This window comes from Syngnathus acus, chromosome 19, assembly GCF_901709675.1.
Source record: "Syngnathus acus chromosome 19, fSynAcu1.2, whole genome shotgun sequence".
NCBI lineage: Eukaryota > Metazoa > Chordata > Actinopteri > Syngnathiformes > Syngnathidae > Syngnathus > Syngnathus acus.
In genome coordinates, this window is record NC_051103.1 from 1890900 (window position 1) to 2957674 (window position 1066775).

At 47.9% G+C, this 1066775-nt stretch overlaps 128 protein-coding genes, 16 long non-coding RNA genes and 5 other non-coding genes across 351 annotated transcripts; 75 read left to right on the forward strand and 74 right to left on the reverse strand.

Annotated features, from left to right (window-relative positions):
* The first annotated feature begins 2582 nt into the window (after positions 1-2582).
* Positions 2583-18175, forward strand: rhbdl1 (rhomboid, veinlet-like 1 (Drosophila)). Of its 3 annotated transcripts, XM_037278290.1 has the most exons (9): positions 2583-3033; positions 3114-3250; positions 8854-9012; positions 10699-10923; positions 11016-11164; positions 11237-11349; positions 14940-15040; positions 15885-15945; positions 16015-18175. In XM_037278290.1, exons 2-9 carry the CDS (start codon positions 3221-3223, stop codon positions 16284-16286), a joined length of 1110 nt encoding a protein of 369 aa, XP_037134185.1. In that variant the 5' UTR covers positions 2583-3033; positions 3114-3220; the 3' UTR covers positions 16287-18175. The 3 variants fall into 3 exon arrangements, with proteins under 3 accessions (XP_037134185.1, XP_037134184.1, XP_037134186.1); XM_037278289.1 differs by lacking the exon at positions 3114-3250 and having other exon boundaries at positions 2586-3033; XM_037278291.1 differs by lacking the exons at positions 2583-3033; positions 3114-3250 and adding an exon at positions 6260-8722.
* Positions 18176-18867: 692 nt separating this feature from the next.
* On the reverse strand, positions 18868-20131 carry zgc:112496 (uncharacterized protein LOC541336 homolog). Of its 3 annotated transcripts, none has more exons than XM_037278333.1 (6): positions 20059-20131; positions 19833-19983; positions 19641-19734; positions 19420-19579; positions 19193-19345; positions 18868-19105 (listed from the first exon to the last, which is right to left on the reverse strand). In XM_037278333.1, exons 2-6 carry the CDS (start codon positions 19955-19957, stop codon positions 18930-18932), a joined length of 708 nt encoding a protein of 235 aa, XP_037134228.1. In that variant the 5' UTR covers positions 19958-19983; positions 20059-20131; the 3' UTR covers positions 18868-18929. The 3 variants fall into 3 exon arrangements, with proteins under 3 accessions (XP_037134228.1, XP_037134227.1, XP_037134226.1); XM_037278332.1 differs by having other exon boundaries at positions 20065-20116; XM_037278331.1 differs by lacking the exon at positions 20059-20131 and having other exon boundaries at positions 19833-20052.
* On the forward strand, positions 20123-25103 carry wdr24 (WD repeat domain 24). 5 transcript variants are annotated; one of them, XM_037278129.1, is made up of 12 exons: positions 20123-20176; positions 20263-20396; positions 20514-20605; positions 21826-22310; positions 22379-22556; positions 22629-23301; positions 23369-23475; positions 23542-23663; positions 23724-23828; positions 23897-24261; positions 24456-24640; positions 24706-25103. In XM_037278129.1, the coding sequence occupies exons 4-12, from the start codon at positions 21830-21832 to the stop codon at positions 24872-24874; spliced, it is 2385 nt and encodes a 794-aa protein (XP_037134024.1). In that variant the 5' UTR covers positions 20123-20176; positions 20263-20396; positions 20514-20605; positions 21826-21829; the 3' UTR covers positions 24875-25103. The 5 variants fall into 5 exon arrangements, with proteins under 5 accessions (XP_037134024.1, XP_037134027.1, XP_037134025.1 ...); XM_037278132.1 differs by having other exon boundaries at positions 20137-20176; positions 20299-20396; XM_037278130.1 differs by having other exon boundaries at positions 20141-20158.
* A 160-nt stretch (positions 25104-25263) lies between these two features.
* anks3 (ankyrin repeat and sterile alpha motif domain containing 3) lies at positions 25264-29254 on the reverse strand. 8 transcript variants are annotated; one of them, XR_005101109.1, is made up of 15 exons: positions 28802-29254; positions 28497-28695; positions 28292-28413; positions 28122-28203; positions 27926-28043; positions 27695-27853; positions 27504-27629; positions 27332-27441; positions 27121-27270; positions 26919-27043; positions 26705-26846; positions 26425-26592; positions 26074-26145; positions 25910-26001; positions 25264-25815 (listed from the first exon to the last, which is right to left on the reverse strand). XR_005101109.1 is itself a non-coding variant. In XM_037278173.1 (15 exons), the coding sequence occupies exons 1-15, from the start codon at positions 28966-28968 to the stop codon at positions 25800-25802; spliced, it is 1902 nt and encodes a 633-aa protein (XP_037134068.1). In that variant the 5' UTR covers positions 28969-29254; the 3' UTR covers positions 25264-25799. The 8 variants fall into 8 exon arrangements, 5 of the variants coding, with proteins under 5 accessions (XP_037134068.1, XP_037134067.1, XP_037134069.1 ...); XR_005101108.1 differs by having other exon boundaries at positions 25264-25828; XM_037278173.1 differs by having other exon boundaries at positions 25264-25856; positions 25946-26001; positions 26376-26592.
* A 202-nt stretch (positions 29255-29456) lies between these two features.
* c19h8orf33 (chromosome 19 C8orf33 homolog) lies at positions 29457-30738 on the reverse strand. The gene is given in 6 exon segments (XM_037278365.1): positions 29457-29725; positions 29811-29937; positions 29940-29959; positions 30094-30184; positions 30271-30485; positions 30618-30738. Coding segments are annotated over 6 exon segments (588 nt in total). The 5' UTR covers positions 30628-30738; the 3' UTR covers positions 29457-29600.
* Positions 30739-31690: 952 nt separating this feature from the next.
* Positions 31691-32545, forward strand: h3f3d (H3 histone, family 3D). Its single transcript, XM_037278387.1, is given in 5 exon segments — positions 31691-31756; positions 31759-31808; positions 31810-31835; positions 31948-32101; positions 32179-32545. Coding segments are annotated over 5 exon segments (408 nt in total). The 5' UTR covers positions 31691-31707; the 3' UTR covers positions 32308-32545.
* A 153-nt stretch (positions 32546-32698) lies between these two features.
* Positions 32699-33487, reverse strand: c19h16orf91 (chromosome 19 C16orf91 homolog). The gene is made up of 2 exons (XM_037278389.1): positions 33302-33487; positions 32699-33087 (listed from the first exon to the last, which is right to left on the reverse strand). The coding sequence occupies exons 1-2, from the start codon at positions 33382-33384 to the stop codon at positions 32775-32777; spliced, it is 396 nt and encodes a 131-aa protein (XP_037134284.1). The 5' UTR covers positions 33385-33487; the 3' UTR covers positions 32699-32774.
* Positions 33488-33789: 302 nt separating this feature from the next.
* LOC119138335 (uncharacterized protein C7orf50 homolog) lies at positions 33790-37674 on the forward strand. The gene is made up of 6 exons (XM_037278352.1): positions 33790-33861; positions 34060-34191; positions 34261-34392; positions 36502-36671; positions 37063-37144; positions 37215-37674. Exons 2-6 carry the CDS (start codon positions 34078-34080, stop codon positions 37392-37394), a joined length of 678 nt encoding a protein of 225 aa, XP_037134247.1. The 5' UTR covers positions 33790-33861; positions 34060-34077; the 3' UTR covers positions 37395-37674.
* Positions 34388-36162, reverse strand: LOC119138293. Its single transcript, XM_037278283.1, has 2 exons — positions 35841-36162; positions 34388-35594 (listed from the first exon to the last, which is right to left on the reverse strand). Exons 1-2 carry the CDS (start codon positions 36012-36014, stop codon positions 34581-34583), a joined length of 1188 nt encoding a protein of 395 aa, XP_037134178.1. The 5' UTR covers positions 36015-36162; the 3' UTR covers positions 34388-34580.
* gnptg (N-acetylglucosamine-1-phosphate transferase subunit gamma) lies at positions 37506-39509 on the reverse strand. Of its 2 annotated transcripts, none has more exons than XM_037278326.1 (11): positions 39360-39509; positions 39235-39289; positions 39083-39150; positions 38923-38977; positions 38760-38843; positions 38596-38689; positions 38405-38519; positions 38250-38332; positions 38046-38174; positions 37904-37985; positions 37506-37789 (listed from the first exon to the last, which is right to left on the reverse strand). In XM_037278326.1, exons 1-11 carry the CDS (start codon positions 39406-39408, stop codon positions 37776-37778), a joined length of 828 nt encoding a protein of 275 aa, XP_037134221.1. In that variant the 5' UTR covers positions 39409-39509; the 3' UTR covers positions 37506-37775. The 2 variants fall into 2 exon arrangements, with proteins under 2 accessions (XP_037134221.1, XP_037134220.1); XM_037278325.1 differs by having other exon boundaries at positions 37506-37828.
* A 4-nt stretch (positions 39510-39513) lies between these two features.
* Positions 39514-41517, forward strand: tsr3 (TSR3 ribosome maturation factor). Its single transcript, XM_037278321.1, has 6 exons — positions 39514-39953; positions 40074-40287; positions 40365-40558; positions 40640-40807; positions 40945-40999; positions 41164-41517. Exons 1-6 carry the CDS (start codon positions 39833-39835, stop codon positions 41318-41320), a joined length of 909 nt encoding a protein of 302 aa, XP_037134216.1. The 5' UTR covers positions 39514-39832; the 3' UTR covers positions 41321-41517.
* Positions 41518-42343: 826 nt separating this feature from the next.
* Positions 42344-48424, forward strand: pdpk1b (3-phosphoinositide dependent protein kinase 1b). Its single transcript, XM_037278394.1, is given in 18 exon segments — positions 42344-42499; positions 43866-44129; positions 44271-44313; positions 44387-44524; positions 44654-44798; positions 44875-44972; positions 45036-45111; positions 46824-46892; positions 46987-47077; positions 47151-47324; positions 47414-47422; positions 47424-47457; positions 47460-47556; positions 47558-47616; positions 47619-47631; positions 47727-47784; positions 47845-47997; positions 48176-48424. Coding segments are annotated over 18 exon segments (1659 nt in total). The 5' UTR covers positions 42344-42475; the 3' UTR covers positions 48290-48424.
* A 2972-nt stretch (positions 48425-51396) lies between these two features.
* Positions 51397-60756, forward strand: kctd5b (potassium channel tetramerization domain containing 5b). 2 transcript variants are annotated; one of them, XM_037278337.1, is made up of 7 exons: positions 51397-51731; positions 55432-55540; positions 55661-55752; positions 55872-55967; positions 56180-56284; positions 57373-57498; positions 58089-60756. In XM_037278337.1, exons 1-7 carry the CDS (start codon positions 51510-51512, stop codon positions 58116-58118), a joined length of 780 nt encoding a protein of 259 aa, XP_037134232.1. In that variant the 5' UTR covers positions 51397-51509; the 3' UTR covers positions 58119-60756. The 2 variants fall into 2 exon arrangements, with proteins under 2 accessions (XP_037134232.1, XP_037134233.1); XM_037278338.1 differs by lacking the exon at positions 56180-56284 and having other exon boundaries at positions 51510-51731.
* A 946-nt stretch (positions 60757-61702) lies between these two features.
* Positions 61703-65034, forward strand: ube2ib (ubiquitin-conjugating enzyme E2Ib). 2 transcript variants are annotated; one of them, XM_037278382.1, is made up of 7 exons: positions 61703-61841; positions 62911-62988; positions 63087-63170; positions 63376-63448; positions 63719-63828; positions 63927-64006; positions 64114-65034. In XM_037278382.1, exons 2-7 carry the CDS (start codon positions 62923-62925, stop codon positions 64175-64177), a joined length of 477 nt encoding a protein of 158 aa, XP_037134277.1. In that variant the 5' UTR covers positions 61703-61841; positions 62911-62922; the 3' UTR covers positions 64178-65034. The 2 variants fall into 2 exon arrangements, with proteins under 2 accessions (XP_037134277.1, XP_037134278.1); XM_037278383.1 differs by lacking the exon at positions 61703-61841 and adding an exon at positions 61923-62251.
* Positions 65035-65126: 92 nt separating this feature from the next.
* LOC119138301 (interleukin-21 receptor) lies at positions 65127-67078 on the reverse strand. The gene is made up of 8 exons (XM_037278296.1): positions 66965-67078; positions 66775-66892; positions 66521-66702; positions 66294-66448; positions 66053-66221; positions 65881-65986; positions 65744-65822; positions 65127-65684 (listed from the first exon to the last, which is right to left on the reverse strand). The coding sequence occupies exons 1-8, from the start codon at positions 67020-67022 to the stop codon at positions 65448-65450; spliced, it is 1104 nt and encodes a 367-aa protein (XP_037134191.1). The 5' UTR covers positions 67023-67078; the 3' UTR covers positions 65127-65447.
* A 474-nt stretch (positions 67079-67552) lies between these two features.
* si:dkey-220f10.4 (tubby protein) lies at positions 67553-70568 on the reverse strand. 2 transcript variants are annotated; one of them, XM_037278236.1, is made up of 13 exons: positions 70437-70568; positions 70114-70290; positions 69786-69942; positions 69493-69714; positions 69319-69426; positions 69117-69254; positions 68889-69049; positions 68658-68819; positions 68467-68579; positions 68284-68398; positions 68117-68215; positions 67862-68033; positions 67553-67794 (listed from the first exon to the last, which is right to left on the reverse strand). In XM_037278236.1, exons 2-13 carry the CDS (start codon positions 70153-70155, stop codon positions 67661-67663), a joined length of 1623 nt encoding a protein of 540 aa, XP_037134131.1. In that variant the 5' UTR covers positions 70156-70290; positions 70437-70568; the 3' UTR covers positions 67553-67660. The 2 variants fall into 2 exon arrangements, with proteins under 2 accessions (XP_037134131.1, XP_037134130.1); XM_037278235.1 differs by having other exon boundaries at positions 69319-69714.
* A 216-nt stretch (positions 70569-70784) lies between these two features.
* Positions 70785-73966, reverse strand: phkg2 (phosphorylase kinase, gamma 2 (testis)). The gene is made up of 10 exons (XM_037278284.1): positions 73715-73966; positions 73335-73446; positions 73035-73210; positions 72904-72958; positions 72722-72787; positions 72491-72654; positions 72312-72402; positions 71830-71983; positions 71630-71755; positions 70785-71546 (listed from the first exon to the last, which is right to left on the reverse strand). The coding sequence occupies exons 2-10, from the start codon at positions 73427-73429 to the stop codon at positions 71301-71303; spliced, it is 1173 nt and encodes a 390-aa protein (XP_037134179.1). The 5' UTR covers positions 73430-73446; positions 73715-73966; the 3' UTR covers positions 70785-71300.
* Positions 73528-81967, forward strand: LOC119138233 (E3 ubiquitin-protein ligase BRE1B-like). 2 transcript variants are annotated; one of them, XM_037278106.1, is made up of 20 exons: positions 73528-73546; positions 74575-74723; positions 74798-74965; positions 75042-75354; positions 75423-75626; positions 75707-75828; positions 75919-76065; positions 76414-76488; positions 76555-76674; positions 77125-77304; positions 77418-77553; positions 77651-77772; positions 77888-78147; positions 78236-78353; positions 78654-78803; positions 79786-79998; positions 80309-80434; positions 80843-80983; positions 81338-81439; positions 81638-81967. In XM_037278106.1, the coding sequence occupies exons 2-20, from the start codon at positions 74586-74588 to the stop codon at positions 81812-81814; spliced, it is 3012 nt and encodes a 1003-aa protein (XP_037134001.1). In that variant the 5' UTR covers positions 73528-73546; positions 74575-74585; the 3' UTR covers positions 81815-81967. The 2 variants fall into 2 exon arrangements, with proteins under 2 accessions (XP_037134001.1, XP_037134000.1); XM_037278105.1 differs by lacking the exon at positions 73528-73546 and adding an exon at positions 74093-74188.
* LOC119138379 lies at positions 81387-83853 on the reverse strand. Its single transcript, XR_005101135.1, has 2 exons — positions 82678-83853; positions 81387-81501 (listed from the first exon to the last, which is right to left on the reverse strand). It is a non-coding gene; the product is annotated as an uncharacterized LOC119138379 (long non-coding RNA).
* A 373-nt stretch (positions 83854-84226) lies between these two features.
* LOC119138351 (tumor necrosis factor receptor superfamily member 12A) lies at positions 84227-88003 on the forward strand. 4 transcript variants are annotated; one of them, XM_037278378.1, is made up of 5 exons: positions 84227-84472; positions 86536-86634; positions 86773-86916; positions 87195-87243; positions 87386-88003. In XM_037278378.1, the coding sequence occupies exons 1-4, from the start codon at positions 84391-84393 to the stop codon at positions 87233-87235; spliced, it is 366 nt and encodes a 121-aa protein (XP_037134273.1). In that variant the 5' UTR covers positions 84227-84390; the 3' UTR covers positions 87236-87243; positions 87386-88003. The 4 variants fall into 4 exon arrangements, with proteins under 4 accessions (XP_037134273.1, XP_037134272.1, XP_037134271.1 ...); XM_037278377.1 differs by having other exon boundaries at positions 84228-84472; positions 87383-88003; XM_037278376.1 differs by lacking the exon at positions 84227-84472 and adding an exon at positions 84511-85495.
* A 7338-nt stretch (positions 88004-95341) lies between these two features.
* Positions 95342-107361, reverse strand: ubald1a (UBA-like domain containing 1a). The gene is made up of 3 exons (XM_037278381.1): positions 107109-107361; positions 106587-106646; positions 95342-97821 (listed from the first exon to the last, which is right to left on the reverse strand). The coding sequence occupies exons 1-3, from the start codon at positions 107214-107216 to the stop codon at positions 97507-97509; spliced, it is 483 nt and encodes a 160-aa protein (XP_037134276.1). The 5' UTR covers positions 107217-107361; the 3' UTR covers positions 95342-97506.
* A 2802-nt stretch (positions 107362-110163) lies between these two features.
* Positions 110164-114218, forward strand: foxj1b (forkhead box J1b). Its single transcript, XM_037278248.1, has 3 exons — positions 110164-110510; positions 110626-111284; positions 111859-114218. Exons 2-3 carry the CDS (start codon positions 110682-110684, stop codon positions 112714-112716), a joined length of 1461 nt encoding a protein of 486 aa, XP_037134143.1. The 5' UTR covers positions 110164-110510; positions 110626-110681; the 3' UTR covers positions 112717-114218.
* A 13049-nt stretch (positions 114219-127267) lies between these two features.
* Positions 127268-127361, forward strand: trnai-uau. The gene is made up of 2 exons: positions 127268-127305; positions 127326-127361. It is a non-coding gene; the product is annotated as a tRNA-Ile (tRNA).
* A 558-nt stretch (positions 127362-127919) lies between these two features.
* Positions 127920-128013, forward strand: trnai-uau. Its single transcript has 2 exons — positions 127920-127957; positions 127978-128013. It is a non-coding gene; the product is annotated as a tRNA-Ile (tRNA).
* Positions 128014-128167: 154 nt separating this feature from the next.
* On the forward strand, positions 128168-128261 carry trnai-uau. Its single transcript has 2 exons — positions 128168-128205; positions 128226-128261. It is a non-coding gene; the product is annotated as a tRNA-Ile (tRNA).
* Positions 128262-128423: 162 nt separating this feature from the next.
* trnai-uau lies at positions 128424-128517 on the forward strand. The gene is made up of 2 exons: positions 128424-128461; positions 128482-128517. It is a non-coding gene; the product is annotated as a tRNA-Ile (tRNA).
* Positions 128518-128682: 165 nt separating this feature from the next.
* trnai-uau lies at positions 128683-128776 on the forward strand. Its single transcript has 2 exons — positions 128683-128720; positions 128741-128776. It is a non-coding gene; the product is annotated as a tRNA-Ile (tRNA).
* A 273-nt stretch (positions 128777-129049) lies between these two features.
* On the forward strand, positions 129050-137010 carry LOC119138234 (inactive rhomboid protein 1-like). 6 transcript variants are annotated; one of them, XM_037278107.1, is made up of 21 exons: positions 129050-129223; positions 129621-129724; positions 131020-131150; positions 131332-131478; positions 132875-133103; positions 133267-133473; positions 133546-133668; positions 133738-133880; positions 133948-134190; positions 134292-134403; positions 134491-134565; positions 134646-134807; positions 134881-134981; positions 135091-135154; positions 135363-135457; positions 135622-135697; positions 135802-135902; positions 135989-136142; positions 136232-136455; positions 136532-136790; positions 136862-137010. In XM_037278107.1, exons 2-20 carry the CDS (start codon positions 129629-129631, stop codon positions 136725-136727), a joined length of 2679 nt encoding a protein of 892 aa, XP_037134002.1. In that variant the 5' UTR covers positions 129050-129223; positions 129621-129628; the 3' UTR covers positions 136728-136790; positions 136862-137010. The 6 variants fall into 6 exon arrangements, with proteins under 6 accessions (XP_037134002.1, XP_037134003.1, XP_037134005.1 ...); XM_037278108.1 differs by lacking the exon at positions 131332-131478 and having other exon boundaries at positions 129051-129223; positions 135091-135175; XM_037278110.1 differs by lacking the exons at positions 131020-131150; positions 131332-131478 and having other exon boundaries at positions 129054-129223; positions 135091-135175.
* Positions 137011-137448: 438 nt separating this feature from the next.
* zgc:163057 (uncharacterized protein LOC563335 homolog) lies at positions 137449-138916 on the forward strand. Its single transcript, XM_037278385.1, has 3 exons — positions 137449-137870; positions 138432-138636; positions 138718-138916. Exons 1-3 carry the CDS (start codon positions 137779-137781, stop codon positions 138844-138846), a joined length of 426 nt encoding a protein of 141 aa, XP_037134280.1. The 5' UTR covers positions 137449-137778; the 3' UTR covers positions 138847-138916.
* A 661-nt stretch (positions 138917-139577) lies between these two features.
* Positions 139578-140346, reverse strand: LOC119138355 (hemoglobin subunit beta-1-like). The gene is made up of 3 exons (XM_037278384.1): positions 140181-140346; positions 139875-140097; positions 139578-139799 (listed from the first exon to the last, which is right to left on the reverse strand). The coding sequence occupies exons 1-3, from the start codon at positions 140270-140272 to the stop codon at positions 139671-139673; spliced, it is 444 nt and encodes a 147-aa protein (XP_037134279.1). The 5' UTR covers positions 140273-140346; the 3' UTR covers positions 139578-139670.
* A 1188-nt stretch (positions 140347-141534) lies between these two features.
* LOC119138363 (cytochrome c oxidase assembly protein COX19) lies at positions 141535-143061 on the reverse strand. Its single transcript, XM_037278392.1, has 3 exons — positions 142918-143061; positions 142329-142440; positions 141535-142248 (listed from the first exon to the last, which is right to left on the reverse strand). Exons 1-3 carry the CDS (start codon positions 142997-142999, stop codon positions 142173-142175), a joined length of 270 nt encoding a protein of 89 aa, XP_037134287.1. The 5' UTR covers positions 143000-143061; the 3' UTR covers positions 141535-142172.
* A 384-nt stretch (positions 143062-143445) lies between these two features.
* LOC119138296 (arf-GAP with dual PH domain-containing protein 1) lies at positions 143446-150934 on the forward strand. Of its 3 annotated transcripts, XM_037278288.1 has the most exons (12): positions 143507-143660; positions 144150-144232; positions 145134-145217; positions 146267-146358; positions 146916-146998; positions 148479-148591; positions 148670-148816; positions 149106-149189; positions 149426-149488; positions 149561-149632; positions 149715-149943; positions 150286-150934. In XM_037278288.1, exons 2-12 carry the CDS (start codon positions 144185-144187, stop codon positions 150312-150314), a joined length of 1044 nt encoding a protein of 347 aa, XP_037134183.1. In that variant the 5' UTR covers positions 143507-143660; positions 144150-144184; the 3' UTR covers positions 150315-150934. The 3 variants fall into 3 exon arrangements, with proteins under 3 accessions (XP_037134181.1, XP_037134182.1, XP_037134183.1); XM_037278286.1 differs by lacking the exon at positions 144150-144232 and having other exon boundaries at positions 143446-143660; positions 145090-145217; XM_037278287.1 differs by lacking the exon at positions 144150-144232 and having other exon boundaries at positions 143446-143660.
* A 407-nt stretch (positions 150935-151341) lies between these two features.
* Positions 151342-155013, forward strand: lmf1 (lipase maturation factor 1). The gene is made up of 11 exons (XM_037278230.1): positions 151342-151555; positions 152009-152318; positions 152395-152405; positions 152504-152652; positions 152728-152793; positions 152899-153066; positions 153193-153373; positions 153474-153627; positions 153720-153903; positions 153992-154104; positions 154255-155013. The coding sequence occupies exons 1-11, from the start codon at positions 151342-151344 to the stop codon at positions 154439-154441; spliced, it is 1737 nt and encodes a 578-aa protein (XP_037134125.1). The 3' UTR covers positions 154442-155013.
* Positions 155014-155637: 624 nt separating this feature from the next.
* Positions 155638-173421, forward strand: LOC119138326 (ras-related protein Rab-26-like). The gene is made up of 9 exons (XM_037278335.1): positions 155638-156177; positions 156742-156852; positions 161680-161721; positions 162018-162084; positions 163909-163961; positions 170411-170476; positions 171237-171293; positions 171928-172004; positions 172676-173421. Exons 1-9 carry the CDS (start codon positions 155971-155973, stop codon positions 172776-172778), a joined length of 783 nt encoding a protein of 260 aa, XP_037134230.1. The 5' UTR covers positions 155638-155970; the 3' UTR covers positions 172779-173421.
* LOC119138312 lies at positions 165994-168384 on the reverse strand. The gene is made up of 2 exons (XM_037278313.1): positions 168279-168384; positions 165994-167449 (listed from the first exon to the last, which is right to left on the reverse strand). Exon 2 carries the CDS (start codon positions 167399-167401, stop codon positions 166415-166417), a length of 987 nt encoding a protein of 328 aa, XP_037134208.1. The 5' UTR covers positions 167402-167449; positions 168279-168384; the 3' UTR covers positions 165994-166414.
* Positions 173422-183074: 9653 nt separating the features above from the next.
* Positions 183075-184395, forward strand: LOC119138346 (snaclec CHH-B subunit beta-like). Its single transcript, XM_037278370.1, has 7 exons — positions 183075-183142; positions 183286-183350; positions 183440-183464; positions 183573-183658; positions 183754-183885; positions 183989-184088; positions 184171-184395. The coding sequence occupies exons 2-7, from the start codon at positions 183288-183290 to the stop codon at positions 184305-184307; spliced, it is 543 nt and encodes a 180-aa protein (XP_037134265.1). The 5' UTR covers positions 183075-183142; positions 183286-183287; the 3' UTR covers positions 184308-184395.
* A 168-nt stretch (positions 184396-184563) lies between these two features.
* Positions 184564-202235, reverse strand: ankfn1 (ankyrin repeat and fibronectin type III domain containing 1). Of its 5 annotated transcripts, XM_037278049.1 has the most exons (25): positions 200962-202235; positions 200140-200273; positions 199938-200063; positions 198962-199113; positions 193481-193674; positions 192618-192655; positions 190820-190942; positions 190300-190495; positions 189754-189967; positions 189528-189680; positions 189341-189454; positions 189029-189126; positions 188847-188937; positions 188506-188613; positions 188288-188387; positions 187995-188127; positions 187532-187861; positions 187283-187449; positions 186834-186987; positions 186595-186763; positions 186344-186510; positions 186075-186279; positions 185838-186009; positions 185150-185736; positions 184564-184740 (listed from the first exon to the last, which is right to left on the reverse strand). In XM_037278049.1, exons 2-24 carry the CDS (start codon positions 200259-200261, stop codon positions 185175-185177), a joined length of 3888 nt encoding a protein of 1295 aa, XP_037133944.1. In that variant the 5' UTR covers positions 200262-200273; positions 200962-202235; the 3' UTR covers positions 184564-184740; positions 185150-185174. The 5 variants fall into 5 exon arrangements, with proteins under 5 accessions (XP_037133944.1, XP_037133945.1, XP_037133943.1 ...); XM_037278050.1 differs by having other exon boundaries at positions 184564-185736; positions 186075-186276; XM_037278048.1 differs by having other exon boundaries at positions 184564-185736.
* Positions 202236-202265: 30 nt separating this feature from the next.
* On the forward strand, positions 202266-204881 carry LOC119138325 (TATA-box-binding protein-like). Its single transcript, XM_037278334.1, has 6 exons — positions 202266-202593; positions 202816-202903; positions 203182-203273; positions 203656-203820; positions 203973-204064; positions 204242-204881. The coding sequence occupies exons 1-6, from the start codon at positions 202322-202324 to the stop codon at positions 204316-204318; spliced, it is 786 nt and encodes a 261-aa protein (XP_037134229.1). The 5' UTR covers positions 202266-202321; the 3' UTR covers positions 204319-204881.
* A 683-nt stretch (positions 204882-205564) lies between these two features.
* Positions 205565-206598, forward strand: LOC119138362 (transmembrane protein 100-like). The gene is made up of 2 exons (XM_037278391.1): positions 205565-205669; positions 205883-206598. The coding sequence occupies exon 2, from the start codon at positions 205901-205903 to the stop codon at positions 206273-206275; it is 375 nt and encodes a 124-aa protein (XP_037134286.1). The 5' UTR covers positions 205565-205669; positions 205883-205900; the 3' UTR covers positions 206276-206598.
* A 4393-nt stretch (positions 206599-210991) lies between these two features.
* On the reverse strand, positions 210992-213966 carry LOC119138318 (hepatic leukemia factor-like). 2 transcript variants are annotated; one of them, XM_037278323.1, is made up of 4 exons: positions 213531-213966; positions 212607-212906; positions 211866-212080; positions 210992-211779 (listed from the first exon to the last, which is right to left on the reverse strand). In XM_037278323.1, the coding sequence occupies exons 1-4, from the start codon at positions 213679-213681 to the stop codon at positions 211561-211563; spliced, it is 885 nt and encodes a 294-aa protein (XP_037134218.1). In that variant the 5' UTR covers positions 213682-213966; the 3' UTR covers positions 210992-211560. The 2 variants fall into 2 exon arrangements, with proteins under 2 accessions (XP_037134218.1, XP_037134219.1); XM_037278324.1 differs by having other exon boundaries at positions 210992-211776; positions 213531-213960.
* A 3783-nt stretch (positions 213967-217749) lies between these two features.
* LOC119138302 (hydroxycarboxylic acid receptor 2-like) lies at positions 217750-219320 on the forward strand. Its single transcript, XM_037278297.1, has 3 exons — positions 217750-218167; positions 218237-218417; positions 218507-219320. The coding sequence occupies exons 1-3, from the start codon at positions 217772-217774 to the stop codon at positions 219016-219018; spliced, it is 1089 nt and encodes a 362-aa protein (XP_037134192.1). The 5' UTR covers positions 217750-217771; the 3' UTR covers positions 219019-219320.
* Positions 219321-222796: 3476 nt separating this feature from the next.
* Positions 222797-227293, reverse strand: LOC119138220 (adhesive plaque matrix protein-like). Its single transcript, XM_037278053.1, has 3 exons — positions 227129-227293; positions 226704-226765; positions 222797-226609 (listed from the first exon to the last, which is right to left on the reverse strand). Exons 1-3 carry the CDS (start codon positions 227149-227151, stop codon positions 222918-222920), a joined length of 3777 nt encoding a protein of 1258 aa, XP_037133948.1. The 5' UTR covers positions 227152-227293; the 3' UTR covers positions 222797-222917.
* A 692-nt stretch (positions 227294-227985) lies between these two features.
* Positions 227986-229648, reverse strand: LOC119138279 (D(1)-like dopamine receptor). Its single transcript, XM_037278256.1, has one exon. The coding sequence runs from the start codon at positions 229473-229475 to the stop codon at positions 228117-228119; it is 1359 nt and encodes a 452-aa protein (XP_037134151.1). The 5' UTR covers positions 229476-229648; the 3' UTR covers positions 227986-228116.
* Positions 229649-229814: 166 nt separating this feature from the next.
* LOC119138383 lies at positions 229815-231777 on the reverse strand. The gene is made up of 2 exons (XR_005101138.1): positions 231697-231777; positions 229815-231592 (listed from the first exon to the last, which is right to left on the reverse strand). It is a non-coding gene; the product is annotated as an uncharacterized LOC119138383 (long non-coding RNA).
* On the forward strand, positions 229839-239169 carry LOC119138243 (serine-rich coiled-coil domain-containing protein 2-like). 3 transcript variants are annotated; one of them, XM_037278149.1, is made up of 15 exons: positions 229839-230372; positions 232752-233690; positions 233753-233887; positions 233964-234101; positions 234175-234245; positions 234328-234474; positions 234599-234837; positions 234903-234977; positions 235078-235165; positions 235269-235337; positions 235413-235499; positions 235583-235696; positions 235772-235877; positions 236135-236174; positions 238537-238623. In XM_037278149.1, exons 2-15 carry the CDS (start codon positions 232787-232789, stop codon positions 238580-238582), a joined length of 2259 nt encoding a protein of 752 aa, XP_037134044.1. In that variant the 5' UTR covers positions 229839-230372; positions 232752-232786; the 3' UTR covers positions 238583-238623. The 3 variants fall into 3 exon arrangements, with proteins under 3 accessions (XP_037134044.1, XP_037134041.1, XP_037134043.1); XM_037278146.1 differs by lacking the exon at positions 236135-236174 and having other exon boundaries at positions 229840-230372; positions 238537-239169; XM_037278148.1 differs by lacking the exons at positions 229839-230372; positions 236135-236174 and adding an exon at positions 231881-231996 and having other exon boundaries at positions 238537-239169.
* A 5307-nt stretch (positions 239170-244476) lies between these two features.
* LOC119138227 (glutamate receptor ionotropic, delta-1-like) lies at positions 244477-269049 on the reverse strand. Of its 6 annotated transcripts, XM_037278088.1 has the most exons (18): positions 268581-269048; positions 266416-266571; positions 256273-256557; positions 254399-254604; positions 253394-253447; positions 251762-251935; positions 251487-251648; positions 251298-251417; positions 250062-250163; positions 249823-249945; positions 249685-249759; positions 249259-249601; positions 248976-249114; positions 247496-247691; positions 247270-247436; positions 246757-247003; positions 246032-246164; positions 244477-245887 (listed from the first exon to the last, which is right to left on the reverse strand). In XM_037278088.1, exons 1-18 carry the CDS (start codon positions 268666-268668, stop codon positions 245481-245483), a joined length of 3177 nt encoding a protein of 1058 aa, XP_037133983.1. In that variant the 5' UTR covers positions 268669-269048; the 3' UTR covers positions 244477-245480. The 6 variants fall into 6 exon arrangements, with proteins under 6 accessions (XP_037133983.1, XP_037133982.1, XP_037133987.1 ...); XM_037278087.1 differs by having other exon boundaries at positions 249685-249945; positions 268581-269049; XM_037278092.1 differs by lacking the exon at positions 256273-256557.
* A 2211-nt stretch (positions 269050-271260) lies between these two features.
* On the forward strand, positions 271261-272585 carry LOC119138343 (protein atonal homolog 7-like). Its single transcript, XM_037278367.1, has one exon. The coding sequence runs from the start codon at positions 271841-271843 to the stop codon at positions 272426-272428; it is 588 nt and encodes a 195-aa protein (XP_037134262.1). The 5' UTR covers positions 271261-271840; the 3' UTR covers positions 272429-272585.
* Positions 272586-272848: 263 nt separating this feature from the next.
* LOC119138230 (wings apart-like protein homolog) lies at positions 272849-279322 on the reverse strand. 3 transcript variants are annotated; one of them, XR_005101105.1, is made up of 20 exons: positions 278848-279322; positions 277803-278266; positions 277457-277736; positions 276928-277256; positions 276613-276776; positions 276460-276555; positions 276209-276385; positions 275994-276130; positions 275790-275901; positions 275441-275680; positions 275250-275361; positions 275091-275188; positions 274947-275023; positions 274539-274690; positions 274316-274431; positions 274066-274242; positions 273621-273993; positions 273455-273550; positions 273289-273373; positions 272849-273128 (listed from the first exon to the last, which is right to left on the reverse strand). XR_005101105.1 is itself a non-coding variant. In XM_037278099.1 (20 exons), the coding sequence occupies exons 2-20, from the start codon at positions 278242-278244 to the stop codon at positions 273308-273310; spliced, it is 3177 nt and encodes a 1058-aa protein (XP_037133994.1). In that variant the 5' UTR covers positions 278245-278266; positions 278848-279320; the 3' UTR covers positions 272849-273307. The 3 variants fall into 3 exon arrangements, 2 of the variants coding, with proteins under 2 accessions (XP_037133994.1, XP_037133993.1); XM_037278099.1 differs by having other exon boundaries at positions 272849-273373; positions 273621-273709; positions 273777-273993; positions 278848-279320; XM_037278098.1 differs by having other exon boundaries at positions 272849-273373.
* Positions 279323-279998: 676 nt separating this feature from the next.
* Positions 279999-284016, forward strand: a1cf (apobec1 complementation factor). Of its 3 annotated transcripts, none has more exons than XM_037278223.1 (13): positions 279999-280132; positions 280719-280867; positions 280941-281075; positions 281161-281291; positions 281363-281601; positions 281669-281833; positions 281898-281995; positions 282075-282230; positions 282321-282462; positions 282781-283004; positions 283142-283278; positions 283446-283588; positions 283680-284016. In XM_037278223.1, the coding sequence occupies exons 2-13, from the start codon at positions 280766-280768 to the stop codon at positions 283814-283816; spliced, it is 1809 nt and encodes a 602-aa protein (XP_037134118.1). In that variant the 5' UTR covers positions 279999-280132; positions 280719-280765; the 3' UTR covers positions 283817-284016. The 3 variants fall into 3 exon arrangements, with proteins under 3 accessions (XP_037134118.1, XP_037134119.1, XP_037134120.1); XM_037278224.1 differs by having other exon boundaries at positions 282805-283004; XM_037278225.1 differs by having other exon boundaries at positions 283446-283598; positions 283680-283820.
* acsf2 (acyl-CoA synthetase family member 2) lies at positions 283977-290716 on the reverse strand. Of its 2 annotated transcripts, XM_037278220.1 has the most exons (16): positions 290531-290716; positions 289788-289983; positions 289570-289698; positions 289448-289501; positions 289218-289336; positions 288997-289156; positions 288827-288922; positions 288601-288752; positions 288426-288517; positions 288258-288334; positions 285205-285312; positions 284957-285108; positions 284745-284886; positions 284571-284681; positions 284406-284474; positions 283977-284328 (listed from the first exon to the last, which is right to left on the reverse strand). In XM_037278220.1, exons 1-16 carry the CDS (start codon positions 290629-290631, stop codon positions 284236-284238), a joined length of 1851 nt encoding a protein of 616 aa, XP_037134115.1. In that variant the 5' UTR covers positions 290632-290716; the 3' UTR covers positions 283977-284235. The 2 variants fall into 2 exon arrangements, with proteins under 2 accessions (XP_037134115.1, XP_037134116.1); XM_037278221.1 differs by lacking the exons at positions 283977-284328; positions 284406-284474; positions 284571-284681; ... (1 more) ...; positions 284957-285108; positions 285205-285312 and adding an exon at positions 285426-286443.
* On the forward strand, positions 286920-288109 carry LOC119138360 (chondroadherin-like). Its single transcript, XM_037278388.1, has 2 exons — positions 286920-287261; positions 287357-288109. Exons 1-2 carry the CDS (start codon positions 286999-287001, stop codon positions 287499-287501), a joined length of 408 nt encoding a protein of 135 aa, XP_037134283.1. The 5' UTR covers positions 286920-286998; the 3' UTR covers positions 287502-288109.
* Positions 290717-290964: 248 nt separating the features above from the next.
* On the reverse strand, positions 290965-294751 carry asah2 (N-acylsphingosine amidohydrolase 2). The gene is made up of 20 exons (XM_037278164.1): positions 294445-294751; positions 294288-294376; positions 294057-294200; positions 293817-293993; positions 293625-293752; positions 293483-293560; positions 293300-293420; positions 293091-293216; positions 292939-293025; positions 292760-292864; positions 292609-292690; positions 292433-292548; positions 292267-292361; positions 292153-292192; positions 291979-292077; positions 291827-291922; positions 291605-291754; positions 291481-291537; positions 291277-291374; positions 290965-291217 (listed from the first exon to the last, which is right to left on the reverse strand). The coding sequence occupies exons 1-20, from the start codon at positions 294566-294568 to the stop codon at positions 291019-291021; spliced, it is 2211 nt and encodes a 736-aa protein (XP_037134059.1). The 5' UTR covers positions 294569-294751; the 3' UTR covers positions 290965-291018.
* A 170-nt stretch (positions 294752-294921) lies between these two features.
* LOC119138231 (kinesin-like protein KIF20B) lies at positions 294922-300359 on the reverse strand. Of its 3 annotated transcripts, XM_037278101.1 has the most exons (27): positions 300256-300359; positions 299870-299977; positions 299654-299761; positions 299456-299575; positions 299258-299396; positions 298994-299178; positions 298871-298913; positions 298642-298787; positions 298511-298583; positions 298277-298388; positions 298142-298213; positions 297922-298068; positions 297673-297835; positions 297357-297605; positions 297166-297275; positions 297008-297098; positions 296859-296951; positions 296703-296763; positions 296522-296625; positions 296304-296426; positions 296105-296232; positions 295863-295993; positions 295617-295789; positions 295501-295551; positions 295343-295421; positions 295158-295267; positions 294922-295076 (listed from the first exon to the last, which is right to left on the reverse strand). In XM_037278101.1, the coding sequence occupies exons 2-27, from the start codon at positions 299972-299974 to the stop codon at positions 294999-295001; spliced, it is 2994 nt and encodes a 997-aa protein (XP_037133996.1). In that variant the 5' UTR covers positions 299975-299977; positions 300256-300359; the 3' UTR covers positions 294922-294998. The 3 variants fall into 3 exon arrangements, with proteins under 3 accessions (XP_037133996.1, XP_037133995.1, XP_037133997.1); XM_037278100.1 differs by having other exon boundaries at positions 297166-297605; positions 299654-299737; XM_037278102.1 differs by having other exon boundaries at positions 294958-295076; positions 295343-295431; positions 295509-295551; positions 297166-297605.
* Positions 300360-300567: 208 nt separating this feature from the next.
* atad1b (ATPase family AAA domain containing 1b) lies at positions 300568-303660 on the reverse strand. Of its 2 annotated transcripts, XM_037278295.1 has the most exons (10): positions 303564-303660; positions 302759-302964; positions 302568-302666; positions 302370-302490; positions 302103-302303; positions 301830-301936; positions 301665-301754; positions 301529-301579; positions 301304-301443; positions 301116-301236 (listed from the first exon to the last, which is right to left on the reverse strand). In XM_037278295.1, exons 2-10 carry the CDS (start codon positions 302930-302932, stop codon positions 301116-301118), a joined length of 1104 nt encoding a protein of 367 aa, XP_037134190.1. In that variant the 5' UTR covers positions 302933-302964; positions 303564-303660. The 2 variants fall into 2 exon arrangements, with proteins under 2 accessions (XP_037134188.1, XP_037134190.1); XM_037278293.1 differs by lacking the exon at positions 303564-303660 and having other exon boundaries at positions 300568-301236; positions 302759-302932.
* Positions 303661-303799: 139 nt separating this feature from the next.
* Positions 303800-313141, reverse strand: aatkb (apoptosis-associated tyrosine kinase b). Of its 3 annotated transcripts, none has more exons than XM_037278046.1 (14): positions 312763-313141; positions 311638-311765; positions 310512-310629; positions 309832-309911; positions 309449-309552; positions 309296-309383; positions 309079-309209; positions 308775-308859; positions 308588-308709; positions 308361-308510; positions 305258-308294; positions 305025-305148; positions 304731-304943; positions 303800-304650 (listed from the first exon to the last, which is right to left on the reverse strand). In XM_037278046.1, exons 1-14 carry the CDS (start codon positions 312845-312847, stop codon positions 304622-304624), a joined length of 4494 nt encoding a protein of 1497 aa, XP_037133941.1. In that variant the 5' UTR covers positions 312848-313141; the 3' UTR covers positions 303800-304621. The 3 variants fall into 3 exon arrangements, with proteins under 3 accessions (XP_037133941.1, XP_037133939.1, XP_037133942.1); XM_037278044.1 differs by having other exon boundaries at positions 309449-309567; positions 312763-313139; XM_037278047.1 differs by lacking the exons at positions 309832-309911; positions 310512-310629; positions 311638-311765; positions 312763-313141 and adding an exon at positions 309669-309809 and having other exon boundaries at positions 309449-309567.
* A 1603-nt stretch (positions 313142-314744) lies between these two features.
* st6galnac (ST6 (alpha-N-acetyl-neuraminyl-2,3-beta-galactosyl-1,3)-N-acetylgalactosaminide alpha-2,6-sialyltransferase) lies at positions 314745-318730 on the reverse strand. The gene is made up of 8 exons (XM_037278279.1): positions 318594-318730; positions 317124-317542; positions 316569-316734; positions 316320-316494; positions 316068-316206; positions 315894-315997; positions 315731-315814; positions 314745-315669 (listed from the first exon to the last, which is right to left on the reverse strand). The coding sequence occupies exons 2-8, from the start codon at positions 317382-317384 to the stop codon at positions 315399-315401; spliced, it is 1200 nt and encodes a 399-aa protein (XP_037134174.1). The 5' UTR covers positions 317385-317542; positions 318594-318730; the 3' UTR covers positions 314745-315398.
* Positions 318731-319049: 319 nt separating this feature from the next.
* On the reverse strand, positions 319050-326922 carry cep131 (centrosomal protein 131). 6 transcript variants are annotated; one of them, XM_037278062.1, is made up of 29 exons: positions 326741-326922; positions 326086-326119; positions 325763-325968; positions 325597-325688; positions 325183-325273; positions 325019-325113; positions 324852-324956; positions 324613-324780; positions 324416-324533; positions 324240-324347; positions 323867-324065; positions 323675-323769; positions 323497-323604; positions 323238-323408; positions 322998-323165; positions 322738-322920; positions 322526-322666; positions 322307-322432; positions 322123-322239; positions 321923-321952; positions 321556-321658; positions 321172-321481; positions 320982-321099; positions 320828-320902; positions 320619-320761; positions 320372-320549; positions 320098-320294; positions 319877-319937; positions 319050-319780 (listed from the first exon to the last, which is right to left on the reverse strand). In XM_037278062.1, the coding sequence occupies exons 3-29, from the start codon at positions 325952-325954 to the stop codon at positions 319709-319711; spliced, it is 3564 nt and encodes a 1187-aa protein (XP_037133957.1). In that variant the 5' UTR covers positions 325955-325968; positions 326086-326119; positions 326741-326922; the 3' UTR covers positions 319050-319708. The 6 variants fall into 6 exon arrangements, with proteins under 6 accessions (XP_037133957.1, XP_037133954.1, XP_037133956.1 ...); XM_037278059.1 differs by having other exon boundaries at positions 321923-321976; XM_037278061.1 differs by having other exon boundaries at positions 322526-322662; positions 322734-322920.
* A 600-nt stretch (positions 326923-327522) lies between these two features.
* On the reverse strand, positions 327523-339342 carry LOC119138285 (brain-specific angiogenesis inhibitor 1-associated protein 2-like). 8 transcript variants are annotated; one of them, XM_037278266.1, is made up of 15 exons: positions 339338-339342; positions 332319-332622; positions 332034-332109; positions 331426-331512; positions 330447-330458; positions 330214-330275; positions 330063-330134; positions 329861-330001; positions 329466-329555; positions 329221-329374; positions 328923-329136; positions 328766-328840; positions 328519-328648; positions 328052-328101; positions 327523-327970 (listed from the first exon to the last, which is right to left on the reverse strand). In XM_037278266.1, exons 3-15 carry the CDS (start codon positions 332101-332103, stop codon positions 327937-327939), a joined length of 1191 nt encoding a protein of 396 aa, XP_037134161.1. In that variant the 5' UTR covers positions 332104-332109; positions 332319-332622; positions 339338-339342; the 3' UTR covers positions 327523-327936. The 8 variants fall into 8 exon arrangements, with proteins under 8 accessions (XP_037134161.1, XP_037134163.1, XP_037134159.1 ...); XM_037278268.1 differs by lacking the exons at positions 332319-332622; positions 339338-339342 and adding an exon at positions 334232-334477; XM_037278264.1 differs by lacking the exons at positions 332319-332622; positions 339338-339342 and adding an exon at positions 333570-334016.
* A 2743-nt stretch (positions 339343-342085) lies between these two features.
* On the reverse strand, positions 342086-343550 carry LOC119138374. The gene is made up of 3 exons (XR_005101128.1): positions 343529-343550; positions 342600-342618; positions 342086-342498 (listed from the first exon to the last, which is right to left on the reverse strand). It is a non-coding gene; the product is annotated as an uncharacterized LOC119138374 (long non-coding RNA).
* Positions 343551-349187: 5637 nt separating this feature from the next.
* LOC119138411 (fibrinogen C domain-containing protein 1-like) lies at positions 349188-353996 on the forward strand. The gene is made up of 12 exons (XM_037278420.1): positions 349188-349208; positions 350312-350385; positions 350622-350688; positions 351592-351689; positions 351806-351936; positions 352060-352071; positions 352132-352406; positions 352565-352667; positions 352759-352889; positions 353041-353137; positions 353216-353395; positions 353484-353996. Exons 1-12 carry the CDS (start codon positions 349188-349190, stop codon positions 353735-353737), a joined length of 1443 nt encoding a protein of 480 aa, XP_037134315.1. The 3' UTR covers positions 353738-353996.
* Positions 353997-357887: 3891 nt separating this feature from the next.
* Positions 357888-359956, reverse strand: chmp6b (charged multivesicular body protein 6b). The gene is made up of 8 exons (XM_037278361.1): positions 359741-359956; positions 359477-359586; positions 358916-359003; positions 358750-358836; positions 358553-358618; positions 358365-358445; positions 358220-358292; positions 357888-358134 (listed from the first exon to the last, which is right to left on the reverse strand). Exons 1-8 carry the CDS (start codon positions 359801-359803, stop codon positions 358091-358093), a joined length of 612 nt encoding a protein of 203 aa, XP_037134256.1. The 5' UTR covers positions 359804-359956; the 3' UTR covers positions 357888-358090.
* A 1027-nt stretch (positions 359957-360983) lies between these two features.
* Positions 360984-370559, reverse strand: abca5 (ATP-binding cassette, sub-family A (ABC1), member 5). Of its 2 annotated transcripts, none has more exons than XM_037278042.1 (38): positions 370456-370559; positions 369825-369979; positions 369543-369732; positions 369297-369470; positions 369091-369188; positions 368807-369033; positions 368597-368738; positions 368229-368417; positions 367977-368124; positions 367699-367876; positions 367564-367622; positions 367197-367483; positions 366988-367107; positions 366788-366926; positions 366635-366725; positions 366430-366569; positions 366246-366365; positions 365939-366146; positions 365700-365869; positions 365509-365636; positions 365214-365351; positions 364997-365110; positions 364755-364925; positions 364560-364673; positions 364349-364486; positions 364210-364281; positions 364032-364123; positions 363838-363967; positions 363596-363713; positions 363430-363521; positions 363128-363297; positions 362986-363061; positions 362824-362918; positions 362634-362753; positions 362409-362561; positions 362256-362335; positions 362102-362157; positions 360984-361936 (listed from the first exon to the last, which is right to left on the reverse strand). In XM_037278042.1, exons 2-38 carry the CDS (start codon positions 369936-369938, stop codon positions 361781-361783), a joined length of 5007 nt encoding a protein of 1668 aa, XP_037133937.1. In that variant the 5' UTR covers positions 369939-369979; positions 370456-370559; the 3' UTR covers positions 360984-361780. The 2 variants fall into 2 exon arrangements, with proteins under 2 accessions (XP_037133937.1, XP_037133938.1); XM_037278043.1 differs by having other exon boundaries at positions 370441-370558.
* A 407-nt stretch (positions 370560-370966) lies between these two features.
* On the reverse strand, positions 370967-374228 carry asb3 (ankyrin repeat and SOCS box containing 3). Of its 3 annotated transcripts, none has more exons than XM_037278245.1 (10): positions 373696-374228; positions 373246-373416; positions 373074-373186; positions 372749-372881; positions 372453-372606; positions 372096-372302; positions 371893-372003; positions 371609-371782; positions 371399-371532; positions 370967-371311 (listed from the first exon to the last, which is right to left on the reverse strand). In XM_037278245.1, exons 1-10 carry the CDS (start codon positions 373898-373900, stop codon positions 371175-371177), a joined length of 1539 nt encoding a protein of 512 aa, XP_037134140.1. In that variant the 5' UTR covers positions 373901-374228; the 3' UTR covers positions 370967-371174. The 3 variants fall into 3 exon arrangements, with proteins under 3 accessions (XP_037134140.1, XP_037134139.1, XP_037134141.1); XM_037278244.1 differs by having other exon boundaries at positions 372491-372668; XM_037278246.1 differs by having other exon boundaries at positions 372491-372668; positions 373527-373837.
* A 203-nt stretch (positions 374229-374431) lies between these two features.
* On the reverse strand, positions 374432-392208 carry LOC119138223 (calcium-activated potassium channel subunit alpha-1-like). 11 transcript variants are annotated; one of them, XM_037278075.1, is made up of 29 exons: positions 391428-391632; positions 389897-390046; positions 386999-387060; positions 385353-385446; positions 384957-385068; positions 383347-383422; positions 383140-383215; positions 382706-382876; positions 381767-381858; positions 379292-379402; positions 379106-379211; positions 378946-379028; positions 378798-378867; positions 378505-378660; positions 378325-378434; positions 378179-378247; positions 378019-378105; positions 377874-377950; positions 377553-377585; positions 377257-377341; positions 376898-377021; positions 376577-376801; positions 376035-376227; positions 375787-375900; positions 375623-375706; positions 375246-375376; positions 374972-375166; positions 374766-374884; positions 374432-374692 (listed from the first exon to the last, which is right to left on the reverse strand). In XM_037278075.1, the coding sequence occupies exons 1-29, from the start codon at positions 391611-391613 to the stop codon at positions 374449-374451; spliced, it is 3435 nt and encodes a 1144-aa protein (XP_037133970.1). In that variant the 5' UTR covers positions 391614-391632; the 3' UTR covers positions 374432-374448. The 11 variants fall into 11 exon arrangements, with proteins under 11 accessions (XP_037133970.1, XP_037133963.1, XP_037133962.1 ...); XM_037278068.1 differs by lacking the exon at positions 375623-375706 and having other exon boundaries at positions 374782-374884; positions 391428-392207; XM_037278067.1 differs by lacking the exon at positions 375623-375706 and having other exon boundaries at positions 391428-392203.
* A 163-nt stretch (positions 392209-392371) lies between these two features.
* Positions 392372-404759, reverse strand: LOC119138214 (disks large homolog 5-like). Of its 3 annotated transcripts, XM_037278034.1 has the most exons (33): positions 404040-404758; positions 402640-402708; positions 402154-402328; positions 401933-402076; positions 400898-401081; positions 400555-400811; positions 400186-400492; positions 399870-400100; positions 399263-399447; positions 399065-399190; positions 398870-399002; positions 398673-398797; positions 398439-398614; positions 398266-398369; positions 398091-398183; positions 397166-397945; positions 396957-397080; positions 396737-396863; positions 396542-396657; positions 396386-396469; positions 396157-396292; positions 395918-396080; positions 395716-395849; positions 395517-395651; positions 395270-395438; positions 395042-395190; positions 394779-394949; positions 394518-394714; positions 394256-394399; positions 394045-394172; positions 393841-393950; positions 393182-393291; positions 392372-393070 (listed from the first exon to the last, which is right to left on the reverse strand). In XM_037278034.1, exons 1-33 carry the CDS (start codon positions 404347-404349, stop codon positions 392967-392969), a joined length of 5700 nt encoding a protein of 1899 aa, XP_037133929.1. In that variant the 5' UTR covers positions 404350-404758; the 3' UTR covers positions 392372-392966. The 3 variants fall into 3 exon arrangements, with proteins under 3 accessions (XP_037133929.1, XP_037133928.1, XP_037133927.1); XM_037278033.1 differs by having other exon boundaries at positions 398673-399002; positions 404040-404759; XM_037278032.1 differs by having other exon boundaries at positions 394485-394714; positions 398673-399002; positions 404040-404759.
* Positions 404760-405934: 1175 nt separating this feature from the next.
* On the reverse strand, positions 405935-410494 carry anxa11b (annexin A11b). The gene is made up of 15 exons (XM_037278237.1): positions 410356-410494; positions 408988-409354; positions 408881-408918; positions 408637-408783; positions 408461-408548; positions 408277-408371; positions 408081-408194; positions 407902-407992; positions 407756-407835; positions 407625-407681; positions 407456-407549; positions 407224-407319; positions 407041-407099; positions 406818-406940; positions 405935-406716 (listed from the first exon to the last, which is right to left on the reverse strand). The coding sequence occupies exons 2-15, from the start codon at positions 409346-409348 to the stop codon at positions 406657-406659; spliced, it is 1503 nt and encodes a 500-aa protein (XP_037134132.1). The 5' UTR covers positions 409349-409354; positions 410356-410494; the 3' UTR covers positions 405935-406656.
* armc7 (armadillo repeat containing 7) lies at positions 410494-411820 on the forward strand. The gene is made up of 3 exons (XM_037278369.1): positions 410494-410852; positions 411074-411217; positions 411295-411820. Exons 1-3 carry the CDS (start codon positions 410777-410779, stop codon positions 411639-411641), a joined length of 567 nt encoding a protein of 188 aa, XP_037134264.1. The 5' UTR covers positions 410494-410776; the 3' UTR covers positions 411642-411820.
* Positions 411700-418050, reverse strand: LOC119138244 (SUN domain-containing protein 1-like). 9 transcript variants are annotated; one of them, XM_037278154.1, is made up of 21 exons: positions 417967-418050; positions 417228-417387; positions 416527-416679; positions 416240-416436; positions 415837-416073; positions 415602-415727; positions 415170-415235; positions 414956-415075; positions 414661-414732; positions 414297-414366; positions 414171-414211; positions 414028-414104; positions 413710-413943; positions 413464-413544; positions 413255-413338; positions 413007-413177; positions 412816-412900; positions 412622-412737; positions 412308-412475; positions 412151-412244; positions 411700-412078 (listed from the first exon to the last, which is right to left on the reverse strand). In XM_037278154.1, exons 3-21 carry the CDS (start codon positions 416628-416630, stop codon positions 411963-411965), a joined length of 2259 nt encoding a protein of 752 aa, XP_037134049.1. In that variant the 5' UTR covers positions 416631-416679; positions 417228-417387; positions 417967-418050; the 3' UTR covers positions 411700-411962. The 9 variants fall into 9 exon arrangements, with proteins under 9 accessions (XP_037134049.1, XP_037134045.1, XP_037134047.1 ...); XM_037278150.1 differs by having other exon boundaries at positions 416240-416439; XM_037278152.1 differs by having other exon boundaries at positions 416240-416439; positions 417228-417390; positions 417967-418046.
* Positions 418051-418339: 289 nt separating this feature from the next.
* Positions 418340-429387, forward strand: heatr1 (HEAT repeat containing 1). 3 transcript variants are annotated; one of them, XM_037278020.1, is made up of 45 exons: positions 418340-418428; positions 418750-418905; positions 418981-419197; positions 419289-419430; positions 419513-419614; positions 419766-419906; positions 420066-420277; positions 420346-420476; positions 420544-420616; positions 420698-420799; positions 420868-420985; positions 421054-421161; positions 421233-421331; positions 421557-421645; positions 421757-421968; positions 422044-422165; positions 422231-422428; positions 422500-422662; positions 422741-422889; positions 422955-423147; positions 423213-423385; positions 423459-423632; positions 423707-423946; positions 424030-424161; positions 424256-424359; positions 424435-424581; positions 424658-424776; positions 424936-425057; positions 425122-425250; positions 425359-425571; positions 425673-425802; positions 425914-426107; positions 426197-426261; positions 426331-426454; positions 426527-426667; positions 426753-427054; positions 427120-427270; positions 427352-427522; positions 427601-427735; positions 427801-427905; positions 428033-428195; positions 428297-428451; positions 428535-428693; positions 428763-428871; positions 429074-429387. In XM_037278020.1, the coding sequence occupies exons 1-45, from the start codon at positions 418365-418367 to the stop codon at positions 429160-429162; spliced, it is 6537 nt and encodes a 2178-aa protein (XP_037133915.1). In that variant the 5' UTR covers positions 418340-418364; the 3' UTR covers positions 429163-429387. The 3 variants fall into 3 exon arrangements, with proteins under 3 accessions (XP_037133915.1, XP_037133917.1, XP_037133916.1); XM_037278022.1 differs by having other exon boundaries at positions 425673-425800; positions 425936-426107; XM_037278021.1 differs by having other exon boundaries at positions 423477-423632.
* A 173-nt stretch (positions 429388-429560) lies between these two features.
* On the forward strand, positions 429561-431625 carry arg1 (arginase 1). Of its 2 annotated transcripts, XM_037278280.1 has the most exons (8): positions 429570-429729; positions 429827-429899; positions 430242-430416; positions 430500-430659; positions 430727-430821; positions 430903-431010; positions 431072-431208; positions 431290-431625. In XM_037278280.1, the coding sequence occupies exons 1-8, from the start codon at positions 429580-429582 to the stop codon at positions 431451-431453; spliced, it is 1062 nt and encodes a 353-aa protein (XP_037134175.1). In that variant the 5' UTR covers positions 429570-429579; the 3' UTR covers positions 431454-431625. The 2 variants fall into 2 exon arrangements, with proteins under 2 accessions (XP_037134176.1, XP_037134175.1); XM_037278281.1 differs by lacking the exon at positions 429827-429899 and having other exon boundaries at positions 429561-429729.
* Positions 431626-431679: 54 nt separating this feature from the next.
* LOC119138260 (prolyl 4-hydroxylase subunit alpha-1-like) lies at positions 431680-435701 on the reverse strand. Of its 3 annotated transcripts, XM_037278229.1 has the most exons (16): positions 435603-435669; positions 435468-435536; positions 435250-435318; positions 435024-435120; positions 434807-434958; positions 434590-434727; positions 434269-434514; positions 434045-434199; positions 433798-433974; positions 433609-433679; positions 433264-433363; positions 433124-433177; positions 432644-432709; positions 432492-432560; positions 432217-432313; positions 431680-432152 (listed from the first exon to the last, which is right to left on the reverse strand). In XM_037278229.1, exons 1-16 carry the CDS (start codon positions 435652-435654, stop codon positions 432085-432087), a joined length of 1680 nt encoding a protein of 559 aa, XP_037134124.1. In that variant the 5' UTR covers positions 435655-435669; the 3' UTR covers positions 431680-432084. The 3 variants fall into 3 exon arrangements, with proteins under 3 accessions (XP_037134124.1, XP_037134121.1, XP_037134123.1); XM_037278226.1 differs by having other exon boundaries at positions 434269-434727; XM_037278228.1 differs by lacking the exon at positions 435468-435536 and having other exon boundaries at positions 434269-434727; positions 435603-435701.
* Positions 435702-438635: 2934 nt separating this feature from the next.
* Positions 438636-441007, reverse strand: lrrc20 (leucine rich repeat containing 20). Of its 2 annotated transcripts, none has more exons than XM_037278374.1 (5): positions 440932-441007; positions 439609-439690; positions 439325-439474; positions 439092-439259; positions 438636-438927 (listed from the first exon to the last, which is right to left on the reverse strand). In XM_037278374.1, exons 2-5 carry the CDS (start codon positions 439676-439678, stop codon positions 438791-438793), a joined length of 525 nt encoding a protein of 174 aa, XP_037134269.1. In that variant the 5' UTR covers positions 439679-439690; positions 440932-441007; the 3' UTR covers positions 438636-438790. The 2 variants fall into 2 exon arrangements, with proteins under 2 accessions (XP_037134269.1, XP_037134268.1); XM_037278373.1 differs by lacking the exon at positions 440932-441007 and adding an exon at positions 440329-440581.
* Positions 441008-441499: 492 nt separating this feature from the next.
* ndr2 (nodal-related 2) lies at positions 441500-443783 on the reverse strand. Its single transcript, XM_037278285.1, has 3 exons — positions 443299-443783; positions 441865-442568; positions 441500-441716 (listed from the first exon to the last, which is right to left on the reverse strand). The coding sequence occupies exons 1-3, from the start codon at positions 443585-443587 to the stop codon at positions 441564-441566; spliced, it is 1146 nt and encodes a 381-aa protein (XP_037134180.1). The 5' UTR covers positions 443588-443783; the 3' UTR covers positions 441500-441563.
* A 489-nt stretch (positions 443784-444272) lies between these two features.
* On the forward strand, positions 444273-459682 carry pald1a (phosphatase domain containing paladin 1a). Of its 7 annotated transcripts, none has more exons than XR_005101106.1 (21): positions 445635-445898; positions 446776-446946; positions 447941-448126; positions 448362-448464; positions 449267-449446; positions 449542-449706; positions 449930-450090; positions 450160-450235; positions 450320-450474; positions 450558-450660; positions 450732-450836; positions 450990-451085; positions 451147-451281; positions 451447-451563; positions 451705-451884; positions 451952-452149; positions 452215-452355; positions 452430-452501; positions 453401-453541; positions 456050-456338; positions 456639-456731. XR_005101106.1 is itself a non-coding variant. In XM_037278113.1 (21 exons), the coding sequence occupies exons 2-21, from the start codon at positions 446888-446890 to the stop codon at positions 459252-459254; spliced, it is 2694 nt and encodes an 897-aa protein (XP_037134008.1). In that variant the 5' UTR covers positions 445636-445898; positions 446776-446887; the 3' UTR covers positions 459255-459682. The 7 variants fall into 7 exon arrangements, 6 of the variants coding, with proteins under 6 accessions (XP_037134010.1, XP_037134013.1, XP_037134008.1 ...); XM_037278113.1 differs by lacking the exon at positions 456050-456338 and adding an exon at positions 459090-459682 and having other exon boundaries at positions 445636-445898; positions 456639-456794; XM_037278115.1 differs by lacking the exons at positions 445635-445898; positions 446776-446946; positions 456050-456338 and adding exons at positions 444273-444419; positions 459090-459682 and having other exon boundaries at positions 456639-456794.
* Positions 459683-461688: 2006 nt separating this feature from the next.
* On the forward strand, positions 461689-473747 carry LOC119138221 (A disintegrin and metalloproteinase with thrombospondin motifs 14). 3 transcript variants are annotated; one of them, XM_037278057.1, is made up of 23 exons: positions 461690-462203; positions 462857-462910; positions 463041-463417; positions 465327-465468; positions 465562-465764; positions 466861-466944; positions 467101-467248; positions 468830-468935; positions 469041-469184; positions 469255-469387; positions 469463-469576; positions 469748-469896; positions 469985-470157; positions 470235-470368; positions 470518-470641; positions 470702-470782; positions 471111-471274; positions 471368-471533; positions 471730-471862; positions 471931-472138; positions 472213-472345; positions 472430-472519; positions 472632-473747. In XM_037278057.1, the coding sequence occupies exons 1-23, from the start codon at positions 462125-462127 to the stop codon at positions 473081-473083; spliced, it is 3591 nt and encodes a 1196-aa protein (XP_037133952.1). In that variant the 5' UTR covers positions 461690-462124; the 3' UTR covers positions 473084-473747. The 3 variants fall into 3 exon arrangements, with proteins under 3 accessions (XP_037133950.1, XP_037133952.1, XP_037133951.1); XM_037278056.1 differs by having other exon boundaries at positions 461691-462203; positions 467101-467257; XM_037278055.1 differs by having other exon boundaries at positions 461689-462203; positions 467101-467257; positions 470518-470782.
* A 5139-nt stretch (positions 473748-478886) lies between these two features.
* Positions 478887-481872, reverse strand: tbata (thymus, brain and testes associated). 3 transcript variants are annotated; one of them, XM_037278316.1, is made up of 9 exons: positions 481791-481872; positions 480751-480927; positions 480403-480558; positions 480236-480312; positions 479915-480064; positions 479703-479784; positions 479415-479523; positions 479313-479344; positions 478887-479170 (listed from the first exon to the last, which is right to left on the reverse strand). In XM_037278316.1, the coding sequence occupies exons 2-9, from the start codon at positions 480902-480904 to the stop codon at positions 478962-478964; spliced, it is 969 nt and encodes a 322-aa protein (XP_037134211.1). In that variant the 5' UTR covers positions 480905-480927; positions 481791-481872; the 3' UTR covers positions 478887-478961. The 3 variants fall into 3 exon arrangements, with proteins under 3 accessions (XP_037134211.1, XP_037134209.1, XP_037134212.1); XM_037278314.1 differs by having other exon boundaries at positions 480236-480315; XM_037278317.1 differs by lacking the exon at positions 481791-481872 and having other exon boundaries at positions 480236-480315; positions 480403-480642; positions 480751-480837.
* Positions 481873-481879: 7 nt separating this feature from the next.
* Positions 481880-483970, forward strand: LOC119138281 (pyroglutamylated RF-amide peptide receptor). Its single transcript, XM_037278258.1, has 6 exons — positions 481880-482257; positions 482514-482672; positions 482754-482815; positions 482900-483135; positions 483225-483322; positions 483405-483970. Exons 1-6 carry the CDS (start codon positions 481894-481896, stop codon positions 483791-483793), a joined length of 1308 nt encoding a protein of 435 aa, XP_037134153.1. The 5' UTR covers positions 481880-481893; the 3' UTR covers positions 483794-483970.
* Positions 483971-485502: 1532 nt separating this feature from the next.
* ppifb (peptidylprolyl isomerase Fb) lies at positions 485503-487465 on the reverse strand. Its single transcript, XM_037278368.1, has 7 exons — positions 487184-487465; positions 487028-487058; positions 486377-486465; positions 486213-486309; positions 485977-486052; positions 485761-485906; positions 485503-485728 (listed from the first exon to the last, which is right to left on the reverse strand). The coding sequence occupies exons 1-6, from the start codon at positions 487331-487333 to the stop codon at positions 485771-485773; spliced, it is 579 nt and encodes a 192-aa protein (XP_037134263.1). The 5' UTR covers positions 487334-487465; the 3' UTR covers positions 485503-485728; positions 485761-485770.
* Positions 487466-487784: 319 nt separating this feature from the next.
* Positions 487785-507017, reverse strand: LOC119138229 (zinc finger MIZ domain-containing protein 1-like). Of its 4 annotated transcripts, none has more exons than XM_037278093.1 (23): positions 506890-507017; positions 503473-503558; positions 498729-498847; positions 498050-498163; positions 497850-497955; positions 494748-494883; positions 494538-494652; positions 494244-494452; positions 493905-494106; positions 493534-493833; positions 493281-493466; positions 493125-493202; positions 492877-493045; positions 492659-492800; positions 492354-492564; positions 492167-492272; positions 491909-492069; positions 491774-491841; positions 491615-491683; positions 491315-491538; positions 491077-491237; positions 490724-490996; positions 487785-490444 (listed from the first exon to the last, which is right to left on the reverse strand). In XM_037278093.1, exons 3-23 carry the CDS (start codon positions 498795-498797, stop codon positions 490337-490339), a joined length of 3207 nt encoding a protein of 1068 aa, XP_037133988.1. In that variant the 5' UTR covers positions 498798-498847; positions 503473-503558; positions 506890-507017; the 3' UTR covers positions 487785-490336. The 4 variants fall into 4 exon arrangements, with proteins under 4 accessions (XP_037133988.1, XP_037133989.1, XP_037133991.1 ...); XM_037278094.1 differs by having other exon boundaries at positions 498724-498847; XM_037278096.1 differs by lacking the exons at positions 497850-497955; positions 498050-498163; positions 498729-498847; positions 503473-503558; positions 506890-507017 and adding exons at positions 495133-495839; positions 496117-496476.
* Positions 507018-511583: 4566 nt separating this feature from the next.
* mapta (microtubule-associated protein tau a) lies at positions 511584-517809 on the forward strand. 3 transcript variants are annotated; one of them, XM_037278299.1, is made up of 12 exons: positions 511584-511678; positions 513651-513742; positions 513807-513844; positions 513968-514013; positions 514103-514350; positions 514428-514520; positions 514639-514731; positions 514886-514978; positions 515300-515381; positions 515466-515572; positions 516296-516392; positions 516579-516734. In XM_037278299.1, the coding sequence occupies exons 2-12, from the start codon at positions 513667-513669 to the stop codon at positions 516605-516607; spliced, it is 1002 nt and encodes a 333-aa protein (XP_037134194.1). In that variant the 5' UTR covers positions 511584-511678; positions 513651-513666; the 3' UTR covers positions 516608-516734. The 3 variants fall into 3 exon arrangements, with proteins under 3 accessions (XP_037134194.1, XP_037134193.1, XP_037134195.1); XM_037278298.1 differs by lacking the exon at positions 516296-516392 and having other exon boundaries at positions 511588-511678; positions 516579-517809; XM_037278300.1 differs by lacking the exons at positions 514886-514978; positions 516296-516392 and having other exon boundaries at positions 511589-511678; positions 516579-517809.
* Positions 517810-520016: 2207 nt separating this feature from the next.
* On the reverse strand, positions 520017-522507 carry LOC119138380. Its single transcript, XR_005101136.1, has 3 exons — positions 522330-522507; positions 520251-520305; positions 520017-520151 (listed from the first exon to the last, which is right to left on the reverse strand). It is a non-coding gene; the product is annotated as an uncharacterized LOC119138380 (long non-coding RNA).
* Positions 522508-523569: 1062 nt separating this feature from the next.
* LOC119138270 (serine protease HTRA1B-like) lies at positions 523570-527307 on the forward strand. Of its 2 annotated transcripts, none has more exons than XM_037278241.1 (10): positions 523570-524105; positions 525188-525290; positions 525357-525471; positions 525539-525628; positions 525754-525948; positions 526028-526060; positions 526128-526242; positions 526317-526374; positions 526735-526830; positions 526923-527307. In XM_037278241.1, the coding sequence occupies exons 1-10, from the start codon at positions 523655-523657 to the stop codon at positions 527089-527091; spliced, it is 1425 nt and encodes a 474-aa protein (XP_037134136.1). In that variant the 5' UTR covers positions 523570-523654; the 3' UTR covers positions 527092-527307. The 2 variants fall into 2 exon arrangements, with proteins under 2 accessions (XP_037134136.1, XP_037134137.1); XM_037278242.1 differs by having other exon boundaries at positions 525191-525290.
* c19h10orf88 (chromosome 19 C10orf88 homolog) lies at positions 527293-530333 on the reverse strand. The gene is made up of 8 exons (XM_037278263.1): positions 530028-530333; positions 529474-529615; positions 529073-529279; positions 528945-529005; positions 528635-528829; positions 528461-528544; positions 528211-528386; positions 527293-527530 (listed from the first exon to the last, which is right to left on the reverse strand). Exons 1-8 carry the CDS (start codon positions 530221-530223, stop codon positions 527299-527301), a joined length of 1293 nt encoding a protein of 430 aa, XP_037134158.1. The 5' UTR covers positions 530224-530333; the 3' UTR covers positions 527293-527298.
* Positions 530334-530660: 327 nt separating this feature from the next.
* LOC119138245 (disintegrin and metalloproteinase domain-containing protein 11-like) lies at positions 530661-537607 on the reverse strand. Its single transcript, XM_037278161.1, has 27 exons — positions 537300-537607; positions 536930-537066; positions 536675-536751; positions 536450-536516; positions 535724-535806; positions 535590-535647; positions 535090-535147; positions 534718-534803; positions 534559-534633; positions 534391-534462; positions 534135-534301; positions 533988-534072; positions 533836-533926; positions 533648-533699; positions 533474-533573; positions 533282-533353; positions 533116-533208; positions 532960-533040; positions 532821-532871; positions 532682-532745; positions 532494-532599; positions 532308-532427; positions 532068-532236; positions 531880-531994; positions 531735-531825; positions 531585-531602; positions 530661-531260 (listed from the first exon to the last, which is right to left on the reverse strand). Exons 1-27 carry the CDS (start codon positions 537355-537357, stop codon positions 531245-531247), a joined length of 2262 nt encoding a protein of 753 aa, XP_037134056.1. The 5' UTR covers positions 537358-537607; the 3' UTR covers positions 530661-531244.
* A 296-nt stretch (positions 537608-537903) lies between these two features.
* On the reverse strand, positions 537904-587347 carry dbf4b (DBF4 zinc finger B). 4 transcript variants are annotated; one of them, XM_037278136.1, is made up of 17 exons: positions 587265-587347; positions 580924-581015; positions 579514-579561; positions 578271-578320; positions 544846-544983; positions 542700-543197; positions 541224-541362; positions 540978-541157; positions 540802-540852; positions 540663-540732; positions 540458-540519; positions 540319-540358; positions 540191-540236; positions 539973-540101; positions 539755-539878; positions 539539-539672; positions 537904-539467 (listed from the first exon to the last, which is right to left on the reverse strand). In XM_037278136.1, exons 7-17 carry the CDS (start codon positions 541353-541355, stop codon positions 538279-538281), a joined length of 2157 nt encoding a protein of 718 aa, XP_037134031.1. In that variant the 5' UTR covers positions 541356-541362; positions 542700-543197; positions 544846-544983; positions 578271-578320; positions 579514-579561; positions 580924-581015; positions 587265-587347; the 3' UTR covers positions 537904-538278. The 4 variants fall into 4 exon arrangements, with proteins under 4 accessions (XP_037134031.1, XP_037134033.1, XP_037134030.1 ...); XM_037278138.1 differs by lacking the exons at positions 579514-579561; positions 580924-581015; positions 587265-587347 and having other exon boundaries at positions 542700-542982; positions 543087-543197; positions 578271-578455; XM_037278135.1 differs by lacking the exons at positions 579514-579561; positions 580924-581015; positions 587265-587347 and having other exon boundaries at positions 578271-578455.
* Positions 575308-577523, forward strand: LOC119138268 (zinc finger protein 503-like). Its single transcript, XM_037278238.1, has 2 exons — positions 575308-575897; positions 575977-577523. The coding sequence occupies exons 1-2, from the start codon at positions 575610-575612 to the stop codon at positions 577348-577350; spliced, it is 1662 nt and encodes a 553-aa protein (XP_037134133.1). The 5' UTR covers positions 575308-575609; the 3' UTR covers positions 577351-577523.
* A 471-nt stretch (positions 587348-587818) lies between the features above and the next one.
* Positions 587819-590835, forward strand: LOC119138328 (catechol O-methyltransferase domain-containing protein 1-like). 2 transcript variants are annotated; one of them, XM_037278340.1, is made up of 7 exons: positions 587819-587959; positions 589182-589306; positions 589507-589612; positions 589734-589852; positions 589930-589984; positions 590113-590246; positions 590354-590506. In XM_037278340.1, the coding sequence occupies exons 2-7, from the start codon at positions 589202-589204 to the stop codon at positions 590504-590506; spliced, it is 672 nt and encodes a 223-aa protein (XP_037134235.1). In that variant the 5' UTR covers positions 587819-587959; positions 589182-589201. The 2 variants fall into 2 exon arrangements, with proteins under 2 accessions (XP_037134235.1, XP_037134234.1); XM_037278339.1 differs by lacking the exon at positions 587819-587959 and adding an exon at positions 588381-588462 and having other exon boundaries at positions 590354-590835.
* Positions 590836-591178: 343 nt separating this feature from the next.
* LOC119138321 (voltage-dependent anion-selective channel protein 2-like) lies at positions 591179-593263 on the reverse strand. The gene is made up of 9 exons (XM_037278328.1): positions 593116-593263; positions 592700-592786; positions 592576-592625; positions 592334-592486; positions 592210-592262; positions 591909-592136; positions 591675-591825; positions 591479-591536; positions 591179-591394 (listed from the first exon to the last, which is right to left on the reverse strand). Exons 2-9 carry the CDS (start codon positions 592764-592766, stop codon positions 591303-591305), a joined length of 852 nt encoding a protein of 283 aa, XP_037134223.1. The 5' UTR covers positions 592767-592786; positions 593116-593263; the 3' UTR covers positions 591179-591302.
* A 526-nt stretch (positions 593264-593789) lies between these two features.
* LOC119138276 (sphingomyelin synthase-related protein 1-like) lies at positions 593790-596999 on the reverse strand. The gene is made up of 6 exons (XM_037278249.1): positions 596813-596999; positions 595769-596333; positions 595543-595638; positions 595294-595411; positions 595060-595210; positions 593790-594858 (listed from the first exon to the last, which is right to left on the reverse strand). Exons 1-6 carry the CDS (start codon positions 596952-596954, stop codon positions 594554-594556), a joined length of 1377 nt encoding a protein of 458 aa, XP_037134144.1. The 5' UTR covers positions 596955-596999; the 3' UTR covers positions 593790-594553.
* A 53-nt stretch (positions 597000-597052) lies between these two features.
* LOC119138331 (dual specificity protein phosphatase 13-like) lies at positions 597053-598513 on the forward strand. Of its 2 annotated transcripts, XM_037278347.1 has the most exons (4): positions 597061-597500; positions 597653-597845; positions 597917-598137; positions 598212-598513. In XM_037278347.1, exons 2-4 carry the CDS (start codon positions 597775-597777, stop codon positions 598424-598426), a joined length of 507 nt encoding a protein of 168 aa, XP_037134242.1. In that variant the 5' UTR covers positions 597061-597500; positions 597653-597774; the 3' UTR covers positions 598427-598513. The 2 variants fall into 2 exon arrangements, with proteins under 2 accessions (XP_037134241.1, XP_037134242.1); XM_037278346.1 differs by having other exon boundaries at positions 597053-597845.
* Positions 598446-599608, forward strand: LOC119138338 (dual specificity phosphatase DUPD1-like). 2 transcript variants are annotated; one of them, XM_037278359.1, is made up of 4 exons: positions 598446-598587; positions 598681-598883; positions 598957-599180; positions 599262-599608. In XM_037278359.1, the coding sequence occupies exons 2-4, from the start codon at positions 598747-598749 to the stop codon at positions 599543-599545; spliced, it is 645 nt and encodes a 214-aa protein (XP_037134254.1). In that variant the 5' UTR covers positions 598446-598587; positions 598681-598746; the 3' UTR covers positions 599546-599608. The 2 variants fall into 2 exon arrangements, with proteins under 2 accessions (XP_037134254.1, XP_037134252.1); XM_037278357.1 differs by having other exon boundaries at positions 598467-598607.
* A 341-nt stretch (positions 599609-599949) lies between these two features.
* kat6b (K(lysine) acetyltransferase 6B) lies at positions 599950-615640 on the reverse strand. 8 transcript variants are annotated; one of them, XM_037278028.1, is made up of 17 exons: positions 615476-615640; positions 612899-613719; positions 609761-609869; positions 609180-609295; positions 608685-608808; positions 608449-608581; positions 607459-608372; positions 606567-606691; positions 606361-606473; positions 606137-606278; positions 605907-606068; positions 605729-605822; positions 604995-605226; positions 604752-604911; positions 604284-604544; positions 603770-604022; positions 599950-603694 (listed from the first exon to the last, which is right to left on the reverse strand). In XM_037278028.1, the coding sequence occupies exons 2-17, from the start codon at positions 613487-613489 to the stop codon at positions 601062-601064; spliced, it is 6162 nt and encodes a 2053-aa protein (XP_037133923.1). In that variant the 5' UTR covers positions 613490-613719; positions 615476-615640; the 3' UTR covers positions 599950-601061. The 8 variants fall into 8 exon arrangements, with proteins under 8 accessions (XP_037133923.1, XP_037133921.1, XP_037133924.1 ...); XM_037278026.1 differs by having other exon boundaries at positions 612899-613765; XM_037278029.1 differs by lacking the exon at positions 615476-615640 and adding an exon at positions 614571-615322.
* Positions 615641-616902: 1262 nt separating this feature from the next.
* Positions 616903-645945, reverse strand: LOC119138304 (adenosine kinase-like). 3 transcript variants are annotated; one of them, XM_037278301.1, is made up of 11 exons: positions 645790-645945; positions 644561-644635; positions 644416-644469; positions 640408-640486; positions 632739-632911; positions 631889-631997; positions 622102-622272; positions 620474-620509; positions 619115-619229; positions 617291-617377; positions 616903-617231 (listed from the first exon to the last, which is right to left on the reverse strand). In XM_037278301.1, exons 1-11 carry the CDS (start codon positions 645837-645839, stop codon positions 617107-617109), a joined length of 1074 nt encoding a protein of 357 aa, XP_037134196.1. In that variant the 5' UTR covers positions 645840-645945; the 3' UTR covers positions 616903-617106. The 3 variants fall into 3 exon arrangements, with proteins under 3 accessions (XP_037134196.1, XP_037134197.1, XP_037134198.1); XM_037278302.1 differs by lacking the exon at positions 645790-645945 and adding an exon at positions 645137-645233; XM_037278303.1 differs by lacking the exons at positions 640408-640486; positions 644416-644469; positions 644561-644635; positions 645790-645945 and adding an exon at positions 633160-633366.
* On the forward strand, positions 641637-645007 carry LOC119138376. Its single transcript, XR_005101131.1, has 2 exons — positions 641637-642384; positions 642616-645007. It is a non-coding gene; the product is annotated as an uncharacterized LOC119138376 (long non-coding RNA).
* A 426-nt stretch (positions 645946-646371) lies between the features above and the next one.
* LOC119138226 (vinculin) lies at positions 646372-656198 on the reverse strand. 4 transcript variants are annotated; one of them, XM_037278085.1, is made up of 20 exons: positions 656031-656198; positions 653835-653905; positions 653187-653337; positions 653017-653125; positions 652668-652951; positions 652024-652117; positions 651802-651949; positions 651576-651729; positions 650087-650262; positions 649824-650014; positions 649552-649751; positions 649359-649487; positions 649140-649289; positions 648967-649075; positions 648589-648891; positions 648402-648526; positions 648129-648314; positions 647862-648065; positions 647699-647803; positions 646372-647630 (listed from the first exon to the last, which is right to left on the reverse strand). In XM_037278085.1, exons 1-20 carry the CDS (start codon positions 656196-656198, stop codon positions 647484-647486), a joined length of 3204 nt encoding a protein of 1067 aa, XP_037133980.1. In that variant the 3' UTR covers positions 646372-647483. The 4 variants fall into 4 exon arrangements, with proteins under 4 accessions (XP_037133980.1, XP_037133979.1, XP_037133978.1 ...); XM_037278086.1 differs by having other exon boundaries at positions 647484-647630; positions 652024-652114; XM_037278084.1 differs by having other exon boundaries at positions 647862-648314; positions 652024-652114.
* A 3266-nt stretch (positions 656199-659464) lies between these two features.
* On the forward strand, positions 659465-661905 carry LOC119138357 (C1q-related factor-like). Its single transcript, XM_037278386.1, has 2 exons — positions 659465-660293; positions 661402-661905. The coding sequence occupies exons 1-2, from the start codon at positions 659709-659711 to the stop codon at positions 661579-661581; spliced, it is 765 nt and encodes a 254-aa protein (XP_037134281.1). The 5' UTR covers positions 659465-659708; the 3' UTR covers positions 661582-661905.
* A 1758-nt stretch (positions 661906-663663) lies between these two features.
* On the reverse strand, positions 663664-665333 carry dcakd (dephospho-CoA kinase domain containing). Its single transcript, XM_037278351.1, has 5 exons — positions 665053-665333; positions 664787-664901; positions 664509-664712; positions 664361-664448; positions 663664-664265 (listed from the first exon to the last, which is right to left on the reverse strand). Exons 2-5 carry the CDS (start codon positions 664896-664898, stop codon positions 663980-663982), a joined length of 690 nt encoding a protein of 229 aa, XP_037134246.1. The 5' UTR covers positions 664899-664901; positions 665053-665333; the 3' UTR covers positions 663664-663979.
* Positions 665334-665721: 388 nt separating this feature from the next.
* Positions 665722-667856, reverse strand: pus3 (pseudouridylate synthase 3). Its single transcript, XM_037278257.1, has 7 exons — positions 667679-667856; positions 667130-667514; positions 666794-667059; positions 666504-666687; positions 666329-666438; positions 666081-666253; positions 665722-665966 (listed from the first exon to the last, which is right to left on the reverse strand). Exons 2-7 carry the CDS (start codon positions 667499-667501, stop codon positions 665725-665727), a joined length of 1347 nt encoding a protein of 448 aa, XP_037134152.1. The 5' UTR covers positions 667502-667514; positions 667679-667856; the 3' UTR covers positions 665722-665724.
* LOC119138242 (myosin light chain kinase, smooth muscle-like) lies at positions 667827-675178 on the forward strand. Of its 7 annotated transcripts, none has more exons than XM_037278139.1 (16): positions 667827-667916; positions 669846-670030; positions 670602-670715; positions 670761-670853; positions 671161-671291; positions 671394-671550; positions 671616-671927; positions 672005-672095; positions 672170-672373; positions 672444-672661; positions 672779-672902; positions 673498-673650; positions 673756-673885; positions 674011-674092; positions 674515-674661; positions 674795-675178. In XM_037278139.1, the coding sequence occupies exons 2-16, from the start codon at positions 669907-669909 to the stop codon at positions 674998-675000; spliced, it is 2286 nt and encodes a 761-aa protein (XP_037134034.1). In that variant the 5' UTR covers positions 667827-667916; positions 669846-669906; the 3' UTR covers positions 675001-675178. The 7 variants fall into 7 exon arrangements, with proteins under 7 accessions (XP_037134034.1, XP_037134035.1, XP_037134036.1 ...); XM_037278140.1 differs by having other exon boundaries at positions 674521-674661; XM_037278141.1 differs by having other exon boundaries at positions 670785-670853.
* A 70-nt stretch (positions 675179-675248) lies between these two features.
* On the reverse strand, positions 675249-678464 carry coasy (CoA synthase). The gene is made up of 10 exons (XM_037278240.1): positions 678342-678464; positions 677110-677762; positions 676814-677028; positions 676603-676734; positions 676337-676526; positions 676191-676255; positions 676050-676134; positions 675895-675992; positions 675682-675828; positions 675249-675617 (listed from the first exon to the last, which is right to left on the reverse strand). Exons 2-10 carry the CDS (start codon positions 677756-677758, stop codon positions 675558-675560), a joined length of 1641 nt encoding a protein of 546 aa, XP_037134135.1. The 5' UTR covers positions 677759-677762; positions 678342-678464; the 3' UTR covers positions 675249-675557.
* A 228-nt stretch (positions 678465-678692) lies between these two features.
* zdhhc6 (zinc finger DHHC-type palmitoyltransferase 6) lies at positions 678693-681953 on the reverse strand. 2 transcript variants are annotated; one of them, XM_037278278.1, is made up of 11 exons: positions 681823-681953; positions 681005-681481; positions 680837-680928; positions 680591-680750; positions 680372-680530; positions 680248-680301; positions 679805-679972; positions 679678-679719; positions 679395-679540; positions 679268-679314; positions 678693-679183 (listed from the first exon to the last, which is right to left on the reverse strand). In XM_037278278.1, exons 2-11 carry the CDS (start codon positions 681257-681259, stop codon positions 679083-679085), a joined length of 1224 nt encoding a protein of 407 aa, XP_037134173.1. In that variant the 5' UTR covers positions 681260-681481; positions 681823-681953; the 3' UTR covers positions 678693-679082. The 2 variants fall into 2 exon arrangements, with proteins under 2 accessions (XP_037134173.1, XP_037134172.1); XM_037278277.1 differs by having other exon boundaries at positions 679395-679543.
* Positions 681954-682152: 199 nt separating this feature from the next.
* Positions 682153-732747, forward strand: vti1a (vesicle transport through interaction with t-SNAREs 1A). 4 transcript variants are annotated; one of them, XM_037278353.1, is made up of 9 exons: positions 682153-682346; positions 683074-683132; positions 683802-683912; positions 693417-693494; positions 697022-697042; positions 699919-700003; positions 720092-720162; positions 720719-720780; positions 732133-732747. In XM_037278353.1, the coding sequence occupies exons 1-9, from the start codon at positions 682253-682255 to the stop codon at positions 732224-732226; spliced, it is 675 nt and encodes a 224-aa protein (XP_037134248.1). In that variant the 5' UTR covers positions 682153-682252; the 3' UTR covers positions 732227-732747. The 4 variants fall into 4 exon arrangements, with proteins under 4 accessions (XP_037134248.1, XP_037134250.1, XP_037134249.1 ...); XM_037278355.1 differs by having other exon boundaries at positions 720719-720791; positions 732133-732265; XM_037278354.1 differs by lacking the exon at positions 697022-697042.
* An 8444-nt stretch (positions 732748-741191) lies between these two features.
* Positions 741192-741972, reverse strand: LOC119138385. The gene is made up of 2 exons (XR_005101140.1): positions 741707-741972; positions 741192-741617 (listed from the first exon to the last, which is right to left on the reverse strand). It is a non-coding gene; the product is annotated as an uncharacterized LOC119138385 (long non-coding RNA).
* A 237-nt stretch (positions 741973-742209) lies between these two features.
* On the forward strand, positions 742210-801391 carry tcf7l2 (transcription factor 7 like 2). Of its 36 annotated transcripts, none has more exons than XM_037278208.1 (16): positions 742211-742837; positions 743039-743105; positions 743227-743351; positions 762891-762992; positions 765562-765621; positions 789538-789670; positions 791132-791234; positions 792227-792313; positions 794975-795115; positions 795187-795349; positions 795424-795531; positions 796119-796182; positions 796788-796838; positions 797771-797843; positions 798273-798345; positions 800168-800303. In XM_037278208.1, the coding sequence occupies exons 1-15, from the start codon at positions 742649-742651 to the stop codon at positions 798313-798315; spliced, it is 1509 nt and encodes a 502-aa protein (XP_037134103.1). In that variant the 5' UTR covers positions 742211-742648; the 3' UTR covers positions 798316-798345; positions 800168-800303. The 36 variants fall into 36 exon arrangements, with proteins under 36 accessions (XP_037134077.1, XP_037134103.1, XP_037134082.1 ...); XM_037278205.1 differs by lacking the exon at positions 798273-798345 and adding an exon at positions 798836-798896 and having other exon boundaries at positions 742212-742837; positions 800168-800259; XM_037278211.1 differs by lacking the exon at positions 798273-798345 and adding an exon at positions 798872-798896 and having other exon boundaries at positions 742213-742837; positions 800168-800259.
* LOC119138384 lies at positions 765868-766650 on the reverse strand. Its single transcript, XR_005101139.1, has 2 exons — positions 766240-766650; positions 765868-766120 (listed from the first exon to the last, which is right to left on the reverse strand). It is a non-coding gene; the product is annotated as an uncharacterized LOC119138384 (long non-coding RNA).
* Positions 767537-777736, forward strand: LOC119138377. Its single transcript, XR_005101132.1, has 2 exons — positions 767537-770206; positions 770320-777736. It is a non-coding gene; the product is annotated as an uncharacterized LOC119138377 (long non-coding RNA).
* Positions 801392-801551: 160 nt separating the features above from the next.
* LOC119138378 lies at positions 801552-810950 on the forward strand. Of its 2 annotated transcripts, XR_005101134.1 has the most exons (4): positions 801552-802831; positions 803984-804160; positions 808955-809021; positions 810784-810950. It is a non-coding gene; the product is annotated as an uncharacterized LOC119138378 (long non-coding RNA). The 2 variants fall into 2 exon arrangements; XR_005101133.1 differs by lacking the exons at positions 801552-802831; positions 803984-804160 and adding an exon at positions 805300-805420.
* Positions 810951-820516: 9566 nt separating this feature from the next.
* On the forward strand, positions 820517-822946 carry LOC119138347 (gamma-crystallin M2-like). The gene is made up of 4 exons (XM_037278371.1): positions 820517-820657; positions 821632-821753; positions 821831-822073; positions 822635-822946. The coding sequence occupies exons 2-4, from the start codon at positions 821745-821747 to the stop codon at positions 822917-822919; spliced, it is 537 nt and encodes a 178-aa protein (XP_037134266.1). The 5' UTR covers positions 820517-820657; positions 821632-821744; the 3' UTR covers positions 822920-822946.
* Positions 822947-823048: 102 nt separating this feature from the next.
* On the forward strand, positions 823049-824756 carry LOC119138348 (gamma-crystallin S-1-like). The gene is made up of 3 exons (XM_037278372.1): positions 823049-823406; positions 823511-823753; positions 824086-824756. Exons 1-3 carry the CDS (start codon positions 823398-823400, stop codon positions 824359-824361), a joined length of 528 nt encoding a protein of 175 aa, XP_037134267.1. The 5' UTR covers positions 823049-823397; the 3' UTR covers positions 824362-824756.
* Positions 824757-828581: 3825 nt separating this feature from the next.
* On the forward strand, positions 828582-830397 carry LOC119138323 (phenylethanolamine N-methyltransferase-like). Its single transcript, XM_037278330.1, has 4 exons — positions 828582-829083; positions 829138-829348; positions 829406-829848; positions 829915-830397. The coding sequence occupies exons 1-3, from the start codon at positions 828918-828920 to the stop codon at positions 829842-829844; spliced, it is 816 nt and encodes a 271-aa protein (XP_037134225.1). The 5' UTR covers positions 828582-828917; the 3' UTR covers positions 829845-829848; positions 829915-830397.
* A 6-nt stretch (positions 830398-830403) lies between these two features.
* LOC119138352 (protein phosphatase 1 regulatory subunit 1B-like) lies at positions 830404-833170 on the reverse strand. The gene is made up of 5 exons (XM_037278380.1): positions 832880-833170; positions 831266-831349; positions 831108-831189; positions 830793-830897; positions 830404-830714 (listed from the first exon to the last, which is right to left on the reverse strand). Exons 1-5 carry the CDS (start codon positions 833015-833017, stop codon positions 830632-830634), a joined length of 492 nt encoding a protein of 163 aa, XP_037134275.1. The 5' UTR covers positions 833018-833170; the 3' UTR covers positions 830404-830631.
* A 71-nt stretch (positions 833171-833241) lies between these two features.
* On the forward strand, positions 833242-837653 carry LOC119138299 (neurogenic differentiation factor 2-like). Its single transcript, XM_037278292.1, has 3 exons — positions 833242-833399; positions 834060-834421; positions 835940-837653. Exon 3 carries the CDS (start codon positions 835946-835948, stop codon positions 837053-837055), a length of 1110 nt encoding a protein of 369 aa, XP_037134187.1. The 5' UTR covers positions 833242-833399; positions 834060-834421; positions 835940-835945; the 3' UTR covers positions 837056-837653.
* Positions 837654-845427: 7774 nt separating this feature from the next.
* On the forward strand, positions 845428-854567 carry med1 (mediator complex subunit 1). The gene is made up of 16 exons (XM_037278036.1): positions 845428-846804; positions 847398-847504; positions 847650-847728; positions 847994-848048; positions 848123-848255; positions 848341-848369; positions 848439-848510; positions 848594-848668; positions 848779-848942; positions 849020-849131; positions 849284-849408; positions 849524-849651; positions 849823-850024; positions 850104-850199; positions 850358-850463; positions 850556-854567. Exons 1-16 carry the CDS (start codon positions 846591-846593, stop codon positions 854340-854342), a joined length of 5484 nt encoding a protein of 1827 aa, XP_037133931.1. The 5' UTR covers positions 845428-846590; the 3' UTR covers positions 854343-854567.
* Positions 854568-856354: 1787 nt separating this feature from the next.
* On the forward strand, positions 856355-865450 carry LOC119138277 (SH3 and cysteine-rich domain-containing protein 2-like). 4 transcript variants are annotated; one of them, XM_037278250.1, is made up of 12 exons: positions 856355-856758; positions 858221-858584; positions 858973-859067; positions 860588-860672; positions 860758-860934; positions 861029-861084; positions 861179-861267; positions 861605-861656; positions 862177-862314; positions 864211-864292; positions 864960-865110; positions 865201-865450. In XM_037278250.1, exons 1-11 carry the CDS (start codon positions 856669-856671, stop codon positions 865106-865108), a joined length of 1377 nt encoding a protein of 458 aa, XP_037134145.1. In that variant the 5' UTR covers positions 856355-856668; the 3' UTR covers positions 865109-865110; positions 865201-865450. The 4 variants fall into 4 exon arrangements, 3 of the variants coding, with proteins under 3 accessions (XP_037134145.1, XP_037134149.1, XP_037134148.1); XR_005101111.1 differs by lacking the exon at positions 865201-865450 and having other exon boundaries at positions 864211-864696; positions 864960-865054; XM_037278254.1 differs by lacking the exons at positions 864211-864292; positions 865201-865450 and having other exon boundaries at positions 856356-856758; positions 864960-865092.
* Positions 865451-866662: 1212 nt separating this feature from the next.
* LOC119138341 (60S ribosomal protein L19-like) lies at positions 866663-868465 on the reverse strand. 3 transcript variants are annotated; one of them, XM_037278363.1, is made up of 7 exons: positions 868346-868456; positions 868076-868171; positions 867696-867802; positions 867497-867619; positions 867300-867420; positions 867109-867219; positions 866663-866846 (listed from the first exon to the last, which is right to left on the reverse strand). In XM_037278363.1, exons 3-7 carry the CDS (start codon positions 867799-867801, stop codon positions 866723-866725), a joined length of 585 nt encoding a protein of 194 aa, XP_037134258.1. In that variant the 5' UTR covers position 867802; positions 868076-868171; positions 868346-868456; the 3' UTR covers positions 866663-866722. The 3 variants fall into 3 exon arrangements, with proteins under 3 accessions (XP_037134258.1, XP_037134257.1, XP_037134259.1); XM_037278362.1 differs by lacking the exon at positions 868076-868171 and having other exon boundaries at positions 868346-868465; XM_037278364.1 differs by lacking the exon at positions 868346-868456 and having other exon boundaries at positions 868076-868310.
* Positions 868466-868763: 298 nt separating this feature from the next.
* On the forward strand, positions 868764-881120 carry gpam (glycerol-3-phosphate acyltransferase, mitochondrial). The gene is given in 24 exon segments (XM_037278393.1): positions 868764-869067; positions 870150-870282; positions 870435-870554; positions 870775-870848; positions 871397-871510; positions 871681-871842; positions 871945-872051; positions 872133-872271; positions 872337-872436; positions 873437-873648; positions 873724-873838; positions 873911-873927; positions 873929-873994; positions 874196-874308; positions 874786-874856; positions 875046-875313; positions 875384-875559; positions 875629-875706; positions 875778-875915; positions 875995-876184; positions 876345-876403; positions 876488-877678; positions 879096-879145; positions 880896-881120. Coding segments are annotated over 21 exon segments (2520 nt in total). The 5' UTR covers positions 868764-869067; positions 870150-870198; the 3' UTR covers positions 876605-877678; positions 879096-879145; positions 880896-881120.
* LOC119138367 lies at positions 880864-881456 on the reverse strand. 2 transcript variants are annotated; one of them, XR_005101118.1, is made up of 3 exons: positions 881356-881456; positions 881185-881295; positions 880864-881112 (listed from the first exon to the last, which is right to left on the reverse strand). It is a non-coding gene; the product is annotated as an uncharacterized LOC119138367 (long non-coding RNA). The 2 variants fall into 2 exon arrangements; XR_005101117.1 differs by having other exon boundaries at positions 880864-881295.
* Positions 881457-890316: 8860 nt separating this feature from the next.
* On the reverse strand, positions 890317-894080 carry LOC119138283 (carbohydrate sulfotransferase 3-like). Of its 2 annotated transcripts, none has more exons than XM_037278261.1 (3): positions 893803-894080; positions 892580-892812; positions 890317-892511 (listed from the first exon to the last, which is right to left on the reverse strand). In XM_037278261.1, the coding sequence occupies exons 2-3, from the start codon at positions 892657-892659 to the stop codon at positions 891296-891298; spliced, it is 1296 nt and encodes a 431-aa protein (XP_037134156.1). In that variant the 5' UTR covers positions 892660-892812; positions 893803-894080; the 3' UTR covers positions 890317-891295. The 2 variants fall into 2 exon arrangements, with proteins under 2 accessions (XP_037134156.1, XP_037134157.1); XM_037278262.1 differs by lacking the exon at positions 893803-894080 and adding an exon at positions 893612-893796.
* Positions 894081-894522: 442 nt separating this feature from the next.
* Positions 894523-896938, forward strand: ghitm (growth hormone inducible transmembrane protein). Its single transcript, XM_037278308.1, has 9 exons — positions 894523-894639; positions 894839-895002; positions 895127-895229; positions 895327-895438; positions 895637-895778; positions 895850-895958; positions 896071-896259; positions 896323-896494; positions 896567-896938. The coding sequence occupies exons 2-9, from the start codon at positions 894859-894861 to the stop codon at positions 896652-896654; spliced, it is 1059 nt and encodes a 352-aa protein (XP_037134203.1). The 5' UTR covers positions 894523-894639; positions 894839-894858; the 3' UTR covers positions 896655-896938.
* LOC119138375 lies at positions 896688-912994 on the reverse strand. Of its 2 annotated transcripts, none has more exons than XR_005101130.1 (4): positions 912905-912994; positions 898988-899137; positions 898691-898884; positions 896688-897129 (listed from the first exon to the last, which is right to left on the reverse strand). It is a non-coding gene; the product is annotated as an uncharacterized LOC119138375 (long non-coding RNA). The 2 variants fall into 2 exon arrangements; XR_005101129.1 differs by lacking the exon at positions 896688-897129 and adding an exon at positions 898096-898180.
* On the forward strand, positions 898149-904660 carry LOC119138237 (cadherin-related family member 1). 3 transcript variants are annotated; one of them, XM_037278120.1, is made up of 18 exons: positions 898155-898235; positions 898437-898439; positions 898522-898617; positions 898708-898853; positions 898914-898964; positions 899037-899126; positions 899204-899290; positions 899822-899938; positions 900007-900150; positions 900213-900291; positions 900364-900464; positions 900530-900733; positions 900832-900984; positions 901076-901240; positions 901311-901378; positions 901870-902098; positions 902199-902453; positions 903217-904660. In XM_037278120.1, exons 1-18 carry the CDS (start codon positions 898175-898177, stop codon positions 903754-903756), a joined length of 2589 nt encoding a protein of 862 aa, XP_037134015.1. In that variant the 5' UTR covers positions 898155-898174; the 3' UTR covers positions 903757-904660. The 3 variants fall into 3 exon arrangements, with proteins under 3 accessions (XP_037134016.1, XP_037134015.1, XP_037134017.1); XM_037278122.1 differs by having other exon boundaries at positions 902605-903317; XM_037278121.1 differs by lacking the exon at positions 898437-898439 and having other exon boundaries at positions 898149-898235.
* LOC119138262 (leucine-rich repeat, immunoglobulin-like domain and transmembrane domain-containing protein 2) lies at positions 904987-907921 on the reverse strand. Its single transcript, XM_037278231.1, has 3 exons — positions 907298-907921; positions 906440-907221; positions 904987-906133 (listed from the first exon to the last, which is right to left on the reverse strand). The coding sequence occupies exons 1-3, from the start codon at positions 907405-907407 to the stop codon at positions 905295-905297; spliced, it is 1731 nt and encodes a 576-aa protein (XP_037134126.1). The 5' UTR covers positions 907408-907921; the 3' UTR covers positions 904987-905294.
* On the reverse strand, positions 908202-911624 carry lrit1b (leucine-rich repeat, immunoglobulin-like and transmembrane domains 1b). Its single transcript, XM_037278171.1, has 4 exons — positions 911170-911624; positions 910319-910779; positions 909881-910186; positions 908202-909748 (listed from the first exon to the last, which is right to left on the reverse strand). The coding sequence occupies exons 1-4, from the start codon at positions 911289-911291 to the stop codon at positions 908691-908693; spliced, it is 1947 nt and encodes a 648-aa protein (XP_037134066.1). The 5' UTR covers positions 911292-911624; the 3' UTR covers positions 908202-908690.
* Positions 912773-914556, forward strand: rgrb (retinal G protein coupled receptor b). Its single transcript, XM_037278322.1, has 7 exons — positions 912773-912961; positions 913038-913194; positions 913475-913596; positions 913672-913825; positions 913884-914001; positions 914066-914179; positions 914254-914556. Exons 1-7 carry the CDS (start codon positions 912886-912888, stop codon positions 914398-914400), a joined length of 888 nt encoding a protein of 295 aa, XP_037134217.1. The 5' UTR covers positions 912773-912885; the 3' UTR covers positions 914401-914556.
* A 1659-nt stretch (positions 914557-916215) lies between these two features.
* Positions 916216-918755, forward strand: slc18a3b (solute carrier family 18 member 3b). Its single transcript, XM_037278243.1, is given in 3 exon segments — positions 916216-916957; positions 916960-917376; positions 917379-918755. Coding segments are annotated over 3 exon segments (1581 nt in total). The 5' UTR covers positions 916216-916590; the 3' UTR covers positions 918176-918755.
* A 601-nt stretch (positions 918756-919356) lies between these two features.
* LOC119138250 (choline O-acetyltransferase-like) lies at positions 919357-925889 on the forward strand. Its single transcript, XM_037278170.1, has 16 exons — positions 919357-919546; positions 919782-919860; positions 920829-921020; positions 921403-921521; positions 921985-922038; positions 922115-922295; positions 922827-923004; positions 923071-923240; positions 923305-923405; positions 923474-923602; positions 923672-923794; positions 923865-924006; positions 924142-924204; positions 924365-924502; positions 924576-925750; positions 925786-925889. Exons 1-15 carry the CDS (start codon positions 919491-919493, stop codon positions 924828-924830), a joined length of 1980 nt encoding a protein of 659 aa, XP_037134065.1. The 5' UTR covers positions 919357-919490; the 3' UTR covers positions 924831-925750; positions 925786-925889.
* A 6165-nt stretch (positions 925890-932054) lies between these two features.
* On the reverse strand, positions 932055-943426 carry LOC119138249 (poly(ADP-ribose) glycohydrolase). Of its 4 annotated transcripts, none has more exons than XM_037278165.1 (17): positions 942571-943012; positions 942404-942480; positions 941684-942336; positions 941427-941543; positions 941271-941357; positions 941050-941124; positions 939140-939232; positions 938461-938615; positions 937631-937710; positions 937494-937554; positions 937338-937413; positions 936490-936637; positions 935266-935344; positions 935044-935152; positions 934134-934239; positions 933089-933217; positions 932055-932682 (listed from the first exon to the last, which is right to left on the reverse strand). In XM_037278165.1, the coding sequence occupies exons 2-17, from the start codon at positions 942477-942479 to the stop codon at positions 932555-932557; spliced, it is 2172 nt and encodes a 723-aa protein (XP_037134060.1). In that variant the 5' UTR covers position 942480; positions 942571-943012; the 3' UTR covers positions 932055-932554. The 4 variants fall into 4 exon arrangements, with proteins under 4 accessions (XP_037134060.1, XP_037134064.1, XP_037134063.1 ...); XM_037278168.1 differs by lacking the exon at positions 942571-943012 and adding an exon at positions 943344-943426 and having other exon boundaries at positions 932064-932682; XM_037278166.1 differs by lacking the exon at positions 942571-943012 and adding an exon at positions 943330-943409 and having other exon boundaries at positions 932064-932682.
* zgc:174164 (uncharacterized protein LOC570656 homolog) lies at positions 943387-948183 on the forward strand. 2 transcript variants are annotated; one of them, XR_005101107.1, is made up of 22 exons: positions 943387-943522; positions 943643-943707; positions 943796-943869; positions 943941-944013; positions 944103-944179; positions 944249-944441; positions 944506-944568; positions 944677-944748; positions 944817-944986; positions 945062-945152; positions 945529-945659; positions 945738-945909; positions 945986-946075; positions 946160-946355; positions 946422-946533; positions 946617-946797; positions 946867-946953; positions 947022-947127; positions 947196-947331; positions 947400-947542; positions 947650-947687; positions 947776-947830. XR_005101107.1 is itself a non-coding variant. In XM_037278127.1 (22 exons), the coding sequence occupies exons 1-22, from the start codon at positions 943456-943458 to the stop codon at positions 947897-947899; spliced, it is 2418 nt and encodes an 805-aa protein (XP_037134022.1). In that variant the 5' UTR covers positions 943387-943455; the 3' UTR covers positions 947900-948183. The 2 variants fall into 2 exon arrangements, 1 of the variants encoding a protein (XP_037134022.1); XM_037278127.1 differs by having other exon boundaries at positions 947400-947499; positions 947776-948183.
* A 247-nt stretch (positions 948184-948430) lies between these two features.
* On the forward strand, positions 948431-950151 carry LOC119138306 (L-seryl-tRNA(Sec) kinase). Of its 2 annotated transcripts, none has more exons than XM_037278304.1 (6): positions 948431-948725; positions 948830-949082; positions 949167-949368; positions 949436-949511; positions 949664-949757; positions 949828-950151. In XM_037278304.1, exons 1-6 carry the CDS (start codon positions 948501-948503, stop codon positions 950049-950051), a joined length of 1074 nt encoding a protein of 357 aa, XP_037134199.1. In that variant the 5' UTR covers positions 948431-948500; the 3' UTR covers positions 950052-950151. The 2 variants fall into 2 exon arrangements, with proteins under 2 accessions (XP_037134199.1, XP_037134200.1); XM_037278305.1 differs by having other exon boundaries at positions 948431-948719.
* A 45-nt stretch (positions 950152-950196) lies between these two features.
* On the reverse strand, positions 950197-952885 carry LOC119138287 (zinc finger protein Pegasus-like). 2 transcript variants are annotated; one of them, XM_037278275.1, is made up of 3 exons: positions 951944-952885; positions 951615-951803; positions 950197-951541 (listed from the first exon to the last, which is right to left on the reverse strand). In XM_037278275.1, exons 1-3 carry the CDS (start codon positions 952059-952061, stop codon positions 950664-950666), a joined length of 1185 nt encoding a protein of 394 aa, XP_037134170.1. In that variant the 5' UTR covers positions 952062-952885; the 3' UTR covers positions 950197-950663. The 2 variants fall into 2 exon arrangements, with proteins under 2 accessions (XP_037134170.1, XP_037134169.1); XM_037278274.1 differs by having other exon boundaries at positions 951899-952885.
* acadsb (acyl-CoA dehydrogenase short/branched chain) lies at positions 952566-955238 on the forward strand. Its single transcript, XM_037278259.1, has 11 exons — positions 952566-952662; positions 952881-953043; positions 953136-953236; positions 953331-953537; positions 953604-953774; positions 953851-953976; positions 954048-954140; positions 954205-954294; positions 954376-954513; positions 954615-954714; positions 954780-955238. Exons 1-11 carry the CDS (start codon positions 952630-952632, stop codon positions 954854-954856), a joined length of 1299 nt encoding a protein of 432 aa, XP_037134154.1. The 5' UTR covers positions 952566-952629; the 3' UTR covers positions 954857-955238.
* Positions 955239-955386: 148 nt separating this feature from the next.
* LOC119138322 (homeobox protein HMX3-B) lies at positions 955387-957431 on the forward strand. Its single transcript, XM_037278329.1, has 2 exons — positions 955387-956128; positions 956593-957431. Exons 1-2 carry the CDS (start codon positions 955861-955863, stop codon positions 957159-957161), a joined length of 837 nt encoding a protein of 278 aa, XP_037134224.1. The 5' UTR covers positions 955387-955860; the 3' UTR covers positions 957162-957431.
* A 402-nt stretch (positions 957432-957833) lies between these two features.
* bub3 (BUB3 mitotic checkpoint protein) lies at positions 957834-968466 on the forward strand. 2 transcript variants are annotated; one of them, XR_005101114.1, is made up of 8 exons: positions 957834-958014; positions 958438-958632; positions 958724-958793; positions 958954-959105; positions 959188-959346; positions 959428-959602; positions 959730-960199; positions 968454-968466. XR_005101114.1 is itself a non-coding variant. In XM_037278320.1 (7 exons), exons 2-7 carry the CDS (start codon positions 958441-958443, stop codon positions 959948-959950), a joined length of 969 nt encoding a protein of 322 aa, XP_037134215.1. In that variant the 5' UTR covers positions 957834-958014; positions 958438-958440; the 3' UTR covers positions 959951-960357. The 2 variants fall into 2 exon arrangements, 1 of the variants encoding a protein (XP_037134215.1); XM_037278320.1 differs by lacking the exon at positions 968454-968466 and having other exon boundaries at positions 959730-960357.
* Positions 960919-968885, reverse strand: si:zfos-911d5.4. Of its 2 annotated transcripts, none has more exons than XM_037278319.1 (7): positions 968691-968885; positions 968045-968177; positions 967780-967880; positions 967553-967701; positions 966715-966943; positions 966369-966568; positions 960919-961633 (listed from the first exon to the last, which is right to left on the reverse strand). In XM_037278319.1, exons 2-7 carry the CDS (start codon positions 968158-968160, stop codon positions 961463-961465), a joined length of 966 nt encoding a protein of 321 aa, XP_037134214.1. In that variant the 5' UTR covers positions 968161-968177; positions 968691-968885; the 3' UTR covers positions 960919-961462. The 2 variants fall into 2 exon arrangements, with proteins under 2 accessions (XP_037134214.1, XP_037134213.1); XM_037278318.1 differs by having other exon boundaries at positions 960919-961630; positions 966363-966568.
* Positions 968886-973911: 5026 nt separating this feature from the next.
* Positions 973912-976612, forward strand: LOC119138311 (G-protein coupled receptor 26-like). Its single transcript, XM_037278312.1, has 3 exons — positions 973912-974752; positions 975067-975180; positions 975248-976612. Exons 1-3 carry the CDS (start codon positions 974079-974081, stop codon positions 975477-975479), a joined length of 1020 nt encoding a protein of 339 aa, XP_037134207.1. The 5' UTR covers positions 973912-974078; the 3' UTR covers positions 975480-976612.
* Positions 976613-977244: 632 nt separating this feature from the next.
* Positions 977245-985745, reverse strand: cpxm2 (carboxypeptidase X (M14 family), member 2). The gene is made up of 14 exons (XM_037278163.1): positions 985127-985745; positions 984108-984206; positions 983071-983180; positions 982763-982902; positions 981176-981260; positions 980628-980778; positions 980474-980562; positions 979841-979964; positions 979577-979773; positions 979257-979436; positions 978502-978799; positions 978212-978351; positions 977987-978086; positions 977245-977920 (listed from the first exon to the last, which is right to left on the reverse strand). Exons 1-14 carry the CDS (start codon positions 985362-985364, stop codon positions 977661-977663), a joined length of 2211 nt encoding a protein of 736 aa, XP_037134058.1. The 5' UTR covers positions 985365-985745; the 3' UTR covers positions 977245-977660.
* LOC119138372 lies at positions 979663-984114 on the forward strand. The gene is made up of 3 exons (XR_005101126.1): positions 979663-979789; positions 983065-983184; positions 983483-984114. It is a non-coding gene; the product is annotated as an uncharacterized LOC119138372 (long non-coding RNA).
* Positions 985746-988775: 3030 nt separating the features above from the next.
* LOC119138333 (ras-related protein Rab-5C-like) lies at positions 988776-992042 on the forward strand. 2 transcript variants are annotated; one of them, XM_037278349.1, is made up of 5 exons: positions 988776-988931; positions 989559-989845; positions 989995-990146; positions 990816-991032; positions 991339-992042. In XM_037278349.1, exons 2-5 carry the CDS (start codon positions 989674-989676, stop codon positions 991485-991487), a joined length of 690 nt encoding a protein of 229 aa, XP_037134244.1. In that variant the 5' UTR covers positions 988776-988931; positions 989559-989673; the 3' UTR covers positions 991488-992042. The 2 variants fall into 2 exon arrangements, with proteins under 2 accessions (XP_037134244.1, XP_037134245.1); XM_037278350.1 differs by lacking the exon at positions 988776-988931 and adding an exon at positions 988932-989070.
* A 2187-nt stretch (positions 992043-994229) lies between these two features.
* LOC119138263 (zinc finger protein 385C-like) lies at positions 994230-1010121 on the forward strand. 2 transcript variants are annotated; one of them, XM_037278232.1, is made up of 9 exons: positions 994230-994518; positions 1002982-1003188; positions 1006071-1006222; positions 1006336-1006443; positions 1007119-1007290; positions 1007647-1007994; positions 1008172-1008380; positions 1008548-1008652; positions 1008763-1010121. In XM_037278232.1, the coding sequence occupies exons 1-9, from the start codon at positions 994335-994337 to the stop codon at positions 1008991-1008993; spliced, it is 1716 nt and encodes a 571-aa protein (XP_037134127.1). In that variant the 5' UTR covers positions 994230-994334; the 3' UTR covers positions 1008994-1010121. The 2 variants fall into 2 exon arrangements, with proteins under 2 accessions (XP_037134127.1, XP_037134128.1); XM_037278233.1 differs by lacking the exons at positions 994230-994518; positions 1002982-1003188 and adding an exon at positions 1003221-1004763.
* An 89-nt stretch (positions 1010122-1010210) lies between these two features.
* Positions 1010211-1017501, forward strand: LOC119138273 (dnaJ homolog subfamily C member 7-like). Its single transcript, XM_037278247.1, has 15 exons — positions 1010211-1010306; positions 1011164-1011252; positions 1011374-1011498; positions 1011585-1011698; positions 1014475-1014549; positions 1014631-1014749; positions 1014816-1014969; positions 1015045-1015209; positions 1015284-1015375; positions 1015590-1015663; positions 1015734-1015880; positions 1015962-1016117; positions 1016410-1016478; positions 1016760-1016954; positions 1017267-1017501. Exons 1-14 carry the CDS (start codon positions 1010236-1010238, stop codon positions 1016795-1016797), a joined length of 1488 nt encoding a protein of 495 aa, XP_037134142.1. The 5' UTR covers positions 1010211-1010235; the 3' UTR covers positions 1016798-1016954; positions 1017267-1017501.
* Positions 1017502-1018174: 673 nt separating this feature from the next.
* LOC119138225 (ATP-citrate synthase) lies at positions 1018175-1027925 on the forward strand. 5 transcript variants are annotated; one of them, XM_037278078.1, is made up of 31 exons: positions 1018185-1018350; positions 1018836-1018949; positions 1019132-1019313; positions 1019481-1019603; positions 1020245-1020307; positions 1020432-1020622; positions 1020706-1020785; positions 1020919-1021049; positions 1021358-1021476; positions 1021548-1021684; positions 1021783-1021844; positions 1021957-1022074; positions 1022195-1022349; positions 1022440-1022533; positions 1022700-1022756; positions 1023028-1023057; positions 1023871-1024012; positions 1024095-1024263; positions 1024329-1024433; positions 1024520-1024716; positions 1024785-1024866; positions 1024994-1025104; positions 1025207-1025334; positions 1025394-1025487; positions 1025555-1025709; positions 1025827-1025977; positions 1026048-1026191; positions 1026307-1026420; positions 1026606-1026688; positions 1026810-1026886; positions 1026965-1027925. In XM_037278078.1, the coding sequence occupies exons 3-31, from the start codon at positions 1019155-1019157 to the stop codon at positions 1027057-1027059; spliced, it is 3366 nt and encodes a 1121-aa protein (XP_037133973.1). In that variant the 5' UTR covers positions 1018185-1018350; positions 1018836-1018949; positions 1019132-1019154; the 3' UTR covers positions 1027060-1027925. The 5 variants fall into 5 exon arrangements, with proteins under 5 accessions (XP_037133972.1, XP_037133974.1, XP_037133975.1 ...); XM_037278077.1 differs by lacking the exon at positions 1018836-1018949 and having other exon boundaries at positions 1018175-1018350; XM_037278079.1 differs by lacking the exons at positions 1018836-1018949; positions 1023028-1023057 and having other exon boundaries at positions 1018175-1018350.
* Positions 1027926-1028159: 234 nt separating this feature from the next.
* Positions 1028160-1031622, forward strand: LOC119138310 (7-methylguanosine phosphate-specific 5'-nucleotidase-like). The gene is made up of 10 exons (XM_037278311.1): positions 1028160-1028357; positions 1028446-1028520; positions 1028744-1028845; positions 1029011-1029080; positions 1029161-1029207; positions 1029448-1029533; positions 1029602-1029700; positions 1029770-1029932; positions 1030133-1030333; positions 1030400-1031622. The coding sequence occupies exons 1-10, from the start codon at positions 1028298-1028300 to the stop codon at positions 1030520-1030522; spliced, it is 1026 nt and encodes a 341-aa protein (XP_037134206.1). The 5' UTR covers positions 1028160-1028297; the 3' UTR covers positions 1030523-1031622.
* Positions 1031623-1031685: 63 nt separating this feature from the next.
* LOC119138264 (peptidyl-prolyl cis-trans isomerase FKBP10-like) lies at positions 1031686-1035114 on the reverse strand. Its single transcript, XM_037278234.1, has 10 exons — positions 1034739-1035114; positions 1034410-1034555; positions 1033943-1034132; positions 1033630-1033775; positions 1033292-1033481; positions 1033077-1033222; positions 1032706-1032895; positions 1032463-1032605; positions 1032211-1032374; positions 1031686-1032070 (listed from the first exon to the last, which is right to left on the reverse strand). Exons 1-10 carry the CDS (start codon positions 1034930-1034932, stop codon positions 1031882-1031884), a joined length of 1698 nt encoding a protein of 565 aa, XP_037134129.1. The 5' UTR covers positions 1034933-1035114; the 3' UTR covers positions 1031686-1031881.
* On the forward strand, positions 1031963-1032350 carry LOC119138386. The gene is made up of 2 exons (XR_005101141.1): positions 1031963-1032096; positions 1032170-1032350. It is a non-coding gene; the product is annotated as an uncharacterized LOC119138386 (long non-coding RNA).
* A 4786-nt stretch (positions 1035115-1039900) lies between the features above and the next one.
* Positions 1039901-1041391, forward strand: LOC119138371. Its single transcript, XR_005101125.1, has 3 exons — positions 1039901-1039951; positions 1040014-1040483; positions 1040586-1041391. It is a non-coding gene; the product is annotated as an uncharacterized LOC119138371 (long non-coding RNA).
* A 2519-nt stretch (positions 1041392-1043910) lies between these two features.
* On the reverse strand, positions 1043911-1045191 carry LOC119138369. Of its 5 annotated transcripts, XR_005101119.1 has the most exons (4): positions 1045064-1045191; positions 1044528-1044967; positions 1044277-1044432; positions 1043911-1044042 (listed from the first exon to the last, which is right to left on the reverse strand). It is a non-coding gene; the product is annotated as an uncharacterized LOC119138369 (long non-coding RNA). The 5 variants fall into 5 exon arrangements; XR_005101122.1 differs by lacking the exons at positions 1043911-1044042; positions 1044277-1044432 and adding an exon at positions 1044071-1044241; XR_005101123.1 differs by lacking the exons at positions 1043911-1044042; positions 1044277-1044432 and having other exon boundaries at positions 1044536-1044964.
* Positions 1045192-1045437: 246 nt separating this feature from the next.
* On the reverse strand, positions 1045438-1047353 carry LOC119138366. The gene is made up of 2 exons (XR_005101116.1): positions 1047169-1047353; positions 1045438-1045619 (listed from the first exon to the last, which is right to left on the reverse strand). It is a non-coding gene; the product is annotated as an uncharacterized LOC119138366 (long non-coding RNA).
* A 669-nt stretch (positions 1047354-1048022) lies between these two features.
* Positions 1048023-1061171, reverse strand: mrtfba (myocardin related transcription factor Ba). Of its 2 annotated transcripts, XM_037277487.1 has the most exons (17): positions 1061027-1061171; positions 1060724-1060818; positions 1058061-1058133; positions 1056786-1057004; positions 1055246-1055311; positions 1055041-1055096; positions 1054881-1054956; positions 1054569-1054730; positions 1054127-1054455; positions 1053802-1054051; positions 1053513-1053673; positions 1052274-1053323; positions 1051925-1052047; positions 1051711-1051857; positions 1051493-1051627; positions 1051352-1051412; positions 1048803-1051143 (listed from the first exon to the last, which is right to left on the reverse strand). In XM_037277487.1, the coding sequence occupies exons 4-17, from the start codon at positions 1056934-1056936 to the stop codon at positions 1050629-1050631; spliced, it is 3282 nt and encodes a 1093-aa protein (XP_037133382.1). In that variant the 5' UTR covers positions 1056937-1057004; positions 1058061-1058133; positions 1060724-1060818; positions 1061027-1061171; the 3' UTR covers positions 1048803-1050628. The 2 variants fall into 2 exon arrangements, with proteins under 2 accessions (XP_037133381.1, XP_037133382.1); XM_037277486.1 differs by lacking the exon at positions 1061027-1061171 and having other exon boundaries at positions 1048023-1051143; positions 1053513-1053678; positions 1053807-1054051; positions 1060724-1060913.
* Positions 1061172-1061278: 107 nt separating this feature from the next.
* Positions 1061279-1065301, reverse strand: ercc4 (excision repair cross-complementation group 4). The gene is made up of 11 exons (XM_037277488.1): positions 1064981-1065301; positions 1064576-1064756; positions 1064301-1064496; positions 1063993-1064200; positions 1063726-1063906; positions 1063479-1063610; positions 1063298-1063402; positions 1062623-1063214; positions 1062434-1062526; positions 1062239-1062351; positions 1061279-1062107 (listed from the first exon to the last, which is right to left on the reverse strand). The coding sequence occupies exons 1-11, from the start codon at positions 1065155-1065157 to the stop codon at positions 1061374-1061376; spliced, it is 2712 nt and encodes a 903-aa protein (XP_037133383.1). The 5' UTR covers positions 1065158-1065301; the 3' UTR covers positions 1061279-1061373.
* Positions 1065302-1066775: the final 1474 nt, after the last annotated feature.

Sequence of the window (1066775 nt, forward strand, 5' to 3'; positions counted from 1 at the left end):
TTTATGGATATCTTGAGAAATGGCTTTCTTCTTGCCACTCTTCCATAAAGGCCAGATTTGTGCAGTGCACGACTGATTGTTGTCCTATGGACAGACTTTCCCACCTCAGCTGTAGTTATCTGCAGTTCATCCAGAGTGATCATGGGCCTCTTGGCTGCATCTCTGATCAGTCTTCTCCTTGTTTGAGATGAAAGTTTGGAGGGACGGCCGGGTCTTGGTAGATTTGCAGTGGTCTGATACTCCTTCCATTTCAATATAATTGCTTGCACAGTGCTCCTTGAGATGTTTAAAGCTTGGGAAATCTTTTTGTATCCAAATCCAGCTTTAAACTTCTCCACAACAGTATCTCGGACCTGCCTGGTGTGTTCCTTTGTCTTCATGGTTCTCTCTGCGCTTTAAACAGAACCCTGAGACTATCAAAGAGCAGATGCATTTATACGGAGACTTGATTACACACAGGAGCATTCTATTTATCATCATCAGTCATTTAGGACAACATTGGATCATTCAAAGATCCTCACTGAACTTCTGGAGTGAGTTTGCTGCACTGAAAGTAAAGGGGCCGAATAATATTGCACGCCCCACTTTTCAGTTTTTTATTTGTTAAAAAAGTTTAAATTATCCAATAAATTTCGTTCCACTTCACGATTGTGGCCCACTTGTTGTTGATTCTTGACAAAAAATTTAAATTTTATATCTTTATGTTTGAAGCCTGAAATGTGGCGAAATGTTGAAAGGTTCAAGGGGGCCGAATACTTTCGCAAGGCACTGTATTTGGATCAGTTTTGTTGCTAAACTAGTTGATGACAAATGCCCTAGGTTTTGATTGATATGGCAACACAAAGGGGCTCAAATCTGATTGGACGAAAAAATATAGCATACACATGAGCTACAACTGCTATAAAATGAACATAATAGACTGTTGGTAGTAAATAATGCAATTATATGTAATAAAAAATAGACGAGAAGTGAAAGCCTTGACTGCAAAAAACTAATTTGACACTAGAGGGCGCTCTTGACTTGAATATTACAGCCCGTTGCAAAGCCAAGAAAATGCTCCAAGCGGCTGAGCAGCAAAGTGGCACTTGTCTTGCCAACAAACAGTCATTAGAATCGATTCTCACATCAGAGAATGGAATAAACAACCTATTGATCTTACCTTTTTACTTTGGAGTCAACCTCCTTCCCCCTTTCTTGCCTCTTCCGCTTTGCATCCCCCCAAATGGTTTGCTTTGTGGACTGAAACTATGTCAGTCGCTGACCTCATTCATACGTCTGCCTTTTTATTTGTGCGAGTGTTTCCCCAAATCACACAAGAAAGGTTATTATGCCCAATGTGCAACGGGCCCTCAAGACAACATGCTGGATTGTTTGTGTTGGTGGACCTCTTGTTTCCATGTTATCAAATCTTCTCGCTTTCAATTTCTTTCCTCTTATTTCAGCTCTCTCTCTCTTCTCGCCTCCCTCAGGTCACTTAATACATTTTTAATGGCGCAAACCTTCTCAGTGGCTGTCGGCTTGATAGATGGCCAGATTGTTTCCAAATGCACAAAACCGCCGCCTCCCTCCCCTTGTCTCTCCCTCACCGGGGCATCCTCGGGGAAGCAAGTGTGGCTCGACCCTCGGGTATTGGCCCAGAGGTGCGGGGGCCCTCAGCTTTAATACAAGGCGGAGATGCCAAACTTGGGTCATAGCGAGGTGGGTGATGCTCGCCCTCAGGGGGCCGGTTAAAAAGCGCATCAATGTTTGATCACTCTGTAATCATGCACCAAAAATCACAGTTCAGTTAAGTCGCTTAGTTCCTTGTAAAGCGAGAAAGCCCCCGTCCACGCAAACGTGAACGCCGGCGGTCTAATTAATGCGTCCCGCCGCTTCGTCTCCCTGGAAGGCCTCGCCCGCCTCGTCTGTCTCCCACACATGAGCTAAACTGCTCTTTTGTTTGATCTGAGGATTGAAGGCAGAGCACACAGCTTTGGATGCTTTACATTGGTTATTGGCTTTCAATTTGCTAGAAAGCTCATTTCAGTGATGGCACAAATGGTGCTTTAATGACAGAGGCTCATTATTTTGGCGCCGCTTTAACAGTAGTTTTGCGGTGACCAAAAACTTTGTGCTGTAACGTCTCATTAGCCTTTCCCACCCTCACAATGTGTCGAATCACTACTTTTGAGCACTAATATTAGCAGTGCTGTTTTTATCGGACCCAAACGACAAGACGCAAAACAGTTAATAATTGCAATCTCCGCCAATGGCACGATGGTGTCTCAACCCCGACGCTTTTTTGTCTCGGAGCGTTGCTTGTTTTACGATTTGGGATTTACGTCCTGGTCTAACCCCCCCCGCATCACCCTTGGGTAGTGTCATATTTTCAGTTTGATGCTCACGGAAGCATCCATCCGCGAGCCAAAAATTGCGGCCCTAGTATGCATATGTCTGTGGACACAGCAAGCGTGTGTGTGTGTGTGTGTGTGTGTGTGTGTGTGTGTGTGTGTGTGTGTGTGTGTGTGTGTGTGTGTGTGTGTGTGTCGTCTGTCAGTAGTGAACCGCAGTGGTGCCCATCCCCTTCTCCCTCCCCGAGACGCCTAACTCGATCGCCACTCCTTCGCCTTTTCCCATTGGAAGAGCGAGGCCACCTCCTTTCCCTGGCTCATTGGTATGCATGTGATGATGCCGTGTGTGTGTGTGTGTGTGTGTGTGTGTGTGTGTGTGTTAGGGGAGGCAAGAGACAGGCAGCAGCAGTCAGTGCGATGGGATAGAGGCGGAGGAGAGTGAATGAGAGCTGTGTCGGAGTGCATGCTGAAGCTGGGTTGAGCCTCCACGCCAACGTTTGCAACACGGAGCCAGACAAGCTAACGCGGGAATTACAATTTCCAGCCAGTCTGCACGAAAATCTCCCTCCATCCTTTCCCCCGTCCGTCCTCAGCACCGCCGCCGCCGCTGCTTCCTCCTTATGCCCTTGTCCTCAGCGGTTCCTCTCACCACCCTGGCCAGTATATGGATAGAAGCTCCTTTTTTCAGCTCATACAAGAGCAGGTAAGCGAGAAGCGGCAACGGCGGTGCTGGTTTCCATGGTTACGGGCTGCCAGAGGCTGACACCTCACTCGTCTATCCAGGGAGGGAGACGCACGGCGTTGATCAATCACCACGGCTGATGTTAGAATTGAGAACCGATTGAAAGGGGGAGGCGGGGGTGAATGAGTGTCGGACTACACGCCGCATCATGGAGCCATGTGGGTCCCGACGTTGTGAGGTCAGAGCGTGAAGGTGGTGGTGGGGAAGGGGGGGGGGTGAATAACATGACAGCATGAGGAATGGATGCAGGGAAAGTGTATGAGGTTAAGAAAAGGAAGAGAATGGCGAGCATGTTGATGCATAGGATTGTTATTTGGAATGCTTGAATGACTTCTCCTTGGAGGGTGGAGAAGAAAAAAAATCGGACCGCCGTTTGTAATTTAGCTTTATCCGAACCCAATATCGCCGATTCGTTGGTGGGGTTTCCGTTTTCAAAGCTGGTGTGTATTGAAGCGCCGCGTTCAAATTAGACTCCGGCTTGATTGACGGATGGAATCGTGCGGCCGTTCCTTTCAAAATGGAGAAATCGATTTACTGCCGCAGGGTTGCGGGGGTCAAAGTTGATTGGTGCATCAACAGCAACGAGAAGCTTTGGGAGGCGGTGTGTCTGTCTGGTCTGCAAACATATTTTTTTTATTTTTTTTTTAACTGAATGTGTGTTTGTAACAAGCCCATGTGGACTGAGTAAGAGGATGCCCGCTTGTGAGTCATCTACGGGAGAAGTACTTGAGTAATGGCTGCTGACTGCTATGATGAAAAGTCCATGTGGTCTTTGGTAACACCTCTTTTATCACTTGCTTCATTTTTTATCGAGCAACATCTTGAGACATTTCACATTACTTTCTGCTTCTATAAACATGTGACCTTTAGGACTAGGCCAGATATTGCGAGAGATGAAATATATCGAAACGCAACGCAGACCGAATGCTGGAAGTGTCAGCGTTTGCTAACGTTGGAACAGTCCCATGAATTTGTCCCTTTAGCGAGCTTCCCATCAATGCCGACTCATCAATGAGTGACTTGATGCAGGTCTTCAGGCTTGACATCAATGCTATTGATCGGCGCGTTTATGTGACTCTTGTCCGTATCCTGACTGTACCGTGAGCGAAGTCACACTTGAACACACCGCAGTCTCATTATACTCAAGTCGAGACAGAATCAATCAAAAATTGGCTGATGACGAGTTTTTCCACCTTTGGCGTTTAATTCGGAAATGAAATTTAAACCGCGTTTGACTCCACATCGAAGCAGTGATTTCTGACCCCCTCATACTTTGGTAGCACCTCCCTCATCGGAATTCATGATAAAATGTCGTCACTGAAATTTATGAAAATAGTCCTCGAAACGGAGTCTTTGAGGCGTAGCTTGGGCGTGGGGAAAATAATTTGCAATTGATGATGCTGTTTGATTTAAAACAGCACAAATCTACATATGGGCAAAGGCGGGCAATAAAATCAACTAACCAAAGCCTCCCTTTCTTTAGCTGTGAGCTCATTTAAACCTCTGATAAGATTGTGACGTGTCACATTAATATATAATACTTTGCCTTAGGCAAGACTACTAGCTTAATGCTAACACAGACAGAGAAAAGCCATAGACGGGCTAATGAATAGCATGTAAGGTTTGATGACTTGAATTTCTATAAATCAATATAGGCTGTTTTTCACAAGAGGGGGGGGACTGCAGGTGTAAAAGATATTGCAGCCTTGTCACATTGAACCCTGTGAAAATGGTGCAGAGAGAGAGAGAGAGAGAGAGAGAGAGAAGAAAGACAAAGAGGGAGATTCAGAGTTGGAAGCAAACAGTGGCAACATGAGTGACTTTATTAGTCTTTGTCTCCAGGAGGTTGCAAGGCAATGCTGAGCTCAGGCTATTCCCGGCCGCCGCTGACAAATGCCTCCGGTACGAGCGTGGCGGCGTATGTCACACCTTCTGATTGTCTCCATTGCGCAGCAGCTGATAAGTCGCCCGACCAGCTTCGCAAAGTGAGAGTGTGCGCTGGGTATCACCTCCACCCGTCATCTGTTTATTTTATGAAGGTTATTTATACTATCTGGCGTGAGCACTGTGAATACTATTCTGACACATTTATGTCAGGCAGAAAGAATGAGGCTCTTACACGCTGTCCTCTTTCATCATTCTCTGACGCTAATTTGCATCGAGCTGCATTGGAACGCCGCCGCCGGCTGTTTACGCGGCGTTTACGCGCCAGGAAATGGAGTTGGATTGTTTTGCATCAAAGACAATTCCTCAGGTCTCCCTTCCGGAAGGGGAGGAGAAGAAGCGAGAGTGGCGGATATAGTGACGGTCTGAGCGAGAGTGGCGGAGTTATTGCTCTTGGGGAGCACGGGCCGTGCAAATGTATTTATCTGCCACCTTGCAAATGTGCTTTGTGTCTCCGACACTGAGTAATCAGTTAAAAAAAAAAAAAAGAGGCGTCAAGCTCTTTATTGATACTCCCAGCGGAATTTCCATACAGCAGAGGATTAATGAGCGTTTTGTCTCACCAAATTAGCTTAATGCTAGCATAAAATGCAAAACACTATAAACGTGCGAACAAAATACTATGTTGTAGCGATAGATAAAGTGGAATCTGTATTATTGTGGGAATACAGTGATGGATTTTGAAAGTTTTGTCTGAATAATTTTCCAGTTCAGTTTATAGCTTTTAAATTAGTCATAAAAATAGGAGTGCAAATATAGACTCCTTCCCTTTTCGAAAATTACCTTTACGTTGTGAATGGGGACCCGGTAGTACAATTAAAGGATGTTTATTCCTGTTATTGATTATGAGAATGATGCCGTTTTGGGTGTCTTCCATCCATCCATCCATTTTCTGTACCGCTTAGTCCCCATGGGGGTCGCGGGAGTGCCGGAGCCTATCCCAGCCGTCAACGGGCAGTAGGCGGGGGACATCCTGAACCGGTTGCCAGCCGATCGCAGGGCACACAGAGACAAACAACCACTTGCACTCGCACTCACACCTAGGGACAATCTGGAGTCTTCAATCGGCCTACCAAGCATGTTTTTGGGATGTGGGAGGAAACCGGAGTGCCCGGAGAAAACCCACGCAGGCCCGGGGAGAACATGCAAACTCCACACAGGGAGGGCCGGAAGTGGAATCGAACCCGCACCCTCCTAACTGTGAGGCGGACGTGCTACCCAGTGCGCCACCGAGCCGCCTGTTTTGGGTGTCTTTCCATTCCGTATTCTTTGCATCATATCTTCTCTCTCCTCTCTTTGTGTCATTCATTTGCTTCTCAAACGCCAATATTTCGAGATGGAGGGTAGCGAGGGGCGGAATGGGGGACAATACACTAGCAACTGGTAACCATGGCAACTTGTGCTATTTGTCAAAATGTCGCCGTCACCGCTGTTGGTTAGCTCCCTCAATATTGCCCCCCCTCCCCTCCCTGCCGCGTTCATCTTGTTTCTCATTCGTCAACTGCTTGGGCCTGCTCGCTAATTTGTGTCCGTGTAGCTCATTTTACTAATTGACGCGCCTAATTGGCTGCTAGGCACCATCCTCCACCCCCTTCTGTACTCAGCGGGCGCTTCCTTGTGTGCTCTCTTCTTCCCGTGCAAGGTCACACCAGCACATCCATGATGGGAAGCATGTAGGGACCAAATCCTGCTGCAAGTAGAAGATGGAATTGATGAACATGAAGTGCGTAGCAACACATATAGACAAACAATACTCACAGGTTACGCCGAAAACAATATTTACTGATTTGCAGTTGTGATTGGTTTCTTGACTATACATTATAGTGCCTCCTGGTGGCTTAGGTGTGCACAACAGAAGGAACAATTTGACTACTTTCCTATTTAGACGTGGCTTTGATGCCATCTTGTGGAATTTTGTGGGTTTATAAAAAGTACAAAATGTAAATGCTGCCAGACTAACAGACAGTGGCGAGGCGTCGGGCTTTTCAATGTTTCTTTCCATGTCTGCCTCCTCGCAGACTCTCTGGCTGTCCTTCGCATCCTCCGCATCAGTCTCTGCCCGTGTGTGTGTGTGTGTGTGTGTGTGTGTGTGTGTGTGTGTGTGTGTGTGTGTGTGTGTGTGTGTGTGTGTGTGTGTTTGGACACTTGGGAGCTGCAGAAATATGCTGACATTTTAGCAGCCTTTAAGTTTTGGTGACACTTCCTGTGAGCCAGAACGGTGCTTAGAAGAATTTGTTCTATTGTTTTTCACCATGGCATGTGTCTTAAAAAAAAAAGCCAGAAGGCAGCGATTATTAAAAAAAAAAAAAAAAAGAAGATTCAGGAGCTGAATCTTGGTTGTTCGTATAATTTTTTTTTTTTGCCACGTGGGTGCCCGAAACATCAGCAGGACTGACTATGTTGCCTGGAGGAAACCATGTTCCAACAAATGTGCATAGAAGCCACACTTTGAAGGGATTAGCTTCAGTTTTCATTCCTCGCTTCTTTTGTTTTATCTGTTTCTTTCTTTCTTATGTCAAGTTGCATTTTAGTTTGCAGCCAATCACGGTGAAGTGTTGAGAGGGCGATAGCGGCGTATGGATGTTGTCCTCCTTGTGCTCACAATTTTCACAGAAACATGCGTACATGACATTGGGAGTAAATAATCACTGCCCTGGGGAGAGCAGGGCCTACGTGTGTGTGTGTGTGTGTGTGTGTTTATTGTCTGCTTCTGAATTACTTTCTTTGTGTGTTCAGTGTTATGAATACAAATCAATTTATTAACACTAGCAGCCTTTTAGACTGGTCCATTATTTGCTGCCACTAGTACGGCTCTCTGGTGAATAAACACTTCCTGGAAAAAAAATTATACATGATGAAGACTGCCTGTGTATTGTAAAAAAGAATTAGTATAAGGGGTTGCCAGGCAACAGATTTTGCGTTTTTGTGCAAGCGTAACAACGCTTGAACAAACTGAATGCTAATTTCTCCTTTGGCTTTATTAGCTATGATGTTAAAGGTTAGAACTATGTATGGTAGTGATTTGAAATAAATCTGCATTACAATCAGCCTAACAAACGATACTTTAAATTTTTGATAAATAAGTGAACTGTAATAATATTAGTTATTTTTTGCTGAGGATAAAGAATATATGCCTGTGTTATATCAAATGTGTGCCCTCATTAAAACGTGTCTCGAGTTAGTCAAACAAAGCAACAATTTGCTCAAAATGACCTCATGCAGAAACGCTTTGGTCAAAACGTGAACAGCGGCGCACCTCCACTGACTTCACCCTGATGCAACGTCTGAAAGCCCGCTCGTCCTCAGGACAACAAGGGGCTGTTGCTTTCCAACGCCAAACCTTAATGAGACGCTCCCCCCTCCTATCTAGAGATTGGAAAATGAGACACTTCCCATAGTTTGTCCTCGGGCCTGTTTTGGAACAGCTTACAAATTAACGCTCCATTCAAGAGAAGACAAATCTTGGAGTCGTGCCTCCAAAAGAAAAAACAGAACTCCGCACACCATACTTTGTGCGACGCTATTTTAGACCAGCCACTTTTATGGCCCTCGCCCACTAAAATCAATTACTCCAAGGGCGCACTGGCTTTAGGAGTAATAACCTGCGGGGCTCAGTGAGTGCTGATTATAGAAACCTGACTGACTGACTGACGGGAGGCTGCAAATGTGACTGGAAGGATAGACTGTCAAACGGAACGTCCATCAAGTGAGCACATGATAAAACATTCACGTTACTATGCTAGTTTTGTTAGCCTTTTACATTATGCGTTAGCATCATGCTAGCAAATCTCAGTTGGATTCTCACTGATAAATATTTCAATTGTTTTTTCCCTCCAGCTGGATCCAGACAACACCGGTTTCATCGCAGTGGAGAACTTCACCAGCCTGGTGGAGCACCATGAGCTGCAGCTGGACCCATCTAAACTGGACATGCTGTTAGCGCTGGTCCAAAGCAATGAGGACGGCCAAGTGTGTTACCAGGAGCTCATCGAGCTGGTGGGTGAACATTTCGGATCCACCTAATTTGGGTTATGAGCTTTTAGCATTTTATTGGGTTGCAGAATAGCATTTGTGTGAACGTGCATCTTGTATCGTGCACATTGAAATGCTGCCGCTGCTCTGGCGTGACATTTTCAAGCAGGTAATCAGCAAACAACCAACAGAGTCCGTCCGTCTCTTTGGCCTTCTGCCCACCGTCTGTCCTTCCTTCTTCTGTGAATTCATGCCGCGTGCCTCTTCTCAGCCTCCATCAGTCACTTTTCCGACACTTTTACAAGTACCACTCCCTAATTTGTGACAAATGATGCTCTTTTATTGGAGCCGCTCTCTTTATTGAGGGATCGTTTCGAGTCCATGCGTGCTGCCGTTGTCGTATTTGAATTTGTATCTAAAAAGCAAAAGCCAGGCTTTCATTTCAGCTTATGTAATTTTTGTTTCTAAATGTTGCATTTCTTTTCTCCCTTCAGGAGATCCAATCAGAGGAGCACTTAAATAATAAGCACTCGTATGTGCTTTCAAGCCACCCATGCTTTTGTCACATTCCCAGAAGCATTCAAACAGAAAAGCAATCAAAAGCAGCAGCAGCAGTTCATCTTCTGATTTTATTTTGAGGCATATTTAGCACACTGGCCAATATGGTGTCGGACCATTCTCGACACTTTTTGATAGCAATCGCCACTTGGCTGCCAGCTACAAATGAAGCACTTTAGAATGAAAAGCGACTGTGATCACGAGGTTTGGGGGGGTAAAGGTGGGCTTTCATTTTTAAAAGATTTGGGCAAAAAAAGAGCGTGGGTATTTGGGTCAGGTTGGAATCAGCCACCACTTGGCTGGGTTGCTTTCAACTCTCGGCGTGAGTCCGTTTTTATTTTTACTCTTGTGGTTGGTGACCACAAATTCAAAGCCAAAACATGACTCCAAAAATCGGCCATTTTGTCTCGTACTGCTACTCTCCTTCCGACGGTCGCATGACCAAAACCATGTTGCTTTTATTCTTTTTTTTTTAAATTGTCGCCACCAATGAAAAGGCAGGCCTCCGTGGACTTTGAACAATTTGTTTGTGTGTGTTATGGTTATTACTAATTAGTATTGAGCCGGGAGGTATTGATTATGTGCCGTGGCTAATTAATCCATCAAGGACAATCGACCACGGCTGATAGCAGCATGTGCGATAGACAACATGCAGCTACCATGGGGGGGGGTTGTCTCCTCCTCATACCCACACACATGTGCACACACACCTGCTGCTTGCCATTTAGCCCATTCAGCTGTCCCTTAAGGCTGTTACTATCCTGGTGCTCCAAGCCTCAGCATCCCTTCCAAAGGGACTTTTCAAGATTAACCCATTTTCAATGTTGATTTTTCCCCCCTTAGGTTATTTATCACAGGGACCATGTACAGGAAAAAAAAAATCAACCAGTTTATAGTTAATTTGTGACATCAAGTGCATCAAAAGGCGGCCCTTGTTTGGTTCATGTGTTCATTGCCAAGATAATGTCATGTTTTGTTTTCTTCCTCCGAGTATTTCAATTTAATTCAATTTATCGCTGCATCGTTGTAGCATGTAATGGCTTTAAAAGGGTGTTGAGCATATTGAGATTAATTTGCCTTGTGTTAATAACCTTTTTATTTTATTTTTATTTATTATGTATTTATTAATTATATTTATTTATTTGATTTAAGATGAGCAGCAAGCGCTCCAGCAGTTTCCGACGGGCCATCGCCAACGGCCGCCGCACGCTGCAGAGGGAGATCCTGCTGGATGAGACGGGCCTGGGTCTCTACAAACGCTTCGTCCGCTACGTGGCCTACGAGATCCTTCCGTGCGAGACGGACCGACGCTGGTACTTCCATCAGAACCGCCTGTGCCCACCGCCGGTCTTCATCGCCGTCATCACCATCGTTCAGGTGAAAAGAAAGAAATGTTGATGTTCAAAGGCTTCCTCTAGTGGTCAACGAAAGAATCAACTTTATTGCCATTTTCTTATCTCTGATGGCAGATTATCGTGTTCATGTGCTACGGCATCATGCTCAACAAGTGGGTCCTGCAGACCTACCAGCCCGACTTCATGAAGAGCCCCCTGGTGTACCACCCGGGCCACCGCGCTCAAGTGTGGCGCTTCTTCAGCTACATGTTCATGCACGTCGGGTACGTAAGCGCTAGCCGTGCAAGCCGCGCGGCGACTTTGAAACCGCGGCCATCACTTGCCTTCGTCCTCAGCTTGGAGCAGCTGGGCTTCAACGCGTTGCTACAGCTGATGATCGGGGTCCCCCTGGAGATGGTCCACGGCGTCTTACGGATAAGTCTGCTTTATATGGCGGGAGTGCTGGCGGGTGAGTGACTCCTGATTTTCAAGGCTCATTTGATATATTTAGCAGGCTTGCTCTACTCTGCGGTGAGTCAAATTTAGAAGACTTTTATTCTCACTTTACGGGTCAAGAGGCCCACGATGTCAACAAGTCCATTTCAAACAAACCGTGCTCCAACATTAAGTCTACTTTCTGGACCTTTCTTTTTGTAGTTTTTGCAAGTCAGCAATAGATCGACGCTGACCTAGTTTGCTTTTGTCCTTTGTTTGCAGAGTCCCGCCCCTCCTAAAAAAAAAATGCTTAGAATTTACTTTCCCCACTTCGCTGTCATTTATCAAGTTAAAGGTCTCCAATTACAATGAAGCCCACGAGCTAATTTTTGCATAAACTTGCGGGCCAAGTCCAAATTGGACTTCGTCGGTTGGCGAGCCGTCGTCCTCGAGCGCCGGCGCGTTCCCGTGCAGAGGTCACGGCGCCGCCCCCGAAGGGAACCTCATTAGCGTTCATCCTGCGGTGAGCCACTTTGGAGATTTGTGGACTTTTCATGTGGCCGCTGATCGGCTGGCTCTTCTCAATGCACGTCTCTCGCTAATGCGCATCAAGCCTGCTGCGCAAATCTCTCGCCCTTCTCCTTTCCAGCACCAACAATTTGGGGCATTTGGAAATCTCGCGCTCAGCATCATTTGATTACTGTTGCAAAGCGGATGCCTTGACGAGTCAAAGGGCTTTCATCTGATCAGTCGATACGACAAATGCAATTTGCGGGACCCCGTGTTAAATCACTATCAACGGCTTGGAGTAAGAATCGGATGACTTTGACACATTTGTTGTTGTTAATGTTTCTTCCGACAAACGAGACGGAATAGGAAGAGGCGGTGAGGAGATGAAACGGACTGTGATGTGTTGCGGAGGCATCGCAAGTCGGGATGGGGAATTCAGAGCGTGAGTTTCTGTGCACGTGGGTGGAGTTTTCTTTCGTTTCATTTTTTTCCGTCGGACGTTTTGCGCCGTTGTGGGAATGAACACAGCCGACCCGGCTCACGGAAGTGGCTCCTCATTCGCTTTCAATTCGGCACAGGCGACACGTTTTACTGCGGATATAAAAAGTCTACACACCCTTGTTCAAATGTTTTTGTGATGAAATTGGGAAAGTAAAAATAAGTGATTATTTTCCTTTTGTCATGTGCACAAAAAAATCAACATGATGCAAATTCAGCGCAACTAAATGGGTGCCCTGAACACACCGCAAGAACCTCCTCCGCACCGCGGGCCTCCTTTCAAAGTGTTCCTTCCTCCTTTCAAACCCCAAATTACGCCGTCCAAAAATAACGTCTGGCACTGTATATTTTGTCCTGGCTTGCGCGCGTGCTGGAAACGGGAACATTTTTGTCATTATTCTTTGCGCGTGCACGGACCTCCGTCCTCGTCCTTGATCCCCGGCGTAGCCGCGCCGTAATCCTTCACGGCTCTGCCGCGCCGACGCCAGATGAAGGGGCCTCCTCGGAAAGACGGAGAGTGGAATGTTTTCATTTTGGCTACTGTTGAACATCTCCGTGTCGCAGGCAGACCGCAGGGATTTCCATCTTTCTCTTTTCCAAATCTCATCATCCCTCTCCACTGGCGTATTTGCATGGATAAAAATGCGCATAGAATTCACACCCATTATAACCCCATTGAATTTTTTTTTGTAATGTATCTAACGAGTTTGCACAGGTTGCGGCCACCCATGCAGCTCGCTCCGTCGGCCTCCTCTCCTCGCGGGTAAATAAATCGGATCCGGCATTCCCGGAGTTTTATTTGCCATCAGAGGCATCCCTTTGGCCGCAGTATAGTGCTGACTGGGCCACATCTCTTTGTGGGCCGCCCCAACGTAAGCGATAAACGGCTCAGGAGAACATAAAGTAATCCTGCGTCCGGCTCGGGAGCCCAGACGCTCTCTTGTGCAGTCTTGTGCAAAATGATGCGGGCTATAACAATGACAACAGGATGAAGAGTTTAAAGATGCTGTTAATAGCGCCATAATGATTGCAAAGTACTTCCATGCTTGATTTGGCCGGAGGGATCCCGCTATGGTAATCTTGCTATTTTATTTTTTAAACTATGGAACCACCGCAACCGACGGGCGACGCCTCAGGCTCTGTCAGAGTTTGGCCTCAGCGCACTTTAGCGCCTTCATCTCGGCGAAAACGCCACGTAAAACCTTGAGAAGAGTCAACGTTTGCGCTCGCCGTTTAGTTTTCCGGCTCAGCCTCGAGGATTAGACCGAGGTACTCGAGTTTTGTCATTGACCCCTTGACCCCCACCTGCTCCGCACCCAGTGACGTGTTTTACCGTCTTCAAACGGATGTCACGGGCTCGTCGGGAGATTTGTGGTCCTCGGCGACGATGATGGCGGCACTAAATAATGTGTGCACATGATTTGACGCGTCAGCTGCACGTTGGAATTAATCGCACACCTCCCGGCTCTGCTCCCGCAGGAGTGTGAGACGCCTAAATCTTAAATCCTCGCTAAGCGGGAGAAGCCACATGACGGCTCTTTTTAATATTCATACATAAAATGTGGAAGGTCTCACCAAAGAAGAGCATTTTTTTTTACGAGTATTTGCTGTATTTTGATGAATTTTTATTGTATTGCGTGTAGGTCACAAAGGCCCAATTCGATTCCCGGTGGTGCACATACGATGGTGTCGCGCTCCGCTGTGAAATTGTAATTTTGTCCGAGCGAGCGGCCAAAACGGGCCCGTGTCTCCTCCGATGTGTAGTATCAGCCTTCATCTGCGCCCATAAATCTTCACAAAAGCAGCACCTGCAGGTGCAGCGGCGAGCAGAGATGAATGGCTGCGTAGCGCCGCTCTGATTACCATCCGTCTTTGCGCCATCGTCCCGCCTCCGGCTCGCAAAGTCTTCTTCGGAGACAATGTTTACTCTTTTGTGCCCACACGCTGAAATTGCGCGGCGTACAGATTTGACATCTCGGCCCTCCGACTGTAATTAAAAAAGAAGACTTGTTTTGTTTTATCAGCCCTCTTTGCGCTTTCTTTATCAGCTCATTTGCATAATTAACAGTCGGCTGACGCCGGCATCTCGGCATTGCGATTTCGCCTGCTCGGAATTCTGACCGGCTCCGAGATGGCGGCTGCATCAGCAGATGCTCCGTTGTCATCCTCTGTTTGCCATTTTAATAGCCTGTTTACTAAAGTGATTTTTTTTTTTTGCTTGCATTTGCAAGCAACAATTCTTCAAGCTTTTTGTTACCACTTCCTTGCCTTCATGTCAGCTAGCTTGATGCTAACACATAATGTGATAAACTGGCTAACAAAAGCAAGCGTCGCAGGATGATAAACCTTTCAGCTACACATATTGGACCTAACCAACCACTGGTGATTTTTTTTGGTACTATTTTGAGAAAGGCCCAAAGGAAGGTGACTGGTGCGAGACAGCATGATGAGCAATCTGACCCCCTTTTGTTTCCCCCTCTTACTCTACAAACCCTTCACGCTCTTTGAGCAGGACAGCCGATTCTCACAATGATTCTTTTGGGTACCAAAAAAAAAATCTGATGCTCTGCTTGTCTGCTTGTTTTCTAACTTGGTCTAACGTCTCCGCCCTCGTAGGTTCACTGACGGTGTCCATCACCGACATGCGTGCTCCGGTGGTGGGGGGCTCCGGCGGGGTCTACGCTCTCTGCTCGGCACATCTGGCCAACGTTGTCATGGTAACCATCGTCATCGTACTCACCGCTGTACGGCTATTGTGTGTCAAAAAAAAATCCCACCCCCCCTCAAATTGCCAAATACTCAATCCTATTCTTTTACGTGCCACTAGAGGGAGCCGAATCACACTTTGAGAATCACCACGCAAGCGATGTTAAATTCCGATAATCATTCCTCTCTTATGTTTCAACTTCTCTAATCACTCATACTTTTGGAGGGGATTTCCTTTGTAGCATGAAAAAAAAAAACAATCAGCAAATACAAAGTTGGGCCTGTCAGCATGTTTGATAAAGATCTCATTTCCATCTTCTCGCTGGCCTCCCACCGCGGTGCCCTCTTTCCCTCACGATATATGAATCATTTATCTCTTGTAATATTGTGACTTTGAAGGCCTCTTCTAGCGACAAGGCTTTATCGCCGTCTATTTTTATCCCGTGTTTTTAATCTTGCATGCCTGCGCCCGCTCGGGAGCAGGCTGAAAAAGTGGCCCTGGGTCCTTTCCCCCACAATTGCTCTCAGTCCAAGTCACTTAAGGATCCACGGGATTGGCTCCGTTATTCATCCGAGGGGGATTTAAGGCCAACGTCAGGATGTTGCCGTTCTTTCCTCCTAGTAGGATCATGAGTGTGCTTTATTGCCCCCTTGTCTGTTTAATTAGTGGAGCTCTAATTAACAGAATGCCCCTGGCTTGGAGCGTGCGGAACGGCGGCCAGGTGCACGCCGTTCCAATAAAAGTGCCTCCCTCTCTCTCTCTCTCTCTCTCTGGGTTAATTTTGTTCAAAAAGAGCAAATAAAATGTTTTGGGGCAAAGCTGCTAATGAAGCCATCCGTTTGCGCTCGTTGCAGAACTGGGCCGGGATGAGGTGTCCGTATAAGCTGCTACGCATGATCCTGGCGCTCGTCTGCAGTAAGTTTCCCATCCGTGTGTTTCTTAAATAAATAAATGTTTTGATTGTGACCTTGTTTCCTGGTCCAGTGAGCTCGGAGGTGGGTCGGGCGGTGTGGCTGCGCTTCTCGCCGCCGCTGCCCTCGTCCGGGCCGCAGCCCAGCTTCATGGCCCACCTATCGGGCGCGGTGGTGGGCATCAGCATGGGCCTGCTCATCTTGCGCAGCTACGAGGAGAGCCTGCAGAAGCAGTGCTCCTGGTGGGTCATCGTCTTCTCCTTCATCACCTTCCTGCTCTTCGCCATCTTTTGGAACATCTTCGCCTACGAGCTACTGGGCGTGCAGATCCCGCCCGCCCCCTGACGAAGGCCCGGCCCGGCGCGTCTGACTTCAGAACAGGTATTGATTTAAAATCATCCCCTTTCCTGCTGACATTGGCGACTCGACGGACACCTTTGCAAAATGAAGAAGTGTCTCTTTTATCAAAGAGCGTAGCAGCAGAACAAGTTCCTCGCATCTGTTTTGAGGAGCTTTTTTTGTCTTTTTGGACTCGCACTGAGTGGCCGTGCCGATTCATTTCGTGCCTCTGATGAAACAAACAAAGGAGCGATGCCACACAAAAAAAAGGGGAAAAAAATCCTTATTCAAACATCTGTTTTATTTTTTAGCTTTTATCATCAAGATGGCTGATTTTCCAACCGGTGAGGGGTTAACGATCATGTGCCGACCCCCCCCTTAGCTCCACCAACACAAAAACGCAGACACGCTCAACTCCAGTGGGCGTCGCTCAGTCAATACCTCAGCCTCCACTTTTTTTGTAGAGGAATGTAAGTCGAGTGAGGTGGGAAATTGTCGCTCTTTTCTTTTTCCTCATTTAATAGTGGATGTGTATATTGTCTATTTACAGATTTCAAAGGGTGCAAAAAAAAAAAAAAAAAAAAAAGAAGGCTACGATTGTTGTCCCTTACTTGACTTTATATAAACTTTACAAAACAAGCCATAGAGAGAACTCATTGGAGACACTTTTAAGAGAGGACACAAGTGGGGACAGTCGAAAGTGCAAGCATGTAAGTTGAATTCAAATCCAAAAATAAGTCCTGATGACTTTTTTTGCATCATGCATTTTCGACTGTCTCCACAAAAGGGTCGCCTCCATCGTGCGTAAAATTCATTTTCTGCTTTGTGAATATTCCAAGTCAAAGAAGACAAAACTGTGCAAGTACACGCCTGTGAAACTTTCTCCTGTAGCAGACTTTTTTATTTATTTAATTTTTTCCCGCCGCTTGTGCAAGTTGTTTATAGTTGATGGTTTGTTTTGCGCAAAGTCCTCGCCTGCAGTGTGTGTGTGTGGGGGGGGAGGGGGGGATTATAAATTATATGGATTTCTGTTGCACGACTCAAGCCGAGGATTGCATTTACTCCTTCAGCGGTCCAATTTTCACTCGTCCGATCAATAACTCATTTGAACGTCACTTGGCTTTAACATTTTATGCTTTTGCCGATGGGTTCATAAATTCCATTCCTCCGCAGGATGAAACCGTCGGGTGGGTATCGCCACTCGGCCAGACTATTTGGAAAATTAGGGGGAAAAAAAAATGACGGTGGTGTAATGGATAAGTGATGGAAGCCCCTTGTGGTCAGCGGTCAGTTTGAAATGTTATTGCTGGGCTAGGCGAAGATACACAGGAGTGATGAATAATGCATACGTACCCCGCTAGCCTGTAATGAAGAAAAAGAGGATGTTTGAGCGGAGGTTAATGTGCCTCTTTAACTTTAAGATTCATAGCAACTTGTAAAAAGGGCTCGTAAGTGCTTTGGATTTTTATCAAACGCGCTCGTCCGCACACAAACCAAATGAGATCAAGGCAATTTAAAAATGGATACTGTGCGAAAATAGGAGGAAATATCTGAATGACAGGAGCCAAGTAAGCTCATGTTTTGCTTTCCGGAGCAGAATGCAGCATTTCATAATCTCGTGTGCCATATTGTTTATTGTGCTGTCACGCCCGATGCCTTGTCATTGAACACTGAAGGAGAAATGGTTTCTCATCGGATGGAGCAGGTGCTTATGAAAAATCCAAAAAGTTACATGAGCTGCTTAATTATTAACGCCATACGACGTGTTTTTCTTTTTTTTTTTTTTTAAATAGAGGAGGGAGACAATGAATGCGTAGCAGGGAAATAAATGTAAAAAAGAGTGCAGCTCTGAATGGGAAGTCAAATATTCAAGGTTTGTGGTAGCTTTGCCCCCCCCCCCCCCCAAAAAAAAGTCTTGCCACTTTTTGTTTAAGTTGTAGCCAAACGCGTCCATAAAACGGTGCCAAACTTACAAGGTTCAATCTCGCCAACAAGCAGACGCGAGGTTGCGCCAACACAGCGTTTACAAGATGAAGAAAAAAAATAAGAAGCTATTTTTCTCTTCGTCACGGAGAAGCACGACTAAATTCACATGTGGGAAATTTGTATCAAAGTCCTCATGAATGATTTCATTCTCTATTCTATGTACTTTTTAAATGTTCTGAAACTGAACCATTTTATATTGTATATATATGAATATATTTTGTTTTATTTTGTACTGGTCATTGTATTTTGCTTTTATTTTGAAACAATATAATTAAAGAACAATACTGTGGCGAAAATCCAAAAGGTTTTTGTACCTCGTTTGTCTATTTCAGGACAAACTTGGTCACATTTTCTATTTTTTGAAATGGACAAATTCATTTATATTTTGTTCCGGCGTTTGACATCTCTGAAAATTTAACGAGGGAATTCTCTTTGAACATGTCGAGACATTTCTGTTGCTGTCAAATTTCATCAGCTGACGTTGTAATTTGTTGTGCTACTGTCAGATCTTATTCCATTTTCTCTCTTTTGGATCCAGAGACAAAAGTCTTAAAAAGGTCTCGGCTCGTTTCAAGTTAAGATTGCTTAGGGGGTGAAAACGTTTGATGGCAATTCTCTGAAAAAGTCTTTATTGCTCAAGTACCAAAGCGATTCACGTTTCTTTCATCTCGTTTTAAGTTTTTTGCTTGCTCTGTGATCAGCATCCACGTGCTCTTCCACCACCCCGCCGCCCTTTACATCAAGATCGTCAAGAAACGGGAGCTGCTGTTGCTTAGCAACGCTGAGCGCCCACAAACAGCGCTCCAGCCTTTGGGGCGTCCAATCGGGTCGGGGGTCCACTGAAAAAAATTCAAAATAAGCAGAAACTGGCGTCAGAACATGAAACGCTGAGGCGGATGTAAAAAGTTGGAAGTCAAATGTTGAACCTTTGTTAAGTATGTTGGTCATCGCCACCATCTTGTTTTGGTAGAGTGAGTAGTGTTTGGCTGTGTACTGGATGGGTTTGAGCCCTGGCACGCTTTCCAGGGCCTCGTCCGACATGAACGGCGCTTGATCGGGCGCTGCTGCAGCCAACACAGCTGCAAAAAAAAAAAAAAAAAAACTGGTGAAAACCTATTGAAAGTCAGAGGAGCTCCGATTTGGCCTCGCTGACCTGAGGCAGTGGCCGGGCCGACTCCTTTCAGCGAGCTGAGCTCGGCGATGGCCGCCGCTACGTCGGGCAGGAGCCTGAAGGCCTTTCGGGAACATTTATCCACGGCGTCCTCGCTGTTGGACGACACCAGCTGCTGCAGACGGGGCCTGAACTTCCCCCTCTGGCGACGAGAACGTGGGTGAGACGCTGCGATCTTCTGCGTGTGTGGAGGAGCGACTTACAGTGAGCTTCCACTCCATCAACTTGACCACTTCTGCCAATGTGACATGTTTCTCGCACCGACTAGAGATGATAACGGGCAGCTCCTCTTGGTACCTGCACACAAACCTTGGGTCATTTACAGCTCCTGTTAATATAAAGATTTAAAATTTAAATTGCATTGCACACTAGATGCTGCAGGGCTAATTTCTTACCACTTATCAAGCTGGAGAAGTTTCCCAGGTTTCTTATTCTTGCCCTTGGCCTCCACCACGTCCCAATATTTACCTTCAACTCTCCTCCATGTTGCAGGATGCTCGCACTCAAAAAGTCCACTCATGGCCGCACAGCAGCTCACAAAATCGCCTGCAAGGATATAAAGAGCATGGTTAATTACGTTCCTTTGCGAAATATAAATCATAAATGGTCACAAAAACTCACGCAAACCGAGTTGAAAATGATTGTGACGTTTCCGCCTGACTCTCGGTGAACTCTCGCGAGAGTATTGTTCTATTATTTCCGGCAATGCAAGCAAACATCGGTGAGCACATTTGCTATGGTTAGTGCATTTTGTCGTTGTTTGCTTTCATGCACCTCAAATAATTAAAAATTTCACAGATCGTATATTATCTGCAACGCACGTAGGATCGCGTTAGTGTTGCGTGCCGTTGCTTGGTCGAGCCAGCTTGCATTAGCACCTCGCTGCAGCAATCTTCATGAAAATGCGGAGAGTTGAGCTATTTCCAGACACGGGACCTCAACCTCCAAACATGATGAAGGTAGGTCTGGGATCACGGAATTAATCAATCTGGACATTGCTAAAGGAAATGTGTACTGCATCTAAGTAACACGTTTGTGCTATTCAGAACTTTGTTTCGTTTTATTTGGTGCAACAGTGCCTCCAGCAAGTTGTATCTCCTGGGAGAGCATGAAGTGCATTCTGAGGTGCTGCAAAAGTTGAGCAGGTCAGTAGCTCTTCAGCAAGTTGGTATGCATACTTTTATTTATTGTGTTTTCAGGAGAGATATCGACGCACATATTTTTTTCACTACGAGGTCTTCATGGGGCCGACGATATGGCTGTAAAAAGCAGTCTCAGATGTCTCACAAGAATACAATTTCAGTTTGGTCTCAGTTTGCTCCATTTCTCATTATAACCCGAAAACTACGTTTTGTTTTTTTATTTTCATAAGAATGATCTTTCATCAACAACCAGAGAAATAATGTAAAAACATATATAATATTAATATATATATATATTATAATGTATATAATATAATATAAACATATATTAGTAAACATTTTTGCAGTTTGCTTATTCGCCAATATGTATTTGTTGAAAACGAATCTTGTGTTTTAAGCCCAAAAGCGCAAAAGGTGTGTATTTGGCGCCACCTTGTGGAATCGCCGATATTTATTTATATGCACAAAGGGAAAATGGCAGTTTACGCTTAATATATATTTTTTACATTATTTATCTGGTCGTATATTTTATTTGTATATATATTAAAATATAGTACAGTAAAAATAAAATATAATAAATAATGATTATTATTATAATCATTATTATACATATGTAATGAATAGTAACGTTTATAATATTTATTATTCGTTTTATTATATTTTTACTATATTATATTTAATATATACATATATTTTACTATATTGCCATTTTTCCTATTTGCATATAAATAAATATTGGCGATTCCACCATCTGGCGCCAAATACACACTTTTAGTGGTTTTGCGCTTAAAACACAAGATTCGTTTTCAGCAACTTGGCGAATATGCAAACTGCAAAAAATGTTTACTCATATATATTTATATTATATACATCATAATATATATATTAGTAGCACATGCTTCAACTGTTATAATTTAATACAATACTTTAATAAAACAAAAATAACAAATAAATATTAAAGTTAAAATCCCGAATTAATGTAATAAATATATATACTGTTAATGGTTAGTTATATTTTATTACATTTAATTATTAATAGGGGTGACATCATAATTGAAAATAGCCGCCCACCATCAATTCACATCCAGTGTGTTATGTGTTTGTGTATTTTTGCCCCACAGCATGACTCTTAAGAAAGTGAGCGCTGAGAAGAACGACGTGTTTTTATTAATATTTATATTTATATTGCATGGCCTTTGTGAACACCTTAAACGATGTAATAAGTAAAACCCTGTGATTTCTGTAGGAAGATGGAGAAGATGTCCCGGATCACCACAGCCCTGGGCAGCAGCGCCATCAGCGGCCGAACCATGTTCTGCCACTTGGACGCCCCCGCCAACGCCATCAGCGTGTGCCGTGACGCCACGCAGGTGGTGGTAGCCGGGCGCAACATCTTCAAGATCTATGTGCTGGAGGAGGAGCAGTTTGTGGAGAAGCTGAATCTGCGCGTGGGCCGCAAGCCGTCGCTCAACCTCAGCTGCGCCGACGTCATGTGGCACCAGATGGAGGAGAACCTGCTAGCCACCGCCGCCACCAACGGCGCCGTGGTGACGTGGAACCTGGGCAAACCGTCTCGCAACAAGCAGGACCAACTGTTCACAGAGCACAAGCGTACGGTCAACAAGGTGTGCTTCCACCCCACCGAGGTGTACATGCTGCTGAGCGGCTCGCAGGACGGCTTCATGAAGTGCTTTGACCTGCGCAAGAAGGAGTCTGTCAGCACTTTCTCAGGTAACGAGCGGCCAGCACCTGGCTTTCATACACAACGTGATTTGCACAATTACTCATTTGGATTACAGGTCAGTCAGAGAGCGTGCGAGACGTCCAGTTCAGCATGAAGGACTATTTTACTTTTGCCGCTTCTTTCGAGAACGGGAACGTCCAGCTGTGGGACATCCGACGGCCAGACCGCTACGAGCGAATGTTCACCGCCCACACTGGCCCGGTGTTCTGCTGCGACTGGCATCCTGACGACAGGTGCTTGTTAAAAATGGACGGGAAGAGCTCCAGGAGAAAAAGATATCAAATGTTGCTTGGGTTCTCTTCCAGGGGCTGGTTGGCCACGGGCGGCAGGGATAAAATGGTGAAGGTGTGGGACATGACCACAAACCGGGCCAAAGAGATCTACTGCGTCCAAACCATCGCCTCGGTGGCTCGGGTCAAGTGGCGCCCGGAGCGCAAGTTCCACCTGGCTACCTGCTCCATGATGGTGGATCACAATATTTACGTGTGGGACGTGCGGCGACCGTTCATCCCCTTCGCCACCTTTGAGGAGCACAAGGACGTGACCACAGGCATCGTGTGGCGCCACCAGCACGACCCTCACTTCCTACTCTCGGGCTCTAAGGACAGCACGCTTTACCAGCACATGTTCAAGGACGCCACGCGGCCCGTGGACAAGGCCAACCCCGAGGGTCTGTGTTTCGGCTTGTTCGGCGACCTGGCCTTCGCCGCCAAGGAGAGTCTGATCAGCGGCGACGCGAACAGGAAGCCTTACCCCGGCGGCGACCGGCGCTACCCCATCTTCATCTTCAAGAAACCCGACCCGACGGAACAGTTTGCGCACGTGTCCAGCGCTCTCAGCGTCTTTGAGACGGACTTGGACAGCAATCGTATGGACTGGTTCGTCAAGACGGCACAACTCTACCTCCTCGGCGGCAAGCCGTTCGCCGAGCTGTGCGATCACAACGCCAAGGTGGCCCGCGAGCTCAAAAGACCTCAGGTACGGCACACGAGAAGGTCTGAAAAATATTTCAGCTGGTTACGTCACTCACCAGGCCTTTTTACAGGTTTCCACAACGTGGACCATGCTAAGGATCATGTTCTCTGACCCAGCAAACATCACCACTCCTGGTCCCCACCTCAGTAAACTTGGCACCTTACCGTTAATGAACAGGTAGCGACACAACTCCCTGCGCTGTTACTGAGCGGGACTAATTGAGGCCACAAACTGTACTGTCAGCTTCAGCATGAAGGAGATCGGAACCGGAATGGGCAACGAAAGCAGGCTGGAGCGCAGCAAAGTCGACGCCAGACAAGATAATATCCACTTGGAACCTGAAAACATCAGCAATAATAATGAAGGTGAGACATTGGAATAACAGGAATCAAAAATAAACAGGTGACCAAATTGTTTCCCTTCAGAAAACGAGGAGACGGAGGGCAGCGAGGGCCAAGCCGAGTACATGTTTGGCGATGCCGAACTGGATGACGACGATCTTTATTCAATGGAGCAGGATAACCCGACAGGTCGGTCAAATTGTGACATTTTGAGCTCTTTATCTGGAAAATGGACACATGAGCTAAGTCATTCTTAGATAGTTGTGTCTACTCAACGCTAGCTGAGGAACAGGAGTGCACGCTGCCTCAGGAAGCCTTCCAACTGCGCCACGACATCCTGGACAATCCGTCGGCCCCCGAGCACCTTCAGCAGGACAAGGCCGACTCGCCGCACGTCAGCGGCAACGAGGCCGAAGTCACGTGCCTGACGCCCATCGAGTCCTTCTCGCTCATCTCTATCTCGCAGCCGCTCTTTACGCCCGACTTGCCCGCCAGCTTCTTCTGCCCCATCGTGCGCGAGATGCTCAGCTACTACGCCGAGAAGGGCGACGTGCAGATGGCGGTGTCCGTGCTCATCGTCTTAGGAGAGCGCATCCGGAAAGAGATTGATGATCTGACACAGGTAATCTCAGACTGTAAATCTGGAGGTATCCCTCAGGGATCTATCCCGAGTACGCGTCTTTTTTCCATTTTTGATTTATGACCTTATTTTTTCGGATTGCTCTGTTGATTACTTCCACCTCAAACCCCCTCATATTGGAATCCAAGAATCCCCACAACATAACCAGAACCTCAGTTTACAGTTTTGTCTTTCAGGAGCACTGGTACACGTCCTACATCGACCTGCTGCAGCGCTTCGAGTTGTGGAACGTGTCCAACGAGGTGATCAAGTTGAGTACGTGCAGCGCCATCACCTGCCTGAATCAGACCTCCACCACACTGCACATCAACTGCAGCAACTGCAAACGGCCCATGAACAACAGGGGCTGGATTTGCGACAGGTACCGAGCGATGGTACATTCCGACATTCTCTGCGGTCAATAATACTTTTTTGGGTGTTGTGTAGGTGCCACCAGTGTGCCAGCGTGTGTGCCGTGTGCCACCACGTGGTCAAGGGACTCTTTGTGTGGTGTCAGGGCTGCAGTCACGGCGGCCACCTGGAGCACATCATCAACTGGCTCAGAAGCAGTCCGCACTGTCCCGCCGGATGCGGACATCTGTGTGAGTACACCTAAGCTCAGGCCAGACGGTGATCAATCATCCATCTTTCCTTCCTTCTGTTACTTGAGGGTCGAAAGACTGAAGCGGAATCATGTTCAATGTGTATTTAAACAGATGATATTGAAAAATATTTTTCTCAGACAGCTGTACATTTGACATTGTGTTTTGCAATCCTTTTGTAAAAAGAGCAAAGTCAATATTTGTCTGAATGGAAAACTAAAATTTGTCAACTTTTGATTCAAATTCTTTACTTTTGGAGTTTTTTTGTGTGGTGAAGGTGAAACACTTTGAATACTTTCCAGGAGCATTTAAGTGCACTTGGAAATCGTGTATTTTTAATACCTAATCTCAGTAAAAGGAGGAGGCGATAATTTGAAATAAATTTTTAACACTGCAATCACAATGATGAAACAATTTGATTTTTATCAAAGAAAACATTCAGCAGGACATTTACAAAACCACAAAATTGACTTTTAAAATATACAGATGGGAATTCATAGTTATTTTACTAATACCTCTGTCGTTTTTGTTGAGGTGTTTATTTAATCAAATTGATTAATTTACTCATTTTGGTTTATTTTTTACATATATAATCAGGTCATTATTAAATGGAAAAAAATAGAGATGAATTATCCAAGTTTAGTAGTAAAAAAAAAAAAAATAAGAAATTGCACTTACTCCTTGTTGGGTGGATTAAAGAGTAAAGCTGTGTGGAGCTGAGGGCAATATCCCTCGCTTGGTGTCGCTCGACAGCATTGCCGCATGTCCTCCACGGTTGAGAACCACGCACGAGCACAAGCGTGTGAGGGTCACGGGTCCCCCCACCCCTCCCCTCTTGCCCGTTTGTCATGGAGCCCCTCGGGCATCGGCCACGTCTGGCGAGCTCCGGCCCGGCCACGTCTGGCCTGGTTTCCCTTGACATCGTTTAGGGTGGTCATCTTACCCTCCGTCGTTGCTGCACAAAGCCACTGTGACAAACATCAGACAGATGGAACGCTGTAACACAACAGGTCCTACATTTCAACATGAGGATGGTGCTTTTAATTTACCTGGAAAGATTACGGCCTTTCCCAACTGTCAGATACTTTTTCAGGAGCGCTCAGTCGCCGCAGACTCTGAAGCACGGTTTGCAAGGTGTCGGCTGTTGAGATGAAAAAAAAGAAATGGCACCAGGGGAGTCCGATGTGACTTCAGATGGTGGCGATGGTCTTACCTAGTTCCTCTTCGTACATGTTGAGATTCTTCACCAGCTCGGATGCGCCAGAGTGTGTCGGAAACCCGGCAACTACGAAATAAAATCAGTAAGACATGTATTGTAAAATTTGTATTTTTAGTGTTTACAATAAATCAAATATTTAATGAGATAAATGAATAAAATTATATAGACTTTAATTAACCAATTTTAGGTGGAAAAGCTAAATGAATAGCCACTAGATAATACAAAAAAATGATGATAATAACCCATGGCGATATAAAAATGTATTTTTCAGCGAAGCAACCGCTCACCTGCGTCACCCTTAGCACCGTTCAACAAGGCGAGCAGTTCCGAGCGACACGCTCGGACCTTGGTCGAGGTGGCGCTCATGTCCTGGGTCAGCCGGTGGTTCTCCACCAGCTCGCCGTGCACCCTCCTCCAGGCCATCTTGTCCTCCATCAGGCATCCCTCCATCACGGCGCGCAGCTCCTTTTCTTGCGCCACCTGACTCTGCAGGACCTCCACTTCCTCGCAGCGCTTAATGTGGACCACAAGGTGAGGCGGAAGTTTGTCATTTATGCTTGGTGTTTTTTTTTTTCCAATGGTCAGTTATGTGCCTGGTTGGGGAAGCTGTTTTTTTTAGCATTACTTTGTGCAGCTGGATGGCCATCTCCTGCATCTCGGCCTCCAGCTGGTCAGCGTAAGACTGCTCCAGTGCGTCGCTAGGAGGCCGGGCGCTGCTGTGCCATCTCGCGATAGCTGAGGTCATTTTGCGCTTCGGCCCAAATAACCTGGAAAGTCCCAAAAGTATTTAGAAAGAGTTTTAAGCCCCAGTGTCGTTTCAAAATAAGCAGAGGTCTTACGTGATGCCAATTTCCTTCAGGTCATTCTCCGTCAGGGTGAGAAAAATGCGTAGATCGATGTCTTGCTCCTCAAGTAAAGGTAGGTACTTGGAGAAGCCGAGTTGTTCCAAGAATTCTGCCAGATCCTACGGGTTAAAAAAAAAAAAGTCAGATGTTTACAATGTTGTGTAACAACTCTCAAGTGAAAAGAACGCAGACATGCCTTTGGCCCACTGTAGGACGCCGCAACATGCGAGCATGTGCCTGAAGCTCCACCGTGAGCGGCATCGTTGCCACCATGGCGGGTTTTTCCTTTGGAGTAATGAGCTTTCGTTACTCGCCTCGAGCTGCTCTTTTTGCCCGGGTCGGAGTCCTGCCGGGGAGACCGTTAGTGAGTCGGTTACCCGTGGCTTCGTTGGCGGGGCTCGGCGTACCTCGTTGCTCTCCACGGAACCATCCCAGCCGATCACGTGAGGCAAACATTCGCTGCTGCTACTGCTGCTCCTCATGGTTGGCATGTCGTTGTCAAAAAATGGGCTCTCGTCTGCACGTTTTTTTTAGAACTCAGCGACTCAAATAGCGTGGAAATAGCGACGGGCCATTTACCTCTGCTGCTGTTGCTCTGCCCGTCCAGGTCGTTGATGGGCGAGGTCACATCGCGGTAGCGCATGCCGTCGCTCCGCTCGCCAAGATTCCCAAACGCCGCGTCGCCTTGGCCGGCCACGCGAGGCTCTGTCGTTAGAAAACAAAATGGCCACATGCACACAAAGCCTAAATGTCTACAGCGCAGCATTTACCGCTCGGTCCGCCAGTCCGGCCGGCGCCTCCGACTCGGAACTTGGCGATGGCCTGGGGCCCGTCGTGGATGCTGACGCCTTTGGCTCGGCTGCGGCTGGCTCGTGGCCTCGGCGGGGCGCCGTCCGAATCCTCCGAGGAGCTGAGGTCTCCAAAGTGTTCTGAGATGAAAGTCCCTCATTGAAATATATGAAAATGCCGTTATCACCTCCCAGAACAAAAAAAGAAATTACCTGATTTGTTCCTGGGAGAGCGCGAGTCGATGAGGCTGGCTATTTTGGTGTAGCCGTACAACATGGCGAGGGCTCGGGCCGTCTCTCCTTTGGCATTGCGCTCGTCTGCTTTCACCTTCTGTCAACGCATTATTCAAACTCAAATTGACATTGCAATGTTGCTATACGTCATTTTCAAATCACACAAGGTCCTCACGTGATCGAGCAGGTACTGAACGATGATTTCGTGTCCGGAAGCGGCAGCCTCCATCAGGGGGGTAAATCCAGAGCCAGGCTCCCTGCAGGGGCCAAAACCAAAAAACCATGTCATAGCCAGCTTTATGCCAATGATGGAAGGTATCCCCCAATTTTTTTTTTTTTTTTTACCTTACGTTAGCATTGGCGTTATTATCGAGCAGAAACTTAACCATCTGCTGGTGACCTGCGCTGGTACAATGGAACAAAGCTGTCCAACCCCGACAGTCTTTCACCTCCAACTCAGCACCTTGCTTTTGGAGCCAAATAGAAAACATTTTGACTTAGGCATGACTCAAAGGAAGTGAAAACACTCTATTGAATGTCATTTTTGTACTTGGAGCAGAAAATAGGCGATGCTTTCATTCCCGCAGCTGGCGGCAAGCATCAGGGGCGTCTGTCCTTTGGCAGTGGTGGCATTGACGCTCACGCCGGCCTCCAGCAGGAGGTTGGCGATGTTGTCGTGGCCAATGTACGAAGCGTACATCAGGGGCGTCCATCCTCCCACGTTCTTTCCGTTCAGGTCCACTTCTCGCCTGAAGAAACACACTTATTAATTCCCATGCCATACTTATGTTGAAATGGCAGTTTAAGATGCCCTAGGTTAGAAAATAAAAAAGCAGCCGAGGTGGTCGTTCGCACCTTTTGATGCATTCTGCCACCACGTCGTACTGTCCGATGGAGCAGGCGGTGTGCAGGTCCAGAGGGACGTTCAGGTCCTCGGCGATCACCAGGGACTCCCCCAGCCACAGGGACAGACTCACTCCCAGCTGCTCGGACTCGCTCGCCTCGTCGCTTAGCTCCGACATTGTTCTTTGTCAGTGTTTCAAAAATCAAGCCAAAGTTTCACTGCGGGTTTCGCCAAGAGTGTTAGCTACTAGGGCTAGCTTAAATTTGTTAAATTTTCTTTTAAAGAAGACAGTTTGCCACCTACCCAGTAACAAATTAGCACTTAAGTGGTCCAACTTTATACAAACGTATGTCATGTAACCAGAAGTAATGACAAAATATATGTTATTTGATTTTTTTTCTCGCGGTTAGCATGTTTCTCAGTTTAAAGTTGTGTTTGTGTTATTATCGAAGCCCCGCCTTTTCCGGTACTTCCTCGTGTTTACCGGAAGTAACGCAATAACACATTTGTTACTTGAATTTTTTTTTTATATCTGTACTGTGAATATTTAAAATGTTGCTATATTGACAATAATCACTAGGCTAGCTTATACTTCTATTTCTATAAATTTCTAGTCATTTAAACTGATAGCGATCTTGGGGAAAACACATTTGTCATACCAGCATGTAAGAGCATTAACAACAATGATGGTGTTTATTAAAAACGTTAATACATACAAGTGTGTTTTTGGTTTTCAGTTATTAGCTCCACTCACTTTTTTTTAAGCAGTTCACAACATTTAAACTATTAATATTCAACATTCCTACAAAATTACAAAAAATTGAAGCGAAACTCCTCTTTTGACGCAGCGCACGTCTCTTTGGTTTCAGCTCTTCGATAAAACAATGATTTTTTGGGTGACTCTGACTTTACTTTGACCTGAGCAGATGTCCGTTCTGGAAAGAAAGCAATAAGAGGGTGGGAAATAATGAAACTGTTGTCATGTATTGTCACACAAAGATCTAATTATATATAGCCCACCATTCTGCATGAGTTTGAACTGCTTGCGTTTCTCTTCTTCCATTTTTTTCCTGTAGTCTCCTGCCATGGCCCTCATCACCTGCCTCTTCTTGACCAGAGGAGCTTTGGAGCTGCGCAGTGTTTTAGATGTGCATGAGACGCGTCCTCTTCTGCAGGGAAAACAAAGTGTATACCACCACAAAAGCATATTCAATTGTTGATTTTAATGTGCTAAATAATTGCTAATTTATGAAATTGATCAAAATGGTTAGTCATCATCTTCCCCATTGTATCCAATACTAACTCTGCTTGGAAGTGGCCTTCTGTGACTTCATTCCCAGCTCCAGCTGTTCAATACACCAGTCCAATTGCCTTTTAAACTGCTCTTCTGAGCTCTGAAAGACACAGTCACATCAAGTTGGCACAATAAAGTACTTGGTGTTGAATTAGAGGTATGTGGCAACTTTTATCAAACACTAACCAGCTCTGTATTCTCGCCTGCTTGATTCCCTTCATTTGCACTTGTCTCTTGGGGTGCATCAGAGAGACCAGTTGTATTTTTCTTTCCAGATTTCTTCTTTTTCTTTGCTTTAGATTGGGAAGACTGTTCATGTGGCGAGCTGACCTCCGACACAGTGGAAGAACTGTCATCTTGGATGCAGCGATCAACTCCTTCAGTCGCCGCTGCCATGATGTCTACACATATGTCAAGGTTGAGATTTGGTCCACTCTTTTAAAAGAAATCCTCACATATGATTCAGTACACAATAACATGTACTACAGATTACCTGACTATCACAGACAGTGGCTTCAGGAAAATGTATTTACCTAGCATCATTTGCTCGCCAATAAGGACTATTCACAAATGTGTTTATCTTGACTAATCTTGACTAAGATACACAAAAGTGTTATTTCAAAACATTCACATTTTTGATTCACGCCATATGAAACTTACCACGGGTGTTACGCCCAACAATATCCGTAAAGGAACATTTCTGGAACGTAAAAGTGTTCCTCCTGGATCATGGCTGGGACATGGATGAACAAAATGGGGGATTGTTTTTATGAGTTACAGGGAATTTATAATAATTGTGAACTTTATGCGTGAATAGTGTCGTTTTAAGAAAATATAATAAAACCAAATGAAAGGAATGGAAACATTTGAAAGAGGGTGGGCTTGTCTTTCTTTCAGCCAATCATATTTCGACTACTCTTGCCTTTGAGCCAATCACTGAGGTTCAAAGGCGGACACTATGACGCTATATATTTTGTCCGAGTGCTGGCTGTCTATCACTAACACTGACGTCGTCTACGGTGAGGACACCGCACAGCTCCACGGAAGGAAGGCAAACGTAAGTTCATGCATTTTTAATATTGCGTTAATCATTTTAATGCGATTTAATGTAAGCCTCGATGATTTAGTGACGTATTACAAGTTGGTTCTCAAACAAATCAGTCGTTTGCTAATTGTCAACAATACGGTGCGCGCCATAGCAACTAGCAAAGCAGCTAATGCTGCAAAAATGCAATTTAAAGTATCCTACACTGATAATATCTTACTTGAAGATTAAGTTTTTTTTGCGACTTGAAATTACATATGGCCAGGCAGTGTCTTTATATTGTTATTTTTTAATAAAAAGTGACCTCAGTTACGCTACATGGCGCCATTTTGCTCACTTGAAAGCGAAACGTTGTCAAAGCCTACGTGCGTGACAGCATTTATGATTTTAACCTTTATACCTGACCCACATTTACTTTTAATTGCCTTTGTGTTAGGGACTGTTGTTGGGTTTTATGAAACGTGTGTTCGTGATTATTTTAGGTAAATTATGTCTAAATGGCGCCATTTTTCCATCCATAATTAATTGCTAGATATCACTCTTGTTTTTATTTTTAGATATAGTCAAACTAGTGACAAATGGCTCGTACCAAGCAGACCGCTCGTAAATCCACCGGAGGAAAGGCTCCAGGAAGCAGCTGGCCACTAAGGCCGCCAGGAAAAGCGCGCCATCCACCGGTGGGAGTCAAAAAGCCTCATAGATACAGGTACTAGCACCCTACTTTTCATAAAATAGAAACAAAGGACATCGCTTTTGTAATTAAAATAAGTTTGACAAAAATAGATATGTTGATTTAATTTTTTGTCCTTAATTCCTAGGCCCGGCACCGTTGCCCTGCGTGAGATCCGTCGGTACCAGAAGTCCACCGAACTGCTTATCAGGAAGCTTCCGTTCCAGCGTCTGGTCAGGGAAATTGCGCAAGATTTCAAGACGGATCTGCGATTCCAGAGTGCAGCAATTGGAGCCCTGCAGGTCAGTTGGTTAAATTTTCTTCCAAGGTGTAGGGGTGGTTAATTCTGTTGTGACAGTTTTTTTGTTTCTAATTTCAGGAGGCCAGTGAGGCTTACTTGGTTGGTCTATTTGAGGACACCAACCTGTGTGCCATCCATGCCAAGAGGGTGACTATCATGCCCAAGGACATCCAACTGGCAAGGCGAATTAGGGGAGAACGTGCTTAACTTTTTGTATATAATTAGGGGGGGTAGTTTGACTGGTTTTGTAAATTATGAATTATCGGAATGTGCAGCTTTGTGTCACATTTGTATCTTTTTACATTCACAATAATCGCCCTTTGTGTTCATCTCTAAACTCATTTCTCTCAGCCTTTCTCAGGGCAATTAGCTTGTGACATTTTTGTCATCCTATGTGTGCATGTCATGGAATTTCTTCCTGTAAATAAACTTTCCACTACCTCAATTGGAGTCTTTTGGGTTTGTTCTTTAGCTGTGAATAGACTGAAAGTTGCCTTCGATGTGACCACAAAAATTAAAGAAGGTTCGGCGGTGCTTGTTTGTTAATAAGGCTAAACAAGCAAAAATTAAAGAAGGTTCGGCGGTGCTTGTTTGTTAATAAGGCTAAACAAGCCTTTTTAATCAATGCAATTCAAATAAAACGTTGTATTATACACACACATCCCAGATGTAATTTATTTTTTCTCATTTTCTTGATCAGCAAGCAATCCGGGTAAATGCTGGTATAGTTCCTTCTCCAACTGTGTGTCAATGTCCGACTCTTCTCTCATGGCGCACCACAGCAAGAAGCCTACCCCGATCACACTGATAGGGAGCACTTTCCACCAAGGGCGTTGGTACTGGCTCCCCATGGAGCGCTCCACTTTCCAAGTCTTGTGACTTGCCTTGCTGGTGGAGAAGCGGATAGGCCCATTATTCACCTCCTGGACGTCTTCAGGTTGTTCTGACTTGGCTAGCCGATGATTGCTCACCGAAAGTGGCCGCACTCTGTTGACGAAAAACGCATTAAAACATGTGCACACTGACACCCCCCTAACCAAAGGGCCTTTAATACAATAGAACTGCTGTTACAATCTCCCTTGCAGCCATGAGCAATGTAATTCATTAAACTGACAATATCTGAACGCAAAATTAGAATAACAGAACTGCAGTGGGAGGTTACATGACAGCATCCAGTGGTCTAAAAGATTTCATCACTAACCTGCACGCATTGGTGTGACGAATTAACGTCAACGTCCCACGACTGAACGTTTTGCTTGTCAGACCAGTGAAAACGTGAAACATTGTAGCCTACGTTTTGTGCAAATTGTCATTATAGGACACACCGGTAAATTATGTATCCTTACAACTCAGGTCATGTAACGCAGTTGTACTACGGAGAATACATTCCGACACAACACAATGCATTTTCTTACAATAGTTCCCCCCAAAGCAAGAGACCGTAATATTTGTTGATTTGTTGCAAATGTAGTTGTTTGGTCTAATACGTCTTCATCAGTCATAATTGATCGTTTTTATATTTATTTTGTATTATTTAAGCATTTTATTTCACAATTAGTATTTTGAAACACCCTATGGTTTAATACACGAGCTCAGTTAGAGTGTGGGATTCACACACAGCGTTGTGCAGCATTTGAACGCCTCACAGATGCCGACCAATGACGCGACTGTAATTTCATTCATTCATGTTGCTGCATGTTGACGTCACATCCTGGTTGTGCCGCATGCTGATCCTCGCCAGCGTGTGCTTCTCTCAGCTGCGTAAGTATATAACATTTTATCAGAATATCTCAACAGATATTTCCTTTATTCCATCGTAATGCATTGTCCTTTAAGGTGTTCAATCACGACTCAAAAACGTACCATTAAATTGTTGTCAGTAAGCATAAAATCAGAAGAGACATCAAACATAATGTTTTCCTTAATATTGTTGACAAGTACTGGTTGTGTTTGTTGCAGGACTTAAATTGTGTCATCATGACTAAAAACAAATCAGAACAAAAGGCCCCAAAGAGGAAAAAGTTGCCTTCAAGTGTTGATGAGGTTTGTGTGGAGCAAACCAAAGAATGCAAGAAGAGGGTGAAATTTGAGGTTAGTGGAACAATAATTACATCCATTCTTCTTTGAAAGCACCTACAGGCTGTTTTTGTTCTTATCCAGGAGGCTCCGATTCAAACTCCAGACATCAACCTTCCGGTGGAGGAAGAACCAAAGACCAAAGTAAAGAAGAACAAAAAGAAGAAAAAGAAGACGCAAATAACAGAGCAAACAGAGACGACAGCGCAAATTCAGGTTTGACACGTTTAATATATATATTTAATATATATATATATTTATCCGGCTGCGTGATCATCATATTTGTTTTGACTCCATTGTATAAGATTGACCAATCCAAAGAGGCATTTGAGGGAAAAATAGAGAGCAGTCTCCTACCTACATTTTGCGCTTTTGAAAAACTTGAGTCATTGCGTTTGGGAGCGCTACGACTCAATGTCCTGCAGGGTGTCTGTGATCTCGACATGCGGCGTGATGATGTTCCTGTTTGGCTGAGCGCGCGCCGCACGCGGGCAGCAGTCGGCCATCCGCCTGAACATTGCGCGAAGCCTCTCTCGACTGGGCCGATGTGTGAGCGGCACGAGCATCAGGCTGATGCCGCTCCCCGTGAAGAAGACCAACTCGGCCACGCTCAGCCACGCCCTCTCCCAGGGGCTCAGCTCGCCCTGCAGCCGCGCCGCCCTCACCAGCGCCGTCATGTACAGGAGGTGACAGACCAGCAGCGTGGCGCTCACCGCCAGGAACGCCGGACCCTCGTCGGAACCCGAGAGAAACCTCCGGTGTGATTTGCGTTGCAGCACGCAGCCGCATATCACAAGTGCCAGTTGGAGAACATAAGGGATCAGAAAAGCCAGGCACAGCTTTGCCACGGCGTACGAAACTCCGGCGTCCATCGGATCTATAAAACACTGCGTCTCCCGGAGAAGACCGTCCCTCGGACCTCGGATGCCGGCCAGAAGAAGAGAAACCAAAGTCGCTATCACGAGCACCAGCACCACGCAGACGCCAGGCCTCTTTATAATGGAGTTGGACGGAGGGTCTAGGGCCAGGATGTAAGCCATCAGCGCCAAGACCAGCAGGCCGCTGAGCGACACGACATGGACGGCGAAAGAAAGCGCGGCGCAGCCTATCGCCGCTGTCCTCAGGCTGTGAGGTCGGTGTGCTACGTTGTAGAAGGAGAAGAGAAGGAGCAACAGTTGAAGGCCGCAGAAGGCCCACAGAAGCTCGGCCAGGCGGCGCCGCGCCCTATAGGTGTGCACCAAGACGTAGAGCAAGAAGCAGCCGGCAAGCAAGGCGGTGGCAGCCAGCAAGGAGTACGCGTGGTTTGCTGAGGACATGAGGTCGGCGGCCGCGATCAGCTCCAGCACGTCGGTGGGCGTCGAGCCGTTGACGAGCGATGCCGAGCTGTTGTCGAGTGTTTGGGTGCTGCTCTCGCTTGACTGGAAAAAAAGTGCATCCATCACATATTTTACAACAAGACACATTTTGGAAAAACTACACAGGGCAATAGCGTCTAATTAAAGCTGTGCTTTTTTTTAGTTACGAGACAATCGGATAGAATCTCTCGAAGGAGGTGACCTTAGATCTCTCGTCTTTTTACGCTTAGGCCCGAGTACAGCCATGTGAGAACGTTTGCCGTCTGCGGAGGAAACCTCTGCTCAGATGCAACATATGTTTCCACTTACCATTTTTTTTTTTTTTTTTTTTTTTGAGCGGTTGGTTGTTGTCGTCACTCCCTCGTCTCGTGCTCCCGTTCGTATCTCCCGGCCCGGTCGGCTGCCGTTTGAGTCGTAGCCCAAAACGACGACGATGCTCCTTGAGACAGAAAGATTGTTACATGGGCGACATCCCGCCAGCATACTTTCAGAGTGACTTCGTGGCCATGTGATCAGAACATTTTCCGCCCCTCCTTTTTTTTTTTTCTCCTCCTTCACCTTGCAGACTGAGAACCGTTAAATGGTAGAGCATACTGGCTCCCTTGTTCCGCCTCCCCTGAGAGTTGAATTCTGTTTTTGGAAATGGCTGTGGTGTTTTTTTTTTCTTCTGAGTATTCACTGCTGCACTTTTTAAACCTGCAATGCAACAGGAAGCCTTTTTTTGGTGGTTTTTAGCATCTGTGTGGTTTGACACATTGCACTTTGCAGAGTTGCAACGCTGGCAACAGAATATCGGCATGATCTTGTTTTTAATCAGATGACAGACACATTGTCATTTTGAACAGGGGTGTGTAGACTTTAAATATCAACTGTATATCCCGCTTAAAATGATTTGCTTCTTTTGAACTAAAATGAAAAATAGTCAATATAACTACACCAAATTTGCTCTCCTTTTGTTTTGGTGCGATAGATTTCAGATCCGGCCAAGGAGGAGGACTTGAGCCCGGAGGAGCGGCGGATTTTGGAGAGGAAGATGAAAAAGATCATGAAGAAGAAGTTGAAAGCAGAGGGGATCATCCCAGTTAAAAGCGAAGAGTCAGGGCCCACCGCGTCCCAGCAGGCTTTGGATTACCTCACCAGGTAAGTCACCTGAAGTTCAAACTGCTGTGCTACTAGCTTGCCAGCTCAGTGGCCTAGTGGTAGAGTGTCCGCCCTGAGACTGGAAGGTTGTGGGTTCAAACCCCGGCCGGGTCATACCAAAGACTATAAAAATGGGACCCATTGCCTCCCTGCTTGGCACTCAGCATTAAGGGTTGGAATTGGGGGGTTAGATCACCAACTGATTCCCGAGCGCGGCACCGCTGCTGCTCACTGCTCCCCTCTCCCCCAGGGGATGGATTAAAATCACACGGGGATGGGTTAAATGCAGAGGACAAATTTCACCACACCCGGATGTGTGTGTGACGATCATTGGGACTTTAACTTTTAACTTAACTTTAATGTTGGTCTTGAGTAACAACGGTCTTTTCAGCTGGGCTCACAATCGTGAAGCTTGGAGGTTTCAGAAGAAACGCCAGACGTGGTTACTGCAAAACATGTTTGATTCTGAACAGGTGAGCTAAATTTAGCCTGGGTTGTTAGCGGAAGATGTTTTCTCTTGATATTGTGACAATTTGCCACCAGATTGAAGATGAGAAGTTCTCATTGCTGCTGCAGTACATGGAGGGGCTCCGCGGGGGGTCGAGAGACACCACGGTTCAGAAGGCCCTGGTCCTGGTCCAGGAATCGGGGGAGGCGCCCGAGGATGCAAATGTCCAGAAGAGGGCGCACAGAGCCAGAGACGTTATCCAGATGCTTTCCTGAGCGTTCCAGGCTTGAACATCAGACAGCATCGTTGGTTACCTTGTTCGTACTCGTTAATCCAAGTTATCCATGGGAACAAAAATTATTTTCTCCTTTGTGGCAAAACACGTGTTTTGTTTCAAAATTTTATTTACAAAAATCAATTTTACAAATATTAAATATTTGTTATTCCAAGCATATTTTGGACAATATTTCTTCATCAATTCAAACCTCTCCAAATTCATACTATTTAAAAAATTCATGACATGTTGGGAAATATCTTTCACAGCTCCCATTTAAATTTTTTTCAGTCTCCCAGATCAGTTCAGCGTCATTTCCTCGGAAATTGAAATCTCTTTTTTTGTGGATGGTAGGCACAAAAATCCACTTTCTTATGCCGCGTCATCGGCCGACATCTCCACGTAAAATCTCCGCCTCCGCACCTTTTGTCTCTTCTGCGACATAAAGCGAAAAATGAAATATCCATTTAGCCAACAAAAAGGTCATTTTTCAGCGAGTGAGAGTTGAACCTGGCTTTGCATCCCAAGCGATATTGTGATGAGTGAGCAGGGCTCGCAGTCTCGTAATCTCTTCTCGCTGTTTTTGGAAGTCCTGCCAAGGCCGCTCTTGTTAAACATGTTGAACAATATTGAACAAAGTACATCTCCATACCTCATTACATTTCTGTAAAGAGTTGTGTGCTTCTTCTTGAACTGCAACCTCGGGCAGCTTCTGGTTCACTTTTTGACCCCTCAGGAGGCCGGCAACTTCAAAAACATCCCTTATCAGATTGTTGTAACCCTGCAAGAGATGGCATTCAGCTTGGTGCTGTGCAATTAATGACGTGATTTTTATTTATTTATTTTTTTAACTTACTTGCTCTGTGACGAGACCTTCATAGCGAGCCTGCTCCGCTTCATCCCATTCCTTTTGCAGCTCCTCATTCAGAGTTGGGTACACTTGAAAACAGCATGCAAAGTAATAAGTTATAGAGAACTAGTCAAGTTTATTGACATAACTTGTGGTCTTACCTAAAAGAGAATGCGGGTGGCAAACTAGTGGTGTCTCAAAAGTTAGCGAGTACATGCAAGTGCTTGGCTCTGACACTTGAGCGAGCTTGGTTTGGCTGCTGCAGGCAAGAAGCACCTGCAGAAAAGGACACAAGCTACGTTTGATACAAACTATCCCAATTTTTTTGGGAGTACTTTGAGAGTCCACCCGCCTTTGCTTCACGGTTTTTGGTGCCACAAGTGTCTCCGTCTCTCATCCACATGCCTGTAAAAGTGTTGTTGCTTATCTCCCACTCATGCCAGATCCTGTAAGCAGAACATGAAATCATTTTGGGTCACTGCTGAAAAGCCACGCCGATAGCTGGAGAAGTCTTACCCCAGGATCCCATTGTAAGCGTTCCATCGAAATGACTGTTCATGTTGGGTGAGGTTGTGAAATGGACAGAACTCGTATCGATACCTAAAAGTAGGATTTTAAAAAAAAAGTACATACATAATCCGACAAAATGTTTGTGGCTTAGTTTCGGAATAAAACTTACACTGATTGTGTAAGACTGAAACACCTTCCAGCCAAATGAAAAAGATGTGAAGGTCCTAATGGAGGGAAGATGTTGAACAGCAATAAAACTGTGAGACTTTATTTTATTAATATCCAAGATGGAATGAATGAATGTTGTCATAAAATGACATTAACGTTACCGGACACTGGAGATGGAAGCGCTTTAGCTTGAAGTCTGCTTCCCTGAGCCAGAATGTTGTTGTTCAACCTTAGGAGAAATAGACAAAAGCACCGGTAAATGATGGAGTGCGGAGCAGTGGAAAAACAAAATGAAGTTATTTATTTGACAAACCCAAATGTATTCGGAGCCTCGACAATCTTGATTTTTCCACCGATTGCATGGGTTGCTATTGAAAAAACGTCAAACAAACGTTATTCTCTGCTCATCTGTCGATTAATCACACGCCAATTACTCACCGAAAAAACACAGACACACAGCGAAGGCGAATATTAAGTGATGGGTCATACTAAACACGCAGTACGTTTTTAATTTTAGTGATTAAAATATTTTTGTTGACATTTTTGTCACGTCTGAGGAAATTCGGGTGGGCTTCCGGGTTAGGCAGTCACGTGACAATAACACGTTTTGCGCACGCGCTGTTAACATTCGACGCACGTCGCGATTTATATACAATATTTTAGTTTGTGATATTTTAAAGGGCAGCGCAGATCAGATTTTTTTTATTGAGACTGACACACTCTGCTTACTTGCAAAAACGGACATTTGGGGCTTGAAGTTTACGTGCTACGAATGTTTACGTACATGCTAATGCTAATGGTTTTTGGCTAACAGGAAGCATGTGTAGGCTCTTCAGACTTAACTTTTGAAGATAAATAATAGCTGCTTACAGTATATTAGACGAGGTTACAATATATGTTAGGTGTGCAAAATGGGACGTAAAAAACAGGGCAAGTTTGTGCGCCCTGATAATAAGGGAAAAGACAAACGACACAAAATGAAGGGCAAAACATTAGAGGCTTTTACAGAAGAAATGCACTGTGCAGTTGAAGGTAAAATTACAAACCGTTTTACAAAGTTGCATTCTTTTGTTTCAAACGTTTTTTTATTGGTTGCTGTTGATGCATATTTAAGATTAGAACTAATCTTGCATTATTATGATTTTCTGACAGCAAGTCTAATCAGGGATGAGGATGGAGCAGAAAGCCCCCAAGTGAAGCTACCTTGTCCTCTTGCCATGTGGGAGCTGGGCCATTGCGACCCCAAACGTTGCACAGGCCGAAAGTTGGTCCGCAAGGGCTTTGTACGCAACCTGCGCCTCAATCAAAGGTTCAACGGACTCATTTTGAGTCCCATGGGTACAAAGTATGTGACACCAGCTGACAGGTACGTACTAAGGTTTACTTTGCAATAATTTTGCTTTGAAATGTAAACTGAATCAAATGTCAATTTTTATTTGACAGGGAGATCGTGGCCCAGAGTGGACTGGCAGTGATTGATTGCTCTTGGGCCAAACTGGAAGAGACGCCATTTAATAAGATGGTCGGAAGTCATCCTCGCCTGCTACCTTACCTGGTAGCGGCAAATCCGGTTAACTACGGGAAGCCTTGCAAATTGTCTTGTGTTGAGGCTTTTGCTGCCACTTTTTGTATCGTGGGTAAGGCTTGCCGCATACAGCTGTTCTGTTGCATCTTCGGAGTGACTCAAAATGTGCACGTCCTGTGTTTAATGTTGCCAGGTTTTGAGGAACTGGCTGTGCTCTTGTTGAAGAAATTCAAGTGGGGCACTGTGTTCCTGGAGCTCAATAAAGTTCTGCTGAAGCGCTATGCCGCCTGCCAGACAGAGCAAGAGCTGCTTGCTGTAGAAAAGGACTTTCTCACCACTAAACCTGAGGAGGATGAAATTGGTAAAAAGGGAGGGGGGATTTATTTATGTGAAAGTAATTTAAACTCAATAAAAATGACATATTTATCAACGAAGCTTCTTTTGATGCCATTAGTTATTGTTGGAGCATGGTTCTGAGATACAACTTTTTGTTCGCAGATCCATTTGATGTCAACTCGGGAGTAGAATGTATGAATCTCAACAGACGTCACTGGTGAGCGTCTCCTATTTCATTGGAGGACATCTTTTAATTATATTTGTGTTGATGAATGCCGTCATTCGGGTCCAAATGCAATTTTAAAATGATTGCATGTGACAATATATACAGTCACCATTTTATGCTCTATTCCAATTGTATTTTGTATCATTTAAATTCAGGGAAGCTGAGGAGGATGATTCTAGCGAGGGCACTGACACATCACAGGATGATGACGACGATGATGTTGATGATGAAGACGAAGATGGAAAAAACAACGATGACTCAGAAATTGTCTCGCAAGAAGAGGAAGTAGCAACAGCAAAATCATCACAGTAAAATGTATTTGAATTTGATGCTTGTAAGAACTGGCGGCCCAATATAAAGCCTCAAATGCTTTACAAAAGGTACATTTGGGCAATTTTTTTTTTTTTTTTTTTTTAAACCTTGTTTAGAGCATCTTTACTGTTTTTCAGTCCAGGAAAGTAAAATACAAACACTGTGCTGCAAATAAATACATTTTTAAAGTATCTGTACTTCAGTATTTATTTTTTGAAATATGTTTTGCTTTTACTCCCTACATCTGTAACAAGATCAAAGTCAAAGTCTGCTTTATTGTCAATTTCTTCGCATGCCAAGACACACAAAGAGATCGAAATAACGTTCCCACTATCCCACGGTGACGACATAGTACACAATATACATACAAGTAAACAACACAAAAAAATAAAAAGAAGGCACAAACAATGAATAAATAAGAGTGATGAATAAATAATAAATAACACAATAAATAAGAGGAGATAGATAGATGAGATGTAAGATAGATGTACTTTCTCATCAAAACAGACTTGTTACTTTTTTCTAGAGGATGACAGTCAAAATAATGTAAATAGACATGTAAAGTCAATTTTGGTTAAGATATTGATTGATTGAAATCTGGTGACCCATGATAGAACAAAGCCAAAAGTTTCAACAATATTGTGTGGCCTGCACTGAATTTGAGGTTCACCAATAGCAAGGGCCCACTTAGTAGTTACAAACATTGATTTTATTTGCACCCAGTTAGCAATATTATTTTTGTTCTTTTTTTATTTTTTCTACGTGAGGGAATACCACTTTTTCCCACCGCCTCACCTGAGTGTTGTAATGGAAACCGAGGTCAGTAAACGCAGCATCTTGCTTGCGCTACCTGGCGGCGTCATTAAATAGACCGGAGTAAATACGCTCTGTGCAATTTTATTTTGTTCAAAAATTATATAGAGAGATATTTATGTGTTTATGGCTTTCTGGATTCTGACGGGGCCTTTCCAGTAAACTGAAGTTGAGTGTTGTACTGTAAATGTGGCGAGGGGGGCGGACACAGCGGGACTCTGCTGTCCTGCGGTAACATTGTTGTGGAACGACGTCACAGCTCGAAAATGAAGGCGCAGAGGCAGCCATTACCGGAGCTTCTCTAATTATTTTATTCCAAATAAATACTCGCGGAAAACTCCCATGGCAAGAGCTACAAGTCAGCTGGTGAGTCTCGCCGCATCGACACGGAGGACACTACGAAGCCGGCGGCCCAAACGTGGCGTGTGGCGGCTGTTTGACAACAAATAGTTAGGACGGGCCTTCGTTGGAAGAGCGGTAGCCTAGCCGCAGAGCTCGTTCGAATGTTAAGACCACCTAGCAAGGCTAGCCCGGCTAATTCAGGGGAACTGCGGGTAAATTCCCCCAAATTATTCGGCTTTGTGGAGATTCCGTTTTGACCTGCGTGTGTGCTATGCTCGAGTGGGTTTTGTGTTAATTTACAACCGACACGAAGCTTGTTAATTGTTGTACACTTTATGTTGGTTTGTATCAAGCTAATGCTAAGCTAAGCAGCTTCGCGCTTTCAATGTTAACTCTGGCTGTCAATGTGGTGCACAAATAAACGACAACAATCGAGCTGACAAGCAGCTCAATGAAAATATGAAATGGCGAGGGGCCGACGTTTTGAAGTTGCCTCCACGCAACCTGACGTGGAGCTAATTTGCAGGCTATTAGCGTAAGTTTGTAACTCACTGTCAGCCAACCAGTGCGGCTTGACAAGGTAGCCCGAGAAAGTTCACACAGGCCCGGATACAGCCGGAATCAACCCGTAGATGTGTTATTGCGATCAGGCTCTAACTAGGAAACGTTTTATGGTGGAGCTGCGGAGAATGAGTCAGGACATAGCTTCTCAGTGCGGGCCGGGTGAGCGGATAAAAAGCGGATAAATGGCCACACCTTGGTTGTGAATGAGATAAAAGCGAGACCGAGTCAACTAAGCAACAAACTTAAAGGGAATTGTAAACTTGTTGTCTTGTGTGTTATTGTTGGCTCGAAAAGCACCAAAAGACGCCCTGGAATTTACAACCTCGCACTGTTTGTTGTCTCAGCGATGATGATGGCAATGATGGCTTGGTTTCATGCAAGCAGAAAGGTTCTCTAATGTGTAAACAAGGATAGTTTTGACAACATTGTCACCCGCTGTTCAAATGTCCAAAAATGCTTTCAAGCACAAACAAAAGGTTTGAGATCATCAAAGCATGCCTGTGAACTGCATATGCTTCATTTATAGCGACTCCAGTCAAAATGAAAGTGCTCAATCCATAGATTTGTTCCGTTATTGATGTGATCTAATACATGACTCGTGTTTACACCACACTTGCTTGCTTGAATTTTTGTGAAGTTGTAGGAAACTCTTCAAAGACTTGAGGTCAAAGTGTTTTAGTAGGCTCACAAGTTTATCTGGAGTAGATAAAACTGTCTTTGATAAGAATTCATGATTCATTTGCTTGTATTAAGTCAAGGTACCATCATATGTTGTTTTGATTCCACTCCATCACGCTGCTGACCAGCGCTTTCTCTCTTCTTGCAGTACGATGTCGTGCCTATTCAGCCCAGCGTTGTCATTTGTACCCACTCGCATCCATCAATGGTAAGGAACCACCCCGACTTAAGCAGCAGCCACTGTCCCGGCATGGAGGGCTCGCCCTCGGAGGCCCGTGCCGCCGGAGCGTCTGCCAGCGGCCAGGGCTCCGGCCTCCGTGCGCAGAAGGTGGCTCAGGCCCCTCAGCCTCGCAAGAAGAAACCGGAGGACTTCAAGTTTGGCAAGATACTGGGAGAGGGCTCATTCTCCACGGTATACATCTACATATAGATCACACATTCCTCTTCACTTTTTAATTAGACCTGGGTAGCTGTTGCTACATGCTAGCATTCCTCTGATTAATGTTCTCGGATGACTCATCCTTTTTTCTTTTTTTCCCCTCTCCTTTTCAAGGTTGTCCTAGCAAGAGAGCAGGTAACCGGCAAAGAATATGCAAGTGAGTATTAAAATCTCGCAAAGGACTCAAAACAGACGCGCGTGTTTATACTCGTGCTCCGTCTGTGTTTCAGTTAAGATATTGGAGAAGCGGCACATCATGAAGCAGAACAAAGCCCAGTATGTGAAAAGAGAACGGGATTTGATGTCAAATCTCGACCACCCGTTCTTCGTCAAGCTCTTCTTCACATTTCAAGACGACGACAAGTTGTGTATCCTTTTGTGGGGCTGATACTGCACAATTTTTGCACAGAAAGCTTTTTTTTTCTCTTTTTCCCCAATAACTGCCTTTTGCTTTTGGCTTTCTATTGTAGTCGTCCTCCTTAACAGAGATTTCTTAGATTTTGGTCTCAGCTACGCAAAGAACGGCGAACTCCTAAAATACATTCGTAAAATCGGTTCATTCGATGAGACCTGCACTCGATTCTATTCAGCGGAAATCGTTTGTGCTCTAGAATACTTGCACAGTGTGGGGATTATCCATAGGTAACGTATCGGCTCCTTTTTTTAATTTCTTTCCATCCCTTTCCGCTAAACTGAGACCCGATTTACTCCTTTGCAGAGATTTGAAACCAGAGAATATTCTTTTGAGCGAAGAGATGCACATCCAGATAACAGATTTTGGGACAGCAAAACAGTTGTCATCAGACAGCAAGCAAGGTACTTGTACTCTTTTGTCTGGACATCTCCGTGGAATTAAACGTTGCTATTCGAATTTTGCAGCGAGAGCAAACTCCTTTGTGGGAACAGCACAGTATGTTTCACCAGAGCTGCTAACAGAGAAATCAGCCTGCAAAAGGTAACTTTTTTTTTTTTCCCAGCCTTTTTTTTTTTTTTTTTTGAGTTACCGTATTTTCCGCCCTAAAAGGCGCACCTAAAAACCTAAAATTTCTCAAAAGCCCGACAGTGCGCCTTATAGGCCAGTGCGCCTTATATATGGATCAACTGATGAATTTGTTGATCCATACTGGTTGTACACAGTGCTCTGCCAAAATGTTTCAGTACGTTTTAGTACGACTAGTAAATTACAAGGTCGCATCGCTTCCCAGCATTACGGCAAACTGTAGTCAGGGGGCGTCACCGAATAGCTGTTGTACCCGCGAGGCTATTTCATGTCAAAATAGGCTGCTCTGTAATGTTTCGAGTAAATCTACGGATCGATATGGAAGGGAAACATAGGTAAGTAGTACCAATGCGTTAGATCGAACTTTAGTCAGTTCCGATCATTTTATAGGAGATCGTTTGAGAAACGCGATTGTTTACACTTGCTGAGCTCATGGGAGATTGCGAGCTGAGGCTCGTGAGACTTTGCGGATGGCTAATGCTATTGCGATAGCTGCTATACGTACCAGGCTATTTCATGTCAAAATAGGCTGCTCTGTTAATGTTTCGAGTAAATCTACGGATCGATATGGAAGGGAAACATAGGTAGGTAGTACCAATGCGTTAGATCGAACTTTAGTCAGTTCCGATCATTTTATAGGAGATCGTTTGAGAAACGCGATTGTTTACACTTCGCTGAGGCTCATGGGAGATTGCGAGCTGAGGCTCGTGAGACTTTGCGGGATGGCTAATACTATTGCGATAGCTGCTATACGTACCAGGCTATTTCATGTCAAATAGGCTGCTCTGTTATGTTTCGAGTAAATCTACGGATCGATATGGACAGGGAAACATAGGTAAGTAGTACCAATGCGTTAGATCGAACTTTAGTCAGTTCCGATCATTTTGTAGGAGATTGTTTGAGAAACGCGATTGTTTACACTTTGCTGAGGCTCATGTGAGATTGCGAGCTGAGGCTCATGAGACTTTTGCGGATGGCTAATGTGATAGCTGCTAAACGTACCAGCTATTTCATGTCAAAATAGGCTGCTCTGTTAATGTTTCGAGTAAATCTACGGATCGATATGGAAGGGAACCATAGGTAAGTAGTACCAATGCGTTAGATCGAACTTTAGTCAGTTCCCGATCATTTTATAGGAGACGTTTGAGGAAAGCCGATTTGTTTACACTTTGCTGAGGCTCATGGGAGATGCGAGCTGAGGCTCGTGAGACTTTGCGATGGCTAATGCTATTGCGATAGCCTGCTATACGTACCAGGCTATTTCATGTCAAAATAGGCTGCTCTGTTAATGTTTCGAGTAATCTACGGATCGATATGGAAGGGAAACATAGGTAAGTAGTACCAATGCGTTAGATCGAACTTTAGTCAGTGTCTGATCATTTTATAGGAGATCGTTTGAGAAACGCGATTGTTTACAGAGGGCTCGTTGGTTATTGGCTAGTGGATGCATACCGCAACCCTAGTCAACCTCAGTTTGATGCAGTATAGCTTCTATTTTATGCGCCTTATAGATCCGGTTGGGCCGCCTTATATATGGACAAAGTTTTTAAAAATGGGCCGTTCATTGAAGGGTGCGCCTTATAACCCGGGTGCGCATTTTAGGGCGGGAAAATACGGTACATGCCATGAGTTACATTTTTTGACCACTCCTTTTTTTTTTTTTTTAGCTCTGACCTCTGGGCATTGGGATGTATTATCTATCAATTGGTGGCTGGTCTACCACCGTTCAGAGCTGGGTAAGTAACTGCGTGTTTAGTTTCATGACCAAAAAATAAACCAAGCAGGGCATAAAATCCATCTTGTTTCTTTGACCCCTCCATAGAAAACGAGTACTTAATATTCCCAGAAGATCATAAAGCTGGAGTATGAATTCCCTGAGAAATTCTTCCCCAGAGCCAAGGATCTTGTCAAACAGCTTTTGGTAAGTCATTACATGTCACTTGTATTTTTAATTGTAGGAGCAGGCAAATATCAACAATTTTTTTTGTTTTCAGTCACTGGACCCCTCAAATCGGCTCGGCTGTGAGGAGATGGGCGGCTACGACCCTTTGAAGCAACACCCCTTCTTTGACACCATCTCCTGGAGTGACTTGCACCTGCAGACGCCGCCCAAGCTCACGCCGTACCTGCCGGCCATGTCGGAGGACGATGAGGACTGTTACGGAAATGTACCATCATTTTTCCCCTCATAACAGAAATTGGCTTTACTATACGCAGCAAGTCAAATTAAAAAATAAACGGCGATGTCGGTTTGCAGTACGACGACCCTCCTGAGCCAGTTCAGCAACATGCAGGTGGCCCAGTCAGCTCGTCGCACTCGCTGTCGCCGCACGAGGTCGACGCCCCCGCAGCGCGCTCCAGCAGCAACATCGAGCAATACATCCACGACCTGGACAACAATCCTTCGAGCTGGACCTCAGTTCACAGACGAGGAGAAGCTCTTGTTGCTGGACAAACAACCTCGGGAAATCCATGGTTAGATCGTGTGGCCGTGTTAGTCTCGAATACAGTCGAAGTCACTCTACGATGAACAAGGGATATATGATCTTTTTTTATTCTAATTTACACAGGCACCAGTTTGTGGAAAACAACCTGATATTAAAAATGGGTCCAGTAGACAAACGAAAGGTGAGTATGACTTTTTTTTTGTTTTAAGTGGCGCTCGACTGAAACCGGTTTCCGTCGCAGGGACTGTTTGCCCGACGGAGACAGCTGCTGCTCACCGAAGGACCACACCTGTACTATGTGGATCCTGTCAACAAGGTCCTGAAAGGAGAAATCCCTTGGTCACTAGAATTACGCCCCGAGGCCAAGAACTTCAAAACCTTCTTTGTTCACACGGTACACACGACTACTTCTAAATTGTTTTTTTTTGGTTTTTTCTTTGAGCTTGTCGAGTCACAGCTGCGCTGGTTTAAGTATTCCCATATTCTATTTTTAATCAAATGTTATTCACAAATATCATTGGTGTAACAATTTTTTGAGAATAACAATTTTCTGTCGGTCGCTGTCATTGCAGCCTAACCGAACATACTATTTGATGGACCCTAGCGGAAATGCCGACAGATGGTGCAAGAAGATCCAGGAAGTGTGGCGAAAGATCTATCAAAGACACCAAAATCCCGGCCTATAGGAGCGCTCCCGCATCCGCTTTGGCTCGGAGGCCAATCAGTGAGCAGAGTAACACCCTCTTTAGTGCCCTTCATCACCGCAGTGTAAACAAACTCTTTACAGACGCTGGCATCTAGACCTTGTTTGTTTTACTGAGTAGAATCATGGGGGGGGGCTACAACTTTGGATTCAGGGTTGCTTTGCTTGTTCTTTGTGCTCCGTGTGAGGCTTCTGTTGCCATCCAGTCCCGCTAAGCACATCTGCTTTTTTTTTTCTGTACATTCTCGGCGGAAGGTGAAAGGCAAACTTGGGGGAACGCGGGGCCTCTCTATCTCTCTCGCTCTCGCTCTCTCTATCTATCTCTCTATCTCTCTATCTATCTCTATATCTCTATCTCTCTATCTCTATCTATCCAAGGACTGTTTTTCCTGATATACCGTCACGCAAAAATCATAATTGGTGAGAATCCCAGAATCTAATTCAACCGTATCCTAAACCTGTGTCCTATGTGCAAGCTGTAGACCCCCCCTCCCTCCCCCTTTAATTTTTTTTTTTAGTCGAGCGCATATCGTCCCATAGCTCCACCGCCTAGCGCGTGCTTGATTCACTCGGGCGCAATTACCAAACTCAAATGTATTTTTGTAAGCGTCCGCGTATTTCCACAGTATTTGAGTTGCTTTCTTGAACCGCGCGGTACTCGCTTCTGGCGGTCCGATCCAATTCCCAGCAGGGCTAACAGCGCCAGCCTTCTTCCACAGCTGTAAGCGACACAGGAGGCGGGGAAACGTGCCACTAGCTTGTACTTCGGAACCGTAAAGTCGCTTACCTTTTTCCTGCATGGCCAGTCGTGTAGCGCAGCCTTGCTCCTCTCTCTCGTTCGGGCACTGGTGATATTACACTACCGGTAGTTTATTCAAGTTTTTAAAAAGGTGGGTATTTTATTTTTAATATTTTTTTTTTGGACTGCATTGGCAACCATAGCAAATGTTACTGGATGATTTGGCTGTTCTGTTCACTTTGCTATTTCTTTGTGATGTGAATTTTATTTTCATTTGTTTTCGGTGGGATCGTTATGCGCATCTTTAGTGCATCATGTTGAAATATTAAAAAAAAAAAAAAATCCTACGTGCTGACCAGAAAATCGTCTCCCAGCAGAGATTTAAAATACATCATCCTATCGCTCTTTGAAGCAATCACAGGTTTCTCCAGATGGCTGCCACAACCATTTTCTTTTGTCTCCACATTCGCACATTCAGCTCTGGTAGAACTTCACCCGAGTTACATGAAACTCTTTTTTTTTTTTTTTTTGTGTTATTATGCTTTTAATTTTGACAGAGTATTTTCAGGTCCATTTTTTTACCCCCCCTCTCCCAAAGGCCCCTCCTCCTTTTGGCTGAGTCTGTGTGCAGTGTGTGACTGGAATTTAGGTGGCCCTGAGGCTCGGCGTGCGTGCGTGCGTGCGTGCGTGCAAGGATATCTTTATCTGATCCAAATAAGCGATAAAATTGCTGTATCGGTCTATAAAGAAATTGAGGAAGCACTACACAAGTGTTGGCCTCCTCCGCGCGGAGAATTTGTCGGAATCTAATAGAGGGCGGTCGGTTACATTGTGCGTGGAAAAAAAAACGCTCTACCTGGCTTGTAACTGACGAGAACTGTGATGTACAGATCATGTATTATTAAAATCCGAAGCGAGTAATGCAATGACATTAGGATACAGTTTTTGTATTTTTATTCTTGTATAAGGTTATTAGAGGGCTATTGTTTAGCCTCTAGTTCATTCTGTGTTATTTAAATTCTAATATATGAATCATATTTGGATTGAAGTCATGTTCAGGGGCCATGTTGTGTATGTTTTGAGATGTAAAGCCTTTGAATGTGAATAATTATTGTAAACTATAATATTTTACAGTTTTTCTTTCTTACTATATCATGCATTTTCTATTTGCTCAGTGATTTAATCATATTCCGATGATAATTTAATGACTCTGTTCATTCTCTCGCTGATTATGTGTGCGCTAGGTCAGTAGATGTTGAATGACAACTTTTCCACTTAACGCTCGGTAGTCCAGTAATTAAAGCATGTAGGGAATTTAGGCATCCGAAGAAAGCCGCGTGTCTGTTTTTCTGTTAGGTCCGCAAGTCATGACATGGGAAAAGATGCGGCGTTTCACTGGCAATGGCTTCTCACATCCTGCAGCATGTAAATAAAGTATCAGCCCACCATCTGTGTTTTCTGTCTTGTGCAAATTACTACGGGCTACTCTCAGTTTAATGCGATTGTGTGCGACACTGTGGCGGCTCGTTTGAGCTTTAATTCAATATCCAGCCTAAGTTCCATGGACCAGTACACAATGTCCTCCCTTGTGGGAAGGACAACTTCATGTTACCAAAACTGCATGAGTTGGAAATGCAATTGTGCTACTGAGTACCAGTGCCTGGGCTGAATTTGTGATTTTTGTTTCAACAAATTAAATGAAAGACAATTTCATTTGCTTCCATTGGAGTTGAGCAGTAGTGTAATCGAGTAGGTCATTTTGATGTCCAACTATTGAGATGAAGACAAAAGAGCGTACCTGTACAATTACCTTTGTGTGTTATTAGGAATCATTCATAATTCTGCACACCAATGACATGTTTGAAATTTTATTTGGATATTTTACTAGTGATAGGTCACTGGTTTATGACTCTAACTGGCTGCAGTGCAGAATATTGGAAAATCATGCATTTGTGAAATGGGTGTTGAATATTACAATATCGACATTGTACCTAAATAAATTACATTTCTATGACACAATGATTTCTTAGCTAATTAATTACAATCACTGAAGTTATTTAGTGTTAGTAATGCCACTAAATACTGCTCTAGGATTGGCGGTGCGCATCTAAGGTTACATCTGATTGGTCAGTCAAAAGCAGCCACGATCGCCATAATTATATTTTTCAAAATGTTGTGTAGCCCTGATATTGTCAAGATATAATTGAATAATTTTCCTTAAAACACGTTTGCTCTTGAAGAAACGGGAAAAGAAAATACCTGACAGTTCTTGTGACGTCATCATAAATGTCTCATGTAGAAATACGCATGCGCGCAAGTGTGCGTGAGTGCGGGGTGCAGCGAGACGCGAGTGGGCGTGGCTTGGGCTTGGGCTTTGCGTGAGTGGAGCAAGCTGAGCGGTTGCGGTCAGCTCGTGAGATTTCCCGTCAGCCCCTCAGCGAAACAGCCGAGGCGAAGGCGAGGGATGGCGGAGAACAACTCGGAAAGTAGCGGCTCCGTTCACCGCCGGTGTTTGAGCCATTCTTCGGCGGAGAGAAGCCCCACGCCCGGTACGGGCTCGTCCAAGTGGATTCGTCTAAACGTCGGCGGGACCTATTTTTTAACAACTCGACAGACATTGTGTCGAGATCCCAAATCGTTTCTTTACAGGCTGAGCCAAGCTGACCCGGAGCTCGATTCCGACAAGGTAAATGCTAAAAGCTAGTTAGCCCTTGGTTCCGCACTATTCTGTGTTTTTTGTTTTTTATTTTTTGTTTTTTATCCACGTCATTGTTGAACAGTCGGATGTTATCGCCGTAGCCAATTTCACTGTTTATTGAGTGTATTTCAAACAACGAGCGAAACGTAAACTCGACCCCCCCCCAGCTAGCTAGCTACCATTAGCTCATAGGCTGGATTCCTACAGTCACCACATGATGTTCTATTGCTATCTTTTGAGTTTTTCTTTTTAACGTAATCTCTTATACGTGTAGGTTATAGGTGTCGTTTTAGATTAAGTCTAACGTGTGGCGTTTGAACCACTTTTTCGTTCCATTTGTATTGTGTGACAAATTGGAAACTTTCTCTCGTCGAGGCCGTTGCATTGCGTTGCACTCGTCGACCTATTGGAACATTTTTTTCTCATCAAGAAAGGAAATTGTTAAAAAGATTCTTGCCACTATCGTGGTTTCATTCATATAGTTTGTCTTGAGTGTGTCATCTGATTTTGCTCAGTGTTTATTCACATTTGTTTTAATATCATTTTCTGTTTCAACTTTCCAAGTGTATCAGAAAAGATATTTCAAACCTGTGAGTGAGCATCCAACAGTTCCTGGCCTAGAAGAATATGGCTAAGCTAGAACAAGCTCTTTTTTTATTTTTTTTATTTTTCCAAGCTCAATGGTGTTGTCAAGGGAACCTCTTTCAAAGACATCAATGACATCAAGATGGCCTGGATCATTATCCTGGAAGAATCCTTCAAGTAGTGCATGAATGAATATTAGAAATCTGGCAAAGAGGGCTCGATTCCATTACTTTGATGGAAAATGTGTGTAGTTTGGAAGTGAAAGCTTTTATGACATGAAACTTTTTTCGACCCACAGGCCTTACGAAAACGACAATAACGACAGCTTATTGAGATAACATTTTCAGAATGTATCCCTGTTCGCATTGTTAATGTGTTTGCGTTGCTATTGATTGTAGTCAAATATGAGTTGGTTAAAATATATTTTTTTAAATATATATTTAGCCAGCCTATGTTGTTTTGCCATCTTTCTTAGCATTAAGTAAAGAGTTGAACGCTTGTGTTGTGATGGATTAAGGAACAGAGCGGCCCTTGTGTGTCATGCGGGCCGGGCCGTACTTGAGCTCGACTACACAAGGGGTGCCCCATTGGTCCAACGGCAAGCGGCCAGGATGCCAGTGGCGCTGGCACGGTGCCCGGCATGAGTAAGGAGTCATTGCCAAGTGTGGTGAGGTGCTGCCGGGGATGGATGGAGTCGCTCCTTTCCCCCTGAATGGCTTCCACATGCTCAGCAAGCAGGAGGAAGGAAGGAGCTTGTCTGTTTGTGCATCTGTCGGTTTGAACAGCAAGCCGCCTGCGGGCTCTCAAGCCCGCCGAGCAACTGTCAAACACAATAACTTAGTGTCCGCGTACGCCGCATGACACACTTTTGTATACGTTGCTGCCGGTTTAGCACCTCTGCTGCGTTTGTTTTCATCTGCTTTTATAATCTGCCCTACTTTTTGGCCAATAGGGGCCGCAGCTCTTCTTGCTTTTTTTAATGCCGATATTTTAGCCTCCCAATCATCAGCTTGCCTTTGGGTCAGTTCATCCTTCAACGAGCTTCGGCTTATGTCCATCCCGTGTCGTAAGTGCGTGACGGGGGAACCCAGAGCCATTACCGCGGCGCTCTCGTGAGTGCTGCGTGATTTCGGAGAGTGCTCGGTATGCAGAAGATGCTGCATCTGTCAAACATGTAGGGAAGTGTAGAAAATAATACCAAAAATAGCTTGTAGAAATATATAAGATGGTGATATTTGATAGTTGGTTAAAAACACACTTCTTGGTGGGGTGTCAAATTGACAATTTGAATTTGACAGCCTGCATTTTTGCAAAGGAGTGCAGACGATGCCCCCCCCCATCTCAAGTAAACGCAGCATTGTGTTTGTGTTTCGTCTAAAGCGATGAGAGCTTCATTTCTCAGTCATGCATGCTGACGCGCTTCCGCGCTCTTCTTAAAACTGCATTATTCATGTTGTTGACTGGAGTCTGTTTTGCACGTGGGCTTGGACTGAGGGAGAAAGTGCTATCACGTGCCAGGTCATAATTAATAGGCCCGTCATTTCTTTGCTCTTTTTTTAATTCCGAGTCATCCATTGGCTGCTGTCACATTTGTTGCTGTCTTCACGTCTTTGATGTGACAAGAACCCAACCAGAAATGTTTATTTGTTTTCAGCCCAACAAAACAAGATGGGTGCACGGCAGAGATCATTTTTAGCCGACTCCTTTCAGACTACTCAAGCAAAGGCCCGGCCGGCCTGAGAGCCGCATGAATTTTTTAGGCATCCCATCACAAAAGATTTGCGTTTCTCTTCACGTCTTCATTTACCGGTCGGGCTCTTCCGCGCCTTTTGCTGGATTGTGATACCTACGTGCCTTGTGGGGAGCGACTTGACTATTTAATTGGCACGTACCCCCAAATTGTCAACTTTCCTTGCTTTGAGAGCATTGTTTGAATATTTTGCAAAATATGAGAGCACTCCCTCCAAGGCTGTCTGGATGCCAAGCGTGTATTATTTAAAAGATGAAGGCCTATTTGACTATGCCATTAGCGCTTCTACTCCAGGGGGATTCTGGCTCCTACGCTACAAGGATCAGACTTCCACTTGGCTAAGTAGCTGCGGTCACGTGACTTGCCGCCCTGCCGCAACGTCTTCTGTGCGCCTTCTCTTTCTCCCGCGGTGAACGGTCGCCGTGCTTTCCGTGACTTCCCTGGGCCGCAGTTGTACTTTTGACAGTCTTGCCTTGAATTGAGGCTCGACTCCCGCGCCGTCTCCAGATGGCTCTTACCGACATCACGCGCTTGACACGTGTGCATCGCGGCACGTATGCACGGGGGGGGGGGGGCTGCGGTCTCGCCCTTTTTTCCACGCCCGGCCGCAAAATGCGCCGTAACGTGGCTGACCCACACACTCAACTGACCCAATTCTCCCTGTAGGGTGTTGACACGTTTTTCTGTAATCTGCCCCGTCACTGGCTTTTTTTTTCCTTGCCTGCTCGGGGATTTCGAGCTCCTTGTACCAGCAAACTAAATGAAGCACAAGTTGGCACGGAGCAAGAATAGAAGTCCGTTGGGCTCTAATGGGATATTTTTGGCTATGGAAAGAAGGTCAACGTGCCGTCAGGGTGCAGATATTCATCAGAAAAGAAAGAACATGTATTGGGACCTTTTCCACATAATTGGACAGACAAAATTAACTCGGCGCCCGCCCACACCGTGAATGCACAAACTGAAAGGGTTTGATTTCGATTTCTCTTGCAGATTAACTTTGAAGTTGCGTGTCAGAACAGGCCACCGGGCTCATCGGCGCTCGTAAACCGAGGCGCTCTCTCCGGGCCGGCTCCCTTGGCGCATTGGGCTTGTTCTTCGCAATCCTTTTCCGCTCTAATTGTTTGAACCCATCCCATCCCTCATGAGACAAAGTAGGCCTAATCACAGCACTTGCAGAAATAGGGGAATACCCAGTGGGGTCCAAAAAGTAAAGTGATATCCCGAAGTTGAGCAACGTGGGAGCTGACCTCATCCAATCCCGTATCCACATGATGATAATGATGCAATCACTGCAGTCAAAGTTAGGCAAATGCTCTAAATTACAGGCGCTGATCTTACTGCTCTTCTTTTCAGGACGAAACCGGTGCTTATCTCATTGACAGAGACCCAACTTACTTTGGGCCAGTGCTCAACTACTTGAGGCACGGAAAGCTGGTGCTCAACAGGGACTTGGCAGAGGAAGGTAACCAAGATGAGTGATGGATGCCTGTTTTTTTTTTTTTTTTTTTTTTTTTTTTAAACACGCATTTCACAATTACAATGCAATAAATATGCATGCCTACAAAACAAAGTGTTGTTTCAGGTGTCCTGGAAGAAGCCGAATTTTACAACATCACATCATTAATAAAGCTCATCAAGGACAAGATCAGGGAAAGGGACTGCAAGACATCACAGGTAAATGCAAAAAAAAAAAAAAGAAGGCAGGCACTTAAGCGGCCATTTTTTGTATTTCTACAAAAAAAAAGATGTCTAAATTCTCTCTGCAGGGCCTTTAAGCATTTCTTTTGTCTCAGGTGCCGGTGAAGCATGTATACCGGGTGCTTCAGTGCCAGGAAGAGGAGCTGACGCAGATGGTGTCAACCATGTCGGACGGCTGGAAGTTTGAACAGGTAACAGGAGTCGATGGTGAGGCGGTCTGGGCAGGCGTGACATCCGCAGTCGTGTTTTCATGTGCTTCACCCACCCCGCTTCTGCTCACCTAGTCCCAAGCTCAACGTCGGAATTCGACAGCGAGCCAAAAGCGGCAAACGCCTGCTGCGTGAATGTTCCGCTACTGTACGTGACGCGAGCATCCCTTCTGTGCTCTGATTGGTCGTTGCAGCTTGTCAGTATAGGTTACGGGCGGGCCCACCGGTCTGAGTTTCTACTCATTGTGTCAAGGGAGGTGAAGGGCGAGGAGTCGGCTTTGCCAAGCAACAAAGCAGAGGTGTGTCCCACATGTTTTCGTCCACGGCCCGGTCACTGCATGGTCCCCTTGTTGCCCGTACACGTCGGTGGTCGGACGTTGGTCCCCCGTCTTTGAGTTGAACCTCCTCGAATCATCGGTTAGACCGACAAGAACACCTGGCACGTGTTTTCTTTTGGGAAATCTGAAAAGTGAAATGTGGAAGTTGAGGTTTTCATGCCTGTTGAGTTTGTCCGGAATTTTTTTTTTTTTTGCTGAGACCAGGAACATGACTCCAGTCCAGCCTGTTGGAACATGCACACGAGGGACAAAATGTTTGCAACGAACTGGAAGTTGATCCTTTTTCTTTACTTATTTTTTTTCCCCCCAAGGTGTACACTAAGTTGCTTCATCCAGTGCTCATTGTTTTTGTCCGTCCTTTTGTGTCCTTTTGACTTTTTTTTTATTTACAGTAAAGTTACAATTATGATGCTGAGTGATTTTTTTTTTTTTTTTTTGTAGTCCAAATGGGATTTGGAGTTGCATTGACTAGTTGTTTTATTGTCATAGATTCAGGCTTGTCTTTCTGGGCTGCTAAACTAGACCCACCCCCACTCTTGTTTGAGTTTTTCACCACAACAAGCTCACGCTGACTCGTTCACGGTCTACACTGACTTGTGAAGTGGCACGTTTACCTCATGTGGTTGAACCCTCCTCGGCACATCACATTTGATGTCTTTGCGTTACAGTCTGCAGGTCATTGTTTTTTTTTTTTTTTGTGAAACCTTTTTTTATCTCGACCCGCATCTTTCCTTTCTAGTCTTGTCTGTGTTTTTGTGCACCTGTTTGATGGCTCCAAATATCAATTTTAAACTTGAGCAATGTCTCTAAAGGACCAATTATCAAAAATAATTATCGGTTAATCTGTTAGTAATTGATTCGTTTTTTTTGTATTAACCGTTGCACATTCCTTAGCAAATAAAGCTACTGATCTACTTGTTTTATTGTCATTTGAAATAATAAAAATTAAGTTTCAGAAAAGGGTAACTGATTTAGTTCCTCCCAGAAAACCCGTAAACATTCCCAGTTGAATTCCAAAATTGCTCATCTTTGCTGTGGTGTGTCTGTAGCTGGTCAGCATCGGCTCATCTTACAACTACGGCAACGAAGACCAAGCTGAGTTCCTGTGTGTTGTCTCCAAGGAGCTGCACAATCAATCCTACGGAACAAACAGTGAGCCCAGCGAGAAGGCAAAGGTACGAGTGTGTGTCAATCCAAGTATGTATACCCTGTGTATTGCACGATTTTTTGTTTGGCCCTTGTGATTTTTTCCCCCCACATGTCCAACTCCCATTAATTCCGTTGTTTCTAAAAAAAAAAAAAACCATGTCTCTCTTGTCTTGTGTGCCCGTCCGCATGCTGCATGTTGCTCAGAGCGACGATGAAGACACGGATTATGAAATGAACGATTCTGATTAGAGTTTAGCACTTACGACGCACCGGTGAGCGCTCAACTGGCTGTAGTCCGCCACCCCCCCACCCCCACTGTTCCCTACCTAGTCTTTGGCCTTTTCCCTTCTCTCCTTGCTGATGCGTTCCTCCCATCCTGAGAGGTTTCTGACGTGCTTTCAGAAGCCTCCCGAGCTGGAAATGAACTTTTCCGAAAGCGGAAGCAAAACTAAAGATCCTGAAGTTGCACAAACGTGCACATCAAGTAACACAAACAGGGGTGTGCCCCAAAATTCTCCAGGACGCTTCCGTAGTTCACGCTTCACCTCTGCAGCAAACGTACCGATAACATGACATTGAGTCCAGCGTAATTAATTTTTTCTTTGCCACCCAACAGATTCTCCAGGAAAGGGGTTCCCGTATGTGAGGACGACAAGTAGTAGGAGCTCCAGGTGTTATGATGCAAACATATCATTCTCATGGAAAACTATTTGGCACAAGAGAGGAGATTCAAGCGGGCGGGTGCTGTGCATTTATTTTATGTTTCCCTCCATTTTTGTTTGATGTAAATATGACTGCTTACTGACAATTGGTGCCTGTACATTTGAACTGGAACTCCCCCCCTCCTTTTTTATTTTATTTTTATTTTAAAAGCTAATTGAAAAAAATATGGTCGTCGTCATAGTGGCCAGTGATTCTCTCAGGGTCATCTATCTATTGACTTAATGATATCCTCCAACTTGATCTGGCAAGGGATCCGGGCGCTTTTTTGTAATTCAAAAGCGTCACATTGTTTGGAGATGGCAAGAAGGGAATTTGCATTTATTTCAAGATAACCTGAAGTCAACTACTTTTTTTTTTATTTATTTTTTTAGCAGCTTCAGCAAGGTTTGCGGCCGTGGTACCTACTGTATCATCTTGTAGCGCCATGCACTGTCTTCCAACAAGGCCCCGACGCCGCAGATGCTTGTGGTAATCGTAGTCAAGCTTTTCTCTGCACTTAAGTAGGACATTTCAAACTCAAAATTGCTGCAGCTCATTGGAAAAAAAAACAACAACTCGCTTGTATATAATTGAATTAGAGATACATCGGCCGTGAACTGCTTAATATGATGTAGTTCAGTTTGGCAGTCATGTTTGGAAGTTTATTTTGTTTTTCCCCAGACTGACTTATTGAGTCTATTGTTTTTGTTCGAGGGAGCATCTCATTTTATATCAGTTTTCGGGGGTAGAAGAAGTATTTCGGGGCGTAGGAGGATTGCGGACTGGAATTGTTTTGTTTTACTTTTCGAGGACAGTGAACAAATCTCTGTTCATATCCAGAGAACCTAGTTTTGGTGTAAATAATCAAAAAAAAAAAAAAAAAAAAACTATTGATATTTAACTTTTTTTTGGGGGGTGCACGTTTTGTACACTGTATAGAAAACCACAACTTCAAATTTGAAGTTGTTCTACTGGATCTTTTTCAACAACAGCAACAAACGAGAAAAAACGATGACCCGCTGTTTTGCATTTGTACAGGAGTTAAGAAATTTCCGAGTGAGATTGAACAAGGTGTCTTTTCGCTATGAACATGCCTCGACATGTTTTATTAACACAAAGCCATACTTGGCTTTGAAGTTGACTGTTACATGATATTTTTCTTTTCTCCTGCCGTGTGCTAGATTCGAGTAGACATTTTGGAAATGTGTAGTTCATACACAGCATTACAAGCACTACAGTGGGGGCGGGGAGGGGACACACTGTGCACATTGCTAACAGCCTGTAATGTTACTGCAAATTCTGCAATTTCTTTTTGAAACAGTTATTTTAGGCTTTGATGTGCATAGGTTGAAATTCACAATTCATCATTTGGTCTTGCCTTGTTTCCCCCCCTCCCCTATTGACCAAAATCCAATGTCTTACGTGTATTGCACACATCTTTAGTGTCAGGGAAGAGCAAAACTTTTTTTCTTATTGCCGGCACACTTTGTAAATATAAACTCGTTAACACATTTATTCACGCATACACTTGACTAAAATCTTTTTCTAAGTATGGATGCATGTTTTTTTATATAGATTCACATTTCCCCTCACACAAGGGCTCTTTAAGTAAAAAAAAAAAAGTTTTTTTTTTTGGGATTAGCAAAAAGGTTCAACCGGAGTCAACTGGATGTTCTGCAAGTGCTGTTTACATTTGCGCGAGTATTCTGAAGCCTTCCGTCGCGTGTTCTGTGTTGCACTCCCGAATACATGTCAACGGTGTGTGAGCCCACCTGCTAATACGCACTCCGCGAGGAGGGACGACACACACGCTGACTGATTTTATGACACTCCATTTGCCAGGCACTGCTGCGAGATTATTTTTTTCCTGGAGCTATAATATTACAAATAATTTAAGTATATTTTAGAATATCAAGTAAAATGCTGGAGGGGCTTAACTGGGCCGTTTGGCAATGGGGCCATCACGCTATAGCACCCCTGAAACGCCGGTGTTGTGCCATCCCTGCTATCCGCCCCCTCGAGCGTTGCAGACAATCTTCTTTTCAGCCCTCCTCTTGGCAATTATAAAACTTACCTCCATGGATTTAGAATGGTTGTCCTTTTTTTATCTTTTGAAAAGCGGGCGTGTACCTTTGCAATGATATTTTTCTTATTTTGCCGTTTGTGGTTCCGTCATCTCAGCGGAGATGTTCGGGCAAGGCCTTCCGACGCCTCAAGATGACCCTTGCGGCCCTTTGCGGTCGTGCAGTTGATCATGTGGCATGTGTAATATTTTTGTGTGACATAAAATCTTATCAGAGCTGTAGCCTACTACTCTTAAGTGCCCTGTTTGTTTTTGCATCTCAAATCATAAACCACAGACCACCGCGATGCATGAATCAAGATAACGTCTTGTTTGTAAAAGAATGAATCGTCATTGTTTTCCCCTTTGGATCTGACAGTTACATTAATGATCAATGTTCTCATATCACTAAGTACATCACTTCTATATGATCTTATGCAATGTGTATAAACTATGAATAAGGTTAAGGAGATTATTCTGGTCTTGCGCAAGGTAAACCCAATAAAAAATGTCATCCATATCTATGTGTGGATTTATTTTATGTGAAAGTAACTGCCACTAGAGTGGTGTCGTTTGGAAAGTGTTTTGATTTGAAAAAAACAATATAAGAAATGTAAACCATGTTTAAATTTGTAGCTCCCGCTGGTAATTCCGATTTGGCCACAAGAGGGCAGTATAATAAGTAACAAAACGAGTCTCCACTACTCTTACAACAGTCGGCCTGTCAATTGCGTTTTGCATTATATGGCCAAGTGCATTTTAAACCTTTTCTTTTTTTTTTTTTTTAAATTATTGTTCACTGTCCCCCACAACGTTGGAAACACTTGGAATTGTTTTATGATGAATAGCGACCTCTTCTGTGTTATACTTAACCGCTGCTCCCGTAGCATAGCTGCCCTAGATATCGCCAGTTTAGAAATACACAAAGCTAGTTCATTTACATGTCTATTTTTATTCAACCATAAAATGCTTTAATACAACACTTAAGATGTTAGATTTGATACATTTTCTGCCTTGTACAAATGCACAATGTTTTAAAATGTATCAGGGGTATAATACGCCCATATTACCCAAAGATATTTAACCATAATAAGATAGAAATCGGCCAGCGTATCCACTCGTTCGTGAAACAGGAATGGATTTACAATGGTCAAATAAGCATTTTTTTAGTTCAATAAAAAGCACCCACGTATATTTGCCAGGTATTACCACGGTTGTTTGCAGTCAAGAGGGAAGTAGCACCTGTTGACGTTAATAATAAACGACTGAAATCTTCAAGGTTTATCATCAGAAGCTGTCAACCTAAATTAAAAAAAAATCTAAAACTCAAAGATCATAAATGCGAGAATGCTTGGCATTAAAACCAAAAGACTGAAACTTGTATATCCAAAATGACGTTGAAATGAGAAGATTGTATTTAAGCGAAGGCGGAAGTAAGCGACAGATGAAATTTTGCTCGACCCTCTCTCTACAAGTCTGGCTTGAGTCGGAGCGGGTGTTTTTTTTTTTTCTTCAGGAGGGAAACTTTACAAGGTTTAACGCGATTTGAACCCGTTTAATACCCAACGCTTGTCCCCCCCCGAGCCAAAGCAACCACATTAAAAGGTATGAGTGCACCTCCGTGACGGAACGTGACTGTTAAGTCACGTACAAAGCGCTTTTACCCGCTTCGTTTTGCGCCATTTTCGCTAGTTTGATAATGCACTAATGTAATGTGCTTCCCGGCGCTGACGTTCTTTGTCCTAACCCTAAACGTCTTGTTTTTGTTGAGTGGAATGTCGAATCCGTCGCAGGGGGACTATCGAAGAGTTATTCCGTGGTTCCGCATCTCGTTGGCGGAATATGTTCAAATTAAGTGCATTTGCGCCATTTTTTGTGCTGCATCAGGCCATGACAGTCGCTAACTGCGCCTGTTGGTTCTGGCGCACACGAGTTAGCTTCGCAAGCTAACCTGCTAGCTTGCTAATCAATGGGTTTCAAGACTTTTGACTCTGTCCGACATAAAGAATGTCGAGGTAACGCAGTTACAAACAATAGTGAGATTACTTTTACGTAGAATGCAAGGAGCGGAAGCGCAGTAAACGGGAGCTTAAAGCTTGGAAGTAATGTACATGCTAACCACGGAGTGGGGTGCTACTGCTAACTCTGTTTGCGACCGATCGCTAAAGACAAAACGGTCCAAACTGTCACTTTCAAACATAAAAAGTCAGCGTTCACTTCAATTAACGATGAAGACGCTATATGGAGTGGCACAGTTGCTATGTTTGCGCTTTGGTTCGCCCATATTAGTTCTGAAAGCATTTGTTAGAAATGCAACCTTTATCTTCAGTTTGGAGCAACAAACGCCATGGAATGAAAGAACATTTTATTTATTGCGGTAGCTGTCACTATACACCGCCTGTATAGAAAGGTGATCAAACATTCAGGTTAATTGGAGTAAAAACTATGGCTCAGAAAAGTTCCTACAGTATGTCCACATACATTTACTGGCTTTTTGTTAAAAAAAAAAAAAAAAACGTCATCCATCAATTTGTACTGTAATATTGAAGCATTCATGCACTTGTCATATTGGCCCTCCAAGGGTAAACAAAACTACAACGTGGCATGTGACAAATGAGTTTGACTCACCTGGTTTACTCGTGTGTTTTAATAAAAGTTTTCCACTTCAATACAGGAGTCCACAAATATGTCTGGCATTGCATTGAGCCGGCTTGCCCAGGAGCGCAAAGCGTGGCGGAAAGATCATCCTTTTGTAAGTATACAGCAAACCCTCACCAAAAAACAAAAGTTTGTGATAAATCACCGTACAGTAAAGTTCGCTTTTCTTGAATGTCTGTTCTGTCTCTTCAGGGATTTGTTGCAGTACCAACCAAAAACCCAGATGGAACCATGAACCTTATGAACTGGGAGTGCGCCATCCCTGGCAAGAAGGGGGTAACGTTGCATAATCATTCCGTTTAAACAACTCATTTCAAATGCGTTTCCAAGAGGTTATGGATTGTCTCCTATATCAAATGAGCATGTGTACTGCATGTATTTTTCAACCTTTGCTTTGATTTCAAAACGAAGCGTGATCGGGCGAGCCGTGCGAGGGACGTTGCGTATTTGCGAAGCTGATCACTTAATTGCGTGTCACCAGACTCCGTGGGAAGGAGGCCTTTTCAAACTGCGCATGTTGTTCAAGGACGACTATCCTTCATCACCTCCAAAATGTGAGTTGCCCTTTCCTAATCTGTTGACTTTGATACAAGTAGCAGCCTTAGTCAGTGGTCGGAATTCCTCGGAAGCCGTGCTCTTGAATCCGAGGCATATTGTCGTCTTCCTAAAATAGATTGAAATGCGTTCCTCCGGTTTTACAAAGTCTCTGTTTTGTTGTTCCATTGTAATGGTCAAAATATCAGCTAGCTGTATGTAAAATCTCCTGTTTGCTCTTTTGTTGTGTTGTACTTGATTTGTAACTAAGGCTTTTTTTTTTACTTCAGGTAAATTTGAGCCTCCTCTCTTTCACCCAAATGTGTATCCATCAGGCACCGTATGCCTTTCTATTCTGGAGGAGGACAAGGACTGGAGACCAGCCATCACAATAAAGCAGGTATGTGGCGCTAGTTAGTTCTGCTTCTTGTCATGAAAACACAGGGTAGAAAAGAAAAATCCTTTTCATTTTGTCTGACTTTGTAATTTTTCCCACAGATCCTATTAGGTATTCAGGAACTCTTAAACGAGCCTAACATCCAGGATCCGGCCCAAGCGGAGGCTTACACAATCTACTGGTGAGACATTGGGAAAAACAAATGAATGCATTTTTTTTTTTCTCCTGAATGTGTTTGTCACGAAATGGCATTTCAACGACCTGACGCTTATTCCCTTTCATTTGCAGCCAAAACAGAGTAGATTACGAGAAAAGAGTCCGATCACAAGCCAAAAAGTTCTCCCCCTCGTAAGGGCAAGGACGGGCTGAAGGAATCGCCTCCCCGCTCAGTCACAATGAATGTGCTCCCCTCACATCGGGACTCGCTTAAAGACTTGTATTTAAACTCTCCACATTCTGTGCCATCCACTTTGACCTGTCTTTTGTTTTGGCGACGTCGTTTTTGCTCTTAATGGCCGGTCGACGCGTAACGTTGAGAGGGGATCGGCGCTGCAGCACCCCGCTCGTTTCTTTTTTAGACTGTCTTATTTGGCGAGGGGGGGGGACGCGACTTCGATCCAGTTTCACAGAGTCCACGCGAGCTGGCCGCCATCCACGTTGAAGGAAGAAAGTGTTTTTGTTTCTCTTCTTTTCCACATGTAAATGTCCGCGTCTTTCATTGTCAGTATTTGAACTGCTGTATAATGAATGGCACTTTTATACTGTCGTATTTCACTTAGTGTCTCTAGATGCTTCTGTCTAATTCCTTCCTGGGTTTTTCTATTCAGCATGCTGTAACATACGATAGAATCCGCCGCCTCGGCTTTCTTTTTGTTCATTCCGAGTCTTTTGTTGTCTGGATGAATAAAAAGGCGGCCGTGACCGAGGCGGGTAGGCATACCATTGTATCAGACTTTAAGGGTAAACGGTGCTTTGTTCATGTATGTGTTGACGTAAATAAAGGTTTCTACAAAAACTCTCCTGGTCGGGGCGTCGTAGCCCAAATTCTAATATTTGTTCCATCAAGTGGTGTGTTCATTTCATTTTCAGTGTGCTGCTTCTGTTATTCGGTCATTAGATTTTTGTTGTCCAATCCCGTTTAGGACTTTGCTTTCATGCTTATTTGCACTTCAAAATCAGCCAATAGGATGTCAACATTAATAGCAAAAAAAAAAATCTACAAGTATATTTTATGTAAGATAATCGCAGTATGCTGGTTTAGAACAAAATGTGCAACAACTGTACTTAATCTTTACTTTTTCGAGAAATGGGACAGCAATCTTTAGGAAATGAAGACCAATGCATCAGTCAGTCAAAAATATATTGTAATAGTCATGTCATGTTCTTCCCCTGCACGTGGGTAAATTTTAGCAAGCTACTTTTGTTTCATTTCTTTCAAATGTTTTTCAACTCTTGTTTGGATATGCCTTGAAATGTACTTTATATAAAGTAAAGTTGCATTTTCTTGCCTGAAAAGATTTAATCTGTTGAAATGTCATGATTTTTCAAATGTATTTTGCATGAATGGTCCACTATGGTGACATGGTTTTTACATTATTGGAAATTTCTTAACCCTTTGCAAATTAATTTCCGGAAACTTGTGCGGACTTCTCCAAGTCGCTCATTGTGCAGTATTCAGGGCAGTAGCAGGGCGGAATGCTGGCGGGCCCGCGTGCCGCCAAACGCTCTGGTTGGTTTGGGACGTTTTCGTACGTCATCTCGTCGTGCCGTGCTGGAGTCTCCTCCACGTGGCTGTCTACTTTAAGCGTGTCCTCCGGCTTGAGCGTCATAGTCATGTTTCCTTTTGTGTCCGCCCAGCTCTGTCATCAGTTGTTAGAAAATTAAATGTTGGTCGCAGCGCCAGAGTGGCCACACTCACCTTAAAGTCACCGTGACAATTAGCGTACAGGCTCTGGAAGTACGGTTCCGGCGTGGGAACGAATTCATCTCTCCTCCGCCTGTACAACCAATCAGATGCGTATTTTGCCAAGTATGGGATTTGCGGCAACGACTTACTTTATTAGCAAAGCGCAGCCCAAAATCAGGGCCAGTGTGGCTGTCGCACCTAAAGCCAGGAAGGTTTTTTTGCCATGTTTGGAAAGGAAGCCATCAGCTGGGGAATCTTAAGAAAAGCAACAAGGAGAATTGACGTTCTTGTCATTCACTCAAACCTGTTTATGAGCCTCACCGGTGACCGAGTCAGTCTTCCAGCGGACCTCTTGTGACCAATCACTCCATTGGCCCTTAAAGTGTGTCTCGCTGGGCTTGGACCTGACCCTGGTGGTGTATTCCGTGTTCCTCTCAAGGTCGCGGTCATCCACAGAATAGTCCGTTTTGTCCGTGTAGTGAAACCTCAGCTGGTAGGGTGGAGAAGATGTTGATTAGCCCAGTGTGTGACCTTTGACCCCTTCCGTAATACCCTCCCTTACTCCGCCTTTGTCTCGCCCATCGTAGAAACAGAGCTGATACTCGAGGTTGTCCTTCAGGACGGTGAAGCGACATTTTTCGTAGGTGTTTTTCCACATGAAGTGATGTCGGCTGGCGTTGTGGCTGACTGCCAGGCAGCACGGCGCGTTGGGCTTAACTGGGCAGTGATTTTTGTCATTTGCATCTCGAGCACACAATCTACCCATTAAGTGTCAAGAAGACTCCCTACTGTGTTCCTTGGGCAAATATCTGTCGTCCAGCATGTGGCACATCTTCGCCCCGTCGCTCGCGTTCCCGCACAGCGTGATCTTGTACATGTCGAAATCCACAAAATTGCAAGAACTCTCCATGGCGACGGAACACGAGCCGTGGCCTCCGCCGGTATTTGACAAATTGCATTTGTACGTCTCGCTGCAGAGAAACCATTATTTAAATATATTTTGTATATTTATTACCAAGAGGCGGGCAAGGGAGGGCGCTTACTCGCTATACATTTTGTCAAAATTCAGCCAGTGGAGGCCGTCGTGGGCTGACGTGAGGTTGACGGAGCAGCTGATTGTAAGCGTGAAATCATTGTCGCACTGAAAATTCTCACTCGTGTCTGCAAAATAAAAGTAAAGAAATTTGGAAAAAAATTCATTCAAGGATATATAAGTGGAGTAAAATATAATACCTGTGAGCCAAAGTCCGGCGTGTAATAAAACCAGCTGCAGCATCTTGAGCTGCTCCATCGCCTCGTCTCCATCTCAGGTTCGTTTTGCCGTAACGCTCTATTTGCGTGACAGACGGCGGAAGGGGGACGTACCGTCCTCTCTCATCTGGCGAGCAGGCGAGGCAAGTGACCGCAAGTGAGCTGAAATGCGATTTCATCGCACTGCTCTTCTCATGTCAAAGGATGAGAATTAGCCAGACGTCGAGTGACCGCTGTCGGACGCTAGATTACGTACGGCTAGAAACTCTATCGTCCAGATCGAAATCTGTATGGAAGCATTTCAGTTTGGAGTAATTTCATATATTTAAGTTGTTGTGAGAGCTCTTATGCAATGCAGATTTATCTGCCCTTCCTGTCTGCTTTTAAGTCACACGCTTGTGAAATGGAAATATGATCATGGTGATAAGCTATATGATTTCTTTGCACCACTCGTGTTTCCTTATTTGCAGATAAGAGGCCTTCAAATTTTGTGCTGAGCAGACCAAGTTGATTATTCTGCTTCTTAATAGCTTTGAATAAAAAAAAAAGAAAAGAAGGAAACTTGCCGGCCATAATATTAGGTACACTTTTTAATGTAGTGCAAGGGTAAGCTAGGTAGCTTGTTGTTTTTTATTAAGTGTGCAGTTCAGATCCAAGATGCGGCAGAGCACTTGAGGGTCACTCGCAGGCCAGTTTGCCGTCAAAAGACGAGAGCGTGACGGCGAAGGCCTGAAGGGCGCACATGGGGAAGCTGTAATCCATCGAGAAGACGTCCTCGGAAACGCGACCGAACTGCATCACGATGTAGTCGCCTGGAAGACACATCCGGCGCGTTAGGCCGACCTCTTGGTTTTGGCAGTTGCGGAAAAATAAATTCACCGTTCTCCGGGTGGATGATTTGGAAGTTTTTCACGGAGGCTTGCGTGACGCGGCCGTGGAAGTTTAGCACGTACGACTGCGTCTGCTCGTTCCAGCTGGGACATTTGTTGACCAGGGTCACTAGCTTGTCCGTGTTGTTGCTAGCGTGGCGCGCTAGCAGGGTTTCCTGTTCCTGTAATTGTCGCCGGGATTCTCGTTAGACATTTTCCCCCCTCACATTGTGACACCATACGGCGACCCCGATTGTAAACCGACATTTTTGGGCTGAATGGCCACCCTCTCGTCATTCTCCAGCATTCCCGGGATAATCACCGTCATTTTACGAGGACCCCGGAATCCCAGAACGTTAGTTTCCTATCATAGAAATCGACAAAGTTCTTAAGTTAGCGGACCGACAGCCGACATTGATTCATTCGACTCACGTAAAAAATGGCGGCCAGCTCTTGTCTCACAGATTCGCATTCTTTAATGAAAGGCTTTTTCTCCGGGTTTTCTCCCCCGTTGTATACGATGAACTTTGTTCCCAGAACGTTGGACCTGGAACGTAAAAAAAAATCGGTTACACCGACGAGATGACGGACTGTTTTTTCCATATAGGAATCAACCTTAGCTTTCCGATGTAGCAGCTAGTGTCTCGGGACAGATTGGTAGGATCTGTTGAGATGAGATAGTTGGATGTTTTGCTCCTCTTCCTTTTACGGCCCGCCATTAGGAACATCTTAACGCCGACAGAGGGGACGAAGAGTCAACTAACACGACAGTGGTGACTTCCATTCTGGAATTGATGAGAACCGACCCTCTTTCCGTCCTCTTTCTCCATGTGTAGGTAGTAAGTGGGGTACATGCCCTTCTCCATGCCTCTCCTGTCTCTGGTGACCCGACACTGGATGGTTACGTCTCTGGGGGCGGGCCGCAAGGCGAAGGCCTCGAGGTCCTCCAGCGATAAAGGAGAGGCCGTCTGCGGGGACAAAAATGCACTTGGACTTTCTTTCAAATAAGCAAAAGTGAGTTAGGTCAATTTGCTCACTCCGTTAGTGGATTGGCTGCCGCCCGAAGACGAGCTCTCCTTGTAGTTGGAGTTGAGAGAGGCTAAGCTCGGCGTGGTTTTTTCTCCCCTCTTCTTTTTTCCTTCTTTGGCTTCCGTTTGAAGGTCTTCGTCCTTGCTGTCGTCGCTTATTTGGCACCTGGCTGTGGGGGACATTCAGGCGGCGTCATACCAGATAGTCACGTGGATGGCGCTCGCACGAGGACGTACACGTGTCCAGATGTTTCCTCCGAGAAGTGTCACGGGATGGTGTCGGGCACTCGTCTTCCTCTTCGTCAGCGCTTTCGTGGCGTCCGTTTTTCTTGGGACTCTTCGGCTTTGAAGCCGACGTGTCGTGCGAGTGCTTCTCTGCACAAAAAGCCAACGTGAAACCAAAATGTTCTTGGAGCTGAAGAGAGAACATCACGCTTACTTTTGCGCTCCTGTTTCGTCATCTTGCTGCTCTTCTGTCCATCGTCGCGCTCTTTGGCTTTGTCTTTCCGTTTTGTTTTTTTCTCCCGGCCGTCATTGTCCTCCTCGGCTGGGAACGACACGTTCTTAATTAGTACACTGAACCCGTCGCTGGAATGTTCCGCTTGTTTCTCACGTTTGTCTTTCTCTCTGTTCTTGGTCTTCTGGCCTTCCGCGCCAACATCGTTGTCCTCCGTTTCGTTTCCGTCTTGCTCCGTGTCCAAGTTGAGCTTTTTGGGAGCGAACGGCCTCTCGGCAACCACCTCACCTGACACGGCGGCGGCCTCGGCGTCGTCATCCTCGCCCTCCGCCAGCGTGATGACATCCATCGGGTTGTCATGCGCGTGCTCCACTTGGTCTTGCATAGGAATGATTTCTTAAAAGCTTGTGAAGACGGCGGCGTATTCGGGTTTGACGCGGGGAACTAACCGCTCAGGGAGATGTTGCTCAGGGACCGGCTGATCAGCAGCGCCGTCTCGTCCGAGCGGCCTTTTTGTCTGCGGTTCTTCTGGCGGGCGTCCCGGTTAGCGACCACCATTTGACAATCGGCACGCTTCTTTTGTTGCTTCTTTAGCAAAATAGATCGCTGGGACACAATTAGACAATTATAATTTTAATCATCAATATTAGCAGGTGATTCTGACACACAAAAATGCTTCTACGTAAACTTGAAAAATATACTATATCAATGATTTTTTTTTTGTCACAAAGAAAATTTATTATTCGGCTTTCTTTTACACAGAATATTTGTTTTTACCTGATTGTCCAGTTTCTGCTGCCGTATATCCGGATCCTCCATATTGCTGAGCGTCAAAACGCTTCAAAACTGAACCAAAAGTGCAAAAAGCAGGGTGCAAAGAAAGCACTTAAAGCAATTAAAAGAGGACGCGGGCATGCGATGGCGGCGCCCGGCTCCATCTGACTGTCTGCTCACCTGCGTGAAGCAGAAGGCAAAGTGGATTAAAAGGGGATAATGTTCTTAAACAGCGCTACGGCTCAGCCAACGTGGACAAGGAACGCAGAAAGGACCAGGCCCCAAAGATGTGTTTACTCTTTCAACACATCATTATTTATATTTACCTCTCCGCAAATTGCTCCAAATGAAGAAAAAGCTCTCCCGGCAAGAAGCAGATTGTGTTTTAAAATCAGGCAGCATCAAGTGGCTATAGCGGGTTGCCGAGATGCACAAAACACACCCCTCGACTTAATGGTTGTGTGGAAGCGGGCTATCCGGTTGCCGTGGTTACAGACACGCTGCCGCGATGACGAAAGATGGTTACATTTAAGTGGAAGCAACGTGTTTATTACACTTTAGTGCTTCTCAAACTTTTTACACCCAGCGCGGGTTTTATTCCTAAAAATAGATTTTATCTTTATAAAATACATCGCACAATGGGAAGACAAAATAATCAGATGGAGGACATTGGAGTGAATATTAAATAGTATTTATTTCGTCATGATGCAATGGAATGAGATCTCAGTAAGAAACGGTTGCTTTTTTGATGAAGAAAGATGGATATATATATATATTTTTTTTAACCATAAACATGCAAGTACAGTACACGTTGCAAATATTTCACATTTGTCTTTTAGTCCTCGGACATGTAAAAATGAGTGAATACAATCTCTTTGTATGCTAATATGCTACTCACACAATGTTGTTGTAAGTAGTTCATTAGATAGTCACAGTGTTTTCTTGAAGTGTTAGCATCCCAAATAAACATGTACAAATGCCCTTTAATGCAAAGCGCACAACAAAATTATGTGACTTGAGTTTAAAACAACCCAACAACAACAGAAAATGCTAAGCAGATTTTTTTTTTCTTTCTGCATGCTTGGGACAGCATGCAGTAAGGCATCATTTCCTTGATCCCTCCTTTTAAATTTAGACAGAAACCTGACACACAATAGCGCCATAGCATAAAAAAAAAAAAGAAATGAGGTTTATGGTTCAAAGTCCTCCAGCTCCAGCAGCATGACCTTGGCCGTGTTCTGGAAGAGGGCGGCCCGGTTCTGCTGCTCGCCTTTTTTCACCCAGTGCCCGTAGATGCGGAAGGCGCAGCCGTCGATGAGCTTGCGCACGCCTCGCAGAGAGTAAGGATCCCGGGCCAGAACCTCGCGGGTCAGCGGGCGGGCCCGGCGGTAGCGGCTGTACATGCGGATGCACGCCAGCACCGTCACGATCAACACCTGAGCGGGAGGGGAACCCGCATCAGATCACGTCGTGGTTTAAAGGTTAAGAAATTGGAACTGTATATTGTGAACGCGCTCACCCTGAACGACTTCCTGGGCCTGAAGATCCGCACGTCTTCCTTCTGGTACTGACTGAAGAAAGGATGCGCTAAGGCCTGCTCGGCCGTCAGACGCACGGCCGCGTCCACCACCAGCAACCTGGAGATCTAAACGCAAGTGGCGGGGTAAGCGGCGTTCTTTTCACAGCACAAGCGGAAACCTTCAAGTCAATCCAGCTCACCAGATCCTTGACAGTGTCCGAGCGGTCGTCCCACTCGGGCGAGCCGAACTTGTAGCGGCTCTCCATGATCAACCTGAGCATCAGCATCTGTTTGCGGTGCCAGAAGGGCGGCGAGCCGGCCAGTAAGGTAAAGAGGATCACGCCGCATGCCCAGCTGTGGTAACACACACACACACACACACACACCATGTTAAATTGCATATATTGCAAATAACAAAAATAAGTAATTCCCCATTATGCCACAAGGTGGCAGCAAAGTACTATTTTGCCTGACTGATTATATGCAGAATGGCAAGTTACAAAGGTTCACGAAACAGTAATTGGTGTCAAGGAAATATGTTGGAGTGATACATCTAGTGGGAGACACAAAAAAAAAAATTCTTATGTTCTAATAAGACCTTTCCTGATATTCTGCTTCCAAAATTTTAACCCACACTTCCTTGACAGATGCAATAAATGGGCTCCATCTGGTCCGGACTTACAGATCAACTTCCTTTCCGTAGCCTGGGTGCATTTCATCCATGGAGCATTTTAGGATTTCGGGAGCCAAATAGCCGGGTGTTCCACAAAGCTCTAATAACAACAACAAAGTGCAACAATTTTTAAACGAGTGTCGCGTATAGCGGGAACTCACTGAACACTTTGATTCTTCCTCGTGTACCTCTCAGCTTCTCCCCGGGCTGCAGCTGCACCGAGAAGCCAAAGTCGGACAGTTTGATTTGTCCCTGGTCATCCAGCAGAATATTCTCGGGTTTCAGATCTCGGTGGATGATATGGCGGGAGTGGAGGTAGCGTACCGCTTCCAGCAGAGCTCGCATTATGCTCCTGCGTCGGTGTGAAGAGGTTAGAATGGTTTCTTTGAAACACTTTGGGGAAAATGTAGATGGCTCACCTTGTTTCTTTCTCACTCAGTGTAACTTTTTCTGTGAGGTAGTCAAACAGCTCCCCCCGCCTCATCCTGTCATTTTGTTATCGAGCATCACGATATTAGATACAAATGTAACCAATTCAGTGGAGAGCCGTACTAGATTTAAAATGTTCACGGCAATTACCCATACGTGCTATTCTACTTACAGGTCAAACACCAGGAAAATGAAGGTTGTGGACTCGTAGGAATCAACGAGAGTGACTAGGTGAAAGAGTCAAGGGCTGTTATCACACAGGTTTGCGTTCCCAAGCAGGTCATGAGTGCATTTTGGACCTACTGATTGACGAGTGGCCCTTGACCATGTTGAGCACTTGGATCTCCTTGAGCGTGGAGGTCCTCACCTCCTCCAGCTGCTGAATGGTCATCTTCTCGGAGGTGATCTCGATGATCTTGACGGCCAGCTCCTGCCCTGTGTGTCTGTGCACGCACCGGCGCACCACGCTGCTCACGCCCCTGGGAAGAAAAAAAAAAAAAAAACACTTCGACTGCTTGCTTGCAATTGTACACAGTAGTCAAGGTAGTTTATACTCTGCCTGTTCTACAGTGATCTCCTATTTTTGTTCCTCAATGGACTCACCGACCAATCACCTCTTTGGGGTCATACTTCTGGTAAAACTCCTTTGCACCCACCCAATCAGGTAAATCATCTCCAAGCACTATGTCTTTTGTCATGCTGACGGGATGGGACTCTTCAAACAAACACAAAAACAAAAAGGTTGTCAGAGTTCAAAGCGACACAATAACAGGAACTGCACTAAATACAGGGAAGTGTGTGTGTGTTGCATGCAGGTATGTACGTGTTTTCGGCTTGATCTTATTCCACACACGCAAGGCGGACATAGTTGAAATGTGTCTTCTCCACGTCTTTCTCATGTTGTTTGTAAAATATATCACTGATACTCAAGTCCCAGTATTGGCTGTCCGTTCACTGACCGTGCAAAGCTATTCGGTACTCACCATGTATGACAGAGAAACGCAAACAACAACCGCCGAGGGAGCGTTCAAAAGGCTGCAGTGTGATGCGACAAAGCTATTGTGAAGCCATCACGGTACGTGCGTCAGTGGCGACAGTATCCGAAGCAATTCAGCCCAGAATAAAACAATACTTAGAAAATGAGGACATTTTGACCGGATTACTGCCCGAAAAGGTTTGGGAAATATTTTGGAGGTGTCAGTATCGCCCTCACGTGGTCGGAGTCCGTTGCAGTGTTTTGGTTTTTATTGTTGGTTTTCCCCCCACCCTTTATAATGTGATAATAAACTACACCAAAAGCATCAGAAATTGAAAAAAAATTATTTTAAAAACTAGTAAACATAAAAATTATCCTTCGGTATTTTGCAAGCCAGCGAACTTAATTAGCGGAAGTACGAATCGCACTTCCGCTAGCTGCTCCGATGTCGTGAAGTGTTCATCAATTCACTCCGGAGAAGGTTTGTATCGTAAATAGAAACTGTTTCACTCGCGAACTTTATTACAAAATTATGCTATGCTGTTTGTGCGTGTGAAATAGTATTCCAGTCGACAAGGAATTTAACGTGCTAAGGCTGCTTTGGTATTAGCATTAGCCTACCTTACCGTAGCCAATAGAGCTAATATAAGCTAATTGAAGCTAAGTAAAAGATGTATTTGTCGGTTTGGTTTGCCACATATTACCCGAATTAATAATTCAAGTCTACGTTAATTCATTTTCACTATTGTAACTGGAATTGTTTAAACGTGGCTAAAGTCGTTGATAGCTGTCAATACGAATCAATGAGTATGGTCTCTGCGTCAGCTTGTTATTTATAACATGTCTAAATGTTGGCTTACACACAAGGGGGAGTCGAAATGTCAGGTGCCGGAGGAGGAAAACGTCCCTCCGGGGGGGACAGTCCCCCTGGCCCACCTGAGAAGAAAAGCAAAAAGGAGGAGAAGACAACCACCACTCTCATTGAGCCCATTCGCATAGCAGGAGTCTCGTCTACGGTGAGCCCATTTACATGGCAAATCTGCCTGCACTTGAATTCAGCACGCTCACGCCTTTCTTATTTGATGTGCAGGAGGAAATGGACATGAAAGTGATCCAGTTTAAGAATAAAAAGCTGAGTGAGCGCTTGGAGCAGCGACAAGCGATGGAGGACGAGTTACGAGAGAAAATAGAGAAGCTTGAAAAGAGGCAAGCGACTGATGACACCACCCTGTTGATTGTAAATCGTTACTGGTCTGAGGTACTACTACACAAAACAATTGTTTGACTTTGACGATTTAAAGATCCGTGCTTAGGGTAAAAAATCTTGATTACAGCTGGAAGAAAGGGTCCGTATTCTGCGTAAATGTATTGAACCAGAGGCCCCAGTCCCATCAACACCAGTTCCCCCACCTGCTCCACTTCCTGATCCTGTACCCATGGAGACAGACGCTGTCGGTATCGCCTCACCACCCTCCGGTGTGCCGCCACCTCCACTTCCTGAGGCACAGAATGACAGAAAACCACCAGAGCATCAGCAGCAAGATGAAGTAACAAAAGAGAGGCATTCGGAGGCTCCTCAGCAGCCTCCACCACCTGACGGATCGGACCAATTAAACCCCACCGAGCCCCAACGGCAAGCAACCACAGGTTAGATGGTATATTGGCCACTTAATATTTGTGACCCCTTTTGAAAAATTGTCGATTCTCGTGCACAGAAGCATTGCCGCCACCACCTCCCCCCCTGAGCGACTGCGCCAAAGGGTTCTTAGCCACGCTGGAGTACAGCAACGAAGAGGAGGTCATGCTGCATCTCCAGGATCGCATGCTGTTCAGCAAGGACGCCATCGCCTGCCTCGTGTGCGTCTTTGACAGGCTGCACAGCTGCATTGACGACATGTGCAAGCAGATCCAAGCTGCGGGTAAGATGATGGTTGCAAGATTCAAATTTAATGGGAAATATCGAGTTTAATATTTTTTATTTTTTCCAACCTGCCTGCAGCGTGCGAGGACGAGAGCCTGGCCAGCGTGGGCGCCATGAACCGTACCCTGCTGGACGAGAACCGTAGACTGCGAGATCAAGCCACCCTGCTGCAAGGCCGACATCACAAAACATCCATGGAGGTGAGATGCCTTGAGACACGCTCGAGATTGCGGCTGCGTGGGCGTGTCCCAAACATATAAGCATCCCCCCACCCCCTCTTCTCCTGACAGTACAACGAATTGGTGGATAAGATGACCAGTGCAGAAACCAAGGTGTCGGAAATGGAGACCACTGTGGAGGACCTACAGTGGGACATTGAGAAACTCAGAAACAGGGAACAAAAGCTCAACAAGCACTTGGCGGAAGCCATGGAGCAGGTGCAATTTCCTTATTTTGTCTGGTTTTTGCCACTTTGGACATTACGATGTTTGCTATCATCTGGGGCAAGCTCCAGCTCACTCGTGACCCGAATGACGGCAAGCGTGATTTAAAGCGGACGTTTTTCTCACCCAAATGTTATGGACGCATCAGTGGAAAAATAAATTGCTATCATTTTTCAAAAATACCAGAGACGGGAAGCAAATAAATCTAAATAAACACAACTTAAACCCACTTGCTCAACGAGGTTAATTTACTGCTTTTTCATAGGTGGGGTGCCTTTTACTCTTAATAATTCATAAGTGATTAATAACCTCTCTGGTCTATTTTTTTTTTGTGGTCTGCAGCTGAAGTCTGGCTACAGTAGCACCGGCAGCTCAGCCGGACTTGCCGGAGGCCAAATAACATTAACCATTCAAAAGGTGAGTGCTTGTTAAAACACCCCTCCATTTGCAAATGTTTTATTCACAATTGTTTTTACTTTGCAGTTTGAGAGTCTTAACACGGAGCTGGAGCACATCCAGGAGTTAGCCAATAGCCGCATGGCAGAGTTGGAGAAGCTGCAGGTGGAGCTTCAAGAGGCCGTGAGGGAGAGTGAGAAGCTCAAGGTGACAGTGACCTTTAGTGACTACTTTTTGTTGCGTGGGTGCAAGTTGAGGTCGTCTAACTAACGAGCTGCTACAGTTTGCATGTTCACATAATACCCGTGAGGGTGGCAATTAAGCCCCGCTGGAATGTAGCGTGCATGACATCAACTGGAGCAACTCCCAGCTTTTCAGCAAGTTCTCATTGTTTGTTTTGTTCCTCCCAATCGGGACGGCCGTGTTGACGAGCAGCCAGACAAAGCGCAGCTCAAGTTAGAGTTCATTTAACTAAACAAAGCAGGTGTGAGGAAAGCGGATGCTTAGATTTTTGGTCTCACAAAAATATGGCAATTGAGCAGAGGTGTGTTGTATTTTTTTACGTTTATATATCCATTGTATATAGTGATCAGGAAGGAGTGAATGATTGCAAACGCAGCCTACGCCTAAACGTTTGCCACTTCTTCCTTATTCCAGATGGATTTGCGTAATATTCCGGAGGAAGTTGTGAAGGAGACGGTGGAGTACAAGTGTCTGCAGTCCCAGTTCTCGCTGCTCTACAACGAGTCCCTGGGAGTGAAAACCCAGCTGGATGAGGCTCGGGCCCTCCTGCTTACAGCCAAGAACGCCCACCTCAGACAGATTGAGCACATGGAGGTACACCTCATTGTCTGCCCCCACCAAATTATTTCTCTTTTCTGCGCAATTGACGATTGTTGAGACAACGCCTGTGACGTGCCCTATTGAGCTGTGCGCATCTTTCCCCTCAGAGTGACGAGCTGTCCCTCCAGAAGAAGCTACGCACCGAAGTCATCCAGCTGGAGGACACGCTGGCCCAAGTGCGCAAAGAATACGAGATGTTGCGCATCGAGTTTGAGCAAAATCTTGCCGCCAATGAGCAAGCAGGTACCATATAAGCCTCAGCGACAAACCGCAACAGCGTCTAGTAAAGCATGATGTCATGATGCAAAAAAACTCCAATGTTTCCTGTTATCGACCCCAGGACCAATCAACAGGGAGATGCGACACTTAATCAGCAGCCTTCAGAACCACAACCTGCAGCTGAAAGGGGACGTGCAGCGCTTCAAGAGGAAGCTGCGCGAAACCCAGATTGAAATCAACAAGGTAGACGATTCCCGTTTACGCTGCCCGCTTTCAAATGTTGCCTACTTGCGATTTTGAAGTTCACGACGCTATCGATGACAGCAAAGGTTCTCAAACGACTTGTTTTTGCCCAAAGCTACGCTGCCTGAGCAGTGACGCCGGCGTTCTGGCCCTGGAGGAGTCGAGCAGCGACGCCGCGGACGTGAAGAAGGAGGAAGACGACGACCAAGAGGAGGAAGAGGAGAGGAGGAAGGAGCTTGAGAGGCAGCGGGCCCGTGAGAGGGAGCGGGAGGCCGAGCGCGAACGGGAGCGGGAACGCGAGCGCGAGAGGCAGCGCAGCGACGAGTTAAAGCGGAAAGACTCGGACACCTTGAAGATGCTTAGAGTCGAGCTCAAGTACGCACCCCCCTGACCTGACCCTCTTTAGAGTCCCAATTTCTGACCCTGGCCTTGTGTAACATCTTGTGGCTTTGCCGCCCTCCAGGAAAGCTCAGGAGTCACAAAAGGAGATGAAGCTCCTGTTGGACATGCATAAATCAGCTCCAAAGGAGCAGAGAGACAAAGTGCAGCTCATGGCAGCTGAACGCAAGTCCAAAGCAGAGGTCTGCCCCACATCTTTGTGATTGTCTTTTACCTTGCGTGTTGGTGGCAGCATCATGTTTTGCTTCTGCTAGAAAGAAAAACAATGGCAACAAAAGCATACTAGAACATCTGAAGTTAATTTGGAGCTTAGACAGAGGCACTTTAATTGGTAGCCGGTGCGTGCTAAATCCCATTTAAGATGATTTTAAATGTGATCGATTAATTTTGAACATGACCGCATCCCACTGACAAGATTGAAGATTAGATTATTTCAATTTATGAGTTGTGCAGGGTATAATCTTCCCCACGTCCACGTGTAGGTGGACGAGTTGCGGATCCGGGTGCGTGAGCTGGAGGAGCGCGAGAAGAAGGAGAGCAAGAAGCTGGCCGACGAAGACGCCCTCAGGAAGATCCGAGTGGCGGAAGACACCATCGAGCATCTGCAGAAGAAGCTGGCCGCCACCAAACAGGTATTCACCACACACATGTGCCGAGGTTTAATTCAAGATGGAGTTGAGCATGGTGCAAGAGTCAAGGGAGGAGTTGCAGAATGACCTCTATGTCTTGAAATGGAGGAGGGGGATCTTTTTGGGTGTGCCTCTCTGGTGTAGCTTTGTCCAAGTCTGCCGTGAGATCTCTCAGAGGTGGCGTGTCGCCTCAGCAATGTCGTAATTGCTCAACCTGAGCCACGACGACATGGGACACACCCACGTTGGCTCGTGTTTTAAAACGCTTGTTACCTTTGACTTGACAAGTCTTGGATTTTTAATGTAGCTCTGGGGGGCTAAAGTCCTCCAAGAGCCATTCATACTAAATTCATGAAAAAAAATATGACGCAAAGATTGAACGAATGCAAGCGCATTTGTAAGTTAACGATTTTTTGGAAAGGGGGTTGTAATGCTTCCTCTGAGGTTTTCTGTGTTTTTAGAATTGCTTGGCCGTTCCAATTATTGTTCTTGTGGGCTTTAGGTTATTTTTTTTTAGTGCTTTTCTTTTCTTAAGCAGCTCTTTAAAATGGCATATTGTTTGGGTAGTTACATTTAGTCGCGTCCTCGGTAAAACGTCTCTCAGGAGCTAAAATGTTGAAGCTGGTTGAAATGGTCCAATGGAGACTTGATAAGCTCGAGAGATGACGGTGCTTGGAGAGCCTGAGGCACCTTCGGCTTGGGAGGTCCCGCCCACCTAACGCAGTCCAGACTGATACTGATTTAGCCAGCGCCTCAGGCCCCGTGTGAAGCAGTTGTTTTACATTTGTTCAGCGTGATTCCTTCCTGCCCGAATTCCGGCCGTTCAAGGCAAAAAGATCGAATATGGTGTTCTCTTTACAGGCTGACCATAAAAGCAAGGGAAGCAAATGCAGTATTGTAGAAATTTGGTCCAGTTGCTTACGTCAAGTTTCATAGCTCTGGTCGTAACGGCAGGTGTCGAGCTGAGTTATTTGTTTCTCTGGAGGAGGAGGAAGCGCTGCTGAGCGAGATGGACGTGACGGGCCAGGCCTTCGAGGACATGCAGGAGCAGAACAGCCGGCTCTTGCAGCAACTGCGCGAGAAGGACGACGCCAACTTCAAGCTGATGAGCGAGCGCATCAAATCCAACCAGATCTACAAGCTACTCAAGGAGGAAAAAGAAGAGCTGGCCGACCAGGTCCTCACCTTCAAGACGCAGGTGGGAGCCCAAAACCCTGAATGAATTGTCACAACAAGGCGGCAAAGCTCTTGAACACATTTCAACATAGTTCCTTTGCACCAAGATGCCACCAGATGGAGCCAAAACTAATTGCTTTGGCCTGAGTACAAAACCAATCAATGTGAGTTTTACCCCAATAATGGAGGATTAAAAAAAAAAAAAAAAAAAATCTACCAACAGGTCAATTTGCCTAACCATAAATACACAAATCACTGTTGTTGCTTAAGAGAATACTCACCCAGCCTTAAAAGTTACTGGCTGACCCCCCCACCCCCCTTCTTGTTACCAGGTGGATGCTCAGTTGCTGGTGGTGCAGAAACTGGAGGAAAAAGAGGGAGTTCTTCAAAGCACGCTGGCCACCCTGGAAAAAGAGCTGTCGCTCAGGACTCAAGCGCTGGAACTCAACAAGAGGAAGGTGAGCAAGGCCTCGTGACTCACTAATGATCCGTCGTCACGCTTTGACTGCGCACAGATGGAGCAACGCGAATAATTGCTTGCGCCCGCTCGCTCGTCACTAAACGTTCCCATGTTTATTCAAAGTCGTCAGTGTGTAATAAAGGTTGCGTCATTAGGCTTACAGCGGAGAGAGAAAAAGTCTACACACCCCTGCTCAAATGCCAGGCTTTTCAAATCAGTTTTTCCATAATTAATCTAAACTATAGCCTTTACGACACATTTGAGGGCGCCCTTGGAAAAAAACAAAAAAAATTCTTCCCGGACCCAGAATGTTTAAAAACCCCTCGGCATATGTTTGTAAAAAGCTGTTACAGAGTGACATTGTTGAGGTTTTTTTTTTTCTTTGTTTTGTTTTCTCCTGCTCCAGGCGGTGGAGGCCGCACAGCTGGCGGAGGACCAGAAGGTGCAGCTGGAGCACACGCAGGCCAAGCTGAAGGAGATCCAGGTCGCCGTCGCCGAGAACCGCACGGCCCGCGAAAGAGAGAGCAGCAACCTCAAGCGAGCGCAGGTAGCTTCACGTCAACGTGTTTTCTTTTTTGGAAAACGTCTCACCTCACTTTGGAAAATAATGCACTTGAAAGTATCAGCAACTCGGAGTGGTCATATTTACTCACTGGAAGGTCTTCAATTTCATTAAAGTGGACTTAAAAATGAATTATTTCAATAAAGAACAGGAAGTTAATTTTGCAAAGTTTTTGTGCTTGTTGCCTAACTATTTGTAAGCATCAAACCTCAAAACTGCGAGGCAGACATGCTGCCCACTAACACACCGTACAGCCCACAATTTATTTTTTTTTAAATTAAGAGAAAAAAAAATACTTGCAGGTGTGCCAAAATGAAATCTATAAATCTTGCTTCCCAGGAGGATCTCTCAAGGCTGAGGCGGAAGCTGGAGAAACAGAAGAAGGTGGAGGTGTACTCCGACGCTGATGAGATCCTGCAGGAGGAAATCAACCAGTACAAGGTGCGAGAAATTTGAGCGCGATGGTGAGGCGGGCCTGTTGCAACATCCGCAGTCCACTCTTCCTGTGGGGAAGAAAACGTAACCGTAAAATACGAGCATGTCGTTTTCCCTCCTCGTATCGCTTTACCTTTTTTTTTGGGGGGGGGGTAGTGAAAGCTTTCCAGCGACGTGCTTGAATTGGTTTGTTTGTGTGTGCAGGCAAAGTTGCGCTGCCCGTGCTGCAACACGCGGGACAAAGACACGGTGCTCACCAAGTGTTTCCACGTCTTCTGCTACGAATGTCTGAAAATGCGCTACGACACACGCCAGCGTAAGTGCCCCAAGTGCAACTGCGCCTTCGGGGCCAACGACTTTCACCGCATCTACATCACCTAAAAAAAACGGACATCCAAACGGACAAGCTTGTCTCTCCCTTTGGATGTCCACTTCAAGGCGTGGTTGCCACCTGGGGACAAATGTAAACGGACGGATGGACGGCTAGCGACCGCGTGTTGTCTTTGTGGAATAAACAGCTGTTAGTCAACTTGGTGTGCTGCTCTCCGCCGCTTTCTTCTCACGCCCGTCGTCTTTTCTTCTTGAAGCCTTTCTTTGCATTCCGGAAATGAAAACCGATGGATTTAAGGTCTTACTTACTTGCTCGAGCGTGTTTGTAATTTATAGAGCGCGACGCTCTGTGTGACATCATCGCCGAGTTCTAGAGGGGTTGAGAAGCCCGCAGAGACCCGAGCCAGTTTGGCACGCCATCAGCGCATACGACACTCTTTACATCACCTTGGCTCAGCTCGGCGGGTTGCATCAGGATTTTGTTTGTGTGTGTCCGTGTGTCTCTGCAGGTTTCACGTGTTGTGTTTTTGTTTGTCAAGTGTCTACTTTGTTGTGTGCTTTTGTTTTGTCTGCCTGTTTGTTTCAATGTCTGTTTTGTGTGTGCGTTTCATGACTGTTGTTTTTATTGTTTTCCGCCTGTGGTTTGCGTGTGCGTTTCATGTCTGTTGTGTTTTTGTCCCGACAGTGGGTTTTATGTTTGAGTGCGTGCCAATTTTAAGTTAGATTTTTTTGTGTCTGCGTTTAGTGTTTGTTTCATTACTTGCTTTTCTGTGTGCGTGTTGTCTGTAGTGTGTGTTATGCATTTGCTCCCTTTGTGTGTGTGTGTGTGTGTGTGTGTATGCGTGTTCCTCCTGTTGCCATGGCTCCCCTCGCTGAGTTTGACACAACATCTGCAGCTTATAGTGGCTCATTACCGTATGAAATCACAGCAGTGGAAAGTCTCGGCACATATGGGCGGCCGTTGCGCAGCTCCAGGTCGTCCTAAAGGTCGAGTAGAAAAACATCTGCGCGAGGACATTCTTTGAGCGTCATGAATGCGATGAGCCTCCTTTTTCCTCCTCCCGCCGCTCGTCGGCCGATGTGAACGATCGCTACGAGGTTGGCTCACGTCTGTTTGACGTTAGAACTTGTGGGAAAGGCAGTTCACACCATGTTGCGCAGGAACGCTTCCAGACTCCACAGAGAGGAGGGGGAAAAAAGAGTTAATTCAGCATTTGGGAACAGTTATATCAACGTTCCAGGAGACTTTGTTATAATGTCAGCTAAACAAAAAAAGAAAAAGTCTGCGATATAACTGGTTAAGCTTAAAGTGTGTTTGGTACCTGAGATATGATCCACTTTCAATTACCATGTCACAACTAGAAACCAGCAAAACTGGAAAACAGTCAATACTAATACTGTTCTTGTCTGTCCAAACCGTTTCATCTCCAAAATCACAACTTTTGACCACGAAGGCTGATTTGGCTCAAACTGTCCCATTTCTAATACACTGGGCCGATGAAATTGTCACAGCAACATATAGAAGCAGAAATCGTATTGGATGAAACAAAAATAGTCCCATGCAAATTTCATGGAGCAATCATTTGACTTGAAGTAGCTTGTTGGCCCTGATTGTCCCGACTTTTAAGCAGGCACAAAAAACTTTGGTGGTGTCGCACACCTCCAGATGTTCGGTGTGGAGCGGCCATGAGTCGACTGCCTTGTTATTGTGCATTTGCACGACTGCGGGAGGCTACGCCCTACCCCCAGACGCTAATAACAACACCACTCTGCGTCAGGGACACTCACATCTTCCAAAGTGTGAATTAATATTTTAATTTTGCACAGCGCTCTTACCAGGCGTGTTATTCGGGGTGGAAAGTGCAACATCAAATATTAAAAAAAAAAAAAAAATCAGGAATTTAGACTTAGATTCCTATGTATGGATAATTTAACGAAGCCGGCATCCCAGATTCAAACTCTGAACCTGACAGCATGAGGCGGACATGCAAATCACTACACCCACTTCGCCACCCCCTGCGGTGTGTCCTGTTATGGCAGGATGGTCCGTTAGCTTATTATTGAAGTTTTCCCGAAAACAAAGCACGTTGCGCCATTGGATGTCATTACGGTCTTCTTCTTTTTTTTCTATGCGCGCCTCTGCACTGTGTGCGTGTGTGTGTTGGCAGCCAGCGGGTATGACGTCGTCAGGCGTGGTAATAACAATGAGAACACGATTGAATCCAGACTACAAGGTCTCGCACCCTCGCTCGCCCCCGTGTGTTACTGTGAGAATCAAACAGCACGTTTAAAAGTTGAATCATTTTTGCGCGTGTGTGTCCACTAGCTTGTCGTGTGCATGTACTGAATGTGGGAAAAAGGGAGAAAAAGTCCACTGGTGGAGTTTCCGAGTGAAGTGGAGCAGTGTAAAGTGGATAGGAAATGACTCATGGCGCGCGCGCGCGTGTGTGTGTGTGAGTGAGCGTGGGTGTGTTCTCCAGTGTTAAAAAACACGGAGCACAGTGGTCCCGGTGAGTCACTCCGTGATGTTCACTTTTCCATGCTGACGACCACCGCGCGCTCCTCGCTCTAAGCGTGAACATATTTTAAATTATTTTTAATAGGTGTGTTTTGAGCGCGCGCACACAATGGATTCCCACGCTTTATGCACAATTTGCGGATTTTTTGTGGCGTTGTTGAGCGCGTTCCACGGCACGTGGGCACAAAAAAGTAAGTTTTGGTTGTTCGATTTAAGCTTCTTTTTCTGTGTGTCTTTTCTGTGTGTGTGTGTGCGTGTGCAGAGTTTCCTTTACCGGCTTACATAGTTAACCGGTTCCGCATTCCGATGGCCTGATTTCAGAGAGCCATCATCCGCCTCATGCACTGTCCTTCAACTCTCGGTCCTCCCCGAAGTAGCGCACTCGGGTACGAAACAAAGAAAATACATCATTAACGATAATAAACACGTGAATTTTCCTCTGTAGCTGGATTTGACTCTGATTTCAGGCTGACCTTAAAGGCAACACCGCACTTAATATACAGTACAGCTACTGTAATTAGGTGTATGTCAGGTGATGCCTTCAAGGACAGTCCGAAGCAGCTCCGACCGACTCCGAAGGCACCACAATGTAAGGTGATGCCTTCAGGGATTGTGAAAACCACTGCTTTCCCGTGCTCATCAATCTACATACAATACATCTCGAGTTATATAGTAGCTTTGCCAAAGCGTTTTAACACAAAAATAAAATAACCATACAATATGAAATATCACTTAAAATATTGTCAATGATACAAATTATGATTGACTTTTCTATAATAATACACAAACTATGATTGACTTTTATCTTGGCCTGTATCATAAGTCGATATAAACAATCCAACTAACAAGATTGGTCCTACACAAAGAGTTTAGTGCGGCTGTTTTGCTAAGACTTTGCATTGAATCCCGATGGAGGACAGCAGGCTGAGTTCATAGCAAAACACTGCTCGCCCTCAGATCGTTCCCTGATGCTTTCAAGCGCCTCTCTTGTATGCGTGTCGGCGTGCGTGCGCGTGCGTGCGTGTGTCCTCCGCCACTCCAAACACTGAGTCTCCCACATCTGGATATCAGCTGCTGCTTGGCCCGCCCCCGTCTGTTTTATGACAAAACGCAACATCCCCACACCCAAAAAGACGAGACTCCCCAACGTCAGGAATGCGAAAGCCGGCGCCAGATTGCACACGCAGCCTCGGAGGGGCGAGAAAACTCCCAGAGTGAGCGCGGACACGCGTGACGCGACAGTTTGCTGCGTTGCGACACGTTGCGGTGCAGACGCGCTTTGTCGGACGGGGGTCAGTTGACGGTCACGCCTACGCTCGCTCCTTCCTCCTGACCTTGGGCATTCCCGGAGTTCTTCCTCTGCTGGTGCCACATTTGCTCTACGACTACGCATTCCAACCACACTGTGCTGCACTAGCACACTAAAGATAAAAAAAAAAAAAAAAAAATCGGGTGGGGGCTAACGGACCGCTAACGGACCTTGGTTCTGCAGCATACAACTGTGACGTCGACACACGACTTGTACAACTTGTAAAGCGTTTGAGAGTTTTACAATGTCAAAAAATCGTGAGAATAAGTACTCATTCCGTTTATGGCGTTTCACATTGGATGTTAATATAATAGTCGGCACTGGGCAGTATTTCATTTTTGTATATTTTTTCATGGTTTTCTGTCTAAAATGTACGTTTTGGTCATTAAAATACAGTGAAATTACTCAACTGGATATTGCGTGCAACGTTCAGTTCTGATATCTTGTAATTATCTTTTTTTTTTAAAAAGACAGAAAAAAATAGGGGCACACATTGAAGCGTTCATCTGTCTGGCTGTCATGCAAACAAATGAAGACTTCCATTGTGTCCACGGCGGGCGGGCGGAAAGGAAGCCTTTCCCCTTTAAACACCATCTTGTTTTCATCTGGGTGACGTGCCGTGGAAGAAACACTAACAAGCCCAAGGAAGCAGTTTTTTTTTGTTCAGTACACTGTAATGCCATTAAGTTTATTTTGGGGTGCACGTCCACTTTCAGCCACATGATGGCAGCACACGGTCGTGTTTAACACTAAATTGACTGCCTCAGTAACTTAGTGATCCTCTACTGTTTTTAATTAATGGGCATCTTTTGGCTTTTTCTCGTAATGTATACTGTCAGATGATTAAATTTGTATTCAATTTGATTAAATTTAGAGGGGGGCGATTTGTAGGTGCAATGTGTTATCCATTACTCTTGCTCTTTTAACAAGTTTTCTTGTGCGTAGGTAAATGTGGACTCTCGGAATTCTGGAATTCCGATCTGGACGCGTGCGTGCCGTGTGCGTCTTGCAAGCAGTACCCCAAGACACCGTCGTGCAACACATGTGAGACATCATTATATGAACTGCAACTGAATTGAACTTAGTGTGCTCACCACTAGAGGGAGCCTGCGTAACCGCCAAGGTTATTTCAAGTAAGGCCTCAACTGAACCCAAATAAGAGTTGTGATTTGTCAACCGTAGGCAAATTGGTGGAGGAAACGTCAGACGTGTGGAAGCTGGCGGCCATCAGTAGCTTTTCGGTGCTGGCCGTGATCCTGGTGGGCGCCGCGCTCCTCATCGGCGTCATGGTGCATCGCCGCAAGTCACACAAACTGCCTTTACGAGGTATATCATTATTTGTTTGGTTTTATTATGATTACATCAGACCACTGAGCCATAAGGCATCATGATTATCCTTTTTTTACTTTTAGCCTGGACTGGATTATTGTGTGTCTTGGTCCATGTGTCTATATCAGCAACTTTGTGACAGCTAACGTTATTTGAGTGTCCGTAAAAAATAAAAGTCATGCAAATGTCACTTGTTAGCAAATGCTGGTAAAGGTGAGCATGTACCGTAAACCTTTACATGACACTTTTTTTTCTACTTTGTTTTGAATTTGCAGAACCAATTGAAGAAACTGCAGGGCCACTTTATCAAGCTTAAACCTTTCAGTGAGTGTACTTTTCATGTCATGTGATTGTCTTCAATGTGATGTAACTATGGGCGGGGCAAAATATTGTATTCCCTTTATCAAGAGTCATATTATATATTACATTTTAACCTTCTGTAATGGTCGCTCTTTGTCTTCAGCAGCCTCATCTTCCTCGGAAACACACTCATGTGACGTACAGAATCAAGCGGCGAGCGCTCCCCCCCGACCTGACCCGGTGACCTTCAGCCACGTAATAGCATGAATGTAAGTATGAAAAGGTCAAAGGTCAGGCGAGTGGGCGGGACACGCTGCTGGTGTCTGTTTGAATGTAGCTAATGTTTAGGTGAAGTGTTTTCTCGAGACAATTGTGCACTGTTACTGTGGCTCCTGCCAACCAAACCTGACACAATACTTATTTTTTTAGTCTGTGACTTTTCTGTTTCCTTTCCAAATACTCGTGGTTGCTTTTAAAAAACACTTAGTTCTAAACCATGTACAGAAATCCAACTCCGGACACTATTAGGAATGATTCAGAATTTATTTTAGTGAGTGTATGGTTAAAATTTGAAGTCATTTTTTGAGAAACGAGCACAAACTTTATTAGAGATTTTTTATGTCTAAACTTCATCCATGCCAGCTTGTGATTTTTAACTCCCTAATGATTTTAATTCTCCCCCAGAAATGTTGTGTACATGCACTGGCTTCTTTTGACCTAATGTGTCCTCTTATTGCTCTTTTTGTGTACCAAATGTATTTTCACAATAAATCTTTGAACTTTGTGGTGGTGGATGGTGTGAATTTGAGTAGACATTGATCCAAGTCTTTCAATCACTGCTGTCCTTTCACCCTAAATGAGCTTGTAACAAAGAAGCAGAAAACGACACTTCTATGACAAGTTCAATATGACGTAAATACTGAGGAGAGCACTTTTAATCCATGAGGATTACAATAAAAAAATTAGCACAACGAGTTCTCTAGGGTCAGGGTTTCAAACTACCTTGAAACCCTAACCCTAGCGTTAAACCCTAGTTTGACACCCTAACTCTAGTATGAACCGTAACCCAAGCTTTAAATCCTACTTATTTTTTATTATGTTTATTAAATATAATTATATTATAATTTTAGATAATCTAATTACCGTTTTTTTCCGTGTATAATACGCCCCCATGTATAATACGCACCCTAACAATGGCATGTTGATGCTGGAAAAAAGCCTGTACCCATGTATAATACGCACCCAATTTTTTTTTTTTTTTTAAATTTTTTTTTTTTTCTTTTTTTTTTTAAGTCCCAATGATCGTCACACACGCAGGGAGGCAATGGGTCCCATTTTTATAGTCTTTGGTATGGTCTTAACTAGGCTGGATGTATTTTTTTTGTTGGCGTTGATTTCTCCGACTGCCCATAAAGGCACCACCGCGATCAGATGAAAAGAGAGGAAAGTGACGTGCGGACATGTGAAAAAGGCGGCTCTGTATGGGAGAGACGTTGAAGAGGAATAATAACACCCTTGGAAACCAAAACTTGCCCCTCGTCGTGACTCGGAGCCGCAACAAATGTTTCGGATTTGTGTAGGGTACATTGTGACAGCAAACGAGCAGGTGATCGAGCAAGCGTCTGATACGAGAGCATTGCGTTCGTATGGAGCGTGTTTGAAGTGAACAGCAGAGACGAAAGGAACAAGGCAAAGTGTTGTGAAATAAAATATTACCTGTAATACGCATTTTGTTATTTGCTGATTGTATTAAGCTATCACATTCATTGTCAGTCAAGAAGAGAAGAGGACTATTATCCCTTCTTTGACGAAATGACCAGAGCACAGTACAAACACTATTGTTCTTTCGGTATTTATTCAACCCACATTCTTTCACAACATGACAAGAAGAGAACAATACATAAATCAATACTCGTACCAGTACCATGATTTTCTTAAAAAAAAAAAAAAAAAAAAAAATTTTTTTTTTAAAAATTTAAAAAAAATTGTACCCATGTATAATGCGCACCCCAGATTTTAGGACAATAAATTAGTTAAATTTTGCGTATTATACACGGAAAAAAACGGTAATACAATATATATAATTTAATTAATATATTATCAAACATATTGGCTTTTGACTATCGTCAATAAAGCGGTTTATGTAATGACGCTAATCTACCACAAGACGGCAGTGCCCCCATTCGCTTGTTCGCTTCATAAACTATCGAGTCAAAAGCCTATATGTTTAATATCGTACGACTTACGTATTTATTTAATTCTGCTTATGTGATGATATTTTAAACTAAACAGATGTACAGTAAAGTACTCATATGTTTAAGTTCTAAAAACCATATTGTAACTGAATTGAAATGACATTTACATTAAAGAAACAGCAATGATAAAAAAAAAAAAAGGAAATGGACATGTTCATTTTACGCTGGGTTACATACAAGTGAATGGGGGCACTGCCATCTTGCAGTAGCTTGGCGTCATTACATGAACATATACCGTGTTTTCCCATGCATAATGCACCCCCGTGCATAATACGCACCCGGAAAATGGCATGTCGATGCTGGAAAAAAGCATGTACCCATGTATAATACGCACTCAAATTTTGACTCTTACTTAAGTCCGTAAACGTAAAATTATTTCAGAAAAAAGATAATCTTTGGGAACAACCGGATGTTATTCTGCCGGTCAGTATCACTGCGCATGCGGTAGCAAACTCGATAGCGAAGAAATGTTTCGGATTTGTGTAGGGTACATTGTGACAGCAAACGAGCAGGTGATCGAGCAAGCGTCTGATACGAGAGCATTGTGTTCGTATGGAGCGTGTTTGAAGTGAACAGCAGAGAAGAAAGGAACAAGGCAAAGTGTTGTGAAATAAAATATTACCTGTAATACGCATTTAGGTAGAGAACTGAACTCTCGCTCTTTATATAGCTGACGTGTCTTGTGCATCCGTTCTGCGCATCTGTAATGGGGGCCTCCGTATAATATCCGGTTTGCGATGGAGATTAAAAAACAAACAATATTTGACAATAACACACCATCAAGGATTGCACCATCGCATCAAACGATGTGTCGTCAATTATGAATTTTACTGACTGTGTTGGGCAGGATGGCTGAATGCGATGCGCGATTGACAACAAACAAGAAGAAAGGTGTGATTTTAAGTTTTATTTCGAGGGAGATTTTCTCCAAAAATTGTTGTACCCATGCATAATGCGCACCCCAGATTTTCGGACAATAAATTAGTTAAATTTCGCGCATTATGCATGGGAAAACACGGTAGTCTATGTACAATACACTATCTAATAAAAAAGCCGAAATTCTCCGGCAAAATCGTAACTTTACTCGGTGATCGGGAGACCATGGATCAAGCCCCACACAAAGCAGTCTTTGAGCTACAGTTGGAATAGTGTGAGATTCGGACTCGGTTCTCCCAAACATAAGGGGAAAGTTTTATCCACCTCACCAGTCAGAGTTCTGAAATCCTTGGTAATTTTGTAATTTTCTTTTTGAGCAAGTTGAAAATTGTGCCTACACTACCAAAACAAAATCGCCGAATTTCCCTGGCAAAATGGTTTTTAACTTTGTCCGGCGATCGGGAGACTATGCTTCGAGCCCCACACAAAGCAGTCTTTGAGCTAAAATTGGTAAGACTCGAACTCGGTTCTCTCGAACATAAGGCAAAAGCTTTACTACATAATAATTTGCAAAGGATATTTAAATAGGCACCCAAGAGCCAAACAATTAAAAAGTCAGTTTTTGATGTCTTCTTTAGTACTGAATCAAATTCAAGGAATTGCAGTGGTATTGAAAAATAACAAAACAAACCTATCAAAATCACAAACGCCTATACTGCTAAATGTATGAGAAAATGTCAGATAGACATGTTAAAACAATCTTAAATTGGTTCCATAGAGATCAAGTGTAAACTACATTAGTTCTAAACAGGAGGACTATGTTTTGAGGACTCCACCGATAATTTATAGGAAGCTCACAATATTGAAACATCAATAAAGGTGTACATTAGATTTCGGGGTGAAAGAATGACTTTAAAGGTGTTTTCAATTCTGTGAAATGTCAATAGTATGTCAGCATTAACGTCATGATCATACCTCATGAAGCCTTATCTTGTGACCTCATTGGGACACCTTTGTCTTTTAACGCCGTGCAACGCTTTGGTGGTGACATCCTTAAAGCTTTGTGTTGCCTTGTTCCTATGGTGCTTGCTGGTTGTCGGGTCACTGTCATCATGGTGATGTCAGTAACAAAAAAAACTGCAGGATTCTTCCTGCTTCAGATTGAAATTGCACTTATATTTCACTCCCCAGATGAAAAAGCCAACGTGGGTGTGTTTTGTGACCACTAGATGTCATCATGGCACACTAACAAGCAGGAGATGAGGCTTTCAGTGTCCTCAGTTTACATGGATGACATCACCAATCCTGCAGGGGAACAACACCAATCCATCCATCTATTTGCTTGCGCATGTATGTATTCATCTCAACTTAGTTCCAAGCCACTGATGATATAACAGTTCACTCGCCTGACTTTCATGCTTTTGCCATCTTTGGGTTCCCACTCAGTGACAGTTGATGTGAATGTAAATAGCCATTAGTGATTGAGTGGTTTCAACAGTAAAAAGGATGGCTAGATATTAGCAGTTCACTTCCTCTATGCGGTTAGCTCTTGCAGTGCGAACTAGCTTCTCAGTTAGGTGTGAGATATCAAATAACAATAAAACGTGTGTGTGCCACCTGTCGGGGTATTAGTCACACAGGGGAGCCTCGACACAACCCGCCGTGCCTAATGACCTTCATTATTCAGCAGCAAATGTTGCCTCTCGGCTTGTGTTCCATGAAAGTGAACATTTGCTGCAATAGCATTTTGTTACAAATACAGTTGTAGGTACATTTCCACAATCATATGAGATGCAATCCAAAAAAGGGATGAATTGGAAATTATTTTCCTGATGTCATAATGAGAGGCTTGTTTTATGTTTTGATTTGCTTTTTTAACAGGAAAGTTAAACATCAGAGATCCCAATATGATGTTCTTATGGTAAAGGATCATTAGTAAGGTGCAATAGTTTATTTAGTGCATTTTTTTTTTTTTTTACAAACTCCTAAAAAAATAAAATTGCACATTTGGATGCTAAAGACGTCACGAGAAGCAGTTACATAACAGCTAACCAAAGGCCTAGGAAAGGAAGCGGCTCTTTGAGCGTCACGCTATCATGATTGCGCTCGATCTAGGTCAATCTGTGATTAGCCGACCGTACAGTAGACGAGTAGCTGAGGATTATTTGCTGTCCACGGTGACGCCATTCGGTTGTGGCTCAGACCGGACGTTGCGTCATTGCCTGAGCTTTGTGTGTCCTAGCTTCAAATGATGACATCATCCTGTGCCACTACTGCTTTGAGACATCACATCTAGTTAGTGAGGTCACTGAGTGAAATATGGCATCATATGATGTGTGTGTGTTTGATCGGACATTGTGGTGGCCATTTCCTGGACAGCAGCTGAATTTGGCAAGAATTGGAATCTGATCCATGATCGCTAGCATGCTTATTGAAGCAATGATGTCATCAAATAGAGACAGTTTCTTTTGTCTTTCTTTCCATGATCGCTAGCATGCTTATTGAAGCAATGATGTCATCAAATAGAGACAGTTTCTTTTGTCTTTCTTGGACATCTGCGATCATTGCGCCACTCTCGTGAGGGAGAAAGGGGGGTTGGGGGTAAAAACAGGACGAGCGAGAGAATGTCAGGCACTGTGCCAACATGCGGGATCAGCACTATGAAAGGCCACATGTGAATCACATTCAGCTCACATGTGCACGTTATCTTACTGGAGCACAAGTTGGACTTACACAACTGTCCACATTCCAATTGTAGATGGTTTGGAAATGATCAGAAATAGACATTGGGCAAAAATGATGGAACTAAAAATGGAGTCTGTCAATTGCAATCAAGGGTGCAAGCCACAAGGCAATACAAACAAGATATTGCAAGTCAATGTTGTGGATTTAATAATCCCATTACTGTTTATATACAGTATGTGTCTAATGGTCAAATTCATGTTAAGTGTTCATTTTATGTTCTGTACAACCAATTGGCAGGGTCTCTGCTTGCTCTCAAATTCCCCCTGTGGTAATCATGAATGTTTCATAATGGCTGCGAGCGTAGATCTGCCTCACACACGAGTTTGATACAAAGCAGACTAAGCTAGAAGTGCACACTGAGTCACATATACAGTAAGTCATATTTTGGAAATGGGCCACCATTCCACTCGGGTACAAAAGAACAGCTGCCTTCATGTGTGTGAGAATGTTTGTGGTGGCGATAGCCTGCAGGGTAACAAGCTGCTCGTTCACCTGTAAAATGTTTTTTTATGGGACACTTTTGTCTGGCTTCACTTTGGAAAATCTAATTTGAAGCATTCCAATCTCCTCTTGTCAGAAGGGAGGTGGAGTTACTTTGGACAGGCCCGGCCGGCTGGCTGCTTTTCTGTGACTGCACATTGAATAAAAGCCTTTTATTTTTTTTTATTGGGGGGACACAAAAAATGTCAAGCTAACTGAGTGACGGCATTTAGTCCGCAGTAAACGCATTTGGACGGTAATATAACGAGTTATTAAGTAAACGTCTGAGTAACGTTTTCATTCATCAATTATTACCAAGCTTTTTTTTTTGTTCTTTGTATCCACAAAAAGCCTAAGAGTGGCTCTTTGAAAGCAGTTCTGATAAAACTGCTGCTATGGCAACGTGCGCGCTAATCTACAGTTTACAGGCTTGCAGTTGTTCTTTTGCTCACATTGCATTTAAATGGGATTGGTTTGGTCCTACTGTATTGGAATACTGCTACAGTACATCATTTTACTCATGCCATTCAGATGCCTTACAGGAAATGGGAATGTCACTTCCCCCAGTGTGTGTGTGTGTGTGTGTGTGTGTGTTTGTTGAGGCTGGTGCTAATGCATGCAGTCAGGCAGCACTGATACAACAGCGAGAGCAGAAAGAAAGCCGGCTTTGTGTTCCACTCAGGATCTCGGACACAAGAGTGGCCGGAATGGCACACAGCCATTGTCGCGGGTTCATTGCGGTCTCGCACACATTGCTGTAATCTTTGGCAGCTATAAACGCAGACAAGCTGCGTAAAGATTTGTCAGATTAAAATTGTGAAATGTGACGCGACACTTGGCTGATTGCAACAAAACACGGAATGTTTGTTGTAATTTAAAAGCTTTTAGTTTGATTACTGTAACTACAGCACATGGTAAAAAAAAGATCACTAGTACTAGTAAGCACTGACTAAAGGTATTTTGTGCTTCTAAAGGGGGTAAAATCAAATGGACAAAAATGAGATTGTTATTTCAGTGTTTGGCAGATGGTTGTGACAAATATTACAATTTTGTTCCTCAGCTCACCCTCAGAGGTCAATAGCGGGTGAAGGGTCACGTGTCTGCAATCGAGATTGACGAGAGGAGTGTGAGGTGCCAACACTGTCTGTCCCTGTTCTGCTAGCTGGTGAGTTCAATTTTTCAGCTACTTGCATCTTAATAAGGCAACCTTTGCAGAGAAATAACAATTAATTCATAACTAATCAATTGTCAAATTAGGTGGCAATTACATTTATTTGTACTGATTTTCACGGCCTTCATTACAAATCTGGGTCAACTTGTGTTCATTAGTGTTCTTCTTTGTGTTGCAATTGTCGACATACATTTCAAATCCTCAGAAACTAGAACATTGACAAATTGGCACATGCTCTCATCATCAGTACTCAGAGAGGAGCAAGTGGTGTGAACGTCAGTTTAGAACATGGAGTCTTGGATTTACTGTGCTTGTGCTAATGTGTTGGAAGCTTGTGGACAGCTGGTGTTTTGTGTTTACATCTGAGGAGTCAACGATTCAAGGAGACATACCGGTTGCTTGCTTTGCAGCTGAACTCGTCTCCTTCTATTCTATCCTTCATTTTGCTTTTCATCTGTGGCACTCTTTCGGGGTGAGGTGTTACCAAAATACCTTATTGGGGTAAAGAATAAAGAGGTTAGTTAACAATTCCTCAAAATATCATAACATAAGATCTTTATTAACACATTAAAAGCAATGGTTTTTTTTTTCAATAGGTTGACAAACAATATTTATTTAGGTTCACAAAAATGATAAGTTAATTATCAGGTAGTCCACAAATATTGTGGGAATGGTCTCATACAGTCATACAAAGTGGGGGAAGTGGACGTACATGAGAAACCATTTATGAACAGGCCAACCCAGAAAAACACTCAGATTTAACCAAATAAAGTAGGAAGCAAGGGAAAGACGAATTGATAAACAAGTTTGATCAAAATAAAACCAAGGAACATTTTTTTTTTCCATTAGATTCAAAATTGCCCTAATTGTTTGACTTAAAAAAAAAACATCCACCAGCAAGATAAAATATTATTTATCTCCAAAAATAAAACAATGAAAATAACACAAAACCAGGGGTGGACCCTGCATGTAATATATTGCCATAAATCAGGGTCAGCCCCACTGAGTTGCCCTTTGCCCTCCTTAACAAATCGGAGGACCGGCAACTGATTCCACATGTGCACAAGCATCTTGTCTTTTTTAAAGTTCGAATTACAAATTAGGGCCACACAAAAATAATGCATATTGTAAAATTATACAAAAAAATCATTTTGAGAAAAATAGTCATAAAGTGAAGAAAAGGACATTGCTATTATACAAAATTAAAATTGTATTTTGAGAAAGGTTTGAACAGAAATAGTTTTTGTTCCGAAAAACAAATAGCCACATTTTTGTGAGAAACATTCATATTGTAGGAGAAAAAATCTTAAAAAAAAAAAAAAAAAAAGACCCACTATAGCAAAAATAAGCAAATAAAATCTTACAATACTTACTTTTTTGGTATCGTACTTGAAATCCTTCAATTGTCTCAATAAACCATTGTTTTCTTTAAATATTACAACTTCCCTTTTCTTAACTATGCTTTGTAGCCTTTTCTATCACCCAAAAGTAGTTTTTTGCAATCCTACAACTTTTCTCTAGAATCATTTTTTCTTTTTTTTTGTGTGGCCCTAATATGTCTTCATCTCAAGCAACCTGTCAGGGGTATTTCTCTTTTATCTTGAGATGATCCAACTGAAATTAGCTGTCATTATTAGCTTTGGAAAGCATGTGTAATTTTGCTATAAAAGATATTATTGACAAGTCATGCAAAATGTTTACAAAGAGTCAAAAAATGGAGTAGTCACGTCTCCCCCTCCCCCCACCTAGAGCCAGTCTAGCTGCTTTCGCAGAACCGCCTCGGCTCCCAGATAATAAAACTATCATCGTTACAAACAATGTTATATTAAACCACTAGTGATGTTTGTTTTTCTCCTTGTACAACCCATCATCTCAAAAGTATACAGCTGTAGACATCGGTTGAAAAATAAGCCGTTGTATTTGCGGATAAGCTAGCATGAACCAAAAGAGGCATCTGCATTTAAGATTGGGGGGGGAAAAAAAAAATGCCCCAAAATTGTTAAGAACATGTCCTGTGTCATCAGCGCCAACGGTTGGTTTAAGAAGAATCCCTGATTGGCTAAAAGAAGTCAGGTGACCACCAGGTGAGGTAAGAAGAAGCCCCGCCTTGACGATGGGGATGAGAATATGGAGGCGTTTCCTTAAACGCGTGTGTATTTGTGTTTACATAGACATTTATATAGATTTTCCACGTACGGGTTCCTACCAGAGACGCTCTCTGGAGCGAAAACGCACACGTGCACACTGCTGCAAGATGCTTCAGTCACTTTAAAACACTGCATTGCAAATTCCTCTGTCGTCATGCAGCACAGACAGTTGTGGAAACACAACAAGACCAGTGGGGGGGTTAGGGGGGTCATTAATTGGGGGGGAAAAAAAAAAAAGGTTGGGGAGAGGGGCTGAACAAAAACTACAAAATTTGCTGCCTTGAACGTCCTTGAACATAGAATCCTTGGGCACGACTATTTTTTTTCCAAATTCAAATATTTCTCTTGTCATTTATGTAAGAAAAAACTAAGATTTCACATACTCTCTTATTACTATGTGTGTGCGTATCTTCTATTTTTTTTTTTACTTTTCATATTTGCATTGGTTTTCTCCTCTTGAAATTGTTCACCCAAAGTTTTTCTTGGTTTGCGTCTTTCCATATCTGTCCGTCCATTCTTGCCACATCCATTTTTTTTTGTTTTTTTTTTGGGGGGGAAAGACAAATCGCCCGCCTCTCCGGGGTTGGGCGGGGGTTGGTGGGGGCGTGGCAATTCATCTCTCCGCTTCCATCGCTACGCTTGCCTTTTGCTCGGCGCCCGCGTGGGGGTTGACGCCCGTGGGCCAGGCGGGGCAGGGCTGTGTGGGGGGCTGCCCCTGAGTCCAGAGTCCCTGCGGGGGTGGCGGCACGCTGGGCACGTTGGGTGACACCCCCCAGCCGCCGACTTGCGGCGGCGGGGGCGAAGTGGCGGCCGACGCCGACATAGGGCTGCCGCTGTTGAAGCTCTCGGACGCCTTGAGCCGGGAGAACATGGTCAGGGCATCCGGGAAGTTGGGGGGTGTCGCTGGTGTGTTGGCTGGCGTGCACATCTGAGGGTAGGAAAGGAAAACCACGGATTAGTGCTTTTTCAAAACAGGAAGTAGACATTTTGACCATGCGCTGATGATGCTCAGAAGCTCAAACATCCCTTTGCCGCCTCTTTTCATCCGGTTTCTCCAAGGTTGGTTCAAGTGACACCCTCGGGAGTATTTTTGTGTGTATAAACGTACAAATCAATTCATGATTCACTGAGCGACCAGGTTGTCTCTTTTTTCCTCACTATGAATAGACACCAAAATAATCTTATTGTGTGCCAGCAGTCTTGCTGTTGTGCTGCCAGGCAACACACACAAAGCACACACACACACACACACACACACACACCAAACTCATGACTGTACCAAAAACAGCAACCAAGTGCCTTGAAGCTTGCAGGGCCAATGTTTTGTGCCTTTCCCCCACTTCCTTCACACAACTCCATGCCCAGCTTCCTCCAAGACATTTGTGACAAGGAAAACAACAACCTGCTGTATTCCAGCGGGAGGCAAAGGTGGAGCCGCCTTCATCCAGGAGGCTTACCACTTAAAAATAAATGGTAAACAGGACACACACCCAAGTCACAGACTTTTTTTAAAAAAAAAGAAAATAGGTCACTGCAGGCTCATTAATATAATCAGCCCGCAGATCGATTGGCCAGGATCTAAAAACAAAGCGCCTTGGTGAACTAGTACTACTACGTAATTTAAAATCTTGAAAAACAGGATAGGCTGGAAAACACTGAGGCTTCATGGCACAGACCTCAGTCTGAGCCACTGTATCCTGTAATGCCATGTAGATTGCCACGCGCTTGACCTCGGAGTCAGAGCGGTGGTCCGAAAAACAACAGGAGAATGGCATTCCTCTCGAACAAGGGGGTGGCTGAAAGTGAACCAGCGTGCCCCCTAAAAGTGCTGCTGCTTAAAATTTCACAGGGTCACGCTTGGCTAGGTTGGACTGGACCATAGGTTCGCCCTTTGGCACACCGTTATGTAAGGTGAGCATGGTGCACTCCTGTCAGGAAGTGCTGGCTCATGTCTTTGAGGCCGTTTCCTGCGGTAAAACGACACCCTAGAAAGTACCCGTGACCTCTACTGTGCGGCTTTTTGTGAGCACACTACGGTGGCGGCTAATGTCTGGATTTGTTTATCTTCTGGATGGGTCACTGTGGATGAGGCCTTCAATGTCCTTGAATAGAAAATGAAGGCAAAAACCTGACACCTGTCCTCTCAGGTTGTCTGCCAAGACCTCTGACTCATCCATAAACATACGCAGTTGCATTGTTTTGCGAACACATGCCCAGGCCACGTTTAGTTTTTGTTTGAGACTCAACAGAAGAATCGGAAAGGAATGTAAAAGCATCTGTCGCCACGGTGGGATCATTAGGAACAAACTGCCTGAATGTAATATTTGTCAACGATGTCACATTAAATTAGCCAAAAATTAATCATGGAATGAAAACAACAAAATGCCTCTTTGGAATTAATCGAATTTAGTGAGGAATTCTAACATTCCAAAATGGTCAAAATAATCCGAATTACTTTGAAATGCTAACAACATCTGACTATAGAACCACATTGCTCGGGGGGGACTGAGATTGTGGAAAAAAATATTTTCCATGCACTGTCTAAAACGAACAATGCTCCATTTGTACCGTAAAGGTCACTTCAGCACCAGACTGTGTACTGTAAACAAATAAAGGATGCACATTTGCAAAGAAGCTGTTCAGAGCAAGGAAATGGGTACGATAAGTATCAACAACAATAATTATCAACAACAACAAAAAAAACTCAAGTGAATGAAACAACAGTTAATGCTTAACTTTATGTTTACTACGTGCTGAGCAATAAATGTAAAGTTACCGTATTTTCCGCCCTAAAAGGCGCACCGGGTTATAAGGCGCACCTTCAATGAACGGCCCATTTTAAAACTTTGTCCATATATAAGGCGCACCGGATTATAAGGCGCATAAAATAGAAGCTATACTGCATCAAACTGAGGTTGACTAGGGTTGCGGTATGCATCCACTAGCCAATAACCAACGAGCCCTCTGTAAACAATCGCGTTTCTCAAACGATCTCCTATAAAATGATCAGAACTGACTAAAGTTCGATCTAACGCATTGGTACTACTTACCTATGTTTCCCTTCCATATCGATCCGTAGATTTACTCGAAACATTAACAGAGCAGCCTATTTTGACATGAAATAGCCTGGTACGTATAGCAGCTATCGCAATAGCATTAGCCATCCGCAAAGTCTCACGAGCCTCAGTTCGCAATCTCCCATGAGCCTCAGCAAAGTGTAAACAATCGCGTTTCTCAAACGATCTCCTATAAAATGATCGGAACTGACTAAAGTTCGATCTAACGCATTGGTACTACTTACCTATGTTTCCCTTCCATATCGATACGTAGATTTACTCGAAACATTAACAGAGCAGCCTATTTTCACATGAAATAGCCTGGTACGTATAGCAGCTATCGCAATAGCATTACCCATCCGCAAAGTCTCACGAGCCTCAGTTCGCAATCTCCCATGAGCCTCAGCAAAGTGTAAACAATCGCGTTTCTCAAACGATCTCCTATAAAATGATCGGAACTGACTAAAGTTCGATCTAACGCATTGGTACTACTTACCTATGTTTCCCTTCCATATCGATCCGTAGATTTACTCGAAACATTAACAGAGCAGCCTATTTTGACATGAAATAGCCTGGTACGTATAGCAGCTATCGCAATAGCATTAGCCATCCGCAAAGTCTCACGAGCCTCAGTTCGCAATCTCCCATGAGCCTCAGCAAAGTGTAAACAATCGCGTTTCTCAAACGATCTCCTATAAAATGATCGGAACTGACTAAAGTTCGATCTAACGCATTGGTACTACTTACCTATGTTTCCCTTCCATATCGATCCGTAGATTTACTCGAAACATTAACAGAGCAGCCTATTTTGACATGAAATAGCCTGGTACGTATAGCAGCTATCGCAATAGCATTAGCCATCCGCAAAGTCTCACGAGCCTCAGCTCGCAATCTCCCATGAGCCTCAGCAAAGTGTAAACAATCGCGTTTCTCAAACGATCTCCTATAAAATGATCGGAACTGACTAAAGTTCGATCTAACGCATTGGTACTACTTACCTATGTTTCCCTTCCATATCGATCAGTAGATTTACTCGAAACATTAACAGAGCAGCCTATTTTGACATGAAATAGCCTCGCGGGTACAACAGCTATTCGGTGACGCCCCCTGACTACAGTTGCCGTAATGCTGGGAAGCGATGCGACCTTGTAATTTACTAGTCGTACTAAAACGTACTGAAACAGTTTGGCAGAGCACTGTGTACAACCAGTATGGATCAACAAATTCATCAGTTGGTCCATATATAAGGCGCACTGGCCTATAAGGCGCACTGTCGGCTTTTGAGAAAATTTTAGGTTTTTAGGTGCGCCTTTTAGGGCGGAAAATACGGTAATCAAAAACTGATTAGGATGATTGATTTTCTTTCTAATGACAGAAGCCAATGCTCCAAGTGGAAACGCTGCCGGGTATAATCCGAGCAATGTTAAGTGATCGAATCAAAGAGTGATTTAAGTTCAAGAGTAATCTAGCCATTTGGGGGAAAAAACACGGCGATAACAAAGAGTTGGGAGTTTGTGTTCAAAACACAGCCAACAAGCGAGGCGTTACCATGGGGACGACTGTTGTAAGGAAAGAGCGCAGATCTTTGAGGCTCTGTGGTCATCGCCTGGCAAGCCACACTCGATGCTGTACCAGAAATAGGCAATGGCGAGCTTCGACTCACCGAAAAACTCCACCGTTTGTGAGCTGAACGTTGTTGCGTGTTTGTTTATGTGCAAACAGATGACATGGGAGGTATTTCAAACCTCACCAAACGCATTCCTGAGAAATACTCCGAGTGTGTGCCAAGCTTAAAGGACCAAGTGGGGGTTCTCTCATTTTACATATTACGTTACGTTATCTTCAGTGATGCTACACCACAGGACAAACTCCCAGGCTTTTAATTTTTACAATATATGAATGGCAATCTGCTCATTTCCTATTGCTCCGGCAAGTTGAGACACATAGTCGAAACCAGAAGTTTACACAGACCTTAAAAAAAGACACATACGTGTTTTGAAATGAAAGCAGACTACAAGTTTCCCTGAGATAAAGTGCATTTGCAAATGAAGAAATGTTTTGCACCAAGCAGACTGTTGATAAAATAAAGATTGCAATTTGTAACACTGCCGTTATTTTGGATGGAATGTTTATGAGGGGAAAGTTAAGTCAAAAGTCTAACAGAGGAGCAACAACATGGCACTTGTGTACAACTCGGGCTAACTTGAAACACATAATAATAGATAACTTTCCTGTTTTTCCACTGGCAAAGTGGATGAGTTAATCACTGCGCAAAGTGAAAACATTCGCCCAATGAATCGACTTCTTGCCGGCATGGAAGTTAAGACAGTTACCAACCCTGACCTTTCAACTCCTTCCCACTCAGCTTCAAGCAGCTGAAATCCCTTCTGTGCACACAGTTGATCATTAGCCAGTCCACCTCGTGTTTTTGTATGCTTATGTCAAATGTACAGTGAAACAACACGAGGAAGACGGAAAGACATTAGGAGGCCTGCGACGGGAAAATGATACAAGTGGGAGACTAAATGGAACATTTGTTGCACTCTGTAGTACGCGCTACAATGCCAAGCATGCTAACAATAGATGCCGTAGTTCACTCATGTGTAGGAAAATAGTTTGGCTTGGTAAAAGACCGGCTACGGAAACTGGGCCAAAGGTCATCACGAGTGAGAGCAGCTGCAAGGAAAGCACTCGGGGTTCAGATTGCCAAGAGAAACACTATTTGTCACTATCTGAACGAGTCTAGTGCCATTACTTTGCTTCACTCGGCAAACTTGGGATTGTACACTGCTCGGAACAAATATCAGGATGAGAAAACGGCTTACAAACGTGATCCAGGAAAGCAGGAAAAAGGATGAACTAAGCTTGTGAAGGTGAGAGCACAGGAAGAGTAAGATTAAATCTTAGCTAGTCTGTGTTCAAATGTCAGCTGACCAAGCCAGACTGCCAAACGGGCCAATGTGACAGCAATGTTTAGCTGCAGAAGACAAGCGGCTTCAAAGTTTCAAGTCGTTTTCCTGGCCTGACCGCAGCGTAGGGATGAGAGAAGTGAATTGGAAGCAGAAATCTTTCCGCTAAGATGTGTGTATTGAAAAGCCTTTGTGCGAGTGGTTAGGCTTCTGGGAAAGCTGTGCTCCGGGAAACGTGCAGGGCAACATGCTGGAACAAGAAAGAGCACTGCCCTAGCTAGCCACTTCAGATGTGGCCAACTGCCTGGCATGGCAGCCTCACCACTAGTGCACGGCCATGGGATTGCTCCTGTGCATGACAAAAAGCACACACATTGGGTAAAATGCATTAAATATTGTCTATGCTATCGTCTGTCTATTGTGGCTGACATACAAAGCAGGCCTTAGTAAGCCTGGCCAAATACCTGGCATTGGCATACTCCACTTAGCTAGACGCGTCGGTGCAAACAGTCTCCCTTATTCACCCATCATCTCGAAAACGTCAACGTGTGACGACACATGGAAGGTGGTCCAGACACACAGAAATGAGAGCAGACAGTCGATGCGGTCCCGTCATGATTTATGAATGGCAAATTCTGCATCTGTGAGCATGGACGTCCAAGTCTGATCTCGGAGATAAACACGACAAACCCACAGGAAGTGAAAGAAAGGCTTGGTTGCTCGAAAGAAACTGCACATTGACCTTAATAAAATGCGCTGAATTCACATTGATGGTAGTGATAACCAGCAATCACGGCACAATAAACTTTGTGTGTTCCTGACATTTTATCACACAGTATGGGGGTACTCATCCATAAGAGGAGGCGGTGCTATCTAACAAGATTTTTTTTTTTTATGACAGCATTTTAGGGTGCTCTAGTTTTTTTTTTTGTCTTTGTCCCATTACAACCCAGTCCCGACTTTGTTCCCGGGAAACCACATGGGTCCCTTGCCGCATTTTCTTTAACTGCCATAACTGTGGCAGGATTAAAACAGGCTTTGTCACTGTGTTAGCTTCTCGGCTGAGTCACATGATGATAGGGGGGGGTCACATGTTCCCGGACAGCTGTGGAAGTCATCCAGCTGGGCCACTTCCTTATTTCTGGTCACATGAGGATTCACTGCTCATGTTCATAGAAGCTGTATGAGGAGAATGTATCATCATGGAAACACAGAGCTCTGGGAAGAGCAATTGTTTTTCCTTCCAAGATCTTAGAGAACACCTCATGACATGCAGATAGGATCAATCAAAGATTACACAAAACTGCATTTTTTTCCCTAACTGCCGTTTCAAACCCTAGTAGAAGAACGTCAACACGCCCTGATGAATCCTACGATTTGAAAACAGATAACCGTTGAACTGTCCCACATGTGGGTTTATGTTGGGCACTGTGAGTGACACACTGCACACATGTAAGGAAAAACAAACACTCTTGACAGCAAGTGTGTGCGATTAAGGGCAGCACGTTTACATGGCGTGCCGAAGCACACGCAGTCAAGAAAAAAAAAACCTAAATGACGACAAGAGATTTAGCAAGCTAAATCCTCCCATGGTTCTTCTTGTTCTGGTGTGTGTGTGTGTGTGTGTGTGTGCCAAGTAACATTAAGAGACTTTTTGTCAATAAAAGGCACACTAGTGAAGCGGAATGTGAAGGCTTGTCTACCTTTAGGAACAGCCCACACCAGTGATGCTCGGTTGCCATGGTTAAAATAAAAATATATTTGAAAGAGAACCTCCATTGATGTCAAAAATGGAGCTGGATAGATTTTTCTCATCTCACTCTCAAGGTACCAGTTTGTGATCTAACTAGGCCAGAAAACTATCATTATAGAGACACCTCGCCTGCACTGTCAACCTGGTCAGACAAGACATTTTCGACTGACTAGCGAGTAGAGATGGGCAGAGGAACTAATTAGTCGGTTCACTGACGGTTGAGAATTCTGGCAATGGCCTGGAGTTGATTTTGGTCTTTTATGCAATCGAGGCAAAGGGCAGTGCAGTACTTGCATTGTCAACTCAGTTCCAAATATTTAGCTTTTTTTTATTTTATTTTTTTTATTTATAAATAATGAATAACATGAGCCAATTTAACCCCAACTCCAACCCTGGAATGAAAGCAAGTGTTCAGAACATTCAGAGACAGATTGTTTTATTCTCATCAATTAATTTAAAAAAATAGCTTGCCTTAGCTATTTTGCATAATTATAGTTGCAACAAAATGGTTTACTAATAAAAAAAATTGTTAGTATTGCCATTTTACATGATAATCATTAAGACTGAGAACACTGAAGCAGACTGAATTTAATCTCTACAGCAATGAACAATGTGACATGCAAGCTGGCCATGCCACCCTTCTGTACTAGTGTTGTGAGTCACACATGCACACACACACAATGAGCAACCTCAAAATACATGATAAAGCACACGGGAGGAGAAAGGCGTGCATGTTGGCATAAGCCAAAAAGAGAAGAAGAATTTGTGATTACGCAAGAACACACCTCTAAACACAACACCACACATATTCGGGAGGCGCTCCGATGTCTGCTAAAGATTGGAATGTATTAAATTGAAGATACTTTTATTGGGACAGGACGATGAGCAGGAGCCACATTGTTATGAAAACATAATTAAAGTGGCTTTAAAATTCAAAATAAGGCAAAACGCACTGCCCCGTAACTACAAGTAAACAAACCAGCAATTGGATGACTAAGTAGCGTTGTGATTTACTTACTCATCGTAATGTCTTTCCTAAAATGGAGTTTGATTTAATGAATGACTTTCAGTTAAAATAAGAAATGCACATGAAAGGAAAGTAACAGTTTAGGCATGCGGTCTGATTTGAAATTTGATACTGACAACAGAATCTGCTACCTACCGCGTACAAATATCACACCAATTTATTTTACGAGGGACCCTTGCGGGATAGAGGACATAACTTCTTATATTCATACTTCAATTCCTTCCTCGCAAGGAGAAGACACTCAAGACTGTACCAAACATAGTAAATGGCCTCCTGAAGTTACACACTACGCCACGCCCTTTAAAGACATACGTCAAAACAGTAATGCTATGTGTTCACACTGTATTTAAGGGTACGCTTCTTTGATTATAAAATGACAAACTAGGTAGTCAAGGAATCACTGCGGTGCTTGACATTTCAAAAGGTTAAAGTGTGTGTGTGTGTGTGTTTATATAGCCCCGACACCTTCTACTTTACCCTACAATGTTGTGTCTGCCCTCCCTCCCAAGGTTGCTGATGTGTCATGAGAGAGGGGGGAGTAGCAACAAGCAAATGAAATGAATGCAAGCACAGTGAGACTATTGAGAAAGGCACTGCCCCTCTTCCAGGAAACACTGTGTGTATTTTCCGCTCTCAACTAAAACGAATGTCCTAATGAAAAAAACCGTTTTTTTAATTAAAAAGCATTAGTAGTTCCTTCTTTTTTCCTCCTTGGAGGTTCTGTGTCAGCGTGGCTGATGCCTGTGTGTGTTTACAGTATTTCTGGAAGCTCACAACATGGCCGACATGTGCTTTGTTATTGTTAGTAACACACCAACCCTCCCAGCCTGTGAGGGTCGGTATCGCCCTTCATACAACCTAGGACAGTTTAATGCTTATGTCGATTGTTTAACTACATAAAGAAATCAACATTTTAAGTTTAAAGATTTATTTTCACCCCAAACTCACCATTTGATGATGATGGCCATATGGGATATTTGTTTCTTGAAAAAAGGCACTGAGGGCAGTCTAAAAAAAAAAAAATCGAAACAAAACAGAAGTTAGATTACATTTTGTGTGTTTTATTGTCAACAGAGAAGCCAAACGCTACGGTCGATCGTGACTTGTTTCGCAATAGAACAGGCATGTGGCGAAACAATTGCATGTCCGGGTTTGCAAGACAAAACGGTGGCCATTTATTGCGGAATTGCACACACATGAACAACGCTACCGTGGGTCGGATTATAGAATTTAATCTCGAGTGAAGTCTAATTGGATATGCTCAGGGAGTGCGTTTCGCAACCCTGCTACAGCTTTATCTTGTGTGCAAAATTAATATTTAACTTCCAATTACAGTGAAATGTTTGAAAAGCGCGTTTGTTGGACTACAACGAGGTAGGAATGTTTGGCGAGGCACACAGGCGCTAGCTAGTCGATCGTCGCAAACATAAACAGTCGCCGCGTGCAGACTTCATTTTCTTTTTCCCTCACCTCAAACTGCCAATGTGCCGCCTGCAGTAGCTGCTTCGCTTGGTCTGCTGCACAACCCGCCGTCAGGACGAACTGGTTAATCATGACTTGATGTTTAAGTTCATCCATTTTCGACGAAACCCGTGTCCTAAGTCAAAAGCAGACTTTCGACCGATTTCCTCTTTTCTTCACTCGAGTTGTATTCCGTCTTCCTCCCCTTCAGTCGTCCACCATTACAGCCGGCTGCCCAAACACAAATATTTACTGTAGGAGCGGTGGGGGCGGGACCTCGTGTGATTGGCAGCGCTATTTAGCCAATAGAGTCAATACAATGCGCATGGGAATTGTAGTCCAAAACAGGAGGGTCTCGTCTCACGCGTGGCTTTTAGTCGTGTATGACTGCCGTGTTCGAATTCCTAAAGATATACAATTCCAGAAATCACATGAAGAAGATGGATTTCAAACAGCAACTCAGAAAATGCAATAAAATTCACGCAGTAGCTCTAAAAAGACGTAGAAGTGTTCTCGGCGACAGTTTGTTTTGGACTACAAGTCCCACAAGCACCCGCTTTGTTTGTAAAGCTCCAGGAAGGTTGACTTTTGTGAATGACGGCCGCTCTCGTCCAATTCTGCCGCTCGCAGCCCCGCTCTTTCGCCAAATATGGTAAACAAATCCACCAACGCCAATTACATCGCTCCGAGTTAATTTAGGGACAACCGATAGCCATGCGTGTAAAAAGCGACAAATATGTATCGCACTGTTCCTACAGAATTTATATTCGGTATTGCATGCACTCCTAATCGCCAAATAAAACGGCAGCATGTACAAATGTGGTGCATTTATGTTGAACTAATCTGGTACAAAACATCCGGATGACATACAAGGCAATTCAATTAAATGATGAATAACATACTGTCTGCAATTGAAGGGAAATCAAATTAAAAGTTGTTATTATGAGCAGAGGAAATCAGTCACGCGAGACTTGTTCAATATGACACTAACACACGTCAAGCACACTAACAACAGGATGCGGTGACGGAACAGCATTAGGATTACGTAATTCCCGCAATACTACTTCCTTTGTTAAACTGCAGATGCGCAGATTATAGTCAGACAAATGCAAGGTTCTGGTTAAAAGATGGCGTTTTCGTACGAACTGAGATACAAATCAATCCCACATGATGATGATTGCGCCTTTGAAAATTTGAACGCTCTTTTATCAATGGCAGGTTTGTAGGAAGCAGTTTCACAACAATGTTACAGTTGGAAAGAACGACCTCTGGCGGACAAATGAAGATTTAACAGCCTTGACCGCATAATGTACAGCACACACATTACGTGTAGGGTTTGTTTTGCGACGGAGTTCCGTTCCAACAGGAGCGTCGTAATTTTTACGTAAATCGGAATTGCCATCCTAAATAAATTGCCACTTTGTTTATGCGGGATGAGGGGGTCTTTTTTATGCGTGTAAATGTTAATAAATATTAAAAAGAATCCAATAAATCCAATTAAAAAGTTGCATGCATGCATGATATTGTCAATACAATCTTAACTGACTGCAATTTTTGTTTTTCAAATTACGTGTACGTCACCTATGCTAACATCAAGTAATTCATTGATGCATGAATGTCATTATGAATGTGTGGTAGTTCACTTGTGTGTATTTTAAACACCGTCTAAAGGTCAATGATGCCATTTACAAGACTGGTGTTGTAAAAAGCCCTCATCAAACGCCTTTTCCCAAACCATTACATGTAGATGTGCTGTGGCCAGTACTGTATTCATGTCTGCTCGCTGCTCAGTCCCTGGTACTGGAAGACAGTGGGAAACTGGGCAACAATAGGAGCAGCTGTTCAAATATTTGCATGTCTCACCAAGCAAGGCCTTTGTTAAGAGGGGACCTGAACAAACCCGGAAACACTGCTAAAATCAGCCTCTCTTGACGGGATGCGACAGCTGGCTTGACATAAATGTATGCACATTCTTTGAGTGTCAATGCATGGGCAGCGAGTGTTTCTCAGGGCCCCTCCAAATCTTCATTAGATGTGTTTGTTTGTTGGTTTGAAGAATAGAGATTATCTCATTTTGAAATACATGCCCTATATAACTGTTTAGCCAATTAGGAAAAACACAACAACAACAACAAAAGCATCTGTGATCATACTGGTGCAATAAATGGGTATTTGGGATTTGTAATGCGGCATATGTCCACTAGATGGCAGTGTTTCGTTGAAAATCAGAAAGACGCGCTCGACCACAACTCTTATATTAGAATAAAAAAAGAATAAAACTTGCTTAAGCCCGTTTTCAATTTTGGATGTAAAAATGAATAAAACTTAGAACATAAAAATGCATGACCATGTTTACTAGACGTATATTAAGAAAAGACTAAGTGAAATAGAATAGACTTACTATGGAATTATAGACAGGCCTATATCCTTTAATATAAAATATTGAGCAGTGCAGTCATCAAATGCTCAGAAATAATAATAATGGTAAATTAATAAAAAAATATAATCTTGATTGACAATTTTGATTTATTTGTAAACAATAAGTTAAGGTTTACAATGCTACTTAACACAGCTGCACTCGTGGATATATCTGACTTGTAATTCTGTCAGTAAAATATGTAATTCTTCACAACTGTGTTAGCAAAATGTTCTTCGGTCATTTTGCTAACTCATCAAAATGGTAATTGTAAGGTTGCCTATATTATATAAAAGTAAAATAAAAAGTCAGTCAGTTTTTTCTTCTCTTTTTGACTTTACTAGTTAGAGTGTAGCCTACTGTACGTATGTAATAATAAAGAATATTTTTAAGTGATTTACATGTAGTCATCTGCACGAGGGCACCTGACTACTCTGAACGCGACGAAATGCAGTTTGTAATAGACAGTCAGGGGTTTCTTTGTATCCCTAGGCATGCTAAAGTATCTCATAGCGGGACGTGTGGCGCGGAAGAGGCGCACAGGTCAAATTTCAGTGTGTTTAAAAGCTGGGAGGTGAAATAGAAATAGACTATTTGAAAAGAGGCAGAGGGAAGGAGAGAAAGGGCAAGGCCAAGCAGCCAATCACAGCTCCCTCCAGTCACTTGAAGTGATGGTGGGCAGTCTTTCCTGAGCTCTACGTTCATCTTATTGTACTTCCTCCTCGGCATCTCACGTATTGGCTCGACAGCAGTTAAACAGTGTTGACTCAAAAGCTCACCAGAGTCGACATGGAAGTGATCTAAGTGGGTGTTTTTTTTCCTTTTCCCTTTTCATTGTGGTTCTACATGCGCCGCAGGAGAGACCAAACCGAGCCCTCCTCCTGCCTCTGATGCACTTGTTGCGCACAGACCTGATGCGCCACTTGAGTCCTTGAAGAGGCAGGACGCACTGCAACAGGTGCAGTCGCAGCATCGTCTAAAAAAACAACTGAAAGGTAACTTTATAGTCATTGAATGCATCTTAATTTGTTGGAACACAACTTTATGTACGTTTGAATCCCATTACGCAGTGGTTATATTTATGGGAGAATTGTGCTTTGTCGCTTTCAGAATAAAAACACAACTTTAGATGCCAATCTGTTAATTATTCGTCACGAAAAACCAGGATGCCGGTTCTGACGAGCCCAGACAACGCTAATAATTTTAAGGAGAAATGGTTGACGGCGTACCCGGATGATCAAGTCATCGCATCCGACTCGCCCCCCCTTGATGACAGCCTCACCAGCCTCCACTGGCTCCAGAATTTCTCCATCGTGAACGCAGATCCTGAGCGCCCCGGTGGGGCCGCGGCACAGGGCTGCTCCTCCTCCTCCTCCTTCCCCTCCTCCCATCAGCACCTTTTTCTCAAACGCTTTCCCAGAGGGGGCACCGACTCCCCCTCCAGCCCTCCTGCTGGGGACACGGCCGCCACGGGGATGCCGCTTTACCTCGGCAGCCCGGTCACCTCCGGAAGCGACACTACTCTCGTGCCGCGCTTCTCCAATTACGCGCATCTCGGCAGTGCGTTCCAGTCCATCCCAATCCAAGCTACCCCCCCAGCGGAGGTTGACTACAAAACAAACCCAAAAGTCAAACCGCCGTATTCCTACGCCTCGCTCATCTGCATGGCCATGGAAGCCAGCAAGCAGCCCAAAGTGACTTTATCCACCATCTACAACTGGATCACAGAGAATTTCTGCTACTACAGACACGCGGAGCCCAGCTGGCAGGTAACCGAAAACAGAGCCTTCCTTCTATATTATTGATGAGTCAGATAAATGAGTGTGTGAGCGAGGGAAGAGTAATTGACTCTTGTGTCACCATCATCACACACCCCAATCTTGTAGGAGAATGTTTGGGGGGACAACTATGGTGAAATACACAATTTGATGATGATTTATATTTTTATTACCAATGACGGGTGGAGCAAGCACTTGAGTGTTTGCTAATGAGGGCTCCTGAGAGATAGCTAAGCTAGCTATCAGCTAAACACAGCTGATTATGTTTTCAAAGTACACGACACAGCTTCCTTGAAAGCCTCATTAGGTGAATTTGCTTCCAAACAACAACAAAAAATACGTATCTCCTTTCCTCCAAGTTCGCCTCATTTGGTTAAGTCGCTCTAACGTACTGTTAGTGAGTTTATGCATGCGAGTGTCTGAAGTGTGATCAATGGCTAACAGCAGCTTTTGTGTGTGTCTGTTGACTGCCACAACGATAAACGTTTTATCCTACAAGTCCATTTATCTGTGATGAGAGCCACATAAGCTTGCACTGTAGCTCAAATGTTCCTTCTTTTCATAGAACTCGATCCGCCACAACCTGTCCCTGAACAAGTGTTTCAAGAAGGTCCCCAGACAGAAGGACGAGCCTGGCAAAGGAGGTTTCTGGCAGATCGATCCTCAGTATGCCGACATGTTTGTCAACGGCATCTTCAAACGCCGGAGGATGTCTGCAAACAGCTACAACAACAATAGCGGGGCTGTCCACAGACAGAACAAATTGGTTCCGAGTGGCCACAGTACCCATAACAGCTGCCCTTATCAAAGTGGCAAGGATATAGGCAGCAAGCGGAAGAACCACAACAAGGCCATAAGGGCGACTGAGTCCCCTCTTTTGGCAACGGAGGCCCCAAAAACAGACATCTTGAGGGGGGATTTCGACCTGACGTCCATTTTTGATGATGTCCTGAGCGGGAACTGTAGCACCTTTGAGGATTTGGACCTCAACACGGCGCTGAATTCGCTGGGCTGCGAGATGGAGGTTACCATGCAAGGGAGGCAGCAGTCGGCCGGGTTGGGGCACTGGTGCGGCCCAGGAGACCTCATGGGACAGAGCCAGCACCTGAATCCCTCCCAGTCGTCCTACGCTTATCTGGACATGAGCGTCGCCTCGGCCGTCAACATGGCGGAGCTTCACGTGCCGTCGCAGCATCCGCAACAGCTGGACGGACAAGATCAGCTCCTACAGAGTCAAAATCAGCTGCAGAATTTCGAAGAGGCTTCCTCCCTGTTCCAGGATCAGCCTGAGGAGGTGGTGTCTTGGGGGGAGCTCAAGGAAGAGGCACAGGCCATTCCACTGACTCTGGATCAGAGCTTTGGCCTGTATGAGGGCTTCTTTATGGAGATGCAACCATGGGAACGGGTCGAAGCCTATCTGTGATCATTGAGTCCCGCTTCCATTAATGTCCGATGAAAGCCTGACTTCCAGTCCAAGGATCAACCTTTTATTGTCTTTGTATTCAAACACAATAACACCACACATGTTGACTTTTACTCAGCTCCCCCAAAAGTAGGGAAGAGACTAATCAACGTTTAGCAGCTATCTTACGCTATATTTGGTACACGAAGCAGCTTTGATTTCAACGTTGCTAACTGATGAACCATGGCGAACGTTTAAAACAGTGAAATCTTTCAACAAGATGGACGAAAGACTACAAAGTGCAAATGGACGGCAGCCATTTTTTTGGGTGAACTACACGTGAACAAAAGGCAGGATCCAATCAAAACGACTGAGCACTGTCAGAAGTGAGAAGACACCAGGATTCTATTTTGCTACATTAGCATTCAACTGGCTTTTACTTTGGAACTAACAGTACAGTGTAAAACATCTAAAATGCCATCTCCAATGTCTATGCTGTGTGGTGATGAAAGTTGCAGATAACTTTAAAATGTATAGTCTGAAATATAGCATAAAGTCGTTTCTATATATTAATAATATTGCATATTCACTGCAGTATACACCATAAAACAGGAACGTTTGCCACTCTTCTGTACTGAAAAGGGGTGGTGTAAAATGGATCGCCTTGTTTCTCAGTCAAACATTATGCACTTTGATAGGCAGCAGATCTAGTAGATGTCTAATATTCACGATGTCAGCGTTTATTTTTCCCGCTGTTGATGTTAGGTTTAATGATCACAGTACACTAAAATGATCACCCGGAAGCTCCAAAATCGCATTTCTGAGGAGACGAAATCATTTTTATTGGCATTTGACGTCAGCACAATTTGTCTCAGGTGTAAAAAAAAAAAATCTCTCTGATAAATGCGCCAATTAATTTGCCCTACTCCTGCGCTGCCATTTATCACGTTTGGCGGATGCAATCCAGGTTGTGCCTGGTCAGTTCCCACATCAATTTGTGTGTGCGATCAAGTTTCATCTGGTCGTAAAATCAGGCTAAGACTATTGCAATAATGCATCTGGCTTAAAAAAAATAACACGTAGTTGCTCTCTTTGGTTGTATATAAATGTTATCTGAACTACAGTTGCATATACTTAGCATTCGTTGACTATATTTTGCCAAATTATTTTGATAAAAAAAATATGCAGGTCATTGGTCTTTGTTGATTCAGAAATCTTGTCACTGGGTGATACTGTTTCTTTCTTTTGATCTTTTTCTAAATATAAATGGGTTTGTCTTTGAATTAATCACCTAATTTTAAACATGTATGAGATTAATAATAATGCTGTTGGACTGAGAGTAGTTAATAAAACCTCAACTGGAAAAAGGCCAGTTTGAATTGATGTATGGTATGAAGCGATTTGGTTTCTTCTTTATTCTTACAATGTTGTTTCCTTTGTACTTTTTTAAAAGAGCTGTTTGAACATGCAACCATGCTTCGATGCAATACATGGTGTCAATTAAAGAAAGAATGAGAATTCAACAGTGTCCTTGCCATCCATTTTGTATTAAAACTGCAACTCCTCAATTCTAAAACTGTTTTAAACAAAAAAAAAAGTGATTCAACTTTGCCACGACTTGACCTATGCTATATTATTAGCTCGTACGCCATCAACCTGATTTGTGAAGCACCATTATAAGGTTAATGATTACATATTGTGCTTTAAGTAGATTCAAACTTTATGGAGTGTGCTTCACTATTCGGGAGACGGACTGCGCTATTAGGCATGTCAAATTATGGCCAGTAATGATGGTAATTATCCATTTGCAATCCGCCGAGAATGACGATGAAAGCCAAATTGCTTTATTATTTTCTTACCCTCCATTTCATTCTGTCTTTTGTCGATCAGGGCGCCCTGTTGGAAAAGCTCTTCCAAACCGACCGCCTCTGCCCATGCCGGGTTATATGAAAATACGTCTTTCCAGCCCAAATCTCTTTTTAATTGAAATTGTTGGCTGGCTCAAAGCTTCCCGGTGGCGGCAGGTCATGTGTGGAGATCTCCAGGAATAACCCAGATTCCCTAAAACAGCATGGGACCACTACAGTCAAATTCAAGTCCTCAGCGTGAGCAGTGTGCACTGACCAGCTGATGGAGAAGCCGATACTGTGACAGCCAGTAGAAGAACGTCACAATCTGGATAATAGGCTAAAAAAGTCAAATTGCCACTGTCTGTGTCACACGTGGTGCCCCTGTGCCGTTTCATTACGCACGGGGAATATTTGTGTAGTGCCAGAGGTTTCATTGTCCACGCCCCTGCTGGTGTGTGTTGCCCGCCGAGTGTGTGTGTACTCGGTGGCGGCGGGAGCCCCGTGGTGGCCCAGATAACACTATCTCTGTGGAGCCAGAGGCCCGCGGTTCTATTCACAAGGCAATCGGATGAGAGACCGGGACTGCCCAGCACGCGGACTTTGCTCAAAGGAGGAGAAACAAGCGGAGAGCCATCTCTGCTTGCTTTTAATGGCTTATAACCTCCTCACTGGCGCCCCTAAGGGAGGCTGTGAACCAATCCATGTGTTGGTCACAGAGGTGGGGGAAAAAAGGCAGAAAGATGGAATATGTGGCCATTTATTGCCATCGTGGCACCCTCTGGATCGAGCCTGATTAGAGTCACACATAAACAGGGTCAGCCAGCTTTGCTAAAGAAGCGCCCCTTCTCAGTGTGACATGTTGACAGAGGCTTCAATTCTCTATTTATTGGGGATAGCCAAAGACCTATTCAAGGGGAGGAGCAGATAAGACACATGATGGGGGTCCCTCACTAATTAGACCACTTAGTGTGGCATAAAGCAAGGGGTGCTGGTGAGAAAATGTCCAAAGTCTGCTTTATAGCCTTAGCGTATCCTCTGAGCACCAGCGATTACATGTTAGATAGCAGATAAATGAAATTTCCTGAATGGCACATGAACTCATAAAAATCCCTTGTCTTTTTCATTCATCACTAAAAGAAACCTTGTGGGGTAACCTTAACCTCTTTGAACCAGTGGGAAATTGTCATCCAGCTCTGGTTTCCAAGCTCTCATCACATATTGATAAAGGAAAAGACTGGAATGACATTCAACAGTCGGGCCATCCATTAATGCCCTTCCCTCGTTCTGGCAGAAGAGGAGGGACTTTACAATTATTTCAAAGTCTGTTCCAAGGATTTTGTTTCTGCATGTAATGCTAATGAGAGTACGGACTCGGATAAAAATTCTACATTGGTCAAAAATAAATCTAACCAGTTTGAGTTGTTGAAGCGGTTCTCTCGACAGAAAATCGGGAATGGGCGCCATAAGAGCGAAGGGGGGGAGGGTTCATTTCTCCGAATTTAGCGACAGCTAATGAAGTCTAGGTTTCCACTTTGTCAATAAACCCAAACAAAACCCTTCCAGATTTAGTTCCAGTTTTGATGTGCTAATTTGATTCATTCGCCGCACGTCGAGCGCACTAATGCACGTGTGCAAATGAGCACAAAACAACACTGCACGCAAACAGATGGCAATTAGTGACAAGTGTGTGTGTGTGTGTGGGGGGGGGGGGGGATCTTTAACGCTAAAGAGGCTCAATTCATCTTTCGCCTATTTTAGGGTCTCGATGTTTTCCCCTATTGTTCAAATGAATCGATGCTATGTGTGGATGTTTAATGAGAAGCTCACCTCACTAATGAATTTATCAGTTGTTTATCAAATGATTTTATCATTGGTAGTTGCCTCATTATGTAGTTGCAATACACCAGAGGGATCTGTGATTTAAATTTCCTGGATGTGGTATGTTTGCATTCACTCAATAGCAGAGAGCAAAATAAATTGTATAATTTCTGATATTTTATATTTTTACTTGTCTGTGAAGTGTTTTTCCATTAGTCTTGCCATGCTTCCAGGTAGTTCCGGAGTCAGTCTAGTGGAAAACCTTCTGAGCATGGATTGTAATCCATGCACATTGTGGAATTAGGCTTCATTTGACTGTGAACGGCGCCCACGCCATTGTTTTGTGCATGTGGGGGCAGCCTCTTGTTACCAGATTGTGTTGGCAAGATGACAGGTGTCGTGTGTCATCATCGCTCTTATACGGTGTTGTACTTTCACCGTGACTCTATTGTCTTGTGTTTTGGATTCAATCAAATCTCTACATGTCATTGTATCTCATTGTCATCTCTAGCGTCTCCTCGCTTTGAAACATATTTGATCATACGGTGTATAAATAGTGCCGGGATATGAATAAAAAAATGATCTACACAATAGCTGACAAACAATCCAGGTTGTATGTTGTCTCTCACTCGAAGTCAACAGGGACAGACTCCACCCTAATGAGAACTAGTGCTCTCGAAAATGGTTGGCTGCAACGTTTCAACCTGAGTTCCACTGACAAAGCAATTTAAATAAAAAATGAATTAGAGAGCATGTCTAAGCTTAAGGGGCGTGGCCGAGTAAGCAACGTAAGGAACAATACTGGTTGGTCTTGGACTGTTGGAGTTACTCACGGCTCTCCTTTTTTTTCTCCTCACCAAGTCAAGGTACTGCTGTCTGTTCTTACTTTACCGCAAAATACCTCTTTTGCCAGTCAATTGAAGTTAGGGGAAACAACACCCTGAGAGTGTCTTCATTTACTTCCCGGCATTTACGCTTGATAGAATCGGTCTAAGATTAAGCCTTGAATTAGCTTCAGCCTGCAAGAATCACTTGAGCATAAAAAGTACGATTGTCCGTATTAGCAGCCAGGGTTCCCATAATATTTCGACTCCAAATCATCAGTTTATAAAGCAATGTGTACGTTTCACAATATATGGCTCATTTTGGCATGCTTTGGCATCCAACAATCGGTGACTGAAAGACATTCCTGTCCCGTGTCTTTGGTCTCTGTGGTCGCAGGGAGCGGCTGATTGTCCGGCAGACAGAAAGGAGGAGGTGGGGGGCACACAGCTGCCTCAAGTACGCACACAAACACAGATACAATTACATGCTGCCTTTTGAGGTAGGACAACCCCACACATGCCCACAGCAAGTGGATGGAGCCACAGGGCAGTGTGTCAGGAGGGTGAGTGTGTCTGGAGCGCTGCCACTCACACAGGGTCACTTACTATCGGTGCCAGGCAACAGAGGGAAGAAAAAAAACTTAGACTGTAGCTATAACGTTCCTGGAGCTTGTAAAAAATCTCTGTCCTGAAGTGACTCGATGTTTTGCTCTAGTTGGTTTAGATTTTTTTTTTTTTTACCATAGAAAGAGCCACTTTTAATATTAAAAGTAAAATGAACTGTCTACAGTGGCAGCTTTACATCAGCTTTAGAGAGTTGAACGAGAACCTCTGGTCTACTGGATAAACCTCCTTCCACCTCCGTGCATCATCCAAGACCTCTTAAAATTGCTGAATTGCCACCCCCTCCTTAACGCAAATACGGAAACTGTTCTTCCATTCTTTTCCCAATTTCTGCATACTCCTGAGGGCTCTTATTTGATTAGCCGCGATTTGTTTTGTGAAGCGCTGAAGCATTTGGCTCACTGGGGGAGCGATACACCGCACATACACTTTTGACAGACAGGTGGCTTCAGCCACACTCAGAAAAGACATTAACACCGGATTTATGCAGATATGCATTTCTGAATTCTAATCTAGCTCTTCCTTCCAATAGTGTCTCGAGACTTCATGATGGGCACACAATGGGGCGCAAGCTAATCTAATAGAGCAGTGACTCACAACCACAGCTGCTTTACAGCCATGACCTCACTATCCTATCAGGAAGTCACCTCTAGTTACGCAAGGATGACAGTGGCGTGACACCCTATCTGCCAAGTCTTGATCACTCTAACCACGCACCTTTCAATAATAAATATGTGTGTGTGTCTAGTGTGTGAAAATGACACCTGATGGACACACAATGTGGGAGGTATCCAAAATACTAACACTGGAAGAAAATGCAAACTCCACACAAAACCTAAAATATGGCGGATGTGCTACCTAGTAACGTCAATTCCACCTTTTTACTATATTTTTTTAAAAAAAGCCCTGCCTCCTTTGTTCATGTGTGAATACCCATTTCTCACCCACGCCTCCTTCTGATGACAACCAGAAATTTCTCCTTGCATGATTTTCTTGTTCTCACCCACACTCCCTCCTCTCCTCTCCCCTTCCCGACATCCAACCTTCCACCACAAGGGGTTAATTAAAACTGATTGGGTCTTCTGAGACCACACCTGCCTCTGACAGGTAAGGCATCAGCACTGTGTATGTGTGTGCGTGCCTCCGTGCCGTATGTGCTTAGCGCATCACCTTGCGATAGCGCACGGCCTCTGCTCCGCTGCTCAGAGTTCAAAGCGGTCCCATTAGGACGCAATGATAGCGATCAGTTTTTATGTCTGATGCTTTAATGCATATTCACCAACGCGTGGCCCGTTTTGCATTTGACTTCCCATTTGCATGCAATTTGCGGATACATATGCATTACGCGCTGAGTGTGCTGTGTCCCTGCTTGTCAGAGCCACTTCAGGGCCTCATGCTTGATGGCTGATTAGATGCTGTCTGTGGAACCAATCGCTGCTTGGCCTCAGCTTCATGCCTGTCCGCCTGTCTGTCAGGCGGAGAGCCACATGTAGGAGGCGACACATAGTGACCTTATCGAGCATGCGAGGTGTTTGTATGTTGAAGCGAGCGCTATGTTGTGTAACAGCAGCTAGCAGGGGAGAGCTGCTGCGCACACGCACGCACATCGACACACGCGCTCCTTGCGGCTCCCAAAGCAAGCCTGGCGAGGAGAACAGTCAAATGAGCCACTTGAGAACAATGTGATTCAGTGTCTCCGTCGGGAAAAGGTGAAATATAACGCAAGAAAGAAAGAGAAAGAAAACAGAGCGTATGACCTTAAAGATCTAAACATCTCCAGATAAAACGGTAGATAAGAAACGGCTCGTATGGAATTATGCAAATCCTGTACGTCATTGTTTGTTGTTGTGAACATCTATGTATGGCTTTGGTGGCTGATTTGAAACATACGAACAAAGAGATAAACACGGCTAACGTATGGAAATGAAAATTCAAACCACGTCTCCCTTACACTATTGTTCGCTGTTTTCGAAGTGATCTTGAAATGAAGCGATTGCTCGCTGTAGCAGTAAAATGCAAATGTGAGTCACTTCTTGGCTAGAATGTCAGAAATCGTTTTAGGCCCCAGGATTTTCCCTTTCAGATTTAAGAGTCACAATAAAAGTGAAGAAGAGAAGAGCCATTTTACTATTTTACTCCCGCGGTGCCAGTTTACGCGTTCCTGGCCAATCTCTATTGAGGGCCGGCTGATGTGGGCAGACGTACGCTTTTGCGCCGTCCTCTCCCAACATTCCTCTGTTTGTCTGCTCCTCCTTTAAGGACATGTAGTCTGGCCATTGTGTGTTTGTGTGCCGAGCTGGCCGGCTGGCATGGGCCGTGCGGGCAAAAGGGCCATGCGGGCAGAATGCTAACTCACTTTGATTGTTAAGGCATTTATAATACATGTGAAGCTGGACGTCGACTGTGAGCCGTCATGCCCAAAATCAAAAGAAATTGAAGTCTCACTTCTTGGAAGCCAGAAATCTACATTTAACTGTTGAAAGAAGTGAACATAAAAGGAGGAACGACAAATAAAGATTGACGTCACTCGGCTTTATTAGAGAATACTGGCAGAAGCTGTGTGTCCCGCTGCGAGGGGTTATGTTGCGTGAATGGTGATTTTAATTTTGCTTGTGATTACACCTCTAAAACATTGCATGTGCGAGTGTTGCTAAATGCTGTTGCTGAGCAAAAATAAATCCAAAGAAAGAATCCAATTGAGGACTAACAACTGATTGAAAATGTATCAATGCAATCCCCATCCTGATATTAATGATGTCATTATGACTATAAAATGGGATTTCAACTTGATATTATGTGTGTGTATATATAACTATATATATATTATGGCATTATTTTTTTTTTGGGAGGGGTGCAATACGCGACATTTTATGTTTACCAATTGCTGTCAGCAAACAAAGGAGGAACCTCTTTTGTCCGGGGTCCAATTCCTCAGCTATACCCCTTCTGTGCTGTCTTGTGATTAGGATCAGAGCTCATGGTGTGTGTGTGTGTGGGGGGGGGGGGCGTGAAATCATTTGTGGTTGTAATTATGGGCTCCCCTCTCCAGAGTAATCATGAGCTATTAAACACCATCACTCGGCTCAACCCCCCAACAATGCCATTTAACATCTCTTTTCCTCCGGGAGGCTGCGGCGAAGAGGCCAACTACCCACAAACTACAGTTGACGCAGAGCTGTGTGTGTGTGTGTGTGTGTGTGTGTGTGAACTGGCTTCCAAAAGTGAGACTGGAGGTTTCGCATGCTTTCTTCTTTTTTCGACGAAATTCAATAGCGTCATCACCGAGACAAAGGGTTGGGCCGCCCACTTACTGTATGTTGCAATGCTACCACCTTAAAGTTAGTTTCACTCCCTCGCTTACTAGAGTTTATATTACAGATTGGCTTTTTTTTTATTTCATTAACATATTTTGTTTAGTCAGACTGCAATTTAGAGACAAATTATAATAACTTTTATCAAGTAGACACAAAAATGCTTAACACAATCTCAAGAATGATTAAATGGATGACTTAAAAGGGAGAGTACGAAAATGAAGTTACATTAGGGAAAAACAGATGATTTTTTTTTAATTGTGAAAAATGATTTGCAAAATCGAAGTAGGTTATAGCCAACCGGTTATACCTCACACTAATCTAAAAACTAAAGGTGACCTTTTCAGTCGGTTGCTCCTAAACGGTGGAATGCACTTCCTTACAAGCTGCTCCTACTGTGGACATTTTTAAAAGGCAATTAAAAACATTTCTTTGAACGTGCGTTCTAAGTCACATTCAATGGCTTTTCTGTTGTTTCTTTTCTCATATTTCATCCTGATATTTTATTCTATTGCTGGATATTTGGATTTTTCATCTCAATAATGCCAAGTTATTCTCCCACAGGTGTGTTTCAGTGAGAAAGTAACAGGTAACGCTCGCGGGAAGATGAAGGAATCCAACAACTAAACAAAAGGCGAAATGCTTATTCACAATCAGTGACGCGTGCTTAAAACTTAACTTAAAACCTGCGAGAATGACTATCGCTGCACTGAGGCAGCAGGAAGTAAGCAAATAGGCGAGGGAGAGAAAACAGGGAGGAAAGGGGCGAGAAGGAGTGTTTATTCTCTTCTTCCCTCCTCTACTCTGTCTTTTCCCTCCCTTTTTTTTTTGCCCATTCACCGATGTGTATTGTGTGTGGGTGTACACACTCTCTCCTGCACACTTGAATCTTTTACTGATTACCAAACACACGTCACGTCTTTCTGAAGGGCTTTTAACGGTGGAGGATTATCAGGCAGACAGAGGCTTTTCACCCTTTGTTTGGCCTCCCTGCTCAAGACAGCCAGATGACAAATGAATGCTTTGTGTCTCCATAAACTGACATAATTGTCATTTTGCTGGCGATAAACAGATGAAATTGCAGCTTTGATATTTTGCAAAGATTGTTTAGAGTTGCAAAGCCTTGCTGCTGTACAGTATACAAAATAATTATATTCGGAATGTCAAACTGAATTTAGGTGGATAATTTTTTCTTTTTTCTTTTCTTTTTTTTGCTGTACAGTATACAAAATAATTATCTTCGGAATGTCAAACTGGATTTAGGTGAATAATTTATAGTTAGGGAAATGGGCATTTCATTCCCTTGCTTGTCACGGGATAAGATTTATACCACTTGCTACTTAACATACAAATGTGCAGGTGTTAAGATGAGGTTATAAAGCAAGAAAAAACAAACAAAAGATGCTAACAGCGCAAAAAGGCGTTACATCTGTTCAGATCGCGTCTAAATAGTGGAGCACCAGATTTAATTTTTTATTTTGGCAAGTAAGCACACGCAAACAGATACTGAGCCTCGCGGACTTGAGTGGATGATATTGGATTTCATTCATGACAACAATGGGCATCAAACACAGAATCATTATACAAATCAGCTGAGTTCATTTTTATCATTCTTTTTTATCCTTACTATATGATGTAATTGACTGAAGCTTAATTAAAAGTTTTGAATTGAAGAATTGTTTCAGTCAAGGTCAAAGAAATACAAATTAATCACCGAGTTTGAGTTCATATTTTTATATCTGATTCCAAAGAAGTCATGACCCTAAATTACTGCAACACACATATTTAATAGTAAATAGTGCTAATATAGCAAATTTGGAATTGCACATTTTGATGCTTGTTGCCGTGATGTTTGAATGCATCATAAGGCAATATGTAACGCTCCAGCTTGTCATTTTAACGATGCTGTGAGATTCACTTGTTCAATTTATCAATTGATTAGAACTCACTTGAGTGTTGTGTTACAACAGGCATTTGTGATGAAATATTTTACAGAATAATATTTTACACAATAATGGGTGAGTCCACATAAACAAGTGAATAAAGGTGCTTGCTTCCATACGTGCCATCTCTGAGGTGGTCGGGTACTGCCCTCTATCCCCGCCTCGTGTTTTCCTCGGTTTTATGTGTATGTCCTGCCCATCCTCTTCCTTTCAAACCTCAGTTTACCATCACAATAGCTGCCTGCCGAGACGCACACCGACCACCACAGACTACTGGCAGGGGCCCATTCACTGCCGCAACCTACCTTGTCTAATAAAGGACCCGGCAGGCCTGTTGGCTCAGCACCGCGCTTGTTGTGTCTGTGTCGGCTGCGAGACTTACCGTGGACGTACAGATGTTGGGTTTATGTACTGGGGTGAACAAGAAGGGGTTTTATGTACCCAGTAGGTTGGCGTTTCAGTCTGAAAGGACAGCAAAAGTGTTGAGGACAAATTGTTCTTGAGTGTTATTTGAAAGGAAAGGATGGGTGACCATATTGTTTGAAGATCACACGTGGTCTGACAAGTATGTTGCTGTTTACTTTCCACGTTCAGAACTCGACACAAACATGAAAAATCGCTTGCGCTTCCAAGCTCCACAATGCTCTTTTCATACCGATAAATAGCCCAAAATGCTATGTAGTGACTATAAGCAGCACAGGGAATGACTTATTGACGTGAGTACATTGATCGAAAGCTTTACAAAAGAAAATGTTGTTTTGTGTGATTCATGTAACCCAACATTTTGTGGTAAAATGAATATCCCAGAAAGTTGGGTCATCCTTTTTTGAGCCTATTTGGGCTATTTCTGACCCAAATGTGTGTAGTAGGCTCCAGTTCAACAAAAACCATGAAGAGGATAAGTGTGGGTTTAAATGGATGGATGAAACTCTGACGAATCGCAATCACATTCTGAATTTATGGCGTCCTACAGATAATTGCCCCAAAAGGGCACAGAACACTACAACAAAACATCCCCCCGGTTAATGACTGGAGATCAGACAAGTTAGCGGGGCGACTGCAGCCTCTTTACCAGCAACATGATTGGCCTCGTCTCAAGAGCCGCTTTCCCTTAAAATCAGTCATTTTTTCGTGGGGCCTTTGTAAGATTTTGGTTTGATTGAAGAAGTGTTTGTGTGCTCAAACGTTATGTGTGTGCGCATACCTCAGACCTTGGGAGGGATGCTCGTACAAGTCCAAACTTGCCACAAAGGCTGTCAGAAATGAAAGATGATGGCAGGGCGAAGGAGGATGTTCGCAGCTAAATCCTACAAGGACAAACATACACCCAACGGTCACACAAACGTCGCGATATCCGATCCAGCGCACCACAATTATTGGCTTTTTTTTTTTATTTGTCACCCTGTTAAACAGAGACATGAGAGAACAAAGACCGAGGAGCTTATCTGGAGGAAGAGTTACATCCAACGATTATTGACGCAGGTGACCAACAGTAAAGGAGAGTTGAAGATAAACCTGCCGACAAGATTCAGACTCTGTGTGTGTCCCTACTGCGTCTTATTAAAACGACAAGCCCAATGTTTGTGGATATCCGCTGATACGCAACCAGAAGGAAAGAGGCTGCCGTTGATTTTTCCTTAATCCCTTTAAAAACGTATTGACATAAACTGGCGGTCATCTATTGGTGGCATGGGGTCGCGTGCGGAATTTTCCACTGGCTTCCCCCAACACGGGACAGAGGAGAAAATGGCTAGACGTCATTTACTCATTTCAAGTCAGCGATACATCTTTTATTAGAGCCATTATCTTGAAGTTACATGACACATTAAGGCTAGAAAAAGTTTGAAATGATTTATCTTTGAATATTGGTGTGTAGACTTTTATAGCCATGTAAAAATAAGGTCAAGGTAGTCACCGTTCTGTACACAAACCGGTACTTCAACAGCAAACTAAAACAATTACCTTGTTTGTATGTCTTTAAATTTGTGTGTCACACGAGTCCTCTGACAGCTCAGGCAGGTCCAGACTCGTCTCGTACAATGATTAGCCCCGCTTGTCTTACACTGGAGACAATGGCCTCTTCCTTTGAGCATCTCTGTTGACCCACTGTTGACCAGCTGAAACGTAGCGAAACCAAACTCTGGAATCAAAGTTTTCCATTAGAAACAATGGGACAATGCGACGTGTGAAATAATTAAACCACTTGTTGTTTGGTGTCATTTTGCATTGCATAAATGACACATTTTGACTTGATATGTTTTTAAGATGATGGCTCAAGCATGTAAAGTGCAGTTATGGCAATTGCGAGTATGTTCCTAATCATAGAGAATAAAAAATAAAACATCCTGTCCTTTATATACGTAACATCTTCCAGCTGAATTTATGATTACTTCTGCGAAGTTTTTCTGCTTGGCTTTTTTTTCAGCAGGGCTTGGTCTCTACCGACTTCGAAAAGCCCCATCGTACTCCTCCGTGCGAGTTTGACGTCGTTGAAATACAAGTGATGTATTCTATACATGCCCGCTTCTGCCAAAACAACAACAAAACATAAACAGCCACTTGAAATGTGCATGGAAATAGACAGTAAAATAAATGACAAGGGCATTAAAAAGAAATTGGGCACTTGGGCCTGCAGTGAATTTTCTATGCATGTTAAAAAGCAGGCAGAACTTTCATTTGTCATTCCAGGTGGTGTCCAGGACCATGTGGCTTCAGGGGGCCGATAAGATTACTTTCCATCGAAGCGGGCATAGGTGGGATCTTTGGACAGGTGCATAGCAGGCCTGCTTAGCCCCCCCCCCCCCCCCACACACAAGAATCAGCACTCAGGCCATCAGGTTAAGGAGGCCAATCAAAAGCGGGAGGCATATATGTGTGTGTGTGTGTGTTGTGCTAGACTAGGCACAATGATGAGAGAGGGTCTGTCAGCGGCCACCTGTTAGCCAGCTGACAGGGTCTTGTTTCAGAGTCAACTTTCAATTTCTCTCATATGGATTCCCCCCAATATTTTACTATGAACATGAAGTTGAATGGTAGAGAGGAGAGGGGGGTAGTGTCTCGTGGCGTCTTGTTTGATGCTGGCTTGAAGATAGCACCCACTTGATGTGGTATTACCATCACTATAGGGGTTGTAATAGATCTAGAGGGTCTGCAGCTGAGGGGTGGAGAAGAGGATTGGGTTGGGGCCACATTGGAAAATCCAAAATGAGGGTTGAGTGACGAAGGTAAGAAGGCATGCAGTGGACAGGAGGAGGGGACGTGACTAAGTAGAGGAGATCATTTCTCATGTCTGTGGGGGCTGGAAATAAATTGAAGGAGGACTACTAATTCATCAATGAAGCAAACAAAATAATCAACAGAAAAAAAAAGGATTATCCAAATAATCGTTAGTTGCAGCCCTATGATATTCAAAATAGTGTCTCCCCCTGATAACATAGCCTTTTTTCAGATATCTGTGTGCGAGGTTTAGTCGCCTGATGTGCAGTTGAGAGCTGCCAACTATTTTTTTTTTTCACGATCGTCCCACCGCGCTCAGCCATGTCACTTGCTGTCCTGTTTCCTCCTGCTCTCCACTTCATTGGGAGACTTTGCGGATGTACTCATATACTCCCCAAACATGAAGTGAAATGTCAAACGTTGGGCCAATCAATAACAGTGGCTAGACAGAAATAAAGGTCTCCATCATTCTATTTTTTATGTGCAGGCAAGGGAAGTGGGAAAAAATGGACAGATAGTGCAGTGAATCCCTTAAGAGAAGATCGGCGTCCTTCCTAAGCAAGATGATGATGTCGCTGTTGCTTGTGATGCAAATCACTGCTTTCTGTGTTTATGCTGCTCAGACTCTCAGTGCTACCTCTCTGGCCCAAGTACACACTTAGACTCATTTACGGACAAGATTTAATGAATGCAAGCGCAATGGCGCGTGTGTGCGTGCTCCATAATAGCATGTGCACACACAAAGCCAGCAGCATAACACACAGGGAGCACTGAGGGCACCAATAAGAGTTCAGCACACCAGTGTACCCTCTTGCTTGAATAATTCAAATCAGCCATGTTGTGGTGAATGATGCATGGATTAAGATTCAGTTGGGTTTTTGTTGCCATCTAGTGGACATTCACGATACTGCAGGCACTCCTTGCACCTAACGGACCAAAAGGATGATGGATTACTGCAGGCCTTTACAATTCCGATAACATCTCGTGCTCCAGTGGCGCAATCGGTCAGCGCGCGGTACTTATAAGACAGTAGCCAGCGGAGAAATGCCGAGGTTGTGAGTTCAAGCCTCACCTGGAGCATTTATATTTATTGGCAATTTTAATTTCTGACTTTTGTTTACATAAAGGTGATATCACTGAGAGTGGACTGTTTAGTGATAAAGACTTTGTTGATGGAGTCTATGATCCCACATTGTGCTTTGATAAACGTATTTTCATGTAAAAACATCCCATTATATTCCATTAAAGCCTATTTTACTTCATTATAATTCACCGGCATTTTTTTTTACTTATTTCATCACCTCTCTAAAACAGAAAAATCAATAATAAATCCAAACATTGCTTTTGCAATACTTGAAGACCAACTTTACCTTTTCAAGTTATTGATTGTCATCTGTCTTGGGCTTAAAAAGTCAGCCCAGCAAAGGTCAAACCACATCTTTGTTTACGCCTTCCTGCCCTTGAGTCTTCCTGTTTAGATAACTTCATCAGATCGGCGTGGGTGTGATTTGCAGCGTTCTTTTGTGTTTCGGTTTGAATTATATGTCTGATGGAAAAGTGTGATGTAATTTGATCTAAATTGTCAATTGATAGCAATGTGCGAATTTGTTTCGGGAACTTCACCTAATTAATATATGTGCTCCAGTGGCGCAATCGGTCAGCGCACGGTACTTATAAGACAGTAACCAGTTGAGCAATGCCGAGGTTGTGAGTTCGAGCCTCACCTGGAGCAGTTTGTGTTTTATATACTGTAAGAATTTCTTGTACTAATAGATTATGACTGGTGGTTTTATTTGGAAAAGTGTAATGTAATTTGATCTAAATTGTCGAGAAATGTACAAATTTGGTTCAGGAACTTCAGCTAAACTAAAATATCCACAATATGTGCTCCAGTGGCGCAATCGGTCAGCGCACGGTACTTATAAGACAGTAACCAGTTGAGCAATGCTGAGGTTGTGAGTTCGAGCCTCACCTGGAGCAGTTTGTGTTTTATATACTGTAAGAATTTCTTGTACTAATAGATTATGACTGGTGGTTTTGTTTGGAAAAGTGTAATGTAATTTGATCTAAATTGTCAGAATTGTAAGCAATGTACAAATTTGGTTCAGGAACTTCAGCTAAACTAAAATATCTACCATACGTGCTCCAGTGGCGCAATCGGTCAGCGCACGTTACTTATAAGACAGTAACCAGTTGAGCAATGCTGAGGTTGTGAGTTCGAGCCTCACCTGGAGCAGTTTGTGTTTTATATACTGTAAGAATTTCTTGTACGAATAGATTATGACTGGTGGTTTTGTTTGGAAAAGTGTAATGTAATTTGATCTAAATTGTCAGAATTGTTTGTAGAAATGTACAAATTTGGTTCAGGAACTTCAGCTAAACTAAAATACCTACCATATGTGCTCCAGTGGCGCAATCGGTCAGCGCACGGTACTTATAAGACAGTAGTCCGTTGAGCAATGCCGAGGTTGTGAGTTCGAGCCTCACCTGGAGCAGTTTGTGTTTTATATACTGTAAGAATTTCTTGTACTAATAGATTACGACTGGTGGTTTTGTTTGTGGGTGTGAACATAAGACACTCGTTTTGTTTTATATTTAAAAAAAAGGCATATTTTTTGAGTGATTTGGAAGGGACAACACAATCACTTTTTTTTTTTTTTTTTATCTTACAAGTGACAAGATATCATTTTCTTCCGGGTGTTGTTGAACACACGCCAAAGCATCGCTGTCCAATCAGAGGTTTGAGCTCAATGCAGCAGGCATGTCATGTGGGCCATGCAGATTACATCCTCTAATCTGCCTGTCATGAAAATCCAACCACAGATGTTAAAAAAAAAAGAGATGATGGAGTAACAAATGTATCGATGGATGTTGGGAATACGACAAGGCATTCTATCTTCAGCTCGATGGAGAGTTGAGAAGACGAAACCAACAAGTGTTAAGTGAGTGTTTGAATGCTTATGTTTTGGTTAGTGCATTTAGGAGCATCGTCGTGCAGTAAGCAAAAGGATGTGGTTGCACTTTGGTTTTCGTTTACTTTTTTAGGCGTGACGCGCTGAAGCTAATCGTCAGTTTGGGAAAATTTGTGTAGTTGAAGTAAATTTAATGTGACATTCTGAGAAATGAATGGTACTAGGGCATTGGTGGCTCAAAATTAGAAGGTAAATGCTGATGATACATTCAAAGTGATTTTACAAGACTGAAAAATAGAAGTGGTTAAGTAGGAAAACCCCTTTAACGCTTCAAGAAACATTTGACAGCTTTTGCTTTCATTTCTGTAGCTAGGGTGTTTGTTTTTGCGAGTAGTCACTCTTGAAGCATGAATGCTTTGTTTTCCAGCTAGTAACATGTCTGAGACAGGCACCGGGAAGAAACCACCTTGGCTCAAATTGGACATCCCAATCATCCAGCTGACATCTGATGACATGTCCACACAAAAGGAGGTAAACGCAAACAAAGATTTATTGTGTTTTCAGTTACGAGTGTGGTCACAGAACGAATTAAATGTAGATTTTACAAGTCTTGAAGCTACTAGCAAGATTTGAATGTAGCCTCACTTCTCACGCCCCTCAGATAGCATGAATGAGTTTGGTGTATTGCCCGAAATGAAATTTGTTTGTTTGAGATTGTATCTTTTTTTTTTTAATGCACAATCAATCAAAACGTAAGGGAGACATTCAATTTACCTGATGATACGATGAGCAGGTGGTTGCAGCTGTATGCAGGAAGCCACTCATGCAGATGTCCACATTTTAAACACCAATTCTCCCTTGAAATAAAGAATACAATGTTCCATTAAATTCATTATTAACTTTGTTTCTAACTGGATTTAAATAACTGGGCAATAAACTATAATAGTCACCTGTGTGAAGCATCTTTCTATTATTTGCTCGTAAGCAAATAATTGACATATCCTTTGGTCTTTAGATAGCACTGTAGTTGTTTGGCCACAAGACGGCGCCAAAATATTACTGTTAGCAACCTGCCACTGAGAGAATATTGTATTAGAAATGTATTGCTAAAATGCAAACATTGTAAAAATAAGATGGTAACATACTGTATATCGAGATTAAAAACCCGAGTAGAGAAAAAAAATGCAGTCTAGCTTAGTTAGCTTCAATTAGCACCTAACAAGCGACTAAGCACTCGCGATTATCGTTAGCGTCATGCTAATCGTTTACTTGCGTTTCGTTTTCCTAATTTTTTCAGTAAACTACAATGCAACATGAAAAATAATGTTTAATACTTCCAGGACTCCGGTTGGTTTAAACCAAATTCTAAATTAAAACATATTCAAGCTAAAACATGTTGTTATAACACATTAGCATTTAGGCTTAGCCTCTTAGCAATTTACCAGACCACAGAATGAGCGCTCAGTCGATGGAGAAAAGCTCCTCACATCAATATACACGTACAATTCATTGTCCTAACAAACACGAAACTCATTAGATATTGATATGAGTGAATTAATTACTGTTTTACATGATTTTCACGGGAAAATGATTGCTTACCAGAATGTCTCCTTGACAATAAGATATGCGCTACAAGTGGCGGAGTGAGGTATTACTTCTGAATGGCCCATGTTTTCCAATCATACGTTTTATGTGGTTTATAGATGGATTTATGTTTTTCTGAATGATATCGGCTTATGAAAAGGAAAATAAATTCTAATTGATTCTTTAAACCCAGTCCTATAATATGAACTGATTAGCTCCTGTTTGCAAATTGTGTGTTGCAGCCACTCAAACGCCAACGCAGTGTCAGCATGCCTGCAGAAAACCCTCAGGCCTGCCTGGCTGCCTTAGAAACATCCCAAAACTACCTCAGACCTCCTCTGGAGAGAGTGCCCTCCATCACATCATCCAAGGGGTTAGACACACACATACATGCAACCGAACAACCTCCCCTGCTGCCAATTCCTCTCTTATTATTCACTCCTTTTCATAAATAAATCCTGCAAAAGTTTTAACCTTCTAAATTGTCTTGCTGCTATTGCACCACTTTCTACTGCTCCCTTTTTTTCTTCTCTCTTCTTTTGGCAACGAGGCAGTGAAAAAAAAGTGCGCTTTGAGCGTGTCAACACAATTCCACCCAAAGGCCGACAGTGCCCCAGGAGGGTGCCCACCGTCCGAAGGCGGTCGTGCATCCCCAAAATACTGACTCGCCGACGTTCCTCCATACCCAAACAGATTATCAGGTAGAGAAATCTGGTTTTTTTTTCCTCACAAACTAAAATATCAACGAGTATCTTGGGTGATTCCAAGCATCCAGCATAAAACAAAACTTCCTGAAAGAAGTGACATATTTCCTATATGTAGGTGTCAGCGGAATTGTGTGTGTGTTTGTGTGCATAAGTGTGTGTCTCCGCGTGTCATGTCCAGGCAAGACTTGGTCCCCACCCTCCTCTTCTTCTCCTCCCTGCTATGTGTGATTCCTCGCTCGTTCCTTTTAATCTTGCTGTGTTCTGGAGTTCTGGTATGTTAGCGGCATAACTCATGTTTACACACACACACACACACACACACACACACACACACACACACACACACACACACACACACACACACACACACACATACGGATAATAAGGCAAAAGCGACACACAGACCTCATTCACACCGGGGGCTCCAAAGAGGGAGCCACATTGACTTTGACGAGGAACAGAGACTCTCATCTTGTTTTGTCAGGAAGTTTAATCCTTTTTGGCTGAATTCCACACACACTTTCTCACACACTGAGACACAAAGCTCTGTCATGCTGCTGAGACAAGGTCAGAGCATTTAGGATCCTTCAATTCCTTGAGAGCGCGTCCGGGACTACTTCATCTCCTTCCTTTTCTCAAACGTTTGATTAAATGAGCCCAACTGTGGATGTCAAACAGAGTCTGGACATGCGGTGATTATCCCCACTGGATATCAGGAAATCTGGATTTGTTTAGATTCACTGGATCTGACTCGAAGGAGTCGTTTTTGGGGACAGTGGGTTAGCCACGCTGGTAATGGAGGTGATAAAGCTCCATACTCACTGCCCCACTCAGGTATGAGCCGCAGCCAGGAACCTTACTGGGGCTCCATCAACAGGTAAGTAGGCTTTGGGACATCATATATATTTCTACATTTTCCTGGGTGATACATTTTATTAGGATTTTGTACATGGATCACGTGCGAGTGAATGTAACGTTTGCCTGTTGGTGCTTGTGAGCATAGTTGCTTATCTAAACACCCACAAACACATAATAGATTCTAAAACCTCCATTCATGACAATAATTGTGTTTATTTTGAATATGGTGCATCATGGTATGTATTTGCATTCAGTATTTTGGACTAATTATGGTGTGGATAAGATTTTTAAGTTGTTCCTAGGCTCCTCCAGCTGGGGTCCTTCACCAGATGATGGCTGTGTGTTTATTACTGAGTGTGCTTCTCTCCAAACATTTCACCACTATGGCGTCACAGTTGATAGATACACATAGGTAGACTGTATATACAGTGGAATCTTGTTTTTGTGGTTTGAAAGTTTCCACTAGGTCTGACTGGAATCGAAATGCACAAAAAAATCCCATCACAGGAAGTTCCTTTCATTTTCTTTTCAGGGGTACGGCGGACTGGTTTGGTGTGAGCAAGGACAACGACAGCAGCCAGCGATGGAGGAGGAGGAGCCTGCAGCACTGCGGCCATCTCTATGGGGGTCTAAAGGCTCAGGTGATGAGGGGCATGGAGCTACCCAGCCAGGACAACCTCTCCCTGACCAGCACTGAGACTCCCCCTCCCCTCTGTCTCCCACCCCTCCACCCTAGTCACCATCACTATGGCATGCGGAGGGTAGGCTTTTTTTTTAGTACCTCTTCAGTTGACGGCATCAAAGTAGGAAGCAAGTTTGGTTAGTTCAAGTATTATGTGTAGTATTAGTAATATGGAATCACATGTTTTTGTGTGAATGGTTAAATGTTGATCATGATATTGTAAATGTATTGTGTGTGCACAGGTTGTAGACCCCCTGGCTCGGGGTCGAGCTTTCCGCACGGGGGAAGAGATTGATGGCATCGGCGTGCTGCCAACTCTCCCCAACGCCTGCGCGGCCTCCCTTTGCTCATTTTCCAGCTCGCGTTCGGCCATCAGCAGGTTGCCACGGCGACGCAAACGGGAGTCAGTTGCCGCCATGAGCCTCAAAGCTGCCTCGGCATTGATGAAGGTGCTTTGCAAAACACATTTTGGTTCTTCGGTTGTCCATCAGGCAAATGTATTTAACCGTTTGCGTGGACAGGGGCGTGCAGTCGGTGAAACCGTGACAGGACGATATCGGAGGCGGAGTTTCCTGCACCCCAGTTTTTTTGAAGATGACACAGTGGACTTCCCTGATGATTTGGACACATCTTTTTTCACTGGAGTGAGCACATACACAAATGCTTCCTGTCAGAAAGTGAGACTTGCCTGACTTCGTTGTCGTGCACTTCAGGAGGGTCTGCCAGATGAGCTCTCCAGCTATGCAGATGAAGTTTTTGAGACGGCATCAGAGGCCGCGCGCCATCATCTTGATGACGGCGATCTCACTGGAAGTGCGCTTGATAGGAACGAACTGGAGAGGAGTCACCTGATGTTGTGAGTTTACTGTAGATGTTCTAAAAAGTACAGAAAATAGATGAATGGTTGGTGCTCCTATTTCCAGGCCGTTAGAACGAGGATGGCGCAAAGCTAAAGACGGCTCACTCGTCCAACCCAAAGTGCAAGTGAACCAAGAAATGATGAGTCAGCAGCGTGGGCAAAGGATCACAGTGCCCGTCAAGAAGCTGTTCGCCCGAGAGAAGAGGCCTTACGGGCTCGGCATGGTCGGCCGTCTCACCAACCGAACGTACCGAAAGCGCATTGATAGCTTTGTCAAGAGACAGATTGAAGACATGGACGACCACAGGTACAAAATACCCAGAAAATCTACTTCTCTTTTTTTTAAAATTATTATTATTATTATTTATTTATTTATTTATTTATTTATTTATTTATTATATTCACCAGGCCGTTCTTCAGCTACTGGATCACTTTTGTCCATTTACTGATAACCATCCTGGCTGTCATTATCCACGGCATCGCTCCTGTGGGCTTCTCACAACATGAGACTGTGGATTCGGTCAGTAACATGTTTCTATAATTGACCCTAGGAAGCATTCAGTGTAAAATAAGTAAATGCTACTTTAAAATAAAAAATACTTTTCAGGTGTTAATGAACAAGGGTGTATATGAAAATGTGAAATTTGTACAACAACAGAATTTCTGGATTGGTCCAAGCTCGGTGAGTACTTGGAAGATTTTCAACCTCTACTGCATTGATTATTTTAAAGCTATATTTTATATTCCTATTTTTTTTGGAAGGAGGCGCTAATCCATCTGGGAGCCAAATTTTCCCCTTGCATGCGTCAGGATCAAGAGATCCACAAACTGGTGCAAGACAAGATGGTCAAAGAAAGAGAGTCGGGCTGCTGCGTGAGGAATGATCGCTCGGGATGTTTGCAGACTTTGCAAGAAGAGTGTTCGGTTAGTGCACTTATGACCTTTTCTGGAAAGCACCTTACCTTTAATGACAATAAATACTATTTCTGTCTTCTAGACCACATTGGCATTATGGGTAAAGTGGCCTCAGCATCCCAGTGCTCCTTACTTGAACGGTAAATTACGTCAATATGGCGCAGTTTGCCATCAGGATCCCAGGTAAAATCAAATTGGTGTGTATGTTATTATTAACATGCGTCACATGTTTTTACCTAGAAAGAAGTAAGCAAAATGTTTCACCCGCCCCCCCACATCATCTATTTTGTAGGATTTGCCAGGAACCTGCCTCTGTCTCGCCTCACGAATGGCCTGAAGACATTACCAAGTGGCCAGTGAGTATGGAGAATCTAGTGGTGAAAATAAAAAATAAATAAGAATAAATATAAATAAAAACAATCATCATGATCAACATAAAACCTAGAGATGAAACACAACTGTATTTTACTGTTAAAGTTAAATATAACTGAGCTGCACATAGCGACTCTTTCCTTTACCACTAGAGGGAGCCCTTAACTACAGTCCAATCTATGTGACCCCCAGGTTTGCACGCGATACAGTTTTGTGAACCACACCAATCTTCCTCACATCGATTGCACCATCACGGGCCGGCCCTGCTGCATTGGAACCAAAGGCCGGTAAGGATCCAATGTGAATCTATATTTAATATTTATTTGTATTATATGTTCCAAGTCTTTTATTGGTGTTGTTTATTTGCTGTCATTATTAATATTCGAAATTTAACAATACCCTGACTAAAGCAATCCTATTTGCATACTGATTAAAATATTATATTTCATAGATGTGAAATCACTTCCAGAGAGTACTGTGACTTCATGCACGGCTACTTCCATGAAGAAGCCACTCTCTGCTCACAGGTAGACTACACATACACTAGTAAATTTGTTTAAATTATTTTTTAAAACAGCAACATGAAGTTTAAGTTAGCCTCAAATTAGCGCAACCATTCTTTCTCCACTAGGTGGCGTGCATGGATGACGTGTGCGGCCTCCTGCCTTTCCTCAACCCCGAAGTCCCAGACCAGTTTTCCCGACTGTGGCTGTCCCTCTTCCTTCATGCTGGGTGATCTTACACCCTCATTGGTTAATCTTCAAACAAGCCTAACTCTGCATTATTCCCAATTTTTTTTTTATCATTATCCTCTGTAGGATTCTTCACTGCCTGGTGTCAGTGTTGTTCCAAATGACAGTTCTTCGAGATCTGGAAAAGCTAGCCGGCTGGCTGCGGATCTCCATCATCTACATGCTTAGTGGCATCACAGGCAACTTGGCTTCTGCTATTTTTCTGCCTTACAGAGCGGAGGTACAGAAATAATCTGTTTCAAGAAGTGTTATGTAGGCTGAATGTCCCAATACGTTTGTCTTTGTCCCACATCGCTTTCTTTCAATTAGGTGGGTCCTGCTGGCAGCCAGTTTGGCATCCTGGCGTGTCTCTTTGTGGAGCTCTTTCAGACCTGGCAGATCCTGGAGAGGCCGTGGCGGGCGTTTGGAAAGCTGATTGCCATCTCTGTATTCTTCTTCTCCTTCGGATTGCTACCTTGGATCGACAACTTTGCCCATGTCTGTGGTTTTGTCTCAGGATTCTTCTTATCCTTTGCCTTCTTGCCGTATATCAGGTGAATGATGATGTTGCACTGATAGATGAAAAGATTCCAACTACAGATTCATAAATGTCATTCTTTGCTGTTTCAGTTTTGGACGCTCAGACATGTACCGCAAGAGGGTCCAGATTTGTGTGTTCCTTCTGGTTTTTGCAGCTTTGCTCTCTTCATTGGCAGTCTTCTTCTATGTTTACCCCGTGAAGTGCGACTGGTGCGAGTACCTCACCTGCATCCCAATCACGGACAAGTTTTGCGAGAAATATGACTTAAACGCAAAACTCCTTTGACCCACGTCGGGTTGCATTGCAGCATTTTGACATGAAGAGATTCTGCTGCAGAATAAGACTTTTTTTTTTTTTTTTTTACAAGGTCCTGCCGGCTTGTCCCACATAAAAAAGAAAATGTTGGTCAATGACTCCAATTTTCAGTTTTCATTTGCTTGTCAGCAACAGTTTGAACCATTCTGATCCAAAAATAGCAAACAAATGCAATTTTGAAGATGTATATGAACATAGTAAATATTGACTTTTTTGCACTTATTTTTCCAATAAAAAAATATATTTCAGTATAGAAGTGTATGAAATATTCTTCAGCAAAGTTAATGCATCAATTCATTCTTCCCATGCAACCTCAAAGGAAATAAACTAATTAAAATATCGTGCAGCTCTTTTCTCTTGGACATTTAAATAAACATTTTACTGAGCTGAGTAAACACTGGCACCAGAACTCCTGACTCATTGTATAAATGGTATGTGAATATATGATAAGGTACGTCACGTCATGAGACCCTTAAGCAGTATCAGAAACCAGCTGAGCGTTTCACGCCCATTGGTTGCCCCGTGCAGCTTTGCAAGATAGCAGCAGTTATCTGCAAAAACCTACTCTGCAAAATTAATTCCTGAGCACTATATATTTGCTCTGCATGTAATATTTGACTTCTTGGAGAAATGAAAGTGAATGTAGAAGAATCGTCACCTAATCGAATAAACGTTACATGAGCTCGATTTTGGTCAGATATCAATTTTCATCTGAATGCAATTATCACAGAGTCACAAATTTTTATTTGTGGAGATGACTTAACCACCTAAATATAAACTCCAGTTTCCACATTGTGTCACATTGACAAAATGGAATCCACATGCAAATAATGCACATCATACAGAAGATAGCATTCAGCCCCCACCCACATGTTGTTCTCCGATAACACAGTCAAGGGAAAACACCCCCACTACTTTGCACCCTTTACTACTACTTCTAGTTTACTTCGCAAAGAAGGAAAAAATTCATTCTCTTTATGAAATCTATGTGTTTCTTTCCTTTCATGTGCAGTATCTCACAATGCTGTCTAAGAAGGAGAAAGAGCTACTTGAAAATGAATGGGGGAAACTGACTCCTGTGGCTGAATACATTGGAGCTGATGCGCTTCTTCGGTAAGTTCAAAATTCTAGGTCAAGAAAATTTGGGTGATACAAAAATATAAGGAGAAATTGTGTGGCAGTGATATTGATGTCAGGATTTTAGGACCTCCTGGAATTTGATCTTAAAAGTGTTAAATACATTGGATAAATACTGAATGGCTTTATGGAAATATGCTTCAGCATTTATTTTGAAATTCTTGATAAAGGCATTTAGCTCACTGGAAAGGTTTATTCGCATACATTTATTTAAAAAAAAACATTGCTAGTAAGATTTTTATGTCAGGTTATGCTAGCACTAGCATAAAAGCTAGAGAGAATGTCTTCATTGTAATTGTCTGTATCTAATTAAGAATGAATTGATTTTTGTGTATTTCGCATCAATTTAGGAAAAGTCATCAAATTTTAAAGTGAAAGAATGACATGTATTTTGACAGCTTCAGATTGAGCTAGCTAGAATGTTGGGTTAAGCTGGAGCCAAATAAACAATTGATCCTGCTTGTTTAAAAAATATTGAAAGCATTCCATATCTCGTATGGTTATAATTATGATTATACATTGATTTGTGATTTTCAGAATGTTTACGACCTTTCCCGGCAGCAAAACGTACTTTTCCCACCTAGACATCAGTCCAGGCTCCGATCACCTCTTCATCCACGGGAAGAAAATTGTCCAAGCCATTGTTGAGGGGGCCCAAAACATCAGCAGTTTAACAGAAACTCTGGCACCACTTCAGACTTTGCACGCCTACGTGCTGCGGATAGACCCGTCCAACTTCAAGGTGACCTCATGATCTCATGACTTTTGATTATCACGCATTGTTTTACCTCACTCCTTTTTTTTCTCTCATCTTCTCCTGCAGAACTTCTCCCACTGTATGCTCGTGGCTTTGGCCGTTCACATGGGTGAAGACTTTACAGAGGTTTTGCACGCCGCAATGGACAAGTACCTCTCAGCTTTTGCAGCGGTGCTCGCCGAGAAATACAGATGAGACGCACAATATACAGACCATTTAATGTACAGTATTTATGTATTTATTATAATAAAATATGTGAAAATAATACAACGCGTGTACTTTCTATTCTCAAATCAGACGGCTGGTATTTATGGGTACACATTTTTATAATATTAATAGTATATAAATAAGAGTGGATCTCGATTTATCCATTGACTGAGAACTCCGATGGACAAATTGGGAATGAAAACAACATGGAGGATAAAAGATTCTGAGACGCAAGCTAATCCCCATCCAAGATTCCTTTCTTGATATGTACCGTATTTTCCACACTATAAGGCGCACCGGATTATAAGGCGCACCTTCAATGAATGGCCCATTTTAAAACTTTGTCCATATATAAGGCGCACTGGATTATAAAGAGCATAGAATAAATAACTCAACGTTGCTCAAACGTTAATGCAATCTAGTAACACTCGAAATAGTGAAAACAATAACAATATATCAATAACTCAACGTTGCTCAAACATTAATATCACACAACACACAAAATAAACACGTAAAGCTTACTTTAATAAATTAGTCCTCATCCACGAATCCATATTGGTCCATATATAAGGCGCACCGGATTATAAGGCGCACTGTCGGCTTTTGAGAAAATTGGAGGCTTTTAGGTGCGCCTTATAGTGCGGAAAATACGGTACAGTAAATTGGTGATCTGGAAAGAGTGTGTGCATTTTCTATAGCCATAACATAGAAATAAACAATTGCAGTAATTTGCTTTAGAGAGCTTTTATTTCTTTTGGGAGAAGACAAACATATGGAAACACATGTCGAATCCCAATGTCCGGTGTCTGGGTTTAGTGGTACTGCCTTCCCAGAGCAGACACAACCACACTCAAGAACTTCTGCCAGGAGGCCTGGACGTCTGGGCCGAAGCTGGTTCCCATTTTGGCGGCAATGACGATGGTCAAACAGTCAGCCAGCAACTATACAGGGCACAAATAAAACAATCAAATTGAGATTTATGAGTGTGATGATTTATTTTAGATGCTATTCGTTACCTTGAAGTTATCGGGATCCACATGCAGCTTCTCAGAGTGCAGCACGCTCAACTCAGCGTAGGTCTCCTTGATGTTGTCCATGTTCTTCAGAGCCCGGTCCAGACCGTGCAGGATCTTGGTGCCGTGGGCTGCGATCTGGGGATTGTTCTTGATGGCCTCGGCGTTGTAGAGGTTGCCGAAGGCGCCAAAGTATCTCTGGGTCCAGGGGTAGACAATCAGACACCTGTAAGACGGACAAAATGTGGTCAGGTGAAGATTTGCACGGAATTTTGTTTATATGCAAATATAATTGAGTCCCAGTTTTACCTGGACAGAGCCTTGGGGCCATCAACCTCGTAGTTCAGGCCACCCATGATGGTGTTGATGGTAGCACGCTCTTGATCAGTCCACACAACCATGTTGCCGCTTGTTTGTTTTGGTTCAAGCTTGAAGAGAAAAAAGCTGAATAGAGTTGGAGAGTGACGAGGTGGTCTTTTTAAATGTCTCCAAGGTCTCCCCACCCAGAAGGAGAAGCCGCTATGATAGGCTAGAGATGGAAAGATAGATCACAGACTCTTTCTAGAACTTTCTGGATGTTTCCACACAGACTTTTATATTCATATATTGTGTATAAAAACGTTTAAATCCAAGTAAGTCAATCAAAAACTCATAAGATGGAAACTAATTAAAAGTTATTTTGTAAAAATTGAAATGTTTATGTTTAGATTTTTGTATGAATTTATGACATCACCACATATTTGTCAGATCCCACCCTGTATCATCAAGTGGAGTAATGTGCACTTTTAATTTCTGCTGGCTCTAAAAATATGATCATTTTTAATTTAAAAGAATGAATTAGTTGTCAGAAATGAATAAAGCATAACATTCATCGTCATAATTGAAACATTTTGTTTCTGTTCAGGAAAGCAAAAAAATAAAACAACTTTAATATGACATCTAAATGAAGAAATAATAACATGCTGATAATACAACATAATATTCCAGCATTAAAAATGGAATTTTGCACAAAAGATCTCATTTGCTGGTTTATTAACCATTACAGAAACAAAATCATAATGCTAATTCCCAAGTCTATTTATAGGTGTATGTGGTGAACTAATCAATTTGACACTGTCTTTATTTTTGATTATGATAAAAATATGGACCCACATTTTATGAAGATTATCAACTTTCCATTGATGTAAAATCAAATGATAGCTTTAAATGTAGTGTTATGTCAATGGAAACAGTTGAAAAAAAAACAAAAAAACACAAATAAAAACATCAAGTCATCTATTCTGTTCTCTAAATTACTGCAACAAATGACAATATTTATCATCTTTTTACCATAATAATTTTAACAGATTATTCTAATATATATGTTTTTAGAGATCAATTATACGCATCAGTTATCTAATTAACTAAGAATATTCAGATACGTCTTTGGGCTTTTCATATTTGAATGTTATCTCGAGAAACCACACTGGTGTTATCTTCAGGAGCGCCCCCCTCCGCCCACTAATCCATTGCCAAAATTCACATATGGTTTTCTTAGAAAGATACCACATGGTTGTTAACAGGTTCAATTTTTGCAAAGTTAAAAGGTAAATGTTTTAAAAATATAATGCAAGAAAGAACAGGAATACTTAACTAATACAACAAAGATGAAACACAGAAAAGATTATGATAGTAAGCAAGTCTTGTCAGACATCTATTCCATGCAGCCATGTCAATAAATTATATATAAGCAGTTAAAAATGTAAATAAGCACAACGATTAATTGTCAATACTGGAGTGACAGCTATAAATTGTTATTGTTTTGAACAGTGAGGCGGATTCCTTTATTGTTAAGGTAGACTAAAAATATTTGAATTTTATTTAAAATAATATCTCTAATGTTTCCGAACTAGAAAGAAATGTCAGCTAACTTTTACCTGACAACATAAACATACAGTTAAATGCAGCAAAATATCAGCCAAGTGATGAAGTCTATCTCATAAAACTCATAAGGTAGCACTGTATCACACATATCTGACATCCTTGCATGATTTAAGTGTTTTTTTTATTTTATTTTATACCAAAATGTGTACTCGTCCTGTGCGTTGGGTGGGGGGGTGAAACGGTGAAGTTCTGAAGTCAATGAAACAGATATTCAAGCTGTACACACACCTTGGTTAAAGTACAAACGATTTAATTATTTACAGTATATGTCAAAAGGCATATTAAATTTCATATACAATCCTGGAACATTCTATCAACCTCGCTTGCACACTTCTGTTCCACATTTCAAACACAAATCATATTTTCATTGTGGCGTTCTCAGTGTTGGCTGGGAGGAGGATCAGCCAGGTCTTTGAATCCAAGTTTTTCCAGTGGTTCCTTTGTCATGAGTTGACTGCAATAAAAGATGAAAGTACACAGAATATTTTAATTAATTGAGCATTTCAGTAAAGTAAAATGAATATTGAAACCCACTTTTGCATGCGGCATTCCAGGTAGGCTTTGGATTGAAGTCGGCATTTAGAATTGTCAAAGCTGCTGTCTTGTAAACATTTCATGAACGTCTCCTTGAAGGTTGTGCACTCTCCTAAAATACAAATAATAATTAGCACGAACACCACCATTAACATATTGTTTGTTCTCAGTCACATTTACATGGACACGTTTATTCGGATTAAAATGCTGATCCTGATTAAAATGCTTCATGTACCAGGACAAACCCATTCCGATTAAGATTTTATTCCGAACGAGATGATTGGTTTAAATCAATTGATAATCTGATCACCGTGAAAACAAACCGTCGTTACTGCGCATGTCTGTGACGTCAGTATATGACGTCGGTTAAGACCGGAAAAGCGTGCAAAAGACATGGCGGAATCGGATCAATATTATCAGTGCCCATGAAAACACAGCATCCGATCATAATATTAATCCAAAATGTTGTCCATGTAAATGTAATGACCCACATTTAAACACATCACTGGCTGTCATGGCATCCAGATTAGAGCTGAGAGGCAAAGCTAAGCATGAAGAAAGATAACATGTTAAACGATGTGTAACGTACCAAAGTGATCCAGTGGGAACGACCCTTTGTCAGGTGGTCGAGGTTTAAAGCTCTTCGACCCAAAATTCATTGCAGTCGACATGTTTTGTTTTGGTACGGGAGAGATAGTCGCAATTGTGACGTCAGTGCGCGTAGTTATGACCTCACAACACACGAAGTCAGACATTTTAGTCAAGCCTTGCAAAACCGATGACCTTCGTCACAATAGGAATTATAATAAAATACACTACAAAGTGCACAAATGCATTGCACTATGCTACGAGATGTTTTAAATATTCTGTCGCGTTGGCTGACTAATATTACAACAAAAGTAATGATAATTTTGGGATCCCGTACAATATTTTCAAATCACCTACAGGCTCCATGTAATTTCATTATTATTATTATTATTATTATTATTATTATTATCATTATTATTATCATTTTTATTATTAGTTGTAGTAGTAGTAGTATTTCTACTACTCATGATAATTATTGTAAGACGCATCATCACCACTGGGTGTCGCAGTGAACATATGAGAGAGAGTTAGAGAGAGAGAGAGAGAGAGAGAGAGAGAGAGAGAGCATCCGGCTGACAGACAGGTGATGGTCTGCACATTCTGTTTGCATTTGCCTCCAGTCGGCGAATGCGCTTGTATTGTGCACGAAGACGTTCATTATGGAACCGGAGGGGACCAACCGGGTCCTGCAAGACGTACTCACCAGACCAGACAACGAGACGTGCGCGGACTGCGGAAATCCGGGTATGTAAAGTCCATCTTGACCACCTCTTGACACAATGCACTCACTGTCAGATTTTTTTGGGGGGGATGGGGGGGGACGCTATCAGGACTGGACAGTGTGTGTGTGTGTGCATTGTCATAGTGTGTGCACACCAGACATAAACTGTCCTCTCATGAACCTGCTTTGTTCTTGCAGCAATGAGAGTGTGTCCATTGTGAGATGATGGCATCTCAATGTAGAAGACTATTGCAAACAACACTGGATCTTGCTAATCTAATAAATTCATTTTGAACTACAGAGATGGCCCAATGATGATTTAATCATAACGTGTAATTCCAATGTGTATTTATACTAAAATCCCTCCTAGGGTGTTATATCAAATAAAAAACAGTTAGCACACTTTTTGTACCACGTTACCACATGCACAAGCTAGCTTTTTACCTTTTTAATAAATCTCCCCCACCAACTGTTTGTTGTCTCGTATACCTCCAACACGGTTCTCTCTGAAGTGGTATGAAGCCAAAGTGGCCTCAAAGGTTCCAGGATGGGCTTAATGCCCGGCACTTGGAGGCGAGCCCGCTCAAGATGCCTGGTATGGTTCCTCTGAGGACTGGCTGCAGCAGAGCAACTCTGGAGCCAGACTTGCTCTTGCAGATTTTGGATGCAAAATCCTTAGGGTAGCTTGGAAGGTGGATAATAAAACAAATCTTCTTCCTCCTTTTACTCACTCTCCTTTAGCTCTCATTTGAATGTCACATATTCCGTGTCTGTGTGTTCACTAAGCGTCTGTGAGAGATGGCAGCTGTCAAGTGCGTGAGATGTAGAGGATAATGTAGTTGCTTCTTATTGTCGCTCTCCCTCTCAAAAAAAATCTCGTTAGTTAAATGAAGACTCTATTCAACCCATGCAGACAGATGAGTGACGTAAAATGTATAACAGAGCGTTACCCCGGTAACTACTGTTCTGAGTGACCAGGTGTTGCGCAAGATGTAGTTGATAATATAATTTCCACATTTCACATAGCGGTTCGTGTGCAATTAATCGTCTCCTACACGCAATTATTAATGATAAATTACACTCAAATGCGATTGATCAATTATTGATTGATCTTTATGCATGTAAGAGATGAAGCAGAGATCTGGTGATGAAAGTGGCAGTGTAGATCTAGATGATCTAATTTCAGTAGATCTGTTTCCTGTTTGCAAGCTAAACAGGATTTCCTGAAAATTACATTTTGCCATGCTTCTGTGCTTTTTAAACAAATGCACAATGAACTAGTTGTGCTTCAAACTCATCTGTACCCTGAAATCTTATTGTTGCTCTATTCCTCTCCTCTCATTTTCATTTCTCCTCTTCTCCCCAAACTCACCGGCCTTCAATCACCCTGCTTGTTTACTTCCTGCCACATCTCCTTTTTCCTCTTTCTCTTCTCTTGTCTTCTGCCTGCAGAGCCAGACTGGGCATCACTGACACTGGGTGTGTTTGTTTGCCAGGCCTGCTCGCTCCTTCATCGCAGCATCCCGCACATCAGCAGGGTCAAGTCCATTCGGGACACGTGGGAAGCAAGTGAAGTGGAGGTGAGGCTCTTAAAGCAAGCTGTGGAGTGTGTACTTGCAATGTAATATTCAATGACATTTAAGGAAGACATGATGCATTTCCCCACCAATGATTTCCCTTGAAAGTCAAACGCAGCTCATATTTTCGATGTGGCAGCAAGCTGAATGTTGTCTTGAATACAAGGCTGGTTATGTGAAGTCATCACATCAGTAGTTAAACAGGCTGTCGGGAAAGACCTTGGGGGGGGGGGGGGGGTGCTAATATTGTGAGTCATTCAGTGAAGGTTGAGATGTGGGAAGTGAGAAGGCAATAAATGGGAGTTAGTTGGACTGAAGTTGGATGCAAATTTTATTCCTACCACACGGGCACATTAGTATTAGTAGTCAATATAAATAATTGATTGCATTTAAAAAAAAAATTGTGCTCAAGGGCCACTTTTTAAAATGGGCAAATGGGCCAGTTAATTTTTGAGAAATAAAATAAAATGGATGTAAAGTCACTAGAATAAATACATAATCTATGAGATAAATGAGTGAAAATAAATAAATAAAAAAACATTCATTTTTACCAACTGTATGCATAACCAGATAAATTGATGATTTATGCACCCAACCACATACAATTAAATATGATGCCGTCTTTTGGAGTGATAGACTTCAAGTGACCCTGTTTTCCCCAAATCTTTGCTCGTTTTCACTTCCAATCTAGATTTTCAAGAATGTAGCCCTGATGACTAATCATACAACAGAAACCTACTGAGGGAAAAAAAAAAAGGGAAAATGATAAGTCATTTCTATGAATTATTTAGTAGGATGATAGCCTCATATATTCCACGGCCAATATTCGTCTACCTTTTGGACATTTATTTTTGTCCATCGGATTAGTGATTAGCATGTCTGTCTCATAGTGACGGGAACATCTCTGGATGGATTTGCACATTTTAAAAACTCCGAATGGGTCATTGTGACTTGCAATCAGTCCAGGATGTTCCCATGAAGGCGATAAAGGGATTCATCAATCTATTAATGCAATCTATTGAATAATCACATCATTTTTTCCTGTCTTTCAGATTATGGCAGATTTGGGAAACAATGTCGCTCAGGCTAAATATGAGCAGAATGTTCCCGCGTTCTACTACAGACCAACGCATACTGACTGCAAGTAAGTACTCTCATATTTCAATTAATAAAAGCAGGTTTGAAGCCCCTTTTTGTGATTAAATAAATTGGATTTAATTTGGCTTTTTACACCAAACTTTATAGCCTAAAAACACATTAGAGTGCTCAGCACTTTTTTTAATGTGCCGGCAACTATCGGCATAGCACAAGGCTTGGGGTTGTTCCATTATTCAAGTAAATTAAAGTCAAGAAACAAACAGGTCTGCAGGATGGAATAGCAAAACGTCCATTTTAAAAGTTAGGCTGGATGAGGAATTCTGGGTTTTTTTTGTGTGTGTGTCTTAAAATAGCAGTGACTTGCTCACTAAAATGAGGATGCTGACTTTGTCTTGCTTGGTGACTACATGTGGAACTTCCCATTATATAGGTCACATGATTACAGTGAACCCTTGCTTTTCACAGAGTATAATTTACCAGAGTTTACAATTGCTGTGTCATTCCAATCAGTGTTTTTTTATTTTATTATATGTACCATTTTACTCAAGTCATTGCATCATGATCAATTAATTCTCAAAATGAATGACGTCATTGTGTTTCCAGGATGCTAAGAGAGCAATGGATCCGGGCCAAGTATGAGAGGAATGAATTTGAGTTCATAGAGAAGCAAGAACCTTACACAGCAGGTAGAATCAACTTACTGACATATTGACACTGACAGAGTGCTAATAATTTAGCATGCACAGCGCCATTTTTGGATGTGTCTAGTTTAGCCTGTGTCGTTAGCTCAAGATGAGTAAAAATATAATGTAAGGGCACTTGTGTGGATTTATGAGGAGCTGCTTTCTTATTGGCCTGGAGTGACCTCACCCATCCTTTGTTCCAGTGGAAAGCCATCTGCACACACACAGAACACACACACACACACAAAATACATGACAGAGTAATACGAGTCATTCTATCAAGCTTTCTTCATCTCCGCCAAAGTGCATCTCTCCATTTTGTCTTTGTATTGTGTTGGTTTCAAGATCGATCGAGATAAGCTATTGGCAGTAACCTGGCCTCGATGCTAGGCCAATGTCGGCATTGATTGTAAATGCATAGGAGGGAAGTAGAGGTCGAGAGTCTACCGGGAAGAAGTCGTGGGTGGGGACAATGAGGGCAATTGATTGAAGAAGCAATGCTAACAGAGGTGAATGTTTCATGTCAGAAAGTCGCAGACACAAAGGCTCATCTGTAGCCCGCCCACCCACACACGCAGTTAAATCCGTGCTTGGGACAAGAAGACAAAAGCAAAGCAGCCAATTGCTGGGAAGAAAAAAAAAAAAGAAAATGGAAATGAGAGCAGCGGGCCGGGAGAACGGAAGATATTACCATACGGACATTTATTGTACATGATTTTGATTCCAAAACTGAATGTATTTAAAGCCGCGCTACTTTATATTTTATTCCCAACAAGGGATCAAATCATCGTCTGATGTCTCATTACCTTTGCAGAAAACTGGTAATGGATGCTAATGGCTTTGCATGAAGTGATAAACCCACTGTGGGTAATCAAACCAGTTTCACTGCCCTTAATGGCAATGACTTCCTTTTTTTTTTTTTTACACCGCCAAAGTGTGATAAAACCAGAGGGAACATGAGCCTTTCATGTCTCCATTACAACACTAATTATGAGACTTTAGATTCATTAACATGCGTAACAAAAAAATGTTGTTTCTCTTGCGCCACAAAACCCCCACAAATGAATGGATGCACTGAATCTTAATCCCATAAAAGCCTAAAATTTGCCTCATTATGGCTGTGCAGTCTAAGTATCCGATGAACTCTAGTACAGAAATTGTAATAAAAATGTTTTTTTGTTTTTTTTTGCAGAGATGTCCTCCAATTCAATACACAGAAATAGATACGGATAAGAAAGCATTGACAGAAATAGAAGAGCAACAAATAGAGGCTGAGCCTTTGGCCAAAATAGAGTAAAGATGAAGCATTTGTGCTTAAAATAGAACCGAATATTAATAACAAGGATTTAATCTGGCTGAGCGACAATATGTGCCTTGCATTTCCTTCCAAATTCTGCCTTTTTTCTCTCGAGTACACAATGTCACTGCCGATGGTACAAATGTTCTCCTAGCTTGCCTTACTCAAACACATTTTTCACCTCAGGATACCGCGAGGGGTTTCTATGGAAACGAGGACGAGACAACGGTCAGTTTCTCAGCCGAAAGTTCATCCTGTCGGAGAGGGAAGGTGCCCTCAAATACTTCAACAAGCAGGATGTAAGCAATATTTGACTTTTGATCGTAAAGAAGTGCAAAACCTTTTACAGTGTTTTGTTTGCGTTGCTTAAATGCAAGGCCCGAGATCCCAAGGCGATTATGAAAATCGAAACCCTCAATGCCACCTTCCAACCGGCCAAAATTGGCAACCCGTGCGGACTGCAAATCACCTACCTGAAAGACAACAGCACAAGAAACATCTTTGTTTACCACAGCGACGCTAAGGTGTGTTAACACAAATTACTTTTATGACATATTTTCTTTCACAGCACATTGTTTTGGGGAAGCAGAACCAGAAAGTAAGAAGTTATGGGAAAGGTAGTATGATGGGGTTGTTTTAAAGCACTGCGCCCTCTGCTGGCCAAGTAGCGGCACAGCCAGTTCATTGGGTTCATTCAGCCTCCTTGTGAGGTGTCGATCCCACACTGCAGCATCCTCATAGCCAAAGCGCACAATAATATTTTAAAGCAAGTTTTTTGTTAAAAGCAGCTACTTTGGTTGTTGTTTTGATCAGGAAATGATCGATTGGTTCAATGCAATCAGAGCAGCCAGGTTCCACTACCTACAAGTGGCCTTCCCTGGAGCAAGTAATGAAGAGGTGAGGATGGATCTTTTTTTTTTTTTTTTTTTTTTGCAAGGTTTTACATTTTCAGTATTGTTCTTAAAGATACATGGAGCAGGTCCTGGAATTTTAATTATTCATATAGCCTCAGCACCGAACATGCATATTAATCTCGAAATGTTCTTTAAGTGAAAATTGCGGGCATGCTAGCAAAACCAATGTTTAATATTTCACTCATGCTTCTTTTTCACTTTAGTTTTGTTGCTTTCCAGCTGGTGCCAAAATTGACCCGAAACTTCATGAAGGAAGGCTTTATGGAGAAAACAGGTCCAAAGGTTTGTATGTCAGTGATTCTTATGTTTTTGTGTCAATTTCTTTTTTTTTTATGTTTACTTTTGATGATGCAGCACACAGAAGGCTTCAAGAAGAGGTGGTTCACTATGGACGACAGGCGACTGATGTATTTTAAAGACCCTTTGGTATGATACAACATGCACCACCTCTCTAATTTTACACTTGCTGAGTACAGTAAATAATTTTTTTTGTTTACTGCGCTCCCAGGACGCCTACGCCCGCGGCGAAGTGTTCATCGGCAGTAAAGAGAACAGTTACACCGTTCTGCCTGGCCTACCCTCAACCATTCAGGGCCATCACTGGAATCACGGCATCACCATTGTCACACCAGACAGGAAGTTTCTGTTTGCTTGCGAGACTGAGGCCGAGCAACGGGATTGGATCGCAGCCTTTCAGAGAGTCATCAATCGGCCCATGAGGCCGCAGGAATACGCAGGTATCAGATTTGTTATTATTATTATTTTTTTTAGCAGTGCCTCCACTTACACTATGTGGCACACAAACGTAAACAATCGAATATGTGGCGGTTATCAGAAGCTAACACAATGCTAATCCGCAACCCCCCCAAAACTCAATGTAACTCTGCTTACCGTTTAGCATGATAACAGGGTGTGGCACTTTTGGGGGATGTGGGTGCTTCAGCTTGATAGTGACTCTCCCGTGATAATGTTTCAGACAGTTTAGCTCGGCTAGTAATGAGCTAATTTGTTGTTAACTTTGAATTACACTATGAATGACATTAACCTGTATTTTGTTGAATATCATATTTTTTTTGCAGTGGAGGCTCATTTTAAACACAAACCCTGAGGCCTTAAAAATAAGCAAGACTGAAGCTGGAGTTGGCCTGACCTTGGATCAGAACGAGTGTGACCATGGAGGAAAGGTGATGAGTTAACACAAGACAGGTTGATATTATCGAAAGCTTGATGTGAGGACAAAGAGTGAACGATTTGCAGCAAGCTGTGTGAGACATGTCGACCCACCCCTGGAATTCTGTCTCGTGAATGGTTTAACGACTTTGAACTCTGTTATGAAGTGATATTTACACTGAGTAATATTGCATTGTTAATTTATTGACTGTAGGCTGTGTGCGGTTCTAAGTGAGTATGTTTTAAGTGAGTTGGAACCACTGGCATTGAAACCATGTTCAACATATATCTGCAAAGTACTGTTGACCACAAATATGCATTAAAAACACACAAACTCTCAGTGACCAGTCGCTTTTAACATAACTGTGGGAAAGTTCTTTTTAAACAGATGTTGCCTTTGTTGCTCATTGTGAAATTGTTGCTGCTGCTTTGAAGGATTGTAATGTGAAGGGACCGTGATTATGAGTGTTTTATTTATTAGCCTTTTTTAAGACCAGGATGATCATTTAATTGCAGTAATTGTTTGTTTTACTATAAAACCTTACACATACGAACATCCATTGTGTTTGTCGTTTGTGTACCCACAGGTATTTTTGAAATATTCTATTCTAGATTTTTTTTACGACACATTTGATAATACTGTATTGGAATTGAAATAATACGCCTCTCAATTGATGATGGGAGTGGCACAGATACATGTTACGTTTTTGGTGTAGAAATGATTTATATTATATATGAACCGATTACATTTTCTATAACACCACCTGACTCTATTAGCGCACAATTATGTGAAAATGATTTGAATTTGAATCTATATTTTATTAAAAAAAACAATATTAGTTAAATTATTATGTCAGATAATAGTGCGTTCCTTTTATTGCAACAATGCAAATGAAATTTTCAAAAATAAGAAAAATGAACTTTTGCCTTTGTTTTGTCACGTGACCACGTGACGTACCAGCAACATGGCGACCTCCTGTGAGAACGATGGCGCGTCAATAAGGAAAAGACGCCTGCGAGTTGGTTTAACAACTGAGGCAAAGTTTAGTGACAGCAGCAGCAGAAAAGATGCGGCGAACACAGTTGAAGGGACCAAGAAAGAAAAACTCCAGCCTTTACAAACGGGGACTTTCTGGCTCACTCGTATTGTGCTGCTGCGCTCCGTCTCTTTTATTTACTGTGAGTATGGAATCCAAGTTTTTTTTCTCCTTTTTGGATTTGCTTTATTTCTTGGCATAACGCCCCAGCATTAGTTTCCGTGGGTTCTCTCAGAAAGAATATAAATATATTACATATAATGTGGAAATTATATGTAATATTAAATATATTAAATTTATTTTATTTATTATTTATGGTTTTGTGCCTTCTTGTTTTTGTTTTGTGTCGCCTACTTGTATGTCTCGTCACCGTGGGATGGAGAAAACGGAATTTCGGTTTCTTTGTGTGTCTTGACATATGAAGGGATTGACAATAAAGCTGACTTTGACTTTGACTTTGAAAATGTTAAATAATAGTAAATAAGATCCATAATTAACATTTTATGTCAACTAATTAATGACATTGTCATGGCTTTCCCATTGTTGCTTTTAAAGAAATCTTAATATGATTCTCCAATATGCCTTTTTCCTTTAGTTGTGGCGTTCACTGTCGCTTACAACCAGAATAAACAGCTGATTGGGGAAAACGGTCTGATGCCTTGCAAGAGCTACCTCAATAGTGTCAAACGCTACGTGGGAGGAAAGATAGGCATGGCTGCTCTGGCCTACACACCCTCCATCCTCTGGTTCTTGGACTGGAGCAATATGGACGCCAACCTCGATGGCATTGCCTTGTTGGGAATGACCTTCTCTGGTTTTGTTCTGGTGACGGGAATGGCGAATATGGTGATCATGGGTTCCTTGTGGGTGCTGTATCACTCCTTGGTCAATGTCGGACAGCTGTGGTAAGTTTTGGACTCACTCAAATTTTAATTGACTTTTTTATTGGTTGGATAAAAAATTTTTTTTATTCCTCTGCAGGTACTCCTTTGGTAAGTTTACTTGATGATACTGTCCCAGAACCTCCCCCATCAAACCATCCTCAATCCACATCGAGCTGAACTTGCAGTGATTGTTATTCTTTATCCAGGCTGGGAGAGTCAGTTGTTGGAAACGGGATTCCTGGCCATTTTCCTGTGTCCTGTGTGGACTCTGTCCCAAGTCCCCCGCCGCTGCCCCCCTTCTTTCGTCTGCATCTGGACTTTCAGATGGCTAATTGTCCGCATTATGCTTGGCGCTGTAAGTAAAACTTTCTTCCCTATACTTGCACAAGTTTAACCGGCTCCAATAAAAAATATTTTGTTTATATTACAGGGCTTGATTAAAATCAGAGGGGACAAATGTTGGCGAGACCTCACCTGCATGGATTATCATTATGAGGTTGATTGATTTTTCTCTGTGATGTAAATAAGTAAAATTGGATTAGCCACTCTCATACATTTCTATTCAGAAATATTTCCCTTCTGCTCGCCATTTTCATTTCAGACCCAGCCCGTTCCAAACCCCGTGTCTTACTACATGCATCGTTCCCCTTGGTGGTTTCATCGCTTCGAGACTATGTCCAATCACTTTATCGAACTAATCATCCCCTTATTCACTTTCCTGGGCAGACGAATGTGTATCGTCAATGGCGTGCTCCAGATCCTTTTTCAGGTAAAATTATTTCAACCACTAATACACCTCAGGCCGAATCTTTTTAGAATCGATTATTCTATCGATTATTCCAGTAATTGTCAATCACATCATCCTTAAACAAACTATTGATCATTCCACGTCTAGGTCGTTCTGATAGTGAGTGGCAACCTCAGTTTTCTCAACTGGTTGACCATTGTTCCCAGTCTGGCCTGTTTCGATGACGCATCTTTGGACTTTTTGTTTCGCTCCGGAAGCGGGGCCAAGAAAGCCGTTTTGAAGATTCAAGATGAGGATGAAAATGGACAAACACCTGAAGCCACTAAAGGTATTTATGCTGTCGTCATTTACACTGAGGGAGTGCAGTGTGAAAAGTGGACTCAGATTTCACTGAAAACTGAAAACAACATTTACGTTATTTGATGCAGGAATGCGAGTCCGTCAGGTGTTCAATGTGTCTTTGGGCATTCTGATTGGCTGCCTGAGTGTTCCGGTCCTCATGAACCTACTGAGTCCCAGACAGGTGATGAACACCTCCTTTGACCCACTTCGCATTGTCAACACCTACGGGGCCTTTGGCAGGTACATTGTAGCAGTAATTATTTTTAAAAATATATATATATTTTGGGGTGCCTGACTTATCAACTTTCAGACCTGGACTGTTTTCACTCCAGTATTACCAAGGAGCGCACTGAGGTGATTTTTCAAGGCACTCTGAGTGAGGATCCAAAAGACCCGAAGGCAATCTGGGAGGAATACCAATTCCTTTGTAAGCCAGGAGATCCTTACAGACGGCCGTGCCTCATTTCCCCGTATCATTACCGCCTGGACTGGCTCATGTGGTTTGCGGCCTTCCAGGTTTATTTTACAATTATGCATTCAGTAATTTTTTTTTAGGACCGTTTGATTAGTTTAAAAAAACTTCACGTTCCTGTTTCCCACACAGACCTACGAGCAGAGTGAGTGGGTCATTCACATAGCAGGACGCCTGTTAGCTAACGATAGCACAGTTCTTTCGCTGCTGGACCACAACCCATTTCAAGACAGAGGCATCCCCAGGTATTGTGGGAGTCTGTTGATTTGTTGCAAAATTATCTTTAAAAAAAAGGTCTACGTATACAACAATAATCTATGTTCAATGCAATACTTATAGGTTTGTAACAAGCATAAACAAGACGAGTATTAACTCCTAATTTGTCTACGTATCAGGTGGGTTCGAGGAGAACATTTTAGATATAAATTCAGCCAACCGGGCAGTACCAGTGCAGCTGAGGGTAAGTGGTGGCTACGAAAGCGCATCGGTGCCTACTTCCCTGCTGTGGACCTTGCAGCACTCAGGGGGTACTTCCAGTCCAGGGACTGGCCACACCCACATATATCAACACGGAAAAACTAAGGACATCACCGACTTTGACACACAGGGGAGGTCAAAAAAAAGGTCTTCATCATATTGTACAAGTTAGGTGTGAGTACCTGAATACATTTGGGATCAACATCGTAATGGTATGTCTTTTTTTTTTTTTTTTTTTAAACATGCTGCATTTGACCAAAAAATGAAATGAGCAAATAAGTCAATTGAAACATACAGTAGTGGTCATGAACTGCAAAATATATTGCATAGAATGGAAATAAATGTTGTATATACGTGTACAAATATTACTGTGTGCAAAGGAGTTGGGCTTATTGATTTACAAAAAATGGACAACCTGTGAGAATGTTTTCATTTTACTATGTGCATTGTAAAAATAAGCGCAGATGATATTCTAAAATCAGTGCCAAAAATCTCATGCCAATTTTTTACATAAATAATTTGCATGTCAGCGTGAGGAATGCCAGTAAAGAATGAGGAAAATTAACATATTCTTTAAGGGCAATTAAAACCCTTACAAAAAAAGCAACCTTGTAGTAACCATAACACACCAGCAGATGGTGCTAAAAGATAACTTTTCCCCAATTAATATTTGAACACTGTACAATGTCTTTAATGCTATACGTATGTTTAAAGCCTGGAACAAAATGTGCAGTAAACAATCATTATAATGAATCATATTTTAACATTTTGCTCTTCCTCGTTTAGTCCAAACATTGTCTTTTCATCAGCGAAGGCGTCCTGACATAATATTTTACAGTCATTGTCCCAACAGGTAAGTTTGTGGCATATTACCTGTGCAACACATTGTTGCCAGTGTTGTTTAGTAAATATGGTGTACAAACAGCTGCTAAATATTCACTGTCGCGACATTGCTGAAATAAATCGCTCCTATGAGAAGCGGTGTAATTTCCTGGCTCGTCTCCCTAAGCGGCGCACAATGCGTAACCAACATTGAGGCAGATATGATGCAGCCTTGGATTTGTAGTGTTGCGATTTGTAATGATGCGCTTTTGAATATTAAATTAATCCCAAAAGCATGCAGCACCTTTTATGACATTTAATCAAATAGAGTGTGTAGTGCAACAAATTAAAATTATTCACAAAAGCGGGTGGGGAGTGGTGAGGCAACTATACCGCTATTATTATTAAAATTCTATATTTACGCCTTGGGGGGGGGGGGTTGCAAGTTTTTTCCTATGGACTTTCCCTTTAAGCCCCCAAGAGCGAGCATTCCTTCTTCACTCCAATCAGCAACACGAGAAGGAAGAGAGAGAGATAGGGCTGTTTACATTTTGAAGCGCATCCTTCAGTTACAGTCGCTGCCAAGTATTGGTAATTGGTTGTTTTGTTTGCGTCATATAATTTAAAATATTTTGGGGCTGTTTTTTTTTCTTTTGCTACGCGCGTCAGCAGAAATGATTTGGACGCGGGGGTGAACTTCAGCGTCCTCCTCGCAACGAGCTCCACTTCCACCAAGCTGCAAGTGAACCAGAAGGGACACATTTACATCCTCGATTTTGACTTGGTTCTTTTTTCCCCCCCTCCTTTACCACATGCTGTTAGCACCGATTGTCACCAGAGCCATGTCCAGGAAGAAGACGTTAAAGGGCAAAGCCACCTCCAGGAGTCCCAAAGGGTCGCCAGGTATGGGCAGGACGGGAAAAGGTCTGGCTGCAGGTGCCTCGCCGACCTCCGGACTGGTTTACCCCAGTAGACCGTCCATAAGCAGCAGTGGCGAGTTCTACGACATTGCCTTCAAGGTAAGCCTCACCTGAATGTTAAGTCCATCAAATTACATTTTTTTGCAGAATTATGTGTGCCCCAATTAGCTGCCCTCATCAGTCACATAGATGTTGCTGAAAGAGTAAATTGTTTATTTTTGTATGGTTTTTTTTTTTTGCATAGCATTGCATTGAGTACACTGTTTGAATTAGACCTAATAATTTGTTCATTTTAAGTTTTGTCCCACTGTACTGTTCAAAAGTCTTCGATCAGAGACTCTACACACTTCACTTTACAATTTGCCATAGAACAGAAGTTTCTCCTTAGGCTGAAAGCGAAGGTGATTTTTTGGCTTTATTTTTATTTTATTTTTTCCAATTTAATTTGTTTTGAGTGCACGCAAATTCCTCACGGGAACCAGTAGTCACTTCACACTCTAATACTGCTTTAAGTGTTGACCCCGAATCCTAATGTTTGCTTATTTCAAATTAGGCTCGATGGACTATCTGGAAAAATTTGTGTTCAATCAATACTGCAGTCTAACCTCTTTGTGATACTTAGTACAAAACAAAAAAAAAACACAGTTTTTTTTATATTCTTAGGTGATGCTCGTGGGAGATTCGGGCGTTGGAAAGACCTGTTTGCTGGTACGTTTCAAAGATGGAGCCTTTCTAGCTGGTAGCTTCATCTCCACTGTGGGCATTGACTTCAGGGTAAGTGGAAATTGAAGTGTACTTTTCAGTATATGAAGTAGCATTGATAGCATGTAACCATTGTGCTGCCATATAAATAACAAGTCTTGCCATTTGTATTCCACCTGAGACCAGAGATAGACAGCTAACAAAAAAGTATTATCATCTACACAATACCCACAATACATTGTTGGAAATACATAATGTAGTATGTTTTATTAATTACATGATTACCTAAAACAACATTGAAGCCTCTTCACATGCTGTGAAAGCTTTCAAGTAATTCATTCTAAAATGGGCTGTTTTGGTTTGGCTCCGCCCCCTCCTTTTTTGACCTTTTAGGTAATGAAAGAGATGGGAAATCAATGTGGAAATTCTACTTTTTCTATTTATCATCCCTGACGGATAAAAGTGTTATTTGAAAATGAATTAAATTGATTGGGTCTGATGAGGACATTTTAACACACGTACCTGACAGCTGGGATATAAATGACAAATTTGCAATAAGAATCATTTTGTCTGCATGTCTGTTCCCCTCCTATGGCGTCTTCCAAAAATAAGCCAAGCAAATGTGATCAGGCAAAAAAAAAAAAAAAAAAAAAAAAAAAAAAGATGAAACGCACTCATGCTAATAAGATTCCACGGGACAAGATCACCAGTGCAGAAGCTTATTTCTCCCCGTCTTGCATGGCCTACCTAATTCCTATCCTGTGGCTCGATTCTTAATTCTCTCAGTTGTAGGTGCGCAGGATTATATTTTTTTCAAGCCCTTAAAAAATTCAGTGATGTACTGGCTGACTGTCTTTGAGGTCAAAGGTCTCTACAATCGTCGCTTCGTTTCCCTTTCTAACAGCTTTAATGACACCTTTGTTGAGTAGGTAACCATGACAACGCGATGAATATGTGGCTATATTATTCAGCAGATTCTGCCTAATTTGGCTGACAGATGGCTCACAGTTTTTTTCTTTTCAAGCTTCATGGACGGAGGTCATCAGTCGAGAAAGAAACTGGTGACGACGCTAGCAGTCAGCGAGCCGTGACTAAAATTAGCTTGTGTTGACAACCTTGGGGTTGGTTCGTTGCGAATATTCTCGGCCTAATACCCGCTTTGCTTTACAAACTCTCTCAGTTCATTGCGCTCTGAATTTTGGAGTCATTCCAATTCAATCACAGTTGCCGAAGGAGGCCAAGCTGCTGTCGCGCGACAAGGTTCAAATCCTGATCCGTACTCTTGACGTGGATGGGTTCAGAAAAATATTTTGCATACACCATGGAAGCTTGAAATATAAATACAGGCGTTATTAGCTCTTCCCTTGTTACTGTAGATATAAAATAAAACATGGGACTGTGCTCACCTGGCCTTCATAGATATGAAAATTGTTTTACTACTTGAGATTCAATCATGCGAAGGACTGTATGTTTATCCAGACGACCATAAAATAGTCAGTGAGGTCATGGCACTCAGGTCTTTTCTTTGTATCACGCCAACAAAGAGTTATCATCTCGGGATTTTGGGTTTGACATTGAATTTTGTATACACATTTGATCATTCTAATAAATAAATTAAATACAAACCTTTCTGCGAACATTCAAGCTACCACGGTCATTTCTTCAAAGAAAATGAAGCTTTCGATATTTATAGTTATCTGTGCGGGGGTGGTGCTGCAAAAGAAATTCAAAGAATAGTGCTCCAATTTAATGATAACAGTGTGGCATAATCTGCCACACACACAAGTGACGGTGAGAATTTGGATGATAGATGGAATTTTCTCAACAGATTGAATTGAATGCGCCTCAGTAGTTTTTCAGCAAAATATATTCAACACTCTCAATTTGTCTGGAGTAAACCAACCCCATGGCAGGATAAATCCTCCATTCTGTCTTTTCGCTTTTTCTTAATCCACCTCCCATTGTGTGAAAACCTGATGAGAAAGTTTCAAAGAAACCTCCCAAAACAGTCACATGACCCTAAAACCTTATTTGCCTCAAACTGTGTCAGTCCCGCTGTATTTAACAAACAATATCAACAAAATACTGCAATGTGTTGCAGTAAGCACTGCTCGAGCTTGCCCATCATGGTGGACAACGGTGAGAGAACTGCCAGAGCTTTGGCAGACATCCCGACAGTCCAATAAGATTTATCGCGCCAATGGGGAAACGTGTTAGCCGTATTCTTCAGATAATCCTGTCGTAACTCTAGAAATAAATAATGGCTTATAAGGGCACTATGGACTGCATGCTTAATAACACAAACACCCTGCGAACAAACTCAAGTCATTCTATGTATACGATTAATACTATTATAATATATATATGATAATATTGTTTTTAAAAATAGATTTGGGAATTTTTAAATTAAATTTTTTTCATGTTCAGCATTTTTTTTAATAAATAAATAAATAAATAAATAAATAAATAAATAAAGGGGTCTTGCATCGCTATTATTGTACACCCAAATTGGTACAATTAAATTTATGACAGATTTGACCGTCGCGCATCACCGGCACATGGTTCGTTAAAATAAATCTTCATTTGTCAACAGCTCAAAGTGTTTTATTTACCAAGCAGATTTAGTGGCACTTAGTTTAGAAAGTCATTTAGTGTTTTACGATCTGCTTCATTCTTGGTGGTGTTGTGACACTTTGCTTCTCAAATAGTGGCTGTTCCTAATCTAATAATAAATAACTTGGCCCAGTTCGCAGCCGGGTGCATCATTCATAAAAAGCCTTTGCTCAAATGTAGGTAGATTCCTCCTTTTACCACATTGAAAAGTAAACTATGCTACTTTTAATAAAATGTATCCTGTTGCTAACCAAAACAGGAGCTGTCACACCGATTTCAAAAAAACTAAACGATGAAATTTGAATCTTTTAAATATAAAAGGCAATTCTAAAGATTTAAATTAAAATCTGAAGGTTTATCATCAGATACCATAACTGCAGCAATATCGTACTTAAGAGGGAATAAGTGTTTTGACCTCTTATATAGGCAAACAAAGAAGCGGGGCAGTCTACTGAAATATTTCACAAAGGCTCAGGTTAAATACTTCAGTGTCTGCATATAAATCGAATATAGAACAGAAACGGAAGCGGTGGTGGAGAAAGGAGAGCAAGGCTGACAAATCCAGGATGAGTTGGATTAGTGCAAGAAGCACAATGAAAGCTGTTCGAAGCCAACCGGGGAAGCGCAGGAAGTTGCGAAGTGGTAAAAGGGCACTTGGTCATTGCGATTATGGATTTTTGTTTTGGGACCAGATAAAAAAGGATTCTGCTCCTTATCAGAATCACTGACCCAGCGCGTGAACGTGGGCGATCAGAATTCGATTTTCTATTAAGCCTGTGGAGGAGCCACACTCTTCGTAGTTAGACAGCCAGACTAAGTGGGTAGTGATGTTATAGAGTTTCAGTTGAACCCAAGGCCAAAAAATAAAAAGACTTTCCTTTATTATTTATTTTTATCTGAGCCATCTGTCTTTATCAAACAGTCTGCATTGTATTGTATATTTTTCTGTTTTGAATACATGAATTAATACAAAATTAGTGGGGGGAAAATGATGAAACAAAATCATTGTCGTTAATAAATATTCAGTCTGAAGTTCGAATATTAACAAGTGCCGAATCCCAAAAAAGTAAAAAAAAAAAAAAGTAAGAAAGTAAAAACCCTGCCATAGCCTTAGGTGCCTAGAAATTCAAAGCCATTATATGAAATTCATACCTTTTACTTTGATTTATAATCTAATCTTTTTTTTTTATGTGCAATTTTACAACGTACCGTTCAGGCTGTACCTGTACATAAAATGCCCCGCCCCCAAAAAAGCAATTCTCCTTAATGTTTATTACTAACTCTGGTCATTATCTCATCGGCTTCCTTTCCTTCCAAACTATTTCTGTCATGATCCTTTTAAAAATAAAAAAAACAGCACCTACAGCAACAAGCACAATTTCAGTCAGAGACCTCCCAAAGGACTTCATCATAAGTTATCGCCAACAGAAACCCCCCAAGCCCAAATCAGTCAGATCCCAAAATCTGCTCCAGAACAAAGAATCGTGCATACAATAAACATTCTTTCGCACATCAAAATGCAAAATGTGCCCCAGAAGAAGTTTCCTAAATCTTCGCTCCAGGAAGTGAATTTTAAACCAGCAAGATTATTACACTGTGTTGTAAAAGATTCCCTCTGTGGCCCATTGAAAAGTCCCGATGCATATTCACCGGTATCACTAAGCCTCATTGGACAGGAATGAGGGTAGCCCTTTTATTGTTTCAAGGCCAGTGCTGCCTAGCTATCCATTCTATTTAACTACTTCATCACTCTGCAAATTGTTTTCCCAAACACACTTTGCTTTGTATTTGTCAATGCAAAAGCACGCGTTGTGTGTGCAGACAAAATAACAATGCAGAGGAATTTAGTTTAGTATTCCTATTTTTTTTTTTTCATATGCTTTCATACACAAGCAGAAAAAATTAAAGATGTCTAAGGAACATCTTTAACGATGCTTTTCTATTTCTGTACATACTGACGTGTAATTATTCGTAAACAAATATATTAAAGGAAACAAATCACAGGTAATTGTTCTAACTAGCCAGAGAAGATTAACAAACAACATGAATGCACGTTTCATGTCAGGTAATTAAAAAGACAACAAAAGGAGTGTGCCTTTGTGTTTGCAGGTTTTAGTGATTATAAAATGGGCCTTTGGATGCATCCCCTGCTAAATGCAGATAGGGGGGTTTTCTGCTGTGCCTCTGTTTTTAAGGAGCAATTTAATGTTCATTGCAATATTTATGCTGCTTTTATTTGTGTCTGAAAATTTGGATGTTCAAAATTTTTCTGTGGGTGTTTTGCAGAATAAGGTGATGAGCATTGATGCCGTCAAGGTCAAACTGCAGGTAAGATAAAAACTCAAATCTTCTTTTAAATAAAGATAAAGCTAAATCCACTGCTTTGGTGCTTTCATTTTTTTGGAGGGGGTAAATAAAACTTTCATAACTTAAAAATTAAAATGTTGCTTTTACAACCGCTAGAAATAAAATAGATAAATAAATAAAATATTTAAGGAAAAATTAATTCAAAATAAATAAATAAAAATCAAATATAAATAAATAATGAAATGAAATGAATGAATGAATGAATGAATGAATAAAGTTACATACATTATAGTAAGCCTAATGCTTTTCTTTTGTAGATTTGGGACACTGCTGGTCAGGAGCGATTCCGGAGTGTTACACATGCATACTACCGTGACGCTCATGGTAAGACTCCCGTTTTTTAAATTTTTTTTGTAGTTGTTCGATCTCAATAGTACGATTAAGTTTTGAGCTATACGTGTGATGTAATATGTGTGTGTGGGCCGGCCGGGCCTGTTGTCCATCGTTAAAACGGATCTGTCAGTTCTGTACAGCAATTTGCTCGCAGATGTTTAACAAGGCAGCAAGGGAGCCTCCGAACCGCTCTTTCGAATCGTCAGTCTGTTCCTGACTTTTCAACAAAAGTTCATTCTTTCTGACAGGCGTTACAGGGTAAGAGTTTGCAACCCAATCACGCCACGCCACTAAACCATCAATTCTTGGGAGATAAGTGGACTTTGTTATGACCTTGGAGAAATCTCCGCCTTATAGCTGTTTTCTATTAAGGTTAAAGAGCACTGAGCTTGTCAGGTACATCCACGGGTGGAGCTAGACGGGGGAGCCATGGGGGCAAAGGTCACATAATTGACTTTTGGTATTTTCTGAATTTCCCAGGAATTTGATTCCACATTTCCACCTATCCCCCCTAGAGAACACATTATGAATTTCAATCAGGCAGCTATAAAAAAAAAAAAAACAGTTTGACTGATTTAGCTCTTTCCTCTGCATTGTGGAAATGTCAAGATTTAAGGAGCATTCGGCTTCAGTGGTTCCATTGTATTAGGCCAAACCTATAAATATTCAAAACATTCGGTGGTGCTCGGACAGAGACCGTATTGTTTCAGAGTATACCACATTATTACAATACTAAATCAGTTTGGTTTGTTCAATTCATAATTTAACCACGTAAACAACCCTACGCAATAAAATGCCTTGTTGCTGTGAGCTCAGTGCACTTTGCCAGGCTCATTTCATGCAAAGGATGTCGCCAAGTGCAAGAGGTCCAGCTGTGTCCGGAACAGAATTGCATCTTCTCAGTGGAGCTGGCATTCTTCCATTTCCACAGCATGAAGCAAAATCACTGTGGTTGCAAAAAAAAGATGGAACACATACTCAATGGGGGAGTCAAATAATTTGTTGGTGAGAAAGACTTTCTAGGTAAGAACAAATTAGGTCCATTTTATGACAATTTCCTGCCAACTGGTTCCACATCTGTAACAATTTCAAATTTAAATTACTTTCAATTAATTTTTTGCAGCAACTCGCCTGACAACTTGATTTTATTACAAACTATTACTTTGAAAAATTGATCACTCCAGTGTATTTAAGGCCCAGGTCAACTGGTAAAAAATCACAGTTTACTTTCATGTGAATAAGACAGACCAAGGTCAGCCCGTAATTATTGCTGAAGATGATCATGTCAGAAATGATGTATGGCGACTGTCCTTTATAGATCGCGGCCTTGTATCCATCGCCGATCTACTCAGACACTCAGCAACAGATTGCGCAATTTAATCAACATACTGGGACTGTACGTGAATGCCAAGCAAATATCTGCTGCAACACAATAGCGAATGAAGACGGAGCAAAAGATTTAATATGCACTAATGTATTCCTCCAGTCTTCCAAATTGTGCAAGTTATGACTTGCCAAAGGAGACTTGCTGTAAAAGTCTGACTGATTTCCCAAAGATCTATTTTTCCTTGTGACTTTTAGAGATTTCACCACAGGAATGAACCTGAATGTGGGGAGAATTGCACCTTATATATATATATTTTTTTTTATTTTCAAAAGTACTAGTGGTATTGATACTTGGTATCGACGTCTCCTCAACAATCGAGTACTAATAACAGTCTAAAAGAAATGATAATATTGGATGAGTGTTGAGTGATTTTTAGATTTACTGCACTTGCATCATAAAATATGCTTTTTTTTTTTTTGTCTTTTCAGCTCTCCTTCTGCTCTATGATGTCACCAACAAAGCATCGTTTGATAACATTCGGGTAAGAAAAGCATCTGTCTCATTTCCATTCCACTCGTGTTCTCTCCATTCTTTCCAACATTAGTTATATATTCTATATACATAGTTGATGTAATATCACTTTTTTGAATTACAATATCAATGTGAACCAATTTTCTGACCTTCCATGTTTGATTTACACCACACAAGGGAATGTTACAAATATGCACACAAAAAAAATCTTTTAGTAGTATGGTAATGATGATGCATGGAAATTAGAGCTACTTTCCCCCTAAATGGACTCTTTGTAGTTGGAATACAATTTTCCCTCTCCTGCCCCATTTGCCTCATCCATTCTAGGTGAATTACTATCCCTTTAATTAACACACAACAGAGTTAAATCTAGCAGTGTCATCAATGTTAATAAGGATCTAGCAAGCCTGGTGCGCTTACAATCACATCTGGAGTTGTTTGTGTGGTGTGCACGTTATTGGATGCCCAGCTGTCTCAATACACTCATAATATTCTCAATAAAAAAAATAAAAAAAACATCAGAGCAACCTGTTTTTTTAAATATATATCTTTAGTTGCAGATCACTGGCGGAGCTAGAGGGTGGCCCATGAGGGCACTGCCCTCCCCCCCCTCCCCCCCCCCCTCCCCCCAAAAAGTATGCCAGGCTAGATAATTGACTTTTGGGTATTTTTTTTATTAATCCAGAGATTTCTTTTTGTAAAGTGAATCTTTATCAGTGTTCCGAATAAAAGCTAGTGAAATAAAGTTCTGTTATTCATGTAAATACTCCTCGTAGGCTTTGGTCCATAATTGCAGGCTGCTATTGCGTACCCCCTCTCCCACTGTGTGAATCCATTAGCAACCAGGTCTCGGGGCGAAGGCCGCTGAGTATTTAGAGGGAAATAGACAATCAGTATTCAGTGATTTTTCTAACTCAACAGCTCTTATTCTCATTGCTCAGTGAAGTGGGCTGCTTTTATACAGCAGCTTTTTTTTTGCTAGCAAAGCTATTACATAAATTATGTTGAAAATTTAACAACCTACTTGAACTAACAAGGTTACGCGCTTACAAAAACCATGTATTGTAATTAAGTTTCAAAACGGCTCTCTAAATCGTGAAATTCAGGTGTTCCACTCTGACTTGATTTGGAATCGTGACATTTTGTATTTCTTCAGTGACATAGAAATAGAGATATAATATAATACGCCAGGAATTTCGCTTTAGAGTTGATTTACTGTGGCTCTTACTACACTGTAATTTACAACATGCCAATGTGCCTTGCTCTTGGAGACTACAAATGTAATTTGGCGTCACCGTGGTAACGACAGCCTCATTCATTCCCTAAAGATAACAAGACTGAGGATGAAGAATATGATTATACACATTTTTACAATTTTCTTTGGGATTGGACCATGATTAAAATGAAACAGCATACTAATGATGGTTACATTTACTAATAATAGCTCTCCAATATATAATCATCCGATACGAGTCTTCACCGCATTTGGTATTGAGCTCCTTATCAGCGGCGCACAGCTGGTCCGTGTGACGCGATACGTACACGGCGATCGTCAAAGGCCACAGGTTTGCACCTAGACGCACCTTTTTGCTTTATCGTCCACTGTATGGCGGCTTTGTTATTCAAAAACAATCAACCTAATTCAGACTTGAGGTATTTTTAGCTTAAATTGTCAAGTGATGTTTTGCTCTTCAAGGTCGTTGCAAAAAAATCCCATCGAGCTCTCTGCGTGTCTATAAAATGTTATTTCCCAAAGCAGATTTGTTGAGTCGCTCCATCTACTGTACATTTCAAACTGAGTGAATTTTTTATTTTCTCATTACTTTTTTTCCTCCATCCCACTTGTTCGCTGTTTTTTTTATTTTTATCTCTGTTGAGCACAACACTTTCGTCAGCCTCTCCCTGGATTTCGATCTTTATATTTTTTTCTCCCTGTCTTGTAAATATTTAACACCCAAAAAAGAGGAGAATTTTTTTTAACCCCTCACATAATATAATCAAACTAAATGTCATTTTCCACAGACACAAATGACGACACTTGGTTTTGAAAGCAAATCAACTTTATATGCAAGAGCAACTTTGCTCCCCAAAAATTTGCATATCAGACAAAAACAACAAGGGGGAAGCTATATTTAGAAATGACTGTTCTGTTTGTGTGAAGCGTACGGTTGGGGTCTCAGCATTTCTTGCTGATAACTGCCATCCCACCATTCCCCTGCCTGCAGCATTGCTTCCAGACTGCACAGCAGTTATGTACCCAAGAGACCCCGCCCCCTCCCCCTTGCTCATCTCAGTGGGCCCAAACCCAGATTTATTAACCTAAAACCTTTTCCCACCACATAGCATAAATTCAAATTAGTTCAGGTAATAATAGACAGTTTGAACTTTTGGGGATATTTTATTTTTTTTATGTCAACAAATGTAGAATTGCTTTAACCTTTCCGGTTCTTTGTGCATTTGTGATTAGTCATCACTTTTCAAGTGCATAGCATTTATTTTAGCATACAAGCTGCAATGTTTTTCAGTCTCTTGTGTTTTAGCTTTTGGCTTTATCACACTGTAAATAATTTCCTCATGCTCACTTTTACGAGCAGCACACATTTGGTGCTGCCATGAATGAGAAATGAGTTGTGCTATTTTTCTTGCCAGAGGACTTTTTTCGGGAACAGCCGGTGGCTTTTTATACGGCTGAGGGTTCGCCATCTCTTTGCCGTATGCTTCATGGAAAACGTCGTCCGGTTTGGCGGAGCGGAGCTGCACGTGGCGGAGCTCCTCGAGAGTAATCGCAGGCATTGACTTGAGGAAGGCTAAGGAGTCCGAGTGATGGCGACGGAATGGTTTGCCTTTGAAGGTGGGATTTTGTTTGGGATCAAGTGGAGATGTGTCGGACAGAAGAAAACCCGGATCGGGAACGGTGACGGGAATCGGCGTCTGCAGAGACAACCTTTTTGTGTGAGCCCGTTTGGAGGAGGTGGTTGATTTGGTGCGTAACTTCCAACCAAGCGGGTCACGCCCCGTAATGACAGATGTCTGGACAGAAGAACAAGAAGAAGTCGGGGACGTCGATGGATGAGTAATGGAGCCTATCCCGGTAACGGGACTGGAGTAGCGTTGTCTCGGATGACGAGATGGAATCTGATGGGATCGAAGGGACACCCCCCGTTGAGGCGGTTGTGGTTCCCTTGTGTTTTTCTTGACAGTAATGACAGGGGAGCTGTTGCTATGGCAACAATCGGTGGACCAGCGGCGTTGATGGGAGCAGGAGGTCAGGCTGGTGCTAGAAGTTCTGCAGCATGATTGTTTACCTTCTTGTTTGTTGGTTGTGACCTGCCCAAGTCTCTCTTTGCGCACTCTGAGCTGTGTGGGACAATCCTGGTGATTTTCACCCATGCGAGGGTAGAGGTAACTGGACTTGTCCGTGTCATTATTAGCAGAGGAGCTTTTACTCATCTTTTTTTGGAGAGTTCAACGTTAAAGTTCACTCGCCCCACACACCACCTTTTGAAGGAGAAAGCGATAAGGGAAGTTTGAAAAGAGGAACAAAGTTGAGTCATGTTACACAACTTATATCCTTTTCACAACAAACATTTGTAAACCAGAAAAGTTAAAAAAGTCCCAATGATCGTCACACACACATCTGGGTGTGGTGAAATTTGTCCTCTGCATTTAACCCATCCCCGTGTGATTTTAATCCATCCCCTGGGGGAGAGGGGAGCAGTGAGCAGCAGCGGTGCCGCGCTCGGGAATCAGTTGGTGATCTAACCCCCCAATTCCAACCCTTAATGCTTAGTGCCAAGCAGGGAGGCAATGGATCCCATTTTTATAGTCTTTGGTATGACCCGGCCGGGGTTTGAACCCACAACCTTCCAGTCTCAGGGCAGACACTCTACCACTAGCCCACTGAGCTGCAGTATGAATTTAAATTATTTCAAACTTTAAAAACCTGACTAGAGCAAGTTTCATATCAAAATAATATAATATAATATAATATAATATAAAAAATAAAAACAATTAGAATAAAATTAAAAAAATATATATTCATGAAAATGAACAAATTCTATAAAGTAAAAATCGTCTCTAAAATCACATCTGTGCGATATAAATGGCATATATTCCGTCGAGTTGAAGCCAGCTGCACAGCAAGGGAACTGAGCCAAATGCAAGTCGACAATCCTGAACAAATTACAACTGGCAGATGATCCTTGCAACCAGCAAAAAGAAAATCCACTATACACGATCTTGTTGTCACCTAATGTGATATCATTTATCCCCAAAACACATTCCCATTTACGTTACATTGATTTCCATGAACACAAATACCATTTACCTGCAATCTTGCGTTGAGCTGACCTGAGACAAAAAATTTCTTATCATCTTCTTGGTATTTGTAAAAGCACCCCACCCAGAGACCAAGTCCAACCCTAACCGCAACTTCCTCAAATTGTCAAAGCAAGCACACACAAATTTGGAGACATTAAAGAGAAGTCCAACACGAAGAACTTTATTTTAAATTATGCTTGAGTGTGTTTTGAATGCCAGGTAGCGTTCAAATAAAAAATAAGGAAGTCCAGTGATTGAATTTCCTTGTCTGTCTGCCATCTTCATTTCCAGATGGCTAAAATCAATGAAAAGAAGTCTGGCCTAGTTCATTGGGATGCTTATCACTGTGGAAGCAAATATCACAAGGGGATGGGCGCCATTTGGAAATCACTTTATGTCCTAGTTATAGATTGAGTATTACACTTGAAGTTTTCAAGCTCATTTAAATTTTGGTCGGTTGTTACGTAAAGGCAACACAAAATGTCGACCGCTATCGAATAGCTTCATTTTAGCTAACAACCTACTCCAGCAACCTGACACAAAGTATGTTTTCATTTGAAATGCAACACTAATGACCATGCAAATTACAATCTGCCGTTATCAAACACTGTCAGGTGACTGTTGTTGCAAACACCATCTATAATTGGATCGCTATCTGGCCTCAAAGCTTCTTTGATTTTTGTCAAGCGACTAAAAATAAGTTTAACGCGTCTTCTTTTTCCTTGTAGATGAAAATAAAACTTCTTTTGACCTTGACAGCAGTCACAGTCCATCACATGTTGGTTTTGAAGCTTGATCGCGTCCTATTTTCGAAGCCGTGTTCCTTCTGCCGCTTTCTTGTAATCCACCCACTCGCTACCTTTTTCTCCACCATTTGAGTAATTGGCAGGTTGTTGACAGTCAAGGCCGCGAGGTGCTACGATCTCTATGTAATGAAGGAATGTAAACCCGAGCGAGACAGAACGAGGCTTAGGGTAAACTCACGGCTGAAGTGCTTCATTTAAATACAGTTGCCTCTCATGCACAATAAATGTTGGCAGTTATGTCTAACCTTTGACCTCCCAGTAATTGTCTCTATTTTTCAAATCATTCTTTTTCTCTCTCTATACTTGTGCAATAGCTCTGATTGATTTCCCCGCTTCTCTCAGCTCCAAAATAATTTGCTTTTCTCTCATCTTCATGTTTTCTTAGCAACAAATGCAACCCAAAGAGACAAAAACAAAACAATATTAATTATATAAAACATTTATAATAGACACAATAGTCAAAGGACCCACTGCTCAATGCACTCGGAGGTTGTTTCTTTTCTTCTCGGCACAAAAGCTTTATTTCCCCTCAGCCAACGGAGGCGGCTTGACACAACCTTGAACCACTCCGATGCGTTTTCATTCAAGCTCAACACATTTCCTTCCTGTGGAAATTCTGTATCTGAGGGACATTCTAAAAGCTTTCAACCTTATACAGTTGCCCTGTGAAAAATAAATCCATTAATCCTACAAGGTTTATTATGTACTCGCAATACTAACGCACATTCATTTTGCAGGCCCCATTAGAAAAATAAAAAAATAAAACATTTAAAAATTAAAAAAATATAAATAGATAAATAAATAAAATGTTTGTAATAAATAAATAAATATTACAAGGTTTTTGACTTGTGTTTTTGACAAACTGGTGAGAGTCTGATTGGATTTCGATGTAATTGGGTGTCTCCTCAGAGAACACAGAGTGACAGTAATTACCCAAACAGATTATGCCTATAATCATCTGGGCTAATTAGGGAAAAATGGAAGTAGGACAGCTTCTTTGCTGTAAATAACAATGCGTTAGTAATTCTATTTTTAATAATAACACACACATTATATAAGCTCATGTCGTTATTTTTATCTTTGCCTTTGTTCCTGCTTGACGCCAATGTGTTTCATGCTCGTCACTAACCGCTCTTCTGCCAAGGCCGGCCATCTCGAAAGCCACCCACGTGGAAATGTTGATGGATCGGATAAAAGCAAAAAGAGGCGTAATAATAATAAGAAAACTTCCAAACAATCTGCAATTTTCTTTCACCACTTGTGTTTATCATCAATCATCATCATCCCTCTCCTCAGAATTTCCTTTTCACATCAACATTTGTTTTTTTTGCAGGCATGGTTGACAGAGATCCACGAGTTCACTCAGCAGGACGTAGTCATCATGCTGCTAGGCAACAAGGTAAGACCTTGTCAACGCTGTAGAAAGATGTCTTGATAGATGACGGAGTGAGTGACGAGGGTACATCATTGATTTATGACTTCTTATATTTTGTGGACCAGATTTACACTTCCTACTTCAATTTGCTCACAGCTTTAGAATCTCCAGTTGGCCTAAAATGCTAAATTTGAGTACTTCTACATCTCTCTGACTCCATTTATATGATAATACCAATAACTCAACACGACTGTGTAGTGTAAAAGGAGCTGCTCGTATTAGCCAGCTAAGAGTTATCACCCGAGACAGCAGTTCTCGCTTCTATAAAGCATCCCAGCCCACTTTTTTTTCCCCCCTCCCTCTTATTTACAACTCGTTCATGCTAAACAAGATGTACACTATCTGCCCAGAAGAAGGCAAGTAAGCAGAAAGTCAAATGGACTATATAGGAAGACAGACAGTCTTTGGATGGTGGTTGCCACCAAGCAACAGTTGCTCATTTTGTTTGGCTTGGCATGCTGGAGGGCCAAAACATTACTGAGGCTATAAAAACAAAGACTGGCTTGTAGAAAGATGCAGATTTCAAGGTTAAGCCCTGCAAACTGTTTGTCTTGAAGAAAAAAAAAAATCCAGGTTATGTAACACTGTGCTATTTATTTACTGTTGTTGACTTCCACGCTGTCACTATCCAATCTCGTCATTGTGGTTGTTTACCTACATTTTGGCATCTGCGTTTTTGTTGTTTTTGGCATTCAGCAAATATAAACACTATAATGTTTTCTAGGCCGACTCTAACCATAACAGGGTGGTGAAACGAGAAGAGGGAGAAAAACTGGCAAAGGTAATTATATTATTACGTTTTAATATGCACACATTATCATTATAACTTTTTTTTGCTGTCGTCAGATTTTCGCAGGGAATGACTCTCCATAGTCCAATCAGATTCTGTTATTATAATATACGTCTTGCACTTAATCCGTCCATATAGGTAATAAAATGCCTCCCATATACCAGCGTACGTATTTATTTATTCATGGTTGCTCATTTGTGTTTGTGTTTGCATGGATGATTGGGGAAGGCTTGCTGACTTAATTTTCCAGGCCGTTTCACTCCGATAAGCTTGGAGAGGTGTACAAGAGTAAACGTGAACGTAGGTGGGAGGGGAGGTGGGGTTGTTGCGCAAGAGCATCAGCTGTCAGTAGATATACAAAACTATTGTCATGATGGAACACACATAGCTTGAATATATATTTTGTCCCTTTCCTATAATAATAATCCTAATAAAATATTTTTTTAATGATGTAGTGCCACCAACAAAACAAGATTCGACACTTTTTTGTGAAGATTTTATTATCGATTTTCATAAGACAATATTGGGGAAATTTCACTTTGCTTCAGCGCTTGGTGTCATCACAGGAAAAAAAATGTATATATTTTTTTATTTATGATTATTTATTTACTTTTTCCCCATGCAGGAGTTTGGTGTACCCTTCATGGAGACCAGCGCCAGGTCCGGACTGAATGTGGAACTGGCCTTCACTGCTGTGGCCAAGTGAGTCACACACACAACCCCACAAAGTTGGCATTGTAAGGATATTGGTGTGGAAATTCCCGAAATATTTTTTATTAGATAGCATTCAATCCATGATTAGATCCAAATCTGTATTTTAATGGACTTTCAAACCCAAGTGGATTTGGTAGTCTGTCTCAGCAACCTTCTTGAGCCCCTTAAGTAATATTTTTTCCTGACTCTTGTTGAGCATCCATTTTGTTTACTGCTTGTCCTGTTTTGGGTTGCAAGAAGCTGGGTTTTATTCCATTTGTCTTTGGGCAGGGTTGCCCCCTGGACTGTGTTGCCAGATGATTACAAAGCACATATGGAGGCCATGATTGTCCACACTCATACTGCAGATGTGAATGTGAGAGTCGATGGCTGTTTGTATGTGTGTTGTGATTGACTAGCATTCCTTGCAAGGGTGTAGAAAGTGGATGGATGGATGATTTAAAACACACCTGTTGGGCAAAATAGAAAGATGACAAAATACCTGTCTTCCCTGGGAGTCTCTCATCCATCCACCTTTTCATTTTGTCAAATTATAAGGTCATATCTTGAAAGAAATGCGATCGCACAAAGTCAGCCGGGATGGGCTTAAGCATAATAATGAAAACGGTTGCTATAGAGAATGATTTCATGGGAGCCTTCTGTGTCTCTCTCTTTGTTAGAGAGCTGAAGCACAGGACCATGAAGGAACCCGATGAGCCAAAGTTTCAGTTGCAGGAGTACGTCAGCAAAGAAATGAGGACTGCCGGCTGCTGCCGCTCGTAGATCGTGTGTACGTGTGTTTGTGTGCATGCGTGTGTGTAAAGGTAAGTGCCAGATGTACCCGCCCATAAAGTCTGTGCACCAGAGAAGTTTATTTATTGTCTTAAATTTAATGGTCCCCTGCAACTGTGAATGTAAAACTGAGCATACATGTATACGCAAACATGCATGCACACACACACACATACATACAGCCCACTTACACATTTCTATTGTCTGTGTTAGTCCTCCCCTCACAGCATCATGAATGTGTCCTGTGCTGTGCTGTGCACATTTTCAATATTTATGTGAATTGAAATTTGTAAGTCTTGTTGAAATAGAAATGTAAAGTAGATAAGTTGAATATTCATTATGGTAATCAAGAGAGGGACTAGAAATTCTGAAGAACACTTTGTACAGATGTTTCATTGTACCTCATATGAGCATTGTTTTGTAATAACTGTTTGATGCGTATTTTACCAGCAGATAATGTCCATCCTGGAAATGTGATGAGTTACACTACATTATATATACAGTTTAAATGTGATGATATTTTAAATTAAACAAATGTACAGTAAAATACTCATCTGTTTAAGTTCTAATAACCATATTGTAACTGAATTGAAATGGTATTTACATTAAAGAAAGAGCAATGATGAAAAGGAAATGGACATGTTCATTTTACTCTGGGTTACATACAAGTGAATTGGGGCACTGCCGTGTTGTGGCAGCTTGGCGTCATTACATGACCGCTTCATAAACTATAAAGCCTATATGTTTAATATCGTACGACGTACGTATTTATTTAATTCTGCTTATGTGGTGATATTTTAAACTAAACAAATGTACAGTGTCTTTATTCGTGTTTACTAATTATCAGAACTACAAGAAAATAATTGTCGAATTTTAGGCAGACTACCATTTTTACAAAACTATCCTTAAATCTCATGTTTAAATGTTCAATTATGGCTGTATGGAATTCATTTAAATAAATTCTAGGAGATGTTTATTTTCTCTCTTTTGTATGAAGGCATCTTCAGAATTTTTGTTTGAACTTCCTGCCTTCAGCATGTATTAAATTGTAACCTTTATCCGCCAAGAGCGCACTACAAGCAAGTTAGTGGAAAAAGATTGCCACCTAGCGGTAAGATGGTGTCACTGTCTGTCACTGTCTGGGTCGGTGACAACCTCCGAGAATCCCAAGGTTGCCCGTTCACTTTAATTCCCAGGGTTAACCGAAGCAGCTACCATAACAGGTCACCTGGTGTCACTCGTGTGCATAGCGCCGTTGCACAAGCAGGAGAAGGTTGCCGCGGATTGGCGGACGTGACGTCAGGCCCTTAGGTAAATTGAAGACAGGTGTGCACGAAAAGAGTTGTTAAATACAGGCGAAGCAAGATGGCGTCCTCTTGCATGTCCACTTCGCAGGTCGGTGTGCACACGAGCGAATGTTTGTCGTTTGCTGCAGTTTCTCAAGATACCTTTTTGCTTGTTGCAGGATTTTCACACTTGAGGACCGCTACAGCGTTTGAGCAAAGCACAGTAACATCACAGTTCACTTTGATTTGCTGCAGATAGCACGGTGGGCTCTTTGGTTTTTGTGCCATTATTTCGAATGTTTTTTTTTTTTTTTTTCCCCCCACGTGGTGGTTTTTACTAGGGGTTTGAATGCAAATGTTTGTTTGAGAAATTGTCTGCGTTTCTTGGTTCTGTTGAATATCGACTGGTGTTTTATTCGACGTGTTCATGCCAACTTTTGAATGTGCTTTTTGCCCAACAGATTGTTGCAAATTCGTATCAAAACCAAACCTTTCGGCTCCAAATACTCGTCCACTTTTAGTGTTGGTCTACTCAAGGTTGATATGCGGAAAACGCATACCTAAAAAAACGTTTGCAAACATTTTTTACTTCCAGTTTCTGCCCTCTTTGGACAACTGAGCTCCACTCCGCCGATTTTGGGCTGCAAACTTGGATCGTCTTTGGACTCGAGGTAGGTTGCGTTTGGATAAGAAAATGTCGCGACTTTTGCACTTGCGTTGCTAATCTAAACTGCCGATGAGTAATTTTGAGGCTCTTAAATGTTATTTGGCTTTGTCATAATGGCGCAGCTCCTGCTGCAGGTACGATGCTGCAAGTATACGGCGGATAAGAAAACGTCCCGGCTTGTGTACTTTCATTGCCGATGAGTAATATTGAGTGACCGGCAGATGCTACTCATCTTCATTTGAGGAACTGCTCCCGTCCCTCCGACGCCATGTGAGCGAGCCCTGCGACAGACAAATAAGGAAATGAGATTAAAAAAGTGTGTACACTATCCTTGCACATTTGATTGCCATGTCACCTCTGGCCAGCCTTGGCCAGTCATGCATCAGGCTCCTTTTCATCACATGGCGACTACTTTTCTTGGGGCGATTTCTTACTTTGCGCCCGCCCCGCTCACCAATCCGGGTCTTGTGGCCTCCGTCCGCCGGCTCTTCATTTTGTGCAGCTTTTCTTCCACCTTGCAAGACACAAACACAAAAGTCTCGCTGCACAGTCGCTTACGCTTGCTGTCGCTGCATGTTTGCACTCAAGGCTGCACAACATATTGGAAAGTCTGTGATATGGCAGTATTGGGCCAGACCATTGCATTGAGCAAAGTTATGCAAAAACTTGGGATGGAAATGAACTATTTGATCAGAATGAGGTCAGTTAGATGTTAACTTTAACTCGCATCAATGACTTGTCATCTAAAATAATTACAAATAGGCAAGAAAACATGGCGCTTGTTTCATTTGTCACATTAAACAAAATCTTTTCTTAAAATACACGTCTAACATACCACCATATTGCAGTTTTCCAATACACGTGCAGCCCTACACACACGTCACCATTGGTGTCCAAATGGCAGCCTATTTGCCACAAAAGGCCATTGGACACGGGCCACTGGGGAGCGCCAAAATACGACTGATCAACGGCATCATCAAATACTAAGATATGCTGTTTACAAGTCAAATCATCTGTTCAAAATTTCACTCAGACGCAGACATAGTCAGTGCCGGCTCTACGCAGGGGAAAGAGGGGGCAACGCCCCCTCAAACAGATGTCCTGCCCCCTCGAATCAAACTTATAGAAGTAAAAATCCGCTGATAGAAACACGTTAATCAGCCCCCTCTCTTCTCTCATGTCGGTGCAGTGTGTGTCCTCCCTCACACAGCCTGCTGTCAGGACTCCGCGCCCCTCCGTAAACATCCAATCACTGAGTATGCAAATGAGGCAAGACGCAACCAGAGAGTGTCACGTTACAGTCAGCGCGGTAGGAGTTGGAAGAAGCAGTAAAAACTCCACTAAACTCGTCGTAGCGACCCGTGATATAACTAATGATTAACGACAACTCAAATAATAGTTAATATAACATTCATATTATATGTCCCACCCCCTCTGAGAGATTGCCACCTTACTGTGGTCAGGGGGTTTGCGTGCCTCAGTGACCCTAAGAGCAATACCAGCAGAAGCTTTAATCTTCAGGTGGGACACCCAAGCTGGACAGGTCTTAGTGTAGAGGCCTGACAGAGTGCAATCCACTTCTCCAGGTTGAGATCTGGACACACAGCTAACAACTGCCGTGAAGGAAACACTAACTGTTAAAAATGTGAAAAAGAAAAAAAAAAAAGAAATGCCCCCTTCACATTTCTGAGTGCCCCCTCTTATGTGCATTCCTAGAACCGGCCCTGCATACAGTAGTAGTTTATCCTCATTTTTACTGTGTCAAGGTCAGGTATATCAAGACACCACATGAACGACCTTCAAAATGAACACACCGTTTTGTAGCAGTAGCACAAACTATTAAGAGCAAAATGTTGTGATTGATTAGAGTGTTTAATGAATTGGTGTCAAACAATTGGGAATGTGTTTCAGTATGCGGCCCTCAAACAGACGTTTGGACACCACTTGTGTGAATTAAAAACAGAAAAAAAACCCTCCATTTCACGCATTGAAGCTGCGCAGGTTGACGCCTCCAGGGAAGCGGGTCTCCCTCAGAACCTGGCCGCAGGATACTTCAGAGTGATGCCACAGCAGTCTGTCCACTTCTGATCAGATCGTGTCGCGTCCCGGTCGCCATCGGCAGAAACAGAAACCATGTCAGAAACCCAAAGAGCACCCCAAGTTGTAGGTCACGTGCTTACTTGATCACAGCGGCTAGCTACTCTAGGTTACCGTCGCCGGGTCGGGTCGTGCGTCCCACCTTTTGCGTCCAGCCTGCAAACGGCAGAACATGCAATGAGTTGTGCGCTGCTCGCGTCATTATGTCTTGAGCAGCCTCGACCAGCGGTTCCTCGTGGACCGGCTTGCTCCAACGCCGCCCTACACCGAGGGGAGAACAAAGGACGCAAGTACGACAGTGGTAGGTTAGAAAAAGACAAAATGTTACAAGTCTATGCAAAATTGGACATTCAGCTCCAAACTTTTGTTTGTCCATCGACAGGACGTCCTCCCCCAAATGCGCCATCAATGGCAATCCTCGCACAAGACTACGCTGCTCTGGATCCAGACAAGTCACAACCTCACCCACAACTACAGACCACATCTTAAGCAAGAACAAGCAGGTCCAACCATCAGATCCCCAAACACTGTCCACTCCTGCAACCTTTCCGTCGTGCACCCATCACCAAAGCGCCTCCCAGAGCTCCACACTGCCCCCTCCTGGTCACATGATCCTACACATGTCAACCTTTGCGTGCTGCACCCATAACCAAAGCACCTGCGTGAAGCTGGCCCCCCCACTGCCCCCTGCTGGTCACATGATGCCCACACGTCAACTTTTGCACACTGCTTGATTCTTGACTGGGTGTGGAATTGGTCCTTTCCTCATGCCATTCCGCTTCTCTTCCAGCCTGCAAATCATGCATCACCATTAATTGTGTGTTGGTAACTTCAATTGCCATGAGAATGTGCTAACCATAGATGAACTCAACTCATTTTTCTGTCCTCACTGAAACCTCCTCAAATCTTGCTTTTCGCTTTGTATCTAAGAAAGCCGCAGTGGTCATTTTACGGCAACAACAAAAAAAAAAAAGCCAATGTCAACAGAAATTGTGTACATAGTGCAATACAGACACGAATTAAACTGGTAGTTACGAGCGTTCCATTTAGCTGCAGCATCGTATGTATAGCACGAATGACGCCATAATGGTCAAATAAAATGTGTTCAGTATTACTCATCGGCAATACAAGAGTCTCAAGCCGGAACATTTTATCCGCCGTATACTTTTAAGCATCATACCTGCAGCAGGAGCTGCGCCATTATGACAGAATAAAGCCAATTAACATCTAACAAAGATCCTCAAAATTACTCATCGGCTGTTTATATTGGCAACGCAAGCGCAATAGTCGCGATATTTTCTTATCCAAACGCAACCTACCTCGAGTCCAAAGACGATCCAAGTTTGCAGTCCAAAATCGGCGGAGGTGAGCTCAGTTGTCCAAAGAGGGCAGAAACCGGAAGTAAAAAATGTTTGCAAACGTTTTTTTAGGTATGCGTTTTTTCACATAACGTTGAGTAGACCAATACTAAAAGTGGACGAATATTTGGAGCCGAAAAGTTTGGTTTTGATACGAATTTGCAACAATCTGTTCGGCAAAAAGCACATTCAAAAGTTGGCGTGAAAACGTCGAATAAAACACCAGTCAATAATCAAAAGAACCAAGAAACGCGGACAATTTGTCAAACATTTGCATTCAAACCCCTAGTAAAAACCACCCCGTGGGAAAGAAAAGAAAAAAAAAAAGAGCTGGCCAGCATAAAAAAAAACCAACCCAAAACATTCGAAATAATGGCACTAATACTAAAGAGCCCACCGTGCTACCTGCAGCAAATCAAAGTGAACTGTGACGTTACTGTGCTTTGCTCAAACGCTGTAGCGGTCCTCAAGTGTGAAAATCCTGCAACAAGCAAAAAGGCATCGTGAGAAACGGCAGCAAACGACAAACATTCGCTCGTGTGCACACCTACCTGCGAAGTGGACATTCAAGAGGACGCCATTTTGCTTCACCTGTATTTAATAACTCTTTTCGTGCACACCTGTCTTCAATTTACCTAGGGGCCTGACGTCACGTCCGCCAATCCGTGGCAACCTTCTTCTCCTGCTTGTGCAACGGCGCTATGCATACGAGCGCCACCAGGTGACCTGTTATGGTAGCTGCTTCAATTAACCCTGGAAATTAAAGTCAATGGGCAGCAACCTCGGGATTCCCGGAGGTTGTCACCGACAGACAGTGACACCATCTTACCACTAGGTGTATGCCTTCATACAAAAGAGGAAAAAAAAACATGTTCATTTTACGCTGGGTTACATACAAGTGAATTGGGGCACTGCCATCTTGTGGTAGCTTGGCGTCATTACATAACCGCTTCATAAACTATAACGTCAAAAGCTTGTATGTTTAATATCGTACGACGTACGTATTTATTTAATTCTGCTTATGTGATGATATTTTAAATTAAACAATTGTACAGTAAAATACTCCTATGTTTAAGTTCTAATAACCATATTGTAACTGAATTGAAATGACCTTTACATTAAAGAAAGGGCAATGATGAAAAGGAAATGGACATGTTCATTTTACGCTGGGTTACATACAAGTGAATTGGGGCACTGCCAGATGGCGGCTTGGCGTCATTACATGAACCGCTTCATAAACTATAAAGTGAAAAGCTTGTATGTTGAATATCGTACATATTTAATTCTGCTTATCAGAACCTTGCGGGACACCATGAATTGGCTTTTACATATAATTCTTTATTACTTATATTTACAAATTAGGACTTAAATCACTTTAGGCCAGCTCCCATATATAAAAAGAAATGCTCCAATCTGGCTGCTCAACTATCTAACCAGACAAGTAGAGAGATGAGGCCTTGTCTGAATCAAAAAGAAAGTCATTAGGCAGCAGATGTCTCCACAATCTTGGAGAGGAAAGGAAGATTGGATATCATAATTATCCTTGACACATGCAAATGAAGCTTTTTAAAGAGTAGGTGCAGCCACTTAAATTGACTGTGTTAGCCTATCAATCAAGATTGATCATATTAAATCTATTCGTGCCTGTAGTAGAAAATCTTTTCATGGAGTAACAAACAAGCTGCTGAGACTCATTTTCTAAATGAATATTAAGGTTATCCACTATAATTATTTTATTAACACTAATTGGCAAGCTGGATGAAAAAAATTAAAAAGCCAGAAAAAGGATGGAATTACACGGCTTAACTTCATTACTGTGTAATGTGCTCTGCGTCACATTTTATTACGTCTTTTTTAGTCCTGAATGTGCATGCGGTTAAAATCTCAGTCGGCATAGTAACACAAAATAGCATGTAATGTCCACACGAGGGCTCTCTTGCACTGTTAATGCAGCCTATCGTCATTGCTCTTGTGTTCTTTTGGATTGCGGTGAGATGGAGCAGATGAATTTGAGTGTACCATGAACAGGACCATGGACAGCACCACGGACATGTTGCCATTAACAAACATATTCAACACCTATGTACAATAGATTTATCAATATTTCGTTTTTGGTCCATCAGTAGGCTTTTTTTTCTTTTTAATAATATTTATTAATAATAATAATTATTATTATTATAGTGAAGAAGAGCAGTCCATGCATTGTTTTATGATAAAGCCACAGAATTCTGCATGTGCGTGTATGTTTACGTGCGAATGTGTACGCTGGCGTGAATAGGCAAATAGTGGCAATCATAGTGATGATGTTTCAGGAGGCTAGTAACTTCAGGGGCCCTCATATGACCAGAGGACCATCTGTTACAGTAGTTGTTCTTCATCTCATTAGACCTCTGTGAGGGCACCATAACCCCAGTTGCCACGCTGTACTGGTCAAGGTGTGTGTGCATGAGTGTGATTGTGTGTGCTCATACTTCAGCAGTTGCCCAGCAGTCCACTCTCTTGCGCGAAATTGACTAGGAACCCCAAACAAAGCCATGTGGCCCGTGTGTGAATAAAAGCTGTTTAATTTTTTTCTCTCTAAGGAATGACACACATTGGAGCGCACTTGGACTGCTCTTTGTCATTGGCCCTTTGTTTATTTTTCTATGGATATACAGTACTGTCTCAGAAAATTAGAATATTGTGATAAAGTTCTTTATTTTCTGTAATACAATTAAAAAAACAAAAATGTCATACATTCTGGATTCATTACAAATCAACTGAAATATTGCAAGCCTTTTATTATTTTAATATTGCTGATTATGGCATACAGCTTAAGAAAACTCAAATATCCTATCTCAAAATATTAGAATATCATGAAAAAGTATACTAGTAGGGTATTCAATTAATCACTTGAATGGTCTGATTAACTCGAAACACCTGCAAGGGTTTCCTGAGCCTTGAAAAACACTCAGCTTGGTTCAGTAAACTAAATGACAAGTATGGGGAAGACTGCTGATCTGACTGCTGTCCAGAGGACCATCATTGACCTCCTCCATTAGGTGGGTAAAACACAAAAAGAAATTTCTTAAAGAGCAAGCTGTTCACAGAGTGCAGTTTCAAAGCACATCCACAAAAAGGCAGGGGGAAATGTGGCAGGAAACGCTGCACAACCAAGAGAGATGTCCGCAGCCTGGTGAAGAAGAGTCGCTTCCAGAATTTGGGGGAGTTTCAAAGACAGTGGACTGAAACTGGAGTCCAGGTACCAAAAGCCACTGTTCACAGACGTGTCCGGGAAATGGGCTACAATAGCCGTAGCCCCATGGTCAAGCCACTTCTGAACTCAAGACAACGGAAGAAGCGTCTGACTTGGGCTACGGAAAAGAAGCACTGGACAGTTGCAGAGTGGTCCAAAGTCCTCTTTTCAAACGAAAGCAAGTTTTGTATTTCATTTGGAAGTCAAGGCGCCAGAGTCTGGAGAAAGGTTGGAGGAGCAAAATCCAAGTTGCTTGAAATCCAGTGTGAAGTTCCCACAGTCAGCGATGGTTTGGGGAGCCATTTCAGCTGCTGGTGTTGGTCCACTGTGTTTCATCAAGTCCAGAGTAAATGCAAATTTTAGAGCACTACATGCTTCCGTCTGCTGAAAAGCTCTATGGAGATGATTTCATTTTCCAGCATGATCTGGCACCTGCCCAGTGCCAAAACCACCAGTAAATGGTGTACTGACCATGGCATTACTGTCCTCGATTGGCCTGCCAATTCCCCTGACCTGAACGCCATAGAGAATTTGTGGGGTATTGTGAAGAAGAAGCTGAAAGACACCAGACCCAACAATGCTAAAGGCCGCTATTGAAGCATCCTGGGCATCCATAACACCTCAGCAATGCCACAAGCTGATTGCCTCCATTGGTTGCAGTAATCCGTGCAAAAGGATTCCCAACCAAGTACTGAGTGCATTAATGGACATTTTCAAATGTTTGATTTTGGTTTGCTGATTTAAATCTTTTTTTTTACTTGGTCTGAGGAAATATTCAAATTTTTTGAGATAGGATTTTTGAGTTTTCTTAAGCTGTAAGTCATAATCAGCAATATTAAAATAATAAAAGGCTTGCAATATTTCAGTTGATTTGTAATGAATCCAGAATGTATGACATTGTTTTTTTAATTGCATTACAGAAAATAAAGAACTTTATCACAATATTCTAATTTTCTGAGACAGTCCTGTAGTCACGGCGGACTACACGTGCCCATTTATCTTTCCGCATGGAATGTGCACACTCAATATAAATGATTTTATGCCATGCAGTTCATATGATTAAAAAAACATTCAAGTGGACAATTCTTACTAAGACCTTTCTTAATTCAGTAGCTTCCAAATGACATTGTTGAATAGACGATATGTCACGCTCATTTTGTTTCTGGCATTTAAATTCGTGCATCACGTCTCCTGCTAGTTTGACTGGATTTGCACTTTTTTTCAGATGTTCTATTTTAAAAATGCGTAAACATTTTCTTTCTTCAATCAATCAACATGGAAATGTTGGGGTACCAGACTCCTCCCCTCTTCACGCAGGTTAGTCAAGTTAAGCAATGTTGACGCTCGTAGAAAGGTCACAAATAAACGGCACAATTTGAGAGCTGTGATTACAATTCATTTTTTAACTTATAAAGAAATGTTTGTCTTCGTAGCAGGACAAAGAAACACAGGAGTGGCTCTGGAGGTCTAAAACCTGTTTGGCAAAGACAAAACACCATTGATAGTTTATTTTGGTGTGCAAGTTTTGATGATTGGCCTTAAATTACGCAATTAATTTTGTAAACATACAAAATGTTGCGGAAATTCATTTTAAGCGGTATGTGACATTTGGCAGCAGCCCCGGTACTTTCAACAGTGGCACAAGACTTTCAAGTTTTTAAAAGGATTGCTCGTCATCGACGCCCACAGAAGCCAAACTCGCAAGTCCAAAGGTAACTTCACACAATTTGACATCATATTTTTTCAAACTTAATTTGCTTTGTTAAGATCTACATTTTTTCTTTCAACATGGTCACATATACATAAAGCCCTTTTTATTTATTCAAAATTTGAAGTATTTTTTTCATTTTTGCAGAGATGGCATTTGCTCTTTCCTCGTTGTTCCTCCTTTGTGGGATCGGTGGGGTGTTGACCCAATCTGTAAGTGAAAATCTCTTGTGGATTTAAATATCATATTTATTTATTGCTGTCTTCTGTAGTCTGATTTTCACAAATGTGCTTCTTCACAGTTGAATGAATTCTGTAATTTCGAAGGTTAGTACAATAACTGCCTCAATGATACATCATATTTTTGTTGCGTCTGAATTTCATAACATTTTAGTGAATTATCTTGTGTTTTTTTTCTTTCAACAAAATCTGCAGACAGCATCTGTCCTAATGGCTGGATTCAGTTTGACTATCGCTGTTACTCCTACCACGCTCGTGAAAGGACGTTTTTAGATGCAGAGGTATAAACAACATTATGTAATTCTGGAAAAATATCTAATGACTCAAATGAGTGAAATAATAATTATTTTTTTATACTCTTTTTTTTTTTTTTCAGAGCGTCTGCAACGTTCTCGGTGGACATCTGGTCTCCATCCGCAGTTCCTTTGAAAATGATTTTGTTCTTGATCTGCTTCGGAACGGTGGTAACGATAACGTAGCCTGGATTGGACTCCATGATAAAATTTCGGTAAAGCATCGGGCCGGTACAAAAGTTGCGATAAATTCATGTTTCTTGTCTTGTAATTTTTTTATAAGTCTTATATTATGACTCATTAAAATATGAATTTCAGGATGAGGACTACATATGGACTGATGGCACCATTGTGCGTTTCACTGCTTTTCGTCTACAACCTGATGTCAATGGAACTTGTGTACAGATTTTTTCAATTGGTAAGTAAAATCCGAGATTAATGTTTGCGATGAAAATAATTCTGTTAAAATAAAAATTCACATTTAAACATGTTTTTTACAGAGGGATTTTGGGTGGATGCACTTTGCACTGCGACGGCCCCTTTTGTTTGCAGCCAAGATATTAACTGTGGCTTCAAGCGTGATGGCGGGAATGGTTTCAGCCGTGGTTTTGGCCATCGTGGCTCTGGTGGCCGCTGATAATCTGTCAATTCACCATACTGTCTTCTGTCGCAATGTATTTCCCTAATCACGATGATGCAATGCAATGATAAAATATAAAATTCTAGTTTTGTCTTTTTGTTGTTGGTCAACTATTTTTTTTTTTTTCATTTTAATATTTAATTCCGGCTGTGCGGAAGAAGATGGATGGATTTTCATATTTGGTTTGTACGATTCCTATTTTTTTTTCCCATCTCAGAGACACGCACAACAAACTCACCTATTCGCCGGCACATTCGCACATTTGTTTCTTCAGTTTTTATTCTAGAATATGCACACGTGGAAAAAAGATGAGGACAACGTGAGCGTACGCCAGGTGAACAAGCGGTGCTCCACAAATCACACAGCCAAAAGAAGCGCTGACCGACAGCACAAACAGGTCCCGGGCACAACAGACACAAACGGCGCCAGCCTGAGACGAGCAGCACACATTTAAAGGTACCAAGAAAGATTTTTAGTGGCGCCGTGCATGCACGCGGGCGGTCGAGAGCAGAGCAGGGCAGGGCTGAAAGATGTGCCTTGGAAAAAATGTGCATATGGGCTTAAATGTGAAAGGCTTCCTTCAAATTTCTTCCCCAGTTGGTTCCCATGTAAACTTTCCCATTTGAAGCATCTTAAATTGCAATTCCCCGCTTGCATTGATGATGGTTTAACAGTCGACGCCAGGAGGCTTGGCCAAGTCAACTTTGGTTTCCTACGACAGACGGACGGACAAGCCCCCACCCCCCACCGAGGCAGCCGAGTGAGCTTATGGCTTTGGGAGAACGCGGGAGTGGCTCACTCACGACGCTCGTTGCGGAATGATTCCAAACGTAACGTACCTTTTGGAGCGGCGCTTTGGGGGGGCTAGAGCGTGCTGCTGAGAATTTCCGACACTTGGGTGTTGGTCTGGTCGTCCGAATCGGCGTCTTGTCCGGCCGCCCCTTCCGACCTTCCCACGCCCTCATCCGTGAAGATCCTGCGCACGTGGGGTCTCTGCTCTCGAGGGCGCCCCTTGCGGCTCGCCAGGTCACAGTCCATGCGGCTCACGTGGGTGGCGCCCTGCGACGGCGGGAGGTCCGGCTCGTGCTGCTTGGTGTAGACGCCCTCAGATAACGAGCCCGTTTCCTGGCTGTGTCCCCTCAGCCAGCGCTGGGGCCCGCTGAAATACTGGCCCCGGTTGCTCCTGGAGAGCAGCTTGCGCTTGGAGGGGGGGTTGGGGATGCTGCCCTCCCGCTGGCTCCTGGACAGCGGGGGGGACGGCGACGTGCGGGGGAGCCGGGCGAGGGGCGGGGAGTGGGGCGAAGCCCGGCCAAAAGCGGCCAAGTCTTTGCACTGCGAGGGCGAGCGTGGGAGGAAGGCCGCCACATCTTTGGACTCGTCTGGGCCTAGCGACGGGGGTAGCTCGTTCACAGCCAAGGCGCTGCACCCGGACAAGCAAAGATGAGCAAGGAGCTGGGCCATTTGTCGTCTGGCTGGAATATTGTCTGGCGTGATTTGAGTTGGATTCAAGCAGTGCGGGACGCTAACCTGAGCTCCAGGATGTGCAGCACGTCAGGGGCGCTCCCCCCCAGCGAGCGCAGGGCTTGCGAGGAAAGCGGCTCCGCCTCCCGGGGGCTCAGGGCGTCGCTGGAGTCGTAGTCGCTGTCGGTGGGCAGGAAGACCTCGGACGAAGCGTCTTCGTCCCAGCCCGGCGGCGAGTCTGCAAAAGCCACAGAACGCTCGTCCGTCCGTCCAACAAGAACCTCAGAAGATGCCGCTGCTCACCGCTCCTGCACGGCTCGGGCGACGGCAGGTAGTCCATGGCGGAGGAGGTGGAGTCGGTCTTGCGCTGGCCGCTGGCGTGGCTGTCCGTGGCGGGGGCGGCGTCCACCAGGCAGGTGACAGGCACGCCGCCACAGGGCTGCTTGTAGCGGGCGGACTGCAGCGCCTCTGTCAGCCAGCGCAGGTCCCGCCGGCTCTCGTCCAGCTGCTGCCAAAGAAAATAGCGGCGTGAGCGGCCGCGCCCCGTGTGCCCGTCCAGCCGAGGCGGCTACCTGGATGTAGTCGAGAATGAGCCCATGGCGGCGCTTGGCGGCGGCCACCTCGTCATCCGTGATGGCCTCCCGCAGCGCCTGCTGGGCGATGAGGGCGTCCAGGTCCAGCACGGTAGACAGGCGGCAGTACAAGCTGATCAACTTCTCCTTGTAGCTGCAGAAGTGCGCTGAGGACATGCCGACACGTTGGCGGCCGCGAGCGAGCCAAACCAAATCCTGCCACTACTCAACGCTGACTCGGCGGCGCTTACCCAGCTCAAACATCTGCAGCGGCAGGTGCAGGAATCCAGCCAGCGGCGTGTAGGGGTTGGGCTGGCCGGGGGCCGAGCAGACGTCATCGGCGGGCGGCAGCAGCAGCAGGAAGCAGACGCCGTGGCCCGCCTCCACCACTTCTTGGCTGTATAGGCGGAAGTGGCGGGCCTGCCCGCAAAAAAGGCCGCGTTGGCGCACTGCCCGAAGTGCCGGCGAGCGAGCGGACTGGCTGGCGTACCTGCTGCACGCTGAGGTTGAGGTTCTTGAGCAGTGACTTGATGGCTGTCTGGAGCTCGTAGTAGAGGAGCGGCGCGTGGCTTTCGGGCCCGGCCTCCTCGCCGCAGTCATCGCCGTCGGTGGCCGAGAGCGTGCGGATCCAATCCCACTCCTCCCTGGAGACGGCATCCATCCGTCCGGTCGGTCGGTCCCAGCCACATTTGACAGGTCACGAGAAGAGAGTCAGGGAAGCGGCACGCTGGCCTAGTGGCTTGATTGCTTGCCCGCCCTGCCGTTGTCATTCCATTTCTTGTCTATACATTTGTGCGCTCCCTTCTTTTCCTCCCTCCTTGCTTACTGCGTTCGCTCGCCTCTCTTTGCGTCTAAACTTCCTTCCTGGCATCCTGAAGTGACAAACGTGACAAGATCTCCAGACGGAGCCCGGAAAGCCGGCGCCGGCCCGAGACCCACCTGGACACGTTGGCGTTTTCCCGCACGCGGACGTGACACAGCACATTGGGGTTCCGCTGGGAGACCAGGACCCGGATCTGATCCACCGAGCTGCTGAGCTTCAGGTAGCCCAGGTAGAGGCCCGGCGCCAGGCGCTGGCTGCAGCGGCGCTGGTACGCCACGATGTCCTGCGCCGAGGAGAAGGACAAAAAAAAAAGGGGCAATGTCTCCCACCGCCGCCGCCATTGCATGGGAGGCCAACGTGCTCACCTGCAGCGTGATGACGAGGATGTCGAGGGCGTAAGGTTCCTCGGGCGTGGACAGGGACTTGCGCTGACTCTGCACTTTGGCCACCTGCACCCACTTGCCGCTGAGGAGCGAGTGCTGGCCGTCGGCGTCGCGCGCCGTCACCAGCAGCACGTTGCCGTGGCGATCCTTGATGGGCTCATAGTGGACGCGGCCCAGGTCGTGCGTGCCCAGCAGGTTCTGCAGCTGCCCGGCGGCGCTCAGCATCTTGTGGCGCGCCTGCAGCGTGGACGAGGCCGACGCCGCCGGCGCGCTCTGACGGAGCCAGCGCACGTCCTCCCACATGCACGACAGCTGCGACGCAAGCGAGCCTTTGGTCAAAGCACGGAGGGAGGCGACCGGCAAAAGATAGCGGCAAAGCACTACTTGTGTCTTAGCGCAACTCTGGGGGGCGAGTCATGCATTTAGCGCCGGGCGCAAGGCTGACCTTGGTGAACCACAGGAAGTCCTGCATAAGGGAGCTGCCGTACGAGTCGTCCACCTCCACAATGGGGATCTGCTCCTCGGCCGTCACTAGCAGTTTGTCTTTGTGGTAGAAGATGGCCGCCAAGTAGATGCCCCTGAAGTAGGCCCAAATAAGCCTCGCGCTCCACCGCCAGATGAACGTCCCGATAAAGCGCAACGTCAGCGGAATTACTGATCGTTTTGGTGGTGAGCATCAAAATGCTCAGGCCTTCCCGCCCGCTTGTGCTCGACCTTTTATAAAAGGGCAAAACAAACCTTTTCAGTGTCTTCACAAACTTGTTGGAGGAGTTGAAAAGATGTTTGAGGCTTCTGGACACCGACTGCTTCCTGCTGGAGTTCTGCAGCTTGGAAGCATCTGCGGCACAAACGCAAGCCCAGAACATCTTCGGCAAAATTCACTTTCTGCATGCTTGGAAATGCTTCGGGCAAGCGCGAACCGGTGCTGACTGGCGCTGATCCGAACGCCGGCTCACCTCCGCAGCAGTCGTGCGCGTGCGTGGCTCGGACTTGCTGCAGGAGGCGCTCCATGGCTTCCGTGTGACCGCGCCGCCCGGGCTCCTGCCCGTTGCTCTCTCGCCAGTCTGATGTCAAGAGAAGGAAAGGAAGAACAAATATCAAATGGCTTGATGGAGAAAACCATCAGCTCAGTCTCGTGCGCCTTTAGTGGCTCTCCGTCCGCTTTCCATCTGTTCCACTTGGACATTAGCGGAGCGCAATAACAGACGCCCACGCACTATGGCCCTCTCGGCACACACGTGAGCAGGCGCGTAGGCGAGCGCAGACGCAGGCGGAACTCGGCGGCTCGGGGACGTACTGGAAGGAGCGGCAGACGGCGGCAAGGAGCAGGCGGGCGGCCCCCAGCCCTTCATGTTGCAGGCCGACACTCGCACAAAGTACAGGCGACCCTGCGGCGGGACCACGGCAAATGCTCAGCGCCTGGACGGGCCCAGAGGCGGGCAGGCGGGCGGGGTCTCCAGCCTTAAAACGGCTCGGTACCGTGGTGAGGCCGCTGATGGTGCATTTCAAGCTCTGCAGGTTCTCCAGCAGCATCTCTCCGGCCAGCAGGGAGAAATCCTTCAAGCAGCTCCACTCCACTGCAGACACACACACACACACGTAATTGGTTCATTTGTCCTTTGATTTGAAATCAATAGTCCCCAGCGACAATGGCGATGAGGTCGTTAACCTTGCAATTACTCTGCTGCGGGCAACTAAACGCCAGCGAACGTCAGCAGACACGCTTGTTCGTAAAGCGCCACCCGTGAGCGCTCATATTGCTGGTGTTGCGCAAGACGCCCCCCAGCCTACCTTTGTACTTGGTGATGACAGTGGGTCGGAGCTGCTGCGGTTCCCGGAAGGTGACGGTCAGCGTGGAGCTGCTGCTGACGCTCAGACGGACCAAGGTGGGCGCCTCGGGGGGGCCTGCGCGCAACGCAAGCACGCTTGAGCCTCCGCCCAGCATCTTTGAACATGCGCGCGAGCATGCGGGTCTCACGTGCGTGCCGCAACGCGCCGCTCATGCGCTGGTAGAGCTGGCGCCTCCGCTCCCAGGCCCTCAGCTGCTTGTCATCCGGCGCTTCGGCGACGCGGCGCTCCGCCTCGGCCTCCAGAGCCACCAGGTGGACCTGGCGCTTCTCGGCGCTCACGGCTGCAAGCGCACGGGCCGGCTCAGTCGGGCATCGCTGCCGCAAAGCCGGCTTTGCGACGGCGTTTGAACTGACCGTGCGGCCCCTCCCTGGCGCCGGCCTTGAGCAGCAACTTTGCCACGTGCGCGTTGTCGCTCATGACGGCCACGTCGAGCGGCGTCAGGCCCCGGGCGTCGGGCGCGTTGAGCTCCAGCTCCTCGACCGTCAGGCGGCACAAGAGAAGGCGGACCGTGTCCGGGTCCTGCTGCTCCACCGCCTCAAAGAGGCACTCGCTGCCGCCCTGCATGGCCTGCACACGTGGTGTGGCATGGTTATCTTTGCCGGCCTCCCGCGACACGTCAGACGAGCGTCTGAATCGCCGTTGGATTATTTGGAGCGCCAACTGACTTGATTGCTATTTGCGAAACGTTGAGCCGTTGCTTGGAAACAAAATGATTTCTTTTGTCCCCGAGCACGTCTGGCAAAACGTAACTTAGCCAATCGGAGAGGTGAAATGAGGCTAAAGAAAAAGACAAGCGCTGCCGTTTTAATTTGAGGCTTTTGGGCCATTCCCGGGAAGACGAGCCCCAGACGCGAGCCGGAGGGCATGGCAAAAGGCCGGGCGGGCTGCGAGCGGCTCACCGAGGCCTTGCGAAGGCGATCCGTCTTGCCCGAGAAGGCGGAGTCTTCGAAGGACGACGTGCTTCCTCGCAGCTTCTCCGACAGGTTGCGGTAGAGGCGCTTGGCAGCGTTGGGGGAGGCCGGCCCGCCCGGGACCTTCTTGCCTTGGGACAGCTGCAAGTTCTGCATCTGCTGGGTCATCGCGGCCGGCAGGCGTCTGCAGGCGGGGAGGGGAGGGCGGCCAGCTCAGTTGCAAACCAAGCAACGCTGCGAGCTCATCCCAACGTTCACATCCGCACAAGACGACGCAAGTCTGGTTGAAGCGCCGCTGCCGCTGCCGCTGGTAACCGTGGCAACAGTGGCGGGCGGCTTCACAGCGAACGCCAAGCGCGCATTTGACTAACAACTGACACGTGGCGGCGGCGGAGCGTTTAAGTGTTAGCCGCCTGAGCTCATCCGAGTGACAGCGCCTGCTCTCGACTCAAAAGCTGCGCTCAAGTCAACGTCGCCAGTCATCCGTTGATCTCGGCGGAGGGCTCACCTGTCCAGGCTGAGCGAGGTGTGGGGGATTCCCGTGTAAAACTCCAGGTCCTGGATCAGAACATCTCCTGCCGCCGCGCGCCGGTTCCACCTCTGAGCCAGTCGCGAGAGCTTGCCGTCCGACCTGCCGACAAACGCAGACAAACGGCCGGCCGGCTTGAGATGAGATGAGCAAGTTGAGCACATTGCAGACTTGCAGGCAGCACAAAGACTTCAAGGCATTTCTTTTCAATCTCATGACTTTTAGGAAACCGACGTCAGAACAGCGGCGGCGAGCATACTCACGGCGGAGAATTTCTAAGGCGGCGAGTCAAGCGCCCGAGCGCATCTCGGCGCGTCGCGCAGATGTGGCGCCCTCCGCCGCGCCGCGCCACGCGTGGGCGGGCGCACGCACGCTGCCGACAACGGCCGCAAACCACAGCAGAGGCCAAGACGGGCGTGATGAGTGGCGCGCAAGCGAGTGAGTGTGCGTGCGTTGAGGAGGAGCAGAAGCAGAGGACAAGAGTCGAGCGGGAGGAGGCGGGGGAAGAGGAAACGTGTGCTCTGTTGCTGAAGAGCGAGATGAAGCGCACCCAGCGGATCAAACAAACAAAAAAAAAAAAAAAAAAAAAAAAAAAAGGAGGTCAATTCCAGAGGAGAATTGGCCTCAGGTCAGAAAATCATTTTGACTGACCAGAGGGGTCAAATTAATTGAGATGCCGTTCATCCCTTCCAGCCTGATGAGCGAGGGCAGTGGTGGAGCCAATTGTCATTTTTTGGACATTGCTGCTTGATGCTCATGCAAAGTTGTCAACTTTGGGATGGCCAAGAGCCAACACGATGGCGCGTCTCCAAAGTCAAAGCGGACTGCAACAATGCAGGTTCCCGCCCCCGCTGCAGAGGACATCAAGCGCTAACAGCAGCGCTAACAGCAGCGCTAACAGCAGCGCTAACAGCTAACAGCAGCGCTAACAGCGGTGCTCAGCGCTAACATCAGCGCAAATGGCTGCGCAAACAGCAGCGCCAGCTGATTGGCTGCGCAGTTTCCATGACTCCCATTGAAAGTAACAGGTGAACACCGGGGGGGGGGGGGGCTCCCTGAGCAGCATTATGTGAAAATAAAATCCAGAAAGATGCTGCAAATGCCACATCACCGTGGAGTCGCATTCCATCATTTCTTTGCTTTTTGCGCTCTTAGTTGCCGTGCATCTTGACATCGCAATTGGCCACGACTCACCATTCTGTCGGAAAGCCAAAGCCACCGCTTGCATGACTGCGTGCGTGCACGTTCGCCTTCTGAACCGGCACCTTTGGGAGCGTGACAAAATTACTCACATCAATCAAAGGTGGCAGCGGTGGCAGCATCAGCGCCTGCCAAGGTGTTGCACCAAGCCGCGCCGACACCATTTGGAGCCGCCTTTCCCACTTCCGCAAGTCAACAGCGGCAGCAAATTCAAATGTTGGAGCGCCGGCCGTCAAAACAGTATGCGGCCTATTCGGGGCGTGCTGATCAAGATCCTGTCTCGCGGTCGTTGATTCATCACTCAGCTCCGGGCGGGGCGGAAAGGCAAAGCGGCAGCCGACGCGATAAAAGGAGCAAAGCGGCGGCACTGTACTTAGCGTTGCAGCCATCGCCATGGTAACAAGTAGCCAGAGGCTAGAAGGGACTTAATCAAAGGACCAAAGTTGCCAATGCGGCAACTGTCAAGCGGCCAAAGGAAAAGAAACAAAGCGGTACTGCAAAAACTCATGGACACTTAAGGGACGCTTCATTCGGGACACCAAGAGTCCAATCATTCAGTCCGGAGGCCGCAACTTACTTTTTTCTGGAGTCGAATCTACTCGGCGTTCCCAGACTCTGCGGAAGGCACACAAGAGAGAAAGACGGCTTCAGAAGCACGTTCACGGTTGCTGGATTTGATAAATTTGATAAAAATTTTGCATCGGCCAAAGCGGACGACGCCAGCCATACAGGTCAAACGGCGCTCCATGTCGCAAAGGTGAGGAGGAGTCGAAGCTTTGGGGGATTTTCCAGGCGGCCTGTATACGCGTGCGTGCATGCGTGCTTGGGAGCTCCGTGTCAGCGCGCTACCTGCGTTGCCGGGAAATGGATGACACGCCGCGACGGCAGCTTGCGTTGCTAACCGGGTTGCCTTCCAAAACGTGCGCTCAAGTGAAAACCATGTCAAGTGCAGGCCACGCTCAAAAACAAAGCTACATTTTTGATTTTGAAGCTCCGTTAGCTCTTACATCACGGCACACGCCGAAGATGCTCTTTTGGGCAATTCCACACAGTTTATCTTCAAGCGCTGGTGGCTGGTACGACGGCTGCAATTACGGCCTTGCTAATTGCAGCTTGTAGTGTTTGGCAGCGTGGTAGGCGCACCACATCCACAACATGCTTTGCTTTCCATTGTCAAAAATGCGACGCAGCCAAAGGAAAGAAAAAGACCGCGCTCGCCAGACGAGACCACACGGTTCACTTCATCCCCAATTTCGGAAGGTACGACAAAGCTAACATGTGCCTTTGGTTGCCTGGCAACGGCCGCCAAACACCCCAACGGCCTTTTGGCCCCAAGTGAACACGAGACTTTGAGCCTCCCGATTGGCCGACGGGCCACTCTGCCGGTTTGGTGCTTCCAAATCTAACACGAGGCCTCTGTGCGCTCAGCCGGTGACTCACGTGGATGTTGCGCAGCAGCTTGAGGTGTCGTCGCTCGGCGCCGGCCGGCCGCAGCAGTCGCTCGTCCGCCGACAGCGTTTTCCTGACGGCTGCCCGCTCGGCAGCCCCGCCCCCCCGGGCCGGGCGCCGGCCCCTCGCCGCTTGGGCCGGGCCGTCCTCCTCCTCTTCATCAGGCTCGGATGACAGCAGGGAACCTGGACAGGGGAAACCGGAGACGGCCGGTGTCACTCAACGCGCTCCGAATGGAATGAAACTGATCTTGTTCGACTTAACAACTGCTGAGCTCGGGAATTCATTCCAAATCAATCGTGGCCCTGCGCAGAAAAGTTGGAGCAACCTTTTGAGAAGCGAGTTGGACATTTTACCTTCAATTGCCGATTTCCACTCTCAAGCTCAAACGTTCACCAGATCTGTCAGATTTCAAAGGGAGGTTTGTCTCCCTCTGCTGGACAGATGAGTTACCAAAAAAAACACCAGCACAACTGTTCTTTAGGGCAGTGTTTTTCAACCGGGGTGCCGCGGCACACTGGTGTGCCGCAAAATATTGTCAGGGGTGGAAATTCTCCAATTTGTGCGCCTGTGCGGTGTAGCGCCCGGCAGAGTAATCATATCTTCCATATGATAGTTTGTGTATGTTAATCGTGTACTGTGTCTCGTCACCGTGGGATAGGGGAAACGAAATTTCGGTTTCTTTGTGTGTCTTAGCATGAAGGAATTGACAATAAAGCTGACTCTGACTCTGATATCAGAAGGTGGCAGCAGCAGGTAGCGATTTGCCTTTTGCTTGCAGACGAGAAAATTGGTGACGCATGGATGCAGCGGCAGGTATATTGGATGCCTATGCAGGTAGCATTGACAGTGACGTTGTCATTGTGGATAGCGAGACGAGTCGATAGTGACAGTGATGGAGAAGTTTTTGAAGAGAAAAAATGCTGACACTGTACTCAGCACACACTGGTGTGCCGTGAGAGACGTTCAGCTGTGCCGTGGGATTGTCAAATATTAATTACGGAGCGCATTGTAAACAGGATCGCCAAACCACTGGTCAGTTCGCGCAAGGCCTGGTCAGCCACTTGCTAAATCGTGCATGCGTGGAGAATCGGAGAATCTTGAGATTTCATATTGTGTCGGTCTGATTGTATTGCATCGGCACATATTCAGTTTATGTGTGTGTTGCTGTGTGCTTTTGCTAACAGTGACAGACACTATGACGGTTGTGGTGCGTTTGTGGTCCAATGGAAATCAGAGCATGCAGTTCAACCGGAGAACCTGGATTGGTTATTTTTCACATACATAAAATAAACAGTCAAGTCGAGACACCTCGACTGTGATAGCCACTCAGCTGCTGTCAGAACAGCAGAGCGTCTTTAAAAGTGACTTTGTTCTTATTGTTGCAATATTTATAGACCTAGTCTAAAACAGTAAACAAAATCACGTTGATTCTTTTATTTTAATCACAATCACTTTAAATAGTTTATTTCTTACACCGTCTAAAACCTTTTTAAAAAACTGTCACTTTCCATCCATCCATCCATCCATCTTCTTCCGCTTATCCGGGGTCGGGTCGCGGGGGCAGCAGCTTCAGGAGGGACTCCCAGACTTCCCTCTCCCCAGCCACTTCATCTAGCTCATCCCGGGGGATCCCAAGGCGTTCCCAGGCCAGCCGAGAGACATAGTCTCTCCAGCGCGTCCTGGGTCGTCCCCGGGGTCTCCTACCGGTGGGACATGCCCGGAACACCTCCCCAGGGAGGCGTCCAGGAGGCATCCTGATGAGATGCCCGAGCCACCTCATCTGGCTCCTCTCAACGTGGAGGAGTAGCGACTCTACTCCGAGTCTCTCCCGGATGACCGAACTCCTCACTCTATCTCTAAGGGAGAGCCCGGACATCCTGCGGAGAAAACTCATTTCGGCCGCTTGTATCCGGGATCTCGTTCTTTCGGTCACGACCCATAGCTCGTGACCATAGGTGAGGGTAGGAGCGTAAATCGACCGGTAAATTGAGAGCTTTGCCTTTTGGCTCAGCTCTCTCTTTACCACGACGGACCGGTACAGAGTCCGCATTACTGCCGACGCTGCACCGATCCGCCTGTCGATCTCGCGCTCCATCCTCCCCTCACTCGTGAACAAGACCCCAAGATACTTAAACTCCTCCACTTGGGGCAGGATCTCATCCCCGATCCGGAGAGGGCATTCCACCCTTTTCCGATCGAGGACCATGGACTCGGATTTGGAGGTGCTGACCCTCATCCCGACCGCTTCACACTCGGCTGCGAACCGCTCCAGTGAGAGCTGGAGATCACGGCCTGAAGAAGCCAACAGCACAACGTCGTCTGCAAAAAGCAGAGACGCGATGCTGAGGTCCCCAAACCGGACACCCTCAACGCCTCGGCTGCACCTAGAAATTCTGTCCATAAAAATTATGAACAGAATCGGTGACAAAGGGCAGCCTTGGCGGAGTCCAACTCTCACTGGGAACGAATCCGACTTACTGCCGGAAATGCGGACCACACTCTGGCATCGGTGATACAGGGACCGAACCGCCCTTATCAGTTGGCTCGGTACCCCGTACTCCCGAAGCACCCCCCACAGAACCTCCCGAGGGACACGGTCGAACGCCTTCTCCAAGTCCACAAAACACATGTGGACTGGTTGGGCGAACTCCCATGCACCCTCGAGGATCCTGTTGAGGGTGAAGAGCTGGTCCACTGTTCCACGGCCAGGACGAAAGCCACACTGTTCCTCCTGAATCCGAGGTTCGACCTCCCGACGGACCCTCCTCTCCAGCACCCCTGAATAGACCTTACCAGGGAGGCTGAGGAGTGTAATTCCCCTGTAATTGGAACACACCCTCCGGTCCCCCTTCTTAAAGAGGGGAACCACCACCCCAGTCTGCCAATCCAGAGGCACTGTCCCCGATGTCCACGCGATGCTGTAGCGACGTGTCAGCCATGACAGCCCCACAACATCCAGAGCCCTTAAGAAATCCGGGCGGATCTCATCCACCCCCGGGGCCTTGCCACCGAGGAGTTTTTTAACTACCTCAGTGACTTCAACCCCAGAGATTGGAGAGTCCGCCTCAGAGTCCTCAGGCCCTGCTTCCACAATGGAAGGCGTGTCGGTGGAATTGAGGAGGTCTTCGAAGTATTCTCCCCACCGACACACGACGTCCCGAGTCGAGGTCAGCAGCACGCCATCTCCACTGTAAACAGTGTTGACGTTGCACTGCTTCCCCCTCCTGAGACGCCGGATGGTGGACCAGAATTTCCTCGAAGCCGTCCGGAAGTCATTCTCCATGGCCTCGCCGAACTCCTCCCACGCCCGGGTTTTTGCCTCAGCAACCGCCGAAGCCGCGTTCCGCTTGGCCATCCGGTACCTGTCAGCTGCCTCCGGAGTCCCGCAGGCCAAAACGGCCCGATAGGACTCCTTCTTCAGCTTGACGGCATCCCTTACCGCCGGTGTCCACCAGCGGGTTCGGGGATTGCCGCCACGACAGGCACCAATGACCTTACGGCCACAGCTCCGGTCGGCCGCCTCAACAATGGAGGCGCGGAACAAGGTCCACTCGGACTCAATGTCCCCCGCCTCCCCCGGGACGTGGGAAAAGCTCTGCCGGAGGTGGGAGTTGAAGCTCTTCCTGACAGGGGATTCCGCCAGACGTTCCCAGCAGACCCTCACAGAACGTTTGGGTCTGCCAGGTCGGACCGGCATCTTCCCCCACCATCGGAGCCAACCCACCACCAGGTGGTGATCAGTTGACAGCTCCGCCCCTCTCTTCGCCCGAGTGTCCAAAACATGCGGCCGCAAATCCGATGACACGACTACAAAGTCGATCATCGAACTGCGGCCTAGGGTGTCCTGGTGCCAAGTGCACACATGGACACCCTTATGTTTGAACATGGTGTTCATTATTGAAAATCCGTGTCGAGCACAGAAGTCCAACAATAGAACACCGCTCGGGTTCAGATCGGGGGGGCCGTTCCTCCCAATCACGCCCTTCCAGGTCTCACTGTCATTGCCCACGTGAGCATTGAAGTCACCCAGTAGAACGACGGAGTCCCCAGAAGGAGCGCTCTCCAGCACTTCCTCCAGGGACTCCAAGAAGGGTGGGTACTCTGAGCTGCCGTTTGGTGCATAGACACAAACAACAGTCAGGACCCGTCCCCCCACCCGAAGGCGGAGGGAGGCTACCCTCTCGTTCACCGGGGTGAACCCCAATGTGCAGGCGCCCAGCCGGGGGGCAATAAGTATACCCACACCTGCCCGACGCCTCTCACCGTGGGCAACTCCAGAGTGGAAGAGAGTCCAGCCCCTCTCGAGAGGGCTTGTACCGGAACCCAAACTGTGTGTGGAGGCAAGTCCGACTATATCTAGTCGGAACTTTTCTGCCTCGCACACCAGCTCGGGCTCCTTTCCAGCCAGAGAGGTGACATTCCATGTCCCAAGAGCCAGCTTCTGCAGCCGGGGATCAGACCGCCAAGGTCCCTGCCTTTGGCCGCCGCCCAGCTTGCAATGCACCCGACCCCTTTGGCCCCTCCCACAGGTGGTGAGCCCATGGGAAGGGGGACCCACGTTTCCTTTTCGGGCTGAGCCCGGCCGGGCCCCATGGGCGAAGGCCCGGCCACCAGACGCTCGCCTTCGAGCCCCGCCTCCAGGCCTGGCTCCAGAGGGGGGCCCCGGTGACCCGCGTCCGGGCGAGGGAAAACGTGATCCATTAATTTTTATCATCATAAGGGGCTTTTATTTAAAAAAAGGAATACAATTTAAAGAATATTTAGTATTTATTTCTATTAAATTATTCAACTCTCCATACATATATATATATAGGAATAGGACTTTACGTCTTTCGTTGTAATATAACAGATTTTAATATAGGAGCATAACAGATTTTTGTTGGCGGTGTGCCACGAGATTTTTTCCAATGAAAAGGTGTGCCGTGAATGAAAAAAGGTTGGGAAACACTGCTTTAGGGAATAGGTTTTAAGCGAAACTTAATGTCTTCTTTTTCCAAGAAAAAAATGTAAACAACAAAAGACAAGTTTTTTTTTGGGGGGGTGCAATGGCTAAATTAAGGCCGCAAATCTCACAGGATTCTCAAATGTAATTGCCGGATGCAGACCCAATTGGCCCGCAGACTATGGGCCGCACTTGGTCCACTCCCGACCAGACCGGAAAAAAAGAGTCTTGGCACAAGTTTTGCCAAAGATGCACAACAGGAAACTCATTAACGTTCCGACAACGGGTGGTGCCGACGAGCGCCGTGAGCGACACAGGAAGTCTCTGAGCATGCATGTTTGGACTCAACATTCTTCAGTTGTCCACACATCCGCTTTGACCTTCAGCCCCATTGAGACGCTAACACGACCCCCCCCCCCCCTCCTTCCCATCCCGCAAGACGGGCATTTGGATAAGCAAACCGAGACGGTTCCTCACTGAAAGATGAAGAATCAGGATTCAACAACTAGCATGCTGATTTGACCCACCTGCGGACTTCCAGCGAAGACCTCCGGGACCGGCGGCCAGACGGCGGCGCTTCCCGATGCTGACGCCGGCGGCGGGCGTGGATGAGAGGACGGGCGGCGACATCGGGTAGGGCGTCTCTTGGCCCGTGGCGGCGGCCCTCTCAGCCGTCCTGCTGGAAAGTCAGTCAGTTGCTTCATGTTGTTGACATCCGACACGGAGTTGTGTCCATTATTACGTCCGTTATTATGTCGATGATGCTCTGTCGTAATCTGTCGATTGGGACTGTGAAGCGGATCAAAGTTTGGGAGCGCATCTTAGTCCTGAGGCGTTCGTGACTCAATGTCAACTCTTCACGTCAGCGAGCGTTTGGGGGAGTCCCGTTTTTTTTCTTTGGCTGAATTCTGAGCCTGAACTGGAGATAAAATGCCACGAAGGAGGGAAACTCCAGCCATGTTTTTTTTGTGGGTCAGACCGCCATTTGAATGCTGCCTCAAAATATTGGCTGGCCGAGCGGTTGCGAAAAGATGCGTCACGCCTTCCTACCTGGCGTCCGACACTGAGTAGCTGCGACTTCGCCATGAGCGCCGCTCACAACTGCTCTTTTGTTTCCTGCGCAGGACAAAGTTCAGCAGCTCGCTCCAAGTCAACATGGCAGACGGCGCTGTTATCAAGTGGGAAGGCGGAACCAACTGCATGGGAAACGAGACCTTGGGAAGATGGCGGCGGCAATGGCGGCGCTTATCAAGCCATCAGCTCTTTGTGGCAGCCTGAAAAGAAAAGGCAACCAGAGCAGGCGCCGTCGCCACCGCCTGGATCCCGCTAAATATATTCACGTAGGTCAACGGGTCAAGAACACTCCGCAGGCTCAAACTAACAACTAATAGAAACGTTTCAAGTTGGCCGGGCCGGGCCGAGGAACGGAGCGGGCGTCATGACATGTCAGTCGTGTGACCCAGTCTGCCAGATTTCAAGTCACCTTTTTTTTTTTTTTTTTACCTGTTAGCCGACGAGGGCGAAGGGGCCCGGGCGGAGTCCAAGAGTCTGGGCAGCAGCAGCGAGGAGGGCATGCACAGCCACGTCTCCAGGTCCGACAGCTTGGAGCAACTCAGCATCTCCAGAACGCTGCTCGGCAGAGGACGACAAATTTGGTCGAGCCACGCCACGGAAAGCGCCCGCGACCGACGCGACTCCAAGGTACCTCTCCTCTCCCGTCGCCTGGACGTCGTCGTCATCTTTGTCGTCGGCCGCTCGGAAGACGCAGGAGATGCGGGAGTCTCGCGAGGACGACAGCGGGCGGGGACTCTCAGAATCCACCGACATCTTGGCCCATATCTGCACGCACAAGAAGAGCAGCAGGGAGCCGGCGCTGGGTCGGTTGCTTATTAGCATGACAAGTGATTGACGCTTCAGGAAAAAACTGATTTGATCAATATATAACGTCATATGTGATTGTTACTTTTTGCCCCGCGGTTGGCTGGCAACCAGTTCGTCGCCTGCGCCTAAGACTGCTGGACTAAGCTCCAGCACGCCCGCGAACCTCGAGAGAAGTGCTTCGAAAGATGAATGAATGAAAAAAAATCAGCACAAAAAAAAATTCCTTGTATCTCCGATTCAAAACATGTGTTGACGAGCGGAGTGAACGACACGTGCGGTGCGGCATGAGACGTACCCACGTGGAATGACGTGTACCGGCGTGCAGTGACGAACTTGGCAAGACTGACATCCAAGACAAGCTGAGTTTGGCTGTTTTTTTCTTGGTGTCGTTTAACGTCACCGTGCAACTCCGCGTGCAGTTGCTACTCGCGCACTTTCGTCAACCGTAAACTGGCGTGTGACGTCAGGACGTCAAACGACGTACGAGGAGCCAGTCAGGTCTCCAAGACAAACTTTCAAAACTTCGAAACGTCTTGCGACATTAATCCTGTCGAACGTTTCAGAGAAATTTGGAGCGAGCTAGCGGTTCGGAGCCGAGCGGTTCGGCTTGGAAAGAGCTGCCGCTGCTGCTTGTATCTTTCCTTACCGTCCTGCAGCGGCGTCCTTTAGTCGGCGTCCTCGATGCGGCTTGCCTGCCTGCTCTTCCCGGAGCTCCAACATCTGCTCCGGCTGGGCTGTGGCCTGCTAACGTGTCTTTTGTCCTGCCTGCTCCGAGTAAAACATCCCCAAAATTACGGAGCAGGCTCACATTTCATTGCGGTATCTCCGCCGCACGAAGGCTTGCCTGGCCCAGGGCGTCCCAGTTGGGCCAACAACATCTGGGGGCCCGGCCCGCGATGATCCCGCCCACACGGCGGCTAAGCCAAGCGCACTCTTCGGGCTCTTGGCCAGCCGCAGAAACCGCCGCCGAACACAAGTCAAACGGCCCAAAGTGGCTCCTTGTGTCGCACGCTTGCTGCAAGAGTTCAAGTCCAAGTGAGCTGGAGCAATGGAGGGGGGAGGCTGGAAGGGGGGGACGGGACGACAAAAAGACACTTGCGAGGGAGAGGATTCAAGGAGGGGAAAGACGCGTGCACTTGGAGGTGCAAGGACACTTGGCGGAGAGCTGGGGAAAAGTGGCATGGAAAAAAATGAGCAAAGTAAAAAAAGAAATGAGAGAAGGGAGGGGAGACGAGAAGATTCTCGTTCCCAATTGCTTTGAAGCTGAAATGAGGAGTGGGCGGGGAAAACCGGCTTCAGCCCAACAGATCAAATCTGACAGGAAAGACGCGCGCGTGCGCAAATAACTTCATGTCCAGTCATTACTGCTTCCATTCAAATTCTTTCATTCTTATTCGTGCGTCCCCGCTGTGCTGCCATTCAGATTCCCGATTATTGTTTGAGCACGCATTCACGACGAGGCCCCTCCCCAAGTGCATAGGTGGGCGTCAAGTCCAAATGTAGGATTGCGCACCTTGAGTGTAGTACCGCCACTGGCCATGCAGGCAGCACTGAGCAAAGAGCAAAAAAACATGGAAACTGGTTCTTCCCACACGTACACACACAGCATAGTAGCAGCAGCTGTTCGAAGTTTTATGCTCATTTTTGTTGGCCCAAACCAGAGACCGATTAGGCTTTTTTTTTAATTTAAAGTGGGTCTTTGGCTTGCTGCATGGCTGCATGCCATGTATACGTCCTCTCGTCCGAGTCCACCGTGCGGGCCGTGACGTCACAAAGCCTATCCAAGTCTTTGGGTGTCGTCAAGCCCTTTGTGACGGTCCACTTTATTCTGTGCTGCGTGGGGGCCGCCGGTCCATATAGAAATCAAAGCTGCGTGCGTCCGTGCGTGGTCTCTCATTCCTTGCATGCTCTCGACCATCTCTCCTCGCAGAGTCACGCGTGCCGGCTGGATTGAGCTCAGGTCGTCCTTCTTAAGCCCGCAGAGTTAGTTGGTTATTTGTTTGAGGATGTTCGTGGCGGTACAAAGCCGGCAGCTGTCCGAGAACGATCGCAGACTTTTGGCGATGCAGGCCCTGTGCAGGACCCCCGACCAGGTGGCCTCCTTCCTCCCGGTGCTGGTGGAGTCCCCTCCGTTGCTGCCTCCTCCTCCGCCACCTGCTGCTGCTGCTCGTGGGCCGGCCTCGCTTCCTCCTCCCTCCTCCGCCGCCGCCGCCTCCTCTTCCACGCGCAGGCCCGCCGCCCGCTGGAGCACCAAACCGCGCACCGGCCCGCAGATTCAGTAAACTCAACAAAAACATCATCATGATGAGAATGCTTGTGCGCGCGCGCGCGCACGCGAAGCCGTTTAAGGCCATAATAGTGGACGGAATTGTCCGCGCGCGTTAGAGTGAAACGATTGGAGAGTCCAACTCGTTATTGAAGCAACACTTGGTCAACAACTTGAGGGCAAAGGACACTAGTAGGATATGAAGTGCTTGACTTGAACTCAAGTTTTGCGCAGGAACGTGACGTCATCGGTGAAGCTGGGCTGCGATCTGGATCTGGAGTTCATCGCTCGGAACTCGTGGAACGTGCAGCACCTCTCAACGGTAGCACAAATATTAGCAGGATTTATTTTTTTTCACAACAAGCTTCCACAGGTGGCCAAAAACCTGACGTGTCGCAAGAAAGGTCAATGTCAAATGTCAATGTCAAAAGGCTAACTGGGCTAATGAGAACTTATAAATACACTAATCTCATTTGGTGTTTATATTTTGCTAATTAATGCTAACTTTGCGCATATATTTGCACCTACACGCAGCAACCGTGTTGGCTTTTGACTACGTTTTGCTGGCTTATTGAGCTTCGGCTTCCTGTTGTGCGGCAGGTCTTCAAGTCGCTCGTCATGAAGATCCGCAAGCCGCAGACCACGGCCAGGATCTTCCAGTCGGGAATCCTTTTCTGCACAGGAGCCAAGAGGTCCGTGCGCAGAGGCGTAGCCAGGAATTTTTCCAGTAGGGGCGCGCGCCCACAGGAAAAAAAATCGAACATCACCCACGCCGTTCGCTGATCGCTAAAACAACATCCGGGTCCGGGAGGCAAACGGTGAATGGATAACATCGCGCACATAGAATAGCGCAAGCACATTCGCGCAAGACCGAAAGAAAAAAACGGCATGAAAATGAAGAATCGAAAAAGCTCGATTTCTTTTTTTTTTTTTTTTTTTTTCAACCGGGGCGCAGGGAGTCCTAACCGGGGCGCCGCCCCGTCTCGCCCCGGCTTGGCTACGCCTCTGTCCGTGCGGGCCGGCATGCGTGTCCGTCGGCGATGGGTCAAATCAGGGCCTTTTGTTGACTTGCAGCGAGGACGAATCTCGGGTGGCTGCCAGGAAGTTTGCCTTCAAAATCCTGAAACTGGGCTACCCGGTACGCTTCCTGGACTTCAAGGTGCTCAACATCGGCGGCACGTGCAAAACCTTCCCCATCAATCTGGAGGAGCTCTTCTCGGCCAACCAGGATAACTGCAGGTCAGCTCAAGGCCTCCTCACCGCACCAGCAGTCGGCTAGCTTAATGCTAACACGTAACGGGTCTGCTAACAAAAGGGAGCATTTGGGCAGCTTTCGGCGTTGCTTCGGTGCTTACGCGCGCCGTTTGGATCATTTCTTTGTGTTTGCTCAGTTACGAACCGGAGCTGTTTCCTGCTCTGCAGTACAACTTCCGGCCCGGCATGACGGCGTCCATCTTTTCCTCCGGCTCCGTCTCACTGGTCGGTAAGTCAATCGGGTCACAGCGAAGAGCTTTGAGTGTCATCGAGAGCTGAAAACTCGTGATGGCTATGATCTTAAAAGTGGGCCTGGAGAAACGCTACCTAGCGCTTTACGAGAATAACAAATGTGGCTGGCCCGGCCGACCCGAGCGCTCACCACATTTCCCGTTTCACGCGGCAGGGGCTAAAACGGAGGACGAATTCTACCGAGCCTTCGGAACCCTGGACACCATCCTGAAAAACTTCCGGAGGACGTGAATGACCCCCCCTCCCACTTGCGACAGTCGCCCGCGTTCTTAGTGTTAACGTAGCATTAGCCGTGGCACCGTCGCTTATGCCTCCCCTGAAATAAAAGCATATAATATATCCACAGCATTACATCATATATCATGATGCCACTTAACTAAACATCTGTTGTCACCCCGACGCTCAAACCGGAGCAATCTTTGATTGAGCAAAGTGTTGCTTTGCTGCTAATTTATTTTTTAGCTCGAATGATCATCAACAATTACAAGTTGCATTGTGATTGTTGATTGCTGTCTTCTTGTTAAGATGTAATTATTGTTAAGATGTAATAAAGTGCAAAAAGTAAAAAAAAAAAAAAAAAAAAAAAAAGGTGTCTTTTGTACTACCGCCACTAGATAGCGCCAGAGTTTAGCAAATCAACTTTGGACGCTTCAACCTCAAGGAGTCAAAATAAAAGGTGTCCTTCGTACAACCACCACGAGATGGCGCCAGAGACCAACGACGCGGTCCGGGAAGGAAAGCGGCACACTTGCCCCAGGCGGCCAAGAGGTGCACACAATTCGTAGCGGCAAAATTGCCATCAAAGTCAAGTCAAAGCGGAAAATATGGTATTGTTTTTCTTATAATAAAACAATTGAATTTGTTTTTGGCTTCATTGACTCATTCCGAACTGCCACTTGATGATTTTACACGGCCATTTGATGGAACTCTTGGTTCAGTACATAAATCCAGCTTTAGATGGTGACCCCTGACCTCACCCCGGATCAAAAGGCTCACGGGCCCGTCTGCTCACCCCTTACACCCCCCCACCCATTCCTGTCCACCTTCTCCTGCTGCTGCACAAGTAAATCCTGTTGAGGATTTAAACATGAAAAAGGGGCTTGGGGTGTGGAGGGGTGGGGGGGCAGGCCAGATGTTCCCAGTTGGATGGCGAACACGGAAATGAGGAGCGGCTTCTGTTGTCTCTTTAACCCCTTCCACAACAGCTTTCAGAGCGCCAACCACATAGTCAAGGACATGTGACCCGCCTGACCCGTTGCCCTCGCCTCAGCTGCAGACCGCTTTTCCCGCAAAGTGTCCTTGGTGCACCCAAGGTACAAGAATCAATTGCGGACATTATCTTCTCGAGTGTAAGCAAATAAACACATTTTCTGTTCCAAGTTTCAGTCACGAGTAAGCCTTGTGCTCGTTCGCACCGGCAAGGTGAAGGCAGGAGAGAGTTAAAAGTTGCTGCTCTACATGTGGAGGAGGCGGAGGGGGAGTAGGAGGGGGAGCCGTTTTCCATCGCTCGTGCTCTTCACTCTGACTTTGGGGAAGTGGCGAGCACACGTGGAAACAGCGAGATGAAGAAGGCCACGCAGTGGTGAGTTGCCACTTTGTTCTTCCGGGCTCAGCTTTGGGAAAGCGGCTAAAACATCTTTTGAGCACCGCAGAACGTCACAAAAGTGTGAAGGGATGATTGTGCCTGGTGCCACCTAGTGGATGAGGGCTTGATTGTCCCGCTTGTCACAATACGTCAGTGCCTTAGATAGACGAGTTTGCTTTCTCACCGTGGTTGCAATTGCCGCCATTGCAGCCGCTCCGTCATCGGCCGATGAAGATGTCCCAACTCTTCCTGGCAGAAGACAGCAACCCGGCCACTTTCTCCTACGAGAAGCTGAGCTCGGGCGCGGCCACACGGGTGGATGAGGCGCAGCTCCTGAGCGCAGCCACCGGGGGCGCCGAGGTATCCTGCCAGCGCTGCGCGGCGCCCTTCGGCGCAGTGGCGCTGATCGCCGGCGCGGCGGTGACGGCCGTGGCCTACGCCTTCAACTCGCATGGCTCCATCATCTCCGTCCTGGGGCTGGCGCTGCTGGGGGCCGGACTGGGCTCGCTGGGGGCCGGAGTCGCCTGCCGGAGGCTCAGGATGCGCGGCAAGGGGGACCGCGGTAGGAGGGAGAGCCAGGCCGACCTCGTGATTGGGCAGTGAGACTAAAGCGCCCGTCAGGTGCTGGGCAACTCGAAGTCCTCCGGCATTTGATGGCGGCGCACGCGCTCCTCAAGGGCCCTTCCTCAACACCCTTACGAAGGACTCGGATCGTCTGCAAATAGAATGGCCTGCTCATTCTCTCGTAGGTACATCAGAACTATTGCTTTAATGTCGCCCCGTGTGTGTGTGTGTGTGTGTGTTCTGGTCTTTTGGAGACAAACTTGATCTTTGGCCACCATATTCTTTTATGTAAACACGCACAAATGCCAGATTTCCTGCCGGTGGATTTTTATTATTCATAATAATAAAAATACTGGAGTGTATTTTTATTTTTAGCGCCTTATTTATTCGTGCGCCCTGATGCACACCTGGATGCTTTTCTGTAAATAAAGTAACCAGAAGTTGGTGTTCCGTTTATGTTCATGATCTTGGTGCGGCACGCTCAATTCTCGCAAGCTGACTCGATCGTGGCACCAGAGCGGCCCCGCGATCAAGTCGAGGATTGCTCCACTTTTGGGTTGCGTCGAAGGGGATATCCCATCTGTGCCCACCCTTCCTGAGGTGTCTAATCACCCCCCAGACTCCCGGGCGGAAAAGGCCTGGCACGCAAGGAGACTGGATGAAAGGGACCGAGGAAGAGGAAGACGTCCACGCCCGCCACCTCAACTTTGACCTTCGCAGGAGGGCGGCTCGGCCCCCAAAGCGGTGCCGAAAACAGGCGGGCGGCCTTGCTCAGCCACTTGATTGACAACTTCTGTATTTTCTGCCTTTGAGTTCTAAAAGTCAGGTCCGGCCCTGGCAGGAGCCCCGAATGGCAACGAGGCAGGAAGTTCACATTGTGTTTGAGAAGAATGGCGCCCCCCTTTTGGGGATGGCGACTGAGCACGAGGGACGTCATGCTGACCAATGGCCAGGCCAGGATCAGCAACGGAAAAAGCCAGAAAGAGCATTTATGTTGTTCTTTTTTTTGTTGTCCAGGCTTGCGTTTGTTGGCTTTGGTGCTTCCTCTATCTTTATCGCAACGTGACGGCCAATGGAAATGGCTAAATCTTAGGGCCCGACTCGCCATAGGAAGAGTTTGCGGCGGGCGTTGTCGGGCGGCCTGGCAGTGGGCCACCGAGCGCGGCTTAAGTTATTAAAAGTGAGCAGCTTTCACCATTGGTTGCTGACATGGAAGCTGGGATTAATTCCCGTCCAGGGCGGGCGGCCACCGTGCCTCTCATTTGATGTGTGGCCGCCCCCCCGGACGCATCGCCTCGCCTCGCCCTGCCCAGCCCTGCCCGGGACCCTCGGGTCGCGCTATGAAGCGTCAGTATGGGTTTCATGGAATTCTACCTGGAAATTGACCCGGTCACGCTCAACCTGATCATCCTGGTGGCCAGCTATGTCATCCTGCTACTGGTTTTTCTCATCTCCTGCATCCTGTACGACTGCCGGGGGAAGGATCCCACCAAGGAGTACGCCCCCGACAACGCCCCGCCGGCCCCCGGCCAGTCGCCCATCCGCCTGGTGGTCATGCAGAACTCGCCCGCCTCCGCCCGCTACGAGCCCGAGGCGCCCACGCCCGACCTGAGCCGAGATCGCGAGAAGAGGAGCACCCTGGTGTGAGGGATCGGAGGGCGGCGGCAAGGAAGTCCAAAGGGGGCACCTTAGCACCGCGCTCAGAGCCAAATAGGAACGCGACAGCGATGGATGGCCGACGGGACCAAAATGCTGCCCCGTGTGGACGGACCCATTTGGACAAAAAGCTGGCAGTGACCTTTGACTTGTTTATGGACAATTTGCAGTAATGAGAGGGGAGCGTTTTGCGGCAATCGTAGCGCCCTCAAAAATCTCTTTGCGGCTAATTTTAACTTGCATCCCGACAGTAGGAGCCATAACATTACGTTTTATCGGATTCATTCTCATGCAGAAAACATAAAAAGATGGATATAAAGGACACGGGGAGACTAGAAGGGACAAAAAAGATGAAAATAAGGAAATTATTTTGCGCAACGACAGGAGGGGCTGCGTGTCGCCAAATCCGCTTACGTAAAGCGACCCAATGTGGCCTGCCAATCATCCATCAGAGCAATTGCACAATTATCATCCATGTCTGTGGATTATTGTCTGCCTGCCTGCCGGAGGCGGCGTATTAAAAATGTGTTTGTGCTTTTTTGTCCGTCCACCCGGTTGTCCGTCCGTCCGTCAGAAGCTTACGTAAACCTGCAAACACGCAAAGCCCCGACGATGATGACATTGCTCGTGCTTCCGCATCAGGGTGCTTCATTCCATGTCCATTTTCATCATTTTCAATTTGAAGCAGCTCTTTGTATTTGTCAATTCAGATCAATGCAGCAAATTTGAGCAAATGAATTAAAGGCCCCTGATGATCACAAACGACTTGGATCTTCTTTTTTGCCTACCTACTAGCACCTTTGCGTCCACTTGCTAAGGAACATATAAAGGTTGCAATTTAAAGTCATTTCAATTTACAAATATTTATTCTCACATCACAAACTGGCATTTTCTTGGATGTATTCATTCACAAAAATATTTGATTCTTAATTTACTTGAATCAATTTGAACCAATCTTTGTATTAATTTGCCATTGTTGCCATTTTGGATTTATTTCAAATATTTAACATTTTTATTTGATGATATTGTATTTTAGTGTATTCACTCTTCAGAGCCCCCTTTGGAAATCTGAAGTCATTGGCAATATTCTAATCATGTGAAAAATGGCAGCAGTTATAATTTGTGGGCCAGCTGCTCCTTGCTAAGCTAAAAAAAGGATTAAGCAAATATTGCTTTCATGTCCTCAAAATTACCTTATGTAATATTACTCACATTTGCAACTAAAAACGACCGCCAGCTTGTATTTGTATTAAATAAAATATTAAATAAATATTTTTGTGGTAAAAACAATCCTCTCCAAAAAAATGTTTTCGTCATTTTTTGTGATTATTCTGTCACCTGCTGGTCATCAGCGGAAGTGTTTATAAAAGTCACTAACGTTCACTGAAGGTGGATTCCAATTTTATTTAAGTCCCTAACCTTGTTGGAGGTACCGAACCCCACCAGTTTCATATGCGCATTCACCGAACCCCTCTTTAGTAAAAAAAAAAAAAAAAAAAAAAAAAAAAAAAATTTAAATTGAAGACGTCAATGTTTTTGACTGGAGCACAAAATGAGCCGTGCATGAACATCACCTTGTTCAAAGTACAAAACCAACACAATGCATGAACTCAAAACAAATTACATACCTGCAAATAAGCGCGACTTCTGCTGTTGCCTTTGCGAGACCAGTTTGCGTCATCACAAATTTACACGATGAATCAGGCGTGTTTGTAAATGCAGAGGCTCTGCCGAACCCCTGAGACCGATTCACCGAACCCAGGTTAAAAAAAGACGATTTTTAATGCAATATGAAGACTACAATTCGGATTCTTCAACTTAAAAGTGACTGAGACACAGACGGTAAAAACACGGCTTCCTTTCCGGAAGTGCACGCGCACCCAAATGATTGCTCGGGGCGTGCATGCTTCTGATTAGATCAAGGGTATCCAAACTTTTTGCAAGGAGAGCCAGATTTAATAAAGTGAAGGGGCCCGGGGGCCAATAGTTTTTTCAGACATTTTTTAACGACAAACATTTCATGCAAATACACACTGTTATAAAACAAATTTCATTGTCGCAATTGTCTTTATTTTTCAAATGACAAAATAAGCAAATATAAGCCATTTAGGCAGATGTGAACCACTCTAAAAACACAAATTCTGCCTTTCATTCATACCTGAAGAGTCAGATAACATTGAACAAACTGTTTGAAATGCCTTACATTTACATGAGTTTGAAATTATTTTTGCCTCATGAACATTTTAAACAGGAGTTATAAGCAATGCAAATCTGTCTGTTATTATTAAAACAAGTGAGTTTTGCTCTTGTCATTTACAATATCTTTCAGAAAGTAAGAGTTTGTGTCATGTCTACAGGTTTATAACATCAACAGTATTAACATGGCCACTTCGTAATGTTTAATATGAAGTGATATTTAATTTTTATTTCATTTTGACTCACAGCCCCGCGTGAAGAATCGCTGTTGTGATGCCATTTCAGCTTGGAGCTGCTTCTCTTTATCAGCGCGGTTACTCCCTGTTAGCTTGTCGTATGTGTCAGCATGTTTAGTCTACTAGTGTCTCTTTAGGTTGAAACCCTTAAACAAGGCAGCCGTCTCTTTAGAAATTAGACAAACACAATTGCCTTGATTTTCAGCGAGCAAGTATTGTAATTCCCATTTCTCTTGAAAGCGACGGTCCTCAATGGCAACTGTCCTCGTTTTCTTTGCAGTCGCCATGGCAGAAATGAGCGGCGAGGGGTGGTGCTGCCACCCTTTGGTAATAGGAGGAATTACAGGTTCAAGTTTCTTTTTTTTTTAGATTCAGTTTGACAGTGCAAGCGGTCCATAAATAATACATTATAAGACCGAAGCTGCGGGCCGTATGAAATCTGATCGGGGGCCGGATTTGGCCCGCGGGCCGGACTGGATTAGATCGATTACCTGTGACAAGTTCGGAGAGGGCTGCTTTCACCAAAGGCCATTTGGCAACAATACAAACGCTACTTTTTGCTTCCAATTTTACCGCGTCACATAAGCAGATTCACGGGTGACTTTCAAGCCCCAAAATGACATTCATTTAGAAATACAAAAATAAATGAACGTCTAAATTTTAGACGTTCATTTATTTTTTTATTGGTGATGTGGAAAATCAGGAAAAATAAAGGAAATAAATGACACCATGAGGAAAGAAGAAAACAACACAACTAAGTGCTCCATGTTGGATTTGGGTTACATTCACTGTGTCACAAATGGATTGTCAATTACAATAGCGTCCTGCTTCAAATCCAAAAATGGACACAAAATATCCACGGCTGTACAAAATAATTACAGGATTGAAACATTTCATTAGAGAAGGTCTGGTTTTTGGTCCGCACAAGTGTATGAAAGATGTGTTGATTTCTGCTTGTATAGAATATTTCCTTTCATATGGACACAGCGTGTATAAATAGTTCTCTTTGAGTTCATTTTTTCACCGATTTTGGAAAGACGTCGTAAAATATAGCCTTATAAAAAGAACCCACTTAGGAATTGATATCTCTCTTTTGCCCTTTTCCACGCGTCCGTCTCAGTTTGTGGAATACAATTGCAGCACGCACCCAAGATGGCGACGGCTCATTTGCTTTCTCGTTGGCGACCACACAAAGACAGACATTTGTACGTATGTGTGCGTGCGTGCAGCCTGGTCTCACAGGTGTCCGTGCTGGGCCTCGTACTTGGCCAGGATATTCTTGGTGCGGCCCAGCTCTTTGCGCAGCTCGCTCACTTCCTGCTTGAGCGCCAGGTTCTCCTTCTCCAGGAAGCCGGCCCGGATGGCGATCTGGTTCTCCTTGAGGCGCCGGGCGTTGCGCGAGCGCTTGGCCGCCATGTTGTTCTTCCTGCGCCGGGCCCAGTATTTGTCGTCCTGGTCGGGGGCAACAGGAAACGCAACGTCACTTCCCTCAACAGCGGCGGAGCGACGGCTCGGGCCAATGAGCACCAGATCCAACTTACCTTCAGATCTTCGGGGATGAAGACCTTGCGAGCTTTCTTGATCATGGGCTGGGGTTTCAGCTCCTCGGCCGAGAACTTGCGTTTGCGCGGGTCGAACATTTCCTGGCCTGGGACGCTGGACAGCGCCAGGTCCGCCGGGTCTGGATCGTAGCCCACCGAAACCTGGATGGAGTCCGGGTCGATGGGGCTCGGGGTGTTTCTGAAGTTGGAGAGCCCTGGAGGACAACGAGCGAGACGACGTTCAAGTCTTTTGCGTCCACTTTGGCCATCTTCCCGATTTCCCACCACGGGACCAACCGACTTCCCGTCGACTTTTTCTTGTGAAGTAACAGGCTGCGGCCAGCGGGTGGCAACAGTGGAAAGGTCTTTCAACACCTGCCTTTAAATCAGGGGTCACCAACTCCGGTCCTCAAGGGCGCCAATCCAGCCTGTTTTAGATGTATCCCCCCTGCAACACACCTGATTCAAATAATCAGGATCGCTATCAGCCTTAATAGAGCTTGCTGATGAGCTGATCATTTAAATCAGGTGTGTTGTTGCAGGGCTGCACCTAAAACAGGCTGGATTGGCGCCCTTGAGGACCGGAGTTGGTGACCCCTGCTTTAAATGTACCGAGACCGAGCAATTTAAACCTGTTTCAACAACGGTGCATGGCACCTCCAAGCCACTGGGTGGTGCCCTAGCTTTTTTTGGTGTGAGGAGATACAAAACAAGCAAGAATAACTGAACAACTTGACGCACCTGGCCTGTTTCGGAGCAGACAAGCCAGCGAAACATTGCGAATGGAGGTGGCGGCGTGGCCGCTGAGGTCCATCACGGAGGGCGGCGGCGGCAGGGGTCGCGCCGGAGGGACGTGCTGCTGGGCGGGGATGCCATTCTCCGACAGGAACTCCTCCAGGTCCATGTACTCCAGCTGGAAGTTGTTGCCGTCGTAGGGCAGCGTCTCGTCCCACAGGGTGGGCCCCAGGAAGGCCGACTGCGGAGTGCTGCAGTCCTCGTCCAGCTTCTTCTCCTTGTCACGACCTTTGGCCGACGTCGCGGCTGCCAAAAATAAGAAAGAATGAATTTGGGCAAAATGAACTGAAAGTAAGTGCACATTTCCAGAAGAGTTTCACGAAGTCCTAGCCAAGTTACCAGGAGGGACTGGTTACATTCAGGAATGTTACCAAAATTAGAGTAGAATTAGAATTACAATTTGGACCGGAACATCCTGTTGCCATTTTCCCTAACGCTAAATGGACCAAAGTGCTCAAACTTAATTAGTCATAGGTTATGAAAACCTTTGACGAAGAAGCCACCATGCATCTTCTCTCATCCACTTACACGTCCATGATGACATTAGGTTGTGTAACACACCAAGTAAGTCATTTTGGAGGAGTTGAAAGCATTCTTCTGAATTTAGTGTGCCAATCACATGACATCAAATGCCATTATTGCAACTAATCCCAATTGGACTCAATCGAGATGCACTTCCATATAACCACGAACTCAGTCAAGTTTGGCGACGGCGAATGTTGCTTCATAGCGAGCGACACGCGCTCAACGGTGACTTTTACGTTTCCAAATGATGTCCCTTTCTATTTATATTTCATGACACTCTTTTGCCGCCATGCACGCAGGCATTGATGCAAATGATGTTGCGATGAGCCAAGTGTGTTGTTTTACCATCATGGTGCCTGGCGGGGAGCTTGACTGGGTTGTCCAGCAGCGACTTGAGGACTCGGTGCGCGGCGGCGACGGCGGCGGCCGCGGCTGCGGAGGCGGGCAAAAAAGTTGCATTCTGGGCGCTGGCGTGCACCGGGGACATCTCGTCCATCCCGAAGCGCCGTCAGGAGAGAAAGAGGAGCGCGAGCGAAGCCTTGAGCGCGGAAAGGAGCGAGCGTGGCCAGGCGGGTGCGCGCTTTTCAAGCACCTTGCCGAGCGAGCGACTCTTCCGACTGACGAGACGACCACCAGGAGCTTGCAACGAAAGCACTTCCGGCTCGAGACGGCCAAGCCACAGCGCGGTTTGCTCGACCAATGATTAATGCGCACGACGCCGGCGAACAACCAGTTTTGGAATTGGTCGCACAGCTGGTTAGAGTGACAAAAAGACATTGGTCGCACGTCCGCGGAGGGCTGCTGACGTCACGGCCAAAGACACGCCCCCTGTCCCTCACCTCTATCAATAAGCGCGCACACGCGCACCAACAAAACAAAAAGTTGTTTTTCTTTCAGTTTAAACAGGACAACGACGGTCAACAACAAAATACTTTCATTTTATTCCTTAACGTTGACAAAAATCTAATCATGAAAAAAAGCTTCATTCGATCCATAGAACTGAAAGAACATATATTTTATCACGGTTATTCTCTCTTACTTCAGTGTAATTTCCATTGTTTGTTCATGTAATTGGAATTATAGTTAAATTGATTTCTTTTTCTAATTTTAAGAGAGGGGCGTCTATATTGGACTGACAAGAACGGGAGAAGTAAAAAGGCTTTTATTCGAATTGAGAGCTTCCTTTATTTTTGGCATGTCAAGTACACTTGTGGCGACCTTTGACTTGGAAAGAACAATCTTCAAAGATCACAATTGCGCTTCTTCATGACGTTGATGTTTGTCTTTGCCATCACCACGCACACACGCACGCCCACAGAGAATGCTGCATGGGTCACATGAGTGGGCCGGCTCGACCTACTTTTAACCAATCAGAGAATAGAGATAACCTGCACGCGCACGCGCAAGTACGCACACACGGAAGCGTGCAAGCCGTCACGCCCCCCCAGCCTTGTCACATTGAACCTCATGTTTTCCACACGCTGAGCAAAACAAATGAAAGCAAGGGAGCATGGGAGTACAAGAAGGAAAACAAAGTTTCCAAATTAAAAAATATTGGCTCAACTTGCTCACTTTTATTTATGCCACAATGGGGAAACTTTGATTACACAATTACAATAAAAAAAGTCACAGAAATGGATAAACAAACAAAGAAAGACATTTGTCAAAGACTCACGCTAACATCTAGTTTCCACGGCAACAAGAAGCTCCGCCTACATATTGGCGTCCTGCTAGCCTTTTGCAGCCTCCGAGGTTGTCCTTTTCATCGTCATGGCGATGGCCATCGGCGCCCTCAAGGAACTAGTCTGCATCAAAAGGCGAGACGGCGACAAAGAATGCTCTGGTAACAAACGATGACAATGTCACAAAACTCCAACTTTGTCCAGCTATAAATAGTTCACATAGCAAACACGCACAGGGTACATATTTGAAGTACTTGATGCCCAGCTCAGGTACGCCTCCTCTCAATCATGAGTCAACTAAACGCTGGCCTGGAGGTACAACAGCAATCCTAGATTCTATTGAAAAAGGTGTGCCACAAGGATCCTAACTGGATACCTTGACACACTTTCCAAAAAAGGAAAACAAAGCAGTGTCACACACGTTCGCCTACTATAAATGCAACAAAAATTTTGGATTTCAGACGAATGCCAGTGATTGTTTGAAAAAACAAAGATGGCTGACGGTGTCACATATGAATCCAATTCACAAGCTCTTTGCGTTATGTTTTGTTTTTGACAATCTCGCCGGTGGCCTACAAACGGCCGAGAACAGGTGAGGACAAAAGCAAAGGGGGGGAGCTGCAGTTATGAAACAAGAGAGATGCTGACCCCCCCCCCCCCCCCCCCCCATACACACACACACTCAACAAAACACAACACGTACACACGCCGACTGACCCGAAGCGGGCTTACGCAAGATTCAAGTCAGAGTGAAATCGATCGCCCTGGCAAAGCACAAAGCGCCAGCGGGACGCTGAAAAATGGAGGCCAAGCACAATGGGACAAAGGAGGAAGGATCGATGCGGGAACCGCCCGCTCGCTGCATTTGCGGCAAATCTTGCTAAGATATGCCCCAGAAAAAGAAAAGCAGTTGCTCATGCTTGCGGACGCCAAAAGACGCTGAGCCGCGTTAGCCACAACCCGTCGCCCGGCTCTCGAGCAAAGACGGCAACCCCCCTGCCGGGTTGCAGACTGCGTTTGAAAACCAGGCTCCGCGGCAGGCGGGTGGTCATTAGCGCCGGGCGAGCCCACCCGCCAGCGCTCAATTGGGTCAAAGCGGGCTGGAAGAGGATGAAGAGGTCCTTTGGCCACACTGCGAGTCTTGAGCTCGGCAATCTCAGCCTCCGGCCTCCTCGTGCTCCATCCCGTGGACTCCTCGGCCAGCTCCATCCGTAGCGCTCGGCCGGGTCTCTTCTGCCGCTCCCGCCCCTTCCTAAATGGGAGGACACGTTGCAAACAAAGTGAGCGCCCACTGTGTCTCTTAAATAGAAAATAATTCATTTGCTTGAATTTAGAGTTTATCTTACCATTATTTCATGACTGGTAAGCTCATGAAATGATGAACATGTGCAATGTACGCGTAAACCTGCTCATATTTTCCTCCTTCACACACACAAGAAAGATGACACTCGGGAAGGAGGTCACAGGAACTGTAATGACATAAGACACACACACCTGACACACTTTGAGCAGGAAAACACTGCCGACGGCGTGTAAGACGACAACGACCCAAAAACAAACACACACACACACGCCACAAACACAAGTGCTGTAAAGCAGCTGTGTGCACATCAAGTGCATACGCGTGTGCGCGTTGGGGCTGTTTACCAACATTGGGCTCGCGTGCTGAATATGGCAGGCGAGTGGCCAAGTTGGCAGCCAATCACATGGCTTGCTACTTCAACAAGCTTCTCCCTGTCAACCTGCACGGATTATGCCTGATCCAAAACCTGGGCCTCTTTAGGCAAGGTAGCGTGTGTGTGTGCGTGTGTGTGTGCGTGTGTGTGTGTGTGTGTGCACGCTACAGGTTGAGTAACCAACAGCAGGAGCTGTCTTGTTTCCAGCTGTGGCCTGGAAGGGGGGATTGGGGGCAGAAGGGCACTTTTGGCCAGGCGTGTGCACAACCACAAACAACGTGAAAAAAAAGGAGCAGTACGTGTGCGGCGGCTTTTGAGCGGACGAGGCGGCGTTGACGTGGCAACGGTGAGGTGAGCGCGTCTCAGATTGTCGTCGCCATGGCAACGCACACTTGCGGCCGCTTGCCTCACCGCTGGCATCACGCTCACTTTTTGACATCCTTTCTTTCCACCTGCTCTTCATTCTTTTGCGCTTCCATCCTTCCTTCCTTGAAAGCAATCCTTGAAGAAAAAAGAAAAAAACGTTGTTTTTTTTTAACCAAATGACCCAAGCGGGCGTTGTGCCAATTGATTGGTTTACACAACGCGAGGCTTCAACAAACAAACAAAAAACAAAGCAACAAAAACGAAACAGGAAGAATTTCCCTCCCACGCCCGCTCGCCCACCTGGACCACTTTGGCTGCTTTAAAGGGAAAGAAGAAGGGAAGAAAAAAAAGTGGAGGTGAGCCCGCCTTACCTGATGAGCTATTTTAAAGCGCACGGACCCACACACAAGTCAAGTACAGGCAGCCGAATATTTATGGCACCAGGCAGTGGCATATATATATATATATTTTTGCATTGATTGCGCTGTTCCTGTCGAAAAGGGCTCCTACGGTTAAATCCTGGTTATAGCACGCCCTCTAGTGTCCTTTTTTATTATGACACATTGAATCACATCCACTTGCGCTCCAACCTGTAAGGATGAGAATTTTTTCTCAGCATGACAACAACTTTAAACACTTTCCCACTTTGCATTTTCTAAGATACGATTTTGTCCCTGCGTGATGTTTTACTTCCACACTTGTCTTTTTACAATAAAGGCGTGAGGGAGGGAGGGGGGTCCGGGTGTTGAAAGAAAGTGTTTTTTGAGTTCAGGGTGTTGAAATAAAGTGTTTCATGAGTGCGTAATGCAAAAAGCAGAAGTGGCACGCTTCCTGCTTTAGGAAATCACAAAGACTTTGCCAGATGTCTCGATCGGACGGGGAAGCGAGAAGCACGCCGGCGCCCGGCACGCCGGCGCCCGGAGGCGGGTGCCCGCCGGTGGGCATCCAGCTGGAGGGCATCATCCTGCCCCCGGTGCTGACGCTGGACGTGGTGCTGGGCCTGCTGGGCAATGCGGTGGCGCTGTGGGTCTTCTGCTTCCGGCTCAAGCGCTGGAACGCCAACACGGTGTTCCTGGTCAACCTGGTGGCGGCCGACTTCCTGGCCCTGGTCAGCCTGCCGCTGCGCATCCACGCCCTGCTGGCTGGCCGCTGGGTGTTTGGCGACGTCGCCTGCCGCCTCAACCTCTTTCTTATGTTCTCCAACCGCACCGCCAGCATCGCGCTCATGACCGTCATCGCCTTCTACCGATACGCCAAGGTCAGAGGTTACGCCCGCCTGCCCAGCCGTGCCCGTTTTCTCTGATGAAGATGTCTTGTCCGTCGCCAGGTGGTCCACCCTCTGGGCCGCTTGACCCGCTTGAGCAAGCGGCAGGCGGGCGTCTTGGCGCTGCTGGTGTGGCTGCTGGTGAGCGCTCCTCGCCTGCCCATGCTGGCCTACGACCACGTCAAGCGCGGCCGCGGCGCCCCCCAGTGCTTCTTCTTCACGTCCTACCAGGAGGCCTCTCGCGGTAGCCCCGCCGAACGTCTTGTAGAAGCACTTCACATTGGGAGCGCGCGCCGTGCAGGCGACTAAAGGCCGAAAACCGCGTGTGGGCAGGCATCGTGATCCTGGTGGCGATGCACCGCGTGCTGACCGTGCTGGAGTTCGTGGTGGCGCTGGCTCTGCTGCTCTTCTGCTGGGTGCGGATTCGTCGCTCGCTCACGAGCCACCGGCAGATGGGAGACGGCGGCAAGGTGCGCAAGGCGCTGCGCGTGTGCGCCGCCATCGTGGCCATCTTCCTGCTCTGCTTCCTGCCCACCAGCGTCACCACGCTGGGCCTGTGGCTGAGCCGCTCGCTGCGGCCGCACGACTGCGCTTCCTTCTACGCGCTCACCCAGCTCACCATCGTCTCGCTGGGCCTCAACTTCCTCAACTCGGCCCTGGACCCCATCCTCTACGTCTTCTCCAGCTCAGTCTTCAGGAAGGCGCTCCTGGCTGCCGTGCCCCCGCGACTGCGCCGCTGCCGGGCGTGGGACGCCGACTCGTCCGAGAGCGGCGGCGCGTCTCGCTCCACCGGCCAGGTGGAGCTTGGGACCGTGAGGCCGACCCCTGCCGCTGAAGCTTTGTGAGATGCCACGCAAGCTCGTTTGCTCCTCGACAAATCGTTCAAAGCGCGACAATGCAATCATGCATTTCCTAATTATTCTGAAAAATCATTTTAGGTTATTTGAGGTAATGTTTTGTTTCAGAAGTGTGCAGCTTTCACTTTCAAAAAAGGTCGCTGACTGAAATCAAGCACTCTGAGCATAGCACCACCAAGCGGACAGATTGTACAACTACATCAACACGTCAACTCTCGTCGTCTGTCTGCACGTTTTTGTTTGTCGAGGAGCAGCGAAAATAAATTCAACAGCAAGCGTGTCAATCAAAATGAAATAAAATAAAATGACTTACCCCATGCTGCGTTCACGTCCCGAGTGGCTCTGCATGTTGGTGTTGTCAAACGGTCCTCTGAGGATGCCATCTGCTCTGCCCTCCACTCGGCCCTCACCCACCTGGAGAGAAGGGACTCGTATGTGAGATTGCTGTTTGTGGACTTCAGTTCTGCCTTCAACACCATTGTGCCACAACGACTCACCTGCAAACTAGACAAGCTGGGCCTCAGTACCTACCTCTGCAACAGGCTGCTGGACTTCCTCTGTCAGAGGCCTCAGGTGGTACGTGTTGGCGACAAAATCTCCGCCAGCATCATGCTGAGCACGGGGGCCCCCCAAGGCTGCGTGCTCAGTCCGCTGCTCTTCACCCTGCTGACGCATGACTGCGCTGCAACCTACAGCAACAACCGCATAGTGAAATTTGCTGACGACACGACTCTGGTGGGTCTCATCACCAAGGGCGACGAGACTCAATACAGGTTGGAGGTTGACCTTCTGACCACGTGGTGCAGGGACAACAACCTCCTGCTGAACGTCAACAAGACCAAGGAGATTGTTGTTGACTTACGGAAGGGTCACACCCAACACCTGCCGCTGACCATCGACGGTGCTGTGGTGGAGAAAGTGAGCAGCACCAGGTTCCTGGGGGTGCACATCAGTGAGGATCTCTCCTGGTCCACCAACACCGCATCACTGGCGAAGAAAGCTCAGCGCCGCCTGTACTTCCTGAGGAAACTCAGGCGAGCAAGTGCTCCTCCGGCCGTCATGACTACATTCTACCGTGGCACCATTGAGAGCGTCCTCTCCGGTTGCATCGCTGTTTGGGGTGGTAGCTGCACTGAATACAACATGAAGGCCCTGCAGCGCATAGTGAACACGGCTGGTAAGATTATTGGTGCTTCACTCCCCTCCCTGAAGGACATTTACACCTCCCATCTCACCCGCAAGGCGACCGCGATTGTGAGTGATGTGAGTCACCCCGCTCACTCTTTGATCTTTTGCCCTCTGGGAAGAGGTACAGGAGCCTGCGCTCCCGCACCACCAGACTCACCAACAGCTTCATACTCCAGGCTGTTAGGATCCTGAACTCTCTGCCCCCTTCTGCGTAGCGTCCTGTACTTTTGCGCTATATTCTGACTGTCTGCTGTATGCACACTTGCTCCATTTTTGCTCCTCTTATTTATGTTATTTGTTTATTTATTATTTATTCATCACTCTTATTTATTCATTGTTTGTGCCTTTTTATTTTTTTTGTGTTGTTTACTTGTATGTATATATTGTGTACTATGTCTTGTCACCGTGGGATAGTGGGAACGTAATTTCGATTTCTTTGTGTGTCTTGACATGTGAAGAAATTGACAAAGCAGACTTTGACTTTTGCTTCAAATATTGTTTCATTTTGATTACATTAACAGCATAATTAAAAACCAACTAGGAATCATAAGTGCTATAGAAAATCGATAGAGATCAAAAGATAAAATATGACAATGTCTCATCACGAGCAAGCCCGTAAGGTGTTTGCGGCTGCTTTGCATCAAGACAAAGGCAGATTGTGGAGATGTCACTTTAAGTGGACCTACTTCAGATGCCGCCAATATAAAACATCACCGTGACAACCCGATGGTGGGAGGAGAAAAAGAAAAAAAATGCCACTGTGAGCATTTAATTTCATGCTTCTATCAGACCACTTGAGCATGGTGGCAAATAAAACATCTTCATAACCATGTCCAAGGCCATTCCAGCTCTGTCAACCAACAGTAGGACTACTTGTGTAGACATTTTAGGCCCAGTGCTGTCCAGAGTTCTAGTTCTGGAACAGATGGGTTGATTTTTCTTTTTAACAGCCAAGCGTTGGCATGCTCACCCTGAAGGGCCAAATCAGCACTGCTGATAGCACAAGTGGGCCACTTTGACTCCTTCACGCAGGCTCTCCAGCAATCAGCGGCGCTATTAGCGGCCGGCGCCGATTCACGGCTCATCTGGATAAAGGACCCTCAGCATACATGCGGGACAGACACACCATCAGGCGCTGCATGTTTGTCTGCCAAAGAGCTTAAACAAAATGTCACCGCCACCAGCAGCAGTCAGTGAATGCATCGCTGCTTAGTCCATAACCTCACATTGGACGGGTTTAATTTGAGAAAAATCAGTCATTCGGAAAAGCGGCGAGAAATTTGAAAAATATTTTGGCCCACATTTGCCTAACATGAAGAAATTCACATTTTAAAGCAGGGGTGTCCAAACTACGGCCCGCGGGCCAACTGCGGCACTTAGAATTCTTAACACAAACTGTAAATATGTTTTTAGAACAACTTTTATTATAATTCTTTTTATAACAAGGTAGAAGTGTACATACTGTAAATATGTTCTTAGAACTCTATTATAACAATTTTCTATAACAAGGTACAACACTGTAAATATGTTTTTAGAACTCTTATAACCTTTTTTTTAAAAAAAAAAAAAAAAAGGTACAAGTGTACGCACTGCAATTGTGTGGGCACTCCTTGCCTTCTGCTGGCGTGTGGGCAGGTTTTGTGCCATAATTCCTCAATTTAGAAGTTTTATTTTGACTTTTAATTCTTTTTTTCAATTTAGGAAAAAAATCCACGATGTAGTGAAACCGCGATAAACAAACCGTGATGTAGCGAGGGATTACTGTACATCACTGAAAATCAAGGCAATTGTGTTTGTCTAATTTGTAAAGAGACTGTTGCCTTGTTTAAGGATTTCAACTTAAAGAGACACTATCAGACTAAACATGCGAACACAAACGACCAGCTAACAGGGAGTGACCGCGCTGATAAAGTGAAGCAGCTCCAAGCTGAACTGGCATCACAACAGCGATTCTTCACACGAGACTGAGTCAAAAATAAATATTACTAAAGCAAGCTACGAAGTGGCCATGTTAAGACTGTTATGGACCTGTAGACCTGACAAACTATTACTGAAAGATAATGTAAAATTCAGACAGACGTAAAATTCACTAGTTTTAAGTTTTAATAGACAACTTTGCATTACTTATAACTCCCGTTTAAAATGTTCATGAGGCAAAAGTAATTTTAAACTCATGTAAATTTAAGGTATTTCATACAGTTTGTTCAATGTTATCTGACTCTTCAGATTTGAATGAAAGGCAGAATGTGTTTTTAGAGTTGTTCACATCTGCCTGAGTGACTCATATTTGGTTATTTTGTCATTTGAAAAAGACAATTGCGACAATGAAATTTGTTTTATAACTGTGTATTTGCATGACATTTTTGTCGTTAAAAAGTGTCCGAAAAAACTATTGGCCCCCGGGCCCCTTCACTTTATCAAATCTGGCCCTCCTTGCAAAAAGTTTGGACACCCCTGTTTTAAAGCATGAAGCTAAGTGTTGGCAACCATTTGATGAAACCTGAACAGAAATAAAACTGATTAAAATTGAGCAGTTACATTTTTTAAACTACTCAGAATTATTACAAAGGAAAGTCATTCAAGTTGCGTTTCAGCCATTTATTAAATCTTATTCAGCAACAAATCAGCAAGCCGATTCTGGAAGAAAGAAAGGCAAATTAAATAAATGAATATTGAAGGGTCCATGTGCATCTTTTACCTCACAAGATCTTTGTCGACAGTCTCTGGGAGGGAACGTAGGGATAGGCGACCCTTTGGGTGTAATGCATTTGGGACAATTCCTTTCGCTCTTGTTCATAGCCGTTGCGGTTGCGAACGATGTAAGTCGGGACCTCCATCTTGCCCTCAATCTCCATGTCGCCAGCAGCATCATCAACTTCTTCGTTGTGCTGCTCCTCATCAAAATAATCGCCGGGGAACTCGTCAAACACCCAAGGGGCACCAGGGATCTCTGACAAGTGGCCCGAACCTTTGCTAGGGTGGCTTGGGTCGGAAGAGCTCGACTGGTGGACGTTCCAGGTGGAGACACCGGCGGCGGGGTCTGAACCTTCAAGTTGAGAAGTGCCGTGGTGGTCAGGGTCCACACGAGGGAAAAGCCGATGGCCTGCTGAATGCCAGTTAGAATCAGGATGAGCAGGCTGTCCTTTCACACCAGAGTCAGTGGGAAGTCTTGAGGGTTTGTAGCTGGAAGCATGATCTGGGACATGAGCTGACGGCACCCCGGTAGAAGCTGGCTTTCTCCCCCACTCGGTCACCTTGCCAGCAGCAGCACCACCAGGAATGACTGAGGGCTTGAAACTGGGTGACCAGTGGGAGGCTGAACCGTACGCGGGCCAACGGCCAGCGGGACCGCTTGCAGGCTGGCCCTTGCCAAAGAGAGGGCCGACTTGAACTTTCGTCAAAGGTGAGCCACCCGGATTGGCTTCCAGGTGCTGGTTCGGTGTGGCGCCGCCACTTGGCTTGTAGCTGGAGGGGCCGGGAAACTTGAATGGGCTGGTTGCTGCCCATCTCGGCTGCTTCTGAGCAGTGTCAACTTGAACGCCACCAGTTGCAGGTGTCATATGGTCCGGGTGCCAGTTGCCACTTTGACTCTCTGCAAGTTGGCCCTTGCCAGGAGGAGAACCCACTTTGCTCCAACTGGGTTGAGCCTTTCTGCCGGAGCCTGTGGTGGGATGAAGAGCAGGTGAGGGTTTGTACCTCGGAGCTTGCTCAACTTTACTGGATGCTGACCAACGTTGATGAGATGCTTGCGGTCCTTCACCTAAGCCAGGACTCACTTCGGGAGCAGCTGGTGGAGTGAAGCCTTGGGCCCAAGTTGGGGGAAGATGGCCACCTTCATTCCATACTTGCTGCCCATGGACAGTGTCAACTTCAGCAGGAGAGTGTTCATAGCTAGGATGTTGTACATCAAGTGGACTGTATGCTGACCATCTTTGTTGAAAGTTAACACCTCGATGAGGTGCAAGCTGTCGTTCCCCTGTTCCAGGACTCACTCTGGGCGGAATCTTAGAAGTAGCTGGTGGATAGAAGACTTGCTTGTATATGGCCCAACTTTGGGGAAGGTTGCCACCTACATTCCATACTTGGCGCCGCTGGACAGAGTCTACTTCAGCAGGGGAGGGTTCGTAGATGGGATGTTCCTCTTCAAATGGGCTGGAGGTTGACCAATAAGGTGTGCTAGGACTCACTTTGGTAGGAACCTCAGGAGAGAAGCCTTGGGCCCAAGTTGGGGGAAGATGGCCACCTTCATTCCATACTTGCTGCCCATGGCCAGAGTCAACTTCAGTGGTTGAGGGTTCGTAGCTGGGGTGTTCCTCAAATGGACTGTAGGCTGACCAGCTTTGTTGCACGTGGCCACCAGGACTCACTTTGACACCTTTGTTAGGAAACTCAGGAACAGCCGGTGGAGAGTAGCCTTGGGCCCAAGTTGGGGGAAGATGGCCACCTTCATTCCATACTTGCTGCCCATGGCCAGAGTCAACTTCAGCAGTTGAAGGTTCATAGATTGGATTTTGTTCAGAGCGACTGTACGCTGACCAACTTTGTTGCACGTGGCCACCAGGAGGAGATACCAGCTGCGTTATACCTGTGATAGGACTCAATTTGACACCTTTGGGAGGAATCTCGGGAGCAGCCGGTGAAGAATAGACTTGGGCCCAAGTTGGGGGAAGCTTGCCGGGTTTATAGCTAGGAGGTTTCACATCAAATCGGCTGTACTCTTGTTCTTCCCCTGCTCCAGGACTCACTTTGGGAGGAATCTCGGGAGCAGCCGGTGAAGAATAGACTTGGGCCCAAGTTGGGGGAAGATGGCCACCTTCATTCCATACTTGCTGCCCATGGCCAGAGTCAACTTCAGCAGTTGAAGGTTCATAGATTGGATTTTGTTCAAAGCGACTGTACGCTGACCAACTTTGTTGCACGTGGCCACCAGGAGGAGATACCAGCTGCGTTATACCTGTGATAGGACTCAATTTGACACCTTTGGGAGGAATCTCTGGAGCAGCCGGTGAAGAATAGACTTGGGCCCAAGTTGGGGGAAGCTTGCCGGGTTTATAGCTAGGAGGTTTCACATCAAATCGGCTGTACTCTTGTTCTTCCCCTGCTCCAGGACTCACTTTGGGAGGAATCTCGGGAGCAGCCGGTGAAGAATAGACTTGGGCCCAAGTTGGGGGAAGCTTGCCGGGTTTATAGCTAGGAGGTTTCACATCAAATCGGCTGTACTCTTGTTCTTCCCCTGTTCCAGGACTCACTTTGGGAGGAATCTCAGGAGCGGCCGATGGAGAGAAGACTTGAGTGTAGACAGCCCAACTTGGGGGAAGCTTCCCAGCTGCATTCCGTACTTGCTGCCCCTTGACAGTGTCAACTTGAGCAGGTGAGGGTTCGTGGATGGGACGTGGCTGGTCAAACGGGCTGGAGGCTGACCAACCTTTCTTGCCACCTGAAAAAACATGGTGGCCTTTCCCAGCAGGATTCTCAGGAGCTGTTGGCAATTCATAGTTGGAAGGGGGCTCATAGACCGGATTGAACAATGGCCAAGTTGGAGGCAGACTTCCGCTTGGAGTCAACGAGAGTTTCCCCATGACCGTGTCGACTTGGACTAAACCGGTTGCGGGTCGGTAGCCGGAAGGTTGCACATCACCCACTGCCCAGCTTTGTCGGTGGCCACCAGAATGAGCCACGTTGTCTCCCTTTCCGCTGACTGGACTCTCGGAAGCAGTTGGCGATTCAATGCTGGACGTTTGCTCGTACAAGGGCCAATTTTGGGGCAGGCCGCCACCCACAACAGATGCTGGCTGCCCTTTGGCCGTGTGGGAAGGAGTCCCTTTCTCGCCACCAGGAAGGACCACGGGAACAGTTGGAGCTTCATGGCCGGAGAGAGGCTCGTACTCCGAAAGGTATTCAGCCAAACTTGAGGGCAGGTTGCTACCTGGATACGCCGTTTGCCGGCCCTCCAAAGAGTCATCTTTGACCTGATGAGTTGAGGGCTTGGAGCCGGAAGGTTGTTCGTGGACCGGAGTGTACGATTCCCAACTGTGGTGGTGCTGGATACCTGGATGCTCTGCCATTGCCATGCTAGCTTGATGCCCAGCATTAGAGGGGATGACTTTGGACGTTTGAGCAGAAAGTGGCCATCTTGAACCTGAAAGCACAGGTTTGGCAAATTGGCTATCAGCATGAGCAGGAGCACTTGAGTGCTGGTTGGAGTTTCCTGCATAGGCCGCAAGATGCGCATCAGAGGTTGCCGGGCTGGACTGGGACCAGCTGCCAGATGTGGGCTCGGCAGATTGGCCCTTAGGGAACCCGTGAGAGTATGTTTGCTGCACCGACATGAGAGAAGGGCGCAGGTCTTCAGGTGGCCCAGAATTGGACTTGAATGGAGGCCTGAGGGAGTCTGAGAAGAAAAGGGGGGGGGGGGGGGGGGGGTCACAATGAGAAACTGCACTAAGTGTTGAAGTTAATGAAGCCACACAAAGTTGGATACTTACATTTTTGTTGCACTGGGACACTTGCAGCATTGCTAATTATCAGCAAGCAGATCCAAGAAAACCTGTGCAAGTAAAAACATGGCAAAGCTCAATAAACATTCCAATACAAGTCCGGAGAGACAAAAAAAAAAAAAAAAAAAAAAAAAAAAGAGAAACATTTGTTAATTCTGCCTTTTCCAACTTGATGTGCAGGTTGGACTGACTTGAAACAATATCACTCACATGCTTCTATGGGGCATGCAAAAATTCTTTTACAATTGAAGCAGACCAAGCGACAGCTGTGCCTGGCAAGTGAGCAAAGCATAAAAGTAGAAAAGTCGCTGCTGAAAGAATGGAGTGAGGGAGGGAGACAGACGGCAGACAGACTGGCAGCGCGCTGCACTCGCCAAGTCAAGTTGAAGAGCGCGTGTTCAAAGTTTCGTTACCTTGCGGCGAGTCCGGGCCCCATGTTCGAAACCCAGGAGCGGTGGCTCTGCACGACAGCGTGGGTTGAAGCGTGTGCGTGAAGGAAGGACGCCTCGAGCTGCTTAAATGCTGCTCACGTCACTCATTAGCCGCTATTCGACGCACCTGTGCGTGACGTTACAATACGCAACCGCTGCAACGTCACTGATTGGAGGCGCGCATGCGCAGGGGCGTCCGCAAAAAAAAAATGCTAAACTTGTTTTTGAAAATGGCATGTTTTTAATTAATATATATATATATACAATACGTAAATGGTGTTGGATTGAAGTGCTTCATTAACAATAAAATTCAAAAGTAATCATTTAAAAAGTTGTAAGATACACTATACTTCAAAACATGCTTTCAAGTTTATGATATATAAATCGATAGAAATATATTGACATTTGATATCAAAACTGAATGATGTAATATGCAATCATTGAAAAGGTCTCAGTGCACAAAAAGTGCCAGCAAAAGTTCAGTAGCCCTGCAACTCAAATCTTCTCTTGATACACGTGCGGGGGGGGGGGGTCAAAGGTGAACTGTGGGCCTTCAGCTCTTTCCCTTTCATCTTTGGTGGGCTTTCATCATCTCGTGGCTGGATGTCGGAACGGCCCGCAGAATGCGTGCAACCACGCGCTGTCCTCACACAGCTGTTTGTTATTTGGGAAGTCGTCATCATCATCAACGTGCATTTTGTCCTCTGACGCCACATTTGAATGCTAAAACAGGCTGCTAAAGAAACGAGTTCAAGGCGAGAAAAGATTTGGTCGAGTCGAGGGCTGCGATTCATTTATTTCATTAACTGGCGATTCTTTTTCAATTAATCGATAAATAAAACAAATACATTTGCTGAAAAACGAAACATTGTTTGAATGGCGGGCAGGTTGTGTGAGCAGGTGTTTGTTTGCGCGCGTCTTCGTTCAAGGAAACGGTCAGCGGGTCGGGTCATCATAATTGAGAATCTGCTCACGGGTCCTGCACGTGACCCGGGACGGCGTAGGGGTCGGCGAAGGGAGCCACGTCCAGCGAGATGTCGGCCTCGCAGCGACTCTGCAGTGGCGCCAGGTCGGTGCCGTTGCGAGAGTCGTCGGACGCCGGCGCACGGTCAAAGTGGCGGCGGGGGCCAGCGAGCGTGCCGCCAGCCTCCTTGTGCACGGTGGTGTCGTGGTGGTAGGAGACCAGCTCGTTGCTAAAGTCCACGGCTTCCACGGCCGAGCTGGAGCACAGGCGGTTGCAGCCCAGGATAGTGGAGAAGGCTTTGCGGAAGTCGGCGTTGAAGGCGTAGATGACTGGGTTGAGCGACGAATTGGCCCAGCCGAACCACACGAAGATGCTGAAGGTGGTGTCGCTGACGCAGGGCGGCGCGCCGGGTGCGTCGGCCGCCTGGCAGAAGGGCACTACGCAATTAAGCACGAAGAAGGGCAGCCAGCAGAAGACGAACACGCCCATGATGATGGACAGCGTCTTGAGGACTTTGGTCTCCCGCTTGAAGGAACTCTTTAGCGTGCTCTCGTCCTGCGCGGAGGCGCGGGCGCGTGTGGCCGGTGCGGCGGAAGCCGCAGTGCTGGCCGCGGCGGGCGCGCGCTCCAGCGAGGAGATGCGGCGGATTTGCATCTGTGCGATGCGGAAGATGCGCGTGTACGTGCCCACCATGATGAGCACGGGGATGTAGAAGCTGATGAGTGACGAGGCGATGGCGTACGTGCGGTTCAGGCTGGCGTTGCAGTCGTCCGGCGGCGGCTCGGGGGCCACGGCCGGGCCCGTGGAGTTGAGGGCGCGTGCGTCCCGGTGCCAGTTGAGCTGCACGGGGATGAAGGAGATGAGGATGGACAGCGTCCACGCCACGCCGATCATGACCAAGGCGAAGCGGCGCGTCATCTTGCGCTCGTAGCGGAAGGGGCTGGAGATGGCCCAGTAGCGGTCCATGCTGATGATGCACAGGTTGAGGATGGATGCTGTGGAGCACATGATGTCAAAGGCCACCCACGTGTCGCAGAAGCGGCCGAAGAGCCACGCGCCTGCCACCTCGGACACGGCGCGCCACGGCATGACCAGTACGGCCACGAACAGGTCGGACACGGCCAGCGAGATGACGAACGAGTTGGTGACTTTGGAGCGCAGGTGACGGAACTTGACCACGGCGGCGCACACCAGCGTGTTGCCCAGCAGCGTGGACACGATCAGGGCGCACAGCACGAAGCCGGTCAGGGCGCGACCCAGGCTCACGTCGCCGGGGGCGCCCGGTGGGGTGTCGTCGTGGCCGCGCTCGCCCGCGTCGCCCGCGGCGGGCGCCGGCCACTGGCTGCGCGCGTCCCAGGCGGTCATGGCTCGCTCGACTGTGCCCGAGGACGCAGCTGTGAAGCCAGCGCACGCCCTCGGACTCGGTGCGCCCCCACCCTAAGACACACACGCACACCTCACCTCACTCCCACCCTCCGCGCCTCGCCTTGTATCTCATTCCAAATCTGAATATTTACTCACGTGCTGCGTGCTAAGCCCCGCCTGTCATATTGGTCCGACTTCACTTGACCCCTGTAGACTTGTTTGGGACATACCTAATTTATTTCGCTCTTTCTCCCCGTTTTCATACAAAATGTAGATTGAACATTCCATCATCCGCGTTTTCTTGGCTTTGTTAAGAACAACAACCACCGTGTTTTTTTTAAACTAATTTTGGGTTGTTGCGCATCTTTGACATTCACCAGACTACGTTTTACTCACGACAGCACATGAAATCACATCGGCGTAATTGTTTGCAGTCCGTTGTCGTCCACTTGGCTGATGAAGTGGTGCGCGGGATGGCGAATGCTGTCCCCCAGTGGACAGAGCTGGAAAGCACTGCATTTCACCAGAGTGGCAGCTTTGCGTCTTCTACTTCCTGTTGGCGCGCAGCTTTTAGTGCGAAAGGCAGCCACTTCCGACGAGGCAAGTCCGGTCGGATGACAACGTCAGATGTTCAGCGGGCATGCGCAAACCGAGCGTTCGTGCGTGCATGCGCGCGCGTGGATGATTCAGCAGGCAGCCGGACGGTGATGTGACGTCAAGGTTCCCTGAAATGAAACCAGACGCGCCCCGGTGCAAATTCACCTGCTTTGTCCTCGTCACGGGGCTCCGCCGACGTGTGACGTCAGACGTCCGTTCGCGAGCCACCGCTGTGTCGCGACTCTATCAGCCGGGAAGGAAGCGAGAGGATACCGCCCGACGCTTGCCTGGTCGACACAGGTGAGCCCCCCCCCCCCCTCGCCCCGCCTCAAACGCGCGCGTATACATAGGCACAGAATATGTTTCTTTTATCATTTTTAATCTAATGTGCATGTGCGATGCCGCTCGCCAGGTAGCACATCCATGACAGGGATCTTAAGGTACATGTCGAAAGGCTCCCGCTCGGCCAGGCTGCGAAGGAACCTTAAATTGGCCCAAAAGCCAACGGAGTAGATCGCACATCAGCACATCGTGTGGGTGACAGGCAGCAACACTCCTTCCCTCCCATTCAAGTTGGACGTGTTTGACCGCGCACATGCATGAGGCCAAATGTCGCACTTTAATATTTCCAGCGTGCCTGCCACTCCGTTACAGCATTGACTATCTGGTTTTAAGCCTTGAAAATGGACCAATAGTAGACGAGGAGAGGACAAATATTCCCTTGTGTTAAGCTTGATTGATGCATGATTGTTTACGTAACTGGAGATGAACGGCAAAGATGACAACTTATTGAAATGATGCATGTTAGCATTTCTCAAATAGTGTGTGTGACCCCCCCCCCACACACACACAGGTAACATGTTAATGCAGAGCCGCACTTATTACAATTAACACATTTATAGTCTGTAGAGAGTTGGGGGGGTTAAATTTTTTCTTCTCCCTGGGGGGGGGGGGGGGAAGCATGTGGATCCAAAGCGGTTGAATCCAAAGTAAAGGACCAAGGGGGGCTCAGGCAATTGGTCCGGTGCCCCTCAGAGACAGAGCGCCTTTGTTCTGCATCGGTGATACTGCTGGCGAGGTTCGAGGACCCCCCCCCCCCAACGCCCGGCCCCAATTGAAGACTTCAGCACCACAGAGAAGTCCTGCGCCAGGTTGCCATGACGCCGGCCGGCAGTTTGGGGTCAGCCATTCCCGCCATCAAAAGGGAATTCATTCTTTCACGTGTGAATTCATCAATGACGTCATTGTCTTTGTTTTGAACTCGCCGTGCGTGCTCTGGTCTTGCAAACTGGCCCCGCCCCTTTCGGTTTATCTGCCCAAAGGCATTGCGATACCTCCCGCCACTTATCAGCGTACCTTTGAGCTCGTTCGGGTGATGTGGCGGTACGGGCTGCGAGGACATAAAAGCGCCCATGGCAACCATGGGGGGGGGGGGGGGGGGGTGGCTCGCTCCGCTCCTTTGGATCGTTTTGGGCCAAATGGAGCATGAAGAGAGACTGAGCAGGACGCACGTGAGTGCCCTGACGAAGAGAGATGAAGATACTGTTAGAATCCATCCAGTTCTTCTGTCGGGAGCTGGCCTTGAGGCTGTGAAACAGCTCCACCAAAACAGGCCGAAGGTCACCTTAAGAGTCAAGCGGCGTGCTAGCCCTAGCGCCGCTGTCCTCCCGAACGGGACGTTGGGGCTGGGCAAGTCCACGTGCTGGTGGTGATTGCGTAAGCGCGCTGGCAATCAGATGACTCCTTTTCCTCCCCGAGGAGCTCCTCGCACTCCGATAAAAGCGCCGCTTATCTCGGTCTTGCCCAGCAGTGCTTCAGCTCGGCCTTTCTCGCTCTGTCTTGGCTTCAGCGACGCTTGTATTCCGTTGACGCTGGTTGTTGGTCGTTTGCGGGCGGCGCCGCTCGACACTTTCCGCGGCTGCAGGTAAACTTTGAGTTTGGATGGCGTGCGAGCAATAAAATATCACCTGCAACGTTTCAATGTGACCGAGCGAGACTGAATTAAGTAAGCGTCAATACTTCAGCAAAAGCAAATGTTGCTTCAACGAGAATAAGCAACATTCAAATGATTTGGACGACGCTACTCGTGTAAAAGTAGGAAAACGCGCTGGGGTGAAGAGTGGCGGCCTTCGTTCGACTTCGCCGTGCTCAGCTCAATCGTTATTGCTGCGTTCGAGGTTGCTTGGAAATGGGAACCATCAGCGAAGCCAACCTCGGGGAACAAAAGCAGCGTCTCGTTTGGCCTCACCCTAGCCCGGGGACATGCAGGCACGCGTGTGTGCGCGCCACCGGGTGTGTCTTACACACTTAGTCTGTCTGTGTTTACACACACGCGCGTGTGTCACAAGGCAGTAGCCAATGGGAACGCGCGGCTGAAGTTGGTCTTTGTCTGTGTTTTTCCATTTTGCTGACAGAGTTGTTAACATTGGCATCATCAGAACAGGTGCTCCCTCTAGAGGCTCAAACTAAATTGACACATTTTGCAGAAGCTTCAAGTCTTCGAGTTTTCATTTGGTTATGAGATTCTTGGATTGTGGAGCGAGATAATATGTCTGCAGAAAATTCTTTTGTGATCATTTGGGAGTAGAGAGCAAGAACTGCTCACAATGGCCACGGACTGAAGCGGTGAATAATTAACCGGGAGCGACATCTTATACTCGTCTCTCGTTTGTCCCTCAGCTCCTCATCTTCTTGAATCACGTTGTTGCCGTCTGATGTCCGGTCCCACCATGCCCACCTTGGTGTCCAGGTTGCCCAAATTTGGCTCGTGGTCCAAAAGTTCCAGCCCGACACCCACCGCAGCTCGCCTGCCCAACGGCTTCTATCACCACCCCGGGCCCGCGGCCGGCGATGGCACCGCCGACGGACCGTCGCCCTCGGCGAGACGGATCGGTACCATTTGCACGCCCGCTGAGCTGAGGAAACGCGCCCGAGCGGCAGACGGAGGCAGACAAGACATTCATAATGACGCCGCCCCTCGTCACGCTCATCCGCAAAAGTCCGCTGTGGACCCAAAGACGTCAAATATATCACTTCCCACTTATAACGCCGGACTTCCTGTCCCTAAAAGCGGACTTCCTGTCTCCAGAACTGGACTTCCTGTCCTTAAGAACAAACTTCCTGTTTCCAAATCGAGGCTAACCGGGTCCAAGCAGAACCTCAGTGGTCTTTCTGGATCCAAACTGCGACCACCACAGCGGTCGGCTAATTCAGATCCAACTTTAAGCTCCAGTCCCGGGTCCGGTTGTGGTTCTTTGCCAACGGCCGCCCGATCACTCTCCACCAGAAACCTCAGATCAGCGCCACCCTCACGCCTCACCAAAGTGGACGGATCCGGCCCACGTGGCCCGGTGGTACAGCGGCGCGCATCCCCCGTTTCCCCGCCCCCATCCCCCTGCACCAAAGCGGGTCACAAACAGTCCGTTACTTCCTGTGTCCAAGCCGAGCCCCTCGAGGGTCAGAAGAAGTCTCTCCTTCCGGCGCTCAGAGCTAACGGCGTTAGCTATAAGCTATCGCGGCCGTCACTGGCCAAGCAGGCCCGGACCGCTGCAGAGGAAGCGAGCCGAGCCAGAGCCAAAACCACAGCAAGGACGCCGTCCTCCACAGGAAGCAGTCCGGGTGAGATCAAATACTTGAAACGAGATCCTAACGAATGCTGAAAGTTGTGTCCCATTTTACAGAGCGCACTCCCGAGGCGTCCCAGGGCGGGCCTCGCATCCTCGCCGAGACTCTGGATGACATGTCCCTGTCGTCCGGCTCATCCGTGGACCACGACCGCACCGATCAGGAGTACATGGACGACTTTGACAACCTGGGTAAGGGCCCGAAGCCTGGCCGGTCTAACGGTACAGAACCGTCCCCCCCTCCCTCACGGGCCGTCTGGTCTCCTAGGAAACGGAGGCGAGAGCCTCCTCCTGGCCGTGGCCCACAAAGACGACGACCCGGGCCGGTGGGGTGCCGGCGTTACCGAGGCGACACGACGCCACTTCCTGGACAACGCTTTGGACTGGAGCCACGAGACGCCCGCTGGTCAGTTTGGATTTTTTTCTTCAAATAGGACATTCTCAAAAACTCACTTCTGAACCGTTTGGTTTGTTGTCAGGTCATGGAGCCAATCACCTGAGCACATTTTCCCACCACAGCAGGTCCAGTCCGTCCGACTATCATGAGCAGGTGCACATCCAATGGGATTTTTCTATTTATTTCATTTTTTTTATTCCTAACGAGCCTGTTTGTTTTTCGTTGGAACCACCAGGGCGGCTCGTCCCTGGACCTGTCCCCCTCGGACAGCTGCGGTTCCGGGGGCATCTACATGTGGGACGAGGAGGGACTGGAGCCACTAGGGGGCGCCTTGCTGCTCACCGGGCCCATCGGCGCCTTTGACTCGGATGCCGACAGCAGTGTGAGACACTCCCGCAAAAGATTTTGGAAATTTATTTGGGTGCTGCCGTCTTCCTATTTAGATGGCTATCTTAAAATGGTCTGATTTTGTCGCCATTTTTCCTCGCTCCCTTCTCGCAAACCAGGACGGCGTGACCCACTTGGACTCATGCGATTTGGACGAGGACGACCTCATGCTTGACGGAGATTTTGCCGACGACATTTCACTCCACGGTGGTGGACAAACATCAAGACCAAGCGCTAGCGGCCAGACACGTGTCGCTCACCCAGCAGACGGAGACGGGACGAGGCGGCGGCTCCTCTGGGGGAGTCGCGACAGCTGCAGCGACGACGGCTCGCTTACGTTTCTTCGTCTCCCGATCGAGTGAGTGCGGGTCCGCTCTGGTCGCCATGGTAACAGAAGTGAGTGACGTGCGTGTCATCCATCAGGGAGGCGGGACATGACGACGGGCAGGACGACGCCGGCCCAGACGGGATTCTCGATCTGGATCTCTCTCCTGAAAGGTGACAGCATAACAATGATGATCGCCTGTCGCTATTAAGCTAGGAGAGCCAAAAATGGCAAGAACTCACTTTGGATGGGCGTCTGGGAATGTGCCCTCAGGGACAGCGAGGTGGATGCCGAGGACCTGGCCCAAGACATGGGCGCACTGCGCTCACAGCTGGAGCTCCTCCAACAATTTTTGCTGCAGGTGAGACGAGTGCAAGGGCCCTGAGATGGCAGCAAAGCACTGCTTTTGTCTAAATGAAGCATCCACATTGTTGCCATGGTTATTTGAAACGTTGTTGCTTTAGGACGCTGAGGCGGATGAGGACACGCTCACCACCGACACGCTCAGTCCGGAAGACGGCGACCGTGCACAGGTGGGTGCGCCCGTCAACAAAGCGCGGGCCCGTTCGTCGGCTGTCCGGCGCCGACCTGCTTTTGCCTTTGTGCAGGTGGAGGCGCTCCTGCAGGAGGTGCGGCAGCTCAAAGAGGATCTGAGGAACAAAGAGCAGATCATCTCGCAGCTCACCCACCAGCTGGTCAGGTCACATTTTCAACTCGTCACACTTCACATATTAAAGGCTACCGTCATTGATGTGTGTGTGTGTGCGTGCGTGCGTAGGCACACGCCCCAGCAACAGACTGCACCGGGAAGACAGAGCAACACACACAGACGAGTGCCGTTGGGCCGGCGGGAGAGAGTGTCGCTTCGCAGACGCCTTGGAGGGAACGCACGGTACGCACACACAATGTCAATGTGTGGCTGCAAATTTGGAGCCGATTTCACGTTGTATTGATGGGCTTCCCTCAGGCTTTCCCTCCCCCTGCCTTCCTCTCACCACCCTGGCAATACCAGCGTTCCAGACCTTACGGGGGGCGGCCCAAACCCAGCATCCCCTCCCACCTTGCTAGAAAAAGTGAGTGACCGGGCTACTCGACTCGTCATCTTCATCCATTTGAGTTAGCCGCAAATGGCTGCCGAGCCTCAAAAACGGTTCAAGTGGCGCCGTGCCACTCCCATCGATATTGAGGGTGCGAATGAGCACATGAATGTTGGTTTGGGAGGGGAAGAAGGCGTCCGGCCCGCATTTGGCGCTTACGCCTCGGTCCGCTTGGCTAACACTGACGCACTGATCTCATCTTGTTTCGTCTTTTGCTTGCCGGCCTCCCTCAGGAGTGGAAACACTCGTGGCTTACTTCAGCGACACGCCCTGGTACGCACCGCACCGCATCCAAATCCCCCCCCCCACCTGCCAACGCGGCTAATCGTTGCTCCATTTTTAAATTGTGGATTTTTCAGGACATCAGAGTGGCACCTCGGTTTTCACGATTCACCTCTGACTAAAAGCAATTTTTACGAAAGCCATAGATATTCTCAATCCAATTAGTCGGTTCCAGATATTCCAAATTATTTTCAATATCATCAAACACATTTTATAGAGAAATGTTACAGCTTTACAGAGTACAATAAAAGTAAGGCAGGTATTGATTGGCACCAGGTAGCAGTACCTGGCCATCCCTAACTGAGAAAAGGTAGAGAATCTGAAAACAGAGGCTCCACTGTAGATTTAGGGAATGCTCGCATGATTCTCACGGTCGACGTTTGTCAGTGGAGGGCACAAAAAAAACGAGTGCATGAGCGTACGAGGACGCCCGTCACCCTCTTGTAATTTTGCATGTCCTCTCTTAACCCGCCCCACGCACAGTGTCATGCATTATGAATGTCTTGCAGCAGTTGAGCTAGCTAGCTAAGATCAGGACCGATAACATTCGCCCGGCGTCAGTGTAGACTAGAGAAAGATCTGCTGGTCTTGAATATTAATATAGCTGATGAAGTACCATAAACTATTACGCTTGTACTGCACACGTCATTCTTCTCAGCGCTCATTTTGTTAAGAGCATGCTGCGGGGCAAAAATACGCCTACACTTACCACACTGGTTTGGATACCCATGGATTGATGGTGGACGGACGTTTTGAATTGCGCTGTCGCCCCCTTGTGGTAAATGTCTGAAGCATATGTTGAAAATCATTAAATGAAATGAAATTAAATTGAAATTCAATAAATTAAATTAATTAGCAAATAGAAATACAAGTATGAATAATATTAATGTACAAGCATATAAATATATACGTATAACTATAATTTTATTTTAATTTATTTCATTGTTTTAGTTTCTTTTTTAATTAAATTTAAACCTTTACATGATTTAAACCACTATATTACATTACTTAAACCATTACATTAAAATTACATTAAATTACATTAGAATTAAGTAAATGAAATAAATCATTACATTACATTAATAAACCATTACATTAAATTACATTAGAATTAAATAAATGAAATAAATCAACAAATAAAATACAAATAGAAATAATATTAATATATATATTACATATATATGAATAAATATGTATAACAATAAATATTTTATTTTAATATTTTTTATTTAATTATTTTATTTTTAGATTCCTTTCTTTATTATTTATTATTACTATTATTATTCAATTTAATGTAATTTAATGGTTTAAAGCATGTGCTTCAGACATTCACCACGAGATGGCGATAGAATAATTCAAAACGTCCGTCCGCCATCAATTCATGGGTATCCAGTCTAGTACCTTACGTGTATGCGTATTTTTGCCCCGCAACATGTCTGTCGTCCTCTCGCAGTGAAAGGTGTAAAGCATATGCTTAAACCATTATAAAAATAATATAACAAAGGTAAAATAACAAAATTAAAATTAGAATACATTGGAGCCTCGGTTTTCGAACGTCCCGGTTCTCGAACAAATCGGTATTCGAACAAAAAATTCGAGATTTTTTTGCTTCGGATGTCGGACGAAATTCGGTTGTCGAACCTCGCGAGATGAGCCGAGAGGACCCGCATGCCAACTGACTCCGTTCGTTATTACGTTCTCGTTACTCTGAGGATTGCATCAACTCTAATCATGGCTCCAAAGGAAGCAAGTGGGAGCAGTAAAGCCATCCTAAAACACAAAGACGCTCCTAAAGCAATGCGACACTTAGCGCCCGGCGCGCTGCGGTTGAGCGATCGGACCAAATTAAGCTCCCTGCGCACTGAGGTCCACTTAAATTTTGGAAAGTACATTAGGACTTTAAAAATATTTTCTAAATTTTAGCGACCGCTCTGTCACAATAATGCGACCAGCGAGGTGCAGTTGCGCGGTCGGCAACGCGCAACGGTTGCGCGTTCGGCGGTGCCCTGCAGTTGCGCGATTGGACAAATGCGCAAATGAAAAAATGCTTAAAAAAGGCGGGTTTTTTGGGGGCTTCGAACGGATTAATTTTTTTCCCATTATTTGTAATGGGAATGTATGATTCGGAATTCGAACGATTCACTTCTCGAACAGCCTTCTGGAACGGATTGTGTTCAAAAACCGAGGCTCCACTGTATATCCAATATCCAAACTAGTACGCTTGTCACTTAAGAGCAATGTTGCGGGGCAAAATTGCACATGCGCCAAAGTTAGATGATGCAAAATAATGTTAAAAAAGTGATACACTCCAAAGACAAAGGTCAAAGTTGTAATTTGAAGATGTTTGTTTCAGCCACAGGTACTTTGCCCCCCCGAGCCACAAGAGCAGAACCCACTAGCCGACCATCGAGCAAACAGAAGCTCCCCCTCCCGCCCAGCTCAGCACTTCTCACGCAGCCCTGACCGAGAGGCCTCCGCGGATGCCTGGCGAGCTCCGTCGCCTCCTGAACTTTTGCTTTATTTAAGAGGTTAACTTATTTATTGAGCACTGTGACCATGTTGTCCTGTTGCCAGCACTTTGTTTTGGCGCTTGTGGAACTATGCAAGACACGGCACGGCACGGCGCTGCGCTGTCTCTTTAAGCGGCGCTCAACACACCAGAGCATTTCTCGCCACCCGGCTTAAGGTGCATGCGCCGCGCGTGCTCGTACATGCTCTCTACTTGTTTGTAATCACATGTTGGCATGAATGAAAAGCTGTTGAAGCCGCATTGATCCGGTGACCTCTAGGTCCGCGTACGGGTGCCCGCTTTGTCCTCACTGGTGGTTCAACCATTATTGTGGTCATGTTCTTTCAAGTGACCTTTGACCACTGCGACAAAGAGAACGCTCGCACGTGGACCCGAAGTTGGACGGAATCAAAGTTTGTTTTCCTGCTCTATGGCAACAAGCTAGCAAGATTAAAATGGTGCCGCTGTGTTCCAGTCCATTGTCATCCTTTTCCTTACTGCCTCCATTTGAAATGGCTTTTCTAAAACACCTTTGGTCCTCCTCTTCATCACCTGTCTTAGTGCAAAAAAAAAGAATAACAAGGAGGAGGAGGAAGCTAATTGGTCGCCTCTTCCTCCTCCTCCTCCTCCTCCTCCTCGGCTGTTTTTCCTTTAGTTCACACGTCTAGAGAGTGATTCACCTGAGAGCAGATCGGCTGTAGTAGATAAAGACGGTTGCCATGGAGACGCAACGTAGCAAGCGGCCAATGGGGATTGAGAGAAAATACATCTCAACTTTTGTATTCTGCACCAAGCTCAACTGTCTTGTCTCCATGATGGAGCTCGTGCGTGCGCGCGCGTGACCGCCTCCTCCTTTTTCCATCTACTCGGGGCAATTGTGCCGTGAGGCGCTGTCAATATTTCATCAGCGCCGGTTGACGGGAGGCGCGCCGGATGAACAATGTTTTGATACTCTGGGAATTACCTGACCCATCAATCGTCTTTCGCTTGTTTAAATCTTGATCGAAGGAAAAAAAAACAGGACAAAAAAACTGGGGTAAAAAAAGATGAACTCAAGTCATGTTTTGGCAACAGAGTGGTTATTTTACACGCCTATTTTCTGCATGAAATCACACTGCAGCTCCAGTCAAACATAATACATTACTATTTATGAGGTTGGCAAGAATTCAAAACAATAGTCATGATTTTTTTCATTACCCCTAGATGCTTCAAGGTGGCGCTAGAAAATGCAGATTCCACTAGACTGAATTTATTTGTACCCTCAGCTGCTTTTCCCCTTTAGCGGTTAGCTTTGCTTCAATGACAAACGACAACATGAAATAAAACGGGTGCGCTTCCGCTCCCCGTGGGGCGGCAACACAAACAGCAAAGTCAAGGCAAAAGGCCGACGGGGTGCATCCGTCCGTGCGCTGACAAACTCAAACGACAGTCCGACGGCCCAAAACACGAAGCCCTGCTCGCGACACATCTCTGCCGTCACATCGCTCACAATTAGCATCTTTCAACTTTTACGTCTCAAATGTGGTATCGGTGCCGGGTATCGGAGCACTCGAGCGTATCGTCCCTCTTTAAATGCACATGTTTTTTGTAAATTCAGATGACGACTTATGTCGTCCTTCATTTGTCATTCTATTTGGGGAAATACTATCAATATATGTTTTGAAAATCACACGGCTGAAGCGGTCACAACATGAAAGCTCACATTTTTCTCCTCCAGCCATCAAATCAAGTAACTAGGCCAAACTGGCACTCCAGCACTTTTTGGGGACATTCCAAACAAAAACACGAGAGCATCCATGCGTAAAAAAAGCAGCGACGGCGTGCCGGTCCAGAGATGCATTTTGAATGAGTCCAGCTTAATCGTTGTTGTGATGATGTGAAACTGCGCTTATTCTCCTCACGGGGTCACTGACCTCAACGTGACTTTACTAGGCGATTGCCTTTTATTGCAAAAGCCCATCGAGTGACGATTGTGCGCATGCGTCTGCAAAATAACGTTTAGCTTCTGACAGCCACACACACAGCGCACACACGCACGCACACGAGCAGCAGCAGCAGCAGCAGATGGAAGGCGGCTGGCAATTAACCTGCTGCACGGCTAACGCGCTAACTCAGCCAAGAGACGCAGCAACTTATATTGTTTTGTTGTTTGCCAGGGAAGAAGCTGCAGCCCTCGTTCATTCAAATACCAGCAGAAGGGTGGCGCTCTTCAGACTCTTAAAAAAATAAAATAAAATCGTCATCGAGCCACTTGCGTTTCACCTCACTTTGCAAAGGTTTGCTCCCCATCTGGGATACAAATTGCAAACAGGAAAGAAATATCAATGTGATATGTGCGTGTTTGTGTATGTGTGTGTGTGGTCAGCGATGGCTATGAGCAAGGTTGACGTTGCGTGTGCCATCATCTCTATGTCTGAGGGTGAATGCGTGCGTACATGTTGCCAGCAATGACCCGAGCAGCGATCAAACAGAGCATGAAAAAGAGTTGAGTGTTGTTGGTGTCTACTGCCGCCTGCCATTTTTCTTGTGAGAGTACAAAAGTCCAAATGACAAGGACATTCTAGAAAATAAGGGTTTGCTTTGTTTTGGGGCTTTGCTTCATTTCCCCTGCTGACAGCCAAGCTTTCAAATGTTTTTCTGCTCAGTACATTCTTTCACACAAATGGAATTTGTCTATATGTGGCTTCTTCTCCGCCCGTGCATGCAACGAGTGCGTCCTCGCCTCACTCGGTTCGGCTACCTCCTCCTCGTCGCCAGGTGGCCGATTGTTCCGCGCTGGCACCTGCAAAGGGACAGCGCGCAGTTAAAAGGCCATTTGAGTGGCGTCGCGCCGTTAAAGAGAAAAACGGCCCCGTCGCCTTGCAGATGGAAAGCGGCCCAACCGCAGCGCGCCGTTTACGGGACTCCTCAAAGTCGTTCATGACTTTTTTGACAAATGGAAGGCCGGCCGGGCAGTCGATCGGTCGGGCGGGCCGCGCCGATGCCCTGCGATGATCTCAAGGCGAGACACGCTAAAGGCTTGAAATGGTGACAAAGGTCCCCTTCAAAGGACGCACAGGAAAGAAGTGCAAGCTTTCAAGCTGGAGTTTGGATTTGTCCAATGAGACTAAAAAAAAAATTGGAAAGATGTGGAACACAAGTGTGTGTGTTTTTATCTCTGATAATAATAGCGTGAACCACAAGTGTTGTTCGCAGTTGGGTAAAAAAAGAGGGAGGGAGCGAGGGAGGAGGGGGTTGAATAGGCTGACGGAGAAGAAAAGGTAGCGAGACATTTGAATAGACAGCACATGAAAAGGCTGACAACATCTAATGATGGCTTCCATGTTTCGCTTTTCTTTTGCTAGGACGAGAATGCAAATATTTGATTGTACCTGCACAGGAAAAGCTTCTCACCTTTGACTCTGTGATGCATCCACAATGTTGTCGTTTTTTTTTTCTCTTCGGGCCTCTCCGCAATGAACGGCGGCGGTCCTCAAGACCCGCATTGGCGCTCCCCTCTGGTGCCGTCGTCATGGCAACGCACAAGAGCGGACGCCGCACATGCGAGCGAGCTTTCGGCCTCCGACTTCATTCGGTCGTCGTGGAGACGAGGAGCTTTTATCCGTCTTGTTCTCGAGTGCCATCTTGGAAGGTAAAGTGGCACTTTGAAAAAGGCGTTTGGCGTATCAATCTTTTTGATGAGAGTCGGGAAGGTGCCATCTTCACGTTAGCAGCATGGCAGAGGTGCCAATTTGTTCTTGCGTGGAGGTAACTGGGGGGAGGGGGGGGCTCCAAATCTAAACATCCATGTGTTGGCTCCAGTCCAACAAAGAAAGGATTGTCTTTTCTCTTGCTCGGGGTTGCAGCATATTAGCGCCTACAACCCCGAACACTTCGTCTTTAATTTGCCCGCCGCGGGATTAATAAAGGATGGTGTTCTGTAAACGAGCGCCGAAGCTCAAAGAAGATCATTAAGGCTGGATTCCCGTCAAGTGGCCACTTCTTGACCTGCAAGTGAGAGCATAAAGAACAGCGAGCGAGCGTAGCTCATGCATTGGCCTCCTTTGTTCTACTTGTGTCGGTCGGCTAAGGTGCACGAGCGAGCGGTCGGTGGGCCCGTCCATCTTCTGGTGACTTTCTGTGTTGCGACACGCGCCGTCGTTGAGTGTGACTTATGGAAGCGACAAGCGGCGTTTGATTATCGCCCGGGGACAATTTGTTCCACGCCATGAAAAAAGCACTCGGGCCGCAATAAATAAGAGGCAACTAAAAAAGTCCATAAATGGCCTTTTAGACACATAATTCGTGGAGAGCTGCTGGTTGAATCAGGTGTTGTGCGGACCCCAGACGACCCAGTCTCGTCACAACAAGCAATTAAAGCGCCATTTGCACGCTGGCTAATGAGTTGCCGCCGTCTTCGGGTTACACGGCGGGGGCTCCACTCCCAGCGAGCCCCCGAGGAGAAAATTGATATTTAAGCGCATGAATCACAGAGCTCTGCTGAGGCTCAAGAGCTTTTTTGTTTTCCCACTCGGACTGGACGGATCGTTCGCAGCCTTTTAGCACGTCAACTGAGAAGATGGTTCGATAGGCATTTTAGCACTGATGAATTTTAGCGCTTCGGCTAGCAGAAGGAAGTGTGATAAAAAAGCTCGTCTGCGGACATCCAAAAAAATGACGTTTGCGCTTTTTCTCGTGTCCTCGGCCGCTCACGTCTCTCGTGGTGAAGCGTGTCCGCCGGCTGCCACCGATCTTTGTGGCGTTTGTCGGACAGCGTCGCGGCTCAACGCCTTCTGCACTTCACCGCCGATAACTTCCTAAGCTGCCTGAGAAATGTTGTGACGGCTTGGAACTTTCTCTCTCGGCCCCCGGAACAAAAAAACACAAAACAAAAAAGCATGACTCAGTTCCGAGTTCCATCAAGTCATGTCTTTCCTCCCATTTGCAAAAGGTCAGCGTGCGGTGTGTGCGAGCCAAGCTGCTAATCAACGCTCACCTCTGCTGACATTTTTTGCCCGCCAAACTGATTTTCAAATCAAAAACCGACGAGACGCCCGAGAAAAACAACCGACCGGTCGCCTGTCAATGTCAGCTAGCTCAACTCAAAGACCAGCTGAAGGTCAAAAATGATTTTCAGTGGTTGCGGCTCATCCGTGGGTTACAAAAGCACATTGGACTTCAATATCGAGCGAGCGGACGCTCTTTGGCTCTTTCCTGGATTGGAAGTCCCTCCCTGCTTGTTGCATTTCAATGAGGAACTGATTTGAAGGCGCCACTGTAGCGTTGCCATCATTACGCCAAAGCAGCAGCGCGGAACTCTCATCACATTTGCATATTTATGGTTAGCTTTCATTTCACGCCGCGCGCTTTCAGAGCTAATCGGAGCTCCTCGCCATCGCACCGCCACTGACCCGTCTCCCGAGCAGGCGGCGTCTCGGCCCATAACTGCTCCGCCGCGACCGGACCGAACCGACTTTTACGGGCTCCGGCTGCCGTCGCCAGAGCGGGAGGCGTGAGCGCGAGCGACCGCGTGGCCACGTCTCAAATGAAGCTCAGCCCAACGCTGCTTTTGATGAAGACTCCTCGCCTGATTAGGAGCGCGACGTTGTGCACAATTGGGAGTCATCAAAGCCCTCAATGAGGTGTGTCGTCACCCTGGCCACCCCCCTGAAAATATTCTGCACGCGCCCCTGCACACGCCATCTGCCGAGTCAGCGGCCGCGTCCGCCGGTGAGCGCGAGGGCAGAGGACAGCTGACGAGCCGCAAGGAAACGTCAGGCCGCTCAAAAGAAGACCAGCCTGCCGTGTTGTAAACATACTTCTTTATTAAAGATAAGAAAGTCCACCGAGCGGCGTGGCCATAAATTAAAGTCCTCCGTTGGAGCACAAAAGACAAGCGGGCGGCGGCCTCCCGACAGCCAGCCAGCCGACGTCAAGCAAAAGTTGAACGCACGCGACCGGACTGCTTCGGCTGGAAAATGTAGGTGCGTTAACATTTGTGAGTGGGCGCACCACAAAGTGGACAAAAAACATTTTGACAAGGCCACACCTCAAAGAATAGTCCAGCTGTCGCCATTCAACGTTTGCCCGCCTGTGATGAGTGAGAAAGATTGCAGACATTTAGCATGCTAAGCTAAACCTTTCCAGCACACGGCAGTGAAGAAAAGCGCCCGGCGGCCCCAACGAAGCTTTGACTCACGATGGAGGAGGCGAGGAGCGGGAACGGCGGCCAGACGGTCGACTCTCGTCTGTTTCACTCCATTCAGACCAAAAAAGGTTGTTTTTTTTGCGTGTGTTCGGAGCAGCGTCGTCACGGCAACCAGAGCCGAGCATCATCGCCTGAGATCAAATAACGCTGACCCGTGCCAACATTAGCATCTAATGAAGTTTGACTTTTTGATTAGGGGGAGGAAATGAAACAAGATGAACTTTGATTAAAGATAACGATTGGGATTAAATCTGTCTGTCGTCATGGCGACGGTGACGTACAAAAACAATTGCGGAGCGGCGAATGGAAAGCGCTTACTTTTTTTGGAGCCATTGAGAAAACAATCACCGTAAATTTAGCTTCTGTCACGTGTTGGACTAACGTTAGAAAACTTCTGGTGGCTATATTGAGATCCGTATATGCACGCCTTATATACACAATATATTTTGTAGAATGCGAGTTGAAAAGTGGAGAATATTCAAAATACATTTGGGGCCCACTTGTTGTTATATACACCAATTTACAGCAGCAGAAAAGTCAAGTGGCGAGCGGCGTGTAGAAAAACACCTGGTCAGCCTAAATGGAGGTGCTGTGGGTGGCATCAATGGCTGCGGTGAGGGGTCCGGCCTGGTAGAGTGCCACCTTGCCAGGGCTCTGGCGGAAGAGCCCCCCGTTGGGCGCCCTGTGCTTGCACTGCATGCTGGCCACCAGCTGGGGCGCCAGCGCGCCGCTGCCAGGGTGCTGGCCAGGCAGCTGGGGCGGCGTCCGGCCCAGGGTCCCCCCAAGGTGAGGGTGGCTCACGGGCAGCGGCGGCGGCGGCCCCTCCCTGGGCAGGAAGGTGGTCACAGAGAGGCCCGGAGGCAGCAGGCCCGCCTGGCCGGGCGCCACGCTGCCCATGTCCAGCGCAGATATCTCGATAGAGGGGCCGGGAATCTGCTTGTGGACCAAGTCCTCGTCCAAAAGACTGTTCATACGCCGATGCACCTGTTCCAGGTTGACCTCCTTGTCCTACGAGGAGGGACACAGAGGCTGAGCTTTTGTCGCTTGCACGCGTGCAATGGCCGCCGCCCTCGCCGCCGCCGACGCCCGAGCACTTGAAATCAAACGCGGCCACCGAAGTACGAGTTGAATGAAGGCGGGCTCTATTCTGACCTGTGCCAACGGCAAGCGCTGGCTGCCAGCCTCTCCCTGCGTCTGGCCAAACGTCCCTCCTCCCCTCGGACGGAGAAAAGTCACTATAAGTCAACGGACCCGAAACCAAAGCCAGCCCGTAATCCTTAGCGACCTGCACGACAGCACACAGCCAGCGTCAAACACAGCAGGAGACAACGTAGCCGTCTGCCACTCAAGATGAGCGTTTGGCTGCTCGCACTCCACTTGAGGGACCCGCCGCCACCCGAAAAGGTCCCCAACAATAAGATAAGACGATGCTGAGCTCCAGCCAGAAACTAGATTCTAAAACTGCCTGTCGATGCGACAACGTGGCGGCAAATCACTACTTGTGTCCGAATCTGCCAGTGACGTTGCGCAAACAAACTTCACGTCCGATTTTTATGATGACGTTACGAGGATCTTAGGATGAGCGCGGGAGTTTGCAAAGACGATAAAAGGGATCTTAGGAAGGCTTTTATGAAGACGTGTCGGACATTCCCAGACACTCAGCGTGTTTCACGGCCGACCGAGGCGAATAAAAAAGGAAGGATAAAGCCGCAGAGGAGGCGAGCGAGCGGCGCGTCGGCGGCTTGTAAAGACGAGCGAGGCCTCGGGCGGGCAGAGGGGTGCCGTGAAATGATGCCGTGAAAACATGCAAAATGGCGGCAGATTAAAAAGGAAGCAGACGGGGCTCGGGCGAGATCCTTGGCGGGCAGCTGGCTCACCTCTTTGGGCGCGTGGCGGCGTCGGCGGCAGCCGTGGCCGCCCCACCAGGCCTCCAGGCCGGCCACCAGGCAGGCCAGCAGCAGCCCGGCGGCCAGGATGCAGAAGACACCGGCGAAGCTGTGCAGCTTGAGCGAGCGGCCGTCCGGGTGCGCGCTGGCGTGGCCGCTCAGGTCGCAGCGCCCGGCGCGGGGCCACCACTTTTGCTTCAGGACGTCCAGGTCACCCTTCTCCTGCAGCTCCAGGATCCTGTCAAAGAAGAAAGCTCGCATGAATTGTCCCGCAAAGCCGAGCGTGACCAACACGTCGACTTGTTTTTGGCAGCTTGGCTGACTTTGACTTGTTTTCACGCGGCACATTTTTCACCCCGCGGCTTTTTTCTCAGATGTGAGAAAAAAGTCTGAGCTCTGCATCCTTCTCAGCGGTGAGCATCTTTGAGGTCGTTACGGCCACACACGGAACAAAAAAACAACACTTCAGATGATGAGTTGACATTCTGGCACCCGATGGCTTACTTTTGTGAGAAGAGGTCCCTGTAGGGACTGCCGTGTTGCAAGGCGATGCCGTAGCCTTTGCTGCCGACGCCGCTGCCCGACACGGTGACGGCGCAGTCGTCGTCCGTCAGCGCTGCGTACTCCAACGCCGCCATGTCCCACAGGAAGGCGTACGCGCTCTTCTTGGCCTGCGCCGACACACGTGCTCACAATCTCACAGGAGAGCGCCATCGGCGGCGACACCCACCTTGCGGATGCCCTCCGAGGGGCTGGAAACGGAGAATTCCAGGCCGCCGTTCTTGCTGACGGTCCTCCACAGCTCGGCGTAGGTGCCGTCCTGCTCCAGCGGGTTGGTGCCTTTGTTGCGCAAGTAGTCGTACACGGCCGAGTCCCTCACCGTGCCGTAGTCCACCTCCATCTGCCGCGACAGGTCCTGGAAGGACCTGCAATGGGTCAACCGCGGCACACCTTAATCAACGTCAGTCCACCCGGTGGTAGAGATGCACCGATCCGATATCTGGATCGGATATCGGCCCCGATATCAACAAAATTGATGGATCGGGTATCGGAAAATGCAGCCGATCTGTGAGCCGATCCTTTCCTTAATCTATTGGGACGCGGGCTACGTCATACGTCAGCAGCACGTGTGCCGCGGGACGCGGCTACGTCATACGTCAGCAGCACGTGTGCCGCATGCCACGAGAGTTTTCTAAACAAACGCAAACATGGAGCGAACGAAAGAGTCAGCTGTGTGGAGGTACTTTAAACTGAACACGCCAACTAGCTCGACGGCAGTTTGTAATGTCCGCAAAGCTAATGTTGCCAGGGGTGGTGGTAGTACTGCCAGGTATAGTACTAGTACTAAGCGGAGCTTGTTTTCAGGGAGCACTTCTCATTGCTGCTTAAATGAGCATTTAGAGCATCAACAGGTCATGAGTGATGTGGAACGGCACCTAATGTTTACATGTTTACTATTTATTTTAATATTTGGTTACTGTGTGCTTGATCACCCTTTCTATATTTGCCCAGTGCAGTTTCAGCTGCAACATTTGTATTTTTTTTTTTAAGAAGTTTGTATCCTAATTTACTTGAATTTAAATGCTGATACACTTTATTGCTGCTGTTGCACAATTTATGTTACAAATAAATAGTTCATTGCATGAATCTGCTTTATCTTGTTACATTTTGTCTTAGGAATGAACTGTGTAGTCATGCCTGATGCCATTGCCTTTAGTCTTTTCTGTTCCACATGTAGAGGTATGTAGCTTGTTAAGTCAACCATAATATTGGATCGGTATCGGGTATCGACCGATACGCAAAACCACGGCATCGGTATCGGTATCGAAACTGAAAAAGTCGGATCGGTGCATCTCTACCCGGTGGACAAATAACTATGACGCGAGGCGACAGGCGGGTGGGGCGGGCGGCGCCCGGGACGCTCGCCGGCGTGTGCCAGCGAAGGGACAGTCCGACTAGGTAAGCAAAGGTCTCCCGTGTCCAAGCGGCACGCCAGCCACAATTGCTGCGTCAAGCCAAAACGGAGAGGCACTTCCTCTTCACTTTTTTGCATCTGCTCAATTTCATATGAATCATCTTACGCCGGGGGGCTTGTTTTTTTTTTCTTCAAACTTTGCAGTCCGTTCCATTTAGGAGCTCCTGCTGTGGATTTGTGCATGTTCAGCAGTGTGTTTGCGTTGCCATTCCAAGAGGGCCAAGGAGGCGCTTACCGTATGGCGTGGTCCATGCGGGACACGGTCAGGTACGCCGCCAAGTTAGCCGTGTACGACGAGCATACGATGAGCGTGAAGAGCCACCAGCTGCCCATGACGATCCTCAGCGCCACCGAGCCTACCGCGCCTTCACCGCCTGCAAACACACGGGCGGGCCAAGCTCAGCGAGGGGAGGCACATGTTATGGCTTTTCTTTATGGCACCGCCCCCACCAATGACAGATTTGGTTACGGCGCTTGATGGTGGAAAAAACGCACCAGGACAGACAAACGGAGCTGACCTTGCTGCACAAATGCCCCGTAGACGATCCAGACGGCGCCGTGCAGGGATCCGGCGACCGAACCCTCGGCAGGCTGGCCCGGCGGCGCGTTGCGGGCAGCCGACGAGCGCAGCGCCTGCAGCCGGTTGAGCAGGAAGATGAGGACGCCCACCAGCGGGACGGCGGCGGCGATGCAGGCCCACACGGCCAAGTCGAAAGGCACAAAGAGCGAGAAGATGTTGATCTTCTCTTCGGGCTTCCTTAGCAGGATGCCCACGCTGTAGTCCAGGTAGCGCTTGCTGAAGTCCACCACGTTCTCGCGCTCCGGCGTGATGGTGATGGCCGACACGGCCAGGTCGGCTCTCTGCGCCAACACAGCATTTACGCTCGCTTATTTGCCCACGGCAAAAGACGGCCGGACGCCATCGGCGGCATCGAGGGCTTCACCTTGTTGATCAGGTCGCCGATCATCCCGTTCCAGGAGCCGTTGGAAAGCTGAGACCCGTATTTGCTGTCCGACACCTGCGGGACCGCCATCAACATTTCAGAAAGTGCAGAGTCAGCGAGGGGGGGGGGGGCGCTCACCTGGTAGATCTCATACTTGAAGCCCAGGTTCTTGGCCAAAGCGTCCAGCACGTCAATGGAGAAGCCTTTGTAGCGTTTGGGCTGGCCCAGGATGTTCTCCGCGACCATCACAAACGGGTCCTCCTGCCAAAACGGTCGCTCGGGTCAACATTTACGACAACTATTGGGATGAGGTGGGAATTTTTGCTTGTCTTTGTGGTTGTGTTTGACGAGCGCATTGGATAAAATGAAGTGCGTACCAGCAGGGTGACCACTTTGACGGTGACTCCCTGCATGCCGCTCTCGATGCGGCTCTCCTTCAAACTACCGTTCAGGCCGCGCACCGGGTCCCACGTGGCCAACTGCCCAGAAGAAAAACAAGACAGGAGGTCAGCAGCGGCCAGGATTCAAACGCACGGCCGTAGCCATGGCGACAAGATGGTAAAATTCCCGCTATTCAATTGACGGCGTTTCAAAGTTTGTGCCAGTGACGTGGGCGCCATTAGCCTTTCGGTGCTCTTTGTCTTAATTGTGATCACTAGCAAGAAAAGATAAAGTGCGCATTAGCCACCGCGGCTAATAAGCGGGGCGCGCGCCGCTGTCGACGGCAACGTGGTGCGAAGGGAGCTAATTAGCCTCGTTAGCTAATGCAGTCGGCGCTCGCGCGGCCGTTATTGTTCCTTAATGACCGCGCCGCCCGGTGTTAAGATGAGCGCAAAGCGACCGGCGCTAATTAGCCAAAACACGCTAGCCGAGATGAGATGGCAGCGCCAAAGCGACGCCCGCCCGCGCCGGGCCAAAAGGCAGACATGCAGCTAGCTCCTCACAGCCACATTGTTGCCGCTCAGAAGGTTCAAGGCCCAAACCTTCCCAATCCGATCGGCGTGATTGATTAGGACGCGCTTCATCTGCACGAGTCAAAAGGAGCACAACAAATGAGTGGCGAGCTACTGGATTTAATCAAGCCATCTGACCACAGGCTGACATCTTAATCAGCATGCATATTAATGAGCGTGAACATTTTAATGCGCATGCATATTAATGAAGCCACATGGACCGAGCAGCGGCATGCTAATAACGACAATCTGTCTTTGTGCATGTGTGTGTTTTCGTGAGTGCTCGATTAAGTGCGCGTGTGTGCGTGTATGCGTGAAGACCGCGGCCATTACAAAGTACACAGGGACTCATAACTCAAAGTGAGAGGCCAGATGATTAAATCTTCATTACTGCAGTAACCTTGCGTGTGTGTGCGTGCGTACTGACACGTGGACCCCACAAGATGCTAAATCCCTGAAATGGCTTTGCATGCGTATGAGACAGGGTGTCAATTACACGTGCGTATTTAATGAAAGCAAGCAGCAATGAAAATGCATGTGCGCATTCATACTAAGTAGTAGAATGCTTAAGTGTGTGTGCGTGAGAATGTGCCACATACACCACTTGGCGGCGCTGTGACTTTTGAGCAACCAAACACTTTAGCGCCTGGGTCGGCTCACCCGCTTGATGTCCTTGCTGAAGGTCTCGCCGAAACTGGAGCCTAGGATCTCAAAGTGGACGTGCGCGTTGGCCCCGGCATCCTTGAAGTCCATGGTGCCCGTCAGCCCCGTGATGTTGCCCTGGCGACGCAGCACAAGTTCAACTGTAGCGCTTAACGTTCGACACACAAGAAACGCTCGGTCACCAACCTTCCGGATGGTCTCCAGCATGGACCAGCCTCCGTTCCAGGGCTTGGTGGACTTCCTGATGCAGTTGAGGCTGGCCATGCTGTGCCACTTCCTGTCCTCCAGCTTCCTGTAGAAAGCGTTGGCCAGCATCAGCACGCTGTCGTACAGGTACAGGTTGGAGACCTGGCGGGACACCAAAGGGAGGAAGGTGCCTTTGAGGGCCACAGCTTGTGCTCTGCATGGAGGCCGAAGGAGATCCAGCTACATTTTCAAACAAAAGCCAACTTAGCCGTTACCTCCAGGTTGTGCAGGTAGCCTTCCCGAGGGTCGCACAGCAGCGACGAGATGCGATGGTTGTGTCTGACGCATCGAGCGCCGCCGTCTTTCCACAGCGGGAAAATCTGCCGGACGACCGTCATGCGCCCCGGCGCGCCGTCGGTAAGCTCCAGGACCTCAGCGTCGCTGATTTCCTGCAGCGGCCGGAAGATTGGTTAAATGCCTTGCAAAGCGTACGCAAGTCACGTGACGTGAGCCCGAGGCTGAACCTTATCACAGCGACCGGAATACAAATATGGATTTTCTTTTTTTTATCATCTTCTAGTAAACCTCAGCCGCATCACTGAAAACTCAATAAAAGATTTCCTCGTGGAAAAAAATCCATGAGTTTGGTCCCTTTGAGCACACGCGCCGCTCGTAAATGGATCTGAGTGGTTCTTGAAGAGTAAAAGACTTGAGGAGGCCTCAAATAATGAAGACAAGCCAGATGTGACGCGCACCAAGGTTTAGCTCGCGGCAGGCTAGCATGTAGCTTGACGTGCACGTACACTATGGATGGAGTGCATTTCTCGCAGCGTGAAAAAAACAAAAAAAACAAATGGGCGCATTAGCATCCATTTGGCTGCAGCAAATGGAAGCTAATGTGTTTGGCTCATCTCGAGGAAAATAAAAGGCGGGCAGTTTTGGGCCAAACGCACTCGAGCATAACGTGTTGATGCTTTGATGTGTTGATGTGCTGTGGCTATTAACACGCAACAAAATCACTGCAACATTTTTTTTTGCAAGGGGGGGGGTCACAGTTTGTTCTTGAAATATGGCAGACATGTTATTTTTCCAGTTCATGCCACTATTGTGCAGCTAATTGTTGATGAAAGAGACATTCACCTCTTAATCCCGCTCCCTTTTGAGTTAGCGATTGTTCTCCCCTGCAGGCGTTGGCGGTTGAAAGGCGAGCGGAGGAAGACGGATGAGCGAGTGGACGCGGGCGGCTCAGGAGCCCGGCGAGTTACCTTTTGTCCGCTAATTATCTCATTAGCACTTCAAAGCCTCACGCTGGTCACTCGGAGGTGGTTAGGGGTCTCCTAAAATATGAGTTGCTTTGGAAGCTACGTTACACTTTGGGATCCTTTCAATTGTGTCAATTTGTTAGCAGAGCTCAGCACACAAAGACTGCAGTCATCAATCAGACGTTGAGCAAAATTGGATGACTTGACCCAAAGGCATTCCTCAAGGCTCTGTTCTGTTAGCATGATCATTGTTGCTACTTTTAAAGCTCCAGCATTAGCGTGTTACACTCAGAATGCTCAGCGTTTTGCCCCCCATTGCTATCAGTCAACCTTGTTTTGATTTTTTTTTCTCCAAGAATTTTCATGAAGAAATGCAAAGCCTCTGAAATGTCTCGGGGGGAGCGTTCACTCTTCATGTTCATTAGCAAACGCTCCGTGTGATTAGTTAAAGCGTCACTTTGAAGCTGTTGTCGCAAAAGGGGGATTCTGCCCGCAGTGTGTGGCAAAACACGCATGCGCTAACACGCTCATTGACACTGTTAATTGACTGCAAACATTGACGCTTGCAATATCAAAGCAGAGCAGACGGCGAGAAAAATCACAGCGTGACCGCAACGGCGTTGATGATGTCATAAAAGGACGTACCTCGTTGACAAATACCCAGTGGCTGTCCTTGGAGGCCAGATTGGTTTCCACCGCCTGCGCACATGACACAAGCAGAACATTTGTTACACACCAAACGCAAACAAGCCTCACACGGCCGGCAAAAGTCACGACACCCGACACTCGGTCAAATCGATCGATTCGTCGCTGCGGTTTGTCTGCTCTCAACCTGCTAAGCATCAGGCCAGCCGGCGGCGGCCCATTTGCATTCAGGTGGAAGGGAGGCCATCAGGGTCGCCATGGCGATACAAATACAGACAAGGAGAGCCAACACACCTGTGAGTGGATGCAAATGACACAATACCCTGGCACATCTAATGCCACCCAAGCCCTCAGCGCACCGATGCACGCATGTGCGCATTGTTTGCATTGTTACCATGAAAATGGAAGCAACATGCACCAGCCAATCACTGATAGACTACAAATTAATAGAACATGAGTCATGACTACGTTCACACACTCTCACATGTGCGTGCACACACACACGCATAACCACTCACACACAACCACAGCAAAAGTGCTGAGTCATGACTTTACATTCATGTGAATGCACACAAATGCACTTTGATACGCACGTGCCCACAGTCACACTGACTGACTGACTGACTGACTGATGAGGTGTCATTTTTACGCTGATCTTACAAGCGCCTCTAGCAGTCTGTTGCTAAGAGACCAGCCATCCAGCTTCCTGACCATTTGTATGCAACACTGTGTGTGTGTGTGTCTTGTCACCACCCTGAGGCATCTTCTATCCTGCTCCTACGAATATGCATCTAACATTGTGCCTGTGTTTGGTGCCAATGTGTGCATGCGCGTGGTGCCTGAGTGTCTGATTGACGCTCCCAAACAATATGGCTGCAGACAGACTACAGCTTCCAAAGTGTACATACGGCAATCTGAAATTTGTGTCGGGCTTAGAGCATGCGCACAGCAACATGTCTATGGGTCTTGCGCTCAACAAACATTTGACATGCACATTTTGCCCACCTGCTGCACGAAGGCGTGTGCGGCACGCGGGCTGAGCAGCAGGATGGCGCGGCGCAGCGTGTCGCGGTATCGGTTGAGCTCCTCCGTCCTCATGGAAGTGAACAGGTCGCTGAAGGCCTGACTGATGTTCTTGTCCACCCGCTGCAGAGACACGTCCAGACCTTCTCGACACGCCCGGTCCAGGAAACCCTGAAGGCCTCGCATGTCTGCAACGGAAGACGCACAGGCTTTTTTTCATTGACAAAGAGATCGGAATCTATCCATCATTCGTGTATTTTCTGTCCATCGAGACCCGCGCAAACGTCCGGTCCAATCTTGTCTTGTCGTCGTGCGCCACGGAAATCAGCACGGGATTGACGTCGTGTCGGTGGCGCATCGCGACCGTCCTCCATCTCGTCCCCCTGTGCGTCTCAGACCCGACGTAAATCAAACGCGCCGGCGGGCAAATGCACAGCGCTTGCCGCGTGACCTTCATGACTGCTAAAATCTGAATTTCAGATTTTGCCATGGTGGCTACCTCATTCGGTACACCCATGAATTCAGCAATAAATTGTCAGTCATCTGTCTAGCAAGTAGCAGCGTTGCGTTCGGGTCACGCTAATTGTCTTCCATCTGGCAAAGAAGGACGTCAGAGGAGATTTGAGGCCACCGACCCCATCGGTTTGTCGGCGTCGATCGGCTCGGCCTCTCAGCCGAGCGGGGGACAAGTGAGCCGATAAGACACCTGTCAGCCGTCAGTCAAGCTGCCCGCCGAGGTGCCCGGCCTACAAGCTGACGCCAACAACCCACTGCGGTTGTTCCACTTTCATCTGCTGTGATGTCGCCGTCGCTAGGACATCACAGGTTGCTCAACCATAACGCAAAATGGCGACCTGCCAGTTCCCTCATTCAATTGCAATCTGCTGATTTGACGTTTGGACTCGTGCACGCACACGCAGGCCAATTGTCTGTCTCCTTGGTCCCAAAGACAATTAAGCAAGAATTACCTGCATGCGTGAACTTTAGCGGCAGGGTTGTTTGCGAGGGCCGCTAACACGTAAAGCATTCCATTAAAAGGTCAGCGCCGGAAAGCAGATTGGCGCCGCGCTCTACTGGAGGGCGGCAACGAACGGAGCGTCGCTTCATTCGAGTGCATGCTCTTGCCATCTTCTCCTCACGGTGATTTAATTGGCTGGTGGGCTTCAATTAAGGCCAACGTGCCGCTAATGGACGTCCCGTCTCCTCGCGCTCTTCACCTCAAGACACGAAAGGCGAGCAAGCGAGCGAGAGCCAGGCGAGCGAGCAAGCGAGAGCCCGGCGAGGCCAAAGCGAGACTTTCATCCATCTCCGCTCATCCCGATGGACGGGCGCGGCCGTCTTGGCGCGTTAGCGTGACGCTATGTCAGGCTAATGTGCTGAATACATTTATGAAGATGTAGCGTGGCGCGTGGTTCGACCGGCTCGACCAGCTCCGTGCACGAGGGAGCCTCGCTCTTATTTCAAGTGCGCTTGAAAAAGCCACGGCAAAATCCTTGAAAACAAAAGGCTGCTTTGAAAAAAATCAAGACACGTACACAGCAAGTCAAGTCTGCTAGTCCAGTCGCCAAGTCCATTTCACTCCCAACTAACACGAAGGAGCGCGAACACTCCAACTCAAGAGTGCACGAGGGAGGCCACAAGCATCTGACACGCTGGCGGCAGAGGGCGAGCGAGCGCCCTTCGCATGAGCGCCTCGGCGCCGTCCCCAGGGTGATGCAACCGGCAGCTGGCGAAAGGCGTTTTTCCCAAAGTGCAAGGCAGTACGTTCATGCGTGAGATTCCCTCTCAACTGCGCCGGCCGTCACGCTCAGGCTCAAATTTGGCCCGCTCGGAGATCCACGGCGCCCGTCACGTACCGTACTCGATGTCGTAGAAGACGATGAATTTCTGCCAGCGCAGCTCCTCCACCAGTGTGAGCATGACGTCATTGAGGCGCACGGGCGGGCGGGCCGCCAACGTGTACCCGCGCCCTCCCGGACTGGGGTTGAGCTGGCACGAGGTCCTGGGCGAGCCGCCGCCGTTCCTCTGCACGTACACGTGCGGGATGTGCATAGCGTCCGTCAGCGACTGCAGCGCGCTGGCCGAGGCGCAGCCCGTGGATGTCACCAGCGCCAGGATGCCTTGGTTCATCAGCTCGCAGGCTGCGTGCGGCCCGACACACAAAACAAAACAAAGGTGCGCAAGCATGAACTAAATGTTGATCCCCACATTTTCTTAGAGTCAGTCTAAACATCTATTGGAACACAAGAAAAGTAAAAATAGCACGCAGACGCTCGCTCGGTTGTGTAACGTCTCGCTCGGCCCTCGCACGGACGGACACGCCGGGCCAAAAGGTCTTTCCAGCCAGACGGATCGAGGCCAGCCGGCCCGTCGCTGACGAGAGCGAGCGCTCCATGAAGATGCCGCTTGAGCCGATAAGAAGTGAAATGGCAGAGATGGCGCACACAAACACACACACTAAACAAAAAGATCTTGAACAAGGTGATGATTCTCAAGTCTAGTTGAAGCTCACAGCTGTTAATCACCACCTCATGACGACTCACGCACAGGCGTGGAGAGCAGCCATGGACAAAGCAAAGAGTTGTAGTTCATTTGTACACAACAGGGGGCATATCTGCATACTGCACCACACACACACACACACAGACGGAGGGCACTCAAAGGACTGCAGCAAAACAATGCGCTAGCTATCTGACTGAGCGGCCTTTTGATAATTTGCGAGCTGCGGCCACTGAAATGGTGCTCTTCAAATGTCAAACATCAAATTGTCTCGCTCTTTTGGCTTTTTTGCATGCGACAAAGCAGCCACACAAGGAGCACACACGCACAGCGACGGCCTCTTGGCTCTTTATGTATTCATGTCTTCTTTTTATGGCTGCTGCCGCTGCTGCCGCTGTTGCTGCTGCCGCTGTTGCTGCTGCAGCGCACGGGAGAGATTACAATAGCAAATGGAAAGTCAAAGTCTCGCCCGCTAACAAAATGGTAAGTTGGCGGTAAAGGAGCTAGCGCAAAATCTGACTGGCAGCGGTTTGTGTTTCCTGGGGAGCACATGACAAAGTGCCGCCTGGTTTCCGTGAGCAAGAGCAGAGGTGACATGTTTGCACGCGACGCTTGTTTGTTAAGAGCGGCGCTCTGCGTTGCATTGCGTGCGCGACGTCCCGTTTTTCAAATGTCATTTGGCCGCTTGGGCTAATCGCTGACGGCTGCACTTTTATGAGCCGCTTTTCAGCAAACTTGGAGCCTGCAGCTCATTAGCAGACGCTAGCTGCTATGCTAGCCAGAAAAAGCAATTTAAAAAGGCGGTTTGAAATAATTTTTGGGGGAAAAAAAAAACCACCATCAGGGTGCATCCAACTTAAAAAGTAAGGTTTCAAGTGGTATGAAATGCTAAATAAGTAAGTGTGCGTGTGTGCACGTGCGCTAAATTTAACCGGCGCTGACTGACGTCCGCTTTGATGGCGACGGGAGACCGTGTGACCCTCCCTCAACTGCCTGTCGTGTTTCTTCTGGCTCTCGTTGAAAAATCACACAATTTTAAAGAAAAACTTGATCAAAGTCGGGCGTGATGAGAAGCGCAGCCACTGCCGACTTTGACCTTCCTCTGGCTTTCGGGCTTTTCCTTCTTTGTCATTTGGCCTTTGGTGTTTTTGTTGACTTATTGATGAGGTGCGACCCGTGTAGGGACGCAGCATGCCACGCCACGGCCAGGAAAAAGGCCGTGCAGCTTCACTTTCATGCACTCCAAAGGGCCAGCACAAAAAAAGTTTGCCATGGCTCGCCGCGCCGCTTCTATTTTTACGCGCCACTTGTCAACATCTTCAAGAGCTTGTGGAGTATTTTGGGCCTCTTTGGTCCTTGTATCATTCCAAGCCTCTTTCATTTAGCACACTTCAAATATACTTTTTTTTTTCAGGTTTGCAATCGAGAAAATGTTTAAAAATATTCGCAACCGTTTGGACACAATAGACGTCGTATTCAAAGAGACATTTCGGGCCTGCCTGCCGCTTGCCCATGGCGCTTCCTTTCGTCATTGGTTGCCACATCAAAATGCTAAACTAACGGCTAACGCAATTGGGCCAGAACGTGAAATGATCCGTTTGGCGTTTGGCTGCCTCAAGAAAAGAGATTCAAAGTTGGTGGAGCCTCCGGGCCGCTGTCACCCGCACACACACACGCGCATGTTCATGTCTGTGGAAGAGCGCTTGATCTTTCTCTGCTTTTATTTTGTCATGAGGGCAAAATATGAAAGTAGAGAGGCTGAAAGGACTTTGGGGCGAGGCCAGCAGGCTGCTGCTGATAACACACACACACGTATGGGCATGCGTGTGGATGAAACATCCCCTGGCCACTTGCCTTGTTTCTAGATTATCCGCATTCACTGACACCCAAATTGACCTTAGCCACTACGTGTGTGTGTGTGTTTGAGTGAGATAGTGAGCTTTCCAATCTCTGTACGCAGACAAGAGCAATAATAAATTGCCCCTGCCAACACAAATTCGTTCTTTCAACTTCCCGGTACGGCGCTCGCTCGCTCGCTCGCACGCATAGCGACACCCGCACCATCATCAATACACGCACCGGTTGGTAATTGGATTTCAAATGAGCAAAACGACAGCCGATTGATTACGAAGGCCATTAGGAGTTGCGGCGAGCCCATCGGTTGACGCGAGGCTTTCTCGACGGCGACGACAAAAACGATGGCTTGACGCCATTTTGTCGCCTTCAGTGCAGCCAAGTCGGCGGCTTAACGCTGACATCCAATAACAGCTCCTGGATGAAGTGGGCAACGTGAATGCTAGCATGTAAACACGTGAAAGGTAACATGCACACGTGATCACGTCACGAGAATGCGGTGAGAAAAGCCGCAGTGTCAAAGTTGGGTCGGATTTCTTTCAATAAATGATTGAAATTGAATTATTTAAGGCCATGTTTTAAAAAGTACAGCTTTCAGCTGTCACATTTGAGAGATTGCTTTTAAATAAATCAAGATTGAATTTCTCATTCATTTGACTCCCAAAATTAGCGAGAGGAGCTCCATGGCAAGGTGTTGTTGGAGAATATGAAGGTGATGAAGACAAGTCCAGGGAAAAGGACAAAGGACTGCTCCATATTGCACTGCATTCTTCATCAACAAACAAGCCGCTATATCTGTCCATTAGGCAGCCGTTTGGTGGCTAGCATTAGCATTTAATTTTATTGCACTCTTTGTTTTGTCTTTGGCCCCTTTGGCCACTTTTAATGGGGGCGGGGTGTCTCACCTTCAAGCCATTTGCATTCAATTTCTTCCCTCGCTTGTCCGCACGTTGGCTCTTCGCCGCATTTAGTGCTTTTGTCTGAGAAACTCTCATTATTCAGCTCAACCTACGCTGTTTTTCTTCTCCCCGTCACACTTTTTGTGGTCTTTTTTTTCCCCCTTGCTAGTGTCGAGATAAACTTAAATATGTCCTGTGTGTTCTCTCTTATCGCGTCGCTGCGAGATAAAAGAGAACAAAGTGCCATGGCGCCACACAAAAAAAAAAGCAAGGCACCGTGGTGGGAATTGAAGGAATGGGGTCAAAATACAAAAAGTCCTGCCTAGCTACAAAAACAGATATGCTCCAACCTCATTGAATAAAGTACATCAGCAGAAAAGTATATTCACATATTAAATCAATAAAATAAACATTTTAAGCATATAATTATACCTACACACCAAATCAACGAAGACATAACTAGACATTTTTGATAGGGGGTAATGACAAAGGTTTTTATAACTTTATGCTCTGATATGTATTTCTGAGCATTTTGAAATAACAAATGTTTTTTGATATATTGCATGAATAGCTTAAATGACCCTTAAGGAACTGTTTAATGCATGCCTGATGATTTTCTGATATGTATTTCTGAGCATTTTGAAATAACAAATGTTTTTTGATATATTGCATGAATAGCTTAAATGACCCTTAAGGAACTGTTTAATGCATGCCTGATGATTTTCTAAATCACGGACACTGCCAAAGTCGTCTAAAAATGTTCAGTACTTGATTGTATCTTATGTTTTGACTAATGCTAGACGCCAGTTTTCGATTGCTACTGAACGTTCTGGACAGAGGGAAATATTTTGCCTAACAAAGAAAAGATATGGTTGAAAGCATGATTAATAATAAATTGATGATGTCACAGTCAAAAGCTTACATAATTGAAACAATGATGAATGGATGAGGTGCGACAGTGTATGTGCAAGAATGGAGGAGAATGTTTACAGGAAGGTCACTTGGAGATAAAACCAGCAGTTGCCAGAGGGAGACAGCCAAGAACCCAGCCAAAGATGATCGTCAAGGCTGAGAGACGGAAGGAAAACAACAGCCCCCACACACATCGAATCGCCCATAATCAGGACCCAACCCCACGGAACCAGCTCTCACCGAACCAGCACCCACTCCCATGGAATCAAACTCTCCTGCGAACTTGCCACACCCCCTGACTCATCACCCATCAAACTCGGCCCACACTGGCATGTGCAAATGAATATAAGCTGACCAAAGAACCTTGAATGTTGCCTTTTCCATCCATCCATTTTCTGAACCGCTTAGTCCCCACGGGGGTCGCGGGAGAGCTGGAGCCTATCCCAGCCGTCATCGGGCAGTAGGCGGGGGACACCCTGAACCGGTTGCCAGCCAATCGCAGGGCACACAGAGACAAACAACCATTTGCACTCGCACTCACACCTAGGGACAATTTGGAGTCTTCAATCGGCCTACCAAGCATGTTTTTTTATGGGATGTGGGAGGAAACCGGAGTGCCCGGAGAAAACCCACGCGGGCCCGGGGAGAACATGCAAACTCCACACAGGGAGGGCCGGAGGTGGAATCGAACCCGCACCCTCCTAACTGTGAGGCGGACGTGCTACCCAGTGCGCCACCGAGCCGCCGAATGTTGCCTTTTCTGAATGGAAACTTTCTGCTCTTGAAAGGCCCAGCGCTGTATTGTACTTTCCTGAAAACAGAGCTTTCTTAACAAGAATTGTGATTGAACTCAACCAAGCTGTGTAAGTCTAATTTCTGCTTCAGTGTCTTAGCATTTTCCTAAATCTGAAGAAATCAAACGAGCACGCAGTGAGTAAATTGGATAACAGGTGATTGGCAATGGCTTTTGCTGTGAGGCGAAGATAGCGCGCTCCCTAAATTGTGGACAAAATCCAACAGAATCCTTCAATTTACTGCTTATTTTGGATGGTCCTGCAAATGAGTATAAATCAGTCACAATCAAGTGCGACCGGTCCTTCATTCACTGTGCGTTTGGCTTCCGTGCCAACCACTCCAGCATTTCTTGGATGTTACAACAAAGGGAAACTTTGGATCACGTTTGCTCGAATGGATAAAAGCCACCAAATGAGTGGCTGCTTGCGAGAACAAAAGAGGTGTCGTGTCCGCTCAATGTGTCCGCTCAATGTGTCTCTCTTCAGCTCATTAGTCCGGCCGGTCTGACGTGCTGCTCACAATGGCGATGAACAAAAGCGGCCGGCACAGAGGTAGAAAAGACCTCATTACGGCTGCGCCTTTGCTTACGGCTTGGCAAAAGTACACGGCCGCCAGCGCCTGCACGGCCGCGTGCAAAATGAATGGAGACACACGCCGTCTGCTTGCAAGTGACACAAAAGACAATAAAAGCCTGACGTGTGCATTATTGAAAGGCCAGACGCTTTTGGCATCTGCTTGTCGATAAACGAGTCCGCCCGTAAAGCGGCGCTAAGCGAGCGCATGCGGCACGTCGCCGCTGCTCCCCCGTGCACATCAAGAGTCGAGCCACCTGCCATTGATCCACTCCAGCCCCTCCCCTTGTTATGGAGGGGTCGGCCCGGGTCGCCGTGCACCATTCCCCTCCCCATCCCAGTCGTGCGGGCCCGATCGTCACGGCGATAACACGGCGCTTTTGTCGCCGACGTTGAGACGGCGCGCACGAGCGAGATCTGCCGCAGCAGACGGGCCGGGCCGGGCCGAGGCGCCCGAGGGCCTTGTGAATATTTCATGAGGAGCTCCTACCAAAACACAAACGAGAAGAGGAGAAACACGAGCGAGAAGACAGCAGCCGAGAACAATTGAGCGGCGACCGGTCCACTCCTTGAACACAACTTGAACTTGTCTGACGACCGGACACATTTTTTGTCTGCGTGCATTGTGACATTGACCGGCGACCAATCCAAGGCCAAATTAAATCGGTGCCATTTCCATCTGGAGGACAAACGTTGGTCTCCTTTTCCTTGCGACCAATCTTTTTAGACATACACCCGCAGCTTATTTAGGATGTAGGAGCAGACTACGTGTGTGTGTGTGTCCGCGTGTACACACACACACACACAGGCACACACTATCTGTTATCCAATCACAGCAGAGTGTGATGACACTGTCCATTAGCATTGAGAGACTTTGCTGATGTCAGCAAAAAAAACACACACACACTGTCCTGAGTTGTACCCTTGAGGGCTTGATTTGCAGATGACAGAGCATCTAACCTCAGGCGCAAAGCAGCTAGCTTGCTAATGCATCAGAAGTGGAAATTAGCATTAGCGTTTCACCAGAGGTTGTTTTTCAACAAGCAAGCGCTGTTTACACCAATTCATGACATGAGACTGTGCAATTTGTACTCTTAATTACGGGCTTAGAAATAATGATGTTTAAAAGTGCTACCTCCCTCCCTCCGCCTCACCAGGTCTCATCTCTATGGCGACATCACCATGGTAACAGACTAAACAGTCATGCATGGCTCGGACAGCACGCATGCACGAGCCTTCATTTTGGCGGCTTGTTAACACATTACAAACTGGTCCTTGTTTTGTTTTGTTTTTTTGCTGGAATGGATTTGTGTCGTTTTCTTTCATTTGAATGGAAAGAGTTGTGTTTTGAGCCATATGACGGCTTGGACATGTGTGATGTCACATCACGTCGGACTGTCCGAGCGAGCCATCTTCTCCTCACCTAACTTCCTTCCTGCCAGCCGCATTCACGCGGCGCAATCGTCGGGGGGGGTTGCTGCGTTTTGACGGATCACTCCGGACATTCCGATAATGACTTGCCGGGGCTTGTCGCTTCCGCTCGGCAAGGCCCGTGATGGGCCAAGCCGAGGAGGGGAGGCAGCATGTGCGCCGGGAACGGCGCCCGCTTGGCTCCGGTTACGTTTGGCCGGTCCCGAGCGGGTACTGGGCCTGAACGTCGGACCCCGTTTTCTTCTTGTACAGTGCCTTGCGAAAGTATTCGGCCCCCTTGAACCTTTCAACATTTCGCCACATTTCAGGCTTCAAACATAAAGATATAAAATTTTAATTTTTTGTCAAGAATCAACAACAAGTGGGACACAATTGTGAAGTGGAACGAAATTTATTGGATAATTTAAACTTTTTTAACAAATAAAAAACTGAAAAGTGGGGCGTGCAATATTATTCGGCCCCTTTACTTTCAGTGCAGCAAACTCATTCCAGAAGTTCAGTGAGGATCTTTGAATGATCCAATGTTGTCCTAAATGACTGATGATGATAAATAGAATGCACCTGTGTGTAATCAAGTCTCAGTATAAATGCACCTGCTCTTTGATAGTCTCAGGGTTCTGTTTAAAGCGCAGAGAGAACCATGAAGACAAAGGAACACACCAGGCAGGTCCAAGATACTGTTGTGGAGAAGTTTAAAGCCGGATTTGGATACAAAAAGATTTCCCAAGCTTTAAACATCTCAAGGAGCACTGTGCAAGCAATTATATTGAAATGGAAGGAGTATCAGACCACTGCAAATCTACCAAGACCCGGCCGTCCCTCCAAACTTTCATCTCAAACAAGGAGAAGACTGATCAGAGATGCAGCCAAGAGGCCCATGATCACTCTGGATGAACTGCAGATAACTACAGCTGAGGTGGGAGAGTCTGTCCATAGGACAACAATCAGTCGTGCACTGCACAAATCTGGCCTTTATGGAAGAGTGGCAAGAAGAAAGCCATTTCTCAAAGATATCCATAAAAAGTCTCGTTTAAAGTTTGCCACAAGCCACCTGGGAGACACACCAAACAAGTGGAAGAAGGTGCTCTGGTCAGATGAAACCAAAATCGAACTTTTTGGCCACAATGCAAAACGATATGTTTGGCGTAAAAGCAACACAGCTCATCACCCTGAACACACCATCCCCACTGTCAAACATGGTGGTGGCAGCATCGTGGTTTGGGCCTGCATTTCTTCAGCAGGGACAGGGAAGATGGCTAAAATTGATGGGAAGATGGATGGAGACAAATACAGGACCATTCTGGAAGAAAACCTGTTGGAGTCTGCAAAAGACCTGAGACTGGGACGGAGATTTATCTTCCAACAGGACAATGATCCAAAACATAAAGCCAAATCTACAATGGAATGGTTCACAAATAGACGTATCCAGGTGTTAGAATGGCCAAGTCAAAGTCCAGACCTGAATCCAATCGAGAATCTGTGGAAAGAGCTGAAGACTGCTGTTCACAAACGCTCTCCATCCAACCTCACTGAGCTCGAGCTGTTTTGCAAGGAAGAATGGGCAAGAATTCCAGTCTCTCGATGTGAAAAACTGATAGAGACATACCCCAAGCGACTTGCAGCTGTAATTGCAGCAAAAGGTGGCGCTACAACATATTAGCGCAAGGGGGCCGAATAATATTGCACGCCCCACCTTTCAGTTTTTTATTTGTTAAAAAAGTTTAAATTATCCAATAAATTTTGTTCCACTTCACGATTGTGTCCCACTTGTTGATTCTTGACAAAAAATTAAACTTTTATATCTTTATGTTTGAAGCCTGAAATGTCGCGAAATGTTGAAAGGTTCAAGGGGGCCGAATACTTTCGCAAGGCACTGTACATCCAGGACCAAATGCTCCCTCTGCTTTGTGCAGGCAACACTCTGACTGGTGTTTTGGGTACCGAACGTCGTCTCAAATCGCCATGGTAACACTCACTGGATATAACACGCCGCCACGTGTTTTGCTTCTTTTGTGCGCGACGATGGCGTAACGAAGCAGCGGCGGCGTTTTGCGGCACGCTCAACGAGGTGGCGGCCAAAGCTTCTTCATAATTCATCAATGGCGCATCAAAGCGACACAAGTCCTTATTAGCCGGGCACGCCAGCTTTCATTTCTTGCGTTTCTTCTGGGAGTTGCGTGGCGCCGCGACACGCGTGCCGTGCTACTCGTCAGGTGCCCGAGTCCTCTCAGCTCGAGAGGCGGCCGGCCGGCAGTGGACGCAAACGACCGCCGCGAGCGAACCGGGAGCGGAAAGTGGGACACGGCGTCTTACCGAGCGACAATTTCAGACCTTCCGCCGAGATTGACGCTTTAGATTCCGCCACCTCAAATTTGAGGAGTCACGCAGCACTCGCGGCGCTCGCGGCTGTCAAAATCAGGTCAGGCCACGTTCTCGGAGTCGCTCCGGCCGCGGGCTGTTTGCAAGGTGCTACTTTGCAGCCAAATCATTTTGCCCCTGCACGCTGGCACGGTGATGTCATCCATTTTGCATCGCTCCTACAAGACAATATCGAGCCCTGTTTACATTGACGCGCGCCAATACCGCCTGCTCTCCAAATATCGAGAATATTGTATTTGAGGTTTAGGACACGCTCATTAAGGAGGAAAAAGAGAAATGTGGGAACGTGCTAAGCTGGACAACACCATACAAGCGCTGGCAGGGAAAGAAAGATTTCACTTTTCTACTAATTGGACCTAATTGGGCACGGTGGCACATGAATAACACTCTGACGATTGGCCTCGTTAGTCCGACTATTAACCAGCATCTTGGTCAAACAAAGCGGCTTATTAGGGAGCGAGGGGGGGGCCAATGTCGGTACACAGATAGAACCAGAACCAGAAGTAAAAGCAAAGCCGAGACTACGACCAAACCCCGAGGCTATACAATGATATTTCCTAAAAGCAAAACTAGAACCAGAAGCAACCACAGGCATCGCTAAAAGGGGGGCGAAACCCCAACTGGCGTCAGAACTCGGAGCGGAACCTCGGCCGCTTACCTTCTTGCACGGCCTGGAAAGGGTTGTTGGCTTGGATGAGCTTGATGGAGTGCGTGATCTTCTCGCTCTGCAGCACGTCATCGCTCAGGCTGAGGTCCGACACGGCCAGCTGGAACACCTCGTCGTCCCGGGCCGCGTTCTCCTCAAAGATCGCACCTAAAGAGAACGCAAGAGAGCGTCACGACGGCCCAATAAGTAGAACCGCACATTCCCGTCTCTCAACAGAACCAGAGCTACGCTAGCCGCAGAGCCTTTGGACACAGCTGCGGTCACTCGGCAGTTATTTGTCAGACGAGCGCCGAGCGAAGCTTCAAATGCCGTCTGACGGTCGCTGGCGAGCGCCTTCGGGCGCTTCCTCGTCAGATCTTGACGGCAACGTCTTGTCCTTGTGTTGAGCTTTGTTGTTCTTGTGTCGAGGTTTTCTCAACAAGAGCCGGCGGCCCAAATGCGTCTCCTCAACTGGGTGACGGCGCCGCATTGGTGCCGGTGATGGACCGTCACGGGGCATCCATCAGCGGGAAATGAGCCGCCATCCACATCATCGTCATGTTGCTTGCGTTGACTGAGATGAAGGCGTCTTCCTTCTCGTCCCACGCATCCCCGTCGGCCACCATCTTGTCCAAAGACTTTGATCCCATTGGCTTGACACCTGACTCTTGTTTTTTTCCTCCTCACTGGTGTGTGTGTGTGTGTGTGTGTGTGTGTGTGTGTGTGTGTGTGTGTGTGTGTGTGTGTGTGTGTGTGTGTGTGTGTGTGTGTGTGTGTGTGTGTGTGTGTGTGTGTTTTAGCACTGGGTTTATAAGTGGCCAAGTGCGATGTCATCACTGGCAGGGCAGCATCACGTGACTGACAAGTGGGCGCTTTGTGGTGGGCGCTTGATGCCTCGCCGGCTTCCCTTCCAGCTCCACTCGCCGCAGCAAACCAGATCGGCGCGCGTCGCTCGCGGAGGCGCTTCCTGTGCAAACCCCGCCCCTTTTTCAAAGTGCGTTTGATGACAAAGTGCGCGCGAGTATCTCGCCAGGCGCCAACAGTGGCCGTTTGTCCTCTTTGTCATGGGCGGCTTAAGATGTGGCGCACGTCCCGCTCAAAGTCTCGCTTTGCTCACTCGGCCAAAAGAGAGAGAGACATGGAGGAAGGACCGCTTCGTTCTTCGTCCTCATGTGCCCTGTGACCTTACGACAATTAGGACTCATCCAAAAAGTTGAGTTACTTGAGTAAAAGTAGCGGAAGAGTCGCTTGCGCAGACGACCGCTCCTCTTGTGCCAGATGCGGTGACCCGTCCACGGCGGGCAATGAGCGTTACCAATCATTGTCATCAGCTCACAACGTTTGCTTGCCTAAACAAGAGGCAGCGGTTCCCATGACAACGAGAAACCTCTGCACCTCATAGGCATCACGTGACTTCTGACAGAAGGAAATGTGGTGGCACTTTGTTGATGGATTGATGTCGTGGTGCCTGGACACGAGCATGCTGGAACATATTGACGTTCCTGAAATGTCGACCAGCTTGAACATCTAACAATGCCCACTGTCAAGTCAAGTCAAGTTTATTTGTATAGCCCTAAATCACAAGCAGTCTCAAAGGGCTTCACATAGACAAAAATTGACAATTATTCTCAAAGCATCCCCTGATCTTAAGCTCCCAAAAGGGCAAGGAAAAACTCAAAACTGCACTGGACATCCGTCATCACGGATGCGCCCAACGTCCTGCACTTGACATCAGATTTTAGGTTCACGCCATTTCCGTCCGTCTGCGCCTCATATTTGACACACGTCACATTTCAGATCGGCACATTTCAGGTCGGCACAGCCAGTTGCCGTGCTTCGTCGAGCCGCATTGCCCCGAGCTGCCCGTTTAACACTTAAAGGTGCCAGGTCAGGGCTTTGCATCCTATGTTTGACGTTTGCACCCACTCCAACGTCAACACGACGCACTCTTTCCATGTTTGGATTCCACGAAGGTCGCCATGCACGCTTTGAATGAAGCCGACTGTCCCGTCAATGAATGAGCAACAGCTTGTCTTCCTCATCGCGCACCAGTGAAGGGGCGGTCTGCACCCCATCAACCCCTCCCCTCGCTAGGCAGCATCAGGACCGTATCACAAGCCCCCCCCCCCCCCCACCAAAAAAAACCCCAGACAAAAGGGAGCTATCGGGTGCCTTACCAATGTGAATGATGGAGTCGGCGTGCAGCGTCGCTCCCTGAAACAGCAGCAAGCACGCGCGCAGCGCAAGCAGCATGCGGGGAGCCATGGCCGCGTGCACGCCCGCGCGCGCGCACGCACGCACGCCGACGCCAGCCGCCGACGCCGCGTCCTCAGTGCGCAAAAAGAAGACCAAGAGAAAAAAAGGCAAAAGCGGGCAGAAAAAGGAAAGCGATCCAAAGTGAGCCTGCAGCGAGTGGGAGGAAAAAAAGAGCAACAAGAAGAAGGTGACGAAGGAGGACGACGAGAAGGAGAAGCAGCTTCCGGACTGCGGAGGAAGAAAAGCAGCTGAGCCACCAGGATGAAGAGGAGGAGGAGGAGGAGGCGCAGGCAAGAGCTCTGCTCCGCACGCTGCGCCTTTGCTACACTGACGAGTGAGAGCGGGAAGGGGGCTCTGCACGCAGACGCTCTTTTTCTAGCGCTGTCCTTTCTCTCTCTGTCTCTCTGTCTGTCTCTCTCTCTCTCACTGACTTTGAGCAAGGGGAAGTGTAATCCCGTGATTGGTCGCAAGCCAGTGGCGGGGCACAACGGAAAGGTCGCCATTAACAACCATGCTCCTTGAGAGCAGCTTAGTTCTGCAGGGGTCCAGTCTGGGTCCACTGTCAAGTCCGCTCAATGTTTGTGTGACTTGTGCTTGGATGGCGACCACTCCAATGTTGGCCCAAAAAAATAAAAATCCTGGACCGCTACTTGGAAGGAAGTGGTTACCATGACAACAAAAAACAGAATCATCAGCTTCCAGGGGGAGCTGATGTCATCGCGTGACCTTTGACACCTTCCTCATATATGAACCAGTTCACTGTGTCAACTTTACAGCAACGCGCTCACACGCTGTTGGCGATTTGTGGAGCCTTGCTCCCTCTGCTGGCCACAGGCTAATACATTCTTAAAACAACAGACTCAAAAACAATCCAATTTGGGTTAGAAATTGGACCTGCCCAGGAAAACAAGGAACAAGGAAAACAAGCGCTACCTGCGGAAATGAACCTGAGCACACTAACGTGACTTTTGCTGCCCCCTGGTGGTCCGCGCCCCCACAACAAAGCAAACGCGCATGCACGTGTCGTGCTCCGCCTGAATCAATCCAACCATAAATAACTATTTTATAGCTATAAAACTTCTACTGAAGATAAAGCTGCGACACACATAAAAAAAAAACATAAAAAAGAACCTAGTAAAATTGCAATATTATTTAAGAATATAGCAACATTTTACTCGCCAAAAATCCTGATTATTTATACACAAAATTCATCCTCCTTTCTTCCTCGAGAAAGATTTTTGGATCCAGCGCTTTCATTGTGCCCCCGAAATGAAAGTCTATCAGTCTATTTAAGATTCCCATATTTTTCTCCATCTTTTCGTTGTCCATTTTTCTTGAGATACAACACGATACGATGCTATTCCCTTCTTTATTGTACCTAGCACACCCTCGTACACCTACGTTTTTGGCGCGCTTCATTATATTCACTTCCTACTTCCCGTTGCCGCAAACAAGGTAAAAACCAACGTAAAGTGTCCACAGTACATACACGAGAAAACGTCACGTCACTGCAGTAAACACAAAATACGGCATAAGACACAGAACAAATAACACAATAATAATATGAGAGCACAAAAAACTCAACACAATCAAAGTGTGTGAATATGCTGACGTTTACGTACGCCTGCTAGAAGGCCTTGGTGCCGCCAACTCAAAATCGGATTAGTTGAAGCAACAGTCTGACATTTATTTAATGCTACAGGGCCATTTGGAATTATTTAATACGTATTAAAGAAGTTTTAAATACATTTTGTCCATGAATTAAATTAATACATATTCATGGACAAAATATAATTAACTTCAGTCTGTGATTCAGATATTTTTAGTCCAGTAGAGAAGGTCTTGCAGGCCCTGACGGCCCACCACTGATATATACAAAATTTGCTTCCAGGATGTTCGGCGACAGCAGTGTGTGCGCGTGCATTTGTGTCCTCGAGTGAGGTCGGGTGGCTGCCAAGTGTCACTCAAGAGAGGTTGATCAGTGTTTTGTGTGTTTAATTAAAAATGGGCGCGGCGTGGTGCGACCATGAGTGACAGGAAGCGAGAGAGCGTCCTTTGGCAAAGGGATTAGACGCGGGCGTGTGCCAGCCCACGCGGGCGGCCTTTTCAAAAGCGAGCAGCGTGGCCACAAAGACAGCAGCAGGGAGGGAGGAGGGAGGAGGGAGGAGGGAGGGAGGGAGCCCCTAGCACACCGCAGCCCACCCGACACCGCAGCCCACCCGTCGACCCCGGGCGGCTTTTGGCCGACACTTGCGGGCTCGCCAATCCAACGCCTCGGCGGCGGCGGCGGGCCAACACGGGCCGACGATCAAAGCGCCTGGTGAAATCGCGAGCAAGGCAGCGAGCGGCTTTGGGCCAGGCCAGGCCCCGTCAGGAGACTCCCACTGGTCTTTTGAGGGCAAACTGGAGAACAAACTTTTTGGACATCCAATAGTGGCACTGGTCAGCCACGATGAGCTCAGCCAAGGCCAAACCGGATGGATATCTGGAGACTGATAAAACTCCAGTAAGCAATGCATCAGGCCACGAACTGGAGCCTTTCCCAGCTGTCTTTGGACACGAGTGTTTTTGCTCTTGCTCACAAACAATGAAAATCTTCCTTAAAGCAGAGGAACACCATACTTTGACTGTGGGGACCAACAGGAGGATCACCCGCCCTACCCAACACACACACACACACACACCTCCTGCTGCGTCACGTCTACGCTTCATTACAGCCAATCAAACGGCTCATTGACACAAGACTCGCACCGCAGATCAAACCCGACAGTGAACGGGATCCGGAACAGGGCAGACAATGGTTCGCACAAAGTTTGTAGATGTCTCGATACTTTTGACCGAAATTCTGCATTGTGTTCAATGCTTTTGTCCAAAATCCACATTTTCATATTCACAACATAATGTGTTTTGCTGTATAGGACAATGTGCTTGTATTGGGACAGCAACAGGATGGGAAAAGTCAGGATGCTCTTTGTGAGGTTTGGGAAGATGTGACGTCACGCGCGGCTCATCGCTTCATTTGGTGGCTTACCATTGAAGGTTGAGCGTACGTGTGCACTCGCGCGCCTCTAATCCCCTTTTGATGAACTCTCCAAAGTGGACTTCCCGCCGAGCGGGCCGCCTTTCGGCTGCTGGAGCCGCACACGCCCACCACGCGGGCGGCAGCCACACGGACACATAAATGGGGCGGCCGGCCAGCCTCAAGCTCATCACACGCCGCCGCATGCAGCCGAGGAGACAAAAGTTGACGATGCCTCCGCGCAGAAGCCTCTTCACGCCTTTCATCCCGGAGACCCACGCGCTCCAGCGCGCCAAGCCCGAGGGCGAGCCTGGCAGTCCCGCGTGCGCCCTCGTGCAGCGGAGGTTTGGAGCCGGTGCGGGCGCGCTCCTCCATGGCCTCCCGCAGGCGGCGGACGTGCGCACCGTCGAGCGCGCCCAGCGGCGGAGGCGCCTGGCCGCTAACGCCCGTGAGAGGCGACGCATGCTTGGCCTCAACGTGGCCTTCGACCGACTGCGCAGCGTCATCCCGCAGCTGCAGAGTGACAAGAAGCTGTCCAAGTCCGAGACGCTGCAGATGGCGCAGATCTACATCGCCACACTCAACGAGCTGCTGCGTGGCGGCAGCGGCACGCCGGAGGAGACGGAATGGGAGGAAGGGAGCGATGGGGAGGCTGTGCGCGGGGAGCCCCTCGGGGAAGAGGGGCCCAGACGAACGGCCGCCAAATTCTGCAAGGACCACACACACTTGCCGCACTGCAGCCCAAAGTGACTTTTGGACTTGGGGTTCTGCTGCCGCACTTCTTTGTCAACTTTTGGACTTGGGCGTCGGACCTGCTCGCCTGTTAATATGCTTGAAGTATTTGTTGCATTGACATGTTTTTTTTCTCTTTCTAAAATAGTCTCATTAAAATGTATTCACTGCTTTATCTCTGGCTCCTTGATTGCAAGCAAAATTCCAAATAGCGCACAGCGGTTGTCGGTGCCTTGAAATACAAAAGGGCTGCAATGACGGACTTTCAGACGTTTGGAGTCGACTTGGAACAAAATGACAAATTGAGTGCCTGTTTGGTTGCAAAACAAGCAATTTTGGCCAAATTGGTCACTGTGAGTACAAATGAGAACAAAATGGTTGTTTCTGATGAAAAGGAGCAATTTAGGAAACTCGCAACAAGGAACTCGGCGGCAGGTATTAAAAGTAACAATTTTTATTCTTCTCAAAGTATGTACACGTAAGCAAAGAGCCATACAAACGCAGGCGCCCCGTTAACAAGCTTTCAACACGCAGGGAGAGAGAAACAGGCGCAAAAAAAAAAACAAAGGGCTGTAAAAACTTGCAAAAAGTAGTCCGAGCCTCCGAGCCCACCCGCTTCCCATCATGCACTGCCAAGTTATGTACACAAACATCCTCCACGCTCCTCCATAAAGCTCTTGTAAACGTTTGGCTGTGCTCGTGTGTGTGTGTGTGTGTGCTGATGAAACGTTGCAACTGAGAGGAAGCATGTTCAAGTGCTCTGGCAATAGGTGGACCCAAAAGGGCGGGGATCCAGATGACAAACGATACACAGACCGCAAACAAAAGAGGAGATGAGGGGGCAAACTGTAGAGTGGAAATACTGACTGGAGGTCAACCGTGTGTGTGCGTGTGTGTCTAGCAGTGCTCCAGATAGTCGATGACTTTGGAGATGGACTTGTGTCCAGTGGTGCCGATGTCACACTGCGGAGAGAGACGAGAGTTAGCGACACAGCAGTCGGCTCAGAGCAGCATAATTATGCACCCCCCGAACGGGCAACTTACTGTGAGGCTCATGAAGTTGAGGAACTTCCTGAGGAGTTCCGTCATGATGGAGAAATCCCCCTGAGGCAGGTTCTCTCTCACAGTAGTCACATTCATCTGAGGCACACACAGCACAAGCGTTAGCATTAGCCTTAGCGCACGCAGTCCGCAGGTGGGCGTCACTCACGGGGCTTCCTTTGCAGAGGCAGCCCAGCAGCAGAGCCGTGTATGAGGCCACCATGGTGTCCTCCATGTGCTTGCCCGCGTGTTGCAGAGCTAAAAGCAAAAAGTCGGCGGTGAGAGACCGGCTGGCTGCTCAGAGCCAATTTCATTGGCGGCTCACCTTTGCTGAGGTCCAGCTCGCCGTTTTGCTCCTCCTCCTTCTTCTTGTCGTCCTTATCCTCCTCCTCCTCCCTGACGTCCTCGTTGGCCACCCACTGGATCTCGCCACCCGTTTCCCGCCACTCGCCGCTCTTGTCGGCTGGCTTGACCGGCTCCTTGATGAGGTCGTCCGTCTGCGCCTCAGCCAGGGCGGCAGCTCGCTCCCTTTGCACGAACAACTGGGGTGGAACGGAGACGGCGGCGGTTCAACAGGGGGGGCCGGCGCCGTCGCCTTTGACGCCGAGGCGTACCCGCACAAGCGCGACGACAGCGCTCAGTTGACCGTCGCCGATGACGAGGTCCTGCTGGTACGGCGGGAGGAGCACGGTGGAGTCGCAGGGACCCTGACCCCCCTCCGTCTCCATTTCCGTCAAGCAGTAGCAGTTCCTGGCGCTGTACTCCACCAAGTTGATCAGTAGGCCCAGGCCCTGGCCACACACACGCACACGCACGTGAGCTACGCTCCCGTGGCACGAGCGTAACCATCTCACCGGTGCTCACCAGAACACGCATGTCGAAGCGCTTCTCCTGAGGAAAGTACTGAGGAATTCTGAGGACGCAGTTGAGTGCCGTCACAATCAGGCCTTCCTGCTCGCCCGTCTTGGTGCTGCCCCACTCTGCCAACACACACAAGGGCGGGCAGGCGGACAGGCGTGCGCGTTTACGAGTGTCTGCGTCTGCACTGCGTCCTTGCGTGTGTGCATGCGTGTGTGCGTGGGCTGACCGTTGTCTTGCGTCAGGTTGAGCAGAACGACGATGGTGGCCCTCATGCAGTTCTCCACCGCTTTGGCCAGCAGCGGCCCACCGCCGGCGCTCTGTTCACCGCCGAGCTCCCTGCTGTAGCGCTGGATCATGGCCTCGCAGTGCCGCAGCGCCCTGTGGGGGCGGGCGGCGCCGCGTAAGCACGTCATTTGCACTTCTCCCCAATCATTTGACACGGTGGAGCATGTCGTCGACTCCGAGTCGGATCACGGCAAATCAATTAAAAAAATAAAAATAAAAATGGGCCTGATCAGAACGAGAGGCATTTTTACGGATGCTGGGGTGGTTATGCAACACCAACATTCGAGGCAATATGAAATATGAAGACCATCGCTGGAAAGGCCAGAAAACTCAAGTATGTGTCACTCACTTGGCACAGGACACGATGAGTGTTGAGTCTTTGTAGGCGATCAAGTAGGTACTATTCTCCACGTGGTGCACCGTCACCTAAACACACACACACGCGTGATGCACCGTGCTGTGTTGTGTCAACACGGCTGCCGCATGCGCTTACACTATCCAGCACGTGAAGACATCGCTCAGCTCCCCACAATGACGACACCAGCTTGTCCTCATCGTCCTCCGCTTTCATGTTGTCCACACACTCCTTCACTGTGGCGCCACACGCATTTTATTAGTGTGGAACACACGCAAAGACAAACGTGGGTCAAACCTTTGTCCACCACGTGGTCCAGGCCCCCCAGGAGTCGCAGCTCCTCTTTGAACCAGTCGCCCGCCCGCTTGGACGTCAACGAGAGCAGCGTCTCCATGGCCAGGTGACCCGTCTGCGGGAAGGAAGACCCGACAAGGTCACACGCGCGACAAAGCGACGAGCGTGTGCGTGAGTGTGAGCGAGCATGGCACCGTGATGTTCTGCAGGTCTAGATGCTTGTTGTGCACCGTGTCGCAGAGCTTGCGGATCTTCTCCTTCATCTTGCAGATCTCCCTGGCGCTCAGCTGGGACGCAGAGTCGTCGCAGCCGCCGTGGTTCGGCTCCAGCTCCAGCAGCCGGATCATCAGGTCCAGGGACGAGGGGTCCAGGTCCATGTTGAGTCGGTCGCGGCTGAGGATGTACATGAGGGAGGCGGTGCACATGGCCAGGTTCTGTGCGACGCAAGCCAAAGCGAGCGCTCGGTCAAAAAAATAGAAACGCCACTGGAATGAAGGAGCTCAACTTTTCAAAGTCACGGGCAAGTTGGCCAGCGGGAGTCACCTGGTGCTGGGGGGCGTCGCTGAGCGTCTTGAAGACCTGCGCCACCTTCCCTCCCGCCCTGAGGTGCATCCGGAAGCTGGGCATGGCGCAGCGCGTCGCCAGGCCGATCACACTGCACGCACGCGGGCGGACGGACGGACGGCGTGAACCAAAAGGGAAAGCGCCACCAGTGCCAGCACCAGCGCCTTGGCAGCCTGGTCCTACCTGAGGCAGCGTGTGTACAGCGGTTGGCCGCTCTTCAGGCCAGCGGCCAGATACTCAAAGTCATCAATGAACTCCTGGTTCTCGCCAAAATCCACCACGTCGTTGAAGTGCTTCACGTGCTGGACCACCGTGAACAGCTAAGTTGAGCCAAGAGCCAACACGTTAGCGTGGCCGCGCTAATGCACGCACGCACGCACTGGCAGCAGTGTGCGCACCTCCTTGTGCTCCTTGCGACACTTGAGGGCAATGACGTTGTCCTGGTAGGGGTCGGTGGGGATGTGGATGCACTTGGTGACCTTGGGAGGAGGAGGCGGCGTCTTGAAGACCACGCCTTTGTCTGTGCGCGTTTCCGACACCTGGTGGGCAGATGCTCCTCCTGACGGCTGTGGCGACTGCGGAACGTCACGGGGAGATTGTCGGACCTGGCTGAAAGAAGCACTTGCAGGCGGCCGGCAGGGTATCTTACGGGATTCGCTGGCGGGCGGCACATGAAGGACGGAATGGGCTCCTCTTGGCTCTCCAGCGTCCAGTGGCGAGCGTTGTACACTGCTTTGGTGGGAGACTACAACACACACACATTTGTTGGATAATTCTTTTAGTCATGACGGCTCTGTCTCACCTTCTTCTGCGCACTGAAGATCCTCCGGCAGGTGTCGTGGTTCTTGTCGGCCGGCTTGCTGTAGGGGGGGCTTCCGGGGCCGGCGGCCACCGTCTCGCTATCGTCTCCGGAGACACTAAACACATCAGTGGTGGCGACGCCATCCGGCAAGCAAGCGCTCCACTCTGGTTAAGCGCCGGGGAAAAAAAAAAGAAAGGCAAAGATCAGCAGTGTCAAAGTGGCCCGGCGTTCTGAGCGTAGAACAAGTCAGAATGTTCAACTTGGAATCATCGATGGCGACTCCACACGCTTTGGAAAGGACCAGAGGGACCGCACCTGATCGGGAGGCGCCGCCCCGCCTCCGCTCTTTCCTCCGCTTGGTGGCACGTCCGGCAAGTGCAGGGAGGCTCCCGACGGGCTCGTCGTCCATGGCGACGGGCCGCGTTTCCTCGGCGACCGCAGCCGTCTTCAGGCACATCCTGACTCGGGACCCACAATTCTTGTTGCCGGCGTCTCTGTCGTCGCTCGTGTCGTCGAAACCAAAGTATCGGAGTTTGTACTTGGCCGAGCCGTCGTCATTGTCGCGGCTTTCCTGATGGGCGACGACTTTGTCGAAGTTATACAGGTCCGTGTTGATTCCCTTCTTTGATGCGGATCGGTTCTGACTAAAGAGCAGAGAAACAAGTGCAGTCTAGCACAAGCGCATGCCATCTTGGTCACAAAATGCCTTGGAGGACATTTTCCTGATTTGAAGAGCGCTGGCAAACTAGATTTCGGCTGTGCGCCAATTGCTTCAAAAATGTCAGCTGTATACAAATAACTGCATTTTGGAATTTTTTCTAAACAAAAATAAAAACGTCGGTACCTGTCGCACGGTTGCTCGGCGGCCCTCTTTCGCTGCCACGTGGCACCCGGCCGCTCGGCGGCGCCGCTAAAGCTGGCTGCGCTGGCGGGAGCGGCTTCGCCGGTCCATTCCTTCACGTCGCCCGCCTGATTGGTGATGTTGTGCATGGAGGTGGAGGTCTTCAGTGTGGCCGTCTGCGCCCAAGGCTTCCGGTCGCTGTCTGAGGCGTTCTGGTACCAGGCGTAGCTGTGCTGCTTCTCCCAAGACGGCGAGGAGCTTTCCGCTTTTTCTGCTGAAAAGACTAAATGAGCGCGAGGTATCTTTGGGATTTTAAAACAGGTGCCCTGCCCACAATGGTGCTAACTACCTTGGCCAGCATGGTTGCTGTCAAAGAAGGGAGCACGACGCTGCGGCCATGACGGCTCCAGCGTGGAGGCGCGTACTTCTTCGCGGAAGCTGGACCGGTTTCTGGAGTCCGGCTTGAGCCCCACTGTCTCCACCCGAGGGGGTTCCGCCTTGGCGGGCGACGACTTGCCGCCTCCACGAGAGGACACCGGCTTGGACTCGTCGTCACTATCAAAGCCAAAGGGGTCGTCCGAGCCGTCCCCGCCGAGTCGGCCTCGCTTGTGAGCAACCGGGGACAAAGAGCCCTTTGGCGCGCCGGCGCGCTTGGAGCCCACTTTGGCCTTGAAGGTGGTGTCGCCCCATTTTGTGCTCAGGGTGCCCCTCTTGGTGGACAGCACTTCGTCAAACTTGGACGTGCCCTGTCCCCCCTTGCGGCTGTAGGTTTTACCAAATCTCGATGTCATTGTTGCACCTGGCTCATATTTTCTAAGGAAGCAGAAAGATTGCAGGATTAGACAAAATGTCATTGTGGTTTGGGACAAATGCAAGCTCCACAAGGTCTTGAAACGATGGCCAATATTGTTGTCCTATAATTTGGTCATCACTTGTTGCACTTCTGAACATTTATGAGCGATTTCTTGCTACCAAGTTAAGAATCTACGTCTGGTGTGTCTTTTGAAGAGACAAAATGGTGTGGTGTCATCTCAAATTCAAAAACATGAAGAAACTTCCAGATTGGTGAGTCAAAACAAAGCTAGCATTAGCCTCATAACAAAAGCTAAAAAGAGGCCGTTGGCACCATCTCGTGCTTGTTGTTGGGGCGAGTGAAATATCAAGATGAGCGACGATCTAGTGGCTTTTAATCGGCAACTCGTATAATTCTTAGCAGCCCCTAAATCGTTAGCTTCAGCGTTAGCACTGATGCGAGCAAACGGCTAACAATAAACGCCGTCGTTCCGGGCCGCAGCGTCAAAAACACACTACACCGCCCGGCACTTGAGTTTTGAAAAACAAATTCATAGATAGATATGTGTATAGAAATGCGAAAAGGGTGTTGTGGTGCTTACTTGGTGAGCTAATGGGCCGATGGGAACAAACCAGCGGAGGCGTTAAACTGGCATCAGACCGGAGCGGAGGCCTGCTTGGCTGATCCGAAGCGCAGCATAAACAAGGCCAGCCACCGTCACCGGCGGCGGCCAACGTGCTCGAAATCAAACGCCGCAAAGGCTAAACACAAGTTCGGAAGCGGCTCGCCGTCATTCGGAAGCAGGAAGGCCTGGACAATTGTCCGCTCTGCAAATTAGATCACACGCAATTGTTTCCTCCGGCTTGGGCGACCAAAGCCTTCCATTCTGTTGGAGCGACTTAGGTCAAGTTAAACAGCAAGACAAAAATTCCGTCAAAACTGTCCAGACATTAAGGGAAGGAAGCAAGCCAGTACGAACCAAAGCGTTTGTTATATTTAACCAGGTCGTTATCTATCATTACATATTGTTAAATGTTCATACCAGGAATGAAAACATGGCTCAATTCGACGCGGAAACAATACTGCGAAATGACTTATTTTGTTTATTGTGAAAACTAAACCAGAAGTACTTGCATTCTCACCCTCAGCTTAATAGACACCAATGCGGCGTTTAAGTGCCTGAGCGACATTCGTAAATTGTCATTTCCACATGACTGCACGCAAGTTACGAGGGTGGAGCAGGTGGAAAGCAAATTTCGAGGAGCCTCGTCGCTTTCCGCAAGATGAGGAGTCTCTAAAGGATTCATCACGATCCAAATAAGTGCCAAATCATCGACAAGTCCAAACACTTGCACCTTAAGGTGCAAGTGTTTGGACTTAACACCACCATGACCAGAGAAATTGATGAAGACACTGTTTGTGTGATTAAAAAAGGAATGAAAAATCCGGTAAAAAAATGGCATCAATAAGTTCAGTGAGCAACATTGACACTGAATTATCGCGAGCGCAACTGTGGGTCCAACTTCAGCGTCATATCTGGTTGCGCGTGTGCGCTCGCGCGCGCGCGTATTTGTGCGCGCGTGTTCGCACACAGATAGCAGCAGGTTAAACATTAATGAACCCTTGTAAAGCTAACACCGAGACAGTGAACCTTTGGAGTTTGATATGATGTGATCTCACTCTCGCTCTCTCACTCACACACACACACACACACGCACACACACACACACACACACACACACACACACACACACACACACACACACACACACACACACACACACACACACACACACACAGAAAGGCGCGCACGCACGCACGCATGCATAGAGTGGTCAGAATGACACAGGTCTGAGTGGAGGGAGGTGATCTCTGAAATTGCTCAGGTAAGTTTTGTTTTTTTTTCCTTCCAAAAGAAAACATCATAAGATGCAAACATCAACTTTGTTACATTTGGTGATGTAGAAATGGATGGAAACACTTCATTTGGTTCCGTGAGAACAAACAGAGGCGGTGGAACGAATGTGTGCAGTGGCTCGGTGCTAACATGCTAAGTGTGCACTATCATGAGGCCGATTCACATGTTACCCGATCATCATTACGATTATTCCAAAAAACTTTCAAAACTACTTTTGCTGCTGTGATGAGTGGAAACACATTACAGATAAGCAAATCATTGTTAAAAATAAGAAAGCATTTCCCAGTCCTCTGGGGGGAAAAACTCAATTATCGATCTCATTGTCATTATTGTAACTGATTATAAACGATCTAAAGTTTTGCAAGTAATTTCAACCAGAAACGAGAGCATGAGTGACGCCTCTGCGGCAAACGCAACTGATTGGTCATCACGAGGTGACGTGACCTGTTTCTTCCCATGACTTGACACACACACACGCACAAACACGCACGCACACACACAGCCATTTGACCTGCAGCCAGCTAACCTTTCTCCCCCCGGTCTTCGTCCTGCAGTGAGCTCTGCTAATTTCCTTGATTTGTCAAGCTGTCAATCAAAGCCAATGGAAACCAATCAGAAGGCAGGGGGGGAGGGACTAGCGGGAGCGCAGAAGGAGGCGGGGCTAAGGGCACTGGTGCAGAGGACGGGGTACCGCCTCCAGCAGGTAAAGGGGGTGTGTCCGTGTCCAACTAACGCCCATTGGCGCAAACGTGCTAAGGCGCTCCGACATCCGACAGGAGAACGGCCAGCGGCGGTACGGCGGGCCCCCGCCCGGCTGGGACGGGCCCCCCCCAGAAAGAGGAAGCGAAATCTTTGTGGGGAAACTCCCGCGAGATCTCTTTGAGGACGAGCTCGTGCCGCTCTGCGAGAAGGTGACAACGTCGCCGTCCTGCGTGGGGCAAAGCATGGCATGCGTGGCACGCCCAGCTAACCATGGTTCTGGTGTTCTGGCACGAGTTTGGTCGGATCTTTGAGGTGAGGATGATGATGGACTTCAACGGCAACAACCGCGGCTACGCCTTCGTCACCTTTGGCAACAAACAGGAGGCGCGAGCGGCCACCAAGCAGCTCAACAACTACGAAATCAGGTGGGCGAGCGGGCGAGGGGGGGCAATGCTCCAGGGCTCCCCGTCTGACTGGGCTCTCCGCCATCCGGCAGGAGCGGCCGCCTGCTGGGCGTGTGCGCCAGCGTGGACAACTGCCGACTGTTTGTGGGCGGCATCCCCAAGAGCAAAAAGCGGGAGGAGATCCTGGCCGAGATGCGCAAGGTGACCGAAGGAGCCGTGAACGTCATCGTCTATCCCAGCGCGGCAGACAAATCCAAAAACCGGGGCTTCGCCTTCGTAGAGTACGACAGCCACCGGGCGGCGGCCATGGCGCGTCGCAAACTGCTGCCAGGTGAGCCATCGCGGGCGCTAGACGCCGGCGGCTCACCTGGCAGCTGTCACGTCCCGCGTCCCGGCAGGCCGCATCCAGCTGTGGGGTCACGCCATTGCGGTGGACTGGGCCGAGCCTGAGGTGGAGGTGGATGAGGACGTCATGGCCGCCGTCAAGATCCTCTATGTCAGGAATCTCATGCTGCACACCAGTGAGGAGAACATCCACAAGGAGTTCAATGCCATCAAAGCAGGTGGGCACCAGCCGGCGGCAGTGCCCCCAGGCAGCCCAGCGAGCCTGACTGGCGTGTGCTGCAGGTGCGGTGGAGCGAGTGAAGAAGATCCGAGACTACGCCTTTGTCCACTTCATGCACCGTGACGACGCCATTAATGCTATGAAAGCCCTCAACGGGAAGGTCACATGCACGCAAACACACGCGCGCACGCATACGCGACAACGATGACACTCAGGCAGCCCCGCGTGTGCCGGCCCAGGTGTTGGATGGATCGGCGATGGAGGTGACGCTGGCCAAGCCGGTGGACAAGGACAGCTACGTGCGCTACACGCGAGGGACGGGAGGTCGAGGAGGTCGAGGAGGCCGAGGGGCTCCGCCGCCGCAGGACGACTACGCCGCCCTTGCCCTGGGCCAGGTGCCGCAACAGACAAACCACTGGTTGGGCCAGTTGACCTCCAGGGTGTTTGAAACTTTGGGCGAGTTGACTCTTTTGTGTCACGGTCAGGTGTACGACCCCACCGTGGCGTACCTGGGGGCGCCGGTGTTCTACGCACCGCACGCGTATGCCGCCCCAGCACACTTCCGCTTCCCGGCCGCCAAAGGTCACGTCGCAGGTCGCGGCGTGATGAGGACGCCGTCGGTTCGAGGTCAGAGGTCCCCTTTACTCCGCTTCACGTTTGCACTGTCAATCAAACGATGACTACTGGACGATTGGCACATATTTTGGATGGCAGCAAAACCCCATCCGTCATTCGGTCAGTTGCTAACGTGCGCTAGCACGCCGGACGCAGAAAGCTTGCGGACCAGAAAAGATTCCGGCTAGGGTGCTGCAGCGACGTCCAGTAGGCGTTTACAATCAACGGGAATGCTGGGGAGGCCGTCTTGTCTGTCTGTCCGTCTGTCTGTCCGTGTTTAAGTGTGAGATTGCGGCTGATTGGAACCGATGTGGTTGGTTTCTCCTGTAGAAGTTTACATGAGTGTGCCTGTAGGGGCTGCGGGGGTGCGCGGGCTGGGCGGGCGGGGCTACCTTACATACGCAGCGGGGAGCGCTGGCGGCTGGTGTCGCCCGGGCGCCGCCCCCAAGCGAGCTGACGACAAGCTGTACGACCTTCTGCCTGGCATGGAGTTGACGCCCATGACGCCGGCCGCCGTCAGCCTCAAAGCCGCCGCCCTCAAGCCGGCGCCGCAGGTGGGTGACGCTCACGTAGGTCCCGCTTAACACTCATGCCAAGCTGGTTCCGGTGTCATCTACCGACACACACAAACACAGAAGCACGAGCACACGTGCGGCACACAGTCACTCAGCGCCAGTGCGCCTGTGTGCAGGTTCTGGAAGAGCTGTGCGAGAAGAACAGCTGGGGGGCGCCGGTGTACCAGCTGCACTCAGCCATCGGACCTGACCAGCGCCAGCTCTTCCTCTACAAGGTCACCGTCCCAGCATTGGCTACGCAGAATCCCAACATGTGAGCGCAGTCTCGCCTTTGAGGGCCAGCCCAATCAGACGGCCGCCTCTTGTTTTGGCCTTTGCAATTAGTTATCTGAGCACATTTAAACGAAGCTCCGCCCCTCACTTGAAGATAGGCAGCTTACTCGAGTGGCTCAACATGCGAGTCAACGTTGTGTCAAGCAGGCTCCCGTTCACGCCAAGCAAGCTGAGCGCCGCTGTGGACGAAGCCAAGGCGCACGCGGCTGAGCACACGCTGCACATGCTGCACACACTGGGGCTGGTCGCGGAGGGCCCCGACGCCACCCTCACCACGGTGGCCTTCCCAGGTATGTGAAGGTCCGTAGGCCGCGCCAGCTGCAAGCGCCGGACCCGCCAGCCGCCGGGACTGAAGGCGCCTTCCCTGTCCGTTTCTTCCAGGTTACGCTTTAGCCGCTCCGGCGCGGGGGGGCGTGAAGCAGGACGGCGTCGCTGGGGTGGCCGCGTACGCCGCCTACGAGGCCTACCCCGCCTTCGCCGTGGCCGCGCGACACGGCGACGCCTACGGTGTGTTCTAAGAGCTGCCGGCCGCTTTTACTGAGAAGGCACAGAACGGTCTCCACCTCGGACGCCGTTTTCAGCCGGCCGCCATTTTCCCTCTTTTTGGTCTTAATCCACACGCACGCACGTGACGTTTACATTTTGCTTCCACGATGGGCTCGCTGCTCGCCTTCACCCTGACAGTATTAAAGCTTTATTTTGATCGCGCAGCACACAAGCCGGCTCTTGTGTTCCATCCGCAGACAAACATGGCTGACTCGGGACAGACAGGTAGGGGCAACGAGGGGAGGGGCAGTGGGTGACTGGCGGCCGACCAGCTCATTTCCGTCAGGTGACTGCTGACAAATGACCGATGGGGGTCCGAACGAGCGACTTTGGCACGTCGGAGAGTGTCATTCATCTTTCATTCTCTAATGGCAACGACGACGGACAGCCGTCAGGCTGAGGTGTCATCGGAACGGGCGGACGCCACGGCCTCGGCGAGTCCCAGTCGCTCCTCCGCCTCCCGGCGGAGTTGGTGCTTCTGGACCTGAAACGGGAAACAGCCGCCCGCTCAGGTGCCGACCGCAGCGGTTCGCTTCCTTCTGACGGGTCGCGGCGTCTTACCTTTCCGGTGACGGTGAGTGGAAAGCTGCTGAGAAACATGACGTAGCGAGGAATCTTGAAGTGAGAAATCTGCACACAGACAAAAAGGTCACTGGCGTACAGTCATGCACATCCGCTACTTCACTCGCGCTAACACTAGCCGAGGCTAACGGCAGTTAATCTAACCTTCCCCTTGCAGAAAGCCTTGACGTCCTCTTGGCTCAACTCCTGCTCATCCTTCACTTTGATGCATGCGCAAATCTCCTCGCCCATGCGGGCGTCCGCCACGCCCACCACCTGCCACACATGCCAGGCATGAGAATGACGCAGAGCCGAGGCGCCGGCGTGCGTGGAGCTGACCTGCACTTCTTTGACTTTGGGGTGCGTGTGCAAGAACTGCTCGATCTCGGCAGGGTAGACGTTTTCGCCTCCTCGGACGATGAGGTCCTTGATGCGGCCTTCGATGCGACAGTAGCCGAATGCGTCCAAGCTGCCGATGTCCCTGAGGAGGCAGGCAGACGCGTACATCAAGTACGACGCACGACGCCCATCCCGCTGGCGCGCCGACTCACCCGGTCTTGTACCAGCCGTCTTCGCCGATGCACTCGCGGTTCTTGTCCGGGTCGTTCCAGTAGCCCAACATGACGCAGTAGCCTCGGATCAGGATCTCACCGGAAGATCCCAACGGAAGCAGCTGCCCGTTGGAGGGGTTGACGATTTTGGCCTGCGGACACACCCGCCACCTTACACGTCACACACCGCGTTCGGTCACATTGGCGTGCTATTGGCCATCAGGAGTGGATGGAATGGAAGAACACACCTCCGTATGGTCTATGATGTAACCGACCGTGTTGCACTTCCTGTCCATGTTGTCCAATGGCGAGCCACAAAAGGTGACGGGACTGTTTTCCGTGGTGCCGTATCCGATCTGTCAATCACGGGTCACGGGTTAGCGGGGAGGGCCTTCGGCGGCAACATCAGACAGGCGGCGGCATTCCCGACAACGTGGCAAAAGCCTCGAGCGAGTGGCACATTCCTTACGCAAGCGCTCCCTTGGCCCAAGGAATGTTTGGAACACGCGCGGGCGATTATGGCTCAAAGGCTCAGCCGCCAGCGGGCAGGCAAACCTCCTCCTCTCGCGGACGGACGACTTAGTTTTTTTAATTTTTTCCCCTCCCGGTCAATGGGGCGAGTGTTCTGGCGAGTGGGGACAGCCCCCCGGGGGAGGAGGTGGCCGCCCACACGCCTTTTGCCGGCGCCCCAAAGTCGGGCGGCTCAGTGCGAGGACGAGATGCGGCGCGTGAGCTGCCTGCTGCTACTGCTGGCGAGCGTCCCGACGGCCGGGGCTGCACCCGGCCAGTGCCCGAGCCCGTGCCACTGCCATGGCGACCTGCAGCACGTCATCTGCGAGGGCGCGGGCCTCAAGAAGATCCCACGCGTGTCGGCGTCCACACGGCTGCTCAACTTGCAGAGGAACCCGCTGGGCGGCGTTCCGGCCGCCGCCTTCGCCGACAGCGGCGGCCTGGTGTCGCTGCACATGCAGCACTGCCAGCTGCGCCAGCTCGCGGCCAACGCCTTCAAGGGCCTGAGCCAGCTGGTGTACCTGTACCTTTCGCACAACCAGATCACCAGCATCCAGCCCGATGCTTTCCGAGACCTGAGCCGGCTCACCTACCTGCACCTGGACCACAACCGCATCGGCGAGCTGGCCAAAGGCCTCTTCTCGCCTCTAGTCAACCTCTTTGTGCTGCGCCTGGACGACAACAAGCTCCGCCAGCTCCGCCCCGGCACCTTCGCCGGCGCCAAGGACCTGCGCTGGCTGCACCTGAGCAGCAACCAGCTGAGCACGCTCCACGCCGGATCCCTGGACGATGTGGAGAACCTGGCCGCGCTGCACCTGGAGCGCAATCAGCTGGCCGTCTACCCCGCTGCTGCCTTGAGCAAGCTGCGCGTGGTGGAGGAGCTGGCCTTGGGCGGGAACCCCATGAAGAGCATCCCCGAGCGCGCCTACAGCTCCTTCGGCCGCTACCTGGAGAGGCTCCAGCTGGACGGCATGGGCCTGGAGAAGGTCAGTGGGGGCCATGAGCCCAGCTCGCCCACCGTAGGCCCGCCTCTGCCTCTTTAGGGAAAGGGCCTTGATGGAAACAGGAGGTGGTCCGCCATCTAACATTGCGCATGTGGCGCCTGACTGGCTTTGTAAACAAAACACTCTGTTTGCATGATAACAATCGTTAGCTGTAGTACAGAGAGAAGTGGAATTGTAGAACATCTTTTTAGCTTTCTATGTGTACATTTGAAAAAATAGAGCGAGTAAGGGAGGGAGGGAGGGAGGGAGGGAGGGTTGGGAGCGAGCGTGGAAAAAGCTCAAGCGGTTATGCAACCATTGCGAGTTTGGCGAAGCGGGTGAACAGAGTGTGTTTGTGTCACCGATGCACAGACGCCTCTTTGCGCGCCTCCCAAACAGCTCATCTGCGGGAGGCGGAGCGGGGCGGGACTGGGCAGGTCCTTGTGTGTTTTTGTCGCTTGGGCTTGTCTCAAGTGGAAATTTCCAAGTGTCGCACCTGCGCGAAGCTTTTCGCGTCCCTCTGTCTGTGCGCGCCGATATTGACACAGAATGAGAGGAGCCTTTCAGGCTGTCAGCGAGCTTCCCACGCTCGCCGACACCCGCGAGGTTCCCCTGCGCACTCGCTTGAGCAGAAAACGCTCGTTTCAGATGTCGGAGGAGGCGTTCGCCGGCGTAACGGCGCTGACCCAGCTGGACGTCAGCAACAACAAGCTGCGCTGGTTCCCCCGCACGCTGGACTTGTCTCGGGTGGCCAACTTGACCGTGGCCAACAACCCTTGGAGCTGCACCTGCCAGCTGGCGCCGCTGCGCAGGTAGCATGACCCTTGTCGGCCCACCACAAGTTCACTGGCGCTGGCCACCGCTCTGAGTTTCTTAAGCAAGCCCTCGTTGCTCTTTTCCTTTCTAGGTGGATGGACGCAAACAGTCGTAAGACAGCGGACGCCGTGTGCGCCTCGCCGCCGGCGCAGAGAAGCAAACGGGTGCGAGACAGCGCCGCCTTTGCCGCCTGCCGGCTCAAGCCCAAAAGAAACAAGGCGGCCGCACGCCACTGAGTGGCAGGAAAGGGGGGGGGGGGAGTGCCACGGAGCAATTTGCATTGATTGGCCTTCCCCTTTTTGGAGGTTTCAGACCAAACCGCTGACGATTCCCCATTAATGTCCCGTTTGCAGCGACAGGAATGCAAAGAAACGTTTTCCAATTGGAAGAAAAAAATAATGGACTTATTCAAGGGAAACGACGTAATTGGCAAGCGTCGCCTGCAGAGCGGCTGCAAAGTGGCCCACTTTGGCTTAGCCGGAGCACGACTTGACTGGACCGGACTGAACTGGACACGACTTGGCTGATTTTTGCCACGGTAGGGTGACGCTCCAGACTGGAACTGGCACACGTGCACGGCTTCCACTGACAGCACGTGACTCCCTCCCTTCTGCCGACCCGTCGCCGACTTGCTGGCAGACGGATTTGTTTTTCCCGTTTGACATCGGCCCCACGACAACTGAACTTTTCCATGCGCTCCGGCCCAGGCGACAAACAACACAGGCTCCCCCAAAGGATGCCCCCCCCCCCGGCTTGTTTACTAACGCTAACACCTTCCCACACGTCCTGCCTGAGCTTCACGTTGGCACCAGCATCACATCGCTAATTCCGCTCAACGCCTCAATAAAAATAAAAAAAATCACCACCTTTGCCCACTTTGCTCATTCCGCATGTCAAAAAACATTCCTTTGACAAACTAGCTGCAATTTGTCTCCCTCTAGCGGATATATGACAAATTGCACACAATTTGAAAAAGGTGCCGCCTCACTCACCGTGATTTCCTTGATGCCCATGATGGAGATGATGCGTTTGACCAGCTCGGGAGGGCACGGCGAGCCTGCGATGATGCCTGCACCGATAAGGCAACCACAACACCACCAACATTTGAAAAGGGCGCTGCACAGATGGGGGAGAAAAAAAGAATTCCACCGTCCGCTCACCTCCAACCACAGACGATAGGTCGTACTTGTGCACGTCGGGCTGACTGGTCATGTCCACGTACATGGTGGGCGTTCCGTACACAAAGGTGCACCTGCAAGACACATTGAGAAATGATTTTCTCAGTCCTCCGAGGAGAAAAAAACATCTCGGAGCCATGTTGGCGCTTTGTCTTACTTCTCCTTCTGCATGGCGTCCAGGTTGTCTTTGCTGCTGTACCAGGGCGAAGGGAAAACCAGCGAGATGCCGTGGACGGCCATGCAGACGCCGCCGCCCACCGAGCCGAAGCAGTGGTAGAGCGGCACGGGCAGGCACACTCGCGTGGAGGGCTGCGGCCGACAGACGGGGGCGAGGTCAATCCGGCGCTGCCGAGCGGGCGGCGGCCGAGCGAGCGGCCTCTCACCTGCCAGTCGAAGCCCACGCGCTTGCCCACAAAGAAAGCGTTGTTGACCACGTTGTGATGCGTCAGTGTGGCTCCTTTGGGTTGCCCCGTCGTTCCCTGCGGGCAACGCATGCCATCGTCGCACATTTTCCACGGCAGCGGGTGGGCGGTTGCGCACGCATGCGCCTTACCGAGGTAAACTGGATGTTAATGGGGTCATCGCAGGACAGTCGGAGCTCGTGCAGCTGACGCAGGGAGCGCCCATCGCCCGCCTGAAGCACCTGGTCGAGGCTGAAGGCTCCGGGATGGCGGCCGCCGCCCAGCACGATCACACAGCGCAGATCGGGCAGCCTGCCGAGAAGGCGAGCAGAGTCACACGTTGCCATTGCTCGGCCCGATCCGTCGCTCATACCGGCTGCTGCGGATGTCTCCGGCGGGGCACGTGGCCATCTCTGGGCAGATGAGCCGCAACATTTCACAGTACTCTTGGGTCTTGAAGGCCTCCGGGCACACCACCGCCTTGCAGCCCACCTGCACGCACGCACATGCATGCGCCCAAATCAGTCGGCTTGCAGAAAGCTTGTGCTGAAAAGAAGCACCGTGCACGCGCAGACTGTGTCTTTCTTGTCGGCTGTGGCGTACCTTCCTGAGGGCAAACTCCGCCTCCTCCAGCTGATAGGCCGGGTTAACGGACACCTGCGGCGCGTGCCAAGGGACAAAGGTTGAGCGAGGCGACAGGAAGGAGGCCTCCGTAGCGCACCCACCATGATGATGCCCGCTTTGGCCGTGGCGAACTGCATCAGCAGCCACTCATACGTATTGGGCCCCCAAATACCCAGGCGCTCACCCGGACGCAAGCCCACGGCCAGAAGGCCAGAGGCAGCCCGCTCCACCTGCAAGGGCAAAGCGGAGAACCGGCCCAAAAAGTAGCTAGCTCACTTAGCTCACGTCATAAAGCTTCCAAAGCGGCGGGTGCACTCACGTCCTGGTTGAAGTCGGCGAAGGTCTTGCGCACGCCGTCCTGCACAAAGACGACGGCCTCCCGGTCGGGCCAGGTGTCGGCCGCCCGGACCAGCGCCTCGCCCACCGTGGCGTTGAGCAGCGAGAAGGACGACGTGCCGTGAGCGTAGCTGCTCGTCAGCGTGGGAATCACCGGCGGCGCTTCCACGTGGATGCCGCTGCAACCGCAACAGCCGCACGCGCTACGTCACGTTTACTCTCCAAAATATTGGTTATGAAGTGGAAAAACAAAGCTCAATCACATGGTTTCCTCTAAGACCAGACTATCCCGCCCGTGGCCAAGACATGCCACTTTGTCGTCATACTAAATGAAGATGGAGAATCCTCACACAATATTTCGATCAACACTTGGGTTTATGAAAATTTGCTTTTGTTTATACACAATTTTGAGGGTAGCTTTTGGTGAATTAGTGGCGTAGTAAACAAATAAATTCCATCAAATGAGATTATTTATTCAAATAGGAAATCTACAACAGATTTTTCTGTGTGTGTGTGTGGTCCCGCGTCCACCCCATTTCCCAAATCCCATTTGCGCCCCTGGACAAAGACGGTCGTCGGTCCTCCGCAGAGTTCCAAAGAAAGATTTTGGAATGCGGGTGTGGAGTTGCAGGAAGGAAACATTCCAACTGCACACGTACCCGCATACTATGACGCTCGGGACTTTTTGTCCTCGGTTTCGTGTCTTATTTTAGCGCAAAAACTCACCGACTGGTGGAGGCAAGCGGCCAGGAGCGTGCACGTTTCCCCGTGCAGCAAGCGACGGCATTCCCGAGCAAAACCCTCCGGGACACGATGTTTGCAATCATGTTGGCTGCCTGCAAAAAAAAAAGCACGAGAGAGCAAGAGCGGGCGAGCGAGTGTGGACAAAACAGAACCCTGAAGCGGCAGTTCCGGTGACACCGGCCAGCAGGTGGTGCGAGTGGGCTGCTTTCGGTTAATTTAAATGTCTCGCAAACTTCTTGCACAAGCTTGGAAAGTGAAGACAAAAATAGCCCCTGAGGTCATCCTTGACAAAGGTCACAGCCCCTCTGCTGACCTTTGGGCTCTTGGTGTCTTCATGTTTGAACTTCTGACTCCTCCGCTTCCTTTATGTGCCTCTCATCTTTTGCAAGACGACAACAAAATATCAACAGGAGAAGGCCTTTTCAACAGAATTTTATTGGGGCAAAGGAGCAGCAAGTCACAAGCGCCGATCACTCGGAGTAGAAGCTGTCGATGACCCGAAAGACGCGGGACGTGCCCTGGTAGGGTGTGATGAGCGGTCGCAGGCCTTTCATGCTCTTGTAGTGGCCAAAGTGTTTGATCCTGTAGGAAGCGGCAGGGGCGTCGGCCGGGATGCGCCACTCCACCGTGGCGTTGCTCTGCCGCTCTGAGCCTTTCAGCCAGAGGAACCTGCGGACGGCGTCGGGTCAGCCTCGTTCCCGCCGACTCGCGCCTGCGTGCGCACGCACCTGGTCTCCCACGAGGCGTCAGTATGGACCAACGTCCATCTGTCGGCGCCAGCGTCGGCGTCATCCTGCATCTCCACCGCGACGAAGCTTCGATCCCTCTGATATACGACGGGAGCGGGAATGAGCTCATAGTCAGACGCAGAAACAGAAGCCGGCGAGCAAGGGAGGCACACCGAGCAGAAAGAACAACGAGAGCTTCCTCACCACGTCTCCTGAGTGTCGGGGATTTCCTGCCACAAAGGTGATGGACACCACGTCGCCCTGGAACCCAAAGCCCGCCCACCATTAAGATTAGCCTTGAGCCATGGCGCGCGTGCGTGTCTCCTACCCGTCTGTAGACAGGGAGGACCTCCTCCAGGACATCTCCAAAGCTGCTGTTGTCCGGTTTCCTGTCAAGTGTCGCCGTGGGTAGCAGGTTGAAAAGATTCTTCTGGAAGAACGGAGGAGGCGGACCCGGGGCAAGCGTGCCAACTCGGTCCTGCGTGATGACATCACGACTTGGTCAGCCTGCTGCCGCCGTGGCAAAGGTGCTCTTCTGTGCTGGTTTTACCTGAGCGATGGCGCGTGCCAAGTGGCTGAATTTCAGGATGTAGGCGCTGAGCGTGTGCGGGCCGTAGATGGTGGACGCGCCCTCGTACCTCTGAACCTAGACAAGGTGCCTCTATCATTGTTATCATCCGTCGTGCGTACACGCGTGTGTACCTGGTACTCCTCGTAGGTGCTGATGTAGTGCGTGTACACGTTGCTCAGACCGGCGATCACCACGTCTGCGTCTGAGAAGGCCTCGCCTCGCTGAAGCTCCTGATGCACACGTGCGTAGCAAACAGTTATACACAAACTGCGTGTGTGTGTGTGTGTGTGTGTGTGTACACTGACCTGTTTAACGGCTTCTCTGAGCCTTCTGCCTGCCATGGTGCTGTCACACACGTGCACACATCGTCATCATGGTCATGCATTGCATCACAATGTATGAGTGCGTGTGTGTGTTACGTCATCTCTCCAGGAACAGCAACAACCGCTAGAGATCCAACAGTGAAGATCTGCACATCAACAATTTCTGGGTGCCACGGCAACGGCCAGTTCATCTACACGCAGGCAGGCAGCCCGTTGAGCATTTGTTTTGCATTTGTGGGAAAGCGGGCAGAGGTGCGCTCACCTCTCCGGTGCTGAACAGGATGGGCTTGGGCCAGTGACATTCCTGCGTTTGGTTGGATGGCTCACCCAGCAGGGCGTCTCGGATGCCGTCCCAAAACGGGTCGCCCTCCACCGCACCTACGATGTGCAACAAGTAAACATGTAGTGTCCAAACATATGTCAAGGTCCATGTAGAACCTTGGGTGAAGTTGAGGTCTCCTCCTCCATCTGTGGTTCCTGCAGCAAAACTGTGACCCAGCGCTGGCTTGCACGTCCTCACCTGCACAACACAGGAGCAAAATGAGACACAATGCGAGCGAGCGTGTATGCGCCAGGCGTGCGCGCTGACCGCCTGCGTGGCATTGATGTCGACCGTGACGTCCGTCATGTTGACCCACTGATGAGCCGAATAAACCGAGCCCGTCACTTGGTCCACCGCGCTGGCGTAAAGTTCCTGCGGACGCACACGCACAGGCTGCAACCGGATACTCGACATTATTGCGCTCTCACGTCCGCACGAGCAGACACCTTAGCCTTCGTGAAGATGTTATGGGCGATGATACTGGTGCTGTCAAACATGTCTTCCCCGGGTCCAAACGCTTGGCACTCCTTTGTCTGAAACGTACACATACTTCCTGTCGCCTGCCTGTGTGAGGGTGCGTGGATGCGTGCGTGTTTACCCCTCCGTCAGGACACGAGCTGTTCAAGTAGTCACAGGCCAGTCCAGAGTTGACGCAGTGAGGACCTTCAATGTTCGGACTCACGTCACCGAGGTTACTGGATGAGAAAGCAGCCACAAAAGCTGCCTGAGAGACACACACATGCACACAGACAGGTTGAGGGCCCGGCTCAGGAGATCAAAGTTGTTGAGTTGGCGTCAGTCACCTACCTGTCCGGGGAGCGCGGCGGGGTTCTTGTGCTTCTCCATCAGGTAGGCGGCATAGCCCATGTTGTCGCTGCTCACCAGACGATTGGTGGTCTTCATGCTGACCGCGTGCACTGCAAACCAGCTGCAGGGAAGCCGGAGTTAGAGCGGGCCCGCCCGGCCCGGCTCCCATATCGCTAAGCTTACCCGAGCGCGCCGATGCCATCCCCGTCCAGATCGGTAAACTTGAGAAGCACCATGTCTTTGTCCACGTTGTCGTCATACCTAAAGGGAGGGGCGTGGGAGTCGGTGACGGCCACCGGCCCGATGACTCGCCGGGCGCGCTGACCTGTTTTGCTCCTCCTGCGGGTTGTTGCGGTAAGAATGAGGGCTTCGGTTGACGCTGCTGGTATCCACGCGTCCTCGATTCTTGTAGATCCGTCCCGGCCGCAGCGTGCTGTGGGCTCGCTCGACACTCTGGAACAGAGCGTGAATGAATACGCCGACTTTGATCGCCGGAATGGTTCAAGCGCAGACGGACCTTGACGATGCCTTTGACGAGCGGCTGCACGGATGACTTGAGGTAACCTTTGCTGCTGATCATGAAAAGCGTGTACTGAAAGTACCCGGCCGGGCCCGAGTGCGTGTGCGTGCCGCTCAGCACCACGTTGTCCTGCCGATACTGGTTGCCGTATTTGGCTTGCAGGGCCTTCAGGACCTGCTCACGGGACGGACGTGACATCACGCCGAGGAAGCCGCACCGGCTCAGCTGCGTGCTTACCTCCAACCTGAGCCTCTGCGAGATCATTCCCACGTCCACCGTGACAAAGAGGACTCGGCGGCGACCGTCGTCGATGATGAAGGCGCGACTGAACAAACGGGTGTGAATTCCCGCAGCCGTCTGCTGAGGGTTGGCGTAGCCCATCTACACGTGCACACACACACACGCGCATGAGCCGTGCACGGCCTGAGGCACCTCGGCCAGTGTTGCCGATGTAGAGAGTCAAGCGACCAGAGGAAGTTCAGCCGGGGGTCCGGTGCAATCGGCGCGTCCCACTCCGATCAGGTAAGACGGCTTCGGGTCCGGAGTCGGGCTGGGACCTGGCACAAGCACACAAATGTTGACAGAAGGCCGCAGCGCCGTCTTCGGCACGTCGGCGCGTCCTCACAGGTGGTCGCGCCACGGGTGGCCGTCATGGTGATCAGAGTGACGCTGACGGTCGTCATGACCACAAAGAGGACGGTCAGCGTCACCTCCAGAGCGGAAAGTGTGAAACGCTTCCTGGCGGCCATCTTGTTGGCAAACTGGGACAGAAAAATAACACGGCTAGCTTTCGCTTGGAAGTCTCTACAAAAAGGACACACAAATTGTAAAAGCAAACAAGAGGAGACGACGACGACGACGGTCGAGAGGAGCGCAAGTCGCGCGTGAATGGAGGGAGGCTCGGTCAGCGACGGACCTTTGGCGGCGTTATCGAACGCTTCTGAAGCAAAGTTCACATACACGGGTGATAAAGCAAAGAGGCTTTGCCTTTACAAGCAAATTGCATCGTAAATATTTACCACATATTTGCTTTTCCTTCTCGGATGAGCGGCGTCTTTTTCAAAAGCGACCGCGACAAATCTGCTCTCAAAACTGTGCAAGCTTATTGGATGAGTTTTTTATTTCCTTGCTTTTCTAACAACAACAACAACAGTGTGACAACATCTCAAGCATCCACCATCACTTGCGGGAACGCAGCCGCCGCATGATGATCACGTGATCGCTTTCCTTTTCCTTCGGTTCCTCGAGCAGCGCCGCCTGAACACGTAAACACGGTGACACGTGTCAAGCAGGGGGGGGGGCAAAGGTCGATGCACGCGGCGGGGCGCGCACACTGACCGAGTCCGGTGAGACGGTAAGCATCAGGGCCGCTTCCTTGTTGTGAAGCTTCCTGCGGCCTCGCTTGGCTTGGGTTGCCATGGCGACAGGGCGTCTGCAGAGGCTTTGAGCTGTGAGCCACAAACAAATTAATGTGTGTGTGAGAGGAAGCGCTCCCTGCTGGCAACGCTCAAAGAGTCTCTCACCCGCGCCGCTCGGGACGGAGGGTGATGGCGGTGCCGAGGGCGGAGACGGGCTGGACTGGCTGGAGGAGAACGGCGCCTCCTACCAACGAGGAAGAGGAGAAGAAGATAATATTTCAGAGCGACTTTGTAATCCTCCCAAATTGCAGCGCGTCTCTCACCTGCGTCACCGTCCTCACGTTTGCTCGCTTGTTGTCGCTCAACGCCAAACCCTGAACGCACGCACTCAAACAATCAGGCCCAAGTTGGCGTTGGCAAAAGCGCCGCATTTTCTCTCCTCCACTTGGCAGTTTGCCCTTTTCCTCACCGCTCGTACCTTCTGGATTTCCTCCTGCAGCTCCTCCACCAGGGGCAGCCTCCCGGGCGCCGGGCTCTCCTTGGGCTTCTTGTTCTCTTTCTGTGCTAACTTCTCCTGACACCGCCGCACCGGGACCTCGACACACTTCGGTTCTGGTGGTCGTGGCAATTTACCGGACGCCGAAGCACTCTGAGATGCCGGAAGATGGCACGGGCACGCACTCACCTTGCCGTCGCTCACCTTCCTCCTCCATCGTTCTTCGTCGTTCAAGCTCCGCCATCAGCTCCTGCAGCCGGTGCTCGTATTCCGCTTTCTGATTGGCCAATTCCTCGGTGAGCTGCTCACACTTCCTGTCGCTGCGGAAAGACAAAAGCGGATCAACAAGCAGCCACCGAGCGAGCGCTCGTGTTTGGCACGGCGCTCCGTTGCCTTGCGATTTTTGTTGGAAGGCCCACAGTGGTCAATACCAGTGCATCTTTTCTTGTGTCACTTCCCGGATGACTTTGGATTGCTGGGCGCAGGTCTCCGTGGCCAACAGGCACTCCTCGCGTAGTCGGGCCATGTTGGCGTGGAAGTCGCTCTGGGCTTTGCCCTCCTGCGGCGACGGTCGCTGAGATAAAGTCCGGGCACGGACGAGCGCATGGGCGCATGTCGGCCGACAATAACCTCGGCTCCGGCGTCCCGTCGGCCCTCGAGGCGCCGCAGCCGGGTCTCTGCCGTGGTCAGTTGGTGCTCGGCAGCCGCCGCGCGCTCCCTTTCCTGTTGCAAGTCCCGTTCCAGGGAGCTGACCTGTTGCCAACCAAGGGAAAACACACAAAGGGAAAAGACGGGAAAAAGAGCAGGAGGAGAGGGGAAGAAAAAGAATTTGCCTTTTTCTTTCTTACCTGTACCTGCAACGCAGAGATTTGGTCGACGAACATTTGGTTGCCTCGCGTCAGTCGACGAAATCGCCGCGCCGATGACGACTTGCTGCACTCGCCCTCCTTGGCTGCGGGGAGGAAGTGACATCATTGCACAGGACCGACGCCGGCGCCGTTCTCATCCGGGTGTCGTCCCGCAACTTGCCCGTCTTTCCCGTGTTGTCGTCCTCTTGGTCCTCCCGCCCGTCTTCGCAGATGACCCGCTCCTGAGCAAAGCGGCCACGGAAACAGAAAAAGGAGAAAGGTAAGAGTGAAACGAAAACAGAAAAACAGAAAGGAAGATAACGGTAAAAGCGCTCACCCGATTGGCCAGCAGCACTTGCGGCGAGATCAAGCTGTGGTCTCCCCCCGGAAGCCACGCCCTCCTCGCCTGCCCTTCTTCCTCCTCCTCCCCCTTGGTGGCACAGCGTCACGTCAGTTGGTGTCTGGCCACGTTGCACGTGCACTCACCTGGGTGCTCGGTCTGAGGAGGTTCTTGAGGATCTCCAGCCTCCTGTCGGCTCGCTCCTCCAGGATCTCTCGCTCATTCTTCAGACGCTCACTGATCAAAGCGCCACAAGGTCACATTGGCGGCATGGCGGGACTGGGCGGGCGCTCCCTGGGCTCACCTGAAGTCCTTCTCCATCTGCTTGAAGATCTCCATGAACTCGGCACACACTTCTTCTCTGATTCGAGCCTCCTCAGCCAAGCCAAAGGTCGCCTCCCCGTCCGGCTGTCCCTGCCCGAGCCAGCGGGCCAGGGTTAGGTGCCGTCCCGTCAAAGCAAATTTTGCAACCACCGATAAAACAAAGCGCTCTACCTCGTCGCCTTCCTCCTGTGTGGTTTCCTCCCCGTCCTCATCCTCTCCTGCCCCCACGTCGCTCTCTTCCTCAGCATCGTCTTCCATCACGTCCTCCAGCGTGGTCTCCCAAACAAGCGTGGAGTGTGGGCGGCTGCGCGCCAGCGCGTTGCGGCGCAAGTCGGCCTCGTTGATGAGGACCGACACTTCCATGGCCGACCTGAGCGAGGCGTCGTCCGGGCCGGCGGACCTCGGGTTCAACACCACCACCTGGAGAAGAAAATGTTCACCACGTGAGGACCACCAGTTTTGGAGTTGACGTTTTCAAGGCTCGCACCTTCTGCGCCAGGGCGGAGAACTTGAGGACGTTGAGCGTCTCGTCGGCGCAGGATGACTCCTGGTTGATGTTGACCACCATGGACACCTTGCCGGCGCCGCAGAAGAAGAACTGAAGGAAGTGGGTCAGCTTGGACTCCCTGAAGGGAACGTGATGCGGGAACCTGCTCACAAAAAATTCATTAAAAAAAAATAACTGCAAGCTGCGAGTGGTGACAAACTGCGCTCGGGTGGCAGGCATGCGGCGTACTTTGCATTCTGCTTGATCCTCATGGCGCTGATGCACTTGCCGAGCGCCAGGAGCGAGCTGTTGATGTTCCCCGCTTCCTTCAGGCGCTCGCCCGTGTTGCGTGTGCGCGAGCATCGCTCCGAGCCGGCTAGGTCGCACAACACCAGCCTGCCCGCGCAAAAGCGGCAGCTGGTGAGTATGGCGTGCCGGGGGCGGGGGAAGATGCGGCGGCGACACTCACTCACTGACGCCAAGGAACCTGGGGACGGCGGCGGCGTCCACCCGCAGGATCCTAATGGAGAAGATGCTGTGGCTGCGCAAAGAAAAGGCGGTGAGAAGAATAAAAGAGGGAGGGGGCGGGGGAGGGGGAAGTCACCTCCTGCTGGATTGCTGGTTGAGTCTGGTGGAGGCCAAGCTTTGATTCCTCTTGCCGATCTTCACCACTTTCAAGGCTTCCTCGGAGCTGCTCACCTGGACCCACTTCAGGTCTACGCGTGGAAAGAATAGAGTTGCATTGCACATTAAACAACAAATAATAACAAGATGGCGGACAGCCTTTTGCTGAGATCAGGACCATCGAGGCACCCCAAGTGGTTGTGTGTGGGGTTACCTTTGATGAAGGGATTTCCTTTGACATCCTGAGACAGACGCAGCGTCGTCCTCTTGACCTGTCCTCCCGGGACCTGAACGCATGCTCCCGTGAGTCCAACAGCCGTTCCGGCGGCACATTTCCATCGCTACCTGCTCCAGAAGGTCGTGAATGTTGTCCTTGTAGATCTCACAGAAGGAAACCCAGACGGAAAAGTGAAGGCGGGGCGGGACGTCCAGAGGCAACCTGTCGCTCTCCGATACGCTGGCGACGCTGCAGTCGGAGCTCAGAGACGAGGCTGATGCAGACGCATGACACAAAGACATGCACGCAGCGTTAGCAAACATCATAAATATGCAACAAGCGAGAAGAGTGAGCAACCTTCAAGAAAAGTTGATCTGCCAGAGGAGGTACTTTTGTCATTCTGCAGAGACAAAAGAGAGAAGACGACGGTTGAAAAACTTCAGCTCATGGGACCAATCTGAAGACGTTTTGGGACGAGACCTCTCGGACGGTCCTCAGCAGGCTCAGCTTGGCGGTACTCTCGGCTTTCTGCTGCTTCGGACTCAGTCGGCTGAAGTCTCGGCAGCGGTGAGGCTTCAGATGGCAGCCGGCGTGCAGACGACCTTCTACGCTGTTGAAGAGCAGCCAGAGGCAGCGTGGCAGCAGGCCGCCGTCGTGTTCTGGACCTGAAAACGTGCAAAGGGCCAGTTAGACGGGCGGGCGGGCAGATGGGCGGACGGATGGACAGCTTTGTCGCGCGCTGACCGAGGAAGGTAAAGGTCTTCCCGGCGTTGGTGACCCCGTATGTGAACAGCAGACAGTTTTCTCCGTGCAGAACATCTCGCACCAAACCACGAACGGATCCTTCAAACACTTTCCTCTGACTGGCGTCCGGGCCAAACACCTGAAAGGAAGTGACATCATCTCACGAGTCATCAAAAAGGGCAAAGCGTGTGTGTTTACCTGGGTGAAGGTGAACCTCTGAGCAGTTTGTGGAGGGACCTTGTCAGCCTGCCTGTTGGACTGCCCGCTCCTGGGAGCTTTGAGGACCACAGTGTGAGGTCCCTCGATGACCACGCAGTCCTGAGCACGTTTGCAACACAACTCGGCGCTCAGACGCCCTCAACCCGTTGGGCGCGTGTGTGGAGGTGTGCCGGTTACCTGTGACCGTCCGCTCTCTGCTCCCGTCAAAGGGCGAACCCTCAGGTAGACCCGCAGGTTCTCCGACCGGCTCTCGGCTTCATCCTGAGGACCGACGCGCACGACCCGCTAAATGAATCATCACGTTTGCGTTGCACCGGTTGACCACGAATCCAATTTTCATTTTGAGCTGCTGGAGGATTTTGCCACGGCGGCGACAACGAGAAAGATCGTCACCTGCTTTGGCAGAGCAGAGAATTCATCCAGGAGGTCAATCTTGATGTCGTCCACCTCCACAGGGCCGACCCTCTCCAGTTTGCCGCCAGCAAAACATGACTCCATCACCTGGGCCGAAATGCGCGTCCGCCCGCACCAGTGAACACATCAAAGCTCAATTTGATCACCAACAGATTAGATCATGAATCTGAGATGCACCTCGCCCAGTTTGTTGTTTTGACGCACTGAGAGAAGCGCTCTTGTTCCCAAACATAAGCGACTGTTGTTAGCATTAGCCACGGCTAACAAACTCACGACCACTCAGGGCCACCGTGTCTGCGTACGCAAAACGTTCGACGCAATGTATAACCCTTGGTCAACGTGTTGCTGTTTTCCAAAAAACTCACTTTGGGCGAGTTTACGACAATCCCGCAGCTCTCTCGTTCGTCGTCCGCGCTCGACTTTTGAACATGGAAGCAAAGGACCAATCATGAAACGGCACAACCGTGTTCTTCTTCGGGGTTCATGTGCATTATTTACCGCCACCTACTCGTACTTTTGGAACAACGCCGTAATTTCCGGTTTCTTCCTGTCAATCAACGAAATGGTACATCCCCTTTCCGGTTCGGTCATTTGTTTTCTGAAACGTTAATTTGTTGTAATTTGTCCCGAGGTGTAATTTGTTTTGTTTGTAAAAGATACACTTTTCAAAGAGTAAATGAAACTTTCACCCACAGCTTTATTTTAAATTGAATTAAATTCCACAACATAACACAATGGGTATTTCTAACATTGTTTTTCAACTTCAACTTCATCAGCTATACACAGTTTGACCAGTAGGAGTCATCCAGACCATAACCAAAAGAAAACAAATGAGCGACCATGAGACACAAAACCGAATAAAGTGGCATTTCAATAAAACAAATCAACAACAGCAGAAATAAATTACAATTTTAGAAAAACAAATAAACACAAGTCAAAGAAAATTGAAATACCAAAAGTTGAAACAAATGAGCATTTCTGAAAAGTGTTTTTTTAATTGTTTTTTTCCATTTGCACTTACCAGACACCAATTATAGAAATGCAAGAAACTGTTTGACAGTTTTGTCATGTTAGGGAAACAACTTTAAAATGTAAATTTGGTGGACTGATCATAAACATGTTTGGCGATCAGAAATCTTGGCACGGGAACATTGAACACAGCGACTGGGTGGAAATCGGAGCGGTGGCGTCGCAGAGGTTTAGGAGGGGCCATCGTGGTTGGGGTTTAATCCAGAGCAGCGTGTAGCAGGGCACCGTGATTCCCGGCCATCTTGGATTTCTTCATCTTGGCGATGGCCTTCTGAAGATCAGACGCGTGAATGGGACGGATGCAATCCTCTGACGGGCTGAAAAGCACAAAGAGCCAGATGGTAACGGCGTCCGGGGCGACATTGCGGAAGAGGCGTCACTCACCCGTCGTCATCGCCGCCGCGAGTATGCACATAGTCTCGTACGCACAGCAGGGCGCTGTCGCGGCACATTTCCCGAAGGTCACTGCCGGAGAAACCCTCCGTTTCCTTGGCGATCTCTAAAAGCTCCACCGACTCGTCCACCTGCGGGACAAAGGAAAGAATAGCGGAAGCACAGGAGGAAGGAACACGGAGCGCCAAGCGGCACTCAGACGAGACGTGAACTCACGCTCTCGTTTTCCAGGATGAGTTTGAGGATTTGCTCCCGTTGATGCAAACTCTACGGAAATGCAGAAAAGACAAGAGATGAACGAGTGGGCACGCTGCAAATGTGACGGCCACAGCGTGAGGTTGCGCACGCGTACCGGCTGGTTTATGTGGAACCTGGTGGGCATCCTCCTCAAGATGGCCGAGTCCAGATCTTGAGGTCGGTTGGTGGCGCCCATGACGATCACCTGAAGAGAGTGGCGGGTGCGTTTACAGAGGGACGAGGCTCGCGGGGGTGGGCCAGCGGTCGGCCGCAGTCTCACCTGACAGCGGTGGTCCGTGTCTAGGCCGTCCCACAGACTCATGAACTGCGCCTTCATCATGGCCGTGGCCTCGTGGTCAGAGCTTGAGCGATTCCTCAGGAACGAGTCTGCCAAAAAACGCCCGCGATATATTAGGATATCTTGGAAAAAAATAATGCTGCTCATAAAGACGTTTCTTCTGCAATTGTACGCGTTTATGGCAATTGGGCCGCTTGGATGCAAAATTCATTCATTCTTAAGAGTAATGTCCAACGGCACCCGTCAGCGCCTCACCTATCTCGTCGATGAAGATGACAGCGGGCTGCAGTTTGACGGCCAGGGAGAAGACAGCGGCGGCCAGCTTCTGCGACTCGCCGTACCACTTGTCCGTCAGCGTGCTGGGCTGCAGGTTGATGAAGCGGAAGCCCGCCTCCTTTGCCGTCGCCTTGGCGATCAGCGTCTTCCCGCACCCGGGCGGCCCGTAGAGCAGGACCCCTGTTGGCGTGATCGCCGGTGAGAAGGAGGACAAAGAGGACAGCCACCGTGAAGACAACCTCTGACCTTTGGGGGGCTGCAGCAGTCTGGAGGCTTGGAAGAGATGTCGCTTTTGGACGGGCATGATGACGGTCTCCTGCAGCTCGGCGATGACCTCGTCTAGACCGCCAATGTCGCGCCACGACATCTGCATAAAAAGGCCAACGCGACGATAACGTCACACCGTTTGCCTTTCTTTCGGTTTGTGGGTGCGTGCGTGCCGACCTGCATGCTGAGGGGGTCCACCAAGTGGGCGGCGATGCTCATCTCGTACTCGGACAGCTTGACGTCTTTGACGCCGATCTGCCGCATCAGTTTCTCTGCCTGGCCAAATTAGTGCAGAGGCACACGGTCAATACACACGGCCAAAGCTACTACAGCCATTACGCGCGGGTGGCCAGAAAGCATCAACTGACTTGTTTCTGCGCTTCCATCTTCTGCTTGCGCGTGGGGTCGATGGCGTCCACCATCCACTTGACGGTGAAGTAGGTGATTGCGCCGAAGATGGTCAGGCGGAACAGGAGCCCCACCACCTCGTTCCTGCCCAGAGGCCGCGTGGCGTGTTCCACCGGAAGATCCCTCAGCACCATCCCGCCGGCCAGATTCTCACGCCGCAAACTGCCTGAAACGCACATTCCACTCAAGGTCAAAAGGCCATCTCAACATGATGCAACACGTTTGGTCAGTAACAGCCCTTAGATTTTGGTAAAACATCCATTGTTAATCATTGGCAAAATTGTTGCAGCGCTCCACATAATGACGTTCATTGTCAGCACACACATTATGGACTAAGTGTCCAGCTCAGTTTGGATCATTGGATGTCTCTCACGGAACGAATGAAGAACCTTCTCATCTATCCATCTCGCTTCCAGCAATGAGCACATAAGTTTCCGTGCACCTTGCTAGCCATCTTTGTATTTATCTGTCTTTTTCCTGCATATATCTTTGGATAAATCTATTTGTTCGAAAATGCATCCGGCGTTTTCTTTGTATTTCTTCCGCAGTTATTCTCCGCTTGCAAAATGCCAAAGTAGTCAGCGCTGTTCCTTTTAACGTTAGCATTAGCAGTAGCATTAGGTTGACCTTCCGTGCTGTCCGCGCTCACAAAATGACTCCCTGAGGTGGCACAAAGGCACAAAACAAACATCCAAGCTAAAACATCAACAAGCCAAAACAAATTTGAAACGGATCGCCGGAGTTGACTCGAGTGTCCAAACGTACAGCGTGTTGATGACAGCTTGAGAGGAGCGCGTCCGTTGTGCTCGTGCTTCCGCGTTCGCTGCTTCTTCTTCTCTTCGGGCTACAAAGGAGCAGAAAAAGCACGAGAGCTCACGCCGCCCTCTAGCGGCCAAGGGGATCCACGGCACTATGCCGTGTGTACGGCGGAACAAAACTTCCAAATTCCAAAAGAAATACAAGTGAAATCAAAACAAATATAAAAATGACAATTGAAAAAATACTTTAAAATCGGTTCATTTTAATAATCAAATTATTATTTCCTATATTTTGATCTCTTAATGTAATGAAGTAGCCACTTACTCCAATGAATTTAAAAATGCTAAATTGGTTTATGTTCGTTACAACTTCAACTATTTAATCGGATGATTGAATACACAGGAATGAAAGTGTGTTAAAACAATAATTGTTTGGCTAATTCAATCCAAGACATGAAGAAATCGTTGTCTTGCTATTGCTCAATGTTGATATTGTTAGCTTGTTCTCAAGTGCCTTACCTGCACAAATCAAAGTGAAATAAATACAAACACGCAGGTAAATGTTGCAACCCCCTGAATTGGATCCTGTACTTGTATTATCGTTGTGCAGCACTTCAACTAGCAGGGTGGGCCTTACGTGTGTGTGCAGGACGACGCGTTGCCCTTTTTTTCATCCAGAGCACCGGATTCTTCCTAGACATTGTTCAAACGTGGGTGCCATACACTTTGAACACGAGCCAGGAGAAGGAGAGTTGATTGTACAAATAAATAAGCATAAATATCACGTCCAAGCAGCAACCTCGAAGGCCTTGTCGGATTCCGCCGTGAGAGAAATTTGTGCGTCTTTTGTCGTCGTTTTCAAACATTTGTGCGTCTTTTGTCGTCGTTTTCAAACATGCACGTAGTCGATGAATCTCAAAACGTCTGTCTCTCTTCCATTTCATCGTCTCAGAAAGGTCGCCTTGCACCTTCTCAAGTCTCAATGCATAGAACCCGTCTTATTCTTCATCAAGTGGACGTTTCCTTGAGCGAGAAGCGTCAAAAACGCTGGCGAATGTGCGTCCTTCACTCTTTGTCGCCGTCCTCGCTGCTTCCTGCCGAGCAAACGCAAATAGACAATTGTTTGTCTGTTTCCTTGATGGAGGTGCGCGTATGGCGAGCCACCCGTCCTCACCTCCCACAGAGTCCATGTCCGAGTCAGAGATGTGCGTGATGGAGAAGCGGGACGCGCTGGAGGGAGACACGGTGAAGCGAGAGAAGCCAGCCGCCGACTTGCTCTCCAAGGGTTCAGCGGCGGCGCGGGACGGCGAGTCGTCAGCAGCGGCGGTCGCCGAGGATGTCGGCAGAGGCAGCAGGGGGAAGTCGTCCTCCCACTCGAAGCCCGCGCCTGACGTGCATAACAAACAAGGGCGTTGTTGAGCGGCTGAGTACCAAAACCTCCCGCTCGGCTCGGGACGGACACCCTCACTCTCTTCGGAGACGTTTCCGTCCGAGGAGTCGTCCGACACAACGAGCCTCTCGGGCCATCTGGTGGCCGAACCCTCTGCAGCCAAAGGGAACCCGTGTGCGCTCAGCTCCTTGGTGGGACTCTCCTAAAGTGGGAGGAGATGACGTACACATGAGCAAGTTTCCAGGCTGAACCTGGAAGTCGTATTACTGATTCAAAAGCATGACGTAACAGTGTGGCCGGCCGCCGCTCACCTGATCGAAGAGATAGACGGTGACGTCATCAAAGAAGGACACGGTCCTCTTGTTGGCCGGCAGCTCTCGGTGGAGCTCGATCACAGCGGGCGTCTTGAGGAGGCCTCTCAGCGTGTGGGCGCGGCTGTCGTCGCTGATCACGATGGGCACCGGCTGCCACTCGTCCTCGCTTTCCTCTTCCGGGACGCCCGAGGCGCGCGGCTCCTCGTCCGACTCGTCGCTGTCATCTGAGCCGCCGTCCGAGCCGCCGTCCGAGCCACCGTCCGAGCCGCCGTCCGAGCCGCCATCAGCCTCGTTCCCGGTTCCTCGGTCTTCTGATGACCTCCTGGAATTGGCTGCCTGCTGCAAGGCCACCTCGTCTTTGGGTAAGCCGTGCGGCATCTCGGACCCTAAAGCTTTGTCCTTGAGCGGCCCACCCCTTCCTCCTTCTTTCTGGAACACGGCCGTGGACTCGGGCTCTTCGTTCAGGGCATGGAGAGCCTCCTCCATGGCTCCCACCACCTCTGCTGCCCAGTCTTCAAGAGATGAGCTTTCCTCGTGGGAGGGCCACTCGTCCAGGCCCCCTTCTGTCGTCGAACCGTCCAACGAGTCGTCTTCCGTCGGGCCCACCGCGGTGTCCCTCGGTGCGAGCCGGTCTTCATCGACACAACCGCCCGGGTTTTGATGCGCTCCCTCCTGTTCGTTCCCCACCTGCCGTTCGTTCTCATAGTCAGAGAAGTAGGCCGAGTCCCTGTACGGCGTCTCCTGACTAAGCGGCGAGAAGGGCGGTGGCGGCTCTTGAGGAGATGCTTCCTCCTTCAGGGCACCCGCAGGGCACTGCTCCTCCTTCCCGCCGGTGTGGACAGCTGGCCGAGGCACGTCTTGCTCTTTGGCTTCGTGAGGTTCTTTCGGGACAAACTCTGGACTTTCGTTATTTTCCGTGTCGTAGCCGCTGTCCGTGGCTTTGGGGTAACAGGAAGAGCGGGGCCCGGAGCCCTCATGAGACCCGGGGACTGACTCCAACGAATCCGCTGTTCCTCCCTGCGACTCGAAGGCAGGGGAAGCGTTCGGCTCGGCGGACTCCTCGGCAAAGATCTCCGAAGTGACGTCGGTGATGTCATCAATGCTGTCGTCGTCTTGGTTGTCGGGGATGTCCGTGAGGCTGACGCTGGAGCCGCCTCGGTCCAAACCGCTATCTCCCGCTTGACTGCTCTCTGACTGCGGTTCCGTCACGTGCGCTGGCACGTGCTTGCTCTCTGCGGGCGGCGGCGGACTTTGGCTCATGGCTTCCACGTGGGGCTTGGTCACCGGAGGATGTTGTGTGACGACGTCTCGCTTGATAACGTCTTCCGCTCTGAGCGCCGCGTACGGTGGCTCCTTGATCGGGGCGGCTTTGGACACAACCGGACCTCCCGGCGCCGGTGAGAGGTTGATCATCTCGTCACCGCTCGGGTTGTCTGTGACTTTGTCGCGACGGCCGTCGTTACTCACCATCAAGCCCGCGAGTGGATCGACAAAGTGCGTGTGGCAACAGTCCCTCGGCGGCACCGCGTAGGCGGCGCTCTGGTGGCACGAGTACACGGAAGCGTCATAGCGCTCCGGAGACACAGAGAGGGGGTGTCGACTCACGCGGCCGCTGTCATCTTTGGCCCGGCGGGCTTCCAGGTAGGCAACAGTCTTGGGCAGGCTCCGGTAATGCGGAGCTGTCCAGCAGTGGTCCACGCCGGCGCTCGGCACGCCGTAGTCAAAATCCACGTAGGTTTCTCGTCTGCGGCTCCGACCGGCTCGTCTTTGGGGGCGACGCTGTTTGGAAGGCCACGTGTTGCACGCGTGGCTCTCGTCTTGGTCGTCTTCCTCCCCCGAATGGCTGGCGAGGGGCCCCACGAAGATCGCCCTCTCCGTCTCCGTGTTAATGGCGACCGAGTCGCGCCCGCCATGACTCGGCATGGTCTTCCGCAAGGAGCCCATCATGTCGTAGTAGCCTCCGGTCACTGTCTTGCCGATGATGGAGGAGTGACCTGTGTCCAGGTCCATGTACGGGTCTCCGTAGACCTGTTGGGGCGGACTGTCCAGGGAGGGGGGCACTCCCACCGGGTTCTCCAGCTCGCCCAAGGCCCGGCGAAGGCTCCTCGACCCCCAACTTTCTTGAAGCTGCTCATTGGCCAGCTCTCCTCCCATCAGATAGCACTCAAAGTCCACGGGCGGGGAGTGCTCATAATAGTAACCTCCATCCCGGTCTTTGTAAGACACGTAGTGACTGGACTCCCAGGCTCGCAGCGGGCTGTCGTCGCACGCCTGGCCCAAGAGCGGCAGACCCTCCGTGGTGCTGAGGGAGATGGCGGGACTGGAGTCGTTGGAGTCGTAGACATTGCGGATATCCGCCGACCAGTAGCTGCCGCCCACCTCGGCCAGCGACGGACAGGCCACGCAGCCGCCCGAGTCAGCGCTCCCGCTAAGGAAGCTCCCGCCGCTCCGGAAGTCCGGGCTGTAGGAGCACACGGAGCAGTCGGCCGGCTCCAGGCCGCAGTCTGCCGGCTCTTCGATGCGGATGTAGAATTCGCTGTTGAGCGACGGGCTGTGGGCGCTGAAGACGGGAAGCACGCTCGGAGCGTAAAGGGGAGAAGCTCGGAGGTGGAGGGTCTCCAAGCGGCAGCCCGCCGGAGGGTAAAAAGCTTCACGGCTGCTGAGTGTGCTCGAGGACTCGGCGCCCCTCTGGGACTCTTCCGCCCTAGCCCGCTCCCAACGGTACTCAAAGTTCAGGCCGTGGCTGGTCTCGGTGATGGTCAGAACGTCATCCCCGGATTCCGAGTGGTAGCCGTCAGCGGATGAGAACTGCTGGAGGAGAGGGAAGGACGAGAAAGCGGACGGGAAAGCGGATGAGGGCTGCTCGCGAGCGCTGCCGCCACGGCCGCCGGGCCGCATGGAGTTCCAGCGCCTCTCGAAATCCTCCTCGGCCTCACTGGCCCCCTTAGCGCACAGGTAGCTCAAGAGCAGGTGAACTTCCTCGGCGGTGGGCCTCTGATCGGGAGGGAGCCAGCAGAACTGCATCACCTCGTACCTGAAAGTCAGCCGGCAAGCGATGAGAGCAGGGAAAGCCGGATCTAGAGCGTGCTTTGCGTCTCACCAGCGTTCGGCCAGAGGAACTTGGAGAGCGGGCTTGGCCAGCCGCAGCTTCTGCTCCCTCACGGCGTGGGACAGAACTTGGCGGTCAGAGTAATGGCCGTAGGGTTGCTTTCCCAGCTCCAGCAGCTCCCAGATGGTCACTCCCAGAGACCTGACAGTCCAGAAGCAAGCCAAGTCCTGGGTTGAGTCTGGCCCATTGCGCCATCTAGGGATGGCGGCGGCGCTTACCAGATGTTACTCGGTCGGGTCTGCTCAGCCACCAGCAGGTTTCCGTGCACGTCGTCCAGCAGCTCTGGAGCCATCCAGCGAAGCGGCACATACGTCTGCTCGACCGTGATCATGTAGTCGTCCTGACAACGAGGCAGAGTCAATATGGAGGGAGGGGGGGACCGCCTTGGATTTGTGCAGCGTCCACCTTGTACTTGGTGTGTGACAAGCCGTAGTCGCCGATCTTCACGGTGACATCGGCAGTCAGCAGGCAGTTCCTCAAAGCCAGGTCGCTGTGTGGGCATGTCACAAAATGGTGCATAGTCTCTCTACTCTGGGAGAACAAAAGACTTGCACGAGCGGACCCGCCGTCTGGCGCCGAGGGTCCGCCGCCTGCAACAAAATCACTGATGCTGGAGTCTTTGAGCAACACTCGGGCAGCACCAGGATGTTGTTGCGGGAAGCGGCCTTTTCCGACATCTGCCACGGAGGCCCGCGCTCGCTCGCGCTACCTGTGAGTGAAGTTGTGCGCGTGCAAGTGTTTGAGTCCGGAAGCGATGTCGCAGGCCATCCTCTGGAGGAGTAGCGGCTCGGGGACGCCGTCGGCGTGCGCGCTGCTCCTCAAGTACGCCTTTACGTCGCCCTGGCAACGCAAGGCACCATCACATCCTGTGGCCGGCCACCGGGGGCAGCATTGCTCCGGCAAGAACAAGCATGCTTGCCACTCACCAGCGGGCACAACTCCATGACCAGCAGGAAGGGCGAGACGTCGGTGCACTGGGCCAGACACCGCAGCAGTGCCGAGTGCTGCAGCACCCTGAGGACCGGGAAGCCGGGCGTCATTCGGCGCCGACCGTCAAACAGGGGCAGAGGCGGGCGTACCGGTAGGGGCGCACTTCCTCCAGGAAGTGCATCTGATCCTCTAGACTGGCGCTGGCCTTCAGCTCCTTGACCACCACCTGACTGCTCCTCAGGTTCTCATTCACCTCCCCCAGAAGAACCTGCCACACAGACACGTGGAAACCAATGCAGCAGGAGGACACACGGACACGTGGGTTGACACAAGGCAGTTTGGAATGGGGGGGGGGGGGGGCACACATACCCAGTCGTGAAGATAACGCGGATGTTGATGAGTGTGGAAAACAAGGATGGAGAGAAGAAGATGTTATCTGCTTGCAGACACTCGAGACACGTCATGATGAGGATTGCAAAGGGCTGGAACACTTTTTGGAAGGTTTCGCAAGCGCCGGCCAGCCGGCTCTTACCTTGCCGAACCAGCCGTTGCCGATCTCTTTCAGGTAGAGCAGACTCTGGCGACTCAGGTTGGACCATTTCGGGTGCTGTGCTGTGAGGACAGAGAACGGCGGTCCACGCGAGAGTCAAACGACGTCCGCTCAAAGAAACTCGAGCAGAAACTCGCTCCGGCTCGTTCTTGTCTATCCTTCTTTCATTGTGGGTGGAGGCGCAGACAAACGGGCCTTTGTGGTGTGACCCCACGCAAACACACAAACGCACACCCTTCTCCAAGAATTGCACACAGGCCAGCCAGTGTCCATACTGGACGTGGCGTCATCTCCACCCACGCTGCTCATTCCTGACAGCCGCCCGCGTCTTCTCACCCTTTTGGCACCGCTTGGCACCACTTAGCGCCCGTTATCATCGTGGAGCCCAAACACAAGCATGTTGCATGCACGCGTGCGTGGATTTCTGTCTGTTTGTTGTTGTTGTGTTTGCGGGCGCCCCTAATCAATACTGGCGTCGGTGCTCTAAGCCGCTTCCATCCGGCCTCATCGGCTTGCCAGCCGGGAAGTCGTTAACGGGATGCACTAGCGGCACTGCCGTCTAAATGGACCCAGCGATGCAATTAGGACGGGCCGCCCACTAGCGCGTTTTAGCTGAGGTGCTTGGGAAATTGGTTTCGTGTTGGACCCGTGTTGGGACTCACCTGCTGGCGCCGCCGCCCGCCTGGCGAGTGGCAGGACGTACACGTCCGGGCGGGCCTGCGAGAGCGGCGTGGACGCCAGCGTGTGGTAGCCCTCGCCATCGGCAACGTTGCGGAACTCCTGAAACGACAACGCATGCGTCACAAGTTCCACTGTGGCTTGAACATATTGTGCCGACAGGAAGGGGGGGGGGGGGTATCTCCTCGGGTTCACTGCAGCGTCCAACTGCAAAGCCCGGTTAGCAAGTTGCGGGAAAACTCGGCCAGGTCCCACAAGAGCTCAGGAATGTGACCTGGCAACACCCCCGAAACAAAAACACACACGGACACACACTCATCCCCACCCTTCTTTCTTGTGCTTCCTCTGGTGACCCTCAAACACACACCCACACATTCACCCCCCCCTCCACTCAACATGCACTCTTCCTCCTGCACTCCCTCTCTCCCCACGTCCACTTTTCACATAAACCAGGGTGGAAGCGTGTGTGTCCGTGAGTGTGTGCAAGAGCTCGTCTACGTGCATTTTGTCCACTTGCACAGAAGATCACACGCACTTTTGCGCATACACACACACAACAGGATAAAAACACAAGCAGCCATAAAGTGCAACAAAGCCAACTGAAGAAGGTTGTGGTGCTGCAAGGACACTTACCTGACGCAGGTGACCACACACACGCACACACGCACTCACGCACACATGCACACACGCACACACGCTGTGGGTGACATCCACTGTTGGAGCCCAGCGAGGAGAATGAGTTAGTTGAAGATGAAGAGGACAGCAGAGCGTGAGAGGAAGGCTGGGAAGGATGTGAGGGCGGAAGAAGGCGGAGCCAAGAGGTCGGGGGTCGTCCCCCTCCCTCCCTCGGGGAGAAAAGAAAATGGGGAAAAGGACGAGGGATGGGGGGAGTTCACATACTGTGCTGGTGACATCACTAGCACAATTCACAAATACATACACACACACACACAGTGTCCAGTTGTGGTCGTAGTGATGTGATTGACAGCTGTCACAAAGACGTGCAGACACAATGCACGTCTGCCACAGCACCTTGAAGCACGCAAGGTCACTTGGTGAGTTCGTGCCCCTTGACTGTGTGTATGTGTGTATATGCGCCCGTGAGCTGACCTCGAATCTGGCGCCGCGGGTCTTCTTGCAGCACAGGCAGGCCAGCAGGACGAAGAGCAGGCCCACCACAGCGGACGCCCACACCAACGCCACTGACACCCACGTTGGCTCCGCCCACTCGCCCACACCTGCGGTACGGGACACCACACGAGAATCAGGACAAATCGCGCATGTGTGTGTTGAGTGTGTGCATTTGCAGTGCGTCTGTGTGTGTGTGTTACATAAGAGTTGTGCGTGCACTTTTTGCGCTGCAGTGCTTGCTCAGGCACAATGCGCTTTATTCACTTTGTCGTCTTCCCGTCGAGGCGGGAATGTTCCTGGAGCATCCGGCGCCCGTCCGAGCGAAATACGAAAGATGCAGTTGCCATGGAAACAAGGCGCTCTTTCCTTGGGGCTTCTGCTTGTGGCCCAACGTTACAACTTTGCACAAACTCTGTCTCGCTTGTGGATTCAGACCGACGTAGACTGTGCTAAACAAAGCTAGGCTAGGCTAAAGGATTTTGCACGGACTCGAGTGAGTAGTGACTGCACAGACTTGTCATCAGGATGCTTATAATGTCAACTAACTGTGCAAATGTGAGATTTTAAGAAGACCTGGCCTTTTGAAAAGCAATTGATTTGACTCGAGCTGTTTTTCCCCATTGTGGCCATTAGGGCTTCCTTCGTCCACTGAAATTAGTTTGCTCATATTAATCCATAATTTAGTGCAAACATTCTGAAAACAACAATTAGAGTCTCCCCGTGTCGAGCCGACAACATTTTGATGCTTACGTCACATTATAATGTCAATTTCAGTTTTAAAATCAAAATCACAATATTTTTATGTCATGGTTATATTTTCCTTTCTTTTGACAAACAGGCATCAGGCCTGACAAGATGCTAAAATTAGAAATGGTTTTCTGCTTTGATAGCCAGAAGCTGGAGCTTCGGTTGCCATGGTAACCTGCCGCACTAGATTGTTACGTCATCACCAGACGCGATTAGCTGCTGATGAAGACAATTTATGATTAATGAGCCTAACGAAGCTCTGCCAGTGTGACAGCAAGGAGTCGCTCACGTGTGCACACACACACACACACACGCAAATCCATAAACGGAATCGCAGTGCTGGAATGTTTGGCTCACCTGGGCCAATGGCGTCAGCGCGCATCCAAAGTGTGGCGCACATCAGCGCCAGCAGCATCTTCCTCATCTTCATCCTCATCCCCATCTTTATCTTCACTCCTTCCTCATCTTCAGCTTCATCCTTTCCGAACCGAGCCCGGCCAGCTGCGGATTGACTTCTCCTGAAAGGAGAAAGCTTCAAAGCGGCCAGGAAGGTTCCAGAGAGCAAGACATTCCCCGAAGGTGGGGGGGTCAGATGGAGGGGGGGAAATCAGATGCAGGCTTCAGTGGTCTGTTGGGGCCGGGAAGGAGAAAGGGGAGGAGGGGGAGGCTACTGGCGCTGTCCGCGGTGCTGCTTGCGAGAACGCCATCTTGCTCGGTAATACTGAGGGGGAGGGGCGAGGGGCTGCTGAGGGGCATTCACGCGCATGCGCTGACACGCATGTGCGCGCACACACACACACACACACACACACACACAACACTCAAACAGACACACACATTCAAAGACAAACTTTGACCCCCAACCCCAATTCTCATAATCGTCATCCAAATCACCCAAGTCTCTTTATTCTTCATAAGTGCAACACTGCCCAAACTTTGTGTTTCTATTTCACGAAAGCATAATGTGGGGTGGCCACGCCCTCCCCTGGCCACCAGGTCGCTCCGCTCCTGCACGCACACACTAACACGCATACATACAGAAATACTTAGAGCAACACATGCAAAAGACAAAAAAAGCACACACAAAACACACAAACGCTCAAGATGAGGATGATTGCATCCAGTGCCGGCTCTACGCAGGGGCAAGAGGGGGCAACGCCCCCTCAAACAGATGTCCTGCCCCCTCGAATCAAACTTTTAGAAGTGAAAAATCCGCTGATAGAAACACACGTTAATCAGCCCCCTCTCTTCTCTCATGTCGGTGCAGTGTGTGTCCTCCCTCACACAGCCTGCTGTCAGGACTCCGCGCCCCTCCGTAAACATCCAATCACTGTGAGTATGCAAATGAAGCAAGACGCAGCCAGAGAGTGTCAAGTTACAGTCAGCGCGGTAGGAGTTGGAAGAAGCAGGAAAAACTCCACCAAACTCGTCGTAATGACCCATGATATAACTAATGATTAACGACAACTCAAATAATAGTTAATATAACATTCATATTATATGTCCCCCCCCCCTGAGAGATTGCCACCTTATTGTGGTCAGGGGGTTTGCGTGCCTCAGTGACCCTAAGAGCAATATCAGCAGAAGCTTTAATCTTCAGGTGGGACACCCAAGCTGGACAGGTCTTAGTGTAGAGGCCTGACAGAGTGTAATCCACTTCTCCAGGTTGAGATCTGGACACACTGCCGTGAAGAAAACACTAACAGTGTTAAAAATGTGTTAAAAAAAAAAAAAAAAAAAAAAAAAAAAAAAACATGCCCCCTTCACATTTCTGACTGCCCCCTCTTATGTGCATTCCTAGAACCGGCCCTGATTGCATCTCTGCTTTGGTCTTATGTAAACGCATTCATAATTCATGCAGAGCAACATCTACTTTCACTCTAAACACAAATTTGTGCAACGTGCACGCCCACAGACACACGTTCTGTCGGGCCCACGCACACTCAGCCGCTCCTCCCTCCTCGTTAGCTTTTTGGCTTATGCTAACGATAGACGCATACTTCCTGTTTTTATTCGACCTCATGCTGCTCGAATGACGAAGGCACAGAGGCATCATGGGAAATGAAATCCGACAACAACAACAGCGGTGAAAAAAAAAAAAAAAAAAACAGTAGTGGTGTAGTGAGCTTCAGTCACCGCTAGACGGCGGGCTAGTCAAGCCCGCATATGAAAATTTAAGATTTTATGGAAACTACTTCGAATAGTTATCTTTTGTTTCCTTTTCCGAGCAGGAGAAGCACGTGACAAGGTATGTGAGTTGACTTTGAGTTTTATCATTAACTTTTTCTCCTTGCGTTTTATTAACCCTGACAAAAAGTCACATTGCAGACCTCACGTGGCAGCTTTTAAAAGCGTTTTTATTGTGCGTCACAGTTACTCATTCACTTGGCACTTGATAAGCGTCTCTCTTTTCTGCTCTTATTACACATTACCCACATGGAAAATATAAAAAGTCACTGAAATGACGGCAGTGGCAGTCACAATGAAACTTGGTTTGAAAAACATGTGAAAAGGAACATGCTCGTGTTGAAACATAGCTAAAAAGAACATGTTGAAAATAAATAAAGGTCGCAAAGAAAGAAAAGAAAAGCAAAGAAGAGACAAGGCAAAAAAATGTGGTTCCTGGCGCTCCAATCCGCTGCTGTCCTAGCAACAGGATCGAGAGTCCGGTTGGTGGTTGCCACGGCAACCGCCCAGTAAACAGTCTGGCTCAGCAACGGGCCGCTTTTGCTTGCCAAAAACAATGTGAGACGCAAAACGGCGCCGCCTTCAGCTGAGCGTGGCGGGCGTATACGTCGCTGAGGAGCCATCGGTGGCCACAAGCAGCAGCCGAGGGCGTGCAAATGCGCGTCATGACAATAAATAAAAAAACTACAAGGGCGGCTTTTCAGGAGTCTTCGCGGTGTCGAGGCTCGCTCGCTGCCTCAGGTCAGGAGCATTTGGGAGTGGTCAGAAATGTCGAGGGACGCTCAGAAGAATTGACAAAGGAGTGTTCACGAGCGCATGTAGAGCGTGATGAGGCCGGCTTGGTGCAGTCGCTGCCACAGGTTCATCTCCAGCATCAGGTCGTGATTGATGAAGAACCCCACCCGGTGGTACTGCTTGTCATAGTAATGGTCCGAGTACTTTTTGTACTGCGGCGTCATGAAGCCGTATGCGCTGACACGGTCGCACCTGTGCAGCGCTGCCAGTAGCATGATGGCGCCGGTCGATGGCCGGTAGATGTTGCGGTTCTTGGTTTTCAGGGTTTTGGACGGAAGGAACCTGCGAGGAAATGATGCCGTTGGCTTGCCGAGCTGGGCGAGGCAGGGCGGGGCTCCCTCACCTGTTTCGCAGGTAGCGGATGAAGTCGGGATGGTACATCTTCAGCTTGGCCACTGTCACGTCCTTCCCGAAGTACGCCGTGGGGCTGAGTGTAAAACACGACACGGTGATGACAAGGCCGCGTCAAACGGAAAAAGCTCGCAAGCCGACGTGGCGCTACTGACTCTTTGCCTTGCTCCCGGCCTCGCTCAACCAGCGTGTGCTGGGCCGCCGCCTTCATCATCAAGTAGTCGCGGTCGTGGTCAGGCAGGAAGACGTAACGCATTTCCTGCAAGGGGGCGATGTCGGCGTCAGCCTGCACGAACGTCCTCTTGTGCGTGCGCACGTGCGGGCCTCACCTGGGACTGAGGCGGGCCTCGGTATCCGGCGGAGGCGTAGCTCATCATGGAGTTCATCAAGGTGTTGGTTGAGAAGGTGTAGTGGGTGGTGCGGACCCCCACGTCTTTCTCGAAGCCTGTCAGGACGGCGCCGTTTGTCCTGGGCCAGCAAAATCAGAACCGTCACTAAAGGGGGGATGTCTCAGAAGGAAACTCGGTCTCAAACGATGTGGTTCGAGACCCGATTTGACCTGACTGAAGGCATAAGTTCACCTGAAGACATAGTGGTGGCTGTCGATCTCTTCGCCCTTTTCGGAGTCCTTCAGGATCCCGCCGTTGCCCACCACGGCGCAGCGAATGCAGCCGGATCGGTTGCCGCGCCTCGCCCAGTCGTCCAACATGATGCCGTTGGCGGATGAGTTGAGCAGCGCCAGCGTGTCCGACAGCACTGTCCAGAAAAAGTCACCCTTAACGTTGACTGATCCCTTTCCTCAAATGGGAAGCGGTCGTGCGGGTCCCGACCGGGGTAGGCGAGGCTCCCCCAGCCGTTGGCACCCACGTAACGACTGAGGCGGCTGTATTGGGCGGGCGTGGCGTCTGTGGACTGCTGCAGCACCGGAATGTTCTTCAGGAACAGGCCAGCCACGTCGGAGCGTAGGACGCGGCTTCTGATGCCGTCGGGGCAGTCCTGTGCACATGTGGCCCCGAGTTGAATCCGTGCACAACTCTTTCGCACGATTCCAAACAAGAGTCAAAGCTTGAATCCAGCAAGCTGATATCCAAAGTGACTCGATTTGAACAACAGTCAAATTTCTAACTGGGATCGTCCGACAATGCACGAGGATTCTAACCTTGAGTCCAAAATGACTCTTCGCGAGATCGCATGATGACTCAAACATGACTCTTAGCATGAGTAGTCCCAACCAATCCCAACCTTCTGTGAACAGCATTCAAACATCAATTCAAGACAATTGTAAAAACAAATTGAAGCACGATTATTTTAAAGCGATGCCAGCATGAATTCAACATTCAACTGATTTTTGGACCAATCAGGCAGAAGGTTTGCACTCCACTCACAGTTTGCGGTGGGACGTCTTCGTTGGCGTAAGCATCGCCGATGAAGGAGGGCTCGGTGGTTTTTCCGAAAACGTTGTACGCGTGAGCAGCTGGCGAGGGGGTGGGGCTCGCCCGGTCGCCACAGAGACTCGACTCCGAGTCTGGCGAATCGCTGCGGAAGACAGACAGACCATCTGTCAGCTGGGACCAGGGCAACAAGTAGAAGCACAGGAGGGAGGCCATGGTGACGGCGGCCAGCGCCAGCCGCCTCGGCGCCGACATCCCCGTGGGCACCAAAGGGGTGGGTGGGGTGGAGGGTGTCACGAGCACGCTTCGTCAGAAGCTGCCTGTGCTGGGGGCTTGGCTGTCCCCCGCCTCCACTGATGGCGCATCAGGGGTCATGCGACGGTGGAGGCCGATTGAGGAAGTTCAGCGTCCGTCTGGGGAGAAGATCAACTAGTCAAAGAAGGACAATGAAGCGAGCGGTCGCCAATCCATCACAAAGAACAACGTTTGGACAGGGCGAGCTGATGACGTCACAGGATGACGCTTGGAGCTCGTTCGTTCGACCTCCGCACGGTTGGCCACGTGCGACCTTGACGGCCGCTCGCGCTTATCTACATCCTGTTGGTGATGCTCCACTTCCTGTCGCTCGGCCGTGTGGGCGAGCCGTAAACGGTTGTGACAAATATGGCGCTGCTGAGCAAACACTGAACAGGAAGTGAGGACCAAAGCTCGAGGGCAACGGGCTTCTTCTCACATGACTCCGACAAGTGTCAACTTTCCCACTTGGGCGTGTGTGACGGGGGCCCGCTGAAGGTCGTAAAGTGAAAGACAGCCCGTCTTGCCCCCCCCCAACACATACACATGCCGCTCCTAGCTGGGACAATAAAGTGCAGCTGAAGGCAAGTGAAAATGCCACGAGCGGACGGACACACAAACATGCACACAAGTCGAGTCAGTCCGCCTCACTTTTTGTCTTTTGTGGCAAGACAGGGAGGGGAGGGCAGGGGAGGGGCGCTGCCTTGTCCTGCGCAACATCCGGAAATGAAACATGACCCGAACTTCATAAACTTTAACCACAGTGATTCTAAGCCGATTCGCTCAGGATTCCAAGAGAATTTGAACACGATTCCGAGCATAATTTTTACAACTCGATGAGATTCTTTTATGACTCTGCCATCATTTGAAGATGACTCCAAGCGACATGAAGCTCGCTTGCAATGTGATTCTTAAAATGATCACCATTGCGATCACGAGCACAACCTGAATACAATTCCAAGAATGATTCAAAGATGACGAACGGCGATTCCAACATGAACACCGCCAACATTTCAAAAGGTTTTAAACGTGGCCGGAACCGCCAGCCCATCTAAGCGAGCTTGCCGTACGATTCCAACACAGTTGTACTCGTAAGGGACTACTAAGCGCGACTCCTATGCGATTCTAGCGGAGTGGGTGGGGTCGGGGGCGGTGGGAAAAATACCTCACCTGATGCGGCTTTCCCTCGGTTGATCTTTGCGAGGACTCTGAGGCGCTTTGAGGAGTTGGAGGCACTCGGCCAGGCGCTGCTGCCGGGGCCGGGCCCGCCTACTCGGGGGGCTGAGCCTGGGTCCGCAGGGTGGGGCCACTGTGAGAGAGCAACAGCTGCTGCCGTCAGCGCTCGGCTCGGGGCCCGTCTCCGGCATGGGCCGGGAAGGAGGGGGGAGAGGGGGCAGCCAATGGGAGAGCGGCAACATGATGCTGCGCTAAGGGACAAAGGACATTATGGACATGGCCATGTGCAACAGTTCAAAGTTTCTGGTCTCATCTGCTTTGAATACTGATTACTGATTTGCATGTACTACGTTTCCCCAAATTGCAAGGTCAACATTTAGCTGTGTCACACATGCGACGTCTCTGTTGACTCAACATTGGCGCAGGAAGTCACGGAACAAATGGACCAAATAGAAAAAGGAAAGATGTAGTTTTAATTGAAAAAGGGGGCTGAACAAATGTCAATGGGCCCAAAGAGAGAGCGGGGAGCTCAGGCAACCCCACCCCAATAAATAGCGATTGAACGTGAAGACATCAGCCCCAGCCGGCGCCGTTTGTTTTGCGCCCCCGCCACCTTTAACTTTTTTCTTTCGCGTCCACACATTCTTCTCGGTCCTCGCTGGCACGCCTCGACGGCCACGCACGCCGTCCTTGCCGACACGTCCTCTTCTCCTTCTTGAAAACATTGGCTGAGCTTCTCCTCGGGGGCGTGGGCCTGCACGGGCCTGCACGGGCCTGCCTGCACGGGCTGGCCACAAAAACATCTGGAAGCATTGTTGCCTGGGAGGGGGTGGGGCCAGAGAGCAGGATAGCTCAGTTGTGGCTGCTCCTTCCTGTCTGTCACTTTACGTCCACAAATTTTCTTTCCTTCCCGCCTCAACGCGATGCTGGGATACCGGCGGCCATCTCGGGTGTCGAGCCAAACTGACGTCAAAGTGCTGGCCGTGAAAACCGATACGGGCAAGCTCTCGCCTTGCACTTTGACCTCAATTTTGGTGGACGGCGCCGACAACGGTGGACTGGTGGTCATTCATCATCGGCTCGTGTCTGATGAGTACTTTGCAGTGGCATCATTTCTCCATCAGCTGCCTCCTTTGCTCCTCCCACAAGGCCTCCAGACGCTCGGCCCTCTTCAGGGCGGCCTAGCAGGCGACAGCAAAACGCAGCGTTGATGGCCACCCTCCGTCAGCCCGCAGCGAGGCCAGGCCAGGCGGCATCCTGCTCCCGCCGCCACTCACCTCATGCTGCCGCCGCAGAGCGCCCACTGCCTCGTCCTTCTTCAAGATGGCCGACTTGACTCTGCAGGCGAGCAAGGCATCGTTTGTCAAATACGGACATCTTAAGAAGCTTTTAAAACGTTTTGCAACAAAATCGGCTCAAGTGAAGCCGCTTTGGACTCGATCTCAGTCTTCGTATTCAAGCAGGACGGCAAATGAAGCCAAAGCTTGTGCTAGCTCACCGGCAGTGCACCTGGTGGAGCTCGTCTTCCTTCTCCTTTGTGAGCTTGTCCACCTCGGCTCGCAGCGCGCTGCGCGCCTCCTCCGTCTCGGCCCTGGCCTTCTGCGCCTCCTCCTCGGCCAGCAGCAGGCGGGCGCTGAACTCCTGCCGGACGGCCGAGGCCAGCCCGTGGCGCTCCTCCAGCAGCTGGTCCCGGTTCTCCACGCAAAGAGGAAAGACGTAAGTTGTGGACGAGTTGAGGCACAGTTGTGCAGACGATTGGCAGGCTTTCTCACTTGCGTGACGACGAGCAGGTCTTGCTCCTTGTGCTGCAGCGCCTCCTTGAGCACGTCCACTTGTTGCAGCGCGTCGGCGTGTTGCTTCCGCAGCTCTTGCTGCTTGTCCAGCGCCTCTCGCAAAGTGCGCTCTAGCTCCTTCAGCTCCACCTCGTACGTCTCCCGCACACGAGTCACCCTGAGCACGGAAAAGGAGAATTTTTTGTTTTGGTCCAAAACATTTCCCCACCAGCCTGGAGTCACCTACCTGTTGTGAGCAACCCGCTCGCACTCCTCCTTGTCCCGGTTGGTCTCCTCCTCCAGCGTCCAGATGGCCAGCTGGATCTCTTTGTCGCGCTCCTGCCGCAGCTCCTCTCGCAGCTGCCGCTCGTGCCTGAGGAGCCCCGCCTCCTAACAGGCGTGCACGCCATCAGCGAGACGCGGCCCCCGGGAGCCGCCTCCCTCCGCATGTCTCACCTGCTTCTTCCTGTATTCCTCCTCCCAGCCCATCTTCTCCTGTGCAAAACGCTCCTGCAGCTTCTTCAGCTCTGCCTGGGTCACAAATGTGGACTTTTACTTGGAGCCGGAGGCGGCATCCAAGTGCACGTGGGCTCGGCCCGGCGCTCCCCACCTGGTGCCTCCTCTCCTGCTCCTCTCTGCTTTTGTCCAGCTCCTCCCTGAAGACCCGTCCGGCCACGCTGGAGTTTTCCTCCATGCGCTGACGCAGCTCCTCCATCTCTGAGCGCTGCCTGCGCACGGATGGACGGCGGTGCTCTTTGAATGCGGGCCCGGCCTCGCTCGGCCTCGGTCGGTCTTCCTACCTGGCCGCCTGCTGCGTTAGCCGCTCCTTCTCTTCAGCCAGCTCCCTGTGCACGCGCTTCCGGTGCTGCTGCAGGGAGAGCTCCTCCTCTTGGAGCTGCTTCTCAAAGTGTCGGCGGGCCAAGTCGTGCTCCCTGCGGCACTGCTCCTCCTTTTCGCTCTCCAGCTGCTGCCGCAGTTCCTCGCACTGGCGGGCGCAGCGCTCGGCGCCGCGCTCCTCGGCGTGCAGCAGCTCGGCCTCGTGGAGCGTGCGCAGCTTCTTCAGCTCCTGCTTGTGCTTGGAGATCAGCTTCTGGATCTCGGGCTCCAAACCTGAGCGGGATGCCGAGGATGAGAGTGGACGGACGGGCGAGAGAGCGGCGTGCCGCTTCCCCTTTTCACCGTACCTTTGACTGTGATCTCTTTGATCTTCTTGGTTTTCTCATCGATCCATTTCTCCCGCCGGATCTTCTCCGTGACACTCATCAGCTGCTTCAGCTTCTTGATCTCCTGGAGAGGAAGAGGGGACCAAAGAATATGAAAAGACTAGATAAAGACCAGAGGCTGCCCCCAGATAGGAAGATGGCGGCGGCGTGGCCGGCGTGTGCGTGCATGAGTGAGAGACAGGTAACGCCACATGAGAGGAGCATGAAGAATCAGCCAAGGTGATGATGATGAAGACTCACGTGCACAGCGAGCATCCGGCAGGAGGGCCGGTGCGCGGGACAAACGAGCGAAGAGAAACAGAATAAGGAGGAGCAGAAGAGACGTTACCTCGCACAGCGGGCCCAGGATTTGCCAAACCTGAGGCGGGAAAGGAGACGGAGCCTCAGTGACGGCGGCAGTGGCGACGATTACGAGGAAAAAGAGGAAGAGGCCGTTAAAATAAAGAAGAAAAGAAGATGGGCGCGTGGCGGTGAAACCCACTTGTAGCAAAATGCCCAAAGGGACTCCGGCAGCCTCGGGGCGCTCACCATTTCGTGCTGCTCCTGCATCTGCGAGATCTTCTTGGTGTATTTGTGGTCCACCAGCTTGAGCTCGGCGATGACGCTCTCGCATCGCTCGCTCAGTGCTTTTTTGTCGGCGATGAGCTGAGGACAGACGTCGGGGAGGTCACGCCGGCCCACGTGGCAGCGTTTCGTTCGCCTGCCCATCTACCTGGTCGATGAAGGTGAGGTGTCTCTGCACCGTAGCTTCGTACTGGTCCCTCTGCAGCTGAAGGTTCCGGCTCAGTTCCTTCTCCGTCTCCTTTACGTGCTGCACCGTCAGCTCCCTCTGCTGTGCCTGACGCAGAAGAAAAGGTGGACGGTGAAGGCTAGCCAGCGCCCGCCCGGCCCAGCACGAGCCCGGGTGGGTGGGCGCCGGCCGGGTCCCCACCAGCGCGCTCTGCAGCATTTCCACCACACGCTTCTTCTCCTCCAGCTCCATTTTGATCCTCATGATGGAGCCGGACACTTGGGCGGCGGTGGCCGAGGCTGGGTCCAGTGCCGTCGCCTCCTCCTCCTCCAAAAACGCTGCCTGGACGTGCACAAAATGGCAATCAGCACGACAGAGACAGCCGAGGCGGGACGCGAGCGAGGGTGGCCAACCTCTCTGTGCGAGCTGGTGGAGCGCGGACGCTCCTGCTCCGACTTCTCCATCTCGTCCAGGAAGTTCATGATGCTCTGCAGCTTGGCCTCCGACAGCAACGCCGCCCCGTCTGCCGCCGCCGGCAAGCTGAGCTGGACGTGACGCTCCAGGTTATCGGCCGTCAGCGAGTCTGCATCGCCGTCCTTTGAAGGACAATTTTTGATTAGACAAAGAACTGTGGGGAGGTCGGCCCCGCTTCCCCGGCGGCCATTTTGCTCACCTGCTCCATCCAAGCGTATTTGTCTTTGTTGTAAGATTTGGGCTGAGAGAGGCGCTCGGGTTCCTCCTCCAGCAGTTTGAGCGTGTCCAGCAGGTCGTTGAGGGTGGACTTGGACGCGGCGCAGGAGCGGTCGTCACCGCCGCCATTCAAACGCCCGCGAGGACGCTCCTGGCAAACATGGCCGCTTTGAGAAATGGTGGCTCTTTGCACACACCAACGCACGCGAAGATGCTCGCTCACCTGGGAGCAGCGGGAGCCTCCACGACTGGACAAGGAGGGCGAAACCACTCGGAAACAGGACAGCTCAGCAAATTCTTGCGCCTTCTTGGTCTTGACATCTGCCGTGGAGCTGGGGCCCATTCCGGGAGGCGAAGCAGGACTTCTGGCGGCCAGGGGAAGCTTGGCGCACAGCTGATGGATCAATGGAACTAATCAATGGTAGATATTCCCAAGGGCCCAGATTTTCTTTTTGGGCTAAACCTGGAGAGGGTGCACGTACATCACAAGGGTCGGGCTCGAGGAGCGTCAGGCAAGACAGGCGGGGTCTCGCCTGACGTATCGACTTCCCCTCGACATCGTCGTCTTGCTCTGCTCCGCCGCCGCGCTCCTACGAGGACAAAACGAGTGAGAAGCATAGCGAGCGCAGAAAGCCGCGCGAGAGGGAGGATCTGCGATACCTGAGCACACGGCGAGCCTCTGCGATTGGACAACGCCGGCGACAGCGCCCCGAAGCTCCCTTGGCTCAAGTCGCCCGTCACCTTGGCATGAAAGTCTGCCCGCGTCGGCGCACAGCATGTCAACGTGTGAGACACATCTCGCTCGCATGCACGCTTCTCTCTCACACGTCTGGAAAAAGCAAAGTGGGCCACCTGTGTTGTTGGCTTTGGCGTGCGTTGGCGACAAGTTGACGCTGTCGGTCGGAGACGCGTGGCTTGGGAAACTCTTGGCCGGCGTGGCGCCGCCCGGCCTCCGCTGCTCCTCATCCGCCTCGGCACCCTGATGCTGAGGATGAGCTCCATGAAGATGAGAAGGATGCTGAAGATGCTGTGTTCTTTTCTGCTGCAGCCCCTACACTGACCACCAGGGGGAGACTTTAGTGCAAGGCCTTGAGCGCAAGAAAAATTCAGTAATTGCTGCATTGATTTCCTTCCTGCTGATCCAAAGCATGAATGATACATTGTTGAAAAGAACAAGAAATAAACAAAGCCATCAAGAATTGCTCTCTGAAACGTTGGCAGTGACCTGAATAGCAGCGAGGCGGGCCTGGCGAGCTTTTTCTTCCCGAATCAGCTTGCGCTGGTCCGGCACCGTCTCCTGGTGACTCTCGGCCTCGACTCGCGCCTGCCACTCCTGCTGACGCAGCAACTTTAAGCACGGACTTGGCGGCCCTCCGCGTTGTGAGGCGGACCGGAGCGGACCTTGCGTTTGGTGTCCAGGATACGGCGCAGCGCCGCACGGTTGGCACGGCGCCGCCCTGCGTGACGTCTGTACCAGCGCTGGATGGTGACGGCCGCCTGGTTGACCTGCTGGATGAACCTGCAACGTTCGGGTCACAATATCTACAGGTCGGTAAATGCAAATTCCTTCTTTTTCGGGAAAAACAAAACGGCGCTACCTTTCGGCCTCCTCCTCTGAGACCTGGTTGCGGTGCTGCAGGAGCGGGCTGCCGGGCCCGGCGGGACTTTTGTTGTTGGCCGACGCAGCGGAGAAGTTCTTCTGGGACTTGGTGAGGGAGCCGCTCTCCAGAGAGACGTCGTCGTTGGCGTTGGCCTTCAGGAGGTTGCTGAAAGACAAAAAAAAAGCAGCTGGAGTCCCGGAGCTCATCGACCAGCCATCCACCCGTCCAGAACCTACTTGAAGGGCGGCCTCTGGTTGGAGCTTTTGGGCGTCAGCGGCTTGTCGCCGTGGTTGTTGTGCAGGATGGAGGTGACGGCGTTACCCACGCCGCCCTTGTTGCTCCTGACCGAGAGGAGAAGTTGAGCCTTTGAGATGATCCGAAGGCTTTGGAGAGCAAAACCAACCTATTGTTGGCAGTGAAGGATGCGGCGGGGTCTCGTCCCTTTGTCCTGGCGGGTGGGTCTGCGGCGACGGCGCCCGCTGCCCGAGGCTGCTCATCCTGAAGTCGCGGCAAAGGCAAAAGCGTTTGACAACAAGGCTCCGTGTGCTTGCGTGCGTTGCACCATACCAAGATGTTCCATGTGGTTCCGTCCGGTTTCTTTCGGCCGTCGGCGCCATTGTCCAACACAGTCAAGTAGTCACCGCTCTGGTGGTCTGGACTGCAGCACGCACACACACAGAGTGTAAACCTCACATTTCAGCGGAGGGGGAGGAGCTGGAAGTGCGGCTGCCCGAATGCAAGCTGTTCAGGCCGCACATTCCAGGACTCGAAGACAGGCGCCCGGGCTTCTGGTGTGAACAGATGCCGGACAATAGGCGCACGCTCTTCTTGTTTGGGCGGGGGCGGCCCCGGGTAACCTGACCCCGAGGTCCCGACCCTCCCCTGGGAGCCCGCACAAAACAAGCCAGCGCAGCTGCATCGTATTGTGCCAGCGTGACTGACGCCATTCTTGCATTTTTTTGTTGCCAAACATTTTGGTACCTGAGCGCAAAGTGTGGCTGCTGGTTGACGTGCGTGGTGCTGTTGGAACGCCGCAGGTTCTTGACCGAGCGAGGGCTCGCCACGCTGTCACCCTGCGGAGACAGACGCACATTTTCACCAGAACCCGGGCGCAAGTTTTCACTGCGTGGCAGTGGCGGCTCCTCACCAGGGTGTTGCATTTCCCTCGGGCCTCGCATGGTGCCGACACCGACACCGAACGGGCCAACAACTTCCCGGCGGGTGACACGCCGGCGCCTGGTCTTTTGGAGAAGGAGAGACGCGAGCCGGACAAGCTGAGGTCCAGGGCGTCCCCTGGAGGTGTGGCCGAAATGGACGAGGGGCTTCGCGTCGCGTGCATCCTTCACTCGACACCTAGGCACAAGACGACATGCGGGTCATTCACAACAACAAAGCAAGTCTCATCACCATGACAACCAACAACAAAAGCCACCTTTGCCTTCTGCTTCCAGGAAAGAAAAGTCCACTCACCTTCGCGATCCCGTTGCCGATGCAAAGCAGATGTCTAAACCCAAAGAGAAACGCACCAGTTAATGCTTTTTTTTGCACATGGAAATTCCTGTGCTGTAAAAAATGCAAATGGGTAAAATCTCTTTTGTTAAGCAGTTCAGTATGCTGCCTCTAATTTATACCTTTGTTGCGTTAAGGGCTGACAATCAGCATATATTCTTGATCCTCTGTCATGAGCAACTAACTGCCAATCGGAGAGGAGTCAAGTGCGATGTCTCAATGGACCACTCGCGACTTTTTTTTGCCTTTACTGCAGCAGTTGAATGTCAAACACCTCCAATAATCCCTCTTAGATGTGATAGAATTGCAAACCAGTCACGGTAAATCCAACGTGAAAGCGGAACGTGGCGAAATATAAACGCAACGTGCTGGAAAACAAAAACAATCGAGTCCGTCAGCCTGTATGATGCTAAAATGACAAAAATGCTCCCAACGACAACAACGAGCTCGCAGTGTCGTGAAGCGGCCAAAATGAGGAGATTAGAAAGCTTTCCGCTGGACATGTTTTCCATGGTTTTTTCCTCCAAAACAAGAAGAAGCTAACGCGGGGCAAGCACAAGCTAGCGCTGGGCAAGCTAACGTTCGTTCGCGTCCGAAAAACATCGCGCAAACTTACTTGAGCGTGTGTAGAGCAGCAGCACATCGGAAGGTACTCCCCGATGAAAAATATCGGAAAAGGTCCACTTGATGGGGGACGATCGACGCGCTTCGTCCGTCAACTGGGACGAAGTAAGAGCGAAAGCCAAACACCGAAAGTCAACATCTCTTCACTAAGACCCCCGTTAGTCCCACCTCTTCTGGTAGCCTATTGGCTCGCACCTTGGTATTCGTCTCTCGTTCCTGCCTTTGATTGGTTAATGTTGTTGCGCCTACAAGTGGGCGTGGTTACGAGTGACTAGCGATTTGGTTATCTTTATCTTCTTCATGGTTATTTTAGGATACAACGGGAGTGAATGGGAATGATTTTTCACCGTATCGAAGGCTGCAGTGAGACCCAACAAAACGAGGAAGGCACATACCGTCTCCGCTGTCACTTGCCAGAAGGTGCTATGCATCTTCTTGAAACCTCATTGGAAAAGCTGTGACATTATGTTCCTCAAGGAAACCCACAGGATGTGTTGAGAGGAGGAGGAGAAAGTTTCTGGCCAGCTGCACATCACAAGTAAAGCTGGCAGATGGCGACCTTTGGGGGGTCATGCATGTCAAAAGGCTTTAGGGGGGTGGGCACGCTTGATGCGAGCTACGGGGACAAAGAACGGATTCCTGTGGACTGACTGCCGCAATACAAGTGAAACGCTTGGACTCTTTTGTCACTTGAAGCATCATGTGGACGATGAGGGCGGCCTTCCTCCCGTCTCAGAACAAACGTGACTTCTTTGGATTGACAGACTGCACAGCTTCTTTTACAAATTTTTTATTGACTTGATATATTTGCTGAAGCTGAAGTCAGCGTTGCACATTTTTTGCCTTCAAAGCATGCATTTCTTCTTAAAAGGAGGCGCCGTTCGCCTTTCATAGCAAAATAAATACATCAATAATATTGCAGCTATACGGCAACATGTCAAGACATATACTCGACGTAATCATGGAAGTAGTCATGGAGGCCACACACGTTGCTAAGTGGACGGGATGGCAAAGTGGAGAAGAATGTCAGCAGACGGCATCAAAGTGAGAAAGTCATCCGGCACACCGTTCCTAAAGTGCCCGGAGAGGACAAACATTTCAATTCTCCACATACGTGTGCAGAGATGCACACTGGGCATGTTCCTCTTGTCAGTCAGCAGCTCGCTCGCTTGCTTTATCTGTCCGTTCTCACACTGTGGAAATGAGTTTGACTTCCGAAGCACTGCACACACACAAGAAATCAGAAAAGTCAAATGTAATTTGGTGAATCAAAATTTGTCAGCAGGCTGCAGCAGTTGCTCACCTGCCGGCGAAACGGAACGCCAGATCGTACTGCTCCGCCGCTGGCTGCGCCTGCCAGTAAAAACAAACAAGGGAGGAACGAGACGTGAGGACAGAGCGCATCAATCAAGAAATCCATCCATCCATCATTGAGAAGAGGGTCAGACTGCAATGGCGCCGCTCGCCGCTAGAGGGCAGCTAATGAACGCAAGTGTCAAAAACGGCTGAAACGGAAACGTTGGTGCTTCCTTGCATAAGCGTCTTTGTCAGTCACTTGCTGAGGCTGACGTGTGTCACTGCGGTCTCCTACGCACCTAACAAGCGCCCCCACACACAAAATCTTCCACAAGCATTTATGCAACTCTGCAGCAGGCCCACTTTTGCCCCTTATGAAAGGTGACATCATCATCAGGCATCACATTTGACTGTCCTGACGACATGACTTTTTATTCGGTTGAGTGTGTGACGTGACGTGTGTGTGTTTTGCACCTGCACGGTGAGGCCGTAGGGGCGCGGCCGCCTGGCCGACGGGCGGACGTGGTGGTCGGCGAAGGTGACGACGGCGCCGGTGTCTCTGTCCAGAAGGTTTCCCGTGCTGCAGCTCCGCCCGGGATGGAAGCTGCGCATACCACATGTGTTTCAGCACCATCACGTGAGCAAGTCGGAGGAGACGTCACATGACACTTGAAGACGTGAAGCCAGACAGGCGTCGCCCTTTAGCGGCGGATGAACTTGCCTGTGAAAAGGCAGTCGGTCATCGCCGTCGTCCTCTGAGATGACACGCGTGTACGAGAAGGGAAACCAGCCCCGCCTGAGTGTCGCGAGAGCAAAATGTCAGCGCGGCGGCGGTGGCGGCAAGAACTCCAGAGCGCCAGCGATGGCCCGGCACTCACATGCGCGTCTTCTCGTTCTCGCCGTAGTGCCAGCCGTCACGGGCCTCGGGCACCAGCAGCGTGACGGCGTCGCCTTGCTGGAAGCTGAGCAGCGTGCCGTTGTCGCCGGCCGCGTGCGAGAAGAGGGCCCGCACCCGCGCCGTCCGCCCGCCTCGCTCCTTCTTCTCCAGGCCCGCCGCCATCGAGCTGGAGCGCGGCAGCGTGCGAGGCTCCGCTGGCGGACAAGAACAAATCTTCTTTTCTTGTGTCACGTGACCTTGATGGGCAGGTGTGTGACAGGAACCACATGTCGCCTTACCCAGCGAGGTCTTGCTACCGGCGGGCGCTGCCTTGCGTATGGGCAGCGTGTTGGAGTAGGACGTCTTGCCACGGGGCAGGGCCGCCGCCGCCCCCGCTGCTACTTGGGACTCAGACCACTGCTGGTAGTGTTCGGCGCCGCCTTCCATCAACCTCTGCGACGACATGTGACAAACACCTTCAACATTCCTCCTTGCAAATTTACACCACAAGAGGTGAATTTGTAGTGAGTGAATCCACCGCCACCTGTGGGCCGCCGCCGCCGCTTCGGAGCGCCGCCAGTTGTGGAGCTCCGACCAATGTTTTGGCGCCCGCCTCCAGCACGGTGCCGCTCATCTGCCGGCAGGACAACAAAGCAAAAGTGGCTGTAAAAAGGCCCAAGATGCCCGCTCAATGGTGAAGGGTTTCCTGTCAGACTGGTCGCTATGACAACGCAGTCAGGGAACTCTCGAGTGTTACATCATTGCTTTATGTGCTTCCTGTCTCCATCGCAGTCTCCTGCCCACGCACACATAAGTGGGTCAGCGTCAGCGTGCTTGGCAATTTGAAATGAAAGTGGAGCCCACTCGGCCGGATGGGTCGGCAATCTTGACGTAGCGCAAAGCGTGTAAGCACATGAAAGAGTGTTTTGCGCCACTAACCTGCACATCCTTGTCGCCGCCATGCTTGGCGAGCGTCTTTCCACTCTGACTTTTGCGCCGCAGCTTCTTGAGTTCGTTCTGGCACTTTTCCAAACTCTCCCCTTTGCTCCTGTGCTCCGTCTGGTACTTCTTGAGCGCCGCCTGCAGGGGCAGCGCCGGTCAGCGGCCGGCAGACGTGCAAAGGGGGCGGGCGCTTGCTTACGTTGAGGTAGCGAGCGTCCATCTGCACTTTCTTCTCCAGCTCGGTCAGCAGCTCGTTGTGAAACGACTTGAGCTGCAAAGGAACAAAGAAAAGGTCAAGCCGAGTTTGGGATGGGAACCTTAGGCACACGCGACCCGAGTGGCGCTCTCACCATCTCCTCCAGCTGGATCTGGATCCGCCGGTGCACTTCGGCCATCTGCAAGAGGACCTCCCCTGCAGCAGAGCACACAAGTGCCATTAGACCAAGTTTGGGGCCACCGCAAGCACCACCACCATGAAGCAGGATGAGCACGAGGAGCCGGATGAATGATGATGAAGATGACAAGAAGCCACATGAAGCACATAGTGCGGCATGACACGGGCGTGCGTGCATGCGTTACCTACATGCTGTGTCTTCTGAATGTGCGCCACGTTGAAAACACAAAAACAGAAAAAGTATTTTAGAAAAGGACTTTTTGCGCCACTTGTTAGGAAACATCGGGACGACGCCAACGGGAAAGTCCAGCCGACATTGTCGACTTATTTTTATGTCTCGGTGCGACTTGAGCGCGTCACGGTTGCGTGACCGGCGACAATGACTTTCAACGTGACCTCGTGACCTCTCAAAGGCTTTTCGCAAACGCACACGATTGACATTGGTTTGACTCGCATACACTGAAAAGAACGTGGCAACCATTGTGGGCGGATGGCGAGCGGCGGCAGCGGCCCTTTTGTTCATCTTCGTCTTTTGCAAGCGGAAGTGCAGCGGGAGCCTCTGGTCTCGCCTCACGACCATATTTGGTCGCCCCGGCGGAAGCCATACGGCAGCAGCGTCCGCCCTCCTCCTCTTCCAGAGGAGCTCCGCTCGTCTATTTTTAGCAGCCGACATCTCTTGTCGGCGGAGAGAGAGAGCGAGCGGGGGCCAAGGCGCCCGAGACGACGAGCGTGAGGAGGCGGCGTCGCTCATTCGTCATCAGCTGTGACAACGCGCCTCGCCAACATCATGTGATGGCTTCCCCCCTTGGAAATGGCATCCACTCTACCCCCCCTCTCAAAAAACATAAATGTTCCCAAAAATGACAAGCTAAAGGCACGGAGTTATATTGTAGCGAATCCAGCACGCTGCAATTGAATTGCGATGTGCCTCTTTGGCCACTAAGGGGCGCTACGCTAGCTGCCATACAGACGGAGGAAGAAGATTGACCACCATTGTCAGACATTCCATAAGTGGAGGTCCAACAATGAAACCACGAGTCGACGACAAGCCACTGAAGAGGCGCCGGTGAGCGCTGTGACCCGACGCTGCACTCTCAAGTCGGGCGGACGCAAACCCCGACCGAGGCGCCTCGCCGCAGCCCGCCGGCCGTCCGGCGCGAGGACTCACCGAGCTCCTTGGCGCCTCGGCTGTCGCCGGCCACCTCACCCATCTGCATCAGAGCGTGGAAGTAGCCCTTTGCCGCGGACGTGACACCTGCAAATATGGAAAAAGTCCACAGCCGTCATCTCCGGCGACCGCTTGGCTACTCGCCCTAAAAAACTGCACGCGAGGTTCCGATAGCCACCAACGACTCATGTCCAAGTCACAAATGCTATGGAAGCATCGATTGCATGAGTACGCCCTTTGCATCTTTTGGAGGACTAGTCGACGAGTTACTACTCCGTCCTCCATTCGACGCTGCCCTGCTCCCGTTTCACAAGCCTCATGACGCCGTCTGGCCTACTTGCCACCCGCCCCGGCAACATTTCCTGAATGTCTCCTACCGACTTCTTCATAACGTTGTGACGCGTATCTTATGGTTTGAGTTTGCATGCTTCAAAAGAGCGAAAAAGTCTCCCTTGGTCATGAAGCTTTGGGGTCCCGACCGACTCCGAAGGAAGCAGACCAAGCATGAGGTGAAAGGAGGACGACGGATGGATGGAAAGACAAACGCGAAGGTGTACGACATTCCAACACAGACACACAGAAGGAGGGACAGAGAGCAGCATACTCACTGGTCAGCGCTTTCTCGTAGCTTTTGCCCATGGCCACAAAGTTCTTCAGGCACGGGTTGAACTGCTCCATGATGGACTGCAGCGGGCAACAACACGCGTGGCGTGGCGTTAGTCGCTGAGTGAGCGAGCGCGACTGGCAACAAAAATCTCATCATGGTGACACGCAAGCGGCGCTTTAATGGGCCACGCACACACACACACACACACACACACACACACACACACACACACACACACACACACACACACACACACACAGTAAGAAGAGTTGCACAAGTGTCCGACCTTGAGCAATCACCCGCTGCACCTGCTAATTAGTTTTAGGCGCTTGTTTGAGGTCCAGTTGAGCGCAATGTGACATCACAGGTCGGGTGACTTGCAAAGCAGCCGATAGCAGCACGAGTCGGACTTGGATAAGCTTGGTGTTGCTGCGTTTGCATCTTAAATCAGCCAAATGGAAAGGGGGGGGGGGGGGGCATAAAATGCACTGCATTGTTCCTCCAAATACGTGTAAAAATGTACTGAAAGGGAGTTTTGAGAATTCCCGGATTGAAAAGAACCGCAAACATTCTGGTGACACGCAAGCAAACTTATGAGTGGCGGAATCTTTTCTTATGTAAGGAGAGGGGGTGCATGGGGCTCATGTGTGCGTGTGTGTGTGTGGTGAGTCAGCGCTTACATAAAGAGCAGCAGGTTGGCATCATGTCGGGCTGCAAATTGCTGCACAGCCAAGTGGTGCCATCGTAAACTGGTGGGGGTGTGGATGGGATGAGTGGCTGGGAGGGGTTCGTGGGGCAATTGGGGGGGATCATTTTATCACAGCCAACACCAAAGTGCACTTATCAGTGTGTGTGGATGGGTGGCATACTGGGATTCCGAGTGGCACTGCAAGGAAACGCAGATGGTGTTGGTCTGTTTGTCTTTCTGTCCCAACAATAACAACATAACCTCCTCCAACGCACGCAACTCCCATCATCATCATCATTATCATCATCATCATCACGACTCAGTGGGTAAGCCTACACAGACACACACACAAACATACACGGCATGAGTAAATGCGCGGGATGGCGCGCATGCAGCGCGTCACTTGGCAAATGCTGTCGGGGCTGGATGCATCAGCCTCAAAATCTAATCACACTGGAGATTTTCTTTTACAAATGAAAAAAAAAAAATCCACTATGCGGGTATTGCACACGGATGTTCTTTCCTTTGGTGGACCCCAAAACTAATGTGTGCACCCTCGCATGCACAACAAGCCCAAAGGTGCCCCGACGTGTGGGCAAGGAGAGCCACCGTTGCGTTCATGGAACGGACAAACACACGAATATAAAATGACAACACTCGCAAAGAGCTCGAGGTTAGAGATAGACAGACACAGTCTGCAAAGTTTGCGATTACCGATACGATAAATGTGCTCGCGATGTGTAAAACACCCCCAAAAAGTGTAAAATAAAATAGAGTTGATTAATCAATCATCCATCATAAATTACGTCGGTGTGTGCTTGTGTGTCCGTGCGTGCACGCGCGGGTTACCTTGTAGACGTTCTCGGTGATCCGGTGGACTTCGTCGGTTCTCGACATGTTTGCTGGCGAGACGTATGTCTGCATGTGCGCTTTTATAGCAAAGTTTCCACGACAGCGTACCTGCGAACCCACGCGTGCGTGCACGCGGGCGGCGCTTGCAGAGGCGGACGGCGCCGCCTTCGCAGATCCTGGGAGAGGGGGACGCTGATGACGTAGTAGCCGACGCCGATCCACTCCAACGGCTCCAAGCTAACAACTCTGACGCTCCGACGTATGTTCGGATTTTGAGTACTAGTGGAATTGATCTAGTTCCGGCGGGGAAGTCGCGAGTCACTACAGGGCATTCTTTTTCGTTCTTTTTTCCCTTAATGGCGTCAGTCAACGCTGCGCCTCTGGCCACGCCCACTGCACTGCGTCGATCAGATGGACGGAGCACCCATTCAGGCAACGGGCGCACGCGCACACAACCTCCCCCCCAAGCGCATTGTGCTGTCGCGTCCTCACACTTTTTCTGCAACACACAAAAAGACACGCGAACGCACGACGTCGCACAAATCAGCGCTGAAGCAAGCAAACTTGTGTGATTGGCTGGACATGGCGCAGACGTCACAAGCCAGCAGCTCAAACAAAGGCGGTAAAAAGACACCAAAGAAAAAAAAAGCTGAGGTCACCTGAAGGACGTGGTGGTGCGCACGCCCACGGCCACGCTACTCCACGTCCACGCGCGTGATTCATTGGCGTCGGCGGCTACGGCATGCGGTTAGTTGCCTTACTCGCAGATATGTCGCCTCAGGGCGTTCGGAACCGCTTTTTACGTTCCCAATTTGCTACAAAATTTAATTTTGATCATTGTTCTTGCCTTTTCTCTTGTCGTAGTTGCGATATTTGTAATTTATTATTTGGATTTAATATTGCAAACACCCTCGCTCGTTTGAAGGTTCGTGGAGTTGTTGTGGCTTTATGCTCTGATAAACTATTGTAGTGTTGTCACTTATAGTGGGTTGCTTATTGATTGCTCTAACAATAACACACGGAGGCAAGGATGCAGTACGAGCCGATCTTTACTGGGTGCTCCGTCACGACTACACACAGACCTCACCACACGATCACTGAACCTCCAATACTGACAGACAAACACAGTCGAGCACTGAGTGCTCGATCCAATCTACCACAACCAATTGAGTGATAATATTGCTTTAAGCTGTTACAGAATATATTTTAGCCAAGCAAAGAAATTAAGATCAAAAATAAAAACAACATTTGTATCAATCCTTCAAACCTTTTTTAACACACGACCATTTTCATAGTGGTGGGGACCTTGGTCCAATTGAGTGATAATATTGCTTTAAGCTGTTACAGAATATATTTTAGCCAAGCAAAGAAATTAAGATAAAAAATAAAAACAACATGCTTCCGTGCGTGACCCAAAACCGACCCCGTGTTATTCTGTTTCTTTCTATTTTTGCTAGTTCAGCTTGTCTTGCCCATCTTTGGTCTCATGTAACGGTTTGGCACCATCTCTTGGAAACATTTGGAATTTCAGCCATGCCAATTTATTCATCAATAATTCTCAATTCAAATGTTGCACCATCTGCTGCTAAAATTCGGAATTTCAGCCACGCCAATTTATTCCTGGGAACAATCCATACTCACTTTTTGCACCATCTGTTCTCCCCATACCCCATGTTACATGACACCCCAAAAGCAAAGATGTTAACAGCCCCTCCTTCCTGACAGACAAGCCTATCTTATACCTGCCCAGACCGTTGATGTCATGGCTTGGAGTAACGCCTGAAAAAGGGCATGTACAAGGCCCTTCTCTGGTCACGAACAAATGGCCCTTCCATATTCTAAGTACCTACACATTACTGAAACTCTGAAGCCTCTCTGCCCAGCAAAAATAGCTTATGGTTGAACATTGAAATAGTTTACCACCTAAGGCAACATACAAAGACGCATCGAATCCAAATTTGACTACATTCCCCCCTTCGGGACTTTATGATTGTCCCGAAAACGGTGGTCTGACAAGAGATGACATCGGTAAACATCCAAAAATCTTCCCCCAACCAAATTTTATGGTCACGTCTACAATTTGGCCTATACCTGCACAGCCTAAATCACGCTCGAGGCATGCTACTTAAGGTTATTTTAACTAGGAAAGCTCAAACTACTTTGGTATCCAATTGCTCCCTGACAGCAATCTGAGGCCTCTCAGGAACCACAAGTAAAGAAAATTGAAGTCCACATTATCCAAATGACGATAACCACCCCCCTTAGGTAATAGCTCAACAACGTCGATAATTTGCGAAGTAATGAATTAGGCGTGGCCCGTTAGAAGCCCCAAAAAGTTGCCGGCCCTCCATCGAGAAAAAACCCTGCCAGTTCTAATGACAAGGAAAAAGAGGGAGGCCCTTTCTAACAGCCCCAGTGATTCCCTCCACCTGGCGTCAGCCAGGTACAAGGAGCCCTGGCACATATCACAATCCACAAAACAGTATGAGCTCACAAAACAGTAAGGAAAAGAAATGACATACACACACTGTCTGGTTTGGATCAGCCTCCAAACGAGACAAGCACAGACTGCAACGGACAATCAGGACTGCAGAAAAGATCATTGGAATCAACCTCCCATCTATCCAAGACTTGTACCTGTCCAGGACCAGGAAACGTGCAAGGAACATCTCTACAGACCCTTCTCACCCAGGTTGCAGTCTGTTTGAACTACTCCCCTCCGGACGGCGTTATAGAGCTCGGTACGCCAAAACCAGCAGACACAGAGACAGCTTCTTCCCCCAGGCTGTTGCTCTGATGAACTCACACCACTCATAGAGTCTCAGAGTCATTACGGCGAGAAATAAGGGGGATAATTCGTAACTCCTGGGGGGAGTGTTATTTGCTTGTTTGTTTGTATAACTCCTGGGGGGAGTGTCATTTGCTTGTTTGTTTGTTTGTTTGTTTGTATAACTCCTGGGGGGAGTGTTATTTGCTTGTTTGTTTGTTTGTTTGTTTGTTTGTTTGTTTGTTTGTTTGTTTGTTTGTTTCAGGGATCACGTGGGCCTCTGGATCATAGGAGTAGATGCCGGGAACGCTCGGAGAGTCCACTGAGCACTTCGATGAGACGACGACCACCAGTCGTCCCCGTGCCCCAATCAACCCCAAAAGAGAAGATTTTGTTTGCTGACGACTGGTTATGGAGATGTCGTTTACTAGGGGTGACCGAAGGGGGCCGGGAGGACTTCCGGCCTACGTTGGGCATTGCTGCTTTTTTCAGTGCAACTCAAGGTTTTGTGCTGTTGTTATCGTTCAATACTGGCAGTGGCTCTCAATTATTGCAGAACCCCTGGACGCTGACCGGGGCCTGGAAAGGGACTCTGAGAACGGTGAAGTGGACATAAAGATTTTGTGCTTGTCTCGTTTGGAGGCTGATCCAAACCAGACAGTGATGGAGGTGCAGAGGACAGACTGGATGATGGCAGTGTAGAAGGTCTTCAGAAGCTCTCGCGGCAGGTTGAACTTCTTGAGCTGTCTCAGGAAGTACAGCCTCTGCTGGGCCTTCTTCCGGACAGAGTCGATGTGGCCGGTCCTTTTCAGGTCCCGAGAGATTGTGGTTCCCAGGAACTTGAAGGTGTCTGTGGAGAGAATAGTATTACTGCGGATAGTGAGGGGTAAAAGTGGTGAAGGGTCTCGCCTGAAATCCACTGTCATCTCCACGGTCTTGAGCGGGTTCAGCTCCAGATGGTTTTGGCTGCACCAAGCAGAATTTTATCTTATAATAAAAACCGCATTCTGGCGGTCAACATCATCTTGAGTTCAAGTCAACATGAAATTGGGGACTCGCCAGAACGCGCCGTGTTGTGTTGTGTTGAGCTGGTTAGGGCAGTGGTCCCCAACCACCGGGCCGCGGACCGGTACCGGTCCGTGGGTCACTTGGTACGGGGCCGCCAAGCCGCACAGGATTTTTTTTTTTATCGACGATCAATTAATTCAGGTCAAGACACTCGTCCCGGTCACGTGACATGTTTCCCCAGTCGAGCCCGCAAAGCTAATATGTGGCGACAGGCTAACTAACCAGGCAGTGAAGCATTCAAAACTGCTTCAACACATGGAGACCAAGCATCCTGCAATAAAAGACAAACCTTAAATCACTTCGGGTGTCATTGTCTCCGATTACGTCTAGATGGGACCGGCTCGTTTCTGAGAAACAAACTCAGTGCTCCCACTAATTCAACGTAATGGTAATGATATTATAAATGTATTATTTATTCATTTATATAAATGTATTATTTATTTATATAAATGCCGGTCCGCGAAAATATTTCTGACATGTAACCGGTCCGTGGCGCAAAAAAGGTTGGGGACCACTGCCTTAGATCACGTCCGCCACCATTTTCTGTGAGTAAATGGAAGAAAATGAATACATGAGAGGGTAAACTTGCTTTTCATACCTTCAATGTTGTCATTTTTGTCTTTAAGTAGGCCTATTTATGAAATGCGATAAAATGCTGTATTTTACATGGTTTTATTTTTTTGTTCCAGAATAAAGTATGGCCTTGGTACAGCAAACAAAAAAGAAGTGTCGGCAATATAGTGTGGAATATCTGAAATATGGATTTGTCGCAGCACCACACAACCAACAGCAACCAATGTGTCTACTGTGTGATAGAGTGTTTATACCAAATATCAAGAAAGAGGTTTTTTTTTCCATATGTGCCTTGGGGGGGGGGGGGGGGGGGGCGCTAGGAATTCACTGGGGAGCCAAAGGGGGCGCCAGCCTGCAAAAGTTTGGGAACCACTGCTTTAACAGATGCCATTGGAATGCTTCAGCTGTTAGTTATTTCATGGCAAAGCAAGGGAATGTCAAATGTACCCTTACTTGAACCGATGTCATTGTAAAACACAACTTCATCGAACACTCACTAACTTAACACATAATCAATCGTAGCTAACCTATGCTTGAGGGCACTCCTTATGTTAACAGATGTAAGGGATTTTATGATAGCAAAGCAAAACATCCTAAAATGATCCGAAAGTGAGTGAGTGAGTGAGTGAGTGAGTGTGTGTGTGTGTGTGTGTGTGTGTGTGTGTGTGTGTGTGTGTGTGTGTGTGTGTGTGTGTGTGTGTGTGTGTGTGTGTGTGCGCGTGCGTGTCATTCAAAACAGGTCGTGTTTTCTGAGTCAATAACTTCGACTAATCTAACGACGGATTTACCATGTCACGTCAGTCTAAATTTGGCACCGTCTGCTGGTGAAATTTGGAACTGCAACAGCGCCAAACTGCCCTTTATTAAGAGTTCATTTTGAGGAACTAACTTCCAACTAAGCGTTTGTCAGGTCTCTCACGTGTCAAGCTCCTGGTGAAATTTGGAATTGCACTTGAGCCGATTTGCCCGGGCCAAATCCGACACACATTTGCGCACCGCCATCTTACTTGACGAGCGCTGCACAAATGGGTGACGTCGGGCAGCACCCACGTGATCCCACGGGGATGCCGTTCCCAGGCTTCGCCGGCTGACCGCTCACTTTCTGGGCCGGATCTTCATCTCCACAAATCTCAGGCAGGGATAATATGATGACCCCAAATAACCCCAGATTGCATTGGTCCCGTCGCAGGTGCCGGTTCCTTTGTACAGCCCGTTCAGGTTGGACAAGTGACAGTATTTGTACCACCAAGCGCCCTTCCACATATTGGCGCAATTGCCACTTTCGTTGTCTTGGTCGCGGTCTTTGGTGGTGAACTTCATCCCAGAATGGTAGGTCAATCTATCGCCTGCAAAGCACACAAACTTGCTTTTGAGCACACGCAGGCGGCGCAGGCTCTCGAGTGATTGATTGGTCTTTATTTCTCTATCTTGATTGGTTGGTTGGTTGGTTGGTTGGTTGGTTGATTGATTGATTGGTCTTTATCTATCTCTATCTCTCTCTCTATCTCTCTCTCTCACTCTCTCTCTCTATCTCTTCATTCATCTATACATGTATTTTTGGATTGATTGATTCATTCCTGTATTTCCTCATTTATCTATCACACTTACAGTAGACACTTGAAAAAATAGAGGGAACATTGGTGCCGACACCGTGAGTTCGATTCCCACGTTTGACGCTGTGAATGCGTGCGTGCGTGTGTGTGTGTGAGTGACCGAAAACAAAAAGCGCGTGTGTATATGAGTGTGCAAGAAACAATAAAGAGGAGCAATACCAAACGCCACCATGGTGTGGTGTCTTGTCTCCGATCAGAGGGACGTTGAAACTGCAAACCCAACAGACTGAAACACAAAAAAAGACAAGAGCTCTCAAAGCCATGTAACGTCGCGAGCCCGGCGCTATTTCAGAAAAAAAGGACGCAACTCCAAACGGCAGACTTTGTCGTCGAGTAATCATAACACTACATTTGATTGATAAGGCGCCTTTCAAAGCACTCAAGGTCGCCGTACGGACATCGAATAGCATTCCAAAAAAGAATAGGACTGGAGCAGAGTGATGGATAGATAAGCTGACTCACGTCTCTGAGCGGCCGACCACCACAGGCAAAGATGCTCCTCCCGGCACGCCGTCGTCAGTGGTTCCGGAACGGTCCTAAGGTCCAGATGAGGGACGGACAAAGGTGTGAATTTAAATGGCGGAAGTTAGTCAATTTGCAGCCTTGTACTCTGTCTCTTCCAAAACAAGTTTGAGTTTGAGTTTATTCACGCAATATCCAAGACATACAACATGATACAACAAACAGTATTACACAGTCGGATGCGTGAAAGGTCACCCAGAGTAAAGCTTTTAATAGGGGGCCTGGTTTCCCATAAGTATAAGATATTGGCCAGATATCCTTACATTATGGACAACGTACAGATATATAATAGACAATAACAATAAACACACAATAAACATACGACAAGTAATAGATAGTCTCAGTATTCTGGTTACACTGGATTTGATGTAAAGTACATTAGCAATTAGGGGTGTAAATCGCGGGTTTTGTCACGATACGATATCATATCGATACAAAGATACACGATACGATATTTGCCGATATCTTAAAGCCTGCTGTGATTCATTCACGATACATCACGATATAGTGCTCTACGATCGATATAGAGCAATATCCTGATTTATAACAATTCATACGCAAAATCAACAAGGTACTGCAAACTCTTTATTTAGGAAATTGCAAGAGTATTGTAGTATACAAAGTGCTTATTTTAACACTGAACTTTATAAAATTCCTATATTTTTTCTCATATAAGTAAAGAAAAATGAATATTCTTTCTTTTTTTGTAATACCATTAACTTTAAAGTGCATTACTGAACTATTTAATTACAATAATTTTAATTTTCCGTTGAGCCATCTTTTCTTTGGAATCCAAAGTGCTTCCAAACGAATGACTTGAAGCCCAAAGGGGAGCGAATTTCCTCGTCTTCTTGGACACTAGCCATAGCACCAGCCCAGGAGCCGCGTAGTTGTCGGCTCCCCTTTCACGTGCCTGCTCTGCTCACAACACAACACGCCGCGCACTGCTCCCGGAAAGAGGAAGCAAGCAACAATGAACTGGATTTCAAAATAAAGTCGCGTCTAATGTCCGAGGTCAAAAACGGGCGATATAGATCGATGTTTACGTTTAGCATCGATGCCAACAAATCGTAGAGCATTATATCGATTAATCGATGTGTATCGATGAATCGTTACACCCCTAATGCATAGTAAACTGGTTCCAACCCTAGTGGTTTGGCCTGAGCGTGAGCAGCTTAGACTGAGTTTACCAATATCCTTTCGTTCTAAATTCAGCAAGTGTGCATGCGTCATTGATTGTTTCGAGATATTCATCGAGCGGCCGAGTGATCTGAAAGCCAGGGCCCAAACTTATTCAAACTACAAGTCTCACAATACAATGAAATATCTGATTGGCATTACTCCACAAGGTACCATATCGTTTATCTCCAAGGGCTGGGGTGGTCGTGCCAGTGACAAGTTTGTTGTCGAACAAAGCGATTTTCTGACCCATCTACTGCCAGGCGATCTGATCTTGGCTGACAGGGGATTCGATGTCGGTGATTCTATTGGTTTGCACCAGGCCAACCTCAAGATACCCGCTTTTACTAAAGGTAAAAAACAGCTTAATCCACTAGATGTTGAGGGCACCAGAGGATTAGCTGCTGTCCGTATCCATGTAGAGAGAGTTATTGGACTCGCAAGACAAAAGTATACCATGATGGAAAATATCATACCCATCTCTTTATTGTCATCTGATGACAGTGGTTTCACTACATTAGATAAAATTGTACAAGTGTTATGCGCACTTACAAATTTATCCGACCCAATTGTACCATTTGAGTAATGATGTTGCATCCATATTTTTTCTGTAATAAATACCAGGAAAGAATCTTACAGAAACAACTTTTTCTGTTTTACTTCCAACTTCTTACAGTTAGGGCAAAACCATCGTTGTGGGACTCGTTTTATGCCAAGACATTTCATGTGGAATGCTTTGATGCTGCAGTTCTCGGATTTACAAACCAACATATCCTCAGTGGTAGGGGACAATGCTCAAAATTGCTGGTCTTCCACCGCATTCAGACAAAGCCTTGTAAAAGGCAGCTTTCTGCTCTTCAGTTGGTGGAGGAACATTCAGCAGTTTTCTCGCAGCACTTTCCTCAGGAGTTGAAACTTCTGACTTTCGTTTCTGGGCTGGACGGGCAAAATCGATATTGCATCCTTCAGCATATTCTATGTGCGATGCTGATGGTTTCAGCCACTGACAAGGTAGTGATGTGCATGAAGTGGCCGTCTTCATACGTATTAATGTCTCCAGGGCGAACAGGGATGCTGCTGAATGTGAACATGTTTCACCCAATCCAGCCATGCAGGTACAGTGGCAGCACAGGATCTGACCATCTTTCGCTATTGCTACCCAAGGTCTGAGGGGAGGATCATTCATCCGTTGAGAGTGTTTTACCTGAAACAGATAATATGACATACCTTATATTATTATCAGTCCCTAATTTGGATATAATATACAAGGCTAGACCTCTTACTGTCCATTTATGCATATTTTACCTGGCATTTGGTAAATTTTCTCATGAATCATTCATTAAATTAGCTTGAAAATTTAAACCTGGTTCATTTTGAGCAAGAGACCAAAAGGAATTATCAAGCATGAATTCTAAAAAGTATTTTTGTAGAAATTGTTGCATAAGCTCTATACTGAATAGTTGGAAATTATGTAATGTTTTATTGTAGGAATTAATTTCTCAGATTTCAATATGAAGCTCCTGGAAACAGTTTTTTACAAAGCAATTTTTGATATTGTTTGGTCACATCCTCAAACTGAACACAATAAATTTTCAGGCTAATCTTTTATTACAAAACGCCTCCTGTTCAAAAATGCTTAATTAAAAAACTGTTTCACTAAGTCTATTGTAGTTTTTTGAAATTATGTAATGCAAAGAAAAATTGGAAAAATTCAATATGAAGTTTGTAAAACAGTTTTTTTAATTAAAAGCATTTTTGAACAAGAGGCCTTTTGTAATAAAAAAAAAGCTTAACAATGTGACTTTTCATTAGAATCACTTCAGTAGTTTTTTCACAATCACACTTTTACTGCCACGCGGATTTGTAAACAGACAGTAGGCGTGTGCCCTCCTCTCCTGGCTCTTCTGTGTGTGCTTTTTCCTTACCTTGGTCATGAGAAGAAATCGATTCTTGTTTGGAATCTGCCATATCAGCCCATCATGCACAAAACCTGCTGTAAAATACTTGTAGGCATCCAGACTCTTGTATGCCTTAAGGTCCTTTCTAGTGTACGGAGATGGTGAATCGACGAGGTAATTATAAATATCTGGATATGAGAGATCAGGCAGGTCGGCTGTTGCTAAATGCTCAGGTAATTTTAGCATGCTTCTCGGTAAAAGGTACGGATCCGTTGTGCCAACAAGGTTCAACTTCTCTCGGTAACGTTTCTTGGATTCTTCATCCAAATGCCCAACTTCATTGGATAGCAAATCAGCCATAATTCGGATGAAATCGGTGAAAATGTAGCGCAGAAATCAAACTGAATCTCTACGAACACGTAGGAACGAGCTGACTGGTTGACCGGCAAGATGGCGGCATAACACAAAATCACGTGATAAAATCACGTGACTGCAAAGCCTCTTATGGTGAATTGTGACCACTAGAGGTCCCCGGTTAACCAAGGTTCACGACGCTACGTCGCATCTCCCAATGTTACACACACACACACGCACACGCACACGCTCACGCACGCACACACTACGTTGGTAACTAATATTGACATTTTCAAGATTGATACAATATTTTCTGCATGTCCTTTATACTATTATTGTATTATTTACACGTATGAAAGCATTTTTGAATGTTCTCATCACAAAATATCCACTTAAACGTTTTCATATACATTGATTGAGACGCAGAAAAAAATGGACGGTTGAGAGGGTGCGGTCATGCAATGGCGGCCCTGCCACGAGGCAGACGAGGCCGTTCCCCGCAACCACCCCAAAAGGATCTCTTTTTTTTTTAACCATTGTTTTCTTTCCAAGTTGTTCTCACTCACATCAATGCATATTTGGATGTCAAGGATCAAATCAAACGGAGGGTGCCTTTTAGGAATGCTATCCAAATATGCATTGATATGAGTGAGAACAACTTGGAAAGAAAATGATCATTAAAAGATGTTTTTTTAGGCCGAGTGTAAGGGCCGCCTTTGAAGAAACCGATCAAGCTTGACCAAAGTATTGACAGTCAAACACACGCACGCACGCATGCACTGTAAATGATGCAATTACAACCTGCATGTTCTGAAGCTCCATCTCCCTTTCCTGTCGGGTCAGCGTGTTGACGGCAGCAGAGGAAGGCTGGCAGGGTGCTTGACAGTAGTTGGCTCCAAAATGACACACACACACACACGCACCTTGAAGAAACCAAGGAGGGAACCAAACCTAACTCTCTCGGCCACGCATGCGCACACACACGACAACGGTGGAATCGGTAAAATTCCAATTGACGGCAAGGAAACGGTGCACCGCTAAATGACCTTAAATAGAGCCAAGACGGCCTGAGCGTGCGTCATTTTGCTGGAAACGGGCGGAGAAAAAAAAGACGAAACTTACCTCCCAGACACACCGGGACTTATTAAGGGAAACTTTGTTCTCAAATTGATACTTTTCTTGTGATGTTGGCAAAAAAGCTTTGGTATTTGCTCGTTGCCGATTGATGCCTGGATGCAAGCAAGTATAAGACACCCACCCACCCACGTCGAAGCGAGCCATTTAGGTGCTCTCGTGCGTGACGGAGTGTAATGTCACTGAAGAGGGAAGAAGAATTTTCTTTCATGAGATAAATAATCGTCAAACAGTTTGGAGATGCTGAATCATTTCAGGGACTGTAAAGTCAGTTCACGTGCTTGCCTGCCACTTGGCCAGGCAAGCTTGTTTTGTACTCAAGTGCGGCCCACGTAGAAAGAGTCCACATCCAACTTTTTCATCTATTGCCAAAAGATATGTAAAGGAAGACGTCTTGTCGCGTCACGCCTCTTTTCTTTTTTTTTTTTAAACACCAAACAATTCAAGCTGCCTTCTTTTCTGGTAGTTACAACAACAAAAAAAGATTTGATGCCCAGTTGCAAGTTTTTTTTCAAATGGCTGACAAGAATCAAATATGACAGAGAGAAACTGAAATCATGTATGCACCCAAAAAAAATCAACAAGGCATATTTCTTCTCACGATAATCATCAACCAGTTTCAAGATGCCGAATCATTTCAAGGACTGAAATCCAGTCCACTTCTGTCATTCCGCCTGCCACTCGGGGAGAGAAAAGTTGTTGTTGGGGTGTTTTTTTCAACTAGCAGAGGAGTAGCAAAGGAGGACATGTTGGATTTTCACACCTCGTAAAACAAAGCTACAGAATCATCGTTTAATTCACTGGCTCCACCTGGCCCCCCAGCCCACGCAAAATTGAAGCAAAATAGTCTGTTTGGTTTGTGCTTCGTTTGTGCAACAAACATTTTCGTTTGTGCTGCTACGGTATTTTAGTTATGAACGATGATTGTATAGGTCATCCAGAGTTCACCCAGCCCCCCATCTGCTCCAAATGAACCCAAAATGGTACCGTTCGTTTGTGCTGCAAAGATTTTCGTTTGTGCTGTTACGATTTGGTAGATATGACACATTTATGTTGTAGCGAGGACGTCCCCCAGCCACCCCCTTTTCCTCCAAATGGACCCAAAATGGTACCGTCCGCTTGTGCTTCGTTTGTGCTGCTTTCTTTCAGCTCTTATATATGGGTCATACCAAAGACTATAAAAATGGGACCCATTGCCTCCCTGCTTGGCACTCAGAATTAAGGGTTGGAATTGGGGGGTTAGATCACCAACTGATTCCCGAGCGCGGCACCGCTGCTGCTCACTGCTCCCCTCTCCCCCAGGGGATGGATTAAAATCACACGGGGATGGGTTAAATGCAGAGGACAAATTTCACCACACCCAGGTGTGTGTGTGACAATCATTGGGACTTTAATCTTTAATTTAATCTTATACACATGCATTTGGGTTTGACTCCAATGGTGACCGACAAACTCGTCACGTCCAATGTCTTTGATGCTGTCACTGTGAGGTGCACTGTATTTCAACATCTGCAATGAGAAAATGGGATTTTTGTCACCCAATGCCAAATCATTTCTCTCTTGCTTTGCCTTGCGCAGGGTGGCCAAATTTGGCAGGTGGCTTGGCTCAGGGTCTCGAAAGTCCATCCGTCTATTTGCCTGCGATGCTCGCCATACATGTGGTTCCATCCTGCCCTCACAAAGTTCCTTGGCTACCTGCGCACGCAACTGTCCAGATAGAAAGCGCTTTGAGCTACCAGCGTGTAGGGCAGGGGTGTCAAACTCATTTTTTTCGCGGGCCGCATTGTAGTCATAGCTTCTTTCGGAGGGCCATTATGACTGTCAACCTAAATAAATGTATGAGCACCTCATATTATATACAGTAGAAGCTACAAAACAAACAGACAAATAACTCATTTTCAAATCAGACGAGTAACAACTGGTCAAATATTAAAAAAAAGATGTTATTAAAAGTGAAGACAATTTGCAATTCTAGTAATGACACACGAATTTGATGCACAATTTGTCTTCGCGGGCCACATAAAATGATGTGGCGGGCCGTATCTGGCCCCCGGGCCTTGAGTTTGACACCTGTGGTGTAGGGAGTCATCACTGTTCTTAATGAAACAGTTCAATACTATTGGGCTGTTAATTTCTGGCTCTCCGCCACAATTCATGTTGAGAAGGCCATGACACTCCTTGCAGTATCCTCTGATTTGGATATCATTATTTGAGACCAATGGATAGACCTTGGCTCTTTCAAAAACAAATGTGCAAGGAATTTGGACTGTTTTCCAGATTTGTTCATTTATGATGTGGGTCCGTCCAGGTGCCGGGCTTCCAAATTGTATATTCTCTTTTCTGGGTCCGACAGTTCTTATCTTTGTATTCAGCCTTTTCCGGAATAAATCCCATCCACTTGTCAAAAGGAATATGAAGCTGAAATGACCGTTCAGGGCCCGATTCCGAGCTTGCTTCACTGCTAGTTTCAGGATCGGTTTCATCATGACTGAATCCCAGAGCTGGCCAGAGATTGTGTCTGTTTGTTTTTACAAAGGTGTACAGAGCCTTTGCAGACACCTTCTTTTCCAACCGGTCACTCAGATCTGTCCACATAGTAAGCGCTTGGAGTGGCTACGTTACCATTTTCCAAGTATGGCCTCTTATGATGAGCAGAGAACCGCAACAATTAAATCATTGTCTACTGCCGGTTGTTTGGGCGTCTAGTTGCAGGACAAATAAATATCATCAGGATTCATTGCTTGAATAATTAAAATTACACATGCGTGTTCATTATAATTGCTACGCATGGACGGAAAAATGATGCAAAGGGAAAAATATTTTGACATCAAAATGTATCAAGCATGCTTTCTTTAGAAATCTAGTTTCCTTGGTCTGTGCAAATTACACACGTCTAATAAGACAATGTTAGCGAACTAGCTATTCAGACTACCGGGGGTGTTTTTAATTCTATATTGTAGGAACTCGTTTTTTTTTTTTTTTTTAACACACATTTTACTTACATTGGTCGATGGTCACTTCCCAGAAAAAGACACTTTCTTTACAGGCTTTACACAGGATGATGCTGCCGAGTGCGCAAAGCTCACCAATATGTTTTTCAAAAGACCAACCGCAGAGGAAAATGGTAAAGAGCCAGGCTTAGGGGCTTAGGGCACAACACGGGCTAATTCGTGTGCTAATATCAGTCTCGGATGCTCTCCGAGCGAGCTATTCACCTTGCATTTTAGAAGATAAATATAGTGCCTATCGTTTGAGTCATGGAAAGTAATATGGATAATGCAACATAAAACATCATTCAAACGCTACAGTAGCCTGCTAACCATCTTAATGATGTGTTTGATGATGTATTTTTAGGCTTAAATCTTTCACCCATGGTCAGCGCTTAAATAGTGGAGTCACGTGACACAGCGCTATTCTAGCGTTCTGCCATTGGGCCGGTTGGATTTGAACCTGAAACATGGCTCCCAGCACGCCACCGGACACGACACCCCCTTGGTTCCAAACCGCCAGTGTCTTTTAGGAATCAAGCCATCCATTCTTCCTGCTTGCCTGCATTTAGCTCCAAAACGTGACAACCTGCTCATTTGACAAAGATGGGATCCGGAAATGTCTGGACAAAGGTGGCCCAAGTAATATCGCGTTCCGTCGGGCAAAGACGTGCACACGTACAAAGGGGCTCCGCGGGAACGCGCTCTTCCAAGGGTGCTGAGGAGCGAGCCAGCCAGCCAGCCAGTGAGCGGAGAGGAGAGGAACTGATAGTCCCGGAGATGATTCTGTAACTTTGTTTTACGAGGTGTGAAATTCCAACATGTCTTCCTTTGCTACTCCTTTGCTAGTTCAAAAAAACACCCCAACAACAATTTTTCTCTGGAACTGATAGTCACGGAGATGATTCTGTAGCTTTGTTTTACGAGGTGTGAAATTCCAACATGTCCTCCTTTGCTACTCCTTTGCTAGTTGAAAAAAACACCCCAACAACAACTTTTCTCTCCCCGAGTGGCAGGTGGAATGACAGAAGGTGGACTGGATTTCAGTCCTTGAAATGATTCAGCATCTTGAAACTGGTTGATGATTATCGTGAGAAGAATATACTTGCTTGCATCCAGGCATCAATCGGCAACGAGCAAATACCAAAGCTTTTTTGCCAACATCACAAGAAAAGTATCAATTTGAGAACAAAGTTTCCCTTAATAAGTATCGGTGTGTCTGGGAGTTAAGTTTCGTCTTCTTTTCTCCGCCCGTTTCCAGCAAAGTGACGCACGCTCAGGCCGTCTTGGCTCCATTTAAGGTCATTGAGCGGTGCCTTGCCGTCAATTGGAATTTTACCGATTCCACCGTTGTCGTGTGTGTGTGCGCATGCGTGGCCGAGAGAGTTAGGTTTGGTTCCCTCCTTGGTTTCATTCAAGGTGCGTGTGTGTGTGTGTGTCATTTTGGAGCCAACTACTGTCAAGCACCCTGCCAGCCTTCCTCTGCTGCCGTCAACACGCTGACCCGACAGGAAAGGGAGATGGAGCTTCAGACCATGCAGGTTGTAATTGCATCATTTACAGTGCATGCGTGCGTGCGTGTGTTTGACTATCAATACTTTAGTCAAGCTTGATCGGTTTCTTCAAAGGCGGCCCTTACACTCGGCCTAAAAAAACATCTTTTAATGATCATTTTCTTTCCAAGTTGTTCTCACTCATATCAATGCATATTTGGATAGCATTCCTAAAAGGCACCCTCCGTTTGATTTGATCCTTGACATCCAAATATGCAATAGTGAGTGAGAACAACTTGGAAAGAAAACAATGGTTAAAAAAGAGATCTTTTTGGGGTGGTTGCAGGGAACGGCCTCGTCTGCCTCGTGGCAGGGCCGCCATTGCGGGACCGCATCCTCTCAACCGTCAGTTTTTCTGCGTCTCAATCAATGTATATGAAAACGTTTAAGTGGATATTTTGTAATGAGAACATTCAAAAATGCTTTCATACATGTAAATAATACAATAATAGTATAAACGACATGCAGAAAATATTGTATCAATCTTGAAAATGTCAATATTAGTCACCAACGTATGACCGTTCGTGAAACGTTGACGTGTAACGGTTAGTGTGAGCGTGTGCGTGTGTGTAACAGTGGGAGATGCGACGTAGCGTGGTGAACCTTGGTTAACCGGGGACCTCTAGTGGTCACAATTCACCATAGCAGAAGTCAACATCCTGTTGAGGACTCTTTTGTCAGCACTTTTTGTAACTTTTGCGCTCTATTCTGACTGTCTGCTGGATGCACACTTGCTCCATTTTTGCTCCTCTTATTTATTACGTGATTTGTTTATTTATTATTTATTCATCACTCTTATTTATTCATTGTTTGTGCCTTCTTGTTTTGCTTTTTTTGTGTCGTTTACTTGTATGTATATTGTGTACTATATGTCTTGTCACCGTGGGATAATGGGACGGTCATTTCGGTTTCTTTGTGTGTCTTGGCATGTGAAGAAATTGACAATAAAGCAGACCTTAACAATACTGTCAATAGGTTTTCAGGCGTCTTTTACTATGACCACTTGTTTTGGAAGAGACAGAGTACAAGGCTGCAAATTGACTAACTTCCGCCATTTAAATTCACACCTTTGTCCCTCATCTGGACCCTAGGACCGTTCCGGGACCACTGACGACGGCGTGCCGGGAGGAGCGTCTTTGCCTGTGGTCGTCGGCCGCTCAGAGACGTGAGTCAGCTTATCTATCCATCACTCTGCTCCAGTCCTATTGTTTTTTGGAATGCTATTCGATGTCCGTACGGCGACCTTGAGTGCTTTGAAAGGCGCCTTATAATTCAAATGTAGTGTTATGATTACTCGACGACAAAGTCTGCCGTTTGGAGTTGCGTCCTTTTTTTCTGAAATAGCGCCGGGCTCGCGACGTTACATGGCTTTGAGAGCTCTTGTCTTTTTTTGTGTTTCAGTCTGTTGGGTTTGCAGTTTCAACGTCCCTCTGATCGGAGACAAGACACCACACCATGGTGGCGTTTGGTATTGCTCCTCTTTATTGTTTCTTGCACATGCGCTTTTTGTTTTCGGTCACACACAAGCACGCACGCATTCACAGCGTCAAACGTGGGAATCGAACTCACGGTGTCGGCACCAATGTTCCCTCCATTTTTTCAAGTGTCTACTGTAAGTGTGATAGATAAATGAGGAAATACAGGAATGAATCAATCAATCCAAAAATACATGTATACATGGAGAGAGAGAGAGAGAGAGAGAGAGAGAGAGAGAGAGAGAGAGAGAGAGAGAGAGAGAGAGAGAGAGAGAGAGAGAGAGAGAGAGAGAGAGAGAGAGAGATCAACCAACCAATCAAGATAGATAAATAAAGACCAATCAATCAATCAACCAACCAACCAAGCAATCAAAGAAATCTTGTCAATGACAACTTGAACTTGCTCGGGGGCGCATTTTGTGTTGTCTACCTTGTGCCCGTTGCTTTTCTGTCGGGCTTTTGCGCTCTCTCGCAATAAAGTACCGACCGAGCCCAGACAGAGGTGTCGTCCCGTCTCGTTGCCGCAAACAAGGTCAAAACCAACGTCAAGTGCAAAGAAAACTTCACGTGACTTGGCTAAACACAAAATACGGCATTAGACGCACGCAGAACAGACAACACGTACACAGCTGGGGACATTCGTACGGAGTAAGCAAGAATAGAATGAGAGCGCCAAATGTAAAATGACAAGTGGTTCGAGATGAACCAAAGCACCCAAAAGCTGATCGGCGAACCACCAAAGCGCAAGGTACGCATCGGACGCATGGACGCGCACGCGCTTGACGAATGGCTCGGTCGAGTTGAAAGCATTTGCAAGTCGTTCGCTCCGTCGGGGGAGAGACAGAGACAGAGACAGAGAGAGAGACGCCGCCGCCTGTGACGTCGTTTGCGCTCAGTCTGTTCAGATACACTGGGGCTCCATTCTGGCGGTGGTCCCGACGCTCCTCTTGGTCGTGCTTGTCATCCAAAACATCGTCTTCTTCCACTTGAACAGGTACGCACGCGCGCACGCAATGAACAAACACTTGACCACCACAAGTTCCAATCCCCCCCACCCACACACACACACACAGGATGGCAGCTTCATGTATACCCTTTATGTGTTCCAAGGCCTCAGGACATCGTCAAAGTGTTGGGCGCGCTAGTGGCGACTTTGCCCAACAGCATCCCGGACCACAACTGCACCGACTTAGCCTGCCACTGGGCGGCGCTGCAGACCGCATTGGCACAGCTGAAGGCAGGTCAGACCGCATTGGCAGAGCTGAAGGCGAGTCACACCGCGATTTCCAGCGACCTGGAGAAGAGTCAGGCGGCATTGGCAGAGCTGAAGGCTGGTCAGGAGGCAGGTCAGACGGCATTGGCAGAGCTGAAGGCAGGTCAGGAGGCAGGTCAGACCGCATTGGCAGAGCTGAAGGCAGGTCAGACGGCATTGGCAGAGCTGAAGGCAGGTCAGGAGGCAGGTCAGACGGCATTGGCAGAGCTGAAGGCAGGTCAGGAGGCAGGTCAGACGGCATTGGCAGAGCTGAAGGCAGGTCACACCGCGATTTCCAGCGACCTGGAGAAGAGTCAGACCGCATTGGCAGAGCTGAAGGCAGGTCACAACGCGAGTCAGAGCCTGCTGGCCAAAGTCTGGCAGGAGATTAGCAGCGACAAAGGGCTTCTGAGTCAGACACTGAAAGACCTGAAGACGGACTACAAGAGCATGTCTCGGGTGAGGTGGACATTTCAGGACTTAACGTCCCTCCCTCCCTCCTCCTACACACAAACTACTATCTCCATTGAATAAGAACAAAAGTATCGTTGAAAGATGCAAACAAAGTGTCCCAGTTGGAGATCTCATTTCAGTCCTTTCAAACGCTTGGTGCGCAGGAGCTGTCACAAGAGAACAAGGAGTTACACGACTTCAGTTTGGCTTTGTCCAGCCTGCGGCAGAAGGTGGTGGATCAGCCCACACTTAACAGGGAACTCCATGGTAGCTAGCGAGCGAGCGTGTCCAGTTTGTTTAAAGCGGGCATCTATTTTGCGCTCTCACATGTTTTTTTGTTTGTTTTTTTTTGCTTCAGGTCTCATGCCCAGAGACTGCAGTGACATCATGGCGGCGGGAAAGTCCCAAAGTGGAGTCTATATCATCTTTAGCGGGTCCAACAGCTTCGAGGCTTACTGCAACATGTGGCAGGGCGGGGGAGGCTGGACCGTAAGTGCTTGACCCCCCCCAAAAAAACACCTCAAAGTTCTCCTCGTGAAGCCTTCCCCAATAAAGTTGGCACTTTTCTTCAATGCTGAACGTCCAGTTGGCCAGTCATGCTCGTTTGCTCCGCTGATGGTGTGCGTGTGTGTGTTTGCAGGTGATCCAGAGGAGAAGGGACGGCTCCGTCGACTTCTTTCGGGGTTGGAACGACTATCGAAAGGGCTTTGGAGAGCTAGCCGGAGAGCACTGGCTCGGTCTGAAACAAAGACATCCTTCTTGTCAAGCCTTTGTGGTTTGCGTGACGTGACGCCGCCGCCTTTGCGTGTTTGCAGGCCTGCAAAACATCCACGCTCTGACGGCCTCGGGCGATTACCAGTTGCGGATCGACTTCACCATATTCGACGGCCGCACTTACTACGCTCTCTACAACGACTTCTCGGTGAGCCGGAACTCGCTGGACCCCGACAAGGACGGCTACCCGCTGCTGGTGAGCGGCTACTCTGGAACCGCAGGTAGCGACTCCCGCCGGGGGGTGGGGGGGCACACTCGAGAGCCCGCGCCGCCTGCGTGTGCTCAAAAGCAAGTTTGTGTGCTTTGCAGGCGATATGCTCACCTACCATTCTGGGATTAAGTTCACCACCAAAGACCGCGACCAAGACAAGTGGAATAGTGGCAATTGCGCCAATGAGCACAAGGGCGCTTGGTGGTACAACAACTGTCACTGGTCCACCCTGAACGGGCTGTACAAGGCAACCGGCACCTGCAACGGTCACAATGCAATCTGGAGTTATTTGGGGCCATCACGGCATACCTGCCTGAGATTCGTGGAGATGAAGATCCGGCCCAGAAAGTGAGCGGTCGGCCGGCGGAGCCTGGGAACGGCATCCCCGTGGGATCACATGGGTGCTGCCCGACGTCACCCATTTGCGCAGCGCTCGTCAAGTAAGATGGCGGTGCGCAAATGTGTGTTGGATTTGGCCCGGGCAAATCGGCTCAAGTGCAATTCCGAATCTCACCAGGAGCTTGACACGAGAGAGACCTGACAAACGCTTAGTTGGAAGTTAGTTCCTCAAAATGAACTCTTATTAAAGGGCAGTTTGGCGCTGTAGCAGTTCCAAATTTAGACTGACGTGACATAGTAAATCCACTCACTCACTTTTGGATCATTTTAGGATGTTTTGGTTTGCTGTCATAAAATGCCTTCCATCTGTTAACATAAGGAGTACCCCTAAGCATACGATTGTGTGTTGTTGAGTTAATGATTGTTCGATGAAGTTGTCTTTTACGTTCTTTCGCTTTGCCATGACGTAAGTGCGACAGCTTCAGCGAAACAATGACCCCTGTTAAAGTAAGGCTGGTACATTCTGTAACAGCTGACGCATTCCAATGACATCTGTTAAAGTAAGGGTACCCACTAGGGGTGTAACGATTCATCGATACACATCGATTAATCGATATAATGCTCTACGATTTATTGGCATCGATGCTAAACGTAAACATCGATTTATATCGCCGTGTTTGACCTCGGACATTAGACGCGACTTTATTTTGAAATCCAGTTCATTGTTGCTTGCTTCCTCTTTCCGGGAGCAGTACGCGGCGTGTTGTGTTGTGAGCAGAGCAGGCACGTGAAAGGGGAGCCGACAACTACGCGGCTCCTGGGCTGGTGCTATGTCTAGTGTCCAAGAAGACGAGGAAATTCGCTCCCCTTTGGGCTTCAAGTCATTCGTTTGGAAGCACTTTGGATTCCAAAGAAAAGATGGCTCAACGGACAATTAAAATTATTGTAAATAAATAGTTCAGTAATGCACTTTAAAGTTAATGGTATTACAAAAAAAGAAAGAATATTCATTTTTCTTTACTTATATGAGAAAAAATATAGGAATTTGATAAAGTTCAGTGTTAAAATAAGCACTTTGTATACTACAATACTCTTGTAATTTCCTAAATAAAGAGTTTGCAGTACCTTGTTGATTTTGCGTATGAATTGTTATAAATCAGGATATTGTTCTATATTTTTTATTTAAAAATAAATAAATAAATAAAAATATCGATCGTGGAGCACTATATCGTGATGTATCGTGAAAGAATCACAGCAGGCTTTAAGATATCGGCAATAATCGTATCGTGATCCTTTGTATCGATATGATATCGTATCGTGACAAAACCCGCGATTTACACCCCTATATAAAACACATTTATTGAAGAAGCATGAAATAGAATTACAAATCTTAATTCCTCCAAATTAAGATTGAACAACCTCACTCACTGATACCGCGTGCAAATAAAATCATTCAATCCTCCAAAAACTGAACAATCCCACTCACTGATACCCGTGCAAATAAAATCATTCAATCCCGGAGTACTTTGATTGTAAAACATAGATCAGAAAAGAAGGAAAAGGTGGCTACCATTTGGGTGCTATTTCTTTTGTGGAAATAAAGTCGAGTGATCAGTTCGATCTTATTTCTAAAATTCCAATTTGGGAACTAGGTTGGCCTCGAGAGGACCGACTCCCCAATGACTGTTGTTGTGGCTTTATGCTCTGATAAACTATTGTAGTGTTGTCACTTTTAGTGGGTTGCTTATTGATTGCTCTAACAATAACACACAGAGGCAAGGATGCAGTACGAACCGATCTTTACTGGGTGCTCCGTCACGACTACACACAGACCTCACCACACGATCACTGAACCTCCAATACTGACAGACAAACACAGTCGAGCACTGAGTGCTCGATCCAATCTACCACATCCCTCTTTTCCAAGTAGCTTATCTATCAGTTACCTTAACTCTTTGGTATCAACATTGATCAAAATTTCAATATGCGTATTTCAATTAAAAACAAATCATGTTTCAATAAACCAAATGGCTTTCAACAATCTTTTCTGTTAAGCTTATTGTTTGGTGAATCATGTTGACCTTTCTTTTTTTCTTTCTCTTCGAACCTATAACATTTTATAACATTTCAAGATAAACACAAAACATCCACCCTTTTATTTTCTCCATCTTCTTTTTTTTTTTAACACTGAGTAACAACATCACTTTATGTCAATCAGTGTACCTGGCAGGGCGCCTAACTGCTCTGCCACTCCTGGTATAGCATGTGGGCGTGCTGTCCACAGACACAGGACAAGGGTTGCGTGGTACCGGTTCCAGTGGTGGTGAGTCCACTGTTGCAGTAGTCTGAGTATCCTGTGAATACATCAGCATATCTTTGTAGTAACTCCTCTTTGGTGGCTGGAGGTTGTCGTTGTTGTGGAGCCGTTGCTGTGAGTGACTCCATTCTTTTCACCAGTTGCAGCTCCTCACAAGCCTCCCCTCCTAGAATTGGCTTGTCTGCTTGAATACTCACGTGGAAGTCCAGCACAGCCTTGCGTTTAGACGTTCTGCATTCTAAAGATGCAACACCATCTGCTGTAAGGCGTGCCCCTCCAAAAGCTATTAACACAGTCTCTGTTGGACGCAGCTGAATGGGACCTGGTAGCTGCTGGTATAGCTGCCTGGGCAGCACATTAGCATCAGCACCAATTAATTGCAACACCTCTGATTGTGGCTGTTTCGTGCCATACAGTGTCTTTTGTTTGGTGTGCTGATTTCTTGGTTTCATTTCCAATCATGCCTATCTATAAACAGTCCATTTCTTTTTCTATATTGTTTACAGTCTTCGTTTTACAATGGCTATTTTTCTCAGAGCCTCCCCTACACACCTTTTGAAAAGTGGTTATTTTTTCCACATTAATGACACACAGCGCCGTAAACTGGGCATTGACGAGGCGCATGCTTGTTTCCGCACTTACGGCACACAGTTATTACCTGCTTCTTGTAGCTTGGTTTGTTCTTGTCCCAGCTGCGTGTTTGCACGCTTGCATCGCTTGTATTTATGACTTGGCGAGTTCTGCTGATCTACATGTTTCCATTGCTCTGCGTAAAGTAAGTGCATTATCACGTAACAGTCTCTCTTTCAGATGTGTATCACTAATGCTGAGCACCAATTTATCCCTTATCATGTCATCTTCATGTCTTCCAAACTCACAGTTTTTGCTCTTTTGACGTAGTTCTGTGATGAATCTGTCCACCGATATTCCTGATGACATTGTGTGCGACCAAAACTGATGGCGTTCGAAAACAACGTTCTTTTGTGGACTGCAGTAGTCTCTGAATGCTTCCAAAACTTCCTCCATCGTTGCTTCCTCCCCTTCTGGGGTAATGGTAAGTGTATTATACACTTCCAGCGCCTCTTCGCCGACAGTGTGAAGCAGGATGGCTATTTTAACCTCCTCTTTTTTATCCACCGCGCCAGAAGCAACCATATAGAGCTGGAAACGCTGCTCCCACATGCGCCAGTTTTCAGCGAGGTTCCCCGTGAGTATCAGCGGAGACGGTGGCTTGAACTGCTCCATGTCGGCTGTGTTAGCTCCCGTTAGCTTGCCGCTAATCTTCGGTTAACACGTGTTGAATATTGTCCTTGACTTACTCCGTAACTCCGTCTTCTGACACCATGTTGTGGCTTTATGCTCTGATAAACTATTGTAGTGTTGTCACTTACAGTGGGTTGCTTATTGATTGCTCTAACAATAACACACGGAGGCAAGGATGCAGTACGAGCCGATCTTTACTGGGTGCTCCGTCACGACTACACACAGACCTCACCACACGATCACTGAACCTCCAATACTGACAGACAAACACAGTCGAGCACTGAGTGCTCGATCCAATCTACCACAGGAGTAGTCGGCTCTTTGGTTTCGCCCGTTTATGAATAAATGCTCAAAAAACAAGCGTTTGCTGCTCTCTAGTGGTCAAAACGAACAGCAGCAGCGGTGGCAGGATAAACGCTTGGAAAGCAGATTTTATTGACGCAATAAAGGAGTTTTTCACACCAGAGGAAGTTTTACAAAAATGCTTCCATCTTAAGATTAAAGATTAAAGTCCCAATGATCGTCACACACACACCTGGGTGTGGTGAAATTTGTCCTCTGCATTTAACCCATCCCCGTGTGATTGCTGTCTGCAGTGCTTTTATTTTAAAATCGGCGCCATTAAAAACTAAAACAAAAACAATTTGTGTATTGTATTGTACTAACAGGAAAGTTAGCAATGTTGCGGTTCCAAATTGCAGGGCATGATGGGTCTTCTTGGAAAAATTCTCTTCACGCTCAGCCCTCAAGGTTGTGGAGAAGCTGAAGGTCATTAGTTTTCCATCTTCACGCGGCCAACATTTCCACCTTCTTCCTCGGACGTTCGGTCGCTAAAGGAGATGACAATGGGTTAGGCGTAGAACATTTGGGGGCCTCTTTGCATCGTGCTGCAAGAAGACGGCGCCCGAGACAAACCTGCTTTCTCCTCGGCGGCCTCGGGAGCGTTGGGCAGTTGGTGCGAGGGGACGTCCGGAAGCAGCACGTCTTCCTGCGCGAGGTCGCCGGAAAGAAAAAGCAGCATCAGAACGATGAGGCCAAGATAGTAGCGGCGGCGGCGAACCTGAGTGATGGCCTCCAGCTCGGCGAGAACGGCGTCTTCATCGTCCTGGGACAACGAGCCCGACAACATCTCGTCGATTTGCTGAAAGGGGAAGATCGCACAAAACAAATTGGGCGTTACTTACAGTGCTCATATTTCAAGCCAATCATTTATGAGGGAGAAAAAGCAAAAGAGTCACGCCCACACACCCTTTGATACTCGATGGAGTCCTGCGTCTCGTCCAAGATGCGCTCCACTTCTTCCACGGACATCACCTTGCAAGAAAGATGACGTTTTGCAGCCCGCATTGCGACAATGAGCCGATAGCAACGACACGACAGCTGGCCGCCGACGTCACTTTGAAGCTCCACTTATGTTGTGGGCTGGTGATGGCGCCGTGACCAACCTGCTGCATTTTCTTCAGGCACTCGTTCCCTACGCGCAGGCCGTCGATCACCTTCTTCTCAATCTGGGCGAACTCGAGGTCCTGAACCTGAAACGCGATCAAGATGGAGCAACGGTGAGGGAGGCCAAGCCAAGGGGGCGTGGCCTCGCAGTCGCGGCCGCCCCACCATGCGCTCCAGGTTGCTGATCTGGTTGTCCGTCTTGTCCAGCAGTTGATCCTGGTAGCGCTTCTTCTTCAGCAGCAGCAGCGCTTTACTGAAGGGGACAAAAGTCAGAATCTCTTAGAAACGCGGCGCCGTTTCCACTTTACGTAGTCGCCATGCCGGGATGGACGAGGCTGCCGTTTGGGGTCGCAAGTGCAGTGGACAAAAAGTCCAAATGGGAAAGGCCCACGTTGGCGTGCATCGTTGTTGCAATCGGTTCAAAGAGCACCAAGTCAAAGACGTGTCGTTGCTCTTCACTCACGCTTCATTTGCCTTGATGTGAGTGGCAGCCTCGCCGATCAAACCCAAACGCTTGGCTCTGGTTGTTTACAGTCAACTGATTTTCTGCCTGTGTTTGTTCAAGAAGACCGGGGAAGACAACTTAGGTGCACCGTTGTGAGGTTGGAGACAAAATCCCAATTGACTTTCTTGCCCCATAGTGATTGTAGCTTCTGCCATTAGCAGGTAGGCGCAGATCCACTGTGCCAATGTTGGTGGTGTGCTTTCCCCCCAGTTGGGACTTACTCTTTCCTTCCATTTTTTAGCAGCTGCTTGGCTAACAGTCGTTCCTTCTCCAACTGCAGCTCGATCCTCTTCTGGTACTGCCTCAGTTTATCTCGTTGCTGTTTCAGTTGCTGAAAAGACGCAAAACATTCGCGTTAAACATCTCAGCCTACCAACAGTCATCCGCAATAAATCGACATGGGCCAATTTGCACAAGTTTGCCTGTGATCCCACGTTCTTTTGTCTCCGATGCTAATTGCATGCATCAAGTGGGCATATACTGACCAAAACGGCCTTGTCTTGTTCCGTCACTCGAGTCTGCTTCTTTTTGGCAAGCAGAGTCCCCATCGTGACGAAGCATTACAGCCGGCGCCGTCAAATAAATCAGCGTACAGCTCGATCAAACGATGATTTGTGTTGTTACACCTGATCAAGAAAAAAAGACAAGCTTCAACAGTGCTGCCTAGCTAACAGGATGACACCCGGAAGTAATACGGTGGCTGCGCGGGGACAAACCCAAGAGGCTAAAAATGGAAAACGCGTTTTAGCCATAATGACACGCGGGATTAAATTTTACACGGGAGAGTGAAATAACCTAGTTTGCATACAATAGACCGATATGGAAACCACTCAAACTAATTGAACATCACTATCCGTTCACCATCAACACATTTCACCGCGCATAAACGTAATGCACTGGACTGGATGCCCATGAATTGATGGCGGACGGACGTTTTGAATTGCTCTATCGCCATCTCGTGGTAAATGTCTGAACCACATGCTTTAAACTATTAAATTACATTAAATAAAATAATAAATAATAATAAAGGGATCTAAAAATAAAATAATTAAATTAATTAAAATAAAGTTATTGTTATACATATTTATTTATATATACATAATATATTATTTCTATTTGTATTTCTATTTATTTCATTTATTTAATTCTAATGTAATTTAATGTAATGTAATGGTTTAAATCATAATGGTTTAAATTTAATTAAAAAAAGAAAAAAATTACAACTACAATGAAATAAAGTTATACGTATATATTTATATGCCTGTATATTAATATTATTTATACATGTATTTCTATTCGTTAATTCATTTATTTAATTCTAATGTAATTTAATGGTTTAATGTAATGTAGTGGTTTAAATCATGTAATGGTTTAAATTTAATCAAAACAAGAAAAATAAATTTACAACTAAAACAATGAAATAATTAAAATAGTTATACACATATAATATATAGTTATATGCTTTTATATTAATATTTATACTTGTATTTCTAGTTAATTTAATTTAATGGGTTTCAACATATGCTTCAGACATTTACCACAAGGGGGCAACAACGCAATTCAAAACGTCCGTCCACCATCAAATCAAGGGTATCCAAACGTATTTTTGCCCCGCAGCATGCTCTTAAAGTGAGCGCTGAGAAAAATGACGTGTGCAGTACAAGCGTACTAGTTTATACTTCATCCAGCAGATCTTACTCTAGTCTGTAGGTCACAGAGTAGAGTCAATTAGGGACACAAATAACAGGCTTTATTGTGTGTGGAGCGCATAATTTTCGATCGGCATTCGTTCCCACAATGCAACGGGCTGTTTACTTTCAATCTAATGTATTATGGGTAATTGTCTTCAGCTTAAAATACGTTGGGGAATCAATTATTCAATACCAATAAACACATCAGATGAATACAAACCAAAAATAATGTAATACATTAATTCAGTAGTTTCAGGGGATAACAATTAAATCCCAAAAATAAAAGTTGCCCACCCCTGGTACTCGGCTGGGTCTGCATCAGTGTGAAATGAAGGGACGGGATCTAAAGTCCAGTATTGTGATCATGCTACTGAGACAGTGAGCTGCTTTGGTGCTTCCATCTTGGGACGGATCACATTTCCACAAAATTCAAAGAAACCTAAACTAAATAAGTCCTTTCATGCCTCCTTCACCTGTGCCTTACAAAAACATCATCAGCAAAGCTGGCATTTGTGTTCATAGTGCACGTTGACAAAGAAGTGGCTCGAGCGTTGATTTGGCAGTGTGAACGGGGCTCAGGAAGTCTTACCTCCATCGTCTTTTCGCATTCTGCTTCAGTGTTTTCACCCTGGACGATTTGCACTTACTTTCAAAAAAGATGAAAAAAGTCCCCTTTGTGCTGTCCGTTCCTCAGATATTGAGAAATCAAGACATTCTGGCCTTCACGCAGCTGCCGCGGCCTTTGACGTAGGCTTCGGTAAGCCGTGCAAAAGGGCTGCTAAAGATTTGGCGCCACACACGCAGTGTTTTTGTTTTTTTGCACACGGGAGGTGGTCACAGCTGTTGAACGACACTGTCGCCGCCGCGGTTGTCAACGGAGCGGTCGTCGAGGGTCTGTTCGTTTGACAAGCGGCGCCACTGGAAGGTTGTGCTGAGCGAGCCCGCCTGGTCGTCCTCGTTCTCCTGCTCCTTGGCGAACTCCAGGAAGACCTGAAGACGAGACACTATTTGTACCCAAATCTATTTCGCCCCCATTAAAAACATTTTTGGGCTAGGCTAGTGCATTATTGGCTCAAGTGATGCTTGAGAACAGTACAAGCAGTTAGTTAAAGTCTCGAGTTGTTTGACTGGGGGTGTGGCACATGCGCGTCTCACCTGTTCCAGAGTGGACTGCGAGAAGTTGTATTCCTCAAACTTGTACGTTTGCTTCACTGCGCACACACACGACAAAACCCTTAGTTGATGACATCACCACATTTGCCATGTGTGTGTGTGTGTGTGTGTGTGTGTTTGTGTGTGCGTGACTGACAGCGCTCCAGCTGCGAGAAGGCGGTGGCCAGAGAATGGACGTCCTCTGTGGGGATTTTGTACGCCATCAACGTGGCAAAGCTGTCGCGAGAAACACGGCATCAAACGACACGCGCGAGAGCCATTGGCCCTCTTTCAAAAGGCGTGTTGTCACCTCTCCTGTCTGGAGGCGTGCGGAAAGATGGCCACGATTTCCTTGTGCACCAGCGCCGTCTGGTGGAGTCCCGCGCCGGCCTCCCCGAGTTTCAGCTCCAGGCCGTAGCTTCGGCCGTACTTGGCCTTCAGGTGCTGGATGGAGCCCAGGCACCTGCGGGACGGACGCAAGACGGGTAAGACTTTGGAGGCTTGGGGCGAGGCGCAAAGACAGGAAGGGACGCGCCTGAGCCGGCCCGACACCAGGATGGCCACACGATCGCACACGGCCTCCGCCTCCTCCATGTAGTGCGTGGTCAGCACGGCGCCGCGCTGGTGGTCCCTCAGGGCGGCGCGGATGGCCCTCCTAAGGAGCAAAGAGAACCAATGACAAACTAAAAAGCGCATTTGTGTCCGTGTCATGGAGGCAGGCTGACCACACGCGCTGTTTGGACTCGGGGTCCATCCCGGCCGATGGTTCGTCCAGCAGGAGGGTCTCGGGGTTCCCGATCATGCTCAGCGCGAAGCAGAGCTGGCGACAGAAGCGTAACGTCAAGAGCGCCGCTCGCTTTTGCGCAAGCGGCATCGGGTGCACTCACTTTTCTCTTGAGTCCTCCGGAAAGAGACTTGGCCTGCTTGCGCTCGTGCTCCTTCAGCTCCAGAGCGTTCAGCACCCTGCGCGACAGCAGCAAAAGAGTTCCAAAGGTGCCGAGCCGCGCTAACGGACCTGAGTTGACGCACCGCTGGATGATCTCGGGGGCGTCGCGTGCCTTCAGCCCCTTGACGGCTGCGTAGACCTCCAGGTGCTCAATCAGTGTCATCCTGGGCCACAGCGGGTTGACCTGGGGGCAGTAGCCCACGTGCTCCGGGGGGGCGCCCCACGACCCCGTGCCAAAATCTCCCATCAGCACCTGAGGACACCAGAGCATTTGTTTATAAAGAAGTGATTTGTGCCAACTTGTCAGATATATTTCCATCTTGTTCATTTCAACTTTTGATGTGACTGAATGGTTTGGCGAAGTGCTCGAGCGGCGGCGGCGTACCTGTCCGGCCGTGGGCTCCGTCTCCCCAGACAGCATGTGCATGACGGTACTCTTGCCCGATCCGTTTGGGCCCAACAGTCCGAGAACCTCGCCTGGAGAACGACGACATGCGACGCCAGTGATCAGTGATTTGGTCATTTTCAATTTTGGCTGGCTCACAAGCGACCTTTTCGAACACAGAAGGAGACGTTCCTGGTGGCCACTTTTCCACTCTTGCTGAGAGCAAAACCTTCCCTGCGACTTTTGTACATCTTCCTCAGGTTGCTGGCGACCAGCACTGGCTTCTATGGAGAGGAAGGGTGGGGTGGGGAAAAAATAAATAAAAACTCACCGGGTAATGCAGAGACGCGAGCAAACTTGGCTAACTCTCACAAGGACACTTTGTCACAGAAAAACGTCGACTCGTACCTCGTCGCCGAGGCGGCAGGTGAGCGCCTCTTTGACCCTGGCCTTCTCCATCTGAATGTCGGCATCCTCGTGCCAGTCCGGGCCGTCTTCGGGGTTGCGTTCCACTTTGGGCCTCCGCGCCGATGAAATCCTGAGAGGACGACGCAAAAAGAGAGTTGGCCAAGACACGTGGCAACGTAAAAGCGGCCGCTGACCTGCACAAGCCGTCCGTCCTGAAGGTCCTGCCGCCGTAACGGCGCTCCAGCCAGCGCAGGAGCAGCAGCAGCAGCACGCACTGTAGGTACGGCTGGGCGCACAAAAACACAACACGCTGCTGACATCACAAAAGCAAAATGCCGCCTGCGACGCAATGCTGCTTGTCGCTCTACTTACCGCAAAAACGGAGACCAGCAGATTGTTGAACACAAAGTCTTTGTCAGGATGCGACGATGGCAGGAACGAGGCCTGGGCAGCATCAATCAGTCAGTCAGTCAGTCAAGTCCGAACGGGTCGGGTGCTACTGGACTCGTACCGTAGCGATGCAGCCCAGGCAGCCCATGAGCGGGTAGAGCGGGTTGAAGATGCACAGGGTGTTGTGCACCAGTTGCGTCACCCTGTTGCTGTTGCTCACCAGAGGAAGGTGGACCAGCGAGCCCGACACCACGCACGCCTGACGCCGGCAAGGCAACGTTTGGAAGAGAGCAAAAAGGGCGGGGCTCATCCACACGACGGCGGCGGCTCACCATCATGCAAACGATGGACATGAAGTCCCGGTTGCTTTGCACTCGAGAGAAGCAGAAAGAGCAGACGTACGTGAAGAGGACGACGGCCGGAACGAAGCCAGCACTGCAGAAGATCTGAGGGCGAGACCGAGAGGTCAACGTCAGGCGTCGTCGGTGCGCCTCACTCAGACAAAAAGCGGCGGCGGCAATGCAGACCACGGCGCTCAGGTTGCTGGCCGTGAGCAGGTTGTCGCCGTGGAAGGAGAAGAGGGTGACGCTCATGCACGACACCACCAGATAGAAGAGGGGTACGTCCACGGCCGCCTGCCCGCACCAGTAGGCCGACGGGAGCAGGCCCGACACGCGCAGCGTCGAGCGGCACTTGAGCTGAGGGCGGGCCGCAAACACACAGTTGTCATTTGCATTCTTTTTTTTGTCCTCGACAGCCGCTTGCTCACCTCTCGGTCTCGCACGTGCTCCATGGCAAAATAGGCGGGCATGCCGGCCGTCAGCATTCCCAGCAGGACGGATTCGATGACGATCAAAACGTGCGCGACCACCAGTGGCAGTCGCTGTGGGACGCAAACGAGACAACCGAGTCGCGACACGCAGTCGATGTTTATGTTGCCTTCCGAAAATGGACCCTGAGGATTCCCGTGCAGCAGCCGTACTCACGTAGTCGAAGGGTTTGCTCCAAGTGTGGATGCGGGCGGTGCTGTTGAGGCCTCGCAGCAGAGCGTTGCTCAGGATGTTGACGCTCATGGGCAGCGAGTGTACCGTGGTGCTGTTGAAGCCCAAACTGTACGTGAAGCCCTGCCAAGCCCACAACAAGCCAAAGACCAAGCCAAAACATCCCTGTGTCAATGCCTACGCTACAGGGAGGGGCAGATCGCTTTGCGTTTGCGCCATTGCCTGCAAAAAAGCAACGCAAGCCATCTTTTTGTCTCGTTGCGACGTCTCAAAACAAAACCTTGCCGGATCCCGTCACGTTGATGGCGACGCTGTGCGGAGCCAGCGCCATGTAGTCGCTGACGTTGCTCAGCTCCACCGCGATGCCCTGCCCTTCCACGTTGTGCACAAAGTCGGAAATGTCCGCACCTGCGACGAAGGGACGTGTGAGGCCGGCCAGCGAGACGGGCGCAAATATCCCCCCCGGCTCACCTGTGGAGTTGCAAAGCAGGAGGCTGCTGGCGTATCTGCGGGGGGGCTCCTTCGGGCCCAGGAGGTACACGGCGGGTAGGAACCGGCGGCTCGGCGAGTGGACCAGGATGTTCCCGGTGAACAAGGACAAGAGCAGCAAGGTGGCCACAAACACCAGCACCAGGGACAGCCTGCCGGACAAGCCACACACACGCTTTCTGGCTGGCCCACACTCCTCCGTGCGGTGCCGCTCAACTCACACGTAAATCAAGGCCTTCCTCTCGCGCCACAAGTTGAGCATGTGGAGCCAGGCCACACAAGCAAACTGCTGGCGCCACAGCGCCGCGCCCCGCGCCAACTCAGCCCGGTCTGAGAACATCAGCAGCCGCTGGTCCGACTCGTCGCCGTAGAGCGTGGCGCCGACGCACTCGGCGCCCTCCGCCACCTCCCGGTTGAACACGCTGTAGTCTTTTGTTTGGCAAAACAAAAAAAAGATGTCACATGACAGGGATTGAAGTTGTTCTAGAAAAAAAAGTTGTGCCCTTTTAGTTTGGAGGCGGAAGTCACCTGCTTTGTCCACTTCCGTCTCCGCCTCCAGACGCAGAAAAACGTCCTCCAGCGTTGTCATGGAAACACCATAGTTGACCAAGCCGAGGTCGGGTTGGGCATCCAGTTCTGAGAACAAACCTGCCGCCACAACAAAATGAAAGCATGCGGGGGGGGGGGGGGACAAAACCAGGCGAAGGCGTACCCGCAAAGGCATCCATGCTCTCGAAAGGCAGCGTAAAGTTGAGTTCCGCTTCCTGCTGCCGAGTCAGCTTGGCTTTGGGAATGTGCTGCTGGATCAGCGAAGAAATACTGGCCACATCGCAGCGATCGCTGATGGACATCCTGACGGGAGTGAGATAGGTGAGGCGGGGTTGAAACGAATGAAAGGTCACGCTGCCGCCAAGTACCTGAGATGATAGCCCACGCCGCACTTGGTCTTGAGATAGATGGAGGAGCCCACACATTTCAGGCGGCCTTGCGAGATCACCGCTTTGCGATCTGGACGCACCACATGCACAAAACTCACGGGGGGGTCCCTGTGTGTGTGCGTGCGTGCGTACCAGCGAGGATGTCGGCCTCGTCCATGTAGTGCGTGCTGAGGACGATCACTCGGCCGGCCCTGCGACTCTTCAGGAGGGACCACACTTGATGTCGGGAGGACGGGTCCATGCCGGCCGTGGGCTCGTCCAGGAGAAGGATCTAAAAAAGCCGCGTCGTCAAACCTGAGCCAGAGTGCGTCGCTGGACAGTGAGGGACGTACCTTAGGGTCTCCCAGGATGGCGATGCCCACTGACAGCTTCCTCTTCTGGCCTCCACTCAGATTCTTGGCTTGAGCAGACATGATCTTCTCCAGATCTAGATCTTTCAGCACTTTGGACACCTTTTTTTTTTTTATCAGAATAAAGACCTATTAGACATTTTGTACGATTGATCATGACGACGAGATGAGAAAGCTTCCGCCACCGTTACCTCGGCGTCCACATGGGCCGGCGGGATGCCTTTAATGGCGGCGAAGATGTTAAGGTGCTCCTCCACGGTGAGGACATCAAAGAGGATGTTAAACTGCGGGCAGACGCCCACCAGCCGCTTCATCTCGGGCCCGTCAGCGATCTCCACCAGCGGTGAGCCATAAATGGTGGCCGAGCCGCCGCTGGGCGGGCAGATGCCGCACAGGATGTTTATCAGCGTGGATTTCCCGGAGCCGCTGTGGCCCAGCAGAGCCGTGATCTGGCCCTCGTAAATGTCAAAGGTCAGACCTGCGGACGGAAACGTGGCACTTTTGACGGTGCGACTGCTTTTTGTGATGCGGAAGATGCGGTGTGAAGGTGTGGCCAACCTCTGAGGGCCTCCACGGTGTTGTCTTTGTCTTTGTACACCTTGCTGATGTTGTTGATGCTGCCGGAGAGGCAGAGCGCACACAAATGACAGTTTGAACACACGTTTGGGATGGAGGAGAGGCCGACAGACTTACCGGATGGCCTCTCTGCCCCGGAACTCCGGCGAGACGGCCTCGGTTGATTCGCCGCCGCTGGGAGTGCCGTTCACCTCGGCTTCGTACGGCGTGGTCACTTCCGTGTAGCGCTCGCTGCGCTTGGACCAGTAGGACGGTTTCAGGAAGTAGAGCAGGGACCTCCGCATCCCAAACTCGCCTGCGGGAAGAAAACATTTTTCCACCCAAACTTGTCAGGTCCCATTTGCTCCCATTGAAAGAGCGAGCGGGCGGGCAGACTCCTGAAAGCGAGCGCTCACCCGGCAGCACCTGGTCCAAGTAAATGGCAAGCAGCAGGTAAAGAAGGCAGTCCACAGCCAGCATGAGCAGCGGTATGTAGAGCGGATGAGGCCCACTGGCCAGGGAGGCCAACATGGCACCGCCCCCTTGGGCTTCCAGGTACACCACCTGGGGGGGGAAACAATCCATAGCATGCAATTAAAGATGCGCTTATGACTCGTTTGTTGGGATCGGTCACATTTTGGAGCTTTGCAAAATATAGCGGCCGGCACCTGCGCAATGCCAATGGAGAAGGCCGAGGGCGAGAGCAGGCAGAGGACCCAGACCAGCGCTTGCGGGAAATCCGTCATCAGGATGGTGAAGAGCGACAGGCATCCGAAGACCACCGTCAGCATGGAGCCCACCGTGCTGGCCAACTTTGGCTTCTTGAACATCGGCGTCAGCATGAAGGAGAAGAAGATCTGCGCACACGCAAACTTGCTCATCAGCCTGGCAAACATTTACAGCCATTATTACTCACTGAAGTGAGTTGAGAAGGTTCACCAAAAAGAACTCTGCTGCCATCTGGTGGCTTTGCGGTACTATCACACAGTCAATTTCAGGCTTCGTTTGGACAAAAGTAGAGCTGTCAGCTACTCACGGAGGAAATGCCGTAGAGGAAGTTGAGGGAAAAGACGAGCAGGAAGTTGCTGTTGGGGAAGAGCGCCGTGGAGGTGGCGATGATGGACATCAGGACGGACATGGCGCCCACCAGGACGGCGTACAGCAGCCCCCACGACATCCTGCGGATGAGCCGATGGGCTTGGAGCAAACGGTCAGCGGTCACTCGGGGCCGGCGCCGCGCGTTTACCAGAAGGCCGTGTCGTAGAGGCCCATCATGCTCATGGTGTCTTTGATGCGCCGCTCCTTCTCCGCCGCCACGTTGACGATGAGGAAGGTGACGAAGGGAGTGAAGGCCAGCACCAGGTAGATGGAGATCAGAGCGCGCGGGAACTTGTGCACCTCCACCCAGCCCGGCTGACCCATCATCACCGCCTGCACGTCCATCTCACTCCACACCGCGCGCTTGGTCTGCATCTGCGACCAGTCGCAGGCGTCAGCGCCGCGACCGCATGGATGGTGAGCGAGCCTCACCTGGATGATGGCGGCGTCAATCAGCGACTGGAGGCGGACGAATCCTGAGTACCAGTAGTTGGCCGCTCGGCAGTTGCTGGTACTGCTCAGACAGTTGCCTACGGAACAAAGCCGGGCGCAGAAAGACGCGTGTGCGCATGCTCAGACGGGGCAGCAGGACGCTGCGCATGCCGTGGATGACGTGCCGTGCAACGCCCCGCCGCTACCTATGGACTCGGTGAAGTCACTGGGCTGCGGCAGCTGGTTGTAGGGAAAGCGCAGGCTGTAGGAAGTGGCCGACGGGTCCGTGAAGACCACACCCACCAGGCCGGATGGATCGTATGTGCTGGCGTTCTCCAGGGCCGCCTCGCTGGCGAACATCTCCAACATGTCGAGGAGGTCTGCATAACCGTTCAATGTGTTGGTGTGCAGGCCCATGTTTGCTAATATGTTTGGAGGTGTGTGCGCCTTACCCATCTCACGGGCCACCTCGTCCATGATGCGGCTGGTGACGTTGGTGACAGGCGTGTAGCCGAGGGCAGCGGTGAAGATAACTTTGTCCGATCGCAGCTCCATGGTGGACACTCCATTGTAGTAGATGTGCGGATTTTGATTGCTGATGACGATCAGCAGAGCCAGAAGCAGCAGGGGCAGGATCACTTCCTGCAAGCACACCGGCAGAGCGCAACATCGACCTTTACACTGCTGCGGCTTCACATTTGTTCCTTCGACGGTGTACTCGAAAAGAGACCGACCTGCAAGCTCTGCTGTTTGGTCCTCCACTTGATGAGCACATTTTTGTGTAGAAGACTTCGGGTTTGCTGCCACACTGCAGCATCTCGGCTACTCCCGGCGTGCTTGGCGTGCATGACGTGCGTACCGCAGCTCGTCTGCTCAATGCTGGCTTCACCTGTAACACACGCATGCATGCATGCAAGTGCCGCAAAACAAAAGGCACACGTGCACGCACAAGCGCACGCACGGAAACAGCACAGAAAATCTGTCAATTCCTTCCATGTTTTCATACACCAATAAGATGAAAGCAAACACGCACTGCTTTTTATCACCACCAGCTCTCAAGAAAAAGAATGATAAAACACCAAGGCAGCTATCACTTTAAAGTCCGACGGAAATAGAAAATGAACAAATGTTGGCCCGCCAAGCAGCTATTGTCCAAACTACCGAGCTGGTTACGCCCTCTCTGGTTAATATTATTTGCTTTAATGCTGCCGGAAAAGTGGATGTAATTAGAGTCAACGTTGCTAATAACAATAATATTGTCATCAATGCCTCTTTGGCAATAAACGCGCTACGACAACGACAGAGCCCGCAAGCGTCAGACATGTTGGCGACGAAAGCTAAAAAACATACATTTGATAAACTCACGTAGGACATGAAGATTATGAAGGCATTTAATAAAGCCTTTTGCAAGGTGGATCTTTTTGGGTTCGTATAGCGTTCGTCACTTACTTCCTGTTGTCAAAGTGCACGCCCCTCACAACACGTCGACCAATCAGAACCGCTCCTGGTATGAGTGACAGAGGTTTGCATCAATCGGATGAGGCGACAGTTGACATCAGAAACGCGACTTAAAGAACAAAAAGACGCAACTCAACGTGTAACAAATCAGGCGGTGCGCATAAGCCCCCCGTGGTAACAAAGACTATGTGTGACAATTACCACATGGAAATGACTTTATATAATAAAGTCTTTGGACATCACAGAGCTAAATGTCCTTATTTTTCTTTGGTACGCTGACCAATTACAGCCGTCTGTTCTAACTCATGCTGCCTTCCAGAACGTTTTCGCACCTCCGACATGGAAAAGGGACTGGAATGCCACCTTGAACTGGTTGACATTCAAACTATTTGAATTTTCTAGAACTGACAGACACTCGCACAATGCAATAGTTTTAATTTAGGAAGGGTAACAAAAATATAGAAACGACATGCAATTTCTAATCTGAATGTATGAACACTTCAAACCTAACATGCAGGAAACCCCAAACCCATCACCCTTTCAAACAAAGCAACTCTTGTCAGTTATATCTCCCCGCTGGAAAGGAAACTTGCGGAATGCCTCCTGAAAACATTGGAAGGAACGAATTAGGTGAACTGCAGGAAGCGCTGGATGCTCGGGGGCACGGGAAGCTCGCCGACCGCGTCCGTCCTCATCACCTCCTCTGGTCCCATCAAGGTCCTGATGCGCAGCCGGCACAGGTGTGACAGGTCGGGGACCGAGTCTACATGGAGGACGAGGCGAGGCGGCGGCGGGGAAAATTTTACTGTTGTCAGAAAATCAAAATGAAGCCATTTCCTAGTGTTGCTACCAAATTGCGGGAGTGGGTGCCACGTCTCCTGCGCCCGTCTTCGCCACAAGACGCTTTTCAAAGCGGGCGACATCGTCGACCAGTTGACAAACTGCAGCAGGAAGTTGAGCAGCTCGCTGTCGACCTTCTCGAGCCTGGAAGCGCAAAGAAGGAAAAGGTAGCACGTTGCCAGCGCGAAGGCGAGACGAGCAGCGGACGCGGGAGCCGCACACGATGGAGCGCAGCAGCGAGTCTGGGTCCAGCCCGGCCCGGAGTAGCGGCGGCAGCCAGTCGACCGCAAACTCCAAGAGCTTCAACGCCGTCCTTAACATGTCGTCCAACTCGGGCCGCCTCAACGCCACCTTGCTCGAATCACCGCGGGGGTGTCGCGGGGGGTAAAGCCACCTGAAGTCAGTTTACACATTTGTGAAGGCTCCCCCCAGTGGCAGCGGCTCGTCGAATTCTAAACATATTTTGGAGGCAGAAATAGAGGCGCTGGGGCGAATGTTGCTCACCTGTGTTCCAGGACCAGCTTGAGCAGGCTCGAGTTCTTTTGGCCTAGCACCGGCTTCCACTCCCACTTGTGCAGCGCCGCCCCTGCCGCCAGCAACATCCCAGATATGTCACTGCGAGCAAGCACGTATGGCACGTCAGAGATGCGTAATGTATTGCAGCGTTCACACGATCAAAGTCAGAAAGCGGGTGAGCTGTGACCTGCCTGTATCCGCTGTGGAAGGCTAAGCTGAGCGGCGAATGAGGGCCCATCGAGTGCAGGCGGCTCTGGGCATCCGGGCTGAAGCCTTGGTCCAGAAGCAGCGCCACGCAGGCCGCTTGGCCACCCTGAATGGCCAGGTAGAGCGGGCTCACTAAGCCCTCGCCGCGGTCGCATTGGCGAATCGTGACGGGCAGCAGCCGGCGCAGGATTCTGCGGACGGAGGCCGTCGGTTAGCAAAAGTGGAACGGGAACTTCCACTGTGTCGTCTACTACGTCGCAGCTTCGGATGCACGTGCGGCCACGATTGTCAGCCCGTGGAGAACCGCGTCTCACCAAAACGTCACAGCAAGTTATTTCCACCTGGGCGAGCCCCGTTTAGCGGAGAAGCGAGCGGCTACCCGAGGTGGCCGAACTGTGCGGCGGCGTGGATGGGCAGCTGGGGCCAGTCGTAGCTGCAGTTCAAGTTGGCGTTGGCGTTGTGCTCCAGCAGCAACTCCACACAAGACTCGTGACCCTGCTGGGAAGCCAGCATCAGCGGTGAGGCCATGTCCGATGCCTGTGCGTTGACGTCAGCACCTGGGGACGGGGGGCATTCCTCTTGCCAAAGAGTCCACTTTTCTGGATACGGCCCTTGGCCGAGACGACCCTGTGCTTACCTGCGTGGATCAGGATCTCTAGACATTGTTGCCGACCGTGCTTCGCCGCCAGGAAGAGCGGCGTCATATTGTAGTCGTCACGCACCTCCAGCTCGGCCGACTGCACTAGCATCCGCACGATGTCCACGTGATCCTACAAGAGATTGAAATATGTTCATAGAGGAGGTCGAAAAGGTTCTTATGTGCTCAACGTTTCCTGCGTCTGACTTTCTGCGATGAACCAAACAGATATAAGACATTTGAACAAACAGCCGGTGTGTGTGCGTGTGGACGCTTAAGACATTTGAACAAACAACCGGTGTGTGTGCGTGTGGACGCTCCTGACCCGATAGACGGCGAGATGAAGGCACGTCCAGCAGGTGGCCGTGTGCGATCTGTTCAATTCTGCCCCCTTGTCCATCAGCAAGCGCACCACCTCTATGTGGCCGTTGTCCACCGCTGCCAGAGTGCACTTGTTACTTAGCTGCTGGGATGCACACGCACACACAGAGTTCTACCTGCATAAAGCGGACATGAGAGGTCGTTGGTGAGCTGGTCTATTTTGGCTTTGGATTTGAGGAGGCGGCGTACAGCCCCCACGTGGCCCCCTCTTGCCGCCAGAAAGCAGGCCGTCTCTCCCTCGTGGGTGCTGGAGTTGACGTACGTGCGGAATTCCGACAGCGAGACGCCTGCACATGGGGAAAAGTCTACTCGGGTGGATGTGGAGTAAAGAGCTTCTCCTATTGTGTGCTGCTGATGCAAAAAGACTGCTGCCACTGGACCTGAAGAGGCTGCCCACCTAAGCAGCGCCGTGCATAACTATCAGGGGTGCTTGGGCTCATCAAACTCGCCTGGCTTTGGAAAGAAGAGATGCTTGTAGCCTCTTTCAAAGATCTGGTCCAGAATAGTGGCCTTCGTGTAACTCAGACTTTCCATCACACATTGGAGAAGGCTGCGGGTGCGCTTACCGGTCCTGGCGGCCGAGAGAATATCCTTGAGGCAGCTCATCATGCCGGCGTGGGCCGCCTCGTGTAGGGGCATCCAACCCCGGTTGTCGGTACAGGACACACTGCGTCCCTCGCGAAGCAGCCGCCTCAGGCGCCTTCTGTCGCCGAGACGAGCGGCGACGGCCACGCTGGACATGGTGTCCACATAGCACGCGCTGAAGTCCATCCTTGAGACGACGCTAGAGCGGCGGCGACATGTTGTACGTGTTGGATGCGAAGAAACTCAAGTTGCCGAAGCGACTTGAGCAAAGCGGGAAATAATTGGAGCAGCGGAACGAAGACCTCAGTCTGGGCCGTTTTGGTCCATCTCAAACTCAAATCGCTTTGTATTCTTGTCACTTTGTCCTCTGTTGACGCAGCAGCGATTCCCAAAAGGACACTAACGACATAATGCGCGAAAACCGCGTCTGAACGCCGATTCTAGAAATCGCGACGAAGAGCAAGACCACCAGACGCGCGTTCTTAATCAGTCGCAGTTTTATGACGTCATCAAAACAACCGGAAGTGTGGTTTTCCTACAAGTATTGCATGTAAAAATAAACAGAATCAAACTGTTGAGAACTTTCTTTTGGTATGGTGCGACAGCCTGCTGATTTTGTTTTATTAGTTTTTATTTTGAAAAGTGACCGTATTCTCAAATGCTATGCTAGCAAATACTAAAAGGTCATTCAAGCTTGGTAAAAAACAAAACAACAAAAACCAGTGGGTTTGCATTTATTGTTGTACCATGAGATGCTGAAGTGTCGTTACGTATTTGAGCTTGTCCCGTGGGTCCCTGCTTTTGTTGCGGTTAGCTCGGTTGACGGTGCCGATGGAGTGCACGGAGGAGCTTTTCTTGTTGGACGAGTGAGAGAGGCTGCTCCGCGACTGGCCAGCGTTGTGGTCGAACTGCATGAGGCAGAAGATGAGGTCTGAGGGCACCAGCTCGAAGGCGTAGGGCGGATTGGTAATGACGTATCTAAGAAGGACATTGAGGACGCCGACTGAAACAAACTCTGTGACACCTATGGCCATTAGGACACAAGACTCACCGCTTGGTGCACTGGCTTTGAGCGTTAAGATGTCCGTCACGTAGCCGATAGATGCCAAAACAGAGCATGTTGTATGTTTTCAGGGCTTTGCAAAACAGGTCGCCGTAACAACCGCCATCCTACAGAAAAATGAAGCATTTCTCACCAAACTACCACAGCAAAATGTCAACAGGAATGCTGATGCAAGGCCATCACCACAGCCTCACCCCGAGGTCAGCGAAGGGCCCGTCGTACAAGGCCAGCTGGGCCACGCGACAGCGGTCCCTGTTGGCCAGCGTCTGCGGCGTGCTGTAGCCGCCCCGCAGGGCGTTTTCCTCCGCCAGCAGTCCTTCCAGCTCCGGGGTGGCGCCGCCCGTCACCAGCGTGCGGATCAGCGTCAGGATGTTGTCGTTGAAGTACGTCTAAAGGAGGAGCACCGTACAAATACTTTGTTTTTACCTGCTATTATAAATATTTTTTTAGGTGGAGTGCTGCACTTACAGCGCTCATTAAGGAGTCCAGCACACTGACTGCGAAGGCGGTGCCGCAGGCAAACGGCTGGGTCAGGTAGAGCTCCGTGTCGGGGTCGTCGTCGTCGTCCTGGTCCAGGAACTGAACGTTGGAATCGTTAACTACAAACATCACGCAAAAAAAAAAGAAAAAAAACATACGGACATGCTTTAAGATATCACAATGAGATCAACCATACAAATGTGACATTTGAACAGCAAGCAGGATAGTTTAGATGTGAAGAGGATTTGTGTTTAGAATTTTCCAGCCAAAGAAACAACTCCAAGCGGAATGCTGTAAAATGTGGGCCCAAAGGCAAAAAGAAGCGCTGAGACCAAGCAGACCCATTTGTCAGCGTCTTCTCTTACCCAGCTCGGTAATCATTTGTATGCCGGTCCCACTGCTGTTATCCTGAGCGAGTGAAACGGCAGGCGCTTTTTGGCCCGCCTTTGCTAACGGGCATCGAGGGATAAACACGGGTTACTCCAACACGTTAGCGACGCGGGCGCTAACAGACGCACGTCAGGCCTACCCAGTTCAGTTATGATGGGAATGTTGGCCCCCGTCGTCACCAAGGTGTGACGCACGCGTCCGTGGATCGGGCTGTTCTCGGGAGACGACCGCTCCATACCCGGTGGCGTGAAGCCTGTGAGGGGCAAACACAGACGCAGAATTTCAATATCCTTTACAATTTCAATCAATCAAGCTGTCCCACAGTCTTTCTTGAATCACTTTGGCGTGCAATTTCCACCTATACATCTGGGTCGCTACGGCGCTCACCTTGGGAGTTGGCCTGCAAGACGCCGATGCTGTCGTCAAAGATCATGGATTTGATGTTGAGCGAGGCCAAGATGCACTCTTTGTCCTGCAGCGAGGCGTCATCGATATTGTTCTGATTGGCTGACAATACGACACACATGTCACACAGGTTGATGTTGACGGCCCTGAGGTCGGCTCGACTCAGCGGCGTGCCCTTATCCGGAGGAAAGGGGGTGGGAGATGAGAGAATGGAAATGTTGTTAGGCCAGCTACATCTTTACGACTTCTGTGCATTGAAATGATGTCGTCTGATACCATTTGCATCAAATAATATTGTTAGCTGAGCAGGGTTTCCAAAGATAAAGCCATGGGCTGCTTTTAACGATCACCTAAAGTTAAATTACATTTGCACTGAATACATTCTAAATAAAAATAAAATAAATAAATAAAAATAAAATAAATTCGAAACTGATATTAAATCAGAATTAAAAAAAGAGACTTCTATTCCATAGGAACCGAAGTGAGGTGCAATACAAGTGGCACAATGAATGAAGGTGACTGACGGGCAGGATGGAGACTTTGGGGAAATTGTGCAGCGTCTCCCACTCGCGCTTGAGGTACTCCAGCGAGCCCACAAAGACGATGTGCTTGAGCTCGTGGTAGTGGAAGTTGCTGGCCCTCAGCGGCATCACAAAGTTGCGCAAGCCAATCACTGCCGACTTGATGTCACCGAAGATGCACACCACCACGTGACCGCTCAGCACAGTCATGGCCGCTTCACTTCGAGTCTGACGAGGAGAAAGAAGCAAGATGAACACTGAAAATGACTTTGGTTCGCTATCCAAGGTCCTGAAGTGGAGTGTGGGTACTTGTGCCACGCTCACCAGGACGACCTTCTCAATGTCCTTGGACTGGCACCAGTGGAACATCCCCGTGGAGTCGTATTTCTTCACATTCTCGTCCACGCTTTCCATCTGCTCGCTGACGGAGATGAGGAGAGGGTCGTGTCTGAGGGAACAAGTGTTGAAAGATGATTTCCTGCCATGTCAGCCTTTCATCTGGATTGTTGACCGTGGACGATATTTGAAGCTACTCAAGCTGCAAAAGCCGCTTTCAGTTTTGTTTCTTTGCGTCCGTGCCCCAATTGAGCGCTCTGGTTAAACTCATGATTCTCTGCACAACGTTTGAGCTGTGAACTTGAATACAATAAAACGGAGGTGTTACCGTTGCAGGGCCGTCCTACCGTAGGATCTTTGGGGAGGAGTTGGGGGAATTCCTCATGCCTCCATTACGCTGCTTTTTTTTGGATGACTGTTGGTCATCTTCAACTGCAACGACATCATCCGGCTTGCATAGTCACATCACAGTCGGACAAAATAGTCTCCACGCTTTTTGTCACTCTCATTCCGCACTGCAACGTTTTTATAAAACATCCCTTGACTAAATCCATACATAATGGAGTTACATAGTGCATGACAAACAAAATAAAGCAAAAACTTTAAAACGTTGAGTGACGAGAGGAGAGGAAGGCGCACTTACTTGATTTTATGTATCCGTTGTAGGTGTTCTTAGCTGGGGGAGAAAAAAAATCAAACAGAAAATATTAATGAGAGGACCAGCGCCACAGATATATACATTAATATTCCTCAAAATTGAAAAGAGAGCGACGCTTTCATCATCGTTCAGGCGATTTAGTTTGAGTGTAGCAACCTCTGCTGGTGATTTGCTGTACTGCCACAGACTCAAATGGGCAGTCGAAATGTTTGCAAGTAGCAGTAATAAAATGTCAGCTTTTGTTTGATATCCTTGGCCTAAGTGGACAAAAGTAATGGGACAGCTACCCGCGATTCCACAACTTACATTTTTTGCATCCGCATTTCTTTATGCGCTTGGGATCCGTGACGTCATCGTGGCACGCTTTGCAGTAGAACAACGCCCTGTGGACGTGAGTGAACCAAACAATAAAGGAGTGTAGCAGCAAAAATGAATCATTTGTCAGAGTTACCTCTTGACTTCTTTGGCGTCGCTGGCAATGAAGAAGCCCAACGTCCCCTCCTGCATCTTCACATGGTTGCCAGGGTTGATGAGCGTGCTGATCAACAAGGCCAAGCGACATCATTACGGATTGAAAATCTTCAATTCTTGACAATCAATGAATAGGTTACCTGCTCTCCCGCTGATCAGACTTGTACTCGATAGCTATCAACAGCAGCTTCAGCTTCACGTAGCACAGTCTGAAAAGAAAGGAATCATTTTCAAAAGAACGTACACTAAGCAGCTCGGTGGTGCAGCATCATCACCGAGTACTCACTCGCAGATAACAGGAAAGGACAAGCCCACGAAGGCACTTGACAGGTACTCGGTGTACATCTCGTTGGCGACGCCCTCCAAGTAATACTTCTGCCACGTGTCCTCCTCGATCTGCGCCATGGTCAAAACAAAGGTAAAAAGCGCTTTGGCCAGGTTGAGCACCACTGTGCTTCTCAAGTACCTTGATGAAGGACCTCATAGAGAAGAGGTTGGCCAGCATGGTGGACAGGCCCTGAGCCAGGCAGCTCTGAGCGATGAAGCCCAGCTTGAGCTCGGCCAGGCAAATGGCGTCATCGCCCTCCTTCCAGTTCCAGCTGGGGATGTTCAACAGATGCGCCTGAAAATGTCCATGTAACCATCATCCTTATCATCTGAATAACACGGGCAAGAAATCAATCTATGTCCACTCGACATCTTTGAAAATGGCGGCCTGCACTCAATGATTGTAAAAAAACCAGGGTTGACATTGCCTACCTTGTTGTGATACTGCAACATCTGAGTGATGATGCGGATCTTTGGGTGGTAGTTCTTGATGGAAATGACCCTATCATGACATAAAAACATCAGGACTTTCGATTATTTTCTGGGACATTGGTATGACATGACTGACCATGTGGCTCACCTCATAATGTTGGAGGCGTCCTCGGCATCTGGATCGGCGCAGTATTTATTAGCTAAGATCAAACAGGCGTCGGCTGATTCGATCTGTGGGTCAAAAAAAGATTTGTGTCTAAATTGGGTGGTGAAAATGGGCTGGGCTGGGCTGAGCTGGGCGCTTTTACTTTGACTCTGGCCAAATCGTGAGGGTTGAGAACGGAGCCCTGGTAGAACTCCACCTGGGTGAAGTGACGTTTGAACAAGGCTTCCAGCTCAAGATTAGGGGAAATACTGAAAAACAGAAACAAAATTGGTGTCACTTTCAAAATACACTGCAACACAAGTTGAATTTGTGTTTGTTTGTTACTCACTTATGGAGAAAAACAATTTCTACATTGACATCATCCCTGTCCTTGTGTAGGAAGTCTTTGAGGAAGTTGGAGACGCTCTCCAGCGTGATGTGGCCGCACACCACGATGTGCCTGACGGGAAGACCGTAGACGTTTTAGTCAACTTTCCAGCGGGGCGCACGGAGACAAGAGCGCCATGCGAGCCATGAACAGACAGACATGAGAAGCGATCAGCGTTCAGGTGATTAAGTCAGGCCGTGAAAGGGGGAAGGACGAACGAGCACTGAATGGGATGGAGAAAGCAAGCGGGCCAGCCGTGACCGAGCGTTGGTGGATTAGGAGGGGGGGATCAGAGTTGATTTAAAAGGAGATTATGACATCCACACATTTTCCATTTTCATTTGTCCAACAAAGACAATTTAAAGATAATACGGGCTTAGATCTTTACATGCTGCTCTAAATTGGAGAAAATTGCTTTAAAAAAAGCGCTTCAACAGATGACCTAAAAAATAATGGAGCACCATTCTGGTCATTTTCTTCTTCTTCACTACTGTTTAAGGACAGATTTGATCTTGTTAAAGGCATAACATTTGTATTTGTCTTGAATCATTTTATTTTGTTTATGTAACATGTCTTTGCATTTGTTTATGTAACATGTCTTTATATTTTATTTATATTTTTTTCATTCCATTTTGTATTTATGTCCAAAACATTAGTTTTAACATTCATATTTTATTAAATATCTTTTATTTTGAAAATTTGTCAAAAATATTGTCATCAATAAATATATGAAAAAAAATAAAAAATAATAAATGACATGATGCGCTGTTAGTTGTTGACAACTTTCTTGAAAGAACATGTCAATTCTGTCACTTTGTAATGTCAGCATGGCTAAGCAAAATGGAGAAAAAAAAAAAAAAAAAAATGGCAGCAAAAGCCAAAAGCAGAGCGGCGGGGGATAGAAACAGCGTGATCCAATTCAATCCAAGGGTCCACATTAAACAAAATTGAAGCAGTTTAATGTCAAGATTCAATGCGGGGAATGGAATTATATCATACATACCCTTTCTTTCATGTTTTCCACATCCTTTGGCCCAATATACATAAAATGATTGTCTTTCTCATCATTTGTGAGAAACACCTTTAAGGGAAACACGCTACAGCGCTAATAAATTGCCACGCTTCGAATAGCCCATAAAGCCGTATTTTTCATTCGAGGCAACACTTTGGAAAAGGTGTTTACTTCTTGCCAAGGGCCGTGCGGAGCAGTAGACTAGCTGTTCTCAAACTTCTGAAATCCAGCACTACAAAGTATATTTAACATTATTGTAAACTAGGGTAAGACAAAAAAATAAAAAGATAAAGCACAGCACAGTAGTCTCATTTCATCTGGCTACCTCGGCAAGACAACAAAGGAAACACATTTTGTCAAAATGTCACCCCCGTATGTAGCTATGTCCTGAGGGTGTAGGTCAGACTGAAGAAAAAGGCCAAGAATGTTCCAGAAGCAAAGCGCCAAAAAAAAAAGAAGACAAACAAGAAAGCACAGCCAAAGCCAATTAAAATCATTTTTTCCCCCAGCGCTGGATGGAAAAAAAACTCCAGCAAGCTACGACACATTAAATGAACAATAAATACACTATATATTATTTGATGTGTTTACATTTTTATGTGTACTATACGATTATCTGATCGACTTTTAAGAGATGTACTGCAAATGGAACGGAATGATTAAATGATACACAATGATGGAGTGAACGCAAACACAAACAAATATACAAAACTGCCAGGCTGATTTTTTTCAGACATGGTACAATAAGTATGGAGTGTCACGAAACAAGTATAGCGCAAACTATCGACACAAAAATGGAGTCATGTTTCAATATACTACAAATATGTTAGAATTCTATACGGGAAATACTATAAGTAAAATTTGGAGACTAGTCAACCCGTTGATGAGTCAACATGCCGACTAGTCAGTTTCACTTTGCTTTTAAAAAGGAACAACACAGCAACAATTTCTAGCGAGCGGACGCGAAGCAGAAGCAGCGGCAAGACAAGAAGCAGACAAAAGGAAGGAAGGAAGGAAGGAAGGAAGGAAGGAAGGAAGGAAGGAAGGAAGGAAGGAAGGAAGGAAGGAAGGAAGGAAGGAAGGAAGGAAGGAAGGAAGGAAGGAAGGAAGCATGGCCCAGGTCTTCAGTCACAGTGTGACTTGAACGCCGAGATGTTTACATCTCATATTTCTCACCAGGAGAAAACAAAAGAAAAAGTCACACAAAAACCACACCAAAGAACATGGTTGGACTTACTTTCTGCCTCTGGTCGAGTTATAACTCCCTCCGTATTTCTTCCGATTAAGGATGAGAGCGGCAATTTCTGGCACGTAGCGGGCAAACATGGCCTACATGCGTGGAAAAGAAAAAGCAACACACACAAAAAAAGGGGGGGGGGGCATGCAGGAGAAGCCTCAGCTGCGGCCTCCCGGAAAATACTTACTTTCTGCCATTAACGGCACTATAGGAACCACCGTATTTCTTGCGGTTGCCTATTAACTCTATGATTTCAGGCACGTAGCTCGCAAACATGGCCTAAGGAGGACACAGGAGACAGAAAAGGTCGAGCAGAGTCAAAAAAAAAAAAGGGCAGGCTCACTAACTTGAAGATTTGGTCCCAGATTTGGCAGGTAAAGGAGATTTTTCAAGGCGAGGCATTGCACACTTAACAATGACTGCAAGTGTGTTGCGTCAATGTAGCCTGAAATTTGATCCAGTTACATTGCCAAAAGAAAAACAACAAAAATGAAAATGGTGAAGCACTATCAAATGTTGTCAATTGCCAATTTGATGAGCCGTCACGACGAGGTCCATACTTGAGGGCAAAAATGAGAAGTGAATGCAGGGAATTTCATGTGTGATACCTTTAAACAACAAACTACGAAAGTGAAATCCTTAGTTGCCATGTTTAGGTCAACAAACACGCCAAACCATGATTTTCGACAATGCCCTCGATGCAAGTCATCTGTCACGGAGTCTTTAGAGATGTTTTTTTATTTATTTATTTCAAATGCTGCATTTATCAAATGGTGTCATTGCAAACCATTCCAGTTTGGGTGTTTGTTGTAGTCAAGAAGGGGTTTACAAGGTTCAAAGCTCAGGAGGTCAGGAAGTGGAAAGGACGGGGGGGCGAGCCACCTGAAACCGCAATGCTTGAACAATTCACGATAGTCAGCTATAAGTGACTGACACGTGGCAATTGTGTGAATGCTGAGATAAACAATAAAGTCACAAGTCATAATTTTGTTGCTTTGCATTTTACCGAAATATTTGTCTCCAATGTTTCCGAAAATGAAAAAATGATGACTTCTCTCAGCATCGGCACAATGATAAACAAGATAACATCTCTCTTTTTTTCAATGAAGGAGAGGATTTTCTTTACCAGACCACCAAGGATGAAGAAGACCATAAAGAGTCGGCCCAGGGTGGTTTTGGCATAAACGTCGCCGTAGCCCACCGTGGACATGGTGACCATCAGCAGGTACACGCATTCCCAGTATGAAAGCGCTTGAGAGTTCTGAAAGTTCTCCCAAGGATCCCCGGAATTCTCCACCTGGAATCATACGTGGAAAACGGACTCACGCTGGGAACCCTAATAAAACGCCACAAGATGGCAGCAGAATACTTTTTGTTTTTATTAAATGGGGATGAAAGTCCACAAATCACTTCAAAATAGTTGCTTAGTACACAGATCTTTTCAATCATGTGGCGATCCAAAAGTAAAAAAATGCTCAGTAGTCCAAGTAGGGTAACGAAGTATTTGTACTTGGACTAGTGAGCAAAAATCAAGCGCTAGGTGGCAATGTGTGGACTTACCAAATGAATGAATCCGGCTGCCGTGAGCCATGTGCTGATGAAGATGGAACACAAGTTGACCAGCTTGATGGAGTTGCTGGGGCAAACAAAAAGAATAGTTTCATTCACAGCATACAATTGCTTTTACATTAAACATGGAATCTTGTATTCTCATAAAGCAAATCAAAGAGTAGACACTCAAGAAAAAGAAACAAGAAAAATTCTTACCTCGTCTTGAGTATATTCAAAAACTGTAAAATTTCCGAGAACTGTATCAACCTCAAGGCCCTTAAGAACCTCAAGCCTGCGGGGCAAAAGCAAAAAAAGAAAAAAAACAAAGAAACAAAATAAGTCCTTGCATGTTAAAAATGAAAGAAAAATGACCTGAGAGTTAATCTCACATCAGCTTCAGCGGATTCATTTCCAAACTCAACAACACCCGAGAAAAGCTCCCACTGCCGCGTGCAACTTATTTTGTGAATGGTTGAAGACCATCAAAGGCCGCCAGCAGGTGGACGTGTCACCGCCACACCAAAATGGACCAACGGGAAGCAAAGCTATGGTTGCTTTGCGCACGTCTTACCCCAGTAGGAGACGGCGCGGAAGCAGGAAGCCAAGCGGGAGCCGCCACCGTTCTCCCGCTCGTCTTTGTCGTGGCCGTTGCGGATCCGATATCCTTTCTGGAAAAGCTCGCCGGTGGATTTCTTGCGTCGCCTTGTGGCAGACACTGTTTGGATGCCGTCGTCGGGCCCCTTGTACACCAACATCTTGGTGGGAATCATTTGCGAACGTCTTTTGAGTCCAAACTAGAAACTTTGGTCCTCTGCACTAGCCCGCTAGTGCGCTTGTGGCCAGCTTAAAACGGTCACAATATTAGCGCGGCACAACGGCGTATAAGCTCCTTTCGGATTCATCCCGAGAAGTGGGAACAAGCGTGTCCATCAACCTGACCTCAAGGTCAGCCCTTAGAGCCCGCAACAAATGTCCTGTTCCCTTAAGCTTCGCAAAAGAACAGCTTGTTGTTTTTAAGCGGGAAAATGCCGACCACGTGACACCGTGCGTGTGTCGAACGCCAGGAGAAAATCTGCGGGACAGTATTTACATTTTTTTTTTTTTTTTGCAAATCCCAGAAATAATGCCAGATGCTGTACAGTAACAAAGCCATTGCACTGGAGAAACATTTGCACAATTGTTAACTTTTGGCATTCATGTAGTTAGAACCAATAGTCATACAGTGTGTTCTCTATTGTACTGAATTCATTTTAATGTATTGGATGTTTTTCACATTTTAATATAGGATATTTTAAATAGAAAGACTAGTACAAACTAATATGAGCTGTCAATACAGTATTGGAATCAAAACGATCAGAAATAAATGTCTAAATATAATCAAGTGTCTGATGTGTTGACACTACAGTGACAGTGGCTTAGAATCTCCACTAGAGGACGCCACCCTTAAAATTACACTGGCCGGTTCCACCTGAGTTTTGGCAACATTCACAGCCCAGATGACATTACGCAACACATTTGTCACACTTTGTGTTTGCTTGTGTGTGCGCGTGCGCTCGACTTTGTTCCTCACCAAACGAAATAAACATTTAAAGCCATCTGCAATAATCCCCGATAGTCCCTCATTTCCTGTCACCATCAAAGCCGGTTACGGCATTGTACTCGTTTGCCCGCCCACCTTCCAAAATCATGGCCCAATTCCACTCCAGTGCGATTTGCCTGCACAGGTAAAGGACGCACGTGTAGCACAACACTGCGCAAACACTCACACACTCACTAGGGTGCAAAAAACCGCCAGAGTCTGAGAAGCGGCGCGGCGAGGAAGTTACCGAGCCAGCTCCGGTTGAGGTAGACGGACACGAAGACGGGCGGCACCGTGAAGAAGTCCACCACCGAGTTGACCTCCAGCCAGAACCACAACTTGTCGCTGGCGGCGATGAACTGCCGATGACAACGTTTCATTTGGCGGGATTACTTTCATGCCATCCTCCTTTAATAATAAGCACAACTTGGATTTATTGTTATGGCGTCAGCACACCCAGGTAGGATTCAAATGGATGTGCATTTATTTGGGTATTCAGTTTCAAAGTTAAAATCATGTATTATACAAAAATAATTATTATATGATTCTAGATTTGTATTTTTTTTTTAATTCATTCACAATGAAATGTGGGTTGGCTACTATAATAACTGAGGACATTGTGATTTGTTTTGCTGTGACTCACTCGGAGGCCAAAGTACAAAAGGAAGAAGATGTTGAAGGCCATGTCGATCTGCAGCGTGACATCCTCGTAGAAGTTTTGACACGACTCGATGGGACTGCGGGACACACAGACCCGAGAAAAAAATGCACGTCAACGACCATCGCGTCACAATGGAGATTTCGGATGCACATCATTCATCGTCTTTTGTCCGCAAAAGACGTCAGGAAGAAGCGTGGCTTCGTCATCACCGGTGCAGTGGACGGCAACGTGACGCATGCACTCACAAGCATTGTCTCGGTGCGCAGCCGGCCTTGAGCCTTAAAAAGCTGCTACGCACGCATGCACACGAGCATGTGTGCGTGTTTAAATTTGATTTGGGGTGTTGAAAGCAGCAGTTTAAGACTTAAGTGCATGCAAAGGTTGCGTCCGTCAAGCAGCCATAAGAAATGTCGGGGAGCCTCACCCTCAATAAACCCTCGTATCTGGCACAAATAAAGAGAAATCATTGAAGCAGGCACAAGTTAGTAAGGATCCTGCATTTATTTTATCATTGCTGAGGTTGAACTTTATTAACACCTCACCTCAAAAAAGCCTTTGGTCAAATTCATACCTTGCATTATTCGCCAGGTGGGCCATCCATTTAAAAGACTAAGTTGATAAAACACCTCAAATACTCTTTTTGCCCCCTTGGGAGAACATAATGAATATGTTATATAGTTGATTGGCTTTATTCTGTAATTGTTTTCAAGGAGTAGACAATGCCCCAAATATAGGCTCTACGGAAAAAAAAAAAAAAAATACACTGCACTGTGTCTTCTTTTGTACTGTCAGGAATAATTAATATTGTATGAGCTCAAATAATGGCTTCCCCTTTATTGAGGCCATGTCACAACTAATCGCTTGGTGAGTTATCTAATTGGGGGAAAAAAGATCAACTGCACCTCAAATAGCCATTGCTCCAATTAATTTTTATGACGCATTAATACAGGGAACAAAATAGTAACGCATCCCAGACAGAAGAATTGAATGCTGCTCGATTTTCATTATCCGTCGGGTGTTACTGAAAAACAATTAGATGACTTTCATCAAATTAATTTCAAACTCATTTGTTACATGGAAACAAAATTCTGACCAAAGTGACTGGGATGTCCTTGCCCATTAAACAAAAACGAGCAGCCTAGACGGACGGGGCAGCCAAACAGCAGCGCGCAGTGACGGCGCGTCCGTCATCGAACGCAGCGCTAATGACGGGAAGGAAAGGCCGGATCGTGCCAAACCCAACTGCAAATTTGAACCCAGGGCAGTGAAAAATGAGTACCGGAACAAGGCCAGGGGTTGAAAGTTCACCACTCATCGGTTGAAAAGGTAACGAGAGCACAGCGTGAAAGTGGACACCGGCCCGTTGACGTGATGGAGCCGCCCCAGCCGAGCCGCCTGCGTTGATTCGTGTCGCGGCGGCTTCCTGCTTTGGCTTCTTTGACTTCCTTTTGTCTAATGAGCGAATGTTTCACCCACAACAGGAACTTTGGACTTTCCCTTAGCTTCATTGACCTTTACACCATGCTGGCACGCAGACGTTTGGGTGGCAACAATTTCAATGGCACCGTTAGTAAACAAAGCCCAAAACTTGTCTTGGTACATCACTCCCGATAAGAAGTCATACTCACTCTGAGGAATCAAAGAAGTATATCATCAGAGCTCCGATGCTGAGGGCAAACACCAGCACCACCTGAAAGATGAGAAAAGTTGATTGTCACATGGCGACGTTGTTGTTGTTGACGCAAGGTTACAAATGAAGGCTTGTTTACCGTATCTGTGTTCAATGAGCAAAATGTGTTTACACACTCCTCACTTGTGTGTAACTAAAACGGCAAAGTGACGGATGGCGGCATCGTCTTACAAGCAAGCCAGGAAGCGAGTGCGTGTGGCTCCAACGCAAAATGTCTTCTTTTCAGACTCATTTTTGAAAGTTGGAGCCCTTTAATCAACATTCTCCTTAAAAAAGTTCTTCTTCGACAAATAACGCTTTATTAAAACATCAAATCATATCTTCTGATCCTTTCACAAACTTCAGCTACCACACCACAAGTGATGCATTAACACAACCTGCGTATCCCGATAAGTGTGGAAGCTAGCGGCTATGTTAGCCACAAAGGAATTCGCTCGAGTGGGTTAAGTGAATTTTGACAAAAAGGAGCTCAAACACACAGCGTCGAAACTTCTCGGCACACTTATTAACAGCAAAAAGACTACCTCCTTTCTTTTCCTTCCCTAAGCACTTCTTACACGCAGCCGACAAATATGTCTGCACCTGTTTACGTCTTTTCCGGAAAAGAACGAACTTAATTGCACGACGAGCACCGAAGGTAAAGACGGTGTCTCTCATTGATACTTCACCATGATTCGCTAATGCCACGAACATCATATTATTTTTTTTCTTTATTGTTACAAGACAATTTAATCATGCTTCGCTTCTCATCAGCATACTCTAATTTCCTATCATTTTGAACAAAATATATATTTATATTATTTACATTTAATTTATAGTTACTTTTAAATTAATTGCACGTCGAGCGCCCTGATTTGCTAATGCCTCGAATATCATACTTATTAACTTTTACTTATTGTTATAAGACAATTTAATAATGCCTCAGTTCTCATCAGCATATTCTAATTTCCTATCCTTTAAACGAAATACACATTGGTTTTATTGACATTTAATTTATAGTAACTCAATTTACATAACATTATATTGTTGATATTATATTCACACTGTCAGTGTAAATGCCGCCTGTACTCAAGTCAGCCAAGTGTCCCACCATCAGTGTTGCTGCTATTGCACTCTATTTATGTTAATAGCCAAGATGTAAACAATGAGTTGGGACTTTAGAGACTCATTAGAAGGACACCCTGCGTCACTGGGACGCGACACTGACATCAACAAAGCACAGTAGACACTTTAAAAAATGCCCCAACTGGCTGCAGAGCTAATGCCACCAGCTCACAACATACGGCCACCGTCATTTCGGAGCAAAAGTCCAGAAACCTGTTGTGCTTGCTGCAGGAATTTTGCCAAATGACATTTTGGACGGTGTGAGGCCTGAGAAGAAGAAGTGAAACAATGTCCACTGTAATAATACTTGAAATAAATAACATGAGTTGTCAACTTGACAAGCAAAGCACTTCTACTCTAAATACGATACTCAAGCAAAAACCATAACTGTAGCACCAAATAATAATGGCATTGAATGCACTCAAAGTGAGTGCATGATGTTATATAGGTTGCACAGTTACGAGCAGGGAAATATGATCATGCGTGTGAGCAGGACACATGTCATCCAGCGTATGAGCGCCACTCCAGTGCCGCAAACGGCATCTCTGTTTTGATTTAAGCCTCCCTGGCAGCGGCCCAAACAGTGGCGGCACAGAGACAAGGCTCAAAGAGCTTAGCGTGGCTGACGTTCGCTCACGAACACCAAATGTACGTTTGGGCCCTGAAGACAAGACAGAAGAGGATTCCCCCCGGCGTCTGTCATTCAATCTTGCGGACTTCCTCGACATGATGGCCTCTCGTAATGCGAGATGGCGTGCGACTCATTAGCTGCTTTTATTGGACAGAGGCTGAAAGGATGCAAAGGCGGCGTACGCGCCAGTGGATCGAAAAACAAGACCTGCTGATTGGAGAGAGGAAATAGAGCAAATCTCCAGCATGCGACCCAGGTCAACAAAATAGAAACATTGTACTTTCCTAACCAGAAGAAATGATTGATTTGACACTCTCCCACACAGAAGACAAAGTACTTAGCTTAGACATTGTGTCGATGTTGGATGACAACGCGCAATAAGGCATCGAATGACACACGGGATCCCCCAAGGCACGCGTGTCACCACCAACGCATTGTCTGCAAAGTCAACACGCTTTTATTTCAGGCTCCCGTGAGCTAATAAGACTTTATTGACTCAAACACGACTTACTGCTAATTAAAGGAGCAGAATGGCAAAATAGAACAAAGTAAAAATACCACATTTAAGCCAACGAAAAGCTTTGAGCGGGAGAAAGCTGTGCAATTTTATTCTTTATCCTCTGCGGAGAATGGCTAATATTACAGCAATAAAATGAGTATAGCAGTATATAGAGTGTAACTGGGCGAGTGTGTGTGACAATGGGCTTTGGCGTGGCCCATTAAAGAGCTGAACACACACAGGTCTGCTAGTTAAGCCGCCGTTGCCGTGGCAACGCCACTCGACTGCTGTACTTCCAATTCATGTATCATGTCGTACCAGCTGCGATGGAGGGGGGGGGGGGTGTTTACGTGCTACTGTTTTGGTCGGCAACACCACTTTGTGCTCATATTTGCTTAGGAAAGCCTTCTCTCTGAACTGAGGTAATTCCACTCATTACCCGAGTGAGTCGACTACCCTCACTTGACCAGATGTGTTCTCTCCAAGGGGGATTATGGGATGCCAGCGTGTGACCTTAATACACTGTTTAAAGCTCCCCCCCGGGTCTTTGTCCGTCTCGCCGAGACGGGCCGGGCGACCATCATCGGACGCCGAGTACTCACCAGGACTCGTCCCGTCAGCGTCTGAGCGGAGATCATTACTCCCGCCCAATCTTTCACCGATGTCATCCATCCCACCTCGCTGGCCATCGCCGCCTCGTCTTTGTTGGTGCGTTTGAGGACGCCGTCAACCGGGGTCAGCCGGTGCGGTTCCTGAATGAAAGTGGGACAGAAAATGATATACATATATTTTTTTCTTTGATTGGGAGTAAAGTGGGGGCTGGCTTGACTGAGTGGAGCCCAGCCTGAACGTCACCTGCTTCATCATTTCTGTGCATAATCCTTCTAAAAAAAAAAAAAAAAAAAAAGCAGTAAAACAAAAATAGCCAAGCGTTAATTATGTGCTAAAACCGTGCAGCTCTTTTCCGACACCTCACTAATCACATTCAATCGAGGGCGGCGCTCGAACATTCAATTAGTTGGCGAGGCCTTATGCTGCAGTCGAGGAAGGTCGAAAGTCGGATTTATCCCGCTCGGATTTTACCAGTTCCGAAAGCGTTGGAGGCGAATGTTGATTTCGATAGATTGTTTGGTTTTCTCATTTATCACAACACAAGTTGTGTCCAACAAACCTTCTTCACAATGTCCTTAATTAAAGATATATATTTAATTAATTTCACCAAATAACTTCATCGGGGGGGGGGGGATGACATCCAATTATTCTCCTGAGGCTTTGATTTGATCTGAAAAGGTCGCAGGCAGAAGAGGAGGTATCAGAGAGTGGCATTTGCCGCTATTGTGATGAAAAAAGAAGTGCATCTATTATTCAAAGTGTCAGAATAGAAATCAGATCGCTTCAAGGATGCAAGGGGCCGAGGCGAGCTTTAAAAGTCCGTCCAGACCACGTTGAGCAAAGCACAGCGGGCGGGCAGGCAGACACTCACCTTGAAAGAATGGCACACATTTAAAGACCTCCTTTTTACTCATGCTTATTTGATGTATAATTTAGTGTACTTTTAACAATAAAAAAAAACAGAAGGGCAAACTTTTAAAATTGGAACAGCGTCTGGCTCTCCTTGCCCATATGCATCACAACATTGGGGTGGCAAAGTGTGCCAGCAGCATGCTCTCAAAAAGTCAAAACTGAGAGAGAAAAAAAGGGGGAAAAGATGCTGGTGCAGTTCCGAAAAGTGCTAATGACATGATAGAGGTGGGCCAAGTGGAAGGAGGTGGGCGGGGCGGGGCAGGTGGGAGGTGTTCCTCGTGCATGCAACTTCCAATTTACACACAAGATGCAGATAGACTATACGTCGAAGAAGCACGCACACAAACGCTCCTCGCTTGCTAGTTGCTTAGCAACAACAACAACAACAAAAGATTTACACGGCACGCGTGCAAGAACCTGACAATGCACTTCCAAGCGGATGCATTTTCAGAAAGATAAATAAAGAAAGGAAATGACGCTGGAGTGTTTGTTTTTGGTGAACGCTTAGGCCTAATACCGACGGCTACAGTCTTCTTTTTTTAGATGCTGTCAACAGTTGGCCCGGCCATGAGCACCAATGTTTTGGTGGGTCGACGGCGCACATCATACCTTCTTGTCTCGGCAGTGGCAGCAGACGCTCCACAGATACTTGAGGGTCCGCCACAGCAGGATGATGAAGAGCCCCCCGAAGAAGGTGACCATAGACGAGGCGAGGAAAGCCCACCACATGCGCTGGCCGTTGCTGTCGCACGGCACGTCGGGCGAGAAGGGGATGATGAGGTTCATCTTGGCCATGTGTACCGACGGCTCCGAGCTCAGCCGCTCGCGGCTCTTCGCCATCTCGGGGCCGCCCCTTTCAAAGCAGTTTGGTTCGCCGGTGCTCGGGGGCCATCGTGGCGAGTCGGCGGCCGGGGTGCGGCGCCTGCCGAGCGGCCGCAAAAGTTGGGCTGGCTGGACGTGGCTCGGTACTGCTGGGGGCCAACTTGCTAGCAAATGGGAGGATCCAGCGTGCAGGCGACGCCGACGCGCCTCGCTTCGTCGTGCGTCATCCGGTGCGTAAACGTCTCGTTCGATCAGCCTAAAAGAAGGTGGAGGCGCTGAGAGTCAGTTCAGTGTTGACGCTGATTCTGTTGAATCCGCTGCACGATTCTTTTCCATCCCAAACGACAAAAAAACAATTGATGGTAAGGTTTGCGTGGCTGCTCGGTGTCTGACCGTCGCACGCTGGGAGGGGAGGCGGCCTGGATTCTGGCAGATGTACAGGTGGTGCTGGGAGGAGGGAGGAGAGATAGAGAGATGGAGAGAGAGAGCGCGCGAGAGAGAGAAGAGGAGGAGGCGGCGCTAAAGAGTGCAGACCTGATGCTTCTGGGCACAGGCCCAGAGAGGAAGTTCTTTACCACCGAATTGAAGCTTTTTTTGTCAGAGGCAGCGGCGTTGTCAGTGTAGACGGCGCCCTCTTGTGGACAAACCTCTGAACTACTTTATTTATTGCTTTTTGGGATTGCATGCAAGAAAGGGTCTTTGAAAAGAATGCACAAACAAATTTGACCATGTCATCGTCCGTACCCTTTTTAATCAGAGTCAAAAGAAAAAGATGATTGTTATTCCAACAGATGAAATGTTGGAAGATGCGCGTCGCTAACCAGGACAACCGACAAACATCCCTTTAATGCAACCCAGCTAAAGGAAGAATGCAAAACGCAATTGACAACAAGTAGAAAACACACACAAAGTGAAAAGCTGCTGTTATGCGCTTTGTATTACACTTGTAGCGTAGAAATAAATATATTAAAAATGCGTGGCACGCTGACATCATAATGTGAGGCCTGAAATGATGAACAGAGGGTGGGGAAAAAGTCTGCTATGTTGAATACCATTAAGCTCTATCTCCATGATTTGATAAAAATAGACAAATATCTGGTGAGCGGGGCGAAGGTGCTCCAGATTGTGTCGAGGAGTGCTTCTAGATAAAAACGCATATTGCTGTCGTATTCCATACGAGCGTCAACAACTATTTGAGGTACAGTACATCACTCTGGTTTCGTGTGTGTGTGTGTGTGTGGAGGTTGCGGGCAGTGGCGTCAGCAGTTCATTTACCCCGATGATAAAGTTGTGCAGATTTTTTTTTTTTCTTCTTTGGTACCCGTTTTACGGCGCTCCGTCGGGGATCCACAGAACTTTATTCTGCTCCTGCTCCACGATGGTGACAATCTGAGTGCAAATGTAGGACACGCTGCCGCCTTGCACGACACCTGATCAAAATAAAAAGAGCCGCGTGGGTGTTATTTATGAGGGCGGGAATTTGTGGCTGGATTAAGTGCACAATTCAGAGTTGTGCTTCTGGTCAATGTGCAAGTTTGGACCTGTGAAGAAGCGGCTGTACTCCTGCTCCGTCTTCTGGGCCGCCTCAAACTGCTCCTTGGAGAGCTTCTGCGAGAGTTTATCCCGCAGGTACAAGGGATCCTTCTGCTCTCTGAGGACGCACAAGAGAGCGCCGCCGTCAAGCCACCCGCGTTAGCGTGCCAGCGCAAGGTCGCCAAGATCCCATTCGGCTTTGGACACAGCGCGAGGCCGCTGCGTGTTCGAGGATGGGGGGGGGAGCACTGTTGCCGCCCACGCGGTGAAGAGACACCACGGGTTCCTGACCGGGCTTTCCCTGGACAGCTGCCACTCAGCCGCGGACGGAAGGGGAGGCTTAGAGGGAATCAATCTCCTCCTGCGTGTTATGGACACGTGCGGCTTGCGGAAGTAACTACGTGACTATAAAATACCATTATCAAGGATCAGTCCTCTCTTAGTGAGTCCTTTGCAAAAGTAGGATTAAACGCCAAACAATACATTTAAATGTGTCTTAGTTGCCACAAGATGGCAGCAAAGCGACATCAAGGCAAATGATGTCATCATTTCCTGTGGGTTGGCATTGTTATTGGGTAGTATTTGTTGGGTTTGTGAGATGCTGTGATTGATTATGAGGAGGGAAAAAAAAAAAAAAACGACCAAAACAAGCTATGCTTGTACTCACTTGATCTGCTTTGCATTTTTGTAGCGGATGAAAATGACGATGGGGTAGACGTGAACGCTGTGGAGGCGTTCAATGGCGTGCGCCCCAATGTCGAGCAAACAGTGAGAGTCCTGCCAGACAATGTTTCAAACGCAATCGACGTGAAGGCTTTCCCGTTTTGAGGAAGCGTACGGGCGGGTGGTGGACGAGGTGTGCCGCATTTACCTTCTCCGTGATCTCCTTTATGGACGCCACGGTGGTGACGTCAAAATGGCCGCTGCGTCGCTTGAAGTCGATGAAGACGCAGTCCTTCACGCCTCGCTCGATAGCCTGCTGGGACGCCTTCATGATCTCTGCCAATTGATATTGAGACGGTGACGAGATGTCGCGAACGCTTTCAATCATCCGAGAACTCTCGGCGGGCGGTGCAGCTTACCCGGTGGACAGCGACTGAATTTGGCGGGCGCCTCGTTGACCAGCATGTCCTTGCTGGCCTCGGCCAGTGGCCCCAAGATCAGCACAGGTCTGGGGGCTGAGCACTCCACCTTCTGCACCCGCTGATACACGAGGCTCGCGCCATCTGAGCAGGCAACGAAACAAAACGTTGGTCATTTGCAGCAACATTTTGATCCACATGGCAAGCAACAGACAAAATTGGGTCGTCCCGTCGGAAACTAAGTTGAGGCGAGAAGTCTCACCTTCGGCCATGGGCAAGTAATCGGACATCATGGCTTCGGATGCCATCAGGTCTTTGCCGTCCTTGGATCCGTTGCGCTTGTGCTTCAGCCTCCGGCGAAAGAAGGACCTCCGGGCGGCGGCCGACATGCTTTTGCCACCGCTGCCGTCGTCCTTGACGTCGGCCAGGCCGTGCCTCCTGTAGAACTCCTGGTCCATCCTTGGGAGAGCGGCGTGGGTCAAGATGAGAAGCGCTTCTCCTTCTCTCTTCAGGCTTGACTTACATGAACTTGCTGGGAATCTGCCCTCTCTCCAACTTGTGCGCCTTCTCGTCAAGGCGCCACGCCATCCAGTAGCCAAAGTTGCCGTTGGGCAGCGTGTCCTCCACGTAGAGGATGTCGTCCTTCTTGAAGCTCAGCTCCAGCTCCACGTCGGCCGCTCTCTCGTAAAGCGATCTGGCGGAACACGCAAACCGCCCACTGAGTCGTGGCCCGCTCCGCCAATTCCACACTTTGGCAGAGTGTCATAATGTCCTGACTTTGCATACCTGATGAAAAATCCATCTCCGGGTAGCTCTCTGATGGCGGCGAGCTCGTCCACGCAGTTTTGAACCTTGACCGTGATCGTTTCGGCCGGCTTCAACAATTCCAGATAAGCCTCCTCTTTGGTTTTGTTCTTCATGCTGATGCCGTTGTACTGTTGGGAGAAAAAAAAAAAAAAAAAGAATGAACATGAATCAATACAAAGCATACAAATGTGACATTGCTGAAGATACCTCCAGTATCAGGTCTCCAGGCAGAAGGCCATCGAGAGTTTGAGCAGGGCTGTCTTCATCCAGGCTCTCCACAAAGATGCCGTAGAGGTTGCCTCCACAGATCTGCACTCCCAGCTCGCCCTGGACCCTCTTCAGCCTGACCAGACGAGGCAAAGCGCCGACAGGAAGCCTGGCCGGGAGCACGACATGATTTTCCAGATTCCCCGGGTTACCCAATACCGGTGACTACTAATGATGAAGCTCTTACCTGGCGGCGGCCCCCGTGGATGGGGGCGTCGCCATGCCCTCGTCCTGCTCGCTGTCGCTCAAGGAGCGCTCGTCCGGGGTACTGGCGCCGCTGTCCCGCGGGGTCGGCCGGCTGCCGACGGACTCCATGCGAGAGCTGTGGAGGAGGAAGAGTAGCGGTCAGTCGATGACTTTGGAGCGCGGCGTGTGATGGTGCCTACCTGGATCGCGAGTGATTGCCCAGCTGAAACATGTGAGGGTTGTACTGAGCCAAAATGGTGACCGTGTCACACTGCTGCCCGATCACCAAGCGCGCCTGCTGCTCGTTGGCATTGCGCAGATTGATGCCGTTAAACTGGACACAGGCCACATTTGTCACACCGGCTGTCAATTTAACACCCGTCCCCCTCACTTTTTTTGTACCTCCAAGAGCTGATCTCCGTACTCCAAATGAGCTTGGTGAGCGATGCTTCCCGCAGTCACTTTGGACACAAAGACACCGCCGTTCTCACCGCTCACGATGGAGATGCCCAGCGGCTCGGCTCCTTTCTGCACCGTCAAGTTGCGCGGCTCCTCCGAACACGGCCTTGGGGACGACCCGAAACACGTTTGATGATGATGTTTTTGCTTCCATCACGAGCGGCGAGATGGGGCCAACTTACCCGTCCTTCCGGCTGGTGGATATCCTGAGCCGCGTGGGGACGGAGATCGCCGATTGGCTACTGACAAAAAAAGTGCCGCCCGAGCCGACGGGGGACGTGGGAGGCGTTGCAGGCGAGCTGCACTCGGAACGGGAGCCTGCGGGTGGCCAAGCGCCGCGTGATATACTTGGTTTTTTTTTTTACTGTCTGCTCCCAGACCTTTGTCCATCATTTGAAGCGCAGTCCATACCTGCATCGGATCCAGTGGAGCACGGGTAACGGGTCGATGGGATTCGAATGCGCTCGGCCCTAAACTGCAATGCGCTCAGGGAGACTAAAAAACACAAACGAGTCATTGCGAGGGAAAAAAAAAAAGTATTACAAGATTGTTGCGTCTATACAGTACCCAGTCTGGCGCTGGAGGGGAGGGAGTGGGTGCCGTGAGGCGTCGGGCTGCTCTCGCCAACGTCCCCTGTTAGCTTGTGGTAGAGGTCCACACTGTGGCGACCGTGACGCTGGGCGCTAAAACGTCAAGCGGCCGTCATGACATTCAATGATTGTCAAAAGACGTTTTGAAAAATGTGCAGCAGACGGACGGCACCTTGCAAGTGACCGCACGTGGACGTTGGAATTGCCGCTCTGCATCTGGTTATTCCGGCCTGGGTAGACGGTGTTCCTCGTCACCGAGATCTTCGCCGGACTCGGTGCTAAGCCTCGCTGCGTCGGTTCTGAAAGATGATGGTCACTTTATAAACAGACGGCGGCGGCGGTGGGAAAGACAAACTACTCCAACACGGCCGGATGACGTTTTGCCGACTTACGTGCAACGGCGCTGCTGTAGCTGGGCGGCGCAAGGTGCATGCTGTAGCGATTATTTCGCATCGGGGAGAAGCGCAACAAATCCATGGGCTCGGGGGAGTGCTCGTCGTTGGAGAAATTGTGAATCTGGCGGTCAGATGATATCGTTGACTCCAACATGAGATGCAGCTATTTTTATTTTGCAGCTTTCTTTCCTGTGTTTTGCACAAACCTGCACGGGAGGCGGGATACGCAGCGGTGTAACGTTCCGCCGCAGCGCCGGTGCCGATTTGGGCCGGTACCTTCTCTTGTCTGGCTCCCGGTGTGGACTCCCGTCATCATCCGGCGGCGTCTTGGAATCTCTTTGAGGAGCTTCGGCCGAGTAGTAGAGCTGCTGACCGCCCTCCCCGTCCGTGACGGGCCCGGGAGAAGCCGGGACGGCGGAGTCGGACGCCGAGCTGCTCTGCTGCGAGTGCTTGAACCTGAACGTGTCGCCGGGCGGACCTTGGGAGGATTCGGCCAGCGAGCTCTGCGGCGAGTGTCTGGGCAGCTGAGAAAGCGAGACGTAGTCCAAACTTGGAGGCGCTTCCGCTCTCCTGAAAGGGTTTGCGTCAAAGATGGACTTGCGTTGTTTGGCTCTCTTGTAGACGGAGAGCTGCGCGCACTCGGGAACGGACGCTCCGCCGATGACTTTGGGCCAAGTGCCGCCGCCGGCCTTTGGCGCAGGAGCGCTGCAGTGGGGCAACGCGGGCGTGAAGGTGAAGGGCCGCCGGTGGAAGTCCCGCCTCCTGTAGCCGAAGTCCGCCAGGGGTTCCGAGGGGCTGCGGGAGTGTAGCGAGTCGCCACGAAGGCCGGCGACATCGCCGCCGTCGCCCCGCGCTCCGTCGTCCTCGCCGCGCCCCAATTCGCAAGCACAGCTGTCGGGCTGCGTGCGTTCGGCGCTACGGCAGCTTTTCTCAGAGTCCCTCAGAGTTTCATATAAACTCTGGCCGGAGCAGCTCTGCGGCAGGAACTGATCACAAACAAATCAGATATGTCATGAACATACCAAACATACTGAATATCAATTCATTATTTTCAAATGGATCAACTTGTGTTTTGTTTAAAGCAAACTAATAATATTTTTTTTTTTTTTTTAAGAAGTGAGCAGCTGTCACCTTGGCGAGGGAGATGCAGAGCGACTCGCGGCATGTCCTCAGCAGAGCGTCACACTCGGCCAGCGACTTGTTATCCAGCGGGATGCCGTTAATCTGAAACGTTAGGTCAGTTAGCCTGTGTTTTTACTGTTTTTCCCACGAGGCTAAAATGCCGCCTGAGGCCCAGCACACTCACAGCTAACAGCCTATCCCCGACTGCCAGATGATTGTCTCGGACCGCCGGACCGCCCGGCGCCAGCGAGGCGACAAAGACTCCGCTTTCCAGGCAGATGCCGCAGTCTGAGAGGACAAGCGAGAGTGGCACGTTTCGATTCGGTTAGCACCAGAACAGGGCAGATTGTTGCAAACCTTTTTGTCCGGTGAGGTTTATCTGGACAGGAGCAACGACCCGGCCCCCCAACGACTTCCTGCGGCGGACCACTATATTGATCACGCCCTCGCCACTCAGCACGGCTTTGACGGCCTGCTTCCCGTCTTTGCTGGTCAGGTCCACGTTGTTGATCTTTAGCAGCCAGTCGTTCACCCTGCACGCAATTGAATTGTCTTCTATTTGACAACGGGAAGCAACAAATCCTCGCTCACCTTAAGCGGCCCTCCGCTAGACTTCCTTTGTCCACCTTAGTGACAAAGACGCCGCAATCTCCCGGTAAATAAGGATCGTTCACACCCTCGGCGATGTCAAAGCCCAGCGCTTCCAAGTCCATGTCCTGCGTGAAAACAAAAGACACACGACTTGTTGAGTGGCTGCGGATGGAAACAAACAAAGCCGTTGGACTCACCCTGTGCTTCTCAAACTCCACAACTTCCGTCTCCCACTCCACCGTGTCCATGTCGATGGCGGAATCGTGCGAACTGTGAGCCATGAGCTGGCGGAAGCGGGCCTCCTTTTCCAGTTGGTCCTCCATTTTGTCCCTGCACAACGTTGACGACGTGAGGCCGATATAGTTGGGCGATGCATTTTCCCCTTCACTCACTTGAGTTCTTTGAGCTCCCGCACGGCGTCGTTCTTCTGCTTCCTGGTGTCGTCTAGATTCCTCAGCGCGTCGGCCAGGTCGCTGACGGCTCGGTCACGCTCTCGTCTCAGGTTGTCGCACAAGGTGCTGCGACGGGGACGGCAAACTCACTTTGGGCGCGTGGCAACCACAAAAACGTTCGAAAGGCCGCAAACTCACCGAACGCTTTCCCGCTCCGCCACGATCTTGTCCCTCTCTTGGAAGGCCCAGTCCCTACGACACTTGGCCACCTCAGCCTCCTGCAGAGCCTCCTTCAGCTCCTGGCCCACGGCCTCGTATTGCTTCCTCAGCATCTCGATCTCCTTGTTGGCTCGCTCTGTGTCCATAGTGGCCGAGTCTTGTTTCTGCATTTGGGAAAAGACGCCGACTGGATTGAGCGTAAAAGTAACGTAGGATGCCAATGTAACGAGCTCTGATCATACACATTCACTTGTTGGTTTTTTTTTGTTGTTGCTGCGGTTGAAAAGTAGGTCAGCTGTGATGTAATTAAGGAGCAATCTCTCATTGGCCTTGCTCTGGAGAAAATTAACAGGGCATTAGGGAAAGCATTAATTTAGCCTGTGCTGGAACTGATTCCTGTGGCGCTTATTGTTGGGATTGATTATTTGACCTCCAGAGAATGCCATCATTTTCTGATGGATTAAAAAACAAAATGAGTGGAAGCGTGCCAGCAGCTGGACAACCCTAAAAAATATGACTATTATATGAGATGACATGAAGGGATTATGGTCATGGGGGGGGAATCAATCTGGCGTCTGCGTGCTACCTGTCTGGCCTGATAATACTCGCGCAGCAGCCGGTCCCGCTGGACGATGGCCTCGGTCCTCTCCTTGCGGGCCACGTCTCGCTCCTCGCGCACCGTCTCCATGTCCTTGCAGGCCTGGCTCAGCTCCTTCTGCGCCTCTGCCTTGTCCTTCACCTCGTGGCAGTACTTCTCCAGAAGCTCGTTCTTCTCGCAGAGCGCTCGGTCCCTGTCCATAAGCGACGACGCCAGTTCCTTCAAAGTGACAAAGCGTCAATATTGATGGGTTGATGCACCTTCCAGGGCCACTAGGGGGCGGTCGACTTAGTCGGTTGGTTACCTGTCGGAGGGCCTCCAGCTCCTCGTTGGCCACGCGGCGCTCCGAGGACGTGTTCTTGAGCTTGGCCTCGGCCAGCTCCAGCCCGGACTGGAGCCGCTCCACCTCCTTGATGACCTGGTCGCGCTCGCTCATGATCAGCCGGTACTCGCTGATGACCGAGTCGCGCTCGTCCTTGTACTTCTCGCACTCTTTGGCCGCTTTAAGATGCTGTGTTTTGAAGCGAGTGGCCTCCGTCTGCAGCCGCTCCATCTCGCGCTGAAGCTCCACATTCTGCGTGGCTGCCTTGGACAGCTCCTGCTGGTCCAACCTGGGGCGGGCCAGAGGAAGTCACATACTCGCCAGTGTTTTTTCCCCCTTTCCCTTACGTACGTGCGTATGGACGAGGAGTACTGCTGCTGGTAGAGGACGGCGGCGTCCCTCTGCTTGGTCAGCACGTCCAGCTGCTTCTGAAGGCGCCGCTTCTCCTCCTGCGCATGGTCCAGGCGACTCAGGTCGGCGTCGTGGTCGGCCGTCTCGTCGTCGTAGCGCTTGCGCAGGCCCTCGTAGTCGCTCCTCACACTCTCCAGTTTGTCCACGGCCGAGTCGTACAACTTGTTGAGGGCGTCCGAGGAGCCTTCCCGAATGGCCTAGAAACGAAGGCGCAAAGTCAAGCAGGATGCACGGATGTGTCATTTCTCCACGGTGAGCTCGGCGCCCCCCGCTGGCCGGCTACCTGTCGATGCAGCAGGCGCATGTCGGCCACCTCTCGCTGGTGGTCGTCTCGCAGTCGGCGCAGTTCCTCGCAGTTGTGCTTGGCGTGGTCGTGCTGGCGCCGCAGTTGCACGTTGTCCAGCCTCAGCGCCTCCAGCTCATCCTTGAGCTGGCCGTGCTCGCCCGCCAGCCGGCTGTGCAGCGTGCTGAAAAACAAAATACGAGCTCAGATGTCAAATGTCCACGCCCTCTAGTGACACGTGAAACAATGTGCGGATTAAATGGTCAAATGTCTTGAATCTGTTTTTACTCTTGTCCTGCACAACAACAAAAAGAGAGGTTGGCTTGTCTGAACGCACTTTGCTGATTTCACAACGGAGCAAACAGGTTAGCGGCAAAGAGAATATAGTTTTCCCAGAAGTTGGGCAGGCTAAAAATAGTCAGTGTGGTTGAGTGTGTCAAAAAGCCAGATGTTCTCTCTTGGAGCTCATTACCGAGCTAATGACTTCAAATGATGCTCTTATGCAACTAGGACAGTGCGTGAAATGAACTCTGTGATTGATGTGGCTTGTGCGTGACAACAGGTCAAAACAGCAAAATCAAGTTGAGAAACAAAACTGCAATCCAAAGAGAAGCAAATCTCAACTATAGCAGAGGAGCTTATGAAAATCCAGTCAAGCCAAAGTTGCAAGATCATAATAACAACAACATATGAGGGAAAAAAAAGTTCCGATTTGATGCCATGACTTTGCACGCAAAGTAAACGAGAAGGAGCGGCTTAAGCGCGGCAATAATCTCAATAATTATCTTGAGCCGCCAACGTCTGGCCAGATGTCGCTGGGGAGGGGAGCGCTCGCAAACAAACCCACCGGCCGGCTTCCCTATTCCGTTTTCATTCCTAAACCCGAGGAGGCGACAAGAAATGCTGCGCCTGTGGCATCTAGGTCCGCACGCTAATTAGAGAGCCTCATTTGGCGTGTATTCTTTGCGACGGGTGGGCGGGCGGGAGTTACTTCCAAACTTGCAATCTGCTGCAAATAAAAAAACAAGCACTCACTGGTAGAAGTCTGCCTTCTTGACGGCCTCCTCGCACCTCTTGAGGGTGCCGCTGTGCTGGTTCTGCAGCGACTGCAGCTCGGCCATGGCCTTCATGCACTGCAGCTTGAGACGTTCGTAGTCGTGGCCCGCTTTCCAGTTGGGCCTGTTGAAGAGAGACAGACATCCGTGGTTACCCGCTTGCCACTTTTGTTTACACTCGGGCCGCGACGCCGCTACTACCTGCAGTCGTCAAAAGTGCTCCCGGGCGAGGAAAGCGCCAGCCGCTTGCGGAGCTCGTCGCGCTCCCGGGTCACGTGGCGCAGCTGGAACAGGAGCGTCTCCATCTTGTCGTGCGGCCGCGTAGCATCCGCGTAGGCCGGCGGCGGCGGTGGCGAAGAGGTCGGAGTTGGCGTACCTGAAACGGGCGAGACGCTAGCACCGCAAGCAGCCACTCCTTGGAACTTGTCGGAGGAATCTATCTGGCATAACTTTACGCGCTGGCGCCGTGACCCAAAGCTGGCTTTCTATTTCAGGCGGCATGGTGGAGTGAGCAAAAGAAGCCGCTCTGTGTGCATGTGTGCGCGGCGTCACTAAATCCCTCTCATATCTGTGTAATCAGCAGCATGTGCTCGCTCAGTCTCAACGGAGCCGGCCGGGCCGGGCCGGACCACTGGCTAATACAAGGCCCGGATTTCCCCCACCAAGTTCACCACGCAACTAACTCACCGGCGCTGCTGAGGGAGCCGCTGCTCTCGGAATCCGAGGGCATGGCGGACAAGACGCTGGACGCCGACCCTGCCGGGAAGCAAAAACACAAACATGGTGACCATCTGCGGCCTCGGATCGAACATCTCGAGGCCTCCAAAGAAAGCAAAAGGACCACAAAAACACAAAGAGCCAGCCGGGGGAATACCAAGGTGGGACTTTCCCCGATCGGGCCGGTGAGCGTCGCTAATTATCGACCTTGAATAGCGACCAACCGGGGCCCCGAAGAGGCCGCGGCCTTTTATCTACGCTGACAAGATGACACGGTGGACTGGTGGAAGTCCCCCCCACCCCTTCCTTTAGAGCCCACCGGGTGACTCGCGAGAGACACAAACACAAGACACTGGATGCAGGAAGACTCTGTTAGCAAGGCAGTCAGCTGGAAAGGCTCAACACTGTCCTTATTGTCAAGCCTGAATACAAATCAAAGTGGCTGAAATGGAGAGGCCAAACACGGCTGAATGCAACACAAGCACAGAGCCGGATTTTACGGCCTTGAGGACACAACCATTTTTGCAAATGATTTTAAACATGCAAGCCCGGAGAAAGTATCTTCACGCCTTGTTCGCTCCTTTTGCACGCACGCACACACCGGAAGAACCTGTCCGCCCTGTCGACTCTGCCCACTTTTGCTGTTCTTTTGCGCATCGTCGCAACGGCTTGCCACGTGTGCTGCCTAATTGTGAAACACGGTAAAAAAAAAAAAAAAAGAAAAAAAAAAGGTCAAAAGCCGGCAAGGGTAGCTCACGGCGCAACGCCCGTCTTCCGAGGAATAAATGCGGGCAGTAGGCGTGCATCGTTGGCACGTCGCCATTCAAGCTCGCTGACAGCAGAGTGGAGTCGCAAAGCGGGTGCTGACAAATTTGCATCAATGTTATTTTGTTAATCACACATCTGCTGCGATGCCCTCGCCTGTGGGCAAGGAGAGCTCGTTATGACAAAATAAAATATTGATATTTACGCTTGAATAACATCTCATTTAATTCCCAATAATTGCCAGTGAATTTCCCTGAACTTCACAGTTAAGGAAGCAAAACGAATTGTTCTTTTGTGTGTGTCCATGTTGACCCTTTGTCCTGCAGGACTTATTGATTTGCCTAATGGTTAGATTGACTTTTAGCTCCATTAAAACAGGCAGACGCTGGATAGACCCCGTGATTGACTGGTCACCAATCACAGGCATATTTTCTCTTTTGACACCCCTAAAATGACTTGTCATTGCCTACAGAAGTTACAAGATGGCACCAAAGGACTACTTTTGTTCAAATGAAGGACCTCTCCTTACTTCAAATCACACTTTGGCTGCATAAAAGTTGGCCAACAATGATTTCGAGACTAGCTCCTGCAAGTTTGCATCTTACCGGTGCTGTGGTCCAAGGGCCCGGGAGTGGTGCCGGTACCGGTGTGCAGCACCGAGCGCAGGTGCGGGTTGGTCTCCTCCAGGGCTGAGCAGAAGTCGGCGAAGTGGTCTCGGTCCTTGCGGAGCAGAATCTTGACGAGGAGCTCCACTTTCTCCCCGCCGGCGCCGCTGCCGAGGGTCAGTTCGTGTCGCTCGGCTGTGCTCAGCGTGCCTCCCCGGGACAGGACCTCCACGAGCTGGTCGGCGTCGGTGACGGACTCTGCCAAGTTGTGATGACACTTTTGCAGAAACTCTCTGTGCAGCGGATCCATGGCTCCCCACCACGTCCACCAACAGCCTCGGCTCGCTTCAGGCTAATCAAATCCTTCGGCCAAAGACTTTGGAAGCTTTTAGCGAGAAAAAGAAGACGAAGAAGAAGGAGAGCCGACCTGGTTCGGTTGGTGCTAGACGACGAGTAGCCATGTTTGTTGACGGCGCCGAGATGACAACACTTTTTCCCCCTTTTCTTTTTCTGTCCCTCCCCTCGTCGTCAAAGCCCAGCTCGATCGGCACTCCGAGACGCTTCCGAAGGGCACGGCAGTTGTTGGGACATGTTTGAAAAATGGGCAGAAAGTAATGCCAACTTGCTCAAAACAAGGGTAAGAGCAAGAACGAGACGGACAAGTACAAGAAATTGGAGCACTCGTGTTTCGAAGCACGGGATTTTTTTTTTTTAGGGTTTAAAAGAGGGCGGGGCTTGGTGGTTGGACGCACCTGGCTCGCGCACAGTCAGTCAACAGAGCATAGAAACGCAACACATAGAGTCGTGCTACAACACTCGCGGCTACGTAGACTAACGAGGTACGGTCAGCTATCGCGATAGCTAGATAGCTACTACACTAATAGCAGTTGTTTTGCAGAGGATAAAGAATATATGCCCATAAGTATTGTTACAGTGTCAGTTCAATACAAACTTGTTAGTTGGTCTATGGTATTTTTTATTGTGTGTTAGCATTAAGACAGAAAAAGTGCACCAAACAAATATTGCGACTGACTCCTTGTTGGACAAACAACTAGACATCCATCACGTCGTATCATAGCAACCTCCACGGGCATAGCTTGCAACAATGTCATCTTTAAGACTAACTAGGGATTGAAATCCCAGCATAATTTGCACATGGTCAAATCCGTAAGAAACAATGCAATCAAAATCATTTAATCCTTCATGACATGAGCTATAATATGGAGTAAATCCAGTTCAATGCAGGACGCTGTGTCCATATAGATCAGCACAAGCACACACATTCCCCAAGAGGGGGGCGTTGCAAGGCTGTAAAAGAAAAAAAAGCGTAAATGTCACACTGTTGTCTTGGAGCAAGTTGTGCCATCATTTAGGGCCGCTCGCGTTAAGACTGCAAATTGGGGGGGAAGAAAACCAAAACAAAAAAAAACAGGACGGGCAAGTCTTGCTGTTTGTGGCAATTATGACACATTTAACCGCAGGCATCATTCAGGGGTGATGACAAGTATATAAAGTAGAACCTGTAATGTCACAGGATATTAGAGCAACATAAATGAATAAAGAATTAGTTAATGAAAATCTAACACAATTTTATGGATGGTCTATTTCGAGCTAGGTATTACCGCAACCTCCCATATTTTGCCATCTCAAATATTTATCCCTGCTGGCCTGTTTGATAATGGATGAGCGCTAGTCAAAAGGAAAAGGTGCTGAGCTGAGTCATGTGTAGTGCCCATGGATGGGGCAATCCAGGCGTCCGTAATATGGCCGCTATTTATAGCGACGATGATGCCGTCCGCTCGCTTGGCTGTCCTCAAACATTTGGTCGCACCTTTAATATGTACTGTACGGCCTGGGAAAGGGTGAAAATATATAATACTCAGACTCGGGTAGGATGTATTGTGTGTGTATTTTTAATTGAAATAACAACGATGATATTAGTTGGTGTGTTTCATACATGTCAAGCTTTAAAACGATTGTCAAATGGAAAAAAGACATTCAGTTGCAAAATATGTTGACAGCGCCCTCAAGTGGCCCCAACAAGGAAGTCCGCTGGCTCAAAACTTTCAGAAAACCAGTTTGAGTCATCTAAAGCGAAATATATAAGGCGGTGGTGTTAACTTTGCATAGGCTAGCAGGCACGAGGAGTTCAGGTTAGTGCATAAGTAATAATTGCAGATATTTAGCACATGAATCACAATTTGAAATGTTTTGGCGACCCAAAAATACTTCTATCATACGTATATAAAAGAAAACTACTGCTGACTTGGCAAGAGTGCTTAATGAACGAAGTAAAAGATTGAAGTGATGAGTGAAATTCAGATAGCCTGCCACTAGATGGCGGCAGCAGACATCACAACATCCGCCCAGAATCAATTCAATTCAAACACGGAGGTGTCTTGAGGTATACCTGAGCCAAATTATGACTGTTTTCAGATGGCTTTCCGGGGACGCGCGTCTATGATTCTGAGATGTCGATCAATGAGGTCTATTTGGCAAGCTATGACAAACACGGCTAAATAATAACAAGGTATACGATACAAATTGGTTGCTGCGGGTTGAATTTTGAGTATGTACTGTATGTCCCGCCCTCGTGATGCAGTAGGTCTTCCTTTTTTTAGTCGTTACCGCCGCACAGCTTCAACAACAACTTCTTATAGTCACCGGAGGTGTCGCCCTGACAACACACACATTAGGAAGACATGATTTTTTTTTTCCAATCTCGAGGCATTCGCAAGTAGTTAAAAGGCTTTTTGAAGTACTGGCAATGAGACTTACGGAGATGTGGGTGTACAGCGACTTCCCGTAGGTCTTCACGTACGCCTGCCTGATGTCCAGCATGTCCCTCTCGGAGCGGGACACCATAATCCGGACCAGAGTCCTGTCCTTGGTCCCGGCACCCTGTCAACCAATTGATATGATATTAGCATCATTTTAACTTACCGTCATAATGTCAATAAGGAATGTTTATGTGTCTCGGCTAGCGAAATGATGCCTGTACCTGCATGGCCTTGTGCAGTCGCTCGGCAAAGTAGGCGGGGGTGTTTTTGATGCATTTCACTAGGGGAGGAAAACGTGTTAACATTTTTGACCATGGTGCTGCTATTGCAGATGAGAAACCGCTTTTTTTTTTTTTTTTTTTTTTTTTAAATCCATCTGTCTACCAAATTGGCACTTGACTCACCCACCGCCACCATGCCCGACTCCACGTTGCCTGACATTTCTCTGCAGATGCTTTTCTCGATGTCACGACCGCACATCTGCTGGTACTCCTGGAAGACTAAAGCAAGAGGCCACCATCAGAGGTTTGTATCATTCCTTAATAATTAAAAAAAAAAATCTTTCCCCTCAAAATGTTGCTAAATTAAATTCTACAAGCAACGGCAAATGAAAATTAGGACAAGCTGTTTAGCTACCTGCCCGCAGGTGAGGCTTGCTACGGGCACATAAGATGGCGTTGAACTGACTCTCGTCCGTGCCCACTTTGTTCTCCCCCGCGGCGTACAGTTTCTGTCAAGGAGATGCGCAAAAATATGAACACGGAAAGCAACGCCAAGGCAAAAGGAGACGACTGCAAGATGTTACCTGAGCGTCTTGTTTAGCCAGCGATATGTCCACATTTTCCCTCTCGTCACGATTGCCCTGAAGCAACCAAACAAGGACGTAAGGATTTGACCGGTTGGAGGAGGGCAAATATTGGCGACGCCGAAATCTACCTGACAGAGAGAAACCAGGAGTCTTCGGAAATGACCGGAGGTGTCGCTGTTGATGGCGTCCTCCAGACTTTTACCGTACTCTGGAAACATTTTGGGCAACTTGTAAGTAAAGGTACATGAAGCACTTTATTCAGTTGATAACTAACCTGCTTTGTAAATCTGGACAATTTCTCGAATCTCCGCATTGGAGCGAGACGAGAGGATCTCAATCAAGCAAGCTTCGTCCGTCCCGGCACCCTGGACAAAAAAAGGGGAACGTATCCATGGAATTATCTTTTTTCCTCAAATTATATTCTTGACTCGTAATACGTGGGAACCTGCCAACCTTGATTGCCTCTCTGAGTTCAGACGCGTCAAAGTAGGCCGGGCTCTTCATCATGGACAGAACCAGATGCTCAAAGTTTCCAGTCAGCTCAGACGTCAAATCGTGGCGCAAGTCCTGCGGTCGGGAAATGTGGCAAATAAAACAAGAGGGCGGCCAAAGCGAGGAGAAACTTTCTCGACGATGAGCACCAGCAAACCTTTCCATAAGTTGTTTTGTAGGCTGCCACCATGGGAACTCTCTGCTTATTGCTACGGCTTCCCAGAAGCTCAATGATGGCGTTTTCGTCAGTGCCTAGGAGGAAAAAAAATAAATGCAGATTGGTATGGAACATGCAGGATTACAAGTCACAGTTGCTCGCCAAGTCAAATTCAGTGACTCACCGAAACCCTTCATTGCCTTCCGAAGAACTTCCACATCCCTCAGAGGATCGGCCCCAGGAAAGTCCTTAATAGAGCCCCTGTAGCCCTTCTAGTTTTTCCAACAGAACAAAAGCTCCAATTAAAAGTGCATTTTGCTCTGCGGAAATTTGTGGAGTGCAGTACAGGCGTCATCTTACAGGGATGGCGGGTGCCTGAAGATTGGATGGAACTCCGCCGCCATAGCCGCCGCCTCCGCCTCCGCCGCCGCCTCCGCTGGGGTAGTTGGGCACAGGTTGCTGGCCTGGCGCCGCCCCCCCGGGGTATCCCTGTGGAGCGCCACCTGGCTGAAAACAGAGGACAGTCAAGTTAAAACTATGAAGAAAAGATGTGATGGCCTCTCATGGTAAACAAGGTTCATTGTACTGGGAAGATTTTACATACTGCACCAAAGCCTCCTGGTGCCGCCCCCCAAGCACCACCTGCAAGTCGAGACAATTTTTTTTATTTTTATTGGAGCCATAGGGAAAATGAAGCACTTGAGATGTTACCTCCTGCCATGGACGGATAGCCTCCTCCTGGCTGAGGCTGTTGGTATCCTCCAGCCTGAGGTGGGAAACCTCCAGCTGGGGCAGGGTAGCCGCCACCCTGGGGAGCATAGCCGCCCCCAGCTGGAGGGTAACCGCCCGCCTGGGGCGGGTAGCCACCGCCTGCCTGGGGTGGGTAGCCGCCGCCTGCCTGGGGTGGGTAGCCGCCGGCTTGGGGTGGATAGCCCCCTGCTTGCGGCGGGTATCCGCCAGCCTGAGGAGGGTAGCCGCCCGCTTGTGGTGGGTAGCCGCCACCTTGTGGTGGGTAGCCGCCACCTTGTGGTGGGTAGCCGCCCGACTGAGGAGGATAACCTGGATAGCTCATCACCACCTGAGAGTAAGAGGAAGTAGCTACTTCTTTAAATGTCAACAACAGTGCTCAGTGTGAAATTTTAGTTCCTTATCTGGTCCCTCAAATCCTTGCAGTTCTTTTATGTCAAAGCAATAGCTGTTGATAAATATGGTTGGCTGCAAAATTGACCTGTGTTAGTTACGGTTAGACAGAGCACTATAGATTCCTGCTCCACAAGACCTTTTTGTGTTTCTTCCCTTCATTGGGTTGTTATTGACATACCACAACCGTTGCTAGTGACTGACTAATACTCATGAAGAAAACAGCCTGTTGCAACCAACGGAAGAAATTTGGAGAACATTGCGCTCTTGTCCACTTACTTACCCATAGTCTAACCTTTTTTTTATTATTATTTTTATTTGGTTTTACTGTGATTTCACCAGCACAACTGTTTTGTTATTGTATAATTGACTTTTATTCCATGCACACCACTATGAATGGAGCAATAGTTGTTTCACATTTGAAAGGTGCCATTAAATAAAATGCATTATTTTAGCTGTTATTACTGCATATCTGACGTTTATTGTATATTTTGAATTATCATGTTCATTTGACTTTGGAAGTCTAGATTTATATAAGTTTGAGGAAGATGACCATGGTACGAGGAAATCAGTAATTTCCACTTTGACAATTATTCTAAGTGCACCGGAAGGTAGCATCACACGGGCGTGTGGATTTCGTAATCTTACATTTCACAATCTCGTCTTGGCAATAAAGATAATATGACAAAGACTTCCTTTCGAAATATGTAATGAGACGCCTGATGTCATTTGACATTACGTAACAAGAACAGCCCCTTCTGTTTCCCCCCTGCAACCCCGGAGGGAGTTAGCTTCCTTTTAGCATCTGCCTTATTAGCTCGTCAACTTGCGATGGAGAACAGCGAAACGATCGAAACAATACGAAACCCGCTCGTTTGGTCGCAATGCTATTACGCTAGGTTTATCGTTGCTTTTACAAAAATCTGTTGTTTTACTTACGTGTTCGGTGTTGATGTGTGCTCCAGGAAGAGAGAGTCTATAAGGGGAGTGGAAGCAGAGGGCGTGTCCTTTAAGAACAAGTTTGGGGGAAAAAGAAAAGACAACCTTTGCACTCTGTGATAGCAGTCCTGAGTAAGGATCATTGATCAATATAATCATTTAAAGTCCTCACACTATATACTTGGGTAAAAGTACAGATCCTGTACTTTATTTGGAAAAAAGCCCGGTCAAACTTGCAAGGTTTTCCGTTATTATTTAAGCGGAACAAATGTGCGAAGAGACGCGCAACCTTCGGACCTATTTACAGACGGACAAAACCATCGCAGTGTTTTGTTCATGCGTATTTTTCTTAATTGCCCTTGTTGTCACCCAATCACGACTTTATTTCTTATAATGAAAAGTAACACTGTTAAAAGTTAGCATGTCGAAGAAGGAATGTGACCGCTTCGAGTATTTGCAAACGCTCGTCACGGAGTTTCAGGACACCGATTGTGATGGTAAACTATAATGTATCGTGTTTGTTGTTTGTTTATGCCAATTATGATGCCTGTTTTATGTTGTTTTTGCCGCTAGAGGGCGTATGCACGCTTTGTGTAAAAAAGATAATTGGTTATGTCTGTAGCTAATGTGATATGTTGTTTTGTGTTGTGAATAATTGTGTTTTAATTCATTTTGATAATGAATTTTCTTGTTTGGCATGCAAATTATTTGTTTCCAGAGGCAAAGGAACAAGTTCTGGCTAACTTGGCCAACTTTGCGTACGATCCGAAGAACATGGAGCACCTGAAGCAGCTCCAGGTGGCTGATCTCTTCCTGGACATGCTCACAGAAGACAATGACAACTTTGTGGAGTTTGGAATAGGTGCCGATTCCCATGGCACAACATGTTTCTATGTCATAATTAACAAATATATTTTTTGTCCCTGTTGACTGCACCAGGGGGGCTGTGCAACCTCAGCATGGATCCGGAATGTCGCGACCTCATCCTGCAGAGCGATGCCATCCCTCTCGTCACAAACTGTCTGTCCAGTCCGCGGGAGGAGACAGTCTTGTCGGCCATCAGCACCCTCATGAACCTGTCTACGCCGTCGTCACACCCGCACATCAGCGACGTGGCTGTCGTGGAGTGCATGCTGCGCTTCTCCCTGTGCGAGAGCCCTCGCCTGCGCAACCTGGCCCACGTCTTCCTGCAGGACTATTGCGGCGAGGAGCAAGTGAGCCAGGCCCAGAGGGGGATTGCGGGACGGACGCAGACTGCGCTTGGTATCCCACTGCCCAAGGACTGAAGATGGAGCTATTAAGGGATTTTCATGGACTTTTGAGTCAACTATATGGGCACTATAGTACAGACGTTGTATAAATCTTTATTTACATCTTAAATTCAAAAAGACAACATTCAAACGAGAAGGTCCAACATTTGACACAAATACTAACCCAAAACCAAATAAATAAAACATTGAATTGAGTGCAATTGTAAGAAGGCAACTTTGGGAAATTGCGGTACATTCAAGGCCAGTGTGTTCAACGATTTCATCCTTTTATGATTAAAAAGTGCTTAGATGAAATCAAGAAATGGGCATTGTAAACAAACAAGGCAGCAAGTCTGTTCAGGTGTCTCGGGGAGTACCGTGCACTCTGAATCGATACATGCACGTGTATTCCTGGTGGCCCCAGTTGGACAGCACTTTCACCTCAATGATTTGGAAGGCACGGTCATTCTCCTGTGTATTTGGAAAAAAAAAAGTTAATTATAGATGAGAATACGAGCAGGTGTGCAAGTGCAAACGTGGACTCACGGTGACGTGGTAGGTCTGCACAGCTTCTCCGTCCTCCTGATACGTGTATGAGCCCAGCAGCGTCCCCCGCTCCTGACTGGCGTCGTCCAGACCCTGAAGGACAAACCCGACTCAAACGGCGACCCACTGCAGGACTTTGTATACGGCGAGGCTTACATAGACTTGGAAGTCTCTGGGGGCGCTGCGCAGGGTGCCGCTGGGCGCCAAGGCTTTGGGGATGTGCTCCAGGGAGAAGGCGGTGGGGAGGATGCTCATTGACAACCGGATCACCAGGAAACCCGCTGAGCCTCGGAAGGCCCAACAGTTCCCAGGATGGACGTTGGGCTGCGAGAACAACAAGATATAGATGTTACATTGATATAGATTAGACCTTGCATTCATTGCCCACCCCTATTACTGTACATGCAATCATTATTTTAGTTTTTTTATTCATTGCATCCAACATGGCGAGAACAAAAAGTCCTCGTCACCTGGATAACGACTCTCGGAGATTGTGAGAAGTACCAAAGAGGAACTCCAAACAAACTCAGCAGTGCTGCTTTGGTCTCGTACGTCTCTGAACAGCGAGTGCTCAAGATGCTGCCACCTGTAGGATGAGAATGACAGAATTTGAAAAAAAAAAAAAAAAAAAAAACAGTCAAACAGCATAGCAATTTGTCACCACCTCCAGACTCCAAAGCGTAGTCCGCAAGGCCAGTCCGGTCGTGGGAGAAGAGCCTCAACGCGTTTTTCACCATCAGGTTCACGTCCTGCACACACGCAACAAGCCATCAGGTGGTGTTACACTGCAAAAAAAAAATTTCAACCAAGATTCTCAACAGGTAATTTTTAAGTTAAAGCAATTGACATCAGCACCGCTCGAGTAAGCGCCTCCTCACGGCGGCGCTGATCTAGATGATGGCTGATGTTATGGAGGACGCTGCGCTCCAGTGAGGCCAGAGACGCCCGCAGGTCGGGGAAGCCGGACTCGGACCGCTCGTTCCCGAAGAGCACAGTACGAACTCCCTGCTGAACCTGAGCTGAGATCTGTTGGAGCAAAAAATGAGAAAAGTAAAATTGGGAAAAAAAAATAAAAATACTAGTCAAAGTTGAAGTTGTCTCACAGTCTCCTGGTCCAATTGTTGACATCCTAGAAGAGCGTCCACATCACGCCTGATGTCCCTCAGCGTTACCTCCAGGCGGCCCACCTGTGCCAGCAAGTCATCGTGGGATTTGAAACCCATTTTTTCCAAAGAAACGCTTTTATTTTGTGAGGCTGGTTATTGTGTGCTCACGAGGGAAGGAGGAGGCGGCAAAATAAAAAAAAACATACCTCCTCCTGGGCCTCCAGTTTCTGCAGATTCACTTCCACGAGATCTAGACGAGACATTTGGCTCTGTAGCCAAAATAACTCCTGAACAAAAACAACAACAATTAGTAAAGGCAAGTGTAATTCACCACTGAAGCACTATAAAAAACTTAAGAGTGTGACCATCACGCGGTCATAGTTTAAGAGAGTATTTAAACATGACCCTTGCGGGAGGGCAAATTCTCCAAGGACCAGAAGTCATGTGACCACCTGCTCCCTCTGCTGTTTGTGGTCATTCATTTGCCTTCTCAGCTGGGCCAGCTGGCGCTCCACCAGTCTGCTAAGCCACATTTTGCCGCGCTGGTCGTTGTGCCGCAGTTGCGTGTGCATCCGGATCATCTCGCCGTGTCTCTGCTCTGCCCTCTGATCGCCAGCTTCCACACGCTCCCAAAGCAACGCCAGGCTGCGCTCCAGATGAGCCAGGCGTGTCGACTCCGCCACTTCCTGTGATAAGATGAGCGGTTCTCCATCTGCTGCTTGAGACTTCTGGCCAGGAGTGGCAACGTGGTCTAAGAATGTCAAGCTCACCTCCTGCGACAGGGCAGGGGTAGGGCTGTCAGAGATGCTTAGAGCAGGTAGACTGCCCAGGGCAAACCAACACAAACCTAAAGACATAAGAGCATACTTGAAAATTTTGTTTGATATAAAGTGACGTGTGAGCAAGAACTTACTGAAGGGGATGACAAAAACAAACAAGAGCGCGAGGGGCAATCTGTAGGGCACAAATGGTAAAATGATCTTTGTTACCTCAAGCAGCTATGAAGGCTAAAGATTGTTATTGGGCACTCTGTAATTACCGAGTCAACATAGGGCCGTCACCATGTCTGCTGATCCACTTTAACACGCCGCCCAGGTTGGACGACCGACCTGCACAAACACACACACACGTCATTAAAGTCAAGTGATATACCTTCGCAAGCAAATAAAGAGCGGAGATCAAAAAGCTGAAGAAGCTGAGTGTCAGGATGCAAGGAAATGTTTTCTACAACCCGCTAAGAGGAGGAAGAGGACAGCCACTAGAGGTTGATTAAACGTCAGACACAAAATATGACAAGATCATAATCAATGCAGGAATCTCAGCATCTAGGGAGAAGACACCGGCGACAGAAAGAGAAGATGAAACGCTCAACAATGAACTTTTGGCCTGCGAGGGGCGATGACCTGCAAACGCCGACGACAAAATTGTCCTGGTCAGAGTCCACAGCCGTGAGGTCAACCAACACAAACGGCACACTGAAGAAACAAGGCTCCGTCTTAATTGAGGCACAACTTGGCATGAAGCCACTTTATTAGGGTACAACCTGCCCAATCTATATATCTAAATAACTGTGAAATGAATGTCAGAATTGTTGTTACATTTCCTTTTTGTTTAAGATTGTGCAGCTGTACCTAATTTTGTGGCCAGGGAGAAAACAAACTTTTGAGGCGGCGGCAGTAGCAGCGACGTCAAGTTAACCTGTAAACACAGTGATGTTCCACATCAAGCGGCAGAACGCCCGGGCCCGAGCGGACCAAGGCGAGCCGCCGTCGTCAACGCGAGTCTGCTCTGCGTGCTGTTTCTCCTTGCAGTCATCACCTAGAAGTGGCAGCGGTGAATGAATTTGGGGAAAAAAAAAAAAACAATGCGGGGCCTGTCAATGGTAAATGAGAGAGCGTAGGCGTTAACTTACATAAAGATCCGTTGGGGTGAAGCTCCCTCTGCTTGGCACTCATGTTGCCGCCGTGGTCCGTACGAGCTGCAACAAACACAAATTCAATCAGGACAAAAAGATTCTTGCTCACACCGTTGCAGTCACAGCACCCACGACTGGGGGGAGATTTGCATTTCTCCACAGAAACAGCCAAAGTCAAAAGAGGTGCAGCCTATTTGTGTGAGGGGGAAACAGCACGTGATCTAAACAAGAGTTAAAAAACAGCTGAGTGAGTGGTAACAAGGACAGAGAGGGTTAGGGTTAGTGGACAACAACACTAGTGGAGAAGGTGAAGCCTCACTGAAACTGGATCTGTAAGTTCCTCAAAAGTTGGTGAGTTAATCAGAATCCACTTCAGACACCCAGATCAAACTCCCTGCCAATGTGAAAAAAACAACAACAACCTCTTACAGGCAGGACGGTCATGTTTATTGTCAACCTGACACATCCGCCAGGCACGAGCGAGTATGGAGCGGCAGCGGGCGGCTGCCCTCCTTGTGACAACCAGGAGCGAGTCCAGCCACAGCTGCGGCACATCTGCAAGAAGCACACACCGAGAACCGAGGCAGTTGGGATGTCACTGGACATAGCTGGGATGTTTAACCTTGGCGGAAAGTGGGCAGCACCAAGACACAAGTCATCTCACCTGTTCTGAATGGCTGTCTTCGCTTGCTGCAATAGATGGTGGAGGCTTCCGGGACGGATGAGTGCGCCGCCCCGTACAAGACGTTTGAGGTTCTGTGCTCGCTCACGCCGCACTTGCCGTCTTTGTAGGAAACTCGAGTTGGGGTATGAACCGGGTGCTTGGGATGACAGCGGATGTCGGAGCCAATAAGAATGCTGTCGGCCATCGTGCTGTTCTGCTCCTCCATGATGGTGCCCTCTGGGGGGGAAAAAGAAAAAGTGTGCAGTGGATACAAAAAGTCTCCACAGCCTTGTTTAGTTTGTTTTTTTAATATTAGAGAGATTATTTAAAAAATTTGAGTTGCAAAATTGCACAGACCCTCTTAGAAGTGGGAAAAATTTAAGCCCACCTTGCTGCTTCTTACCCCAAAAGTTGTCAGCTCCCGTGCTCTCCTGCATGGAGGCCTCGTGGAAGGAGGACTTGTCCAACAAGGACGAGAGCAGCGAGGCATCGGTAATGTCGGCGTGCGGCGACTGGTTGGAGGATTTACGAGGTGTGGAGGAGAGGAGCGACTCCGAACAGGACGCGGACTGTTGCACAGGACGGTGCGATTTCAACATCCTGCTAGGAAGCAGACGAGGATGAGAGACATAAAAGGACAGAAGAAAAATAATTTTAAGGCAAGGGTGAGACGAGTAAACACTGACTAACCTTGCGTTTCTCCAGGCGTTTCCTCCCATGTTGAGGGAGGCGCTGCCGAGTGGCAGTCTGCAATCCAGAAGGCTGTTGTCCAGACGTTGGGTGCGTCTGGACATGCTGCCGGGCTCGTCGTCCGAGTCGGACGCTGGTGACCAGTAACCGGAGCTGAGCAAGCAGAGAAAAGTTAGCGTGTGTTACTGTCAAAGATTATGACTAGTTATCTGACGACCTTCAAGATTTTTGTTTTCACTGTTAGATATTACATTTTCACCTTAGCAAGGCTTTATTAAGCTTGAGCAACAATAATAATACAATGACTTTCAAAAAAATTGTATTTAAGATCTGTTGAACTATAAGATAGTAAACAAAGACACTCATAAATATAGGTTGTCTTTGCTGTGCTCTTCGCATCAGATAGGTCATGTGAAGGCCAGGCACATGGACCAATACAGCGAGTACGCTGACAGCGCAGTAAACATGAGCATACACACACAGGTCAGTCCAGCCCCAGCTGTGTAGATCCTCGTCCTTGTCACCGACGCTCATTTCAGGTCAGACAGACGTCAGGGACATACATCTTACTCACAAAATATAACAAACCCAGTTCCTGTCGGAACTTTGGGTCAGCGAGCTGTCTGGGCCGCCTCTTGTTCACACGCAAACAACCTGAACTCTGATCCAGCATTCCAGAAAGCTCGATGTCCACGACTTACCAACAGCTATTAGGAGGCTTCCCCGTTCGAATCAGCAGATCAGATGCTCTGCTGTGGGTGCTAAACGTCACTCAGTCTTTCTGTAATCCTCCCTGGATTAGACAGCAGTCCGCACACTTTGAGACAATTAATGGGAGGTGAGAAGATGGAGGAGGAGGTGCTGCTGAAGGAAACTGCCATTAGGAAAATCACAAAAACACAAAAGAAGTTCAGTTTACACTAATCACAAAACGAAAACCTTAGGGGGCAGGAAATGGGAGTAATAATATATGCCATAGAATAATATAAAACCAACCTAAATGTTGGGGGTGGCAAGTTACTCCTAATTGATTACTTGACATGTTTAGTTTGAGAGTGCAGAGACATTTCTATGCACGCTTTGAGGCATTTAAATTTATCGTGAACTTTCAGCCAATTATATCAGACATGGCCGGAAAAGCACCAATCACATGATGTGGGGGGCGGACCCCCGCCAAACCCGAATAGTGGTACCGTGTTAGCAGTCAGTATTATGAGTTAGCTCTTCAAAAATGTCTTACTTGTGCCAAAACACAACAAGTGTAAACAAACCACCAACCGCAGCCGGCAAACCGAGTAATTTCTGGACGGTCCATGGTCCGGAGTTACCCAAAAACGACAGATATCTAACACAATTAAAACTAGCAAGTAGATTTTCGGTGAACTTAACGTGATTTATAAATTCTTTATTCGAAAACTCGAAGAGCTGGCAATCACTTACCAAGGTTCAGTACAGAGAAAAGTCGAGTTAAAAATACGTAGTGCAGATAAATCTCAACAATTAGACGTAACGGAAACTTACGTCACTTACCACTTCCTGATTTTTATAGCGTCTAAAATTAAACCACCGCCCCTTGTGGTTGGCAGGATAACTGTCCCAAAGAGAACTGAACAACGAAGACAGATATAAAGATACAGAATAGAAAAGTGTCCAACGGGTGAGTTCCAGCTCGTTATTATAACAGTTTACTTTCTGTATCATGGGTTTTAATTTTTTTTATCGTCGTATGAGGAAACGAATAATGGATTTGAAGAGAACGGTCCTTTGACACGAAAAAGGATGTGAGCGAAGCGAACTATCTCTACTTACCCAGATGTGACCCGGAAGTGTAATCTAACATGAGGGAGAAAGAATTGACCTTTCGCAATTCGCACGTGTGTTGGGAGGAAAACAAGAAAACAGGTTCGTCTCCAAATTCTAATGACATTAAATGAAGTGCAGATATACAACGTTGTTACAACTCAAACTGTGTTCGTGATAGTGTTATTAATGTTTTACTTGCTAAACTTTACTGCTGTAAAGTTTCTCTAAACCCGATATCGAAATGTTTTGTTAATAGGACTCTTAATACAACTCGATATTACGCCCCGTTTGCTGGTTCAATTTCCTGTTTGGACACTCCCATAACAAGAAATATCCTTTCCATTCTGTAGATAAAATTTGTGTCACATCGTACCTTCTCATCTTATATGGATTGATGAAGTAATTCGACTGACGTTTCAGGTTTCGAACCCATCATGACGTCATTATCCTACCAGCTGAAGCGGCTGGCGCTTCCTCAGAATGATCCAAATTTACTGTCTCGCAAAGAGGTCACCTCGCTTCTCTTTGACCCCAAAGAGGCGGCTACCCTCGATAGAAGCACCTTCTATGCTCTTGGTGAGTCTTTCTCTTCAGTCCCCTTTGCGTCTCCATTTCTCTCTCTGCAACCTTCAAAACATTGCTTTTCTGCAGGCTGCACGGGCCTGGAGGAGCTGCTGGGGATCGAACCGGCCCTCCGGGAGTTCCAGGACTCTCTGTTCAGCCGTGCATCGGTGACGCTGGAGCGCAGTGTTCAGTCCAAAGATGTCAACAAGAAGCTGGATGCAGACATCGCTCTGTTCCTCACCCGCATCTCCCCGTACTTCCTCCTCAAGCCGGCGCACAAGTGCATCGAGTGGCTGGTTCACCGGTAACGTCTTCTAAATGTGACGATGCAGTCAAGCCTGAGCCACCCGCCAATGTAAAGTAGATTTGGAAGGTTGCTTGTTGTTTGTGCGCAGCTTCCACGTTCATCTGTACAACGTCGAGAGCCTGCTGGCTTGCGCGCTGCCTTACCACCACAGTAACACGTTTGTCCGAGTGGTGCAGCTCCTCAAGATCCAGGACGCCACGCACCGCTGGAATTGGCTGCAGGCTCTGCAGGTCAGATGTGCTGATGTCTGCTGATGGCTCCCAAAGCCAAGTTCAGCTAGCAGCGAGACTTAAAGCATGTTTCCTTGTTTAGAAACCAGGCGTGCCGCTGGCCAAAGGGACTCTGGTCACCCACTGCTACTCGGACTTGGGCTTTATGGACTTTGTCTGCAACATGGTCACGACATCAATTGAGGTAGCCACACTGGCATGCAAATGCCCCCACCCCCCCCCGCCCCCCCCCCCCCCCCCACACACACACACACACAGGTGTCAATATATCAAATTGGCATTACAAAAAATGGACGAAGAAATGTCAGCCAGCATTATTTGTTGATTTCTTTCAGGCTTTTTCCGGACATTCCAAGAGTTTCTCCCAGCTGCGAGTGGTCTTCTCTTTCTACGCCTCCACCATCGTTTCGGCTTTGGATGCCGTGGACAAAGTTTCAGACACCATCATTTCAAAACTTCTGCCATACGTGCAGAAGGTACAGATTTCTTAACATCAACTGCTTTTATAATCTGAGAATTTGCGGATGCACTGTGCACCCGTCACAGTATAAGGTCATAACGACTCGTTATGAGCATTCTTGTCCTTCTAAAAACGGAATGGATATGATGCCATTCGTCCCGCCCCCTCCTCTCAGGGCCTGACGTCGGAAGTGGCCGACTACAAGGCGGCCACCTACATGATCGTGTGCCAGATGGCGGTCAAGGTGGTGATGGAGGCGAGTCTGATCAACACGCTGGCCGTGCGCATCGCCAAGTCTCTGCTCAAAGAGCCCGTGCTGGCCAAAGAGGGGCTGGGCTGCCTCATCGTGCTCCTGCAGAGCCAGAAGGAGGGCGCAGCCGGGTCCAGGTAGGACGGAGCAACCGTTGGCTGTCTTCTGACGCAAGAAAAGTTACGTTGTTTTTGTATGTGTTCAGATTCTGCCACCACGTGTGTTCCATGCCTGCGCTAGCATCCACGCTTCAGCTCCTGGCCACCACCCACGACGTGAGCCCTCTACTACGCTACCTGCTGCCTCACCTGGTCCACGCCCTCTTTGGCAGCTCAGGTGCAAACGCAACCCTGGCCAAACGTTGAATACAGAACGTTTGAACATTCTTTTGTGTTTTCCACAGACGACGCGCACGTGCTGGAGTCGCTCTTGGACTCGGTCCCCCTGACCAAAGGCTTGGACGGCGATGTGGCTCGGTAAAAAAAAAACAAAAAAAAACTTTGAGACGTTTGATGAATTGACACCATCCAATCAAGGATCCTTCCTTATGTCTGTAGCTTGCTGCTAGACGATTACCTGAGTCAGACGGAGCTCGCCGCGGACAACGTGGACACCCTCAACCGGCGTCTGCAGCCGCTGGTGCGACTCTTTGAGTCCAAGTGAGTGCGCCAAGTGAGTGTGCCCAACGTGGTCTTGTGGATGAGCGTAAAATGTTGGTCCGGCCCAGGTATTTGGCGGCTCTGGACGGGGTCCTCTCGCGTCACGCCGCCAACATCAGCGACGAGGAGCAGAAACGCCTCTTCCACCATTTCCTCTCTCTGTCCATAAGCAGGGGGAAATTCCAGGTGCGTTGAATAAAGAGTCGAGAGCAAAGCGTTGAGGAAAAACACGGTGTCCATGTTGTCGCTTTCAGATCATGGGCGACTCGGATACGTCGCTGCTGCTCAGCCTGAAGCACCCGCAGGCGTCGCTCCGAGTCTCGGCTCTGGAGCACCTGAGGAGCCTGGCGGCGTCGGGACAGGTGTGACTGGAGACCTCGCGGGTTCTTCACGGGTTCTGCTTCGTTCTGACTTTTTTTCCCCCTCTCCACAGCTTCAGACTTTGGACCAGGACTTCCTTAAAGACGCTCTGATGGAGCGCTTGAAGGACGACGTGCTGGAAGTCGTCAGTGCGGCTCTTCAAACCTTGGAGGTCGGTGACATTTCATATCGTTTCTTGAGCAACCATCTTGGGGCTAATGTTTGTTTTCTTTCAAAAACTCCAAAGAGCTTGGACTCTTGTGATCAATGAAATATTTTTAGTTTGCCCCAGCTGTAGAGGAAGAGAAAGGAACTAAGCCTGATAAATGAATGATCACGCGCCTTTTGTTAAATTCAATTGGATTAGATGAGCGTGTAAAGTTTCTTTTTTCCCCAGATGCTGTTTGACGTTCTGGACACTGAGAGCACGGTGTCCAATTTGCTGTCTCTGCTGCAGAGAATCGATCAACCCGAGGCCGACAGCTGGTCAGAATTTGGGCTTTTTTAAGTTTGTCCTTTAATTAAACTTTGTCAAAATAAACATCAACCCAACAGTCTCCTTTTCGGTTTCCATGGCGATTGTGTGCCCCCCCCTAGGCTGCCAGTTTTAACCGAAGCGGTGCGTTTATTGACCGATTCCCGGCTGGGGAAGGGGAGCACCGAGGAGGTGGAGACCATCGTCTGGGGGCTGCTGCCCTTCCTAGTGGTCACCAGCTGTCGTCCGGACTCAGCCCAGCTCCGCCTCGCGCGCTGCGTCGCCTGCTGTGCCGCCGTCGCCAGCCATCCGCTCACCGCGAGCTGGGCGGAAGGTAGCAGCCAGAACCCTCCACCGGGTTTTCCCCAACTGCGCCTTGAGCCACAAAGTGTTTCCTCTTTCCACACAGAACTTCAGCAAGTGATAAAGCAGAGCTCCGAACTGGACCTCGTCGGTTCGGCCAACCAGCGTCTGGTCTCCAGGCTGAATGAGAACCTGGCCAACATGGATCACCTGGCCAAACGTCATGCTGTAAGTTGTCGATCGTTGACATGTTTCGACGGTAGAAATGACTTTCCTCCTGCTTTGCTCCTCAGCTGGAGAAATTTGGTGTGTTAGGGGAGCAGCTGCGCGGGCGCGGTGTAAGAGGCCACACCTTCTTTGCGGTGATGACGGAGACTCTTCTGCTGGGCTTGGCGCAACTGAGCGAGACGGAGCACCTGCTCACTGCCCAGCGGCTCTTAGCTGTTCTGGAGCCTCCGCTGCTGGAAGTCACCAAGGCCGATGGCGCCCAGGTGAGACAAGCAAGCGCGCTAACATTCTCGCCACAGCTGGCTCGGACCTAAGCGCATGTGATGTCCAACAGGAAGTCCCGCCTTCTGCATCCTTCGGCGAGGCGCTGTCCTTGTACCTGAGCAAATGCGAGCAGCAGCCCGGCGGGCGACACCAGCGAGAGGCCAGCCAAGTGATGATTTGGCTCCTCCGAGACTTCATCTCTTCTCTCAAGTGTTTCGACGGCGCTTTTAAAGGTGAGCGAGGCTTTTGCTTTTTCCCGCCACTGCAACTCGATGGGCTTAAGTGCTTTTTGTTTTTTGTTTTTTTGCCAGCTGCCGTGTGGTGGAACCCGGAGAAGCTGGACGCTAACACCTGCTGCTACTTGGGGCTCATCTCGCGCCTCTTCGCCCTCGTCATTGGCGGCGCCGATGAGGGGCCGGCGGCCGGCAGTTTTCGAGAGCTGGCCAAGCTTCTTGTCAAGGTTTGATTTGTGCACATTTGACTCGGAGTCCTTTAAATCCAACTTCCTTTGGACGTGCCCCGCAGGTGCACCTGTGCGATGCGGCCGCGCTCTTCAAGTTCCTCTGCCTGCTGTGGGGATACGGTGACAACCGCGGCGACCAGCTGGGCGTCCGGGTGGACGCCGTCCTGCACGCTCGGTCGCTCTACGTGGGCGCCGCTTTACTGAGCGCCCAACCTGCCGCCACGCTGACTGAGCTAGCTGGAGCCAACTCGCCCAGTAAACAATTGAACACTGTCAGATGCAATGACCTCTGACTAACACGGGCGGCATGTGTTTTCCAGTGGTCCCGGCCTTGCTGTGCTGTCTGACCTCTCCCGTCCGAGAGATCCGAAGAGCGTCCATCAGCGCTCTGCAGAGCCTGTCTGGGGCAGACGCTGCTCCCTTCCAGCCAATCATAAAAAAGCTTCTGTCTACCTGTGAGGAAATTGTCGCCGACCCGTCATACTTGAGCACGGTGGGGACCTTCTTCACGTGGCATCGCTATGCCATACAAACACTTGCCAATTTAGGACCAACTCTCATCTAAGGTGGCTTTCCAACCTCAGGTTCTGGGCCATTTACACGAGACCTGCGAGTCGGCTAAAAAGACGTCGTCGCTGCAGGCTTCCATAAATCAACTGCTACTGAGCGTCCAGTCGCCGTGCTGCCCGTCCTATACCGCCACCTGCCTCCTGAGAGCGCTGAGGCACGTCAACGGACAGGTGATTGGAGCGACACTGTACCAGAACATCTGCGGCACAAAAGTCTGAAAGCTGTCTGTGTGTTCTCTCCTCAGACCGTCCTGTGCGCTCTGCTGCCCGTGCTGGATCGGCTGCTCCGCAACGACCCCGACATGCCCGCTTTGCTGCCGGACGAGGCCCGGCTCTTGCAAGTGGTCCTGGGCAAGTACAACGAGGCGGCGGCCCCTTTGCTGGCCGCCGACCACAACTGTCTGGACCTGCTGCTCAAGGCCATGACGACTGCCACCGCTCCGTTGTCGGGCATCCCCAGCTGCCAGATCATCGCTTTGCAGCAGGTCAGAGCTGGACTCAGATGGACAGCCATTCGGGTTCAGGTCAGAAAGGGCCGTTTGAAAACCTTGCGGAACTCATCCCACAGATCACAAAGCCGTTCTTCGCCGCCCTGGGAGATCAAAAGGTCCAACAGAACCTTCTGACGGCCTTGTTCGACCTATTGCCGGAAAGCAGGAATCCGATACTTGCCGACGCTGTCGGCAGCACCTTTAAAGCGGTGAGCGCTAGCCGTCTCGTCTCCCAAATCAAAAGTTGGCGTCAATCATCCGAGGTCTAGAACATCACCTTTATTCTTCTTCTTATTTGTGCAGATTGCAGTGGATGCTGAGCTGGTGGCTAACGAGTTGGCACCGCCAGAAAAAGCCAAGGTCACCGTGACGCTTCAGCGAACCCGCAGGAGCCGAATTTTGCAGAGGTGGACTTGATATATGTTCATCGCATGACATTTCCACCGGATACTCCTCGGAAATAACGACAGCTCCCTTCTCAGGAAAAGCGATGAGAGTGGCGATGCACCGCCAGAGGGGGGCGCCGTTTCTTGGCACAGAGTCACTCTGATCCTGGAGCTGCTGCAGCACAAGAAGAAGTTGAAGCGAGCCCAGATGTTGGTGCCGGTTCTGTTCTCGCTGCTGGCCAGGTAACGCTCCAAGATGGCCACGGGACAGGACGGGAAGCGCCTCGGGGATGCTGACTTGATCCCGATTGTTGCTCAGGAGCCTGGAGGCGTCGGCCCCGGAGCAGCCCAACATAGAGTACACCAGGCAGCTTCTGCTCGGCTGCCTGCTCAACGTCTGCAACAAAATGGCGCCGGACGGGCAACCTAGTGGACCAGGTGGGCTCTTCTGCGTGCTCACGTGTAGTCCTGTTTAATTTGGTGCTAAACTTCAACTTCGAGAGCCTTGAAAGCTCTTTTGGAAGATCTTCCAAACTGCTGCTTGCAATTCAGAACAAAGAAATGTCCCACTTAATAAAAAGTGATTGTCACTCGCAGATGTCCTGGAAGAAGACAAATTCAGCGTGGAGCTGGTGGTCCAGTGCATTCGCGCGACGGACGTACCGCAGACTCACCATCACGCTCTGCTGCTGCTGGGCGTCGTCGCTAACATCTTCCCCGTGAGTCGTTTTGACTTTTTCCACTGCCGTGTGAACAAATCTGACCTGAGCTTTGGGCCTCTAGGAGAAAGTTCTGCACAACATCATGCCCATCTTCACCTTCATGGGCGCCAACATCATGCGCCTGGATGACGCCTACAGCTTCCGAGTCATCGACAAGACGGTCAAGATGGTCATCCCAGCTCTGATCCAGGTCGGCCACGTTCGCAACTGGAATGGGATCCAAATGCAAAGCCGAGCAGCGGCAGACGCCGTGATTCTTTTTGGTTGGTACGTCACGGCTTTGTCTTTGCCCCTGCAGGCCGGCGGTCAGTCGCACGGCAGCGTGGACGCGGTGGTGACGAAGATCGTGCACGTCTTTGCCGACGCGCTGCCTCACGTGCCCGAACACCGGCGGCTGCACATCCTCGCTCAGCTGGTCGGCACGCTGGGCCCGGCCCGCTTCCTCTGGGTCCTGATGCTCCTCTTGTTCAAGCTTCACACCACACAGGCGTCTAGCTTAGAAAGCGAGAAGGCAAGTTCTTTTTTTTTTTTTTTTTTCTCCTTCCCCCACCAATATAAGCCAGTCAGCAACTTTGACGTACTGACAAAGTTCTGGTTCCGTTGGTTCCACAGGAAGCGGCTCTGGAGCGAGACGTGGACTTCTGGATCTCGGTGTGTTGCCAGTTTGAGGTCTCAGAGCAGCTCACCTCTCTCATCAACATCCTGAAATTCCTCATCCAGCTGCCCGACGACAAAGAGGACGGTGAGAACGTTATTGGCCGCAATGCACATGCTAACGCCACTCGATGCAAAGCGATCCAAATTTCACATGAAGCAAATTTGTGACATCAGTCAACTGACATTCTGTTTACAGTGGGTGCGGCGGTGGCTAACCGCGCTGGCGCCCGGCGAGGAGATGGTAAGAAAAAGAAAAAAGGGGAAGAGGAGAAGGTGGAAGAGCTGATCTTCAGCGTGGAGGCCCACAGCGGCAAAGAGTTGAGACACTTCAAGTTCCTCTCCGTCTCCTTCATGGCTCAGCTGCTCGGCTCGACCGCATTCATCGGGAAGGTGAGCGGGGTGGTTCACAGTGGGAGCACATAAAAAAAACAAAAAAAACAACCATATTTCTTTCCTTTTCTTTTTTTCTTTTCACCCAGGTAGCGGACACTCAGGACGTTGTCGACGAGAATGGCGCAAAATTTCTCCAGGAGTTGCAGCAGCAGTGAGTTTGCATGTCATCAAATCAAAGGCATCTCTAAAAATGGCTGCTGAAAAAGCATCCTTTGTCCAGGCTGTTGGAGGACAACCTGCGTTACATTCAGTGCGTCACTCGCTGTGTGGAGGAGAATGCCGACAGGCCCATGGCAAAGTTTTGGAGAGTTCTTCTCAACAAATCCTACGACGTTCTGGATAAGGTGCGTGCTTTGTTGGTCAATTTTTATCGGCGTACCGAGTTGAGTAAACAACCCGTTGTTTCCCTTTCACAGTTGAACGCTTTGTTGCCCACGGACACTTTCATCACAGTGATGAGGGGGCTGATGGCAAACCGGCTGCCGTCGGTGAGGAGGAAAGCCATGGAGCTGCTCAACAACAAGCTTCAGCACAAGACGCAGTGGGCGGAGCAACAGGTAGCGTACGCAAAGTACAAACGCTGACATCACTCTTGCTGTAAAGCAAAACGCGAGTCGCATCCAAATGTCTCTCTCCCCGCAGGTCGGCGTTCTCTTACAGCTCATCGGCGACCTCCTGGACATCGTGGGCACGCCACACGGAAGCGCGGCGGAGAAAGCGGCATCCGAGCTGGCCGTCAACAGGCAGACGGCGCTCTACAGCCTCAAGCTGCTCTGCCGCCTCTTGGGCGCAACTCATCAGGAAGCCTTCGTCCCCGTCCTCCTGCGCATGGTGGACCTGGTCGCGTCGCCGCACCAAGAGAAGAACGTGACGGCCAGCGCCCTACTGTGCGCGGCCGAGGTGGTGGGCGCCCTCAAAGCCCTCGCCATCCCGCAGCTGCCGAGGTTCGCGCCGCACTTTGTGTCTTTCTGTCGGCTTCTGGCTAAAAGTGGGAAGTTCCTCCCCGTAGGTTGATGCCAGCCGTGCTGCACGTGCTCACCGATGGGAAGGATGTGCTGAGCAATGAGATTTACTTGCTGAGCGCCGTCACCGCCCTGCAGCGTGTGGCTGAGACGCTGGCGCACTTCATCAGCCCCTACTTGCAGGACACCACCTTGCAGGTTTGCCACATTGTGTTGTCATCTTTCATGGTTGCCAGGGCTGATTTATTTATTTTTTTTGTAAAAATTGAAACTTTGCAGGTGTGTCGGCTGACGTGCCTCCTCGAGAAGTCTTCGTCGTCTTCCTCCGCAACCAATCAGCTGTGTGCGCGTCTGGCCTCGCTCAGGAGCTCCCTGGCCACCAAGCTCCCCCCCAGGGTCCTCCTGCCCGTCTTGACCAAGTGCTACCACATCATGGTGGTGGACAAAAAGGTGAGCGAGAACATGCGCAATCCGCAAATGTCCTCTCCCTTGGCCAAGCAGTTATTGAGCAGCTTGTTCCCCCCTTAGGACGAGCTGGGGGCATTGATGAGCATCCTCAAAGAACATCTCGGCCACATGGAGCGCGAGCCGCTCAGCTTCCACCAGTCTGAGCTCACCGACTTCTTCCTCGCAGCACTGGACTTCAGAGCCCAATTCTGCGAGGTGCGTCCATCCATCCGTCCGTCTGTCCATGTGTGGGACCTTCTGACCATTTTTGCTTGGTGCAGGGCGACCTGGCGAGGACGGCTCTGATCGAGGGCAGCGTGATGGATTGTCTGCTGGTCATGGTGATGAAACTATCGGAAGTCACATTCAGGCCGCTCTTCTTCAAGGTGACGCTTTATTGCTTTAGCTCAAGGTTTCACATTTATTTGATTCAAAAATGGTTTTGTCATCCCTTCACCCCATCACTTTCTCTCCCAAATCTAACTGAAAGATTTTCTCTTTTGCTTTCCTCAGCTGTTCGACTGGAGTAAATCGGGCAGCAAAGATCGCCTGCTGACCTTCTTCCGACTGTCCGACTGCATCGCCGAGCGCCTTAAAGGTCTCTTTGCCCTCTTTGCGGGAAATCTGGTCAAGCCCTTTGCAGACCTCCTTCAGCAGACCAACATCTCCAAGACGGGTGAAGCTCTTCATCTTTTGTTTTTTATGAGAAACGAATGTGCTCGTTTGCACGCGAGCATTTTGCTCCGCCGCTTCTCAGACTTTGGCTCCGTTGTTCAGACGAGTCGCTCTTCGATTCCGAGCGCGGTGCCGAGAAGAGCAACCAGCTGCTTTGCTGCGTCCTGGACTGCCTGTACAAAATCTTCTTGCACGACACGCAGCGCTTCCTCAGCAAGGAGCGAGCTGAAGCACTCCTGGTGCCCCTCGTCGACCAGGTGAGATTGTCATGGCCGCCGCCCAAATGATGACAAAAGTGTCTCTGTCCAACCGGCTCAGAGAAGACTTTTTAAATTGTCAGCTGGAGAACACGCTAGGTGGCGATGAAGAGTACCAGCAGAGGGTGACCAAACATCTTGTCCCGTGCGTGGGTCAGTTTGCCGTGTCGCTGGCGAATGACGCCCAGTGGAAAAGCCTCAACTATAACATCCTGCTCAAGAGCAGACACGCCGACGCCAAGGTAACAGTGCCTGAGCTCCTTCGGTGACACGCGAGGGTCCAACTCAACGCCATATCCCTCTTCTATCAGGTACGCTTCTCCTCGCTGCTGATGCTGATGGAGCTGGCGGCCAAGTTGAAGGAGAACTACATGGCGCTGCTTCCGGAGACCATACCCTTCCTGGCAGAACTCATGGAGGGTCAGTGCAATCTCTAAATAGTACCCGAACATGGACAAAACAAAATGATGAAGGCGCCAAACTAACAAAGTGCATGTCAGCTTTGTTAGCCCAAACGCAAGCTATGAAATGCAGACGTGGCTTGAGGCAAACAAACAAAAGGCAGGCTTGAGAACTAGTTTGCGTAAGTGGTGGTGAGCCGCTCGTTCTGTTTGTGTTGCAGACGAGTGTGAGGAGGTGGAGCATCAGGTTCAGAAGGTGGTTCGGGAGATGGAGGACATCCTGGGAGAACCGCTGCAGAGCTATTTCTAACACGCGCATCATCTCAAAATGGCCTGCCCTTGAGGTCCTCATCATGAAAGCAGAACATGGACTTCCGAGCGTCTATATTCTATTTTTATAATCCTATTGAACATTTTGCAAGTGTCTGTTGGCAAGCTCTTATTTTTTGCTGTCTGCATGAGGTTACTTCATTAAAAAAAAAATTGGTTGTACCTTGTATTGTACCTGAAATAAATTGCCACAAGTGTAACGCACTGCCATGTATACTTAATTTTAAATTATCTCTAGCAATGGTGGGTACCTTCTTGTTTTGTCTGTTCAATGATTAACATGAGTGACGTCACACTGTCCCGGGTGGCAGAGCTTGCTCGCTCTCTCTTGCTCGCGCTCTCTTGCTCGCTCTCTTGCTCTCTCTCTGTGCGTCTTCTTGCTTCTTCATTCAGCACCATGCAGCGTGCCAGGACGGCTCTGCAGCTTCTCATCACCTCCACGACATGTCATTTTCCTCCTCATCTTCGCCATTTTCACCATCCCCACCGTCATCTCCAGGAGATGCGCTCCGTGGGGATCGTTGGAGCGCCTTTCTCCAAAGGACAGGTGAGGTCAGGTGACCTCGGCTCCGTACTTAACCTGCTGGACCATTCAGGGCGGCGCAACAAGAAAAGCATTTTTGTTTGTGGGGGCCGTGGCACAGCCCCGGGATGGTGTGGAGCTCGGACCGGATGCGATCCGCGCCGAGGGACTCGTACGTAAACTGCAGGCGCAAGGTAACAATTAATCTGCATTTTACTGTCTTCTGATTGGCTGGTCAGAACGGAAAGCAACGACATGCTGTTTTTATCACAAATCCATGTCGTGCTAAGTGTTGACTGTCATGCAAGCGCTTGCTCGTTGGCTCTCTCCCACTTTTTCACGGTTACATATTGAACAGCGGACTGCTTACTGTGTGCTCAACCGGTTGACTTTGCTCTGTACGACACACAGACACTCAAGTTGACTGGCCTTGTTTATTTCAGAGCAAACAATTTTAGCACAAACATGAATGATGTTTGCTTTTCTGTATGGGAGCCCTGTATGTCCCGGCAAGACATCTTTTTTTGTCCCTGCAGGCTGCGTGGTGAAGGATTACGGCAACTTGACATTTGAGGACGTGCTGCCCGACGAGCCAGTGGGGCGGGTGAAACATCCCCGGGCGGTGGGCAATGCTAACCTGAGGCTGTCAGAGGCGGTGCGGGCGGTGAAGCGCAATGGACACACGGCGGTCGTGCTGGGCGGAGACCACAGGTCGCTCGCTTGCTCGGCACGCTTTGTTTTGGCTGTGGGATAAATTGAAAACATGACACCGCCTCCGCCATCACCTTTTCCAGCCTGGCCATTGGCTCTGTCCACGGGCACGCGTCAGCTGTGGGGGACGTGAGCCTGGTTTGGGTGGACGCCCACGCCGACATCAACACGCCGCTGAGCACGCCCACGGGAAACATGCACGGCCAGCCCGTGTCCTACCTGCTCCATGAGTTGCGCCCAAAGGTCAGCAAAAAAAAAAAAGAAAGACCAAATATCTATTTGCTCTCGTTTGCTTTTTCTTCAAAATCAGATCCCAATCCTGCCCAACTTCTCGTGGATGAGTTCGTGCGTGTCGGCCAAACATTTGGTCTACATCGGCCTGAGAGACCTGGACCCCGAGGAGCAGTAAGTCTTTAACCTGTGTGTCTGTGTGTTCCTGTTCCGGGAGGGCTTGATCATACTGTGCCTTTTCCCGCCGGTGCGCAGTTACTTGCTGAAGCTGGCGAGCGTGAAGGCCTTCTCCATGACACAGGTGGACGCTCTGGGCGTCGGCCGAGTGATGGAGGAGACGTGCGACTTCCTGTGTAAAGACGGGTAAGTGCTGTAGAAGCTCGCCACGTGGTCGGTCCCGCAGTCACTCGATGCCTCGGAGCAGGGCCAGGAGGCCGATCCACCTGAGCTATGACGTGGACGCCTTGGATCCGGCCGTCACCCCGGCGACAGGGACGCCCGTGCCGGGCGGCCTCACCTACAGGGAGGGCGTGTACATCGCAGAACACATCGCCAACACCGGTCAGAAACGCACACGTCCTTCAGACTTTGCTGTTCCTGTGCATTTGTCAGCCCCTCGTCACGTCTGTTGTGTTTGTTCAGGGCTGCTGTCGGCAGTGGACGTGGTGGAGGTGAACCCTGCGGTGGGCGTGTCGGAGCAGGAGGTGCGGCGCACGGCCAGGGCCGCGCTGGACGTTCTGCTGGGCTGCTTCGGACGCCTGAGGGAGGGGAACCACCCGGATGAGTTCTGCCTGCCTGACGCGTGACGACTGCAAAAGCGAGGCCCCGCGCCCCTTTCTGCATTTCCTCACAATCCTTCAAGTCTCGCTTAAGGTCCTACGTTTTTTCCTCTTGACTTAAAGAACCTGGTCCAAGCTTTGTGATTTCCAAGCACGTCAAAGGTGCTTGTCCAAGAGTGACAAATTCTTCACTTGATTAAAAAAAAAAAAAAAAAATGAAGCCAAAGAAGCTCACACACTTAACACTCTTATGTTGTCATCACATATTTTTATGTATCAAGTTATTGAATCAAAAGAATGTGCTCATTGTTAACTTAGTTAAATTTTTATTCTGATTCACAACTTTAAATGAATAATTATTTTTGCAAGAAACAAAGTCACTCACAACCACTTAACCAAATAACTGCTAAAAAATGTATAATAGATTAAACAACTTATTTACGCAATCTCTCCCCAACATGCCAAAGGCACTCTTGAGTGGAACGAAACCTGTTTAATTCTTCAAGCAGCCAACAGGAAATCCATTTCAATATTCCAATAACTAATTATTCAGCTTCAGTGCTTGTTTTTCGCCAAAGACGATGGTCGTCGTGGTAACCGGACACCATAGCATAGCATGGAGTCAAGTGCCAAAGTGCAGTTGGGCCCCATGTTGTGTTCAAGAATTTTGCAGGCCGCAGCGCCTCCTGAACTCCTGACCTCGCTCGTGCAGCCACTTGTTGGCCACTGGGGAAGGCAAAACAGTGACATGACTGATTCCAAATGGCCGGCCCATCATGCCGGGACTCACCCCACTTGCTCCCCACCAGGACAGGACAGGCAGCGTGGTGGGTCTGGTAGTTTCCCTTCCCGTTGAGCAGAAGGTTGTACCAGAACACAGCAGAGCCCTGCGGTCATAATCGTGCCATTAAAGTCTTGGCAATACATATTGGCTTGCAGATGTGCACCGTTCGCTCCATAAGATGTGATTTTCCAATTGGAATATTTTTTGGACGTCGCACGAGCCGATCCAAATGAGTCTTGTTGTCCGGGGTGCGTGACGTGTTTGCAAAAAGAAAAACAAACCTTAATGGGCCAAGCGACAGCGCCCAATTGGGGGAAGACAGTAGCCCCCCCTGCCGGCACCTCGCTTATCTGCAGCACAAAGGGGAAGACATCAAGAACCTTGGTAAAATCTATCCAATGTGTGCTTTTTTTTAAATTATATTTTAACTGACATAAACTAGCCAGGTGGCGATTCGGTTTCCAGTGCCCAAATTTCTATAAGGTTCTTCAACCTCGTCCTGTGGGAAAAAAAAGCCAAAAAAGCAGAAATTGAATGTTAAATGAAAAAAAACCCACATTTTTGTCACCCTTTTAATGGACAAATGCAAACTTTCGTGATGCGTCTTGTGAAGATGCCAATTCCGTATGAGCCATAGAATTTTTCTCTTGCTTCTAAAGATGTCTTGTTTTTGCCACGAGAGGGCGCAATATACCTGAAGGATCTGTGAGCTCAAGTGCCAGGATGCCATTTTTTTTTACCTTATTGCGACAGGCGTGTCATGGCTTTAAAGAGTGCTTGGGCTCAATTATTGACTTGTAGCAGCAGAAATTGAAAGTCAACATGTGTCGTCTTTCTCGTTCCTAATTAAAAGGGGTATGAAAATGAGCCGACAAGGCCTCATCTTGGACAGAGAACGCATCTATGGATTTACCCCTTGAAAGTCGTGATGAGGTTCATACTGTCCTCCCACGCCGTAGTTGGCCACCTGTGCAAGTAAACACAAAAACTTGTGTTCTTTTTTTTTCTGCTGCTGCTTTTTAGGCTAGAGGTCGGCCGGAAGGAAGTTGTCACCTGCATGGCCTCAGCCGTGGTCGAGTCCAGGCCTGTGATGTCGCTCATTTTCTTGACCATCTTCGCCACACTCTCGTGCTCAATGTCCTCCAGCCAGGCACTGAGGAGCAATAAGTGATCCCGATGCGAGGTAAAAATAACGGCTATGTGCAGGTTGCACAAGTGTGCACACCCTTGCATGCACGCACACAGGCTACATTAATTGGACAAAGAGTTTTGCTGGTCTCATGAACAACCCCAACTTTTTTGCATGTATGACATTTAGTCTGAGATATTTTTGCAAAATAGCTTCATCACCAAAAAGTACAAAAATGTCCCTCTATGCACAAAATGCCATGTCCTTACTTTTGGGAGATCCTGGTTGGAACGGCGTAACTGCGATTGGATTCGTAGTCGCTGATTCTGGAGCGGATCAGCTAGCTCGGCCGTGCCATCACACGGTTGAGTCGGAGACAGAGAGATGGGTGGAGGCACGGGAAGTTACGCAAAGAGCAGAAAGATTCAAATGGCATTCATGCATTTCGGCGGACTGACTTTGGGTCTGGCCAGCTTTTTGTAGACGGCCATGTCCTCGTCCGTTATAATGTCGTAATAGCGGATGATGCGGGGCTTGTCCCACAGGTCTTCCTCTTTGACGGGAGCGATCACCAGGTTGGGATGGCGCTGGTTGTCATAGTAACGGCAGAAGAGGCGGCTTTGTCTGCGCGGCGTCTGTCGGAAAGAAGAGCCGAGCGAGTGCAGAGCGTGCTTCTGGCAAGGCCGCGTTGCGGTGTCTTCTCACCATCTCGATGCTGTCGCCGCGACACAGTCGCTCGTACTTGGCGTTGTGGGCACCTCGACCCTTGGGCACCTCGGCCGTCTCCTCGCCCGTCTTCTGTTTCTCCAGGTGGTGCTCAAAGTACCTGAGATTCTGATTGGCTCGCAGGTTTTCCGGATCTTAGAGTAAATAAAGGGGCAAATGGGATTGAATCAAGTTCGCAGCCCTTCGGCGTGGTTCCGACTCACCAAGCTCCAGCAGCTTCTTGGTGGACTCCAAGCCACGCTCCAGATCTCCTTGCTTGAGGAAAGCAAAGCTCTGGTAGTCCAGGAGGGTGACGACCTTCACGTTTGCGGCCATTTCGCCCTCCTCCATCTGCTTGAGGGCTTGCGACAGCCACAGCACCGTGTGGTAGAAGTCGGAGTCCTTGTATGCCGCCATGGCCAGGTCATAGCAGTCGTCCACCGTCAGGACGCTCGGGAGCACGGAGGTTCCTGACGAGAGAAGAGGGGAGGGGCGCTTACTTGCACTCTCCATAGCAAAGGCGCTCGCTCTGTGGCGCTCCTGACCTGGCAGCTGGCCTTTGGCCAGGGTGTCAGTGTCCAGCTGGTACGTGTCCTGCAGTCTCAGGAAGGCCTCGGCCACACCTGTCTGGTCATCCTCGCCGGGAAAGTACTGCCGTTTGGCGTCCATTTCCGACATGAAACCTGAGGCACCAGAGACGCGTCAAAACTTGCCTGTCCACCTGCCGCTAAGATTTGGCGACATTTGTGTCTTTTCACCCACCGTCCGACACGTTGCTGCGCACCAGGCTCTCCAGGTTGCTCCACTCACGGTTCATCCTCTTGAGAAGTTGGAAGGCGTTGATGGGGTGCCCCAGGAAGACTTCAGGGTCCTGGATGGCCAACGCCGACAGGTTGGCCAGCCTCTGGGCCCAACTGCGGACCCCGCCATCGTCAGTATTTTCTACTCAGCGTGCCAAACGTAGCCGCCGACGTCTGACCTTTTGACCGTCTCCAATTTGGTCTCCTCGGCTCGGATGTAGTCCTCCAGCGAGGTCAACAGGTCCTTCTCCGTGTGCAGCAGCTCCGTCATTTGACCTAGTCGTTTGGTTGTGTCGGTTAAAGAGAAAAAGGACCGCGCCAAAAAAAGATTCCGTAACGACGACAGTGTGTCCAGCACGTGCGCCTCAATCTATCTACGCTGCTTAATATCAGGACGAGACTCACCTATGGAAGAGAAGAATTCGTCAGCTGAGGAGAAGCTGATAACCAGCAACAGGCAAAAGAGGGCCATGTCTAAACGCAACAGAGAATTTTATTATAATGATTAGGTTGGCGTTGCCCTTATACCTCACGCGTACACACAGGTGCCAAAATAGACCACAGATGTTTATGATCTTCTAAACATTCTGTATTATCAAATATTGTCCATGGAACATCTGAACTTTTTTTTCGGTTCATCTGAAAACAGCCGCACCCGCTGTTATCGCTGACGTTCATTTTTACGTTCACCCCTGAAAAAAAGATTTCATTCGGACATATTTGTTTTCCCGAAAGAGCACGCAAAAACAGAACCATACCCTTGCCGGTGGAACGAACATCATGTCGACATGCTTTCTCTTGAGAAGTCATTCCAGTTCAACAACTTGTGAGTCAAATAAGAATCTTGCCTCTCAAGTCTGTTGTTAATTATTCACAATTGTCAATGTTGTCAGTGAAAAATCAAAAAGAGCGAGAGAATGAGAGCTCAGCTTGGCTTGAAATTAAAATCAATGCCTCTGTGGCAAAAATAAGAAGCAAAGCTTTTATCTGTGAGTGCTAACAAGTAAATAAAGACAAAGACAATGTTTCGTAATAAAGACCTTATACGCATTAACGCCACCCCCAACTGCGTGCACGGGAGGCATGGTATGGTTTTGATGTCCGCCGCACCTCCACAAATTTACTATATGACTCAAATAAAAAAATAAATAAATAAAGGGTCCTAAAAGTTCCTCTTACAGTCAAGTCCATCTCATGTTGTAAGAAGATTAAAGCAACACCCACAAAGAATAATTCAAGATTAGATTGCAGCCTCTCAACAGTTTGAAGAAAGAAAAAAAAGTTGGACGAACTGGTGACAAAGTTTGACAAATTGGCTCGCTGACAAAATGTCCAAATATTGTCAAGGTGTTGGACGCACCTGAAGCGTCAAAATCAGTTAAGGTCCAACGATATGTTGCAGATGCACTTTGTCAAATTGACAGTGTCCAATTTCAAGGCGCTTCTGGGAGTCAGTTCCCAGCATCCACCATGCACTTGTCGCCTCGTCTCGCATCTCATTTCTTGCCATTGACGATGGCCATTAACGACTTGGACTGGTTTCTTTTTTTTTTTTACTTGGACTTGGAGATATCTATCCCAGCAAACACGCCATAGATGTGCACGTAATGGTATGGTAGCTGTATAGGGCGCTGAATCCCTAAGCTGCCTAGGCGCCATATTGGATGTGGCAAAAACATTTTTGACTGGTTCGAAAGCCGCTTGCGACTGTTCCGACTTTGTGCTTTTGACAATCTTGAAAGGTTCTGCGTGGGAACAGGCGCACGATGCATTTTGTTGTTGGTGGTGATGGTGGTGTTTGGTGCACTGTGGAGAGGACGGGGTTTCGACTTTGTGCGCGTCATTTTCATGTTTACCATATATATTATTTTCTTTCCAGGATGATTACGTTCGAAATGCAGAGGACAGCCTGACCTTGAATGAAAGTAAGACTTGCTTTAATTGGACTATATCGGTTGGATTTTTTTGGTGACTTCCAGTTCAAAGTTTTTGGAAAATGCGTCTCAGGGATTGTCAACCGGTGGTCTGCTGTCTTCTCGTGGTCTATGGCGGTATTGCAAGTGGTCCGCTAATTTTTAAATGGAAAATAATTTGAACTTTTTTTTTTTTAATTAAAATAAAAGTCACGTGGCAGTTCATTTCACAAAAGGCTCATTTTCCTCACTTTATGGTCAGAAACTGCTGTTTTTGGTGAAACCAAGCCATGTTCTTCTGCTGCTCTCAAGCATTTACGTGCACCGGTCATAAGTATTTGGTACTCCCAAAAATGTTCGTTGCGTCCGTTTCCTTGTTCTCCCCAGATGAAGCCTTGGGATACTCGGGCCATTTCGGGAGCGGGGTGGGCTGGGAGGACCAAGATGAAAAGGAGCTGAAAGAAGAGGAACAAGGAGAAGAAGAGGAAGAGGAGGCTGATGACGAAGGCTACATCTGGTAGTAGCCCAAACGGAGAGCCAGGTCGCAGCCTTTGACACCATTCAGGGACAGCGATGATAGTCAAGAGGATTTCCATGAGGTGACAAACAAATTCTTTTTGTCTTCAATATTCCGAATCGCCTCTATTCTAGCATACTATTTCTTTTGGTCTTAACTTGAATAGGTCTTTGTATTCTTTGAATGACAATGTGGCATGCTTAGCTAGGCTTGCTTTTCGCCTCTTCGGTGTCATGTCATTCGTGAATAAGAATGTACTTTACTCATTAGGAAAGAAGTCAATATACAATTGATAATTGATTTATTTTTTATTTTTTATTTTTTCCGGTATGGCGCCGTAAGTGGCTGCCTCCCAGCAGTGTTCTCTCTTTTCCTCTTTATTTCCTTCTTTTCTCCTTTTTCTTTCTGTCTTTTTGTCCATTCGGCGATGCTGGTGCCTTCTACCGCACCTCGGTATCTCTTCGGATTGGATGTTTTTTATTTATTTTTTTCTTCGTGGGACCGGGATCATCGGTCGAGGCCGGCGTAACTCTACGACGGCTTCCTGCTTATCCGGCCAGTGATGACCGGGTCCCTCGCCTTGGCCTTGCAGCCGCGACCCCTGTGGGGAGTCCGCTCCCTCGTGCTCGTTGGAACCAACGACTTTTGCCATGCTAGCCCCGTGGTGACCATCTGCACGTGCACCCGACTGGGTGCCCAGGACGCTGCTCACACGTTTGCCTGCTTTGTGTTTTTCACCAATTCACGACCACGGTCCATTGGGCGCCGTTGAACTGGACTGCCCTTACACCTGTCTATGGACCCCGTGGAGGCTATTTTGTGTGTTTTGGGGTGTTCTCTTGTATTGAGGGGTGCTGGTTGGCCGCTGTTACTTTTTTTCCTTTGTCTTTTAGCTTTGTTTTTGCTTTGATGGCTTTTATCTTGTGCACTTTCTGACTTTCTGTGTGGCGCCGTTGTGTGGCAGCCTTATGAGAGCCTATTGAGTTGCGCTCATGCCATCTGTGTGTCTTTTGTATACCCACTCTGTGGTATGGATACTGCTGGGGCCTGAATTTCCCCACCCCTGGGGATCAATAAATATTCAATCAATCAATCAATCAATCAATCAATAAAAATGCAACTGTATTGCTCCAATACGATCAAAAGAAAACAATGAAGTGACACAAATCTTGATTGGGCATTTCTATGAAGCACCACCAGAGGTTCAAAAGGTGACTAATAACAAAATATTGGTAAATTGGAAACCAAAAAAATGTTTCTAAAACCAAAAGTAATAAATAAGCGATTAAAAATATTTGTTTTCTTGTTGTCGTTTTTTTATCGGGGGGGTGTTTCTTAATTCAGAGAAAAACCCAAACATGTCAAATGGAGGTCAATGTGGTTTTATATTGGCACTGGGTTCAATCTTCAAGTACAGAGGCTCCTCATTTCCAAGCAAACTAAAGGATCGAAGGGAGTTTTTTTTTTTTTTTTTTTTTAAGGCGCACGCTATGCAGCACATACGTGACGACGTCGTTCACGACTCCCTTTGCGCTAAAATGTCAAACTTGTGCGGAGACCTGAGAGCAGCTTGAGTGTTTGCATCCAGAGGGTTGGACTGCACGTTGAGCCACTCCAGTGACGGCATGGCCAACAACTTCTCCATGGGGATTTCTGTGGGTTCAAACAAGAAGAGGCTAAAGAATATATGCCTGTGAGTATTGTTAGTTTGTGTATATCAAAGTTGCATAAAGCCACGCCACTGATGCTATTTGTTAGCCCGTGTTAGCATGATGATAGTGGACGTTTTGCGCTTGTTTGTGTGTAAGTGTCAATACCAGAGATGTTGTTCCCCTCTAGGTTGATCCTCTGCAGCGTGGCGATTTGCGTGAGCTTCTCGGGAAACGCCGAGAAATTGTTGTTGGCCAAGTTGATGCTGGTCAAGTGCCGCATTTCCTCCACTGAGTCGGGCAGTTTGCTGAGAACGTTTCCGTGCAGGTCCAGCTCTGAAAAAGGTGTGTGTCGATCAAGGGAACTGCTTCCTTGCAACATTTGACTGTGAATTAGGCACCTCTCAGTTGAGTGAAGGTGGAAAAGAATTTGCTGCTAATGGCCTTCATCTCATTATCGGCCAGGGTGATGACTCGGATGTTCTCCGACACGCTGCTGAGAACCTTGAAAACGCCGTCTGGGAATGAGATGAGCTTGCTGTTGGACAGGTCTGCGGGGAGAGCAAAAAGACTTGAAATGGTGATTCCCGAAAGAAAGAAATGGCATCCTCCACTGCTACCTGCAGGTTCACATATAAACAAACGACACCCAAAACAAATACAATTTAAAAAAATAAAATCATACCCAGGTGATCTCGTCCCTCCTCGACGGTTGCGTTGATCCTCCGGGCTACGTTAACCACCGCCTCTGCCATTTTGTGATGCGCCTATGGCAGGCCATGTTCCATTTAATTATACATCACAGAAATATTACTTAGGGGTCATTTTCATATAATTTTTATCTCAGGTAAAATTCATTTTGAAAATTTCACTAGATGGATGAACATGTTTTCTGAAAATACTAATGACAATTTTGACCATGTAGTATTTTTTAATATGATAAAATGTATTTTCCAAGAAAGCCAGCAATAAACACTATCTTAACTTATTTTGTCCTTTTTTACCATCCCGGAAGTGAGTACTCCCAAAGCGGAAATGCATTTTCCTAATGTTAGATGGCGGGCGCTAACACTGTTGGACCTGGTTGTGTGCCGAACCATCTGTCGTCATAAATACAATGACTAAATGTGTAACCACTAAACATGCATAGTCGCTTAACGAAAAGAAAGAGTTTAACAAACACAAAACAATGCAGGCGCATTTTAGTCAAGGTAAGATCCCATTCTCATGTATGAATGACACATGATCTCGTGTGGCAAACACCACACATTCCAGTGGAACTCGAATTACTTCGTGACGGTCGCATTATATGGCGCTCATTAACACCAAGTTGAACTATATAGTGGCAGCATATGAGTTATTTCACGTTTATTTGTAGTTTAAAGTGGAGGAAAGATGAACTTACCGTTACTATTTTGTTCCGTGCCGGAAGTTAGCCGGCCGGTAGCTAATGATAGCTCACCTGACAAGTTTGGTGTGTGCTATTTTTAGCAAATTTGAGAACACAAATCAACTGAGTGGTGACCAGATCGCAAGAAAATTTGACTAATAACGTATCAAAGTTTACCATTCTGATATTATATGTTTAATTTAAAAGCTGGGCGACTATTAAATTTGTTTTAGCTACATGTGAAAAGCGGCTTCTCGTGAGCGTCAAAACTGCGTAAGCTAATTGCAGTCAAGCGTACGCTCAGATTCAACATCAAATATGAAAAAATGTTTTTTTTTAACCCACCGAGGCCTTGTAACGATAAAAAACATGTGAAGACAATAATATATACTAAATTTAAAGTTTCGGCTCAGTTTTAATCTCTTGAGCGTCAAAACTGCGCATTATAATGGCAGCCAGATGTGCAAAATTATTTCATATGCAAAATTAAACATAAAACGTGTTAAAATTAAAATTAAAAAAAAATCTGCGGGGTGGTATGCTTGAAATATAACGGCAAGAAAATAACTAAAATATTTTTTAGTCTTCCTGCTGCAGTTTCAATAAAATTCGTCTTACCTGTTGGTGCTGGTCCACTTTTCTAAGTTACTTAAGCCTACTTGCTGTCGCTCTGACCGCATGGTACATATTTGGTCAGTCAGTGAAATGTATTGCATAGGCCCACAGCATTTGCTAGATTTCCCTCCTCTGTCCAATGCTTTTGTTTTGATGCTGCACAACTCATTGTCGACGGAAAGTCGACCTTTTTCTCTCCTTTGTGTTGTGAGCTTTCGATCGTGACGTGCAGTCACGCGCACTTCAGGTTGGCAAAAGCTCGTCGTTCTCAAAGTAAACAAAGCCTTTTGTGTCATTTTACAGAGGCAGAGTGAGACGAAAAATGACGATAAGCTTTCAATAACACGCAACACATTTTAGTTGATTTTGGTTCAGCTAGCAGTTGTCACTCACCTGGAAGGAACCAGATGCTTAGTATTATTTTCTTACAAACATACTAAGGACTCCTAAGAGCAGCAAAATGAAGTTTTACCATTGGACAGCATCTCAAAATAAACATAAATATGGGCATTTTTAATTCTTCACAATAAATATACATGAATTTACATATCATACAGTGCATGGTGAAAGAAAAAGAGGGCCCCCTTTTTCGCTTTTAAGTGTTTTTTTTTTTTTTAGGTCTGTTTCCTCGGCGCTCACTGGCAGCCGCACTCGTCCACCATCATGTCCTCATGATGCCGGAGGAGCATCTCGCCGTTCTCGTAATAGAGCATGCTCAGTGGGCTCATCTTGGTGGGGGCGCAGCATGGCGGGACCACTCGGCTGGGGTGGTAATGTTTGAGTAAGCTCTGCGAGGGGAGAGAGAGAGAGGGTGAGGGCACGAGGCAGGCAGCCATCACTTAAGTGGATGGATACAGCCATGCTATGCTAAAGACCGTGCCAAATTGGTCACCCCAATTGACTTTGTTCCCGTGCATTACCATGTTTCCCACTGACCTGCATGTAGGCGTGATTGGTCGGGTTGAGGTGGGCGCCCAAGGGTCCCGGGCAGGAACCCTCACAGCGGTAAGCGTTGTACCTTTTGGGGAAGATGATCCAGGACCCCCAGCCGATGTCATTAAAATCCACGTGCAGATCCACTCTGCGGCACAGGCCATCGTCGGGCCCCCGTCCGGGGGCGCCGCTCGTCCGCTTGCCGTGACCCCGCTTGCTCCTGCCCCTCTTTGGCCGCCCAACCTCGGCCGGACTCAAAAATTTGGAGCGCCGGGCCGTGTGAAGCAAGCTGGCTTTGGCGTTTCCGTCGGAGCCCGTGTGTGAGAAGATCACCAACAAGGCTCGTTGGGCGAGCTCAGGTGGCGCCGTCTCTGCCTCGCTTCTTGCCCGTTTGCGGGTCCGAACCCCAACGGGGGATTTCTGCCGCAGCCAGGCAAGCAGGGGCCCCGTCATGTTGAAGACCCTCCAGCCGCCGGAGGAGGAGAGCAGGGAGGACGGGCCCAAGAGCCCCACCCGCTGCGGCTCTCGACGGCAGACGCCCGCGGCCGGGTGGCACGCGGGGCCGCGCTGGTGGTACACGGCCACCTGTGTGTCGGGGGCGCCCGGGGGGAGCCGGATTCTCAGCTCGGCCGCCTGGATCTGCTTGTCGGGCAGCAGGTCGCGGAGGTCAAATGTGACCGCCCACTGTCCGTGTCTGCACACCAACCCTGGTGGGGAGCCAGAGACAAAACGGATAGTCGACTGCAGCTCATGTGCCACCAGCGCGAGTTCCTTATTTTTTTAAAGTGGAGGAATTTGGCAATTGAATTTGGCGCATGTGCCTTGGAGCCACAAGGGACGCAAATTTGGAGTGGGGGTGCGCTATTATTATTATTCAAGATATGGTTGAAATTAAGTTGAAAGAGCGTCTTCAAGATTTGAGCATTGAGCATCACATGATCAACTTAATCCACTCAAAGCAAACAGCCGCCAAATTGGCCAAGCGTGCAAGGCAAACCCAGCCGGCCGTTTTCCATGACGGCGGGCGGGATGGCCTTTTGCATTTCCTCCTCAGCCAAACAAATAGGTACAAGCGCTTGACACCTAACAGCGAAATGGGTGCCGAGGCCAAGGTATCAAATCCCCTCTGCTAATCTAATCAGGGCAAGTGTGAAAAGGGAGGAAAAAAAGAACTAAGGCAACTTGTGGAGTAGAGATTTGAGCAGGAGGGGGCGCGTCTGGCGAGATGCGCAATCAACATGGTGCAGGAAAAAAAAAAAGAAAGCGAGAGAGGGAGTGCGCGAGGTTTGCTTTGAGAATTAGGCTGATCCTCACCCCGAGTGGGATGTGGATTGCAGCCGCTCCGCTCGTCTGGCATCCCCTCCCACACCCCATCCACACCCTCACGCAACGCCCTGCCCTTTGCAGGAATGTCAGCCAAAATGTCTGCAAAAGTACCTTTCGCCATCAAACTCCTCACTATGTCCGCGCGCTTCTCCGCATCTTGCTCCGCCGCATCCGTCGCGTTGGCCTTGAAGTTGCGGTAGAGGTGCACCATGTAGGTGGGCAGGTGATGCGCTCCCGATGTTCCGCTTACTCCGGCGGTGGCGGCTCCTCCGCGCTCCCGTACCACGCGCAGCCCAGCTCCGTGGCGGGCGTGCTGCAGGTAGACTGCCCGGGTCGGCTGGTGCTGCTGGAGGAGGAGGAGGAGGACCGGCAACAGCGGGGAGGCTCGCAATGAGCGCATGTCGGCCCCCGAGCGCAATAACAATTTTGGCCCACATCTCCAGGGGTGTCTTATATACCCCCTAGACACCCCCCTCTGCACCTCCTCCTCTTACCTTCCCTCCTTTCATGTTCCACAAGTAGCTGAGAACATTAAAGGAAGTTGACATGCGTCCTCAAGACGTGCTACCTGACAGCTCAGCAGCCATTCAGCTGCTAATGAAGGCGCCTGGGCGAGCCGGGGTGCGTGTTTACAAGCAACCACCGGTTCACTTTCCACTATTATTAATTAATTGTGATCAATTGCATGCAGTTATATACAAATAAATAACTTATAATAGATTTTTGCAAACAATCTTACAAACAATCACTAATGTTGATCATAATAGCTACTGAGAATTTGTTGATTCAATGTTTTTGTTTCCAATTTCACAGTTAAGTTGTTGTTCGTGCGCCCTCCAGTGGACAAAACAAATGATTACAGGTACTTTTCTTGAAAAATTGCAGTTCACGTTTCGTTGATGTTCTTTTCCCACTATTTCAATATGTGCCGTACATTTAAATAACCGCTTTTCTTCTTCTTTCAGCATTGCAAGCATGAGTTATCATGTAATGAAGTTAATATTTTGCTTGAAGTTGTCATTAATCAGCCTTTTCTCCCCTGGCGTTTCTGCACATGCGCAGTTTGACGCCATTATCCCTTGTGGAATCTCTTGTCCAACTCCCCGAGAAAGAAGGGGGGCGGCAGCGTGACGAGAGAAAAGGCAGCCACCGGCTCCATCCTGTTCCCGGTTCCCTTCGACCCCCGAACGGCTCGTTTTTGGACCCTTTTTGTCGCCTCGCGAGCTGCAATGGTGAGTTCGCGTCTTGTTCAAAGTTTTTTTGATGGGGTAAGCACTTGGTTTCGTGGGCTCCGGCTCATTTCTCTCCTCTTCCTCCTTCGTTTTCTTGTCTCGCCACGAAGATGCTAACTTTAGCCTCTCCCAGTTAACTCAAGTTGTTTAGAACCGTTCAAAAGAAACAACCCACAGCGTTTTTTGACACTAAAGTGTGGATAAAGGAAGATGTGTTTTGGGGCACCCCAACCCCACTCACCAGGATTGGGAAAAATGAAGAGCATAAAATATATAATAGATCAGTATATACATACATAAACCAAACCAAATTCAATAATGATCAAGGATAATGATAGAAATAAATTAATTAAAACCGTATTGCCACGCCCCCCACCTTCAACCCCAGCGCCTCTTCTGTGTTTTGAATAGCTTTATATAATAAGCTATAATAAAGAATATATAATAGTCTTTTGTCTAGAATAGTTCCAAAATTCTCCAGTTGAACTTCCATGCAAATTTAGCAAAAATCTTAGTAGGAATTTGCTGTTGCCTCACATCGAGCAATATTGTTTAATTTGTCCAACGTCCATATTCCCATGCCAGCGAGGACGAGGCAGAAGAATGAAGTGCCCTGCCACGAGAGGGCACATACTGTGCTTGTTGTGCTCTGGGTATGGAAACAAGCGTTCCCACGCCCTCGTCTTTGGTGGCACAGCTGTTTGAAAAAGGACAAAGAGAACTTCAAGTGTTGTGTTTCCAAACATCTGCAGCTGAAACGGGCCCCTCCTGGCATGATCAACGAATCCCAGCCAGTTTGGGGCAGGGGCTTAAAGCCGACTTATTTGCCCAGCTGCGAGCGCTGTTTGCCTGCCGCTCGGCACGTGTTAAGCGCTAATGAATGGACTGATTAGACCCTCGTAGCCACTTTGGCTTACGCGATGTCCTCCGCATGCGGTCGTCAGACCCTGTCTCGTTTGCCTGCTGTCTGATGGTTTCATTCAGGGATGGCAAAAAAAGTGCTCAGGCTTTTCCTCAGTTCCTCCCTATGAAACCAAGACAAGTTTGTGAGCCACTGCTTCAATGGTGTCTGGAGAGTCTTGTTAAAGGGTCTGCGGCGCACGAGTGCGTGTGGGAGGCAGCGTGTCGCCAGAAGGCTGCGCTTGTCGCCATTGGACGACAGCGAAGGAGGCGATGAGTAAGCCGCACGTCCGGGACCGCCCCCGCATCCTCTTTTTACGCTGCGGCGCATGCTTGCTCCTCACCGCGCTGCACCGCCTGCACGGCAGAACAGAAAAAAAAAAAAATAGCCGTTGACGGGATGCAGGACCGCATCCTGACCTGCCTGGCGTGCCGTGAGCGGGCGCATACTGATTGATTTGCACACATCGGAGAGACGCCAGCCGGGACGCGCGACTGAGACCGACGTTTTTTGGGGACGGCAAGTGAGGCGTTGTTGTCATCGTTTTTCCAACGGTGGACTCAGGAGCTGAGCGTCAGGTACTTCATCCCCTACACAGGCCTCATTCAAACTGAAGAGCTGACTCATAGAAGTTACTGACGGTGTCGGGCAGCGGTGGGTCAACTTTTGGGTCAAATGGGTTGGTAGTAGTTATTTCAAAACAGCGTGAAAACAATTAATTTTTTCGTCTTCGTCTCTGACGTTGAAGTGTTGCACGGGAATCGTCTTTGCGTCCCAATATTTACAGACCCGACTGTCGATCTGCCCTTGCTGACCAGCCCGGGCTGTAACTTGCCCCAAGTCACATTCCATCTTGGGTCCGATGTGGCCACCCTGCGCCAACTCGCTCGAGTCGAGACGAGCCAACGTACAGCTTAAACCTCGCCGACCGCATGCGGTGGCGGTTGCGCGCAGAATGTTGCAGTCGGTCGAGGGGGCCAAAAACCTGGAATGACTGCAACTCAGTCTTCCACTGAAAGAAATTACAGACGACCGTTTAAAATCTAGAACTGCAAAATCTTTTTTTTAGTCGCTTGTCACTGGGCGGAAGCGCGACCGCAGGATTGCTCATGTTCATAGCACTCTCACGCTTTTTCCTCTTTCTGCCAAGCAATCAAATTTGTTTGCAAAATAGCGTTTTGATGCCCAGAACCTGGGAACAATGCATTGAAGGGTTCTCTACAGTACAGAGGAAGTCTGAGCTCATTTCCCTGCCGCATCCATTTTGGAGCGCAGGAAGTGGCAATGTCCTGCGCTGACACGCGTGCGCAACCTCAAAGAGGATGTTGCAAAGCTTCCTCTCAAGGTGCGCCTCCTCTCGAATGGTGTCATGCCTTCAGCAATTTGTAATGCGCTCGTTTCACATGGCAACAAATTTGGGAGACGTCCCAAATTGTTCTACGTTTCTGTCCGTAGAAGCAGGGCATCCTTTCTCGGGCCGGCGACAGCCAGATGCATCCTGCAGCTGCAGGCTCCTTCCTGCCTCACGCCGCTTTTGTCCCCAAGACGATGGCACGCTGAGGTCGGGATGCCGGTGGAATTTCAATGGGCCGCCCCTGAATGGGCCTGCGCTGGCAGGAGCGTCGGGTCGGTCGCCATGGTTTTCTTCCACCCGTTGCGCGCTTTGCATTCAAAAGGGGCAGGCATCCAGAGTACGGCTCGCCGCACAGCTGATTTTTCTTGGGGTGGGTGGGGCGTATTCTTCATGTCCTTTCAAAATAGCCAGCGTCTGTGTTTATGTATTTAAATAAAATGATGGCTGCTGGGAGCAAGGTCTCGTACAGCCAACGTGACTTGGGCGTCAGCCATCTGGCCACCAGATGCACCGCTCCACCGTTCTGTCTTCCTTTTCCTCTTTTTTTATGCGACCTCCCCCTAGTAGGACGACATGTGAAAGGGACGGACGGACGGGGCATTGGTGGGTCTCCGTCGTCCCGCGTGGGCTGGAGGAAGAACTTTGCAAAGGCTTTGACTTGTTTGCTTTTTTTGTCCTTGCGGTAGGCTGATTCTAAATGAGAGGCTGGAGATGCTTTTGGTATGTGGTGAGGATTCAAATAGATTTGGCTATATTTGGCAATACTTGACTTGCCATTATGGAATGACAACTGGTGGACTGAAATATTTACTTCAGGATGGGACTATTTCTGGGAATTGGGACCACACCTCAGGGAAAAGGGGTTTCTTATGAACTTGAAGGTCCACTTGGCTCGGAAAACAACAGAGGAGAGCAGCGGCGGCTCACCCAGCACTCGACTTCACATCCAGTCTCGAGCCTCCGTCCAAAAGTAGACTTCACAGACACGTCCGCCCATGTCCCTCTTGTTGATAGACTCCATCGGTTTTGCTTTCAATCCGCGGTTGCACGCTATGGCCTGAAGAATGTAAAAAAAAAAAAAATTGGTCACACCAAAGTGCAGTTTCCAAAGTTAAATCGAAGCCAAACAGATAATTTGATGTAAATCCTGTTTTGCTGAACATTACGCCTGTCCACAGCATCAGGCTTTGGGCATTATTTTTTATTTTTTTTTGTGTCAATAGTTGTACTTCCTGTTTGTGAGTGTGCTTGCTTTGTGCCCCGCAGCCACGGGCGGAGCATGGGTACGACTGCCAGTGCAGCTCCGCCGCCGTCGCCGCTTGAAGGTGTCCTCGGCAACGGGATGGCCGACGGCAGGCCGTCGCTCGGCATGAGCCCCTTTCACACCGCCGGCGTGCACAACAACAAGGCCAAGTCCATTATCACCAACAAGGTCGCACCCGTGCTCATCACGTAAGTCCCTCCTCGAATACGTCTTCTGTGGATTGGCTGTCGATCCCCTTTGATCACCACGGAAGGATTTTGGGAGCCTAGACACCCCACCCCCCACCCCTTCCCCCCTGGGTCATCTCATTTGTCAGCGTAGGCTTTGTAAACGTTGACTGGTAATTGAATTGACTCCTCACACCATGCTGCCGGTGTGTGTGTGTGCGTGTGCGCGCGTGTGTGTGCGTGTGTGTATGTGCAGGTATAACTGCAAGCAGGAATTTCAGATTCACGATGACATCCACAAGAGCAACTACAAAGTGGGACGGCTATCGGACGCCCTGCCCGAGCATTACCTGGTGCAGGTACTACGCAGGAACCACAGACACACACACACACACATATATATGGAAAGGCATGCAGCGTGGAGCAAGCACATTGTCATGCGGCATTTTATGAGGCAGTGGGGGTGGATTGTATCAGGAAGGCGTGGTGTCGCTTTTCTCAGGATTTTGATGTGCCCCCTCACTCGCTTGCTTGCTCACCTTGATACTTGATCTTTCATGGCATCTTTTCGCACTTGCAGTTTGCGTTCTATTCACCCATCAAAGATGGCAATTGTCTTTTGTTATCTTCAATCTCAAAGGATATGCAATCGTTTGTCCAAACTGCTCTCTGATAAAAAAAAAAAATCTTCCCAGCATGCAAGCAGTGACCTAAATAGCATTTTTGCGCACGTTCAAAACCAAACACTAGCCACCAATTAACGTATTTCCTACCCTGTAATCTCTTGGGCATCAGTGCCAATGTGAATGACGACGATGGCGCATTTGACCGCTGTGATGGATTTCCTTGCCAGTAAAGCAAAAGGCATGTCCTTTTTGCTGCAGGTTGAAATGAGAAACCACTAGATGGCAGCAGACACTAGACAACTGTTTGCCAACATGGCACAATTTTGATGGGAAATTTCATAGCGCACCACCAAACTCTAGTGTCAGAAAGAAATGAAGTGACGCGAATAAAAAGCGGAGCTTTTATGCTATTTTGACTTTTTTCATCCAGCTTCTATTCTGCTTAGCTTCCAATTTTGAACCATTCACACTCACAAGCACAGCTCTGGAGAGCCGAGCGGGAAGGACGTGTGCTTATTGTGCCCTTTTCTGCCAGGGTGAGTTCTTCATGGTGCAGGACGTGTACAGCAAAGCGGACGTCCTCAGCACGACTGGCTCCTTCGGAGCCCCCAACTTCCGGCGGGTGAAGGGATTGTACCCGCTCTACGGGATGGGTCAGCCCAGCCTGAACGGATTCAAGCGGGTCTTGCAGATGCTCCAAGCGCAAGGACACGAGGTCACCTACTGTCTTTGGTGCTTTTGGAGCACGTAGGTGGCACTTCAATTCTGCTCCTCTGATGTTTCTTGTCCTTTGTTTCCCCGGCCTGCCAGGAGGTTGTTTTTGTCTGCGTGCGAGAAGAGCCGGTGGTCTTCCTGCACAAGGGCGACGACTTTGTCCCGTACACTCCCAGGAGGAAGGAGAACCTCCATGAGAATCTCCACGGACTGGAAAAGGAGGAGCCGGTGGAAATGCTGGAGCTTACCGTCAGGAAGGAGGTGACTTGGACTTGGGCTTGGCTTCTTTTCATGATGGCATGTGTTAAAAACTAAACTAAACAAAATTACAAGCAAAACAGAGGTAAGGAAAAAGATTGAAATTGGAGATTGAATTTTTGTTAAAAAAAACAAAGCATTTAAGGTCACCTCCCCCAGTCACTCAACGTTGTTTTTTTTGGTATGGTCGTAAAGTGCTCTTTTTATCTTTCATCCTTTCTGTTAGCTGCACGACTTTGCCAAGCTGAATGAAAACATCTACTACGTTTACAACGACATTGAGTACCTGAAAGGCGAGCCTCAGAAGATGGCGATCACATGCGAGGAGGACATCCACGTGACGGAGGAGGTTTACAAGCGGCCCGTGTTCACCATGCCGGCCTACAGGTGCTCGCCGCTCTTCTTCGGCCGTCGCTCGGCAACCGCTAACCGCATTTGTGCTCGTCTTCTTTGCAGCTATTACAGACTACCGCTACCTGTCGAAGGAGCGCCTATGGAAGAAGACTTTGATGCTTTTGTCAACATCCTCAGGGTGAGCCCAACTAGCCTTGTTAAGCATCAGTCAGGTTCGATAACTATTGTCGTCCCTTCGTCTATCTATCCGTTGCCCTCCCAGGAGAGTCCCGGCTTGTCCCTGCAACGCGACATGCCACCCGCGCCCCCCGCGCTGCTCTTCAGCTGCCAGGTGGGCGTCGGCCGCACCAACTTGGCCATGATCCTGGGCGCCCTGGCCATCAACCGCCTCCAGGGCAACTTGCGCCCCCCGTCTCCGTAAGGGCTCATTAGCCATTATTAGTCCGTATTTGTTGAAAACGTAAACTTTTTATTGCCATACAACAATTGTGTCCTTGTAGAATTGTGGAGCCGGCGGAGGCCCTTCCGGAGGCCAGACCTGTTTTCCGCATCATCCAGTCTCTGGTTGCCAGGCTGCCAAATGGACAGCAAATCCTTGAGGAGGTGAATTTCTCTCACCAGATTCAATTCAGGGATGGTGGAATGGTGACACGTCTGTGTGTTTGCGTCGTCAGGTGGACCAGGCCATTGAGCTGTGTTCGCAAATGCACAACATCAAAGAAGCAATATACGAGAACAAAAGTAAACTGGAGGGCCTCGGAGATGATTATCAGATCCAGGTTGGTGCTTTTCTCTGTTCCTACCTGGGAGTCTCCTCCTTGGTGAATTGTACATTTACAACGAAGGCAAAATAAAATAAAAAAATAGCTGCAATCGATTTTTTTGAACTTAGAATGAAGCCTGACAAATGTTCTTCCTGTGTTGCATGTCAGGGAAACAGCACCAAAGAGTACTTCCTCAGCAGAACCCGGCAGAGCTTGGAGCGCTACTTCTACCTGATTGTGTTTAACGCCTACCTCCACGAACAGGTGAGTGTCTTCAATGAGTGCTCGCTCTCCCGGCCGCTAAAGCCGCGTGTCGCCATTGCAGTATCCCCAGGCCTTCGTGTCCAACTTCAGCCAGTGGATGTGCCGCCACACTTGGCTCTACCGCCTGCTGGCCCGGATGGACCTTTCTGAGCTATCGGCGTCGCCTGAGCTGGTCACCAGAGGAGCCCGTGTCTTGGTGAGCCTCCGCTGAGGGACTATTGGGGAATATTTCCCCACAATGAGTAGTTTTCAAATAATTATTCAACGTGAGAAATGTCTTAGAAAAAATAATTTTACATTAAAAAGTCTATTTTTTTATATTTAATTGACCATGAAACTGCACGATTTGTTTGTTGTGCAGGTGGCCGGCGAGTATTTAGCACCCGACGTCCTGAGCACCGCCAAGGAGATGAAGGCGCTCAACTTCAGACGCGTGCCCAAGATGCCCGTGTACGGAATGGCGCAGCCCACGTCCGAGGTGGGGCGCAAACCCCGCCCCAACGTTACTTTCTGTTTTTTCCTTTTGAACAAATTGTCTATTCTTGATTGCTGTATTTTTCCTATTGATTCCCCGCTCGAAACAAAAGTTCTTTTTTTTTTTTCGTGCGTGTGTGCGCAGGCGGCTGGAGCCGTGCTGGCTCACCTGATGGACGAAAAGCGCAAGCACAGCCGCGTTCTGTGGGTCAACCTACAGGAGGAGCTGCTTGTCGAAGCCAACGGGCAGATCTTCACCCCCAGGGAGCCCTCGCGCTTGGATCAGCACATTGCCGTCCCGGCGTCAGACCCGCTCGTCATTGAGGTCAGGAGGAAACATTTTCAGGGAATAACATTGCTGCATATGCCAACTCCCTTGTTCTGGACCTTAGAAGCTGGAGGCGTCCCTGAAGGACGAGATCTTGCGAGCCCAGAAGTGGTTGGAGGTGACTCTGGAGCAGGAGAAGCAGATGAAGATGTTCAAGAGCGTCCTGACGGCACAGGAGGTCTTGGTGCAGCACAAGAAGGCCACGCCAGCCCTCAGCTACAAGCGCGTCCCTCTGCCCGACTGCGCCGCCCCTCAAGAGGAGGTAGCCGCTAACACTTTGAGCCACAAAACCCCTTTGACAAATCGAGTTACTCATCGATCGTGCAGGATTTTGACAAGCTTCTGGACGCCATGAAGAGCTCGCTGGCCGAGGACTCGTGCTCGGCCTTCGTCTTCAACTGCTCCAACGGCAAAGGCAGGACCACCACGGCCATGGTGCTGTCCGTGCTCACTCTGTGGCACTTCAACGTACGGCGCGCCGCTCGCTCTCGCCTGACCGCACGATGAATTGGACCAAGACGGCCGTTTCTTGTCGCCCGCAGGGCTTTCCGGAGTTTCCCGAAGACGAAATCGTGAGTGTCCCTGATGCCAAGTACACCAAAGGGGAATTTCAGGTAGGTTGTCACACACACACACACACACACACACACACACACACACACACACACACACACACACACACACACACACACACACACACACACACACACACACACACTTTTTCCCCCAGCTGATAATAAATGTCTGGATAGTCACATGTAAAAATACATTAAATATATATACATATACCCTTTTTCCCCCATCCATCTTTCCATGTCAACTTCTCCAAAGTGGTTTTACTTAGTTTTATTCCAAACACAAAAGAAGTCCACTTTATTTTTGTTTTGTTTGTTTGGTCTCTATGATTATTTCTGTCTTGATGTGGTAACACATTGGGGAAAAAAAGAACATTTCCCTGAGCGTTTACTTTCTGCTGTGCCTTGATGAACGCAATTAATACCAGCTCAGTGGCCTAGTGGTAGAGTGTCCGCCCTGAGACTGGAAGGTTGTGGGTTCAAACCCCGGCCGAGTCATACCAAAGACTATAAAAATGGGACCCATTGCCTCCCTGCTTGGCACTCAGCATTAAGGGTTGGAATTGGGGGGTTAGATCACCAAATGATTCCCGAGCGCGGCACCGCTGCTGCTCACTGCTCCCCTCTCCCCCAGGGGATGGATTAAGATCACACGGGGATGGGTTAAATGCAGAGGACAAATTTCACCACACCCAGATGTGTGTGTGACGATCATTGGGACTTTAACTTTAATCTTGAATGCAAACCAGCATCTTCTGGCGGTGTGGCCGGGGTTGCCATGGAACAACAATATTTTATCACCCCCCCCAAAATTGTTGTGCATTTGCCTCAAAATGCCACAAGATGGCCCTAAAGCCACATTCACCTGTGAATGGTCCTCCTGCGTGCTTCTCCAACCATCCCTGGTGTAAGATGTTATCATTGTTTTTTCTTGACAGGTGGTGATGCAGCTGGTACGTCTACTCCCCGACGGCCACCGGATGAAGCGAGAGGTGGACATGGCCCTGGACTCAGTGTCTGAGACCATGACGCCCATGCACTACCACCTGAGAGAGATCATCGTCTGCACCTACAGACAGGTGGGGGGCCGCACTTTACACCTCAAAAGGAACTTGCAGACGTGCACAGTCCATCCGTCACAACATGCAAAATAAACTCAAATATTTCACAAACGCGAGTGCACTCACCGTTGGTGCCCCCGAGAGGGGGCCGGGGAGCCTGCTGTGCTCCTTTTTTTCCCCCCCTACCTCACATGAATGAGAGGAATGTCGGCACGAGTGGCCGAGCGTGGAAAAATTGATCATGATGTAATTTAATGGAAGCCACTTGGATGAATTAGAGCCAAGAGAAGCAGCGGAGGAAATGAAATGTTCCTCAATATCCGTCACAGGATTTTCAGATAGCTCATCTGTCGCTTTTTTGCTTGTTGCAAAGAAAATGCCCTGACAAAATGCAAATCTTGATTAACAATTGGCAAAGATTTGTACTCCCGATTGGTTTCGACCGTTTTTCTTATTCCAAGCTAACAAAGCTGAAGGAGAACAAAAGGAGCTTATGGCAGACAAGCTCTGCTTTATGCTTTTTGGAACAATGTCATCATTGCGCCTCCGCGCACCATCAGCTGTTGCTGCAGAGGTGGGAGGCACCCGGACCCGCTCGGCAGGCCGTCAATGGCCCTTATTGTCTTCGGCCAATGTCTGTCACTCTGCGATTTTTCGTGGAAAAGGATCCCTTGCGGCGCTCGCAAAGGTCAATTGCTTGCAACTTCCATTTTCAGAGTCGATAGGAAAGGGAGAGCGGGGGGTGAGATGCTGAAGGAATGGAATGATTCATGGAATGATTCATCGAAGCCAGCGTGGTCTAATGGCGAGCTGGTCTAATTTCAGACTTCGATGGTTCAATCAATCATTCGACTATAAAATACGTAGGTTGAAGCCAAATAAATCTCTGCAACTGTATTTATCTTGGACTTTGCTGCTGACGCAAATGAGCTAGCAGAGTTCAAATCCGAGTCGAGATGAGGCCGGATTTGTCCGGAGGCCATGCGTTGGCACTGCCCCTCCCCCCTTTTCCGCTTTGCTTGGAAGCAGCGGCAGGCCAGGTGCTAAACAGTGCCAGATGTTGCCGGAAGAGGGGGAAACCGCACTCCGCTTCCCAGCCCCCCTCCTCCACTTTGCCAGTGGTTGGAAAAGATGCATTTTTACTCTGAGACCCGAAAGCTTCAGAGGGGCCCACTCAAGGGGCTTTGCTGTAAATCTCTGCGCTGCCAACTAGCCGTGACCCCCGCATGGGGCACATGCGGCACTCGGGAGGCCAATCGCGGTCGTTGGTTGCCCGTGATTGTCGACATTGCCATTTCATCGATGGCTTTGACACTGGCATCACTTTTGTCTGTGTTTCATCATGTCAGTCAAACGTTTTTCACACGCGACTGACAAAACTGACATGCATAGGCACTTTATTTTTCTTTCTGGGACTAGTTAAGTTCAACAGAAAAAAATGACAAGTTGCTCAATAGGAAATCGATGGAGGCTTCAATGTCCACAGTGACACGGCACGTGAAAGAATGCATATGCATATTTTCTCATCACGTGGGTCTTGCCGCACATCTCATGCCTCTCCCCCGCTTGGCTGGCTCCTGAAATGCACAAATTAAGGACGAACGAGGGCAGATCGCAGCGTGTCCAAAAAGACGGCCCCCGCGGTTTGGACGGGGGATGGAAAAATATTTGGGGAAAAGGGAGAAGGCCTTGCGAGCGGGTTCTCCAAGGGGAATCCGGGAGACGTCTCCTGGAAAGATGGAGGATGGGAGTGCAAGCGGAGTCGAATGCTTCCCAGGAACGTGCACGTTTTCTTAGCTTTTAACATTACGTGCTACTGTCTGTGGGATGACTTTAATGTGAAGAAACTTGACATTTGCCACAAACTAAAAACACTCCGGGACTGACTCTTGTCCTAAGTCTTGCAGTAGCTGTCTCATTGTTCTTTCATCCCAATTGTGAGCGATCGAGCTCACGTCCTCGCCCTCCTGCCGACTTTGCAAAGTGCTGCGCTCGCCTTGACGTGTGCGCACACGTCCAGCCTAAACAACCCAGTGTCCCCTTTGGCCTGACCTTTTGCAGCCCCCCAGGGTGAGCTTTCAGTCGTCCTCGCGCACTTCTATTTTCTGCCCAATTGACACACGAAGCACGTCGGAACTTATTCAAACGTTTTTTATAGCTGCGTAATTTGCACGAGGAGTAAAGATGCACGTAAACGAAATGAATTGCGTGCATCGCGAGGGTCCCAACTGACAATTTTCCAAGCTGTTCCCGAAGCTCTCTTTCACTTGCTTGCACTTCCTTGTCCTTCAGGTACAAGAAGGGGGTGGGGGGAGGCTGCTTTTGCCTGAGGCCTTCCTCAAGCCTGCAATTCTGATACAGCGAGTACCTGCGGGAATTGAATACCGATGGCGAAAAAGAGGAATTTGCAGGCAGCAGTCCACTCTCCAGACCCTTTTGCTCTTTGTCCAGACATTGAAAATGCATCCATGATACACACACACACACACACGCAAGTCATCATGAGGATTTTTTCTTTTTGTGCAGCATTTGAGCCAACGTTCAAGCTATGCATTCTCCCGGGGGTCATGACGCACAAGACTTAACAGAGTTGCAACCACAAGAGTACAGACTTGCATTAATTTGCTGCTCTTCTACACGATGCGGTTTCCAGCCAGCCAGCTCCAAGAAATCCACCTCTACTTGCGGGGGATTTCACAGTGACGATGTGGCTGAGCAACTGGAAAAAGACAGATGAGCGCAATCTGTAGAAGCCATTAACATGGAGGCGGTGGCTGCTCGCTCCTGAAGCCAGATGATATCTGTTTTGTCAAATGTTAGCTGCAAGTTTGATTGTTTCTTGTTCTACAAATAAGGCTCCAAAAATGTCTGCCCTCCCAAAAATGCAAACTCAAGTCAAGTCTGACCGGATTCCTCCATCTCTAATTTGCTTTACAATGGGACAGAGATGGATTTTTGACAATGTTGACAAAAGATATCCCCCTCGCCTCCGCATTCCTAATTCAGTACAGCCGTGGCATTTGCTCCTGCTTCTCAGATGCGCTATTTGAAAATGCCAAATTTGTCTCATTGGAGGGAAAACCATGTTTGCAAACGAGGCTTTGTTTTTCCGCAGATCAAAGGTGGCAAATCGGAGAAGGAGTGCCATCAGCTCCTGCTGAAGAGCCTCCAGTATCTGGAGCGCTACATTTACCTCATCCTCTTCAACACTTACCTGCACCTGGAGAAGAAGGACTCCTGGCAGCGCTCCTTTGAGCTCTGGATGGAGCAGGTAATTGCCATTGTTGTTTGTTCACATGGAGGGGGGGGCAGTGGGTAAACTCTTCCTCGACATAAAAAAACCTCAATGACCTAAGTCAAATTGCAGAAAATATCGCATATTGCATATGCCAAACAGCGAATGTGCATGGGTCTTTATTTATTCAAAGTGGGGAAAGCGGACCAACAAATACGAGCTCTTTGTTGTGATTCTGCCAAAAAGTCCCCGGGAAACGCGGGCCACAGCAAAAGAATGTTTGAAATTCGGCGGCTGAAAATCTCCGCCGCCTTTTTGTCCTTGTTGGGGCGGAATGAAAGCGGGGCGGAATTCCAAAATGGACTGGAATAATCAGTGAGAAAACAGCTGTCAGAAAAATATGCTCGCTCAATGGAGGCATATCCATCCTGTTATGAATATCAAATACGCGCTCGGCGTCTCAAAAATGTGCTCGCTCACGTTGGGAACCCGCATGGAAGATTGCGTAGCAAAGCCTTCCCGTTCTCCCCGCTCTGTTCAAAAGTGACACGTGACAAAGGAAAGGATACCATGAAACATTTCCTTCCTTTGCAAACAACAGCACCATTGGTGTCACCGCAGGGGTCCGTCTCGACAATCCTTCCCAATGGCATTGAGTGAAGGGAGAACAGACGAGTGCGAGACCTCATCTAGGTGACATTACCGTGACATTTAGGGACGTCGCCTTCATCGGGAAGCCACGCTGTAGCACATTTTAAAAATGAACCTTATGCTCAGCGGATCTTCATTTTCACTGATGGTCAACACAGCGGCAGCCAGCCAGCTTGGCAGCCAGCCCCTGGGGAAAAAATAAAAATAAAAGCTTAGGCACCGCTTAACTTTCTGTCACTCTGAGCTGTCATCAGCGTGGCCAACGTGTGGAGTGGCCTACATGCTGCTGAGCCTGGCACCTTCCCAACCAATCACGGCTAAATGGCCCGCGGGCATGATCGTTAGCCTGTCACCAGTGACCGTGGCGGGATCGTCCATGACAAGCCCCAAGTGTCAGGGGTGGTGGCGGGGGGTCTTCATCGCCACGCACACACATTGTTACGCAAGCTCTTTGATGTTTGGCGACTGTCCGGCCCCCAACATGGCCTGGCTCTAATTTAATAGCAGCCCTGAAGGCAGGAGCCCATTATTCACAGTCACACATGGTGGTGACACACATGGAGTCTCTTATAATATGAAGCCCCATGCATGACATGGGGGCAAGATTGTATTTTGTGGCCCCATACACGGTACTGCGGCTCACAAAAGTGAACTCAAAATTGCGATTTTAACAATAGTTATGGACCCTCGCACATTGGCGGTTTAGCATTTGTGAAGTCATATTTTTGGGGGAAGTTCTGTCTGAGATGGGTGGGTGTACCCCAGGGCTCTTCTACGGAGCCTCTAACTTTCCCCATGGTTATTATTGACTCGCCCAACAATCTGTTCTGAATGCCACAGTGTGTTTATCATATAATAATTTATTTCATGAAAGACGTCTCACCAATTCATACTAACAAAATTCAGAATTAGTTTTATCAAGATGAACTTTTTCCTACTAAGAAATCTTATGGTATGCTCTGTCAGAGATTCTTTTCTTCAAGGGTGAAATTGGACGCCGCGCTTTTTAAATAGATTGATTGGAATCATTTTCCTCACTCACTTGCATCTATCCCATTCTTTCCATCACTCATCCATTTTAACTTGCATCAAACCATTCTGTGCTTGAAGAGAAAAAAATCCACCGCCCTTCCTTGGTTCTATGCCCATTTTTTGGGGGGGGGGGACAACATTTTCCATGTGACTTCTTTTAATCTCATCCAAGATATTGTGTTTGTTCCCGCTACCATGTGCTTCTAAGCACCCTTCAAACATTTTTCTTTCCCAGTTTGTACTATGACTTTCTTCTGTCTGATGTACAGTTTGTGCCTGCATGCGCCGCATATTTGTTTCAATGTCTAAAACCAATCAGTTGGCTGCATGTTGATGTATGACGCGTACATCTTCTCGCTTAATCTTGCACACGCTGCTCTGTTTGGCACGGGCCTTTTGTCTTAGCCCTCGCTGATTGTGGGGGTTATGCTCCTTTTGGATCCGCAAAGTCCTGAGCATACATTTCTTTGGGGTTACTAGTATGGCAGAGGTTTTTTGTCCTTGTGTTGGCTCCTCATCTCAAGGGGCTGTTCCAGAAGAAGAAGAATAAAGCTACGTGCTACATTGCAGTGACGCAAGGCCACATAAACGGCCCCAACATTTTTGTGTCTTTGGATTCATCGAGGCCCCGTGTGGTCTCGTCGGCAGGTGGCCTCCAGGGCGGGAGTCTATGACGTCCTCAACCGGCTGAGCTTCTGCGAGTTCAAGAGCCCGCCGGACCGCGTCTCGCCGGCCCAGCTGGCCCGGCTGCGCTGGCGCTGGCAGCAGCAGAACCTCCGTCCGGAACTTCCTTTCCGAGGGCATTTCCTCTGAGGGGAAGCGCGCCGGCACGTGGACTCGAGTCTCTCTTTGAATGGCATGTGATTTGACAAACCTTGACTTGGACGGTAAAGGCGTGGGAGGCAGATGCGACGTGGCGTAGCGTGATGGTGTACTAACTTGCTGCCCGAACCTTTTCCAGGGTTTTGATTGTTTACAGTCTTAGCAGGTGGAATTTATTTAGTTGCTCATCAAACTTACTTTCTCTTTGAGCTTTTCTCACCATAGTCCTTGTCAGTTTTTCCTCACAAGGTTTGGACTTGTCAAGTTCGGACTTTGTTCTTGAACGACTTTGTGTTATTTCTTTTCCTATGATGACTTCTTTTCAGAATACTTTGACTTGAGTCTTAGAAAATGACAACTTATTTCTTATTTACTAAACTGTATTTTTTCGCATAAAATTAAAACTTTTGTTCTCTGCATGTTATGACTTCAGTGCTTTATTCTCATTTAAAAAATAGATGACCTTTTCATTCCCGTGGGAGTTTGACTTTATTCTCATTGAATGACAGTAATTCTTTCTCGTGATATTATCTGTCCTCATGTTTTTCCTTTTATTTTTTTTGCGGCCTCCCTGCGACTTATCGCCTGCTCATCTGGTAGTGCGGGTATCTCGCCGTCTCATTTCTTGATGCGAGGAGGCAGACAGATGCGGCTTTGTCACCCCCGGCTCGACGGGCTCGGCGCTGGCGTCTTGGCTCGGCCGTAATGAGGAGCTTAGCCGGATCAAACGGCCTAATCTGGCCGGCTCGGCTTTTTCATGTGGACGGCTCTCCGTCCCAAAGTGTCCCCCGGCGAGCTCTTTGAAAGTCGGATACCCCGGCTCGCTTCCCATCTTGTCTTATCTCAGCAGTGAGGAAGTTGTCCTGGGGCGAGGGGGTGAAGGTGGGCGGTATGTTATTGCAGCAGAACTCTCAAAGTAGTTTTTCCACTTTTTTTGCTGGTCATTTTATGATTTGATTCTGGCTGTTTTCAACTTCATTCTCCTCAAATGACAAAGCCCTTTTTTCATAATATCCCGACTTGTATCGTATAGATTAGATGTGTTTGATGCCACTTTTTTTTTTTACCAACCGCTGCAGTATAGCACCAAGTGCAAAGAGGGGGGCGGGGGCGCCTCGGATGCTACGAGGCCCCCTTCCTTCTCTTTGAAAGCTTCTTTGTGATCCGCTACGCCGTGAAACCCGACCCGAAGGTGGTGAAGGGTTTCAAGATTACGGTGGACAATGGGCGCCATTGACAGGCGGGAGGTGGCCGGAGGATGTCACAAAACAGACGGACGGGAGGTGAGAGGCGACGCACGCCAACATTGTTTTCAAAAGATCGTTGTAATCTGAAATTTAAGATGCTCAAATTCACCTATTACACACCTGGCTGCACAAGTTAATGAAAAACCTTTGCCGGATGTGGGAATACCGAAATCCGTTCCTTCCCAAGTCAGCGTGTCCTATACGTGCCAAAGTTTATGGCCCACGCAAAAAATATGTCAACACGCCCATATAGCAAGTCAGTAATTAGTTTTGAGAGTCGACATTGAAATAGTTTCCAAACATATTTCTTTTGCCTTTGGACACTGAAGCTGTCAGTGTCCACGGGCGGGTCAAGGCCAGGCAGGCAGAATTACACAAGTCGCTGGCTTTGCCACTCGGCACAACAAGACGTGCAGCTGCTTTGCATCGTCTCCAACCCCGCCCCCCCACCCCTCAAAAAAATGCATATTTTCTCAGCACGCTGGCACTTTTCAGCTGACGGTGTCAAAGACGCCCGCTTGTGCTAATCAAGGCCAGAAGCGAATCTTTCCAGTGTTGGTGGGATTAATTACATCCCGGGAGGGGAGCAGATGTCTGACGTGAAGTTTGGATGTGGAAATTCTTCGTTTTCTTTCTCTTCCTCCTGTTCTCTGTGTGTGTATATGTGTGCGTGTAGCAAACCACAGCAGTCGCTTGGATGGCGCAGGCAGTCATTTGCCCCAACAAGCTTCTAATTGAACGCTAGGCTAGATTGCGGAATGCACTCGGGACGGAAAAAGCGCACAAAGCGTCATCCTTCCCATATCGCACTTCTTCCACGGTCAGCTCCATAAATATTGGGACGCGGAGACCCTGAAAAACTTTAATTATTATTCTGTTTGCAATAGTGGTTATTATTAAAGTGACGTGTGCATGTCAGTGAGTTTCCATTCCTCTCTTTTGACCACTTATGAAATATTTTTCCCGTTGTTACTTTTCATTCTTTCTGCAAGATATGATGCTCCTACTTGTTCTTCGGGTTGGGGATTGTTTTTTTCTGTTTGCTTTTTTCCAGGCTTGGTTAAATATGCGCTTGTCTGGAAAGGACGGAAGGCAGGCGCTGCTTTTCGTGGAGCACAGACTCTCTCACACACACACACAGGGACTCGCACTCACTATTGTGTGTGTGTGTGTATGTGTGTGCGTGCGTGGACCCCGCAGCACACAGCCAAGTGAGCTCGCAGCGGCGCTTGCACGACTCGCAGATGTTCCTGCAGCGGGAGCGAGCGTTGACTTTGTGAAAAGTTCACGAGGGGAACTCGGAGGCTGGATTACAGGGCAAGGCAACTTTCTTGCTCCTTCCCCGGTCATTTGCTCGCTCACACCGGGCCCGGTGGCAGTCTGTCCGTCCGTGCGTCCGTCGGTCATTCCTCCCCGCCGGGCCCCCCTCCCACACGGATGGCCCAGCGTCGGTCTGTGGCGCTCAGCACAGGCCGAGAGACTGCGCGCAGCTCGCAGACTCGGGCGCCGGGACAAGCTGCCGCGTCCTCGCCGGCGATCCGCTTTGACGACTTTACGCGTTGAAATCAAAACAACAACAAAAGGAGAAAAAAGCGGCGCTTCAAAGCCTCCGCTATGGGGCGCGTGCACGTTCTCATGTGCTTTTCACTCAGTCAACTTTTGCTGGAGCTTTCTTTTGCTGCAGGGACATTTGGTGAGTGGCTTTTCATTCAATGCAAATAGGCGCTCTTTAAATCTTTGCACGATGTGGAATGTGCGTTAACTCTTTCGCTCAGTAAGTTTGTGCCAAAAAGAGAGAGGAAAATTGAATGTCGGGGAAGGTCTGGATAAGGTCGTCCACATTCGAGTCTCAATAGAAAGTCTTGGTGGAGGTTGCAAAGCATCATTACATTATGTTCACAGAATTGTTGAGCCAGAAAAATATGCAAGTCCGGGGCTTGAGTTTATGCTGCCGTGGGAAATTAGCCGGTTTGCTAGCTAGCTACTGAGCAACACACAAAAACATTAAACATTTCAATTTAGTTAGGTGAAGAAGGTTGACGATTTCCACAAAACAAATTTTGGTGCAAATCGGACAAAGGTCACATTTGGCCTCTTTTCCCGCGAGTCTCACGCCCTGCTGCAACACACCTGACTCAGACGATCTCCGCTTGTGAATCAGGAGTGGGATGGGGTTCCCTTGCATGTGCCACTTAGACAGTTGGCGCAGTCACTCCGTCAGCCAGGAATGTCCACAAAATGACGTTTTACTGCAGATCCGGGACTAAAGAGCGGGCCGAGGTCGATGACATAGTCTGCAAAAAGGAAATGTTCCATTATGTTCCACCAAATTGCCTTTGGGTGCAGATCCAGCAAAAGGTGCAGATACACTGGAGCTGTCGGTCGCTGCAGGGATACGCGGTAAGTGGCCGTCGATTCCATCCTCAACTTCCACCGCCACTGCCTTCAGCTGTTCACAGTCGTCGTGAGAAGCGCCGCGAATACTTGGGCATGTCCATTGCGTCATGTGACTTTTTGACGCTCCCTCCAGAAAATCTCTCCGGCAAGTTAAACGACTACGACCTCATGGTTCCATTCAGCACAGACTCCCGCGGCCGCTTCAAGTCTCACGTGCTGTCTGTGGACGAGGAAGGGAGCAGTGGGAGGAGGAGGACCAGGGTGGCCCGTGACGCCTCCCTGGACTCCTCGGACTCCCCGTTGTTATTCTTCAACGTCACCGTCTTCGGCCAAGAGCTGCACTTGAGGCTGAGGGCCAACCGGAGGCTGGTGGCCCCCGGGGCCTGGCTGGAGTGGCAGGAGGACTTCCAGGCCAAGGGGGAGCAGCGGCTGCGCGCCGACTGCATCTTCACCGGTGACGTGAGCGACGTGCCGCACGCCGCCGTGGCCATAAGCAACTGCGACGGACTGGTAAGTAAGCGCTGCACCGCACGGCTTCTTCGCACGGCTTCTTCGCACGCACACCAAAGTAAACAACAAGCTGACTTTGGCTTGGAGAATCAGGAGAATGTTTTTGTTTTTTGAGTCACTTTAGAAGGAGCCTGCTAACCACAGAAAGTCTTCTATCCAGCAAAAGGCAAATAAGCAAATCCCAGCAAGGTGGTGCCGACAGAGGGGGGGCACGGGCCTTGGGCTCATCAGAACCTGCTGCATCGAAGTGCAAAGCCAGTCAACAGATGCAAATTGATGAAGTACAATGTGAAGTAGCGCACATGCTAATTAGCAGGATGTCAAATGACACTAATTAGCCCTTAAATGAGATCCAGGTGGCTTTGGTACTCTGATCGGCACCACCTTCACTGAACGCGTGCTCCGTCAATTGTGTAACTTGATCGCAGCCTGACGCTCGAAGGCAGTCCAACGCTCGTGCGGGCTTTGGAAAATGCTTTCATGCGTTCCATGTTCCACTTGGCCAACTTCTCCCTTGAAGAAGAAAAGTACTGTAGACATACCCGGTTTGTGTACTGACGTATTGCTCTCCATTCCAGCCCGCGTTAGGCCATATGTGGCCAAGCCCTTCAGGCTCTGAGTCACACCTGCCTGCCTGCCTGCCTGCCTGCGTATGTCCTCCCTGTGGCGGACTTGTCTGTGCACGCAGGGGGTGTCGCGCGGTGATCGAAATGACAAAGTCTGCTGGATGTGTGCAGAGACGCCTGATGAAAGAGGGAAGAATGCGGGCAGGGGCCTTATGTTGTTTTGAGGACTTCCCTTATTTGGAGAAGAGACGAGCTGTACTTGGCCTATAGAAATGCAATCGCTGGCAGGTTACCAAGTGCTTGCTCGTGCTTTGTGCAACACTCGCAATTGGCCCAATCAGGAACGAGTTCGGAATTTTCTTTCTCCTAAAGTACTTTTTCCGAAGTAGAGCGCGTGAGTGTTTTTGCCACCTTTCCCTGCAGCTGGAATGAGGTCCCCGAGGTGCTAGACGTTCCTATTTTCCAACCGCTTTGACACCTCGCAGCCATACGGCTGCTATTTTCCAAGCTCACGGCAGCATCGATTGGTGATGTCGTTTCCACCGCCGCTGACGCCGCACGTGCTATTTGCTGCACGTGCGCAGCTGGCGCACGGCGGGAGGCCACGTGTGACAAGGTAATGAGAGGTCTATTTGTGTGCGAAGGCTTGAAAAGAGGACAGGGCCTCCTAGCAACCGCCACCTTCAAGGTGTCAAACTCAAGCACCATCGCCGAACATCACCCTGATTGATTTTGCTAGCACTGTATTGTAGCAAGCACGAATACATTGTGTAATTGCTAAAGTACTTTAGTCGGTGGTGTTGTGAGTGATGTCAGCAGCTGCGTGCGAGCCAATGTGGCTCTGAGCTGTGGCTGCATTTTCCCTTGTGAGAGTTGGATGTGAAATTGGGCCTTGTAAAGAAAGGTCAGTAGCGCATTGAGGGAGTTAGTGCCCCGGGTGAAAATGTAGCAATAAAAGTAGCATTCCGTCATCATCTGATGCTGCTGCTACTACCCATCTGTCCAATCATGACCGATCATGATCAGCGTCTCGCGGCGTCCTCCCGCTCGCCTTTGCCGCCCCTCCCCGAACCCGACAGCCGAAGCAGACTTCCATAGGCCTGCTTATGTTTACACTCTGCTGCGCTGTCCAGATGTTGCCTTGCTTTCCACCCTTCCCCTCCCCCTGATGAAACGCAGAGGAAGTATGACTTGGCATTTCCCGCAACCCACTTTTCGCCTCTACTCTGCTCTGCTGTCTGACGTCTCAAAATGAAAATATGTCTTTGCTTTTTGGCAGAAGGTTGCCTGCTGAGCAGCTGTGCCGCCGACCCTTTAAGCCGTGCGCTTTGTGTTCTTTGCAGGCAGGCCTGATCCGCACGGATGACGGCGAGTTCTTCATCGAACCTCTGGAGAGGGGCCGGCGGGACGCCGAGGCCGAGGGACGCGTGCACGTGGTCTACCGCCGCTCGGCCCTCAAGCGCGGCGACGAGCTCCGCAATCAAGGTGAGGCCCCGACACCTGAAAGAGCAGGGTTGAAAAAAAATTCTTAAGTGTGGAAAAAGATCGACTGAATGAATACGAGCTCTCTCGCGACAGTGTCCGACTTTGGCACGGCGGTGGCGGAGCTGCCGGCGGCCGCGGATCTGCTTTGGCGCCACGCGGCGGAGCCACAACGCAAGCGCCGCCACGCCCAGAAGGACGACTACAACATGGAGGTGCTGCTGGCCGTGGACGACTCCGTGGTGCGATTCCACGGCAAGGAGCACGTCCAGAACTACGTGCTGACCCTCATGAACATCGTAAGTCGGGTCGTCGGGTTCCTCGCACGTGAAGTGTCATTTCCCCTCCACCGCGCCTCGGCTATTCTTTTTCACGCTGTTTATGGATTAGAGGCGAGGTTGAAGGAAAAAAAAAACCCTCTTCAGCTCATTCATCGTGGGTTCGAGCAGCTCCTGCCACCATAATCTTCTTAGCTGTCCCAAATCCCTCGAGTCAGATTTTCACAGGGCGCCGGTTTCACCCGGTAACAGTTACCAGCCAGAGCCCGCCCGCACGGTGGTCTGATAAGCCGCAGCGGCCGGCCCAATTAAAAACTTGATTTGAGTTCCATCATGGAAACGCTTGGGAGGGCAGCCTGACACCGTCTCTACTTGCCAACGTTGCCTAATTAAAGCTGTGGAGAATCTGCCGCTCCAACAGCAAAAGTCCGTCACGCTTTGTCATTCAAGTAGTCGTCAGTACGCTTGTGCCAAAACACCATCGTGTGGCACGAGTTCTCTTTCTCCTCTACCGCTGCTTTTAGCTTCACAAAGTACTTGGACACTTTGCACCGCTGCTGACGATTGAACCCCAACGCTTGCGGCCGTCTGCCTTTCCATTTGAATCGGCATTTTCCCAAACAAATATCAGCATGTAAGCCACTTGAGCTGTGCCCTCTTAAATCCCCCCCCTCCTCCGTGGTGCCACCTGGAGGAAGGCTCACCCGAGAATTGATTAGTGAACATCCCGTATGCGGGAGAGCAAGGTGGCCCATTGAGGTGCACAATGGCCGCCTTGTTGCGGGCGAGATACGATGCTGCGTACAAGCCTGGGACGCCTGCAGCTGCTTCTCACGTTTGCAGGCCGCCCTTCCTCCCCTAGTGTGTGTGTGTCTGTGTGTGCGTGCGTGTGTGTTCCGCCTGGCTTTGCAATTATCCTGGTGCGCTTGGCCCCCTCAAGCACATAGCAGGAACTTACATCTGGAAATGGGGGCGGCGGTGTGCATATGCAACTTCCATACTTGCTAGTGGAGTGCTTGCTAAGCGTTTTACACCCAGCGCCAAATGCTCGCCAATGTAGACGAGTACTTTGACGGTGTTGAAGGGAGTCCCCTCGCTGACATAGCCTTACTTCCAGGTTGATGAAATCTACCACGATGAGTCTTTGGGAACCAGCATCAACATCGTCCTGGTGCGCATGATCATGGTCGGCTACAGGCAGGTGAGACGGAAAATCCTCTTTTCATATTTCAACTTTGTCTTGTGAGATCAGTGCTAAGTTGAAGCAATGAATGAGTTCAGGGTTTGCTTGACGCCCAGCGGGTGTAAGCCATGTTGCTTTTGCGTTGTGTGGCGGCGGGCGGGCTGGCTGACGCAGTCCATCAACCTGATCGAGCGTGGCAGCCCATCGCGCAGCCTGGAGCAGGTGTGCCGCTGGGCCAACACGCAGCAGCGCGCCGACCCCGACCACGCCGACTACCACGACCACGCCATCTTCCTCACCAGGCAAGATTTTGGTCCCGCAGGTATGCAAGGTACTGTATTCGACTCTCGATCGAGGCCTGTGCAGACTGACTGCTGAATTCTGCTTGGGGAGGTAAGGGAAGGGCCAGGCGCCCATCCAACGCCCTTTGACAGTTGACCTTTCGCTAACCGGCTAAGGCATCGGATGGAAAAATGGAGCGCTTTTAGTGCCAAAATATATGGGACTTAGGGACCATAAGGTCAAAGTTCTGCCTTTAGTTTGATATTACGGAACTTTTTCTTTCCCCCTAACTTATAGCTAAACTAAAACAAAATTCATTTCTTTTGTTTAACCTCGGTTATATGCGATTTTTTCTAAAAAAAACAAATGATCTAAAAAAAAAAAAAAAATTCTACTTTTTTAAACGTGTATTTACTGTAAAATAGTTGTATAACCGCCTATGACAGCCGTTTAGCGACTGGTCAATTGAGCGAGCGGCTCTCCAGAACCCGGACTGGACGCCCGCCCCCCTTCACTGGTGCAAAAAGTGCATTCAGTCAACGTTTTTGGCATGGAGTGAAAAATCTGAATCATTTCTCACACAAGCGCAAGCTTTACGCGGCTCAAGTATGTGCACGTCTCCGTTTGACATCATCCATGTTTCCAAGTCTGGCCAGTCGCAACAAAACTTCCTCTGTGCTCAAGTTTGTAATCTGTTCAAGCGCACGTGTCACGTTTGGGAGGCGAGGTCACGTTGTTACCTGCCGGGGCTGCCATTGCCTCGGCAACGGCCTCGTTGCGATCACAACAACCGGCACCGCCTCGCCGGAACGATTTTGAGGCAGGACGCCGCCTGACCAACGGGGTCTCGTCCTCGCTAAGCAGACATTGCACCGCCTTGTCAAAGTTTGACTTGAAGGCAGGAGCTTCTGTCTTCAAAGACATAAATTCCCAGGGAATATTAAACCTCATTATACTTCTATTGTGCAATCAACAGTTTGGTTCCTGTGCTGGTATTGTCGGTTAGCCGCATAGCAAGCAAATCATTTTCTGCAACTGTTTGTCAAGGAGCATCTTTGTCTTCACTCGAGCGCTTTATTTTGACTGTGCTGCTGCCACCGCCACTCGAGCGCTTTATTATGACTGTGCCGCCGCCGTGGCTTTTGTGTACAAAGGGAACACATTTGCATCCTCCTGAAATCTTTGCATTTGCCTGCCACTTAAAAAAAATGGCATTGGAGTCACGCGCAGGTCTGCAAAGAAATACTGCAATGGCATCGGCGCTCAGCCTCTTCAGAGCTCCGCTGGCTTTTTTTTTCTTCTTTTTTTAATGTTCGCCTCCCTTTTTCTGCTCTTTTAGCTGCATGCCAAAAACCATCACAGAAGCGGCAGCGCTGCACACCTCTTGATCGAGTTGATTGATGTCCGTGTGCTTTGCTTGGTCACGTTTTCATCTTTTTGGCTTTATTCTCGACCGGCCGCGCCTTTGAGACCGTGTCAAGCCCGAGGTGGCTCACTACTTACAATCAGTCCATCTCCATCTTGCACAGAAACAAACCAAAAATGCACATCGACTTGTTGTGGCCGTGTCTATGCAAAGGTCAGGCGTGCCTCATAATTGGCTCATGTTGTTGTTGGGCAGGTTACGCGCCGGTGACGGGCATGTGCCACCCGCTGAAGAGCTGCACCCTCAACCACGAGGACGGCTTCTCCTCCGCCTTTGTGGTCGCTCACGAGACGGGACATGTGTGAGCGCCGCCGCCATTTGCCATGGGAGTTGCGGGCAACAGCACTCCTCTGCATTCACGTTCAGCGGCGACTCAAATGTTTTTGTGTCTCTCGTCCGCCGGCAGGCTGGGGATGGAGCACGACGGGCAGGGCAACCGCTGCGCCGACGAGACGGGCATGGGCAGCATCATGGCCCCGCTGGTCCAGGCTGCCTTCCACCGCTACCACTGGTCCCGCTGCAGCAAGCAAGAGCTCAGTCGCTACATTCAGTGCGTTGCCGCCCAGCCGGCCCTTCTGCTTTAGTCGCTCTGGTCCGCATTGTGCCCTTTCGCCCCTCAGCTCATACGACTGCCTGCTGGACGATCCCTTTGAGCACAAGTGGCCCAAACTTCCCGAGCTCCCCGGGATCAATTATTCCATGGATGAGCAGTGCCGCTTTGACTTTGGCGTGGGTTATAAGATGTGCACAGCCGTGAGTACGAGACAAAAAAAACACAGCGGCGTGGCGCGCCTTTCCCCTGCCAACCGCCTGTGCTCCGTCCTCCAGTTTCGTACGTATGACCCCTGCAAGCAGTTGTGGTGCAGCCACCCTGACAACCAGTACTTCTGCAAAACCAAAAAAGGCCCACCAGTGGATGGAACGGAATGCGCGCCCGGAAAGGTCGGTGGGGGGGGGGGGGGGCATGAGCTCTCTAGTTTGATTTATGATCATTTGTAGCTAAAAACAAGGTGAGAGCCTGGCAACAGCAAGTCTCACATGGCAACGTCTAGTTTGAGAAGCCGCTCTGCAAGTAAGTGGCGCTCTTGACGTCGGCTTATTTTGTGTGCAAAGTGGTGCTTCAAAGGCCATTGCATCTGGAGGTCCAGCCAGGAGCCTCAAGGCCACGACGGCAACTGGAGCGCCTGGTCCAAGTTCAGCTCGTGTTCGCGGACATGCGGGGGCGGCGTCCGCTCCCGTAGCCGGCAGTGCACCGACCCCCCGTGAGTGGACGGCCGGCGCCGCCATGTTTATCTTCAGCTCGCCCTTGGGAATGAGCGCACTGTAAAGGTTTGTGTGGCTGTGTGCCAGGCCGGCGTACGACGGTCGCGAATGCCCGGGCTCCGCCTTCGACTACCAGATGTGCAACACGGAGGAGTGCGTCGGCCCCTTCCAAGACTTCCGTGCTCAGCAGTGCCTCCAGAGGAGCAACAAGTATCACAACAACATGAAGCACACCTGGCTGCCTCACGAGCACCCGGACGGTAAGAGCCGCTCAAAAGCGGCGAGGCACACGCGGCTCAGATGACGGTTGTCGTCACCGTTGTTGCCGTGTCGGCAGAGAGCCGCAAGTGCGAGCTGAGCTGCAGGTCCAAGGAAACGGGCGAGGTGGTCTTCATGAACCAGGTGATGCACGACGGGACCCGCTGCAGCTACGCCGACCACTTCAGCGTGTGCGCGCGAGGAGACTGTCTGGTACGCGCAAACCTTTTTACTCTCCAACCACGTCCGGGTCCGACATTGCTCGTTAGTCGCATATTGGACCAGAGCGTGCTATGGCACGCGGTGCTCTCGTATGAGGCTTGATGTCTTGACTCGTGACTTGTGGTCTTTGGTCCCGGCAGCACGTGGGCTGCGACAAGGAGGTGGGCTCTTACAAGGAAGAGGACAAATGCGGCGTGTGCGAGGGTGACAACTCGCACTGCCGCACCGTCAAGCTGACGCTCACCAAGACGCCCAAGAAGAACGGTAACACCCGCCGACGCTCCCGTTCTCCCTTCGTGTTTGACGGGCTCTACGTGTCGGCAGGGATGCTACAAATGTTCGACATCCCGACGGGCGCCCGGCACATCGTCATCGAGGAGAAGGACGCCTCCCCTCACGTCATCGGTGAGCAGTGAGGGGCTCGCCTGACACCGGAAGGCTTGATGGGCTTTCGTTGAAAAGGCCGAGACTGCAAAACGAAGCGGTCAAAGTCAACCTGCTGCGGGACACGGCCGATTTTTCATTTTCCGTTTCGCTGTTTGTTGGATAATCCTGGCAAAGCGGGAACAAATATTTGGCAGTCAAGACTCAAAGGGCTTCAAATAGTTTGCGACACCTGCTCGCAACATTCGCTCCGCAGGATCAGGGATCTTATGACGCAGCGGGACGTAACGGGTCAAAACTCAGAGGCGTCCCTGAAAGTGACGTGCTGTTGTGATTGTGCTCTTGCCAGCGGTGAAGAATCAAGTGACCGGCGACTTCATCCTCAACGCAAAAAGCAAAGACCCCCAGTCAAAAACCTTCATCGAGAACGGTTTGCAGTGGGAGTATGCCGTCGAGGACGGCAAGGAGACTCTGCGAACCTCCGGTCCTCTCCACGAAGGCATCTTCGTGATGGTCAGCGAGCGAGCGAGCGGGCATTCCGTCGGCTGCCGACGTTTGGCTCCTCATGATTGAATCGTGCTTTTGGTTTGGATTTACCGTGGGCAGGTTGTTCCCCAGGAAGAGGAAGCCAAGATAAGTCTGACGTACAAGTACATCATCCACGAGGACCTTCTGCCTCTCATCACCAACAACAACGTTCTTCTGGCCGAGTTGGATTCCTACGAGTGGGTGCTGAAGAGCTGGTCGCAGTGCTCCAAAGCTTGCGGCGGAGGTCAGTGAGTGCCTTCCTCTCTACACACACACACAGACTCCCTAAAAAACAAAAAATTGTAAAGTTGTCCAGATTACAAATTGTTCATGCCCCAAAAATTGAAGAGGTCAGATGAATTGTGCCATAATTTCAGCTGGAATGTGGGGAACACAAAGTGGCATTCCTTCCACATGATTTTTTTTTTTGGCTCCCTCAGGCATCCAGTACACCAAATACGGCTGCCGGAGGAAGAGCGACAGCCGCTTGGTGCACCGCAACTTGTGCGATGGCAACAAGAAACCCAAACCCATCCGCAAACGCTGCAACGTCCACGAGTGCAGCCAGCCTGCGTAAGTCGCAATGGACGCCCGCCCGCTAGTCAACGAGTGCTAGGCAAGCATGTCGGCGTGTCCTTCAGGTGGGTGGCGGACGAATGGGGCGCCTGCAGCAAGACCTGCGGGAAGCAAGGTTTCCAGATCCGGACGGTGCGCTGCATGCAGGCGCTGCACAACGGCACCGGCCGGCCCATCCACAGCAAGCACTGCGTCGGGGAACGGCCACCGCCCAAGCAAGCCTGCAACCACACGGCGTGCCCCGCCCAGTGGAGGACGGGGGCGTGGTCGCAGGTGAGACCCGGGCGAATTTGAAATTGGCTCTCGGATGAGTGAATGAACCAGTGTGTCTGCGCGATGCGCTCTAGTGCTCGGTGACGTGCGGACAAGGCATCCGGCAAAGGCAGGTGGTGTGCAAGTCTGGGGACAACGCGCCAGGAACGTGCCAGGGAGACGAACCCGAGACGGTGCTCATCTGCAAACTTGACGCTCCGTGCCCAGGTACACTCACGCAAATATCCAACCAAGTGTTTTTTGGACTCAATGTGTTTATTTTACTGGATGCTAGCAAGTTTGTGTTTGTAGTTCCAGACCAACCAGCTCTTGGCTCGAACAATGTGACCATCCAAGATGAAGCCCTGGGCCAAAGCGTGTTGGGTCATCAAACCGTGTCAAGTAAGTCGCCCGGAGGCCTTTTCAGTGTGACGTGACACCTAATTCCTTCTGGCTGGCCAATGTCTATCAAACAAATCGACTCTTGCATCTTACGTGATCAAATGTCTCTTAGGCGAGGCATGCCAAGGGGACAAATCCATCTTCTGTCAAATGGAGGTTCTTGTGCGCTACTGCTCCATCCCTGGATATAACAACCTCTGTTGCGAGTCGTGCAACAAGAACCTGTCCACGGCCTCTCCCGAGCTATCCAACGCCACCGCCAAGGCCTCGGCAGAACCCCAGACCAATTCCTCCGGCAAGTTTCACGCAGTTTCCCTCACTGCCCACGATCCGACGCAAACCACAGAAAGTGACATCAGGCGGGCACGGCCCACCGCCCGGACTCCCGCCCGGTCCACCGTCGCCACCCCGACACCCACGGGCAGCACCGCTGACCCGGGGCCTCTTCTACCTCCAGGCAACGCCTCCCTGAAGGAGCGCAGGTCCGGCAGCACTTTAGGCCCACTGGCCGCAAAGTCAAGAAGGGACCGTTTCGGATCCGAGAGAAACTCCAGTCACAGATGAACACATCATCAACGTCATCTCAAACAATGCGCCGTTTAAAAGACTGCCTTTCTCTCGGTCTTTTTTTTTTTTTTTTAATCTGCAGACCGATGACGGTTACCTCATCCAACCTCCAAAGAGCCACCGACGTGGGATCGGTGGCTCTGTCCTCGGTGCTGTTTAAACGAGATGCCTTGAAAACTGTGTACCGTTGTTTGAACCCCAAGTGCAGCAGAACTACTCGTGAACCGGTCATGTGAACTTGTGGAGTCTCTGGTCGAATCCAGAAGAAGACCAAAGTGGCATTTTTGTTTTTGCTCCTTCAAAGCTATCAAATGTTCCTCTCTGCCCTTCCTGACAGGTAGCGGGACTGCTTCTTGTTCGCCGTCAGCGCTTTTCGAACTCGGCTCACTTCTGCTTTGACACCAAAACAAAAAAAACACGTCCGGATGTTCGGACTGTGTTTTTTTTTTTTTTTTTTTTTTTAACTCTTTCTGCAAATAATGTAAATAGTGTAAATGAGGCCGTCAGGTACAAAAAAATATAATACTGCAAGTGGCTTGTGTGTGCGCGGAGGCGCTCTTGTATAGTTGCTGTACAAACCAAAAGCTTAAAACGTGAATATTTATTGAGTCTTTGCGTGTATACCTCTGTAAACAGTAAAACACTCTCAAACAACAGAAAACATCTTTACCTTTCTATTTGAGGAGGTGCGAGGAAATTGTTGATGCGGCGACATCACGTCGTCGTCAGGCAAGCTAACGAGCATGGCGTTTTATGATTTCCTTGATTCTGAACATGCATACTCCTCAGACTGGGACACATCAACCATTTAAAAGCCTCTCTTTTATTGTACTTTTTATTGCCAATTGGAGGTTGTGTGTGTGCGCGCGCGTACGTGTGTGCGCGCGCGTGCAGGTACAGGTTTAACTGCAAGCAGGAATTTCATATTCACGACATCCGCAAGAGCAACTACAAAGTGGGACGGCTATCTGACACCATGCCCTAGGATTACCTGGTCCAGGTACACCATGCAGATTGTATGTATTCGTGTGTGTGTGTGTGTGTTTGTGTATGTGTGTGTTTGTTTCATGAATGTGCATTTCGTTTCCAGGGTCAGCGCGCGTAATGGGGCTGACATAGGGGGCAGAGCATCAGTCATCAGTTTTTTACTATTTTGCCATCTGAAACGAGTAAAGAAAAGTCCAGCATCAGTTTGATTTCCAATTTTTATTTCTACAACGTTTATGGAAATACTTGACGGACCCTCTCTAAGTTCTACTGCGTGTAAAGATGTTCAGCGAGGCAAGCTTTTCCATGGTAGTGGTAGTTATCCTGAGAAGTCACGGGGTGGCGCTCCTGTGCGTAGCGCCGCTCAACGACAACAAGCAGAAGCCGAAGAAGATTAGTTTAAATTGCCGGACGTGACGTCACGTCTGTAGGTGACTTGATTGGAGTAGTGATGTGCATTCCAGTTCTTTTAGGTGAAGATTCGTTCAAACGAATCGTTCAACGAATCCCCCCCCACACACACACTGATCCGTTTTTTTTTTTTATTCAACATCCAGTGGAAACAACCCATACACATCAAACAATACAACTACCCCCCCTCCCCCCAATTATTATATAGAATAATAATTGGCTCGGGTAATTAACACATTTCTTTCTATAATACAACACCTACACACTGATCCGTTGGCAACAGTCTCTCACCCGGTCGTTAACGGGAAGTTGCGTCACTGATTCGTTCGTGAACGGAAAATTACGTCACTGACCGGTAAAGTCCCTCCTCCATCTATCGCTCGCTGCTGATTGGTCGTTCGCGAAGATTCACGAGTGAGTGACAGACAGCATTGCCGCTATGCCGTTGCCAGCCGACACACGTTATGCCGACATTGATGTTTTAATTTTGTATTTGTTGGCTTGTAGTTGATGGTGTTATTATACCGTTTGTGTTTGAATAAAAGGTTGAAAAAAACCGTTATGCCGAAGTTATGCGCATGAAGTTGGTGCCACCTCGCCGTAAAACAAAACGAAGAAGAAAATGACGTAACTTCCCGTTCACGAACGAGTCGTGAATTGCATTTCCCGTTCACAACGAACGAATCTGTGAGTGAACGAATCTGCGAGTGAACGACTCTGCGAGTGAACGACTCTGCGAGTGAACGACTCTGCGAATGAACGAATCAGCGAGTGAACGAATCAGCGAGTGAACGACTCAGCGAGTGAACGACTCAGCGAGTGAACGAATCAGCGAGTGAACGAATCAGTGAGTGAACGATTTGCATTTCCAGTTCATCGCGAGAACGGATCAGTGAGGGAACGAATCCTGACTTTCCCGTTCGCGAACGAGTCAATGGGTCAACTGCCTTCCTTCCCGTGCATCAACGGATCAGTCAGTGAACGTGTTGCGTCTCCCTCCTGGCGTGAACTATGTAAGCCAGAATGTCGATTTACGGTTTGCCAAGGAAAGGAAGAACCACTCACTGAAACACCACTTCTTTTATGCACGTTTTCTCCAAGCTAACGGCTAACTTTATTGCATGAAGGGATGCGCCGTTATGCAACAACGGGGAAATTATGCTTCTCTTTGGGTAATCTTGATTTTATAACACTTGTAGTAGTTTTTAAATAACGTGTATGCATATATACGCCTAAATATTGTTATCCAATATATCTACTGCAATTTCACATTGGATTGCTGGTTTGAAGTTTACTTTTATTATTATTTTAATAAACATTTATCTTAAAACTTGTCTGGTGTTTTATTCCTTGTTTTTATATTCGCCAATTAAAACATAAAAATCAGACATTTGGTTAACTGCTTTATATGACAACATGTGTAGGTACACCTCATGAACACTTCAATAGGTAAAATACGTGAGGTAAAGAAAAAAAAAAAGAATAAATAAATGATGCAAATGAACCCTTTCATTGCACAATAAAAGCACGTTCAAGCATTTTCTCGCACCTGGGATCGAACCAAAATCTTACCGAGCAAGAGCTCGTGTCACTAACCAGTCGGCTGTTTCAACATGACAGGACATGGTCGAATGCAATGTTTTGTACTAATGATGTGCATCACAGGCCAGTAGGGAAAAAGCTTAAGTGAAAGTGAAATGTGCCACACCCGCCCTCACCCCCACCTCCTGATTGTCAGTTTGAGCTGTGACGTCACTTGGACACTCCATTAGGTACACCGCCATTTTCAAGTGTACCTAATAACAGGCCACTTTATTAGGGAAATATCATGGTCAAAGGTCACAGGTGTCAAGCTCTAGTCCTCGGGGCCGCGTTCCAACATGTTTTCCAAGTGACCCTCGTTAAGCGCGCCTGCGTGAAAACCTTTTGGTCACTTTCACGTTCCGCAGGAGCTAAAACTTTTCACGCAGGTGCACTTAACGAGGGAATCACACGGACACTCCATTAGGTACACCGCCATTTTCAAGTGTACGTAATAACAGGCCACTTTATTAGGGAAATACCGGGGTCAAAGGTCACAGGTGTCAAGCTCTAGTCCTGGAGTGTCCGTGTGATTCCCTCGTTAAGTGCACCTGCGTGAAAAGTTTTAGCTCCTGCGGAACGTGAAAGTGACCAAAAACTTTTCGCGCAGGTGCGCTTAACGAGGGTCACTTGGAAAACATGTTGGAACGCGACCCGAGGACTAGAGCTTGACACCTGTGACCTTTGACCATGATATTTCCCTAATAAAGTGGCCTGTTATTAGGTACACTTAAAAATGGCGGTGTACCTAATGGAGTGTCCAAGTGACGTCACAGGTCAAACAGACAATCAAGAGGTGGGGGTGAGGGCGGGTGTGGCACTTTTCACTTTCACTTAAGCTTTTTCCCTATTGGCCTGTGATGCACATCACAAGTACAAAACAGTGCATTCGACCATAGCCTGCCATGTCGAAACAGCTGACTGGTTAGTGACGCGGGCTCTTGCTCAGTAAAACCTTGGTTCGATCCCACGTGTGAGAAAATGCTTGAATGTGCTTTTATTGTGCAATGAACCCTTTATTTATTTATTTATTTATTTATTTATTTAACCTCGTGTGTATCTATTGAAGTGTCCATGAGGTGTACCTACACATGTCATATAAAGCAGTTAACCAAATGTCTGATTTTTATGTTTTAATTGGCGAATATAAAAAAAATTCTTCTTCGTTTTGTTTTACGGCGAGGTGGCACCAGCTTCATGCGCATTACCGGCACCTACTGGTTGAAGTCATATGAACTGAAAAAAGAACGAATCACTTTAGGAGCCCAAATGGCTTGGATATTTCACCCCAGTGCCGGCTCTACGCAGGGGCAAGAGGGGGCAACGCCCCCTCAAACAGATGTCCTGCCCCCTCGAATCAAACTTTTAGAAGTGAAAAATCCGCTGATAGAAACACACGTTAATCAGCCCCCTCTCTTCTCTCATGTCGGTGCAGCGTGTGTCCTCACACAGCCTGCTGTCAGGACTCCACGCCCCTCCGTAAACATCCAATCACTGTGAGTATGCAAATGAGGCCAGACGGAGCCAGAGAGTGTCAAGTTACAGTCGGCGCGGTAGGAGTTGGAAGCAGTAAAAACTCCACCAAACTCGTCGTAATGACCCGTGATATAACTAATGATTAACGACAACTCAAATAATAGTTAATATAACATTCATATTATATGTTCCCCCCCCTGAGAGATTGCCACCTTATTGTGGTCAGGGGGTTTGCGTGCCTCAGTGACCCTAAGAGCAATACCAGCAGAAGCTTTAATCTTCAGGTGGGACACCCAAGCTGGACAGGTCTTAGTGTAGAGGCCTGACAGAGTGCAATCCACTTCTCCAGGTTGAGATCTGGACACACAGCTAACAACTGCCGTGAAGAAAACACTGACAGTGTTAAAAATGTGTAAAAAAAAAAAAAAAGAACATGCCCCCTTCACATTTCTCTTATGTGCGTTCCTAGAATCGGCCCTGTTTCACCCACGTAAAATACACAGTCAAGTCGAGACACCTCGACTGTGATAGCCACTCAGCCGCTGTCAGAACAGCAGAGCGTCTTTAAAAGTGACTTTGTTCTTAATGTCGTAATATTTTATAGAGCTACTCTAAAATAGTAAACAAAGCCATATTGATTATTTTGGATACTGATCACAATCACTTTCAATAGTTTATTCCTTACACTGTCTAAAACCTTTTTTCAAAAACTGTCACTTTCAATTCCAAAAGAAATACAATTTAAAGAATATTTAGTATTTATTTTTATTCAATTATTCGACTCTCCATACATATATAGGAAATTCCTATATATGTATGGTCTTTGAATGCACCCCGCTTCAATGGCAGAACGCGGATGAATTTAAAGACATCAAATGAGAATAATCCTTTCTAAAAATTAAAACTGACTGACGCAAACGTGAGTTCTTCATGTTTTTATTGAAAACAACATAGTGCTGACGCCGTACGACATGGGTTTTTCGCTTTCCAAATAAGGGTTAGATAAATGTCTGAGCTATAATGGTGTAATTAATGATTAAAACTTGAAAGTATCTGTTTATTGTATTCGTTTATATGTTTAATAAAGACAAAGCCATCACAAAACTGTTGTAATTATTTAGATTTTGATCTAAATTAGCCTTGAATAAAGACTAAGCAGTCACATGAATTAACAGAAAAAATGGACAGCCGGACTCGGACTCATGGTCAAGAGGCCGGACTCAGACTCGGACTCGGTGCAAAAATCCGACCGAGTCCACAGCCCTAATAGGAATAGAACTTTACATCTTTTGTTGTAATATAACTGATTTTAATATAGAAGCTGGTGTAACACTTAATAGATTTTTGTTGGTGGTGTGCCTCGAGATTTTTTCCAATGAAAAGGTGTGCCGTGAATGAAAAAAGGTTGGGAAACACTGGTCTAAGATGTATGACGTTTCTGTACACTGGTGGGACAACTTGGGCACACCGCTTGTCGGGAGTCTTTGACGTCGCTCGTGATGCAAGCGGATGAATGTCGACAAGGCGACAAATCCATACGATGACATTCCCAGGTGGATCCGGGATTATCTTTGTGTTCCCGCTGATTGCCGGCGTGGATTTCAAGGACCTCCGCACCTCCGATGGTTTCTGGCAACAAGAAGACACAAGCCGTGTTGCGACACAAAAGGTCTCTTTGTGAGAGAACTGTCATTGAGAGTGACTTGGTGCGACACAAAGAAATGCCAAAGAAAATGAAAAAAGGTCCAGAAGAAACTTTTCAGGGGCCTACCTGGTTTGTCGGCGCCGGACGCTCCATTCCACCTGGGGTAGCACACAAACAAGCAGAAAGGCAAACGTGAAGGACAATGACTTGGAGCGAGCGGCCACTCACCCGCCTCGCTGCGCCGGGCGGGAAGACGAGGGACCAGACGCCGGCAGGCGGGCGGGCCGGTGGCTCGCCAAGTCCACTTGTTTGATCATGGCCGACACCAGCTCCTTCTCTGCCGGGACGAGATATTTGCAAAGCTTGGCACTGTTATCAAAGAGCCATTTCGACTGAATATATGAGTGCAAGGCAAATGAAATCAAGCCATCAAAATTCTTAATCTTTGCTGCCATGAAAGGATGAGCCTGAGCAATGGAGAGGTGGCGGTTCCGCGGCCAGCTAAGCTCACGTCACCTCTGTGGCCGGCCAACAGCAGCCAGCGCTGGACCGCCCGCAGCGAATCCGTCTGCAGGATCTGACAAAGCAGCTCCAGCACCTGCACGTGGAGAAAAAGAATACGTCGGACATGGCCTCGCGACTCACGCTTTGCCGCCTGCTGTTACATTGACAGGACATTACAGCCACGCCGGATGTAAAGAAGCGATGATGACAAAAAGCTGCGCTACCATAAGTTCTTGATCCTGGAAAAGTTGGTGCCGGTCCAGACGCTGGGACGGATGTCGGCAGGGGTGAGACTTGGCGGTCAGAGGGACCAGTCGACCAGTTTGGGCCGAGTATTGGGTCTGGCGTCCGACCGGCTCTCTCTCAAGTCGGACCTGCCGTACAGTGAGCGAAACACGTCAGTTGCTGCGTGGATGAAAACCGACGTGGCGCCAATTAAGTTTGTTTGGTGACCGAATGAAGGAAAATTCAGGTCTATTCAGGTCCCCGAACTGCAGGCCCAATAGCTTGTTTGGCCTATGGAAAGAGAGCAAAGCGTACGCTACCTCACTTGTGTCTTGAGAAGATGAATGGACTTTGGCCGCCAGCTCTCTGAGCTCATCTCTCCAAGCCTCGGAAAACACTGCTGGCCCAAAATAAAAGCAAACACTCTTCTTCAACTGCATTCTTTAAAGGCACAATATATATATATATAATTTTTTTTTTTTCTTACCTGCTTTGCTATCACAGTGGGCTTGATGAGGCGTAAACGCCAATGCCGGCACGCTGGCTCGCCTCTGGTCAAGACTCTTAAGTAGCGGGTGCGGAAATAAGGAGGAGCTGACCAACCAGTCGTCTCTCACCGTGCACACGGGCCTGCCATTGAGTCCTGAGTGCGGACAACGTGATGTTTCTTGTGGAGTTGTGGAATCACGCATCCAGAATCTCATTTTGCCCCACTCGAGTCAAGGATCTGTCGATACGACACTTACCCAAAATTATCCCGCGTGGCCAAAGCAGTGAAAAAGTGCGGCAAGAGTTCATCAGTGAGGCTCCCAAATTGGGCGGCGTGCTCGCTCACCTTGAATGTGCCTGACGCGATGCGGGTGCGGGTTGTGCCTGGAGAAGAAGGAGTGGTGGCTGAGGGCGCCGAACCGCGGCGTGCCTCTCGTCGCCGGCGCCACGTGAAACTCGCTGGGACCCTCGCTCGGGGGCCGGCCCCCCTGTCCGGACATGTTTGGGGAAAGCCGCGTGGAGGCTTGGAAGCGGAAAGAGAACTGCGTTACTTACAGCTCGGAAAAGTCAAGTTGTGACTGTCGCTAAGAAACCGGAGCGCGTCGCGTATCCGCACAACCGCTTCATTGACACCCAAGTACACAAAGAAAACACAATGCTCCAAATGGGCCATTTTGAAAAAGCACTCTTTGGTCGCCACTACAATGCGGCAATGGGCTTGATTAGACTGCACTCAACTGGAAAGCGTCAGAAAAGAGCCAGGTGATTAACCCTGTGGGGGTGGGGGTTGGGACTCGACTCATTTTGTAACGGCGGTTATGATGTGATAGCAGCAGCGGGAGCAAGGAAGGGAAGATGGAGAGGAAGGGGAGGGGTGGAGAACATAGAGGAGGAGGAAGGAAAGCAGCAGGGGTTCCGGAGAAGTAGAGAGGAGGAAAGAGAAAAAGCAAATTGTGATGGGCGTAGGGAGCAGGAGGGGAGGAGGAGCCAGTATAGGAAGACGATGGAGAGATTGGGGAAGATGAAGAGCTAAAATGATGAGGAGGATGGGGATGAGATGTAGGAGAAAGAAAGAAAAAGGGGAGGAGTAGCAGAAGAGAATGGGGAGCAGGTGGAGGAGGAGGGGCAGAGCGTGATGAGGAGGAGAACATGAACCGGGAGGAGGATGGGGAAGAAGGAGCCGCAAATAAAGTCGATGGAGGAAGACAAGAAGGTGCAAAAGAGGAAGGGGGAGAGAGAGGCGTGAGTGGGTGAGGGATGAAGACAAGGAGGTGTGAAGGAAGACAGTAGGACAAGGTGGACATGGAAGAGGAGGGAGAATGGGCCAGTGGAGCAACACGTGGTAACGTGTGAGGAGGACTCAAGTAGACCTCCTGTGACTCCTACCTTTGCTATCCGTGGGGAGAAGGTGGCGGGAGCCTGTGCTGCCTCCCCCTTCCCCATCTAGTAGAGGTCAACGCACGCAGGCAGCCGACTGTCACCCACGGCGATGTCGGCGGAGCGCTGGACTTCGTCGCCGGGTCCCAGGATCACGCCGGAGGTGCTGCGCGAGACGCTGCGCTACTACAACCTGAGCCGGCAGGAGTTCATCAGCACGTATAAGATCCCGCCACTGGTGTACGTGGCGGAGCTGCCGCGCGGCGTCAAGACGGCGTTCGTGCTCATCTACGCGCTGATCTTTGGGCTGGCGCTGAGCGGCAACAGTCTGTTGCTGTGGGTGATGCTGAAGAAGCGCGCTGCGCGCACCGCCACCGACGTCTTCGTCTGCTCGCTGGCCATCAGCGACCTGCTCATCACCTTCTTCTGCGTGCCCTTCACGCTGCTGCAGAACATCACCTCGCAGTGGGCCGGAGGTCAGCTGCTCCTACGTTTTTGCTTCAAAACAATAACAAGTAGGCTTTGTTGCTTTTTGTTTTGGAAATTCTCCAAATAGCGCACGAGAAAAATCCAAGGTGCATCTCTTTGATTGTCCTTGCACAACTATTTGATGTGCATCTCCAAAATGTGACATTCAAAAATTTTTATTTAGCCTTTTCTGATCTCGCAACTTTTTGTAGCGCCATTTTGTGGCCTTTGAGTGACGTGACGCGGCGCGGGCTTTGCTTGCAGGCGCGCTGGTCTGCAAGGCGGTTCCCTTTGTGCAGACCACAGCGGTGGTGACGGGCATCCTCACCATGACCTGCATCGCCATCGAGAGATACCTGGGCATCGTTTTCCCGCTTCGGATGCGGCAACAGTCCGCATCCGAGAGAGCGTACAAGATGCTGGGTATCGGCCGAGCCTTCCCTCTTTCCTACTCTTTTGGCACTTGACGGCATCAAGTGTGTTTTGCGCCTTTGTCGCTGGCAGGGCTGGTGTGGACGGCCTCGCTGGTTGTGGGCTCGCCCATGCTCTTCGTGCAGCAGCTCAAAGTGAGTGAGAGCATTTTGCAAAAATCAAGCAGCTGTCATTCTGCGGCTTCTGCATCCAACTCTCCTCCTTCCCGGCCGGCTCAGGTGAAGTATGACTTTGTGTACGAGCGCCGCCACGTGTGCTGCCAGGAGATTTGGCAGTCCCGCAGTGAGCGGCAGGCCTACACCACCTTCATCATGGTGGCTCTGTTCCTGTTCCCCCTGGCCGCCATGCTCTTCCTCTACACCCGCATCGCCTTTGAGCTGTGGATACGCAAGAGGGTGGGCGACTCGTCGGTCCTCGACGCCATGAATGACCGAGAGCGCCTCAAAATGGACAGGTGGGAACAGGGACAGGCTTGAGTTGAGCGTAAAGAACAATCCAGAAGCTTTCTGACTGATAGCCAACTTGTGAGTTTGTCTTTGACAGGAAAAAGAAGAGAGCCGTCAAGATGATGATCATTATCGTTTTGCTGTTCACCGTTTGCTGGGCACCTTTCCACACAGTCCACATGCTCTTCGAATACCGTAAATAGCAAGATGACAAACTTGCGCCTCGGCCGTCCACGTGCGCAACGCTCCATCGCCACTTTGCGTGTCGCTCCTTTAGACGACTTGGAGAACAAGTTGGACGACGTGACGCTCAACATGACCGTCGCTGTGGTGCAGGCCATCGGCTTCTTCAACAGCTTCAACAACCCCATCGTCTACGCTTTCATGAACGAGAACTTCAAGAAGAGCTGCGTCTCGGCGCTCTCACGGTGCACGCGACGGCCCGACCGGCGGGCGGACGTCCGGACGCCGCCCGTGCACTTCATCAAGCCGCAAAGAAGAGAGGCCTTCCAGGAGTTGCACTCGGACGACGGCACAGAGCGGCGCCTGGCCGACAAAGGCCCGTCCGCTTCATTGCGCGGCAAGAGCTCCCTGGGCCTAGTCGGAGAAAAGCTCTCCACCGTTCAGACGGGGCTGGCCGCAAACTCCGACTGTCCGGGGAAATGAGCTCATTCTTTCGTTTACTGTTTCCTAAGGTTTTGCATTGTACTGTTGCTATTGAGAGCTTTTTAAAAAGCACTTTGCTTCAAAAGGTGCAATCTAGGCAACAACCTATAACCTGCTGGTATTTGAAAAATTAATAATGCTAATGAATAAAGTGAGCCAATGTGTTAATCAATCTGTGAAGAGGGTTTTTGTTTTGTTTGTCTGACGCGCAACACCTAAACTGATACGCAAAGACGAACAAGAGCCGGTACCTTGTAGGACGACGAGAAGCGCGATGTGGCGCCGGTCGATACTCATCCCGCGGCTGACTGTGGTGTACTGAATCCAGCCGCTTCGATTCCCAGCATCTTCTGCACCTGTGGCAAATTGAAAGCACCACTATGACATTAGGGTCACGACCTAACAAGAAGCGCCCTGTGGCTGCTGACGTCAAAGGCGACTCAGCTCTCATTTGAAGGCGCACAAAACCGTGCAGTGACGGTGCGGGCACCTTTTGGCCAAGAAATGAGATTGCGTTTCGACATAGAAATTAGTCAGTTCTATGCAGCTTTTAATTTTTGTTAACATTGTTCCACAAGCAGCAGTCCGCAATACTATACAGGTGATGAATAGCCTGAGGAGCCAGACAGTTGCAGGCATAGCAAACCCCTAACTAGCAAGGTTGAGGGAGAAGGGGGTGGGGGGTTGTGAATCTTTCACCTTCACAGTTGTGATGAGTGTTTTGCTGGAGGAGTGTTTCTTTACTACTAGAGTGCTCTCACCTTGGAAAGCTCAGCCTTCAGTGGAAAGGTTGTCTCTCAAACCGATGATTCACAACTTTTATTAAACCTTGTCCTTGTGTGAAAACACCGTAAGTGCTGCAATAAAAGATAAACAGGAAACAACGGTTTGGTTAGCTTATCATTTTTACTTATTTAAACCATATAACATTAATGAAAGGCCCTAAATACATTCTATAACTTTGGCAAGCTTTACCCGGAGTACAATAAATACACGGTCATGAAACATTTTAACATTGTCCTTTGTGCATATAATGAATAAAAAAAAAAAAAAAAAGATTCATTTTCAATACTGAAGAATACGCGACACCGTTACTATTTATCACGGTACGTTGGCACACTCTAGTGGCGTAAAACCAAACCGTTTTACTAAGTAGGGAATCACAAACGGTGAAACAGAGCGCATTAATCGAGCAAATGTCAAATACGAAAGGACTTCCCTTAACAGTTTGAACTTCTGGTTTTTATTCTTGTGTCCATGTGTGTTTTTTTATTCAAGAGGACATGTTGCAGCGGCAGAACGTCAGTTAAGCTAATTTACGCCAGTTCCTACCGATTTACGACACTTTCCCTTTTCAACATAAAAGCGTCAGATCTTTTACGATCGTACATTGTATTATAGTAGTAGCATTACAGTACAATAAAACATGAACAAAATGTTGAAATTCAAAACGTAAAAAAATAATAAATAACCCCCCTCCCAAAAATTAGCATTATATTAAAGCTTTTTTTTTTTTAAATGACCATGTATATATTGTAAGGGGATATATAACCTCTGACCCATACCAAGCGAACCTACTGCCACTGCTGCTTACGTCTTTCAGAGGAATCTGGTTTCCTGGAACTGGTCCTAAATTTCATCAAGATAAGTAAACTTGAGGCAAACATTTGAGACCTGTCCCCCCCTCCTAAAAACACACGACATACTACTTGTGTCACTGTAACAAAACAGGAAGATAGTTTTATTGTTTGTCCCCTTTCCTTGAAGGTTTTTCTCTCTCTTTTTTTTTGTCACACACAAGCACCAATTCACACCGTCATATGCAAGAATTGACCTCACGGTGTCAGCACACAAGTCAGGCAAGTGCACTATCAGCGACTCCCCCCCCTTTCCTTGAAGGTAATGGCTCAGGTTCACATTTAATGGCAAGACATTCAAGCAGTCACCTTGGCGCCCCCCACAGGCTGGCCGCAGCATCTACTTGAGCTGGCCACAGTCTGTGATGGTGATCTTCTTTGCAGTGCGCCCCGAGGACGAGCCCAAGGTCTCCATCTTCCTGACCACGTCAAGTCCCTTGCTGATGCTGCCAAAGACCACGTGGCGACCGTCCAGCCTGCAGCGGGGCCCAAACTCAACGTCACACGGTGTTCCGTCCCGCGCCTCTCTTATCACCGGTCACCTACCAATCTGTCTTGCTGGTGCAGATGAAGAACTGCGATCCGTTGGTGTTGGGTCCTGCATTGGCCATTGACAAGATGCCTGCGGGAGGAGAGCAACACTTTTCAGAGTCAAAAATGATCAGCCTGATCATAATGAATGAACTGTGCAGCTTTGGTTTGGACATCCTGATTTCTAATCATAATATGACAATAGATTGTCAAGTGCCTCTCAAATTAGCTAATATGTAACCGTTGCCTACCAGGACCAGTGTGCTTCAGCTTGAAGTTTTCATCGGGAAACTTCCATCCGTAAATGGACTTGCCACCTGTTCCATTGTGGTTTGTAAAATCACCACCCTTAAAAACAAAACAAAAAATATTTTTTGGGGGCCAAAAACAAGATGCTGCAGGTGCGTGCATTTACCTGACACATGAACTGAGGGATGACCCGATGAAAGGTGGAGCCCTTGTAGCCAAAACCGTGCTCCCCCGTGCACAGCGCTCGAAAGTTTTCTGTTGAGAAAAAATGTATTTCTCCATATGCACACACAAGCCCGCACGCATAAATTTTTTTTTTTTTTTTTTTTTTAAATGATGCAAGATTGTTGCGCAAGGCCACAGTTTGTCAATCCTCCCTTCACAAGAATGAACATGCGAAAGTTGTCCTTCCCCATTACAGTAGAACAGATGACTCTACAAACATATACTCCTATTATCTCCAAATATGAACTTCTAAATTAGCATTTTATTGAATGCCACCACACAAGGAGCATTAGGATCAGACTGGAAGGAAAATAAAGTTGAGTACAAAAATAAAATTGTAGTATCACACGGAAAAATGTGACACGAGTTTGAATTTTACAGGGGGCATGAGAATAAAGTCAGAATATTATATGTGAGATTTTATTTTCTCGAGCACACTGGGTTATTTTATATTATCATCAATAATAAAACATGCAAGATATTCATTTTGTAATATTCATGAATGGTTAAACTTTGTCCGCAGAAATGTTGCTGTTGACCAGCGTTGGTAGCACTAGCTAGGTGCTAACTAACATGTTTACAATTTCCTTACCTGCAGTTTTTGGCACCACTTCAGCGTTGAGCTTGTCAAACCACACAGACACACAAGAATGTGAAAACGGCACACGTTAGTTCAGTTGCGACAAAACAATAAACATGTCTTCAAAGTCAAATCAATGTCAGCCATTGTTTTGTAAACATGTTTCACCTCGAACGTTACCCTGCCGAGAGGCTCGTTATCGGCCGAAATGTCAAAGTAGACAGTCGGGTTGCTGACAGCCGCCGGGCCGTTGCTGTACAGTCTCGCAGCGCCCAACGCCAGCGAGCACAGTTTCATACGGTTCGATAGTAGAATCATTTTAGCTTAGAACAGAAAATGAACTTTTTAAATTTGCCTCACAAGAGTCATGCGCCGCACGCCGTCACTCAGGATGCCATAATCACGCCGTTGTTCCTTACGTAAGCGGAAGTAGAAAGCCGACCATAGACACCGTTAGGAACACTAGATTATTTGAGGCGAGGTCGGCGGCGGTGTCACAGGTCGGCCATTTTAGGAAAGGGACCAGCTCAGGTGCACATAAACGCTGCATTCTTGACGGATTTACAAGCGCATTCGTTTATTACAAACGGCATCTCTGACGTTTAGCTGAAAAACAATGCAGTTTGAAAATCTTCTGTGATGCGTAATCGACAATTATTTTAAGGTCTGTTGACTGTAATCTTATGATCCAACAGCGTTGCCCCAAGATGGCCGCCCCGTGACGCCACTTATAAAAACAAAATAATAAAATAAAATATAAGACCGGGTATGATATGAATGCATATTTATTAGATAAATATGAGGGTGTCACATGTTCTAACTACATACAGCAGCTCTGCAAGACTTTAAAAAAATCCGTCAGTATGAAATGATTGTACATAATACAAACACAGACCGTGGCTTGTCCATGATATAAAAAATGTGGCTTTACTTACAATCTTCTGGACAAATTTTGCTTTTCCTTTTTTTCTTTAGTATAGAAGAGACAGAGAAGAACATTTCATTTAACACGATGAGTCCCAAAAATGGGGGTAGGGGCTCAAACTAACAATTTCCCACTTCCAGTGGAATGGTTGAAAAATCTTTTATTATTCGGAGCAAACAATGCACATTCCCAGGGAACATGAATACATTTTTGTTCACGTCTCTATTTTTATTCACATATATACAGATAACCTCGCTTTGTCCTGTAAATTTCCAGACCTATATATATATATATATATATGTGTGTGTGTATGTGTGCCCTTTAATGTGATTGTGCAAGTACAGATTGAGGATACACAAAAGTGGCTCACCTGTATGCAAGAAACGAATCAACATGAATTCATCCCATGTTTCATACTAAAATAAAATGATGTGGCAGTGTATAGTCATTTTTTGTCAGTGTGCTGAAATGCAAAGTGATTTAAATGACATTTTAATAAAAAGCGTAGGGAGGCTCCAGCAAGAGACAATTGCTTCCTAGCCTAACAGAAGGATAAAAGAGTAAAAAAATAAATTATTAAAAAAGAGCAAGGGATGAAATTTTCCATCATAAAAATACTTTTTCTATCATGTCAAACAATACAGAGGATTTATTTAAAATATGCTCTTTAAAAATATCACTGTACTGACAACAATGATATTCACTCACATTCATTGAAAGCCAGCAAGCACAAAAAAATAAAAACAAGTGTGTAAGTACAAAATAAATTATCAAAATAAGGGAATGTGGAATTTATATGGCAACAAAAAGTAGTAGTAGTAATAATAATAATAATAATAATAATAATAGACTAGAGTGAGATATTGACTTTCTGGAATTACGGATGAAAAGGCAAAAGTACATTTAAAAAAAAACATAGGTGACCCTGTGGGCCAACAAAAAAACACAAGCTACAGTGACAGACGTCGGGTTTCAAGCCTTACAGAAAAATAATTTTTAAAAAACACAAAATAAATTATAACAGAAGGGGGGACAAGGAGATGACATGTATATGGCCACAACCCCACAACATGTTTTATGACAAATATAATAAAATCTTTAGCGTGTGTGTTTAAGGACAATGTTTTAAAATATTTCTTACAGATATATGCCTGGCACATGTTTAGTGTATTAACAACAAATGTGATCACACTGAATACCAGCAAATAAAAAAATTGAAACAGTTCAGTATCTTCGACAGGCTTCTGTGCTTGCTTAAAAAAAAAAAAATCAAAATATAGAATCATGTTGCTGTATGATGAAACAAACAGGAAATTATTTTGGAGTGGCCAAGTGTGCCTCATGTGAGGAGGATGAGGACGACAGACAATTCGTATTTTTTGTCATTGACATGATAGCAAAATATTGACAATGATATTAACAGCAGCCACAATAGCACTTGTTAGAAAATAATACATTTGCATACTTCTGCTTCAAACGGACGCTGGCAGTCAATCAAGGAAAGGTTTGCCATGGCTCGGATCAAACGCACGCACGCATGCACGCATCGCGATCGTGCACACTTCACTTTGTTTTCGCCCTTTTGCGGTTAGCCAAAATGTGTTTGGTTGGATGAGGCAGAAAAAAAAACAAAAAACCGGTAAATGATTTCAGCAATGTGCCTTCCCGTGTTAGTGTTGAAATCAATCCAACAAATACGATTGATTCGCTTGGCACACTTTGCACATTGTGTAAAAGGCTGCCAGCAGAAAGAAGCGGAAGAGGGCGTGGCCATTTCATCTGCCATAGGTCGAGAAAGTCGCCTTAAATGAATCCTCAGATGATTTTTGATCTTTGTCTGAGGTGGCAGTAAATAGCTTCGGAAGTGATTTTCCACGCGAGCTTGCAACGTGATCCAATAGAAGACGAGGGCTGCTCCGGAGCGGGACGTGCTCAGACCCGGGAAGCGGACGAGCCCATTTCTACAGCATGAGCGGACAAAAGTGATCCACGAGGCAACTCAGAGACTGCGAAGAACTGCAGCCTAATTCACTCGTGTGTGTCAACAATTTGGGGGGGAAACACTTTCCTTTGTATTGATGGCCATCTGAAATGAATTCCAGAAGCATCCAAAATTGTGGCTGGGGTGACGCGCTTCAAAGACATTCCGGAAAGTATTGACATGGCTTCAATTGGACACTTGGCCAATGTTGAAGCAAAAGTGATGCGGTGCTTTCAGGCCGCCCGATGCTGCCGAGCGCAATGAGTCCAAAGCAAACCATCCGGTCAAGTCGGCTTCTTGTTTCTCAAGCAAAACTATACATGAGGAAGAAGAGAAGGGGAGTGCATCTTTGTTGTGTTCATCAAGTACAAACCTTTTTTTTTTTTTTTTTTTCTCTCCTTGTTTTGGATTTTTGTCAGTTGTTTTCAAAGAGCGACAGGAGGTCATCGTTGCTATTGCTGGGGAGGCCGGGCGGGTCCAAGTAGGACAAAAGCTCATCCGGGTTGGCCAGCTCTGGAAGAAGCTGCGGTAGGAGTAAGAAGAGGGGAGAAAGACAAAATGAACAATGCTTGCAAAAGTGTGCACATTTTCTTAAAACCGAGGAAGCTTCGGCGTTCAGGTGGAAAGTTTAAATGGAAGCCAAACAAACCAACTTGAAGTTCTTCCATCAAAGGTTTAGCCACGCCCACCCCAAGGATGACAAACATCCATCTGACCTGTCCATCTTTCCATCCATCTGGACATGCATCCATCCCTCCATGTCCCGCAATTAAGACGGCTTGCGTGTGCCGGCGCTACTCACGTCTAAAGAAGGTTCGGGCATGTCCGAGCCGGCTTGGCCGTCCAAACTGCTGGAAGTGTTGAAGGTCAGGTCGCCATGAGGGTGGCTGTTTGCACCGGGCTGCTGCTGCTGAAGAGGAGGAGGAGGGGCCGGCGGCGGTTGCCGCGAGGGTGGAGGGGGTCCGCCATGGTGGAGTTGTTGCTGTTGCCCCGACTGGCCACTCGAATGCGGCGACCCGTGTATGCTCTGCTGCAAGGTGCCGTGCGGCGGCTCGTTGACGGAAGGGTGAGGTATCTGCAAAAGAAACACACACCTCAGACACGCTTTTGGAAATGGTCACCAAGGGCAATGGTGGAATTCCAAAACCAACTCACCGAGTCGGGCACGCTGTGGGAAAGAGGCTTGTCGGCGGCGTTCATCAGGCTGCCGGGCAAGTCGGGCTGGTGCGACAGTTGAGGCCCGTGCATGAAGTCGTTGACGGACGTGGCGCCCGGTGCTCCGTGCGGGAACTCAAAGTTGCCGTGGTAACTGTTGCCTAGGGGAGCGCCGGGCCACACGTCAGCCGGCTTTGGAACGGCTCCCGCTTTCTTTGCAGGCGGGCAAACGGCCTACCTTGAGTGGCATATTCGCCGGTGCCGGCGGCTTGCTGCGAGGGCCCTGGTCCCAACTGAGCGATCATGTCGGTCACGTTGGGCATTATCATCTGGCTGGGGCTCATGGTCTTGAAGCGCTTGGCCAGGGGAGCGTCCGGGTCCTCCTTGATGTGGATCTCAGACTTGATGGCCACGGGCCGCCAGCTACACGTCGGGTCGATCGTCACCTCCTCCAATTCGGAGCTGAAGACGCATTCGAAAGGAAAAGACGTTATAGACCAAAAAAAAAAACTAGTAAGGCTAAGGATGTTGCCTTTACTTTTGAATGGCGTTCAAAATGCCCCACATATACTGGTCCACCTCCAGCCCTTCTAACAACGCCGTTTTACTGGGAAGAAAGAGAGAGAGAGAACAAAAAACCCTTCAATGAATCAACCATAATGGACCACTTTGGCCTCTTTTCGGCGATCAAACGTACTTGCACACAGGACATCGCCACGTGCCTCGCTCGCAGTTCAGTTGGAGATACGATTCCAAGTCGAAACACTGCAAAACATTCCCATCGTTATTATTCTTTTCTTTTTTCTCCATGCTGGCAGGTCACTGGCCGCACCTGAACGTGCTTGCAGTCGTGGCCTCTGGCCGGCAGCTGGATTCGCCGGAAGGTGATGGGACACTTGAGCGACACCTTGATGGCCGTCTGCTCCACGCCGTCCTCGCCATTGAGCCCGGCGTTGCCCGAGGACGAGGCTACGCTGCTGAAGTTCCTCTTGACTTGACAGCGAGGACAATGAGCAAACAAAACACACATCAAAGTCAAGTCAAAGCGGCCTCCACTCTTCAGCTGGACTTCAGCTGTCGGCGGTTGTACCTTTGGTGATGCAGTGCTCGGCCGGCAAGAGCCTCTTCTTCAGCAGACCCTGCAGGACGGAGCGGACCGACGGCCTGTGGACCAGCTGTAGCACAAACAAGTGCGACTGCGGGAGCAAACGCAAACGTTGAGCAAAAGCGGCCCGCGTGGGACACACCGGTACCAGCGCGTGCGTCTTTGCACTTACGCAGCAACAGGCCGTGACGGTAATCTGGATGGTGTTCCTGCCCGGTTGGCAGACGTGCTTCAGGTGCAAGGGCTTGTGGGAGGTTTTGTTGTCTCCGCGCTCGATGGTGAGCGGCGTGGCGTTGACGCTGACCTGCACCGAAGCCGGCCAGTTGGTGTTCATCTGCCGGTCCTCGTGGTGGTAGCATTTGAACTGCAGCTCCAGGTCCGACCTGGAACCGGGAGAGGATCTTTGGATTCATTCTCAAGGCCTCAGCCAAAATGCCGGGACGGCGGTTCGCGGGTCCAGGTCTCCCAAAGTCTTACCTCCACATGAGCGTCTGGTGCACCGAGGGCCGTAAGTGGAAGACGTGATTGCTGACTGCCAGGTTGTGCTCGAGCCTGAAGGGCTCCAGAACCACCCCGTCGCGCACCGGGAAGGTGAGGCGCAGCTCCTCGTTGTGGTTGGCTATTCAAGAGGCGGAACACTCAGGCTGGTCGGCCGGTCGCAATACCGAGGCCAAGTTTCTCTCTCGGTTACTCACCGGGCGGAGGAGGAAGAGCACTAATATTTGGTTTGATGTCAGGAGGAAAGGGTGGCTTCACATCCTGACTGGGTGATAAATACGGAGGGATGTTGCTTCCCGGGGTCATCGGAGGGGTAGGGTTGCCCGGTACTGGGGAGTGGGGGTAGTTGCCCATCGGTCTGGGTGGCTGTAGGGAAACAAGAGGGAATACGGCATTTGAAATCAAAGCGCAAAAGCTAGCGTCGCTCGTGTCATTGTGGACTCACCCCGTTCATATTAGCCTGGCCGTACTGAAAACCGCTGCCAGAGAAGTTGGTGCTTTGGCCGTTGAAAGACGGCTCTTGCTGTTGTGTAAAAAACAAATTTTAAAAATTAGAATATTTTCCCAGCAGTCAGTATTTTGCATTTGTAGTGTCGCGCACCTTATAATACTGGCCGCCCATGGGACCAGTGGGCGGCGGATATTGGGAGTGGAGCGGCTGTCCCGCCACCCGCTGGCCGGGGTAGTTGCCCGGCGGCAGCGGCCTGGAACCGGCGGCTGTCGGGTACTGGCCCTGCTGGCTCGGGAACTGGTTGTTCGCTCCATACTGCTGGCCCCCGTAGTTTGGCTGTGATTTAGAGAGCCGTTCAAGCAAATCAGCACAAAAAAAAAATAACTTTCAGCAAACCTCTCACCTCGCCGGGATAGGGCCTCTTCATGCCCAGCACTGGCATGCCTTGTGCTTGTGCTTGTGCTTGAGCTTGGGCTCGGGCTCCGCCGTAGCCTTGCTGGGGTATCCGTTGGCCGTGGCCTCCGAAGGGCCCCATACCTTGGCCCCGCGACTGGTTCATCCCCATCGGCGGGCCGCTCATGTTCGATGCGTTCATGCCCGAGGCCATGTTCCCGGGGAGGGAGGCGGGTCCACGAGGTCCCGCCTGGCTCATGAACTGGCTAGTGTAGGCCTGGTTTGGTGCCATCTGGAAGGAGGAACTCATCTGGAAGACAAAATAGGGCTCCATCTGCACCTGAAAGGCCTGGAACGTTTGGTTACCGTGTTTGGGCTTACCGGTCCGTACTGATTCATGTCCTTGTTCTGAGTTTCCTGCAGGGCGGCAACGGTGGCCGTGGCGGTGGCAGTTGCCGTGGCGGCAGCGGCGGCAACGGCAGCAGCAGCAGCCGCCGCTGCGGGCTGGCTGAAGTCTGACGGCGGACGCGAGTGTGGAGGCATGCCCATGCCTCCGGGTCCGGAATTGGGGACCCCGGCGTAGCTTCAAAACACAAACGCCACATATTGGCTGCACTGGAACCTTGACTCTTACTCTTTGGCACTTCCATTCATTTTAAAGGCAAAAGATTATTCAAGCGGTTTGCGTTCACGTTAGCTCGGGGACAATTTTGAACTTACTTGCCAGCAAACCCGCCCCCGCCAGGGTAGCCGGGCCGTCCGTACATGCCCTGCTGCATATAGGCCTGGTTGGCGTTGCCTTTGCCGGGGAACTGCTGCTGAGCACCGCCGAAGTGAGAGGCGTTCATCCCGGCATTGGGCGCAGACATCCCCGACGCCATCGGGTTGCCGCCTGGGTTCATGGGATTGTTGCTGTTGCTACCCAACACCTGGAGAGGACACGGTAGGCAGACGGGCTTCAAGGTCAGGTTGACGGCCGCTCGCCGCCTCACGGGCCGGGAAGCCAATGGTCACCTGGCTCTGCGAGGTATTGGTGACGCCCCACACGGTGGTCACCACAGACAGTGAACCCGGAGGCTGATTGGCATTCTGTTGCCAGGGAACCGAGTCGTAGGGTGAAGACCCGTCACTGTGGGGAAAAGCAAACGCACCAGACCCTTCTTGTGAGCCTTTCACTAGCGACGGGCGCAGGTGAAATACGGTGACGGTTCTGAGGCGACTGACCCGTGCGAGAAAGCAGGCTTCATGGAGCTCATGGGGGGCTGCATGGGCACTTTTCCAGGGGGCTCGTTCTGCCGGCTCTTTTGGTGACGCAGCAGGAGGAGGCGGCCCAGCTCTTCGCACCACGACGACAGAAGAGCTGCAAGAGAACGCAAGGAAGCACAAGAAACCCGTTGATCATTTGGTCTCGACGGGAGGGCCGGGTGAAAATGCCGAGTCGTCCGTGCATGCTAGCGAGGAGTAGCTCCTTCCCACATTGGATGTGAACCGCAAGCCGCGCTCGCCGGCCTCGGGTCCGTGCGATTTATGTCAGCAAGTACGGAAAGGCGAGCGAGCCACACAAATTTGTCGACCAACAAAGTTTTGATAACACCCAAGACGGACTCACTGAGAATACGAACGCAGGGTGGGCGCAGCTCCGCACAGCAGCCGCCCATTGGGGAGATCGTTCCCGTTGCTGCCAAACGGTCCCGAATCTCCAAAAGCAAAAGTTGCTGGCGTATCTGTGAGGTGAGGGCTACAGCGATAAAGTGCCGAGAGTCTGGCCAGGAACGCCGCCTCAAGTAGGTCAATGCGACTCACAGAAGATAACGGAGGCCATTTTGACCCCCTCGTGCACGAGGCGCACAAGTGGGCCAAACGGGCTCGGCGGCTGTCGCGGCGGCTGTCGCGGCGGCCGGAAAACCAAAGCCAAGACGCTTTGCTGCCTTTTCCACCGTGTTGTTTTCATTCTTTTGCCTTTTCGTTTGTCACAAGTTGTCCAGAGTGTCCGAGCAAGCCGTCAGTAATTGACTTTGGGACAAATTCAAACTGGACAATGTTGTCCTACAAAGCAAACCAAGTGTCCATCTTGCATGTTGCTTGCAGGACAAACAGGAAGCCGCCAAAGCACAGATGATGCACAAAAGGAGAAGGCATCAGCTGCGACCGAGGCGCGAGTCGGCTTTTAAAAGCTCGCAGCACAGTGAGGACGTCAAGAGCTGCCGGTCTCGCCCGCCGACAGCGCCCTTCCCAAACATTCTGGCTCCAAACCCCCGCTGCCTTGCGCCCAGGGGCTCTGCCTCCTCGCTCTCTCCCGCCGTGTCCGGCGACTGCCTGCACAATGCGCATCAATTATTCATGGCCGGCCGGCCGGCTAGTGGATAAGAAGGACAGGGTGAAAAACAGAAGTAGCGACGCCGGTCACAATGGAGCCGGTGGCTCCCGTGCACGCCAAATAGCCCCGAGAGAGCCCGACGACGGCGAGGACTAGCACACTTGCAGGAGGAGCCATGTTTGTAGTCCGAGGAGAGGAGGTGACAAATGATTGAAGGCTCCGAGACGAGGAAGGCCGAGGCGAGAGAGAGAGGCAAACGAAGGCTCATTTCCTCACCTCCGTATTGATGCGCCTTCCTTTTTTCCGCTTAGCGATCCATTGTATGCTCTGCCCAGACACACAATCACATCCACTCTCGCTGGCCGGTGAGTTCGCACACACACACACTCGCTCGCTCACTGCTGCGTGTCCGCCGGCAGCGCAGAGCCTCCTTGCCAGCAGGCAGGCAGGCAAGCGGAGGAGGGGAGGCGAGGCGAGGGGAGGGGAAGAAGGAGAAAAGGAAGGGAAAAAAATGCAGGCAGCTCACATTTCAAACTTGCAAAGAGAGGGGGTGGGGCCAAATGTGCTAGACTATCTGTGCCTTGGCCTTGCTCCAGTTACATGCCCCCCCTGCATGCAAAAAAAAATGATAGTGACTGTTCTGTGAGGACAATTTCATCCATCACAATAGTAATTAAAGGGCAGTGCAGGAGGAGGAAGAGGAGGCAGCTTAGTGGTGCTGTGGCTTCCTGTTGGGCAAGGGAGGGGCCAATTAGAGCTCATCAGGTTTGGATAAATAATGACACAAGCAACATTGACACAGCAGGCACCTGTGTGGAAGGTTTTCTTTTTTGGATGAGATGTGCCTCTTTGACAATCGCACCACGTTTTTGTGGTTGCGCCTGAAAATAGTTCCAATAATAACAGCAAGATAATTGTGCAACTAATTGGTCGGATTCACGGTTGGATGCACGGCTTCGGTTGTGTTGCTCCACCGATGCCAACGCGGGTGACCACCGTCCGAGGTTACTCCTTTTTATCTTAAAAAAAAAAAAAAAAAGGACAAACGAGACTCGGGCTGACTGATTACCTCCCTGAATAGCTTGCTTAAGCACCCCCCTGCCCCCCTTTCACAAGGCAGGAATTCCAAGAGCCTGTTGAGGCGCAAACAATCAGGAGCGTACCATTCCCCCAAAGCGGTGATGAAGGCTTTTGCTTTGGGGGAGACAAACTGTACAACGACGCTCGGGCGTTCACCCCGGCCCCCAATCATTTGATGCCCTCCGCACAATCATGCATTAATACAAGCGACTAATCTGGCTCACAAAGAGGTCACCGCTGGGGCCCATCCCCCACCTTCTCCTCCCCCCGGAGCGCATCCATTCAAGCCGTCGGTTGTCCGACTCACTGAATGACACGGCGGGATTTTCTGCTCTTGTCAAGAGCGGCTTCAGTCAACGCTAAAAAGCAAATCGGCTCAAGTACGACACACGCAGATCCAGAAAAATCAACTTTTGGCCAAGATTCTCATTTAGTTGTGCACAGGACAGCCTCAACGGGCTTCGCCATCGTCAAGCGTGGTGCCGGCCGGCGTTGATGTGTTTCAGCCTTGGTTGCTGAGTGATTGCGACAACCTGACAAAAAATGCAACAGGACCCGAAATCGTCCTTTTTTGAATGGTCACTTCATCGATTTGAATTGCTGATGCGCCCCCGTCAAAAAAGGCAACACAACTAAGGCCAAGTCTGGTCACATTCCACAACAGGAGCCCCACCTCCTTCAAGTTTTCTGGGAGGAAATAAAAAGTTTGGACACCCGCGACTCTCGTTGCTGGGCAACAGCACCGCTGGGTGTCGGGGGGACGGGTGAAGGGCCATCTCCCTGGCTGCCACAGAAGCGTTTTAACTACCTCCTTCACAAGGGAGGGGGAGCACGCTTTTGGAACGCGGGTGGGCTCGATTTTGGAAACCACGCTGAAAGCGGAAGGAGAAACCTCCACCGGCACAACAAAATGGCGCCTGCCTTCTTACCTGCTGACTTGGGCGTGAACTTGTCCCGGTTGGCAGCGCAGACAGCCAGCAGTCGGTAGCCCAGGTCCAAGTCGAAGCCTTGCTGTGCCGCCACGCGGCTCACCACCTGAACCGGACGAGACAACGTCACGCAAAGCTGGAACTCCTTCTTCAGGGACAAAATGGCGGCAAGCTGGAAAGCGTCTGGCGTGTGGCGTTACCGTTAGACAGCCCATTAGGCTCTGCTCAAAGGGCCGCTGGAAGGCTCGCGGGTCGCCGCACCAGTCCAACAGCTCCGTCGCCGCCGTTTGGAAATTGGACGGATTTTGTAAGTGCTGCACACGTAGGGCCAGAACAAAAGAAGAGAGAGATAAAGACAACATAAAGTCAACTTTGGACTTTGTCCTCCTATTTCTTCACGTTTGGATCCGAGACATCCGTCACGTCAAGATTGCTACAGGCTTTGTCCACATCGTCCCCAGATAAGAGGTTGTTTTTCCACCCAGCCATCTTCAGTAAATTGTCCACAACTTCAACAGCCTCCAGTCATTGTTTCCAAATGAAATTAGCGTCATTTCTCAGCACGCAGAAATTAGCGGCGCAATGATTTGGGGTTTTGCTTTGGAGCGCGAGATTCAATCAGCAATTTCCTCCACTTTATCATGGCATTTGTTGCTAATTCATCATTGCAGCAACAAAATCAATTTGTACGCTGGACTGAGAGGAGTCAAGGGGGATGGAGGGGGGGCTACTTAGGCTAGCGTGTCACCTTTCCCAGCGTGTGACACACAATGAGCCCTGCCTTGTTTTCCTTCCTGCTGCCTTTTCTGTGCCCCCCCCCCCCAAAAAAAACCAGACAAAGCATATCTCATTCCCCGGCCGGCGTGTGTCTCACCTCACCTGTTTGATACACTGCAGCCGGTCATTGGTCTGCTGTATGTGTCTGTCCATGGACGGGATGGAGTTCATGTCGCTCGCCCCTCGGTGGCCCCCCGCCGCTCTACCGGCCGCCCATCAAACTGCAAGACGAAGAGCAGGTCGATGATTTAGAATTTGCCAGCGGATGCGCTTTGCACGGCCCTGCTCGCTCGGTCATGTTACGCCGCAGCCAGCAGGTGTCTCCACGGCCACAGCTTGCTCCTTCCTTCTCTCTGCCCTTGGCTTCACTCCCAGCCTTGCTTCTGGAAGATCACGCTTCCTTCTCCAAAGAATTGCTAACCCTCCAGCTCAAACAAGCACCGGCCGTCGAATCCATCCCGACTTGCAAATAAATGCTTGTTCCTCAACCACTTGACAGCGCACGAGGGGCGCTGTGGGGCAAGATGGCGCTAGCGAGCCACACAGCCGCCTGGTCGCCGCTAACGTACTTAAGAGCATCACTCCGGGGGTGCCACACTTCTGCGACGGTGTGTGAAACAAGCCTGTCAACACACACGCGTCGCCGGAAGGTAGCGAGGCGGCTCTCGTGTCGGCACGCGTGGGCCTTGAGGTGACGCGGCCGTCCACCGTCGACAGGCGAGACGCGTGACTAATTGCCGCCACAAAAGCCTCAATGCTGTGTGTTTAAGGGCAGGTCCTGACTGGAAGGAAGACCAAGAGGAAGACAAGGAGGAGGAGGAAGCGTCTCGTCAGCATGGTTTTAATGAGCTTCGATTGCGCAACTTTCCCAATCCGGACGACACTTGCCTCAATTAGGCAAACCCAAGTCATCAAAACACAAATCGCATAGCTTTGAAGGTTTTAGTGTAATGCTAACAAACAACGCAAAAGGCCATTAACAGGCAAATGAACTAGCGGGGAGGGGGGGATCCTCCTCCTGGTCGCGGTGGTCCAGGTGTCTTCTCGGCTCGAGACAAGGCTGCATTTGTTGAGAGCAGCAAAAAAAAAAAAAAAAAGGAGGATAGAAATGTGGATGACTTCCATTGTTGCTTCCCAGAATGTGGCCTAATCCTCCAGCAGGCTCCATCCAGAGCTGCCACAGAGGATAATATGAGACTGGACCCCTTAACCCCCCCCCCCCAACCGCATGTGCACACTCACACCTCCCCACGCTGCTCTTTAACAGGCCTGGGAATGGATTTCTTTTATTCAATGTGCTTCGGTGTGCAGCGGCAAAATGTGAGTGAGGGCGGGTTCACCCGCACACACTTTACCGACGGCCCCCCCTCTCACCACCACCTGCTCACATACGCATCGCCTCCTGAAATTCCTGTGGGAGCCCCACACGTCCAGAAGCACATGAGATTGTGCAGCCATCGGGCGCATCTGCAACATGATTGGAAAAGCAAAGGCAGAGCAGTGGCGGTGGGGGTCGCTGATACAAAAAACGTCAACTTGGCGAGGAAAACAAGAGGGCCACAGGCAATATGTCTTCTCTAACCGAGTTTAACGCTTGACATAGCCCCGCCTTCTAACCGCGATGGAGGAAAACGCACTTGTGCACAATGTCGGATAATGTCATCTCCAGACAGAACCACTTTGCCCCACGATACATGGCGGACATATGGCAGTAGGATCCACTCCACGCTAATGCCCGGATCTGAACGGCCAGCAAGCTCTATTAGCATACAAACACCCATTTGCGTTATCGCGGCAGCGCCGACAATTTCCTGGATGATTTAGCCAAAAGATGCGCCGGCCGATTGCCGACGAGGCGCCGGACGTACGCCGTCTCTATTTACTCTGCAGCTGGCCACTTTTCAGACTGCAATGCTTCCTGGGGGATGGGAGGGGGCGGGTTAGCCAAAATGGAAAGATCCCCCGTTTGGCCGGAGAGGGGAGCAGTATCATCGCCGTGCCTCATGCAATGTGGATCAAAACAAAAAAAAAAAGAAAGAAAGAAAGGGAGCGCTTGCGTAACGCAGGAGACCGATGTTAGCCTTGCCCGATTGGACCGCCCCTCCCTCCCTCCCTCCGCTTTCCCCAGTCGCAGTCACAGGAGACGGATTGTTCTGCTCGGGCCCGCTTGGCAGAGGCCACGGATGGGAAAAGTGCAGCGAACACTTCCTGCCAGGCCCGGCCCGGCTGAGTCAACCTTCGGCCGGGGGCACAATGGCGCGACGTTAGCGGAAAAAGAAAAAAAGAAGCAGCCAGCGCTGTCACCGAGCTTGTTCCTGTTTGCCCACCTCCCTCGCTGACTTGTTCTCGTTGACTCTGACTTAGAACCCTCATAAGGAGGAGGGGGGGGGGCTTGTCTGAAGAGGGCAGAATGAGCAGGAAGTGTGTAAAGGGGAAGCAGTTCATGCAGACGAACATCTGTGATATTTCTTCATGACCCCCCCCCCCAAAACAGGAGGGAGGAATCTAATCAAGCTCCCTCAGCCGCGTGCTTAAATGCGACGCGAAGGCGCGGCTCCGTCTGTTCGGGAAAGCCCGAGGGCCCCCAAAGAGAAAAGGCTTTATCTTATTCCGCTTGCTCCTGGCTATTTGATTGAAAAAGATCAAATGATAATTGTGATTAGGATTAGCAACAAACACCAGCGCTGGAGAAAAGACGTGGAGTGATTTAGCGCCACTCGATGACCACGCGGAGGCAAGCCGCCCAGTTTGCATGCGACGGCAGAAGATATTCCATTTTCTTCTGGCGATTTCTCTTGCCCTTTTCAATTTGTGTTGACTTGTTCTATAAATTCAAGTTGATTACTTAGACATGTAATTTATACCTTGAACTATTCTAAAGTCAACATGCATTATTATTTAACAGTCAACTGTTTCCAGTCACATGACTTAGTTTTGAGAAAAGGATAAACATTTGTAAGTGAGAGCCATGCCAAGACGTTGGACAAAATGAGGCCAAGGCGCGACACTCGCCGTGACTCAATCGCAGCTCCGGTAGAGCCGAGAAAGCGGCGCTTCTTTTTCTTGGGTTGGTGAGGTCATGTTGGTTCTTAATGCAGGGTGGGCTATTTACAGACCCCCCCCCCCACCTACCCATGCTACAAGGCCCCGGAGCGGATCCGCCGCCACAAAGCTCCATGTAGCGTGCAGTCATGCGGACAGATGGACCGACTATTCAGAGCATCCAGCTATGTGTGACATATTTAGGCCCGCCCCTTCCGACACAACCTTGCGACTTGTCGGCGAAAGGGATGTGAGTGGCTGAAGCCGAGCGCGATTGGCAGCCGTGACTGGCTGAACGCTTGATGAGCGCCATCGATGCCATCTTGACAAAGATTCCAGCAATTTTCAGCCGCATTGAGGGCAATTTTTGGGAATCTTTGCCGACACACACGCACTGCTGTTTAAATTTAAAAATCACGAGAAGGCGGCACGCATCCCGAAGCTTCATGTTCAAAAGCACAAGCGCATGCAACGCAAGCTGTGATGAGCTCTTTCTTTTTTTTTTTTATCTGGCTCGCATGACGGTTTTATCATTTTAGCCGGCGAACAAAGGAAGAAGGGGGTGCGTTTGTTTACGGAGCGTCAGGAAATTCCAGGACAGGCACGATGACTCGGCGAGCTCGTCCGGCCCACGTGACCGCAAAGGCACACACAGGCCAGATTGTTTGCGTGTTTGCGCCGAGGCCGCGCGATAACAACGTTTGGACGGGGACAAACGTCAAAGCGACGCTCACGGCCCAAAGCCACTGTGAGTCGCCTCGCGTACAACGTGGAGCGCTTTTGGAGTGCCTTGTCGGCCATTCCGTTTTCTGCTGAAGTTCAACTTTGGGATATTTCACAATGTCACGGGGGGGGGGGGGGGGGGGGCAGAAAAACAAAGCCTCTTTATCCGCGTCAATGGCACCGTTGTACTAACGCTCGTTGAGCACGAAGGAAAGAAAACACAAAGTTGGACATTTGTGAAGAGGAGGGGAGGGGGGAGGTTGAACCCGGCCGGAACCTTCTGGTCCAGTCAACATCGTCAGATCAGCTGACGTCATCAGATCTAGGAATCCAACACCGACGATGCCGAGAACCGAGAGCAAGAAGCGCGTCGCTCGGAGACGAGCGGCGACAAAAACATACGGTTTGCGCCGAGGCCGCCTGAGAGTGCCGACTTGTGACAAAAGCAAGTCAACTGCCTCAAGGCAGCGCACGTGAGCGGCTGTCTGGCACGGCCGGCCGACAAAGCTTGTTCTGCACATCCTGCTCTACTTTAAGCTTTGGCACGCCGAGCGACGACGGCAAGGTAGAAATACTTAGGAACCGAGTTGCCAAGGCCGTCGCCCCGTGCCAAGAACGCCGCACGCTACACGTGTAGGCTGGCAGGCTGCTGCTGCTTTTGTGTGTCCAGCGGAGGTGGACATGTGGGCGAGAGGGGGGCGGGGGTCTCCATCCTTCCTGCTGGGTTACCAGAGGCCTCGCGCACTTATCAGTTCCAGATCTCAGCAGAACAGAAAAGTAAAAGAGAGAGCACTGACAGGAAGGGGAGTTTTTTTTTCTTCAAATCTCCTCCCTGCGCGTTTTCCTTTCACACAATGTCTGTCCCTCACATTTCACAGAGGAAAGCAATGATTCATCAAGCGTACACGCAACGCTTCACACGTGAAAGCGAGTGACACTCGCAGAGGAAAAGCTTCCGAGTGAAACGTACGAGAAGGATCAACGCTGACGGCCTAACAGCAATATCGAGCACTCCGGGGAACAAACTCAAAATGCATCCAGTGCCCCCCCCCACCCCCCATAAAAGAAAACAACAGCTCACCTGTGGTGCCGTTAATCGTGGAGTCTTGACCTGGGAAGAGCGCCCCCCGCCCATCCACACAGCAGCAGCACCCGAGCCTTCTGGTCCTACACAGGCGAAAGAGGCAAAGGTCAATTGTTTGGACAGGAAGCCGACACAGCGCTTTGATTTCGGCACTTCTGCACGGATCAATATGCGCTCGTGCTCGGCCAAGGCGCCATCGCTCGCTCTCATTTGCGGACCGGCTTAAAAAGACACGCCTCAGCAAAACGGGGGCAACAGCATTTCGCTCTCAGAAGCCATCCCGAACCAGGACCGAACTCTCCAGGAACGCACTTGTTTCCCCTGGACGGTAACCTTGGCAGAGGCTGGGGCAGAATTTTAAGAATGTGCAACATGACAAGGTGAGGAAGAAAAAGAGGGCGAAGACGGGGGGGTCTGCTTTGGATGCCGTCATCTTCAGCCTTGCTCATTATGAATTTGTAGCAAGTCGTGGCCGGCTAACCGAGTCAATTGTGCTCAAATGGTCTGCTGCTCAGGAAATGCTGACTGGGACGGTCGTGGATTCGGTAGCAAACAGCTCGCCGACCTAACTAGCAAATAATCGGCCGGCTGAAGACGCACCGGTTGATGAACTCAAATCTAACGGCGGCTATTGATTGAGATGTTTTGCTAGCGGCGGCTTGGTTGAAAATGTCCGCGAAGGGAGAAAGCCTCATCTTTCCGCTAACAAAAAAGTAAGCAGGGCGGAATATGGAGACTATGGATCAGAACTGTGTCTGGCTGCCCCGCCTCCATCACTAAAGAGTCATAAACTAGCACAAGTGGCGACTCACAAGGGTCACGCTACGACAGAACACCCCCTTCCACCCCCTCCGCCCCCGAGGCACAGATTAGGTTTCACATTCCAACCTCATAAATAACACACACACACGCACATTGAGGAGGAATGAGACACCTCCACTTTGGTTTGGGACGGTTCTGAGCCGTCAGCGAGCACCTTTGTGCTTTGGATGCCGCCTCGGGACGCGCCCTCGTCATCCTTCTCCACCCGGCATGGGCGCGACAAATGATCGGCGCTCCGACGGTCGGAAAAGACGCCGCTGAGTTTTCCAACAAGTCCAAATAGAGCAAACGTGCGTTTACCGCCATTGTGTCGGGACTAAGAGGTCACTTGCGTTTTGACAAGAGGCCAGCGGTGCGGCGCGGCACGCTCGTGTGTTTGCTCTGGATCCCTCTGGATCCCTCTCCATAGAGTGGCATCATTGCCGCTCTATTATAGCGGCGGATAGATTAGATTAAGGGAGATTATGCGGCCAAAGGGGCTCCCTCAAAAAGAGCAAAAATAACACACTCGGGGTTTAGCGCGCGAGTCAACAGCGGGATTAAGGCAAAGAGAGCCGCGTTGAAACCCGAGGCTCACGTGCACAAGTGTCCTCTTTCAAGTCAAAAGCAACAAATGCGCCCGCCGCTGGCAGATGGAAGGGCCCATCTAGCAATCGGGCCGCCGCACTCCCCAAAAATCAAGTTTGCGGGTCAGAATCTGCGCCACGGTGCGGTTTTCCTTTACAAAACAAATCAGATGGCATTTCAATACATTTGAATGGGGAAAATTGATTTGCCATGCCAGTACAATGAGCTCATTACAATGTGTAAGTCAAGGTCCCGCTCGACTTGAGGTAACATATAAAACCTTCAAAATGAGGCGTCTTGGTTTTTATTTTTGTCAAAATACGATAGCCGGGACTCGTTTACAGTACAGAAAACACGGCGATCGGCAACAAGGCAAAATATACAGCACGGCGGTGGCACGCTCCGACGCGATTAAACGGTTGTGGTGTCTGGCCGCATTCCCGGCCGGCACCTCACCCGCTGTGGATCCTTCTCCCCTGAGCCGTGTTTTCAAAATAGAAGCTTCATATTAACAGTCAACAGTCAAGATGACAGCGTGCCTCTGTTGTGTTAAAAAAAATAATAAAAAATGAACTTGACCGGATAGCGAGGGGGTACAAATCAGCACACACACGCCCGACACCAAAGACGTCGTCCTGTACAACCTAGTTATGCTTTCAAGTCACAAACTCAAAAAAAAAAAATGTCAGCCATCATCCCGCTTCTTGCTCAATTTCTCCGCTTTTTAGTCAGAAAGCGGCATTTTGGGTGATAGCAACGTGTTCTACTGCTGCTAACAAAAGAAGGGCAAAAGCTAGCAAGAAAGGAGAGTGTCTATTCTTTCTAGGGCTTGTCAGAGAACACATGACCGCGTGGCTGCAGAAAGATGAGCTCAAACTGCAGAGAAGTGCCAATGTTCCAACAGCGGCGGGGCAGGAAGCGAAGGAGTTCATAAATAGTGGTGGCCAGACGCACGTGCTGCTTCGCACATCCGCGCGCGCCTCAATGTGCCTTTTGTGCGGCGGCCGGCTGGCTTGTGTTTCCACACGCTTGACTTGAATGGAAGGAAGGAGGTCAGGGCCGCTGGGCTCGGCCCCTGTCGGTCGTTCGCGCAAACCTGCTGCTGCTGGGGCTCCGTCAATGCTCATTTATGATGATAATGAGCCGGGTGCAACTTTGACTGTTGCCAGTCAAGGGGGCCTGGTGCACAAATCAGAAACCATGCAGGGGGGCAAGGGGGGGGCGACCTGACAAATGTAAACAAGACGAGAGGAAGGACACCGCCTGCAGCGGTGACAGCAGCAGCATCGGCTTTCTGGATGCTGCACCATCACACTGCAAGCTGCAAATGTGTGTCATTGTCTGGAAGTCATCCACTTCTGCCAGATCAGCAGTGGATGCCTCTGTGCACAAAACGACACTGGGCGCGATGATCCTTCGTCAGACACCATCAAGTTGTCATCAAGCATCGAAACGGCAGTGCAATGCACGCCCTCGTGTGCCACCGAACTCTGCACTGTACGCGTGCTTGCATGCATGCGCTGCCAAATTGGGGAGGAAGGCTTCCATTTCAGGAAGACTCGCGTCGTGGACTGCAGTCCCCACTGTTGAGCCTTTTCCAGTCATCCTGCAGCGTGCACACATCAGCTCAATAACCCGCAGCAAGCAGACAAAAGCTCTGTGCTTTTGAAAAGGGAGCCAGAAAGCAGAGCAGAGCATTTCCAAGCAACGTGGAGTTGTTTTGCACAGCGCGCCGTGTAAACAAATCACGCCGGATGCACGCAAGCTTTCCCCGGTCGAGCCTCCTCCAAGCCGAAGCTCGTTGCGCCAACCGCAGGGAAGCCGAGCAAATGCCCCCTTCGCCCGGTTGCCGGTGCGAGCGGAGCCTCTACGGTTCCGATTACTCCTTTTGTTGATGATCGGAAACAATCTGCTGAGCCCGAGTGCCAAGTGAGGAGGACAAAACAAGACAAAAGCTGCCCGAAACGAGCGAGCAATGCGGCCGTATCCGCACCTCGGCTGCGGCGAGCGGCGGCGGAGACTCACCGGCGGGGGAAGCGGAGAAAGTCCTGGCTAATTGTCGCCTCTTGTTTGCAAATAGTGTCCCCGCCAACGGCTCCACACCAGCGGCGAGTAAAGTGGAGACACTCCGGCGGAGCGCACTAAGTTCAAGTGTCAAATTACAACGGCTATTCTATTACCGCTGGGACTGGAGCGCCGCGGCTGAGCGGAAAACGCGGCCCGGATTTCGCTGCTCCGTGCCTTTTGGTCAGCTGCTTTGAGATACGAGTCAAACACGAAACGTATCTTAAATCATTCTTTCCTATTTAAACTCACGACAATTACACAAATACATTTGAGTATTTCACAAATTCTTTCTTGTCCTGGTGCACTTTTATTGTGTAATAAAATATAAAATCACGTCTGTGATTAATCCAAACAATGGCACAATTACAGAGAACATAGATCTAAAAAAACACACCAAAATAAGCCCCCTCCCTTCCACCTCTGCTTCCACAAGGGGGGGGGGGGGCGGCCCAGCCTGCATCCAGCTTGCATCCAGCCTCCATATTTTGCGGGTGGCCGCTGTCTGATGGAAAGCTCTGAATAACAAAGACATGTTTGAGAGCAGCAGACCGCAAGGCATCGGCGGCAGAGGCAGCCATGACTGTGCCAAGCACAAGCAGCAGCATCACAACTACAGAGGTGCCAAAAGTAGCTGCATTGGGAAGTGACCCACCTCGGGTTCACAAAAAAGGGATTGTCTACCACCTGGGTTTATGTCACCCACAAATCTGGATTGTAATCCAAACACCCAAAACCAATTTCTTGGAGTAAACGAATAAGCCAAGAAGTTAGAGCAAATGAAGTTTATTTTTGGGATCCAATCAACCCAATTGGTCCTTTTGTGATGTCATTGATTCATGGACTTTTGTCACGCGTAAGTAAAATTAAATAAAAATCTTTGGTCAATCAACGCCTTGTACTTTGTGACTTGCCCCCTCCCCCCTGCAAACAAACAGATGACCCGCTATGGCCCCTTTCGAGCTAATCAAAAGTTACAAACCAGCTTGTGTTGCTGTTATTGACTTTAAATTGGGAACGGAAAGAGAAGTGGGGGTCGGGGGTGTGGGGGGCTGACTAGACTTGTGTGTTTGAGCCCCCCCCTTTAGCCCGTGTGTCTACCCCAGCTGTCTAAAGTTAGGGGGAGGGAGCGGGCCGGGACAATAGACGCCATTTGTCCTGCTAAAAGGTGACAGGAAGCATCGATTTCACTCAGCGTGTGCTGCTGCTTCTTCCTGGAAAGCAGCTTTGCTTACCTTTTAGCCTCCCAAAGTCCACGCTTGGCAATTATTATACAAAATATATATGTTAAAGATCGCTATTTATTAATGTTAGCAGCAGCGCCAAATTCCGTACCTCAAGTCATATTCGGCATTCTTTGCAGAGGATAAAGAATACTTGAGGATTGCGACATTGTCTGTCTACATGTGCTGATGCACCATCGTATGAGAGATTTGTTGTTCTGCTGGACTGAATCGGATTGCGCGAGGCCCGTGCGGCTGCCCACAGTGGCGGTTCCGCTTAATAAAAGCCCGCCGGCGTGGTTTGGGAATATCACGGCGCGTGAATAAATGTGTTTTTCTTTCGTTTCTGCTTTACCTGACAGGAGGTTAACAAGCTATTTGCAGCCCCATTACGGCGCAGAGCGGAAAGCAAGTCAATTAGGCTCAAAGCCTCGCTGTGTTTGTCTGCCTGCTGATTTACTGCGGTTGGAAAGGTGAACTTTTTATTAGCGGCGCATAGTTATTACGTTAGTTACAATGAGGAGGGCGGCCCGGAAAACAGAAAAGACGAGTTGCTCACGTGCGGGCTGCGCTATGACATCGGCTTTGTCCCTGATGCAGTGGACGCGGACCCGAGTCAAAAGGCAGTGCGCAACTGGAGGGGAAGTGCAACTGAACATTTTGGCGCACGCAAAAAGAAGAAGTGCGAGGTGGGAAGTTGCAGGCATGAATATTTTAACTTTTGCAAAGGCTGGCGAAAAACATAAGCGCCGCAACAGCGCTGGTGCATCATTTACAATCACAATTAAATACATTTCCGGGAAATAAGAGGACATACCAGAAGACATTGTCTCTTGGAATTTGAAGGTTCTGTTGAAGCTTTGGCTCAGACCTAGATGGCAAACATAAGAGTCCATGTTGACAATTGTCACAATAAAAGTCACCTTATCTTTTTGTTTCCCAAACGGCAGTGGCGGTCGCGTGCGCAATTAGTTCATGTTTATTTTCCTCTTGGTTACTTTAGCACGTTGCCACAGCGACGGCACAGCCTTTTCCGTCCAGTGGACTTTTCACAGAGAGGCTGGCCGGGCCCATTGATTTGTTTCTGACACAAGACAGCGCCGGATGGATTTCATATATTATCTGACGCCGCTCATGCCCTTTAACGGGAGATCGATTTGGCCCGTGACCGAGCTGAGTCAGGCGGGCCGCCGTGTCGCCTTGACGTTTTTGCTGCGACCAAATTGAATCTTAAAGCTTGTTGACGGCTACAAAATTTTACAATGGCCAAGGATGGCCAAAGTCCACGATGTGTTTTGATAAGTCGCCGGTGCTAAGAGGCCTCAGAGTGGACCCTGGAGAGGATCCGGTTTCAAGGCAAAATGGGTCCCAGCTGTCAGAAAGCAAAAGTTTTTTCGCTTGTCACAGACACGTCTCGGTGGTAACGGCATAATTGGCTATCAAAATGTGCACCCCTTCAATTCTTTTTGGATTTGCATATTATTGACTCTTGAAACAATTTCATATCCTGTCAAATACAACAACAAAATATGGATGAATCATAGTTATGATTCATCTGACACGCTCCTCCCTGGCAGAAGAATCATTCCTTCCAAAGGAGACGGGGGAGCAGGGTCCCCCTTTTTGCTCCCTAAATCCAAGCTGGTTTCCAAGAAAACCCAACAGGAATGTGTTTCATTAACATTCTTGGTGGAAAGCATCTGCACGTTTCCTTCTTCTGGCTTCTCGTTTTCTTGGTCTTCTTGTCGCTGATCTCAGCCAGCAAGCCCTTGATTTGACCCCCACCACCACAGTAGTGGTCACGACGGCTGGCGTGGGGAACATGTCACTTGGCCTCCTCCCTCCCGGCCAGCCCCCTGCCCCCACGCAACTCAGGCTGAGGCTAACAGCGCCGCCCCCCCACCCGCTCCATCCCTTCGTTGCCTCCCGTCTCATTTGGGCCTTTGCGGAGCAGCTGCTGCCCACAGAACGCGGGACTCACATGTGAGCACATGAGTCACCAGATGTCACCTTTTGCTGCCAGGCCGCTTTGCGTGCAGGCGAGGCAGACAGCACGCACACACGCACGCACGCTGGCAACATCTGAGAACCGATTGGACCGACTCGGCTAGGACACCGACACCTACGGTCCACTCGGCACCTTTGCGCGCTGTCATATGCAAAGAGCCTGCCGTTAAGAGATTTGCTTCCAAATACACTCTTTTACATCTTTTACCAACATAGCTACGACCTCAATCAAATGCATTATTTTTATTATATTATTATAATAAGGAAAGAAATATATACTGACACGTGCTTTTGAGCGCGTTAGCGGTAGATGACGGGTGGCTTTGTCGCCAGCTCGCGCCGCAAGATGGCGGTTGGCGGCGAGCAAATATTGAGAGGCGCTGCAGAAGACATCATTGGCAGTCCAAATGAAGTCAACGGATACGTGATCCCTCGGGACCACCTTTGCAATCTGCACCGGCTTCCTGAACAAAAAACGTGCCCCCCCCGTTTCTCGGAGAAGCAAACGCTGACTTTGAAGTCTGCGAGGCTGATGATAAATATGCTAATAGGTGGGGGGAGTGGGGAGGATAGGCTCCATGTTGCCACCCATGGTTCAATAATAACACACGGCTCGGCGCGCCTCAGAGGCCCTTCTGACAAATCAGCCGTCTCGTACGTCAGGATTAAAAGAAATACTTTAAGAGAGTGGATTGTCTCCACTCATCTGATTGAAACGCTTTGACATAATGCCGCTTTGTTGCGGCGGCGGCAACAACGATGACATCGGTGCTGTGTGAAGCGAGAAGAGAAAATGTCTCACCTCCCTGTGCAGCCGACACATGCGACTCCACCGGCACACCTCCATTGGTCAACTTGCGCCACCTCGTGGTCACTAGAACACTGCAAACAATGGCTCAACAACAGTAGCTGGCTGCTAAAATCTTTCATTTTTCAAGCTTCAACGCTCCCTCATCCCAGTTCACCAACACTGGGACGTTTGGGGAAAATGTGTTAGGGTTTGTTGTGGCAACTTGGGATGTTGCAGGGTTTTTTGTTTTGTTTTTAGGGGGGGGGGGGAGGTTGTACTGTCCCTGGAAATAGAAATACAATCAGACTTTGGTGAGACCATCACATTTTAAAATTGTCATGCTAACATGTAGCTACCAGTGACAAGGCTGGCTGATTTTTTAAACGGGTGCAATCCACAAATTGAACTGCACCTTAATGCAAACTTGCAGCTAAGGAAGAAGCAGACCTGATGGATGGATGCGCTTTGTGCACCTGGCGTGAGGAAAGGCATGAAGAGGAAGGCCTTGCTCCTCCATGGCAATCAGCTGCTTCCCTCTCACGTGACAGCAGAGCCGAGCATCTATCTCCACCTGCAATCAGACCCCTCCTCCCTTTTCCATGCATACTTTGCGTTCCAACCAGGGGGCGCACGCCCCCCAGTGGCGTAAACGTGTACAGCGAGGAGGAGCCGCGCTTGCGTGCGCGCCGTTCAGCTAGAAGAAGAACGAAGCGTCTGCAACTGCACGCAGGTAAGAACCGGCGCCATCGAGACCCATTTGCACAATTCCGCAGGAAAAAATGCCGAGCGGCCCGCATTCGCTCCATCAGCCAGCCGTGCACGGTACCGTGCGCGTCCGCGTCGGCTCACGCACGCAGAATGTCACAATATTGCGTTTCGGCTGCAATGTGTCATTCCTTGACGTGTTTTTTTTTAAAGCTCTCGGTCGCGTGCGCGGGTCGACGGGCGTCGTTCGGCGCGTGCGCGCGGCATCCTTCGAGCAGGTTCTCCCGCTGATGTACGAGCGTGCGCGGTTCTTTGTGTCGCGCGTGCACGTTTCGAGAGGCCTACTGCTTTATTTTCGAGCATACAAGCAACGATGGCTGACGGTACCATTCCCCACCCCGAAGATTCTTGCATTCGACCTCCCTCCCATTTGATGCTGACGTTTTCTTCGCGTGTGGCCTTTTTTCCCGATCTAGTTCAAGATGCACATAATAGAATGTGCACAGATTCTTTGTCCTGGCAAGATGCAGCTAGGCATTTTTTCAGACTCACCTTTAGATGCGAGTGACACCACCAACACGTTGTTTTTTTGAGAAACGAACGGTCTCTTTCACTTGAGCCACAAGCTCGCAAGGTGCCAGTGGCTCAAATGAACTCACAAAAATGAACTGACAGAGAGCCAATAATTTATTTGTAATAAATTGGAAAGGAGTCTCCACAGATGAGGCTTCCAGTTGACTCAACACAAAACATGGAGATTGACCTAAACAAGCAAACTCCACTAACATAGTGCTAACAGTCAGCAAAGATAGTTGCTGTTGCAGAAGCAGTGGATATTTGAACACAAATGGTGGAGCAACACAAGCAAACTGATCATTATAACAGTGCTGCCAAAAATGATGTGGGGTCATTCGGGGTGATGTGGGCTCAAGGCCTCAAGGCATGTGTCAATGACAACACAGCTCCATTGAGATGAGGCTACTTAGCATAAGTTAGCATGAGGCGTTCAGGTAGCATTAGCATTAGCAAGTCAGGAGATGCAAAAAAACGGAAATGTGTGTTCATGTTGTCTTTTGTGACTGAGTATGCGCATGCGTGCGCGCCGGCCTGGAACAACCAAGTGGGTCAGGACCAATCAAGCGCAAAGTGGAGCTGGGGCGGGTCAAAATTGTTGGGCGCTCTTTCTGGTGGCGTCCAATCACAGGCAAGCTGTGACACAGCCAGCGGGACGGGACGCACATCCTGTTTGCTCAAGTGGGCGTGCTCCTGCTCTGTTTGCTACTTTTTAAGCTTGGTTTGTTCTTGCGGCAGAGGTGAATAGACAGCATCTGAGCAGGCTTTTGAATCCAAGTGAGCTTGAGGGTGAACATACGTTGGTGCGGGAACGGCCGCACGTGGCCCATTTTGGGGTCGTGAGAGCTTTGAAGATTTGATTTTAGAAATGGAAGGCGGGCTTTCTGGATCGTTGCATGCAGAAGATGGGCACTTTGTCACCTTGGACAGAGGCGCCTGATTGGCAAGCAAAAAGCCAATCAATGCAAGTTAGAAACCTGATGAAATTTCCCAAAATGAAGGCCTGACAAAAGGCTGCATCTGGTTGCCAGGCCCACTTCAACGTGAATTTTGAAAATCCCGGCTGCTGACCACCGCCGGTCCACATGACATCCACGCGAGCCACAAGCTCGTTAAAGTAGCGAGGATGCTAACACTTTAGCCTCTTCCACGGGCCCCATCCTGGTGTGTTTGCCTTGTTTGGAATCGTTCATGCAGATGCCTGAATGGCGGTTTTGTCCACAAGCGCCGAGGGAGCGTCGCTAAATGGGACACGAGCGCGTGCACGGTCCGGCTTGACACAGCCACTGTTACTGTGAAAAGTGACATCATCATTTGGCGTTGGTTGTTTAGTGCGAGTCGGACCACTGGAAGCCATCTTGTGTCGGAGGCAGCAAGTGTCTCATGTCATCACGCAGTCCTTCATTGTGTGTCCTCCTCCGCAGCCTCACCGTCGCCAGCATGGACCACGCCGCCACCAATGCCAACATGGCCGCCTTGAGCCTCAACGAGCACCATCACGAGAATGGCGTTGCAGGTAAACCTGGGCCTAGCCGCCCCCAAGTTAGGCCAGCCTCACGACCTCTTGTTTTGACCCCCAGCTCATGCCGCCAAGATGGATAATGGAGCCGCGGAGAAGGTACGTCATCGCCTGTCCTCCTTTAGCACTAGTGCTAATGTAGCATTGTGACGTCCACACGGCCATCGTCCAATCAGAGAGCAACCTCACTGTCGTGTTTTTTTTTTTTTTTGCAAATTGCAGAAGTCTCAAACTCCGATGAGCAAAATGTCCATCAGAGCTCAGCCAGGTACATCCACTCCGAGATGATCAATAGAAACACGACCCAACCCGTCACGTGAGCGGTGTCACGTGACCCACGTCCGCTCTACGCTCCAGATGCCACCAGCGGCCAGAGCAGTCCCGGGACACCCAAGTCTCCCTCCAGTCAGGCGTTGGCCGGCAAGCCGGCGGGCGATGCCCACAAGGTGAAGAAAGTAGCAGTGGTGCGGAGTTCCCCAAAGTCGCCCGGTTCCCTGAAGACCCCGACCACTCTGGCAGCCGCGCCACCCATGCCGGACCTGAAGACAGTCAAGTCAAAGATCGGATCCACCGGAAACATCAAGCACCAGCCAGGCGGTGGCAAGGTAAGCTTTCCGGTCGGTGCAAAACAGCGACGGGTGAGACTTTTGGGGCTGACGCGGAGATGCTTCTTCTTGTGCAGGTGCAGATCCTGGACCAGAAGGTGGACTACAGTAACGTCCAGTCCAAATGTGGCTCCAAAGCCAACCTTAAACACGTGCCTGGAGGCGGTAATGTGAGTGAGGCCCGTCGCCGCTTCGACATAGCAGCCACATAGCATGCCAAGCCAGTCAAGGTGGTGCTGCACTTTGCTTTCCTTCAGCTTCCTTCTTCTTCTTCTTCTTCTCGTGCAGGTTCAAATCCTGGAGAAGAAGTTGGACCTGTCAGGTGTCCAAGCCCGCTGCGGCTCCAAAGATAACCTCAAGCACACCCCGGGCGGCGGCAAGGTGAGGCGCCATCTCGGTACTGCGTCGCACGCTCCTGGTAGGGGTCGCGTTCGAATGAACGCTCACGTCTTCAGCCGTCCCCCTTCGGTGCCTTGTCGTGGCGCCTGGACCTTTTTGGCGTGGTAACTGGCATCACTGCCGTGTTGACTTCCAGGTTGAGATTGTGAACAAGAAGTTGGACTTGAGCAACGTGCGTTCCCGCTGCGGTTCCAAAGATAATATTAAACATGTCCCCGGTGGCGGCAATGTGAGTAGCTCACTGCTGATGGGCTGATGGACAGCTCATAAGCCTCCCCCCCTCCCTTCAAGGAGCAAATCCTTGACCCCCCTCACCACCACCAGACCAGACCACAGCCATCTTTCACTTTGAACACGAGTAGGCCTGCTACTGAAGCGCCCCTTGTGTGTCCGTCATGTTGCGTTCCCAATTGATCTTTGACCTGCCGGATGCGCCGCAGGGTAGCTGCATGATGGGGAAACGTAGACGTGCCAAAATGGTGTGGCAGTGTGGCAACGTTCCGTGACTTGCCCATGAGTGATTTGAGCGTCGCCTCTGTTCTCCCGTCAGGTCCAAATCGTCCACAAAAAAGTGGACCTGAGTAGCGTGTCATCCAAGTGCGGCTCCAAAGCCAACATCCACCACAAACCAGGTGCACAAACGCATACATCCGGTCAAGTGGGTTGACCCACAATCACATGATGGGCTTGATGGTCGCTGATTTTGTGTCAATCAGGTGGCGGCAATGTGGAGATCAAAAATGAGAAGCTGGATTTCAAAGTTCAATCCAAGGTGGGCTCACTTGGAAACATCAGTCACGTGCCAGGAGGTGGACAGAAAAAGGTAACATACCCCGAGACCTGCTAATTAGGGGTGCAAGGGTACACAGGAAAACCGTCCGGTTCGCTATGCATGGGACAATCGGTCCTAATGGACGACTTGTCCTTGTGCCTGTCCGAGCTGGACATTATAAATTCAGTTCATCCCAGATTTAAACAATTTCAATAAGACTACAGCAGCTACTACTCATACTTGTTCAAAAATATTTATTCCGAAACAATATATCATGCTTATTGAGTATTGCTGAAGTTTGCTGCAATATTAGTAATAACAAATAGCATTTAATAATCCAGAATAATCAGAATACTCATTTGCGATGTAACAGTTAATGATCAAATGAATAAATATGAGATTTATTTTGAAATGATAAAATCAGTCAACAAAAACAAATCCAATGCATTGCAACTTTATTTGGAGAGTGCATTTTACAAGAGCTGTTCACATCCAGCAATGGGACAATCACAACAATCATGAAACACAAGAGCAGAAGTCTGAAACCAAAGAATTAAAAAATGAAATTTAAAAAAAAAAAAAAGGGACAGTGAAATGAGTCGGCGCATACCGCGTGCGGGTGATTTGCAGTCTGCTTCGTCCCTCCTTCGGCGCATTCCTCCTCATCATCATCATTATTATTTCAGTTTGCACTTGGATTTCATTTCTGTTGACTCCATCACGTTTATTTTTGTTGCATGCGTCTCACCCCTACCCTTACCTTACCCGGCCTAGCAAGGGAAGAAAGGCGAGCTGAGCCCTTCCCACGCCGCCGCCCCCTCTCACTCATCTCAGACAGTCTTGCCGGCAGCCACCAAGATGGAGGACGCCAGTAAGTAGCGACGCGTCGTCGTCATCGCCTCTGCGTGGCAGAACGATCAAGGCGCGCCATCTTCGGTAGCTGGCGTTCACATCACTCGCTTGCTTCTCCAATGAAACTTCGGACGGGCACAAAGGGCCCTGAAAGTGAGCCCCGTTGGTGACGAGCGTGCGCCTTTGTGTGTTTGCGTGCTCGCAGATCGAGAGCCACAAGCTGAACTTCCGTGAGGGCGCCAAGGCGCGCACGGACCACGGCGCCGAGATCATCTCCCTGGAAGACTCACCCACCCGCCAGCTCAGCACCGTGTCGTCGTCCGGCAGCCTCAACATGGCAGACCCGCCCCAGCTGTCCACACTGGCCGACCGGGTCAGCGCCTCGCTCGCCCGGCAGGGTCTGTGAGGGCCCTGCCAAACTCCAACCCCCCCTCCTCTTCCTTGTCCCGCTGCGTCACCTTCCCCATCCTCCTTCTCACCGGACTTTTCGTAGCTTCTGTCACGGTTGGATCGTAATTCGCATTAGGGCCATTTGACTTGGAGTGTCACATTCACCGCCAATTGCTCTCAGCCGTTCGGGCCTTCCGAAATTTTAAAGTACAAAACAGTCCCGTTGATCAATTGCCATCTTGGAGCCAATCATTTTAGCACCCCCGCATCTTAGCCTCTTTCATAGGGACGTTGGCTGCTGTCGTTGAATCCAAGTTGTCTTCACTTTCTTCCTTTGTGCCCGTTTTGAGGCTTGCCGGCCTGCCAATCTTCAGTCGTCACTATCTTGTCCGAGTTTGATGACAAAGTTGCCGCCGTCCGTTGCTCTTGGTGCGGGTCGGCGATGTTTAGAAACGTTGTTGGCCAAATGAGGAACGTCGAGCGCTTTTGAGCAGTATTGTCAGTTGAGTTGAGAGAAGTGAGCGACGCAAGTCAATTCCCCGTGCCGCCATTTTGTTGTCGATGTTTGATGCATATTTTCAGCTTCGTGTGATCGGAAATCCTTGGGCAGGTGTCCGACCTCATCTTCCGTAGAATATCTATTTATAGTTCCAGTTGATTGACAGTCATGGGTCTTTGTAAAGTATATAGCCAATGGGGGGGGGGGTCCTGCTGTGACATCACTTCCTGCATGAGTTGCCAAAGGGAAGTGAAGCCAAGCGCCATTTGCTTTGGGTTTTTTCCACACGGAGCCGCCAGATTCGAAGCTTGTGCGTTTGCAGGGTAATGCCACTTTTGTCCACAGTGTGTCGTGTTTTCTTACCAGAGATGAGTTGCATGCTAACTAACTTCTAATGTGTCACTTGACGACCGAGACGAAGACGATGATCTCCGTGAGCCGGTTTCCATAGTAACCAACTCACACGCTGTACAGTGGTGCAAATGTGATTGTTGTATTTGCGCATTTAATGTTTGTGTTTGACAATAAAGGCTACCGAGTCACCCGAGTCTTTTTAGTAGTTTTATTCTTTGTTGGCGTTTGAGGTCTATAGCTAATAAAAAAAAAAGATATCGGCGCTAAAAGAATCTGTAGAGATTTAAGGACTTTTAGGAGATGAGGTTTACGACAAACTGACGCAGACACTTTTGGGATTAACTTCCTGTTATTTTTGTTTAGTTTTTCACCACGGCCCGTCAACGTTTCTGTCGTCACCTTGTGTCCGGGAGCGGGGACTCCTTGCCACCAAAATTCATGTGCACTGTTGTTCACTTCAACCTGTGAACATATGAACGCCCTCTGCGTCGCATTCTGGATTGACTTACTCCACTTGCACAAAATCAAACATATTGCGCTGACCCCTTTGGAAATTATTGCAAGAGGAGGATTGTGAGTAAGACTTTGGGTGGTGGTTGGTCCTACTCTTCAGAAATTTAGCGACACTAAAGTTGTTACGGCGCCATAATCGGACAGGCAAACAAATGGCAGTTAGCTCATTGAGAACATTCAAAAGACAAGCTAACGTCAATTTTCCTCATCAAAAACACATACCGTATTTTCCGCCCTAAAAGGCGCACCTAAAAACCTAAAATTTTCTCAAAAGCCGACAGTGCGCCTTATAGGCCAGTGCGCCTTATATATGGATCAACTGATGAATTTGTTGATCCATACTGGTTGTACACAGTGCTCTGCCAAAATGTTTCAGTACGTTTTAGTACGACTAGTAAATTACAAGGTCGCATCGCTTCCCAGCATTACGGCAACTGTAGTCAGGGGGCGTCACCGAATAGCTGTTGTACCTGCGAGGCTATTTCATGTCAAAATAGGCTGCTCTGTTAATGTTTCGAGTAAATCTACTGATCGATATGGAAGAGAAACATAGGTAAGTAGTACCAATGCGTTAGATCGAACTTTAGTCAGTTCCGATCATTTTATAGGAGATCGTTTGAGAAACGCGATTGTTTACACTTTGCTGAGGCTCATGGGAGATTGCGAGCTGAGGCTCGTGAGACTTTGCGGATGGCTAATGCTATTGCGATAGCTGCTATACGTACCAGGCTATTTCATGTCAAAATAGGCTGCTCTGTTAATGTTTCGAGTAAATCTACGGATCGATATGGAAGGGAAACATAGGTAAGTAGTACCAATGCGTTAGATCGAACTTTAGTCAGTTCCGATCATTTTATAGGAGATCGTTTGAGAAACGCGATTGTTTACACTTTGCTGAGGCTCATGGGAGATTGCGAACTGAGGCTCGTGAGACTTTGCGGATGGCTAATGCTATTGCGATAGCTGCTATACGTACCAGGCTATTTCATGTCAAAATAGGCTGCTCTGTTAATGTTTCGAGTAAATCTACGGATCGATATGGAAGGGAAACATAGGTAAGTAGTACCAATGCGTTAGATCGAACTTTAGTCAGTTCTGATCATTTTATAGGAGATCGTTTGAGAAACGCGATTGTTTACACTTTGCTGAGGCTCATGGGAGATTGCGAGCTGAGGCTCGTGAGACTTTGCGGATGGCTAATGCTATTGCGATAGCTGCTATACGTACCAGGCTATTTCATGTCAAAATAGGCTGCTCTGTTAATGTTTCGAGTAAATCTACGGATCGATATGGAAGGGAAACATAGGTAAGTAGTACCAATGCGTTAGATCGAACTTTAGTCAGTTCCGATCATTTTATAGGAGATCGTTTGAGAAACGCGATTGTTTACACTTTGCTGAGGCTCATGGGAGATTGCGAACTGAGGCTCGTGAGACTTTGCGGATGGCTAATGCTATTGCGATAGCTGCTATACGTACCAGGCTATTTCATGTCAAAATAGGCTGCTCTGTTAATGTTTCGAGTAAATCTACGGATCGATATGGAAGGGAAACATAGGTAAGTAGTACCAATGCGTTAGATCGAACTTTAGTCAGTTCTGATCATTTTATAGGAGATTGTTTGAGAAACGCGATTGTTTACAGAGGGCTCGTTGGTTATTGGCTAGTGGATGCATACCGCAACCCTAGTCAACCTCAGTTTGATGCAGTATAGCTTCTATTTTATGCGCCTTATAATCCGGTGCGCCTTATATATGGACAAAGTTTTAAAATGGGCCGTTCATTGAAGGTGCGCCTTATAACCCGGTGCGCCTTTTAGGGCGGAAAATACGGTACATTGTTTCTAAAAGTAAAAAATGGACCATCCCGGCTGGTTGATTGCTTTAAGGAAGCGTGACTTACATGTTAGTTGAGCTTCTTGTCTGGAGCTTGCTTGTTTACAAAGAGGCGGCCGCAGCATCTGCCCAGACAGGCCGGCTCTCGTGCAGCGACGTCTGCTCCATCTCAAAGGCTTGGACCGCACCTGGTGAGATGAAGTTGGAAGAGAATCATTGTAAATATTATTGCTCGGCTTAAGAATGCAAACTAAAACACAAAGCCAACACACAAAAACCAAACATACTTGACTGACTGCCACTCGCAAGATGTTGGGGGGCATGCACATATTCAAAGTGCACCTGAACGTGGCATCTGGGGAAAAGACAGATCAAGTTAGCAAACCACCAGGGTGGACATTTCATTAGGAACACCATGGCAATTACTTTGGAAGTTTCCTTTATTTTCTGGCATCTGACGACAAAGAATGACCAGGGGAAAAAATAATTAAAGAATTATAGTGGTGGGATCAGCAAATCCTGATATCGCATCAAAAATTGTTCATAATGTTATTGTTTGCGCCCGGATCGAATTGGCGGTGGCTTCACACGTCACATCTGAAATAACTTTCCGACTCTAGAAAACCAGATGTATAAAGATAGCTTGTTGAAACTGACCAATGTCAATGTTAGTTGCGTTGGGCGATGTTTTGGAGGGAATAATATTGTGTCGAAAAAGACGTACCACCTCGGTCGGCTCCTTTTCTCGATTTTTTCCGTCCTCTTCACACAAGCCATTTCTTCAATTGATAATTAGTATAGTCTTCTCATCAATACGAGAGAATTCGGCAATAGGGACATCGTTCTCGGACAGAATTAGGTTTACCTCATCCGTATACTGTTAGCATGCGGCTATCACGAGCGACACGCGCGACTTTAAGCCCGTTACCAAAGGTCTAGCGCAGGGGTGGGCAAACTACGGCCCGCGGGCCACATCCGGCCCACGGGACCGTTTAATCCGGCCCGCCAACCCTGAATTAATTGTATTAAACTTTTTTTTTGTCATTTTGCCTGCAATGACTGCGTTTCCCCAGTAGATGGGGAACCGCTCGCCTGCGCATTTACTACCGGAAGCCGTGTCAGAAAGCTCGGTGCACTCACAAGTGCGTGTACGTACGTACTCAGTAGTACGGACATGGCGCACTCGCGCTCTATTTGTATCAGTCCCGAATTTAGAGCGTGGGCTGTGACGACAGCATTCTTGTAATTCGCTCGCTGAGCTTTCAGATACAGTTTACGCTAAAGCCACCCACAAACCTTCCCCTGGAATCCTTCCATTAAAATGAGTGGCCCGAAGAAAAGAAGTGAGTGCCGAATGTTAAAAGAGTGGCCAATTTGGCTCGACGTACGCGACGTGACGTTCAGCCACATCAACCCGTCACAGATCGAGGTAAACGGATCTCTCCTAAGAATTGCCACAACAAATTTTACTCCAGACTATGATGCACTAGCAAAAAAGGGAGACCAACAACACTGTTCCCACTGAAAATGAAGGGGAGGCTCTCAAGTTTGTTGTAAAAAAAAATGCATTTTGAATATGATTTGTACACATAGCAGGGATTGAAACTAGCGACCATTCTCATTTTCAAACAATGCAGGATGCTCAAGGACATTGATGCACCAACTGTTTGCGACTAATCTTAACCTGTAAAGTTCTTAAGGCTTACTTTAAGGAAGTGTTTCCCGTTTCCTCACCTCTGTTACCAGGTGTTTGTGAGTTAAAACTCTGCTCTGATGTTCAGATACCCCTCACCGTGTTGCCGTTTTGATTACTTTATTTGGATGTATGCTTTCACCGATTCTTCAAGATGATATATTTGGTCAGAATGTTTGCTGTTTGATGTGATCTCATAAGATAAACATTTTTCATTAATCTGACCTGCAGGCACTGAAATGATGGAGACTGTTATTCATAATAATAGTGTCGTATTTTATGAGAATCACTGATAGCAGTTTTTTAGTGTGTTTTTTTTTAATGCTGTTAATAAATGCATTTGTTTTCAAAAAACTTGTTTGGAATATCCATGCTTTACTACCTACTAAAGGCCAAAATCTTTTATGCAATGACCTTTACAGGTCGCTTATATTACTTCACACAAACACTACGTCCATCTGCTCCTGGTTCGGCCCTCCGGTCCAAATTTAGAACCCAGTTCGGCCCGCGAGTCAAAAAGTTTGCCCACCCCTGGTCTAGCGTCATAAATATTGATTAAGTACGGTAATGTATATCTTACGGTATGTTATTGTAATTTTGTGTGAACAACAAGCAAGCAAAAAGCAACAAACCGTTGAAACGAAGCCGCTCCGTCGCCATCTTACTCACGCACCTGTTCTTGATGAACTTCCTGGCGCCTCCAATTGACCCACGGGAGTGACGTCACTTCCACCAGTTACGTCAGTTCCTTGTTTGGAGAGGTTTTGGTGTTTGGGTGTTGTCCGGTGTAGGTACCATCTGCGATACAAAGCAAAGTTAAAAAAAAAACTAAAAAAAAATTCAAGAACCACATTAAGTGAAAAAAGGAAACATTAAAAAAAAAGTCACAAGAACCAGAATCATGAATAAAAAGTCACCAACTATATAAAATACTGAATAACAATTGAAAAAACAAGACAGGCACGTCACAAGTAAAACATTCAAGTCAATAAATGAATCACATCAAGAACGTCAATCGGAACCATGGCCCAAAACAATATTGAAAACACTAAATGAAGGTGAAAAGTGACGCGCGTGTGACAGCCGCGCCAATATGACATCTCATCCAAGTTCTGAGGCCACAGCTGCACAGCTACGACATCGTTACTGCCTGAGTCAAGCTGAGTGGAATTTGATGGCAGCATGTACGCAGGAGTTCCGGGAAGACTGTGTTTGGTCTGGCCATCAACACACTCGAGGACATTTTTTTTTTTTTGGACGCAGGTCATCGCTGGAGCAAGACGTGAGACTGGGTCGAGCTCGGAGGGGGGCTGAGCTGGATGGCAGGACTGCGGGCCGAGAGTGGGTGCGCTTTCACATGTGGTTGGGGTCCATTTGTTGGACTCTTCCAGGTGGACCCGATCCAGAGCCCAACAGTTTATTCTCTTAAAACAAACCAGCGAGCGCTATAGCGACGCCGACGCCTGGCACAGAGGAGAGGACAGGGTGTTGTCTTGGCCTGTGCTTCATCACTAATTCTTCAAATATGTGCGCTCGTCCGACTGGGCTCATAAAGCACGACATGCGTGTGTGTGCGCGCACACGCGCGCGCGCGTGTGTATGAGCGCATTCATTACGCAAATCCGCTTATACAAGTGTTTTGTGTTTTTAAGGAGAAACAGCACTCTAATGTTTCATGCAAAATGTAAAGAAAAAAGAAAGAAGACGAAAAAATCCACTAATTATTCACGGTGAAATATGGGTGAAGAAGTGGGGAAATACCGCCTCTGATTTTCACAGAAGAACAGGGCTTGTTCTCCACCCAAAAATATAATTGTCATGATTTTTTTTTTATCACAAAGAAACAAAAATATGGTCCGCGTCTCCTCCCCGCCCGCTGACGTCACAGGCGCTGGCCAATCTTTTAAAAGCGCACCGAGTCAGCTCAGCTTCACTTGGCCGCCAGCTTTCCAAGTTTCAATTGTCAGGACTCGCTTATTTTCTGTTCTCTTTCCACGCATGATGATCCTGCTAGTGCTCGCGTGCGCGCTGCTCGCCCCCGCCAACGCCTCGTGGCGCTCCAAGCGTTCTGCCATCGGCTGCCCCGAGACGTGCGACCCGTCGCGATGCGAGCCCCCGCCCTCGCCCGCCGAGTGCCCGGCCGGGGTGGCGCTGGATGCATGCGACTGCTGCCGGGCGTGCGCGGCCGACGAGGGTGACCCGTGCGGCGAGGACGAGCGGCGCTGCGGCGACGGTTTGACGTGCACGACAAGCGACGGCGTGTCGGCCACGAGCACGGTGCGGCGCAGGGCCAGGGCGGGCGTGTGCGCGTGTGCCATCCCCGAGCCCGCCTGCGGCAGCGACGGCGTCACCTACGTCAACGTCTGTAAGCTCCGACGCGAAACCGTCCGCGCTCTCCAGGCCGGGCAGCCGCCCGTCATCCTTGTCCAGAGAGGCGCGTGCGGCCATGGTGAGTTGCAGTGGTCGTCGGAGCGGGTGTGGGCGCAAATTTGTGAAATAGGGTGTGTGAAATAGCCAGCTTGGCTGCAAAGTTGCTACAAAAGTGCTAAGTTGGCATCGGCTGTGCGCGTGCGTACATATGCGCGCCCAGATTAAACTTGTTGTTCCCCCTTGGAATGTTCCACATTGTTGAAATGACATCCGGTCACCATGGCAACACACTGTTGTCATTTTGCCATCTTGCAAGCAATGACAAAGTCTCCAAATAAGCCAGCGGATTCAAACAGTGGTCGCCGAGGGTCTGCAAGCTGTAGCTGGCAGAAGCCCAAATTTCTTTGCAGTTAATCGCGTTGTGGTATTATTTCCGTTTCTATCGTTTCTATACTACACTTCTGGTCTGAAGTTGGACCGAATCAGCCCCGTGACCCACTTTTGACATTCCTGCATGAGAAAAGTATTTTTCCTTCCAAAACTTTGAAGTGGATCCTGAAGGCCGCCGGCTGTTTTGTCGACTCGCTCGACAGAACTTTGGAGCCTGGAATGAGGTCTGCGGCGCGTTTGTTGCCATGACTCACGGCCGGTAGACGATTGGTCGATCGCTCGAATGTGGGTCAGACGTTATTTAACCCAGATTTGAGCAATTTCTTTTCTTTCCCGGTCTCTGTGCAGACAAGCCGGGATCCAGTGTCAACGCTTGCCCGGTGACTCAGAAATCTTTACCAGTTGAGGCTCGTCCGCCTCCAGATGGGATCAGATAGGATCGGATTGCGGTTCGTGGCTCATCGCCTTCGAATTGGCCCGCCGACGTGAAAAGAAGGCCGCGGATGAGATTAAAGTCGTTGCCAAGTGCACGTCCTCACCTGACCTCATTCTGGAACCGTGGCGCTTACCAGTCGGAGCACGCCGCTATCTGCGTCGCACGCCCACCTTTCGGCTTTACAACCAATTAGGACTCGCTCAGCCATCAACGTTTGCCATCGGCGTTTGTCTTGTCTAACACTTGAATGAAGTCAAGCGTAGCGCTATGTTGACCTCTGAGCGCTCATCGGGTAGAGGCGCCGCAGTTCCTGACGTCTGACGTCCTTTCTCCAGCAGGTCAGAAGAACCCCGACAGTCTTCGCTTCAGGTATAACTTCATCGCCGACGTGGTGGAGAAGATTGCGCCGGCCGTCGTCCACATAGAACTTTTCCGCAAGTATGACGACCGAGTCGGGGTAGCCGGGTGTCGGCATGCCGTAACGATCCACCCCCTTGCTCGCAGGATGGTTTATTCCAAGCGGGAAGTGGCGGTGGCCAGCGGCTCGGGTTTCGTCGTGTCCGAGGACGGCCTCATAGTCACCAATGCCCACGTGGTGGCCAATAAGCATCGAGCGAAGGTCCGCCGCAGCCGCCCCGAAGCCAAGGTCAAGGTCGGAGATGTGACGTCCGCTGTATCGCCCGCAGGTGGAGCTGAAGAGCGGCGCCACCTATGACGCCAAGATCTTGGACGTCGACGAGAAGGCCGACATCGCCCTCATCAAAATCAATGTGCCTGTGAGTCGAGTACAACTTTGACACGCAGCTGCACAAATAAAAAAAAAAAAAAAAAGCCAGAATCAAAATGAAGCTGAGGCAAAGGAGCCACACGGGGACCTGATGGGCCCAGTTTTACCTTTCAGACCAAGCTGCCGGTTCTGCTGCTGGGCCGTTCGGCGGAGTTGCGCCCCGGCGAGTTTGTGGTGGCCATCGGCAGCCCCTTCTCGCTGCAGAACACCGTCACTACTGGCATCGTCAGCACCACGCAGCGACAAGGCAAGGAGCTGGGCCTCCACAACTCCGACATGGACTACATCCAGACCGACGCCATCATCAACGTGAGTGACTCCAAAAGGCAAAACGGCGGCCCAAACCTGCTTTGACCCGCTTTTTTGCGCTCCTCTTTTCCGGGGGCAGTACGGCAACTCGGGAGGGCCGCTCGTCAACCTGGTAAGTGCTCGTCTGCTCGCCGAGTCCTTTAGAAATGGGCCAGTGTGCGTACACGTGCGCCTTGCAGGACGGCGAGGTGATCGGGATCAACACGCTGAAGGTGACGGCGGGAATCTCCTTTGCCATCCCGTCTGACAAAATACGACAGTTCTTAGCAGAGTCGCACGAGCGCCAGGCCAAAGGTACGCCCGAGCACGCATGGACACGTTTGTTGTTCTGTCGCCATTGTTTTTTAATACGCTTCTTTTTGGTCAAGGGAGGAACAGCGGCAAGAAGAAGTACATCGGCATCAGGATGATGAGCCTCACACCAACGTGAGCGCACGTGCATGTACACATTGTGACCCCACGGCGGCGGTGGGAGACGCCCCAGTGTAAATGCCACAACGTGATCTATACTCTGATTCGCGCCGCTCTATTATTACCATGCCGGAGTGGCGCATAATGACAGAGCGCTGGAAACGTGGGACAAATGTGCTTGGGAACGCTGCAAGTGGTCATCGCATTGTCACCATCACGCCAAGAAAAACTTTGGGCCGCCCAGTAGGATTAGTGACCGATAGAAATAGAACAGAACGCTTCAAGCCTACTTCCATATTAACTTCCCACGGAAATCTTGAGCAAGAAACACAAAGGATCATTTCCTGTTGCAAAAAGTGACATTTTATTCCCCAGTCTGGCCAAGGAGCTGAAGGACAGACGGTCGGACTTCCCGGACGTCACCTCGGGCGCTTACGTCATCGAAGTCCTCAGCCGGACCCCCGCCGAGGCGTGAGTGTACCAAGTTGATGGAAAATGACATAACACTCCGTCACGGGTCAGCAAACTCACGGCGGCCCGATGGTGTGTTTTTTGCGAGCCAGCGCCGGTGTGCGGGAGAGCGACGTGATTATCAGCATCAACGGCGAACGCGTGACGTCGGCGAGCGACGTGAGCGCCGCCATCAGGCGCGACAACACGCTAAGGCTGGTGGTGAGGCGAGGCAACGAGGACGTCATCCTCTCAGTCGTGCCCGACGACGTCGAGCCGTGACGAGTCGCCCGGCGCCGCGGGCGGAACACCCGTCGAGGCTAAGGACGTCATGGACGGACCGACCCTCGAGACCACGCGTCGCAAGCAAAGACACCAAAGACGCACGCGCCACCAGTGGCCACTTGTGCTGGCTCAATGACTTGACTTGTGTTGGGGACTTGTTTTTACGTGTAGGACCATTTTTCAAGGATGAAAATACAATTATTTTTAACAGAATCTTGGTGGGGTTTTATTGCCTTTTTTTGTTGTCTGCATTGTTGTCTGGACCTGAGCCGCGGGTGGGTTGTCGGGCATGGGGGCCGCGGGCTCCCCCTGCTGGAGGGCGCCGAGGAGCACTCTGTCCAGCTTGTGCTCCAGAGCGTCCAGGCGGCGGTCCACATGCTCCTTCAGACGCCGCTCCATTTCCTCAAGGCGGCGCTCCATGGACGCGTCTGCTGTCCTGAGGGACAAACAACAACGTTCTAGGGCTTGTAAAATAGTCTTTGCTGTGCTTTTATTATGATGCTAAGCTCACGCTAGCCAACCACAACACGCCGATCTTTTAAGAAGCGCTTGCCCAGTTCACTTGGTGACTTGGGAGAAGATTTCTGGTTTCTGCCTTTGATGGCAAACTAAAAATAAAACCTCAGCAGGAAGCTGCGCTGACCGGCAAAACTCTGTCACTCGCTCACCGCCACAAAAGCTTTTTGGAAAGCCTGGGACAGCTGTGGAAGATTAGATAATGTATGACAAAACCTCACGTCCGAAAAAACAAGAAGGCGTTGACATGAATGGGAAGACTTGAAGCAGATGTCGGAGTTGATGTTCCTCCAAAATGTTTTCGCTTGTGCAACATATGATCCCGCAAGGAGACTGTAGCGCCAAGCCCAAACAGATTAACACCATGAGCTCAGCACATGAAACACGCAAGAAAAGGGTTGAGCTTGGGAGAAGGGGGGATCAAAGTTGTTACATAAGGGGACTACAAAAGTAGATTGAAAACAAATTTGTGTTTGGAAGCATTGTCCATTTTCGTCGCCTCACATGTTTCCCACGAGGACAATAGTAGCAAACGCACGCCATGTTTTTATTGCAATAGCGGTAACTTTAGCACGGATGTGCGTAAGTTGTGTAACCTACTGTGTGTTGTTGCGCTCCAGTTTGAGTGGTGTCAGCTGAGCGCAGAGCTCGCGCAGCAAGTCGGGTGAGACGGCGCCCGCACCGTTGTCCCGGCCGCCCGACAGGAAGCGGCGCGTCATCTGGGCCAGCCGGTCATCGGGCGCTGGAGGGGCGGGCCCTGGCGAGTCCGCTGGACCCTGTGTGTCAAAAACAAGACCTTGTCAATCAAGGGCAGGTTCGTGCCATTCGTGCTTAGCACGCTATACGCTACCTGTATGGTCCCGACACACGGTGGGGTGGCCAAAGAGGACAAGAGTCCCCCGCCCATCAGGAGCGGCAGAAAGCTGCTTTGGTTCTGAGGGCAAGCACCATGTGGTGAGCACAGTCGCATTCACATTTGCTGCCATTCATGGGGGTGTCGGTCATCTTGCGTGCGCTTGGCTACCTTCTGCTGGAAGTGCAGCATGTCCATGAGGTTCTGAGCCCCCGGCGAGAGGTCGCCACCCATTCCGTTCACCAGACTCTGGACCTGCTGCAGGTCGATGGCGCCGGCGTCTCGGCGCGGGCTGGGCCGCAGAGGCCGGAGGGCCACCACCACGCCGCAGAGCAGCACGCTGCTACGACCCGCCAGAGAGAACAGCTGAGGGGGGAGGGATTTGATTTTTGTTTTCTTTCCACAGAGTCCTGACTCGGACGCGGTTGGTGGTATGCCGGGAGATTTTGGAAACGGTGCAAAAGTGAGTGCGCTTCATCACCTTCACGTCACATGACGACGGCGTGTCGTCGAGGTCCAGCTGCTTCCTGTAGAAAGGTCCTCTGCCCACACACAACGACAAAAAGTCCAACACAGGCCTCGGAAATCACGGGCGGGTGGCTTATTGACCTGTCGCCATCCTGGACGTGGTCTTGCTTCTGGCCCCGAACAGTGCCGCAGTATTCCCCCGTGGGCAGGTATACCTCCATGGTCCGCGCCTCGCTGATTATCGTCAGGCGGCCGATGGCGGCGACCCCGGCGAGGCCGCAGCTCAGCATCAGGACGCAGGGTTCGCTCGTGTTGTCATCCGCTCTCTCCAACAGGACACCGTCGCCCCTGAGACGCAGTTTAGTAGATAGCCCTTTAACTTAAGCAACGGAAAAACATCACAGAAAAAAATCTTGCTATCTTCTTGGGTCTTGCACTGGCCCTTGGTAGCCAAACAACCGGAAGCGGAACATTACAAAAACAGATAAAAAATTGGCGGCTTATCGCTCTACTGGCGTTCTCAACCTAAGTGGCTTTCCTACCCGAGTGTCTGTATCAGCTTCTGTTCCTCTTCGCTGCCATCATTATCCGGCACCATGGCGTCCACCGTAAACATCACGTCAGCCGGGCTGCGGCCTTCGTCCCGACACCGCCAGGCCGGTCCCATCTTCACGGCCACGTCCACTGTGGGGGATCGATAGGGATGCATATTGTTAGGATTTTAGCAATGTCAATACTCCTCATTGATGTCAATATTTATCAATGCTCTCATTTATTTGTTTGTAAGTAATTTGATTGAAGATGTGAACGAGAAGATAAAAAAATATTCATTTTAACAAACATTTTATTGTTGCAAGGGGTAATAACAAGCAACACCATCTACCTTCAATGTAAGCTTTTAACAAGTAACAAGTAAGTGACAGTGGTGGTGTACATTTAAAATGAATGCTTTATGAATTGCTAGTCATCTTTGTTTTGTTTTCCCTCTTTTAGCGAGAATGAATGGGCATTCTTGCGTGCGGACTTCTGTGGTAGCTTTGCAGAAAAACAATACAACATAACATTAACGGCCAGGTATATTAGCAAGCCTACTTACCGTGACTCGTTGTCAAAGCATGGTCACAAGAGCTGGAAGGAGTCGTTGAAGCTGTGGCGTTAGCATTAGCCGCTCCATGTAAACAGTCAAACACGGGGCGGTCTTTTAGCTTTATCCCGTGAGCACACTCCAAGTGCGTCATAAGGTTGCTCGTGTTTCCCCCTTGGCAGCAACTACTTTCTGACAAATGGTGCATTGAGCAGATTTTTCAGTCACTTTTATGAAGTTAACCCAAACCTTTGAGCGCTTCGCTCTCACAGCTGACATGTTTGTTGTGAGACGCGGTCGCAGGAACGTTACGTCATCAACGCATGCGTCATAATTAATTGACGGTCGCTGATTAAACAAGCGGTATAGTTTAGTATGCATACCTAACCAGAACCATTTCAAATAGCGGCAAAAGAAATACAATGTGCAAAGTGAATCATGAGAAAGGGTGACAAATATTTGCTCGTGTGCCCACTTAGCTGACAAAAGGCCAAAAGGTCAGCAGGCGTCTCGCCTTACGTGCACTCCAATGACCGCTTTGGTTCATCCAGGAAATTGTCGCTTAAGATTTCACGCCACAAACACACACACAAAGGAATGAACCCTTTTTTTGTCTGGAGCGAAAAAGGAAAAGTGTCACAACAGTTTGATTTTACATTTTAATTTCTAAGACGAAAACAGAATAGCCTACAGCACGAGGAAAAAACCCGACGGAATCCTGTTATTGGATACAAAACCTTAAAAACTAGCAGTTTCCGCTGAATAAAGACAATGCAGATCATGTTGATCAAGAACATGCTTTTGGGCTGTGAATAGCTGCAACTCTTTCATTCAATCAATGCAGCCTGCAATTGGGCCATTTTGAAACGGGCTGGACCCTTCATGAGGAAGAGCACCTACTTTATCTATTGAAGTGGACAGTGGGGATATAAAGAAAATATCTGAGGAACAAAAAGGTCAAACACAGCTGAATGCGTATTACATATGCGAACAGGAGAGGCTAATGAGGCAATTTTTTTTGCTACTATTGCCGTTAAATGCGCGCAGGGTGGAGCATCAACATGTGGAGCATGTCGGTCATGCCGAGCTCAGTGACATCACTTGAAAGAAGAAAAGAAGAGGGAGAGATGGCGGGACATGAGGGCTCCTGGAGCCCCTCAATAGGCGAGATCGTGCCTCAAAATGTCCCGCAAGCAGCCAGGGAAAGACATTTTTGTTTGGAATGTGGATCAAACTCCAGAAGATCTGAGTTGGTAGAGAGAGCAGAAGGAGATGGGAAAAGAAAAGAGAAGGATGGAGAAGCAGTTATCAGTAAGAAAACAATAAATAAATACGACGGCTAAAATTGTGATTCATTGCTATGGAATGTTGTCAATGTTACAAGAATTGCAGCCCAGTCAAGTCCATCAGGTGAGCAAACTGATGTGTTATATAAAAGAAAAAAAAAAAGCCCCCAAATATTTAACCCACAAATGCTCACCGAAAAAAGAAATCACCCACGATAATGAGTGTGCACATAATTTTATATGTATATATTTTGAAGTTCAGGACTCAAAGGCCTGGTCGTACCTTCCTCTCCGGATGTTTCTGGATCCACAAGGATGCAGGCAAGAAGATGGAGAGAGCAAGAGAGAGAGAGACAGATGGGACAGTGAGCGGTGAGGCTCAAAACTCTTTTGCATGAGATGCTTTGCAGCCCTGCTGCATGCGTGTACTTACTTGAATCCCCATCCAGTGCCTCCCAGGACGATGGCAGCCACCAGGATGGCACCGGCCACCGAGCCAATGATGATGTTGGTACCGCTCGGACCTGCAGAAATTCATCAGTGGAAAATATATGCGTACACAGCGCCACCACTTTTACCTTTATTTTGCTCCAGGCCCTCGGCTGGCGTGGGAATGGGAATGGGGTCAAACACGCTGCAGTCTTTGCCGGTGTAGTCGCGATCGCAGATACACTTCAGCTCGTTGCTGCACGTCTGAAAAGGGGTTCCAAAGGTCAAACGCGATCATTAACCCAGAAATAAATAGGAGGGCGTGTGGCGGTCTTACGCCGTGATGGGAGCAGATGCGCGCCACGGACGAGCCGGGACACATGCTGAGATTGAAGGTGGTGACCGGGAGGCAGCGGCGCTCCAGGCACATCATGTCGGGCCCGCACGGTGTCCCGTCTTCCACGTAGCCCAAGTCCAAGCCGTCGTCCAGCACAGCGTGACCGCCCCTTTAAAAAAAATAAAAGTTTTTTGTCTTCATTCATCCATATGTGGACAATAGAGAGAATTGAATGCTCACCTGCAGTCAAGGTATCTGTTGTGATGATAGATAGTCAAACCGGTGAGTTTGCCCTGCAGCTCGCCAAAGCTGGGCTTTTGGCTCACGTTGGTGCACAGCAGCAGACCGCATAGAACGTCCCTGAATCAAAAAAAGGCATTTTATTAGCCTCGCTGCTAAATGGATCCAATTCCCCGTCTCACTCACTGTTTGTTACAATGCAGCCATCCCCGGCCGCCGGGCTCAGGACCGCAGTTCCCTTTCTCCGTGCCCTCAGAATTGAGTTTTTCGTAGCAAAATCTGTCAGCGGCGCCTGAGGGTGGGGAGCGAGCGAGCGAGCGGGGGAGTCAATGGAAAATAACTTTTGTACAGCAGAGCCTTTGGCATAGCCTTACTGTAGCCCCACAGGCTCCTGCACTGGCTGTCTCTGGTCTTACAGCGGCCTCCGTAGCAGCGGCCCTGAGGAGGAGGAGGAGGAGGGTGTCAAGGGTCACAGTGGAGGGGAAAACAGACGTTGGGCCGGGGCGACCTTACCCGGCTGGCCTCGCACGTGTAGCCGTCCAGTTTATGGACGTTGTGAGGGCACTACCGGGCACAAAACGTATCATGTGGATAGAAAAAAATCACAATAAATCATTTCAAATCCTTTTTTTCGGGACCTCAATTTTCATACCTGGCCGGAGTCCCCTACGCACGTTTCTGGGATGTCACAGTCGTTGACGGCCTCGCGACACGTCACGCCTCTCAGTTCGTACTGCCAAGACGATGGAAAAATATATATATAACGGTGCCATATGGCGGTTTAACGAAAAACACGTCAAGAACTAACCTTGCAGTCCTTGCAGCAGAGGCCGGTGCTGCACATGGCATTGTGGGTCAGTGTGCACTTCTTGCAGCAGTTTGCCCCGTTGCGGGTGCACTCCTAGCAGAAGAAACGTTGCCGTATGTTTATGATTACAACACGCTCATGAAGATGGAAGGGAGAGAGGAGTTACCACGAGTGTGCCACAGTCGCACTCCTCACCCAGCTCCACGTATCCGTTGCCGCACTCGGGCGGGTCCAGCAGCTGCAACGTTCAATGTCGGTTTTAGTCCCAAAACACGACAAGATGGCAACAAAACTATTAGTAATATATTGCTTTGGCGCCATCTTCTGGCTTCTATCAGCGATGATTTGTCTCTTTCACCTTGCTGGGCTTGTTGAACAAGCAGCTGCCGCCGCCTTGCTGTAGAAAGCGGAGATATTCGTCCACGCTGCAACGAGAGAACTTCCTGGGGAGGTAGTAGCTGAGCAATACAAACAAATAGACAACAGTTACGTTTGTTTGGCTGAAAAGATTATTTGGCTCATTTGGACTAACCCGGTGTCCTCCATGATGCATCCCAGCCACGGGTCTGGACACCTGCAGTCTCCTGGAAACACAAAGCAACCGTGCTCAGAACGATGATGGAACAATATTTAGCTTGAGATGGAGTCAATTTGTAACAATTGAACGAAAAATACAAAAACATTCCCACTGGCCGTTCTTGACGAGTGACTTAAGCCAACCTGCAGCAGGTCTGTCCTTATTCCTCAGCATTCCGATGTTCTGGCCCAGGCTTTGGCACAGCGTGATGGCCACCGGGCCCACGGTGCCATACTGCGCAAACAAAGCATGTTAGCTGGGTGCTGGCGATGGCAAGAAGTTCTGAAGGCTTCACCTCATTGATGCCACCACCTCTGTTGAGCGAGCAGATTCCGCCGATGTAGGCGGCCTCGCTGCGGCTGCTCATGAACGTCCTCCCGCTGCGGGGAGAGTGAGGGACATGATGCTTTTGGACGACGGTTGGCCAAGTGTCAAAACCTACGAGAGGAGGTGCACGGCGTCGCAACGCTCGCGAATGCTGGCCTTGCGGTACTTCATGAAGTCGCGCAGGGTCAGCAGGGCGTCGTCGCCCACCGCGATGCGGTTTTCCGACGACCACGTTTCCATGGCTACCAGGACGATGCGCGTGTTGAGCTGGTCCTTATAGATCTGCACACGTGTGACGAGAGTCGTCAGTCTTTCGTTGTTTACTGAATCACTTTTGCGTACTATGAGAAAAAAAAAAAAAAAGAACTTGCCGCATCCGCCATGTTCACCACCGCTTTGGCAAAGTTCTTCGTCTGAGGGGTCGAGCGACGCTGCTGGACAAACTGAAGAGAAGAAACAGCATGTCAAAAAAGTGCCGCAGTTTCAAAACGTCTTTTTTTTTTTTCCTTCCTAATAAAGGTAATTTTAGTTGGAGTCACCAGTTCATGGTCATTTACGACCATCAGTTCGATGTATTTGGTCTCGGTCTGCACTGTGCGTTGACCCCGGCGCACCTGCAGGGGACAAAGCCATTTGAAAGGGAGAAGAGGCAATCTTTTAAGGTTTTACACTTGGAGACAAATAGAATAACAACTGACTTGTCGTTTTGATCGTCTCAAGCTGTTGGCAAGCCTCTTCCTCGCCTCCAGGGCAGACCAGTCGTCTCCATCCCGCCTCTTCCAGTCTGCAAACAAGATGGCAGGAGAGCAAGGGAGAAAAAAAAAAAAGAGAGGGCTTAGTCATCAGACGGGTCGGGTATTTTTGGTGCGCGGAGAAATCAATAGCATAAGGGCCACGGAAGACGACAAATGGAGGGGGCGGATAGAAATTGAAGATGTCCAATGTCAATGCAGTCTTTACCATGTAACGAGAATAAAATGATGCTGACTTGAGATTCTTCCTAAAACCCTGACCGGTTTAATTTGTGGGGGGGAATCGGTGACTTCCACCTTGGCGAGTTGTAGCCCTACCTGGGGGTGGAAACGGGAGGAGGTCGATGCGAGGCATGCGATACACGACATGGTCCGCCTGCGGAGCAGAACAAAAAGAAAAGTTCGATTGGATTTGATGTAAATATCTCAAATGTTATAAAAGCTTGTGTGAGGAGAGCCCGGCTGATGCATAATGAATTAACGGATCACTCAGCGGGCGGTCATAATGCATGGCGCATTGGAGCCGGGGATGAATACTTTATGAAAATCTGACATATAAAGCCAAGGACACAACTATTAGTGGGGGGTGAAGGGCTGCTATTGATCCGCCTCCCTCGTCTGTGTAAGTGAGCTCCATTACCAAAGGAAAATTGAGCTCTTCCGCTCTGTCCTACCACTTTTCACTAGTGCACACAATCGCACCTCGCCAAAGTACCGCAGGGCACCTTACAAAGACACCCCTCAGTTTCCAGTGGAAAATTCCAATGACAACTTTGAATGACTGAGAGGTGTTGGATGCCAATTCCATCAGGACTCACCTCGCCACCGCCCGCCGGTTCGATCCCGTAGGAGACGTTCCCGTCGGAGAACATCCCCCTTGGATGAGTGACACGCAAAATGCAGAAGGGTTAGGTCACGGGACTGGATGATGGATGTGTGCAAAGTTTCTCACCACAGGCCGCGGCAGGTGGACACAGCCACCCAAGATCGGGGCAGCCCTCGCAAACGCCCGTGGTAGTAACAGTGTTCGCCTCCCTGGGAAAACAATCAACAAAGTCAAAAAACTGGAGGAATGCCATCAACTAAAATACATCCGGGACTAACTTGGGACAAGTGGGGGGCTGGAGCACTTAGCCAGAGAGGGCTAATAAATAAACAGGGGGGGGGTTAGTGAAATTGCCTGACGAAGCACTCCTCGTTGAACTTGGAGGAGGAGATGCACGTTCTTCATATAATGGACACCGGCCGGCAAGGGCAGAAAAATATCAAATTGTCATGCGCGGCGAGCCCTCACAAATCAGTCACAACACCTTGCCAGTGGAGAGGACGTGCATTTATTATTCCGTTTGTTGCCCTAATCTTTATTCATGATCATTCCACCATTTGAAATAATTTTTTATACACGCTGAAGCTCCTGCGTGTTTGGGTTTAACGCTGGGAAATAGAACCTATTTGAATTCCCCTCACGCCATTGCCGAGTAGAGCCGCTGTGGCTTGCTGCTGATTACCATGACAACCGTCCACTGATTGGTCAGCTACACTGTGGCGGAGAAACACGCGTTCGGCGACAGCGGGAAGACGCAGCTATTGTTTAGTTCTGTTCCGGAAAAAGGACGGAGAATAGGTGTCGTCGGCTATTTAGCGCATCCTGCTTGATGTCCTCGGCGAGAGGGGTTACCTTCATCTGCGACGGCTGCCCGTCCTCTTCAAAGTGTCTCTCCACATAGTCCGTCGACAGGAGGTGACTAGAGATGAGAGAAGGACAAAAACACCAGGGCCTCTTTCGTTTGATTATCGGGTATCACTTAACACAGTGTTAGCACCAGTGCAAATAACGTCAATCGTGGACACACGCCGTCACACCAAGGACACTCGGTCGAGTCGATGGAGTGACTTTACTTACTGGTTGAGTTCCAGGTCGAGGATAAACGAGCTGCCAAAGGCCTCCACCAGGAAGCTACTCTGGGCCAGATGCACGGGCTGGCGGGAGTGCGAGAGAAACAGCAACAAAATACAGGCGCTACAGAATATCTCTCAAATTAATCAAGTTTTTTGGAAAAATCAACAGTTTGCAATTTTTTCCTTATCATTGCAATTGTGATTTAATATGCAAGAATATGAAGGTCATGATGGCGGGATAGGTTTTTAAGGCACCCACCAGCGCCCTTGTTGAGGAGTTTTGGACGCGGGTGTCGAGGTGGCTGTGGAGCAGCTCGTCCTGGGAGTGGATCTGCTGCAGGAGCCTTTTGGGCTGCACGAGAACTTCAGTGGGGGGCTGCCAGCCCTCCCTCACACCTGCTAAGCCCATTAGTGTACTTTTTTAAATTTTTATAACAGTGACAAATTAAGAATCTATCTGCAGGATTACAAAATAAAATACAACTTCACAGTCTTTAAAATAGTTGCCTAATAATAACAAATGCTTATTCGACGCAACGGTTTTCAATCACAGGACCCGAAAGGAATCACATGGTAAGAAAAAAAAAAAAGAAATCCCATTGCAAATGCAATTCAAAAGCCACACTCACCCGACACGGAGCACCGCGCATACACTGCGGCGAACAGCAGCCATCTGACAGGACGCATGATGCTCACATAGTCCCCGCTGGTGTCCTCCTCGGTGCAGGCGCCGTCAAGTGAGCAAGCAGGAGGCGGGCAACAGGAGCGCAGCGCGGTGGTGGACGGTTGCCAGCCCGAAACAACGCGGTTCCCGTGGACACCGTTTGAGCGCTCTCAACCCACGCGCTGAAACTCATAGAAGAAAAACTAAATGGTTATTTCATCTTCTTCCATACGTGTCTGTTATCGTTTTGATGAGCGAAAAGGAAGTTCCCTGGAGTTCCTTGCGGGACCAGCTGGTGCAGTTTAGTATTTCAGCCACTTGGGGGCAGTAGAGAGGGGTCAATAACATGGCACATTAATAAAATGATCATATTGTTTTCATCCACATCTGCTGTGATGTTATATTAAGGCAAATAGGCATGTTTACATCAGCCCACCCCTAACCCCAAATGTTTCACGCTCCATTGAATCAGCCTTTAGATTGCAGGTAAATCATTTCTACACTCTTTGTCATTTGTTCTATTTTATTTCGTTTAAAAAAAATATATTTCAAAGCACGTGGAATTTCACTTCACATTCAGCAAGAACATTTGGGCCCACCTACAAAGTGTTTTTTTTCCCCCCCTTCCCACGTTGATTCCATCCTGGAGGGAAGTGTGAGGGGCTCCACTTTTCCCAGCACTTTGCATGTCTGACCATCAAGACAAGTTCAGTTGGGATCTGCTCCAAAGCACTTAGAGTAATTGAATAATGACCCTTTCAGGGGAAAAAAAAAAAGTGCGTGTTTCCAGACAGCTGCTCAAAGATTTATGTCAGCACAACAACATTGGGAGCAGTTTTGCAGATGACAAAAATAAACAGACATGAACACACAGCTGTAAACACGTTTTACAAGACAATGCATGGGGTTCAATGAGTTCATAACAATGGTCCATCAAAGTGCAGTCAGTGAAGTACCTCAACAATTTGCACCAGCGTCCTGGAGAATGTCGAGGGTTCCCCCGCAGGGGTGGCTGGCCGCAAGGCGGTGTGCAGCCGCGACTCGTAGCTGCTGTCGCTCATCCACACGCACGGCCTGTGGATGAAGTCCGTGTCTGGCTCGCCCGCTGCCGCCGCGTCGCTCGGGCCCGACGGCGACCCGGTCTGCGCGGAGCCCAGGCCGGTCAGCAGCTCGCGGTCCCAGTCCGAGTCGGACGAGGCCGGGGAGAGGCGCGCTACGTCGGGGATCAGGGCCGGGTCGATACACACCGAAGTGGATTGTTGGAAGTCTTGGCTGGAGAAGCGTGACGGGATCTTTGGAGCAGGCGACCATCTTACTTCAACACTGTGACCCAACAATTTGAATGGAGAGAATTGTCTGTCTCCCACGGGAGGACACATTAGAGAGCCTGCATTTGACTGCACCCCTTGAAGAGTCGTCCTCGCAGAAAAACACAGCTCAGCCTGCATAACGACGTGACCTTCCGATCGTGAAATGTCCTTTTCTTCCATCCTTTTCCTTTTCCTGCAATCGCGGTCGCAGCTGGAATGGCGACGACGTTTTCGGGGGTTTGGAGTCGCCGGGTGAGATTGCTTAAAAGGGCACAGGGTTTCCTTCACTTCTTCTGTATTGGACACTGCCACAGAAGGAAGCAAGGGGAAGGAGACAGGAAACGATTCAGACACACTTAGCATTGTCTCCATTTCACATTGATAATCTCCATCGGAGTTCTGAGGACTGAGGACAGGCGGTTCAGAGTATAAACTGCGGGTCTCCGTGTCCTCGGCGGAGAAGACTTGCGGGCTGAGGACCGGTGGCATGGAGTACGGGTCAATAGACAAATCTTCTGTAGCAGGGCAGAGGGAGCGTGCTGGAGGAAAATGGACTTGTGGCGCCATGTCCAAAACAGCCAAGGGCACAGTTGCTGCGTGGGTGAGGTCGTCGGGTTCGGGGCACGGGAGATCAGTGGACGTCGTGGCTGGAATCTGGACGGGATCTAGTTCCTCGGGTGATTTCACGAGCTGAAGAGGAGAATTCTGAGCAGGTGCGGGGAAAGATGATTGTCCTTTCAAGGCTTGAATTTCATGCTCCAACTCGGCGTCAGTCAGAAGCTCAAGTTCACAATTGGCCGGGATGGGCAGAGCAGTTGGGGGCCTAAAAAAAAAAAAAAAAAAAGTGAACAAATGAGCTGCAATTTCTTTCAAGTGACCGTGAGCGCAGCTCACCTATTGGGCACATCTTCAGCTTGCTCTGAAGGATGGAGGTCGAATGCGGGAAGCATTTTGCACACCAGCTGCTCCAAGACGTCATAATTGGAAGTCTCCGTGGCAAAGGCGCGATGCTGATCAGACTCCAAGTGCTGCAGGAAGACAAAGAAACACAAAGCGAATCCCCCCCAAGTTCCAAAGAAGTCACAGAAAGGTTGAGGAGCAGATTCTCACCTCAGGTAGGTTGGTGAAGGAGCGAAGGCAACATTCACAGTAAGAGATGCTCTTTTTGCGGGGTGGCCAAGGTGACAGGGTTTGAGATTTCCCCTTACTACCGCTTTCCACTTTGCTCTTTGGCCTGATGGGGGAAGCGACGAACCAAGACACAACCATCAGTACACGTTGACGGCGGAATTCATGGAGAGGTAAGCGAGCCAATTTGAAGGAGCAACCTGGATGGATTGTCTCCTTGCGCCGTCTTCTCAAAGCGAGGAGGGGGCGGCGACTCGAAGGGACTGAATCGGCCCAAGTAGTACAACGAGGGGAGGCTCATCGACTGCATATTCAAGGACTTGTACTTCCTGTTTACATCAAACAACGCCAATTATTATTATTATTAATTATTATTAGTTATGACCGTGTAGACTTTTTATATCCACCGTGCACTCACCTGCTGACATCTTCAATTTTGAGGTAAGGCAATCGCAGAGGCTTAGCTGTCAAACAGAAAATACATAACGTTCAAGCAGATGACATCTCGTTTGACAGTATTGCAACATTTAGCTCAACTAGACGAACCTTTGACAACGTGACAAGACGACTGCTTGGTGGAAGTCCTCTGCGGAAAAGGCACACATGCAGTTGAGGTTCCGCCACTATTTCTCTCTCTTAGTACCTAATTCCGTTTGAAGTTGCTCACATGATTTTCCTCTCTTACCTCTGCTCGGCTGGATTTCACGACTGGCTCGCTGTTTAACTTCTTCAAGTAAATAAGAACATCTGCGGTGACATTAAGGACTTTTGACATTTGGAGGCCTCAACCTGGAAGATGCCTAAGCACTGGCACTCGCCATCTGCGGGCGCTGACGTTCACTTCATCAAATTGCATTGCACTCATTTGGGGTGGCAAAAGGAAAGGATACCATCCACATGGACAATGTGAACGCCCCACGTACGGGCGTTAGTCAACACGCTGCTCGCCTGCAGTCGCTCCTTCAAAACAGAATCAAAATGCATTTCTGTTCAGGAAAAAAAAAAAAAGTCTGCAGATGAGCGACTTACATTGTTGCGAATGGCTTTTTCAAGCAGGGCTTTTCCTCGGCTGCCGCAAGCCTGGAGGAGACAGTTGGAGAGTAGGAGTGGATCAAAACATTGACAGCGTACCGATTAACTGATACATGTGGCGAGGGACCACATTTCTGTCAGGCGCATTAATAAATGATCCGCGTAATACGTACCACTGGCCGAGGAGTTGGCGGTCGCCGCTCACCGCCTTCAAGAACACTTTCTTGCTGCTTGACGGGCCGCTGAGGCTCATCGCTCCCCCTTTTGCATCCTGTGAGCTTTTTCTCCTCAGAGGCTTGTTGACTTCCCGTAACCACAAAGCTCACGTCTCTGTGAAGGAAGCTCTCTACGCTCTTTGGAAAGAAGAAAAAGGTTCCGTCAGTTCCTGTGCGACTAACACAGAAAGGCACAAGACCTACCCCTCCGAGAAGAGATATAGCTTCCAAAAGCAGGGCTGCGGGACGTTTCTTCACATTGTCCAGATAGAAGGTTTTCCCTTCTAGCTTCTTATTTCCAGGATGAAGATTTCCTAACAATCCTGGCTGCAGCATGATATTCCTGTTGGTGCAGGGTTAACATAGAAAACGGTTCACATAACCAATAAGAAAACATGTTAACAAGTATGATCTCTTAGCATCAAAATAGCTGTCATATTTATTTTCAAACTTGTTTTGGGTGCATACGAGTGTGTTGGATATTAATGGTATGTTGTTTAAGACCAGATAAAAGTGATAAATGATTAAACAGCGTAAAAGTATCATATTAATACGACAAAGGCAGCCGGCTGCTAGCCAACTGCTAGCTTACAGAGCGGCTACTTAGCTTGTTAGCTGCAACTTCGACTAACCAAATCGTCAGGTTCACTGGATGTAAAGCGCTGTGTTGGACTCACATGTCTTTCGTGTCACCACGAGGACTGAAATTCGCCTTACTTACCTCTGTGAAGTTTTTAATGGAAGATTTCTGCTTTCGTTAAGGGTTCCTAACAGTAGACGGACACTCCAGCTACCGCCGATTTTTTTGAAAACACCGGCGGAGAACGAGTCACTTCCGGTAAAATGTTGCATTTGAGGGCCTCCTACAAAATAGTAATTTCACAACTTCGAAGGTGACATGGAAATAGAACTGTCTGTATTTTTCTTGGTTGACTTTAGTTGGTTTGTGGGCAAATTTGGATTTCCCATTTGGAGAACTGCCCAACGTCAACAAGAGTTGATTAATTTGCCAACTTTATGGGAAATAATTTGGGAAATAATTTGTAAGTTCATATGCACACGGTTTCAATGTAAATTTTTTACAGATGTGTATATATGTGTATATATTTTATATATTAAATCACTGTTGAGAAACACTGATTAAAGTATCTAACGCGTGACTCGTGCTCCAAAAGTGCAATTGAATATGAAATGCACATATCAAAAAGGCCGCTCAATAAAAGCAACGCATTGCAATCCAAATGGTGCTTTTTTAACGGAGCCGTTGACAGATTAGCGCAGCTTCCAGCGGGTGACGCCGATGCGAGTTGACGTGGACCAAACCCGCAATGTCCCAGAGCCATCTGCGCCTGTCAGCTTGGCCGACATCAGTGGCGCAGTCTCCACACGGCCGTGACACATGTCACAAACTTTTACATGTCTGCTCTTTTTCGGCACAGTGCTGCTGGGAAACGTATAAAAATCGTTTTTGCCAAAGAAGCTAACGAGGTTTCTCAAATTGAAGCGGAGGCCGTAACCGGATAAGCATATTGACATACGCTGGGTATTTAATTGATACGTGCTGGTAATGTCTAGTCTGGGAATCCCGACTCATCACTGTATCAGCAATTTAGTGTGATCGGTCGGCCGAGTGCATTTCTGAGGCGGAGCAAACCTGAGCAAATAGAGAGCGAAACGAACCAATCGGCAGAGACCGGACCATCCGGTCCGGATGTGATCTGGCAACCCGAAAGCCGCCCCCCCCATATCGTTCTAAATAAATCCTGCCAGGAATAATGAAGCAAGTCAGCGATATTGTGGGCTGCGTTGGATATTTGAGGTGATTGCGGTTACTCGGCTGACGTGAACTTTGAACCCTCTCCGATCAGCACTTTTGGCAAGGCAATCCATCATGGTGCTTTTACTGTCATGAGGAGGGAGGGAGGGGTGGCGTCTGCAGCTGCGAGTCAGCGGCTAAGCGGCGCTGCTTAAAGGCAATCATGTCAGTCCGCACAGGCCACCCGTTCCAAAGTGGACCTGACGGGCCGTGTGGGAGCGTCACACACCACGACATTTGTGAAGGCTTACCATGAAATGATGGAATGTTAAAGAAATCCAATGGAAAGTCAAAGGACAAATGGATTTTGCATCCATCCAATGGACATTGTGCTGCTCTTCTGGTCTATGTGCCTTGGCCACCTGGGGGCAGTATAAGACAGACATACAGTCAGCTTTTCTGCCAACCGGAGATATTCTCCGCAGAGGATCAAGAAAATGCCGGCCTGTGTGCATTGTTATCTGAAGCCTGAAATGTGTATTGCACCGCTTGTGTTCAAAGATGTTGTTTGAGAGTGGACGCCGCGAGGAGGTGGTGGCGGCAGCGTGCGTGCTGACAGGAAGCAGAGACAAGGACAGAGATACTGGTGTCGTGTTAGTGCCCAGCGTGTTCAAACGTGACGCTAAGGACGCTAAGCTAACTTGACAGCACCTTCTCGTCCACGCTTCCCTCTCGTGGTACGCGGCGGGCCCGCTCTGTCATGGCGGCAGGACGCGGGCCACCCGGCCTGCGGACAGCCAGCCCCCTTCAACGTGCGTCTGGTCACCTCGTGTGCTCATTTCTTCCGATAGGCGAGCTACTCGAGGTGATCCGAACACTGCAGAAAGAGGAGCTGTCACTTCACCTTCACGTCGAAAAGTGATGAGCTTAACATGGACATCACGTTAGCTCCTCAAAGGCAGACAAACGGGGGAGCTTTCCTACTAATTAGGCTGTGTTGCTTTTGTTTTTGTTTCCTATTGACTTTTTTTCTTGAATTCCTCCAAAGATATAAGATGTCACAGACGGTGGGCCTCTAGCGTGACTGACTGATAGACGGACAGACTGTCATTCTCCGAGGTCACCTCAAATACCAATCACACACAATGGTATGGACCTGAAAGTAACAAAGTCCCAAAAAGTGCGTGGCGAAATGTCCTGACAGGCGGAGGTTTCACTAACACTGACGCAAGCTAATGAGAGAGCCAGAGGTGAAGCCCACGTCGACCCGTCGCCTGGCGTCGGGCGCCGCTGATTGATGCGCTCCGGTCAAATGAGGCAGCAGCCTGAGTGATTTGACACTCGTGTGGCAGTGACACACGCTAACGCTCATCGGTGTTGATGGGCCCCGGTCGCCGGGGCCCGCCCGCCCCACTTATTTTTAATCCCTTGTTCTTTTTTATTCCTGCCTCGGCTCTTCTCGCTCGTCTCCTTGCCACTTCCGATCAGGGTCGGGGAGATGGAAGCCCTCAAGTGCTCGCTTATTAAGCATCGGGAGACGAGACGAGATGAAAGTAATAACTGGAAGGCGGCGGCCGGCGACCGGGTGGGCTTTCCACCGTCTGACCAAATGTTGGCTTCAAAATACACATTGGCGAGCATTTGGACTTTTACGCGACCTGCGGTGTTCTCATTTTCTATATGTGTCTTTTGTACTTGAGTTGCGTGCCTCGAGGTAAAAAAGAGCGAAAGTTGTAGCGCTGGTAAGTCAAGCAGCCGCGTATCATGGTGCGATCTGCGTGGCGCTGGCAGGGCCGGGCCCTGACAAAGCTAATTAGAATGGGACATGATACAGCACTCACAGCGCATTACGTGCTCGGCTGACAGCGTGACAGCGGCGCAGCTGAGCGACGACAAGGAAGACGACCGAGAGTACACCGCCGGCAGTGACGATAACTGTCGGACGCGTCGCCAATATGCGTCTCGTCAAGATGGAGAGCTGTCACCTTTTGTTAGTGTGTGCAGCCGGCCTGCTTATTTGTGTACACAGAGGCTCTCGCTATGAAAATAATGAAGAAAGCAAAGTCCAACCTAGCTCAAATAAGAAACTGTCGACAGTCGGTTGCCACAGCTTGTTTGCAGAGTTGGTGCTGCTAAGTGAGAAGAATCCAACAGGTGGCGTAAGACTCCTGCAACAACTCAGCCGGCCTCATTTTCATCTTTAAGCACCTTGAATGAAAAACAAATGATGACATCGACTTCAGCTTCTACATGAATATGCACTTAATATACAACATAACATATAATATTCAAAAGTTTCCTCACAGAGGTGCAATAAAAAAGACAAAATAGCAAAAACAGACAACCAAAAAGAGCCCACAAAAACATATCATCAAACTTTAAAGGCAATTTTGAACAGCAACATTTCGATGCATGCCAACTTGGGCAGCAAGTTTTTTTTCCCACCCTAAAGAACTTGCAATAGTGAGAAAATCCTCATGACAGTGCTGAGGTGGACGCTGAGACTTCAGGCATGCAAAATAAATCTCCAAATGAAATGTTTAAATTGTGTAGCATGTTAATAATATTGGGCCAAATTCGTATTTTAATGTTTTTTTTATTTTGCTACTTTGTATAAAAAAGTGAGAAGCAGCGGCCTGGAGTAATACACACCAGCATGCGTTGACAACGCTGTGTTTCATGTCTCTGTCACCTGAGACCGAGAGGCAGGCCTCACAGAGCCAGGACCGCATCCAACACTCACGCAGCGGAGGTGTGGGCAGATGAAAGCGCTCTGCCGAGCGGGGTGGGGCACCGGGGGGGGATCATTTCATTTCAGGCATCCAAAAACAAGTCTTGTTTTCATTTCTACGCAGCGGCGCTCTGCCTTTTGTTTCTGATAAGATGTATAAATGATGAGCTGCCTGACAAAGTGAGGCAAAGAGGTGGCGGGGTGTGGGGGATGAGGAAAGGGGGGCCTCAGGCGGCGCATCAGTCATGCTAGCCCTGTCAGCAGGTAACTGATGGGGGCCCTACAGGCACAAAAAAACCTTTTAAGCAAAAGAGGGGGCGGAACTGAAGCTGTTGTCGGCTGACTCTTTTTTAACGGACTCTTTAAAGCTGCCGCTCTCAAAATGGGGTCCCCCGGGGGCCCGCGAGCCACAACTAGGAGGTAGCCTGTAATAATGATCATTTAGGAAAAGTGCACTGTGTGATATAAAAACAAAAAAAAGCTCCTTATAAGCTTATCTCTGATACGCAGGATGAAGAGCAACGTTGGCAAACGATTGACGGCTGGCTGAGTCATTCAACATCAAAACACTGGCACACGTTGAAATTGGAAAAAACATTTTGAAACAATTGCATCATGCAAGATTTTTGCTCTGGCGAATTAGAAGGGGGGAAAAAACATTCGTTAATTCAAGTTGACATGTTTGATATTTTCATTGTGTATTTTGGGTCACTTTAGAAAAAGTCATCAAATAATGCCATATATTTTTTTTTTGTAAGGGTTAAAAATTGCTGCAAATCGATGGCGTCATATAAGTGTTGTGAAAGAATTCCCATCGCTCGACCAGGCCCACAGAGGATGATCTCACCGCGTGAATAAATCTCTTTTTTATGTGCTTTTGAACGCAACGTTTAGCTTTATGGTTCTGTTTTGCTTTCGTCTCGCTGCTCTCGGAAGCATCGATCTACGTCGCAGGCCAAGATTGACTCCGCAAATGTGTGACTACTACGACAGATCTCGAGACCAAATTTCGCCTTACGGTGACGAGCCGAGCGTCGTCTATACGCAATGGAAGTTTAGTGGTGAAAGCTAGCATGATCCAAAATGAAACATTTTTATCTTTTGCTTGAATGTGAGAAGTTCTGCTACAGTGTAAAAAGGATGTAATTATATTTCCAGGTAGGGGCGGGTGTTGATGGAGCACCTTCTGCACCACAATTACCAAAGTGTCGGCATTAAACTGATGAACGAGTGCTTTATGTGTAGGAACTGCTGAAATTTTAATATGGCTCTCATTAGGCACTGCCAGAATGTCTTTGCGATGGCACCGTTCCAAGGTCACGCCAGAGGCTCAGAAAAATAAAACATGAAGATAAATTGAAAGCGCCTCCATCCTATTGACGAGAAGCAAATAAAAAACACCTAAAATGTTTGAAAATAAAAAGCGCAAAAAAACCCCAATAAAAAATGGATTCCGCAAATGTATTGAATTAAAAAGGAAAAAAACGCACTGAAGCGGCCAATGTGGCGCCAGACACGTAAAGTTAAAATAAACATCAAATAATAATGTTTTTGATTTTATTTGATATTTGATGATAAAATTCTGGCCCTTGACCGCCGGCCAGTCGGCCGGCGCACGGCTACCCATCAGCCCTCCAACAACAATAGCGGCTAACGCCATCATTCATGACACATTGTATAAACAGTGTAAGCCATCAGTGGTGCCAATCAACGTGATTGATTGCGGGCCGCCTCGAGAGAGGAGTGACGCGTCAGGAAAAAGTTGTTCTTTTCCTTTTTCTTTTTTCTTCTTCTTCTCCCAAGCAGCACATTGGAGGGCTGCCACAGAAAGCGGTGATTAATGTGCTCTCCACGGGTAATCCCACACCCCGGGCTAATGAAGGAGGAATCTATCACGGGGCAGATGTCACCGTGACAGCGCTCCAAGTAGCTGGGAACAATTTAGTTTCTTTGCCGTAATTGTTCCTGAAAAGTCCCGATGTGTCGGGAGTGAGGAAAAAACACGATGACGCTTCAAAGTACAAGCGCGTCCGACTGCATCATTTAGCGCTCATGTGGCAAAAAAAAATCAATGTTGACCTCTGATCACAAGGGATGTACATATGGCTAGCTCGCAAGAAACTAGCGTGGCAACGTCAAATACAAGAGCGCTAACGTCAACAACCACATTTTTATTTTTGTCATCAAATGGAAAGTTTTATTGCCGTCAAATATGAAAGCGTTTACAACATTGTCAGCAAGGCCGTAATAAAACTAACGACGCGCCGCAAAATCTGCCTGTTGATTAGTCGTCACATGCTACTCGTGAATCAATTGGCCGCCGCAATTTGAGCGCCGGCGCTGGCTTTAAAGTTTAACGACACGCTTTACGAGGCGCACTCCAACGTCGGCCGGCGCCTCCCGACCGGCCCGCTCGTCATTCTAATTGCTGCTGCCATTGCTGACGGACAACATCCACCTCCTCGTGGTCGTTTCAACAGAGGGGCCGGGCAGAGGTCGCGCAAGACCTTTTGGGAACATTCTTGTCTTGAGCCGATTTGCGTTTGGCTCGCCTCAAACCAAAATAGCAGACCGTCTCGGCCCTTTTGGAGAGTGGTTTTTTTTTTTGCGGGTAGCCTGGTAACGTCTCACAAAGTCCACGTTGCTTGGGGCGCTCTCTTCCACAATGGAGTTCACGGCACGCATGTAAACATGAGCCAAAAGACAGGAAACACCTTTGCGCGGGTGTTTCTCCGCTCGGGCCGAACAATGACTGACCCGCTCGTAGCCGCAAAACAGAAGGGCCCGACGTGCAGCAAGGTGACACCATAATAAATATTGTATTCCGTCAGCCCGCCGTGCTGTCAGTCCGCTAGCATCAAACATCTCCTGCAGCAAAGGATTCCTTTCAAGTGTACGCTAAATGATTCATGTCGCCGGCCGCATTGTTAAAAAGGCCACTTAGGGGGGCAGCGCTTGGCTTGTCTGAAAGCATACTGCGCTTGTTCACAAATACAAGGGAGGGGGGGGGGGGCGCTGACGGGACAAAAGACTCAAATTTGGACATAAAGAAGCAAGCTAAGTTTGCTCACTTTGTCTTCAAGAAATTGTCTCAGCTACTCTCGGTCGGAACAAGACGCAAAACAATTCCGTAGCGACATGTGAATATAGCGTCGGAGCTTTTGATTTCTAACTTCTTAAAGGCTCAATGCGGAGTCCAAACACATTTCCTGCCTTTGCAAAGCACAAGCGAGCGCAATTGGAAACGATGCGGTGTCACAAAGGCGAGCAAGCTGCTTTGTCTGCGCCAAGCTCACATGAATCCAAAACATTTGCGTGTTGACAACATGATGGATGACGCGCGGTTAAGTGGTTCGCCTGTCGCGCAGGCTCGCAAAAGCACAAATACAAATGGGTGAGTTCTCACGTGGCGTCAAGCGCTGATGTGCTACTAATTAGAAAATGAGACCGCGTCAAAAGCGTGCCTGGTGTGCGCCGATGTGCAAATGCTCTGCAATCGTTCATATTAATGAGCCTCAACGCCTTTCAGGTCTTCAAGTTGTCTCGACCGATAAAACGACCAGACTGTATCACTCATTTTGGGTTATGTTTTCAGTCCAATTAAAAATACATATGTGGGGAGGGGGGGGGGGTCTATTTTGCAAATAGCGTGTTATTAGCGTGACGCTCGCTCATTGTTTTCGTGCCTTTTGGTGGCCTTCAGTTGTCAAGGAGTGAGCTGAGTAGTTTCATTTGGACAGAAGTAGAGATTTGTTGCCATCTTGTGGCATTTACAAGCAATTGCAAATCTTTTGCCCTATTTTTGTAAAGGACCAAAATAGACATACATGAGGTGAATAGTGGAAAAAGATGGTGAAATGTAAATCGGCCGGGGTTCACCATATGTTTGGAAAACGCAATAATAATCTGATCCGGAAGGTAAAAAATGATTCAGTGGTTTGTGCGACGGAGGATCCACGCCGTGGCAGCCTGAGCGATGCGGCTCACTTGGGCTCCAGAACAAAGAAAAGGACCCCGGTGCCGGACAAATTTGTCAACGTCCTCAAGCCTTCAGGTGGCAGCCTGCCCGGACCGAACCGGACCGGCCTGACCCCGACCCCGACCCCCTCTCTCAAGATAAATACCTCTGTCAACATTCACCTTCAGTCCCTGGACGGGTGCAAATTCAACTTGTCATCCATCATCCTTCTCTGTCATTTTCCTCCCCCTTCAGTAATGACTTTCGGACCTTGGCTCTTTTTTTTCCATTTGCTGTAAGCCATGCTAATTCATTTTCACCTTTCTGACTGTAAGGTGTCTTGATTTTGCTCGTAACGTTATTAGCGGGATTTGCACGGGGGGGGCGTCTTATTAATTGTTGTTTTGGTGTCAGAGGCGCCGTGTGCACCCGCTGATTTAATCATCTAAATTCACCGCCGTGGGAGCTAGCCTGAGCGGCGCGACGTGGCCGCCATTGCCGACGTAACGCCCATTAGCCAAACCGGGATGTTCATCGCATTAGCATCGCACTTTTGCTTGTCACGTCTTGAAGGATGGCTTTGAATTTGAAGTTAGCAGGTTTATGTTCATTTTCATTTTAGACTACAGCTTGATTATAATTAACAATTATTCAAAACTTATCTTATATAAAAAATTTATAAAAACGTTTTACACAATAAATGGCCACATGAGACCAATTTATTTTGCGTGGGGGGGGGGCAAATGAATGCAACAAATATTTTGCTTGGTGATCCAGATTGAAAGGACTCCATGTCAGAGACATTGATAAGCAGCGAGCTAGCGTGTCCTGACTAACGACTCGGGGGGCCTGGTCCCTCACAGGTACCATCTTGTTTGCCTCTGTCCCTCAGGACCTCGGCCCCCCAGAGACCTGAAGAGGCTTCTTTCTCCTCACCTGGCCGCCCGCTCGCGACTCCTCTAATGACGAGCGCGTCTGCTCGGCCGGCCGGCCTGCCCTGCGTTGCAATTAAGTCGCGCGTGCGTTGAAGGCAAAACACAATGTTGGTCCCAGTGGGGCCCAAAGCTGCAAACTAGGCCTGATTAAGGTGGCGTCAGTTGATGACCTGAGGGCCAGCGACGGACTTGATGCTCACCTGTAGTGAGCCAAGTTTTTTGGAGTGGTGCGGCAGCGGCACGTTTGGATCATTTCGACGCGAAGCGAGGCGACAAAGACGGACGGATCCATAGACGAGCCACGCCGACAACGGGCCAAACACTCGGAGCTCGTGGGGCCGGCCGCCCGTTAGTTTGCACGCACTTCATGTCGGATGTCCTCAACCGCGGGGCGCCCGGGCCGACCCGCCGGCCGCGTCATGTGCCAAAACACGTTTGTGTCACTTGTCAGTCTGGATGGCGCGGCGCGTCACTCTGGACATCTGCGCTACTGTATGTGACAAGGAGGAAGCTCCCGAGGCCGGCAGGGCGGCCGGCTGGCCACCGCGACGCCTTCCCCAAATATACATGCAATCATTTTGTATCTCAACTCAATCTTCCCCATCGTAATAAATGAAAATGCCGCTAATGTACCAATATTGCTTTCGAAGGTACTTTTGAGTCCTTTCTTTTGACTGCCACTTGCCACAGTCCGCCTTTTGTTCAAATGCAAGTAAAAAGCTCTGGTGCGCTTTGCAAACATGACTACAAGGGAAGGCGTGCTGTGAAGCGGGATGAATAATGGAGTGCTTCCCAGAGAAGGCGGCACTCTTGGTGGCAGGAGGTTAATATTCTCACATGTCATTAGGTGGCCGGGCCCGACTGACGGCTCATTGAATCGGGCAGCAAATGATTTCCTCATGCCGCGGAGGACGGAGAGCTTCAAAGTGAAGCGAGAGGGGGGGGCGAGGTCAAGACAAGCACTCCGCTTTGATTAATGAGCGTAGCTCGGCAGAGGTTGCCGGTAGGTAAGAATGTGACGCCGAATTGGATGTGAAAGCGGGGCGGCGACTTTAAGCTGGATTTGACCCGGCTACAGAATTCAGTCCCACGCGGCGCGCACCGTCACCGTCGGGCTGACTTGATGGCTTGTGACGGCCAAACTCACGCACCCTCTGGCTCGTGTAGTCATGGCTTTTCACTTGTTGCCTGACAGCTTTAGCAAATAGTCGCACGAGCACTTAGCCATACTGGACAGAAGTGTCCATCTAACCTCCAAAAATTAAAACACTCGTGATTGGAATTTGTTTCCAGATCACAAATATCAACTTTTGAAAAACATGGAGGTTTGGATTACAAACCGGATAGGAATAAAAATACTTTATTTACACAGCCCATATCAGAAAAAGTAGAACTAAACTGTCCACAAGTTTCATTGTCCAAGTTCTTCTCCCCTCACCGAGTCCTTTGAGGACCTTCCGGCAGTAATAAGTTTCACTCCGTTTGTAAACAACAAAAGTCCTAATCTCCTTGATCTCCGACTGTGAACAAACGGCGAGGAATGTGATGTGAGCGACGTGCCTCCTGGTCGGCCGGCCGGCCGGCCAGCCGGCGCTAAACACCAGCGAGGACAATGTGTCGCTCACACACTACAACAACAAAGGAAAAACGCAGACAAGGCAGCTGGAAAAACCTTTTAATTAGCACTAATTAGCTTAGCGGAAAACGGTCGGCGAACTAGAAGGGATTTGTCAGCGCGTGAGAGATCAGAAAGATGGGAGGTGCTCACGTTTCTTTTTTTTTGTGCTGAGTCAAAAACTAATAAGGAGGCCGATAATGGGACCCGTGAGGGTAACGGCCCAGGTGGCGGCACGTAATCCTCGCTCGGGGCTTCAACTTTGTCCTGTTTGTCACCCTTCGGCAGTGTCTTTCTTCAAGAATATCACAATCGTTTTCAAACAAGAAATAAAACGACGTAGCAATTCCGAAAGCGGCCAAGGAATGTCTAATTGCTGGTGACATTTTCCCTTCAAAGTGCCTTTAAAGTTACCATTAGCCCCCCCGCCCGCTTCCGTTGCGAGCGAGGCGGTCTTTCTTGTGCAATGGAGCCAGCGGGCCGTGAAGATTGTCACTTCAAAGCTGCACCGGGAATACGTCGCCCGTGTCAAACTGGGATTAAGCCTTTTTTCTTGCGCTACTTCCGAATTGGGCCCATTTTGGTGATCAGCGCCGACAAAGCCCACCGTGTGACTTGAAGTCTCATTCACTATTGTAAATAGGCAAGGGGGGAGAAAAACAAGCCCACCCGAGTGTCATCTGGGCTCGACCTCCTGCGAGGAACCGGGCATATTGCATCATCTTACTCATTTTGCAAAATCATGACGTTGGATTTCAAAATTTTTCACGCCCCCCACGCCTGCTCGGCCATTTCTCACAATAAGGCACATGTTAGCGGCGGAGAGAACTTGCTTAAAATTCAATCCACTTTGGTGTCATTATCATTCATCAAGATAACGAATGACTCCTTCATAGTATGGTAATTATCGTTTGATAAATCATCAGCAGAAAATTAACTGGACGTCAAAACATTCAGGGGGCGAGGAAGGGGTGATGAATGGAGGATGATTGCGGTGATAAATTGCGTTAATCTGGCCGCTGTGAATCCAGCGAAACGGCTAAACAGCTCAAGATGGATGGGGCGCGCCAAAAGCTGCAAGGTCACAGCGCCGGCCGGCCGGCCGTCGCCCCAATAAAAGAAAACCATGAAAGTATGCGGCCAACTCCAACAGAGGCCAATTTAACTAACGTTGATTTTGACTTATTAAATTCAAAGGATGAATCCATAACGAAACCTTGTTCTCCAGGAAAAACTAACATTGTGACGACCAGCTGGGCTCCCTCTAGTGGTATGTGAAAGAATCACATGCAACATTTGACTGGGTAACTTTTGCCATATTTAAGAGCAAAATGAATGTTCAATATGAGCATACGGGCAACTGCACACTCCTTGGTCAGTGAAGAAAATGTAAATAATCTCCGGCTACACAAAGTATTGGCTAAGTGACAAATATTCCTTTAATGTGGTCTGCAATGGGTGAATGCTCTTACGGTGAAACCATCAGCAATTACCTCCCTGTCAAAGCTGCAGGTGACAGATTCTCCCCCACCACCACCACCACCACAGCCCGAGCGAGCGCTATCATCAAGCCAACATGAGCTTCATGTGACGGCAACTAAATCAACAGCCCTGACAGACAAATGGGCTGCCTTGGAAAAGCTTGGCCCATCAGGCCCTCCTGGGAGGAAAGAACCAGCTGAGGAGATAAAATAGCACAGATTTTGTATGTACGCTCTGTTTCCAGAATATGAGAATTATGAATGCGGCGCACCCCTTTCATCTTCTGCCAAGTTGCAGTCATCGTTTTTACCTTGGGCTAGCTTTGCCCTTACCGGCCGTGCAAAAACAGGAAGTGCAGAGGAAGTGCGTGCGTGTGAAGCGGACAGTCATCCCTCACGCACGAGCTCGATGTGTCAGTGGTGTTTCAAAAAGGTGCACTTGCATGCGAAGGGACGCCGACATTCGAGCGTAATTGCCCCGCTCGCGGCCGGGCCGACGCTTAATAAGCCGAGTTGTTGTTAGCGCCGTGCGAGTTTGGAGTGGAGATGCGAGAAAGTGTAGCTCCAAAGCGGCGCGCATACCTTCGGCCACACGCCACTTTTCACACCCAGGCCACACGGCAGCATTCGACTCCTTCACAGTGGCGTGACACAGCTGCTAAACACTTGCCGCCACTCTTTCACCTTTTGGCCTGTTGAACTTTGGCCCCCACAACAGTCAATTCCGAATATTGAACTGTACGTTCGGGATCAAGCCCAAATTTTGGAGTTACAAGCACCAAATCAACTTGACTCAAAAAGTGGCCGTGACTTGAGGCCATCGCGATCCGCAACTGGAGGACATCTCGCCGGGATCCGAAAGCCTCATCAATAACTTGCTTGGTAGACGTTTATCAATACAGTTTGAAACGCTGCGGCGCTACCCCTCGTTTGTCACGATTATTGCTGAATTTTGAAGCTGTCGCGAGCGCGAGCGGCGGGAGATCGATGAGCGTGCGCCGACGCCTTTGGCTAACGGCTCGCTCGCGCCGGCAAAATTGCCTCTCCATCTATTAGCTGTCCGTTGAGCCTCGACGTCGGTGTTAGCGTTGAGCTCGACTATCATTTTGTGCCTCCGCCTTGTTGATTAGACCTGACAAGGGCACGGGGCTAGCGCCGAATTCCACACAGATTGCTAATAAATACAGTTATGAAAGAAGATTTACACGGCAGGAAAGCGCAAGTGTCTTGCCGTAAAAAGGCAACAATGGCGATCGCTGCAAAAGAGCTTGAAAGTTAAAGCTGATGGATGGCTTGTCAAAAAAATAATTGCGGCGCCCAGAAAGTGGCTCTAGGGGGGGCGGGGGGGGGGGCTTGCAGCATCGAGAGCGTGATGGGAAGTGACAGTGGTCTGTCAAGACGCAATGGCTGCCCACAGTCGTGTGAGGGGCCGGCAGAGAAGGCAGCACAGCGGGAAAGCGCCGTTAATACCTTGACAAGAAAAGGAATCCGGCTGTCACACCTGCTCGGCCGCTCCGGGCCGGGTCGGACGCAATACGGCGGCGACGGAATACGGCGCGCCGGGGTCGGCCGGCGGGTACAAATCAGCCACGGCAACGGTGCTTCCTTTGCTTGTGACAATTCATTAATCACTCTGACAGGTCCGACCTTATTACACGGGATGGTTGACACTTGAGCAATTGGATTGTCAACGGTATCCTATTAGAAATGCAATTCAAATTGAATCCGGGCCCTCTTGTTGTAATTCCCACAAAGCCTGTTATCTTTTTTTTTCGGGCGACCTTGAGAACCAAGCGCGCCTTTCCCGAGATACGCGCTCGGAGTAAACATACATACAGCTTCCTCCAGGAGCTAAGTTTAGCCCGGGTCGTTAACGGAAGTGACTTTTACAAAACTCAAATTAACAAACGATTTGACTCCGATTGTCCAGATGGACTTGTTTGTGAATTTACGGACACGGTAAGGCGGCTGAATGGTCAACATCGATACGCGTGGCGCCAGCTGATCCACCCTGACTCGGCCCGTGTCGCGAGAATGACAGTTGGGCAAATGCGTCGCGATGCTCAACGCTCGCGGGTGACCGCTAGGAGTCCTAATTGCGAGCTCGGCGAGAAAATTAATGACCGAGAGGTGGGAGCGGCAGCTGGGTAACCGGCGGGGACGGCGCCACCTCACCGCCTGACATTTGCTCACTACCGGACCACCTGGTTGCCCTCTCCGACGCGTCCCGCTGACACACGAGTCAGCCAAGTAGCACGCTCGCTATCTTGATGACCTGCCGTTTAGAGCAAGCAGGTGCCCTGATGTGCGAACAAGATTAGCAAAAACATTTTAGCATGGTACATCATTGAGTGTCAATGTCAGAATGTCAATTCTGACTGGAATGAATATTTTATTGTGTATCTCTGAAGCTTTACGGAGCAGCAAGTGATCCATTTTTTTGCTCCCTCCCGTGTATTGAAGGGCAGGACAGTAGCAGCGAGCCAAGCTCAATGCACTTTATATCCGATCAACGGCACTTGATGATTTGCCGCCGTTTCCAAATGTCTTTTCTATGAAAGCAAACGGCCGCGGCTACTTGTGAATAAATCCAAGGTCTTCCTCGTTAAATGCGTCACTCTGGGATTTACATGCGCGGGCGGGCGGCCATTCCTTGGCTTGAGCCAGAGGTCACTCTGATTTATGAACGTCTCATCTGGCAGACGGCGGCTGACGTCAAGTCACTTTGGGTGCCGCGTGCGCACTAAACAGCTGCTACAGTGGCGCAACACGCTAGCGCCGTTAGCATTTTTTTATTTTCAACCCAACGCGGGTCTCTTTTACGTCAGCCCAGGGTGGACGGTGGTGGCCACGGCCCTCTCGGTTCCCACCTCTGCACGCCCCTGCTCAATGGCTTGTCTTCCTTATAGGAAACAAAGGCTGAGCAATTTTGCCGTGTTCCGGTCGTATGACACAAGTGGCGGGCAAGCATCTGAGTGCGCCTGCCAGCGTGTGCGCGTTTCACCTCCCGGCGGCTGTCAGTGTATTAATCACCGGTGATGTGCGCTGCGACGGGACGGCTGCAGGAAATAAAGACACGGCGGCGGTGGCAGGTGTGCCGCCCTGATGTGACTCCATCAGACAAGAGGCTCGCTATTGACAGGGTGAGAAGGGGGTGGGGGGGTGATGGCTGCTCAGGCAGGCGGGGAGGCAGCCATCACTCCTCCTCCTCCTCCTCGTCTACGCTCAGTCACCTTGGCTCTGACGCAATGTCATCAAAGTGGACGCCATTATTCCCGCCCGCCGCCTCACAGGAGCATTACTTCAACATGGAGGGAAGGGCTCAATGTTAAGCCCAAGGACATCATTTTAGCAGCGGTTTGAAAAAGAAACAAAAATCCAGACCAACGACGACCTTTGTCATTTACTTCTGAAAGGACGGCAACTAAAGTGTATGATCTTAATCGGTAACTTTGGCCTGATTTGATTGACCAAAGTTTCAGATGAATGACAAATCCCCAGAGCGTCAACGCTGAGACTTGGCCTCCAGAACAGAGCAGGCGGCTTGTTTAAGAAACAATTAGCAGCATACACAAAGCGATCCGCAGCCGGTGCGAGTGCACCGAGTGCGGCAATGGCGGCGGCGGTGGCGAAGGGCCCCTTCAGCGTTGATTTATCGCGCTGTCACCTCCGCAAGGCAACATAATTAATAGGAGCGCCCACTTCTAATTCCGCCCACTTCCGCGGCCGGCGGATGGCTTTTGATTTATGACGGCCCGGGACTTTGCCTTCTATCACTTCATTTGCTCGTTATTTATGCTGATGAGCAATTTGGTGGGGTCGCCGTCGTCGTCTCGCTCGCGCCTAATCAAAGAGAATTAGGGTGAACTGCATTATTTAGACGCCGCTCGTTTATCTTGGCCTTCCACCACATTTCAGTTTAGCGTGTTTGCAGCTATTCTCTCATCCTCTCCTTTTAAAAAAAACCATTCTGGGATAGAAACATATTTTCCTCCTTTTTTTTTAACTTGATGGGCAGTCACTCAACTTTATGGTTTTATTTCTTTACGCCGTAAACATCTACAAGTGAAAAACAAATGCACACGCAGAACAATCAAGGCACGTTTCCAAGCGTCCGAAGCAGAAGAAGCAATTTCACTCTCCATAAAGCGCAACCCTTCACGGCTTCCCGAGCAAAAGGCAACAAACTCCCACAGAAGCCACGACACACACACACACACACACATACAGCCGCAAGGTACACACGCACATAAAATGGATTCTCCCGAGCCGAACAAGTGAATCATGGTCAGCGCGGCGGTAATGCATCATAAACGGCCTTGCAGATTAATACGCGAAAGCCAAATAAATCAGGTGGCGTTGCGGCGGGGTTTGCTCGAAAAATTACACCCGTTGCAAGTGTTATGATCCCGCAAATGCGATTGCCAAGGTTAAATTGTATATTACTGTTCAAACAAATGGAAGCGGCGGCCGGGCTTGGCAGAGCGACATTACTTAGCGTGCTTGCAGCCAAGACATTTTGAGAAAATAAAATAAAAAAAAAAAGGCTGGATTAAGATGCACTAAACAAATAAAAGTAGTATACAATAGTGATGCACGTTTAAGCACAACATTAGTCATTTTCATGTTACGGCAAATTTTACCGACAGGGTTATTGCGTGTGGAAATATTCACATCAACGTTGCGCAAGCCGGCGTTTGACGTTAACTTGACCTAACGTGTACCCGAAAATATACTTAAGTAGAGTTGTGAAGTATTTATGCTGGCTGCCGAGGGGTAATAAGATGCAGAGCTCACAAAGAGCGGTCAATACATCTGTCGATAGCCGGACGGCGGGCGGGCGGCCATCTATCAGGCGGCCGATCGATGGCGTTTTTCTAACAATGAATCCCGCCAAGTGATAGCTTTCAAATAAACGTGGGGAAGAGCAACCCGATCGTCCTCTGGGGAGAGATCCGACAAGTGGAAAAGCTCCATGCCTGTGCCCCGCCGTCTGAGGAGTTGCAGAACAACGGCGACGGCCTATTGGAGATTAGATCGTTGGACAACGCCGAGGTAGACGCGGAGCCTCACAAACAATGACTTGCTTAGTCGTTTTCCAGACTGGCTGTTGGTTTTAATTGTTTGGACGGAAATTGATCAATGCGTGGAGCATAAATATGATACATGTTGATCTTTTCCCCGAACAAAGTGTCGCCGTGCTCGATAGTTGGACAGCCGGCGGAGTCGACGAGAGAGCGGCACGGCGTCAATGGCAGCTGCTGATTATATTGCGTGCTCTCATCAGTCCTGACGTGATTTGATACCCCGGGCGACAGCCGCGAGACGTTCATTAATCACGGCGGCTCGCGGGAGCAGCGCCACTTAATCTGATGACGGCATCCGTCGTACGACTTTACGCAAATCAATCACTGGCAGCTAGCAACACTAGCGACATCCTTGATTAAGAGCTGCAGAGTGACAAACTTTTCCTCAGGCGGCTCGGTTCAAGGCGAGGACGGGAATCGTTAGCCATCGACTTAGTTCTGTCATTTAATGGCCATCCGGCTAGTTTAGTTAACCACTCGCCGGTCCGTGTAGCTCTTCGCTTCCCTGCAATTATCATCAAAGAACATCTGTTTGTTGTTCCTCCGCCGCAAGTGGCCCAGCCTCACCTTGACCCACACTCCCAATTGTGCGCCGTGTTATGAGTGAAAATAAACACAACCAGGCTAGGCTCGGCCTTTGTGAGAACAGGGCGTTCTCAGGATACGGGCCCGCTTCCTTTGATGGGTACCACAGAAGAAGAAAATGAAGAAGAAGGGAGTGCGGGCTCTGCAAATATAATGTAGACGACCTGAGAGTCCACGCCTGTCGGCTGAATGCTGAGGGATGATCTTCTGACTTATTTGCGACAGTGTCAGCACCGCACTTGAGTCACTTCTCGCCCGTTAGCTAGCTCAATTAACAAAGACACGCGAGAGATGGCGCCGGCCCGAAACGGGGACATCCAAAGGTCAGCGTGACGACGTCGCCTTGCCAAAACACGTTTGATGTAACTATGTGGGTCATTCCACCATTGGTGGGCATTTTATAAACATCAAGTTTCAAATCATCCATACACCAAATATGTAGCTAGTCAGTTAGCTTGTTGCTATTTAGCTTGTTGCCATCTGCTTATTTTATTAGTATCCTATGTGGTTAGTTTGCACTAGTATAAGATGAGATGAATATGTCAGCATCAATCGTGCTGCGCTCGAACCCGGGTGGTGGGCGGGACCTTGAGAACGCCTCGCTTACTTATCTCGCTGTGAGGATTCCGATATTAAAAAGCAAAGCGGGATAAAGTTACGAGAGGGAGGTTCTCATTTGCTGGAATGTCACCATCAATCTGGAGGGGATTGTCACGTGCCCTTGAGCAAAGATGACACACACACCCTGCCTTTCATTTATCATGTGGCGCCAATCAGAGTGAAAAAGGGCTCCTGATTAGTTGTGCTGTGCAAAGAATACATTTTTTTTTTAAAAACTACAATCGATTGCTGCAATAGAGCAAATATGAAGTCATAAGAAGCGATTGAAGTATCCTGTCCTGCTGCATCAGCGTCGAGGCACTTGTTACGTCGCTCGTAACGAAATATGATTCGATGAAATATGATAGCGTCAAAGCGACACACAGGTCTTTAATGTAGAACAGCTGTAGCCGAACTCCATGCTCACCAAATAATACATCACGCCTAATTGATTTTCTGTCAGTTGCCGGGAAAATAAAATACCTTTTTTTTTTTTTTAAATTATGCACGACGACCAGGAAGTAGCTTGAGGCTGTGCTAATGTCGGCCTGTCCTCATAATGACCACAGCCGCGAGTTAAACAGTGAAAAGTGAACCCCTAAAAAAAGTAATCGCCTCGGTGCAGAATTTATTTGGAAAGAAAAAAAAAACACGCCATGACACAAAGCAGTGGCCTAGTAAAACAAAAGTACACACGAGAAAAAAAAGCCGCACATTAAGAAATTACACACACGAGTGCTCAGCTGCCGGGCGGATTAATGAGCATGAGCAAGCGTTTCCCAAAGTCAAGCTAAGCCGCAGCCAAAGACGGAGAGGGGTCAGCGGCGGGCCAGCCTCTTAAATCAGAGCAAAAGGCCGACCCCGTTGTCAGGCCGCCACTCGTGGGAGGAAGCGCCGGCAAAACAATGACCACGGCCGAGGGAGGGAGGGAGCCAGCGGCGCTGCTTTTTTCCACCAGCTGGGCTCATGAAAGCAGCTGGACACAGGCGAGGGTCACGACCAACTGTTTGTTATTCCCAAACTAAGTCATACTTGACATTAACGAGGTGACGCGCCCGACATGCTTACGGACTTTCCAGCCCCAAAAAGCGATTCATTGGCAAACGGCTTCGCATCTGCCTGTGCGGCTGAAATTTCCCCTTCGCGAGGAGGATTTATTATTCATCCTCTCGGCTAACTTGTCTACGAGTAAATATGGTTTTGTGCGAGCGAGGCATTAGTCAGTGTTAAGTCATTTGTTGATACGTTCATCATCGCTCATTTGGCTTTCCGCGCGGGATGACGAAGATACGCTTCCACAAACAATCCGACATCCGAGGTTAAGAACACACGAGGATAATAAATCGCCCGAGTGTCATGTTCAATTTCCAGCAGGGGCTTTAGTCTGTATTATCCATAACAGGATTGAAATTGTTATCAGGACGTACAACAATCCACTTTGCATCCTGCCCGCTGGTGATTCATAGCGGGGAAACGAGCCTCACATTTTCCACGGTGAAAAACGGCGGTGGCGACGACACGGGCGCACTTGATGTACTCGGATGATTGTTTGAATAAATTGCTTCCATCCGGGCCGCCGTTCACACTCGCGCTATCAGTTGTGATTGTCTCGGGGTGGGCGGCGACCTTCCTGCCTCCCTCGGGCAGGACGGGCCTCGCGCGCGGTTCCCGTCTTTTGTCAAGGCAAATCAAAGACGGCTTCCATTCTCAGCTGCAGACCTTTGCACCTCGACATCACGCGTCCCACGTTACAGTATCTACGTACGATACAGTCTCATCGCCGTGACGTCCGCTCCATCATTAAAAGCGGATCCTTCATCTGGATGCAAATGCGAGGAGTCGATACGTGGCAGAGGTGAGCGATGGAGCCGCAGTCCCCTTGTACGCCGGAGCCTATTGACTTCTTGTAGGCTTTTTGCAGAGAATTTGAAAACAATCAGCGTGCGGCGCGGCACAATGCAGAGGCATTAATCACAAAAAGGGGGCCACTTTATTCCGCCGCACAATAAAAGGGGGATTGTCGCAACAGCTGCAAAGCCTTCCGCCGAGGCCGATGATTTATGTGGCCGCGCGGCCGTAACGATGAGCTGGCGTCATTGCCGTATCGACGGGCTTCCAGATAGATTATCCTCATTGATTGCTTCACGCTTTGTTGATAAGCGGGCGCGGGCGAGAGAAACGGAATACTGCAAAATACATACGCAGCTTTTACACTACACGGCACCGTCCCAATTGATTAGCATGGTGCGTGTATGAGCACCGTAACATCGAAGCTAATTCACTCCATGGCATTTCCCATTGTATGTTAGCATTAAGCTAGGAGACTTTGATGAGACAAAATGACATTGCATTATATTTCTAGACAGCAAGAGGGAGAAGAGGTGCCAAGTTGTTAGGCAAAAATATATCTCCAAAAAAAAAAAAGAGGTTCACCAACAAACAAAAATGGTGGTTTAGTGGGCCCGAGAATAAGAAGAACCAAGGAAATACCAAAAGGGCCTTCAAGATGAGTTAGCGGAATGCTGTGTTTCCTAACTCTCGGCCTCCAAAGTTAAAAAGGTCAAGCGCGACAGTGGCTGAATAATGAGTCACAGCCAGGAGAGTTCAGATGTTGGAAATCTTCATAGCGCAGTGCTCATGATTCATGGCCGAGCGTGCTCCCTTGGCCCATACATCATGTGAGGCTTCTTGGCGCCCCCCCCCCACACCCCCCCTAGCCTGGCCAAGGTCAGTTGAAGGAAATGATGCGGCTACATCCCAAGATTTATGAGAGATTCTTTTACTTTGCTGCTCGTGTGTTTACAGAATACATTGACTCCCCCCAGGCAGGAACTGCCTCGGTCCCTGCGGCTTTTATGAGAGGGCCCGGGCGTTTATTGGCTATGGCTAACCATGCTAGCTGAGTGCTAACCATGAAGCAAACACGAGCGCTATCCAAGGTGGCAAGGTGAAGCCTATCACTAACCAATTTGAAAATGGCTCGCCGTGTGATCATTCTCATCTCATTTTTCCCGAGTGGAGTGCCAAATTAAACAAGGGAAGGTGCGACGCAAAGAATTCAACAAAAAGTGCTCGCTTAGCAGTAAGAAAATTGCTGTGGGATTTGTCTTGCCCGAACGGCCGGGCAGGTAATTCCTCTCTGTCTTTCATGGTGTTTGTCGGCAGTAAGTTGCCGAGCCTCGGCCCCGTGGATTCTCGCATCCACTTCCCGGCTTTGTCCATCCATCAATGGGCGGGCGCACTTTGTCAGCGCCGACTTCATCTTGGCGACGGCAATCGCATACGAGAGTCGCCCCCACCTCCGCTGACAGGGAAGCCCCTGACGTCAAATGTATTTTTTAAAATTTAACAGCAGGGAACACAAATGAGACGCTGATGGGGGGCTTATTAACGACCAGGACATTTTGGCAACGATCAGCTTATAAATGGTCCCCCGTCAAGGCTCTCCTAAAGCCCCAAACGAGTCTTCTCGCTTCAGCGCTCCCGTCAGCTAATAACAAACGACGGCCATTAGCCGTATTGTTAGCCGCGACGCCCCCGAGAACAAACAAAAGATCGTAAATAACAATTTGCAAGGGGAAGCCTTTAAAGAAGAAAGATGGCGGAGGAGGTTGCCAGAGATGACGTCGGAGGGCTTTGAAGGCAAGATTGCGGGAAGGCTCTGCCAAACAAAGCCCACGGCCGAGAGCGAGGAAATACAGCTGGTCCTAGCATTTTTGCTTCAGCTTTTGTTCCCTAATATTTAGACGAGCAATTCCCAAACGTTCATTTCTTTAAGTACGATGGCGAAAATAGCCCAAAATATTTGCAAGGAAAGGCGCCTGCTTCTTAACAATATCCACCGCGGCCCGGGAAACTTGATCCACTTATGTGACAATTCAATAACATAATCCTAAATCCGTGACGACTTTTAACGAGATTACGTGCACCGAACGCAGCGGAGACTTGTGGCCATAAAGGAAATAAGTTCATCAAAACACAGAATAGGACACGGAGCTATTTTGTTGGATAATATATATAATAATTTTGCAAAGAGTTGCTTTTGGCTAACTTAGCTCATCGCTAACGCCAAACACAAGCTCATTGATTGCAGTAATGCACGCCGACAGCCCAAGGAGTGAAGAATGTCGGGGAATAACGAAAGGTTGTTTACCTATGGCGACATGAGAGACACAGTTGGGAGGTGTTTTGTTTTGCTTCGTTTTTTCAGCAGGGCGGCGACGCTGACGGATGGACAGAAGTGACAGTGCGGTATTCATCCCGCACGCTCCGCCGCCAGCGTTTGGACACGGCAATAAATCAGCCGCCCTTCCGCCGCTGTATCTACAGCTTATTACAGCCGGCGTGACAAATAAATAATAATCCCTGTCAACGAGGGCCTTTTGCACCACATTGCACTGCAAAGCCTCCATCCTTTCATGCTCTTTTGCTTTTACTTGGATTTTGCCTTTACTTAACTTAAACAAATTCCTAAAATGGGATGCTTGTAATGTTAGTGTGTGACCGGCATCTCACCCAGAAAGAAACAATGAAAATGTTGACACGGGCACACGACCAGCGTGTGGAATTTGGGCCTTTCCCGTGAATTTCACAAGCACTCATTAAAGATTTACGGTTCCCTAAAACATGTTAATTGGCTTCAAGTGGGGGGAACAGGCCGCACAAGCGCGCTGACTACGTCGTGCCAGCAACAGAAGCAGCAGCAGGTGGAGGCCAAGACTCCAAAGCAGCCCCGACGTGCTCGTGTATTGAAATAATAGCTGACAAAGACGCTGGGCGTTTGCGTCAGCCTAATAGGCCGCGACACCCGAGCGGCGCCTTGCCTTGCCTTTAATTTGTTGTGACCGTCCAAACGGTTGGCTGGATGGGAGGGGGGGTGCAGGTCGGGGGGGCAGGTCTTCAGTGGACACAGTGACAGCAAGCGGCTGTGAGATTTTTTTTTTCTTCTCGAGTGGGCAAACAAAGACGGGGAGTTTTGACAGGAGGGTGTCGCGGCAAAGAGATGAAATGGCAAGTGAGTGGCGACCACCGCCATTTGCGTTTTGTTGCATCAGCAACGGTGGCAAATCGGGCATTTCGTCAATCGGACACTTGCGTGTCAAGGTACAACTGGTTAGCAAAGAGTGGGCATTTCTTTTCACGCGTTGGCTGGCTTCGGCTTCGAGGTCAGCGGACTTTGCCGGCGAGCATATGCCGAGCCAATAAACTCATCAATTGTTGGGATTGTTTCCCCGGCAGTGCATAACTTGATTATTTTCACGCGCATCTATGTCAAATCCATTTGCGCAGCACAACTCAATTCTGCTCTTTATCATAGCGATCATTAATAACTGTCAGCCGTGCTGCCTCATTAGCATCAGAGCTACATTTGTTTCTGCACACAGGCTGATTATTCCCTACAACAGGCCCCGGCCAATTACTTCGGCGGGTGGGGAGGGGGTGAAAAGGTATCACATAAATCAAAAGCTAACAAGGTGGCAAATTTGAAGTTATCCCGATTGCGAGAGACGCCCCGACTAATATGTCACTGTCAGCCGAGCGCCACGTACACGCATGCCGAATATATCATCCCAAGAGGTTCTCTCCAAGGGGCAGGGGCGGGGGCGGGTAGCGTAGCATTAGCATATTCAGAGCACAGGTGGGAAGGAAAATTTAAAGCGACAAAGTTCCAACATGCCGGCGCCGTCTTTACGGGCCGAACAGCTTTTACTCTTTGCGTGATGATGTTCATCCATCACGGGCCGACAGCGACATACATGGAGGCGACGGCAAACATGCAAAGGCAGCAGCGGAAAGAACATTTGCTGAAGTGGCGCGCACGCCCTGAAATATAATCAACAGTCAACTCGTTTTACAATAATAATTTTGGGGGGGCGGCTTGAACAGATTCCATTCATTTAAACGGGAAAAAGGATTTAGGATACACACAAGCGATCTGAGTTATGACATCACGTCAACGTTGTTTCCCAGCATCTGCTCGGCCTCGTCCCTCATTCTGAAGCGCAAATTGAGCACAGACGAGAGGCAAAGTTTTGATCTTCAGCAGAAGTTAGCGAGGGTTATCTTTGGCCGTCCATCTTGCCTCCCAACCCGCCGCAGCTGTCTTCTTCTTCCTCTTTCTTCTTCTTCGCGAGCAGACAGCGCCGCTTAATCTTAATGTGCGTCACGTGCCATGGCGGCCGGGCCCCGGAGTTCCTCACCCAGGCGGTCCAATTCATCAACATCTTCCACAAACGTCCCCGGCTGCACGGCCCAGAGGATCTGGCCGCTGATGTATAGGACGTCGGGCGGAGGTGGCGGCGCGGCGCAACACTTATCAGATTGCACATTATGCACTGCTTTGTACTGCCCGGGACAAAGAGAAGACCAAAGTCCGGACAGGCCCGCCTCACTTTGCTGAAAGACTGGGCCAAGCTGGCTGGCTCATTTCGATGAAGTGCGCCTGGGCCAATTCATTTGTAAAGATCCAAATTCAGATGGCGGACGGCGACGTCATCTACTTTACATCCTTCCACTCACAATTACCGCATAGATGGAAAAGCGATAGCACTACCGCCGAGTCTTCGAAGCAAATCTTTGAAAAGACAGAGAGTCTGAGCATCAAATGGCGCGTCAAAACAAATCAAGAGCACCGAATGCTAACACCGAGGCTAACAATGAAGCCGCGCGTGCTAACGCTGGCCTGCTCTATGGGTGCGCCTATAACTGCAAGTCAGGGCCCACGGAGGCCATGTGTTCCCCATCAAGATGAAAGCACGAGTTGCTCTTCGGAATGATGTCTAACACGTAGTCCCGCTAAAAGCCGAATATAAATCAAGATGTCAGCACGGAGGGCAGATGGAAAACACTCGCGACTCGCGATACAAGAACAAAGTCAGCCCGGGCTAATCCTTCAAAGCACCGCTCCGATTTGGTTTTTACGATGACCCGCTAATGTAAAAATTACGCCTGACAATATAATCTGGATAACCTCGCCGCAGCCGGCCAACGACAGTAAAGCACCAAGCCCCCCCCTCCCAGCGCCCGTTCTGAACCGAGGCAATAAAGCCGTGACACTTTTACGATAGCGTAATTAACAGCGCGCCCCAACCAAATTAAATCAATGTGCCCATCTAATATCATTTTCTCTAGTTATGCAAATCAAACACGCAAAGCCCCTCGGAATGAAGCCGTGCGAATCGCTTTCACGCGCTATCGTCCGATCAGACCTCTCGACACGGATGATGATGATGATGGGGGGAGGGAGGGGGGGGAGTGTGTGTGTGTGTGTGTGTGTGTGTGTGTGTGTGTGTGTGTGTGTGTGTGTGTGTGTGTGTGTGTGTGTGTGTGTGTGTGTGCGTGTGTGTTGGGGCGCTTTTAACCACTGCACTGATTAGTGACAACATGGATGATAACAGCTTGAAATTAAAACAATGCTCATTGGTTTAAGATCAAATGGAAGCCCGGCATGGGAAAGAAAAGTCCCTGGAAGGCCTTCAAGCAGTTATTCATGTTGAAACGGAGCATAATCAGATCATCCCTTTGAGTACATTTGCAGTTCAGATGTATTTAACTTTAGGTACAATAACAATATTGTAATGTTGCATATGGATTTGTAGCGTGAAATTCAAGTTAGGGGTCCCTGTAATAACCTGTTGCTGTTTTTATCTTAGCCTTTAGCTTGCGGCCTTTTCCCTATATGTGAGACAAAAGGGAGGCTGCGGCAGTGGAAGGCGAGGGTGAGAGCGAGCGAGTGCAGTCTAATGGCGCTGATTAATGACAAGGGGCCAGAGGAGAGCCGGGACACAGGCGCAGGCAACATATATCATCCCTTCTCATCAGTCTCTGCACCTTTGTGGCTTCCACCCAGCCCGGAATAAAAAAAATAAAAAAAACATGTACCGGCTGGGAAAAAAAAAATCAAATAAAAAAGCTTCCCCAGTGATTTTCATATGGAGATGGCAGCTGGGCAGGCAAATGACATGTAGAAAAAGACATAATGAGCAAACGCGGCGGCGGCTTTGTGTGTCATCACTCACCCCCCACTACACTCGAGCACTCGCAGTGCTTAAGTCACATTCCCAAGGTCTAATCTTCTCGCATGGAAGCGGCGATGACTTATTGGCTATTTATGAATAGGCGCTGATGATAAATGGCGCCGCATTTATCTACATAAGTAAGTCGGAGTGCCGGCGCGGAGGCCGTTACGCCGCCATCATCGGCGCAAAAGCCGTCGGACCCCAGCTGGGAGCCGTTCACGGGGTGCATTCTTGGGGGAATTTGCACGTTTAATTAAGAGGCACCTTGTTAAGACCAAAAGACAAACATTTGTGGAAAAATAGCAACAGGGATAAGGAAAGCCAAAAATCCAGATATTCAAAATGTCATGCTAACGTCGTTGTGAGGCACCTTGCGAGGGCAAAACGAGGCGTCTTAATGAATGTGGTGTCAGCGCCGGGAGCTTGTCATTTTTCATATGCTTTCCCCGCAAATGTCGAACACCTCTTAACGGCCGTCGTGCTAATGCTCCAGCTGTCAGCCGGTTGCACTTATGCAAGAATAAGCGAGGCTGGACAAATGCATTCAGATGCCATTCATCGCCGTTAATGATTTCACAGCAATGAAAATATGTCGGCGCTAGGTTGTAAAATATAACTTTTAATTTTCATTCACTTTGAATTTGTTGGTGCCCGACGAGCCTGGCGGCGTTGGCGGTGGCGTTGGCGGCGGCGGCGCAACGTCTCTGCGGTTGTTGTGGCGTCGGCGCAGCGTGACAGCGGCCCTTCAACTCTCGTGTTCCAGAAGCTTAGACGCGCTTGTTTGATGACGGCTTATCCCCTCAGCTGACATATTATGCTTGGACAGGCCTCTGGCTGAGCCGCCAGAACAAGCTACGGCGGGGATTAGCCCCCGCGCCGGCGCTAATGCAGTCAAACTGTCAGGCAGATCAAAGCCGCTCACTTCAGATTAAGACCAATTAAACGGGGTGGCGCTACACAAATTAATACTTGGAACGCACACGCACACGCCGCAACAAGGCAGGCGGAGAAGGCGGTTGCCTCGGGCCTGGCCGGGCCCCGAACGGAGAGGGCCCCCCGAGAGATGGCTGACGTTGCTCCGCAGCGACAACAACATGTTTGGAGGAGGAGCTAAGGTTAGCCGGTTATTGCGAGAAAGTGAGCGAGCGTGCGATAGCTGCTACGATACTAATGCCGAGGAAAAATAACAAAATGCATCAATGCTACGGATGGAAAAAAATATATGACAACTGCCAAAATGACATCGTAGGTTTGCAATGAGACGTGTCCTATTTGGGTCCACGTGGCCGACAAACGCAGATGTGGGAGCGGAATGCGCTCGAAAGATGCCGTCGCTCCCGTTTTGCGGCGAGGGAGGCGCGGCCATACCTCATTTCAGAGAACAAATGTGCTTAAGTTATTTCTGAAGGGAAGGCAATCTGTCAAAGGCCGGCCTGTTTTGGCATGTGCCAGAGCGCCGCTGAGATCACAGACTCCGATTCTGCTTGCAATTACCGCCAGAGGACCTTCAAGGCAGGCAGGCGGCCATTAATCCTACTTCTGGCCCTGGACGCTTCGACATGTCAAATATTTCCCACTGTCCTCTGTGGCACGGCTCGAGGAAGAGAGAGAGAGAGAGACAGAGCAGAGCGCAAAAAAAATAAAAATCAATGGCGGCCCACTTGGCTCCGGTCAAGTAATTGCTGCCATTATGACTGCCATTATGTTTGCGTTACATCACTGCAAACTCTTGATTGAAATGTACGTACGTGAAGAAGGCAAAGAGAGAAGACAACTGCAATTAACGAGCGGAAATAAAAACCTTCGAATGGCTCCTTTTCCAAACAGCTTTAGGCCACAGCTCACAGCAAAACGCTCACACGCACACCAACCGAATGAAAGGTGCAAGGCACCACTCTATACGTATAAAAACAATTTGTAACTGCTTGACGGATTGGTGTCAGCGTGCGCAATAAATTCAAGTTGAAGAATGTCATAGCATCCTTCCATATTTCTGGCCCTTGAGGAAGTGGGACGGCCCCGATTTATGCCTTGGAAAGCTGAACATCCAACTGGCCCCGCTCGCCATCTAAATCAAATTTACGACGACTGTCAAAGGCGGCCGGGATGGACAAAATCATCTGGCCTTCGCGTTGTTGTTTTTTTTTCTTTTTTCTTCATACGGGCCGCCTAACAAGCGACTGCGGGGTCTTTGTCCGCTAACGGAGGTACGAGATCGACACGACACACATCTTTCTTTCTAATATCGTATTTATTGTAATAAAATTGGGCTGTTCTAGCTATACTTTTCCAAATTAGGGGACCACCGGCACTGCTTCACCCTTCAAGCTTCCACACCCCATCGCTCACAATGCCCCCCCTTTCTCCCCATCACATGAATCGTGCTCAACAAAAGACGCTTTGAGGTCACGCTCTTTCTCTTCTTCTTCTTCTTTGCGTAAGCCCAAAGACAAGGAAGACTTAAAAGGGGGCTTATGAGGATAATGCTAAGAGAAAACACATGCCGTTACTTTGCCTTGAATTAGAAAAAGTGTCAGATCTGCACGGAGGGGAAAACGACTTTACTAGGGGTGAAATCGACTCATTGGACTTTGCTCATCAAACGGCGTAACGGTCCGTGCTCGCGATTAATACGCTTGAGCTCTAAAGCCGCGCCTCTCGCCCCCCCCCCTTCCTTTTTTTTTTTAGATTCATCGCCCCAAGAATCCTCCACGGGGGTTTTAAAAACTTCAAACGCGGTCTCATGAAATAGTCAGGAGGTGTCAGACATGTGCTCCCCCGCACTTCACCTCCAACGCCGCCGGCACGACAACACCAAAGGCTGCCATTGATTTTGTGCAAAGGGTTACGCCCGCTAAAAATATTAAAATGATACAAAATAATACAAGCCACTGGCGAGATATATTTGACTTCCATCATCTTCTGCGCGGACATCTGAATGGAGTTAAACGGACACGCCGGTATATTTTCCGAGCCTAATTCCGCACCGATCGTCTTCGTGTATGAGCTAATAAAATCAGCTTTACGGAAGATCCGAGACAGATTAAGTCACTGTCCGAAGAATTTAAAGCTCGCTGGGCTGTACATTCAAAAACCGAGGTCAAAGAAAAGCCAACGGAGATACAAGCCGCTCGCTGATCCTTTGCCAATCCACTGGAAATGAAACATTCCTTCCTGCGGGTTCATCCGCTAAATATCGAATATATACCGTGTTGGCTTCACGCAGCAGCGCTCTGTAAATGGGAAAGTCATCTCAAACGTGGGATTGATAAAAAGGAAGGGAAAAAGATCAACGCAAAGAATTAACAATTTTAATTTATTATTGCCATATGCAAAATGGCTTGGAAAAAAAGTCTGCGTCGATGTATTTATTTTTTTGTCTGCATCGAACCGAAACTTGAAAAGCCATAAATCAAATAGACTATTGAAAGCCATTAGCAGGGCTGAGGGATAAAAAGTAGTAATGGTCTCGTAAAGCTGGCGATATGGCAGCAGACGTTCTTGATCGTGCGTATTGAAGGCGGCCGACAGATTTTTCTCCACTGATCAATGTACAGCGCCGCAACGAAGGGGCTATTTATTTACTGCGGCCGAGGGGCAGAAACGTTACCGTTATATCAAGTGGCTGCGCTGATTTACAGCCAGCTATTCAGGCTATGGTGTGTTTGAGTGTCTCACCATCATCTGAAATCGACTTTTTAGGAAGAAGGCCTCTGTCTGGTTTTTGAAGAAGAGTGCAATTTGACAACGCATTTGGGGCGACGAGCCGAGGAGCCGTCAGAGCGAGCATTTGATCACTAAGTCGACAATGAAGCGGTAAGTGTCGAACGGCTGCCTGACGCTAATACCGGCTGGAATCCCTAATCCCGCTTGTGAAATGTGACAAAATGGGCGCGGAGGCCCCGCTTTACGGGAAATAATCTGCCCATCACAGACGCTCATCCCGGCCCCCGGGTGTCAAAACACGCTACCTGCACATTTTCCCCCGCCGGAAATTAAATCGGAGGGATCAAAGATTACCTCGGCTATGTTATCAGTGAGACCGGCAAACAACGAAACGGACCGCGTTGCAAACAAACAAAACATCCATTTGGGACGCGCCTCGCTAATCCTTGAGTGACTTGACAAAGTTTGCGCAAAGTTCTTAATGTGGCAGGTGTCGGGCGGCGGCAGCGGCGGCGGCAGCGGCGGCGGCGGCGGCGGCGGCAGCGGCGGCGGGACGACGGGCTGAAGCTAACACGTGCGTACAGCATGACATCCTCACCTGCCTGATACGAGCGTCCGACAGCCAACGCTTAATCTGGGCGGGTTTCGACTTCAACCGCTCCTGACCAGCTTTGACTAATCGAGGAGACGACGTGGAAAAAGAGCCTTCAAGCGTTGCCGCCATCTTAGATTTCCGCCACCTCAACTTGGCCCGTGCGAGAAGAGGAGGGCGGCGTACGCTGACTTCTAAGTATCCCAAACGTCCCGTCCTTAAGCGCATCGCGCTGGTAACGTGAGCCGACAACTTCTTACTCTGCGCCAGTTTCTTTAGGGGGGGGTAGCGCCCGACCCCGCCAGCCCGTCGGCCTTCAAAGCAAAAAGCGAGTCTATTTTCTTGTCATATTTCCTTGAAGGACGTCTCGCCGCTCTAATTCCCGCACTTTGGTTCAAGGTGCATTAGCGCAGCTACCGAGGTGATGGGAGCAATTTCAAAGTGTCATTCAGCGGCGGAAATATCGCAGCGTGTCTCGTGCGGGCTGCCTCCGTCAACTTGCCGCTAATCTGGATCTTATTCACTCGACACCATTTACTTGTCAGCGCTTGGCTCCGGCACGTCAGATCCTAATGAGATCCGCTTCCAGACACGTTGAGAGCTATCGAAAGTGAAAGGTCAAATTCAGAATGCAGGAAATGCCAGCCACGTATTTGGTGTACAACTAACAAGGAGCGCTGGAGAGCGGAAGTGGCGCGACGACGCTTTGGAGTATAAAAGGCCGGTCTTGGCTGGCAGACGGCAGTTAGTTAAGGCCGTTAATTTCCCCGCAGACGCGCCGCTGCGGGCGACACGCTGGGGCCGTACTTAAGCATTATTAATGTGACAGGCCTCGGTGCAAGGCCAATCAATTAAACAGGAGCAATCACCGTCGCCTGGATGGCGGGCGGGCGGGCGGCCATTTTAAGAAGCCGAGGGGGGCGGGAGAGCGGCACAAAACAATAGCACCTTGCAGCCGTCATCTGGCCTTTTTAGCCGTCACGTCCAATCGGCCCGCCTCTGCCTTGACGTGGCACGAGAGCTCTCACGTCGACGCAGCGGGGAAGGAATTGGAGCTCGCGTGCAAATGCAGACGACCGGAGATTTTTATTGGCTTCTTTCTACTTTTGCAAAAAGGCGCCTCTAGTGGCCGCTTCGGAGGTAACATTGATTTGCAAGGAACAGGAAGCACACAAAGCCCAAGTAAAGCTGAGGAAGCGTCGCACATCCAAATTGCTCAAATCTTTTGAGACCCGATGACGTCGCCCGCCGACGTCCGACTTTGAAGCTGCCGTGTTGGCGGAGGGGTGCGACCCGTCCATAAACGTGTCCCGCCTGGGTGAAATACAAGCGGGAGATTTGGGGGCTTTCTGTTTAAAAGTCATGAATTACGACGACAGCGGGGTGGAAAAATGTGCAGCCATTTAGGGAGCGAGCCGGGAATTTGGTGCGGCGCGCCTCGGCGGCCCATCCATCAGGGCCACAATAAAAGAGTTTTTGGCTGACTCTGGGAATTTATGGTCGCCCTTCCCTGTCCTAATAAGTCAAGCCGGCGTGTCAGCGGCTGACAGGCCGTTGCCGAAAACAGCGGCGGCGTCATCAATCAAAAAACACTTGCATCTGTTTAGCTTTTGCCTGATCAGCAAGACATTTATAGGCTATTGAGTAATAAGATAAGTGGCTCTCCTTTCAAAGGGGGGAATTGGAGAAATGGAAGATTTCAGGATGAACGGCAACCGCAAGACATTTTTATAAAACATTGTAAAGAGTGTCATTTTGGATTTTGACTGAGGCTCTTCATTTAGTCCAGATGTTCCATTTTGAACAGCTTTTTTCAGATTGGGAACGTACCTGTAGTAGTCCAAAACAATTCTTTCGGCCAATCTACTCATCTATTGCACAGGTGTCAAACTCAAGGCCCGGGGGCCAGATACGGCCCGCCACATTATTTTATGTGGCCCGCGAAGACAAATTGTGCATCAGATTTGTGTGTCATGACTAGAATTGCAAATTGTCTTCACTTTTAATAATATCTGTTTTTTTGAATATTTGACCAGTTTTTACTCGTCTGATTTGAAAACGAATTATTTGTCAGTTTGTTTTGTAGCTTTTACTGTATATAATATGAGGTGCTCATACATTTATTTGGGTTGACAGTCATAATGGCCCTCCGAAAGACTACAATGCAGCCCGCGAAAAAAAACGAGTTTGACACCCCTGATCTACTGGTCCGTGCAAATTTAAAGGTAGCTTTTTTTTCCTCAAGAACCACAGAGAAAAGAAATGTAGTCAAGATGGCGAGCGACGTCCTCGCGTTCATCTTTCGTTAAGATTACAGAGGCCGAGATGATGGATGGCTAAGTCGGAGACGACACTTCCCCTTCTCTCGATTTTGATTTTGCACGCGGCAGTGACCTGAATGTGACTGAGGAGAAGAAATGCAGACGGCTGACAGATAACTGGCAAGCAGGACGGAGAAGTGACAGATGCCAGGCTGCATTCGGGAGCAGAAAGCACGCCAAAACACGTCAAGCGGATGGACGGAAAGACGGACAAGCGGTGTGCTCCCCAAGCCGTGGGTTATTTCTTAATGACTCATATGTGCTCCAAAAAAGAGACTCTGTCTTGTCAACATGGGAAGTGGAAGAAAAGGAAAGAAAAGGAAGCTCGAGTGGCACTGGATGACTTGATAGTTGCTCTGATTTGGCTCCAGACTAGTAATAACTAACTCACAACGATGCCAGAAAACCACCGAGGTAAACAAAGGTGAAAGGTCAACTTCTTATAGTCGAGAAAGGGGGACTCCATTTGGCCACGCCCCCAAAGAACAAAAACTATCTGGTAAAAAAACAGTTTAAGCCGGCATCTCCACAATTGAGTCCGACAGACTACTAGTTGGGTTTTGCGCCTTTTCAGCCAATATATAATCCAAATTGTTTGGCTTCATAATTTTAATTCTAAATTATTGAGACGAGACAATCGCTTTTTCTACGGCTTGGTGCAATAAAGGTCGCGGAAACACTGGATGAGATCATCTACGTGCGTGCCGTCGTCGCAAATCCACCCATGCAGAGTGCGGGCAAGCGCACAGAGCCAATTACGCGAGAAAACACCGCGTTAAAAGGGTTCGCGAGCGTGAAAGACACTCTCGCGGGGATGCTGCACGTCATTTTCCTTTCGTCTTTTCACCTCGGATCAACTCTTGCAGGCTGCGATCCACGCGGACAAGAGCGAACGAGCGCGCACGGGGACGTGGGCGGGGGCGGAGTGATCCTGCCTTCCTCCTTTGACGCACCAGCGCCAGCCACTCTTCCTCCTCCTCTTTCCTCCTCCTCCTCCTCCTGTAATCCGAGCGCGCTCTCGGACCAGCGACCACACTGTCACAGGACGCCGACGGGAGAAGACGACACATGCGGAGACCACACGACACGGCACGGAATGTCCACGCACGTTCATAAGGATTTAACGCTTTCGGGTTTGGCCGTGCGTGTCCGCAGGAGGTTTGACGGCAGATTTTGAAGGGCTTTGCGGAGCACACGCGCACCGGCCACGCATGCATTTCTCTTTGAGCATTTGAGCTTTGGGTCATGATCACATCGCCCACGGTGACCGTCCTGAGACACAGCACTAATTCAGCGTGGGAGAGCCGCTCCTCGCCCGGGGAGAGAGGCGCACCGAGCCCCGACAGCCGCCTGTACGCGCACCGCAGCACCACCGCCCCCAACAACTCCGTCGTCTCCTCTCCCGCAGACCCAAACCGCCAAGCCGGCCGTCTGCCTATTAAGCTGCTAAAAATGCTCACGGCCCGGGCGGGACACATCATCCACCCGGAGTACCTCCAGCCGCTGCCGTCCACGCCGATAAGCCCCATCGAGGTGAGTGCCCCCCCTCGTGCATGACCCCCCCCTCTAAATATGTCGACAGCGCGTAACTGCGATGTATTCTGCTTCACAGCTGGACGCCAAGAAGAGCCCACTGGCACTTTTGGCTCAAACATGCTCCCAGATCGGGAAGCCGGACCCCCCGGCCTCCTCCAAGCTTTCCTCGGTGGCGAGCGGCGGGGACAAGGAGAGCAAAGCCGGGCCGCTGAAGATCAGCGACATCGGCGCGGACGACAAGTCGAGCTTCAAGCCCTATGCCAAGTCGGCGTCATCTTCGGACAGCAAGAAGGAGTCGATCCTGAGCGGAGATAAGAACGGTTTTCGGGTGCCGAGCGCCGCCTGCCCGCCGTTCACGCCCAGGACCGGCAGCCGGAGCGTGAGCCCCAGTTCTTGCGCCTCTGCCTCACCGCTGCCGTGTGACGGCAAACCGGCGGCGGATAAGGACGACAAAAAGGAGTGCGAGCGCCATAAAAATGCGTCGTCGCCGGAGAGCGGCAGGACGAGTGGAATTAGCCCCGATGGCAGCCAGGAGATCGCGCCCGGGTCAAAGGTCGTCACAACGGACTCGTCATCCGTCACCTCGTCGGTGCTGGGCTCCGGACTGGTGGCTCCGGTTTCCCCCTACAAGCCCGGCCACACGGTTTTCCCCCTTTCCTACCCTGGGAGTTTAGCGGGCGCTTACGCGAGTTACGCGCAGCCCTTCCTGCCGCCGGGCATGAGTCTGGAGCACGCCAAGTCCAGCAGTCAGCTCCTGAGTGCTCAATTTGCAGCGTGCAGCAAGGCCGGGAGCAGCCCCATGGCAAGGGCATCCCCTCCCTCGCTCATGTCCGCCGGCTTGTGTCGGGACCCGTACTGCCTCAGCTACCACTGCACCGGCCATTTGTCGGTGACCTCCGGCGCCAACTGCGCGCATGACGCCGCCGCCTCGGCCCTCAAGTCGGGATACCCGCTCGTGTACTCGGCGCACCCGCTGCACGCCGTGCCGTCGTCGGCGCCGTCCTTCGGCGGACACCCGCTGTATCCGTACGGATTCGTGCTGCCCAACGACCCGCTGCCCCACGTCTGCAACTGGGTGTCGGCCAACGGCGCGTGTGACAAGCGCTTCTCCAGCTCCGAGGAGCTGCTGGGCCACCTGCGGACTCACACGGCCTTCGCGGCCGGCTCGGAGAAGCTGCTCGCAGGCTACCCGGGCTCGTTAGGAGCCATGGCCTGCCACGTGCATTTGCCGTCCGGCGGCAGCCCGGTCAGCCCCGGCGCGGCGCTCGCCCTGCGAGGGAACCCGCATCACCCGCTTGGACTGGCCAGCCGCTATCACCCGTACTCCAAGAGCCCCCTGCCTGCCCCGGGAGCCCCCGTGCCGATGCCCGCCGCCACCGGAGCCTATTACTCCCCGTACGCCTTGTACGGCCAAAGACTGACCACGGCCTCGGCTTTGGGCTACCAGTAGCGAACCGAATGCAAAATATAGCGATATACACGTTTATAAAGGAGATTTAGGCCCAACGAGTTTTCTATGTAGGGACGGACGGGATCCATGAGAGGGATGGATGAGTGTATTTATTTGAGATAGCTTCAAGCGTGACTTCAAAAAATAAAAAAGAATTATAATATCACTCTCAACAGCGTGGATGTGCATTATTTGGGAGACGAAAGGATTTGACAACAAAGCAAAGCGAAACGAAACGGGGTTGTCTGTGACTGATTTGATTGCTTGCAACTTCAATATCTTTTTACAATCTGAAAATACTCATAAAACTAGTCCAAATGTGTCTGCCAAGTTTATTTTTGGGGTTGAACAGCGGCGACGACATGAAAGGGGTCAAAATATTAGGAACGGCTTATTAAACGTGCTATTAAAGTCATTAAAAGCCGGAAGCGCGCCATTTTTTGTCCTGTATCATTTCGGGCCACATCTGTAATAATAAAACTTGGCCCCCCGAGGGCCTTATTTCATTGATGGAAAAGAATACAATGTTTATGATGATGGCTATTTGGAGCACTTGCGACTAAAGTGTTGTTATGACAAGCGCTCCTCCGAGGTTTTGCTTGTTTCTCAAATTTTGTCACGCTCTCGGGGGGACTCACAGGCCGCCTGTTTTAGCTCGTGCAGATGGAAGCTTACTTTTTATTTACACGCGACTTTGAAACCTGCTCAGTAATTCCATTGCATGTTACATACGTTCGTGTTTTGTCAACTAAGAATTTGCACACCGGTGAGAAAACAACTCCCAAATGAACTTACCTGAACATGTACCTCACTAAATTGAGTGAACTCCAAAGTGGTGGTGCAGTGTTTGCATATTTGCCTATTCACAGATTCATTTGGGAGCATACAGGCAGTCGTTAAAAAAAAAAAAAAAGACTTACCTATTTGCTGTCTTCTGTTTCCTATCTGCTGGTAACTTGGTGTTAAGGAACTGTTGACGAGAGCTGAAGAGCTACTTTTAGACAAAAGTAGTCATTTGCCACCATCTTGTGGCAGGCATCTAAGGAAATGCTTAAAGCTTCATGACTGAGCAAGAGAAAGAAACAATCTGCAAATAATTGACAATCCCTTGGAGTTGTCATAAAAAAAGACAAATGTGGTACTGAGTTTAAATAAAAGTGAACAAGCAGGGGTTTTTTTGTGAATAATGGGAGATGGCTTCCAAAATAAGTCCACAATTTTGTGAATGCCAAACCACAAATATGCTTGTGGTCCACTGTACACACACACAACGATTTTTAAAACTTTGATGACACCAGCATTTTTAAAATGTGGATTGAATTTTTTTTTCATTTTAAAAATGCCTTTTGTCACTTTCTTAACCTCTCTTGGGACTATTTCCCAAAAACCCAACTTGCGTGTTGAATTCCGACAAAAAAATAATAATAAGGTTTAGCAATTAAATTATTTGTACAATTTCAAAGGTCATTGTAGAGTTAATTGTGCTGAGCTCAGCCCAACATGATTTAAAATGTCTTTCTCCACAGTTGGAACGGGTTGGATTTTTCTCTATTCGTCACATTTTGTGGCGAATGTGTTTATTTCCATGTACTCATTGACTTGAAGTGCAAATGTGTTGTGGTGTGTTTGTGTCAACGCTGTGGCAAATTGTGTAACGGACGCACTTAAGCCTTTTTGCTCATGCTTTGTCGTTTGAGCTGAAAATAGTTGCAGTTTACAATGCGTGACTGACACGAGCTGGCCTCGCTCCCGGAGGCGCCACCTGCGGCCCGACTCGTTTTCCAACACTTGTTCTCCACTCCACTCCTTTCTATCACTTGGCAGGCTCCCGTCAAGCTTATTAATGATCCAATGGCAGGAACCCCGCCCCCCCCTCCTCGTGACCCGTGCAGAGGCCGCTCGGCTTGAAGGCCCAATTTGAAATGTGAAGGAAGTTGTGTGAAGTGGTCAATTCCACACACCTGCAATATGACACAGGATGGTGCAAACTCAACAAGATTAACACAAGTCTTAATGAAAGCGGCCCGCGACTGTTACTCAGTCACAAGATGGCGCCAAAGCACTAGTTTTACACAAGACATGGCACTGGCCTGAGTAACAAAAACAGGCGAGAGGGATTCCAATTCCCCCAATTGTGTGTGCGTGTTTGTTGCGTCCACTCACAATAAGGCGAGGAGTTGCTCCCATGCGGAAAGTTGCCGCGTCGGCAATCTGTCAACGCACAATAGCACGAAAGAGCAAGGGTGAGTTGAACGTCGGGCTTTGCGCCGCGCTGCACACAGCCTGTCATTTGCACCCGCCACATATTTTCCATGTCTGTCATTGGCCCACAACCTTTTTTTTTTTTTGTGGTCTCCAAAAAACGTCTTGCTCACAGTTTATCGACTGACACTTGCGTGTGATTGATGACGGCCAGGCCTATTGTGTGTGTGTGTGTGTGTGTGTGTGCAGATAGCTAATTAACTGCAGGCTGACTGAAGAGCAAGGCAACCTCCGATAAGCTGGTCCTTTGGCCCGCCCCTGCTCGGCGGTGGCATGTGGAAGCGCTTACTGACAAATTTGCGAGAGGCGCAGCAACGTTGACTAAGACGAATGGCCGCCGAGGACGGCAAACAGCCTCTAATTTAAGCGTGTTTAAATGTTTGACACGCTGGCACCGCGCCTCGCCGCTGTTCGTGCTCCCTCGTCGGGGGAAATGCGGCCAAAATACCCCCCCCACACACACACACTCAACCACACTACCTCCGCCCACGCTTAAAATTACACTCGGCATCTTGATGGCGGGAGCTTTTGTTGCTTGGAAAACATGTTAGCTGCCTTTTAAGGTTTAGTATGGCCATTTAGTACAGCCGTGATACCGTTTATAAGATATAGATTGTCTTACGAAACTCGGCTAACTTAATGCTAACGCTTTAAAAATGAGTAAAAAATAAAACTCTGCGTCAAAGTCCAATGGTGACAGTTTGAGGGGCTGAATGATGGCGCTGACCTATGAGAACTTGATTCCTTGTCGCCGAATGAAGAAAAAAATAGTTCCCAGGGAGCGACAGTGATGGAAAATAGCAAGGAACACGAAAAAGCGAGTTGCTTAATATAGTTGGAAATGAAAAATGGCACTTAAGTGGAGCAAAATGCATAATGGCAGATGGCAGACCGTTCCAGGTGACACTTTGGCCAGTGGAATATGACAAACGAGCACGTGCTGATACGATCCAGTCTGCCATCTGCTTAAATGGCTGCTATAATGTACAGCTCGTGATAAGGCTTGAAGAGCAGCAGTTTTGCTTTTAATTGCTTTTTTAGAAAATCCATCTGCAGCAAGTGGCATGCTATTTTTCACGAGACAAATGGAAAGGTTTTTTTTTTTGCGAGATTCAAAATTAGAGCAGAAGACAATCAATCATTGTATTCCCTCACCTCCTACTTTTCGACCTCCGACTAAATATCGCATGGCTGTGTTTTTTTGTTTTTTTTTAACCCTTTCTTGACCTAACCTTGTGACATAATAATGTAAAGGGATTGTGTTGGTGTTATTATGATTATGTTTATAATGGGGGCAAGTCAGTTACTTACAGATTTTCGAGATTAGCTGCAGGGGGATTGTTCATATCAACTTTGATAGGATTTTTTTCCATCCATCCATTTCTGAGCTGCTTTGTCCTCTGCTAGGATTTAAAGAAAAGAAAATTAGTAGTGTTCAGTCTGAGAAGATTGTGAAAAGATTTGTTTTCCTCAATTTCACAGCACTCCGAAAGGCACGCAAGCATGTCAACACGATCTGATTGTAATTTCCTAATGGTGAACGATGAGGACAGACGTTTCAACACATGACGGAATCGGAATGAGTTGGCGAGTTGTCGGCCAAGTCGTGACTCTTTCTCAAAGATGTGGCGAAGGAGAGGCAGGATGTATCCGAAGCACGTTCAGCGCCGTGCCTGCTCAAACGCGGCTTGTAATGACGCCCCGCAGGCATTTGGAGGCAATGCAAATACTTGTACGGCAGCCAAGTCTTTTGGTGTAACGCAAGGCACGGATCAAACATAAAACAAGAACAGCGCTTGAAATGGCGCTCTAACAAGGTGACTTATATGTGCGAAAACATGAGCTAAATGTCAAGTGTGTTCATAAAGCACCCTGTAAATTTGGCTCGCCGCCGGCTCCGTGTCGTTCACGTTATGACGAGTGGAAATAAGGAGCCGCTTTTGGTTTCCGTCGCCCTGAGTGTTGAGAAATGGCTAATGACATTTCCCATTTAAAGAGAAACAGCAAAGCATCTGATGCATGATTGGACAAAACAAAATATTTTGCGTTTCAGAAGTGATACAATAGATCGTCCGTCTACACGTGGCGCACCACCATTTGTGTTCCGAGAGGGATCCCATGCTGACTAGATTAGCTGCTGTTTTTTTTGCAGGAAATGAAAAGCAGATGTCGTGTACAACATGGCGCTGCTTTGCACGGGAGACGCCAATCTAAGCGCGAACAGCGAAGACAAGAGGTCAATTTGAGGCACCCCGGCTGTTTGATATCCTTCAAACATCGGCCTTTGCCGGAGGCTAACTACGCGGCCGCGCCTTCGTCATTTGCATCTGGAGGACCAAGGTTGGAAACGTTCTCTCCAGCCCACGCAGGTGCAAAGCCGTCGTCCATCTTCGCTCCGCTAATTATTCTGTAATGTCAAGCCATCCAGATGCTTTTAGACTTTCATCGTTTCAATGAAGGCAACTTTTTACCGTGTTTGTTTGAAAGCTAGCGCCAAAACATTTTGCATAAGAGTGATGTTGTTATGAGTACAGTGTTCCCACACATCATTAGAACAAATTTTTATGCATTTTTTACGGTTTACGGTAATACCTTGAAGGATTTTCATTTCAAGTTTGCTTTGAACCATTTTGGGCTCAGCGGTAACTAGCTAAGAACACGGCTGAGAAAGAGCGCAAATGGATTTTAGTAGCCGAGCATTTTATATGAAGACTCGGACAAGGCAAACATTTACTGGCAACTCGGATTATTTCCCACAAATTGCCTATAAACTTGACAATTTTCTGCTCGGTAAACACCGTCAAGCAAAGCAATAGTTGTGTCTCCCGGGGAAGTTTATCAACAATCTGTTCCGTGTGACTAATGACGATGGCTCGCCGCCAGACGGATTTAATGACGCGCCACTCTCATAGGTACGGCTTATTAAATGTTGCTAAATGTTTGCTCGTAAGTGTAAAGAGCGCCGCCATTAGCGGCTTAAGGCAGTTCGAGAGAGCCATTACGAAGGGCCGCTTCTCTTTGCTAGCCGAGTGAACAAGCAGGCTAAAATCTGCTATTTGTGTTTGCCTTGCAATCATTCGGAAAGTTCAAAGAAGTCAGTATGTACTATTTTTTTTTTTCTTTCACAAGACATCTTCAATTCAAGCTGGCCCCCGCACCCACATCTCGCACTAGCTCAATGGGCCGGCCCACAACAAAGTGGGCGCCCCGAGTTATCATCCATCATGGTGGCACATCAAACACATCCAACTTGCATCGTTAAAAAAAAAAGTGATGTCGAATAGTCAGAGCAAAAGTTAGATTTTGAAAGAACGCAAAGAAGTTGCAATGTTTTGTTTTGAGCATTTCTGAGAATCAGGACATCGGGATCTTTTTTTTTTTTTTTTAACTATCTTTCATTTATTGCAGTTGGCTCACAAGACTAATGTCAAACAGAACATCTCTGTATTATTTTCAAAAGCGGGAACGGGCAAACTGGTTCGGCTATATGGGAAATTAAGCAACAATTGCACATCGACTTGTCCATTTGGCCTTCATTCATATCAACGAACACACAGCCAGCCCTGCAATTCTGATGGCTCTTGGTAGATGGCAGAGCCCCACCAAGGCAACCATGAAGGATCCAAATCAGAAAAGGCCCCAATTCCTGAAGCTCTACAGTCGCTGAACACTGGCCATCTGTCCGCATGGAAGAATCTGGCGAGCGAGCTCCGGAGGGGTTCTGGTGCCGCTGAATGCGGGCCTTGTGGATCGGGTTTGAGGTCTTGTCAGCGCTTGTGGATGCGAGGCCTCGTCACAAGCTCCAGCAGGCACCTTCTAGTGTAGCTTCACCCCATCGCATTGACTCAATGAATAAACAAGCGACTCGTCTGTTCGCTTACCGCAAAATGAAACCGAATAGCCCGCCTTCTCAGATCGGATTTAGTTTGTCTTTTATTTCTCCTTTAATGAGCGGCCCGCAAACACGGCGGCCTCGCCCACTCTGGGCGTCGCACGTCAGCTGCCTTTCCAGATTAGCGCTGACTAATGAGGATTCAAAATGGCCCTTATCTACATGAATGTCTTTTGATTTGAAAAGTCAATATGGGCTGTGCGTGTGGGGAATTTCCTAGCGCCGTCATCCATTACGAGGAGAGGGGGGGCTGGCCGTTGCCGCGAGATTAAGCCCGGCTTGCTATTTTTAAGGAGCGCTACATTTGTATTTATTACATTTGCGCATCTCGTCACGCTCTCCGTCTACATTAGAATGAATGAAAAAGGACATCCGGAGTAAGCGGCCATCTATTTGCCAGACAGCGGATCAATGCGCTGCGACGGTGGGATAGATGAAGCGATAGTTTACACGTTGCCGTTCCCAAAGTATATTCCCGCTAGCAGGAGACATCGCTCAATTTAATGAAAGAGCCCGGAGCCGTAATGACCCCGGTGATTCATAGATCGGTAAAGGAAATCAATCCCGCATCACTTATGCGCGGAAACACGATCCTCAGCATTCTTAAATCTCAGCGCCGGGTAATAAACGGTAAACTATAGCTTACATTAAACTGCAACGTGTCGCCGGCGTGGCGGATAAGACGGATGAAGTTCATTAGAGGGCTGAAAACAGGCAGGCGGGAGTCCAGAAATTGACAGCAAAAGGCTCGGGCCCCGGGCGGCGCTTTTTTCACCACGCCGTTGTTTTCCGCTGATGATTTAGCGCAGCGACACGCGGCACCCGCGAGAGGACTTGATTTTCATGTTTGCCAATCTTCGTTTATACCTGCCCGCCGCGAACGTAAATACACTTTTACGGCTCCCGGAGAAATGCTTAAAGCAGCGCTTTCTCCGCGACCTGTACGGCAATATCCTTGACGGATGGCGGCGGGGTTTTGGACGACGCCCCAGAGACTTGCAGTATCCGGGATTTGATTGGGACTTTTACATTTGAGCAAAAGGTTCGCACAGGGCCACGTTTTGGATTCCGTTGTCATCTTTTTTGAAATAGGATCACATTGGCCTGTTCCTCCATCATCCATTTAGTACAGAATACGCGATACGATTTATAAAGAAATGGAGGCTAGCTCACGCTGTAACGAACGCATTAAGTTCAAGCGGCTAAATGCGTCTTTCGCCCAAACAATGAGCACTTTAACAAGCAGCTTTTGGATGTATTTATCATATTAGTAGCAGTCTGCAGAAGTAAGATGGATGTCTTCCCGCCGATCAAGTCATGAGTTTGGTCTGAGGAAGCCAAAAATGAACAAGGATTCTTTTCTAGTGCGCATTCTCGACTAACTAGGCCATATGACTGAAAGTAAGACAAGTGGGGCAAGTGTACTTTTAAATGTGGCGCAAACTAATGGTGATCCCGCGGGTTTTTGTGAATGTGAAGTTAAGAATTGCGGAATTTGCTTGTCAGAGCAAACAAAGAGTGTCGGCTGAAGGGCGAGGAAGCCGCAGCCGGCGTTTCCTTCTCCTTTGTGAGTGATTTAGGGCAACGGGATGATGTTAAATAACTGTAAATCCTTATCTTTGACTTTGCTGGAGCTTTATGGCACCTTCAACCGCAGTTCAGACACGGAATGGCCGTACCTTCTGCCAGATGTGCAATTTATGGCTTTATTACTCTTTGTAGAAAAAGAGAAGAGAAACATAATTGAAAGGAAGCCCGGGCCGGGCCGGGACGGAGACGAGTCATCGCCGTGACATTTTTACGGCTTGCATTTTTTATGGCGAGAGCAAGAAAAGAAAAAAGGCTAGATGTAATTTTCTGATGCGTCCGCAAACGCTTAGCATTAGCTTAGCGCCGCACGTGGAGGTCATCAAGCGGCGAGGAGTCACAAGTTTGCGCTGGCACTCGCCTATTTTTTCTTGCCCCCAGTGACAAGAAGCCCATTGTTGGCCAGCGATAAGGCTTCAGTGTGCACAGTAATGAGAATTAAGAAGGGGCATAAGTCACGCAAGAATTGGGTGACGGCAGATCAATAGATAGTGGCCGAGCCTCGGGGAGCATCAGCGAAGAAGAGCCCCTTTGTTTGCGGCGCGCTAGCAGGGAGTGTGAGCCGAACGCCGGCCCGGGAATTAACCGTCCGAGCTAAGAATACATCGCGCTCGTGAACACAATTCTTCAGGGTTGACCCGCGGCCTTCTACTGAAAACACTGGAATATGTCGACTTGAGGTCGTGCCAAGCAGTCTGTGAGCGGATTTAATGTACAATATCAGTTACATTTTGTATTTTCTCGATGTGCAAAATATACAGTCAGAGAGCGAAGACCCCTCGTGTCCAAAGGTCATCTGCCAAAAACTGTTTTGAGCCTTTTAACCGCAAGCTTGTCTAATTTGGCCGTCAATCGGCAGACTCGTTGGTCTTCACGTCGTTTGAGACGACGGCGGCCGAAGACGCCCCGCAGCCCAGAGAGATGGTGGAAACGCATTAGCGCTATTCTTAACGGCGCCGCGAGTGATTAGCCACAACATGTGACAACTCGGATAAAAGATTCCCCGCCTGTGAAGTTGTTGGGGCAAATGCATATTGCGCCCATCGTGTTGAGAGCTTCCCCTCTTAAATGCGCCGATCAGCCGTTGTTGCCTCGCATTATTCCCGCCCCGTGCACCCCGGCCCAGTGAGCAGCGGCGCCAACTAAAGATATTAATTAGTAGATCGCTATGGCGGCTAGGCGTTTTCACTATTCATAAATTCCAAGCCAACGGGTTGCGATTAATTATAAATTATGTAAAAGGTTGGCATGAATCATTTAGCACGACCCATCGGACGGGGAGATGGCTAAGCACGTCGCATTTACACACTCGACGACAAGCGTACTTAGTGGCAAGAACCGCGTCTTAGTAGTTAATAGGCTGCCATTTGTTTGTATTTGAGGACATGAACGCATTCGTTATAGAATATATTTTTCTTTGCCCATTTTGGGCATATCCCCACAAATGGCAAACATTCTATTTGTAATTACCTACAGGTACCACAAGATGGCAGAAAATACCTTTACACATCTTTTAGAACTGTACCTTTTCCGGCTATTGAATATTTGTATCGCCAATGTTTTTCAGGTTGCACGGGTTAAACAATTCCATTTCCGTTAAATATGGATGAAGGGATTCATTGCAGCCCCAAATTGAAAATGAATACGATAAAAAGGAAAAATGGGCGACACTCACGTAAATGCATTTTGTACAGATGTGACTGTACATGAATGTCTCTTTTCTTTGGTCCACCCCCTCTCCGCATTTGTCAGGCTGATGCAGTGTCAGGAACAAAGAGTACATTTGGTTTGAAGAGGGCTGTCAAATCAAACTGTCAGGCGCCACTCTCGGATGGAGTCGTATCGCTCGCTCATCCGTCACTCAAGCGGAGAGGGGGCAGGCGAGCGATTTGAAAGGACCGATGCTTCAATGACGTTTCATTTTCGGATGAAGCCGGTGATTGATGGCGCTCGTTTAAAAACTTTTGACGCCGCTGATTATTATATATTTTTTATATTTCCAACACAGCCTCCTACAGTCATTCCTAACAGAGCATCAAATGTGATATAGTGAAGGCCGAGACATGTCAAAGTAGCTAAGTGATACAGCGAAGGCCGACACATGTCAAAGTAGCTAAAGGCCTCATAAAAACAGAGGTTCAGATTCAAATCCAGCAACGGTGTTTTGACGTACCACAACACTCTCCAGTGAAAGGGAGTGCATTCCTCCACAGGACACTTCCCAACTGGAGTGGGGTGGAAACAGGACCTCTTCTTATTTGGACAACCTGGATAGTGGAAAGCAGAGAGTTAGCATCATTTTGGACAAGATTTTTGGAGATAGTTCACAGCTTGCCGAAAGGTAGCATTTCTTTATATAAATGATGAAATAAATATAAATGGATTTTTTTTAATGCGTCTAATTTTTTCCTCAACATTTGTGTATTTTGTTTTAAAAGATGTTTTTGTATTATTTTTATTTTTGTGGTAATTGGTACATGGCTTTCAACCATAAGGTGACGAACTTTTCGGCTGAAACATTGTCAAAAGTTCAAGAGCGCAATTTTAGATAAGACAACACTGCACTCTTCTGTTTGAGAGCCTATATTACACGACAAAGCAAACAAAACAGGTCTTGCTTACCCACAAATGCGTAAAAGAAATACAATAAAATAGACAGTTATGCAATTATATCATAAAAAGCTATTGTTATAATTCATGCGGAACGAATGTACTGGGGGGGGGGGGGGGGGTTGAATTCAAAACAAGCTTTAGATGGATCACGTGATCATGCATGACTCGATGTTTTAAGCTTGGCTTCAGGGCTGGAATTCATCCATTGCGAGCCGAAAAGGAGGGCAGCGAGCAACCATCACACACGACCGAGAGGTATGCTTGTTATTATCATCACTATCGCTTGTTATTATCATCACAAGGAATGCTTTCCCCCCATTTTGCGTCTACAAACATTTAGACTTTCCAAATCACAAGTATCGTTTTTTTTTTGTTTTTTTTTTTTTTAACATAACGCCACCTTTTTGTGGTGTTTACAAAACCAACGTGGCATTTGATGCCATTTAGTCCAATTCATTTTGGTAATTTATAAAGAACGTCACTGTGAAGAAGCGCATGCGTAGTGACACCCCCACCCCCCAACACGCTAGTGGTGACGGCGCACGTCGTGCAACTCTACTCACGACGTACGGTTATGTGACGTCATGACGGCGAAGGATCGCGGAAACTAAGCCGCTCTTACCCATTGTCGCTGTTCGTACTAGTAATTGGCAGTTTATACAAGTCTATTCTCGCCATGGCCTTTCGCGACGTCTCTAAAGAAGCACTGGTTGGATCGCTCACACTGGGATTTATTTTTATCGCGGGATATTTGCTCGGTAAGGCAGACAGATTTGTTTATTAATTTTACTAAGCCTAAAGTCAAACAATGATGATTGCTACCGCGACTCGCGACAGACTTGTCCTTCACTGCGTCTCGTATTATTTGCCTTCCGTTGTAACACACATTGTACGTATAGTATAACGTATACGTTAAAGTATTATTAATGACTTCACATTTTTTCATTGTATGAGTCTTAATAAAATCGTATTTGGAAGAATGAACGGAGATGTAACATCTATAATAAGAATATGCATAGATAGATATTTCTATATGTAAATATTGTAATATTTAGTCAAAACATTTATAACAGTTCCATGTTCATTAATAGATTTGTCTTGTAAAAATGTCAAAAGTAGCCAAGTCCAATACTTTTAACAGAACCTACTGAAGCAATTGTACAATTCAAACAATGGAAATATTGTTATATAGACTATGAAACTATGAAAAGGTTAACCAATGTCATATGCATTTATACTGTATAAAATGTCACCAAAAACTGCAATTCTTGAAACAAAGCTAACAACCAGGAAATTTGAAGACAAAAAATACGTCACTCACACAATGGAATGTTTCTAAGCTTAAGAGCGTGCTTTTTACTGGTTGAACATTACAAAAGCTATTGATGGCATGGAGATTACGTAACTGCTCAACGTCAACACCGAGCATGGTCCACTTGGGCTGTGATAACAAACTTATTGTTTTATATACCTACAGGGAAGAAGAAACGTTTCCAAATGAACTTCTCCAAAAGTCACGGCAAGGGGCAAAGCAACCCGCTGATGCAGTACGTCCTGCGCCATTCCATGAGGGAGCATCCCGCCTTGGCCAACCTCAGACTGGTACGCAGAGCCAGGATTTTGCTAAATACAACTAAGGCTAGGAGAGATGGCCTTCATTCCCCCCACACACAATAAAGAAAATATATTGTCAAATATAAATCTAAAAAAAAAGAAGACAATATAAACAAATTTTATAACTCGTAATTGAGCCGACAGTCCCAAATCTATAATCTGTACTGTTTGTATTTTCTTGTTTTCAGAGGACACTGGAGCACGACAGAAACGCAATGATGGTTTCCTGCGACCAGTCGCAGTTCATGGCCAATTTGGCTCGACTGATCAAATCCAAGAAGGCCATAGAGATCGGTAATGTGTCATGAGCCTTCGTCACCACCCCAAACAAGTTTTTTTTTTTTAAACATGCCTTTTATACCACGCGGTAGTCACCTATGAATAACCCGGTGTTTTGTTTTGGGGGCGGTTGCAGGTGTGTACACAGGTTACAACACCCTAAGCATAGCGCTGGCTTTGCCCGATGATGGCGTGGTGGTGGCGTGCGACGTCATCGAGAAATATGCAGACATGGGAAAGCCTTTCTGGCAAGAGGTACAAAAACATAAAAATAAAAAAATAAAAACACTCTTGCAAGTTGAGAATTATTTTAACTACTTTCTTTCTTACAGGCAGGAGTGGAGAAGAAAATTGATCTCCGCATTCAGCCAGCATTGAACACTTTGGGTAAAGTTACAAAATTCCTCCCGATCTTTTGTAATTAAACGTGCTACCAAAAACTGTTTGGAAGGGCTGAAAAGTCATTTCCATTCATTTGAATAGGAAAAGACAACTTTTTTTTCTTTTTTCTTTAGCGGAGCTTTTGGCTGCCGGCGAGGCCGAAACGTTTGACTTTGTCTTTATCGATGCCGACAAAGTCAACTATGAGGCCTATTATGAAAAGTCTTTGCAGCTCATCAGGAAAGGCGGCATCATCGCCATTGACAACGTAAGCCCCCCCACAACACGCCCGTTATATGTGGACATTTGAGTTGCGAGGTGGAACATTTGGGGTCATTTTGCCAATTGTTGTGGTTTGCGCATCCATCCGTGCAGGTGCTGTGGGGCGGCAGGGTGTTGGCACCCGCCGCGGACGACCCCGACACGCTGGCCATTGACCGGCTCAACAAGAAGCTGCACAGGGACGCTCGGATCACCCTGAGCATGCTCACTGTAGGCGATGGCCTCACTCTGGCCATCAAATTATGAGCATAAACACAAAGCTATGATGCTGTGTTTGGTTTTACTCAAGATGAATTGACCTCACTTTGTATTTCCTCAACTAGGCTGTTTATTTACTCAAGTGCAAAGAGTAGTAGGCGTTTTAAACTGACAGTGTGTATTTGGTGACACTAAGTGGTCAACTAATAGAATGCAATGACATGAACTCCAAGCATGTGCTAGCTACAATGGCGCTGCGGAGAAATACATGATGACATAAAGTTGAGTATGATTTTCTTTCAAGGAATTTTATATGACACATTTGTAATGGAAAAGGCAATGAAATCATTTCATTGAAATAAATGCCCTGGATTTTTTTCCGCCTGCATTTTCTTTGTTAAGAATAAGCAGCACCATAGTCAGACATCATACAAGAAAAGAGGAAGAGCTTTAATCGGTAAAGGTTGACTAGACTAGTGTGCAAAAATAACAGCTCTGATGTACACTACTGCTCACTTGATCCGATTGTCAACATAGAATCAAACAGAAAAGATTGTGGCTCTTAAAGCATTGCAAGTGTTCTTAATGTATGAGTTGTGGCTCTCCCATTTTTTATGTTTATGTAGATATTCTTATATATTGTTTTGTTGCTGATCAAACAGGCACACGTTTTTGTGTTCTGGATCAATTGTAGCAGGTTTGGGTAGTCATTTGTGACCGGTATGAATTTATTGTGACTTACGACTGAGAGACTAGCAGGGGACGTTTCAGCGGCGCTCGAGAATAGCGAGGGGAGATTCTTTTTTTTTTTTTCTCCATCTTATTTCACTCGCTTCAGTGATCCTCATGCCTCCAATTCCAGTCCCAGGCCCAGTTTGTGACCGCCGGCGTTGATGTTTTTTCCATCCACAAGTGCAGACAGCACAAGTTTCATACCTTGCGACCATAAAACATTATAAGGCTTGTTTTTCAAAGAAAAATGCGGCAATTGAAAGGCAAGATATGAAAGAATCTTCTCACCGGGCCGAAGAGTCTGACTGTATCCAATTCCAACCAAGCTGGCGTTGTTCACCTTGGCCTGGATAGAGGAAGACCATTAACAAACTGGAAATAAATCATTCACTGTCACCAAAATACTTATATTGACATGTAAATCTTCATATTCAAAACAAATAATGATTTCTCAAGTGATGCAATGACGGTTAACGAGACTGACTGATATGGAGGAACTGGAGTCCATCTGGTATTTGGCGGCGATCCCAAAACGAGTTCCGTTGCTGCCCGCTGCCCACGCCAAATTGACAGCCGTCTCCAGCTGCTCGTTCACCTTCTGGTAAATGGAGCCTCCAAATTCACAACCGTTGTTTCTGGAGAAACACAATATACCTTTCAGTTGAGTCCTGTCACATAAACCCACACACAATTATCACCGCCATGCGTGCGTACGTACACGTTGGTATGTAGCTGGAAGTCTCCCGTCTTGTAGCCGACGGCAAAGTTACTCTGGAGCATCCTGGACTTGGCCGTGTCAAAGCTCATCTGGTAGCCGGCCAGCCAGCCTTCATAGCCGGCCACCGCCGCACCGTGGAGGGTGGGACCGGCAAAGTCCAGGTCCACATCCACACCGGCGTGCAAGTACTCCCGCTTGTAGGCAGCCTTGATTTTGCCACTCTTCTTGCTGCGGGAAATAGCACTTTCATTTTATGCTATGTATTTGGGAAGCATTTCATTTATTCGACAACTGCACATACCCTGCGTTTGGTGAAAACGTGGTTTCAAAATTCAATTTCAGGCCTTTGGTGATCTAAACAAGAAAATGCGTTATTGTGATGCCAAGCCAGACATTTTGCGCCTTGAGATTTATCAGATACGTACCTTATCCTCAATGCATACTTCCGTGCCAATCGTGTTCTCTGTGCTCCACTTCTCGGTGAAGGTCAGTCCGTATTCGTCCCACTTGTACTTGGTCTCCAGGGCTCCCGTCACCTTGCTAGTGTCCACATTGGACGAGCCGGATGTTTTGAACTCCTGAAATGAACGCACGCTGAAGTCAGTCCATATTGTTCCTATCCCACAATGTGTTATAGTAGGTACTACCAGTAAAATACTCGACTCACCACTCCACTTGATGACTTTGTCTTGACATCGAGCTTAACCAGTCCAAAACCTGCAAGCACAATGGCAATGACATTTGTTAAGAGGGTTTAAATAAGAGAAAAGGAAGAAAAACAACACAATTACCATATCCCTTGTTGAAGATGTCCTTTGCCGACTTTCCCAGATCTGCATATGGTGGAGGGACAGCCATTGTACCTGCTGATTACGCACCTGCGTACATTATTACGAGAATTGCAACAGGGACTACATTAACACTGTAAATGTTCAAGCAACGCCAAACTGTTCTCGCTTTTTATTAACACATTGTTTTACTACTACTAAGGTTAATTTGGGGTACGCTGGTGGTACTTAAAGGCAACGTTTTTTAGGTGGCGCTTTATAAAAATGTCAATACTGGTTGAGTTAGTAGGTGAACAGTAGAAGGTATGCTAGCTAAGGGCGTTTTCTAGCTAGCAAATATGACGCTCGGTATTTTTTAACGAACTTATCACAACGTTTGGAGATAAACGAATAGGTTTATTGCCAACTGTTCAACTTACCGTAGAATGTTTTATTGTTGTCAACGTTGTGGTAATGTTTAATTTTGAGTGTCGGAGAAGTGCCGCCGGCCGGTTCAGGTCGATTGTGGCTGTGGAGGAGACACGGCGACCTCATCAGTGTAAAGCCCCTAAAGTTGTCTGTGGTCTGCCTGTTTAAAAATAAAAGATGAAATGTTTTTTTAAAAGCTCTTCTCAATCCCCTATTTGTGTCAGTTTAATTCCGTACAACAAGTATAAATATGAAAGTAATTTTGAATCTCGATCATTCAAATAAAAATTGCTTATTTCTCAAAAAGTATCTACAGGCATATCGGAAGGCTCTAAATTACTATGGTAACCGCAGTGGCAGAAGGTCGACGCAACATCTTATATTTTCAATTTAATAACATAAAACAACGATGACATTTTTTGTAAACTACCCAGACTAACAAAAAAAAAAAAAATCTGTTACACTGCACATTCATCGGTTTCAAAAACCGTAATGGAGTTCAATATCAGATATTACATGTTTGCAGCATATTCTATCGACATAACATTTGACGGCATAGCTTGCCATTTATTGGCACATCTTCGTGGATTAATGAAGTAAAGTTGCATTTCTTGGTCGACGCAGCATTTCATCACCAAGCCACCAAAATAAACTTGTCACTGACTGCCCATGAACACTCTCCAGACACAGGCAGATGACATTTACTTGATAGATTTCACACGTGATGGGTGTGCAGGACTCACATTGCTATGCAAATATTAATTTTCCACATTATGTCCTATTTAACATTGCAAACATTATGTGAAACCATGGCTGTGGCTATTTTTGTAACATTGTTACACAAATATTCCAACAAGGCAATCAGTACAACTTAAAAACAAGGAGAAAAAAAGCCTCGTGCCTGTCACTCACACAAACACACAATTTTGAGCAACAGTAAACATAAGTCTGAGTGTGTGCATGTTGCTGCTTGAGTACAAAAAACACAAAAAGTTGAATAAGTTAACATCGATTTTAGAGATATCCCTTAAATAACATTGTTCTTGCAGAAATATTATGTCAGGAATGGGAAATCTGCAGCACATGAAACACGCATGGCTCCATCAGAACAAAATATCTGGACCAACAGGTAGTTATTTCAAAATATACACAAGAACACAAAACACTCATATTTATAATTTTCTGTGCATCCATTTCTTTAAACACATTTTACATGAAAGACCCTGTGAAATTAATTCCGACATTTGTTTCTGAATCCATTTTCGATGTAGTCATTTTCAGATGCTGTGTGCAGAATCAAGAGTGGGAAAATGAATATAGCGAAGCGCAAAGTCATTGGCAATTGGAATCACACTGAAGACAACTTTGGCTGATTCTCATCTTGACCAAACAAATCCCAGAAGTCAAAGGCAGGCTGTGTAAAATCCCTCGGACGGACGGCGCCCCCCTCTAGCCGATGATGGATTTGAGGACGGCGGGCTTCGAGAAGGGCCAGCAGTACTCGTTGGGCACGGGCCCGTTGACGTTGCACTCGAAGAAGGAGAACATGGGGAACCAGATGCGTGCCCGGCGGCTCTGCTGGTAGGCGTGTGTGTTGGCCAGCGTATGGTAGTACAGGAAGAGGCGCGTGGTGATGTAGAAGGCGATGAAGACGTCGATGGAGTAGTGCTCGTGCGCCGCCAAGATGAAGAAGATGCCAAACAGGTTGAGCACCCATGACAGCGTGTGGATGAAGTGCCAGCTGCGTGGGGTGTCTGCCCAAAATACACCAGTTCGCCTTTAGACGCAACGGTACCGCTGCACTTAAGCAGCCAACAATAGATCGATGTTTAATTACGTTTGGTTACCACTAGAGGGCGCCAACACATCACATTTGGAATCACTGTGACTGGACTTTCGGGATTTGAAATTTGAAACACGGCTATATGATGAAGAAATGAAGGTGTGCAACTCACACTCTGTGACAAAGAAGTTGAACAAGGTGATGACGACGGTGTGGCCGCTGAACATGTAGTCGCCGCAAGTGTGTACGCCCGTCAGCGTCATGCCGAAGCCGCTCCAAATGGCCACAGCCCGCCGCAGCTTGGCCCACGTGTCGCCGTACATCTGCATGACAACACCGCTGATATCATGGCAGTCTACTGACGAATTCCTGTCTTTTCCGGACGCGCTCTCGGCACCGATGTTACCTTTCCGGAGCACTGCAGGTGCTGCCCCGGGACGGACAGGGAGGTGACGAACATGGTGATGCAGCGCAACATGAACACCGTCCCCATGAGGCTGCACATGCGCCGGAGGAGAATTGACCTGCAGGACAAACAAGTAAGCAAATGGATGTTAAACTTCCCGGTGTCCCGGAAGCGGGACCGTTTTTAGTGTTCAGTCAAGACACAAGATATACATAAAGTTCTTCTCCAGTCAGTGCTGGTTAACGGTACCTATGCTTGTGCCACAGTAGAACTAGCAGCCAGATGATACACAAGATGACGCCGCAGGCCTCGGCCATGGCGAAGGCCCACGGGATTCGAGGCACGCTGTGGACAAAACAAAACCAGCCATTGATTTCTTTTCCTGTCCAGCTGTTTCTACAAAACAGCGTCGTCGCAGCACGACAGTATTTTAATTACCGTTGTGCTGTGTGTTTTACGCATACAAACGACCGACCTGTCCAGAAATATGTCAGGGAGGGGCCGGTACGTGGCCATGTCGGGGACCCTCTCGTGCACGATGACCATGACGAAGGACGTGAACCCGAACACAAAGACCACGTAGACGGAGCTCAGCACCGTCTTCCAGTACTCGGGGTCCAGCCGCCGGGTCTGCAGCTTGTACTTGCCGTTAGTGTACTTCTGATACTCCTCGCCGACAGGCGCCGTGTCGGCGCCGTCGGAGGCCTGCGCCGGCTCGCCGTTGCATAACCAGTCGCCCGAGCCGGTGGGCGAGTGGCCGTCGAAGGGCAGGCCCAGCTCCTCCAAAGCGTCCAAGTTCTGCTTCTGGAGCTTGCGGAGGGACGCCATGAGGCGCTTGATGTCGCCCAGCACTTTGAGCTTCAGCGGGGGCGAGCGCAGGTCATACTCGCTGAGGGCCAGCAGGCTGCTGCCGTCCAGCCGGTGCTTGTGGCACAGCAGGTCCACGTAGTCGCAGAAGCCCTCATCCTTCAGCCACTCGGCCACGTGCTTGGGCGTCCAGCGCCGGACGCTTGGCGGGATCATTTCACAGGCGTCCGAGGCTGGAAAATGACAGTAGCAACAACAACAAAACGAGAATGTTATGCACAAAATACTGTAATGCAAGGCTGTCAAGTTGAAAAAATAATAATTGTAACACCGATAAATGTAATTGCTCATTGGTTAAGTATGTGATCTTGTTGAAATATTATTTCAGTGCAACAGGATGTAAAATGTTAACGTCAGTACTATTTTAGGTTTTGTTATTACATTATTGGTGACGTGCTGGAAACATTACCACTGCGGTCAATAGTTAGCATTCCAATGATTCCTTGCTAAGTGCACACAATTAAGGCGAACAAAGAGGCTTTAACCACAATTTGAATGACACGAACAAGTAGAAGGAATGACAAAGGTAATATTTCTCAACGACGGAGGCTAAAAAGTCGAAAAGGAGCGACCGAAGCTAGCTTTGCATTTGCAAAGGCGGCTAGCGAGGTGTATGCTAACGCCGTTAGCTGGAATTTGGGGGTTCGCTCACCCGGGCTCAGTTCAACAGAAGGACACCGGCCGGCAGTCGTGGCACGTCGGAATTGCAAAGGTCGGCCAAGTGGAAGGTGCACCATACTATCCGTCTTGTTGCTTTTCCTAACAATAACATCGCTGTGTTCGTGCGGAATCATGTCACATGTCGCACTGTTTACACGTCATACGGAAAACGGGAGGGAATATTCACAAAAAAAGCGCAAGCAAAAACAATAGTCACACACAACGGTTTCTAAATGGGAATATCCGTTTATTTGTGTCGTTACCACCAATGTATTCATACATTGTTATTTAACTAATGCTACCAGGGATAACTATTACATGGAGATGTTACACAGGGTTACAGTGACTCATTAAGTGCAAATTCTAATCATTTGTTAACTTGTCTTGAGATTTTGATCAATGTGTATAAATACAACAGAACCCTCAAAAGGTGACTTATGGTGTTCTTTCCTGCTAACTTGTTTAGTGTTTAAAAAAGAAAAAAAGAAAAAAAGAAAAAAGACTTGCAAGCTGGAATCTGATCCTGTCTTTGTGTGCGAGTGCTCCCGGCTGGGCTATGCTTGAAGGAAGATGACACCGGAATTATTTTAGGCGACATTAAAATAGCCCAAAATGTTGCTGGGTAGATTACAGCCGAGGACGGCCTACATATGTCGTCTGGCTGGCTCGCAAGTAGACAAGTAAGTGGCTCATCGCTTGAATACTGACTTTAACTACCTCGTAATGCATTCGGATGTGGGACAGGCTGCAAAATGGCTTTACTTTTGGAGACTTCAAAATTTGAGAGGAAAAACAAAAAGTGTTTATTTGTTTTTTGAAATACATGTGCTAGATTGTGTACAAAAAGGCAAAGTGGCGCATTCAGACTTGCCCAGCCGCCCGAGGAGCTTCGCCAGCCTCCCGGATGCGTCCGCCAGGTACGAGAGCCCGCCGGCGTCCCAACTCCAGAGGCTAATGTGGACCAAGACGGGCAGCGAGTGCAACCACATGGACCAGGTGCAGCCCAGGATCTTCTTAGGAGACATGTAAGTCGGTCCTGAACCATCAGTCGAGGAGTCTGCGCCGCTATAGACTGAAACTTTTCTTCTCGCTTTAGGTACGCCGCCAAAGACAAGCGCAGCCTGAAGGCGCACGGCATCAGCCACGTTCTGAACGCCGCCCACGGGAAGTTCAACGTCAATACGGGCGCCACCTTCTACCGCGACGTCAAGGTGGCGTATCACGGCGTGGAAGCCTTCGACATGGTCACCTTTGACCTCAGCGTTTTCTTTTACCGGGCGGCCGACTTCATCCGGAGCGCCTTGAGTTCGCCCACGGGTGAGTGTTTCTCTTGAAAGCGCAGTTTTCCTATTTCTTCTTCAGCTGCATAAATCGTGTTTGTGCGTGTGCAGGGCGAGTGCTGGTGCACTGCGCCATGGGGCTGAGCCGCTCGTCCACGTTGGTGCTGGCCTACCTGATGATCCACGAGCGAATGACGCTGGCGGAGGCCATCGCGGCAGTCAGCGTCAAGCGCAACATCGCACCCAACCGCGGCTTCCTGGAGCAGCTGCGGGCGCTGGACGTCCAGCTGCAGTCCGCCAGGCACAAAGCCACCGGGGGAACTTGAAGACAGAGCAGAACAATTTGTTTACGTCCAGATACACACATTTTTATGTCAATGTTTCCCCAAAATTAAAGTTGTTGCTCACAATGATTCAACTGTTGTTGAAAAAATATTGAAAACCGTTTCTTCAAAGTGCAGCAGTGGAGATGGGTGCCTTGTGGGAGGTAGAAGCGTTCCAGCTCATGTCAGTCATATCATCGCAGCCTCTAAAAATATCCTCGGCGTTACACAATCGTCTCTTTTGCCGTGACTCGCAGCCACCGAGGACGACCGGAGGGGTGGAAACAACAACTCTTGACGTCATCACATAAGCGGGCGGAAGCATGGGCGATCGGCACGGCGACGACGACCGCAATGACGTCACACCCAGCTGCTATGAACTGGACAAGATCCTCAACCGGGGCTGCGTGGCGTACACCCCCTACAACCAGGTGTGGCCTGGAGTTTACATCGGTGACGAGTGAGTCGGAAACATCCCGTTTCTGAGACACGTTAAAAGCAGAATGTGGAAAAACGTATTTTGACTGCGACAGGGCAACGGCAAAAGACAAGTTGAAGCTGAAGCAGCTGGGAATCACGCACATCCTGAACGCCGCCGAGGGCACGTGGAATAACGTGGATACAGGTGCCGGTTACTATGACGACATGGATGTGGTCTACCACGGCGTGGTGGCCTACGACACGCCCTCGTTTGACCTCAGCCAGTATTTTTTCACCGCCACCGACTTCATCCAAACGGCGCTGGCTGACCCTCAACGTAAGAGTGACATCTCTGTCCGACGGGAAAAGCAGAGCGGCATGTGTCCGAAACACCGGCGGTGTGTTTGTGTGGCCGCAGATAAAGTGCTGGTGCACTGCGTGATGGGCAGGAGTCGCTCGGCCGCGCTGTTCCTGGCTTACCTGATGATCGGTGAGGGCGTGACGCTGGCGGCCGCCGCCGAGCACATCAAGACGCACCGGAGGATCCTGCCCAATTGGGGCTTCCTCAAGCAGCTGAGGCAACTGGACGCGCAGCTCGCGCACGAGCGGCGGGACGGCGCCCGCCGGGTCGGCCGAGTCCAGGTGACATCTACAAGGGGCGACGAAATAAGCGTGTCAACATTTGAGCCACTGACCGACTAACTCGGTTTTGCAGCAGAATGTTTTTACGTTGTATAGCTGCAATAAAATCTTTCATACATTGATGATTGAGGCAGCAATCATTACCTCGTCCGGAAACTCTTTTTTTATTTTGGACCACTTTTCTCCACAACCGAGATTCTGTCCTTCAGCCTCGTAGTTTGGATCCTGGTCAGTGTCATCTTGGCTGCCTGAAAGAAAATAAAGAAACTGGAATTAGAGGGGGGGGGGGGGGGAATGCATGAGTCATGCTGACAAAGTGCAATAAGGGACTTGCCCCGCCCTATAGGTCAAACCTGGAAGGACACCTTGGCCTCTTCTCGTAAGCTGTGGACAAAAGCACACAGGTCGCTCTGCATGCAACTTTTGGCAAAGAATGAAAGCGTTAAAAGGCATTGTGCAAAATATCAATGAAAGTAATATCTTCTTTATTGTTCCATATATATAACTCTAGATATATCATATTCTGGAGTGTACAAAGAGGGAGATAAGCTCACGTATGGGGACAGAAATCCGTCTTGCTTTATTAAACAGAAAGCTGCCTGGAGGAGTTGTTACAAAAAGACTTGAGAATTATACATACGTAGAGCAATAAAACCTCTCAAAGCGCAACTGAAAACGAGGCTAAAAGTTTGACATGTTTTTTTTTCTTCTTTTCCTTTTTTTTTTACATTATTAGCATTAACAAAATAGAATTTCATTTTTCACCTAATAAAAGGCTCGGCATGTTGAAAATGGCTTGCTATTTGTTAAGCACGACACTTGTACAGTACTACTCAATGCACTGTCACTAAAGGAGAGACCCAAGCATGCTAAGGTTTGCCACTTTACAAAAAGAAAAAAAATAGGTACAATAATTTAAATATACAAAGGCGCGACTATGGTACAAACTAAACGGTCTTGCGCGTGTTTTGTACTGTTGGACAGTTAACACACTCAACAGGTTCCACTCGTGAGCAGGCACATGAAAAATGGCTTCCGTGGGAGGCTGCTACGCGGCGACGGAAAGCTGACCTCAGAGCCTCGGAACCTGCCGCGAATTAAATAGAATTTCATTTCGTCTTCAACATCACCGTGTCGTGTCGTAAGGCTTCCCATCTTGGAGGAACAAAAATACTTTTTTTTTTTTTTTTTTTTTTAAACACGTGAATGAAAATATTTGCATTCTTTCCAAGTGCTGCTGCTGGTTTTTGTCTTTAAAGAGCAAAGAAAGAAAAAAAAATCCATATATTTATATAGACCAGTCACAAAAATGAAGAATATGTGCTTTGGGGTGAAATCTCAGGATGATGTTAATAAATGAAGAAAGCCAAAATCTGAGCAGAAACGCCTTAGAAAATTCTGAAATTTGCATTCTAAAGTGGGGTTGTCCCTCTATTGAAAAGTTTCGAGAGGGTCAAGTTGGGTGTACTTTGGGTTCATCCTGAAACGTCACCCGAAGGGCCAACACTTCATTTTTGCGCAAAGACGAAGAAGAACAAAGGCCAACTCAGTGCATCTAAAGCCGGGAGGCGGCAGGTTACCGCCTGATGAAAGGCCCTTTCAACGATTGCTTGGACACGGCCGGGTTCATGTAGCCGTGGTGACCGGCCGGACTGTACATCATGTTGCCGTGCGGCGGCGCCGCCACGGACTGCTGAGCGTATGGCTGCGTTCCCATCATGCCCATCTGCATAGAGTACTGGGGCGACTGGTTCATGTACGCGGCGGCGGCGGCGTGGCTGCCGTGGTAGCCGCTGTTCATCATGGGCTGGCTCATACCGTAGCCGTTCATGGCGTTGAGCGGCGCCATGTTCATGGAGTTGTAGGCAGGCGCCGGCATGATGTTGACGCTCATGTTGACCCGCGGCATGGCCGCCAGCGTGCGGGCCGGCGCCTGCATGGGCACGCCCTGGGGCTGCCGCGCGTACATCTGCTGCTGCTGGTGGTGGTGGTGCTGCTGCTGCTGGTGCTGCTGGTGGTGGTGGGGGTGGTGAGGGTGGTGATGGTGCGAGAGCGGCGCCGACTTGGAGCGCGCCGAGCCGTGACTCTTGGCCGCCATCTGCGCCTGGATGCGTTGCGCCGGCGGCACGCCCACGTTGCGCTGGAGCATCACGGCCGGTGGCGGCGGCGGTGGCGTCATGGCCGCCTGCACCTGGGGGTTGGGATGGCGGTGCGAGCTCTGCGACAGGGACACCAGCCCGGAGTGCTGCGCGGAAAGCGAGGGGCTGTTGGCGTAGGACGTGATGGGGTGCGAGGACGAGTGGTTGAAGGCTAGCGAGCGGGGGTGCTCCATGAAGGTGTTGGTGAACTGCTGCAGCTTTGCCAGGCTGAGACCCGACGACTGCACGTAGTGGCCGCCGGCGTACTCGCCCTGGTGGTTGATCCGCTCGTAGAGGGCCAAGTTGGGGTTGCCCGACTCGGGGATGTCGGGCAGCTGCACGGCGGCGGCAAAGTTGGCGGGGATGGCGCACTGGGCGGCGGCGTCCTGCGAGACATGCTGATTGTGGAAGTTGTGCGCGGCGGCGGCGTGCTGATTGTGCTGGCTGAGCTGATTGTGCTGCAGATGCTGATTGTGGTGGTGACTATGCTGGTTGTGTTGATTGTGCTGATTGTGGGGGCCGTGCCTGGCGTGCTGCTGGCCGTGCGGGCCGCGTTGGCCGGCGCTGGGGGGCCGCTCGGTCGCCGCTGCCGCCACGCAGCCCTGCGGTGACTTGACGTTGCAGTGAGGCGGAGAGCTCAGGCTGTTCTGCGGAAGCATGCCGCAGGCGCCGGGGTTGATTTGCTGGCCGACGGCGCAGCTGCTCTGGGCCAGCCCGGCGGGCGGCATGCCGCCGTAGGGGCAGGCGCCTTGGGGGGGGCCGGCCCCGCAAACGCTACCCCCCATGGTGGAGTCGTAGCTGCTGGGGTTTTCGTAGTTCTCGGTGGTGCTCTCGATGCTGCCCAGGTCGCTGAAGCCGCTGTCCACCACCTGCTGCGAGTGGTCCGACACGGACGGCACGTCCATCATGGGGCTGGTCTCCAAGTTATGGATGGAGGGCACCGAGATGGCGCTGTGGTCGGGGCTGATCTGCGCGTAGCCCCCCGTCTCCAGGATGGACACGGCCGGGCTGCTGACGGAGCGCACCGACTGGCTGGGATGCGAGTGCGCCGAGGAAAGCGGGCTGCTGAGCTCCGACTGCGGGCAGTCTTCCAAAGGGGTGACGGCGGCGTAGCTGCGTGCCTTCCTGCGGGCGTCCTGGCTCTCCACGCAGTCCTGGAAGGCCGTGTCGCGCTCACTCTCCCTCGTCAGTGACCGAACGGCTCGCGCCGTCTCCGAGTCTATCTCCGTGCAGATCGGGGGGCCGTCCCTGAGCGCGGGACTGAAGGGCGGCCTCCTGGCGGGCGGAGGCGGCGGCGGGTGCCCCTGTGGAGGACTGGGCGGGCTTTCCTCTTCAGACTCACAATCCACAGCTGCCGCTTGGGCCGGAGGGAGCGGCGACATTTCTTTGGTTTGCGCCTCTGCATCCCGGTTGCATTCCGGGGCGACGCTGGCGTCATCTTCTTGCCGACTTGACGCAACGTCCCCGTCGACTTCTTCGGGAGCTAAAAAACATTCAAGCGTTTCCTTCGAAGCGTGCGACGCCCCGAGGTGGCTGCTCTCGGGCTGCGTTATCTTCTCTTGGTTTTCGTCTTGAAGCGCAAACTCCGTTCTGGCCATCACCTCCTCCTCCTCCTCTTCCTCCTCCTCTTCCTCATTGGGATTATCAGGCGACGCGGCGACTTCAGCGCTGCGATCCACATCTTTGGTCGGGGAGTCCGGCTCGTGCTCGCTATCTTGCCGCTCGTCATCTCTGCGCTCCGGCGAATCGTCGCCGTCCTCGTTCCCGGGAGACCCGCTGACGGGCGAGTGCCGCTCGGCCGGGCTCGGGGGCTCGGAGTCGAAAGCGGGCCGGGCCCTGCCGCCGTGGAGCTCTCTGTGGGTTTCTCCCCGCTCCTCCTCGGCCTGGATGAGGTGTCGCTCCGCTTCGGTGGGTGTTTCGGGCGGCGTGTAAAGAAGGTTCAGCTTGAAGCCCATTTTGCGTTCGTTCTTGAGGCGCCACTTGGGAGGACCTCGTTTGACTCCTTTGGGCCAGCCTTTCTTTCGCTTGACGGGACGTGGTCTGCCGGGTCTCTTGGGGCGGACGTCGGCATCTGCGGATCAAAATCATGCAGACCCGTGAGGCCCGTGCTAACCACTAGCACAGTGTTGCTAATCGCCGCTCGTACCTTCGTTCCATTGTTGAAGATCTTGCTGCGGCTTGTCCTTGAGCCTCGGTCGACCTCTCCGCCGTTTCACAGGTGCTATCAGGCTCTTGCTCTGCTCCTCCTCCTCCTCCTCTTCTTCATGTTCCAACCGCGCCACGGGACCCTCGTCGTCAGAGTTGTCGAAGGGCTCGTTCAGGACCTCGGTCGTCTCGGAGATGGTCTCGGTTGTGACGCTGCTGTTAATTCTTTTCCGCTTGCGCCCCCTCTTGCTCCTCTGGAACACAAAGAACACCATGACGAATAAAAACCAGAGTCGACATCAGCAGCAGTGAACACAAACTATTATCCATAGCTGCAGGTGGTGCGGGGAGGCTCCGGATCACAGCGGGGCTCCGCCAAAGCCTCGGCTGAATTCATGAATATTTATCCCAACTTTCATCTCGCCAACTAAGCGCGAGGGGGGAACGTTTTACGAGGCTCATTGGGCTAGACCCGGAGGAGATGCGTCATGACCACAACAAACAATCCAAGTCACCTTTCGTTTGTCCAGGAGGACGGGCGGCGAGCCGTCCGAATCCACGTCTTCGTCCGCTTCTTCTCGGCGGTCGCGGTGGCCGAGGTTCAGCGGCGGCCGGGCGCGTCGGCTCCACGACGGAGCGTGGCGCCGCTCGTACGTCCTGTAGGGCACCTTGCAGTGCATCTTGGTGAGCGTCTGCCTGCGGGCGGGAGGGGCGGCGGCGAGGCTCCCTCGCTCCTCTTTCAGCCAGCAGCTGGCCTGCTGCTTCAGACGCTCAGCCTGAAAATGAGTGGCAAATGAATGAATGCCTGCCTGCAACACGCAGATCATCTAAAGAGCGCCGTCAAAGGCGCCCAAGTGATTTACAGCAATGTTGACAGCGAGCGAGTGAGCGGGCGCGCCGCCTGCTTCTGGCCTCCGTTTGAACTCGGCAGCTCATCATGCAAATGTTCACTTCGCGCAGGCGCCGTCTGAGCGGGAACCTACATCCATCTCCGCCTCCCGCTCCTCCTCAGACAGGACGGCGCTGAGCGAGGCGGAGCGCGACCAGCGCAGGGCGTCGGGGTCCACCTGGTGGCGACGCGGGGCGGCCCGCAGCCTCTCCACGTGGCCGTGGATCAGTCCTTCTTTTCGGATCAGCACCACCCTGAATCGCAGACAACAACAAAATTACTGAATTACAAAAACGCCCGACACCAGCTGCACAAAGGCGAGAGTGAGAAAACTGACCGTCCGCCCCGTCTGTCAATCATGCCCAGGTGCTGCAGAGTGGCAGCGATGTCGTGCGGACACATCCCCGTGGCCCTGCTTATGCCTTTGACGCTGACGTGTTTATCCGGCCGCCGATAAAGATACTCCAGGAGGACACTTTTCCAATACGCCAGGTAGGATAAGCGACCCAGATCTGACAGCGGCTTCTCAGGGGAGCCCGCTTGTCCTTCTTGCCTGGTGAGAAGGTAACCTAAGAAGAAAAGCAAGAAGGAATTTTTTATTTTATTTGGCGAGGACATGATTTCACTTTCCAATAGTCAAAGAGAAGCAATGAGGATACAAAGACTAAAAAGTGCATTTGCCATAATCTGTCTGCTTTGGTAAAGAAAGGGCCATTCTTAACAAGGTCCCTTCGCTCCGTTCCTATCAAGAGGAAAAAAATCTGTTCATCTAAACAGCTCCACGGCTACATCTTCCAATAAAAGTTGCCAATTCAGCTGCCTTCAATCTCCCTTAATCCTGCCTTTTTTTGTTACCGCCGCGCTCTCAATATCACAGTGTGTCTCAATGGCTCCCCAAAGTGAACAGGAAATCAAATGCGCCATTATCCGCCGTGCTTGAACAAAGCAGATGTGGAAATTCTCTTCTGGCAACCGACTCGTCGACTACGCTCAAACCGAAATGCGGTGGGGACAAAATATGTGGCTATTTTCTCCCTCTAGAGTGGACAAAATAAATGAAAAGGAACTCACTGAAATCAATAAGGAAGCGTCCGAATCCTTGCCGCTGGTACTGAGGCATGATCATGATGCAGGAGACGTTGTACTTCTGCTGGCAAAGCTTTTCCTGCCAGGAAAGGGATCCAGCGTGTCAGAGAATTTACTGCACCTGGCATTTTTTTTTTTTTTTTCCTTCCAGATTTCTGCTTACCTTGGAGAAGTAGCCCACCAAATGACATCCCTTGTGGTCGTTCTTGGTGAGGATGTAGAAGAGGAAGGGCTCCACGTCGTAATACAAGGTCTTGTGATCCAGGAAGAGCTTGGCTAACAGGCAGAGGTTTTGGCAGAACAGCTTGCTGACATTTCCGTCAACCTGAGCGGGGAGGACAGCAGAGAGTTGGTTTTGGGTTTTGTCCTCACTGTCGACAAGGCCGGGCTCACCTCAAAGACGGAGAGGCAGTCCTTTCGGTAGATCTCGTTGGCCGGCGGGTGGAACCAGCCGCACTTGTTTGCGTGCCTCTGGAGGATGCTTTTGCTTCTCATGTACTTCAGACAGAACTCGCACAGGTAAAGCTTTTGTAATCTGGCGAAAGACACGAGGAGGAAAGCTGCTGTTTCCGCGGCCAAAAGGAAGCAGCGGACGGGTGGTGGCGTTTGGGAAATACCTGGAATATTCGGGCGGGTACGGTGACGAATACCAGGTTTGCACTTCGTACTTGCCAAATTCGATAACGGCCGGGCGTCGCGTGGCGTCCGCGTTCGTTTGACATCCTGTCCTCTGTTGGACAAAAAGTCACAAGAGAAAAACAAAGTCACAAATAAAGTACGAGTCCATTTTTGTTGAGCGAAAAGTAAAAGCGGTCCCGGTCACCTGCGCGGCGACGCGTCGGACGCTGGCGAAGGTCTCCGCGTCCTCGTGGGTCACGTGCGCTCCGGACATGGCCGCCACCGAGGCGGAGCGGGCTTCCTGTCTCGCCCGCAGCTCCCCATGGTGGCCTATCAGATAGCGAGCGACACAAGGAACAAATGGTGAATCATCTCCTCGCTGCCTTCCATGCAAATGCGCTGGTAAGCCGCCGCGCAGCTCGGGTGTCTCAGGAGGAAATGTTGCTAATGCATCATCTTTGCATGTTTATGTGCGAGGGGGGAGAAATCCCTCATGGAATGAAGTGAAACTAAATCACTCTAATTGCATAACGGCTTGGGTGTGCTTAGTCATCCTCCGAGAGCCGGCGAATTGACAAGCAGAGGCAGCGAAGGCAGCGCGGTAATGGACGCCGATGATGAGCCATGCAGGCAGGATGTCAAATTTAGGAGAGCGCTATTTGGGCTACTTTGTAGCATTTAAAGATTCTGCCGCGAGGAGGGTGACTCAGCCACAGTGGCTTACAGTCATCATGTCATCTGAGTCAGTGCGTGAGGCGAGGTTGCGGATGAGATGTGATGACGGCGGCCCGGACGTGACAATGGGGTGTGTCAAGGACAGAGGAAGGATGGAAAGAGGGAGGCAGGGAGGAGGGTTAGTGGGCCATGCGTCATGAAGGATGGAAGCCACGTCAACTCCGCAGCCAAGTTAAGAAAATCATTCAAATTAGGCAGGAGATGAGTCCGCGCGGGGGGGGGGGGGGGGGGGGGGGGGGCGAGCGTCGTATCGGCGCCGCTCGGTCGGTCGGTCGGGAAGATAAATCATGATTGCAAGCGTTGAACAGAAAGTCAAGAAGCAGCTTTACAAAGTGTGGAGGCTTTTGGAGGGCCTTGCTTACCATGATTACTCTCTGGCTTAACTCTCGCCTCTGTCAAGTCTGGCGAGGGGGGGGCTCCCTTCGGGGGGCTCACTTTATACCTCAGCCTGCCTAGCGTCCTGTGCTTTTTAAGGAAGGGGTTGCGCTTGAAATGGCCCAGCGACTTAAAGGCGTGTCCTCCGGGTCGGCCCGACCCGGCGGACGTGGCGCCGAGCCGCTTTCGGCTAAACTCGTTCTTTCTGCGGCACTGGGACGCGTGGGGAGAGTCCTGCCTTTGCGGCGCGCGTTTGGGCGGCGCGTAGCACGCCAGCCGCTTTTGCCGCGACTGTCCCTGAGTGGCGTAAATGTGCGAGAGTCCGTCAAACAGTCCCTTCAGCTGGCTGCTACTGCAGAGGCTTCCCAGGGAGGGAACGCTCGACTGGCTGGAAGAGCTCTGGGGCGAGTTTGCCGACGTGGAGCCGGCCGACGCCTGCGAGGGCGGGCTAAATCCCGGTGACGTCGGGGCGGCCATCTGGTGACCGGCGGCGACCGGTGCGGCGAGCGGCGGGGCGAGCGGCGGGGCGACCGCTGCGGCCACATCGCCCGTCGGGCCTAAGCGTTTGCTGGCGGGCGAGTCGCCGGCTGCGGCGCGCGAGCGACGCCCCACGGGGGAAGGGGTGAAGAATTTGGAAAGCCCGTCGATGAGCCCTTTGGTTTTCTTGTTAACGCCGAGCGCAGGTGGCGTGGCGAAGGAGGGCGTGAGGAGGGGAGTGACGACGGCGGCGGTGAAGGGGGAGGTGGGAGTCGGGATGGTGAATCGGGCGGCGTCCGGAACTCCGGCGTCCTTGGCAGATGCGCCATGACGGGATGAGGTGCGCGCGCTAAACTTGGCACCCCTACCGGGCGAGCCTCTTCCTCCGAGCGCCGCCGTGGAACCGTCGGCACTGCTCGGACACCTACGGGCAAACGGCACACTTGAGAAAGCACTTCGCAAACGCAGCTGTGCCGACGAGCCAGTTCGGGCGCACGCACGTTTGTTGCGTGAGCTTGTTGGCGGGCCGCGCGGCGACGGGCTTGGCGTATCGCCGTTTGATCTCGTCGGCTTTTCTGTGCAGCAGCTTCTTTGCGTTCTCCTTGGGCCTGCAGACCTGGCACTGCCACGTTCCTGGAGGACATCCAAACACACAGGCACTCAGCAACGGCTTCGTTCTGAGCGTCCACCTAAACGGACTTCCGAGACTGGATTGACAGGCACGGCGAAGCCTCACCTTTGGGCATTGCGGACACGGGCGGCTCGCAGCACTCCATGTGGAAGCCCCGGTCGCACCAATCACAGAAGAGCATCTGGTCCTGTAGGAAGAGCCCACACGTGTCACCGACGCCTTCAAAGTGCTGCAAGGCAAGGCAAGGCAAGGCAACCAACCGTTTGGTGGAAATGAAAGGAGGAGAAAATGATGGTGAGTGAGCGGCGGGTGGCTAAAAATGGCCACCAGGTGACAGCGTTACTCTAAAAACACCTCACTTGACTTTGTTTGCGTATTCTCACAAAGCAGGCTCTGTTATTTCGACACTTGCCAACAAGAACGTTTCGAGAGGCCAAATGGGAAACTGACTTGGCCTTTGCAGGCACCGAGTAGGAAATCAAGCAAGTCCCTCTGCACTATCAAATGATTTGCTGCGTAATTAAATGAAACAATGACTTAAATAGTGAATTTGTCCAACAACAATGACTTTTTGGCAGAGAAGGTGTTTGGGCAACTTACCGCATTTCTCCCTTGGATTCGGCAGGAACTGCACGTTTTGCATTCGATGCACTGCCACCGTAATCGTTTCACTCGGGAGGTCAACTCGGGGGAGAACTTGAGACACGAGGGATGTCCTGGAGGAGCAATTGAAAAAGGCAAACGGGCGAGCCCTTTTAATCAATGTTGCCACCGCAACCTGTTTAAATATTAACACGCCCGGCGCCAAAAACTGCCATCAGCGGCATGTCGTTTATTTTTTTACCCCTCCTGCTCCGAACGCAGTCTGATCAACACATCCGAGTGGCTAATTGCAGATAATTTGATCCTAATGAGGCAGAAAGCGCAGCGGCGCTGGTATCTAACAGAAGTCGATGCGTGAAAGTCAAAAAGCCCCGCGTCATGCTTGTAAAGCCGCCGTTTGTGTACACTTAATGAAAAGCACCTCCACGCTATTTACGCTGCAAAAATGTCACGCCGGCAATGATCGCTCGCGGCAGTTAAAGTAATTGCGTCTCCCACGCCGGCAAGCGCAAAAACGTCAGAAAAAGAAAAACGGCCAGTCAAAAAAGATGACTTATGAGAGACGTTGATTGACTTACCGCTGCTCCCGCAGTCGGCGCAGGACAGCAGCTCCTCCGGACGTTTGTCTCGGTTGGACTCTTTTGTGCCGAGACAGAAACTGCAGATCGGGATGGGGTCCACCCGCAGCTGAGAGGAAACAAAACAAAGTGTTCAAGTTTGGTAGAATAGCAACTCTTTGACACATCGACTAACAATTTTTTTTTGACAGTGGCGTTCGGATGCCAACTCGAAATCCAACTGGCCGTGCGGATCTGAAAGGGATTCCCCCCCCTATGTTTAAAAATGACAGGAATGAAAATGCCATCACATTGGTCTGGCTCCGCCTCCTGACCTACAGACGGATGCTGCTTTGCTCTCCGTGTCAATTAGATGCGGGTTGGGGCGGGGTACTCGGGCTGTTTACTCCGGCGTCAATGATGACTCTATTTTCCAGTCGGCCTAGTCAATATTTGACAGCGGGCTCCCACGCGGGAGGCTGACGGGGAATCAAATGGCGCCGCTCGCTCGCTCGTTCGCACCTCGAGGATGTCCCTCGGTGGCACAAAAGTCGATTCCGGTCACCTTGCCGACAATGCAGTTGACAACACGGCTGTTGAGTTGATCGACGCTATTTACAGAAGAGGCACAATCACGTCTTTGTCATTATGAAATCATTTTCAGATGCGTCAAACAATAGGATCACTTTGCTCTTGTGTTGTAACCGGCACTTTTTTTTTATTTTTTATTGCAATTGTGTGTTTTGCTCGTCATTCTTTCTTCTTAATGTGATGTGAAAGAAATTTGAAATGTTTTTTTTCGTGGGGGGCTTGCAAATGCCAATTAGAATGTTGTTTGCAGGTCTTTGCAGCTGGGAAGCAGCTAATATCCGCGTAATGGTGACAGAATGTACTCAAATCATCGGACACTTGTGTAGCACATGAAGACGTTTTGGCTTCTTTTAGTCATCTTGTGTTCCGCTTACATAACTTATTGCTTCTTCATGTGCAAAAAGTGTCACGCGGGGTTGGAGTTGATTTATCTCCTTGAGATACAGTTCCTTTGAAAGGGATTATGTTTATCTTTGCTCTTCTGTAGGAATTTTTAAAAATAAATAAAGGACGCGTTTTATCGGAAACAGGACTGGAATTAAAGTTAAGCGCGGGCTGTTGATAAAGATCTTTTGATTGGAACAGACAAACATGTTTTTTTGCTCTTGGCCAATCTTGGTTGCCATGCTTTATAAATGATGGTCTTTGCCCCGTCCAAGCCCCCACCCTAAAACAAAAAAAAAATCCACAGTACCATCCAAGGCTAATAAAAACAAGATGTACGTCATCTTAACGAGCAACAGAAAGCAGCGACTACAAAGACTTGCATTGATTTGTGCTCCAAACACGACATGCGCCGAGAGGTCACGACAGCGAGCAGCCAATGGCCGACACGGAATCGGGCTTCAAACCGGCTTCATTGGCAAATCGCTCTGCTCTGAATTAGCGATTGCTACGTTTTTCCTTCTCCCTTGCTGGTGACCTAATCCGAGCACAAAGAATCTTTAGGAGCTTTTCCATCTGCGCTTTAAGGCAGGCAGCGGTGGAGACCGCCCTTGGGAGACAACTTATAGCGGCAGGCGTAAATGCCGACAAACATAGAAACACCCCGAAAGCGCTCCGGATTTTTGGACTCAAGACAACAAGTCTGGATCCAAGAACATTTTAGACAGCGTATCATCTTCCCGGTGATCTCATCACGTCATCCGGGAACACGGCGTTAGTCCTGCTAACGGCAGGGCACATAAAGCAAAAGGAGAATATGGCGCTGATGATTTTCTCAGGGCAGTCTAAATTAAGTGCATGACAGGAAATGACGGCGCATGAAAAGAGCAGGCTGTCCTGAGCGAGGGGGTGGGGCTCGCGCCATTACAACGCCGCCGCTGCTGCCGGTGGTGGAAAGAGAGCTCAAGTGGTTGCATAACACAGTGGGGGGGGGGGGGGGGGGGGGGGGGGAATCAAATTCCTCGCCTTTGTTCCTGGCACAGTCTCTTCAGACTCTTTTAAGCGATGAGCCAAAAGTGCTCTTTTCCAGCAGTGGCGGCGGCGTACCTGTTTTCCTCAACACATAACACCAAAAAAATTAAGCAAAAAAGGTGCCAAATAGAACACAGACGTGAGACCCATCTTAGTTATTTGAACATTTTTTTTTTTTCTTTTTAGATGCAGAGGGCCCCAACCACAGACACAGTCACAGAGATGTGGTTGCAGAACTGGAGGTGTCACTTTTTGATTATTCACTGTGAAACTGGCGAGGAACAAGGCGGCGCTCTCTATACGTGCACATAACCTCCACGCCGCCACTCATCTCGAAAAAGACAGAAAAAAAAAAAAAATTTCACACTCATCACCACACTGCCCAAGAGCTGCAGCTATCGCAAATGCTACAAGTCTGATTAAAAAAAAAAAAAAAAAAGTGTATTTCATTATTAATCGTGATATGTGCAATAAGAGGTGCATGTTTATTTTCCCTACTGTACTAAGACGTTGCACAGTAGCTTTTCAACTAGCGACGCGTGCAACAGCCCTCCTCGAGTTTGCTCAGCTCTTTGGTGTCCGACGGCGAGTCGTCATCGAAGGTGATGTTGTCGTCAGACGTGTTAAAAGCGCCAAGCCGGCGGCGGCCGACAGCTTCGCGCCACCGCGTGTCGCCGACCACCCCCGAGGCGCTAAATACGGGGAAAACAATGCAGCCTACAGGAATATGGGACAATCCGTTCGTGCCCCTTGGGGCTAAATTCAATTTACACAGCGTGGAAACGCTCGACGTGGGAAAAGACTCAACCTTGCACATCTCCCTCCCTGTTGCTTGGAATTGTCTAAAGAATATTGTGTCTCACCACAGCCTCTTTGAGGCACATTAGTTGTCAGCCGTCCCCCAAATGATATATAATTCAGCGCAACGGCGGCCGACCACATCCTTTCTGGGTCACTTTGGCTGGGCTTATGTAACCTGTGGGAAGCCGGCAGCAAAGTGGCGACCACACAAGCGCCGCACCGCACGACTTCCTGGCTAGTGGCGCTCTCTTATACGACGGAGATCGGCAACTACCACGCAAATTAAGCGTTGGGTCATCAAGTTAGTTGCATTTTAGGCCTAATTCTATTTCTCTCTTATTTCAAATATACCTGTTCCTGCGCATGGGGTAGCAGCGCCGCTGACATCAACGGCGAAGGCCTGGCCATGGGACACCTGGGGGTCCCTCCGAGCTGGTACCGCGGGCCCTCTTTGAACAGCCTGCCGCTGTTGACCGAGCGCTTGGCCGCCAGCCGTAAGCGCTGGCGGAAGGCCGGGTTGTCGGCCGCCTCGGCGAGGTCGTCCTGGTTCCTCAGGTACCTCTCGATGTTCTTGAGCGAGGAGCCGTGCGTGTCGTCCAAGCCCTCGATGGCCCTGCGCAAGATCTTATTCCAATCCAGGTGGCGGAGTTCGCCAGAACTCCATATAGATTCCTTTGACGGGACGGGCGAGGCGGGAGGCGGGATGGACACGATACTCGCCGGGTCCTTGTACGAGGCGCTCCCCTTGTTGGTAACCTTGAGGATAGAGCCATCGCGAACGCTTAATTCCAACTGCTCCAAGACCGTCTTGCGGTCCAGTCCGTGCGATGTCCCCACCGCGTGGGAAATCCTCTCCTCCGAGGGCCGCTGCTTCTGCCTCTTGATTTTCTGTATGGCCTCCAGAATCCACTCCGTGAACAGAGGGTTGGCGAGTTTCACCATGGTTGGACCGGGAGACTCACAAAAACGTTATCCATGCGGAATCCCGCCTGCTGCCAAGCGCCAACGGGTACATCCACATCCTTTGGCGAGGTCAAAAAAAAAAAAAAAGATATGTTCCACAGCGCCGTCCAAATTGGCTTGTCAAATCCGTATTGTTAAGAGGACCGACGATGGAGGGGAAAAACGGTCAGTGATAAATTCCACAACCAGCCTTGATGATGTCCCAAAATCTGCCAGGAAAAAAAAAAACGGTGGTAATGTGCACTTGGAACTAGCCTATAAACGAGACAAAGACAAATGGTTAGTAATGATTATTGCAATTTCTTTCCACATACTCTCGAGTCAAATTGACCCAGGAGGGTTATTGCAGTTACTGAGAAACAATCGTAAATCCAGTATGACACCAATTCTCAATCAGATAAGAGCTTGTATCTTATAAGAGCTGTGCATAATGTTCAAATTGTGCACAACGTTGCACTGGCTTGCAATATTAAGAAAGTGGTGCTTTGTAAAGTTATAAACAATTTATTGGGACATTTCACTCTCCAAATAAAACCTGTAAATCATCGTTACAGAAGAATCAATGTAGGAGCTTTAATATCAATATGCCACTAAATTCTAAATCTGGGGTAACTTCATCATGTTTAGACGGAAACTTTGCGTTTTGGGAAGAATAAAAAAAGTCTCCAAGTTTGGCTTTTTTTGGTGACATATCCACGAACGCGACAAACTCCACGGGCATAAACTACCGCACCAATGTTGTCACAGACGTCCGACCACCGAACCGAAAGGACGACGACAAGGTGGTCAGTCCTCGGGGCTTAAAGCTGCCCCTCACGCCACTTTGTTTTTATCTGTTTTGACAGCCCAATGGCCGTCAAAACAAAATGCACAACGCCAGTCGCACGATCGATGCTCGCTCCCTTGACAGCTGACGAGCAAAGCCCTCAACAAAACACAAGTCAGTGAGTCACAAACCTTGCGCTCCAAGTGAGTCCGATGTGGACAATAACATAAAAAAAGAACAAAAACACGCGGCGACTCCGCTGCATAAAATGCCAGGCTTAAAAAGAGTCGTCACCTAAACAGTCGCCATTTTGTTCCACTGTTGTAGTTTACGGCGAATCCGACATGACGCTGATTACAATCCAATGGAGTCTCATTAAAGCTCTCCGACACTAATGTGCCCTCCCCTAACAACTTCTTTATTGGCCGGGAACGGAGCACATCCGATGGGTGGTTTGATAAGGCGCCTGTCAATTTTCACAAGTCGGCCGGTGCCATTGGCTAGCCGAGCTGTCACTTGACGGGCGCTCGACCCGCCCTCTTAAGGTGGCTGAGCACCACTTTGCTTAAAAAGCCGGAAAAACGCTTTTATTCACGTATCTGTTTTAATACGTTCCCTCTTGCGAGGACACCGAGTGGAACCATTGCCATTTGATACCATGTTACGACCTCACGAGCCGAATATGTTCATCAAATAACATCACGACGCCGTTCCACCTTAACGACGCATTCCTCCTTGAAACGCTTCAAAGTGGCTCGTTCATTTTTTACGCTCTTAAATGATGCATTACGGGGATCTTGCATGGCGTAAACGCCGATAAAAAAAAGTGGGACAGCGATCCTAGGAGGCGCGTTTAACGACTCCGCAGGGACGATCGGGTTCAAATAAAAACGCGTGAAGGCTTGTCGTGGAGGCGACTACCGCCAGCACCAGCGGCAGCACCTCCACCTACCTTTTTATTCTTTCCCCGCCGTTAATTCCCTCGATAATTCCCCATAAACGCCCCGTTAAGCGGTTTCAAAAACGCACGGCCTGTGGGGTTCTCCGATCTTTCGGCGATGACATGAAACGTCCCGCACGGCGCATGTTGCGCAATGCACGCACGCACCGTGCTTTATCGCCATTAAACTCGCAAATCATCCCTGCAGCCAAAATAGTGCAGAGTTGCATGCATAGAAGACGCGGCGACATGTTTTTACCTCCTCCAAGTTTTCCAGAGTGCTCTCGTCTACACGATGACGACGTGATGACAAAAAGATGCTGAAGACGACGTAATCCGAGATGCAGAGCTCGCTGCGTGGAGAGCAGATGATAACAACTAATTGAAAGGTTAATCTACATAGCAGCCTGTGACAAAATGGTACCCTCCCTCTCCTCCTCCTCCTCCTCCACCACCCCCTCCTCCTCTTCCTCCCTCCTTCCTTTTTCTTCACTGGAGTGGTTCACATATAATGTTACACTGTAGGCACTCACCTGCACAATCCATTGAGTGCAAATGCACAAGTCGGATGTGACATGAACAAGATGTTGACTTTCTTCCAATATTTGAACACGAGAGCAATGCTTCCTAAAACTTTTTACACCACCTAAAAAAAACTTGCCTCTTCAAGTATCACAATCAAAAAACAAATAGAGAAATTATTCAAATCAGATCGGGAACTGGATTGTGTTTTGCTTTTCTTGAAATACATATTATCCAAGTGGAGACTATGGTCCTCAAGAAAAATATGTAAAAAAAAAAGAAAAAAAAAGAGAAAAGCTAAATAAAAACAGAACCATGCGGAGAAAACAAATCTGCTGTGGCTGACTTAACCAAATAAATAAATACATGATGACAATTATTTGTTTCCACATACATTGTATCCAGGAGGAGACTACGGGTTGGCCTGCAACATTTTTTTCTTCTCAGCGTTGGTCGGCCAGGGTTTGCCACGTTTCCACGGACACGTCGTTGAATGTGCGAGCAGTTAATTAGCCGCAAATCCGACATGCGACTGCCGCCAGTGGGGGGCAGGTGGACAGACTCAAAGAAAAGAAGGGGGCTGCCGGGTTTCCCCATCAATGTCAAGCCAGGGGCCCCGGCGGCTCCTCCATCATCATTCCAAATGGATGAGCATGTCCTTGCCAACTACCACACAAACACTGGTGCCCATCTGCTGAGGGTCTCACAGCCAGTCTCCAAGTTGATAATGCACATCATTTGTAAATCAAATCAACTTTCCCCATTGAAATGAATGAAAATACCACATTTGCCCAACTTTTTTTCGAGAGGGTGCCCCATATTTTGGTGGCGCATTGAGCGTAAGAACTGCAATGGCTCCACCGCTCGGGTTAATGGAGCGAGGCAAGAAGTTCAACTGAGAAAGTGAGAGCGGCGCAGAGGAAGGAAAAAAGCTGCCTCCATTGTCATGACTTGATCATGTCTGCCTCCCTTTTCGGTGTTTGTCTTTTGCCATCTGTCATTTTGAAGGAGGCCAGTGAGCCAGCTGCCATGTGAGTGGCCATCTTGCCCAATCACAAATGCGCACCCCCCCTTCCCGCTTCCTTCCTCCCTCTTCCCGCTTCCTTCCTCCCTCCCAACACCCCCCCCCCCCATCTTTTCAGGACTCATCTGTGCAGAAGAAGCGGCTTTTGAGGTTTATTTTATTTAAACAGATGCGGTTCTACTTGGGAGTTTTGCGTACACTCAAGAGTTTGACTCAAAAGCACCATTGGGTGGACATTTATTAGCGCTTGCTCCCAGGATGCTTACTGTGAGTAGAAAATAAAAACGACGTACGTACATAAAATCCCGAGGCTCACGCACGCACGCACGCACGAGCGTATTGGTCTAGTGAAAGTCGGGCTTTTCCGGGAAGGTGCAGCCCACTCGGCGGATGATGACGTTGGCGGCGTAGTGTCCCGCTCGGATGCACTCCTCCAGGGGATGCTCCTGGACCAGCGCTGACAGGAACCCTGACAAGTAAAGAATACACTTCACACACTGTATTTATAAAAAAAAAATTCCAGCGTACCTCCGACAAAGGAGTCTCCAGCTCCGTTTGTGTCCACAATGTGGTTCTGGTCGATGTCCAGCACGGGGAACATGGTCACCTTCTCACCTGCGAACGAAAAAAAAAAACATCTCGCATTTAGTTCTTGTAAAAAACAACAGGTGTGCTGGGCAAAACACAGACGTGTTAAATAAGATCTAGTTTTACTATTTGTTTTATTTATTTTTTGCCACCCAGAGGTTCTGGTGCAGCCAATGTCTATAGACTCAAGAGTCAGCCTTGCGAAATTGGTGTCGTTTTCCTGCGGGGCAAAACACACACCAACACGACACAATGTTCTTAAATCAACACAATAATCTCTTTCTATTCGGCAGTCAGGCGCTGGCGATTCATCGCACTCTTAACGTTTTTTTTTTCCCCCTTCCTGGCACATTGATGACAAATAGCAACCCAAGAGGAGGAGCGGGCTGACGAGTAGCGTGACGCGGCCCCTCTCCAAATCATTTGGACACAACAAATACCGTCACGCTCAAAAGAGACAAAGTCGACGCATTTTATGCTTGCCGTCGGTTTTGACCCGTGGCAGGAATCCCCTCAAACTAATTGTCCATATCAAACTCCTCCTAATTTATTAATAGCCTGACTGGAATTATTCAATCAACGAGTTAGCCTTTATCAGTGTCATAGAGAATTGTTTTTTTCATAGGACTTTTTTTTTTTTTTCCGTACGACCGTCATGTCACACGTGTGGCTTTTGTCACGTCACCGCTGACAACGGAATTGTGCGTCTTCTCCTAATCGCCTCATTAGGCCTCTTGTGTGGTGCCGATTAACACAGAGAAGGTCTTTCAACAGGAGTCTCTTTGAAATTAGTCTCAATTAAGCCCTTTATTAGGAAGCGTTCTTTTCAAAAGCTCCAACCGGCGGCGAACAAAGCAGATGAACGTGCAGCACAGACGCTGCAGTAAGTGCACAGCTTCCACAAAATGATTGTCTTACTTTTAACCTTGAAACAAAAACACGTTTGGTCAAAGCGTCTTTTTCACCTTTGTCTGGAACTGCACAGTTGAACAACACCCTCTGTGTGAGAAACTTCTTCCTCTTTTTCTGGAACGCTTCCCGTTGCGCGGCGGCCAAAAAAAAAAAAAAAAAATGGAAACGCAGCGAGAGGAAGAAATCGCCTCCTTGGCAAAGGCGAAACGTTGGGAAAGGAGTCGACACTGAATCGGCTTCTCTGCGGCGGCGTCAACTTGAAAACATTACACATGCCTGTAATTACCGCAACCGCCGGCACGAGGAGCCTCGCCAAGGCGTATCCAGAAAGACGAGACGTGAGAGAAAACATTTCAACGTACCGTGCCAGCGTCACTTTTTTTTGCCGCTAATTGATTTTGGCTAATGGGGCGCGGGTAACGTCCTTCCCCTTCGATCCTCTAAGCGATTAAGGTACGCCGATGCCCTCGCATACAGGCAAGGAGAGCCGCAGTTAAAGAAAAGAAAAAAATAGCCTATAAGAAAAGAAGCCATGGAAAAAAATATCTGGAGTGCGTTCAAGTATTGTGAAGTACTTGCCGGCGTGTCGATTCCTTTTTTTTTTTTTTTTTTGGACATCTGGTGTCAATAGTGCAACTTCAAAGTGGAGGACGCCTGACGGCTGCAGCGGCCTCTTCCGTGTCGGCCATCTTTTGAGGCCACACATCTGTCGTGGACGTAGACGCGCGACCGCAAGTGGGGCAAAAGTATGGCGGTTGGGCGAAAGTATTGGGACGAATTAGAATGGCTCGTAAATATTAGGAAAGGAAAATAAACACGTCAAACTCATTGGGAGCACTTTTGGGCACCTACCGGTGGTGGCCACGGTGTCGTCCTTGCCCTGCGTGAAGACCACCACCCTGGGCCTGGCTGGGTTGTCCTTGGGCAGGTTTCTGGCCAGCCTGGCGATCTCGCCGATGTCATCCGTCTGCAAACAAATATCCAATCTAACGAGGCGCCCAAGCAGCGGAAATTCATCAAGTGCCGAGGATCAATACGAGGAAATGATCACAGAAGCTGTGAGTGGGTGGTTAAAACAAGCACACACTATTGATGGCAATTCCTTGGGAAAAAAAAAAAAGCTTTGCGCCGTCAGTGAACAAAAGTGACTGAATTCTTTCATTACTTGTGTGTATTTGTTTTGACATTCAACTTTTCATAAAAATGCAGTATGCTTGCCTTTTGACGGCGACGCTGAAAAACTGTTGAGAAAAAGCCGTGTTGCTTTATTATTAACTCGCCGTGATTTACAAGCACGGCAGCCCAAAGGCGGGGAGTGATGAAGCACCCTCAACGCAGTCGGGGAGGGGGGGTCCTCCAAAAACAAACCCCAAAAAAATGGCGTGCTGTTGAGCTTTTCCACCTCTAAACGCTTTCCAAGCGTCATTTAATCAGCGCCGAGAGGTCCGCGGAGGCTGAGGAAAAGCGGGCGTAACGCTCTAAGTAAGTGCTAATGGTGAGGTTAATGCCGAGGCTGTTTGCGAGCCAAGCTAAGGACGCGGCGCGGCGCGGCGCTGCGAGGGGGGAGAAGAAAGCAATTTGTCAGCGTGACTGCGTAGAAGCGCTTCGCCAGACAGCCGACGCACCAGCGCACCAGCACATGAGGCTTCGGCACGTTGTCGCCCTTCGCTTTTATGTGCCCACCATAAAAAAGGTGCTTGGGGGGGGCATAGCCAGGCATTGGCAGGTGGTGTGTAGCTTCAGCGCAGCCTCCAAAATGAAAGATTAAAAACAATAACATCAAGTTAAAAACAAATATTTAAGAAATAGAATAGTGTTATTTTTGCTTCTATTTCTGTCAAAAAAACTGTGTTCGGTTATTGCGTGCCATTGCTCCTTGGCGACTTAGGAAAAGAAACGGCTTGCTCGATCCGTCGTCTCTTAAAAAAAAAAAAAAAATTCAATAAAGAACATCTGTACACGATGTCGGGCGAGCAAGGGTGCGTCACGACGCAGAGAGAGAGAGAAGCAGAGAAAAGGAGAGAGAGAGAGAGGGAGGCAGCTGAACAAAGAAACCATGACAACTGCCCAATTGCCATGGCAACAGCAGTGAGGCCCGGCGAGTGTAATAGCGCATCAATCACTGTCCAAAAAAGAACTTCATTATCAGCAGAAATCAAGAGGAAAGGAGGAAGCGTCGGCACGTCGGCGTGTCGCTTGCCGACGACTCACCTGGAAGTCCAGTTGCTTTGCGAACGTGGCCGCCTCCTGCAGACAGAGAAAAAACATCAAGCTATACATTACAGAAAATCAAATGACAATAAATAACAAAGGTACAAAAATAAAGAATTGTAGAAATCATGAGCCTCGTGTGTGTGTGTGTGTGTGTGTGTCTTGCAACAAAGTGTCTAAAAAGGCATCAGAAGGCGCACTGAGAACGTTGACGCTGTCATAGGATTAAACGATCCTCGGGCTATTTTCAGCACGCTTAAGCTAATAATCCACAATTTCATGGGCAGACAAATGAGCGAGGGGAGCGCAAATCTTCACTTGACTTTTTGCCAACATACAATATGTGTCAGCAAAGGAAGCCTTCATAAGTTCATCTTCCAAAGACTGCAAAACGTATCGAAGATAAGCAAACACCAAATGGCCGAGAAGACGTAGGAAGTCGGCCATTTTTTCTTGCAGCACTGCAAGGTCTGAAATTTCCCAAACTGCTCTTTGTTGTCTTTCTGGCATGGACAAAACCCACCAGAGCAGGTTGTGTATTGTTGGTTTTTTTTCTCTTCCATTTAACTAATGATCTCGCTAATATGCAGCGTGACTCATGTGGCTCCATAACTGCACGTCACAACTAAGGTCGGCAGGCCTTCTCCTGGCCGGTGACTCATCTCGGAGAATGCGAGAGCCGCTTCAATTAAAAGCGGGCTGGCTAGGTTCAATGACACCTTGTGACGGCTCTGCCAATTCCCGTTTAGTGCCTCAACCCCCTTGTGCGGTCACACGGATTTTGAAAGGCACCCGTATGGGAACGCGGGCTCTTTAGTTTTTGTTCCAGCTGAGCTGTGAAGGGGACAGCTTGAAATTAGCACGGCTCCCGTTTCAAAACAGCCCTGCACTGATTGTGCGCTCAAATCAAAGCGAGACAACCGGGCCAGAGTTCCTATTAAACTGGTGCAATATTTGGGAACGAGAAATTTGGTTCATGAGCGAAGCTACTTTTCATCCCAAAAGAGCAGCAATATAGATAAATGGCACGCAAACATTAAGAAGGCTTACAAGGCCAATCAGTCGGGGAGATTAATTCTGTAACGACGGCCCCGTTTGTCTTAAAGAGCGCAAAGCCGAGCCCAACGCTTCCATGGCCGCTGCCCTTCTTTTGTGCGCTGCTGCTGCTTTATGTCCTACGCTCAAGAGAGCACGTTGCTAAATCGTTGCTAATTTTACGGCCGGTAATCATTTCTCTCGTCGGGGGCCGTATTAACTCCTGCCGCTAAAAAAAAAAAAAAAGAAAAATAGGAAGGGATGGTTGTTCCCGTGTCAGGCGGTCAAAAGGCAAGTCGTCCGCCTCGGCGCCTATTTTGGTTTCCGGAGAAGCGTTCCGACGTGAATCCGTCTGCAAACGGGCAATTATCCCCAATCATTCAAGTCAATAATGAGCTTGTGGAGGCAAAGCGCTACGGTGGCCGCAGACTGCGCAAAACACGCAGCGTTTGCAAAACACACTTCGGGAGGCTCGGAGCAATTAGCAGGAAGGCAAAGTGCTAGAGCAAGCCATAAATCAGAGTTTTCTTCCGGCTGTGCACACTCAACTTTGAGAGTTGACTTTTTTTTGGGCTTGTGAGGAAAAGACTCACCGTCTCGTTGCCAAACAGGATGTCCACGTAAGGCATGAGCTCCATCATGGCGGCGTTGAAAAACTGACAGATGAAAGGCGCCGACAGGTTTATGCAGAAGAGTTTGTTGTTTTGCGAGGCGTGCTTGGCCACCTTCAGCATGGACTCCGGAGACACGGTCAGGAAAAAGCCCTGAAAAGACCACAGCGACCATTTTGCATTTCAAAATGAGCCATTTGACATTTTTCAATTCCGAGCGTTGCTCCATTTACAAATTGGTGTAACACGATCCAGAATGGCCGCCACAGAGTAAAACATTTGAAGTGCCAATTTGTGGGTGGAATTATTGAATGGAAAGAAGGCAAGGGGGGTTCAGTCGATTTGGGACAAAGCCTGCGGTGGGGAAACAACGCGCTCGTATCCGATGATGGCTGAACAAAAGTCCGGTGTGGACTCCCCTTACTGAGAAACAAGAGAAGCGGCGTCGCTCATTGTGTGAGTGGCATACAAATCGGGCAAGAAAACAGTTTTAAGTTTCGGGTGGAAACCCGACACAGAAGTGCTGCCCCGCTTTGATACGGATCTGCTTGACCTTGTTTTTTAGCGACGAGCCGCTCTGTAAAACCAGTCGGCCGCTCGATAACACCGAAGCCAATAAGGAAGACTTTCAACTGATCCATTTAATCCTGCCTACTTTCTCCGGGGCTCGGGCTGCCGCCGCTCAATTAAAAGCCGCAAGCTAATACGACGACATGGTCACGACGGCAAAGACTCGTCAGGTAGCATCTGTCTGAAAGAAGACAAAAGGCGGGAGGTCGCGGCGCGCTAACGGCCCGTCGGCAACCTTGACATGTTTCTTTCGCCGCGTGCCAACGGAGATTGTCTCCTGACACCGCCGCTTCCAAACAAGCTGATCAAAGGCTGCCTTCAATATCCTGAGGGCCTGTGAACTTTGAAAAAGTGACTTCCCCTCGGCCAGAAGCACGACGCCACATTTCCCACAAGTTAAGATTGAAAATACTGGACATGAACTGATGCCCCAAAGAGCTTCTTTGACTTTTTATAGTGGAAGTGGAAAGTCATCACAGCGCAATGAGGATGCAAGATGTCTTGGCTGCCTTTCAAATCAAGGTAGCGGCGAGGCGGATTCAAAAGTCCCACGGTTGCGACTCAAATTCCAGTTTGAATCCGCAACCGGCCGTGAACTGGAACATGGTAAAGTCTTCAGCGGCGTTGCCGGGGCGTGGGATGGAGTGGCGAGGATAGCGGGGGGCCGCTTTCAAAGCGTCAATGTCTCATTTGTGCCGGCGACGAGCATTAAGTCGACATTTTCGCAAGCCGCCGATAACATCTGCCTCTCGGTTCCCGTCCGGGAGTCGTGCTTTGCTCCGGCTTATCAGATTGTCGCCGCCGATTGCGTAAAGCCGATTGTAGCCGACGACCTAGCAACAGAATTGCTCGCCACTGATGACTGAAGCGACCTGCTCAAGGCAAACATACGATATTGATATTAGGGGGCAACTCTTACCTCACCAATTTGGAATTAAAAACGAGGACCCCCCCCCCCCCGCGGGGTTTCAGCAAATATTTCCAAAAGGTGTCACCGCGATGGATGCAAAGCAGTCGGCCGGGGGTCACTCGAGGTCAAATTCTGCCACGGAGCCAAAGGAGGACAGTGCTCCAGTGTTTGCTGTCGGCCCGGCAAAAGCCGGCGCAGCGGCCTGGAAAATTACAGGTAATTGGCCGAGCCATCGAATCCAGTTTGGCTTTGCCCGAGAGCCTAAAATAACAAAGCTGTGATTGCTGGAAGGCCCCAAAGAGTTAATTTGATCCACGTTTCTACACCCACCTTGAAATGTACCCCCCCCTCCCCTTTGCAAATACTCTCCATCTGCCAGATTACATTGACGCAGCGGGAGAAGGTGAGGGGAGCGCCCTCGCTCACGACTGGCTGAAGGCTGGCTGTCAAGCTAAGAATACACTCAGACTGTTTGTATTGAAAAAAGATGAAGTGTTCCACCTAATTGGTGCTGGGCCACATGCTGCAGCATTTCAACAAAGGAGCCTCTTTTCCTCACCTGACTGACTGATGGACATCCGCCACCTTTAAACTTGAACCCCCCCCCGAAGTTTGCTAAGTAAGCTGTCCATTAAGGAGCGGTGAAAAGGTGTCGATGTCGCAAGATGGACTAGTTCGGGTGCGAGCAGAGACACGTTCACGTAGCAACATCCAATTTAACAGCAAGACCCACCCAAAACGGTGCCCCAAAGAGACGGACGGACAGGATTGGCGACATTTTGGGTCCACCAGACCATTCCCAGAACGAAACCCGTCCGTCCTGTGGAATTTAGCTGCCAAACTGGAAACGTCAAGCCCAAAGCCGGTTTAGCTTCACGTCTCATTTATTCGACACCAAGCGCTAAGGTGGGGTGAGAGCATTTCAAAATGTAAACACAAATAAAAGGATCAACTCAAAAATGCAAAGGGAGGTCACGAATAGTCACTAACTGGAATAAAGTGGCTTGCCAAAAAGTGAGCCAAGGCTTCCGAAATTGCTTACCAACGCTTTCTGATCGAGCGTCGACTCGCTGTACATTTCCTGAACCGCGTTTGCCGATCTTTGCTCCCTAAAAATGATTTAATTTATGCCCGAGTCAAGCTGAGGTTTTCGACCTCGCCGACACTAACAGCGTGTTTTACGCTCACAACAAGCAGCAAGTGCGGCTCTGCAGAGAGAGCAGGATAGGGGGAAAGAAAAGAAAAAAAAAAAGGCCACAGAGAAAAATCGATTGCCCGCAGGCAAGAAGTGTGAACTTTCATACCTTAAGTCCAATTTCCTTGAAAGCGGTGGGCCCAAAATCACTTCAAGCTGAGGCCTATGCAATGTTTTTTGGTGGGGGGGAATATTCAAGAGGGGCCCAAGCGGTTTTTAGTGGAGGATTTTTTTTTTTCTATTTATGGTGTTGACTTCCTCCCCTCTATAAAAGCGCTCAAATATTTGTGGCAGAATGTTCCCTCCCGCTCCAGAGTGCCGCGGGCGGGCCAAAAAAAAAGAATTAGCCACCCGGCGACAGTTCGTGGAATTTGCATCTCGCAGGCATCAGGCTGCTGTGCCAAAGATATTAAAGGGTGGATAATTGGGTTTTAATTTGACGAGGCCTCGGCGTAGCCACCGAAAGCAAACCACGTCAGCTTTTTAGCGTCCCCGAAAAAAAAAAGTCAAAAATTGCAAATGCACACTTTTTCATTGTTTTATTTTGAAAGAATGAGCCCTCAAAATGAAACAAGCCGCTGCATGAAAAAGAGCCACTTGAAGAGAAATGGTTGCCTTCTAATTGGGGCAGAAGAGAGAGACCACGTCAGAGTCAACAAAGTCTGATCGATGGCAGGGATTAGATCCAGAACGGAGCCTTTGCTCAGAGAAGGGGAGGGAGGGGGAGGAAGACGGAGTGCACCTTGTAACCACGTGTTGTCAACTTGATCACATCTCGGTTATTTGCGTGACGGGAGTGCGGCGCTTCAAGTCAGGCCGCATTCACGACTGTTTCCTTAAAATGAAAAGCTCCCGAGTTAACATTAAAAACACAGATAGGCATCAAAAATGACTTTTTGTCCTAAAACTTATTTGAAAGTCTTTGTAATGCATAAAAGTGTTAACAATCCTGACAAATTTAAAAAAAAAAAATGCCGCGATTGACCGATTTAGCTACAACGAGCAAATAAATCCGGCGCGGCCTTCGAGGGGGCGCCCGGCGGGAAGTAAATCACGGCTCAAAGCAGGGTAAGTCTCCTTGAACCTCTGCCATTTGATTAGAAAAGGGGTTAAACAAGCGCCATCATAAATACGTCATGTTTGGAAGAGCGCGGGGGCCATCGGCGCTGAGGCTCGGAGCACTTGAAGAGCGCTGCGGGCTCAATTGCCGCATGGCATCCCTTTGTCGAGTCGATGGCCTCTCCAAGACTTTGGAGGAGGTTGCTCTGTTTTCAGCATTAGCCTTTTCTAAGCCCAAAACGATGTCATACAAAATGGAAGCGCGAAAACGGACCGGGAAAGTGAGTAGCGCCATCTGCTGACAAGGTTTACAAAAAGCCATTTGGAATTATTATTGTTTCATTTTGTTTGTGTTTGAAATTCTACGGCAACATTTGAATTTTAGTGTATTGTTGATTTGGATTTTTTTTCTTCCCCTGACACATTGGTGTGTTCGGGAAAAAGCTTTCTTGATTCCTGGCATGCCAGAGAAAGGTCCTGCGAGGATTACATTGGCTAAGCTCTTATCACTCCAGGAAATTCACTGGAAAGTGCACCGAGTAGAAAATCAAAGGAAAGCGTTATTCTTTTCAACTTTCCGCTCGCTGAGAAAACTTATTTCTCCTCAGCCACTCTACTTTTCGTCACGCTGGAATTTTCCATGCGGAAAATGTAAAGGCAGGTGATTTGTAGAGAGGGAGTCAGGGGGGGGAGGGAGTCGGGAGGCCCGCCGCTGTTCAGGACAAATGTTGATTATTTTCGCCATGGCAACGAGGGTGGGACGAATATCAACGCATACTAATTTGGATGAACATTTTCTCTCTGCAATAAAATTTGTCAGCGTCGCCGGCGAGTGTTACCATCCCAATTATCGACTTTCCCGCTCGCTAATTGGGGGGCGAGTTTGCCGGTGAAGCGAGCGCGTCATCGGGCCCGCGGGGAGACGACGGCCATTAGCCGCAGGACACCCCCTTATTGAGGAGCATCGAGGCGGCGCCTGGGCCAACTCGATCAATAAACTTTGATTTGGCGCAATGCAAATGGCAACGGCGCTGGCTCACACGGCGGGATGATGCCGCACGACTTCTTCCGGCGCCGTTCAATCATCATTAGCCTTTCTCAGGGCGTCAATGAAAGGGTATTTTTCCGGGCATTAATCTGCTTTGGTCATACTTGAAGCGCCGCGTGTCAAGAGCGAGATGGCTTGGCTCGATGGCGCGCCCTCTACTGGACGGCCCGACCCAATCCGTCGCATCAGCGGTGCGGACGGCACGGGACATCAACCTCACTCATTTTCCTCCGGAGGTGACTAATTGGCACGTGCGATGGATGCCTGCCAGCGTCCAAACGAGCTCCGCAGTCTGCTGCAAACCAATTAGAGGGAGGCGTGTTATTTCTCCGTCGGCAATGGGAAATAATCAATCCAGTCGTTTCTGAGGGGAGGAAAATCTTGTGTGGAGCGGTGGATTTACATTGAATAATTAAAGTGAGGGTGGGCAACCTATGGCTCAGGGGCCCAAAGTCCGCAAAATGTAACGGGCCATTGAACGATGACATCAAGATGCATGCTAAATTGGCGTCAACTTAGCATGTGGCTCCGAGTTCGACACTCAACCCAAATAGTTGCCGATTCAAGAAATAAATAGCAATGCTATGTAATTAATCACTTTTTGTCCCTTTTTTGTTTAATTTTAGCCGCCCTCGCTTGCGTGGATGCATGCCCTTCTTGTGTGCATGAGTCAGCTTGCATCTTGTGACAATGGAGAGCCGGGAGGAAGGCTTTGTCAAAATGGGGCCGATGTTATTGTTTTGATTGCCCACCGCCACCCCTCCCCTCCCCTCTACGATTGCGCCACGGCATCTGCAACAAAGACACGCACATAGCAAGCTTCAAAAAGGACTCGAGGTCTGTTTTGTATTTACGGCGGCCGGCAATCTCGTTCGGAGGGATGCGGCCACCATGTCGGGTGCTAATGGGAACGTCCCTCAAGGCTCCGGCCATCGACACAACCGGAAAGGAGGCCGAGAGGAGTCGTTGTTGCATAACTCTGCAAATGTTTGGACCGATCATTTTGAGCTGACCCTCAAAATGGCTTCTTAAGAATAATTAAGAAAAACTTTTTCCGCTCGGGCCCCAACAGAGTGCAACACATAGAAAGTAGATCACATGCGACTTGTTAGTACGAGATGTTATTTTTGACACTTTCCAAATGTTCCAGGACAAAATTCCGTGAAGCCTCCCGAGCCGCTAAGAACAAACATTTCTGAAAACAATTTCTCAGTTGACGCGCTTTGCATTTGAAAAAATAGTTTTGGAGGGCAAGGCCGGCGAATACTTTTGCCTACTCCGTTTCTACGAGCTCGAGTTTCACGGCCAGGCATCCAAATATTTATACCCTTGAAGCTTTGGCTAAATTTGTAATGCCAGCGCGTGTGTGTGTGTGCGGTTCAAGTACATCGGCAGTATGTTCTCATCCCATCGGGAAGAAAGAAAAAGAAAAAAAAACACCCGAGGCGCTATATTTAGTCACATGGTGGCATGTGAGCAGTCTCCATGACAACAGAGCAAAAATGTCATCCTCCTCCACTCAAGATGCATTCAAAGACGTCAGGGGAAAAAGGTTAAGAGGTATAAACGTCGGGTCAACCTCCGACTTGGCGTTAACAACGCAAAGTAATGTACTGCCGGGTAATGAGGGGCTACGCTAAGTCGATGGAGCGCTTGTAAACGTTACGAGGCCATCGCTTCTCCTCAAAAGCCGCACAAAAAAGAAGGAGAAAGTCGATGAAAAGTATTGGCGCTTGCCGATGGAGGGAGGCCAAACTGGCAGTGGGGGGGGGGGTTCTCGTGGCAGAACGTAAACAAAGCAGGAATGCTAGGAAGAAAAAAAATCGAGAGGAATAATCACAAGTTGAACATCTGCTAGGCACTTGCACGCACGCACACGTCATGAGTGAAGACGAGCCACATCAATCAACGAGTGCTCAAAGCCGCAGCCACGAAATTGTTCATTATGTACTCCAAGTGCTTCTATTTTAAAATGTTTCCTTTTTAAATTTCTTTTAACAAGTAAACATGAGATGTCTTTTTTTTTTTTTTCCCCTCGATGGATGCTCTTCAACATGCCTTCACTGTGCAAGTGGGAGGAGCCGAATGTCGCCGCCTGGTATTGATTCCATCGAGGCTCAGGCGCCTTAATAAAAAAAGGGCGGCTCGGCACTCTAAGCCTCCATCTTTTTGCCCAGGAGACGTCAAACACCGCCGAGTGAATCTTAATCAGACACTCAAGCGGGTTGGCCGCACTCCCTGGTGAGAGTATCAACACGTGGCCATCAGGCATTATTCGCCGCCGCCAAGTGGCTCTTTATTTTCCCTCGCCTCGACAAATAATTACTCAAGTCTATTCAATTAGGGCAGGCGGGCGGGGGTCGATTCTCAGAGGTAGCATGAGTTGTCGATGCGGAGGCCGCCGAGGGAGGGCGACGAGGTGAAGGCAGAGTCGACATGCAGATATCCAAGTTTGGAAAATGGAAACTTAGCGGGAATAAAAATGGAAAAGTTACAAGAAAACTAAACTCCGATGCACAAGAAAAATGAAGTAGTTACTTTCTACCAGTGGTAAGCCTAGCTAGCGCAAGCTCATGCTCACTCTTGCTCGGGTTGGGGGAGCCCCGCCCACCTACCCTCGCACCCCGACAGCTCATTACCACTCAATTAAGCAGGTGCAGCCCAGGCGCAATGACGCCCTCCCCCCTCACGAAGGCAGCTCACTGGCGCGGAAAGACAGACACTCGACGGCCGAGCGCCTCTTATTAGACTTGATTGAAATTCCATAATTGGCCACACATGCCGGACGATCGGGACGGCGCCGTCATCGTCATGGATTCACAAGACTTGCGTGCCGGCAATTAGGGAAGGATAATCGCATGCAATTGACTAAAGTGTCAGCTTGACGAAAGGGGTGCAGCTCCCGCAGAGCTCCAGAGGGGGGCGCCGGACAAAATATCGCTACAATATCGTTATTTTACTTTTTTATCGTTTTGTTGCCAAATGAGGGTCCATTTTAGATGGGGCAAAATATGACTGTATTGATACACAAATGTAAAATTTTAATATTATGCCTGAGCAACAGGGGTGTGACTAAATATTATGACGACGTTTCATGTTGCGATAAAGCGCACGGTTTAATCTGGTGATCCAGAACGTGTTTCACGGCTGTCTGGCAGGGGCTGAGAAAAGGGCGGGAGAAAAACTCACAATCCCTCCGAGCAGCTCGACAACACGAGGGGAACGCTGACCCTCGGGAGAGTGGCTTGGAAGATGAATTGATGTACAAATGTATTTAATAAGCCTGGCCACAAGTCAAACCTGGCACCAAAATGCGGCTCGGATTGGGATTGGCGGCCGAGCGCCATTGTAACTGATCGCCTGCAAACAAAGCGGGGACACTGCCAGTTTTTGACCGCCCCCCCCTCCATTTTTTCCCCTCCTTCCCTTCCTGCATTTTGCCTCGTGATCCCTCCCGAGCAATGTGTAAGGACTGATGGGGGGGGGGCGCTTTGCACGGGGTGGCGCAGTGAGGAAGAAGGAAGAGGCGGGAGGAAAAAGCAAAGCTGCAGATAAACAGCAGCGGCGAGGAAGCTCAAGGTCAGCTTGAGGACGCTCGCCCCGCTTCGGATCGCCCGCTCGTAAACAGATCGATGTCCATTTTGCATTCTTGAAGAATAAGAACACTTGAAGTGCAATATTAACAACGCTCGTAATTTATCAGAGTCATTACATCATGATGAGACATGTATTGAATGGCAAGAGAAAAAAAAAAACTGTTTCATCCTGCTAGGGGACAGCCAATTGATTGTGGAGGTTTTGTTGTTGGCCAGTTGGCAGAGGGCGCACAGCGTCTCCTCCATCTCTCCTTGGCTCATTTTGGACCATCTGCGCCTGCCGGTAATTAACGGTGCCTTTTTACAGCCAATTGTCTGGCGCCCTCCCTCTCCATCATCAACCCGCCCGTGACCGGAAGGTGCACTGTTTGTTTTATAAAATAAAAAAATAAAAATGTTTTGAATATTTCCACTGTTCCCGTTGCATGGCAGGTTAATGCAAAGTGACAAGTTGAAGGATGCATCTAGCGGGAGGAGATCAAATTACAGGGCAAAGCGCTCAGTGGGAAGAAAAACAAGGCGGTGGCGGGAGCGGTGATGCTGCAGAGTGGATAAAAGAACATGATGATTCCACATTAGAGGGAGGGGGGGGTGAGTGGCATTGAGAAGAAGGACGGGAGGGAGGGAGGTAGGCTAACTGGGCCAGCATGAAGACATGATCCCGAGCAATTAGAGTCACTCCCACAATGCGTCAACACGTCAGCCTACCGCTCTGACCTTTCGCGCACGGCCGAGACCCGAACGCAATATCGGCATGTCTCGTATTCTTGCATCTCGAGGGCACACTATCGATTTCATTAGCCTCCGCTAAGCCTGTGGGGAAACATCGCTATCATTTTCTGTTCGGGTGCATTTTTGCGACAATTGCGGATTTCGCGGGTTTTCTATTTGGATGGCCATAACGCAATATCGATATATTTTATGAGGAGGAATCAACTCGGGCGTCACACGTCAAAACAACGTGTTGCGATACAGAATGGGTGTGAAATCTCAAAACAAAGGCCATCATCGCCTTTTGTCTCCTGATCTAGTTTGGACACACAAGCATCAAACGTGTTTATTATGCCCGTCAGTCTCCAGTCTGTTAGAGTGTAAGTTCTTCTCCCCCCCCCCGCCCACTCCGCCCCTTTCCCATCCTCTCCCGCCTTTGTTATTCCTCTTTGTGCAACGCCTTGCCTAAGGAGCCCCATTTCCTAGCAACGGCCTGCCACCCAGTATTTGGCAGTGTTTCAACATTCTCGCTCTTTGTGGGAAACGCCAGCGCTCGCTCGCTGCTTGCCTGCTCTCTTGGCTTCCGCCACCAGCCATGATGATGAAGACAGAGAATGTGACTTGCTTGCTAATGAGACGTCAAGGCTAAAAGGATGGTGAGGGGTGATGGTGCCACTTACTGCAATGTAGTAGACCTTGGCTTTGGTCACCAGGTCCCAGTTGCTATCCAGGTCCAGATGCTGCTCCTTCTTGTAGCATTGCGCTGCCGCCAGGTTGGCCACTAGGGACCTGTACAGGAGGACACACACGCCGGACTCAGACCACTTCAAGCCTACTTCATATTGACAGCTTCCATATTTTCAAATCAGTGCATTTCTGGAAAAGTCTCCAATTTGTGTGTTTTTGTATCACATGCACGGCCAAGGCAGAAAAGCACAACTGTGAGGGTTGGAAAAAAAAAAAAAACCCATGCAGGCCAAGTTGCTTGTGAGTGCTGATGGCGGTGGTTAGCTGGGAGTGGCGGTTATAAAAAGGGAGGCAGGTGGCATTATGTTAACACGGGCCATTAGGTAGCGGACGGACGGGCGGCCTCTTTATGAGCGAGCGAGCGAGTGCCACAATCTGAGCTCCTCGATGAGAGGAGAGCAGGTGCTGCGACACAAAAGCGCTGGCTGCACTGAGCCCATTTCAATGAGTGCAGGCAGAGCTGACAGATCGCAAAATTCTGACCGGGACTTCAAACTAATTTCTCACGACTCCATCTTTGTTGTCGAGTTTGGATTCGAGTCCAATCGGCATCCGATTGGAAGTCATTGACAACAAGAAACAACAACAAGAAATATTCCGCCGCCAGACTCCCCGAACGCACCGCGTGACCTTTTCACGACTTGACATCAGACAAGTTGGGTCGCTGACGCACTCGCTGGCTGACTGACAAGTCAACACTGAGCAATTTCCCTTTTAACTCATTTATAGTTGAGTGATTTATTGGCGTGTTCCTGTCGTTTGTGACAAATGGCGGGCGCTCACCGGTTGTCGCCGGTGATGCAGGCGGCGCAGGTGCCGGTGGGCTCGCAACTCTGCTCGTAGTAGCGGGCGTCCACGTGCGCCTCCTCCGACTTCTTCTTCAGAATCTCGCCGAAGCGGTCAGTGCCGATGCAGCCGAAGAAGGTCGCCACCTTGTGGGGCTTCTGGATCATCCACTGGGGCAAAAACAAACACTTACCCTCAATGTTTTTTTTTTTACACTTACGGTACATTTTAGTACAATTTGCATACGCTCAAGCCTTTCAAGAGTCCTACGATAATGTGTGGGATTTTTAAAATCAAAGCTCCCAAAGGTTGCACATGTGAATGGTGTGGAAAGTGCTGGACATAATCGCGCATGCGCAAATTGGTGGCGAGAGCCACCAGAAGTGCACTCTTCTTCTTCTTCTGCTGCCGCTCTAACCTTCCTTGCTGCGGGCGCCTGGCACTTATCAAGGTCAGCGGCTCGGGTACATGTCAAGTCCAATCTGATTTTGCCGTCGCTGTGATGAGCTCCAAGGTTAGGCTGTAAATAACGACATGTGCCGAGCGAGCGGCCGCTCAGGTGGGAATACATGCCCCCCCCCCCACGTCCCTCAGATGACAGCGTGGTGAATCACAGCAGCGCCCTTCTTCTCCTCCTCCTCTTCCTCTCTCTCTGTTTGACCCTCGGCTGTACTCTCACTGCCAACTCAGCTTGTCATTTTGCAGGGTCGTTAACAAGCGCACATACACTAACACGCGCATGAGTACACGGTGCGCCCACGCAGAGAAAAAACTTCAACTCACACACACACACTTGTGCTTATTGCCAGAAGCTGCCTTCCTCCACTAATAAAAGCAAAGCGGCAATAGATAAGAAGAAAATGTCTGAAAATATAAATGGACAGACATTTCCACCCCGGAGACAATCCTTCTCCATTCACAGATGAGGCGCGATAATGTTGCTTTTAGGCTTTTGACGGGGCGGAAAATGACTGAATGTAAATTTCCATGGGAAGTTAAAGAAAGGCAATTTGGGAAGCATTCCAAATTGGAAGCATTCCACGGGGGGGGAATTGTGGAAATGAATCACTTTGGAGGATGAATATAAACACTTAAGCGGAACACAGAGCTCTGCTTACGCAACCTTCAATTTGGTAAATTCTTGCTTTACTCCCAATTTATCCCAAAAAATGCTCATCGATTCCTACGGAAAGTTTCCGTCTTTCAAAATTGCTGTCATTTGGAAATTTGGCCTGTAGCTCCAATAATACATTGGAAATGACTCTAGCAGGTTTCCATCTCACGGACACTCGGTCGGGTGCGTGGGAAGCAACTTTGACGATGGCCTGCACCTGAACTGAGAAGGCCGCTTTATATTTATTGGGGGCTCCTGCTAAAAAAAAAAAAACGCATGCCGCTATCCAGTTACGGGCGCCTTTATGTCCTCTGCAGACTTCTGCGGACGGAAATATCAACGATGAGCTTCTCCACTTGCATTTGTCTGCACAGGTAAGCAGAAAAAAAAAAAAAGCTCTGAGCTGCCGGCTGACCTTGAGACACCCGCCATTCAATCAGTTGTGCCATTAAAACCAGACTCAACCAATTGTGCATTATTCAGAATAGATTTTTGCATTTTTCTGGAGGGGAGAAAACGTTGCTGCGATAACCTTCCAGATTCCTTTTGGCTGGTGTGGAGGTGCGCCAGACAACGCCGCCAAAGCCATCCATCATCCCTCACCTCAACACTCCTCCCATCCTCCCGCATGAGTGATAAATTAGCCGCCGCCTGGTCTCTGGCGAAAAATATGGCCGTTAATAGCAAAGCATAAAGAAGGGAATTCGTATCATCACTCCAAGCGGATAATAAACGGCGAGCTGCGATTACTACAAAGCCGTCGTAATTCTGCTCGGGTTAAGGCACCCCTCTGGACTCCCCTCTGGTAAATCACAGCACTTGCGTCAAACAAATGGAAGCGGCTCCATCCATCCAAAGACAAATGTTGAGCGTGACACACTGCCTGGAAAGACCATACTTCAATATTTCATGGTATCGGTTTAACTTTTGGTGAGAGCCTCTTGAAGGCATTTCTCGAGTGGCTTCCAGAAATGCAATATCCCGCTACAGGTGCACATTCTCAAGAGGGGAACCCTCCGTTTGGTTACAGCAGATGACGCGGGGGCCCTCCTGCTCGCCGACGCTCGGCCCCTCGGCGGAAGGCTCCGAGCGTAAATTCAGACGGCGCTATAAATCAAAATATAGATTTTCAGCCGGCCGCACGTTCCCGGGAAGGGCTGCAATAACAATGTCATCCGACTCGGCCCGTTTGCCGTTATTGCGCTTGGCCGGCGGCCGACGCGGGGCCCCGAGCGTCCTGCGTGTTTAACAAAAGAGCGATGGAAACGTTACTGACCTACTTAACGCCTGGCATGTTAAGGCAAGACGAGAGCATTTGCAAACGCTCGCCGAAAAATGAGCGGCCCTCGCCAGATACGACACCCGCCGTCGCCGCCGTGCCAATTCTGCGACTTTGCGGACGGTCAGGAGAAGACAATGCGCTCCATGGAAGCAGAGTGAATCATGCCGTTGCTATTTCCATGATTGCTGCGTGCGCCAGCGAGGCCGTCCGTCTGCCAAAAAGTGAATTTGATCACATTCATGTGTGCTCTCCCATTAGAGCAAGCGCTGGAAAACTTGACGGCGGTGGCGGGATGACCCGGCTGACCTTTTTTTGTGACTATGATGACCTCGACTACAACAAGCGATTCTGGACAGTGCCTTTTCTTGTTTCTCAAACTTAACTACCCTACTGTGGTTAGACGTCGACCCTAGCGCTAACTGAAAGCTGACCTCAAACCCTTACCCGAGCCGCAACCCCTAAAAAAAAAAAAACAATACAAATCAGATGTTTGTCTGGCTGCCAATTCGTGGCAGCAAAAAACAGCAAGAGGTTTTTTTTCAGCCAGCAAATGGACTGTAAAGTGCACATTTTTTCATTATTTTTCTTCTTGCCGCGGCGCCTCCTGTTGGCTTTGGCAGCTGGACGGCGACTCGTTGGCCGCTGCCGCGCAGACCCGCAATTCTTCAAGAGAAGAAGCGAGGCCGCGCCGCAGCAGCGCCGGAGTATACGCTCCAAGTGTTGCGCAAATCTCTCCTAAAAGGTCAATAAACGTCGACGGGGGAGAGCGCCGCGCCGCGAGAGGGAGTGGAGTACAAGACAACAAGTCCTCCGTGGGAGTAATTACGAGCGCGCTCCGAGCGGCGCTTAAGCGTTACGAGCCAGTCGCTTGGTGCTCTGAAAACGCAGCCGGGCTCAACTCAAATATTTGCCGCCGAGGGTGTGAAAGAGCTCATTTGAATAAACACATCTTGACTTTTAGGATTGCGAACTGGCATCGTTCGAGTGCGTACAAAAACAAATAATTGGAGGCGGACTGAAGAAAAGATAAATTAACAAGAGTTTCAAAATGACCGCAGCTGCAATCGTTTTTTTGCAGCGGATAAATAATATATACAAGTAAGGCCACGTGCGGCATGTTATTATTTCCTGTAATGCGCACTTGACAGTTAATAGTGATCGTTGCACACTCAAAGACGGCGTTCTAATGGCGGACGACGGGAAAAGCTGCCCCCCCGGTGCTTTTCTCCTGCAAAATTGCAAACAGCTGCCAAAGCGGTGCTTAGCAGTAACATGTTTAGCTTAGCTTAGCTTATTCCAGACACTGAAACAATGTCGCGTGAAGTTTTTACCGCATCGTTTATAGCGTTCATCCTTTCAGTCAGGCAAAACGCCCACTTTGCCGACGTCTCAACGTGTGCCATTTTCATAGCGCCGTGACAAAATTCATTCTGCTCAAAGGTCTGTTTGCAGCGCGAGTGTTCTGTTTATGTACAGTGAGTCGATGCCATATGGAGCCACGCGTGTGGAAATAGTCCACGCCGCCCGGCCACAGATGGTGGGATGCAAACATACTCGCGTACACATTTGTCTTAGCAAATCTTCTGCTACCACATACTGCTATGCAGAAACTTTATTTTTACAGCTCAGATGAATTTGAAATTAGATTTGGGGATCAGAGTCGGATGGACATTGAAGTAGAACTAAGTCAGCGCGTTTGTTTCTGTGCTCGAGCAGAGGAAGGGCCCGGTGAATGCAGGCCTCCCTTTTGGCTCAGCCTCCACTCAGGATTTTTTTATTTTTTTTCCCCCGCTCCGTCTTTTCATTCTCCCGCCCACTCGGCGCTGAAGTGGCTGTGACGACGCTTCGCTTTTTGTTGTGGAGAGGCGAGCACGACGTGTCCTAGTTAAAGTCAGCCAGTCGGGCAGCCAGCCCCATCTGTAATTACACAATTACCACGGTGGAATCTGTCATGACTTGCTTAGTGACAGCCATGTTTATGAACACAAAAGAAAGTCCTTCAGGTTTTGCTCCCGCCCCCCCCTCCCTGTTATTCTCCTCCAGGAAAGCACGATAAGGCCAAAAATAACCTCCTGGCAATATTGACTTGTTGTAAACAAAGCCCAAATTTTAACCCAGGCTTCAAAACCTCAAACCTAATTTGAGAGGGAAACCTTAATAGCTGCACAATTATGCCAAACTCTCACGGTGCTAAATTCCAACTCTAATGATGACATATCTTAACTGGCGGAGGGATGCGAATCAACACGAAAGACGTGAACGCGGCCATTTTTTTTTACGCGAGGGGCTGTCATAATCCTCGCCGCCGGCGCAAGCGACAATTACACCCGACAGACGGCGTCATTGTTGCGCGCCGCTCGGCTATTATTGCAGCCGACAAAGCCGCTGACAGCTCATCGGCAGCCGCTAATCCCGCAGGCTGTTTCAGGTTGCGATACCGCATTCCCCGTGCGGCGCTCGATAATGACGGGCCGGGTGCTCATCGCTCAGCATCATCAACTGTCAGACAAGTACAAAAAAACATTAGCACTGTCATTAGTGCGACGGATTCGAGGGACGAAGAATTGAAACCTAACTGAGCCTAATTTGAAACCCGAGTCACCTTAACTTTTTCAAAGGAGGAGTCGACGTCCAATTTTCTTGCCACCAACATGGACAATTGTCGTCATCGGAGCAGCTCGGCTTTGCCGGGGCGGCTCCCGCTCTCACAGCCGGCTAATTACATCGTATGGCGTGATACCGACATTTAGGAAACATCAAGGAAATAACATGGCGGCTTTGGAAGCGCGCTTGCCAATTAACTTTTATTACTTTACAGCTAAGTAGTTGACATTCCCAGCAAAATAAATGGCTTACGGTTCTCACGGCTGGCTAATTATAGAAGAGGGCACCGATAGGTTTATGACACATCCGATTCTTGTCAGAAAATGAAATGATTGATACTCAACGCTTTTCGGCCCCCCCAACCCCTCCCCCATTTTGGGCTGCCATGACTGCAGACTGCTCGGCTCGCCTTCCAGTAAAAGAAAAAGCTTGGCACTTTTTGTGCAAAGGAGCCATTTGTTCAGGTGAAAAGGGAACTTGCACGCAAAGCAGAAGCCGGACAGTACGCAGGCGGGGGGGGATCCCACATTCATCACACGCGAGGATGTTCATCAAAAAATAATTGCCCAGGGCTTTTATGTACACTCCCCATGAGGTGGGGAAAGGGGCTCATACAATGTTTGCTGCTTCAACCTTTAACTCGGAGGGTTAACCCTCACCTCGGATGGTAATCACAAGTTAATTGCCTGCGGATCTATGCAGCTACAATGTACTTAGTACGATCGAGTAGCATTTGGCACGCAAGGAATATTTTTTTTGTTTGTTTTTGCATTAAAAACAAAAAACTGTCTGCAAGGTTTTTGCAAAATTTCTATAAGCCTCGGGTCCTTTTATCCCTGAGTTTGTTGAAGAGCTTCGGTAAGAATAGCAGCACATGAGCCCCCCACAGCTCCTTTCCTGTCTCACCCCCCCGCCCGCGGATCCGCTCCAGAAAGTCGCACGTCTGCCGAGTGTCAAGTCGCTAAGTTGAGCTGCTGCTCTTGCCGTTGCTGCCATAAAGCCGGTGGGAGAGCTCGGAATAATCTCGCCGATGTTAATGATGCAATTTATATGTGAGGGCCATGCGCTGTTTTGGCAGAGTCTTTCCGACTCTTCGGGCCTGCAGCCCCCTCCCGCCCACCTTCATTGCTAGATGGTGGCGTGGGCGGCGGATGTCAAGAGCAGCGCTAAGTGGCGTTACCATTAGTGTCTGTCTGTCTGTCACTGTACCGCAGCTTTTTCTTCTGCATCCGCTGTGCCCTCACCTCCGCATTTTCCATCTTGGCCAGTCGGGTCTGAATCGACTCCAAACTGTTGTGGGCATTTTTATGCGCTAAACAAAACAGCTGTGGATAAGTTGAACGGGCGCGGTACTGTGTTCCAGACCCCTTGTCAGTTTTTCCATCCAAACATAAAACAAATATCTCATTTGGATTTCATTTAGTGCCTGGCACGTCACGACGACTCGCTAAACTTTTGAACTCGGGAGGGAGAAACGGTGACGGTAATTGCAGGCTGTGCTTTGTTTCCTAAAGAGAAGGGGAAAAATATGATGCTTTCAACTCAGTGTTTTTCCTCTCTTGTTGCTGAGCGACACAGGACAGAAATGCGCCTGATAAATTTTACTGTCAGACACACTTGACGATGCTAAAAAATAAAAATACAAAAACAAAAAAATCAATCCATCATTGCGTAATCACTACTGATTGCGAGTGATATCAATTGTGGTGAAATTTCATCATGCTTGACACTTATTATCTAATTTTTCTCTTCTTTTTGGCCATTTTTTTTTTTTATTGCTTCGTGTGTGGCGAAATGTCACCGACTATAATTTAGCGTGCCGCTCAGTGTGCTAAAATAATAAACACGAAGCTATTTTTGAGAAGCGAAAGACGAGCGAGAGCTTTAATAGCGCGGCGGCGGCGGCTAACGTTTCTGTCGCTGGATGATTAAGGTGCAAGGTCGGGGCTCTTAGCGAGACCCGAGTCGCTAATACCCAATGTCCAGTCGCGAGGAATGCGTGTCCTAACAGGCGTCATTAGGCGCAAGGAAGAAGGGAAAAAGGCCTAATGGGCTCTTTTAGCGACGAGCGCTGGATGGACACAAAAGCGCCACTCTTTCTCCTCTTGTTGGCTAAGTGGTACCAGGCGCAGGAATTTCTCCATTTAGCCCGTCACTGCTCTTTATTTGTTTAAGCGAACCAGCTATAAAAGGCAAACATTAGCTCATGGCGTGTTTTCACCCGGAGAAATAAGTCAATGAGACATCAGACCTCCCATTTCCGAAAAAACTTGGGGATTGCTCTGCTTTTTAAATCCAACTTTGGGTGAGACACATGCGTTTCCAATTAGCCGGGCCCCCGTTCGGCCCTTCTGCAATCGAGCGGGTCTGAGGAAATGTTCAACAGGCATCATAAGCTCAACAGAGAGCCCCCCCCCCACCCTCTTCTTTCCAAACGGTAATCAAGACGTGGCTGTAAATGGATGACACGTACTGCAAACGCTGCAGAAAATCGGAATCAATCAAGAAAAGCCGAAAGGGTCGCTGACACGTTCGCCAAGTCATTTGTCTCTTTGTTGCAAATGAAGCAATGATGCTGATTTGTTTGGATTGGAATGAAAACACTATTTGCAGGACGGAGGCAATCTTTCAGGTTTTGACACCTCGGGTGAATTACACAGACTAACCTGGGCGATTTTCACCGAGTTCTGCGTGGAACCGCCGGCGTGATATTCAACTTCTTTCCTCTTGACAATTTCTTCAAACCTGAAAAAGAAAGCACAATTGGTCTCATTTTAATGGTCACACAATAAAGGCGGCCATTTTCAATCGGCCGACTGACGGGCCCAGGTGGCGTGAAATTGCACTTGTTAGGAGACATCACAAGAATGGGCGCTTGTCTAAACACGGAGTCAAGCGGCGTTGCCTTTTTAGGCTCTTTTTACGCAGGCTTGGAATTCCACGGGCAGGACAAATAAACACTGCTTGGAGCGTGCTGCGGAGTCACAGCCTCCGCTGCACTTTTCCTTTAGCTTCTTGAACAAACGCTAAGAAAATAAACACATGAGAAGCACTTTTGTAAACAGGCTGCTGTGACGCTCGAGTGAACCCGAATCGGCAAAAGAACCGAAGCTGTGAAACCCGTGTGCAATTTTGCTATGAAATGAACATTTTGCCAGGACCTGACTGATCTACTTCACAAGCCAACAGAAAACACGATCCTGTATTGGGTTACATGGCCAGCGATGCAGCTGCTGTTTCGATTTGTTCCCGCAATTGACGAGCAAAATAATCCGCTCGGCGCTCCAAATTCTGTCCGTGTCTTAATGTAGCATGGCGAGAGTTTGGAGCGAGTGTGAAAGTAACCTTTAAAGGCTTCAAAGGAAGTCTTCATATCGTGTCTCGGGGCGCTCGAAGGAGACCGGGATATGTTTCTAAAAAAGTTTCCATGAGAGTAGAAAATAAGCTAACCAGGCGGCGAGGCGGGAAGGGGGGGCCAGACACCTGTTATGACTTCTTGACAAAGGAGGAATTAAAAAGCACGGTGGGTGTTCATAACATGGAGGCTGCCAAAGAACTCCAGAAGTCATTTTGAATCTGCTTCTGAGGACCCCCCCCCCTCTCTCTCTTTTCCCGTCTCCTTCCTGGAAGTATTTGCTCCACCTTTCAGTGCAGGGGAGAGGGGGGGCTCGAAAATCCCGTCCGAAAAGGGAGCAGCTGCCTGGAGACACCCACAACCAACATGTGATCCAACACTAGTGGCAGCGTAAACAGCCCCCCCCCCGCTTCCTCGGCCATTTAGGGGGAGAAAATCCCTTCCCGATCCGTTGAGCCGCTGGCGGGAGGAGAAAAAGAAGGGATTGTTTTGGACAAAATGTCCTCAGCCCCTAAACACAAGCACGGTGGCGGTGGGGCGGGCTATTGACTCCATGAGACATTCAAATATTCCGTTCGCCCAAACTGGGTCGGGGCAACACACGCCCAGCTGCTCTGTGAAATGAAATGCAGGTTTGTCAACCGCTGTAGTGACTAGCAAATTTCTGAAGATGGCGGCGTTGCATCTTTGCCTCTTGGTGGACTTTGTACCGAGCCCTCCGGTTGAACCCGTAAGATTTGAAACCGTGAGGTGTGGGTCCGACACGCCGGCTCGTTTACATTGGCGTCGAGGAGCGCTTCCCTTCAATGAGCACCCAAAGTACTTTGAGTGACTCATGACTTCCTCTTCAGTCTCACCCCCCCCCCAAAAAAAAAATGAGTAGATTACTTACACGAGGCAATAATTCACAACTTGCTCCTCTTAAGATCTTACACGAAGGGGGGCGAGCGAGCCCCATTTAGGCCATTTCTCTTCACGGGCCTTTTGAAGTTGGCCCTTCCCGATAAGAGCGGATGAGTGGCCGAGCAAGAGCGAGTCGCCGTTAATCAATGGCTAGACTCGGGAGGCCTAAAGCGCCTGGAAGAGTCCCAGAGTGCTTGAGCGTGCCGGGGGGTCATTTATCTGCAACGATCACCGCGCCACCTTTAATTGCCTCCTTTGCATTTAAGCAGCGAACAAATCATCGGGACGCGAGAGCATCAAAAAGCGTCTCCTCCATCACTTCTCAAGAGAGGCAGGACTCCTTGGCTTGCCCGCCATGGGGGAGTCTAATCGCGAGTGGGCTCAGGTATGTTTGGCTAAACCCCCGTTGAGCGGGAGAAAACAAGCGCCTATTACCTCCAGCTTTTGGGTGCACAATTAAGGGCTGCGTAATTACACGGCCCTGATGGGGGACTAATTGCGTTACAATGTTGCAATAACAAACACGCTGCCCCGCTTGTTGTTTTCCTGCTTTCCCTTTCATTTGCTGTCACACTTTTTCTTGTCGTTTCTTCTCCTCCTTTTCTTTGCACTGCAGAGGGTGGCGTTGTTTGTCACAGTGCGCCAGCGGCAGCAAAGAGGAAAGGAAGGGGCGGGCCAGCGAGCGGAAGGACGCCAGGAAGCTTCTGGCATTTTTCTCCTGAGGATTGAGACTCAAAGCCGAGACGTTTTCCTCATCTCGGAGATTGGCCGTCCAAACGTCAGCCCAGATAGAGCAGCGTGACTCGATTAGTCTCCCTGTTTGAAAAGAGAAGCTGCTGCCATCCTGAGTGGCTGCCGGCCGGTGGGGGAGAAATCAAGGATGGCTAAAAATAGCCCCGAAGCGTTTTTTTTTTTTTTTTTTGAGCGGAACACACTGTTACGCAGCGGCCGAGACACCCACATATTAATTATAATATGCTCTAGGAAGCTGAGGATTGTCAAGAAGGGAGGGAGGGAGCAAGCTTGACGGATCATGTTTGTTGCACCACCTGGCGGCCGCCAACAAATACCAAGCGCCAACGCACAGCCCTGCTTTGATTTGACATAATAAAAGGCTCCAAAGCCATCCAAGCCTGCGGTGGCGTCAAGGTGGCGCATCATCTTGGATATTCTGGGGATGTAAGGCATGTGGCGGTCATGTCAAATATGGCCTTCCGCGGCAGCCATGTCACGTTCATGCAAAGGCCCCACTTGACGTTCAAGCGCATCGATCAAACACGACGAGCGCCGCGTTCCTGATCTCTCAATTAGTGCTGGCGTGCCATTTATCTCTACACTATCTTTATGGCTCGGGGATCCGCCGCCGATGGATGCTGGCGACCCGCCACCCACGCTACTGGCAGGGGGCGGGATGGAGCTGACTTCAAGTACTCGAGTGGCACCACTCAGCAAGCAAGGCAGAGCGGTTGTCAGGTGTCGACACACTGGTGGAAGCGTGAGAGCATCCCGTGGTGTGGCGTCGCTTGCTTGCGCTGACGATTTACCTTGGCTAGCTCGAGTACACGCAAAGTAGTCGAGTAGATCACACACACAGTGGCAAGTGTCGAGCTTGCCTCTTTGTTGTTTGCACTCCTGGTAAGCAGATTGAGTGCGAGCGGCGGGGGGGGGGGGGTACACACGCAGCAGGGGCGCACCTCCGCTCATGGTCGTGTGAAGATGATGCCTGTGTCTCACCCCCCCCCCCCTCCTCGGGATCAGAAACACCTCCCTTCTTCCCTGTGCCAGCCCGCTAACGTGTCTTGAATTATTCATGCGGCAGAGAGGGTCACACGCAGCACATAATGAGGATTTTGCAATTGTGATGCGCTTAATCTGCATTTAGCGCAGAGTAAGCGGGAGACTGAAGAACTTCATTGCTAGGCGCCTCCTCGAGATCCGGTGTTTGGCCACATTGTCATCTCCTGCAGAAAGGAGGCGGGCCATCCCCCTGATGACATGTCATTTCCTGCTGAGGAGAAACAGCAGGCGACTGTTGCCTCCTGGTGGACACTAAATGGAGTTCCAACTGAAATTGCTCACCCCAACCAGAGTGACAGTCACTTTTTCCTGTCACAAATATAATCCGAGTACCACAATGACGCATTTATTCTGCTGTGTTTTGTACATTTCTGGACATGCAAACCGCAAGATACAGACAAGACACTTTTGCACTTAAAAATATACTTGGGCAGAAAGCAACATTACATTTTAGGCTGCACCCTCCTGTTGCCAAATAGTGGGCGTGTCACGTTCAGGGCTAATATATACCACGTGGCTATTTTAGGCTCGGGGATGAATGACCAGCGCGAGCCCTAATTTGGTACCAACGCACGCTTTCTTATTTAGTTTTTTTTCTTTTGTGTTTTGATTTACTCACAAGGCCTTGTGTTTGTCCTCAGCAAGGATCTGATCGTTGGGCTTCAGTCCGTACCTTTTCAAGACACAAAGTAGACCAATTTTGGTGCCGTTACTCACAGACAAATGGAGATATGACGGAAATTAGACAAGGCCGCTTCACTTACTTATTGAGGAAGTCTTTGTCCACCACTGCAATAATGTCCAGTAGGGGATTGCCCATCCCAAAGAGTGTGTTTTCACTTAAGATACAAAAAAGTACAACAAACAGCTGCTTAGCGAGAGCTTTTGTAGAGTCAAATGAGGTTTAAATTAGGAATAAGAATCACATGAAAAATTGCAGAGCCAGTCAGATTTGATTTTTCCAAAATAGAATTACCAGAATAAATTAAATCTCATCATAAAAAAATAACAGAATATAAAATAACTGCTTGATTTAACAGTGTTTGAGGAAAATGTTTTCATAAAATCTATCCTCGTCATATAGTCGTGGGTTGTAAATGTGGTATCTGTGGGCAAAGTCTGTCACGATTACATGTTGCTCACCCTTCAGCACAAACTGGTGAAAAAAGTTACATTGAAGCAGATAAAATTAAACAACAACAAAAAAGTTACGAAAAGACATTTTGTTTTTTTCAATCCAATTCACGCCCAACAGTTATTTAAATCCATCAAATTACACGACTGGAACCGCCAATGTTTCCTTTGACATCACGGAAAGCGTGTCACAAGTGTTGTCTTACCTTGGAGCTGTCATTATTGTCTGAAAATGAATTTTAAAACGCCAAAAGAACTTCTTGACAGTGCTGCAACGTGCTGCTGACAATACAGGAAGTCTGACTGTGTAAACGATCATTTGATTGGCTAGCAGTGGGAAGGCGGGAATTGCGGGCTTCCTGGCGAATGATTGGCTATGAAGTCGGAAAAGTGCTGAGTTTGCGGTAACTAGGAAACTCTAATACTAACAATATAACGGTACACATTATGACATTTTGAGTGTATTTTAATTTGTATTCGTACAGTGATTAAAGTGCTGATGTGGGAAACAATTGTATCACAAAGCGTGACAAATGACGAAAGTGCTGACTGGTAGTAAATGCTAACATCTTAAATTTGTCGTCACTGATTACGTTAAACAAATCCGAAATTAAAAAAACTAATATTACTATTTCTTTTCTTTCATTTTTTTTTACGAAAAACCGTGAATAGGCATAGCAGCTTGTTCACGTGACTAGCACCCTCCACGACGGCTAGCGGCGATTAGCATCCGCCCTGCCCGAGAAAAAGACACCAACCGCGGCGTGAGACGTGCCTGGAGCCCGGTTCGCAGCCGGCTCTGTGGTAGCGGCTAGCTACGTGGGCTAATAGCACAACAGCTACCTAGTGAAACACTTACCTCAACGCTTTCTTCTTCCATTTGGACGCATTCGTGTCTTCGTGGGACATTCTTGCTTATTTGTTTGATGTTGCTGTTAAAGATGATGGAAGAACTCGTGATGACACACGCACCCTAGCTTCCTTTTGAAACGATAAAATGGTGCTAAGTACACTGCGAGGGAGATTCTTATCTTTAACTGTGACTATCTCTGAAAGTTTAACCATGAATTGGGTCTTAAACAAATAAAAATAACATTTTAATGCACACAAATCAGAATGTTGGGGAGGGGACGTATTTGTTGTAGAAAATAAAATCCCTGAAAATATTTCTTACAAATATTAAACTCTCTCATGAATAAAATCTGTAAAAAAAAAAATCATTTGTAAATAAAACAAAATAAATTCATTTTAATTAATCATTCATCTTCTGAACTGATTAAGAAAATAGTATTTATTAAAAAAAAATCTAAAACTTTTAACAACAGTTTATTTTGGGGCGTTTCTAACTTTTGCACCTAAATACATTAAATTCAGTTAAAATTTACAAACTGTATTTTGGTTGCATTTTAACACCGATAATCAACAAATGACCAAACATACCTCAGGTGCTATAAAATGCTTTATTACAAAAAAAAAAAAAAAAAAGGCAAAGAATGGTGAACGATGGAGAGGCTTGTGATTGTGGCCAATGGAGTACACTTAACATGATCCACACACAACTCAGTCAGGTATTTGCATAGCAAGGCAAGTGTGGCTTTACACGCTTCTTTTTTTGTGCAAATACCGTGTCAATTGCAAAGTCTGACCCAAAGGCACGTCGGCGGTCTGTTTTTGTGTGTTTATTTATCGTTACGTATGGTGACACTGTGCTTTTTTTTCTCGTTGGCGTCCATCCTGACCAAAATGATGCTATTTGTTCTTGACCATGATTGTACATACGACTGCGTGGTGTTATTCGGGATAGTTTTTGTCTAAATTTCTACAGCATTTTAATCTCTACACATAGTGAAGTGTCTGATGAACAGTCTTTGGCAGAAAAATTGTGAAAAACATAAAACCAACATAAAAAAAACAAAAGAATGTTTCTTTTGTATGCTTGTGATTCTACAGCGAGTAGTGTAAACCAACGATTCCCAATGATTCAATTCCCCTTAATTGGTCCAAAACATCAACTCTATTTTCTCTTAGTCCAGCTATGGTGTTAGCATTAAGCTAGCAGGCTTTAGCAGATACACAATTTGGTGTTGGAATATAAAATGTGTAGTTCTATTTTTCTAACGTAAAATACTAAATGTGCCTTGGAAAACACTAACACAAGCTGTGTCGGCAAAAAGCCGCAAATAATTGACGCCCCCCCCCCCCCAAAAAAAGTTTAGGATTGCCTAAAGGTGCAGCATGAAGGCAACAAAACAGAACTTTAGTCTAAAAGTAGCTCCTCTACTCACTTCAACCTAGTCCCTTGTGAAAAACAAATACTGCAAATCCAGCAATGGCGGACTGCAAATATCCCCGTTGAGTATATTGCGGAGGTGAGACGCAACGATCAGTACAGCGACGACATATATGTTGTAAGAAATCCAAGGTCTAATCCAAATACATACTGTATATTCCCGGGATTTGTCAACACATTTGTACACACGTTGGACGTCAGAACGGAAGCCCGGGCGAGGCTTTTTGTGCCCACCGAGTGCGGTCCTGGGTCCTGCCGTCTTTTTACTGGTACCAAGGCGTCTTGCGGATCCAGTGCAGGGTGAAGCCGGCGTCGGTGCGGATTTTGATGGACGCTGCCTCGGCCTCCCGCACCGTCTCCTTGACGGACTGCATCAGGTTCTGAGCGTTGTGGACCAGCATCTCGGTGGCCTGGAGGGAGAAGAACAGACCATAAGATTTGGAATGTCCACAGCAGGCATGCCATCCAAAACCCTCACCTGTTCCGACTCCTCCTCGCTGATATTGGTGCGACCCAACATGGTGGCCTTGACGGTGGACAGGATCTTGAGTTGGGTGCTGATGGTGGGAATGCGTTCGCACACCTGGAACGCAGGAAAGGAAGTCACTCGGGGCCACTCGACAAACGTCGGTCGATGTTACCTGGAGCAGGTTGGTACGGATACGCTTGTCCGTGCACTGCTTGGCCACCTCCTTGGCGAGCCGCGTGACTTCGTCGGACGCCTTGGCGATGTCCTTGGCGCACTGGATGAGGGCGCGCTTGTTGCCGGTGCTGCCGCGCACCAGGCGTGACATCTCCGCCATGAGCAGGGCCATGCGCTTGGCCGCACCGATGATGTCGTTGCCCTGTTTAAGAGCAGTCGTAAATGGCGGCACTTGTCCTCGAGTGGTCCGCGTTTCTGAGCGTACCTTGCTGGACCACTTGCGGGCCTCGTCGTGGAGCTGCCTGGCGGCCACCATCATGGGCTCGTTGACCATGTCGCCGGCCATCTGCTCGGGGAACTCCTCGTCCTTCTCCTCCGGCGGCGGCGGTCTAGGCGGAGGAACCTCGCCTTCGGGAAGAGGGGGTTTGGGCGGAGCCGGCTCGTCGTTAAGCTGCGGGCCATAAGAATTTGTTTGATCCGTTCGTTTTGGAAGCAAACTTTGTGACAACAAATAATTAGCGGTATTGGCCAGACTTACGTTGAGTTGATCCAAATCAGGAGGCGGCGGCGGGAAGTCGGGCTCCTGTGGTTGGAACGCCTCCCTGACCTTTGCTACGGCATCGAGAATCTTGTAGCCCGAGTCCAGGAAGCCCTTGCGAAGATCTGCAAGGCAAAGAGTTGTCACAAGGTCGCCTGAGAGGCAAGAGGCGGCGCGCCGGACGTACTGGGATCCTGGATGTTCCCGGCGACGGCTTTGGCGTCCATCACCATGGGCGAGATGGTCTGACTGAGCTGGTCGGACGCCGCCTTGACCGCCTCGCGGAATTTGGGGTCCTCCGAGTTCTCCACCTCCCGCTTGGCCACCAGGAGGATGCGGTTGGCCCGACGGGCGATGCTGGTGGCGCCGGCCACCAGCATCTGTGGCTGCTGCATGTCCATGGCCACGCGGCACTTGTCCAGGTCCTTCTTGATGGCCTCCTCCGAGGCGTCCAACAGGGACTTGGTGTCGATGGCCTCGTCCACAAGACCTGAAAGTACGGACGTTGGAGCTCAGCACCAAGCTGCCTCCCAAACCGCAAAATGTATATGTTGATTCCCGGTACCAGTCATCTTCTCGACATTATCGATCCACTGATTCTTCATGGTCTCGAAATGTTCGAAGGCAGCCTGGTTGCCGGGGTTTCTCAGCAGGATCCGGGCAGCGGAAACCACCTGCACCAAGAGTCGGGCTCAATTCCAGAGCGGGTTTGGAAAAGACTCCCTCGAACCAAAGTACCTGCGGCGTTAAGTCTCGGGTGGACCTGACGGCCACCTGGATGCCCTCCACCGTGCTCTTGTTGGCCGTGCCCACGGCGGCCGCCTTCTCCGCCGTGGCGCCCAGCCTGTTGGCGTGGTTCTCGAAGTTGGCGGCCCGCTCGTCGAACACCTGTTCAGCCACAAGAATGGGAACGGCGATAAATAGAGAGTTACATCACACTGGCAACAAACTTCTGACCTCATCCCTGTTGGGCGCGTCCAGAGGTGCGGTGGCGGCCACGGCCAGTAACTTGATGGGCGTGGTGGTGTCGCTGAAGATGTCGGAAACTTCCTGAGTCATAGCCGCCTGCATTTTCCCTTTCAGGTCCTGGGAAGAGACATGCAGATGTTAGCATTGCAATATGTCAACCACGGCAGCCGAGTGATCTCACTTTGAGGGCTTCCTGGAGCTGGTGCGCGATGGCGCGCGCCTGCGGGGAGTCGCCCTCGCCGCGGGCCGCCAGGTCGGCCAACTGGGCCATGAGCTGCTCCACCTGCTCGCATTTGCCCAGCAGCTCCTGTCTGTAGGGGCCCTGCAGGGCGTTGGCCAGCCTGCGGCCCTCCGCCACCAGCCCGCGGATGGCCGCCTGGCCTGAGGACACGTGGAAAGAAACTCAGTGTTCGCCACATAGGAGGAGGGAAGAACTCAGAAGAGAGCACGGACCCACGCCGCTGTCGTCCACGCCGGGGTTGTCGATCCAGCGCTGAGCCTGCTCGATCTTTCCTTCCAGGTGGACGTCGGCCTTGGCGGGCCTGCTGTTGGCCACGGCTTTGTTGGTCTTGGACTGCAGGTTCTGCAGGGCCGTAGCGATCTGTTTGGCCAAGGTTCTGGCTTCGGGGGTGTCGCCTTTCCCCCTAAACAAACATCCTCATATGATACCGCACCAAGCATGTCTTCGGTCCACTCGCTGAGGCCCGAGTTCTTACTGTCTCCGGAGATCCGACAACTTGGCGGTCATGCCGACGATCTCGCCGATGGAACGCAGGATGTCGTCCCGTTCTTTGGGCTCCTCGCACATGTCGGCGATCTTCTTAGCCTCCATGAGGAGAGCCTTGATGTTGTCCTCCCCCTCCGGAGCACCGTTGGGGTCGGCCAGCCAGCTCTGAGAAAATTAAACGTGAAAGGGTGGCGTCGTGGGTCTAATGCAGGGGTGGGCAAACTACGGCCCGCGGGCCACATCCGGCCCACGGGACCGTTTAATCCGGCCCGCCAACCCTGAATAAATTGTATTAAACATTTTTTTTGGTCGTATTGCCTGCAATGACTGCGTTTCCCCAGTAGATGGGGAACCGCTCGCCTGCGCATTTACTACCGGAAGCCGTGTCAGAAAGCTCGGTGCACACTCACAAGTGCGTGTACGAACTCAGTAGTACGGACATGGCGCACTCGCGCTCTATTTCTCATCAGTCCCGAATTTAGAGCGTGGGCTGTGACGACAGCATTCTTGTAATTCGCGCTTTCAGATACAGTTTTACGCTAAAGCCACCCACAAACCTTCCCCTGGAATCCTTCTATTAAAATGAGTCGCCCAAGGAAAAGCAAGGTGGACACAGTGCCGAGTGTTTAAAAAAAGAGTGGCCAATTTGTCTCGACGTACGCGACGCGACGTTCAGCCGCGTCAACATCAACCCGTCACAGATCGAGGTAAACGGACCAACACCTCGGATCTCTCCTAAGAATTGCCACAACAAATTTTACTCCAGACTATGACGCACTAGCAAAAAAGGGAGACCAACAACACTGTTCCCACTGAAAATGAAGGGGAGGCTCTCAAGTTTGTTGTAAAAAAATGCATTTTGAATATGATTTGTACACATAGCAGGGATTGAAACTAGCGACCATTCTCATTTTCAAACAATGCAGGATGCTCAAGGACATTGATGCACCACCTGTTTGCGACTAATCTTAACCTGTAAAGTTCTTAAGGCTTACTTTAAGGAAGTGTTGCCGTTTTGATTACTTTATTTGGATGTATGCTTTCACCGATTCTTCAAGATGATATATTTGGTCAGAATGTTTGCCGTTTGATGTGATCTCATAAGATAAACATCTTTCATTAATCTGACCTGCAGGCACTGAAGTGATGGAGACTGTTATTCATAATAACAGTGTCGAATTTTATGAGAATCACTGATAGCAGTTTTTTTGTGAATTTTTTTTTTTTTAATGCTGTTAATAAATGCATTTGTTTTCCAAAAACCTTTTTGGAATATCCATGCTTGACTACCTACTAAAGGCCAAAACCTTTTATGCAATGACCTTTACAGGTCGTTTATATTACTTCACACAAACACTACATCCATCTGCTCCTGGTTCGGCCCTCCGGTCCAAATTTAGAACCCAGTTCGGCCCGCAAGTCAAAAAGTTTGCCCACCCCTGGTCTAATGGCTTCCTCGCGAGGGCGTGGCGACTCACCTGGGCGGCGTCCATTCTCTTGGCGATGGCCTGCTTGGAGTTGGTCATGTCCTCCAGCTTGCGAGCGGCGTTTTTCACCTTGCCGGTCAGGACGTCCAAGCCTTGGGACACCTGCTGGGCCTTCTGCATGGCGGCCGGAGAAGCGCCGTGACCTCTGAGCATGTAAAACACATTTTATCTTTTGGAAGCTCAAAGTTGCTACTTGGCGGTCTTGCCGCATCAGTACCTGGCCCTCATCTCCGACACCTGGTCCGTCATCTGGCCCAGAGTCTTGGCAGTCGCCAGGATATCCCTGCGCTCGCGCCCCGCGCACAGCTCGCCGATTTTCCCGGCTTCGTCCAGGATCTGGCGGACGGCCTGCTCGCCTGCGTCCCCTGCGGGCGCAAGACTGGTGTCTGCCGAGCGTTCTGTGACGAAGACCCGGCGGGCGCTCGTACGAGCTGGCTACCTGCTGGGGCGTTGGGATCTCGCAACCAGTTCTTGGCCTGAGCCATCTTGGAGTCGATGAGCCCCAGAGCTCGTTTCATGGCCTCCGTGTCCTTTAGGGGCGGAAAGCCAGACGGAAATGTCACTCAGCTGAGCTTCATGACGGCACGTTGACGGCAAGATGAACTAGAGTCCGACTCTAGTCCATCGTCTGGGCCGCAGACGTGCAAAATCCAAAGTCAACCAACAGCAAATTCTTATTGTTAACCATTCCTCAATCCACGCCACTTCATTAGCATCTCGTTTGCACGCTGCAGAACGATGGCGGCACAAAAGAAAACACACGACAACACACACACACACACACTGCTGAGACATGCAGCTTCACAAGCCGTGACAGAGAGGGAGGTGACGCTTACCTTCTACACAAGGAGGGAAGTGAAGGAAGAGTGGGGAAAAAAAAAAGAAAGAAAAAAGGAAGAAGAAGAACGACATAAATACAAACATTGTTCTGGAAATTGATGGCGAGAGGAAAAAGGTGAGAAAAGTAGATTGAGTAGTTTGGAGTGATGGAAAATGGGGAAAGATCTATAAATGTGTCAAGAAATGATTCTGCACAGCCATGTGACTGAAAGAAAGAAAAAGTGTGCGTCATGTCAGGCGCACCTTGTTGGCCCAGGCGTCCTCGTCCCAGGACGTGAGCTGCAGCACTCGGATGATCTCCACAATCTCGCCGCTCATCTTCTCAAAAGTGAAGTTGCGGTTCTTCAGGGCCTCCTCCACGCCTTGGCTGCCCGACGTCTTGGTGGTCACGAAGATTTTGATACCTGAGATGAGGATGGGCAGCAGCTCCTTGACCGTGTTCATGGAGTTAACCAGCATGACGCGGTGCTCCTGGTGAGTCAGCTCCTGTTGCCGCTCGTCGATCATCTTGGCCATCTTGGTCATTCCTGGGCAAGACCGAAGGGTAGCTTAAGCCTTGCCTCCACACCGTGACTACGTTTCCCTCCTCTACCTGGTCCCAGGTTCTTGGTGTAGGTGATCAGGTCACCCATGGACTCCACCACCTCCGAGACTTTCAGGTACTCCAAGATGCCGTTGCATACTCGGATGATTTTGCGCACCTGGTCGGAGAGGAACGTTCAGAAGGACCGACACCTTTGCGACACGGCGGCAGCAGGGTACCTCGGCCTCGTCAAAGGTGAGGAGCAGGTCCGAGGTCCCGGAGAGGATCCCCCGAGAGCCGTCGATGAGGTAGTCGCGAGCGGGAACCGAGTACGGGTCGGCTTTCAGCATGGAGGCCGCCTTGACCAGCTTGGTGCAAGCATTCTCCACTCTGGGGAAGAAGGACGGCATGATTTTTGACGGCGGGAACCATCGGATGTTTCCTTCAGAGCATCGGACCCCCCCTCCAGGTGCTATATTTAGCAAGCGGCCAGGCCAGCGAGGCATTCCGACACATGCCTTGACGGATGACGACGGGGTGACGATGTGACTCTGGGGCGCCAAATGTGTCGGGCGGGCCATCCTGCATTCCTGACCTTGTGGCCAAGGGGGGTTCTGGAGATATGCTCTCGCTCGGTGACATGCACCAGACAGCAGCTGAGCGCCGCTTAATGGTTAAAACGATCTTCTCAAAACAAACAAAACGCCGCCCTTCAAAATAGATACGGCGCTACTTTGGCTTCCGAGATGTCCTGAAAGTCAAGGCGTGGACTGACCCGTTCAATACGTTCTTTATGCTCCAGCGGGCCGAGACGCGATGGCGCTCAACATGCCACGTGTGACCTTTACGCGGGCGGAGAGCACAACGAGTCAATCGAGCCGACTTACTTGATAAACGCCGGCGCCATGTCCCTTTTCATGATCTGGTCGTCGGTGGTTTGGACGGTCTCCTTCCCGACCTGGAAGAAGAAGATTTGACGTGAACTAAAGATCTTTGTATGGGGGCTCCGGTCGTCATGATGTGTAAAACAGCTGAAGAGCAAAATGACTCCATGGTGACCTAAGCGCATTCAGGGGATGCTCCTCAGCCTTCTAGCGTCTGGTATGAGAGATTCAGTCAGGTCCAACACACTTCATGTCTTGGTGTCGCGCCATATTGTCGAGTCAACCGTGACGCGGCGTTAACTAGACGAGGAAACAGTTGTCGGACCCCCGACCGAGGGGAAGTGCCGCAAGCGAAAAATACGTTGCGTTATCATTATTTGCTTTCCACTGACAAAATGAAACTGAGGGTGTGTTGAATTCTGCTAGTTCCACATTGATGACTGTGGCTAGCATGTCGGCACCTTTGAGTCCATGTTGCACAAGACTGTACTTGTGAGGCGTGTCCCTTGAGACTTGCCCTTCCTGTTCCAAACTGACACTGAATAGGATTGAAAGAACCGCAACAAAGCAACGCTTGTGGAAGATTTTCCATGCGGAGGAGGACACACAGGGCTCGATTAGAAGTACGCGTGCAATTGCGCCGACACCGAAGCCGAGCCGCACCCAGAATTGCTGACCGTTTGATTTTGCACAAAGTCAGCACGTGCGATGTGATTCAGCAAAACGACATGTGTAAATGGCGCAATGTGCCGATTGCGTCTCCGGGGACAGCGCAAGCCTTGTGATCAGCGCAACACAAACAGGAAGCCAGTGTGTGTCCCGGGCATTCCTGTCTTCATCCCAAAGTCTATAAAAAGGAACTATAAAAAATGATGTCGGCTCAAAGAAGAGTTTGAACTCCAACGAATCAAAGTAGCGTCCCGCTTACAATAGCTACGCTCCTTTTTTTAGCCGCGTACATTGCGGCCTACTCCAGGCTTGTTGTGGAGGTTCTGAAGCTCAAGAGCGACCATACCAGAGGTCCAAAAGAAACACTATCGAAGGGGTACATTTCAAGAATTTGCCTCTGTTGCAAGAGATCATCCATCAGAATTCACTCACAGGAAGCGTGTGTGCAACATGTGGTTTGGAACGCAAGATGCAATTAGGTTAAGACTTCCTGTTCCTTAGGAGGAGCGAGCCACCGACTCCTCACCGCTCAAGAATATGTTCTGGAAGTATTCACGGCATGGCTAGTCCAGAGAGAGATAACACAGGGTTCCGTTTTTCCTCTGAACTATGAGTCATGAATACATAACCAGACGTGACATCATAGTAATGGCAATGTTATAGGGTTGCCATGGCAACTGGAAACAGTGACAGACTCATTGATCAAAAGAAATAAAAGGGCAACCACAATTTTGGACTAAACAAATGGAGGATTGGATTATTTTTCCAGTAATTCATTGGCAAATGAACTCCAGTGAACTGACAGAGCAAATTTTTTCGCAATTATCATGTCACGATTGTTGAAATATGTAGAAAACGACCACCAGAAAGAAAATGACCGCACACAAGAACTTCCCTACTATCGTTGACAGCATCAAGGTGCTTTTCATTTCCTCTCGTGGTTTTTTTCAGCGTAGTAATTTATGTTTCGAACAGTTTGAGGATACCCACAATGGGTTTCGTTTGGTTTTGCTTTCAATGCAATTCAATGCAGCCGATCAAGGAAATTAATGCTAATTAACTCCTGGTTGTTATGAAAACAAAGTCTAAGTGTTTTTCTGGGTGTGGCCTAAGCAGAGATTGCACAGTTTCGTGAGTTTTGTCATAGACTACAGGAAATAAAAACTGTTTTGACTTGGTGGAGGGATGCTCACTCCTTCCCTGCAGAGGCATCCAAGAATCTGGAATTGGGCAAGTTTCTTTTCTTAATTTTACTGTGCATGTTCCAGCAGGATAAATACACATTATTTTTTTATTTAAGGTGCATAAATGTGTAGTTATAGTGCACAGCCGTGGCTACGTGAAGCTACGGTAGGCAGCAGGGGCCATTCCCAAGGGGAAAAAGGGCGTCAATGCCCCCCCCAAGGTAACTTGAGTCGCATTTCCACCTCTTTGATGGCCGTCTAGCGTCTAGTAAGGTCCAAAAAGTTTTGTTGGCAGAGCTACAGGTAGTAGTCGAAGAAAAGCTGCAGGAGTCGGCGGTTCACTCACCCGGACGAGGTTGCTCACCGCCGCCTGCACGGCTGCCACCGGTGCCGTCAAGTCTGGGATCGCCTTGCCGTCCACCTCGCCCTCCTCATGCATGATCACCAGATGGGAGATCTGCTGAGCCACCGGCTCCAGGATACTTTCTATCGTCTTCGTGTGAAACACCGGCATGGCGATCGAAGTCTTTCAAACAACGCCGGAGAAAAGGGGTGGAGGTCAAACTTGCAAGCACCAGAGGAGGCCGCTTCTCCTGGTCAGACGAGTGACTTTTTTTCCGTCCTTGCAAGCTCGGACCCTCGGCCGAACCATCAAACTCCCTTGCACAAACTGAACTACCTCGACGTCACGTTACGATGCCCCGCCTCCTGGCCAATCACAAAGGGGGAGGGTGGGTCTTCTTTGCTTCCTATTGGCCGAGGCGAGACGTCACTCAACATCCCGAACCTTCCTTGTCTTTTCCGCATCCCGTTTGGAGATCGGAGCGTTGCTGACTGGAATTACGTAATAGATTCTCATGCCCTAAAAAGGCAAATATGCGCGTGTAGTGTTTGTCACATTCCACACGCGGAAATTCGACCGGTTGGACGTGTTCTCGCTTTTATTTGACTCATGCCACGGCTGATCACACTGCAGACAAAATAACATATTCCCAAGTTGCCTGAATAAACATGATGCTACTGAAATAAGTAAAATGATAAAAATGTCCTTTTATGGAGCGTTTCAGTTGGTCAAAGTATGCCATGGTTTTAAAATGGACTGTCATGATGTTATATTTTTTAAATAGTTGCCCTTTAAAGCGTATAGCACACAGGGCATTCAAATAATTAGCAAAACTGCATTTAATTTATTGTATTAATTAAATGCAGTTTTGCTAATTTAAAGGGCATAGTTTAATAGTTTAAAGGGCAACTATTTAAAAATTATCATGCATAATTGCTTGCATTCGTAGAATACCGTTTTTTTCCATGTATAATGCGCCCCCATGTATAATACGCACCCTAAAAATGGCATGTCGATGCTGGAAAAAAGCCTGTACCCATGTATAATACGCACCCAAATTTTGACTTTTTTTTTTTTTTAAAGTCCCAATGATCGTCACACACGCATCTGGGTGTGGTGAAATTTGTCCTCTGCATTTGACCCATCCGCGTGTGATTTTGATCCATCCCCTGGGGGAGAGGGGAGCAGTGAGCAGCAGCGGCGCCGCGCTCGGGAATCATTTGGTGATCTAACCCCCCAATTCCAACCCTTAATGCTGAGTGCCAAGCAGGGAGGCAATGGGTCCCATTTTTATAGTCTTTGGTAGGACCCGGCCGGGTTACTTAAGTCCGTAAACGTAAAATTATTCATCTTTGGGAACAACCGGATGTTATTCTGCCGGTCAGTATCACTGCGCATGCAGTAGCAAACTCGATAGCGAAGAAATATGTGAGACTCTCAACGGGATCACCAATATTTGAGTGATGTTCCAGTTATTTATCACAATTATTTATTATTATAATAATAATATATATAATATATATAATAATTATTTATTTATTATTCACAATTGTCATGGTGATCTTTCTGGTGATTTCTTAACTAGGCTGGATGTATTTTTTTTGTTGGCGTTGATTTCTCCGACTGCCCAGAAAGGCACCACCGCGATCAGTTAGGTTAAAATGAAAAGAGAGGAAAGTGACGTAAAGAACCATCCGTGACAAGATTTTCTTCAAAAATTGTTGTACCATGATTTTCTTAAAAAAAAAAATAATAAAATAAAAATTTGTACCCATGTATAATGCGCACCCCAGATTTTAGGACAATAAATTAGTTAAATTTTGCGCATTATACATGGAAAAAACGGTAATCGTATAACCGATCATAATGATTGCCTTGTCTGTTTATATTGAAGAAAAGACAGTACATCAAGATAATACCATCTGACAGCACAGTTGTGCAAATCCTGAATTAATATGAAAAGCAGCAAAGAAATTCGTCGAGAATTCTACAAAGGGCTCATTTCCTAACAAGGACACGAGAGACTGAAGACGGAATAGAGGAAGTTTGACGACCTGCATAAAAAAGTCAATATAATATAATATAATATAATGTAATGTAATATAATTGATGTAATATAGCCATGCTGCGGGGCAAAACCACACATCCACGGAAGCTACTAAACCGAAACCCTCCAATTTGAGGGTTAGCGGAGGTTTTCAATTGCTCTGTCGCCCCCTCGTGGTTTAGGTCTGAAGCACACGCTTAAACCAGGATATCAATATACGTATAATGAATACATACTAAAATAAATATATTTGTGATGAAAGTGTAATATTAAATATTAAATAAAATATAATAGTAATAATAAAATAACAATTTTATATTTATATATTATTTTTAAATAGTTATATTTATATATTATTTATCCAATATAATATAATATAATATAATATAATATAATATAATATAATATAATATAATAGCCATGCTGAGGGGCAAAAATACACATCCACGTAACGCACTGAACCGAAACCCTCCAATTTGAGGGTGAGCGGAGGTTTTCAATTGCTCTGTCGCCCCCTCGTGGTTTAGGTCTGAAGCACATGGTTAAACCAGTAATATCGATGTATAATGAATATACGTATACTAATAAATATGTAATAAATATATTTGTGATAAAAGTGTAATATTAAATATAAAATAAAATATAATAATAATTATGAAAAATAATAATTGTGTATTTATATATTATCTTTAAATAATGTTATATTTATATATTATTTATCCAATATAATATAATATAATATAATATAATATAATATAATATTGATATTACTGGTTTAAGCATGTGCTTCAGACCTAAGCCACGAGGGGGCGACAGAGCAATTCAAAACCTCCGCTAACCCTCAAATTGGAGGGTTTCGGTTCAGTGTTTTACGTGGATGTGTATTTTTGCCCCGCAGCATGGCTATATTACATTACATTACATTATATTATATTAATTATATTAATTATATTATATTATATTATATTACTATTTGTAATTATTATTGTTATTACTGTCTGCTTTTGCAGTTGAATATTTTACCTCAGGCAAGTCTGTAGTGATGTGTGCTAGCAAATGTCTCCCAGCTCCGGTCCTGGAGGTCCGCTTTCCTGCCTGCTTTCCGTGTCACCCTGCTGCAACACAACTGATTCAAGTGATCAGCTCCTCAAAAAGCTCTGAAGATTGATACTCATCCTGATCATTATAATCAGGCGTGTTGCAGCAGGGAGACATGGAAAACAATTGAACACTATCACTTTACCTGTTGACTTTTCTGGTCATCGTTTTTACCATTGTTTATTGTCCGAGGAGGAGGAGGAGAGTGAAGCGGATAGTTCTGCCGTCATCCCTGAGAAAGTGCTCTCCTCCACCCTGAGTCCGAGTCAGAGTTGCATGATGCTCTCTCTCTCTTCTCCCTCCACCCGCCTCCTCGTCTTCCCTCTCTCTCCTTGGGCTCGCTCGGCTACCTCGCTTGTCACTCAACCTTTCCTCAGCTCTCACCATCTTTCGGAGTATCCCGGTCGCGTTCTTCCCGGTGCACCCCGCCACCCGCCGTCACCATTCCCTCCCCGGAGAGCTCCGCGCTGGCTGCCCAGCCCCTTCCGCGGCTTAGCATCGGGCGCAAGACCCTGGTGGCGGCCGCCGTGGGGGTCATGCTGGTGCTGGTCCTGGTGGTGCTCATCCCCGTGCTGGTCAGCTCCGTCGGAGGAGGCGAGGAAGGCGGCGGCAGGTTTGAGATGCTGGGCACCTGCCGCATGGTGTGCGACCCCTTCCCCACCGCGGTGGAGCCGGTCAACGCTGAGCAACAGGTGGACGAGCGGGCCGACCCGAGCGACACCAGCGTCGGGCCGCCGCTGCCCACTTTGCCTGCTCACGCCTTGCAGGGCAGACCCGGGCGACCGGGTCAGCCCGGTCCCCCGGGGCCCCCCGGAGAGCCGGGCCCGCCGGGACCCAAGGGACCTCCCGGGATTCTGGGCTTGGGGGGTACGGGCTCGGTGAGCACGGCCACCTACAACACGGCGGCCCGAGTGGCTTTCTACGCGGGTCTCCGGAACCCGCAGGAAGGCTATGACGTCCTGCGATTCGACGATGTGGTGACCAACATCGGGGGGAACTTCGACGGCGCCACGGGCAAGTTCACGTGCAAGATTCCCGGCACCTACTTCTTCATATACAACGTTCTGATGAGGGGAGGAGACGGCACCAGCATGTGGGCCGACTTGATCAAGAATGGTCTGGTGGGTAATCCTGACATACCTTTTGTGAGGTCACACCAGCTAGAAGAACCTCATGACTGTTTGTAAACTCCTTTAGTAAGTCAACCGATTAGTCAGAGTGATTGAGAAAACAAAACATTGTAGCCTTCTTCTGAATGGCCCACAGTGCCTGTATGTGAGACTCGACCAAGCGTCGCCATTTCTGACTTGACGCGTTAGGAAAAGCTACATCACACAGCGGGGCGAAGCCACCAGTCCAAACGGTGAAGTCAAGCGTTCATGTGTGTCGTGATCTCAGCTCCTACTCTCTCAAACCCCCCAAAAAGAAAAACACACAACGCTGCCAGATTGCGGGAAAGTGAGCCGAGCGTGGTGCGCAACCGACGTTGCCCGAGGTCTCGACAAACAAGTTCAAAGCGCTTTGAAATACCAAATACAAACTTTTGACGTCCGTGCACGTAGCGTTTATCGCGTGGCCGGCCCGGGCCAGGCGGCGCAGGCGTGAAAACGAGGTATCGGTTACGTTCACGGATGATTTGCTAATGTCTCTGAGGCCTCGGGCCTGACGCTGATCAAACGGCACGCAAATGTGAAGTGAAGCGCAAACATGATGGGAGGCCAGATAGAAGGTGCAAGCGCAAACAGCAAAGGCGACCTCAATTGAGCCAGACACACTTCAAATATTCGGAATGGTGGCCACATTCACGCACGAGACCAAAGCCGACGACAGATGCGTCCTGACCGTGCGAGGCCAGCCGCTTCCCACCCGTCAAAAGTTAGAAGGGGGACTTTGAACGCCCTAACCCTCGCCCTATGGTGTCTGCGTGACGCCGATGATACGTGGCACTCGATACATAAATAACTCCCGATGGATGCGGAGGGGTCGTTGGCAGCGCTGCGCATCCTCTCAGGCGAGCTGAGTCAAGCCTAAGCTTTACACTCGAGTCACCGCCTTCTCATACACACAGAGGATTCCTCGCCTCAGCAGATTTTACGTCAATGACATTATCGTTATGATGTGAAGGTGGAATTGTGAAACTTGTTGCCGCCATCTAGTGGTCAAGTCAAAGAAAGTCACGAAATTCACGCTGTCAAGTTACCTGAAATTGTTGCACTTTCTTGGTTTTAGGTCAGGGCGAGCGCCATCGCTCAGGACCAGGACCAGAGCTACGACTACGCCAGCAATAGCGTCATCGTGCATTTGGATGCGGGTGACGAGGTGTGCATCAAGTTGGACGGGGGCAAGGCGCACGGGGGCAACAGCAACAAGTACAGCACCTTCTCGGGCTTCATCCTGTACGCGGACTGACGAGCGCCGCTCGCTGACTTGGGTCGAGCTAAGCTGACGCAGAAGCTGCGGGTCGGCGGTGAACCGTCTACCTCTTTATCCACGTGTGGTTTCTTTGGGGAGGAAATTTATCAGTGTTATGCATTCTGCTCGTACATTTCACGGTGAATCTTGTCCACTCAAGTCGTCCCAAGTCATCCCAGCGTAAAACCTTTTCAAACCGTGGTGATTCTTTCACGTGATGTGCATCTTGCATGCAAAAAAAAATCCACCAAGAACAAAGAAAGATGTTCAAACGTATACATGAACAGTTTTTCATTAAAGAAAACGTTCATCACGTCAGCAGTTTTCTGTCTTATTCCTCAAATGTTGTCTGATTAATTGCGCAAATCTGAAGTTCTGAAAGGAAAGGAGAGCGCTCTCAAAAAGTCCGAAGAGCGACAAGCTGATAACAAACAGCGGCGAGCGGATTGCGTCGCCGTGTCAGAGCATCACGGTTACTGAATGCCTCGGAGACAGACAGCTCACTTCCCGCAGACGCAATTAAAAGCGAGTGACCGCGCCTTGGCAGAGGTCACCCGAGCCACGGGGTGGGGGGCGAGGAGCTGGCGTCCTCTCGGGCACTATGAGCGCATCGTCACATTAGAGACTTCATGTCGCCATGTCAAAGACGAAGCGACGCTTTTAGGCCCGACCAAAGGAACAAGAAGCATAAAGTGGACTCCTCCCTTACTAGGCCACGTGGATTGATGCGGCCCCCGGGCCTCGGGTTTGACACCCGTGATGGAGATAGATTGCGAAAGCTTTTCCAGAAACTCCCCAAGGCCATCCCGCAAAGATGTGCGAGCGTTGGGGACAGCCTACGGCTACTTGCTCCTCACAAGCCTTGTTTTTGTTTGCGCCCATTAAGTCAGCGAGAGCATCCGAATTAGAGCCGGATGCCTCAGCTCCATCACCTCCTACGCGATGTTCCGGCACAGTCTACGTTGACGCTAAACAAGCAGGGACGAGAAGCGAGCTAAAGAATGTTAGCGTGTCACATGCTAACACTTCCTAGCAAGATACTTTGCAGCCAATGGAAAGCAAATAGAGCAGAAGGCTTGCTGGGGCAATAGGAAAGCGCTGAGAGGCTGGCGGTGGGCCTACATGTGTGCAGCCATGCACACCGCCACGCCTGCGTCCTGGCGCTCCTCGGGAGAACGTGACGGGGTATACGCGTCCTTGGCGGGCATCACGCCGCGTTTGGAGGAACAAGTCCAGTGTGTCAGTGACTCAACAGGCGTGGCGCCCCTCGTGGCCCCCCCGACTGCGCCGGGTCTAACGCACGCCGACAGGTTGACTCATGCGGCCAGGGTTGCTCTGCTGGCGCATTGCCTGTCTCTTCACCTCAGCCCGCATCGGCGGGATGCGGCATGACAACGCGCTATGGAGGCGCTGGCCGCGGCTGGCCCCGGCCGAGCGTGACGCCCGACGCCAGAGTTCAAGATGGCCGCTTCACGCTACCCGTCGGCGTCGAGCTGCATTTGCCGGCTGCGCGCCCTCGGCCTTGCTGCCTTCTGACTTTTATACTTTCCTAGAATAGTTCTCGAGCGACTTTGGCACGCCGGCAGGACAGTCTTCGTTGGCCGAGACATACGAGGTATCAAAAAGCGAGGACTACTTGCACAATATGTCATGAAGACAAACAAGCACGCATGCGCTGGTTCAGATAAAGTTCAAGCTTGCAAAACGTGTTGCTTCGCTCTTGAGCTGGTGTACGTCCGCCCATCGCTCCGCATTAGCGGCGCTGTGGCTCAGAGGGCCCCGGATCTAGTCAAGTGACACACATCAGCGAGGGGGGGGGGGAGGTGACATCATCGCTTCAATTTTCCTGTCCGCGGGTCTCATCTGTCCAAGAAAGTTTTCCATTACAATAGAGCACCGCCTGGTCAAGATTCCCCCATTGGCACATTGGCCCGCCGGCGGACAGTCAGGAAGACGATGTGAGAAACAGTGTTTGATTTAGTTTATCTTAAGCGGCGTGGATTTACAGAGTGCTCACAGAGAGGAGAGAACAAGGACAGCAAAGAAGAAAAAAGTGTACGAAAAAAACAGTCGAGGTGATGGAGTCACTCACAATTCATCAGAATTGTCTCTTTTATGAGCAGTTTACGTTTAGTTAAACAATCCAATACTCATTGTGGAGGTTTCTTAAAAACATTATTGGTTTTGAGAATATACAGAAAACCGTGCCGGATTTAGCAATTTTAAATGGATTGTCGCCGGCCAATTAAAACCTTGGACAGCAACCGTGACTGCTAAAATGTATTTAATAAAGTGAGTGTCAGTTGATTAGTGATTAAAGTGCATGCTTTGTCCTTCTAAATCCCGTGAGAAGGGGGCGCCAGTGACTAACCACTTGCCTCTTTGCCGTCATCCGCTAGGACAAAAGCATCTTGACGGCGTAGAGGAGCATCGCGCCCAGGCCGGCGGCGGCGGTCACAGCCAGCACCCGCACAGGGAGGAAATCCATGGAGTCCTCCAGCTTGGTGTGCAGCTGCAGCACCTGGCGCTGGGTGTCCTCGCGCGTGCCCGAGTTCTCGATAACGTGGCTGGCCAGGCCGCGCTTCTCCTTGAGCGGCATTTGCGCCGCCACCCGCTGCTCGGCCTCCTCCGCCGTCAGGCCGTCCCGCTGCATCAGGCGCGCCAGCTGGGTGGCCGGATCGCTGGCGAGCGCACAAAACATACTTGCTACAAAATATATTCATTTTAAATATCTGATTGACTTATTTGACGGATTGATGCATCAGCGTGGTCTTACCAGTAAACAACAACAGTGTGGTTGAGAAACTGCGTGAGCTTTCTGGCTTCAAAGAGAAGCGGCACGTCCAGCACCACGTAGCGATACCCTAAAAAGAAAATGCACATCTTAATGTATGTTGTTTTTATTGTGTCAAATCAAGTCTTACCTCTGATGAAGTAGAAGAGGATCTGCTTGAGCATCTCCTTATGGATCTCCGGGTGTGTGATGGAGTTGAGCAGCTTGCGTTTCTCCTCGTCGGCGAAGATGAGACGGCCCAGCTTCTGCCGGTCGATCTCGCCGCTCTCCAGCAGCACCTCGCGCCCAAAGTGGAAGATGATACGTGAATGGGCGGGCGAGCGGGGCTCCACCACTGTGTAGGGAAAGAATAAAATCAGTTTGATTCTCATTGAAACTGATGCTGATGAATTTGGGCTGCAAAATGACCTTTCCGGGCCACAACATCTGCGTCGATGATGGGGCAACCAAGTTCACGCAACATCGACGATACCGTGCTTTTTCCTGAGGAAATGCCTCCCGTCAGGCCCACCAAATACATCTCCTAAAAGAGAAAGAAATGACATGAAATATGAGAAATATGAGTCTAAGCTAAACACGTTTCCCACTGTGTAGTTAAACAAGGGAGTGGAGTCATTGTAATAAATAGTAACTGCTTGAATTATCAACAAAAACGACTTTGGGGGATTTCTTACCTCGTAGATGTCAGCTGCCCCTTAAAGGAAGACGAATGGACACTTGTATAGCCAGGCTTCAAGCTAACGTCAACAGGCTAAATGTCGACGACAGCATTAAAACAACCGCAAATGGACAACGATAAGAAGCCATCGTCCTCCTTAGCACGTCTCGGCAACTTCACACGTCATCGGTTACTGCTATTTGTCAAAATGTCAGCGTGAAATCTCTTGAGGTCAACTACATGCTAAAAACCGGATGTTTTGAATCGATCGTGTTACACTAAAATAGCTTCGGTATAGCGAATACAACGTTCCGCATACTTGCGCTCTACCAGTAAATAAGCGACTGGACTGTACACAAACATTTTTTTTACGGAATATAAGTTTTGTTTCAAGAGATAGAAGTAATGAAAGAGGTAATATATTTATTCACACCAACAACTGCATTTTGAATTCAGATGTGTCAATATAACACAATTCGAAACAGTTTTGAGATTGGTTCCACACACATTCATGTCTTATATTTATTTATTTATACATATTAACAAAGAGTTGTCATTTAATATTTTTCTCTGCAGCAAGACTCAAACCATGAGTTGTGGTTACAGACCAGCTACAGTCCCGATTGTTTTTTTATTTTATAGAAACAAAAGACCCTTCAACAAAACTTTTTTTAAAAAAAACAACTTTTTATTCTGGACTCACGTTGACCACCTCAGCAGCACCTGTTGAATTTTGGGAGTATTTGGACCGCTTCCCTTTGTGAAGAGTTTCTCCACCGGCTTCGTCCTGCTCCCGCTCCAGCCGGCCTCTCTTGACAAAGTGCTCGATGCGTGACTCCAAGCTCTCGCAGAGCGGACGCTCCAGCAAGGGCCGGTACTTCCTCTGCCGGCTGCCTTCCACCAGCAGGCATAGGCCGGATGACACCCCGCCTGTCAATCAATAGCTTGGCTTTGAGCTTTAAGCATACGTACAGTTGCTCGTATCCATTGACACCATTCTTATTCATTTTTGAGAATAAAAACATCAAGGTGTGGCCTTCTCACTTGTAGCCTCCAAGCCTCGAATCATGTCGCGTAGAACGTGAGCCTTGACGGCGCTCTCCGTCCAGTGTTGCTGCAGAGAAGACAGGGCGAGACCCAGCTCCTCGGCATCCCGCTTCCAGCTCAGGCCGTCAAAGTGGCAGTCGTAGAGGACCAGCGGGTAGTCCACCGCCATGCTGGATGGAAAAAGAAAAAAAAAAAAAAAGTCTCAAAGACATGGAAAGCTGAGTAACATGTTGTGGTGAAGTCACCTGTATTGCGGCTTTCTGGGGTTATTGTGAACATCGAGGAGGCTGTGGATAATTTCTGGGGCTTCCAGCTTCTGTCCAATCAGGAGCAGCACAGCCATCATGCAGCGAACCTGCAATGTCACAACAAAGACCTTTAGCTTTTTTAGCTAAGAAGAACCCAGCGTTTTTTTGATACCTGGTGGTAGAGGAAGGCGAGTCCTTTAATCTCAAACACAAACAAGTCATGCGGGTCCGTGCCGTCGGCGCGTTGGGGGTCCGCCGGCTCGACTGTCGCCGACAGGATGGTCCTCTCAAACTGCAGGACGCCGTTGCCCACGTCCATCTTGCACAGGTTACGGAAATCATGGGTGCCTTCGTACCTAACGGTGAAGACATTCATTGTACTTCCTGCCTTTCAATGTTCTGCCTGTGGCTCAGTGAGCAAAGACACATCATGCGCAGTAACTAGAATTTATTGGAGCCCACCTTTTCGCTGCGTCCGCCATGGCCGCCACATCTAAAGAGCCTCGCGGAAAGTAGTAGCGGTACGTGCGGGACTGGCAATCGAAACGGGCGCTGAAGCCCTCAGCGGCAGGAGCCCACTCTAAAATCCGGATGTCCCGAGGTAGGACTCTGTTCAGCATCTTCACGTAGGGAAGCTCTGGGGCGGCGGCGGTGTCCTGTTTACTGTTTTCAGGAACGGAGACGCCCAAACCGGAACACTGTGTGGAGCGCAGGTCGATTGTTATCACCTGTGAGATGGGAGGAGAGGATGATGAAGAGGATGTGAAAATCCCCAAACTCAGAAAAGTGATGAATTACCTGGGAAAAGGCGCTGACACCTTTGTCTGTGCGTCCGCACCGGTGATAGTTGGAGCTCTGGCGATCCTGGATGAGGCGCGTCTTCAGGAGGGCTTCAAAGAGCCTGGCCTCCACCGTGTTGTCCGTGTTCTCCTGGACGGCAAAGCCCTGGTAGGCCCATCCCAAGTAGGCTAGACGCAGAGCAACGTGGCGGCGAGGGTGTGCGGAAAAGTCAAACGGTCGCTCCTTGCAGGCTTTCTTTCCTTTTTTACCATTTGTCTTATTATTATTGGGGCATGCATTGGTCTCCGTGTGGTTCCCATTCAGCTGGGATTTGAGCTTCTCCACTTCCTCCTCCAGCTCCTTTATTCTCTGGATTAAGGTCTCAGACATTGTTCTTCAAAACCTAGCATTAAAAATGAATAATAACAATGAAAAGTTTGCTAAACTTATAGTTGATGAGTCGTAGTAGTAGTCGTATCTTCTACTACTAACAACCCATTATTAATAATACGATTAGGTTTTTTTAACGCAAGTACTAGCTAATATTTCAATAAAACGGCCATTTACCTTTACTTTCAACGTCAAGATAGTTGACAAGCATGTGTATTGTTGTTATTTTTGCTTTTCCCATCCGACTTTTACGGATTTGTTGTCTTTTGCGCGCGGCGACTTTACGTGCTGATTTTACGTCAGTTACCAGCAATTTACGGTATGAGACACTTCCGGTCTAAAAGTTACCTGGGAATTGGTGTCCATTACGGAGAAGGCGCAAATGGACGCCGCAAAAGTCTGCAAAGATTTGCTGGTAAGGAAAACTTAAAATAATTGAACATATTTGAATAAAACTCAAAATAAATTGTGCTGTCAGTAATTTGTAATAGCGTTACCTGCCTATGCAGGCGCGTGCAAGGCATGGCCTGCTTATTTTTTAATTAACTCACCAAGCATTTAAATTAACATGAGTCATGCAATATTTGTTGAAATAATAACAGCGTTTTAAAGAAAAAAAAGATGAATTAAAATGTCATTTACAGTGAACCCTTGCCAAAACACCCTCTCAAACTTAACAATTACCCGAATGAATAGTTGAAACCCTAAAGTACCCCAACTTTGACCCTCAAATTTAATTAAACCTAATTTGCGTTAGGAATTTCTGGAGAAAATTATAATGAAGCCCAAAATTGAGATTCCTCAACCTGAGACAGCTGTGCAAACCTCTCCACACTATATTCGGATGTAATCAACCCCCAAGTGATGTCCTGGCACAACCTTTACATAATATTTCAAATAATACTAATAAAAAAAAAAAAGCAAAAGGTTGTACATAACTGGCAGCGAATACGAATCGAAAAAGGTTATTCGTAGCCCCTAAAAAAAATCTAATTAATTCTAGTCTGGACCACCTGCAGCCATGATAAGGTTTTATTATCGTGGATGGCACCTGTTGCATCTCAAATGTCTGAGTCAAATGTCAAAAGTGTGTTTCTCTCTGCCGTATATTAATCACATGAGGTCAGAGAGTAGTTCTTTACAACTATGATAATTCTTGTGGCGTGATAACTTTATTGTTTTTTCCTCATTCCATAACTCTATTTACTCAGTATTAATGGAGGTGGCGAGCAAAAAATTGAGATGCATAATATGTAAAAGTACGCCAGCATAATGCTAACACACAATCCAAGGTGCCATAGATGGGCTAACGGAACTAGCATCAATGTTGCCGTAATGGCCTTTTAATACCCAAATTAGTTTTCGTGTCTAGTTTCAATCGAGTGTCCGCTCTTGGCATTCTTATGGAAAACAGGATGCAAAACCATAAACGCCCGGGAACAAGAACCAGTGCCAGCCAGGACTTTGTGCCTTGATTTTGCTTTTTCCTGTTTGGAATTCCTCAGAATCCACTGAAACGATAACGGCGATAGCCTGGAAATGAGGCGGGTCAGCGAGCGGCCCGGGTGGGGAATGTCAGGAATATCAAGTTGGTGTACGAGACATCCATATTAGGCCAAGAAGCGAGCATCTGCTTCTTTTCAAAACTGCGGTTTTCGAGCTCACCGTGAGAGATCCACGTTGATCTAAAAACGATCTTTGGGCCGCTGGGTGTGATTGCGTAAGCGGACGGTGGTTTTTGCCTGCTTTGGGCACCAGGGGACCTGCTGGTAGTAAATAACGTGACCCCGGCCCCCCTCCCATGTACACATACCAACGTTCACATTCTTCACCACAGATGTCTCCTTAATGGGATTGTTCTACGCTAGTCTTTGGTCTACTGAAAAGAAATAGCAACAATGCAATAATTGGATGATTTACTAATGACCTCATTCAATTTAATTTGAATATTGTCAAGGTGACAGCAATCAATAAACAAAAAGCAACAAACCAGGCCACACCCTCAATAGAGTAGTTTGGGCGCATGAAAGGAGGTGAAGATGTATCGTTTGTCGCCCGACTTGCTTTTCCTGATTCCAGAGAACTTTCTGGTAGCTCTTTTGTTTTGTCTTCCACGACTGAGCTCATTTTCTTCAGTAGTAGTCGTCATCACAGCTCTTTTGTCTCCCCCACGCATTTCCTCGCTTGCTCTGACGTGTCCTGTTGTTTACCATCACACGTGACTGTGTGTTTTCGAGAACGCAGGGCGGCAAAACAAGGAGTTTCCTGCATCCCTCAAGGGAGGGGTGGGTCTCCCGTGGGGTCACGGCGCGTAATCGCCTCCCGACATTTGTTTTTTGTCCAGGAGGAGGCCCGTGGGATGGCTCTCTCAAAGTGAAAGTCAGCTACTATTTTAAAACGCAAGGATGGACGAGGATGGTGGCGAGCCAAAGACTTATGTGTCCACTGTGCGCCTGCTGCTCCGGGGGCGCACACGCAAAAAAACGGAGCCTCTCGCCGACGCCACGGGGATGAGAACGTCTCAGACAGGTAACGTCTCACTATTTCTGCTTTACGGCCGTTTGTAACTCGAGCGCATCTGCCGTCCAAGCTTTTGGCCGTTGTTCAGAAGCCTTTAACAGCCCCTTTTGCGAGGCTGCGCTTCACGCTTGACCTTTTTTTAATCGGTAGCCTTTTTGCACGAGGACGTCGCGGGGCGCCGCCGACTTAATGACTTTTGGGGGTTCGCGCGCCGCCACGTTGAAACGCAAGCCGCCGGCGCGGCTCTTTGTCGTCTACTTGAAGAAATAAACGCCTTACTGCCGATTGACGTTTCAGTGGCTCTAAGTGGTACGTGCTGAAAAATGGAAGCAACAAAGAGGTAGAGTTACTCGCCACTCATGCTGCTACCATATTTCCGAAAATAGACGCCGTGCCGCAGTTAATCACCGGACGTGTTGGTCGTCCGCTGTGAGAAATAAGCGCCATACCACTCATGAAGTTTTAATGCCGTCCAAGTGAGACCTTGAAAAATATATACGCAGCAAAGAGCTATTTTGAAAAAATAGATTCTGTGTGACTTTGTAATCACTCACATGATAATCATGATTTTTTTTCTTAGGTGAGAAGGTTCATCCTCATCAGAATTCAGCTCATTATACAAATGGCGTCGCCGGAGATGCCACAGGATTGAGCGACCAGAATTCCTCCCACGGTGCAGAATTACACAGTCAAGGTATGCTTTCAAATAAAAAATCAACTTCCTCCCTTTGAATCAAAGTTGCATTGTGTGCTCTCCAAACAGAAAAAAGAACACGGTGCAGTCCAGACACGATGGAGCTAACGGGAGAAAATACGCAAGATGCTGAAGCCGGTACGTGACATGCCATTTCCCGATATATGATGATGTCATGAAATGGTGATACAGCGCCACAAGGGGCGTTTGGTGATCACGTGACCTCAATCACTAAAGTCTCCAGCTCACCTGTTAGTGCCAGTGCAATCATGGCTGCTCACTCGTGATTGGTCCCATTGTATTTGAATCCGCCAATCACATAGCCCCGCCCTCCTCTTCAATTTGGCCAGGTAGAGATCAGTTGGACTTCCAAACAAAAGGCCCTGCAAGAAAAGGCAACATTTGGTGAGAATTTGATTTGACTCACTGGTGGTTTCTTTTCAAGGTTCACCTGTGGATTTTGTCGACCCGCCGGAGCACGTGGCGGTTCGAAAAGGCGAGGAGGCCCGCTTGCACTGTGACTTCCGCGCTACCTCCGGCCCCGTGGCCTGCTGCTGGATTTTCAACAGAGATAAGGTCTCGGCATGGTTTCCATCTGCGCCATTTTGGGAGTGCAAACGTGGAAGTAAAACAGCGACACGAACGCCACTAGCTAGCTCGCTATTGTTCCTTTTGCAGGCGCTTCTGCCCGACCCCAGGATGTCCGTGAGTAGCCACGACACGCACAGCACTCTGGCCATCTCCGAGGCCCACCCGGACGACACGGGTTCTTACACGCTCATCGCTCGCAACCGAAGCGGTTGCGCCGAACACACCGTCTCCCTCAGCGTCATACGTGAGTATCGGGCTGTCGAATGTTCTCCTGAAAGCCAAACGCTCACTCCGGTCGCGTTCCAAAAGATCGTCCCGACCCGCCCGCGTCCCACCCGATGATCTCCCAGCTGTCGGCCGAGTCTCTTGTCCTCTCCTGGACGGGTCCCAGCTTTGACGGCGGCACGGCCGTGTTGGGTTACGTCGTGGAGGTCCGGCGGCAGGGTGCCGACGCATCTGGCGACTGGACGGAAATAGCCGAACGCTGTAAGAACACCTCCACCCAGGTCAGCTCGGGTCTGGAGCCCTACGGGAAGTACCGATTCCGAGTCCGGGCCTACAACGCCGAGGGCGTCAGCGAGCCCAGCCAGGAGTCGGACACCGTCACCATGGCCACCACCAGTTAGTTATTTTGCCCCCTTTGAGTAGTTCCTGTTCCAGACTGACCACTCACTTGACCTCCACCACTTTGTCTTCAGAAAAGGAAGACATGGGGCCTTGCGTCAAAGTGGTGATTGAAACCAGACAGGAGCTTCAGAACCACTACAACGTCCACGAGAAGCTGGGAGTGTAAGTTCGGTGCTAACGGATGTCCTGCGAGAGGACTATTTGGTTCTGATGCCGCTGACTGTTGTGTTATCCAGCGGGAAGTTTGGGGAGGTGTTCCGTCTGTCACACAAAAAGTCGGGCGAGGTGTATGCCGGCAAGTTCTACCGAGCCAAGACCTCCAAAGACCACTCGGCCGCCCGCCAAGAGATTGAGCTGATGAACTGCCTACATCACCCCAAACTGGTCCAATGTCTGGCGGCCTACGAGACCCCCACCGAGATGGTGATGGTCATGGAGTAGTAAGTGAGCGAGAGGCGGCGCCGTAGCGTGGCTACACTCCGACTTAATGTTTCTGTCCGTCCGTCGTAGCATCGCGGGCGGGGAGCTTTTCGAGCGCATCGTGGACGACAACTTTGAGCACACGGAGCCCACCAGCGCCGGCTACATGCGGCAGATCCTGGAAGGCATGCTGTACGTCCACAAGCAGAACATCGTCCACTTGGACCTCAAGCCCGAGAACATCGTCTGCACCGACCACACCGGAACACACATCAAGATCATCGACTTTGGCCTGGCCAGCAAACTGGGTGAGGAAATTGGGGGGGGGGTCGGGGGGGGGGGGGGGGCAGTCTGGTCTATTTCTGTCTGTAGCTCCGCCCACCTGTCCAGTCAATCAATGTTGGCGGTTTGTGTGACGTTTGCAGAAGAAGGCAAGCCCCTGTTGGTGATGCACGGAACGCCCGAGTTTGTGGCCCCCGAGGTGATCAACTACGAGAACGTGGGAGTGGAGACGGACATGTGGAGCATCGGGGTCATCTGCTTCATATTGTAAATAAATAAATCACACGTCGCTACCCTGCTGGGAATACACTTTGAAATCCTAGAGGGAATTTAATTCTCATCGCCCAGTCTTTTTCGTCTATAAATAACGCTGTGGCGATGGCGAGGCGCTGCCATCCTGGCTTACATGGCAGAATCCAATCCCCTAACACCCGTATTACACCAAGGACGTGGTTTTGAGACGGGGCGCAAACCTCCGCCAAGGTTCAGTGGGCCAAATTTGGATCTTCACCTTCATAGTTGCCCCCTTCTTAAAGTTCTCGCTACAACAAACTCCTGCGGGGGTCAGAGAGCCACCCCCCCTCCCCGAGTTTTTTTTTTTTTTTTACAACAGTCTATATTAATAGGTTAAAGCATCCCTAAACTCGTAAATACAATTCCAAACTCATAAAATTAAATGGCGAATTTGTTTTGAAAGCAGGTGAACACTTCCAAAGCTCTCATCATACCAATTAGTACTTTTATAGAACAAGGTGAAGCGCCTACTGTCACAACAACATAGTTCGTCTGTCTCAAATTCCGCAAGATGGCGCCAAAGCAATATCTTTTCTAAAATTGATGGCTGGTATGCCTCCCCCTCCAGGCTAAGCGGAGAATCGCCCTTCCAGGGAAGCAACGATGCCGAGACCTTCGCGCTAGTCACCGCCGCTCGCTACGACTTTGACCCGGAGAGCTTCGAGGACATTTCCGACCAAGCCAAGGACTTCATCAGTGGCCTTCTGAGGAAAGACCGCAGGTTGGTCGCAAGCCCCGGGACGTGGCTTGCCCCAGAAATTGTGCTGGGTGTTGCCCCGCCCCCCGTCAGTCTTACCTGTCAGGTGTTTTTGCTTCACCTCCCCAGGAGTCGGATGTCGTGCATCGAGGCCCTGGTCCACCCCTGGATGGCCGCCTTCACGGCTCTCAACCGCAGGCCCACCAAGTCCCTCAGGAAGGAGAAGATGAGACGTTTCCTGGCCAGGTTCAAGTGGAAGGTAAATAGAGAACCCAATAAAAAAATGAAAACACACACGCATTTGCAAACCAGCTTTTTTTTACAACAGCGCCATCTGCTGGCGAACACAACTGTGGTCATGCGGTTTCTTTCTCTGACTTTTAGAAAACCGGCAAGGCTGTTCTGGCCCTGCAGCGCATGGCCAACCTTTCCAACAGGCCAGACTCTCCTGGCAGCTCCTCAGATGGTAAGACTGCTCAACACGAGCAAAACATTTCACAGCATCACTTCTTCACATTGTGTACAGCCTTGTTTTTCCCTCCAAATTCTCCGTAATGACAATGTGGGGAAAAAAATGCATTAAAAAAATCCACATACCCGCAGTAATTCTATGCCAAGCTTTTTGTATCATTAAAAAAGACTTGAGGGTAGAATTCCTGCCTCAAGTGCACCAAGCGTGCATTGAGATAAGGAATTTCAAAATACATTTGCATACAACCTTTATCGCTGTGTCGCATGTAGAATTTTGAAGGGGGGGAAAAAAAGAATGTATTCCCTTGTGGATTGAGGCGATGACAGAGTGAAGCTTCAATGCGTACGGAGCTCCAGGTCCCGGAGCGACATCTGCGTGGCGGTCGGCGGTGTCACGTAAAGCTCACTTTGCGTTGGTTCTAGAGCCGAGCTGGAGCCAAGAGGCAGAGGAGGCCATCCGCTCGCTGGATAAGGAGCTGCACGGCGAGCCTCGCTTCCGGGAGCCCCTGCAGGACGCCAGCCTCCCCGCCGGAGCCACCGCTCGTCTGGCGTGCCGAGTGGACGGTTAGAACTGGCGCCTCATTAAATACGACCTGCCGGGCGAAGCGCGCACACAAGATGCAGATAGCAGGAAATATTCTGATGCTTTTAATGAAACAAGACAAGCACAAAATTGGGATGCTTGCTTGTCCTCCAGGTTACCCTCATCCGGAGGTCGAGTGGTTGCGGGATGACGAGCCGCTGCCCGAGACCTCCCGAGTCAAGACGGAATACGGCCCGGACGGCCGCTGCGCGCTGGTCGTGTGCGGCGTGGACGCGGCGGACGCGGGTGTCTACGTGTGCCGGGCCAGCAACCAGCTAGGCGCGGCCTCGTGTTCCGCCCGACTCAAAGTAGACACGTGAAGGGGGGGGAAATGTCAGTTTAAGTATTTGCCCTTTTGGAAGAGTGCATGTTATCACGAGGTCACATGATTGCATTTACAATTCCTCAAGAAAAGATTATTTTTTTTTGCATAGTCCATGTTGTTCACTGTGAATCTTTTAATAGCATTCGTAATTAAAAGCTACATTAGAAAAAGAAGAATCGCTTCCAAAGACACTTTCTTTCATAGTCAGACTTGGTCGGGCTCCCAAATGAAGACATTCACAAATGTCTTTTCAGCATCTATACAATCAATTTATTTGTGGAAACAATAATACAGTGAAATGTTCTGTCCCCCTTTATTAGCCCAAAAAGTTGACTTCAAAAAATTGAAGCTTCTTGAAAGTCCATAAAATGCACAATTGGATAGCTTGTGGGTAAAAGACATCTGTATAAAAAGCACTGACCCAGAATCGGGGAGAAACCGAAAACAGGGCTGCAAAGTTCATCAAATATATCTGATGTCCCCTCTTAATCCATGTGAAAGGGGTGAAGACTAAAGAGGCACTCAAGTGTGTGGTGGTACCGTTCAACTTTTCTACCGTGCCGCCCGCCTCTGCTGTATCCTCTTCTGTAGAAGATTCCAGGCCTTTAATACCTTTCAAAATGGGGAGGGATGGTGAAAAGTAGGCGCGGGAATGTGCTCGGGGGCGGCGGCTCACCTGTTGGTGGGTGACGTCGGGCTCCCACTGCGTGCTGAGCACCACGTTGGCGTGCTCCAGCCGCTGCGTGTCAGAACTCTGGCTTCGCATGCGGCGCCGGGCGTCCTCGGCCCCAACGCCGTCTCGCTGCATTATCCGCGAGACTGCCTGGAGAAAAAAAAAGGCTCGTTTACTTAATTGGACGTATTGGAATCCTGCGGCGAGTGAGTGCACCTCCTCCTCGGGGATGATGGTCACCCACACCTCGTGGACCATGTCTGTCCAGCCCGCCTCCAGAAGAACCGCTGCATCTACCACGCATACGTCTTTGCCTACAAAAATAAAAAAGTTCCACATGCTCTGTGCTTGTCCCAAATGCAAACGAGTACCTTCTTCCCTGGCTTGGCTGATTCTGTTCTTGACGAGAAGCGCAATTTCAGGCCACACGATGTCCGTCAGCGCTTTTAATCTTTCCTGAGGAAAAAAACAAATGAGCCGGGACCTCTAAGCGTGTCAAAATGTTTTCCTACCTGTTGTCCAAAAACCTTCTTCCCGAGAGCATTTCTGTTGATGGTTTGATCTTCATTTAGGATATCTAACGCTGAGTAAAAAAAAAAAACTAAAGTGAGGTTTGCTGGTATTCCATCTCTGGGTGCGCGGCCAAGTGCGAGCCTACCCGATCCGAATTCCTCCAGGATGCGGCGGTAGGCGGCGCTGCCCGGCTCGTAGACTTGGTGGCCCAGCTTGTCGCAGTCGATTCGGACGGTGCCTAGGTCCTCCAGGCGCTTGGCCACCGAGCTCTTGCCGCTGCCGCTCCTGCCCGTCAGCCCGATCACATACGGCTGCAGAGGGAGATGCGGCGTGGCCTAACCCGGGGGAACAGCGAGAGTGGAAGGACTTTTCATAATTCTTGTCAACAATAGGTGGCAGGAACGGACTGACCTTGGGTTGGTTGAGGAGGGTTCCCAGCAAGCGGGAGCGCAGGCTGGACGAGCTTATCTTCTCCTCCTCGGTTTCGGAGTGATGCGCATCCTTCAGCAGCTGGATTTCGTGAAGAACCAAAGCGGGAAGGCCCTGATATAGGAAGGACAACAAAATATGCTTATCAGTGACGCTTTGTCAACCAACAGTGGCCGGTCGGAGGCTACTTTACATTTTCAATGCGTTTCCTGTTGACAGCCTCACCCCCCTTTCGGGTCTCCTCGCTGACCACGATGCAGCGCAGGAGGGGGTCCACTACCGACACCCCGAGCGGGTCATCCAGGGGCACGATCTCCACCTGCAGCGAGGGCTTGACGTCCCTCAGGAACTCTTCGAGCCGTTCCACGCGCAGCTCGTACGGCTGGATCAGCTCATTCAAGACCTTTTCTGTGGGCAACAAGGTGGAAGTAAAAAAAAAAAAAAAAAAAGAAGTTAGGAGCGGGTTGAATTGGAATTCCGAGAACTCACTTTTTAGCATTCCCTGGTGGCACACGCCGATGAGGAAGCGTCTGGTGGCGAGCAAGCATGACACGTTGAGCAGGGTCTTGTGGGCCCCGTGGAGGCGGTCGAAGGTGCCGCCCACCACCACGTCCGGGTACGTCTCCAGCACTTTACCCTGATCCTTCTCGCCGCCCTCCAATTCCTCCTCAGGCTCGACCAGCTGCGGGGGGAGCAACACCGAGGGCAGGCCGGGCCGGCACGCGTAGCAGCATCCGGCGTAGCCCTGCAGGCACTGCATCACCTGCTGCGACTGCGCCGGGTCCCGTGCGGGGAAGTCCGTCAGGAGCACCTCGGGGGAGTGCGACAGGTACTGCGGCGTGGGGAAGGGCCCTCCCTTGCCACACGAGGGGTGGATGTGGGTGAGCAGGACGCGGACGTCCAGGTGCGCGCACACGTCGGCTGCGTTGCTGTAAAGCCGCGTGATGACCGAGCACAGGTCCACGGCGGGCGGGAGGAAGACGGGCCGCGCTTGGCCGCCGCCCAGGTTGAGGCCCGGGTGCAGGTGGACATAGAGGGTGCGCTCTACCAGCTGGGCGGCCGAGCGGAGCACGGGGGCGATGCGCAGGGTGTGGAGGGGCGACGTCAGCACCAGGATGCCCGTGCTGAACATCGACATGGTCCTGGAAAAGCAGCAAGGAGGCAAGACTACAGATGAGCAACTTCAATTCAAAAAGCCCAACTACTGGACCGAGAAGATTCGCGAGTAATTGAGTTGCAATTGCCTAGGGATGCCACAAGACGGCGACAAAGAACTGAGTATAGATTAGCGCTGGACTTCTTTAAAAAAAAAAAAAAAAAAAGAAGAGGTTTATTATGTAGGAAAGTCATACATGAGTTAAAAAAGTGTTTCTTTTTTTCGGAAAAAACAGTACTGTATATATTTTTAGAATTATTGATTATATTTTCATGTCCTACGGACTGTAAACAAATCAACCAAATTTCTGAGTTGCACTGCCAATGATCAAAAGCATTTGTGGTCTCAAACAAACAGCAATGTAGTGCAACATAAATTTATAGTACACAACATTTCTGAAATCCATAAATCATTGGTAGGAAACCATACAATAGATTTATGTTAGCAAAACTAGCAAGACAGCGCGTCATCGGTCACAACTGTCAGTCGGGCTTATACACAAACCTCGTCGACACGATCAAGCAAAACGATCAAAAGGGTGATTTTAGACATAGTGTGAACATACCTGCTTGTTGTCGTTTTGTTGATCACACAAGGGAATGTTTAACGAGCCAGTCCAAATGGTTAAACAGCCACTTTGACATAGCAGCTCATGAAGGGAGAGTGGGCGGACTGTCACGTGACTCTCAGACGTAACTTGATTGGTTGATGAAAACGACGGTGGTTCATGGGATGTGGAGTTCACTGGCTACTTTATAGCAAAAATACAAGTTGGATGAAAAAAAGTGTTTTTTCCCGAAAGCCCTTTTTTTTTTTTCTTCCCATCTGATACATATAATTACCCTGTGTCATCAATTCTACTGAAACAGTTTTGATATTCTTGATACATGAATACACAGTCTGTGAGATTGTTTTGAAATGTTTTATATTTGAGGAAAATCGCTTGTTTGTACAAAACATAATAAAACCAATCCAAGCATTACATGTTGGGCTACAGAGTAGAAAGAGTTGCATGAGGAGGCCCCGGGGGTTGGCCGGCGGGGGCAGCAAAGGCATTGCATAATTAGCAAAAAATGCACTAACAACATTGGCACGCGTAAAAAAACAAAACAGAATTCAAGTCAAATATGTTACGTAGTCACATTAAAGCCTTGTTGAAATCCAGCCTCTTCTTCAAGCCACATGACTGATGCTCAGTAAGATTGGTTCATTTTTGACAAATTCAAGTCGGTATCAAAATGTGTGTAGACCACAATATGGACGCAGCACCCGGAGTGACTTCGGCAATGGGGAACGGACAACCACGTTAGTTGGCTTTCTTATCTACGGCGCTCTCGACGGCCGCGGTGTCGTAATGGCACTTCTCCACGCATCGCCGTGGAAACCATCCACGGATGCGCTTCCCTGCTGTAAAGGAAAGACAATTAGAATCCGGTGAATCCCGCTGCCCTAGCTGCCATCATTTGATTCCGATTGCATTGTTGCTTTTACCTCTTGCTTGCTCCTCGTTTAACACTTTGTCTCCGTACATCCACCACCTAAAGGAGAACAAGACACACACACACATGTATATCGTGCACAAGATGCCTCCTTCAAAACCCAAAGAGAAGAGACTGACTTGGTCCCGCGGGTGGCCAGGATGGTGTCCCCCCGTCGCAGGGCTATCCTGGGCTCCTCTGTGCAAGGGGTCCGGAAAAAAGTTCGGATGCCCTTGGTCATGGGGCAGCAGGCGCCATTGTAGTCCTCCACCGCCAGATACTGGACCTGCTGGCCGAGTCACACCACAAATGGTTATTCGACCAGGCTTGTGTGTCTGAATTAAGAATTTCAATTCAAGAAATGTCGCTTCATCTGTAATGTAGAAATCCTGGCCTGGCATCTGGTCGTCGCTTGGTACTTACACTTCTCACCCGTTTGTCGGTCTTCTGCTTGAGTTGCTCGATCTGCGTCGACGAGACGAACGTAATTAAAAGGGAGGCGACGGCTACATCGACACAGCGGCGGAAGGACAAAGGGACAGGAGCTGACCGTTAAGGTGTGCTGGTGACACTTGTGGTGGACAGGCCACACGATGCCGTCTCCTTTGGGCACCCCCGACCACGTGAAGACCTCCTTCAAGTTGAGCCAGCGGCTGCCAAGGTCGTACGGGAAGATGAACTCCTCCTCGGTTTGGTAGTGCTGTATTCGGTCTTTGGCCTGTTTGCCCGAGTCAAAGGAAGTAAAGTCAAAGCTATGATTTAGTTTGAATAAATACATTTATATAACTTTCTGCCTCCCGAGTAAAAGGACTTTGCAGTGAGGGAACTGGAAGATGTTTGCTAAGCAACACTGCCACCTAGTGGCGTTTCACAGCTATTGACAAGCATGAAATAAAAGACATCAAAATTGAACAAAATGGCACCATGACAATCAAAAAGAAGAAAAAAAATCAAAAGAAAGAGTACAAAGAAGAATTGGACAATAAATCTGACCTTTTCTTCGATCCAGGACTCTATTGAGGTTTTATTTTGTAGGACGACTTTCATCTGAAATTGAAAATGATAATAATATGTATATTTATTTACGAGCGCAACGTCAGCGCCGATGGGAAGGCACCTGTATGACGAAGAGCATGCCGACAGCGATGGTGGTGCCGAGCGCCAGGCCCAAGGCGAAGAGTGTGGCGGCAAAGGCGGCCACGCTGAAGGGCACAAGGGGCTGGCTCTGACGAACGGCGCTCATGTCGATCTTCACCGTGCTCCACCCGAATGAAATCTGCAGGAAAAGCGTCGTCATTGAGCTTTTTACAATCTTGAATCCGTTAAGTGCGCTCACCCTCTCGTTGAGCTGCGTGTACATGGTCATGATAAAGATGGCGGCGGCGTGCGTGCAGCCCAGCGGGGCCAGTAGCAGGAAGCTGGTGAAGTAGGCATGGTTCTGGTGGCCACAGCAGTTGTTGATCCAGGGGCAGTGGTGGTCCATCTTCATCACGCACCTGCCAGGATTCGACACATACGTTTAAAAATAGATTTGGTAAACACGATATGGGTGTATAAAAACGGTGTGGCGTGTAAGTTGTACCTGTTACACTTGCGGCAGTGGTGGGACCTCGGGGCCTTGAACCCTTGGCACACTTTGCAATACTGCAAGTACTGCATGTCCTCTTGATTCTCCTGTTTGGGAGGGGGCGGTGCACACATAAACATTAGGTGGGAAACCTCCCAGTCCCCACGCAGAGCGCCTACTCACCGGCTTCCAACTAAGAGGGATGTACCCCGGCCCGACAAACATGGCGTTGAAGTAGTTGTAGAGGATGAGGACGGTCCAATTGAGGAGCATGATGAAGTTGATGCTGCCGCCGGTCGTGTCTAGGGGCCAGTACCAGATGATGGAATCCAGCACGGCCACGGTGGAGCACACGGCGATGACCGACAAGGCGATGATCGGCCCCCAGTGGCACAACCGGCGCACCTCGTGGAAGCTGTTCCACGCCACCGAGTTCATGACGATGGAACGGGGACTATGTGAAAGGGAACGGTCCGATGGGTTACTTTGTGTTATCTACTAAAATCAGCGGTGAGGGTGGTGCACATCGTTTGACGTTTCTGCTTCCAGTGAGACAGTAACAAGATTTATCTGGACTCAGCAGAACTGCCTGTGTGCCTTTCTCGTTCGTCCCAGGAGTGAGCAGCATCCTCTATCTTAGGATACAATCCAGCTCCCCATCTTGGAAGGGAAAAAAAGAGGAAAGATGACATTTTGTGAATAAAAATAATTTAATTTAATTAATTTAAGTTCCTTTGACCAGCTTGGAAGCAGAGCAAACATTTTTCTAAGTAAACTACTTCACTGAACCACACAGGGTCAGGTAATGTGGACCATGAAAAATATAACAAGAAAACACATCGTATGGAAAACAAACTTTTTTTCTTTTGGTCAATATTAACTAGTCTTATATGTCACGCCACTGGCTAGTCGGCTAGCTCGTTAGCAGCCAGCTCAAGACAAGCGTAAAAAAAAACATTACGAAAGAGACAATATAAAGGGCAGATGCTAATGTTACTTACGGATTTAAAAATCACCGTTTGCGCTGATATTTGGCTTTGAATAACAATAAAAAAGCGATCACTTTCATTGACCAAAGCAGCCACTTCCTTGTTGTTTCTCCCTTCGTCTGTGTAGGAACCTTCCGCATGTCGTAGTATGACCCGGACATTTTAGGAAAATACTCTCTACCCTAACGTAATTATTATATTTCGATATCAAACATAAACATAATTCTATTTAAATATGAATTAATTGACAATCCTTTTTACTACATAATATATTTTTGATTAGCAGTTTTACAAAACATAAATAAATAAATAAACAAAAGGATCAGTGCTTTGCCGGACATATTTTATTGACACACAAGGAAGAGACACCCGGGCACCGCTGTTTTTATTATTGAGAACGTGAAACCTCCGAAGAGAACTTCCAGTAAAACCACACGACGTCATGTCTTCAGACTTCGAAGCCTACGAGCAGGACTTTGGAACCGTTACGGCAGAAGTGACCAACAAAATCGGGAGAATTCCCAAACTGAGTGGAGGTAGGAGAGTGCATTGCTTCGCGCCTAGTGGCAAGGCTAGCTAATGTGTCACACCAAATTTTGTCCTTTATAAGTGGTTGTAAATTTCGTTGTTCAATAATGTCATAAAAAATATCAGCAAAAGTCCCATACCCATGAATGAATCGCATATTTTGCTGAAAGAAATGACAGAAAAAGAATGAAGATATAATAACGAGTAAATAAAGCTCCTCCCCTCAATTTAGCATTATTCCTATCAATACCAAATGTAGGAGGACAGACAGAAAGATTCAAATCAGAAATTGAATCAGAAATTGCATTGGGAATTGAATTTATATATTCCACACATTAAACTGGCAATTAAACATGGAAATGAATCAAAATTACAAATTGAGTCAGAAGTCAACTATAATAAGGGAAATCAATTTGGAAATTTAATTGCTCCATTGCTGTGAAACAGCAAAGGAAAATTTTGGGTTGAAAATTGAACCTGAGATTGAGTCATATGTATAATCTGGAATGCAGTGATTGATTTGGATTTAAATAAATGAATTGTCTGCCAAGAAAGTTCTCTGTCGCGTGCTGCAATAACGACACGCCACCAATGTGTAAATATAGCTTCAAATGTGTTCTCTCCTCCCCCAGCCAATTCCATCATTGGTACCTCGTGGGTAGAGGGGCGAGGGGGTGGTCTGTTGTCACCAAGCGCCTCCTGATCAATATGTTTTCTCCTCTTCTTCCCTTTCAGAAGAGAAAACGCAGCTGGTTCTAAATGTCGACAAACAGCTTGAAGAAGTCAGAGAGTTGGTACGTCTTTGATGGCTCATTTCCATTTCCCAAATAACCGAGCGGGAAACGTCAACCGTCGAGGAGGCTCCCCCACTTTTTTTTTTACGCTAATGTGCTTGTTTTTGTTTTTGTAAGCGACACTCGCCGTGACACGTTTCAAGCCGAGCGGGAGTCCTCATGCAAACGAGCCTGACAGGAGACAAATTGTCTGCTTATGTCACGGTGATTAGTCACGCATCAAATGCACTTGCGCCTCATCCGCACGGATTTTTTTGTCGGCGTGTTCCTCCCGTCGCAACTTTCACGGTGGCGAGATGAGTGACGCCGCTTTGTGATCCGCGCGCCAACGCGCTTAATTAACAGCACGCCACTTTTGTGCTTTGCTGAAGTTGACTATTTCCAGAGCCGTCACGCCATATGTAAACGAAATCAAGCTGACAAAGTACACAGATGCGGTGCGACAGGAAGGCTGGCAAAACTCAGGGAATTTGCCTAATTGCAAACTTTCCATTGTAATTAATTATCAATTTTGATGATGTCGACCGAAATTCATGTCATAGTGGGCTCGGGTTGTGAACGTCACTGCTTTGTTTGTGAGGCAAGAGTGAAGTGACCAGAAGTATCTGGTCAAAAATGACTTTTTATGTGAAAGCAGCGTACTGACTTTGAATGCCATGATTTTGGCAGTTGGAGCAGATGGACCTGGAGGTGCGGGAGATCCCAGTCCAGAGCCGAGCCATGTACAACAGCCGCCTGAAGAGCTACAAGCAGGAGGTGGAGAAGTTGGAGAAGGACTTTGTAAGTACTCGTGGCGCTCGTTAGACTGATTAAAAAGATTAAGATTAAAGTCCCAATGATCGTCACACACACACCTGGGTGTGGTGAAATTTGTCCTCTGCATTTAACCCATCCCCGTGTGATTTTAATCCATCCCCTGGGGGAGAGGGGAGCAGTGAGCAGCAGCGGTGCCGCGTTCGGGAATCAGTTGGTGATCTAACCCCCCAATTCCAACCCTTAATGCTGAGTGCCAAGCAGGGAGGCAATGGGTCCCATTTTTATAGTCTTTGGTATGACCCGGCCGGGGTTTGAACCCACAACCTTCCAGTCTCAGGGCGGACACTCTACCACTAGGCCACTGAGCTGATGCGCCCATAACGATTATTTGTTAATCATTTTCAATCATCCATTTCTTTACAATACGTAAGCATTCTTGCTAGTCACAAAAAAAATGACTAAAAGGTTAAAAACAATGGAACTGTCCTCAAGCAGTGATTGGCCACTAGAGGGAGCCGGCGTCGCACATATTGAGTAGGACCGACGTAAAGGGTGTCATGAAAAACGGCCCGAACGGATGCGCTCTGCAGAGAAAAGGGGCGCCTCTCAACCGCCGCTTTGATCAGGCAAAGAGGAGGCCCGACGTTGGCTTAATCTCATCAAATTTATCGGGTAAACAGAGCCCGCCGCGTTCAAAGGAGCCCGGTGCTGTGTCCCAGCGGGGACGGCGGGGGTCCGCACGTGTCTGCTGCGTCTCGGCAACAACGCGACGTTTTTTTCTTTTTCCCTTTTTTGCTTTTAAATGATCACTTGTCAAGACTGGGATGGCTTTTGACATCTAAATGCAATGAGATGTTAGCCGTAAAATAGTCTGCACTAGTGATGACAATAATTGCTATTTGGAAAACAAAATTCAGATTAAAAAATATTACGTCTTTCGGATAAAATATAACACTATACTATTTTTTTTTTTTTCAGCAAAAATGCAAAGAAAAAATCTCCGGCATCATAAATAAATTGGAATTGATTTTGGGCTAAAAGAATTGAACGAATTGAAAAGATTTCGTAAACGTCCCTGCTTGCCAGTCTGCCTGTTGCTCTTTTGTTCCGGCTGATGGCGACGTTGCTCCAAGAATCTAAAAAGTTCATGACAAGGACAATATTGGGCTCCATTTAGCAAATCACGCGGCCCTTTTTTTTTTTTTAATGTCTGATGATAAACGACATCCTCTTATTGCTTTGCTTGATCTCCCCTCTTTGTAAAAGAAATAATGTTACGTCAGTGTCCTTGTGGGACAAAAGTATGAAAACATCTCTGACTTCAGAGTTTGATTTCACGCTCGTATTGTAACGCCACCTAGTGACCCAAAAAACTAATTTGACAAGCAAATGGTTTCTCTTTGGATTCGCGCGTCCTTGACTTTTTCCAAAGGTTCATCGGCAGTCATTAAACACGCCGAGTGACGCTCAAGTGGGAAGCGGGTGCCGGCGGTGGTCAAGGTGGCGTCGGCCTGAGAAGCGGGCCGCTATTTTCCTCTCACAATGAGTCGAAGGGAGGCGTCGTTTATCAGATCCAGTTCGGACCGCAGCCAGAGTAGCCCTTTGTGAGCCCGATACCATTCCGTCCAGACGCTTCTTTTCAATCCGCCGTCATAATTAGCGCGCGTGTGCGATTTTATTCAAAGATGGCCGCCGTAACCCCTCCCCCCCCTACTTACTTATCTACTTCACTTCAATGAGGCCTCCGTCGCAGTCGGCGCATCATTATACTCACCTTTTTTCCTCCTTTCTCTTGTTTAGCGTTTCAGTCACGGTCAAGTGGGATCTGCCACAGCGCCTTTTCATTTGGAAATAAAAAAGCGGCTCCAATGTCCGCCCGGGGAGTTAATTAATGCCTTTCCAAAGCCCAACCTTGAAACGCGCGGCTCTTTATTTGCCAGATCGACGGATGAGCCCAATAGAATGTTGGCGCCCATACAACTTTCTTTGTGCGCTCTTCTTTTTTTTGCGCTCTATCGGTTTCGTCGGCGACCTTCTCGAAATAACTTCCGCTTTCAAACGGGCCCGACGACACAACGATATGTGTGTTTAACGAATGCCCGCCCCCCTTCCCTCGCGCTTTGTGCGCAAATGTAATCAGTTCACTGCAAAGCGGGCGAACGTTCCTCGCAAAAAAACCCCCCCAAAAAAACGAGGTAAAGTGGCGCACTTTGTGTCATAACGCCGCTAATTGCTCCATAAGGGAGCTCATGAACAGCCTCCTTTTAAACGCTGCCTGGCATTTTGTAGCTTTTGGGAAGGCGTTTGTTTCTGCAGTGTGGATCACGCTCCTGGCACGAACTTTTGGAGCAAATGCGAAATCATTGTGAGCCTGCAAAAAGTTGCAACACTTCACTGATGTGCATTTTTGCCCCTTGGGAAAACTGAGATATTTATTTTATGTCCTGTTTTTTGTTTCTTGATGTTCCCAACAGCCGTGTTATTTAGTCCTCACATTTGTCAGCATGAAGATTCACGGGCTTTTTTTTTTTGTGTGTGTGTGCAATTAGCGGTCGGGGACGAGTCAAGGTTGTGGAGGCTTGACCGAAAAATGGAAAGTTTTGAATGTCATTTTTATTTTTCCATCTAATTTGAAAGCCGAGATGACGTCCCCGCACCGTTACACACTCGCATTGTTGTAATCCGCCATGAAGGCATCTTGCTGTTTTGACCTCGGACATGATGGACGGACACGAGTCGGCTGCTTTTAACGCCGCCGCCGCTGTCTCGCTTGTTTTAATTCCAAAGCAGATTGTCTCTTTTCATGCTTCCGGCGGCGCCATCAAAAAGTCGAAGCGCTCGCGGCTCGCCGGGCGAGATTTAAGATGTAAACAAACGGATCTTGTTGTCGGACACTTGCGTCCTTCGCCTCTTTGGCGGATTTGTGGCGTCGGGGCGCGTCTTGAACAAGTTTGCGGATAAGCCCCTTTTTCTCCACGACGCTTGCACTTTATTTTCCGGGATTTGATATTTAAATGTCGGCGGCGGGTCAAATCGGGCTCGGAGGACGTGGTCACACAAAGAACCGTGTTGACGCGGAGCACGTTTGGCATCCCAATTGATGTCCGTGCTAATAAGCATGTTTAATGATCGTAAGATGACTAAGCTTTCCTCAGATTGGGAAAGCGTCTTTCAAGGAAGCCCAAGGACGCAGAATAACTTGAAAATAGGAGCTTCCTCTTGGAAAAACCTTAAAATTTGATTCTTAAGTCAATGCGTCTGTTCTTTTAGCACATCATCGACTACGTGGTGTCTTCACGCGACACTCGTCTCGATGGCCCGCGGCCTTTTTGTTTGTTTGTTAGCCTGCAAAACGTTCTCCTCTCTCGCTTATCTCTTTCGCAGCCCCTCGAAAGTCGCACGCTCGCTGACAGCGATCGGTATAGCTTTCAGACACTCGTCTGGCTGTGCAAAAAAAAAAAAAGAAAGGAAAAAAAAAAAAGGCCCTCCCAGGGTCCCCGCGCTGTCCTCGGGGCTCGTGTGATTGAGTGACTTGCCGTGAGTGGGGAGGGGGGGTAGATAATAAGGGAGGGAAACATAAAGACGTAGGGCGATGATATGATAACACCCCCCCCCTCTCCGCCCGCCCAACTAGCGCATCGCTTTCTTCTTCGCCATCCTACCCCCGGCCCGGTGTCTGCAGCCCGTCCCGTGCAGCGCCGCAAACCACAAGTGACATGTGACACCCGCTCCCCAGTCATGTGCTGACAAGCGGATACTAGAATAGGTGACAATAGTTTTTTTTTTTTCTTTGCCAAGACTGGCTTAAGTAGGGGGGGGGGGTTCATGAAGTATTCATGAAATATATTATGAATCATTGGCTTCTCTCTCTTGCTCTGTTTTTTTTTTTTTTTTTTTTTTTGTCTTTTTGAATAACAGAAAGAGAGTTTGTGTAAAGAATTTTTTTTTTTACAATTAAATTGGCTCTCTGCATCTCATCCTAAGTGTGTCTAATGAGCAAACACCCTTTTGGAGTCTTTTTTTCTTTCCTGCCAAATTGCAATCTGCCAACGCCTTGACCGTTATTTTTTTATTTTGTAGCGGTTTCGTAGCACCATAATTTGACTTTTTCTTTTTTTTTCGTCCATCAAAACTGTCCTATTGTTGCAAATTCCAAGACAAGACCCCCCGGAAAGTGCTTCAGGAGCGTGCATGCTAGTAGGGCGCAAGGTGGGGGGGGCGCAGGGTCTTCTCATCAGCATGTGAATGTGTCCCGCCCGCCATGTGAAATAACAAAGTAACATCTCAATATGTCGCGATAATCATCCGGCTAATTCCCGACGTGCGCGCCGCCGTTGGATTCTTATGCTAATCAAGTCGGCCGTTGGTGAGCGACGGCGGTCACGTTACAAGAAAAGCCAAGATAGTCCTCGCACGGTCTATGTCCGCCACCGCGCACACGCACGGACCAACGTGTCCGCCTTTTGTGTCTCGCTTTTTTTATTTCCTCATAACAGTTTTCAATTTTAGATAAGAGCCAGAGAAGAGACATCAAACACAAAATGAATCAGAAATGGAGGTCAGAGGTCAGCCTCCTTCCAAAGTGCCAGATGTTCCAGAAACTCCATTCCACTGTCGTCTCCAGTGTATTTTATTTCATACTCGTACATTTTCAAAAACGTTGTCGTTTCTAGACAAAAATGTCCAAAGATGTGTATAATGCTATACCAGCACAATATAGATGAGCAAAAAATAAATAAAAGAATATTTTTGTGAAAAAATTAGTCGCACATACGACAAAAGTTTAGAGAATTATTTTTAATTTAATTAAATAACTTTTTTGAGCGAAACAAAAGTACAAAGCAAAGAATGCACATTTTTTAGGAAAACCATTTTCAAATCAAATATTAAGGATTGTAGAGGGAATTTTTTTTAATATATTTTGAAAACAAAAGTCATGTAGAAAAATAAAATACAGGACAAAAAAATCACCTTTTTTATAGACAGATTATCTATTGAGTCATATATTAAAGAAAATATCTAATTTTGCACTATTAATAAAAAGCAGACGCACGCACACCCAGAGCAGCTTGCGCGCCTTTTGTGTCTAGTTTTTTTTTTTTTTCTTCATGACAGTTTTCAATTTTAGATAAGAGCCTGAGAATAGACATCAAACAAGAAATGAATCACAAATGGAGGTCAGAAGTCAGCCTTCTTCCAAAGTGGAGGAACGGGTTAAAAGTGAAGGTATTTCTTTGCTTTTCGACAAAAAAAAGGAAGGGGGGGGTGAGGAGGAAATGTGTGTGTGTGTGTGTGTGTTGTGTGAACGCTGCGCAGGTAGCCACGGGCTAATGGGCCGCCGGTTGCCGGGCTTGCCAGGTAGCCGGCATCCCCGTCAGGAAAATCCCTCCTCCACTTTGCTGTAATCTCACCTTTCTCTCCGGTGCTGACCCGGGAAGGCCCGCTTTATTCCCCCAGTAGCCCCCCCGCCTCTCCCTCCCGACGGCTCTGCTCTATCGATTCCCTCCCGTGAACCGACGCTGTCTGCCTGGCTTCGGCACCGACAGCACCTCGCCCCCATTTCCCGGATCCTCCCGTCTCGCTCTCTCGCCTTTCCACGTCCGCGCGAGGAAACAAAACGGGGCGCCTTTGATTTTTCATTAGGCGCACCTCCATATTTTAATACGGGTTTAATGGAGAGCAAGTGATGCGGGAGAGCTCCTTCAATCAAAGCGCTCCTTCAATTTGCGTTGGGTCGGCACTCCTCCGCTTGTCGTCGTCGTCTTCGGGCCACTCGTTAAGGCCTCAAATGACTCGGCGGCTTGCTGCTATCACACGGTTGCAAGCTTGAAAGCCCCCCTACGGACCCCCTGGGGCGGGACGCTGTTTACTCTGATACATGTTGGTCACTTTAAGTGAAATGGAGGCCCGAAAGCAAACGCAAGTCACCTCACTCTTTGCACTTGATGATTTTTATTTTTGTGCGTGCGTGCGTGTGTGTGGGGAGGGGGGGCAGACTTTTGCATTTTCATGGCAGGCGCCAACCTGTGAGCTAATGAGAGGGGCCCCCATGCTGTCATCTGAGGCGCCCGGCTCCTCTTTTCTTCACCGTCGTCGCCTTTCTCTCCCGAGGAGGCTCTCTCGTGCTTCTTTTTGTTTCAATTTTATTTCCCGTGTACAGTAGCCCCTCGTCGGAGACGCAAATAAAACAAATGACCCCCCCCCCCCCCCCCCCCACCCCGTGCTTGCTTACATCTTGCTCGCTTTCCACTTTGGATAGTAGTGATAGATGATACACTCAATAAGAAAAGGATGAAAATAAAGTCTGATTTTCAAGGGAAAAAAATGTTTGGATAAAAAGTTATTTTGAATAAAATATTGTAAATTTTCACAAAGGCGGCACGGGGGGAAAAAAAAAGTCCCTTTGCTGACATTCCTGTTGGGAGGCGACGGAAGGTGCCACCTCGCAGCCAACGCGCTTAATTGCACTTCACGCCATGCCAGCAGCCACCAAACAGCGCTCGCAACTTCAGGGCCCCTCATTACACTCTGCCCCTGGCTATTTTTTTTTTTCTTCCATTTCTCTCTCCACGCCTTTTATTCCCCCCCATCTAATGAACTGTTTATATTTTTGTCGCTGGCTTTGCGGGCGCACGCCATTATTTGCAATTGTCCCGGTGTCACTCGTGGCTGCGGGCAAAAGGCACAAAGAACGGTTGGAGGGCAGTCGCACTTTGGAAATCATTAAAAATGCTCGGAATGCGCCGGGAGATTTCAACAATAATAACGATCGCACCCCGGAATGGAGATTATTCAAAAGCCGTTTGCATAGCTCGCATGAATTGTTGCTTTTGCTTCCGTTAGCTATGCCAGATGTTTTTTTGGACACGGCAGCAAACGGCAAGAAGATAATTTAAAAAAAAAAAAAAAAATTCCGATTCCACTCTGGGAAGAAAATTTTGATTCTCCAAAATGTTCCTCGTATCTTAAAATGGTTTTCCTAAAGATATTTTTGTTTTCTCAACAGACCTTTGTTTTCTCAACAGACCTCAGACTTCACTGACAGATCGCTTCTCTTCCAATAAATGATGGAAAAGCGCAAACATTTTTTTCTTGAAATAGAAATTCCGTGTTGCGATCGTGGAATAATGTACACGGAGGATTATGCAAAACAGATTAGCATATCTGATATGAATATTATGCCTGTATCTGTAATTATCTTTTGATGGCTGATGAAGAATGGTTTTTTTTTTTTTGCATAGCTCTCCTTGTCATCCCTTCATTTTTTTTTTTTTGACAGGACACCAACCCGTGCGCGGCGGCACTGTTTTGATGGCTCTTGTATCAAGTTAAAGACGTAGCTTTGTACTGTTCCTGGTGCGCGCTTCTGGGAATAAGATGCCAAAATTCTCACCTAAGATTAGAAAAGTGACAAAAGACAGAAAAGGTTTCAAAAAAAAAAAAAAAGCCTCCTCTCTTATAAGCGACCATTTTCTTTCGGAAGACAAAGCTCGAATAAGGAATTATTTACTGTGTAGCCATCTTGAGGAGGTATAAAAAGTCTACACACCCCAGTTTTGCCATTTAAACAAGTGCGTGTTGACTTTTTGTCTAATCATTTTGCAGATTTCCTCAACATTTGTCTGCTTCTTATCAAGCGTGTCAGCGTATTAAAGCGCAAATGGCGGCCCCCGAGTTGCTGTTTGACATGAAATGACAAGGTGCTAATCATTGGGGGACGCCTTGTTTTCCAGAGGGGGAATGCGAACGCGCCGGCGACGCTTTCATTGCGCTGACATTTTCCCGTCCTTTTGTAGCTTTTTGCCTTTGTCAGCCGTCGCATTCGCACCCAAGCAGCTATTTAGAAACATCTCGCGTCGCCGTTTGTTGTTTTTGAAGGCATCCGAAACAATGGCGTTCGCGACGCTTCCCCGTCTCAATTACGGCTGCAAGTCGGCGCTCCCCCTAAGTTGGGCCCGGGCTCTTTATGATGAAGCTCCATTTAAATGCAAGACGTGGGCGGGTTTTTATTTATTTATTTTTTTGCTTGCGTAATTCCCCTGCAAAATCAGGAGCGCTTTAGCGAGTTCACAAGGTTGATGCTGACTCTTGTCTTGATGTGTGAAATTGGAACGCAGTGTCCACTTAGTTTGCACTTCCACGGCACACCATCTTGGTCAGGTTAAAAAAGAATCAAACATCAATATTTAAAGTGTTATTTTCTGAGAAATTAAAGTTTTCCTTAAAAATGGTTGTCGCAAATATTCAAGATTGCTTATTTACGTCTGACTTTTTATCTTGAATTATTATCCCAAAATTCTCACAGAAAGAATTCCTCCAAAAAGATTTTTTTTCCCCTGAAATTAAAACTTTTTGTCTTGAAAATGTGAAAAAACAATCACCATTTATTAAATCTAAACATGACCTTATATCTATGTGGCGGCGAGACATTGGCGTCCTTGTGTAACTGCAGAACTACTGTCATGCTTTTTGTCAGATTTTTTTTTTCCCCCCAAAACAGCAGTACGGCAGCGACAGGTTCGTGCGGGCGGGCTGGGGAGGGGTTGGATGTTGGTGGTGCAAACGCGTCTGGGTAAACAGTTTTAGCGCGCGTGCTGTCGCCGCACGCTCAGTTTAGGAGAGCGCGCCGACACTGTTTTTCCACGGGCCGGGGCGTCTGTAAACAAGCGCTCTGTCGCCAGCCCACTCCTGCAGCCGCTTGTCAACTTGCTGTCTTTGTGTGTGTCTGCCCCCCCACACACACACTCACAGTTTTTGGACACGGCATTCCCTGTTGTTGTCGAGACTTTGTGTGCACGCGCGCAAGGCAACCCCACGCAAGCGGCTGATGAATTATTCCCTGTCTGAGACGCGGCATCGGCGTTCTTATGGAGGCCACCGGTGCAGCGGGATGACAGCGGTGACAGCCGAGCCTCCAGTACCCCCTCCCACCAAAAGATTTAGTGCTGACAAGTGCGACTTCCTCGTAATAGCGCCGCTCGCACACGCTCTCGCTGTCCCACTGACTCGTCTTGATTTGATTTTATTCATGCGGGCAGTACCCGCGCGGCACAAGAACCTGCACTAGAACAAGATACTGCTTCCCTGCCCCTCCCCTAACTGGGACCAATTTTGTGCAACAATTGATTCTTATTGAACCCACACGTCCCTCCTTATACCTTTTTTAAGGCCAGTATATTAAATAGACAAAGTAAAAAAAAAAACAATAATAGTGATTAAAAGAAGATGACAAAAGAAAGGTGCTGCTGTTTTGGTTAGCTAACCTGGCTTTCAACTTCAAAATCGGTGGCTACCCCATTACAAATGTTTGCGTTTTGCCGGTCCAGAAGTTGTTGTTGTTTTTTGTGGCCCATTTCCATTAGGGGGCCCTCGTGCTTAAGGAATGCCTGCTTGCTTTTGTCTTCTTTTTTTTTTCCTCAATGCACAAAACAACAGCACTAAAGCATATTTCTCCACTTGCTCTCTCCTTTTTGCCCCCCCTTCCCTCCTCCCCTGCTTCCCTTTTCTTTTTTTCCTTCCTCCCGGCAGAAAAGGTCACGCATCGCCTACAGTGACGAAGTGCGCAACGAGCTCCTGGGGGACGACGCCAGCTCCTCGGAGAGCCAGGTGAGGCGCTAATCAGCCCCGGCCCGAGCGGCCGCCGACCGGTGCGGGAGGCCGACTCCGGGGCTAGGGGGTTGGGAGGGGGGGGGGGGGTATTGGTCGCTTTCGGGGTGGGCTCCCCTCATCCTTGCCAGATCTGAGAACGACGCTGGCGTATTGTCACCAAGTCATGCGGAAGCAACACTGTTTAATGCAAAGCCGGGCCGACGCGGGGCATGGGACCGGCCAGATTGCCGGCACCCGCGCGCACAATGCAAAGTGGCGCTTCAATAGCAAAGCGCAGTCGCGGCGCAGCTGGGTATCGCCCCAGAATAGACCCGCAAACACAAAATGGTCATCATGTCGGCTTCTTTGCAAAACAAGCCGTGTCTTCTCAAAATAGTCCTAGAATCTAAATTCACGTTAAATTAATTTGTTAATTAATTTTGCAGTGTTTGTCACAAAATCAAATCGTTTTAAAGTGAAAAAATCGTGTAACTGACTTTGGAAGTTTGTAAAACTATCATAATAATGAGCCTGCATTGCATGGACTGTAAAATGCTTATTTTCCCCCTTGACCTAGTTTTGCATTTGAAATCTCGTACTACATTTATTATCAGCAAAAAAAAAAATTGAATTGGTTGAGTATTGCATTGCGGCTAAGAAAATGAGCACTGATGAAAAAAAAAAAGTTTAGAATTACATTAATAAGACCACATTGTATGTTGTAGTATATAATTTTTTTTGCATTTCAAATCTTGTTCCAAGTGAGTTTTTTAAAATGATAAAACAAAAAGCCTCACACACAATATGGTGCATTTTATAAAATAATATTATTGCCCTTAAATTTCTAACAATTTTGTGCATAAGTCAAATATATTCAATCACAGATTTTTTTGCAATTGTCTTCAAAGTGCAAAATATGTCTTATCGTCTTTTAAAAAGCAAAATAATTTTGACTCTTTGAAACATTGTGACCATTGAAAATGCAAAATTGCATTCGTCCAAAGCTAAATGACATTATATTTAAAAGTAAAATATGGCATGTTTTTTTTTTCTTCCTTAACATTCCCTCATTACCATTTCAATGATGATTCACCATCTTCCAAACATACGTGCGTGTGTGCGCGTGCTCCAAAACAGGCCGCGTAATTGAGATGCATATTTCTCCGACAAATTAGCGAGACACAAAAGTGACGCGCACACGTGGAAAAAAAGATCGGCTGTCACCGATGTCACCACGGAGACGCTGATGGCTGCCCGTCAACAAGAAAAAGTTTAAAAATAGCTTTTTATACAGCTTGGAAAAAAATTAACAGACAAATGCAAAATTATCATTTGTTTTACCCCCCCCCCCCCCCCATACGAATAATTGTGATTTCTAGCATTAATTTACAGAAAATGAAAGATGGTTAAAGTATTATAAAAGATTATTTTTGGTCTCTTGTTTTTTTTGCATATGACTCAAATTAAAGGCAATAAAAGGAACTAAATCAGAAAATGCCTAATTAATTGATAACATTTTGTTAGATTTGAATGAAATGCATTTTAAATTATTTAAAAAAAAAATATATTAAAATATATAATCCACACAATACATTTTTAAAAATGTACTAAACATTACATCCAACGCACAATTTTTAAAATTTCTCCATAATTCATACGCATTGTTACTATTATTTGAATGCATCTTTGAAAGGCCTCAAATGTTTTTTTTCTATGGAACACAACATCCTTCGTGTAAAATAAACTCAACAATTTTAATTTATGTTTGTAAATTAGTATTATTTGCGCTCTCAATAATCCTAAAAAATACACAATGCGAGTATATATTCCATCGTAAAACTTCTCCTTGGCCTGGTTTTGCATTGAACATAATTGTCAAGTATTCAGAGTATTTACCAAAAAAAAAAATTTGTCCAACCAGATGGGGAGAGAGAGGGGGGGGGGGGGCAAAGTGGAATCAATTTAATTGCCGGCCATTTGTTAAACAGGAGCCCGGACGCTATGGCAGAGGCCCTCGCCCCGTCGCCCTCGCCCCACGGCCCGTCATTACGGCTCACAAATGCGCCGCTTACAAGGCGAAAGGATTTCCAGCTTAAGGAAATAACGTCCCGGCGTCCCAACTTGCGATAATGGCTAAAGGACCGTTTAATAGAGTCGGACTTTTCTTCGTTATCTGTACGCCGGCAGAGACGGAATTGGCGCTATCACGTGTTAGGCACATTTTTCGCCCTCCCCGTCTTTTTCGGGTTTTTTTCCTCCCGCACGCACACATAAACGACACGCCGAATAGTTTCGATTTCAGTGGCAGCAGAAGGCTTGGCCACGAGAGATTGCGCCGGTTTCAGCCGGCACCGACCAGATTTTTCCCGAGCTACAAAGGAAGCGCATTACCACTTGTGTCGAATTCCGTATTGGGGTGAGGGGCGGTGGGGAAGGGGGGGAAAAAAATCTTTTGTTTGGAAAAAAAAAATGCTGATTATCATAACAGAAAAATTGCAGCAGTGCAATTTTGAATGCTGGCTGGCTAGTTGGTTGGCGCCAGAAAAACACAAGCCGAAGACGGCATAATTACGACATTCACGGCGTTCCACAATGCGAGCGGGTCGTCGGCCGCGCTAAAGACGTCGTCGGGCGAAGGAAAATCAAGCTTAAACAAAACAAAACAAAAAAAAAGCACCATCTCAAGCGGGCTTTTGTGCCAGTCCTCCCGTGAGGATTTGCAATCGGTCAGGCGGCACAAACAAGCCTAGAAGAAGTTTTGTTTGGCGGGCCATTGAGCGACGCTTGGATCCAATAAGCCCCCCCCCCCCCGCTCCCACCCCACCCCACAGCGCCTTCGTGTCGTTTTAAACTTTGCCCTTTTAAATCAGCCAACCTGCCGGTGCGGACGGAATGAAGCAGTATCTTGTTAGCAGTGACCCAAGACAAATATTTTCTTTTTACCCGTAAAAGCCCACGCATTCAGAAACAACTCACAAAAGTAGCTATTCCCCAAAATTGGGAAGAATGTTTTATTTGCGTGCAGCATAGCAGCTAAATGCTGATGCAGCATGTTTGCTTTAAACTAATTGACTCATTTCAGAACCGCGCCGGCTCGGTATTTAGGAGGCGATAGCAAATTTGGATGAACTCGAAAAAATGCCATTCTGAAGAATTCGCCAAAGTGACATTTGAGCGACACTAAAGTCCATGTTTTGACACTTTTTTTCCACCGTAATGTGGAGCGTTGCCTTTCTGTGACTCGGCGGCTAATGCTAGCTGATCCTGCTAGGCGGAGCTCTCCACTTTGGCGCCGTTGTTTTATGTGACAGCGCGACGACTTGATCTTTGTTTGTTCGGCAAAAAAAAAAAAAAAGTCAGCGCTCGGCTGCGTTTAGCGCGTTTGTCTGCTGATTTGCGAATGCTCGGCGTGCAAACAGAAACGTCGTCAAGGTTAATTTGGGCGCGCTGCCGCGTGATGGGTCCCTCTTCTTGCAACTGTTTCCTCTCACATCTTCTTTTTCACCCTCTCCGTTTCTTTTTCCCCGGCTCTCGTCATCATGCAGTTGATAAAGTTACGCGAAGAGGTAAGTGCTTCTCTGACTGTTTGCCATCAAATTTCCATTTGCCCTCCTCGAGCGCAGCTAGTATTGGGCGAGACTGGAGCGGTCGGCGACCAATCGCGGGTCACATTGAGATTAACGAGCACACTTTGGCGCCAATCTCAAGAAGCGTTGTCGTCCAAAGTCGAATCCACTCGTCCACCACGCGATACAATAAGTCGTTGACGTCGTTGTTTACTTTTGTCTTCTTTCCGTTCGGGCCCTTGCGACGGCGGCTTTTATTAGCAGGTGCAGCCACGCGGCGCCTTTAAACGTTCCAGCTGCTTTTCTCTCTCTCGCCGCCACGTTCCTTTTCAAAGCCATTCATAATTTACGAGCACCGACCCAGCAGGCCCGGATGCGCCGTTATCCCGTTTTTGGCTTCCCCTTTTATTTAGTTGTGGCAGAGTTTGCCTGCCTTTGCCTTCCTCTCACACTTGAGTTAATTTCCTCCCCGCCTCGGGGTCGGGAGACACCTCGTGTTTACCTCACCTGTCGACTCCCCTTTTCCGACGGATCCGTCGGCCTAATGGGCCCGGATCGGGTCCCCCTCATCGCCGTCGGCCTTCAAAGGCGGGAGCAGCTTATACGCACTTAAGCTCGGCTTTAAAGAAAGAGGGGGGGGAGAAAAAAGATACTTTTTTTCTTCAGCCTTCTCTCTTCGGCTGCAAAACATGTTTAAATATTTAGCAGCCATATTCACAGCTGTTTGACACTTGTAATTCCTCGTCTTACAAGTCCCAAACAAACGGCGCGGAAGATCACACAGTCAGTCGGAATCACAGCTGTCATCATTATTCACTTTGACTCACCCCCTCCTCCCCCGCCCCTTATTGAAATAATAAGGAAATCATCTGAACTTTGGAAAATGGCGATAGAAACCGCCCGTGTTTGATATTGGAGAAAAAAAAAAAAAACAACACACCAGGCAGAAGAGCGAAAATAGAGAGATATTTCTTTTGAGCTCCGGCTGCATTGTTGCGGAGCGTCCTCTTAATAACTTTCAACTGAGGAGCGCCTCACCGTGCGCACTTAGAAAAAAACAACAACAACAACAACATAATTTTCACGCCTCCTCAGACGAAATTGTCGGTGTCCGATGAAAAAAGGCTGAGGAGTCTGCGCTCCTTTTTATCGAGGTCATTTTTCGTATGGCAGCCGCAGGGGTCGGCCTTCGATTTGGACTTTGCAACGTCAGCTCAAATCTTCTCGTCACAGTCGATCATTTACGGTACTTTTCTGCCGCTATTAAATGATGAATCGACATATCTAAAGATCCCATACGTCAAATTTTGTATTAACACTTCTGGTAAAATTCAATATTGTAGAGTGGCAAGGACTTCTTATGGTCTTGCCTTAAGTGAGGTATTCTATTTTTTAAAGTATTCCCCCCCCCACCCCCGGGTAGGCTTGTGTCACTATTAGGCGTGTCATTATTGCATTCTTAGCGGCTGAACCCTCACCCTTTCGCCTCGGGTTCTTTTGCCGTCTAACTCGGGGCGCATTATTCTTAATGATCCCACACACACACACATGCACGGTAGTCTGCCACCACCGGCGCGCCGCCTCCCCCAACCGGGCCCAGAACGAAGGAAAAGAAGCGAGAGCGATTCAGGGGGAGAAGGCTTTGAAGTGGTTTCCCATCGCAGCGAGTCCGCCGGCCGTCTCTCCCCGAGACGTGTCACCTTTTGCCAAGAGGGAATAGAAAAATCACGTTTCCAATGGTAATGATAACATACTAATCACTTGGGCTTCTTTGAAGAAGCCGGGGGAGTGCGCCACTCTGTCACAGCCGCGCGCGGTCGAGGTGCGTCGGCTTCAACGCCGCCGCCGAGCCGAGCCGCCTCGGCTCTTCCGCGGGGGCTCATTATATAGCCCAAACGCGCCAGCCGCCAAAGCTCTGCCACCGCCTCCCACTTCCACGCCAAAAACAACTCACTTCTTGCCGCTTGCCCCCCACCACCACCACCCATCTCGAGCCTTGATTTAGCGACAAAAAAAAAGCAACTCCCGTATTTGGAAGGAATGCACGATGGCACCTTGATTTTCAAGTTGACTTCCTTTCCTGACCAAGCACACGTTGAACTTCAGCACCATCGTCGATACTTTAGTGTGAGAAAACGTGACAAGGAATTTCTTAGTGCAGCCTGGCACTTCTCGTTATGATCCCCCGCAATATCGATATCCCCCCCCCTGTATTTCTTAACGGCCAAACATATTACATCGAAAGTGAACGGTACGTGATATCGGCAATCGCTACTTTTTGGTGACAGCTCACGGAACAAAACTTTTTATCTTTGGTCCCTTCCCACGTAATAATACTTGACCGTAAGAGCTCTCCGAACGAGTCACTATTTTCTTCCTTTCCTCCATCCTGAGCCTGCCCCGGACGAGAAAGCCTCTCTGCTATTTGAAACGACATCCGTCAAGAAGATGGAAGCCAAGTTCTCTCCATCCGCTTCTTCTTATTGTCAAACTTTGAAAAGTGTGTCAACTCATTTTCAACCCGCCTCCCCCCCTCCTCGTGTTTTTCCATCTCCTCTGAGTGATTAGCCGCTACGTGTTTTGACAGCTCGACCCAATCTCAGCATTTTACCCCCCCCACTTTTCGCTCATGCGGTGGCCGTCAACTCCTTTTGGTTGTTTTTAGAGTGTCAAAAAATACGAGAGAGGCCATCAAACGGCGACCCTGTTCGTGTAAACACATCTGAAATTGTTGTTTTTGGACGAGGGCACGTTGTCATCCCGACATGCTTGCGTATTCCGTCACGTTTGTCATCAGCGAAGGTTATCGGCAAAAAGAAACGCGTCCCTCAATCAACGTTTGCGATTGTGCTCACGCGTGCTCCATTTTGTTGTAGAGAGCGCATCTGCTGGACAACACAGAGAAGCTGGAAAGGTCATCGCGGCGACTCGAGGCCGGCTACCAGATCGCCGTGGAAACCGGTACGTACGTCTTCTTGTTTGGGATGAGCGAGCGGCGGCGGCAAATTGGGAGGTGGGCGGAAATACGGGTTTGCGTGGGGGTCGGGCTGGTGTTTGGCGGAGAAGTATATATTGAAAAAAGAAAAAAAAACTGCTTCCTTGACGCCTGATGACATTTTCGGGTGCACATCAAAGGTGAGTGAGAAAGCGAGCGACACATGCGAAAGAGGAAAATTCATGCATACGCTACGCTGAGTGTCTTTCTCAGTGTGTGTGTGTGTGTGTGTGTTTTGGTGTTTTTTTTTTCCCTTTTCAAGGGTCTTACAAAAATAAACTAAATTCAGGTGGAAGAATTTCTAAATAAACATCTCCCTACAAAGTTATTAATAAGGTTGTTTTTATCCTTCTATAATTCTGTCACCTCATTTGGTTCTTAAATAGATTTAACCAGTTAGCGTACAGTTTTTTATTTCTTTTTTTTTTTTGTATCCCGTCTCACTTCCTCGCCGCGGCGTATTCCTCCGAGAGGTATCAAAGCCGACTTCTTCAAGTCTCGTTCGGCGGCTTCCGTTGTAGTTTTCCAGAAAGTTTGTCAATTTACACTATAAATGGCGCGCGTGCGACATTGACACCTTTAATAATTCAAGTCGAGGAAGGACCGCAGACTTTTGATGCTTTTTTTTTTCTATTCCCGGATTCATAAACACGAGCTGCCTGATGCTTAAAAATGCGCGTAAACCGCCGTCGTCATCCATGCTGAAAATTCTGCGAAAGCAAACCGAGCGGCTGGGATCTGTTTTCCCGTGGCGGGAGGGCATTAAATAGGAATAAGCTAGCTGCACAAGCGCTAGCCACTATTCCGAACTTTTTTACGGATGCATTTTCTGTAACCGCAAATGGTACGTGTGCATTCGGCTGCCAATCGTGTTCAAGAAAGTGCACGGGCGACTAAACGTTTGATCTCACCAGCCTGGCCACGCTGACCCTCTGTCATCGGCGGCCGACTCATCCAAGAAAAATCCCGCCGAGGTCCCGCACGCACGGACGGCGGGGGTCGATGCGTCGCCTCGTCGCGTTTAATCCGTGACCCCTGACTTTACTCGGCTGTCGATAGCGGCCCTCTGCTCGGTCGCACAGCCTGAAATGGCGTCGCCGGCTCGGGTCAAACACGCAGTGCGTCCCCCAACAAAGAAGAAGGAAGCGTCGGGAATAGCTGCACAGGGCACAAATGCTAAACATCAAGAATAAAAACGGCCTTGGGAAAAAAAACAACAATTGGCCTTAAAATCTGTGTTGTACTAAAAGAAAACACTGGCAGATTCTCTTCATAAACAAATTATAACCAATAAAATAGAAATACCAAGTACCAAGGTTAACCAGCTTACACATTTTCATTTCAGCAACGTTTCACTTCAAAGTATTTTGAAATATTCAAAAGACCGCCAAAAGTGGAACACAGACTTTTTTAAATTTCATATATATAGTATATACATATCATTGAAAGAAGAAAGAACCGGTGTTGAAATTCCCCTTTTTCTTTCTTTTCTTTTTCCTCCCCACCGGAGCGTCGTCTCTCGTAATGACCGCTAACAAAAAGCCGGGATGCGTGTGGGTCAGATTTAAAGGGAGGGGAAACGGGAGGGGGGTGCACTTGTTCTAAGAAAAGACAAATCTTCACAATGTGTCATCGTCACATTTTAACATTTTTTTTTTTTTACTATTCTCAGCGTCTCGAGTGTATTTAAAGAAAACAAAGGCTTGTCAAGAGCAGTGAGAGCCCTCAAAGGGATAGCGAGCGAGCGAGCGAGCGACTCTTTGGACACGCCGCGCTATTTATTTACCACACGCACGCGCGCACACACTGACGAGCTGGCTTTTCTGTTTGTCTCATAAATAAAGTCGAGAAATTCATTAGCAAAGAAAAAAAAAAGAAAGCTAAAAGACAAGTCGCGGCAACAAGCAGACTCAGTTAGCTTTGGCTCTAAAAATAATCCTTTTAAATAATCTGCGGAATTCAAAATACAACTCCTGTCATTAATCTAAATTAGAAAACACAAATAATAAATTGGCATTTGTCAAAACGTGCTTGCTTACTATTTTTAATTCATTTGTGAATATTTAAAAAATAAGTCTTTTCAATTGGGCCTCATGTGATATTTTTGTTGAATTGTGAGGAATGGAAATAAATTAAATCCCTTTTTAAATACGGCAATGATGATACGGCAAAAGTGATGAGGGAGACAAAGGCAGATCCGAAAATGGTGAGCGACAGGAATCAAAACAAGGCAACACAGCTTATTAGGGATTGATTTCACTCATGTTTCGATAAGCCGAGCGGTTTGGGCTTTGGGGCCTCTGAGGTCCCCCGAAAAAAAAAAAAAACGTGTCAGGTAGGGAGCACCGCGGGCCAGCTACTTTATTAGGATGGCAGATAAACTGATTGGAGCTTGTCAATCAAAGGTCCCAGCGATTCACAATCGGGCTTGTGAGTGGAGGCAGCCCACACTTTGGTTCTTTCTGGCCTCCTTTTCTGCTCACTCTCTCTTGATTTTTTTTTCCCCCGTTATAAATCATTGAAGCGAGCAACAAAGTGGCAGCGGCGGAGGCTAAGCTAAGCGAGCCCGCGCGAGGACGCTGTGATGATGTGACGATGCTATTAAAGGCCGCACCGGCTTGTTTTAAACCGCTTTGATTTGGGGCTGCGGCGCGATTAGACGAGCGGGGCGGGCGGGGTCCGATGAGTCGACGCCACACCGAATTGTTCGGCGGCAGCCAGAACTTAAAAAAAGACAAATAAATACGGCATTTCCACAATTTGTCGTTGTCTTCTGTAATGCGCAAGCCCCTTGTTATTATTTTGACTATATTAACAGTTTCAACACTAAAAATAATATCAAACACAATAGGTTTGCTAAACTTCCCCAAATAATTGATAGATCTGATAAAAAAAAAAAAAACAATAGTAAACTGGGGATCTGTAAAAATAAATTGCGAATAAGGAGGGCCTCATACCGACACTGGGGGTTAAAAATCTGCCACAAATTTTCCCCAAATAAAACAAAAAACTCAAAGTTTTTGTCACTGAAATTTGTGTTGTTTCCAAACATTGTAAAAAGGTGAATTGCCACTGGGGATTTTGGGCCAAGCTGGAGTGTGTTGATTCAGCTCTTGCCGTCCCGTTGAGGGCTCCGTATGCTCGCTGGCCTTTTGTGTACCCAAGGTCTTTTGTCCGGCGGCACCTTAGCTAGCTAGCGCAGTTGAAGCGTAAACAAGTTTTTTTTTTTTTTTTGCCTCTAAATCCCCACGGACCGGCTCCGTCCGAGATAATGGCGGTTTATTGCGGCCCTCGGCTTTTTCGTTGCCCTTTGCGCTCCCTTTCCGATCGCCGGCCGCCCCTTCCTCCTCAAACAGATTAAAATTAAGCCGTCAACATGTGAGGACGGAATTAACACGTTTAACCGCTCTCCTCGTCCCACATCCCATTTTCGCCTCGGCTGATCCCTGCCGCCGCCGAAAAAGAAGCGACGCGGCTGCAATTTTAATGACTGGCGACTGTTTTTTGAAGTCTACATGAAAAAAAGAAGCCCGCGCCGGCCGTTTGTGGCGGCGCTAGATACGGCGGGGGCCGAGGCTCAAGCTCGTGATTGGCGGGGGGACGAGCGCCGCGGGCGCCGACTCTGGGGCTCCTCGATAGCATCGGTGTCATTTTCCTCTACTCGATAAGACGCCTTGCTGACAAAGTCCGATTAGGTAGGGGGGGGCATTTTGTTGCTGGTGGGGGGAATAATTACAGCGTTGCCTTTTATCCGCCGATAAACAGCACAGCCGCCACTGGATTTTTTTTTTTTTTAAAAGAGCTGAAACATTTACATTCAGGAAATAGAGTTAACTAAATTTGAAGAAAAACACACTTGCCCCCCCTAACACCCCTCCTCCTCTTTCAAAACATTTTTTTTTCTGAGGCCTCCTTTCCTCCAAGCTGTGAAATATTTACGTCCCGGCTGTGGGCGCCACTAATCTAACAATTATCAAATGACGGCGTATTCCGTGTGAACGCACAATGCTACATTGTGGCGGCGTTGCGAAGGAATCATTTATTATGCGATACCGCAAGGAGTGTCCTTTTTTTGTTATTTTTTGTTTTAAACAGACGAATAAAAAGAGAACTCCTCGGAATATGCAAAGCACAATGTGGAATACAGAGAATAAACAGTCAATGTGCTCCGGAAATAAATCCGTATGAATTCTAATAAATGGCATGTGGCACAAAAGTTAAAAAAAAAAAAAAAACGCTCTTCTTTTTTTTTGACCCTCCTGTGACATCGTTTCTCAGGAAGAAAAAGATTTGACCTGGGTGTGTTTAATTATCTAAACTTGTAAAATGCAGGATGAAAAAAAAAAATACAAAAATAAATGCCAGTTGGATCAAAAGTACATTTCAAACACCTGCTCACTCAAACCTGTGTCTTGGAAATAAGCAGATATAGTTTGCTATTTATAGGTTACAGTGACTAAAAAGACCCCCCCCCACACACACACACACACACTTCTCAGTTGGCCTTGTTGCATGCTGAAGAAAAAGTGTAGCATTGACCTCCGGCTGACACGGAGAGAGCTGGAGGAGGGAGGGATGGAGGGTGGGTGGTGGGCTTGGGGTGGAGGGGGTGGTTGTTGGTCGTAGGAAAAAAGAAAGAGCCACACAGCAAGCAGAGAGCCGAGACAACAACTGTGAAGAGCGGCGCAGGGTTCAAGAAAAGCGCTTTCAGAAGGAAATGGAAGACAAAAGCGAGGACTCTGAGCCCCCCCACGGGCGCTTTAAAGGGCCGCTACATCTGAGGCGCCTGCCGCCGCAATATTTAAGACAAAAAAAAAAATAACGGCAAGGGAGAACCGTGCGAGAGAGAGAGAAAGAAATCACGTAAAAACGTAACACAGTGCGCCGCCGATTGTGAAATTTTGACATTTTTTGCAGAACAAACAAAAAATCCAAAACATTACCTGGAACTTGACCAAACATCAGCCTTCCTTGTGTGGTTTTATTCGTAGCGTGCAGGCGTGACCTCGACGTTATTTTCCATTCAATTCATTCCTCCAAGTCAATATGACATTTGTGAAACAAATGTTTTTTATTTTAGATTATCTGGGTCAAATGATTTTATTTTGTGAGCAGTTCCTCTGCGGGTTTTATTATATCCAATTTTACCCTTGACCCAAAATTGATCTGACTTTAATGACCACGGTCAACATTTTAGTTTTCTTTTTACTTGTATACATCAGAAAGGTAATCATTTTTACTATAAATATTTTATATCTCAATGATAGTGTTTCATCTTAAAAAAGAAATTACAGAAGACTTATAAATTTGAATAAAGTATTGATGTCACTTTGTCCCTAGTCCAAAAAAGTAAATAAGCAAACATGCAATTCACATTACATCGTGTAAATATAAAAATATTAAATTAATATGAATATTGTCTTTCTTTGATTAGTGCCCCTCTCCTAAAATAAATTACAAAAAATATTTTATAATGCGTGTTTTTTTCCATATAGCTCTTGCATTAGTATCAACCTTCTATATAGATGCTGCCAAATTCTAAATGCCAGTTACTGTCAATATTAAGACCAGTGTGCAGGATTCATAAATAAATAAGCAACTCCATGTAAACAAAAACATCCTTGTTTTGCAAGCAGCCATTTTGTTCTTTAGCCATCAATCTTTAGTGTTGTGTAAGCAGCGGATCGCCTCCTATTTCTCACATTTTCAGATGTAAAAAAAAAAAAAGATGCAGCAGCAGATGCTGCAGCATCTGTGAAGTTAAAAAGCCTCCAGGAAGTCCCGCTAAAGAAAACGCGTCTCCATCTTTGACGTGCGCCATTAGCTGCTTCTTCATCTCTGCGTCTTGTGAAGCGCAATTATCCCGCAAACACGGCCAGGCGCATTAGCCGTCTCCATCTGTCCTCTACGGGACCCCCAGGCCCCCCTCGTCCGTGTCAAAGGAGCGTCCTCCTTTAGCCGTCCCGGTGGCCATCAGACGGGCTGGCCGGCCCTTTAAGGCGCCCGGGCGACATGAAACGGAGCCCGGCCGGGATATCGGCTGCTTGGCCCATCTGCCTGGCAGTGGGTGGGGGGCGCCGACCTTAGAAGCGCTCGGCGGGTGCTACTCCAGCGCATCACGCGACTCTAGTCTACAAACAACGAGCAGAGTCGGCCTTTGTCACCACGTGGCCGGCCGTATATGAGTTTGCAAAAGAACGTCAAGCTTTTTGCTCCTCGAAAGCTTTCAGTGGCAAAAGTAACAAGAAGCTTTTTGTCACTGCGAAGACTGCTAACCTTAGGAGGCTGCCGCTCCAGCGCCTCACTCACGCAACTTTTACGAGACAAAAGTATTTGCCCACAATGCTAGCAAAACTGTTGTTGCCGCGGTAGGGCAAAAGGAGACAAAGCTTTTTTTCTTGGAGGTGGGCCTCAACCTTAGCGGTGCTCCACGCCTGAGTGTGTCACTCAGCTTGAGTCACACACACTTAGAAGATAAAATTGTTTGTCATCATCGAAGCAAACAGAAGAAAACTAGCGTTGCCTTGCCAGGTTTTTTTTTTTTGTCTTGGGAAAGGCGCTAACCTTTGGTGTGCTTCGCCGCCGCTGCTCGGGCGCGTCACACAAGAATGGCAGTCTCACTTTGAGAAGGCAAACTTGCCATATTAGGCACAATCACATTTGTCCAGGGGGGGCGGTAACTGCCACCCGAGCGCGTTGGGCGGCCAAGTCGCACAACAACAAAACGACAGTTGTTTACGTGCCTTCTGTGTTTGTCCAACGGAACAGAAGCAGAAGCTTTCAAGAATGCACTTTGAAAGCCAAGCACTATTTCTTCCTCTGCTGCATTCTTTTCTTTGGTAGACAGGCTGCGCCCTTGAGCTGCTGTAGAAAGCGCCGCCGTTTGCTCTCACCAGAAAATGCCGGAGGGGACCCACACACACACACACGAGCACACACACAATAATCGTTTGGTCGGCTGTGTGAGCCCAAGTTCCTAAAAAGAGAAGGCGAAAAGAAAGAAAGTAGTTCTTCATCCATCCGCTTGTGCTTTTGTACTAACGGTACGCTAATACATTAGCACCTGTGTCCTAGAATGATATGCTCATTCTGGATCAGGCAGGCAAAAAAAAAAGAAAATAGATCCTCCTGTGTCCTGCGCTCTAATCGCTGCGGTGTCAACTTTGAGTGTTGACTAGCAGGTAGAAAAGGCCGGCTAAGTGGCCGACATGGTCCCCGACGCTCACATCAGTCGGCGGCTCGCCGCGTGATACGCGCGGCGCGCTAATCCTGAATGGTTGATGCGCGCGGCGCTCGGGTAGCGGCGGGGCCGATCGGCTCGGTTCTTCCCCGAGCGCGACTCTGATCTCGGGTTAGGCGGGCATCAATGGAGGCCAACCGCCGCGTACTCGACGGCCGCCTGCCTTTTTAAGTGTACTTGTGAAGGACTGGCTAAGGTGGCCTAAGGGACCCCTCGCTCGGTCTGGACCTGCGCGCACTTTGATGCCAACGTGCGTGTCTTAATGGCAACACACCAAATTGATGGAGACTTTGGAATGTTGCTTCTTCAAACTCGTGTTTTTTTTTTGTCGCCTGCTCTAATTCATTGCTGGGAAACCCACAGACAGTGAATCGTCATCATCCAATGAAGAGCATGCATTTCTAAAAACGTCTTCACGCGTTACCTTGAACTTTTCTTTAAGGGGGTGTGGCCTAGCGAATAATGTCCGACAGCTCCGACTTCCGCTCCAGGTAGTTTACCACATAGTGTCAAGTCTCCACTGCTTAAACCCGTCATATTGATTTGGTCTCAAGTCTTGGTCTTGCCTTCAGATCCTCAAAGTCTTGGTCTTGACTTGCTCTGAACTCCTAGTCTTGGTCTTGATTTGATCTGGTCTCCTTAAAATCTTGATCATTTACTTGGCCTCAAATCCTCAAAGTCTTGACTTGGTCTGCATTTCTTAGTGTTGGTCTTCATTTGGTCTGGTCTCTTTAGGATCTTCTGAGCTTGAGTCACTGAGTCCGTTTCTTAATGGAAGGTTTATTCGAGCGTCTGCTCTAATTAGTGTTTAAATCCACCTATTTTCCATAAACATCAAAATCCTGACCAAGAAAATGCACCTTGTCCGTTTTGGACACGTATGGCCAGGGGGATCCAACAGTGGCCGACAATCAAAGAGAAATTATGCAAACGTCCTCACCGGGCTCCAAACTGCACACGTTATCCGGCGTGGACGTTTCTGCGATCCGTGGCGTTGCTTGCCAATTTTCCTCTCACTTCCTGCGCTTGAAGTTGCGTGTTGTGCAGGTTTTAATGAGCTCTTTCGACATTTAGGCCTTAACCAGCAGCTCTGTGCACAATTCTTATTAAAGGAATTCATGCAAATGCAGAGCAAAGGCAAATGCCTTGACACACACACTCACACACACTTGCTTGCGGTCACACAGAAGACATGATGCTGATTAAAATCTGGTATTTTATTATTTTTTTTCCCCCGACAATGACATTCACGGCTTCTGCTACATTGTAGATATTGAGTCATTGTTTTGATGGCTTTTTGGGGTCGTTATGGTCCCTATGTCGCTTTTCCTAATCTGGATGATCTTGCAAGGTCCCCCCATGATAAACGAGGGTTCGCTGTCGTCCTCTGTGACAGGTTCAGCCTTTTCTCCGGCGGAGCCTTCGCTCCCAATTTCGACTGACTGCGGCGACCGCGAGTGAGGGCAAACGACTCTGGCAACCTACCTTCAGTTAACTTAACAAGTCTCCATACGTCAGCTCCGTCTTTGATCTAATTGATTTGACTGGTTTGAACATATTCTTGCACAGAGAGAAGTTGTGATTTTTTTTTTTTTTCGCGGTAGTTCTGCCAAGATGATCATCAGAGAGACGCAGGTCATTAGTCATTCGTGGTGTTGAATGTCCATCAATGAGATGTATTTCGGGTGGGCGTGTGGCGACTGTCACATTTGTTCCAATTCATGAATCGAATCATTCCAGAATATTGGTCTTGACTCGGTCTGGACACTTCAAAAGCTTCGCTTGTCTGGATGACTCTAAATCGTGTTTTTGACTTTGTCCTGTTTTGGTTTTGACTCTTTTTGAACTTGAGCTCATTTTGAGTGCCTTAAAATCTTGAACCCTGCTCAGTCTTGACTTGGTCTCATCTCCGGATCATTCAAAGTATTTGTCTTGACATGATCCCTTCTGGACCTCTTTAATTCTGTACTTCTTCATCTGTAGGTCTCAAAAACTTGATCCTGACTTGATCTTGATCTGATTCCTCATTATTTTCTTTCAATGAATCAATTCACATAATCTTTTCTGTCAGTTTTGAGTATTTGCACGGGTCTTAGGGTTTTGTGGTCTGAAGTGGCGTGATGCAACAAGGGCGTGCGTCTTGAGCCACCTGGATTATTTGGGCCAAACACGAGGAACCCGTGTCTGTCCGGGCCCCTCTTCTATCCACCGCAGGGCCTCGGAGCCATGAACAGAAGGTGCCTCCTCATAACTCGCACCTGAGCTCCTCCCAGCTTGGGACTGAGCCCTTCTACATCCCCACTGCCTCTCTCACTATCCTCTGCATCTTCTCTCTCTGGCTGTGGCCTGGCCTACTTTTACCTCTCGCATTCCGGACCTTTTTGATGTTGACTTTGTTGGCCCCGACCTCAAACCATGTGTACAGAACTCTCCAAAACAGCTCCTCCCCCCCCCTTTGCTCACTTTGGCGTGTTTATGACGATACATTTCACACGCGGGATTGCCGATCGTCTACAAAGTGAGCATTAGCTGTGCTCATTATCAAAAGCCGATTGAAAGTCACCTTTCTTTTTCAACGTTGCTGTTGTGGTGGTGGATGCCTTTCCCCGACTCAGATCTTGTTGCCGTCTTTTTTGTGTTGTTTTAACAGCAGGAAGGTTGCTTGTGATTCATTGATTTGATAGATTTATTTGTGATGACTCTTTTTGGGATCCAAATCAACCAGCCGTAGTATCAAAATTGCTCCCTCATTGAACTTCCCACCACACCAAAGTTTGAGCTAAACTCCAGCTCTTCTATTATTGCTAAGGCAAGTCACGGCTGACATACTGACGTGTGTCTGTGACACTAATAAGGTGCTCGTCTATTCTCCGCGACGTCTGAGGTGGTAATTAGCGGCCGGCTTTGAGTCGGGCCAGCCGAGGGTGATTGGGGGGTGGGGACTGCGACCGCCTGTTCCCCAGCCCTGATGGAGGTTATATTTTCCGCGACAACTGGACCAGAGTAATCAAAATGTGTTAATAATCCCTTCAAAGGAGACTCGGTGGCTTTGAGAAGCCTCAGTGAACGTCAATCCCCTCCCAAGTTTCTGGCACCCCCTCACCCTGGCGCACCCTCTGTCACTCTATTCTCATTTGTTTTGGTTTTTTTCCGATCACCTCCCTCTTGATCTTATCAGCCAAGCCGTTTTTTTTTTTTTTAAAACGACTTTGCTTGCATCGCTTTCTTCAGAAGTCATAGTTTTTGTCAGGCGAGCAATGTCCAGACTCCCGTTTTTGCACCTAATCCAGGGCTGGGCAAAGTGTGATAGCTCCACATGATAAGATGTCCAGTAGTGTTTCGCTGATTTTCCAGAGGACCAATCAGTTCATTTAAATATAAGGCATTTTCAAAAAGTTTTTGTTCCAGGTCAGACCAGATGGGGTCTGTCCAAATCTTGCCCTTAAAAGATTGAGCGTATTAATCGATAGACCATTGATCTACGGTCAGGGGAGTAATATCGGTTTAAAAAAAGTTTAGGTTGGGTGCATATTGATCAGAGGAAGGCTAGGCAGCTTGGAGGATATTGATTGGGCGCAATTTGGATTTAGGGTGTTGCATATGCTTGAATGTACAAGCACCTGATGCAAAACAAAATACAAGTAGCCATTACCCTGGGATTCATTAGTCCAAAAGCAGATTGCAAATACTACTGCTGGGGAGGGAACATGGTTGAGCTCAAGGGCCAAATGAGCTTTTTACAACTAATAGATGAGGCCCTGAAACACAAACTGAACCTGGATCAATGGAGGCTTTGGGGAAGGCCAAGTCTTAAGTCTTCACCTGGCCTGGATTCATCTAAGTCATGGTCATGCCTTGGTTTGGAATACTCCAAAGTCTCAGATCAAAGTCCGGGTCTTGTCTCCTCAAACTGTGGATTTTACTCAATCTTTAGTTCTTGGTCCTGACTTCATCTCAATGGCTTGAATTGTTGGTCTTGCAATCCTCAGCGGTCTTGACAGGGTCAACCACAGTATAGGTCAAGACTTGGTCTGGATTCCTCCAAACGTCAGTCCATGTGGTCTTGACGGCTACTACTTGCCAGTCTCCATTTTAATTTAAATGTCAACGACATGTCTCATTATGTAGTCCAGTCGGTGGGCTATGTGTCAGTATCAGTTTGAGACTTTTAAAAAATGCATGGGGGTCCGGGGGTGAGGTCAGTTTAGTCCCCACGTCTCCGGAGAGGCCGATGTCTGGTACGAGAAGGGGCTGCGCTTAATAGTCATACTCGAGCCGCAGCATCAAAAAGCGATAACTCCACCGATCTTGGACCTGTGGCAGTGATTAGAATTCCTTCAAGGTCTGCCAGTTTTGCTAGGCAACGTTAGCTCACGTTAGCAACTCATCCTCTAATCGGTGACGGTTCGTTGTACATATTTATCTGACATACCAAGAATACTGGCAACATATCAGAGAGAGCGAATGAGAGCAAAATTGTCTCGCAGTAGCGCTGCAGCTGTCCACGCCGTATTCCGTTGGCAGGTGAATTTCTCTGTATACATTTGTATATCCACGGGATAACCAGCGTGGCTGCGAGCGCTCAAGAACTCATTGACTTTCTAATGATTCGCGGTCAGGCCCCCGGCCTATGCTCGTACCAGGGACTTGGCCCGAGCCGCCGCTGCGAGCTCCCCCCGGCCGCTCTCGCGCAGCGCTATCGACGCGGCCCCGCCCCCTCCTCCTCTCTTTGGCCTTCCGGCGTTCATGTCAAAGCCCATTAAGCGCCCGGTTCCGCGACTACAAGAGCCGGGATTTGGTTTTTTTTGCCCGGGTTTGTCTTTCTTGGCTCTCATGTCTTTCGCCTCCATCTTCTCTTCCACCTCCTCCTCATACCAAGGCAAGCGTGGAGAAAAAAAAAAAGGAGTGACCTTTGACAGGGCTTGTTCCACTTGCGCTATATGTACAGTTACGTATCGATCCGCGACTGCCGTTAGAAACTATAGCCAACAGACTCGGGAAGTTGACGCCGCTTTAAAGTCCTACGCAGTTTTTTTTTTTTTTTTTTTTCCTCTTCCAACCGGGGAAAGTTTTTCAGATGCATATTGACCTCTGAAAGTCCCGTAAGCCACGAGTTGAGAAATAACATCCATATGTAATCTTTTATTATGTTAATTTCCCAATCTTATGAGGTTTTTTTTCCTCGTGTTTTGAAGGAATAAAATCTTTCCAAGAGTCTGCAAAGAAATGGTGCGGTGGTCCCAATCTGGCCCCCGGGCCTCGAGTTTGACCCCTGTGTCACGGGTCACGGCGGTAATTACCCGGGTTTTTGCAGCATGTGAAAAAGCGGAACACAAGTTTTCTTAGCCAGCTCCTTTTTTTTTTTTTTTTTTTTCCTTTTCTGTGACAATTTCCCAAGAGAGAGAAAAGTGCCTGTCAACAACTTTGTCCAAACTACCCAAAACATCACAGCTCATCAATCCATCTTGTTGTGTGCATTCCTTATTTATTTATGGAACGTTCTTTTTTTTCATTTGAATGCTATGACAGTGATGGAGGAAAAACAACAAAATGACAACCACACCAAAAGCACCTGAGGGCATGTGCCAACACATCCCATCAGTGTCATGCAGCCTTGATCCGCACGCCCCCCCCAAACCTCCTCCCCCACCCCTGCCAGGATCTCTGCAGGTAGCCTCCTTGTATTGCCCGCCACCACGCCCAATTAAACGTACTTAATCAGCTTTCTCGCCCAACTGATTGTTTTGAATTACGATCCGATGACGGAGCATCGCCGAAATTGCGTGCATACAGTAAAGCGGCTGGTTTATTTTGAGGAACCCCCCTCGGGCTTTGGAGATGGTAGCGGCGGCATCACAGGCCCGTAAGATGGATGTCGCCCGCTTGTGATCTCCACTTGTCAGACACGCCACAAATCCAAAAAAGGCACGCACATGCACGGGCGGGCAAAGTCATCTTGCATTGACGCCAGGCTGCTCACCATCCGCCATTGACGTGAGAGTGCTAACACGCTATTGATGGATTAATTGAACAGTTACATTGGCTTTGTGCTTTCATCACACTTTGCGATGAATCCGATTTACGCTGCATCCTGGAAGGATTTTCTCATTTGCGGGTGCCTCGGTTAATTCCATTGCCGAAATTTTTCCAGACAGCTCAGCACGAGGTCTCAACGGGAGCCTGAAAGGTGCTCCGACTTTTGATGGCTTGAAGCTAGCGACAGCCACGGTGACTGTATCCTCTGGATACCCGCGTCTTTTAAGGTCACCGCGCTGTAAGAAAAGCCTTAAAAGCACAAAGCCGGCCAACTTGTCCAACACACCTCACCCCCCTCCTTGGCAGTCCTCCCTTTTGTCTTGCCAGACGAAAGCGCATCCAAACCCGAGCGAGCGCTACGACAACAACGGCGAGAAACATTGGGGTAGCCCCCCCTTTTGTTTAGCGCTGCTGTGCTAGCTTGGCCCGGTAAGGGCTTGTGACAGAGGTGATGTCTAAATTAATCATTCATGCTCTCTCACACGGGCTACAGTAACGGGCCTGAAATATTAATGGCCGTTGCGGAATAAATTTGATTCCCCTTTTCTCTCTGTGATTATAATCCACCGGCGTGCTTGCGCACACATGTTTATTTATGCCCTGGAGATGCCGAATGGGGGTCACTATTGGGACTTGCTCCAAACACACTCGCATGCATTGCTTTTGGTTTTCCTTCGCCATTTGCACTTGTGTGCCGCCTCCCGTTTTATGAATATGTGCATTTTTTGGGAGAGCGACTATCCATGAAACATGACGCGCTTGTGCCGTCACGCTATCATGTAGTCAGGGGATTTTTTTTTTCCCCATGACCTGTGTTGCCATCCTCTCTCTTCAAGTAAACCTGACTTGATGCCAACTCTGACCGGTGTTGGGAGTGAAATGGAATATTTCAACCGCTAATTTTATTTACACTTCGGTGTTGGTCCAGGGTCAGTTACCTTTTTAACAAGGGTGCTGACTTTTTGGGCCTAGGAAACTTCCGGGCTACTTATTTTAAGTTGAGTTTTTGGGCTACTTGTTTTTCATATCTTTGCTGTACAGAGTCTCGGACGCTGTCAATTTGTCCATTTGAGGTCGGAGTGATGACTTTTTTTTGAAATACCTGATTTTGTGTTTGTCACAGTCATGTGGCTGCCGTTTCCTACTGATGCCTTCCGCCCGCACTGCACTGTATCGAGCTGTCAGCACGGCAGCCGGCGACTGTCATCTTGCCGAGATGGGTCATTTGTCAACGTCCAGACAGGCAATTCCCATTGACACCCAATAGATCGGGCAACTGGCCCGGCTCGTTATTCTCCGTTAACTTTGCCGATGGAGACGGCAACCGGGAAAGCTGACAGCCGCAATTACACCGATGAACCTGCGTTTTTTTGTGCTCTTCTGAAAAAGATTGTGTCACTTTGTTTTTGTCACGGACTGATGACAAACAACGCGCTCTTCCAAAAGTCCAACTCGGAGCAAAGTTTCCCGATTGGACGCAAAGTTGGTCCTGGCCCCTTTCTGGCACCGGGGCCTTGCCCAGGTGCCGTCTGTGCCATTGGCAGAAGCTGGCAGACTTTGGGCACGGCACGGCACGGGCCCCCGCTGCCCCGCTTCTTCCTCAAAGGCTGGCCTCGTCCCTGCTGCTCCGTAGCCCAGGGAGCTCATTAAGGCCAGACTTCCTCTTCATTTAATCCATTTTTCATAGCTTAAAAAACACTCCCTGATCTTAAAAAATCCCGGCTAATTTCAGCTTGGAAAGATTGAAAATATATCATCACACAGGCAGGCCCGTGTGCCTTTTTTTTTTTCTTTCTTTTTTTTTTTACAAGACGTCAGAATCAAATGTTTTCATACATTTGTCGGTGTCAAGACCCGTTTAAGTTCTGTGCACTGTTTTCGTCGGGTCCCCCATGTTAGCTTAGCGACAGAATGGACGCCTCGACTACAGCTATTCTTCCCTCGTTTTGTTCCATCCACGTTAACATCCTCCAAAGTTGTCTCAGGCTTTGTCCTTCATCTTCTTGGAGGACAAAGGCTTTTTTTTTTTCTTCCCTTGTGCAGCAAGCCAGGCTATGCGAGCATTAATATACCTCCCAGGTACAAAGCGTCTCCTTGGCTTTTGACACTTGTTTCGCAAAGGCTCTCTCGGGGAGCTGCGTACACATGCGGCCGACGGATGAGCTTGAATGGCTAAGCGGGCTCCGCCGCCCCTTCGTTAGCCCCGGTGACCGACGTGCGGGGGGCCGGGTCAACAGCCCCCGGGGTACGCCGTGGCCTGCCGGGCCGGGACCCCGGGCCGGGCTGTCAAGTGTCAGCCTCAATCAAAAACGGCGCGTGCTCATCTCGAGATGGAAGATTTGCATGGCGAGCTGCAGGATTTTTATTGTTGTAAATGTGCCGGCTCGGCATTTTGCGCTCTCCTGCTGCAGAAACCAGAAAATGGATTTTTACAAATGCATTTTTATTCTCAAATAGATGATGGAATTATAAGTTAGTTGTCTTTAAAGGATGACACAATCTGCAGTAAATAAACATGCATGTTTTTTTTATTTTTTATACTGGCCGTCAGAGCTCCGCCATTGTGCCACGTCCTCTTCTATGTACCGTATAGTCGTTCTCGTCTTGCGCACGTGGCTTTCAAACACAAAAAGTGAAAGCAAGAACGAAAGAAAGGGAGGCGGGAGAAAAAGCCTGCACGCTGTACACAAGTGTTTTGAGATGCTCTCACATGCGGTGCCACGCCGCGTATTCACAGCGGCGGATGACAATCGTCATCCTTCAAGATGCAGACCCTCGCTCGCTGACTCGCCGTTAAATGAGGCGCGGGATGTCACCAGGCCGCCGTGCATAATAGCGCCATTTTTGTCCTGAGAGCGCACCATTGGCCTTGCCCCCCCCCCCAAGTCAAAGACAAACTTTGTGCCTTTTGTCTTCCATTCACAGTCAATGCGGCTTCACAAATTGGATTCAACGTTTGCATTTTTCCCAGTACAAATGCAAAGCTGACAGCCACACAACTTTTGAAACTTATCTTTGTCCAGCTCCTTCACGTGGGCGGGCACATTAACAAGCTATTTGGTTGATTTATATAATCAGCAGCGGTTGAGGTAAAGATGCGGGCCTGGTCAAAAAGATGCAAATGAGCTTGATGCCGCGTCCCGTTTGTGACAAGTCTAATGAAGGCCTTCCAAGTTAGCGGAGAGGACGGCGAATCCTCGCTAATCAGCAACCGCCCGCCTGCTTGCCTGCATTTGATTGGCTAATGAAGTGTTTTTGGAGGGTTAGATCTCCTTTTGCAGTTTGAGAGGATGGGCAGGGAGGGGAGGGGAGTGTGCCCGAGGTGTGCTGTTGTACACGTAATTGAAAGGCAAGAAATGCTGCGTTTGCTTCTTTGATCTGCCCGTCAACTCTCTTGATTAAAGACGCCCAAGCCTTTAATCAATGCTAATGCCACGATTAGCGCTCTTAAACTGTTGGAAATGAATGGCAAGTTTGACTTTTTTTTTTTTTTTTCCTGCCCGGGAACACGTCTCTTGCCGGGTCCACTTTGCCGACAAATTGGCAAACTTTTTGCAAACTGTCAGATTGTGATTTGTGTTTTTTTGCACCAGTCGCCTTAATTGTTGTGGTAGCTGATCCACAGCCTGCCCTCCATTGATTTTGAAATGAACACTTCCTCGTGTTGGAATTTCTCACCGGCTAATGGACTCACGACATTTTGTAGAACTGTTCCTTTTTTGGTCTTTATTTTGCATTGATGGTTCGGAGGTGACTTTTAATTCTGTGCATTTTTTTTTTACAAATTTAAATGTAATTTTTTTTTAGTTTAATTGAAAAATCATTTTCTCAACGCTGGAAAAAGGAATGAATACGTCAGCTCAGCTGTATTGGCAGTCTGTTCAATTTTTCCTGTCCTCTTTTTTTAATTGACGACCTCCAAAAAAAAAAACTCGCACTTTGTCACGCCCGAAGCACCTAAAGTCCATTTGTTTTCATTTGGATGCTTGAGTAAGGAGTGCTCGATTAAGTCCGCCCAATTTGCGCTGACCGTTCTTTCAGCACCGGTCGCTGTTCACGTTAATTTTCATTGTGAGGAGTTTCCCCTTTTTGATTTGCTTTGGTGATTGTAAATATTGCATGTCACACAAACTATTAAATATGAGCGGCAGAGGAAGTTGCTTTACAAGCGAGCCAGAGTGACTTCAATAATGCAAATGTAAATTGGACACGTCGAGACTTTGAAACAGAAAGGGAGGGGCGGTGCACAAATGCAGCTTTCAATTTTCTACCCCTTTGCTCATTTTTAAACAAATGCGCCTATTAGCCGCCGTTCTGCCGCTGGCCCGGTCCGCTCATTTATACCCATTAAAGTGGCATCTTAAGACCACCTTACTGCTCGGCGCCGTCCCGCCAATTGTCCATAATCAGCCGTTTAAAGAAGCGTTGTAAATTTTTCCGGCGCACCGCGCTTCGGTCTGACGGACAGGCAAACGATCCGGCGGCGGCGGGGGAGCGAGGGGTCGAGGGAGGAGGAGAACCCAGAATGATGAATAGGCCAAGTTGAGTGGCCGACTAACGGAGATCTGTCTTAATCAGAAGTGATTTGTCAGAACAGGAGCCGTGCGGGGTCAGGGCGCCGGCCATGAATAAAACACAGCCCGGCCCGGCCCGGCCCGGTGAAGAAAGCGGCCGCAAATGCAGTCTGACGGTTCTCCGACGAGGGCGACTCGGGATACGCTGATGTGGATTTTTGTACTTTGACATAGGCAATTAGGCTCACATGAAGGTGTGCTTGTGAAGGAAACCTAATCCAAAACCCGGCTCCATAACCCCAACTTTTAGCAATGTCGCAACTCGGTCAGCAAGTTTGTTGTGTGCGCACTTAAGGGCACCACGCTCGGACTCGTTGGCCTCATGGCCTGTGGGCTCGGCATCATAAATACGTCCCGGTGTGGTGGCTGCAACTTGGATGAAAGGTGATGAAAGTGTGTCACCAGACAGTTGTGGAACTTGTTACTCCTCGGGAAAAAAAAAAAAAAAAAGGGTACAAAGAGAGGTAACTTTAGGCACCGGGGAGTTTCTGGCAGTCGACTGCTCGACTTCGTCTGAGCGACACCAAATGTACTTCCCGAGCATCTTAAAATGATGACGTCTCATCCGTGGCGCCATCGTACAAATCAATTCCTGGAGAGACTCATGGATTCCGAAAGCGACCATTTCCCCGTTGGCAATTTTTAATTTTCTCCGCTAATTCTTTCCTGCGGAGGAGCGAGCAGTTAAATGTAATAATGGGCTTGTTAACTAGACCTTGGGGTACGGCGGCCATCTTGAGACGCCAAAGTCATTTCAATTGTTAATCGCCGCTCAAACTGCCAGGGAATATTTGACTGGCTAATGAGCAACAAGAGCGAGGCAACAGTTGGTCCGTTTCTGCTCTCCGGCTCTTTTTTTTTTTTTTTTTCTTCCCCCCACTCCTCGATCTTGATGATGAATGAGTGTGCATTTAGCGCAAATGGTCACGATGAAGTTGAATGAAGATGAATGCAAATGTAGATAGCTGCCAGAAAATGAGGAAGGCTCCAAACGTTAAAGCCAATCAAGCCTTGCCATTGACACACACACAAACACACACCAACGCACACATGGATTTGTGTTAACAAGCCGTGATTGAACAGTCAGCAAAGAACTTGAGCGAGCCATTAAAAAGTTTTTCTTTTGAGAAGGTCATTATCTAATTTCCCGTCTCAGACGAGGTCACGACACGACAGCATTGAAGGAGATTTTAATCTTGCCGAGGTTCCGTGAGCCGATATATTTATATCTATTTTTTTTGCTCAAGGGCAACCGTTACCATTTTGGTCCATAATACCTTTCGAATTTGACGCTTCTTTTCATATCGGTGTGGATCTCGATAAACACGAGAGCCGTGCCTCTGCGGAACGGAGCGAATCTTTCGTCGGAGTCGTTGAAGTGGAGTTGCGAACAAACCTTGGGCACGATCCGAGGCCTCGTTTTCAACGCCAACTTTCCCAATCATCTACGTGCCTGACAAAAAAGGACGCGTGTGCTTATTTGTCTTTTTAACTGAAGATTTCCGTTGGCGCCGCCTTCCCTTGTTCTACTCGGGTAGCGCCGCTGTGTGTTATTAATACCTGCGCTCAGTCTTTTTAATCTCTGCTATTTGTCACATGTGAGTGTCTGACTGCGCTGTTTAATCTGGGTATCCTTCAATCTGTCTGCTCCCGGATTAGAAATTAATGAAGGCAGGAAGCGACGCATTTGAGTCACTTCCAGTGTCGGGGAGCTAAAAGCTTCCGAGGGATGAATGGAGTGTCATTTGTTTGACGGCGCACCCCCCCCTCTCGCAACAATGCCATTTACTTCTTCCCCCATTTTTTAGCTGCCAGATGTAACCCCATTTTTTCTACTTTTGTTTTTTTCTTCAGCTCCCCCCCACTCCTCCAAAACAGGCGCTCAGCACGTGGGCCCTTTGGTGTGCGGCACCTGTGTAGTGTAATACAGTCAGCGAGTGTGTTGTTTACCTCGCGTTTGTTTGGTGCGCTTGAAAGCCCGTCTTTGATCCGCGCCAGGATTCTTCACTCCCCTCTCGATTCATCCTTTCGCCTCCATCAGTTTTAAACGCTAATGCTGCAGCGGCATTGATGGAAGGACTGATTTTTTTTTTTTTTTTTTTGGGGCATATCCAAGTCAAGGGACAGCAGCTAGACAGTGACCACATTTTGTTTTGTAATTGCGTGTCCCTTCACGCTAACGCCGCTGCTTTGTTGTTTTGCAGAACAAGTGGGTCAAGAAATTCTCTCTAACCTTCACACCGACCGTGAGAAGATCCAGAGGGCCCGAGAGAGGGTGAGTGTTGCCGTGGCGTGGACGAGGGCAGGTAGTCGAGAACCCCCACCCCTGGCAGCTCCGCCCCTGGCGGCCCCTCAGCGCCCAATGCTTAAGGATCACAACAAGGCAGCAGGCCTCGCTCAAAGGAAGTCAAACATCTCCTTTCAAAAATGCTCCACCGTGTCTACTGAGGCTACTTGCTCGCTCTTTCTTTTGCTGTTTTTTTTTTGACTCTCTACTTTCTTCCCGAGAGTCTAGCTTCCCCCCCCACACTCGCACAAACACACGCGCACTACTTTCAAGTCCGTTCGTGAAAGCGAAAAGAAGCCAGGAGATGAAGCGATGGAGTTCAAGAGGTAGTTAACAACCACTTTGCCAGAATCCAGATATTTGATGCATCAAGATTTATGCGGTTTTGAACTGCCCCCTCCTCAAAAAAAAATGCCACACACACACGCATCAAGTGCTCCAGTCTGCTCAGCGGTATTTCAATTTCTACCGGTCCCAAAATGTGCTCAGTTCTCCAAATTGCACCCAGAAAACCAACTCAAACTTGACCTTCTTCTCCCTGCAGCTGCGAGAAACGGACGCCAACCTGGGCAAGAGCTCCCGCATCCTCACCGGCATGCTGAGAAGGTAAGCGGCAGGTAGGAAAGGCCATTTGGAACCTCCATGTTTTGTTCAACTACTTGCCGGGAACTTTTCCTCCGCCCGCTCGTTGGTATCCCGTCGCCATCAAACACGCAATTCAAACACAAATAATTCAATACGCCTTGCTGCGCCGCCCGTGTCTACATACACACACGCACACACGCGCGTGTTCAATCACATCTCCATTTCATAAAGTGGCAGCCCCCTGAACCGCGACGCCTGGGTTTTGTCTCCCCGCTCCCTCTTTCTTGTCGCCCCCTCCCTGGCTGTGGCCCCACTGTGGATTTTGATTAAGAGTAATATGTAAATGACAGCGCCTAAATGTAAAACCGCGGGGCCGGGAAGGAAGTGCCAATTGAAATGGACGCTTCAGTGCCCGTGGACAATTTGGGGCGGCGACAAGAGAGGGCAGACCGACTGTAACCCATATTTCTGCATATGTCTCCATTTTGTCACGTTTGATTACGGCAAGAGGAGGGGAATTGCCGTGTTGGGGGGGGCGCTCGCTCACCCGTAACTGTCCGACAATCATTCATCATCCCGTCCCCGGCGCTAAGTAAATAACACACTTATTTCAATATTATCATATTCATGTTAAAGTTCAGCTGTCAGCTAATGGGAAGACTTAATCAGACGTAGCGTCCCGCCGACCCAGCGCCCGTCTCGTGCCGGCCCCCCTCAAATCAGGATTTATGAGGGCTTCTCAAAAGCAAGCGCAAACATTGAGATTGTGTCGGCACGCCGGTTGGGAATAAAAGCGAAACGTGGCTTTCGAGTAGCGAGAGGCGAATCTTAACATTGAACGTGTCCCTCTTCAAAGACGTCATTCTGTCCCTCATTCCTCAACTGTCAAGACCTAGGCAAAAAGTAGCGAGTCGGTGTCGGGAGTCTTTCTCAGTGGGAACGGCTTTCCCACGGATCCTTCCAAAGTCTTAAAATCCGTTGGTCAAGTTTGGATTGTAGCAGCTATTTGAGCAACTCCAGCCCCTGAAAAACATAAAGGATGCTTCACGTTTTGGCCAGCAATTTCCAGGGCGTCAGGCGGTCCCTGACGCAACGTCCCGAGCGCCAGCGAGCGAGCGGTCCGCCTCCAAGCCGCCTGGCATGAATATGGAGCTGTTCTGCGGCGGCCCGGCCGGGAGCTTGCTTATCTTTTCCGTCTGATATCCAGGCCCCTCCATTCCCATTTCAAAGGGAGGTCCACCCGGGGCCTGGACTTTTTCATCTGCCTGCCTGGCGACTGAGTCGACCACCTGCATGTGGGATCAGCTGCCGGCCAGGGTCCGACAGCCTCGCTGCTTCGCTCCCCCCCCGCCCCGCCTCACTGCCCCCTTTGACGGTGCCCACTGCTTCCCATTGCCAGAACGAACCCCGGTGGTCCCCAACTGGGCCAACGGTCCATCAGTAGGCTCCTGCTCACCTCAGATTCTTCCAGATCCAGCAACATTCTTGCAGATTTGGTTTCATATGTGACAAAAAGGAGTCAAGCCATATCACCAAAAATCAAAGCCCTTTCAAGTCTTGCTTTTTTTTTTTTTTTTTGCAAATCAGGACAAAATTCCCTTTTGTTTTGAAGATGCGCGGCATTCCCAGCTCGTGGCCGTCTGCGTCAATGTAGGTCACTTGGCTGACGGCGGCATCCCGGGGCCCGCTTGAAGCGCGCGATCGAACAAAACGATTTGATTGTGGCGATAATTGAAGCTGAAAGATGGAGCGCAGCCTTGTTTACGTCTTTCGCCGTCGCCTTTTGTACTCTCCGTTGATTTATTTAGTGTTGACGCCGATTTGTAGGGCCAGACGTGAAGGGGCGGGGATTTCCACAACAGTGTCTGGGGAAAGTTTATTTACTCGCACAATGTGGCGGGACGCCAGGCCATTCTTTGGAAAAATGCTTTTGATCAGTGTAGACCCCCTCAAAAACAGTTCCCTTTCTTTTAGTGAGCCTCATTAGGACCAATGACTCTTTGTGTTTCATGGCTGCTGTTTTGGTTAGCAACAGGGTTGCATTCCGTTTTGAAAGGCGCCGTCCACTGTGGCCGTTCATCACGTGGCCCGAGTGGCAGAACATTCCCGGCGGATCCCGTTTTCATGTGATCTCGCCACGTTGTACGTTGAAATGTGTTTGCCACATTGTGGCCTCCCCTGTGGGTCACTCGGCTTTTCATGTTCAAATGTCTTGATTCTGGCAAACGTGTCCGATCGTGCCTTTTAACTTGTGCAATGGGCGCAGCTGCGCCGTGTCCACCAATGCGTGCCAGCCATTGAGAGCGTTTGCTTGGCAAAAGATGAATTGGGAACGCAAAAATCACATTTAAGAAGGTGCTGCTGTTTTGGTCAGCAACTGAGTTTGAATATGCTTTTCTATGAAATGAGATCATTAGCCATATTTTCTGCATTTGTCTAACATGGCGGCATCTCATCCGATTTTTTTTTTCCCCTTGACATTTTAAGTAGTCGTTTATTTGTCTTGAAGTAAGTAGCGCACACAGCGGTGGGCGCTATTTGAGGAATTGTGGCATGAAATCCAAACAATACTTACACTGGCCTAATAACGGGTTGTGTGTTTGGACGGGCCGCCGCTGGGACAATGGCAGCCTTGCGCGCCTCATCCTCATTACTCGCCAAACAAGCGCCGCCACCGCCACCTCCTCTCTCTCCTGGCTTGCCCATTAGAGAATGCTGATGAGGCGCTTTTCATTTGCCACTCCAGAGGCAGCTCTTTGGAAAGAAAGTAGGCGTTTTGGAAGTTGACGCAACTAATTAAGACATATTTTTAAAAATGCTTCCGAACCTTCCGCTCGGAAGTAAAGCCACAACGGGAAAAGGGCGATTTTCACCCATCATCCCCGCTCCAAAGAACTTTTGGACAGGTAAAGCCTCGCTGGCACCCCTCCCCACCCGCCAAGCATCACCCCCATCCTTGTGACGGGCAGAATCAGAGGCTGCCGCGGCCCAACAGGCGCTCGACGGTGGATCAAAGTGGGCGGGTACCCTTGGAGTGACACCTGGAGCCACTTCAAGGGACACCGGCGCCACTGATCTCCCGCCGTCTTGTCGGAGTGACAGTCAGCGGGGGTTAAAGGAGGGCTGGGGAAAAAAAAAAAATTGCTTGACGAAGCATCACCGCACTGACGATGCGTAAGGAGCGCTGGAGATGTGTTGATTTATTCCAATTTTACCATCCAGAACCGTCTTGTTCTGCGGTCACCTCTTTGACCAACTTGACCCGAATCTTAGAAGACGTTTTTGGACCAATATAGTTGATGTCCGCCGCTGACTGATTAGATTTTTGGGAATATGCAAGAATGCCTTTTTTTTTTACGTACGCCAAAACCAAAGTCGGGCCGCAAAAGCCGGCCGCGTTTCCGTCGACGATACCCTGTAATGTCCGATGCCTAGCCTCCGTTTTTAGCCTGCGCGAGTCGACAAAGTGTTGTGTAATTAGGCGGCACACAAGCTAATCCCTGCAAAAGCGTTTGGCATTCGTCTGGCACGTTCCAAACATAAAAGTAAGAAGTGGAACGAGTTCCGCCGCTGGCGATAAAGCGGCCGCGATATCTGCTTTTGGCCCAGACGAGCGCAGCGCATGTTCAAGGCTTGGCTGAGCCTTTCGGGGAGTCGAGCGGTCACGCACGCTCGCTAATGACGGGTTGCGTGGAAGCCGCCGCTTGTGTTTGTTTGGGGAGAGCGCTACTCTGCCATGAAGTAGCAGCCCAGCTGGCAACCCTTCTCCCGCCGCCCCCCCTCGCCCTCACAGACTGGCATGCGCCGGGCGATCTGACAGTGGAGACAAGCTTTTGGCCTCGCACCCTGGTGCGAAGCTCGGCCCGTTGCCAGCCGCTGGTGGTCAGGCGGGGGGGGGGGGACTCCACCGCGGTCTTCGCGTCTCCGTGGCGACAGGGTTCTGGGCTTGCACCTCGACGGCCGACATCATCACTCTGCGAGCTGTCTGGTGCAGGAATTTGCTACTGTACTGTATAATTGGCTATTTTGACTGCTGGCAGCCAACGCCCGTTTTGTCCACGGCGACATAAGGCTCGCATTACAAACAAGTTACAGCTCTCCACAGACCAATCTTGTGCGCTTTCCAAAAAGGTCACAGCCCCCGTTTAGCTGCGCCGCAGTTTGGGAAGATATTTGCAAAGTTACCGTTGCTACGTCGGGTCAGCTTTCCACCTGACTGGAAACTCCAGGGAGAAATTCGACATGGAGGAAATCATGCAAAACAAATCAAGATAGACGACAAGAACATTTGACAGCAATAAAAAAAATGCATTATTTTTCCTGCCGAACTCTGGTGACTTCCCCAAATAATTTGGATGTCATTCGCTGCTGCGTGAACTTTCGAGCCCCTCGACTCCCTGTATTCCGAGGGCGCCAGCCTTGTAACATCGCTCGAGTGTTGAAGGGAAGTCGTGAGGACATTGGAGTCTTGGCCTAGCATCTCCGCGTTACTTTCCCCTCCCGTCTCCTCACCTGACCCGACTGCATCAGCGGGTTGGGTATCGCACGCACACGCCACAAATGTTTTCCCATGTTTTTTTTTTTGTGTCTCTTAAGATGTCCAAGCATCCTAAAAGTTTCCCCTTGGCCCTTTTCTAAACACGGGTTTCCAATCTTTAATGACATGGTTTGTTAGAGAATTGAAGTGGGGCACCATGTTAGCAAAGCGTATCATAGTCAGCTCAGCACACCGCATCCACAGTGTGCAAAAATATCATCTGCAAAAAAGCAACCCTGGAAAAACAAGACCTTATGCACACTTCATCATTTGACGGGCCTCACCCGGAAAATGTCGATGTCCTATTTTTCTCGCCCCTCCCTATCTTGCCAGTCAATCAGCTGTGCGCACGGGGTCCGGCATTCCACTGGCACCGGCCGTTCCAGTCCATTATTAGCGGCGTGAAGCGCGGCATTGTAAAGCAGAACAACGGGCAAACCTCGGGACCATCAGAGCTATCGGCACGGTGGAGAAAGAGAAAGAGCCGGCCCTGTCGCGCCGTCAACGGCCCCATTGTTTGCGAGCAATTGTGCGCGGAATGCGGACGGTTTAATGGGGACGCGTCGCTGTCTATTGACTGGACGGGGGACGGACGAGAGCTCGTGCCTGTTCCTGCGCCGCATGCATCGCACAACATTCTTCTTTTGCCAGTGTACAAGTAGTGTTGCTCTCCGAGATGACGCAGGCCAATTGTCCCCCCCCCCCCCCCCCCTCCCCGCCCATTTTCTGTCTCCTAACGGTAAATGTTAAGATCCAGGAGCGGATCAATGGCGGTTCCCTTTTGATGTGCCAGGACACGTTACGAGCCGCGGCTTCTAATTGCAGCGCCGAGCCGGCGATCGATGTCGGCCGTAATTGCCTGACACGGCCAACGGCTGCGAGACTTTATTATCATTAATATTTAGACATAACGTGGGAGGACCAGAGTCGGGGCTAAATGTACACGAGCGGTGCGAAGCTTTGATCTCGCCCAGATAAGTAGATCGATCGGCGTGTCGGTCGGTCAGAGGGAAAATAGGTCGTGCGAGTGGCGAACAAATTAGAGACGCCCGCTCCTCTCGGATGCTATCGAATTTCCCTGGGAAGTTTCCTTTTAGCTCCGGGGGGGGCGGAGTAAGTTGAAAGGTCAAGCGAAGCCCTCGTCCAATCAGGCGTCCTCAACTTTTGGCCACCGTCTCATTAGCGGACTAACAATGCACTTAACTTCCGAGGCACTTCAAGTTTGGCAGTTTAGGGCGCAGAATAGCAACCCAGAGTGAGTGGGGACCCCAGATCCAGTTAGCTAAAACCACCTTCAGCCAGTTTGTGAACAGGTCAAATCCAAAATGCTGCTGCCAATCCTTCTGGACCAGATGAATGGCATTGGGGTCTTTCATAGAAGCGGTACAGCGCCGCTTCTTGGGCATCCCCATCTGTCCCCCTGCAAATATTTCTGTCACATGAAACAAGTGGCAGCAGAATGTTGCAGATTAGCGGCCCTGTGTAAATAATGACACTTGGCTCCATTCCCTGCTAATTAAAGCGCATTTACTCTTCCCCAAAACGCGGTCCCGCTGGGACGATACACGGCAATTAGCCGCCCCCCATGATGGCCGCTCATTTCAGATCCGTCCATACGCGTGCGGGCATGCATATGTTCCGCCGCCACGCGGGGATGACCTCGCAATTAAGCGCCCGAGACGACTGGACTTCCTCGCTTTCCTCTCTTTTTGCGAACTGAAAAGCGTTTTTGCAGCCGACCTCCGGCTTGCAAAATAAAGCAGTGAAAACAAACAAGGCCCTGAAATTAGATTTGCCCAAACAGAGCATTCCCTCTCATTTCACACAGCGCTGTGGCTTCCAGACCAGAATAGAAGCGCCACGCTACGCCACGCACGCACGCGGCCAAATGGGCCGCACGCTCGCTGTGGCACGGCGGCGCCTGACCAACAATTGCCCTCTCGCGCTTTCACCGTAGCCGTGTTGCAAATGCACGGAGTGAGACCAGTGAGGCCTTTTGGCTGCGTCCCCCCCCCCCTCCCGCTTTTTTTGGCCCGTTCTGTCGGCGCTCCTTGGCCCGCCTCGCCGTGTGAAATGAGTGAGTCTGGCCGACCCGACGGCTTCGCCAGCGTTGCCAAGAATGCCGCTTGTGTTTTGCGCCTGCCCGGTCGGCCGGCCGTGTGCTGAGTGTGTCGTTTGCGTTGCGCTCGCACACTTTGCGGCGGGGCTGGAGGGCGCGTTGCAAAACGGCCCTCCCTTCCCTTTTCTGCTGACTTTGCACAAGGAACGGCCAAGTATGTGAAGTTTCACATGGGTGCTGCAATTAGCAGTTGTGCGCAATACCTCGCCATTGCCACTAGGGTGCCATTTTGGAAGGGAAAAAACAAAACGACAACGTCGACATAATTGTTGGCACGGGAAAGTTACGTGTGTTGTTTGCATCCTTTAAATTTGGGTTCCATCTTGTCCTGAGGGTCCGCCCCACTTTCTTTCTCCCACGGGGGGGAAGGCAAGGGGCACGCTTGAGGCGGCTTTGGCAAATATCATTTCCAGCTGCTCCCCTTGTGATCGTCGGCGGCTGTCACAAGTCGGCTTTGTGTAGCAGCCGCGCGACGAGGTGTCACAAGTGGCTTTTGTTTGCTCTGGCAGCTTCTTGTTGTCTTTTACTAGCGAGCGCAAAGTATCGTGTCAAAGTTGTGATCTCAGTTTAGCGTAAAGCAGCTTTGCGTTTGATTCGGGGAGCCCGGCGTGCTTCCCGCTTTTACACTTTTCAATTCCTGGGCCGGGCCGGGCCCAGTCAGAACAGTTTGCACATTCCTGCCAGCGACGGTATTTTTTTTCCTCTCTGTGAGACAGACAAGCGCCGGATCTGATGAGCCTCCTGCCAGAGCGCCGCCCGTCACAAAGGCTCCTTTGACAGCAGGTCGCTCGGTTAAGCAAGCAAGAGGCAGGCGGAGGCGGGCCGCACAACCAGAAAGACCTTTTACCTGTTGGGCCCCCAAGTTTCCTCGACCATCCACACAGTTTTCCGTTCCTTGTCCGACATCCCAAATTTTAGCCAGGCCGACCCGTCAAATAGCTCCCGTTGTAAATGTTGCTAGCAAAAGATGTTGAGCATTAAGAAGAAGAAAACAAAAACGGCACAAACAGCCTCCATGTTTGTGTTGATACCTGGGGACCCCAATATCAAGACCTAGTTTTCAGGTCTCGGCCCCTCCAAAAGAAAAATATTTTACAGCCAAAGATGTTTGTGGCCTTTCTTTAGCCCCCCACCTTTTGCCCCACTCCTCCCCGACTCCATCTCTCCGTCCTTTGTTTTTCTCTTTGGTGTTTACTCTTGAGGGAACTCTCCCAGTGACCAAGAAGGGGGGGGAGAAAAAAAAAAAGTTGATCATAAATACTTGATGGACAGTACCTCCATGAATGTTGCATCGTTGTGGGCTTGTGATGTGGCCAACACTGGAATACTGATGGATCGCCACGCTCTGCTGACCAGTGACCAAAAAAAAAAAAAAAAGCCATTGTGTGTTACCCGGCATCTCTTGTGATGCTTCTGCCCAACACTAACCCTCAACTTGTAACCCAGGCTTCCTGCAAATATGGATTGGCTCTCTCTGGCATTTGCAGAAAGTCCTAAAGCTAAGGCTACTTTCTCTCTTGCCACCTTTACTTGTTTTTCAGGACTGAGCACTTGCGTTAGTGACCATCCAGTCTTTTATGAAATCAATATTTCTTCCTCGTTGCGAACGGTCCACCTTTCTTCTCCTTTCCCAGAGTTTCCCTCTCAGTCATCTTAAAGAGGGAAGGAAGTGAAGTGTGTGTGGAAATTTAATGGCAAAGCATGGATTATTTAGCTTGACTAAAAGGCTCCCTTGTCGTGTCAAAGTGTCTGTAGGAGGACGTCATGGCTGCGCACCTCCAAACGCTGTCCGTCAAACTGTCGACCGGCAATATTACGTTGAGGACAAATGTTGATGACAAAAGGATGACCCCAAATTGTGACCCCCCCCCCAAAAAAAGAAAAAATTGCAGTGGCGTCATTCTTCCTCCTTTTCATCTTCCGTGTGAGAGAAGGGGGTCCCAGTCTTAAAGTTGCTGCCAGCCAGTCAGCCAGCCTCGTTAGCCGCCTCAATTAAAAATGGATGAACCTGTAGCGCCTCCGTAGCGTTTTCCTGCAAGCGAGAAGAAAAAAAAAAAAAAGAAACCTTGATCCTAGCTCATCCCGCAAAATAAAAACCTGTTGGACTTTGATGTGCGTGATATCATTCGTTTTCAACATAGCAGGTCAAACGCTTGTGAAATTGAGCAACTTTAGCCTGATGCATAATCAAACTTTTTATTGATTCATTTATTTCCAGCTTAAAAAAAGTCAAACTTTGTAATCATTCCACTTGCGCTGTAACTTGCGCACCTCACTTTGGGAACGCCTCCCCCCCCTCCCTCTTCCATCTGCGGGGAATCAAGTGATGATCTTTCCATAATTCATTAGCGTAAACAGCTTGCAATTAAGCGTCGGGACGAGCGGGCGGCGCTTGTCGGCGGCAGCTGCTCGGCCCGAAAGGGGCTTCCAGAAAAAAAGTCAAATGATTTCTCTTGAACGGCCCCTGGGGAGCGATGGGCGCAACGTGAACTCAACTTGTGTGTATTTACATTAACAGCCGGCCAGCGCTCGCAAGCGTCATATGAGGAATTGGAAGAAATCATAAAAAAAAAAAAGAGAAAATTGTGTGTGTGTGTGAAGCACAGTGCAACATTTATTTGTTTTAGTTTTGCTAAGTCGTGGATGCTTTTGGCCGGACCCTCCCCTCAGCCATGTCCATCACTCAAACCATTTGTGAGCACATTGATCTTGCCCTCCCCCTTCCTCCCTCTATCCCTCCCCCTCTCCCCCTTTCTGGCCCGGCGTATGTTGGCAGGCTCTCGGCGGGGAGAGCCAGAGCGGCTCAGGCAGCCATTGATTTTGATTTGATGGGGCTTGTGGTGCCGAGAAGATGAAACTAACTTTGTTCTGAGCGGACATGTTGTTCGGGTATCGAGCGGGAGGGGCCGAGCACAATCTACCCGAGAGTTCAAGGCGCCATTTTGACCGAAACACTTTTCCCGGTGTCAAAATACGAGGTAAATGGATTTCTCCAAAAATAAGTTAGCATTCTATTTGCACTCGCGCGGGGCTGGAGTTACGAGCACGCTCCCGGAAGAAATTCAAGTTGCGACTCAAGGTAGCGGAGCGACGAGAGCGGCATCTAGGTCGGAGCGCAGACGCGCACGCCGAGGTGCACCTCGCCTCTCGTTAGCGCCTAATAAGGCTGCGGAGGGAAAGAGAAAAAGGGAAGACCATGCGAGAAGAAGGAGGAGGAAAAATGGGAGATTTTAAATTTTAATAACACTGCTGCAATTTTGTAAATCTTTCCTGACAGAAAAGTCCTCATTATTTTCATGTGGTCTCCGAGGGGCCTCTCTCCCTCGCCCCCCTCTCCCTGCAGCTAAATGGACCCTCGCCCACCCGCTCGCTCGCATCCATCTGTCGCCGTCCTTCTTGTTCTCACTTTTCTCTCTCGTGTGCCCCAACCAACCTTCAATTCACCTGTCGGACTAAAAAGCAGACGAGTTGTTCAATCCTTTTAACTCGACCATGTTTTGGCGCCAATTTGACAGCCTCCGCGGACGTAAACTTTGTAGCGTGACTTTTGTCAAACAATTTTAATTTGGCTGCGTGGAAAAGTTCCGTGCGTCAGCTTGACATTGAGCGCACGTCAAGGTCGAGCTGGCCACGAAAGGCTCCAAAATGACACTGATGCGTGTTTTTGGTGAGCGTGACGAGCTCCGCTGGCCCCGTAACACGCGCCAAAGTGTCTTCGGCTTCGCAAGGAAGAAAGGGCGGAGGGGGGCGGCGGGCAGGAGAAGTTCAAGTGTGAAGAACACGCAAATGGTTGATCCTATCCTGACACGTGGCGAGACGGAACACAACTTATCAAACCGCATCGGTCCTGCAGTTTTGACAGGAGGGGGGACGGAGGCAATCTTCCCCCTCGCTGAGCGCTCGAGGATGTCGGCTGCTACTTCAAGGCACGGACGGGAAGTGTGTGACTTAACCATTTAGTCGAGATCTTTTTTTAATCCGGTAATATCAACTCTGTTAGCACCCAGGCTAAAGCTAACAACCTCTGGGGTATTTGGCTGGAATAAATAATCACAGTAAATAATGCATGCCAATTAATAGCAGGGAGACGCTAAAGAGGCAAAAATCCCGCCACTTTGTGTAAATGGAGCCGTGAGCAGCAAGCCGGTCCGGGGTGACTGCGCACCCCCACCCCCCCGGTGATAAATGACCACCACTTGGGGGGGTTATTCATCTCCCGCTTAGGAGCGGACAGCGCGCCTCGCACCCCCCCCAACCTCGGCCTCTCCTCCACATGTCAGCAAATGTGATAATTCTCTCATTTGTCAGCGGCAGCCAGTGTGGAGAATTTTTTGGGGAGGCACAAATGCATCAGCGCTCGATCTGTCTTGTCGACATTTTAGCACATGCACCCCCGCCCGCCCGCCTCCACCCCTCGCTCCGTCCTCCTCCAAAGTCAGGCCTGGTCAAAATGTTTTTATGGTAAATTCCATCATTAGTTTGCACTTTTTATGACTTCCAGCAAACTAGAGAGGTGCTTTTTTTGTTTTTTGTTTTTCTCTCCCTGCTTGCAAATAACTTTTTGGAGGCGCACCTCTGTAACTTTTGTTTTTCACATTGTTATTTTTGACCTCCTTGTTAAGCACAGATGGAACTCAAACGTCCCATCCATCTATAAGTGTCCAAAACATTTGGTGTGTTTCTAAAACCTGAATTTTGTCTTTGTCTGTGTTTGCAGGATCATCCAGAATCGCGTGCTGCTCTTCGTCTTGGGAGCCTTCATCGTCCTCACCATCATCCTGGCCATCTATTTCAATCTGCGGGGCCACTGATCCTCCAAACACACACACACATCCATCTTGACACCAACACAAACACACACACGCGTGATTAATAGCGACAAAAAGCCTTGTTGGGCTGTAATTAGGACAAATGGTCACCATGAATCAAGCTTTTCCAACGGCTGACAAGGACTTTTTTTTTTTTTTTTTAAACCCCTCCTCCTCTCCAACTTCTTGCTTGGTTTTTGTCGATCTTTTCTCCTCCGTCATGCTCCGGCGTCCGTCCGTCTCCGGGGACAGAAATAGATTCATGGCGTTGATCTTGGCCCCTTCCACCGCAAGGCACATTCGGAAAGTAAATGACGGGCAGATCTTCATTCTTGGTTGTTGATGTGCGATGATTCGTTTGGTTCCAATACTTTTTAACACATTTGCGTTCCCCTCTCGTCGTTTCCACTTCCTAGCGTGTGTACTAACGTTTAATTGGAAATCATGTATAGCTTGGAAATGTTTATGTATGTATTTGATTCTGCTATTTATTTATAAAGGCGTCTTCTTGTGCTCAAACTGTATTTTCTGTGGAGTCCAAAATTGGTTAATTATTTGAATGGCTTCAACTTGGAATGTCAAACTTGTGACTAGCATCCTTAGTTAAAAAAAGAAAAGAAATAGACCTTCCGTGTACAATCAAGAAAACAAGTTGATTTTCAGCTTTCTTCTGCGTCACTAGTTTGAACGTGCGACGTGGTCCTTGTCCCCGCTGCTTCAAAAGCGTCAAATTTGCAATTCAAGGCCGGCGGTCGGTCATCTCTTTTTTTTTCCCTCTGCGATGAGTGGGGGACGCATTCCCCCTTTCCCCTCCATCCTCTGCTTCAAAGTCTCGCATTAGCAATTGACAAAATAGGGGCCCGTCCCACGCTGGGCGAGGGCCTTCCCATCCCGTGCTGGGGGGCCGGCCCCCCCAATGTTGTCATGAAACGGGAACGGGAAGTCAACCAGGCAGCGCGGAGGGGGTGCGTGTAGGCGGGTTAATGACCGGCCACTGATGCGTGTGTTCAGCCGAGCTACATGCTCTTGTGTTTCCTCTGTCTCCCCCCCCCCTCCTGCCACCTTTCCTACCGTCTCCCTCCCCGCCATCCCCCCAGCCTGTCAGACGAACGTGGCGGGCGGCGGCGCCTTCTATTTGAAGTTGTAATGGTGTCAAAAAGTCAGGGCTGACTGACAGACGTCAGTCCCACAGGGCCTCATTAAAAACACCGCCACTTGACAAGGAAATAATTGAGCGCCGGCGACAACCTGAGGGAGGGGGGCGGCGGGGAAAGGGGGTGCCTGCCGACTATGCACCCCCCCCCCCCCGCTCCGACTCCTTTTTAGATGTTTTTATTTTCCTGTCATTACTGTCGCCGGGCGATTATGTTCGTTAAGAGGCGGCATTAAAAACCAGCGAGGAGAGAATTGTTTGCAGGGATATCACCCCACTTTCCCCCCCCCTCCAAATGTAGGTTGGGTCTTCCCCAGCAGGTAGGTACGGCCAACACTCCCCCTCCCTCCCACCACCCACGCATTTTCAAACGATCGTTTACACCCCCCCTCCCTTCCCTACCATCTCAGCCCCCCCCCCTCCACTCACACACATGAAAAAGTGTCTCAGACCACTTTTTCAAATCATTGTTTACATCATTCCCCCACCCTTTCAGCTAGGAAAAAAAACCTCCATAAAGTGCTGATGTCATGCCACCCCCATCCTCTTGGGGCGCTCCTGTGGGAGAAACAAAACCTCTCTTCTCCCACCTGATGTTTGTCAGCCATTTCCTATGACAAGGAATGTTGATGGGAGGAGAAGCACCACATGAGGGGGGGAGGTTCTCCTGCCTAAAGAATCCTGCCTGCCTTGTACAACTCCCCGAGGAGATGCAACAATGGTGTCATTTGAGCGCCACAATGAATCCGCTACTATTGTTGTTGTCCCCCCCCCCCCCCTCGCTTGGCGGGACACACAGTGTAGTGTTACGCCATTCAGAAAGGGCGCCACGTTCTCCGCTTGTACGGCGGAAAGAATGGCTTTTTCGGCCATCGGCGGTTGAGCGCTTCTTTCCGTGGATCCACAGAGGATCACATTGCGGTCCAAAGAGGCCGCCTTAGATGGCGTGGACGTTGATGGAGAGAGAGCGAGGAGCTTTTACTCGCCCGGCCCTCCACCCACCCAGCCAGCCAGTCGCACTCACGCACGCACGCCAATTTACTTTGCATGCGGCGTCTTAGCCGACACGATCCTAAATTTCCAACTGGGAGGAATCAGCGCGTTCAAAAGGCGGCCTGCCAGTCACACTCCGCCCGTAGCCCGAGATCTGAGCGCGGCGTGATAACCCGCGACATCTCGCCGCGAAAAAATGGCGAGCCCATCAGCTTTGATGGAGCACATCCGCTGTGACAGGCTACTGAAGAGCTCGCTAATGAACGAGGAGGGGGGGGGGTGCTCAGCGCTGGCGTTGGGGTGTATTTAGCGCTTGCGATGAGCAGATGGACAGACGGGAAGTTTGCCGTGAAACACCTTTCATCCAGGTGTACGTACAAGGCGGAGAACCTGACTGTTGCAAAACATCTCAGCTGAAGAATGCACCCATCCCGGGTGAATCTTGAAAGGTCACGTGATCCCCCGTGACAGTTACAAATAATGAGACTTTTTCTTTCTGTAAACAAACAGCCGTCTTTGGAGGGATAAGGCAAACATTTTTGTTCATATCAAGGACTGCTGAGGACCCCCATGAGTTGAGAGGCCATATTGATCCCCCCACTCATGACTCTGGGCTTACCCATTTTCTCATTCATTTTTAAAGACGACTCAAGAGATTTTTCCGTCCCCTTTTTCCGATTTTTTATTTTTTTATTCCATCAATCCACATGCACCCCCACCCACCCCTCCTGTTTCCCATTGCCCCGGTCCCTCCTTGACCCTGAGAATTGTCATTCCACCATAGATCACAGCTGCTGAATATTAGGCCTTACAAAACCCTTCAATAAAATATGATGAAATCGTTCAATCCCAAAAGGCGGCGGAAGAAATTTTTATCAGCTGAGAGGAAAGATTCTCTAACTAAACTAACACAAAAAAAGTCCTCAATTGGGATCAAAACTAACATTGTGCATGGAACGTTTCAGCACCATGGACAGCAATCCCGCACCCAAATATATTGTCATTAGCAAAAAGAGTATTACTCCAAAAAGTAAAGGATATAAAACGACAGGAACGTTTCAGCACCATGGACAGCTCCAGTGGCTTCCTCCTGCAAGGATTCAATCCTGCACCCAAATTATCGCCATTAGAAAAAAAGTATTACTCCAAAAAGTAAAGAATTATAAAAAGAACGTTTCAGGACCACGGACAGTTCCTAATATATGTTTTTATATTACTGCCAAATGCCTCATTCTGTTCTGTAATGGATTAAATACGCGACTGGCCGATTGCTCTTCCTACTTTCTTCCTTCTTCTCAATTGCCTCCCACTCTTCCCCATCACGCCCCCCCCCCATCCTCCCTCCTCCTCCTCCCATAGCTGACAGGGAGTGGAGGTCACCCGGAGAGGCTCCTCGCTGATGGATGCCACTCGGCGCACGGCGCGCCTCATCCGGCCGAGCCGGCGAGCGAGCGGGGGGAAATAAATAAATAAGTAAGCAGCGGCATCAAAGGGATGTTCAAAAGGAAAACAAAGCCTGCGTGCGCGTTCGTTTGCGAGACACGCACACGCGTGTAGAGTGAGAAAAAAGACACTTTTAGGTGGGCTTTTTTTTTTTTGCTTTGCTCTCCAATGACATCCAGCTGCAGACAAAAGAAGGCAGAAAAACGGCAAATGTTTGATGTTTTGCACATCCGGATACTATTTTGGCGCTTCCCAAAAAGCAACATTGCTGATTTTGGGAAGGGGGGGGGGTGCAATTGGTGATTTAATCAAACTGATTGAGATATTGAGTGTTCCAACGGAGCAGTTTTTGGCATGACATGGCGTTTTTGTGCTAACGTGATGGCAGCTAACTGCAACACTTCTGTACGTGGATTGGAGCAGTCGCTTCTATTTGCTCTTGTTGCTCTTTTTTTTTTTGTAGCCTGCTAGCGTGGCCTTCACATACTCAGCATGGGCTCAACACATGAAATATTGAGGAGGCAGGGGGAGGTTGGGTGGTGGGGGGGGAGGCTGCTGTATCAGCTCCCCAAGTCAAAACAAACTGATTAAAACCCCAGAGCCTTTACCTTTCCAATTGTTGTATGGTATTTTCATTTATTTTGGATTCGATTCGTTTTGTATTCACTTGACTTATTTCCATTTTTATTTTATGGCTTGTGACTTTCCATGTCAACTGAGCTCTTTTCTGAGCCTCACTACAGACATTTGAGTCCAGTTGAAAGAACACATTGTCTTGCAGCCCTCTAATATTTGCCTGCCTTGCTTCCACTTTCATTTCCACAGTGTGATGAAAAGATTTTTGAATCAACTCACAAAAGGGGAAGCAAAGAAAGGAGGGGCCTGATGACATCATCCAGTCTGCTGTGTTGCCAAAGGTCCAAATTTGGTTTGTGCTGTTTTTTTTTTTTTTTGTGAAAGTGTAGTGGTGGGGTTACCAGAGGGGTTGGGCGGGGGCCTCTGCTTGTGATTGACAGGAACACAGAAAGCGTCGGCCCGCTTTGACGGGCTCACCTGTCAAGGTGAAGCCGAGGTGCTCTCTCAGGGCCCGCCGCCACTTCCCGGCGCAGCGTAGCGCACCGCTGCCCTGATTGCCTCTCGATGGCGCCGATAATTAGCAAAACACACACACGCTCGCACTTCAACATTTGACAAACAAAAATGCAAGCTGTTGTGTTATGTTAGCATTCTTGCTAATGGGACTGTTTTGTGTTCTCTTGTTTACTACTTTTTATTATTATTATTTGGGGGTATGATTTGAATTATTTTCTCATTTTCCTGTTCTTTCTCCTCTCGACATGACTCGTACTCTGAAGCTTTGTTGTTTTGTGACGTGTGAAGCCCGCTGGTGGCTGTCCGACTGCTTGCTGTTGCACAAATTGCCCATCGGGCCACATTTGAAATGTAGATTTCGCCGACCGTCGCTTTGCACGATGGCGGCGGTCCCAATGGCGTTTGCGATTAAATTTCGACAACTTGTGCAGCCTTAACAAAGGCCGAAGCGTGCACGTGGCTTCCTCCTGCGCCGGACAGCGCTAGCATGCTAATGCGGCGGCCTTAATAGCCCGTATGATGAGACTTTATCTATAGATTGTGCATATAATCAGCAAACTAAAGGCGCTGACCCCCCCGGGAGCGAGTTCACCTGCTGACACTTGACATCTTTCTAATTAAGCGGCGAGGTCTAATCTCTTCCTCCTCACATGACACCAAGTGGCCAGCCGTCACATTACGGCCCACCATTTAATATGCTTATAAGCAGCATGTATTATTCACATATGCAGATGAGCTCCTGTGCCCAAACAGACTTTTTGACACTGGTGCGGACCTGCCCTTCTTGCAATTTTCATTTGCGCACCGACAAAGACAACAAAGTTTGCTGCCAAGGACACTTTTACCTTTCAGAATTTTGTGTGTCACATTGCTCAGTACACCCCCCCCCTTTAGAAAAAAACAAAACAGAAAGTGCCCAGCACATTGGCTCCATCTTTGCCAGTCGTCGTTATTTACCAAACAGTATCCGACAAAGATGAAGTGAGATTTTTTTTTCTTTGCCCCCTCCTGATTGAACATCAAAGTAGCAACGCCCCCCCCCTCCCCTTTCCACTCCTTCCGGGATGCCCGCCCCCTTCTATTAGGCGGCCTTAAGAACATAGGGGAAAGCATCCATTTGCGCCACATCAATGGCTGCTTGCTAATCAATTGAAAACGACACTTGTATGGGGATGCAAATCTAATCTTTGTCTTATTAGAGCTTTTAGAAGATGCCTGTTGGGTTTTAATGTTATAAAATGAAAGAAGAGGCCTGTGCGTTCTTTTTTTTTTTAATCTCAAAGACGCCGAGGCGTTCGTAACGGTCCGAATCAAAGCCCTGAGAAGACGGCGGTAATTACTGCCGGAGTTTTGCCTATCCTTATTAATATTGATCAAATATGACTGTGATCTGATGATGAATTTGGAAGGTAGCTAACGAGCGCGCAGATCGGAATAGAATGAAATTTCTCATAGTGGCCTAGCTTACGAAAAAAATGTTTGGAATTTTGAATTTGACCAATTTTTACACATTTGAGTAGATGTACATCATGAGAAACTGCTATGCTTCTTCATGATGTAAAAAGTTTGCCAAGCCCTTGCCCCACGAGAAGCTTGTCACCAAGCAGCTAATGGCCTTAGCTGGATGACGCCGGCCCAAGACGATATGTCATCCGGTGGCCCGCAATATTCATTATTCATCACAAGGAACGGCGGCGGGCGAGCAGGGGGGTTGCCAAAGGCTGCAAAACTCATTAGCGGCGCTTTCATTGAAATTCATCTGGCCAAATCCTGCAGCCGTGTGCGGCGGACGCATCCATTGTTGCCGTCGCATGGAAAAACTTGAAAATCGGAAATTAGACGAGTAGAATCGCTCACTAGCTAGCTGCTAAGCAAATGTAAAAAAAACAACCGCCACAATCATCCATCGACGTCCTTCAACAGTTACATACGGAAAAAAAAAAAAAGCTAGCAAGTTGCTAATAAGGCCCAAAGTAAAAGGGATTTTTCTCGGAGTACACAAACGTAAGCTGTGATTGCGTCTTCTTCGCTGCAAGCGTGGGAGTACCTTTGGAAATGAAACCAACTTTGTAAACATTCTGTTGAATACATTGACTGCGTTTGCGCCACTTTCCCCGTCCTTTATTATATAATGCGCTCTCTCGCCAGCGTAACCTTGATGATGTTTGCCGTCCCTTTTGACATTGCACAATGGCCCCGAGACGCCGTCCCTCCGGCTAATGAACGCCACACGTTGCTCTCGTTTGTGTCGCCGTTTGACTAAAGGTCAGCCGCCATTGTGCCGCTCGTTAATCAGTGTGCGGCGTCAAAAAAAAAAATCAACAAAGAAAAAGATTCTTTTCCGAGAGTCATCCGCAATGGAAGAAAATCAGCCACAAATGCAAAATGAGCAAATGAGCGTCAAATTGAAAGGGGAGGGGAAAAAACTGACCAAAGCACAACAACGGTTGGAAATGCAAAAAGCTCGGCGGGCATCTATGGCAATTGACAAGCTGACTTGTTTGCTAAAGTTCATGTTGTTCGCGTGGGGGTCAAGTCTCAAGTTCCATTTCGGCAAAATTTGATCATGCATGAGTTTTTTGGGGGTTGAAGCTGATTTGAGAAATTTCAAGGCAGCAATTTTGGAGCCCTCAGTGCATTCATTCCAAATGGGCTTGCAAAAAGTCTTTGGCCCTGTTGAGGCGCCCCAAAGGAAGGCAATTCAATTGTGCTTTTTCTAAAGGCCTGGAATGTTGTTGGAGGACGTTGAAGAAGACCCTCTTACCTCTTTTGCTTGTATCACAAAACACAACTCCCGCTTCCTGTTTGAGGAAGAGTCTTCAACAACATGCTCCCGGCCTCTAAAAGGACACTTTGTCCCTTTTCAAACCCCAAAAGACAAGATGTTGGATTTGCTTGGGGGTGGGGTCAACAAGACCCACGTCTGCTTTTTTTTTTTCTTTGCTGATGCCAAGCATTTCGCTTGCCATTACTTTTGCTATTTTCCTCTCCAAATTGGTCAAAGGTCCATGGCCCTAGTAGGGAGCCCTGTGGAACTGATTTTGCCGTTAAATTAGTATTGCAGTTAATATTTGTGCAAAAAACACCAAAGCGGCCCACGTTTCATTTTGATTGAATTAACGAGGCTCAAGCAAAGTCGCTATACTGTATGGCTGAGCACCCTTTTATTTCATTTTTAAAAAAAAACCACACACACCACTGCATAAAATAGCCCTTAAGGCTTTGGTAAACAATTCACTTTTACATTTATTTTAGTGACGTGCTCAGATGTAACGGCTGCATACAGAAGCTTTTTATTTCCTTTTTTTCCTCTAATGATTAGTGCGCTGAGGGGCCAAGGGAGCAGGCTTGCTATTCTCGCAGCATATTAAAGAGAAAAATATATCTAATTCTATCTATCTGTATATTTGGGGTACATTTGAGGCCACATGTTTGCATAATGACTGGATGGTCAGCTCTCGCTTCTCTATTTTGATGTGCAGAATCCAAATCCCTTTGTGCAAAGATTAGCACAGCTACTAATTAAAATGGGAAGCATCTTATTGCATTGCGGACAAATTACGACACAAGGTATGAAAAAAAATCTGTAATTATGACTTTAAATGACATCCAAAAGGCACAGTTGAGAATCAATTTGTATAATGTTAAGCAATTTTATTTGGATTGAAGTCACAACAACAGTCAGGCCGGACATTCGCAGGCCCAAGCGACAACCGCTCGGCACTCGGCTGCTTTGGCCTGGAACATGTGGGCCCTGAGCTGAAGGGAACATATGTGTGTGTGTGTGTGTGCAGCTTTTACATGCACGCACATTCTCTAATGTCATGTTTAGATTTGTGTCATTTGTTTGTCGTCCATGTGAATTTCACTGTAGATGGTTGCATGAAATCACAGCTCAAAAGAGAGACGGCATGTTCTGAAATAAGGAGATAAGGTAAGCGGCGCTCATCATTGATTTATATCACGCGCACACACACACACACACACACACACACACACACACACACACACACACACACACACACACACACACACACACACACACACACACACACACACACACATACACACACACACAAGCCCCAGGAAAAGGATGCAGGATTATGCCCCCTCCTTCTTCCTCCTTTTATTTACATTACAGGTAATAGGGTGTTTTTTTGTATTGTAATTTACGTTTGAAAATAAATAGCTGGACGTAAAAAAAAAAAAAAAAACCCTAATGTGTTTATTTTATTATTTTATTTTAATCTCCGTTCACGTGTTAAAAATGTCTTTGGAATAAACAGCTTAAAGATGGAATTGTTTTATTTACAAATTGGGAACAGCTGATGCAGTGGGCAGAGCATTTCTTTGTCAACGTCCCAGTTTAAATAGAAATGCCTTTCTTGTATTCTAATCTGTTTCCACAACTGTATTTTTGAACCTTTTGTCTCAAATAAATGACTGCAAAACGATTTTTAAATAATAATAATTATCATAATATTTGACCTCAAAATAGAAAACAGCACATCTTTCTTTTCTTTCTCATTTTTAAATATGCATTTAATTTCCAAATTATAATTCATGTGCAGATGTTTAAACAATTCTCTTTTGTTAACCTTCTGAGCGAGAAGGTTGCAAAATGGTGCCAAGTAAAGAAAAAAAAAAAAGACTCCAAGCATGCACGTTTCTTCTTTTTTGAATGTGCTGCAGTTTCATTTTTGTCCAGTCCACCTGCAGAAGATGACGATACAAAATGGAATTTAAACAAAAGACTTTGAGCAGCCGTGAGGAATTCAGGTTAGTCCCACAGGACATCTCACCTGCCACTCAGGAAGGGTGCAACATGGGAAAAAAAAAGAATCTCTGTGAGGAAATGTTACCTAATATGATGAAAAAATAGATCAGTGCACACCAAACAAGGGTTCATCGTGCTTTTTTTCCCTCTTCCTTTTTTCCCAAGCAGGCCTTTGAGCAGAGGAAGATGGTGAAATATTTAAAAATGTAAATATATGTGAGGGTGAGGGAATGGTGAAGCTCGTTCTTGTTTGAGCCCGCCCATGTGTGCTTTTATTTTTTTTTTCTCATGTGTGCAACAACTCCTTTTCTTTTTCCTGCAGTGTTGCCTTCACTGTCCTGTCTCACATGCTCCATCACAGCCGGCTTCCTCTCTCTCTCTCTCTCTCTCGCTTTCTCTCTCTCTCTCGCTCTCTCTCTCCTCCTCTTTTCTTTTTTTTCTATTTATGAAAACGTCACTTCAAGTCCCTCCCTGTTTGAATCTCATTAGTTTCTTGTGTGTTTCTCCCTGTCAATAATCCCGAATCCAGACTCTCTCTATTTCCATCCCTCTCTATCTGTCAATCAGCGCCGCCTTTGAACTGAAAACCACTCCGACCAACTTCAACTCTCTCAATCCGAGCACCGCGGCTCCTTCTCCGGCTTCCCCTTTTCCACCAAGAGCGCCCTTCTTTTTTTCTTTTTGGGACTTTTTTTCTGTGGGACCGCGAACGCCACACGCTGTGTGTCTCTGCGTGCGGGTGCGTGTGTGTGTTTTTTTTTCTCCCCAACTGGAGGGGGGCAACGCCACCAACGACACCCCCGAAGTCGCGGAAAGTGGCACTTTTTTCGACGGCGAGGGGTCCTTTTTCGAAAAAGAGCAAAAGTTTCTCCTTTTGGAGGTTTTCCCCCCACCACCACTACCGAGAGCAGCAGCAGCAAGCTAGCCGCCTTTAGTGAAGCTCGTGGGGGGGAAAAAACGCAGCGACATGCCGCAACTTAACGGCGGTGGAGGGGACGACCTGGGCGCCAACGATGAGATGATCTCCTTCAAAGACGAAGGGGAGCAGGAGGAGAAAATCTCAGAGAACTCGTCGGCCGAAAGGGATTTAGCGGACGTCAAGTCGTCGCTCGTCAACGAGTCGGAAACAAATCAGAACAGCTCGTCCGACTCGGAGGTAAGTTTTGGAGCTGCACGCAGCTGCACCGCCGCCACCCCCCGGACAACTCCGAGGCGAGTGGCCGCCGCCTGCGGCTTGTGAGGCGGCTAAACCGTAGCGAAAGTTGTGCCTCGGGGCCCCGCTAACGCAATTTCTGTGTTTCACTACTGTTTGGTTTTTACTTTTGTCCCCCCCCCACCCACGCCAACCTCTCTCAAGGCGGAGAGACGGCCTCCGCCGAGGTCTGAAACTTTCAGAGACAAAACGCGAGAAAGTTTAGAGGAAGGTGAGTTCTTGGTTTCCATTTGAGACACCCCCGCGCTTGTTTGTGTCTTTTGGGTTATTGTTAAAAAACTTTTGCCCCTTTCTTCTCTTTCTTTCTGCCTCAACCACAACCGCCATGTTAGCAGCGAAAAGGCAAGATGGAGGGCTGTTCAAGAGCCCACCGTACCCGGGCTACCCGTTTATTATGATCCCCGATCTCAGCAGCCCCTACCTCCCCAACGGATCACTTTCCCCCACAGCACGCACAGTAAGTTGACCTCTTTATTTTCGGTTGTTTTCCCTGCAACACACCGACGCGACACGCGGGCGAGCCTTGCCACCGGCGGCCGTCTCGGGGAAGGGTGCAAAAGTGCAAATGTATTGCAAAAGTCGAATTTTTGCCACTGTCCGTGAAGTGTACAGTTGGCGCGGCTGTCATCGCTGCTAGCATGCTAAGTGGCTAACGTAAAATGGGCAATAAGTTGCTGTGCATATTTAATTTTATGTATTAAAATAGTCATCGTTGTTATTATTCGTGATTAAAAAATAATAATAATCAAAATTGCAATGCACTTCTTTAGTTAATGAATGATGCATTTGGCTGGTGTTTGTTCAGCCCTCATCAAAAATGCCCTTTTTTCCTCCACAATGTGAAAGCTGCACCAATGAAATATGCAAATGAGCTGCAAGTGTGCAGCTATTTGCATGTGCCCAAAAATAATAATAAGAGGAGGTAAAGGGCTTATCCAGCCATTTTGATTGTTTTCATTCATTCAGAGGATTGTTTCTATTTTATTCGGTGACGTCGAGCATCTGCAAATGTAAAGTTCATCAATAAATTCATGTTATTTATTTAGCCGGGCTTTAATTATGCTCCTCGTCGATTCCCACCGGGGCTCCGGCGAGCCTTAAGCGCCGTTACCCCCCTTCACCCACTTTCCTCCCTTTTTACACGCTCCCCTTATTTTATTTTAAACGTTTGCAATTACAAGTGGAGTGCTTTAGGACCTGTCATCTCATTTTACAAGGTTAAGGCGAAGGCGAGGCATTTAGGAAATTGGAACTCTGCAAGCCGCAATACACCCCGCACCCCCCTTTTCTGCACCACCTATTTTGTTTCCTCCATTTTCTATTGTGCGCACCTTGTAAATGAATATTTGTAAGATGAGGGTAAAATTGTTGCTCCCTGCTCTTATTTTTTGGGAAATCATTTACTGTATTTTCTCATCGAAAAGAAAAAATATTTTACTTGACCACACCCCTTTTCTTTTTTAATCAATCGCCGCTTGTCATTTATTGTCATTAGAACCGACACACACGCACACCAATGTCAAGCACGAGGAGTCCCGTGACGACGCGTTGCACTTTGCTCTTTTGATTCCACCTTGGCGTCATCTTTTTTTTATACCCCCCATTATCCCTTATAGCGATTTCCCTCCATTTAAAAAATGTGATTCACTCAAAAGGAGCATCTCCAATTTAGAATTTTTCTCAATTAAATGTCGCTACATTTTAAATTCGTTTGTTGAAATTTAATGTGTTAATTTCACACAACTCTAAATTTGAAGGCTATGAAAGAAAAGAATATGGTGGAAGCGTGGAGAGTTTCGTTTTCTTGCATTTTATCAAGGTGGGTCTAAACAAAATGTCTGCGCTTGTACTTCCTCGTGCCTGCGGATAGTCTGTAAATAACGTCCCCCCCCCCCCAACACGCACCCCGCTGTGTCCAAGCCATTAGCGTCTTTGAAGTGGTCGGTGGCTCTAATATCAATTTATTCGACTCCGAGCCGCCATTAATAATTCACCTGGACATTGATTAGCTGTCTGTTAGGCGGCAACTCGCAACCATGATGGAGGGAAAAAAAAAGGATTTGGATTTGGGCGTCTTTTGTTTTTTTAAAGCTGAACGGCAGGGGGGGGGGTTAACATCATTTGCGTGACCTCTGGCGGGAATTTGTTTAGCCAAGGAAAGCCGAGTCCAAAGAAGCTGACAACTTCGTGCCATTGAAGCATTTTGACGTGTCCAGTCGTGGACAAAAAAAAGCAACTTGCTGGGCTGCACTCTGCCTTTTTTTTTTTTTTTTAAACGGTGCGTCCGTGTGGGCTCACGTGACCTCAACAGGTAGATACCCCCCATCCGTCCGTGTTGACCCACCCCTTGGAGGTTTGGCCACGGGAATGTATTCGCATGAATAAAAATAGCTTCTCCGTTTTTTTTATTTTTTTTAAACACACCCCGTTTCTTATTTTCTTCATTTGAATAATGCATGTGGCTTTTTTTTTTGTGGTCCCCAGCAACACGCGACGACGGGATCCTTTTGTATCCGTTCTAATTGGCGCTTGGAGCCACGGTATCTCAGCTCAACATGGCGGCATTGTCGTGACAACAATGCGTCATCGTATGGATTACGTTTGTTTGCCCTCCTGTAAATGGATTTTTTGGGGGGATTTGAAGGATTGCGTGTGTGTGGGTCGGGTGCCGGTGGCTGCTCGACACCTTATCAAATTGGCTTTACATGCTAATGGGGTCTAATTGGTGTCTGCAGGGGAGTTGGGGGGGGGGGCGTCAAAACCGCGCAAAGTTGCAGAGCCCCTTTTGTCTTGTCTTTTGTTGACAAAAAAAGTACGGCGGTGGAAGCTTGGACATTTTTTTCCCCTTTTCCACGTCTCGTAAAATCTGCTTTGCATTTGACGAGTTAACTTTGGGGGGTGGGGGCAGGGGGGTCTGGCACACGCAAACGCCGGGCCTGCGAGACATTAGCGGCCTCGCATTCTCTCGGCTTAATTAGTCCAAAATGTAATTGTTCACGCTCTGCCAACAGCGAGGAGAGAGAGCGCGCTAGAATATATTTTTTTTTTTATGATTTCTTTTTAGCAAAACAATAAATCACTCGCATATTTGCGCCGTGATTCACGTGGAGGCTCGACCTCTCCCCGGCTCGACATGTGGTAAATTGTGAAGTCAATGAATCGCAGATGTAGGGCTGCAGGAGGGAAAGGGGAGGGGGGGCATACGTGAGGGGAGTTTGGAGAGGCAGTACAGTAAGCTTTTGTCAGTGCCTGGCCAATGAATGGGAAAGATTCTTGCCGTAAATATTTACCGACAAGATGTGTGTGTGGAAGTTTTTTTTTTTCTTCTCCCCCATCATCTGCTCGCGGAGCTTAATTGTCTCATTCGGAGGATGTTGGCGGGCTGAGCTGTCATCGTCTAAAATATTTAAAAATAAAAATGTGCATGTGTTTGCCATCAGATTTTTAACTGCTGCATTGGCAGCGCTAAAAAAAAGAGATGGGGAGGGGGGGTGAATTCAGCATGTCAGGTTTGGATTTTTTTTTATTTTATTTTTTTAAATGAACTTTATTGACACTATTGTTTTAACATCTTGACATAATTTTTAGTTTTATGTCGACAGGCTTGCACAAAGGCATTGGTTTAGCAGCTGTGCGCTAGTAAGCCCCCCCGCCTGCCCGCCCCCTTTTTAGTGTACCCCCCTCTTCTTTCAGCCGCACTCCCCACCCACCCTCCCGCTCTCGCTTGCTCCTTCTCCCGTGCATTTCTATAGCCGCCGTTGCAGCAGCACACAAAGATAGCACTGTACATTGAGAGCGCCAACTTTTGTCATCCTGTCAAATATAGGTTCCATCCCCCCCAATCGCCCCCGCCACCCCGCAGGCTGTTAAAGCCGTGCGTGTTTACGTACCTCCGTTTTCTTTCATCCATCTGTTGAATCTGCAGTCAAAAGTTTTCGGCTGAGTGAGCGAGCGAGCGGGTCTCTAACTTTACCTCCCCTCACCTTGAATGCGAACTTGAAGCGGGCCCAAGAGATCACCATCAAACTGCTCGTCAATCGCGTCTTTCTGCCGGGGTCGCTCCCGAGCGCCCCTTAAGCGCTGACGCCGCTGCCGCAAACTAGCGGTGGTGGTTTGGAGACTTGCTCGAGGTTAAATTCAAGTTCACTTACATGAACTGAAATGTGACAAGTACAAAAGTTGCATTTTCTTTGTTCCCCAATCGGGTGGGAGTCTAAATCCACCGTTTTGGGGTTGCTTGTGGTTACAATTCAAGTTCATTCACACGGGGGGGAAGCAGTAGAGTGGGAGGGAAAGCGCAAGAAAGCGGGAAATGTGTGCGAGTGGGGGCGGGGACGCCGCCAAAGCGGTTTCAGGGGGCAGCGGCGTGGGGCTGCGGGGTCACGCTCACAAAAGCCGCCTGAATAGAGTGCGTCATTGCTTTTAATGGCGGGCTAATGAGAGCGGCCCGGTTCCATGTCCAAGCATCATCGATCATGCCACGTCCAAAATATTCCAATCATTTTTGTTGACCTACTTTGGCAGCACGGGATTGTGCTCCAGATAAAAATAATGTCGTCTTCACAACGTTTCTCACCTATTTTTAGTATGTCCGTCGGCATCCGCGCTGCCAGTCATTTTTCGATGCTAATAATTTAGATGTGCCACTTTCATCTCTTGGAAATGGGCTTCGCTGCGTACTAAACGCAGATGAAACTCCGGCCTGTGTATTTTTAATCTACTAATTAAACTTTTAATTGCTCGGAGGAGTTATGTACAAGTGTGTAAAGAAAAAAAAAAAAACCTCGGCGCGAGGGCACTAATGAGGCGATCCGCCATGAAAGGTGGTCGACGCGTAGCCACATGTTAAAGGTGAGGGGGATTTGCCAGCGCGCGCGGCAATAAATTCATCTGCTAATCTACGGATTATGGCAGGATTTGCACGTTAAAAGACAGGAAAAAGTTTGCGCCACGGCTTGGAAATGCAAAAGGATAATAAAGTAAACCCCCTTAGTCTGGAAGAGTGTTCGATTTTCCTGTGTTTTTGTTTTTTAATCCCTTCCCTCCCTCCAACGAACAAATTCCAGCGGAAAAGTAGATTAAGAGTAAATTCCAATGTTGGCTCCTAAAGCAGATGTTGGGAACCTATTTACACAATAAAAGGGACGGACAGCTGTCAACTTGTGTACAGCTCCAGATAACGTGAACAGCTCGTTGTGGCCCGAGCACGCCAATCCTTGTAACGAAGGAAATGGATTAAGATCGCTAAGTGTTTATTTTCTGTCACGTTCACTGATGCCTTAGTTAAACTTCCAATTAGTTTTTTCCACAGCCATCTCAAAGTGAATGTTAGCATTATGCTAGCTTTTTTTGCAGCATGAGATGATAAACGTTAAACACCATCAAATGTCGGCCGAGCTAGCCTCAGGTTGTTCATTTCGAGGTCCAGATATCGCAAATCCAGTCACTATTTCAATCAATGGAGGCCGTCCACCCGTCCCGAGTTGTCACTTTATTCATTTGGACAAATTGCATCACCCATCAGGCGGAGGTCAATTCCAAAATTGAGCAAATTGACTCGCAGCATCAAGTGAATTGTCAATTGTCCTCCTTCCCTGGAGGGCTCAAGCGACCACCGCCATCCAGCCAATAGGGACGGACGGACGGACTGAATGATTGACGGGGAGAGCGGAGTAGGCCGCCAGGTGGTTTGGCACTTTTGAGGCGGAAGACCATGCAATCTAGTCACCCTGAAATGACTTGTTTGATTGGAGTAATGACCAGTCGGACGCGGCGGCGTGCGGCTTTCACCGCGTTTCCGTCGTTTGTCTCGCTGCAGGCCCGAGACGAGCCATGACGAGCCCAAACGATGACGGATATATTGGCTCTCCCGTGTAAAAATAAAATTAAAAAAAATAAAGAAAAACACCGCAGATCTTTGAGTTTCCGCACCTTGGGCTATATCTTCCGTAATGACGCGTCTGGAAACAAAAGTTTGACTTCAGCAGGTTCCCAAGTGGCAATTTCTTTTCCTATCTGAGGGAGTGGGACACAGAATTTTTTTGGTTTAGTTTGGAAGCCACATAAGCGGATCAACCCCTGTCGAGGTCCAAAACGAACACCGCAAAATGTATCGTTGCTGATGCTATCCGCTCAGGACAAACTCTGAAATAACGCAGTGTTCCGAGTCTGGACACACAAATGTGAGCCGTTCCGCTTAAGTGGCTTAACATCATAAAATCAACGTCTCCGATAGGAAGGTATTTTAGGTCCAAATCTATCGGCACGCAATCCAAAGGTTGTCTTCCGATACTGCCTATGAATCAGAAACCGCCGCCCTCATAATGAAAGTTGAGATTAGAAGTTGGCATCCCCGTGTCGCGATGGCCTGTGTGTCATGCGATGCACGTTGCAGTGCCCTTTAGAACCTGCAGGCTCCTTATCTTCACTTTTTACAGCCCTTTCTATCTTTATTGCCCGTCGCACTTGGTCATATTTGGAATATCAATAAAGATAAGTCGTCCGCTTCGTGACAAAATGTGGAGGAGAAGACTGGCCGGGTCATACCTCGCTGGCTCGCTTTCGTTGGCCTCACCCCCCCCCCCTGTCTGGCACGGCCCAGGCAGCAGCTGCACAAGAATGCCATGGACGCTGTTTGAACAGTGGCTTGCCTCAGGAGCGTAGCGCAGGGAAGGAAGTAGCTGCATGTTTACACAGTTGAATTGTCCTTTGCCCTCCGCCTTCCTCCCCCCTCTAGTGTCTAATGCACTTCTGTTCAAACATTCCCAAGTGTTGAGATGACCCTGACTGAACAAGTGCTCAATGCCTGCCTAGCGCTCTGTCTGGATGTTTGGCTGAACGGAGGCATGCACTTTCTGGACTGCGCTAGAAAGGCTGCGTGTTTAGAGACAGATGAAGAGACGACGCGTTGTCCGACAAGGACCCCGACATTGACATACGGCCCAATCGTCAAGCTAATTGTTGTTTGAATTAGCCGTTATGATCCGATGACAAATGTCTCGCGCGCTGGCCGCCAGAGCGGAAAATGTTTCCAGGGGATTGGCATGATCTTTTGCGAGTGTGTAAACCTGGCTTCAACAAGATGGATAAATGCAATTATTGGGTAGACCTGGAGTGGAGGAAATCCATTTAAAGCCCGTAAAGCTCAGCAGGATCCGCGCTTAATTCATTTGGCCAATTTGTGGGGTGATGTACGAGTGTCAGGGCACATTAGTCAGGCTGGCCGAGAAGTGTGTGTGGCGGATCACCGGCGCGGACGGACGTGGCGGCCGCGTAGAGATTACGGAACGCGAGTTGCTCGAAATTTACTTGGTGGACAAAACAAATGAAGCTTGGACACGGAAGTCACAAAAGATGCAGTGTGTGCACCGTGCGGGATTGCATGGCCAATGAGGTGGGGAGACGCGGCGGCGGTCCGGCGCACGCCTGAGTGAATCCAAGCCCCATTTACCGCGCTCAATCAGGTGCCGTCGTCTCTAGCCTACCCCGTGTGTCCAACCCCAGACAAAGATTTTTCTGTCACCAGATCGCATCTCAAGATAAAGCACTGCCATGAGAAAATTGCTCTTGTGGTGATGTTGATGTCAGGGAACGTTGCATTCCTCCTTCCCCAGCGTACTGAGCGATGCTGACGCTACGTTTATCGTCCGATCGGAAAGGTTGTCTCACTCGTCAACGATACGCTGATGGTGGAAATTTGCTTCGTCTGCTATTGTTTCGCCAGAGTAGACTCACTCGACACTCGCTAGAGCTGAGCGCTATGCAAAGACGGCGGTTAGCGCAGTTGAGGGAAGCGTGGTTTAAGCCAGCGTCTGACTATCAGACATGCGACAAAGCCCTCTCTGGCTACGATGCCGCCGCATAAGTGGTTCACATCGTTCTGAAGTGGCTCTTGTCAGGTTTGGACGCAGAGTGCGCGTGTTAGCATTTGTCACCTGACAGAAATGCGGCCGGGCCGGGTGTGAACGCCGAGGCTTATCCGAGACAGGTGCCGGTGCTGGGCCTCGGCAGCTGGAGGAATGACTTATGGCTCGGGGTCAAGTTCGGGTCAGAGGCCTCAGCTTGAATTCCCCTCTTGACCGGGAAGGAGACTCGTTGAATTGCGGTGGCTGAAACGAGCTGAATGCACCTTTCTCATCCAGTGAACATCTTTTGGTCACAATCTTAGTCCCAAATACGGTCGGTAGGATCCAAAACCAGACTGAGTCGATTTTTATGCCGTGTTGTAGTTTGCATGCAAAACTATGACAGTGGCAGTAAGTTTTGCTTCGTTTGTCAATTTCCTTGGGAAATTTGAATTCCTTTATCACTGGATATTCTGTTGACATTCTTGAGCTACAATAAAACATTTCAAACATTTTTCAATACCTTGTCACGCAACCCGATCAACTGCCCTGTGGGAATTTACAAAGCGTCTCGCTGATGCTCATTTGAACTATTTGTTATGTGCCAAAAACGAAAGAGTCAGATTACCGTCCAAATATCCATGTAGGTGAGACGGTGATTCTGTTTGAATTAATACTAGCAGCTCGGTTATCTGACCTTTAGACCCGAACTTTATATTATGCCCTGAACAACACTGCGTTCTTTGAGCAGAAATTTTGCATGACGGCAACACAAACATGGAACACATTAGCAATGGAGCGAAACTGCAGCGTAACGGTCTATGGGCTGCCACAGGAAGTCTCTTCGGGGCACTCCACCTCATCCTGGGGAGTGTGAAAATCTTGCGCTGTAACTTTGCATGTGCATATGTCATCATATCCCCCGATTCGGCTGCTAGCTCCCGCCCAAAGTGCTTGCCCAATCTCCAGGGAGAACAACTGTTTCTGCTGTCTACAGACAGCAAGAGGAATTCCCTGCCCTGACTGGGAAAAGGGAGAACTTGTGGAAGTTTTCTATACGCTCCAGCGGATCGTTTTACATCGGCGGACCAGTCGTCTTTACACAACTGTTCCCAGTTAGTGGCGGGATGCCAGTCCTACTTTGGTCGCCAGTTGGACAAATGTTTTTCACTACCGCTGGATTTAGTTTCACACTATGCAGCTCAGTTGTGAAGGTATTCAAGAGATCATTTTCAGTGTCTCAAGTAGGGATTATAGGGAAAATTTCAAAACGTCACCTGGAGAACATGCAGGGAATTCTGAATGTATTTTTGGCCAGTCAGCACAGATAAGGCAGAAAGAGCCCCCCCGACCCCCCCCCCCTTCTGGCTTTGGAGCGACAACAAAATGACAAAACCGTCGATGAGAGTCTCCTTTGTTGGCTCCTCGGTGAGGTGACGAGATGCGGTCAGAGACGCCGGAAAAAGTCAACCTCTAATTGCTTCCAAATGATGATTGAGGCATCAGCATGGGTGGATGCTGCCATGGGATCGCTTCCACTCTGGGGTTTGGAGCTGGAAGGAGTGCAGCCCACTGGGATTGCTCCCCAATGACAAATGGTTGTCATAAAATAGACCCCCGTTACCACAGAAAATCCAACTTTTCTTGGCATACGTTGTGGAGACAATATTTTCTTCATGTTTGGAAGCGGTCTTGCCGTGTGGTTTCCTCGCATGGGCCGCCTGGAGCCGACTGCTTCCACATTAGCCTTCTGCTCTGGTTTTAGTTTCAAGAAAAATACAGCTTGTGTATTTTTCTTAATACCGCAGCGATCAGTGCCAAATTTCCCCACACAGTCATCCCCTTGTATTCTCAACTCGTTTGCGAACTCAGTCCCAAACAAGAGGCACACCTGCCCCTGTCACCCACTGCTGCCTTTCACCCCACTTGCAGCGGACCCATCCAGTACTCGCCTCGCTTTTCGGCGTGCCGCGATTTAGCAAATCACGCCAGTAATGATTCAATTGGGCATAAAGTAATTGCGAGGCGGCCTGCTTGCCATCTGTCCGTTGAGATTAATACTCTGTGTAATTAAATGTGACCTTGGGGGAGATGACCAGATTTAAAGTTTGAGAAGAAATACAGAGATATAGATACACTGGATGATTTTCCACCCTGCCTAAGAACGGTGGCGAGGTTGAGACTGAAGATTGACAGTTCGTGCGGCGTGTTGATAGCCTCGACGTCAACTGCTGTTTTAACTCTTATTTTATCTGTGGTTTTTGTACGGACTCCTGAGCTTTGGACAGCATCCAGAGACTACAAGGCCTGCTTCTCCTCAGCACTCCTGCGGGGTCGGCGTAAAGGACCCTGCAAAGCTCCGTTATTGGATTTCAGGCCTGATCTGGTTGTTTTTGCAGCGTAAACAGGACATTAAAGACAGGGGGGTGCTGGGGGGTGGGGGGAGATGGTGAGCTAATGAGTCTTTGTGTCAGTGTGAGCGCGGCGGGGGGCGGCTGTGCTTGGAGTTTTCAAGCCTTATCCCCTGCATCCGCCATCGCGGTGACACGCAGTGAAGAAGAGGAGCCTCCACCCCTGCCTTCGTCAACAGAAACAACAGATCTGTAAAAGACATTAGTATGGTTCAGTCTGTGCCTTGCAATACTTCCGCACAGTTCTTCTGGGGAGGAACAACATCCCTCTGTCTCGGCCGTACTAAAATAACCATTTTAATTGCTACGGCTGTGTTATGGTGCGGCCGCCTCCTGGCAGGCAGGCCCGATTGAGGTGGCATCGACTGATAGGGGACAGGGCGATGAGCTCCTGACTGACCTCCAAGGAACTTGCAGGAACGGAGCGCTACTGTTAGCACTCCCCTCGGTCCAACTTGAGAGATGATTGAAGGTGTAAATCCAACCATCCATCCATTTCCTTGAGCTGGAGTCTACCAACTGAGAGGTGGCTCACACCTTGGTCATGTTGCCTGCCGATTGGAGCGCACTTATTAACAAACGACCAGGATTGGTCTCTATTTATAGTCTTCAATGATGCTGGAATACCCTGAGAAAATTCACCCAAGCACAGAGTTGAACCCCAAACCTCAGGGGCAGACGTCCTGACCTCTATACCACCGTGCCGCCCAAGGTGTAAATCAGATCAGCATCCCATCAATTCAAGCTAAACATCTGCCCAGCATAGCTCTTCTCAACTTGCCTCTGCCAGGCATCTACCCTTCAAACTGCCTTGGAAGAAGACAATACTCCAATTCCAGCAGCCGGAAATCCCTCCCCTGCCATCCCTCTCTCAGTATGTGCTCTGATTACCTCTCCAAACTGGCAATAAGTTGATTGCTTTACAGAGATGATGTAAGCCTCAGCCCTAGGGTACATCAGGTTGGATTTCTCCTTCTTTATCTTGTAAAGCCTAAATTAACAGCTGGTTTGGTCTGAGTTCTCCCGGATCTGACTAAAGGATTAGGCTCGGTTCTCATGCGAGTCAATCCAGTTTGATTTATTGCAGGTCTATCAAAAAAAAGATCAATGGGAGTCCTTTTGAAAGTAAATCCTTAATCGCTCTTTGCACTTACGTGTCATCATAGTGATTTTTTCTCTCTCTCGTTTCCCATTTCTCACTCCCTCATTCGTATTCTTTCCATACACCTTGTCTGTCCCCCCCCCCTTCTCCGACACCACACCTTCCCCCAATAGTGATCCGCCCCACCAACAGTATCAGGGTAGCTAGATAGATTTTTTTTTTCTTCAGCTCTCATTAGTGAGCCGTTCAGGCAAGGCAGCTCCAAATCGGACGTTAGCATTCCGTGGTCGTGCTCGCAACCTTTGTGCTGCTCTTGTTTTGTCTTCACTGAAACTTTCCTGTATTAAGCCCGTCACTCATGCCGGGCTTGGTAATAAGGAAGTTGAAGAATTTATGTGTTTGGTTCTTATAACCTCTGACTCTGTGATCCATATTTATGAACACAAGACTGAAATGACAATGCTTCAGAAAAAAAAAAAAAAAAGGTTCCGGGTGGGATGCTTGGTTCCCTTGGTTATTTTGGATACTTTGGTTCTTGTCCAGTTTGGTTCGGTTCAGTACGGTACACATTTTCTTAAGACTATTACATAGCAGACGCGGCAAACACAAGCCAGATCAGTATTCAGTGTCATGCTTTTAAGAAACATGACTTCATAAATCCAGTGCAGGGAGGCTTGATATGACCTCACCGTCCAAGCGTGGGAACGTGTCCAGTCGCTCGTGTTGACGACACCGTCCTTAATGTTTTGAATGGTTCCTAAGGATCCTGTTTTCAGATTGTCCGGCAATCGTTCACACATCCCGCGCCACGAACCGATAGGTCGGAATATATTTGCCAGAGACGATCCGGGCTAAATTCAGGTGTGTCACGCTGGCACGCTCGGTCGGCCCAGCTGACTGGCACACAGACCCGGCCGGGGTTCTGCAGGGGTGGGGTGAAGCGGGCTGACAGGATACGTGGGAAGGAAGGGGCTTGCTGTCAGCCAGCTGGACCTCTTAATCCCACAGCCTTGGGGAAAGGGTGTGTGTGAGTGTGTGTGTTTTTGTCTCCTCGTGTCAGTTCTAACACACACCTCTCGCAGTACTGCGGCCCAGCTGAGTCCACGTGTGTGTGTGTGTGTGTGTGTGTGTGTGTGTGTGTGTGTGTGTGTGTGTGTGTGTGTGTGTGTGTGTGTGTGTGTGTTATTGCCCCACTGAGACCAAGGCTTGTTTACCGTAGTCCTGCTTTTTAACGTCTCGCAGCACTGGAGGTGAATTATAAAAATTATTAAAAAAAAAAGATAATCGTTTACTCGACCGTTGCCGTGTCAACGCATTTTGGCACGTTGTAACCAAGAAGCCACTCGCATCCAATTCTTCTTGTTTACCTCATCTTTAGCAACATTTCTTCCTTCTTGTATCACTATTATTGTTATACTATATATTTTTACACTCTCTCTCTTTGCATATATCACAAGCTTGCAGGCTAAGAGCTCGGGACTTCCCCACACCACACACTCCAAGCGTTTGATCGCTTGCTTTGGAGGTAACATCAAACGGCGCAGTGCAGAAAGGCAGCTACTACTGTGAAGTTCAATGTTCAACTTGATGGCTTGGCTGAGGGCTTTTCCCTCCCCACCACCTTCCCAACCCACCCCCTCACGCTCTCTCCTCCTCCAGCCTACCACCACCACGCCGCTCCCTCGATCCCTCTGCTGCATCTCTCAGCTGACAAAAAAAAAAAAGCCAACACAGTTTGCAGCCAATTTTTATTTTTTTATTTATTTTTTTTATATTACCTTCGACCTCACCTCTATAGCGTTGAGGTTGTGCGATTGCAAGACCTCCTCCCCACCTAAATTTCAAGAGTACACAAAGGTATTGCTGTCTGACCTTTCTGGTTAGAAAGTGCAGCCTCCTCGTGTATATTTCAGACGGTTGCATCAATGCCAAGCGTGAGTGAGTGAGGCTTGCTGCAGGAGGGGAAGGGCAACATACTCTTATTCGGGGAATTCATCTTCCCCGTGTTTAACTTGGAAGACTTTGACTGACTACTGCACCAGTGGTCCACCCCCAGAATCAAAATGGCACCCTCTGTCCATTTGTGACCGTTATCTGCCACCAACCAGGAATTAGTCAGTCCCCGTGCATCGATAGAAAAGACATTGCCCCAAACTGCCGGAAATGGTTTTTTTGTGGTTCCCAACGAGCAGCATTTAGGCGAGTGTGCAATCCAGGTCGTAGCCTGGCTCCGCTCTGCTTTTGCAGCATTTAAATGACTTAAGACCAGCCAAGGTGCTCCACTAAATGCTTCTCTCTCTTGGTTTCTTCCGCTCTTGCTTTCTCTTACTGTCTTGCTCTCTCACACTTTTATTCTCAAGCTTCCTTGTCTGACTGCCAATTAGCCAAAAAAAAAAAAATACAGTGTGGCCTGCTCTTCTTCTTCCCCGCTACAGCTTTCTAGATAGACGTGAGCATACGTGCATGTTTGGGTGTATCATTAGCTGGCTGTGCGGGGAGGCGTGCGCCAGCCAGCTTCTGCTGCCTTATCTTCACGTCAATCACGGCATACGTACTTGTGAGATGTAATGATCTCCATCCAGGCTGTCGGTGCGCGTTAGCGCCCGGCTTCCCTCGCCCCCGGAGCGAACTGTTCCCTTGCTAATAGATGCAAAATTAAGCTGATCAATAGATGGCCTGAGCTCATTATTGACACGTTATCTTCGGCGTGGGATTTTTGTCCAGGGGGCAGGTGCGTGTGTGTGGGGGGGGAGAGTTGGCAATGCAGGGCGTGAAGATACAAAAGTGGGAGGGGGCGGTAGAATATTTACATGAGTCCATTAGCCTCGCACAACTATCGTATGAAATCCTAAAAGGAATCTTATGTGTTTATAAATCCATAACTTGAAGCTGTCTTTGGGACTCGAGTCGCGATCCGCCATTTGTGATAAATATTCCGAGCTGGACTGCTTCCAGGTGCACTTTCAGGTGCCAAAGAGACCAAAAAAATCTGGCTGGGTTGCTTTTGTGAGGATTAATTGCCTGTGTGTGTGCGCCGTGCCTCCTGCGTGATACTTTGGGATTGATGAATATGTGTAGGTGGATTGTTGCGATAGCGCGGCGGCGTTCCCGGCGAGTCGGAAGTCTTTGTTGAAGCCTGAGAGTGCACACACTGTCTCCCCGGTGAGGAGCGGCTTCCTTATATCCCGTCTGCCGTTTAACTAATTCACAGCGAACTCGCAGAACAAAAAGGGAAAGAAAGAAAAAACACACAGAAAAAAACATCAAGGGCAGCTCTCCTCGTAGCGCTCTAACAAATAACGACATTCTCCGGCAGCGCTGCACAGTTCACACCCTCGGCTCAGCTCGGTTGCCGCTTCACCTTTTTAACTGTGAGGGTTGCCTGACCTCCTTCCAACCTGCCTTCTGGTCTTGCCAAAAAGAGGCCTGCAGAAGGACCCACACCAATTGGTATTGATAAATCACACCGAGAAAAGGTTTTATTGAAATTCAGGCAACGTCACTAAACTGCAGCGGTATTTGGGACACTTGGAATCCATGTGTGACAGGCTCCGGAAGATGGAGGCGGACCGGTAAATCTAGTTTTGGTGGCGTTAGCACTGGTTGATAGCCAATTACACGATGACGGGGATCGTTCATCGTCACGGGATCCTTTTGAACGACCTGCTTTTTGACCGCAAATGTCTCTCGCGCTCGAGCCAAAAGAACAGAAGACTTGAGTGTGATAATGATTATGATTGTTTCTTTTTATGTTTGGCCAACTTTTTGAGAGAGATTGTCACGTCTATGTTAGCTAGCAGGATTTTTCAAAACCTCGTTTGTTGGCCTTATTGGTTTTTTGTTTGTCGATTGTTGGTTCGTTTGTCTAATATATTTCAATTGCGGTTTGTTAAGTGGCACAATCGGGCAAATCTTTTAATCAGCACCTGCGATTATTCCAAAAACCTTTCATCCATGTTGGTGAATTATTTGTGCCAAAATATTTTGAAAAACATTTGTTATTTAGGATGACGCCCGAAATGTTTTTGACACCCTTGTGATTTTCGAGACCTACAAAGGCCAGCTCTGTTGGCGCAGGAAGCGGCTTAAGGAAAGTGTCGCCCGATGCTAAAGGTGCCAGCCAAGGCCCGTTCATTAGTCAGGCTGATGGAAGCCTCGCCATCTCCTGCTAGCCCTCCATCCTCCCTGTCGCTATTTATAGAGCAGCCAAGATCCTCCGAATCGCACGGGATGAGGGAAGGAGGAGGAAAGAGTTTGAAGAAATGCAACACTGTTGATTCCTCTGTGGCTAATTGAGAAGGTGGTAGATTGCAATCAAGTCACACACGTATTATCATTACACCCTGCACTTTGTGGAGTCATGGACTTTATTCACGGCCAGTCAAATCCGGTTCAACTATTTTTACAATTCTGAGTAGATCTTTTTCACCATGTCGCAATAATCACTGGCGAGCAGAAGTGATCTCCGGCGCCATTTTGTTGTTATTGTTTTCAATCGCTTGCATTCTGTGGGCTTTTTTTTTTTCTTTACAAAGTGGCGAGCAGTTACGCAATCTTCACCATTTACTGGCGACTCGGGTCGGTATTTGTCTAGCACAGTTGTCCGCACCTGTTAAGTCAACAGCAGAAGAGCCAAAACTGTATTTATCTCGCCAGCTCAGCAGGACAAACATTCACGACAGGATGGGCCGAAAGTCAAGTGTTTCTTGACGGAGTTTTAAAAGCACTAGATTGGGTCGAAAGGTCAGCCATCCATCCATTTCACAAACGGATATTTCTGTACGCCGGTGGCAGTCAACAGTCGGATTCCAGACGACAAACGTAAACGTCCGCAGCGGTGAATGAATATGTGAGGTCGAGCGTTGAGGTTGAACAACTTTACAAGTGTACGTTGACAAGCAAGCCTTGGTTTCAAGATGCAAGTCAAGTCTGTGTTTGGTACCGAGACAGGAGAGGCCGCGTGGGCATCCCCCGTCGGAATACATGTTTATTTGTAAGAGTCAGGCCGAGCTCCTCCCGCAAGGAAGAAGAGAGTCTCTGAGCTGGTGCATTTTGGACCGGCACGGCGGCCCGAGCGGAACCCCTCCCCCCTCAACCCCCCCGAGTGGCTCCGGCTTTGGAGTAAGGATAGGCCCAGCGGACCCATTCCTACCCCGGGCCTTCCCGTATTCCACCTTTATTTTCCTGCTTGCGGAATGCCTCTGGCTATCAATGCAGGTGGGGTGTATTTTTTTTCCCCCTCCTTCTCTCCAATATTTACTCATAAAATGTGTATTAGCCAGACCAAAGCTGCCCGTGTTGTCCAAACGGTAGCTAGTTTTGTGTTGAATCTGCCCTGCTCCGTTCATCAAGTGAGTTCTGCCAAAACATCTGTATCTGACCGATTGTTTTTCAAGCGCGCCGGGATTTCAAAGAGGAAGAGTTAAGCTTCCCCTGACCTCTGTCTGTCGCCCCCCAAAATGAAGTGTTCCATCCTCAGCAACTGTTGTTTGCGTCTTGCCTTCCACCTGCCACTAAGGACGGACTCTCACTGCAAACAGATCAAGTGAAAAGGCGGCCTTGGATCAGATTGTAGTCAAACTGCCGGGGTTAATCCGTTAATCTCCGGGTAGTTTACTCGCACAGATTTTGTTTTTGCTTAATGGGCTTCTCTAACTCGTCTTTATCTCGTCAGACTTTAATAAAGCTCTATAATGATTGGGTGTAATCTGCATGCTGTCCGCGCCATCTCGATATTTCTTTTCGTCCTCTTTGACCAAAGATGTGGCTTTCAGGTGTGCACAAATTTCCGGACAATCGTGTTTTGCGGGCCCCGTCTGACAGATGGCTTGGAGATCTGCGATACACAACAAACCCAAGCTGCTATTTGTCTGTTTATGACCCCCCCCCACCCCTCCTCTTGTGCAACCACCCAAATTTAACGTAGCCTGTCCAACGGTCCCCCGCTGAATTTGAGTGCCACATCTAAAATTCTGCTCGTTTGATCCGTCCGGTGCCCTTAAGTTGCAATCCCGCAACCAACAAGCTGCGCTTTGGCTTCTGCGTCAGCCGTCATGTGATGCAAGATATCGGATGGCTACTTGATTGATGGGTAGCTTGATGGAAAACGTCTGGAAAAGTCCTGGTCTCTTTCCATGGACTTGGCCTTAACGGCTGGAACTTCTTTGACTTGTCATTCTTTTAGATAGATACACATTCAAAGACTATGGCTAGCAGGTTGTCGTTTCAAAGGAGTTTGCTATATTCCGAATTTGTATTTGTCAAACGGGATGTAGTCCATCACTAAAATATATTTAAGTAAAGTCATAACAAAACACTTCAATTTGGAGTCCTGTAAGAATTCCTGGAATTATTCCAACTGCAATCCCCCTACCGAAAAGTTTTTGTTTGCCTGGGATGAAAAAATGTGACCCGGCAAGAGTTGAGTTCATCGCGGTACAATCATTTGGAGAACTCCGTTGTCTTTCACTTCATCAGAGACAATTGAGTCATTCAGGGGGGAGAGAAGGGTGGGCTGATTGGGGTGAAAAGGGGGCGGGGGGGACAATCTGGGTGGTTCTTACAAGGTGGGGGGTTGTCTGAGGGGTTGAGCGACAGCGGAGACCAGAGAGTTATCCTGGAACTCGCCAGCAATTTGTCACTTGGGAATGGCTCTTGAGTTACTCGGGAGGCCCCCTCATAGCGGGAGAGTTTTCAGGTCGCGGCGGAGTGGGCGGGGGCTTGGGACCAGCAGCGAGGGGTCAGAGGTTGTGGCCTACTCAAGCCCAGGCTGTGTGTCCGTTGATGGAGGGAAGAAGGGGGGGCCGAGGACGGTGGGGGTGTTGCTCGGAAAAGACGTCGCTTGCCAAGGCTCCCTTTTCTTGGCAAAGCTGCAGGAGACATTGCACAGGGCCAGCTGAAGTGGGGCCACTTGTTAGCCCCCCACCCCCACCCCACTCGACCCACTGCCACTCTTGTCACCTTCACGCTCCCTCGGAATGTTCCCTTCCTACAGCTGAGTTGACGTATTTGTGCGCATAGACTCGTCTTTGAGCGAGTTGGCTCGTTGCCGCTGTACGGCGGCACTTCTGCCAAATTGGACCCGGCAGATCCGCTCGGTCAACTAAAGCAAGTTACGTTCAGGGTTTTACGTTTCTGACCCCACATCGCTGAGAATCTGAACTATCGAGAGGCTCTAACGCACTTTTTAATGACTTCTAGAAAGATACAATCCACCCCAAAAAATGTGATCTAGCAAGGGAGTGAATGCCGAACAGCAATGAAATTCAAGTGCTTCAGACATGCACGCACTTTGGAAAACAGATAGGCGCAAAATCTATTTACGTAACTTGTAATCTGATAATTGTGAATGTTTAGGATAGACAACTAATGTTTTCATGAGCCAGCTAATGTTTGTAACGTTGTTGCTCGGTGAAGGCAGACTAGCAGGAAAGCCTCACAAACACTTTTGAGAAAAGTCGGACAAATTAATTGGGGGAAATTTCGTTTTATTTGGAAAGACTGGTTAATGAGACATGTTCTCCGACCGCGCATCCAACATGGCGGCTTTTTTCCTCTCGGCCCGTCGTGACAATTAACACCCGTTGCGTTGGGGGTCCATAAATCCTCAACTCAGGTTTTTACAACTGTTCTTTTTTTCCCCCCACATATAAACAAGCATAAAAAAGCACTAAAATCTGTCTCGTGGTTCTAAATGAGTAGTGGAGAAACACCAGGCAGCCCCCCCACCCTCCCCCTTGCAGGGGTTGTAACCGTGGTCATGGAGTCAATAACTCCCTCCAGCGTCGACCACTGGCAGGCACCCCGCGGTGAACTCTCCGCTAATTACCACTGATTTAGACACAGTCTCGGGAAGGGTCGTGACACGCGCTCTCCGACCAGCGCCGACTCAAACGCACACACATACACGCACGGACATGCATGCAAAGCAGCGGCCACCCAAAAGAGGTTTAGCGCACCAAAAAGGTAGGAAGAGTCGCTCCGATAGCATCTCTACCTCGAGCTAATTTCCCCATGTGGATGTCAGATGGTGGGAATATAGCCGACAAAAAAGCCAATGTGCTAAACCAAACAGAAAGGTTCTCTTCTAGTCATAAAGTCAGTGATCTTCTTGTTTTTAGCCCAAATCAAACTTTTTTTTTTGGAGTATCAATAAAGAAGTAGTTGTTTGACTTTGTCACATTTCAAAGAAAGCGACGGAACCTAAAACCTATAAATTTTTTGTCTTCCAGGAAAAGCCACGACGTGCATTTTGACAAACGTTCGTTCCTGCTTATCTGTTTTTTGTGACATGGGTGGGGGGGGGGGGCGAGCGAGAGCGAAAACGGTCCGATACGGGCCGAGTCAATCATTTACGGGAGCCGTCAGGAGGTCTAGCCTGGTGAGACGCCATGCTCGCACCTCTTTACGGCTCCCAATAAAAGACATGAGGTCACCGGCGAGCCGCTAACCGTGCAACGCCGCCGGAAGCGCCGCGGCTAGCTTCAGTTGAGCCGGAATCATGCCATCCATCCATCCATCCATCCATCCACCCTGCATGTTTTTGAGTTTGCAAATGTCCTGTCTTTTTTCTGTTTGGCATTGTTAACATGTTTTGTTCCCTTCTTTGCGTTTGTCTTTCCTTTCTTTCTTCCATCCAGTACCTCCAGATGAAATGGCCCCTGCTAGATGTTCAACCAGGAGGTCTTCAGAGTAGACAAGCACTTAAAGATGCCAGGTCCCCGTCGCCGGCGCACATCGTTGTAAGTAGAAACTGTTTTTTGTTTTCTTCCCCCTCTCCCGGCGGTTCTTTAACCCGCAAAACAAAATTGTTTTTCATACGTGGCGGGCCGAAGAGCATTTCGGGCAAATCCCGAGCCTCCTTTTGTGCGGCGAGGCGTCTTGAAATAGGCTGTCAAAAGTTGTGTGGCAGACAAAGCCAACGCTCACAAAAGAAAAGCAGCGGCCCAGGTCGCTCCTTCGCTTCCGTCGTTATTTTTAAACCCGCCGCTTCAGCGGGGCCCCTTTTTCTTGCGCGGTTATTTTAGGAGTCGCTGTAAATGAGTCCTCAAACCGGTCGTGGGCAGGTAAATAGCGGCGCCTGTTATTTTCCTTGAAAATGACTCGGTGACGTGACATCTTGCCACGCAACCTCCGGAGTTTGGAAATCAAGTTTTGCTTGTAGCTGCAACTTTTATTTACACTTCTATTTTTATCATGGCAAAATATGGCCGCCATTTTGTTTGCGCTTGAAATCCTACGAGTCTGCTCAACTATTTATACTGATTAGCATTTTGCGATGACGAATTTTTGCTGTTGACGAATTTTTTGCTGTTGACGAATTTTTGCTCAATGTCAATCTTTGCCATTTGCAGATTTTTAGTGTTTACAAATTTTTGCCGGATGTTCCCCTATTTGTGGCGCTTTGCTGTTAGCTTTAGCTCAGCTAATGAAGTTGAGCCAGTCCAGTTGTGAAGGTGTCTTTGTTTGCGCGAGAAAAACTCTTGAACTTGCTGATAAATAACTCAGTAGGTTCATTTTTTTTTTTTTCTTCTCCACGTTCTTTTCCCCTTCAGCGCACAGGCCGCAAAGCTCCGAGGCATTGCAGCATCGCGCTCGCTCGCGAAAGCACGCACGCAGACAAGTTGCTGTTAGCGCGCGTGATGAAATTGAAGGTGAAACGCAGCTTGTATTGTTGGCGCTCCTTCTTTCCTCCTGCTCCGGCGTCCACCGCTTGACTGCGAAGGAGGTGCGATTGAATGTTTCCTCAGTTTGCATCATACCGACTGTGTTGCATTAAGAAAAAAGAGGGGGGTGGGGAAGCCAAAAAAAAAAAAAACAACTCGACGGATTCCCGTGGACAGCGAGCCAATGTTAGCCCCGCCCGTGTCACTCAATCAATCATTTTTCTGATAACTTAGTGTTAGGCTCAATGTTATTACACAGGGAAAGTGGGCGTGGCTAACTACCTCACATCCTGATTGGCCGCAGTTGCTTAATTTGCCGCTCTCAGAATTGGGGCATGAGCCCGAACGCTCGCACGCTCGCCCGCATCAACGTCTCAAGAGCCAACAATGTGGCCATTGTCTCGCCGGCTTTCATTGGCAGCGGGGGACGGCGCGAGTGTTAACCATTTCCCCGCCGTGCCTCAGCAACTGTGTCATTGTGGCAAAAAAAAGCCTCAGGGGACGGGCCGCTTGTACGATAATTAGCGCAGAGGAAGTGATGGAATCTCGACAATTTTTACGGTCACGTAGCTGCTTTGCTAGCTTCACGACAGAATGAATAGTCGGCGGGTGGAATTCATCTTCCCCTCCGGATCGCGCGCGGCCCGGCGAGATCTTTTCGCTCCCGACGACGTTTGCTCAAGGGATCACGGGGTTGATGTCATCAGACGCCACGTCGGGCCCGAGGCTGTTGTCTGGACGGCCTCTTGTTTCCGCAGACACTGTTGACTCTGTCAACAAGATAACAATGACTCAAAGAGTCACGCTGATCCTTTAATGGACGCTTGCAATCGAGGACCGGTTTCCGAGAGGCCCGCTTCGGGAAAAAACATCTTGGGAATGAGTTCTTGATTCTTCCACAACATACTTGAGGAGTTGTATGTATTTGTGCGTGTACACATGATGGCAACGGAAACAGACCGAGGTGCAGCATATTGATTTCTCGAGAGCCAGCCAGAAAAGGGCAGGGAACTTTGCCGAGGAGAAGCAACCTAACCTTATGCGCACTGACCAGCTCGGCCGCCCGAAAGCAATCCGACAAGTTGCTTTCTCGGCGCTGAGATCACCGGCTTCTATTTGCACTCGCGCTTAACCCCCCGAGGGCCGGCCGAGATAACTCGCAGCAGCAGCTGCACGTTCGGAGAGCCCCGTTGGGAAAAAGCAAATGAATTTGGATCGGCGCCCTCCAATCATTGAACGCATTTTACCCGATTTTTAATGGCCATGTTTTTGTTAGTCATGAAGGGCAATTTGTGGATTTAGTTTTTTTTCCCCTCTCCACCAAATTCCGGCAGGAGCCGGCCGGCCTCATCTTCTCCCCTCAGAAAGCTTGCAAAACGTCGGCAATGTACTAAAGAGTGTAATATTGTTTTAACAAGCAGCCAGCCAGTCGGAACAGCGGCGTAAGCGGCAACCGGCGCGCAAAGGCCCTAATAACCCACTCGGACATGAGGCGGCCGAGTCCGCCGAGACGAGCTCGTGGGTTTGAAATCAAGGGGATGGCGGATTTTCCTGGGAGGACGCCTCGCTTTTGCATATGTGTGTGTGCGTGCGTGTGGAGCTGATATAATTGTGTGACTTGGGACCGTCCATCTTTGCCTTTCAGGGGCCCTTCTGCTGGGAATTCCCTGGACAGTCAGATCTGAGCCTTCACCAATTTCATTTGGTGAGAGACCTTTGAATTCCCAAAAAATATCATGCCAGATTTTTCTGGGGGTGGGAGGGGGGGGTTGATTACGCACCACATAAATTAACACCTGCTAATTGATGAATTGAAAAAAAAAAAGATCCATTTTAATGAATGATAGCTTGGGATCATGGTGATAATCAGACTGTTTGTGCTTGCTGCTGCTTTCCTGTCGCTTTGCTGCTCGTCGGCCTCTGTCAGCTTTTTTGCTAACCAAACTAAGTCTTTTCTCTTTCTTGTTTTTTGCCCCTCCTTCTACTCACGCTTTTTTTGTCCGCTACTTATCCGGCCGGCCTGGGTGATCTTGCTGAGCCATTGTGCTTTAATTTTCTTGTCGTGTGTCTTCATATCACACTTGTGACATGTTTTTTGCCCAAATCTTCTCCTGCTTGATGCTCCTCTGAACCAGGGCAGGTTCTGAGGTGCCGTTTTCATCAAATGACGTCGAGAAGTGGAGATACTTGTTGAGCCTCGGGGTCTGTAAAGAAAACAAAGCACCCCAAAAACTTGACTTGTGAGCAAATAATAGATGGCTTGCTGGATGGCTATTTAATGAAGCGCACCCTGCTACCATATAATTGCCACTTTGTCTGGCACCTTGTTTTACGCATCTCTGCACGTTTGCGCCGTTGAAATAGATCCGCTTACAGCCTCCCGGGGCTGCGACATATTCCACGGGGCCGGGCTGGGGCTTTCCACATCGCAACAACACGTCGCCGATGTCGAGTCCTCTGAGCGGTTTGCAAACATGTTCGAGCTGGGTGGGAACCTCCTCCACGCCCACTTGTTTAAAAATGGATTTGACGAATCAAAACAGAAACAAAGTCAAAAAAGGTGGCCAATTAATGTCATTTCTGATTAGGTAATGACATCCTTGATGGCTCAAAGGTAAAATCTTAAAGCGGCGTTGCCCCGGGACTTCCTCTCGAAGCTCTTGACAAACTCGTTGACTCAGCCCACTCTTGACTGTAAATACGACGAGCCTTTAAAGACGCGAGCTGTACTCGAGACGAGCCAAAAGGAATTGTTGCTTTTCACCAAGCTCTCTCTCATGCGATGTCTTTGCTCGAACTTGTTTGACGAGGTCTGGCAGGATCACGTTTGGGTGCGCCCGCCTGCCCGTCGGTGTCGCGCTTTTTCACGTCCGGAGTTTCAGATGACAGCTCGTCAGACGGAGGTCAAGTGTCAGGCGTCACATGTCACGGTCTACGACGACTTGAACTCGTTTCACCCCTGCGGCGGCGGCGGAGCTAAGTAGGCTTCGGAAGAATGCGCTAATCACGCTTTACTCACTGCATCAACAATTAGGGTCAAAGTTTAGAAGTAGCATCAATAATCCAATCTATTGCTGACCAACTGTACAGTGGCGTTCTTTTTCAGTGACCCCCTCCGCCCCTCCCCTTCCCCAAATTTTGGCAGAGCAGCGGTCGCTGAGTGACAACGGCTGGCTGCGCTACTGTATTACACCGAAGGCCGTTTCACTGGGAAACTTGTTTTGACACAACTCCAGGTGTCTCATTGTTGCCTCTGCCACGGTTCAACAGATTTACCAATTAGCACTGGGCTGAGGCCACGGGAAGGAGGAGGAGGAGGACGAGGGAATACAACGGGAGACGGACGGCGGGGGCCACCGCGCTAGATGGGGGGACAACGATTAGGGCTGCAGTGATGGAATGAGGTCCCCAAAAAAGCCACAAAAACATCTGACAAAATCACACAAATGGAAAATAGACTAAAGAGATTAAAAGAAAAAAAATTATTTTAGGCCCAGAAAAAATTGACAAGATGAAAAAATGTATTAGATGAAACAGAATATGAGAGAAAAATGAGGAAATAATATAAAATAGAAATAAATAATAGAAAAAAAAAATTCAAATAGAAAGGAGTACAAAAATGCAATGTGATTAAAATGAATTCAAGAATTTGGCAAATTTATTTTTACCCAAAAGTATTTGACAAACTATTATGAGAAACATATTTCGAAAGCGTCCCCCTCCAAAAGTTTTTTTTTTTCTTCCAACAAGCAACCTCTGTGACGATTTCAACCTTTAAACGCCGTTCCTAACCGCCAGACATTTTCTGCAACTTATCGATAAAGTGTATGCTGTTGTGTGGGCTTAATCACATTTCCGCGCTCTTTGTCATTGCCACGACATGCGCGCTCCCACTTCCGTGAAAGTTTCGAGACGAGAACCTTTTGAGAAGTAGGTGAATGCAGTTTTGCCTTTCATAAGATGCGTGTGAAGCCGCACAGACGCAAACAAGTAAGGCGTGCGCGCACAAACAAAAGCGAGACGAGCTTCATTGTGACCATGAAGCGAGACCAGGGCCTGGCCAACAATGCTTGTGTCAGGCATTCAGGGACAAATAAAAAGAAACATACCGCTTAATGTCGAGAAGTGCGTCAATTGTGCGAATCAATTCCGAGCGTTCGGGGGTCAGAGTTCTTCTTCGGTGGTGGAATTTGCGGCTTGATGTATTATTGATGTATTGTCAACTTATAATTGCATTGGATGTCTTGCCGGTGTCACACTAGCGCTTTTACTTTTTTTGTTTTTGTTTCTCCCAAACTTTGAACCGCAGTGATGCGTGATTGGTGGCGGCCCAGACAAGAAAAGTATTTGAATTCCCTGAGGAACAATTTCAAGTTTTGGATGAATACACGGTGGCAGTCAAATTTGTACGCTGCTCCGGAACGTCGAGTGATTCCAGAGAGCACTTAAGCCGCCCGCCAGGCCAGCGAGTCTTGTTTGCAGGTCGTGGACGCTCATTTCGCTTCGTCACAATTCTCTCAGGTTGGCCGGGTCAGACAGAACCAGACTAAAGCTCCCCCAATTTATTTGATTTTTGTACCGCGCCTGGACTCCGTCGGATTTGTACGACTCTCGTTTTGGTGTTTGTTTTGTCGCCGCGTGTGCGTTTATTTTCCCTAATGCTCAGTCTTCCGAGTCGACGTCGGAGTGGCGGGCTTTTGTTTTGGAAGGAATTTGATAGGAGGTGTCGTTTGCTCTTAGCGTGCTTCCCCCTTTTGCTGCCCTAGAAGTTTTGTCCACTTGAGCGAGACAGGTGATGATGATGTGATCAGACAGCGTACGCATACCTGTGCAGGTGCGCACATGCTCGCCTAGTTACTCACCCATAACCTACCGGTGTTATCGCCACAAATTTGCCCGTGGGAGCGGCGCCAGTCGAAACATTAAAAATGCTCGGCCAAATGTTAAGCTACCGTTGCGAACGTCAACAAAGGTTGCATGAAAAAAAAAATAAAAAATTCAACCAAAAATATTTGATGAAAAATCAAATCTATACCTTGTGCACAAGTTAATATTTCAAAATTAGAAACATCAGATGAAAAATACAAAATGATGAGATGAAAATATGACATAGCATAGAATAGTCTGACAAATGTCACACATGCTCAGGTAGTTCTTTGTCTAAAAGGGACAACTTGAAGATCCTGTTAAAAAAACAAAACAAAAAAAAAAACTGACAAGGAAAAGCTTTCAGCGGGAGGCGAGCATGACGGGGTGAAAAGGAGAAGTGGATTTGGCGAGATTAAGGGGGGATCATCGTGCTTGATGGCTCAATCCTGACGGCATATCGGGGGGGAGACGTCCAAACTAATAACGGCAGAGCGGCCAAAGATGGCCACGGACGGCTACAAACCAGGCCTAGCGTCCCTTCATTAGCGATATTAGCCGCATTCGTATGTCTCGTTAACATTTTTCTAGTTAGCCCAGCTGCGCCTAGGCACTACTTTGCGTGACAGATATTGAAATCAAAAGCCCCGGCGGTGTGATTGGCGCTTGACAGGAGCCGCCTTTCCCTCGGCGGGCTCATTAACGACGATGACGTTGAATTTACAGACAATCCTCGTGCTCCTCAAGATAATCTATCATGTCTTTTTTTGTGTCATTGGAACGTTTCTCCATCTTGCGTCGGAACAAGTTGAAATTCTTTGGAGGGGGGGGCGGATCTGGAGCCACCCGGGAATAACGATGCTTCCTTCGAGCGTGACTTTCCTTCGGCTTTGTTGCCGCAATTTAGCCTCACTCTTGTTTTCTGTTTTATTTTTTTTTCTCTCTGCCCGCATTTGTAATGTCTCATTGTTACTCGACATTGCGCCTTGAGATGATTTTATGACACGTTGGACTTGGCCAGCTTGGAGTTGTGCTTCTGTGTACAATATTTAGAATTAGAAATTGATTTGAAAGTTAGGGTCAGCTTAAGAGTTACCAAAAGTGTTGAGAAGAACCCGGACAAATCTGTTGATTCTTGAAACTTCCGGAAGAAGTTGCGGTTTGGAGTCAAGGTAGGCTTGCAGTGAGGTTCTCGGCGTTTGATTCCAAAATACTCAATGGGAGTTTGGCGCATTTCAGAATCTCCTGGGCTGCCTCCATCCGAGGAATTGATGAGCCGGCCAGATGAGCGTGCTCGACAAGCTCCCTTTGGCCGCCGTCGCTAATGCGAAGCACATGCCGGCCCGTCGAGCATCTGCGCACCTGTTGAAGCGCTCTTTGGCCTGAGGCGGGCCGGCCGGAACCGGGTTCAAGCCGGAACGCTTGTAATCCTCCTTGACAGAATGGCGTCCTTGTGTTTGGCCAGGCGTTAGCGCGTGTCACGAGCGCGCGTTGCTCTTCCTGCGCTCTGCATGCTAATGGACGTGTTTGTGTTTAGTCACCTGGCCCGCTGCCACCGAGGCCCTCCAGACCTTCTGGTTCCGGACAAAATGCGGCACCAGCCCTCACTAGTCACTCCCTTACCTGCTCTGGCGTCTATGGCGTGTCGACGAGCCTCTCCCGCCGTTTTAATTGCGTCTCATCGGCGCTGATGGCTGCAAACTAGAACATGAAAGGCTCCAGCCTTCTACACGTCGCCCCAGCCGGCTTCAGAGAGCCTAAAAAGGCGATCGGTGTGCCGCTGCGAGTTCCCTGCCGGAACGAGTTTGATGGGCTAATTGTAGCCCCCAGTGGACCAGCAACGCACATCACAGCAAAAAAAAATTAAAAAATGCACCTTTGGATGGACGTGCCTTTGATTCTGTCCTTCGATATACAGCCGTGCCGTATTTCTATAAATCGTTTTTGTTTTGTTACTTGAGTCGCGTAGGCCTTCCGGTGACACTTTCTCCGTCTGGGCCATTGGACAACAGGAATCTCACCCGTCCGCGATTCCTTTATGGTCAGTGCATCTAATAGGCCCTGCAGACCTTTTTGGCAAACAATGCAACGCGCAACACAAAGCGGCCTAAAGAAAGCCTCTGCCTGTCCGTCCGTCCGTCTTTTGCGTTTGTTTTCCTTGTTTTTTTTTCTTTTTGCATCAAAAAGAAATCAATACCCAAAACTTCTGAGTGCGCGTATCAGTTTATCCTCCCGTCTCTCTTTAGCGTCATGCCACGGGAGAGAAAAAAGGAGGGGGAGGGCACAAGGAGATGACACCGGCTCGGAAAGCCGGGAGAAAATCGATCGGAGGGAACTCGCTCCCGTCCATGGAAACGGCGCTACGGGAAGGCAAAAGAGTTGCGATGGTGAAAAAAACGTTTGTTTGGGTTTTTTTTTTTCTTCCCCCCTCCTCCTTTGCTACTACCCAGGGAGAGAACATCTGAACAACATTCTCAAAGAGTTCTTTTGGTGAGGTTGACTTGCGCGCTTAGGCTTTGTTTCATCCAAGTGTGCACCAGCGCGTGTACAAGTAGCCGGCCGCCTTTGGAAAGACTCCTCGTGGCGTGTTGCGGGCTACTCACTGGACACGCATGCCCTGCAGGAGGCCGAATTATGAATACAACATGAGTAAACACACACCTACGTACGTGCCATTAAAATAGCGCTCGCCGGGTTTGAAGCAGAAGCAGCCTCCAGCGCCGAGCACTCGACCGCTGCATCCTGTAAGCCAGGACGTCAACTTCCCGTGATAGGCAAAAATGGAATTTTAATTTGGCGAGTTAATAATGGTCTCAGATCTGGGCTAGGACTCTCTTTGTTTTGCGCCGTCTGAACTTTGACCTTTAATAGCTTCTCCTTTATTTGATTGGAATTAGTTTCTTAGCAACCTGAGCACGTGGCTGCCTCCCGCAGGACTGTCCGGGTACTACACAATTGTTTGCACGATTGGAAATTTACGATTTGAGGAATGTGCTCTAATCAGCTTCATTTTGGAGTGATTTGCACGCTAATGTATTCTTGGATGCTTGTAGCGTTGACTTCCGTAATAAAGCCTCTTTCTTCTTTTTTTTTCTTTTTCTTTTTCTCGAGGCAGCTGTGAACAAAGAGCACAATAGCACGTGCAAGCTCGAACCACAATTCCCAGCCCGAGCCCCCAAATGCCATTCAGTCAGCTGGTAGAGTGACGGTATGGAATTGCCTGCTGCGTGGGGGGGGGGGTCAGCGTGACTGTTGGCACGGTTGCCACCTCGCCACTCGGATGCGGCGGCGATGCGCCTTCGCCTTTCATATTGTCGCCGCTTCCTGTTTTGAAGGAGCAAAATTTCCTCGCAGATGAAAAGGCCCGCGCTTTTGAAACGTGTCCAAGCGCAAATGTGAAAAAAAGGGGGAACGACAGCTGATCTGTAAACATCTCCATCGAGGGGTCGACGGAAAAGGAATTGTGAGGAGGAGGAGGAGGGATGGAAATGATACATTCATTTGCCGTCTTCTTCTTTTGCGTCTATTTTTTTGTTGTTTTTGATTCGCCGATGAAAGCCAGGCGGCGTTTTTTGTTCGGAGCCAGCTGTATTGCTCTATTCAGGGTGCGGGGGGCACAGAACCGCACGCGCAGCTTAACCCCCTTCCGAAAAAATGCTTTGTGACATCTGCATCAACGCAGCTCTGCATTCAACGCAGCCGGCGAATATTTATAGAGCCGTTTGTTTTGTTTTTTTAACCCCGACGCTCTGATCGCACCCCAAAAAAAAACCTTCAGAGAGGATATTTTTCATCAGCTCTCGCTGGCTGTCACATTTGTTTAGTGGCCGATCAGCTGCTGGACACCTCCTCCTCCTTTTTGGTCTTCTCTCACTGACCTCTTAACTGGCTCTAATGGAGCCTAATTGTAGCCTTCAGGCGTCGTCAAAGGAAATGTCGCGAAACAAAGTGTAGCGGGCCGGCCGGTGGCCTCAAATCCAGACCGGGCCGTCGTTTGCAGATAAGGCACAAATTCTGAAAAGGGGCGGCATCCCATTTCCCCGCTGGCGCAGCTACTGTAAATTAGCACTCCCACGCGCTTGCAGCGGCGCCACCTTGGGGCCGATGGCGAAATCCGGGAGAGAGGAATGGCCGGCCGCTCGCCATGCGGGCCTTTGCCGGCTCGCTGAGCATTATCGATGGAGAGCTGCAGACGGGACCGAGCCGCTGAAACGTGTGTGTGTGTGTGTGTGTGTGAATGAAATGCCGGTGACCCCTAAAAGCTGCGACCCGTGAAGAAAAAGGGAGGAGATAATCACACTGAGACGAAGTCTTGGGCCTCATTTGTTCTCTACCTTGTGAGGTCTTAATCCAGCACAGCCTGCTGCTCTTCATTTTGACAGCACGTTTACCCCCCCCTCTCCCCCCACGGCAATCTGCAGTGGGTCCTGCGAACCAAAGAAACCCAGCGTGCCTTTTTTTTTTTTTTGCTCAGGCGTGTCATAATGTCCCCATAAAAGACGGCAAGGGTTTCATTTTGTGTCTTCTCGCAGAAGAGGCATAATTAAGATATACAGTCTACTCAATATATAGACTGAAAATATAGAGGAGCAGACCAGTGGCAGCCTGTGGTTTTCGTCTTTGGTTCAAGTGTGTGTGTATGTGTGTGTGTGTGTGTGTGTGTGTGTGTGTGTGTAGTTAGAGCAGCGTGCTATAAAAGGCTAGCGACTCGAGCTTTTCCCTTTCAGCGTGTCGGGGTCAGCGCCAGCCAAGTGTACACGTATACATGCTTGGATAGAATTGGTTGGACCTGAAAAGGTGTTTTCGTGAGAATTTGTGATTTATTTTTTTGTCAGGTTTTATTTTAAATTTGTGATTTTTTTTTTTCTCATTTGGCAATCGAATAGCGATGTTAGTTTGTGCGCATTGTTTTTTTTTTTTTTAGGAAAACGTAGACAAAAAAGTGGACAATAAAAATGGGAATGCCCTGTCCTAGAGCTCTGCCTATTGTGGCTCTCAGCCAGGACGCATCCCTATGACCCCACACGCACATTTTTAGTTCTGCCTCAGTTGTTACAGGGCTTTGTGACTTTCTAATGCTAACTATCCATCAATAGGTGGGCGTCGCCGGTGGCAATGAAGACGGATTGAATGGGTGGCTCCGTAATTACGGCGGCGGGACCATTGAACGGGCAGCCGCGCGTCGCCGCCGCGTTAGCGCTCGATGGCGAGGTCGGATCCGCGTCGTGTCGTCCCTAATGGCGAGCGAAAGCGTCCCGTCCCGTCAGTCATCACTCTCGAGCATCCCGCTCTCTCTCGGCAAGTAGCTCCAATTGGCCTCAAGTGTTTGTTTATAAAACTGGACATGGCAAAAAAAAAAAAAAACATCAGTCGGAGCAATTAACCTCACCTCCGCTCATTAAAAATCTCGGCACACATGAAAGCGCAAATTTGTCCAAAGTCATTTGCAAAGTTAGGATGTGACCAAATCATCAGACTCCTTGAAGAGAAGGACCTGCAAATCCGTCAACATCTGCGACTCCAAAACTTGTTTTTTTTTAAGCTTGTCAATTTGTGGCGTTCTCATTGAAAGTCCATTTGTGCTAATCTGGGAAGGACGCTGCCATAATTGCGCAATTTCTTTTTTTCATTTTGATATTTAGTCCCGTAATGGCTTAATAGCCCGGAGAGGCGCTCTTGTTTATTCACACACTTTGTTTTTTGCCCCCCTTTGAATAATTGCAGTCCAAATAATTACAAATGTGCCATTTGGGCATTTTGGAGTTGATCTCATCTTAAAGCTCGCCCGCTAAGTCTGCTACACGGGCTCACGTTAGAATCACCGAATTAAAAGCCAAAACAAACACAAAAAGCAAACTATCCCAAATTGCGTAGCCGAGTCACGCCGACGGTCCATTGGAGGCGAGCAAAACATTTGCGCTTGTTAAAATGTTTTCTTTGGCCTTTTGTCCGTGCGAGTGTATCGCTGGCGAGCCTTTTGTCTCGTCTTGAGCCCCAAGGCAAACGGTGGCCCGAAATCTGATTAGGCTCCATTCTAAAGAGCGATATTTTCATCCCGCTGATTCTCGGCACCGCGTCCCAGCATCGGGCCGCTTAATGCCGGGAAAAAGGCCGCTCTTTTGACAGATAGTAGATACTCCCCCGCGCGGCTTGTTTGGACGTCGGACGTCTTTTCGCCAGCGACGAGACGACCGAGGAAATAAAAAGCATCTAAATAATGTCCGCAGATGAGGAATCAATGGGCCGGAGCAATGCGATACGCAGCGCGGGCGTCTTCCCTAAAGTCGCTTTTGTGCGGGCCCCTCGGAGATGTAACTCAAGCAGAAGGAAGCCGCTGACAATAGCCGCATTTGGACGCCCAAAATAGCCTCGGACTTAAGACGGACGGATGGCTTTATTGAGTTACGCCGTCGTCAGCCGCGGCGGCGGCGGGCGGGAGGCTTCCGATTTCACATTTTAATGAAACGCGCGGCCGCCGATCAATGGCACTGTGAAACACAAGATTAAATCAAATCAAATGCCAACAGACAATCATTTTATACTCTTTTATAAATGCTGATATTCCCGTTCTTTCGATTGGATTTTTTTCCTTTGTTAAGAAGTTGAAATCTTGACTCTTTACAAATGCAGAATATTATTAGTATACCCTTAAAAATATATTTTTTTACTTGTTTCTAGATTATGTACTTTGAAATGATAAAGTAGTCAAATATTACGTAAATTGCAAAATCAAAGTGCATCTAAAAATGAATATCTATAAAATTTTAAATGATTCATTTATTATTTCGATTGAGTAAAATATTTAGAAATTGTTTTAAGGTGCATTGTGAAATACAACACATTTAATTTCCAATAAAAATGATTTTAGTTTAAAAAAAAAAATTAGTATAGGAGAATAAATTGGTGGATATCATTTGAACAAATGCTGTGCTTGTTTACCAAACACACACAGCAGAAGATGTCTTTGTGAGATTACGCGCATCTAATTCTATTCCTTTGAATTTGTTAATGGCGTTCATCGTTGCGAGCGCTTTGTTTCCGAATGCCACATTTAGGCTACTTTAGCGCATCATTTTTTTCTGAAGCGCCTTTAAAAATAATCTCGACGGGTTGCGCGCAGGGCGATGGTGTTGGGTTTCAACTGCTGTGGGGAGTTGTGATCTCTTCTAATGAGAAATAATAATATTAAAAAAAAAAGAAGAATTCAGCTTTGACACAAAGCGTCTCCGCACTGAGGCGGCCAGATAGACGGGGGATTAAAAAAAAAAGGGAGGGGGGGGGGGTTAAAAAACAATTCTTGGCCATTTCGATGAGATAAATTTAATTTCTTTGCTATTTGGAGGTCTTCTTTGAAAACAGGCAATCGTAATGAGCACATTCAAAACCGGAGAATAGATTTCGCCTCCCGCTTCAAATGAGCCGGCGTTATCGGCGTCCGTCATTCGCGCTTTCCCATTTTCCAGCTGCTAATTGATGTTTTTGATGTCGACTGGGGAAAATTTGAAGCAAATGTCATGTGTGAACCGGCGCGGAAGTTAATAAGATTGACTCCGTCGGGCCGAGGCCGCAACCAACGCGGAATGGGGAAAGGGGGGGCGGCGAATTTTCTTCGTCCGTCTGGCGAGGAGTGAAATTGACACTGTCGGACAAAGAATTTCACCCGCCCGCAAATAGAAAGTGTTTGCTTTTTCTCCTTAGCCCAATGTTTTCTTCCCGATTGGGGCTTCGAGTTTTTTTTCATTTTAACTTTGGAACAATCCACATTTTTAATGCTGTTTTGAGTTTGAAAAGCCGCAGTGCTTCATAAAGGCTGAGCTTAGGAAAACAACAAAAAAGAAAATGCGGCGATATAAGTCGGGGTCAGCGCATCTGCTCGGCCGACCTTAAATCCCTTCCGAATAAAAGAAGTGCCACCGAGCTCGTACCATCTTGCGCCATTTAGTCAGCTCTGGCGGCTAGCCAAACACAAACGCGTTACAAATTAAAAAAAAAAAACACTTAAAAAGTAAAAAAATATATATATATTTTTGCTACGTTTATATTCATTTAGTAACACTAAAATCGATGCGATTGTCATCTGGATTATTTCGCTTGGCTGCATTTTTTCTAGCCTAAATGGGCCACGACCCCCTCCGGTCACTTTTCTTTTTGAAACTCAAAAAAACAAAAAGTAGCCTCTGCTTGCGTTGAGCCCTTGGAGGATCGCGGATAAGCGACATTATTCTCAGAATAGGCAATTAATTCCTCTGGCAACGATCGGTTGGAGTGTTGCCCCCCCACCCTCTCGCCCTCCCCTCCCTCCCTCCATTCGCCATTTGAAATGCTAACACAATGAAATATTTTTCTATTGGTCGGCGTCCCCTCGGTTAAGCCGCCACCGGCCGCCGGCGAAGAATTTCATCGACTGATGAGACCACAGGCGTGCCCGATAAAAAGGTTAACTGTACGTGACACGCACACCGAGTAGCCCCCCCATCCCTTCGCCCTCGCCGCTACCTTGAACTCGCAAGTTCGCCGTAACTTTTGTTTGACTTTTGCCACGTTGTTGCCGACAGCGCTTGTTTGCTCATGAACACTTTTTTCCCTCCAAATTAAAATTGTTAAATGACGGCGGTTAAAACGGGAACGTAAGCGGCCTTTATGGGTCCATTGTGTTGCCGTAAATTTACCAGAACGTACTTGAGATACGAGCAGAATTGGTTTAGTCTTTTTTGGGTTGCCGTAGTTTCCTATGAGCAAGTGATGTGGCTTTATGGTGGTAGATTGACGTGTTGCTTTTGACTGCAATGTATATTTGATGTTGTAGATTCCCATCTTGCGTGTTGTGCAGCTTCAGGCTCAATTGTGGCGCCGCTCCCGCGACTCTACGTTTTGCCGTTACACAACCCGCCATCGTGTGTTTCTCGCCGCCTTTGTGTTTCCTTATCTGGGTTGTGCTGCGCGTGCATAGTGTGCAGAGTTAAAAAAAAAAAAAAAGAGCTGCACATTTTTCCCCACCTTCAGGGACGCGATGCGGTCGCCTGCCCGGGAGTGGGAGGAGGAGTGGGATGGCGTAAAAAATAGAAAATTCGGGGTGGTGGCAGGTGAGTCGCCTGGCCACGCCACGCCACGGCTTTGGCTTCTTCATGACAAGATGCCGTTGATTGGAAACGGCGGGCCTGTTGATCAATCCCGCCGACACGACAGCTTTGCCGTGAGGCCCGCCAACTCTTTGGAGTGTGGCGGCGGCGGCTGAAGCTCAAGCGGCACAAGCTGCAGCAGCCGCAGCAGCTCGCCTGCCCGTTTCGCCTCACTAATTGGCACAGCTTGCTTTTTATATACAGGCAGTTGTTTATCGTTTTTTTTTTTAAATGCCACCACTTATCCCAGGCTGGACAAAGAATGAAAAATTTTTTTGGGGGGGGGGTGTTTGAAATATATTGACATCAAATTATGAAATTTCAATAATTAGAGCCGTTTATTTTTAACCTTTATTAAATAATTATATTAATCATAATACAATTTAAAAATGATGGGTAATTTTTCTTTGTCAAAATGTCTTCATCCAAATGTGTTGTAGTTCAATTACCTCATTAAATAGATTTTTAGATAATTATATTTAAAATAATTTAAGATTAAATAGATAATTTAATTAATTGCCATCAATGATGAGTTAACAGCATTTATTTGATTCAATATATAATTAGTTTTAATTGAATAATTTCTAATACAATAAAAAATTGAGCAGGAGTTAAAATTTGATTTTTTTGCATGAATTAATCAATTTCCCCCTCAAATATTTAAATGTGTCAAAGTTTGCACACCCCCATTTTGGGGAATTGCATGGTGAGTTTTTCCCCCATTAAATTGACCCCCCCTTTCCATCACATTCAATTACTTTAAAGTCTATCTTAACGCTGCATGTAAATGACATGTTCTTATTGTTTTGCCAGTCGTATTACAAGTTGAGGTGGTAGCGAAGCAGGCTGGGTGAGGTGGGGGGGGGCGATAGTGATGTATGTGCTCCTGGCTTTGTTCCATCTCTATTTTTTATTAGAATTTTTGTTGTTGTTGTTGTTAGTGCTGGGATGTGACTGTAGGCAATCTGCATCAGCTCCTGATCCGCAGAGGGGCTGACTGCGGAAAAGCAAATCAAGTCTTTGTCAGTGGGGATGAAAGGAAGAAACAAGCTTTTATTCCCCCTTTTTTTTTAATTGCAATTTTTTCCTCCACTGCTTAAATTCATATATCCATAATTAAGTGAAGCTGTCATTTTCTTCCCCAGCTGTTTACAGCAATATGCATTTGATTCATCACATGCCCCCCCCCCCCCCCCTCTTTCCAAACCTCGCGCTAACTCCATCAAACAGGCAAGTAGGTTGCACAACGTCAAGGCAATTGTCAGCAAACGGCTGTTTTGTCGCTTTGCTGACTTGTCGCGACACGGCGGGCGCGTCGCGCTCTTAATTCCGCCGCCTGACAAAATGAGGCAAAAGGCGGGAGCAGATAAGTAAATGTTGAACCGTCATCTGTTTTCAGGGCCCTTCATTAAGCTTAGCCCGCTCACGCCTCTTGTGGCACTTACGTAATATTTATCATCAACTTGTGATTTAGAGTCCAAATATTGCTGCAGTCTTCAGTTTGATTTTGTTGTTGTTGTTAAAAGTGGCCTTTTCGAAAGTCCCTAACGTGACTTCCCCAAGCCCGCCGGAATTAATGTTGACGTCGACGGCGGTCGGCAAAGATTAACTTACTACCTCCACCCAGTGGCAATCGCAAGAAAAAGAAAGTGCGGCTGTGATTGGCAGCGCGCCGCATTTAATGTTGTGTGCCTTAAGCCAAGTGGGGGGGGTCGTGCAGTGAGCACACAATAGTGGCGCTATCTCCCTCGCACTCTTGCTTTGTCTGGCTCATTGTGCGCCTTATTACACGCCGCATTTGCCGTGAAGAATCCTCCATCCTGCCTTCTTATCGCCGCCGAATGTTAACGGCGATTGTCGCCGCGTTGCCATTTGGATCGGAAAAGCACTCAAGCCAAAACGAAAATGCGACGTCTTTTTTTGGTCATGCAATTCCATATGCTGTGTAGGATTCCACCCAAAAAATCGAAAAGCTTTTGCTTGCGGCCTTGTTTGCCTTTTGGGGAAAAATTTGCTGAGCGCCCAAAAAATGGTTTGGGACTCACGGGGGGAGCCGGATCCTGATCCGGGTCGGAACGGGGTGGGTGGTGAGAGGGCCCCGCTCTGGTGATCAAAGCGTGGCTTGTTTTATGCTTTGCGCTTTGAAGCGGCCCGCGTCACCCACAGCACTCACTTCATCAACTTGACCAGTGTCTTAATAGCAGATCAATAAGTTTCAAAGTCGCTGCGTTAATTTGATACCAGCGCCGATGTGATCACGCTGGGCCTCTCGCTCACCCTCCCTCCCTTTGCCACTAAAGCTCGCTCACTCACCCTCCACTCCATCTTTTTCCTATTTTTTTTTAGGCGGCGGGATTAATCTCCTCACCAATTAAAAGGTTCTTTTTTTGGAGCCTTCATGAAAAATGATAACCTTTATGGAAGCAAAAAAACAAATCTCTATGATGTCAACGTTTGAGAAGTCTTGAGAAATCAAAATTGATCATAGGGATATGACTTTTGCATTTACGATATTTATTATTACTTATTTCAAATGAGTCTTAATGTAATTGACTCATTGAAAACATTTTCTTTACATCCTATTTACGTATTTTCTAATCCCACAAAATGAATCATTTTTTGTAGGCTAATTTACGGTTTTGACAAAATGTAATTTTTTTTTTTAAATCAGCTTTGTTTCCCACAAATTTGCTAAAACATTGGCTTCCAATAAAATGTAAAACCGAATGCAGCCTTTGTGTCTACGAAGCAGACCGATAAATACGCTCGACAGCTTTTTCGGCACAACTTTCCTCTGCGCATCGACTTAAGAAAAAAAAAAAAAAGAAACACCATCTGTGTGCGGGATCTGCACCTGGAGAACAAAAGCCAATTTAATGTGTTCATCTAAGGGTTGCTAATGGTATTAGGCCAGCCCGGGGGTGGTCGACCCCCTCGGTGGCGTCCAGCGAGAGCCACCGCCTCGACCTCTCGTTCTCGGGGCGGCTGCCGTTTGTGCCCCGCATCTGTACAAAATGATGCCAGCAAAAAGAGCATAAACTCTCTTTTACAATTTGGCAATTATTATTATTTGACTGGTGTGGTTTTTTTTTTTTTTTGTCTTGTGAGAATATAAGATAATGGTTGGAAAAGGCGCTACTAATGTTGGAAAAGTAATTCCACCTAAAGGGCAGAAATTCATATTTACAATTTTGAATTATCTTTTTGTCTCTGAAAACAAATGTAATTATTCATCCTTTGGATTTGTTTTACACAGATTTATGTGGCCCCGAAAAAGTAATTGAGGCACAACGGCACTTGCCTAAGGGGACAAAATAATTGTCGGAAGGTCAGAATATGCAAAATTGCTAGGAAAGGAATAAAATTTTGAGGAAAAAAAAAGGGATGGGCAAAATAATGTTAGAAAAAAATAAAACGGCTAAAATAATTTGGAGGAAAGTAGAAAACAAATGTGAGGCAAGTCGCAAGATAATTTGGGAATTCTTTTGGTTTTTTGGAATTCTTTTTCAAAGCGACACGTTTGCTGCCTTCTTTTCTTCTTTGCTCCCTCTTCTTCTGCCGCCTGTGTGGTCCTCGGCGGTCGGCCCGGCGGCGCTCCGCCGAGGGAGACGGCCGACGCCGGGGGTCCGGCGTTTTCTTAATAAATCTTTCATGATGAATTTAGGCAGCGCTCGTGGCAAAAATCCATTCTTGTCCGCACAGACAGAAAAGAAAGATGACTAAATCGCGTTTCGCTCATCAAAACAACCAAATACATGATTTCAAGTCTATTTCCCCCCGCTTTTTTTTTTTCTTTCTTTTCCAACCCCCCCCCCCTCAAGTAAGTGTGGAATCTTGCTTCATTAAAAGTGTATTAATCTGGCCCGGTCTCGTGGGAGGCACCTTAAAGACGATGTTGTGTCATTTTCTTTAAATTGTCAGGGGGGGGGTGCGATGTGAAGGGAGAGGAAAAAAAAAAATCTTCCAGATTTGGTCCCTGTCAGTCAGAAATAATTGTGTGCTTAATCTTGTCCCTGATGGATGACTCGGAGTTCAGCAATGGGCCAGCTCCAATGACAAATACAATATTAATATTCATTAAGCGCTTTGACAATGCTAATTTTGATGCCGTCGTAAAAGGGCCTCGCAAAGTTGGCGGCCAAAAGCATCAGAGCGCTGCGCAAGGTGGCGAGATAATTTGTGCTGCTTTAGCGAGGGAGCGGGCGAGCGGCGCGTTGCGGCGGCTTTTAAAGTCTTAAAGCGGAGAAGAAGAAGAAGGAGAGGGGAAAAAAGGAAGGGGGAAAAGGCAAGGTAGCGCAAACAAAATAAAAGAGAAAAGGCAAAAAGTTCAGACGCATTGGAAAGCGGGGCGGCGGAAGTAATACGATCAAGAGAGCAGGCCGGAAAACATTTGACGCCTTCCTTCCTTCGGCGCAAAATACTTTTGTTTTTTTTGTTTTGTTTTTCATTTTGCAAAGGCAAAAACCCTCCACAAAACTGGCAAGAAAAAGGAGAGGACGCCCAACATGGTAAGTCGACAGCGCATTCTTGATTTTTCGTCCCCTTTCTTTTTCTTGCATCTTTTTGATCTTTTCAATTATCAGCATTTGAAGATCAATAGTCATTTTTTATCTGCGTCGGTTGAAAGGCTCACAGCGGTGGTGAGCGGCACGCCGAGGCGGCGGCGCGGCGGCTGCTCGGATCACGCGCGGCTTTAAGAGCGGGCTTCCTCCTCGCGCCGGCACCACTCGGCCCTCCGCCTCCACTTTGGCCACTTTTCCCCGGCTTTTAGACATCGGCGGCGTTTTTGTGCTCGTTGACGGCGAGTCGGACGCAGACTCGGAAGCAGCACGCTCGCTCTTTTTGACGCTTTTCCCCCTGCATAAAATCTCCGGAATGCTTTTTCCACCCTTCGATTTTGCGTCTAACGCGGTGTGACCGGCACTGAATGGAGCGTGGCTAGTTTTTTTTTTTCCCTCTTCTCCTTTCTGCCGGGTGGGGTGGGGGGATTACTGACATGACGCCCCGCTGCTCGAGTTTAGCCAAGTTAGGGCAACTCCTAAAAAGACGCACCACTCCACTCGCCTTATGTCCGCCGAGCCGGTGAGTGAAAGCCTCTCTTCTTTTTCTTTTCAATTTATCAAAGACGGCAGACGAGGACACAAAAGGGCCGTTGGCGGGAGGGGGGGGCGCTGGATATGAAGACGCGCGAGGGGGAGAGCAAGGGAGTCCCGGCCCGGCTCGGCGGCCGTGGCGGCCGGCGTCTTATCGGCTCAACCCATCGAGCGAGGCGTGAGCGAGGGGGGCCGCCGCAGACGAGGTGCTGCCCCCCAGTGGATTAGAGGCTGACATGGCGGTGGGAGTCTGCTTGGAGTGAGTGCACGAGCGCGAGTGGCGGCATGCGCGTTTTAACCAGGAAGCGAGCAGCATCCCAAATCGGGCTCTTTTAAATGGTAAGACTTTTTACACTTTTCATGTTTGGAATGCGCAAACGCTGCTTCACTCCTGCATGCCTTTTGAATACCACCGAGGATTTAGTTTGACTTTTGTCCGGCCGGGCTGGCTTTGGGTCATTTCGAACACTTATCTTGCTAAATGACAGGCTGACAATTTGGATGAATGAAAGGCAGCGTTTGATTGCTTTGTCCTGATGGGCTGACAGGCGTGAATTAGTTCAAGATGTCCCCGTAAACATCGGCGGGGATTTTGCTTGCGCTCGCAAATCAATCACGACTTTCCTTGTATTTATTTAGGAAATGATTAATTCGTCTTTCCTGGAATTTGGATCATTTGTCCCACGTCTCTCGTTTATCTTTTGTAGTTTGCCACTGTGTGTTTTGTACGCGACTGTGATCAATATTAACCTACAACAAATAAGAGAAAAGTCTAAATTGAACTTTTATTATTCAAAATATTTTTTAAAAGAAAAAAGTTTTAATGCACTTCCTTTTTTATATACAATCAATCACTTTTTACTATAAAACCATTTTAAAACTATTTCATTTGTTTATAATTTAAACTGAATTGTGATCCCTGCTTTCATTATTTTTTTATTGTACTTTTAGCGCTGTAGAAACTATTTCCTAGTTGTTGTTTTTTTGAGGGGGGGGTTTGTTGTTGTTGATGCTGCTGTGGCAGCGCGTTGGCGAGCTGTCCATCACTTTGAGTTTATTGAAGAAAGTCCACGTGGGACAAAAGGGAGGCGGCGGGAGCGCGACGGGCCGATCGGACGGGGAGGGCGGGCAATTAGCCGCTGCCTCGTCGGGGGGCTCTTTTACTTGTCAAGTCGGGGAGCTCGCCCCCGCCCGCCTGCCTGCCTGGCCGCCGCCACCCCGCGCTATTGTGCGGGACATTCCCTCTGCTTTGTTTTGCCTGTTGGGCCTCGGGACGGGACTCGCCGCAGCGCGGCCTGCCATCCGGATGCTGGGCAAAATTTACATTTCAATTGACCTATTTGGAAAAGTTCGGAAGATGCAGAAATTAGGCTTGGACGAATTTCTCCTCCTCGCAATGAATCAATTTGTTGGAATTGTTCAACTTTTATTTAGCTTGGTTGAATCCATGAATATTCTTTTAGAGGAACAGTGCACACGTTTAAATCATGTATGCTATAAATATTTAATTTGATGCGGTTCTCGTTGTTAGGGGGTTGCCATGTTAGCTCCTTAAAGCTCATATTTGGAATTTAAGGCCATCAAAAATAACATTTTTAACCAAAATAGATTTTTAATTTTTTATTTGCAAGACATTTTAGAATTGTTTCAATACATTTATAATTACAGTATCTGCATTTAAAGCATTCTGCAGTGGCGGCGATATGCTTTGCTTTTATTTATTTATTGTAATTTAATAAGATTTTATTTCCATGTAAAGGCATTCATAGTTACTGTCACTAATTTGGTAAAAGTGATGGAGAAAGTTTAGAAGGTGTTGGGTCATGGATGGAGCTTTTTTTGGGGTGAAAATGTGCAACTCGTAGGCCTAAAATGGCCTGCTAGGACATTTGATGTGGCCCTGCCAATTCAAAGATATCCATAAAACTTTTTTTGTATTTTTTATTTTTTTTTAAAGGCCAAAAATGACGGCAACAAAAATGACTCCCCCGCTCCACCCCCAACACACAGACAGGCACAAACTTAGAGCAGTTTTATTTTTATTTTATATCAAATATACTTTTGCTGCCCGAGGTCATTTCCCCCTCCGCCTCCACTTATCACGCCGCTGTGGAAAGTTTGCGCGAGGAGAGTGCGTAATGGATGAGGCGGGATTAGGTAGTAGTAGGCCCCGCAGCCCGCCGGAGAGCTGCTCAAATGACTAACACCCTTGGGGAACAATGGTCAGCCACGGGCGAGTGTAAAGAGAGAGTGCACAATGAACACAAGTTCACCCACACACTTCACTCAGCGCGGGAAGGCGGCGAGGCAAGAAGCGGCTTAGCGGCACGGCAAAAGGGAGCTTCTGCTCACCGGGCGAGGGAGGGCGGGGTAGGGAGGGCTGGGGGGTCGGTCATGTACCCGCGGGACAGACCTCCGGCTGTGTCGGAGGAGACCGGAGTCCTTGGCCCGGGACTCCTCCAGAGGGTGGGCGGCTGGCATCTCAATCTGAGCGCTTGGGTGAGTAGGCCGCACCCCGTTTTTCCCATTAAGGAAAGGAGGGCGAGACGTAAACATGACAAGTGTCATACCTTTTAAAAAGTCATCATCATTTGTTTGCTTGACAAAACCGTATTTAATCAAAATGCTGTCTTATCGTCGGGAAGGAAAAATGTTGACAGCCTAGCGTATTCTTTTGTGTGCATCCCATTCCAAATCTTGATTGCCAGACTTTCAAGTGAATTTCGGCAAGGCTGATTGCATTTCAAAAGGTGCTTTTGACACAATACCGCCCGTTTAACTCGGGTACGAGAGCTCAAGAGGCTGTTTATGTTGAAAAGTGTAGTGGGTTGTGTGTGGGGGGGGGCGGCTTGAACGCACGTGCGCGCCCAGGCGTCAATTTGTCAACACCTCCACCAAATAGCATTTGGTATTTAAGCGCGCCACTTTATTTATGTGTGACACATCACAACGTGTCCTCTCTGCCATTCCATTTGATGTGCCGACTATCAAAGACGCGGCAAGCGGGGAAATGAGCGTCGACGAGCGACCTGAGCGGCAGCGCGAGGACGGGGGAGCAAAGGCTCTGGCCCACATAATATTTTTCTTCCGCACTCTGATCAAGCAAGTCAGCGTGTCACGACTGTAAAGTGAATAATTAAGTTTGATAAAACATCTCGGGGTGCCTCCCCCCCCCCCTCCCCTTTTTTTTTTTTTTCGCCCTGGGAGATGCATCCCCTCTCGTAAAAAACAGATCAACACTTCCGGATCAATCCCGGGCTGGACCAAGAATATAATTTGTGAGGGCTAATCAGCGCCGGCAGATCCAACCTCTGATAAGCCTTTAGTTTGTCTCGGCATTTCATATTCCATCGCCGCTAATCTTTTAAGTATTCCTTTTAGTTTGTCTGCCTGAATCTGAGGATTTGCTCTCAAGCCTCAAAGGGGCATTCAATCCCCTTGCCCCACCAAAAAGTCAAATAATCGCGGGCTGACATTTATGATATTAAACTTACCGGAGTGATTAAGCTCCTTATGATGCGCTTGAGTTTTTGTGCCTGGTGTCAAGTCGGCCAGCCACCTCTGGAATGCGCAGGGCCCAAGAGGACCCCAATCCATCACGCCACTGTCATCCGTCAACCTCCTCCCTGGCCCGGCCACTTGCAGCTCATTAGCGGCCGGCGAGCTGTTGTGACAACTCATCATATCATGACACAAAGCAGAAGAAAGGCGGCGGCACTCTAGCGTAGGACGGGCCCTCCGGGGGCCCGTAAGGTCAGCACCTTCACATTTAGGCGGAAACGCGGGGCCAACAGCTTTTTCCTGTCCGGCCTTCACCTCGCCGCCCCGCTGCCTTTGTCTGCTTCTGTCCTGCTGTCACTTTCTGAGCCTCTGGGCTAGCTCTTGCCCGGCCCCCCTCTCTCCCTTCCACCCTGAGGTCTGACTTGAAGCATCACATTGATTTGACCGCCTCCCGGGGGCTCTTTTTACAGTTGCTGACTGCTCTTTCCAAATGTAGATTAGTGTTGGGACTTGTGGTGGACCATCCTTCGCTTATAGGTGCTCAGGAATTTGCTGACATTTTGCCTTCCTACGCATTTCCCATATGTCTTACTACCATGATAATTCTCGGTGGACTGGTCCCTGAAGGGTCGGGCGCCAAAAAGTATAGACGTGCTAGGAAAAGTCACTAAGACCTAATATAAGCCCCAGAGTAGGAAGTAGGAGTAAAACGATGAAGAAATAGAAGCGCCGGTAATATCAGTAGCCTAAGCGGAGGTGGCAAATCCCACGCCTAGACTCGAGTATGCCGCCTTAGTCGGCAAGCGGCGCCCTGAGTGTCGCGGACAATCGAGGAAGTCTGCGTGCAGTTCATTGACGGCAGTTGTTTTGCAGGGTTTTGTGAATGTCTTTTGGAGTCTTGAAAAGCTCGGCCGTCTTTATTGTCTGCTGCTATTTTTGTTTGCTCTGGTGACGAAGGATGCGAGTCAGCGGGGGTGTCGGGCCAGGAAACGTTCTTTCTTCTTAGCCTGGCCCTTGTGGAGAAGCCTCCCACGTCGCTCGCTTTTGTCTCTCTGCGCTTTCTTGTCTGTTGTGCGATAGAAGCCTCCCCCCAAGTCGAGTGCGAGGTTTCAGAGCAGGTGCGGGGCCTCGTTCCTGCCGGGATCTTGCCTCGACGGGGTCGGGAACCCTAGCGGATGCTCTCATTGGAGGAGACCGAGTGTTTAACTCGCCACACATCAAACAAGACTGGAGGATATCTCAAATTCTGGTTTTGAGGTCTTCTCTCTCTGTCCCACGGCCCAGGAATTCTGATTCTCAGACCTGGTCTTGCAGTTTGTAATTCAGACAGCATTGGAGCTTGGTATGAATCCGTCATTTTGGTGGCAGAAGATTTTGCGTACTGTAGCAAAATACCGAAAGGCGGTTTCTGATGTAAATCCGCCACACTCTGGCCCTTTCCCTCCCTCTTTTTAAGTTGGGACTGGGGCGTTTTGAACTGTGCTCTGAATAGCCGAGGCGTGTGGACAAAAGACTTACTCCAAATGGCCAGTAAAGCTTTTCACAACGCACATGAAGAATCGACAACATTCTTTCACATCATTACCCGAGGGAGGAGCAGGGATTCGTGAAGGAGGAGGTTAGGAGGTGAGAGGAGGGAGGGGGGGGGAGACTTGGGAAAGAGCGACACAACTCGTCATCTGCATGCGGCAGCTGTCATCATCTTGTTTTTTTCCTCCCCATCATCCGTCTATACTGGATGTGCAGATCAGATCACGAGCGCCTCGGTTTGTGTTTCTTTCTAACGAATCCCGTTGAAGCTCGCACCCCTACGCCTCCAACTCGACACGCAGGCACATATGCCCCCCCTCCCCATCCCACCGAGCCCTCCCTGCTCTGCACAGCCCCGCTCCTCCACAGCCTTTTCAGCTCCGGGCTGTGAATGAGTCCCAGGAGTCTCGCTTGCCTCCCTGGAGTTCTGCAGGGGGTTCATTAATCTTTCATTGGGACCATAGCAATAGGGAATGTGTCCCCCCCCCCCCTTCCCGATCCCACCACCCACCTCCCCGGCCACCTTCCACAATTCTCCAAACTATATAGAAAAGCTCCCGGAAGAAATGGCACATACCCGAGTCCAAATATTCGTCGCGTTCTCCCAAAACATTGGGGTAGACCAAGTCCAGATTGATATGTGGACTCGGATGCCCCCTCGTCCCATTAAACCTACATCTGCCACAGTGGATTTTTTTAGGCATATATTTAAGTCACTAATGAGGTTGTGTGAGGGCTTACAGACAACGCACTCAAGCAGATCCACCCCTTTGCTTTGCCCCCCTCTCCCAGCCCCTCTTGAACATATCATCCATGTTATGATAAGCCTGATTAGTGCTGCTTCTTTGGCTGCTGAGGGCAGGATAAGGATGTGTGGGTGAAGGGGTGAAAGCCACCAGGCTAATCTACAGCAGTGCTCTAATCTGGTTATCTGGTGGCCGGGGGTACGGTCCCAGGCCCGGAATTTAGGGGGCCCCGTGGCAGCTCCACTGTAATCTTTGGGTAATTGAAAAAAAAAAGAAGGGAGAGGGTGGACTGCGCCACTTAGGAGCACAAAGAGAAGATTACATCGCTCCAAGTAATTTGGCAAAAATGCAGAAATGGATTTTCAGCTACTAACCCTTTTAGTGGCAGAATGGAGAATCGGGCCCAAGCGAGGAAGACGAGGAGGGAACAGTGGCACGTTGACCGAAGCCGCTAATGACTCTGGATTTACATGCGCTGTCTTGATTTTGCACAAGATCGATTACTTGCGCTGCCGCTGCGGTTAAAAGTGCCTCATCACGCATCGGGCCCCAAATGAGAAGTGGCAACCCCCCCAGGGCCTCATAGACTCTCGTTGAATTCCAGGATGACACCGCAGAAGTGTTTTTAATTACAAACCGCAGTGTTTTCACTGAGGCCCGGCGGTTTGGCGCCTCCCGGACACTCGGAAAACGATATGCTCTGTTTTTACGTTTCTACGACTATTAACCCTTGGCCTATTTTCTTTCTTGTTTTTCTCTCCTGCAGTCGAATAAGGTTCCAGTGGTTCAGCACCCTCACCACGTGCACCCTCTCACACCACTGATCACCTACAGCAATGAGCACTTCACACCCGGGAACCCACCACCACACCTACAGACAGACGTGGACCCCAAAACAGGCAAGTGTGGCAGCTCTGGATCAAGTAAGCACCAGATACCTTTTGAACTTCACTTACAAGACTTGAAACAAAGACTGCTTTTGTATCTGAAGACTCGGGTCCAGGAACCCGAGGCTTATTTCGACTCTACGGCCGATTCTGTGATGATGTATGCAACTCAATCCCCCGTGGGTCGCCCAGTTTTTTCACATTAATCATCTTTAGGCCTGCATCGGAGCTAGACCTGTTTTGTTGATGGCCTACCTGCCTCTTCACGGTGAACCATTTTGTTCTATTATCTAGTATTTCATTTGTTCCCACTCAGTCATTTAGGTAATGATGTTTGCCTTATTACAACGGCCCTTACGAGGGGGGGAAATAATGCACCAGCTGCTGTTTAATGCAGTGCCTAATGGGGCGGCCTAATCGCGACTCAGTGTTTAATTAATTAACGAGGCGTATTCGGTCTGGCGGGCTGCTTGTGTGGCTTTTAGCGGAATAACGCTCCAAAATGCGGGAGAAGGAAGACACGGTCACTCCGGTCGTGATGTGATGTCGACAGGATGGAGAAACCTGCAGAAAATGTCACGCTAGCTAATGAGCCTTACCTGCTACGACTTTCGCTCCAGCCAAAGCTAATGAGCGATTCAAATAAATAATGAACTAACCTTAGCGACGCTAATCCACCTCGCATATGACGTCAGAATAAAGATCGCAAGCTAGCATTGGCACACTATCGCAACTTAATCCAATGCTAATATGAGTTACTTTGATCCACCTTATTGTTATTCATCTCCATACAGTCACAAGGCACACTCTTACTACTACACCATCCGTAGCATTTGATTGATGTCGCTAAATCAAAGGAGCTGGCTCCCCAAAGGCGGCTGTACCTTTTTCACCGTTGGTGACACCAAACAGCGATTGCGCTAGTCACCAATTAGCCTAAATCGCTCGGCTAACAATGTTTAACAGCTGCGTCTTTCTGCTAGCTTTTGTCGCGCACGCAGAATGATGTGGCTGACAGGGAATGAGGAGCCCAGCTCCCTGTGATCACATGCAAACGGCGTAATGATATTGTTGAGTTTTGTTAACTTCTAAACATCCGTCATTTTACATCATTCATCTCCAGAATTGGCGTGACAAATGTGACAAGGATGGTGTCGGTGTTTTATTTTATCATTCCCTTCTTCCTCCTCCTCTTGCACTTCTTCTTCCTCACCTCTCTCTCTCCTCTCCGCCTCCTCCAAACACATTGCGTCGCTGTCGCCTGGTGAGGCCTTTGATCAGAAAGTGTGATTTTTTTTTTTTTCCTTTTTTTTTTTTCCCGTTTTTGTTTTTGCGGCGTGTACACACCTGCAACAAGGCTTTCTCCTCCTCCTCTTCCTCCGCCTGTGATGTGCGCAACATCTGAGATTGTGACAAAGGATTTGATTCTCCATCTTGTCCACCTCTTCTCATGTCATCTTCTTTTTTGTGCAGGAATTCCAAGGCCTCCGCATCCTCCAGATATTTCTCCTTATTACCCTCTGTCACCTGGCACCGTCGGCCAGATCCCCCATCCCCTAGGATGGTTAGTACCACAGTAAGCGAATCCTTTTTTTTATATATATATATATATATATATATATACACACACACACATGCTCTTTTTACTTTGTTCTTTCACGAGTTGTGCAAAAAGTTCGGAAAAGTCCACTTTCGGAATTGTGTATAAACAAACCTCGAAGGCACACATTATGGAAAATGTGGTTTGAAAAGACGAAGCCGGGCAAAAAAAAATTGTGAATAATTGACGCTGACAATGAAAGATTTAGAATTGCCTATTGATGCCACAAGATGGCGGCAAAGCACCAAATGAAACTACTCCCCTCAGGTCAACCTAGTTCTTTAGTCACATGTGCAATTATTCATTTTTTTTGCCTGATCTCCAAACTGTTTGAACCGCAGAATCCCACAGATTTTTTTTTTTAAAAGAGCGCACACTACTTTGCATGTCTCTGCAGGGTCAAATTAGAGTAAATGAACGGCGATTGCCCGCCTTTTACCCGCCATCCCGCACGGGGACTCTCCCTGGGTAACTCTTGTCAACACTTGTTAATGTGACAAAAGGCTACAAATTAAGCTCTGTTAATTTAATGTTTTCTCGCCGCTGTCTAAATAGCGGGAAAGGGCCCCCGAGCACCGCCACGCCGCCCTTTGATTTGCTGCACTTTATTTTCGGTATAAATTTACATTCATTATTGTTTGTCTTTTGGATGTGTAGGGCGCAATTAGCGTGACGGCTCCATTAAAGGGAGCCGCACTTCGTCTTTAATTATCACAACAAAACACCTCGTTCCAGCTCAGGGAGGGGCGCAGCGAGCGCAGGGTTATAAAATTTAATTAGCCGCCACCATCAAGATTTGCGGCGTTCAAAATGCTCGGGAGTTTATTCCCACCCCGCCTTTGATCCGCCGCTCGGATTTTTGTCCCCGATCAAATGAGAAGAGAAGAAGCCGACTTAAGGGGGCTCGCTAGCTTCTCCTCCCTTGTCTGTCAACCTTGTTTCCTTACCTTTCTTCTTTTTCTTCCCAGGCAAGGTCAACCTGTTTATCCAATCACGACAGGGGGCTTTAGACACCCCTACCCGACTGCGCTCACTGTCAACGCATCCATGTCAAGGTGAGTCGAGCCCTCGCCTCGCCGCTAACTCGTGCGCAAACTCGTCTCCCTTAAGGATGCCTCCCCTTATTCAAAAGGCCAAATCTCCAGCAAGGGTGCTCAAATATTAATTCTATTTATCTCCCCGCCCCTTAATGAGGCCCCCGAAGAACATTTAGCCCCCGCCGCACGTCAGGCTGGTGCTAAATCAGCCGGGCCGCGTAATTGCCAGACGTAAACAAACACCGCGGCGCTTTGGGGGGGGGAGAAAAAAAAGGGACGAGGCCCAGTTTGGCGTATACCAACATTTATGCTCATTATGTGTGTACTCGTAAGCATTTTGCATGTGTGTTTTTACCCTTTTGGTGGTTTTGCCGTCATATTGTGCCTTGAGAAACTTGATATTGTGCGGAAAACACTCTACGACAACACTCGCAAACCATTGTCGGCCATTTTGCAGCAGTCCTCCAGGACTAGCTGGAGTTTAATTACAAAAGCAGGTCCTCTAGGCGTTGCATTTCAACCTCTGTGACGTTGATGGATGGCGTCTGAGGAGGGGGGGGGTGACTTTTCAATCCAGCTCATCTGTTCCCAAGCCCTTAAATTGTCCTCAATAATGCGCCCAAGCCCAACGTTATGGAAAAGGCCTCTCCAGATTGCCCTCGCTGGAGCAGAGGTCCCGACATCTGGCAGTGGCGTCGGCGTCCCAACTGGGCCTTTAAAGTGACTGATAATTTGCTCTCCACATTGTCATCATCCTCTTTCCAGGGTGGCTAATTGAATCTGCCGGCTGCGGGGTGTGTGTACCGAGCTAATGCCCTGTCATGAAACCCCTAATTTAATTACCCAATAGAAGAAGGGAGGGAGAAGGCGGGGCGCCGGGGCTTGTGAGGTCTCCAGAGAAGGCTTGAACACATCCAAATCACTTTTGCTCTGAGGCTGACAAAATGTAGCTCGGACTAAAAAGCGAAGCGCGGAGAGCCTGCCGCCGTAATACGCCAAGGCCGAGGATTGATGGGAGCAGGAGGCCAACGCTCGCTCATCATGAGCATAGAAAGGAAATGTCTGTCGTCCTCTTTACACCTGACCCCAAATTAGCGGACAGAAAATGGATCTGGTACCTGCTAGCACCTTGCACCTCCTGTTAAAAATGCATCACGAGGTGGGATAAGATGATTTTGGATAATGATGGGGGTCTGGCTACCTGTATTGTGTGCTGTATTGCGCCTGTGTCAGGTGGGCCGCCCTTTGATACGCCCCCACCTCCAGCCCGCCGAATCCCGCTCCTTCTCGGCCGCATCATTACACATTAAACAGGCGCAGGGGGGGTTGCGCTTCACGTCGGCAATTAAGCGGCACGATGCCGCTCCCACCCCGACACACCTTTCCGATTGAGACGTAGGGACCCGGGGTCGGGCGGAGCAGCCGTTCTCACCGTTCCTTTTCTGTCTTGATTAAATTGGTCCGAGGCGCCGCTTTCCCCGACGACGGCGATGACGATGCCCCCTGCTCTTCAAAGGGACGGCCGTCATGTTTTAACCATAACCTGGGCCCGCTGGGGAGGGGCGGCAGGCAGCGCAGAGGTGGTGAGGGGACAGGAAGAGCAGAAGAAGGGAAAAAAATAGATTTGGAACAGAGGAAATTTTAACAAGTGCACAGAGAGGCAAAGGGGAGGGAGGGAGGAAGCGGCAGTGGTGGTGGTGGCGGCGGCGGCAGCCCCTAATGATGGGCAACGCGCAAACGCCCGCCCGCCCCGCCGAGCTCCCCATCAGCACATGACATGGCACAAACACCAACGTGTCAGGGATGAAGGCAAGAGAAGGCAAAAGAGTTTGAAGAGTGTGTGTGTGTGTGTGTGTGTGTGTGTGTGTGTGTGTGTGTGTGTGTGTGTGTGTGTGTGTGTGTGTGTGTGTGTGTGTGTGTGTGTGTGTGTGTGTGTGTGTGTGTGTGTGTGTGTGTGTGTGTGTGTGTGTGTGTGTGTGTGTGTGTGTGTGTGTGTGTGTGTGTGTGTGTGTGTGTGTGTGTGTGTGTGTGTGTGTGTGTGTGTGTGTGTGTGTGTGTGTTTGGGAGCGAGAGATGGGGAGGGGGGGCGGCGCCCTCGCTCTCCCCTGAGATGGCCTCCAACAGAAACTAGTTGTTCCTGGCGAGTTTATCCTCATCATTATATTCTGGCTCCGAGCCATGCAACCAGACACGGCGAGATAATGAGCGCACACACGCACGCAGGGAAAAAGAAAAAAATAGAAAGAGGGAAAAATCTTCCTTTTTTGCCCTCCTTCTTCATCCCTCGCTCTTGGATGTTTGGTCCCACGGTGGCCCCGCACTGTCAACAATGCGGATGGATGGGTCAATGTGTGCCCATTCCTGCGGGAACGGCCCGCTTTCACAAATTGACGGAGAAGACCAAATGACCGCCGATGAGCCGCGTTGACGCTCGGCGCCGCAATTGATCCGCTTTGATTGGGCGGCCCGGCCAACTCGAGCTGCAGTGAATGCACGCTCAACAGCTAAATGGTCGTCGCGCCTTTCAACTCTTCCCATCTGCGAAAAAATGTTCTCTCCACACAATCCAAGTTTCTCAAGTTGCATGATGGATATTTGAGCGCATTTGCTGTTGTTGTTGTTTTTACATGTGAGCCACGGCCCCATTTCAGCCGCGTCCATTCTGACCGATTTACACAGTCTTCTGTCCTCTAGGTTCCCTCCACACATGGTGCCCCCCCACCACGGTTTGCACACCACCGGCATCCCGCACCCGGCCATCGTCACGCCCAACGTCAAGCAGGAATCCTCGCACAGCGACATCAGCTCCCTCAACAGTTCGTAAGTACCTGGCCGGCACCGGCGTGGACTTTTCCTTCCCCTTGGTAGTTTCCCAACCTGTTTGTCCGCAGGAAACAGTCGGATGCAAAAAAGGAAGAGGAGAAGAAGAAGCAGGTGCACATAAAGAAGCCGCTCAACGCCTTCATGCTCTACATGAAGGAGATGCGGGCCAAGGTGGTAGCCGAGTGCACGCTGAAGGAGAGCGCCGCCATCAACCAGATTCTGGGTCGGAGGGTGAGTTGCCTCGCCGGAGATGCCGCAGGGTCCGGAAGCGCGTCCCGCTCACCTCTCACGGCCGCCTCTTGCAGTGGCACGCGCTCTCCAGGGAGGAGCAGGCCAAGTACTACGAGCTGGCCAGGAAAGAACGACAGCTCCACATGCAGCTCTACCCCGGCTGGTCGGCCCGAGACAACTATGTAAGTTTTTAAGTTTACAAGTCGGAACGGAGTGTCAATTTGCAGGACGTGGCGAAAATTGGAAGGTGGTGCTGAAAACGAAGCGCCAACATTTTGTGCGAGTGTTAGTTAGCATACTCTGTAACAAAAGAATCAGTCACATGGGGCTCATTACGCAAGGTTGTTGCTCTTCTACTCTCTTCTCCGAAGTAAATCTTTCGATTTTTTTTTTTTTCTCAAGTCCAAGTGTGGTCTTTCCCGCTTTCTATTATTTATATCTGATTGTTTACTTTGGTGTTGACGCCGGCCCTCACGTGCTTGTTTTTAGTGCCGCGTAAATCCGGCCCGGCCGACGATTGGTCATTTGAGTCCGCTTTCGGGAGCCCATCAAGACAAATTGAGGAAAATAAGGCCGAGTTAGCGAGCGGCGCCGCACCGAAACTCAATTCTCGTCAGGCTCCCGCCGACCGCGGGGCAAAAAAAGAAGCCATGAATAAATAAATAAACACAAAGACGAGTTGTTCATGTTTTGGGGCGTCCTGCAATATAATAACTAAGGTTCCTGTCTATGTCTGTCTCCCTTTTTTGCCCCTCTTTCTATTTTCTTGGCGGCTAACCAACAGGGGAAAAGGAAGAAGAGAAAAAGGGAAAAGCAGCAAGCGGAGAGCAACGGTAAGCGAGCGGCAATTATCTCCCATATTAGAGCGGGCCCGTCATGTGTCAGCCGCATGTGACGCCCGCTAGATAAAAGTCAAGCTAGTTTTGTTGTGCGTGTGTGTGTGTGTGTGTTTGTGCTGCTTTTTTTTTTTTTTCATCATCGATGCAATATTTAAATGGTAGCAGCGTTGTCTACAGTAACACCCCCCCCTCCCTCCCCCTTCACTGTAGTCCTCCCTTGCTAATAACAGCTGAATATGCATGAACCCACCCCCTTAAGACCCCCGTCCCGTAATCCCCCCCTCCCTCCCTTTTTGCCCGTTAGCATTGTGCTTATATGTGTAGAGTGAGTTGATGGAATGAAGTGTTTTTCTAACACTTGCAAATACGCTTCAGCGAGTGTGTGTGTGCGCACTAACTGGGCTGCCCCCTCGCTTGCTTTTGATCACAATCGAAACCAAAATTAAGGAGGTTTCCTCATCCTGTGACTGCTCCATCTTTCATAATCCACATATTTTCTTGGCATCATGTTTGCTTTATTTTTCTTCCAATATTTTGTTTTTTGGGTGACGGTGATCTCCTCTTGAAGGCCTCTCTATCTGTTCTTGTTTTTGTTGCAGAACACAGAGAATATTTTCCAAACCCTTGCCTTTCACTCCCTCCGATTACAGGTGCTAATGTCATTTTTGGCTCTTAAATATACTAACTTGTTTTTTTCTTCCTTTTTAATTGATCTTGATCCGACCGCCGAAGTTTTCTTTTTTTTTTTCCCCCGCTGCCTTTTATTGAAATGCTAAAGAAAGAAAAAAAAAAAAACCCATGATGTTGTTGTACGCCGAGGTCGTTGTTATCGTGTTTGTGGGTTTGATGCCGGCCAGGGTAAACCTCCTTAATGGACCAAACGCTCCCCCTTGTGCCTCGGCTGTAGGCTCGCATGCTCACATGAGATTATTTCAGGCCACTAACGAAGGCCAGCGACCAGGCATGGGACGCAAAATCTAGTCTGAAATTATGTTAAATCAGAAAAAAAAAACATTTATTTATGTATAAGAAGAAAACAAACATTAAAAAAAAATGGATATATAAAACAATGGCCAGCTGTAAATAAAAAATTCGGTTTGATGATTTGTGCCCATGCCTCCGAGCGGCTGAGCAAAAGTATCGGGCCAGTCGCGTTCCCTTCCGGCTTCTAGATGCTCAACCTCGGCGAGGGCTAACAACAGCTAGCTGCCGCTTTTGACGAATACCTCCTCGCTATTGGGCTTGTATTAATATCCCGATTTTCAACTCGTGCATGGAATGGAACTAATGCTTGGAAGTCACCCGGCCCGAGTCTGGATCGACACCGCCGAGGTCAAATGACTCGCCAAATTGTTCTCCTTAGATTAGCGTCCGATTGTTTCCGACGCAAGCGGTGTCGATCCAGCCGCGAGGTGCGCGAGCTGACAATAGCTGGCGACCTGCGTAGATTCTCTCTAACTCTTGCTCTGTATTTCTCTCCTACTTGTGCTTTGCCTTTGTTTGTTTTTTTGGGTGCTATTTTTTTTTTCTCCCCCTCTTCCTTCTTTGCTGGCGTCCCCCCGTCCCCTTTCTTCGGCATCAGACCTGAGCGCTCCTAAGAAGTGTCGAGCGCGCTTTGGGCTCGACCAACAGAATAACTGGTGCGGCCCGTGCAGGTGTGTATGGGGTGTGCTGGCACCGGGTGTGGGGGGGAGGGGAGGGGGTGCCGCCGCGCTGGGACTTCCTCCTTTTTTTTTTTTTTTCTTCTTGGTCTTTTTTCCCCCTCCCTCCCTTCCTCCCGTTTGTGTCGCCAAGCTACGTCAGCTTCCTCCAGCCGCGCCCTGCCGGTCTGCGGTCTATCTGCCTGCCCGAGTGCCGCTTGTATGAGTGCGATGCAATTTTTGGGGCTTTGTGGACTGGCAGGTGAGGGCTTGGGGAGGTCCCGAACGGAGGAGGTCCCAGTGTCTAGCAGCCTAAACCTCAACCCAGGCTCCACGTGTTTTTGTTTTGTGTCTGTGCAATGACGTGTCCATTTTTTGTTTTTGTTTTTCTTTTTCCTCCTGTGTGTGTTTTTGTTTGTGTCCGTACCTCTTTGGCTATAACAGATGCAAATACCCCAAAGAAGTGTCGTGCCTTGTTCGGGCTTGACCAGCTGAGTTTATGGTGCAAACCGTGCAGGTACATAACTTGCCTGAATGAATTGGAGGAAGGCCACCAACCGCCACCAGGCTTTTTTTCCTCCCTCTCCCTTTTTTTTCACTTGATGATTTTCTCTCTCGCTAAAAACACGTTTCCATCGGTGTGCTTAACAGATGGCAAACCGCTTTTTCCTGCAGTATATATTTAAAAAAAAAAAATGGAGTCAGTTAGAGCCAGTTGGTAGAAAATGGATTTCTGTCCAATATTTTTTTTCCTGTCCCATTAGAAATCCATTTTCTGCACTCCCCCTTATTAACTGTCATGTAATATCCTAATTGGCGCCCCTCCCACCCCCTTTGTCCCTTTTCTGGAATAACAATGTGATGCTAGCCGATATTTTAATTTTAGCCCTGCTTCCTCTTGAGGGGCCCGCTCAGTGACACTCTTTTCTGTGCTCCTCCTCTTCCTCATCCTCCTCCCTCTTCTTCCTCCTCCTCTTCCTTCCCTCTCTTCAATAACCCTGACTTAGTCCCTACCTGTTGTCTTTCTGTTCTGACACAAGCAGTCTTTGAATTGGGAATGCTTTCATGGTAGGTATTTGTTTCTGCTAAGTACATAACCCCGCCCCCAACCCCGCCCATCCTTTCTCCATTTGTGTTGTGACGACCGCGTCCTACTTCGACAGATCACGAGATCAGGCGCCGTAATTCCATCTTCATTACCGGAGCCGAGAGGTTAAGCGTCCTCTCCGGGGCTCCCCTCGCCCAAACTCCGGCGTAATTTCCCGGGAGGCGGCGGGAGCCGACAAAAAGCAAGAAAAATCAATAGCGGCGCAGTCGATGCGCGTGTTAAAAAATGGATATGAGCTCATTTGTTGCTCTTGGACGGACGCTTAGCGGGAGCCGGGCAAAGCGTACAAAGCGGCAAAACGATACCCCGCCGCGCCCGCTGGATACTATTCCCAATGTTCCGCCTCCTGGAATTGCATGCGCAAAAGCTCCGCCTCCACCCACCGAGCATGTACGATGTGCTTTGTTGGTGTTGCCTCATCCCCAGTAATGTGCTCTCTCTGGTTTTTGTGGCCCCCCAAAATAGGACGCAAAAAGCCTCCCTGTTTCTTTTTTTTGTTTGTTTGTTTTGCTAGTCTGAGTTTCCGTTGTCGCCTTGGGGCGGGTTCACCGCCAGGGTCAAGGCAAAAGCATGAGCGGGGGCAGATCTCACCCCCCTCAACCAAACGCAGCCCGGGGTGATCACCTTAAGACCGGAGAGCGGTCCCGAACCCGGCGGGAATGCAAACGTGAGGCCGTGACCCCTCCTGTGCTCGCTGGCTGGCTGGCTGGCTTGTGTCTGTGGGGCAGCTTGCTGCATTACTGAGTGTACAAACTGGGACCCCCTCAGGAGGAGGAGATCGAGAGGGGGCCAGTAGCTCAGTCTCCAGCCCCAATTGGAGCTTTTCTCCGCACAGAAATCCGCCTGGCCATTTGAGCCTTTTACACAGCCTTTGCTGGATTGCATCCAACAATCTTGCAATTGGATGACACTTGTTGGAGCACTTGACACTCTTGTCCCTACTTGGACGCACGAGCGTCGTCCCGGCTTTGAAATTGAATTCTTGCTTTTGCTCAGGAACGAAAAAGTAGTGCAAATCCAGAGAGCGAGCATTACTTGATCTTTGTGTCCATTCCTCATCACCGCCACGCTCATTTCCCCCGCCTGCTTGGTGTCCTGTTTCCTACTCTGAGGGGTCGGGCGGGTGGGTGGGGGCATTCCCCAATCATGCATGGTGCTTTCACGCGGGCCGCCAGCATTAAATCCAAAGTCTGAAAGATTGTCTTGTCTCGCCTTGCCCTTCCCGATCCAGGAGGAAAAAAAAGTGCATTCGCTACATCCAAGGTGAAGGCAGCTGCGCCAGTCCTCCCTCCTCGGACGGAAGCTTCCCAGACTCCCCCCCGTCCTCGCCCTCCTCCGTGGTCCCGTCCCCCTCGCCAAAAGAGTCCAAACCTCAGACTGAACAAATGCAACCTCTCTCACTGACTATGAAAGCCGCCCACCAGCCGCTCCTCGCTCACCCGCACCTCCTGGCCGGGCCGCCGGAAAACCTCTCGACGGCGGCGCTGGGTGGCAAATCGCTGGCCCCGGAGCCCGGCGAGGTCCCGCCCTCGCGGCTACCGGGCCCCTCGGTGGTGTCCCCCGTGGCCCGGCCCTCGCCACTGCTGTGTCATTCCCACTCGCTGCAGCCGCTGTCGCTTGTGACCAAGTCTATCGAGTAGCGGTCGGAGCCTCTTTGTCCTTGTTTGCTTCTAGCCGCTGCTAGCTAGCTAGCTGTTGTTTTCTTTTCAACTTCATTGGTCAATATTTGACCCGCCAAGGAAGCGTCGCGTTATCCGGGAGCTGCAGCAATAGCTCGTTAAAACTTCTTATTTAAATCCTTTGACTGGACTCTTGCTTGTTGAAGTCGTCGGAGCAAAAACTTCTGTGGTCCAATGGCGAGCTCCGCAAAGGCACTTCATCCGGGTCGTGGTCATCGCGGCTGACGGTTGTTGAAAAATCTTTCCACGGCTTTTTCACTTTCGCGTTTGAGTCCAGTTGCCTCCGTTCAGGTTTGCAGATGGCCACGACTCCGATGACAGACGGCCGATGAGTTCTAAATTTTTCCAGAGAAGCTTTTGGTGACGTGGGTGACTGAGAATCGGTCCTACTTTGTATCTTTTCTTTTTCAATTTGGAACAACGGCGGACACACGACGAGCTAAAGGCTAGCGTTGGTTCTCCTTCTTTATTTGTATTAAATACGAGCTTGCGAACCAATCACACCCCTTCACGCAGCGCACCAGGGCGAGAGGCGAGCGGCGACGCCACACCGAGGAACAACTTTGAATTGTGATGTTACTTGTTTAAATGTACAGAATCGAACAAAATGGGGGAGGGAGGGGGGGGGGGGGGGGGGGGGTGACGGGCTGGTCGGGTCGGGGATACCGTGTTAATTATGCATTCTTCCACTGCTTTTTCTTTGTTTACCTTTTCGGGGAGGGTTGGGGGTGGGTTTATGGGTGGGTTGTCTCAAGGGGTCGTTGGATTGAAAATGTCACCACGCTAGGACCAGTAGTATTTATTGCTTTAGAGATTTTGATCGTTGTATCTTGTACGTGTCTCTTTTCTTTTTTGACCTTTTATTTCCTTTTTTTGTAATGTTGTACAAAATACTTTTTCTTACGGTAAGCACTACACATATATATATGTATATATATATGTATATATATACATATATATATATATATGAGATCCATTTTTACAAGGAGGTTTTAAAAGGCCTATTTTTTTTTCCGCCCCATCTTTTTGCGCAAAGCCAGATTCCGCTCTCGTCTCACCCAGCCAACGTATGCACATATTTGGAAGAACGCGTCGATAAGCCATCGTCCGAACACGCAGTTCCTGTCGTCGTTTTCTGACTGTTGATCCGCCGTGTACAGATTTTTTCCGTGCCAAATTTTAGGCGACGATTTCATCTGCCCTCCCACCCCTCACCCAGATCAGACCAGATCACGCTGTCAGGATCCTCTTCTTATCCTTTGAGTTCAACGCCATCGTTTTGCTGTGACGTTACATAGATTGCTATGTATGTAGTATAAATGTTGCTATAACAAATGTGTTTGGTAGCAAATTGTCAAATATTACAAATTTAAACCTAATTAAAAAAAAAAAAATGATGGGCATCATACTGTATAAAACCCACACGGGCCAAATTCTGTATATTAGGAGGTTCATAAAAAAACTATCAAATACAAAAAAAATACACAAAACTGCCACTTTTAAGGACACTACTACATATAGGTAGGTAGGAAAAAAAATAGGCATGTTGATGTTGCAAGAGGCTGTAAAATATTAACGAGAAAAAAAAAAAAAGCTCCATCCACTCGGTGCCATTGTAGTTGACATGACGCGACTGTAATAATCTGTCGATTTCTTCTCTGGTTTATTAAGATGCTAATGATAAATAGTTTGAATGTTTCCTTAACGGCTGTGATGTTCCTGTTCTCTTTTCTGCTCTTTTCTTTTCTCTGTTTGTCTGTTTCTTTCTTTCTTGCTTTCTTTCTTTCTTTCTTCCTGTCCTTTTCAAATGGTTTGGCGAAACCATGATTTTTGTAATGAATCAATGTTAATGCTGTACAGTCTCTGTAGCATGCGGTTCTGTATTAATAAAAGCAACTTAGTATGTGCACGCCTGCGTCGTCCTTTTGCTCCAGAGGGAAAATGTTATAAAAACATTTTGTATTGATAATAAAGCACAAATAAATAAATAAAGGAAACTGCAAGATTTGTGGTAACGTGCAACATCAATCATTATCGTCATCTGCAACACACGAGTTGATCTTTTTTTTTTAGGCTGGTAATTGCTAGTTTGTTTTCTTCTAAGAAGAGTGCAACATGAAAAGTTTGTCTTTTACTCCGTAGATTTACAGTCTGTGATGTGAGCGAAGCTGCGGTAATATTAAGCCACCCTTGCCGGGGACAAAGATTAAATGCCTGTGAGTATTTTTGTCCGTCTACATGTGTTGCCACACCGTTTGTGTTCAAATGATACATAGGTGCTGTTTGTCAGCTCGTCTACGGCTTATTTTAAATCTCCGCGTATGTCCTTTGGCGGCTTTTTATTCCGTACATCCAATACACTAAGGTATTTAGTTTGACCTTCAAACAACGGACTCAACGGTGATTACGGCGCCCTTCCATCGAGGTTATTGAAGCCGGGCGGCGTCATGTTTTCCTTCTTCTATTTGTTTCTGTAAGTGTCCAATTGCCCACTGCGCTTGCTTTGCTGTATGGATTCTGAACACGTATTCTGCTATATGCCTGCCGTCCCCCAATCACGCAAAGAACATCCGGGGGGAGGGAGGTGGGTGGTTGGGGGCTCTTTGTTCCTTGTGAATGTGACGTCTGGAGATGCACACTTAATGCATCGGTGTGGGCCTCGCCCTTGAACTGTCTTGGCGCCGTGTAAACACGCAAGCGGTTCAATTTCATAGTGAGGAGGACCAAAGGCTTTGTATCGCCCAGTAAAGAAACACCGCTTTTGATGTGGCGGCTCCACAACAACGGCAACCAAGGCCGGCAAGCGCACGCCTGCATCCAGCACGCCGCCGTTAGCCAGAGCTCAGCTCGCCGCAGTCACAAATGTCGTCTTGTTTTCTTTTCTCGATCCTGAACGCTTTTCACCCAATTGAAAGCTTTGATAACATTTGCAACATGGCCGTCCGGGTGTTTGTGAAGTGACAAACAAAGATGAACTATTTTTCTGACAAATATGTTGTCAACTTTACACCGGGCTCCGACATTTTGATATTTTATTGCCCCCTGCTGTCGACTGAAATTGATGTCAAAGTGCCTTTGGGTTGGCCTTGCAAAAGTCGGGTGAGCTGTGAGGTTGGCAACGCGAGCCCGAGGGCACCCATGTCAATTTCGGGTGACGGCAGAACAACTTCAAAATGTCCGACCCCCGAGATGGATGAAAGCAGGTGCGTTCATTGTCTTCATCCTTTCACGAATGCAAAATTAATCCGAATGCTACATCTCATGGGGGCACTTAAAACAGCTCGCTGCAGAAATTTAGGACTTGAGTTCCGCTTTAAACTGGGAAATCACATTTTTGCAAAGTTACATTTTTTATTTTTTTTTCCCAGGCCATGCCAGCAAATCACCCTCATCCACGTGCTCGCCGGCTGACTGACGAGCGGCTGGTGTGTCACCTTGGCGCCACAAGCGCCCTCCTCCCTAATGATGGCGCTGTGCCGCGCAGGCGGCTAACTAGCCTCAGAGTGGAGCGAGCCCCCAGGCTAGTGCCACATCTTTCCATCAAGGTCCGCCTTCATCCCGCTTTGCGATGGGACACGCACGCACACACACATGCACGTGTAGCCGATGACAAATAATTCATATTATCTGGCACGGCTGAAAGTTTGCCACAGTGCCTCATTAAGCAGTCCTGACACTCCCCGGGCTTAATAGCGCACCTTGCCGGGTGCCTTTTCTTACTTTTTTTTTTTTTTTTTTTCTTCCCCCTCCTTGATTTGAAGGTACATCCCACTAGTGGGCCTCGGGAAGAAAAAAAACCTGTTGTTTTTCCACCTTGTCAAGGTGATGCAACTTGCGCGGCTGCCACATATCAATAATAATAACAACGCGCTCCTCTGGGTCGGTCGGCAAAGGACGATCACAAGAGCCGCTGAGAACTGCACTAACTTGTATTCATTCATTTATAATATTCAATATTCATGTATTTGTTGTAAATAAAATATTGGACTAACTCATTAAATCAATTTTACAACAATTTTACATACTATACAACATTCATTATTCGTTACTGACATGAAAAATGTAATTTAGGATAAATATTAAATAATTGGAACATTTTAAAAATGAAATTTGACAAAACCTTTTCTCACTGTTCTCCAGCCCAGTGGGTGGAGCCACCCACCTCCAACTGATCGTTTTTATTGTGGCCATTTAAAGCCTCAGCTTCTTGCGACTGGCGAGGTGGCTTGCCGAGGGAGACGACAACTCTCTGGCAAATTCCTTCAATCTGCTTCATTGAAAAAGAAATCAGCTTTTGTACTGACGTAAAAAAGAAATGAAGAGAAAGAAGGAAAATGCATGTTTGGAACTAAAGTTGCTTTCACTTGCAAGAGTGCACGTTTCCCCCCCCTGTGCGCTCGTTCCACGGAAAAAAGTTTCGTCTTCCTCCTCTTGTCGATTCCCCTGTAAAAGGTGCGTGCGGGCTCTGGCCCTGAGGACAGCGTGCAACGGCGTATCGCACATGCCTCGTAGGCTCGCCAGGAGCTCGGCGGCTCTCAACTTGACGGATTGCCACTCCGGCAAACGCAAGAAGAAGAAAAAAAACACCCACACTGTTGCTTGACTTGCGTTTGCCTCCGTGCACAAAAGAGGAACATCTTCACCCCCTCGCCTGTGTCTGCTGCCTTTTGTTTTCTAATCTTTCTTTCTTTCTTTTTACAGGCACAATCAAGCACTCATTGCGGGTGAAATCCTGCCAAGGATTGCCAATCAATTGGCCATGAATTGATTTCAGCCTCTGAAAATCCACCACAGTTCTTTGGGGGGTATGTGCTTTTAATTTTTCTTGTCACTTGATGGGGAGCGTATCTGAAGTGCACTTCAATTTTCTGGTGCAACATGAAGCAACAACAAAAAAAAATTTGCTGCCCAGGAGCAGCTTGTTATTTTAATCAACTAAATGGCTGTTTGTAGTTTTTGCGCTCAGGCCAAAGCCATGTCGAATACAAAAATATTGCTTGGCACCATCTTGTGGCATCCTGGTGGAAAAGGAAAAAAAATGTAAAAATCGAAAAAGGGGGCCTCATGCCCCTGCTCCCCCCCCCTCCCACATCAAAGCCCTGCCCTCAGGCATCGTCTCGTGATATTTATTTATTGAGATGATTTTGCCAGGAAGCCCCCCCCCCCCCCCCTCCCCTCTTTGATATGTTGCCTGGCGGTCCTGGAAGAAGGTGGGTCACGGGGGTCACGAGGGGAGCTGGCGGCTGGCAGAGCGGGTCGCACAGCGCCCCGATGTTTCCAGATGATGCGCGGGGAACGGGCGGGGCGGTTCCTATTGATCACGGGGGGGCATTGATTACCGTTAAAGGGGCAATTATTGTCTTCCTCCGCCGTTTGAAGGAGTGCGGCGCACATCTGAAGGAATATTGGATTAAGACGTCCGCAAGTTAGCATCCGGCAGGAAGCTACACAAATGTTTGACAGCGAGCAAGGCAACGGCGTCATTTACAAGCGCACCGGCCTCTTCTTATTTATTTATTAAGTTCCGAAATGCAAACTTTTCAATGATAAGTGAATACTTGAAGATATTTATTTAGCTATTATGTTTATGCACTCGGGCGCTCGCCGGCGGCCACGTTGGGTTGGATACGGCGCCTGCTGCTCATTGAAGCGGCGCCGCTTGCAGAAGGGACCATTTAACACGGATGTTGTCGTGTAAACAAATGCAGCCGCCCCGTCCCCCTTAAATGAAGATGGATGCGGGCTGCTGGGATTTAAAAAAAAAAAAAAGCAGCGTCAACGATTGGCGCCGTCCTCGTGCGCTTCATTCAAAGGGGGGGGGGGGGGAATCAAGCAAGGCCAAATGGTGTCATCCATCAGGACGGACGCTGCAATTTGCCATCTCGTTTCTCATCCATCAAAATGTTAGGCGAGGGCGGGCGGCCGTTTGCACGCCACCAGCAAGTATCCTCAGTGCGTCACTCACTCAATGCGCATTTTATCTTGCGGCATTATTGCCACAAAATGGAGTCATGGCAACATGAATTTCATCTCACTTTTATTTTTGGAGTGATCTCGGTCGGGTTTAATTTTGTCACACGTTCGACGTCCTCTCGCCGGCTGTTGTGAGATAAAAAATAAATAAAAGCGCGCTGTCGTGTCAGGAACTCAAGCGTCATTAACCCAACACGTTGACCTCCGACCTGCGGGGCAGACGACAACATGCGCGCGGCATTGTGCCGCGAGGCCCCCGCTATTTATGGCTGTCAACACATTGAACGTCATTTGAATGTTTGCTACCACCACGACGGCGGCGGCGACAGCCTTCTCCTGTCAGCCGTCCTCACGGCACTTTTCGGCCCGCTCGGATCCAAGCGCCAAACAGAGCCATTGTTGGCATTTTTCCGAGTTGTTGTCAAGTGCGAGTTTGCTAAAAGAAAAAATATGCAAAAAAAAAAAAAAAGTCTGGCATCCACTGCACCGGGCTGGGAGATGTTCTAAAGACCTCCTCTCACTTTTGTGCCAGCTCGGCTTTACCCGAGCGGCGTTGCGTTTAAGTTCCCCATCTGCTTGTCTTTGCGTTATCTCGCTCCAGGGCAGGCACCTTGCCCAAAACACACACACTCACACACTTTCATCCTTGGGATGATGACGCACTTTTTTTTGTGCAGCCCACACACACACTCACACACTCCCCATCCGTAGCTGAGATCAAGAGGAACGCGGCGGCCTCCAGAGAGAGGAGGCCGCTAACTTCCTCGGAGCGTTGCGATGGCGGTTGGGCGGGCGGCTCCGTCACGACTTGGGCATTGGGGAAAGACGGCGCAAAGGGAAGCAAGACCACGTCAGGAAAAAGAATGAGCAAAGTTCTACACTGAAAAAGAGAATTTCTTTTTAGCAGTTTCCTCTTCATAGCACCAATTCAGAAGGAAATTATGAAAAAAAATGTTCATTTTTTGAGGGGGGGATTCTTGTTGAGTAAAACTAGACCGAGCATTTTGGGCTCAACAATGTCTTGACCTTTGATTGAAAAGAGGGAGCCATAAAACAGATTGTTGTATAATTTGTGCGGACCCCCCGCCGAGGATACGGCGCGCCGTCGTGTTCGCGTCGGAATTTCCTTCTCTTGGCGCCAGTTTGCGCGCGACTGTGCCAGGGCCTCGTTAACGCTTTGAACATTCATCGGCCTCAACCGAGAACGGTGACGGAGAAGAAGGAGGCGCTTGATCCCATCCAAAAAAAAAAAAAAAGCCACACAATCTGCACGTGCACAAGAAGTGGAAGGAAGAGCTGCTGGAACGAGGCCTCCCGTTCGTCCCGCCCCTCCCCTCCCTGCGCTCGCGTCTCCTGAAATACCTCTCGTTGGAAAGCCGCGGACGGCGTTCCCCAGGGATCCTCTGCTGGTATCATTAGCGCGGCTCAAGTGGCGTACAAACTTCAGCAAAACGTCAAGCGAGGGGAAATGTGCTCACATTGCACCTCTCCCTCTTTTTGCTTTCTCGCTGTCTGATGCCGCTGCCGCCACACTCCTCTCCCAAATTAATATTTCTCCAAATAAAAGTCGGGGACAACTTGAAACTAGCGAGAAGAAGGAGAAGAAGAGAGACTCGTGTGAAGTGGCGCCTCCTGTCTCATTCTTGTGGTTTTTAGCGGCTCCATCTTGTAAATGATGAGGTCGGCGTTTGGCGCACCCGCACACACGTTGTGTGCATCAGCAAAAATGTTCCGCCCCAAAAATTCTTTATTGTCCCTCCCGAGGAAATTCTGTCAGCGCTTTCCTGTTGTCGTGCATGTGCAGGCACACTCGAGCACTACGCAAGCCCTGCTTTTTTTCCCCCCCATTTTGGAATTCCACATCTTTTCATGACATTCCAAGTCCCATTTTTCTTCCAAAATGCAGATAAGAACAAATGCCGTGAAAATATTGCTGGCCACCAAACCTGTGAGCCCTGTCAAACAAAACAAGCGCTCCTTTCCGTCAGTTTTTGTAACATTTCAAGCGGACGTTTCTATTTCTTTGGGCAAAGGTCAATTAAGTTCTGCGTCGCCTCGCGGGCCAGTGAGCATGTATTCCTCTTCTACTACGACCGCGACGTAATTGCAAGTTGCGCTCGGCTTCTATAAAGAGAGCGCTTGAGCCCGTTATCATGGCGGACCTCACAAGCGCTCGCTAACGAGCACGCGGGGCCAAACGTACAATTTGACACCATACATTATGTCACCAAACTGTAGACATTCAAAAATAGTTTTGCCTTCCGACAAAACATTGCGGTGAACCTCGCCGTTGGATCGTTTTCAAAGTGGAGCGGAAAAAAAAAGAGAGAGAAAATGATGTTGACTTTGTTTCATTGTTGTTTCAGGAAAGAAGACGCCGTTGTCGGCCTTAACCAGTCACATGACCGCACATGGGATGACGCAACTACAAAAGTGAGTGACCGTTTCACATTCATGACTTTGTAAACAAAAACAAAGATGCATTAAGTCGCAAAAGGTCAGTCGAGCACCAAACAAGTAAACTGAGGTCACGGAGCAAACAAAAATCCACAGTCAAGGTAGCGTTCGCCGGATGTTGTCACCAGAATTGCAATCTACTCGCTTCTCGTCAATATTGCTACTTTGCATATCAATCCCGCCCTTGAACGCCTCAACGTGTTGCCGGTCATTATTTATTAGCCGGACACAAAAAGTTCAAAGACGAACGGGCGCGCCATAAGCAAAATAGCCCCTCGCGACGTTCTCGCTGCGTGCGCGGACGTCCACGACAAGTGCGGCGAGGCGAGGCGAGCTTTGATGTGACAATCATTCCCGAGTTAATTTGTCTTCAATCCCCAGCGCTCACGGCGACCATTGTGCAGTCATCAAGTCAAAAGAACACAAGAAGACCAAAAAAAGAAAGAATAAAAAAAAAAAGCAGCCACTTTTCTGAACAATGTTGTCGCTTTGATACGTAGCTTGATGGGAGTCCACCTAGAGGCCAAACGGGATCACTGCACGTGTCCTGTACGACCACACATCGCACCCCAAGTTTGCCTGAAAAATGGCAATCTTGCTTTTAAATATTTCATGTTCAATATTTTGATGCTCAATTGTCATTGTTTTGTTTTGTTTTACAGCGCTGCACACACTTTTTTGCGCGTCACGATTAAAGAATGGCTTGAACAAACGCTGCAAAAAGATAAATATAAAATATTACATATTACACATATGTTCTGAAATAATACTGAATATCAAAGTTAAATGTGAAATAATTATTAAAACGTATTATATGATGAATCATTTTTGCAATATTTATATTAATATCATGATTAAATTCCTGTGCGATGATTTTATTTTCCTAATATTCTTACAATATTTTTTCCCTCTTAAAACTCATCTTTCATTCTAATATGGATATATGATATTAATAATGTCATCATAAGATCAAATGCATCCAATCTGTATCTAATGAAGTGCCTGGCTATGTTTTGTCTTCTCCTGCCTTGTGCTCTTCTGCCACCTGGTGGTCGGCGTGTGTATGTTCCCCCAACCCTCCCACCAACATCCAACACTGCTTGGGAAATTCAAACAATATACGCTCGTCCACTCTTGTTGTTGAATATGTGTGTGTGCAATGTGTGTCATCATGATGACAGTTGATAGTTCTTTTAATGACCAACACAATTAACTTCCAGATAGCTAAATAGGGCCTCCTCAGTGTGTTTACGTTGTCATTAAAGTGACGGCCGAAGCGGCGGCGGCGGCGGGCCCTCATTTGCATAATTGAATGGAGTCGCGCGCGTTGTGGACTCTGGAGACCGCACACGTCATCATTAAACGTCCTCCTCCTCCTCCTTCGTCTTTTTCTTCTTTTTTCGCCATAACAAAGATCTTTAAAAGGATGAGGGGGTGTAGGGGGTGATGGGGGGGCTCATTACTGACAAATGTAGCTGCACCCCCAAACATCCAGCAACGCTGATGCAAATCCGGCCGCGGCTCAACTTTCCCAGTCGAATTCCTTCCAAGAGCAAGCTCGTAAGCGTGTTCCCCAAACATTCACTTTTTGACATTCTTACGGCCAGCTCCAACACAGGATGTGACCCAAAAGTTACGCAGGTGAAATTACAAGCAGGTGATCCAATAATAGCCGCGCCGCAATCATGGCTAACAAAACCCCCGTTGTGTGTGTTTTTTTTTTGTTTTTTTTTGTCAGCTCCCGAGCCGAGCGTTGGCATCACAAGTGAAGTGTTTGACGTTGGGCGAGGGGATGAATCAGAGAGGAGCCCGAGACCGTTTCTCCCAAAATATCCTGAAGGAGAAGTGAACAAAGGAGCCCACCTGCCGGGAGGGAGCACGAGCGCAACGCAGGAGGGCAACCAGGTACACGACACTCCAGCGCAAATAAAAATAGAATATCGGCCCTTACCCGCATAAGCATTTCAAAAGCAAAATGTGTATTTTAATATTTATAAGGGACAAGTAGTGCTTCTCCTGTGAGGGGGAAATAAACATAAATAAAAAAAATAAAACAGATTAATATTTAAAAAAAAAAAGATTTCGAGATGAGAAATGTAAATAACACAAACAGGTTTTTGGACGGACATTTCCAATGACAAATATGTTTAGTTTAAAAATATGAAATATATGGTGGCATACAGTAGTAGTATAAGAAAAATACTCATCACACGAAATATAAACCGATATTTTTTTATCAAATACGATATAGTGAAGGAATTCTGATGACTAAACACATAATCTACATAAAATATATGATTGTGTTATTTTTAATGTGAAGGCATGAAACCAATCAAATGTGTACATTGGAATATTTAATGGTTTCATACAAATATGTGTGACGGTGTTCTTGCCAAAATATTCAAATATAAAATGAATGTAAAAAATTAAATTATAATGAATCAATGTACGATATGATTTATATACCTTTCTAAATTCTCTCAAGGTGGTGTATACTTATCTCACATTTTTGCAGTTTAAGCCGACTCGTAAGCCCAATATTACAAATGTGACCGTTATAATATTGAGCGGGAAAAAAATTGACCGAGCGTGACTTCATTGAATCGTTCCAGTTGCATCCTCCCAGCTTTTTTTCCTAAATTCATTTAAGTAAAGCAGTTTGACTCGCAATCGAAGTCAATCTTCCCGGCCGACGATTATTATTGATCATAACTCAAGTCGATAGGGAAAGTGTGACAAATGTCAAGCTCCGAATTTTATTTTTTTGTCCTGGGCCAGCATCCTGCAGAGATGCGGGTGTCTCAATGATGCGCTCCTGGAGATAGCATCTTTCCATTTGCCCCGAGGCATTACCTCTGTAGGCTGAGGTTTTTATTATCGGGGCCGCCGCCGATAACGACGTTCCGCCCTCGCTCTGCCGCTAAACGGCCAGATTGTTTACGTGCGCGCGCGCGTGTGCGCGCGTGATAAGCCTCGGGAGCAACACTCACTCCATCGACACTTGAGCATCTAAATTAATAGTAGCCTGCTTTGGTTCAAGTGTCACCATAGTAAAAGCTTCCGAAATAACCCAATAGTAGCATTTTTATTTATTTTTTTGCTTCTGTTGGCACAGGCCTCCCCCCCCCAAAAAAAAAAAAAACATACAGTGACTGAATCAAACTATTTTTCCATTTCCACATCAGAGCCCAACCTTTCCAAAAGAAAACAAGGCGGGCCGCCGTGTTATTGCATGAAACACGTTGGCTGTTTTTTTTGCCGCGCTACAAATCAGTTGTGACACGGGCAATCTGTGCGTCCACGGTGGAGAAAAAAATAAAAAAGAGGGTTCAAACGCGGCTAGGGGGAGCCTTGTCGGGCGCTAAGCGCGCAATGCAGCTAATGGCCTCCCGTCTACGTCTGCCGGCTAGCGCTTAAAAACTCTTTGGCGCTTTCATGTCACGGCGAGCGACGTTCCTCTTTGGGACCGCCGTCCCAGATTTAAAGGCCTACCGCGCGCCGCCGGCCCTTTGTTTTGCCGTAAACTCTTGTTTTTTCATCTTTTGCCGTTCCTCACGGGGGCATGTTGTCGTCGTTGCTCGTTTTTGGAAGGGGGTGGGCGGGGGGACGTCGGCAAGCGGGAGTTGAAATGGAAGGCGTCTCGCTTCCTTTTGCGCTTGCTCCTTGCTTTGTGTGTCTCTTCTCATTACGTAGGCTCGGAAGTTTGATCAATGTAGGTTGAATTAGCCGTCATTTTTGCTGTGTGTACTATATACTGCAATTATTATTTGGCACACAGATTTTCTTGTGCAGTCGGGCGAGGCCGTCATATCTCGCAGAGAATGAAGAATATCCGACTGTGTGTCTACTTGTGCTTCTTCACCGTTTGTGTTCCACTATTGATGCTAGTTTAGTTGGCCTGAACCTTCACTACCGTAATTCCACCGCAAGAGGTGCAGCCAAATAACTTCTGGAATTCACAAAGGCCCTTCCTTCTCCCGCCTGTTCATCTTACAGATGTCTACCCGAATGCTTGGAACACACAAGTAGCTGAATGCCTGATTAAAAAAAAAAAAAAAAAAAAAAGCAAAACGAGATGGAGCCGCGCAGACGTGTGCGACGATTCAAAGCTCTTGAAGTCAGACAGTCAGCCAGCCAGCCAGGTGTGGAGTGTTTGGGAGATCTCGCGTTTGAAAGAACTTGTGAGAGACGCCGAAAGAGAAGGAGAGCGCACGGCAAGCGTTTGAGAACAATGCGCCGTGCGTAAACAAGTCCTCACATCTCCAAAAGCGAGCGGCAAATGTTTGAAAGTCTCCTTTTCCACGCTGCGCTCATTAGCATGGCGAGGAAGTGCTTCTCGCCGCTTGGCTTTGTGACGTCCTTTCTTGCTTCCTTGCACCTCTGTCCTCCCAACTTTGGCACAGCACTTAGCCTTGTCCAGAACCAGATTTTGTTCCTCCCCCTTTGACCTGGCACTTTTCATTGGGAGCACGACTTTGTGTCTTTGCAGCGGGAGCGCTCTCGCCATGCGGAGACGCCGGCTTCCTTTGCCTCGATTTTGTGTGATCTCGCCGCGTTGTATAACTCTTTTGCGCTGCTCTTCTGTCGTCTTTTTTTTTTTTTTCTTGGATCTTTTTGAAATCCCTCCCTTGCTCTTTCTGCGAGTTGCGTTCCGTATCGACCGCTCGCCGCTTTTTAATGTTGCGGCAAAAAAGGCCCGGGGCTTGCGGCTGGGTGGTGATGGCGGAGGGAGGGAGGGAGGCAGGGAGGGGTTGACTCCTGCCGCCCCCGTAGTGAACTCGGGCTCCCCACGCTCTCGCAAGTGCACTTGCTCTTTTCTTCTTGTCTTGCCTCTTCTTTTCCCGCTTTCCCGCACCCCATGCAAAGATCACCTCATGGAAGATTAAGATGTCGGAGCGGGATATTTGCACAAATAACCATCAAAGCGGTCCCGCGGGGGGCGCCAGAGAGCGCCGCGCTCACGGAGGCCTCGGTCCAAAGCTGCCAGGGAACAAACGGGACGGCTCCTCCGCCGGTCGGCCCCTTTTCAGATCCTCTCTTGACTCGCCTTTGTCTCTTTTTTTTTTTTAACGCTCTTCAGCGATCGATGCACTTCGCCGACGCCTGAGATGAGCCTTTAATGGGACTTGAGCCGCTGATATCTCAGTCCTCGTCTTGTTTGATTGCCAGGCTGCGCTTCCCGTACGGCCGGAGGTCGAGCCGAGCGGCCCCCGTTTGTTGGCCTGACCTTTGTTCCGGCAGCTAATGCGGGACGACACGTAGCCGCTCGCCAGAGTTTAGATTTTTGGCAGAAATAACCGTTTTCCATCACGGCGAGCGCAGCTCGTCCATACAGTAAACGAACATCACAATCGAGTCCTCGATGGCATCGCCGACAAACTGTAAAAGATTCTTTCAAGCGGCGCTCGTCTTTCAAGTGCCGTTCTGGCGCTTTTGACGTCCCCCAACGTCCCCCCATCCAAAAAAAAAAAACACTCTGCACTAACGGCGCAGGTTTGACGACCGTTTGAAGGCTCAGCGGCGCTGACAAGCGCGTCACGCGTAGCGGCCATGTTTTGTGTTAATACGACAAATTAAATCAGCCCGCCGAGCCCCCCCGTCGGGAATTCCGCACGCAGTCGACGCTCGCTGCGACAAATAGCAAAAGTTTGTCGTTGCTGAAGCCCCCCGCTGCAAAATGGCCGTTTTTTTTTTTTTTTTTTTTGCATCCGCCCAAGATGAGGTCATTGGGAGTAAATGATGTGCTTTGTGGCCCCTGGCCCACCCCCTCCGTCTTTGCCAATCGGAACCTCAAAGACACCGACCCTGGCGCGTTATTGATCGGACACTCGATAGAAGGTCACGAGGGGTCCAGCTATTGTCCCCCCCCCAATAATTCCATTTCCCACAACGCTCTCAGCGGAGACATCTTGAGTGCCTTGCAAATGTCAGGGATTTTTTTTGTATTAATTAATTGTTAATTAGCTCCCTGAGGCTCGCTCACTAATTGAGAGCCCAAAAAACGATAGCGCCGCACAACTGGTACATAAATTAACCCGGGTATTAGAAAAGAAACAAAATAGACAAGTCTTTCAATTTGATTTGCGTCTTAGGCTTCCTCAACGTGTCAGCCCAACCTGTCAAAAGCATCCCGTCGACGTCGCCAAAGTTTTGTAGCAATTAGCACGGGCCTCGCTCGTCGCACTCAAGTTTTAGCACTGCGTAATTAGCGCTTGTGGAAAGACCCCGCCCCCCCACCGCCGCCTTTGTCAAGGACTTGAGAGACGTCGGCAGAAAAGGTTGGCTGCGGGTGGGCGAGTGAACGTGCCACGCTCACGCCTGTTCCTCAATTACGCCCCCCGCCGTCACACGTCGACGCTAACGCAAAGTCTTCCGACCTTATATAAATAGATCACTTGGATCAACCTAGCTTTGGATTTTTAATTTAAAGTGTGACATCAGTGGCGTCAATCTTAAAAAACACAAAAAACCCCCGCAAGAGTCTAATTGTGAGCTTCACGGCAGGCTTGATTTGACTTTTTTTCGTTTTTTGTCGTTTCGAGGCATCGCGGTGACAGTAAACATGTGACAATATTGGTTTTGTCTATTCAAGTCGTCGGCTGGCTCTCGAAAGTTTGCGCTCTTAAAACAAATAGGTCAAAGTTTGTTAGCGACGGCAAAAGTTGAAGATGAAAACGCCCCACCGGCTCGTCGAACTGCGTCAATATTCAACATTTCCACGCAAACTCATTATCGGCAAAACTTTTGCTTTTTCTGATGACAAAAACCTCTTCGACAGAATCTCCAAATTTGGACTTTTTGATCAGAAAAACTTTGAGGAGTGTTTTTGGCACAGTTTGTACTTGATTAAAGAAGACGTTTGTTTTTTCTTGGATAAGAAACTTTTTATCCAATGGAACGTTTCAACCTGCGCTCTTTGTCGAAATGCAGCAACCATGTTGTATTGTGGTTCATACCGGAAGAGTTTCAGATGTTAAGTCATTTTTTTTTTGTATCCCGTCGTCTGTCATAATCCCCTTGGCGGGGCCCCCTCGGATCGATCGCCGCCCGCTATTGACATGACACCCGCCGAGGGCCGGCATTAAGCCAGCCCGGAGCCAATGTGGCACTTCAAAAAAAAAAGAAAGAAAGAAACGTCCGCCGCCTTTCATGTTTGTCAACATCATCCCGCCAATTTGCATAATGACCTTAAGAAAGAAAAAAAACAGACAAGGGTAAAGCTGCTTTGTCGTTTGTCTGTCGCCTAATTAGAGAGAAGCGAGGGGCCGAGGCTGCGATCGCCTGCAGGAAGGCGCTGTGATCGCCTTGACAAAGCGCACCTTGGCTAATGAAAGCCCCTTTTCGTCTTTAAAAAAAAAAAAAAAAAAAACACCTTCCAGACGTCTCGCTAGACAAAAGCGCTGAGGTGTCACTTTAACGTGCATGCAAATGACAGCGGCATGTCACAATCATTTATTGATGAAGGAGGTCACCGACGGGGTCTGCGGTTTAGCTGGGCCCGCCCAGGAGGCGCTCGTGTTTCCCATCATGCCTCACTGACGGACGGCCAAGACAGACAAGGACGCAGAAAGGAGGAGAAAGAAAAAGTTGCAAAAACATGAAGGCGTGCATAATTAGGACTTTTCGAATAATGTGGCAAAACGAGTCCAGCAGAGGGCACTCTTCTTGCTCGTGAGCTAATTAACTTTTTTCTAGTGGAAGCTAATTGGGTTGCTGCTTTTCCCTTTTTTGGTTGGGAATAAATAAGAGTTGTTTGTTGTTGTTTTAGTTGCACAATTCCATCTTATCCCAGAACGTCCTGACGGTTTTGTGGCCCGAGCTGAAGTTCCCCGCTGTCTCTGACTGCGCACTCGGAGGAGGGGAAACAATATGTGTGTGAAAGTGCGCAATTTACTTCCACTCCCCTGCGGAACAGGCCCCTTTTCCCGCCGTCGTCAAACGGAATGACTAAACGGCGGGGCTCTTATTAATTTAGAAGCTTACGGGCGCGACGTGGCGTGATTGACAATGTGATAAATGTTATTTGAATATGCTTGACATGAATTATGTAAGTGCAGAGCGATACGCCGCTGGTGGCTTTGTTGGCTCCCTCCAGCTCACCGCCGTTCCTCTAAAATAATTGCTGTACAATATGGAGGGCCATCCTTTCTTTTTTTTTGTACTCCAGTGTGCAGTATACATTTATCGATCGCCTTCCCTCTAATAGATGTTCTTTCAATTCTAGTAAGACACACTTGTGTATTTGCGATGTTGGCATGTTGACATCCTTGCAAGGACTTCCTGTCCCGCTTGATGTTGTTCAACACGCACGTATTCCGACGTCTCGTCACGTGAATGCCGTGGCGCTGAAAATACCTTGAAAAGGTTTGCGAGCTGCATTGCGCATTTGCTCGATGCAATTTTTCCCATCTTGGTGTATCTCAGTATTTATTGGTTTATTTAAGAGATACATGACCATCTATGTTTGAATACGTCATTTTTTTCTGGAGAAACGGCTTTAAGAGTAGTTTTTCCTCCTGGTGGGTTTTTGTCCCACGTCTCCTTCTTCTCGCGGCTCCTCGCCTTTGTTGCAGACATCGGCGCGCCTCGGCGGCGCTCTGGGACGGCCCCCGTCAATCACGGCTCCACGCGTACGGAGAAACATTTCAAACGTGGCCTCAAAGGCGACGCGTGACAGGCGAGCGTTTGAACGTGGCTGTAGCGCCCAAAACAAACGGCAAAAACAACGGCGGCGCAGGCGGGGAGGACGACTCCCCAAAAGTTAAAAAGAGGCGAGAATGTGGGTGTTGATGATGAGAATTAGATTGTGGTGTTTTTTTTAATTGGGCCGGAGCGGGACGTCCCCGGCCGGCGGTCCCTTGTGCTCCTCAGAGGCCTCGCTGGTGCGCTTGATTTCTACCTCCTTTGCTCGTCAGTCCCGGCAGGAAAGCGAAAAATGAGACGAGGCATCTTCGGAAGAGCTCGTCAATAAATTGTACATTGTCAAGCCCACTTGGTAGCTTTTCCAGTCGGATGCTGAGTCATCAAACTTGCTCACGATGAAAACGCCCATTCAGCAAACTACATTGCTGATGATCTGTCTCGTTAGTGTGCCCGCTTCATATTTGTGAGTTGACTTTTAAAGTCACCAAAATGGCGCTCTTGACTTGTTGAGACTTTGCGCATCCTGTCATGACAGACCGAGTTCCGTATTGCCATGTGAGATGATGTGCAAAGCCCTGAAAATAATTTATTGGACCTAAGAATAATCACAAGAACAAAAAAAAAGCCATTTCTCGGGGCCTGCCTAAAATATCCCCACAAACGTCATCAGACCAAAAAAAACAACAAACATCCTATCAAATGCATAAAAAACCCGTGACGCTTCCAAACAAGACTTTAGAACATTTGAGAAGGCAAATCAAAGCAACAAGAGTGATAAGCACAAAGGGGGCCCCGACACGAGCAACCGCCGTCTCTCCGGCCCGGCCCGGCGTGGCGTGTGACACTTTTGACTTGTTTGCTTTGAAAGCACTCGCGTGTGTGCTGGGGGACGCAGGTCACGTCAGCCTGAAAGTGATTTTGTTTTTCTGTTTCCAAGCGCTCCCTCGCACGTTGCACGCTCGAGCGTTACAAATGTTTAGATGCAAGCAAACAAATGCACATCCAAGCTACAACAAAACACAGACCAAAAAAAAAAAAAAAAGTTCTCATGGAAGCCTTTGCTTTGGCTTCCAGTGCCCTCTAGTGTTGGAAAAGGATTTGTCACCTTCATCTGGCTAAGATTGGACAGGACAGAAGAGCTTCCTCGATTTAAAATAAAATAAGAAAAGATAATGTGAGATAAAACACATTGACATAATTGTTTTGAAATATGAGATGGAAGTCATGATTTTGTAGTCACAACAACAAAATGTAAAAAACAAATGTCGCGTCCATTTAAAAATGTGCCACACATTTTTTCTTGTATTTCTTATTTAGTTCATAAATTTGCCAGTAGTGGAAACCTCAGCATTTTTTTTTTTTACGAGTCACATGCAAATAATTGCAACTATTACACACTATACATGTGAATAAAAATATATTCTAAAAAAATGAAAAAGTTCTTAAAACAACCCCAAAGGAGGATGAAACAAGAAAACAAAATCTTGGAAGGTCAAAATAACACTTTTTTATCTTTAAGGATGGAAGCTAGCAGGGTAAAAAGTTGAAGCATGAATAGTTAAAGCATTTATTATCGGCCTTAATGAATTCAAGGCGGCTGTGTTTTTGCTTCTTTGAGCTGCCGAGGAGCAGCAGGAGCAGCAGCGGCAGCAGCGGTAGCTGCTGCTCGGCCCGCTTCTTCTGCTTCTTGTGCTTCTCGTGCTTGTGGTTGCAGCGCAGTCAGAAGCTCATTTCAAACAACTCGCAAGCTCCCCTCAGGACGCCGCCTTCTAATGTCATCACTTCAACTCCACTAATGCCGCGCTTTTATTTCGTATGCGCGCCCGCTGCGGGACGAGGCCAAGAAACACACATTCAAAACAATTCCAAGACTTTTCTGCTCTTATTTGCAGGAGACGCCTCGTTCGTCGTTTGAGTTTAATTTGAGGCCATGTGATCATGAGGCGCCAGCGTTATTGATGCTAAGTAAAAAGGATGTACAGAGGAAGCGGACTCCTCATTAGGTACACCTACACGATGCCATGCACAGGCCTTTTTGATATATTAGCAAGTTGAAATTTCACGTACAAAAAAAAAAAATTGCCTACCCCCCCATCTCCCCCTCACCTGCCGGGACTCCTCGAAATAAAATTCAAATGGCCTCTGGCAAATTATAAAAAAAAAAAAAACGAGCTTTCGTGCTGCCAAGTTGAAAAAAAAGTGCAAGCAGTCAATCAAAGTCAGTTTTTTTTTTTTTTTCTTTCCTTTAAAACGGATGAAGATCATTATGAGCACAAGTTGCCTGGGCAGGAGTGCCGGCGACTAACGTGATCAATAATTGATAGATGGTGCAATGAGTCGAGAAATAAATAAATAAATAAATAAATAAATAAAAACTAATCTGCCGATTTTCCGCCTCCCCTCTGGTGCGCTTGTCACTTGCTGTTGTCAGAACCCATTTGCTTTCATGACAAATTCGAAGACGGCAACGAGGGCGGCACACGTGTTTAGAAAGCTGAAAGACAGGGATGGGGGGGCGAGGGGGGCTCTGGACTCGGCAGAGTGTGACTTATTTGACAGGAGGCCATGTGAGGCACTGAAACTCAACTACTTGCTGTAAAGGTCCATTCCAAGTTTCCGCGGCCGCTTTAGATTCTCCGTCCGTCGGCTCTGTTGACGGACTCCTGAATGTGGACTCAGCTTTAAGCGTACTTTTGAATAAAACTTCTAATCTGAAGAGTATAATTGACAGCTGCACGCACGCACACGCTGGCTGGCTCCGTCCGAGCGCCTCCCGTCTGCTTCCTGCTCTTCCAACAAACTGTTTCCTCTTAATTATCCCCCCAGAAAAAAAACGGAGCACATCAGAGACACGGCGGCAAATCCGAAGGCCCTGGCACGGGCTCACAGCGACGCCGGCGTCTGCCGTTCCCGATAGAGCGCTGGCGCTGGCAGGGACAAGAGAGGCGGCGGCGGCGGCTGGAGATTCGGTAAGGACCGTTTTGCCGGCTCCCTATTCTGAGAGGCTTACTTGGCTGGCGTGCTTTTTTTTTTTTTTGCTAGCCGTCTCGCACAGGAGCGCCATTGTTTACACCTCGGCGGCGTGCTGCTTTTGAGAGAGAGCGAGGCCGGCACGCTATCTCGCACGGCAACATTTTGGGGGTGACGCTTGTTCTATACGGCGGGGTCAGCCCACGTTTTGGATTGCACGAATCGAACATCCCGACGCCGCTGTCAAGCGACTGAAGTCTCCTCGTTGGCACGCTACTGGCAGACTGAGGTGCCCGCAAACCCGAGCGTGCATGCTTGTTATTCACAACAAAGTTGAGAGGGGCGGTTAGTTGGTGATGTAGAACCTCACACAGCCCACCTTTTGGTCTTGGCATCAAATTGCTGAGTCTAAATTAGGAACCTCAGGATGATTATTGGCATCTTAGCCATTTTCTTTTGTGAGGTCAAAGGTTAAAAGTTAATCAGGTCCGGGTTTCTCCTCACTCGGCGGGGTGTGCATGGAAAGAAGCGCCATTTGATGTTAGCTCGCCTTCAGGGAGGCGAGGCGGCGTCGGGAACATTCGCGCAACTCGCCTGGCCCGTTTGCTGTGATTGTCTTTCCACAAAACAACAACAAAAAGCCAGTGTGGAAAAAAAGAGGGGTCGCTCGTGCTTTGTTTTGCCGTGAAAGGCTAAAAGGTGTGGGTGACCTTTCTGCTCTTGAGTGGGAGGGGCTGCAAATTGATGCCATTCCTCCCCAACATATCTGTAAATCACGAACCATAACTTGAAGCTAACACCTTGATGCCCCTTACAAATATTTTTCCAGGAGCAATGGGTAGAAAACCGTCCCCCGCTGGAAACTTTTTTTTTTTTTTTTTACCCCTCCCCCCATCGCTTTGTTGTTAGGAGGCCACGCACCCTAAAGACCTTTTGTTCTGCCTTTCAAAAGCTTCCACGCTTGCTTCTATAGGTAAACTCTAGCACAGAGGAGATAAGTGGACAAAAGAGGGCCTGGCGCTAAACGCCACGAGGGAGGATATAAAAGGAAGCACCAAGTACGCAGGCGGGCCGTCAGGCGCTAACATGGGCAAGGTAGGACGCAGTTCTAATTAGATCACACGCAAACAGCTAGCAAAATCCCAGAGTGACGGCGCTCTCTCTTCTTCCAGATCATCTTCTACGAAGGCCGTGACTTTCAGGGCCCGCAGTGGGAGTGCGGCGGCGACTGCGCCGACACCTTGCGCCACTTGGGCCGCTGCAACTCCATCCGGTCCAGCGGCGGTCACTGGGTGCTCTACGAGAAGGCCAACTTTGCCGGCTACCAGTACGTCCTGGGCCCCGGCGACTACCCCGACTTTGGCAGCTGGATGGGCTTCAACGACCGCATCCGTTCCTGCCAGATGTTCCCGCCGGTGAGTCAATCAAACAGACAGCTCCGGTCCCCCCCTCCTCCTCTCCCTCCCCCCTCCCTCTCCCCAGCGCGCCCCGGTGCACCGCCGCTCACCTTGCACATCAAATGGTCGCCTTTTCAAAATGGATGTCAATCAGCGGGGCTTTTGATTCCATTTCGAGATCCTCTGGCAGGTCACGGCATGAAAGGCTTTGGCTGCCAGGCCCACAAAGGAGAAGCAGTCAGCCTTTAAAAGGAATATCAGACAACCCCATAAGACTCCGCTGCCTTCATTCTAATTCCGCTAATCACACAAATGGCTTCTGGCGCTTTCAGGCAGCGCCGTGCAAATGTTTAAAAAAAAAAAAATAAAATCTAAACTTGTGTCACGCCCCTGAAAGTGTTGCTGCTTCAAGGTGCGCTGCCTTTCAAAGTGAAAGATTATCTCGGGCCGGAGACAACAAATTCCAAAGCTGCCGTCATACTTGCCAAAGTCACCAAGAGTAGATCAGCAATTTGCTTTCCCCTGAGTTGATTTTATCCAAAGCCAAGCCCGAGATTGAAACCCGACCCCGCTTTCCAGTACAGGGGCTCGTACAAGTTGAAGCTGTTCTCCCGTCCCGACCTGTCGGGCCAAGCCACGGAGGTGACGGACGACTGCCCCGACGTGGCCTCGCGCTTGCGCCTGAGCGACGTCTACTCGTGCGACGTGGCCGAAGGCTTCTGGGTCATGTACGAGCACCCCAACTACAGGGGGCGCCAGTTCGTCCTGCGCCCCGGCGAGTACCGGGCCTGCGGCGACTGGGGCAGCCAGCAGCCGGCGGTGGGCTCGCTGCGTCGGATCAAAACCCTCAAGGCCAACGAGTAATAAAAGTCGTAGGCATTTGCACAAAAACGCGCCTTTTGTCACGTTATTTCGCCTCATTTGAGATTTGGTCAGGCAACGCCCCCTGGAATTAAGACTGCCCAATCACATCGCGGCACGCAGCTCAAGGTAAGTCATGTCTACTTTGTTGATTTGTAAATTATTTTAAAAATAGCGTTATGGAGAAATGTTGACCTCCTAAACAAATTTTCATTTCAGCAGATGTTGCAACTCCTTTTTGCCTTTTTTTTTTCTTTTTTTTTCCTGCTGCATGAGGAAAAGTTGCAGCCGAGCCGCATTTTCCACAGCGCTTAGTCGGGACAAAGCGGCCGTCGGTGCAGCTGGGCAAGCCTGCTGACTCGGCGCCATTTTGCCGCACTTGGCTTTCGTTCGTGCGGCTCACCGGCTCTATAAAGGCGCTGCCGCGTCCATAACGTGGCCCGAGCCGATCTGCCGTATTTTCTGATCGCCCGCCGCCACAATGAGCAAGGTAAGTGGCACAAATACAACATTTACACATAAAAAAAGAACTTTTTCTACTTGATTTGTAATTTGTTTTCCCCACCCCTACTTAAAAACCATGTTTTTTGTCAGATCATCTTCTTTGAGGATCGCAACTTCCAGGGCCGCCACTTTGAGTGCAGCGGCGACTGCCCCGAGATGCAAAACCACTTCAGCCGCTGCAACTCCATCCGTGTTGAGAACGGCTGCTGGGTGGCTTACGAGAAGCCCAACTACGCCGGCTACCAGTACGTGCTCCACAAGGGCGACTACCCCGACTACCAGCGCTGGGCCGGATTCAACGACTGCATCCGTTCCTGCCGCCTGGTGCCGCCCGTGAGTCCGCCCACTTGAACACACACACGCGCGATCACACAAATTTTTTTTGTTTCATGAAAAAAAAAAACTTTATACTAATAATGTTTTTCACCAAATTTGGAGTTTTTTCTTCTGACAAATTTTGTGGGTACCTTCAGAAACTTTGGAGATGCATATAAAATACGACAAAAAAGGAACATCTCAAAAATCTATCCACAGAAATGACCCAAAAGTAATATCAAAAAGAAACCCCTTTCCAAATGCGCATTTGTTTAAAAAAAAAAAAACAAAAAAAACCACGGATGGATAGGCCGAAAAGATTTGCTGGCTTGTTTTTGTTGCGGCCGCAGTACAACGGCAGCTACCGGATGAAGATCTTTGAGCGCTCGGATTTCGGCGGGCAGAACCTGGAGCTGATGGAAGACTGCCCCGACCTGAACGAGCGCTTCCACACGCGCGATATCTCCTCGGTCAACGTGATGGAGGGCTACTGGATGCTGCACGAGCACCCCAACTACAGGGGACGCCAGTACTTCCTGCGCCCCGGCGAGTACCGCCGACACAGCGAGTGGGGCGGCGCCAGCCCCACCGTGGGCTCGCTCAGACGCGTCACCCAGCTCGACTGATTTGTCGCTCGTTCTCGTGCCGCCGCCACCGAACTTCCATCCCTCGATGTCTCGTCTATTAAGCGAAAACAAAATAGTCCCCCCGTAGAATGTTTTTGCCTTGCCCCCCCTGCCCAAATCCACACAGAAAATAAAATCTTCAGAAAAGTCAGTTTGCGTTTGGTTTCTCAGTCCCAAAACAGTCAGCAAAAACAGTTTCATCATTAAAAAAAAGATCAATTTTCCAGATTAAATAAAAAAAAGTTTATCTCCAAAGATTGTGAGTTTTGTGGGAATGGATGTGCGCCTCCAAACACAAAAAATGGATTAAAAGATGTTGAAAATAGAAAAACTCCAAAATTGTCAGATGAAAAACATCAAGCTCCAAATATGTAGACTTTCTTTTTCTTTGAAAACCCCCCACACAATTTTGTTAAAAAAAATGCCCAAAAATAGAAAAGTAATATTTATCATATTAATTTTACTATTTTATTTTTATTACTATATTTATTACTTTTATTATTTTAACTAAAAATATAATATTTTTAGTTAAAAAAACAATACTTGTTTTAAAAGTAATGACATTTTTGCACCTCTAGATTTTCTTTTTTTTTTTGGGGTGGTACGTTGGCTGGCACGTTGTCAGCCATTATCATCAAGGCGAGCGGCGGCCTCCATCTTCCTTTGTAGCCGGCGCCGCTATTAAAGAGCACTAGAGGCTACGAGCGGATGTACAACAAGTAAGCGTCTTTAGCAGATCACATGGCGCCATGAAAGACGTCCACGTTAGATCCACATCACAGGCCTCAAAGACACGCCGCGCCACGCCGTCAAAGTGTCCCGCGATTAGCCCCGAGCCAGCGGGCGGGAAACGCGCCCGCAACCAAAAAAAAAAAAAAAAAACACAAAACCCGCTGCTCATGCATTTTGCAGCAGCCCGCGATTCCTCTTTCAGAAATAAATATCAATTATTGAAATTGTTAATTAGGCGCCGTCTAATTGGCCGGGATTCGCATGAATAAATCACTCTGGGCATTAATTATTGACTGCTGAGGAGAGGAGGAAAAGAATGAAGCGCGTTTGCCGCTCTCTTAAGATCAACACTGAGAGGAAATATGAGTTTTGGCCTCCAGTAATGTCCAATTAAGGGATTTCCGCCTTTTTTTTTGGGGGTGCACCAGTCAAGCGCTTTGACTTGTCGTACGGATGCACGACAATTCCCAGAAGGGGGCGGAGCATCTTTAAATCAAGTGGGCGGTTGAGGTTCGGGAAATCTCCGCTCATTTCCTCCCAAATTAACATTGCGGCGGAAATGACAACTTGGCAAGTCGTCCCGCTCGCATGTCCTGCGTATGTTTTACGAGTGGGGAAAAAAAACGGGACGCCTGCTCCACTTTTTCCCGCCGTTTGAAGATCGCAGAGTTTTGTCTGCATCTCTTTGGTGCCGATTGAAGGCTAAACTAGTGCGGTTTTTTTTCCGCTTGTTTAGATGATGAGAAGGGCAAAGGAGAAAAAGAGGGAGAATTCCTGTGATTCCCATTGTGAAGTCGCCTCGCGGCTCTTTTTTCATTTGTGACGGCCGGATAATTAAACCTCTGTAGTATTGCCTTGCATCTTTTCTCTTGCTCGCCCGCCCCACTTGCATCAACGGCAGATTCCCCCGTGGGCCCGACACTCGCAAAGACATCAGTAGCGCTGCTTTCCTTAATTTGGGGTGGCTGCGACCAAATGCTCCCCGCCTTTGAAACTAAATATCCAAATATTCTTTTTTAAGGCGTTTTTTTTTTTCCGATGTTCTTTTTCAAGAAGAGGCTTCATTTAAGAAGCCGTCATCTTCTCATGACTCCCCAATGGAAAGAGGAGTGCCACTTTTATCTGCTTTAATTGCAATGTAAATTCTGTGATCAGCAGGACGTGTTCACACTAAAACAAAAAAAGTTAGTCTGTGAACTACTTTTGTTAGATTCAAGCTTATTGTGAGAAATGATATGCAGCAACGTTTACACATCTTGAAATTTTACCTTCCATTTCTTTGAATCTGACAAACAAAAAAAGGACTCAGTCGGTGGTCGGCATGCCCGTGGGGCCGTCCGTGTTCATGCCCGCCTCTGCTTTTGCAAGTCACCCGGTCCGAAGCAGTAGCTGTCGGCCAAAGCAGAGCTGGCGTTGCAGAAGACGCGCGCGGGCGCTGTCCAGCAGCTGCTGCAAGGAACCACTCGGCTGTGTCCTCTGAGACAAAAAAGGAAAAGTACAGTTTTGGCCGCAAGCACTTTTGCGTCATCAATAAGTTGGACTTTCTAGGGAAAGTACTTGGCGAAACTCTGGATGGGTTTAGCCTTTTTTTTTGGCCCAAATGAAAAGGGGAAAAAAAAAATTCCAATTTTGCAAAATGTAAAACATTTCTGCAACATGTAAATTTGTTTTTCCTATAAAAGTGACTTGCCATTTTATTATTTTTGTTGTTATTCAAATAAGAGAAAAAAACTCAAATTTGTTGCTCTTGTTTTCAGGCCAGCGGTTTTGCGTGACGATGTGCGTGTTCCACGGCCGCCTCCATCTCGACGCAGCACTCCAGGTCGCCGTACTCCATCTCCCAAATGTCAGGTAGGCGGGACTCGCCACCTGAACCAGCGACCAGCATAACTCGATTGTCATGGGGCTTAAATGCACTGCGTTATTCCATTATTTCGGCCCTGTTTTCTCTCTCGGCCGCTTTTTGCTCTTTATCTGAGCCTCGTCCTCATCTGTTTTTTGTCCATCTGACTGTCGAGTAAGGAGCCGAGTTTACCTTGAGGCTCTGGGGGCCTCACAAACCAACACAGCCGCTTTTTTTAATTGTGTGTCTCCAGAGAACGTAATGCTTGTGTGTTTTTGCACAGCTCAAGGAAATGCACAACTGTGAAGAAGAAAAAAAAAAAAAAGAAACGCTTGCCGTACGCTAAGCAATAAAAAGTCCATATGGAGATCAAATCCTGAAGCATCTTTGGAGGCTTCTTGTCATGAGCTTAAGAGGCAGAGGACTATTTCGGAGAAGATTCAAATTGGGTGTGCAACGACGGGCGAGGGCCGACCGTCCCCAAGGTCGGCCTTACCGCGCTTTTGTCTTTGGCATGGGCATGCAACCAAAATAACCGCAGACGCACAACTATGTCAACACGGCCCGCCCTGCCCTAACACTTGTGCAGGCTGGTTCGCCGGGTGCACTCGCAATCGTCGCTCGCTCTTTTGCACTCACGGAAGAAAAGTTGCTTTTGAAGATGAGCGGTGGCGCACTGGACTGCAGCGTGCTGGAGGAGGACTGGCACAGAGGGCAGAGCTACTCGGCTCACTGGCACAGCCTCGGCGTGTCCCGCTCGCAAAGGTCAGCAAAGTGGTCAATCTTGTCAGCGTTAGCGCTTAGGCTTTCTGAGTTTCGGTACAGCTTAGTCTGGATTGCCTTTAGATTGAATGTAAACAGGAGCAGGATTCAAATACAAGTTTAGCTTTTAAAATTTGGGTCTGTCAACTTTCCAGGCCTACAGTGAGCGAGGCGCAGCGCTCCGAGAACTACTGGCAAGCCAGGCGACTCCTGCAGCGCTTCCTCTCGGGCGCCATCGGACACGGGCTGCCGCCGCAGACCGACAAAAAGGTTGAGCTGGGAAGCCAGCGAGCAACCTGACAGTTCCAAAGAGTCTCGTGTCGGAAAGCAAGACCACCGTCCAGATGACGTCGCCGAGGTTCCTGGCTTGAAGGGTTTGCCGATTGTTTTCCGTCAGTGGATACAAAAGTATGTTGACTTTTTTAATAAAGCACAAAGCCAAAGTAACCACTTTGTCCCCTTTGCTTTCATTTGAAAATATGAATCCTACAAAATTGGCAAACGTGATGCCAGGAGGATGATCACATACTCTAATTTGACCGCTAACATGTGGCAGAATTCCACATTCCAAATACTGCGAGAGTGTGTGTGTGTCCATCTGCCAGGGATGAAGGAGGTCTCAAGGGAAGCAGTTTGATGACAACGTGGCAATTTTCCACTGCAGTTCAGCTGCTGCTTACACTGGGAATAGGCCTTCAATTAATTGAATCAGCGGCTCAAAGTGTGTTTTGTCAGCTGGCCTTGGTTGCTTGCGCCGTTCAAAGCCTAACATGCCCCTTTAACCCCTCCACGCACTACATTGGCCGACGATGACATTGCAGAAGGTTTCCAAACAACACAGATGACATGTTTGTCTTGTTTTTATGTTTGCAGAATATTTGGGAGCAAAAACCAAGCTGCGCTCCGGTGCCGACTGTAAGGGATCCTCTGAAGAGTTAAGATTCAAAGGGAGCTGGCAAAGGCAAACGTGGACTGATGAGGAAGATGGTGGAGATCTGTTGAAGGTTGGACGCCGGACCTGAAAGCAATGATGCGTCCATTAGCGTGGCTAATCTGATGGCATCGGTGCCCGAGGCCAGAGAATGGAAACGTAGGCAAATGCTATCAGGATTCAACACCGACGCCCCCGCCCCAAAGTCCAAACAACAAAGTGAGGCTATAAAAGGAGGCTCCGAGCCGGAAGCTCGGCAGCAAACTGACTTTTATCCGCAGGGGACGAATGGAGCAAAAGGAAAACGACACTGCCGCCATGGCTGCCCGCTACCAACGCTTTGACCCGGCGGCGTATCTGCAGTACAACTACACTCCACCGCGAGCCGACTTTGACAGAGAGGACAGCATCGTGCCGTGGAAATTGGCCCGGCTACACCGAGCCTTCGCCGAAGGTAAGCGAGCGGTACCCGGGCCGCTCCGCCTGTCACCGAACCGCTTTTGCTCAGGCGACATCGGCGGCGAGCTGCTGGTGGACGTGGGCTCCGGGCCGACCCTCTACCAAGTCCTGAGCGGCTGTGAGGTCTTCGACGAGGTGGTCCTGACTGACTTCCTGGAGTCCAACCGGGAGGAGCTGCGGCGCTGGCTGCGAGACGAGAAGGGCTGCAGCATGGACTGGACGCCGTACCTGCAGCACGTTTGCAAGCTGGAGGGCCGACGGTATGACACCACACGACGGTTCTATCGACTCGCCTGAACTCGGCTTGTGACTCTCAGGGCCTCGGCGTGGACAGAGAAGGCGGCCAAGCTCCGCCGGGCCATCAGCGACATCCTCCCCATCGACGTGCACCGTCCGCAGCCTCTGGACCCCCGCAGGTTCCCCCCCGCCAAGGCCGACTGCCTGGTGTCCTGCTTCTGCCTGGAGAGCGTCAGTCCCGACCTGACCGCCTTTACCCGGGCCCTGGGCCACATCGGCACGCTGCTGCGGCCCGGGGGCCACCTCCTGCTCATCGGGGCCCTTGGGGAAAGCTTCTACATGGGGGGGCCCGGCCTGAAGATCCCCGTGGTGCCGCTGGGCGAGGCGGAGGTGTGCGCCAGTCTGAAGGAGACGGGCTACACCCTGATCCGGCTGGAGGTTTACACGCTGCCTCAGGACATGCGAGTGGGGGTGGATGATGTGACGGGGGTGTTTTTTGCAAAGGCAAAGAAGGATTAAACAGGTGCTGTCCAAAAAGTGTATTCTCCTGAGTTATATGTGCTTTTGCTGAATGTCTTTCTCATTTCAGATGGACGAGGAAGAGATGAGGAGAGTGCTCTTTATGTTAGATGGTTACACATCCCCCCCTGCAGTGCAAAAATAGGTACTACAGCAAACCCAAAATCAGCCATGCTGTGAGTGTTTTAAAATGAAATAATGACTGTGCATTTCATTTTGTTCATATAGCAAAAGAAATGTTTGAAAAAAATACATCGATTAACAGTTTAATGTGTTCATGTATTGAAAGTGGACATACAAAAACAGATACTCTATTTAAAAACAAAATAAGCAAATGAAATATGAAAAGTATATTTCTGGATTTTTTTCTCAAATATTATTACTTTGATGGAAAAAATAAATTAATTTACTCCGAATTATACTGATGTATTCATTTCTGTGTCATGAAGTGACATCTCTTGTGTCTTCATTGTATTGAAACTCCATAAAGAGTGAATTAGCTCTCCGTTTATTCCAAACGCAATTCACTGACTAATAAAGGCACTAGATGATACGCTTCAAAAGTCATTCTGGAGCTTTTATTTGCAACCAAGCATAAATATATCGAATGCTAGTGTGCAGGACACATGAAAAGCCCCAGACAAATGTCCATTCAAATGCTTCCATTCTCTTTAGCACCACCTTGTGGCGTCGACAGCGATGTTCTTGCACACACTGTCCTTACATGCCATCTCCAAGCACGCGTGCACACAAACTCCTGTCCACGTCTTTCTAATCTCATGCCATCTCACTCGTCGGCCTCCTCCGTGGCTCGCGACGCATCCGGCGAAGGTGACCGATCCCGCCGCGCTTTGTTTTGCACGCTAGCGTCTGCCAAGAAAGGAAGTGCCAGGTTGTGTACAGGTGTGTAGCACTGAAGGGGTGTTACGATCTTTATTGATTTGTTACCCGAATCCGACAGCGTGCCCTCGTCATTTTCATCTCCAGAAGACGTGTCGTCCCGGTCCACGGAGCTCGTGGAAGACAGGTGCACTAGGGCCAGCCTCTGCATGGCTGAAAGTAGTTTGTTAACCTGTTATCGGTTTGTTATCATAACAGCGTCTGTGCGTCCATCCCATAATCCGGGATGATCCAGCACAGACTCGCATCTGCCGCCCTAATCTTACCATCACACACACCGGGCTTTTTGAGACAGATGTCGACCACATGTCCGTTTTTCCAATTGTTACATCACGGTAAGAGACAAATGCGGAGCCCACTGACCTTTGAGGGAAGGTGGCTCGTAGGTGCTTGGCGTTTTGTCAGACGTTTTGGATTTCAGGACTCCGTTTTCTCCTCCGAGACACTGCAGCAGGCACGGGGAAAATGGCACCGGGGACACGGCGGGCAACACACGGCAAAATGGTACCAAGCTGGCGTACCTGGTGAGACCCGGGGTCGTCTTCCGGCGATAGCGGGTCCGTCAGTCGGAAGAGGGTGGCGGGCGTTGGCCTTCGACGTCGAATCTGAACACAGAGACGCTCGTGATTCAATTTGAGATCAGAACATTTTTATTTGACTTGTCCTGTTAGGGGTTGCAACAGCACAGCATCATTTTCCACTTAAGCCTATTAAACATAAATATTGTATTAAAGTCTTTGGCGTGGGCTATTTTATTTTTAAACAATCAAATAAAAATTTAGAAATTAGGAGTTAAATTAGAAAAACATTTACATGGTGTAAAAAAAAAGGTTGCAATTCCCAGTAGACACCACAGGAGGGCAGCAGATTCCTCTGATCAGCACAAAGCACTCGATTCAGTTCCACTGAATTGCTTGTCACAAAATGCCACTAGGAGGCGACAAATCACAACGTTTGTATGGTGCTGAGCAGCAGGCGCAGGTTTGATTCCCAACCTGTGCCAGTTCAAAGCCCAGTTTAAAAAAACAAAAAACAGGTGCTTGCATAAGAGCCTCAAGAGCAAATACTCTGCCAAACAAATCATGAGATAAAAAAAACAAACTAACTGGCAAATGTGAGGGAGGCTCATTTTATTCAGTTCCTGCTTTATAAAAATGAGCAGCAATTATAAAAACAAAGGTCCTAGTGTTATTTGGAATGCATAATACAGGTGAGTCATAAACACTGCCGAGAGTTATGCAACTTCATGTCTTATTGTAGCTCCCATTCTCCACGCAAGTTGGATGGACATGACGAGGCAAAAGAGCTTGTACGAGAGCCCTCAGCACCCGTGTTTTGTAACATCACATTTTAATATTTATAATGCTTCATCCCTCATGTCAGCTTCTCCTCCACTCCTTTTGAAACCTCATCACTTTGAAGAGATGCAAAAAGTCAGGCTTGCACGGCTCAGCTTAATCCCTGCGCTGTCCATACTCTACTGCCAACAGGCGCTAATACATTTAAAAAACGTGAGTCCTACTGCTCCTCGTGTTACGTAAGTAGGGGCCACTTCAACACGGGGGCAGGGGGCCAACAATGAACAACCAAATTCTGTGAAGCTTGCTCCAAGTTCGCTGCAGTCCTTTTATTCGAATTGAGGCCACACCTCAGTTGGATGGTGCGGTGCTGTCCCCTTGAGAAAATTCACACTGATACCCCAAATACTGTAACGTCCCCCTTTTGGGGGTGATAACACGAGGGTACCACAAGGTGTCGCAATTTCACGGCTAGTCGTACGAGTCACGTTTCTTCCTCTGCGCGCATAGTTGAACAGTCTGATGCATCTGTAAGGCAGAACTTTGCAATGGAGTCTATGCCGCTTAATAAAATCATTAGGCATCGATCTAACAATTTATCTATATGTGATTTGATGACTGCAGCAGCACACCATCTGCAGAGGACACATGGCACCTATGAACCTGAGGTTTGCTATGGAATCAATAATGAAGGGGAAAAACATGCGAATTTTAATACACGTGTACTGTAAAGAACGATTTTAACAACGTAATATTGTTCTGTTTTTATATAGTTTAAAGAAATGTTTTGCAAATCTCTCCATCTGCTAATAAATGCCTTGTATGCATGATTCTCACCAGTTCCACTTGTCGCGGGTCCAGCTGGAGGGGCACCGCCGAAGGCACCGAGAACTGGATCTTCCTCTTAGCATCGCTGTCCTCCGGCTCTCGCTCCGCAGTCATGTTGATCCCTGCAGGTAGAAGGGGCTCCATCATCACACGTCTCCAGCCTCGTCTAGAAAAAAAAAAAAAAAGTCCAATCTGCGCTATGCACGGTCAGTCCCACTCCCACTTATGCATCCTCGGTCACGAAGCAACACAGCAGCGCGTGTTCGTGCGAAGGAAGGCTTATGACGCGGCAGGTTGTTGCCGCAGATATCGCGAGATCTCGGTGAATTTTAGACGGGGCTTCCGCGTTAACCGGTGGGCTTTAGGACCCTGCGCTCTTCTGGCTTCAAAATTAAATACAGCCGCGACAAAGTTTTGACAACGCGGAAGTAAGAAAGATTCGTATAACTGGCACCAACAACGTCTTCCAAATACCCCAAAAAAAGACGTATGACAATGAACAATATTTGTCGTCTTCAAACCGCTTCAGGTAGGCGACCGGAGGTAACGCCTCGCCCGAAACAACAACATATAAAAGCAACGTGGCACAAAAGAGAAAAAACACGACAAAATGTTACTGCTGGTCAAAACGTAAAGCGTACTTTTAAAGCCTACTTTCAAGCGCTAGCGTCGACTTGTGGTTTAAACAAGTAACGACGTCCCAACCGGGCCATTAAGTCAATTGAACTGCACTAACACTTTACGGCCACTAGATGTCAGCCACTGCCAATTCTTGTGTACAGAGCCTGAGGTCTGTCGTAAATGTAAATGTGTTTATTGCTTCATGTTTGTGAGCAGTGTGCTTCTGGGTGCTAAGTACACTGATCGACTACCACTGACATAAATTGAAAATGATTACATTTCAACCAAGAACTATTGTTTCGATTTAAAGGAATGTGTTTGTAAGTCCCTCAATCTGTTAATAGATGCCTTGTACCCCCAACCTTGGCTTGACACCACAGTTTAAAACCATACCGCTATTTTAAAACCCGAATCCAGACTTGAAACCAGCAAGGGGCGAGACCTAGTTTACGATAATGGGGTTACGGGTGTCACCTTTTTTTGCGATTGACCCCATTTTTTTCACATTCTAAAACACACCCAGTGTGAATCTACTCACTAACGCCGCTTATTTCATTTTGCCTTTCAGAGCCCGCTGACAGATGGCGAGTTCTTCTCAACCGCCTCCCCCCCTCAACACCTCACCCAGCCGCCCGGGGGGAGTCGCTCTCTGCGAATGCGGCCGCATGTCAATCAGCAGCTCTCATGTGATGGCTCTTGCCAATGACGTGCCAGCCATGTGGGCCTGGCATCGCACGGCCCCGCCAGGCGAGTCGCCCGCGCGCTTCCTCCCCTCGCGCTTCCTCCCCTCGCACACGTCTGAGCTGCAGACAGAGGCACGGTGGCCGCAGAAGAGGAAGAGGAAAGTAGAGGCACGAGCACGCAGCACACAACACAGCCTCTTCTTCGCCCTGCGCGACTCACCGTCGGCATGGTGTAAACAAAGCGAAGGTAGGGTCTTCCGAAATCCGCGTTTCAACTTCTTTGTGTCCACCTGCATCCCATCATTCGTCCACACGGACAACATTTGGTCATTCGTGGAGCCTCATTGCAAGCGGCAGTAAATATAGAAAGATGGTGTGTGTGGCTTGAATTCTATGCGCAGCACGCGCAGGATAAATGACAATTGTGTTTATAATTTTGGGTGGAAAAGAGGAAAAAAATATAGACATAAAATTGAGAGCATTTCATGCTTTTGACTGTTTTTAATTGATTTTCACTCAATGAATTGCATTTTTGTGCCACTTGACGTGCTAAAATAGTATGGAGTCAAGATGAGGCATTTGCCTTTTTTTAAAGCATAACACTCTAAAAATCATAATTCAAAGCAAAATTGCTGACATTTTAGAGTTTAATCAAGGTTGTTGGAAAAGTTTTTTCAGTTCACATATTTAATATAGGTCTTCGCCGGGATTCTAAAAAAGTATATGCGTCCTACCATAATAACATCTACTGCCTTCCTCTAAAAGGTGTGAATAACAGTATTTAAATGAACAAATAATATATTTGTTTAGACTTAAAAATGTTAAATATTTTTTACGACAAAAGGTGGTCTGCTTTTCGGTCAGACCATTGGGTACACCTGCACACCACGCCACGCCCTTTACAAATATAATTGACAAGGTCAATGACCACCTCTGTGTGTGCGTGTGCATGTCGTGTATTGCAGTTGTACCTAATGATGTGACCTAGCGCATCCATTTGCAACTCATTTTGTGGGTGTCATTAATCGTAGATCAAACGCATCAGTCTCCAGCCATTTTGTTTCATTGATGGTGTAACTAATACCCGATCAATCCTTTTTTTTTCTTTTTTATGTCACCTTATGTTGCATGTGTACCTGGTACATCATTCCCATTTGTTTATTCTGTTTGTGGTAGTGCGACACATTTGCAGCCATTTTGTCTCTTGTTAAAGGTGTCCCTAATAATCTGACCGGACGTAGCCATGTTGATTCATCCCATCTTTTCTTTAATGTACCAAATCATATGACTCCGGACATCAATTTCCAGCCATCTTCTCTCATCATGTTGTCAGTGTCCCTAATAAAGTGGCCCGGGACATGTTGCTGGTGTGCCTAATACTGTGACCTGAGACATCCAATTCCAGTTTTTTTTTCTTTTTTTCTGCTCAACCTTTGTCCATCCGCATAGTCATATTCTGTTGCATAAATGTCCCTCATCATTTGAACCGACACATCGACGAATCCATTTTCCATCTGATGCCATTTTGTCCTCTGTCCCTAATGAAATGGCCTGGCACATTCAGTCCTTGTCTTTCCTCCCCTCATCCCATCTTCAAATGTGCCAAATGATGACTTGAGACATCCATTTTCAGCAACCACATTTTTCGTCTCATCCCATTTGTTTTGGGTGAGGGGGTGGGGGGGCACCATCCAGCTTCACCCTTGTATGACATCATAGAGTGGATATAAACAGCGCACGCGGGACCCCGCCTCCTCTGTTGCAGGTGACAATGTTAAGCCGTCTCTTCAGTGAGGTTCTACCGGACGTCCAGAGGTTGGCGGCGGACTGGGCCGACAACCCGGACGGCGGGTTGGGCAAGGTGAAGAACGAGCAGGAAGGGCACCTCGGCGCGGAGGACGAGCTGGACGAGGCGCGCTGCGGGGGCAGCAGTAGCCGAGCCGAGTCCGAAATGGCAGATGAGGAGGAGGAGGACGAGGAGGAAGGGGACGAAGATGATGATGACGATGAGAGCGGTGTCCACGAAGGCACCGGGGATAAAGGCAACAAAAAACGCGGTCCGAAGAAGCGCAAGACGGGTGCGGTCCGCCACGAGCGCTCCAAAGTGCGGCGGGTGAAGGCCAACGCCCGGGAGCGCACGCGTATGCACGACCTCAACTCGGCGCTGGACAACCTGCGCAAGGTGGTACCGTGCTACTCCAAGACGCAGAAGTTGTCCAAAATCGAGACGCTGCGCCTGGCCAAGAACTACATCCTGGCGCTGGGCGAGATTTTGCGCAACGGCAAGCGTCCCGACGTGGTCAGCTACGTGCAGATGTTGTGCAAGGGCCTCTCGCAGCCCACCACTAACCTGGTGGCCGGCTGCCTGCAGCTCAACACGCGCAACTTCCTCACCGAACCGGATGCGACGCGCTTCCACATGCCCGGCTCGCCCTTCTCCTTGCATCCGTACTCGTCTTCGCCGTCGTCGTCGTACCGGTGTCGCCTCGCCAGCCCCAACTGCCAAGCTCCGGGCGGGGGCCCCCTGAACCTACGCGGGCACTCGTACGCCCCCGGCTATGAGGCCGCGTACGCTCCGGGCGGGGCCTCCCCGGACTACCTGAGCCCGGACTACGAGGGCCAGCACAGCCCGCCGGGGTGCTTGATGGGCGTGGGCGTCAGCATGGGTGCGCCCGGCAAGCAGCAGGAGCTTGACGCCGAGCGGAACTATCACTACTCGTCTATGCATTACTCCCGAGCCGGACGCGGTTTGACGTTTGGCCCTTCGGGAACCCGCGGCGGTGGCGGCGCGCACTCCGAGAACATCCCGCCCTTCCACGAGGGCCACCACGAGCGCCCGGCGGGCCCCTACGAAGACATCAGCGCCTTTTTCCATAACTGAGCCACGCACTGACTGACTTGAGTGACAATCCTTAATCTTTTCCTGTAATCTGATTACATGCGCTTCTTCATTGTACGGTATTCTGTGTGCGCGTGCAAAACAACTTGACATGTAATATAAATGAAATGCACAAATAAAACATGATTTATAATTGTCTGGTGTCATTCACACTTGCGTGGACTGTAAGTCTGCATTTTAAGCCAGATTTCTAAAGGAATAAAATATAGATGAGACTAAATTAATTGATATTTCTTTGGGAGGCTCTGAGACAAAATGGTTTCATGCATTTAATTCTTGAAAAAAGTCAACTTGACAATTATGCATCTACCACTGACTGCAATCAAGTCTATTGCACAGGTTAAAAAGAAGTCCGATTTTTGCAATTTTTTTGTAATGTGTCATTTTATATTTTGATGCCGTTTGGTACTCTCAAAACAAACACGTTTTTCCTGTTTTAATGGTCTTTTTTAGCATAAGTATAGCATGCATTACTTTACATGTGTACGGATTAGACATTAATAACCACTTGGTCCCAATATACATTTCTAACCAACCACCTGATCCTTACACGCGCTAACATTCGATTCATTTTGAAGTACACTGGTGCACGGAGTTTTTTTTTTCTTTTCTTCTTCTTCAATGACAGAATCACAATGTTGCTTGTGTGCAGGCCAGACGACATCAGTGTTGATTTCTCCATTCGATGCTAATAATAATAATAATAATATTACTCGGAACATGCAGGCGCCATGTTGGACCATCGCCCGTGGTCCCATATGCTGCCTTGCTGCATGGTCAAGTGTGCGAGTTAGGCTCTGCAGGCACATTCTCGTATATCCAATCCAAAAACACACAAATATAATGATGAGCATCTAAATGATTCTAATTGAAACGTGCCAACTTTAAATTTAAATTAAACAGAACGTTATTTTCTTAAGTAATAATAATAATCAAGAAATGAGTGAATTAATAATGCACATGCTGCCTTTTAAAATGCCCACTCGAAATTAAATTAGTAAAATAACGCGCGTTGTTTTTATTATACGAGAAAACTGAAATATAGATCAGTACAGGCAACCCATGGAAAAATGTGCTAGTGTCATAGCGATAATTAATAACACGCAAATTGAACAATTGACATTTGAGTTGAATTTAATGATCTGTTAGTTTAATATCGTATCATTAGATGAAAACATCTACTGTACATTTTGGCAACATTGTGAGTTGATTTGAGATTGTGACGGGCGCCTTTGCACTTTGCGCATGCATATACGTCCTGCATCAGAATTTTGCGGGCCGATACAGGTGAATCACATCAAATCACCGCCAGGACGCTGCGAGCACGTCCACCACGCACGCGTGCACGCTGGCCGCCCGTACAGCCAAGCCACTCACGCGCACGCGCGCCGCGCACGCTGCAACTCGGCCAAACGTGCACCGGCCCTTGTGGGAGGGCCCCGGTGTTTCTTTGCTAATTCCACCAGCATCTGTTCATTACTCCTGCACAGCCTGCTGCATGAAAAAAATATTTTTATTTTATTTCAAGCATGCAGGAGAATGTTGTTGAGCTCATTTATAATATCCGATGATTCCTTTTTTTTTTTTTACTTTTTTTTATTGTGGTTTGACGCATACTTGAATTATTATTGTTTGAGTTTATTTTTCTCTTTGGGAATTAGGAGCTTCACCTTAATTTATTTGTAATAGGGATTTAATAACCAATTCCAATCAATTAGTTCGGCCTGTTTGTTAAAATGAATGTCTGTAAAATCCCTTCAGAAATGTTGTGCGTGGTGTAATTCAATAAGCCAGCAAACTGTTCATTTTGTTTGAAAGTGTAGCATCTGCATCATTTTATACTCACGTGATACATTTTATTAGTAGACTATCCCTGCAAAAAAATGTTTTTACTAACACAAGTGTCATTGAATAAGTTAAATAAATGGGCAGGGAATGCTTGGATAAAAACTGCGTACCCAAAAAAATGTTGAGGCAAGTTTTGTATGCTGTCTCTTTGGGATTGCAGTGATAAACATTCAAGCTCTGTTGCTAATCAAAATAATAGCACTTAAAGTATATGAAATAAATTAAAACGTGTTAAAGTTAAAAAGAGCATTTTTAACAGCGATTAGTGTTTCGATGTGTGGTTACTTGACAAAGTTCTATGCTCCCATGGTTTTTTTTGGGGGGGGGGGTCCTTCCCCATGATTGTCATGAACAATTTTGGTTTTAAATGTCACTTTTCCTCGGCATCAAAAAGTATAAATATTATATTTTCCCCCAGTTGACAGTTCTCAGAAATATGGAGTGCAGTATGAAAAGATGATAAACATATTCATAAGAGTGTTTTGTTGACTCTCTAGTTCCAGCTCTTGTCATGGAGCCTCATTAGCTTGTGCAGGTGTACCTAATGAAGTGGCCGTCGAGTGTCTATTATGCGGTGGTGTTTGCTGCACAGATGGCAGGAGTGTTTTTTTTTTTATTTCTTTATTTATCTTTCAGGGAGGGTGAAGGAGAGACGAGGAAGAGGAGGGCGAGTGAGGAGGATGCCGGCGAAGCCGCCGCCGCCATGGCACGGTCACGCGGGCAGCAGTAATTGGCGGCCATATTGAGGGGTTTGCAGTGCTGCGGGGTGGGCAAACTCCCAGCTGGACCTGTCAGATGGTATTCACTCCAACTCATTGCCTCCATTTTTGTTGTCTTTCCTGCATCATCCCACTGCACTTTTCTTCTTTACTTGTTTTTTCACCCTTTCACCTTTCTCTGCTCGAGGTCAATCTTTTTTTTTAATCGCGATAATTAGTCGTCAATCTTAATGTGCCACATCTCCCCGAACGAAAACATCTGCATTGTAAATAGCTAAATGCTTACCTTTGCCAAAGATGAGCAAGTTACACACAAATTAATAACTAAAACAAAATTTCCTTTAGTTAAGAATAAATTATTTAAGAAAAAAAAAAAAAAACCAGACTGCAGAGATGTTTTTTTCCGGTCCTTATGTCGATGGCATCACCGCATCGAGACGTGAGCGGTGTGGGCTTGTCAAAGACTAATGAACATCTGTCACGGAATTCAAACGCACAGATGCTCTCAACACACGCACACACACACGCGCACAAACACACTTAAATCGCCGTCCTCGACTCCTCGGCCGCCACCCGCGGCTTTCCACTTTGACCTCAAAGCGTGTTTGACCTTGAGCAGATTTTACCTCGTGGGCTGCCGTCTGTCGCCCCGGGTGCTCGTAATGACAAATTTAATAATGCTTGGCCAAAATATTAGGAATGGCTCTTGGTCGGATGCAGTGTGATTTTAACAACAACAGCGTGAATACTTTAGCCAAACTGCTGTTTTAGTTAGCAACAACAATAGTTCCTGTCCATTTTTTGTCTGAGGAGTGCAATTTAGGCTGAGGCGTTTAGTTATTCAAGTGGACTACCTGAGGCACGGCGTCAATTAGAGGGGACGCCAATATTTGCATTGCCATGACTTTGTCAAGTGGCTGGCTCTCGGTTGCGAGTCAACGGAAGGGAGCGCGGATTAAAAGATTGTCAGAAGAGGAGCAGAGAGGAGAGGAAGCTGGGTGGGGGGGGCACTCATCCACTGAATTTGGGAGGGGGGGGTCGCGTAGAGACATGCTGGTATTGAACATATGCTCATGCATATGCGCTCATGAATGAATTTAGGCGTATAGCAACATAAACGCGCCTCCAATTAGGAACTTAGCGACGGAGTGACTTTTAAGAGGACGCCGCCATTCGCTAAAGTGTCTTCAAGGGCTCACAAGATTGACACGCAGCGGAGAACAAAGTCGAGACCCTTCAAGGTACTTTATGGCCGTTCTTGTTTTGTCACTGCGAAGATGAAGTCGTGCAAAGGGAATAATCGTTGAAGTGACATCTGAGACGGAACAACCTGCATAATTTGTGGGGATAATATGTGATCATTAAATTGCGCTTTGTGAAAAGGACAAATTATCATTGTTGTCCTAGATTAAAACAAACTTCCAATATTGCACTATTGTTGCATTCGTGAACCAACATAAATTCTTGAAGTTGCGAAGTTTGTGTTGCTTTTTCTAATTCTGCAGAAATGATAAGAAGGTGATGCATTCAGAGGCCGCTCGGACAGGCTCGGCGCCGTCCGACGAGATGAATAAATCAAACCTCTCCCCCTGAATTAATCTCTCTCAAGTTAAGATTCTATTAGCAACGAGCTTGGACATCTCCATGGCAACTGCAACTCCGCCGGGCCTTCCCGAGCGGCTTTGCTAGACGCCGTGACGGGTTACGCTGATTCGTGTACGTTCAAAGTTGCGGCGCGGGGAAGCGTTTGAAGGCTGCGAAACAACCCGACGTCGCCTCGCATCCACGCTCAAAGCGCGGCCGCGACCGGCGAAGCCCTCGCGTGCGCATGCGCCTCCATCTTTCCAGTTGCCAGACGCCGCCAAGTTGCCAGAGTGGCAATGCCAGAGGGAAGGAGGCGCCACATGGCTCATTGATGGCGGGGGCAGCTGGGGGGGGGTGCGCCTGTGTGTGTGTGTGTTGAATTTAGTGGGGCTTTTGTTTTGCATGTTAAATTCCACAACATCTGTTCAGTGGGCAGCCGCATAGATACCAACCGGGCTGGTGTGTGTCAAAGCGTAGGCGGGGCCTTTTCACTTTATATCCAAAAAGCCACACTCAATTCAGACAAAAAAAGAAAAATGAGTCCACTATTTTTATTCTGTATTACAACCATTTAAAACCGTTGCTTGGTCTCAGAATTGTACTGGCGGGCGGGCTCGATCAAACATCAATAGTTCGTTTTAGGAAAGTGCAGCAACGATGCCTTGTCTTCTTTTTTAAAAAAAAAAAAAACGCAATTTGGTTTTGAACTTCTCCGCCGTGCTTACAAAAGAATAAATTCATTGTGGCGGAATAAAAGAAAAAACAAAAGCAGAGTGATTACGTTTCCTTCACACATGTTCATTTTGCCGGCGGCTGATTAATGTGACGTGACCATCCCAATTTGTTGTTCATCACAACAACTGGGTTAAAAGTAATTTCCAGCATGGTCGCGTGGAGGCTTTTCCACTAGCTGTCTGCAGGTGTGTGTGTGTTTGTGTGTGTGTCAGCCTCTCATTCTTCACACACGGAGGTATGCACATATAAACACACATACACACACACAGTCCTTCTCCTCATCCCCGCTGGCACTATGGGCAAAAAAAGTCTGGCCCACCCTCCTCCCACTTTCATTTATCTGCCCCCACTTGCCCCCCTAACGCCCCTAAGCCCCCCCCCATCCCCACCCGTGGCAGCCGATGTCTTTCGCAGCGTGGCGCGCCATCTGTTGTGTTGCCCCCCCCCCTCCCCTTCTGCCTCTCTCGCTCACAAACACACCAACCATCATCAACTCGGTCTTCAGACTGGATGCTGAGAAAATGTGCGTTCCGGCATGGCTGGCTTGCAGCCTGTGTGGTGTCGTACGCAAATGGGGAACGCTTTTAGCATTTCCTTTTCAAGAGCCAAAAGTGATTTGAGATCACGCGAGAAATCCGACTCGTATCTCCAACTTGTCTGGGATAGAAATTCCGGAGACATGTTGTCAGTAGTTTAAAAAAAATAAATCTCATATTAGTGTTAGCTAGCGATAGCAAGAGCCCACAAAGTAACGCTTTTGCCCTGATCTTCTGAATTGTTCCCAGATTACGACGAGGGAGCGTCCGTGAGAGACGCCGGCGTCGAAAATGGATGCGCTGCATCGGCTTGGGCTCACAAGCGGAGTGACACGTGAACTTTGGTGAGCAGACCTGAGATGCCGCTCGCTTGAGTCTTTTTTTATTTTATTTATTAAAAACTCAATCCGACATGACATCAATTGTAATGTATAGCGCTTAATGTCGTTTAATATACAAATGAAGCCCCCTCCCCAATGAATGAGCGAGCGAGCGAGCCACACGGCAGCTGTCCACCTAATTCCTCCTTAACCAAAGCGCTCGGGCTCTGATTAAGAAAACGATCCGGCCTTTAATTTCCTCCTGACACCGCTTAATGCCTTCGGCGCGTCTCAATCCGACCCGATGAGTCCGGCTCCTCTCCTCTTGCGCTCCGCTTGCATGACGGCGAAGAAAAACAGATACAGGAAAGACTAGGTTGGCCAAAGTTTGCATTTTGAAGTAGGGTTTCAAGTCTGGGGTAGGGTTTTAAATCAGGACTGAAATGTGCATTCAAGTCAGGGCTAGGCTTCGTGTCATGCCGGGTTTCAAATTGGGGTTTAGAAGGTCAAGGTAGGGAGTCAAGCTCGGGTTAAGACTCGACTTGCCTTTTTTTCTCCGTCTTCAGTAGCGGCTGATCACATTTGACATTCTTCCTTTGTCTCCCTTTTTCAGTAACACTCGCCGTGCGGGTTCATGTTAGCACAGACGCCGCCAATGAAGCCTCGGTAAACACCAGCCTCGCTCGGCGAGCGCCAGCCACCCGGGCCGCCATGTGGCACGTGTGTGCGCACGCCGAGCGAGGTGGCGTTGCTAGGAGCACCAGGTTGCGTGCAGACAGCGGCACACACACACACACACACACGCTTGACACGGCAGCCTGGCACTCAGGAAGAAAGCAGTGGAGCAATGCCAACAAGACCCCCACAAGAGAAAGTCCCAGCCGGGCCTGGCCCAGCCCGGCCCCCCATGAGAGTTGAGGCAGATGATCATGCGGGCTCCGCATCTAAAGGCGAGGGAGATTAAGATTCCAAATGAGGCTATCAAGACCGGGTCGGGGTTTCAAAGAAGGTTTTGAGCGCCACTCCCAAGATTTAGAACCGACGAAGCCTTTTGGATCAGAGGTGAAACGTCTTCAGCAAACAAGAAGAGTCCACTCGCCCCTCGACTCAACCTTGACCGCCCGCATGACCGCCAACGTGGATTTACATTTCCAGCCGCGGTTTGGCTTTGGCGTCAGGCGGCTCGGCGCGTTTTCTTTCCCGCAGCTCGTCTTTTAAAAGGGGGCGGGCGTGGTGCGAACAGGCCGCTATGCAAATGAGGCAGTTATTACCCCACTGCTCATCAAGCCGCGCAGAGGAGACATTAATAGGCTGATGAATATGCATGCGGATTTGTTAATTAAGTTAATTATTCTGCTGAAAATGCATTCGTCTTCCAAGGACATCTTCCCCAGGATTTCAACCTGCTCCGCTCATTAGTCATGCGATGTTTCACGCGGCTGAGAGAAAAAAAAAAAGAAAGGGGGGGGTTGTTATTGTTGTTTTCGAGGGGGGGGCACATAATGTGTTTTAATGTCACGTGTTCACAACAGGATGCTTTCAAACTGCCCATCAAGGCGTCGCCACCTCCTCCTTCTCCACGCCTCTTTTTTCCCCCCCAAATATGATCGCCTCCCCTTCCCAAAAAAAGACATTTTCATCCTCTCTTTCCTGCATGCGTGTGCTTCCTTTCTAGCTCGCCGCCTTCTCCCTAATTGCATATTAAAACCCTTTTAAATGAACTTTTGCTGCCAACTTTCCAACACATTAATTAATTGTTTGAGCCAATTAAGTGGCGCCGTGCAAATGAGCCTAGTCGCAAACGGTCCTGTAGGACCCCCGCCCCCCCATATTCCTCCTCCTCATCATCATCATCTTCTTTCCTACTTGTCTTCCCGCTTCCTCTTCCCAGCTGCCCTTACACTTCAAGGCACACGGCGCCACGGAAGCAGAAAGCGCCCCCCCCCCACCCCCTTTTAATGCCGCGGTGTTTCCTGGACCGTGTCCAGCCTTCAGGCACCTCGCTGATCTCAAACTTTTATGGAGAGAGAAAGAAGCTCATTCGAAAAGCTTTAAAAAGACAATGGCTGACGTATGCTCGTAATGCTTCTGATGTCACCATTCTGCCCAATATGCTTCATAGACACAAAGCGGGCTTGAGTAAGGATTGAGGCTTTCATGACAGGTTTAGAATTTGAGGGCTTTAAATTAGGCTAGGCGGCTCGGTGGCGCACTGGGTAGCACGTCCGCCTCACAGTTAGGAGGGTGCGGGTTCGATTCCACCTCCGGCCCTCCCTGTGTGGAGTTTGCATGTTCTCCCCGGGCCCGCGTGGGTTTTCTCCGGGCGCTCCGGTTTCCTCCCACAACCCAAAAACATGCTTGGTAGGCCGATTGAGCACTCCAAATTGTCCCTAGGTGTGAGTGCGAGTGCGTATGGTTGTTTGTCTCTGTGTGCCCTGCGATTGGCTGGCAACCGGTTCAGGGTGTCCCCCGCCTACTGCCCGATGACGGCTGGGATAGGCTCCAGCACGCCCGCGACCCCCGTGGGGACTAAGCGGTACAGAAAATGGATGGATGGATGGATAAATTAGGCTTTTCGGCTTTCAATTTTGGGTTGTATGTTTGCATCGAGCTTGTAAGGTTATGGCTTTGATTTTGTGTTTGCTTCGGTTAGAGTTTCACAATTGGGTTACGGTTTGGAATCCAGATTTTAAGACAGAGTCAGGTTTTCAAATGATGGTTTCAAGACAGACATCTCTAGCTGCGGGAATGGCATCCAGAAACGAACTTGGATGTGGACCAGCGTCGGCAGTTGAACTTGGCTAAGTCCCGGTGGCGCTGTTGCACCCGGCGGATTAGGCCGGGCTGGTGCCAGTCTCCGTCCCCGCGCCACCCCTTGGCAGCGAGAGGAACCCAAAGGGGGCCCAGGCGCGTGGCCGCCATCCCCCCGGTTGGCAGGCTAAGGTGAACTAGCTTCTGATTGATGGGCACACCTTCATTCAGCCCAGCGTAGGCCCCGCATTGCCCCTTTGTTGGCACCGGTGCCCATCGCGGCGTCTCGCACGTGCCAACTGCAGCTCTGCTGGGGCACATCAATTACAAAAGAGAACCTCCGCCCCTCCTTTCCTCCCTGGTGGCTGTGGACTGCAAGCGTGTGGGTCCTCAATAGGCCAAGCTGTGTGAAGAAGGCTTTTCTGAATGCCCGTTGCCTCGCAGGTCAAGTTAGGCTTACAAATTAGGATTTCAAGACTGGGGTGGGGTCTTAAGCATTAGGGCTTTAAATTTGGGTTTCATGCCACAGCTTTGAGTTGCAAATAATTTTAAGGCAGGGTTGTGACTTTAAGCAGGCTTGAAAATTTGGCTTTCAGGCCTGGGTTTAAGGGTTTAGGCTCTCAAGCAAGTGGTAGGGTTTCAAATTATGCTTCAAGACGGGGTTAGGGTTTCAAGCCAGGGTTGGTTTCAAATGAGTGTCCCGAGACAGGGCTTATGGGTGGTACGGTGCAGCGTCTGACAGACAGGTCCTAATGGTTGGTGGCAAAAGCGTCCCCGGAGAGTCGTGAGCGAACGCGTTGGCTGGCGTAGGCTCAGCTGCTCGACTGGGCTCAGGTGCACCCTTCCCATGTCGTCTCATCCACTTGCTTAATTACCTCCCTGGCACCAGAAAAAAAGTACACATTGTTAAAAGACGGCACTCATCACCACGGGTCGATTAACGAGACGCTTCAGGGGTCACGCTGGAGGGAACAAAACGGGGGTGGCCCGTTTGCAGCAGTCGGGTGCCATCTAGTGGGAGACCATGTCACTGTTAATAGTGAGCGCTTTTTGTTTTGAGTATTACGGTATCTACGGAAGCCGTCACGGGTCGCTAGGGAGGAAGCGCGAAGCGGACACAATGGCGGCGGTGCCTGGTGTTGTCATGCAGCGCAGTCCTGCCACAGAAAATTCAGTCCCGGTTCCGCCGGCGGCGGGTCAGCTTCACGGAGAACGAGTGAAAACGGAAGAAGTGACGGGTAAGCGTTATTTACCTATGGCCCCCGCGAACCTCTGCTATGCCCCTTCGCTAGCCTGGCTAAGCTAGCGAGCGGAGGCTAACGTTAAGGTAGCATCCAATTTGGCCTCAGAAAGTTTTCACTTTTAGTTTTTAATTGTAAGTTGGACGTATTAACTACATTTACAGTCTGAATACTATTCGGATACTCTCTAAATGAGTCTATTGGACGATATACCGCTGCCTTGTTTCGGTCATAACGAAATAGTATATGTATTGAAATATATGCTATGGATATATTTAAATCACATTTAATATACGGCTAGGCAATATGGTCTCAAAATAACAATTTAACGGAATTGCTTTCTTTAAAGGGCATTCAAATTACATTTATATTCGTTAAAATGTAAATGGTCCTTACAGATAATGTTGGGAATGTATTTAAACACAATTGATAGTAAATTGACAATTTACAGCCGTGGCTATTCAAGTCTCCTTGATACAAAATGTGAAATAGGTTCACTGCATGGTTCTGTTTCCTGCTGATAAAATTGATGAATCGCCCAGACTTACTGGACATTCACCAGAAGTTGAACTAGCGTTTTTGTTTTCCAGAATCGGAGAAGCAGAGTCGCATGGCTGCCTTGCTGGAGAGGCTTCACGCCAAGCACAACGCGTCCCGCCCGTGGCAGGAGACCAGCAAGGTTGTGCGTCAGGCCATGGTGAGACACACTCATGATATTGACTATCAATTACGGTGGTACATTGACACACAAGTAATCCAGGTTATAAATTTAATTCTGCCCAGACAAACCCATATTTTCCCCAAAAATCAATAGAAAATATTGTTACCGTGATGCCTTGTAGGAAAAACGCGGGATGATGAACGCTGCCGGTCACCAGCTGCTGCTCACCTGTTTGGAAACCCTGCAGAGGGCGCTCAAAGGTGAGATGGACAGCTTTTCAAAGCAGCTTTTCCAAATTTTTAGGAACTTTTGGCTTTGAGTACTATCATTTCCAGACACTGGAGTGATTTGTACACCCATTCTGACTTTTAAGTTCTAGTATGCTTTGATTCTGGATGTGTTCAGTTTTGGGTATGAAACAGCCTGTCCACATTTCTACTCAAAGCTTTTGGTTCTGGGGACTTTTCCAAGTTTGGGCATCAAGGCCAACAAAATGAACTGATTCTCTGTCCCTCTGTTTTACAGTCTCATCTTTACCTTCTATGACAGATCGTCTTGAGTCCATAGCGAGACAAAACCTGTAAGTGTTCACATGTACAGGAAACGTGTTCCAATAGAGAACTTTGCTCAGGTTTGGGGTCTTTTCTTGGTCAGGCTGGGCTCCCACCTTAGCCCGTCCGGAACCGAGTGCTACATCACTTCGGATATGTTTTACGTGGAGGTGCAACTGGACGGCGCTGGCCAACTTGTGGATGTCAAAGTTGCCCATCAAGGAGAGAACCCCACGGTAAGACCTTTGTGTAGGGAGGGGGCTCACAAATTCGAGCTTGGTTGAAGATGCTGTCATATCAAAACAAATGTGTTTGTTACAGAGCTGCCCCGAGTTGATTCAACATCTAAGGTGAGCTTAAAATTTGCCGCTGGTATCAGTGAAGACGTGTTCATTTCTTCCATGGTTTTTTCTAACCAGAGACAAGAACTTTGAGGAGTTTTCCAAGCATCTCAAGGGACTGGTCGACCTGTATAAGCTTCCCGGAGACAAGTAGGTTTTGAAATGTTACTTTGTTTTGAAGCCCTCCCAGTTTTGGTGTCCATTTTGACGGATTGATTTTTTTTGCCTTGCAGTAAACTGAAAACCAAGATGTACATCGCCTTGCAGTCTCTGGAGCTGGATCTCACCAAGATGATGCACATGTTTCGGTGACTTCTCCTGCCTCACTCGTGCGGCTCGGCAATAACGGCCAGAATATGAAAGGCCTTTTCACCCAAATGTAAATTTAATTGAACATTTCCTCATGCACCTACCTTAGGTTGGCAACCAACGCCAACGCCGTGGAGACGATCCTCCACGGCAGCGTGGGCCTGCTGACAGCCAGGAGCGGCGGTCATCTTGTCACCCTCCAGTGCTACGTGTCGCCTTATGACATATTCGAGGAGGGAACGGGCGTGCACGTCAACCTGGCGGACGCCAACGGTAAAAGCCGAAGCGGGATGTTGCTGAGTTCACCGCTTTGGTGTTTTTTTCCCTGACAAGCTGACTGTGTCCAACAGTGCCACGCTCACTGGGCGTTAGCGTTTCCGTCAGCATCGAGGGAACGGCCAACACCTACAAGCTCCCCATTGCGCCGCTCATCACTGGATCGCACCCGGTGGACAACAAGGGGTAAAGCAGATCTTACGTTACATACGGCGGTATTGCAAAATCCATTTTGGAATATGACAAATAACACAAGTAGGAAAACGTGATGAGCTCGGAACACAGATGTGAAGTCAAAGGCATGCTCTGGTGATTTGATTGAGTTTGATTTGTTTCAGAACACCTTCCTTTTCCACTGTGACCAACTCCAACTGCGTGGACCTGCCCGCTTGTTTTTTCCTCAAGATGAATCAACCCATGCCATTCTCACAGTCCTTTATTCACAGACTGGGCAATGTTACAGGTGAATTTCATCGGAATCATGCCATTTTGCAGGATAGGTCATACCGGTTTGATCATTCCAGTAAAATGCAATCAATTTGCATCAGGGCCAATTTGATAAATTGTGTGTTTTCCAGCAATTCCTGTGTTTGAAAGCACCCCACGCATGTCTGCACTCTACCAGCTGATCGTCCAGAGCCAACTTCAGTCCCCGGAGGATGGGGGCGCCACTCTGCCGCCATCCCACAACATGCACTTCTACTCAGTGAGCAGATAGCACTTTTTTTTTTTTCTTTCTAGTATGCATCCTGACACATATTGTGTGCTGTAGGACTTGAGTAATTAAATCACTTTTATAAATTGATTTGAGGGGGAATCAATTGACATTGAATTTTTTGAGGAGGGGAAAAAAAAACTTTTTTGTGTGCTCTAACAGGTGCTGCCAGACCAGCAGCACTGCTACTTTCTAAACTTCGACGCCCCGGTGCAGGATGGTCATTGCCTACAAGGTGCCCTGGTGAGCAAGATCCCCTTTCGTCACCCGGCTCAGGTGCCCCTCCTGTTGGACATCATTCGGCATCAGGCGGCCTACAACACTTTGATTGGCAGCTGTGTGAAGCGGACATCCATCAAAGAAGGTAGCCGGACCGCTGTTGAGTCTGGTTTGGTCAGCCAGCAATGCGGATCAGTTAATTTTTGTTTTCATTTGGCTTTCAGACAGCGTCGGCCTGCTGCAGTTTGAGGTTTGCCCCCTGACAGACTCGAGCTTCAGCGTCTCTTTCCAGCATCCCGTCAATGAATCGTTAGTCTGCGGTAAGCTCTCACACCCAAACAATTTGAGAAGCGCTGTTAGGTTGATAATTAAGTTAGCATTAGCAAGTACATAGTTGAGTCAGCCTGAATCCCACTTGTGGTGCCAGGAGCAGTCCACACAGTGTTTCAATGCATCTTTTTTCCCCTTCGCCTTTCAGTTGTGATGGATGTGATCGACTCCAGACAGGTGTCCTGCAAGCTTTATAAAGGGCTGTCTGACGCGCTCATCTGCACCGATGATTTCATTACCAAAGTGGTCCAGAGGTATTTGTCAAATAAAATTACTTGCTTTGAGTATTATATATTCAAGTAATTAGTTGGTCAAATGAATTATAAATACTCAATTCTTGTCTCAGGTGTATGTCCATCCCTGTGACAATGCGGGCCATCCGGAGGAAAGCGGAGACCATCCAGGCAGACACTCCAGCCCTGTCTTTGATTGCGCAGACGGTGGAGACCATGGTGAAAAATAACCCGCCGCCATCCGGCAGTCCCAGCTACAACATGCCAGGCGGAGATGGCACGAACCCTATGGGGCTCCTGGGACTCACCGGCGGCAGCACACCCACCGGAGGTGGACCGCCCGGCGGCCCTAATTTTACCGGGCCCATCACCTCTTTGTTCGGGATGTCTTGCGGCGAAAGACAAGGAACTGAGTGCCAAGCTCAAGTTGGGCAACAACAGCAGGCGCAGCAACAGCAGCAACAACAACAGCAGCTGCAGCAGCAGGGTCAAAGCCATACAGATGACTACAGCAAAGTGACGCAGAATCCAATCCTGACCAGTCTTCTGCAGATAACGGGAAGCGTGGGTTCCAGTCCCAGCTCGCAGAACGCGCCGCCGCCTCACCAGACTCCTCCGCCTCCGACGTCGTCGCCTGCTAGCAACACCAAGAATCATCCCATGCTCATGAACTTGTTGAAAGACAACCCTTCGCAAGACTTTGCCGCCCTGTACGGTTCCAGTCCACTCGAGAGACAAAATTCATCCTCTGGGTCACCTCGTACCGACAGCATGGGGGCCGCTTGTCCCGGAGGAGGCGTGAAAGGCAAGAAGAAGCGCCCGCGAGTGCCAGAGAAGGGGGGCTTGTTGCCAGGGACTCCCGGTGCAGGGGGAACGGCCGCAGGTGCTTTGGGCATGAAATCTCAACAGCCGTCGTCCATGTCGCACCATCAGCACCACGCGGTCACGCACGAGGACGATTTCCATCGCGAGCTTCTGTCGATGGATGTCGACGCTTCTCAAAACTCCATCTTTGACGTCAATCTGCCGGGGGACGGCCTGGACACGCCCCACAGCATCACTCCGGCTCCGAGCCAATGCGGAACCCCGCCCTCCGGCCCCAGCATGCCTTATCCGCCATCTCATATCCAGGCTCAGCCACCGCCAGGCGCGGCGCCTCCCCGCATGGTGCGTCTCTCCAGCTCCGACAGCATCGGACCGGATATCACGGAAATTCTGTCAGATTTGCCTGAGCAAACTGGTAAAGCCGGCAGTGGAGGCCAGCATCCGATAGGTGGCGGCGCTGACGAAGCGGGCCCGCTGGGGACCCCCATTCGCGACTCCTCCAGTTCAGGACAAGGCAGCGCCGTGTTTGACTCGGCAGACATTTTCAACGCCAACAGCAACGAGAACCCTTTCACGGACGCTGCCGAGCTGATCGCCGAGGCCGCGGCCACACCCACCAGCGATTCGTCCTCCAATAACTTCTTCCCGGATGCGGCCGACTTCAACCCCGACCTGCTGAATTCCGGTCACGGCATCTCCCAGAACTGCTTTGAAGACAGTTCTCCGAGCGCCGACGGAGACATGGATTTGGTGAAGGGTTTCGGCGGTAGCAGTCAGCAGAACACACCGTCGGGTACGCCCCAGAATCCCACGCCGCACGGACAAAACACCCCGGAGCCCTCACTGAAAGACCCTTTTGATATGGGAATGTTTTTCGGGGGCAACAGCGGCACCGGCAAACCACTTCTCGGTCAAGCGCCGGATTTGGGAGACACTCATTTCGGAGGCTCCCAGAGCCCCCTCATGATGGGCTTGGGGCCGGCATGCGTCGATTTCAAAAGCGCAGAATCCAAAGTCAAGCAACAGAGCCTCATGCGCCAAAAGGACGAGAATGGTGGCGGCAGCGGAAGTAGCGGCTCCGGAATGGGAAGCCTTTCCGCTGAAGGCAAACAGGTGAAACGTAGCAGGACTCCCTCCAGCGAGGGCAAATCCAAAGAGAAGCAGCCCAAACGTAAAAAGCTGGACCCAGACGGGAAGTCGCCCTCCCACAGTTCAGGCGGACGGCCGTACACGCCACCCAGCGGCGGCTCTGGCTCCGGTGGCAGCTTGAGCGGAGGAGGCTCCAAGTCTCCGGGAAGTTCGGGATGTTCACAGACGCCACCTGGCGGCGCCACGCCTCCCATTCCCAAGATTACCATTCAGATCCCGAAGGGGACGATAACCGGTGGGAAAACCTCCTCCCATAGCGGCTACACGTCCAGCAGCTCAGCCTTGAGCGGCACTGGCGGAACCGGGGCCACGGGCAACAGCAAAAGCCACCATTCCCATTCTTCATCTGGGAAGATCAAATCCAAGGAAGGCTCCATGGCGCAAGGCAACAGCTCCAAGTCAGGGAGCAGTGCCGGGATCAGCGGGGGACCGTCCCATTCTAAGGGTTCTTCTCAGGGAATGGGGGTCGGTAAGCCGGGCTCGTCCCCAATCGCCAAACACGGGCTCTCTGGTGCAGGAAGCGGTGCGAGTGGACTGGGGACCGGTAACAAGATAAAAACTCAAGGCGGTAAGCCTCCTGGGTCGCTTATGAATCCCAACATCAAGCCCAACATCTCCCCTTCTCATTCCCGCTCCACCAGCTCTGGTGAAAAGCTGTCTTCGCCCATGAAAATCCAGCAGTCCCAGGTGCCGGGAACTCCACCTTCCTCGAAGGCCAAATCCCCAATGGGCTCGGGAGCCGGCAGCTCCGGGGTTTCCAAGTCTTCCTCTGGGGGGAGCAGTATGAGCTCCCAAAAGCCAATGAGCGGGACGCCCTCAACTTCCACATCCTCATCCTCTAGCGCCTCCTCTTCTTCCACTTCCATGAGCTTCTCTGGAGGCTCCCAGTCCCAGTATAGTGCAGGGGGTGGTGGAAGTGGCGGGAGCAGCGGAGGCGGCGGCAGTGGGGGAGCATGCCAGAACAACGCCAACAACCCAAACGCTAAAGGCAAGTCTCCTAGTCGAAACAAGAAACCATCCCTCACGGCGGTCATTGACAAACTGAAGAGCGTGGGCGGAGTGGGGGAAGACGGTTGTGAAGTCGGACCGCCCGCGGGCCCGCCTTGTCCCGGGGCCCCGAGCGGCAGCGTTGCTGGAAATGTGCCCCCTCCAAACATGCCTCCCATCAAGCACTCCACATCCTCCCAAAGTGGAGACTACAAGCGGGAGAGGCCTGATAAAGAAGGGAAGGCTAAAGTGTCCGTTTCGAGCGGCCCCGGCGGGGAGAAAAAGTTGATGGACCCCAAAACAGGAGCGGTGAGCGGGACCGGCCTGGCCAAGATCATCATCAGCAAACCCGACGGAGGCTCGCCCAGCATCAAGGCGAAAGTCACGTTGCAGAAAGGCGGCGGCGAAGGCCCCGGCGACTCCATGCGGCCGCAGATCAACAGCCTGAAAGCCTCGCCCCTGTTCAGCGGCTCCACGCCCAAGCACGACCGCTCATCCCCGAGCCACAGCCGCTCGCCCGGCCACACGCCGCTCAACCACGACAGCGAGAGCGAGTCGGGCAGCAGCTCAGTGGCCGAGAAGTCCCATCAGAACAGCCCAAGCTCTGACGACGACCAGACGCCGAGACCGCTCCCCGCCCAACAGGACTACATGAGCGCTGTCCCGCTGGGCTCCGGCGAGAAGCACAAGAAACACAAAAAGGAGAAGAAAAAGCGGGAACGCGAAAGGGAACGGGACAAGGAGAAGAAGAAGTCATCTATGACAGGCGGCCCGTCGTCGCACCCCGTAAAGGCAGACGGCTGGTCCCGCTCGCCCATCTCGGCCTCAGAGTCCTCTTTGTCCATGCTCGCCTCTGAGCGGCCCTCGCGCTCCAGTCCCATCTACATGAGGAACGAAGATGACGACCTCATGGACTCGGCGCTCACTGGCAACCTTTAATGTCACCATTTGTAAATATTTCGTTTTTATTTGATGTTCTTTTTAAAGTGAAGCAATGCTCACAGGTCACTATTTGTGGATATGCAAGATGTAGGTATTTCGAATTTGGGATGTTTTCTTCCAAGGACCACAAACAGAAAAATCGAAGAATGTAAATATTTTTATTTAATTTTGTAAAATAAAAATACCAGAGTAAAATAAATGCACCCCAGAAATACTGTTTGCGCAATTTGTGACCTGAGTGCATATGTTTTCATCAACATGTTTTTTGAGAAATGAACATTATTCTTGCTCTACCTTTTGGTGTTCAAGCTGACTAGATTTCAACAATAACGGATTTTGGAGACTGCCCTTCTTTCTACATGTTCAATAAAGATTTGAACTTGCATTAATGTCCTAATTTCCTCTCTTTGTTTTTGTTTACAGCATCGGCAAAGTAAATGTAAAATTGGAGCGCTGGTGAGAAATGTACCTTTCTCCCTACTTTGGAGCACTGCCACTCAAGTACACTAGAGGGCGGCATTGTATCAGATGCATCAAAAGGTGACTCCGTTTTAAGCATATTATGCAACATTTGAATTTATATAGCCTACACACAGCTAGTTTATTACATAGAAGAATTCCACAACTACGCTATGTTCCATATGACTGACATTTGATTGCAAAGAAGTAAATAAATGAATGGTGCAAAGAGCAAAATCAATGCTATATATGATACATTAAAGTCATTGAATTTCAGCTGTATCTCCAGTGACCTCCCAATGGGCTCATCCTTCACTCATCTTCATTTAAAGCCTTCAGCAGCAGCATCTGCTGCTGCGGCTTCATCTTCTTTCCATTGGAATGACAAGTAGTCTCTTTGGATTCTGAAAGTTTGTCCTAATTGTCTCCTTCTTAGGCACAAACTTGAGCATTTGTTTCCTTCTGGCTTTGAGCAGAAACGCACGCCGCAACAAGCGCCTTATTAGAGCGGCCGTGCGGACTTGAAGCAATTTGTCAAATGTCAGAGAAATTGAAAGAGAAAAAAAGGGGGGGGGGGGGAGTGCTTCTCTGGTCTTGCCAGCCTGAAGCAAAGAAAAAAATGCAGTCTTATGCGATGAAATTTCTGCTCAAGTGCAGTTCAGTTGTATTAAACTGTACAACACTTTTGCCATTTCAAATTGATTTGGATTTTTTTAACTTGTATGTGCATTTTTAGGTGGTACTTGTAAAGAGGTTGGAGAACCACAAATGTATTAAGTACCACATGGCTTTTGTTGATTTCATTAATTGTGGCTTCATTAAGAGTAAATGATTGGCCTGTATGCAAATATGATCACTATTAAACAAGAAATAACATTGTCCTCTGCACAGGAAAAACATGTAGGCCATGGCTGCTAAAAAACTCTTCAAAGTGATGAATAATGGAGCTTACAAGGCCTATGTCTTACATCATAAAAGAGATTTTTTTGCCAATCAGGAATTAGTAGTTTTGACCCATTTAAGGCAATGTCCAATCAAAGTGTTGGAATGAATCTTTCTCATATCAGCAGCATACATAATTTAGATTTTATTGCACGTGCTTTACCACGCAATGTCCAGTTAAAAGGCCATTGAGCAAAATTCCAGGACAATTTTCCCCAAACAAAAACTTGATTTTAGTAGCAAAGTCCAACGTTAAAGAATGTACGCAATGTTATTGGCGTTTGACCAGGTTAGCATTTAAATTTATTTCTGTAGGGGCAAATTTGAGATCTGGGCTTTTTCCGTTACCAGGACGAAATTAACATGTAAGAGCAATGTGAGAGGTCATTAAACTCAAATCAAGGCATCACTTTGGTATAATACTTGAAAACGTAAAAATGGTAAGTACAGTACAGTATGATGACTGGGGCGTGTCTTGCTTAGCGTCATTGGGCAAATAGCAAAGTACCGCCCACAACCTTGGGCCCATCCAATCACCGGTTTACCTCCTCCTTATCGGCCATTTTGGGCCAATCGGGACTGAGGTAAGCGTGACGTCACAGGGAAAACAAAGTTGCCATTGAGCGCGTGTGGAATCGTACTGTACAGTCGAATAGTGGAGCGGCCAAGTGGATGAGCGAGAAGCCAGCCGGCATCTGCAAGATACCGGCTCCCGAATAGACTTTAAATGCATTGAATTGACGCCTAGTCGTTCCGTTTAAGTCAACAACTGGGACGCTCTCTAGACGGGATGCATCGTCCCAATGAAGACGCCGAACTTGGACGACCTCCTGCCGCCATGTCTACATCGCCGCTCTCCTCTTATTTTCGCCGCTTTTCTCTTCCTCACAACTAAGAAACACAGACTTTCTTTTCAGTTGTCATGACGGAAATCAGCGAGAAGGAGAACGAGCCACAGCGGCGGGACCTCCAGAGACCACCGTCCACTGCGCCCAGCCAGCCAGAGTCTAAGGTATGACCACACCTCCACCCATGCCATATTCATTTTGGGCACCCCAGATTTAATTTAACCACAATCATTTGAAGTCTATTATGCAATTTGCTATTTATGCAAAGTTTTAGTCTGTTAGCGAGACAAACTACAATCTTACATAACACTTAAGCTGCATTAATTCTTCCTACCTGACCACTCGCTCGTACAGGCACACGTCACGCTGAGTGCCTGTGCTGAACATTTAAAAGCCACAAACAAAGCAAAAAATAGTTTGCATCAGCCAGCCCGCACTGGCAAAACAAACCTCACAGATGAGTACATTTGCACTGTCTTGCAAAGGTGAGTAAGTGAATGTTGAAAATGTTGTGGCAGGTGCTTTAATTTATTTTGCTTTATTCATCATATATGTACTATGTATGGCCAAGTGACATTAATGTATAATATTCTATCAAAATCAGTCTGATTGCTGAGTGCCTACGACTTTAGTTAGTGACAGAATACTAGAAAGCGACCTACTGTAGTAATACTGCCCCTCTCTGAATATAGCACCCCACTTGTTTTTTCGTTCTGGCAGTCTTTTGCGACAAGAGCTTTCTCTGTTCTTCAGTCTGTGCGAGGGAAATAAAAAATGAGCATAGAGACTAGTCTTTGCCCGAGGGTTCTATAAATAGGCTGTTGTGAAGAATGCTGGGATAAATTAATGATTGAGTAGAGGGTGTGTGCGGGGGGGGGGGTAGAAGGGAGGCAAAAAAAGGATGTAATGGAGATTTTTCACCCCTCTTTCTCAATAGCCTGCACATACCCCCCCCCAGCAAAACTGTAGAATTGACGCTGATTGAAATACATGGGGGAGAAAATATTTTTGAACGCCCCCCAAAAAAAAGTGGGTCAACCGAGGCAGCTCTTCATCGCTCACGCTAATTGGTATCTTCGCTCCCAGAGGAAGGAGCACAAGAGCAGCTACCTGCTTAGATCAATCGGACGTTTTAAGCGCCACAAAACCCAAAGTTCTCGTTCTTGTTTAGTGCAACGACGACATTAGCTAAATGAGCCGCATGCTGCTTCACCAACAGCGCTAAACAAGTGTTCACCTCATCAGCTCGCTTTTATTGAGCTCATGATGAAAGGACTGGCGGATTCACACCAAGGCGGATCCGCTCAATGAAACCAATCAAACGGGAATTTTTAAAAGGCTTATCGATTGGCGTCCGCTCGCATGGCGTGGCAAATTTGTGAAGTCAGGAAGTCGGGAGGAGGAGGTGGGGCAAGGGTGATGGAGATGGAAGGGGAGAAAAAAAAGCCTGACTGCAAAAGGACGTTCTTTGAAAATAGGACTTTGAGGACAAATGGCGTCATAGCGCTAAATCCCCTCCGTGCTGTCCTTGTGTTGTTCTTTCTTCAAAGGCACATGATTCATGCTCATGTACTTCCTGATTTGATGTCCGCTGTTGCCTACTTGACGTGTTTGCGTTCCTTCCAGTTGCAGCGTCTGAAGCGCTCGCTGTCCTTCAAGTCTGTGATGCGCAGCAAGAGCGTGGACAACTTCTTCCAGCGTAGCCCCAGCGACCCGCGGCCCCCCTGCACGCTCATCATCGCCCCAACGCCACCCGCCTTGCCCGAGTTGCCCCTGGCCTGCGAACGCCCGCCTGTTCTTTCACCGTCCGTCAGCCCCACCTCGTCGCTGTTGCCGCGCTCGCTATCCGTCAGTCCCGCGTTGTCCCTGAGCGCCAAAGTTGAGCCCAAGTCTTCAACCCCGCCCACGGCACCTCTCAAGACTCACTGTTTCCACGAGCACGTCTTCCGCAGGCCGGCCAGCTGCGAGCAATGCAAACATTTGATCCAAGGTAAAACCGTGTACACCCAGTTTTAATTTTCTCTGATCCCCATTTAGGCTGTAAACTAGTCGGGCCTGTCCTGTGAAATCCCTTCAGCCAAGGCTTTGTTGACTGAAATGTTAGATCCATTACATTTTACATGAATGAGAAAATTCAAAAACAAAGATACCCGTCAATACGCTGAGCACTTCAAGTGCTGGTTTTAAAGGCCAAATAACCTCTTAGGAAATTGTTTCTAGACCCAAACAAAGTTGATTTGTGCTTTGTCAGTGCACAAATCTTACCGTGTGTCTTGAAAAGCACCACTAAGCCAATCCACTCCAGGGCCATCATCTGTATGCTTTCAGTCTACCTCTGTGAGTTTCTCTCAATGCAATGAATGTGGATGTCACCGCAGGTAACTCCAAGCAAGGTCTACGCTGCAAAGCCTGCAAGCTCGCCGCTCACCTGTGGTGCTCGTCGGAGCTGTCCCAGCAGCCCTGCAATGGCAAGGTAGGGAAGCGGACGCGAACTAGCGTCAACGTACTTGGCAATGGCTTAACGTCACCCTTGCTTACTTGCATTAGCATTTCATGTCGTTGCAACCACGTGGGGAAAACGTTGAGCCAGCGAATAATCGCACAGACGTGTTCTCCTGATTGAGTTGCTCTTCCGTTGCAGTACGAGTAATCCGCTTCACAGTGGGCGCATATTTTCGCACGGTTAATCGCGGCAGAGTGCGCGGTGACTCACGCGAGGCTACAGCGGCATCTGAACGCTGCGATGGTTGGTCTTTGAGTCTCTTTAATGGGCTTAGCCTCAAACCCCTCAACCCCCCCGTCCTGTACAGAGAGGATCATGTCAGCGCGAATCTAAAATGGCCCGCAGACGATTAAGACACTGACCCACGTGCGAAAGGTTACAAAAGGTACGTTATAAACTAGAAAATGGTTCACGTCTCGTACGGCACTGAGCGGCTTTTGTCACGCTTCCTCTCGCTCTGTTGCCATCTTGTCACGACACTACATTTCCCTTCCCCTCCCCTTCTCTGCCTCGAAATCAATATCTGCCCCCCAACCAGCTGGCCCGGCTAAATTCAGTGTGAAATCCGGCGCCTTTGAGGGCACGGAAGCGAGCCGCCGTCGTGGCTGTCCTTTTGGATGGCCGCGCACTCATCAAAGCGGGGATTGGACATTTCGGAAAGCAGCCGCACATCCGCAGAACTTGCCGGGGAGTCGCACGCTGAGCAAGCACACTCGCAAATGTGCTTAGGTAGTCATGATGTTGAGCGACTTCAGCCTGAAATATTCATTCCGTGCGGAGGATTTTTATGACTCTTTATTTCACACGTGTTCTTTCCTCCAACATTTCAAATGTTTGGGTATATTTTAGGCAGAAGTAGGTTTACCAGTAAGAAAGCACTGCTGTCTGCCAGTTTTGCAGCTGTTTTTTGCAAAGGTGACCATTTTGTGCGAGTGGCCATCTTTGAAGGTTTAAAATAGACCAGGACATAAACGCTGACAGCACCCAAGTGCATGCTCACGTTCAATAGCGGAGCGTGCCCGTCATTGTTTTTAATTGAAGCCGCTCCGTATTCTTGCTGCCGTGGCATCAGCGTTACTTGAACGTAAAGAAAACCAGTTTCATTAAAGAGACCTGCTGAGCACAGCCTCGCCTCAAATAATGACCTGCAGGGACACACTAAAGACATGACCGCACATTTCCATTTAAGTTGTCTCGGGCAAAAAATGTTAAATATTTCACTGTCATACGCGACTATAATTAGACAACAGCATCAAGGTGAGAAAAGCTGCCTTTGTAATTTATCCCGACGAGCGTTGTATTCCTCGTGCTAAATAAAGCTCCCGCTGATCCCGCTCTCGCTTGATCTTCCGCAGTCTGTCAGTGGACGGTCATTTTTTAGTCATCAAGCCGCTTGATAATGTGTGTGCACCATTTGCTGCTTCTTCTCACCCTCACCTAAGACTGCGCTTTGTCTCACCTGTCACCTCTCGCACGCCGTCTCTCTCCAGACGGGAGCTTTTAAGCGAAACTTCAGCTCGCCTCTACTAACCAACGAGTCGCTGGCCGTCGTCAGGGAGACTCCTGAGATGCAGGGTGAGTGAGGGAGTGCGTTTGCGCGGCCCCTGTTGTTCATCAGCTATCGGATGTCCAACCTGTGGCACGCTTTGTCCCGTCGCAGAGGTGGACCCCGCCACGGTGGACCCCGTGTACGAAGCGCTGCGCTACGGGACGTCGCTGGCTCAGATGAGTCGCTGCAGCTTCGGCAGCATCTCCGAGTCGCCCCATCACGAGGATGAGAAACTCCCAGACAAGCTGGAGAATCAGCCAATCGCAGAAGAGGAGCCCATTCCAGGAAGTAAGTTAAGTTTCTGTCCATCCAATGTGGTGTCCACAGTTGTTTGGCCATTCAACACACTCTGCATTTCTTCTTCCTCTTTGTGTTCATCCAGTGCTCACGCCTCCTGAAAGCGAGAAGGCAGATTCCGAAGAGCGAGTCAGCCTAAAGGTGCGTCTTTACACATCCTCCTCTATTTTTTTTTTTTTTGCTCTTCTTCCTTATCCTCTTTTTCTCTTCCTCTTCTCCATATGATTGCCTTCAGACTCCCAAGCGTGTGGAGGTGCACTCCATGCACACCTACGTGGCTCTCTACAAGTTCCTGCCTCAGGAGAGCAACGACTTGGAATTACAGTCAGTCCTATTATTGTTATTAGTGCAGTATATGTATTTATGTTGTTATTTATGCTTGCGTTAGTGGTAGAATGAACTATGGCTCATTTCCCTCCTCCTAAACCTGTTATGACAGGAAGAGTGAAAAGAGCTATGGCGCCCACCTGTAATCTGTGCGCCACAAATCATTTTGTGACATAAGTGACACGTTCCACAATAGAGGAGAACTAAAAAAATAATAATGAGAAATCAGCCTGACTCATGAATTTGAATTAATGTCTTGAATTTATGACGCTCTTATTCAGCCCTAATATACGATTGCAGCTAATGCTAGCCGCTTCTCGTGTGTATCCTCCAGGCCCGGCGATCGCGTCAAAGTGACAGATGATGCCAATGAGGACTGGTGGAAGGTGAGTTTGGAAGCGTCATCGTCATCTTTGTTCTCTTGGCCGCTGTTACCTTTCGTGAGCAAATGCCATCCTGGCACTTGTGCAATCAGTCAAGCCTCCTCCAGTCCAACGAGGCAGCCAGACTTGAGAGCCGCCCGCTTGCCTTTGAAAGTCAAGGAACGTGGGTGTTAGCGTGGGGGGGAGAGGCTGTCTTCCGTGTTTTGTAGTGTTGACCATATTTGTTGGATTCGCCAATTATTGCGCGTTTGACTCTTTGTGTTGGCCGCGGTGTGGGATTAGCGCGCCGCAAACGCCGTTGTGTCGTTTGTTCTCACGTTGTTAATTATAGAAACCAGTTGTTTTTGTTTTAGCTCATATTCAAATAGGCGTAAATAATCAGCAATCCCAAGTAAATAATGATTGAAATAACACGTGCCTATGCAAGCATAAAAAAATTAGCCACATGCTGCTTCACCAAAAGATAATCACAAGTATCCTGTCCGGTAATTTGGCCTTTACAAGTGTGTGTTTTTGTGATCAGGGGAAAAGCCGCTGCAAGGTGGGATATTTCCCCGCCAATTTTGTGCAGCGGGTGCGCCCCGGCGAGCGAGTGTGGAAGGTCACGGCTAGTTTCCACGGCAACCGAGACAAAGGCCAGATGACGGTGAAAGAGGCCCAGGTGAGCTCTCACGCACACACGTAGACAGAATTAGCGAATACATTAAAAGCAATGTATGTAAATGAATGCGTAAAAGTGCTGAAGTGACAGAATACATATTTGCATTGTGACACAGCGTACTTGTAGTCACATTTCGGAAGAACTTACATTTTTCCCAATGTCTCTTTTCCCTCGCTCCCAATCCATCGTCCGTAACGCCACCCACCTCATCCTCGTTGTTATCCCATCGCTTGTGCATTTCTTTTATTCCACTCACCTTTCGACATTGTTCCCATTCCTTTCCCCTCAATTGGACTCCCATCCTTCGGCCATTTTATTGTCCGACTATTTATTTCTTGCCCATAATTCATCCTTCCCAAATCCTGGCTTGATCACACCATCCCTCGCCCCGCATTGTCCCGCCGCAGATCTGCGTAGGCAAGATCGAGGAGACGGACGGTTTCCTGCGCTTGAGCAGCGGCAAGAAGCGAGGCTTGGTGCCGGCGGACATTTTGCTCGAAATATGACGTCAGCTAATAATAGTACTGATAATTGTGGTCATAATAAATTGACGGAAGAGTCCTCGGGAATGTTTTCCCACCTCCAAACGCCCTCGCTGACGGGGTAGGGAACAACAGCTTTGCTAGTTTTGTTTTCTTTCCAGCTACTCACAGTGTAGCGCAATGTGGGAAATGTAGCGTCAAGGAGAACGAATGGGAAGACAGGCTACCTCACCGCTAACTCAGAAAATGCGATAGGACCACGGGAAGCCTACGAAAGGCTTTGTTACGTGTGTTCAGTCTCGTATTCATTATGTACACAATAATAACAATAGTCATAGATGACATCATCACTATCAACAAGAGAAACATTGAGGCGCTTTTCCGTCATGAGCTGTGAGCTAAATCTTATTTATGTTAGCATCTGCTAAAAGGGATACGTGTAAATGTCTCTACACCATTGCACCTCTGCTAGTCTGTAAATTCAACACTTCCAATTTGCCTTATCTGCTGTACTCATCCTGTATGTGCCGTCACATAGTGCGTCTCGGAATGCCAGCGTTTAAAAAATAAAAAAAAAAGATGTAAAAGCAATAAGTGTAAATAAAACCTTCATGCTACTCTGCGACTAATACAAGCATTGATACCACAATTATAACAGAGCACCACTTACCGTTTGTGTTTTCATTGGCACTCTTATTGCATCTTAACCACTTTTGTCCATTATGAATCTGGAAGGTATTCACAGTCAAAAAGACATTTTCTGTTCGACCCATTGCAGCATTCTGAAGCAACACTATGCACAGCCCATCGAGTTACTGGCTCTGTTTTGTCTGCACATGCATACAAAAATACACACTTGGGCTCAGGATCCTTTTTTGACTGGCCATATCGCGTATTTTGCCGTCGCCCAATAAAATGCGATGGATTCCTTCACTTCTTTGTGTGCGCCGTCATTTGTTTAACAAGCTGGTTGATAGCCTGTGTTGCAATTAAGAATTAGCCTACCGCTTGGCTGAGATGCTAAATTTTGAAAAACATTTATGAAACATCAGAGGAGAGATGATTCAGCTAAAAATAATTCAAGCATTTCTTTTTTTTTTTTTTACATTAATTAATCAGTACCCGAGAAGTAGCCATAGGTTTCCAAGAGGTTGCTGACCTCGGGTATAAAATGTTAGCAGTGCCAAAAGAGCATTAACGTGACCAATAGAAAAGTCAATTAATTAGCCAGCCTCAACGAGGAAGAACGTTTGACATCCATCAATGAAAATTGCAAAGCTGTGTGATTGAGCGCCATCTGATGGTGTCGTTAGCAAGTCGGTGGGTGGGCTTAATGACGGGAAGCCGTCAAATCAACCCACACAAGACATTTTGCATCTTTCTATCCTTGTTAGTCCCTTTTGTGTGTTTGCAGATCTTGGGAGGATCCATCATGCTTACGGTCCCCTCGCCTCCATCCGGAGGAGCCCCGACTCGCCTGCTCGTAATGAGCGCAAGTAATCACATTAACGCCCAATAAAAGTCATTGGCAGCGGAAAAGCTGCTGGCAGGCCATGGACAACACTGGCACCGCCGGCACGCACCGTGCCGCCATTTCTCAAATCATGACCCAATTTTGTTATCAAACTGGATATAATATGATTTTGGAAAGACGCACGTGTGGCAGGACATCAAGTTGCTGTGTTGTCATTTTTTCAAAGATTTTTTTTTTTAAATTACAAGTCCAAACCAAAACGTCTCTCCTCTTGTTGGGGCGTGCTTGAAACGTCAGGTCGACGTCTCCTTGTGCGTTCACACTTGAATCTTTGACAGCTCGGGGGAAACGAAACGTCCACCTTGCAAAATGCGGGGGGAAATTGTGCACCAAAAATAACTCTTGATGACATGTGCGACTTGAGAGGTGAGCAACTTTGGCAGAAAATAAAATAAAAAAGACAAAAACGATACCCAATAATAGTCCCCCCCCACCTTGGTTCCCAACATGAAATGATCATTTGAAGGTACAGTCACAAAAGACCCTCACAAATAGTGAATTCAAGAATGGCAAACTGCAAATTTTACCTTACTCGAACGTGTCCTTAAAGTCGGGGTGAATGCTGCTGCAGGCGGCTCCAGGTGGCTGACTCAGCGATTCTCACAGATGTTTTTTTTGTTTGTTTCCAGATGGATTAAGCCCATGTGGCACATTGTGGGAAGTCAACCGTCCGCTGGCCCACCTCCACAACTGCTTCCGCCTCGCCTTTTTGATGTCGTCGCCCCTCCACTCCCTACATGGCCACGGAGCAGCAGAGGTGGCAAAAGTACACAAGTAAAGGTGCGGATATATTATCGTTTGGCCCGATTTTAATTTTGAACTATTTGGCATAAACGTTAAAAATGCATCCATTCTTTTTCCTCTGTCAAAAACGACTATTACTGCCCAAACTGAGGTGGCAAGATGGGCTCAATGTCTGCCCAATACTGCTCCCAAGAGGCCAAAACGTGCACAACAAAAGGTGCAGCACCATGTCTATTGAATTGAAGCAAAAACGCTTGGATTTAATGTAACGATGTCATTACTGTACAATTTTGTAAAGATTGTTGAGATGCAGGGATTCTGCACTGATAGAGCTTTAAATTAAACGGGTCCAAATCAGAGATACCAGATGGCAAAGGATTTAAATCCCATGCCGTAGGATGTGGGCGGGGTCAACATGAACCACAAAATTCAAATGACTCTGCTCCAAAGCACGTTCGGCCTCCTTTTTTTTCGTCACATCTTTTCATCTCTCCCTCTCTTGGCGGCACTCAATTACCGCCGTTGGCGCCGGGTGTGCACTTCAAATGGAAATGAGTGTTTTGTTGCTTAATGTTTAGATACGTAGGCAACATGCATACAGTGAACAAGAAAAACAATAAGTCCATAACAATTGAATTCATATCACATTTGTCACCCCGCTGTTAATTAAACTTCTCCAGCTTACAAAAGTGAAAAAAAACGAATCACGCTGCGGCTTAACTTGTTTAGCATTTTAATGGGTTTAGTGTTTGCTGACTCGTTTATTATTTAATGAAACGTTTTTGTTTGCTGCCTCCAGCTGTTTTTTGCTTCCCCGCTTAAAGCTCCGCCTCCAACTATATCTGTTTATTAATATTATGAGTGCCAAATGTTGAAGAAAGCATAGTATAAGCAGACCTGTATTTTGTTTAGATTTTAAAAAAACTATTTTACCCCTAAAAATTAACATGAAAATTGAGCAGATGTACAAATACAAGGCGTACGAAAATAAACTGCCCTCTGTCGTATTAGCAAACCTCTGTCAACCTCCAGTACGGAAGGTCCACTATCCTCTGAAGTTAAGTAAAAATAGTAACAGCAAAGCGGCTCAGTGACGTGTATTTATGTTAGCTCCGTTGTTATTGTTGCATGTGGAAAATGTGACTCTGAGGGCTGAGCGTAATCGTGAAGAGCGGCTCATATTCCTTGCCGTCGTCTAATCCCATTAAGTCTCACGCTCCAGAAAACAGCGGCGCCTCCCCGCAATGAAGAACCAAGATGAGGCGAGTCACAAAATGGCCTCCGCCTAGTCCCCCCCTCATGCGGTCTCATCTACTTTACCTGAGATGGCTCTTTATTTTTACACACAGCGGGATTGCTTTTATATGGCGACTCCATAAAGTGCTATACTGATAACGCTAATAAAATGTGAATTAAATTAAACCACGCAAGCAGATTTGAACTCATTCACCGCTGTGGATGGAATCCGGCCGTTTATACCACTGGCGTGAAATGGTTTGTTAAAATTCAAGCTTACCTGTGGACCTAATGAAGAAGTTGGCAGAAACAACAGTATTTAAAAATCTAACCTCCACACAGAAGAAAAGCATTGACCAACATGTGGTAACATTAACCCCATTTATTAATAACAAAAGCAGAGATGCAGTCGCTATTTGCCAGCTTCATCCTCCTCGGCCAAGTTCTTGAGGAACTCCTCCCTCTTGGCCTGGAGACGTTCCTCTCTGCGCCTGCGAGCCTCCTTTGTCTTTGTGCGGCGAGCCTCGGCCTGGTCGCTGCGCCAGAGGACACAAGTGTTAATATTTATCCTGATAGACATTTCTAGACAGTATTATCATTTCAGTTGTGAGGCATGCTGGCAAAAAATAAAAGCTGGGAAGAGTGGCAACACTCGAATCCAGCAACATTGGCGTCACCCAGTGGACAAAAGTGGACATTACAACAACAGTGAAATCTTATTTTGATTTCATTCATTGGTGTGTGTGATATATCCTCGATAAACCCTCATGAGGGTTTAATCAAATTGAAATAACTTACGCCAGGAGCTTCTTGCGAGCCTTGTCTGCCTTCAGTTTGTGAATGTGCTCCATCAGGATGCGCTTGTTTTTGAACACGTTACCCTTGGTCTTCAGGTACAGACTGTGGTACCTGGACAGGTAGGTGCAACTTTCAGTTAAACGCAATGAATTGGGAATAGAGAAAAATCGAAGATAACACTTCCCGCTTACATGTGCCTGTCAATCTTTTTGGACTCCCTGTAGCGGCGGAGGAGACGGCGTAGGATGCGCATGCGCCGCATCCACATCAGCTTCTCGGGCATACGGGCGTTGGCAGTACCCTTCCTCTTACCTGCAAAGCCAAGAAAGTGAGTTTACAGTTTTGTTCAAAAGCCATTTATTGTATCAGTTGATTTCGCATGACCAACCGTAGCCCATGTGACGGCCTTTGCGGCGCGCCAGCGTGTTCTTGCGGCAGCGGGCACGGGAATGCACTGTCACAGGCTTTCTGATAATCAGACCATCCTTCACCAGCTTGCGGATCTGCTGGCCTGTCGTGTAGAATTGCATTGAAACAATTAAGATGGCACAAATAAGCGATAACCTGTAGCCGGTAAAACAACTCACGTGAGTTGGCATTGGCAATCTCATTGGTCTCGTTTGGGTCCAGCCAAACTTTCTTCTTGCCACAGCCCATGACGCTGGACGCCAAGCGCTTCTGAAGCCTGAGCATACTGGGGAAACAAGTTGGATTAGATGCAATTATGTGACTGACAAGCCACTACACTGAATTTGAACCATTTCCAAAATTGTCATGGACATTTTCCACCCAAACTGGATCTTTCACTTAAAGTAGCAGCAAGCTTGTTTTGACAGTTACTCCCAACAATGTCGTTGGCGATGATTTACTATGGAAAAGATATTGCTTTGATTGCATTGTTGAACTGTGATAGCATATTCATTGCATTAAGTGAATGAAATTTATAGCAGACTTGTACTTGAAATACCTTTGTCCCTGAAGGTGTGAAATCGCAAGTCAGAGTTGCAATGGTTCCTGACACCGTCTCGACTTGTTTAACTATGTGTTGTGACGTCAGGCATGTCTGTAAAGTTAGCACCGGGCCTAAATTAGCAATTTTCTTCCATGACGTTTTAAATCTCATCAACCCTGACGGAATGTATCTACTGGTGTTTGAAATAAATTACCCGGAGCCTATGAGAACCGTTTGTTTACGAAAATAAAATACATCTGATCGTGGAACAGCAAGGAAACTTACCTCATGCCTACGGCGAGCTTAATGAAGACAGGAGAAACTAGACAGTGCTGTCGCAACCATTTCAGTCGTCGTCAAGGGTCACCAGCACATCCGCGGCTACAAAAGGCAAAATAAACCCGTCGTTTGCAATTCATATGTAGCAATTCGAATATCAATGGCTCACAAATTAACAAACTAATGTGAGTTTTGTACGTAACGTATTAAAGTTTTAGCATTTAATTCAACACCCCACCCTCGAAGAGTGGTGTGCTCCACGTGAATGCACTTCTTTTTCCCACCCCTAGAGGGCGAAAGATGACAGCTGATTTGAACGAATCATGTAGTCCCTGATTTAACCCAGCGGTGGCAGTCGCGTTTGTTTCGAAGTGATCATGAATTAGAAGTAAACGCGAAGAAGACGGGAGACACTGCATGAATGAACGCACTACGTCATGTATAGTCATAATGTGCCTCCCCGTGATTGGGTTTTGTACTTGATCTCAGCGAATCCGAGATAAGACAATGTTATCAATATTAATGAGGAGCCTGAGGCGTTTTGCTCCAATGGACGAAAGGCTGTAAGCACCGCATTCTGTGTGCCGGGGCCGGAGACGTCAGAACGGCTTAGCGTGGCATACGGTACCGCATTACCGACGGCGGCCGAGCTCTGTGGAGTGGACACTTGTGTTGACAAGTTATTAGATTTTTTGATAAATACGAGTCAACGTAATGCGACATTGAAGGTAAGCGAGCCCCTAACGACCCCCCCCCCCCCCCCATTCGCCGCCTTGCTAGCAAACCATCGGTCGGCTCGTGCTGTCATTGTCATGGAAACAAGCAACCCGTAGCATCTTCCATCAGTTAGTGACGTTGGCGACCGCAATCGAGCGACTTTTGTACTACGTCGCTTTGAGTCGCGTTACCTCCACGGTGACATTGAAGTGTAAGGGCTCAAGTGCCCCCCGATATGCTTCCTAACTCAGCCAGTTTAAGGTTATCCCGGTTAGCATGTGGCCAATCCTAGTTCCGTTTAACGTAGTGGTGCAGTGTGATGCCAGACGTCCAGCTCACCATTGTTGTCTGTGCGACCCGTTATTTGCATGCCCATCTGTCACTAGACAGTTTGACCTGCTTATTTAAGAAATCACTTGAAGGGGATCTCAACAGTCTTTTGTCTACCTCCCCGAGCATCCTTGTGTGAGTCCAAACCAGATTATTATTCATGTAGAGTTTTCATTCATGATTTAAAAGGTCTCCACAACATGATATGCGCCCCTCAATTTGAGAAGGATTGATTCAAACCGATTAGAGATGTCTTGAAAAGGGAACACAGATGGCAATTATCTTAAGTTTCAAATGAAAAGAAAATCAATTATTTGAACTGAAGCAAAAACTGGGAGACCATTTTTTTCCCCCCATCTGTGACAGCGTCGTGGAAACAAGCTTCCGCTGTTACCCAATTGCCACGGCTTCTCATTCCTCAGCTGCTTTTGTTTGGCTCCCAACAGTCACCCCATGACGGGGAGTACTCTCGGCCAATGACCCTGTTCACAAAAAAGCCCACTCTGCCCCCTCATCGGTGTGCGCGCCGGGCACTGGTGCTGAAACGCAACACCCACACTGGACGGTGGACCATCCATTCATGAAAGGGACTTGCGAGCTGAACTACTAACTAGTGTATGCATACTAAGTTGTGTCAAATAATGCAGGAAATTAAAGTCCAATTGTGCAAATATTTGTACTCCCTGGGACTCATGCAGAGCTAAAGCTGACCGTGTCACAATCATGTCAAATGTTTTGTTTTGATTTTTGTCATTCCACCCAGGTGTCCAGTTCGAGGGTGTTGGGTCGGAAGGGGAGGAGAAGAAAAGGCCATGGAGTTGTCGGACGGCCTGCTGCTGCAGGTCAACAACGGCGAGCAGTGGTGCAACCGCTGGAAGCGGCCCAATGATGACTCCGTAAGAGTCGCCCGCCATAATCGGCACACGTTCAAACCCAGCAGATTGAAATAGTTCCAACTTCAAATAATTCACTGTTAGCGCCCTAGCGTTTCCACTGCACATACCTTTGTTTGTACAGAAAGGACATTTCTGTAATATATCTCCTTTAGGACCGCAGCACCAGTCCGTCAGTCCTGCGCTGCGTGGCCACCACGTGGAAGGAGGGGCTTCTGAACAGGAAGAGGCCCTTCGTCGGCCGCTGCTGCCACTCTTGCACGCCGCAGAGCTGGGTAACCTTACACACTGCGGCTAATTAGTTCTTAGCCATTAGCGAAATTGACGTACCCCAGCAACAGACATTTGAGACTACACTATAATATACTTTACGTGCATAAAGAAAGTTGGATCGTTTATATTGTGCAGCTCACCGAGTGCTGGTTCTTAAAGAATTCAGAATTAGTGGGGCAGAAGAGGCACATTTTCATTCATTCATTTGCATTCCCATCACAGGAGAAGCTGTTCAACCCGAGTATTCCGTCGCTCGGCCTGCGTAACGTCATCTACATAAACGAGACCCACACCAGGTAAACATGTCTTTTCCTCATTTTATACATGTTTTCATTTTCATTTTAGCGTGTCCCAAATACTGCTCTGCTACCTGCAACATGATGGCAATGTGAGCTCAACACAAGAAGTGAGCAATATCACACGTGTTTTTATACGATATAAGGCAGTTCTAGGTGATTTTTGCCTCTTGTGCACCCTTTGAGGCGTCACTAGTTGTGGAAACACGTGTATTGAATTGTGCGAACCATTGGAGTAGAGGGCTAAATAATTAAAACGTCGGTGGAGTCACATGTATGCGACGCTGGTTGAGTCTTTCCTTATATCCAAACAAGTTTGTTCACAGGGAATAACAAAGTCAATGTATCCACTTCATCCGTCCTCATTAAACCTTTTCACCTGCAGTGCAAGCGGTGATAAGAGCAGCGTTACATGCAAACTAAAAGTGTTAGTTTTTTTCCCCCCTCAAAATTCTAAAGTACAGTTATTTAATACAGCTGTAGTCCAAAATGAATCAAATTCAGCTAAATGAAAAGCTTACCTGCTGGGTTTTATTTGCTGTGTGCAGGCAGCGCGGCTGGTTGGCACGGCAACTGAGCTATGTGCTCTTTGTCATGGAGCGGGACGTTCACAAGGACATGTTCCCCCGCAATGTGGTGGAAAACGTGCTGAACAGCAACAGGTAAGAAATTAGATTAAATTAAGAAGTTAAGAAAGAGGCAATCGCCAATGTAGTCGATTTTTTTTTGTTTTGTTTAAAATTTGATACTTGATTGTTGGGCGTGCACTCCAGAGGGCCAAATGTGTGCAAGACGTCTTTGATTCCTTTTCAACGACGTGCTTCTGGTGCAGTGTGGAGAGTGCCGTCTTGAGCGTGGCCGCTGATTTGGACGAGGCTGCCGTCGCCTCCAGCCGGCCCTGTTCTGAACGCGGCAAGTCGGTCAGGAAAAGTCAAGCAGAAGCCCGGCGCTGCCTCCAGCAGATGGTGGCCAGCGTGTCGCCCGCCTTCATCAGGTACGTGCAAATGCATCCTCATTAGAGACGCGGCGGCGACCCCATCGCATCACCGGGAGCCAATTTTTCCCAGTGCAAGTTTTTCCTGTCTGTCTTCTCCAGGCTGACAGGCTGGGTTCTGCTGAGGCTCTTTAATGGTTTCTTCTGGAGCATTCAGATCCACAAGGGCCAGCTGGAAATGGTCAAAAAAGCAGCGGTAGAGGTCAGGGGCAAAAAAAAAAATAATTTGTGGTGTAGGCAATTGATGAGAATATGGAGTCCAAATTGCACGTTGTTTGTGGCTCATGCAGCGCAAACGCTCCAAATGGTCTTCCTGCCCGTCCACAAGTCCCACATCGACTATCTCCTCATCACGCTCATCCTCTTCTGTCACAACATCAAGGCGCCGCACATTGCCGCCGGCAACAACCTCAGCATCCCCATCCTCAGGTGAGCCTCGCCTCGCCTCGTGTCTGCACAAGGGAAAATGCCAAGCGCCACTTTTGTCCTTTCAGCACCCTGATCCGAAAGCTGGGAGGCTTCTTCATACGGCGCAAAATGGAGGAGTCCGGGGACGGCAAGAAAGATATTTTGTACAGATCGCTCTTATACGCTGTGAGTCTTGCTTTTGTATTTTATCTTGAATTAGTTCACCCGGCATCTCACTCCGCTTCATTGAAGTCTTAGCCAAATATGCAAATGTAACAGCTATGACTTTTTTTTTTTTATCTGAAAAATTTACGTTTCAAAAGATTCTCATATGACTTAATTCTCATAGTTTCAGTTTGTTTTTCAGCGTGGCCCTCGTACTCCTTTGTAAACAGACGTAAATCCAGTCTTAGTTATACATGCTAATCTGCTGTTGCTAAGATACCAATAGAATTCTGCAAACTTGCAAAAGTAGAAAAATATGCCTTTGGTTGAGAATATGCCTGTTGTCTGCGACACGCCGCACTTTGCATCGACCCGCAAAAGTAATTGCGCGTTGAGCCAATAAGATAAGCGCTATCAGCTGAGGGCAGTTTTGTGTGTGTTTGTTGGGATTATAATGACCGACTCGTGTCGGTCGACCTTCAAAATTGTGCCTCGCATCTCATCGAGATGACAAGAATTTACGGAGAGAGGGCCTACTCAGCAATATGACCAAATCTGTATGTACCTGGCAGCGGTCCCAACATAGCAAAAGTAAATGTTGTTAAGTCCCCAGCCGCGTCTTTGCAGCTGAATCAATCCAAGCCGGGGGTCTATTTCAGGACAACCCCCCCCCCCCAAACACACACACACACACACACACACACACAAATGTCCTCAGGCTGCACTGAAAGGATATGGTTGCACAACACTGCCTGTGTTCAAAGTCTGACTTGCGGGCCATTTCTGGACCTCTTTTTTTTTTTTTTTTTTTTTAATCACCTGTCTGTTCAAGTAATCTTTCAGAACTTTCTACTTGCTCTAATTTTATTTTTCCTTGATAGCATTTAGATATTTTTCCCACCATTAAATTGCATTGAAACACAATAGTTAATTTTCTTTGCACATAATGTGACAATAAGCGCTTCCGCCAAAAAGAAAGAAAAAATTGTCAAAACATTCATTTCAATTTTTTTCTTTCCAGTACACAGAAGAGCTGTTGCGTCAGCAGCAGTTCCTGGAGGTTTACCTGGAGGGCACGCGCTCCCGCAGTGGCAAAATGTCCACAGCGCGCGCCGGCATGCTGTCCATCGTGGTGGACGCGCTGCACTCGGGCGCCGTCGGCGACGTGCTGGTGGTGCCGGTGGGCATCTCGTACGACCGCATCATCGAGGGCAACTACAACAGCGAGCAGCTGTGAGGCCGCTCATCGGCGACGTCCGTCAAAGCTGGCCGCCGACGGGGCCATGTCTGAAATGTTGCGTGCGAGCAGGGCAAGCCCAAGAAAAACGAGAGCTTGTGGGGAATAGCGTGCGGCGTGTTCAGGATGCTGAGGAAGAACTACGGCTGTGTCCGCGTTGACTTCAACCAGCCCTTTTCCTTAAAGGTGAGGCGGCCCCTATTGTGAAGGACTTCAAGTCCCAAGAACATGACTGAACCTTTTATACGATGAACGCAGGAGTACCTGGACAGCAGAGAGCCGCCATGTGGCCCCCCCGCTGTCCCTCGAGCACTCCTTGATGCCCACCATCATTGATGCGCAGTAAGCAAGGCACTCTTCCTAAAACCTTCCAATAAAGCCTCTGAGATGGCTCCTCGCTGCAGGCGCCGTCATTTGCGCACGCCGCTGGAGTTGACATTATCTCGGGACCACTCGCATCTGCCCGTTTCTTTGTACGCGACCCGGAATGAGACACGGCAAACGATATCTTTCCGAGACGGCTTTTCTTGAAAATGCTTTCAGGCCCGACGCTCAGCTGTTTGACCGTCAGGAGGAGGCCCTGCAGAACAGAGAGCTTCCCGAAGACCTGTGCCGACGACAGCTCATTAACAACCTGGCCAAGCACGTTCTTTTCAGTAAGCCAATGTCACGTCCCAAGGTGCCTCATTGGAAAAGCCAACTGGGCTTGCAGCAGCAGAAACCGGTTTGTCCTGCATTTTTTTCAATGGGCTGCAGCCAATCACAATGCCCTCAGCTGCGTGGCATGTTGTTTTCGGCCAATAGGACGCAGGAGGAGTTGGAGGGGGTAAGTGGGGCTGGAATGCAACACCAGTGCCGGTTTTCTGCTGCCTTCCATCCCCACTAAGGAATGATGCTTATCATGACTTGGAGTAACCCTCCCACGTTCCACTTCATTTTTCTTCCAATTGTATGACCAAAATCATGTCTTGTATAATGTATTCCGATTGAAATTTTCATCCATATTGCTTAGCGGTACCGTCCGTTCAGTTTCAGGCCTCTCCTGTCTGTCTGCATATGAGTAGATAAGCACCACGCTGCCACTATTTCTGTTTTCAACATTCCTTTTGTCATCCCCACCCACCCCCTTGCAGCGGCTAACAAGTCGTCCGCCATCATGTCCACGCACATCGTGGCCTGTTTGCTGCTCTACCGACACAGACAGGTATGTCTGCTCATTTGTTAGTCGAATATTCAATTGTAAAATGAATTGACCTCTGGCAAGCAAGGTGAGGCAAATGTCACATATACCTGACTGCGCAGAGATCAGGTTGCTTCCCTGATCAGAACTTTGAAGCACGAGTGCCCCCTGCAGGAACTGTGACGAAATGTGAGCTTGCTTCTCTTCTCGCAGGGCGTGGCGCTCTCCAAGTTGGTGGAGGACTTCTTCAACATGAAGGAGGAGGTGCTGTCGCGTGACTTTGACCTGGGCTTCTCGGGCAACTCTGAGGACGTGGTGATGCGCGCCCTGCACCTGCTAGAGAACTGCATCGCCGTCACCGGCGGCGCCAACCGCAACGGCGAGTTCACCATCGCACCCGGCCACACCGTGCCGGCCCTCTTCGAGCTCAACTTCTACAGCAACGGCCTCTTCCACGTCTTCATCGCCGACGCCATCGTCGGTACGTTGCCGCTTTCTCCGATGTGGTGCAAAAGAAAAAGGGTTAACTTTCAAAATGCATTTGCGCGCAGCCTGCAGCATCCTGTCCCTGCAGCGGGAGCAGGCGGCCGAGTTTGAGTTGTCGTTGCCGGCGTCAGCACGAGATCCCGACACCGCGGCCGCCGGTTCTCCGCTCAGTCAGGAGAAGCTCATCCGCAAGGCCGCCGGCCTCTCGCACTTCCTGGTCAATGAGGTGGCGGTGGCGTCGGTAGGTTCTCTGCTGCACTCTGATCATGCGCGTGACATAGAGTCAAGCCTGCCTGTTTGCGCCCTGCAGCCTTGCCAGACTATTTACCAGGTGTTCCACGATGCCGTCACCCGCCTCATCCAGTACGGCGTCCTCTATGTGGCTGAGGTCTGTTTCGAGAGAACCGCACTACCTGTGCCCTTGGCAATCTCTGTCCTGATGGCCTTTTTGTGTGTCAGGAGGACCAGGAGGAACTTAGCCCCAGTCCCACCGAAGAACCTTGGCCCCAAAAGTTCCCCGAGCCGCTCTCCTGGAGGAGCGACGAGGAGGACGAGGACAGCGACTTTGGGGAGGAGCAGCGGGATCGCTATCTGAAGGTTCATCTTTGCTCTTTATAGTCTTCCCGGGACTATTAAGTTTGAGGAGCGTTAAATCAGAGCCGACGTCTGCTTCCAGGTGAGCCTGTCGGCAGAGCACCGGGATTTCTTTGTGTTCCTGCAGCGGCTCCTCAGCCCCGTCCTAGAGGCCTACGGCGGCGCCGCCATCTTCGTGCACAGCTTGAGTCAGCCCATGGCCGAGCCAGAGTACACGCAGCGCCTCTTCCGATACCTGCTCACGCGCACCGAGAGGAGGATCGCTGCTTACGGTGATTGCGCGCGAGCCGCTGCTTTAAAAGATGTACATAGGCGTGTTACGACGCTGGGGTTGTAAAAGTGAAGGGTTTCATCGCCATTTCAATCAATTTCGATCCAAATTTTGATTTGAACTTGTCTTCACGATTAATTTTTTTATTTTTTTTGCCTCAGGTGAAAGTGCAACTCATTACCTGGTGAAGAACACAGTGAGGACATTCAAGGATCTCGGGGTAACCGAAATATATTCGGAACGTTAACAGAAAGATCACCTTTTAGGAATTTGATGGGACTCGCAGCGTGTGTTTTGTCCTCAGGTCCTCAAGGAGCGACGAGAGGAGCGTGTGACCACGCTGGAGCTGAGCGCCACCTTCCTACCTCAGGCCAACCGCAACAAACTGCTGCAGTACATTTTAGGCTTCTGCCTGCTGTGATCCCCAAACCTCGTCGCTTCAGGCTCCCCTCCGACGTCACATAAGGGCTTCTTACTGGTTCTCTCAAATATATGATTCTAGGTGCTACCAGGAAGTGCCTTCATAATTTACATTAGCAGTACAGCTCCATATATCCAGTAGGCAGCCAAGCTGTCTTTTACAGAAGGCATCCATAAGAAGCGAGTAGAAGAGCTGTCGGGCGCGGCGTCGTAGTGCGCAATCTAGTCTAGTCGTGCACTTTGCTAACCTGTCAAATCATTTGGGCTGTACTCAAGAAGCCTTTGAAAGAGCACTGTAGCCTTGTTTCCTCTTATTGTCACATTATCGCAGAGCCAATGTGGGTGGCGCTCCAATGTTGTTTTTACCATCAACTTTCATTTCTAAGATGTCACCCAAATATAAAATCAAGTTTTAGCAGATTTGGAGGGTTAGTTAGTAGTAGTAGCTAGTATAACTTTACTGGAGGTGAATCATTTCCCAGTTTTCCGGTACCCGCCGTGGTACGTTGCCTAATGGGTGAAACGACTCTGCATGTTCCCATAGCAACTATGAGGACGGCGGCAAATGAGACTGCTGATTATTTTGTTGTTGGTAGTGGTATTAGTTTATTTTAACACATGGCCACCTCACAACAGGTCTTAAAAAGTAGCAAATGTGTCTAAAGCAACAGAAGGTGTGCGTGGAAGGTCCAAGTAAGTCTACTGAAAGATTTTCTTGCAAGCATACATGGTTATTTAATCTTTCAACCTGCACGTATTGATGCAGATTTGTACAGTAGGGCGGCGGCATGTAAAAGGACAAAACGTACATAGATGTTTGAATGAGTTGGAATGTGGCAGACATTTTGTGAAGTTCAATGCCACTTTTATGTCTTGTACTGCATGTTTGCTCTCAAGGTAGACTTTGTGTTGTATTTAATGGTCCCAAGTCTGTGAATTATGTTGAGGAAGAGTCCTGATGAATGTATTGTGTTGTCATGATTGTCCAAAACTCAGGTGGACTTGCTGTGTGGACAAAGGAATAGGGACGCCTGGCCTTGACTGGAAGTCAAAACGAAGACAATAACATCACACGGTACGAAACACAAGTGACACAATGTCAGGTTAAAACGCTTGTATTATGGAAGCAGATGACCCTATTTTAAATCTACTGTCTTGGTCTTTTTTAGTGCATGTTAATTCCGTATCACAAAAAGACTATATGTAAGAAGTCATAAAGACAAGAATCACCAGCCAAGAGTAAAAGAAGAAAAAAAAGTCCAGCATAATTGTCAGTAGGTTTGTAAATAAAATAGTACAAGAGGTTTAATGTCTTTATTTTATCTGCTGCACTACAAAAAGAAAATTAGACAGGAGGTGCTGTTTATGCAAGAGTGAGTTTTCAGACATTTCAGACACATTGCAGTGTGGTCATGTGTGTACTGGATGAAGCCAGACGTCCTTCGTGGGGAAACTAATGCAGGAGTTGGTCTGCACTTAAGTCACTCTTGACCCAAAAAAAACATTTTGTGTTTAGCTTCCCATTGAGCAAGCCCTGCAAAGACGTAGCGTTTGAGTTGGACCCCTTCGCAACTCCATTTCAGCTTTGATTTACCTCTGCTCCGTTTGCCCTCCGTGGCTCCTACCGCGTTACACTGCAATCGACTAAACTCACCGGAGAGAAGGCTTTTGTCCACCTCTACTGGAAAAGTCATTGGATTAGTGACAAACGGCAACAAAAGGCAAACATTTCCTCGTGTGCGTTTGGTTAACTGCTTTATATGACAATATGTATGTTTTACGTTGTGTAATGTGTTGGTGTCCCCCAAAATAAAGAGCAAGTAGTCAAATACACATTCTTGACATGTACAAAAAAAATGCATAAAGTTATTAGGTACACCTGAAAATGGTGGTGTACCTAATGGAGTGTCCAAGTGACGTCACAGATCAAACAGCCAATCAGGAGGTGGGGGTGAGGGCGGGTGTGGCACTTTTCCCTTTCAGTTAAGCTTTGACCATGATTTTTCCCTAATAAAGTGGCCTGTGATTAGGTACACCTGAAAATGGTGGTGTACCTAATGGAGTGTCCAAGTGACGTCACAGATCAAACAGCCAATCAGGAGGAGGCCTGTTATTAGGTACACCTGAAAATGGTGGTGTACCTAATGGAGTGTCCAAGTGACGTCACAGATCAAACAGCCAATCAGGAAGTGGCCTGTTATTAGGTACACCTGAAAATGGTGGTGTACCTAATGGAGTGTCCAAGTGACGTCACAGATCAAACAGCCAATCAGGAAGTGGCCTGCTATTAGGTCCATTCGGAAAGGAGAATATTTGTTAGTCGTTACGTCAGTGGAAACTCGCTAGCTCTCGTTAAACAAGAGGTGGGGCTTTAGCTAGCATGACCACCCACCCACGAGTAGCACTCACTCGGCTGTCAATCAATGGATAATTAAGGAAAGCGTTTGACTTGAACGTTGGTTTTCTATATTTTTCCATGTCCAAACTTGAAGACTGGAGGCTTCACGTCAGCTACTGGTCGTCTATCTGCATATCTCGAAAGGTACTACATGCCCCTCCCACTTTCCATGTAGCATTATGCCTCTGGTGACTAGCAAGGTGGACCTTTACGTTTGCCTCCTAATCTTACATGTAGAAGGTCGTGTCATATATGACTTAAAATATTAGGAGTCCAAAATGTTATCAATGGACATTTAAATTGGTCATTTCCCAAATGAATTATGTCCTGTTGTTTATTTGGGCCACAGTGAAAAGAAACAAAATAATTGCTCTACAATGGTTAAAGTTACATGTCAATGTAAGAAGTATCGTTTTGAAAAATGTACTTGGATTTTAACTTAAAAGTATATTTTTGATCATAGTTGGCACACATGAAAAGTGAAAGTGGACCACTTTGTTCTAATAATATGACTTGAATTTAAAAAAATATATAAATCTAAAAAATAAAAATAAAATGTGTATAAGGTATGTTAGTTGGTAGTGTTATGTGCTTGAGGAGCAGATGTGCGATGTCGTATTGTCATGGCACACCAGGGAGAAGGTGAGCACATGCAAGCAGCTGACATCTCTCACAAAACCCAAGTGCCAGGTACTGCACAATATCATCATCACCACCACACTCCTCTGGATGTGTTTTTTGATGACATTGATGCAAACCAAGTTAGTCAGAAACATATATTTAACTAACTTGGTTTGCGTCATTGTCATGGATAAACTTGTCTAAAAGTGTGTGGTGGTGGTGGTGGTACTGTGGAATACTTGGCACTTAGGTTTTGTCCCAGTGAGAGATGTTTGCACTGTTTGCATGTGCTCACCTTCCCCCTAGTGCCTGCCATGGGAAGTAAGTGACATCATACCTGAGCTCATCAAGCACTTAATCTGCTTCCATGGAGGCAGGGCCTTTTTAAACTGCTTTTCTATTCAATAAATTGTTCGAGTGGAATGCGAGTCTTTGTGATTTATGAGCAAATTTGCTCGTTGGAAGTCTTTCATGCTTGGTGGTCACTGCATTGGCAAAGTACTGTTTGAAGTCTTGAGTTGGACACTTCCAAAACCTAAGTGTCCACTACTATGGAGTATGGACACAGGTTTTCAGACTTGAGGTGAGCATCACTGCAACAGACCCAAGTCTTTGACTGCTTCTCTCTGTCTCCACATGAGTCAAAGTGATATAATTGTACAATTGCAGTCACTTTGAGTCATGTGGAGATAGAGAGAAGCAGTCAAACGCTTGGGACTGTTCAGTGGCTGAAGGCTAACACGCAACTCAAAGCTGAAAAGAGCCTTCCAAAACCTAAGTGCGACTTTGCCCGCCTCCTACCTCTGCCCAAAGTCAGCCTGGCCAATCACGTCTCGGCTCAAAATGTGCATAACCACGCCCACTTTCTGACAGCCAATCAGAATGCAGCATATGCACAGCTGACCAATCAGATTGCTTTCCTTTAAGGAAACTGCGCCCACTAAAGGTCTAACCAATCACAGAGCACCTCATTTGCATATCTACGCCCACTTTTCAACCAACCACAGCCTTTTATTCTCATTGCTCCACCCAGTTTTAGAGCTCTCAGCCAATCACGACGTAGTATTCCAGTCATGATTACGCCCCGTTTCTCAAAATTACCAGAAAAAAATCCGTAAAAAAAAATCCAGAAATTTTTTGGGTGGGGGAAAAAATTATAAATATTTTATTGGAAAAAATAGTTACTTTTAGTTTTGTTTTAAAGTTTTAGTTGTGATGTTTGAAAATTAAGAGTTGAAAGTTTATTTGTAAAAAAGCTTTATTTCTTTTGCAGAGTAAACATTCAATCACAACAAAGTAACAAGTTGGATGGCAGTCTGCTCGTTGCAGAGTGGTGGAGTGGTCGGCCAGAGGGACGAGTGGTGGAGTGGTCGGCCAGAGGGACGAGTGGTGGAGTGGTCGGCCAGAGGGACGAGTGGTGGAGTGGTCGGCCAGTGGGACGAGTGGTGGAGTGGTCGGCCAGTGGGACGAGTGGTACTCCATGCCTGGACCTGAGACAGAGATTGGTAAGTAAAAAGTTAAGTCAACGTTTTGTGCAGAAAATGTTTTGGCATGAAACGTACCAGTGCGCAAGTAGAATTGTTCATGGCACCGAGTATTGCAAGCTGCATGACCAGGAAGCTGATTTTGTTCCTTGCAGCATGACCCAGGAAGTTGATTTTGTTCCTTGCTGCCTGTCAGAAAATAGGAGACAAAAATTATCGTAATAAAGCTTAGCATTTAAAGTGCCTCACTTCTCAGGTTGCCTTAGAGCTGAATAAGTAACAAGAAAAACAAAGTGCTGCTAGTATGCAGCTTTGCTCTGGTCCTCAGCTTCTGCTGCGAGCAGGTACTTGATGGTGTGCCACACTGGACACAAAAACAGATTCAAATTTTCAAACATGTTTGCTAAAATGTCATTTACTTTCCTTCTCTTACCAGCAGAGGGTTCTTGTGGCAGCATTGATCCAGGTGAACAAGCTCACAGGAGTAGCTGTGGCTGAAGACAAACTGTGGCAGGCTTTGCACTTTGTGGACCAGGGTTTGTCACCTCTGCCTGTAAAGAAAAAGGAACATTGAGACAACAACTCCATTCAAGTTTACTGGTTTTATTTTTAACTGTAGACTGGAAGCAGCTGGTCGCTGGTGCACAGGCAGAGTTCCTGAAATGTTGTCAAGACTCTCCAGAGTGGACACCTGCACACAACACAAACAAGGGAGACATCAAGCTGCCATTTAGTACATTTTATTTGAGAGTCAACTCTGAAAATGGAGGCAGCCTTGAGGAACCTCTGCATGGTTTTGGAGGGCTTGTTCCTTTTGCAAACAGGTGGCAGATTTTCCAACTGCATCCTTACTGGAAACTGCTCTGCAGGAATAGGGAGGCATAAAAAAAAAAGCAGGTAAGTGCTTTTAAACAATGCCAAGTTTGTACTAAATTGTCACCAGTCAGCACGTCAGACAAGAGGTTGATTATGCTACAGGTTCAAAACCTTGTAGATCCATGCTGCAGAAACTAGGTCCTTTAGCACCACCTGATGGACAACAGAAAGAAGAACATGCTGAAATGTTTGACGTGTCAAACATTTGGACGCGTGCGTGTTTCACCAGTGAGGAATGGAGGGCAGCATCGGAAGTCTCCAACCACAGCTTGCTGGTCTGAAAGACACGGTAACGATACAACCATTCTGCTTTTACATTTTCAGCCTAACAAGCAAATTGGGCTTGGCAACGTGTTGAGCAAGAGTAGACCTGCAAGTGTCTCATGAAGCCATGCAGGACTGCAAGTCGGCCATCTTGGACCCTGCAGACAAAATATAAAGAACAAATGATTTAGTTAATTTGATAAGATTGCTTGCTAATAAAAATATTTTTGCCAGTCAATCTGTTCCCTTTGTTACAGATGCAGGCCTGTGGACTGAAATGAGAAGACAATTAGAAGCAGTCAATTGAAAGAGTCGACTTTAAAACTCACAGAAAGTCGTGACCCATGACGGGGTCGTTTTGAAGATTGACACCTGCAGACAGAAAGTAGAAAATTAACACGAATGGTGTATGCTAAATTTTCGATTTGCTCAAATTCAGATAAAATTACCAAATTATATATATATGTATATATATATATATATATATATATATAATTTATATATATATATCATGAGACCACTTGGAGCTAGCTCATCATATATATATGTATATATATTTTTTTTTAACCCCCCAAAAACTTATTAGAGCTCAAAAGTAGGACATGTCCGGTAAATAGAGAACGTCTGGTCACATTAATAAAGAAAGAGCAAAGATGAAAAGGAAAAATGGACATGTTCATTTTACGCTGGCTTACATACAGGTGAATGGGGGCACTGCCATCTTGCGGTAGCTTGGCGTCATTGCATGAACCGCTTCATAAACTATCGAGTCAAAAGCCTGTATATTTAATTTCGTACGACGTACGTATTTATTTACTTCTACTTATGTGATGGTTTTTTTAAACTAAACAAATGTACAGTAAACTACTCATATGTTTAAGTTCTAATAACCATATTGTAATTGAACTGAAATTATATTTACATTAAAGAAAGAGCAATGATGAAATGGAAATGAACATGTTCATTTTACGCTCGGTTACATACAAGTGAATGGAGGCACTGCCATCTTGCGGTAGCTTGGCGTCATTACATGAACCGTTTCATTGTAGAGTCAAAAGCCCATGTTTAATAAATTAATTACATTATATATAATATTAATTAAATATACATATACACATATATATATAATTATATATATACTATATACCTCCAAGAACCCTGCGATCATCTGCTGCTGGTTTATTGGAGGCTCCCAGCAACAGCAGAAAGAAGATCGGTGATGCAGCCTTTGTTAATTACGCCCCCAAACTATGGAACACACTGCCAATAGGTATCAGGGAGGCCAGGTCGCTAGATATTTTCAAAACAAAACTTAAAACTCATTTCTTTACCCGAGCATTTAACTAATTACGTTTTATAAATTTCATTTTAAGCCTAATTTTATCTTTATCTTTATTTTATTTTTTACCTTTTCTTAAAGATATATTCTTTATTTTATTAAAGCGTGCTCCTATTTTAAACTCACTTTATTAATTGTGTATGCATACATTAATGTTTTGTTTTTATGTATTCATGTTTTTCTTTCATTGTTGTAAAGCGCTTTGAGCTGCATTTCTTGTATGAAAGGTGCTATACAAATAAAGTTTTTATTATTATTATTATTATATTATATATGATATATTAATTAATTTGTTTATACATATATACAAATACAAATATATAATTTATATATCGTTTTTATTATAATCATTATTGTTATAGTTATTATAATATATCATTATTATATATTATTATTTTTATTAAATATATTATAACTTTAGATGATTTAATTAATATAATATATACATAATTCAATTAATATATTATCAAACATATGGGCTTTTGACTATCGTCAATAAAGCGGTTCATGCAATGACGCTAATCTACCACAGGACGGCAGTGCCCCCATTCAATTGTATGTAACCCAACGTAAAATGAACACGTCCATTTCCATTTCATCATTGCTCTTTCTTTATTGTAACTATCATTTCAATTCAGTTACACTATGGTTATTAGAACTTAAACATATGAGTAGTTTACTGTACATTTGTTTAGTTTAAAATATCATCGCAGAAGCAGGATTAAATCTATACGTACGCCGTACAATATTAAGTCAAAGTCAAAGCCTGCTTTCTTGTCAATTTCTTCACATGCCAAGACACACAAAGAGATCGAAATAACGTTCCCACTATCCCACGGTGACAAGACATAGTACACAATATACATACAAGTAAACAACACACAAAAAATAAAAACAAGAAGGCACAAACAATGAATAAATAAGAGTGATGAATAAATAATAAATAAACAAATAACAATAAATAAGAGGAGCAAAAATGGAGCAAGTGTGCTTACAGCAGACAGTCACAATATAGCGCAAAAGTGCAGGACTCTACGCAGAAGGGGGGAGAGAGTTCAGGATCCTAACAGCCCGGAGAATGAAGCTGTTGGTGAGTCTGGTGGTGCGGGAGCGCAGGATCTTCCCAGAGGGCAGAAGATCGAACAAAGAGTGAGCGGGGTGACTCACATCACTCACAATCGTGGTCGCCTTGCGGGTGAGATGGGACATAAAACATAACATACAGGTTTTGACTTTATGAAGTTGTTCATCTAATGACGCCAAGCTACCGCAAGATGGCAGTGCCCCCATTCACTTGTATGTAACCCAGCGTAAAATGAACATGTCCATTTCCTTTTTTTTCATCCTTGCTGTTTCTTTAATGTAAATGTCATTTCAATTCGGTTACAATATGGTTATTAGAACTTAAACATATGAGTACTTTACTGTACATCTGTTTAGTTTAAAATATCATCACATAAGCAGAATTAAATAAATACGTACGTTGTACGATATTAAACATACAGGCTTTTGACTAGTTTATGAAGCGAACAAGTGAATGGGGGCACTGCCGTCTTGTGGTAGATTAGCGTCATTACATTAACCGCTTTATTGACGATAGTCAAAAGCCCATGTTTGATAATATATTAATTAAATTATATATATTAATTAAATTATCTAAAATTATAATATAATTATATTTAATAAAAATAATGAAAAATAATAAATAATAATAATAACAAAATAATTATAATAAAAAAATGTCAAATGGGATGATCAAGACTGAGATATCTGTGATATCTGAGATAGCTGTGATATCTGTGACATCTGAGATATCTCAGATATCTGAGATATGTTATCTGGGATATCTGTGTTATCTGAGATCTGTGATATCTGAGATATCTGAGATATCTGAGGTATCGGAGATATCTGTGATATCAGATATCTAGACAACTTAGTGAGTGTGCATTTTGGGGCATTCTGTCTGTGATCACAGATATCACAGAATATTATTCAGTCACAGATCGCCATGTGTGTGATATCTGTGATATCTGCAATATCTGAGATACCTGTGATATCTCAGATATTGCAGATATCCTAACCCACAACAAAACCCAAAGAATGATTGTGTGCATGTGTGTGCGCACAAATGCGTTTTGCTTGTGACCATGCATTTAAGCGTGGGTGTGAACATGCACGTGTGGGCAAGGCCAGGGTGGCCTGGTTACATAACTGACCCCTGGCCTGAAAAAATCTCCCAGTCCGGCCCTGCCTCTAGGCCTACCGTGACGTTGCTGACTCCACTAAAAAAGGCTTATGAGAAAAGGCAACAAACTACACACTACGACTTCTTTGCCTTGCGTGGGTGTATCTAATGAAGGAAACAGTTTCAAAAATTTTTACAGGTATCACTGTGGACGCATGTGATGTTACCTTTGAACAGTCCGGCTCGCCATAACGGCGCCTCCAGCCCCTAATTGCAAGTGGTAGAAAAAGTGGGGCAAACAGTCAAAACGGTCACGGGTGCACTCTGTTGCTTCCGTGCGCAGCATCCATCCGTGAGTGTGATTGCTTCCTGGAGGTCCCAAGCAAGGAAGTGGGAGGAATGAGACCTTCAAAGGGAGCCGGAGCCGATAATCCGCACTTAATGGCCACGAGCGGCAACTCGGTTTGACAAGCTCGCATCCGGCATTGGGGATGATAACACCAAAACACACAATTATTTCTTATTTTACAGGACACATTAAGTGTGCACACACTTGAAAAAAGTTTCATTTTTTGACTGTAGCGGTAATTGCGTCTCTCCAAAAATGCAAGCAATGCATTTACTGTACTTGTGTGACTGATCTGAGAGACACACTGGAGCGGCTCTTTTACATGAGACGAAACGTTAGCCTGCGCGAGGCGTCGGCCTGCTGTCCGTGTTTATGCAGTGTGCTAGTGTGCCAGATAGAGAGCAGCTTTGTGTCAAGTGTGGAACATGTTCCCTCCTTCACTTCCCCCACCTGTACTGTAAGAGATGAAGGAGAGGAATGTGAGCGAGAGAAGGACGGAAACAAGGAGGAAAAAAGGGAACAAATCAGACGAGGATGAATAGGAAGCAAAAGGAAAAAGAAGGGAAGATGGGTTTGGGAGGAAAGGGAAGGAGAACTTTGTAGCACCTGTGGAGAGTTGAAAGATTTCCATTTTCATGTGTTTTGAGGCAACATAATTTGAAAGGATGACATTTCGTATTTTTATTGCTGGCAAATGTCAAACTAGGCCAGATTTTACCCAACAGTACGTAAGGGTTCATATAAATGCATGTGTGTGTGTGTGGTGAGGCCCACTGTGTTTTTAGTCGCAAGTCACAGTTGGCACGCACACGAACACACACACACACTACTAATACAACACTCACCACTCTATTTTTGCTTAGCCCCGCGTTATAAATGTAAAATCCTCTAATTATATGAGTCAAATGTTACATCCATGACAACTCTAAACGACAGCCCACAGAAGCCTTTCATTATGGGTCACGTTAAAATAAATACCGTCACACCTTGTTCGTTTAGGAAGACAAAAAAGAAAGCGACATGGAAAAAGTGCAAGAAGAAAGGAGAGGCTGTCTTACACGGTCAAGCAAAGTCAAAAATAAAAATCTTAGGAGAACACTTGCTGTTCAGCTCACTTTGCAAAACATCTCAAACATCTGAAGTTTATTAGCTATGCGATTGGTTAATTCTGAACTCCGCCACATGGTCGCAAACTAGAAGCATCGCAATTTAAGGCAAGATAGTGGCTATACGATTGTAATTTTGAGTGCTAAAGTGTCGTGAAAGCGGCATTCTTGGAGTGCAGCCAGAAGGCCACAAATGGGAAGCATCCATTCAGTGCCTCTTAAATCTGCCCCCCCACTTCTTTTTAGCAGCATATATACAAAAGGCGGCATTGATGCGAGCAAACGCTGATGCTTTTTTTGTGCTCCTCGGCTGGCTGAGGAAGTCCAAAAATGGCAGCACATTTTGTACTTAAGAGGTTACGGATGAATAATGTCATCGATGGCGTAACGGTGCACATGAGTGATATAGCCCTTAATCCCTTTAATAATTAGTTTGTTTTTATGGTGCGGCAGAAAACACATTGTGGCTTGAGCACATCATGCAGGCGTCTGGGGTTTTAACACCTACGCAGCTTTTCATTGGGAACTTTGCGCTGGCCGCTCAACCCACAAAAAAGCACAAGGCCGTTGTTTAAGCCGTTATCTAAAGTGGCCGAGGGCAAAAAAAATTCTAATCTGAGTGATAAATGCGGATTGAGAAGCAGCAAACATAGTTATTTTGTTTCAAGTCTCTGGAAAAGATCACACGCCCAATGGCATCCGAATCACATGAACACACGGCACAGAAATATGTAAAAAATAAATACAACAATAAAAACATACGTTGACTTTGACCTGCAATGCATCAATTCATCTGTTTAAAGCAGTGGTTCCCAAAGTGGGCGGTACCGCCCCCCTGGGGGCGGTGGAAAGATCTGGGGGGGCGGTGAGGAAGAAAGGGGCGGTAGGGGGGCGGCAGTCGATTTGTACACAACACGCCGCTCTGGCCCAGTCAGATCCGACAGCATAGACTACAAAAGCAAAAGCTCAGGTTTGTAATTTCAAGCTTGTAATGTTCAGAATTTTATCTTATAATAAAAACCACATTCTGGCGGTCAACATCATCTTGAGTTCAAGTCAACATGAAATTGGGGACTCGCCAGAACACGCCGTGTTGTGTTGAGCTGGTTAGGGCAGTGGTCCCCAACCACCGGGCCGCGGACCGGTACCTGGGTCACTTGGTACCGGGCCGCCAAGCCGCACAGAATTTTTTTTTTTTATCGACGATCAATTAATTCAGGTCAAGACACTCGTCCCGGTCACGTGACATGTTTCCCCAGTCGAGCCCGCAAAGCTAATATGTGGCGACAGGCTAACTAACCAGGCAGTGAAGCATTCAAAACTGCTTCCACAGGCAGCATCTGGTCGCAAAAAACCTGAGTGGTAGACTACACAAATCAATGAGTACTGTTATCACAGCAATAAATAAAATCAAGGCACATGCCCTCAATTCCCGACTGTTTCGACAGCTGTGCACTGATAATGATGAAGAGTTTGAACGTTTAGTGTTGCACACAGAAGTTAGATGGCTGTCAAAGGGAAACTGCCTGAGACGTTTCTATTCACTGTTTGATACAGTTGTTGAATTCTTCCAAGACTCCAATTCTGTTCTGTGTGATGAACTAAGAAACATGAAGCATGACATTGCTTATTTGGCAGATATATTCGCAAAGTTCAATGAAGTTAATTTGCAGCTGCAGGGAAATGAGGCTAACCTAATTAAAGTCAAATCAGCTATCTCCACCTTCCTGGCCAAGTTACAGTTATTCAAACGAAACATACCGTAATTTTCGGACTATAAGTCGCACCGGAGTATAAGTCGCACCAGCCATAAAATGCCCAAAAAAGTGAAAAAAAACATATATATGTATATAAGTCGCTCCTGAGTATAAGTCGCCCCCCCACCCAAACTATGAAAAAAAACCGCGACTTATAGTCCGAAAATTACGGTAGCTCGCCATGCACTCTACCAGTTCCCAAGCCTCTCTGAATTGGATGAGGAAAAAGGCATACCAGACGATGACCTTCAAGTGTATTGTACACACCTGGATGAACTGCACAGAGACATGTCTGAGAGATTTGAGGGCGCTAGGAATTCACTGGGGAGCCAAAGGGGGCGCCAGCCTGCAAAAGTTTGGGAACCACTGGTTTAAAGCGACTTCAGTGCAAAGATGGAAAGCGGAAAGTAAAGCACAAAGGGGGTCTATCACATATACCCATGTAGTTCCTGTTGTGGCTTAGAAGTGACAAAGGGGATTTGAAAACCAAAGATGGTAACAATTTCAAGATAACTCACAAAATGACTGCACAGAAGTCATGCTGTTTCTGGTCACAGTGGGCGATGAAGCAGGAGGGTGGGGTGGCCTAATTTGGAGGGCAAAAGCGTTTTTTTAATAGATGAAAGAATGAGTAAAGGGAGTAGAGTAGAAAAAGATATGGCGTGCATGTGACAGGGCGGGGTCAAAATGACCCAGCCGACCACATGATATGTAAAGTCGGCCTAATTGCAACCTTGAGTTACTGAAATAGCCGAAGCCACTGCGGTAAACACACAGTGCGCCGTACAAAGCAGCCAGTGTGCAAAAGGAGAGCGCTTCACTGCTACATAGACATTTTTGCGGACGGCACAAGTGGAGGCTTTTTTTTTTTTACGTGCGCTAGCGGAAGGTTACACCTACACAGGGTGGCATTTATTCCAAACGATGGAGGGAGTTGCAATCAAACACAACCCCTCTCACATTCCTGGTTAAGATGATGATGGTGGCACTCTCAGTCTGTTTGACATACGCTATGCAACAGGAAGTTGCGTCGCAGCATTATAACTAGCAATTAGATAAAAAAACAAAAACAATTATGTTTTCAGAAGGAAAAGTAACTCTATAACATTGCACTTTCTAAAAGATAATGACAGAATGTAATCAAATGCTAGCAATTCAACATGATTTAATGCCCCAATTCACTTCTGTGCTGCTCCTTCTGCTGTGCTGGCCTTGGCCACTAGGAGGCAGTATAATTGGCCTGCAGACAAACAATAAAATATTACAACTATTTGTGACTATTGATGCTAATCGTTAGCACTTCCAATTTGGGTTAGCATTTGAGCTACACAAGGTGTAATTCCATTTGTTTATTTTGAGTTAAATTCAAACAATGTGACATTTAACAACTTGAAACTTTTTTTCTGATGAATTGTACAATGTCTGTTTTTGCACTCTGCCCCCCCCCCCTTCCCCATACAGTGTTTGTGCACTTCCTTTTACAGCGTCATTACCCAATGATCACTGAGAGATAAGCGATAACTCTTCCAAATAAGGTCACGATTCAACATAACAATGTGGCGCTAACCCGGCGCCCTCCCCACAGAGGGGACTCGCAAGTCGGCGTCAAAGCGTGTTAACGGAGACCAATGTTTAAAGCGGCGAGCGCAGCTATCAAGGCCTCCCTCTTTCCCCGCGTCTTTCTATCAGCGGTCAAGAGGCTTGTGTCAATAGACGCCAGACTCACAAATAAACGACGCACCGATCTGCAAACCAGCTGCGGGGTACGGCGCGTTTGGACGGCAATGTAAACATCTTTTTTCCCCCCAAATTGGTCTTTGACCGCTTCAAACAGTTAGCGAGGACGTCAATCTGCAAAGGAGGAGGAATGATGAAAACGCTGGAGTGATTGATTATGGCGATAGCTTCTTTCCACTTTCTTTGTTTTTATAAAGCGAGCGCTTCATTTGGAGTTTCTTTGGTTGCCAACTCAGGAGCTGTTCACAGCGGAGGTTCCCAGAGTTAGGTCGTTAATGTTTACCGTCCCCCCCCATTAACTTGCTCGTTTGGGAACGCTTCTGTTTGCTCCGAAATTCAAGTCGCACGACATGCCCGTTTGTGTTGGGGTGACAAAAATGGCCCCAGTGCAAAAAATATACAAAGGCAGCTTTTCACAGGCCGAGATTGCGATTTGTGGACGAGACGAAATCGTCTCCCTCCGGCTAGTTTAAATAGTAAAACAAAGTAAAAAGGTGTTAAATATCTGGATAAACATCTGCTTTACGATAAAAGACACTAATAAATATGCGTTTGTGTCCGTCCTTGCGTCAGAGTCTACCAAAGCTCTTCTATCAAGCTGATTGACTTGTCTGTTAGCATCTCTTGGCTTGTCACAAACTTGTAGCCAAAGAGTTTCAGCGTGGGCCCGCACACCTTCTGGACCACTTGCACTATCTTGAAGGGCAGCTTGAAGCGCCACTTCTCCACTTGCTCGGTGGAGTTCTTCTGAGTGGAGTAAATGCCGCCGGTCTCCTTGGAGGCCTGCGTGCTCTTCAGGATCCAGGCTTTGACCTGCGGCGTGAAGGGGATCCCGGCAAACTTGTACATCTCGGCCGCCTTCCTCATGGGGAAGTGCGCGATGTCCTCGTAGCGCACTAGCATGTAGCGGCCGCGCAGCCACGCCGGCTGCCCGAGGCCCATCTCCGCCGACATCCTGATGCTGTTGCAGTTGCTCTTCAGCTTCTTCACCTCGTCGTCATCCATGGGCACGTCCCTGTTGTCGGCCCATCGCTTCCAGTTGTCGTATTTGGCGGCGAAGGCCACCATGCGCGAGGCGAGCACCGCCCGAGGATCGCGGACCAGCTGGATGAATTTCACGTCCAGACGTGGGTCCTCGGCCAGAGGACGGAGGGTTTCCAGCTGGCGCACCCTCACCGACTTGATGGCCCTGTGCTCCTTCTCCAGGCAGGACTCCGACGCTGTGGTGAGGTTGAGGGGCCCGCAGCGTCTGTTGCTGCACTTGTAGCGCTCAAAGACGCCTTTGACCAAGGGGCCGCAAACCGCCTGGTCGCACAGGGAGCGGCTGGAGCTTCTGCGGAAGAGCGAGGCCGTGACGTGATCCACGGGGAGGGGGTCGATGAAGCGCTCCAGCAGGGAGAAGTCGCACAGGAAGAGCTGGCGGAGCACGTCGCGGTACGCTTTGGCAGCGGCTGTGGCGTTGGTGCCGCCCGTCGCCAGAGTCAGCATCTTTTCCACGTGCCACAGCGGCTCAAAGAGGTAAAACATGTTGTCGCCCTGCTGGTTGAAAAATTCACCCACGAAGGATGAACCCGTCCTGGTGGTGGCCAGGAGGAGAATGTTTTTTCTGCGGCTGGTCTCGGCCGCCAGCGGCCGGTAGTCGCTGTAATTCTCCAAGCGCCGCTTCATCAGCATGAAAGCCGAGCTCAGCTTGCCTTCGGAGGAATCGTTGCGCTTCCAAAGAGCGTTGGCGGATCGGCTGGGCTGTATCGGGGTTTGGGGCGTCTGCTTCAAGGCCAGTTTATCAGACACCCTGACACAAGGAATGGAATCACAATCACAACCCAATACATATATTGTCAGTAAACGTTGCGGACTCACTTTGAGATAATGTTGTTCTCCTTCTCGATGATGACCAGCGCCACAAAAAAGACGACGGGTAGGCTGTATTTGATCCTCATTCTCTCGGCTGTGGCGGCGCCCGGGTCCGCTTCTTAATGAGTTCTGCCGATGGCTCAAACCCCGTCCCCGCACCGCCACCAGGGTTGTCTTAACAGGTCTCGCAGTTCTTTGTATCGCCCTCTTGTTCAGAGTTGTTCTTGCGATGTTTCAACCTGTGTATAAAAACAACATCAAAACTGTGGACAACAACCACACGAGGCTGCCAGAGTGAGAAATTTACTGCAATATCCCTTCACAAGTGACACCCTATCTTATCTGCACAAGAATGGCATCTGACCTAGAGCAGACAGTAGTCAACCTTGCCTCGTAGCAGTCATACCAGTTGCTAATTGGCCTTGTCTGTCTGGCCCCGAGTAGCGCATTCATTCATTGTTCAATAACAATCACTCCTCCTGTCCTTTTGTTTCAAAACCAATTGTGCCAGTACAATATTTGCAGCAAATGCACAGGAATTGGGAACAGTTGTGAAGCACTGGTGTAAATATACTGGGTGGGGAGGGGGACATTTTCAGCTCCATCTTGCACCACTCTGCCGCATGCCGCGACCACAAAAGGCCTCTTCACGTAGAGTGACCCCCCCCCCCCCTCACCAAAGGTCAAACCCATCGGGGTCATTCGCACGTCAAAGACGGGATCAGACCACAGGTTCGTCTCAGGTCATGTAATGCCAGAGACAGTCAATAAAGCCTGCAAAATTGCCGCAGCCCTTTTGAGGCGCTTCGCGAGGCGAACACAATTTATTGCTTTTTTTATTTCTATTTTTTAATACAAAATCTCGATTTTAACTTCTGACTGTAATTATTTAAGTGCCTGAAATACAATTGGTTAGTAGAGATAATTGAATAATGCAAGTAATGTGGTAGAAGTGAGGAACACTATTTCATGACTGTCTGCCAACAATAAGTCTTCAAAACAACAAAGACATCGCAAAAGACAAACATGTCACCCTACCTCGAACTGTAGGCCTGCTACTGAGGTCCGCCACAGTAATACTGTAGTCATGCGATCTTAATAAAGATTCTAAATTAGAAGTCAAACCCTCTCGCAACTGAGTTGCGTTGTCAGCGGCTCACCACATTACATTAACTTCTTCATTCCCACTGTGACTACTGAATCAGGTGTCCCGTTAGTCGTCTACTCACCATGCTGATGTGTCCACGCTGTTTAATCCGTCAAAACGAGCGCGTCCAACTCGGATTATTAATTCCATGATTTCCTCCACCCACACATAAAAGGTTGTCCAGGAGTCCAAAAGGAGGCATGTGTGGGGTTCCGTAATTCCAGTGGAGGAGATGCGGGTCAGACTGTGCGCTGAACTGAATGAAAAAAGTTTTCGGACCAACTGTTTGCCCCTGGTTGGATGACGTACGAAGAGACCTCCCATAGAAAAAGTGAGTGATCTCAAAAAAGAAAAGGAAAAAAGCCTAGGCAATAAATATATAAACTGCACATTTACGCAAACTGCATGCAAAATTTTACTCAACACATTCTGCCACAACGTTCCGTCTTCAATTGTTGCTTTATGCAAATTCAATATAGTCACATCAAAGGCGAATTGGCTCCCTCTAGTGGGGTAAACTTTGATTAAGTGTCGATGCATTTGCACAAAGAAATGGACCTCAATTTATATGCAACCAACAAGTTTTAATAATTTTAATAATAATTTGCATCCTCTAATGAGATCAAATTATCAGAAACATCGTCAAGCGCAACAACCCATTGTAAAATAAGCACAAGAGTAAATATTAAGCCTTAACACAATTATTACATCACTACAAAACAGCAAATTATTTTTTATTACCTTCTGTATGACGCCTTCTATTCGACTTTTAAGAACTACATTTCCCAGCAGCTCGTCGCGCCGCGATGACGTCACCGAGAATCCTCTCGGAAGCTTACAAAACACTTGCGTCAGAAGCTCGCGCAACATCATTCTCCGTGGTTAGATCTTGACCACAAGGTGAACAACGCACATCTTTGTAAGTAACATTCATTTACCGCCTTATCGATATAGTAGAGCGTAATTTACCAACATTTGCATAGTTGATGCATTCAGACTTTGTCTCTGTGTCACATGTCAATAAAGTGTACGTCACGCAAACGAATGTTCGATTGCGTTTGTCATGGCTTCTATTGTAGTTTCGATATTTATCACCGAGCTGGGTGTTGTTTTTCAAGGCTGACGAACAAACGAAACCATGCTTGTGGCAAGACTGACATGCCTGAGGAGCTTCCCCCCGCTCGGCGCCGCGCTCCGTCCCGGGCTAACCAAAGGCTCCGCCGCTCTAAGGACGTCCATCCTCAACTTGAAGCCATGCCCAACCCACTTCACGCCCCAGCAGGTAACTCACCCTGTGGTGCAATGACAAACCTGTTCGGATTCTAATACAACAGATGTAAAACGTTTCCAGTCTCACAATATGTTTCAATAAGTTCTGCACTGGAAACTGTTTTTGTTTTGGCCAGGGTTTTTCCTCAAAGGCCAGATTTGGTTTCCGCCGGGCGAAGACGACCAAAGATCAACTCAAGGAGGCGGCTTTCGAGCCGGCCACGGGCACGGCTTTAAAAAGTAAGAATAGCGGGAAGAGGAGGGAATTGCCATGTTTCTGGAAAGAGTAGCTTGCCCTGTAAACAGACCTCATCTCCTCAATGTGATATCTGTTCAGTTGACAGCATGGGAAGAATGATTCTAGCTGGCGGTGCAGCAGTGGGCCTGGGAGCTTTATGCTACTACGGCATGGGCATGTCCAATGAGATTGGTGCCATTGAGAAAGCAGTGTGAGTAAATAGTGGCTCCTTCAATGCTACATACATAGCTTTACACTGTTTCCTTGTAATTTATTACACTTTACCTTACCTTACAATTACATACATTTAACACACTACTTTGCTTCCTTCCTTCATTGTTCATCCCTATGCTGCACAAGTTGTTTAAATGTTTTGTTTGTAACACTCTTTCCCCCTTCTTTTGTGCAGGATATGGCCTCAGTATGTGAAGGACCGGATCCATTCCACTTACATGTACTTTGCGGGCAGCGTCGGACTGACGGCTCTGTCGGCGGTCGCGGTGAATCGAACCCCGGCGCTCATGGGACTCATGATGAGAGGCTCCTGGATAGTGAGGATCACTGCAAAGAACATTGGGGTATCAGCGTCAGTGGAGTCACAGAGGCGTTTTATTCCTTCCAGGCTATCGGAGCTACGTTTGCTGCCATGATCGGCGCTGGCATGCTGGTCCGGTCCATTTCGTATGAGCACAGCCCGGTGCCCAAGCACCTGGCCTGGATGCTGCATGCAGGTACGTGCATGCGCCACTAGAGGGCAGTAACGTCTCAAATAATGTTGCCCAACCTCTACTGAGGAGGCAAGGCACACACAAATATACTTGCTCTGAATATTTTTCCGTCTAGGTGTGATGGGTGCTGTGGTGGCTCCGCTCACTCTCCTGGGTGGACCCCTGATGGTGCGGGCCGCCTGGTACACGGCGGGTATCGTGGGCGGCCTGTCAACGGTGGCCATGTGCGCCCCCAGCGAAAAGTTCCTCAACATGGGCGGACCCCTGGCCGTCGGCTTCGGGCTGGTCTTCGCTTCCTCTATTGGTGAGTGCACACAAACAAGATGGATACTTGAAGTGGGAAGATGACATCTAACTCCACGGGCAGGGTCCATGTTCCTGCCACCCACCTCGGCGTTCGGAGCCGGCTTGTACTCTGTGGCCGTCTACGGCGGCCTGGTCCTCTTCAGCATGTTCCTGCTCTACGACACGCAGAAGGTCGTCAAGAAGGCCGAGACGCATCCGTTCTACGGAGTGCAAAAATACGACCCTATTAACGCGTACGTCTGAGCCAAACGGCGACTGAGTACCGTCTTTTGTTTTTGCATTAATCGTTCTTGTGTTCTTTCCAGCTGTCTGGGGATTTACATGGACACCCTGAACATCTTCACCAGGCTGGTGATGATCCTGGCAAATGGCGGCGGCGGCAGAAGGAAGTGAACAGCCAAAGGAGTTTTCTTTTCTTTTTTTTTCTTTCAACACTTCCACAGAGCTATCTGGTGTTCGGAGTTAGCAACAAACAAGGTGTTTATCGCAAGCAGTCTCTAAACACGTGGTAAAGAAGTTGCAGCAAAGCACTTAAAGGCAGAGGCCTCAGTCATGGTAGAATTGATTCCTTTCTGCCCGTCATCCGTCGTTCATTAACATTTTGTATTTATTGTCGAATACGGATCTGTTCGGAGTCTGTAAGGGAACAGTGGAATTCAATAAATGATTCATATTGATAACATTTGTCCTTGTTTTGACTTCTAATTTTAAAGGTCAATTGATGCATTCTAGTCGTCTCAATCACTTTCTTAGTCCTTAGTAAATCTTCATCAGACCTTAGTCATGGTATATTAAAATAAGTTAAGACTACTCACCAAGTGACGACGCATAATGAACATCAGAGACGTTTGCACAGCAACACTGCCACCTAGTGGTGAATTGTAAGTATTATTAATATGCATCATAACAAAGGAAACTTTAACCCCAAAGCATGCTGATATTTAATTTTCAGTCTTCTGTGTATTTGGACTTTCATTTTAGATTTTGTAAAGGCAGTATTGATTACCTTATTTACACTTGCTTTCGCATTACGCACGCACGCACATAGAGTGCAGATGACAAAGGCTTAGGGCACACAATAATCCTCTTGTCCACCATCTGGTTGCTCCGCTCAAATTAAAGCCTCCCAACCAAGCAAGGACACTCACAGCAGATGCAAACAACTGCAGCTAAATGCGATAAAGGTGCATGCATCTGGATCGCGCAACTTTACATTAACGACACACATTTAACTGTTTCTAATGTTTAATTTGTCACTCCTCATTCGAACCTCCCCATGTAATGTTTACAAAACCATACTTTAAAAAAAAAACGTTAGTAACTATTGAATTATGAAATATATAATCACAACAAAATAATAAAAAGAGTGTATATAAAGCATGCTATGCGTCAACAAATGCAGGTGGTCTTTTAGGTCTAACGCAATTTTTACAACCTGAATATTTCCAATCCCGAATGATCCTGCATTGTGATTGGCTAACGTAATTGAGCGTCAAATGCTATTTTTGTTCTACACTTGCTAATTGTCAAACCTCCCTGACACTAATTAAACATGTTAACGTTGGGCCAAGGTGTAAAAACTCTGCACATGCAATCAATATTTGGATGCAAATCAAATGCCCATGAAGCTCTACACTGACACAATTGGTGCTAAGAAGCAAATTGGATAGGCTGCTAAAAAAGAGCAGTGTAAGAGAGGCGTGGCTGACTTTTTTTGCGTATGCAAAGGTGTGAGCTGTGGCGTCGGCAGCGTAGTATGCGCAGAGAAGGGATGCGTCACTGGATTAGCGAGTCCCAGCCTTTTCTTGAGCAGCCTGAAGAAGGGCACACAGCTCGCCGCCTGACCAACCAAGCGCCTGCCAGCCCCCCAAAGCCTTCCACATGAGCCAACCGGGCCTCGGTGCCCCACCAGGATGAAGCTAGAGAAGAAAACGTCGGCTTTCACCTTTGTTCTCCTCCTGCACTTCAGTTTGGGTAAGGCTTGTTTTCATTTGCGCATGGATAAGACTTCTTAGGCAGGCGCTTAATCCCTTCTGGGATGGTCCATCTTTAGTGCGCCGCTCTTCAAAAAGGTTTATTTTGCATTTGAATTCGATTAAAAATGTCATTTGACACTGTTGAATGTTCCCCATTGTTTTTCCTCATCACTGCTTTCGCCTCCTGCTTTGTTTCTAGCAAGTAAGTTACTCTTAGGGACAAAATCTAACGATTATCGGTGTCAATGTTGCTCATTTGATGCTCACTCGGCTTTCCGATGAAGGACAATCGGACTACGCTCCGTATTTCTACGACAATGGACCCAGCGGTACAAATGGGAACATGGCTTTGTTCAGCATCTCTGAGGACACCCCGGTCGGTACGAGATGAATTTTCTACTTCATCTGATTCGATTTGTTTTTGTCGGACGGATGATTGATAACGTGTCTTACCGTGCTTTTATTTCCAGGCACGCAGATTTATGTCCTCAACGGCAGCGATCCCGAGGGCGATCCCATCCGATACGGTCTGACGGTCCAAATGGGCTCCACGGAGTATTTTAGGGTGGATCCCAAGTCTGGAAACGTGACTCTCGTTCTGGAGCTGGATCGAGAGGTGAGCCCTTAGGGTGATCTCGGGAAGTTTGCTGCAATTAACAAAATGTTTATTTTGTAGAAACAAGATGAGATTTCTGTGCTCGTTAGCATCACGGATGGGCGGAATAAAGTAAGTAAGCAAAGGCGGGTTACCATTGTCCGAAAGGCGAGAGGTTCTAGTTGTCTTGTGTTTTGTTTTCAGGTGGTTGAAAACGTGAGAGTGTTTGTCACCGACGCCAACGACGAACCGCCCCGGTTCCAAAACTTGCCTTTTATCGTCGATATTGCCGAGGTAGGACTGATCTGAAACCATGACAAAAGTGTATCAAAAATAGCAAACATTTTAATGGTCGTTTTGTTCTTCTTCAGGATGTCATAGCTGGCAGCAGCATTTACAGAGTCCTGGCGCGGGATAAAGATCTGGGCTCAGGAGGCAGCGTCTCCTATTCCCTGCAGGTGAGCTTCCAGCCTTCACAGTTATCCAGATGATCATATTGAGTGTGAGAAGTGGGATTTATTTTGCATTTGAATTTCAAGAAATCCAAAGCTGCCCTATTTCGCAGAGGCACACTTTTGTCTTGATCGGATTCCGGTCACTTTCTTCCTTTTGAAATTGGATTTTCAGTTTCTTTTTTTCTTTAGTGCAGTTTGCGGGGGCAGCACACTAAAGGGGGGAGGGGGACAGACAGCGAGACTTAGCGCACCGTCGCTTCCTCCGAGTTAGATGAGTTTGGGATGGAAAGAACAACAACAAAAAGGTCATTTGAGTGATGGAATATCGCGTGGCGGGAAAAGATTAATCTCATACCGAGTGAGCAGTTTGTAAATGTGTGACTTGCGTGGATTAAATTTTAATTACATTTTGCATTGACAGCTTAACAAGGGTTTACGTTCGCTCCGTTCCAGCAAGCCAACACGAGTGACAAACGTCTGTCGTCATGTCGCTGATCACAGTAACCAAAATTTGAACCCCTTGTCTGTCATCAGCCGACGCCATTCTCCAAGTTCGCCATCGACGCCCACAGCGGGATCCTGAGGGTGAAACCCGGCGAGCGGCTGGACTACGAGACCACGCCCACGCACTTTGTGACAGTGGTGGCCAAGGTCAGACAAGTCAAGGTTCACAGACCCGAAGAAATTCTAATAAAGATTCCTCCTACTGTTTTCCTCAGGATGGAGGAGGAAAATACAAGGGCAAACTTCAGGTTTTGTCCTCCACAGCCACCATAACGGTCAACGTCCTCGATGCCCAAGACATGCCTCCATCTTTTGTAGGAACGCCTTACTTTGGCTATATCTACGAAGTCTCCGTTCCTGTAAGTTTTCTCTACACTAGCCCGGAACGACACACGAGTTTGATACGACTGTTGTCATTTAGGGCTCAGAGATATTCACCGTGTACGCCAGAGACGGTGATCAAGGGAATCCCAATCCCATTTATTATTCCATCATCGATGGTAAAAGCAACGTCGTGCACTGGGATCACTCTCGACCCGTTTAGCCACAATAACGCAGAAGGTCTCTTACAGGAAGTGACGGCGTCTTTGACATCAACAGCACCAGCGGATGCATCACCTTGACAACGGACCCATCCCTGCTCAAAAACGAACTCTACGAAATTAAAGTCAAGGTAGCTTCTGAAAATATTGACGTGAACAATTTGGATATTTATGAGCGCGTAACGTTCTCAACCAGGCATCTGAGGTAGGAGCCCAAGATCTGCTTCAGGACTACAACATCGCCGTGGTGACGGTACGAGTGGTGGATCTCAACAACCACCCGCCCACATTTTACGGCGAGAACGGGCCGCAGAGCAAGTTTGAGGTCACCATGTACGAGCACCCTCCCTCGGGCGAGATCCTGCGCGGGTTTAAGATCACCGTTAATGATTCTGATCAAGTAGGTTGGCTCGGAAGCAGGCTTGTTATTTGGATGTAATCCCTCCACTTTCTAGCTTCTTATCTTATCTTATCATGTCTGTCATTTTTATTCCCAAGGGGGCAAACGCCAAATTCAAACTGAGACTGGTGGGTCCGAGCCGTGTTCTCCGAGTGGTGCCCCAGACAGTCCTGAACGAAGCCCAGGTGACCATCATCGTGGAGGACACGTCCGGCATTGACTACGAAAAGGGACCAACGCTCTCATTTAAGGTCGGGATTGAAAATGATATTATGGCATTAGGATATTTTATCCACTCGAGAAACCTTTGTTTATAAATAAAATGAAGTATTATTATTACAGCTATTGGCGGTGGAGCTCGACACTCCGGAGCGCTTCAGCGCGACGGCAGACATTGTGATCAACCTCCTGGACACTAATGACAACACTCCCAAATTTACGTCAGAGTATTACATCGCCAGGGTCGCAGAGAACTCGCCCGGAGGCACCAGTGTTTCCACTGTTACAGTCAGTCATCCTCTTTTCTGACATTTGATTCCAAACCACAATCGAAATGTTATCCTGCTTCTCCCGCCAGGCGAATGATCCCGATTCAGGACCCTGGGGTGAAGTCAAATACAGCATCTATGGATCAGGATCAGATTTGTAAGTAAACTAGATTAGATGTTTAACTACTGCTTTCGCACGTAGAGATCTGGGAGCGACGGTCCTGATCCACGATTAGCGTTCCGAATCAAAAAGAGAAGAGGAAAACCGGTTTATTCGGCTACAGCGCTATCCAAACAGCCTCGCTCCTAAGATGGCTGCAAGATTCCCGCTCATCTCCTAATTGGATTGGAGAGTTAAAAATAGCCGGCCATCTCGCGTCGGAAGAGCCAATTAACAAACAGGCTGACAGCTGGAGACCGAGACATGGGGTTGTGGCAAGGCGAGAACGTGTACGGGTGTTAAAGTGCAAATTTATGCTCCTCTGTAGGCGAACACCTGAGTTCATTGTGTGAAAGTTAGCAGTTTGCGAGAGACTTGTGAGTTATCACAGTGAATAAAATGGAAGCAAGCCTAGTGTTGAAACACATCCGGATAAATGACGAATTTATTTCGTTAGCCTTTGGTGAATTTTAGACAATACCGCGCAGGTTTTCCATCCACCCGTCGACGGGCATCATCGCCACGCAGCCGTGGACAACGTTGGACGCTGAGGTTCGCTCCAAGTTTAACTTCTACGTGAAGGCCCAAGACTCGGAGGGAAAGTACAGCCTGGCCGAGGTCTTTGTCACCGTGCTCGACATGAACGACCACTGGCCTGAATTTGAGGAGCCGCTACTAGAGAAGACGATGATCATCGGAACGCCCGTCAAAGTAGAGGTGCGTGATGAAGTATTTAATAGGGTGTGTACAAAAAAGGAATACGGTCAACTCTTGCTCGAGTAGATAAAATGTCTGACTACGACTGCTCCGCTCGCAGGCGGTGGACGACGACGCAGAGTCTCCAAACAACGTCGTGGAGTACTGCATCATGACGGCGGATCCCGACAACGCGTTTGACATCGACGCCGAAACGGGCGAGATCAAGCTGAAGCCGTACATCAAGTCCATGGAGATAGTGAACAACATCACCATGGAGAAGGCCTGCAAGTGGTCGCTGGTGGTCGAGGCGCGAGACCAAGGTTCTCCGTCTTTTAGCACCACCGCCGTGGTCAACATTGACATCACAGAAGCGGTAAGACTACGCTAACTCGCTCGCGGCTGCTGCTATCGCCCTTCTGCATTTATACGCAACTATACATGTTCACCTATGTTTTCATCACGTCATTCCGCATGTTGATGATTGTTTGTTTCTGGTCTTGTGTGTTGTGCATCGTGCTTTCCAGGTCAAGGGACGCGTTGTTTCGTACTTCCTGGGCCTCAGCAAGCGTCCGCTGACCGTTTTTGGAATTTGTTTCAGCCTTGTCGTGACCTTCGTTTTGCTAACCGTCTGCATATCCACAGTCCTGTACTGTAACTCAGTGAAAAAGTCCAGAATCAACCCAGAGAGTAACTATATCAAAGTGGTCCGCAGACCCAAGTGAGGGAAGGGATACCTGCGTGTCCAGTCTTTATTTCACGGTTTGCTCGGTGAAGGTCTTAGGGCGTGTTTGAGAGAGGTACAAAATATATTTCCGTTTTTCTAGTTCCATGGCCGCTTGTCGCCAGGCAGAATTTGCGGGAAAGAATCGCGTGGGTAGTTTCGAGACTGACTGATGTAAATGGCAGAGCTTTTTCCATTATAGAACAAATTGCTGCCAAACATTTTCCATTTGGCCTTAAAGTTTTTCTTACACAAACATGCCCCAGGGCTCTGGTTTGTGACGGACGCATCATCCATCATATCAGCTCCATGCCAAAGTCAAATCGCACTCCTCTGCCAGTGCTTCGCTTATCAATCTATCGCTCGCTTCGAATGACGCTTGGATGATTCCGATTCTATTTGTGATCTTTTGCAGATTCCTCTAAAGGGGCCTATGGCGGCCTTTTTAATGAAAAGCAGGGACAACCCCATGAAAGCGTTGGGCATGCTTACGTTCATTATTAGCTTGTTGGTAGGAGCGACCGTTCTCATCTCCACGGCTATGTACATGCGCAACGCCAAGTCCCAAAACAGGGTGACGCCTGCGCGCCGCATCATCAAGAGGAGACCCAGGCATCGGCAGCCCTGGAGTTTCAACATGTCCGCGTTTAAAATTCGCAACCCCTCCGAGAGGTTTCTCATGGAGGATCTGGAGGGATCCCCCAAGCAGAAGAGCAGCACTCAGAAAGCGAGGCCGCCACCGCCACCCTGCGCCCCGTGTCTGCCCCCGGCCAACTACCGACCCCCCGAGTGGTCCCGTGCTGTTCCCACCATATCTGGAGCCTTGTCCTCCAAAGGCTCAAAGAAAGGCAACTCGTGTCGTCGCAAGGAGGGCAATATGAGCTCTGCGCTGGTTTCCGAGTTGAAAATGAGGCTGGAGCAGAAAATTATAGAAAACAATCAAGGTTACTATTAAGTACTCACATATTTAAGATAAATTGAACATCAGATACAAAATACATTGGTAGCTAGATTACATCTTTTGATCTGTGAGATTAAAAATAGTAAAAAGGCTATTTTGGCCATTTAAGGCAGTGAAAGTAAAGATAGCCAGAAATAAATACTTAAAGCAAAGTACAGATAACTCCAGAGAGCAAAAGATAATCACCACACTGCCATCTCGAGGAGGATCGCGTTTTACCCGGATACTGTCTAATACGTTTCTGTGACTGCAAAGAAACACACATCTCCGTTCTGTTATACCCCCCCCCCCCCCCCCCACACACACATATTATACACACATTTATATCTAAATGTGATAAAGTGCTACTGTTGCTAACTGCTTATAAGCCGACATTGGTTCTGACAAAAATAGTTTCGTGCAGCAGCTTCCTTTTTTTTTTTACTATTTGTTTTATGTAATGCACGGACATTAGAAGTTCACGTTAGAATATTTTGGGTGAGCTAAATCCTCACAAGATCACACCGAGAATTTGCGCTTTTTTTACAATTACCATGTGCCACAGTCGTGTTGCGCTCAAACACAAGCTAGCTCACAAGGTTGCGTTTATGTAGTATTGAAACACATGCTTTTATATTTGTTTTCAATGTGTGCACAAAATTGTTTGTATTTCAACTGCATACAGGTTGCTTTTTTGTAAGTACGCAAAAGAAATGGAATCAACATCAAAATATACGAGCTACATCCATTTTCATCAATGCCTTCAAATGTAGGCAATTTAACTGTCATGTGATTGTTGTATTATATAATACATGGAGATATACGACATTAACTATAAGACACACTGCCTGGTCTTTGCATGTGACATATTTGTACCGTCTTTGTATTTGATTGATTTTGAATAAATATCTCAACGAAATAGAGTCATGTTTTTGTGGGTGTGCAGAGGTTACAATTGAATTTTGAAAACTGTTATCAAATAGAACAAGGCAGAAGAGAAAAATCAATGGTAAATTCTCAAACATCATTTGAATTTGTTTTTTCCTTACCAATTAATGTGCAATCAGACCTGTCAGTAAATGGAAATATCATGTCTCGCTGACAAGGGTTCAGGGAGGAAAAAAAAATAAAAATCACTCTAATCTTCTTAGCAGTGTATGGATAAATGCACGGGAATATAGCGCTTATGTAACAAATCCTTTTGGGCGATTGTACTAAAAAAAAAAAAAAAAAAAAGAATCTCTCAGCATTTGTGTGGCTCATTTTAATCCAGGAATGATACAAACTGTACATTATTCATGATTTACACACATTTGGTATCAAAATGGGAAAGGAAATTGGATGTTTATATACATTAAAAAGTAAATATTAACAATTATTGCAAAAAAAAAAAAAAAGGCAGAGTTGTTGATTTGTGACGGTGCTCTGTACTGTGATTGACGAGCGACCGGTGGGAGGTTATTGTCCACCTTTCATCCAAAGTCAGCCGGGATAGGCTCCGGTTCCATGCGACACTCAATCAGATAAATGGATCGATGGAGGGAGTGGTTGATTTAATACAGATAGGCCGCACTTCCTCCTTTGCATCTGTCGTCAGACTTCTGCTTCTTTTTGGCTTTTGCTTGCAAGTCCCTGCAGAGGACTTCATCACTGGCCGCCTGGAGGCTGTCGAACGCGCCCAGACTGTCTATCCCCTGACTCTCGGGACCCTGACTTTCCACCCCCTGAAACTCAGCCTCCTGGCGGTTCCTATTGCGAGACCACAAATATGGCTTCCTCCACAGATTCCCGCAGCGGTCCGCACAGCTAAAGCGGGCCTCGGTGGTGCAGGCGTACATGCCGACCGGCACGGACAGCACCATGACGCAAACGACGACTACGATATGAATCAGACGCTCCCTCTGCTCCATCTCGCTTACGTCACTTCCCGTCACAAAGACGACACACTGGCCCTCCCTTGGTGGGTGGTTCTTCAGGGTCACGCAAACCTCGTACTTGGTAACGGGAAGCAAATCGCTGACCGAGTAGCTGTTGATACCCGGGCCGATGTAGATGGTTTCCCTTTTGGGTGAGTCGTACTTTCCAAAATGGACGGTGAACCAGGTTTCGGCCGGATTCTCCATGGCGGCACGCCATTCCACGGTGATGCCGTAAACCGTCTGCTTGGCGATCCGGATGTCAATTGAGGTGTTCTCATCCGGGGAAAGGATGGGTGAAGGTGGCAGGAGAGGAGCGGAGTTACTCAAAGCGCTGATGTTCACCGTGATCTCAGCAGAGGAATTGCCAATGAAATTGTTGGCCAGGCAGGTATAGAGGCCTCCGTTTGCTAGGTACAGCGAGGGGATCACCAAAGTGGAGTTGACAGTCTCCTCGTCGATGGGAGTCACAGTAGCTGTATAAAGAAAATGAGGAGATCGTGTCTCTTCATTTAAGACTATCTGTAGTTAAATATCTACATTTGCTAGCGATTAACCAATGGCCACAAAATGGTCACTTCCAACAAATAGATCAGAATAGTCAAGAAGTGGGAAAAAAAACTAATGTTGTCCTACAATAAGGTCCTATTCTTATTTAAGTCATTTGACATTTACTATATCCTGTCCTTAAAATCTAGATCAGGTCACTAGCTAGAAATGTGGTTTGAGTGCTTTGCAACCGTTTAATGGACAACAGTATAAAAAATAAAACACAATCTTACCAGTAAATCCTCTTATAATCTTCTGACTGTGCATCCACTCAATGCTTGGGCCCGGCCTGGCCTTGACTAAGCACGAGAGCGTTACGTTGGCTCCTGGAGGCACGTTGATGTTAGTCTCCGGGGCAGAGGCCACGGGCTTTGTGCATGTTTTCAACTGGATCTTGTGGAAAAATGTGTCCACTTTAGAGGCGGGGCCCGAACACAACAAATAAGAGTTCATGAGAATGATGGGAGGCCCGACCGCTTGGATGAACTCCACGAAGCCTTTCAGGCGGCAGTCACACAGCCAGGGGTTTTCGTGAAGCGCTAAGACCACATTGGAGACCGAGCCCTCCTTTGCCCAAACTCGCTCTGCTTTCTGGTAAAGGGGCCAATTCATGAATACATCTTTTGATATAACACTAAGCTGGTTGAAGGATAAATCTAAATAGGTCAGCACAGGCAAGTGTTTTAAGGAATATTCTGGTAGGACATCGAGACGATTGTGTTTCAAGTCCAGAATTTTGAGTCGCGGCGTGTCCTGAAACGCAGTCCACGGAACCGAAGTCAGCTTGTTGCCCTGCAGCCGCAACTCGGTCAGGTTGGCCAGCCCCTGTAGGCTTTTGATGTTCATCAAGGTGATATCATTGAAATTGAGCCACAGGAACTCCAAAGTACCCAATTTCGAGAAGGATCCCAGAGGTAGCTCCATCAGGTGGCAGTTTTCCATCCGGATCTTTGTGAAATCGTGCGGGATGTCCTCTGGAATTTGGCCCATGTACGTTTCCATGCAGAGCAAAGACCTAGGTTTAACGACCGGTGAGAGAAATAAGGCGTCTTGAAGTATAACCTAGCTTTCACAAACTAGCGTCGACTCACCTTCCTTGGGTCTCATCTACGCAGGAGCAACCCTTCAGACAAGTTGACGATCCGGGAGTGATGAAGTACATCAAAAAAGGAATGCGGAACGCGACACAAAAGCCATCCATTTTCCAAGAGGACCATTGGAAACAAGCTTGTTAAGTGCAGGACGCGGCATGGACAGGCTATGTGACCACAAAGCCTATTAGCTTAAGATTCCTTGACGTAACACTTAAAGCAGACAACGGGATACACGGGACACATTCGGGTGTATTTCTGTCACAGAGTCTCCACTTTGAACAGACTCATTTGAGCTGTTGTCTCAGAATTTTACAAATACTCGGTCAGCCACCCAGTGTGACGAGGGCATGGGCGACAACAGAAGGCCCGTCTGCATAAGTGGGCCGGGCCGGTTAGCGGTGCCAAGAGAGAGGGCGACAGATGTCTGGAGAGGACAGTAATCTGACCTCGATAAAGCCCGTATCTCACTGAGCCGCGAGGGTTTGAACACTGAGCGAATCTCGTCAAGGTTCCTAAAAAGTTGCAAACGGTTTTGTCGTAAAGAAATTTTGAACATGGCCACAAATCAACATTCAGGCCAAACTCTTGCTTTAGTTGTAGTAGCACTCATCTTTGCAGACTGCTCAAGTTACTCAAAAAAAGTACAAGCAAATTTGAAGCCTCATTTTCCCGTCACTACCGATAAGGTACATTAGTGCAGATTGTACTTCGGGCAGCAGAAACCAATTCACTCTCAAAAAAGAAGAAAACCACATGGGCAAGCCACATGAGTTGGTTTAATAAAACGTTCCCCTGAACATTTGTCTGGAACTATTCAATAAAATTAAAAAGTACTTGTGTAGCTTGTGTGTTTGCTGATATCCACTCATGTTGTTTCAGTCCAACATAATGAACAAATATGTTATCAGTATATAAAAACAACTTTTATTTACATACAACTCTTTCATATACAGATGTGTTAGTTGACAACATATTTACATATTAGAAACTGTGCAAGTTGTGTTGAGTTTTGTTTGGAAAACCTGGCACGTGACGACAGACAAAACAGACTAATCGACGTTGGTGTTGCGAAATATACGTAATTGATGTAAAGGTTTGTACACAGTGCAGAGGTTACATTAGATAAAATATGTTGTTTAGGTTGAAAAGATGAACTGTCACCTTTTAGTAAGAGGTCCCAAAACACATTTATATACATTAACATGTAAATAACCATTTCACTGTGTATCATTTTCCTTTTTTTTATACATATATTTAGCTTACTTCCACAAGTCTGTAAGAAGTTGTTTCATCCAGTGGCAAATGAGCTGTCAATTTCCTTTAGAGGGATCAGATTTGACGACTCCAGTCTTAAAGTGCATCTCCCACAAGTTGAGGCAAATGTCGAGTTCTAGCAGAAGTACTCATTAGGTGGGCCCTCAGTCCTGGTTATGGCCTCGGAATCGACGCTGGACCTCGCGGAAAGCAGCCGGTTGGACTCGTCGGGGGTTAACCGGGTAAGATATTCGCCTTCCGTCCCTTTAGTTTTGGACCCGGGGCCCAGAGTCTCAAATGTGACATAGGAGTCCTGTATTTCCTTGGAGGGCTGGCCGAAGAGCTTGCGGCAACGCTTTTTAATGGCGCCGCAGCAGACGATCAGAGTGAGAGGCACTGCGATGACGCAGGCTACCGTGATGACCACCACGTTGATGAGTTTCTGGGTGCCGCTTGCGCTGGCCGCCTCATCCGTCGAGAAGATTACGCACTGCTCCTTTTTCGGTATCAGGCCTTTGACGCAAACGCAAGCGATGTACTTTGTTTTAGGCACCAGGCCGTCGATGGTGATACGGTTTTTGCCCGCTCCCACGTTTATCCGCCGCATGTCCCGCTCGCCGAACACGGCGTATAGGACGCTAAACTCGGTGATATTTGTGGACGTGGGGGCTCGCCAGTTCAACGAGACGGTGTGGTCGGTATCGCCGATGACCTTCACCGAACGCACCACCCTTTTCTCGGGGGCTTGCTGTAAGGATGAGGCGTTGGCCACCATGTTACCCAAAGCAACCTGCTCCGGCTTTCGAGGGTTCGAGCCCCGGCCTCGTCCTCGGGAGCCGGAGGAGACGCTATAGCTCTCGACCTCGTACTTCCTGGTGACGCCTTTGCCGTCGAGGGGTTGGATGACGGGCTTGCCGGGAGAGGTCGTCGGGGGAGGGACATACCTAGCGATAAGCTTTTCCTGATACGCGGCCCTCCCCATACCGCCGGGCTTCTTTCCTCTAGGTCTTTTGGCAACCGCACCGCCTGCCTCTTCAGCACGAAACGTGTCTGTGATCACCAAGGAGATGATAGCATCTGCGGTTCCCACAAAATTGGTGGCTTTGCACACATACTTTCCTGAATCCCTGTAAGAGACTGCCGGCACACTCAAAATGGACCAAATGATGCCCTCCTGTGAGATCTCTTGCTGAACTGAAAATAAGAGAAACGGTTGGCAGGGTTAAGTAGATTGACACAAAGAGAATAACTTTAAGCTCGTTGACACTCGTGCGGAAATAGATGCTCTAATCTTAGCACTTCTGGATTTAGTTCAGGAGAACTCACTGGTGCCGTTGATTTTTTTGCCATCGGCGCGGTTCCAAGAAAGCTCAGGGATTGGAACGCCAACAGTGCCGCAACGAAGCAGGACGTTGTTGCCCAGCGAGCTGCGGACACGCGCAACAGCGGTATGCACCCGAGGGCCCTGGCACCTCTGCAATTCCGCTTCAGTAAAGAAAACCCCAGACAGACTCTCCGGGTCGGAACATCGCAGCCTGGGGTCTATTAGAGCGACCGATGACCTCGGGGACTTCTGGAACTGGACCAGATCATAAAGCCGGCAGTCGCATAACCACGGGTTGTCATGGAGGCCTGAAAACCAAGTGCGTCATTGAAACCTTGTTGCGTGTAGGCTATTACAAAGATACACACGACTACTAAAATGAAACTAATCTGCCCTTGTGGTGACGAGGCACAACAAGTCTCCTGATTCAAGAAACTCACCAAGAATGAATTTGGAAGAATCAGCTTCCTGAAGTGGTTTTACACTTAACCAAAGTGAGAGGACATCTGCAGGGATGGTGGTGAGAGTGTTGCTAGATAAATCCAGATAAGTGATGTTCTTTATGTACGCCAGGGCCTCGGCGGGCATACTGGAGATCTTGTTGTTGTGCAGGTCGAGTAGCTTCAGATTGGGCATATCGCTCAGAGACTCCCACGGGAATGAGGTGAGGGCGTTACCGTCCAGCCTCAGCTCGTCCAGGTTCGCGAGACCCCGAAAACTGTCCACGCTGAGAGAGCTCAGGGAGTTGAAAGACATCCACAGAAACTCCATGCTGCCGAGGTAGCGAAAATCGCCGCTGGAAATCCTCGTGATGGCTGTCTTCTCAATGCGTATTTTGGAGGTGTCCATGGGGAAATTTGGAGGAATGACGGTGATCTTGGGATCATTGCAAAGGACGCTTCTGCAAGTGGGGGGGTGGGGGGGAATATAAAATATAAAAGTTATGATGATGTATAAATAGATTCAAAACATGGTTCATTTTAGCTCAAGTAAAGCAGATGTTTTAGCATTTAGCAGATTTTGTACAAATATTTTTTTTTAGCATTTGTTAATTTTGCAAAAAATTTCAAACTGTAGCAAGATTCAGATCAAAAATAGCATTTACTTGAAATAAACAGTTCAAAAAAAGTAGTGGCCTATTGTCCTATAACAAGAAAAGCAGATTAAAGGGCAACTCCGAGTTAATCCTCCACAACTGAAATGACAAAAGCACTAACATGCTGTCAATTTTGCATGTAAGATAAAAAAAAAAAAAAGAATCCATAAAAAGAAGAAAATATCTCATCTTTACCTGGCTTTGGAACCGTCGCTCAGTTTGTGGAAGAAGCAGTTGCACTGTGCAGGACACGAAGTGCTCATGAACGGGAAAATAAATAAAGCCACGCAAAACGCACAAGAAACGTGTCGACTCATTTTGGTTCCCACGAGGCTCCTAAATGCAACAAACTACTTCACTACTAGAAATCTATTTTTCTTTAAGGGGATGGGAGATGCATGGTGCTCCGTCAGTTCCATTCTGCTCCGCCCGCAGTCAATCCTCTGATAAAAAGGATGCGCTTGGATTATAGACGCAGGAGGAGGAGTTTGAGGTTATTTCCATTCACCATTACACCAGGGCTATCCCGGAAGCTGATAGGCTGCACACTTGTCCCTTTCATTTTCTTACCAATGTTGACATTTTTACAGATGCACAACTGGAGCATGCTGAAGAATCCTCAACAAGTTTCTCATAAAAAGTCACTATAAATTTGATTTTTATTGAATAATTCCAGAAAATGTTCAAGGGGACATTTTATCATGTGGCTTGCACACGTTTTTCTTTTTTTTTTGTCATCCATTTATGTTTTTACAAAAGATAAGCATCTTGATGGGTCTGTAAATCTTATTACTGAGTGAATAATTTACGCAATCTTTTTTTACTGGCCTATTTTAAATATGTTACAGTTTTTAACAGGTGCAACATTTTGATACACAAAACAAATCCTTTAATCTAGTCAGCTTTGTCTTTTTTTAATATATCTTTTTTCTCTTTTCAAATTCATTTTCTGCAAATACCAAAGGACTGTCAAGAGCACTGAAACTTATGTGGGCATCATCATAGGGGCGAACAACTATGATACAACTATTAAAACATCAACCACAAAGTCCACATTTTGATCATTAAAATATTCATCAGTAGCAGATGATACCATTTTTTGTAGGGTTTCAAATTCAAGGTCACCAGTATGTGACGCTGCTGCACTGCCCCACAAAAAAAAGTCCACCGAGAAACATCATTAATTCATTTGTTGATGAGTTGGTGATAATCTGAGCAGATTAATGCAGTTGGCAAACAGACGCTCAGCAAACAATTTCAAAATAGGGGATAGATGAGGGTCAACTTTCCAAAAACATCCATCTATTCACGAGAGCACTTACATGATGGCCACGGGGGACTTGGAGCCTGTTCCAGCTGACTTTGATCAATATTTACACATTCACACCAAATGGAAATTTTGATTATTTAACTCACCAAAGAGGCATTTATCACATTAGAGGGCTTCCACTCAGCTTGTAACACCTTTATCTTGAATATGAACATGTGTATATAACATTTCAAGCAACTGCTGTATGGTTTTGCACTATTCTTAGTTGTTTAAAAACGACATAGTTAAACAGTTTTCAAAAGTTTGTTTTTGTCGACATAACTTTTTTTATTTATTCATTTATCTCACATTGAGATACTGAGGGAGCATTTTAGGTCATGACCGATGAAGAACCCAAAATGTCCGACTAAATAAGAGCAAAGGGTTCTTGTTAGGACATTCTTGGGGGGATTGCAGCAGCACCGAGTCACAAATCTTAAGCACATTGTTCTGGTCTTACCCCCTCCCGTTCATGTGACAGAAGGGCAACACAAAGCTTCACTTTGTGGGAGGAACACATAGCCAGAACAGTTCAATTTACTCTTCGTGTGCGGGGTAAAGTAAATAAGTTTAGGTGAGGGAAAAGTGCACAAGTAAACAACATGGCGGCGTACACGTTACCTGACGGCTTTGCCGACTTCGACATGTTCTTGTTCGGCTCGGCGCTTTTTGTCGGCGGTAAGTGGAAACGAGGACTCGGCGCACATTTGTTTTGACCGGTTGCGACTTTGGACTGTCCTCCGTGCACCCACAGGAGTCCTCGGGTTCCTCCTCAACGCCGTCACCGTCGCCTCCTTCCTGGGCGTGCGGGAGATGAGGACACCAAGCAACTACCTGGTCGTCAACTTGGCCCTGGCCGATATTTGCCTCAACGTGAACGGACTCACGGCAGCCTACGCCAGCTACCTTCGGTCCGGTAACCCCGAACATGGGAACCTTTTCATTTGGTTTAAATTTGTACTCGTACTAATATCTCTTAACTCTACTAGTTTAGTAGACAAGCCCCGCCCCCTAAATAAATAAACAAACCAAAATAAACACATAAGTAAATAAATGAATCATTTATCTTGTAACATTATGCATAATACTGTGCTTTTAAAATAGGAAAAGAAACTGTACCGTAGAAGGAAAAATAACATTCTAAAAAAAACATTCTTATATTTTGTATGTGTGCCTCCGTTACAAATGTAGACATTGGCCTTTTGGCCAGAACGGATGCGCCTTTCACGGCTTCCAGGGGATGATCGCCGTCTTGGCGTCCATCAGTTTCATGGCAACCATCGCTTGGGACCGATATCACCAGTACTGCACCAGTGAGTTCAAAATCGGAGTTGTCGCACGTGTTTTTTGGTTTGATGAAATTTAGTCGTTACCTTATCGCCACGCAGGACAAAAGCTCTTCTGGAGCACGGCCATGGTGATGAGCGCCATCATTTGGGTCCTGTCCATCTTCTGGGCTGCGGTCCCTCTCATGGGCTGGGGCGTGTATGACTTTGAGCCGATGAGGACCTGCTGCACGCTGGACTACACCAGAGGAGACAGGTATGAGAGGCACTGATGTATAGCAACAGAGAACATTAACAAGCGATATTCTCTTTAGGGACTTTGTCACCTTCATGCTCACGCTGGTGGTGCTCTACTTGACCTTCCCTGCGCTGACCATGCTGTCGTGCTACAGCGCCATCCACAAACACTTTAAGAAGGTCCATCACCACCGGGTAAGCCGGCCTCGAAGGCCATTTAGGGTGACAGTGATTTAAATTTGGACTGCTCTGTTTTTAGTTCAACACCAGCTTGCCATTGAGGGTGATGCTAATGTGCTGGGGCCCTTACGTCCTCATGTGCATTTACGCCTGCTTCCGAGACGTCACGGTTATATCTCCAAAGCTACGAATGGTGAGCAAAATGAACCCCGACGTGTCGTATTTGAACATTCCAAGCGCTCGAAAACAAAGCTCATTCCTTTCTAGGTGCTTCCGGTGGTTGCCAAAACGAATCCCATCTTCAACGCGCTGCTCTACTCCTTCGGGAACGAGTTCTACCGCGGAGGCGTGTGGTACTTCCTCACCGGGCAGAAAATAGCCGAGCCGGATCTGAAGAAGTCCAAGTCTAAATAGACGGAAATGAAGACTTGGCATCATCGTTTAATGCTCAACTTTTGCTGACATTCTTATTTAATGAGCCGTAACATTTATTTCATGTAATATGGCACGGCTCAATAAAGGGTGGGAAACACAAGTGTACCTAATAAAGTGGCCAATGAGTATAGTTACTGTTGAAATCACATGCGAGAGGTTCAATTAGAAATGCTAAGAAAAGGTTGCATAACAGATTTGAAATGTTAAATTAGCCACGATATAATCCCCATACAGAGTTGACCGAGTGCGTGGCGAGATTAGCTTGTGACATTCTTAGAAAAACTTTCGTAAAGTGAGCGGCTGGACTAGTGATCCAATTCGGTCCCTAGCCTGAGTAAGAAGCAGCACTTAGAGCGCTAATCGGAATAAGAGCGGGACACCTAGTCGTGGACGGATATAGCCGGGCCGTGCGTATACGTTTGCGTACGCTAGAGGAGGATGGGGCATCGCAATCTAAAACGTATTTACACCTGAGTCAAAATGAACTAGAGTGAATAATCGCGTTTCGCAAAACATATCCGCCTACTTGATCCTCAGAGTGCAAAGGTGAAAACCACGCAACTGGAGAAAAAAAAAGTGTCAAAGGTCAAATGACGTCAGCGTCTGCAGGTTGGATCAGTTGACCAAAGCGATTACGTAATGCTGCTACTGCTGTAGCCATGATGCGGACTTTTCTTGAAAGCATTTGCAAAACGATTGGGCGACAATGGATTTAGACGTTCACATGCGTCAGTGGTTTGTGATGCGAACGTGTCGTCTGGAATATTCATTAAAACCTTCCCCCACCTCGCACGGCCGATGTACCACGTGCTAGACCTCGTTATTATATTCTGTTGTCTGTCCTAATCCCCTCTGTTGTTGCGTCAAAATCTCAAATGAACACAATCTGGGCGGCCTTGCATTTGGTACCCGGGGGCGAGTTGCAAGTCAACGTTGGTTTTACCGTGTTTTGCCCTGACCAACCAATCTGAACTTGATGATGTCATTAAGGGCCACGGCTCTGGCCCTGTGAGGATGAATTTTAAATCGAAACGGTCCTATTGCGAATAAATGGTGCTTACAAAGTACAGTATTTGGATTTTTGGTCTTTTCTGCCCTCTAGTGGCTTAAAGTAATTTGCAACTCAGCAATACAATAGCCTGCGTACAACTATTGTACAGGGGGGAAGGAAAAGGACAACTTATGACAAACCTTTGCAGAAAGAGTGCCGAGGATGAATGTTAAATATGAGAAAAAATAGAATTGTAATATTTCATGATAAATGAACACTCGGGTCACAATATGTACAACTACACAAGTTATATTTAAAAATGCACAGTTACATATATAATTGCTTAGATTTGCAGCAGAAAACACGTCATTACCTCGCTTTGTGCAGATTTAAATTAAAAAAAAAAAAAAATCAAAGTACAGTGAGCGTTAGTGTGCATCTCGCATTTTATACCACAAGATGTTGCCAGAGTCACATCCACCAAATTTCTACTTTTGCCACGGTAAGATTTTTTATGTCGCACCTTTAATGTTTTGGATTGGAGAAGAAATATTCCTAATATTTTAGCTTAAGATGAAGCAGTACTTTTAAAAGCATAAACGCACACACAAATAGGCCTATCTGCATTTGCCCTGAAGACAAATCCAATGGGGGAAGAGAGTGCACCTCCAAAGTTAAGCAAATATTCTTATATGTTCCTTTCGAGGAGACATGGGATGGTTTGGATGTCTCCCATTGGCTGGAGTGAGTGCTGCCAGGATGGGAAATTAGCATAAAGGGGGCAAAGTGTTGGAGGGATCCACTTGGCGCAGGTCTCTGATGCTGATGTCACATCTCTGTGTAAAGAGGAAGGAAGGTGGGGAGGGGGACAAAAAGGCACCAAAAATAGCTTGTTAATGTGCACCAATGGCCACGGAGGCACCCTGCCTGAGCCGAGCGCAAAAGTGCCACAGGTGAGGATGGAAGACTCTGCGCGTCCTCCGTGGCGCCAGCAAGCTGCAGCCAAATCCCCCGCGTGAAACGGAAAAGCAGCACCGAGAAGCATGGAGGGAGCCGAGGGGGTGTGCGTAGATTTCCTCTCCTTTTACGCACGGGCGAGGCGGTCGGGGTAAGCGCGCCGATGAGAGAATCTTGCACAATTTGACTCGAAGAGGAGAAGAAGAAGCACATTATCATGAATGCCGACGTGGGATCGTCCGGGTTGGCCAGGTCGGCCCGCGGTCAAGCTGTCCGAGATGGCGCGCGCACCCAAACAGCTGGGCACCGCCATGCGGGACCCGCACCAGCAGCGGCGCGTCATCCTGGTGATCGTGTGCGTGGCGCTGCTGCTGGACAACATGCTTTACATGGTCATCGTGCCCATCATTCCGGACTACCTCGCCGACTTGGAGAACGAGCAGTCGGAGCACGTCCACGTCGTGCTGCACCCCAACGGCAGCGCGTACAGCAATGGCACCGGCGCCGGTCGAGACACAAGCAACAACTTGGACGTCCAAATCGGAGTTCTGTTCGCGTCCAAAGCCATCCTGCAGCTGCTGGTCAACCCCTCAGCGGCACTTTCATCGACCGGGTGGGCTACGACATCCCGCTGCTGATCGGGCTGACCGTCATGTTTCTCTCCACGTGCATTTTCGCCTTCGCGGAGAACTACGCGACGCTGTTCATCGCCAGAAGTTTGCAGGGTCTGGGCTCCGCGTTCGCGGACACGTCGGGCCTCGCCATGATCGCCGACAAGTACACAGAAGAGGGGGAGCGCACCCGGGCGCTGGGCATCGCGCTGGCCTTCATCTCCTTCGGCAGCCTCGTGGCGCCTCCCTTCGGCGGGGTCCTCTACGAGTTTGCCGGCAAGCGGGTGCCCTTCCTGGTGCTCGCCTTTGTGTGCCTGGCGGACGGCTTTCTCTTCCTCACCGTCATCCGGCCCTTCAGCAACAGGACTCGAGAGAACATGCCGGTGGGCACCCCTATTACCGGCTCATGATCGACCCGTACATTGCGGTGGTGGCCGGCGCGCTCACGGTGTGCAACATCCCGCTGGCCTTCCTGGAGCCCACCATCGCCAACTGGATGGAGAGCACCATGCATTCCACGCAGTGGCAGATGGGCCTGACGTGGCTGCCCGCCTTCTTCCCGCACGTCTTCGGCGTGTACATCACCGTCAAACTGGCGGCGCGCCACCCCAACTTGCAGTGGTTCTACGGCGCGCTTGGCCTGGTTATCATCGGCGCCAGTTCGTGCACGGTGCCCGCGTGCAAGACCTTCGGGGAGCTCATCGCTCCGCTGTGCGGCATTTGCTTCGGCATCGCGCTGGTGGACACGGCGCTGCTGCCCACGCTCGCCTTCCTGGTGGACGTGCGCCACGTCTCCGTCTACGGCAGCGTCTACGCCATCGCGGACATCTCTTACTCGGTGGCGTACGCCATGGGGCCGGTGGTGGCGGGCCAGGTCGTGCACAATCTGGGCTTCGTGCAGCTCAACCTGGGCATGGGTCTGGTCAACGTGCTGTACGCGCCCGCGCTGCTCCTGCTGCGCAACGTGTGCCAAATGAGGCCATCCTACTCGGAAAGGGACACCCTGCTGGAGGAGGCTCCGCAGGGGCTGTACGACACCATCCGCATGGAGGAGAGGCGGACCAAGAAGAAGAAGAAGAAGGAGAAGGGCTACAACTCGGCGGGCAACTGCCTGCCGGTGGACGAGAACGGCTTCGACGCCTTCAAAGCGCAGCGCTCGCAGTCCGAGGAGTCGTCCGGCACAGAGTTCACTTGAGGCGGGCAAGCTCCACGGGACAGCTCCCCCTCCCTCCCGCGTGGATCTCACCTTGTCTAATTCCAAGTTCTGTGCAATATCAACACCCCAATCCCAAAATTACGATGGTATGAGTGACTTTTTTTTTTCTTGGTTCTAATTTCATTGTGAGTTTGATTATTGTGAAAGAAAAAAAGGTGCAGATAAATGTGGGACCAAAAATAAACAGCACACATCCACTCGCACAAAAAAAAAAAGAAGCCTATATATTTTTTAGTCCTTTTGTTTTTACTTGAAAGGGTCAGATTTTATCGCTGGATAACAACAGGGCCTGCCGCCATCTAATTTCTATCTTGTCGGGAATTAAATGTATCAGCACAACTGGATTTGTACATATGTGGATAACAGGAGATGCACAATGTAAAAAAAAAAAGTACAAAAAGATAAGCTCAAGTGTGTGTGGGTGTGTGGGTGTGTGTGTGCGTGTGTATGCGTGTCAGTGTGGGGCATTTTGTCAAGACAAGTCAGATCTCCTTATGACAAATAAATGTGCGTGTTCATTTATTGACTGTGGGTTTAATAAATCTGTTTGGATCTGTGAGTCGAGCTGTGGCTTCATTTCTTATCGATGCGCGCAAGCGAAACGTTGAGAAATTACAGAGATTTATCATTCATAAATTTACATAAATGAAGATAAAATAAATATAAAAAATTATTTGACACATTATTTGTTTCTATAGTCCAAAGCAAACTTATTTTGAGGGTTGTTTTGTTTGGGGTTGCATTATGGAAAATAAATATTTTTATAAATATATCTAGTAAATGTTTTTTGTATCCAATTTCTATTTTTTTTGGCCATGAGCTTTAAATATTTCAGCCATCTTTTTAATTGAACAACGCATTCTCGGTAACCAACCCCTTTTAAATGAAAAGTAGGCGTGCACAAGAAATTATGAAATAATGAACTTCTTGTGTAGTTTTGGTTTCTTTTTAACAAGCAAAAGTACGCAGCTATCCCTCATTTATATCATAATTTAAAGTGTTGGGCAGGGGGATGAGTTGGGACGTTGGGGTGGGTGGGGGGGACAGATAACGTGCCTCGAGAATAGATTTTGATGGGAGGAGTTTCACGCCTCCAGGATGGAGGGAGGGTATAGGTAGGGTCCTTCTGAACACCTTCCTTCGGCATCTTTTTGCACGACCGCCTTTCCACGTGGAGCGTCACACGGCCACTGCGCATGAGGACAAGTATCGTGGAGCAGCCTGGGTCCACCCACCCCCGTTGCCCCCCTCTTCCTCATCCTCCTCCACTCCCAAGCTGGGGACTCGTCTTACTATGGGATACGGCGGCGTGGGACGCGGGGGTCTCGCTGATCTAACTCCCCTGAACAGGTAGGATAACTTTTAACGATGCGTCTCATGCAGGGGATGCCTGTCATTTCAGTTTTATGAAATGAATGACTGGGCAGACCCGATGCACTTGCGGGCCACTTGTGAACCGCCACCCGTAGGTTTCCCACCCCCGCTTTAAATAAACATGTCATTGTAAGCAGCAAATTACCGAATGGAAATGGAATCAAACGCGTATGTCCTCACTGTCAATATTGATGTCAGTTCCTTTCGCAAGCTTCGCCCAGCCGCCGGTGCCAACGCTGACGGTGACGATGTCTCGTTTGGAGAGAGACATGGCCACAGCAGCCCCGGAGGTATGCTCATTTTGACACTTACATTCTTTTTCTTTGAATCTGAATGCATTTAAGTTTGACGGGTAGCGTGCAGCTGCAGTTTCAGCACTTTGGACAGCTCCGGAAATGCATTAGTGCAGTCATTGCCCCTATTTCATTTCATTGGCCTGAAAATATTTATTTTTCAGTGTATTTGTGTTCAAGCAAGCGAGGTTTAGCGACAGGCAGAGAACAATTAAAAAAGTACTTTAACGAGGTGAATTTGATATCATTCAATTGTGCATCTCCTTTTTATGTGACATTTTTGTAAAGGTGTGTGCTGTAAGATTTTTTTTGTATGTTAAATAAATTCTGTGACTCAATAAAAGTTGGGAAACTAATGCAATAGCCTTATCAAATTAAAACATGTTTTTCCATATTTTATACATCTTTCTATAGCTAAATAAGGAAACAAAAATATTATGAAAAATTATAACTAACCAATAAACATAATTATCATCTTTGAAAGGCAGAATTCTTGTCTCTTTGGAAGGTGCGAGTGTACCTAATTATTTAACCAGTGGTTGTTATTAGCTGACTCCCTCTGGTTATGTTGTTAATAAGAAGAAGAAAAAAAGACCAATTTATGGCAATCACTTGAACAAGCCAACGCACAGGTCAGCCTTAACAGCTGGTCGCCCACGGCAACCGCATGCAAATGATCAAACATCAGACAGAAAAGATCATTCATTTGCATTTAGTCTTTTTTTTTTTTTAAAGACTATATTCGTATTTACCGTATTCCCCATAGGGTGTCGGAATTTATCGCTTAATTGGCCTTGAAGCATTAAGAATGAATTATTAACCGTCTAATAATTAACACGTAAAAGTCTCTTTCATCTGTCTCGCTAATGAACAATCATTGGAAGAAGGCTATGCGGGGATGATGACATTTCACAGCTGTTCTGCCGCAATCAAAGCAATGGTGCTTTCCCGTCTGATTATATCAGAGGTTGCCCAAGGTTCCCGTGCCCCCGCTGAAGCAAACGCTGGACACCTACCTGAAGTGCGTGCGGCATCTGGTGAAGGACGAGCAGTTTCAAAAAACCAAAGCCATCGTGGAGAAATTCGGAGCGCCCGGTGGAATTGGCGAAGTTCTGCAGAAGAAGCTCCTGGAAAGGAGGGAGAAGACAGAAAACTGGGTATAATATATTTATTTAAGCATCTCCTTGGGAAATTGCATTCAACTTCGCTTCAGTCATCTGTATTGACCGTATTGACGTAGCGAATTAGCCGGCGGCCATTTTGAATCGATAACTTGAACATGTTCTCCTTTGATGACCTAAAATGATAGATACATGTAATGAGGCTGCAAAAAAGGACAAGTAAATAAGATTTATTACAGGCTCGATTTGTTGAGACTGTGGGTGACAGCTCGCCCGGTGACATCCATCACGGCACCCACTCTGGCTGGGCCGCACCCACACAGAAATGCACTTTAATGGACTTTTTACTCCACTGCGCTCCAACTTCCATTTTGAACATAACCCCTAAAAAAAATCACATATTTTTGAATCATTCAAGGTATACGACTACTGGCTGGAGGACATGTACCTGAGCAACAGGTTGGCTTTGCCGGTCAACTCCAGCCCCGCCATGGTTTTTCCCAAACAGCCGTTTAAAGATGGAAATGACGCGCTGAGGTAAGCCACGCGTATTTTTTCTCCACTTTTTGTAAGACGCAAGAAATATTCCCAGATCGCCATTTGCTTTTGACAGCTTTGATGCCCCTAAGTGAATATTTCCAGAGCACCGCAAGCAGCTGCTATGATCCAGCGCCACTTATTTAATTGGGAGCGACAAGGCTAAGCTCCCCACCGAGGCCGCTAGTCAGGCCTCATTTAGGGGTGTGGTGCATTGATCTGCCTCCGCAACGTAATAACGCCAAAGATGAATGAGTAGCGGGATAACGTCTGACAAGCCTCAGTGTTTCCCCGTCGCAGGAACACAGACAAGCACATGCGAGCTTCCCCTTCTGTGGCGTGCTAATTTCCACTAACATGATTAGCACCGGTCCTTCGAGGCGGGAGTGCACCTCATCATGATTGCTGGCCGGAAGAGGTCGTGTGCTTTCAGCAAACGCTTTAACTTTCTAACTGGTTTCAGCTACGCCGCGCGTCTCATTCGAGGCGTGTTGGAGTACAAGGCCCTCATCGACGCGTAAGTCGACCCGAAAAAAACACGTAGACTTATGATGAAATCACAAAGTCAACCCTGCGACTCTTTTCCCTGGCAGGCGAGCGCTCCCTGTGGAGTTCGCCCGAGGCCAGCTGGCTGGGACCCCTCTGTGCATGGAGCAGTACTCCCGCTTGTTTACCTCGTACCGCTACCCGGGCCTGAAGAGCGACGCGCTCAAGGTCCGGGTGAATCCAGGCGCCGCGGCATCGGAGCACATTATTGTGGCGTGCAAGAACCAGGTCAGGGCACTAACATTGGTGGGAGAGAAATGCATCAATGTGCACGCACACATGAAATCCTGCGTGGGAACACAGACGAGAAACGAGATAGACCAACGGCTCCCCCGGGACTGTGGATGATTGAGAATGATCTTTCAAAAGTAACGGCGGAACGCTCAGCCGGAGAGCTAATTAATTAACGACGCCCTCGACATTGTTCCTCCAATTAAATGCGAGCTATTAGGAAGGTTTCGATTCCCACTTGTGATTTAAGGCTCTGATTTTATTCTCAACAAATTGTACCAGGTCAGCCGGTTTTCACCCACTAATACTCACTAAGTACTGTCGGGGTGCTTCGGCCCTCCCCTCGGAGATATCGTCAGTTAACTGAATTACAACTGATTAAATCTGCCACTTTGTCTGAGAGCTTCCTTATTAGCTATATATAGCACAGACCATTGATTTGCGCTCATTTCTATTCTTAACAAACAACATATTGTCCCTGTGTGGGATTATGAACAAATGCTTCTTTTTTTGCTGTCCTATTTGTAGTTTTTCGCATTGGATGTAGTGACCGAGAGCAAGCCGCTTAGTGAGACGGAGATCTTCTCCCAACTGGAGAAAATTGTGTCGATGGCAGGAAACGCAAAAGAGCGATGTCCTCCTTTCGGTATCCTGACATCGGACGACCGAACAGAATGGGCACGAGCCCGAGACGTTCTCGCTAAAGGTGCAAATGTCGGGAAAATTTGAACAAAAATTCAAACGTGCTAACAATTTTTTTGGGATCTTCTAGAACAAATCAACATGGACTCTCTGGTCCTGATAGAGACTTGCCTGTGTGTGCTGTGCTTGGATGAGCCCAGTGGGACGAAGGCCACTGATAGCAACCGGGCCCTGCAGATGCTCCACGGCGGCGGGTGGGAGAAGAACGGCGCAAATCGCTGGTATGACAAGTCCATGCAGGTGAGGCTGACGACGACGTCCACCATCTGTAAACACAATACGGGTGAATGTCCTTCCTTTTTAGTTTGTTGTAGGAATGGACGGGATATGCGGAGTGGTGTGCGAACATTCCGCCTTTGAAGGTGTCGTTCTGGTGCAATGTTCAGAACATTTGACTAAACACATGTGAGTTGCTGCAGAGAAAGACTGCATGAAATTTTGAACAGAATTAAAGTTTTTGCTTTTTTGAACAGAGCCAGAACCACATTAGAGCCCGCCAAGCCGGCCAGTTGTCGAAAGCTTCCGGCTCCAAGGAGACTCGTGTGGAAATGTAACCCCCAAGTCCAAGGACTCCTCGTGGCCTCCAAAGAGCGACTGCAGAGGTAAAACCATCAAAGGAAAAATCTTTCCAGAGAGCCCAAATTTCTGTCTGATTTGTGGTTTTGCTTCAGGCTGGTGAATAATCTGGACATGGACGTTTTCACCTTCAAAGATTACGGAAAGGAATTTATCAAGAAGCAAAAAATGAGTCCAGATGCATTTGTACAAGTGGCCCTACAGCTTGCATTTTTCAAGTAAGACTTCAGGATTTATCGAGCGCCGTTAAGAAAACGTTGCCATGACCCGGCAATTTTTTTTTTGCAGGTGCAATGGAAAGCTGGTATCCACATATGAGAGCGCCTCCATCAGGCGTTTCCGGGACGGGCGGGTGGATAACATTCGCTCCGCCACTGTCGAAGCTTTGGCTTTTGTCAAATGCATGACGGACGAAAGGACGACTTATACCGTGAGCCATTTTTCCTCACAGTTTGACTTCCAGATGCTTGTTCGACGCAGCAAACAGATGACGTTCCTCCAGAAATCCATTAGCGCAACGACACCGTAACTTGCCCGTGACTGATCTTTTTCCATTTTCTTACAGGAAAGTGAAAAAATGAAACGACTGAGAGATGCAATAAACGCCCAGACGGATTATACGATTGCGGTAAGTGAGACAATGCTAACGATTACTACTTTCAAAACTGTCAATAAATCACAGGCTGTGTTTTAGGAGTAGCCATTGATTCCAAACACGGTCTTTAGAGTGATGCTGCAAAAAATAAATTGTGATTTCCAGATTGTCATGAAAGACTCTCCCTGTTCAGGCTATAACAGGAATGGCAATAGACAATCATCTACTGGGACTGCTGAAGAGCGCCAAGGAACTCAACATGGAGCGTCCGGAGATCTTTTGCGATGAAACGTATCTGGCGAGTAACCAATTCATCCTGTCCACCAGTCAGGTAGTGTTCCAATTGAGGTGGAATATTGAAAATGGAGAATACGCAAAAGTGCTTCAATCTCATCGGTCTTCAGGTCCCGACCACGGTAGAAATGTTCTGCTGCTACGGCCCGGTGGTGCCCAACGGCTACGGCGCCTGCTACAACCCGCAGCCGGACCACATGGTCTTCTGCGTGTCCAGTTTCTGGGAGAGCACGCAGACGAGCTCGGCCGTTTTTGTCAAAGCGCTGAACGAGGGGCTGCTGGAAATCAGGGACCTGTGCGACGCTGCGGCCAAGATGGCGGACGGACGCCAGGGTGGAAGCAAGCCTCACAGATCAGGGACATAACTTTTCTGGATAGGTCTTGGTTGTCTGTGCAATAATCAATATCACCACAAAATGCAAGATCAGAACATCATGTAACATGTGATGATTCTTTTTTTTTTGACCGCCTGACTCGAACCAGTCGGCGACCTTAAGGAAACCTGAGCCATGTTCTCCTGTCAGACTGACTTGAGTTACTCCGATGTATTGTACAGATACAGTATTAGCGTAGCGGCGGCCATCTTTGCCTTTTCAAGGACATGGCAAACTATTTCATTGAACATGTGCCGTTATGGTGTTTGTCTATTTTGCTGGAATTCAGTTCTGTGTTAATATGATGCCGCTGATAGTAAAGTTGCCAAAGAGGCTACGTGCAAATGTAGCCGAATGTGTTCCTATAAATGTAACAGATGGACTGGGAGGAGCCTTGAGCTGTGAATATAGCAATAATACTTTAAAGTGAGACAAACTGTATGAGGTGAATGAGGCAAATCACTGTGTTCATGTGTACAGCAAATAAGATATTTTTGTAGAGGTAGCTGTTGTTACGTTGGCTCAATGTGCAATAATATAATCGTGCAGTGCAATATTTATTCAGCGAGAGGTCACGTGCAATTTTTGGATAGATGAGAGTAATAATTACAATCGTGACAGGTAGTTTGTATTTGAATTGTTAACTTGTTCAACTGTCACCATACACGTAACAGTGTTGTCATGTAAAATGATTCTGTCGATTTTTTTTTCGATTCACGTACCAATCAAAAGCATGCTTTATTCCTATATATAGAGGAGTCTTAGTTTTATATGTCCAAAGCTCACGAAATATATTCTAAACGTATGCAGGAGAAAAAAAAATGCCTTAAAGAACAGACTGTATGTCACATTTACATGTGTTGATTTACTGGAAGTGATAAGAAATTATATTTGTGTTGGTGTGTGTGTGTGTATATATTTATATATATATATATAATTATTATAGATAATAATCCATAAATGAGTCAGTGATGAATGTGCAGTCAGAAATATTTTGCTAAATGTGTATTTAAAATGTGATATAACATATTTTAGGCATAGAAATAAAAATAAAAAAGATATACGTTGTGAGGGTTTTTTGTGTGCTTGTCTTCCGTGTGCACGAGCTGGAGTTTCCCTATTGTGGGACAAATAAAGGCCTATTCTGTTTTAAACGATACAGTACTAGTCTATTCGATTAGCCATTCATTTTGTGTTGTCAACAAAAATCTAACAGCTTCCCTGAAAAGCTCCAACTGACTTGGCAAACATTATTCATATCCATAATCACCTATTAATTAAACAACTCAGCATGTTAATTGTGATTATAGTCGCTCATCCAATAAAACAAAACCAAAAAAAAACAAACAAGCTGGTTGTAACTGGATTTGCATAAAAGCACACAATTAATCACAGCACCGCCGCCATGCACCAAACTGATTTGCATGCTCATATGAGAGACTTCACACAACGTACAGTCCAGTGCTTAGAAGATCGATTTGGACGGCAATCCATTCCGCAGAGGACAAATGACTCCATCATAAGCGTTCATCCGTCTATTTCCCAGCGCAATAGCGGCGTCCTTGGGGATGCTAAAGAAAGCCCACTGTGGGGCAAGTGTTCTTGTCTGTTCTTGCAGAAAACCTCTTGCCTCAAATGACCTCTGCGGTCAATATTTGAGACGGGTCGACTTCCATTTTGAGCCATGGACAAATCACGGCGCTGGAAGTCTTGTCCGGTCTGAACGTGATTATTGAAGAGGGCTAAACAGCTCGCCGGCTGTGCGCCTTCCACTTTAGCATCAACCCGGGTCGGCTATAGGGTGACGACGGGGGAGCGGCGCTTGACATCTGGATCAATGGCGGATGCCCACCCGTAGACCCTCCATGCCAATAAACAGGTGCAGCCTCACGTGCTATCGACTCAGAAGGCAGCGCCCCCGGACTAAGAACAAAACATCATTTCAGGAACTGTTGTAGGCGGAGAGAGACAGGACCAGACAGCTTCTTGACTAATGACTTGATTCCGTTAAAACAAGAATCCTCCAAAAAAGTAATTAAGTCTAAACGAAAGCCAAACAAAGACATTTCCGAACAAGATGAATCATAATTCAGAGGCCAGTGAGCAATGATACGGCCCCCTTTGAAAATCTGACATTTTGCCTACCCCAAAAAAAAAAAAAAATCCTTTTTGTCTTGTTTCTCCAATACTGACATTTAGCAGGGAATTGAAAGAAAAGTGGCGCCGCCGCCATTGTTGGAATGATTCAATTAGGGCCGAGGCTATATTATTAGGGTGTGTGTTTTCACTCACAATAGGAATTGTGATAATAGCCACCGTGGCATTTATGGAGTGTTTGGAGCATTCCCGGGGCAGAAGCTGCGTTTACAAACTATCTTCAAGCCTAATTGGGCAAGAAACGAAGCCACATTAAATATGTGACGACATTGTGAAAGAATCTCACAGAAATATACAAATGGGTATTAGATTTAGTCAAATTACAGCTTGCATTGTTGACATTTTCCATATCTGTAAATCAAACTAATTAAAGTGACTCAATTACAATATGTTGAGACCAAGAAAACTTCCAACTCTTCAGCTGGCTGGCGGTATTTGCAGTTGTTCTAATGAGCTTCCGGATGACACGTTGATCTCAAAGTAGACTTTTTTCTTTTCTTTTTTTTTTCCCCCGTGCGGCACTTTTTTGCTTCTAAACAAAAATCCATCGCTAATGTAAGATGAGCCGCGCTACTGTAAACGTAGCATCTGGTTGGCACCCCAATGATTCATTCTGTTATTGGTTGGATCAATAACCAATTTTAAGATGAGCCGCTGGAAGAGGATCCAGATTGCGGAGGCCATATTTTGCTGCGCGGTGTAAATCTCAAGACGGTGGATCCGACGTTCCGGCCTGCCACCGGGAATGATTTATGCCTCCTCTGTCCAGCGACACGTCGCGCCTTGCCCCGGGCTCTCATCAAACAGACTCGGGCTAATTTCACTGGCCCCGGGAAAAGAGGTTACTGAGTGAAAAGTGTGAATCAAGGGAAAGAAAAAAAGAAATGAAACAACTATCGTCATAATTACGTTTATTGACTGACTGTGCATCAATAAGTTGTAAGAGGTCAGACGCAAGTGAAGATAAATTGCAGGAGGTCAGACATAAGAGTTGGGCACTCATGAGAGTCCATCATGGAGAGGCAGAAGCATAAATGTCCTCCTCGCATCAGAGTAACAACGGCTAAGCCTCCCAGCTCGCACCGGAGTCCGACGTGAGTGGATGCGAGGCGACGGTGAAAGAAAAACTCGGAAGGAAGGAATTCATTAGGAGCGCCGCGCTTCACTCGCAGAACCCGTCTCGAAATTCATGCGCTGGCCGTGGCTTGTGACGGGACGCCTTATCAGGGTTGACAAGTGAAAAGCGCCACCAGGCAGCTAATAGCCGCGCTTGTCACGGGCTAAATAAAAAGGCATGCGTTTGCATGCATGCGTACGAGTCGCCAAGACAAAAGACTTTATCCAAGTTGCAAAAACATCTACAAATGTGGGAAAGTTAAATATGAAATCAACTTAAATATAGTCCCGGCTCATCGTGCGGATTGGCACTTAGTAGAATAACGATGAGACAGATTAAGAAAGTAATGACGCGCACAACTCAAAGCAAATCCTTCACAGGTTGGGCCCAGGTGCCGTCTGCCTATTCTTGAGCTCATTTATGTTTATTTACTTCCAGGGAGCTGTGAAGCTAGATGAAGCGGTGACGGCGGCGGCGAGAAGCGAGCCGTGCCCAAAGTAATGGTTGCCATCTTTCACGAGCGGCCGGGGAGCGCAATATCTGGTGATGCAAAGGCTCCCTCAGCTGAGACTCTTGTCACAGCGGATCCTAAATCTTACCATTACGGCTACGGGCGGCGTGACAATATCTCACTCGGGAGACGCCACTTCAGCTTTTTACGAGCACTTGGGTAATTGAACAGCTGGAGTGTCTAATCCACTTATCCGTAAAGAAAGCGTATCCTAATGAAATGACGGGTGAATCCGTTTGAACCCCCCTCCTCCTTGGTTTTCTCTCTTAGTTTGTCACAAAGACCGGCGGCACTTGGCTGGGGAAAGATGGCGTTTTCAAGGAAACATGTGTCTCGGTGTAAAGGAGCCTGTCTGATTAGACTCGGGTTCATATATAACCGCAGACAGGTTTTATGGTCCTTCAAAGTCCACTTTTCAGAAAAAACGGCTCGAGTGTCCACATTGAGAAAGACAAAACAACATCTCGCAAAGTGACAAATATCTGGCGGATGTTTTTTTTTTTTGTTTTGTTTTTTGAGAGGACAAATACTTCAGTGAGTTTTCTCTAACAGGCTTGTGTCCATGCCTCCTTGAACTTTACTTTCCAAACCAAACGTATACTTCGGATCATCGACTCTATATTTGATTTGAAAAATAACTTGCTGGATTATGATCTCCAAGTGACAATTCAGAAAAGCCTCACCGGGGTCGTCGGGGTCGTCGTCTCCACCAGCGGCATCGATGCTGATTTTACAGCGGGTGTTTTCTCGGGTACAACAATCAAATGGTTCCTTTTGCTGTTAAACCTGTCAAGAGGCACATGGCAAGGCCTGAGAGCAACTCATTTACTCGCACCCTTTTGCCTTTAAGGGCTGCAAATGTATCCTGGCGGGGGCTGCTACATTGCGTGCTGTCACCTTAACCGTGACAGCTCCATAACAACCCCCATGCAAGGTGGAGCCTGGAGGTCCACCCTGTCAGACATTTTCATGACACATTTCGACATTACTGACTGGCCTTGCTTCTTGATATTCTTCCTATGCGTTTGAAATTGATCTACATTGGAGGTTGAGCAGGATAAGTTTTGTGATTGTAAAAAGACATAGGAACGGAGATGAGGCTTTTACTTCTGCTAACGAGCGTTGCCATGTGTTGGCGCTAATCACGTTGTGATCAGCGCCAAAAGGCAGCAAAATGCGGCTTTGGAAAGGAAATGAGAGGCAAACATCTGGCCCTTAGCGTCTCCCAGACATCTGCTTCGACACGGTGTGTCGTACGTCAACGTTCATCGCCGCTATCCCTAAAATATCTAAAAATATCCGGAAACTTTGAAGTGATTGCCAAGGAGCAACATATATTTTTCTCTTTTAGGGAATGGCACCGGGGTTTTGCGTGGACACCGAACAGCTGGTGTTATCCGCCGCGTGTGGAAGGAGCAACACGTGTGCAATTAGCCGCCCGAGGAGATGCCTTCGGTTCAAAAACAGGAAGCGTAAACCGACCCGCCGTGTGCTGCAAACATCAATCGTTCATTTCTGGTGAATGGGGAGAATGTGACATGCTGGATGCTAAGCTAATAATGCAGTAAATGAAGTGGTACAATAATATGCTGATGTAGACACAAAAAAATGCAAAATGCTTGCAGTCACCTTAGTTACCGTTGAGATGGGGCTCCACTATACTGTTGGCCTTGCGCCATCTTTCACTCCGAGCGAGTCGGTATCAATCAGGGTGAGGCTGCAATGATAGATTGGCAATCAAGGAACGCCGGGAACAAAAATAACTTCCCTCACTCAAACCTTGACCTTACGGAGACGGCAGTCAGTTTGGTTAAAAGCTACAGCTATCACATAAAAATGGATTTTGCCCCTTCGGATCAATTGCCGTGGAAACTAACCCGACTAAAAATGGCCGTGGCTGTCGCTGATAAATAATGGCCAGCGCGGAGGATTTATAAGACGCTGTGTTTTTGACTGCGGGGCGTTCGTGCCACACAACACAAAAACAATACAAGCAAGTTTTTTTGCGGGTGGGAGAGGAAGCGCTTTTGGACGAGGAAGCGTCTGAGCACGCATGAAGCCGCAATTACCATCAAATGTTTGAAAGCGGCCCAGCGTTTAGGGTTCACACACCATCACAGCTACGAGCAGCGTGACACGAGCAGAGCTTGGTTTCTTAAAAGCATCGTGACGATGCAAAACGTCTCTCGAGTTTAACGCATGTAGAATTTTTTTTGAATTGTCATTGGGCTGTAACTCAAGTAAGGCAAAGAGATTCTGCAGATTTTTATAGTAGAATTTTTTTTTCCAAAGACAATAATGCTGTCGAGGAACCCGCCTGAATAATTTGTTAATTCAGTGAGCTCGTGACTGCAAATCTTATTTTCATCTTTAAGACGTGTAAAGCGCAGCTCGCAAGCAGGGGTTCGCCAAACATATCAATATTCATCTGATAATGCCTTTAATCTGCAGCCAGAAGCTTCTTGGCTCCAGGGGGGAGTTTACGCTCACCATTTTCTTTTTTTTAATGGGGGTGTAAATAAGTGTAATTCATTCAAAGTAGGCCTTCATATTCATAAAGCTGCATTATCAGAGGTGACCCTCTTGGATGCTGAAGCAAAAAGCTTCAAAAGGAATATATCGATGAATCCTTAATGCGTGTTATTCTCATCTGGGATTCATTAATAAACCATAAAACGTACTACTGTACACTTAACTGAATCAAGATTGAAAGTCGTACTACAACCGTAAAACCTGATCGGTTGGGATTTGGTCAAAACAGGATTAAAAGATGACTGTAGGTGGCAATCAAAGGTCAAAAACACTTGAGATCGGCACATCAATGTGCAGGAATACCACCGGCGGCTAGTTTTGAACTCGGCAGGCTACAGAGACAGCTGCGCCCACCCCCCTACCTCACGCGGCGCACACTGCCGACATTGTTGATCAACCGTTGGCAAATGTTATTCAACTCATGTTCATTTAACAAGATGCGTTGTTACATTGCTATTATTTTTTTTTCCATTGGGAAGTCTGGAACTGATAAATGGAATTTACATTACTTTTACAGTTCACCAAAACTAACCTGAATGTTGCGAGGTGGATCCACGATTGTCGCGTCTGATTCATCTGAACGTGATGACAGGCTCCGCATGGCCTCTTCTGCTCTTCGGCCGAGTCACCGCAACTTGTAACACTTTTAAATCAACACTGATCTGACCTCAGTGGGCGGTTTCTTCGCAAAGCATCTGGTACCTGTCTCCATGTCTTTCAACCTTTCAAAAATTGGGAAGAATATCTAAAGGGTCAAGTCTGCATATCTCAATGAAGCCATGTTACTCTCACTGCCCACTGCGCTTACCTTTGACTGGCTCTCCCATCTTCGTCCCTTAACGAGGTGTCATGTACAGTTTTATATAAGGGGGTGGATGACCTTATTAAAGGATAAATGGCAAGGAAGCACACTTGCCCGCTCACAGCGACAGTAGAGGACGAGCTGTCATTTATTCATCAAATGGAAGAAATGTGGATATACTGTTGTTCCTCACTTTGTATTTGTAAATGCGTGAACATTTTGCTTGCTTTCCAAGTTCATGACTCGCAAGCTTCACAATGTCCGATCTAGTTAGTGTCTAACCCGATTTCTGACAGCCAATTAAATTAGACTGGAAATGTGTGGGTGTTAAAAATGAGGGAGGGCAACCTCTGCTTCCAAACTCATACTTGTTGTCCTTGTACATTAGCAGCAAAATAAACACTGTCCACTTCCTTCACACTAACCACCTCCTGCGGTTTAGTTTTGGACTGGTGTGAACTACCAGTACGAACCGAACGTGTCCTTAAGGCCAAGCGAGAAGGCTTCCGATTGTATTTTCTAATTCCAAAGGGACAGTGACTCACAGGTCACCTGACAGCAAGCGTCATCCGCAGGGACGTAGCGTCTGGCGGGAGTCACTGCGTAGGCGGGGAGGAGCCGAGCTGTCTGTAGATGAAGCAGTAGAGGCTGACGTCAGGGCGCCGACCGCTGCAGCCCTCGCACACGTCGCCGTGGTACTGGACCAACAGATCGTAGAGCTCCCCTGCCATGGAAACACAAAAGCAAACAAAATGTGGTTATCTCCAACAAGCATGAATTGTGAAAAGAGTGTGTTTTGGTGAGTTTGTTGTTACCACTGCCTGTTGGCTGATTTGTTCATAATTACTGTCATGTCCTCGTAAGATCTGCAGCTACTTATTAAACAGCTGCTGCGGGCCACAGCTCACGCTCAGATACTCACACGCCAAGGTCAAAATGGAACAGCATTGCCCAGATGGTCATCATCTTTTCAATCAAGTGAATCGGGCGCACGTTTAAAAGTGCTCAGCCTTGGTGGAGGGCGGTACGTTATTTCTTTTTTTTTTCTTTAAGAGTGTAATCCTCCAGGTGAATAAAAAGCAAAGTCGCGTATAAACAAGATGCAGGTGGGACACCTGCGAGCCTCTCACCAACAGTGACGCGCCTCCGCGTGAGGAACGAGTGCATGGCGTGGACATCTGTCATGAGCTGGCTGTCTCCGAAGGTGAAATAAGCCACGTCGCGTCCCGCCTCGGCAGCTGCCAGCATCTGGAGCAGCGCTGGGTCGGGAAGAAAGGAGGTCGGCGTTACGGCTCGGCTAGGAGTGCCGCAAAATGTTTCGCCACATGTCACCAAAGTTTGAAACAACTTGCAAAGTCTATAGACAAGTCTTACTTATCAAATTGGTAATGAAGTTACAGCTAAATTAAACAGCAACAGTCTGTTTGGCAAGGGCGGGGGGGGGTTAAACTGGGAAATGGTTTCAGCCCCCACTGAGGTGTGAATATTTAAAGAGACTGAAAATACACTCAGCAGCCAAGTCATTAGCGACGTTACCGTATTATTATTTATCATATTAGCTCACAAGTTGATGCGCTAGAGTTTGCACCCACAATATTAAATCATTAAATTAATACTGCCACTCTCTGACAAGAGGTAGCCAATTTATAGTCAAGTGGGTGTTTGTGTGACTCAAAAAAAAAAAATACAAATCTCCCCACTAAACTCTTTTTCTTCAAATATCACCCAATTAGATTATCCTACAGGAAAGCAAGGAAGAGCTGAATCACTATTACAAAGATTTCTCCGGAAGGCATCGCGTTAAGCGGACAGTAGATGATTGGGCCTACGGAGGCCCGCCCGCACGTCACACCACATAATTAACAAATATGCACGAAGGTGTGCACGCGCTACACAACGAGACGGCAGCTTCTACCATGCCCTCTCCTCATGGCGGAAAGCACAAGGAGCAGATTGATGGACTAGGGCTGGCGATCAATTTCACTATTAATGAACCGTATTAGCTCTGTCACTTGATCAATAGGAGGAAGGCGACGAATAGACCATAAGTAAACTGACGCAAGACAAATGACGGCACTCCTGCGTTGGAGCCGCTCACCCTGACATTTATTGCCTTCAAATGCGGGAAGATGATCGGCGAGGGTAGAATTTGAGTCGCGTTGCGTCACGACTTGCCTTTCAGACGCGCGTCGCCTCCAAAAACCCCGCAGCCCCAGTTTCCCGTGGCCACCGCCGAAAGGTTGTCGCGGTGTTCGCCGGAGCGGTCAAAGCCACAGTAGGCCTGCAATAGAGGAACAGTTCAAATCAACATGACATATTTTAATATCCTGAATAAAATCAAAATCACTTCCACGCTGCGCAATGTAAATGGACTATGGAAGGCGGCGATTCCAAAAAGCAATTCTATTTGCCTGCAGGCTCGCGCTTGACAAGTCATTCAACGCATGAGCGCATGCAGGTTAGTGAGGCTGGCTTAACGCACATTTGTATCATATATCAAGCGTGTGTCATTTCGCTTGCACGGCCCGTTACTAATATCGGGCTGACCTCGGCTCATTTGTTCCCTCGGCGGACTTTCAAGCAAATAGACAAACACGGACCGCCCCCGCCCTTTGGAGCGATCGGAAATCCGACAGGCTTCTATCCCGGGAAGTAGAGTATTCCAAAAGGGATTGATCCTTACGCCGGTGCATCGCTCACACCCGTGTCAAAGCTGTCAAACACCTCGCGACCCGTTTGACGGCAGACATGACATTGCCGATTTCTTCATTTCTCGTTACGAATGGATATCATATATCCACCATATTGTTATTTTTTTTATTCAAAAGGGATACCTTTGGATTGATCGTCTTAGGTGTATTAATGCTCAATGATATTCTGTACACGTGTTACTGTCCCATCTGTTTGGAACACATGGGCTTCTCAAATATTTACACTGAGAACCGTCAACATGAGCACTTGCGGTGCTGCTAATGATCACAGCGAAGCTATGGACCACTTTGGGGGGAATTTTTTTTTTTTTACTGTACTTTGATACTATAGCACAAAAAGTATGATAAGAAAAAAAATTCAAAGCCAAAAGAACCTTATTGAGCTCCCGTTCTAATCCCTCTGGATGAAATTGTTCCAGGTAGTTCTTGAACGGCATGGCGTCGATCGCTACGATCTCTGTGCATCTTCTTTGCCAGTCGTCTCTGAAACGAATAAGTTTCCTTACATCATAATAACAAATGGTAGCAAAATAGAGATGTCGCCACCTTGCTGGCTAAAAACAGTGCATCGGGGTTTTCACATGTAGGTGAAATACCTCGGGGTGGTGTCTTGATGGCTGCCGCCAAATTTGTACGTCTGTGCGTAGCCTGTGTATTTGCTGTACTGCTGTGTCCCTGCAAAGTAAAACAAATCCACATTCAGCTGGACAAAGAGAACTTTAGGTGAAGTGGTCATGGTTAAATCATAAGGGCGGAGTTCTCATTAGAGCTCATTAGGACGCCGACCGTCGAGAGCGCTCGCTGAGACGCTGCACACACTGCAGCGAATGAAGCGAGTGATTAGCAGTGGCGGGGATGGGGAGGAGGGGGGGTTGAATCTCTCGAGCGCAAGACCGGTGGGACGGATTCGGTCAGCCATGTATGAATGCGACGTTGTTTTCTGCAATGGACAGAATCAGCAAAAAGTCTCCTTAAAGGTTTGACCGCGCCGATGTCCACCGGTAATCTCAACAATCAATTCAATTAGCCCCGAGCACTTTTGCAGAGATCCATTCCGTTGCCATCGCAGGGTAATACGATTTACCGCGCGGCCACAATGTTGCTCGGGCTCGCATGCCGTAACAGGGACAAGACAGATACGAGGCGAGCTTTAATAAAAATGATGGAATGGGGGAGTCCATTAGTGGAGCGGGTCTTGGGCAGGTCTTCCAGATATATTTAATTTCAGGCTCCTGTAATCAAGTTAAGTGGAGGCAGGAGAGCAAGCACGAGCGCAAGCGGGAGAAACGAGAAGGTGACTCTCCCTGAGGGAAAAGTCGTGACTTAAATGGTTTCCGTGATCCTGACGCCTCACTGTCGGGATCTTCGAATAATGAATCCGTTCCCTCGGTCGGCATCTCTCTACTTCCGCTTTTAGTTCCTTGGAACAAAGACCAATTCTTTTGCACGGTTTTCTCTGAGATTGACAAAATATTGATTGCGTCCATCTTTCATGGTTGCAATCAAGCAGCCACAGGAGTCTGAATGCGTCACTACTAAAAACTGAGTAAACAACAATTGGAGTCTCAGCAGGAGGCTGATGATCTCGTGCTGGGCCTCCCCCGAGTCGCGCCTTGTCTATTTGCGCCGACCCTCTCTCGCCATGTTGCCGCCACTCAATGCTGAAGGACAGTCGGTGGGAATTACTCAGCGTCACAATCAGGCAAGCTCGATCCCCGCCCCGCCAAGACAATCAAGACAAAACCGGATGGAGATGGGGTCAACGGAGGTCACGAGAAGAACGACATTCTGACATGACATTGTTCTACTGGAATAATCACCTGTGATAATCAGACACTCGTCATGATCCAGAGCTTCGGTGAAGAGGCGAGACACGATGAGCTCGGGGTTAATAAGGAAACGGATCTCCTCTTGAACGAGACCCGAACTGGTGACTCCTCCTCCCACGAATTGATTGGCAAAATCCACCTGAAACCCAAAAAGCAACAAATCAAGCCCCATTTGCTTTTTTTTTTTTGTGCGTCACATTGAGCCTTTTGCGACACAGCTCTCAACGAGCATTTGACTTCTTTAACTGGAACCAGATCCGTTGTTTCCGCTCGGACGTTGACAAGTCCGAAAGCGGCCATGTGGAAGATATGATTTTCACTTTGAAGACTGTCAGTTGTTGCTCATCGGCCCGCAGAGTAACCCCCTGCCGTCGCAACCCCTTTCGGGGCGGATGTCCCAAAACTGGTCACTCAACTCCGAGGACAGTCAGCCAGAGCGCTAAAGCCTACTTTGACAGGCTGTCAGCACACCAAGCCACCCGCCCGCCTCCCCCCACCCCGGCGGAGCGGACATCAATCTGGGCCGCGGCGTTCCCGGGGGTTGGTCGCGCGCGCTCGTCAGCTGTCAGCCGCCGGCGACTGAAGGCGAACAAAAGGTGAAAAGGCAGAGCGGGCAGTCCTGACAAGAGAGAGGGAAGCGCGGCCGATCCCCCGGTCCCGAGGCCTTTTTGCCAGCCGTAAGCATTTTGGGTGAAGAGCTACACAACGTAGCGACTGAAATACAACGGAAATCTACTTTTTAGCAAATGCGCACTGTGATAGATTAGCCAGCTTCGAAATCAAATTTTGGGATTCCTTTGAGAAAGCACAACCAGGGGCACATTTTGAGAATCACTTACCTGAAGCATTCCGTAACCATCATCTTCAATGGTCCCTTCAGATGCAATGTAGAGTTTTGTGAGCAGAGTCTCGCAGCTAAAATGAAAAATAAAAAGGTTATTGTACTCTCCAAAAAAAAAAAATCATGATATATGATCAAAATCAATTAACTCTACCATTCCCAATCTGGAAGATTATCCAGGCTTTTCCGTGTAAATGTGACCAAACCGGTAGGCTCTGAAAAGCACAAAATGGAGGGAACACGTTTGCCTTTGTGGACCATATTTGTTGTGGAAATAAAAGGAAAACTTACTTTGCTCAGTGACACTTTTGAAGTAGCACATTAGAGTTTTTAACTTCTCAATCTTCCTGGATGAAGACCCTTCAAACAGCCTGCAGGCAAAAACATGACATGTCCGATTGAATGACTCATTTGTTTCTTTATTATTCTTATTTATACGTGTGTTCAAATATTAGAAAGCATTTTCGAAGCGAGGGGAATATTTGTGACATCACATCTCCGCATAGCAAGTGGCAATTAAAGTGTCCCAGGGATGAGAGCCGTCCACTGTGTCCACGTGAGTTCAGTCATGCTTCACTTCTCAGCCTGCCTTTCAGTCCACCCGCCGATTATGTAGGATCTCCTCCGCTGTGGCCACAATGGAGTCGCCTCGGGCTCTCCATCACTTGTGCCACTTTGTAGCACTCTCACACACACGACACATAAAAAAAGCGATAGCTGGAGCTTGGCCCTCGTCCTCGGGGAGACATTAAGACGCCGTACTGCGTTGCTTTTAAAGCAAGGAAGCGTGAGGTCAACCCCGCTTTCCTGACACGCTGCTCGTGGCAAAAGTTTTCAATGCACATTAAAGACGCCATCTCACTCCTGAGTGTGTTCTGAGCGGGGGGGGGGGGGGGTGAAATAACAAAAGCTTGATGCTCTGAAAGCCCCTTTGGGGGAACCGAGAATTTCATTCATCAGAGTCTCATTTTGTGTTTCCAATCCTGCGCCGTGGAGTCCTGAGGGTAAAGTTTGACTTGACTTGCTGGCGAGAGCAGGCTTTTAAGTCTTGACAGAAGGCCATAGGTGAATTATGTAATAGCGAATGGCACCACTAAAGTTTTTCATGGCTTGAACGTTACCGGAAGAAGTTGATGTCCGGGTAGTTGCCGTACTCGCTGCGTCGGGAGCTGCGCCGCGGGAAGGTGCAGAAGAAGGCATTGGCGAGCAAGCAGGCCACCTGCTCCTGCGACATGCTGATGGAGTGGCTGCTGCCCCTTTTGAGGAGAGGTATGGGCTAGAAAGGAAGGAGAAGAGCGGCACGACTGCAGCGCAAGGTCAAAAGCATTTGTTTAGTCCATTTACCAAATGAGATGTTGAAGGACGTCGCGCACGAGTGCTAATTTGGCGCCACTTTTGCCCGCCTCTTGAATCATGTTCACAATCAAGGGCCTCAAATATACAAATGGGCAAGGGATGATGCAAAAATGCCGCATCAGGTTAAGCTTATCCCAACACGATATTACATGAATAAAATACAGCCAAAAATAAATCAATCCTGCTGAAATTCAGCAGACTTTTACTGGCAAATTTACTATTTAATCAACCCAGCCAGAGTCACATTTATGTAAATGTAATTAAGGAATTATCAGTTTCTCAGATCTGGAGCAGGATGGTTATAAAGAGCATTGACAAGCGTTGTGGGCTCCAGGACCTCACGCTTTGATTGCCGTCTGGGATTTTCTGTCATGCTGTTTGTGAGTCTCGGGATCAACTCGTGGCCATTGCGGAGTCCATTTGCCGGTTAGCGACGAGCGTTACCTTGGTGCACAGCTCCGACGCCCTCAGCGCTAATTGCACCAGCTTTGGCAGCAGGGAACCAAACAGATGTTCAGCGGCGGCAGGTTCCAGGACCTTGGAGAGCGCAAAAAGGGGGGATATCTGTTTGTGTTTGTGGTTACTCGCGAGATTGGGAAGAAATGTGGAATTTTGCAAATGATACAGCTGCTTTTGTGCATCTTCTTTAAAAAGTCTAACCAAAGCATTTAAGATCATTTCAAGATTATCATATTTGTTTCAACTCCAGATCTCATCGAACCAGGCAACAATTCATTTAAACTGACTAAAAGGACCAGAAACACAGGGATCACTTCCAGAATGTTGAGATCATATCAAAACCCAAACTGATAAACAAATAAGAGGACGGGTCCAATGTAACAAACGACAAATTTACACTCGCACAAATGTCATTAAGATCAATCACCGAGCGATCTCATCAGTAGCCCTGTGCCGAGCCAAGTCGTTAAATACTCTTTGGAGTGGCGTGTAAACGCAAACGGGCGAGGTCAGAGGAAGACTCGCCATGCCGAGAAGCCCGGGACATTTGTACGATGGCAAAAGAAGCCATCGTCCTTGGTGTGATGAAGGAAGGCGCTTGGTGAGGGCGAGGCGGCGGACGGTGCCGAGGCGGCACGACTTCGGGCCCTCTTAAATCAACGCCGTCAAATGTGAACTAACTGTGCAGACCTGTACATCACGCTAAACTGACAACATAGTCAAGAGGGTTGCATGCACGAGAGCGACAGAGCGTGTGTGTGTGCCTTCTGTTTCTATTCCCCACAGGTCGGAGCAGTAAAACAATCTGCTTGGCTGCCCGCGCAAATAACACACACGCACACACGCAAGCTCGTAAATACGGCCGAGAAAAACTGTCCGTCAACAGCTTTTGTTATGCGCCAGGAGTGCGCGCGCCGAGATGAATATTCAAGGGAGGCGCTGGGCCCGTCACTCTTTGCCACTCATGTCTACTTCCCTCTGACACTCAAATGCATCCCGCTTCACTGTCTCCTGCAGCCTGAAGAATCAATATTGATGGAAAATGCCACAATACATACACACACACACGCACACACACACACACACGTGTGTGTATATATATATATATATATATATATATATATATATATATATATATATATATATATATATATCATGAAAAATCAATGAACATTTCCAAATTTTGCTTAACTTAATAGCTGTCAACGCATTTGAATTTGACCCCCCATACTTACATGATTTATGACACGCATGCGACGCCCGAAAGATTCGACACTAAAAAGTGGGCGGGGTAAAGCGTTTCCTAATGTCAGCCATTTTCCTTCCTGACAAGTTACCAAACGTGACCTTTTGGGCCCGAGATTAAATTATCGCTCCACACGCCCACTTTGCTGGTGAAGGGTGGCAACATTCTTCTCATGCAAAATCCATTCCATTTTTTTTTTTCCCTCCAGATTGACAGCAACACATTTTTCATCACCGCATGCATGGGGAGGGGAAAAGAAATTCAGGGTATTTTTTTTTTTAGCATCCAAATTTGATGTATTCTTGATATTGCAGCGAGCAGCCCTTTGGGAAAATAACACTTTTTAAGATTTTTCATGTTTACAAGCTCAGGAGAGATTTCTCCTATCACCTCGTGTCAATGCAGCCTGTCTGGCTGAACAAATGGAATATTCCCACCGCCTTCTCAGTCAGTGTAGCCCTGTGCATGTCCTGTGTTGTTGTACAAATTTGTGTTATTTATTGGATGTTTATTTATTTATGTTATTTATTAAGGTTAAATTGACCTGGAGTAATTTGTACGGAAATGGCCCTAAATATATTTTGTCTACATTTTACAGACAAATATGTTGTGCGTGAAGTATATTATGACTACAATCAATATAGTTTACCTTTGTGCAGTACAAATGTAATGCAGTGAAGTCCCACTTCTTGGCAGTAGAAGCACAGTATTTCAATATTGCATTCTGTAATACATAAAAAAAAGAATCAAAAATCCCATTAGCTGCAAAACCAATACCATGTCAGTAGGTCTCGTTTTGTAGAATAAGGACGCCATCTAAAGGCGTACTCTGGTACTGACAGACAACACCAAATTAGGAAAGCACTTTGCCTGCAATTCTTGAGTGCTGCTTATTCTTCTCGTCAAAGTTTGCTTAATCAGCTCCCACCGACTCTTGTTCTGAAGTTGTCGTGTTTCCTGCGGGAGGAGAAGCCACGTCAGATGTATAGATGGATTGAGGAGTGAGAATAGATTGATCAGTGTTACCTCATCTGGCACAGGAAAGAGATTCCTGCTCGAACAGGGCATTTTGACATGGACATCATCCCAGGTATCGGCAAACGTGGCAGGATATGGAACAATTGCGTGACGAACAAGGTCTGTCTGTCAACAACAGGGAAAATATAATTGAATTAATTAAAATGTCATTAAACTTAATTATTTTCTACAGAATTCGTCCGCAAAAGCTGAATGTCCCAAACGATTTGGATGTTTTAATGATGTGATGAGGTAGTAACTCGAACCCTTATCATCACAGTGTGGACGTCAGGAATGTTCTTCAGCGGCGCAAGAGGTCGGCCGCATTGGGGCATCTGCCGTAGCTCGCAAATTGGCGTTCCGAGCCAGGTAACGTCAGGTTCATCGTCCTCATCTGTGTCTTGATTCGCACAGCGTTTATCATGCTTTTCTCCTCTCTGGGCTGCGGACGAAGCCCCTGAAAAGAAGTCTGTTATTTTGGCTTTGATAAAGCATAATGAGCTTGCGGAGCCTGACGCCACTTCCTGTTCCTCGGAACTGCTAGTGTGAAGCGTGTGTTGACTTTCTGAATCCGTCGACAGGGAAGTGACACGGCCGCCAAAATCGAGATCTTGAGACGATAGAGGTTCCGTGTCTTCATCAGAGTCCGAGACAGCGTCCGGACTACCTTGAGAGCGACCTTGGCAGCCTTCTTCAACCATCGCTTCAGAAGTGCTTGGATTCTGAGTGGGGTGCAATAACCATCTTTCTAGAGTGTTTCTGGACAGTTGCTGTCTGGCGCCGATCCTGCGATGAGAACTTTTGGTCTTGACACCTCGCAAACCATCCATGTCAGCCTTTGTCTTCGAATTCATCTTTTTGCTGTCCTTTTCTTGATCTAATGTCCCATTAGTGTCGTTGGGATTGCATAACGTTAAGTCTGTGGCAGAAAAAAACACTTTGGTTTAAACGTCAACGAGTGAATTCCTTGAAAATGATCAAATTACCTTGGAGAGGTGTGTTTGATGGAGACGTTGAGGTTTCAATCCGGGCTCTCTTTACTGAAGGTTCAAAGTCTGTCATTCTGTAAAATTAGGAAGAAATGACCAAACATGAGAACAGTAAAGACACACGTTGCAAAGTCTGACTCAAGTATTATTCAAGTATTACTCACGGTGACCAGTTGCTTCGTTTCCAATAATATGAACAGTTTTTAAAACGTTTATATGACCTGAACGCGCCTTGCAAACTATTAGCCGCATTGGTAGCCTACTCGGACATTTTGCCGAATCTTTTTTGACGAAATGATTAAACAGTTCGGCCTGTGAAGTTTAGTTTGTTTATTTAGCTTGTGATTGAGGTGAATAAACAGCCAGAGACAGTGACGTCAGTTCAGCGAACCTAGCTTGCATGCTATTATAACTCGCCGTAAAACAGTCACACAGTGAACCTGCGGATTGGGGTGGAAACACATGAACTAGAAACCTTATGAAAGACAACAGTTTTTGCTAAAACGAGCAACGTTAAGCTGAAGCGGAATGACCACGACTCTTTTCAACATTTTTGATTTGTTGTGAAGTTCCAACCGCAAGACTTCCGTGCTGCGTGACGTCAGATATCGCATGTTCTCGCGATAATTGAAGAATGCGCTCCTACTGTTTTTCAGCGCAATAAAATATAAATTAATTTAAATAAAAACGGACTTTTCTATATTTCTATTTTGATTATAAGAAAAAGGATTTTCGACAATACTTTAAAAAGTAGAAACATGTTATTTCGTGCTAATTAATAAACCATTGTTCTCCAACATTTCTGCAACTCAAAATAAGAGAGTGAGAATATAATAACATGGGTAGGTTGAAGAATCTGTAATTTGCTAAATACAATAAACGTGAAAGACTAAAAGAAGAAGTGAAAGGTGTAGTAGCCACACCTACTGTGACGCACCGGTTCTCCAGAAGGAAGCTGAGGTCCAACGCTCGGTTCAATTAAAGTAAGACTGAAATCAAACTGTTATCATTGGCGTCTTGGCGTAGGTGGCACACGTTGTTGTGAGAACATGGGCGAAATTTACCTCATCATCCCTGCTTTATTGCTATTTTGCATTTCTGGAGTAGACAGCACAGGTGAGTCGTACGTCTTTAAGGTTGCTGAGGCGTACTTCTTCCGTGGTAAAGCAAACACGGACCAGCAATGTGTAAACCTAAATGTAATAACTTTTTCTTACCTCTACGTTTTTGTTCTAGACATTACTCATGGGTTAAAAGTTACCAAGTATTCCATTGTGCAACCTCAGCTGCTTCCTACTAAGGTAAGTGATGGTCAATTGTAATCAGAGGTACTACGTACCAGGTTTTTTTTTTCCCATCGTAAAACGTTTTTTTTTCTAACAATTTCAGAACTCTGAGGAGAATAAATCATACGTGCTAGAAATAGGCAACAGATCTCGCATCCTTCAGTTAAAGAGGAACAGGTTTTCCACCACTTCGCAATTGTTTTACTGTCATAATGCTCTGACTCATAATGATCTTTCCTGCTTCTCAGAGACTTTTTACATCCGGACTTTCTTCGGGATACTTTAAACAGTGCTTCTAATCACACAACTCGTCCGAAACATGTAAGTTAATCGCTGGCGTGAATTAAATAAATAAAAAATAATGATTTGATAGAAATTCTAATTCAAATGGTTGCTTTCATTTTCCCCAGGTGCATTGTTATTATCATGGAGTGGTGGAAGGCTACGAGAATTCCGTGGTGGCACTCAGCACGTGCTACGGATTGAGGTTTGGACGTGTTGAATGACCTTGATTGATGGGTGACAATCAGCTCATGTACTCATCGTTCCTCTCCAGGGGTGTGCTCATTTTCGCAAACGACAGCTATGGAATCGAGCCCGTGCCGCTGTCCCACACCGACGATCACTTCCTGTACCGACTGGCCGATATTCAGACCGAACCCGTCAACTGCGGCGTGGTCCACGAGGCAGAAGCCACCCCGAGCCATGAACCTTTTCAGCCCACACGCACCATCTCGGCTTTGCTGCGGGTCCGAACGCTCATTGTTACTACAACCCGATTTCAGATTTTAAGTGTTCTTCTTGTTTCTGTAGAAAAAACGCAATTTACCTCAGACCAGATATGTGGAGCTGGTTTTGGTTGTGGATCATCTCAGGGTGAGTTTCAATTAACGGGGCATCTTCACTGTGGTTTTCGCAATACGAAATGCCAGTGGGTGATTTCATGAATAGCAAAGCGTTCACTGTATTCATTTTAATTGGTAGTATCAGTTCAAGCAAGGAAATGAGTCAGCGATATTCGAGGAGATGGTGGAAATGGCCAACCTGCTTGATGGGGTAAGACATCCAATTGCCCACTTTTTTTTTTTCCACAGTTTTGAATGATGCTCTCTGGTGTATTGCAGTTTTACAAGCCGCTGAACATCCGCATGGTGCTCGTGGGCCTGGAGATTTTTAGCGAGCCCAACCCATTCCAAGTGGAGGATACCGCGGGCACCGTACTGCGTAGCTTCGTCAAGTGGAGGAAGTCGGACCTGTTGCCGAGGAAACGGCACGACATCGGTCAGCTCGTGGTGTGAGTTCCAATCCGTCAGATGATCGGAAGATGCGCAATCTGCAGTTTTGAGTGTTTGTCTTTTTTTTTCTTTAGCGGTCGGCCCAATTCGTACCCGGGGGGGGTGTTGGGGATGGCTTTTGTTGGCACCGTGTGCTCGCCCACCAGCTCTGGAGGAATCACCGTGGTTAGTTTGAGAAGTCTTTTAACACCTAATACATCAGAACAGAACAATGGTTAGCTTAACTCCATTTTCCTTCAACTAGTACGACACCACATTTTCTGTTTTTTCGACTCCAAACGTCAGCTAGCGTCGCACGTGCGGAGTAGCTTGTGTGGAAAATGATACTGCTTCTATTATTCAAAGGGGAGGCCTCACATTGAAATGTCGAACAGGTGGAAGGTGGAGTCAAACCAGTTTGACAGAGACATCCTGACGAGGCAGAATTATGAAATTCCTTCCATTTGACTGTAGTTAAAGGAATGAGCGCAGTTTCACATACTTTTATGGTATTTCCTCCATTTTCTGAGCGTCACTGACAAAGTTAAATGTGATTTGGCAGTTTGGTGACGACGATGTGGTTTACGCCTCCAGTGTTGTGGCCCACGAAATCGGTCACAACCTGGGCATGAGTCATGACGACAACCGCTGCAGCTGTGACGGAAAAAGCTGCATCATGGCAGCGACCGCCAGGTACACAAATACGACTTGGTGCGCGTCACCACGTCATTTTGTTATTTATCCGTCTGTTGTTTTTGTGTACTGTTTTAGCGGCGCCACAAGTTTCAGCCGCTGTAGCGCCGAAGATTTCGAGACGCTCATCATTAGCGGGAAAGGGGTGTGTCTGATGAACCAGCCCTCCCTTTCGGACGTGGTCGGCGCGGCCAAGTGCGGCAACGGCTTGTTGGAAGAAGGCGAGGAGTGTGACTGCGGCGAACCAGAGGTAGCACACCTTTATTGTTGCTCGGCGGTACTTCACAAAGCCACACCCACTCCAAATTCCAACATATTTTCTATAGGAATGCAATAATAAATGCTGCAACGCCGCGACTTGCCAACTCACCTCCGGGTCGTCTTGCGCTCAGGGGAGCTGCTGCAGCGACTGTCAGGTGGGATCAATTCTAAAGATGTATGTTCTGGGGAAAGGTTGTCTCATCCGTTTTGAGATTTGGCCACCTTTTTCATCCTTCTAGCTCAAAGTAGCCGGGACGCCGTGCAGGACGTCTGCCAACGCGTGTGATCTTCCCGAATTCTGTAACGGCACCAGCGCCTTCTGCCCCAACGACTTCTACCTCATGGACGGCCTTTCCTGTCAGGACAAAACGGCGTACTGCTACGAGGGCCGGTGTCAGACTTACGACTCCCAGTGTAAAAGTCTCTTTGCGCCAGGTACGTCTTTCAACGACAGCAGTGGCCAATCAGCTTTCAGAGAATGTGTTCCCCTGATTTTGTCAGATTCGGCAACAAAGGCAGCAGATGATTGCTTCCTGCATGCAAACATGGAGGGAAACCTATTCGGGAACTGCGGGATCACCAGCAACGGAGATTATATCAAATGTGCTGTGGCGTGAGTGTCAATTTTATTTGTTGATCTAAATTTGATAATGAATCTGTGTATGGCAAAAACTCAAATGAGTGTTTATATTCCAGGGACGCCATGTGCGGGAAGGTGCAGTGCACGAATGTGAACGTCAACCAGCCGCCTCCAGGCGCTCACGTCAGTATCCAGATCATAAACGGGTTCAGATGCGTCAACGCCGATTTCAACCTGGGTACGGACGTGCTGGATCCCGCCTATGTCAACCCTGGGAGTCCTTGCGCTGAAGGAAAAGTAAGAACTGTAACCTGAGCTAGCTTGCTGTATTCTAGCTTTTTCCTCATGTGTTCTCTTCTTTTGAAGACCTGTCTGGATTTTAAATGCGTCAACGCCTCGGCTCTGCTGCCCAACGTGGACTGCGACGCTGAGAGAAAGTGCAACAGCCACGGGGTTAGAATGACCCTTGCCCCCCGCCTCTTGCGCTCATGTCAAAACTTTGCGCTGTTGACTTTGTCTAGGTATGCAACGACCAAGGGAACTGCCACTGCGACGACGGCTGGAGCCCACCAAACTGTGACCGAACAGGGATCGGAGGGAGCATTGACAGCGGTCCTCCTAAAATAGGTGCAGTCAAGACTTTAATTTGACTTTTAATTGTGGAACCTCATCAAATGTACATTGTGTGCCTCAAGACTACTCGCTCAGGGACGGCCTTCTGATCTTCTTTCTGCTGGTTGTTCCTCTACTGGTTCTTCTCATCCTGGTGCTTCTGTTTGTCTTTCGGAGAGATACACTCAACTCATGCCTCAAACCAGTACGCCGTTCCAGGTACACACAATCTTACAATATGATTGAAAAATTACAGTATAAAAGTTTGCTTGTATAAATCTTCCCAGGCCACAACGTGCTGGACAGGCCAGTGCCAATGGATCTTCAAACAGAAATACTGAGGCACATGCCAATACTCGTATTCCAACAGAAGTTCCTCCACAGAGGGTACATATTTTCCTCAATTGATCAGATCTGTATTCAGCAGCAGGTAAAAGCCGTCAGTAAATAGGACTCAGGATGTGGTCTGACGTGTGAAACGTGTTTTTTTTATGTAATGAACGGTCCCTGAATTTTGTTTGCTTTCTTTCATTTTAGCCTCCATATCCACCAGCTACCTCAGCTCCGATTTCTGGGTAAGAACTCAATATTTGTATTACTCATTCACATTAGTGATTCTAAAACTTTATTTATTTATTCATTTATTTGTGCATATTATTCAAGTTTCAGATATGGAGAACTGGATTATTGGAACACAGATTCTAATACTACCTCTGCACATCCACAAGCTCCCAGGCAGGGACCCGGGGTCCCCAAACCCATTCCCTCCCCTCAACCACCGAACTAAGTTGATCTTTCTTTTTCTTTTTTGTATGTTTAATGTGAGAAGTGTTTTTTTTTTACATCTGAGGAGAAACTGTCAAAAATACACTCTTAAAATCTTTGAAGTTGATTGTTTTAACGTAGTTTATGCTGTCATTTGTATTGATGCTTAATATTTATTGGAATGTATGTAATGGAATTAAGTAAATCAGATACTGTATATATTTGTATATTTTCCAGGTAATTTTAATGCTTATGTGAATTAAAGGAAATGCCAATTATAATAAATAAATTTGTCTAATGCTTGAATGCTGAGTATTATGGAATATGGGGAATATGTGGCTGGGATATGACTTGAAAACAATATGTCCGATGTACATCAATTTATAATAGAACGCAACATTTTACTTTCACTATGACAAAAGTGTTGAGTGTTATTTGTATGTCTATTATGAGCCGCTCAAAATATGTAAACAATCAGACGTCATAACCGGATGTGGGCGGTTCTCTGACGAAATATGTAAACAATCAAACGTCATAACCGGATGTGGGCGGTTCTCTGAGAAACCCGGAAGTAAACAAACATGGCCGTGGTGTCATCGTAAACACGCTTTCACGGGGGTCGTATGGCAACAGTAGCCAATCCCGAGCACGTCAATTGTGCTCGGGCCTGTCTGTGCGTCCTCTGCGGTCTTCCTGCTGCGGGGAAGTCCTCGCTGTCCCGCAGCGTCTGTCTCGCAGCAAGACAGCGTGGCTGGGGAGCCGCTGTAGTACAGTACGACGAGCTAATCCCAGATCAGGCTTTTCATCCCCAAGAGGCACCTGAAGACACCACATCACAAGAGGCTACTGTAGGTTTTTACGATCTGTAAATTGAACAAAAACTTTATAGCGTAGCCGCAAATGTCTATTGATCGTATTGGGCCTTCATTTTCATTTTGTTTACCTTTTCCAGCGCACACAGTGGAAGTTCCACCGAAATGGCGTTCTGTGGTGCATTGAGCAGTTCCTGCAGAAACAGGAAAAGCTACTCGAGCTTCCAGAGAAAAGTGGCATCGATGGGCCCGCGTGGGATCGCTGCGCCCGTGCTCTGCTGATGCCGTCTCTAGACCTTGGCCTGGCTGACTCAGTGCCGCTTTTGTTTCTGTTGGATGACAACTTCTACTACCCAAGCATGAGATATGAGGTCTTCCAGTTGGCTAGAAAGTGTAGGCTTAGGTTTTTTGGATACCCCCACTTGAAATGAATGTCACTGGTATTAATTCATCCACTTATACATGGCATGTTTGCAGATTCACTGGGCTTTTGTCAGGTGTACGTGCAGTGCCGCTTGGACCTCTGCCTCAGCCGCAACGAGACCCGACCTCAACCCGTGCCTGCTGAGGTAATTGCGGAGATGGCGAAGCGTCTGGAGTCTCCTAATCCGAGGAAAAACACATGGGAGGCAAAGAGCATCATGGTGGACACAGCAAACGATTTGTCAGAACGTGACATGTAAGATGGGCAGATGAACTGTTTTTTTTCCCCTTTGTTTTGATATTCATGAGGTTTTTTTCCCCAGTCAGGGAGTGATGGAGTTGATCTCCTCCGCACTCTACGACCCTCTGAGTCCAGTTGAAGATGACGACGAACAAAAGGTGTGTGGAAAACATATTGAACTCTGTTGCTAACCAAAACAGCAGCACCGAAGCAGTCTCTTGCTTGTTGCCATTTCTCTCCATTCCTCCATAAGAGTCTCATTTTAAACTTTAAAAAATACAATAAAAAAAAAAATACTTTAACCCTGCAGGAGACCGATCGCCAAAAATGTGCTGCAAGCGTGGTTCACCAAGCTGACCAGGCCTGTCGTCGTCTCATCTCCGACGCCATGAAGAAAGCCAGAGGTAAGCTGTCTAACAATTTACAGATTTAAAAAAATAAAAATTGTTTCAACATTTTTTTGTTTGTTTTCAGGTACTGGCACATCTTCTCAACACATGAGGTCCTTGGCCACCCAGCTGAGCGAATCCAAAGCTCAATTCCTCCAAGATTTGCGCAGACACTTTCTTCAAAACACGAATTATAGTCAAGGAGATGATGTAGCTGTGGATCATGTGGTGAAGACAGCAGTAGCACGTTTTGACGATCAAAAGCAAAAAATCCTGTTAGAAATAATCCACAACCATTCCAAAATTTAGCCAGTAAATTGTTTAAAAATATATTTATATTGTACTAAAGATTATTCATTTGTACATGATCTGAATTGTATATGTTGGGAATAAAATAGTCATCATGTAAGCTTTGGATATTTTTCCACAACAAATGACTCAAACCAGCGATTTAAATTAAGATTTTCACCTTTATACTTCTTCAATTACAAAACAAGTAGACAGTAAAAATTAAGTACAAACAAATTAAAACTCAGTACAGTATATACACATAAAAACAAAATTTACAGGCACTATGTAAGGTGTGTCATGCTAATTCACCCAAGTTTTAAAAAAAACAATGTAAAATACTGTCAACTTTCATTTAGTGGTTGCCTATGTAAAACAACATTCCTGCAAAGAAATACAAAATTCTTCAAAATAGGCGTCTATGTGATTGGGATCTATTGGAGCATATGCACGATTTGAGGAACTACGTCAGCTAAATTAGCTCAAAACATGTCATCAAAGTTAACCATAAAAACGGCAACAAAATCATAATGACGTCGGTACGGCAAAATTCTTGAGGCAGGAGGAGTGAAAGGCCAAACCTTTCATGAGTAGTGTATGTTGGCTTGTGAGTGATTCCGAACGCAGTCAGAGTTACTTTCTGTGCTGTCCTTGCGCAAAATGGCACGCAAAGTCGTACTTGTCGGTGCACGTGTGGCCGCAGACGTTGCAGCGGAAGGGGTGCTCGTAGACGTGGCATCCCATGTGGATGGTGTACAGGACGTTGTCGGGGAAATGGATGTCGCAATGCGGGCATCGCTGCGGCTTGTCGCATTCCGCCGCGTCGGCGGCGATGGGCGTGCCGGCCCGGCTGCTGCCCGCACACAAAGCCTCATCGTGGGCGTCTAAATCCAGGCCGGATGCAGAACTCCGGTATTCTGAGGCGGGGTCTTCGGTTTTAGGCGTTAAGGTCTGCACACCGTTGGAACACAAGGTGGGGCGTGCGCCCGTGACTTCCTGGATCACGATTGGCTTCTCGTCAACGTTTGGGGGCACGCGAGGGGGCCCGGAGTGGAGGTCGGCCGGCTGCAATGAAGCCAGCTGCTCCAGCGGGCTGTTGAAAGCTCCTCTGTTGAAGTCACTCTGCAGCAGCCTGGGAGAATTCCTTTGCTCGTTCATGTTCAGATGGTGGTGATTCTTGTGAGGCACGTCGTCGGCGTAGTCCGACTTGGGCGGTGGCGGCGGCGGTGTGTAATTGAGGAGAAGGCGCCTGCCGAAACCCAGCGAGCTGCTGCGCTTCTGCAGGGTGGCCAAGCCACGCTTGCCGGCGAAGGGTGGGCGCGCCACCCGGGCGGGGAGTTGCTTGTGGCGCCGGCGACGGTGGTGCGACAGGTTGCTGCGGTCGCTGCAGCGGAAGGCGCACAGGTCGCACTTGTACGGCTTCTCCCCCGTGTGAGAACGCATGTGGGCCTCCAGGTGACGTTCGTACGCCGAGGCAAAGGGGCACAGCTGGCAACGGTGAGGCTTTTCCCCTGTAGGACACATGGGAGGGCACATTTGTATTCCGTATCAGAGAGAGGACTAGACTTGAATAGTTTAACTAACCCGTATGGATGCGGATGTGTTCTATCAAGCGAGCCATTCCCTTGTTGGCGTAGCTGCAGAAGCTGCACTTGTATTTGCCGTCACATGTCCTCTCCAGGCCGTCCATTTGCACGTCCGACCCTTCCTCCATGGGTAGGCTTACCTCCACGGATGGGGCGTCCACACCATTGTGCTCACTCCTTGGAGCCACTGGTGACGAAAGCACAAACAATACAGTAACTCATTCTAGTACTTATCCTACAAGTAAAAAGTTCTCCTACAAAAGGAGTGCACATGAACCTTACTGGATAGCAAGGATGGAGAAGAAATGTTCTGACTGCTTTTCATACCTGGGTCCTTTTCCTCACAAATCGAACCCGAGATCATGTTGACGTGCTGCGTTTGCTGAGTTAGGTACTCCTGGAATTCCCTCACAAAATCCACAGGTTCAGTCTTGATTTCTTCCATGGTGCTTGTTTAGCTGCGCGACCTAAATAACATCCCCAAAAGGACACACCTTGTGGGTCAGATCCAGTATGTGCCTAAAGAAGCACTTTCAACCTGTGCGGATGATAGCAACTCAGCTAACGTTAGCACGCCATTTCGAGACCCCGCAGCGGATTTAGCAGGACTGTGTCATCCGTGAAAACTCTTTCTGGCGTCTATCAAAATGTAACGTTTACTTGGAATTATTTTGAATGGACACGATTATAATAACGTTGGTAGGTGATCGCTAAGCAGCTGTCGGTTGCTTTCCATCACGCCATTGTTGTCAGTCTGGGAAATGTTGCATTCAATAAAGTTAGGAAATTACCTCTTCATTCGCACAGAATGTTCACCCAAATCTCCGATTATATCTCCAATGTAATATAAACACTACGTGCACATGTATATCTTGTCGATAATAAAATACTATCACATCCCTATCGTGATTAAAAGTGGTTGTCTTGTCATGTCATGAAGTGAGTCTGATAGCAGAATGCCCTAGGTTTCTAAATGCAACATGAGTGAGCATGTAAACATTGCGTAACAAAATATGGCTGCCGCGTTGGTGAGGACCTTGTCTAAGGTAAACCAGCAAACGGGGATATCACGTCATTGCACTTTAAATTGGTTTGAATTAGTACTTTTTATCATGTTTTCCGGTGCACTGCACGCCCGCACGGCAGCTACGTCGCTACCGTTGTTGGCACGGCATCTGCTAACAGCTAGCATTGACATTCACAGGCTGTGTGAGTTATTACAAGATAAGCAAATCATTGCATTCCCATCTGTCTTTTTTATCAGTCTTGCAGACAGCTCACTCGGGCGTGTGTTGGATGCCAGCCAGGATGGAGGAGCAGGTCCACCAAGTCTGCCCTAGATGTGGGCTCCGTCCAGGCGTCCTCTGTGGCAAACTTTCCTCCCTTGCAGTCATATTCAGTGGAGGAGAGTATGATGAGGGAATCAGGTGAGTGGGTGTTTATTACAGACAGCCAGAACAGATGAATTCAATTTGCATCCATTCAAATGTTGAAAGATAGTTGATTTTGTTTTCTATAGTGAAAAAGTATGCACAAGAGCGTATTGCGCCTTTTGTGGCAAAGATGGATGAGCACTCATGTATGGATGAAGCAGTGATCAAGTCTCTCTTTGAACAGGGTGTAAGAACCTTTTTCCTCCCTATATTTTTTGTTGTAAAATGAGGAATTATGCGTTTGGCTAATGTAATGTAGTAATCATCTGATCCCCTGTCAGCTCATGGGCATTGAGATTGACGCAGAATACGGTGGCACTGGTTCCACGTTCTTCTCCTCCATCCTGGTCATTGAGGAGCTGGCGAAGGTGGACGCCTCCGTGTCTGTGCTGTGCGACATCCAGAACACGCTGATCAACACGCTCTTTACGCAACTGGGAACGGCTGCTCAGAAGGAGAAGTATCTCAGCAGACTGTCCACTGACACGGTGCGACATTTTCCTTGTTTGAAGCACATTCCGAAGTGCGTTTACAAGGAGAAGTCTCACACGCAGGTCGGCAGCTTTTGCCTGTCAGAGGCCGAGTCAGGCAGTGACGCCTTTGCTCTGAAGACACGTGCGGAAAAACATAAGGACTATTACGTCATCAACGGGTCCAAGATGTGGATCAGCAATGCGGAGCATGCTGGCGTCTTCCTGGTGATGGCCAATGTGGACCCCTCAGTCGTGAGTAGCTTCTGGCATCACACCACAGTTCTGATCAATGGAGGGCTTTCTGGCCTTGATGGTTTTTGAATGACAGGGTTATAAAGGCATCACCTGCTTCATCGTCGAGCGGGAAACAGAAGGCCTGGAGATCGGCAAGAAGGAAAACAAGCTGGGATTGCGCGCCTCCTCTACCTGCCCGCTCAACTTTGACAACGTCAAGGTCCAAACTCAGCCCGGCGGTCGCAAATGAATGCGGTGACTCCTCCTAAATTATGTTGTGCGTTTGTACAGGTGCCCGAGAAGAACATCTTGGGCCAAGTTGGTCATGGATACAAGTATGCAATTGGAATGCTCAATGAAGGCAGGATTGGAATTGCAGCACAGGTAAAAAAATATATAATAATAAATTGGAAAAAAAAAATTGCATTTAACGCGCATTGTGTTATAGATGTTGGGGCTTGCACAAGGCTGCTTCGACCATACAGTTCCTTACACAAGACAGAGAATGCAGTTTGGAAAACGGATCTTTGACTTCCAGGTAAATGAAACACCTCACATAGGTTTTTTTTTTTTCCCCCCCCTCATCAAAATATTACAGAAGACACATTTTTGTCTCCAGGGCATGCAGCACCAAATAGCCCACGTGGCGACGCAGATCGAAGCCGCGCGCTTGCTGACGTACAACGCCGCTCGTCTGAAGGAAGCCGGTAGACCCTTCATCAAGGAGGCCTGCATGGCCAAATATTTCACTGCCGAGGTGACGTCACACACTCTTTTTTTTCTTCTCTCCATCTATTATGATATCATGAACTCCTACAGTGGAACCATAATGGTTGATGTTGTTTTTGTCTCCTCCAGGTGGCAACCTTGACCACGTCCAAATGCATCGAATGGATGGGAGGGGTGGGCTTCACCAAAGACTACCCCATTGAGAAATATTACAGGGATTGTAAAATTGGTACGTACAAATAAATTGGACTCAAATGTAGCAATATTAAAGACTTTAATGCTGTTCTTCTGCAGGTACCATCTACGAGGGCACGACAAACATCCAGCTGTCCACCATGGCAAAATTCATCGATAAGGAGTACGACGTTTAACATAATTCTGAATTGGAGCCTGACGGATTGCACTGCCGCGTTACACTCCCTGTTCTTGTGTTTCATGCGAGCTTGCTAAAAAGGACGATGCAGTCGCCTCTCTACAAGACATCGATTTACTGTTACAATTTTTTGCATTGTAGTTTTGTCACTTTGTATGGATTTTCCAATTAGGATCATGCAGAAATGTACAATATCTCCTAGTGGTTCATTCTCTTTATTTGCCTGCTTTAGTGCCTTTGCCGGTTACTGCCACTAGGTGGCGGCATCCTCGCACAAACTCGCAGCAGTCAATTACAGTTACTGAGCGTACCTTTAATGAGCTGCCTGCCATATTAATCATTTCTGCTGCTCCACATTAAAGGGAGACTATTATGAATAATTAATTTACTGATATTTTATTTTCAGGTGGGAATGATTACATTTCCGTGTGAAACATGTTACAATGACAGCCATTTCATTAGGTACACCTGATGAGCTGTTTACATTATGGCTGCGCACATACACCGTTATACACAAAGAGAAGTAATGGTGACTTAAAATTATTTATTATTGTTATGATTAAAACGGCAGAACATTCAAGAAAAGGAAAGCAAAAAGTATCCTAAAAAAAATGTTAACGGCTCTCAAGTCAATGTTGAACATTGTGATGTGGCCCACAGGCCTTGGTTTGCCCACCTCTGCTCTTATTGGATAAGTGGCTACTGCCCCCCAAAAAAGCTTTTTTTTATTCCTTTTAGAGTCTATGATTGTCCTATTGCAGACTCAAAGCCCATTTGCTCACCGCTTTGGCCAATCACAACGACCCCAGTGTGTTTTAACTCGGCTGTCATCATTACATCTCCATAAAGACCCAAGACACCAGCCCAACCCTGTTGCTCTTCTCCAGCACTCCCAAAAGCGCATCTTTTGGATACTTTTTGGAACGCTATTATTTTTCTGCAAAGCCGTTGCTGTCTTCTTCAACTTTCACTTGTAACATTTTGATGGTGTGGAACTAAAGAATGATGGCAGACCCTGACGCGCAACAAGAGACGCGCCAGTCAGCCAAAGACTCCATCAAGTTCTCCATCAAGAACCTGCTCAGCATCGATGACCAGCAGAACCACAGAAAGTTCACCAGGCCCAGAAGCTTCCTGGAGGGCAGCTTCTTTTCCAGGCTTGCCGATATGTCTCTACCCCGGCTGGAGTTGCCCTCACAGCGTCTCGGTCTCTCCTCAGCGTCCCCATGGTGGTATCCTTACACGCTCGGTGCGCACCCCAAAACTGGAGGTACGTCACATTTCATTTAATGTTTGTTGGGTGTTTTCCCCCCTCAAAAAGAATCTTTAATGAGTTGATATTTTCTAAATATCTTAAAATATATGGTCACAAATGTATTGATCTTCGGTCAAACAATGGTTACGGGAAAAACTCAATAATTGAAAGCAAAAAATATTTTAAACATAATACCATTTATTTTGAATATTTTTTTGTAATAAATAAAATGTGATCGATTCACTGGTGCTGAAAATGAAGTTCATGAATGAGAATAGTTACTGGAGGCAAAAATTGAATATAAAGATGCGAATATAATGTGACTGCATTCCATCAACAGGTACAGAAAACCCGATACGAGCAGCTACAAATTAAATGACAACAGATGAATTGTTTGCCTTTCATTCTAATAATAACTCATTATGTGGCGATGCAATCATTTTATGACTTTGCAGTAACATTATTTTGTTACTATGCAGCTCCAGAGAAGAACCAACTGTTGGCACACGACAGACCCTCACCTGACCCCCCCAAAAGCGAGTCGGACACAAAAGAAGAAAGCGCAGAAGAGGACGAAAGTGACCCAGAGGAGCCAAAGAAGGAATGCGAGCGTGCAGAGGACGACTGGAGAAAGAAACCCGACGACTCTGACGGGAAGCCCTGCAGGAAGAAGAAGACCCGCACTGTGTTCTCCAGGAGCCAGGTGTTCCAGCTGGAGTCCACCTTCGACATAAAGCGCTACCTCAGCAGCTCGGAGCGCGCCGGCTTGGCCGCCTCGCTGCGCCTGACCGAGACCCAGGTGAAGATTTGGTTCCAGAACCGCAGAAACAAGTGGAAAAGGCAGCTGGCCGCCGAATTGGAGGCGGCCAATCTGAACCACGCTGCGGCGCAGAGGATCGTGCGGGTGCCTATCTTGTACCATGAGACCGGAGCTCCGGAGAGCGGCGGGAGTGCGGCCGGCAGCTCCACCGGGGGCCACGCGTCAATCCTGGCCTTTTCTCATCACATGTACTACCCCAACCCGGTTCCTTTATTGAGACCTGTTTAATACCTGAGCCCACCTCGAATTTGCTGTAACTGGAAAATTAAGTTTCTATATACGTATTGTAAGTTGGACGTCTGATCTTCCCTATTACTTCCCATGCATTTACATTTTTTTTTTTTTAGAGACAATCTCCATAAGTGTCCTTGATTACTCCAAAATGTTTGGGTTTACTTTACAGTATTTTAAATGTGCAAGATTGTACATAATGTATTTTAAGACTCTTTATTGTGCTTGTGACTATGTCAAATTGTGGGATTAAATATTTTGATATTACCTTACGTGTTCAATATATGGTTGCAACAAGGCTCATGATAAATATATTGATGCAAAAAACCTGATTTAGATATATTTGTTAGAATTTAAAAGAATGCGGTTTTATTGTAAGGTTAATATACATTCACTCACATTTTTTTTCCAATGTAAACGGTTATATAACCATTCACAAATGTTTTTCACTTTTGTCCTTTTTTTTTTTGCACAAATCTCTGCACAACTGGATTTACTAATTTAAATGCGTGGCGGTTTATTTATTCTTGGATACGTTTGACCTTATCACGCATGCGCAAACACCATGCTGCCGTCTGTATCACATGACCTGCGCCGAGACCCCGGAAGAACTCCTAAGAATCAAACGAACCAATCACCACGCACGCGGGCGACCTAAAACGTTTGTTCTAGCCAATCAACATCAACTTACTAGCAACTGCTGTCGGACCGCTTATGCACTGAAGCGCTTAGCTATCCTCTTTTAATTCGACGCACATTTATGTGTTTGTTAGCTCAATATTTTAGGAAAACGTACTCAAGTCGAGAATAAAATATCTTATTACCTGACACCCGCCCGCCACTACCAAAGGTAAGTGCAAAGTATTTGCCGTCACTGTTGCTAGCATTAGCGTAAGAGCGATCGGTTAGCCCGGGGCTAAGGCTAACTCCTGAATGTTCTCCATTTTAAAGATAAATATCGTTGTGTTCCACATACAAACACGTTCTTGTGATTCTGTCAGATGAATGAAATAATCAGGATTACCTAACAAAATAAGCAAGTAGTTTCTGCATTATGCCGCGAAAACAGTTATTTATGCTCATCATGAGCACACTAATTAAAAAAAAGAGTACTGCTCCTTCTGACTGAAAAAAAGTCAGAATCCTGTCATCCCCCCTGTTATTTTTTCTTCACTGGCCCTAATCTGCTTCCGTAAATAATACATTTCACATTCAGCTCTAAAATCAAATCAATCACATGTTGAAGAGTGTTACCTAAATTTCTTTTGTGCAGAGCATGGTCGCAAGTGAGTACAAATTGAACCAGGGGCCAGAAGATGGCATCACCGCCGTCAAGTTCAGCCCCAGCACCGCACACTTGCTGCTGGTGTCCTCCTGGGACTCCACAGTGCGCCTCTACGACGTGGTGGCCAACACTATGCGTATGAAGTATCAACACACAGTTCCGGTCCTGGATTGTGCTTTTTATGTATGTAGCAGTTTTAATGCCACCTAGATATTTGCTGCTATATTTTTTTCATTTGTTGTGATAAGAACACATTGTCACTTTTCTCTCTCAGGACCCGACACATTCTTGGAGTGGAGATCTAGATGCAAATTTGAAAATGCATGACTTGAATACGGACCAGGGTATGTGCTGGGCAAATTCGGAATTCTGAAATGTTTAAGCTGCATTTCATCAGTTGAACCATACTTTTTATGTCCCTGAATGAAAATTGAAATAGGTGTGTGTAAACTTTTTATTTACTCTGCAGATTACACATGTTGTGGTTTACTAATTTGGTTACAGACACCGTAGTGGGAAAGCACGACGCCGCCATCCGTTGTGTGGAACACTGCCCGGAGGTGAATGTCATGGTGACGGGAAGCTGGGACAGGTCAGTCCGACTCTGGGATCCGAGGGCGCCCTGCAATGCCGGCACCTTCACGCAACCGGAGAGGGTAACGACATGATTGGATTGTTCAAGTGTACCTAATGAAGTGCCTGAGTGTGTCTGAGTATCGACTCTCTTTTCATCTTAAGGTGTACACCATGTCTGTGGCGGGCGACCGACTGATCGTCGGCACCGCGGGCAGACGCGTGCTGGTGTGGGACTTGAGAAACATGGGCTACGTGCAGCAGAGGCGAGAGTCCAGTCTCAAGTTTCAGACCCGCTGCATCCGAGCCTTCCCCAACAAGCAGGTGCGGCCCGGAAAAAAGAAAACTCTTTTATTCAAGAACATCTCGGTTTGTCTGGTGGCTAACTTTTCTTCTCTGCCGCAGGGTTACGTCTTGAGCTCCATCGAGGGCCGCGTGGCTGTAGAGTACCTGGACCCGAGCGTGGAGGTCCAGAAGAAGAAGTACGCCTTCAAGTGCCACCGGCTGAAGGAGCAAGTTGAGCAAGTCTACCCCGTCAACGCCATCTCCTTTCACAGCGTGCACAACACATTTGCAACTGGTATGGCATCGGGACTTGTTGCTTATTTTAAAAATTGACAGTCCTCTCTAATAAGGGTGACACTTGACTTTCGACTAACCCTAATCTATAAATAACCTTCCTTCCTTCCTTCCTTCCTTCCTTCCAGGTGGCTCTGATGGCTTTGTCAACATCTGGGATCCGTTCAACAAGAAGCGCTTGTGCCAGTTCCACCGCTACCCGACGAGCATCGCGTCGCTGTCCTTCAACAGCGACGGCAGCCTGATCGCCATCGCCGCTTCTTACATGTACGAGATGGGCGACGTCAGCCACCCGGAAGACGCCGTCTACATCCGCCAGGTCACAGATGCCGAGACCAAGCCCAAGTGAGTCCGGAGGGCCACTCCCATGTTCTATGTCCACAACAGACTGTCGCAAATTGCTCTACTGTTTCAGCCAAAACACACAAATGCCCAAGTTGAACTTTGTTCAGTGGCCTCAGCGTTTAAAGATTTTACCTACTGGCATCCAGTCTAAGCCGCCCCCCCTTTCTTCTTTCTGTTACGCAATTGTTTGGCTTTCTTCTACTGTGGTCATGTTATATCTTGCTTAAGTTCTTTCACTTCTATCGTAAAATACGTTTTCCGTGGCTCATTTTGAAGTTTGTGGTATGCGCAGCGTTTCACCCAGACTGTGGCCTGACACTGATAAGACATCAGCAGATCTCCTTTTATTGGCAAGGAAGTCATCGCGACAGTCTGTGTCCGGTAGGCTGGGTGCAACTTGGCCCAAAAAAATAATAACCATGATGATGATCCATTCGAGATCATTTGAGATACAGAACAAAACGGGCAAGGGTGACCAATTTCTTCCTCCTTCAGTTTGGATTTTGAAATTCACATAATAGAATTTGTCAGGCCCCTTCAGCCAAAGAAGATGGAGATATACAGTCAATGATTCTATTTAAGTGCTAATGGCTCAATGGACCTCCGCTGCATCCTGGAAATGATTAGCTGGCTTTTCGCTTGTCATTCCCATGATGCTGGATGTCTGATTGGATCAGAGCCTAATATGAAACGGCATTTACGCCGCTGCCCTTTGTTCGTCAGACAAAATTGTTTGTCTTGTTACCCTAGAAGGAACTGTTCCTTTTCAATAAGGCAAAATGGATGCGCCTCGCTATCTTATTTACCATACGCCTGTTGACCAATTGCTGTTTTATTAATAAAAGTTCTTGACTATAAAACTAACATGATTTATTAGTTAATTTAGAATTTGTATCCCTGTAAAAGCACATTTAATACAACTTTTATTGGCTCTCTTGCTTTTGCCAGTTGAGTTCATTAAAACGAAAGGCATGGTGATTAAAATTCATTTATTCAGACTCCACAAATGTAAACACTTGCATGCACCCACCACATGGAAAACTATGTAAAGAAAGCAAGTGCTGTTTGGGGTAGAAAATGCTCGCTCTGAGGTAAGTCAACAAAATAATTTAACGCTACATTTAAGATGTTGTATAATCATCTTAAGGCAAAGAGTGTACAAAAGACTAATTCCTGTTATTTTCACAGATACTAACAATCAGCGTCGTCGTATCCCTGAGGAACGGCATGAGTACAATATCGTGAGTGGTGACAGCTCATGATTTTTTTTTTTTAACAATTAGTGGAAAGATGGTTCGTAACACACGTGTTGTGGTTTAAATTTTTTATAAATTTCACGTATTGCTAAATGGGTTAGCATATGTATGCATACAGTATCTTATGCAGCGGTAGTGAATAATCATCACTTAGATTTGTATAGCATTTTTCAAGGATGGAACAAAAATAGCTTATTTGTAGTAAATAAATCGGACTAATTAAAAGACACTCAAGGACTATAAAAAATTCACATTCTGACTCAAATGCTGAGCGTGATGCTGTGGATGGCGCTGGCTGGGAACTTGGTGTCGACCTTGTCGCCGCTGACCTGGAAGACCACCAAGGTATCAGAGGGTACGTTGGCGGTGGCGCACAGCGTCTTTCCCAACCATCCGTTGGAGCCGCGCTTGTACATTTTGACAGCCACCTGCAGAAAGAGGCGGTTAATGCAGTGGTCCCCAACCACCGGGCCGCGGACCGGTACCGGTCCGTGGGTCACTTGGTACCGGGCCGCCAAGCCGCACAGATTTTTTTTTTTATCGACGATCAATTAATTCAGGTCAAGACACTCGTCCCGGTCACGTGACATGTTTCCCCAGTCGAGCCCGCAAAGCTAATATGTGGCGACAGGCTAACTAACCAGGCAGTGAAGCATTCAAAACTGCTTCAACACATGGAGACCAAGCATCCTGCAATAAAAGACAAACCTTAAATCACTTCGGGTGTCATTGTCTCCGATTACGTCTAGATGGGACCGGCTCGTTTCTGAGAAACAAACTCAGTGCTCCCACTAATTCAACGTAATGGTAATGATATTATAAATGTATTATTTATTTATTTATATAAATGTATTATTTATATAAATGCCGGTCCGCGGAAATATTTCTGACATGTAACCGGTCCGTGGCGCAAAAAAGGTTGGGGACCACTGGGTTAATGGACAATCGACACCATTTTTGTCGACTTTTTAATGGTCCTGGATATACTTGGAGGTCTGATTTTTCTTTTTATTTAAAGCTCTAAAGTGATTCTAAATTTGAGGTAACCTCATTCGTACTGCTTTTTTTGTGGCCGAGTTTTTGTAGGGTGTAATTCGCTTCGATGCCATCTGAGCTTCGGACATTGGCTGGCCTAACTAGATTTGGACGTGCGGGTAATTGAAACATATCCATTTCAAACAAAATGCCCGCCCGCATCGTCTTGTTTGGCCGCATTTACCGGAGATAACGGAATATCACAGTGCCTTTCCACAGCTCCATTTTCTTTCACTTTAGCATTAGGCAATTTTTCAATTATTGTTTTTTTTTTTTTCTCCCCCCCTCTGTTCTTTCATCCACCGGTGTCTCTCATAATGTCCAGGCCTTTTAGTTAATGGCGGCGAGAGTCGGAGCCCGCCACGCCGGCCCTTGTCCATTTGGCGGGTCATTGTGGGAGCCCAATAGGCCTTTTATGAGCGCCACATCAAAAGGCAGATAAAGCATTAGAGGTGAGAAAAATACCCGCCGCTAGATATGCTCCCTCTTCCCTTTGTCCGCTATTGAAAGTGATCATTTTAATAGTCGGGAAAGCTCGGAGAACGCGACCCCCCCCCACCTGATGGTCTGCACCTGCACGCCTCTCGTCGCTGCTAATTACTCGCCACAAAGGCCGCCACCATTTCACATGTGCACCTTTTCCCACCATTTACTTACTCATTAGCGAGCATTCAATAAAAAGACTCGAGAGACGGAGACAATCGTGTCGTGCATCGCGTCGCATTAGCGGCGTCGCGCGCTCCAAGAGGTCGGCCAGTGTGTGTTAATTTGCTAGGCCGGGAAAGAAAAGAAATGTATTATTAACGACAGCTGGTGGCAGAGAGGAACGCTCAGTCGTACAAAGACGTTGTGGCGGATCGTTGCCATGTGCAAAAAAAAAAGAAGAAGCAATTAGTGGCAGCAAAGTCGAGTCCTCCTCCAAAAGGTGACGGCGTGACCCCTGTCTGGCCCAAGTCCACCTCTCACTCTGGGCCGGACTGGCACCGTCATCTATCTTGGCCTTGCCAGGAGACATCTTCTTGTTTATCGTCTGCTGCTGCACATAAATCTTGCCCGGGTCACTGTCAACTTTGCCCTCGCATCTGCTTTTGTCAACTTAAATACCAAAGTTGACATTTTTTTGCCGAGTCCATCCAAACATTGTTATTCCACTACTTGGAACTAGTCCGATTAATCTGACTTAATTGATTCACGGATTGAAAAGTCCCGATGGCTTTGGCCTTAGTCATGAGCTACAATTGTGCTCCGAGGAGAACGAGGGACTGTTTAGCGTGCTTCGGGGCAGGCAACATTAGGGGCGACTGAAATTTACTGACCCCAGGAGTCAAACTTGCATGACCTCCGTTTGAAGTGGCGGCCATTGAAAGGAAAAATTAGCTCGAGGTGTAAAGCCTCCGATTATTAATCACCTGGCCCCTTAAAGACATAAATCAACTTTTACTTGGTGACACGGGCGTCAGCTGTCAGCGGGTGCGCTCGCCCCGAGCCATGACCGCAACTTGAGGGCCGGCCAAGTTCGGAACGGTGTCATAGCGTCTGCTTCCCGGATGACAGGAAGCGCATTAGACTCAATGACTGCGATGACCGCTGACATCCAGAATTTTATTTCTATACGTCTGTAAAGGAGGGAGGGGAGGGGTCCAAATTTCTTTTTTTCTCCTCAATGGCTCTGGTTGTCTGGCTGCGTGTGGAGGCCTCAATCTATGACTGATTTAATTTGCTCTCTGCCAACATCTCTAACAGCATTAACCCGCCGAACAACCCCCCAATCTGACTCCATTAACTCCCAAATCTGGTTTGGGGACTGTATTGATGCCGCCTGTTATTTGGGGTGATTATGACAACAGCAGACAATGGGCCAAAGTGTCTGTTAAGTCGTTTAGCGCTAGTTTCAGCTAACTGTAACAGATGGCGGGCACACGGCGCTGTCTGGACCCGCGGCAATTATCCTTTACATAAAAAGAACAATACTCGGGTCAAAGGAAACGACTTGAGGCATATAAAACTAACTCCAATTTCAAAACGTCCAAATGACAGATGATCGTTTGCTGTAACAAAGCTGGAGGCGTCTCGTTGAGAACAGACAAAATTCAGTTTGCATTCAGCAGTCATCCACTCGAGCCATCTTGATTCTCTTCAATTAGCCACAACGGCTTCTCCAAAGCGTAATTAAGTGTCCGCCTTTTGATCGTATCTAGCGGCTGGCCGAGGCAAAAAAAAAAAAATGAATTGGGTTTTTTATGCCAATAATTATCATTTAGCAAATGTTTTGATTCCCTCAATGATTTCAAACTGGGAGTCTTGACATAACTCACTTCGCTCCATAGTCAAATAAATTATTTCCCAATGAATATTAATGTTATTTTTTAACCCGAGTGAAGCCGTAATGTGTCAAACATGAACTCTCGCCGCCTCGCTTGTACATAAATTAACAAAAGTGAGCCACAAGGGCCCTCTGGCATCGGCGAGCAAAGCGCGGATCGGGACGGGAGCGGCGTTGAGTCATCGCCGCTCGCACCGACGCCGTCTCTCGGCGGGACACTCGAGCGGCTTCATCCCGCGTCTTTGCGGCGTGTAATTGCGCAACTCATCGTCCTTCCGTGGCTTCCTACACGCGCTGGCAAATTATTTCCAATTATTATTTCCAATTCCCTGTTGAGAGCGAGGCTGCAATTACACAAAGCTGAGCATCTGGCTCACTTTTGGCTACAATTTCCATTTATTTATTTTTGTTAAGCTAATAGAGGCTAATTTCTGGGCGCAGAGATCCAACCCTTCAGTTGCAGCAAATTAAAGAGTTGCATTGCTTCTAGTTTATCGGTACAAATTTTAGCAAGGCAGAGATTGTGCTTGTATTTTTTATTTTTAAATCTAATTATTTTAGTCATTCGAACAATCGTTGCAGCCCTACCATCTATTTTGTAGCCCAATGACAATTGTTAAGAAATGAAATACGTTTTTTAGATTAAAAAAAAATTGCTCAAACGGTGACAATATTAGCACAAATTCTAATTTTGTAACCCTGACTTTGTTCTTCATGAAAACCACAGCTAAACAGCAATTACGCGTCTGTAAAATGGGAGGATTTTGGAAAAAAAAGCAAACGATCTGACAGAGGACAAACAACATACTGTAAGTAACCTGCAATTGACTCATTCCAAACACACGCACACACTCACACACACTGACAGTAATTACCGCTCAATCCATACAAATTGAATGAAGCCAGAGTCGTGGTCTAAGAATATAGACCATAATTAATAAATTACAGCCTCTCTACTAAATCATTCTCCACTTTGGGGGAGTTGGAGATGGGGTGGCAGACATCCCTTTCTCCTCCAGAGTAATTGACTGGGCCCGGTGAAAAAAAACACCTCGAGCCGACGCTCACGCGCAGTGACGGCTGAGTGAGCCGACGAGGGGTCTCGTATCGCACATCTCGTGGCCTGCGTGTTTACAAGTCACAAATCAAAAGGAGGCATTATTTCTAGGCTCTCTAAAATATGCCTGGGGGAGGTATCCGGTTTCTTTTGACTCCTAAACTGCTCCATGAAAAAAAAAAAAAAAACTAGTTGAACATTGTACTATGTGCCTTGGCCACCAGGGGGCGGTATATTAAGACTTAAGAATGTACAAGGACATTTTATATTTGTGACCTATGACCTTCCCAATTTGTCCACTTTAGAAACTACTTTAATACACTCACATTACTCTAAGTATAAGGCGAGATGGATCAAGCCCGCTTCCATTGCCACATACTTGACCGGGAGTCGAACATTTTAGTGTCAATGCGTGCCCCGTGGGTGAGCAACAAAGTGAGCAAAGGTATCAACTACATGAGAAGCTGAAGGGGGAGGAGAGGGCGAAGTAAGCCCTGAGTTTAGTGTCAACAAGACTGACCTTTGTCTGTTTGACCTTTTACAAGTTAACCCCCAAGCTTGGATTTAAACTGCAGATATATAAAGTTGAAAACTGTCAACTCCCAAAGCAATGCAGGTTTAAAGTGCTACTTCCCCCTGCTGGTCTTAAGGCATATTACGCCTGTTTTGTGTGTTGAATGCAAAAACCAAGAAAGACTTTCAATGACAATTTTTTCTTCCTCCACATTTTAGAAGCAATTCCAACCTGAGGAGTGCGTCCCAGCAGAGCCCACATTGTCTTGAGCGTGGAGAACTCCAGCGTGTCGGTCTCGCTGCGGTCCAGCGCGATGTAGCCACACCCCTTGAAGTCGCCTCGGAGCTGTTCGCCGTTGCAAAGCCGCATCAGGTCCCACGTCCCCGAGCGCCTCAGGACCTCCTGCGTCAATGCCATCTGCCCGTACGACAGATGACCTGCCAATATACAAGGTGGGCGCCGTCACCTTCAATTTGTTTTTGTAACTGCTCTGTGGACCAAATGAAAGGAACGTGTATGCCACAAGTGTGGCCCCCGAGCCACACTTTGGCCACGCCTGATTCAAAACATGTCCTCCTCTCACCAGAAAGCCAGGAAGGCGTCAGCGCATCCAACATCCAGGCCACATAGTCCTCCCTGAAGGATCTGAGGAAGCGGTCCACTTGGTCGTGGAAAACCAGCTCCCGCCGCTCTCGGAGCCCCTCGGCCAGCTCGCACTCGAGCGAAGGGAAGACCACCCTGGGGAAGAAGAGGCTCTGGTGCACGGGTACGCCGCTCTGCCTCAAATGGCCGCATAAGTGAGTCGTCTTGACCTGGAGGGAAAAACAGTAACAAGAAATCACTGAATTACCTCCGCCAAGGCAATTTTTCAAACTATTCTGCTTTGGAAGAGAACAATTTGGTGGCTTCATTGGAATTCTGCTTTGCTAAGGCTGTTTCTGCATTCACAGTGCAATAATCCGATTTTGGAAATGCCTATTCCCCTTTTGTGTCTTACACAATTGGCACCTACGATTAGAGCCACTTTGTGTAAACTAATCAAGTTAAAAGGGCTCGTTTAAACAATTTTCGATAATGTCGTGCGTGCGCCTGTGTGACTAAAGCGAAGCTCTCCAGAGATGAAGCGGGTCACACGAAGAGCCAGCTGTGTTTTTAGGCACCTGCCCGCTCCCCCCCCCACAATACATGAACATAATTGCGGCCTTTCCATTGAAGAGCAGCCACTCTGCAAGTTTCAGAAGCCACCGACAAGTGTTGGAAATTTACATGTAAATTGCCGGTGTGATGCTCTTGACCCCGGCTCCGGTCTGGATGAAAACCATTTGCCGGACAATTGGTTGGACCCGCGGACACAAGTGTGCATGTTTGACATGAGCTATTTGAAAAGTTCACCCCCCCCCCTCCCTTTTTTTTTTTGTTACCGTGATGGCCTTGAGTGGGTCCTCGAACTGTTCGATGCAGGTGTTGCTAAAGTCGTGATCCTTTTCTTTGACTTGAACGTGCCACTTTTGGTCGTGAGCGGACACCAGACCTCGCCAGGGTTTTACGTCGATGCAGAAGATCCCTTGGCCTTGGAAATTGGGAGTTGGAAAAAAAAACATGAATGTAGTGACATGTGGAACTCTAAATTTAATAACATTTCCCTTACTTGTGACAATCACGATGTCAATGTCATCTTTGACAACTTGATAGTTGTCGGGGATCCGCAGATTGCAGTAGATGTTCTCTTTCCTCAGCCCGGTGAGTTTCCTGGAGTATAGATGCACACAACAGTTGGCTTTTTAAACATGCATTATACATAAAGCCACCTCCATTTAATGTCTCTTTACAGATTTAAGCCAGGTTGGGAGGCTGACAAAAAATATCAGGTGGGTCCAGTTTAATTCTCACATTTGTGTGCTTCAACTTGTTACCTGACATGTTGAAGGAAGTCACTTTGCGTTTGCGGCACTTGGTGACCTCTTGAACTCTGCGGAGTCTTGCAGCCGCTGATGTGTAACTGGGTCAACAGGCTGCCAAGCTGAAGCATCTTACAACCGTGTTTCCCTGAGGCGGTGCAGATATTTTTCATTAAGAAAATCTTATGGGATGCAATTTTCAGCCTTTTATGGAATGCTGAGAATAGTAAAACACAATGAGCACTGACACAAAAGCTGCTATCAGCCACAGCTCTCAGCCAGACATTCCCACAGACTTGATGACATCACTAAGGAGCCCCGCCTCTTAAAGGCTTGTGTGCAGTTCTTACCACAGCCCCACATACTTTGCTTGGAATTTGTTTTGTTATTACCAAATGTGTTTATAGCGTGTTTAAATAGTCAGTTTTAATACGTTTCTGTGTATTTATTGATGATGTCAGTGGTTGGTTGCGCTGTAAAAACACAAAGCCTGTCATGCTGTTATTCTGGACAACATGCCAATATAAAAGATAGTTATAAAAAACAGTTATAAAAGATGAGCAAGCAAGATAGCAAAATAAAACAGTCGCGTAATGTTTCCCCCCCCCCTCTGTCATACGACAGTTTCGTAATTACTGTTATAAACAAAGCCATTACATACCGTCGATGTCCTTGCGCAATCGTATAAAAACAAATCAAATCTAATGACATTTCCCCCTGCAAAAACAAAGTCTTTGTTTGTTTACACCTCGCGTCGCGATCTCGAAGCAGTATATTATCCTGAAAAGCCTGTTTCACAATCCTCCCCTCCCTCCCTCCTTCCTTCCTTCCTTCCTTGGCTTTCCTTCCTTCTAGGACGTAAACAAGCGACCATGTGCGCAGTACGCGGCGTCATATTTCGGAGCCGGCGTCCTGACGTCATAGCGCAACGTCATTACGTCGTTGACGTACTTGAAACAATAGTTTTTCACTTGAACACATGTGGTCCATTTTACAAAGTCATAAAGTAAATCGTTGTATAACAAAATAAAAGAAAAGACGTTTCTGCTATATTATTCCTCACGTTTGTATATCATATAGTACAGATACAACTTTTAAAGCTGTACCTAGCTTGTGTCAAATAATATAAACACAAATTTCCAGGTATAGACTCACTTAAAATGTAATATATATTTGGGGAGAAGTATGAAGATCAAGATTGAATTCGTTCCGCCTGAACCATAAAGATCAGCGAGCATTCTCACATCCTGCGTGAGGCCCTGCCGAGAGGATATTACAAAAGCGACGGTAGCATATTTAATTCGCCGATGCTGGAGAATATCTCCATGTGCTTACAAACAATATCCGCGTGGCCCCGAATACAAGCGTGAAAGAGCTTAATATGAGAGCAGATAGCCAAATCAGCCGCTGTGCACGAGGCTGAATGGAAGTCAATAAACAAGAGGGCACTCTGCTCTTCCTGACCCTCACTTCTGGCGTGGAGATCGGCGACGATAACTCGATGCAGGCGCAACCTCAATAAAAGACAAACAATGGAGGGAGATAAATAGATATTAAATTAAAGCAAAAGCGATAGCCGGCAGAGGTTCAGGACAAAAGCAATGTTATGCTTTCATGGTGTACACAATCGACATTCTGCAATTGGAAGTTGCAGTCGCTTCAATGTATGTTGTTGAACTGAATACAATTTCGGCAATAATCGTGGTAAGGATTTCTGTAATCTGACACTCTTTGTAAAAACCACCATTTCCATTTTTAAACCACCACCCATTTAAACCAAGTGTCTCATTTGGCGAAGTGGGCTAATAGCGCTATTCATTTGCACTCGTCTCCTTAAATTATTAACACGAGTGACCCCCCCACCACCACCACCAGCGAGCAGTGAGAAGTATAAAGAACTTAACTGGCCCAATCAAATGTGAGTGACTGGCTGCTGTCTAATCATGGAGGTGTAATAGGAGGGCAGCAGCTGGGCCCACCTCAAAAACAACCAGAAATTTTGCCCTCTTTAATTCTGTCATGAAAACCATGGTGGACCTGACAACAGAAAAATGAGCCAACGGAAAATGACTCGGGTCGTCTTGTCTCTTTTTTTTTTTTCTCTCGCCCATTAATTTGATTAATATATAAACGATGAACGTGGACGACAATCAGATGTGCTAGCGCTCGCTTTGGATTTTTGGCCTCTTATCTGCACATTCACTGGGTAATTTCCTGTGTGTGCTAATTAAATGGATTGCAATGGTGTAGCTGAAGTTTTAGGATAAATTGAGACCCCAACTCCCCCACCCTTCCCCTGCAGGCAGGACGAGTCCAAAATAGGAGTACAGTAGATAGAGCACGTGTCAATTTGTCTCTCGTGTCAGTGGACAGTTCTTCATATAGATCTTTCCCGCAAATATTTACACTACTATCAAGACAATGAATTTGATGGCGATTTGCTTTCTTTTGTAGAGAACCGGTCAATTCAAATCCCCCAAAATGGCGGCGTGAATTTTCCAAGAGTTTGATGGTGTACCATGTACGACATTGCTTTGTGGTGACAGAAAACATAGAAATCACAAAGTGTTTTTTTGCTTTGGTTGCTTTGATGCTTTGCAAAGTTTCATACAGGCTCAAATGGATGGACCGGAGCATAAAGTTGATAAGGGGAAGGGCGACTTATTCAGTGATGCAACTGATCAGAGACGCAGACGGTCAGTTGTTGTAGCTGAGATGATGATATGATCCAATTACACATTTAAAGAAGTAAGGAGACACACAATTGTCTTTGTATTTGTATTTTGTTTGTATTTGAAACACTGACAACATCTTCACGGTTGTGACTGCTGTTTGTTTTCTTGTTTAGAACTATATTGTAGAGTCTTACAATGTTTAAACCTGTCAAACGTATGATAGAATGTTTTTCAAAAGAATAATGGGGGGGACACATTTTTAAATAAGAAAAACATTTTCTTAGGTCCATTATATTTTTAATATTTTGAAAAATGTTTTTGTTTAATCACCCACTAAAATGTAACGTTATCATTAAAAAAAGAAGAGTGCAGATGATCTAATATTAATTCTTATATTTTTGTGTCACTAGCTAACAAAATAGAAATGAAACATCACAGCTGTACTGTCATTTCATTTTAGAGTAGTGTAAAAATATTATATACTGTATTGCCACCAAGCCTTTTATTGCAGGAATTAAAAATATATAATATAATAGCCGTGCTGCGGGGCAAAAGTACACATCCACGTAATGCTCAGAACCGAAACCCTGCAATTTGAGGGTTGGCGGAGGTTTTGAATTGCTCTGTCGCCCCCTCGTGGTTTAAGTCTAAAGCACATGCTTAAACCAGTAATAGCAATATATAATGAATCTATACAAATGAATACTATATAATAAATATTTTTGTAATAAAAGTATATTATTAAATAGTATAGCATTAATATAATATTAATTATTAGTATAACCAAAAAGTATCATATTAAATACAAATATTACTGGTTTAAGCATGTGCTTCAGACTTAAACCAAAAATATCAATATATAATGAATATATACTAATAAATACTATGCGATAAATATATTTGTAATACAAGTATAATATTGAATGGAATAATATTAATATATCAATTACTTGTCAGTATAATTAAAAACTATAATGTCATATACAAATATTACTGGTTTAAGCATGTGCTTCAGACTTAAGCCACGAGGGGGCGACAGAGCAATTCAAAACCTGCGCCAACCCTCAAATTGCAGGGTTTCGGTTCAGTACGTTACGTGGATGTGTATTTTTGCCTCGCAGCATGGCTATATTATATTATATATCCATCCATTTTCTGTACCGCTTGTGTTATACTATATATTATATTATATTAATAGAAAAATCATAATAATAATTATTATATTTATTAGTAGTAGTAGTATTTATTTCATATTTAATTTTATATTTCGTGTCGAATATATATATTATGTATTTATATTAATGGTTTAAGCATGTGCTTCAGCCTTTAACCGCAGGAGGGCGACAGAGCAATTCAAAACGTCCACCAACCATCAATTACAAGGTTTCATGTTTACAGTGTCTTACGTGTACGTGTACTTTTGCCACGCAGCATGGCTATGTATATTATGGCTGGAATACGGCCCTGTGTACGATACAGGAGGACCCAAGAAGCCAAGGCGCCCTTACATTCAATTATTTTACTAATGTATGCGATACAGGAGGACCCAAGAAGCCAAGGCGCCCTTACATTCAATTATTTTACTAATGTATGTTTTCATAAAGTGTAGTCTTGTAGAATGGGTGCTTATTTCATCGTTCATCTTTTCAGTGACATTTAGAAAGCAAAGGATTCCCATGTCAAGACAGTACACTCCCACAGGCTTGTTAGTTATTATAAATGACTCATGGCAGTGTCAATGTTTTCACTCTATTTGCTAGTCCCCCCCCCTAAAAACTGCCAGACATTTTACACACCTCTCAGATAGAGCTTTCCTAAACATCTTCTCGGTTGGAGTTCTTGGAAAGGAACCTGCGTGCAAAAGGTGAGCGCAGCCTGCGGCTCACGTTCATCTCGTAGGCGTAGGCCCGTCAGTCGGTGGCAAATCAAGTGTGGGATGGGAAGCGGCAGCCCGTTCGCTGTCGCAGCGAAAAGGAAGAGCGCTGCGGGCCTTCTCGCACACTGTCAAATCCTGTGCGTGTTCACTCTTCTGACAGGAGGAATCACACTCAAACAGCCGACCTGTAGCACTAAAACACACATAAAGGGAGAATAGCATCAGGAACTTTTTTTTTTTTTTTAAAGTAATCCATGACCCCCACCCAAAGTTGAGTCTGAATAAGAATAGTCGTTCTCTAGTTTGCTGAATCGGCTTACTAATGAGGACAAGGAGCATGCTTGTGCATGGAGCTTATTATCAAGGATGAACTAAATGCAACAATGACTTCCCATCCACGCTCACGTAATTGTGGAGTAGTACAAGAGTAACTCTCCACCCATCCACCCACTCATGCTCACTCCACCCATCCTGATTCCCTCCATCCTCGCTGTCACGTGCAGAGGCCCATGCTTTTGAACAGGAAAGATCACCGTATACTGGTGACAGATGTGTGTGTGTGTGGGGGGGGGGATTGGTGGGCGTTGTTGCAAAGTGCGGTGGCGTCATCCGTGAAATCCCTGGAGGGAAAAGCAAGTTGTCCTAACGACTTAACGGAGCAGATGTGATTAGCATATCGGGAGTCCTGAGAGACCAAACATGGGATGCAAGCGTCCACTTGGGTTGAAATGCATGAAGTGAGAGATGCTGTATGGACCAGTAGCGTGACAAAATGTCACGCAGATGAGAGCGAGTCCTTGTGGCAGACAAATCAGAGCAGAAAAAGGCTTCGGGGGGTTTCTGTGCCACTCCCATGTGTGTGTTATACTGCCCCAAGTGGCCAATTGATGCATGTATATCAGGAGCAGAAAAATGGCCATTGAATTGAAGCACAAACTGTATTATTGTCTTTTTTTAGGTTTTCATTTATGCTATAAATGTTTATTTGTTTTTGCACTTTACTGTTGCATAGATTTTATGCAATATCCCATTTTGCTTACATTGTCATTTATAATGTTAAATTCAACAATAATTGTACAATCAGTAAATGGAGGACCCAAACTCATAAAGTTTGTTGCATTATATATATTTAGCAAACTGATTTTGTGTCTTTCTTGCAGGCATGTGCCCTCCTAAGCGCGCATCTGTGTCTGAGGGTCTTGGCTGAAGTAAGCCCACACACTGCTCGGTGTGTGCGGAGGGGGTGATACCTCCAGAAGCGCATCACATGCAGGACGACAAAAGCCCTCCACTGGACGCAGCGTTTGGTTGACACCCCACCCGTCAAAAAAAAAAAAAATAGTAGGGAAGCCTTCTCTCGCTCGTCTTTGAAGCAATGTAGTGGAAAGGAGAACAGGGGGATCTCCGAGCGCCCGGAGAAGGGTGGGGGGTGGCCGCTCGAGGAGCATCGCCGCACGGACATGAGCGCCCGAAAAGTGTCTCTTTTTGCCATTTGAGGATGGACCCCGCGGAGGCGTTGGTGTTCTCCTTGGTGCTGGTCATCATCGTGGTGTCGTTGCTGTCCAACGCGCTGGTGCTGATCTGCTTCGCGTACAGCCCCGAGATCCGCAAGCAGGCTCCGGGGCTCTTCAACCTCAACCTGACCTTCTGCAACCTGTTGCTCACCGTGGCCAACATGCCGCTGACGCTGGCCGCCCTGGCGAGCCGCGCGCAGCCCGGCGGCGACGCCTTGTGCCAGGCGGCCGGCTTCCTGGAGACCTTTCTGTCCACCAACTCCATGCTGAGCATGGCGGCGCTCAGCATCGACCGCTGGGTCGCGGTGGTCTTCCCGCTCCGCTACCACTCCAAGATGCGCCACCGGGACGCCGCCCTGGTATTGGGCTACACTTGGGCGCACTCCATCAGCTTTTCCACGGCCGCCACTTGCCTCTCGGCGCTGGGCTACCACCGCCTTTACGCCGCCTGCACGCTGGCCGCGCCGCGGGAGCGGGCGAGCGGACGCACGCAGTTCGTCGTCTTCACGGTCCTCTTCCACGCGTTCAGCTTCCTGCTGTCCTTCATCGTGCTGTGCGTCACTTACCTCAAAGTGCTCAAAGTGGCCCGCTTTCACTGCAGGAGGATCGACGTCATCACCATGCAAACTCTGGTGCTACTCGTCGACATTCACCCCAGGTGAGAGTAAAAAAAAGTACTTCATCTTGTAAATCGTTACTTTTTAACCACCACTAAGGAACTTAGAAATAATGTGGATTCCTCTTTTATGTTACCTACGCCAAGGAAGTTCATTTATGCCACTCTTTGTGTTGTTCCATCATGAAAATAATGCTGTCCCGTTTGTTACCGCCACCATTGTTCTATTTTAGTCTCTATCAAGGAGTTTCCACTACTGCAGAAATACTAAGATGGATCAATATTAATTCATGCAACTAATGCCTACATTCAAAAATGACAGAAATGGTGTCTTTTGGATTTTTCTTATTTTCTAGTGTTCGACAACGTTGCCTGGAGGAGCAGAGGCGGCGGAGGCAGCGAGCCACCAAGAAGATCAGCACCTTCATCGGCACCTTCATGCTCTGCTTCGCTCCTTACGTCATCACAAGGTGAGTCACAACACTTCTGGGAGAGAATCCCAGGATCTCAGGATTGTCTTGCCCCTCCTGCCTGCAGGATCGTGGAGTTGTTCCCGGCGGTGCCCATCAGCCCCCACTGGGGCGCGGTGTCCAAGTGCTTGGCGTACAGCAAGGCGGCGTGCGACCCCTTTGTCTACTCGCTGCTGCGCTACCAGTACCGCAAGACCTGCGGCGACATCGTGGATCGGCTGCTTAAACGCCACCGCTCCTCAAACGAGTCGAGGCCGAGCCCAGAGGGTCGAGGTCTCAGTTTACCCCGGGTGGAGTGACGACGAGGAACTGCCGTGGACTACGTGCACGAGCGCCTGGTGGAGTCAAGGGTAGCTATACTGGATCTTCCAGCACGTGACTTGAGTGAATTATTTATCGAAGAGTGATACGTAGCACTGAACGTTCCCGATCAAGTGATTTGATCGTACTCAAGTGCATCTTAATCCGGATGATTTCAGCTACAAGGACTTTTATTACTCTACAAGTGGATGGAAAATCCCAATTGTGTTTATTTTATGTTTCCACTGATTGTACTTTGTGACCCATTTTTGGCCCACATTTGACCCCAACCCACCCCCCCACCCCCAATACAAGAACGATTTTCGTCGATGTATGTAACCCAACACAGTAACAAAATTAAAATAACTAAACGGCACTTCCGGAGCAAAGGGGCACGTGCCTGTCCCTAAGGGTCACATAAGTAGCCGGAAAATAGTCAGTGGTGATGGGATATTGTGATTTCCTAGGAATGTTGTAGACGTGATCCTTTGAAAAGAGAGATTTCTAGAAATACAGTGTTGCATATTGATATTTACCGGTTCCTAATTATTGCTGATAATTATCAAGAAATGATGATCGGTGTCTTTGCATAGATGATAGCAAAGGTAGCAAATGTGTTATTTCTGAAGTGTCAATCAAACTGGTAGGCCTCAACTCAGTCTGGTCGATATAGTGAGGGAGAATTAAAAAAACAAAAACAAAGTTGTGCAGTTTAATACGATAGTGATGGTGTGCACGGGCGTAATGTTTATCACCATTATCATCGATCAATAATACTTAAGCAGAATGGTGCGGACGCCGAGTCGTGGGTTGTGTCGTAGCGACGCAGGCGCAATCTGCCGCTAATTGGATGACAAATGTGCAGCGTTTCAAAGCACAACCACAATTAGACTTTTACAGCCACACACAAGCGCCCAACGCTTGTATTTATGTAGTAGACAAATCTCGACTCGTTGTTGTCTGGATGTATGATTCGATGTCACAGAGCATGCTAGCTAAACACCTTTAGCGTTAGCAACTATTTGTGTGGCGTACTGTACTGTTGGACACACCAAGACAAATAATGCCTTAAATGCTGTAATCTGGGTCACATGGACTATTTTCCAAACAAATACGCAACTATAGGAAGAGATAACTGTTGCCTTATTACACGTGTGTGTCTGATGTGTGTTTTTGTGTGGCTGCTGATGCTTTACACGGACAACAATAGTTGTTATTAACCTCATGATTGGTGGTTGTTTTGAAATTTTTGCTCTGATTTGATAGAAAGTACATTGTACCGTGACGGGATTTAAATGCAAATGAGCTCTGGTGGTAGGACCTCTTATTTTTGTTTTGTGTGGTCAGTTTAAAGTATCACAAGCTAAATGCTAGATGCTAATGATGCGGTATTGACGAGGACAATTACCGCAATTGTAACGCGAGCGGAGAACATAATGGCGGGTTCAGATTTTGTGACCTCCGTGATTAAAGTGTCAACACAATAGCGGCTGATGCTGTTGTCATTAATTCGATGGAAGCAAATGTGCGCACATTTGAGATGAAAATAAAAAATTGACCACCCCTCGGTATGGGCGTCAATGTCTGGGCCGTATGTGCATTCGCGCCTCGAGAACGGGTCGAGATGATAAACACACAGCTCGGTGGGTCCGAAGTGACATCCTGTGAAGTGGACACCTTGGCAGGAAAATGTTCGTCATTGTGCACTGACCGTTTTGACAACCTTTATAGAAATAGTCAGAAATTTGGGGAGGGAAATGAAAATCTCAATTGGAATAATTGGACTTTATTTCATGGGAGGCAATGCGTGTATGCGTATCATTGCCTGGTGGTTTACATAATTTAACAGGTCCTGTATGTACATACATGAGATTAGATGCTTTTATTATTTACACAAAAATCATTTTTGGGATGATTATTTCATTGTTGCCCCGCTACATGCCGCTTTATTATTTGTATCTTGCGGTTAGTTTTCAGTAGCCTGTCTATGGCGTTTCCTATAATAAGTTAGCATAAGCTAGCGGACTTTTGGTCGATGCACTCAAATGGTTGTGGGGGGGGGTCATTGTAATATGTGGATCCACCTTTGAGTCTTATTTTCAACATTTTCCATCTTGGAGATCCCCACAGTCATCATTAGGTTTCAATCCTCAGAGTTCTTCCCCACTTTCACGCCGCCATTAAGTTCCCGGACGTCTGTCACCGGAGCGGCGGGCTTGTAGCGGCCTAACAGGCGCTTTACCGCCGCCTTGCTTGTTGAATCGTTCCATGATCTCCCGGATGCGTGACAAGTTGGTGCGGCCCAGCGTGAAGTCGCAGCGGGTGGCCCCTATCTCGTAACCCACTTCGCATTTCTTGCTCACCATGCTGTAGCCCTCGGCCCTCGCCGTCACTCGGTATTCGCCCGGGTTCAGCAGGCGCCAGTAGTCCCCGTCGGCAGCTGGTACGTACATGCGCAAATTGAAAGCCACTCTGATTTGTGGTTCCCCCATGACAGATTGTGTACCTGTACGAATGTCGTGGCCGATGCCTTCCACGGCGATGGTAGCGTTGGCTATTCCGTTGCCTTGCAGGTCCCTCACTATACCTTTAATCCCACGATGCACCTGTGGATGCATCAACAAGCGACAGTGTTCTTACAAGCTAACCAAACCCTTAAATTACCTCAGTTAGATGTATCTTATGTTATTTTTCGCTGTGCGTGGGCTTTTTATGTGCGTGTGTGTTTTGCCTGTTCCATGAAGACGAGAAGAGACTCGCGATTGTTCTCCCACTCCTCTGGCAGCTCGCTCTCGTGAGGGAATTTGTCGCAGCCCACGTACATCGACAGCTCAAAACAGTTAGTGTGCAGGTAGCTGAAGTCGTTCATGCCTGCCGACACGCCACACACACACACACACACACACACACACACTCGTAATGGTGTCATGCTTACATATGGATAAAAAATATTGGGACACTTTTAGTGAAGAATAAGTGACATCAGCATCCGTCCCAATACTTTTGACTATGTCAACTAACTGCCTGCCGCCGTATGCCAGGACGCCCCGTTGATGGTCCCGTCTTCTTTGGCGAAGTCCTCCCTGTGGCACACCCTCCGATTGGCGGCCGTCATGAGGCGGTGGGTGGAGGCGTAGGCGAAGGACAGCCAGCGGAACACGTGGTCATCCGGCGTGGGCGTGGGCTCCCGGGTCACGCCCTGCGAGCGGGTCTTGTCGTATGGGAAGGTCACCACCAGCTCGCCCCCCTGGAGGTTGCCACCCAGCACAAAAGGGATCTTCTCCATCCAGGTGATTAAAGCGCGGGTCTCCACGGCAACCTGCAGCAGGATTTAAATGGAGGCTTTTGAAAATCAAACATTATTAATTTGATTACTAAGCAGCCTTCTGATAGCGGTGCAGCGGTCCTGATGCTGCTAGCACCTCAGCGTCTATTTTGGAACCCCCCAGTGTGTGACTCACACCAGCCCACGTCACAACACCGCCGATGAGCTTTTTATAGACGCTCGGATTCTATTTCCGCTTGTCACTATCAGACGGCGGCGCGTCCGCTCCTCCCGAAATAGCCGCCGCTTCTACGCCCACGTGCTGCTTTTTTTTTCTTTTTCTTCTCAATCCTTTCCAGGCATGGCAGCCCCTTGCTGTGGGATTTGCCAGACTGTAGGTGGTAGTGTGGACGGGGGGGGGGGGATTTTTGAGTCATAAAGTACGTGTGAATGCTCTTCAGCAAATTAAACCACAATAAATAAAACAAGACGGAAGTAAAAGCGAACTAACCGAAGCGTTTTTGGACTGGTACCAGTCGGGAACGGAGACATAGTGGTTGGCCATCCGGCGTGGGATCCACTTTTTGGCCTCGGCTTCCCACAATATGGAGTTGAGGTCGGGGAAATTGTGGTGGATGTCGATGCCGTCGTTGCTCCACCGACCCAGAGACCAGCCGCTGAGCTCGGATCCCTGCGTGGCACCGGGAAGACATGTTTGATTGTATTTCCCCAAATGATCTTATTTTGGTTCTGTTGCAGCTTTTAATCCTATTTGCTGGATGAAAGGTGAAACGTTGCAGGCGTCCTCTGGCGCATCCGCAGCCCACCTACCACTTGAAAGGCTTTCTCGTACCCATCGGGGTTGACGGACGGCAGCAGGTGGATGCGGGTCTCGTCCACCAGGTGTCGGACCCGCTGGTTGCCCGTCAGATACTCCAGGCACATGAACTGCATTAGCAAGAGGAGCAGCTCGCGACCCAGCACCTCGTTGCCGTGGGAACCGGCCGTGTAGCGAAACTCGGGTTCACCTGGACGCCAAAACAAGTAAGTCCGAGCTCATGCTGAATAAGAAGCATTTTGTACAAACACACTCACCCACTTCGTGCTCCCCCGGGTTGTCGGAAATCTCGATGGCGTACATCTTGAGGCCGCCGTGGCTTTTGCCGATGTTGTAGATGCGAGTGATGTTGGGGCACATTTCGTTGACCACCTTCATCAACTGGACAAAAACAAACTTGCTGTCATGTCACTGTAAAACCATATTGTGATTTCCAATAACATGTTAAGCTAATTATTGCTGACCCCGACCACCATTTCATTTTCTCGCCTTCGTCTTGAAGCACTAAATCCATCTTCTCATTCTGCCTCTTCAGCAATTTCTCCTCATTTGACTCTAATCTTAACTCTGGCGTGGGGGAGTTCACTAACAATAGCCATATTCAATGCATTATATAAAAGCGGCAAGGTTGAAGGCGAGGCGCGCTATCAGCTAGCTGCGCCCTCAAAAGAAATGTCAAAGGGGTTGGCCGGGGAGGAGGAGGTGAAAAGCCTCTGGGGGTTTAAAAATAGCACCTCCTTTCTTTTGCCAGGGCCTCCCCTTGAAGCCACAGAGCCAAGAAGGACGCGGTCCATTTAGCTGACTTTGATGGCCACGCTGGAGCGTTTCAAGGAGCCACATCAAAAAAAAAAAAAAAACAGTCGCGCTGTGCGTACTACCAGACGACTGACCTGCCTCATTTCCTTGTAACTGTGAAGCATGAAGTCCAGCTCGTCAGTCGTTATGACCTCGTTGCGCCGGTGGTAGTAATTATTCGGGTCTGTGGGGTAAAAAAAAAAAAAACATTCAGAATCTGCCTAGCGACATATGATGATCTTGGCTCACCTGGCAAAGGGCATCCGAGGATCTCGGCCCTCATGCAGATGCTGCCTTTGTTGAACCAGGACTGAGGGTTGACCCGGATATAGCGAGCCACCAAGGGAGTGGGAAAAATGTTGCGCACCGGGATCTCCTTTTCTCTGTTTCCTCTGAAGATCTACTGAGGCAAACGAGATGCTGAGTCAGGACTCATTGGGCACGTTAGAAATCAGCAGTGGGGAGTCAACATGGCCGCTCGCACACAGCCCTCGTTGAATGTCATGAAACCTTCGGAGGTTTACTGGACCAAAGTTTGGAACGCCCGCCCCCGCGGCACCTTTTGGTATTTACAAAGACAAATGGCGGCGTTTGGCATTTGGCACAAAAAGACGAGTGGGTGGCTTGTGGCGGGGGAGGGGAAAGGGGGGGGGGCTTAATCAGGCCACAGAATAACCACTTAATCACATTTATAGGATCAATAATTCAAGTCACCGATGGTTGCGAGATCTGAGATGAGCTTGGAGGGTCGTTTGTGTTTAGCGTTAACGCTCAGACCAACAAAGCACGCTCCTCACCATGTCCTCGGAGCCGTTCTTCACCGTCACCCAGGCGTGACTGTCGTTGCTCACCATGACCTTGTAGGAGGTCACCCAGTCGCTCCTTTTTGACAACACAAAAACATTTACAGACTAATTTTGCTTTTCATTGGACAGACATGTTTTTTTTTGGCTAACCTAGCAAACAAATTAGCTTTTCCTGTCATTGGTCAATGTTTTTTTCATTGACTGCTAAGTAGAGTGACAAACTACCAAATGAAGTTGAATGGGATACTTTAAAGTACCGTATTTTCCGGACTATAAGGCGCACCGGACTATAAGGCGCACCTTCAATGAATGGCCCATTTTAAAACTTTGTCCTTAGATAAGGCGCACCGGACTATAAAGCGCACCATTAATGCATCATGTCCGATTTTTAATCCAAATCAAATAATTCTCCATTTTATATTTTTTATTTCAACTTCAGACGCAACAAATTACTTTATGATCACAAAATACTGATCCATAGTGTTTTTGATTTACGATTCATAGTCTTCAGCGGGCCACTTATGATTGATTTCATGACACAATGCTTCGGGCCAGTTTAAATGTAAGAATTTGGTCCATATATAAGGCGCACCGGACTATAAGGCGCACTGTCGGCTTTTGAGAAAATCTTAGGTTTGTAGGTGCGCCTTATAGTCCGGAAAATACGGTAGTTTGAAAGTTTAGTCCCAAAACCTTGACAAATTCAGGGCACAGCGATTCGGAGTCTGACAGTAAAGTAGGCCAAAAATGTCCCGTCATGTCTCGGTATGCTGCGGCGAGCACGCTAGCTGTAGGTCGAGAGAGATTCCTGCTCTCCTTGATAAAGACATAAGCGCTCGGCCGGTCCCGCCTCGGAGGAATTCCCGGCTCGGCTAATTAAGGCGGCGTTGTGGAGACAAGACACGAGAGCGAGGCCGGCTACACGGACCGCAAAGCTAATTGCGAGAGATTCTGTCTCAGGCATCACGGATGGTACAAACAGCAGAACACAAAGCACCTCCTTTTTTTTTTTTCTTTTTTTTTTTCAAAAGAGCCTCAAGACATCAATGTGTGTATTTCCAATTAAGAAGATTGGAACGTGTCAAATACAATTACATAGCAAACGTCAGGAGGGGGTGGGGGTGTATGCAATTGTTGATGAGGCGGCAAAACAATGGCGGTAAAAGTTGTGCTGCTGCTGTACATTTGTCTTTGCTGTGATATTGCAGGCGGCACCGTTCCGGTTCATCTGACAAATATCCCGCGAGATTGTTGCCGCATGTGTCACGGTAGCGACGGCACGCAGAGGCCCGGTGGCTGAGAGCCTCTGCAGCTGCCATGTAGGACTATCACCAGGCCGCTCCGTTAGGTACACTTGTGTTGTGGAACCCCAGCAGCATTTCTGTTGCGGGATGTTTTTGTTTGGCGGCGTGCCGGGAGATTGTTAAAATACGAAATATGTGCCGTGGCTCAAAATGCAACGATGGGACATCTTTGACCCCTCCCGTGGTGATTCTCCTTCAAAGCAAACATGCGCTAGTGGACATTTTTCATCCTTGCCGCGTGACCATCTGCGCCTCGGCGTGCGTGCGTACTCACGACCAGAGGGAGCTGCGGCCTTGTGTGATGACTCCCGTGAACTTTGTCAGCCTCCTGGCATCCACCTCCAGCCACTGCAGCGGGTCATCCCTGCCGGCGCACCAAGCCCCATCATAGAGGTCGTCCTCGTAGAGGCCGGCCTGCGGGGGGGTGGAGCTTTAGTCCAGATGGACGCCAAATTCCACCCACTAATATCTCAGCTAGCAAAGGCGTGGTTAAAACGCATATTGTAGCCAAAATTTGCCGGGTAAGTTATGAAAGGAGGGGAAAAATGCTAAGTATGTCTCCGTAATTCAATTTAGCCTCACCTGAATGTTGAGACGACCTCTGTGCGCTCCCAGGCCGTAGCGTTTGGTGGTGGACGCGTGGAGCTGGAAGTCGTCGATCTTCAGCGTCTCCAGTCCCATGGGAGGGCACTCTGGGTAATGTGACAAACAATTTATTTTATTTTATTTTATTTTATTTTATTTTATTTTATTTTATTTTATTTTATTTTATTTATTTATTTTATTTTATTTTATTTTATTTTATTTTATTGTCTGAAACAGCACAGCTATTTTTTTTTTGTCTGTGCCCAATAAATCGACGACATCAATAGTCAGGCATGGGTGAGGCAGTGTGTTGGATGCACTTCATTTGGAAAACTAGAGCCACAATAAAAAAAAAAAACGGAGTGAAAAAAAATGCTGCACATCATGGAGGAATGTTTTCATTTTGCAGCTGGAAGTGAAGTTTGGAGCGGACGTCGGCCATTAAGTGCTTGCAGAGGCGAAGGGAAATGTGAAAAGAAGTAAAAGATTGGACGCTCTTTTCGGCGGCATCATGCCGATGGAAGAGAGAGCGAGAGAGTCGCGGCCAAGCGAACATTTTTTTCTCGCTTTTCCCGCTCAAGAATGATGTAACATCGACATGCGGCCAGACAAAGTCTTTTTTTTTTTTTTTGTCGGAGCACTGCGGATATGAATGTTTCGTGCGCTCTCATTTTTTACTTTACCACCCAATGAGACAATTTATATTTTGCGTCATCGACTAAATTAAAAAACCCCAAAGTCAAAACGACTTGAAATTCCCTCCAAAATGTTTCTCGTGGAAATCATCTCGGAACATATCTGAAGGACTAAAAGCAACACGTCACACATTGCATATAAAATCCACTTGGCTGTCGGATCGTAAGATATTAAGAGTCCTCCGAGCCGGCCCAGCTTTAAATCATTAACGTCATCTGCGTGCAACTCTTTGACAGAACCGCACGGGAATAAAACATCTGGTTGGAGGTTGCAGGCCTCACATGTCGTGTATTGGAGGGGGGGGGTTCAAAAGTAACACGATGGACTCGATTCCTTACCGCCTTTGAATCGCGTGGGCTGTCCGTCTCCTTCCGAGCTTCCATTTGGGCTTTTCGGGTTGCTCTTCTTGTTCTCGGCTTTTTTATTGGCCGATTTGTCTAAGGGAAGAATGTGCAGATTGGCAAGTGAGCTGATTTGCTTCTGTTTTCATGTTTGATTTGTGTTTAAAAAGCAGATGTCTGTCAAGCGGAGAGAAAAGACAATTAAAATGCTTTCGATGATTTAGTGACTGTGTTTTCGGCACCGACTTGACAATAGCGTTTGACTCAACTGGGATACGCGCCGGTTCGTCATCCATCAAATACCCCGCGAGAGGCACGACTGGGCCTGGGAGTCACATTCCATTGAAGATGGAATGAGGGGGAACGTTTTTCTTTTTTTTCTTTATTCAGCCGTGCACCCATGTGATAACAATCCGTCGCACATCTGAAAGTCTTTATCCTCCAATTCAGGCACGGAGGAACGCATCAGGTCACCATCGCATTCCCAGAACTTAAGCTCAGATCTCCTTTATGGACTTTTGCAAGGTTAGATGGAAGAAGCAGACAGACAGGTGACACGTGAGGTCAGGTTGTGTGTGCAGCTGCTTTTCATTACCCGTCGACGGAACCGCTTCAAGTGCCGTGTGCTACTGTGTGTGCTACCAGATCTCATTTATTCAATTTTTTTTTTTTTTTTGTCACAGCTTGAATTCATACGTTATAGCACGTTGCTATCGTTGGCATGTTTTGGGGGGAGAAAAGTCGACTTGGCAGAAATTGCACAGCGTTGATGGATGTACACGCAGTGGTGGACGTTGTTGTTGAGAACGTTTTCCCAGCACATCCATCATGTTGTCAATTGATTTAAGATGTCGGCTGAATTCCCGGAGGGCTCGGAAACTCAGCGCCAAACCCGAACTCTCTGTCTGACTTAATCAAGCGGCGTTAAGGACATGCTAGTGAACGCTTTTGTTGTCTGAATCTTGACTGAATCGATTTGTGAACTTCAAAAGCGAATCTTGAGTGTGGCTTTTTACCTGGCTGCCTGCCGTTGTCTCCTTTCCCTTTGGCCGCTTTCTTGCTGTATTGTTTGGGTGGCTCACGTCCGTCGGGCCCCTCGGGCATCTGGACTCGGGCGTACTGCTCCCTGGTTAACAGCTCCTGCATGTAGTAGTCCTGGTCTTCGCTGGTTGAAGCCTGGCTGAGGTCGGCCAGCCCTGCCAGGAATCCCAGCAGAGCCAGGAGGAAGAAGAGGTTGGGGTGCTGACCCGTCATGATACCACCCAAGTGGGGAGGGGTAACTCCAGTTAAAGGTCCTGCTGGTGACTCCTTAGGAGCCTGCTGCCGCCGTGCTCCGCCACGTCGCGTCCCATCCAATGCTTTTTCAGAGTTCACAAAGTTCTCCAAGTCGCTGATGAGAGCGGCGGAGCCAGAGGGTCCATGGATGCCTCAGCCTGTGAAAAATGCAGAGAGGGAGGGAGAGGCGCAAAAGGGAAAGAGCTCTTGAGTTTGGACGCTGGCAGGTGACTCGAAAAGAAATCTTTTGTGTGTGTGTGTTTCTGCTTAGGCAGGCTGCACACACACTTGGAGTCTCTGAGAAGTGTTCAAGATCCGCATTTCCTCTCCACCTCCTCCCACTCTGTCTGCTGGAAGCCTGGGAAAGTTGCCTCTCTCTTCTTTTGGGAAGTCCAGCACCTGATAAGCTGCAAAAAAGTTTTGCATCCCTCCAAATTGTTCTGGAACTTTATCTGGACACACAGAGAATGTCCCGCCTCGGGCATTGAGGAGATTGCGAGAAGATCCACCGGGACAGCTTTTGACATTTCATCAAGCTGAGGCAAGACAAACTCGGCCGAGTCAAAAAAAAAAGCGTTCAACTCACTTGAAATTAAATGCGCTGCTTCATTGCACATTACTGATGCGGAATGAATTGTAAAAGTAAAACAACGACCAAAAAATAATAAAGAAATCAATCTTGAAGGAGAAGTTGATCCAACTCTGGAATCTTAAGTGGGTGTACTGGCACACTATCAAAGTCTCACTTCGCCCACTCCAAATGGGAAGGCCATCAAGTGGATCGGATCATTTTCCAGAAGATGCATCAAAGTGCAGCGAGGACATCCCACACAGCAAGTGATCACTTCCTGACTACTGTCTGAGCCTCCATCAAAACATTCCGAGGAGTGACTTTCAGCATGGACGATCGTGTTCCAATTTCTTTTGCGATATCAAGTGAGTATAGAAACTATGCCGAGAATCAAAAACAAAACACTTGAGATTATAGTCTAATAATGAACGCTGACTCATCACATATTCAAAAGGTTCTCTTGACGTGGACGGTGGAGCGAGCGCATGAAGAAATGAATTGGCCTGACTCCACACGAGCGATGAGTGTTTTATTTGCCGTGCACGCGTGGAATGTTAAATGAGTCGCCTCTGTGCTCAGCTTGAGGCTGAGAAGAACCACCAGGGTGGAAGAGTGATGGCTTCAGCTTCTTGCCTGCCATAATCTCTTAATAAGGCCTTGCTTCAATTCACTTTCATGGAATTTAGAGGAAAATAACCCCTGCGCCGTCGCTGCTTAATGACAAAAAAAAAAAAAAAAAGTCTGTCGGCAGATAAGCCAGACCGCCTTTTTCTTTCCGGTGAGGAATATAATGACAGCTTTGCTCTTCAAAGCGAATGTTTTAATCATATTTAATAAGCTAAAATACACAATACATCAAAAGCCGATCGGGTGTGCCGGATTGGACGGCTGCCGACGCCGCTAATGAAGTCTGATGTTCGAGCAAGACCGACATGCTTTGTCTTGTCGGGCCAAATGTATGCTGACATATTTATGGCTGTTGAAGAAAGGCGCGTTACAACCTTGGAAGCGACGACTTTGACACGTGTGATCAAAGATGGACGGCGAATGACTGAATTGGAGGAACAAACTTTTTTTTTTATAAGCTACTACTTCGGCATAGTTTGACCTCAATCAGTGCAAGTGGGGCGCCGGTGATCAGAGGCGGAGGTTAGAGGCCGGCGCGTTCAATCAGGGCAGTTGCTCTCCTGTCGCCATGGCAACCGTGAGAATCTCGGGTACCGCTCACGTTTTTTTTTTTTTTTAGGGATGCTCACACTTACAGGGACAAAACTATGTGTTCATTTATTCATTGCACAAGAGACACATACACACCCAGAAATAATTTTAGACACTGTTGTTGCAGGTTGCTGCAGTAACAGCGTTACTTTGACTCGCCACACAACCGCCCACGCCCCCCCCACCCTCTTCCAACACCTGCTTTTGTAATCCCGTGTCCACATTGGCGACGTGTTCCATGCACTTGGACTGCAGTTCAAAAAGAAAGATGGGAGGGAAAACCAAAACAGATGTCAGATTCTAAACATGCACATGGATGCAGTGTTAAAGTCTGATTCCGTACATTTTGTTTCATACTAAAACAAGCAATGAATAAAGACTGCAGGAAGTCTTGTGCAAGTTTCAGCCAATTATTTAGTTTTCATGTGCTGCCAGCATTCCTCGCTTGCTTCATCATTGCTAAAGCTGCCTCATGAACATTCTGTTGCCTTTTTTTCCTGTAGATTGAACAGGGGTGTGTAGACTTTTGTACTCGGTGTAATTCCGCCTCACGGCGACCTACAAGCCGAGTAATGAACAGGACGTCCTTTTTTTCCACAATGAATAAACGGAGGGCTGTGACGTTGTCATGCAAACGGAGGCCCGCTGAGTGGTATTCACCTCAGGGTCCAACGTGATCTTTGCTCTGTTGTTCCGTCACCCTCCCACCAGTGCTCCAGTGGCATTTCAGAAGCTCGGCCTCTGCGTGCATCCAGCCTGGTGGCTCCAGAATCAAAGTTCCCTCCCCCGAGGTGAACTTTATTAATATTCCCAGCTCCCCCCCCCCCCATACAAAGTCTCTGGTGACCTGACGCTCATGCAGCGTCTAATTCGGTCATTTTCACAATCAATATTTTACATTAGTACAAAAGATGTTTGAATAACTATTGTGAGGTCCAAGGCATAAATGCGGTCCACGTTCAAATATGTGATAATGATTTGAATTTACGATGTGGGACTTTTCCCAGGCCTTCCGACACAGAAATTTGAAGGAAGACAGACATAGGTAAAGTAACTGGATTGGAATATATCCGGCCATGTATTACCATCTGGTGGAGAAAATAGGAAGTTTACAGAAAAGTGGCTAGGTTTTGCACCAATTAATGGAAATGATCAAAAATATTTTTCTTGACTCCGCAAAATTATACAGTTGAATTGTAATACTTTACATTTTCTATGTATGTATTGCTATCTGGCAGCAAGGGAAAAGCAGTGTAAAGGGGTGGGGCTTAAGATACACGTCTTTGTTTTTATGGCTGTTAAACCGGTTTTGCTAGTACATATTACAAAGGTGTTTATTTATCAATCAAGTCGTCTGTTGAAGTGGTTGCAAATAAAATGTCTTTATTATGCAATTGTTTGTTGGGCAGGAGTTGAGGAAGGAATTCTGATTATTTATAATTTAATTGAGTTCAAATTAATCCAAGTAGTTTGACGTTACCTACTATTCAAATTTATCAGTATCATTTGTTAAATTCTTTAATTTGATAACATTAAAATAATACGGTCAAGGGATATTTGCAATTCCAACCTCACCACTTGTGGGCAGTAGCGTGCAAAGCGCACAGTACTGGCAAAGACAGACGACGCAGAAGAAGAAGTTCCACAAGGCGGAAGTGAAACATTATTAAACACTCCGCCACAAGAAAAGCATTAAAACTGTTATTACGGAGGACTGGCATGGTGGTTGCTGAATTTTGACCAAGCTTTCGTTACTGGTAAGAACTTTGGCGCGGTGATTTAAATATTTCGAGCGAACTTTTCGTGTAAAACGACGGCTAAAAAGGCTGCTAACAGGATTTAGCATCGCGGCTAATTCGACAGTATTGTTTAGATACACCCTGGACCGAACATAAGGTAAATACCGAACAGGTTCACTATATAAATGACTTTATTTCGTCACATTTATATTTCTTTATGACTAAAATGTCATCTTAAGGCAAAAATAGTTTCCTAAAAGATTGAGAAAATAATTTGGTACATTATGGCGAAATAAAAAATACCGCGGTCAACGTGGCCCATTCTGTCATGTAGAAAACATGTAAATTGAACGATAAATAAATTCTGTGTAAAGCTGTTTAGCATCTCCACAAAAAACAACGTTACCAATTCGACATTAAGTAATTTGTGCAAAACATTTTGACATCTCGTAAAATTAAATTGAAAACAATTAGAATTAAATGAAATCAGTGTATCACCAATTAAGTGACGTGTATTTAATTGTCTTTGTTTTCTCCTCAAATCCAAAAATAGTATGTCTGCAACTAACAATTATTTTAATACTGCATTAATCTGTCAAATCTAAGGAAATCATCGTTGCCCCCCCCTCCCTCTCATTCATGCAGCACCTTCTGGAGTCTGATCACCGACTTCACCCACCGCCAGTGCCTGAGTCGCCTGTCTGGTTTCATTCCAGCCCGGGGCCGCCCCATCCGTAAACAGCTTCATCCATCTTTGTTAATGGCGGGACGCGGTGGAGGCGCGAGCAGACCTAACGGAGCAACGGCGGCAGCCAACAAGAGCTTCCAGTTCAAGCTGGTGCTGCTGGGGGAGTCAGCAGTGGGCAAGTCCAGCCTGGTGCTGCGCTTTGTCAAAGGCCAGTTCCATGAGTTCCAAGAGAGCACCATTGGAGGTAAGATCACACATGGTTATTTTTTTAGTTTTGGATAGTAAGCTATTTTTGGTGTTACCTTGGTGTTTCAAATTTCATTTGTTTGAGTAGGTTTGTTATTTTCATCTCTTCAATGTTTTCCAACAAGCTTGTGTACTTTGTCCACCTAGCGGCCTTCCTGACCCAGACGGTCAGCTTGGACGACATCACGGTCAAGTTTGAGATATGGGACACGGCGGGCCAGGAGCGCTACCACAGCCTGGCGCCCATGTACTACCGAGGCGCTCAGGCCGCCATCGTGGTCTACGACATCACCAACGCGGTGAGTCGCACTTGCGACCCTTACTCTTTGCACACACAATTCAACACTGCATAAAACAACAATACATGCATAATGAGTAAAATATGGTAGTGGTTTGGGGGCTGGAATGAATCAAGGCCATTTCAATTCATTTCAAAGTGGAATTTTAATTTAATTTTAGGTCCTGACCAAATTAGTCACAGCCAAATATATATATATATTTTTTTTTTCCTACACAATTAAACATAAGACAATGAATCATGACATTATAACATCCCTAGATAATCAGAAAAAAAATATTCTGCTTGTAATTCATGAGGTAAGGGACCAAAAAAAAGAAGTTAATTATTATTATCTTTTTTTAAAATTGAATAGTTACGACTAATTAGTTTTTTTTTTATTTGACTGCCAAATTTGCCTCCTCACAAAAATACCCATCAGTTAATTTTATACAAGTAAATTAAGTTATAACGTTTGGCACGGAACAAACTTGTGAGTCAAGGTATGACTTTTTTTTTTTTTTTTTTCTTACCGCTCTTTATCTGCTCTCAAATGAAGGCAAAAAATCCAAGCGACGCCTCGAATCCGGAAAAACTTGTGAGGGCACTGGGAATTTTGGAACGCACTGTATACATACGGTACTTAGCGCTACGAGCGACAGCAAGGCAAGTAAAGCTTGTCGGTCCTCAGGACACGTTTGCGCGTGCCAAAAACTGGGTGAAGGAGTTGCAGAGACAAGCCAACCCAAACATCGTGATCGCTCTGGCCGGCAACAAGGCGGACATCGCAGACAAGCGAGCGGTGGAGCATCAGGAGGCACAAGAATACGCTGAAGAAAACGGGCTCCTCTTCATGGAAACGTCAGCCAAGACCGCACTCAATGTCAATAATATTTTTATGGCTATTGGTAAGTGTTTTTTCTTTTTGTAATAAAGGCGGGTAGGCCTTTTAATTTATATCTTAGTGTGGAATGAAGACTGAAAAGTTTGCGATTATGTCTACAGGCCGCAAGAGGGCGTCAAAGCACTTCAATCAGCATCATGTTACTTAAACAACTAATTGGTGTTGAATTATTTTTGCCTTGCGCTGCTTTTGGCTGTTAAGCTTGCTTAAATTCATATTTTTAGTTCTGCAAACAAATGTAGTCCTATTATGTGTTATCGAAAACGATTTTTGCTGCTTCTCAATAACCTGTGTCCTGGTCTATTCTCAGCCACCAAGCTACCAAAGAACGAGCCCCAGACGGGCGCCGGCCAAGCAGGCCGGACCGGCGCGGGAGTGAATCTGCACGACACCGCCTCTCAGAGCCGCAGCAGCCGTTGCTGTAGCGGCGCCATGGGCGGCAGCGGCGGCGGCAACTAGAGCCTTCGTCAGGACAACACTTAAGAAAAGTAACACTGGAGGACAGGCAGCCCTCTCCTCCCCCTTGCCGCCTCTTCATCTGCTCTAAAACTGAAATTTAAAATGCAATGATCTGGATCCTCTTTTTTAAACGACAAGAATCACAAGCTAAGCGGGATGATCCCTTCTGACTGGTCTCCTTCCATCTATCTACCTCCCTCCTCATCTTCATCACTTCCTATTTCAAAACTGTCTTCTGATTATTTTTTTTTTGGTGGATGATTTTTGTCTCTTCCCATCTTTGCGTGGGTATTGTGTGTATATTATGTATGTTTATGTGTATATAAAAACACAGTATATATATTTATATACACACATGAATACTATATATATTATATACTGTTACATACCATGTGTAGTAGCTTTCATTGACTTCCCTTTTCAGCAATCACCAGAAAATAGACTTTGTTTCCAGGAACGTCTTAATGGAGGTTGATGTCATCGTCATTGATTTAAATGAGAATGGTGGAAATAAGGTGTACACATGAAATATAATAAAGCTCATGCAAGATCATATTTTATGCTTTGTGCTTTGTCTTCTGCTATGTCACCAGTGGGTAGAAAGTCAACACGTGCTGGTTTTGTGAGCAAGAAAAATTATTGAAATACCTTTTCCATTAATAGCATAACCTATGACCTATGCAACTCAACTGGGGTAAAAAAAAAAAGCCACATCCCAGTTTACAAGGGTGTGCCCACTTGTGCAACCACAGTATTGTGTATTTTTATTTTATTTGGCTTCTCTTTAAAAGTTGGGTTTTGTAGACTTTTGTATGAAGGCTCATGATCAATTTGGCTTATTTCTGCAAAACAAAACAAAATCTGAAAAATATGCAGCATCAAAAGATTCTGTAGTAGAAACCATGTTTGACCACTAGATAGCAGCATCTCACTGCAATCCAGGCGTTTGTTGCATGTCTTTCTTTTTCTTTTGTATCTCAAAATGAAATGAATAATTGTGCACATATAGAATTGTCTAGAAAACATTTAAGAACTGGTATTTGATGGCCACCCTAAATAGGAATGTGCATTTTTATGTCTGTACAGCTAGAGTACCAACTTGCTGTTCCAACACTTTTGTTTATTTTTACTAGTTCCACTAAATATCTGTAAATGCTTCAACGTATGTATGACACATCCATTTCCAAAATCAAGTCGCGTCTCCATGGGAATCATAATGACTGTCCCCCCCCCCCCCATCCGCTGTACTGCAGTGGTTGTGATGATGCATCATCATCTTCTTCTTCACTCGCTTCCAAGATATGCAGCATCGCTGCCAAAGAGCAGGCAGCCCGCTCTGTTCACAGTAAATAATTTCTCATTTGCGCCGCTGTCAATCACCATGTGTCATAGAGAGGAACTCATTTCATGCTTGGCCTGTGTGAATGGCAGCGGCGGAAGACTCCGGAAGAAACCCCTCACGCACCTTTTACCCCTTTCTCTACTCTGCCGGTGATAATTGTTGTTTGTGTCCAATTTGCGCAACAAATGGACAAGCAAAAGTGGCCTTAATGGTTGTCATAACAACAAGGCTGTTTCAGATTAGCCCCCTGTGCAGTAAAAAGCTTGAATATCCACCTAGACAAATTTGCCTTCTAATGCATTGTGTTTATCTTTTGGGGGCTGGAAGAATTGTCAGTGAGCAGCAAGGGCACGAGCACGCGGCGTTTGGATTGCCTCGCTCGGAGGTGCGCGCAGATAACAATCCCATCAGCGACGCACGACAATAATTGTCTCTTATCTATAATGAAAGATCGCGCGGTGGAGCTGCCGAACAGTGTCGAAATGCGCAAGAAACACAAATGAACGCATAAAATGACAAATATGCTGAGTAACAGAGAGACTGGGAGAATTACAGTTGGACGTGTGCATTCAAAAGAGAAGGTCAAAGGTCACCACAGCTTATATTGCATTTTGAGCTGACACAAATTTACTTTTTGCAGCTGCACATAGATTTTCAAATCAATAATAATAGTATAGATTTTCTCATTTATTTTTATGCAAATATGTGGAAGTAAGTATTCTTAATTTGATATTGAAATGTGATGTGGACTGTATTGGGGATCTCTAAGGGGTAAGGTAAGAAGGCTTTTAATAGAGTACGGAAGCCATAGGAAATTGTAAATGTTGCTTTTGAGGTTTTCATTGAAGGTGAGGCGTTTATTTTGAAGAGCACGATGTCTGTTAGAGGAGCGGCAAGTGTTGCCACAGCGACGGGCTTAATTGAAATGTGTTGCGGGCCTGCTACTCGTGCGGAACAAAAAGTGAGCACTTATGCTAATGTTGCCACCAAGTGCTCCTGCTAAATTTAGTCCTGAGAGCATCCTGATCGGCCTTTCTTGAAATGGACCAAGCCTGTTTTGGTTCATTTAAAAAAAAACAAAAGACCCTTTTATGCGCTTGTAGGCCAGCACAAGCGTGTTAGCCTTTATTTTTAGGGTGAGCGGCCTTACGCTGGGGTCATGTAGCAACTTCAATAAGAAGGACATAGCTCAAACTCCAAGTATGTTTCCACTGTTCATCCAGCACCAAATGGCCGACAGCTGAGCCGCAACTCACCGAAGCAGGTTAACTCCTGAATTAATCTGCAGGCATGCGCTTTTTGAACATGGCCCAGCTATGTTAATAGAGAGAGGGGGGGGGAGTGGGCGGGATCAGCCAAGGATGCTTGCTGACAGGGCAGACAATAAGAGTGACAGCTGCGGAGGATTTGATGTGTCCGCGCCGTGCAACTTTGGCCTAATTGATCATAAATCAGATTAACTGTTTATTTGCATTACTTGGTGGGGCGGCTATGACACATCAAATATGGAAGACTTGCTGACGAGCGGCGACATCGCTGCCATGTTGGATGTGTCGAAGAGAGCGAGGGAGAGAGAGAGGGAGGCAGAGGGAGAGAGTGAGGAGGAGGCAGCTGAGCGCGGGCTCAGTCAGGTCGAGAGCCAGGAAATGGACATCAGCAGCGGTAAAATAGAGGGGACACCTCCTGTCGGTAGGAGATACTTTTTTTGTTTTTTTTAAACATTTATACGGTTAGTGTGTATACATTATTTTCTGTGACTAATTCTCTAGAGGACAGCTAGTTTGGTCATTTTGGACTGTAATGATCTCAAAACTAATACAAATGTCACGTTAAATAGGCTGATGGGACTCACACAAACTAATCAATAATAATAATAATAATAATATTTTTTTTTATGCTTAAATGCAACTAGAATAAATTTACATCCACTGTCGGATAACTTACTCTACCACATAAGCATGCCGTTATTACACCTTTTAAGACATTTTGATATTTTCTGAAAAAGGATGCTCATGCTTTGGTTTTTAATTTTTTTGGAGTTGCTGTTTTGATTGAAAAAACGTTTTTTTATTCAACATGATTATTATTTATTAAAGAAAAAATCAGTTCGGTCGTTTAAAGACGTGCCTTGCTTTAAAATTGCCAATATTTTATTCACTAAAACATTTATTACTTTTTTGCCATTTAATTCCACAAAACAAACCCACAAAAAAATTCAAAATGCTCAAATTTAATTTACAGTTTTATTTAAGATATTAAATTAGGATTAAGGATATGTATAAATATTACATGGAAAAAATGTGTGTTTGTAATCAAAGCTTTGTGTAGAGCAATGGTTGGCAACATAAGGCTGGTGGGCCACCGTAAGAGCATTTGATTCTTAAATAAATGCTCTAAAAGGCCGCAAACATCGAACCCGCTAATAGAAATCACACAGACATCCTCTTTTCTGTATTTATCCATACATGTAGTGTGGTCATGATTACCGTGAGCTCAAAATCTATTCGACCCAAGAAGGTCCACTTAAGCGCCCTGCATCATCATCATCATCCTTCCAGTCCCTCGTCCTCCTCTGCATTGGCTAAATGGCTCCAAACGACGCCCGGCAGTGTTCTCCGAGCACCCCCCCCCCGTACATTGAACAAAAGGTCCTTGATTCATTAAATCCGTCGCCCACTCCTCAAAGCCATGTTGTCATTTTCACCACTTTGCTTCACCTGCCCGCCGCTCGTCTTTTGGGACGTAGGTGTGCACGCATAAGGGCCTCGCTCGTCGACACTCGAAGATGACGCATATTTTCCCGCAAAGCACCGAATATCTTATCATGTTGTATTGTGACAATTTTAGCTTGAGCGTAACGCTGAGAGTTAATTCACAAACGAATCCTCCCGCTGTGGATTTAATACTCGCAGCCGTTCTTTTGCTCAGAAATCATAAATATATCGGCGAGTCCTGCTACAGGGCTTTTTCCAGCTCATTTGTGTCAAAATGGGTTTGTGAAAATGTGCGTGAGAAATTCACGCTGCTAATTGTATCGTGTGTGTGTGTGTGTGTGTGTCGGTGATTGTGTTGAAACAATTGTTATTAAATAGGAGCTTGTTTCTGTTTGTGGTTTGTTTCAAAGATTTAAAAAGATGACTATTATTACTTTGCTATTTAACTGAGCATTTCAGCTATTAAAATAATATATAACATTTTTCTTGCTGTAATTTACTCGAGAGTAACAGTCAGTCGGGGTGAGGTGTTTATGAAGTGAAAGGCCTTCATATGGACAAAAGTACAGTCTATAATTTTATGCAAGTAAGGAATTTGGGCTTTCAATAGTCGAAATATATTTATTGTATTATTACGTATTTCCCAGTTTTGAATGTACATTTTTTTTAACCTACGTTTATTTAACTAGAAAAGACTGATCCATAATTTTATATATGTTCCACAAATGAATTATACTTAAAGTAGTATCTATGATTCAAAAATATCCATGATAATAAATGTTATTTAATTTTTGCCTATTCGTATCCAGCTGCCTCATTGCTCGGCGTTCGCCGCGGAGCGCCGCATTCCTCGTTGCCCCGCCCCGGCCGAAGGGTGACATTTGCCGATGACTTTTAAGCCACGCAGTTGCGATGAAGTTGAATTTTTCTCTGCGTCTCGTCTGCGTCGTGGCGTTTGACTTCCAGACTCGGTCTCGGTGAAGAACATCATCTGTGAAATTGAGACTAACCAAGTGGAACGGGATTGCGATGGGAGCAGCTTGAGCTGCAGTATAGCCCCCGCCCCTCCCTCGCCGCGTCTATAGACTCGCCGCCCCTGCTGATCACTTTGTGTGCAAAACATCATATGCCGTCGATTGTTATTTGGCATTTACATGAAATGACGCTAAAACAAAAAGGCTCGACACGTACAAATGTGCGCGAGAAACACAATGATGGAATTGTGCGTCCACCCGTGTGCTTCGAGCAGCCATTTTCGGTCATGGCGTGTGCTTCGCCGCCGGCCAGCTTTGCGAAATCCATCCCCCCCGTCGCCCAGATGTCTCGATGGTAGGATACCGCCCCTCAAAAAAAAAAAACCCCGTAATTACCAAAATTAAGGCGAAAAAAAAATGCACCTTTGTCTTCGTTATCTCCAAAACTATATTTCAAACGGAGAGCGTGAGTCGCGAAATTACAAACGACGCACGGGCTTATCGCAACAGACTCGCACCCCCACCTCAGACACGGCCAAATGGATTTTTGTGTCGAGGCTCCCTTCAGAGATTGTAATGGCTCGTCTTTGGGCTGTGTCATTACAAGTCACATGACAGCCTGCCCGTGCACTGATAACTGTGATCTTTATTCTGCTGCTCGCAAGCAAAGATAGAGCTTGGGGGTGTGAGGGTGGGGAGACCCCGCCCCCAAATAAACCTCTGCTGCTGGCTGGAGCCCCGGGTGGAAAAATGAAGCGCGACGAATGCGAATTGTGGCCCTTTTTCCCCCCCCCCACATTTGAAATTTGCAACGTTATTGTCTGTTTTTAGACGGAAAACGTAAATGACAAAAAAACATCCCGGTAAAAGTGGGAACGCGGGTTTGCGGGAGGAATTGACAGGTGCCCTCTATTGTCAACGAATTTTGCCATTAATCGTCAAATTCTATTGCCTTTTTAAAAGCCATCCCTACCCGACACAAAAGACTCGCCCTGCAGACCAAATTAAATGGCCGTTAAATTAGGGAGCCATTATGGCATTCACTGCTCTGCTGATTTTTGTGACGCTTTCCCCCCAACACACACACACACACACACTCTTCCCCCCAGTCATGAGTGAAACACACTGAGGCAGCCACTGTAGGTAGTTAAATGGCCACTTATAATCATCTCTCCTCTGTCCACGGATGAATTTACAATGCAGGTCAAAGTATTTTACACAGAGACATTTTATATTTGGTCTCACTTTGTTTACATTCACTGAACACATAAAATCACGATTGCAAAACATTATATTGTTTTTATAAAACCTACCAGTCTTAACATGGATCAAATCTTGACATTAGCATAATATCTGCTAACGTTGGACTCGCCTTTTAATTACAAAAATGTGTTCGCCCCCTGATAAGAATTTGATTGTATGCGACCGCATGGTGTACTGCAGCGGCAATGCGTTTTGTGCTTAACCCAAACCACCTTAAGGATCCAGTGTGATAATTCAGGCAATTAGGCCCATTTATCCAGAGAGTGAACCTAATTAAAAAAATCAATTCAATTTATCCTGTCAAGGCTCCGAAAAGGAGTCGGCAAAGATAAGACATTTGCAGGATGGATGGCTTTTCTGGGAATGTGAGCGATCTTATCTTGCGTCGGGGATGATTTGGTTTGAAAACAAAAATACCGCATTGGATTTCTTCACCTGTTTTCACTGAAGGGTAAAATCATTTCATCTTTTAGATAACTAATGGCTGGATGAGAACAACAAGAAAATACAGATACATATATAGTAGTGCTTGTTTATTATTTACCGACACGTCCATAAAGCAAGTTGAGAGTAATCGTTCGCCATCCAGTAAAATTAGACCGAGTCGCTTATTCTTTGTCACTCTTCCTTCCTTCCTTCTTTCCTTCCTTCCTTCCACACTCAGAATAAAGACGCGACCCACATTTCCCCCGCAATGCTTTCGGATGGCTTTAGCAACAAGGAGGCTGAACGGAAGCGTCAGTTTGGCTCACTGAATTGAAATGTTGAATTTTAATTTCAATGATACCAACCATTTGATTATCTGAATTTTATTCTGCCAAATATCACAATCAGTTGGGCCTTAATGATTAATAATGTAACCAAGTGCTAGCTTGAGCAAGTCTACCTAATGTTGTGACCGGTGAGCACATAGTATATCCTACTATTATTAATAGACACATTAACGCTCCAAACATCACACTGCTAAATGTCAATACGGCGCAGTAAGTACCCTGGCTCCATTATTAGTCCTGAATATGTAAATCCCAGAGAGAGTTGGCTATAAAAAGCCATCCGTGGAATTTCAGCCAACAACTACTCAAGTGCTCTTGGCAGGGATACAAGGGTGTGAACGCGCGTTTACATTTGGAAACAATCTCAGGGCATAGCGGGGTTATGACACTTCCTGCCTCGTCCGTGCCCCTTGACAGCTCCCGGAACGGCAACGTTGCCACGTTGATAATGGATGCGTGCAGCGGGGGACGCGTGACATGTCCCGGGATGCATTTGATATGACTGACTGTCTCCGTCCCACTCAATAAGCGGACGCTTAGATTCCGCCGCGGGGGGTTTCTTCGTAACGAACGCTGAGGGATGGCAGGCCGAGCGAACCGACCGTATGCTTTCCATGTGAAGCGATAGTCGTGGGTGGAAGAAAACATGGAGGCATGGATGACTCATGAAGATGACTAATAAAAGCGTCTTCCATGTCATTTGTATCGCCTTCCTGTAGTCTGTAGCTGTGAAACCCGAGGCCCCGGGGTCCAGATCCGGTCCACCGAAACACTTTATGCGCCCCGCTAAACAACGTAGATCAACATAGAACAGAGGCGAAATTCCTAATTAGTGTTCCTAATATTGGGGCCGGTGGGAGTTGAAGGACTGTGTTCCATTTTAAACAGAGGTCACATCCCTTTAGCAGCCTTAGGGTCCACCCAGATGGTCGCTGACAGATGCCCAAAATTGCTGTTGTCCTTGCTTGGAACACAGTCCCACACTGCAGTTAAAAAAAAAAAAAAAAAAAAAAACTTCCCTTCCAATATTAGAATTTTTTCTTTACTGGTTTTGACTCAAATTGTCTTATCCCGCCGGCCATTGCGGGCCTATTTGCATCGCAATATAAGTCACGGGCTTTGTCCTAATATTTCCCCCTCGCCGTGTTTATCACCAGACAAACGCATTCTCCTCTTGGCGTTGGCCGCCTTTGCCTCGCTAACCTCTTATCTCCCCTCTCCCGCCGCGCCGCTCTTGTCCTTGGCTCGGTCGCACGTCCTTTACTCTGCTGGACGCTCGCCAAGGGTTTTCGCCAGCGTGAGGTGGGCCGCTCGTTTAGCCCCCCGCTGTGTGTCCTGTTACTGGGCCGCCAGCACGGCAGGAACGCTTCTCTTGCGCTTTTGTCCGATATGACTGCATAATCTCTGCATAAATAAACATTTTAAAAAAAGATATATAAATACATCAGTGCCTTGACATACAAGTGACCTAGTTTTAGCCAAATTTTTTTTTTTGCTTTGACCTACGAGTGAAAAAATAAATAAAAATAAAATATTACATCAGTGCTATTTTCTCATTTAAAAAGTTTTGTTTTCGAGTAAGAGTCGCTTTACATAAAAAAGAAATCCCGCTACTCCACCGCGTTTGATATCTTATACTGTTTAAACTGAAACAACAATGGGTGTGTGTTTGCACCTGTGTGTGTGTTGGTGAACATTGTCAGATAGCAGAGGTCTAATTAAAGAGCTGGCATGTCCCAAACCTGCTCAAGCTCTTTGTTTAACACTGCAGTTAATCTCCAGCTACACAGTGCTGTGTGTTATCTGCTGATTACTGCGAGGTGTCCACCAGATGAATGTCAAGCTGGGACAGATGCGTGAATGTGGGGCTTCTTGAAGATGTGCGTCTCATCTCCAACTTATTTGGCACCGTTTACTCATGTTGAGTGTCCCAGTGGAAACAGAGCGACTAAAAATATGGATCCACTTAACAACTCCCACTCACTTACCTAACAGTGTGAATCACTGCTGTATTTGCGTTTGCGAATGACCTTGACACCAGGACTGCTTGTCGCCGTCATAAAACCTCCGCGCAGGCGGCCGATGCTTTGAGGAATATTTTGAGACTCTTCACCGTATGGAGTCATGTGTTCGGAATTCAGATCTGAAGATTTATAATGACCTCGACATTAATGCTAGTTTTGTTAGCAATGGCTTTCTGCATCATTGTGTGTTAGCATTCATACGAACGTTCATTGTTAGCATTGCTGCTATGGAGAGCAGCTACGCTTTATGTCTGTCGTATTCACTCGAAACTGTCCCATTTCTTGGTCTTTTGTGCTCAAATTACAGGGTAATTGAGCCGTGTGTGACGGGGGTTTCAAACTCGTGCTCTCACAAAAGCAGCACGGTTGCCTAGCGACAACTTTAATTATAGTCCACCTGTCATTCTGCATTAATCAAGCGTCTCAGTATTCATTCTGACCGTCGGCTTCGGGGAGCGTCTGTATTTTGTTGGAATTATTGAATTCCTTTGTGTCGCTCGACGAGGTTCGGCGCAACCTCCACAATGCTTTTTCTCTGCGGTCACTGAAGTGGTGACTTCTGCTTTTGTGGCGCTCACACTCACTAGTAGCAGATAGAGACATAAATCGGCCTTCATGACCTCAGCTTGACGTGATTGGCTTTCGTCTGATATTTACAGACATGACAATGCCGGCAGGCAGCCAGCGCATGCATGTGCACCTCAAATGTCGAATGCCTTCAAACTAAAATACAAACAAACAAACGCGCAACTCTTGAGTGACCTGACTTAAGACTCTAAGGCTGTCACTGTTGAACATTTTCAGAGTCGATTACTCGATAGAGTAATCGACTAATCGGATAAAATTTTATTTATTTCAATTTTGGGTTTTTTATGATTACAAAACCATTGACTGTGTATCAACCAATTACTGTTGTTTATTTGGTTTTGTGTAGGGATTTAAAAAAACAGCTACTCACCCAAAAATTTTTTTTTTGGTGCTGTGGATGGCTGGCATCCAGTCCAGTCCAAATTCAGCTGAGAAAAAAATGACAATAAAAGGCCGCAGTCTGAGAGCATAGTTAAAGGTGTCCGAGGTCTAAATGAACACCTGCTTGCGTTCAACTACCAACCATTATTCCATTTTTTGTGCAGCAGCTTGCCCGATGGCAGGACGCGGCATCACTCAAATTAATCCCGGTGACGGATGGCTGGCTTTGAAGTGCGCGCCGCTGCTCGGAGGCAGATAAATTCTCGCCAAAACAGATTTCCTTTCCGCTTTCATCTCTCCAGCGGACAAATTGAAATTTCTGCAAACAGATTTTTTTTTTTTGCAAATGAAGGCGACCGGGCAGAATGCTCAAATATGGCGTGGTTTTAATCGTGGCTATTATCACATGAAAAGTGCTAAAACAAATAACTGAGCTACACATGTGCTAACATTCACACATTGTCAGTGGATGCTGGAGCTTAAAACCATCAAGCCATTAAAAAAAAAAAAAATCACTCCTACTGTGATAACTTTATTAACTGTACAAACATTTTAACATTAGTAACTGTTTTAATGACATTTAATTATTACTCTTCCCTCAATATTATGACTATAATTTAATATGCATAATTATGCATATTTTTCAACCCCAGGATATGGCTGCTTACTAGCCTTTTTTTATTTTTGAATTAAAACACTGAACTTTTTTTTTTTCTTTCAAACTCCAAACTTCCCAAGCTCATGGACCTGGACTACCACCGTCGCTATGATATATTGCCCTGACACGTGCCAGAGATACTGTATAGGCCTTTTATTAGCGGTTAATGCACACCTCATTCTACTGGCTGTATTGTTGACACAGTGGCGCCCACCACAGATTATTAGCAGATAAATCTGAGCCTTAAGCAATCACTCTTGTGTGATATCTCTGTTTGGAAAAAGAATGGCCACCGTGAGCATGCTCCTCCATCATAGTAATGACACGGCTACATTTTGCATCCTGTGGAGTCATGTTGCCCCCCTGTGGAGACTTCAGTGACGTACCACACACACGATGCACGAAGTTGAAGACGTTTCATGTCTAAAAGGCTTTTCCAGTTGTAAATTGAAGGAGTGGACTTCCCCTATTCATGTGTGTCCCCTGGGAGTGCTCACATCTTGATGGGTTTGTTGTTGTTGTGGGCCGTGACACTTGCCTGTCGGCGATCTTCGGGGGAGAAATGTCAGGCCATTGTTGTTAGCAAACGGTTTTGTTTTGGGAGAGCATTTGACACGGCGTCTTTCACCCTTCTCTCAAATTGGACAACTATTTACGCCAAGTACCACCACCAACCATTGGCGGAGCTAGACAGGGGGGGGCCCACAGGGGCGCTGGCCCCTCTGAAATTTTCCATTCTTATTTCCTTCCTAACAACGCACATTGTTCCCGCCCTAGATGGAAAAGAAGAAGAAGAAGAGGAAAATGAAGACAATAAAAGGGTGGCACCGAGGGCTAAGCGCGAGCGACGTCAAGGCAACGCCAGCGCCACCGTGTGCCAGGTGTGCAGCATCCGGCTTAATTCTGGAGCCCAAGCCCAGATCCATTATAAGGGCAAAACGCACCAGAGGAGACTGCGCAGACTGGCCAAGGTTGTCGGATCAGGTACTGCTCATCTTTTATATATATATTTTTTGTGTGTTTAGTTGGATGAAACTCGCCATTCCCGAATAGATGCTCGGTAATTTTCTTTTCCTGCACACCTGTTTTGACACGAGGCCATTCATCACCCTCGCCCGCTGCCATTCCTCTCAAGCAAAAGCTGTAATGAGCCAATGCAGGCCACATCTAATGTTGATGTAGGGAGCTGTCTCATTCCATCAGCTCAACGCGCGTATTTAGCCGCTCCGCACAATATTCAATTAATTCAGTCGCCGCTGTTTAATGTCTCGCTTGCTCCGACCTCATTTTGTCATCATCACAATCGTATTGGCATTTTGCACATGTGTCAGAAAATAACCTTTAGCCACGGTCAGTTATCCTTCAAAGTTTGCCAGTCACCCTGTCGGCAAAGGGAAACTCGAGCATGTTGCTCTTTGGATTATGCATTTTCATATCAGACACAATTAATTCTACAAGCTTTTTTTTTAACTCCCTTTCTATTTTTTGCTCGAGACAAAACGAGCCAAGTCAATTAAGGTGACGCTTAGCGTCATTCCGCCTGCTCTGCGATTAAAGGACCCTAATAATACCCGTTCTCGCAGCTGAACTAACATTCCCTTTTATTTAGCTGCATGAAGCAGTTGCGAATGAAATGAGGTTTAATAGGGTCATTCTCCGTGAGGGGCCCCCTTTGGAAATGGGAATGGAGCAAACCACTTTCTATTATCACCGTTTGATAAACTCCACGGTCTCAAAGGAGATATTCTCTCCTCTCCCCTGAGATAGCCTTGCCCCCCGCCCCACCCCCTAGCTCCGCCCCTGCTGAGTATCACAACCAAAAAGTCTAAATTCTGAACCTGCATGCGCGCTCAACCTTTGGTATTTTTTTAACAGGAGCGCTGATGTCATCAATCTCATTAATGACATCCCAATCCAAGCACATCTGTTGTGCAAATGAGTTTGGTTTCCTTCTAAATGCGCCTTCCGCTATTCCTTTTTTGCCATGTAGCATGCTTGCCATCTTGCAAAGAATAACACTAATAAATCCTTCCCATTGTTTTCAAGTAATCCCGGGAAGGAAAGACATTATGGTTGAGTGTCCTCAAGGGGGGGAGCGTGCAGGTGGCAGTTCTGAATAGAAATCTGTGCTGGAGGGAGGAAGAGGAAAAGGAGGAGGGGGGGATGAAGGATGTTGCTCATAGCCAACCTCTCTCGTTCTCTCTCTCTCTCCTCCCTTTCCCACTCGCTCGCTCCATCCTTTGCTGTGGTGCGTTCTCACGCACCCAGAAGAGTAACGCACTTGCTCTTCACGCACACTCAGCATCCCGCTTTCCCTGCGTCGTCTCCGAAAGGGGGCGGGGGGTGGGAAGGGTACGGGGACCGGCCGAGCATGGCGCTTTTTAATTGCGAGGTGTACCGCCCGGCGCTCTGGATGGACGCCACAATGTGACGCTGACTGAGAGGACGGCCATTTCAAAAGGAGGACGCGATTTGCCCCAAAAGTTCCTGATGAGAGTTCAACTGACAGAAGTTGAGTGACTAGCGGAAGAATCCCAAAACAAGCGGAGATGCTCTTAGGTAAGCTCGCTCGGGGGATGGAACAAGTGCTTCTAGGAAAATGTGCTTTTGGCAGTCGGGGCTGGTTCTTGGACTAATTGGCCCCTCTTATAGGGGCCAAGTGGGGGGTGGTGACCCCCACAATGGCGCCACGCTGTTCCCCAGATGTGCCAAGTCATTTTAAGGCAAGAACAAAAATTGCCAATGTCACAGCAGATTGCTGCCAATTATGCCAATGCCTCCCTGAGGATTAGCTCGCATAATTGAAGTCTGATCTAGATAAAAGCCATTTTTGTCATTAATTTGTCGGTTTTTTTCAGCAATTGGAAGGAAATGCTGATCTTTTTTTTTTGACTTGTTATATTTGTTCCTATAGTGACTGTGATATTTTTCATTACGAGTACTTTGATTAGGAAACTCATGCAAAGCGAGATAAGTAAACGACGTCGTCACATAGACCACGATTTGCTCAGCTCAGCATCAGATTAGCTGCTCATTTAAATTCCATTTGCATATAAATTAGTGGTGGATAGATTTTGTTTTTTCTTTTCAATGCACTTTACGCTTGTACGGCAAAAACGTGCGGCACACCGTCATTCGGCACATTCGATCGGGCCGCCTTATCTCGATTCAAGCAGATGGCGGCGCTTTATTTTAAGTGCCTTTGATAACGGAGCATTTGCTCCGTCTGATCAGTGCTGATAGTGCTCATTTCCCAGCACATTAGCTTTTTTGTGAATTATAAGTGCATGTAAAAGGTTAAATAAGCTATCAGTTATCACCAAAATGGCCTCCGTCGAGTCAGGATCCCGCCAAAAGAACCAAAGCAGCTTTTCCCTCCATCGCTTCCTCTGTGACGTTGAATCACCCAGAGACCAATCTTGGAAAAAAATAGCAATTAATTCTTTCACATAGTTTTTTTCTCCCACAGTACTTTATTTTCTTTTTATAGCCAAATGAGAAAGATCGAAAACAGGGGGGACGAATGCAGATTAGTGCGTAAAGATTGATTAAATCCCACTGAAACCTTTGATTATTGTTCAAGAGCCTTTAATGAAGACAAGTAGAATAAAATTATATTTTGTACGTCATTGATGACTAACACCTTAACACCCCCCCCACCTTTGTACCACACCGCGTGTAAATGTCACCTCACTAATGTTTGCCTTGGGTTTCGACAAAGGTCGCACTGCATGTAAATGATAATTTAATAGCGCTCGGGCCAGCCAAGTGTGACGAGGTCTTCAAGCAGAAAGACGACTTTTCCGTTGAGTTCGGACAATCTTTGGCATGTATTACTAGCGTTGGACTGGTGTGTTTCTTTGCAGGTGCGCTGTCCCACAACCAGGTCCACCCTCTCCTGGGTTCCCTGCAACTGTCGGCCCAAGCGAGCCTCCAGCCGCACAACCACTTGGAGCACTTCTTGCCCCTCAGGATCAGCACCTCCTCGCCCCTCAGCCTTTTCCCAAATTTCAACGTGGTGAGATTTAGTCCACAAAATGCCCTCAGAGATAATAATAAAATAAAATAAAAATGATAAATAATAATAATCTCTTGCTTTTTGCACTTTGGACCAAAATCTGTTTTCCACAGATGGATCCCGTGCAAAAGGCAGTGATCAACCACACCTTCGGCATCGCCCCGCCTAAGAGAAGAGCCACTATCACCTGTAATATTTGTCACCTGCGCTTTAACTCCACTGTAAGTGCCCCGGCTCTCATTTTGCACATTTCATACGGTCTGTCTGTACACTCAAATATTGCCGTGGCAGCCTTTTCTTATCGTTCTTCCATTTTCTGGCCTCTGAGAGCAAACCAATCAGCGAATTCCTCTCCCCTCCTCTTATCGGACCTTCCTATTCACATTAATGTAGCTACCTTTCCAATCATAATTCATTTTTACACATATTTGCATTTATATTGTTAGCTAGCAGTATAAAGGGCCGCATGCTATCGCGGAGATGAGCTCCGAGGTCATGCGAGTGTTCACAGACGTGAGGGCAAATTGTGTCACACCGAATCAGTGGTGAGATGAGCAAATGAGCTCGGGAGGACGGTCATGAGATGCCGCGACTCCAAACGGGGCGCTCATTTGTGCGGACATTGATGATCAGGACGGCGGCCATGCCGGGACTTCCTCGCAGTCAAACGCTGACTGTTATCGTTTGTCCCCCAGCACCGCCCTTGCACACGCAGCCGAAGAGATGAGGCAGATGGAGCGATTACACTTAACTGACTTCATGCTGCCCCTCACTAATTAAATCACCCAACTGTTCTGCTGTTGTGTGTGTGTTGGTGCTGGGAAGTAAGAAAGTACAAATACTTTGTTACTGCACTTCTTTTACCACCTCTGAAATTCAAATGTGTTCATGACCAGAACCAGGCCGAGGCCCACTACAAAGGTCACAAGCACACTCGCAAGCTGAAGGCCATGGAGACCCAGAGGAACCGGCAGAAGAACAAGCCCAAGCCAGCCGCAGCGGAGAAAGAGAAGGGGACGGCGGGAGGAAGTGACACGCAAACAGACTTGAATTTAAACGACACAACAGGTACGGAAAATATACGCGGGCGGGGTGCAAAGATGAACCGCATTAGACCTTCATTCCCCCTCCTGAAGGTGATAAGCGGTAATTGAGGCAGGCGACGATGAGATGCTAAGTCTTGTAAGCTGCCACCGCTGACTGATTAGCAGTTATTACCTGCCCTGCAATCATAGCCTCTGTCACACGGCTAATTACTCCCATAAAGCAGCGACGCCTTGCAAAGAGGCGCAAAAAGCACCTGGAGAATTTTCATCACCTACTTTTATTTGGATTTTTCTTTGAATAGTCGCCTGCATTTATTGTACACAGGATGACTACCAAGTTCTCCATTTCTCATGTTTGTCATGCTTGTGTGTGTTCAGATTTATCAAGCACAACGGCACAAGTGGAAAAACGCCACGGGAGTTCCCCAGTCCCCGCCGCCCCCACTACAGACTCCTCTACAAACCAATCTCCTCAACTGTCCCAGCAATTCCCTCACAGCCCGCCGCTTCCCAATCTAACACAAGAGGAGACACCTTTAGAAGGCCGCGGAATACCTCCCGCTTCGGCAGAACCACTCGACGCTCAAGGGCATCCTGTTGTCAAGGAAGAAGACAAGGAGGGGGTTGGGGCGGTGGAGGATAAGGAAGGCAACAAAAAACAGCTCCATTGTCCCACTTGCAAAGTGACGGTGAACTCCAGCTCCCAATTGGAAGCTCATTGTAGTGGTAGGTGTGATATCTGCACTTGCATTCTTTATCCTTTGCCACGAATGGCAACAAGCAGTCTCTGCTGCCATCTAGTGGAATAGCATTGTATTGTTCTGTCTGTCACTATACATCACTAAACAAAGATACATTATTTGTAGGAAATTCCAAAATACTTTTAATGTCCCCCCTCACCAGGTTCTAAACACAAGCAGATGCTGCACAGCCCCAACAGCAGCCGCTCGCACCGCAGGCCGAAGAGGACATCGTCGCCGAGACGCCCCTGCCGAATAATTAAGCAGCGGATGGTCGGCAACAAGACCAAGTTGGTGACGGGTGTCACCGGCCAGCGTTTTCACTGTCAGCTGTGCCAAGTGGCCGTCAACTCTGAGTCACAGCTCAAACAGGTAAACGGCATACAGAGAATTTAGAGACTGTCAGATGAAGTCCACCTGCAAAGGTGTTTTAGGTTCATCGTAAAAGTCCGGAAACGTTTTGCAAATGGTGAAAGAACATTTTCACGCATCGTAAATCCTGAAAACCTGTTGAAGTGTCTTCCAAATGTGTTTAACAGCACATGAACAGCAGGAGACATAAAGAGCATTTGGCCGGGAAGCCTGTGAAGGTGAAGTCCAAATTCACACCCTTTAATAAACTGCAGCCCAGCACCGCATTCGCGGTAAGAATTATACTCACACACTTTTGATTTCTGGCTACAATTAGGAGATAAAATGACTGGGTAAAAATTAGGACAGTTTGAAATGCGCTTCCCTCCGACGTCCCTTGCAGACAAAGCTGGCCTTGCAGAAGCAGCTGTCCAAGGCCCTGCCGGCAGGGTTGCTGACCAGCGCCCTCAACCCAGCTGCTCTGTGCACTCTGGCGTCCTCGCCGCTGGCATTACGGCTGCCGCAGGGTCCCGCAGCCATCGTCCACAGTCCGCTGATAAGCCCCGCCCTCTTCAGGCCTGCCCCGGGACCCCTCAGGGCCACGCACCCGGCCATTATTTTCTCTCCTTATTGACAATGAGGACAAAAATTTTACATTTGACACATCATCGGTACAGTATGCACACTGACCAAAAGTGCTACCTCGACTTATGACATTTACAAGTCTTTCGACTCAAGATGTAAATAAATTAATGAATTCATAAGTCAAGGAATAACTATGTGAGGACCATGACTCAAGTGTTTGAGTGCATGTTCCCTAGTAGGGGTCTAAATCTTATTGGAAGCCATAATAGTGAATATATTTTGTTTTATTTATGAGAACAATCTGCCATTACACAAGAGTGGGCACGTGTTAAAACTTTTATGTGAGCTCTCTAGTACTCTGGGAAAAACAGTATCATTCCTGGATTAGGTTCCGTGTATAAATCACTTGTCTTACTGATCAAAAACAGAATTGTTTGGTCGTGAACATCAAATATGTAATGAACCCCGTTCCGTCTTTCTGTTTGTCTTTCGCTGACTTGTGCCATAATACAAAGCCAAGAACTTTCACTATACTTGGTGAATGTAGTTTGATTTCATCAATTAATAACAGTGGAAACTATATTGGACATGAGCCATTAAAGTAGGGATGGGGAACCTTTTACCCCACATTCTTCAAATACTTTAATTTTATGTACTTTGAGATGCTTTTTGTGTAACACGAAGACGCAGTGACAAAAATTCTATTTCATGAGTCATACCAATCTGTAAAATATTTTTTAATAGCTTTTTCCATCCTGAGCACAAAAACTGCCGTAACTGTTCATCAAGTGCAATAATGTAGGCTACTATGATAAATGTGTTGAGTGTGTATAATGTATTCATTTGTATGTAGTATTATTATTACGTGGCTGTGGTTGTGTTCATTTCCACTGCATTGAAACAATCACAAAAATGTATGCACTGGAAGTACTACAGTGCAAGTGGGCACATGTATATTTTGGAAATTATTTGCTCAGATCAGCCATGGAATTCTAAAAGTTTGTTCTAAGATCAGTTGCCAAAGCAATTAACCTCGCTAGCATGTACTCTTGAGCCAAAATGAATAATTATATGATCGTATTTTTGTTTTAAAAAAATGCAGATAAATTGTTTTTTGGCTGTACTAAATTTTCCTCCAATTCTGTTGTGAGCCAATAAATATGAAAATATTTCGTGTTATATTTGGTTTATTTCGCTAAACAAAAAATACATTAATAAAAGTAATTTTTAAAAAAAGCGGCCGTCACTTGCAAATGACGTCACAACGCGGTCGTCCTTTCTAGAAAGAAAAATGGCTGCTGTTGACATCGACGTGCCGGTGGATGCTGAAGCTCAGCTTCACAATGCGGGCGAATTAGAACGGTAAAATGTGAAATTATTTGACTTAACGGCACTTCCCCAAAAATAATCGCGTCGAGAAAAATTCGAGTTCGAAATATTAGCTTGTTAGCTTGTTGTTTCCGGCACAACTGTGCTTTCGTCTAAGCTAGCCAAGCTAACGTGACCCGTGTTCACGGTTGGCACATAATTGGGAAACGATAAAAGCAGCATTGAATCGTTATTTTAAATACTTAATTTAAAATTACACTGACTACTTCAAAAGTGACTGTTGAGCCTACAAAGTAACCCATCAAATCAGTCAGGAAAATCCCCTACACGTGTAACCTACAAACGCTGATAATACAAAATTATTTGTGCAGTAATTGTGACATGTTTTACATTGATGTACCGTTTGTATTTATTAATCCGTTGCTTAAAGGGTTATATTAGGGGCATTTGCCTCATCAAAATCAATATCTTTCGGTTCCCGAGTTATAACTACAGTGACATTGATGCTAGGTTGGTTGGTTAGCTTATCTATTATGTGGTGTCATTGAGCTAGCCTTCTTTCCCCAGTTTAAGCATTAACAAGCATTTTTAAGTAGGTTAGTTCCCGAGTGAGTGAGTGAGTGAGTGAGTGAGTGAGTGAGTGAGTGAGTGAGTGAGTGAGGGTGCACTGTAATGTGATATTTTTGGCAGTAGCATAGCAGGTAGTTCCTGCATGGTGTCAGTCCACATCGTTGCCACTTAACACTTCACTCCTGTGACAGGATTGCAGGAAGTAAGTGTCAGCCCTTCTAAATTTAGAGAGAGGTACTCTTGAATTTGCGATCAATATTCTTGTGGTTGTGAAACGCTCAGAACCTCCACCTTTCTTGTGCTTCCGTTTGCCCTTGCAGTCAGGCTGAAGGCTTCAAGGAGCAAGGCAATGCGTTCTACAGCAAGAAAGACTACTCGGAGGCCTTCAATTTCTACACCAAGGCGATTGGTAAGGTGACAAAGCACTGGGAGGGAGAATTTTAACATCAGATGTAGAGATGAAGAGACACCTTGTCATGTTATTGAATGTAAAGGTGTCACCTGACTTATTCTGTTTGTCTTCCCTCCAGACGCATGTCCCAAAAACGCCAGCTATTACGGCAACAGGGCAGCCACCCTGATGATGCTCTGCCGCTTCCGGGAAGCGCTGGAAGATTCCCAGCAGGCCGTGCGCTTGGATGACTGCTTCATGAAAGTGAGTTTGACACGTCACACTCCTCCTGCTCCCGATCACAACTGTGGGAATTATTTCACGAGGTGGCCTTTCTTCCCCCCCGCAAGGGTCATTTACGTGAGGGCAAGTGCCACCTGTCTCTGGGCAACGCCATGGCTGCCGCACGCTGCTTCCAGAAGGTTCTGGATCTGGAGCCCAGTAATAGAGAGGCACAACAAGAGGTGAAGTCAAAGTCTGCTTTATTGTCAATTTCTTTACATGCCAAGACACACAAAGAAATCGAAATTACGTTCCCACTATCCCACGGTGACAAGACATAGTACACAATATACATACAAGTAAACAACACAAAAAATAAAAACAAGAAGGCACAAACAATGAATAAATAAGAGTGATGAATAAATAATAAATAAACAAATAACATAATAAATAAGAGGAGCAAAAATGGACAAGTGTGCATACAGCAGACAGTCAGAATATAGCGCAAAAGTACAGGACGCTACGCAGAAGGGGGAGAGTTCAGGATCCTAACAGCCTGGAGTATGAAGCTGTTGGGGAGTCTGGCGGTGCGGGAGCACAGGCTCCTGTACCTCTTCCCAGAGGGCAGAAGATCAAACAAAGAGTGAGCGGGGTGACTCACATCACTCACAATCGCGGTCGCCTTGCGGGTGAGACGGGAGGTGTAAATGTCCTTCAGGGAGGGAAGTGAAGCACCAATAATCTTACCAGCCGTGTTCACTATGCGCTGCAGGGCCTTCATGTTGTATTCAGTGAAGCTACCACCCCAAACAGCGATACAACTGGAGAGGACGCTCTCAATGGTGCCACGGTAGAATGTAGTCATGACGGCCGGAGGAGCACTTGCTCGCCTGAGTTTCCGCAGGAAGTACAGGCGGCGCTGAGCTTTCTTCGCCAGTGATGCGGTGTTGGTGGACCAGGAGAGATCCTCACTGATGTGCACCCCCAGGCATCTGGTGCTGCTCACTCTCTCCACCACAGCACCGTCGATGGTCAGCGGCAGGTGTTGGGTGTGACCCTTCCGGAAGTCAACAACAATCTCCTTGGTCTTGTTGACGTTCAGCAGGAGGTTGTTGTGCCTGCACCACGTGGTCAGAAGGTCAACCTCCAACCTGTATTGAGTCTCGGCGCCCTTGGTGATGAGACCCACCAGAGTCGTGTCGTCAGCAAATTTCACTATGCGGTTGTTGCTGTAGGTTGCAGTGCAGTCATGCGTCAGCAGGGTGAAGAGCAGCGAACTGAGCACGCAGCCTTGGGGGGCTCCCGTGCTCAGCGTGATGCTGGCGGAGATTTTGTCGCCAACACGTACCACCTGAGGCCTCTGACAGAGGAAGTCCAGTAGCCAGTTGCAGAGGTAGGTACTGAGGCCCAGCTTGTCGAGTTTGCAGATGAGTCATTGTGGCACAATGGTGTTGAAGGCAGAACTGAAGTCCACAAACAGCAATCTCACATACGAGTCCCTTCTCTCCAGGTGGGTGAGGGCAGAGCAGATGGCATCCTCAGAGGACCGTTTGGCTCGGTACGCAAAATGGAAGGGGTCTATGGTGGGGGTGAGAATGGATCTGATGTGCTCCATGACAAGCCGCTCAAAACACTTCATGATGATGGGCGTCAGTGCCACGGGGCGGTAGTCATTGAAGCAGGACGGAGCAGGTTTCTTCGGCACAGGTACGATGGTGGCAGCCTTGAAACACGAAGGGACGATGGCCTGCTGCAGGGAAATGTTAAAGATGTCCGTGAAGACACCCGTCAGCTCCCCAGCGCAGTCCTTCAGCGCTCGACCTGGGATGTTGTCAGGGCCTGCCGCCTTACGGGTGTTGAAAGCGGCAAGCGCCCTCCTCACGCTATCGGCAGAGAGGCACAGGGGCCGCTCGTGTGGAGGGGGAGGGGTCTTCAGCGGGCAAGTGCTGTTCTGAGCGTCGAAGCGAGCAAAGAAGCGGTTAAGATCGTTGAGCAGACGGATGTCGCCCTCACAGCTCTGAGGTGCGGGCTTGTAGTCCGTGATGGTCTGAATGCCCTGCCAAAGGCTCCGTGCGTCCCTGCTGTCCTCAAAGTGGGCGGTAATCTTGCAAGAGAATGCCCTTTTCGCTTCCCTGATGCCCCGGGACAGATCGGCCCTCGCTGTCCTCAAGCCAGCCTCATCCCCCGCTCTGAAGGCTTTGTCCCTGGCCCTCAGCAGCCTGAGGACAGCCCCTGTCAGCCATGGCTTCCAGTTAGCCCGAGTGACGATGTGGGTCACATCATCAATGCACTTCGTGATGTAAGAGGAAACAGAGTCAGTATACTCCTCTATGTCCGTCCGATCGTTGCAAGTGGCCGCCTGCTTAAACATTTCCCAGTCAGTAGAGCCAAAGCAGTCTCGAAGTGCATCAGAGGCACCCTCAGGCCACACTCTAACCCGCTTGTGAACCAGCCTGGATGCTTTCACCATTTGTCTGTCTGCGGGCAAAAGCATAACAGTGATATGGTCAGAAAGTCCAAGATGGGGGAGGGGGGCGGCTTTGAAAGCTCCTTTATGTGAAGAGTAGACCAGGTCCAGGAAGCTGTCGCCACGTGTTGGAAAATTAACATGCTGGTGAAGCCTCGGAAAAACAGACTTCAGGTTAGCATGATTAAAATCCCCAGCGAAGATGGTGAAACCGTCAGGGTGCGCCATCTGTTGTTCACTGACAGCCTGGTACAGTTCACTAAGAGCCGCGATCCTGTCGCCTTCGATGTTGGAAGGCGGGATGTATACTGCGACTAGCAGAATCGCAGTAAATTCCCTTGGCAGGTAAAAAGGACGGCACTTAATGATCACAAACTCCGCCAGTGGCGAGCAATGCTTGCATACCACTACAGAGTCCCGGCACCATTCGTCACGGATGTAGACGCATATTCCACCTCCTCGCGATTTTCCCCCTTTTACAATAGATATATCACATATACAATTTGTTTTAGTTCGAGGCAGCTCTTACACCTGTCCTTCTCTCGTTCCAGAACAAGAATGCAGGAACTCTGCTAGAGTTTGAGCGCCTGGCGGATTTTGGCTTTGAAAAGCGAGACTTCAGAAAGGTCATAATGACAACACAACAGTTGTTACGATATGTTGTGACTGAACAAAATTGAAAAAAAAAAGCTGTCATCTCGAACCAGGTGGTGTATTGTATGGACCGGGCCTTGGCTCTGGCGTCCGCCTGCCATCGCTTCAAAATCCTCAAGGCAGAATGTTTGGCTCTGCTGGGACGCTACCCGGAGGCTCAGTCCGTCGCCAGGTATAAGACATCCATCTTGGCAAATTCCGTACGTCCAATACCATCTTTGCGTTTCCTTCACTGCAGTGATATCTTGAGGATGGACTCCACGAACGCAGATGCGCTTTACGTGCGAGGCTTGTGTCTTTACTACGAGGACTGCATCGATAAAGCTGTGCAGTTCTTCGTGCAGGCTCTGCGCATGGCGCCTGACCACGAGAAAGCCCGGCTCGCCTGCAGAGTGGGTTTTTGTTTTGTCGTCGTCCAAAACGCCTTGTGATTTTGAGCGCAGAATTCAAACGAGTGTGTCTTTCAGAATGCCAAAGCCTTGAAAGCCAAGAAGGAGGAGGGAAATCTGACATTTAAGAACCACAGCTATGAAGCCGCCTATCAGCTGTATAGCGAAGCCCTCAGGATAGATCCCAACAACATCAAGACCAACGCCAAACTCTACTGCAACAGAGCCGCAGCAGGAGCCAAGGTGACATTAGAAGATCACCGTCCCACAGTGGTGAAATGCAATTTTGTCCTCACTCACTTGCTGCTCCATTATAGATGAATAAACCCAGTCAGGCCATCGAAGACTGCACCAGTGCCATCAAGCTGGACGACACTTACATCAAGGCCTACTTGAGGAGAGCGCAGTGGTACGTAGGACAAAATGGATTGTGCAAAATTGCCTCTCGGCAAAAAATGACTGACTTGGGTGCAAAAAAAATCAGATCGGGACATCTCTAGTTTTTGCAACAAAAAAAATAAGACTTCGTGTAAGATTCTTTTTTTTTTTTTTTTTCTACCTTAAACAGACTTATTTCTCCAAACATGTGATTGCATTTTCCAATTGTTTCTGCCCGACTTCAGCTACATGCACACAGAGCAGTACGAAGAGGCTGTCCGAGACTACGATAAAGTATACCAGACTGAAAAAACCTCAGGTAAAACTTTGTGCCTCATTTACTGAATGACCGGCGGGGCCCGGTACTAAAACGACCTGTCGGCCTCCAGACCACAAGCATCTGCTGAAGACGGCCAAGTTGGAGCTGAAGAAGAGCAAGAGGAAAGATTACTACAAGGTCCTGGGAGTGGGCAAGAACGCCTCCGATGACGAAATAAAAAAAGCTTACCGCAAACGGGCCATGATGCACCACCCAGGTACGGGAAACGTATCCCCTTCGGTAAACCGGTGGCGGGGGTACGTTGTTTAAGTAGCTGCCTTCTCTCCACGTCCGTCAGACCGCCACAGTGCGGCCGCCCCCGAGGTGCAAAAGGAAGAGGAGAAGAAATTCAAAGAAGTGGGCGAGGCCTTCACCGTTTTGTCAGACCCTAAAAAGAAGACCCGATACGACAACGGGCACGACCTCGGTGATGACGGAAATTTCGACGGTGGAGGTAAATGACCCTGTGTTCATTTTGTCCCATTTTGGAGCTAAGCTGTGATGCTTTTCAAACATAACCACTAGATGGTGCTACATGTCATCTTGGATTTTCAAGGTCAATGTAGTCCTTTTTTCTTCTCCCTTGCTAATCAAAAAATAATTTTTTTAATATACTTTTTATGTTAAATATTTTTTTACCTCTCAGAATGTGTAGTTTGTAAACGCAACATGTTTAGACATTGGTCTCCTCCCAGTTTAAATGCTAAAATTCTTATAATGCTTTTTCATTTTGTTTTTCTGTTTAGACGTCGATGCAAACAACATCTTCAGGGCTTTCTTCGGTGGTCAAGGATTTACTTTTGAATCCAACGCAGGTAATTGTTTCCTAGAGAGTTTTTTGTAAAGAACAAAATTATATAATTGTTTATGTATATTCATAATGATGTTTTTTTAAAGAATAAAGTTGTATAATTTTAAAAATAAAACTGACATAAATTTGATCATTATTTTTTAAAGAGAATGTTCTTTCTTCCTAAATGAAATAACTTTAATGTTAGAGTAAAATGTTTTTGTCTTTCATATTCCTTTGTGTGTTCTCTACATTTTAACTGAAGTTTCCAAACTAACGCTTTTTTACCTTATGCTTCTCCCTCAGGTTCTGCACCTGGAAATATGTTCTTCCAGTTTGGCTAACAGGACTGAATAATGCAGCTCTTTAGTGTACAACCTCAAGATGGATCCACAGTCAGCTGAAAACTCACCTGTTCTTCAAGACTTTTGAATTCAATTCAAGTGATAACAAAATTAAAACAATGCCGTTCATTCAAGCCATCAGATCATGCTGCTATTTCAAAAGTTCAAGTCCCTATGATCGTCACACACACATCTGGGTGTGGTGAAATTTGTCCTCTGCATTTAACCCATCCCCATGTGATTTTGATCCATCCCCTTGGGGGAGAGGGGAGCAGTGAGCAGCAGCGGTGCCGCGCTCGGGAATCATTTGGTGATCTTACCTCCCAATTCCAACCCTTAATGCTGAGTGCCAAGCAGGGAGGCAATGGGTCCCATTTTTATAGTCTTTGGTATGACCCGGCCGGGGTTTGAACCCACAACCTTCCAGTCTCAGGGCGGACACTCTACCACTAGGCCACTGAGCTGGAGCCAACTGATTCCTACGTTGTGCTCCTGGAAATAATCAGATTCGATTGGTTTTAGATATTAAGTCGTTATTTTTGTTCTTCTATTTGTCCTCTTGGGATGAGCTGTCAATATTAGACCTCAGGACATCCTAACGAATTGTCACATCTTTAGTCAGGCTTCTCCCTCTCCTCCATCTTGCTGCAATGTATATTTCACATGAATGTAAAGTTCATAAATGTTTCTTTTCTCTCCCTCTACTTGTAGTGTTCTTTGTGGTCAATTTATATTTATTGCTCTTTGAAAAATACTTAAGTTCGCATCTGCAGAAGTATTTTTGGGCAACGGTTGGGGTGCCTAACGTTTTCTGATGTTCCTCTTTAGGTAATGAACTCAACCCGAGCACTCGTTTATTTTTTTGAAGTGTTTCCATACCAGAAGGAAGTGATGCGACCGTGTTGCCCAACAGTTGGTTGCAAGTGAGTTATACCATAGCGGGCTACTTTTTTGCCTTGTAAATTCTCAAGTCTCATGGTATAAACTTATGAAGCTATGAGTTGAGTTGAATGGAAGGGAAGAAAAAACTACCTTCCTTATTCTCTTTATTTCATCAGTTCAAAGGCCCACAAAAAACTGAAATATTTCTGATTGCTTTGGCGCTTTGTATTTTTGCTCAAGGACCATGTTCTTTTTTTTTTTTTAATAAAGGCTCATCTTTAATTGTTAAAATGGTTGTAAATTGGATATTTACAATCAATGTGACACCTCATGAACAAACCCAATCGCATTAATACTTTAAATCATTAAAATCATACTAAAATCTCCATGACGAGGTTGTCGTTTATGACGTCACTCTTTCATTTCTTTTCAGCATGTCCGGTGAGACGGTGTGGGCGTTCCCGGCGACTCCGCGTGACCGAAGTCAACCCAATCAGGAAACCGCGTGAAGCCGAACTCAACTCGCCAGATTATGGTGAGGCGACTGGTGAGTTTGGCCACGACTTGCTGGCAGGCGACGAGCACAAGAAGGCGAGTTTTTCAAGCCGTGTTGGTTCCCCAACGGGTGGCTTCGTTGTAACTCGGGAAAACAGGCGGAGCAAGTCGTCGAGGTAAGCGTGTGCACGCCGAAGGTTTTGGAATCACGTCATCTTAGCCGCTCGATGTTAGCTTGTTAGCTTTAGTGACAGCTCGAGGTTAGCGGACGGCCGTGCGCGCGCGTGACGTGAGGGATGCGCTGTATGATTCATGTCATCTTACTACAGCTACAAAGAAAGATCGCTTTCAAAACGTCTTTCATAGGCGTTTCCTTTCTTTCATAAAGGCACACTTACCTAAGATTTGTTCATCATATACATTTGATTGAAATTATAGAAAGATGCTAACTTGAGGCAGTCTGTGCACGCTGTATGCGTCTGCTACAAGGGTTCCCAAACTGAGGGACGGGGCCCATGATAATTGGGTCATGCTCACACTATATTAATAAGTAGCTCAGTGATTGCATTCAGTGGCAAAAATCTTATCTGTAGTCAAATATTGAAATCAGTCTTATCAGGCTGTGTTTTTGTCATGCTTGTAAAACTTGGTCCGAGACCAGTTGCGACAGTTCTGCAGACAAGTTTCGCGGGCCGTCAGTCTGCTGCACTTCCTACCAATCCAAGTTGAAATTGAGGAAGTTGGACAGAGGCTGAGCAGGTCTGACTGCATGCAGGTACAAATGCTGAAAACTGGAATGTCAGGCCACTGTTTGTAAAGGTAGTAGTAGTGATATCGTCATTGTTTCAATGTACAGTGTTTACTTGTGAATTTTGTGTATGTTTGCGACTTGACTTAATAAAGTTTGGGACAGTCCATGCTTGATGATTTAAAGGAGAATCTGTTATCTCCCAAAAGGTCCTGTGCGATCCACCGCTGCCATGTCGGCGAAGGCCATCTCGGAACAGACCGCCAAGGACTTCTTGTTCAAATACATCTGCACCTCGTCGGCCGTGCAGAATCGCTTCCGCTATGCCAGTGTTACCGCCGAGACCGACTGGGGTCGCCTAACACAGGAGCACCCTTGGCTGCTAACTGAGGTAAGAAAAGTCACATTCAATTTACTCACAAAAAGTTCAGAATATTGAATTGTTGCGTGAAATTTCAACATGAGCCTGTACAGGTGGGCAAAATTTGCTCCGTATTTCCTGATGTTTTAAGAGATGCACTCTGGTTTTGATTTGCCATCATCCGTCTCACTCCACAGAAACTGGTGGTGAAGCCGGATCAGCTGATCAAGCGGCGCGGGAAGCTGGGACTGGTTGGCCTAAACTTGGACCTATCAGGCGTTCAGGAGTGGCTCAAAAGCCGCCTCATGAAAGAAACCACCGTGAGTAGACTTCAGCCTTCCTCAGTTCCCGTCCATGTTTTTCAGTTGACATCAAGGCCCAGTTCTTCAAAGTCATCTGAAGGGATTTTGGCTAATGCCAGCTTCTCATTCTGAGATAAAAGTCGGAGCGACTTGTTAATTTTCTGATGCCTCCAGTCAATTATTGACCTCATTCATCATAGATAAGGACATTACGCTTTGTTGCACTATTGTGTAGAACAAGTATTATGTTAAGCACGCCTTGGGGTGGAGAGTAGTTGAGACGCATCAAGTTTGTCTTTGTCCGTGCAAGGAAAATTTGCTGTGTTTTTAGAGAAAATCTGAAGGAACTGTAAAAAAAAACACGTTTTTTGTTTCTTATGTCACATGTTTCCTCTTGCCCATATAGCGGCACATTTGTTTTCCGCCACAGTCATGAGTGTGCATATACGAGGTTGCATGTTATGTAATGTGAGCGGAAGAGGCGAGGGTGGTCTATGTCCTTCATACATGCAAACGTGCTCAGCTGCATTGGCGCAGCGTGGTAGAAAGCATCTCTGTCCTTGACACGTTGACACACGGAGGGCACGGTTTTTGTTTTGTCGCACGTCAAGGTTAAACCAACTTGGTGATTTGTGATATGAAGTGTTTGTTTTCAATAGGTGGGCAAGGCAAAGGGCGTGCTGAAGAAATTCCTCATCGAGCCATTTGTCCCGCACAAGCAGGTAATTCAATCGCGCGCATTGTTTTGACAGTCCAGATGATAAACGGAGGGACATTTTTGTGCCGTAGGGTCGCATGAGCATAGTGGGGAAAAAAAAGCCTGTGCATCCTCTTTGTTTGCCGCAGGAGGAGGAGTTTTACGTGTGCGTGTACGCCACGCGTGAGGGCGACCACCTGCTCTTCCACCACCAAGGCGGCGTGGAGGTGGGCGACGTGGACGCCAAAGCCCAGCGGCTGATGGTCGCCGTGGACGACAAGCTCGGCCGGGATCAAGTGACCAAGCAGCTGCTCACGCACATATCCGATGAGAAGAAAGAGTACGTATTGATGCTCCGCTGGAGATTTCTGTGCTCCAGCTTTCATTTAGAGGCTCATTTTGAATCTGATGTTCTCCTTGTAGAATCCTGGCCAGCTTTATAGTGGGTCTCTTCAACCTCTATGAGGAGCTGTACTTCACATACCTGGAGATCAACCCTTTGGGTAATTATCTCTAGCAGGCCTTCACGTGGGTTTTCACTAATGACCCCCCAAAAAAAAGGAAGCAAATTGCTTGCTGCATATTTAAATCCCATGCCGTAATCACGTGAGTGAATCGAATCATCTTGCGCACCAGTTGTCACCCAGGATGGCGTTTACGTCCTCGACGTGGCGGCTAAGATCGACGCCACAGCCGATTACATCTGCAAGGCCAAGTGGGGCGACGTGGAATTCCCGCCGCCTTTCGGCAGGGAAGCTTATCCCGAGGTAAGAATGTGAAGGACAGAATTTTTTTTTTCTTTTGTCCATTGCATGTTGGCTGTTACGGGGTTTGTGTGTTTTTTCAAGCATCCATGCCAAAGGAGCTCTCGCATTCGAGTGGCCTAAAATGACCTTAGCCTAGGTCAACTACTTGATCCTACTGTACACATTGAACAAAGCCACATCATTGTAAAAAGACCTGGCAAACTTGTACTGTCAGACGTATTCTCTGGATTAAATCTTCCATGAAAAAGTGCGATCTTTGCACAGTCAATAGTTTGATTTGGAATGTTTGAATGTGGTTTGTCTTGTAGGAGGCCTACATAGCTGATCTTGATGCCAAGAGCGGTGCCAGTCTCAAGCTGACGTTATTGAACCCTCGTGGCAGGATCTGGACCATGGTGGCAGGGGGCGGAGCTTCTGTCGTATATAGGTGAATAAACGTTTTGTCTTTGCAAAATTACCACACCGCACTTGACGGAAATCTCTGTCTTGCCCGAGCAGCGACACCATCTGCGACCTGGGCGGCGTAGACGAACTGGCCAACTACGGCGAGTACTCCGGCGCGCCCAGCGAGCAGCAGACGTACGACTATGCCAAAACGATCCTCTCGCTCATGACCCGTGAGAAGCACCCTCAAGGTGGGTGTGCGTGGAGCCAGTAATAGACTCACTGGCCGAGAATGTGACGCCGGAGTCGAGTTTCAAGTCGCCACCTTCCTCTTGTGTTTCCCCCGCAGGAAAGGTCCTGATCATCGGAGGAAGTATTGCCAACTTCACAAATGTAGCAGCCACATTCAAGGTGAATGATGTCATATCACACACAAAATTCTCCCCTTGCAACGAGATCCTTGCGATAACACACATGGCTGAGATTTCGAGCAGGGTTTCTGAGCTTATTTTTGCTTCCTCAGGGTATCGTCAGGGCCATCAAGGACTACCAGGGTCCTCTCAAGGAGAACGAGGTCACCATCTTTGTTCGACGGGGTGGGCCTAACTACCAGGAGGGTCTCAGGGTCATGGGGGAAGTCGGTAAGCCCCCCACACACACTCCTCGCTACCAAGGGAGCTTTTAGAAAACGATGTAAAATTGTAAGTCGTAAGTCCTCTAAAAGCGACTTTTTTTTTTTTTTTGGGGTGTGTGTCCTCTAGGGAAGACCACAGGTATTCCTATCCACGTTTTCGGCACAGAGACGCACATGACGGCCATCGTGGGCATGGCGCTGGGTCACAAACCCATCCCCAACCAGCCACCAATGGACGCCCACACCGCCAACTTCCTGCTCAATTCAAGCAACAACGTGATGGTATTTTGAACACGCTCAAAGGGGAAGTTGAGGGTCAGCGAGCGTTAGTTGTGTCTCAAGCGGCAGCATGTCTTTACTCTGGCGCCTCAGACTCCAGCTGCTACAAGGACGGCCTCCTTCTCGGAAGCCAAGCCGTGCGATGACGTCACTCCGAGCAAAAAGTCCAAAGCGGGTCTCCCGGCAGGTATATTAACAGCGCTCACTTCTCGTCCGCCTCTCATGTCTGCTTCTTTCTTCCCTTTGCTGATTTCTTTCTTCCATTGTTCCTTTTTTGTGCGTGTGTGCGTGCTGCACAAACTGTCCACTCACCCTCATCTTTTTTTTCCCCCCCCCGGGCTTGTTTCTCTAAGACCCTCTTCATTCATTACTGTGGCCTCTGAAGAATGTGGTCACAGGTGATTGGACAGGTAAGTTGTGGGCGGGCCCAGCCACATCCGCACTGCGCTATTCCGCACATGCGCTCCACTTCACCTCGGTGTTTCGATTGCGTTTTATATCTGGCGATAATATTTTTAAGACTAGCCCACCCCCCCTCATTGGAGCTGTCCAGCCACGCTGAGCTTCGCATGCTCTCACATCTGCTTTCGATTTTTGAGAAAATAATCAAACAAGATGCACTCATTGTTTTCTGTTTTTTTTTTTTTGTGCCCGTACTCGTTTTTATTGTTGGGCTCACAGAAGCGCAGGCCTCATCAGGCTTCGGCGGAGGTATGAAAGGGTGCGACAATCCACTTGGTGTTCCTTCTGCCTTTCCCCCTGCCTGCCTTGTCTATTTTTTTTTGTCCTCAGCCGCCTCCTCTTATTGGTGTCGCTTTGCATTTAACACAGCGGACTGCTAATACATCATAGTCAACAGAAATGCCGATGATTGCATTTATTTACGTGTGCATATTGCAATATACTTGTTTTGTAAGTTGAAGGCAAGGTGGCATTTCATCCACCAGGTGACTCCATGTGCTTCACAATTGAAAAGTCACTTATAAGTATTTACTAATGGGCTGACTTCACTTTTGTTGCCAGCTTATTCAATTTGTGTGCAGCCTAACAGCTAAATGCTGCTTCACTATGTTTGCTGGATGGAAAATTCAATTCATTGCATATTGTTAATGTCCGTGTCGTTGGGCGGAAGGCAAAATGTTGCCACACTGGTAACGTGAGGGAAGCGGGCGGGTTGCGTAAGTGTTTGTTGTTACTATTGTTACAAAGTGATTTTTAATCCCATGCTGTGATTCAGTGACATAAATTTTATGTTGCAATAATAGAGGATGGACACAATAATAAAATGTAAGTTCATTAAATAGGATTTATTTTTGCTGATATTCACCTAGTGTGCTTAATGAGCCTCTATTTCCATCTGCTGTGTGTCTCTACTGTGATTATTTTTTTTTCCGCCTCCCGTATCTCCAAACTGTTTGCAGAGTGACTTTCCTTTGTGTTGTGTTGTGGCTGCTAATCAGATCTTCTTATTAAATCTTCATCCTCACTGACTTTGGGAAAAAAAAAAACTCTTGTGCTTTTCAGCCAAAGCCACAACACTCTTCAGTAAGCACACCAAGACCGTGGTTTGGGGCATGCAGACGCGAGCCGTGCAAGGGATGCTGGACTTCGACTACGTGTGCTCCCGCGACCAACCCTCAGTGGCCGCTATGGTTTACCCCTTTACGTGCGTTTCTCACAAATGAAATTGCAATGTGTCAACGGCATCTGTCTCATTTGACTAAAATGCGTGCTTATTGATCGGACAGCGGCGATCACAAGCAGAAGTTCTACTGGGGGCACAAGGAGATCCTGGTTCCAGTCTACAAAAGCATGAGCGACGCCATGAAGAAGCACCCCGAGGTGGACGTGATGATCAGCTTTGCGTCGCTGCGCTCGGCCTTCGACAGCACGGTGGAGGCTATGCAGCACCCGCAGGTTTGTTTGGCGAGCGCGACCGTCAAGCGGCACGCATCAATCGATTTCCTGTTTGCCGCGATCAGATTCACACCATCGCCATCATCGCAGAGGGCATCCCGGAAGCGCTTACCAGGAAGCTGATCAAGATGGCCGACGAGAAAGGCGTCACCATCATTGGGCCCGCGACGGTAATCAACATTAGTCGTCTGCTAATGATCGATGAAGTACTTCCTAAGGCAGGAAGTGGTGAAATTTTATTTTGATCTCTGTCTAGGTTGGTGGAATTAAGCCGGGCTGTTTCAAAATTGGCAACACTGGCGGCATGCTGGACAACATCCTGGCCTCCAAGCTCTACCGGCCCGGCAGCGTGGCCTACGTGTCGCGTTCCGGGGGCATGTCCAATGAGCTCAACAACATTGTCTCCCGCACAACCGACGGCGTCTACGAAGGCGTGGCCATCGGAGGAGACAGGTCGGGTCAGCAATGTGACACCCAATGTGACATGGACAGTTCCTTTACATAAAGTCTTCCCTGTCTAGGTACCCTGGCTCCACATTTATGGACCATGTTCTTCGCTACCAGGACACTCCAGGCGTTAAAATGATCTTGGTCCTGGGAGAGGTGGGAGGAAATTTAGCATTTTTCTTTGTATGTGTTGCGCAATAGGAATAATCCGTTGATTTAAATCAAATCTGTGAGGGGTTACTGTGTATGAGTAATGCTAGATCTATTTCCTATCTTCATTTAGATTGGCGGCACGGAGGAGTACAAGATCTGTCAGGGCATCAAGGAGGGCAGGATCACCAAACCGGTCGTGTGCTGGTGTATCGGAACTTGCGCCACCATGTTTGCATCTGAGGTATATTGAATGTATTTGCAAACACAGACTTGCTTCGCTGGGTGCTGAGCAATGAACTACTCGCAAGCTACTTAAAAAAAAAATAAAAACATCCCTCATCAGGTCCAGTTCGGCCATGCCGGTGCATGCGCCAACCAAGCGTCGGAAACAGCAGTGGCCAAAAACCAAGCGCTGCGGGACGCCGGAGCTTGCGTTCCCAAGAGCTTTGACGAGCTGGGTGATGTCATCAGGTGAGGTCATTTCCAGACCTTACGGGTTGGAATCTCGCTTACAATTCTTTGTAAAATAGGACAGTTTATGATGAACTGGTGGCCAGCGGCACCATTGTTCCCGCCCAAGAGGTTCCTCCCCCGACCGTACCGATGGATTACTCTTGGGCCAGGGTAAGAATTTCATTTTACTTCTTAACCTAGTTTGAGAACTTTAGTGCCTTATGGTCCTTTTCTGCAGGAATTGGGCTTGATCCGTAAACCCGCCTCCTTCATGACCAGCATCTGTGACGAGCGAGGGCAGGAGCTCATCTATGCTGGCATGCCCATCACTGAGGTTTTCAAGGAGGAGATGGGTTTAGGAGGAGTGCTGGGACTTCTTTGGTTCCAACGCAGGTTGGTTGATGTTTTGCAGACCTGGGGAAAAAAAACAAAAAAATATATGTTTGATAACATAGGTGATCATTTGTAAGTCCTTCCAGAGCTTTCAAAAGAGTGTTTCTTCGCTTTTAGGTTGCCTCGCTACGCCTGCCACTTCATCGAAATGTGCCTGATGGTGACGGCCGACCACGGGCCCGCCGTCTCCGGCGCGCACAACACCATCGTGTGCGCGCGAGCCGGCAAAGACCTCATCTCCAGCCTCACGTCCGGCCTGCTCACCATCGTCAGTACCCGTCGCGCGCCCCCTTTGTCGCTCGCCCGGCCCGATTGAAACCGTTACTCGTGCGTTCCAGGGGGACCGTTTTGGCGGCGCCCTCGACGCAGCTGCCAAGCAGTTCAGCAAAGCCTTCGACAGCGGCATGCTGCCAATGGACTTTGTCAACAAGATGAAGAAGGATGGCAAGCTCATCATGGGCATAGGACACCGTGTCAAATCAGTAAGTACCGTGGACAAGAGTAATAATTCCAAAACGATGTTTTGATTAAAAAAAAGATTCAATGAAAAGAGGAAATTCAAGGTGAAAGAATTATAAATGAAATATTGCATTCCAGATCAACAACCCAGACATGCGGGTGCAGATTTTGAAGGACTTTGTGAAGCAGCAATTCCCTTCCAGTCAGCTGCTCGACTACGCCTTAGATGTGGAAAAGATCACCACCTCAAAGGTAGGTTGCCGCCAAGGTTTTGTAGCTGTGTTAGTGAACGCTTTACAGACACCGATAGATACTTTATTGATCCCCGAGGGGGGAAATTCAGGAAGTGAGTGTTTGGTAAGATAACATCTTTAATTGAAGTGAATGAATAAACTTTTAGCTCACTTGCATCTATTAATAATTAAATCTGAATCTAGAAACCCAATCTCATCCTCAACGTCGACGGTTTTATCGGCGTCGCCTTCGTGGACCTACTCAGGACGTGTGGCGGCTTCACTCGGTAAGAGCGGAACGTAAAGTGCCGCTGGAATGACGTGACGTGATGGTGTGGACAAATGGTCCACGCCGAATGGAAGCTTTGTGTGCACACTGTCAAGTATTGTTTGTCGTGTGACTCCCAGCGACGAGGCTGACGAGTTTGTGGAGATCGGCGCGCTAAATGGCATCTTTGTCCTCGGCCGAAGTATGGGCTTCATCGGTGAGTACCAAACTGCACAGTGGTGTTCCTAACTCATTTATTTTTTTGAGACTTCAAAAGCTCTTGCCGTCCTTACAGGTCACTACCTGGACCAGAAAAGGCTCAAGCAGGGTTTGTACCGACACCCCTGGGACGACATCTCCTACGTTCTCCCCGAACACATGTCCATGTGACACACTAGCGCGCCTCACCCGCCTAATGTTTACTCTCGCTCGCGCTCTGCCTTGGGAAAAGTCGGCAGAAGTAGTACGGTACATCCTGATTGAAAGTTCAGAGTAGAAGCATTCAGTCTAGTTTTTAAAGGATGAAAGGGGGAAGTGTATTTTTTAGATTTTGTTTTTGACAACAACTGAGTTGTGGCCAGAGCACAAAGAAACAGGATTTGGATTGCTTCTGTATTTGGACCGCATGGAATCAGGTAACCTTTACTATCTTGTCTGTTTTATGTTTATCATGACAACTTATTTATTCTAACGGTTGTTTAGGCCTTCATTCGAACGTGAGGTCCACATGTTTTCTACCTTCATTTAAGGTCTAGTTCAGCGATACACAAAGCGGTAGTCGGGCTCACTTTGGTGGTACTTGAAAGAATCACTGCCCAAGTAGTTAATATTTAGTACAATTTTCCTGTATTTAGGCACAGTGTTAACATTCAATCTGTGCATAATGTTAGTGACTTGCAATAATGTTTCATGAACACTTAACGCTCTGCTACTCCATTACTTTAATGTCGCTCATTAAAACTCCTTAAATGCCTTGGTAATTTCACACACTCTGCAGTTTAGATCAGTTAAGAAAAATCATTGCTCCGATAAGTGAAGAAAAAAAAGACTACTGTAAGCTCAAAAAAGGAAGAAAAACTGAAGTGTAACATTGGGGAATGACTCCTAAACAGCTTTTTAAAAACTCGCCATAAGATTGAATTTTCCCCACTCACAACTCCTTCTGTTGCTTCTATTTAACTGTGAAGATATACCTTTTTGTTTGTTTTGTAACATGCTGTCAAGAGTAGTTTAATAAAGACTTTGTTTTACTTTTGCGCTCCTGTGTTGTAGTCAATCCGGTGTAGCAAGTACAATATTTAATAAAACGGACACGTTTATTTGTCGCTTCTATCGTTTATCTAAAGTAGCAAAATATTTCAATATATTTTAGTTAATAGTATAGCTATGTATGCCAAATAAAAGTGCGTCTTTTTTCATCAATGTAATAACCCCACCCAATCACCGGCGACACGCACGAACACGTGATCCCGGAACAATTGCGTTCCGGAACCAATTATATGCTGCACACCAGTCGGCATACAATGAGTGTTACACTGCTTAAACGTAAATCAAATTGTCGTATAATGCAAACATTTTATAAGTGACATGTCTAAATACACAAAGTAAATTTCTATAATGATAACGCGATGTTTGGACTAAGGAGTAGTAAACACGCTGCTGACAGCTCTCTGCTGCTTTTAAAACTGGTAAGTACCAACTCTGCTAGTTTGTGTGCAAACCTCGGTCAAATATACATTTAGACACTGACAGTTACTTAATTCCGTCACCTTGCAGGTGTATAAAGTCCCATGGCTGTGCACACCATTGCGAACTCTGGTGGATATATGGCCACAGCTCACAAAACGTGAGGTGAGTACGTGTATTTTCCCCGCTTTTTAATCTAATTTTTGTTTGTTTACGTTACCATGATGTGGTGTGTGGAATTTTGACGGGGATAAGGCTTGTTTACTTTGTTAGTTTTCCAATGCAATTTTGTATTACCCTTTTGCTTTTTATTATGAAGCACATGGAGTTTATGCTTGCCATAAGAAATGTGCATTGCAACTAAAATTAATATTTTTCTATGCTTCAGGTGATGTCAGAGCTGAGTAGGACCTCGGTGTTGATGAGGGAGCGCCACCAAGTGGAGGAAACGCTGGACGCCATGCAAATCGCCGGTTCCGCCAGCCTGCATGTGAGTTTAGTAGGCTTGCAGGATAACCATATATCAGTAGAGTTGAAGGTTAACCGATGCTTATCCCACAGTGAGGGGCTTCATACACCCTGCACTGGTTGGCTTAAAAATAACTCTGTTAAAGTTGCTTTAAAAAAAAAAAAAAAAACACTTGTGTCTCTTCAGGTTATTTCTGACTTTGACATGACACTCACCAGATTTGCCCACAACGGCAAAAGAGTTCCTACAACTCACAGTAAGACATACTGGCATATTTACTGTACAGTAACAGCCTGCATACGTTTGTTTCAAGACTTTGTTTTGTAATACCTGCAGACATTCTGGACAACAGGCTATTGGTTGACGAAGACGGTGGCAAAAAGGTACTTAAGTAGTTGCATGTGGATTTATAGTTTGTGTTTTCAGGGCTTTTTGGGCTTGATTATATTTGTTTTAATTAATCTATTTGACCCTAAATTGTTTTCATCATGTTCTTTTTTATATCAAAGAAATAATTAGACAGTGATGATTTTAATCTATACTGTATTCACCATTTAATTTAAAATATATTCAATTTAATATTAATTTAAAAAAATAACATGACATTCTGCTTATGCCTCCAGATGAGGGAGCTGTTACACACTTATTATCCCATTGAGATTGACGTTAGCCGGACTGTTGAAGAGAAGCTGCCCTTCATGGTGGAGTGGTAAGAAATAGTTGACAATTAAAACATTCCTAACCATTACAATCGTGACTTTGTTTGTGGTTTGGCAGGTGGACAAAGGTTCACCACCTGCTAGTGGAACAGAAAATCAGGAAGAACCTCTTAGCTCCGGCTGTCAGGGAGTCCACATCCGACACCGCCATACTCAGGTCGAAGGCAAGCGACCACTGCCGCTTTTTGAGTTGCTCCTGTTGATGTCATGTGACGTGTGTCTCCAGGGATGGCTACCAGGTGTTCTTTGACCATCTGGCCCATCGCAACGTCCCTCTTCTCATCTTTTCCGGCGGTGTCGGGGATGTGCTAGAGGAAGTGATCCGACAGCACGGCGTCTTCCATCCCAACATTCACATCATTGCCAACTACATGGACTTTGACCATGCCGTGAGTTTTCACGTACCGTATGACGCAGGTAGGTAGCATAGCCACAAATGTTAGCGCAGTGTAATGGAATAAAAGTATCATTTCTTCAATGCAAAAATACTCCAAGATTGTGACATGGAATGTGCAATATCACATGATACACATTGGCTGAATATAATGTAGCAAGGATGAGCACACTTTGACACCACAATCTCCTCCAGGGTGTCCTGCGGGCCTTCAAGGGTGACCTGATCCACACGTTCAACAAGCGCGAGAGTGCTTTGTCACACGTTGCCCGCTTCCCCGAACTACAGGGCCGCCGCAGCGTGCTGCTGCTGGGAGACTCCCTGGGTGACCTCAACATGGCGGCCGGCGTGCCCGAGCCTCGCCGCCTCCTCACCGTGGGTTTCCTGAACGACCAGGTGAGAATATCACCAATATAAAACATGCAAAAGAAAACGTGAAAAAATACATTGCATGTTTCTTAGGTGGATGCAAGGAGGGAGTCGTACGTCAACTCTTTTGACATCGTCGTGCTGGCCCCGGACGACACGATGGACGTCCCCAACGCCATCCTCAGGTTTGTGATGTCATCAGGAGACGATAATTGAAGCTGATGTGAGATGGGAGCTCAAACCACATGTTTGCACCTTTTATGGAAATCTTGCGTTACCACGGTGACAGAAATTGCATCTGTATTGACAGCGCTTGACCTGTTCCACATTTTATTGTTATAGCCTGGGAACATGATGAACTTGGTCTCCTTTTTACGCTTTTTGAGAAGTACTGTGAATATATGATTTTGGAAATGTTTTACATTATGTTCACAGTTGTGATGAAGTGGAATTGAATTTTGAGAAAAAGCATCCATTTTTGGAATATGGCTGCAATATAACAATGTGGAAAAGTTGAAAGCACTTTCTGAATGCAATATATGTTATATTTAAATTGTGGCTGCGCATGTAATGTCAGCAAGGGTAAAATGCATCTCAAATAGGATTTTGTTCCTGAAGCTCAGAATGAGTTATACATCAGTGTTACTGTACAAGCATCCGCCGGTGCTATGTTTTGACTAGTCATGTTCGTGTTGTTGACCTCTCTTGACTGGCCATTAACTTGAGAGTTTCTAACTCAGTTGTCCGCTACTTTTTGCCTTCCAATTTTGCTGGACACATTAGGTACACCCTCACCGTCACTGATGCATCGACTCCAGCTGATGTATTTTACACCAAGTGAGAATCCGGTAGCAATAAAAAATGAATTACCTGAATATGAAACTGAATCAGAAGTAGTCAGCTATTGGGAATGGAAAGTTGAATCAAAACATCAAATCATATTAGGAATAACAGAGTGAATTCCAAATCGGGCGGTAATTGGAGAAGAAAATTGAATAGGAATTCGCATTTGAATAGAACTGAATCAAATGGAATTGTCATTGTGCAACATGTTGCAGCAAACATTGATTCAACCCTCAAGTGTCAAATTGCCAGGAGATAGTGAAGGGGTACCTAATAAAGTGGTAGATGCGCCGATACACTCCACCTATAGATTTAGCTGTTCCCATTTTATTTATTGCAAACTTGAATTACATTTGTATTTAAAAAATATATGAAAAACTGAGCATTAAGGCGCAATTGTAATCTCATGTTCATAATCTCAAAATATGCATCACCAAATTAAAAAAACAAAGGTTTTGTACATGAAGATAAAAGCAGTTTTCTTAGTGCAACCTTATTGATTGTGGGGCTGTTATGTTGAAAATCAACTCCATTCGAATGGTTTGACTTTTAATGCGTCTGAAAAAGGACATTTCAAATCATGTAACTTTTACGGTGCTTGTTTTCTTCTGAAACAAAAAAGCCTGTCAACACAGAAGAAGACACACCCAAAAAAAACAAACAAAAAAGTCTGTCGTGTGCCCTTAACGTGTGTCCCTGAGACGACAAGAGGAAAGGCGGCGGCGCCACCTATCACAGCTCGTCGTGCTGCTCCCGCTCGTTGTCCTCATCCACCTTCAATTTGAGCTCTTCGGCTGTGATTTGGCCGTCTTTGTTTCGGTCCTGATTGGCGAACATGTCGGCGATCACCTGATCCGCCGCTATCCCGGGCTTTAGGCGACCTTTGCCCTCCGACACCTGCAGCTTGATGAATTCGGCAAACTGCGGAAACGCCGCGCAGGAGCTATGTGAGACTGAGGCGTTTCCACTTCACAAATATAAACTAGTAAGGTGCATTCAGCATTGGGATGTCATTTTTAGTCTACAGGAAGTGGTGGTACGTCAAAATGGCTGCCCATCACCTCTTCCTGTGGTACAGCTGCGTCCTTGTTGACGTCCATGGCCTGGAACAAATCTTCAGGTGTGTCCTGCAGCCACACGAAAAGGTAACCGGGCGGCACGCCCTTCTGCACGCCTACCATCTCAATCTCAAACACCAGCACGGCACTGCCCGGCACGCCCGTAGCTGAAACGGACAGAAGGCTGGGTTGATTTTTTTCTTTTCGATAGAAAAGGAAAACTATGCGGAGAAGTTATCAAACGGGTGCACTCGCCTCCTTTTTCTCCATGGCCCAAGTGAGGAGGGATGGTGACCCGTCTCCTCTCGCCCTCGCACATGCCCTGCAAGGCCTTGTCCAGCCCGTCAATCACCTTGTCCGCACCCAGCACCGCGTCCTGCATTCTCTCGTAATCGTGCCTGTCCCCAATCCAAATCATTGTCGCTTGTGTTTGTTAAAAAATACACAAATAAAATTAAACGGACACTTTGTAACCCCGCAAAAGTGGCATCGACTCACGAAGAGAAGAGGCGCGTGCCGTCCACTAGGGTGCAGTTATAGTGGTAGTGGACCAGGTCGTCCACCTCGCTAGTGTGGTTGCAGGCTTCAGGTCGGTGGAGGACCTGCACGTCCACCTTGTCGCTCGGGTTGTGGAAGTCAATGACGTGGATGTCGAAGACCAGCACGGCGGACGGCGGGATCACGTCGCCTGGGGAAACATGGAGCTTAGTTTTACAGTTGGAGATTTCCTTCAAATAATATTCTATATTGAATAAGAATTTTGGGGTGAAATATTGGTGACATACCTCCACTAGTCACAATTTTTAAGGCATCATAGGAGGCTTGCTATCATCTCTAAAACAAAAGACCCAATATTTGGTCGGAGGTACCTGCTCCCCCTTGCCCGTACGCCATGTGTGGCGGGATGATGACCCTCCTTCGCTCGCCCATGCAGACCCCCTGCAAAGCCTGGTCCATACCGGCGATCACGTAGCCCATCCCGATGTACGTGTTGTATGTAGTGTTCCTCTGGTAGCTGTTGGAACAGAGGCATGTTTTTCACGTTAAATAATTATGTGCCTCAGCTCAAAGGCTGTGAACTGACCTGGTGTCAAAGGTGACGCCGTTGAGGAAGGTTCCGTTGTAGTGGTAGCGGATGTAATCGCCCGCCACGGTCTTGCGTTCGCACAACTCGGGCACCTGCTGCTCTTCCACGGTGATGTTGTCTTTGGGGTTGTGGACGTCCACTAGCAGGACGTCAAACACCAGAGTAGCGTGGGGCGGAACCTCCACTCCTGATTCAATCGAATATGAATTTAATCATATGTATCTTACTTACAAAAAATTGGATCAACACGATTGTCGAGACTTCTCATTCCCCTCTCATGCAATGGACGAGTCCATCATCTTGCTGCACAAGTGCACATGAACATCATCATCTACCTGAGCCTTTTTCTCCGTAGCCTTTGAAAGGCGGGATGACGATATTGCGGATCTCGCCCACGCACATGCCCAGCAGGCCCTCATCCATGCCTTTGACCAGCCAGCCCTCGCCCACCAGGGAGTCGCGTGTCTGCTTCCGCACATAGCTGCGTGGGGCTCATACAAGCCAAAAAGTCAAACACAGAACAGACAACACCCCTGTGTGACAGAGTACAGACAGCACACAAGAGTGTCACTCGGACTGGAACGAGAAGCTCCTTCCCAACATTTTAAAGGGTGCACGGTGTCTCGCCCGCTCGGTGGCCGACTTCACCTGGAGTCGAAGGTGGAGCCATCCAGCAGGGTGCCGTTGTAGTGGTAACGCACAAAGTCGCTGCTCATTACTGAGCGCTTGCAGTCTTTGGGGGTGCTGATGGTTTTGGTGTGCACCAGATCAACTTTGTTCCACAAATCCAGCAGAAGGATCTCAAAGACCAGCGTAGTGTCCGGAGGGATTACATCACCTGCAGTCAGGAAGTCACTGATTTAGATTTATGTTTTTCAAAATCGTTTTATGAACTTTTCTCGATCTAATTTTGTGAGACTCACCAGTACATATATTTTTTAATACATTTATAAGTAATTATAAAAAAATAAAAAATAAATTATATGTATATATATTTATATATATGTATATATATTTATATGTATATATATATATTTATATATATATATACATATATATATATATATATATATATATATATATTATAACTTGTACTGTACACTAGTTGATAGTACCTGCTCCACTGCTACCGTAGGCCAAGTGCGGAGGGACGGTGATAATGCGCCGCTCGTTGACGCACATACCTAGTAGCCCTTTCTCTATGCCTGCGATCAGGCGACCCTCCCCGAGAAGGCCCACCTTGGCCGCCCCTCGCTGGTGGCTAAAAGGAGGAGGAGGAGGAGGAAGAAGGGGGGGGGGGGGGGGGGGGGGGGCGACATCATACGTGTCAAGTCCGAGCAGAAAAGTGCATCAACAACGCCATCTACCGCACAAAGTTGTAACTTGAAGAGCAACTCTTTTTAAGGAAAACTCAAATAGGAAAGAATAATGCGGATGCTCTTACCTGGAATCAAAAGTTTTTCCGTCGAGAAAAGTGGCGTTGTAGTGATACCGAACCTGATCTCCGTCTTGGGCTTGCCGCGTGCAAGTTGGGGGAATGAAGCGTCTGTCCACGACTACATCGCCAAGCGGATTGGGGTTGCACCCCACGAAACACACGAACAGGACGAAGACGGGGACGATGCAAGTGGCAAACATTGTCCTGATAAATGAACCCTTTAAAATATTTGTAATTGTTAAAAATAAACGGGATGTTAATTTCAGATAGAGGCCTTGTTGCACAAATGTGTGAGCTCCAGACGTAGACACCCTCCAGCAGGCTTCGAACCCAGCAGCGATTCCAAGGAAGGAATGTCGGATTTTTTGGGAGAAGGGGGGAGGCGTCTGTAGTCAAGACAGCGACTCGTAGAAAAGAGCGCGCTTCCGGAAAACAACTTCCGGTCACACAATAAAGTGAATTTATATCCTAATTTAGGATGCGGGTGTCAGACCTTCAACAGAGCTTTGGTAGTTTGATCGTCATTATCATCATCATATTTATTTAATTCTGCTTGTGATGATATTTCAAACTAAACAAATGTACCGTAAAATACTCATATATTTAAGATCTAAGAACCATATTGTAACTGAATTGAAAAGATATTTGCATTAAACTTTAATGATTAAAGAAAGAGCAATGAAAAAAAAGCAAATGGACATGTTCATTATGCGCTGGGTTACATACAAGTGAATGGGGGCACTGCCATCTTGTGGTAGCTTGGCGTCATTACATGAACCGTTTCATTGTAGAGTCAAAAGCCCATGTTTAATAATATAATAATTCAATTATATATAATATAAATTAAATATACATATACACATACATATATATATTATATAAATATATATTATATATACTATATTAATTAATTTGTTTATATATATAGTATTTATTATAATTATTCTTGTTTGTTATAATATTATTATTATAAATTATTTTTATTATTTTTATTAAATATAATTATATTATAATTTTAGATAATTTAATTCATATATATATAATTCATATATGATCAAACATGGGCTTTTGACTATCGTCAATAAAGCGGTTAATGTAATGACGCTAATCTACCACAAGACGGCAATGCCCCCATTCCCATGTTCGCTTCGTAAACTATAGTCAAAAGCCTGTATGTTTAATATCGTACAACGTACGTATTTATTTAATTCTGCTTATGTGATGATATTTTAAACTAAACAGATGTACAGTAAAGTACTCATATGTTTAAGTTCTAATAACCATATTGTAACCGAATTGAAATGACATTTACATTAAAGAAACAGCAATGATGAAAATAAAGGAAATGGACATGTTCATTTTACGCTGGGTACAAGTGAATGGGGGCACTGCCATCCTGCGGTAGCTTGGCGTCATTACACGAACAACTTCATAAAGTCAAAACCTGTATGTTTAATATTGTACGGCGTACGTTAAGCTCCCCAAACATTTGCCTTTTCTCGTGGAATACGTCCACAAAACGACGTTGGCTTTCCGAAAGGAGTGGAGTTTTTCTTTTGCGAGTTTGCCCACACAGTGGCAGACTATATTTGCGTCACTTTTCTTTCACAGTGGCCCGCAAATCAATTGTAGCACACCAAGCACAAAAGCACGTTTGAAATGTTGAAACAAGCATAAGACGTGTGGGGGCATCTCTTCTGTGAGAGAGGGAGTTATGTTTTGCTTTCCTTCTCTGACCGTTTGACTGAAAGAGCTTTGGTCACGCGAGCGAGCCATTTAGCCACAGATGCATGTATGTATTCAGCCATGTGGGAAACGGACAGAGAAGTTGACAGACAGAACGATTACGAAAATGGAAAACATTGAGCCGAAAACGGATGGAATGAAAATAAAGCCTTTGATGGCTCGCCTGGTGATTTCGAGTGTGCTTATGTCGGTTGTGAGGAGTTGGATCAGCGGTCTGTTCAACATCCCAAAATGTTGCAAGTGTGCATCAAACTGCTCGCCATCAGCGGCCGAGAGAGAGAGAGAGAGAGCGAGAGAGAGCGGCAGCTGTCACTTGAGTGCAATAATTGCAAAACGGTGGCGGCCTCCAAAGTTCTTATTTACATGAACAAATAAAGCAAACAAATTGTGTGTGTGTGTGTGTGTGTGTGTGTGTGTGTGTGTGTGTGTGTGTGTGTGTGTGTGTGTGTGTGTGTGTGTGTGTGTGTGTGTGTGTGTGTGTGTGTGTGTGTGTGTGTGTGTGTGTGTGTGTGTGTGTGTGTAATGATCCCTCCCGGACGCATTCCTCAATGACTCCTGCGGCAACCATGAGAGTGGATATTTGCCATCCATCCATGCCTTTGCCAACAGCAGTCATGAAGATGATGCAACATTGGCCTGCAGAAGGCTCGCAGGTGGTTGGAGGTGGTTCAGCTTTGCCTTTGTCCTCTGATGCAAAGTGGCGGCGGGGGCGGCAGTGCTGGCCCGATCGCCAAGTGACACTCGAGCCGTTTGAAGGCTTTGACTTCTGACGACGTTGTTGCTCAAGCCGGAGAGAAAAGGACGTTCCGTCCTTACGGTTGCCCTTCCAGACGTTTCCATTGCAAACGGCTTCAAAGTTGCTTGATTCCAATGACATCATACCTCGCCAAGAAACGAGAAAGGATTGTGTGCCAAAATCAAAGCAATCCACATATTTGTTTGTTTGTCTGTTTCTTTTGAATCCGCTTGAAAGAATGCGTGCTGATAGCGAGGTGATGTTACGCAACCGCTGGACGAAGGATAACAGTCAACTCAAGCATGATTTATTTTTCCAGATGGATGGGAAGTTCGGATGGGTACTTGATTGCGATCATCTTAGCGTGTTTTTTCCAGATCGATGGGAAGACGCGACGGGTACTTTACCGCGATCATTTGAGCGAGCGCGTTTTGCACCTTGGCCTGACTCGTTTGCCTGTTTGTCTCGAACTCTTGAACTATTTCACTGATGACGGGAGTAACAAAGTTGCTCGGTCGCCTTGCAACGACTTGGCGGCAGGCGCTTTGAGATCAAACGAAGCGCGCGTGGGCTGTGCGTGTCAAAGCGCCGTGACGTCACGCAGCTCGCGGGTAGCAGGAAGCGCTCGCGTCCGACACTCACTCCCATTCGCTTGTCGAGTCGGAGCAGCCCGCCAGCCAGCCAGCCCGCCAGCCAGCCAGCCAGCCAGCCCGCCAGCCAGCCCGCCCGCCAGCCCGCCAGCCAGCCAGCCAGCCCGCCCGCCAGCCAGCCCGCCCGCCAGCCAGCCCGCCGTCAAGCCATCGGCCACCAGCCAGCCAGCGACGTCAGCATGAAGCTCGTGACAATCATCTTGCTCTTGTGCGTCCACACGGCAGGTAGGACAACACCTTTTTACGCTTTGCAGTCCGATCGATGTCAGTTGAATGAAGTTGGTGACAATTGGCGAAGCGTCGAGCCGCCATTTTCAAGGAGCGTGCCACATGTTGAAGCCATTCAATTGATTGTCATCGCAAGTTGGTCCAAAGCGATGTTGATTTGAAAAAGGCCCACGTTGTTGCGACGCCTGCAATGTTTTGCGACTTCCTTTTGCCAATTGCATTTGGATGGATGGATTTGGATCTGTCATATTGTTTTGATACTTTTGGCCAGCTCTAATCTCCTCGTACAACGAAAAAAGGCATTCTGAGGGCAAAATGGCTCGGCACAAGAAAGCTCGATGCTCCAATCTATCTTGGGCCTTGAAGTAGCTTTGTGTCTGTACAATGGTTGCTGGGCGTCCTTTTAGTACACAGTGCGAGTAAGAGCATGCGCATGCGCTGGCCACCTCTGCTTTTCCAGATCTAAATGAATGCAAAGGCGTGAAGAAGGAGGTGGTGTTCTGCGATTCTGCGGACAACCTCGAAATAAAGACCCCCAGTCCTGAATACGCGTGGCACTTCGGAACACCCGACGGAGAGCTCCCAAGTGAACTGACCCCAGACGAGTCAAAGAACTTGAAGGGCATCCTGGCCGCAAAGCACACTGGCGTGTACTTGGCCATCAAAACTGATAAATCACAGACGGACAAGTTCACCATCATTGTGGATGCCAGTAAGTCGCACGACTATCGTCCGAGATGGCTGCTTTTGGTGGAAAAACACCAGCGCTCGCTCGCTCGTGTGCAGCTCCAATTCAGCAAGATCGGCTGAGGAGACGTGATGGATGTTTGGAAAAGCCTCATTTGATTTTGCCCGCAAATTGAAAAGCGAGCGAGTCACTTGACGAGTCCATCTGCGCGTGGCGCCGCCCGTCCGCCGCCGTCTTTGTGATTTGACCGCCTGCGCTTGGACTTTGCTACCGCGCTGAATAACTCGATACAACTGTTTTGGGCTTTTTCAGAATCCTGCAACGCAGGCAGTGAATGCATCGTCAAGCCTGGTGACTCCATCAAATTGGATTCCGCAGGCGCAATTGAGGCTGTCAGCTGGGAGTTTGAAGCACTCGGTAGTACCACTAGTGTTGAGATCACTGACAGTGATAAGCCCAAGTTTCATCTCGAATCCACCTTCAAGAAACAGTTGGGCCTCTTCAACGTGCAAAAAGCTGAAAGCGGGAAATACCGGACCAAGAAAACAAGTGGCAGCACCGCAGTTAACGAGTTTCCAGTCTCCGTCTATGGTAAGTTTGCCTCTCGCGCTCGCTCCTTTCACTCACTTGTTGGAAGTCTCGAGGTAGCCGCTCAAACAATTCAGGGAGCACAACGGCAGGCATTGAAAAAGAGAGCTGCCTGCCGCTGCCGCCATTTGCTTCTCGGTTCTTAAGTGTCGCGCTGTTGAGACATCTGCTTGATCGATGCGCCGGTTAAAAAGGGCCGACTTTTGTTGAAGGGCCACCCTCTCTGACGTCTGAGTGCATTTCATCCGTTGGATGATGAGATCTCGAGGGGGCCCTTGGAAAATGCAAGCGGGACCCCAATTTGCACATGCCCGCCCTTGAAATAGACTCTCTATCCCAACAGCTCCCGTCTCCGGTGTCACAGTCAAGGGAGGGGGCTGCGATGGGAAATTAGAGTGCCAGTTCACCGGTGATGCCAAAACCCCCGTCAAATGGACCAAGGACGGAAATCTGCTGACTCCTGAAGGGAAAACGTTGACCGTCGGGACGGGGGCGCCTGCCTCCGGTAAGTACGCCTGCAAGGTCCTGGGCCACCACAGCGCCGATCCGGTGACTAGCGCCACCTTTCCCTACACCTCCGCAGGTGAGTAAGGAAAGCACCATCCCAGAAAAATTGCAAAGCGCGACTTCGCCTGTTTTTGACAGTTTCCACGGTCAGCATCAAACGGAGCGCCAGTGTCCTCACGTGTGTCGCCGACGGTGCCGTCAAGCGCTTTGAGTGGCTGACGTTCGGAAACGTGGCTGTCTCAGAAAGCGACGGCGCAGTGGGCAGTGACCCGTCCCAGTTCACTTTGGACGCCAAGGCCAAAGGCCAGTTCATTTGCAAGGTCACCGCCTGCGATGACAAGAACATCAACTCCCCGTCCTTCGCCGTCAGCGGAGTCAAGGACGCCTCCGGTAGCACCGGCACGGACCAGGACAACAGTCCGAGTGAGTACTTGCATGTCAGTGGATCAAGCCCCGCCCCGCCCAGCCGCCAATGTTTGCCATCTTTGCTCCAGGACCAACCGCAGCCACCCAGGGCGCGTCCTGCTCTGTCGCTCTGCTGGTGATAAGCGTCCTCATTGAGCTCTACGTGGTGATGATGATGTAGACCGAGGCCGGCCGGCCGGCGGGTGAGTCGCCATTTTCCTTCCGTCCACCGTGGCTGCGCTGCGCTGCGCTGCGCTGCGCTGCGCTGCCTTGCCCAACCGGCGGCTGTGTCTGCTTTTCCTCAGACGAGAGATCCTGGAGGCGAGCGGCCATTTTTCTTTTTTCATTCATTCAGCAATAAAAAAAATTCATTCATCAGCAATAAGAAGAGCGAAAAAAAAGCACAAAACACAGAAAGCAGCGGCTCGGGAGAAGCGGGAAGGCGGCGGCGTTGACGGCGGCACGAGACCCTGGCGCAATGGAAAACCTGGTCCATCTGGCGTCCATCTGGCGTCCATCTGGCGCGAGTGAGGGCACGCCTGAGCGGTTGGCCTTGGACTTGTTTGTGGTAGGGGAAGGGCCGAGAGTGAAGCGGGAAAGCTTTTTTTTTCTTATTCAATTTGCTTCTACTTCTTCCATTTATCAGGATTTACAATGGATGATGTCACTCACCGACCGTTAGCATTGGGGAGGGAGGTTGGCAAATGCTCCGGAAGGTGGTCAACGCGATTGGGTGAATGAATTGCGCGGTGCAACTTTTGGTTGGTCTTCAATTTACTCCATTTATTTGCATGCTTACTACTGGAGTTATTATCAATTTATGATATTTATGATGTGGTTTACAATGGATGATGTCACTCAACTTTAGCATTGGGGAGGGAGGGAGGTTGTCAAACGTTTTGTTTGGACGCGCTGGCAGGTGGTCAACGTGATTGGGTGGGTGAATTGGATGGTGCAACTTTTGCATTTGCTTTCAACGAACGCAGCATTGCGAGGGATGGCGTCGCATTTGACGGCGGTGCAATTGTGCGAAGGCATTGCGTGAGTTTTGATGGTGCAACTTTGCCTTGGTGTCATGTGTCCACTGGAAACCACAATAAAGTCTTCATTCAACTTGGTGGTGGTGGTGCTGTTTGATGTCAATGGCGCCGTCAACGGGGCGATGCATTGCGGGCCGCCGTTTCAACAGATGGAGGAGACGAGCAGAGATTGAATGGCCCGCCGCCTCCGCAGCGATTCATGGAAGAAACTTCCTGAGAAGATCGAATGGCCCGCCGCCGCCATGGAAGAAACTCTCGTGCAAGCGCTTTGCAATCAGACAGGTGGCATTTTTCTATCCAACTTTCTTGCGTGAGACTTTTTTTTGGTGTCTTTTTTGCCCAGAGACAGGTGGGAGTTTGGTTTCAAACGTTCTTGCATGCGCTTTTCAATCAAATTGAAGACTTTTGTCTTTTTTGCCAAACGACAGGTGGCATTTTTGGATCCAACTTTCTTGCATGCGCTCTTCAATCAAACGGAAGGGACTTTTTCTCCTTTGCAGTCTGCTCCACATATCGTACTGTACGTTTCAGCCACTCACTCACACGTGATGGCAAAATTCAAGTCGCTGCTTTGCGTCCCCTCGCCACCACCGCTAGAGGGCGGCGGAGCACATTGACGCTGGCTCAGCGCTTCAATTCACCAACCCATTTAGGAGTTCGAACGAGTTAGAAAGAAAATACTAATTTAAGAAAAATACAAATATTTTTTTCGGTGATTGCAGGTCCACCAAATTGCCCCCCACTCCCCCAACTGTTGCCCTAGGCCAGTGTTTCCCAACCTTTCTTCATTCACGGCACACCTTTTCGTTGGAAAAAATCTCTCTGTTAAGCTCCTATATTATAATCAGTTATATGATATAACTGATTATAACAATTTACCGGTCGATTTACGCTCCTACCCTCACCTATGGTCACGAGCTATGGGTCGTGACCGAAAGAACGAGATCCCGGATACAAGCGGCCGAAATGAGTTTTCTCCGCAGGATGTCCGGGCTCTCCCTTAGAGATAGGGTGAGAAGTTCGGTCATCCGGGAGAGACTCGGAGTAGAGTCGCTGCTCCTCCACGTTGAGAGGAGCCAGATGAGGTGGCTCGGGCATCTCATCAGGAAGCCTCCTGGACGCCTCCCTGGGGAGGTGTTCCGGGCATGTCCCACCGGTAGGAGACCCCGGGGACGACCCAGGACGCGCTGGAGAGACTATGTCTCTCAGCTGGCCTGGGAACGCCTTGGGATCCCCCGGGATGAGCTAGATGAAGTGGCTGGGGAGAGGGAAGTCTGGGAGTCCCTCCTGAAGCTGCTGCCCCCGCGACCCGACCCCGGATAAGCGGAAGAAGATGGATGGATGGATGGATGGATGGATGATTATAACAATAACAATAATAATTAGAAAAAAAACGATATATAAATGATATATTTGCATACATATATATGTATAAACAAATTAATTAATATATCATATATAATATATAGTATATACATATATAATTATATATGTGTATATGTATATTTAATTAATATTATATATATAATTTAATTAATATATTATTAAACATGGGCTTTTGACTCTACAATGAAACGGTTCATGTAATGACGCCAAGCTACCGCAAGATGGCAGTGCCTCCATTCACTTGTATGTAACCGAGCGTAAAATGAACATGTTCATTTCCATTTCTTTATTGCTCTTTCTTTAATGTAAATATCATTTCAGTTCAATTACAATATGGTTATTAGAACTTCAACATATGAGTAGTTTACTGTACATTTTTTTTGTTTAAAAAAACCACATAAGTAGAAGTAAATAAATACGTACGTCGTACGATATTAAATATACAGGCTTTTGACTCGATAGTTTATGAAGCGGTTCATGCAATGACGCCAAGCTACCGCAAGATGGCAGTGCCCCCATTCACCTGTATGTAAGCCAGCGTAAAATGAACATGTCCATTTTTCCTTTTCATCTTTGCTCTTTCTTTAATGTGACCAGACGTTCTCTATTTACCGGACATGTCCTACTTTTGAGCTCTAATAAATTTTTGGGGGGTTAAAAAAAAAATATATATATATATAATATATATAGTCTATGTCCAATACACTACCAAAATAAAAAAGGCCGAATTTCTCCGTCTACATGACAAAATGGTTTATAACTTTACCCGGTGTTCGGGAGACTATGGTTCAAGCCCCGCAGAAAGCAGTCTTTGAGTTAAAGTTGGAATAGTGTGAGACTCGAACTCGTTTCTCCCGAACATAATGCAAAATTTGTATCCACCTCACTATTGAGACATCTGCAATACAGCGGTAATTTGGTAATTTTATCTAAATTTGAGCAAATCGAAAATTAATAAAACCGCCAAAATTCCCTGGCAAAATGGTTTTTAACTTTACCCAGTGTTCGGGAGATCATGGTTCGAGCCCCACACAAAGAAGTCTCTGAGCTAAAGTTGGAATAGTGTAAGACTCGAACTCGGTTCTCCCGAACATAAGGCGAAAGATTTACCCACTACCCATATGAGTGTTTTGCAATTCAAAAGTAATTTGGTGGTTTTATCTATTTCGTGAGACATATCCTATGAATACATAAGAAAACTAATTTTCTACTTTCTGTCTCCAGGTGTCAATCTTCAAAACGACCCCGTCATGGCCGACTTTCTGTGAGTTTTAAAGTCGACTCTTTCAATTGACTGCTTCTAATTGTCTTCTCATTTCAGTCCACAGGCCTGCATCTGTAACAAAGGAAGCAGATTGACTGCAAAATGGCACAAATATTATTAGCAAGTAATCTTATCAAATTAACTAAATCAAGCAGTTTTTCTTTGTCTGCAGGGTCCAAGATGGCCGACTTGCAGTCCTCGCATGGCTTCATGAGACGCTTGCAGGTCTACTCTTGCTCAACACGTTGCCAAGCCCAATTTGCTTGTTAGGCTGGAAACGTAAAAGCAGAATGGTTGTAACGTTACCGTGTCTTTCAGACCAGCAAGCTGTGGTTGGAGACACGTCCGGTGCTGGCCTCATGCCTCACTGGTGAAACACGCACTCGTCCAAATGTTTGACATGTCAAACATTTCTGCATGTTCTTTCTTTTGTCCACTAGGTGGTGCCAAAGGACCAAGTTTCTGCAGCATGGAACCTGTGGTATAATCAACCTCTTGTCCGACGTGCTGACAGGTGACAACTTACTACAAACTTGGCATTGTTAAAAATCACTTACCTGCTTTATTTTTTTATGCCTCCCTCTTCCTGCAGAGCAGTTTCCAGTAAGGATGCAGTTGGAAAATCTGCCACCTGTTTGCAAAAGGAGCAAGCCCTCCAAAACCATGCAGAGGTTCCTCAAGGCTGCCTCCATTTTCAGAGTTGACTCTCAAATAAAATGTACTAAATGGCAGCTTGATGTCTCCCTTGTTTGTGTTGTGTGCAAGTGTCCACTCTGGAGTTTTGACATTTCAGGAACTCTGCCTGTGCACCAGCGACCAGCTGCTTCCAGTCTACAGTTAAAAATAAAACCAGTAAAGTTGAATGGAGTTGTTGTTTCAATGTTCCTTTTTCTTTACAGGCAGAGGTGACAAATCCTGGTCCACAAAGTGCAAAGCCAGCCACAGCTATTCCTGTGAGCTAGTTAACCTGGATCGGTGCTGCCTGAAGAGCCCTCTGCTGGTTAGAGAAGGAAAGTAAATGACATCTTAGCAAACATGTTTGAAAATTTTAATCAGTTTTTTTTTGTGTACAGTGTGGAGCACCATCAAGTACCTGCTCGCAGCGGAAGCTGAGGACCAGAGCAAAGCTGCATACTAGCAGCACTTTGGTTTTCTTGTTACTTATTCAGCTCTAAGGCAACCTGAGAAGTGAGGCACTTTAAATGCTCATCTTTATTCCAATAATTTGTCTCCTATTTTCTAACAGTCAGCAAGGAACAAAATCAACTTCTTGGGTCATGCTGCAAGGAACAAAATCAGCTTCCGGGTCATGCAGCCTGCAATACTCTGTGCCATGAACAACTCTACTTGCTCACTGGTATGTTTCATGCCAAAACATTTTCTGCACAAAATGTTGACTAGGCTTTACTTGCAACCTCTTTTTTTTTTTTTTTTTTTTTTTTCTTTTTTTTTTTTTTCTTTGGCTCAGGTCCAGGCATGGAGTACCACTCGTCCCGCTGGCCGACCACTCGTCTCTCTGGCTGACCACTTACCCACTCGTCTCTCTGGCTGACCACTTCACCACTCCTCCCTCTGGCCGACCACTTCACCACTCGGCAACGAGCAGACTGCCAGCCAACTTGTTACTTTGTTGTGATTGAATGTTTACTCTGTGAAAGAAATAAAGCTTTATTACAAATAACAAACTTTCAACTCTTCATTTTCAAACATCACAACTTAAACTTTAAAACAAAACTAAAAATTTTCTCTCCAAAAAAATGTACATTTTTTTCCCCCCACCCATAATATTTCTGGTTTTTTTTTTTTTTTACGGATTTTTTTCTGGTGAAATGTTTTGAGAAAGGGGGTGGAACCGTGAGGAATACTGCTTCATGATTGGCTGAGAGCTCTAAAACTGGGTGGAGCAATGAGAATAAAAGGCTGTGGTTGGTTGAAAGGTGGGCGTGAATATGCAAATGAGGTGCTCTGTGATTGGTTGCATTATGAGTGGGCGAGGTTTTTCTTGAAATGAAGCGATATGATTGGTCAAATGTGCATATGCTGCATTCCGATTGGCTTTCAGAAAGTGGGCGTGGTTATGCAAATGTTCCACCAAGACGTGATTGGTCAGGCTGAATTTGGGCGGGCAAAGTGGCACTTAGTTCTGGAAGGCTCTTTTCAGCTGTGAGTTGAGTGTTTGCCTTCAGCCACTGAACAGACCCAAGTGTTTGACTGCTTCTCTCTGTCTCCACATGACTCAAAGTGACTTTGACTCATGTGGAGACAGAGAGAAGAAGTCAAAGCCTTGGGTCTGTTCCAGTGATGCTCACCTCAAGGCTGAAAACTAGTGTCCATAGTAGTGGTTTTGGAAGTGTCCAACTCAAGACTTCAAACAGTACTTTGCCAATGCAGTGACCACCAAGCATGAAAGACTTCAAATGAGCAAATTTGCTCATAAATCACAAAGAGTCACATTGAACAATTTAGTGAATAGAAAAGCAGTCTAAAAAGGCCCTGCCTCCATGGAGGCAGATTAAGTGCTTGATGAGCTCAGGTATGATGTCACTTACTTCTCATGGCAGGCACTAGGGGGAAGGTGAGCACATGCAAACAGTGCAAACATCTCTCACTGGGACAAAACCGAAGCGCCAGGTACTCCACAGTACCACCACCACCACCACCACCACTTGGGTTTTGTGAGAGATGTCAGCTGCTTGCATGTGCTCACCTTCTCCCTGGTGTGCCATGACAATATGACATCGCACATCAGCTCCTCAAGCACATAACACTACCAACTAACATACATACCTTATACACCATTTTTTTTTTTTAGATTTATATATTTTTTTAAATTCAAGTCATAATAATTGAAGAACAAAGTGGTCCACTTTCACTTTTCATGTGTGCCAACTATGATAAAAAATATACTTTTTAAGTTAAAATGCAAGTACATTTTTCAAAACTATACTTCTTACATTGACATGTAACTTTAACCATTGTAGAGCAATTATTTTGTTTCTTTTCACTGTGGCCCAAATAAACAACAGAACATAATTCATTTGGGAAATGACCAATTAAAATGTCCATTGATAACATTTTGGACTAATATTTTAAGTCATGTATGACACGACCTTCTATATTTAAGATTAGGAGGCAAACGTTAAAGTCCACCTTGCTAGTCGGCAGAGGCATAATGCCAGATGGAAAATGGGGAGGTACCTTTCGAGATATGCAGATAGACGACCAGTAGCCGACGTGAAGTCTCCAGTCTTCAAGTTTGGACATGGGAAAATATAGAAAACCAACGTTCAAGTCAAACGCTTTCCTTGATTATCCATTGATTGACAGCCGAGTGAGTGCTACTCGTTGGGCATGCTAGCTAAAGCTCCACCTCTTGTTTCACGAGAGCTAGCGAGTTCCCACTGACGTAACGACTAACAAATATTCTCCTTTCCTAATAGTGTCCGAGTGACGTCACTGATCAAACAGCCAATCAGGAAGTGGGGCTGAGGGCGGGTGTGGCACTTCTCACTTTCAGTTAAGCTTTGACCATGATTTTTCCCTAATGAAGTGGCCTGTTGTTAGGTACATCTGAAAATGGTGGTGTACCTAATGGCGTGTCCGAGCGACGTCACAGATCAAACAGCCAATCAGGAGGTGGGGATGAGGGTGGGTGTGGCACTTATCACTTTCAGTTAAACTTTGACCATGATTTTTCCCTAATATAGTGGCCTATTAGGTACACCTGAAAATGGCGGTGTACCTAATGGAGTGTCCGAGTGACGTCACAGATCAAACAGCCAATTAGAAAGTGTGTGTGTGTGTGGGGGGGGGGGACGATTCGTTAAGCGATTCCAATTTTTTATTGTCACATAAAAGGCATACAACTTTTTTCTCATATTTACAAAATAGAGAGCCCGTGGATGTCACACATGTATAAAAATATGCATTACATCTATATAAATATGTACATAATGTGCAAAACGTATGGCATACAAACAAGAATGGGAAAAGGGAGACTAGAAGCTTCAATGAAAGGATCGGCTGCACAAGGGCCAGAAGCTCACTTGTGCTTAATTTACCACCCTAGAATAGTTTTATTGTAGCTTGAAAATTACCATGGTGATGGAGTGTGCACTCTGTAAGAGGGCAGTTTTAGAGTTCTGATATGAATTAAGATTGAGTGCTAATGCATGAGTCTGCACTCAAGTACAGTACAATAAATCAAGGAGAGTAGCTGTTATTACAAGAGTAACGTCCTCAACTGGCCCGTAAGATTCGCGTCACCGGTACAACTGTAGCCGAGAGGTCCGATATGACAAAACATAAAAAAAAAAAAAAATTGCACACAAGACTGGCAAAAAAAAAAAAAAAGATTATAAATTTTAATCAACCTAAAGACACGTGATAAATTTTAAAAAAGTGATAATATATCCCAATGCCCTTTTGGCCACAAAAAATTGACACGCTTTAAAGCAAACAAACGTCAAATCTAAAATATAATACAAAAAAAAGAGAAGAAACTCGTTTTAAAGGATTTAAAACTTAGCAATTTGGAGACAAAGCTAAAGTTGGCTTTGGACTGCAGAACTAACAAGTAGACCTCCAGCAAAACTGTGCTCCTACAAAAGTTAAGTTTGGCTCAGTTATTGTTAGCTTTTGTGCACGTACATATCGTCACTGTGCTGTACTGACAAGAAACATGCTTCTGATGTTTAGGCAATAAAATGGATTTACATTGGTTCAAATGACAAATTCAGATTCAAGACTTAAGTGGCACATTTTGTTGACACATTATGGCAGCACCAATAGAAAAAAATGCCTTGGACTAGGACTGCAACTATTTTTTTCCCCCAATAACTATAAACTGTCTATTATTTAGAATAATCCGATTGAAATTTTCCGTGTAAAATAGGACATGGTTTCAAATTTACATTGAATTACATAAAGTGATTCACTTATCCCTTTAATCTGTAACACAGAAAAAACTATTGAGAAGCCTAATCAAATGTGTGTTACCTGAAATATGTATGTAGATATGCCATAAACAATAACATTGGGATTACATCGAAATAGGGCGGTGTAAATCCATTCTAAAACAATTTATAGCCTTTAAATTGTAGGTGATAACCAAACGTGGCGACGCCCTCTAGTGGTTATGGACGTAAGTACACAACAAGTGGTACAAGATGTGTTAAAGAAGCACATTCGCACTCACCAAATTCAAGACGTGGACCAGAGATGCAGATAAGAAGTTGACAAAGTTAAAAAAAGAAAAATAAACCAGCAGAGCCCTCCTTTGCCAACACCTCTCTGGTGGTCCGGACATGTTTGGCCCACATACAGCCAAGAAAACAGTCGTTAGAAGCCTTTTGTTACAGATTCATCAATCATTTGATTGCGGTAGCACATTTAGTTCACACAACCCGACTGAAGGACGGTCATGCGCACAAAGACGAGACGACGACGCACAAAGCACATGCAACTTCGCTTGCACAGCCGCCGCGGCACAATTCTCCAACCGTTTGGCTTCCTGGCCTCGTTGTAGAGACGAGTGGAAACCTGGACCACAATTTTGACATTAAAATATTGCCTTTTTCTTTGGCTTTTTTTTTTTTTTTTTGTGGGGTGACACCGCAAAATGATGACTTTAACTCCGGGCCAAACTAATTCAATTGCAATAATAGTTTCAAAGTTAATTGTTACCTCAAAATGGACCAAATTCAACCTTAGAGGTTCTACTGTATACATACTCCTGTAACACACACATACATACACACACGCACACAGTGTAGTGATACTGCAGGACAGTTAGATATGGACGTCAACTTCCCCAAATACAATTACTTATGCGTCACAGCGACTGTCGTTATTTGTTCCCTTTTCCTATTTGTTCGCCACAAAAGCTGCCGGCACAATGAGCAAAATCCATCTTTGTAGAATACATTCAAAATGAAGGGACCCGATAACAGGTCTCTAAAGCTGATCAGCCTCGTGAGATCACAATCAACGGTTGATCGTTTCCAAGCAATTGGTGATATGTGGTGTTCACATTAGCGTCGTTTGGAGGCGACCGATGCCGTGCCTCTTTAGTGCATAGCGTGGTCAGAGGAGCGTCCTACGGAGAGCCGTTTACGCGTTCTAGTGTGCTCAATTGTCTTGACCTCCTGGTCAAGGAGGCTAACAAAAATGTTCAAATGGCTCTTCATGGAGTCCTGCATCCACTCTAGTCAGTTCATCAGCATCATGACAGTATAACTAGTCACATTTGATGAGTCGGCAATCATGCAGAATGGGATGGATCAGGCTTTATCCTCGCCACAGCTTGAGTAATAGAGTCAGGGAGTGGTCAGTATCACCTGGATTCTTTTTGTTTTTTGTTTGTTTCTGCTGAGGTCACCTTGCCATTGTGTTAGCGTGACCTCATATTTATACAGCAGCCATCACTATCGCTGGATATGATTCGGGCCTGGAAATCATGGCGAACATCTATGTACAAATGTCCTTGCTACCAGAATTGACATCATGATTTAAAGCTGTGCCATCTCCTGCCTGGCCTGTCATTCCATGTGAAGCAGTGCACTGCCTGTACAGTGGTGTGGTGCTCTTCTTCTCGTCATCCTTCTATCTTCCAATCGGAGCTTAGCTACTCCTGCCCAGCTCTTCTCTTATTTGTTGGTCAGTCCCAGTGCAGTTGCAGGTCATGCGTGTCCAGGAAGTCCGTCGGCATCCCGAGTGGCGTGAGTGCGCCGCCGGGACCCGGCGGCATGGTGAGGTCAAGCCATTCCATGTTATCCAACCCCGGGTCGGACAGGCCTATATTGAGCGAGGAAGGGGGAGAGGAGGTGTCGCAAAAAGAAAGGTCGGACGTGTCCATGGGCGAGTAAGCCTGGTGCTCCATCAGCTGTGCCTGCAGCTCCTCCATCAATCCCCTGGTGCGAGGGTCGGATGCCGCCGGCGTGTCGGCCAGCGTCCTTTCCAGGAAGGCCTCCAGCTGGTTATCGGTGGCCAGCGAGGAGAGGTTGGCGAGATTGGGGTCGACGGCCAGGCTCAAGGTTGGAGGAGGGGCCACCTGGATTTGGGGAGGGTGCCTGGAGAGGACGGTGTTGACTGGAAGGGTGGTGATGCTGGCTGTGACCGGGTGAGTCTTGTTGATAGACACTGGAGGCTCATGCTGGACAAATGGAGTGATTTCTAAAGGGTGGTCAAATGGAGATCGAAAGAAGAAAACATCATGAATGAAGTCGTCTTTGAGGCCCCGCTAGCTCGGGGTACTTGACTAACCAATTTATTGTGTTTCGCTCCACTCATCCAAACTGGGGCACTTGTGAGGTTGGAATTTACCACACCATACAAGTTGACCCATAAATGTAAATGAGTAACAGACTCAGTGCCTCCTTACCTCCACTCTGTATAAGAATTTCAAACAAGTCATCCATCTGCTGACTGGTTGCTGTGGCAACCTGCCAAGACAAATATATTTATTTAGAAGGGATGGGAAACGCTGGTGTGAATAGCGTGTGTGCGTGGAGGGGGAGCGAACCTGTGACAGATTGTTAACGTGCAGGTTGCGGCTCTGTTTGACAGCATCTTCATAGCGAGGGGGCTCCCGTGTCTTGGGAGGCTGGGAAAGAAAAGGCGCGGGCTGGAGGATGAAGGTCGGCTGTGGAGAGGAGGACTTGACAAAGAAAAACTGCAATGTCAGCACAATCAAATCATAACGTAGATGTGATGAACTTTGACACATGACACTGTGGTTACCTTATTGAGTGTCCCGTTAGTGACGTGGTTGGGCGAGGCATGAGGAGAGGCCCTTCTGTCTGGGGAGCTCCCCAGGAAAGACTGAGGATTTATCTCAGGCCTCGTATGCGTCTCCATGTCAGTCGTATTGTTGCACATGGTCAAAGTCTGGAAGTATTGTCAAAAACAGAATAAAAAAACAAATCAAATGTTGCCATGGAGTGGAGTGGCTAACCTGCAGCAATGAGTTGTTGTTGGTCAACTGCTGGTTAGGAGCCATCTCCATCTTGGTGCTCTGCAGCTGAGGAATGGAGGTCTGGATAAGGCCTGGATTTGAGATAGTGGCCTGAAGGACAGGCTGAGATGAAGGGTGGGGGGTGGGGGGACTCTTTTAGTTTTCTGTAGTGATTCCATGCAAAGACAGTAGCTTTAAATAAGATTGCGGCTTCCAAAACAAACAACCAATCATTGGGTGGATGATGTAACATCATTTTGCGGCTATCAACACACACTGCAGTGGAAACGAAAGCCAGAAAGCATTCCGAGATGAGGTGAACTGCGAACACGCTTGATGTCATCCTTACCTGCAGGTTGACAGTGGTGCTCGGCAGCTGGATGCCGGCGGTGTTGTTGGGCAGTGACACCGGGAGCAGGATCTGAGTTCCAGTCTGGCCATTGGGACTGAGCAGAGTCTGAGGTTGTCCAGATGCGGTTAACAAGGTCTGCGGTTGACCGAGCACCTGGGACATCCCGCCGGGATGGCTGATAAAGAACTGCGGCAAGGTGGGGGTGGTCGTTTGGGACTGCGGCTGGGTCTTGAGTTTGGGACTTCTCTGGGAATGGCAGAGAAGCTGTGGGCTAGTGTTGACTTGGGTCTGGGTGAGAAAATGGTTTGGGGGATGGAGTTGGATTTGTTTTCCAGAACAAACAGTCACATCCTCCAACTTGACCGCAGTTTGCAGTGGGTTGGTGGGAGTCAGGGAGCCCAGCAGCGAGTTAGGTAGGGAAGTCGGAGAGCCGTTTGTCAAGACCGATTTCTCTTGTTTTACAGTGTTGTCGTTTGGGATGCTTGATATGGGGCTCAAGGAACATGAAACAGTGGCGAAGTTGGAGGCTATGGCGGACGAATCGGTGGTACAGCTGCTCTGACACCTCTTCTCCACCTCCAGCTGCATCTTGAGCTCCTCCACCAACTTCTGCTCCTGCTCAAGCTTCCTCATCAACTCTTCAATCTGCCGCTCCTTCTCATGGAGCCTTCTGTCCTTCTCCGGTACGGGCAAGCTGGGGAGAGGTGAGGAGCCGGGCCCTCTTGACACGAACTGGATTTCATGTTGGACTTCTGACATGCTGGCATCTTGGTGGAGGGTAAATGGGTCATTCGGAACAGGGGAAACTGGAGGTGTGGCGCTCATGTGCTCGGAAGCTCCCAGCAGGGGTGGAAGGACAATGGCAGGGCTAGTAGTGGTCGTCTCCATGGGGATGGCGGTGATTGTGGTCGTAACAGGTGTGGGAATAGTGTTGGGAGCCGAGGAGCTGGGAAGATCCTGGAAGGGCTTCAGCCTTTCGATCAGATCCGTTTTAGTTCCTGACACAGGGAGGCCACGCAGCTTTAGTTCTAGTTTCAGCTCGGCTACCTAGAAGAGAAATCATGATTAGCTAAGGGTCATTCTAAATTGGCTCACCGCAACAGCATCTGCTGGATGTTTTTAAATTGATTTTTTTTTTGCAGCACTTTGCCCCACACTCAATTTCTGCTTGATTCCAAATTTCGAGGTGCCACGTCCGTCGAGTCGCTTCACGCAGTTCAAAATGTATCCGAGTACCTTCATCTCCTCCAGGTTGGCAGGCAAGACTCCGGGCTTGCGGTTGGATAATGAGTTGTTCTGCCGGGCCAAAGACATTGGGGGAAGCGGAGGTGCAGTGGGTAGAGAAACCACAATGGAGGCCGGCAGACCGCTGGCATTGCTGCTTTGGCCTTCTGCCATGGGCCTACGCAGAGGGGAAAAAAATAACACATTGATATCAGAGCAAACGTTATGAATTGAACACCGAAAATAAAGAATGAGGAAAAAAAAAGTTTAAAAAAAGGAACCTTTTTTTTTTTTTTTTTTACATACTTGAGTGGGGCTGGTAATATAGTTTGATAGTTGTAGTGTTGCTGTTGTTGGCTGAGGATCTGCAGTTGGAGGAACAGCTGCTGCTGTTGCAGAAGTCGGGCATAGGAGGAGTCCATCAGGGTTTCGCTGGGCTCTTGCTTCTGATCTGGTGGAACGTACTGGTGGTACTTCAGCTTTTTCACTCTAGGCTTGGCGTCTTTGCCTTTCTTACGGATCTTCTCAGAAGGCAGTTTGTGTTGGCTTTGCTGTAGGGGGGGGGGGGAGAGATAGCAAAAATGTGCTGTGCAGATTTTCATATCAAGAGACCTGATGACACTTACCTTCACCAATGTTGGGGCAAGTTTGGAGGGAGCGGTTGGAGTGACTTGTTGAGTGTGAGAAAAGGCTGGGCGGCTTGTTGGCTGCTCATTAGTAGTGACTGCTCTCATTGAGTCTGTAGTGGCTTTTGTAGCAGCTTGGGGGGACTGATGTTCTCTCTCTCTGACCTTCAGCAATGGGCCTGAAGGAGGCTGGGCTGGCGAGGGAGTTTCTGGGCATCTGCTGTCCACAGGTGAAGGCATTGAGCTCTGAGACTCTTGGCTGGCAGGCTGCTCCGGGGACAAGGCATCACTGCTGTCCTCATCCATGACCTTCGGATAGTTCACCTGCCCTATTACCAAGAAACCACGAGAGATGAAAGGTGTCACTGAGCACCATTGTTCCAGATAACTGTTTGGTTACAAGGCAACTATTAAACCCCTCACAGATTATTTCCTCTCTCACCTATTATGGCCTCTTTGAGATTAGAATCCACAGGTAAAATGTTCTTCTCCACCAGCTCCATGGGCCCGGGTCTCTGGGCTATTTTTTCATTCAAGTTGTCAGCCAGTCGGGCTCTTTTCAGCTTCATCTGGGTGGCCTGTAGTGACGGTTCGGCTCCGGTCTCTGAAGAAAAACATCGCACACTAGGTATACAAATATGACAGTACCTATGTGGAGTTGGTTAGGGGGGAACATTTGTCTCGAGCAGTGGAAATCGGTAGGAGGGGGACTCCCAACTTCCAAACATTGATATAAAATGTATACAATACTTGCCTTGCAAGATGTGCATCCTGACCAGTTCTGCTCTCTCTGGACGACTGCGGATCTTATGCTTAAGAAAATTCTCAGTCTGAGGAGGGTTACACAAAAGACAAAAATGTCATGATTTGAAAAACACACTTGATTGTCTTTTGTCTCCAATTATTTTTCATACCCTGGCTCTCTCTAAACTCCGAATCTGCCCATGGAATGCAGCCGGGCTCTTCAGCGCTAAACACAAGACATTTTGGTGAAACGTTATTCAGAAAATAATGACCTAAAATATGTAAATCATCAGCTTTGTCAGTATTAGCTAAGCCCCCCCCCAAACACAAACACATTGAGTGATGATGCGCCTACTGACAGGCGCCATTACTCACGTGGCATGATGCCCTGATCCACCAACTGCTCCCGAGTTCGCCTTTGCTGAAGTCTCAACTGCAGCACTGGTTAAGATGAATAAAACCCAAGATTAGGGACCAACAAAAATGATTTGACATTCAAAACAAAAGCACACACTTCAAAGCAAACCAACTGTCTACACCATACTGTGGTTCTGGGTAATAATGAGAAGACTCACAATCGCCATTTTAGTTCATTCCAACCCATTCAAGAGCTGCTATCAACCACAACTCAGACCCGGCCGACTTGAACCTTTGTCTCGCCCGTGATTTTACCGAGATGTTCCTTTGTCAGTTATCATCAAAGACGCACTCAAAACAAAACTAATAAAGCGCAGCAATTATTAACAAGGACCACTGCAATGCATGCTGGGAAGTGTGTCACCTCACCTTTGACACAATACATACTTTGGGTACATAAATACAAAAATAAATACTAAAAGGGGATTCCTGTTTTTCAAACAATAGGTATAAATGATTAAATATGACTCATTTTTGCACCTTATTTTGAAAGTTCAATGAAGACTTCCTGCCCAGCTTGATCTGGTTTACACTGTGCAATCTAATGAATCCTCCGGCAAAAATAGATGTGGTGTGTATTTTTAGCAGAATACAACAGAGCAGCTTCATAGGGTGTGTCACAGTTAGAAGTGGCCCCAGTCGCACAACCCCGTTTGCGTCACCGTGACTTGAGTGTTTTTGTTGTTGTTGTAAAGTTTGCCTGGCAACTCCATCTGTGTAAAAGTACAGACATCGGCTCTGAGACGCTGGAGGGGAACATTGATGCAGCAACTAATGGGCCGTTACGGTTGTTGAGACGTTAACACGAGCAAAAACAATGCAATCGAACACGGCACGCAAAGCCACATTTGGTTCGGGTGAATCAGACGCTTCTAGTCAAATGTTGTTCAACTCGACAAACGCATTAACGAGCAGTGACGCAAGTGAGCCGTTTACGCAGACAATTGCAGTCGGCAGGTCATTTGGTGGAATTAGGGCATTTCCTACTTTCAGTCAAAGATTATAAATAGCACATGAAATTCAGAGCACAAAACCCCCCTTGAAATGTATTGAATCAATAAACAATCAATTAACATGTCCTTAGTCAAACTCCAAGTGACTGTTCTCACTTTCTGCATGCTCAGTGATTTCAGTGGCAGGGATGATGGCGTGCAGATTTATGTTAACGTCGAAGCCAATATTTGAAACGGGGCTCTGCGGTTGGCCAAACGCTACAGATGGAAAGTATGAAGTGTGTGTGTGTTCTCTCTCACTGGAGGGGAAATGACAAAAGCCCATATGATGAGTGGGCACTTGGACAGTTAACATTACGCATGAACTTTTCCACCGCCAACTTTGCACCGGGGCTCTCCTGCAGACCTCAGCAAATGTTGGCTTTGGGGGAGGGGGGGGGACTCACCAAGTGACAAGTAAATTACTGACTACCACGTTTGCCTGCACTCTTTCAGCTTCTTGGCCCACTTAATGATCGTGTCCAGAAGTAGGTTAGTAACCTCACCGTTTTTGCGTTCATTGAGTGGCGGCAGGTTCTGGGTGGGCTGCAGTGACAACTCCTCCATCTCATGAGTCACTGCTTCACTCTGTGGACTGGGCACCAGCGGACACATCCCTTCTGCCCTGAGGAGCCCCTGGGAAACCTGAGGCTCCATCCTGAGTCAGGAGAGAACTTGGCGATGTTTGAGCAACCGCCGTTCTTTAGGTTGAGTGAGGTTATGAGCTGTTAGAAACCGAAGATAAGGGAAAATAATCAATTGTCTTGCTAAGAATCATAATCATCATTATGTTTGCATGACGACTTGTTGCAAAATGCTGAGGGTGGCATTTCATTTCAGCCATCTGGAAGAGCTCAATCCAAACCCAAATGATTTATTAAAGCGAGTCAGGAAGGCCATGACAGTGAATCACCATTGTCCATGGGGAACAATGTCTGTTTGCGTATGAACGACAGTGCTCAGACAGGTTTCATAATCTGGAATATGACGACATAATAGTGGTGGTTTCAAACGGAGGCAACGGAAACATTTCGGGGAGTAAAACAAGCCGTTTAAGCTTCCCAACAGGCGTTTAATAAGCAGATGACGTTTAAAACACCAATGCCATTCATTTCTCCAGCAGTGCCATTGCCAACATGGTTATTCATTCCAGGACCGCCAAGACCTCTTACGAACTTTCCCGATGTTACTTTTGGCTATGTTGATGTGGACGCTGTCATTTCGCCCTACAACAAGAATATGGGAGAGAGAGAGAGAGAGAGAGAGAGAAAAAAAAAACATTGTCTTCCTACAGCGGAAAAATGCTTAAGGATTTGTAAAAAGGTGCAAATATTTTTCAAGAAATTACACAAAAGATAATAATAATGTAAATACTAGATAAGCAATATGCTCAATGACAAACCCAATGACGTACTATTTTGCTCCTAATTCTGGAAATACTCGTGTTCCATTTATCGCCCAATGTCTTGGTTTGCTTTTCTTCCTCACTGACATCTTGTGCATGTGTGGATACAGCTCAGACGAAGAGTGTAGCATGCTCAATAGAACATTGTATTTCCCCCTCAAGGGGACCAGAAGGCTTGTTTTCCTTCTATTTACAGCCAGCAAGTATTTCCAAGAGTCGTGTTTATTTGCTCGTGGTGTCAGTTTCACACACTGTGGGTGGGTGGGTGAGTGAGTAGGCAACAAACAAATATGAATAAAAATCAATAACTTGCCACACCCTTAATGATTTCATTTTTAATAACCACATTATTGCTGTTAGGGCTTTCAGTACCTACCTTAAGAAGAAGGGGACAGCAAGAGAAGGTGATCCAAAGCTTCTTTCCCTAATGTTAGGCTGTGGAGTCACACCTGATAGGGGACAAAATGAGACATTCATCAAGACAGATAGCAGACATGAATTTCAAGAGATTTACAAATGTCCCCGCTTAAGGATTCCTAAACCGAACAAATCTGTAAAGAAACCGAAATGGAATAAAAAAGATGAGAGCCACAAAAGGATGGTTGATGAGCACCACTTCAAGACGCCTGAATGAAGCGAGCTCAAGTTCAAGGATGCAGGGAAAGACAAAAGGAAGCTCGCAGGTTGCTCGGAACAAAGCCAGCGGTTGTATGAAACGGAATACTAGAGAGCCACACTGCAGTCTGAGGGGAGAGACTCTCAGAATACAAAAATCGATTTTCGGCAAATATTTATTGCTCTCTGCGACAGCTAAAAAATTTCAATGGAAATACGACTGAAGGGAGAGGAAAAGAAAAAAAAAAACCCCACAAGTTAGTGAGAGAATGCAAGCCACATAGCTGTCGCGGCTAACAAGTGCCAGTGAAGAGTAAACATTGTACCTTCATAGGCAGCATTAAATGTATGTGCGGTATTCGTTTTCAAACTTCTATGTCGTTCATTAGATGCAATTAATGAATTCATTCCATCAACTGACTTCAAAATAGGCATTCCAAATGGAAACATGGCTTTACAGGGTCTGGACTGACTTTTTTTTATTCTTGATGAACACAACACTAGTGACTTTCCATCCTTAATGAAAACAACACCATCCCGAATGGAGCAACGTTTTGGATGTCAACCAATAAAATACTACAAATTCTAAAGTCTATTTTGAACAAACCAAACATATGTGTCGCTTAACCATCGTAAGGGGAATACAAAGTTCAGTATCCCACAGTCTTACTGCAACAACAAGAGGTCAAAAGGCTTTGTTTTACAAATAGCAATGGCCACGTCAACTCCCACAGATAATGTACTAAAAAAGTGTTAGCATACGTGCACACATCTTGACCTCATTCAAATCAGTTGTGTTTTATCATTCAACCATCTTCACTATTTTAGAACGTATTGTAAACAATGCTATCTTGAATTTTACAGTATATTTATAACATTACACACACGCATGATAATCCCACCCGTGCCAGACTCAGTGGAATTTGCAGTTTGGGGGCCCTAAATAGACTAGATCTGGTCCAAGAAAAACATCTGCCTTTATCCAGAGATAAGACCAGCGATGATGTCATCACTTGGAAGTTGGATTCATCAAGCAGAGGCCTGCGCTTTTCTCACAGTCACCCGCACGTGCGCGGCCGCTTCCTTCCTGGCTGCCTTTGTGTGCTGAAAATGGTAGCTAAGGAATGGACAAAGGACAAAAAAACATGACCCGATTCCACAAAGTTTTTGGGAAAGTACATCACACAAACCGGAATGAGCACATCTCCAGCGTAGCCGAGCTGGAGTTCAACTAACCGTATCAAGACGGCAATTTGTCAACGTCAATGTTACAGACAGTGGAATGAAAATGTAAACCATAATTATTAGGTAGGTTGCGGTCCAGGCTAGCTGCAATAAATATTGACTTGTCAGCAAGGGGAGAGTCATTTTTTGTTTTCACATTACATGGCAACAAACATCGAGCGGCTTGTTTGGAGTCGCCAATTTGTCAATCATTCGGAAAAGGGTCGGGCAAAGTGTGTTTAACGACTGTGACAACCAAAGCGAGTAGCACGGAACGGAAAATGTGTGATATCACAAGAAGGGTGTTAAGTCATTCATCAAACGTTACAGCGGCTTGACTTAACCAGTTATTAACATATATAAGCCGACTTCCTGTAAATTCATACAGCACTCGGAGGTTGAAATAAAAACACGGACGGGCAGAAATAATGACTTTGCCATCGACCCGTATGCTCGCATGATGTTTAAATTGATGCACGCTTTTCAACATGTGGCTGCCACAGCCTGCCAGTATGTATGACTCAAGAGTCTGGATTTGCTGAGGCATCACCTCACTTCTACAGACAAATTAAAGGGTGATGACATCATGTGGCCTAGGCGGACCTTGTTCTGTCTCTCATTTGCAAGACTCCAGGCACGTAACAGTCACAGTCAAGATGTTTTTGGTGAGACCCGGTACGTATAAGAATATTGCCACCAAAAATGCAAATCATCCATTTTTACTGGGAATATAACACGTGTATATTACACCATGCTCAACTACGGGGAAATATTGTATATTTGTTCATCTTTTAAGGACATTCGTCACAAAAAACATTCAAAATAAACAGCTAATGACACCGAGGGCTGCAACTATACGTGACATGCATGTGAAATTGTGAATGGCATCCCTTTAGGGAATGTTTTTGTGAAGGAGAAGGCCGGTGGGTGTGGGCGCGCAGCGGTCAGCTTCAATCTGACAGGTGAGTGACTTCCCCACAGTAACAAATACTTATCACTCCGCCATTGTTGTCTCGTTTCGAATACTGAAAATAATATAAATATCCAATGCTCTCGGTGCTTTAAAGTGTGGACCCAATCAATAGTTATGTCGCTGTCTCCATGAGCACATCTCGCTCGCTTTACATTTTGGGCTGGTTAGCGCGTTCCAACAAGCTAACATGCTAAAAACAAGGTGCCGCCATGACGAGCAGAACTTACCCACTCGACGACACCGGAAAGTCCAAAGTGTCCAACTTGTCGTTCATGGTGATATATTCGTTGGTGCTAGTCTTGGGTAATGTTTTGCTCTCCTCCTGCAATGAGATTGAAGTTTATTTGGCGGAGTAAAATGGCTGCGACTGCTCCGTGGGGTGCTGATGCGGAGTGACGTCATGACGCAGACGAACGGGAAAAGAAGAGGGTGGGGGCGTGGTCGCAGGAGCAAGGGGGGGGGGGGCACGAATAAAGGCTGGGGGGTCGCTAAGCTCCCTTGTGGATCAACATTCAGGCACAAATACGAACCTGACACCGTAGTTCAGCGTCAAATCAGTACGTCAGTCTCGTCCCAACGTGACAATAGCAGTGTCGTCGTGTTATGCAATAGTAACAGCTGACTCACCACTACAAAGCATTTAACTCTGTAATTAACTCATTAAATGACACTGCATGAAATAAATATAAACAAGAGTTGTTTACTTCTACTACTTACTACTTGAACTCACACTCTTTGGCAAGATCCCCCCCTCATGTTTTAAAGGGCTTTAAAAATTCTTCAACAGTTGAATGTTTTAGTTTATTATTTATACTTGCACGAATATACTTCATAATGTGTAATGAAAAATGCATTTTAAAAAGTCTATATTAGGAAGTCATTTGGTCTTTTGCGGTGGAGGTTGAACATCTGCAACATTGTGCAAGAATTCATAAAGCGCCTTGGCGTTATTTGCATTCTCAAGTATTTCTGCTAGCTTGTCCTGGCTCAGTTTGGCTAAATCTGCCAAGCTGTCAGCATTTCTTATGAGCGCTCGAAGGTTTTTCACGTTGACTCCCGGCATCTTGAGCAAGAAGTCGTACGGCCCGGCATTGTAAAGCTCGGTCGATTCGGCCACGGCGTCTGATTCGGCTGTGACCGCCTGAGCCGCGGCGGCGTCCGGCTCATTGCGACCTTTTTTCAGCTCGAGAAAAAGCTCGCCCGTGGCATGCGGCGAGGGGCACCAGAGAATGCGGAGGCGTGGGAAATGCAACGTGAGCAAGGTGAGTTTTGAGGAAACGTCATTGGACGATATCTCGTGGCGGAAGTCCGAGCGGGCCATTAGAGAAAAGGGCTTGGCCGGGTCGAACTCGATGAGCAACACGGGTTTCCTGTAATATCGGTTCATGGACAGGCACTGGGTGTAGAGGCGGCCGCTCTGCAATGAGCCGATCAAATCGCTGACGCTCTTGCGCTCCACACAGATATCCGGAGTCAAGATGTAGTCGCCGACTTCCAAAGTGACGGGCTCGATGTCGAGGCCGCGGCGGTGGAGGAGAGAGGGAAGCTCACTGCGGAACTCGCGCATGTCGACGATGACTCGCGAGGGCTCTTTAGGCTGATCTTGACCTCCTGTTTCAATTCAGATCCCCCATTGTGACAAACACAAATCAAATTTGTAACCATGGTTGTTTTTAACGGAGCGCTGTCAGAACCTGCTTGATTGGAAACCCATCCTAAAAGGTAAACAAAAACAAACTTGCCTGCTTTGCGAGTGTTGGTGGTGGCATTAGCAGGCTCTAAATTCCTAGCGAGGTCCAAATTGGTGTCTTCTCGGCCTTCCCTCTCCTCTGGGATGACCATGGTTGCCTTTTCCCTGCGCAGTCGCAAGTCAACCGGTTAGCTATTTGACACCAAATTTGCCAACCGAACGTGAACGTTCTGATTCGGAGTCTGACCTGATGAGATGTTCAAAAGCTTTCTTCTCCTTTGACAGCCCGGTCAGGTATTTTTGTTCCTCTGTTGAGCCGCCATAGATGAGAAAGTACACCCTGCAGAGGCAAACAGCGATCACCCACATGAGCAGAACATACTATTGTAAGCTAATATGATGAGATTTTACAATGAACAATAAACTGCCGACACACCTGAGCGGCTTTCCAGGTCGACAGGCTTTGTAGATCTCCAGCTGTCGCACGAAGCTGACTTCGGCGTCGTAAAGCACCACAAACATGGGCTCCACCTCATGGAGCACCCGTGTCAGGCTGTGTGGGTCCGTGCAGCCCCTCAGCGGGTGAATGACCATCAGAGGCTCCTTCAGAACGGCGTAGTAAGCGTCCGATGACAAGTCCAACTTTGGAGCGTCTTCCTCCGCCATTTCATCTTCTACGCCAAAGTCCTCCTCATCCTCACTGCTGCCCATCACCGCCGTTTCGACAACTGTCTGCTCTTTGCCGATCATCTGAGTCAAGGTCAGAGAGGGTCTGCTTTTGGCTTTGCCCGGTTTCTTTTTCTGCTCAGTGCCTCTGGTGTTCCTTCCATTTTTTCCTTTGGAGCCGCCTTTGAGAAAGCCCTTGTCTTTTTTACATTTCGCCAACTCAAAAGCAGAGGCGTTCGACGGGTCTTGTTTGCCGACGGTGCGGCTGTACAGTCTGTTCAGGAGCCACTCGGCGCCGTGTCTGATGTACTGCTGCAGTTGAGCGCAAGTCCTGTCATCGCTGGCGCAGATGAGAACGCGACCTGAAGGTCAGGAAAAAAAACTGTTTGAATAGGGCAGAGATTGTGTAAATCTCGTGAACATTCTCAAGGATGACAATTCTCACCTGGCTCATGCTGGGAGTTCTTGTTCTCTTTCTCAATTTCCTGCAGGACCTCAGTCAGAGCTTCCCACTTTGGGCTTTGCTCCAGCACCAGTACTCGCTTCACCTCTGAAACACACACACACGCACATATCACCTTAGAAATGAAGACTCAAAGGTCCTCTTGTTTTGTCTTCAATGTCACCTGAAACAGTGGGTGGCTGTTTTTTCTCCGCTTCAGCGCCGACTTTAAGTTTCTTCTTGTTTTCTGGGATGTGGTACACTCTGGACCTGGAGTTTACAAACATGGATGTACTGGAGTCCAAGAAGAGCCACCCTGAGATGAATGATTACAATTGTAAAATGAATTATGACCTGTCACTAATGGTTGGACATTGAGCGGAAATGAAATTTAAGGCTGCTATTAATCACAGCACACCCTTTTAAATGACCTGAGTTGGAGCCAAAGTTCTTTTGGCTGGAGCGGAGGGACTCGAGCAGATTGAGGAACGTGACACAGTCGTACTGGGTGAGGTACTGCAGCAGAACCCTCAGCATCTTCAGGTCCTGGACCAGTGCCTTGGTCTTAGCTCCCAGCTGGTGCCACAAGGGGTCCAAGTAATGGCGGATGGTCTGGATGACAAAACAAATGAGAAAAACACACTTTTGCATCAGATTATGGATGAATGGTTCATTCACGTGAAAGAAACTTGACCCACCTTATCAAAGGCATTGCTCAGCGTGTTCTCCAAGGAGAGATCCTCCGCCTCTAAGGTGGGATTGTAACGTTTCAGCTCCTTCAGACAGGCGCCCATGATGTCCAGGATGGAGCTCTGAATGGCCCTCATGGAAGGAGTCAGTGACACATGGAGCTCCACCACATCAGGTTTGTGTTTTTCTAATGCTGTGTTTACTGACGCTTGGAACCTGTTGAATGTAGAATAGAGCAAAAAAGACAAAACGGTGAGGGGTTCGTAAAAAGAATTGTTTTGGCACAATTCGAAATTTGTTGCGATAAGCTACATACCTGGGCCAAAGGTATAGTTTCTTGACAAAGAGGTTCCTCATCACACGCTCCACCTGGCAGAAGCCCGAAGAAAATGCTGTGGCTTTGTCAGTGAAGGCTTTGATGAAGCCCGTCTTGTTCTTCTGTCGGAACAGTCGCAGGATGAATGCTTCCTGACACGATTCGATGATTTTGTGAGCGCGGTACACCAGGATCCCTGACAGGAGATATCGGAAAGAGAAAATATAGGCACATCCCACTCCAAACAAACAGACAATTATAAAGCGCACACTTACCTGATATAAGATTAGCAGGTATGCGGTCGGTGAGGAAGTCGACCACCAGGATCCTGCTGGTGACAAACAAGACTCCTCCCTCGGTGTATACGTTGTACCGCTCGGTGCCTTGGACCTCACTGGTCACCGTCCTCGGCAAGTGGGTCACACCCTCCACTCGCAACTGCTCCGTGAAATACTCCTAAATAGTGAAAATATAAAGTGCAAATACTTTGTTACTACACTTAGGTAGACTTTTCTAATTCCACAATATAAAAAAAACCCAATGTAAATGCTAAAAATGTTTTTGCATGCCGCCTGTCATCAGTGTCATGGTGAACAAAAGCAAATAGACTGCAGGTGTTTTTTGTTGTTGTTGAAAACGTCCACTAAGAACTACGGGGCTAACGACGTGGTAGTCCTAACCTGTTCGGGGGTGGTAGTGTTAAGCAGTAGGACCAGGCTGCCTTGTTCCGAGTAGACCCGCATGAACTGCAGCAGAATGCGATCTATCCCCATCCCCTCCGCCACCACGAGCAACCCGTCACTGCTGAAAAGGTTCAGAAACATTTCGGTCTCAAACTCCAGCAGAGGGCCTGCCATGGTGGAAGCACGCCCCGAAGCAGGAGGAAATAAAAAGAAACTATTTCGCTTTCCGTTGTCAGCTAACAACAGTTAAAATCATTGTAAAATTCAGCCGGCAGTTTGGATGATGCGCGCCTGTTGTTTAATGTTTTGACGCCGAACTTCCGGTCATGTGACACACAAAATAAACAACGACGAAATCAACAAAAGAGGTCATGAGCAAACGTACTGGCGCCATCTCCTGGTGTAAGGATGCACAACAAGGATGAACATTCTCCTTGAGTGGCTCTCAAACTTTACAAGTTTCACCTAAAACATATTCAACTCGCCGAGTACCACCATCATGACAATACTAAATTACAGTTGCATTCCATGCCCAAGTTGTCATCAAAAGCAATATTAATGTAATGTTCAAACTAGGAAGTGTAGACTGCTCTGTATCAAGCTGCGTCTATTTGAGGCTTCAAATATAAACAGAAACCCATAAAACTGTTTTGCTGAGCTTGTCTTGTTGCTTAAAATTACACAACACAAGTATGTGTTAGGTCGGACCATTAAAAAAATAGTTTTGGTTCTGTGCACTTCTTCGTGTATGCACTAGATGTCGCTAGCACACAACGGGACACATTAACAAAAAACATTGTAAACTTTTTTTCTCCAGAGTTTGTCCCCATCTGGTTAAGGGTGAACTAGAGCTTCTCCCAACAGGTAGTAAAAACCAAGATACAGACACAAATAGTTGCATTTTTATGTTTAAGTTATTAAACCAAATGAATCTGTTTCCACTACAAAATTTAAATGCATACATTGGACCCAGAAAAAGAGCAGTGGCGTGCATTTTGTTTTAAGAGGGACGCTAAGCGAGAAAGTCAGCAGGCCGCTAAGGGCAAACTCTTTACCTTTATCCATCTTTGAAGAAATGAGTATATGCTTAGTTATTCCCTCTCTGCCTGCTCAGCTAGGTTAGAAGAGTTTTGTGCATGAGGCCAGTTGCTGAAATCAGCAAAAATCTCAATATTTGTATACGACATCTGTCACTGCCTTCATTCAAATCTGGCACCGTTTTTTTTCTCTCCCAAATAACATCACCTCTGACCATAGCGCAGATTGTATCAACCATCCAATATGACTCACTGAAAGCCTTTTAGCGTTAAGAGCAGTTCTGGGGGAAAAAAAAAAAAAAGTACTTCACTGCTGAACAGATACCAGCTCCTGCAGGCACTACATGTGTTCGATTTCACCCTTTCAGCCCTCATTACCCCGACACCTTTGCAGAATAGGAAGAAAGGTTATTATTTGGATGGAAATGGCGCTGCGGTGGCTGCTGCGTGTTCACAAATTGGGATTATTACAGCAGCCTCTTAAGTAGCAATGAGGGGGATGAGTACATTTTTAGTCACCCTGAGCTGGGTCAAGCGACACCAGATGGAGGAGAATTTTGCACGAGAAATAAAGGTGAATGGGAAAACAAAATCTCTAAACAATAAAATATTTTCAAATGTGACAAGGAAATGTTTGTTGAATTTGAAGCGTATTCAGTATTAGATGAATAATTCAAGACAGATTGGAGGTTTGGAGGATGGCGTCAGTATGTGACAGGGGAGACATGTTGGCAGGCCCAAGTGGGCCGCCTGTG

Coding starts and splice junctions, on each gene's coding strand:
- rhbdl1 (XM_037278289.1), top strand. CDS start 2,995: ATGGATAGAAGCTCCTTTTTTCAGCTCATACAAGAGCAG. Junction 10,924..11,015: donor CCGTCATCACCATCGTTCAG/GTGAAAAGAAAG, acceptor CTCTGATGGCAG/ATTATCGTGTTCATGTGCTA. Junction 15,946..16,014: donor GATCCTGGCGCTCGTCTGCA/GTAAGTTTCCCA, acceptor TTCCTGGTCCAG/TGAGCTCGGAGGTGGGTCGG.
- zgc:112496 (XM_037278331.1), bottom strand. CDS start 20,038: ATGATTTATATTTCGCAAAGGAACGTAATTAACCATGCTCTTTATATC. Junction 19,580..19,640: donor TGATGGAGTGGAAGCTCACT/GTAAGTCGCTCC, acceptor TCTCGTCGCCAG/AGGGGGAAGTTCAGGCCCCG. Junction 19,346..19,419: donor CGGCCCGGCCACTGCCTCAG/GTCAGCGAGGCC, acceptor TTTTTTTTGCAG/CTGTGTTGGCTGCAGCAGCG.
- wdr24 (XM_037278129.1), top strand. CDS start 21,830: ATGGAGAAGATGTCCCGGATCACCACAGCCCTGGGCAGCAGCGCCATC. Junction 22,557..22,628: donor GACTGGCATCCTGACGACAG/GTGCTTGTTAAA, acceptor GTTCTCTTCCAG/GGGCTGGTTGGCCACGGGCG. Junction 23,829..23,896: donor GGAGCAGGATAACCCGACAG/GTCGGTCAAATT, acceptor AGTCATTCTTAG/ATAGTTGTGTCTACTCAACG.
- anks3 (XM_037278172.1), bottom strand. CDS start 28,968: ATGTCGGAGCTAAGCGACGAGGCGAGCGAGTCCGAGCAGCTGGGAGTG. Junction 27,044..27,120: donor CGTCCTACAGTGGGCCAAAG/GCATGTCTGCGT, acceptor TTTAACCCGTAG/GATCTGGCAGAATTCTTGGA. Junction 26,593..26,704: donor TGGCCATCCAGCTGCACAAA/GTAATGCTAAAA, acceptor GTCCACATTAAG/CGCTGCGAGGAAGTGGAGGT.
- c19h16orf91 (XM_037278389.1), bottom strand. CDS start 33,384: ATGTTTCACGTTTTCACTGGTCTGACAAGCAAAACGTTCAGTCGTGGG. Junction 33,088..33,301: donor CGTCACACCAATGCGTGCAG/GTTAGTGATGAA, acceptor TTTCGTCAACAG/AGTGCGGCCACTTTCGGTGA.
- LOC119138335 (XM_037278352.1), top strand. CDS start 34,078: ATGACTAAAAACAAATCAGAACAAAAGGCCCCAAAGAGGAAAAAGTTG. Junction 34,393..36,501: donor AGACGACAGCGCAAATTCAG/GTTTGACACGTT, acceptor TTGGTGCGATAG/ATTTCAGATCCGGCCAAGGA. Junction 37,145..37,214: donor ACATGTTTGATTCTGAACAG/GTGAGCTAAATT, acceptor ATTTGCCACCAG/ATTGAAGATGAGAAGTTCTC.
- LOC119138293 (XM_037278283.1), bottom strand. CDS start 36,014: ATGCTGGCGGGATGTCGCCCATGTAACAATCTTTCTGTCTCAAGGAGC. Junction 35,595..35,840: donor AAAAAAAAAAAAAAAAAATG/GTAAGTGGAAAC, acceptor CTTTTTTTCCAG/TCAAGCGAGAGCAGCACCCA.
- gnptg (XM_037278325.1), bottom strand. CDS start 39,408: ATGACCCATCACTTAATATTCGCCTTCGCTGTGTGTCTGTGTTTTTTC. Junction 39,151..39,234: donor GAGGCTCCGAATACATTTGG/GTTTGTCAAATA, acceptor ATTTCTCCTAAG/GTTGAACAACAACATTCTGG. Junction 38,978..39,082: donor GCTTCCATCTCCAGTGTCCG/GTAACGTTAATG, acceptor TCCCTCCATTAG/GACCTTCACATCTTTTTCAT.
- tsr3 (XM_037278321.1), top strand. CDS start 39,833: ATGGGACGTAAAAAACAGGGCAAGTTTGTGCGCCCTGATAATAAGGGA. Junction 40,559..40,639: donor TGCCACTTTTTGTATCGTGG/GTAAGGCTTGCC, acceptor TAATGTTGCCAG/GTTTTGAGGAACTGGCTGTG. Junction 40,808..40,944: donor ACCTGAGGAGGATGAAATTG/GTAAAAAGGGAG, acceptor TTTTGTTCGCAG/ATCCATTTGATGTCAACTCG.
- kctd5b (XM_037278337.1), top strand. CDS start 51,510: ATGGCGGAGAACAACTCGGAAAGTAGCGGCTCCGTTCACCGCCGGTGT. Junction 51,732..55,431: donor CGGAGCTCGATTCCGACAAG/GTAAATGCTAAA, acceptor TCTTCTTTTCAG/GACGAAACCGGTGCTTATCT. Junction 55,541..55,660: donor CAGGGACTTGGCAGAGGAAG/GTAACCAAGATG, acceptor GTGTTGTTTCAG/GTGTCCTGGAAGAAGCCGAA.
- ube2ib (XM_037278382.1), top strand. CDS start 62,923: ATGTCTGGCATTGCATTGAGCCGGCTTGCCCAGGAGCGCAAAGCGTGG. Junction 62,989..63,086: donor GGCGGAAAGATCATCCTTTT/GTAAGTATACAG, acceptor CTGTCTCTTCAG/GGATTTGTTGCAGTACCAAC. Junction 63,449..63,718: donor TCCTTCATCACCTCCAAAAT/GTGAGTTGCCCT, acceptor TTTTTACTTCAG/GTAAATTTGAGCCTCCTCTC.
- LOC119138301 (XM_037278296.1), bottom strand. CDS start 67,022: ATGGAGCAGCTCAAGATGCTGCAGCTGGTTTTATTACACGCCGGACTT. Junction 66,222..66,293: donor ATGGGCGAGACAAAGGCGGA/GTAAGGGAGGGT, acceptor CCACCCTACCAG/CTGAGGTTTCACTACACGGA. Junction 65,823..65,880: donor GGCTGCGCTTTGCTAATAAA/GTAAGTCGTTGC, acceptor TTGGTTGTACAG/GCGGAGGAGAGATGAATTCG.
- si:dkey-220f10.4 (XM_037278235.1), bottom strand. CDS start 70,155: ATGGAGGATCCGGATATACGGCAGCAGAAACTGGACAATCAG. Junction 68,820..68,888: donor GCAGCCAATCCACTAACGGA/GTGAGCAAATTG, acceptor TTGTCCCCGCAG/ACGGCCTCTCCTTTATCGCT. Junction 68,580..68,657: donor AGAAAGAGGACGGAAAGAGG/GTCGGTTCTCAT, acceptor GTCGGCGTTAAG/ATGTTCCTAATGGCGGGCCG.
- phkg2 (XM_037278284.1), bottom strand. CDS start 73,429: ATGACAAAAGACATAGTGCTTGGAGATGATTTACCTGATTGGGTGGGT. Junction 73,211..73,334: donor CCCAAAGAGGTGATTGGTCG/GTGAGTCCATTG, acceptor TTTTCTTCCCAG/GGGCGTGAGCAGCGTGGTGC. Junction 72,788..72,903: donor ATTTTCCTGGTGTTTGACCT/GTAAGTAGAATA, acceptor ACAAAATGACAG/GATGAGGCGGGGGGAGCTGT.
- LOC119138233 (XM_037278106.1), top strand. CDS start 74,586: ATGTCAGGTGCCGGAGGAGGAAAACGTCCCTCCGGGGGGGACAGTCCC. Junction 74,966..75,041: donor TAAATCGTTACTGGTCTGAG/GTACTACTACAC, acceptor TCTTGATTACAG/CTGGAAGAAAGGGTCCGTAT. Junction 77,305..77,417: donor GACAGATTGAGCACATGGAG/GTACACCTCATT, acceptor CTTTCCCCTCAG/AGTGACGAGCTGTCCCTCCA.
- LOC119138351 (XM_037278376.1), top strand. CDS start 85,273: ATGCGTGTCGGCGTGCGTGCGCGTGCGTGCGTGTGTCCTCCGCCACTC. Junction 86,635..86,772: donor GACACCGTCGTGCAACACAT/GTGAGACATCAT, acceptor TGTCAACCGTAG/GCAAATTGGTGGAGGAAACG. Junction 86,917..87,194: donor ACACAAACTGCCTTTACGAG/GTATATCATTAT, acceptor TTGAATTTGCAG/AACCAATTGAAGAAACTGCA.
- ubald1a (XM_037278381.1), bottom strand. CDS start 107,216: ATGGATGAACTTAAACATCAAGTCATGATTAACCAGTTCGTCCTGACG. Junction 106,647..107,108: donor CGGCACATTGGCAGTTTGAG/GTGAGGGAAAAA, acceptor TTTTTTTTTTAG/ACTGCCCTCAGTGCCTTTTT. Junction 97,822..106,586: donor ATGGCCATCATCATCAAATG/GTGAGTTTGGGG, acceptor TCCTACCCTCAG/ATGTGCACGCCAGCCAACAC.
- foxj1b (XM_037278248.1), top strand. CDS start 110,682: ATGCCGGTTCTGACGAGCCCAGACAACGCTAATAATTTTAAGGAGAAA. Junction 111,285..111,858: donor ACGCGGAGCCCAGCTGGCAG/GTAACCGAAAAC, acceptor TTCTTTTCATAG/AACTCGATCCGCCACAACCT.
- LOC119138234 (XM_037278107.1), top strand. CDS start 129,629: ATGTCTGAGACAGGCACCGGGAAGAAACCACCTTGGCTCAAATTGGAC. Junction 129,725..131,019: donor ACATGTCCACACAAAAGGAG/GTAAACGCAAAC, acceptor TGTGTGTTGCAG/CCACTCAAACGCCAACGCAG. Junction 134,404..134,490: donor AACATGAGACTGTGGATTCG/GTCAGTAACATG, acceptor AATACTTTTCAG/GTGTTAATGAACAAGGGTGT.
- zgc:163057 (XM_037278385.1), top strand. CDS start 137,779: ATGCTGTCTAAGAAGGAGAAAGAGCTACTTGAAAATGAATGGGGGAAA. Junction 137,871..138,431: donor GGAGCTGATGCGCTTCTTCG/GTAAGTTCAAAA, acceptor TGTGATTTTCAG/AATGTTTACGACCTTTCCCG. Junction 138,637..138,717: donor TAGACCCGTCCAACTTCAAG/GTGACCTCATGA, acceptor CTTCTCCTGCAG/AACTTCTCCCACTGTATGCT.
- LOC119138355 (XM_037278384.1), bottom strand. CDS start 140,272: ATGGTTGTGTGGACTGATCAAGAGCGTGCTACCATCAACACCATCATG. Junction 140,098..140,180: donor GGCCCCAAGGCTCTGTCCAG/GTAAAACTGGGA, acceptor TCCGTCTTACAG/GTGTCTGATTGTCTACCCCT. Junction 139,800..139,874: donor TGGATCCCGATAACTTCAAG/GTAACGAATAGC, acceptor TGCCCTGTATAG/TTGCTGGCTGACTGTTTGAC.
- LOC119138363 (XM_037278392.1), bottom strand. CDS start 142,999: ATGTCGACTGCAATGAATTTTGGGTCGAAGAGCTTTAAACCTCGACCA. Junction 142,441..142,917: donor GTTCCCACTGGATCACTTTG/GTACGTTACACA, acceptor TTTGTATTTTAG/GAGAGTGCACAACCTTCAAG. Junction 142,249..142,328: donor CTGGAATGCCGCATGCAAAA/GTGGGTTTCAAT, acceptor CTTTTATTGCAG/TCAACTCATGACAAAGGAAC.
- LOC119138296 (XM_037278286.1), top strand. CDS start 143,576: ATGGAACCGGAGGGGACCAACCGGGTCCTGCAAGACGTACTCACCAGA. Junction 146,359..146,915: donor CCAACGCATACTGACTGCAA/GTAAGTACTCTC, acceptor TTGTGTTTCCAG/GATGCTAAGAGAGCAATGGA. Junction 148,817..149,105: donor TTTACCACAGCGACGCTAAG/GTGTGTTAACAC, acceptor TGTTTTGATCAG/GAAATGATCGATTGGTTCAA.
- lmf1 (XM_037278230.1), top strand. CDS start 151,342: ATGGCGACCTCCTGTGAGAACGATGGCGCGTCAATAAGGAAAAGACGC. Junction 153,067..153,192: donor TGCTCCAGATCCTTTTTCAG/GTAAAATTATTT, acceptor TTCCACGTCTAG/GTCGTTCTGATAGTGAGTGG. Junction 153,628..153,719: donor ACCTACGGGGCCTTTGGCAG/GTACATTGTAGC, acceptor TTTTCACTCCAG/TATTACCAAGGAGCGCACTG.
- LOC119138326 (XM_037278335.1), top strand. CDS start 155,971: ATGCTGTTAGCACCGATTGTCACCAGAGCCATGTCCAGGAAGAAGACG. Junction 156,853..161,679: donor CTGTGGGCATTGACTTCAGG/GTAAGTGGAAAT, acceptor GGTGTTTTGCAG/AATAAGGTGATGAGCATTGA. Junction 163,962..170,410: donor CATCGTTTGATAACATTCGG/GTAAGAAAAGCA, acceptor TTTTTTTTGCAG/GCATGGTTGACAGAGATCCA.
- LOC119138312 (XM_037278313.1), bottom strand. CDS start 167,401: ATGAGTAAAAGCTCCTCTGCTAATAATGACACGGACAAGTCCAGTTAC.
- LOC119138346 (XM_037278370.1), top strand. CDS start 183,288: ATGGCATTTGCTCTTTCCTCGTTGTTCCTCCTTTGTGGGATCGGTGGG. Junction 183,351..183,439: donor GTGGGGTGTTGACCCAATCT/GTAAGTGAAAAT, acceptor GCTTCTTCACAG/TTGAATGAATTCTGTAATTT. Junction 183,465..183,572: donor TGAATTCTGTAATTTCGAAG/GTTAGTACAATA, acceptor CAAAATCTGCAG/ACAGCATCTGTCCTAATGGC.
- ankfn1 (XM_037278049.1), bottom strand. CDS start 200,261: ATGTCGGTGGATTCTGAGAGTCCCCGCCCGCTGTCGTCCTCGCGAGAC. Junction 188,388..188,505: donor CGCGCACGACTGCTGCGGAG/GTGAGCCGGCGT, acceptor TTTGTGCCGCAG/ATGCTTCCAAGCTGCAGAAC. Junction 186,764..186,833: donor TCAACCTCAGCGTGCAGCAG/GTACGCCAGCCA, acceptor TTTTGCGGGCAG/GCCCGCCACTTCCGCCTATA.
- LOC119138325 (XM_037278334.1), top strand. CDS start 202,322: ATGTTCGTGGCGGTACAAAGCCGGCAGCTGTCCGAGAACGATCGCAGA. Junction 202,594..202,815: donor CGCACCGGCCCGCAGATTCA/GTAAACTCAACA, acceptor AGTTTTGCGCAG/GAACGTGACGTCATCGGTGA. Junction 204,065..204,241: donor CGGCTCCGTCTCACTGGTCG/GTAAGTCAATCG, acceptor TTCACGCGGCAG/GGGCTAAAACGGAGGACGAA.
- LOC119138362 (XM_037278391.1), top strand. CDS start 205,901: ATGAAGATGTCCCAACTCTTCCTGGCAGAAGACAGCAACCCGGCCACT.
- LOC119138318 (XM_037278323.1), bottom strand. CDS start 213,681: ATGGACGAGATGTCCCCGGTGCACGCCAGCGCCCAGAATGCAACTTTT. Junction 212,907..213,530: donor CCCCGCCAGGCACCATGATG/GTAAAACAACAC, acceptor TATTTTTGGCAG/CCGCGACGTCGGCCAAAGGT. Junction 211,780..211,865: donor TCATCCCCGAAGATCTGAAG/GTAAGTTGGATC, acceptor GTTGCCCCCGAC/CAGGACGACAAATACTGGGC.
- LOC119138302 (XM_037278297.1), top strand. CDS start 217,772: ATGTCTCGATCGGACGGGGAAGCGAGAAGCACGCCGGCGCCCGGCACG. Junction 218,168..218,236: donor CCTTCTACCGATACGCCAAG/GTCAGAGGTTAC, acceptor GTCCGTCGCCAG/GTGGTCCACCCTCTGGGCCG. Junction 218,418..218,506: donor CTACCAGGAGGCCTCTCGCG/GTAGCCCCGCCG, acceptor GCGTGTGGGCAG/GCATCGTGATCCTGGTGGCG.
- LOC119138220 (XM_037278053.1), bottom strand. CDS start 227,151: ATGGGGCCCGGACTCGCCGCAAG. Junction 226,766..227,128: donor GGGCCCGGACTCGCCGCAAG/GTAACGAAACTT, acceptor TTACTTGCACAG/GTTTTCTTGGATCTGCTTGC. Junction 226,610..226,703: donor TGTCCCAGTGCAACAAAAAT/GTAAGTATCCAA, acceptor TTTTCTTCTCAG/ACTCCCTCAGGCCTCCATTC.
- LOC119138279 (XM_037278256.1), bottom strand. CDS start 229,475: ATGACCGCCTGGGACGCGCGCAGCCAGTGGCCGGCGCCCGCCGCGGGC.
- LOC119138243 (XM_037278146.1), top strand. CDS start 232,787: ATGTCCGGTCCCACCATGCCCACCTTGGTGTCCAGGTTGCCCAAATTT. Junction 234,102..234,174: donor GAGCCACGAGACGCCCGCTG/GTCAGTTTGGAT, acceptor GTTTGTTGTCAG/GTCATGGAGCCAATCACCTG. Junction 234,246..234,327: donor CGTCCGACTATCATGAGCAG/GTGCACATCCAA, acceptor TGGAACCACCAG/GGCGGCTCGTCCCTGGACCT.
- LOC119138227 (XM_037278087.1), bottom strand. CDS start 268,668: ATGGCTCCCCGCATGCTGCTTGCGCTGCGCGCGTGCTTGCTGCTGTTT. Junction 254,605..256,272: donor CTTCTACGACATCGAGTACG/GTACGTGACGGG, acceptor CTTCCGTTGCAG/ACATGCGAGGCCTTCAGGGT. Junction 250,164..251,297: donor TCAGCAAGGACATCAAGCGG/GTGAGCCGACCC, acceptor TCTTCTGGGCAG/TTGGCCACGTGGGACCCGGT.
- LOC119138343 (XM_037278367.1), top strand. CDS start 271,841: ATGGGGCGGCCGGCCAGCCTCAAGCTCATCACACGCCGCCGCATGCAG.
- LOC119138230 (XM_037278098.1), bottom strand. CDS start 278,244: ATGACATCGAGATTTGGTAAAACCTACAGCCGCAAGGGGGGACAGGGC. Junction 274,691..274,946: donor CTCATCGTGTCCTGTGCCAA/GTGAGTGACACA, acceptor CCGCCCCCACAG/GGCGCTGCGGCACTGCGAGG. Junction 273,551..273,620: donor GCCTCTGCAAAGGAAGCCCC/GTGAGTGACGCC, acceptor TGTGTGCCTCAG/ATGAATGTGACTACTGTGAG.
- a1cf (XM_037278223.1), top strand. CDS start 280,766: ATGGAAACCAATCAGAAGGCAGGGGGGGAGGGACTAGCGGGAGCGCAG. Junction 281,834..281,897: donor GTTCAATGCCATCAAAGCAG/GTGGGCACCAGC, acceptor CGTGTGCTGCAG/GTGCGGTGGAGCGAGTGAAG. Junction 283,589..283,679: donor CACCACGGTGGCCTTCCCAG/GTATGTGAAGGT, acceptor CGTTTCTTCCAG/GTTACGCTTTAGCCGCTCCG.
- LOC119138360 (XM_037278388.1), top strand. CDS start 286,999: ATGAGAGGAGCCTTTCAGGCTGTCAGCGAGCTTCCCACGCTCGCCGAC. Junction 287,262..287,356: donor CAGCTGGCGCCGCTGCGCAG/GTAGCATGACCC, acceptor TTTCCTTTCTAG/GTGGATGGACGCAAACAGTC.
- acsf2 (XM_037278220.1), bottom strand. CDS start 290,631: ATGATTGCAAACATCGTGTCCCGGAGGGTTTTGCTCGGGAATGCCGTC. Junction 288,753..288,826: donor GCGTGGGCTTCGACTGGCAG/GTGAGAGGCCGC, acceptor TGTCGGCCGCAG/CCCTCCACGCGAGTGTGCCT. Junction 284,887..284,956: donor GACGGCTGGTACAAGACCGG/GTGAGTCGGCGC, acceptor CTGCCTCCTCAG/GGACATCGGCAGCTTGGACG.
- asah2 (XM_037278164.1), bottom strand. CDS start 294,568: ATGGCCGCCAGGAAGCGTTTCACACTTTCCGCTCTGGAGGTGACGCTG. Junction 294,377..294,444: donor CACCCGTGGCGCGACCACCT/GTGAGGACGCGC, acceptor TGCTTGTGCCAG/GTCCCAGCCCGACTCCGGAC. Junction 291,755..291,826: donor TGGCACGCGCCATCGCTCAG/GTAAAACCAGCA, acceptor GTCATCACGCAG/GACCGAGTTGGCACGCTTGC.
- LOC119138231 (XM_037278100.1), bottom strand. CDS start 299,974: ATGGAGTCATGTTTTGCTGGCGGCAAACTGGAGAGGGTCGGCCCTGTG. Junction 298,914..298,993: donor TGCTGAGGACCGTCCGAGAG/GTCTCGTCCCAA, acceptor TTGTCTCTGCAG/AATGACAAAAGTACCTCCTC. Junction 296,764..296,858: donor AAGTGCTGCTGGCCAATCGG/GTGAGCGCTTTT, acceptor CGCTTTGCTCAG/GAGCGGGTCATCTGCGAAGA.
- atad1b (XM_037278293.1), bottom strand. CDS start 302,932: ATGGTGCTGAGGGATCTTCCGGTGGAACACGCCACGCGGCCTCTGGGC. Junction 301,937..302,102: donor CATCTTCATCGACGAGATAG/GTGAGGCGCTGA, acceptor GTTTTTTGGCAG/ACTCGTTCCTGAGGAATCGC. Junction 301,444..301,528: donor TCATCCTGGAAAACGAGAGC/GTGAGTTCACGT, acceptor TTTGTCCCGCAG/GTGGACGAGTCGGTGGAGCT.
- aatkb (XM_037278044.1), bottom strand. CDS start 312,847: ATGGGGATGAGGATGAAGATGAGGAAGATGCTGCTGGCGCTGATGTGC. Junction 309,384..309,448: donor GAGGAAGTGCGCCCCTACCG/GTACGCCCGCCT, acceptor CCCGGTCCTCAG/GGTGCTGCAGCACTCGGCAC. Junction 308,710..308,774: donor TGTCACACACCAAGTACAAG/GTGGACGCTGCA, acceptor CCTCGTTGTCAG/GACGACTACATGATCACGGT.
- st6galnac (XM_037278279.1), bottom strand. CDS start 317,384: ATGTCGGCGCCGAGGCGGCTGGCGCTGGCCGCCGTCACCATGGCCTCC. Junction 316,207..316,319: donor AGCCACCACTATGTCTTCAG/GTGAACTTATGC, acceptor TTGCTGGCCCAG/GACAAACGGCGCCGTCCTGA. Junction 315,815..315,893: donor GGCCGGGAGCAAGGCAAAGA/GTCAGTAGCGCC, acceptor TTTTACACTCAG/CCCCACGGCGTACTTCGGGA.
- cep131 (XM_037278059.1), bottom strand. CDS start 325,954: ATGCACGCGACGCGAAGCCCCTCGTCCATTTCGGCCACACCTCCAGGG. Junction 320,762..320,827: donor AGGAATACAGGAAGAAGCAG/GTGAGACATGCG, acceptor CACGCCTGTTAG/GAGGCGGGGCTCCTCAGGCA. Junction 320,550..320,618: donor GAGCGGGTTGCTCACAACAG/GTAGGTGACTCC, acceptor TTCCGTGCTCAG/GGTGACTCGTGTGCGGGAGA.
- LOC119138285 (XM_037278264.1), bottom strand. CDS start 333,644: ATGCAGACATACGTCTCGCCAGCAAACATGTCGAGAACCGACGAAGTC. Junction 332,110..333,569: donor TCACCGAGAACGTCTACAAG/GTAACCCGCGCG, acceptor TGCCCGCTGCAG/TCCATCATGGAGCAGTTCAA. Junction 327,971..328,051: donor GCGTTCCGTTTCGCCGGCAG/GTGAGCAACTGC, acceptor GTGTGTGTGCAG/TGCTTCGGAAGTCAAACTCA.
- LOC119138411 (XM_037278420.1), top strand. CDS start 349,188: ATGGAGCTTCAGACCATGCAG. Junction 349,209..350,311: donor TGGAGCTTCAGACCATGCAG/GTTGTAATTGCA, acceptor TCTGGACCCTAG/GACCGTTCCGGGACCACTGA. Junction 353,138..353,215: donor AGCCGGAGAGCACTGGCTCG/GTCTGAAACAAA, acceptor GCGTGTTTGCAG/GCCTGCAAAACATCCACGCT.
- chmp6b (XM_037278361.1), bottom strand. CDS start 359,803: ATGGGGACTCTGCTTGCCAAAAAGAAGCAGACTCGAGTGACGGAACAA. Junction 359,004..359,476: donor CTAAAAAATGGAAGGAAAGA/GTAAGTCCCAAC, acceptor TGTCCCCTTCAG/TAAAGCGCTGCTGCTGCTGA. Junction 358,293..358,364: donor AGCTGGAGGCCATCACTCAG/GTTCGCCGCCGC, acceptor GACCTCGCGCAG/GAAGACGTGCTGCTTCCGGA.
- abca5 (XM_037278042.1), bottom strand. CDS start 369,938: ATGCACGCCAAGCACGCCGGGAGTAGCCGAGATGCTGCAGTGTGGCAG. Junction 369,034..369,090: donor TTGACGCCGCCATCATCCAG/GTGAGGCTCGCT, acceptor GACTGGTCGCAG/ATGCAGACCAAGCGCGCGGT. Junction 363,062..363,127: donor GCCCCCGAGATCATCCAGCG/GTGCGTCAACTC, acceptor GCTGTCGCGCAG/GGTGCTGAACGCTCTGGAGC.
- asb3 (XM_037278244.1), bottom strand. CDS start 373,900: ATGGACTTCAGCGCGTGCTATGTGGACACCATGTCCAGCGTGGCCGTC. Junction 371,783..371,892: donor AAGCTGGTCCTGGAACACAG/GTGAGCAACATT, acceptor AACTGACTTCAG/GTGGCTTTACCCCCCGCGAC. Junction 371,312..371,398: donor GCACCCACTCCCGCAATTTG/GTAGCAACACTA, acceptor TCCTCCATGTAG/ACTCGGTCCCCGACCTGTCA.
- LOC119138223 (XM_037278066.1), bottom strand. CDS start 391,658: ATGGCGAAGAGCCGCGAGCGGCTGAGCTCGGAGCCGTCGGTACACATG. Junction 379,403..381,579: donor AACTCGACCAGAGGCAGAAA/GTAAGTCCAACC, acceptor TCTTCCCGTCAG/GCACATCGTGGTGTGCGGCC. Junction 378,248..378,324: donor TCCTTTCCTGTTATCTGCGA/GTGAGTACTCGG, acceptor CTTTCTTTTCAG/ACTGTGCTACGTGAAGCTGA.
- LOC119138214 (XM_037278032.1), bottom strand. CDS start 404,349: ATGGATCCGCTGCACAGAGAGTTTCTGCAAAAGTGTCATCACAACTTG. Junction 397,946..398,090: donor TCTGCATCTCCCTCGCCAAG/GTGACAGCTGCT, acceptor GTTTGTGATCAG/TTCCTGCCGCAGAGCTGCTC. Junction 394,173..394,255: donor ATTCAGTCGCTGTCCACCGG/GTAAGCTGCACC, acceptor ATCAATTGGCAG/AGATCATGAAGGCGTCCCAG.
- anxa11b (XM_037278237.1), bottom strand. CDS start 409,348: ATGAGCTATCCAGGTTATCCTCCTCAGTCGGGCGGCTACCCACCACAA. Junction 408,784..408,880: donor CACCAGGAGGCTTTGGTGCA/GTATGTAAAATC, acceptor CTCTGTTTTCAG/CCAGGTGGCGCTCCACAGGG. Junction 408,372..408,460: donor GAAGGCAATGAAGGGTTTCG/GTGAGTCACTGA, acceptor TTTTCCTCCTAG/GCACTGACGAAAACGCCATC.
- armc7 (XM_037278369.1), top strand. CDS start 410,777: ATGTCGAAGAAGGAATGTGACCGCTTCGAGTATTTGCAAACGCTCGTC. Junction 410,853..411,073: donor TCAGGACACCGATTGTGATG/GTAAACTATAAT, acceptor ATTTGTTTCCAG/AGGCAAAGGAACAAGTTCTG. Junction 411,218..411,294: donor CTTTGTGGAGTTTGGAATAG/GTGCCGATTCCC, acceptor TGACTGCACCAG/GGGGGCTGTGCAACCTCAGC.
- LOC119138244 (XM_037278150.1), bottom strand. CDS start 416,630: ATGTCCAGACGCACCCAACGTCTGGACAACAGCCTTCTGGATTGCAGA. Junction 416,440..416,526: donor AACGCCTGGAGAAACGCAAG/GTTAGTCAGTGT, acceptor TCTGCTTCCTAG/CAGGATGTTGAAATCGCACC. Junction 413,545..413,709: donor ACAAACAGCAGAGGGAGCAG/GTGGTCACATGA, acceptor GTTTTTGTTCAG/GAGTTATTTTGGCTACAGAG.
- heatr1 (XM_037278020.1), top strand. CDS start 418,365: ATGAGGGAGAAAGAATTGACCTTTCGCAATTCGCACGTGTGTTGGGAG. Junction 426,108..426,196: donor CGACCGCATTCATCGGGAAG/GTGAGCGGGGTG, acceptor CTTTTCACCCAG/GTAGCGGACACTCAGGACGT. Junction 428,452..428,534: donor TGGTGCCCCTCGTCGACCAG/GTGAGATTGTCA, acceptor TTAAATTGTCAG/CTGGAGAACACGCTAGGTGG.
- arg1 (XM_037278280.1), top strand. CDS start 429,580: ATGCAGCGTGCCAGGACGGCTCTGCAGCTTCTCATCACCTCCACGACA. Junction 430,822..430,902: donor GACCTGGACCCCGAGGAGCA/GTAAGTCTTTAA, acceptor GCCGGTGCGCAG/TTACTTGCTGAAGCTGGCGA. Junction 431,011..431,071: donor GACTTCCTGTGTAAAGACGG/GTAAGTGCTGTA, acceptor GCCTCGGAGCAG/GGCCAGGAGGCCGATCCACC.
- LOC119138260 (XM_037278226.1), bottom strand. CDS start 435,654: ATGACTTCTCAAGAGAAAGCATGTCGACATGATGTTCGTTCCACCGGC. Junction 432,314..432,491: donor CTGTCGCTTGGCCCATTAAG/GTTTGTTTTTCT, acceptor TTATGACCGCAG/GGCTCTGCTGTGTTCTGGTA. Junction 432,153..432,216: donor CCTGGTGGGGAGCAAGTGGG/GTGAGTCCCGGC, acceptor TGCCTTCCCCAG/TGGCCAACAAGTGGCTGCAC.
- lrrc20 (XM_037278374.1), bottom strand. CDS start 439,678: ATGGCAGAGGCGGTGGTTAACGTAGCCCGGAGGATCAACGCAACCGTC. Junction 439,475..439,608: donor GGAGGGACGAGATCACCTGG/GTATGATTTTAT, acceptor CTCTCCCCGCAG/ACCTGTCCAACAGCAAGCTC. Junction 438,928..439,091: donor AGAGGGGAACAACATCTCTG/GTATTGACACTT, acceptor TTGAACCCACAG/AAATCCCCATGGAGAAGTTG.
- ndr2 (XM_037278285.1), bottom strand. CDS start 443,587: ATGCGCTCATTGCGAGCCTCCCCGCTGTTGCCGGTCCTCCTCCTCCTC. Junction 442,569..443,298: donor GAGGAGTTTGATGGCGAAAG/GTACTTTTGCAG, acceptor GCTCCCCACCAG/GGTTGGTGTGCAGACACGGA. Junction 441,717..441,864: donor CCAATCACGCCTACATGCAG/GTCAGTGGGAAA, acceptor CTCCCCTCGCAG/AGCTTACTCAAACATTACCA.
- pald1a (XM_037278113.1), top strand. CDS start 446,888: ATGCCGGTGGAATTTCAATGGGCCGCCCCTGAATGGGCCTGCGCTGGC. Junction 446,947..447,940: donor TGCGCTGGCAGGAGCGTCGG/GTCGGTCGCCAT, acceptor TGTGCCCCGCAG/CCACGGGCGGAGCATGGGTA. Junction 453,542..456,638: donor TCGTCTGCACCTACAGACAG/GTGGGGGGCCGC, acceptor GTTTTTCCGCAG/ATCAAAGGTGGCAAATCGGA.
- LOC119138221 (XM_037278055.1), top strand. CDS start 462,125: ATGGGGCGCGTGCACGTTCTCATGTGCTTTTCACTCAGTCAACTTTTG. Junction 470,783..471,110: donor CGCCTCCCCTCACGTCATCG/GTGAGCAGTGAG, acceptor TGCTCTTGCCAG/CGGTGAAGAATCAAGTGACC. Junction 472,520..472,631: donor GGGTCATCAAACCGTGTCAA/GTAAGTCGCCCG, acceptor AATGTCTCTTAG/GCGAGGCATGCCAAGGGGAC.
- tbata (XM_037278314.1), bottom strand. CDS start 480,904: ATGTCCGGACAGGGGGGCCGGCCCCCGAGCGAGGGTCCCAGCGAGTTT. Junction 480,316..480,402: donor CCACTGTGATAGCAAAGCAG/GTAAGAAAAAAA, acceptor ATTTTGGGCCAG/CAGTGTTTTCCGAGGCTTGG. Junction 480,065..480,235: donor CTTCTCAAGACACAAGTGAG/GTAGCGTACGCT, acceptor ACTGTACGGCAG/GTCCGACTTGAGAGAGAGCC.
- LOC119138281 (XM_037278258.1), top strand. CDS start 481,894: ATGTCGGCGGAGCGCTGGACTTCGTCGCCGGGTCCCAGGATCACGCCG. Junction 482,673..482,753: donor GAGAGCGTACAAGATGCTGG/GTATCGGCCGAG, acceptor TGTCGCTGGCAG/GGCTGGTGTGGACGGCCTCG. Junction 483,323..483,404: donor CCACATGCTCTTCGAATACC/GTAAATAGCAAG, acceptor TCGCTCCTTTAG/ACGACTTGGAGAACAAGTTG.
- ppifb (XM_037278368.1), bottom strand. CDS start 487,333: ATGATTCTACTATCGAACCGTATGAAACTGTGCTCGCTGGCGTTGGGC. Junction 486,053..486,212: donor GCTGAAGCACACTGGTCCTG/GTAGGCAACGGT, acceptor CTCCTCCCGCAG/GCATCTTGTCAATGGCCAAT. Junction 485,907..485,976: donor TGCACCAGCAAGACAGATTG/GTAGGTGACCGG, acceptor GCCCCGCTGCAG/GCTGGACGGTCGCCACGTGG.
- LOC119138229 (XM_037278093.1), bottom strand. CDS start 498,797: ATGAACTCCATCCCGTCCATGGACAGACACATACAGCAGACCAATGAC. Junction 498,164..498,728: donor GGCTGCAGTGTATCAAACAG/GTGAGGTGAGAC, acceptor CTACGTGTGCAG/CACTTACAAAATCCGTCCAA. Junction 491,539..491,614: donor ATTTTGAACGCCATTCAAAA/GTAAAGGCAACA, acceptor ATGCGTCTTCAG/CTCCGAATTGGAGGAGGTGA.
- mapta (XM_037278298.1), top strand. CDS start 513,667: ATGGACCACGCCGCCACCAATGCCAACATGGCCGCCTTGAGCCTCAAC. Junction 514,014..514,102: donor GTCCATCAGAGCTCAGCCAG/GTACATCCACTC, acceptor TCTACGCTCCAG/ATGCCACCAGCGGCCAGAGC. Junction 514,979..515,299: donor ATGTCCCCGGTGGCGGCAAT/GTGAGTAGCTCA, acceptor TTCTCCCGTCAG/GTCCAAATCGTCCACAAAAA.
- LOC119138270 (XM_037278241.1), top strand. CDS start 523,655: ATGATGATCCTGCTAGTGCTCGCGTGCGCGCTGCTCGCCCCCGCCAAC. Junction 524,106..525,187: donor GAGAGGCGCGTGCGGCCATG/GTGAGTTGCAGT, acceptor TCCTTTCTCCAG/CAGGTCAGAAGAACCCCGAC. Junction 525,949..526,027: donor AGACCGACGCCATCATCAAC/GTGAGTGACTCC, acceptor TTCCGGGGGCAG/TACGGCAACTCGGGAGGGCC.
- c19h10orf88 (XM_037278263.1), bottom strand. CDS start 530,223: ATGCACCATTTGTCAGAAAGTAGTTGCTGCCAAGGGGGAAACACGAGC. Junction 529,616..530,027: donor TGCTTTGACAACGAGTCACG/GTAAGTAGGCTT, acceptor GATCCCCCACAG/TGGACGTGGCCGTGAAGATG. Junction 528,387..528,460: donor CGTGTGTCGGGACCATACAG/GTAGCGTATAGC, acceptor TTTGACACACAG/GGTCCAGCGGACTCGCCAGG.
- LOC119138245 (XM_037278161.1), bottom strand. CDS start 537,357: ATGCGTCCTGTCAGATGGCTGCTGTTCGCCGCAGTGTATGCGCGGTGC. Junction 537,067..537,299: donor TGCGCGGTGCTCCGTGTCGG/GTGAGTGTGGCT, acceptor TGGGCTTAGCAG/GTGTGAGGGAGGGCTGGCAG. Junction 532,746..532,820: donor ACACGTGCGAGGCCAGCCGG/GTAAGGTCGCCC, acceptor CCTCCTCCTCAG/GGCCGCTGCTACGGAGGCCG.
- dbf4b (XM_037278134.1), bottom strand. CDS start 541,871: ATGCAACATTTTACCGGAAGTGACTCGTTCTCCGCCGGTGTTTTCAAA. Junction 541,363..541,740: donor CCATTAAAAACTTCACAGAG/GTAAGTAAGGCG, acceptor CTGCACCAACAG/GAATATCATGCTGCAGCCAG. Junction 540,237..540,318: donor GTCTTGTCACGTTGTCAAAG/GTTCGTCTAGTT, acceptor TCTGTTTGACAG/CTAAGCCTCTGCGATTGCCT.
- LOC119138268 (XM_037278238.1), top strand. CDS start 575,610: ATGATCACATCGCCCACGGTGACCGTCCTGAGACACAGCACTAATTCA. Junction 575,898..575,976: donor CGCCGATAAGCCCCATCGAG/GTGAGTGCCCCC, acceptor TCTGCTTCACAG/CTGGACGCCAAGAAGAGCCC.
- LOC119138328 (XM_037278339.1), top strand. CDS start 588,381: ATGGCCTTTCGCGACGTCTCTAAAGAAGCACTGGTTGGATCGCTCACA. Junction 589,307..589,506: donor CCTTGGCCAACCTCAGACTG/GTACGCAGAGCC, acceptor TCTTGTTTTCAG/AGGACACTGGAGCACGACAG. Junction 589,613..589,733: donor CAAGAAGGCCATAGAGATCG/GTAATGTGTCAT, acceptor GGGCGGTTGCAG/GTGTGTACACAGGTTACAAC.
- LOC119138321 (XM_037278328.1), bottom strand. CDS start 592,766: ATGGCTGTCCCTCCACCATATGCAGATCTGGGAAAGTCGGCAAAGGAC. Junction 592,626..592,699: donor CATCTTCAACAAGGGATATG/GTAATTGTGTTG, acceptor TTGTGCTTGCAG/GTTTTGGACTGGTTAAGCTC. Junction 591,395..591,478: donor CAGTCAGACTCTTCGGCCCG/GTGAGAAGATTC, acceptor TATGGTCGCAAG/GTATGAAACTTGTGCTGTCT.
- LOC119138276 (XM_037278249.1), bottom strand. CDS start 596,954: ATGATTCCGCACGAACACAGCGATGTTATTGTTAGGAAAAGCAACAAG. Junction 595,639..595,768: donor CCTGACATATTTCTGGACAG/GTCGGTCGTTTG, acceptor TTTTGTCCACAG/CGTGCCTCGAATCCCGTGGG. Junction 595,211..595,293: donor ACCTGCAGTGCTCCGGAAAG/GTAACATCGGTG, acceptor GTTGTCATGCAG/ATGTACGGCGACACGTGGGC.
- LOC119138331 (XM_037278346.1), top strand. CDS start 597,544: ATGCATTCGGATGTGGGACAGGCTGCAAAATGGCTTTACTTTTGGAGA. Junction 597,846..597,916: donor AGGATCTTCTTAGGAGACAT/GTAAGTCGGTCC, acceptor TTCTCGCTTTAG/GTACGCCGCCAAAGACAAGC. Junction 598,138..598,211: donor CGCCTTGAGTTCGCCCACGG/GTGAGTGTTTCT, acceptor GTGCGTGTGCAG/GGCGAGTGCTGGTGCACTGC.
- LOC119138338 (XM_037278359.1), top strand. CDS start 598,747: ATGGGCGATCGGCACGGCGACGACGACCGCAATGACGTCACACCCAGC. Junction 598,884..598,956: donor GGAGTTTACATCGGTGACGA/GTGAGTCGGAAA, acceptor TGACTGCGACAG/GGCAACGGCAAAAGACAAGT. Junction 599,181..599,261: donor GGCGCTGGCTGACCCTCAAC/GTAAGAGTGACA, acceptor GTGTGGCCGCAG/ATAAAGTGCTGGTGCACTGC.
- kat6b (XM_037278028.1), bottom strand. CDS start 613,489: ATGGTGAAACTCGCCAACCCTCTGTTCACGGAGTGGATTCTGGAGGCC. Junction 609,296..609,760: donor CGCCGACTGCGGGAGCAGCG/GTAAGTCAATCA, acceptor TTGCTCCTCCAG/GACATCCCTCGTGTCTCAAG. Junction 604,545..604,751: donor AGCGGGAGGCGGAGATGGAT/GTAGGTTCCCGC, acceptor ACTCATTTTCAG/GCTGAGCGTCTGAAGCAGCA.
- LOC119138304 (XM_037278301.1), bottom strand. CDS start 645,839: ATGTCCCACGAAGACACGAATGCGTCCAAATGGAAGAAGAAAGCGTTG. Junction 644,636..645,789: donor TGGAAGAAGAAAGCGTTGAG/GTAAGTGTTTCA, acceptor TTGTATCTTAAG/TGAAAACACACTCTTTGGGA. Junction 619,230..620,473: donor CAAAGCAACTGGACTTCCAG/GTGAGTCGTCGG, acceptor ATTTGTTTGCAG/ACGGATGACATCGGCGAGAT.
- LOC119138226 (XM_037278083.1), bottom strand. CDS start 656,198: ATGCCGGTGTTTCACACGAAGACGATAGAAAGTATCCTGGAGCCGGTG. Junction 651,950..652,023: donor AGATCCCAACGCCCCAGCAG/GTAGCCAGCTCG, acceptor TTGCGCCCGCAG/GGGACGCAGGCGAGCAGGCC. Junction 649,752..649,823: donor CGTGGACGACAGCGGCGTGG/GTCCGTGCTCTC, acceptor ACGTGTCCTCAG/GCCAGGCGGCCATCCGCGGG.
- LOC119138357 (XM_037278386.1), top strand. CDS start 659,709: ATGCTGGTGCTGGTCCTGGTGGTGCTCATCCCCGTGCTGGTCAGCTCC. Junction 660,294..661,401: donor ACTTGATCAAGAATGGTCTG/GTGGGTAATCCT, acceptor TCTTGGTTTTAG/GTCAGGGCGAGCGCCATCGC.
- dcakd (XM_037278351.1), bottom strand. CDS start 664,898: ATGTATTTGGTGGGCCTGACGGGAGGCATTTCCTCAGGAAAAAGCACG. Junction 664,713..664,786: donor AGATGTTGTGGCCCGGAAAG/GTCATTTTGCAG, acceptor TTCCCTACACAG/TGGTGGAGCCCCGCTCGCCC. Junction 664,449..664,508: donor CCTCTTCTACTTCATCAGAG/GTAAGACTTGAT, acceptor TTTTCTTTTTAG/GGTATCGCTACGTGGTGCTG.
- pus3 (XM_037278257.1), bottom strand. CDS start 667,501: ATGTCTGAGACCTTAATCCAGAGAATAAAGGAGCTGGAGGAGGAAGTG. Junction 667,060..667,129: donor GTGTCAGCGCCTTTTCCCAG/GTAATTCATCAC, acceptor CCCATCTCACAG/GTGATAACAATCGACCTGCG. Junction 666,688..666,793: donor ATGGCGGACGCAGCGAAAAG/GTGGGCTCCAAT, acceptor CTTCACCGTTAG/GTACGAAGGCACCCATGATT.
- LOC119138242 (XM_037278139.1), top strand. CDS start 669,907: ATGGACGAGGATGGTGGCGAGCCAAAGACTTATGTGTCCACTGTGCGC. Junction 670,854..671,160: donor TACGCAAGATGCTGAAGCCG/GTACGTGACATG, acceptor TTTCTTTTCAAG/GTTCACCTGTGGATTTTGTC. Junction 674,093..674,514: donor TCCTGGCAGCTCCTCAGATG/GTAAGACTGCTC, acceptor ACTTTGCGTTGG/TTCTAGAGCCGAGCTGGAGC.
- coasy (XM_037278240.1), bottom strand. CDS start 677,758: ATGTCGATGTTCAGCACGGGCATCCTGGTGCTGACGTCGCCCCTCCAC. Junction 676,256..676,336: donor CCTGGAGGAATTCGGATCGG/GTAGGCTCGCAC, acceptor ACTCAGCGTTAG/ATATCCTAAATGAAGATCAA. Junction 675,993..676,049: donor CAGCCAAGCCAGGGAAGAAG/GTACTCGTTTGC, acceptor TTATTTTTGTAG/GCAAAGACGTATGCGTGGTA.
- zdhhc6 (XM_037278277.1), bottom strand. CDS start 681,259: ATGAACTCGGTGGCGTGGAACAGCTTCCACGAGGTGCGCCGGTTGTGC. Junction 680,929..681,004: donor TCCCTCTTAGTTGGAAGCCG/GTGAGTAGGCGC, acceptor CCTCCCAAACAG/GAGAATCAAGAGGACATGCA. Junction 679,973..680,247: donor AGTCCTGGATCGAAGAAAAG/GTCAGATTTATT, acceptor TCGGGCAAACAG/GCCAAAGACCGAATACAGCA.
- vti1a (XM_037278353.1), top strand. CDS start 682,253: ATGTCTTCAGACTTCGAAGCCTACGAGCAGGACTTTGGAACCGTTACG. Junction 693,495..697,021: donor CCAGCTCCTCGGAGAGCCAG/GTGAGGCGCTAA, acceptor GTCATCATGCAG/TTGATAAAGTTACGCGAAGA. Junction 720,163..720,718: donor TCCAGAGGGCCCGAGAGAGG/GTGAGTGTTGCC, acceptor TTCTCCCTGCAG/CTGCGAGAAACGGACGCCAA.
- tcf7l2 (XM_037278180.1), top strand. CDS start 742,649: ATGCCGCAACTTAACGGCGGTGGAGGGGACGACCTGGGCGCCAACGAT. Junction 791,235..792,226: donor CTAGGATGGTTAGTACCACA/GTAAGCGAATCC, acceptor TTTTCTTCCCAG/GCAAGGTCAACCTGTTTATC. Junction 795,532..796,118: donor GGTCGGCCCGAGACAACTAT/GTAAGTTTTTAA, acceptor TCTATTTTCTTG/GCGGCTAACCAACAGGGGAA.
- LOC119138347 (XM_037278371.1), top strand. Junction 822,074..822,634: donor CCTGCCAGATGTTCCCGCCG/GTGAGTCAATCA, acceptor CCCGCTTTCCAG/TACAGGGGCTCGTACAAGTT.
- LOC119138348 (XM_037278372.1), top strand. Junction 823,754..824,085: donor CCTGCCGCCTGGTGCCGCCC/GTGAGTCCGCCC, acceptor TTGCGGCCGCAG/TACAACGGCAGCTACCGGAT.
- LOC119138323 (XM_037278330.1), top strand. CDS start 828,918: ATGGAGCAAAAGGAAAACGACACTGCCGCCATGGCTGCCCGCTACCAA. Junction 829,084..829,137: donor ACACCGAGCCTTCGCCGAAG/GTAAGCGAGCGG, acceptor GCTTTTGCTCAG/GCGACATCGGCGGCGAGCTG. Junction 829,349..829,405: donor TGCAAGCTGGAGGGCCGACG/GTATGACACCAC, acceptor TGTGACTCTCAG/GGCCTCGGCGTGGACAGAGA.
- LOC119138352 (XM_037278380.1), bottom strand. CDS start 833,017: ATGATGGAGCCCCTTCTACCTGCAGGGATCAACATGACTGCGGAGCGA. Junction 831,190..831,265: donor ACGACCCCGGGTCTCACCAG/GTACGCCAGCTT, acceptor TGCCTGCTGCAG/TGTCTCGGAGGAGAAAACGG. Junction 830,715..830,792: donor GGGCACGCTGTCGGATTCGG/GTAACAAATCAA, acceptor CTTTCTTGGCAG/ACGCTAGCGTGCAAAACAAA.
- LOC119138299 (XM_037278292.1), top strand. CDS start 835,946: ATGTTAAGCCGTCTCTTCAGTGAGGTTCTACCGGACGTCCAGAGGTTG.
- med1 (XM_037278036.1), top strand. CDS start 846,591: ATGTCACTGTTAATAGTGAGCGCTTTTTGTTTTGAGTATTACGGTATC. Junction 848,669..848,778: donor AAGATGATGCACATGTTTCG/GTGACTTCTCCT, acceptor CACCTACCTTAG/GTTGGCAACCAACGCCAACG. Junction 849,132..849,283: donor CACCCGGTGGACAACAAGGG/GTAAAGCAGATC, acceptor GATTTGTTTCAG/AACACCTTCCTTTTCCACTG.
- LOC119138277 (XM_037278250.1), top strand. CDS start 856,669: ATGACGGAAATCAGCGAGAAGGAGAACGAGCCACAGCGGCGGGACCTC. Junction 856,759..858,220: donor CCAGCCAGCCAGAGTCTAAG/GTATGACCACAC, acceptor CGTTCCTTCCAG/TTGCAGCGTCTGAAGCGCTC. Junction 861,268..861,604: donor AGCAACGACTTGGAATTACA/GTCAGTCCTATT, acceptor TGTATCCTCCAG/GCCCGGCGATCGCGTCAAAG.
- LOC119138341 (XM_037278362.1), bottom strand. Junction 867,421..867,496: donor AGGCCGTCACATGGGCTACG/GTTGGTCATGCG, acceptor TTGGCTTTGCAG/GTAAGAGGAAGGGTACTGCC. Junction 867,220..867,299: donor AAAAAGATTGACAGGCACAT/GTAAGCGGGAAG, acceptor CTACCTGTCCAG/GTACCACAGTCTGTACCTGA.
- LOC119138283 (XM_037278261.1), bottom strand. CDS start 892,659: ATGAGGATCAAATACAGCCTACCCGTCGTCTTTTTTGTGGCGCTGGTC. Junction 892,512..892,579: donor GAGAACAACATTATCTCAAA/GTGAGTCCGCAA, acceptor TCCTTGTGTCAG/GGTGTCTGATAAACTGGCCT.
- ghitm (XM_037278308.1), top strand. CDS start 894,859: ATGCTTGTGGCAAGACTGACATGCCTGAGGAGCTTCCCCCCGCTCGGC. Junction 895,003..895,126: donor CCCACTTCACGCCCCAGCAG/GTAACTCACCCT, acceptor TGTTTTGGCCAG/GGTTTTTCCTCAAAGGCCAG. Junction 895,230..895,326: donor CACGGGCACGGCTTTAAAAA/GTAAGAATAGCG, acceptor ATATCTGTTCAG/TTGACAGCATGGGAAGAATG.
- LOC119138237 (XM_037278120.1), top strand. CDS start 898,175: ATGAAGCTAGAGAAGAAAACGTCGGCTTTCACCTTTGTTCTCCTCCTG. Junction 898,618..898,707: donor CTCTGAGGACACCCCGGTCG/GTACGAGATGAA, acceptor TTTTATTTCCAG/GCACGCAGATTTATGTCCTC. Junction 901,241..901,310: donor CCAGTGTTTCCACTGTTACA/GTCAGTCATCCT, acceptor TTCTCCCGCCAG/GCGAATGATCCCGATTCAGG.
- LOC119138262 (XM_037278231.1), bottom strand. CDS start 907,407: ATGGATGGCTTTTGTGTCGCGTTCCGCATTCCTTTTTTGATGTACTTC. Junction 907,222..907,297: donor GTAGATGAGACCCAAGGAAG/GTGAGTCGACGC, acceptor CGTTAAACCTAG/GTCTTTGCTCTGCATGGAAA. Junction 906,134..906,439: donor GATTATAAGAGGATTTACTG/GTAAGATTGTGT, acceptor TTCTTTATACAG/CTACTGTGACTCCCATCGAC.
- lrit1b (XM_037278171.1), bottom strand. CDS start 911,291: ATGAGTCGACACGTTTCTTGTGCGTTTTGCGTGGCTTTATTTATTTTC. Junction 910,780..911,169: donor AGCGACGGTTCCAAAGCCAG/GTAAAGATGAGA, acceptor CCCCACTTGCAG/AAGCGTCCTTTGCAATGATC. Junction 909,749..909,880: donor CAAAAAAATCAACGGCACCA/GTGAGTTCTCCT, acceptor TCTTATTTTCAG/TTCAGCAAGAGATCTCACAG.
- rgrb (XM_037278322.1), top strand. CDS start 912,886: ATGGCGGCGTACACGTTACCTGACGGCTTTGCCGACTTCGACATGTTC. Junction 912,962..913,037: donor CTCGGCGCTTTTTGTCGGCG/GTAAGTGGAAAC, acceptor GTGCACCCACAG/GAGTCCTCGGGTTCCTCCTC. Junction 913,597..913,671: donor ATATCACCAGTACTGCACCA/GTGAGTTCAAAA, acceptor ATCGCCACGCAG/GACAAAAGCTCTTCTGGAGC.
- LOC119138250 (XM_037278170.1), top strand. CDS start 919,491: ATGGGATACGGCGGCGTGGGACGCGGGGGTCTCGCTGATCTAACTCCC. Junction 923,795..923,864: donor CTACAGCTTGCATTTTTCAA/GTAAGACTTCAG, acceptor TTTTTTTTGCAG/GTGCAATGGAAAGCTGGTAT. Junction 924,503..924,575: donor TCATCCTGTCCACCAGTCAG/GTAGTGTTCCAA, acceptor ATCGGTCTTCAG/GTCCCGACCACGGTAGAAAT.
- LOC119138249 (XM_037278165.1), bottom strand. CDS start 942,479: ATGACAGACTTTGAACCTTCAGTAAAGAGAGCCCGGATTGAAACCTCA. Junction 936,638..937,337: donor ATGGTTACGGAATGCTTCAG/GTAAGTGATTCT, acceptor TTTGGGTTTCAG/GTGGATTTTGCCAATCAATT. Junction 935,345..936,489: donor CGAGTGTCTGATTATCACAG/GTGATTATTCCA, acceptor TTTACTTTGCAG/GGACACAGCAGTACAGCAAA.
- zgc:174164 (XM_037278127.1), top strand. CDS start 943,456: ATGGGCGAAATTTACCTCATCATCCCTGCTTTATTGCTATTTTGCATT. Junction 944,749..944,816: donor TGGCCAACCTGCTTGATGGG/GTAAGACATCCA, acceptor GGTGTATTGCAG/TTTTACAAGCCGCTGAACAT. Junction 945,153..945,528: donor GCTCTGGAGGAATCACCGTG/GTTAGTTTGAGA, acceptor GTGATTTGGCAG/TTTGGTGACGACGATGTGGT.
- LOC119138306 (XM_037278304.1), top strand. CDS start 948,501: ATGGCAACAGTAGCCAATCCCGAGCACGTCAATTGTGCTCGGGCCTGT. Junction 949,083..949,166: donor CTTCCAGTTGGCTAGAAAGT/GTAGGCTTAGGT, acceptor GCATGTTTGCAG/ATTCACTGGGCTTTTGTCAG. Junction 949,758..949,827: donor CGCCATGAAGAAAGCCAGAG/GTAAGCTGTCTA, acceptor GTTTGTTTTCAG/GTACTGGCACATCTTCTCAA.
- LOC119138287 (XM_037278274.1), bottom strand. CDS start 952,061: ATGGAAGAAATCAAGACTGAACCTGTGGATTTTGTGAGGGAATTCCAG. Junction 951,804..951,898: donor TTCTCCATCCTTGCTATCCA/GTAAGGTTCATG, acceptor TTTCGTCACCAG/TGGCTCCAAGGAGTGAGCAC. Junction 951,542..951,614: donor ACACATCCGCATCCATACGG/GTTAGTTAAACT, acceptor TGTGTCCTACAG/GGGAAAAGCCTCACCGTTGC.
- acadsb (XM_037278259.1), top strand. CDS start 952,630: ATGGCTGCCGCGTTGGTGAGGACCTTGTCTAAG. Junction 953,044..953,135: donor GAGTATGATGAGGGAATCAG/GTGAGTGGGTGT, acceptor TGTTTTCTATAG/TGAAAAAGTATGCACAAGAG. Junction 954,295..954,375: donor AACGGATCTTTGACTTCCAG/GTAAATGAAACA, acceptor TTTTGTCTCCAG/GGCATGCAGCACCAAATAGC.
- LOC119138322 (XM_037278329.1), top strand. CDS start 955,861: ATGATGGCAGACCCTGACGCGCAACAAGAGACGCGCCAGTCAGCCAAA. Junction 956,129..956,592: donor TGCGCACCCCAAAACTGGAG/GTACGTCACATT, acceptor GTTACTATGCAG/CTCCAGAGAAGAACCAACTG.
- bub3 (XM_037278320.1), top strand. CDS start 958,441: ATGGTCGCAAGTGAGTACAAATTGAACCAGGGGCCAGAAGATGGCATC. Junction 958,794..958,953: donor TGACTTGAATACGGACCAGG/GTATGTGCTGGG, acceptor ATTTGGTTACAG/ACACCGTAGTGGGAAAGCAC. Junction 959,603..959,729: donor GCACAACACATTTGCAACTG/GTATGGCATCGG, acceptor CCTTCCTTCCAG/GTGGCTCTGATGGCTTTGTC.
- si:zfos-911d5.4 (XM_037278318.1), bottom strand. CDS start 968,160: ATGCTTCAGCTTGGCAGCCTGTTGACCCAGTTACACATCAGCGGCTGC. Junction 967,881..968,044: donor GACTTCCTTCAACATGTCAG/GTAACAAGTTGA, acceptor TCTATACTCCAG/GAAACTCACCGGGCTGAGGA. Junction 966,569..966,714: donor GACGCCTTCCTGGCTTTCTG/GTGAGAGGAGGA, acceptor GTATATTGGCAG/GTCATCTGTCGTACGGGCAG.
- LOC119138311 (XM_037278312.1), top strand. CDS start 974,079: ATGGACCCCGCGGAGGCGTTGGTGTTCTCCTTGGTGCTGGTCATCATC. Junction 974,753..975,066: donor CTCGTCGACATTCACCCCAG/GTGAGAGTAAAA, acceptor CTTATTTTCTAG/TGTTCGACAACGTTGCCTGG. Junction 975,181..975,247: donor GCTCCTTACGTCATCACAAG/GTGAGTCACAAC, acceptor TCCTGCCTGCAG/GATCGTGGAGTTGTTCCCGG.
- cpxm2 (XM_037278163.1), bottom strand. CDS start 985,364: ATGACGGGTCAGCACCCCAACCTCTTCTTCCTCCTGGCTCTGCTGGGA. Junction 981,261..982,762: donor GGCCGCAGCTCCCTCTGGTC/GTGAGTACGCAC, acceptor GTTGTCAAAAAG/GAGCGACTGGGTGACCTCCT. Junction 980,563..980,627: donor CCTCGGATGCCCTTTGCCAG/GTGAGCCAAGAT, acceptor TTTACCCCACAG/ACCCGAATAATTACTACCAC.
- LOC119138333 (XM_037278349.1), top strand. CDS start 989,674: ATGGCGGGACGCGGTGGAGGCGCGAGCAGACCTAACGGAGCAACGGCG. Junction 990,147..990,815: donor TCTACGACATCACCAACGCG/GTGAGTCGCACT, acceptor GTCGGTCCTCAG/GACACGTTTGCGCGTGCCAA. Junction 991,033..991,338: donor TAATATTTTTATGGCTATTG/GTAAGTGTTTTT, acceptor GTCTATTCTCAG/CCACCAAGCTACCAAAGAAC.
- LOC119138263 (XM_037278232.1), top strand. CDS start 994,335: ATGGAAGACTTGCTGACGAGCGGCGACATCGCTGCCATGTTGGATGTG. Junction 994,519..1,002,981: donor AGAGGGGACACCTCCTGTCG/GTAGGAGATACT, acceptor TTCCCGCCCTAG/ATGGAAAAGAAGAAGAAGAA. Junction 1,006,223..1,006,335: donor TTTTCCCAAATTTCAACGTG/GTGAGATTTAGT, acceptor TGTTTTCCACAG/ATGGATCCCGTGCAAAAGGC.
- LOC119138273 (XM_037278247.1), top strand. CDS start 1,010,236: ATGGCTGCTGTTGACATCGACGTGCCGGTGGATGCTGAAGCTCAGCTT. Junction 1,011,253..1,011,373: donor TTTCTACACCAAGGCGATTG/GTAAGGTGACAA, acceptor TCTTCCCTCCAG/ACGCATGTCCCAAAAACGCC. Junction 1,016,479..1,016,759: donor TACTTTTGAATCCAACGCAG/GTAATTGTTTCC, acceptor CTTCTCCCTCAG/GTTCTGCACCTGGAAATATG.
- LOC119138225 (XM_037278077.1), top strand. CDS start 1,019,155: ATGTCGGCGAAGGCCATCTCGGAACAGACCGCCAAGGACTTCTTGTTC. Junction 1,019,604..1,020,244: donor GCCTCATGAAAGAAACCACC/GTGAGTAGACTT, acceptor TGTTTTCAATAG/GTGGGCAAGGCAAAGGGCGT. Junction 1,020,308..1,020,431: donor CATTTGTCCCGCACAAGCAG/GTAATTCAATCG, acceptor TGTTTGCCGCAG/GAGGAGGAGTTTTACGTGTG.
- LOC119138310 (XM_037278311.1), top strand. CDS start 1,028,298: ATGTTTGGACTAAGGAGTAGTAAACACGCTGCTGACAGCTCTCTGCTG. Junction 1,029,208..1,029,447: donor ACGAAGACGGTGGCAAAAAG/GTACTTAAGTAG, acceptor TTATGCCTCCAG/ATGAGGGAGCTGTTACACAC. Junction 1,029,933..1,030,132: donor ACATGGACTTTGACCATGCC/GTGAGTTTTCAC, acceptor AATCTCCTCCAG/GGTGTCCTGCGGGCCTTCAA.
- LOC119138264 (XM_037278234.1), bottom strand. CDS start 1,034,932: ATGTTTGCCACTTGCATCGTCCCCGTCTTCGTCCTGTTCGTGTGTTTC. Junction 1,032,606..1,032,705: donor GGCACGCGCCTCTTCTCTTC/GTGAGTCGATGC, acceptor GATTGGGGACAG/GCACGATTACGAGAGAATGC. Junction 1,032,375..1,032,462: donor GGGCCATGGAGAAAAAGGAG/GCGAGTGCACCC, acceptor TGTCCGTTTCAG/CTACGGGCGTGCCGGGCAGT.
- mrtfba (XM_037277486.1), bottom strand. CDS start 1,056,936: ATGGAGCCTCAGGTTTCCCAGGGGCTCCTCAGGGCAGAAGGGATGTGT. Junction 1,054,957..1,055,040: donor GGAGTTTAGAGAGAGCCAGG/GTATGAAAAATA, acceptor AACCCTCCTCAG/ACTGAGAATTTTCTTAAGCA. Junction 1,054,052..1,054,126: donor TTGCCCCAACATTGGTGAAG/GTAAGTGTCATC, acceptor CCCCCCCTACAG/CAAAGCCAACACAAACTGCC.
- ercc4 (XM_037277488.1), bottom strand. CDS start 1,065,157: ATGGCAGGCCCTCTGCTGGAGTTTGAGACCGAAATGTTTCTGAACCTT. Junction 1,064,497..1,064,575: donor ACCTGCTAATCTTATATCAG/GTAAGTGTGCGC, acceptor ATCTCCTGTCAG/GGATCCTGGTGTACCGCGCT. Junction 1,063,403..1,063,478: donor ACAGCCACCCACTGTTTCAG/GTGACATTGAAG, acceptor TGTGTGTTTCAG/AGGTGAAGCGAGTACTGGTG.